Consider the following 1,153,433-nt stretch of genomic DNA (forward strand, 5'->3'; position numbering starts at 1 on the left):
GGATAAAGAAGATGTGGTACACATATACAATGGAATATTAGCCATAAAAAGGAACGAAATTGGGTCATTTGTAGAGATGTGGATGGACCTAGAGACTATCATATAGAGTGAAGTAAGTCAGAAAGAGAAAAACAAATATTGTATATTAACACATATATGTGAAATCTGAAAAAATTGGTATAGACGATCTTATTTACAAAGCAGAAATAGAGACACAGACATAGAGAACAAACCTCTGGATACTAAGGGGGAAAGCAGGGTGGTGGTGGAATGAATTGGGAGATTGAGATTGACATATATACACTATTGATATTATGTATAAAATAGATAATTAATGAGAACTATATAGCACAGGGAACTCTACTCAGTGCTCTGTGGTGACCTAAATGGGAAGGAAATCCAAAAAAGAGGGGATATATGTGTACGTATAGCTGATTCACTTTGCTGTAAATTAGAAACTAACACAACATTGTAAAGCACCTATACTCCAATAAAAATTAAAAAAAAAAAAAAGAATGAGGGAACTGATGCACAGAAAGGTTGGACCACACAGATAGTAAGTGGCAGAGTTGGAATTTCAACCCAGGCAGTGGAGCTCCAGAGCCCTCACTCTCAGCCATCACATTCTACTCCCTCCCTAGCTGTGCCAATTATCACTGTATTGCCTCCCAGACCCAAATCCAACCCTCTTTGCTTGCGTGTGATCCTGGAATATTTCCCCCTTGTCAGCTGGCACAATCTTAAGCTTTTCCAGTACAGGGCATTGGAGGGACCGTGGAGGACGAAAGGGCTTCTTCTCCTGGTTCTGGTGCACTTTGCTTCTTCCTGCTCCCAGGGCACTCAGCTGGTGAGTTTCAGCAGCAACCCTTCCTCCCCTCATTCCCTCTACCTTCCCAGAGGCAAGTCCTGCAGCACCTGCCCTCTCCCCTGTGTGGATTCCCTGTGAGTTTTGTGGGAGCCTCACCCAGTTTCCAGGAGAATTCAGCAGCACCGGCCAAAGGGCAGTTTCCTGGCAGGTTCTGAAGATGCCCTCGCTGGTTTTCCGGCATGGTCACCACCTCCTCCTGGGCAACTTCCCAGAGAATTTATTGGAAATCCAGGAGATGGTTTCTTGCATGCCAGCCTCAGACTGCTGGCACCCCAGCAGGAAGCTTCAAGCCCAGTGAACTTCACCATTTAGTGGGCTGAAACCACACCCTCTTCAACGAGGTCTGACTTCCAGCCTTAGGAAAGTCCCTGCCCCCTTCCAAGTTTGTTCCTTCTTTGGGTACTCTCCCTTAGCCCTAGGATATTTTTTTTTAAAGTAAGAGATGTAAGTTAGCCTTATTTATTTATTTAAAATTTTATCGTAGTTGATTTACAATGTTGTGTTGGTTTCAAGTGTACAGCAAAGTGATTCAGTTATACATATATATTCTTTTTCGATTCTTTTCCGTTATAGGTTATTATAATGTATTGAGTAGAGTTCCCTGTGCTATACAGTAGGTCCTTGTTGGTTATCTATTTTATATATAGTAGTGTGTATCTGTTAATCCCAAACTCCTAACTTATCCCTCCCCACCTTTCCCCTTTGGTAACCATAAGTTTGTTTTCTATGTCTGTGGGTCTGTTTCTGTTTCGTAAATAAGTTCATTTGTGTCATTTTTTAGGTTTCCCATATAAGTGATATCATATGACCTTTGTCTTTCTCTGACTCAGTATGATAATCTCTAGGTCCATCCATGTTGCTGCAAAAAGCATTATTTCATCCTTTTTTATGGCTGAGTAATGTTCATCCTAGGATATTCTTTAAAGCCCTCTTTTATTCCCTCTTAGTAGTGGATTCTCTAGAGATAGTTAACAATTTTTATAGTAAATCTTTCTTATTTAAATTAATGTATGCTTTCTGTTTCTCTCCTGGTTGGACTCCAACTGATACATTGGCTGAGCCCAGGGCTGGACATACTTATTGACTGTATTTGTCTGTATGGTGAAAGAGACACTATTATGCAATAACTATGTTAAAATTTCATAGCTGATGTAATAAGAGTGGCAATAACAGCTACCATTCATTGATCATCTGCTCTCTGCCAGGCACTTTACATACCGTACATTAGCTTATTTAATCCTGACAGTAGCACTATAGGTTAGGTTCTATTATTTTTTAAATTTAACGTTTATTTTATATTGGAGTATAGTTGATTTACTATATTGTGTTAGTTTCAGGTATACAGCAAAGTGATTCAGTTATACATATACATATATCCATTCTTTTTCAGGTTCTTTTCCCATATAGTTCATTACAGAGTACTGAGTAGAGTTCCCTGTGCTATACAGTAGGTCCTTATTAGTTATCTATTTTATATATAGTAGTGTGAATATGTCAGTCCCAATCTCCCAATTTATCCCCCCCCACCTTTCCCTTTTGTTAGCCATAAGTTTGTTTTCGAAGTCTGTGAGTCTGTTTCTGCTTTGTAAATAAGTTCATTTGTATCCCCGTTGTCTTATTCCATTTGAACTGCTATAACAGAATACCGTTGACTGGGTGACTTAAACAACAGAAATTTATATCTCACAGTTCTGGAGGCTGAGTATGCCGTTGCCCAGTCAAGTTGATACATAAAATTAACCATCACACTCATTTTGCAGAAGTGACACAGAAGTTGTTGGTTTCAAGCAATACCTGAGTTGTCTCCCAGTGATTAGAATACATACCATCCTTTTCTTGATCTGTTTTACCTCTGAATGGCATCCTGATTTGTTCTTTAGCCTGCCTTTTGGACCCCTGGTTTCTGAACTTTTGAATTGCCTTTAGCAGTTCCACCTGCTGAAAAGCCAGAAAATTCATGTCTGAAAGCTTGGCGGTGGAAGCCCTGGGTGGCCTCCGTCCAGCCCAGGCATCATCACAGGGTAGCTGTCTCAGACTGGGGGGTCTCAGGTGAACCAGCAGTGTCTAATTTTCAGTCCTCATTTCCATGCTCTGTTGGTTCTAATCACTAATTTGCCCTAAGGGAGCTGAGCTACTCTTCTTGAGTGGTTGACATCACCACTCCCCGGCTGGGGAAAGAAGCTGCCCTCAGGCACAGAGCTAATGCCCTAACCTGCCTCAGGTACCTATCGCTGGAGTCCTTGAAAGAGCCTCAGATGTAACCACAGGGCCCCAGGGATGGGTGAGCTGGCCGCACATATGACATGATACCCTCAATTCCATGTAGCACTAATTCTGACTCTTGTTCAAAGGTGCAAGGGTCAAGAACCAGCCTGCGTGACTTGGGTCAATACTCCCCGAATTTCTAATTCCTATATACCCAAGGGATTATGCCTCTCAGGGCTTCATCCTAGAACAGTGAACCCCCTCCCTAATCCCCACCACTCTGTTGCTCAGAAATGGCCCATTTTATCCCTATACCGGTACCCTAGATCTTCCACTTTGCCCAGCCGTGAGCTCTCTACCTCCACACACTGCCATGCCTGGATTACTGACCTGATTCCTATTTTGTGTCCTGTCCCGGGGAGGTTACTATTCAGGTCCCCTTTCATTCACCTGATCACCTTCTGTAGACTAATGTTAGTCAATTTCAGTCCTCTATGCTTTTCAATCACTCCACCAACAAATATTCATTAACTGCCTACTATGTGCCAGATGGTGGCTGAAGTTACAGTTGTGAAGTGTATATTTTTTCATCTTCGCGTATCACCTAGCATCTGAACCTCTTGCCATGTTTGGAGAATTCCTTGCCTCGTGACTCTTGGTGTAAGAGGCAGAGCCCACGTCCCATTAGAGAAGACGAAAATGCCACATATCCCAGTATTGCAGCTGTGCTGTGGCACATGACCTAGGCTCAGCCAATCAGAGGCCCCCTTTTGAGTCTTTGAACCTGGCATCAGGAACCTAAAGAATTGCGGCAGCAGAGAATTCTCCTCTGATGGTGGTAGTTGCAGCGGGATCAGTATCCCCTGCCAGCCGTCTGTGACCCTAGTGCTTAGTGGTGACAGCAGTAGGGTCACCCCCAGAAGCTCTGTGGTACGATTTGATTCATTGTTTCTGGCCTCATAGCTTGAGTCTAGTTCTTCAATGCCCCCAGTGACTTAATGATTTACCAAATATCCTTTTGCTAAATGACATTTTTTGCTGTATTAAAGAAGAGCCAGCTTCCAGTGCTTTCCCATAAGAATTCTGATTGATGCAGAACGTAGCACCGGAGTGGGGTGCTCCAAGGAACAGAGCTAAGATGTAGAGTTGGCTGAGCAGAGGATGTAAGATGGAGGGCGTTGAGGACCACACGATTGCAGGCAGGGAAGATGGTGAGCATCGCGATGCAATTGTAAACCATTTGGTTAAATGGTTCCCTGTAGTATCTTTGGACACACACCATTTAGACACAAGGCTCTATAATGAAAGGAAATGGTAAGAAAAATTCTTGAAGAATTTAAGAAAAAAAACCTTTACTCTGGGGATATCTCAGATCTATTACAAGGTGTCATCTCTCTGAAATCTCCACCCAGTGCTCTATATGATCACTGGGGATCCTCCACTCTTTTTGGCCAGAACTTGAACACCTGCCAGTCTTGTGTGAGCTGTGGAAATAGTTCTGCTAAAAACTTCCAAGTTGTTCTTTGCTCAGTCTGGTACTCAGTAAAGACTCAAGGAAAACCGTTCTCAGATTGCTGGACCTCTTCCTCCCAGCAGTTCCCTCACCTCTGGTGCTCTGCGCACATGTTCCAGCTGCCTCAGCCCCCTCAACTCTGACCTCCAGCTCTTCAACGCATGGAACCTTCTTTGCTCTACTTGGGTCCCTCCTCCTTACTCCGTGTATTTCCTTGCCTGGAATATCAGAGCCACGTGCTGCCTCTTGTCTGAGGTCTAAAATTAGTTGTTTCTTATATATTTGCTCAGCTTCTGGTTGTTTATGATGGATGACTAATTCCAGATTCTGTTACTCCTTCATGGCCAGAAGCTTTACTTTTCTCTATTTTCCAAACTTTCAGAGATAAGTATAAATCAATTTCCCAAAAGACATATATAATAAAAATTTAATAGATTATGAAGGGAAATGGAATGCACGTGTGTGTATGTGGTCGTGTGCACCCACCCATGTGTGCACACCTATACACCCTGAGAAATGGTAATATTTCTAGGGCATAGGTTTGGCTGATGCTTGATGTCTGTGTTGTTGGTCCCACTTCTTCAGGCTTCAGACTCAGACCTCTGCCCAGAACTCCTGGAAATCCACACACCCGCCTCACGATCAGCTGTATTGCATTACTGGCAAGTATCCAGGCTTTGGACGGAGAATTTGGCTAGAATCGAGGAAAGCTAGCAAGCAGAACCTTGTGGGATTCCTGAGGTTGTTTGCTTCCCACTCGCTCCACATTCTTCAATGTTGTCAATGCCCCTTCTGGACACTAGGTGGCGTTCCTGCACCAAGAATGACCAGCTCTTCCCCACGGCTTGTGTCATTTCTCATCAGCTCTCTGCAGTCGAGCCTCGCTTGATCCTAGTTCTTTGGGGCAGCTAGGGATTGTGCTGCTACATGGCCCTAGGTGGCCCGTTCCCCATCTGGACGGTACCAGGTATATCGCTTTCAAAGACTAACTCTCTCTTCTCTCCTATCCCTACTCTCAGAATGACTCAGCTGGGCCTCCCAGGATACCTCCTAGTGCCAGAGATACCCTATTTTTTCCCTTATAGCTAGTGGTCACTGGGGAAGGAGGTCTGGGTCCCTGGGTATTCTTCTTCATGCTGAGACTTTCTTGAAGGCCTATTTGTACAGATTTTAAAACAGAGAAATGGATTCTCCATCAATTCCACGTGCTACAAAGCTTCTCCGGGGAGCAACCGTGAATTTTGAGAAGTTTCTCTGTGCAAGAGGTTAGCCCTAAATTGGACCTCTCCTGTCTGGAAAGGAAATGTCTAGAAGAGGGTAAGGATGAAAATGGACTCTGTAAATCCAGCACGAGCATGGAGATAGTAAACAGGATCTTGGGCACCTAACTCCTGGCATATAGCAGGGACTCAATAAATATTTGTTAAATAAAGGAAAAAAATGAGGGAGTGGATGGATGCCAGAATAAGAAAACTAAGGGGCATCCGTTAAGGCTGCCCACCTCCCGATCTTCTCTCCTTTTGTAAAAAATAAAAAACAGCTTTATTGAGGTATAATTGATATACAAAGAACTGCTCATGTTTAATATGTACAGTTTGATGAGTTTGGACTACGCAACTCCCTGTGATACCATCACCGCAGTCAAGGTACTAGACGTACCTAATGCCTCCCAAAGCTTCCTTGTGTCCTTTCTGTTTTGCTTTTTGTGGTAAGAACACAACATGAGATTTACCCTAGAAACCATTCATCTTGCAGAACTGAAACTTTCCTGTTGCAACAAATAAAGTCCCTAAGGGGGTAAGCGACTTGCTCAGGGTCACAGAGCTAGTTAGTAGCAGAGGCAGGACTTGAGTCCCGGAGTTCTGATTCTGGTCTAGCGTTCCCCTGACTCTAATATGCAGCAGCGAGGCCTCAGATATTCGTGTCCCTGGGAGGTTGGTAGCAGGCAGGCATAACTGGTTTCCTTGTGATGAATCACTGCCAGTGCCAGCTGGGTACCAGTACTTTTCCTGGGTGCCAGCATCCCGAGCCATCCATCCTCACCGCTTGCTGAAGAATTGCTCTTTGCCACCCATGCTGTACACTGGGGGTGCTGTCGTTTAACCAGTGGGCTTATTTGCTCGGTTATTTTCCACTTGTGTCTTTGGGGTGCCTAGATGTAGATTGGGGCTGTTCAAGTGTGACTAAGCTTGGTGTCTAACACCTGCTCCCTGCACCCCTCCCCCCAGCTTAAGAACCTCTGCTTTTCTCTAAAAGCAGATATTTTTCTCTTAAAAAAATGTGAACATTTAAACCATTTGAGGAACCCTTGATACACAGGAATGCCTGTATTTTGGGGGAGCAACACAGTTTTGCCTGAGGAGTGGCATAGGCTCGGGGGTGGGGAGTAGAGAATTTTTAAACACGTCAAAGTCTTTACCCAGCGGTCCCTTCCGTCCTTTGGGGAGAGCGCTGGCAGCGCACAGCTCAGCCAGTCGTGACTGTGTCATTACATTCTCGTCAGCACAGATGAGTCACTCGATGTAGAAGTAACCACAGTCGCATTTGATGTGGCTTTCAAATCAGCTCATTCCCAAGTCAGAAAGATCTCTCAGAATGCCTACTCACCACCCCTACAGGGCAGTGATGGGTTGCAGGACCTTCACCTGTTAAGATGATTCAGCTTGTTTGAGGGACCACCTCCCCCCTCCCCCCACTCTGTAATTAAAGGGGAGGGGGGAGCATGGAGTTCTCCTTCTTAGTGAGCATCTGTAATCCGAACAGCCCTGGGGAACACCTCAGATGTCATATCCTCGCCACGAATGAAGGAAACATTTTCTTTTAGAACCTCTCATCGCTGCAACTTTGCTGTAAGGCTCCATCTGATAAGCGCCTAGAAAAACAAATCTCACCCGTTTTCTTTTTTAATTCCTCCAAGTTGTGTGTGTGTGTATAATTAAGCAAACTTGGCTTGATCTATAAATGTGTTTGTGTGATTTAATCTTAAAGGACGCAGAGGTTGGAGTGTTCATGCCCTTAGCACAGCTTCGCGGATTTTACCTGATCACTTAGACTCGAGTATTTTGCTACTCTGTACTTTTGAGAAATGCAATGTCTTCATCATCTTTTTTTTAAACTTCATCACACTTCGAATCCCCACAATACCTTGGGAAGGGAGGTGAGCTACTGGGCCTTTAGTTAAGCGACGATTTCATTCTGCAAAATTTGGGTGGGAGCATTCCAGCTTCCAGATAGTTCCCACTTTCCCTGGTCCATTAAACGTCGCAAGCCCGCCTGCATATCTTGCTGCCCCAGATTCTGTGTCAATACATGTGTCCCAAGCCTCCAGACCCTGTGCTGGGCGCTAGAAACCCAGGGAAGAATCAAGCAAGGCCCCTGGCCCAGAGGACTTTTCTTGAGGTAGGGCAGATGAAGGAGGCATGCAGAGAACAGTGATGGTGGGGTTGGGAGAAGAGCCGGGAACAGCAAGAGCGGTGGAAGTATTTTTTTAGAAGAGAGTTTATTAATTCTATGAATATTTTGTATTTTTCTACATTTATTTACTTATTATTTTCTTCTTTCTAGTACACAGGAAGGGGAACAACAACAAACAGCCCCAAACAAACCCAACCACTACTCTCCCTCTACCTTCCTAACAAGCATCTTATCTCCATTTTACAAAAGTTGTCTTTCCTATCTTATTAAGGGTCATCTGTTCAGGAGTTTTAAAGATGACAAGTGGCTAATTTGGTTGTTCATGCTCTATGCTGCTGGAACTGAGCGCTTGAATGATAATAATATAGGAAGGCAGGAAGTTACTCCCTACAGCATGAACCTTGTTCTTTTCCTGACGTGTTGACTGACCCCCAGCAAGCCACCCTGTGTACATGTGACCCGCACTGCAAATTAAACAAGAGTTCAGACAGTGGGGTGCATCTGAAAATAGAATGAGCTCCATTAGCTTAATCCCAAGCACGACAGGCTGTGAATCACCTCTTGTCTGAAGGGAGTACAGGTATTTTCCATCCCAACAGGTACTGAGCCAGGGCAGGCTGCCAGCAGAGCCCTCTGGACTCATACATCCCTGGCACCAGCTGTGGCCAGATGCTCTCACTGTGGCCTTTGAACCACCACTACACGGCTTGTGAAAACCAATCATGAAAGAGGGAACTCTGAGACAGTTGTCACCTTCCCATTTACAAACAACCACGAAATATATTTCTAAACCAATAATGGCAGATATTTAGCAAAAGAAAGGAAGAACACTGCCTACCAGGTCACAATATACACAACAATATTTAAAGTATTACTTATAAAAATCTTTTTTAGTGTTTTAAGAAATTTTTTATTTTTATATTGGAGTATAGTTGATTTACAACGTTGTGTTAGTTTCAGGTGTACAGCAAAGTGATTCAGTTATACGTATACATATATCTATTCTTTTTCAGATTCTTTTCCCATTTAGGTTATTATAGAATATTGAGCAGAGTTCCCTGTGCTATACAGTAGGTCCTTGTTGGTTTTCTATTTTATATATAGTAGTGTGTATCTGTTAATCCCAAACTCCCAATCTATCCCTCCTCCCCCTTCCCCCTTTAGTAACCATAAGTTTGTTTTCTAAGTCTGTGAGTCTGTTTCTGTTTTGTAAATAACATCAAAATCTTAAAATATACGAACTTGGGCTTCCCTGGTGGCGCAGTGGTTGAGAATCTGCCTGCCAATGCAGGGGACACGGGTTCGAGTCCTGGTCTGGGAAGATCCCACATGCCGCGGAGCAACTAGGCCCGTGAGCCACAACTACTGAGCCTGCGCGTCTGGAGCCTGTGCTCCGCAACAAGAGAGGCCATGATAGTGAGAGGCCCGCGCACTGCGATGAAGAGTGGCCCCCGCATGCCGCAACTAGAGAAAGCCCTCGCACAGAAACAAAGACCCAACACAGCCAAAAAAAAAATAAAAATAAATAAATAAATTAATTAAAAAAATTGCAAATCCAAAAAAAAGAAAATTATTAAAAAAAAATATACGAACTTGGTGTTAGAGTGGATGTGGGGAGACGGTGTCAAACATACACTGTTGTATTGGTGGCAGGGAAAACTGGCACAGCCAACTCGACCCCCATGAATTTATCTTCTAGAAACACAAGGGGGCATTCACAAAGATGTTCACTGAAGTGATGCGTGTACTAGTGAAAAGCTGGAAGCAGTGTAAATGTCCATCTAGATATAAGTGGTGGTGCATTCGTATTTGAGCACACTATAAATATTGTAACAAAAGTGTGGTATCTAACATTGGCCCTGTCCCAGGCACTGTTCCAAGTGCTTTGTGTGCATCAACTCATTTAATCCTCAGAGCAATTTATGAGGTCGGTGCACTTTACAGAGGAGCAAACTGGGAGGAGAGAGGGTCAGTCACTTGCCTGGAATCACTCAGCTAGCAAGTGGTAGGGCCAGGATTTGAACCCACACAGTACGGCTCCAGAGTCTGTCCTTGAAGGAGCCCCCTAAGGAGCACTGTCTTCGGGCAGCCTTCTCCTGGACGGCCAAAGCTAAATTATTAGGCAACAAGAAACAAGTTACTGACTAGTGCGTATAGCAGGATTTCAGTGGGTAAGGAAAGGGACAGTGTCCGTGCCCGTGCTTGGTCAGTGTCGAGATGGATGCCCGCAGAATGCCAACAGGGATCCCTTCTGGGAAGGGGCAACGTGACTGCAGGATTGGTGAGAAGGCAGGTTTTAAAATTTCACCGTACACTCCTCTGGACTGTTCAAATTGTTCCCATGAGATTTTTCAAAAATTAGATTTGACGTTAAAAAATCTTAATTTTTTGGAAGAAAAAATCTTAATATAGCCTCTGAATTCAGCAATGGAGATCAGCTTTAGTTGGGGAAGCAGTGGGGTAGTAGAAAGAACAGAAGGAGCTTGGAGCGCTACCACTGGATTAGACTTACACCAACAGGAGTTTATTCTCCCACAGGCCTGGAAGCCAGAATTCTGAGATTAAGGTGCAAGCAGGGCCATGCTCCCTCTACCGCTGTGGGGAAGATACCTTCTTTGCTTCTTCCTAGCTTGCGGTCATTGCCAGTGATCTCTGGCATTCCTTGGATGGCAGCTGCATCACTGTCTTCATATGGTGTTGTCCCTGTGTCTCCCTGTGTCTGCACTTGGCCTTTTTATAAGGACATTAGGCATTGGATATAGGGCCCAACCTAATGCAATATGACCTCATTTTCACATAACTAATTACAACTGCAAAGAACTTATTTCCAAATAAGATTACCTTTTGAGATTTCAGGTGGACATGAATTTGGGGGGTTACACTATTTGTATCAGTCAGCTTGGGCTGTCTCAATAAAATACCAGACTGGGTGGCTTAAACAACAGAACTTTATTTTCTCCCAGTTCTGGAGGCTGGAAGTCCAAGATCAAGGTGCCAGCAGGGTTGGTTTCTGGGAGAGCACTCTTCCTGGTTTGTAGATGTCCAGTTTCTGGCTGTGTCTTTACATTGCCTTTCCTCTGTGCACAAGCATGCGTGTGCACACACGCACGCGCGCGTGCACGCGCACACACACACACACAGAATGAGAGAGAGAGAGAGAGAGAGAGAGAGAGAGAGGTAGAGAGAGAGAGAGAGGGAGAGAGAGAGAGGGAGATCTGGTCTCCCTTCCTCTTCTTATAAGGACACCAATCCTATCAGATCAGGGCCCTACCCTTATGACCTCATTTAACTGTAATTATCCCCCGAAGGGCCCTCTCTCCAAATACAGTCACATTAGGGGTTAGGGCTTCAACATGTGGATTTGGGTGTATTTGGAAGGGGAGGGACACAGTTCAATCCGCAACACTGTTCAATCCAGTACTAGCTGTGTGGTCCTGGGTAGATTACTTGACCTACCTACCCAGCTGGGGCCCCAAGCCCAGACTCTTCAATTAGCACAGGGAATCTACTTGCAAGACCCTAGCTCCTGTCCTTTCAGTGTTCTTGTTTTTCCAATTCCCCATTCTGAGAAATCCCCCTCGGTGCCCACCACCCGCTCTCCTGGCAGCTTCCTCCCAACCCTCTGTTGCCCAGCACTGCCCAGATCGTGCCCATTACACAACCAGATTGCAGAGCCTTGACCAAGTCCTCACAGCTTCTCGATAATCCTTGTCTTCATTACCTGTTTCTGAGCTTGGAACCACCTTGCCCACAGCTTTCTTTCCACATCTTCTCCCCCTTGAGCTACTGCCCTCTTTCTTCTTTATTCCATTGCATATCTTCTCAACAGAGTAGTCTCCACACGCTGTTTCCACTTTTTCACTGACCCCTCATTCACAAATCCTGGAAATCTAGCTCCTGTCTTCCCTTCCTTTGAATTGCCACCTGCGACCCCCTAATTGTCAACTCCAATAGCGATTCCTCAGTTCCCACTACTCTCGGTACCTCAGCTTCATTTGACTTCATGGATTGCTTCTTCTTTCTGGATGTCCTGTGCCCACCATTCCCCAGGGCATTGCAATCTCTGACTCTGCTCTGATCTCTCTGGGTAGCTTTCTGTTTGCGTAAGAGCTCCTTCCACTCTTCCTCTTCATGTCTGAGATGGCAGGACTCCAGCAAAGGATTCGGATAAATGGAGAGGAGAATGAGAGGAATCACCTACCTCTTGGCCAGAAGAACCTAGTAGAATCCAGACTCCACGGGTAGGGTAAGGTTCTGGCAGTGTCTGTGAAGGGTTATGACAAAGCTCCTAAATTAGAGATCTGACCCCAAACTCCCTTCTGCTCTGGACAGGCCTTGAACCAAGGCAGGAATGCCTGTCCGAACATGGTCCTTGTTACCATGCTGGGCCAGGCAGTGTGCTAAGACTTGTGAGGGACTTGGTGGCGGACAAGACAGACATGGGTTCTGTCTTTTTGAGCTTATATTCCAATGGATTAAAATGACGGTTATTAAGACCTTTTCCAATGTGGCCCCAATCTGCTTTCCCTACTTCAACTTTTGGTCTTCTGTCTACTCCTGGCTTAACCCCTGCCCATACTCCAGCCTTTGAGTGACAAGGCACTATCTGCTTGGAATTTCTTTCTTTCCTTCCTCCTTTTCCTACCAGAAAAGCTCCTCCATCTCTCCTTCTCCCTTTCAAGGCCTAGACTTTCTCTGGGCATGTCAGTTACTCTACCTTGAAAATGTCTCAGGTGTACTGTCCACAGGTCTAGCTCTTCCACGACATAGTGTGTGGGCAAATCTCTGATTTAAGGTGAGGTTTGGGATAAGTCGTCTGTCTTAGACTCAGATGGAACTGCCTTAGCACCAGGCAGAGGTGGCCTTTGTCCTAGGACCTGCCCTTCAAGGAGTGGCATGCATGGCTAGAGTAGGACCAGAGCAATATCTGCTAAAGGGATTGACCCATGGCAGGGCAAGGAGTCCAAAGGATCAAGGGGTTGTGCTAGATCAGAGCTGATATCCCCGCTTTTAGACCATGCTCAAATTACCCAGGACTGCAGAATTCCCTGCCTGAACTTCCCCTAACTTGTTTCCAGGGTTATCTTCCTAAGGGTGGACTGAGCTATTAATATGTGTAAATCCAGCCCCAAGAGGAGGCCAAGAGGCAGCTGTTTGTGGGGAGTGTGAACAGTGTGGACATACATGTTCAGGTGTCCACAAGCATGTGAATGAAGCCCCTCACAGTGCTGGATGGAGTGTCAGTGGGAAGAGAAGGGGAAGGGGAACAACCTCAAGCCAGGAGATGGGGGGCTGACTATCCCCACACCGTCAAGTTCAAGCACAGATCCTGAGGAGTCTAAGAAGTTTAAATGTGAACCTACCCATCTGGTCTTTAGGAAGGCATCATTGTCAAGCTACAAGGATAGAGCATATTTTTATTTAACATCTTGTTAGTTTCATAAAACACTCTTAAATACGTATATAGTGCATGGCCCTCCATGTGTTCTCTGTCCTGAGCTCTGAAAATATTAGAGGTGGGGCTGCCCTCAGGAGTCCCCTCTGGTTTCACCACACAGCCTGTCCTGCCATACTGACTCCCTCATTGCCTCCCGATTATTTGGAGGATGTTTTCCTGGACCCCTTTTTTGAGCGGGTGGCAGTGGGGGCAGAAGGAGGGGCACAGTCTTTAGAATCAAGAGGGCTCTTGGAGATGATCTGCTTCACTCTCACGTACACTTTGACCCCAAGATTTCCCCACAGATGGAAAAACTAATGCCTGTGCTCTGGGGCCAGCAGCCATATGTGGTGATTTAGGTCTAAATCTAAATTAATTAAGAACTAAAGAAAATGAATGTACAACTTCCTCAGTCACGCTGGCCACATTTCAAGTGTTCAATAGTCACATAGGGCTGGTGGCTACCAGATTAGAGATAGAGAAAATTCCCATCATCACGGAAAGTTCTACTGGACGGTGCTGAGTTATAAATCAGGTCTAAACCATCCAAGGGTGCTAAAGATATGCTATCTCTCAATTGTTTCTAAACACGTATTAACAGAGATGAGTTAGATGTCCTTTTCTCCCATTACAGCATTAGCTTAATGTTGCTTTTCCCAAACAATCACATCACATAAGAAAATTCAGCTAGTGAAAAATGCCAGCATATTGGAGAACTTCAGATACTTTACCACGAAAATTAAAAACTAGAAAAAAAAAGAGAAACTTTTCCCTCACCATCAAAGTTTCATGGTGATTTGCTTTGGGAGCACATGTAAGACTAAATTATAAAAGCAAAGAGCCCATCATTCTTATAGAATACTGAAGACATACCATTCATTTGCTGGGGATTGATTTTTTCCAAGATGACCTTCTAAATATATCTCTGTGTCAAACCGGGTATCCCACTGTGATTCAAGGAGGGGACTGATGCTCTGATTCTTTTGCTAATCCTCTTTTTGACACAGCCCCAGGTAAGGTTACTAAATATTTCTGTTTAAACCCAGAGTCCCACACAGGATGGTGTTCTAGTTAAAAAAAAAAAACATTTGGTCATACATCATACACAGCTAAATGAAAGCTACTGGGCTCAAAAGGGCATTTGTTCCTCTAAGTGAGTTTCCTCTTCTAGAATGTACCATTAAATATTGTTGGCTAGAACTGGTGTGGTCCTACTCAGCTTTCGTAGACATTATTTACTATCATTTCCATTCCTGAAAAGGTCTTCAAATATATGGAATTATAAAAACTTAGAACTGTAAGTGCTGCTAGAAATCATAAACCGAAGTCCAGAGAGTGGAAGTCATTTGTTCAAACTGAATAGAGTCAGAAAAAGAAATCAGGTCCTTTGAGCCTGGGTTCGGTGCCCATTTACGTCATCTACAGGAGAAAAAGCTGGCAAACAAAGCCCAGAGAGGTAAGTAGAGGGTCAAGAGAGTATGCTGTCATGTAAAGAAAGAGAACAGAGTGTTTCAAGAGAGAGGGAGTCGTCATCTGTATCAAATACAACTGTGTCAAATCAAGGAAGATGACAGATGTAACATATCCATTGAATTTAGCAGCACGGAGGCTGTTGTCGGGTGACCTTGCCAAAGGAAGTTTCAGCAGATTGGCAGAGGCAACATTCAGGTTACAGTGGGCTGAAGAGTGAAGGGGATTCCCATTGAGAGACGATAGATTGGGCTCTTCTGTTTATCTCCAAGCCCTAGTGAAACTCCACTATAAAAAATAAAAGGCAAAAAAGGATAAACCAACAATAACAAAGTCTCATAGTCTCATAGCAGAGAGATTCCAACGACTATCTGCAGGGCATCATGCAGATGAGAGAGTGGTAACTGACCAAACCAGGTGCATGAAACTGCCTCCTGGGGATATTGTTAAAGAGGGGAAATCCAAGAGACCCTCAGGATTTGGGGATGCCAGAGGACAAGATACTGACAAAATGGAGAAGGGAATTATCTGAAAACCTGTACATAGAGTAGTTGGACCACTGCACTCCAGAATACAGGTATGTATTTCTGGGGAGGAAAACTCTCCTTACAGAAAATGAGAGAATTTGAGGCTTTCCAGTTCCAGGGATATGGCAGGCTAGGTTAATTGGGCCAATTCATCTGTTGAAAACAACCAGACAACTTAGATAAAATACACATCTTTTATATACATTACCAAATGTAAAATAGATAGCTAGTGGGAAGCAGCCACGTAGCACAGGGAGATCAGCTCGGTGCTTTGTGACCACCTAGAGGGGTGGGATAGGGAGGGTGGGAGGGAGACGTAAGAGGGAGGAGATATGGGGATATATGTATACGTATAGCTGATTCACTTTGTTATAAAGCAGAAACTAACACACCATTCTAAAGCAATTATACTCCAATAAAGCTTTAAAAAAAATAAAATCTTAAAAGCATGAAAGAGATGACAACAGAGAAAAGAATTACCAGCCTAAAATCTAATGAAACATGATAACGCAGAAAGGTTAATGGAATAAAACCTTTGTTCTGAGGGTATTTGCTGATCCCGGCAAACTTGAACTTGGGGTTTGACAGCCTCATGGGGAAAGGGAGACAGAAGTCAAAGACCAAGAGTGGACCGTGGTGAGAAGTCTTACAGGAAATGTTCTGCACAATAAACTGAGACCCCAGAGCACTATAACTTAAAGGTAAGGATAAAAGAGAATTAAACCTGTCCCTTTCCTAGGTGACTGCAAGGAAAGATCTTGGCATTGAGCAGAGCAGGGGGAAAACCCTGAGGAGTTGTAATCACAGCCCTGCTGTAGATTTGCAAACCAAATTTGCAACAGCTAAGCAGTCCATAAAACTCCAAACCTGAATTTAGTTTAAAGTACTCCCAGACTGATAATGACTTTAGTCTCTGGCAGAAATTAAGTCAAATCCTCCCTGGAAGAAGGTATTTTTATTCTGGGCTTCAAGGAATCTCCTCAAATAATTTTTCGTGGACACAGTAAAAAAAAAAAAAAAAAAAAGTCACATAGGAATCAAAATGCCATGAGTGAGAACTAGCAGAAGCAAGAGATGGGAGAGACCCAGATCCAGAAAGACTTCAAATAATCAAATTATTCGACAGGTATGAGAAAATAAATATATTCCTTATATTTAAAGAAATGAAATAGAAGCTCAAACATTTCTTCTTGGTACACGTATTCAAAAGAAATACCTAGGGGATTTAAAAAACATAACAAATATAACTTATAGAAATTAAAAATACATTAACAGATTAGACAGAGCTAAAGAAAGAATTAGTAAGTATCCAGAACGCAGAACAGGAAGACAAAAGGGATGGAAAATACGTAAATGAGGCCAAGTGGTATTCGTAATAGAGGGAGAAGGTCTACCATATGTTTACTTGGAATTCCAGAAGGAGAGGAGAGTGAGAGGGAATTGGGCAACTGGCAATATTTGAAGAGGAATTTTCCAGAAATATTAAAAGATAACAAGCTATAGATTCAAGAAGGCTGGTGAAGTCCAAGAAAAATGAATTAAAAGAAATCTAACTTTTACACATTATGGTGAAACTGTAGTCCTAAAAAATAGAATAGGAAAAAAATTTAAAGCAACAAACGAAGAAAAAAAGAAGTTATTTCAGAGTGTCAGTTACTGATATATTGATAGCTGATTTCCTAACAGCAAATTAAAAACACACAAGGCAGTGAACTGTAATCCTTGATGTGTTCAGAGTAAACAACTGTCCATCCAACAAAATGATATCTTAGGAATCAGGGGAAAAAGGCAAAAACTAAGAGAATTTATCATAGGTGATACACAAGAAAGGAAATTCTATAGAATGTACTTCAGACAGAAGGATAGAAATCTGAGAATGAAAATCTGACTTGTTAGAAAGAATGAAGAACAAGAAAGTATTAAATTTGTGGGTAAAACTAAATGAACATTTACTAACTGAAATGATAATAATGTCTTCTGAGGTTTGAGATAAAAGTTCAAATTAAAACAGTTGAAAATAGTGATATATAAGTTGGGAGGGGCTAAATGGAGCTAAAGTGTTCACAGATCTTTACGTCATCTGGGAAGAGGGTGAAGGTGTTGATTAATTCCAAACTTCATACATAAGTCATGCATGTTGTGAATCTAGGTTAGAATTGGAGATGATAACTTTCAAACTGGCAGAAGGAATAAAATGGAATGATTTGAAAAGGTATTCGATGAATCCAGTGATGTTAACTGCTGTACTATTTTGGGCATTCACTGATGTAAGTAACTAAACACTTCAGTTAAAAGACCATGAATATCAGTCTGGACAAAAATGATCCAACTAAATGCTATTTATAAGAAACTCATATAGAAAAGAAAGATACAGAAAGGTTGACATTTTAAGAGGATAGAAAAAGAAATACCATGAATTTGCTAACTAAAAGGAAGCTGGCTTGGCTATATTAACATCAGACAAAATAGACTTTAAGACAAAAAGCATGATTAGGTATAGAGTTATTTTGTAATGATAGAAACTTCAATAACAATTAGAAATGTGTATGGAATGAATAACACAAGGTCAAAATATATAAAGTAATAATTTCTAGAAATATTCAATGGAAATAGATAAATTCACAATCATAGTAAGAGATTGTAATACTCCTCTTAGAAACTGATGAAGCAAAAAAGACAAAAAGTCAATAGTGATACAGAAGATTAAAATTACATGGTTTAATAACTTGGCCTAACACACATATACAGAACACTGCATTCAGAAGTTGCAGAATACACACTATTTTTAAGCACACAGTTACAAATGTTGACCATATTTAGGGCCACGAAGCAAGTCTTGACAAATTTAAAAGGCTTAAATCATATACAGTATGTTTTTGATCACAGTGGAATTAAAATCAACCACAAAAGAATTTCTAGTATGCCTCTATATGTTTGGAAATTAAGAAACATAATTTTAAATAACCCATGAGTCACAAAAGGTATTTTAAGGAAAAAAAGATATCTAGATCTTAATAATAATGAAAATGTTGTATATTAAAAATTGTGGAATGCAACTAAAGAACTGCTTAGAGTGAAATTCATAGCCTTAAATGGTTATATTAGAAAAAGAAAAAGGACTAAAATTAGTAATCTAGGCATCCATCTAAAAAATTAGTAAGAATAGCAAATTAATCCCAAATAAAGTAGAAGGGATAAAATAATGAAGATATAAACAGAAGTTAATGAACTAGAAATCAAGCATGCAATGGAGAGGTCAAACAGGCCAAAAGTTGGTTCTTTGAAAGAAATCAGAAAATAAAACTTTTGGAGAAGTTGATGAAGAATAAAAGAAAGAATGAATTGATAACAAATATTAAGAAAGGAAAAAAATATATCACTACAGTTGTGCAGACATTAAAAAGATAAAAAGGATATATAAATAACTTTGTACCAATATGTTTGATAATGTAAATGAAATGGATAAATTCCCAGAAAACAATAACTCTCAAAATTGAATCTAGGAACACGGCCGACTGGGAAGGTCTAGGTTCTCATATTCCCATGGAAATACAAATACCTAGAAAGTTATTAAAATAACTTTATAGGAGCTCTGGAAATCAGTCAAAGGTCTATAGCAACCAAGCAAATGCCCAATCAAGAAAAAAACGACATTTAAAATGGTAGGAAATATGATGGCAGTTTTACTTGCCCTTTCCCTGAAGTTTAGAGGAGCAGCAATCCAGTTCCAGTGCCGTTACATGAAATGGAGAGAGCAGAGTGAACTGAATTTGCAGCTCTCTAACCTGACTGCAAGCTCCTTGAGGGATTTGTTTCTATCTGTCACATCAATGAATGCAACCATTTAGAGAAGAATTAATACCAATCTTCCTGAAACTCTCCCCAAAACTGAAGATGATAGAACACTTAACAAACTCATTCTACAAGGCCAACATTAACCTGATACCCAAACCAAAGACAATATTAAAAAAGAAAACTACAGGCCAATATCCCTTACGAATATTGATGCAGAAAATGTTTAAAAAATACTAGCAAACCAAATTTGACAGCATATTAAAATGATTTTACACCATGACCAAGAGGGATTTATTCCGAGGATGCAGGAAACAGAAACCTGAACAATACTATAATCATTAAAGAAGTTTAATCAGTAACTAATATCTTCCATAAAGAAAACTGTAGACCAGATGCATTTCACAAAAAGCACTACCCAAAGCAGGGCAAGAGTAGCTGTTGGTAACCAGCCTGGAAGGGAAGACCTTCTTGCCTTGGTAACAAGAAACAAGCTCTCCTTTGACCTTGCCTTTGAATAGGGGCTGGTTAGTAATATGTAACTGGGAGTATGTTGGGCTTGCAGCGGAGGAAGGCACTTCATGCCAAGCCAGTCTCTCGGTTCAGCACTTGTGGTCCAGCAGCGTAGCCTGGCCCTCAGCATTTCGCACTGGAGTGGCTACTACAAGGAAAACTAGGTGGAACTAAGACGGCTTTCCAGGGCCTGCATGAGGCCTGGGATCTCGGGGCTTTATCACCAGCCAGGCAGAGGGAAACCATTTAACTCGCCAGCTCCCATCCAGAGCAAACCCCCCTTTTCACACTGACAAGCCCAGTGCTAGTCTCCATTCCCCACCGCAAGAGCCTGGGTCTATCCTGACTGGGGGTATAGAAGAGAGGGCGGAAGTTAAGGGAAGGAGAGGATGTACCCGATGGGAGAGAGGGTCTCCCGTCTCATAGCCTCTGTTTCCTCATAATAATGCCATCCCTCTGGTTTGCGGTGAGGAAGAAATGAGATGAGGCCCTGTGCCTGACACTTAGAGGCCATTGATAAAGAAGAACTGTTGCCATTATCGCCGCGCGTGGAAGGAGGGCTGCTGCGTTCCAGTCTCTCTGTTGAAGGGCTGGGTAGATGCAGAAGTCTTCCTACTCCAAGACCACAGAACATGGCAGCTGGGGCTGCAGGCTGAAGGAAAAGGCTCGGTGATCACCTCAAAACTCTCTCCAAGCAAATTACTTGAGTTTTCCATTAAAGCCAGAAGGGGTGCCAAGAGGAGGGAAAGTCACAAAAACGCTTTTTTTTTGTTTTTTTGATATTTTGTGAAAACTGATGTGGCTCAGGGAGAACAGGAAACATAATGGGAAGAGAAGGCTGGCAAGTAAGACAATTTTGATTAGAAAGTGGAACTTAAATATGGGATATCTGTTTAAGAGGGGCCAGAAGCACCAGAACTTCTCGCTTATTGTCAGGAGGTGTTCTGAAGATGCAGGGTGGGAGGGGGCTTCTTTTCGACATCTAGTCCATCAGGTACCCCTCAGATCAGAGTCTTGCAGGCCAGACAGAAAGGGGAGCCTCCCAAAATGCCTATGGTTTCTGTTCCAAATGAGAACTCAGTGGGACCAAGTGTTGCTGGAACACAGTAATCTGCTCGATCTAATTACCTGGGGTGTTAGGACCTGCCAACTGATGCCAGCCTCAGCAAAGAAAAAACAGAAGCACCTGTGAGGTCTTAAGAGTCTTTTTGACTTGGGCTAGTGACTCTACGAGCGAATGGTCTTGTTAGGTTGTTTCATTGCTGTTCGTCCTTCTGCTTCTTTAACATTCCAGACAGCCACGTCTCCTCATCTGGCCCTCCACACGCTCTCCTGTCCAGGAACACCTAGCTTGAGGAGGTGGCATCTGCCCAGAACTCACAATTCCCCACCTTTCACTCGTGAACCTCCCTCTGCCTGGGATGGATACAGAAGTAACATTAGACGGTCCTGCCCTGACTCGGTGGTTAAGGTGACAAACTTATGCAAGTGCAGGTAAAATTTTTCCTGACTGCTTGCTGGTTATAACATCATGTAAAAATAGCTAGATGGAAGTTCACCAAATTTGGAGGTAGCTTGGAGATGACCTGACTTAGAATAGGTTACATGGGGTATACAAAATTCTTTAGGAGGACTCCTGTGAAGAACACCCCAAACCTATGTCTCCTGGGGCATCTAAAACTGAGGTTCTCAAAGATACTTACTATACCTTTAAGACATCATCTGTAGAAAACATGCAATGGTTTCAAATACAGTATTAGCTGAAATCAAAACATAGAAATGTCAATACCTCAAAGGACAGGGGTCAACTTGCAGTCAAGCTGCTACTCTCAGGGGCAGCTCGACAGTGCTGTGTATCTCAGGTGAATGGGACGCAAGGATTTCTTTTCGGATGGCTCAGGAACCTCCTGTGTAGACAGAGGATGCTGGCTAAAGCAGGTAGGAAATATGTGCTGGGCTCCTCTCGTCTTGAATCAAGAGTCTCTGCTCCCAGAGTTGACCGGACCCCTTTTTGGGGGAAAGTGTGAGAGGAAGGAAGGCAGGCTCTTTGCCAATCAATGCCAAGTCCTCATATTTGACTTATTTAGGATCAGGCAGGGGCCGTGGCCCTCAGTCATAGGGTTGCCAGATAAAATACTGGACACCCAGTTAAATTTGAATTTCCAATAAACAATGAATAATTTGTAGTATAAGTGTGTCCAAATATTGCACGGAACATACTTATACTAAGATTTTATTAGTATTTATCTGAAATTCAATTTCCACTGGGCATCCCATATTTTCAGCTGCTAACACAGGCACCTCTACTTGGGCAGGCCACCAGGCTGAGTCTAGCAGCAGGAAGGGGGCATGGTCAGGCCTCTGGTCTCTGGGAGAGCAAGGTAGCCCTGTTACCAGGGAGTTGAACAGGTTATCATCAGGCATTGGGCCAGGATCCTCATCACCAGAATTGAGGTACAGGGTGGGATTCAGTCTGAGGACCAAAGCAAGAGTTTATGAACTAGAACAAGTATATCAAGTCCCAGCAGGATCTCACTCTCAGGAGCAGCTCGGGCACTGGGTCGCTGACTGCCAGGTCTAGACTTCCTTAAATTGCCAGGGGCTAGGTGTAAGACTGGATTGTAAGAGCAGGGTTTCTGTAAGAGGGGTCCCTGGGACCCTTGAATCGAGAATCACCTGGGGCACTTGGGAAACATGCAGATTCCAGGGCTCCACCCAGACCTGCCGAATCAGAATCTCTAGGGGCAGCCCTTGAAAGCTGCATTTTCCCTAAGTGCTCCTGGTGGCTCTAACTCGCACTGAATTTGAGAACCAGTAGCATAGAGCCGGGAACAGTGCGTGCAGTGAGGCATTTTGGTGAAGCCACAGACTCTGGAGTCAGACCACCCAAGCTAGACTTCTAGCTCTATCATATTATCTGTGCAACCTGGGACAAGTGACATAACCTTTCTGGGCCTTAGCTTCTTTATCTGTGAAAGAGGGATAGTCACTGTACCTATCTCATAGGGCTGTTGTCAGGATTAAATAAGAATATATGAACAAAGCACTCAGAACAGTGGCTGGCATCTAGGAAGGACACATACATGTTAGCCATCATTAGAGGCTGAGTGGACCCACTGGGGAGGAAGAGGACGGGGTTGGGCCCTGGTCGGTACCCATGTCCTATGCCTTGTAATAGAGGGGGCTAAAGCAGAGCTCCCGAGACAAGCTGTTTATTGCACCAGAAGTCAGAAGGTTGATTAATAAGAGGGACAGTCTTTAAACACATGGGTGATCATGCTTGGCTAGAATGAGAAACTAGGAAAATGGATATTGTTCATTAAGCTCTAATTATCAGGTAAATTGAATAAGGGGTAGGGAGTCCATGTGTTACTACAAGTAATTAATGTGCTGCTTCTTTCCCTGGTAACCCTTTGATTTGCACCACCTAAACTGGAGTCTTTATCAGGCACTGGGATTTTGGAAATACTGGCTGCTAATTGTTTTGGTGAGTCCCTGATTGCACTAAAGAAAATGGATGTGTCCTGCTCCTTCTAATGACTCAACCACAGGGGAAGATAAAGTGGTCCTAGCCCTGATGAATTAAGCCCAGAGGATTTGGAGAGGACAATCATTCTCTTGTTCATTTAACAAATCTGGAGACAGTGTCTCCAAGTTGGTAACGTAAATGTGACCAGACGTAGTCTGTTTAGGAAAAAAACATCACCTGTCCCAAGCTGCTCTTGAGTTGGTTGATGTCATGACCTGGCTGGCTCCCCGTTCCAGTGGCTGGATTCCTGCCCAAATCCCTGCGCAGTTCCTTTGAGGCCACAGCCTTGCCCCTGGAGTCCTGGCCCCCATCCTCGACCTGGAACTAGACCTTCTTCAGCCTGGGCTGGTCCCACGCTCTGCTGAAACCCAGCTCCCCCAGCCCGCTGTGGACTTCAGGTCTGACCTGTCTCTAGACCAACCATCTTCCATGCTTTTATTCTGACTGATGTCAAGAAATCTGATTGTTCCTTCTCATGGAAAATATACAAATTGTATCAGTGAAGCATCTCAGGGGGGGCAGTGAAAATGCGAGTCACTCTGTATGTCCCTTTCCATCTAACACACTGTCACATGTCATGGTGGCCTGGGATGCTGGTGAGTGCCCATTGGGTGGCTTCTGCCAGGAATTAGAGCCTAGAGGCAAGAGCCAGCTGGGGACAGAGTCTCTGATGTCTCAGAGAGCCTCTGTCTTCTATGGAAGTGTAACCAAATAGAGTTTAGAGTATTAGAAACGTTCAGAATAAGAGGAAGAAGAATAGCTAGTGGTTGCTGAATGCTCACTCCGTTCTTGAGAGTGTTCTAAGTGCTTGCATGTATTATCTCATTTAACTCCCCCATTCACCCTATGACGAGCTTTGAGGCACTATTATTATCTGCATTTTATAGCTGAGGAAACTGAGACAAAGAGGCTAAGTCACATGCCCAGGGTCATACAGCTGACCAGTGGCAGAGCTGGGTCCAATCTTGTTTTCATTTTCAAGAATTGAGCCAAATGCAGTCTCCTTGTATCAGACATCTGCTCAGTGCTGGGGTAGGAGCAGTTTGCGGGGGGAGCAGGGACTGGGTGTGCAAAGCACCTTCCAGACTCCTGTGTACTGTCCCAAGGAGAGATAAAACATCCCCCAAAGTTCAAGAACAAATGGAGAATGTTCTGCTTGTACTCAAACTGAAAGACTTTTTCACTCTTACTGGGTTTGCACCAAATTCTCATTTTGCCGGTTTTCATATATTAAAGTGTCAATCAATGGTCTAATGCGGCTTCAGCAGACGATCTGGTAACGTCAGAGGAGCACTGGTCAAAGAAGGTCGGAGTGACGGGGGCAGCCCTTAGCCGTCCTGCCCTCCCTGGGTGGGAGAGGAGGTGTGAACTGGCGCTCAGAGGCCCTCTGTCTCTCTTGGGCCAGTGGCTGCTTGGGGGCTGAAAGAGAACTCAAAATGTTCATAGCAGCATTACTCATAATAGCCCAAAATTGGAAACAACCCAAAGGTCCATTGATGGATGACTGGATAAACAAAATGTGGTCTCTGCATACAACGGAATACTATATGGCCATAAACAGGAATGAAGTACTAATACATGCTACAACATGGATGACCTTGAAGATATTATGCTAAGGGAAAGCAGCCAGACACAAAAGGCCACATATTGTATAATTCTATTTATATGAGACACACATCAGATTAGTGGTTCCTAGGAGCTGAGGGGCTGGAGGGAATGGGGAGGGACTGCTAATGGATACAGGGCTTCTCTTTGGGTTGATGGGAATGTTCTGAAATTTGATAGTAATGATGGTTGCACAACTTAGGGAATGTACAAAAAAACCACACTGAATTGTGCACTTGAAAAGGGTGAATATAGTATGTGAATGTATCGCAATAAAAATAATCAAACAAAAAATAGAACAGCAACAAAAAGGAGAACACAGAATCCACCCTATCAAGTCTCAGAGCAAAACACTATCTTACGAAGCTGGGCTGTGGGAGAGAGGCTCCTCCACTAACCTTGGCATGGCCTTGGGGAAGTCCTTTGCCCTCTCTGCACCTCAGTTTCCCCACCTGTCAAATGGCATTGTTGTGAGAATATATCCCTGATGGAATTTTTGGAAACTATAAAATGCTTATTTAAACTTACAATGCACTAATTACAAGAGAGGTATCATTATAGTACTTGAGGGTGAACATCATTATAGTACTGATGGGATTTTTGGAAACTATAAAACGCTTATTTAAACTTACAATGCACTAATTACAAGCGAGGTGTCATTATAGTACTTGAGGGTGAACAGAGAGCTTAGAAGGATGATGAAAGGTAACCTTCTGCCATTGCCTCCATAATAAGAGATCTGAAGAGGTAGCACTATCCTTGTGTGCGCAGAAAAAAGACACTCGCTTGCTCTCACTCACTTTGAAAGAGTTGCCAGCTGCCACCCTGACTGCCAGGCCCATCCTGATCTTCAGTTTTTCAAAAGATGAGAAATTTGGGGGAGGCGAGATAAATTAGGAGTTTGGGATTAACAGATACACACTGCTATATATAAAATAGGTAAACAACAAGCACCTTCTGTACAGCACAGGGAACTCTACTCAATAGCTTGTAATAACCTATAATGGAAAAGAATCTGAAAAAGAACACACACGTACAAATATATATATCTGAGTCACTCTGCTGTACACCCGAAACTAAAACAATCTTGTAAATTAACTATACTTCAAAAAAAAAAAAAAGCTTAAAGAAAAAGATGAGAAATGTGGAGGCTGCGATGAAAGGTTTCTGTATCAACAAGAAGAGGGGAAAAATCTTCTAATATCTACCTTCCGTACAGAACGCCAGTTGGCACCACCTCTGCCTGGGATGTCCCGAGCTTTCAGTCCTGGGAGTCCTTTGGGGATCCCTAGTCTCCCTAATCTCATAATAAGTGGCCTAGGGGAAAGGACCACGCTCACTGGGTTCCAGGACTGCAAACTCTCTATACATTCTCTGTCCACTATCCATTGCTTTTTCTCCTTCCCAACTTCCATATGGGTTTCCTCGGTTTTCCTGGGATCCCCAGGGAACATCCTAGCTCTCCTCTACTTTGAATCTATATCTTAATAGCTTTCAAATCCCCAATAAAGTGTTTCTCTCCATCGCCAGTTATTAGCACTTCGTAGCAGGCCTTTCAGAAAGACACTTAATTAAAAATCTTTTGGAAGCTTAACTAAACCATATGCACTGCACTCTATCCAATAAAAAGCTACCCCCTTAACTTCCAAAATAACTGAACTTATTGCCCATGGATCTTGTCCTACCCTGGCAGAGCCTGACTGCTTTTCTTCCTCATATGTATCCACATAATGGATTCGATATCCATCTGTTTTTCTTAGGATAGGGACTACGTTCAGAAGTTTTATTAAGATAATTGATAAAAATAAGAAAATTAATTTAATCAGATGCAGTCTCTGCCCCTCCACTATTAAAATAGTTGCTTCTCCCACTTGTCTAGCATTGAAAAATCCAAGCCCCATGAGGTCATGATCAAGCAGTGTTCAAACAGGGGCAGGGGCCAGGGGATCAGGTCACCCTCTCTTCTGCTCGGTCCTCAGTCCCAAGGAAGTCCAGGCCACAGTCCATCCAGAATTTCCAGTGTCCTGGGCCTCCACCTGCTCTGGGGCCACCTCATCTCAGAAGTACAGTGCACTGGATAACAGTTTGCCAGCTCTCTTTACAAGATTTTGGGCGGGGGAGGTGGCTTGGGTAGGGGACACTCCAGTGTCTTAAGTCATTAGAATGCTGATTTCCTTCTTTCATTCCAATTTTTGTTTATCTGAATTAAAAACCGCTCTTTGCCGTAAGTAAAAGGACCCAAACCCTCGGGAAACCAGCATCAGCAGCCAGACGTGAAGAACTACTTCACGGTGTGGGCGGCCTTTCGGCTTTGGTCTCTTTTCGGGGCTCACAGTTGCCTAGGGAGGATAGCAGAGCCCGTTTTGGGGCTGCGTTTATGGTAAATCCTGGCTAAGTCCGGCCCAGACAGCGCGCGGCCGGGGATCCAGGCGACCGGGAGCAATGACATAATGAATGAGAAAAGGCTCCAGGCGGGAGATTGTTATTCGTGCCTATTCCCTTCTCAGTAGCGTGCGCAGTATGGGGGTGAGGGGTTCATCTTCAAACAAGGAGACACATTACTAGTTTGGACTTTTCAGCGAGAGGAAGTGCATGCACTCTTGATTTTTCAGTCGTATCTGTCTTTCCGTTAAAGGTCCCTAGATGTTGAAGTCCCTCGCGGAACGCGCCCCAGCCCCCAACCCCTGTGTCCGCCTCCTTCCCCGCGGGTCAGGAGGGCGGCAGTGTCCAGACGGTGGCGCTCCGGGACAGTGCAACCCCCTATCCCCCCACTGCAGCAAGAAGGCTAGTCTGGGACAAGTTTCAAGGTGCTTGCTGAAATTTTCTGGGAGGTTTCTCAACAAGAGTCATAACTTTTAGTAGCCGGCACAAAATCCACCCCCGTAACCAAGGTCGTTGAGGGAACGTGTATCCGAATCTCTCTCGCCCCTGTAAGCCCGAATCTTTCGGATTTCCCGTAGCCCGTGCGCTCCGAGAGCCTGGGCGCACCGCAGGGAACTGTGACGCCTGCGGAGGGAGATCCGCGGGGCGGGGGGGCGGCCCGACCCAGTTGAGGTTGAAATGAGACCCCCCCGCAAGGGAAAAGGACTGAGCTGAGTTATTCCTGGGGCGGGGGCCTCTGGTCTGCCGGTGGCTTCCAGGCTGCGCAGCCCAGCACCTCCGCGCCCGTCCCGCCGCTCCGGCACAGCTCCCCGAGCTTACCCGAGTGCCCCGTGCCACTCCGTAAAGCTTGCGGAGCACCTAGAGAGGGGACGGGAGTCGAAGCCGCTCGTCCCGGGCTTCTTCGAGGAGCGGCAGTCCAAGAGAAGGGCTTTCCCCCCCGTTTTACTTTCCCCCAGAGCAGCCTCGAAGCTCCCGCAGCCACGATGCCAGGCAGCAGGGAAGGGGATGCGCTCTCACTCTCGCTTGCCCCAGAGTTGGGGGCAAGCGGCCACCATCTACCTCTCCTCACTCCCAGAGTACAGACACGATCCCTGCTCCCAGAGCCTGACGTAGGGGCCCTCTCCTCAAGGAAAACACAAGTCGGGGACCGGATTGAGTGGCCACCCGCCGCTGCTGCTAAGGGAGCCAACCAGCTCCTGCCAGGCACTGGAGTGGGAATAAATTCCCTAGAGACTGCTGCCCAGATTGGGGATGGAAGCCCCCGGCAGCTGTCCCCTGCTTCCCGCGGAGTACAGAATGCTTTGAAAAGGCAAAACACTGGGATGGGATGAACCTCTCAAGGAAGACTGCAGAGGAGAATATCTAGGGTTCAAGGGGCCACTGGCCGCTCCTCACGCTCTGCTGGGGGCTTCAGGCAGGCTTGGGTTGGCACTGGACCCCCAAGAGGGACCCTATAGCCCCGCTCTGCAATCTACAGCGCTTTGCCAGGTGTTTGCGTAAGAGAGGGAGGGAGAACTTGCTAGAAACGGATGCGCAGTGGCTGGTGGGGAGGAGGTGGATTCCGAGCTGGTCACGACGCAGGGTACCTGGGGGATGTGGTGGGAGGGGGAGCGGCTAGAGGGGAAGCACATACAAGGCAGTCGGAAGCAAGACGACACCTCGATGTGGATTTGTCCAAAAAGAGTTGGAGATCAAAGCAGGGGTGATCAGGGAGCTCTGATTGGTCGGGGGGAGGGATTTGGGGTGGGGCTAGCCGCCTCTTGAGGCTTTAAAAGCTCATCGGAGAGGGGCGGGAAAGCTGTCATTTGCTCTCTGACTCCCGGAGGGGTGGCAGCTTTCCTGAAGCTCCTGGCGACAGAGCAGGTGTTCGCTGTCCAGACCCGGCTGGGAGGACCTAACGGTCTCCAGCAGCAACATGGGGCCTACCCTGGCAGTTCCCACCCCATACGGCTGTATTGGCTGTAAACTGCCACAGCCAGACTACCCACCGGCTCTAATCATCTTTATGTTCTGCGCAATGGTCATCACCATAGTCGTAGACCTGATCGGCAACTCCATGGTCATTTTGGCTGTGTCGAAGAACAAGAAGCTCCGAAATTCTGGTAAGACCCCTTTCCTTCTCCCTACCCACCGTGCAGCCACTTGCAACCCCTACCTAGGGTGTTAGTTTGGGCTCCTGCAACAGGGAACCTGTGGACGGGCCCTGCTCCCCATTTCCCTGCCAGCCTGAGTGATGATGTTCTGCCGGGGGGCCCCATAAACTTAGAGCTTCTCCAGGCTGCGGAGGTTCGGAGAAGCTCTGGGCATCCAAGTGCAAATCCCCGTCCCCGCGGTGCGCGGCACACCGCCGAGCTCGGCCCCGTCGGGAACCTGATGCAGAGGGAGCCGGCACCCGAGCGGAGAGTCCGGCGGCCGCCCGGGGACAGCACGCCGAGCCGGACGCCGCAGAGGTGGCCGCGCCGAGGCAGCGCGGGAGGAATTAACGCGGAGGGAGCAGCGGGGTTGCTACCCGCTCCGGTAAAGTTAAGTTCTCGGCGGCTGAGGCGGCGCTTGCCGGAGCGCAGCGCGGCGCCCGAGCCCAAGCCCGGCCGAGCCCCCTCTCGCCGCAGCCCTGTGACTCCAGGGCGGCTCCCGGGCAGCTCCCGGGCGGCGGAGCGCAGACCCCCGCGCCTGAGTGTGAAGCAGGGCGGTCTGAGCCCGCCGGAGCCGAGCTCCGTCCGCCCGTCCCAGGGCGCACGGCGGAGAGAGGCGAGCGGCCGGCTGGGCGCAGCAGGCGGTGGCAGCGACGGCGGCGGCGGAGATCCCGAAGTCCGTAAGCGGGGTACCGGGGGTCGCAGGGCGGGGCGGCGGAAAGGTTCGGGAGCTCGGCGTCCCGGGGGAATAGAAGACGGCAGAGCCGGTGAGGATCGCGGGAGGGCTGCAGGAGAGCTCAGAGGGGATGGTGGGGGGCGCAGGGAGACCGCAGAGCGCGGGGATGTGGGACGAGGTGGGGCGGCGAGCGAGACTCCCCTCGCGGCCTGCCAGTGCCAAGGGGAGGGGGCCGGCTGCGAGCGGGCCTGGGGGCCGGTGCTGGAGGCTGCAGGGCGCTGCGCCCCTTGCCGGGGGCGGGGGCGGCAGACGCTGCGGAGCCTTGAGCCGCCTTTGCAGGTTGGGCGGGAGAGGGCTCGAGAGGGGAGGTGGGGGAGGGGCGAAGGGGCCCAAACTCCCAGCTCGGGCCCCGGGAGGGAGGGGGCGGCGCCCAGGGTCTCCGCCGCCTGGATCCCGGCCGGCTGGGGCCGGAGGGCAGAGGGGAGCGAGGGGGCGGGGTCTGAGGGGGTCGGGCACCCACAGGACCCGGGCGGGCGGGGTGCCGGGGAGTGGAGGCCGCCAGTCTCTGGGGGGTTACTTTGCTTGGACGAGGAATCATAAACACCACACAAGTTTCTAAATGCACTGACGGGCACACAGTCATTAAAAGTTTTCTTTTAAACTCTGATGGGTGTGTCTGATTTCTCCTCGGTCCCCCGGAGACGTGGGGCCGCACACTTGGATCTCACGTGCACTCCAGCAGTGCGGTCCCAAGGGGCCCAATCCCGGAGCCCCCGGGGGTTGGGGCACCTGCAAAGTCCATTTTCTCTTTTTTCCTTTTCTCCTTCACCTTCCTTTCCTTCCATAATTCAAATAAAGGTTTTTAGAGTTGTTGTGGTTTTGTTTTTAAGTCTTTGCCCTCTCTCTTCTCCTCCTTTCTTCTCCGAATTCATTACTTTGAGGGAAAACCCTAGAAAGAACCTCTTGGGTAGAAAGCGCCGAGGCCTCGCCTTGGCAATGCTGGCGGAAGGAAGCAGAACGAGCCGTTCCTTTGCCCTTTTAAAAGTGCTCATTTTCTCCTAGTCCGAGATGAAGTGCAATATTTTGCCAAACCAATGCTAATTAGCAATGAGGTGTTTCCAGAGAAAGGGCTCCGCATCTGCACTTGGCTTTGCAGGTTTTACAAACAGCGTTCCTACCGCCGGCCTACAAAACAGGAGTGACCCCCCCCCCCCGCCCCCAGCACTTTCCTGTTTAGCCCGCAGGCTCCAGTAAAGCCCGGGGCCGGGGGCCTGGAACCAGTGTGCAGGGCGGCGAACGTGCTGGTGCCCGGCTCTGCTCGGGGACCCGCGTGAAGCAGGCAATTCTGCTAATTCTTGCAGGGATTTTCCTGATTTTTTTCCCTCTTTGCTCACTATTTCTCAGACTAAATTTTACAGGGCCTCTCCCCGCCCTCAGTTTTTACTCTTAGGTTACCTCGGAAATGGTAAGTATTTACTGGGCTAGGTCTTAGATTATTGTCTGTTCCCGCTGGGAAAGACCGCTTAAGAAAAAGACATGCCCTTTCTCGGACAGTTCTCTTTAGACATGTTTGCGTTGTAAATGCGATGGTAAGTTAGAGAAGGCAGAGGGCTAATTTGTTTTTTTTCGGGGTTGGGGGAGGTTGAGGCTTCCTGACAGTCCTCCAATATCTCCACCCACCCCAGTCCCTACTACCCTCCAGCCCGTTTCCAACAGACAGCTCCATCCAGCTCCCCTCTCCCCCCACCCTCCCCCAACCCCTACTCCGCCAAAACTTTGCATTTTGTTTTTGTTTAAAGTGATGGCCACAGGTCTGTGTGTGTGGGAGTGTGAAGGGCTCCCCAACGGGCTTTCGTGTTTACTGCTTTCTGACTTCACTTTTTTCCCAAAGCAGAGACGACGTTGTTTGAAAGGAAAAAAAGGTTGTCAAAGGACAGGTCCCCCAAACCTGCTTGTGCATCAGAATCATCTGGAACATGCTTGTAACTAAAAATAAAAACACAACTGTATTTCTTTAAAAGAATTCTAGAATTCTAAATTGTCACGACTCCAGCTGGCCTTTTCCTCCAGCTTATATTTGTAGATTTCCAAATGTAACCATTTATTCTTCTCTGTCTTCCTCCCCCACCCCGCCCCGCCCCAATATGCTTTTCAGGCAACATCTTCGTGGTTAGCCTCTCTGTGGCTGATATGCTGGTGGCCGTCTACCCCTATCCTCTGATGCTGCACGCCATGGCCATCGGTGGCTGGGATCTGAGCCAGTTACAGTGCCAGATGGTTGGATTCATCACAGGGCTGAGTGTGGTCGGTTCTATCTTCAATATCGTGGCGATTGCCATCAACCGTTACTGCTACATCTGTCACAGCCTCCAGTATGAGCGCATCTTCAGTGTGCGCAATACCTGCATTTACCTGGTTGTCACCTGGATCATGACTGTCCTGGCTGTCCTGCCCAACATGTACGTCGGCACCATCGAGTATGATCCTCGCACCTACACCTGCATCTTCAACTATCTGAACAACCCTGCCTTTGCCGTGACCATCGTCTGCATCCACTTTGTCCTCCCTCTGCTCATCGTGGGTTTCTGCTACGTGAGGATCTGGACCAAAGTGCTGGCAGCCCGTGAGCCGGCTGGGCAGAACCCTGACAACCAGCTTGCTGAGGTTCGCAATTTTCTAACCATGTTTGTGATCTTCCTCCTCTTTGCAGTGTGCTGGTGCCCCATCAACGTGCTCACTGTCTTGGTGGCTGTCAGTCCAAAGGAGATGGCAGGCAAGATCCCCAACTGGCTTTATCTTGCAGCCTACTTCGTAGCCTACTTCAATAGCTGCCTCAATGCTGTGATCTACGGTCTCCTCAATGAGAATTTCCGAAGGGAATACTGGACCATCTTCCATGCTATGCGGCATCCTATCCTGTTCCTCTCTGGCCTCATCACTGATGTTCGGGAAATGCGGGAGGCCCGAGCCTTCGCCCGCGCCCGCGCCCGTGCCCGTGACCAAGCCCGCGAACAAGCCCGTGAACAAGACCATGCCCGTGCCTGTCCTGCTGTGGAGGAAATGCCGATGAACGTCCGGAATGTTCCACTACCTGGTGATGCTGCAGCTGGCCAACCTGAGCGTGCCTCTGGCCGCCCCACGCCAGCCTCCGGCCACTCCAGGTCTGCCTCTGCCCACCGCAAATCTGCCTCTGGTCACCATAAGTCTGTCTTTAGTCACTCCAAGCCTGCCTCTGGCCACCCTAAATCTGCCTCTGGCCACTCCAAGTCTGCCTCTGGTCACCCCAAGTCTGCCACTGTCTACCCTAAGCCTGCCTCTGTGCACTTCAAGGCTGACTCTGTCCATTTCAAGCCTGCCTCTAGCCACCCCAAGCCTGCCACTGGCCACCATGTCCCTGCCGGCAGCCACTCCAAGGCTACCTTCAGCCCTGCCACCAGCTGCCCTAAACCCACCGCTGGCCACACGAAGCCTGCCGACTATCCTGAGCCCGTTGCCACCAGCCACCTGGAGCCTGCCATCGCCGGCCAGCCTGAGCCCACTGCTGCTGGCCACCTAGAGTGTGACATCACTGGCCTCCCTGAGCCCGCTTCCAACCCTGCCACTGAGTCCCCCAAGCCTGTTGCCAGCCCGCTGGAGCCTGCTGCTGCCGCTGCCCCTGTTGACCCCATTGTGGTCACCATTGCCACCAATGATTACCATGAGGTTATGGTTATTGATGTTGAAGCTGATTCTGATGAAATGGCTGTGTGACAAATGCTCTGAGGGGTGGCCAAGCAGTGGTCCACTTTTAAGGCTGGCTAGCATACGTAACACAAGGCGAAATATCTTAGTGCATCTACACACAGACACACGCGGACACTGACTCACAGACACAGTGTGAGCTACACCTACCTTTCATTATGTACTCTGCAAAAGTGTGAGTGTGTGTGTGTGTGTGTGTGTGTGTGTGTGTGTGTGTGTGCGCTTGCTCTTTTAGAGACCAAATTCCCCTCAAGTTTGACTTCTGTTGTTCTGAGCCTCCCTTTCCTCCTGTGGTTGACTGTGAGCCCACAGTGATCCTTGAACTTGTAGACTTTGGTTTTTCCCCACTCCTGTGTAACCGTTTCTCCCCACTCCTCATTTCCTTCTCCTTGTTCCTGCTTGCTTCTCCCATTCCTCGAGGGGGGTGGGTGGGGGAGGAGCGCATGCGCAGTGGTAAAGGTGCGCTGTGGTAAAGCCTTCCCTAAAGTGAATGTGACCGCAGAGCTTTATGTGTTTAAGTATTTATTGTACTTTGAACGGCAGTCCGAAAGGCAATTGCGATAAAGTACAAGTACTTGGAACAGTTTCCTTTCTAAATTCCAGCAACAAAATATGACCCCTATCTGAAGAACACAATTTACTAAGCTCTTATTATTAAAATAAATATTTATGCCTATGAGATCAAATGGCAAAAGGAAAGATATTGCCGCACCGAATTATTTCTATTTTGTGAAAATTCAAACATTGGTGCTGATTTTTATAGTCAAACACGAATGCAAATGATGAGACGGTTTTACCTTATTTGTAGTTACTTACCTTTTTTCGTATTTGCCAGGATTTTCTTTCATTTAGTTCCGGAAAAACAAATCCATCCATAAACTGGTTTCTCCCCACATCCAAACTTATGGTTGCTAGGATCAATTACAGTCATGCTTTTAATATTATACACAGCCTGCTCTTTTTACGCAATCAGTTTTTACATTTTTCTTTTTCATTCAGAAGGGAATTTGAGGTAATAACTGGTAGCCAGAAGTGAATGGAGTACTGCCTGGACTTGTAAACAAGTGCTTCTTCAAAAGCGGTTCCCTCCTGCCCCCCATCCCTCTGAGCCTCCTAGCTGTGGTGGGGATGGTGGGGGGAGGCGGGGAGGAAGACTTGCTGACATCAGCCAAGCCCACTACCCTTGGCTGAGGTTCTGTGATCCACCGTGTTTAGGTGTAGATGTCTTGTATCAGCACACTTGACAACCCAGGAAATGATTTTTCTCTAGAATTCAAGAAAACATTGTTTAATAAAAATCTCAATTATTGATTCAAATTGACACTTAAAGCAAGGTTTACTGTACAAAAGATTGTAAGGATAAGTGGAAATGTATTATACTGCCTTAATTCAATTCTCTATTTGTGGTAGCAATTAAATAAGTGTTTTTGTGTCTTTGGTGTGTGATCTGTGGATAAATTTGCTTCCTCCACCAGATTCACTTGTGGGGAGGCTTGGGGGTGGGTGGAAAAGCATACCCCTTGGGGGATCAAGAGACTCGGATGCAAGTACCCTCCCTGCTATACCCCAGGGCGAGTCACATGACCCCTCTCTCCACAGTTGCCTGGCTTAGCAAACTGTGGCCAGGTCGGGGTGGGGTGGAGGCAGAGGAGGGCTCCCTGGGTGTGGTGTGTTCTTCTCACTAGTACGGTGACAATGGATGACCTGACCTGCCAGCTCTTGGACTTCTGGACCCTGCCTGCCAAGGCTTCTGAAAACGGGTCCTCTTTTACCCCCATGGAAGGAGTGGAGCTGGGCCCCAATTATGTCACAACTCCGGAGGCTACTGGGACCAAGTAACAGAGCCCACAAACCAGTGGGGGGAGGCACAGGAGTGAGGGGCGGGAGGACAGGTGGGTTCCTCTCTAGCTGAAAGTCAGGTGGCGAGACCCCAGCAACTGGGCAAGCGTCCTAGCCTCAGGAACATAGCCTCAAAAGAATCTCTAATGACAACGTAATGCCCCAAACAGACTACTCCATAAAAATAAAAGTAGATTCAAAATAATGCATGGTAGGATATCAATTTGGTTAAGAAAGTATACACATTAAAACATGCACATATACATAGGCCCACGGAGTTAGGCATATATATAGTTGCTCTATCCAGGTTTAACTAGACTGTAAGTATAAGCTGAGGTCATCTTCACTTTTTTTGATGCCCAAATTACAGTGGTTCAAGCCCCAACAGAGTGGCTGCTGTACCTCAGGCTGATTCCCTGTCCACATTTCTGCCTAGTATCCCTGGACACGCAAAAAGGATGCTTACTCGTGCGCTCAAATTGCTTTACAGTTGCCACCCTCTCCCCATGTTTTCCACGTTCTCCCTGTCTGCCCTCACTCAAGGAGCTTTGCTTTGGGTAAGATTGCAAGTGTTCAGACCAAGGACGCTGTGCCTCAATGCTCCGAACTGGGTGCAGGGTTCTGAGAGGTGATGGGAGAGGTGAAGAAACTCTTGGCACTTTTTACAGCTTTGTTTCACACTCCGCTCTGAGATGCCTGAAGCAACACTGCTTATGCCCAGAATCTCATGAAAGCAGCCACTTCATCCACTCTGCTCACCTGCAAGGTGCGTTCATCATTCCTGCCTCCCCACCTCTGCCCCCATAATCCACTCCCATGGGAACAAACAGCGGTTGAAGCGCAGTGCCTCCTGTTTATACATAGCCAAGAAATATTTTTCTCTGCCCCTCTTTCCCTTATCCTGTCCCTTTCCACCCCCGAAGTCAAGAAGCCTCATAAGCACATCTCTGACTAGCCATGCCCGCTATGAGTAACCAAGGCAAGACACTGAATCTCTGCGGTCAGTTTTAAGGTGCTTTGTAGTTGTCTCCATGACAATGCAAAGCTTCTGGTTTTATACAAGTAGAATCGGAAGGGCCAATCTTACTGACTTCCCCAAAGAGAGAATCTGCCTCCAGGTGAGCCTAAGTCTCCACGATCAAGGGATAAAGAAATGGAAGCAAATTTTAAATGGCAGTTTCCCCCAGTTTCTATTCCTCTTTATTTTCTTTTTAAATGGAAATATAATGTATATACTGTAAAGTGAAAGTTGGACCATTTTTTTACACAGGTATGCATGCGTGTAACGACCGCTTTGACCCTCCAGAAGGCTCCCTTTTGCATTCTTCCAGTCTATACCCCAACCAAAGGCAAACGTTATCCTGACCTCTATCACCATACATTAGTTTTGCCTGTTCTAGAACTTCATATAAATGGAAGCATGCAGTATGTATTTTTGTCCCGTTTCTTTTTTAAAATAGTGATAAAATATACATAACATAAAACTTACCGTTTCAACCATTTTTAAGTGTGCAATTCTGTGGCATTAAGTACATTCACAATGTTGTGCAATCATCACCACTGTTCATTTCCAGAACTTCTTCATCATCCCAAATATAAATTCTGTAGCCGTTAAATGATAACTCCCTATTCCCCTCTCCCCCAGCCCCTGGTAACCTCTATTCTACTTTCTGTCTCTATGGATTTGCCTATTCTAGGTACCTGATATAAATGGAATCATATATTATTTGTCATTTTGGGTCTGGCTTCTTTCACTGAACATAATGTTTTCGGGGTTCATTCACGTTGTAACAGGTGTCAGTACTGCATTGTTTTTATGGCTGAATAATATTCCGTTGTATGGATACACCACATTGTGTTAGTTCATTCATCCACTGATGGACATTTGGGCTATTTCCACTTTTTGGCTGCTATGAACGTTGATTTACAAGTATTTGAGTCCCTGATTTCAATTCTTTTGGAAATATATCTAGGAGTGGAATTGTTAAATCATATGTTAGTCTGGCTTCTTTTGCTCAATTAATTATGTTTTTGAGATTCAGTCATGTTTTTGTATCAGTAGTTTGGGGTGTGTTTTCATTTTTATGTAGTACTCTACAGTATGAATATACCATAATTTATAGATTGATTCTATTATTGATGGACCTTTAGGTTGTTTATGATTTGGGACTACTATGAAAAATGCTTCTATAAAGATTTTTGTACACTTCTTTTAATTTAATTTTATATAAAGTTATAATTTTACATACAGTGAGGTGCATAAATCTTCGGTGTAAAGTTGAACAAATTTTTACTTATATACACACCTTTGTAGCCACCACACAAATCAAGATATAAAACATCTCCAGCACTTAGAAGGTTCCGTTATGCCAGCTTAATTTTGTTGGTTCTCGTGCTGTATTTCAGTGGAAGCATGTGGAATATACTCTCTTGTATCTGGCTTCTTTCACTCATCATTTTGTCTGTGAGATTTATCCATATTACTTTGGGTAGAAGCAGTCCATCCTTCTTATTGCTGTGTAGAATTCCATTGTATTGAGTATAAGAACTTCTTATCAATTCTACTATAGGTGGACATTCGGTGTGTATTCTAGTTTGGAGCTATTATGAAGAAAGCTGTTAATGAACATTCTTGTGCATGCCTTTTGGTACATATATGAACTCATTGCTCTTGGAAATACGCCTAGGATTGGAATTCCTGAGTCGTGAGTATATGTGTATTTAGTTTTAGTAAGCACTGCCAAATATTTTTCCAAAGTGGTTGAAACAATTTATATTCTTACTAGCAATGCATTAGAGTTCAAGATGCTCTGCATTCTTGCCAACATTCAGTATTTTCAGCCCTTTTAATTTTAGCTATTCTACTGGATGTCTACTGCTATTTCATTGTATTTGCAGTTTTCAATTCCTTAATGAATAATGATGTTGACCATCTTCTCACATGATCATCGACCATTTGGATATTCTAAAAAGTGAAGAGTTTGAACAAGTATTTTGACCGTTTTAAATCTGAGGTTCCTGTCTTCTTATTGGAAGTAGAAGTTCTTTATATATTCTGGATACAAATATATGTATTTCACAAATATCTTCTCGGTCTGTGGTTTGCCTTCTCTCTCTCTTAATTGTATCTTTTGATGAGCAAAAATCCTTAATATTGTGAAGTGCAATTTATTAGTTTTTTCTTTTATGACTAATACTTTCTGTTTAAGAAATTTCTGACTAATATAATGAATATATTCTCCTAGTTTTTCTTTTAGAAACTTCATTATTTTGCCTTTAACATGTAAGTCTATGCTTAATCTGAAGTTAATTTTCTGTGTTTGGTGTGAGGTAGGGGGTCAAGATTCATTTTTTAATATAGTCAAGGTTCATATTTTCATTTAATCACCATTTATTGAGAAGGCCATCCTTTGCCCAACTGAACTGTAGTGGAGACTTTGCTGTAAATTGGTTAGTCACATAAAAATAAAAATTATTTATCATCTATCTATCTATCTATCATCAATCATCAAGCTGTTTCTGAGCGGTCTAGTCTATTCCATTAGTCTGTTTGTCTAGCCTTGCACTGATGCCACATTTTTTAAATTTATTTTTTTGTTTTTTATTTTTAATTGAACTATAGTTTATATACAATGATATGCAAACATGTTAAGCATACAGATAAATGGATTTTTACTATAGGCATATTTTTATATCACCATCTTCCAGATGAAGATATAGAACACTTCTAGTACCCCAGAAGGCCCTTAAATGCCCCAACTCAGTCAATAACTCCCCAAAAGTTGACCACTAGTCTAACCTCTAATATCACAGATCAGTTTTGCCCATTTTTGAATTTCATTAAGGGGAGTAGAATAACATGTATGCTTTTGAATCTGGCTAATTTTGGTAAACATGCTTTTGAGAAGCATGAGTGTTGTTGGATGTATCAGCAGTTCTTTTTAAAAACTGTCATAGGAAGATTTAATGATGTGGAATATCTTCAATTCATATTAAGTTGAAAAAGCAGAGAATGGTATGTGACTTTGTTAACAAAACCAAAATGCATATGTGAAAAGACACACATGTTTTAACACTTTCTATAGTAAATATATACACATTTTTATCGAGATATAATTCATTTACCATAAGTTTCATCATTTTAAAGTGTTCAATGTTGGGTTTTCTTAAAATTGAGGTATAGTTGATGTACAATATTATATGTTTCAAGTGTGCAACCTAATGAATCACAATTTTAAAGGTGATACTCCATTTATAGTTATTATAAAATATTGCTATATTCCTTGTGGTGTACAATATATCCTTGTAGCTTATTTATTTTATACATAATAATTTGTACCTCTTAATCCACTATCTCTCTCTTGCCCCTCCCCCCTTCCCTCTCTCCACTGGTAACCACTAGTTTGTACTCTATATCTGTGAGTCTGTTTCTTTTTTGTTATATTAGGTAGTTTTTTGGTATTTTTTTTAGATTCCACATATAAGTGATATCGTACAGTATTTGTCTTTCTCTTCTGACTTATTTCACTAAGTATAATATGCTCCAAGTCCATCATGTTGCTGCAAATGGCAAATTTTCATTCTTTTTTATGGCTGAGTAGTATTCCATCATATATATATATATATATATATATATATATATATATATATATATGCCGTATCTTCTTTACCCATTCATCTGTTGATGGACATGTAGGTTGCTTCCTTATCTCTGCTATTGTAAATAATGCTGCTACGAACATTGGGGTGCATATGTATTTTTATTTAATGTTTTCATTTTCTTTGGCTATATACCCAGGAGTGGAATTGCTGGATCATATGGTGGTTCCATTTTTAGTTTTCTGAGGAAACTGCATACTGTTTTCCACAGGGCTGCACCATTTTACATTCTTAACAACAGTGTACAAGGGCTCTTTTTCTCCACATCCTTGTCAACATTTATTATTATCAGTCTTTTTGATGATAGACATTCTGACAGGGGTGAGGTGATATCACATTGTGGTTTTGATTTGCATTTCTTCGATGATTAGTGATGTTGAGCATCTTTTCATGTGCCTCCTGGCCATCTGCATTTCCTCTTTGGAAAATGGCCACTCAGGTAATCTGCCCATTTTCCAGTTAGGCTGTTTGTTTTTGATGTTGAGTTGTATGAGATGTTTATATATTTTGGATATTAACCCCTAATGGGTAATATCATTTGAAAATTTTTTTTCCCATTTAGTAGGTTGTCTTTTCATTTTTTTCGATGGCATCCTTTGCTATGCAAAAGCTTTTAAGTTAAATTAGGTCCCATTGTTTATTTTTGCTTTTGTTCCTTTGCCTTAGGAAACAGATCCCCAAAAATATTGCTACTACTTAAGTCAAAGAGTGTTTTGCCTATGTATTCTTCTAGAAGTATTACAGTTTCCAGGCTTACATATAGGTCTTTAATCCATTTTGAGTTTATTTTTGTATATGGTGCTAGAAAATGTTCTAATTTTGTTCTTTTACATGTAGCTGTCCAGTTTTCCCAGCGCCACTTATTGAGGGGACTGTCTTCTCCGTTGTGTATTCTTGCCTCTTTTGTCGTAGATTAATTGACTATATGTGCATGGGTATATTTCTGGGATCTCTGTTCTGCTCCTTTGATCTATATGTCTGTTTTTGTGCCAGTACCATACTGTTTTGATGACTATAGCTTTGTAGTATAGTCTAAAGTCAGGGAGCATAATTCCTCCAGCTTTGTTCTTTTTCAAAATTGTTTTGGCTATTCAGAGTCTTTTGTGTTTCCATACAAATTTTAAAATTATTTGTTCTATTTCTGTTGAAAATGCCATTGGTATTTTGATAAGGATTGCATTGAATCTGTAGATTGCCTTGGGTAGTATGGTCATTGTAACAATATTAATCCTTCCAATCCAAGAACTGCCTGTTTGTGTCGTCTTCAATTTCTTTCATCAGTGTCTTACAGTTTTATGAATATAGGTCTTTAATATCCTTAGGTAGGTTTATTCCTAGGTATTTTATTCTTTTGATGTGATTGTAAATGGGATTGTTTCCTTAATTTCTCTTTCTGATAGTTCATTGTTAGTGTATAGAAATGCAACAGATTTCTGTACATTAATTTTGTATCCTGCAACTTTACCAAATTCATTGATGAGCTTTAGTATTTTTCTGGTGGCATCTTTAGGCCTTTCTATGTATAGCATCATCTCATCAGCAGACAGTGACAATTTTACTTCTTCATTTTCAATTTGGATTCCTTTCATTTTTCTTCTCTGATTGCTGTGACTAAGACCTCCAATACTATGTTGAAAAAAAGTGGTGAGCGTGAGGGGGCATCCTTGTCTTATTCCTGATCTTAGAGGAAATGTTTTCAGCTTTTCATGGTTAACTATGATGTTAGCTGTGGGCTTATCGCATATTGCCTTTATTTTGTTGAGGTATGTTCCCTCTATACCCACTTTCTGAAGAGTTTTTGTCATAAATGAATGTTGAATTTTTTCAGAAGATTTTTCTACATCTATTGAGATGATCATATAGTTTTTATTCTCAGATTTGTTAATGTGGTGTATCACGTTGATTGATTTGTGAATATTGAAAAATCCTTGTATCCCTGAGATAAATTCCACTTGATCATGGTATATGATCCTTTTAATGTATTGTTGGACTTGGATGGCTAATATTTTGCTGAGGATTTTTGCATCTATGTTTATCAGTGATATTGGCCTATAATTTTCTTTTTTTGTGATATCTTGGTCTGGTTTTAGTATCAGGGTGATGCTGGCCTCGTGGAATGAGTTCAGAAGTGTTCCTTTCTTGGCAATTTTTGGAAGAGTTTGAGAAGGATAGGTGTTAACTCTTCTCTAAATGTTTGGTTGAGTTCACTTGTGAAGCCATCTGGTCCTGGACTTTTATTTGTTGGGAGTTTTTTGATTACTGATTCCACTTCATTGATGGTAATTGGTCTGTTCATATTTTCCCTGTCTTCCTGGTTCAGTCTTAGGAGATTGTATATTTCTAGGAATTTGTCTGTTTCTTCTAGGTTGTCCATTTTATTGGCATATAGTTTTTTATAGTAGTCTCTTATTATCCTTTGTATTTCTGCGGTGTTGGTTTTAACTTCTTTTTCATTTCTGATTTTATTGATTTAAGCCCTCTCCCTTTTTCCCTTGGTGAGTTTGGCTAAAGGTTTATCAATTATGTTTATCTTTTCAAAGAACCAGTTTTAGTTTCATTGATCTTTTTATTGTTCTTTTAGTCTCTATTTCATTTTTTTTTTTCTGCTCTGATCTTTATGATTTCTTTCCTTCTACTAACTTTAGTTTTGTTTGTTCTTTTTTTCTCTAGTTCCTTTAGGTGTAAGGTTAGGTTGTTTATTTAAGATTTTTCTTGTTTCTTGAGACAAGCTTTTATTGCTATAAACTTCCCTCTTAGAACTGTTTTAGCTGTGTCCCATGGATTTTTCGGTCATTGTGTTTTGTTTTCTTTTGTTTCCAGGTACTTTTTTCTTCTTAGATTTCTTTAGTGATCCACTGTTTGTTTAGTAGCATATTGTTTAGCCTCCATGTGTTTGTGTTTTTGCAGTTTTTTTTTTCTTGTAGTTGACCTGTAGTCTCATAGCACTGTAGTCAGAAAAGATGCTTGATATGATTTCAATTTTCTTAAATTTACAGAGGCTTGTTTTATGGCCTGGTGTGTGAGCTATCCTGGAGAACATTCCATGTGCACTTGAAATGAATATGTATTCTTCTGCTTTTGGTTGGAATATTCTCTCTCTCTCTCTCTCTCTCTCTCTCTATATATATATATATATATATATAATCTATTAAGTCTATCTGGTCTAATGTGTCATTTAATGCCACTGTTTCCTTATTGATTTTCTGTCTGGATGATCTGTCCATTGATGTAAGTGGGGTGTTAAAGTCCCCCACTATTATTTTGTTACTGTCAATTTCTTCTTATATGTCTGTTAACATTTGCCTTATATATTGAGGTGCTTCTATGTTGGGTGCCTATCTATTTACAATTGTTACATCTTCTTCTTGGATTGATCCCTTGATCATTATGTAATGTCCTTCTTTGTCTCTTGTAACAGTCTTTATTAAAGTCTACTTTGTCTGATATAAGTACTGCTACCCTGGCTTTCTTTTGATTTCCATTTGCATGGAATATCTTTTTCCATCCCCTCAGTCTCTGTGTGTGTCTTTAGATCAGAAGTGAGTCTCTTGTAGGCAGCATATATACAGGGTTTTTTTGGTATCCATTCAGCCACTCTTAGTTTTTTGATTGGAGCATTTAGTCCATTTGCATTTAAAGTAATTGTTCTTTTCTTCTCCTGGCACCCCTATAATGGGAATACTAATGTGCTTGATGTTGTCCCAGAGGTCTCTTAAACAGTCCCCATTTCTCTTCATTCTTTTTTCTTTTTTTTGTTCAGTATCAGTGATTTCCACTACTCTGTCTTCCAGCTCACTCATCTGTTCTTCTGAATCATTTATTCTATTGCTGATTCCTTCCAGTGTATTTTTCATTTCAGTTATTGTATTTTCATCTCTATTTGGTTGTTCTTTATATTTTCTAACTCTTTAAGACTTCTAACTTCCTGCTTTGTCCATCTATTCTTTTCTCGAGTTCTTTGATCATTTTTTACTATCATTACCCTGAAGTCTTCCTCAGGTAGATTGCCTATCTCCATTTCACTTAGTTCTTCTTCTGGGGTTTTATCTTGTTCCTTCATTTGGAACATATTACTCTGTTGCCTCATTTTGCCTAGCTTGCTGGTTTTATTTCTACGTATCTGGTGGTTTGGTTACATTCCTCAACCTTGGAGATGTGACCTTTTGTAGGAGACATCCTATATGCGTCTCAGCAGCACAGTTCCCTCTGGTCACAAGAACTATATGCTCTGGGGATGCCCCCTCTGTAGGCTGCATGGCTTCTTTTGTTGTGGTGGGCTGACTTCTGTGGGTGGTCTGGTAGGCTTGCTTGGTCTCCCATCCAGTTGGCTGCCAGGCCTGCCTGGTATGGAGCCTGCTGGCAACTGTTTGGTGGGGCCCGGTCACAAGGCAGCTGACTGCAGAATCCTAGGGAGCCCTGGGGCTAGTGCTGGCTCACTGGTGGATGGAGTTAGGGCCCAGGCAGAGCTGGGTCCTGGGTCCTGGGTCCTGGGTCCTGGCTGCAGGATCCCAGGGTCTCAGAGCTGGTGTTGGGCCACTGGTGGGTGGGGCAGGTTCCCAAAACAGCTGGTTGCAGAGTCTGGGATGTTTCAAAGCTTGTGTTGGCCTGCTAGTGGGCAGGGCAATGGCCCAGCTGGTCCCAGGGCTGGTACTGGCTTGTTGGTGGATGGGCTGGGTCCATAGGCTGAGGGGCTATGGTAGTCCTATGGCTAGTGTCTGCCTGCTAATGGGTAAGGCTGCTCCTGAGGCTAGAGCAAGCTCACTGGTGGGTGGGCCCAGGGATTCTGGGGCTGGTGCCTGCCCACTGGTGGGTGGAGCTGGGATCCCAGGATCTCTGGCTGGAGGGCCCTGGAGGTATCAGGTCTAGTGCTGGTGCACTGTTGTGTGGGACCAGGTTCTGGGCCCTCTGGTGGGCAGGTCTATGTCCAGGGGTGGCTGTGGGCTCCGAGGGTCTGAAGGCAGCCTGCTTGTTGGTGGGTGAGGCTGTGTCCCTGCCTGGCTAGTTGCTTGGCCTGAGGCATTCCGGTATGGGTGTCTACAGTCTGGTGGGCAGGGGCAGAGCTGGGTCCTGAGGCTAATAAACTAGAAGGAGAATTCCAAAATGACACTTGCCAGCAACAGTGTCTATATCCCCAGGGTGAGCTGCTGTTGCCTCCTTCCTCTCTGGGAGATTCTCCAAGATCAGCAGGTAGGTCTGACCCAGGCTCCTTTCAAATTATTGCTTCTGCCCTGGGTCCCAGAGCATATGAGATTTTGTGCACCCCTTTAAGCATGGAATTTTTATTTCCCCCCAGCTCTCTGGGACTCCCAAAAGTAAGCCCCACCGGCCTTCAAAGCCAAATGCTCTGAGGGGCTCGTCTTCCCAGTGAAGGACCCCCAGGCTGGGGAGTCTGAGGTGGGGCTCAGACCCCATGCTCCTTAGGGAGAACCTCTGCAGTTGTAATTATCCTCCCATTTGTGGGTTGCCCGCCTGGGTTTATGGGTCTTGACTATATCATGAGTTCGCCCCTCCTACCCGGCTAGTTGTTGTTTTTTAACATAGTTTTCAAAGTGCATCCATGTTGTAGCACAGATCAAAATTTCATTCATTTTTAAAGCTGAATAATATTCTTTTGTACTTATATACCACATGTTGCTTATCCATTCGTCTACCAGTGAAAGTTTGGATTGTTTCCACCTTTTGACTATTGCAAATAATACTGCTATGAAGATTGGTGTATATATATATATTTGTGGATATGGGATACTAGAGAGAGAAGTGTAATATGAATCTAAAACAAACGGAAAGAATAAAGATCAGATCAGAAATCAATAACCTTGAAAACAGGAAATTGATAGATTAAAATTAATGAAATGGAAAGCTAATTCTTTGAAGAGATCAATAAAATTGGTAAATCTCTAGCCAGGCTAGCTACAAAATAAAGAGAGAGAATACAAATTGCTAATATCAGAAATGAAAGACCAGTCATCTCTAGTGATCCCACAGATATTAAGAGGATAATAAAAGAATACTATGAACACTTCTATGCTCATAAATTTGATAACTAGATGAAATGGACCAATTCCTTGAAAGACACAACCTACTAAAACCCACGCAAAGAATTGTGTGCAACCCCAAACCTGTTACGTCTCCTTCAGTGGCCACTAGGTTTCTGGTTTTCAGAACTGCTTTAGTTGTGAAGCTATTGCTTTTTCAAAGCTACTGAGGAGCTAAGGGATGGGAATGGAATGAGTGCTAGTTAAAGCACCACCAAACTCACTGTTCTTACCAAAATTCAGTCATTTTTCTTAAATAAATCCTCCTTGGGTTGTTGCAAGACTTAGGTTAATTTCCAGAGTTCTGAAAAAGTTGATTTTGACAGTTTTTGCAGTGTTCTCCTTGTTTTTATGGAGAAGCACATTTTTGGAACCTTTTTTTCTGCCCTGTTGCACTTTAATTTTCTTCTCTTGGGCAGTATGTCATAGAAATCACTCCGTATCAGTTCTTCATTCCTTTTTACAGCTGTATAGGACTCCATTGTGCCAATGTTGCATAATTTATTCAAACACTCTCCTATCTATGGGTGTTTCAGTTGTTTCTAATATTTTGCAATTACAAACTATGGTGCAATGAATATCCTTGTGCATATATATTTTTGGATTGTTGGAAGTTCATCTTCAAATATAGATTCTTAGAATCGGGATTTCTGGGTTGAAAGGTTATGTTAGGTATGGCCAATTTCCCTGTGGAAGTGTTGCACTGATTTGTATTCTCAGTGAGTGACTGCTTCGCCACAGACTCTTCAACAGATTCTGTCATCACACTTTTTAAATTTTTGCTTGTCTGATAGGTAAGAAATGGTATCTCAGTGTGGTTTTAATCAGCAGTTCTCTAATTATGTACTGAGTTTGAACATTTTTCATGTATTGAATGGGCATTTTTATATCCTATTTTTTTGTTGAGTTGTCTGTTTTTATATTTTCCTCACTTTTCGATTGAGTTTTTGGTCCCTTGCACTCAATTTTTTTAAAATTTCAAATTGCTCTTTATTTTTATAGAGTTGTTAATCACAAGTCATGTCTGAGATTTGACATTTTTTCTTGTGCAAATATTTCAGATCAAATTAAATGTCTTTTTTCTGGTGGCTATGGTTCACTTTGATTAAATTCAAGCTGTTTGACCATGTCATTAATTGACTGCTCTTAATTCTGGTGGAAGTTCTGGAGATCAGCAACAGTTTCAGAAAAATTCAGCAGCCTGTGTAATTTCCATCACAGCCAAGCCAGACAGGGACTGAGATTCCATTGTTGAATGAAACTCCTGTGTGGGGTTGGGAGTGGAGATGGGAGTAGTTGTCAAGAAGTTTTATAAGAAAGTGTCATCATTTGCCTGTAAGAGAGAGAGAGGGGGATATTAAGCAAAATAAATTTTGAGCAAGGAGAAGGGGTTATAACCATGAAAAGAATACTTTTAAAATGAAGGTTAACAGCCTTGGGCAGATAAGCAGGAAAAAAGAAAGGTCAAGCAAAAAACAATTATCATAGATTTGATACTTATTTATTGAGTATCTATTACATATAAGACCCTCTTCTAAGGCGGGTAGGGTCTATGGAAAATACAAAGATAAACAAGGGCAAATCTCTTGTTCTAATTTAGAGGCATGAAACCAACAATGTTGCCCTTTGTTTAAACTATAATTTACTAAGTTCTTACTATGTGATAGGTATCACTCAAAGCACTTTACTTCTCTTATCTCTAATTCTCATAAAAATGCTGCCAGGTTGATATTATTACTCTTTTTTATTTTTTTTCTGAGAGGAAGAGTCTAGAGTCACAAAGCTAGAAAGTTGTGCAATTTGAATTCAGATCTGCTTAAAGGATGTCAATATGTATTGTGAATAGTACTTTATAGTCGATTCTGTTAGGACAAATCAAACCAGTTTAGCCTGAAGTAACAACAACTAACGTTATTTCATAATTTCCGTGTGCGGAGGACAGCAGTGAAAAATTTACATGGATCATCATATGTAATCCTGAGACGGAATTTAAATGTTTGCATTCTCTACATTCTCTGTGTCACTAACATCTACCTCATTGCCTATGCTGAAATCTCAGGTTTCATCCAGGACTCCCAACTCACCCACATCTGTTTGGTTTATAAATCCAGTAAATTCTGCCTCTTCAATAGCTCTTTAATTCATCTTTCCTTCTTAATCCTCAGTCACTCTCTCAGTTTGAACCACCATTATCTCTTAGATTGATTACTTTAAAAGCTTCTGAATCCTTCTCCTTGCCTTTCTAATTCACTTGCACCAAGCCAACTTACTATTCTTCCTAAATTGCAGAGCTAAGTATGTCTCTCCTCCAGTGCTCCTCCTAACCCTAACTTGATAGTAATCCTCCCTTGACCCACTCTGTGTCAGTTATACTGAATTGCCTGCGCTTCCCTGGTACTGCCTCTATGTCCTTCAATTTTCAAGAGTCCTTCATATATTTAATTTATTAGTCCTTCATCTATGGTATATGTTGCAAAAGTTTACCCATTTGTCAGTTTTCTTTTGACTTTGTTTATGGTGCATTTGCCATGCAAATTTTGAATAGGTAATCAAAATTATTAGATTAGTTAATTAATTGCCTCTGGAATTTGAGTCATAGAAAGTCTTTTCCTACACCAAGGTTAAAGAGGAATTCCCCCATGTTTTCTTCTAATACTTGTATGGTTTCATTTCATACATTTAGCTCTTTAATCTATTTGGAGTCTATTTTTTTGACTATGGAGTGAGATATGGATGTAGTTTTACCTTTTTCCTCTTGAAATCATCTGGGTTCAGGTTTGTTTGTTTGTTTGGTGGAGTAGTCCCCTAATAACTTTGTGCTGTATATTCCTTCTATAGAAACTGATCTATTTCAGCATTCTAACTCTAACAGGGTCAATTTTGGTAACTTGGATTTCTTTAGGACATTATTCATTTCTTCTAGGTTTTCAAATTTGGTTTCAACTTTGTTTACATAGACTCTCATATGATTTTAAAAATTTCTTTTGTTTCAATGCTGATTTCCCTCTTCTCATTTTGCATATTTGTTCTTCCTTTATCCATTTTTTTCTTGATAAAGTTAGATCATAGATTTTCTATATTGTTCATCTATACAAAACCATATTTTAATTTTTTAGACCATTTTTCTATTTTTCTCTTCATTAATTTATGCTTTTACCTTTATTATGTCTTTTTTATGCTTTCTTTTGGTTTACTTTTTAATTTTTTTTCTAGTTTTATGAGCTAGGATCTTAATTCAGTTTTCTGTTGTTTCAGTTTCCTGGATAAAAATGTTTAATGCAAAAAAAATTTTTCCCTGATCACTTCTTTAAATGTATTCCATAGATTCTGATACGTAGTGCTTTTATTGTCGTTATTATTTTTTAATTCTGTAATTTCAGTTTGTAGTTCCCATTTCACACAGAAATTAATAGGAGATCCCTAAATTTTCAGGTAGAAAGACCTTTCTATTGTTGTTTTTATTAGCATATTCTCACTGTGATTGCATTTTAATCAGAGAATGTTGCTTGTAATATTCACATTTTATGGAACGTACTGATATTTTCTTTGTGAGCTAATAAATGATCAGTGTCTGTGACTGTACCATGGACACTATTGTCATGGTATAGACTTCAACATATATTCAAAATACCTGTCCTATGGATTATTGTTTCCTAATCAATATGTACATTCTGTCTCCATCCATACTGTTTTCCACTTGATTTGTATCGTACTGAAAATGGTGTATTAAAGTGTCCTATTATTAGTGAATGTCTATCTATGACTTCTTGCATTCTTTGTAGTTCTTGCTTCAAAAAGGTGGTTGCTGTGTCATTTGGTGCATAAATATTAATGTGTTATCTGTTCATTGTGGACTGTGACTCTTGCAGTACAATTGTCCTTCTTCGTCATGTTTGATACTTTGGGGCTTGAATTATACTTTGTGTGATATCAGGATCACTGCGCTTTCTTTTGCTTTCCATTTGCCTGGTGAACTTTCGTCTATCCCTTTATTTTTAGTCTTTCTGAATGATTTTGTTGTATGTGTGTATCTTGCATACAGCATATAGTTGTCATTTAATCAGTTTACTGAAGTGTAATCTACCAAACAGAATTTGCCTGTTTTAAGTGTACGGGCCAATGATTTTTAGTAAATTCATAGAGTTTTGCAAACATCAACCACAATCCAATTTTAGAAGATTTCCATCGCCCCCAAAAGATCCCGTTTTTGGGGAAACTTCACATATCAATAAATGGAATTATACAATATGTGTTTCTTTTGCGTCTGGCTTCTTTCACTTAGCATAAAGTTTTTGAGGTTCACCTTTGAAGTAGGTATCAGTGTTTCATTCGTTTTACTATTAAATAATATTTTGTTGTATGGATAGACCACGTTTTGTTTATTCATTCAGGGGTTGATGGACATTTGGAGTTTCCACTTCTTGGTTACTATGAACAAGGCTCTTATAAACTTTTCTGTACAAGTTTTCATGCGGACATAGGTTTTCAATTCTCTTGAGGATATATCCTTAGGAGTGGAATTGCTAGGTGATATGCTAACTCTATGTTTAAATTTTTGAAAATATAAAGGTCCCAGTTTCTCCCTATTCTCACTAACAGTTGTAATCTTTCTTTTTTATTATAATCATCTTAACAGTTTTATAATGATATTGTGGTTTTAATTTGGGTTTTCCTAAAGACCAATGAGGTTAAACATCTTTTCATGTATTTATTTGTCTTTCCTATATCTTTGGTGAAGTGTCTATTCACATCTTTTGCCCATTTTGAAACTGGGTTATTGCTCTTTTTCTTTCTGACTTGGAAGGGTTCTTTAAATATTCTGTTAAAGTCCCTTGTAAGATACATAATTTGCATTTAGTTCTCCCATTCTGTGGGTTGCCTTTTCACTTTGTTGATGTGTATTATCATGCATTTTAATTTTATGTATTTTTGATGCTTTGGCATCTTGGGGCCTTGCTGACTCTAGAGGGGCTGCTCCTCCTGGGGCTAGCCAATTCTTGGAGATAGTAAATGATTTCCTGTGAGCATGCCTTTTATAGACAAGCCAATGACTCCAGAGCCCACACCCACAACCAACTCTTCTATGTGACTCCTATACTCTAAGATACAATATTCTTCTGTTCTAATCACCATAGGGCCAGGTACCAGATAACTAGGGACAGCTCCTATGCCCCAGAGCCTGCTGAAATTATTTAAGATAGCCAATACTAAGCCTGCTTACCGCATGCTTTGCCCATTCCTTCCTGTGGAAATGACAACAAAGGCTCTTGGCCATATGTTCTCCTGCTTGCCATGCCCCCTGACCAACCTCTCGCTTCCCCATGTGGCCCCTCTGCACGTCATGCCATGCCTCTTATTTCTAGGGATCTGTGAGTATAAATTTCTTCCTTCATGACAGTCATCTCTGTGTCTGCGTGTCTTACCACATCTGATTGAGACAAATCCTGGGTTTCCTTAAAACATGATAATGTCCTTTAAAGCACAAACATTTTCAATTTTGATGAAGTCTAATTTATCTATTTTTTTCTTTTGTCACTTTTGCTCTTGGTGTCATATCTAAGAAGGCTTTGCCTAAACCCAGGTCACGCAAAGATTTTTACAGTTTTAGCTTACGTTTAGGTCTATGATCCATTTTAAGTTAATTTTTATGTATCATGTGAGATAAGAGTCTGGTTTCATCTTTTTGCATGTGGATGTACAATTGTCCCATCACTATTCGTTGAAAAGATTTTTACTCTATTGAATTTCCTTGGTATCCTTGTTAAAAATCATCATAAGGGTTTGTTTCCAGGCTCTATCTGTTCCTTTGATATATATCTCTATTATTATGTTAGTAACACAAGGTCTTGAATACTGAATACTGGAGCTTCTTTTCCTACTTTGCATTATTGAAACTCTTCTTACTTGGTGATAATATATTATCCTTTTTTATATATTGCTGGATTCCATTTACTAGTATATTCTTTAGGATTTTTTGTCAACTATTTCATGAGTGATACTGGCCTGTAATTTTCTTTTCTTGTAATGTCCCTTTCACATTTGGTATCAATATTGAGTTTGCATGATATATTTTTTTCCATCCTTTTACTTTTGATCTATGTATATCATTATATTTGAAGTGAGTTTTCTTTTTAGAGTGAATATAATTGGGTGATATTTTTTCATCCATTCTGACAAACTTTGTCTTTTAATTGATGTGTTTAGATCATTTAAATTCAATGCAATTATTGATAGAATTGGATTTAAGTTTACCATTTAATTATTTGTTTTGTTTGTTCCCTTCATTTTTTATTGCAGTGTTTTGCCTTTGCAAATTCATTTGGTTTTGGGAACATTTTTAGTATTCATTTTATTTTATCTATTCTGGTTTTGACTATATATCTTTGTATACTTTTCTTAGTGGTTTATCTAGGATATAAATATATATATATATATATATCCCTAGTATATAGAAATATACTATATTTCTGTATATAGTATATATAGTGTATATATATATATATAAATATATATATATTTCAACCATATAGGTTTCTTTCTCTTTTTCTTTTACTATTGTAATTGTCTTATGTATTATATTTATATACATTAAAAACCCCATCAGTAAATGTTATAATATTTTCTTTCAACCACTAGACATATTTTAAAGAACTCAAATGACAAAAAAATTCTATTATATTTAATATTTCTGTTACTTTCCCTTCATTTCTGATACTCTATATATTTCCTTCTGGTTTTATTTCTTTTCTGTTGGAGGAAATTCATTTAGCAATTCTTTTAGAGCAGATCTGCTGGCATCAAATTCTCTTAGTTTTTCTTCATCTGAGACTGTCTTTATTTAACCTTTATCCCTGAATAATATTTTCAATGGATATAGAATTCTGGATTAAGAGTTCTTTTCTTTTAACGTGTGAAAAAGTTGAGCCATGTTTCTCTGGCTTCTATGATTTCTGATGAGAAAATAATACCACATGATTCAAATTATTATTCCTCTCTAAGTAATAAGTAGTTTTTTTCTGGCTACTATTAATATTTTTTTCATGTCTAGTTTTGGGCAGTTTGATGATGATTTGTCAGAGCATGATTTTCTTTGGGTTTATCGTGTTTAGGGTTTCCTGAATTTTTTGAATATGTAGGTTTATATCTTGACCGAAATTTGGGACGTTTTCAGTCTGTATGTCTTCAAATATTTGTTATGCACCACACTTTTCTCTCCTTATGGGACTTCAGTGACATGAAAGTCATAACTTTTGGTCTTGTCCCATAGGTCCTTGAGCCTCTGTTCATTTTTTTAAAACTCCTTTTATTCTGTCATTCATACTGAATAATTTCTATTGCTCTATCTTCATTGAGCCCATCCTGTGAGGGGTTTTTGTTTGTTTGTTTGTTTGTTTTGGTTATTTTATTTTTAAGTTTTATACTTTCCATTTGGTTGTGCTTTATAGCTTCTATTTCTTTTCTGAGCCTTTTTGTATTTCCTTTTATTTCCAGAATGTTTGCCCTTACTTCTTGGGAGTTAATAATAGCTACTTTAAATGCTTTGTCAGATAACTCTCACATCTATTTCATGTTGATGTTGGCATCTGTTGTCTTTTCCTAGGACAGTTGATACTTTTCTGGTTCTTCATATTCTTTCTTTTCCATATTCTTCATTTCCAGTGATCATCATTTTTGTGTAAATCCAATTTTCTTCCATCATTCTCCTTTAATATTGTAAACAGCTTTATTGAGGTTTAATGGGGGCATATAATAAGCTGCATGTATTTAAAGTGTACAAGTTTTTTAAATTTTGTTACATGTAGACACCTATGAAGCCATCACTACAATCAAGATAATGAGCCTATCTGTCACCCACAAGTTTCCTCATGCCCTTTGTAAACTCTTCCTCCTACCCTCTAGGCAAACACTGGGCTGCTTTCTGTCACTATAGTTTGCATTTTCTCATGTTTTAAGTAGAATCATATAGTATATATTCTTTTTTTTTAAGATTTACCCATGTTGTTGCTGGCATCAATAATTCAATCCATTTTAATGCTGAGTAGTATTTCATTGTTTGAATGTACCATTTTCTCATTTACCTGTCGATGGCCATTTGCGTAGTTTCCAGTTTTTGTCTATTACAAATAAACATCCTCTGAGCACAAGTCTTTATAAGAATGTATGCTTTCTTTTTTTTTTAACATCTTTATTGGAGTATAATTGCTTTACAATGGTGTGTTAGTTTCTGCTGTATAGCAAAGTGAATCAGCTATATATATACATATATCCCCATATCCCCTCCCTCTTGCGTCTCCCCCAACCCTCCCTATCCCAGCCCTCTAGGTGGTCACAAAGCACCAAGCTGATCTCCCTGTGCAATGCAGTTGCTTCCCACTAGCTATCTATTTTACATTTGGTAGTATATATATGTCAATGCTACTCTCTCACTTCGTCCCAGCTTACCCTTACCCCTCCCTGTGTCCTCAAGTCCATTCTCTATGTCTGCGTCTTTATTCCTGTCCTGCCCCTAGGTTTGTCAGAACCATTTTTTTCCCCTTTAGATTCCATATATATGCATTAGTATATGGTATTTGTTTTTCTCTTTCTGACTTACTTCACTCTGTATGACAGACTCTAGGTCCATCCACCTCACTACAGATAACTCAATTTCGTATCTTTTTATGGCTAAGTAATATTCCATTGTATATATGTGCCACATCTTCTTTATCCATTCATCTGTCGATAGACACTTAGGTTGCTTCCATGTCCTGGCTATTGTAAATAGTGCTGCAATGAACATTGTGGTACATGACTCTTTTTGAATTATGGTTTTCTCAGGGTATATGCCCAGTAGTGGGATTGCTGGGTCATATGGTAGTTCTATTTTTAGTTGTTTAAGGAACCTCCATACTGTCCTCCATAGTGGCTGTATCAATTTACATTCCCACCAATAGTGCAAGAGGGTCCCCTTTTCTCCACACCCTCTACAGCATTTGTTGTTTGTAGATTTTCTGATGATGCCCATTCTAACTGGTGTGAGGTGATACCTCACTGTAGTTTTGATTTGCATTTCTCTAATAACTAGTGATGTTGAGCAGCTTTTCATGTGCCTCTTGGCCATCTATATGTCTTCTTTGGAGAAATGTCTATTTAGGTGTTCTGCCCATTTTTTGATTGGGTTGTTTGTTTTTTTATTACTGAGCTGCATGAGCTGTTTATATATTTTGGAGATGAATCCTTTGTCCATCGATTAGTTTGCAAATATTTTCTCCCATTCTGAGGGTTGTCTTTTCATCTTGTTTATAGTTTCCTTTGCTGTGCAAAACCTTTTAAGTTTCATTAGGTCCCATTTGTTTATTTTTGTTTTTATTTCCATTACTCTAAGAGGTGGGTCAAAAAAGATCTTGCTGTGGTTTATGTCATAGAGTGTTCTTCCTATGTTTTCCTCTAAGAGTTTTAGAGTGGCTGGCCTTACATTTAGGTCTTTAATCCATTTTGAGTTTATTTTCGTGTATGGTGTTAGGGAGTGTTCTAATTTCATTCTTTTACATGTAGCTGTCCAGTTTTCCCAGCACAACTTCTTGAAGAGACTGTCTTTTCTCCATTGTATATCCTTGCCTCCTTTGTCATAGATTAGTTGCCTATAGGTACATGGGTTTACCTCTGGGCTTTCTCTCCTGTTCCATTGATCTATATTTCTGTTTTTGTGCCAGTACCATATTGTCTTGATTACTGTAGCTTTGTAGTGTAGTCTGAAGTCAGGGAGTCTGATTCCTCTAGCTCTGTTTTTTTTCCCTAAAGATTGCTTTGACTATTCGGGGTCTTTTGTGTCTCCATACAAATTTTAAGATATTTTGTTCTAGTTCTGTAAAAAAAATGCCATTGGTAATTTGATAGGGATTGCATTGAATCTGTAGATTGCTTTGGGTAGTATAGTCATTTTCACAATGTTGATTCTTCCAATCCAGGAACGTGGTATATCTCTCCATCTGTTTGTGTCATCATTGATTTCTTTCATCAGTGTCTTATAATTTTCTGAGTACAGGTCTTTTACCTCCTTAGGTAGGTTTATTCCTAGGCATTTTATTCTTTTTGTTGCAATGGTGAATGGGATTGTTTCTTTAATTTCTCTTTCTGAACTTTGTTTGTTAGTGTATAGGAATGCAAGAGATTTCTGAACATTAATTTTGTATCTTGCAACTTTACCAAATTCATTGATTAGCTCTAGTAGTTTTCTGCTGGCATCTTTAGGATTATCTATGTATAGTATCATGTCATCTGCAAACAGTGATAGCTTTACTTCTTCTTTTCCAATTTGTGTTCCTTTAATTTCCTTTTATTCTCTGATTGCTAGGACTTTCAAAACTATGTTGAATAATAGTGGCGAGAGTGGACATCCTTCTTTTGTTCCTGATCTTAGAGGAAATGCTTTCAGTTTCTCACCATTGAGAATGATGTTTGCTGTGGGCTTGTCGTATATGGCCTTTATTATGTTGAGGTAGGTTCCCTCTATGCCCACTTTCTGGAGAGTTTTTATCATAAATGAGTGTTGAATTTTGTCACAAGCTTTTTCTGCATCTATTGAGATGATCATATGGTTTTTATTCTTCAGTTTGTTATATGGTGTATCACATTGATTGATTTGCGTATATTGAAGAATCCTTGCATCCCTGGGATAAATCCCACTGGATCATGGTGTATGATCCTTTTAATGTGTTGTTGGATTCTGTTGGCTAGTATTCTGTTGAGGATTTTTGCATCTATATTCATCAGTGATATTAGTCTTTTTGTAGTATCTTTGTCTGGTTTTGGTATCAGGGTGATGGTGGCCTGGTAGAATGAGTTTGGGAGTGTTCCTTCCTCTGCAATTTTTTGGAAGAGTTTGAGAAGGATGGGTGTTAGCTCTTCTCTAAATGTTTGATAAAATTCATCGTGAAGCCATCTGGTCCTGGACTTTTGTTTGTTGGAAGATTTTTAATCACAGTTTCAATTTCATTACTTGTGATTGGTCTGTTCATACTTTCTATTTCTTCCTGGTTCAGTCTTGGAAGGTTTTACCTTTCTAAGAATTTGTCCATTTCTTCCATGTTGTCCATTTTATTGGCATAGAGTTGCTTGTAGTAGTCTCTTTGGATGCTTTGTATTTCTGCACTGTCCATTGTAACTTCTTCTTTGTCATTTCTAATTTTATTGATTTGAGTCCTCTCCCTCTTTTTCTTGATGAGTCTGGCTAAAGGTTTTTCAATTCTGTTTTTCCTCTCAAAGAACCAGATTTTAGTTTGATTGATCTTTGCTATTGTTTTCTTTGTTTCTATTTCATTTATTTCTGCTCTGATCTTTATGATTTCTTTCCTTCTGCTATCTTTGGGTTTTTGTTCTTTTTTCTCTAGTTCCTTTAGGTGTAAGTTTAGATTGTTTATTTGAGATTTTTCTTGTTTCTTTTTTTTAAAAATTTATTTATTTATGGCTGTGTTGGGTCTTCATTTCTGTGCGAGGGCTTTCTCTAGTTGTGGCAAGTGGGGGCCACTCTTCATCGTGGTGTGTGGGCCTTTCACTGTCGTGGCCTCTCTTGTTGCGGAGCACAGGCTCCAGACACGCAGGCTCAGTAGTTGTGGCTCATGGGCCTAGTTGCTCTGTGGCATGTGGGATCTTCCCAGACCAGGGCTCGAACCCGTGTCTCCTGCATTAGCAGGCAGATTCTCAACCACTGCGCCACCAGGGAAGCCCGAGATTTTTCTTGTTTCTTGAGGTAGGACTGTATTTCTATAAACTTCCCTCTTAGAACTGCTTTTGCTGCATCACATAGGTTTTGGATCGTCGTCTTTTCGCTGTCATTTGTCTCTAGGTATTTTTTTGATTTCCTCTTTGATTTCTTCAGTGATCTCTTGGTTATTTAGTAACGTATTGTTTAGCCTCCATGTGTATGTGTTTTTTACGTTTTTTTCCCTGTAATTGATTTCTAATATCATAGCATTGTGGTCAGAAAAGATGCTTGATATGATTTCAATTTTCTTCAATTTACTGAGACTTGATTTGTGACCCAAGATGTGATCTATCCTGGAGAATGTTCTGTGTGCACTTGAGAAGAAAGTGTAATCTGCTGTTTTCAGATGGGATGTCCTATAAATATCAATTAAATCTATCTGGTCTATTGTGTCATTTAAAGCTTGTGTTTCCTTATTAATTTTCTGTGTGGATGATCTGTCCATTGGTGTAAGTGAGGTGTTAATGTCCCCCACTATTATTGTGTTACTGCTGATTTCCTCTTTTATAGCTGTTAGCATTTGCCTTATGTATTGAGGTGCTCCTATGTTGGGTGCATATATATTTATAATTGTTATACCTTCTTCTTGGATTGATCCCTTGATCAATATGTAGTGTCCTTCTTTGTCTCTCGTAACATTTTATTTATTTATTTATTTATTTATTTATTTATTTATTGGCTGTGTTGGGTCTTCGTTGCTGCACGTGGGCTTTTCTAGTTGCGGCGAGCTGGGGCTACTCTTCGTTGTGGTGCACGGGCTTCTCATTGTCGTGGGTTCTCTTGTTGCAGAGCATGGGCTGTAGGCACGCAGGCTTCAGTGGTCGTGGCACGTGGGCTCAGTAGTTGTGGTTTGCGGGCTCTAGAGCTCAGGCTCAGTAGTTGTGGTGCACAGGCTTAGTTGCTCCGTGGCATGTGGGATCTTCCTGGGCCAGGCCTCGAACCCATGTCCCTTGCATTGGCAGGCAGATCCTTAACCACTGTGCCACCAGGGAAGCCCAACATTATTTATTTTAAAGTCTATTTTATCTGCTATGAGGATTGCTATTCCAGCTTTCTTTTGATTTCTGTTTGCATGGAATATCTTTTTCCATCCCCTCACTTTCAGTCTGTATGTGTCCCTAGGTCTGAAGTGCATCTCTTGTAGACAGCATATATATGGGTCTTGTTTTTGTATCCATTCAATGAGCCTGTGTCTTTTGGTTGGAGCATTTAATCCATTCACTTTTAAGGTAATTATCGATATGTATGTTCCTATTACCATTGTCTTAATTGTTTTGGGTTTGTTTTTGTAGGTCCTTTTCTTCTCTTGTGTTTCCCACTTAGAGAAGTTCCTTTAGCATTTGTTGTACAGCTTGTTTTGTGGTGCTGAGTTCTCTTAGCTTTTGCTTGTCTGTATTTGTTTGTTCTTTAATTCTTCTAGGTGTTTGTTCTTTAATTCTTCTAGGTCTTTGTTAAACATTTCTTGCATCTTCTTGATCTTTGCCTCCATTCTTTTTCCGAGGTCCTGGATCATCTTCACTATCATTATTCTGAATTCTTTTTCTGGAAGCTTGCCTATCTCCACTTCATTTAATTGTTTTTCTGGGGTTTTATCTTGTTCCTTCATCTGGTACATAGCCCTCTGCCTTTTCATTTTGTCTATCTCTCTGTGAATGTGGTTTTTGTTCCACAGGCTGCAGGATTGTAGTTCTTCTTGCTTCTGCTGTCTGCCCTCTGGTGGATGAGGCTATCTAAGAGGCTTGTGCAAATTTCCTGATGGGAGGGAGTAGAGCTGGTGGTGAGTAGAGCTGGGTGTTACTCTGGTGGGTGGAGCTCAGTAAAACTTTAATCCGCTTGTTTGCTGATGGGTGGGGCTGGGTTCCTTCCCTGTTGGTTGTTTGGCCTGAGGCAACCCAGCACTGGAGGCTACAGGCTCTTTGGTGGGGCTAATGGTGGACTCTGGGAGGGCTCATGGCAAGGAGTACTTCCCAGAACTTCTGCTGCCTGTGTCCTTGTCCCCGCAGTGAGCCACAGCTCCCCCCCCCCCCCGCCTCTGCAGGAGACCCTCCCACACTAGCAGGTAGGTCTGGTTCAGTTTCCTATGGGGTCACTGCTCCTTCTCCCTGGGTCCTGATGTGCACACTACTTTGTGTGCGCCCTCCAAGAGTAGAGTCTCTGTTTCCCCCAGTCCTGTCAAAGCCCTGCAATCCAATCTTGCTAGCTTTCAAAGTCTGATTCTCTGGGAATTTCTCCTCCCATTGCCAGACCCCCAGGTTGGGAAGCCTGATGTGGGTCTCAGAACCTTCACTCCAGTGGGTGGACTTCTGTGGTATAAGTGTTCTCCAGTCTGTGAGTCACCCACCCAGCTGTTATGGGATTTGATTTTATTGTGATTGCGCCCCTCTACTGTCTCATTGTGGCTTCTCCTTTGCCTTTGGATGTGGAGTATCTTTTTTGGTGAGTTCCAGTGTCTTCCTGTCAATGATTGCTTAGCAGTTAGTTGTGATTCCGGTGCTCTCACTAGAGGGAGTGAGTGCATGTCCTTCTACTCTGCCATCTTGAACCAATCTCCTGTGTAAATCCAAATTTTATCTGGAAATAGAGGAGGAAGCCTGTGCCTTTCATGAAATGGTGGGTCTGCTTGCATTATCTTTTTTTAATTGATTGTAAGTCATGATTTCTACTCTTCTCATTTCTAGTACATAAAAGACCCATGTAATCATTCCTGTTTTCTCTCTCACACTGATAGGGTGAGGTGCTGACCTCAGTGATTGGGACTGGTTTGAAGTTTTAATAAAACTTACCTTAATTCTGGTTCATCCCTCTTCCTTGCTCATGGCCCTCCTGCGCCTTTAATTGAGAGCCATGTAGGTCTCTGTTTCCTCAGCCCTAGAAGACTTAGGGGTGGTAATGTCAAAAGGGTGAAGCAGTAATATAAACCTTCTCACAGATAACAATGGTAGAGATGAGGTGATTTAAAACAATTACTTAAAGGCACTGAAAAACCTCTAAGAGCCTCCAGAATACAGATGACAATTTACTCTAAAACTTGCAGCTGTAAAATTTTGATTTTGTTGCTTTCTGGCCTGAGAATGGTCCTCAAGCCCTACAGCTATGACTACTAAAGTAATGCCTGAAAATGACAACTTTATCAGCTGAAGGTGTCAGAGTTCAGAGTTCAATGATGTAAAAACAACTTGAAATGTAAAGGGGAAATTCTGGAAGCACGATTGAAAATTTAAGATGACAATTCTGTTATCAAGAAAACTGCAGAAGAAATGTGACCAAAAATTTGAATATAAATTCTACCTAAACCCCTAAATATTAGCAAAAAGCAGCTTGACACCATAGAGAAATCTATTCTTAAGAGATAGAAGAAGATAGGGATTGGGGTTACAACAATCTCCACAGAGCCTTAGAGCTCTAGAGGAAACCAGTAGTTTCAAGTGTCCCCAGAAACAAAGGATCCTTGTGGGGTGGTATGGGGAAGTAGAAGGAATAGTGTTGGAGAGACTTCAGAATTGAGAATATAGGCTAAAGCGTGGGAGGATTCTCTCCATTTCTTGCCTCTTCCTTTTCAGACAGACCCAGATTGATGTAGTGATATACCAAAGACAAATAAGTCCTTCTATTGGAAAAATGAGTATCATTATAGCCATTGGCCTATCACTGGGTGGTGTTTGATGGCAATGGTGTTTTCCAAACATATTAAAATGGGGTAGCTCATATTTAGAAATTTTTAAATGAAAGGCGAAGATTTTATTAACCTGAGAAGGAAAACGACATTTGAAGGAGAGGGCACAGCATGGCCAAAAGCTAAGAGGTGGGAAGATGTATGGCAGGTTGTAGAATGCTGAGTTGTGCAGTTGGATGAGAACTGTAGAAAGAGAGGCCTGCATTCTAGAGCTGATTCAGTCCACTCCTCCCAACCCACAGTCTATTCGGAGCTATTGACAAAGGGGCAGCCTAGACAGGTATTTTATCACTTATATAATTCAGCTGTAAAATCCAATTCATTCTTTGGCTCATCATATAAAAGCAATTGTAAAAATCCCAGCCAATAGTTTTGGAAAGCTTTTATGTTGGAATAGACTGAAATTGATCTACTTCATTTAATTATTATGTTTTTTAGGATTCGCCAACCTTCCCTCAGACTCAATTAGCTTAAAACTAGGGAGGCTTTCTCCTGCCTCTGAATTCTTACAGCATTTCTTTGACCAGACCTTTTATTTGGCATTTGGTATATAGACTCATAACATTTTAGAGTTGGAAAAAAGTTTAAAAGTTATATAATTGAGCTTAATACTCAGTATAGGCGTTTCTTCTTTCAGATACTTCTCTAGCTTCTGATTGAAAACTCCTAGTGATGGGGAACTCTCTACTGCTTACGGCTGTTCTGCAGTTGGATAGCTAGATATTTTCTTGGAGCATGCAGAGGACAGGTCTGAGCGGGAGACTAGGAAGGAGCCACTAGACAAATAGAAGGGAAATGAGGAGGCAGTGGTGTCCTGGAAACAGGGCAAAAGAGAGAGTTTAGAGAATGAAGGGATCATTGCTGCCAGGGTCAATAAGATGAGAATTGATATGTGTCCATTGAATTTGGCCTTAAGAACAGTTTCAGGGAGAAGAGTGAGGGTGGTATTCAGAATTGCAATGGACTGAGCCATGAATAGAGAGGTAAGGCAAAGGAGTCGGTGAGTAGGAGCTGTGGAGGCAGTGAGTAGGAGCTGTCTGTATTAAGGAGGGGGGGAGATATGACAGTAGCTAGAACAAGGTACGGTGTTCAGAGTAGGGTTCTTTGAAGGGGGGCATGTGGACTGGTGTGCCAGACAAGAAACCATAACTCTGACAGGTGGAGGTCCTGAGGAAGTGACTAGAAGTGAATGGGCCAAATCATTAGTGGGAGCATCTGCATGGGTAGGTGACTTCCTGGGAGCACTCCATTGTGCTGCTGTGGGAGTGGGAAAGGCACCAGTGGAATTAATCCACTTGTGGGCACTTTGGGGATGGGACGAATCCAACTATGGACAGTGAGGCAAGGTAGTAAAGGATGCTGGCAAGAAATTACTAAGGAGTTGGACCTTGCTCCACCATTTCTCAATTGTGTGACTTTGAACAAGTCACTTCCCCTCTTTGGGCCTCAGGTTGCTTATCTCTGAAATGGAGATAACACCTACTGACAAGATTGTTGCAATTCCAAATATAATGGCGTATGCAAGTGTCATCATAAATTACAGAGCACAGCATGAGTATGTTGGTTATTGTTCAGATTTCCTTCTTTATTCTGAAAGCAAGTAAGAACACTGGGTACTTTAGCTGGTGTTGGTTACAAACCAGACACAATCTCTAGTAGGGTCTCTCTTCTTATAACTCATACTTCCCCTATTTTCACAACAGAAGTGCACAGTGGGAACTGAGGTTAGACAAATAAAGACTAGCTAGGGAAGGCCTCAAAAACCGGCCAAGGACTCAGGAATTGATCCTGAGGACAACGGCAAGCACTGGACATTTTTGAGCCAAAAAGTGACATTAGGAATGTAATGTTTTAAGAAGGTTCATTTAAAGTGGGTACACAAGGAGATATGGGGATATATGTATACATACAGCTGATTCACTTTGTTGTACAGCAGAAACTAACAGCATTGTGAAGCAATTATACTCCAATAAAGATGTTAAAAATAAAATAAAGTAAAATAAAATGGGTATACAGGCTGGGTTGAAAAGAAAGGGGAACTGGAGGCAGGATGAGTAATTGGGAGGAAATTACAGTGATTAGTTTATAGGATGAAGACTTAGGGAATAGAAAGGAAGAAACAAATCAGAGAGAGATTTTGAAGGAAGCATCCTGTGAATGACTGGACATGTGGAGTGAAAGAAAGAAAGTAAAAAGGGGGAGATAACTACGTTTCTAATTCAGGAGCCTAGGGGAACTGGGATATCACTAAGAGAAACAGAACCAAGAAAGGGCTCAGCTTGGGCTATGTGTGTGCACACGCGTGTGTGTGTGTGGATGGGTAGAGAATGGGCAGATATGTGTCCACTAATAATGAGTCATATTGGGCATGCTAACCACAATTGTGCTCCACCCCTGCATAAGCTACATCTGCCATCATCTACCTCACCAGAGCCTTCCATTACAGGCAAGTCAATCTACCTCACCCACCTCACTCCACCATCTCAGAGGTCTTTCGCTGATGAATTTCATAATTTAGTCACTTCCCTGTTGATGGATAATTGAATAAATTTAAAATTTTCACCATTATAAATAATGTAACTGGGCTTTAGAAAATATGATATCAATCAACTCACATAACCTTCTTGGGGGCCATGCCTATTGCAAAATCTGTCTCCCACAACCCATTTTATTGCATGGACACTAGGCAAATTTACCTGATTTTGCTGCCTGGACTCTCCAAGAAGCAGAGATGAAATGCTCTTGCAGAAGGGCATGACGATGTAGGCATCTTCACCTCAAGATTCTGGCTTTTTGAACCCATCCCCGCAATAGCAACTTGGTCTATTGTGGTTTCACTCAGTGCCCTCCTAGTTCTCCACCCAGGATTTCTGGAGCTCTGATGTATTCTGACAGTTGCAGTGCTAAGAGACCTTATCTTTTGATTTGTCAACATTCAACACTTTTCTTTTCTTTTAGGAATCAATTGGTTTTAGTTTAAATAATTTGGCTCCTGTGTTTTTAGTCTATTTATTCTTCCAAGAAAGAAAAGATAAAATAAAATGCTCCTCCTGCCCCTTCCTGCCCCTTAATTCCTCATCCTTTCCTTCCACCCTTCTGTTCCTGGTGTCTCCCACTGTAGGAGTGGGCAGTTAGCAGACTTGCTCGTTTCTACTTGCTGAGACATAGAATCTCCGTATTGTGAGGGTCTTGGAGAGACTTTAGTTCTACAACACCATTTTACAAATGAAGAAACCGAGGCTAAGAGAGGTGTACTGACTTGCCTATACTACACAGCTAATCCTTTATTTGAGGAACCAAGAAGAGATTTTATAGGCCCTTTCCTCATTCTCAGACACCCCAGTGTCTCCCAATCCTATGCTCCTTTACTCTGCTAGATTATACTTCTTGTATTCGAACCCTATTCTCCCATTTTACAGATGAGGAGACTGTATCCCAGAGAGTGAAGCAAGACAGCCACCCAGCTAAGTAAGAGGCAGCCAGCAGCCAGAGCCAGATGCCCAGTTCATCAGGGGCATGCGTAGAACTCACAAGGAGTAAAGAGAGCAGAATAACATGTCAGGGATTAAAGATGTATTGAAAAAGCGCTGCTTCAGGAACAGCAAATGGCATCGCCACACCACTTATGGTCCATTCTTGCCAGTATTTTAACTTTGACCCAGAAAGAAAACAAAGCAACATGCAAGTTGAAGGCACACAAAGTCAACGTGAGAATTCCCTACTTACTCCTCTGTGCTGGCATCTTCACTAGGTTTTCTATGACATTCTACTGAAGTGAAAGACAATACACTCCTTTGTAAAAATTAGAGACTGACTGTCCAACTGAATTTCTCTTTAGGGGAAGATCTAAGTGGAATGTTTCCCAGAAGATATTATATTTTCAGGGAAAACCTTTATTCAGCTACCAAACATTTGATGGCAGCCTTGGCCTAAGAAATGAAGACAGCGATGGTAGAGGGAAAGGAACATTTGACTCCTGAGTCAAGAGAACCCAAGAATGTATTCCTGGCTTTGTTACTCACTAACGAGCATCAGTTTCCTCATCTATAAAATGAGGCTTATGAAATCTTCCTTATCCACCTCATACAGTTATTGAGAGCATCAAAAAGAGATGGTAGATGTGAGAGTGCTTTGGAAACTCTAAAGCACTGGATGCTACAATGGGTTAGCTGGGGTCCCTGGCAGGAAAGTGCTTGATTCTGTTCCCATCCCAGAGCAGGTTAGTACACCTTGAGCTCCTTGATAGTGGGTTAGCATCTCATATTTCTCCTTTATCCTGAGAACACCTAGAACAGTGTCTGGCACGTAGTTTGTGCTTACAAATCTCCATTGAATGAATGAATTATCCGGAAATTAATAGTCATTTGTCCAAGGATTTGCCTCCACGAAGATGAAATCAGATGCATTAGAGTATATCTGTCTCTATTAAACAAATTGTGGACAAAACATCATAAGCTAATATATTTTTGGTAAAGGGTTAGAAGCAATTTATTTGTCTAATTTTGCCATTAAGATCTATCTGCACTCACCATACAAGCATGCTTGGATGCATGCTCACATGCTTATTCCTGTTGCCATTAGCCAATTGACAAATTTCCCTGTTTTCCATTTCACCTTGGAGAAAGAACTTTTCACTGCAAATTAACCAATTTGCCAAATTGGAAAGAGGGATTCTGTCAGAATGACTTCTGGGCAACTCGCTGAAAGAATACAAATGCCAAAGATTTTTCTTTTAATTCAATTTAAGTAAAGTCAGAGAAAGTCAGAGGTAAAAGGAACCTTTGAGATTAGTCCAAACCCACCAATTTCCACGTGTGAAAACTGAGGCCCAGAGAGAATAAGGGGCTTGCTCAGGGTCACATCTGTAGATCCTAATGGTTTGAGAGCAGAGAGAATGATTGGGCAGAGCATGTCTTATTCCAGAGTCACAGAATTAGTCGTATGTTCTGATTTTGCAACTGTGTGAATTTGGCAAAGGACTTATTTCACTAAGCCTATTTTTTTCACCTGAAAATTGGGAACAGGTCATACAAACAGTAATTCCCACTTCATAGGGTATTGTGAGGACCAAATGGAATAATATAACCCCTATCCCAGTATCTGGGACAGAGTAGGTGCTCAGTGAATGTGAATTCCTTCTTCTCTTCCCTTTGCTTTCCCTTTTGATCAGCCTGGTGGCTAGAACATAATAGCGACTTTCATAATATTTGGTAATTTAATTGGCTGTCACCCTGATGCCATGCAATGCTTTAGGGACAGCTCAACTGTCTGAACACTGGCATATCTGCTCCTTGGCACACTCATCTGCCATCAGACCATTGCAGAGTAGAGGAAGCTGGAAGGAGTGGGGGTGAGATCAAAACTGCCAGAAAACATATATCCAGACAAAACTATAATTTGAAAAGATACATGCACTCCCATGTTCATAGCAGCACTATTTACAGTGGCATGGATGGACCAAGAGATTATCATACTGAGTGAAGTAAGTCAGACAGAGAAAGACAAATATCATATGATATCACTTATATGTGGAATCTAAAAACATGATACAAATGAACTTATTTACAAAACAGAAACAGACTCACAGACATAGAAAGCAAACTTATGGTTACCAAAGGGGATAAGTGGGGAGGGGAGGGATAAATTAGGAGATTGGGGTTAACAGACACATACTACTATGTATAAAATAGATAACGAACAAGGACTTACTGTATAGCACAGGGAACTATATTCAGTGTCTTGTAATAACCTATAATGCAATATATATAAAAAACTGAATCACCTTGCTATACACCAGAAGCTAACACAACATTGTAAATCAACTATACTTCAATTTAAAAAAAAAACTGCCAGAAGAACAACTTCTCCTTCCTCCAAGCCCCCAGTCCACACAAGGATAATTTCTCTTATCTTGGCACTTTCCCACTTCATCTCATAACGGCAAAAACCAGTGTATCTGAAGCCCAGCTCAAGTGCCGTCTCCTATGAGACTCCACAGCACTTCATACAGCTCTGTTTTACAAATACAGAAATGAAAGCTCAGAAAGGTTAAGTAACTTACCCAAAGTCACGGACCTAGTAAGTGGCACAGCTGAGGGGTGAGAGAATGCCGAGCACTTATTGAGCACTGACTCTGTAACATAGCTGCTGCTACCATCTCTCCCATTTTACAGATGCTGCAAATTGGCTTACAGATCTGAAGGCACCCTCTTAGTGAGTGACAAGCTAAGATTCACAGTAAGATTTGCTGAGTGAACAATCATCCCACCAGGACAGGATTTCTTGACTTCAGCACTATTGATATTTTGGGCTGGAAACTTTTGTGTGTGTGATGGAAGGTTGCCCTGTGAATTGTGGGATGTTTAGTAGCATCCCTGGCCTCTACCCACTAGATGCCAGTAGCACACCTCCCAAGTTGTAACCACCAAACATGTCTCCAAACATTGCCAGACGTCCCCTGGAGGACAAAATTGCCCTCTCCACTTTCATTTGAGAACCACTGCTCTGGACCCCTGGTCATCAGCCCTTACATGGAACTTCTGCTGCGTTCCAAACTTTGACTGATGCATTTGGAACAAAAGAAATAATCTTTCTTTCCAGGAAGTTCTCTCAGGGATGTTCTCAAACTCATGTGTGACTTAGAGTTTTTAGTTTTGCCTAAATCTTCTATGAACACCTGTTGAGATAAACTAGAAAAAGTCTAACTAGTTAGTAGAAACATATAATTCAGAAAAAAGTGAAATAAATCGAAGATGGAATTATAGATATTTTTACCTTACTTTCCATTTCTGTTTGTTCTTGACTCAAACCCAAGATGAGCTGTATTCTTTGGGTTTGTTATTCAAACTGCATTTACCATGGGCTTCTGGACCTCTCATAATTGTGATCTGGTCAGGGTGTTCATTTAATCTTGAATCTGAGACAATGTATGTAGCTATTATAATGGCTGAAGATATCTTGAGATGGGATTAGTGGAGAAGGACATCACCATGTTTTTTGAAAACCTTAGTCTCCCACCATCCAGACTGTGCACCAAGCCTTCTCTGGCCTGAGACCTCTTTTACACCATTTAGGGCAAGACCATGATAAAGGGAAATTCTCCAGGGGAAGCAGATACGTATTTGGCCTTGAGGTCATAGAAAAATCTTTTCCTTCTCGGATCCTCAGTTTCCTTCCTGAACAACATGAGAGGTGTGCAACAACTGACTATGAATGTTACCAAGTCTCTTTGGCTAATAAACCTAGGACCATTGTTAGACCCTAATAATAGTCACTTGCATTTGTAAAGCATTTTACAGATATAAAAGAGATATATGATTTCATAGATTCGAAGACACACTCTTTTGCATGTTTTAACATCTACAAGATTGGGATGCACCCTAAATTGATGACATCTTAGGTTAGATGAAATACATTTTATTTTTCAAAAAATTGGGAAGGACTTCACTGATGGTGCAGTGGTTAAGAATCCGCCTGCTAATGCAGGGGACACGGGTTCGAGCCCTGGTCCAGGAAGATCCCCCATGCCGTGGAGCAACTAAGCCCGTGTGCCACAACTACTGAGCCTGCGCTCTAGAGCCTGTGAGCCACAACTACTGAAGCCCATGCGCCTAGAGCCCGTGCTCCGCAACAAGAGAAGCCACTGCAATGAAGAGTAGCCCCCGCTCACCACAACTAGACAAAGCCCGCGCGTAGCAACGAAGACCCAACGCAGCCAAAAATAAGTAAATAAATAAATAATAAACATGTAGAGCTTTTAAAAAAATTGGGAAAGTGATATAGAATTGTCAGTATTTTATTTTTCAAAATAGGGACATCTGAAACAACTCTCATCTTAGCATCGTTTCATTTAGAAATAGAAAGGTCTTTTATCAGAATGTAGGATAATCCTCCCCAAGAAAGGAAACTTTCAACTTTACATTGATGTAGTATCTAAAATAAAATTAGGATTAAAAAATTTTAATGTCTATTTGGCATGACTTACCACATTAACACAATCCAGCATCATTTGGGAACAACTGATCGCTCTCCAAATATTTTCATATCCATTATCTATCTGGATCCTCAAACACACTATGAGGTGAAGGAAGTAGTTAATATCACCATTTTACAAGTAAGTTAGCTGAGGTCCAGGGTAAATAAACTGCGTTTTTCAAGATCATATTGCTAGAAACTCAGAACATGTAGTGTAAAGGCTCTTGTCGGGGAATTTCAGGTTAGATGCATGGTGGTAGTGGGAAAAGACTTAAAAACTGTGGGGCTGTATCCTAGGGGCAAATATTTCAAGTATAGTTAAGATTATCTTTCTAAAATCACAAGACCCTTGTAGGACTAAATATTACCTTTTGAGTTCACTGAAAACAGAGTTGTTCTTGTCATATCACACACGATTTTACTGGCTTACATAGTCCACGCAGAATACTTTATTACATTTGATTTTGATTATTTTCCATTAATTTAGTAATTTAGCCTAGTTGACTTGAGGTTTAGGATAAAAGGAGTTTGATTAATGAAACGGTGATAAACTTCGGGAATGCTGGTCATTATATTTTTATATAATGCTCCTCCCAGGCACAGGAGAAGAAGGAAAGACAATAGCCTCTGTTGCCTGGGCCGTGTTTCTGCTGGGGCAGGCCCTGGACCAAGCACTTCAAAAAAGCAATTGACCATTCATGTACAAGTTTTTGTGTGGATATGTGTTTTTATTTCTCTTATGTATATACCTTGCAGTGAAAATTGCTTGGTCATGTGATAACTCTATGTTTAAACTTTTGAGAAACTATCTGATTGTTTTTACGGGTGGCTGCACGATTTTACATTTCCACTAGCAGTCCATGAGGGCTCCAGTTTCTCCACATCCTCATCAAAACTTCTTTTTGATCATAGTCATTCTAGTGGGTATAAAGTGGTATCTAATTGTATTTGATTTGCATTTCCCTAATGACTTGATAATGTTGAACATTTTTTCATGTGCTTATTGAGTATCTGTGTATCGTATTTGGAGAAATAGCTATTCAAAAGTTTTGACCTTTTAAATATCCATTAAACAAATGTGGTACATCCATACAATGGAATATTATTCAGCCATAAAAAGGAATGAGATTCTAATACACACTGCAACATGGATGGGCTGAGAAAACATTATGCTAAGTGAAGGAGCCAGAGGCAAAACGTCACATATTGTATGGTTCTATTTATATGAAATGTCCAGAATAGGCAAATCCACAAAGACAAAAAGTAGATTAGTGGTAACAAGGGACTGAGAGTAGTAGGGAATGTGGAGTGACTACTAATGAGTACAGTTTCTTTTTGGAATGATAAAAAATGTTCTGGAATTAGATAGTGGTGATGGATGCACAACCTAATGAATATGCTATAACTACTGAATCATGCACTTTAAAATGGTGAGTTTTAGGGCCCTCCCTGGTGGTCCGATGGCAAAGAAACCACCTTCCAATGCAGGGGACGCAGGTTCGATCCCTGGTTGGGGAACTAAGATCCCATGTGCCGCAGGACAACTAAGCCTACGTGCCACAACTACTGAGCTCATGTGCCCTGGAGCCCATGCGCCACAACTAGAGAGAAGCCTGTGTGTCACAACGAAGAGCTGGCGTGCTGCAACGAAAGATCCCACATGCCTCAATGAAGATCCTGTGTGCCACAACTAAGACCTGATGCAGCAAAATAAATAAAAACAAAACAAAATCAAAAACAAAAACAAAAAAACTTCACAGATTTCTCAATGACTTGAGTGACTTCTTTAAAAAAAAATGAATTTTATGGTATGTGAATTATATCTCAGTTTTAAAAAGCAAGTGATCATAAATGTTTTCATCTATTTCTGAGCTCTCCATTCTGTTCTATAGATCTATATTTCTATCTGTCCTTAAACACCATGCTGTCTTTTTTACTTATTTTTAATTTTTATTTTATACTGTAGCATAGTTGATTAACAATGTTGTGTTAATTTCAGGTATACCATGCTGTCTTGATAATACTAGTTCTATATTGCCTCGAAATTAAGTAGTGTGAATTGTTCAACTTTGTTCTTGTTAAAGACTGATTTGTAATTTTAGTATCATCTTGTCAATTTCTGCAGGAAAGCCTGTTGGTATTTTAACTGGGAATTTGTTAAATTTATCTAACAATTCATCTGAACTCACCTTGCTCTGAGAAATACTCTTACTAATGGTAGGATGATCCTTCTCAAAGGATGCTAAATAAAGATTAATATGGACAAACGGAGAAACTTAAGTTTAGAGAGATTAATTAACTTGCACAAAGTTACAATTGATATTGCAGGTGTGACTCAAACCTGGATCTGATTCACAAGCCTGTGTGCTTTCTCTGACGCCATACTGCTAATTTTAGGATTTTCATTGAAAATTCAATGTGACTCAGCAGTGCACTGTGGCTGCTAAAAGATGATCCTGATGATAAGCTACACTAATTGCTTTGTCGTTTAGAAAGAGGGAGGTGGGAATTTTGCCCTGCTCTGACCTATCAGAACAGTTCTCAGGTATTGTGTCCAGTTCTGGGAAATATGCTTTTAGAGGGCTTGGGGACAAACTTCACCATCATGTTCAGCAGAGAGCCAATACCAGTGTAGAAGCCTCCCAGAGCTCTGCCAAATGTGGAAGAGCTACAGCTTAGCTTGGGAAGGGAGAAACCAGAGGAGAAATAATAAATAGCCTCAGAGATCTGAAAGGCTGTCCTGAGAAGCTTCTAGTGGCAGAACTTGTGAAAATATCTAGGGTTTGGCTCAGTAAGCTTAGGGACCTTTCCAGCTCTCCTAGTCCATGAATTCGTGATCATTAGAAGTTGCTGTTTGTGCCTTATCAAAGTGCTTCCTATCATTCTAGTACTTGCGCAGGACCTTAGCATAGTAGTGACTCATTAAATGTTGGTTGAGTTGAATGGAATTCTTGCTATACAATGGAATCATTAGAAAATTGAACCTCAATTATATTTAAGTTTAACGTGACAATAGAATTACCCAATTTTTCAATCCCTGAAACAAAAATCCTTTGTTAAGTGATACAATATTTATGTGAATTAGTACCAGTCTTTGGAAGGGCATTAAACATTCCCCATTAATAATTGCTTCTAAGTGATAGTGCATACTTGGCAGGGAATGGGAGCATTTATGGGTTTTCTCTCCCACTATTCACAGCCTTTTAATGAAAGCAGTGGCTCACTTGAGGTGAGGGAATAAAGGACAAGGGAGCACTTGGATTCCTCCCTCTGCTCTTCACATTGTGACTGGTGAACAAGGCTGACTTCATTCCACAGCTGGATTGATATGCAAATTTAGCCCGACTAATTGGCTTCCCCAGCTGTCTCCAGAGGGCGGATGTATTCTTTTATAAAGTGCTGTCTAGGGCGGCATTGAGAACATTAGAACTACTTAATTGAATATCAATGAATCTTTATAAACTAATAATGATGGGGAGCCTGGGAAGCTTGATGTAGGTTTGGTGTATTGAGGAGAGCCCTGATTTGAATTTGTGGGAAGTGAAAATTTCTCTGGGTTTTCTAAAACTCAGTTTAGGCTTCTTTGAGTTGACGTCTTTGAAAGCCCCACTGGTGCCTTCTTGAACATGTGATGTGGTGAGTGTCAGACATGAGCCAAGTGTGTGAGTCTATGTCCACCCCACCCCATATATAGACACAGGCACACCCTCCCTTAATACAGGAAAACTTAATGATTGTTGTGGTTAATTCTTGCTCCTGCAAGAAGAGTCACTACTTTCCCCAAGTCAACTTTAGGGCCTGGGGCAGTGCAACCAAACTGAGTATACCTGGTCTCTCTCTGCACAGGTCAGTGGGGCATGTCTCCTCTGTCCCTGTAGAGCTGACATTTGGAGACTGATTTATGCCTTTAAATCTTACCAGGAAGTCCACTGAACTAAAACAAACCAAAAGACCAAACCAAACAAAAACAACAAACAATTATGTAAAAAATTGCTAAGATTACATAATATTTTAGGGAAACATGTTCTTTGGTTTATGGAGTTTTATTTAGATTATTTTTATAAAGACTGTTGCTTGTGTTTTCTTCCATGGTTTACATGAGCTTCCTGCCATCTGTTTGTGATAAGATTATCTGTCCACACACCCCAATTTTGTTATTTTCGTGATTTGGTCTATTGTCTCCATTGTACACAAACAAACTGTGTACATGTTTTTGTGTACATGAGACAGTCTTTTTCTCCATGTAATGCTCATTTAGGATCCTTCCTTTCTTGTTTTCTCCTATTCATTTATCTGACCTGTACTGTATTATTCGGCTAATTCCTTTTAGATTTAAATAAACCTGAAAATTGGAAAAAAAAAACAAAGAGAGAAATATGTAAATATTGCCTTCATTCTGCATTCTTTTGAGGGAGTAATATAAAGTAAAAAATGAGAGTGCCCACTTTAGTCCCTCCAGTCACATCAAAGGGGTAAGGCTAAGCCCTAGAACATTTTGGTGCATAAATATCTTGACCTTGTCTATGCTTGTAAGTACATGGTTAAATGTAAATAGATATAAATATGTCCTTTTTTATTGAAGTACAGTTGATGTACAAAATTGTGTTAGTTTCAGGTGTATAGCAAAGTGATTCAGTTATATATATACATATGTATGTATATATTTTTTAAACTGCAATCATATTAGACATATGAGACTGCAATTTATTCTTTTACCTAACAAGATATCATGGGTGTCTTTACAGGACATATCAATCTACCCTTGCTTTTTTATGGCTACCTAGTGCTCCATTGTGTGGACATATTGTAATAAATTGAAGCATTCCCTACTGATACCCAATTAGGTTGTCCACCTCCCTTTTTAACTACTAAAAACAAGGCTGAAATAAACATTTTCATACATATAACTTTATACATATATACATGTGGTAATATTTTTGTAGAATGGCTTATAGCTTCTTGGAAATGGAATTAATTTTAGTGTTATGAAGCATATAGATACAAAATTTTGTTAGATATTACCTAGTTTCATATATATATGAATGTATATACATATATATATATACACATACACACACATATATACACATATGTATGTGTGCACATTCTGTTTACCAGTCCATGAATACCCAGTTCCTTTCACACCCACTAATACATGATGTTACCAATCTTTTTAATGCTTATTGATCTGACTGGAAAAATAGTGTATTATTTTAATTTTATGTTCTTATTTAGTAAAGCTGAACATATTTTAATACATTTATTGGTTATTTGTATTATTTTTAAAAATCTGTGAATGACTTCTGGTGTTCTTCAATCATTTTTTGATTGAATTGTTTGTAGAAATACTTTGTATAAAAGAACTATTAACCCTTTGTCAGATGTGCTGCAAATATTTTTCCTAGTCTACTGCTTGTCCTTTAACTTTGTATATATTTTACCATATAGTTTTAAATCTTCTATGTAGTCATATTGTCAGTATTTCACTTTATGGCTTTTGGATTTGAATATTTTATTTAAATATTATTTTCTATTTTCTTGTAAAACTGCATAGTTTTTACATGTTGCTTTTTAATTCACCTGAATATTTTTTGTATAATGTGTGAAATAAGGTTCTATATTTTATCCCAAATAGATAATGGTCCCTACACTCTATTTGTTGAATAATGTTTACTTTCCCCAATGATTTGTAAATATCAACCTTATCATACATTACATTCATAGACAGATATGTATGTCTGTTTCTAGAATGCTTATTCTGTTTATTTGATCTACTTGATTCTTTCTGTGCTGGTATTCTGCTGTTTTAATAGATTTTGATATTTATAATAGATTTGTTTTTTTTTAATTTTTAAAAATATTTTTTAATTTTTAAAATTATTTTTTTAACATCTTTATTGAAGTATAATTGCTTTACAATGGTGTGTTAGTTTCTGCTTTATAACAAAGTGAATCAGTTATACATATACATATGTTCCCATATCTCTTCCCTCTTGCATCTCCCTCCCTCCCACCCTCCCTATCCCACACCTCTAGGTGGTCACAAAGCACAGAGCTGATCTCCCTCTGCTATGCGGTTGCTTCCCACTGGCTATCTATTTTACGTTTGGTAGTGTATACATGTCCATGCCACTCTCTCACTTTGTCACATCTTACCCTTCCCCCTCCCCATATCCTCAAGTCCATTCTCTAGTAGGTCTGTGTCTTTATTCCCGTCTTGCCCCTAGGTTCTTCAGGACCTTTTTTTTTTTTCCCTTAGATTCCATATATATGTGTTAGCATACGGTATTTGTTTTTCTCTTTCTGACTTACTTCAGTCTGTATGACAGACTCTAACTCCATCCACCTCATTACAAATAACTCAATTTCGCTTCTTTTTATGGCTGAGTAATATTCCATTGTATATATGTGCCACATCTTCTTTATCCATTCATCTGATGATGGACACTTAGGTTGCTTCCATGCCCTGGCTGTTGTAAATAGAGCTGCAATGAACATTTTGGTACATGACTCTTTTTGAATTATGGTTTTCTCAGGGTATATGCCCAGTAGTGGGATTGCTGGGTCATATGGTAGTTCTATTTTTAGTTTTTGAAGGAACCTCCATACTGTTCTCCATAGTGGCTGTATCAATATACATTCCCACCCATTCCCAACAGTGCAAGAGTGTTCCCTTTCTCCACACCCTCTCTAGCATTTATTGTTTCTAGTAAAATTATTTTTTTACATAGATTTTGATATTTAGTACATATGTTCTCCTTTATTCTTCTTTTTCAAAAAATTCTTATTTATAATCACATTAAATCTCCCAGAAGAAATTCAGAATCAATTTGTAAAGTTCAAAAAAAATCACCATTGATTCTTTGATTGGAGTCACATTTTTATATCAATTTTCAAAAAATCTGCATCTTGATGATATTGTCTTTCTCTCTAGGAATCAGGTGTGTCAAATCTATTCATTCAGGTCTTGCTGTGTGTCCTTTGATACAATTTGGATTCTTCTCTCTAAATCCTTCTAGATTTGCTGTTCATCAAGCCTCTGTTCTGGAATTTGAGCCAGCCTGGATAAATTAGATTTTTATTAATGAGGGATAGGATATGCAGATCAGGGACAGGGAGAGGGAATGATTGTCTCAGAGTCACACAGCAAATTAATGACAGGGCTAGAACTGTGGTAGAGAGAGAGATGTGGAGAGAGGGAAAGAGGGAGAGAGCAGGGACATTTTGAGCTGAAGGTAAACGATCTTTGCAAAGGGAGGGACTGTGATAAACTCACAAAGTGGGTGGAAGGAATGGTAAGGGCAAAGAGTGGGGGAACCATCAAGCCCCTCTTCTGCTCACGGAACTTACTGTCAAGAGGGTACAGAATGTGCATAGGGTGCTTAATACACAATTATTAGCAGTAGGTCTGTTATTAAAAGCTCAGAAACTCTGGGTGGGAGCTCAAGTCATTTAGAGACTGTTAACTGTAACCAGACCCCCAATCTCTCAGTGGTAGGCATAGTCTGGGAAATGAGGGCTATTCATAGATGGTTGGACTAAGTCAGAAGTTATTTAGGTAATGCATCATGGCAACATCTACTAGACAGACTACCCAGCTAAGAGCTGGGAAGCCTGAGTCATAGTCTTGCCCCAAACACCAACTCACCAAGGGAGTTTGGGCCAATCATGAAATCTCTCTGGGCTTCACCTTTCCTTAATGCAACATTGAGATGCTACCTGATCGCTGCCCTATTTTCCTAAAAGGGCACTGGAAGGTTAGAGCAAGTGTCACTTGTAAGTAAACAATGAATGCAAGGAAGAAGACAACATGACCACCACGAAAAGGAGTACAAGTAGCTCTGAAGAAGTAGCGGTTCAGGCTGCCAGACCCAGAGGGAGAAGGAGAGGATAACAGACAGGGTAGGCGTAAATCATGGTGGGGAAGGAAACGACTACAACACCTGCTTTGGAGTCAGCCACAGGCAAGAACCCTTTACAAGAGGTGAGATAAGGAAAATCCCAAGAACTGGGACAGGTTGGAGGGAGGTAGGTAAATGTGAAGAATTTCTTTTTTATTTTATAAATTTATTTATTTTATTTTTGGCTGCATTGGCTCTTCGTTGCTGCTCATGGGCTTTCTCTAGTTGCTGCTCGTGGGGGCTACTCTTCATTGCAGAGCACGGGCTCTAGGCACGCAGGCTCAGTAGTTGTGGCACACGGGCTCTGTAGTTGTGGCTCATGGGCTCTAGGCGCGCCGGCTCAGTAGTTGTGGCGCATGGGCTTAGTTGCTCTGCGGCATGTGGGATCTTCCCGGACCAGGGCTCGAACCCGTGTCCCCTGCATTGGCAGGTGGATTCTTAACCACTGCGCCACCAGGGAAGCCCAAGAATTTCAAGGATAGCATTGCTGTGCCTGCAGTGTCCTGACTAAATGCATTGAGAGGAAGGAAGGGCCAGGGGAAGTGAGAGGCAAGTCTCCAGTTTGTGCAGGGTGGGTGAGAAAAGCTGGAGACCTCTGCAGGGGAAGATTTGTCCAGAGGGAGGACTAGAGCAGCTGTTCAGTCAGAGACAATCTGGTGGGGACCCTACTTATTAATATGATTGCAACTGACCCACGAGATGGATTAACAGTAATTCACATCCTGGGGAGTGAGAGGTTTGATGGCAGCTTCAGATGAACAGAGAAATTTGATTTGTGGTGGAGACCATATCAGGAGAAAAGGGGCCAGAGTGGCGGTGGGATGATTCTACCTGGCAGGCCATAGCCAGGAAATCTGTTCATTCTCTGCAGGAATGAAACACTGACCTGATTACCGAGCCATTGTAGACGTATTCACAGTCTCAGGACAAGAAGCAGACAGCTTTGGGACCTGGCCTGAGTGTGCAAGCATGACCCAAAGAGCTGGAGGGGCAAGCGGGGGCTCTCCAGCCTGAGTCAGGCAAGAGTTGGGTCTGGGGAAGGAACCCTGCTTCTCTGGGGTTTATTTCCCAGAACATACACATGGAACACATCCTAAGAACTCAGTGGGATTTAGTCTCTCTTGCTTCAGAGGAGACTTCATAACTGCAAAGCCCAAATCAGAAAAAAGCCATCACCGTTTCAGTTTTGGTTTGGAACTTGTTTTCAGTGCAGGTGTTGGGGACACCGGAAGACAGGACATGGATATCGCACAAGAAGTCACTGGTGGAACAAGGGGCTTTGGAGACTCAGCTGTGCCATTGGCAGAAGGGCATTGGGTGTAAGCTTTGTTTAGGGAGAGAGGCAGGACCACAAGGCCAGCCTTGAATGGCAGAGAGAAAGGAGAAAAGGAAGAACAGAGTGGCCTAGGCATCTCTGAGAAGGGGAAGACAAACAAGGAGGAGGACGCTCTTCAAGTTTCAGTGGGAGAGAAACAGAACTCAACTGGAAAAGGGGCTGTGCTGGACAGATGGGTCCCAGGAAACGATAGCTGCCCCAGAGACAGCAGACAAGGAACCAGGAGCCTCACCCCTGCCTCCTCAAAAGAGGCTGCTTTGCAGGAATCCACTGAGCAGGAAAGGCCAGGATGGAGGGGGTGGCAGAGGTAGGGAGGAGGGCTTCCAGGGTCCATTGAAGGGAAAGAGCAAAGAGAATGAGCTCAGCAGACCCAGCCTAGATGGAATGAGAATACGAGAGGTCGCCCCAGCCTGAGATAGGGGAAAGCAAAAGAACTGAAAGTGGGGGGGAGTGCAGGGAGTTCAAAGGCAGCCTCGAAGGACTCATTAAAATGACACAACACAAATCACAACTTAGCTTAGGAACATGTACCACAAGTGGGCTAAGAATGCAGAAGGCCAGAGAGGTAGCCGCTGGGGCCCTGGGAGAAGAGAAAAGGGATGTCACTTCAGTATAAGGACAAGGCTGAATACAAAGAGGACAGTGTATTGTGGGGGAAGCCAAGGCGGCCGGGGGCTCTTCACAAGGGGCAGCGGGGAGGAGAGCCAGAAGGGGAGGCTGGGTTTCTCACGCAGTTTGCATTTTCTAGGACCTGCAAGATGAGGGTTTCAAGATGTACGATTGTGAAGGTGAATTCGGGAGGGAGAAAGCAGCATTGTGAAGATGAAAAGGAAACGGTATATAAAGCAAACTACACTTTCCTCCCCAAAAAGATGAAATACAGGAGTGTAAGGAGATTTCCACTGTACCTACGCTGCAAAGATGGGCTGAAAGCAATTGGAGGGTGGTCCGTCCTACCCAGCAGTCAAAATTAGTCTGGACAATGGTACGCAGCTTCAGTTTGGGAAGATGAAAAAGTTCGGGAGACAGATGGTGATGGCTGCACAACAACGTGAACTGTGCACTTAAAATGGTAAATTTGATGTTACGTGTATGTTATCACAATAAAAAAATTAGTCTGCAAAAATTCAGAGACCTGTGTATACAAGTCACTCTGTGAAGAGATACTGTTACTGACCAAGCTAGCTCCAAGAGAAGACAAAAGGCTGTCAGAATCTAGGACATCTGACCACCAACCAACCACTGCTTGGCAGGGTAGCCTGCTGGTAAAGTGTGGTCTCTGGAGCCGCTTACTCCCTGTGTGACCTCAGACAAGAGGTTTTCTCATATGTAAAACTGGCATCACCATCATCATCACCGCCGTTGTCATCACCATCATCATCACTACCCCACAGCTGCTTTCCAATAATAAACTCTTAGTTTGGGACCAATTTATGTAAAGCACCATGCACAGTGCCTGGAACAAAATACATGCTCAGTAAAATTTTGTTTTCTTTCGGCTTTTTAGTTTACGAAGTATATCATATTCACTCTCTCGACAGTCATGACAAATGAAAGACAAAACTTTTTCCAGTCATGTTATGGAAAGAATAAAAATCAATTATATAATAAGAAGGGTGGTGACTGAAGGGAAGGAAGGCTCTCCCTTCTTCTGAAATTTAGAGCAAATTTTCTTAAAGTGAGGTCCTGGGACCACCTGCCCCAGAATGACCTGGGTCACCGGTTCAAAGTGAAGACTCCTGGCCCCTTCCAGGCCTATGGAAGCAGATTTCCTGAGGTGCAGTCCAAGAATATGAACTAAGAAGCACCTCAGGTGATTTTTCTGTACACTCAAGTCTGAGAATAGCTGCTTTAAGACATGTATTGGTTTTTGAAACTCTGCTTGCCTTGGGAGTGGTCAGCCCTATGTCAGGCTTAATCTTCTCAAAATGGGGACTAGGGCCCTCTAAGCACTGAAACCTATCTGCCAGATTTCCCAAGGTGCATCTCCCCCAAGATGCCTTAATTCTTCCTTCCCTGCTGCTGAGAAATCCCAGTGCTTCATCTTGCACTTGGGACCAATTACGTGCCTAGACTTCCATCTCTTCTTGCTGTTCTCTTGGCAACTGGCCATGCATCCCCCATCCATCTCAACAGCCATCACCTGCATCTGAGCTGTTAAATCCCCAAACAGCTGTCCTGCTGCCAATAGATGGATCAAATTCTCTTGCTACTCTGTGCTACTGTGTGACCCAGAAGATCATCTTTGCTTTAAAATATTTGCTTTAAATAAAAGAGAGAGGGGGATAGATGAAGTATGTTTGGTAAAATATTGGTGGTTGTCAAAGTTGAGTGGCGAGTGTATGGAAGTGCATCTACTTTTTCATATATTTGTAAGTTTTCATCATGAAAAAGAAGCCATGGGAATCAGAAAACACTATAATTCAGGGCTTGGTTTACTGTCAAGACTTAAGAAAGAATTGGTGAAAATTTTAATAATGCAAATGAAACAAAAGTGTGTTGTGTTTGTAACCACTACATTTGTAAATAGCACAAAAAATAAGGGAATATTGTTCCAGTATTTGAAAACTATCATCTGATTCAGCAAAAAGTCACTCACATCGTTGATAAACAAGTGAATGTCTGCTATACATAATGCAGAAACTGAAAGATGTTTCAGTTTAATGAATACAACTTGTACAATGGTGAAATATAGCTTATTTGTAATCGTATATCAGAGTTAATGACAATAAATTTATTGGGAAAGAGTTAGCAGATTGAGATGCAGTTATATTTGTCAAATCGTGGTTGACTCTGATTACAGCCATAGGTTGGTTATGGATGCAAGAGCTTGGCAAAATCAGCAAAAGTATTCTGGGAAAATCAATTGGACATATGGAATTTACAAAAAAAGAATATTGTATATTTTATTATTGTTTGTAAATAGTGTGGCACACAGCATTTGTATCATATATGTATGCACTAACACACCACTACTTTAAGAAAAAAGGTATTTCCTCTAGCAAACAAACTCAGAGTAAATGTTTAAAGACATATTTTTTTTTTAGGCACAGTTCTCTGCTTATCTCAATCTAAAAACTCAATTTCTAGATAACAAAGTGAAACTCTTTACCCTCATTCTGCTTAATTGATGTACATTCCATGGAAACAAGCAAGGAACAGGGCATCAATGCCTCAGAGTTGAGGCAAATTTCCCCCTTGAGACTCTCCAAATGTCTTGAGAGATGACCAATGAAAATTATGGTCCCTTGGTTGAAAAGCAACCAAAGTAGAACCATTATGAAAGAAACATCCAAAGGAGGCCAGGCATAGAACAGTGTGGAAACTAGGATCTAAGAGCCAAGACATAGGATGCCACTAGTCCCATACTTTCACATCCTCAAGTTCCCTGTGGGCTTAGTGCCTTAACAATTTCAATTTAAGGAGCTGGTAAGTGTACTATTCCTTCTCTGAGGACACATTCACTTCTGACCTATAAGAAGAAAATGCTTTGCTTTTAATACCCAAAGTGGAAAATATTTTGTTTTTAATACCCAAATAGTTTTCGGTCCAAAAGCTATTCTGCTGCATTAGAGAGTGTTAAGAAAATTTTGATTGCTCTGAAATACAGACATACATACATATTAATTTTCATATGAAAATATTCAAACATACATAAAATAGAATAATATAATGAATCCCCACATGTTCATTCTTCAGCTTCAACACTTAACAAGATTTTGCATTTGTATCTCAGGTTATATTATTAATATAATAAAGGAGCTACTTATTTAAAGGGAATTTCTTACTGAAGTTTTCTGTAAATGAAAGGATTCTTCCCCTTCTTCCCCATTCCCTCTCTACCTGTCCAAATTCTATTCATCTTCAAAGTGTAGCTCCATTGACATCTCCTTCAGAAAGTCCTCCGTGAGAGCCTTTCCCCATTCCTCAACACCTGTAAACACCCCCCAGTCCTCTGAATTCCTATAACCCTACTTATACCTCTCATATGGCTCTTTGCATTTTCCAATGATATGTGTTCTTGTCTCAGCCCTTCTGTTAAACTCTCTTGTTCACTTCTGTATCTACCACTACCCAGCCTAAGACATTATTTCTTTCTAGGTATCCTATAGCCCATAGTGAGTGTATTAGTTTCCTCAGGCTGCTGTAACAAAGTACCACAAACAGTACTAACTACAGAAATTTATTTTCTCAAAATTCTGGAGGCTAGGAGTCTGAAATCACAGTGTTGACAGGGTTGGTTCCTTCTGAGGGCTGTGACGGAGAATCTGTTCCAGGCCTTGTTTCTTACCTTCTGTAACCTTAGGCATTCCTTGGCTTATAGATGACTCCTCTTGCTTTGTCTTCACACTGTCTTCCCTCTGCAGGTGTCTGTGTCTAACTTTCACCTTTTTAAAGGCACACCAGTCATATTGGTGAGGGTCCAGCCTAATGACTTCATTTTAACTTGATTACCTTTGTAAAGACCATATTTCCAACTAAGGCTACTTTCTGAGGTATTGAGGGTTAGGAATTCAACATGTCTTCTTTGGGGACAAAACTCAACCTACAACAGTTGGCATCCATAATTGTTAGTCAGATGTCTTCATGGATGTAAGAACTTCTTTTTTGGAGTGAATTATCATTCCTAAAGTAGTTGCTAGTGAGAATCCAAATCACCCTCCTTAGAACAGCACACCACTGTGTGCTCCCTTTTCATCACTAGAAAAGTGGGCAAAGCACAGCAACATGATGACACATTTATTTTTTCTCTCTTACTTTCTAATTTTGCAATCTTTTAAGCCAAGGCTTTCTAGAGAGACTGTATAAAGTGTAGCTCTGTTGTTTGTGTTACATGGCCTAGAAGAAAATAAGTTAATTTATCAGTGATCAAGGGATTTCACTTTATCCAACAGAAAAAAAATACCTCTCCCATTTCATCTTTGGGCAACCACTCAGTCATTCACTCACCTATTTAACCAATATTTATTGAGCACCCACTATGTGCCAGGTTCTAGGTTGGCACTGCGAGTACAGTGGTGAACAGCCACAATTGCTACCCTCACAGGGCTGAGTTACAATTGAGGGGTATGCAATTTCTCAAGCCCAGTCTACCCATCAGAAGTTGGTTCCTTCTCTAGGGCTTCCCATTCCTGGTCTGGCCAGATTTCACAGCACAGTCATCTGGCTATCAGCATTTGGTAGTTCCAACGACTTCCAGTTACTAATATCTCTTCTCTCTTCTCTAAAAATGGCTTTAGGAATACTCCTTTCTTTGTGGTACCAGCTATTTTCTCAGCCCCTCTTCCAAGGCATTGGAGAGTCATCATGCTTTTTGTTTCCTTTCAAACTAGACTTCAATTTTCCCTTGAGAGTTTTCTTTAGGTTGTTTCCAAACTGTCCACCTGCTCTCTAGACCAGTGGTTCTCCAACTTTAGTGGGCAATGAACAAGTTTAGTGGCTGGCCCACCAATCCAAGCAAGGAATTGGAGTAGTATGGACTTAAATGTTGGTAGTAGAGAATTGGAGAAGTAGGTGGTTGAAAGGAGCAGTTCACCAACTTTAGTACGTGTAAGAATCACCCAGGATGTTGGTTTAAAGCACGTATTTCAAGATTTTACCCTGAGCAATTCTGATTCAGTAGGAAGCCAGTAGCCCTGGGACCGCACTTTGCGAAACACTGAGCTAGAGCACGGGGTGCTTGTGGGAAGGCAATGCATATTAGGGCTACAGAGGGCAGGACCAAGTCGCTGAGAGCCTTGAATGCCAGGCTGAATAGTCTGGACCTTAGACTTTCTGCTCTAGGTGATTGATGGGAAGCTATGGGAGGCTGTGTGGCCCGGGAGAGAGCTACCATTAGAACTTGGGTCTGGTGGGAGCATTTACCTTGACAAAGAGGGGAGGAGAAACCAGCGTGGAGTCAGGAAGCCCAGCAAGGGCACTGGTGCAAGAGTCCCAGGGAGGGAGTGGTGATGAATGAGGGCCTGGACTAGGGACAGTCTCCATCCAAATGCATTCCTTCTGGACGCACATGGAAAGGAGAGAGTCATTTCCAAAAACCTGGGCCAAGAAGGAAGAAAAGAAGTTGCTCTTTCCCCAGTGGCATGTGGAGTTCTGCTGATGATTTATTGGAATTCTTCCCAAAGCCGGAATTACCCAAATAACTCACTGAAGCCACTCAGAAGGGATCTGACACTGTAGTGTCCCAGTTTCTAAGTATTAAAAGTGAACATCTTTGTGTGGGGGGGGGCATTATGTTGCCTACCACAGCCACTGATGGGAGAAAGATGAAAGGGGGTCTTATTTTACTTCAGAGCTGAAGCACAATGTCGGAATTAATAGTCCCTGGCTGTTGTGCAACAACATGATCTCTGCTTCATAGAAGGGACTTGTCTGCAGAGGCTAGCAATTTGTCACCCCAAGATAGATTTTTCTTTTGTATCCTTCACCAGCCCAGTCAACCAAAACCCATGTTTGAGTGCTTACTCTTTAGAGGATATTATGGAGAGTAGAGAATGGAGCTTCCTGGTAGAGTGAAAGTACCCATCATTTAAAAACACTTTTTACTGTGGAAAATTCCCAACATGTACAGAAGTAGAGAGAACAACGTAATGATTATGCATGTACCAATCACCCAGCCTCAACAATGATCAATGTCTGTGCCAAACTTGCTTAATCTCTATCCTCAACTCACTTTCTGACCACCCTCTTTTGGTCTTGGATTGTTCCGAAGCCAACCCCAAAGCATCATATCATTTCATCTGGAAATACTTCAGTTCACATTTTTAGCAGATGAGTCTCTGCCCTAGATTTTGTGAGAACTGACTTTGCCATTAACTACTTGTATAATATTGGACAAGAAGTGCCCCCTTGGAGCCTCAGTTTCACTTTTCTATAAAATGAGCAGTTTGGGCTAGATGAGTCTGAAATTTCCACTAGTTTTTCTTCTGGGAGTCCAGGGTTATTATTTTTCCTATTTTTAGGTTTGTAATATAATTTTCATTATTAAATACACCTCCTAGAGAGAGAATATCTTTCTATATTTAAAAAATGAGATTCCATACATGCATGTCCTGTGGCATATACCTAAAGTTACACAATCGAATGAGTCTTTTCCATCTGTTCTGAAGCCTCTGGTAGAGAAATAAATTTGAACACTTTAAGTCATACAGAATAGTAACAGCTCAATTCTCTCTCAATACTCTGCCTCTCTGCAGTCAAGTGAGAAATAATTCCTATGGTGGAGTAAAGAGTCAAAACATTTTAAGTTAAAACTTTAAAGAAAAATATCTGTTATTTAAATTATTTGACTTCAAGAATCATTCTTGAGATGGAATGAAGCAAGGCAAAGACTTGCTGAAGCAAGCCCTAATTATCTGGATGACATTTCACTTAATCCTTAATCCAGTAACCTCAACTTTCCAGAACATAATCAAGAAAAAACAAATAAGAAAAAGAAAAATATTTTCCAACCTTCACCTTTCAAAATCAAATATGTATCAGTAATGAAAATGGATGTTACACAACTAACACACCAAGATGTATTTCCCTTCCAGAAGTGCCTCAGAGGCTGTGGGAAATGGCTTGGCACTCCGTTTTGTCTACAGATGCCAAAAGCAGACCCAGCATCCCAGACTGTAAGACCGATCCCAAATCCAGGGACAGCCTACCTGGGGACCACTCAGAAGCCTACACAAGATGCTGCATGTCAAGGCCCAAAGCACCTGCTGAAGGTCTGGCAGAAGGCAAGTTAATTACACACACACACACACACACACACACACACACACACACACACATTGATCTCTTGACTTCAGCTTGGTTACTCCCTTAGTAAGCAGGACCACTGCGAAGGGCTCATTTATCCGTTCACTGGGGAAGCCTTTGGTTAATCAGCTAGAGAAGAATGTTCCTCTCCATGGGTCTAGATGTGAGAGGAAGCTCTGAGGCTCCAAGTGCTTGTAGAACGGAAGTGAAGGGTAATCTGAAGAGCAGATCTCAATGAAAGTTCAGAGGAGAACTGGTTGATGACCCCACTATACCTGACAGCTGCCTAACCTGAATCTGCTCTAGGTGGCAAGGCCCAGTAGTTTGGTTCACCATCTGTCCTCCAGCAGGCAACCTAAAGAAAAGGGTCTAAGAGGTTGGGTGTCTTCATAAGTTCTTCCAGAAAGAGGATCACGGACAAGTCACTAAAGTTAGGATCAGACACCTGCTTTCTGTGAATTCCACTATTTCTCTGTTCTTCGATTTGTGTCTGCATTATTTTCTCTGTTTCAGCATCCTTCTCTGAAAAATGCCTAGCTTCCCTCAAATGACCATCAGTCAGGATGGAGAGTGAGAGGAGTCAGTCCATTGCTGAGGTAGTGGCAATGGATTGGATCATTCCTCAATCAACGTCCAGGTGTCTCCTAGTCAGACATCAGGGAACTCAGGCTTGACTCCCACAGAAGGTCAGAGACTAGACCCGTGAGGTAGAAGAGGGGTTTTGTACATGACAGGATATGGCGTGAAGCAAGGTTGAAAAGCAGATGGGAATCAGTTTGGGGAAGCCCTGTGTGCCAGGTTAAGAAACTTGTATATCATTCTCTAGGCAGTGAAGAGCCTTTAAAAGTTACCTTTGGGAAGTAGCTCAGGTGGGGTACACCAGGTGGATGGGGGAAGGGCTAAGAATGGAGAAGGGTAGCCCAGTTAGGAGGCCACTGCAGCAGACCTGCCATGAGTGCAAGAGTGTCAGGACTCTGCTTATTCAAATAAACCCCCATCATCCCCGAGAAATTCTTTGTAAATCCACTTGGGAAGTGACACTGGAGTGTAACTTTGACGCTTAGGAAAAGAATTAATCTATTTGGATGGAAAACAACGAATTTGAAGAATTTTGTACCTAAACCAAACAGGAAGTATCAGAACAAGGTATTGATTAATCATTTGCTTTTATAGCATATTAATTACTGGAAAACAGAACAAGAAAGAGATTGCCTTAGTGAGACGCCAACAGTGCAGTGGACCGCCCGCCTCATTCCCCTCTCCACGCATAGCTCTTAAGGAATTCCAGAGTCTATTATCAGCACGGTTTAAAGGCTAATGAAGAAACAATCTTTTTGTAAAGCAACAAAGAACAGAGTTTGAAAGCAGGTCCAGGAGAATGCAAGAGGAAACACTTGGTTCAGTGAAAGGCAAACTTTCCTATGGACGTGCAATTTTTTTTTTAAATACCATACGTTGCTTCGCAACCTCTAAAGCCCGTGCTTTCAATGCCTGTTCTGTGGGCAGCACTGCTAAATGCACCATGTGTGCTTAACTGGGGTGATTTAGTGCAAAGAAATTCTAAGAAAAATGAAACTCAAAGCAAGAGAGTTCAGAGCAGTTTCACTACGTATTTTCTAGACTTTCGAGTAGATGCTGAGGTTACTCTCAAATGGAACGCGCTGTACTCCTTTGTTTAAAACCTGATGGGCGAGGTGACTATGGGGAGTGTTCAAGAGAACTACTTTACACAGGAAAAGAGGAGAAGGAACCCAAATCCAGACAGCCCTCCCAAAAGTGTGATGTTCATGCCATTTAAAAAGAGATATTTCGTCGGGTGACAAAATGATGTCAATTAGGTAAATGGAAGGAAGAGAGAAAACTTGGAATCCTGCCTCTGATGCTTATAAACTCTTGTGACCTTGGGCAAGTCGTTTCATGCTTCTGAGCCTATTTTCTCATATGCAAAATTTAGATAATAAATCCTTTCCTTGTCTACAGAGCAGAATGATTGACAGGGGAACACATTCTGCTCATGCTAAGGTTTTAATAAATATGAACTGTCATCTTTTTTCTCCCCTACTAAACTCTGAGCAGCTTGCATCTTATTCATTTTTTCTTTTTAGATCGCTAGCACTGATATTCATTCTGATGCTTGTTTAGTCATTCAACAAACATTTGATTAGCCCCTGCACCTAAAAAGTACCAAATCAAATGGGAAAGAAATGTTTTTTTTGTTTGTTTAAAAATTATTTATTTATTTTTGGCTGTGTTGGGTCTTCGTTTCTGTGTGAGGGCTTTCTCTGGTTGCGGCAAGCAGGGGCCACTCTTCATCACGGTGCGCGGGCCTCTCAGTGTCGCGGCCTCTCTTGTTGCGGAGCACAGGCTCCAGACGCGCAGGCTTAGTAGTTGTGGCTCACGGGCCCAGTTGCTCCGCGGCATGTGGGATCTTCCCAGACCAGGGCTCGAACCCGTGTGCCCTGCATTGGCAGGCGGATTCTCAACCACTGCGCCACCAGGGAAGCCCGAAAGAAATGTCAATGCTTTGTTTATATATTATATCTTAGGCACTTCATAACTGCTCATTAAATAAGGGGATGAAAGATTTTACTTTTTCTTTAGAACCATTAACCTGGAGCTACGGAACTTGGAAACCCTGCTGCCCTCCTCAATGCCATCTCTTATATCTTAACAGCTCTGGCCCCCCCTCTTGTAGTCTTCCTCTCCATCCCAAACACTTCCATCATCTCGAATGACCTTGGCATCTATGAGAATGATCCACTCAGCACCCAGGCCTCAGCTTCCTGACCTCCTTATCTCCAGTCCCTCATTCACTCCAGCGCAGCCATGAAGACTCTGAAATTTATCATCACTCACATCTGTTCCACCTTTGGAATCAAGTTCATATGGCTTACTACCAGATCTACTCCACTTCCAGCTTGCTAGTTCATTTATTTCCAGTATATTGGTTATTCAACTATCTCAGTACTTCCAAGCAATAATGCTTCAGTTTTTTATCCATTGGCTCTCTCCTGTCATCTTCACTTTCCCCTTCCCCAACTTCGCCCCCAAATACTCCATCACTTCATCCAGTACAGTTCTTAGTCCATGGCAAGCAGGACTAAGTAGTAGCCCTGCTCTGGCTTCATGCCTCAAGAAGCTATTGGTACCTGCTTTGGGGCACCTTCATGATGTTTTCTAAGTCTCCCTCCAGTGTCTGGCACTAGCCAGGGCCAGCATTGCTTTTTAGGCAGAGCACCCTGAACCTAAACCAGTAACGTCATGGGCCTCAATCCTAGTTTATTCTCTTAAAAACATTCTCTGACCCTATATCCCACACATGGGGCTGACCAAATGCGACAAGTAGTCCAGAGCATCACACTTAAGTGTCTTCCTAAGGTCCTAAGGCTGGGTAATGGTTCTAGGAAGGAGGCCTGGTGAGAAGATGCCTCCCGCTAAGTGGTACGGCATTGAGCAAGATACAGTACCATAATGGTGCTGATATGCTGATTTGTGTGACACTCGATCACAGTGGACACAGGATGAGTTCAGGACTCTGGGCTCCTGTTGGCCCACCCCTGAACCTGGGGCTTATGCAGTATGTGCACATTCAGACCATGGTGCCACTTTCTGTCTACAGCAGCACTCAATGGTGGGGGAAGGTGGTAGCAGGTGTCATTTATTCTGGGAATTTTGTCACATATGTTTTCATTAAATTGTTTATAAGGGCCCACAAAAAATATTTGCCTGGGCCCTGCACACCCTAGGGGCAGCTCTGACTTCATCTACTCTTTTACCAACCTTCTTGGCACCCCCATTCCATTATCCATCTATGGCAACACATTGAAAAGTTCTAGACTTGAAGGAATCCAACTATAAGTTTCCTCTCGGACTGCCTTTAAGCTGCTGAATGATACTAGAGAAAAAAACCCACATAATATAAAGATGAGTACATATGATGTGGGTACATCATATAAAGAGGTATCATAAAAGATAGCTCATTTATTTTTGCTTTTTTAAAATTGTGGTAAATACATGTAATATAAAATGTACCATCTTAACCATCATTAAGTGTACAGTTCACTGGCATTACATATACATATTCACATTGTTGTGCAACCATCACCACTTTCCAGCTCCAGAACACTTTTCATCTCCCAAAACTGAAACTTTGTACCCATTTCCTCCCCATTCCCCTTCCCCTAGCCCCTGGCACCCATCATTCTATTTTCTGTCTCTTAATTTTACTCATCTATGTACCTCATATAAATGGTACTTCATACAGTATTCATCCTTTTGTGACTGGCTTATTTCAATTAGCATGCCTTTAATGTTTATCCACATTGTAGCATGTGTCTGAATTTCCTTCCTTTTTAAAGCTGAATAATATTCCATTGTATGCATACACTATATTTTGTTTATCCATTCATCCTTCAGTGAAAATTTGGGTTGCTTCCACCTCTTTCCTCTTGTGAATAATGCTTCTATGAACATGGGTGTACAAATACCTCTCTGAGTTTCTGCTTTCAGGTCTTTTGGATATACACCCAGAAGTGGAATTGCTGGACCATATCATAATTCTATACTTAATTTTTTGAGAAACTGCCATACCATTTTCCACATCTTCACCAACACTTGTTATTTTTGCTTTTTTGGTAATAGCCACTGTAATGGGTGTGAGACAATATCTCTTTGTGGTTTTGATTTGCATTTCCCTAATGATTAGTGATGTTGAACATCCCTTCATGTGCTTATTGGCCATTTGTATACCTGCTTTGGAGAAATGTCTGTTCAAGTTCTTTACCCATTATTTTTTAAATTAATTTTTATTGGAGTATAGTTGCTTTACAATGTTGTGTTCGTTTCTGCTGTACAGCAAAGTGAATCAGCTATACATATACATATATCCCCTCTTATTTGGATTTCCTTCCCATTTAGGTTACCACAGAGCATTGAGTAGAGTTCCCTGTGCTATACAGTAGGTTCTCATTAGTTATCTATTTTATACATAGTATCAATAGTGTATATACGTCAATCCCAATCTCCCAATTCATCCCGCCCCCCTTTCCCCCTTGGTATGTTCTTTACTTCTGTGTCTCTATTTCTGCTTTGCAAATAAGTTCATCTGTACTATTTTTCTAGGTTCCACATATGTGCATTAATATATGATATTTGTTTTTTCTCTTTCTGACTTACTTCACTCTGTATGACAGTCTCTATGTCCATCCATGTCTCTACAAGTGACCTAATTTCGTTCCTTTTTATGGCTGAGTAATATTCCATTTTATATATCTATCACACCTCTGTTATCTATTCCTCTGTTGATGGACACTTAGGTTGCTTCCATGTCCTGGCTATTGTAAGTAGTGCTGCAATGAACAGTCAGGCATACCTCATTTTACTGTGCTTCACTTTATTGCTCTTCACAGATATTGCACTTTTTACAAATTGAAGGTTTATGGCAACCCTGTGTTGAGCAAGTCTATCAGTGCCTTTTTTCCAACAGCATTTGCTCACTTTCTCTACCACATTTTGGTAATTCTGACAATATTTCTAACTTTTTCATTGTTATTATATTTGTTATGGTGATCTTTGATGTTACTATTGTAATTATTGGGGTGCCACGAATGGCACCCATATAAAACAGAGAAGTTAATCAATAAATGTTGTGTGTGTTCTGACTGCTCCACCTAACAGCCATCCCCCCATCTCTCTCCCTCTCCTCTGACCTCCGTATTCCCTGAGACACAAAAATATTGAAAGTAGGCCATTAATAACCCTACAATGGCTTCTAAGTGTTCAAGTGAAAGGAAGAGTCACATGCTTCTCACTTTAAATCAAAAGCTAGAAATGATTGAGCTTGGTGAGGAAGGCATGTTGAAAGCTGAGATAGCCCAAAAGCTAGGCATCTTGCACCAAACCATTAACCAAGTTGTGAATGCAAAAGAAAACTTTTTGAAGGAAATTAAAAGTGCTACTCCAGTGAGCACAAAAATGATCAGAAAGTGAAACAGCCTTATTGCTGATATGGAGAAAGTTTTTGTGGTCTGGATAGAAGATCAAACCAGCCACAACACTCCTTTAAGCCAAAGCCTAATCCAGAGTAAGGTCCTAACTCTTCAATTCTATGAAGGTTGAGAGAGGTGAGGAAGCTGCAGAGTAAAAGTTTGAAGCTGGCAGAGGTTGGTTCCTGAGGTTTAAGGAAAGAAGCCGTCTCCATAACATAAAAGTGCAAGGTGAAGCAGCAAGTGCTGGTGTAGAAGCTATAGCAAGTTATCCAGGAGATCTAGCTAACATAATTAATGAAGGTGGCTACACTAAACAATAGATTTTCAATGTAGACAAAACAGCCTTCTATTGGAAGAAGATGCCATCTAGGACTTTCATAGCTAGAGAGGCGAAGTCAGTGCCTGATTTTAAAGCTTCAAAGGGCAGGCTGACTCTTTTGTTAGGGGCTAATGCTGCCGGTGACTTAGTTGAAGTTGAAGCCAATGCTCATTTACCATTCTGAAAATCCTAGGGCCCTTAAGAATTATGCTGAATATACCCTGACTGTGCTGTATAAATGGAATAACAAAGCCTGGATGACAGCACATCTGTTTACAACCTGGTTGACTGAATATTTTAAGACCACTGTGGAGACCTACTGCTCAGGAAAAAAAAAGATTATTTCAAAATATGACTGCTCATTGACAATGCACCTGGTCACTCAAGAGCTCTGATGGAGATGGACAACGAGATTCAAGTTGTTTTCATGCCTGCTAATACAACAACAATTCTGCAGCCCATAGATCAAGGAGTCATTTCAACTTTCAACTCTTATTATTTAAGAAATACATTCCATAAGGCTATAGCTGCCATAGTGATTCCGCTGATGGATTTGGACAAAGCAAATTAAAAAACCTTCTGGAAAGGATTCACTATTCTAGATGTCATTAAGAACATTCGTGATTCATGGGAAGGGGTCCAAATATCAAAATTAACAGGAGTTTAGAAGAAGTTGATTCCAGCCCTCACGGATGACTTTGAGGGGTTCAAGACCTCAGTGAAGGAAGTAACTGCAGATGTGGTGGAAATAGAAGAGAACTAGAATTAGAAGTGGAGCCTGAAGATGGGACTGAATTGTTGCAATCTCATGATAAAACTTCAGTGGATGAGGAGTTGCTTCTTATGGATGAGCAAAGAAAATGGTTTCTTGAGATGGAATCTACTCCTGGTGAAGATGCTGTGAAGATTGTTGAAATGACAAAAAAGGATTTAGAATATGACATCAACTTAGTTGATAAAACAGCAGCAGGGTTTGAGAGGATTGACTCCATTCTTGAAAGAAGTTCTACTGTGGGTAAAATGCTATCAAATAGCATTGCATGCTACAGAGAAATTGTTTGTGAAGGGAAGAGTCAACCAATGCAGCAACCTTCATTGTCTTATTTTAAGAGATTGCCTTCAGCCACCATCACCCTGATCGATGAGCAGCCATCAATATCGAGGCAAAACCTTCCACCAGCAAAAAGACTATGACTCACTGAAGGCTCAGATGATAGCAATTTTTAGCAATAAAGCATTTTTAAATTAAGGTATGCACATTATTTTTTTAGACATAATACTATTATCCACTTAATAGACTACACTATAGTGTAAACATAACCTTTATACACACTGGGAAACCAAAAAAGTCCTGTGACTTGTTTTATTGTGATATTCGCTTTATTGCACTGGTCTGCAACCGAACCTGCAATATCTCCAAGGTATGCTTGAACTGCTATATATTCACTCACCCCAACTGGGCCTGTTGCTTTCCTAACGTGCTTCAGTTTTCAATTCTTCATAATTATTTATTTGAACATCCATCTTTCGCAAACCTTCAGCCACTCCCCTCTACTTCCCCTTCACTTTAGAATGACCTACTTCACAGAGAAAACTGATGCTACCAAATGAGAATGTCCACATTTCCAGCCACTAAGCCTACAAGCATGTGCGCCCACCTCCTTCCCTCCACTTCGAACAGAAGTGTCCCTTCTTTCTAATCCAATCCTGGGACCTGTCCCCCAGATCCCAGTCCTCAAGGAATCACTCACTGAGTTATCTTTGTACTTGTGTATTTTCTATCCTTTCTATCTACAAGGTTCTTCCAAACAGCATTTAAATATGCTCAAGTCTCTCTTATCTTAAAAAAATCCTCCCCTAAACTTCACATTCCCTCTTAGCAACTACCCAAGCTCTCTCCTTCCTATTCACAAACTTCTCAAAAGAGTTATCTACAGTCACGTTCTCTGCTGCCTCATCTTCAACTCCTCAACCCTGTTTAATGAGCTTTCCACTCTCATCACCCCATAGAGTTGTTTTAAAAAACATCATCAATGACCTCCATGTCACTAAATTCAAAAGACACCTTCATGCCTATTTTTCTTGACCCCCCAGCAGTATTGACCACCACTGACTGATCTCTTTGTTTTTCTTCTTAGGCACACTTGGTTTGGTTTCTGTGAGGGGAGTGAGAGGGTACTTGAAGCATGAGGAACAATAGTGGAAAAGAAGCTGTGGGCAAGGTGTTTCCAAGACCAGAATGCAGGTAACGAAGACAAGGATTATAGGGAAGCTATGAGAACCCAACTGAGGCTCTGAAGTCTGGATTTATAATGGGTGTATTCTGCACAGTGCTAGGCAACAAAGGGACAGGAAAAACTGCCAGGAGTTGGGGGATGGGCACTGAGGGGGATTTCTCAGAACTGGGGATTGGAAAGATGAGAAAACTGAAAGGGCCTTGAAGGTGGCCTCCCTGAGCTAATTGAAAAGTCTGTGTTTGGGGCCTCAGCTGGGGAGAGAAGCATTAGTGGGGGAGGGGAGCTTGGTTGGGAGAACCCTGAGGCCTTGAGAACCCAGAGGGACCATGGAGGTGGGAAGGGCAGGTTCTTAGGTGCCTGGAAAGGGGAGAGGTTGGGCTTCTGGCCTGTAGTTCTTGACAGCAGAACAGAGTTCTGGGATTTGGGGGCCTCATGGGGTAGCTGTATTTACGGGAGGCCAAGGGAGAGGGGCAAAGGGGCCAACACATCTGAGAAGATGACAGGATGAGAGGCAAGGTGAGGTGAGGCCATCAAAAGGGCCCGGGGGGTGGGAGACAGGGAGAAGGGGAGACAGAGTCAGGGCAGAAGGGATGAGTACTGCATCCCATTGAAGAGAAGGGAGGCCAAGCACTCTCAGACCAACCTTCTGTAGAGTTGGCTGAATTTTAGGCAGGGAACTTCACTGCTCTGGAGCCAATTTCCTATTGGATGACATCTTAATTGCCACAACATCAACATCAACAGGAACTTTAGGGAGTAGAGTATAATCTGGGCTTCAGTTGAAGGACTGGGGACATGGGTGCTGTTTTCACTACTTCTTCAAGATTTTAAGACGATAAACTCAGGTACGGTGAAGTAAACCATCATCAAAATGAAAAGACAAGCTACTGAATTGGAGAAGGTATTTCAAATCATATATCTGCTATATGATATCATATATATCCAAAATATATAAACTAGTCATATAACTCAACAACAAAAAACAAACAACACCATTTAAAAACGAGCAAAGGACCTGAAAAGACATTTTTCCAAATAAGACATACAGATGGCCAACAGGCACATAAAAAGATGCTCAACATCACTGATCATCAGGGAAATGCAAATCAAAACCACAATGAGATAGCACCTCACACTTGTCAGAATGGCTATTACCAAAAAGAGAAGTAACAAATGTTGGTGAGGATGTGGAGAAAAGGGAACCCTCATACAGTATTGATAAGACTGTAAATTGGTACAGCCCCTATGGAAAACAGTATGTAGATGCCTCAAAAATTAAAAATGAAACTACCATATGATCCAACAATTCCACTACTGGGTATTTATCTGAAAAAAATGAAAACACTAGTTAGAAAAGATACATGCACCCCCTATGTTCATTGCAGCATTATTTACAATAGCCAAGATATGGAAGCAACCTAAGTGCCCTTCAATAGATGAATACATAAAGAAGATATGGTACGGATATACCATGGAATACTACTCAGCTATAAAAAAGAATGAAATCCTGCCATTTGTGACAACATGGATAGACCTTGAGGGTTTTATGATAAGTGAAATAAGCCATATGGAGAAAGACAAATACCGTATGATTTCACTCATATGTGGAATCTAAAAAAACAAAACCAACACACAAACAAAATAAAACAAAAGCAAACTCATATATACACAGAACAGATTAGAGGTGACCAGAGGGAAAGGGGGGTGGACAAAAACGGGTGAAGGCGGTCAACTGTATGGGGATAGATGGTAACCACACTTGTGGTGGTGATCACATTGTAGTATATACAGATAACGAATTATAATGCTGTACACCTGAAAAAAAACCAAGAAGCTTGGAAAAATAGAAGAGAATCTCAGCTGTGGAAATGTTTTGGTGGTGTGAAGATACAATTTCCATTTCTCTGCTATGGCTAGATATTTGAATGTTTAGAGATAACCCCATTCTCCGTGGCAATTTATTAAAGTGGTGATAAATTAATGCTATTTAATTACTCATTGACTATCAATTTCCCCCACTACAATGGAATTTCATGAGGGCAAGGACCTTGTCAATCTTCTCATTGTACTTAGGAGAGTGCCTCACAGTGGGTTGGGCCTGCTATTAATGTTAGTTCAGTGAATGAATGCCTGGAGACTTATTGCTCTAATCAGGAGGGCGTTAAATAAAAAATAGCAAGGGATAGAGATGGAATGCTCAAATTGTTCCATACATATGGGCACCTCGGAGGACTTTGAATATGGTAGAGAAAAAGAGAAATAATTACAAAGATGCCCAGTAATTCTTCGGAGAAGATTATCGGAAAGGGGGTAAAGAACAAAACATACAGTCTCAAATGTCAATATACCAATGGAGTATGGGACGTGAAGAGAGTGGCATTGATACTTAAACACAAGGTGAGAAATACAATCTCCTAGGTGTCACCATGATTTGCAAGGATGTGATTCACAGCTGGAAGCCACTCTGAAATGCATACTTTGTCAAAAAGAAGCAGCTCTGGTACACAAGGAGGCAAGATAGCATTTAAAGCAAGCAAATATCCAGAGCCCTAATGCTATAGCTCCATGAAAGGCCAATGGGTAGGGACAAAAGCCAGACAGTGCCTTGCATATACTGCCTCAGTCAGTGTTTACTTCATGAATGAATGAGTAAATAAGTGATAAAATCCTGTTGTGGGGACGGAGCACCAAACATCTAGCCTGTTGAGAGATGATAGTCATTATGTGGATTTGAAAACAGACCTAGAGACAAGGTCTACCAGTGATTGGTGACTAACAAATCCTCAAGCCCTATATGCTACATGTTTCATATGACTATGCAGCACTTGATCCAACTGATTACTTCTTTCCATCCCACAAAATTCCTCCTCACATCTGCTCTAGCTATCTTCCTAGCTACTTCTTGGACCTGACGATCCTCTCCAGAACTAGAAAGTTCCAGAAGGTCCCGCTTCTGGAAGTTTTAGGGTTCCTTACCATACTTCAGCTGAGCTGGAAGAAAGTAGAGTTAGCTAAGTACCTAGAATTGTGTCTAGCTCTGAATTGCCATTCAATAAATGTTGACTGAATTGAATCTAATTCATCCCCTCCACCCCAACTGTCCTCTCACACTCACACTTTAAAGGTGGAGAAATCAAGAGCTAGGGAATAGAGGGCACTTGTCTAAGTTCCATGTGAAAGACCTGGGAACAGAGTCCCAGGTTCCCAACTCCTAGCTTAGTACTTTTCACCATCCCTACATCATTGCTTTTGGCAATTGCTAGTCTTCTCTATTTACTCTGGCTTCTGCTCCCTGAAGGTAGATATTTAAAAGTTCTCTCACTTGTCACTCATTTCCTCCTTCCTCCTCCATACTACCCATATCAAACTTGTACTGGATTCTCCTTAACCATATTATTTGTCCCCTGTCCTCCTCCTCTCTTTCCCCCATGGAATATTTTCCTCATAATAAAAAGGCTCAATATTCTCAGTAGGAATAATCAGCAAAGTCAGAAAAAAGTCTTCAAGTTAATGAAATTCTATGTAAAGATGGTGAGCAGGCTCTACAATCACTAGTAGCATTTTGTGTGCCAGACTGGAAAAAGTAGTATAGCTCTCTGGAAGGTGGGCTAAGATGCTAGTCAAGTTTTATATTACATTTTTCCTTCAGAGATACAGAAATCCTCATTTGTACTCATTCAAGAATTGAGTATGTTAGTAATTGAATGCCAAAGATTTGAAGGACTGGCTTAAATCCTCTGGAAATATACCAGAGCAAATTCCAGGTTGGCCAGAGCATTAAATGTGAAAAGTAAAACTATAAATATGTAGCATAACATACAGGTGGAATATTTTTATACTCTTGAAGTGCAGGAGGCAACCTTTTCTAGCATGATTTTAAAGACATGAACCATAAAATAAAAGATTGATAGATTTCATTAATTCTAAAACGAAATCTTTTGCACAACACACAGGAACAGCATGTGAAAAAAATTTGCAACATATATGACAAAAAAAGAGTTAGCAGTCTTAATGTTTTAAAACTCTTAATCTATAAGAAGATAAACAACTTTACAGAAAAATGAGCAAAGAACATGAATGAAAAAGTTACCAAAAGTTAATTAAGATTTGAAAAGATGTTTAATCAAACTATTAATAAGGGAAATGTATTATTGACGTGAATACAGAGTACTGCAAACTTTCAGCAGGGCAATCTGGAGAAGTGTGTGAATCAGACAAGAATGCAACAGATTAGAAAAATGTCCATTAGTGGGATTTAGTCAACTAAGTTACTGGTGTACCAATGCAAAGGAATATTATGAATGTGTTAAAAATGATGATGTAAATCTGTATTTACTGACATTAATGACATTAAACAATGTCATCAGCATATGATTAAGTGAGAAGCTCAGATTACAAAGATAACATGCATAGAATAATCTTTCTTTTTCATGAGAAGAGTTTTATTTGCACACGATGAAAGCCTGCACCTACATCAAAATTTTAATTATGGTTTCTCTAGTGTGGGACTAGATGTGATTTTCACAGTGATTTTATATTTTTTGAATTGTCTGAAAGTTTTTTGTCTGAAAGTTTTTAAATGATAATGTCTACTCTATTTGATTTATTTAACAAACACCCTTTTACGGCTTATATATGTCAGGCGCTGTTCTAAGAACTTTACAAGTATTAACTCATTTTCCCAGAGCAGAAAAATGTAAGTAAGAAAATATTTCCATGTGGGGGGTAGAGTAGAGGGGGAGCGTCTCAAAAGTGAGAGGATGCAGGATAATATGAGACTCTTATAGAAGAAAACCATGATGTTTTGACTCAAAGCTATCTCCTTTCAATGACACAATAAGGGCAGCAGGTCATGGGAGCCCCATTCCTTTGCCTTTCTCTGATTCCCTTTAATGATGGGACAACTAATTAGTCATTAAGGATTAGCCAAAGAGGGCTTAAGCAGAGGGGCATGCTGGAGCTGGGGGAGGGGGGTTTCCAGTCACACAGGCCCAGCTTTGATTCTGGGCTCCACTACTTAGGAGCTGTGTGATTTGGGGCAAGTTGCGTCATTTTTCAGAATCTCAGTTTCCTTATCTGTAAGGTGGGGAAGGCAGCTAGAATGTTTATATCATGAGACCATTATCTCCTAAATTTGAGCTCCCTCACTTTCCCCTCTTCTTTAAAGAGCTAGGAAGGCTGGCCTCCATCCTTCTGAGATCATCCCAGGACTCTGGTCCGGGCGACCTGGACTGTAGAAAGTGTTATATTCATTTGATGGCTGGATTACCTCCAGAACAAGCTGTGAAGGCAAGCTTGGCTTATCTGCTGGGATCTGGAATTATTGATCCTTGGTCTTGGTGTTCTGAATGTTTTGCATTTTCAAATGTGTTTGCTGTCCTTTCTGTTAAACCTGCCCTGGAAGCACCATCAATAAGCAGGGTGTTTGATACCACATGGATAGTCTACTTGATACATTTATTCTCTGGCTAGAAATGCCTCTAAGGATGGTTCGCTTTTGCAGATTACAAGCAAACATCAAATTTTTCTCGGTCCTCTCCATCTCAGCTCCAAACTGCCAAAGAATATCTCCTCCCCAACTTCCCAAAGTTTTAACTCTTCCCCTCTTCACCACTCCCGACTTATTATCTCATTCTTTTGAATATAACACTAAGATTTGGAGCATAAATGACAGGGCTTAGGGCCAGGGGCAAGATCATCCCATAGGTTTGGCCTGACCCTACCTGGAGGCTTGGATTTAGTGATGGTGGAGGCTTCTAGACTGTCATATATGGCAGGTCCCATACCTTCATTCTACAGATGGCAAGACTGAAGTCCAGAAAAGGGCAGAGTCTTAACAAAGTTCATGGGAGTTAACGGTGGAAACAGGACTGGTTCTAAAGACAGGCATACTGGTTCTATAGACAGCACAGGATGATTTTATCAGTGTCAGCTCAGCCCAACTCTACTTATTCATTCATTCAAAAATATTTATTGAATGCCTACTTTGTATTCAGTACCAAGGATACAGCAGTTACCAAGGTAGACATGGTTCCTGTCTCCATGGAGTTCACAGTCTGGTAGAGGAGACAGACTTGAGTCCCAGAATAGTTACAAGAGGTAGTACAGCATGGTATGTAGAGGCACAAGCTCAACTGCTCTGCCCAATGTTCTGATCATCCTTCTGCCAATTAATAGCTGTGTCAACTGGGGCAATTTCTTTTTCTCTGGATCTTGCTTTCCTCATCTCTAAAATCAAGATGTTAATAGGGCTTTGTAGATAAGTCACTAAAAGCAAAGTCTGCCACATAGTAAGTGCTGAAAAGTGTTAGCTACTACAGTATCATCACTATGAAATCACATAGGGAAATGTGCTAAGAAGTCCATTTTGAGTACCCAAAGTAGGCGTTCAGCATCCTAACTGGAGCCATCAGAAGGTGGTGGAGAGCGAGGGGCTAGCAGGAAGAGGGTCCATTAAAACTCCTTCCTCTATGGCCTATAGGAATTTGGAAAGGGTTCCGGCACTGGCTCCAAATCCCAGGTGACCTGATCAAGCGCTGCCACCTCTCAGGCTCCAGTTGCCATAGCTTTGATAGGAGGAAGCTGGGTGACCTCTGTGATTGCTGACAGCTGGGTCAAGGAGAAGTCTCACTGCCCAGTGTTAAAATATTATGGAAGAAACCATTACACAGATTTACTCTCCAAGTTGTCCAGGGGCCGTTCTTGTTCTTTCTTATTTAATGAGCTCTCTTATACAGCTTGATGCTTTTCAAAGGATGCCTGTGAAAGGCACTACTAAGGCATAGTCTTCACAGCTTTCAACAATTAATTCTTGTTATTTCTTTACTTCCAGACCACCTCTGCAGCTGGTCTCATAAAGGTGACTGGATTAGTAAATAAGCTCTCTCCCTTGCTTGAACCATCCTGGCATTATTTTTCTGCCTTTTTAGGATGCTTGTCACTCTCTCCTCTGAAATCCAGTTTTGTGCTTATGTGGCTTGCCTTGGAGACTGGGAACAACTTGAGGATAAGGACTCAGCTTCTTTCCTTGTGAACCCCTCAAAGTGCTTAACACAGAGCCTTGAAAAGTCAAAGCCAAGATAACCGTGTGTGTGATTAAAAAAAAGTTCTATGTGGCAATGATGCTTGAAATGTGGATGTTGACCACTTGCATTAGAGTCACCTGGGGGAAGCTGATTTGGAAATGTAAATTCAAGGCCTCCTCCCCACCTGAATGAATCAGAATCTTAGAAGAGAAGGAGCAGTAATCTGCATTTTTAACAGTTAAACTCATTTGAATGCATCCTACAGTCTTAAGACCACTGGGTTAGATGTTTTAATTATTTAGTTGAAGCCTCAGTGGGACAGCAATTCATTTTCCCAGTTGTCAGCTGGAGAACTGATCTGAGTTTTAAAGTCCTGTTCAGCACTAATGTGTTCAGCTTCCAAGAATAAAATTTTGGAAAATTTCTTTGTTTTTCCAACTACAACAAATTACCTCCGTGCACATCTCGGCAGAGTTGACTTATTCAAGCAAACTACAGTATCAGATCCCTTCCGAGTGGCTTCAGTGAGTTATTTGGGTAATTCCGGCTTTGGGAAGAATTCCAATAAATCATCAGCAGAACTCCACATGCCATTGGGGAAAGAGCAACTTCTTTTCTTCCTTCTTGGCCCAGGTTTTTGGAAATGACTCTCTCCTTTCCATGTGCGTCCAGAAGGAATGCATTTGGATGGAGACTGTCCCGAGTCCAGGCCCTCATTCATCACCACTCCTTCCCTGGGACTCTTGCACCAGTGCCCTTGCTGGGCTTCCTGACTCCACGCTGGTTTCTCCTCCCCTCTTTGTCAAGGTAAATGCTCCCACCAGACCCAAGTTCTAATGGTGGCTCTCTCCCGGGCCACACAGCCTCCCATAGCTTCCCATCAATCACCTAGAGCAGAAAGTCTAAGGTCCAGACTATTCAGCCTGGCATTCAAGGCTCTCAGTGACTTGGCCCTGCCCTCTGTAGCTCTAATGTACATTCCCTTTCCAAAAGCACCCTGTGCTCTAGCTCAGTATTTCTCAAAGTGTGGTCCTGGAGCTACTGGCTTCAGAGTCATCTGGAAGTGTTTTTGCATTTGTGACTGTGTAGTGTGGCATTCTCACTATGAGAGTTCTAAAAATCTACAAGCTCCTGCTACTCCAAAGTTCCCTTTGTTGCTAGACAGTACTATGTAGTTGCTGCCAAAGCCTCCATCATCTTCATACAGACTCTGGGAAGTTGTACTGCCTTTTAATCTATTTTTCCTGACACCCAAGTAGAGCCAGTGGATGGTCAGTGGGCCAGATTAGCATAGCCAAGAGCTCAACATCCTATCCCAAGCGGTCCAAGATTCTAATGTGTCAAACCAGAGGGTTAGGTCTGAGACACAGATCTTATGGGAGAGCTGAGTGATGATCTGAGAAGATCAGCTGCAAAGGTCATAGGTAGGATTATATACAGAAGATGGACCCTAGGAGGATTGGAAGAGGAATATGTTGTGAAGAACTGAAGTTGCCAGCAAAGTCAACAGTGTTGGGTTACACTTGAGCCTTTGTTATTATGAGGTGTGTGCCTCAGATATATATATATATATATATATATATATATATATATATATATATATATATATATATATATAACAAATATCAATACCCTTTTCCTTGCTTATAATGCACTCCACTGTGTTCTCCCTTCCTATGTATTCATCCTCACTTCCTCTCTCTTTCTCTCTCACTCTCTCTGTGTGACCTGATCAGTTGTACGGACTTACTGGGCTATTTGCAGTTCCCATACAGACCATTGCCTTTCCATTCTCCAAATCTTTTCAATTCTCTCTCCACTTCTTGGATGCCATTGATTTCTCTTGTCTGTGTCCTGTGACTTTCTGTGAGAATGGCTCAGTCAACTCTGTTCCCCTCCACATCACCAGAACTGGAATCTCAAGTGAGACTCAGGGTGGGGATGGCATGGTCAAGAGATCCTTTGCAGAGGAGAAATACACCCACAAATGCCTCACTGATGGGACCCCTGCTTTCAGTAGGGTCCCCCACAAGTCGACTAAGGTCACCATCCCAGTGACTGACTCTTCTATCAAGTCTGTTTTGACCTGGTGTTAGAGCCATATCATATCAGTCTAACTAGTAAATCTCTAACCTGTTATACCCTGAGAGCTGTGAAAACCCAACTGGTACTTCATAAAAATCCTTATTAAATTCCAAGTTTGGTAGAAAATGGTAGGCACCGCAAAGGCATTTATAGGAAGAAGAACAAAAACCACAGCAACAAAAATATTTTTTAAAAACTTGGCTTTGTGGATGCTGACTTTTTTTCATATCTTGAGCAGTCCAAATTTTAGTAGTTGCTACAGTTTTACATTTGCTTCAAAACAGTGAATAGGTTCCGGGTGCCAGTGGATTCCCCTTATGAACATAAATAGTGTATGATACAATCAACTGAAAAATGAGACTGTAACAGATTGGTGGCATATTCAAATTCATTTCATTGGTACAATTTAATAGGTTTTATATTAAATATGATTGTGCCAAAGACCACATAAAACATATGAGTTATAAAGAGCAAGATCAAATATTATGCTACACAACTGCCTCAAACTTCACTTAATTAATAGACAGGACTGTAAAGGCAAAAGCCAAAACTAAATCTCAACTGCTGCTTATTCCTGGAGCCAGCAATTGACACATCTTCCTGGCAGCACTTCCCATTCTCCTCAGAGAAACTGTAGTAGTTCCTAGCCTGTCTTCTTAGCTCCTAGGAAAACAGAGGCTAGGTCCGGCCTTTCATGCCCTTCATGAAGAATTTGGCCTTACATGGGCCAGAGGCTCTTTTTAAATTGGAGAAATAACATTGGTGTTCCCCAGGGCTATGTACTCTACTCATACTCTCCATGAACATTCCTGTTCAGTCCTATGGTTTAACTACCTAGGGGGTATTAGAATAGACCAGATTTTATTGCAGTTACAAATATGGCCTCACATCTCAGTAGCTTAAAATGATAGAAGCTTTTTTCCTGGACACTCAAAGTACAACACAAATATTCCTGGTAAGGTGGCTCTCCTGAGTAGCTCTCCTCCGAATGACGAATCAGAATTAATCAGAATTAATTCTAAGATCCTTCCATCCAATGATTCTGCCTCTGAAATAAAATACCTCTGAAGGGAAGGAAAATGGCAGGGGAAGGAAAATGTGGAGATAACACACCCAATACTTCACTACCTTGGCCTGAGAGTGACACATATGACTCTTGTTCACATTCCGTTGTCAAAAAAAAATAGGCATACGACCCCACTCAGATGTAAGGGGTGACTGGGAAATGTAGCCATTGGCTGAGAAAATACAATACTTCCCATTCTATACTGTGGAGTGGGAGCACAAATAGTTACCTAACCACCTTTGCCTCAGGCCCCCAAATCTGTATTTCACCCAACATTTATTTATTTATTCATTAAAAAAACTCTTATTGAAATTCTACTCTACAATATGCAATGGAAACTTGAAAATATATCAGATAAGATCTGTATCCTCAAGGAACACACAGCCTAGTGGGGGACACAGTCATACACAACTCACCCTGTCACCTTCGTGCTGTCAACGATCACATGATGTCCAATTACCCAAGGACACAGACTTCTCAGTGACTAATCTTGAGAATCTTCATACACGTGTGATCATTTTTTCCCTCATGTACAGGGGGTCAAGTGCTTCCAGAAGAACGTTAAACCTCAAGGAGATCCCTCTGGAACCCCAGTTAGGGTTCTCTTAACTCTCTCCTATTCTTGCTATTCCTGATGATCTTTTTGGCTCTTTCCTTGCCTGGTATTGCTCTCTGAAAGCAAAGCCTTAATACAACTCAGTTAAAAACAAAACCTTTGGTTACATCATGCTTACATCATTCTCTGCTTAAAACCTTTCAAATGGGTTCCCATAACTCAGAATAAACTCTATACTAATTCCCCTGACCCTTAAGGCCCTTCATGATCTGGCCTTTGCAATCTCATATCCTGCCATTCTCATCACACCCCAGCCTCACTGGCCTTGCTGTTCCTCAAATATGCCAAGCTTATTTTTACCTCTGAATTTGCTATACCTTCTGACTAGAGTGCTTTTTCCACTCATCTTTGCCTAGCTTGTGCCTTCTTGTCATTCAGATCTCAAGTCAAATGTCACCTCTGCAGAGAAGCCTTCTTTGACCACCCAGTCACGGCACTATTTGAAATTATCTTTCTTGATTATTTTTATGTCTTGGGGCTGCCTACCTTGACTTAAGTGGCAGCTCCGTAGCAGCAGGGACTTTTTTTGTCTTCTTCATTTCTCAACCCCCATCAGTGGAATAGTGACACATAGCAGTTTCTCAGCGTGGGCTTGTTGCATTAATGTGTGCATGCATGAATAACGGAACATTGTGCCATTATCGAGTTCTTGTCACCACTCTTGTCACTAACGTCACTGCCTTCACCAACTCCATTGCCATCAAAGAGTAGTCACAATGTTGATATACTTGAGTGCCCATATTTTACTCATAGATTGATTCTCTGGACACAATTCTAAAAAGTCAACAGTACTTTCTCTGAACTCATTGTTGGCTCCTCCTCCCCTCATCCCCTAAACACAGATTTTTTCCCCCACAACATTCTGTCCTTGGCACTCTTCTTTTCTCTCTTTATATTCTTTCTCTTGACAATCTCACACGGTTTCAATTATCATCTCTATGGTACCCATTAACAAACATTTTAGGTAGTCACAATATCTCTAAGGAGCCCCAACTGCCTACTGGGTAGTGAATGCCACCCAAGTGTCCACCTTTAACTCTCAAACTCAATGTACTCAAATTGACTCTCATTCATCTCCTTTCTCTCATACCTCCTCCCACCAACCTGCCCCCTACTACAATATCTCTATTTTTTGTTGTAGCCAAATGAACCTTGCAAGCTCAGAATCAAATGTTACCTTTGACTGCTCTCTGCGCCTTGTTCTGTCTGTACAATTCGTGGACATTTCCTGTCAATTCCACTTCCCTTATATCTCTATTCTCAACTCTTGGTGCCATGGCCATTGTTCATATCTTATTGCCGATCACTTGACATAATCATTTTGATTGCCAGCCTCTTGGTCAAAATCTTCAGTGGCTCTCTATTTTCTACAAAAATACTCTTAATTCTTAAGTCTGCCATTCAAGGACTTCCGCAGTTCAGTACAACTTTCCTTTCCAATTTAATCTCCCCTTTAACTACATGACTACATTGCCTACATTCATGTTTTTGGGCAAATATTTATTGAGCACCTATTATGTGTTAGACCTTGAGATTTTGCTCATAGTTCTCTTTCTGCCTGAAATGCCCTTTCCATCTCCATATTTCCAACCCTATCATTTTTCAAGACCCAGCTCCAATGCCTCCACCCCTAAGTAGTCATCTCTGATCCCCCAGCCATCAGGTGATTTATCCCTTCTCAGAATGCCCTTGACACATTACCTGTGCTGCTCTTTCAGAGTGTATTACTCTGCATTGTATATGTGCACACAGCTGTTCTTCACCACTGGATCAGAAGCACCTAAAGAATGGGATCAATGTCTGATTCCCTTCTGTGGTCCCCAGTTTGTACATATTGGGCATTCAAAGTACTTAATGAATGAGTAAATGAATGAATGAGGCTTGCTTCTCTGTTTTCCCATCTACGCCACTTTAGAAGCAGAGGGCAGTGCTTGAGGAAGCAAACAGGATAAGAGTTGGTGTGATTGATGGACTAGTTAGGAGAAAACTTAAAGAAAACCTACATTAAGCTGACACAAAAGCTCAGAAACTAGTGTAAGACCATCAAGAACATGGGGGCAAATAGGTCCTGACTGCTTCCCTGTGTACTGCCCAGCACGATAATTCTTTTTCAGAATGATGAACCTTGAGCAGTGCAGAAAGTGGGACTTTGAATATCATTCTCTTTAAATAACAGGCAAGTTTGTAAGCCTTCTTGCAGGATTTCATCAAAAATGATTAAAATGATTTTTAAAGTGTTCCTTGTTTTAAAAGGGGTTATATTAAGTTATGTGCAAAGTTCATGTCTGAGTAATACTCATTTCCAGCAATGCTGGTGGTTAAATGAAGCATCACTCTAATAGATTAAACCACATAGTTTGTATATCTAATTTGTCTTTCCATTCCCTTCCCTCCTCAGTATGTTCTGCATAGTGAAGGAAAAACAGAAACATGCTTTTTAATCCTCTAATTAAATGTCAAACCATTACCCAGGTAGCCACAGGACAGTGTCCTCAGCACATCTGTCAAGGCTGCTATCCGTCAACCTTCCTCTTCAAGGCAGAAATGTGATTACCTCTTGGAACTATGTCAACAATTTCTAACTGCAGACAGTTGATCTAGTTTGATATTACTCATGATGGGATGCATTACTGGAAATATGATGGATTAAAAAACTATATTCTGATTGTTTTTTGGTTATGGATCAGAAATCAGTACTCAAAATGTTAAACTTTCTTTCTTCTTTCTGGGCCTCTGGTACACAAATTGTATTAATTGTGTTAATCATAAGTCTCTTTTCATGGCACTTCATCATCCTCAGATTATGCAGGACTTTGTTTATTTTTATTTTATTATGATTTTTTCTTCCAGTTATATCGATATATAATTGACATACAGCACTGTGTAAGTTTAAGGTGTGCAGCATAATGATTTGACTTACATACATCATGAAATGATCATCACAATAAGTTTAGTGAATGTCCATCATCGCATAGAGATATAAAATTAAAGAAATAGAAAAAACTATTTTTCCATGTGATGAGAACTCAGGATTTACTCTCTTAACAGCTTTCATATGTAACATACAGCAGTGTAAATTATATTCATCATGTTGTACATTCCATCCCTAGTACTTATTTATCTTATAACTGGAAGTTTGTACCTTTTGACAGCCTTCATCCAATTCCCCCTCCCTCTACCCCTCACCTCTGGTAACCACAAATCTGATTTCTTTTTCTAGGAGTTTGTTTGTTTTTGAAGTATAATTGACCTAAAACACTATGTTAGTTCCTGGTACACAACATACTGGTTTGATATTTCTACACATTTCAAAATGATCACCACCATTAGTCTAGTGACCATCTGTCACCATACAAAGATATTACATAGTTATTGACTATATTCCCCACATGGTATATTTCATACCTGTGACTCATTTATTTTGCAACTGGAAGTTTATACTTCTTAATCTCCCTCACCTATTTCTTTCTTCCTCCCACTCCTGTCCCGTCTGGCAACCATCTGTTTATTCTCTGTATCTATAACTCTGTTTCTGTTTTGTTATGTTTGTTCATTTGTTTTGTTTTTTAGATTTCACGTGTAAGTGAAATCATATGGTATTTGTCTTTCTCTGACTTATTTCACTTAGCATAATATTCTCTAGGTTCATCCATGTTGTCACGAATGGCAAGATTTCATTTGTATTATGGCTGATAAAAATTATATTGTATATATATATATATATATATATACACCATATCTTCTTTATCCATTCTTCTATTGATGGGCACATATGTTGCTTCCATACCTTGGCTATTGTAAATAATGCTGCAATGAACATAGGGGTGCATACCTTTTCTAATTAGCATTTTCATTTTCTTTAGATAAATACCCAGGAGTAGAATTGCTGTATCATATGTAGTTGTATTTTTGATTTTTGGAGGAATCTCCATACTGTTTTCCACAGTGGCTGCACCAATTTATATTCCCACATTGCATGATGGTTCCCTTTTCTCCACATCCTTGCCAACATTTGTTATTTGTTGTCTTTTTGATAATAGCCATTCTGATAAGTGTGAGGTGATACCTCATTGTGGTTTTGATTTGCGTTTCCCTGATGATTAGTGATGTTGAGCATCTTTTCATGTGCCTGTTAGCCATCTGCATGCCTTCTTTGGAAAAATTATTCAGATGGTCTGCCCATTTTTTAATCTGATTGGAGTTTTTTTTTGATGTTCAGTTGTATTAGCTCCTTATATATTTTGGATATCAACCCCTTGTCAGATATATCATTTGCAAATATCTTTTCCATTAAATAGGTGGCTTTTTCATTTTGTTGATAGTTTCCCTCACTGTGCAAAAGCTTTTTAGTCTGATGTAGTCCCATGTGTTTATTTTTGCTTTTGTTTCCCTTACCTGAGGAGACATATCCAAAAATATATTAATTAGACCAATGCAAAAACAGAACTACATAGAACTGCCTATGTTTCCTTACAGAAGTTTTCTTGAATTTAATTCTTTAATCCATTTTAAATTTATTTTTGAGCATGGTGGGAGAACGTAGTCCAGTTTGATTCTTTGGCATGTAGCTGTCCAGTTTTCCCAATACCATTTATTGAACGGGCTATCTTTCCTCCATTGTATATTCTTGCCTTCTTTGTTGTACATTAATTGCCCATGTAAGTGTGAGTTGATTTCTGGGCTCTTTATTCTGTTCCATTGATCTATGTGTCCGTTTTTGTGCCACTACCATGCTGTTTTGGTGACTAGCTTTGTAGTATACTTTGAAATCAGGGAGCATGATACCTCCAGCTTTGTTCTTTCTCAAGATTGTTTTGGCTATTTGGCATTTTTGTGTTTCCATATAAATTTTAGAATTATTTGTACTAGTTCTGTGAAAAATGCCACTGGTATTTTCATAAGGATTGCATTGAATTTGTAGATTGCCTTGAGTAGTATGGTCATTTTAGCAATATTAATGCTTCCAGTTCATGAACACAGTATATCTTTCCATCTGTTTGTGTCATCTTAAATTTCACTCATCAGTGTCATAGTTTTCAGAGTATAGGCCTTTTACCTCATTAGCTAGATTTATTCCTAGGTATTTTATTCTTTTTGATGTGATTGTAAAGGGGATTGTTTCCTTAATTTCTCTTCCTGATAGTTCATTGTTAGTGCATAGAAATGCAATAGATTTCTGTATATTCATTTTGTATCCTAAAACTTTGCCAAATTCATTGATGAGCTCTAGTCGTTTTCTGGTGGCATCATTAGGATTTTTTATGTATAGTATCATGTCAACTTCAAACAGTGACAATTTTACTTCTTCCTTTTCAATTTGGATTCCTTTCATTTTTCTTCTCTGATTGCTGTGACTAGAACCTCCAATACTATGTTGAAAAAAAGTGGTGAGCGTGAGTGGGCATCCTTGTCTTGTCCCTGATCTTAGGGAAATGTTTTCAGCTTTTCATGATTGACTGTGATGTTAGTTGTGGGCTTATCATATATTACCTTTATTTTGTTGAGGTATGTTCCTTCTATACTCACTTTCTGGAGAGTCTTTATTATAAATGGATGTTGAATTTTATCAAAAGCTTTTTCTACATCTATTAAGATGATTATATGGTTTTTATTCTTCAATTTGTTAATGTGGTGTATCACATTGATTGATTTGCAAATACTGAAAAATCCTTGCATCCCTGGAATAAATCCCACTTGATCATGATGTATGATCATTTAAATGTATTATTGGAGTCAGTTTGCTAGTATTTTGTTGAGAAATTTTGCATCTATGTTCAATAGTGATATTGGCCTGTAATTTTCTTTTTTTGTGATATCTTTGTCTCATTTGGGTATCAGGGTGATGCTGTCTTCATAGAATGAGTTTCGGAGTGTTCCTTCCTCTGCAAGTTTTTGGAATACTTTGAGAAGGATAGGTGTTAACTCTTCTCTGAATGTTTGGTAGAATTCACCTGTGAAGTCATCTGGTCCTGGACTGTTGTTTATTGGGAGTTTTTAAAATCACAGATTCAATTTCAGTACTTTTAATTGGTCTGTTCATATTTTCTATTTCTTCCTGGTTCAGTCTTGGGAGATTGTACCTTTCTAAGAATTTGTCCATTTCTCCCAGGTTGTCCATTTTATTGGCATATAGTTGCTTGTAGTAGTCTCTTATGATCCTTTGTATTTCTGTGGTGTCAGTTGTAATTTCTCCTTTTTCATTTCTAATTTTATTGATTTGGGCCCTCTCCTTTCTTTCTTGATGAGTCTGGCTAAAGGTTTATCAATTTTGTTTATCTTTTCAAAGAACCAGCTTTTAGTTTCATTGATCTTTTTATTTTATTTTAGTCTCTATTTCATTTATTTCTGCTCTGATCTTTATGATTTCTTTCCTTCTACTAACTTTGGGTTTTGTTTGTTTGTTTGTTTTCTCTAGTTGCTTTAGGTGTAAGGTTAGGTTGTTCGTTTGAGATTTTTCTTGTTTCCTGAGGTAAGATTGTATTGCTATAAATTTCCCTCTTAGAACTGCTTTTGTTGTGTCCCATAGGTTTTGGATTGTCACGTTTTTGTTGTCATTTGTCTCTAGGTATTTTTTGATTTCCTCTTTGATTTCTTCAGTGGTCCATTCGTTGCTGAGTAGCATATTGTTTAACCTCCATGTGTCTGTGGGGTTTTTTTTCAGTTTTTTTCCTTTAGTTGATTTCTAGTTTCATAACGTTGTGGTCAAAAAAGATGCTCGATATGATTTCAGTTTTCTTAAATTTACTAAGGCTTGCTTTGTGGCCCAGCATGTGATGTATCCTGGAGAATGTTCCATGTGCACTTGAAAAGAATATGTATTCTGCTGCTTTTGGATGGAATGCTCTATAAATATCAATTAAGTCCATCTGCTCTAATGTGTCATTTAAAGGCTGTGTTTCCTTATTGATCTTCTGTCTGGATGAACTGTCCATTGATTTAAGTGGGGTGTTAAAGTCCCCCCCCAGTATTATTGTGTTACTGTCAATTTCTCCTTTAATGTCTGTTAACTTTTGCCTTATATACTGAGGTGCTCCTATGTTGGGTGCATGTATATTTACAGTTGCTGTATCTTCTTCTTGGATTGATCCTTTGATCATTATGCAGTGCCCTTCTTTGCCTTTTGTAACAGTCTTTATTTTAAAATCTATTTTATCTGATTTAAGTATTGGTACTCTGGCTTTCTTTAGATTTCCATTTGCATGGAATACCTTCTTCCATCCCCTCACTTTCAGTCTGTATGTGTTTCTAGATCTGAAGTGAGTCTTTCGTAGGCAGTATATATATGGGTCCTGTTTTTGTATTCATTCAGCCAGTCTATGTCTTTTGGTTGGAGCATTTAGTACACTGACATTATTGATATGTATGTTCCTATTGCCATTTTGTTAATTGTTTTGGATTTGTTTTTGTAGGTCTTTCCCCCCCCATTTTTCTTTTGTTCTCTTCTCTTGTAACTTGATGATTATCTTTAGTGTTATTTTTGGATTCCTTTTTCTTTTTTGTGTACATATCTGTTATAGATTTTTGTTTTGCAGTTACCATGAGGTTTTTTAATAGCAGTCTATATACCTATATCTATGTCTATGTCTATGACTATATCTATATCTATATCTATCTGCTTGTTTTAAGTTGCTGATCTCTTAACTTCAAAGGCATTTTAGATACCCTGCATTTGCACTCTCCTCCCCTCATGATTACTGTTATTGATATTATATTTTACATCTAACTGTTTTATGTATCCCTTAACTGCTCATTGTGGATACAGATGATTTTATTACTTTTGTCTTTTAACCTCCCTACTAGCTTTGTGTGTGGATGATTTCTTACCTTTATTGTATGTTTGCCTTTACCAGTGAGCTTTACCATTTCATAATTTTCTTGTTTCTAGTTGTGGCTTTTTCTTTTCCACCTAGGCAAGTTCCTTCAGCATTTGTTGTAAAGCTGGTCTGGTGGTGCTAAATTCTTTTAGCTTTTGCTTGTCTGTAAAGCTTTTAACTTCTCCATCATATCTGAACAAGAGCCTTGTTAGGTAGAGTATTCTTGGTTATAGGTTTTATTTCTTTCATCACCTTAAGTATATCATGCCATTCACTTCTGGCCTGCAGAGTTTCTTCTGAAAAGTCAGCTGATAGCCTTATGGGAGTTCCCTTGTATGTTATTTGTTGTTTTTCCCTTGTTGCTTTTAATATTCTCTCTTTACCTTTAATTTTTGACATTTTAATTACAATGTGTCTTGGTGTTTCTCTGTGGGTTAATCCTGTATGGGACTCTCTCTGCTTCCTGGAGTTGGGTGACTGTTTCCTTCCGCAGGTTAGTGGAGTTTTCAGCTATTGTATCTTCAAATATTTTCTCAGGTCTTTCCTCTCTCTGTTCTTCTTCTTCTGGGACCCCTATAATGTGAATACTAATGTGCTTGATGTTGTCCCAGAGGTCTCTTAAACTGTCCTCATTTCTTTTCGTTCTTTTCTCTTTTTCCTGTTCAGCACCAGAGATTTCCATTACTCTGTCTTCCAGCTCACTGATCTGTTCTTCCGAATCATTTAGTCTACTGTTGATTCCTTCCAGTGTATTTTTCATTTCAGTTATTGTATTTTTCATCTCTGTTTAGTTGTGCTTTATATTTTCTAACTCTTTCTTTAAGACTTCTAACTTCCTGCTTTGTCCATCTATTCTTCTCCCAAGTTCTTTGATCATCTCTACTCTCATTACCCTGAATTCTTCCTCAGGTAGATTGCCTATCTCCATTTCACTTAGTTCTCCTGGGGTTTTATCTTGTTCCTTCATTTGGAACATATTCCTTTGTTGCCTAATTTTGCCTAACTTGCTGGTTTTATTTCTATGTATCTGGTAGGTTTGTTATGTTTCTCAACCTTAGAGATGTGGGCTTTTGTAGGGGACATCCTATGTGTCTCAGCAGCACAGTTCCCTCTGGTCACCAGAGCTATATGCTCTAGGGATGCTCCCTATGTAGGCTGCATGGCTCTTTTGTTGTGGTGGGCTCACTACTGTGGGTGGTCTGGTAGGCATGCTTGGCCCCCCATCCAGTTGGCCACCAGGCTCTGCCTTGTATAGAGCCTGCCGGCCACTGTTTGATGGGGCCAGGTCACAAGGCAGCTGACTGCAGAATCCTAGGGGGTCCCAGGGCTAGTGCTAGTGTTGGGCCACTGGTGGGTGGGGCAGATTCCTGAAACAGCTGGTTGCAGGGTCTGGGATGTTCCAAAGCCTGTGTTGGCCTGCTGGTGGGCAGGGCAATTGCCCAGTTGGTCCCAGGGCTGGTACTGGCTTGTTGGTGGATGGGCTGGGTCCATAGGCTGAGGGGCTATGGTAGTCCTGTGGCCGGTGTCTGCCTGCTAATGGGTAAGGCTGCTCCTGAGGCTAGAGCAAGCTCACTGGTGGGTGGGCCCAGGGATCCTGGGGCTGGTGCCTGCCCACTGGTGGGTGGAGCTGGGATCCCAGGATCTCTGGCTGGAGGGCCCTGGAGGTATCACGTCTAGTGCTGGTGCACTGTTGTGTGGGACCAGGTTCTGGGCCCTCTGGTGGGCAGGTCTATGTCCAGGGGTGGCTGTGGGCTCCGAGGGTCTGAAGGCAGCCTGCTTGTTGGTGGGTGAGGCTGTGTCCCTGCCTGGCTAGTTGCTTGGCCTGAGGCATTCCGGTATGGGTGTCTACAGTCTGGTGGGCAGGGGCAGAGCTGGGTCCTGAGGCTAATAAACTAGAAGGAGAATTCCAAAATGACACTTGCCAGCACCAGTGTCTATGTCCCCAGGGTGAGCTGCAGTTGCCTCCTGCCTCTCTGGGAAATTCTCCAAGATCAGCAGGTAGGTCTGACCCAGGCTCCTTTCAAATTACTGCTTCTGCCCTGGGTCCCAGAGCATATGAGATTTTGTGTGCCCTTTTAAGAGTGGAGTCTCTATTTCCCCCAGCTCTCTGGCTCTCCTGAAAGTAAGCCCCACTGGTCGTCAAAGACAAATGCTCTGCGGGCTCGTCTTCCCATTGTAGGACCCTAGGCCAGAGAGCCCAATGTGGAGCTCAGACTCCTTGCTCCTTGGGGAGAACCTCTGTAATTGTAATTATCGTCCCACTTGTGGGTTGCCCACGTGGGGGTATGGGTCTTGACTATATCGCGACTCCACCCCTCCTACCCATCTTATTGTGGTTCCTTCTTTATACTTTTAGTTATAGTAGATCTTGTCTGCTAGTCTTCAGGTCGTTTTAATTGATAATTTCTCTGTAAATAGTTGTTATTTTGGTGTGCCCATGGGAGGAGGTGAGCTAAGAGTCTTCCTACTCTGTCATCTTGGCCACTCCCCCCTATTTATTTTTAAATATATAATAAACACCTGTGAACCCACCACTCATCCTAGGAACTAACCAAGAACTACCAAGAACTTACACTTAACTATGAGTTCCTCCCCCATCCATTCACCCTGCCTTCCAATGCCCCTCAAGAGAAAACTGCTACCCCAAATTTTCTGTTTATCATCCTGTTCCTTTTAAAAATTTCCCTTGTTTTTTGTACAGTTTAATCTCATATATATTAACCCTAGAAAAACTTGGAGGTTAGGGCTGCAGACCCTCTGTGCAGTCAAAAATCTGTATATAACTTTATAGTCAGCCCTCTGTATCTGTGGTTCTGCATCCACAGATTCCACCAAATGTGGATCATGTAGTATGTATTCAGTGAAAAAAAATTCACATTTAAGGATGGACCTAGAGTCTGTTGTACAGAGTGAAGTAAGTCAGAAAGAGAAAAACAAATACCATATGCTAACACATATATATGGAATCTAAAAAAAAAATGGTTCTGAAGAACCTAAGGGCAGGACAGGAATAAAGACGCAGACATTGAGAATGGACTTGAGGACATGGGGAGGGGGAAGGGTAAGCTGGGACAAAGTGAGAGAGTGGCATGGACATATATACACTACAAATGTAAAACAGATAGCTAGTGGGAAGCAGCCGCATATCACAGGGAGATCAGCTCGGTGCTTTGTGACCACCTAGAAGGGTGGGATAGGGAGGGTGGGAGGGAGATGCAAGAGGGAGGGGATATGGGGATATATGTATGTATAGCTGATTCACTTTGTTATACAGCAGAAACTAACACACCATTGTAAAGCAATTATACTCCAATAAAGATATATATATAAAAAAATAAAACATCCTCTCTGTTGCCACTCCCCCTCCAAATATCCACATTTAAGTGGACCAGCGCTGTCCAAACCCATGTTTTTCAACGGTCAACTGTACTCCTAAACAAGGTATTGTTTAATTTGGCTTATTCCATTTAATAACCAATATCAGATAGTGTTCTCAGACTTGCTTTTTATTACTCAACTTTATGCTATATTCATCTATATTTTTTTGGAAAGTGAGGCTCATTATATTTCACTGTTATAGAATATTTCAATGTATGAATAATTATGTTTTCTTCTGTTACTGGGTATTTGAGTTGTTTCCAGATTTTTTTTGTTTTTGTTTGTTTTTTTCTATTACAATCAGTGAGGTTATATATATATTTATATATCTCTCCATATGCACATCTGCAAGAATTTCTCTTTTGAGCCTTGGGCATGCAAAATTATCACTTTACCAGTAAATATCAAATTGTTTTCCAAAGTTGTAGTCTTATGTATATCAGCAATTTATGAGAAATTCTGTTGCTCTTAATGTTAGTGTAGTGAAATTTACTGATCATTCCTTTCATTCTTTTTTTCATCTTTTCCTATCAATCTTTTCCTTAGTGCTTTTTTGGTGTGTCTTATTTAAGAAATGTTCCCTTACCCTGAGGTCAGAAAAGCATTCACCTCTATTTTCATCTAAAAGTCTTCTTTTTTTCATTTAAAATTCTTAAAGTTTTTTTATGACATTAAAGTCTTGAATCCATCTGAAGTTGATTTTTCTGTATGGTATAAGATAGAGATCACGTGGATAACTTTTTTTTTTCAGTTTCAGTTATTGACTAGACTTGAATGCCTTCATATCTATTCTTCTGAAATTGTTCTTTTTTCTTGAGTCTCCTAGTAAATTTCCTCTCTAAAACTGTCTACTTTGTCCTAAGTAAGCTAAGGAAAGAAGGACTTTTGTACACCTACATCAATTTAAGGAAAATGGGCAGTGGTGGTGATAAGAATGTATGACTCCAGCCACTTTTCTATATGTGATGATGAGATTGGGGCTAGAGTAGTACCAGGTACTACTCTAGAGAACTGACTCACAAGTCAGACAGCCCTAGTTTCAAATTTCAGCTCTTCCACATAGAAGATGTGGAACCTATGGTAAGTTACTTAACCACTTTGAACCTCCATTTCCTTGTCTGAAAAATAAGAGTAAGGATATACTCACCTCATAAGACCAAAGTGAGAATTAAATGAGAAGACACATGTAAAGGGCCCAGCTGAAAACCCAGCATACATAGTTGGCTTGAGTAAGGGAGAGCTGGGATTATTATTAAGGCCTTTAGCCCAGCTTGACTGTCCCCATCACTTTCAATCCTATTTGCAAGTATAGTTATGGTAGTCGATAAGCACCTCGGTATTCTAGATATATATACCTATATATCTTTATATACCTAAATACCTTTTAACACCTATACACCTACATGTATGTATATATCTCTGCATCTTCACTATCCAGTGCTTGGCTGGGAAAAAATGTGCTGGTGACTGAGAGATTGACAGGCAGAATGTAAGAGGATGGTCACAGCTACTCTTGAGGGTGATTGGTATGGATTCCTTTCAGATTTTGCCAAGGCCCATTGTTTATCTTTTATTCATTATCAAAGCTTGTAAACCATATACCCTTCTTAAGCGAGGATGGCCTTTTCAACTGTGGCCCACAGCCTGATTATTTCTCACTTTCTCAGCACTATTCTAACACTGTTCTCCTGTCTTCTTTTATCTTAGCCTTTATCTTTCTTTCTGGTTCAGGGTACTTGATTACTCTGTTTTCTCATTTTCCTGTTGCAAGTTTTTCTGATTTATTTTTTGCAAGTTGAGAAATAGAACTCTTATGACTTTTAATTTACTTTACGTCTTATGCCTTTGAGAACTGAACTGTGCACTTTTCACTTCTCTAGGTACTCATTTTCCTTTCCATTGTACATGGGATTCTGTATATTGGAGCAGTTTCATACATATGAGCTGTGATTGTAGTATATTTTTCCATGGTCATTAAAAATAGACTATTAAGCCATGTAAAAAAAAGATGTCCGCCCTTATTTTCAAGGTGCTGCAGTAAAGCTTTCAGCTGCTGAAGTCATTCTTAATATTATTTGCTTTATTTTTCTCTTTTGAACTTCCTTAAGAATCATCCCCTCAGGAACCAGTATAGGAGGAAAAGGGCAATGGGGATCTGTGAACTTCATGAAGTCTGCCCATGTACTTTTCCAGAAGTGTCCTGCTGTTTTACATGTCTTCCAGCTGAGAAATAAAGTCCTTCCTCACCTATATGCTTTCCAGAATTTATTACTGGTATTTTTCTATATTGGTGCAAGCATATTAGTGGATAATTATATCTTTTTACAAATTTAATTTGCATCTCTTGCAGGTACATGGGATTTGTAAATCATACTCATTTTTGCTGCTATAATGATGTCAGTGACCAGTTTGAGGTCCTCAGGGAAGAGCAGGGGCTATTTTCTTGCTTTTAAAAGCATTATACTCTGTTAGTGAGTAAAGGAGTTAGATTTTGATAAGAAAGCCTATTTGTCTTGTAGGTAAGATATGTGCAGGTACTCCCTCTCCCTGGGGTGACAACAAGGTACACTGAAAAGAACCCTGGATTCAGAATCCAAAGCCCTGGGTAGCAGCGCTCCTGCCACCCTCAAGTAGCTGTGTGACTTTGGGTGAATCCTTCACCTCTCTTTACTTCAGTTTCCTCATCTGTAAAGCAGGGATATGGATCCTTGCTTTGGCTACCTCTTATGGTTAGTCTGTAAGCTATGGAACACAATGTGAGTGGAAGCATCCTGACACTCGTAGTGTCATAATCGCCACTGCCAGCACTACCAGTACCATTATCATTAGTGTATGCCCAGGTGTTGAACAGGAAGAAAGTCTTCCAAGGCTGTCAGTAGACAAACCCACAATTCAAAGTCTAACAACAACAATAACAACACCTGACATTTGAAGAGTGTTTGCTATGTGTGCCAGGTGCTATGCTAAGTGCCTTCCATGTTTCACCTCATATAACCTCATAACAATCCTATAAGATAAGAGCTTGCATTACCCATATTTTATAGATAAGGCAACTGAGACACAGAGAAGGTAAAGCAACTTGACCTACATCAGAACTGGGTCTGAATCCAGGCAGCCTGCCTCCTAGCCTGTACACTTAATTCTCCACTCTATTAGGGATTGCCTGGGCCATAGTAAGTTATGACGAGGGCCCTGCCCATGTGAAGATCACTTCTACAGCTTGCAGAATATTTCCTTAAGTATTATCTCATATAAACCTCACATCTGAATCATTTTTGTAGATTGGGTAAAATAGCTTAAATATCTTAGTTAAGATTATCCAGCTACTCAGTGATAGAGATTACCCAAACTCCAGCCATATATCTTTCCACTGCAAATCACTGCCTTTTTGGGTGAACTGATTGGTGCTTACTGGCAATCTCCCCTCACCTCACCTCAGTGCCCGCCTTTGCTTTCATTTTGAGGATAGAGGAATGTCTAAACCATAAAGTTACATCCATGATGAAAATCTTCTAGGAAAATTGGTGTTTTATTTGATGTTTTCAACAGTTGGTTTCTCAGAGAATCCTAAATCAATACTGCTGAGAGGGGCCCTAACCCTTACCTATATTGGACCTTTGGCTGTTCATTGAATGATTTCACAGGTCCCCATGTAAGGAAACTGTTTTTTAATGTAGCCTGTGGCTAAAAGGAATCCAAACAAGTATTTCAAGGATATTAAAGACGCAGTCATCTTGATCATTCATTTTAGACATGTCCGTAGCCATGTTGCACTGTTACCCATGGTGTGTTTATTTGCCAGAGACTTGGCATTTAGTAAGAGACACTTGACTAATAAGATAAAAGAGTCTGCTAATGAAGAGACTGATGCTTTTTCCATGTCAGATCCCAGCAGTGATGGTCTCTGTCTATCAAAGAACTGATTCAATGTCGTTTCTTATTTCCCAACTTCTCAAAGACCACCTGTAATATTTGGACTTCCAGTGCCCTTTCTTTTCCCCCTCCAGTTTTATACTTGCTTTTTCATCTCTGAAATTGGGAGTTTTCAAATACAAGTTGAAATTTGAGTGGAAAAAGCAAGACTCTGAGAGTTGTACGCCTAAGGCAAATTAGTGGAGCATCTCTAGTTAATACTTAGGTGCTGAAAATTAATGAGCCACTGCCTCTCAGATCTTCCAGAACACACCCTTAGGCTGCTGCATCATTAAGACTTTGAAATCATTCATTGCATTTTACTCAGGAAATATCTTAGCCTTCTAAAGTAAGCCGCTTCAGTTGTGGGAATGCCCTTTCTTCCTCCCTGTGCAGCCTCAAAACACACCTTGGCACCATTCTGGTTCTGTGGATTCTCCCTTTATCCTGGTGATTTTTCCCCAAGAAAGCTGCAAGCTGTGGAGATGGCTCAAAATGAGCTTTTAAAAATCCAAACCTGAAAACAGAAAGGGCTCTCAAAGGCCTGTGTGTGGAACCTTCTATGAGCAAGGTTACCCAGTTTGTAACTTTACTAGGGGAACTCAGTTTTTTTCTTCCTCAAAGAAAAGCTACTGTGGTATCAGAATGTCAAAGTTCCACTGACCCACGAATCATGGTTTGGAAGGACTATTTCAATCAGCACAGGATTATAGAGTCCGGCTCTTTGCAAGGAATAGGTCAGTAGCAGTCAGAGCCTTTGGACCCCAACTGAGGGGACTGTTTAATGAAATAGTGAGTTCCTAAGGATCTCTGGGGACAGTCACGTAGGGGTTGGATGACCTCTTGGTTGGAATGCTATCAGAAGTTTAGAGGGACAGAGATTTGAGCTTGATGGCTGTTAAAAGTCTCAAGCAGCCTTAAAAGTTTAGGACTTTACGTATTTCTCTAATGGCAGATCTATGCGGGAAAGCAAACTCGGCAAATGATTGGATAATGTGAATGGTGAAATTAGCCTATGATTTTTTTCAGTCAAAGTTCTCCTAATCTTATTTTTGTTGAGTTACATCTGTATAATTCTAACAGCTAAGGACAGATCAAGATCTGAACCTAAGAGAATATCTTGGTAAAGTGAAGTTCCATAGGAATGTATTCAGTAGTTGAAATCTAGATACCTCACTCACTGGTCTTTTCTGTCCATAGCCAAATTCCACTGTCTTTTTGTCCCTTGGATCCGCCTTCAAGGAAGAATGTGTCTTTTAGCTGCAAGGAGTGCAATGAGCTGACAGCTTGTGAGCTAAGGCTATATTCTTCCTGGGCAGCTCCCAAGCAGTAACTGTATACAGTGAGGGCGCCACCAGAGGCAGTTCTGGCTGAGAGTTTGTTATCTCTGCATTGCAGCTTGTGGTTCTCCCTGCTCCGTTCTGCTTCCTTTCTCCATTCCTTTCTTCGAGGTCAGCTCTGCATTGCCCTCTGAAGGCTCTCCCTGCCCATCCTATTTCTGCCCTCCTTTATCTTTCACAGGCGTTACACTCCTAACTCCAACTCACATCAGGTTCCCAGAGGTCCCGAAGCAATGCAGTCCCATATGTGCTCTCAGTCACCATGCTGCAATGTCACAACCTCCACACACTATTTTTTCTCAACCACCTTATTCAACAGCTTCTTAGCCAATAGTATCCCTTTTTGTGTGATTCTGGGCAAGTCTCTTGGAATCCCTGCCTCCCAGAGTGTTCAAGCAGAAAGGAAACTCTCCAACAGACCACCTCACTTTACAAAGGAGGTAACTGAGGCCCAGAGATTAGGGCAGACTTGCCAAAGGTCATAGAACAAGGGAGTAGCAAAGTTAAAATCAGTTTGGTGCTCTTCTAGTGTGGCACTTCCAAAAATTCTGTCCAACATGGTCCTACATTTGTGACAAGGAATCCGCCTTCTTAGCCTGAGTAGACATTTTTCCTGGAGGTTCTGAAACCCTTGTCCAGAATCAGCATCTTTACTCTCTGCTCAATTTGACACATTTAATAGCTCACTGTCCAGCTACTTAGGAACTATGTCCAACTCTTATTGTGTCCAACTTCTGAGTCTAGTGACTTGGCTTCCACCATGGAAAACTTTGCATGAAATAAAGTGTCAGGGACCTCCCTGTATCTTTGTATCCTTCCCTCCCTGTATCCCTGTATCCTTGCTGTTCTGGGTTTTCTATGGGGAGCCAACTTAGTGCATCTTTTTATTACTGCCCAGGGCTTCTGCCCTGTTTTTCTGCCTCCCTTCCTATCCCAGGAAACAAGACCAGATAGTAACTAAGAAGGAAACCTGAGGGCTTCCTCATCTTCCTCCTTGGACCCTTGGTCAGTGCTAGCAGAACGTATTAGTTAAAAGGATAGGTTTTGGAGGCAACAAAACCTCTCTGTGCCCAAGTCCCTACCCTAAAGGGTTAAGATGGTGATGATTAGAGATAATGCATGTAAAACACATTAAGCACTCAATAAATGCTAGCCAGTCTAGGGGTCAGCTTCCAGCACAGTTCATCCATGGGATTTCTCCTGTCTGTCTTAGCTCTACAGAGGGTTCCTGAGCAGAAGGCAGCCATACTCAAGACAGCAAAATGAGGCCCTTGAATATTCCAACAGGTCTCATTTTTTTTTAACATCTTTATTGGAGTATAATTGCTTTACAGTGGTGTGTTAGTTTCTGCTTTATAACAAAGTGAATCAGCTATACATATACATATATCTCCATATCCCCTCCCTCTTGCGTCTCCCTCCCACCCTCCTTATCCCACCCCTCTAGGTGGTCACAAAGCACCGAGCTGATCTCCCTGTGCTATGCGGCTGCTTCCTACTAGCTATCTATTTTACATTTGGTAGTGTATATATGTCCATGCCACTCTCTCACTTTGTCCCAGCTTACCCTTCCCCCTCCCCGTATCCTCAAGTCTATTCTCTAGTAGGTCTGCGTCTTTATTGCCGTCTTGCCCCTAGGTTCTTCATGACCTTTTTTTTTTCTTTTTAGATTCCATATATATGTGTTAGCATACGGTATTTGTTTTTCTCTTTCTGACTTACTTCACTCTGTATGACAGACTCTAGGTCCATCCACCTCACTACAAATAACTCAATTTCGTTTCTTTTTATGGCTGAGTAATATTCCATTGTATATATGTGCCACATCTTCTTTATCCATTCATCTGTTGATGGACACTTAGGTTGATTCCATGTCCTGGCTATTGTAAATAGAGCTGCAATGAACATTGTGGTACATGACTCTTTTTGAATTATGGTTTTCTCAGGGTATATGCAAAGTAGTGGGATTGCTGGGTCGTATGGTAGTTCTATTTTTGGTTTTTTAAGGAACCTCCATACTGTTCTCCATAGTGGCTGTATCAATTTACATTCCCACCAACAGTGCAGGAGGGTTCCCTTTTCTCCACACCCTCTCCAGCATTTATTGTTTGTAGAGTTTTTCAAGATGGCCATTCTGACTGGTGTGAGGTGGTAAGATAACTCTTATGTTGAGCACGTTGATAAACTGTCCAGATTCCCTCTTCCTACAACTCTTGGTTCAAAATTTTAAATTGGACATTTTCTTTCTAGGCCTTAATCTTAGAGGTATGGTCGTTTTTCTGGCTCTGAAGACTTTCTTTGTCAATATCCAGAAAAATTACCAAAGCTCTGTAAATTCGATTGATCCACTTATCTCAGTTTGCACTGGGAGCTAGCTGTGACTTGGAGAGCTCTGGTATCCCAGGGCTGATGGGCAGGCCAGACCTGAATAAATCCTTTTGTGTTTCAAGGGGGTAGGGTGGGAAGACCTAGTTGTGTGAGGTGTAGAGGTCTCAGGGAGCAGGATGACTGTCCTGGTGGCAAACTCTGTTTGCCCAGGGCCTCCAGGCCAGCTCCTGTTCCATATCCCTGAAGTGTGGGCTAGGCCAAGTCATGGAAAACTCCAGAGGAAGATAGAAAGGGAGGAAGAATCTGTTCCCAGGACACTGTACGATATGAAGGGGAGAAGGTAGTGCTCACACCAAGACCCATAGTGTGCCAGAAGTTGGTGGCCCCAGTTCTGCACTGTGAGTGGGTGGATGTTATCCTGCCATTTAGGCATTTAACAAGCTATTGCTCTCTCCTTGACAATATCTATACACGGAAACAAGAATCAGTCACTTCCAGCTTCTTGGCGATGTTTGCTAAATAATCCATCAAATGGCTGAAAGGCTAATCCAATTTGGTGGGTATGATGATGAAGTACAGTTGTCTGAGTCATTTGCGTCATGTACTGAAGAGTTGATGAGGACCAAACTGCCAAAATAATTGACTGAAGAAGACAGATTTGTTGTGATGTGACTTTGGGGCACAGAAGAGGGAACAAGGTCCCAGAGACATGAGGAAAACAGATTCTAGCTCAACCCTGGAAAGATCCTACCAACAACGCTGCAGACATGGGTATGGACTGACTCCATGAGAGAAGGGGCACCTGCCATGTCCCAGGCAGTGCTTATAGATGCTTGGCCCCTCTGCCAGGGACTCCGTGGAGGAGATTCCAATTTCAGGTGAGAGGCTGAGCTGAGTTCCGTTTCCTCAAGTATCCTACGGTTACTATGACTACTAAACTATGCCAGCTTATCCTCTATCCCAAGGACTGCCCAAGAAAAGACCATTATGAGGGTTCCAAGATATGGAACTGGTTTTGCAAGTGGCAAACGTTGTGTTCTGTGTAAATAGGGTCTGAGTTTCTCCTTGGAGAGAAATGATGTATTTAGGTTGGTGATTGTAAATTTTCTGAGGTAAGGGACCATGTCTTTTTTTTTTTTTTTTTGAAGTATAGTTGATTTACAATGTTGTATTAGTTTCAGGTATACAGCACAGTGATTCAGTGATATATATATATATATATATATATATATATATATATATATATATATTCTTTTTCAGATTCTTTTCCCTTATAGTTTATTACAGAATATTGAGTATATTGAGTAGAGTTCCCTGTGCTATACAGTAGGTCCTTGTTGGTTATCTATTTTATATGTAGTAGTGCATATATGTTAATCCCAAACTCTTATTTTATCGGCCCCCCCCCCCGACCATGTCTTATTCATCTGCTTTGTGTAAGACACTTCACTGGGCTCTTAAAGGGAATATGAAGGTGAGCAAAGTCTGTCCCAAAAGTCACTATGGCCTTTGGGAGGAGGTGGTCAGCACACTCTATAAAAATCTTGTAAACAGCACGAATCACTTTGCCTTCTTAATTGCTCACAGCTTAATGAGGCAGATAATGAAAATTGGAGCATTTTTCATAAGTAAAAGTGTCAGAAGAACACAAGTCATCCCCAATTTACTAATAAGTAGGCTGTGTACCAAAAGCTTATTGATACGTCCCATGTTTGGAACTCTGAAGATGTTCCTCCGTGGAGGCACTGTATTTGGTTATGGCTGGACCAGTCCATCAAAAGCTACGTAAGCCACAATGGAGCAAATATCCAGGCCTAAGGGCACCAACGGGAGTTCTAGAATGGAAGCCAGAAGTTCCTTTCATGGAGTGAAAATTACCCAAAATTACCCAAAATTAGTAATGGGACAAGTCACTTCAATTCAAGTACCATTTCCTAAGGAGCCCACTGTGCTTAGCACTAGAGAGGGATTTTGGAGAGGAGCTTGTCTGGTATTTTCTTTATGTTATAATTGACTGGGCTGTCTCCTTCCGCCCCCTTTCCTGGTCTTCAGTGGTCTCAGGCTGTACTAAGTGACTTTCACTTCTTTAGGGTTGCTCCCTAACTATCTCTAGTGAAAAAAACTCGGGGGCAGTTACAGTGCAACCCAGTGTTAGGAGGCAAGAAATCAAATTGAACAAATTCACCTTGAATGTGGAGCTAACAAGTAGGCAGCTCAACTCACTCTTCCATCCGCTCCCTGGGTGCCCTCTTACTCTGCTATCCTGCCAAAGCTACATGCTCTGAGAGAACATCAAGTTATTTTCACAAAAACTTTCACCACAGCTGAATGGGACTGCAGCTAGGGCTCAGGGGCAAACGTGGAGTGAGAAGGCATTGAGATGATCATTTGTAAGTCAGGGACTAGATTTAGCCTGATGCATCCATTGTATCCTTATCTTTTCTCTCTCTGTCTCTCTGTCTCTCTGTCTGTCTGTCTCTCTCTCTCTCTCTCTATATATATATATATATATAGAGAGAGAGAGAGAGAGAGAATAACCATGACTGACCTTGATCTAATTGATCCTACATAAGATGATAAGCCTAGCAGTTGACCCAACATCATTCAAGATGTGGAAAAGTGGGATTGGTGACAAGCACATAACCCCAGATCTGGGATGTGTTGCCCCCACCCCCTCCCCTCAATGGGCTCATAGGAAAAAAAAGTCTTCTCCCAGAGGTGATGAAAATTTTGACATGGCCAAGAAAGTTTCTGTTGAAATGAATTTATCATAACAAAGGTGCTGAAATTAAAAGCTACTCTCTAGGGTTTCTGATTTCAAAATAAGCAAGTCTCTGGTTATTGTCATATATCAACACCATGTCATAGACAGAGGGAGAAAGATTGTTCTGCAAAAGCTAATGCAGACAGGCAGCAAGTTCCCTTTTAGCTAAACTTGTTTAAAAACTCTCAAGAGAACAAATCCGAATTGATCATGGAACAATTGATCATTGATGACTAAGTGTGACTCAACACTGATTTGTCTTGCATACCAACAGAGCTAGTTGTCCAAATGACAAATAAACCCCAAAGCCACCCACTTCAGCAATATGTGAGTTCAATTCCAACCTTGATTCTTTTGACTTGTTTAACCTCTACATTGCATTCAGTTTTTTTCTGGAGAGAAAACTTTTGTTTCTTAGAATAGGTGGAAGGTGCTACCTAGTGAATGGTCACTGTGCTTCCAAATTTAACTGGTAATTTTTTAAAGAGAAGTTTATATTCACTTTTAAAATGTAGAAAATTGATGAAGGCAAATGAATCCTCAAATCCATTAGATGAAATCACTTTTGTTTTCCAGTTTGTTAAGACACAATATTGGAATTGCACAGAAATAATATTGGAGAGAGACAATAAGAGCATCTGAGTCAACAGAAGGAATGAAATTTTTAAATCAAATGTTTAATCAAAGTTTTAATGAACCTTTCCCTGGTGGCTCAGCAAGAGAAACAATATTAGATGAATGTAAACTATGTTTTGGTAAAAATATTGATAGCATTTGCAGTATGTCTGGGGGTAGATATGTGGGGTGGGGTGATTTTACTGGCCCTACAGTTCTAAACCTCTTGTATGCACAGTTATTCACCTGTGGTTTGTGGTAGCATTCAGTGCTTCCTTACTGTTGACCTCAGAACGTATGCTGTGCTTCTGCCATAGCGTGTGGGGTTAGGAACAGAAGGGTTCATAGTAAGTGCAGGCTTCTCCTCTGCTTAAATCTTTAATGCCAAAGTTTCTAAGGTTTCTTCTGCCCTAGACTATATTCTTTCTCCAGACCATACATTCTGCAGGGCAAGCTCAGTCATTTTTTTAAAATTGGAGGATAATTGCTTTACAGTGTTGTGCTAGTTTCTGCTGTATAACAAAGTGAATCAGCTATATGTATACATATATCCCCATATCTCCTCCCTCTTGCATCTCCCTCCCTCCCATCCTCCCTATCCCACCCCTCTAGGTGGTCACAAAGTACAGAGCTGATCTCCCTGTGCTATGTGGCTGCTTCCCACTAGCTAGCTATTTTACACATGGTAGTGTATATATGATTAGGATTGACATATATAAGCTCAGTCGTTTTTATATCTTCACTTATGAACTGCCTGTATGACTTTGTATACCCAACTGCCTACTGGTAATCTTTATCCAAATGTCCTGCAAACTCAGCATGTTTTTCCCCTAAACGTTTTTGTATTTTTTATCCTGATTAATGGCATCTCCTCTCTTTCTCACACACCCACATGCAATTTATCATCAACTTTTATTGATTCTATCTCCTGAGCAGGTTCTCTAATCTGTTAACTTCTCTATTTCTCTACTGCTACTACCTTTAGTCCAAAGCACCCTGTCTGTTGCCTGGACCTTTGCTTTCTCCTTACCCCCTTACAGTCTATCCTTCACACTGCAGCCAGAATGGTGCTACTAACAAAACAAAACAAAACAGAAACACAATCTGATCATATCACCCCCTTCTTTATAAACATGCATTGCTTCCCTACTGATTATAGAATCAAGTTCAGTTTTGCTCCCCACCACTGGGAGGCTTCTTATTTCTGGAACAAGTCATCCTGGTTCTTTCACACTTCTCTGCTTTTGGACCCTCTGACCAAATTCCCAATATACTATAGTAGTAGCTAAGATAACAGGCTTTGGCATCAGATAGATCTAGATTCAAATCCTGGCTCTGTCTTATACTTAAACTAGCTGTGTGAAGTTACCTAATCTCTCTGAATCCCAATTTCCTCATCTTTTAATTGGTGAGAATAGAGGTACCTAATGCACAGGAATAAATGTGATAGTATCCGTGAAGCGCTTATGATCAGTCCCTGCTTTCTCTACTGAGTGCCTATCTGAGACCCAGGTCAAGTACCACCTTCTCTGTGAAGCTTTTCTTGGCTACTGGTGTCATAGTCCTCTCCGTTCTCTCCTTTGTATTTCCATAGGCCCTTTTGTTCAGATGTAGTTTTTGCTGCGTGCCCTCTTGCACCCTGAGTATTTATTTGTGCCTCTGTCCCCTCCCTAGCACCTGGCACAACACCCAACACAGTGAGCGCACAGTAAGTGCTTGCTGAATGCTGAATGAGTGAGGAAGACTTTAGGAATGTTAGATTTGTCCTCTAGACTTGAAGGTGTAATATATCACAGGATAACCTCAGCTATGAGGAGGAAGGGATTCTCTTAGTATTCTAGTGTCCCTTCAGTATTTTTATTTATGCCATAAAACTCTTTGCCAAGTTTTTGTTTATCTATAGCTCTGAGTTTTTCTCCCTCTCTGTCCTGTGAGGGGAGAGTTTCCAGTGATAATTCCACCTAAACTCTCAGAGCTGTCAATGTTTGCCTACACCCCTCTGCTCTGCCAGAGACTGCATCTGGGGAAGGCAAGGTCAAAACCATGTTTACCCCAGACTATCTTTCCTTCACTCAGTGATCATCATTTGTACTGAAGGAAGAAAGCAAAGGCACCTTCTCGAGATGATTATCCTATGCATTTTCCTTGCCCTTTCTGGGTCTCGGTTTCCTCATCTCTTAAGTGAGGCCTCACTAGATGATCTCAAAACTCCTCCTACTCAGGGAGAAACTTCTCTGAGGAGAAGCAACATTGTCCTGCTGGTTTGTAGAGGTTATACAGTGTTTTTACACATATTATCTCCATTTAGGTACATATTATCGTCCCTATTTTTCAAATGAAACTGGGGCTGAGGTGGGTGCATGGAATGACTTGGCCAGTTCTACAACTCCTGTGAAGTCAAATCCCTGGTTCTATCCTGTTGTTACAAGGTCTTCCATGTAAGCTGAGCTGGGCAGGGTACCTCTCTGTGGTGTGCCTGTTACCACGCATGTTCTCAGGGTTGCCATGGTGGAGGGCAGGGCACGCAGCGGTGATGAAGAGCCCAGATGAATTAAGGGGAGAATGCACCTAGTCAGTGGCTGGCCTTTGGGAGCAGGTAGCTCTGGATCTAATTCTCTCAGACAGCTCCAGGGGCAAGGAAAATAAAGAAAAATGATGGAATAAAATTGAACACTGAGATCTTCAGTTCAGCTCATAGAGGCAGAAACTATTTTTTACAGAATTGGGTTCCATCAATACAAGATGTCTGAACACATCTTGGCTTCATAGGTTTTATATTGCTCCATATCCTCAAAAGTGGCTCACCCCAAACTTAAGCAATATCTTTTTTTAAAAATAATTCAAATTATTTTATTTCTCTGTCTTAAGAGAACTAATGTTATTCCAGCTACTGATAAACTGTTATCAGTTTATCATATATTAAATACTTTAAATATATATGTTAGGGAACATATATGTTAAAGAGCATATATTTAATCATGCTATTATTTAAGAAATAAATGACCTTCTTTCTTTATCACTAATCTAAAGTTTCTTTCTCCAGTGAAACAAAAGGTTCCCAAGTTTGTATGGGGATATATGTATATGTATAGCTGATTCACTTTGTTATAAAGCAGAAACTAACACACCATTGTAAAGCAATTATACTCCAATAAAGATGTTAAAAAAGAAAAAGTTCCCAAGTTTGAAAATAAGAGCACCACTTACAAAAGTAGTAGAATGTGTTTGTTAAGATTCACTTTACTATAATACCACATTTCAGAATAAGATCTATCAGTTTAAATGCCAATGTCAACTTTTTCCTGTTGAGTAGAAACAAGCAATATCATCTCTGAAAAAGGAGCCAGGTTATATATTCCATTGACACATGAATTTTTTTTTATCTGGAAGAGCTCTTAGGGATCATTTAGTCTAACACCCTTTATTTTACATACATGGAAACTGAGGTATAGCAAGGTGAAGTCAGCAAAATGAGAACCTAGATCTCCAGACTCCCAGCCCAAGTCTCTTTTTTTAATTGTACTTGTATCACTTATTTATATTCAGATGCTAAAAGTATGACAATACCTCAGTGGAAGAGAAAGGTAAAAAGTAAAAAGAAAAATGCATCTATGTTTCTGTTTAAAGCAGAAGCAAAAAAAAAAAATGGTACTAAAACCGAAATGACTCAGATTATAGCTATTAATCAGTTAAAATAATATAAAAATATCAAAATACTATTACCACCAAGACCTCCTCTTCCCCACCCCTACCACCCCACACCCACATAAACACACACCCTGCTTGCCACGAAAAACTCAGATCTGTTAGTGATCGAAACCAGCCCTGGGTCTGGAATAGCCTTTTCTGGGAATATATATACAAACTTTGGCAGGAGTTCAATCAGTGCAGCTCAAATACCCACACCCACACCAAATCCTGGGCAATATCAGTGTCCTGTCAAATGCAGACATTTTCTGGGAACTTGGGAATGATGGTCATGGCAAACTGTGGCCCTGAAGACTCACAGGCTAATCTAGGTGAATTTGATTAAGCAAATGGGTGTAGTGAAATAAGATTTAACATTCTATCATTTTCATTCTTCATGAAAGTTGATTAAGTATCAAAAATGACCTCATTAGGAAAATTGTTCTATTTTTCCTATCTTTTCAAAAGCTGAAATTCAGACTTAGAGGAAGAGTTGCTTTGTTTCCTATATTTCATGATGTTCACATACTTGTGAGTATAGACCTCCCTGGCTTGTGATTTTGAGCACTCCAAGAGGACTATTTCAAAAACAAGGTAGAAGTACTGATATGGGACCACTGTTGTGTAAGGTGAGGAGTTTTACTCTGGAAGCGGGACCTCAAACGGTAGTCGTGCTGCTGAGAGTTGAGTCAATGGAGTTCTTAACCCAGGCATATGGTGCCTGAAGGGACCAATGAATGGGGCAACAAGACTACAGTTGACCCTTGAACAACAGGGGTTTGAGCTACACAGGTCCACTTACACATAGATTTTTTTTCAACAAATATACAGTCGACCCTCCGTGTTCTTGGGTTTCACATCCATGGATACAGAAGGCTGACTGTACTCCACCATTTTATATAAGGGACTTGAGCATCCCTGGATTTTGGTATTCGCAGGGGGTCCTGGAACAATCCCCTAGGGGTATCGAGGGACGACTGTAGTTCCAGAGCCTACCTGCTGCGGGGAGTGGGGCAGGTGGGGGAGGTAAATGGATAGAGCACCTCCTCCCACGCCAAGATTGGCTCTAGGGTTCAGGGACTGAATGGAGTCAAACCTAAGAGTGGAAGGTCTTCAGTTCTGTGGCTGAGTGGAGCTTGACCAGTCAAGAACTGACATCAACACTCAGTAAACACGTAGAGGGGAATTTGACAGAGTGGAGAAGATGGATGAGGACACAGAAATGCAAAACCATGAAAGATCATGCAATAAAATGGAAGAAGGAATCATGGTCAAAAAGGGGAGTTGGGAACTGATAAACCTGAAGGTAATTCCATAGAATTAGTACTAGGGCAAAGCAGAAATACTCTGGGAAATGTGTTGCAGACCCAGTCACTGGGTTACAATCCTAAGTTTACCGATAGAAGAAATAATTCTTCCCCCCAAAAAAGGCACCAGAAATATGCCTCAACTTCTGCTCTCAGAGACTTTGGAGCCAGTGGATGAGGTTTATACAAAAGAAAGAGAGTGCAAGTCCTCCGTGCAAAGAGCTTATTGAAAGGAATTAGAATGATAAAGATAAAAGAATTGGGCTGTTGGGGAAAATGATTTCAAATACTGAACTTCAGAAATGTGAGAGTGCATCAGCAGCCCAACTGGACAATAGGGCCAAGTATATCGCAGAAAAGAAAAGGAGTAAGCAAAGCTGAACTGCAATTCTGCCTGTACTCAAATGGAAAAGAGTCCTATGTGAAGTTTCTTGTAGAAACCACTGGGCAATGCAAAGGCAGCACCAAGGCAGCAGGAATGAGCTTCACTTCCTCACCTCCCCCTCATGTCTTCATTCATGCAATCTGACCTGACACCCTTCCACTCTCAGATCGCTCGATTAAAGATCACCATTATTTATTCATTCATTCATCCATTCAGCAGGGTATTTAGTAAGGACCTACTCAGTGCTTGACACTGACCTGGGCACTTGACATCCAGACAGGATGAGACAGGGTCTAATCTGCCAAACCAGAACACTAAGTCCAATGCTCTCTCATTCCCTACATCCAACCCTTCACCACATTCTGCCTATGCTACCACCTAAATATGTCGTGGCCTTGCCTCTGCTCTCCATCATCCCTCGCACTTAGTCCCAGCCTCATCATCTGTCTCTTGGATTGCTGCAATGTTCCTTACTGGGCTTCCATCACCAAACTCTCCTGCATATAAACCATCCACCACACTACCACAAATTACCTAACACCTGGCTATTCTTGTAATTTGTATACTTTAAATTTTTCAGTGGCTCCCCCATTTTCCTCCAGAATGATATTCAAAGTTCTTAGCCTTCTATTCAAGGCTCTACTTAATTTGATCCCTCTCACCCAAACATTCTAGCTTTACCTCCTATCACTCTCCCCAACAAACACCATGCTCTGGTCATGCTGGCCACTTCCCCTTCCCTGAATGGCATTGTCCCCAGACACTTTCATGCCTCTGCATCTTTGCTCATGCTGGTGCCTCTGATTACAATCCTTTACACCCTGCCGCCTCCCATTCATCCCTCAAGGTCTTGCTCAGATACCACCTTCTCTGTATAAATAATTGTTTTCTCCATGTTTATAACTTTTCCTCTTAACTATTTCTAAAAATCTCTATGACATCATATTAGTTTACTTGTTTGCTTAAAGTTCCTCCCTCTATTGGAGGGAGCTAATTAAGGCATTTAATTTATCTCTGCATCTCCAGTGCTCAATATACACTTTGTAATGAATGAATGCACGCATGATTGAATAACTTAACTAATGAGTTTAACCACTGTAACACTAGTTAACTAAGTAACTGCCTCTCAATCCTCCCTTACCTCATGGGTGTTCCAGAGGAGTTTGGTGTGTGTGTGTGTGTGTGTGTGTGTGTGCACCAACTGTTATTCTGTTGTTGTTTGTTAGCCAAGTTATTAAGCTGTCACCTTTGCACCCCATCTTTTTCTGGTTCTCATGGAGGTGGCTGGGAATGTGGTCTGGTGGAACTGGTCTGAAGACAGCAGAGTATCAGCAGTGCCCCATCATCTAGGGCTTAGGCAATCCGAAGAAAAACTGACCCTCACAACTGCTGCTCAAACTGCCAGGAGACCCACTTGTGGACCTTAGAATCTCAAGTTTTTGTCACCATCACACTTTGGAACAATGAGTTTTTATCCCCTTATCTCCTAGCATGTTGTCAGGAGGTTTTTCACTGTTCTGTTCCTCGTTCTCTCTTACAGACACCTCTTTCAATTTCTTCTGTAGATCTCAGCACATCTCTGTGTGTAGCAGTTTATCACAACGTTTTCCCCCAATGTTTTGTTCTTCTATTATAACAGGACCCATTCAATTTTTGTATAGGTGCTCAGACCTAAAGGTTAAATCTCTTGCCTCACACTGGACACTAGTCATTCTTTACTTAAAGATAAAACATTTTTAAGAATATAATTCTGGGAGTTGTTTCTATCATTTAGTTATATCTTGTGGTGAGCACTTATCATGTGCCAGACATTGTTCTACGTTCTGTGGCTACAGTGCTAGATAAAACAGATTACATTACCTGCCTGATGAAGCTTACAGCCAGAGGTGTATATAATGCAGGGCAGCTATGAAGGTGGGGTGACGATGGCACTTAGGAAGTGTGCAAAAGCAAGTAACCAGTCAAATACATAAAATAATTATGATTTGTCAATAGATGCAATGAAAGGAGTGATCAAATTTAGATCTTCCAAGGAAGCACATTTCAAGTCATACAAAAGTTTCTGTAGTCACTACCAGACCATCACAGAGTGGTTAGAAGAAGGAAGGAATGAAGAGAGGAATAGAAAAAGCCACCTGGAATTTTATTGTGGTTGAACCAGTTTCAGTTGTTTGTTGAAGGTACTTCCCAGGGGAGACAATGTTATTTCTAGAACTTCCTGTTCTTCCCTACCTGCCTGTCTCCACCACTAGGAGAACTGCCTGAAAGGCCGCTTAGCCACTGGCTGTCAATGGACCTTCTCAATGCTTCCCTGGTTACATATCCCTTGGCTATGGGGCCCCTGTTGCCTTGATATCATTTCCTCTCAAAGTTCAATTCTGTGACTGTTATTAGACAAGTTGTGCCCTACGTTTGAATACTTTGTTGTCCCCCCTTGAAGAATTATGATGAAGGAAATAAGGGGGAGATGGTGTGCTTGGTGAAGTGAGCATCAGATGGGGAATGGAGATACTCATTTTCTAGTTCTGGGATAGCCATTAACTCACTCTGTGACCTAGGAGAGACCATAGTATATCTCTAGGCCTTGGTATCTCCACCAGAACAATGGAGGTGGTGGTGTAAAAGTAGGAATCAGCAAAACTTGGCAAACCAATACAGGGTCTATTCAAATAAACTAACCTAATGCTTGGCCACAAAAGTATTCACAAAACCCTAGTCCATCACAAAGCTGTGGAAGAGTCCTTACAAATCATGCCCTGTTTTCTAGGCTGAGACTCTTTTGGACTGTTACACATGCCTAGTAATTATGAAATTACTGAAGTACCTCGGTAGGTAAATAGCAAGAAGAAGAACCAGTTATTTTGGCCGATGATTTTCTTACAGGTGCTCATCCCCATGTGCAAGTGATTTCTGAGTGTGCTCAGCCTGGAACCCTACCTGAGAGAAGATATGCAGCTCACTGTGCTCTTAGAGAGGCTGTTTGCAGACCCTCTTACCTGTGTAGGAAAGGAAGTGTGTGTTTTTCTTCTTCCTACTTCTGTATAATACATTCCCAGACTAAAACTAAGCTGTTCAATAAATATTTCTTTTTATTACTGCAACTACCAGAGACCCAGGGCTTGGTTCCATAATTTATGATGGTGTTTGCTCTCTCACTCTCTGCTAAGGTTTTCAAGATATAAAAAGTTTTGGCAGGCTCTCTTAGGTCTGATTTGAAAGCCAAATCCCATTTCTTCTATCTGTAGTGTCTCCCAAATTCATCATCCTCTCTTCTCCAATTTCAATGTCTCTACTCATGTGTAGGCCTTTATCATCTCATATCTAGACCCTTGCAGTAGCCTCCTAACTGCTCTTCTTATGGGACTCTTTCGAAAGCAGAACTCTGATCCTAGCACTGCTCTGATCAGAAACCTTCCATCACTCCCCATGTGCTACAGAATTAAGTCTAAATTCTTCTATTTTTCATTCCCAATTATTTTCCTAAATTATCTCCCACCATTCAACTTTCTTAACCCTTTTGTAAAAATACGAGATATATCAAGTATATAGAAAAATATGGAGACATACATAGAAAATAACCATGTGCCCACCACTTGGCTTTTTCAGATGCTAAGATTTTAACATATTTGCTTCAAATCCTTTTTTAAGACACAAAATATTGGAGATCTAGTTGAAGCATTGGGAATCCCCTCTCACTCCAATTTTTCTCTCTCCCTAGAGTTAGCTACTATCTTATTTTTTAATTGAAATATATTTGACAAATAGCATTATATAAATTTAAGGTGTACAACATGTTGATTTGAAACATATATTGCAATTTGGTTGCCATTGTAGCAATAGTGAGCACCTGTATCATGTCACATGATTATCATATCTTTTTTTTTGTGGTGGGAATAATTAGGATCTAGTTGGCTATTATAATTCCCATGTATGTTTTCCTAATTTTACTACAAGATGATATATCTATAAACTAAATATAATACGTTGGTGTATGCTTTTACACTTTATGGAAATGGCAATACTCTTTAGTCTTTGCAATGCATTTTCTTCACTCAATGTTATTGTGATTTTTCATGTTGACACATGTAGCCTATATATAGTTCATTCATTTTTATTGCCCTAAAGTATTCTGTTTTATAAATGCGCCTCCATTTATTTATCTAATCTCCTGTTTCTTATTTCCATATTTTTGCTCTTACAGAAAAAGTTGCAATGAAAACTCATGTGTAAGTATCCTTGTGCACTATGGGAAAGTGTTTTTCTAGAGTATTTCTTTCTTAGATCTGGAATTGCTATGTGTACCTTTTCAGCTTTACCAGATATTGCCATACTGCTCTCCTAGCTTGTACCATTTTATGCTCTTACCAGAGGTTTATGAGAGTTCCTGTTCTTCTACTTCCTTGACATTAGTGTCATCAAACTTTTAAATATGTGTCAATTATACAGCGTGAAGTGGCATTTTATTGCTGTTTTACTTTGCATTTCTCTGATTACTAGTGGGTTGAACATATTTTCATAAATTCAGTGGCCATTAAGTTTCTACTATTGGTAATTACCTGTTAATATTCGTTGCCTATTTTTTTGAGTCGTTTGTCTTTGTCTTATTGATATTATGAGTTCTTTATACTACTTATGAGTTCATTCTACTACTTTCTGAATATTTGTCTCCTAGGGTTCCGCTGACTCTTTTCCCTGATCACGGGAGATCTGATCATCTCCCATGGCATCAATGACTCTATGAAGTGAGCCTATATAAAACTTCATCTCAAACCTCTATCCTGAGATCCAGACCCATATATTCAATCACCTACTGTAATCACTCAACATATCGCAAACTGAACTCCACACTTTCCCCTCTCAATCTACTTTTCTTCTTGTGTTCCCAATATCAGTGAATAATTCCATCAGCCACTCAGGTATTCAAGCCGGAAACTTGGAAGTCAACCTTGACTCCTCCATCGCCCTCATGTCAGCACACTGCACTTTAATATAGCAGTCAGAGTGAACATTCCAAAAGGCAATATGATAATACTTTCCTGATTAAGACTCTTCCATGTTCCCTATAACTTTTCAAGGTCTTTCATGTTTCAGTCTTGCTTATGTTAACATGGCCTTCCCCAACTAGGCCGTTGCCTATCTTTCCAGTCTCCTTTCAGCCCATATCCAATTCTCTTGGAAATCCTATCAGGGTTAATGACACCCAGTTACCTAGGCCAGAGACCCAGAATTGATCCTTGATTCCCTCTTTATTCATCCAATTGGTCACAAAGTCCTATGCATTCTTTTTTTTAAATGAATTTTTATTGGAGTAGAGTTGCTTTACAATGTTGTGTTAGTTTCTACTGTACAACAAAGTGAATCAGCTATATGTATACATATATCCCCTCTTTTTTGGATTTCCTTCCCATTTAGGTCACCGCAGGACATTCAGTAGAGTTCCCTGAGCTATACAGTACGTTCTCATTAGTTATCTATTTTATACGTAGTATCAATAGTGTATACATGTCAATCCCAGTCTCGCAATTCATCCCACCCCCCCTTCCCTGCCTTGGTGTCCATACATTTGTTCTCTATGTCTGTGTCTCTATTCTGCTTTGCAAATAAGATCATCTATACTATTTTTTGAGATTCCATATATATGTGTTAGCATACGGTATTTGTTTTTCTCTTTCTGACTTACTTGACTCTGTATGACAGACTCTAAGTCCATCCATCTCACTTCAAATAACTCAATTTTGTTTCTTTTTATGGCTGAGTAATATTCCATTGTATATATGTACCACATCTTCTTTATCCATTCATCTCTCGATGGGCGTTTAGGTTGCTTCCATGTCCTGGCTATTGTAAATAGTGCTGCAATGAACATTGGGGTGCATGTATCTTTTTGAATTATGGTTTTCTCAGCGTATATGCTCAGTAGTGGGATTGCTGGGTCATAGGGTAGTTCTATTTTTAGATTTTTAAGGAACCTCCATACTGTTCTCCACAGTAGCTGTATCACCTATGCATTCTTTATCCTAACTATCTCTCACATTTACCCTCTCTTATTGTCTATAATACCAGTACCCTGATTCAGCACACATCAGTCTCCCCTTTGTGCTCTTGACTCCATGCACACAGCTGACTACTTGCAGCCCTTAAAACCATCACACCATTTCATGTCTTCATGTTTTTTGCACGTACTGTGGTTTTCCCTCTTCCATAATTGATCTTTCTTCTTCTCAACTTAGCTGCCTGGCAAATGTTTCTTAAGTCTTCAAGGCTCAGCTCAAGCATCTATCCTCTAGGAAGGTGATCCTGACTCCCTCAAGTAGAGCTGATCTCTCTCTTTTTGTGTACTTGCACTCTATTAGACTGGGAACAACTTTAGAGCAAGGGTTGTCTTATTCATCTGTGCATCCCTGGAGTTGTGCACAGGACTTGGTACATAGTGTAGACTAAAAAATATTGGTTGGAAGGCTTGAATGATTAAATGTTTCCCCTGTACATACTTTATGCACCCTCAGACTGACTACTTGAGCTTCCCTGAATACATGATGGACTTTCCTGCCTCGTTAATCCTATTGTCCTACTTGTCTGCCTTCTGCCATCAACAGTGGCCCAGTGAACTTAACATTATCACCATGTTACAACCTCTTTAAAACAAGTTTTATCATGCCCGTGGCACAGAACTGGAGAAAGCAAGGTTGTGGTATCTGCAACTAGACAAGAGTGATATAAATGTCTCAAGAATACCTTGCTCCTATACTGATTGACTTTTCTATTCATCCATTCACCTATCCCCTCATCAAATATTTGAAGTGACTCCTGGAAGGAAGAACATTATTTCCCTGTTCACTGGAGGCTCCCCTCAGGGTGAGCTGAAAGTCATGAAGATGGGATCTCAGACTGCCAAATTTGCTCAGAAATCCTGCGTTCATCCTCCTTGAGGTGGCTGTAGGCTAGGGTCAACTGATATGGTAATTCAGACAGGTGTCTGACATCAGATCTAAATGCTGGCCTCTAATCAAACACTCTTGTGTCAAAGAGTCATGGATGGAGAAAAACTTGGTTGAGCCAGAAGGTGGTCAGTAAGGTGTTATAGAAAGGGCATTAAATCAGGAGTCAGAGAAACCAGAGTAGTCCCTTCTCTACCAGCCATCAGTGTTGTTACATCTCTGAACTTCAGCTTCTCCAGCCACAATTTAGTGAAACAAGTAGGGGTCTACACAGACTGTTTCACAGGACTTCCTAAAAGAGCAGTGAGAAAAGAGATAGGAGCTTGTGTTTTAGTTATCTGGGAACTGATCTTATCCTCCCAACCAGAATGAAAGCTCCTTAATTTCAGGGACTGTTACTTTCATTTATTCTTTTCATCAGTCAACAAATCTTTATCAAGTGCCCACTATGTGCCACTAAGATCAGTATTGGGTATATTGCAGTTACCAAGGCAGACAAAAATCCCTACCTTCTTGGGCCTCACTATTTGAAAAGGCAGACAGTAAAGAAGTAACCATGAAACTGATGAGAGTCGTGAAGAGAAGTGCACAGGATGCTATGGGAGTATGATGAAGGGGCTGGAGATAGAGTGCTGATGAAAACCGCCCTGATGGTCTCACAGCCCTGCTCAGCAGAAGGCAGGGTGACCTCTCTGAGACTGACCCTACCAGAGAGACTTGGTTTGTCCCACATGGTGTTCCATACAAACTTGACATGAACACGCACAAGATAGCAGGAACAGTCCTCATGGTCTACAAACGTAAAAAACCCAAACCTATAAAGTCAAGCTTTACCATTCGATAGACATTTATGGTGTTCCTTGTTTGTATCATGCAGTATACCAGATGGATAAGGCATGATTTCTACCCCACAGAGTTCACAGCCTGTGGATTAATTATGGATTCTTTTAACTGGTGACACACAGAGAAATACAAAGTGTTGATAACTATGAATACTTTTGAGAGGTGAAACTAGAGATGTTTTTGGTCCTATGTTTCTGTCTTTTTCAAATGTTCTATAATGAGCATTTGTTACTGTAACTATGGAAAAAATAAACTTTATTAAAATTTAAAACATAAAATATGGAAAAAAGCAACCCATATGTTTTACAGCTATATGCCAAAATAGGTCATTTTTCAAAATGATCTTAGAATTTTGATTTGCTGTTGGAGCCCGAGCCAGTGCCATCCATAAATTCCCGGTTTCCAGCCTGTGTTTTTTAGTTACCATGGAAAAGTACAAGACAATTAGAAATACACCTTTAAAACTTATGGAAATATGGACTCTTGTGTACAAATCATGAAAAATCAGAGTTCATAAAAATGGTATAAGAAACACCCAGCTATATAAGAGCAATATTTTGTCTCTTTTATCCTAATAAGAAAAGGATTAGAAGAAAGGTAATCATTATAATTATTTTAGAAATAGGATAAGAAAGAATAGAAAAGAAAAGATGAAAAGAAATCATTGCCTAGAAGAAGCAAAGATCCCTAAAGAAAAGGAAAAGAAATAAAGGAGAAAAGAGCAGGAAGGGGGAAGGGAGAGATGGGCTAAGAGATGTTAATGTTCAGAAGGCGACACAAGGACAGAGTGTGTGTTGAATGTGAAAGCGAGTGAGTAAATGCCAATTAGCTAGCTTTAGAGCTTGGGAAGAAGTCAAGAAAGATGCCAAACCTAAAGCAAAAGAGATGGCTGCTTAAAGGCAGTCTGTTGAAACATTGGGGCACAGCAGTGAAAAGGCATTGAGCCCCATGCTTGGCTTGGGTGGGGGGAATCACTTACTTGTCATTGAGTCCTGGAATGGGAAGGGTGAGCCACTGTGCAGGGCACTGGGGGGAAGGCTGCACATTGAGATAAGGTCTGGAATTTGCAAAGCGGGTTCACACTCCCTAGATCAGTATCTTGTTAGATCCTCCTAACTCTCTATGAGGTGGTTAGGATACTATCTGCCCCCGTTTTACAGGTGGACAAACAGAGTGGTAACATGGCTTCCCTGCAAAAATCTGTCTCTGAGTGTGTTAGCCCTACCCCTGCGCACTCATTTATCTCAAAATGAATTGACCCTGAGAGGGGCTGCACCTGCACCCAGGTAATTAACCACTCACCACAGCACAGCACAGCACAGTGAGGAGACTTACTCAAGTCCCCTCACTCCAAGCCTACCCTACCATAACTACACACACACACACACACACACACACACACACACACGTACACATGTACGCAAAGGGAGAACTGACTCAGATCCAACCTTGAGCTCTCCTAGGCCCAGGATGGAACTAAGGTTCCGGTGTGTGTCCCTCAGACAGAAGGCACAATTCCCCAGGGACAAATGCTGAAGGAGCCCAGGAAGCACCTCTTGAAGAAGCAACAGGACTGCTCTGAGCTCCCCACCTTGGGAATAACTGTGTGCGCAGGACAACATTGAACATCTGGGGACCTGAGAAGGTAGTCTGAGCAAAGAGGCCTGGGGCAGGGCTTCTAAGTGTCTCCTCTGTTTTTATTTAGGGGAGGGAAGCACTGACTGCAAGCCTGAACCTTTCACCAATTTGTAGAGAAAGGAAAAGCCTTGTTCAGAGATGCAGGTCATGGAGATGTCACATCCAAGGTAAATGCAAGGAGAGGGGCAAGACCACAGGGCCAGTTTCCATCCAGTGGGCATTTGTGTTCTGAGACTATGAAGAATCTGAACATATTGGACAAAAGGCTTTGGGGAGAAGAAAGTAAGTTCTTTTCTTATTTTTGCTTGAAAACCATTTGCACAATAACCCTGCCTTACAGCCATGTTCTGTCCTAGGGAAACAGCAGAGCGGGGCGAGAGGGACCCAAGCCAGGAGAGGGGGCCCAGAGCCCTGCAGTCCAAGGCCAGTCCAGCCACTGAGCCTCTGGTAGACATTATGACCTAACACCTCCAAGCTTCCCTTTCCTCATCTTCAAATGGGACAGTCATGCCTACCACTTAGGATTATTATAAGGACAGGAGAAAACGTGTTAAGGTCCCTTTGGGCCGAAAGATTGCTGGGGCAGGTGAGCGGGCAGGGGCCTTAGAGCTCCCTGGCTCCGGGGAGGTGGGTAAAGTGAGGTCCAAAGAGGGAAGCACTTGCCCAAACTCACCAAGGGAGTCAGAGGCTGGACACAGGCACGTGAGCCCGGGCTGGGTATCCAGTACCTGGTGAGGCTGCCAGCAGGGCCCTGGGCTCTGAAGGCCTCTGAGCAGCCCTGAGAGTGTCGAGCCAAGGCGGGGCTGGACAGCTGGGGTGTTGCCGGGGCAGCTGCTCACAAGAAATAAAGAACTTCTGCCAACACCTTTCCTTTCCCTGCCAGGGAAGGAAATGCGAGAACTGGGCTTCATTTACCTATTTCAGGTTCCAAAACATTCAAGGGTGTTTAGGCAGTAAAGGAGCAGCTGATTTCTTTTTAACTGAAGGAAAAAAAAGAGACTTCAGGACACATAGCCTTGACCCCACGTCCTTAATTGAGGGGAGAGGACATCAGGATGACAGCATCCTGTGGCAGGCCACGGACAAAGGCACCTCAGCTGCAAAGCCCTTATTTCTTGAGTCTCTGCCCTAAGAGAGGAATGTCACCATGTCATGCAGAGCCCCCTTCTGTGAGGCCCAGAATTCCATTTGTCCACTGGAGAGTATAGGATTTTGGTCTCAATTATCATAAGTGCATATTTACCGGGTTATTTTATTTAAGAAGTAAAGGAACAAATGAGCTATGGAGCAATTAAGATAATCAATTGCTTTTGGCATTTCGATCCGCACAGCTTCCTTGATTTGACGCCCTAACCTCAAAGTTCCCTGTGCCTTCGGGGCCGGCTTCCAGAAAGATTTCCACAGCTCCTTATTAGGCTGGTGTACCCTGCCCATAGCTGCTCCCAGCTCCACTACCCTTCTACCTGGGCTGTCTTGCGATCTTCCTTAGGCAGCGGCAGCAGCTGTGTCCCCATGAGTGCCACACTTTGAATTTACAAGGTTCTTGCACATATTAGGTCATGTGGCCTCTCAACAGCCTGGGGTGAGTGGCAGAGTGGGAATGCTGGAACCACCTGGAGATTCCAAAGGACTTGTCTTTTGTTGTTGTTGCTGTGATCATGGCTTCCTTGGAATCACAGTGTGCCAATGTTACATGATAAAAGAATACCTTGATATTTTCACACCCGTGTTCATAGCAGCATGATTCACAATAGCTAGAAAGTGGAAGCAACTCAAGTGTCCATTGACAGATGAATGGGTAAACAGAATGTAGTCTGCTATACAATGGAATATTATTCGACCTTGAAAAGGAAGGGAATTATGACTATGCTGCAACATGGGTGAACCTTGAAAACATTATGCTAAGTGAAATAAGGCAGACGCAAAAAGACAAATATTATATGGTTCCACTAACACGAGGTCCCTAGAGTAGTCAAATTCATAGCGACAGAAAGCAGAATGGTGGGCACCAGGAGATGTGGGGAGGAGGGTCTGGGAGTTAGTGTTTAACGAGTACAGATTTCAGTTTAGGAAGATGAAAAGAGTTCTGGAGATTGGTTGCACAACGACGTGAATGTACTTAATGCCACTGAACGTAAAATACACATTGAGTGTCCACATCTCTTTCTTCCTCTCACTACATCATGCCCTGTTCAAAACTTTCAGTGCCAACTCACTCCACAGAGAATAAAGGCCACACCTCTGAGCTCAGTCTGAAGACTTACCCACCTCTTTTCCCTTTTGAGCATCCAGCCCATCTGCCTTTTCCAGCCCCCTGCCTGGGAAGGTGAGGGTTTGGGTGCCAGTGCTGTGGAGCTGAAGCCCCTGCTCTCAGCTTTGGCATTGTGTACATTCATAGAATCCTCTGTTTTGGGTATCGACTAGTGTCCTCAACTGTTTCTGGAATCCTTCGGCCCAGAAATCCTGTTTACTCCTCTCCAGAGCACAACGTCTCCATGCCCCAGTTCCAGGGGTACCTGGGGATGCCTATTCTTGAGCCGATTGAGGATTCTGTGACGTGGGTTAGATTGGTTCTCAGTGTCCCCACTGCTGACCTGGATTCAGCTTCCTTGGCTCTGCTAAGTCTGCTACCCCTGGTACATCTCTCAGTGTCAAAAATGTTGCTATGGTGGTCTCCCTTTTTATTCTTCCTGCCATTGTAAGTTTATTGTTGAAAGGAGGGAGTGAAATGAGATGTCCATGACCATTCCTCCATCTTTACCTGAAGCCTGAGCTGAGTAGGAAATGGCTAATAGAAACCAGCCAAGGAGGAAAGCATTTCAGACAGAGGGAGCAGCATAGGTCAGATCTGCAAGCTATGAAAAAGCGTGGTGTGTGCAGAAAACCGAGGTCGTGGAGGCCCCGTGCTCTACTAGTCCCCTATGGTGACCTGCTTTTGACAGCCTCAAAGTTGGTCATGAGGGGCTTGGGAAGCTGGGATGATGGCTGGTGGGGACCAGACCTGTACTGTGCTTTGCAGCACATGCACCCACTGCCATCTCAGTGGCCAGGAGTCCCCGGTGGCTGGCACGATTTGAGCTGCAGCCAGAACAGTACTAGCTGGACCACCAGTTCCTGGAACAGGGTATTCTGTCTGCTTTGATGGGCCTGCTTTGAACCACCTGGAGATTCAAAAAGCCACGAGCTGATTCCTTCACTTACGTGAAATTTGACATGGAAAACCTTTTTGTTTCTAATAATGTCTCAATTTAGGATTGCTTTGCTGAACAGATGGCCATGAAATTATAGAAATGGTTTAAAAGGCAGCAGGAAGGATACCTATGTTGTATGTTTTCTTCACCACTCATGCTGCTCTTTGCCATAAAGAAAAGCATAAAGTGAGAATATTAGGTGTCAGCAGTGGTAATCTGAAAAGGCCCTTTCAGTTCTTTTTTTTTTTTAAATTAATTAATTAATTTATTTATTTATTTTGGCTGTGTTGGGTCTTCGTTTCTGTGCGAAGGCTTTCTCTAGTTGTGGCAGGCGGGGGCCACTCTTCATCACGGTGCGCGGGCCTCTCACTATCGTGGCCTCTCTTGTTGCGGAGCACAGGCTCCAGACGCGCAGGCTCAGTAATTGTGGCTCACGGGCCCAGTTGCTCCGCGGCATGTGGGATCTTCCCAGACCAGGGCTCGAACCCGTGTCCCCTGCATTAGCAGGCAGACTCTCAACCACTGTGCCACCAAGGAAGCCCCTCAGTTCTTTTTAAATTTCTGAGTCTTGTGGCTTAAACCTAACCTAACATAACATGGCACAGCATTTCATATGTGACCAACATAAATTTTTTAATTTAATTTTAATTTTATATTGGAGTATAGTTGATTTACAATGTTGTCAGTTTCAGGTGTACAGCACAGTGATTCAGTTATGCGTATACATATATGTGTATATATACATTCTTTTTCAGATTCTTTTCCCTTATAGGTTATTAAAAAATATTGAGTATAGTTCCCTGTGTTATACAGTAGGTCCTTGTTGGTTATCTATTTTACATATAGAAGTGTGTATATGTTCATCCCAAACTCCTAATTTATCCCTCCCCCACCCCTTTCCCCTTTGGTAACTATAGGTTTGTTTTCTATGTCTGTGGGTCTATTTCTGTTTTGTATTTAGGTTCATTTGTATAATTTTTTAAATATTCCACATATAAGTGATATAATATGATATTTGTCTTTATCTGGCTTGTTTCACTTAGTATGATAATCTTTAGGTCCATCTATGTTGCTGCAAATGGCATTATTTCATTCTTTTTTATGGCTGAGTAATGTTCCATTGTATATATATACCACATCTTTATCCATTCATCTGTCAATGGACATTTAGGTTGCTTCCATGTCTTGGCTATTGTGAATAGTGCTGCTATGAACATAGGGGTGCATCATCTTCTTGAATTATAGTTTTGTCTGATGTATGCCCAGGAATGGGACTGCTGGATCATATGGTAGTTCTATCTTTAGTTTTTTGAGGAACCTCCATACTGTTCTCCATAGTGGCTGTATCAATTTCCATTCCCACCAACAGTGCAAGAGGGTTCCCTTTTCTCCACATTCTCTCCAGCATTTATTGTTTGTAGACTTTTTGATGATAGCCATTCTGACCAGTGTGAGGTGATACCTCATTGTAGTTTTGATTTATAATGCAATATTTTAAAAAAATTTGAAGCAGCAAACCAAACTATACCTGTGAGCCAGCTGCTTGTTTTTTTTTAAACTTGCTTTTTTTAAATTAATTAATTAATTTTATTTATTTTTGGCTGTGTTGGGTCTTCGTTTCTGTGCGAGGGCTTTCTCTAGTTGCGGCAAGCGGGGGCCACTCTTCATTGCGGTGCGTGGGCCTCTCACTATCGCGGCCTCTCTTGTTGCAGAGCACAGGCTCCAGACACGCAGGCTCAGTAGTTGTGGCTCACGGGCCCAGTTGCTCTGCGGCATGTGGGATCTTCCCAGACCAGGGCTCGAACCCGTGTCCCCTGCATTGGCAGGCAGATTCTCAACCACTACGCCACCAGGGAAGCCCGGCTGCTTGTTTTTGTAAATGAGATTTTACTGGACACAGGGCCAGGGTTAGGGTGAACCAAGTGCAGGATTGGATCTGGTCTTTATCTTAAGTTCGATGTTTTGTTCGTGATGGCTTTTTTGCATTCATTTTGATTTTTAGCACATTGCATTAAAGTATTATTTACCTTGATTACTGAGTTTTTGGTGCACCTTTAAATTTTGAACCTCAGGTAAGCGCCTCACTTACCTCACCTTAGTCCTGGCCTTGTTTGGTTGAACCTAACCGGGAGCTGTTCTCCTCCAAAGGCTTCCATTCCTCACTGTGAGTCACAGGATCGTGATTGAAGAAAAGGGTCTATAGGCACGGGCTCTCCTTAGTTCAAACCATGGGCTTTCCCCAACCTGTAATTCAAAGGCACAAATTAATCCCTCCTCAGAAACAGCTAAATGAGCGGAGTATTGGATTATGACTCTTGCCTGCATATGGTACTTTTAATATCCATCAATCTTTCCTTCTTCCTTTGTTATAGCCAAGTCCTAGCTGAAATTAAAATTTGGACTTCCAAACCATTAAATACAAAGATCAAAGCCTAATTGAATTATGACATACATATTAAATCCAACCTGAGAGATAGACAAATGGGACAATTTGAGTAGTAAGTGCGTATATACAGATGTGTCCCCACCTAGCTTTTTGGCACAAACTAGCTTAAGACTCAGGTGAAATCCCATCTCTATGTCAACATTTTTGAATTTATGGTATTTGATTATTTTCTAAAGAGATTGGCCTCTTGAAAGTATGGTTCTAGCAATAAAAACCTACTTTCAACTCCATACGGCTCAATTTTCATTAACCCATATTGTGCCAAAACAAGGCTTTGGGGCTAGAGTTAAACAGAGGATTTTTACATCCCCTGCTGTGAGAACAGCAGCATACTTGAGGTTGGGGGCGTTGGCGCATCCTATACACGAAAGAGCTGATGAGTCTCCTAAGACATCTGGAGATGTCTTCAAAATGTGGCCGATAATATTTGCAGTGATGGACATACAGCCTTTTCAGAAGGCAAACGATTGCTTTATCAGCTCCAATGACTTCCTTAGTGCCATTGTAGTCTACTAAATAAATGAGCGCTTTTTATAAAAAGCAATTCGTCTAATGAGCAGGGTTGGCTAGGCACTGTGGAAACACAGCATGTGATTAAAATACGCTAGCAGAAGAAAACCTACCAAGTGAGTTCTTGGCAGCACCCCCCCCCCCCCGCCACTCAATAATCTCATTTATGTCTTTGTCCTTCCTCAGAATAAGACTCTAACTGCAAGCTGGGTACAGCAGTATCAGGCGTTGCCATGCCTTCTGATGGCTCCCAGCCAGGGCCAGTGGGGCTCACTGGAGTTTCAGTCCCCAGAGAAGAGGGATGAGGACGAGCCTCACCCATGTATGGGGCAGGCTTGGGGAACAGCCCAGAAACAGAAAGATGGAGCATCGTACCAGGAGAACATCAAACCATGTACACTGGGGAGGCAGATCCCAAGTAGTTGAAATACTGCAAAGAAAAAAGCATGGCCTGGCAACAAGAAATTTAGGAACAAGTAAATTCAGGGTCCCAGGACAAACTGACAGATTTTCCTTAACAGTGATGTTTGAAGCTAAGATCTGGGGAAAGGGTTAGTGGGGAGAGAAAGAACAGATCAGGATTTGAGATTTTTTTTGCCTGAAACATCTACCCTGATGTTTTAGAGGATGTCAAAAACAAAACTAAATAGCCAGGTAGCTAGTAAAATAGAGAGGGTGTTCCAATCTTCTAGCTGGTAAATGGAATTAAAGAGTTTACCCAAATCAAAGTATAATTTATTCTGGACTAGCCAAATAAAATGCATCTGGTCAATTTGTCAGCAGGTAGAAGGGGCTCAGTCATCATGTTGACTTTGAAAGAAGGACTCAGGCCATGGGGTGGGGTCTGGCAAGGACATGGTATGGCTCCTCCTTCAGAGGAACTGGGTTGCTTTCTAAGTCAGGGCCTCAGCCCTGGACACAGATTCAGTTGTAACAACTAGGACAGGAGGTGGGGCTTGCTCTCCACTGGCACAAGGCTGGAGGCTTGGCCATAAGGTGGGAGGGAGCTGGAGTCGGAGCAGGGAGGGCTTGATGTTGTAGTCTAGCTGCTGTTGTCTCCCTGCCTTGGGACACCGGTGACCCACTACCAAGTGTGCACCCAAGGGGGCACAGCTCTGGGCAGAGCACAGCTTCTGAGGCTGCCAGACAGGCACCTGTCCCTGTGAGTTAGTTTCCTGTGACTGCCATAACAGAGTCCCACCTGTGGTTTAAAACAATGGAATTTTATTGTCTCAGTTCTGGAGGCCAGAAGTCTGAAATCAAGGTGTCAGCAGAGCCATGTTTCCTCGGAGGGCTCGAGGGTACAATCTTTCCTGGCTTCTTCCAGCTTCTGGTGACCCCAGGCATCCCTTGGCTTGCGGCTGCATCACTCCACTCTCCACTTTCATCTTCACATTATCTTCTCCCCTGTGTGCCTTCTCTTCTATCTAAGGACATCCTAAATCCAGGATGATCTCATCCTCAGATCCTTATTACATCTGAAAATGTTCTTTTCCCGAATAAGGTCACGTTCGCAGGTTTGGGTGGATTTATCTTTTGGAGGGCCACCATTTCATCCACTCCACCCTGGATTTTGAATCCCCCAATCTTCACACATTCCTCTGTGCGAAGGATGAATTGGTGCAGTGCGGTACGGCTGCACGGACCCCTGTAGAGTGTTCAAAAGCCTTGTGGAGACCCAAGAGCACTGCTCAGTGGCCATGATGTGGAAAGAGGCCAAGGGCCCAGACCTTGGAAGACAATTAGCCTTTAGGTGCAGATCAGTGAATTTGTCTTCCTTCCATTTGTCTTTATCTCTGAGTTTCTACAAAGGAGCTGCTTAGAGTTTGCCCTCCTTTAGCCACCTTTCCAAGATTCAGCAGACTTTGTCCTGGGGAATCAGCTGAAGGAGACCAGCCGCCATGCATCACTGCATCTCTTTTACGAGTGGTCTCCTGGTCTTTCGGCCGTGCTCACAGAGCCTGGCACAGAGCAAGCATCAAGAAACGTTTGTGGAAGATGGAATGAAGAACTGAAGAAAGGGAAGAAGGAAGGTAGACAGGAAGACAGGCAGTCTCCATTTGCCCCTCCAACCTTCAACCCTTCAAGCTCCCTCCTAGTGCAGGTCCCTCCCGGACCATAGCTCTGACAGTCTCATCACGCTGCAGCTGGCGTGTTTGCTATAACTGATGCGAATCATGTTGAATGCTTTTCAGATGGCTTTACAATCTTCTTGTGGAAGAAGAATCATTCGTTGACTCATGGCTAAATGAGTGTTTTCTCATTTTCTTGTACCAAATACATACGGTACAAAGAGCTGTGGCTTGGGAGTCAGAAGATCTAGGTTCTAGTCCCAGCTGGGTCACTACCAAGGTATGTGAACTTGACCAAAACCCTTTCCCTCTCAGGCTCCAGTTTCTTTTTTTTTTTCCATCTAAAGCAATGCTTTTAATATTTATTTTTATGATCACAGTCTCACCTACAAAACTAATGACAGTAATGGTTCCCTTCCCAATACAGGTATACATATGCATATACACACAGAATTCTGCACAAAATTTCAGGCTTTCCAAACTCCCCAATCTTGACTATGATCTCAAGGTTAAGAACTGATATTTAGCTGTTAATGCAAGCCCATATCTCTGACGGAATCATAAGAGATTTGTACTACAGAAATGATAAAAATGTTTTCACAGACATACCCTTAAGCAGTGATTGCTACAAGGGACAATATCTGAATAGGGCAGGAGGTGGCGGCTACAGATAAAAAGCCTAAGTGGATGGGGGGGGGGTATCTCACTGACCACACTGCTCACCTACTTTCCTGAGATCCTCTAGGGAGGGGAGAGGTGCAGTGCAAACATCCCTTCAAAATCTGTCAGCAAATGCTGCGATCTTTTCTGAAGCCTCCTTGACAAGCTAAGTCATTCCTGCACATGAACTTCCCAGTGTGAGTGATTCATATGGTGCTGTGGCAAAATGACAAATGATCACATGCTCTGGACCTTTGGCTTACATGCAGTATATGTGAAATTTCCAACGTTGAATCTGTGAGTGCTAAAGGTCTGATATTCTTGACGACTACTGGTCCATTTGTTCACTATTCTGGGATTGACAAATTTCAGCCTCTAAACTTAAATCTCTTCCTCCAACCCCTGATCCAGAAAATTACTAGAAGTAAGTGGCAAAGGTATACTCTAATTAGTTTTTTTTAATTCACATCTTTTTTTTAAACATTTTTTTTGGAGTATAATTGCTTTACAATGGTGTGTTAGTTTCTGCTTTATAACAAAGTGAATCAGGTATACATATACATATTGGCTCTGGTTTCTTTGAAGGTAAAATAGAATTAGACAAATTGAAGCCCTTTCCACAGCTGAGGTTCTTCTCCATCGTGGATGCTTCCGCAGAAAATGCTTTGCACAGCTCAAAACCAAGCTGAATTTAAACAAAGATGTGAATTTCAACGTCTCCCACACCAGCAATTGTTGACCTCACTCCACTCCCCCACTCCAGCCCCCCAGACGAAGTGACACTCATTTGGGATGAAAAACCAGCCTCCACAGTGGGCCCGCCTTAAGCCTCAGCCCCAATAGCCTTGCTTCCTGAGACCTGGGACCAATGATCAGACCTTTCCTCTGGGAGGGAAAGAGGAGAGACTGAGGACAGAAGAGCCATGTGCATGAATCCAATGGCCCTCGCCACACTCCAAACTTTCACACACACCCATACATATACCACATGCATGCACCTTTCTGGAGCCAATTCCTAGAGATGGTTTATAATTATATGTCCACTTATCTGAGCTTCATTCATCTCTTTTAAAATAAATAGATGTTTTCTCATGGCTTATTTTTGTGAGTATTCTTTCCAAACTGAAGTAACTAATATATGTTCACCAAAGAGGGAAACAAAATTTATCTTTTACAAACTCCTACAAATTACATCAATTAATATAGATGAGAGAGAACCAAGATTCTGTCAATATTTTCTATATAAGAAAACCATAAAATGTCTTTCTTTAAAGCTGTCTTGACAGTCTCCTTGGCCTTTGCATGTGGAGGGTGCATTCTCTTCCACAAATCCAGAGGGCTCTGGGATGAGTAGAAAGTGGTACCAGGGTTCCACATCAACTCCCACCACTTACCTGCTTCAGGACCTTGGGCAAGTCATTTCCCATCTGTGAGCTTTAGTTCTTTTCTCTGAAGTCAGGGTCATGGCATAACTGGCCTGGCTACCTGCCCAACTCACAGGGCCACCAGGACCATTAGAGGGTAAGGCCACCACTAGGGAATCACTGTGTCAATGGTCCATCACTAGCACTCTGTCCTATGACCCTCAAAGGGAGGGTGCTCGGCAGGGCCTCTGAGGTACATGGCTCACGGACACCATTCACATCAAATATAGTATGAACAGTGACCCCTGGCGTTGTGCCAGTGGGAGGAGGCCTGGCCTGTATCACAATTTGATGTGGACAGAGCTGCTTCTGGGATCTGACTCTTGGATAGCCTTTGGCTCTCTGTAAAGTGGCTTCAAATCAATTATTTTATCTATCCAGGCATCCTACAGGGAAGAGATTATTTTCATTATTATCTCCACTTTCTAGAAGAGGAAAGTAAGGATCAAAGAGGTTGAATGACTTATCCAAAGTGTACAGCTTATAAGTGACAAGTGTGGGAGCTTACGCCCAAGTGTTCAGGCTTCTGAAAGCTCTTCTCGTGATCTAAATAAGCTTTGACTTGGGGTTGGCAAGGACAAATGTGTGGACGATGCAGTTTTTCACATGTAAACTGAGAGGAAACTTTACCCATATGTTCGTTCATTTATTTATTCACCTAATATTTATTTAGTAAATATTAACTGGAGGCTTCTGCTGTACCAGGTGCAGCACTGAACTCTTCATATTCTTCATGTAAAATGGGGGTCAATCAAATAAGATGTCAGGTTTGCCCCTTTTGTTTCCCTTCGGCCAGCATATAATCTTGCCGTCAGTTTCAGGACTTCGTTTTAGGCTAACATCAACATCTGTTTGCAAGGGAAGGATTCTCTTCCAATTTTTCATCCTGTCTTCTTTTCTCTCTGAGAGCCTCTCCTAATCGTGATTCAGAGCACAGACTCTGGACTCAAATTGTCTGGGCTCAAATCTCAACTCCACTACTTCCTAGCTGTGTGACCTTAGGCAGGTTACTTACCCTCTCTCTGCCTCTGTTTTCTCACGTGTAAAATGGGGTTTATATCAGTACCCACCCCGTAAGGTTGTGAGGAGAATTAAATGAGTTAGTATTGGCAAGGTGTTTAGAAGAATGCCTGGCCCATGGTAAGTGCCATTATTGCCATTACTGTCCTTAGGATGAGAAGGTGGGAAAGAAATGTGGAAATTCTCAGGAAAAACTCAGGGCAAGTGGGAAGTGGAGCAAACTGGTGTAATTAGATATAATCAGACAGCTTATTAAGGTATCTGCAAATATCCCAACCTCCACTGTAGGATACTGTTCCACTGCAGGAACAGATCCCGTAGAAACACAGATGCCTTCTGTCTGTCTTGCTTTTCATTCTTCAGTCATTGAAGATGAAACCCACCCATTGATTGTTTTCCATTTTTGAAAGGAAACAATCAGAAGGGGCTGCTTTGGACACACGCAGTGCAGAGAGGAATAGATCAACTCAGCAGGAGGACCGCACCTGTAACCGTCGTGCCTAGGGAGACACCTTGCCTGCCCTGCTCCTGCCCGTCTGAGACATCCATATTGGGTCATGAATGTTCCCTTAGTCAAGGACACAAACTTAATTAATACAAGGAAGTACAACTCTTTTCTTTCATCCAGACTTTTAAGTCCCAGCTGCGTTATCAGCATGATTTCTTCTTCTTGAATCCACCACCCCAGTGGAAGTGAAGTGAGAGAAGTAGACTGCCCACGAGTGAGATGATTTGAGATTGAGTCCTGGTTACAGTACTGTGTAACCTTGAGCCAATTGTCTCCACTCTCTGCACCTCTGTGCCCCACCTTAAGTAGAACTTAGAGTTTACGCTTAGCTCTGATGTTGGGGATAGTGGTGATGGGGCCGTTCAGTTCGCTTTTGGGAGGAAGGCATCTCCCATCCGGACTCGCTCCAGTTTCCCGTAAGTCCGGAGTGATGACTCATTTCAGTGGACCGCCCCCCATCCCTGTGTCTGTGTGTGTGTCCCAGGCATCTCCTCTAGTCACCTGGGAGTCCCCTGACAATAAGGGCTACTCTGATTCCTCTCTCTGCCTTCACCTTCTCCTAAGTACTTGATAAACATCTGTGGCATAAATGACTGAAAGAGCTAAGAGGAGGGCGCACTGCACAAGCCTAAACTGTGCCGCAGTGCAGGCTTCCCCGGCTGGGAGCAGCAAGTTCAGCTGACGCTGGGGCCTGCTGCCCGTGTGACTTTGAGCCGAGACTGTCTCCCCCTCTGGGGCTCAGTTTCCCCACTTCTGGCATCCTATGACCCTAGGGATGCTTCTATAATAACTCTTCTGTGTTTTCCTCTAGTGAGATGAATCCATGTCTACTCTTCCAGTGGCCTGCAAAGCCCTTTGTACGCACACTGAGTGCCATCTGGAGGAGACTGGCACTCTCTTCTGAGGTGGCCATGTCTCTGCTCTTACTCTTCTAGAGACAGACTGACTCCTTTCTTGGAGTTCCACCACTTGAGAGCAGCTCCCAACCCCCTGGACACATCGACCCCACGGGCTCAGGGCATCTCCCACCCCAAATCCATTCCTTTTCCCTGACCTCTGACCCAAGCATGCATGTCAGAATCCCTAAGAACACATGCACAAAAATACACAAACCTAGGCAAACCCCAGTCTCCACCAAATCCAACGTCCTGGTGATATGAACAGAGCTCTGTATAACATTCATAATGAAAGCTTTTTCACCCCAGTTGTTCTAGAACAGGGTAGAATATAGTCTTCCCTTCTCTCCCATGCCATCCCCTCAGAGTTCACTCTTGCCAAGACATGGCAACTGTGTTCTGTACTCAGAGATGAGGCCCAGCCACCCTTCTGGGGAACCAGGTAAAAGAAACTTGGGTTAGTCATGAATGTCACACTCTGTATCATATAACAGCTTTGGTCTTCATGCTGGTGGTCTCAGGTTGCAGAGGGCTGAGTTTTCACTACATCCCTGTGCAAAGTTTAATTAAAGTTTCCCAACGAAGACATTGTCTCCTGCTACAGCCCATGGAGATGTCTGCACCGGAAATTAATGGGAAGTTTTTTTAAAAAAAGCTGTTTATGAGAAATGTACCACCTTCCTCCCATTTCAGGATGTCTAAGATGGATGTTTTCTTTGGGGGGTGGGAGAGGGGGGAGTGGGAAGAATTTATGTGAAGAGGATTTCGGAACGCTCAAGAAGAGAGAGGTGACGTTGGCAACCCTGGGCATGAAGGAGCACGAAACCAGGAGTCTGCAGGGCTGAGCTCCAATTCTAGCTCCACAGCTAGCTTGTTGTAAGGCCCTGGGCAGGTTCTTTGGCTTTTTCAGCCTTTGATGGTCCCATCTGTAAGTATCTCCTGCATGAAGTGTAAGGGAAAACACCAATTCTGGCAGAACAGTCTGTGATCTGTCATGTGCACTTATCCGCTCTGCAGGCCACCAATTTCATGGGGACAGTGCACATTCTCATTTCAGAAACAGCTTCTCTTCGGTCCTCAACTGGAGGCTTCCTGAAAGCTTATGAGGTACGGCAGGCAAACAGCAAAATGGGAACCCATGGGTGCCCCATAAATTGCCTATCAACAAAAAGGACGTTGCCTATACACACTAAAGCACAGACGGAGAGCACCTGTCTTCCGTTCCCTAACCCTAACCCTAACCTTAACCCTAACCCTAACCATAACCTTAACCCTAACCCTAACCCTAACTCTGCAGAATGAAACGAAACAAAAACCATCCACACATCAACCCTCAAAACAAAAGCTATCCTAAAAGTGACTTCTACTAGAGGGAAGATTTTTCCATTTTTCTGTTTGGTGGTGGAGGCGGGGAGCAGGAGAGGATCGTGGGACATTCTCTAAATGCTCTCCCGTGATGGGCAGTGATGGTTCCAAATGTGAGCAGCCTGGAGGGCTGGACAATGCGACGTGAGAGCTGAGGCCAGCCATTCATTCCAGAATACCTGGGCCTGACTCATGAGCAGGAACCACCTCAAACTTCTTGGTTTCCACTGGCAACGTGGCACCCAGCACTACCTCAGCAGCAACCCTTACAGCAAGCACAGTGAGGGCTACCTTCAAAAGTGCAGCCATTATCCCCAGATGGAGTCCTGAAAATGGCCCAGAGATTGCGCCTCTTAGACGGGAAGGCATCCAAGTGGAAAGGCGGTACTCTGAGCCACACAGCTTCTGCACCTCTCTGTGTCAGAAGCCACTCTTCCTTTCCACTTTTCCCTCTCTGTGGCCTCTCTGTGCCTGGGATTAGATGCCCCGGGAAGATGGGTGGAGCAGAGGTGTTATCAGAGCATTTGCTTCATCTGTTTTATTCTAAAATTGGCACAGAACATGATAACTCAAGTGCTACCTTTCTAGTTAGCCAAGGAGGTTCTCCTAGAAGTGCCCATTTTATTATTAAGTCAACATTTGGGCTGTGTTGAAGTTGGCACAAACCGTAGGACGACTACTCAGCTTGAAGGAATCTATTAGGTTTTTTTTATTTTCCTAATTGATCTACGGGTGACACCAGGCTCATATATTTATACTCCTTTTTCTTCTGTGTGAAGCATAAATAATAGATTGTGATTCCCTGACTAAAGTTGAGAGCTAAGCAGGAAAGCAGGGCAAGTAGCAGGAGGAAGGCGTGCTCACGTTAGCGCTGTCGAGACCCGTAAGGAGGGAAAGATTCCAGACGCTGCTCATACCTCAAAGCACTGACCTTTTGCTATGAATTAATCGTTTGGAGATCATATTTCTCATGTGCTTTACTCACAGGAGGAATTGATTAGAAGCTGAAATTAGTTGCAAACTGGGATTAACCATTTGCTTTTATACCATGGTTGAAATTTATTTTTTAGCTGTAGTTGCCTTAATGCTTTTATGCCAAGGTTTTTCTTTACTGTACTGTTAATTCCAGGAAATTCCCCACAGTGAATGGACATGTCTGCCCACTCAGTCACTCAAAAAAACATGAAGCCTGAAAGGCAATAAACTAAACACTGCCCTGGATTAGCAGAGCTTGGCCAGAGTAGAAAATGTTTAATTCCTAATCAGAAATGGATTGAATCACTCGAGAGGTTCGGGGATAAAGGCTGGAGCCGCTACAATGAGGGGTATTCACGGTCTGAAATGCAAACAACAACAGCAACACAACTGAAGGGGCTCAGTTCACAGCCAGTTTAACCTGAAGCAAGAAGGCCAGGTGGTCACCCTGGAGTGGATGCACTTTTTGGCTGTCTCGGTATTGATGATGCGGAGTGTCCCGTCAGGGGAAGGCTGTGCCTTCTGCACTGGCCAAAAGCCATTTGGAATATTGTGGGGTGTGCTATGAGCCACCCTTCTGGGGTGGGGAGCAGCCAGATGCAGCAAGGTCCAAGAAAGTGTTTCTGAACATGTCAAAAAGGGTGAAAGATTCTGTGGGAAACCCCAAGTTGATTTCCACCCTTCTTTCTCTCTACGGAGCTCATAATTTGTGCGTGAGTTACAGGAATTCAGCATCGCGATACTGAATAGTACAAGGGAGGCCCAGAGAAAGTGCTGGGTGCACTCAGGGGGTGGGTGCTCACTTCCACCTGGGGTCGCGGGGCTGGGGGCCCGGCCAGCTGCGTGGAGAAGGGGCTTTGGTAATTGCTCTCTCCTCTGACCTCACACAGCACATCGTTTATTCCTCTGCTCGAGCGCTCAGCAAGCTGGATTGCAATTGTCTGTTTATGTGTCTGTCTCTTCAATTAGACCTCGAGCCCTGAGAGGGCAAGGGGCACGCTTTGTTCAAATCCCCATTCCCAGGGCCAGACAGTCTCTGCACACAGAAGGGTCTCAGGAAAGCTTTGCTGAAAGAGCAGCACTTTGATTTTCTCCATAAGAAAGGAGGTGATTCATTCCAGCCAGAGGAGCAGAGGATAGAAATATCTGTGTGTGTCCTTGGGCCATCTCCCCAACTGGACTGTCAACTCCTTTAACGAGGATTGTGCCCTCTTGTCTCTAAATTCCCTAAGTGCCCATCCTTGTGCCTGCCCAGGTCGGGAGCTCACCAGCATGGACTTCCAAGCTAATGGGATCCCTCCACTTCCCACAAATTCAGAGAAACATGGATAAAACAAAACCAAATTCTGCTTTTAATACATAGTCAGCACCTCACAGATTACTTGCTTGTCACAAGAGGAAAAATGTAACTTTACAACAGAGGTATCAGGTTCTCATTACCTTAATGTAGATCCCTAATAATGGGACAACCAGACCTTACGTTCCTTCTAATGTGATGCAATAGGAAGAATACAGCATCCCCTATGAAATATTCTTGCCAAAAATCAAGCCGTTAAACGTGGCTTTCAATTTATAGAAAATAAGGAAGCAGAGGATTCAGTTAAACAACCACAAGGAAATAATCAGACAAAGCCAGAATATTAGACAATCTGCAACACAACTAGCCTGGTTTCTTCCAAAAATCAGTGTTATAGGGTTTCTTCTAGAATAAAACAGAATAAAAAGACTTAACAAAAATATAATATGTGATTCTTCACAGGATCTTGATTTTTTTTTACAAATCTCAAATTTATTTACACATCTGGGGAAGATACACCTGGACTGCATAAGAGGATCCTGACACTTTTTTAAAACCAGGTATAAAATGTAGTTTGGAAACAATTTGTGAAATTTAAATATTATTTGATAATAGGTTGATTTTCTTAAGTATGATGTTGGTATTATGGTTATGTAGGAGAACATCTTTATTTCTAGGAGATGCAAACTGAAGTAATTCAGAGGAAGACACCATGATGACTGCAACTTATTTTGCACAGGTTCAGAAATTTAATAGATGAAGTAAACGTGGCCAAAAAAACACACACTACTAAATCTATGGTGTAGGTCTTTGGGTATTTATTATACTATTCTCTCTACTTTTCTAAAAAAAAAATAACAAATGAAATATATGCCAAACTAAAAAATACACATGGAAATCTCCAGGCACCACAAATATAAAGAAATATTAAACCCAGAGCAGTAAGGATAAGCTAATCCTGGAGTAGCCCTCAGAGAATTTGAACCTGATACAGGTCCCAGGGCTCAGTATTGGGTCCCAGGCATAGAAAAGAGACATGGCAAAGAAGACACATCCATGTTAGGTAGGGAAGTTAGAACAGAGCCCTTTACATAAAGCCCAGAGCCTTGAAGTAACCTTATTCTTCACAGACTAGAAAATACATGACCATCCCAGAGAAGAAGTGAGGAAGCTTAAAGTCCATCCAAGCTTTGGATGGGGAAAATTGTTCCCCATGAAAAATCAAAAGTAAGTGTGTTTAAAATAACTGCAGAGATGAAAAATAAGCCATAGTGAAAGAACACGGCAATGCGGTAAAAGAAAAGTTGAAAAAGAACCAGGTAGAACTTCTTGAAATGAAGAATATAATTACTAAATTAAAAAACTTAGTGTGTGAGATAGCAGATGGGACACTGATGAAGAAAGAAAAACTTAACTAATCGCCCAGAATGCCAGACAGAGATATAAAGAAATAGGAAATATGAAAATGTCATTAAGAACTTTAGAGAATAGAATAAGAAGAGTCAACATATCTAATGGGAGACCTAAGAGGAGAAGACATAGACAAGGAGATCTGTCTATCTATCATCTATCTATCTATCTATCTATCTATCTATCTATCTATCTATCTATCATCTATCTACCTATCCATCCATCTATCTATCTATTACCTATCATCTATCTATCTATCTATTGAGAATATTTGATGTGATAAAGGCCAATAATTGAAATAAGGTACAAGTCATCAGATGGAAGAATCACACTGAGTCCTGAGCAGAATAAACAAAAACAAATTTGCCTCAAGACACATTATGATGAAATTTTAGGACATCGAAGAGAAGGAAAAAATCTTAAAAGCTTCCAGAGAGAAAAAAATAAATCTTGCCCTCAAGGAAATGACAATTAGACTGAATATACACTTCTCATTAGCACAAATACATGTCAAAAGGCAGGTGAATATCTTCAATATCTTCAGGGAAAAAATATCAAACTTATTTCATACTCAATTCCATACTCAACTAAATTATCATTCAGAATTGAAGGAAAATAAAAACATTAATTAGCAAATCAAGCCTCAATAGAATTAGCAAATCAATTCTAGCAATATACAAAAGGGTAATATATCATGCCCAAGTGGGGTTTATTCCAGGAATGAAAGGCTGGTTCAATATTCAAAAATCCATCAATGTAATTCACCACATTAACCAAATAAAAGGGAAAATAATATTATCACCTAAATAACTTTTTAAAAAAACATTTGGACAATCCAACACATATTCATTATTTAAAACAACAACAACAACTCAGCAAATCAGGATAGCATAGAATCTGATAAAGCCAATATATTCAGAACCAACAACAAACACTGCATTTAATGGTAAAATACTGAATACTTTCCCCCTAAGATCAGGAACAAGGCAAATATGTCCATTCTAACCATTTCCACTTGATATTGCACTGGAGGTCTTAGGCAGTGCAAAATGGTGAGAAAAATGAAAAAACAAAAAGAATAGAAAAGTAGTAAAACTGTTTTTATCCGCAGGCAGGAAGATTGTGTACACAAAAATTTCTAAGGCATCTAAAAAACCTTATTAGAACTAATAAATGAATTTAGCAAACTCACAGATACAAGACCAAAATACAAAATTGTAGCAGCAGACAATACATAATAAACTAGCAACAAACAATTGGAAAACTACAATTTTTAAAATACCTTTTATAATAGTATCAAAGACAGTAAAATACTTAGTAATAAATTTAACAAAGAACTATGCCAGTCCTCCATATTGCAACTATAAAGCATTACAGAAAAAAATTAAAGAGATCTAAATAAATGTAGAGATATATCATGTCCATGGATTGGAGCACTTAATATTATTAAAATATTATTTCTCCTCAAATTGATCTATAGATCCAACACCATCCTAATCAAAATTTTGACGGGCTTTTTTGGGTAAAATTTAACAAATTTATTCTAAAATATATATGGAAATATAAAGTACCTGGAACAGTCATACAAATAAAGACTGAGAGAGTTTACTGTTCATTCTTTACTTATTGAGAACATACTACATGACAGGGTATTCTACACAGTGGACACAAAACATTAAGACAAAGACATAGATCTTTGCTCAAAGACCTACTAAAATATGAACTTCAGCAAGAAAATTAAACTTAGGAAGAAAGGGTGGAGTTCAAGAAACAATGATAAGCTAAGAAACTGGTAAATATTTTGGTATAAAAGTACAGACTACGCAGAGTAATAGCAAATGAAAACGAATTGTGTTGCACTCATACATTGGATCCTACATTGGGCAGGTCCAGAAATAAATTGGGAAGATTCAAGGATGGAAGGCCAAAAAGGGATTCTGGTCCAATAGAGGAAATAAACAGGTAAACAGAGAAGTCCATTGGAGGTGCCCTGGTAGACCTCTGCGTACACATAGAGAGCCCGTAGGAGAAGAGGGTCTATGCACCTGGAAAGGCACATTCAGGGAGGGCTTCATGAAGAAGTTGATGCTTCAGTACACTTAGGGAACTACAAGTTATTTAGATACAGCTGGAGCATCAAGTTTGATGATAGTGGGGTCATGAGAAGAGATAAGGCTGCATAGGAAGTAAGAGGCCATATCATGGGGTGTTTTCTGTGTCAAGACAAGGGAGTTGCCCTTTAATCTTTAGTCTGAAAAGATTGTCTTGGCTGTCTGCTTTTGTGAATTTGAGATAAGGGTGGTGATTATTATTTTGACCTCTAGAATTCAAAATAATAATGAACACACACATTGCTTTAGAGTTTACAAAGCGCTATATACACATTCTCTTACTTGATCTCACAGCAACACTGTAAGGTATAGAGTCCTCATTTTTGTGGTGAATAAACAGAATTTCAGCAAAGTTATAGGATTTGGTCAAGGACATGGAATTTGTAAGTAGGTGATTTTGTCCTAGACTCTGGCATTTTAGATTCCTCCAGTCAGTGCATTGCACTGTCCCTATACTAAGATGCTCCCTCGCAAACAACACTTACTTCAGGAAAGTGACAGGCTGAACCAGCAAGAATGTGTGAAGGACTGTTTCTGTTTTGAAGATGTTCATAGCTGAAGAATTCATGATCTCTTTAGGGGAACTTTTTAGAGTTCTTGGAGAAAGTTCTCCTTTATGTCTAATCAAAATGAGGACTGCTTCAGTGAAAGCTCATTTCCTCTTATTTGATTTTTCATTAACAAAGGGAACACCTTGGTCAGGATCCTCCTTCTATCCAATTGCAGGAAAAATGAAGCATCGATGCTCTCAAGTGGACAGTTTCTCTTGCTATCTCATTGACTTTCTTCCCTTTAAATTTGCACTTTCTTTTTAAACTGACTTCCAAGGCACTCTTCCCCCTTGTCGTCTTTCTCTACGTTTAGGATTTGATGTGTTCTTTCTTGGAGCAATTTCTGCACATCAATCAATCAATAATTAAATATCTCTGAAATACTCACGCTATGCTTAACACTGCACATTCCTAAAAGAAGAAACTGACTTATTGTTAAGTGGCAGTAAGTATTAGACAAGTGGTAACAGACATGTCACCACACACTCTAGATCAATTCCAGGTACTCTGAGTGGGTAAAAATCTCTCCTCAAGTTGGGGACCCTAAATTGGATAAAGTTGGATCCCAGGTGTTAACATTAATGGAGTAGCAAACCATTCTGTATGATTTTCCCTCTGTATAATCAAGGATTCACAGTCACTTCTACTTGTAAACTGGCAATCTTTCATTTTCTTACAAAGTTCAGGAGTATTTCTTCTTGCAGAAAAATCGGTCACTTCTTCCTCCTCCCACCTAAACTAGTTTCTTTTTTAGCTCCCCTCTTTTGGGAAAGGATGGGCACTACCCTTGTCCCAATCCAAATGACAGAATCCTCAGGTAATCTTTTTTTCCCTCCTTTCACCTTTCTGTTTTTTCTTCCCTCTCTCCCTCTGTCCTCCCATCCCTCCTTCCTTCCTTTCTTCCTGTGATTCATTCATTCATCACACACTCATAAGGCACCATGTTCGAGGTATTAGAGGTACAGAGAAGGATCAGACAGGGTCCCTGCCCTTAATTTGCTTTTAGTCTATAGGATAGACAAACAAGTAAGTAGACAGTGAGGATGTGATATGGTAATGCTGTGACTGGGGAAAGCAGAGGAAGCTGGTGAAGAGTAGAGGAAGGGTCAAGGAGACATGGGGGTTGGGGTCCCCATGAGTCAGGATAGGTTTTCCATTGACTTATTTCAGGAAGAACAAGCACTATAGCCATCAACCACATTTTTCCCTGCTTCGACAAGCATTGATTAGTGCCTCCCCCTGCCCACCACGTAAAGGGCACAGTGGTAGCTTCTGTGGGAGCTGTCAAGGTGAAGAAGGCAGAGTTCTTCCCTCTTGGGGCTCATAAGGTATTGAGGGAGACTACCAGGGACACAAATAACTGGGACCCCTGGCAGACTGTGAGAAGGGCCGTTAATAGGGACACAAACAAACAATGTGCCATGGAACCCAGGGAAAGCAGTGGTTCATTCGTACCAGGGGGAAATGGGAAGTCTGTAGCTCATAACACATTTCCGCTTTCTCTTTTGATATTGACATACATTTTATTTAAAAATTCAGCAAAGTCTTGAAGAAATGACAAAGTGTACCTGATTTGAGAAAGCCTTTGTGGGTCTCTTTCGTGGAACACTATTCTTCACTTTATCTCCTGCTGTCATCTACTCATTCCAGCCTATACACGGGGGTCAGCTAAGCTGTGAGAATTGAGGGAGCCTGAGAGCCACATTTTCATAGTGGTCTATGTGTGGGGATTGGGGGAGCCTGGAAGTGACTCTCAGGGTAGTTGAAGCCTTGTTACAGGGATAATCTTGTGAATGGAATTTCTCTCTCTGTTACTCATCTGTCAGATAGCATTTCTTGCTTTCTTGTCATTGTCTTATCCCTGAATTGGATCTCAGTGACAGATGCCTGTCTCCGTCAGATGCAATAATAACATAATCAACATGGCAACAGGCAACTGGCATGGTGAGAAGCAGTATGGTGCAGCTGTCAAGGCACCAGACTTCTGACTCCCACAGACCTGGGCTCACATCTCAGCTTCATCCCTGGCTGGCTGTGTGACCTTGAGTAAGTTACTTGACCTCTCTGTGCCTCAGTTTCCTCATCCATCAAGAGGGGATATTAGTGTCTACCTTAGGCAGTAATTGGAAAATTCTCTGAGATATGCATGCAAAATCTTTAGCAGAGTGCTTAACACATAGTGTACACAAGCTAGTGTTACCATTATTAGAACTATTCACAATCCAGGGTGCAGCTGCCTGAGTTTTTACTTATTCAGTTCTCACATTGTTCAGAGCTAGCCCACAGACCTTTCTTGCACTGGAATACAACTTTTTCATGGCACACACTCCTCTTCTTGGTCTACATACTCTCCCTGGGCAATCTCTCTCATCTACTCTCATGGTTTCAACTACCATCTTCATGCTAGTGATTCTCAGATCTGTGTTTTCAGTCCAGATCTCTCTTCTGAGAACCCAGATCCATATACTCAGCTGTCTTCTGGTCATCTTAACTCATGTGTCCCTTAAGCACCTCAAGCTCATGTGCTCAAAGCTGAGCCCTACTTAAGGACTTTTCAGTCACTAAGGGAAACCTCACTTAAAACATTTTTTTAATTGAAGTATAGTTGATTTACAATGTTTCAGGTATACAGCAAAGTGATTCAATTATACATATATGTTATTTTTCAGATTCTTTTCCATTATACGTTATTACAAGATATTGAATATAGTTCCCTGTGTTATACAGTAGGTCCTTGTTGTTTATCTATCTTATATATAGTAGTGTGTATCTGTTGATCCCAAACTCCTAATTTATCCCTCCCCTACTTTTCTCTTTGGTTCCCATAAGATTGTTTTCTATGTCTGTGGTTCTGTTTCTGTTTTGTAAATAAGTTCCCTTGTATCATTTTTTTAGATTCCAGATATAAGTGATATCATATGATATTTGCCTTTCTCTGACTTATCTCACTTAGTATGATATTCTCTAGGTCCTTCCATGTTGCTGCAAATGGCATTATTTCATCTTTTTATGGCTGAGTAATACTCCATTGTATGTATATACCACATCTTATTTATCTACTTATCTGTCAATGAACACTTAGGTTGCTTCCATGTCTTGGCTACTGTAAAGAGTGCTGCTATGAACACTGTGGTGCATATACCTGTTAAAATTAGAGTTCTTGTCTTTTCTGGGTATATGCCCAGGAGTGGGATTGCAGGGTCTTATGGTAGGTCTATTTCCAGTTTTTAAAGGAACCTCCATATTGTCCTCCACAGTGGCTGCACCAATTTACATTGCCACCAACAGTGTAGGAGGGTTCCCTTTTCTCCACACCCTCTCCAGCGTTTATTGTTTGTAGACTTTTTGATGATGGCCATTCTGACTAGTGTGAGGTGATATCTCATTGTAGTTTTGATTTGCATTTCTCTGATAATTAGCGATATTGGGCATCTTTTCATGTGCCTCTTGGCCATCTGTATATTTTCTTTGGGGCAATATCTATTTAGGTCTTCTGCCCCTTTTATGATTGGGTTGTTTTCTGTTTTTTTTTTTTGATATTGAGTTGTATGAGCTGTTTGTATATTTTGGAAATTAAGCCCTTGTCAATCACATCATTTGCGAATATTTCCCCTCAGCCCATAGGTTGTCTTTTTGTTTTAAATCCTCGCTTTTTACTGAGGCAATTAAGTGAGAGTTCAAAGAGGAAGTGGCTTATGAATTGAGACTTCAAATAAGGATGTGACTTGATTTAGACTTGGTGAGAGGAAAGGGAAATCATTCAAGTGAAAGACAAGTGCACAGAAGCAGGAGAGCTTCACGGTGTACAGTAAGGAGCCAGGTTTGGTTATGTATCTCCAAATCTTCCTTCTTAATATTCTATTTCACTCTTTAGCAAATACCTAGCTCCTGATAACTGCCTCCACCTCTAGATGTTTGAAAGCTGCATAAAATCATAGACTGATGCTGAGATGGCTGGGGCCAGACTGGAATGAACCATTTCTTCCCCAACTATGATTCATCGTCTAAGGACCTCATGGGCCATACTGTCATCCCCCTTCCCTGGTCTAATGACATTGAGGTTAATAGGAAGACCTTGTCCCCATTGAGAACCCCTGAATGCTGCTGATCTTCATCAGGGAGCATAGAGTACCTGAATGACTGTGCAATACCATCCATGAATAGCACTTAATAATCCTTGCTGAAGTGAGGACCCCATTTTAAAAGAAATAAGCGTGGAAATTGGGTTGTATTTCTATGAACCTCATGTATAAAGTGAAGGACAAACTGCTTGAGTGATAACTACCGTTGTTTACCATGTGCCTAATAAGTGCCAAAGCTGCCCTATCTTTTACAGTGATGGGTATGGTCTCAGGCACAATGGTAATGCATAAGCCAGGTGCAAATATTTTTTAATTGTTTGAATTCCATTAAGCCATCTACTATTTTGCAAAGAACTGACTTGGGACCAGCCTGGAACTGATTGCTGTTCAGTTGGTTGATGAGACAGACTGACAATGCTTTGGAGGTACATTGCTGTTACACATACAGATGAGATACAGAGGCCAAGAAAGTCCATGGCATTCTTTCCAAGAGGAAGAGACTAGTCCTTTCACTGTTGGATGAATACACAACAAATGACTACAGTTCTTGCCATATCAATGATCCCCAAAGGCTAGAGTTATCTGGCTAGCTAACTCCAGGGGGTGGTGAGCTCCCTGCCATCGAAGAGTTCAAGCCCAGGCTGGTGAACCACATGGTAGGACTCTTAGGAGGGGACTCAAGCATCTGAAGGGTATGACCTTTTGTTTACCTAAGACTGTACAATTATGTGACTGCATTAGTTTCTAACAATCAATTGCACACTTGTGAAAATCTCCTCCTCTAAAGAAGAGCATCTGTTAAATGGTTATTAGCTGTTTTTTTCAGGTCCAGACACAGATTGAAACAGGGCTTCTGGGAGCAATTAGACAAATGGGGGAATTCTTGTGTGGCTTAGGCCTTAAATCCTTTGGGAATCTCACTTCTTGGGCCTTTTCTTTTTAATATTGTGTGTTTGTTTGTGTCCTTTTTATTTGGCTGAAGATGGGAGCAAGTGGGGGCCAGTTCATCCCCCAGGAGGAGGAAATTTGAAAATTGGGTGCTGGCTTTAGGATTAACTGTCTCTTAAGGCCCAGATTCCCCAGCCACTCATCTATCTCTTGGCCATGCTGCTGGCCTCCTGCCCAGGAGTTCTTCCAGAGGAAAAATCTGTCTGACAGTGGAAATTGGAGAGCTGTGCCACAAGTTTTCCATCTGTAAACTGGGTATATCCCCTTCCGCTTTGTCACTTTGTGGTTCTATATTTTTTTAAAATTTGCAGGGTTTCAAGCTCCCAGCAGCTGTATGATTCTGCCTGGTTATAGTACAAATCTTAAAATACCTCTGTTTCTATGTTCCAGGTGATGGATGCTATACTGTGGCAAATTGGTTTGCTTGTTTCTTCCCTTCCTCTCCTCCCACCCCATCTCTTGCTCTCTCTCCTTTACTCTCTCTCTCTCCCTTTCTTTCTCTGAAGATCAGTATTTCCTTTGGATGTCAACAATTGGTTTACAATTTTAATTTCATGTTTTCCTTTCAGATAGTGCATGGGAAAGAGAGTCTTGCATCCTTCAAGGAATTCCCCCTAATTGACTAAGGGATGGGTGAATGCAGGCTGTCATTGCCTGACATATGCCAATAAAAAGCCAAGGACAAGACAAAAACCCCAGTAGATGACTGACATCTCTCCAGTGGTGCAGATGAGGGATTATACGTCCAAGCAGGAAAGACACACCTGTATGAGAAGTTCAAGTTATTCCATAGGAAAGGATCTAAAACTAACATGGAGGGATTTAGGTTCAAAAGATTGAGGCAATGGGAAACACAGTAGAGAGAATAGAACAGCCTCTGTGAGTGGGAAGAACCTCTCTCTACCCAGCCATCTGTTCCACTGACTCTTATTGAAATGCCCATATGTTTTACTCCTTGAAGCCAATGTTCTATTTTGTTCATGTTATGAGCATATACTCCTGCTACATGAAGCCATAGAATTTCAGAACTACAGGGGTAATGTCCTCTATTCCAGCATTTTTCAAACTTTGCATGATGACCCACTAAAGGATCGTAAAATTAATTTAGTGGGCAATGATCAGCAATTTTTAAAAAGTAAAATATAATGAAAATATCAGATTGATCTTGTTCGGTTTCATGGAATTTATTATATTTTTACATACATATATGTATGTGTATATTGGGTCATGATGTACAATTTATTTCTTACAGTGAGTGGTGTATCAGTTATTATTGCTGCATAAAAATTCAACAAGCATTTGTTATCTCACCATTTCTGAGGGTCAGAAATTTAGGGGTAACTGAGCTTAGATGGTTCTCATTCAGGATCTCTCATGAGGTTGCAGTCAAGTTGTCAGCCAGGGCTGCGATCATCTGAAAGCTTGATTGGGACTGGAGGATTTGCTTCCAAGATGGCGCACTCACATGGCTAGAAAGTTGGTGATGGCTAATTGGCTGAAGGCCTCATTCTTTGCTGGGTGGTCCTTACTATAGAGTGGCTTTAGTGCCCTTGCAATATGGTGCTGGCTTCCCCCAGAAGAAGCAACCCAAGACAGCAAGGAAGAAATGGCAATGTCTCTTATGACTTAGCTTCAGAAATCACATACCATCATTTTTGCCATATTTGGCTGGTAATACAGACCAACATTGATACAATGTTGGAAGCAACTATATAGGGGTGTGAATACCAACAGATGAGGCTTATTAGGGGCCATCTTGGAGGTGGCTACCAAAATTGGGGTCAAAAAAGTTTGAGAACCTAACTGTCCAAACACCTACTTTATGCAGAAATCTCTAATTATCAACAAACCCTGAAGACTGACCATTCATTTGTAGGTTTTCCTATTGTAATTACATGATACTTACAAAGTTAGTGTGACATGTATTGGGTGATTAATGAGCATTTACTGAGGGCACTTATTATAACCACAAATAGTAAGTGGCCTAAATAAATCGTTATAATGAACATGACTTTTAGCCAATGTTATATAGCTTGATTATTACAGTGGTCTCCTAACTGGTCTCCCTGCTTCCATCCTTGCCCCCATCAGTCTCTTCACCACACAGCAGGCAGAGCAGCTTACTTACTTACTTACTTATTTATTTTACTTTTTGTTATGAACGTTTTCAAACACATAATGAACCCTCATATGTCCATTACCCAGCTTCAACATTTATTAACTTCTTGTTGTTCTTGTTTGCAGACACTGTTCTCTCTTTGTGTTTCTATGTCTGTCTGTGTCTGTCTGTCTGTCTCTTTTGGTGTGTGTGTGTGTGTGTCTCTCTCTCTCTCTCTCTCTCACACACACACATGCATACGGTTTTGTTGTTATTGCTGTTGTTGCTTGGCTGCAGTATTTTAAAGCAAATCTCAGACATTATATCATTTCACTTGTAAGTACTTTAGGATGTATTTCTAATAGATAAGAACTTTTTTGGAAATCATAACCACAATCCTGTGATCACAACCAATAAAATTAACAATAATTTCTTATTATTATCTAGTACTCAGTTCATATTCATTTTTCCTCGATTGCCTAAATGTCTTTTTTACAGTTGGTTTATTCAAATCAGGATCCTACTATACTACATTTAGCTGGTATTCTTCTTAAGTCTCTTTTAATCTATAATAGCTATCTGTCTTTTTTTCATGTTATTCACTTATTTAAGAAACTGGGTCATTTATCTTATAGAATTTCCTGCTTTCTGGATTCAGCAGATCATGCATTTTAAGGTATTTATTCTTCTTATTTCCTGTAAATTAGTGATAAAGCCAGAGGCATGATTAGAATTGGGATTCATTATTTTTTCAAGAGTATTTAAGAGATTTTATCATAAATTTGTGAGATTTTATTTATTAGTTATGTTTCAATCCATTGCAAGTAATTATTCTTTTTTATGTTAAAATCGTCCTATTTTTGGCCAATGGGAACCTCTTCAAGTTGGATGTCTGTAGAATTTATAATGTTCCCTTTTTCATTCCTGATATAGGTTATTTGTGCCTTCTCTCTTTTTTTCTTGGTCAGTCTTTATTCATTCTGTCCACTGTATGTTTGTTTTCTGCTTCATTAATTTCTTCTTAACTTTATTATTGCTTCCTTCTATTTTCTTTGTACTTGATTTTCTCTTTATTTTCTGGCCTTGATGCATGTTTAATTTTTAGACTTCTTTTGTAGTATGTGCATTTAAGGCTACAATTTTCTTCTAAGCATGGCTTTAGCTGCATCCCACAAGTTTTAATATGCCAAGTTTTAATAGTCACTCACTTATATGTTTTCTAATTTCCCTCATTATTTCTTTTTAAATTCAGGTTATTTAGAATTGTGTTTCTTAATTTTTAATCATATGGGGACTTCTTTTTTTTCATATCTGGCTTAATTCCATCATAGTAAGAGACCATATTCAATATTATTTCAAGCTTTTGAAAATTTTTGAGATTTGTTTTATGGTTCTACACATGGTATATTTTGGCAAATATTTCATGTGCACCTGAAAAGAATGTGCATTCTGCAGTTGTTGTGTAAATTGTTCCACCTATGCCAATTATGTCAGGTTTTTAACCCTGCCGTTCAAATCTAGTATACTTTTACTGATTTTATTTTGTTTTGTTATTCCATTAGTTGCTGAGAAATGTATTAAATTCTCCCGCTATGACTGTGCATTTGTCTGTATCTCCTTATAGTTCTATAGTTTTTGCTTCGTATATATTTGAGGCTATGTTATTAGGTACATGCAAGTTTAGAATTGTTATGTGTTTCTGCTAGATAAAACTTTATGTAATGTTCTATTTTATTTCCAGGGATTTTTCTTACCTTAAAGTCTACCTTAAATTATATTAGCATAGATATACCAGCTTTCTTTTGGTTATATTCTGCATAGTGTCTCTTTTTCCATCCTTTTATCTTCAATCTTTCTATATCCTTCATTTTAAAGTGTTGTTTGTGAGCAAGTTTTTTTTCTCCCATTCTGACAACTTTCATATTTTAATTGGGGTATGTAGACCAACTAAATTATATTTAAAGTAATTGCTGATATTTTGAGGTTTAAATCTTGCTATTACTATTTATTTTTATTTGTTCTGCTTTTTACTCTCTTGTGTTGTCCTTTTATAAAAAAGCTTTTTAATTAAAACATAGCCTACATACCCTTGTAGCTATCATCCAGGACCAAAGAAACTTACCAGCAAACCCGAAGCTGCTCTCATGACCCCTCCTAATCACCATACCTCCTCCTTTCTCCCCCAAAGTAACCACTATACTATTTTCTAATATCATAGATCAGTTTTGCCTACATTCGAACCTTACATATGTTAATTAATAACCACTCAGCCTAGCTTCTTTTGTTAAATTTTTGTGAGTTCAGTGATGTTGTTCTGTGTAGCCACAGTTTATTCATTTTCATTGCTGTATATATCAATACGTTTGTGAAATTTTCCTTATCTGTGAAATTCTGAAGTCTTGGAAACACTGATCTATGCATTCTTGATGTAGGAAGACTTTTTTTCCCCTTAACTTTTTATTTTTATATTATTTCAAACTTACAGAAAAATTACAAGAATAGTACAAAGAATTTCTGTATACCCTTCAGCCAAAGTAACTAATTGTTAACATTTCATCACATTTATTTTATCACTCTTGTTCTCTCTCCCTCCCCATCTCTCCCCCTCCCTGTGTATTTTTATTAGTTCATTTCCCCCTCTGAAGTTTGTAGATGTTCATTCACTACTCTTTTTTTTTTATTGTGGTAAAGTATACATCACAAAATTTTACCATTTTCACCGTTTTTAAGTGTACGGCTAAGTGGCATTAAGTACATTCACATTGTTGTACAACTCACTACTCTTTTAGTGGTTGCCCTGGAGCTATCTCTCTGAGACATCAAAGACTAGCATTATTGCCTATTTGTACTACATTCTGGACAAAATAATGACCTTAGAACACACTAATTTTATTTACTCTTGTCCCACCTTTTGTGCTACTGCTGTCCTATATTTCAACTATGTACATGTTTTAAATGTTGTAGGATTTTGCTATTACTGTTTTATAGAGTCCATCTTAATTTTGATTTACCCATACATTTACCTTTCCTGTTGCTCTGTATCTCCATGTTTCCATCTGTGTTCAGTTTTTTTCTGCCTAAAGTATTTCCTTTAGGTTTTTCCTTTAGTGCATTTTTGTTTGTGATAAACGTTCTGTTTTTTTTTTCAAGTCTCCATTTCACCTTCATTTTTTTCCACCTTCATTTTTTTTTTAATGGAGGTGTGTCCTCAGTTTAACTTTCTTGTTTTTTATTTTATTTTTATATTTTTTATTTTTGGCTGTGTTGAGTCTTCGTTTCTGTGCGAGGGCTCTCTCTAGTTGCGGCGAGTGGGGGCCACTCTTCATCGCGGTGCGCGGGCCTCTTCACTATCGCGGCCTCTCTTGTTGCGGAGCATGGGCTCCAGATGCGCAGGCTCAGTAGTTGTGGCTCACAGGCCTAGTTGCTCCGCGGCATGTGGGATCTTCCCAGACCAGGGCTCGAACCCGTGTCCCCTGCATTAGCAGGCAGATTCTCAACCACTGCGCCATCAGGGAAGCCCCCACCTTCATTTTTGAAGGAAACTTTGTTTTATATCAAATTTGAGGTTGACAGTTTTTTCTTTCAAGGCTTTGAAGATGTCATTCCCTTTTCTGCTGGCTTTCAGTATTTCTGTTGAGAAGTCTGCTATGAGGCTTATGATTGTTTCTTTGAGGCAATGCATCTTTTTTGATCATTTTTAATATTTCAGTTTGTCCTTGGCTTTCAACAAAAAGAAAATCAACAGAAAGAAAACTTGGTTTCAAGTTTTATTATGATGTGCTTAGGTGTGGTTTTCTTTGTGTTTTTCCTTGGGTCCGTGGTGCTTCTTGAATCTGTTGCTTGATGATTTTTGTCAGTTTTGGAAAATTCTTAGATATTATTTCTACAAAACTTTTTATGTTCCATTGTCTCTCTCCTTCTGGAAAATAATGCAAAGAGCCTTTTAACCATGCCCTGTATATCTCTTACACACTTTTCTGTATTCTTCACCCTTTCATTTTTTGTGTATGCTTCAGTATGAATTTTTTTCTTCTAATTTCTCTTCCATTTTACTGACCTTCCTTTAGCTATATCTAATCTGCTGCTACACCTGTAGATGGCACAGTTAATTTTTTATTATTGTATACTTTAGTACTAGAATTTCCATTTAATTCTTCTATATGATTCTCAGTTCTCTGTTGATAATCTTTAGTCATGTGATGACATTTAGCCATGTGATTTCTTGGACCTATTAATCACAGTTATTTTAAAATCCATGTCTGGTAGCTCTGAAATCTGTATCTTCTGTGGATCAATATCTATTGTTTATTTTTTGCTTCTTGGCCAGGTGATTTTTATCTCCTTGTATACTTGATAATTTTTTATTGAATGCTGGACATTATATATGAATATATAAAGAGATAATCTGAGGAACAGGATGATGTCATCTTCCTGGAGAGAGGTTTACTTTGACTTCCTGCAGGTAGTGTGTATAGGAGCAGATCAGTTAAGTCTAGAGAGGTATTGAGCCAACTCAAAGCTGGCCTTCAATATTTGTGAGGATTGGTAACTTTCTTTTTCTTTCTTTTTTTTTTAAATAAATTTATTTATTTATTTATTTATTTTTGGCTGTGTTGGTTCTTCGTTTCTGTGCGAGGGCTTTCTCTAGTTGCGGCGAGTGGGGGCCACTCCTCATCGCGGTGTGTGGGCCTCTCACTGTCGCAGCCTCTCCTGTCGTGGAGCACAGGCTCCAGACGCGCAGGCTCAGTAATTGTGGCTCACGGACTTAGTTGCTCCGCAGCATGTGGGATCTTCCCAGACCAGGGCTCGAACCCGTGTCCCCTGCATTGGCAGGCAGATTCCTAACCACTGCACCACCAGGGAAGCCCGGTAACTTTCTTGTTCACTCCTCATCCTAATTTTAGCCCTTTGGGGATCCCAACTTAGAGCCTGTTTACCAGACATCTCCTCCTTGGGGGGCCCTGACTGACAGTGTTTGTTCCTCCTGCCCCGAAAGGCTATGGGAACCCTGCTCAGCCCCCCAGTCTCTTAGCCACTGCTTGGAACTGGCAAATGCCTTGAGGGGAAAAGTGGTGCCCAATGTTGGGCTCACCCCTGTGTGTGTCCCTTCTCTACGGCATCTTGGTTTCTCAAATCCTCACTGCATGGTAGTTCCCCAGTGTCTTCAAAGAAATTGTTTTCCATATTTTGTTCAACTATTCTAGTTGTTCTCTGCAGAAAGGTTGGTCTGCAAGAAGCTAATCTGGCATTAGCAGAAGTGAATTTCCTCCTATGACCTTTTGACTCGACTCTAAGTAATCTTTGATAATTTTAGGCACCACAAGACGTTTTCAGCTCATCTTGCATATTTTCTGCCACAGCCCTGAAATCAACCATTTTTCTAATGATCCCTGGCATGTTTCAGTGGGAAATAATATTTAAAGACCATAAGCTGGACATTAAGAATGTTCTTTACTACTGGATTGCGTTGTTTCTTTGCCTTTTCAGTGGATAGAGTAAGGAAATATGCACCTTTTCGAAAGCAAAACTAAAGAGTTCATACTGATAATTTCAATTCCTGAGAAAGATTATAGTGAATTTTACTTAAATTCTTTGATTTTATAAGATCTCTTTTCTCTTATGCTGAAAATCATTGTTCCTAATAACATGAATATTTTTACTTATTTGCTTTATATATGTATATATATAAATATATATAATTTGTTTAAATATACATAATGTGTTTTATTCTAGTATGTATGTCTGTGTTAAAATAATAATACCATCATAACCACTAACAAAAGACTGAATACAATTTAATACCTCTTTCTGTTTATTTGTCTTCAGTATGTATTCCACCAGGGATATGCAGTCAGCATACTGTGTTTCAGAATCTTCAAATTATTCTGTTTTGTATGATTATGCCATCAACTTGATATACAGATAGGTTTATTTATTTGAATTTGTTTTCAATTTTAAGGGATTGATTTTTTCTCTTTGATTTAATTTTGTTTTAAAATTATATGAAATATTAAATGATTCTCAATCCAACACTATTAAGCAAGTTAGATTTCAAGAGGTGTAACTTTCATCACTGTCTCCTCTCCCCATTTTCTCTCTTCACGTACAGGCAACCACTTTTTGTTACTTTTTCATTTATTCTTTCACTACTGTGTGTGTCTGTGTGTGGGTATGCTTTCACTACTGTGTGTGTGTATATATATTACTATATACTATACGTCACTATCTATATAAATATATATGTATATGTGTGTGTGTATATATATATACATATACACATATATATATATATAACAGGGACTTGAAGATATAGAGAGATATATTTTGAAGATATATAGATATATCTGCAAATCCTCATTTTCTTTACATGAAAGATTTCATACCATGTACATTCTTCTTCACCTTGCTTTACTCAGCTACATGTCCTCTATAGATATCTCTATAGCAGTATATCAAGACCTTCCTTATTCTTTTTCAGTACAGCTTTATGTAGATGGACTTCAGTTTATTCAACCAATCCCCCACTAATGGACATTAGGTTATTGCCAAACATTTGATATTACAAACAGTGCTGCAATAAAGAGCCTGTGCACATATAATTTCATATTTTTGTCAGTGTACTTTTGTGATGGAATCATAGATGTAAGATCGTTGGCTCAAAGGGTAAAGGAATATGCAATTTTGCTAAATATTGCCAAATTCTTTTCCATAGGGGTTATCCTATTTTAGAATGAACCTTTTAGAAACACAAATGTGACCATATCTGCCCTCTGTCTGAAACTCTTTGGTGGGCTTTCTGTGGTCCTGAGGATAAGATCCAAACTCATCACCAAGGGCAAAAAGGATGGACACAACCTGGCCCTGTGGGCCTCCTCAGCCTCACACCACTGATCCTTTGTGCAACATGCCCCCTCATCTTACCTTGTTCTCTCTCTCCATTGTGCCTTTTCACATGCTGGAATTCCTTTCTTCTCTTTCTTTGCTGGCCTCCCACTGATCATTCAAGACTCAGTTTATCTGTCACTTGTTCCAGAAGGCCTTCCTTAACCACTGTGCTCCTCTCTGCTCCCACAACTCCCTGGACTTCCCTGATCACAGAACTCATCATCTGTGTGCATGGAAAGTGGCTATTCAAAAGTCCATCCTCCCCAGAGGACTGTGACCTTATAGTACCTCTATTTTTAGCTTTTTAAGGAACCTCCATACTGTTCTCCATAGTGGCTGCACCAATCTACATTCCCACCAACAGTGTAGGAGGATTCCTTTTTCTCCATAATTCGAAAAGATACGTGTACCCCAATGTTCATTGCAGTATATCTACAATAGCCAAGACATGGAAGCAACAAGGTCCTACTGTATAGCACAGGGAACTATACTCAATATCTTGCAATAACCTATAAGGGAAACGAATGTGAAAAAGAATATATATATATATATGTGCGTGCGTGTGTGTGTGTGTGTGTATAACTGAATCCCTTTGCTGTACACCTGAAACTAATACGACATTGTAAATCAACTATACTCCAATGAAAAAGGAAAAATAAACATTTACTGAGGCCTCTTTTGGTTCCAGGAGACATACATACACATCGCAGCCACCATTTCAGGTAATCCTGTTATCTATCTGTGTTCTGGACCTCTCCACTTGGATGTCTAACAGGCATCTGAAATTTAACCTGAGCAAAACCCAAGTCCTCATTCCCAAGCACCTTAGTGTGGAGAGGTAGTATAGCATGGTAGTCAAGAACACTGAACCTGGAGTAAATCAGTTGGTTTCATATCCCGTCTCTGTTAACTTACTGTATGACCTTGGCAAATTATTCTCTGTGCCTTAATGTCTCATCTGTAAAATGGGCATGATAACAGTGGTCCCTAGCTCATCATGTTGTTAGGAGTATTAAATCCATTACTGTACATAAAGCACGTAAACAATGCCTGGTACAGAGAAAGTACTGTAATTTTTTTCCAATAACACTCCCAAATCCCCTCCTCCCCAGGTATTGCTGGGGAGGCCATATTCAAGAGAAAACCTAGATACCATCCTCAAGTCTTCTCTTTTCCTCGCTCTACAAATTCCATCCATCAATAAGTCCTAGGGCTACTTCCTAAGTATATCTCTAATCCCAGCGGAGCTGCCTTTTCTCCTGCCTGGACAATTGCAACAGCTCTCAGCAGCCCTCAACTCATCCATTCCTGTGCCTCCCAAAGCTGGCACCCTGCTGCAGCCAGACAGAACTTTCCAAGGCACTTTTCAAAAGCAGCACTAATCTGCTCCTTTGCCTTCTGGGAACCCTCCCACATCCAGCACGGTCTCGTTCCAGCCTTCTCCTCCCTAGACTGCTAGCCACGTTGTAACCTGTGCCTAGATACACATACGTTCTCCCAACACTCCCGAGAACGTGCCAGATGTTTCCATCTAGAAAGCTCTTCCCAGGACCTCAGCTTGATGAACTGGCGCACCGTAATGTTTTTAAATCCATCAGAGAGGAAGAGGAACTTGCTCAGGTTCCCATAAAGGGGTTTTTCCAGTTGTTCTTCTAACACTTTTTCTTGAGCTGTATATACCAAGCCCTATCCTTAGATATTTAGAAAGCAGAGATGATTTAGCCTAGAGCTGCCTTCCCTAAAGGAGATCTTGGCTGTGAAAGACCCGGTAAAGTAACACAGAACTGTGAAGATGCAGGTGTTGCCATGAGCATCTCACTGAGCATCTGTTGGTGTCCCTACCAATCCCACCCCTTTCTGGTCCCTGCCCTTCCCCCATCTGGCCTGGTCCTCGAGGCAGTACACTAGGCAGTGAGCTGCCCCTACTGCTGCTGCTGCTGGGGTGATTTATAAAAGGCGTTGGCTGTTATGCCTTTGTAATGGCCTTGCCTCTGGAGCCCGCCCTTTAGAGAAGCAGCACGGGGTCCCGTGCCAAGGACAGCAGTGAAGCCAAGCTGGTAGCCTTGGGGAGCAGCGGCCTTTCACTGCATCCTATTGCCCAGGCTCCTGGAGCCCCACAGGGGCCAGGGTGCCCAGAGAGCCTGGGAACATCTTCCTCCAGCCTGCACCCTCCAGGCGACACAGGACAGCTCCACAGTGCCACCCAGAGGCCGCCAGCGCCAGCCGGTGGAGAGAGTTTTTGTCTCTGAATGGGGACTCCGGGGGATTGCCAGGCAGTGGCTGGTACTTTGGAGGTTTGGAAGTGTGCCTGGCTGAACTATATTTGGAGAAGGTCACTTCTGGGTGTGTGGCTGTACATTCAGTCCCCTTGGAGCCTGTCTCCTGTAGCTGTCACCCCACCTCCAATGCATCCTCTTACGGCCACCATGACATAGAAAGCTCAGGAGAAAGCCAGGAGCCACCCCCAAACCTCTAGTCTTCACCAAATGGTAGAAACAGGAAAACACGTCCTGCAAGTCACCCCCATGCAGGAGTTGTTCAGAAGATGAGAGAAAGATAGCATTGCCAGGAACCGAAGTGGAGGGACGGCCAGTTTGGGTGTTGGGACAGTTAGGTAGCCATTTCAAAAAAGGCCATTTGAAACTCCACCTCACACCATGCTTTCAAATAACATCCAAATAATAAAACTTATATAATAAAACTTAAATAATAAAACTTGAATAACATTCAAATAATAAAAACGGATTGAAGAGTTTAATGTCACAGTGGAAGAAATTATTGGTAAATGTTTGTATAGACTTGGAGTGGGAGGACTTTCTAAATATGACACCAAACACAGAAACTATAAAGGCAAAGACTGATAAATTTAATTCAAAGTTTAAAAACTTCTGTGCATTAAGAAAATCATAAATAAAGTTAAAAACCATAAGAATGTACTTGGAAATAATGACATATATGAAAAACAGTGATGAATATCCTTAATATATAAGGAGCTTTTATAAATCAAGGAAAAAAGACAAACATCCCAGTGGGAAAATTGGAAAAATACATGATAAGCAACTCATCTAAAGACAAACAGATGACTGAGAAACATTAAGAAATGGCCAGCCCTAGGAGTAATCAAGGGAATGATCATTAAAACGGCACAGAGATTTGTTTTCAACTACCAAATGAACAAAAATTTCAAAGAGTGGAACTAACTCGTGGAGGGGGTAGATTATGTGGAGACCAGGTTGGCCCACATGCTGCTGAGGGATGGAGCAACGGCAAGGCTTTTCTGGAAAGCAATTTGTTGTCACAGATTAAAATCCTTGACAAGCATTACACATCCATGTACCCAGCAGTTTCATTTTTAGGAATTTATCCTAAGGACATAATACTAGATGCATGCAAAGATTTAACTGCCCAGGGATGCTGACAGTAGCCTTTTTAAAAATAGAGGCATAAAAAGGATACAACCTAAGTATAACAACCATTGAAAATGAAAAGAGATGCATTTTTTTCAACTTGGAAAGATGTCGATGCTATATTATTAGGTGAGAAAGCAGGTTAAAAGGGAATAGTATTCATAATATAATCTCTTTTATGTAAATAAAAGTACTGTGTGTATAATATGAGTGAAGAATAGATTAAGCTATGCAAGAAAATATTAATAGTGATTGCCTCCAGGTGGGGAAGTAAGAATTATACATGACTATTTTCCTTTTGGCTTTTGATATAATTTTCTTTCTATTTCAATGTAGAAATATCCATACTAGCTCTTCTCTGGCCTTTATTTTTCTTTTACTTTCTTAGATTTCTTTTTTGAATTACAAGAGTAATACAGGCTTGTTGTAAAAAATTCAAACCACACAGAAGTATACAGAGGCTTTCCCTCTCACCTCTACACTCCCCAGACAGGACTGCTGTGGACGTGTTGGTATATATTTTTCCAGACATTATGTATATACGTATAAACAGATATATGTGTATTTTAATACAAATGGGATCACAATATATACACTGTGCTGTAACTTGCTTTTTTCACTAAACTATATGTCATGAACATCATTCCACGTCAAGACATATAGACCTACCTTAGGCTTAAAAAAAAAAAATGCATGCCTTTCAACAGCTGCATGTTATTATCATGTACAGATATACCCAAATCTTTGTTTTCTGATTGCTCTGCAACGAGTATGTATTACACATGTAATGGAAATACAATAAAATGTTTTCTTGAAAAAAATAGGGAAAAAAAGATCAAGAAAGGAAGGGAGAGAGGGAGACAATTTTGTTTATTCGCTTTCACTTTCATATGGATTTGGGCTCCCTACTACTAGGGAGATACCTTTGATTCTAGAGAGCTGTCGGGGCTTGTTGAGGTCCAGAAGAAAAGATGCACTTACTCCATGAGTAAAGAAAAGAGATCCAGGGACTTTGGGATTTCTGGTGGGCTTGGAGAGGAGGCCAGCGTCAGAGAAGAAGGTCTAGCTGGGATTCCAGTGACATTTAGAGAAGACAACAATCAAACTAGAAACGAAGTCAATCATAACAACAGTTACGGCAGCAAACAAACTGCTTTTTGATCACTTGCCAAGATGCAGGACAAAGCTCTCCGTCCACCTACACCCCAGTGATCTGTCCTCTGGGTATGATGACCATAAGCTTGCTGTAGGGTGGCCCAGTTCACCTGCTTTCTTTTACAGAGGTAGGAAAGGAGGCCCAGAGAAGAGAAGGGCCAAGGCCAAGGCCAGCAGGGAGCTGGTGGCAGACATGAACCTAAGACCCAGCAAATCTGATCCTGACTCACTGATACTTTACCTTTCCCTCTTTTTTTCCTTTTTTCTATTTACTGAGACTATTTCCATCATAAAATGTATACATACTAATTATGTAAAATGTGGACAGTAAACATAAAAGCAGAAGTAAGGAAAAGACCCAATTCCACCACCTATCTGTGGCAGAACGTTCCTGGGTCTCTCTGTGGCTCTTGTCTGTCATCTGTCTTTTGGCCATCTTTCCATCTGCGGTGCATTGAGAGCTGCTCTTCTTATTTCCAAGCAGGCCTCTGTCTGGGTGTGGGCATCCTTCTCTCTGTCCCTGCACGCCTGTGGTTCCACTCAGGGGTGCCTTGCGGTGTGTCGAGTTGGCACCTCTCAGCCAGTGTTTGTCTGGCATCATTCCCACGGCAGCCCCAGGGCCAGATTTCATCTCAGGGATGGCACACGATTATCAAGAGGTTTGTGGCTCAACTCTGGCCCCAGGTGTAATATTGAAGCATCGGGCATGTTTGCTGTATCACTCAAGTCTTGCTTCGTGTTTGGACTGAGTTCTGTAGCTTTGAGTTCCAGAAGAGGAAAGACCCCAAGCGAAGGAGTCACAGCTGCAACCACACAGCATTTATCTGCAGTAAAGGAAGAGCTCCCCACCCCTGCGAGAGTCCCTCTGGGATCTCTGAGAGCTGCTTCTCTTTACTGGGGGAAAGCATGGGTAGGCGGGTCAGATCAAGTCAAGCAAATCAAGAATGGGCCGTGGGCATGTGGAGAGACTAGGATTATAAGAGTGAGAAATTTAAAAAAAGAAAGAAAAAGAAATAAGAAATAAGATTGTAAGAACAGGCCCTTACTGTGCGCAAGGTACTGTTCTAAGGCTATTACATGCACTAAGTCATTTCTCCCGGTGACACTGTAAAGTGCATACCGTTTTACAGGTGGGGACAGCTACTGGGAATGCCACCGTCTGTCTCTAGAACCCATGGGCCATGGCGGGGGGGCGGGGCGCGGAGGGGAAACAGCATTCATTCGTTGATTGATCCATTCAAGGCACATTGATGAATGCCACGATGGATCAGACACCGTGCGGGGTGTGCGCAGGGTGGGATGGGTGGTTTTGGTGGCGCAGGGCGGGGGGGGGACACAAAAATCAGTCAGATACTGACCCTGTCCTCTAGGAGTATGTAGACAGGCGAAAGCAAACGGCTGACTCTGAGACGAGGTACAAAGGACACACACATGAGCGGCCATGAGAATTCAGAGAAGGGAGAGGTGCCATCTTCCTGGAGGAATCAGGGAAGTCTTCACGGAGGAGGGGGCTGGCTTTGCAGTGCGTTAGGTGGGGGAGGGCGTGGCAGCACAAGAGGCCAGGCACAGTGTTGGGGGAGCCCAAAGTGTACATGGGGAACATCACGGGGGCCAGTTTAGCTGAAGAGCAGGGAGCCTGAAAGTAGAGATAGAAAGAAAGCTGGAAAGATCCCCAGGGTCCTGCCTGTAGAAGGCCTTGGATGAGAGGCCTAGAAAAGGAAGCTGAGGCCTGAGAGTGGGAGTGTGTGGCGTAGTGAGACGCGGACTTGCCCAAGCTTGTAAAGGGAGGTAGTGGAAGACACCAGTCGGAGCCGGGCCCACCGGGCTCCCACGTTAGTGGTTTCCCACCACATTGAGCCAGTGTGGAAACGTTTCATGTGCAGAAAGGATGAACAAAGAGGGAGGTGACCCAAGGGTGTGAAACGAGTATCAGTTTTGGACTCGGGCAAGACCTGGGTTCCTGTCGAGGCTCAGCCCTCATTCCCTGTGTGACCTCGAGCAGGTGACTCAATGTCTTGGAGCCTCAGTTTCCTCAAGCATGAAGAGCGTCTGTGGGAGGATGAAACGAGCTAGTGGATGCAAAGGGCTCAGCTCAGAGCCGGAAGTTAGTGAGCATTTTTGCAGCGGTTGATCTTCTTACCATCGCCGTCGTTCTTATCCATTTTAATTAGGGTGAGCATATGTCCCGGTTGCTAGAGACAGGCCCATGTGTGTTGCTGTCCCAGCGTAATTATTAAACAGCTTCCCCATCCACGCTCAAAAGTACCCCGGTTTGGATGATAAATGGCATGTTCACTGTAATTACAAAAAGCAGGCTGGCTCTTGAACTGCCGCCAATGTTTCTCGCCCACCATTGCTGTCCTCTGTCTTTGTCCAGTCCCAGGACCGAGGCCACGTGTACCCTCCATGAGTCCTGGATCAAGCACGAGTGAGGACAGCCTGAGTTCTGCCCCTGAGTTGCAGTGTGTCCACAGGCAGGTCCCTCTGTCACTCTTCCCATCTGTAAATGACAAGAGTGGATTAAATGACCTCCACGGGTCCTTCCGGCTTGGACCTTCTATGCTGCGAAATTCCTCCATGCCTAGGGAAATAACAAAGGCCCTCCTGCATGCCACGGGCATTTACTGGCCACCTCCCATAGGCAAGCTCTGTGGGACGCAGACATGTGCACCGTCTGCGGGGCTTGGTAGATGTCAAGGTGAAGCTTCCCTGTGGCCGCTCTTGGGGCCTGATGTGTCCCCTGATGGTGGTTAAGAGCATGGAGTCTGGAGTCAGATGCTCTAGCACTGATGACTTCCCCACCCTGATTCTCAAGCTTCCTCATCAGGTCGTCATTACTGCCCAAGTGTGCCTGGGCTCCCTGGTGGGTGGGGCAGGCACTCCCCTCTCATCAGTGAAGGTTACCGTGGGTGCCTCATGGCTGTAGGACACCCTGAACAGTCCCTGCTCAGATTAAGCACTCTCTTTCTTAAACTCAATATCTAAGTCGCTACATCAAACAGGTGTCACCATTCAACATGCCTGAGATTTGAGACACCAAGTTCCGTAAAAAATGAGCAGTGTTCTATTTGTTTGCTTACTGTCAAGCCAGAATCCCACACAATCGTTTCATTTAAAACACTAGGAAGCTTGTTGAAACAGTTGCAAGATGATTCCTAGCAGCCAAAAGTGGCAGCTTGGGGACAGGCTCTGTGCTCGTGACAACCCCGCCCAGAAAATGAATAGCCCGGAAGCAGTTCCTGTCCCAACACGTGCCATCACTTCTGTTGTGGAGAGAGGCCCAAATAGCTCGGGGCTGTATGTTTGTCCCGGGAAGTGCAGATTATTGGAGAAGTCCAACCCAACGAATCTGTGCCACTCAGGTGGTCACTCAGGTGGTCCCTGGGAGTGGCCCGCCTTCCTGTTTCATAATAGCAAATCCACTTTACTTACACGGGAAAGACGCCAGACATAATTCCCAGTAAAAGTAAGGGACCCTTTGGGAAAAGTAGGGGGCCCGCAAAGAAAGCTTACACTGTTGGCCCCAGGATTTCACTAAAGAAATGTGTCTTCAAAGGAAGCTGTCCATAGTAATTTGTTTAAAGGAGATGGCCATTAAACTTCATAACATAAAGGACAAAACTGAAATACTGGCCCAAAGACAACTTGATCAAATTGGAGAAGGTGTACAGAGCGCTGCACCCAGGTTCTGTTGTTCTTGACTTTCCACTCACTGCCTGGCACTCCTGTGCCCATTACCTTGCTTCATCCCTATGGCAACCTAGGCAGGAGCATCAGCTTTACCTGTGGGGTCCACTGGGGATTAGTGTCCCCAACGGGTGGGGATTAGTGTCCTGCTGCAGATGTGGATTAGATCCTCCATTTGTTTTACTGAATGGGTTTCTGGTGGAAGACGAGATAGGGCAAGAAATGAAGTCCCCTACCCAGGATAATTTCAAGGACAGAGAGATTTAGGGTAGAAATACAGGCTGAATGCAACAAAGCTCTGGTTCTGAAAAAAACCAAACAAACAACAAACCAGCTTTTTTCAATTAAAAAAGAGGGGTAACCAATTGCAAATGATTGCAAATCCGTGTGACTAGGTATTACAGTGCTTCAGAACCAGATAAGTACTCTGGAAAATATTATACAGAAAAGAACAACCTTTGAATACAAAATTGAGGCCATTTGTATGCGAAAATATTCCCTGGGCGTTTCGTAGACTAATCACCCCTCCTTTACAAAATTATTTCCTTTCCATTATGTCATTTGATCCTTACAGCAGCCCTATGAGGGATGAAGGGCAGGATGATTATCCTCATTGGGGAGATAAGCAGATTGCAGCTATTACTGCCAAAGCAACATCAAGAGAAGAGTGTGGCAGGGCTGGACCTGGAACCCAGGGCCTGGATCTCCAGACCATTGGGTTTTCTACCTCACCCAGGAGTCTGCCTCTGAGCAGATTCAGAGGTGAGATGAGAAAGCCGGGCTTGGTTTCCAGTGGGAAGCGCTGGGATCAAGGCCCTGGGAACTGGCCGCGGGTGGTGGTAGAGCAGGGGAAGAGGGCACTTTGCCCCAGTGCAAGCCAACCCCATTGATGGGCCCCATACCCCAGGACAGACCCGGTGCGAGCACTTTACCATGAGCAGGAGTGCGGATCACTCTCATATCAACTCCGGGGGTTGGTAGGCTCTATTATTCTGCTCATTTCACAGATGAGAATGCAGAGGCACAGAGAGGTCAAGTATCTTGCCCAAGGAACACAGCTAGCAAGTTTGAGGTGATTTGAACCCACCCGGTCTGATTCCAGAATGTCCTCTCCAAGTCTCCTTGTTCTTCTGCCTGCTGGCTAGACCTTTTTTATTCTGATGAATCCATAAAGAAACTGCTTCCGTTTTCAATCCTCTTATTGGAGGTGGGCCATTATTTCCGCCCACGCACTGATGGTTGGGAAATTGCTCCTTGATTCGGTCCATCATTCCTGGGCAACTGCTCCAGTCCATTCATCTGATTTTCCCCAAACCTGTCTCCCCTTATACCCTAGTAAGCGTATCCCGCTTTTGTTCATAGAGACTTGGGACGGGATTGTTGTTGCATGAACGGATTCCGTCCACGTTTTCCTCGGCACACTTCGCAGAGTTGGGTTACGATTTAGTTTTTCTTCCTTTTTATGACCTCGGAAGAACCCAGAGGGGAGGAGGGGCCCTGCAGAGTGGCCCCGCCCCTCGCCGCCTTCCGGAGCCGGTTCCCACGCCAGGCGGACGCTGACGCTTCGCTTCTGCTTCTCTAGGAGTTGGTAGTCCCGGGACTTGGCGAAAAGCACAGCGCTCTTCCTGATGTGGGAATGTGCGGAGCGGCCCGGTCGGCCTCAGACTGCGTGAGGTTAAGGAGGATTCGGAGCCAGGCAACAAGCCAGCCCCCGCCCCGCTCCCCCAGACCGGACGGGGCCCTCGCGGAGCATCCGCAGGACAGGGAAGGCGGGTAGGGAGGGAAGAGGTCTCTTTTTTTTTTTAACATCTTTATTGAAGTATAATTGCCTTACAATGGTGTGTTAGCTTCTGCTTTATAACAAAGTGAATCAGTTATACATATACAATATGTTCCCATTTCTCTTCCCTCTTGCATCTCCCTCCCTCCCACCCTCCCCATCCCACCCCTCTAGGTGGTCACAAAGCACCGAGCTGATCTCCCTGTGCTATGCGGCTGCTTCCCACTAGTTATCTATTTTACATTTGGTAGTGTATATATGTCCATGACACTCTCGGGAAGAGGTCTCTTAAATGACTTTTTCCACCCATCCCAGACACGTTGTAAAACCATGAGAAAGGGTAAAATATGAAACAAAAGTCAGCCCTAACCCTCCCAACCGGTGTGAACCATTGTAAACATTTTGGTATAAATAAATAAGTAAATAAATAAAAAATAAATAAATTTACTGGGATTTTTACAAATTTGGATCACACTCATTACCCAGCTTGGATCTTGATATTTTAATATTTATTGAGAATTTCCCAATATTATTCAACATTCTTCAAAAATGTGAATTAAAACAGCTCCATTATATTAATGAGCCAAATTAATGTAACTATTCCCATGTTGTTGGACATTTATTTTGTTTTCAATTTTTCACCATTATAATATCACTGAGTTGAACGTCCTCGAACATAGTGATAGATGATATGTCATGATCATTAAATGCTAGGCATTTTGCTAAAAACGACATTAGGGCCATCATATAGGTGTACGGAACAAAGGTGCCAGCCAGGGGACAAAGTAGGTGGTTACATCAAGCCCACTCTCTACTCTGCAGGCAAAGAATCCTGGACATCTGCCTGGAAAAGACACAGTTCATGCCCAGAGTGCGGACACCTTTTATGAATTTCCCCAAAGAATCATACAGGTTAGCAGCCCTAAGGGCATGGTCTCATTAATGCTCAAAACAAGTCTACGACGAAGGCACTATTACCCCCGTTTTGCAGATAAAGAAAGTGAGGCGTGCCAATCTGATGACTTCCCTAGAAGTAATGTCTAGAAGTAGAACTGTTAGATGTATGTGGCCAAGTGTCCTACAGTAACATGCACATTTATACTCCCATCAGCAGCATAGGAGACAGATGTTTTCCTTCCCTCCTCACACTGTGAAGACCCAATGAAATGTTTACCAGACTTATGGGTGACAAAATATATCATTGTTTTTAATCTCTTTCTTTGCAAGTGAGGTTGGATTTTTTTTTATGTTTGCTATTCATTTATGTAATTTCTTGTGGGTACATCCTATTGAAATCTTTTACCCACTTTCCTCCTGGGAGAATCAGTATTTTTCTTGTTGACTAGTGATAATGTTTTAGGTTAAGGGGATTATCCCTTGGTCCAAAATGTTTGTTGCAAATGTTTACTGACAAATATATCTCTCAGGTTAGGTTTGTTTCTGGATATTTTATATATTTTGTATTACATTTGTGAATAGGAGCTTTTTTCTATTATGTGTTCAAAGTAATTATTGCCAGATTATAAGCAAGCTTTGACTTTTTGTGTATTTAGTCTGTGCCCAGTCACCTTGGTGAAATCTTTCATTGGTGCCAATAATTTTCTAATTTTCCAAACTATTCAGAGTTTCCTAGCATCAAAAATTTAAGGTAAATAAGAATAAATTTGACAAGAGATATGCAAGGGTATTAAGGAAGGCCTAAATACATTAAGAAATATACTGTGTCCATGGTTTGGAAATCTCCACAATGCAAAGATGACCATTCTCTTCCAAATTAACCTGCAGATTCAATGCATTTCTAATAAAAATTTCAACGTATTTTTCTCGTGGTATTTGACAAGCAGATTCAAAACTTTAGATGAGAGAACAGATGGCCAAGAAAAACCAAGACATTTCTTGCTGGAGAGGGTGTGGAGAAAGGGGAACCCTTCTACACTGTCAGTGGGAATGTAAATTGGTACAGCCACTATGGAGAACAGTATGGAGGTTCCTCAAAAAACTAAAAATAGAACTACCATATGATCCAGCAATCCCACTCCTGGGCATATATCTGGAGAAAACTATAATCCAAAAAGATACAAGCACCCTAATGTTCATTGCAGCACTATTTACAATAGCCAGGACATGGAAGCAACCTAAATGTCCATCGACAGATAAATGGATAAAGATGTTTTATATATATATAAATAGGATGTTTCTCATATATGTGTATATATATATATATATATATATATATATATATATATATACACATAATGGAATATTACTCTGCCATAAGAAAGGATGAAATAATTGCCATTTGCAGCAACATGGGTGGACCTAGAGATGATCATACTAAGTGAAATAAGTCAGACAGACAAAGACAAATATCACATGATATCACTTATACGTGGAATCTAAAAACATGATACAAATGAACTTATTTACAAAACAGAACTAGACTCACAGACATAGAAAACAAACATATGGTTACCAAAGGGGAAAGCTGGGGAGGGATAAATTAGGAGTTTGGGATTAACAGATATACACACTACTATATATAAAATAGATAATCAACAAGGACCTACTGTATAGCACAGGCAACTATACTCAGTATCTTGTAATAACCTATAATGGAAAAGAAGCTGAAAAATTATATATATATATGTATAACTGAATCACTTTGCTATATACCTGAAACTAAGACAACATTGTAAATCAACTATATTTATTAAAAATTGAAAAAAAAGAGGCATTTCTGAAGAAGGGAACGAGGTGAGGGACATGATCTTACCAGATATCAGAGCCATCTTTATAGATCATTGGGGTGCAGAAAGTGGACTATTTGCAAAATGGTCACAAAACAACTGATTCTGAAGAAATGAAATTGGATCCCTACCATTCACCACACACAAAAATAAATTCCCTGGGAACTAAAGACTTAAATGTGGGTCTCCAGGTCCAGAAAAGATGGATTAAATGCAGTGCACCCTACTCCTCCCACTAATTGCCATGGAAATTAGGGATAAGTATCAGAAGACTGAGAGGTGAAGAACGGAGGGAGGACTGACTAGGGGTCTCAGGATTCAAGGGATGGCCGAGCAGTGAGTTCTCTAGATGTTTGTTTGGTTTTTTTGCCTCATAGCTTAGGTGCTAGAACAGGCCACAACCCAGAAATGCAGACAAAAGCCGTCCTAAGAAAAGCCTATTCCTTCTGGCCAGTCCTCTTCAGGAATGGGAAGAGGGCAGCTCTGCAGGACAGAACCCTTCTGATAAAACCTGCTCTACTTCACCAAAAACGTAACCATTAAAGAGTTGATAAATTGGACTTCAAAATTTAAAATGTTTGCTCTGTGAAAGACACTGTTAAGAGAATAAAAAGACAAGCTATGGACTCGGCGAAAATATTCGCAAATCACAAATCTGACAAAGGACTTGTATCCAGAAAATATAAACCCCTCTCTGAACTTGGCAGTTAAAAAACAAAACAAAACAAAGCAAAGTGAACAATTCAATTGCGCAAAGAGAGTTAAACTGACACTTCACTGCAGAGGAAATGTAGCTGGTACATAAGCACATGAAAAGTTGTTCAGCATCATTAGTCATTAGGAAAACACAAATCAAAACCGCAATGAAACATCAGTATATACTCATCAGGTGGCTAAAATAAAAATCATAAATAAAAAGTAAATAAAATTTTGTGATAACACTAAATGCTGGTAAGAATATTGAGAAACTGGATCACTCACTCATTGCTAGTGGGAATGTAAAATGGTACAGCCACTTTCTGGAAAACATTTTGGCAGTTTCTTATAAAGTTAAATGTACATTTACCATGTGACCAGCAATCCCACTCTTGTATATTCATCCCAGAGAAATGAAGCTTAATGTTCACACATAAACCTGGACATGAATGTTCATAGTAGCTTTTTTTTTTTTTTGGTCCTAGTGAAAAGTTGGAAACAACATAAATGTCACTCAGTAGGTGAATGGAAAAAGAAAATGTGGTACATCCATACAATGGGACACTACTCAGCAATAAGAACAAACAAACTATTGAGACACACAACAACTTGGATGGAGCTCAAGAGCATTATGCTGAGTGAAAAAGAAGCTAATCTTAAAAGATTACATACTGTATGATTCTGCTTATATAACATTTTTGAAAGGACAAAACTAGAGTGATGGAGATCACGTCAATGGTTTCTGGGGGTTGGGGTGAGGGGAGGGTAGTTGGAGGTAGTACACTGACTGTGATGGTGGTTAAGCACATCTATATACATGGGGTCAAATTTCATGGAACTATACATCAAAATGAAAAAGCCTGCATGTGAAAAGTAGTGAAATTTAATAAGGTCTGTAGTTCAGTTAATAATATCATACCACTGTCAATTTGCCAGTTTTAATAATTGTGCTGTGGTTAGACAATTATTAACATTTAAGGAAGCTGAGTGAAGAGTACAGGAACTCTCTGTACTATTTTTTTCAATTTTTATGAGTCTAAAATTACCTCAAAGGAAAAGCTTTAAAAAACACTAAAATGAAAGACAAAGCTATAGATGTTTTAGAAGGTAATACAAGATGAAATCTTTATAACCTTGGAGTAGGGAAATATTTCTTAAACAAGATACAAAAGTACAAACCATAAGGGAAAAGACTAATAATTTAAAATATGCTACTAGTAAGAGCTTCTGTTCATCAAAATAACCCCATATGCTGTCTCCTGAGACAGCATATGGTATGGCACTTTTTAAATATAGCTAATAAAGCAAGCAAAACTAAAGAGTATATTATTTAGACATACATAAATATGTAATAAAAATGTTTAAAAGTCAATTAAATTAGAAACGCAAAATTTTATACAGTGATTAACAATCAGCAGTATAGCAAAATGGTTAAGGAGAAGACTGCCTGGGTTCAAATGCTGACTTTGTCACCAAATGCTGCCATGACCTTGGCAAGTAACTTAACCTCTGTGTGCTTCAGTGGCCTTGTGTGTAAAACGTGGCTAACTCACAGGGTTATGGTAAGGTTTAAATGAGCTAATGCATATAAAGTGTGTAAAACAATACCTGGCAGGTAGTGAGAACCATATAAGGGTTAGCTACTATTATTATTCTGAGGAAATGAATGGCAGAGGGATGGAATAGGTGATGAGGCCATAGGAGAACTTATGTTATCATTAATGTTCTAGTTTTTGAGTTGGCAGCAAGTTCACAAATATTCATTATATTATTAAAATTAAAAAAATAAAACACATGATATGCCAGCATAGACCAGTGAGGATGGTATAAAATTGAGTGAAAAGAGAAGCGACACACTGAGAAGGTATAGGTTGCAATACATACATGGCCAAATGATTAAAGTCTGGAACATATAGAGAGGTAGTCGACAAACTAACAAGAAAAAGACAACCCAACAATAATAATAACAACAACAAATGGGCAAATGGTATTACTAGCCATTTTCCATGGGTGAGGAAGCCAAATAGCCCATCCACATATGAAAAGATGCTCACTCAATAAATGCAAATTTCAGTTACAGCAAAACACTGACACTCTACTAGTTGCCTAGGGCTGCCATAACAAAATACCACAGACTGAGTGGTTTCAGCAACAAAAAGCTCTTGTTTCACAGTTCTGGAGGCTGGAAGTTCAAGATCAAGGCGCTGGCAGGTTCGGTTTCTCCTGAGGCTTCTCTCCTTGGGTTGCAGACGGCCGCCTTCTCCCTGTGTTCTCAGTCTGTCTGTTGTCTGTGTCCTAATCTCCTTCTCTTATAAGGACACTAGTCATATTGGATTAGGGCCCACCCTAGGGATCTCATTGTGTCATAATCATCTCTTCAAGACTCTATCTTCAAATACAGTCACATTCTGAGGTACGAGAGGTTAAGACTTCAATATATGAATTTGGGGGAGACACAGTTCAGTCCATACCATACACCCATAAGGATGGCAACGTCTATTTCCGAGGAGAACCTGTGCACATGTGCACCTGGAGACATACAGGTGTATAGGAATATTCATAACTACATTTTGCATATTACAAATGTTCACCACCAGTAGAAAGCATTAATAAATTACAGTAGATGCATACAATCAGATCATATGTAGCAGAGAAAATAAATGAAATGCGGTTATATGCAACAATATAGATTAACCTCAGGAGCATCCTTTTTGGCAAAAAAACAAATCACAGTAATGTATGCAGTACAGTACCAAGTTCAAAAGCAAATGAAAGTAAGCAATATGTTGTTTAGATATAAATACAGGTGTTAAATTCAAAGAAAATCAAGGGAGGGCTTCCCTGGTGGCACAGTGGTTAAGAATCCGCCTGCCAATGCAGGGGACACAGGTTCCAGCCCTGGTCCAGGAAGATCCCACATGCCGCGGAGCAACTAAGCCCGTGCGCCACAACTACTGAAGCCTGCACACCTAGAGCCCGTGCTCCGCAACAAGAGACGCCACCGCAATGAGAAGCCCATGCACCACAAGGAAGAGCAGCCCCCGCTCGCCGCAGCTAAAGAAAGCCCGCGTGCAGCAACAAAGACCCAACGCAGCCAAAAATAAATAAATAAATTAATTAATAAAAAAAAAAAAAGAAAATCGAGGGAATAAACAACAACAGCAACAAAATAGAATAGTGGTTGGCCCTGAGAGGGAAAGGAAAAGGATACATGTTTTAAAAATAAACTTAGTGGTAATTATGTGGCTATCATTTAAAAAATAATTATTAAAAAAATAATGTTGAGTCATTATTTTTAAAAATCTTGTACATACTTTATAAATATTTTCTATTTACTCATTATTTTATTTTAAAAATATCTTCAAGAACTAGGCATTCGAAGAATTTTAAGGAAAAAACAAGCTGGAATTGAACCCATAATGACAATTCTTTACAAACAAACAAGCAAACAAACCATGAAAGGATTCTGCGTACCTCCTCAGCCAACATTCCTTGCTAGGCAGCCTCTAAAGTGCTCTCTAAACATCCTTGCCTCCTTGTGTTTGTGTCCTTGTGTAATCCCCTCTCCTTGAGTGTGGGCCAGATCTAGAGACTCATTTCTAATAAATAGAATACAGCAAGAGTGATGGGATGCCACCTCCAAGATTAAGTTACAAAAAGCCTGCAGCTTCTGCCTTGCTGGCCCTCTCCTGATCTCTCACTCCTTTGCTTCGCTGTGAAGTGAAATGAGGAGACAGAATGTTTGTTGCTTTAGACCACTGAGTTTGGGGGTAATTTTTATGGAGCAATAGATACAAATATAAACTCTGTTTCTAGGACTTACCTGAAGAAGTCAGACATCCCTACAAAGCTGTATATACATATGTGTTGATCATATTCATAACAGTGAAAAAACAAAAGTAACCTAAAAGTTCAACAATAACAGCATGGTTAAATAAATTTTGATACTTTATATAATGTAATATCAGGCAACTAGAAAAATGACAATATACTACAGACATTAACAGCATAATAAAGACTATAAATAACACACTATGCCCATAAATTTCACTACTTAGATGAAAGAGACATATTCCTTGAAAGACACAAACTACCAACATTTACTGAAAAAGAAATAGATAACCAGAAGTCTTACATCTATTAAAATGAATTGAATGGAACTCTGACTTGAAAATCTTCCCACAGATAAGCCACATGAATTCATTTTCAACTTTTATCAAAAGTTTAAGGGATATGTAATACCAATTCTACAAGAACTCTTTGAGCAAATAGAAAATGAGGGGATACTTCTTAAATTATTTTATAATGCCAGCCAGCATTACCCTGACCCCAAATCCAGACAAAACAGTATACAAAAAAAATAAAAAACCCTAAACTAAAACCCAATATTCCTCATGAACACAGTGCAAAAAATGTTCAACAAAATATTAGCAAATTGATCAAGTAATATGTAAAGAAACCAAGTGATGTTTATTCTGGCAATGCAAAGTTGTCTCCACATTCAAAAACAAATCAGTGTTATGCATCATATTAAGAGTCTAAAGAAGCAAAACCACACGATCACACATTCGTTCATAATAAAACTCTCAGCAAATCAGCAATAAAAGGGAACTTTCTCTTCTTGAAAAGGGCATTTACAAAACAAACAAACAAACAATAACAACAACAAGATGCTCCTAACATTATAATTAATTATAAAAGACTGGATGCTTCCCCTCTAAGATTGGGAGCACAGTAAGGATGCTCAGTCTCATCACTCCTATTCAACATCACTCCTGAGGTCTTAGTCAATGCAATAAGTCAAGGAAAATGTATAGAAGCCTTCAGATTGGAATGGAAAAAATAAAGCTGTCTGTATTCACAGGCAACATGATTGTCTATGTAGACAATCCCAAGGACTCTACAAAAAAGCTTCTAGAACAGGATATAAAGCCAATATACAAAAAGCCAATTGTATTTCTGTAAAATAGAAGACAAATACAGTAAACAGTAACAGAAGTATCAATTTAGAAAAAGAAGAACCAAATTGGGGTATTCACACCATCAAATTTCAAGACTTACTATAAAGCAATGGTAATCAAGACAGTGTAGTATTGGTGAGAGGACTGACACAAATCAACTGAATGCAACAGAGTTCAGAAATAACTAGATATAGTCAACTGGTTTTTGACAAGGTACAAAGGTAAAAACCAGCACAAATGGTGCTGGAACAATAATTGGCCATCCACATGCAAAGTAATGAACTTGGACCCATATCTTGCACCACTTACAAAAATTAACCCAAAATTCTTATAGTCTTAAATGTAAAACCCAAAACTATAAAATATCTGGAAGTAAATATAGGAGAAAATCTTTGTGACCTTGGCTTATGCAAAGATCATTTAGACAGGACACACAAAATACAAACCACAATAGAAAAAAAATTGATATAATTTATAAATTGGACTTCATCAAAATAAAATTTTAAAAATTGTGCTCTTCAAGAGATAATGTTGAGAAGGTGAAAAGATAAGCCACAGATAGGGAGAAGATATTTGCAAAGCACATATCTGATAAAGGACAGTGAATCAAAATCATGAAGAACTCTCTAAGCTCATGTGGTAGGCTGAATAATGTCTCCCAAATTTAGCCAGGGCCTAACTCCTGGAATCTATGAATGTCACCTTATATGACAAAAAGGAACTTTGCAGATGTGATTAAATTAAGGATCTTGAGATGGAGAGATTTCCCTGGATTATCTGGATGGGCCCTAAATGTAATCACAAGTGTCCTAGTAAAAGAGAGGCAGGAGGAAGTTTGACTACAGAAAAGGAGAACACAATGTGTCCAGGGAGGTAGAGAATGGAGTGTTGTAGCCACAAGCCATGGAATACAGGCAGCTACCTGAAGCTGGGAGAGGCAAGGAATGGATTCTCCCCCAGAGCCTCCAGAAGGAACCCACCCTGCTGATACTTTGATTGACACCTTGATTGACACTCCAGAAGACTCAGTTTGGACTTCTGGCTTCCAGAACTATATGAAAATTTATTTCTGTTGTTGTAAGCTTTTATATATAGGATGGATAAACAACAAGGTCCTACTGTATAGCACAGAGAACTATATCCAATATCCTATGATAAAACCATAATGGAAAAGAATATTTTTTAAAAAGAATGTATATATATGTATAACTGACTCACTTTGCTGTACAGCAGAAATTAACACAACATTGTAAATCAACTAGACTTCAATAAAAAATATTGATAAAATTTTAAAAATTTAAAAAGAATTTATTTCTGTTGTTTTGAGCCATTAAGTGTGTAGTAATTTGCTACAGCAGCCCTAAGAAATTAATATAGCTCAGCAGTGAGCAGACAGCCTAATTAGAAAATGGGCAAAACTTGAACTGACACTTCACCAAAGAATGGCAAATACGCACATGAAAACATGCTCGACATCATTAGTCATTAGAGAAAAAACAAATTAAAACAACAATGAGATATCATTATATACCTAACAGAGTGGCTAAAATTTAATAAAGAAATGACCATGTGGGGCAACTAGACTTCTCATAGTTTGGTGGTGGGAATACAAAATGGTACAGACATTTTGGACAACAGTTTCTTATAAAGTTATACATACCTTTACCATAAACCCAGCAATCCCACTCTTAAGTATATAATCAAGAGAAATAAAGACATGTCCATTAAAGAAAGCTGTACATGAATATTCATAATAGCTTTATTCATGATTACTAAAAGCTGGAAGCAACCCAAGTGTCCCTCAACCAGTGAATGGTAAACAAATTGAGGTACATCCATACAATGGAATACTAATTAGCAATAAAAACAATTATTGATATATAACAATGTGAATGAATCGCAGAGAACATTGTTCTAAGTGAACTAAGCTAGACCAAAAGTCTACGTACTCTGTTATTCCATTTATATGATATTCTGGAAAAATTAAAACTGCTGGGATAGAAACCAGATCATTGGTTGCCAGGGATCTGATCCAGAGGTGGGAGAAGGCAATTTAACTACAAAGGGGCATGAGAGGACTATTTGGGATAATGGAAAAATTCACTCTCTTGATTATGGTGATAATTACACGACTGTATACATTTATAAAAATGCATAGAAATGTACACTTTAAAAGGATGAATTTTACTGTAAGTAAATTATATTTCAGTAAACAAAAAGACAATTTGAAAATTGGTACAAGCACTATGTTGAAAAAAATCACAATGTAGATCAATGGTTATGGACACTGGAAATTGTCCTTGAATATGTTTAAGTGGGAAAAAAAGTTTGCAAAATAGCAATTAAGGAAAAAACGATGTGTGTGGTTACATACACCCATCCATCCATACATACACATGTGCATCTATTTATATATCTGGAAGAAAATACATAAAAATATTCATCGTGGTCATCCATGGGTGTTAGGATCTCTCATTCATTCACTCCCTCTGTGATATGTGGCCTTGGAAAAGACATTTTCCCTCTTTTGACCTTAATTTTTTCATTAGCAAGGTGACAGAGCTGTACTAACATATTTCTGTCTCAGGGCCTTTGTACTTGCTCTTCTTCCCTCACTGTTCCCTTGGCCTGGGACATGGCTTGGCTCATAGCCACACAGCAGGAGGCGAGCGGTAGGCAAGCGAGCGAGTGAGCGAAGCTTCATCTGTATTTACAGCTGGTACAGGTCCATGGCCTGGGGGTTGGGGACCCCTGTTCTAGCGGGACAAACAGACAATAGGCATAATACATATATAAGACAATGTTGGGCAGTGATAACTGCCATGAAGAAGATATAAAACAGGGTAAGGACACTGAGAGTGATGGGGGTTTTTGCAGTCCGTGACCTGTTAGGAACCGGGCCACACAGCAAGAGGTGAGTGGTGGGTGAGAGAGTGACGTTTCATCTGTATTTACAGCTGCTCCCCATCATTCGCATTACTGCCTGAGCTCCGCCTCAAGTCAGATCAGCTGCCGCATTAGATTCTCATAGGAGCGCGAACCCTACTGTGAACTGCACATGGGAGGGATCTAGGTTGCGCCCTCCTTATGAGAATCTAATGCCTGATGATCTGAGGTGGAGCTGAGGCAGTGACGCTAGCGCTGGGGAGCGGCTGCAAATACAGATTATCATTAGCAGAGAGGTTTGACTGCACGGAGACCATAATAAATCAATTGCTTGCAGGTTCATATCAAAACCCTGTCAGTGAGTGGCAAGTGAAAATAAGCTCAGGGCTCCCACTGATTCTGCATTATGGTGAGTTATATAATTACTTCATTATCTATTACAATGTGATAATAATAGAAATAAAGTGCACAGTAAATGTAATGCGCTCGAATCATCCCCAAACCATCCCCCCACCCCCACCCCGGTCCGTGGAAAAACTGTCTTCCACGAAACCGGTCCCTGGTGACAAAAAGATGGGGACCGCTGTGCTAGAATATGAACTCCGTGAAGAAAGAACTTGTTTGTTTTCTTCACTGCTGTTTCCCAAGCACCGAGAACAACGCAGGCACGTAGTAGGTGCTCAATAAATACTTATTGAATAGTTGGCTGACTATATCTTCCGAGGGATCCTTCTAAAATCTGTCACCTCCTCCAAAATGTTCACGATCTTAAGGAACTTACAATCCAACTGCAGGGACACAATGCAAAAGTGAAACGGCTACCACCTGTGTCACCATGAGCAGCACTGAAACAGAAGGAGGGGGAAGAGTTGAGTCAGGAAGCAAAGAGGGGACTTGGAATTGGCAAAGTGACTTTTGAGGATAGCCTTTGTGTGTCTGGGGTGTGGGGATGCCAACGAGGGGGACTCTTGTGATAAATCCTGCCCTCAGAATATGCCTTGACCTTACAACTCTTTCAGGAGTCATTCCTCTAAGAAACGCAGGAAACACTCTCTGAATCCTGCACAGCCGAAACTTCTGTAGTTCATGCATCACTACAAATTCAGGACACGCCCAATCTGTTCCACCAGCCTTCCCAGGTAAGAGGAAGCCCAGCTCAAGAAAAAAGTGATGCGGTCCCATGGGAGTGGCAAGGCTAGAGCCAAGCTTCCTACTGCAGGCCTTCATTAGCTAAGATGCTGAAGGGCTTTGGCTCCCCCAGCCACCTCTGTGCCAGCTGCCAGGGTCATGTTTGCTCCACAGAGGCCCAGCAGCTGCCAGACTTGGCCACAAGTGTCTACCCTGCTGTGCTGGCCATGGCCCCGGTTCCTTGCCTGCTTCTGTGCCTTCTGTAACTCAGCAGCAACTCAAGGCACTTGGTCTCCAAGAGTTCTCTCTCGAAGGATCGCCTCCCCAAAAGATGCTTCTGGGCGCAAGCAACCCTGGGGCCCTTAGTGAGGGTTAGAAAAACTGCGAGATGGCCAGCCCCAAGCTGCAGATTCAAGTTGATGCAGTTACTACACAAGTCTCTCCATGAGGCCCATAATGACCATCATCTCTAAAGTTGCAATCCCTACCTGCCTACTCCCAACTTCTCTTACCTGATGTTTATTATTTATCATTATTTCTTGTACATCATTTATCATTTCCTAATGCAATTTCCTTTGTTGTTGTTGCTGTTAATTGTTCATCTCCCTCTACTAGGATTTAAGTTCAATAAGGGCAAAGATTTTCATCGGTTTTGTTCACTGATGTATATACTCACAGTGCCTAAAATAATTGCCACTGCTTAAATAGAGCTTACTATGCGCCAAGCCAGGTTTTAAGCACTCAGTATCAATTAAATCATTTATAATCCTCACAAGAACCTATGAGGAAGGTGCTATTATGTTCCCCATTTTACTGATTAAGCAACTGAGGAACAGAGAAGTTAAGTAACTTGTCCAAGGTCACATAGCTAGTAAGTGACAGAATTGGTATTTGAACCCAGGCTTACCCATAACCGCTAGGGTGCTCCACCAAAGAACGAAACAAAACAGCGCCTTGTATGAAGTAGGCACTCCATAAGTGAATGAATGATTGAATCAATGAATGGAACTGTGAAGTGTTCCCCCTCGTGTGGAAAATCTGGTCTTCCATTCCACCACCGCCACCATCACGCGTGTCTCTCCCCAGGAAGCTCTCAGGACAATGAAAGCCTATGTGTTTTCTCAACAGCCCTGCCTCCATCCCTCCTTCTCAGCACCCCTTCCTCCCCTCCTTTCCTCTGTGCTCAATAAATGAACAATGGGAAGGGAGGTCTGAGCGAGGGAGAGAGACGCGATACCCAGTACACCAGCGCTGATCCAGGAGCAGACTGACGCAGAGCAGATCGAGATGAGTGCCGAAGAAGGGGACATCTCGGATGGTGGGGATGAAGAACTAGGTCTTGACATTGAAAACTGCTTTACTGAAGAGGTGGCATTTTGGCTGAACTATTAAAGATGAGTGGGATTTCCAGATTATCAGTGAGAAGTGCATTCCGAGCCCCCAAGGCTGTTGGAATTGTAAACTGGGGACAGAGGGTTCCACCTTCCACCGAGGGTGGTGGGGTGGGAGAGAGAGAGACTAGGCTTTGTGAGCCGTGTTTGTCAGCGAGGGAAGAGGTGCCCAGGGTCTGCCCCGAGTTGAGGAACAGAGGGACCTGTTCAGTGTTGGCTGACACCCCTCCTCTACAGGGATGACGTCTTTCCTTGAGCTTCCAAGTCACACCTGAGGGAGGTACGGGCTGGTGTTCTTGGTCCTGTCACATCACAGGGACCCATAGGGTGATCTTCCCCAACAGGGCCTCCCTCTTCCTTTCTTTTATGCCTCCTTTCCTGCTCTCTCCCATCTGTCCACTCAATCTCATTTCCAGTTCCCGTGTATATCACCATCTTACCTGCAGCCACCTCTGCATCTCATTTGGGCCCCGCCGCCTTGCCTGGGTGGTGGCAAAGACTGATCTCTGGACCCACTCTGCCCTCGCCTTGCTGGGCTCGTGGTCAAGCAGGCAAGCAGCAAGGCTCTGGTAGGTTCCAACTATGTGCCAGGACTTGGGCCAGGGAAGCCATTCCCCTCCCCTCAGCCCCGTGGCCTGTGCCTTGGCTTCACCATCTGGGAAATGAAAGGGTTGGATTCTGTGATCTTGAAAGTTCCTTCCAGCTGCAGCTTTCTAGGGGAGTATTTGAATGCCCTCCTTTTGAAGCTCCGAGTTCTGTAGGGAAATGATTACCATAAAAATGTTTCCAGGTTGGTGCACTGGCTTCTGTCAGGGCCTCACTGTTTGACAACCACTGTGCAGACTTAAGTGATATTTACACACAAAAATGTTTTACTGTGGGACGCCATCATTACCCCAATGTCAGGGGCCAAGGATAACACCCCATTACAGGCCTTCCCTGTTACATGAAGAAAGAAAGATTCATTCACTCATTCAGCTAAGCCCAACTGTGTACACAAATCTGTAGTAGGTGCTATAAAAAATAGGCCTGATCTCACCAAGGGCTCAGACAACACAAAATCATCCGATCTGGGGAGGAAGGGACTACTCATCTAAGAGCATCCACCCTCCACTTCCACCTCCACCCCAGGGGAAGAGCCCACCAAGGGGGCAGATGCTTGCATGCAGCAGCTCTAATAGTCTGACAGGTAGAAAGCGATTCTTGAGGATGAGAGGAAGCAAACTCCCCATGGCTTCTGCCCTTGGATCCTAGGTCTCTACCTGCTCCGCTCTGTACTCCCTACTCATTTCATCTCCCTTCCCTGTGAAAGCCCTTCAAACACCTGAAGACAGAGCTCTTCCCGTCCTTTTCTTCCTCAGGCTACATGGCCTGTTCCTGCAGCCATTCCTCAGGTGCTACCAGTGTGCGAGAGGCTTACCACCCACTGTACTGACTCTCTGCTCTCATTCCTTTGAAGCAGCTTCCGATGTTTCATCCTGGGAATCTCTCTTGCGGCAGATCACAAAACTGTCCGTGGAACAAAGAGATGCCTTGGCTCTTAGAAAAGAACTTACGCTCTCAAAAAACAGATGAATCTCCAACTGCCACCTTTCTTCACGTATCCTGGAAAGCTAACTGGATATGCCTTTAGTCCCACCCATATCTAGTTCAGACATTGACCGATGGGGAAGTGAAGAGACTTGCTTAAGGACACACAGGAGTCGCAGACAGAGTTGCACGTGGCCCCCAGCTCTTTTTGCCCCCAGCCCAGTTCTCTGTCTCCTGTGCCACATCAGGGCTTTGCAGTTTATCCAGTGACTACTACACCTGCTTGGTCATCAGATCCTCATAACAAACCATCTCCAGATGAAGTAAACGAATGCCCAGAAAGGGATATCGACTTGTGTGTGGTCCCACAGCAAGGAAGTGACAGAGGAACCCAGATTCAAGTGCAGGTCCTTGGCGTCAAGTCTAGTTCTTGCCACCGTAACCCAGTTGTTTCCCCCACTGGCTCTTGTGTGTTGGCCTTGTGGACACAGAGGTGAGATGCCACAGTGACCAATGTGGGGATACACATTTGGCTCTAAAAATCCACCTGGGACAGGACAGAGAAGACCTGCAGAGAGATGATTTGAGGCCCTTGTTGACAGTGAGATGAATGTGTTTCAGCAGTGAAATGTGGTCAGCAACAAGTGTTGGCAAGGTTAATAGGAGGCCACCATCCACAGGCTACTTATGGAGGCAAGAACAAAAGTTTGGCCGTCTTGGGAGGCACTGAGCTCCTCGTTTCTGGAAGGGGAAATAGAGGCTGAATGACCACTTGGCAGCTTGCAGTTCTAGGAAGGATTTCTTTTGTGATGGTGTGAGCCTCCATTGCCTCACACATTTCCAGAGGCAATGTTTGCTCTAACTTGTCTCGTGGGGCTCAGGGCCTTTTTTAAGAGGAAAGATAGGAATGGTGGCTGTCTTGGCCAGGCTCTAGGACAGGTGGAAAGCCAGATGCCAGTGCCATGTGTCCAGATAAAGTATGTGACACCAATGTCAAGGTGGCACTCCTAAAGGAAAGTGGGTGGTGGGTTGCTGCCAGGCTGCCTTCTTAGAGCAGAACTTCCCAGGCGAAAGTTCTTTTAACTATCATTCTCCTGCAGTCAGATCTCAGCCTGACCTGGAATCAGAGGACTGAGCATACAACTTCTCCAAATCAGGATTTCCAAAAGAGCCGCAGTTTTGTGGTGCAAATTTTGGCCTTCTTGGTTGACAGGGCCAGGGATGGACCCACCTGGACAGGCCTCTCCAGGAAGCTGGTTCCTCTCTCACCCCCTCTGGCTTCCTCAGGCCTGAAGTACCAACTTGTCCCCCACAAGGGGGTGCTGGACATAATTCCTTGCAAGAAAACCTAGATTCCCTGGGGCTTTACACAGTGAGTTGCTCAGAGCCTGGAGGGTGGGAGGCCACGTGGGGAGGCACGAAAATTGGCCCTTAAATATTTCAAGTGCTCTGGGTCAGCTCTGTACTCTAAGGACTCTTAGGGGAATTGTTTTGGGAATAGATCTTGTAAATTCTTATTCTTCTGGCTTTAATATTCTCAGAGCAGAGTTTAGGGAGCAGAGAAGCAGATAGAGGGTGGGAGGGGGGAAGCCAGAGAGGTGGGCCTAGCAGGATTCTCAGTGCAGCTCTGACTGAGGGCACATGTTCAAGGCAGTAGAGAGGTGAAAAAGCCACCAGCCATGCTCTCCTCTCCCCCACTAGTGTACAGTCTAGTGGGGATGACTAGAAGCCCAAGGACACTAATAGGTGACAGAAGATGTCAACTGAAAAAAAAAAGTGCAACCTAAAAGTTGCAAAATTATGTGTTATTTGGGGACCTTACTGAGGACTACAGCCAGGTAAACAGCCTCTCAGCTCAGAGGAACTGTTCCAAAGAGGTAAGGGAGGAGCCAGGATACGTAGGAATTTTTGCCAAAAAAAAAATCGTGTAGTTGAACATCAAAAGATTACTGTTAATCACAAAAACCAGACATCTCAAGTTAATTAATTTAGTGCTTTTCCGTGTATGGGAAGATGCAAGAGTCTAAGCTCATTGAAATTATTCCTTGGATATGCATCTTAACTATCTAAGACCAGTATCCTGTTTTTCTCCATCCTGAATGCCCCTCAGGGCTCCCAGGTGGAGGTGGCTACAGCAGCTGATGGCTTGATAGCCGGCAGCATTTTCTTGTCCACAGCAAGATCGCAAACTATCACGTAGGCCAGAAGTGCCACAGGGGATACTGAAAGGAGAGATGGCACTTGGGAGGTGGCAGAAATGGGGGCAGTGTCACTTCAGGTGGGGACATGGAAGGTTTCGATCCATGACCGGCTTGTTTTGGATATCCTACAAAGTGGTCCAATGTGTTTGTGTTGGGGTGAGGGGAGAGCACACTGGAGAGGTGGGTGTCTTGGGGCCACGTGGGGCCAGCCCTGACCTGGGAGCCGAGGGAGCCAGCAAATGTATTATATATAAATGTTTTTAATGAGTTTTGTTAACCGTAGGGTGGAGCTTATTTCTGTTTTCTTCAAGGCTTAGTTCTTAAGACGCCACGCTGTGCAAAGATCCCTTCAGAAAGTATGGGTTGGTGTTTCAAGTATGGCTGTTCCTCTGCAACCCCATCACGGGCCACACAAAGGGGGATTTGGGCGGGGGGAGGGTGTTATGGTTTTGAGTCAGTAAAGCAAATTGGGGATTGTTGTCAAATTGAACTTTGTGGGAATTCCCTGGTGGTCCAGTGGTTAGGACTCCGTGCTTTCACTGCCAGATGGGGGTTCCATCCCTGGTGGGGGAACTAAGATCCCCAAAGCCACACAGCGTGGCCAAAACCAAAATAAAACAAGCAAAAAAAATTGTACTTTGGGTGTACACTTTCCATGTCACTGGGTTTATACTACCGAGTATAAAACGATACAGTGGAAAACAAATTATTAGAAGAATTAGGAAATATGAATTCTCTAATCCCATCACTGATCCAGTGGATTTGAAGCAAGTCATTTCCCAACTTTAGCTCTCACTTTCCTCAACTAAAATGAAAGGGCCTGACTGGGGCTCTTTCAGTTTGAGAATCATTTTCCGATTCACAGGGGGAAGACTGGAGGTGCTAGTTCCGGATGCCTCCGTAATGACCACGCCCCTTGACATGCCATTTCATTCCCATGGCAACAGCTCTGTTTGGGCTCCACTGGCCTCTAGCTCTTTAGCAGCTGCTGCAGGTCGGAGGTTTCAGGACTTTGTCCAGGGGCCACAGGGGTGGCTAATTTCTGTCTCTCTCTTACAGTTTCTGAGTTTATGCTAAAAGTTCTCTCTCCATTTACTGTGAGGTGAGCTCACAGTAAATCCTGGTAGAGTGTAGAATTCAGCAAGAAAAAGAGGTACAGAGGTTTAGTTTATATGAAACGCTGATATGCAAATAAGATTAGCCAGGCATTTTGTCCCCCCTCAAATGGTTCTTGATTGAGTTATCACACAACTGCCCCAGAGGCTGCTAAAGTGCCATCCTGGGAGGCAAGAATTGAGCTACAGGATATATGTGTGACTCCTGATAAGTCCCTTCCAGACCAGTTTCCTCATCTGTACAAGGAAGAGTTTAGAATACTGTTATGGGCTGAATTGTGTGCCCCCCTCCATCCCAAGTTCATATGTCAAATTCCTAACCCCCAGTACCTCAGAATGTGACCTTACTTGGAAATAGGGTCATTGTAGTTGTAATTGGTTAAGATAAGGTCATACTGGAGTAGGCTGGGGGGGGGGGGTCCCTAATTCAATATGACTGGTGTCCTTATAAAAAGGAAAACTTTGGATACAGATACAGACACAGGGAGAACGCCACGTGAAGAGAAATACAGACATCAGGGGGATGCGCCTACAAAACAAGGCTCACCAAACATTGCCAGCAAACCACCAGAAGCTAGGGGAGAGGCACAGAACAGATTCGCCTTCATCACCCTCAGAAAGAACCACACTTGCTGCCACCTTGATCTCAGACTTCTATCCTCCAGAACTACGTGACAATAAATGTCTGTTGTTTAAGCCACTCACTTTGTGGTATGTCGTTATGGCAGCCCTAGCAAGCTAATACAACTACATCACTGATTCCCCATCTTTTCACTACCAAGAATCCCTTTGCTCTTTGTCCTTTTGTGGACTCCATTTATTTAACAGATATTTATTGAGCACCTACTATATGCCAGGCCCTTCTCTAGTCATTGGAGATACACAAAGTCAAAAAGCAAAGATCCCTCCCTCTTGTGTTCATTCTATGTTTTAAAACATTTAGTTGGCCAAGTATAGTATAGTTTATTTTAGTTTAGTAATAATTTGGGTATTTTCTCATGAGATAACCAGGATTACCTCATCAGTGTGATATAATTAGTGCCAAAATCAAATGAAGGTGATGTTTTTAAGTAGCTGTTGATCCCTTATGGCAAGTAAATACATTCAATTCATTAGGTTTCTAAAAATATTAAACATTGTCAGAACCCCCTTTACTACATTTATGGATCCCTAGGGGTTCAAGGACCTCATCACAAGGTGATTAGCTAGAGCAGGGGTCCTCAAAATTTTCCTGGGAAGGGCCAGATAGTAAATACTTTAGGCTTTGTGGCCCATACAGTCTCTGTCACAAACAACTACACAATGCTGTCATTGTAGCATGACAGCAGCCATAGGCAATACAAAAGAATGAGCATGGCTGAGTTCCAATAAAATTTTATTTATGGACACTGAAATCTGAATTTCATGTAGTTTTCTCGTGTGACGAAATGTTATTCTTCTTTTGATTTTTTTTTAACCATTTGAAAACGGAAAGACCTTTCTTAACTCATGCGCTGTAGAAAAACAGGTGGCAGGCACGCTGGAGATATTTGGCCGGCTGGCCAGTTTGCTGACCCATGAGCTTAGATTCTCTCTAATTCTGCTCTAGTTCTGGCATTAGGTGGTTCTTATACCCCAAAGGGTCTAGGTGAGGACCGGTGAGGGATTACAAATTTAGTAATTTGAACTCAGACCCGGGCTTCCTGCTTTCCGGTCCGCGGCCCCTAACACTGCTCTAAGCTGCTGGTTTAGTCATGATTTCAGATGTGGTCTTTGTATCCATGTGGTGCAGAAAATAGATGTGCGGTCAGCGGCCCTTTCCAGGCGTTGACCATGTAAGGGCTGTCCTCTTATTAGCAGCCAGTGGCAACCTAATTTTGTCAAGCCTGACCCTAGGCTTACGCACCCTTTTCGTTTATATATCTCTCGGGTTGCGCAGCCCGGGAGGCCCATCTGTCCCTTACTATTTGAGTCCCTGTTGTCTCATTGGCAGCTTTCTGAGCAGCTGCAAAATGTTTTTAACTTTAAGTGGAAGCTGGGATCACCAGCGTCTGGCCTGGAACAGTCTCTCTCAGCAAGGGCTCTTTCAGCTCTGACATTCCCTAGCTTTACGGACTCGGTGAGTGTTAAACTAACTCCTCCCAGCTTCCCACGGCTGGACTTTCACTGGGGGCAATAATTAATGAGGCGTTTACTCAAGGACTGGGGAATAATGTGCACTACTTTTTTGTGTTGTTGTTGTCGTCGGAAACTGCTTGGTTGCCTAGCACCCCAGCCGTCTGCCTGGTCTTCCTTCCTCGCAGATCATCTGTTCCAGTCGCCTCGCAACCACAGCTCGGCGACAGGGGCCGGAACGGGGACGAGAAGTGCTCGCGCGCGCTCAGGAGGCGGCCGCAGCACCGCCCTCCCCGGAAGAACATGCTGCGAGGCAAGTCCCGGCTCAACGTGGAGTGGCTGGGGTACTCGCCCGGCCTGCTCCTGGAGCGCAAGCCTCTCTTGGCAGGGCGCACGCCCCGCAGCCCCGGCCGGTAAGTCACGTGAACGCTCGCGACCGCGCCTGCGCCTGCGCCTGCGCCGGCGTCACCTCGGCGTGCCGCGCCTGCGCGCTGCGGCCCACCGCCCGGCGCTCGCCGGCACTTCCGGCGCGGTGCGCCTCGACCGGTCTCCCGCGGAGCCGATTAAGCGCGGACGCCGAGCCCAGCCCGCCTCTGAGCACCTGCTGCGGGCGTGGCGACGCCATGGAGCGTTTTGATAAAGCGGCGCTGAACGCGGTGCAGCCGTGCGACTTCAGGTAGTCCGGGGCAGGGCCGGGGTCGGGCGGGGGCCTGGAGCACGAGGCGGACCGGCCCTGGCCGGGAGCGGGACAGGAGGGAAGGCCCGGGCCGACCGGGCTGACCTGCGGTGGGTGGGCGTGAGGTCTGGACCCTCGGGGCCGGAGCTGCGGGCTACAGGAGAGAGGGGAAGTGGGTTGGAACTTGCAGCGTCTGCACGCCCGGCCCCTACCCTTCGCTCGGGAGCAAGGGACCCGGGGTCTTGGGGGATAGTTCGGGGGGCCTTCAGCTCCTGTTTCTGGCCTAGCACCACTTCTCGCTGTTGTCTATATTGCGATCTTGCTGTCTGCAGTCTTTTTCCCCGCTGCAGGGTGAGCTCCCTGAGGACAGGAACCTGGCCTTCTCCGTCTCCGTGTCCCCCACAGGGCCTGCATCGTCGGGGCTTAATAAATGTTTGCTGTACGCATGAACGAATGGAAGGGAGAAAGGGCTCTCCCTGATTTGAGTCTTCTTCACTTGGGGAGTCAGTAGGATGGGGGCTGGTGGCCGAGTAGAGGGAACCTGAGGAGAGAGCGGGTGGTTCTTGATACCTCACGAGGCCAGAGGATGGGGAGGGTTTTAGCCGCCATTCAGTGTGTGCCAGGCTCAGCTTAGGTGCTTTGTTACATACATTATCAGAATTAAGAAAGTGCTTAGTTTCCTGATTTTTAAAAACGATGAAGTTGACTCAGAATAAGTGACTTGCCCAAGATCACACGGTTAGGTCACACAATTAATAAGTGTTGAAGCTGGCAGTTGTCCAAGCCCACTGACTCCAAAGCCCGTGATCTTTGGAGCCCCGTGATCTTTTTCACTCTCACAATGGCAATGTAGCTGTTTGTTTATTTTTTTTATTACTGTCTAGTAGTGACGCTACCAACAGGTATTTTTATTAAGTTCACTTAGAATACAGTATAGCCTTCCTAGACTGATTCTAGTGTTTCCTAATGGAATTTGCAGTGAAATCTACTTGCAGTGGAAGTCTTGCTTGCCATCTAAAAGGGAACATGGTAAGCTCTATCTGCTTAATGTTTGCTGCAGAAGTTTATACGAAGTGGGTAAACTCTAGATGGTTTTAAGAGTGGGGACACAGTAAGGTTCATCCTGAATTATTTGTTTCGTGTGAGGCCAGTTCTAATTCTGAATGTTCTCATTCTTCATTTCTAACAAGTCTCAGTAACACCCGATCAGACACATAGGAGAAATCAGTTGAATGACATCAGTAGCTTTGTTTTAGAATAAATCACAGGTTATACCCAAGCTGGCAAGGAGAAAATGTCCTATAAACACAAGAGGAAGTTTGAAAACTAGTTTTCAAAAGTTTGTATGCTTAACTTTGTACTTAGTCCTATATTTGTGAGACTGAAAGTCAAATTTTTGGAGCTTGAGGTAAAGAGAGAGGTGAGAAGGAGTTGGAGATAAGCTACAAATTGTTAAGATATGCTATGTGTAGAGTGCGTGGGGCTAGAAATTAACATGCAGAAAAGATTCTGTTCGCGTGGTAGGATCTTAGGTGATTTTGTGTGCTTTAAAACAGTTTTATGGTATTATATCATCTTTTCTGTAGTAAACTTTTCTCAAAGCCAGGCCAGATAATAGATATTCAAGAGATGATCTAAAGAACAGGAGAACCGGTTAACCTTTCCTTTCTCTAGGTTCTCAAGCTTTGTTTCTTTATCAGGTTAGATGATCTGAATTTTGCACACCAAAAACACATACTTTATTTTATTTTATTTTATTTAAGTATTTATTTTTCTCACACACACACACACACTGTATTTTATTTTTACAAGAGATAAATAAACTGACACCAAGCATTGTAAATGGATGACCACAACAAAAGCAACAATGATTGCAATTACCAAACACGAAACACACTCATACTATGTCATAATATTGACATTCAGTCCAATAATCCTCCATTGTAACAGCTCCTTTACTTTGCAGTGAAAATTGACTTGTATGTTTTTTGCCTCTGAGTCCTTGTGGGATTTTTTTTTTATTCAAACAGAAAGTCACAAAAATTATAATCATCCTCATCAGTTCACTCAGTCCCATGTAATTAATGTTTTTTTTCATCTTGATCTTTTGTTAGCACTTTTATGAATTCATCAGTTTTCCATTAGAGTTCTGAAAATGCTTATTCATTCAGTTCAGCAGTATAGTCAGTTACCAGAAACCTGTACTTGTCAGAGTCTTTTCCATGAATTCCTTGAAGATGAAACCCTTTTATAGGAACATTTTTGCAAAAGCATCAGAGTACACCCAGAACTGTCTGTAATGACAAAAGACTTAAAAATGACCACGGTTAAAGATTTGATGAAAGTTCATAATGCAATTGACAAGGAAATTTAGTTACTTCTGAGATATACATTTTAAAGTAATAACTAGAATTATGATTTACAACATTATACAAGAACATATAAGATTTTTAGAAATTTCCTGTAATGTCTGAAACATTTATATTAACATATTTCCATACAAATAACCCAAAGAAAGTTTAGTATTAGTTGTTTTTTTTGTTTGTTTGTTTGTTTATACTGCAGGTTCTTATTAGTCATCAATTTTATACACATCAGTGTATACATGTCAATCCCAATCCCCCAATTCAGCACACCACCATCCCCACCCCACTGCGGTTTTCCCCCCTTGGTGTCCATATGAAAAACACATACTTTAACTCCCCAAAGAAACACCATGAAGGTCAAGTTTTTTGTTGGGGTCCACAAAAGAATTGGCCAAATACCGACTTTATGTATGTATGTATGTATTAATTTTTTATACAATTTTTAAAGGGTTACACTCCATACATAGTTATTACAAAATATTGGCTACATTCCCCGTGTTGTACAATACATCCTTGTAGCCTATCTACACAATAGTTTGTACCTCCCACTCCCCTTCCCCTGTATTGCACCTCCCACCCTCCCCACTGGTAACCACTAGTTTGTTCTGTATATCTGTGAATCTGCCTCTTTTTTGTTATTTTCACTAGTGTGTTGTATTTTTTAGATTCCACGTGTAAGTGGTATCATACAGTCTCTGACTTATTTCACTTAGCATAATGCCTTCCAAGTCCATCCACGTTGCTGCAAATGGCAAAATTTCGTTCTTTATGGCTGAGTAGTGTTCCATTATACGTATGTATTGATATGTTTGTGTGTGTGTGTGTGTGTATACATATATATATCGTATCTCCTTTGTCCATTCATCTGTTGATGGATACTTAGGTTGCTTCTGTATCTTGGTAATTGTAAATAATGCTGCTGTGAACATTGGGGTGCATGTATCTTTTCAAATTAGTGTTTTTGTTTTCTTTGGATATGACTTTTTGTATTTTTTATATAGACCTCCTGCAGACACTCATATTATTCATGAACATTACACAATAAATTTTTCTAAAATTTTTCTGTTAGGAAACAGTGTAAGGGAGCTTATGTATGTTAGATGAGAATGTATAGCTCAGTGATCACCAAAGTGGGATGTATTAAAAGATGATTCATTGAAGTATGGAAAGAAAATAGTAGAATTTCTGCATAAATTAAAATTTTTTTAACCTTATCCTTTTTAGTGTCTGTTTTTGCATGTGTTTTATATTTTAAAGGATGCATGAGTAATATGTGTATAGATAATTTATTTTAAAAATCATTATGCCTGTATGGGGGTATGTGCTCAAAACTTTTATTTAATGATGGATTGCACAGTCAAAAAAGTTTGTAGACCACTGGTATAAACGTGAAATGTTCCCTTCCTTTGTGGCCTGCCAGAAGCCTCTCCTGTAATGGTATACACAATTATAAGAACTCCTTTGCCTGGATTGTCTAGGGGTACAGAGGAATGTGCAGGACTGGCTAGGACACAAGCTATCATGTTAAGTGCTGTAACAACAGGCATGAACTAAGTGTGGTTGGATCCCAGAGCGATGAATCGTTCCAGCTGGCATAATCAGGAAAGGTGCCTAGAAGAGAGGTTATTCTGGGGGGGACCTTGAAGGCTGGGCTGTATTCTTCCTAGAGATATAGATAAAAACGAACCTCTTGCTGAGTATTACCAGAAAGAATTAAGTTCAAGTGTTGACTACGAGCATAAAGTTAGACGTGTGTTAAGGTTGTAGGGGAGCAGCACTTGCCACCCCGAAGTGTCTCTTTGGTGTGCAGATTATTTCAAACTGAAAACAGTCAAGGCCCAAAAGACTCAGGAAGAAACGTTGACCTTCCCCTTAATCGCCTACAAAAATTTAGATAGAGGGCCTGTTCCTGGAAGAGAGCTATCACCAGAGATACCTGCAAAGAATATGGGCCAGGTGTGGGGGAAATGGGGCATAGAGACCGGAGTCCACTTTGTGTCCCATAGACTGCATGGCCTAGCAAACACTTGTTTACCAAACATTTGCTTTGCCATCTTCATGTGAATTGCCTTCTTCCCCTTTGAAGTCCCCAACCCCTACCCGCAACATCCTCTTTTGTCTTTAGCTGAAGATGGTATTTAAGGCGAGGGTTTCGGCCATTTTGGCGAGTTACTCAGTTCTCCTGGGTCTCTTCCACGTATACATGTTACTCAACTTTGATTTTTCTCCTGTTAATATGTCTCATGTCAATTTAATTCTTAGAACAGCCGGAAGAACCCAGGAGGGTAGAGGAAAATTTCTTCCTCCCTGACAAGGTAGTGTGAGGATGGTTAGATTTAAGGACTTTATCTAAAGGTTAAAAGCTGTAGGGCTTACTGCGTTTAAACGTAATGTGTGAGGTGGTATGTTTGAGGTATGTGTGTGTCCAGGGTTGCTGGAAGCTTACTGCGGCTTCACTGTCAGTGTGCTGCTCATTTGTGACAGTGCATTAGGACAAATGCTGACGTATATCTACTTATCAGTAAAACAACATTAAGGAATATTTGAAAGTGGGGAAATAACTTTATTATTGTGTATTAATCTGGAGTCCTTTTTCATGTGCACACATTTTTAACATAATTGGAATAGTTAGTATACATCAGGGGTTGGCAAAGTTTTTCTGGAAAGGGCCAGTTAGTAAATATTTTAGGTTTTGAGGGCCATGTGGTCTGGCGCCACCACTAAGCTCTCCCTCTGTAGCTCCATGAAGTCTTAGGTGATGCATAGACAAGCGGGTGTGGCTATAATGTTTACATTGCTAATGTTTTCAGTAACAGTTTATCTGACTTGTTTTTCTTTAAGCATATAATTTTAAAAGCTTAATTGCATTCTTCAGAATCATTTTATTGTATTCTGGAACAAAACTTTTCCCATTGCAATATTTCCATTGATTTTAAAATAGTCTGGAAGAGTAGAATTCACTGAACGAAAAGTGTTTTGATATCAAACTTTTAATGCATCCATGTTGTGAAGGCCGTCTAAGTTGTACTCTAGCTATTTAATTACAAAGAAATTTGAGTAAGTTTCCTTCAGCTGCATTCAGATTGTTCTAGGCTCCTATTTCTTTGGAGATTCTCAAACCTTGTCTGTACTGTATTCAGCTAGCCACTGATAGGATGCTTTGTGAAGGGACGTTCATTAGTTGTTTTCTGTGTATCTTCTCCCTTGCTACCTCCATTGTGAATTCTGTAAATCGTGTACAGTTGCATAGCACTTGGGAGATTACAGACCACTTTTTTGCACTTTATGCTTCCTTTCACACTGGATCTGCTGCTGGATTTCTAGGATCTTCTAATTTTGAGTCCCTGGCACTGCCCCTTCTTCCTCTCGCCACTGCTTTCAAGGCAGGGGCAGTGTTCCCAGCATCTTTTCTGTGGGTATTTATAGCATTTATGGACACAAGAGTAGTTGGAAATGGCTGTGCAGGCTCTGATTTTCTCTTTGTTTACTTTATTCCAGAAATGAAAGTTCATTAGCATCCACTCTGAAGACGCTCCTGTTCTTCACAGCTTTAATGATCACTGTACCTATTGGGTTATATTTCACGACTAAATCTTATGTTTTTGAAGGTAATCCTAGACCATAAAACAAGACATTTTCTCCCTTAACTATATTTGAGATTCTGTGCTTTTATGACTTCTTTATATCTTTAAACTGGGTATTCTTAATTTTGCTTCTTCTGTTTTGCTTTTCAAAAATCACGTTGCATGAAATGAACTTTCATCACTCAGTTATTTCAGTTTGACGTCATATTTGCTTATGGTTTTCTGTGGAATAGCTTGCAGATCCTTTCTTTTAACAGCCCTTTGAGAGCAAGAGTTGCCTGACATGGAAGGAGGAATTTGGGGGAATGTACCTTTGGTGGAAGACATTGGAAGGAAGAGAAAATAAAGCTCCCTTTTTTAATGTCAGAGTCCTTAGATGAAGTGATCAATTGTGGTTTTCATTCAAAATAATGTTCTTCTTGTGTAGAAGGTATTCAAATCTTTAAGTGAATACTTGATTTATCACTGTGCAAAGCATTCCTTTTTAATTGTCTGACTAGTTAAATATATAGCTAATAAAAATTAGTATGCTTTGTTTTTTGTATTTTGATACATTTTGGAATAAAATGGAAACTTTTTTTCTCTCGATAGGCGCCTTTGGGATGTCCAATAGGGACAGCTATTTTTATGCTGCTATTGTTGCAGTGGTCGCCGTCCACGTGGTGCTGGCCCTCTTTGTTTATGTGGCCTGGAATGAAGGTTCACGGCAGTGGCGTGAAGGCAAACAGGATTAAAGTGAACATCACTTTTTAATAGCATTAAATTGAGTTTTTTAAAATGGTAAATGCATTTGGGGTATTGATGATTTTAATAAAGTTGAAAGAACATGTTAAAATCAATCTTATGGAATCACGTTTGACTAGTGTAAATTTTGATCCTTCTAAAACAATGGTTTGTATCATCAGTTTTAACTGTATGAGCCTCTCATTTGCAAATGAGAATTTGGAAAAGTTAAATTGGTTACAAATAAGTATGTGAAATTAGTTACACATTATTCTGGGAAGAATTTGATTATCTTACAACAAAACAATATTTTATAGCATTTCGTCTTTTGGTTGGCTTTGAGTTTTACTCCTCTGGATATATCCAGATGTACATAGTGGAGCAAATCTAAACTTTATTTTTCGCTGGAACACTTTTCCTAACTATCATGAAAATACCAGGTCATTGGATTTTGGGTTGTAAATGCGTATTGGAAATTGCTTAAATTGTGGACACTGGAATTAATCTGAATGTCACTGAGAAATTTTGCATAAAGTGTAATCCCTCGTCAATAGAAATCTTTCATTACATTATTTCATGGGGAAACTAGGCTGAATCACACCCATTCATGTAAAAGGACTGGGTTTATTGCAGAATGCAGACAGCAAAGCAAAGAGAACTACCTGCCTAGGCACCCAGCCTACTCCCTAAAGGCCCCTTGCAGGCCAGCCTCCTGCTTTCAGACAAACTCTGTAACAATCTGCTTTGCTCTGGTCATTCAACAATGAACTTAATGCTTTAATTACAAGGTTGTGTAAACTCCCTTTAAATTTCTTTTTCCTGCTTTTTAATAATGTATATGAATGAATTTACATTTAAACGTGTTGATTTTTGCATACTTAGGGAGTGTAAACAATCCTGAAAATAGATTATTTTTATCATCCAGGAAGTATTCTTGGAATTTCTAGTCTAGTCTTTTAAATCAGTGCTGTTATATCCCAGATACATCGATAGATAATGTATCTAAGTTAGATAATCCTTGAGGTCCTTTCTGATAGAAAAAGACCCTGTGGTTTTACTTTCGTATCCTTGGTCTGTGTTCTTTCTAGCCACTTGGTACTTACTTGTGTGCAATCTAAAAACACACCCCCAAAAAGTGCATATTAAAACAGGAAGAAAATTTAAATTCCCTGTAATGTTGCCACCTGGAGATATCCACTATTTTGGTTTACATCCTGTGTGCATTTCTTACTGCTAGTTTGATACTAAAAGTTTGGTTTAAGTTCAAATTCTGCCAATTTTACCTGGCGGCTATTTGCATTTTTTCAGATGAGTGATTATTGGCCGTTTTCTTAAAAAAAGCACATTCTACCTTTACTCTTTTTTTTTTTTAAATAGTAATAGCTTTCATTTATTGAGTCTTTTTTTTAAACATCTTTATTGGAGTATAATTGCTTTACAATGGTGTGTTAGTTTCTGCTTTATAACAAAGTGAATCAGTTATACATATGTCCCCATATCTCTTCCCTCTTGCATCTCCCTCCCTCCCACCCTCCCTATCCCACCCCTCTAGGTGGTCATAAAGCACCGAGCTGATCTCCCTGTGCTATGCGGCTGCTTCCCACTAGCTATCTATTTTACATTTGGTAGTATATATATGTCCATGCCACTGTCTCAGTTTGTCCCAGCTTACCCTTCCCCTTCCCCGTATCCTCAAGTCCATTCTCTAGTAGGTTACTCTTTTAACTAGATATCTCATTGTACAAATTTCCTGTCATTGATAATCCCTAATACAATGGCCCTTGCTGTGAGTGTTTGCCATTACTGATTTTGTTTGTTCACCCCTATTTTTGATGTTGTGGAACTGGACTAAAGGAGTAGAGAGGTAGTTAGGCATAAAAGCAGAGAAGGCATTTGTGTTTATTTAATTGTTGAGAAGAAATAAAAGATGATTACTGTAGGACAATTTTTTATTCTTGATTATAGTTAAATGTTATCTAGAGCTGAAATGTCTTAAGTAGTTATTCGAAATGTAAAATGTTTTCTTAAAAAGACTACAGTTTTGGTATAAAATTGTACAAATTTAATATGAAATTATAGGATACTCCCGATTGAGTCTAGTGTACTGTATGGTAGATTTCTAGATGGTCCCCTCTTTAGATGCCTTGTTGTACTTAGAATTTGTCCACCTAATTTCTTTTTCTATAATGTCAAGGTTTTTCTTGTACTTTTGGGATCTTATGCTATTTGTAAAACGTTAATGTCCAGTGTTGGATTGTTTTGTTTGATTTCAGACATTTGCTGAGTAGATAACATGGGTGTGTTTCTGCAAGTATTTAAACCGGGGATTCATGCAAAAGCAGATGTAATTTCCTCTTGGAAAAGGTACCCAGCATTTGAAAGTTAGAATCGGGTGCTAAGGTTGATGTTTGGGGTTATTACAATATAGACTTGTTTTCACACCAGTTAATATTTTCTTAGGGTTTTAACTGTTAACTGAGTAGTTTGCTGCTGTTGAAATAACATGGTATTTGACAAATAGATTTATTTTTCAAGATGTCTCAGTGATTTCCTCTTGTACAATGTATATACTTCAGGATGTATAGAAAGGAAAGCTACAATTGAGCCCTTATATAAATGTTATACGGTAGGAATATGTTCACTGTTGTTTGAAAACTGATTGTAAGAATAACCTCAATTAGGGAGTGTAACTTGAAGTGTCAGTACGGGCTACTGATTTAACACATGACCTTCTTCACCTCACCTCCCATTTTGCCCCCCAGAATATAATCTTTATTCTCATTGTGCTAAAAAATGAAAAGTCTGCTGTAGAATGCATCTGATGTCATTAGCTCTTCAAGTGGATACCATTTTACGTGTGACAGCAGAATTCAGTTTTGAATTGCTGAAGAAATTTAAACCCTCCATAAAAAAGAAAAAAAAAAAAACCAACCTGTGTTTCATGGGAATCTAACAGAAATATACTGTAAGATTATTTTCATCATAAAGATCTCATCAGCTTTGCCCAAAAAGCAACTGCTTGACTTGTTTGGTGTTTATTTTCTGTTTTTGTATAAATTTTATATATACAGCTAGAGTACCCAAGGAGACCAGTAAAAACAGTTAAACAGATAGGGTGTACCCAAGGAAAGATGAAAGCTGAAGGTACATGAGACAAAGAATTTATATCCTGTTTTAAATGTATCTAGTGTATATTTCTTGTCTGCAGACAAGTTCATGTTTATTGTTTTATTTATGCTCAAGTGAAGTTGTAGATTGTTGGTAGGCCATTTTAGAAATGGGTTGTCTGTGGTACAAGTGGATTCACGCAGCCTCTGCTCTTCCATTTAAGATAGGGTTTGCAAGAGCTGGCCTGAAGCAGCACACTCACAACTTGACAAGATTTCTTTTTCCTTTTTGTAGGGGGGAGGGTCACCTGAGAAAATAAATTATTTTCAGGGACTTTGGGAACCTAACGGTAAATATTACATGTAACCTGTGAACAGATTAAGCCTTCATATATTCATTAAAGTACTCTGGAATTCCTCAACTTACCATCACTCCTGGCCACACTTTCCTTGCCTGTTTTGTTGCTACGTGTGCTTGAAAGTAATATCTGCGTTCCTTTGAAGATGTTCTATAGGTCATATTTGTCAGTTACAGACTAGTCTTCCTTTTTCTCAAGTTCAGTGAAATCTCACTGAACAGTAATAATAGCAATAGCTAACATCTGCACAGCACCTTACAGTTTGCAGAAAACGTTCACATTTTCTCGTTTTTTTTGCATAGTGAACCTGTTATGAGATTTCTCTTGACCTTGATGCTAAAAGTGTTAGAATCTTTGAAGTCGCTAGAGTCACTGAATATGCTGTAGTCTTGAATAGCGCCCTGACAAGGGGCAGATTTTAGATGCGCTACCTTGAAAGCTGCGTGTAATTATCAAAATGGGGGGCTTGAGTTCTTTACCCACTTGAATCAGATTTACTTTTGTGAGTGATGTTTTTCTAACTGTTATCTGGATGGATTTTGTATTCATTATATTCTAACCTGTAACTTGTATAAATTTACCGTCTGTTGTCATTAAAAAAGTGTTCGTAATTACACTTTGATGTCTCCTGGTTAAATTAATAGTTAAGTTTATTAACCTCCTCATTGTTTTTACATTTGTTTGCCTCTCTGTTTATACCGTATAGAATCTGAATAGAGCTGTCAAGGGTAAGCTTTTATGCAGTAAATGTAGGCCAGAGATGCTCAAATGGGTGGGGGCTGTGAGGGATGTTGAGACTGGAAGGGCCGTGCTGGGCCCGTCAGAATTGGTATAGGTAGCAGTGGGGAAAAGAAAGCAGCTCCTTGCCTTGTGCCTTAAAAAAAAAAAAATCATTTGGGGGCGAATGGGCTTCAAATACCACTGAAGGAGTGAGGGTGGGAAATACCTGTGGCTGATTAAAGACAGGGATAGTCAGTTCCTGGCAGTGCCCAGCACGCCACTCCCTCATGGCAGTGCCCTGTTTCCTCTGTCCTCGAGGCCACTTGTGGATTGTACAGTTGACCCTTGAACAGCACGGGTTTGAACTGCATGGGTCCACTTATTTACGGATTTTCTCAGTAGTGAATACTACAGTGCTACACAATCTGGTCGGTTGAAGCTGCAGATGGGGAGTGTGGAGTTAGAGGATTTCCCACTGTGGGGAGGGTCGGTGTCCCTAATCCCCGCTGGTTCAAGGGTCAGCTGTACTCATTCCAGCTCCTTGCTGCACTTTGGAGTGTTCCAGCTAGTTCTCATTAATAAATAATATCCACTCCAAAAAAAGATTTGAGACATCTTAGTATCAAAATGTACAGGTTACGTACAATTGTATTTATATACAAAAGTACAGATTGTAAAATGTCCAGGGAACTCAGGAGACAGGTAATGACAATGCAGAAACCACTGGAGTCACCTTGTGGGATTGAGTGCCCAGACCTAACCCAAACCTGAGTCAGAACCTCGGGGTGGTGGGGCCTGGAAATACATATTTATAACAGGTTGTGCTCTGATGCAGCCGGTTTGAGAACCACTGCTAGAGATGGAGAATTATACATGGATATTTTTAATGCTGGACTTGAAGATGTTTGTATAAAGCAGGCCTGAAATGGCAGGCACTTTATTAGGCAAAGGTAGAATCCTGTGTAATGCTATATTGAAGGTTTAGTTTAAAATCAAAATTTACGGGCTCCTTGACCATCCATATTGACTTTGCTTCACTATTAATGAACTATGTTAACCGAAAACTGTAGTACAGGAAACAGCCCACTTGGAGACAGCTTAGGTGTGCCAAGAAATGGCCACTGCTGCTCCTCTGATGCCTTCACCTTATTTGGAATCCTCACCGCTGTGGTCTTTGGAGAGAGGCAAAACCTAACCCAGGAGTTCAAGTGAATTTGGTCTGAACAGTAAAGGAAGTAGTGGAGAAAACCAGGAGGGTTTCCTAGGCATATCTGCTCCATTAATAGTATGACTCCCCTGCCCCCAAATAGTTTTCCTCGCATCGCTGACATCTTTCCACTTCATTTCACGCACACCCTGCTGTTTTGCCCATTAAAGATGCATTTAGGTTAATCCTCGTAGAAAATACAGGATTTGGGTGGAGAGCAGCTCACATCCTGGCGACTCAGTTGCTGCGTCCCTTCAAAGGAGCATCGCGCTACCCTGAGGGAATGCATGCTAGAGATGAAACTCCCTGTATCCTTTTGCTTCTCACCATCTTCCCTGCCTGGGTCTGGACCAGCTTCACTCCTCTAACTGCTCCTGTAGTCATTTCGCCACAAAGCAGCTAGAAGGTTTCTTCCTTTAAGAATCTTCGATCGATCGGGCATGCCATACCTCTGCTCAGAATCCTCCAAATAGCTCCCAGTCTCCCTCAGAGTGGTATCCCGGCTCCACGCACAGCCTACAAGCGAGGCCTCCTCCCTTTGTTTCATTCGCTCCCCCTTGCTCAGCACTGGGCAGCCGGCTTTCCCTTCCCCAGATCTCCCATGCCCACTCCCGCTGCACAGCTTTGCATCGGCTCTTCCCTCTCCCTTAGATCTTCCCTCTCCCCTGGCTCCTTCTCACCCTTCAAGTCTCAACTCTCAAGTCACCTCCCCAGAGAGGCCGCCTAATCGAAAGTCGCAAGTCCCACATCACTCTCATAACACAGAACATTGATTGAAATGATCTTATTTGTTTATTATCTCCCTCCCTCCATGAAAGCATAAGCTCAGGAGAGTAGGCACTGTCTTATTCACCACTGAATCCCCAGGGTCTAGCACTGGTTTTAATAAGGATGTTCTTGGTTAACTGCAAGTAACAGAAAATGCTGTTCAAACGATGCAAAAGGCCAGAGATGGGGCTAATCCATTGGCACAGTTAATCAGGGTGCCTGCTCCATTTCTCTGCGATTCTCTCTGCATGTCCTTCTCAGTGTGTTGGTAACATCCTCAGGCTTCCCTCCCTCATGAGGACAAAGTGACTGCAGCCATTCCTGGGCTTCATCAGCACACCACAGACAGTCATCCAACCACCGAACAACCCCCCTGGCCTTTACTCTGGAGTAACTCAGTTGATGTGCCCACCAGTGAAACAATCACTTTGGCCACGCAGTGCCAAGCATTGGTGGGTTTATGCCTGGACAAGTGCCCAGTCCCAAACCAATCACTTGGGGGTTATACTGGTTAACTCAGGGCACTCAATGCCCACCCCTGGGGGAGGGGTTAGATGCTGGTAAGGCTCCCAGCAATGTTTGCTGCAGGGCTCAACTGATTCGTTAACTGGATGAGGCAGTGTGCAGTATACACACGTATATGTACAATAGATTCGGATATGGCTGCGGGCGTGGATGTGGATATGGCTGTGGATACGGACGTACACATAGATATGAATGGAGGTGTGAGAGGCATGCACTTGGGGGTCAGGGCAGGGCAGGGCCTGGGGTGGGACCATCTTCCAGAGGACTTTACAACTGCATGAGGGCTTGGCCCTAGTAGGTGGCAAGATACCAATACAGTCCCTCTACGAAATTTGGTCAGCTCTGCCTCGGGAAGAAGGCTGAAACAGTTGGAGGGTCATCAAATTCTTTCTCCCATCGGTATCTGTGGCTCTCTGTTCCCAGGGTCTGCACTCTGCTCTGAAGCCCTAAAACACACCCTCTTTCTCAATCACTCCCCACTCCCACCCTTCAGCACTGCGTCTGTGTTTCTTCGGAAACACAGGTACACGTAGGGGGCGTGCTTTATGCCTGCACACGAGCAAAGTGTGTGGGTGTGCTGGATGTGCTCTTCGTGGCTATGGCACCAGGATTTTCCTGTTCAACGAATTCTCATGGAAGGTAGCAATTGCAATTGTTCAGCTGGGATCCCGCTGAAGACATGTCCCAAAGACAACAGTGGCGAGAGGTGGCCAGACATCCCGGTGCAGGAATACTCTCCAGTGCTGTACTCTGTGATTCTGCAATTATCGGTAACATCATCAAGTTCAGCTCTGGCCCGTTAACATGCACAAAAGCAGAAAGAATGAGAGTAGAAACAGAATCTGATTTTCTCAGCTATGTGCAAACTATACAAATATGTATTTTAAAGAAAAACGTATGTGGCATAGCCAGACTTTGTTATTTTAAAAAGACTCACAATAGAAAATGAAAATGTTTTGGGGCTGTGAAAAATGAAGTCTGTTCACATTTCTATATTCCATTTATTTCCGAAGAAAATTGGATGTAGGACAGATTGAGAGCGCTGTGCCTTTTTTTCCTAGTATTTCTGCTTCTCTTATAGCTAGAGACACATTTCTCATCCTCCAGTCTTTGCTCACTCTTCCCTCCCAGCCCGCCTTGAACCAACTAGAATTTAAGATTAATAAAGTCGAGTGATCAAGAAAATAAATTAAAAACAAAAAAGGTGAGTGGGAAAGGAATAGAAAGCTCGGTAAAATGGAATGAGCAAGAGAAGTTAAATGAGTTCTTCTGACTGACTTGGCAAAAAGGGCTGGTGGGTAAGGCCCCCGTGGAAGGCAGAATTGTAAGATACCCCCAAGAGCCCCATTCCCTATATACATGCTTGTACAGTCCCTTCCCCTTGAATATGGATGAAACCTGTGAATATGATGGGAGAGTAGCTCCCTTGATTTGGTTACTGTATTAGTTTGCTCAGGCTACCATAACAAGGTACCACAGACTGGGCAGCTTAGACAATTGGAAATGTATCTTTTCGCAGTTCTGGAGGCTAGAAGGCAGAGATCCAGGTGTTGGCAGGGTTGGTTCCTTCTGAGATCTCTCTCCTTGACTTATAGATGGCTGTCTTCACATGGTCTTCCCTCGGTGGGTGTCTGTGTCCCGGTCTCTTCTTACAAGGACACCAGCCATATTGGATTAGAGCCTGTCCTATTGACCTCATTTTAACTTAATTATCTCTTTAAAAACCCTATCTCCAAATACAGTCACATTCTGAGGTACTGGGGGTTAAGACTTCAACATTTGAATTTTGGGGGAACACATTTCAGCCCGTAACAATTATGCTGTATCTGTGGTGGGCAGAATAATGACTCCCCCAAAATGTTCACACGTTTATCCCTGGAACCTGTGAGTATGTTACCAGACCTGGCAATGGTGAGTTAAAGGTGAAGATGAAACGAAGGTTGCTATTTAGCTGACCTTAAGAGGAGGAGAGTATCGTGGATTATCTGGGTGGGCCCAATGCTATCACACAGGCACCCCAAAGATATATTCACTTACTAATTCCTAGAATCTGTGAATGGCAAAAGAGTGGATCTTACCTTGTATGAGGAAAGATGTGATTAAATTTAGGATCTTGAGAGGGGGAGTTTATCTGGATTTATCCTGGTGGGATAATCTTTGCTAATCCCTGATAACCTAAATGCAATCTCATGTATCCTTATAAGAGGGAGGCAGAGGGAGTTTGAAACAGACCCACACAGGGGAGAAAGCCATGTGAAGACAGAGGCAGAGACTGGAGTGATGAGGCCACAAGCCAAGGAAGCCTGCAGCCACCAGAAGCTGGAAGAGGCTTCTCAAAACACCAACCGCCCAGTGGCGAGCTTAAGAGAGTTCAAGGGGAGCTTCACTATTTGCTTCTCAACGGGCCTGACTCCCACCCCCAGTGTCTGCCTGGGCGAGCTCTAGTGTTCCATGCATTTCCACGCAGGCAGATACCACAGCAACCAATTTTGCTCACACTCTGTTTGCCCAGTGCCCTCCCCTATGCCTGACACAGAATAGTTGTCCAGTGCGTATGTTGGGTGAATGAATGTCATTCCGTATTATGTGCCTTGTAAGAATTCTTTCCACTGAGTTTGACTTTTATGTGTGCTTTCCGTTTCCTTGAGTCCCTGAGGCATCTGGATCTGCCATGGAGGGAGAGTCCTGGGGGCAGGTGCAGCCCTGCGAAGAATTAGGCCTCATATCTGCCCTCAACACAGTGTTTGCTACAGAATGCACATTATTCATATTTGATATCATTTGAACACATGGTTCTTCGTATGTCAGAGATATAGTTTTCATTCTAGAAGGTGTGTGTGCTTTCTGTTATCGCAGTGGGCTTTAAAAGTTTAATTTGTGGCAGTTCCATAACGATAAGTGATAATGCTGTTACGGCATGACCCCTCTAACCAGAAATGACAGATGTTTTAATCATCACATTCAGCTCAAGGAACAAGCTTCCTGAATCCTGATCACACATTAAAATGTATTTAATTGTTTTAACAAAATAAGCATTGGTATGTTGAATCTTTAATTATTTGCATTATGAATATGCCATGCGGTTGTGGATGCTTGAAGAGACCTTCTCTCTGTACTAAATATCAACTTCTTTGGGGTAAAGTCATGATCTTTCATGTTCCAAAGAATGTTTAGTGAATTTTCTGAGAATCTATCCGACTGCCCCTTGTAAACTGGCCCAATGGTACACTCGGTGTAAGCAATGAACCCACACCCAAAGTCCATAGTTTACATTAGGGTTCACTCTTGGTGTTGTACATTCTATCGTTTTGGACAAACGTATAATGACGAGTATCCACTATTATCGTACAGAATAGTTTCACTGCCTTAAAACCGCCCCTGTACTCTACCTATTCATCCTTCCTCCCTCTGCCCCCCTGACCCCAACCCCTGGCAACCACTGATCTTTTAACTATCTGCATAGTTTTGCCTTTTCCAGAATGTTATATAGTTGGAATGGTACATTATATAGCCTTTTCAAATTGGCTTCTTTCACTTAGCAATATGCATTGAAGGGTCCTGCATGTCTTTTCATGGCTTGAAAACTCATTTTTTTTAATGCTAAATAATATTCCATTGTCTGGATGGACCACAGCTTGTGCATTCACCCACTGAAGGACATCCTGGTTGCTTCCAAGTTTTGCCAATTATGAATAAGGCTGCTATAAACATGTGTGTGCGTGTTTTGCGTGGAGTTCAGTTTTCAGCGCCTTTGGGTAAATACAAAGGTGTGTGATTGCTGGATTGTATGGTAAGAGTATGCTTAGTTTTGTAAGAAACTGTCTTCCAGAGTGGCTGTACCATTTTGCACTTCCACCAGCAATGAATGAAAATTCCTGTTCCTCCACATTCTCACCAGCATTTGGTGTTGTCCGTGTTTTAGATTTTGGCCCTTCTAATAAGTGTGCTGTGGTACCTCGTTGTTGTTTTAGTTTGCAATTCCCTGATGACATATGATATTGAGCTTTCCATGTGTTTGTTTTTTGCTTGTATATCTTCTTTAGTGAGGTGTTAAAGCACATCTTTATAACAAATGCTTTAATAAAGATAAAAAACCTGACAAACTTTTCAAACCCTTTTTTTAAAGTCATCTTGTTCGTTTCGTTGTTGCTTCACATTACCAGTAATAAGAAACAGTTTGTAAAATCTAAAGTCTACTAACTAAATATATACAGTTGACTCTTGAACAACGTGAGGGTTAACCCATGGACCATGCAGTAATGTAATGTCTACTAGTGAAGAATATTTGTGCGTAAGTGGACCTGTGCAGTTCAAACGTGCGTCGTTCAAGGGTCAACTGTGTAAATTAAGAATGCCCGATTTGGGGGAGGTGCATTGGTCAAGGAGACAGAAGATCTGAGTTCTGGTTCCTTCTTGCCACCAAATGTTTCAATTTAAGCAAGTCACTTCCCTTTCTGAATCTCAGTGTCTTCTGTAAAGTAAGGGTGATGTCTAAGATTCAACTACGGCTTTCTTTTTCTTTTGTATTTTAAGTCAGTCACTATAATGGCCCCTGTCAATATAGAGACATCTGAGCCCCTTGATTGCCTCATGGTAAATTTTATATAATCATCTTGAAATTTTTCCATATTTCTGTTCTGTGCTGAAATGAAGAGCTTTGAATGAGGCTGAAACCTAGCAACCAGCTCTCCTGAAATACCTCATTGAATGTGTTGTACATAGAGTGTATCAGGGGAGAGTATATACAGCAAAAATGGTAACCACGCTTCAGCATTAATTTCATTTGGTGACTCACCCACTTTGTCATCCAAAGATGGCATTGATCTAAATTATGACCTTTTCTTCTACTTCATATCATTAGAATAATGCCAGTAAAAGGGCAGTGACTCACCACTGGAGCAGATTCTTCTTGAGAAAATTAGCAGAGCTTTGTCATGGAAATCTTGGTCAAAGGGTCTTTTATTAACTTCACCTGGTGAGAAAGCCCATCCTTTGCCTGGCTGGTTAAGGGCCTCTTGTATAATATGTCCTGTGGATTCAATCTCGCCCAACCATATTATTTTGTTGATGCTCTCCCCTTCTGTCTGTAATTTAGGCTTTGAATGCACGAAATAATTTTTCACCGAATCAGTTGTTAATTGTCATTGCCTTTGTAATTTGAAGGGGCTTAGGGGGCTTGTTTTGCACTCTGGACTAGTTTTCATACATAGTTTGTGGATGCAAAGCCCTTTATGCATGTATGTTAATTGTGTGTCTGCACTTGTAGAAGTGGATACTCGATGGCAAGAGTGTTGAAATTATTGTTTTCCACTTACGAAATGAGCACATCAGGAGTTTGGGTATTAAAAATAAGGCCTTGTCATTAGGCACAGTTTGCTTATTATTTCAACATACCCTGGTCTTATTCAATTATATGTCAAGGCAATATTTAATAAGTATAATAATTATCATTTGTGCTTAATTTAATCCACACTTCTCTAGCCTACCAAATTCTGGAAGGCATTGGACGTAACTGCTTATATTCCCTTTGTAAAATACTAACAGAAAATTGCGCGTACTTGAAAATTTGATAAATACCTCACACAACTGGAAGCAACCATCACACGATCGATCATCTAGTCTCACTCTTCATTGTGCATTTGAGGCCCAGAAAGGGGAAGTAGCTTGCTGAAGGTCACACAGCAAGCCACGGAAAAGCTGAGGCAACACTTTAATTCTCCAGCTCCCAGGCCAGCCCCTTAGTATCTCAGTAGGCCCTCTGAATCAGAACCCCTGGGGATAATGTTGAGTGTTCAGGAGAGTGTTAAATGATATTCTGTGCCATCTGCTTGAGAAGTCTATAGTATATTTAGAAACATTGCTTTTCCAAGTGGTCCCAGCATATAAGGTCTGGGATTCAAAGAGGGTAAATTAAGATATTTTAAAAATTCCTTTCTGTGGTGCCTCTTGGTCTCTAGTAAGCAAGATGCTTTTAGATTCATGTTGTGCTTGTAAGTCAGTTAGATTGATTTCCACGAGAGACACAAGAAATTTAGTGTCATAACTTCACGGAACACCATGTATAGACTTCTGCTTTGGCATAAGGTACTAAGAAAATCTTTTCCTCAAAGTAGTGGAAATAAAATCACTAATGTGTAATCATTGGAACAGATCCTTCTGGTGAATAAGGGGCCGATTATCACCTTTTGGAGGCTATATTAACTCTTTTATCCCGGGGTTAGGTTACTAGTTAGTCTCTGGTCATCCTTTTTATAAATTCATTTCCTAGTAGATATGGATTTTCTTCTTCCTAAAAATTTACATACTTTCACAAGAAGCCTGCCTGAACTGAAAGTAGATAACTGAGTCAATTGTTTATGTTTCCAAATCGTTTTAAATGAATTTTAAGGAAACTTAGGGCAATTCAGTAATTGGTTGAATCATCAAGCAAAGTGAAGCTTCAAAGGCTATAAATAGCAGTATTTACTGGTTTTAAATATCCATGGGGAAGAGTCAGTTAGATTGGATTCTGTCATACACATCCTAGTCTGTGTGATTCTTGAATTCATTTTTCTGGGGGCTAATGCCATAGAGATCAGACTTTTTATTCATTCATTCAGATATTAATTCATCAAATATATTTAGTGAGTAACTTCCATTTGCCAAATCAGGGGCGAGGTCCAGAGAGGCATGAAGGACATGGTTCCTGAATGTGAGTAGCTCCCAGATTGGAGAGGGGAAGTGGCAAGGAAGTAGGGGTACTCCATGTTTAGAGGTGCTGGGAGGAGGGCATGTCAGGGACAGTGCAGAGCAGGAGGTGGGGTACCAGGGTGGGAAAGGGGAAGAGGGTGTGGGGTTTGGGGAGGTGGCAGGCTCAGGACACAGAGGGCCTCGTGAGCGCCATGCTTGCCCAAAGGAAAAGCATGTGCCAAGGCCCCGGGGTGGAAGGGAGTTCAATATGGCTGGAACAGAGCTGCAGATCTTCAAGGGCAGAGAGTAGGGGCAGAAGCACAGGTCTAAGGGTCATGAGATTGGGCAACAGGGAACCAGCGAAAGGTTTTTTTGGCAGGAGAAGGACATGATCAAACCCGTGCTGTTAGAAAGCTCCCTTACCAACAGTGGGGAGAAGTGTCGGGATACTTTGCTAGTTTCCATTATTTTGCTGATACAACTCTGCTACAGTGAACACCCCCATATAAGTCTCCTTGAGTGCAAGGAAAATCATAGACGAATGACCAACTTCCCCCCAAGCTGGGGAACCACTGGATGAATTGTGACTTATTCATAGAATGGCAAAAGTGAATGAACCAACTCCACATGTATCAACATGGATAATATTGAGGGGAAGAAGGGAAGTTGAAAATAGGCTACGTGCAGTGCGATACCGCTTATGTGAAGTTTAAAAACACACAATAAGGCATATTGTTTGTGGATAAGCAAGTGCATAGGGTGAATAGAAGAGTACACACCTACCTCAGCTACTGGGTGCCTCTGTAGTGGGAGGGGAAGGGAGCAGGGTTTGGCCTTCAGCTGTTTGGTAAGGCTTTATTTATTTTTAAAAAAGTATATGTCAATCCCAATTTCCCAATTTAGCCCTCCCCCCCTTTCCCTCTTGGCAACCATAAGTTTGTTTTCTATGTCTGTGACTCTATTTCTGTCTTGTAAATAAGTTCATTTGTACCATTTTTTAGATTCCACATATAAGCGATATCATATGATATTTGTTATATACACACTACTATATATAAAATAGATAACTAATAAGGACCTGCTGTATAGCACAGGGAACTCTACTCAATACTCTGTAATGATCTATATGGGAAAAGAATCTAAAAAAAGTGTGGATATATGTATATGTATAACTGATTCACTTTGCTATCCACCTGAAACTAACACAACATTGTAAATCAACTATACTCCAATAAAATTTTTGTTAAAGTTAGATAATAACAAAAAAATTATAAAAATAAATAAAAATTAAAAGTAAAATGTTAACATCAGTGAAATCTGGGTAGTGGGGACATAGGTGTCTGTTGTATTATTTTCTGTGTTTGAAATATTTCAAAATTCAAATTTATAGTAGAACAAAGAAAAGAAAAATACTATTGTATCAACTATTGTACTCTTGGCTGCAAGTAAGAGAATAAGAAAGAGACCTAAGAATAGATTTTTAATTATCCCATTAAGCATTGACAAACTACAGCCTGCTGTGGGCCAAATCTGGCCTGCTCTTTTTTGTTTGTTTGTTTTTTTAAACATCTAATGATATCATCACTTTTTTAAAAAAATAATTAATTAATTAATGTTTGGCTGCATTGGGTCTTCGTTGCTGCATTTGGGCTTTCTCTAGTTGTGGCGAGTGGGGGCTACTCTTTGTTGCAGTACGAGGGCTTCTCATTGTGGTGGCTTCTCTTGTTGCAGAGCATGGGCTCTAGGCATGTGGGCTTCAGTAGTTGTGGCATGCGGGCTCAGTAGTTGTGGCTCACGGGCTCTAGAGCGCAGGCTCAGTAGTTGTGGCGCATGGGCTTAGTTGCTCCGCGGCATGTGGGATCTTCCCAGACCAGGGCTCGAACCTGTGTCCCCTGCATTCGCAGACAGATTCTTAACAACTGCACCACCAGGGAAGTCCCTGCTCTTGTTTTTATATGACCCATGAGCTGAGAATATTTTTTACTTTTTTAAGTGGTTGAAAAAATTCAAAAGAAGAATTTCTGGGTTGTGTGAAAATTGTAAGAAATTCCAACTTCAATGTCTATTAATAAAGTTTTATTGGCACACAGCCATGCCCATTCGTTTACGTATTGGTTGTGGCTGCTCTTGCATACCAAGGGCAGAGCTGAGTTGAGACAGAGATAGACTGCAAAGCCTAAACTATCTACTGTCTGGCCCTTTAAGAGTTTGCTGACCCCTGCCATTTAATGAAATGGTCCAAGCATCACGTATCACATGACAACGTCCAAAGGTTGAGGTGGGTTGGTTGGGAGGGGTGGCGGTATTGCCTCATGTGTCTCTCACTTTTTTAACAGGGAGGGTATTCTTTCCCAGAAACTTTCTAGCAGATTCCACCTTAAATCCCACTGGTCAGAAGTGGGTCACATGGCTATCCTGGGGCTGAGGGAAGAAGTAGTCAGATCTTCTGAGTGTGGAGAAGGCTTCAGTTAGGAGGGGGGAAGGGATAGAGCAGCAAACAGGCAACAGTACCTGCTCCAAGTATAAAGTTAAAATTGAAAAGATTGGATTAGAAGGGGCAAGAGGGGATGTGGGGAGACCACTTAGAAGGCCAGTGGCCAGTGCCATCGTCCAGGAGAGAAATGATAAAATGATGGGGCCTCGGACCCAGGGACCTTTCACAGAATGAAGGTGGTTGGATTCTGGATATATTTTGAAGGACAAGCCAATGGACTGGATATTGGGGGAAATAATTGAATTAAGCAGGACCCCAAGGTTTCTGGCTGGGACAACTGGGTGTCATTCCAGGAGATGGGGCAGATGCAGTTTTGATGTAGAGGTGAGGAGCAAGCCTCAATGTCTTGTTTCACCATATTTTCAAGTAAGAGAGGTGAGAAAATAAAGCAGAGACAGTGTTTTTGCTTAAAAGAGCTCTAACTCAGAGTGATGTTTTTCTACTCTGAAGAAATAGAGCTGTTACCAAAACAGGTTCATTTTGCCCAGACACGCAGCAAGCCAAAACGCTGACACCGAGGTTTGCAGCAAAGACAGGGTTTATTCGCAAGGAAGCCAAGCGAGGAGATGGGAGAGCAAGTCTCAGATCCACCTCCCTGAAGGCAAGGGGCTTGCGGTATTTCTGGGACGCAGAATAAAGAAGCAGGGTGGTCTGAGGCATGGGGAGCAAGGGGAAAGGTGATTGGAAAAAAGTGTGGAAATTGTCCTTCTGGGCAGGTGTAACTAAGCTCCAGGCCTCTGCATGTTCAAAGATGGAGGCACTTAGTAGGGTCTAAGGGTAGAATTTTCAGCCCTCTGATGACAAAAGGTCCCAGCTGGAGGGTCAGTGGTCCTGCCCAGTATTTTTTTTTTAATTATTTATTTATTTATTTATGTTTGGCTGTGTTGGGTCTTCGTTTCTGTGCGAGGGCTTTCTCTAGTTGCGGCAAGCAGGGGTCACTCTTCATCGCGGTGCGCGGGCCTCTCACTGTCGCGGCCTCTCTTGTTGTGGAGAACAGGCTCCAGACGCGCAGGCTCAGTAGTTGTGGCTCACGGGCCCAGCTGCTCCGCGGCATGTGGGATCTTCCCAGACCAGGGCCCGAACCCGTGTCCCCTGCATCGGCAGGCAGATTCTCAACCACTGCGCCACCAGGGAAGACCCCTGCCCAGTCTTAACCGGCTCAGCTCCAACTAGACACAGTTGACTCCAAGTTCCTGGAAAACAACTTGAGCAAAACATCTTATTGTTTAGGCTGCCTGCCAGTTGGAGGACCTGCAAATCTTTTGTAGCAACAAAACGACCTTGATTAGTGAAGGCAAGTGAAATGGATTTGACTAACGATTACCCACAGGTTCAGAGTCATTCATGAGTAAGTGGAACAATGTCATATACGGGTCCAGCATTGTGCAGTTTACAAAGTGCTTTCGTATCCACTTTTCCATCTGACTCTCACCTCTGGAAGTTGGTACGACAGGATTCATCCTCATTTTCCAGGAGAGGAAACTGGAATGCAGAGAGGGGAAGTCCAAAGGCTGGAATAGAAGGTGTGTCCTCTCTTCCTAGCTCAGAACAGGGCTGTTAAAACTGACCCTTGTCTTTCATGGGTGACATGTTTGCTTTTGTTTACCTTTGACATGCACCCAGCTAAGAATCCACTTTGGTTTTTTCCTCTTTTAATATTACATGAAAACTTTGTTATTTTACACTTTAAAATATCTTCCTATTATTTTAATATTCCCACACCAAAAAAAACAGACAGTAATTGCGTTGTTCGCTTATTTTTAGACAATTTCACGTGGTTTGAATCATCTCTAAAAGCTTATTTCCACAGCACATAAGAAAATTAATTAAATTGCTTTTTGAAGCAAGGCTGCTTTGTTTCCCACTGAAACGATGACTCATGAGGTCTGACTGAGTCTTATTTATATTCCTCCCCCAGCAAGTAATTTAAATGTGAGATATATAGAAAGGAAAAGAAAGAACAAGGAAAACAAACACACGAACAAAGAAAACTTTCCCTTGCTTACCTCTTTGACAAGTTTTCCTGATAACAGTATTGATAACCAGCATCTCCGTGTCCTGGGTTGTGGAAATGGGTCAGGGAAGGTAGATTTTGGTCCAATGTGAGGAGACATTTTCTGATCCACTGAGATGCCCAGTGTTGGTACCATCTGGCTTGGGTGCCAGTGAGCTTCTTGAAACGTGGATGTAATCATGGCTGCTTGGTGGCGGTGGTGGTGGGGTAGGTATAGGATTTTTTAGTTAACAGTGCATGGACTTGGCATATTGAAGGAATAGGAGGGAGCCCAGCCAATCTGAACCGTGGGAGACGAGGGCAAGGTAAGTCTGGGTAGTAAGGTGTGGCAGGATGATGGGGTATCTTGAGTTGAAACAATATCCTGAAGAAGAAAATGCTTGTTTTGACAATCACTTTTTATTTTATTTAGAAACTTTTCAGCATTTGGAAGCATAGCACCTAGCACACAACAGACATGTAATGAATGTTTACTGAATGCCCCCCTACAGGGATTAGGAAGAGGAGGAATGACAGAATGAATGAGCTAGCGCTTGACAGAGTATGGTGGACGGCAGAGCAGTGGGAGGGATTCGGGATGCTTTTATGTGGACTTTTGAAGGCTGGCTTTGAACTAAGGGGAACTTGGAACCTGCATTCTATATGAACATTGTGGCTTCGCTACAAGCCTGTGTTCTTTGAGTGACGGGCCAAGTGGGCATTTAACCTGGTGCTTCTTCTGGTGGCAGTGGGCATCAGGAGACTGTCCAACCTTCTACTTAGAGACTATTTTTCCTTGATTTTCAGAAATACAAGGGTGGGTAGCACCCAGGAACTGAGACTTGATGGAGATGATTTGGGCCCACATTTATTTTTTCCATTTTTAAGAGGCATGTCTCACGGACAAGCAATAACATTAGGGAAAGTGTATCACAAGTTTCGGGGGACACTTTTGGCTAATTCCCATAATCACTCTGTGCCTTAATGTCCTCGTGGGTGAGCGGAGACAAGGCCGGCCTGTTGCACCCCTGTAGGTTGTTTTGCATGCTGCAGGGGGTGGGGTGGCGAATTCAATGTGCCCTTATTGAGATTATTACTCCTATTTGCTGATTAATGGTGCTGATTTTGAAATTGATTTTGGAAAATGTACCCAAACAAAATGAAAATCCACTCCTGTGGCTAGCATGGTCCACTCTGTGAACTCACAAACGTCACTCAAAGGCTACATTCTGCAGAAAATAACTGCAATTTAAAAATATGAGCCTCTAATAGAACCACCTTGGAGTCTGCACCTATTTCATTACCCTTCCAGCCACAGCACAATTACCTCCTGAGCTGTTTGCTAACAACATTCATTAACTGCAGGCCTGGGGACAGACAGACACATCCAAGTCAGAGTACTTTACCAGGCTGACACTCAGATGGTGAGCAGAAACCTTGCTTTTATCATTTCCAATGGTCACTGCTCAAGCGAGCTCTAAAAGAAACCTAACATTTTCTGTATCTACAGAAAACATTTTTTCCCAAGTGAGTGATCCTCACTGCCACCTCGGACCAAGTCAGGTTACATAACTGCCACCAAATATTAGGAATTAGCTACAAAAGTTTCAGAAAGGCCTTCTTATTTTTCAAAGTCTAACATTTTTTCTTACCAAGTACCTATGAACAGTAAATAAAAGAATAATTCGTAATAGAATAACGATCCCCTCATTATTCCTTAATCTTTTATTAATCTCCTTATTATGAATTAGGGGAATATGCTAAAAAAGAAGATATTATTGCTCTTTCTGCTTCCATAATAAACAACAGTAATTTTCTGGTGGAATGCATCCCCCTTCTCTACAGGGAATGACTTATTTGCTTCAGGACTGAACAAAATGAGGAATTATGACATCACTGAACCCACTTTTAAAATTAATATGAAGTGCTTGTCATGAAAATATGGATCTTCCCAGCGGGGAAAAATGTGACTAACGTCAAATGAAACAGAAATCCGAAAATGTCAGGCTGTCATTTACCTGAGCAGTTTGTTTTGGTTCTGTACAAGGGAGCCTGGAAGGCAATTGACAATTGGGAATAGAAACATGAAGATAAGCAAACAAGACCAAAAATCAAAATAAAAAACAAAAAACAATTGCCACCCAAATTCTTATTAGCTGGCCATATTTTTTTTCTTTTTAATTAATTATTTATTTATTTATGGCTGTGTTGGGTCTTCGTTTCTGTGCGAGGGCTTTCTCTAGTTGCGGCAAGTGGGGGCCACTCTTCATCGCGGTGCACGGACCTCTCACTATTGTGGCCTCTCCTGTTGCGGAGCACAGGCTCCGGACGCGCAGGCTCAGTAATTGTGGCTCATGGGCCTAGTTGCTCCGCGGCATGTGGGATCTTCCCAGACCAGGGCTCGAACCCGTGTCCCCTGCGTCGGCAGGCAGACTCCCAACTACTGCGCCACCAGGGAAGCCCAGCTGGCCATATGTTCACTGACTTCTTATCTAAGTATGGAACCAACAAAGCGGCCATAGAGATCGTAGAATCTTAGAGCTTGATGAATCCAGAAGTTTCTTAACAGTCTTTTTTTTTTTTTTATTAACAGAACATCTTTTCCTACCAAAATTTAATGTCATTATGGGAAAGTTTTGTGAGCACAACTACCCTGGCTGAAGTGCACACACGTGTATGTATGTGTGTGTGTGTGTGTGTATATTGGGGGGCTGAGGGATGTTCTCTCCACGCATACCCACTACACCCATCTGCAGCCCCTGAGCACCTTTCCAGGAAGCTCATGGCCTTAAAGAGCTTGGGAAGAAAACTCAATCCATTCCGAAGTCCTCTGGTGATGGAAGGCTCAGAGCCTCAGAGCTGGCCCAGGACAGGCCTGAGATCACCCAGGCAAACCAGAGCCACAGCAGAGCCAACCCTTCAAGCCAGGCGCACGCACCCCAGGCAGGGCTCCTGAGCTGAGCTGTGGATTTCTCCCCACACTCACCTTTTTTTCTTGGCCCCTCTGAGGAAAGTTTGCCACCAAAGGGTATTGCTATCATTAGCCAGCTCCACATTTCAGATGTTAAGAAACTTGCCAGCTCTGCTGTTAATGTGGATCCAGTCGGAATTGAGTCTTAGGCATGAGTCATCTGTGGTCCTTTTGTCCTTGATTAATTTCGTGACATTTATTCTAGAAAGGAAGCTTAGAAGCTTGAAACAGCCTTCCTCATTAATAATAAATTTTTGGGACTTCCCTGGTGGCGCAGTGGTTAAGAATCCGCCTGCCAATGCAGGGGACACGGATTCGATCCCTGGTCCAGGAAGATCCCACATGCCGTGGAGCAACTAAGCCCATGCACCACAACTACTGAGCGTGCGCTCTAGAGCCCGTGTGCCACAACCACTGAGCCCACGTGCCACAACTACTGAAGCCTGCATGCCTAGAGCCCGTGCTCCACAACAAGAGAAGCCACTGCAATGAGAAGCCCGCACACCGCAGTGAAGAATAGCCCCACCCTCGCCACAACTAGAGAAAGCCCACGTGCAGCAATGAAGAGCGAATGCAGCCAATAAATAAATAATTAATTAATTAATTAAAAAAATAATAAATTTTCCCTTTTGGTAATATAAACATCATTCAAGACCCAATTAAAATGTCCCCAATTTTTTCAGTAAGGAAAGAACATTTATAACTCAACTTTGCCATATGTTCTTGTCCCAAATGCTTGTCATCTCGATTAAATTGTTCATAACTCTTTGAAATGTAGAAGCCTTGGTGGACTTGGGCAGTCAAATTTCAGAGCCTGTATACATAGCATTATCTGATCTGTTTGAATGGGTGATGGTAAAGGAGCCAACTTAGATACTGGATCATGTGCTATTTTTAGTGCATTTCTGAGACGTTATTAATTGAATTCAGTTCATCTCTGCTTCAACTTGGCCTGCCATCGTTTAATTGCGGAAACCTGGGACAGAACTAAAGGCTAGCAAAACAAAGTTCAAGTTCAACTTGTTGGTCAGTCTACTGTCTTGCAACCAAACAGCATGATTAATAACATCTCACCAGTTCAGTTCTCTCACTAGACAACCACAAAATAGGTACTGTGCCACAGCTGCTCCTCGGTTCTGGAGCCATTCCAAATAAAGGTGCCAGGGTCTGGGCCAGAAGCACAGCTGACTCAGCCCACACCATCCACGATGCCCTTACTCCTCCCAGGAGTAATGGAACCCAACCCATGCCCACCAGCTGGCTTGGCTGTAGGCGAGCAATGCCATGCACTTCCACTGGGCCAACCACACCGAGTGCCTGTGGTTTACCAGGCCCTGTACATGGCAACATCAGTATTGAGATGGATAAGACATGGCACCATCTGAATGTAGTGACAAGCAGGCCAGTACTACGTGGAAAGTGCACCAAAGGAGGCATGGACAGGGTGCTTTGGGCCCATGAGAAGGAAGCGGCTAACTCAGGCTGGAGGGCAAGGGCAGCAAATCCAGGGATTAGGGGGAGCATCTGGGAGGCAGTGATGCCTGCGCTGAGTCTTTTGGAAAATTTAAAATATATCATTTGTTTCTTATTAGCAGAGGATATATATTCGTTGTAGAAAGTTACTATTTCCAAAAAGCAATATATATACATATGTAGAGCAAAACCACCGCCAGAGATAACCACTGCTTACATTTAAAACGTATCTGAAGTTTAGTCTTTCTATCATCTACCTATGTATGTTACACAGATGCTTTAACAATGTGCTCATAGAGTGAGTAACTGATTTGTTGCTTCCTCTAAAAAAACCTAACAACACACAACGAATATTTTTTCATGTCATTAAATATTCTTCCACATAATACTTCGTTGTATGAGGTACCCTAATTGACTTGACCAATTCTCTGTTATGGAAATTTAAATGATTGCAACATTCTCACTATTATTAACTAAGATGAAAATCCTTACACTTAAGTCTTTTTGCACGTCTATAATTATTTCTTTAGGACAGATTCCTAGAATGAAAAGTGTTGGGTCACAGGTTCTGCACATTTTAAGGCTAAATACCAACCAGCAGTGTGTGAGAGTTTCCATTTTCTCCCACTCTTGCTGATGCCAAGTCACTTCAAAGTATTAACCAGGTAAAAATATCTCTGGCAGCCAGCTTCCAAGACAGCCTCAGTGGTCCTCAACTGCCTGATATTCACACCTTTGTGTGGTCCCCTCTCATAAATAGGGTTGTCCTGTAAGACCAATGGGATATTGCAGAAATGACAGGTATGTAGTACTTCTTTATTTTGATTAAATTTAATTAAATTAATTTTTGAATATTGTTTTCTTTTTTTCCTAGCTGTATTCAGGTATAATTAATGCATAAAAATTGCATATATTTAAGGTGTGCAATTTGATGTTTTGATATGTGTTTACACTGTGTGTATTGTTGTATGATCATCACCATCAAGCTAATTAACACCACTATTGCCTCACATAGTTACCTTGTGTGTGTGTATGTATGTATGTGTGTGTGATGAGATCACTTAAGATCTACCCTCTTAGCAAACTTCAAATATACAATATATCAATAGTATTGTTAACTATAGTCACATTGCTGTACATTAGATCTATAGAACTTGTTTATCCTGTATAAATGAAACCTTGTACACTTTGACCAATGTCTCCCCATTTCTGCAAACCCCCAGTCCCTGGCAACCACCATTCTACTTTCTGCTTCTGTAAATTAAGCTATTTCAGACTCTACATTTAAGTGAATTGTGCAGTATTTGTCTTTCTCTGTTCGGCTTATTTCACTTAGCATAATGCCCTCCAGTTTCATTCATGTTCTCACAAATGGCAGGATTTCCTTCTTCCAGGCTGCATAATATTCCTTTGTATATATAAGATAGGTACTTCTGAGACTAGGTCATAAACAGCATTGCCACTTCTGCCTTGCTCTCTTGAGTTAATTGTTCTGGGGAAGCCAACACCACGTCATGAGGACACTCAAGCAGCCCAATGCGAGGTCCATATGGTATGGAACTGAGGTCTCCTACCAATCACCAGCCCGACTTGCCAGCCATGTGAGCGAATCACATTGGAAGCAGGTCCTCCAGTTCCATTTAAGCTTTAAGGTCACTGCAGCCCCAGAGACCCTGAGCCCGAAACACCCAGGTGAGCCACTGTCAAATCCCTGACCCACGGAAACTGTGAGATAATCAATATTTATTGTTTCTGTAAGCCAGTCAGTTTGGGAGTAATGTGTTATACAACAGTAGATAACTAATGCAATATATCACTTTTGCTGTATTTTTTCTTTGAGTTTTAGTGAGGTTTACATCTTTTTCAAATGTCTATTGACCAATTTATTTTCCTTCTCTAGTTTATGCCATATTTTTAGGGTGTTGGTCTTTTTGGTTTTTTCCATTGATTTTAAGATCTTCTTTTCCCTCAGTGTTTATTTTCCTGAGATGAGGCGTAAAGGCACCAGGCGAGATTGGATGATAGGGAGAGGACGGGAGATTGCAGGGACATGTGGAGAAGTCACAGGAGATAGAGGAGAATAACGAGGGAGGGAGGAGTGCCGGGAAACTAGACCAGTGCTTCTCGCACTGAGTGTTCATAAGAATCGCCTGAAAATCTGCTCCAAATGCCAATTCAGTACGTCTGGCGTCAGGCCTGAAGCTCCCAGGTGATGCTGCTGCTGCTGATCTGGGCAACACATCTTGAATAGCAAGGGTTTAGAGAGACTGCTTAGGATGTGGGGTAGAAATTGGCCATTCCTCTGCATTCAGCGGGGGTTAGGGTTAGAGGGCCGAATGGGAGAGAGACCAGCATGCACAGCGTGTGGCTAGGTTGTAGAGGTGGGGGAGGGTTGGGGGAGAAGCAGGTGGGGCTGGCTGATGGGAGTGGGTGTTTCCATGTATCTTAGAATCCAAGGAGGTAGCTTACGTTTATTTTTCTCTGAGTTTCGGTAATATCAAGGTGGCCTGACTGATTTCTCAGATAAGAGACTAAATTTTGTTCTTTCTCGTGAGAGAGCAGCTAATAAGATAAGACACCCTGAGGTTTCACTCTGTGCCCGGCGATATGTGCATAGATACTCTCTCAAGACCTTGGGAGGTATACCCTATTTTAAAAATGAAGAAATTCAAGGGCAGAGAAGAAGTCAAGCAGCTTGTCCAAGGTCACACAGCCAGTATGTGGCTGAGCTGAGGTTTGGGTCAAGGTATGGCTGACTCTAAAATCCCTGCCCACCTCCTCGGTGCTTCTGTGGGCACTCAGAGGTGAGAAAGAGCCGGGGCGGCAGCCGCTCTAGCTGGGATCGTGGCAGGCAGGGTTGTGGTTGGGCAGGACAGCTGATCTTCTTAGAACGCATGGGTCACTAGTAGTGCCACCAAAGTTCGTTCACTGTGAAAGACTTTTTCCTACAGTGGCGTCATGTCTTCTGTTATGGCAGCGTATATCGGGCAGATCTTTGAAATAATCAGGCTGTATTTTCTTCCTCCGCTTTGAGGGCTCAGTAGTCTGAGCCTGTTTCGTCTTACTACACTGACTGCTACTTCTCCCTCTCTTTTGACAGCTCCTCCTCATCTAATCTCAAGGTCAGAGGGCCATAAGACTCATTCCACAGGCATCCTCACTTCCCTCCCCAACACTCATTGCCTTTCTGATCTTATTCAAGATCATGGCTTTAAAAACCATACAAGTGCTCCTCCCAAATTGACCTTTCCAGTCCAGGCCTCTCCCTTGACCCCCAGACTTGTACACCGGACTGTGAACTTTGCATAGCCACTGGGGTGTGCAATAGATACCTCAAATCAAACCCCTAGTCTTCTTCCCTCAACTCACTCCTCTTGCCAACTTCCACATCTCAGTAAAGAGCAGTTGCCCAGGCCAAAACCTTGGAGTTTAACTTGTTATCACTTTCTCCTACCCCGTGCCTCATCCATCAACAAATTCTGTCCCTTTTTCCTTCTAAGCATAGCCACTTCTCACTCTCGCCGCTGCTTCCACCCCAGTCCCACTCAGTAGCAGCATCTCTTGCTGGCATCACTACAGTAGCCTCCTGTCTGCTCTTCCTGCCCATACCCTCATCCCATTTGATCTGTTCTCTGCCCCATTGCCAGACTGATGTTCTAAAAGTAAAATCTGAATCATGTCCCTCATGGAAGCAACATAAATGTCCATCAACAGAGGAATGGATAAAGAAGATGTGGTATATCTACAATGGAATACTACTCAGCCATAAAAAAGAATGAAATATTGCCGTTTGCAGCATCATGGACCTAGAGATTATCATACTGAGTGAAGTAAGTCAAACAGAGAAAGACAAATATCACATGATATAACTTATATGTGGAATCTAAAAAATGACACAAATGAACTTATCTGTGAAACAGAAACTGACTGACAGACATAGAAAATAAATTTATGGTCATCAAAGCGGAAACAGCGGGGGTGGGATAAATTAGGAGTTTGGGATTAACATGCACACAGTGCTATATATAAAATAGGTAAACAGCAAGGACCTACTGTATAGCACAGGGAACTCAATATTCTGTAATAACCTATATGGGAAAAGAATCTGGAAAAGAATACATATATGTATATGTATAACTGAATCACTTTGCTGTACATCTAAAACTAACACAACATTGTAAATCAACTATGCTCCAATAAAATTAAAAAAAATAAATCATGTCCCTCTTCTGCTCAAAACTCTCACTTAGAGTAAACCCAAAGGTCCTATATAATCTTCCTCTCAGTCACCCTACCTCCCCCTCCTGCTACCTCTCTGATTCCCTCTTCTACTCTCTCCCCCTTGCACTCAATGAGCAGCATAGGGAGAGGGGATACAATTTGCTTCAAAGGAAAGGTCAAGCATGTGTAGCGTAAGAGCAGACATGACCCAAAGGAAAACGGAGTCTTTTCTGTTTGCAAGAACTTTGCTTTCTAAGTGTATGGACTCTGGGCAAGGTACCCAACAGTTCTCCTCGCCGTGACTCAGGGATGAAGGGCCACCCACTGTGTAGAGTGATGACTGGGTATTCTTTTATAGACAGACAGAGGCATTCCTACACTGAGGTTTGGTGTGTTGTAATTTCTGCTTGCTTGTTTGGTATTGTGCTGAGCCTTTTAATCCCCTAGGATGTGCCACAAAAAACTGTAATAATCAAATGTAGGCGATGAACACAAAAATTAGAGGACCACTTGTCTTGATTACAATATTCTTGAGCCTAATAATAATTTTAAAATAGCAATTTTTGGAGTCTAATAGAATCTGGGATTGACGTCCACTGCCCTCTCATTTTGTAGATTGGGAGGTGGGCTAAGAGAAGTAACCTTATGCTGTGTTACCCAGGGAGTCCTACCCACAGCCCCATCCTGCCTCCTCTTGAGCAGTGTCAATAAGACTATTATGATGAAGGCTCCCGGCAATAGTTTTTTCAGGGGAATTAGTGAAGTACTCAGAGAAGGATTTTTCAAATATCAATGATCTCCAAAACGGGTTCACTGTTTTCTAATTTCACACGGAGTTGAAGTATTTATTTTAGAGGGTAAGTGCTCTAATCATCTACAATATGCTTCATGAGAGGTTTTGATTTAAGCCTTGTCAGTCGATTTCTGCCAAGGTGGTATTTTGAAATCAATGTATTATTTCCAGTGCCGGTAGAACATAGGGCTGCACTCATGTGCTGCGCTGTCATGGGAAGTTTAAAAGCTCCTAATGGATCAACAGATTTTCAGCAAAGTAGAAACCATTTAAAAGTATGCAAAAAATGGATTAGAAAAATAAAGTCATTATAGTAACTTGAAAGTGATTATCGATCCACAAGACTAAATGGGCTAAAATTGCTTGTACACATCTAATTATGGTGTACTAACGTTCAACTTTTCAAATAGGTTAGTTTTTCAGTTGTTAGTCTTTGAAACTCTTTGTTTGCACTTGGAAGACATCAAAGCCAATGAGAAAAGTACAGACTTGACTGAACTGGGTCACATTGATCCACTGATGTTAGTGATGAACCTGGGTTGCTGTTGAATCTTGATGGTGTCATGCAGCAAACAATACGGCACCCTTCAGACCCAAGGAAGGAGGTCAGTCAAGAAGCACCCTGGAAGTGCCTGCTATGTGCCCTGGTGCTATTAGACAACGTGGGAGTGATGCTCAGTCTGGCAGGAGGAGATGAACCAGAAGACATGACTAGATCTGCAGTCAAGTGTGAGTTGAAGAGAGCGTGGGCTTTGGAGCAAGAGCTCCCTGAGTTCAAATCCTGCTGCTGCCATGTCATAGCCATAAACCTGGGTAATTTAGTCTAACTTTTCTGAGCCTTGGTTTTCTCATCTGTCAGTTGGGGTTAATAATGGTGGCCACTGTGGTGAGCATGATGTAAGAGTCTGTATGTAAAGTCTGTGCACTTAGCATGCACTAAGTGTCACTTATTTCCCTTCTTCTGTTCACCTCTGTACATGGGATAGTACCAACATTCAGAATAAGGCAATTCACGGGTATCTTTTCACCTGAACCCTGAGAAGGGGGAAATCCAGCACTCATGTGGCCTGAGTGCTGGGCTGGAAATGACAGAGGAGAAATGCACAGAGGAGGTGGGAACAGATGAGGTTGACATGGTTAGAGGAAGCAAGGACAACACGTAGTCCGTGGCTTCCCAATGACTTTGCACATAAAGTCCCACTTAGAAAATGATACTATTGTATGGCACACTGGAATTAGACAAATGAGGCTATTCACAGTTCGAGACGTCCTTCCCACAGGTGGAGCCCCTGCCCCAGCCTCTGTCAGCCAACAGAAAGACTGAGGGGGTCAACCATGTGAGCCTGTGACTAGTTTGTAGCCCACTGGTTGGGAAGTTCTGGTATAGAGAACTTAAAAGTTCACTGCACTAGCCCCCTTAAGTCCTTTTTGGAATGAGGCAGGGGGTGAACGAATAAGACTTCAAGCAGTGAATTCCCTACGCTTGGCTTTGCAGTGGCCAAAGATAGCACTGGTTCCTGAGGTATAGTGCCAGGGACTGGGGAGAGGGGCCGCTTGTACACAAGGAGCAAAGGCCAAGTGGACGGATGTGTTCGGTGCCCTCCCCTCACTTTCCTGCCTTCTGTAGGTGAGCTCTTTGCACTGGCCTGCTCTAAGCCACTGAAGTTCTCTCTGTGTGGCCCATAATGCTTTGTGTGTCAGTACTCAATAAATATGTGTTGAGTTGGATTGAATAGATAAAGCTACTGGCAAAAGGCCCTGCCCTGCAGGTTTGAGCTTATGCACTGAGCTCAGCATTTCTCTGTTCTCCTTTATCTGTTTCTCCAAATCTTGCTCACTGAGCTCAGGATTCACCTCCAAACATAATCACTTCCTTTTTTTTTTTAACTTTTGAAGTCTAGTTCATTTACAGTGTTGTGTTTAATTTCTGCTGTACAGCAAAGTGACTCAGTTATACATATATATATTCTTTTTCATATTCTTTTCCATTGTGGTTTATCACAAGATATTGAATATAGTTCCCTGTGCTATATAGTAGGACCTTGTTGGTTATCCATCCATAATCATTAGTTGCAGTTACACTTGGTCCTAGTGGCCTCTCTCAAATGAAAACGATCCAGTGGCTAAGTTTCCAAAGATAGACCTCTCCTAAAAGAAGTAAAAGGGAGGAGATTCTGACACCTGCTAAAACATAGATGAACCTTGAGGATGCTATGCTCAGTGAAATAAGCCAGTCAAAAAGGACAAGTATTGGATGATTCCTCTTACATGAGGGACCTGGAGTAGTAAATTCACAGACACAGAAAGTAGGATGGTGGGTGCCAGGGGATGTAGGGAAGGGAAATGGGGAGTTGTTCAACTGGTATGGATTTTCAGTTTGGAAAGATGAAAAAATTTATGGAGATGGATGGTGCTGATGGCCTCCCAACAATGTGAATGCACTTGATGCCACTGAACTTCACACTTAGCAATGGTAAATTTTATGTTACTCGTATGTTACCACAATTTTTTTAACAAAGAAAAAAAAACACAAGGGTAACAGATGGTCTGTAGACCTCAGAAAGAGAAAACTGCATGAAGGTTTAACAATCAATTTGATCCTTCATTTTATTATTAAAAGAGAAAGCTTAGCATATGTCCAAGTTACTGTAATTTTCAATCCCATTTTGTAATGAGCTGAGTCACCTCTCTTTATTTCCTCCTTCTGTCTTCTCTCTTATAGTCTGGAAATGGATTTAAAATGTACTTGGGTCGGTGAAAGAACCCATTTCAGTTGAGCTCACTGTCAGGCCTCATGGACACCGGGAAGGGATGAGGGCTGGGAGGAGGCCATGGGAGAGGCAGAAAACCACTGAGAGAAGTGGCCGGGAGTGCCACTCACCTGCCATCACAGCAAGACTTTGGGCAGCCTTCCACCCTGTGGGTTAGTCCTTGGGAAAGGACACTCCTTTTGCTGTCTTCCCAGGGCGTCTGCCCAAGGCTTCTGGCGCTTTCTAAAAACTGAGTTGTGGCCTCAACTGAGCCACTAACTTATGAATTTGGTATGGTTTCTAGGGATACACTGTAGCCCTGTCCGTGGGTCCAAGCCTCAAAGTCTCTTACCAGCAATAGACCCCGCAATGTGGGAACAGTCCTTTCCCTCAGGGACCAGATTACAGGCTTGACAGGTTTTATGGGTTGAATTGTGTCTCCCCCCAACCCCCCAAAATGATATGTTGAAATCCAAACCCCTAGTACCTCAGAAAGTGACCTTATTTGGAGATAGTATTTTTATAGACATAATGAAGTTAAAATGAATTCATTAGTGTGCGCCCTAATCTAATAAAAGGGGAAAATTGGACAGAGACACAGACAAGCACACAAGGAGACACAGGGAGCAGACGGCCATTGACAAGCCCAGGAGCAAGGCCTGGAACAGATCCTGCCCTCATAGCCCTCAGAAGGAACCAACTGTGCCCATACCTTGATCTCAGACTTCCAGCCTGCAGAACCGAGACAAAAATTTTCCAATGTTTAAACCTTCTAGTTTGTGGTATTTTTTTTTTAACAATAGCCCTAGAAAACTAATACAGCAGGTAAAGCATGTTTTCCCCACATTCCCTTCATTGGATGCTGACAATGTGACATATGGCTGTTCATAGTCACTGTAGTCCCCCTGAGAATTCCTTTCACCTCACCTCTCAGGGTGCCCCCACCAGCAGGCATTAGAGGCATGTTGTGTTATTGGGCTCCAGGGAGAGTGAGTCGCTCTGCAGAAGAGGCCTTCATCTCACTGATCATTCCTGTCTCCTCCTAGTGGGCAGGTTCTAGAAGTGGAAGGAGAGCGAGAGAAGGCTGATGATGAAGGATTTCTTGATCAAAGGGCTTTAAGCACATTACTTGGAACAGGGCCCGCATCAAGTGTTCTCAGCTCAATGACTCATCACCAGAGCCTACCTGGGAGAGGGTCACTTTTCTGATCTACACAACCCCCCTCTTAATATAGTCTTGTCACTTCCAAAAGGAAGTAAAATTCCATGCTGAGATGGAGGGGTTATTCTAAGGAATTTAGAATGTTAAAGACTTAGTCATACGGACTCTCAAATGCTCCCTAATCAGTATCACTGGGATATTGCTAAGGTTTTATTTAGTAAGTCCATTAACAGCCTCTCACCTCCTCTCAGTTCATTATTTAGTGCAGTTAGAGTGCCTATTATGGGAAATATGTACTGTCATCTGCAGCTTAGACATAAAATTATGCTCTGTGCATAGTTGGTCAAAGCACCTCCACTCAGCTCATCACGATTTTTCAACCAGGACTGAGCAAATTGCTGTCTGATTATTCTGTCCAGCCCCATCAGTTAAGGGGCCTTTTCCAGTCCAGTGTCTAAAGACTCAGCCAAAATAGGTTTTTGTCTAAAAAGATTGGTTTTGAAAAATGAGATGAAGTGCTGTTCAAAGTGGTTTAGAGAACAAACTTCATTTCATCAAAGTACAGTGTCTTCCTCACAAATCCCTTCTGGTTTAATTTCTCTCCAGTAAGTTTCACTGCCTGAATTGGTGCAAAATGTGCAGCAGTTGTGGTAGCAATAATGTCGTACTGGAAATTAAATCAAATGTGTTGATTTTCTACGGGGATCCTGGCATTTTTCCACAAAGGTTTCTACCTTTTCCCCGCAAAGAACTTACAGGGAAGCAGCACATGCCTCTAACCCAGACCTCTCCTCTGAATTCCAGACCTGGAGAACCACCTGCACCTTGGACATCTCCAGTCACTTACACCCTAAACTCCTTAAACTCATCCTGTACAGCCAGTGAAAAATGAAAATCACCACCATCTCGTCCCACCCAAATTTGTTTCCCCTTCAATACCCAGCATCTCAGGGGATGGCAACTACTGATTTGCCAAGCTCTGCAACTCCCTCTTCAACTGCCATCCTCAATGACTTTCCCTTTTCACCCCCGTATCAGTAGCCAAACCTTGTTAACTCAGTCTTCTAAACCTCTTCTATCCTCTCCATCCTCACTGTCTCTCCAGTAATTTAGTGTTGTTCTCTGAACAAGGAGATACCCATCTGGGATTCAAATTTGCTGTGGAGGATTCCCATCATGGCCCCATTCATGCATGGGTCTCCTCAAGTTTCTGTAAGTGAGCGTCCCCATGAAGCCTGTGCTGGCAGCAGATCAGGAATGGGTTTCCCTTTCTCGAGGGGAGGTCTGTAGCAAGGGGAAGGGGAGAAGCTCTGCTATGTGGCATGGAAGCAGGATGGATGGTATTGGCACACTGTACCGCTCCACCCCCAGACCCTGAAACTCCATGAGGGGAGGTTGGAGAAGGGGCCAAAGTACACCCTTCTTCCTTGGGAGGCATTTCCCATGCTATCTGGGGGAAAGGGTGGGAGCCAGGACTGAGCCTGAGCCTAAATTAGGAAGTAGATGGGTTTGTCTTTAGTGCCTCCCACCTTCCTTTCTTTATTCTCTTCTGAAGTCCCCTGGGCACCCAGTACCTTCGTGGGATGGTAAGTCACATCAGCTAGACAATGGAACTCAGCAGTGTGGTTACACCCAAGAACGGTCATGGCAAAGGTCTGATGACTCACTGCTCTAGCAGGGGCTGGTTCTTATTCAAAGGATAAGAGATGTCACTTTTCTTTTTCTTAACTCCTATCCCAGACTTTGGCTGTACTACAGAAATGTTTGTGGTTAATGATGATGGTATTCACATAGATTGACCTTATTCCCAGGGCTCTGTGTTTTAGTCTCAGTTCTACCCCAAGAGAATACCAACAAGGAGGAGTTTGTCTCTAGAGTGTGATCAAAGGATCTGGGCTGTCATCTGAGCTTACTCCTGTTCAAGTCACTAATGAAACGCCAGCCCCGAGAGCTCAGCATTCATCTGGTGTAGTCATTTTCTATACATGCTGGTGGTCAAGCACATTGGCAGTTGCCCCACTTGGGTTGAGAGCGAGGATGGTGTGCTGTTCCCACTCACTTGCTCCTAAACTCAGAGCTTCTGTACAGCTCTTCTCTTTTCTATTCCACCTGATGATTTACCAGTCCTTTGGATTAATTTTTTAGTGTAAAATGTATCAGACATACAAATAAGCAAAAAAAAAAAAAAAAAAAAACAGAGTAATACAACCGGTGCTTATATGCCCACCATTCAGCTTAAGTAATTAAACAGTACAAAATGCAATTGAAGTCCCTTGTCTACCCCACCCTGATTTCATTCTCCCGCCTCCTGCCCAAGGTAATTGCTCTTTTGAATTTAGTGGTTTTCATTCCCATGCCTTTCTCTATTCTTTTTTTTTCTCACCAATTTTTTTTAACATCTTTATTGGAGTATAATTGCTCTACAATGGTATGCTAGCTTCCGCTTTACAACAAAGTGAATCAGCCACACATATACATACATCCCCATATCTCCTCCCTCCTGCGTCTCCCTCCTTCCCAACCTCCCTATCCCACCCCTCCAGGCGGCCACAAAGCACCGAGCCGATCTCCCTGTGCTATGCGGCTGCTTCCCACTAGCTAATCAATTTTACAGTTGGTAGTGTATATATGTCCATACCACTCTCTCACTTTGTCCCAGCTTACCCTTCCCTCTCCCCATATCCTCAAGTCCGTTCTCCAGTAGGTCTGTGTCTTTATTCCCGTCTTGCCCCTAGGTTCTTCATGACCTTTTTTTTAGATTCCATATATATGTGTTAGCATACGGTATTTGTTTTTCTCTTTCTGACTTACTTCCTTCTGTATGACAGACTCTAGGTCCATCCACCTCACTACAAATAACTCAATTTCGTTTCTTTTTATGGCTGAGTAATATTCCATTGTATATATGTGCCACATCTTCTTTATCCATTCATCCGATGATGGACACTTAGGTTGCTTCCATGTCCTGGCTATTGTAAATAGAGCTGCAATGAACATTTTGGTACATGACTCTTTTTGAATTATGGTTTTCTCAGGGTATATGCCCAGTAGTGGGATTGCTGGGTCGTAAGGTAGTTCTATTTTTAGTTTTTTAAGGAACCTCCATACTGTTCTCCATAGTGGCTGTATCAATTTACATTCCCACCAACAGTGCAAGAGGGTTCCCTTTTCCCCACACCCTCTCCAGCATTTATTGTTTGTAGATTTTTTGATGATGGCCATTCTGACCGGTGTGAGATGATATCTCATTGTAGTTTTGATTTGCATTTCTCTAATGATTAATGATGTTGAGCATTCTTTCATGTGTTTGTTGGCAGTCTGTATATCTTCTTTGGAGAAATGTCTATTTAGGTCTTCTGCCCATTTTTGGATTGGGTTGTTTGTTTTTTTGATATTGAGCTGCATGAGCTGCTTGTAAATTTTGGAGATTAATCCTTTGTCAGTTGCTTCGTTTTTTCAAATATTTTCTCCCATTCTGAGGGTTGTCTTTTCGTCTTGTTTATGGTTTCCTTTGCTGTGCAGATGCTTTTAAGTTTCATTAGGTCCCATTTGTTTAATTTTGTTTTTATTTCCATTTCTCTAGGAGGTGGATCGAAAAAGATCTTGCTGTGATTTATGTCAAACAGTGTTCTGCCTGTGTTTTCCTCTAAGAGTTTAATAGTGTCTGGCCTTACATTTAGGTCTTTAATCCAATTTGAGTTCATTTTTGTGTGTGGTATTAGGGAGTGTTCTAATTTCATTCTTTTACATGTAGCTGTCCAGTTTTCCCAGCACCACTTATTGAAGAGGCTGTCTTTTCTCCACTGTATATTCTTGTCTCCTTTATCAAAGATAAACTCTCTGCCCAGTCCTAAATATTAGAGATTTTGTCCTATTTTTTTCTGAAAGTTTTACTGTTTTATACTATGATCCATTTTGAGTTAATTTTTATATAAGGTATGAGATTTTGGTCTATGTTCATTTTTTGCCTATAGATGTCCAATTGCTGCAACACCATTTGTTCAAAAGGCTATCTGTCCTCTCTTGGACTTATTTTGCACATTTGCCAAAATCAATTGGTCATATTTGTGTGCACCTCCTTGGTTTTCTGATCTTTTCAGGGCTTTAACTGGTTCCATGTCGCATTATGCATTGCCTTAATTTCCTCTGAGATATGTAAAAAGTGAATCATCATTTTGTAATGATACCCATATTGTAATTAAAAAAGATTTTTCAACAATATCTAATTAAGCACTGATCATACAGTATGAATTTAACTTGATTATTGTTAGTCTCAACTCTTCAAGGGGCTAATTCTAACAATTAAATTAGCCTGAAGCCACAGAGAATCGTGAGGTGAATCAGAACTTAAAAGTATAAAAATACACTTTTCTTTTTTACTTTAAGAGACTAAGCGGGGAAACTTCAAAGCTATTAGATCATAGAAATGTTAGAAGAGAAAACAGCAGATGGGAGTGGACTGGCTCGGAGGTTCTGCCAGCTAATGAAACTAAATGTCTCTTTTTATTCTGTCTACTAAGTGGGCCTTCACTTATATATAGTTATGTTGCCCTACGCAGTAGTTGTGTTCTTAGAAATTTTGAGTGCATGTCACCTCCACAGTGTAATGTACTAGAAAAGAGCCCTCTCTAGACTGGAAGACAGTAGTCCAGGCATCTAGTCCCAGCTCTGTCTCGAACCCACTGTGTGACTTTAGACAATCACTTAGCTCTTTGGACATGAAAAACTGCACTTTATCAAGCACTTTACAATAGCTCAGCTGCTATGCTGAGCACTTTACATGTTTGACTCCTTTAATCCTCACAGTAACCTTGTGAGGTGAGCCAGTATCATCCCCATTTTACAGATGTGGAAACTAAGGCTTTGAGAGGTTAAGTAGCTTGTCCAAGGTCACATTCTTTTTTTTTAAATTTAATTTATTTAATTTATTTATATTTGGCTGTGTTGGGTCTTTGTTGCTGCGCACAGGCTTTCTCTAGTTGTGGCGAGCAGGGACTACTCTTCGTTGTGGTGCGCAGGCTTCTCATTGCGGTGGCTTCTCTTGTTGCGGAGCATGGGCTCTAGGTGCACGGGCTTCAGTAGTTATGGCATGCAGGCTCAGTAGTTGTGGCTCATGGGCTCTAGAGCACAGGCTCAGTAGTTGTGGCGCACGGGCTTAGTTGCTCTGCGGCATGTGGGATCTTCCTGGACCAGGGCTCGAACCCATGTCCCCTGTATTGGCAGACAGATTCTTAACCACTGAGCCACCAGGAAAGCCCTAAGGTCACATTCTTGGTGGCTCTTTAATGACCACATCACATCAATGGATGTCAGAGGGCAGAATTCAGGTGGCCAGAGGAGCTCTCTTTGGTCTGGGCTACATATGTGAGGTAGGATCTTAATCCAGCAGGACTGAGGGTAGAATTTTGACAAGCTGAAGGAGAAACAGAAGTTAGATATATTTATTAGCACTTTACAGATGGGGAAGCTGAAGTTTAAAGAAGTTATATAACTTGCCCAAAGTTACAATATTTTCCAGGACTTCAACTCATGTTGTACTTATAAGGGAATCAGGGCTCCTTTTCCAGGCTAAGGCCAGCCTCTCTACTTGTCCTATGGATCCCATCTCTTTCTTCTTCTTGGGGAACTGGCTCTTCATCAGTTATTCCCTGTCATCGATGAAAATAACTTCTTATTCTGGGCTGTCTCTTTTGCCCCAGCAATTAAATATAAATATATCCCCAAATCTTTCTGCATTAAAAATCCCTCCTCCTATCTTCATCTCAGCTACCTCTCAAGCTCATGAGCTATCTCTCTCCTGCTCTCAGAGCCATCCTTCTGTAAGGGGTTGTCTACACTCAATGTCTATACTTCCTCACCTCTCACTCACCCCCCTCCTACTGCCATCTGCCTTCTGTCCCCAACACTTCTCGTATACTGTGCTTACCAAAGTTATCAACGACATCCTTGTCACTAAGCAATGTTTCCTTTCTCATCTTGCTTGACTTCTCTGCAACAGTCAATGAACTTGATTAATACCTCTTCTCCTGAGGCTTTTCCCTTGGCTTACAAGACATGGTGTTCTTCTGTCTTTTTTTTTCCTATCTCTTTCTCTCCTTCCCTGTCTCTTTTGCAGGTTCACTGTCTTCCCACTTAGTCACTTTGTATTATTCTTCTAATATGTTTGCTGGACTCAATGTGCTATTATGTTGTTGAGGACTTTTGTGTTTCTGCTCATGAAGGATATTGGTCTGTACTTTTCCTGAAATGTCTTTTTTTTTTTTTTTTAAATCATGGTATCTTTAGTTTCATAAAGATAATCAAAAAGTGTTCTTCCTCTTCCATTTTCTGGAAGAGATTGTGTAGAATTCATGTTAATTCTTCTTTAAATGTTGGTAAAATTTTCCAGTGAAACTATCTGGGCCTGGACATTTCTTTTTTGGGACATTAAAAATTATAAATTTAATTTATTTAATAGTTATAGGACCATTCAAATTATATATTTCATATTGAATGGATTGTGTTTGGATTGTTGTTTTTTTGTGTGTGTTTTTCAGAGAACCGGTCTATTTTGTCTGAATTATCAAATGTATGTGTGTAAAGTTGTTCACTGTATGCCCTTATTGTCATTTTTGATACCTGCAGCGTCTGTTATGATATCTCCTGTTTCATTCCTGATAGTGGTTATTTGTGTTTTGTGTCCTTTTTTGGTGGTCAGTCTTGCTAGAAGTCTGTCAATTTTATTCATCTTTGCAAAAAACCAATTTTTTTCATTGATTTTTCTATTTTTTTCTGTTTTCAATTTCATCAATATCTTCTCTGATCTTTATTATTTCCTTCCTTCTGCTTGCTTGGGGGTTTATTTCACTCTTATTTTTCTAGGTTCTTGAGGTTGGAACCTAGGTTATTTATTTGAGACTTTTCTTTTTTCTTTTTTGTACGCATTTAGTGCTATAAATTTCCCTCTCAGCACTGATTCAGCTGTGTCCTCCTACAAATGTTGGTATGTTGTATTTTCATTTTCATTCAGTTCATTGTATTTTTTAAAATTCCCTGAGATGTCCTCTTTGACCCATGGATTATTTAGAAGTATGTCACTTAGCTTCTGTGTGTTCATAGATTTCTCCATTATCTTTTATTATAGATATCTATTTTGACTCCATTTTGGTCAGAGAATACACTCTGTATATTTCAATTATTTTAAATGTGTTGAAGTTTGTTTTCTGGCAAAAGATAGGGTATAGTCTATCTGGTATATGGTCCTTGGGCCCTTGAAATCAGATAATATTAGTCCTCTGACTTTGTTCTCTTTCTCATACTTTTTTTCTTTTTTTTTGCTATTCTTGTTCTTTTATCAATCTACATAAATTTTAGAATTTTTTTGTCATCTATATCTACTAAAAAGTTTTCTGGGATTTTTATTGTGATTGCTTTGAATCTATAGATCAATTTGGTGAGATTTGACTTCTTAACAATATTGTCTTTCAAGCTGTGGACATGGTATATCAATCCATTCAGTTTGGACTTCTTTCACCTTTTTCTTTTTTCAAAGATGTAGTCATTCATTAATTTATCCATTCTACAATTCATTTGTTCAGTGTCAACCCTGTGACACACTGGGGTTAGAGCGGTGAATGAGGCAGATGAGACCTTGGCCCTTAGGGGGAGACAGACAGTAAACAAGGACAGTGTGATCAGGAGGGACACACAAAGCGTTGGTACATCATCCAGTAGGGGCTGCAGGGGAAGGCAATGAGGGGGGCATTGAAGGCCTTCACCAGGAAGAGCCATCCAAGCTGGGATCTGAAGCATAGGTAGGAGTTAGGCAGGTGAAGGGGGGAAGGGTATTACAGGCAGAGGAAGTAGGGTGTGCCAAGGCTTTCTTCCAACATTCAGCTGCATTATGGGCAATCTGGTTTCATGGGACACCAGCCTTTGGAGTGTGGAGAGCCCTCAGGGACTAGTTTTCGGAGAGGAACTCTAAAGCTGTGCAGGTGTGATGCTGCATGAAATGTTAGGAGAACACAGATTCAGTCTAGTCTGACTGTTTGATGGGATGTTAGGAGCAGAAAGGAGGGATGTGAGTGTATATATGTGTGTCCCCATCTCTCTTAGGGAGGGGGCTGGATACTGAGTTTGGAATGGTAAATTGGAAAAGGCTTGTGAAGACTTGGATGCCACGTTACGAAGTTTGGACCTTATCCTGAGGGTTGAATGGCAGTGCTCTGAAAGGTCAGATCTGTGTTTTAGAAAGAGCAAGCTGGCTATGGTGTGAGAATGGATTTGACAACTGACTTAACCCTTGTCTCTCCTAGAATGTAAGCTCCATGGGAGGAGGGACTGGATATGTTTTGCTTACCACTGAATCATCAGCACAGTACCTAGCTCAGGGCAGAGCCTCAATAAAAAGTGGTTGAATAAATGAATGAATGAATTTACTGCAAGTGTCCAGACAAGAGATGGTGCAAGGCTGAACTATGCAGTGACAGGTTTCATGTGGTATTAAGGGGATCAGACCAATAGGACCAGGTAATCAGAATGTACATAAACTACTTAGCACTGGCTCAAGCACAAGGTAAACGTTCAATAAATGGTAGCCGTCTTTGGCTTTTTATCAATGATGAAATCTAGGCTCCTAAAGTTTCTGGCTTGGGGTTCTAGAAACATCGTGCTCAGCACTCACCAGCAGTCCACTGAGATAGAAAGAAGCTGTTGGGGGAGTAGGTAAGTCTGCAAGTGAAGATAATGAACTTCGTTATAGACATTGAGTTTTGAGGGACTGTCATGAGATTGTTGGCAATGATGATCTGGGAGGCACTGGAGACAATCCTTAGGTACTATCAGTAGCAGCTTTACATAACGCAACCAGGGCCCAAACAATGGAAAAAAATGTAAGAGCCACTATCATCCTGAAGGCTTGGATGTGATTTGGGCATGGGGGAGTGTGGTCCTCAGGAGCTTATGGTCAGGAGAGGCGGCTCTTGCTGATATTTTGAAGAGCTTGAGATGTTTTTTGGCTAGAGCTTGGAAAACAGGGAATGACGTGGGGTCTGACTGGTCAGTGTCATTGGGAAGAGGTCTACTGAGTAGGCTTACCCATGGTCCAGGCTCAGCAGACCGAAGTTCTACCTCTTCTAGCTCTTAAGACATGAGAAGGAAGAGAAGCATGACACCTAGTACTCCGTTTACTCTTTGAAATTTCTGAAGATCTTCAGCAACTGCAAATATCTAGACTGGACTCCAATCTCATTGTGAACAAATGATTGGGTTCAGGTAGATTATGTCTCCTTCCCATTCCCAGCAGGTCCCTGGGTACCAAGCCAGAGCCCTCACCTGCTGGCCCAGCTACCCACCTGCCTGTATATCTCCCCACCCACCTGGCCAGCTGGCTGCCGGGGCCCTCAAAGCCCCTCAGACTCTTTCAGTTCCGGTTGGCTTTGGCTGCGTGGGCCTAGAGGAACATCCATAAAAAGATTCCTCCTGTGGTAATTTACTTGCAGGTCTCCCGGTGAAAGGAATGAGTCATACAGCAAAGACGATCTTGTCAACCTAGCCAGTTCTGCTCTTCGTAGTCCCTAGGCTTTAGTGAGAAGAGATGACATTTTAGGAATCACCTAGCTGCTTGAGCCAGCGACTGACAGCCTGTTCCCCCGGGGATTCTGCAAAGACTACACGGGGCAAGAAATGAGGAAACCTGGCTCAGAAGGAGGAGGACCAGGCTGGATGATGCCACCCTCCTCTCCATGGGAGACCGTGTTGTTTTCTATCCACCAAGCATGTTTCCACCATTTGCCACTGAGCAGTCAACAGTGGAGAGACCTGGCCCTTCCAGGAGTCATCAAGGCTGGTTGGGGTTGTGGGCAGCCTCCTCTGGTTCTGGGCACACAAGGTAAGCGCATCATTTGTGATTGTGACCAACTTGAATCCTACCCTTAAATCAAGTGTTGGCCTCAGGTATTATCTCCTCTCTTTGTATTCTTCTAGGAAGATTCCATTGTTTGGCTTTTATCAAAACACTTATAGGGGAAATTTGAAGTGTGACTGATATTTCCCTGTCCAGCTGGTCACACTGAATTTTGACAGTTACTCTCATTAAAACTGCATAACAATCCAGTGAAGGCCACATAGGGCAGGAATTGTCACCATTGTCATCCACTTTGTAGATGAAGAAGCTTAAGCTCAGAGAGGTGAAACAACTGGCCTAAAGTAAAATAGCCCCAAAGTGGCTGGGCTGAGACCTGAACTTGGATTGTTTACTTCCCAGGCCAGTACTTCTTTCATTCCCTTATACTAGCAGGGACTTTGCCTGTAAGGGATCATGTGAAGCCAGCTGGCAAATGACATTCATAAGAGTCATGTTGGAGAGGGGTGGCAGCCGAATTGGGCTTGATGTTTTGCTTTGCTATGTTGCAACTTTGCTCAAGTGATGTGGGATCAGGCTGCTTTGATTTTCAGCTCTTCAAGAGCTCATCTTCTGCCAAATATCTTTGCCTTCTACAGATCAGCTAATCCACAAGTGTGCTCTCTAGTCTTGGAAATTCAAATCAGAGTACTTTCGTTTTTACCGAGAAGAACTGACTCTTAAAAAATATCTAGAGTCATAGAATCTCAGAGCTGGAAGGTAATTTAGAGCATTAATCCAATTTTTTCAATCAATGGTCTAGGAAACCCAGGCTCAGAAGGGAATAACCTTCAAGGTCACACAGCTAGTTAATGGCAGAAATGATCTTCAGGGGCCATGACCTCTCTTCATATTTCGAAAGAGCTGTCATAGGGCAGAGGGAGTAGATTTTCCCTAGGTCTTCAAAGCTTGGAGGTAGGACCCATGGCAGCTTTTGGTGGGCTCTGAGGAAGCTGCCCACTCAATTTTTTACTCTGGCCTTCTTTGGATTAGGGGAATGCAAGGAAGATGGCTACTGAGGAGTCAAAGAAGGCTATAGGATGGGATTTGGAGACTGTTGAGAAAGCTCATGGAAATCAGGCAGGACTGGGCAGGAGGCCATAGCCCACCACTTAGGTGTTTTATGATTTCAGACAAGTGGCTTAATCAAAGTTTTTGCTTTTGAGCCCCCTCTTATCTATAAGATGTGTGTAATATCCATTCTTGGGATTATCAAATGAGGGAACAACATGCATATACATATGTGTATATATACATATATGTGTGTTCCATCAAAACATTTATAGATTATTAAGTATGTAGAGAGATGATAGAGAGATAGAGAGGTGATGGATAGGTAGGGAAACCATGGAGAGAGATCCCTCTCTATTAATGGGCAGCCCACAAAGTCCACGAGATCAGGCCCCTCTTGTCATTGTTACCCCCATCCTCCATTTTTCAAATGGAACCAACAAGCAAGCAGCATTAGCATTAACACTGAAATCCGTCTATGTCCTGGGTCTGTACAAAGATGAAGTTGTTAACTGTTAGGGCTATTACAAGGATTAGGTGAAGAAAATACCACTGATGTATTTGCGTATGTTTGGGTAGAGTACATCTCCCAGTGTCTGGCACACAGGAGACCTGCAGAAAAGTGTGGTAAACCAAACATTTGTGGAATGAATTTTTAAAAAGCCATAAGTACATCAAGCAGTCCTCTCAGTGGCTAGTAATGCCCATGTGCTCAGATGAGTTGAATAGTGGTATTATATTAGTGTTTGTGAAGAGTCCCATAATCTTAATAACTACAGCTCTCTAGGGGCACATTTAAGGACCTCAAATGAGTTGGGAATATGGCTAAGAGGAAACAGCATTCAAATCAAAGGTTCTACAGTGGTAACTAGTTGAACTTGGCTGGAAATTAAATATGGACACAGATATGGTCTGTTTCCATCTTTCTCCTATTACTTGGCAACTTATTGGACTGAAGCTAGGAGCGCAGATGCCACTGGAACTAATTGGAATCTTCCCAGGCTCTGTGCCCTGAGGTTGGTAGATGACCACAGTGGTAACATGATGGTGGAACAACTAGGGAATTCCAACATCTCATGGTTGGGAGGGAGGAAAGTAGCCAAGGCTTTCAGTGCTATAAACAAAATAGCCTGAGTCTTCTGTGGGGTCACCTGCCTATGGAGGAATCAACCAGGTCCAGCGTCTCAGAGCAGAGGAGCTGGGGTGTGTTGTGTCACTTATGAAGTGAGTGCTCCCTTGTGCCATAAAGAACCCAATCCAAGGCCTGGCACCGAGAATGTGCTTAGCAAACATTTGGTGAATGAGTCCAATTGGAGACTCATGGATAATTGAGGACCTCGAAGAGCTTTTGTTTATGTCAACATAATAGAAACTAAAGGTGAAAAATGTAAATATTTTCTTTGTTCGTTTAGAAATAACATTTTAATGGAAAAAAAACCTGTTTTCCAAAACAAACAAGAAAAATTAGACGAGTGGCATTGTTTGTTCTTTGCAAATCTCTTTAACATCTGGTTTAATAGAAGAGAGCTGGATTTTCCTACCTCCAATATATTGTGATATTATATGTCATGTAGCCTCTTTTTTTTCTTTTCTTTTTTTAAAAAATTAATTAATGTATTTATTTATGGCTGTGTTGGGTCTTCGTTTCTGTGCGAGAGCTTTCTCTAGTTGTGGCAAGCGGGGGCCACTCTTCATCGCAGTGCGCGGGCCTCTCACTATCACGGCCTCTCTTGTTGCAGAGCGCAGGCTCAGTAATTGTGGCTCACGGGCCCAGTTGCTCCGCGGCATGTGGGATCTTCCCAGACCAGGGCTCGAACCCGTGTACCCTGCGTTGGCAGGCAGATTCTCAACCACTGCGCCAGCAGGGAAGCCCTGTCATGTAGCCTCTTGAAGACTCCCCTGTATACTCACGAGGAAAAAAAAAAAAAACCCAAGTAATGCCTTAGTATTATTATGAAAAGATTCTTGATCTAGTAGATCCCCTGAAAGGCTCTCAGGAACCCCAAGCAGTCTGGGGAACCACTGCTCTATGGTATATATCTACCAAGGCAATTTCTGGGCGATAGGTTATGCACATTTTTAACCTTACTAAATATTTCCAAATTTCTCTCCAAAGTGGTTATGATAATTTATACCATCAGAAGCAGTGTTTGGGAGTTCCAGTTTCTCACATCTGAGTCAAAATTTGGTATTATCAGAATTTTAAAATTTTACCAGTCATGAGGGATATGTTTTAAATTTGCATTTCCCTGATTACTAGTGAGGTTGAACATATTTTCATGAGTTTATTCAGGTGCTCTCTTCTGTGAATTCCCTGATTCTATTTTTTTGTTCAATTTTTAATGCATTTGTTTATTCAGCTTTGATTAATAAGAGTTTTTAGTATATTCTTTATATATTCTACTCCCTTGTCAGGAATAAGTGTTCTAAATACTTCCATGCTATTGCTTGACATTTATTTTTGATGCACAGAAATTTTTTATTTCAATGTAATCAAAATCACAGGCTATACTTTTTTTCCCACAGGCTATACTTTTTTCCCACAGGCTATACTTTTGGAGTCTTACTTATTTAATTCTTCCTTATCCAGAAGATATAAAAATCTTAATTTTTTTCTTCTAAGAATTTTAAAGACCTTATTTTCACATTTAGATATTTAATCTGCCTGAAGATTGACAGGTTTTTGGTATGATGTTAAGTAAAGATATACTTTTTTTTTTTTTTTTTTGCCATGCCACGGGGATTGCAGGACCTTAGTTCCCTGACCAGGGATTGAACCTGAGCCCTCGGCAATGAAAGTGCAGAATCCTAACAACTGGGCCACCAGGGAACTCCCAAGATATACTTTTTTATTTTCATCTTTTATATAAAGATAACCAGTTGTCCTAGGATTATATAGTAAATGCACCATCATTTCCCCCACTTATTTCCTTATATGTGGCGAGCTGTTTCCAGATTCTCTATTTTGTTCCGTTAGTTTGAGTTCCCTCACTTCGTTTTTCTTCTGCAAAATATTTTTGTTATTCCTTGTTATTTTGTTATTCCTTTGTTATTTTGTTAATCCTTTACTATTAAAAGCTTTTAATGAGATACATAATACAGTTGACCCTTGAACAAGGCGGGGGTTAGGGGCGCTGGCCCTCCACACAGTCTAAAATCCAAGTATAATTTATAGTCGGCCCTCCATATCCACAGTTCCTCTGTATCCATGATTCCACATCCACAGATTTCAACCTATTGCAGATTGTGTAGTGCTGCAGTATTTACTATTGAAAAATATCCACGTATAAGTGGACCCAAACAGTTCGAACCCATGTTGTTCAAGGGTCAACTGTACATACAAAAGAATATGTAAATTGTTCATGTAGAGTTTAAATTATAAAATGAACACCTAACTAGCACCTTGGAAGTCCCTTTAAACCTCTACCCAATCACATTCATTCTTCATCCCCCAAAGACTACAGGTAAATGCTGTTGTTAGTGTTGGGTTAATCATTCACCTGCTTTTTTTATAGTTTTACTGTATGTACCCCTACTACATATTGTTTAGTGTTGCCTGTTCCTAATATAAACGGAACCATATCATGTATTTTCTCCTTGTTTTCTCTTGTGACTTGCTCCCTTCCCTCATTATGTTCCTAAGATTCAGCTTTGTGAGGTGCATGTAACTATAATTTATTCATTTTTACTGCTGCATAGTATGCCATTGTGTGAATGTATCACTATGTATTCTATTAGTAGACAGTTGGGTGATTGTTTCAGGCTTATGCACATTTCAAACAACACTACAATGACTGTTCTTTTATACGCCTCCAGATGCACATATGAAACAATTTCTCCAAACCAAGGAATATAATTGCTGGGTTATAGGGTAAGGGGATGCCAATTTCAGCAGGTAATGCCAAACTTTTCCAAAGTAGTTGTTATATTACTACCAACAGTGGGTGCAAGTTCCTGTTGCCCCACATCTTGTCTATGAATACTCTCTGTTTTACCTTTGTCAATTTGGTAGGTATGAAATATATCATTTTTGTTTTAATTTTCATTTTCTTGATTAAAATGGTCTTAAGCACATGTTTGTATGTTTATGGACCCCATGCAGTTCATTTCCTTCAAAATGTGTCTTTTGTCTAGTTTTTCTATTAGGTTATAATTTTCTTATTGATTTTTAGAAGTTCTTTACAACTTCTAGATATTAATTCTTTATCAGCTTTGTATACTTAAATATGTTATTCCAGCATGTAGCTTGTCTTTGTTACTTTCCTTAGGGGTTCTTTTAATGAACAGAAGTTCTTAATTTTAATGTAGTTGAGTTGATCATTTTCCTTATTGGTTTGTGCTTGTTTCTCTAACCCAAGATCATAAAGTTGTATGCTTGTACGATCTTCTGAATATTTTATAGTTTTGTATTTTACATTTAAGTCTTTAATAGAATTCTAAGTGATTTTCATATGGTGTGATGTTGACATTTCTTTTATTTTCCTTTCTTTTCATTTTTTTTGTGTATAGTTAAACTGTCCTCTCAGAACCATTTGTATTTGTAGTCCATCCTCCTCAATGATTTGCAATTCTTTCTCTGTCATCTATTAGGATACTGTGTACATGTGCATTTATTTCTCAACTCTATGTTTGGGCCTTTGTTTTTCAGCATAAATTTTAGAATTCGCTTTTTGAATTACACACACATACACAACCTTGGGAATTATATTGGTACTGCATGTAATATATAGATCCATTTGGGAGAGAATTGATATTTTTAAAATATTGAATCTTCCTATCCAAGATCACTATATGTTTCTCCATTTAGTTATGTATTTTAAAAGAATTTTCAAAAAATTTTACAGTTTTCTCCATAAAGGGCTTGCACATAATTTGTTAGGTTTATTGCTAAGAGTTTTCTTATTTTTTGACACTCTAAATTATATTTTTAACTTAATAGACTTTATTTTTTAGAGAGATTTAGGTTTATTGAAAAACTGAGTGGAAAGTACAGAGAGTTCCCATATGTGCCCTAACACCCACCCCATACAGTTTTGTCTATTATTAGCATCTTGCATTAGTATGGTACCTTTGTTACGATTGATGAGACAATATTGAAACATTATTATTAATTAAAGACCAGAGTTTACATTAAGGTTCATTCTTTGTGTTGTACATTCTATGAGTTTTGACAAATGTGTAATGATTTGTATTCACCATTACAGTATCACACAGAATAGTTTCACTGCCCTAAAGCCCCCCTGTGCTCCACCTATTAATTCCTTCCTCCCTCCCCCATGAATCTCTGGCAACCTCTAACCCTTTTACTGTCTCCACTGTTTTGCCTTTTCCAATATGTGGGTTTTTTCAAATTGGCTTCTTTCACTTAGCAATATACATTGAAGTTTCCTCCATGTCTTTTCATAGCTTGATAGCTCATTTCTTTTTAGCACTGAATAATGTTCCATTGTACCACTATTTGAATATACTACTCTTTGTTTATCCATTCATCAACTGAAGGGCATCTGGGTTGCTTCCATGTTTTGGCAATTATGCATAAAGCTGCTATAAACATCCATGTGCAGGTTTTTGTGTGGCCATAAGTTTTTAACTCCTTTAGATAAATATTAAGGAGTGCAATTGCTGGATTGTATGGTAAGAGTATGTTTAGTTTTGTAAGAAACTGCCAAACTGTCTTCCAAAGTGGCTGTACCATTTTGCATTCCCACCAACAACGAATGAGCGTTCCTGTTGCTCCATATCCTTGCCAGCATTTGCTGGTGTCAGTGTTTTGGACCTTGGCCTCCCTAATATGTGTGTAGCAGTATCTCATTGTTGTTTTAATTTGTAACTCCCTAATGACATATGATGTGGAGCATCTTTTCATATGCTTATTTGCCATCTATATATCTTTGGTAGGGTATCTGTTAAGGTCTTTGGTACATTTTTTAATTGGGTCTTTTGTTTTCTTATTGCTGAGTTTTAAGCATTTTTGGTATATCTTGGATAACAGTTCTTTATCAGATATGTCATTTGTAAAGATTTTCTCCCAGTCTGTGTCTTGTCTTGTCAGCTATGGGTTTTTTGTAGATGCCCTTTATCAGGTTGAAGAATTTCCTTTCTATTCCTAGTTTGTTGAGTTTTTATCATGAAAGGGTGTTGGATCTTGTCAAATGTTTTTCTACACCTATAGAGATTATCATGTGATTTTTGTTTTTTATTCTATTGATATTACGTTACATTAATTGATTTTCAGATGTTGAACCAACTTTGTATTCCTGGGATAAATCCCACTTGATCATTGTATATGTATATGTTGCTGGATTCAGTTTGCCTGTATTTTGTTGCTTGTGTTGGATATTTTTACATTCTTCTTTAACTTTTTTTTCTGCTTTGGAATTAGGTTACTTGGAATAGTTTTATCTTTTCCTGTTTTCTTTAAAGCTTTAGGAGGAAACAGCAGCATCTGTTCTATACTTAGTTATTTCCTACCAGAGGCAAGACGCTTCCAAATACTCTATACTATACCCTGTGAATCATGAGATTTCCAGTGTGGCTGGTGGGAACTGGCTCTATTCCCAGCTCTATTAGAAGTCCAAGCATAGATTCCCTGAATTTGGAGGAAAGCTCTTTCTCTAGCCTTGGCTAGTGTTCTCATATGCATGTGCTGATTAGTACTCTGCCAAATCCTTGAGAGGGATCCTCTGTGAATCTCCTTAATTTTCTCTCTGTGCAGGTTTTTCTTCTTTTGTACTCTGTCCTAGCTAACTCTAGGTGCTTTGGTCTCCTCTGACTCTCAGCATCTCTCCTTATTTTCAGGGAAACACAAAACAGTTGTGGTGTAATGAAAAGTGAACTGGATTGTGAGTCAAGAGGCCTGGTTTCTAGATCTAGTCTGCCATACCATTGCCTCATTGTGTGACTTTGATCACGCATCTGCCCCCTCTATGAGAAGTCAGGATCTCTCCATTTAACAAGAGGATTGCTTTAGATGACTTTTCAGCTCTATAATGCATAACAACACATATGTGTTCCATTTTTCACAATTTACAAATAACTCTCATATCCATTTTCTCATTTATTCCTCCTCTGTGTGGTAGTCAGGGAAAGAATCATTGTGCTTTTTTACAGGTGAGGAAACTGAGTCTCAAAGATGTGGTATCATAAGGCAAATAAATAGGAGTATTTGGACTCAAATTCAGACTTCGTTTCCCTAAATCCAATGCTATTTCTACTTCATATAGTAAATTCCATGACCCCAGAGTTTCATTTGTTCACTCAACCAATACTAATGGACTATGTGTTCATCTGCACTTTTGGGTCAGCAGACAATTTCAAGAATATCCTAGAATTTATCAGAAAGCACGAGTCAATTTTTTCTTGAGCAGAACACTTCTATATTAACTGGCAGATGGTCAGGAGGGCTCATTCAGTATGGTGAAAATCCCCTCATATTTTTGCCATCTTAACTAGGATATCAGAGGGATTAGCCCAACCCAAATGGTTATTTGGTTATTTTTGAGTTCTGGGATCACTGGCTCAGTGTGGTATTTCCTTTGTGCCCTTGGAGGCACTGTACATACTGAGTAGTTTTCCTCTTTTACACTGACTACTTGGAACACATTTGATGTTGCAGCCCTTGGAGGCCAGACTTCGATGTAGATCAGCTAAATGTCCCAGGGCCTGGCACTATGACACTCAGTGGATTCTTGGCAGTGCATTTCCCCGACTCTCCAAATTTACAGTTCCTCTTCACATGACACTCAGGCTGCTGTAGCTCATGAAGACCTTTATAAAGACCAGCTTGGAACTGAGTATTAGGAAACTGCACACAGAGTATTGTTCTTGCGGGAGTTCTTTCAGTCGTTCAGCAAATATTTGTTGAGTGCCAATTTTATTCCGGGCAGTGTGCTAGGTGATTGAAATACATCAGTGAATAAAGCAAAGTTTCTTCCCTCATGGAACTTACATGTAAGCAGGAAAAGACAGATGGTAAACATGATCCATATATGAATTTTATGATAGTATATTGGAAGGTAATAAATGTTTATGAAAATGAAAAAGTAGAACAGGGTAAGGTGGATTGAAAGTACAGTGTATATGTGGGGAGGATGGTGAGGTTGGGGCAGGATGATATATTAGAAGGTGGTTTGAATAGGCCTCATCGAGAAAGTGATATTTAACCAAAGACTTGAACAAGGTGAGGAAATTAACCTTATGACATTCTGGGGAAACAGCATTCTAGAAAAAGGGAACCATCAATGCAAAGGCCCTGAGGCAGGAGTGAGACACATGTTTGAGGAACAGTAAGGAGACCAGTGTGGCTGAAACAGAGAGAGCAAGGTGAGTGGCAGAAGAAGATCAGACAGGTAACAAGAAAAGGGACCTGATAGTACAGGGCCTTACAGGACATTTGTTAGGACTTGGAATTTTCCCTTTGAGTGAAATGGGGAGCAAAGGAGTGACATGATCTGACTTAACACGTTAGAAGGATTTCTTTGGCTGCTGTATTGAGAATACACTGTAGGGGTCAAGGGGCAAAGCAGGAAGACCATTTAGAATGCTAAGGCAGTAATCTAGATATGAGATAAGGGTGGATTGAGCCAGGGTGGTAGCAGTGGAGGTAGTAAAACCTGGTGGGATTCTGAATATATTCTGAAGGTAGAGTCATCAGAATTTGCTGCCAGATTGCTGTAGCATGAAAGAAGTGACAAGTTTGATGCAGATGCTTTTGGCATGACCAACTGGAAGGATAGAATTGCCATCAAATGAGACAGGGAAGGCTATGGGTGCGCAGGTTGGAGAAAAATATCAATAATTTAGTTTTTCACATGTTGAGTTTGAGATATCTTATGTTCACACAAAGCCCTGTATGTGATTGTTTGTAAAGGTTTTATTCATAACTTTCAAAACTGCAGACAACTCAGATGGCCTTCAGCAGATGAAAGGATAAACACACTGTGGTACATCCATGCAATGGAATACTATACAGCAATAAAAAGGAATAAACTAGGGATACACACAACAACATTGATGAATCTCAGACGCATTAACCTAAGTGAAAGAAGCCAGACTCAAATGGCTACATACTGTAAAATTCTATTTATATAACATTCTGCAAGAAGCAAAACTAAAGGCACAGAAAAAGATCAACATTTGTCAAGAAATGGAAATGTCAGAAAGAGTTGACTACTCAGGGGCACAAGAGAAGTTTTAGGGGTACTGGAAATGTTCTATATGTTGATTGTAGTGATAGTTATACTAACTCTACGTGTTTGGCAAATCTCATAGAACTATATACTAAAAAGGGTGAATTTTATTGTATGTAAATTATACTTTAATAAATCTAAGTTAAAATATTATGTAGCCCATTCTTCAAATTGCTGGGGTAGAACACATATTAGTTGAATGAAAATAAATGAATCAATGAACATGAGACAGTGTTTGTAGTAGGGAAAAGCAATCACCTTTTGTGCATCAAGTTTCTGTGCCTTGGTCTCTTATAAAGTAGTGAAGACTCTTTATTTTGATTCCAAGTGCTAGTGCCTGAAAGGGGTGACCAGTCATGGCCACTACTGTCAAATGCACAATGTATGATCATCATAGATTCTGATGGTCTTAGTAAGGCAAGAGCATGTGGATTAAAGCATTCACACAAAGCATTTGGCAGTATAGGTATGATGAATGTTTCTTGGGTCTTTTCTTTCCTGCTATGGGGATTGTAGCTGTGTTTCATATGTTTCAGAGGGCAGCTTTGAGCCGTGTCCCAATGCAAATGGAAAATGGAAATTTCTGGAAGGTATTTTTAAAATTTGCCTATTGTACAAACAGACTTTTCTTGATTTTTCTAAATTGTTTGCTCCAGTTTGCATCTGTGGGTTTTTGTTTAGAGAGCAGCTGTAGAGAATTACAGCTCCCAGCCTCAGACTTACAGATTCTATCTTTGCACGTTCTGAAATCAGTCAATGTTATTTCAGAGGCTTGCTGCTTGAGGATTCCCTCAGAGCGCTTATGGGACTCACCAAAAAGAAACAGTCTGCCTTGGCCTCTACTCCCCTGCTCTGTCTTGAATTTACAAAGTTCCAAGCAAACACAAGAATTATGGTACCTTGTCAGACACAGAGGAAGGCTCTACATCTGTCCCAGGTCCTTGGAGCTCCCAGTTCTCATTATTAGCTTTGATAGAAACTTCCAGTGGGGCCTGGCTAGACAATAGTCCACAAGCCATTGCCATTAGATGGATTACAGTCACAAAAATAAGCTTTGGACTGTGAGCTGCCTGTAGCTTATCTTAATGCCACAAGAGCATTGAAATGACTGCTTCTAATTAGCCAGCCATATGGCTTTGCTGCATTCATGAGCTCTACCAAACACAGTCAATCAAAGTTTATGCGCTTGTTTCCGTTCAGTCCCCAGTCTCATCTGCCCTTTCCCACCTCTGTACCATTGCTCTTGCTCTTCCCTCCACCTGAAATACTCTCTTGTTCCCAGCCCTCCCAGGTATGCCTGTTGAAATGCTCCCATTCTTTAAAGCCAAGTTCCCATCCCCTCTCCTCTTGGAGGCCTTCCTGAAACTCTGCCCTGGAACACTTCCTCCCTCCATTGACCCTCCTGAGTGATACATATGTCCCTGTCTTAATACTCCTTCTAGACCACAAGTGATGGGAGGATAAATGCAGGGCTTAGTCGTCCCTGTACCTCTTCACCTCTCTCCTTCCTCCACCCCCTCCTCTCCATCTCATCTCTGGGTCTGCCACAGAGCCCTGTTCAGAATGCACAATCAATCAGGAAACGTTTGCTGACGTGAAAAGCCAGAAGTCAGGATGAGCAAATGATTGAAATTCTGCCCTCTGCATTAACCCGTGGGAAATCAGACAAGTTTTGAGTGTATGCCACCCAGCATGCAAATATCTAACATTGTCTTTAAGTGTTTAGAATTTCAATATATAAACTCAGTTATAATTAAGACTTCAAAACTCTATAGATTTCTTCTACCTCCACATAGAAATCAGAAAAAAATAACACTTCAGCGAACAAAAATGAATGTCTGCTTGAATTTAAGAAACTTGTAGATTCTGATTGTTTAAAGAAAACTTCAAAGCAGAAGGGAACTGAGCAGTATTTAATTCAAAGAGTTCATCTGATTACAGGTGAGACACACAATTCCCTGTATAAATGGCAGCAAAAGGCTGCATTGTCAATTAGAGAGAGGAACACAAATATGGAGGTAGAATTCATACCTTGTCTGATTTGAAACCTGAATATTTACTGTTGAGATTTGTATGAGATTAGATCTCTCTGCTTAAACACTAAATCAAGCTTAACAGGAGGACATATTGCAAATAAACAATGTTCTCTCAAATGGTATCTTTAATCCTTTCATTAAAAAGGAAATCTAGCTGAGCTTTTTATTGCAGACATTGATGGCTCTATAAGTTCTGATGAGCCATGTGCTAGAATTCGTGCACCCTTAATAAGAAAAGGTGTACCTTGCTGACTTATGGATGCAGCAGGGCTTACAAGGCACTGGCTTAACACCCAGGAATGTCTGGGTTCCAGTCTTGTCTCTGCTCCCAACTTGGGCAAGTCCCTTCTCCTCCCGGGGCCTTGGTTTCCACGTTACAAATAATTGAATTATGCTGGTATTTTCTATCAATGAACCTTAGACAATGAAGCAAAGTTCGTTAAGTTGCAGTGCTCCTGCTGTTTTATGCTATTGTTCATTATTTAGTCCATTTGCAACCACACCCTATAGTTTTTAAGTATGATAACAACTTAAAAGACTGACATGGTGTCAATATTTTTTAAATGTCTTTGGCGTTTCATCTCTCTGGATGCATTAACCTTCTCATCATTGTGATGAGTGTTAAAGTCAATCAAGAAAATGTCAAACTTCTGTCAATTTCCTCCCTTGCATTTGTTACTGTGGAGAAACCTCACTGAAAGTATTGTATTAAAGCACAGTCCTTTAGCTTAACTTCTTCATTTGTGGCAGGGAAGGGTCCGGAAGCTGCAGGCATCAAAGCATACTGGGAAATTGGGTTGCTAGCACTCAGCATCTGGCCATTACACCAATATGTGTGCACTACCCCAGCCATGGATGCCTACAGAGATCCGTTTGTGGGCCTTGACATAACATATGACACTCTCATGTGTTGGGACCCAGCCAAGAGTGGCCTGCTCAGTGGGACTAGGAACAAGATCCTGGTTTGGGCCCATAGACAAATCATCCAGCTGTCAGAGGAAATTATCTATCTTTTATCCAGATATTTTGACTTCACGTACTGGGACTTATTACAGTGGGGTATATTCAACTGGAAGGGCCCATTTTGTTGCTCTTCACTGATTGCCTGTCTAGAGACAGTTTCCTTCTGAGGGACTGAGGATGTTGAGCAGGAATCTCAGTATACATGGCCTGCAGAAACAGAAATCTCATGTCTGATGAGTTAGCCTTGCTGTTCAAAGACGTACTTCATCTCTCTCTCTAACCATTTGCACTATCATATTTATAGGATATCAGGGGCATTCTCATCTGCTTCAAGAAGGGAGGTGGAGATGAAATGATTTTTTTTTTAAAACCTGGTCACTGCTCTGTAAAGTAGTCAAGTTTACACTGACAATATGAGAAATTTTGACTGCAAAAATAAGCAATGAAATTTTCTTATTTCCTGGAATTATATCGACACTGGTGATGATGAATATTTTCTTTTGAGTTACATTTTTGCAGTTTGAACTTTTAGCTGGGCTTCCCCCTAATATCTTTTTTTTTAATCAATGCTATTCTTTGAAGAACAGTTAATAAAATTATTAAAGAAAATGAAGGAATATTTTCCACCTTCTCCATTTTAAAAGAGATATTCATGATAAGGAAACTTAGTGTCTGATACAGAAACACTCAGAAAGTTGATACCAGCCACTTCAGAAATCAGTGATAGTTATTTTTGTCAGTACAACTGAAATTACTTAGTGAGGTAGGGGTCTGATTATTCTTTTTATTAAACAAAATCCAAAATATTATCTACTTTTATGTCAGAACCTTATTTGAGCTTCGTTCTGTTTTGAACTTTATAACCTACTGTACAAATTTGGTAATTCCTTAGTGGTCCAGTGGTTAGGATTCTGGGCTTCTACTGCCAGGGGCCTGGGTTTGGTCTCTGGTCAGGGAACTAAGATCCTCAAGCCGTGCGGCATGACTAAAAAAAAAAAAAAAATTGAATTACTTTTCTTCTGTTCTTGGTACAATCTGAGGCTCAAACCATCTTGACTTCTTTTGACTTTGAAAAATGTGAATGCAAAGTGATACTACTATTGGTGCTATTACTTTTTTCACTGAATTCAACAAATATTTGTATCGTTAGCCAGATACCAGGCACCTTGTGTGTTTTCAGTGGTCTGCCACTATGTCAGCCTTAAAAGGCAGGCTGGCTCTGTGAACCCCAGGTATACTGAGCAAAGGGCAAGATTCTGGAAACTGGCACATACTTATTAAATGGCAAGTCCCAAGAAACCCCTCTAGAGGGCTTGTACGATACACTCTGAGAGAACCTACCAACTGAAGGAACATGCACGTGGTTTGATTCTGTAAGGAACGCCAGATCCATTCATGTCTGTCCTCTTCACTTCTGTGTTCTCCAGTGCCTAGGGTAGCACCTGGCGCTTAGTAGATGCACAATTAATATTTCTTGTGTGTATCAGTTATGGAAAGAGCCTTCTCACAATGAGTTGCTGTAAGCTCTTTTCAGTAATATAGTCTCCCATAACATTTAAAATCGAATCCAATTTAACAGAAATGCACACTAAACCCTCATCTTCAGGAACATGTCTCAGGTAAAAAAGATATGCATTTAAAATATATGACCATAGGTGTGTGGGTTTATTTCTGGGCTTTCTATCCTGTTCCATTGATCTCTATTTCTGTTCTTGTGCCAGTACCATACTGTCTTGGTTACTGTAGCTTTGTAGTATAGTCTGAAGTAAGGGAGCCTGATTCCTCCAGCTCCATTTTTCTTTCTCAAGATTGCTTTGGCTATTCAGGGTCTTTTGTGTTTCCATACAAATTGTAAAAGTTTTTGTTCTAATCCTGTGAAGAATGCCATTGTTAGTTTGATAGGGATTGCATTGAATCTGTAGATTGCCTTGGGTAGTATAGTCATATACACATTACTATATATAAAATAAATAGCCAACAAGGACCTTCTGTATACCAAGGGGAACTATACTTAATAGTTTGTAATAACTTATAAGGGAAAAGAATCTGAAAAAGAATATATATGTATATATGTATATATATATACATATATATGTGTGTATATATATAAATGAATCACTGCTGTACACTGGAAACTAACACGTTATAAATCAATTATATTTCAATAAAAATTTTTAAAATAAAAATATATGACTACTCAAAACCATTCTTGGAATGAAGAGGTTACATAGGTCTCTGTTCTAGTCAAGAGCTGCTGTAAGTCCTTGGTGTCCATCACTTTGATTTCTAACTCTCACCATCCTTGGCATTTGAGCATCTCCATCAGCTGATCTTCTCACCTTTTTGCCCTTTTAAAGACTCAGACACTCTCTGGTTCGGATTACCTGGGAGATTATCTACAGCCACCTTCCATGTGATGACTGAATCTTCTCTCCAACATCCCCAACAAATGTTCAGGCAGCCTCTACTGAGGTGTAGGGGAACAAATGGGCCTGCGCTTTGCAGTCAGACAGACCTTTGGGTGAACCATGGACAGGTTGTTTCACCTGTTTGAGTGTCAGTAAAATAGGGATAATAACACCTCAGTTCCAGTGTTGCCATGCCGATTAAATGCAGTGGTATATGGGTGAAGAGTCAGGGGCCTCAGTGACAGTGCTGAATTCTATTCTGCCTGGAGAACAGTCTTCCTCTACTCCCAGTTGAAGATACTGCTTCCCAGATGCTGGGACCCAACCTGTTACTCAGGAAGAGGAGCAACGCCAGGTCAGGATCTCAGCATGCTCAGCTGCTAGTTGGTCTGGCTGCTGGTCTCTCCCTCACCTTTCAGGACCAGCCTTTGTCTACCTGCCTTTTCCTCTTGTGCTGGCCTTCAGGTGTCAGGGACAAAATGCCTCACCAGCTCCCCAGATACCCACAGATTCATGAGCCCCACATGGTGACTCTGCTGCCAACCACCTCCCATTCTAAAGCAGTCATCCCTCAGGTAGGCAACGTCAGAGCAAAGTTCCTCCTTTCCCTCCCTGTTCCAATACCATTGTCTCCATGAACTTTGCAAAGTAAAATTGATCATTTTAAAGTGATAAGAATTTTTTTAAGCTGAAAAAGATCTGATTTCTTTTTTGTTTGATCTAAAATTCAGTGTGCAATCACAAATGTGATAAAGACCTACTATGTGCTGGGCATTGGGTCAGCCACAGGAAGGGATACAAAGTCAAGCGAGGCACAGGCTCTGCCCTCGAGGACCTTGTGGAGAAAGGTGAGCACGATGTGGAAAAATACTCAGCAGCGTCCTACATATGGTAGTAGAACTGCAACATTTGGGGAGGCATGGAAGGGGATTCAAAGGAGTGAGGAGCTAACTTCTACAGGTCGGGGTCAGGAAAGGCGTCACCCTGCTCCCTTGCACTAGGGGTCTTACTCAGTGAAATGTGACCCAAACCACAACTTAGAATCTGCTGGGCAGTTTTTGAAAAACTGCAGACTTCCTGCATCAGACTCTCCTTAGGGCTGTTGTGAAACAGGTGGAGAGCCAGGGCAGTCCTTTAAATGGGGGCAGCAATTTGCTCTTCAGAAAAACAGTATGTTTTAAGAGTTCTCATTTCAGAAGTGCATCCTATACTAGCAAAACTGTTTTCTCCCTTTTCTTTCACGATACGAATTGGAATGTCAAAATAAATCCAGCTGACTTTTTAGAAAAATTAGAACATCTAATTATCTCATGCCTCTACCGTGCCACTGGTATCTGGTCCTCCAGTTACAGTTGGGAAACAGAAACAGTTCTTAGGGAAAGGGTGCATATGCTCTGGATACATGTAAGAGAGGGAAGGGCATTTTATGTGTGGAGGCAGCGGAGAGATGAGGAGAAGAAGAGGCGTAATGCAATGACATTGGCAATGAGCCTAGACTCAGACCTAGACTCAAATCTAGGTTCTTTACCTCTTACTAATGTGTGACCTTGAACAAGTCTCTTAAGTTTTCTGAGCCTCTATTTTTTTTTTAATTATTTATATAAATTTTTGATGAATTAATGAATGGATGGATAAATTGTAGTCACTCTGAAGGCAATTTGGAAGCACTCGTTGGCATTTAAAATATTTGATTTCATATTTCAGAATCTAAAGTATAGTACAAATGCACCAAGAGGTAAATTCTGGAACAATAATTAAAGAGATAACTTTGGTCACCATCTGGGATTAGTGTAAACTTTAAGGAGAATCTTTACTTTTATCTATGATTTAAAAAAATTTAACAGGGTATTTTGTACATGTACTGCTTGGATAATTAAAAGAATTTAAATTTTAGAAAACCAAATACAGTCATTGTCTTAGAGCCAAGATAAAATAATTCTTACCATTAATCATTCCATGCATGTGACTTTTTGGTTCCTGGCTGCCAAAGGGAAATGAGCAATATAAAAGATTACATAATATTGTCTAATGAGAGGAAACAGACCAGTTGAGATGTTTTATTTCTACTAAACTCCTCCCAATATTAAATACTATACTTCTATAAATTCTTTGTATAAACTATCATATAAATGACAGAAATAACATTCGGGGTGCTATCTTATTAGAAGTTTTAAACAAATTGCAAAAGCATTCTTCATAAAACATTTTCTTGGAAATTCCCTGGTGGTCCAGTGGTTAGGATGCTGCTTTCACTGCCAAGGGCCTGGGTTCCATCCCTGGTCGGGGAACTAAGATCCTGCAAGCCAAGCGGCAAGGCCAAAAAAAAAGTTTACGTAAAGATGAAAGATAAGGGGGAGGCATAAATAAATATAGGTCAAAAAAACACATTTTCTTCCACCAACTAGTTAAAAATGATAGACATTACTATTTGAAGGCTCAGTGAAGCAATTAATGTAATCCAAATACATTATATTCAAGTAGTATAATCTGAATAAGGATAAAGATATCATTTTCATTATTTTATACAATATGATATATTATTTACATTAAAGTGTTTTCATAATGATGGTTACATAAACGTAACCTTTTTTATTAAATATTCTCACCAAAAACAGTGGTAGTCTAACAATAAACTCCCACTAAGATATGGTAGATGATCTGCTGCTGTTTTTCAATTATTCATCTTTCATGTATAGGTAGAAAAAGTAATTAATAACACATGGGCCACAAAAACATGATTTCTAACACAAAAAGTTTATGATTTCTTAAATGTATGCACCTCTTCTCACCTTGATCAGTTCATGTTTAAGCACTCCTTGATAGAATGCATTTCTTTTTTTATTGAACTATAGTTGATTTACAATGTTGTGTTAGTTTCAGGTGTACAGCACAATGATTCAGTTATACATATATATATATTTAAATATATATTAAATAATAGGTGGAAAGGAGAATTTAACCCAAGTTTTCTCTGAACACTTTGAGGTTCAGAATAGCTCACAAAGCTGGAGGCAGGAAATCTGGGCAAGACAGTTAACCTCTCTTTTTTCAAAAAACTTTTTATTTATTTATTTATTTTTGGCTGTGTTGGGTCTTCGTTGCTGTGCACGGGCTTTCTCTAGTTGCAGCGAACGGGGGCTGCTCTTCGTTGTGGTGCGCGGGCTTCTCATTGCGGTGCGTGGGCTTCTCATTGCAGTGGCTTCTCTTGTTGCAGAGCACGGGCTCTAGGCACGCGGGCTTCAGTTGTGGCACGCAGGCTCAGTAGTTGTGGTGCACGGGCTCAGTAGTTGTGGCTCGTGGGCTCTAGAGTGCAGGCTCAGTAGTTGTGGCTCACGGGCTCAGTAGTTGTGGCTCGTGGGCTCTAGAGTGCAGGCTCAGTAGTTGTGGTGCACGGGCTTAGTTGCTCCGCGGCATTTGGGATCTTCCTGGACCAGGGATCGAACCTGTGTCCCCTGCATTGGCAGGCGGATTCTTAACCACTGTGCCACCAGGGAAGCCCGAGACAGTTAACCTCTCTTAACCCCAGTTTCCTCATCTGCTAAATGGAGATTCATTTTAAAAATTGAGACATAATTCACATACCATAAAATCTACCCTTTTGAAATGTGTGATTCAGTGTTGATAGTATAGTCACAGTTTTGAAACCATCAATACAATCAATTTTAGGGTATTTTCATGAACCCAAAAGGAAACCCATACCTATTAGCTGTTACTCCCCATTCCCCAACTCCCTGCAGCCCTTGGCAATCACTCACCTATTTTCTGTCTTTATGGATTTGCTCATTCTGAACATTTCATACAAATGAAATCATTCAGTATGTGACGTTTTGTGTCTAGCTTCTTTTACTTAGCATAATGTTTTTGAGATTGTAACATGTATAAGTAGTTCATTCCTTTTAATGGCTGAATAGTACTCCATTTTATGGATATGTTACATTTTGCTCATCCATTTATCAGTTGATGGACATTTGGATTGTTTCCTTTTTTTTTTTGCTATTATGAACAACATTGCTATGAACATTCACATACAAGTTTTGTGTAGTCATATGTTTTCAGTTCTCTTGGGTAGATACCTAGGAGTGGAATTGCTGGGTCATATAGTAACTTGATGTTTACCTTTTTTTGTTTTTAAACATCTTCATTGGGGTATAATTGCTTTACAATGGTGTGTTAGTTTCTGCTTTATAACAAAGTGAATCAGCTATATGTATACATATATCCCCATATCCCCTCCCTCTTGTGTCTCCCTCCCACCCTCCCTATCCCACCCCTCTAGGTGGTCACAAAGCACTGAGCTGATCTCCCTGTGCTATGCGGCTGCTTCCCACTAGCTATCTGTTTTACATTTGGTAGTGTATGTATGTCAATGCTACTCTCTCACTTCATCCAGGCTTACCCTTCCCCCTGCCCGTGTCCTCAAGTCCATTCTACATCTGCATCTTTATTCCTGTCCTGCCCCGAGGTTCATCAGAACCTTTTTTTTTTTTTTTTTTTAGATTCCATGTATGTGTGTTAGCATACAGTATTTGTTTTTCCCTTTCCAACTTACTTCACTCTGTATGACAGACTCTAGGTCCATCCACCTCACTACAAATAACTCAGTTTTGTTTCTTTTATGGCTGAGTAATATTCCATTGTATATATGTGCCACATCTTCTTTATCTATTCAACTGTTGATGGACACTTAGGTTGCTTCCCTGTCCTGGCTATTGTAAATAGTGCTGCAATGAACATTGGGGTACATGACTCTTTTTTTAAAATTATTATTATTATTTATTTATTTATTTTTGGCTGTGTTGGGTCTTCGTTTCTATGCAAGGACTTTCTCTAGTTGTGGCAGGCGGGGGCTACTCTTCATCGCGGTGCGCGGGCCTCTCACTATCGCTACATGACTCTTTTTGAATTATGGTTTTCTCAGGGTATGTGCCCAGTAGTGGGATTGCTGGGTCATATGGTAGTTCTATTTTTAGTTTTTTAAGGAACCTCCATACTGTTCTCCATAGTGGCTGTATCAATTTACATTCCCACCAACAGTGCAAGAGGGTTCCCTTTTCTCCACACCCTCTCCAGCATTTATTGTTTGTACATTTTTTCATGATGGCCATTCTGACCGGTGTGAGATGATATCTCATTGATTTACATTTCTCTAATGATTAGTGATGTTGAGCATCCTTGCATGTGTTTGTTGGCAATCTGTATATCTTCTTTGCAGAAATGTCTATTCAGGTCTTCTGCCCATTTTTGGATTGGGTTGTTTGTTCTTTTCATATTGAGCTGCATGAGCTGCTTGTAAATTTTGGAGATTAATCCTTTGTCAGTTGCTTCATTTGCAAATATTTTCTCCCATTCTGAGGGTTGTCTTTTCATCTTGTTTATGGTTTCCTTTGCTGTGCAAAAGCTTTTAAGTTTCATTAGGTCCCATTTGTTTATTTTTGGTTTTATTTCCATTTCTCTAGGAGGTGGGTCAAAAAGGATCTTGCTGTGATTTATGTCAGAGAGTTTTCTGCCTGTGTTTTCCTCTAAGAGTTTGATAGTGTCTGGCCTTACATTTAGGTCTTTAATCTATTTGGAGTTTGTTTTTGTGTATGGTGTTAGGAAGTGGTCTAATTTCATTCTTTTATAGGTAGCTGTCCAGTTTTCCCAGCACCACTTATTGAAGGGCTGTCTTTTCTCCACTGTATATTCTTGCCTCCTTTATCAAAGATAAGGTGACCATATGTGCGTGGGTTTATCTCTGGGCTTTCTATCCTGTTCCACTGATCTATATTTCTGTTTTTGTGCCAGTACCATACTGTCCTGATTACTGTAGCTTTGTAGTATAGTCTGAAATCAGGGAGCCTGATTCCTCCAGGTCCATTTTTCTTTCTCAAGATTGCTTTGGCTATTCGGGGTCTTTTGTGTTTCCATACAAATTGTGAAATTTTTTGTTCTAATTCTGTGAAAAATGCCATTGTTAGTTTGATAGGGATTGCATGGAATCTGTAGACTGCTTTGGGTAGTATAGTCATTTTCACAATGTTGATTCTTCCAATCCAAGAACATGGTATATCTCTCCATCTGTTTGTATCATCTTTAATTTCTTTCATCAGTGTCTTATAATTTTCTGCATACAGGTCTTTTGTCTCCTTGGGTAGGTTTATTCCTAGGTATTTTATTCTTTTTGTTGCAATGGTAAATGGCAATGTTTCCTTAATTTCTCTTTCAGATTTTTCATCATTAGTGTATAGGCATGCAAGAGATTCCTGTGCATTAATTTTGTATCCTGCTACTTTACCAAATTCATTGATTAGCTTTAGTAGTTTTCTGGTAGCATCTTTAGGATTCTCTATGTATAGTATCATGTCATCTGCAAACAGTGACAGTTTTACTTCTTCTTTTCTGATTTGGATTCCTTTTATTTCTTTTTCTTCTCTGATTACCATGGCTAAAACTTCCAAAACTATGTTGAATAATAGTGGTGAGAGTGGGCAACCTTGTCTTGTTCCTGACCTTAGTGGAAATGGTTTCAGTTTTTCACCATTGAGAACGATGCGATGTTTAACTTTTTGAGGAACTGACAAGCTCTTTTCCAAAGTGGCTGCACCATTTTACATTCCCACCCCTAATGCATGGGGGATGCGATTCTCCACATCCTCATCAACACTTTTTATTATCAGTCTTTTTTGACCGTAGACATTCTAGTCGGTATGAAGAGGCTAAATGGGGTTTCTAATTCCTGTTCTTTTGTGAGAATTATAAATAGATAATTATAAGGAAGAGTTTAGAAAAGTATAAAGTGTTCATGAAGTATAAAATATTAGTAAGAAATAACTCTGGGTTCATAGCCTGGGTTTATCATGAATGTTGAGTTTTGGAATTTCTTTTGTGAGTTTTAGGGAATTAAGGCAGGATTTGGAGGAAGGAAATATTTTTAGAAAGATTCATCAGCCACTAGTGAAAAAATAATGCATCTAATTCAGAACCCAAATAGCTTTATTTTAGATGTTTCTGTACATCAGGGTAATTGGTGAGATTCTCAAAATTATGACACTCTAAAGCCAAAGTGGCTTCATTTTTCGTCTTTTTTTAAGTTATCCTTTTAAAAATTTTTTTTTTTTAATTTTTAAATTTTTGGCCATACCACACAGCATCCAGGATCTTAGTTCCCTGACCAGGGATTAAACCCATGCCCCCTGCAGTGGAAGCACGGACTCTTAACCACTGGACTGCCAGGGAAGTCCCAAAAGTGGCTTCATTTTTCCAGTGTGATTATGAAGTGAGCACTAGTTAAAATGATGCCCCAAACTTGTCCCTTTATTGAATTTTCTGCTCTAGGCCCTGCCAAGTAAGTCATTGGCCTATGAGACGTCTTTAGCTAATGTTTATATGCTGAGGACACTGTTAGCATTGGCTAGAGCTGGAGGCCCTTTGTGGCATGGTAAAGAGCATGGGCTTTGGAGTTACACTGATGCTCTTCACTCCTTCAAATCTGATCTTAGGCGAGCCACTTACCTTCTTAAATCCCCTTATAAGTTTGCTGTGAGACTTAAGTGAGATAATACGTACGGAAAGCACCTAGCACTGTGCCAGAAAAAAAGTACTCAATAAAGGGAAGTTTTTTTCTTATCACCACCATCAGGCTGGCCAGTAAGACAAATCCCACTTGGATCCACAGCCCTAAGGTTAGGGTCAGACTCAGAAGGAGAGATCTATTTTGAGTAAGTGTTACCATTTATTATTATCATAGTGATTATATCATTAATAGTTTTGTTGAGGTACAATTCACATACAGTAAACTACACGTGCTTAACGTGTGCGATTTGATTAGTTTTGACATGTGTATACATCCAAGAAACCATGATCGAAAGAAAGATAGTGAATCTACCCAACACCCCCAAACCTTCCTTGTGCCCCTTGGTAATCCCTCTCTCCTACCCTTACCCACCCCCCTTTCCCAGGTAACCATTACCTGATTTCTGTCTCTATAGATTAGTTTGCATTTTCAGGAGTACTATGTAAATGGAACCATTGAATATGTACAATTTTTGGTCTGGCTTCTGTCACTCAGCATAATTATTTTGAGATTCATCCACATGGAGTATATCAATAGTTTATTCTTTTTATTGCTCAGTAGTATTATATGCTGATTCTATGACTCGACTACAATTTGTTTATACAATCATCTGTTGATGGACATCTGTACAGTTTTCAGTTTGGGGCTATTACAAATAAAGTTGCTATGAATGTTTGTGTACAAGTCCTTACCTGAACATTTGCTTCATTTCTCTTTGATAAATACCTAGGAATGAAATGGCTAAATCATATTGTAGTTGTATGCTTTTAACTTTCTAAGAAATTGCCAAACTGTTCTCCAATGTTCTGCCATTTACATTTCCAACAGTTTTATGTGAGAGTTCCTGTTCCTCCACATCCTGGCCAACACGTAGTATGATCAGCCTTTTGATTTTAGCCATTCTAATGACTACGTAGTTGTATGTCATTTTGGTTTTCATATGCGTTTCCCCAATGACCAATTATTTTTAGCATCTTTATATGTGTGCTTATTAACCATTCATATATCTTCTATGATGAAGTGTCTGTTCAAAACTTTTGCCCAATTTTAAAAATTGGGCTGTTTGCTTTCTTGTTATTGAGTTGTGAGGATTCATTATATATTTGGATACAAGTTCTCTATCATATGTATGGTTTGCAAATATTCTCTTCCTGTCTGCTGCTTGTCTTTTAATTCCCTTATCACTTTCAAAGGGTAGAAGTTTTTATTTAACTTTGATAAAATCCAATTTATCAATACGTTCTTTTATGGATCGTACTTCAGTGTCATATCTAAAAAAATCTTTGCCCAACCTGAGGTCACAACTGTTTTCTCCTATAGTTTCTTACAGAAGTTTTATAGTTTTAGGTTTTACATTTAGGTCTATAATCCATTTTAAGTTAATGCCTGAGTATGATGGGAAGTATGGATGATCAGACGGTTTATTTTTACATATTGATATTCAATTTTTCCAGCACCATTAGTTGATAAGACTGTACTTGCTCTACTGAATTGCCTTTGCACTTTTGTCAAAAATCAGTTGTTTATATATGTGTGAGTTTATTTCTGGACTCTCCACTTCTGTTCCATTGATCTATTTTTCTACTTTTATGCCAAAACCACATTGCTTTGATTATTGTAGCTTTACAATGTCAAAATCAGTCACTGTTTGCCCTGTAACTTTGTTCGTTTCTAAAGTTGATTTAGTCTTTTATCTTTTCATTGGAATTTAAAAATTATATTGTCAACTTCTACAAAAAACCTGATGGGTTATTGATTAGGATTGTTGTGAATTTGTAGACCAATTTGGAAAAACCTGACATCTTAACAAATTGAGTCTTCTGACCAATGAACAGGAGCTCTATGTTTTCATTTATTTAAGCCTTCTTTAATCATCTCGATAACATTTTATAATTTTCAGTGCACAGGTCCTTCACGTATTTTGCTAAAATTTTCTCTTAGTTTATCTTATTTTTAGTTGCTATTTTAAACATTTTTATTTCAATATCTGATTGATCATTGATACCATATGGAAATAAAATTGATTTTTGTATATTGATCTTGTAATCCACAATGTTGCTAAACTAATTTATTAGTTTTAGTAGCATGTCATCCATTAATAAAGGTAATTTTACTTTTTCCTTTCCAATATGGATGCCTTTCATTATTTTTTCTTGCCTAATTTCCGTGTTGAATATAAGTGGTGAGAATGGGTATTCTTATCTTGTTCCTGATCTTAGGGAAAAAGCATTCAGTCTTTTCCACTTAATTATGATGTTAGCTGTGTTGTTTTATTGTACATTGCTTTTATCAGGTTGAGGAACTTTCCTTCTATTCCTAGTTTGTTGAGTGTTTTTATAATGAAAGAGTTTTGGATTTTGTCAAATGCTTTTTCTGTGTCTGTTGAGATGATCATGCATTTTAAAAATTTTAATCAATTAATATGGTACATTACATTGATTGATTTTTTGATGTTAAACCAGTGTTGAATTCCTGGGATAAATTGCACATGGTCATGGGGTATAATCCTTTTTATAGCTACTGGACTGGGGTTGCTAGTATTTTGTTGTAGATTTTTGTGCCTATATTCAAAAGGACTATTGGTATGTAGTTTTATTTTCCTGTGATGTCTTTGGCTTTGGTTTCAGGGTAATATTGGCCTCAGAGAATTAGTTTGGAAGTGTTCTCTCCTCTTCTATTTTTTGGAAGCGTTTGTGAAGAATTGGTGCTAATTCTTCTTTAAATATTTGGTTTAATTCACCAGTGAATCCATCTGGGCCTGAAATTTTCTCCCTTGGATATTTTTTAACTACAAGTTCAAATTCATTAATATATAAAGGGCTATTTTGGTTATGTATTTCTTCTCCTTTTCCTCCTCTTTTCCTTCTTCCCCTCTTCCTCCTCCTCTTTCTTTTACTTAGTATTACTGGTTTATTATAAAGGGTACATATAAGAGAGCCAAAGAAAGGGCCAAAAGGAAGAGATGCATAGGGCAAGGTATGGGGGAAGGGGCATGGAGCCTCCATGCCCTTTCCAGGTGTGCCACCCTCCCAGAACCTTGATGTGTTTGCCAACCTGGAAGCTCCCCAAACTGCTTTGTTTAGGGGTTTTTATGGAGGTTCCATTACATAGGCATGATTGATTAAATCATTGGTCATTGGTGATTTACTCATTTACTCAGTCTTCAGCCCGCTCACCCCTCTCCAAAGGTAGAGGGTGGGGCTAAAAGTTCCAGCCCCCTAACCACATAGCTGGTTCCTCTGGCAACCAGCCTCCTTCCTGAAACTATCTAGGGGCCCACTAAGAGTCACCTCCTTAACATAAACTCAGATGTGGTTGAAAAGCATTTCTTCTTGAGTGAGCTTTGGTAGTTTGTGTCTTTCAGAAAATTTGTCTGTTTCATTTAAGTTGTCACATTTATTGGCATACATTGTTCATACTATTGATATTTAAAAAAATTTTTAGGTGTAGAATCTGTTGTCATGTCACCTTTCTTGTTACTGATATCAGTTTTTTTGTCTCTTTTCTGCTTTTGTTCTCATTTGTCTGGCTAGGCTTATAAATTTTATCATTGTTCTCAAAGAATCCCCTTTTGGTCTCATTGATTTTTTCTATTGTTTTTCTATTTTTTATTTTCTATTTTATTGATATTATTTGGCCTTTATTATTTTCTTTCATCTACTTTTTTGGGTTTAATGTGCTTTCCTTTTTATAGGTTATTAAGAGAGAAGCTAAGGTCATTGATTTGAGGCATTTCTTCTTTTCAAATACAGGCATTTAGCAATATAAATTTCCCTGTACGTACTACTTCAGTGGCATCGCATAACTTCTATTATGTTGTGTTTTCATTTTTGTTCTGTTTAAATTATATTCTAATTTCCCTTTAATTTCTTCTTTGACCCAAGAGTTATTTTAGGAGTGCATTATTTAGTTTCCAAATATTTGGGGATTTTCCAGACTTGTTTTTCTTATTGACTTCAAATTTAATTCCTTTGTGGTCAGAGAATAAACTTTGCATGACTTGAATCCTTCTAAATTTATGGAGAGTTGCTTTATGACTAGAATATTATATCTATCTTGGTAAATATCCCACGTGCACTTGAAAGGAATGTGAATTCTCATGTTATTGGGATTATTCTGTAAATGTCAATTAGATTAATTTAATTGATAGTATAGTTCATATTTTCTATATATTTACTGATTTTCTGTCTACTTGTTTTTTCATTTATTAAAAGAAGGGTATTGAAATCTCTATGATTGTGGACTTGTCTGTTTCTCCCTGCACTTCTATCAGTTTCTCTTTCATGTAGTTTGAAGCTCTGCTATTAGGAATAAAATGTTAAGGATTTTTTTTCTTCTCTTGATTAATTGACAGCTTTATTGTTATGAAATGGCATCTTTAGCTTTGATAATATTCTTTCCTCTGAAATCTCCTTTTTCTGATATTAATATAGCCACTCTGACCTATGGCTCACTCCATCATTCCTTTCCTACAGGGACAAAACTCAAATGAGAGACCCTCTCCCTAGGGAAGTAAATGGACTGAAATTGATCACAAAGTGTCTCCACCAAGAAGCTGGAAGCTTGTTACAGCTGTTCATAAAAAAAGAATTCCACCAGTGTCCCACCAGGAAGGTAAGGTCTATTTCTCCAGAAGGCCTCAGGAGAAGGAAAAGAGTTAGGATGCTATCAGTGCCAGCAGTAAAATAAAATAATAAAAGTGTCTTGTGTGTGATGATACATGTTGAGAAAACCTTTTTAACATAAGTAACACATTCCTCTGGTTAAGCCAAGCCCCTTCCTGCGTGCATTCGTCACTTTTAAGTTGTAGTTTTTTGCATGCAAACACCCAGCACAACTTGCAGAGTGTATGTGTCAGTGTCATCCTCCCTACACTTTTAAAACCTAAGCCTGGGTAGTACACCTAGTGAGATGAGCAAGACCCCCTGCATTTGAAACAAAACCAGAATACCCAGCAGAGCAAGTTTATTCACTGAAGACTTGGTAGACTGAAGGCAGTGATTTCAGACTGGAAAACAGAAAACCGAGTTATGTAGACACTGGAAAAAGGAGGTAGGATGAAAAAGTTCTTTGGTAGTAGCCAAGAAGTGAATGGTCTTTGTAGGAAGGAAATGAGATGATTCACATCTCCACAGACTTAAATATGGCCACATTGCCATGGATGGATTGAAGGTAAGACATAAAAAAAAAAAAAAAAAAAAAAAAAAAAAAAACCTTGGTAATGGTGAAGGGTAAGAGGAAACAGAGCGTACCACTGAATAGGGTAGTTCTGGGGCGAGGTTTGGAGTATACACCCTCTCCCTGCCATGTGACCCACCAGACTTGGCATGAGGAGATGAGGAGGGTGACAGGTCAGTTTGGAAGGCAATTTAGGGGTGCTAAAAATGACCCTTCTCCCACCAGATAGTTTTGGCCTTGCCAGCATCTCCCCTTCTGCATGGATGTGTCAGGATGGTGGTTTGTGATTTCTAAGCCTTCCAGTGCTACCATTGGCTGGGGGAAAGCCTTGCTGACCAAACAAAGGCTAACGGTCTGGCCCTTCATTGTCCTGGAGAGGGGTATATATAGGTAGGACAGGAGGCCTGGGGTAGACCACTGGGAAGCACTGACATGGCAAGGGTGACCAGGAAATCATGAATTCCTAACATTTATGGAAAAACCTATCTCAAGCACCAATGGGAAGAAGAAGAGGAGGATTTCCTGTCAATGCAGGTCCAGAGGCAGTGTCAAGGTGAGGTGAACCACCCAAGCTCCTCTTCCTCTTCCCCATTAACACTCCCACAAGACTCCTTCCTTGTCCTTGCCTGGCACACACCACAACCTCAGCCCACACCCCTTGTCCTGAAGCCCCTGTTCCTGTCCATCTCCCACACTCTTCCCCCAAACCAGTGCCCCTCTGTGCTCACCCTGTTGTCTTCCCATGCGGCCAAGAGAATCATGCAGGTAAAAAGATGCCTTCAATGGAGTTCAAGAAGAAAAGCCTCTCTGAAAACTCACACTCCTTCAATTAAGTCTAAGAAAGCTAGACTATTCAGCCATTATCACAGGGTGAATGAGACACTGAACACTATTCGGCCATTATCACAGGGTGAATGAGACACTGAATCAAAATCAAACAGCCAGAGTAAAATCAAGAGAGTGTGGAGAAGCCCACCATTTCCAGTGATGACCAGGGCAGCCAGAATTTAGAAGCGAGCCCAGAGACCTCAGAAATACCTGAGAAGTCTCTAACATCTAGCCAATGAGAAATGGCTAACTACTAAGAGACCAAACTATGCACTAACAGGGTACACCCATGGTGATGAATAAAATAAAAACCTGTTGTGAAAATCTGTGTGTGTCTCTAAGTTCTCTGATGGTTGGGAGGGAAGAGGTAAGTGTGTGAGAGAGAGGTGGGGTTCTGTGAGGTTGGGGGATAGACCAGAAGGTCTACAATTAGCCAGAAATTGAGAATAAGAACCAGGTGAGGTCTGAGCACTTAAGACAAATTTCTCAACACTATCCCCCAGGCAAGGGGATATGGCCTGGTGTTTCTGCATGTGCTTGCAAGGGGTTGGACAGTAGCCACATCACATCATGGTGGAGATTGCAAGAACCTATGTTAGGTGAAGTGTACCACCCCCCGACCCCCAAAGGCAGAAAGATACATCAAATAATCACCTCTAGGCCACCTACCACTTAGTGGTGTTTGTTGCATCCTACCCTGTGCTGTAAGCAGCTAAAGGCCTCCAAAAGGACCAAAAGCCCCACCCTACTAAAAGTCATTGACAACACCCCCAAGAAACGAATAGTGTTTGGAGGCTACAAACCCAACACTGATTAGGCCACTTGTTAAGAATACTTGGGATGGAACAGTTGGCTACCAAGGGTGGGGCAGTGGGAATGATTCCTCCCTGGTGCAGGCAATAAAGGGGGCCGTAGTCTGCAGACAATTTTTTTTTTCACACACACACACTGTATTTTATTTTCACAAGAGATAAATAGACTGACACCAAGCATTGTACATGGATGACCACAACAAAAGCAACAATGATTGCAATTACCAAACACGATGCAGACAATTTTTTAATTAAACTTTTTATTTGTAGATAATTATAAGTTCACATGCAGTTGTTAGAAATAATATAGATAGATCTTATGTACCCTTTAGCCAATTTTCCACAATGGTAGCATCTTCCTTCTAAAACTATAGTACAATGTCACAAGCAGGATTTTGACGTTGATGCAGTTAAGATACAGAACATTTCCTCCAAATGAAGCCTCATGTTGCCATTTTATAGACATTCACTTCTCTCCTGTTATGAATTGGAGTTTTGTGTCCCCCTAAAATTCACATATTGAAGACTTAAATCCCCAATGTGATGGTATTTGGAGGTGGGGCCTTTGGGAGGTAATTGAGTTTGGATCAGGTCATGGGGTGAAGACCTCATAATGGAATTGGTACCTTTATAAGAGGATGAGGAGACCCAAGCTTGCTCTGTCTGCCATGTGAGAATACAGCAAGAAGGCATCTGTCTTCAGACCTGGAAGAGGACCCTCACCATGAGCCAAATCTGCTGGCACCATGAATTTGAATTTCCTAGCCTCCAGAGCTATGAGAAATAAATTTCTGTTAAGCCATCTAGTCTGTGGTATTTTGAGCTAACCAATACATCTCCCATACCCACTTCCTCCTCCTTAACCCCTGGCACCATGAATCTGTTCTCCAATTTATAATTTCATCATTTCAAGAATACTATATAAATGGAATAATACAGTATGTAAGCATTGGAGATTTTTTTTCACTTAGCATAATTGTCTGAAGATTCATCCAGGTTGTTGTGTGTATCAACAGTTCATTTTTTATTGTTGAGTAGTATTCCATGGCATGGATATATCACAGTTTGTTTGCCATTACCTCATTGAAGGACATCTGGGATGTTTCAAGTGTTTGGTTATGGTGAATGAAGCTGCTATGGGAATTCCCTGGTGGTCCAGTGGTTGGGATTCAGGGCTTTCATTGCCAGGGCCGGGTTTGATCCCTGGTTGGGAAACTAATATCTTGCAAGCCACATGGCATGGCCAAAAAAAAAAAAATTAAAAAAAAAAAAAGCTGCTATGAACATTCATATACAGGTTTTAGAGTGAACAAAAGTTTTCATTTCTCTCAGGTAACTGCACAGGAATCTAACTGCTGGGTTGTGTGATAGTTGCATGTTTAGTTTTTTAATTATTAGACTTTATTTTTTTATAACAGTTTTGGATTTATAGAAAATTGGATACATAGTACGTAGGTATCCCACATACTTGCCTCCTTGCCCCCCAGTTTCCCATACTATTAACATCTTACATTAATATGGTACACTATTGAAGAAATAATGACTGAAAACTTCCCAAATTTTGTGAAAACATACATTTACAGATTCAAGAAGCTCAGTGAATCCCAAACAATATAAACCCAAAGAAAACTGTGCCTAAACAAATTGTAATCAAACTGAAAAAAAATTAAAGGCAAAGAAAAAATCTTGAAAATAGCCTGAGAAAAGTGACATATTACTTATAGGGAAACAATCATTTGAATGACTGCGAATTTCTCATCAGGAACCATGGAGGCCAAGATATAGAGTGGAGCAAAATCTTTAAATAGCTGATATAAAAGAATGGTCAACCCTAAATGCTATCCCCAGTGGAAATATTCTCCGGTAATGAATGTGAAATAAAGGCATTAACAGATGAAGGAAAACTAAGACAGTTCATTGCCCACAGACCTGCTCTAAATGACATGCTTGGAGGGATTTCTTAAGATGAAGGTCTTTAAAATATGAATGTCAGTTGAAGCAAAAATTATATCTGGAGGATTTCAATGTATACAATTCATATAATACAGTCCATATAATAACTACACCATTAGAAAGTACAAAGAGGCCTATACAATTGTGTGGCTTCTACATTTTACTTGAAGTCATGTGACACTAACTTTAAGCACACTATAAAAGATTACATGTATACATTATAATCTCTAGAGCCACCATTAAAAAAATAAAAGTTGGACTTCAGGTTTCTGGTTGACATGTAAGGATCTTGGAAGTCACCACTTTGTCCTAGCAAGTAAAAAGCTGAACAAACTGAAAAGTCAATCCTTCTTGGATTCTTAAGAGAGGAGAGAATCCAGGGCAAACCACTGTCCCTAAGACTGGAGAGACAGACAGGCAAATACAGGGAGTTTCAGCTTACTAGGAGAGAGAGAACCAGTAACTGAAACTGCCATGGGAACCAATGCAGGGTAGGAAAGATAGAACTGTAATTGCTGCATTGCTGGAGGCTCAGTTCAGGCAGCTCTAAGAATTAACTCCAGGGAGACCCAGTCACAGGGCGGAGGGGTGGGGGAGGGAGCGCAATAATGTGAGCTCTACCTCCAGGACCTCAATCAGTTCCACAGTAAATATCAGAGAGAAATTCCCTTGTGCTTCTGGTAGGGGGAGGGGAAAAGGAAACATTTTAAAATACACCAGAGCACTCTGTTCTTAACAAGGCCTGCTCTCAGCAGAACCTAGTTAACCAGAGCCCAGCTGACCTAGGGGAAGGAAAATACCCAACTCCAGTGCATTCTAGCCATTCTGTTCCAGTTGTCAGGGAACCGTTGACCGAATGACACAACCTTCTTTGGCCAGGCAGGATGATAGCCACTTGCATGAGCTGTCTCACAACAGGAGGTCCTGATAAGGAACATGGTGCTGCTGCCAAAACTTTTCTTTTTTATGGCTGAGTAATATTCCATTGTATATAAATACATACCACATGTTCTTTATTCATCTGTGGATGGACACTTAGGCTGCTTCCATGTCCTGGCTATTGTAAATAGAGCTGCAATGAACATTGTGGTACATGACTCTTTTTGAATTATGGTTTTCTCAGGGTATATGCCCAGGAGTGGGATTGCTGAATCATATGGTAGCTCTATTTTTAGTTTTTTAAGGAACCTCCATACTGTTCTCCATAGTGGCTGTATCAATTTACATTCCCACCAACAGTGTAGAAGGGCTCCCTTTTCCCCACACCCTCTCCAGCATTTATCTGTAGATTTTTGATGATGGCCACTCTGACCAGTATGAGGTGATACCTCATTGTGATTTTTATTTGCATTTCTCTAATAATTAGCAATGTTGAGCAGCTTTTCATGTGCCTGTTGGTCATCTGTATGTCTTCTTTGGAGAAATGTCTATTTAGGTCTTCTGCCCATTTTTTGATTGGGTTGTTGTTTTTTTGTTTTTGTTTTTTAGCATATGCAAAATTTTTTGTAATGTTTTCAGTGATCATAACCAGTTGTGATAGCATTTTATATATAGATGCTGTATGTGTAATATGGGATAAAACAAATGAGTAATTCTGGAATACTTTATTTCTCTCCTCCCCTGTGTCCTTGAAAATCAGGATTCTTGACATGGAGATACATATATCACATAGAAGTTGTTGAGTAAAATCCCTGTAGTCCTGAACTGAAATAGAAATAGGATGAACTCACAAGGTATTTTATCTTTTTTTTATATGCATTCTTTTTTGTTGTTGCTGGTTTGTTTCATTTATTTGTTTGTAACCATTTTTTAAATTGAAGTATAGTTGATTTATAATGTGTTAGTTTCAGGTGTACAGTAAAGTAATTCAGTTTTATATATATATATATATATATATATATATATATATATATACACACACAATATATACATATATATTCCTTTTCAGATTCTTTTCCATTATAGGTTATTACAAGGTATTGAATATAGTTCCTTGTGCTATACAGCAGGTCCTTGTTTTTTATTTTATATATAGTAGTGTGTGTATGCTAATCCCAAACTCCTAATTTATCTCCTCCCCCCCATCCCCTCTGGTAACCATAAGTTTGTTTTCTGTGTCTGTGAGTCTATTTTCATTTTGTAAATAAGTTCACAGACTCACAGACATCATAAGAAACAAACTTAGGGTTTTTTTTTTTATATTGAGCTGTATGAGCTGTTAGTACATATTGGAAATTAATCCCTTGTCAGTTGCATCATTTACAAATTCTTTCTCCCATCCTGTCTATTGTCTTTTTTTTTTTTTTTTAAACTGTATTGGAGTTTCATTTTGTTGATGGTTTCCTTTGCTGTGCCAAAGTTTTCAAGTTTGATTATGTCCCATTTGTTTATTTTTGCTTTTATTTATTTTGCCTTGGGCGACTGATGGAAGAAAAAACTGCTACAATTTATGTCTGAGAATGTTTTGCCTACATTCTCTTCTAGGAGTTTTACGGTGTCATGACTTATATTTAGGCCTTTAAACCATTTCAAGTTTATTTTTGTGTATGGTGTGAGGGAGTGTTCTAAGTTCATTGATTTACATGTGGCTGTCCAGCTTTCCCAACACCACTTGCTGAAGAGACTGTCTTTTCTCTGTTGTATATTCTTACCTCCTTTGTTGTAGATTAATTGACTGTAGGTGTGTGGGTTTATTGCTGGGCTCTATTCTGTTCCATTGATCTATATGCCTGATTTTGCCTGCATGTGTTTAATATATACCATTTGATGAATTCGGACATATGCATACACCCAGGATACCATCAACATAATCAAAGTAATAGATACATTCAACGCTTAACAAAGTTTCTCTGTGTTCTTTCATTTTTGTTTTTTGTGTTTTTTTCTATGTGTGTGGTAAAAACACAACATATCTACCCTCACAATCTTTTGAGTGTACAATGGGGTATTGTTAACGATAGGCACAATGTTGTATAGCAGAGCTCTAGAATGTATTCATCTTGAATAATTGAAACTTTGTAACTCATTGAGTAAAAACTCCCCATTTACTCTTCCCCCAGCTCCTGACAACCACCATTCTAGTCTCTGCTTCTTTGAGCTTGGCTATTCTAAATATTTCACACAAGTGGAATCATGCAGTATTTGTTCTTCTGTGACTGGCTTATTTCACTTAGCATAATGTAAAGAAGAACCATCCTTTACAGTAGCCCAAAATAATGGAATATTTAGGTATAAATCTAAAAAATTATGTGCAGGATCTGTATGCTGAAAACTACAAAATACTTGTGAAAAAAAAAGATCTAAATAAATAAAAAGTCATAATGTGTTCGTAAATTGCAAGACTCAATACTGTTAAAATGTCAGTTATTTACAAATTGATATATGGGTGATGTCCCCATGAAAAATCACAGCAGTTTTTTTTTTGTAGACATAAACAAACTTTTTCTAAAATTTATATGGAAAGGCTTTTGAAATAGAAGAGAAAAAATTTTGGAAAAGAACAAAGTTGGAGGACTCACACTACCTGATTTTAAGAGTAAGTTACAGTAAACAAACCAGTGTGATACTGGTGGGGAGACAGATACACAGATCAATGGGAAAAGACTTTAGAAGTTAGAAATTGACCTACACAAATATGGCCAATTGATTTTTGACAAAAACTGCAATGGTAATTCAATAGAGAAAGAATAGCTTTTTCAAAAAATGGTGGTGTACAATTGCATACCCATGTAAAGAAAAAAAAACCCTTAAACCTTGATTTATACCACAAATCTTATACATAAATTAGCTCAAAATGGATCATATACCTAAATGAAAAGTTTTAAACTATAGGACTTCTAGATGAAAATAAGAAAAAAAAATCTGTGTGACCTTAGGTTAGACAAAAAGTTTTTAGATACAATACCAAAAGCATGATCCATAAAATAAAAAATAATAAATTGTACTTTATATAAATTAAAAACATTTCCTCTGCAAAAGACAGTGTAAAAAGAATGAAAATATAAGCCACAGGCTGGCAGAAAATATTTGCTAATCACATATCTGACAAAGGACTTGTATCTAGAATTTAACAAGAACTCTCAAAAGTCAAAAGTAAGATCAAACAACCCAATAAAAATGGGGGAAAGATTTGAAGAGACATGCCACCACAGGAGATATAGACAAATAAGTACATGAAAAGGTGCTCAGCATCATTAGTTGGTTTGGAAATGCAATTTAAAGCCACAGTTAGAACCACTACACATCTATTAGAATGACTAGCATTCAAAAATATATAAGAAAGAAAAAACGGACAACCCAAGTGCTGGTGAAGTTGTAAGACTACTAGAAGCCTCATACAATGCTAGTGGGAAGGCAAAATGGTACTGCTACTTTGGAAGACATTTTGGCAGTTTTTTTTTTTTTAAAGTTAAACATACTCTTCTCATATGACCCAGCAACCTTACTCCTAGGTATTTACCCAAGTGAAATGAAAACCCATGTTCATACAAAAACCTGTACATGAATGTTTATAGCAACTTTATTCATAATTGTCAAACAAAAACCGGAAACACTCAAACATCCCTCAACTGGGGAATGGATAAATAAACTGTGACACATCCTTTCAGTGGAATACTACTTAGTAATAAAAAGAACAAACGACTGACAGTCACAACAACATGGGTGAATCTCAGATGCATTATGCTGGGTGAAAGAAGCCTGTGTGAAAAGGCTACATACTCTAACACTTCATTCCTATGACATCCTGGAAATGGCAAAACAATAGGGATGGAGAACAGGTCAGTGGTTGCCAGGGGTTATGTGGGTGGGACAGGAGCTTTCATTATGATGGGGTAGCATAAGAGAGCTTTTGGGGGGTAGTTATGGGACTGTTCTGTGTCTTGACTATGGTAGTGTGGCATGACTCTGTGCTTGTGGCTGTCAAACTCATCAAACTGTACACCAGAAGAATGGATTTTTCTGAATGTAAATTAGAAAGTTTTTAATTTTAAAAATTATAAACTGGAAAAAAATCCCTCCAGGTGTTTTATGGGTAAAAGTTTGTGAGGGAGCAAGGGCAGATGTGAGTAGACCAGTTCTCTAAGTTATTTCAATTTTCCACTGAAAGATACAGGTGTACTGGGCCAGGGTATTGACAGAAGAATTGGATCAGAGTGGACAGATTTGAGAGCTCTAAGGGGGTAGAATAAACAGTGCATGGTGATTGATTAATCATGTGGCAGTGGGAGTGCGATGAGTCTAGAATGACTCCTAGGTTTCTAGTTTGTTAACCAGTCAGTATTGCCATTTACAAAATAGAGAGCAGAAGAGGAAGGCCAAGAATTGGAGGAAGGATACTATGTTCATCTGGAGACATAGGACATGGCAGAACAAGTTCTATCTGTGTATGGATGTCAAGGTAGAGATGGTCAGCAGTGACTTGGATGTTCAGGCTTGGGGCTCAGGGGGAAAGGTCTGGACTAGAGATCAAGATTTGGGAGCCTATCAGCTTGGAAGTATATCACTGGTGTATGCAACATGTTCCTGTCCTGATTTGGCCCTCAGTTGCATTTGACAGTTGACCTCTGCCTCCTTTTTGATGCCCTCCACTCTCTTAAGTTCTGGGACACTGCACCATCCTGATTCTCTTCACATTTCTGTGTCTTTTTCCCAGTCTTCGTGTGGACTCCTCTTTGTCCATCCAATAACTATTTCTTGAGAACCTACTACGTGCAAGGTGTCATACTAGGTGTTGAGGATGCAATATTAAGTAAGAGCCAACTGGTGCCCTGAGGACTGTATGGTCTAGTGAACTCTTCCTTGGCCTGCCCTTTATTTATTTATTTATTTATTTTTCCTCTTTGCTTTTATTTTATTTTATTTTTTTATTGGAGTATAATTGCTTTACAGTGTTGTGTTAGTTTCTGCTGTACAATGAAGTGAATCAGCTATATGTCTACCTATATCCCCTCCCTCTTGGACCTTCCTCCCACCCCACTCATCTAGGTCATCACAGAGCACCAAGCTGAGCTTCCTGTGCTTTATAGTAGGTTCCCACTAGCCATCTATTTTATGCTTCGTAGTGTATATATGTCAGTCCTAATCTCCCAATTCGTCCCACCCTCCCCTTCCCCCACTGTGTCCACATGTCCCTTCTCTACGTCTGCGTCTCTATTCCTGACCTGGAAATAGGTTCATCTGTACCATTTTTCTAGATTCCACATATATGCATTAATATATGATTTGTTTTTCTCTTTCTGGCTTCCTTCACTCCGTATGACAGACTCTAGGTCCATCCATGTCTCTACAAATGACCCAATTTCGTTCCTTTTTATGGCTGAGTCATATTCCATTGTATATATGTACCACATCTTCTTTATCCATTCCTCTGTTGATGGATATTTAGGTTGCTTCCATGTCCTGGCTGTTGTTTTGACCCACCTGCAAGAGTAATGAAAATAATAACAAAGATAAACAAATGTGATCTAATTAAACTTAAAAGCTTTTGCACAGCAAAGGAAACCATAAACGAGATGAAAAGACAACCCTCAGAACTGACCTGCCCTTTAAATTATGGCGTGCCTAGGCTCCTGCCCACCACTCTTCCTGGTATTCATACACTGTCCTGTTTGAGCCAGGCCAAATAATTCTCCATGTTTACTCCCCTAGACTTCTTTTTAGTCTTTGACTAATTGAGCCCTATTTATCCTGAGAATATTTGAACCTGTGCTCCGAGTGGTGGCCCAAGAAGCAGAATAAATTGATTTCAGCCCTGGTTCTGCCATTCAGTGGTTGTGAGACTTCAGTATGTCCCTTGCCGCTCTCTTGGCTTCCAGGCCCTATCTGTCCAAAAAGAGGGTGGTGCTAGGCAATGTCTTGTTAGGACAGGCTGTAATTCTGTTTGCTCAGGCTCTTCTCCAGACCTTTATTTAGCTTGCTTTTATCCTCAAATTCTTTAAACTTTATACCATCTATTATATCTTAGAGCTTGAAGGGCACTTACAATGCCAAGATTCTAGGTTATCTCCCAGATCCTGGGCCTTTGGCCCAGTGTGCAGTCATCTCTTGGCCAAAGTCAGCTCATTCCTTGAGGAAGATATTGGAGCTCCTTCCTTATAACTTTATCAATAAGCATCCCTTGAGCCCCTGATGCCAGCCAACCTGAAACATGTCCGCCTCGCCCTGCCCAGCTTCTGCCTGCTTTTTGCCTATCCCCACCTTTCCAAGAATATAGGTATGCCGTTGGGAAGGAGTCCTATTCATCACCAAGCATGATATGTCTGTTCTCAGACCCCAGTTCCCACCAGGAACAGCCATCCTGCCTAAGGTGGAACTTTTAGCCACTTAGGCACAGATACCTTCGGACACATGCTGCTCTGTCCATATGGCACTTGGCTTTTGTAACATCATCTTTAATCCTCTACAAGCAACGTGTACCTTTTTAGTCAGGACTCCCCAGTCTTCCAGAACCTTTTCTAACAAGGATTTAAGATTTCCATTTTTGTGGAAATCCAGCTGACTTGGTCCAGGGTTTGAAACTGCCACCTCGAAGAAGCTCCACTACCAATTTCTGGAGGGTAAAAAGAAGATTTTCATCATACAGGGATGAAAATATTGGGCTCATCTTTTCACCAAGTGGTTTGGGTTCCCAACTGTGGACTACCTTATCAACAGCCTCAATTAGAAAGTACCTGCAATGCAGCCCTGTTCTAAATGTATTTAGGTCATCCAGTGGAAAGAAGCAAACTAGTGGACAAATTAATTCCCCCATCATCAAGTTGTGCTTATTTATTTTCCTGCATTAGGAAGTCAGCAACTGTGTTTAGTTTTATTTTCTGCTGTACTTGCAATTCAGGAAAAAACGTCAATCCTGGAGGTAGATAACCCAAGAGCAACTATTTGTATTTACCCCTACATTACCCAGGCACCCTAGGTACTCAGGGCTCTTGTAGTTCCATTTCAGCCAGAAGGCTGCCGATCACAATGTAAGCAGCTCTTTGTAGGAAACTACCCTCAGCAGGAAACCCCTTTTCTTGTTAAGCAAAGCTGCATTGTAACATTTAAATCAGTTGTCCTCTCTGGCCCTAGCACACTTTTCAAATCTTTTTTTTTTTTTTCCCTACCCAGGTACGTGGGGAGTTTCTTGCCCTTTGGGAAGTCTGAGGTCTTCTGCCAGTATTCAGTAGGTGTTCTGTAGGAGCTGTTCCACACGTAGATGTATTTCTTTTTTTTTTATTGTGGGATTTGTCTGAGCCTATATTTTTATTTTTTTAACCTCTTCATTGGAGTATAATTGCTTTACAATGGTGTGTTAGTTTCTGCTTTATAACAAAGTGAATAAGCTATACATATACATATGTTCCCATATGTCTTCCCTCTTGCACCTCCCTCCCTCCCACCCTCCCTATCCCACCCCTCTAGGTGGTCACAAAGCACCGAGCTGATCTCCCTGTGCTATGCGGCTGCTTCCCACTAGCTATCTATTTTACGTTTGGTAGTGTATATATGTCCATGCCACTCTCTCACTTTGTCACAGCTTACCCTCAAATCTTTTGATCACACAATACCTTGCTTAACCTATTGGTTCTTTCCTTAGCTCAAAGAAGTAGAAATGAAGAATAAGTAATTAACAGATGAGATGACCAGATTTCTTCCCTAGCTTCCCCTTCAGTAATCTCTCAAACAAACTGTGTGAACAAATTGTGTGAACAAGATAGCATCCAAAGAAAGATCATGAGGAGCTGACAAGGCTGCACGCAGTGGGGGATGGCAACGACTGACCTCCTATCCCAATGATTAACTAAGATTACTTCCCTGTTTCCCTTTAAAAACTTCCTTGGCTGAGCAGAATCTTCAGAGTTGGTTTTGGGGGGACACGAGTCCACCTTCTCCCCAGATTGCTGGCATTCTGATTAAAAGCAACTTTCTTTTCTACCAACAACTGCCTCTCAGGTATTGATTTTCCAGTGACGAGTGGCTGGACCTGAGTTCGGTAACAACAGGAAGACTTTCTCCCTCTGAACTCTGGCTCAGAGGTCAAAAATCCTAGATTCTTCTTCCAGCCCTTCTACTTACTAGTTTTGTGATCCTAAACAAGCCTTTTGCCTCCCTGGGCCTCAGTTTCCTCCTATGATAAGTGGGAATAGTAATTCTTGTCCTGCTTACCTCACATTACAGGGGTGATTACCAAGTGAGATAAGATATCCTATGGCGCTTTGTAAATAATGATACACTTGTACATGAAAGATGGCTGTTGCTGTTAATATTTCACCTCAATTGTTACCGTTACTACCATCAAAGATTTCCTCAAAACTCTTCAACACCAAGCACTGTGCAATGCTTTGGGACTCTGGAGCGAGTCGGTTGCTTCCTGTGCAGCCAAAGGAGTTGCTTGTTAGAGAAAGCACATGTACCAGCCCAACCCAGCCTTCTGGAGTAGGTCACACTGTTTTTCTTTCCTGAAATGCTAGATCATAGCAATTTAATGGAGGATGGGACATTTTGAAGCCACATCTCACTCTTCCTGCGGCAGCATGCTTATAATGGACCCAGGGATGGCCTGGATGGGCTGACAGCTCGCCCATGATATGCAGAAAGTGGGCAGTGGTCAAATTCTGAGGATGGGTCATGTCACAAGGGGATTGGGTGTTCATTTGTTACACACAACAGAGACTTCAGGAGACATCTAATCCAAGAAGGGCTACACTCAGCCATACCACACAGTGAAGAGGGATTTGCAGCCCAGGCTTAAGGAGACAAAGGTTAAAGAACACCTAGCAGTTTTCAAGGATCAAAGCCCCTTGGCCGAGACGCAATCCATCCCCTAGGCCTGAGGAATTTTTAGATGGAATAACAAACATACTGTTTGTAACAGCAGCACCTGTTTGGCTTATGGTGGTCATTTAAATATTTGTTAAACAAAAAACAAATTTCTTTGCAGAATCATAAAGAGTGAGACTTGAAAGAAGCAAGTTACTCTGATTTTCCATAAACAAAAAGAAGCAAATTCCAGAAATTAAAGACTGGGTAATTTTGAAGGCTGGTAGGACATCTGTTCCCAAAGGGAGCTGATTAAAAACTTGCTCTCAGAGTGGAGGAACACGTGCCACAAGATCGTCTCTGTCATTGTTCTAGTCACTATTTCTGTTAATTAGGAGAGTTGTGGTGCAGTTGCTGGAGTGGAATGGGGTGAGGGTGGGAGTTAAGGGTTCAGTCAGATGTGTTCTTTAGGTGAGTGCTTCCAAAATGCCTGCCCGTGGTCCAGTGCTTGCTGTATGACTGTGTACCACAGGACAATGTGAAGACTTTTTCATTAGTAAAATGTATTCAAAATGTTTTACTGCAAGATTTTAAATTTTCCTACTTTCCTGATAATAAATACCCATCTTTTTTTGAAACAGTGGTGATTAAGTATATGGTAACTGGACTTCTTTTATATGTCCTTAGCTGGCAAGAAGTTGAACCTTACATCACTCCCTCCCCAACTGGCTTGTCATGCCCAGTGGGTGCCTTCTGGAGCATGGCAGATGCCACCTTAGAAAGTACATGGGCAGCAGCAGCAAGAAGAATGGAAGTGAAAGACACACAGCCTAGTGAAGACAGAAGGAAAGGGAACCAAATTGGAACCAAAATCAAGCTGGCAGGAACAAGCCAGGGGCTCTCCTGGCCCATGCCTCCATGACACACTGAGGCAAAGAGAGTACAGAGAGCTGGACAAGTTCAGGGAGGACCAGTACAAGAAAGGGGGCTCATTTAAAATGGAAGAGATTCATCTGGGTATCAAAAGGACACAGCCATTTAAGGTCTCTGGAAATTCAGAGAGTATTCAACAAATAGGGAAAACTTTTTAAAAAAAATCTACTAAACCTCAGTAAGAACAGTGAAATGCTCCCTTATCTAACCCCCAGCTCATCATGTTGGAAGCTGAAATTCTCCCAGCTGCAGCTCAGGACCAGTGGGGTCCCTGTACCCCCAGCTTCCAGGCCAGGACTAATATTTCTCTCCAGGGGAGGCAGGCTGTCAGCATTTCTTCTCCAGCTCCATGTTGTAGAGATTTGGAGCTCAGGGGAGGGGAGGGGACTATTCAAAGAAGCTGGTTCTCTGAAAACATCAATAAAATTGACAAACATTTAGATAAGTAGACCAAGGAAAATGTAAGAAGACTCAAATTACTAAAATCAGGAATGAAAGAGGGCCCATCACTACTGATCTGACAGAAATAAAAAAAGATTATAAAGGAGTACTATGAACAATTGTATGCCAGCAAATTAGATAGCCAAGATGAGATGGAAACATTCCTAGAAAGACACAAAATATGAAAACCGATTCAAGAAGAAATAGGAGATCTAAATAGACCTATAAAAAGTAAATAGATTGAATTTCATAACTCAAATAATTTCCCACAGTGAATAAAGCAGGCCCATAGGGCTTCATGGGGCTGAATTCTACCAAATGTTTCAAGGAGAATTAACACCAATCCTTCTTAAACTTCCAAAAAATAGAAGATGAGGGAACACCTCCCCACACATTTTATAAGCCTAGTATTACCCGGATACCCAAACCAGACAAATACATAATAAGAAAACTACAGACCAACATTCTTTGTGAATATTAATGCAAAACACCTCAACAAAATGGTAGCAAACTGAATCCAGCAACATATAAAAAGGATTATATTCCACGATCAAGTGGGATTTAGACTGGGAATGCAATGCAATGTTGATATACACACACACTGTGAGATATATATATATAAAAACACATATATCTGTGTATTTTCTACACTACTGTAATTTTCTCTGTAGAGTACTTCACAGATTTTATTATATTGGGTTGGCCAAAATGTTTGGGTTTTTCCGGGACTAAATCTGGCCTCAAGTTGCCTGTTTTTGTAAATAAGGTTTTAGTGAGACACGTACAACATGGCTACACTCATTATTACATATTGCCTCTCCTGCTTTTGTGCTGCAATGGCAGAGAGGAGTGGTTGAGACAGAGACAGAGACTATATGCAGCCCTCAAAGTCTAAAATATTTACTATCTGGCCCTTTATAGAAAATGTTTGGTAACCTGATACTTTTTCAGAGCAGAAAATTAAATTTCCGAGAAGTTCAGTAACCTGCCCAACTCATAGTGCTGTGAATGTGATAGCGTTGAAATCTGGATTCAGGCCACCTGATTCTACAGCCCAAGTTTATAACATATATCATACTGCCTCATTTTCCGAATGTGCTTTTGTTATCCCACCATGTCCAACAGTGGCCCTTCTGATTTAATGTTTCCTTTCCAAAATTTTGCTATTTTATTTTATTTTTTAATTTAATTAATTAATTTATTTTTATTTGGCTGCACCATGTGGCTTGCACGATCTCAGTTCCCCGACCAGGGATTGAACCTAGGTCACGGCAGTGAAAACCCAGAATCCTAACCACTAGGCCACCAGGGAACTCCCCTATTTTCTTTTTAAAATTAAAAAATTAATTTTTATTTTATTTTCACTTTTTAAATGATAACCAAGTCACAACCCAATTTTGCTGTACAGCAGAAATTAAACACAACATTGTAAGTAAATTCAGTAAAATTTTAAAAAATATTAAAAGGCATCTATTTACCTCTGAATACTTCTTCACATACATTTCATAGATTTAATATTAAGTGTATTGGTTCTCATTCTTGTACAATCTATAATTTATCATTTATTGCCTATTTGATCTAATTGTTGTGAGTCCTTCTTATTCCTTCAATTTTCAGGTGGATGCAATTATTTCTTAATTAAAATATAAAACTTGTAATATTTTGTCTTCCAGTGAGTGTATAGACAGTTTTCCTTGCCTGCAAATGAAAGAATATTTTCTGTCCTATACCTGACTTACTGAGTTGGAGATTTCTTGCCTCTGTATAATATATGATTTTTAAATGTGTTCAGTGTAATATACTTAGAGAAGAGTCCACAAACCATAAGGTACAGATCAGCAAAGTTTCAGAAAGTGAGCAATCATGTAATATCCATTCCAGACCCCTTGCTCTATGAAATCTTTGGTTAATAGTAATAAAAGTATCTGGCTTGTTGTTATTGAAATAGAGTGAAATGGATTGGGTGGTCAAAGTTTAAAACTGTAGGGATTTTTAATATTAAAAAATCCCCTGCCATCCAGTACAGTGCTATGAGAAGAACGCTGGGTTGAGACTGGGGAGAATTACAGCTTAGTCTCAGCTGTGTCAAGATTCCCTGTGTCACCTGCGGCATGTCCCATGCCCTCTTTGCTAGTCAAATCCCCTTCTGTAAAATGAGTTGAAACGAGATGCTCACCAAGACGCCTCCAAGCTCTGACCATTCAGAAGTCTAGCAATATTTTCATATGTATTAAGCTATTTGTTATTTGATAGCAGAAAGTTCAGGACTAAAAGAGAAAAACAAAGCTCAGCTGTAAGTAAATATGCCCCCTTTTAAAGTTATTCAAATTCTATTCTACTTCGGAACTGGCCAGAGAAAAATCTAACTGAAGAATTTAGTCATGAAAAGTAGTTTTTAGTCATCTTTAAACAATTTGACAATGTGTATCAAGAGCCATAAGACTTTTCTCAACCTTACAATTAATTCCATTTCTTTGACTCTATTCTAAAGAAATAATTTCATGCACATCATTTCTTTGACATCATTCTAAAGCAATCGTCTCATGTGCAAAGATGATAATCACATTATGATAGGGAAAAGTAGAAACAACCTAAATGTCCAATAATAGGTGTACGTTTAAATAAACTATGGTATCTCCATATGATATGTTATTATGCAGCCATTAAAGTCAGGTTGTAGACTTTTATTTAATTACATGAGGAAGAAACGTATTGTAATATTAATTTCTAAAAGCAGAATATAAAATTGTATGTGCAACATGGTCTCAATTATGTAGAGGAAACATAAATGAAAGGAAATGTACCAAGATAGAATCATGATTGCTTCTGCCTGATGAGACTATTTTTTAAACTTGTTCTTCAAACTTTTCATTTTTCTACGAAGACAAGAGTTGCTTTTATAATCATAAAGAGAGACAAAGACGATGTATGTTCAATTGTTTCAAAATAATTGGAATAAGGTACTTCACAAGGATAGTGAAAAGGGCCATGTTTTCTTTCTGATGCATTATTTATAGGGAAAACAATTCCTATTAGTCCCTGTTTTCAAAAAGCACAATGTAAACTCTTCATGCAGTTGCCAATACAATATTGGGGTAATACTGGTAAAAAGCACAAATGATAACCCCAGAGATCTCTCTGTTGATTAGGTGACCCTTTGAAATTAGTACATAAAAAGGTCACTCGCTCTCTAACAAAAATAACATTTTGTTCATGTCCTCTAATTTCACACAAGGAGAGCGTAATTTAAATATATATATTTTTGAAAATTTCAATTTCGTTTGAAGAGGTATTATGTAAATATTTTAAATATTCAATTTAAAGTTCAACGCAATGGAATGGCACCTATTTAAAAACCAGGCTATTCCACCAGGGGACAAAGACAACTTTCACAAGTTTTAACTGGCAGGGACCTTTTTGCACAGAAAGGTTACCTTCATTCGGATACTCTGTATTTCTGTGGCCCTAGCTGCCTTAATAGCCCACGAATCAGCTGATGGATCATCTGTCCCCATTTGATAGATACATCTCTCAGATGCAGATCAATCTATTTTGAAGTGAACAAAGGGGCAAGGGTCCTTTCTGAGCTGTTGCAGGGTAGATGAGTCTGGAAATGAATGCTCTAAGGGCCCTTCATGCTGACTCATAGGCAGTATGTTCTGTTTGTCCAGCCGTGTGGATGGATGGAGGCGCATTCAGCCTGCACATTCTCTTCTCAACTTGGTTTTGGTTCAAGCAGGTGCATTTCCAAAATAGTAAGTTGACAGTGTTTGGGTAGTGACCGTTCCCAGGGAAATAGTACGCAAGTCCCACTTCTTGTACCTCATTGTCATAGAAGGTACCAACCAACTAACCATCAAGCTTGATCTGGCCCTGTTCTCAGCCCATCCATACACTTAGTTGTTGTTTTAGCGCCTGTTTGTCTTCAGCCCCCTGCATCACCTCTTCCGTCTGTGTTCTGTTCCAACCTTCTAACTCCCAGGGTGACATCTTTCTTTCTCAATTCAGGACCAGACCCTGGCCTGTCTCTGGTTTGATTCTGCTTTCACTCCTTTGGAAGCTGATGCCGGTTTACCTATGACCCTGACCTCCAGCTCCTTCCCCCTCATCCTCCACAGGGGTCCTGTCTAGAGACTCCCTGCAGAGCTGCCTTCAGACATCTGCTGATATTAGCCCTTCGCATGTCACCACCGACCATAGCTAAGACTAGTTCAAATAAACAAAGAATTAGAGTTGAAAAGAGATACGTGAATGTTCAGCAACAAACCAACAGGCAACATTATCCAGAAGGGCCATCTAAATTAGAGCTTATTTGACCACAGCAGTAAGGAAGTATACAATTTGAAAACAGTCAAAGGGAATCATTTTCCACTCTTTTGCCTGACACAGAACATTATCCAGTTACCCGGTCCAATGTTGCACACGAATCCGTTTTCAAGTATTAGGTGTGAATAAATAGTTAATTCATTTAACAGAAGGATAAAGCTTAGAGTCCTGTAAGGTGAAGCTGATTGGATCCTATGGAACGTAAAGCCATGAAGTGTAAGGGAATCTGTCCCCAAAGGAGACTTGAACATTTTGGTTAAGGCGCTGTTTTGAAGGGCCCTATTGTTTGGATGCGCTGGGCAGCTTATGTCTTTTCAGATGCTTGTTAGTTTTGAATGTTCTCTCTTTCACAGACCATTAAGTGATTTTTTTAAAAACAGTGGGATGCAGGGTGCTAAAACAAGCTGAGTACGAGTTTCCACCGCTCCTGATGTATCTGTGGGTCTGGGGGATCAGCTCATTCCTCAACAGGCAGTGAATATTAGCAAGTTCATTAACAATTTTCAACTAGCTGCATAAATCCAAGAAGAAGCTAATTGCTTGTTTACCAGGCAGGGTGGGCCTTGTTCTTTGGTTCTTGGTGATGGAGATAACTGAAACTTGTTTGTATTTTTCCAGCCAGAAGCTATTCCACTTAATGCTTTCAATATGGAAACACTCTGGTTAAAGTATTGAGCAGAATTTAAAGGAATTGTTGAGTCTTCGAAAGTAAAGTATAAACAGAGGGCAATTTTAAGAATTTGTAAATCCTTCCTGGTTCTGAAGTCTTTCCCTGGGGCTGATATTAGGCAGGGCTTGGTCATTTTCCTTGAGGGGAAAGACACTAAGTTAAGCTCCCCAGGAGACATTTTTGACTTGACTGGTTTTGAGTTTCCTTTACAGTCAAACATTACAAATTCTGAATTTGTGATAAATCGAGGCAAGAAAGACTGAAGTTTCATATTTGGTAGCTCTCAGGGTGACCTTTGCTAAGTAATGTGTGTGCATGAATTTGCAGGGCGGGGGACGGTAGGGAAGGGACAGAGGTGAACACAACTAAGGAATACATCTTAAGTAAAGTAAGTCTTAAAGTAAATTTAAAATCATCCAGTTCCAAGGGAGTAGCATCCTGTTTGCATAACATTCCTATCTTTTTCTTGGTGCAGACTCCTGGTAATTGTTTTCTCACCTTCACGTGTGTTGCTGGTGAACACAGAAATCAGAAAATTACCTGTATTTTAAAATATTCTTTAAGCTCAACTTTTGAATGTTTTAGGGCAACTCCCAGCCTCTGCTAGGATTTCTGAGACTTGACTGCATTTTTGAATGACTTTTGTGGCTTTTCCAGATTTTTAGAGAGTTAATATGTATATCAATTGCTTTCAGTAATTTCTTTGCAGATTATACTGCAGGGTTAATCAATACACATTTACTTTTTGTGTTCTCGTGGTCTGCCCAACAGTAAAAAGCACTGAACTAGCAGGCCTGGTCCCCATTTCTTGCACAATTACCATCTGGGTGGAGAAGTAAGTCTTCGAGAATGTTTATGATCATAAATCAGTAATTCAATACAAAAACATATGTATGCCAGACGATCGATATTAAAAGTCAGAAGAAGGGACCTATATTCAATATCCTATGATAAACCATAATGGAAAAGAATATAACAAAGAATGTATGTATATGTATAACTGAATCACTTTGCTGTACAGAAGAAATTAACACAACATTGTAACTCAACTATACTTCAATTTAAAAAAAAAGTCAGAGAAGAGCAAAAATCAGTGCTAGACTAAATGGTTGGGGGGCTTAATTAAACAGGTGAAGCAAGTGAATTTAAAGGAAGTTGAGAACGTGGACACAAAATGAACAATTATATCAAGCATTGGGAAAATGATGCTCCTTCCGATTTAAAAATAGTTTCTTTTGACTAGAAACTGGGAAGTGGGGCGGGGGTGTGGGGAGAAGTTGAAGAATGGGGCATTTCACTTGATTAATATGTAAATCACAATTCCCCCAACCTAACCACCATTGTATGTAAAGTAGCAATTCAAATGTTCCCAGGCTATGTATTTCCCCGAGGAAATAGCTCTGAAATGTTGCTGCTGAAATAATTCTGATGAAATATTCCTAATAAAATATGTTGCTTTGTGTATAGTAGTCAATATGTATTTATAGAATTTATAAAGCCACTAGCTTAATTTGTATGGTTATGAACAAATTAGTGGAGAAAAAATGGACTCAGCTTCAGAAATATTCAGTAAATAATACTAGGCATGGATTTATTAATTAGGGTATAGTTCTTGCTTTTCAGTTAATAAAAGATATAGATGAAGATAATGTATATATAGATTTTTTTAAAAATTCGTACTCTTATTTGGCAGGTAAACTGTGCCCCAAATATATGGTTTGTCTAAAACACAGCAGGATTTAAAAGAATAATCTGCATGCTAGTCTTAAAAATCAAACATTTTCAAATATATTTGGTTCGATTTCATTCAAAATATTTGAAACTGCATAGTTGAATTAGGCGTTAATGCTGATTAGGAAGTTTAGTGACCATGAAAAGTCAAGTCACCAGAACAAAAAATTGCCAATAATACGTCTTGCCTCTAACCAAGGTGTTCATTAACTCTTGTTCCTCTTTATGTCAAAGTAGAAGATTCAGTGTGAGAAATGACACAAACATTCAAATTGGCTTTAACTGCTCTCTGAAAATACCTCAAACATGATACCTCATTCAGGCAGCCTTTTAATTTTCCTTATTTATTAAAATCTTCATAACTTCATCTATTTATTTTGTATACTCATTTTACTTTATTTAGTCCTGGAGTCATTCATATAGTGTGTAAAACTATAATGAGTAGCTTTATGTCTACATTTGTGTTCTTTTGGAAATTATGATCAGGAAGGAGATGGCTGTGTCACACATGCCACCATATTGTTTTCTGAGGATTGCTAGCAGAATGAGTCACCCAATGGTTAGCTACAACACAGAGATGCAAGATATATTTTATTTCCCCCAACTTTGCATACCTGGGGTTTCCAAATCCTTACTCGAGTTATGCAGTTTTTTTTAGCTCCCTTTCCTTACCTGTTTTTGTTTTGGTTCTTCCTCATTTGGGTCCCCAGCATATATAGAAACATCGGGCATGCATTCATCTACTTCACATTGTTTTACCTGTTTTTTTTTTTCACTTTCTGTGAATGTTTTCACATCTTCTCCCATTGGATTTTGTCAATCTTATGGAATCTGTTCCCTGTGACAATAAACACAGTCCTAAATTCCATCTCATCTACTCTCGAACGTACATTAATTAGTGTTCTAATTAGATTTTATTCCACATAGTATTCCTCTGCGTGTTTTACAAAATCATATTATAACCTTTCGCTTATATGTTCTCTTTTTTTAAATTTAGAACAAAATTTTTTAATTAAAAAAGATGTAATCTAGTTTGAATATAAAACGAGTCCAGAAGTTGCTAAACCTACAATTAGGTAATTGTGAGCACAATTAGGTACCGGCTGTTCGTTCTAAAGTAACAAGAGTTTGCCTGTGTCACTAATTATTTATACATAAAATCTTGCACTTTGCAATTTGGCAATTAATTACATCATGCAGTTAAATCACGCATGATAACTGGGCATGAAAGGACAAAATGCAAATAGAGAAAACTTAGAAAAGGTAGCCCTCATGAAGAAAATATTTTCTAGCCACATAGGAAGACGAGTGTTGAGTAGCCATCTGAAATGCCTTTTTATGAAACTAGTTTTGCAGTTAAGGGGAGAGATTTGCTAGAAACTCTTTCCCTTTATGCTGTATGTCTTAGCTTCTCCCAGGAATTCCTGGGGACCCAGGACAGGTTTGGGGGTCTCTGAATGCCCTCCTGTTTCTCTCTGCCTGCTGCACCCCCCCCCCCTTTCTGCTTCAAATTACAGAAGTCTCTGGGAAGTGACTTGTCATCTCTTCTAATACCCATTTTCCTGATCTGGCTGTAGGCAACAGGCACTGTTCTAAGCACTGGAGTTACAGCAGTGAACAAAACAAAGTCCCTGCCCTCATGGAACTGACTTTCTAGAGTGGGGAGACAAGATAAATATACAAGTAAATGCACACAATTTTAGGTTATGATAAATCCTGTCATAAAAAAATAAAGTAGGAGAAGGGATTAGAGACTGGGAATTGAGGTCTATTTTAGTGGTTGTTGGGAAAGAATTCTTTGAAGAGGTGATATTTGATCAGAGACCAGAAGGAGGTGAGGTAGTGCGTCATGCAGATGTCTTGTGAGAAGAGCTTCCTAAATGTAGAAAGCAAAGGGTGAAGCCCCCAGAGTGAAAACATGTATGGTTCAATGACCACTAAGAACACCAGTGTGGTTTGAGCAAAGAGGGTGAGGGGAAGAGTAAGATGAGTCCAGAAGTCCTCCAGATCAGAGGATTTTGTAGGCTACAGTAAGCACTTATTTTGGATTTTACCCTGAGGGTCCTGGGAAGTTAAGGGAGAGTTTTGAACTGTACAAACAAATCACCAAATAGAGAAGTTTTTATGGGGCCAGACACTTGACCTCACCCAACTGCAAGGGAGGCTTGGTCCTAAAGTTCTGGTGACAGAAAAGGAGCATGTTTAACACAACTTATCTTCTGGATTAGTTAACAACTGCTCTACTGTGGCATAACAAATTACCCCCAAACCTAGTGGCTTAACACATGTTTATTATCTCATGGTTTCTGTGGGTCAGGTATCCAGGCATGGCTTAGATGCAGTCTCTGCTATAGAGTCTCTAACAAGGCTACCATCACGGTGTTAACTGGGTCTGTAGTCTTATCTGAAGGCTCATCCTAGGAAAGATCTGCTTCCAAGATCACTCACATGGGTAGGTAGCAAAATTCAGTTCTTTATAGGTTGTTGGAATGAGGCCTGAGTTCCTCATGACCTGTTGACTGGAGGCATCTCTTGGTTCCTTGTCATGTATACCTCTCCATAGGGCATCTCACAACATGGCAGCAAGCAAGCAAGAGGGCAGGAGACAGTGACAGTGACAAAGAGAAAAAGAGAGAGCTAGTGAGATGAAATTCACAAATCACAGTTTTTTGTAATCTAATCATAGAAGTGTCATCCCATCATTTTTGCCATATTCTATTAGATAGAAACAAGTTACTAGATCCAGCCCACACTTACTGGGGAGAGGATTACACATGTCATGAATACTAGCAAGTGGGGGTCAGAAGTTGCCTACCATATCCTTTATCTGCAGGGGGCTCTGATTGGCCTACAGCATCTGCACTGTGGTTCAGACCAAGGCCCAACCCAGGCCCAGCATGTGAATAGGAGCTAAGGACCTGGGACAGAGTGAGCTGGAGCAAGTCAAAGGAGAAGATAATATGTTCAAAAGATCTTACAGTATTCAGGAATATTAGCAGTCAGAAAAAAGGAAGCAAGTAACAACCAGAGCAAAGGGCTGGATTAATAACACTTCTCTTCTGGACACATTCTCATCATAAGTCTATGCAAAGCCCTGCTTACATTTTTATTTACTTATCTATATCATGTATTCATGCATTCATTCATGCATTCCTTTTTTATTTTTTTTAAAAAATTTTATTTTTTATTCTTTTTGGCCACACCATGCGGCTTGCAGGATCTTAGTTCCCTGACCAGGGATCAAACCCGGGCCCTGGCAGTGAAAGGGCCGAGTCCAAACCACTGGACCACCAGGGAATTCCCTATGCATTCCTTTTTTAAATAACAGATTTATTGTAATATAATTCACATACCACAAATTCACCCATTTAAAGTGTACAATTCCATGGTTTTAGTATATTACAGAGTTGTGTAACCATCACTACAATCTAAGTTTAGAACATTTTCATCACCCAAAAAAGAAATTCCATACCCATTATCAGTCAAGTTCCTTCTCCCCCCACCTCTAGCACCTGGCAACCATTAATTTACTTTCTGTCTCTGTTGATTTGCCTATGCTAGATATCTCATTTAAATGGAATCATACAATATTTGTCCTTTTGTGTCTGGCTTAGCATGAATCAGTACTTCATTTTTATGGCTAAATAATATTACATTGTATGGATAAAGCACATTTAAAAAATTCATTCAACAATTGATGGACATTTAGATTTAGACTGGCTGTTATGAATAATGCTGTTATGAACATGTGTGTGCAAGTTGAGATTTTATATATATGTATGCACACATATATACATATAAATACATAAAGACATACCTATGAAAGGAAAATTGCTGGGCCATTGGGTATACTTTTTAACTGAGTAATGCTTGACTGCTCTCCAAATGACTGGCCCTGTTCTGCATTCCCACAGCAAAGCATGAGGATTTCAACAATATCTCAGCTTTGTCAACACTTGGTAATCTTTAGCTTTCTAATTTTTCTGGGCCAACAGGTGGTATCACATAGATGTTTTAATTTTCATTAATCAATGAGTAGGAACATCTTCTTATATGTTTGCTTTTAGAGTCGCTTCTTTTATAAATGTCCTGGTCCTTTATCCTTTGCCCATTTTCTATTAAGCTTCCTATCTTTTTTGTAATGCTTTTAAAATATTTTTTGTAATGCTTTTAAAATATTAGTCTTTGTTGGTTTTAAATATTGCAAATATTTTCTCCCAGACTACCATCTGTCATTTATTATTTTTTGGTGTGTTAGTTTCTGCTTTATAATAAAGTGAATCAGTTATGCATATACATATGTCCCCATATGTCTTCCCTCTTGCATCTCCCTCCCTCCCACCCTCCCTATCCCACCCCTCTAGGTGGTCACAAAGCACCCAGCTGATCTCCCTGTGCTATGCGGCTGCTTCCCACTAGCTATCTATTTTACGTTTGGTAGTGTATATATGTCCGTGCCACTCTCTCACTTCGTCCCAGCTTACCCTTCCCCCTCCGCATATTCTCAAGTCCATTCTCTAGTAGGTCTGTGTCTTTATTCCCATCTTGCCCCTAGGTTCTTCATGACCATTTTTTTTCTTAGATTCCATATATATGTGTTAGCATATGGTATTTGTTTTTCTCTTTCTGACTTACTTCACTCTGTAGGACAGACTCTAGGTCCATCCAAATAACTCAATTTTGTTTCTTTTCATGGCTGAGTAATATTCCATTGTATATATGTGCCACATCTTCTTTATCCATTCATCTGTTGATGGACACTTAGGTTGCTTCCATGTCCTGGCTATTGTAAATAGAGCTGCAATGAACATTGTGGTACATGACTCTTTTTGAATTATGGTTTTCTCAGGGTATATGCCCAGTAGTGGGATTGCTGGGTCGTATGGTAGTTCTATTTGTAGTTTTTTAAGGAACCTCCATACTGTTCTCCATAGTGGCTGTATCAATTTACATTCCCACCAACAGTGCAAGAGGGTTCCCTTTTCTCCACACCCTCTCCAGCATTTATTGTTTGTAGATTTTTTGATGATGGCCATTCTGAACGGTGTGAGATGATATCTCATTGTAGTTTTGATTTGCATTTCTCTAATGATTAATGATGTTGAGCATTCTTTCATGTGTTTGTTGGCAGTCTGTATATCTTCTTTGGAGAAATGTCTATTTAGGTCTTCTGCCCATTTTTGGATTGGGTTGTTTGTTTTTTTGATATTGAGCTGCATGAGCTGCTTGTAAATTTTGGAGATTAATCCTTTGTCAGTTGCTTCATTTGCAAATATTTTCTCCCATTCTGAGGGTTGCCTTTTCGTCTTGTCTATGGTTTCCTTTGCTGTGCAAAAGCTTTTAAGTTTCATTAGGTCCCATTTGTTTATTTTTGTTTTTATTTCCATTTCTCTAGGAGCAGAGTCAAAAAGGATCTTGCTGTGATGTATGTCATAGAGTGTTCTGCCTATGTTTTCCTCTAAGAGTTTAACAGTGTCCGGCCTTACGTTTAGGTCTCTAATCCATTTTGAGTTTATTTCTGTGTATGGTGTTAGGGAGTGTTCTAATTTCATTCTTTTACATGTAGCTGTCCAATTTTCCCAGCACCACTTATTGAAGAGACTGTCTTCTCCATTGATACCCTGGCCTCCTTTGTCATAGATTAGTTGACCATAGGTGCGTGGGTTTATCTCTGGGCTTTCTATCCTGTTCCATTGATCTATATTTCTGTTTTTGTGCCAGTACTATACTGTCTCGATTACTGTAGCTTTGTAGTATAATCTGAAGTCAGGGAGTCTGATTCCTCTAGCTCTGTTTTTTTTCCCCTCAAGACTGCTTTGGCTATTCGGGGTCTTTTGTGTCTCCATACAAATTTTAAGATTTTTTGTTCTAGTTCTGTAAAAAATGCCACTGGTAATTTGACAGGGATTGCATTGAATCTGCAGACTCCTTTGGGTAGTAAAATCATTTTCACAATATTGATTCTTCCAATCCAAGAACATGGTACATCTCTCCATCTGTTTGTGTCATCTTTGATTTCTTTCATCAGTGTCTTATAGTTTTCTGACTACAGGTCTTTTACCTCCTTAGGTAGGTTTATTCCTAGGTATTTTATTCTTTTTGTTGCAATGGTAAATGGGAGTGTTTCCTTGATTTCTCTTTCAGATTTTTCATCATTAGTGTATAGGAATGCAAGAGATTTCTGTGTATTAATTTTGTATCCTGCAACTTTACCAAATCCATTGATTAGCTCTGGTAGTTTTCTGGCGGCATCTTTAGGATTCTCTATGTGTAGTATCATGTCATCTGCAAACAGTGACAGTTTTACTTCTTCTTTTCCAACTTGTATTCCTTTTATTTCTTTTTCTTCTCTGATTGTCGTGACTAGGACTTCTAAAACTATGTTGAATAATAGTGGTGAGAGTGGGCATCCTTGTCTTCTTCCTGATCTTAGAGGAAATGCTTTCAGTTTTTCATCATTGAGAATGATGTTTGCTGTGGGCTTAATTTCAATATAATCAAATTAATTAATTTTCACCTTATATCTTTGGTTTTAGAGTCTTATTCAAGAAATCCTTCCCTACCTCCAGTCAAAATTTATTTTTAGAAATTTCTTGGTTGATGTTACTATTTTTTCCTTTCATAATTATTCTTGAAACAATCTGGAATTATCCTTCATACAAGTTGTTAGATGGAAACATATTTTGATTTTTCTGCCCATAATGAGACAATTTTCCCAGCACCATCTACCAAATAATCTATCCTTTCCCATAAACTGTGATGTCACTTTTATTGTATCCTATAATTCCGTATGTACCTCTGTCTCCCTGTTAACTCTATTCTATTCCATGGGCTACTGAAATTTGATAGTTATCTCTAGCCATGCTTTTAGCTTGGCTCCATATGCATTCACCTTGGTCATTCTCTTCAGTGCTAGGAAAATAATAACTTTCCTCAAAAAAAGAAAAGAAAGAAAGCCAAGTTTGGAAGACAAACCTGAGAAGAGGCTCACCTGCTGAATTCAGTGTAACAACCCCTTTGGGGAAGAATTAGGTACACTGTGAAGAATATTCACTCCAGTGTGCCATTAGTTCCAAGGAAGGGCTCCTTGTAGAGTTGAAGGCTCAGTTCGTTTTCCAAGAACTTCCTCACTGTTCTTCATTCTAAAAGGTTTGTGGCAATTCCTTGCCCCATGAGGCAGCCAGGAACTTGTGTTATAAACTGCTATAAATCAAGACCTTTGATGCTGTTCTAAGTAGTCCAGTAGGAACCAGACTTTCTCAAATAGTTTAACTAAATGATGCTTATTGTTAATTTACCCTAGCATTCCATTAGCTGTCCACAGAGATTTCTATTATCCAACATAAATAGTGAGAATAAGGTGGGTCTTATTTGAAAGACATGGGGTGAGGGTATATAATTACCTTCAGGTGGTTTCAAATAGAGCATTAGTATATATTTATATTATACTTATTTTTGAATCCTCTAGTTAGCCATTATGACTAGTATCAACTGTGTTTTACGGTGATTTTGTGTCATGTTTAAAATAATCATAAGGATGTATATATATTTTGCTCAAACATTTGATCTCCAGATGAAGCCCACCCTTGGTTTGAGCCAACCGTGGTTCATGATTGTGTGCGAGCAGAATACGATGAGATCTTTGTAGCCGGGCATAATCATCAACTTCCTACCCTTCTTCTCTGTTTCATGTCTGCCATACACACCAGCTCCCACTCCTAGACTTCTATTTTATCACATCAAATTTGTAATTGATATATAATTCACTTATCCTAAAATATACCCTTTAGAAGAGTACACTTTAGTGGTTTTTCAGAGCGTTCAAAAGGTTGTGCAAACATCACCATTATGTAATTCTAGAACATTTTTGTCAACCCCCAAGGAAACCCCTTACCCATTAGCAGTCATTCCCCATTCTCCTTCCCCTCAGATCCTGGCACCAGTAATCTATTTTCTGTCTCTATGGGTTTGCCTATTCTGGACAGTTCATTCATTATAAATGGAATCTATTTTTATTGTGGTTAAATGCACATAACATAAAATTTCTATCTTAACCATTTTTAAATGTACAGTTCATTAATGTCAAGTACATTCATATTGTTGCATAACCAATCTCTAGGACTGTTTAAATCTTGCAAAACCTAAGCTCTATACCCATAAATGACAATTTTCCATTTCCTCTTTTCTCTAACCTCTGGCTACCAGCCCACCATTCATTCTACTTTCTGTCTATATAAATTTGACTACTCTAGGTACCTCATACATGAGGAGTTATACAGTATATGCTATTTTGGGAGCAGCTTATTTCACTTAGCATAATGTTTTCAAGCTTCATCCATTTTGTATCATCAATTAGTACTTCACTCATTTTTATGGCCCAATAATATTCCATTTTATGGATATTCCATATTTTGTTTATCCATTCATCAATTGACTGACATTTGGTTTGTTTCCATTTTTTGGCTCTTCTGAATAATGCTGTATGAGCATTCCTGTACAAGTTTTTCTATGGACATATGTTTTCAATTCTCCTGGGCATATACCTAGGAGTTGAACTGCTGGGTCTTATAGTAACTCTATGTTTAGCCTCTTGAGGAACTGCTAGACTGTTTTCCAATGTGGCTATATTGACATTCCCACCAGGAGGGCATGAAGGTTCCAATTTCTCCACATCCTTGACAATACTTCCTCACCCACCACCCACCCTCATAATTTCTGATCCAACCCAGGGCAGAGGGAGCCAGATGAGAGGGGACTATAGCTGTTCCCAGGGTATACTGACAAGAAGGCCAGTAACTGGATCAAAATTTTCTTTTAAACAAGAACTGTTCGTTTTCTATTTTTTTTAAAGCTCATTCTGAACCTTTAGTTTTTGACTGATTACAATCATCAGGTGATCGGACTGCTCGCGGTAGGCTGGGTGGAGCCAGTCCACTCTGGGTTTGAATCCCAGTTCTATCTCTTGAGACTAGTTATTTAACTTTCCTGGGTCTGTTTCTCTCTTCTGTAAAAAGAGGTCAAATCACACTACATGAAATGTATGTGAAAGAATCTACACACATCTGGTGCAGAATAGGTACACAGTAAATCTCCATTTATTTGTTTTTTGATCGAATGTTAAAATCTTTTAAAAATTGAATGTTTACTAAAATTTCCTTTGATTTCAGCCCTTGGGTATTTCTTGTTGAGGTCTGCTGGTTTTTCATGACAGGTAACGCAGAGAAAGTGGTGAATACTCGGGTGGCTTTTCTGGAGAGAAGAACATTTGGTTGATGTTTTAAAAAGGAGGGACATGAAACCCCTACACATTTCAGTATTTTTGAAGCTTCATGGTCTGAGAGGAGCTGTGCACCTTAAGCGGCTACAGTTGTCACGGTAAGTGGTGTTTTCTTTCCATAGCAATGGAAGCCACAAATAATTACACGAATGCTGAAAAAAAAAAAAAAAAAGACCAGAGGGCAAAAGCTTGCCTCGCTCACAGTCTTTAGGTGAGGACATTTTCTCCTATGAAGTCGTCTTAGGTTCTGTGCCAGAAGCCTGTGCTTTCGGTTTCAGCTGCCCCAGGATGGCCCGGGCAGTAGTAACTACTTCAGAACAGAGAGGAGTAGAGTCCCAGGGCTCTTTACTTGGGGTGGGGAAGTCAGCTCTAGGGTCTTTACCAACCACCTTAAAAAGATGGAAGAGGTCAGTGATGGCCCAACCTTCCTGAGGTCTCACATAAAAAGAGAACTGAGCTACAAGGCTGGAACTAGGGTGCGCAAGGGAGGTGCCTAGGGCACAAAATTTAAGGAGGCACTCAGTCTCAGGGTTGTGGAAGACTACATGGGCTGTTTGGAAATATGAAAGGTGGGATGCTGAGGCTGCTCAGAGGAGAAATTTATCTGACCTACCTAGCATGAAATCACAAATTAAATTCACCCCCGCACCCCGCCCTGTCCTGTTCCTCTACCACACATGGACTTGATGCTGTAAATCCCCATGGGATCTCTGGTCTCTGGAGTTGCAGACGGTTGTGGTGGAGTGGAAGAGCATCAGAGTTGAGAAGCCTTGGGCAGGTGAACAATGTGGCACGGCTAGCACAGAGGTAGTACCACTGCAGGAACCAGGAAGCTGGAAAGGAGGCCTTGGGCTAGATTGGGGAGGCAAAGACAAACAACATCTATCAAGTCCAGTATTTGTCAAACAAAGGGAAGCCCCCCTCTCTCCGCAAGCCCCAGCCACTGGTTTGGATGGCTAGAGAGGCCAGAGAAAACCAGGACAGCTAAAGAACCATTGTCATGGTCTAGCACCAAGGTCTACACTAGGGGTCCAGGGCAATGACCAAGATCCTCAACTGAAACTGACTTGAATGCACTGGAAAGGGAGGAGTCTTGTGCCCACTATATTTATTTCCTTACCAAAGAACTTACCGAAGAACTGCTTATAGTTTGGGAGGCAGCTTTTGCCAGAGATCCCTTTCTTTTCTTTCCTTTTTTTTTTTTTTTGTAAAAAACAAACAAAGACAAACAAACGAACAAACGAACAAAACTTGTTTGCTTTTATTTTTGGCATCTTTATTTTTAAAAAAGAAAGGTTGATCTTAGGAAATTGGGATAGCCACTCATCCTGCTATGTGAAGCCCAGGCCACCTGTAACTCCCCCAAATCCCTGACCACTTGGCCATGCATGGGCATGCACACACCACGTACCCATACGAGAGTCCTCTTAGATTCCGATAAGAGGAAAAGATGGTGTCAGTGGCACAGAGCCAGGGACTCGCTGGTCAACTTGAACCAGAGTGTTCCCTGTTGCAGATGTCCCAGAAACATGACCTTCTATTCTTACTTTTGTTTTCTTTTAAACTAGATTATCAGTTTATTATAAAAGGATATAATTCAGGAACAGCCAGATGGAAGGGATACATAGGACAGGTATGTGGGAAGGGGGACCTCCTTGGTTAAGTTTATTTCTAAGTATTTTATTCTTTTTGATGCTGTTGTAAATGGAATTGTTTTCTGTTATGTCTTCTTAAATTGACTCTTTTATTATTATGAAATGTTACTCTTTATCTCTGGTAGTATTACTTGCTCTGCAGTCTACATTGTCTAATATGAATATAGCCACTCCATTTTTCTTATGACTAGAATTTGCATGGTATCTAGTTTTTCATCCTTTGACTTTAAACTGCTCTTCATCTTTGTATCTAAATGTCTTTACTGTAGAAAAGAGTAGAGGTCAGCCTCGATTTATTTCTCCAGTCTGACAATCCTTATCTTTTAATTGAGGTTTTTAGACTATTTTCATTTAATGTAATTATTGATATGCTTCTGTTTAAGTCTATCTTTCTATTTGTTGGGGATTTAGGAAGAGGTTTAGAAGCCCGTTCATCCTCTGTTTCAAAGCAACCTTTTTGTAGGGGCAGAATACATGTGGGCATGATGAAGTGGGAGCAGCCCAGGCTTGCCGTCTGGGCACAGCCGAGCTCTAGCCCTCAGATTCTGCACTATCCTTCTCACGGGATTCAATGGGTCTCAGTGTCCTCAGTTAGAAAGTGATGGGCTGGGGCCGGACCACCTGGGAGGCCAGCCTGGATATGCCAGCATCACCAAGGCAGGAGCCCCAGCAAGTTCCCTACTCACACCCACCCACATCATTGTGGGAGCCTTTGGGGAGCTTCACGAACACTCTGTAAGTTGGAGAACATAGGTAATGTCAATGTTCTAAACTGATTCTTTAAGTTGAGAGTAGAGGAAGAAGAAAGCATGTTTGTTTGAGCTCTCTGAGAACGTATTTTAACATCTTTTTTTTCTTCTTTTTAGTTAACGATCTCCCAGAAGGAAACATTATTTTTTTTCAGGGTTCCAATGCCAGAACATGTCTTTCCATAGTTTGTCACATCAAAATATTTAGTAAAAGTTATAGCAAAGTTATATGTATATAAAATAAGATATATATATATATAATATATATAATAAATATCATGTATATAGTAAGATCATCTATATATATGGATATAATAAGATTATATATATCTTCTAACTGTTGTGGAGTGAGGACAGAAAAGTAGCCATTAAAATTGGGATGGTGTTAGAGGAGGTGAGAATGGGATTGGGCCTTCCTCAAGAGCCGGGAATGAGGGAAGCCAACAGCATCCCCGCCATGGGAATGATGTGACATGAACACTTTTAGAGGCCACTCTGGCTGCTGGGGGGAGAACAGTTTGGAGGGGCCGAGAGCGTGGGTAGTGAGGACTCTAGTCAAGAGTGCAGGTTAGAGCTGATGCCGTCGCGGACTTAAACAGGGCCAGTGATGGGGGAGGACAGTTCACACACCTTTTTCACCTAAAGAGCATTTTTAGCACCAGAAAGCATGACTCTGTTTTTGGAATTTTTGCACGGTTGTTGCCCGGAGCAACAACCGTGCTCTATAGGAGGGGCCTGGCATCTAGAAGCAGATCTTTTTTCAGGCACATACTCCTGGCTTAATGGAGAATGTAGTACATAACGAAATAGCGGCCATCCACTTTCTATTTGATGGCTAGAATGGAAAAGCATAAGGACATTAAGGGAAGATCCTTCCAGAATTCATTGATGGATTTTTAAAACTTCAAAATGAATTAAAATAGCACTCCTTAAATTCCTCTCATGTGTTTATCATTGCATTTTCCGAAAAGTAAAATAGACCATAATTCATTAAGGTATACTACTATATATTCATATCATACCAGGAAAATGGGGGACTTTTAATGGAATCTCAAATCACACACTGGTCAGTGTATTTCAGATGTAGTAGAAATATTACCACAGCTCCACAAAATGGCCTCTGAATGAACTGGAGATGGACGAGTGTGTGGTGTCCTTACAAGCCAGGAGTGACTTGATGTCGGTTTTGTACAAGCGTGTTCTCTTTTCCCTTAAGAGATGTGAAAATGAGATACTTATCTCCTTTGGGGATGAAGCAAAGAACCAGCAGTTTGATGACCACACAGAGATAAAACCTGACATCACTTGTTTTTTTTGTCTTCCAGGGAATTTCTTTGGAGACGTCCATGGAATTTGGGGGCTTGCTACAGAGGCTAATCATGGCTGTCCTTTCTTTGCAGAGGAGTGCTTACCTAATGTCTGATATCAGCTGGTCCCCTGTGAGAAAGACCAGAGATAAGGTGGTACCTCCAAGCAAGACGAGTGGAAGTTCCTCAAATCCTGCATGCTGTGTTCAGGGGGGATGGAAGCCCTCCCTGGTTTGGTGAGTATTCTATTGTGATTCCTGATGGTAATTACAGCCCCACTGACCAGGGCCTCCTTCCTCCCAGGCCCCGTGCCAGGCACTCTGCATGCATCGTCCCATCAAATCCTCCCAACTCTATGAGGCAGGTATTATTTATTATTGGGCCTGTCATGGCTTCAGAGATGTTAATTACCTTCTCCAGGACCCACCAGGATTTATACTCAAGCCCAAGCTCTTCCTGCTCTGCTACTGCTAATCTCTCTGCTTTGGGGGGCGAGTTATGCCTCGTTTCCAAGGAAGCCTGGCTGATGGTTATTAGGATTAATGCCTTTAATAATCCCTCTCTTTTGAATGTTGTCTCTGACAACTCAGCACTAATTGCATAATTAAAGTTAATTAATGCTAATGACGTGCTCTACAAATGACAAGCATTACATACCTATATGCTATCATTACCCCCTTGCATGCAGTCTGGCACTGAAAGAATCCATTTATTTAAGGATAAAAAGAACATGAAAGTTGGTGAAGATGGGACCTGACTTTTCTGCCCCCCTTGCAACATTGTGCTTTAGGATTTGGGAAGTGTTACATAAATGCCTGCCTCACTAAACATCTTTTTGCTCTATTGTTTCCTGGTTGTTGCAGATGTCATGCCATGCTGAAGCTTTTAAACTTAATAATTAGAGTTTGTAGTGCTTGAAAGGTGTAATACAGCTACAAATCAGAATGATCTACTTAAAATACACTTCGGGAGGACTCATGCTGTTTTAAAATTAGTCCCTCCTGAAACTGAGTTCAGGAGTTTCTTTCTAAACTCCATAAACGTTTAGGATTTTTATCTTTAATTTTAGCATGGAGAAAAGAATACATCCAAAGACTACTGCACAGAGTGGTGCATCCCACCTCCCCGAGTTTTAATGAGATATGATTGACAAATTAAAAATACATATTTAAAAAAATACATATTTAAGGTGTACCACGTGATGTTTTGATATGTGTATACACTGTGAAATGAGTTGAGTGATCCAGTTTTTTGTTTCTTTGTTTGTGGGTTTTTTTGTTTTTTTCTTTTTGCTGCACCCCGCTTGGCTTGTGGGATCTTTGTTCCCTAACCAGGGATCGAACCCGGGCCTTGGCGGTGAAAGCACAGGGTCCTAACTACTGGCCTGCCAGGGAATTCCCTTCAGTGATCCAGTTTTGAAATCAGAAGGATTGCATTGGAGATAGAAAGTTCTGGAGAACTTTTTGTGGCATATCCTCCTTGTCTGAGGGGCAAGGGTTGTCACTATTACGAGTTAAGTTTAATATTAGTGGTGTTAAATTCATACTTCCTTTGTTCATCGTGCACTGCATGCTGGATGTGAATTAAAGTTGGGTACCCATCTTTCAACTCATTGAAGGTCCTTTTCACTTGTCACAAAACTGGCCAGCTTGAGAAAACATGTAGTGTTAAATCTTTCCCAGGAAGGATTATTCGATTCTGGAGGGACTGACTGAGGGAGGTTGTGGAATTGTCTTCCCTAAAGAGTCTTTAGAAACATATTCTTTAGAGACATCAGATCATGTAATGCAGGGCAACCGAGCAAAGCTCTGGTGGGTGGCTCTCCAGGGAAAGGCAGGAAAGGAGGGCAGATGGGGAAGTGTGAAAGAAACTGCCTTGCCGTTTGGATGGCCACGCTTTTGTCAGGTCAAGTGCAACATTGTTTAGTTGCTCTCCCTTTGACCTCTCGGGGTTCCACGCACAGCTCAGCCCACCCTGCAGAGCAGAGAGCGGCGAGCGGCGAGCGGCGAGCGGCGAGCGGCGAGCGGCATCAACCTGATAGGACTGAATACTCGACACTTAGCTACGGACGAGATTTTGGTTCCTCCCCGGCTACAGCAGCCCTTTTGATTAGGAGAGATGTGAGCTTGTTTAGTTCCACATCGGAGCCCAGATCGGACCCGAGGGGCCATCTTCTGGCTCCACACCCCTCATCTGGCGCTTCTTTATGGGTATCCGGGTATCCGGGAAGGGCGGAGGCCCTGGCGCGGAAGCAGCTTTCCCAACCTCAGGTCCCGAAAAGGCTGCTGGGACCCCAGCACGTGAGGGTCAGAGTGCAAGTGCTCTTGCCCCCGCTTTGCACCCTGGGAGTCTCACTTCGGGACCTTTGTGACTTTCAGTGACGACTGGAGGCCGTGGAGGAGCTTCGAGGGCTCACTGCGCCCACCTCTTATATAAATCGCTGGCCCTCAGCTTCCTGCGGACAGTGGAGACTTCGGACAGGGTGAGTGCGGTGGGCTGGGGCCTTGCAAGTGAGGGCCACTCTAACGGAATGGGCGGGGAGCCATTTTGCCCCGTGCTGTGTGACCCTCTTGGAGAGACGCCTCCCCCGGGCTTCCGTCTTCCTGAGCACCCCGGCAGGGACGGCTGGTTGGGAGGTCCGCGGGGTGCCTCGGCGTGAAGCCGGGCATTTTGAGGCCGCCACGTGGCAGCCGTTACTGGTGTCGTGGCAGGAGGCACTCTTTGACTCCTCTTCAGAAACTTCAAGAAAGTTCCCAGCATCAACCTAAACTTCAGAAACAGATTTTTGAGGCAAGTGAGCAAGGAACAAAGCCAGAGGCTCTCCTGGGCAAGTGGGCCCGGTGGGCCTCCATTAGCACAGTGGAGGGGGGATGGAAAGCAAGAGACCAGCCTGCTTTAGTAGACCAAGCAGTTGGTCTGCTGGGAGGCTGCACACTCTCTGATTCTGTGGGCCGCTTTGCAAGGGTAGCTTTTCAAAGGATCCACTTGAGGGTTTTGTTTGTTTGTTTTTGTGAGTTTTTTAATATTAAAATTTTAAATATTGTATCATTTCAGTGGTTTTTTAGAAATTGAAGTACAGTTAATTTATAATATTGTGTTAGTTTCGTGTTTACAGTGCAGTAATTCATTATTTTTGCAGATTATACTCCTTTATAGGTTATTGCAAGATAATGGGTATAATTTGCTGTCCTATACAGTACATCCTTGTTGCTTATCTATTTTATACCTAGTAGTTTGCATCTGTTAATCCCATACCCCTAATTTGCCCCTCCACCCTCCTCTTTCCCCTTTGGTAACCTCTAGTTTGTTATTCTGTCTCTGTGAGTCTGTTTCTATTTTTTTTTTTAATTTATTGTTTTTTTTTGGCTGCGTTGGATCTTCGTTGCTGCGTGCAGGCTTTCTCTAGTTGTGGCGAGCGGGGGCTACTCTCCGTTGTGGTGCGCGGGCTTCTCATTGCGGTGACTTCTCTTGTTGCAGAGCATGGGCTCTAGGCGTCCGGGCTTCATTAGTTGTGGCACGAGGGCTCAGTAGTTGTGGCTCACGGGCTCTAGAGCGCAAGCTCAGTAGTTGTGGCGCACGGGCTTAGTTGCTCCGCGGCATGTGGGATCATCCCAGACCAGGGCTCGAACCTGTGTCCCCTGCATTGGCAGGCGGATTCTTAACCACTGTGCCACGAGGAAAGCCCTGTTTCTATTTTTTAAATAAGTTCATTTGTATCATTTTTTAGATTCCACACATAGGTGATATGATACTTGTCTTTGTCTAACTTACTTCACTGAGTATGATAACCTCGAGGTCCATCCATGCTGCTGCAAATGACATTATTTAATTCTTTTCAGTGGCTGAGTAGTATTCTATTGTATATATGTACTGCATCTTCTTTATCCATTCATCTGTCGATGGACACTTAGGTTGCTTCCGTGTCTTGGCTATTGTAAGTAATGCTGCTATGAACATTGGTGTGCAAGTATCATTTTATATTAGTGGATTTTTTTGTTTTTCATTTTTCGAATGCACTGGCATTCGGGTATGTGTGTGAGTGCATCAAGACTCAGAGCGCAGAATACCTGGCTACACCAGAAAATCCCTTCTTGTAAAATGGAGTAAAACATACAAGGTGAAGCCACATCTATGTACTTAAAAAGCTGTAGTATATGTGACTGAAGCCTACATAAATATAAACAAATGCCCCTATAGCAATAAGTAAATAGGACTCCCCAAAGTAAACAAAGTCAACAAAAGCTAAGTAAACAGCTCAGTCTGAGGAAAAGCTTTTACGATTGGTAGAACAACTTATGTTAAAATGGCTTTACTGTGTTTAAATTGATGTTTCTAAAACTGTTCTTTCTTTGAGGAATGTAGTCAAATTGGTTCAGAGAGGGAAGGAACTCTTGAAGTTTTGAATTCGTTTTCTGTAGAATGGCATGTTCTGGACCTCCTTGTGTGGGGAGAGTGGAGACTGGCTTTTAACTCTTCTGTGAATTTTAAAAATGGAGTTTTTACTTAATAATGGGACCAGATGAGCTCAATGTACAGGTAGAGTCATTTAATTAATTATTTTCCTGATTTCACTTTGTTACTGGCAAACACTTACTGGCTTCGTTCTGTAAATTCAAATTCTGCTTGTAAATAGTGACATAGTTTACAACTCTGAAAGTCAAACTACCATGAAGCCATGTGCTAGGGGTTTGAAAATGGGCATATCCAAAAAAATCGCCATGAAATGTGATCAGGTCATAAATATTTTAAAATAAGGATGCCTAGATACCAGCGCAGCCTGTGCTGATGTTGGCTGCGGAGGTGGCAGTGGCGAGGTTAGTGGCTAGAAAACTAGGGAAGTGTGATTAAAGGTACCAAGTGATTTGGAGGTTGTAAGCAAGTAGGAGAAGCTAGGATTTTTAAGATTTCAAGGAATTCTGCTTTCTCAGGTGGAAGCAAAACCCGAAAGAGAAGAGAACAGATAGCTGTGAAATCTGGCAAGGCTGGGAGAGAAAAAGAGAAGAGAGAAAAAGCAGAGGGCAAGGTCTGTATAGTTTCCCTGCTGTTTTTCTGGGGCTTACTGAGCAGTAGATTGCTAATTTCTCTGACCCCAAACATGAATAAGGAATTTGAAAGCAAGAATAATTATCATTATACTCCTTAGAGAAATTTTGCATCATTATTTTTCAACTTATTTCTTTAAACAAAATGAAATAAGAGGATCAACTTTTCATATAATGACTAACCCCTCAAAAAAGGATGATTTTTCCTTTTTTAATTTAAAATGGCAGATGAGGAGCCCCAGAGCTGTAATTGCTTGATATGGAGGGAGCAGTGTGAGCAGGCAGGGGCAACTGGGGTTACTTTATGCGTAATTGAATTAAAATGAAGATGGCCCTTTGCTTGTATAGCTCAGTAGCTTGAGGTGTTCCCTGCAGAGGACCTTGGCTGGTGGGTGAGGCCAATGGGGGGGGGGCGTGTGATGACCCAAGGAGGGACAGTTGGCTTTTCTCATCTTGGCTGGTTATTTTACAACTAAATGATTCTCTTTTGGGTCCTTGACCTGTGGATGTTGCTATTTCTGTCAGGAAAATACATTTTTAAACAGTGCTATGAAAGATTTTCATGTACAGTATATCTTCATAGGATCTTAATGGAACAAGCACCTGCTTTGATCCTACTTACTCTCCCTTATTTTGAAATTAGTTGCTTAACTCTGAATATCATGGCAGAGGGAATTCTCAGGCTGCAAGTCCATCCCAGACAACGGCAAGACCTCTTAGTAGGTCTTTTCTAACCCAGGGCTGCAGCTGTACAAAGGAGAAAATGTCATTTCCTGAGTAATCACACATTCCTCCTGCTTTATAAAAGAAAGCAATTCTGCACTCAGTGATCACATTTAGAAATAAATACTGTCAACAGAAGTGCTTGCTCTAGAAAACAGTCCAGTTGTGTCTGAAGTACCTAGTTTTGTTTTGGTTATTTCTCTGCCTGTTCTAGACGAAAAGGGAGGATTGAGGTGTGGCTACACCAAGGCATCCAAAGAGGATCCTTTCCATGAAATTTCAGGGAATAGTTGGAAAACATTTGACCCATGACTTTGAAAGTACTTGGGCCAGTGTGGCCAGGTAGGAGAGGCCTCTGGGCTTAGTGATGAGAAGGCCTGGGTACCGACCCGCTCATCAGTCAGTCAGTACACAGGGAGATACCTGCCTCTGAGCATGGGCCTGGCACTTGTGGGGAGAGGAGGGAACTGGACCCTTCCATCTGCCAAGAGCAGGCTGAGCTGGAAATAAGACCCAGAGTCGTCGAGGTTTCTGTGGACTCTTGGCATCTCTTGATGGCTCTGGTGTGGGAAAACTGAGTCATGTCTACCTGCTCTACCCATAAAAACTGCTCTGTCTGTCATGCCCTGGTCACTTATGCTATGTCTGAATGTTGATAGGTGCAAGCTACGTGTGGCAAAGGTTCCCACTGGGTTTTCAAGGTGATAATCCCGGAACATCAGTCTCTTGAAAGACAAGAGGCAAATAATTGTCAGGTTTTGTAATAGAGCACATAAACCTCCTTTGAAGTTGGCCTCCCTGTTTAGGCTCTGCAAAGAAACTTTACATTTTCCCTTTGTCCTTTATCAAGAGCTTAAGATCTCTGGCAGGCTTTTCCTAAAGACCACATAAATATTAAACTGACTTACAAATATTGTTTATGAGAAACAGAATATTGTTCTTGTTGTTTGATATATATTTTTGGGTATGTGTCTTGACTTGAGTCTAGCTAATGTTCCACTAGGGAAGGATGCTTTGGAGGTTGATGAGTCTTTCATCTGATTCTATTTCTAACTATTAAGTGCACTATTTAAGTAACAGGTTGTTCTTTAATTATACAGTGTGCGTGACCACTAATAAATGTGCCCCATATTTAAATATACAAGTGGTACCTTTGGGAGGGCAGAGAGCTAAGGGCAGTCAGCCTTTCATATGCTAATACCTGAGATCAAGGCATACTAGATAGTACTCAATGAAGCCATAATATTTAGCTTTGGAAATTAAAGCATAAATTCATGAATTTGATTAGCATTCTTCTCTCTGCATTATATATTTAACCATAATATATGCATGCACCAATGTTCCAAGATTTTTCCTTTTTGTTTTTAATTTTTGGCAATGTATGTTTTACTTCCTACAGTATTTGTTGAATTTGTGAAGGCTGTTGTTTTTCAGGAGAAAGCCAAGAGGTTTTGAACTCCCAGTGTGTCTTCTTGCTGCTTGTCCCCTTATTAATGTAAACCTTAGACTTTCCATGGAGCTGCCCCTCCTTTATGGTATCTGATGCTCCTGAGAGAGACCTTATGGGTTCGTGGTGTTAGGGCTTAGCGCCATTTTACAGGTGCTCAGAGAGGCCAGGTGACTTGCCTAAGGACACACAGCTACTGCAGAACTGGGACTGGATTCTAAGCATTCTGACTTTAAGAATGTTGATTTCCACTTTTTTTTCTACCTTTTATTTATGCATAGTTGATTTACAATATTCTGTAAGTTTTGGGTGACAACACAGTGATTCAACATTTTTATTGATTATACTCCATTTAATGTTATTATAAAATATTGGCTATATTGCCTGTGCTGTACCTTGTAGCTTATTTATTTTATACATAGTAGTTTGTACCTCTTAATTCCCTACCCCTTTTTTGCCCCTCCCCCCTTCCCTCTCCCCACTGCTAACTACTTGTTTGTTCTCTATACTTGTGAGTCTGTTTCTGTATTGTTATCTTCACTAGTTTGTTGTGTTTTTTAGATTCCACATGTAAGTGATATCATACAGTATTTGTCTTTCTCTGTCTGACTTATGTCCCTAAGCGTAATACCCTCCAGGTGCAGGAGTGAGCAAGCATGTGTGCACACTCTTCATGAGTGGAGTCTAGGTTTCCTACAGCCCTCTTGTAAGTGCCACTGGTTTTCATACTAGCTAAGAGGTCTTCGAACTTCTCACTCCCCGGGGGGCATCTCTGAGCCCACAATATCCCCCTCTTCTCCTGTGTCCCCTCGTAGGGGAGTGGGTCCTGACCTGCTTGCTTCTCTTCCCTTCCTACCTGACTTCGTGTGGATATTTGTAGCCTTAGTTGTAGAAGGGTCTTTCTGCCAGTCTCCTGTTTGTTTTCAGTGAGGATTGCTTTGCATGTAGATGTAACTTTGACGTGTTTGTGAAGGGAGGTGAGCTCCACTCCACGTCCTCCTACTCCACCATCTTCCTCCTGTCTGATTTCCACTAGTTTTACAACCTTGTTAAGCCACTTGAGTAATAATTTTTAAAGTGTGGATTAAAAGCAAGTTGTTTTTCTTTTTTTCTGGCTTGCTATACTCTAACTTCAGGTCTCCCATTTGGGGGCATGAACTTGTAAGTCAGTTGCTTCTTCATTGAAAGCAATAAATATATGCCTTAGTCTAGGCATAAGTTGTGAAAGCTTCACTATGCTTCCCAGGCTGGGTCAAGACCACTTTGAAGCATTCCTGGGTACCATGCAGACAGAACTTAGTCAAGGCTGTTTATTCTTTGCCTTCTCTAGTATCGGCTCTGTTTGCTGATCTTCTCAGGAAACCTAGGTGCGAGCTCTGCTGTATAGCATGGACCACACAGCGCTTTGAAGTGAGGAAGCTTTAAAGTCACAGGCAAGAGTTTGACTGGGAAATTGAAGGGTCTGTCTGCACAAAAGGATTGTACTTTGAGGTGAAATTCACAAACAAAGTCAATCAACATGAGGAATCTGGAAACTCTCAGTGGGAGCTGTTACATTTTTCGGTGCATTCCACAGGAAACAAGTGGCAACATTTTGTGTAAAGTTCCAGCATATGTGATCCCAGGAGGTATTTGAAGTGTACTGCACAGGGAGGATATTGCAGCTGTCAGCGAGGGCATTCGCAGAGCTTCCCTTTAACGTGGCTGTGTCTTAACTGGAGAAAAGGAATTGTGCGAGAGTGGAGCCGGGGGGAGGGTGTTTGGCGTGGGCACAGCCAAGAGTCAGCAACAATGAGGGAGATCATTTTAAGTGAGGAGGTCCACAGTTTTTCATTCCGGAAATGGAAGGTTTCTTTGGCCCCTCTTTCTAATTCGAGAACTGTGTAGCTAATAAATTGAGAACATTTTTAGTAAAGTGGTATATATATTTTTTAATCTTTCATGTGATATTGGCACATAATTCATATATAGATCTTAAATTATTTTTGTTGTATATGGGTTTTCATTATTGAATATGGCCCCTTTTAAAGAAGATGTTCAACAGCTTCTGGGAGACAATTTCCCTGCTTTTTTGGGTAAGGCAGCGTAGGGTACACGGAAGAATGGAACAGAATTCAGGAAAACTGGGGGAATTACCTTAAGGTAAGGGGGTTAAGATAACTTAGGAGAAACCACTTCAATTCGAAAGGGCTTATTTGTTAGTTGAAAAATAGGGATCAGTTAGACTTGCCCTGAGAACAAACTGTATTTACAGAATTTTCAGAGCTACATTAAAAAGACTGGAAAGAAATCATCTGAAATGGCAGTATTTGCCTCTGAGTGGTAGAATTCTGCTTGCGTTGAGTCTCCATTCTATTTTGTAAATTTAAAACTTTCAAAAGGAAGAAAACGAAAATCAATTTCTTTAAAAAAAAAATGAAATCGCAAAAGAAACCAGAAACCTGGCTCTTTCCCAGTGTTCTAATGGGAAATGATTATAGAGTTCTACAAAACTGTCGAAGGGGCTTCACGGTGCTGAAAGGTTTTTGATCTCTTTAGGAAGTATTGTAGGGGATGGCTTTGCCGGAGCGCCCGGCTTCCTCATCCCCTTTCCTCTGTGGAGGTCGGGCTCCAGGACCTTTGTGTTGAGTGGTGAGCGCCCAGCGTGCAGCTGGGAGCACTAGCAGTAGGCACTCTCTCATGGAGCACCTTTTGGGTCTGAGGCTGACAATTGTCCTGCCTCTTATTGGGCAAGCCCTCGGCCTGTGGGCTGCCAGCTGCCTCAGTGTTACCAAAAGGAGACGGTTCATTCATTCTTTCACTGTGGATTGTCAGCTGAATAAAGCGGCCCACCACAGCCTGCGGGACAAAAGCTCTCCATTAGGATTACACTGCCAGGTTGGAGAATGGCTCTTTCAACGCGGCAAGGCCTCAAATAGGGGCTGTACTCAGCAGACCACCTTTATGCAAATCCCTCTTCTTTGTCCAAAGGCCCCCGTGACAGAGGCCAGCTAAGCCTTTCTGGGCAGATAGGCTTTGTGCAGGGCTAGGAGGGAGATCGCCCAGGTTAGGTGTTTCTAGGAAGAAAAGCAGAACTGGTTTTGTAAAATGCTAGTGCTAATAAATTGAATGTGTCTGTTGTTTCCAGCTCTCTCCTGGTTTCTTTCCTGATCCTGGACTTCCTCATAATTGCCCGGGGTGGAGAAGCTGCTTGATCTGTGCTCCTCACTTGCTTGGGCTCTCTTCTCTCTCCCGGCTGCTGCTCACTCCCTCTATCCTTCTCATTGAATATTTCCAAGGTTGTATCTTCCCCTCCTCAGGTCACTCCCTTGGGGCACTATAGTGATGAGTCGAATTTCAACTATTCTTTGTGTGCGTCTTGCAGAATAGACTAGAAGAGATCGCCAAGTCATGTGTCCAACTATTGCTCTTATCTACGTGGTCAAATCGATAATTCTTGTCAAATAGAGGGTGGGTTTTCCTACATGTTTCATTGATGCCTAAACAAGCAAGAGAACCCACAGCTGGTGAATTTTCTCTCCAGACTCTTCCATAACCCAGTTTCCCTCTAGTAAAGGACACCTTTGGCCTTGTGACCTTCAGCCTCTTGAGCCCCCGCTGCCCCCAGGCCCATAACGGCAGTATCACATCTGCCTTGTAACCCATTCTTTGTCTCTTCTCATTTTCGTCTGCCTCCTTTATGCCATGTCTGAAATCTGTCCTCTCTTGCAAGTTTCTTCTGTTCCTTCAGCAGACCTGCTAAACTCACGGCTTTCCTCAGCCTGTGTGCTTCAGCCCCTGGTATCATCTCTCTTAAAGTTGCTTTGATCATATTAGTCCCCTCTCAGAAATTTGCTGTAGTGCCCAACTAGCTTACAAATTAAATTAAAATGTTAACGTCTTCAGTTAGAGAACCCAGCCTGTCTGACCACATCAATTTCCGCATTTGATTCTTATACTTTTCAGTATTCCACCTTCTCAATTTTTTATTTTCATTTATTTTTGGCTACATTGGGTCTTTGTTGCTGCGCATGGGCTTTCTCTAGTTGCGGCGAGCGGGGGCTACTCTTCGTTGCGGTGCGTGGCCTTCTCATTGCGGTGGCTTCTCTTGTTGCAGAGCACGGGCTCTAGGCGCGTGGGCTTCAGTAGTTGTGGCTCGCGGGCTCCAGAGTGCAGGCTCAGTAGTTGTGGCGCATGGGCTTAGTTGCTCTGCGGCATGTGGGATCCTCCTGGACCAGGGCTTGAACCCATGTCCCCTGCATTGGCAGGAGGATTCTTAACCACTGTGCCACCAGGGAAGAACCCCCTTCTCAATTTTTTTTTTATATATATGTTTACCTACTTTTCTTTTTTTTGAAATTAATTAATTAATTTATTTATTTATTTTTGGCTGTGTTGGGTCTTCGTTTCTGTGCAAGGGCTTTCTCTAGTTGTGGCGAGTGGGGGCCACTCTTCATCGTGGTGCGCAGGCCTCTCACTGTCGCGGCCTCTCTTGTTGCAGAGCACAAGCTCCAGACGCGCAGGCTCAGTAGTTGTGGCTCACGGGCCTAGTTGCTCCGCGGCATGTGGGATCTTCCCAGACCAGGGCTCGAACCCGTGTCCCCTGCATCGGCAGGCAGATTCTCAACCACTGCGCCACCAGCGAAGCCCCCTTCTCAATTTTTAAAGAATTATTTTGACAGTCATGTAGGTCTTTGAAATAATTATTGTTTCTCTGTAGGTCTTTTAGCTTTTAAGTGCTAACAACAGCAACAAAAACAAGCTGGCATAGTGCCTCGCGCCTAGTCTATAACTATTTGGGACATGAACAACTAACTAAATCCATGGAAGCACTTGAAATTTCTGAAGACACCTCAATTTGTCCAGAAACCAGAAGCATAGGACTCAATGTCCTGAAAACAGAATTCTTGCTTCCTTGGTAACTTCCTATGGAGTCAAGTAGAGTGAAGCTTAATAAATATGGACCAAGAGTGGCCTAAAATACTGCAGTGTAATATGTAATACTTTCAGGTTCTTGACTCAAATTCAGTATTTCTGTGAGTTTGTATATGTGACTCTTCCTGTTTAGAAAGTTCTGCTATGAAGAGTTCCTGTATAATTTTCTTCGGTTTGTTTCAACAGTTGATTCTCAGATTTTAAATTGAAAATGGACTGAAAACAGAGAAAACTTACTTATTAGATTCCTTTTTTTTTTGGCTGCACCATACGGCATGCAGGGTTTTAGTTCCTCGACCAGGGATCGAACCCATGCCCCGTGCAGTGGAAGTGCAGAGTCGTAATAACCACTGGACGGCCAGGGAAGTCCCCAGATTCTTAATTAAATGATTCACTGAGATCTCTTTCAGTGGTTCACTTAAAATATACCTTTATGTAAAGAGAGATGGCTGTCTACATATTGTCATCTCTCCTGCATTTTTTCCTACATCTTTTTCTATATCTTAGATTATTCTTTTCCTGAATCCTAGGGTCTCTGGAGAAAGAGAAAACTCTTGTCACAGTCCTCAACGAGCTGAATGCAATTTATTCTTCACAGTTTTGCAGGCTAGGTTCAGACAGCCATGTATTGTAGGGAGGAACTAACCTTTTTCCCTGCACTGAGGGGAGAAACTGACAACATGTGACTTTCATACAGGGCCAGATAGCGCAGGTGCCATCAGGACTACAGGAGAGGGGATCAGAAAGGGCTTCTTGGAGAAGGTGCTTTGGAGAATGTGCCTTGAAGGATAGATATGGCTTCAATTAGTAAAGATATGGAGAAGGGCCTTCTAGGCAGGGAGACTATCCTGAGCAAAGCCTGGGTGGGTGGATGGAAGAGTGTGTGTGACTGAGTGATGGTGCATACTTCCTGGAATTCAGAGGACGTAAGCTATGGTGTGGCTGAAGAGGTGAATTGGGTCATATTGTAGAGGGCCTTGGGTGACAAGCTGAGACAGTTTGACTATGAGGGATGTTTAAAAGCTGCAAAGAGAACACATGTAACCATGAGATGATATGCACATTCACATATTCAATAAACATGTGGAACCCCTTGTGTTCTCCCCTTAGTAACGTGGTCTTATCTGCAATGAGGTGAGATAGAATCAGCCTAGTAAACGAAGCCAAACCCAAACCTACCTAACTAGGTGGGCCCCGGGATCCACATTACTGCTCTTGCTTGCTTCACAGGGGTTTCAAATGACAAATTTTGTCAGAGGCTCTTCCTCTAGGTCAGAGCCGTGCCAAGCCAATAGTTCTGGATGCCAGTCGCCAGTGGAGTAAGCATTGGGTGTGAATGCCACCACGGGCACCCAGTCGGCTTCTTGCAGATGCCCTTTGGCCAATGTGAACTGAGGTCACATGTTGAGAAGCGGCCCCAGTTCCCTTCAGTGGATGCTTCCTGAGCTGCCACTCTGTGCCAGGTGCTGGGGACAAGCAGTCACGAGACCAGATTCTGGCCTTGTGCTCACACTCCAGTGACAAAGGCTCGAACAGTGATCAGACTTCCTAGAAAGTAGCAAGTGCCCTGAAAGAGAAGTAGACAATGAGCTCTACAGGGCTGAGGGAGGAGGAATCTGGGGAGACCATGTGCATGATTCTGGAAAATCTTGAGAAAAATGGTATCTTTTTGGACACATTCATATATCCAGATCCCCAGATACCTTCAGGCCTCATAGATGCTGTGGAGTATGTTTGGCAAACATCAGAAACAGACTTTTATCTGGAGACCATGCTATTTGGCTTCAGCATTAGTACCATCCAGATAGTACAAGGATTATGTGTCTCTCAGAGAAGGTGGAGACACTCCCTGTTTAATGCAAAGAAAATCCATAACGCTTGGTAGAAGAAATTTGTGAACATCAACATCACTTCCATATCTAAAAACCACGTAAAGGATTCAAGTAAACTTTTTTTCTAATTATACATAAAGGAGAGTTTGTATAGTGGCAGATCTTAACATCATCTCTAGGCTTGTATCAAGGCGACTGGACAAGTTAGCATGAGAAAGCTTAGGGCCTTCGGTCAAGTAGGCTGCCATTGTGATTGATGGGGAGCTGAAATGAGGGAGAGACTAAAGAAATTTGACTTCATGGAGAAGCTGGCAGCAGTTTAAGAACATTCTTGGGTGAGGAGCAATCCCAGTTTCTCCAGCCCATAGCATTGCTGTGAGAATCATAGCACTGTGTGCCAAAGTCAGTTCTAACCTGGGAACTCTTGGTAGTTGAAAAAAGGTTCTCTTTATTTTAAATGTACAGTTACATGATTATTGACTTCCCTTGTGTGGCTAGAAAGGCTATTTTTGATCTAGAAACATCTCTTTCTTCAAAGGTGAACTGAATAGACTATCCAGTGTCCACAGACAGCACTCACCAGTTTCTTCAATTCTCGTTCTTGGGTAAGAAAATGCCTTTTATCTTTTAGATTTTTGCTTTATACTTACTTTTTAAAAAAAATTTATTTATTTATTTTCGGCTGTGTTGGGTCTTCGTTTCTGTGCGAGGGCTTTCTCTAGTTGCGGCAAGCGGGGGCCACTCTTCATCGCGGTGCGCGGGCCTCTCACTATCGCGGCCTCTCTTGTTGCGGAGCACAGGCTCCAGAGGCGCAGGCTCAGTAGTTGTGGCTCACGGGCCCAGTTGCTCCGCGGCCTGTGGGATCCTCCCAGACCAGGGCTCGAACCCGTGTCCCCTGCATTAGCAGGCAGATTCTCAACCACTGCGCCACCAGGGAAGCCCCTATACTTACTTTTTATATTGTACTGTGTGCTTGTAATCTAATGGAAGTAAGAGTCCTCTGTGTTTTGAAACTGATGTCAAGTTGTAAGTGTTTGGGGGGAAATCTAAGTAATGAGCTGCATTTTAAAATAATAACACCTGAATTAGTCAATAATTCAATAATTCATACAATCAAGATGTGCTCAGTTAAAGCACAGGTCAAGATGTAACATCATTCAAGTAGTCACAATCAACTCTTAACACTGGCGAATTGAATACATGTGAAATTGTGTAGCAAATATTATTTGTGTAAACAAATAATAAAAATATCTGCTTAGAGATGTCATTGATTTTTACCAGCTACAGATTTAAAATAAGATATGATTTGAATTATAAAATCAAATGAAGGAAAGAAAAGATGTCTTGGTTTTGGTAAATTGGAGATTTTAGATTAATGATGTGTGTGTGTGTGTGTGTGTGTGTGTGTGTGTGTGTGTATACATGCATGTAAACTCAATCGTAGAACAAGTGCAAAGAGAACTGAACTTGAATGCAAAGTTTTTGCATCTAATTTTATATTTATATAGGTGTGTATATGATGATATATTCTCATAAATGAAAAATCAACCTACATATTTCCTTTGAACTGTGATGTATAAAATAAAACATAACATATATTTATTGCAATAAATGTAATTTGGTGTTTAGGTACTCTGGGAACTTTGATACTTCTGTAATGAAAATGTGAACAAATATGAAAAATAAATTTATAAATCTTAGGATGTAAGTTATACTCATTCTCACCCATTTCTTCCAAAGAGGGCATTTTCCCAAGTATTCAACTGGTGAGTTCCATAAATATGTTTTCAAAAATTGCATGGGACTTAGATGTCTCTCATGCCAAGTTGCTCATCTTTTAAAAACATCTCAATAGATACGCAAGTTGTCCTTATGTACCCTTGAAATTCCATACTGGGACTATTTCCTTAGTATAGGAATTCCAATGTGGTGATACACCTGATGAACAGCTTTTACCTTGTTTCTGGCTTCGAAGTTATTTAGACGTCAGAGATTAAGGTCATATTCATTTATGGTTCATACTGTTTGCAAAAAGGAGAACATTATCTTACATAGATAATTCTGAAAGAGAAACATATGTAATGCACAATCATTGCAATTGCTCTTTTTTGTGTTGGAAGAAAGTCTTTCCTGTTTACTTTTTTTTAAATTTCAGCTTTATTGAAGCATAATGGACATGCAAAAAATATGGAACGCTTCACAAATTTGTGCATCATCCTTGCAAAGTGCCATGCTAATCTTCTCTGTATCATTCCAATTTTAGAATATGTGCAGCTGAAGCAAGCACTCCTTGTAATAGTTCTTTAAAAGAGAAGTTTAAGTGAGAGTCCTTTATCCATAGTGCAGGCTATGCTGGGCACTTTTTTGGGAGCACCTGGGACTGAAACCAGTAAACTAGTTAAAAGTGACCTATGTAGTTACCACATTCATCTTTCCCTGGACCCTTTATAAACTTTGGGGGGCTCCCAGACTGGTATTTTTATCCCAGAGCTCATTAAAGATTCATTGTTAGGTTTTCAGATTTTCCTTTCTGTCATTCCTAAGTTAAAATGTCTTTGGCCATCGAAGGTGCTTGAGGCTGGGAGATAAATCAAAACAAAGACACGTTTCCAGTGATCCTAAACCTATGAAAAGCCCTGAGATGTCTTGTAATCAAGAAATCTGCTTCACTATATTTAACTCAGCATTTTCCAAACGTACCCAACCAAGGAACACTTCACTTTTACTTTTGCTGCACACCTTTTAACACCGTTTGGTGCTAGTGCTCTGTGGGAGCAATGACCTCTAGGAAAGCCTGGGTTACTTGTACTAGGCTATTTCATATATGTGAGCAATGGCATCTGGCCTTGGTATTCTGGAAATCCCCAGGAATAGGATTTGCCAGCCCTTTCTGAGCAAGAAGAACACCAGCAGTTAATCGCAACTCTTAGGAAAACAGACCATGAATGTTTGCATTGATTTAGGCTCTGGCAGGTTTGGAGGTAGCAAAAACTGCTGGGCTAGGTCCAATCGGTTCAGAAACTGTCTTTCTAGGCTTAGCACTTTCTCTGCTGCTGAGACGAGGGCAGAAAACAACCCAACCCCCCAAACCGAGAATGAGATTTGTTGACATGGTCCCCTCTGCTCTTAGATGCTGCTGCTCAGGGATGCGATTCGCCAGAGATCTCTCCCCTCCCCCTCTCCACTTAGTGGTTTTGAGAGGACAGACTTTGGTAACTGAGTCCATGTCTTTGGAGAGGAGGTGCAGGGGGACCAGCATCACACCTGTGGCAAACAAAGAGGATCCCCCTCTTCCAATGAAGCCTGGAAAGTGTGTTGCTTCGGAGAAGAGTTAAAGAAAAGAGTTTCAGGATATCAAGAGTTACTTGATTTTTTTTTTAAAGAATCCTTTGCTGAGCCGCAGAACAAATCCAATTCCATGTTTCGAGAACCCATCTTTTTCCACTGTAGAAAAGTGGGTTTGCCTAAGGTTGGACAAATTAACTTTTTTTTCTTAAGGAAACAGTAAAAAGTAATTTTCCCATACTGCAAAATTTTAAAACACTTGGCTTCAAGTTTCAGTGAGCTTTCTTTTCAATGAATATGATTTGCATTCTATAATACAGAATTTTTAAAAGTCAGCGTCTGTTTATATTGCATATAAGATAGATCTAATGTGGACAGTTTCATACCAAATGTTTATCTTATGAGCCAGTGAAAGCTCCTAAATAAAAAACTTGAAAGTTTAACATAAGCCTTTTATTTAGTTGTGGTGTATCTTGGTCATTTTTATCAAATCTTTGAATTAGATGAGTGACTAGAATAACCTTTAGTTTCTATAAATTCTAATATAATGTGCAGTAAACTTGTACCCCCACGAGTAATAATGGAAGAGTTTTAAAGTGTTATGCAGATCTATAGAATCCAAGTCAAAGGATAAGTTATTACTCAGCTTTTGTAAGGGGCAGAGGAATGACTATGTAGGAAATATAAAAGCCCTAGACATTTTAGGGAAGGAGGCATACAGATATTGACATGAAAGTAACATGGGGATAATCTTGATTCAACTAATTATTTATGTAATCATTTTCAAATTCCAATGCTTTAACCAATATTAAAGCATGATTACTTCATTTATTCACTTATCCAAAAACAATTTTTGGGCCAAAATGAGGAGGGGAGGTCCAAGGCAGGTGGGCAGGCAAGAAAGAGCTTCTTTATTCGCAACTCACTTTAGGAGCAGGATGGACCCTGGCAGCCTGGAGTCGGCCCCGGTAGTCCCTGCCCGAGGCCCAGCTTATCCCTACAGGCTCCAGACCCGGGGAACCAATTCCGGGGAGCTTGGAAGCTGAGTCACGCAGCATGCACCTGTGCAGTTCAGACTCCTGCACGCTGGTCTTCAGGCATCGCGGACCTCTAGGCCTGTGTGGACAGGGGCCGCTCACAGCCAATAGCCCATCTTCTTGGGGCCAGCGGTTCCCTACACAGAGAAAAAAAAGAGCTTCTCTTCTCCTGGAATTTCAGAGGCTGTACTTTAGTGTTTTACATTATTTTTATTGTTAGACAACATTATGCACATTGATTTTCCTCAACGGATTGAAATTGAAGTTCTGTTGAAATACAGTGGATCAAAATAGTTTTTCTCTGATAATGGTTTGCTCTCCTCTCCTCTCCTCTGTCGCAGTTTAGTCTACTTTCTCTGTGGTTCTAAGACTGGCAGCCTGAGCTTTCCAATAGTCAGGGAACCCTGAGCTTCACAGTGGCAGAGTTCAGGGGGTTGCATTTAAGAAAATGTATAGTTACTTTCGCCCAGGTGCACTCTTGCTACCCGTAACATCTGATTCCAGCTTCTGTGCCTCTATTTAGTCCTGTGTTCCCTCTGCGCTCCTCATCTCTATTCCCTCCTCTCAGCTTCCAGAGCATTTTATATGAATTTAAATCTCGCCGCTTTTGACCTTGTAGTTAGTTATCTATTTACAAGTCTGATCTCTCAGCTTCATCTCTTTATACCCCAGAGTCTGCCATAGAGTCCACACTTAGAAAACTTCTATCAAATGCCAGATGAATAAATAGGATTTCACTTACACACAACTCCGCAGGAAAGATGTGTTATCTGATGAGGGGAAACTTATCTTTGCTTCCAAAATTGTGTCTACTTTTTACATAAGAGCTATCTGGTAAAGAGAACCAGGATATTAGGAGGTAGAATTTTCTCCTGTGGACCTTTTCCCTTTAACATGTTCTCTCTACACTATTTCTTACAGATGAACTATCTATTATACTTTTTGAGTTTCTCATTCTTAATTTTTGGTAAATTCCTGGGTTGATTCTTTTAGAGATGAACCAGTATTGGAACATGGGGACTAAATGATGAAAAGGGGGAGAGGAAAATAATAGGGTAGAAGAGAAAAGTGTCCATTGACTAAGCCTGTTTTGCACAGTGTTAGTGAGTAGCTGAAATGGGGCAGAGTTGTGATGTGTCAAGGGTAGATAGGGACATTTTTCTGTTTAAATGTCTGACTCTAGGAGACCTCAGGAACTATTCTCAACAATGTGTCCTTGGATCTTGAATGAGTCTAAGAGTCTTATCCTTAGTTTGATGCCATGGTCCACTTGGATAATGGCAGCAACAAACACTCAAAAGGGCTCTGGGAGATCTCTTAGGTGGGAGAGAGGTGTAGGAGGGGCTTGGAACCCATCATCTCCAACCACTGGAGGAAGGAGAGGTGGGAGGGAATTGATGGAATGCGCTTCAAGATTCTTCCCACCTACAAAGCCCAAATGCTGCTGTGCTTCATCCTTGACGCTGTCTAGAGTCTTGAAGCACACTGGACTGTCACTCTTTGCTATAGACCAGAGATTCTCAAATACTCAAATCTTGTGTCTCACAAATCACTGTCAAGGGACTGGGCTCTCACCAGGATAGAAACCAAACTCCTCTGTTTTTCAGCAAAGGGCATTGATGTATTTAGACAGTTTGTCAGCATATTTATGATTTTTGGTGAATTTCAAGGACATGATCAATTGCAGAAAGGCTATTGGACATAAATGTGATTGCTACAGAACTTCAAAGTAATTTGTTGATAGGCTAGGGAACCAGAATTGGGAGAGACATGAGATGTTCATGCTTATTCCTAGTCAGTGGGAAGCTCACAGATGGAGAATGGAGGGGATGGTGCGAGGAGAGTAAATGGGAGACGACACGTGACATTTGCAGATGGGTAGTGTTGAAAGAGGGCCAGTGCTAAGTCATGGAGAGGCCATACGCTAGTGAGAGAATGCTCAGGCACTGCCACTGACTCTCAGGGTGGCCCTGAGAAAGTTAGCTAACCTCTCTGGACCCCATTTTCCTCATATATAAAATGGGCAAGATAATAATAGAGCCTGGGATGTAGTAAGTGCTTAACAAATGTCACCTAATGTTATTTCTATGTTTAACTTTTCTGAAAAGTCTTCTATCTTCCTACAGTTATAAAGCTAAATTCAGTAGATATGGTTGAATCCGAGCCCTATCCCAAGGGAGGTTATTGCTTAAATACAAGAATAACATAATGAGAATGTTTTCATCTCCAAGGATCTCCTATAGCAAGGGGCCTGAAGACAGCTTGCTAGCAAGTCCCACTCTAGTTTCTTTGTGATTTCAAAGAGGAAGGATAGCAATATACTCTCAGTAATTAAATTGAAAAATTTGCAGTATTTTTCAGTTCTACATGGTTTTTTGTTGCTGTTGTTTTTGTTTTTGTGTTTTTTGGAATTCACAGACTGTTTTAACTTGATGAAATCCTTTTTAATAGAGGGGTTATAATTAATGGTTTAAATGCTTCCCTTTATTGACTATGAACTTTACAAGAGCAGAGACTATGTCATCCTCATCTCTGGATTCCCATGCTTGGTATTGCCAAGCCTGGCATAATGTAGGCACTCTGTGAATGCATTTTGAATAAATGCAGTCCTTTAGTTTTTCAAGTTATGGTGCTTTCCATATGTCCTAGTCCTAAGAGAATTCAGATGAAGTCTAGGGGAAATCAAAAGAAGATCTAAAAGAGATATGGCAAAAATCTACTGATGCTTTATATTCATTCTCAGCTAGATTTTTAAAATGTCAATTAGAAGATTACAAATTTCGTGGATTAATAGAAAATCAAGGTTGATATACAGTGCCATAGCTAGAAATGTAGGGACCACAAAAAATATTTTTGAGTACAAACTTTCCAGAATAAGTTCTGGAGATCTAATGTACAGCAACGTGACTATAGTTAATAATGCTGTACTTGAAGTTTGCTAAGAGAGTAGATTTTGTGTCCTCACCGCCCCCCCCCCACACCCCAAAGATAATTATGTGAGGTGATGGATGTGTTAATTAACTTGACTGTGGTAATCATTTCATAGCCTATACATATATAAAATCATCACATTGTACATTTAAATATATACAATTTTATTTGTCAATTATACCACAGTAAAGAAAAAATAGAAATTTATTTCTGGAAAAATTACAACTCCCCTCCGAACCCCACAGTAGATCACTCTCATTGTGAAGTGAAGTCTAGCCCTGATAATAGAGATTGAAGGATGGGTCAGGGAAGGATAGTACCAGACAGGCCATCCAGAAGCACAACAGAAATATTATCCCCATGAATCTTCCATCATTAAAGCTCCTTTTCTCCATCTCAGGGGTTAGGGCTTCTCTAAGGATTGGTATCTAGGTTTAATACTAGGACATGCTTTGGGAATAATGAAAAACATTAAGTTCTACAGACTGATTGAATTCTACTTAAAATGTTAAAAATCTTGTTTGTCACCTGGATATCTATAGGGCTCATTTGCTAGTATTTTCATTGTCCAGCTATAGTAACTAACAAACATACCATGCACATCAGAGCAGCAGAGACTTTGGATCAATTCTGCTTTTCCAGGAAGTGAAGTCCTCAGAGATGCCTTGTTCTTTTAGTGGAAATCAAACCGAGGCTGCACTTCCTGTTGCCTTTCAGAAGTGGAGGTAGCCCTGGACAGTTTAAGATAGTTTGGAGCAGCACTTTAAAAATGCCAGAAACTTGGAATCCATTTATCTTGTAAATGCTTCCATAGGCCATTACCCATCCTCTAACCCTTTGAAACGGTTTAAGACATGCTAGGGTTGGTAAGCCTCACACAAAATTCACTTTGGACATTGAATAGGTTGGATTTTTTCAGAAAGTATTTATTCTCTAAAATCCTAGGACTCCTAGGGACCACATCCCTTTGATTTTTGGCGTTCTAAATTCCCACTTCTTCTCTTCTGTCATCTGGGTGTATGGGACCATACTCAGTCACTGCAGACTTTGCAAAGAAAAGGGAGAACTGTTAAGGTCAAATAGTTTGTGCCAACACTCTCACGAGAGGTAACATAAGTTCTCTATATCGTATTTTGTACTTATGTACATTTAACTGGATTAAACAAATACCCAGTGCTTTGTGTTTATGGAGAACAGTTCTAGGTACTTTAGGGTATAGAAAGCAGGGTAAGAGTCCAACTGCCCTGAGGAAGCTTACACACAGGGCACAGTTTGTGTAGGGGTCTTCAAAGGAAGATTTTTAATCACAGTTTCAATTTCAGTGCTTGTGATTGGTCTGTTCATATTTTCTGTTTCTTCCTGGTTCAGTCTCGGCAGGTTGTGCATTTCTAAGAATTTGTCCATTTCTTCCAGGCTGTCCATTTTATTGGCATAGAGTTGCTTGTAGTAGTCTCTCATGATTGCCTGCTCCTGCCGATCCTCCACGCCACACCTCAAGTTCAGGCCCTTTCATCTCAAGCTCTGCAACCACTTCCCCCTTGTCCGTCTCCACTCTTACTCCCCTCCAGTCCATCCTCACCTCTCGGACAGCATGATCCTACACCAACCTAATCCTCTTCCTCCTCCTAAAGCCCTCCCCTGGGTCCTCTGCTATCCCAGACTGATGGAGAGGCCCTGATCTCTGCAGTAAGCAACTTATTTGATTCTCACAACATTTCTATGAGGTCTGCCCTAATGTTATCATCTCAGTTTCTCAGGAAAACGAGGCACAGGAAGGAAGCCCAAGATCACCCAGCTAGTAAATGGTACATCAGAGGTTTGAATCCAGAGAGACAGGCCTTGGCGTTAAAAGCTGATCTTAGAGGAAATGCTTTCAGTTTTTCACCATTGAGAATGATGTTTACTGTGGGTTTGTTGTATATGGGCTTTATTATGTTGAGGTAGGTTCCCTCTATGCCTACTTTCTGGAGGGTTTTTATCATAAATGGGTGTTGAATTTTGTCAAAAGCTTTCTCTGCATCTATTGAGATGATCATATGGTTTTTATTCTTCAATTTGTTAATATGGTGTATCACATTGATTGATCTGCGTATATTGAAGAATCCTTGCATTCCTGGGATAAACCCCACTTGATCATGGTGTATGATCCTTTTAATGTGCTGTTGGATTCTGTTTGCTAGTATTTTGTTGAGGATTTTTGCATCTGTGTTCATCAGTGATATTGGCCTGTAGTTTTGTTTCTTTGTGACATCTTTGTCTGGTTTTGGTATCAGGGTGATGGTGGCCTCGTAGAATGAGTTTGGGGGTGTTCCTCCCTCTGCTATAGTTTGGAAGAGTTTGAGAAGGATAGGTGTTAGCTCTTCTCTAAATGTTTGATAAAATTCACCTGTGAAGCCATCTGGTCCTGGGCTTTTGTTTGTTGGAATCTTTGTATTTCTGCAGTGTCAGTTGTTTACTTCTCCTTTTTCATTTCTAATTCTACTGATTTGAGTCTTCTCCCTTTTTTTCTTGATGAGTCTGGCTAATGGTTTATCAATTTTGTTTATCTTCTCAAAGAACCAGCTTTTAGTTTTATTGAACTTTGCTATCGTTTCCTTCATTTCTTTTACATTTATTTCTGCTCTGCTCTTTATGATTTCTTTCCTTCTGCTAACTTTGGGGTTTTTTTTGTTGTTCTTCTTTCTCTAGTTGCTTTAAGTGTAAGGTTAGGTTGTTTATTGAGGTCTTTCTTGTTTCTTAAGGTAGAATTGTATTGCTACAAACTTCCCTCTTAGAACTGCTTTTGCTGCATCCCACAGGTTTTGGGTCATCGTGTTTTCATTGTCATTTGTTTCTAGGTATTTTTTGATTTCCTCTTTGATTTTTTCAGTGATCTCTTGGTTATTAAGTAGTGTATTGTTTAGCCTCCGTGTGTTTGTATTTTTTACAGATTTTTCCCTGTAATTGATATCTAGTCTCATAGCGTTGTGGTCGGAAAAGATACTTGGTACGATTTCAATTTTCTTAAATTTACCAAGGCTTGATTTGTGACCCAAGATATGATCAGTCCTGGAGAGTGTTCCATGAGCACTTGAGAAGAATGTGTATTCTGTTGTTTTTGGATGGAATGTACTATAAATATCAATTAAGTCCATCTTGTTTAATGTATCATTTAAAGCTTGTGTTACCTTATTTATTTTCATTTTGGATGATCTGTCCATTGGTGAAAGTGGGGTGTTAAAGTCCCCTACTATTTTTGTGTTACTGTCGATTTCCCCTTTTATGGCTGTTAGTATTTGCCTTATGTATTGAGGTACTCCTATGTTGGGTGCATAAATATTTACAATTGTTACATCTTCTTCTTAGATTGATCCCTTAATCATTATGTAGTGTCTTTCTTTGTCTCTTGTAATAGTCTTTGTTTTAAAGTCTATTTTGTCTCATATGAGAATTGCTACTCCAGCTTTCTTTTGATTTCCATTTGCATGGAATATCTTTTTCCATCCCCTCACTTTCAGTCAGTATGTGTCTCTAGGTCTGAAGTGGGTCTCTTTTAGACAGCATATATATGGGTCTTGTTTTTGTATCCATTCAGCCAGTCTATGTCTTTTGGTTGGAGCATTTAATCCGTTTACATTTAAGGTAATTATCAATATGTATGTTCCTATTACCATTTTCTTAATTGTTTTGGATTTGTTATTGTAGGTCTTTTCCTTCGCTTGTGTTTCCTGCCTAAAAAAGTTCCTTTAGCATTTGTTGTAAAGCTGGTTTGGTGGTGCTGTATTCTCTTAGTTTTAGCTTGACTATAAAGGTTTTACTTTCTCCATCAAATCTGAATGAGATCCTTGCTGGGTAGAGTAATCTTGGTTGTAGGTTCTTCCCTCTCATCACTTTAAATATGTCTTGCCACTCCCTTCTGGCTTGCAGAGTTTCTGCTGAAAGATCAGCTGTTAACCTTATGGGGATTCCCTTGTGTGTTATTTGTTGTTTTTCCCTTGCTGCTTTTAATATTTTTTCTTTGTATTTAATTTTTGATAGTTTGATTAATATGTGTCTTGGCGTGTTTCTCCTTGGATTTATCCTGTATGGGACTCTCTGTGCTTCCTGGACTTGATTAACTATTTCCTTTCCCATATTAGAGAAGTTTTCAAGTATAATCTCTTCAAATATTTTCTCAGTCCCTTTCTTTTTCTCTTTTCTTCTGCGACCCCTATAATTCGAATGTTGGTGCATTTAATGTTGTCCCAGAGGTCTCTGAGACTGTCCTCAATTCTTTTCTTTCTTTTTTCTTTATTCTGCTCTGCAGTAGTCATTCCCACTCTTTTATCTTCCAGGTCACTTATCCGTTCTTCTGACTCAATTATTCTGCTATTGATCCCCTCTAGAGAATTTTAAATTTCATTTATTGTGTTGTTCATCACTGTTTGTTTGCTCTTTAGTTCTTCTAGGTCCTTGTTAAACCTTTCTTGTATTTTCTCCATTCTATTTCCAAGATATTGGATCATCTTTACTATCATTATTCTGAATTCTTTTTCAGGTAGACTGCCTATTTCCTCTTCATTTGTTAGGTCTGGTGGGTTTTTGCCTTGCTCCTTCATCTGCTGTGTGTTTCTCTTGTCTTCTCATTTTGCTTAACTTACTGTGTTTGGGGTCTCCTTTTTGCAGGCTGCAGGTTTGTAGTTCCCTTTGTTTTTGGTGTCTGGCACCAGTGGCTAAGGTTGGTTCAGCGGGTTGTGTAGGCTTCCTGATGGAGGAGACTAGTACCTGTGTTCTGGTGGATGAGGCTGGATCTTGTCTTTCTGGTGGGCAGGTCCACGACTGGTGGTATGTTTTGGGGTGTCTGTGACCTTATTATGATTTTAGGCAGCCTCTCTGCTAATGGGTGGGGTTGTGTTCCTGTCTTGCTAGTTGTTTGGCATAGGGTGTCCAGCACTGGAGCTTGCTGGTCGTTGAGTGGAGCTGGGTCTTGGCGTTGAGATGGAGATCTCTGGGAGATTTTCTCCGTTTGATATTACGTGGAGCTGGGAGGTCTCTTGTGGGCCAGTGTCCTGAACTTGGCTCTCCCACCTCAAGAGGCACAGCCCTGATGCCTGGCTGGAGCACCTAGAGCCTGTCATCCACATGGCTCAGTGTAAAAGGGAGAAAAAAAGAAAGAAAGAAGAAGATAAAATAAAATAATTAAAATAAAAAATAATTATTAAAAAAAATTAAAAAGTAATAACAAAAAAGAAAGAAAGAAAGAGGAGAGCAACCAAACCAAAAAACAAATCCACAAATGATAACAAGCACTAAAATCTATACTAAAAAAACCAAAAAACAAAACAAAAACAACAAACAAACAAAAAAACCCAGACAGACAGAACCCTAGGACAAATGGTTAAAGCAAAGCTATACAGACAAAATCTCACACGGAAGCATACACATACACACTCACAAAAAAAGGAAAAGGGGAGAAATTAATATATCCTGCTCCCAAAGTCCACCTGCTCAACGTGGGATGATTCGTTGTCTATTCAGGTAATCCACACATGCAGCGTATATCAAGTTGATTGTGGAGATTTAATCCGCTGCTCCTGAGGCTGCTGGGAATGATTTCCCTTTCTCTTCTTTGTTCGCACAGCTCCCGGGGTTCAGCTTTGGATTTGGCCCCGCCTCTGCGTGTAGGTCGCCTGAGGGCGTCTGTTCTTCGCTCAGACAGAACGGGGTTAAAGGAGCAGCTGCTTCGGGGGCTCTGGCTCACCCAGGCCCGGGGGAGGGAGGGACACGGATGCGGGGCGAGCCTGCGGCGGCAGAGGCGTCGTGACGTTGCACCAGCCTGAGGCGCACCGTGCGTTCTCCCGGGGGAGTTGTCCCCGGATCACGGGACCCTGGCAGTGGCGGGCTGCACCGGCTCCCAGGAGGGGCGGTGTGGAGAGTGACCTGTGCTCGCACACAGGCTTCTTGGTGGCTGCAGCAGCAGCCTTAGCGTCCCATGCCCGTCTCTGGGGTCCGCACTGATAGCCGCGGCTCGTGCCCATCTCTGGAGCTCCTTTAAGCGGTGCTCTTAATCCCCTCTCCTCGCACACCAGGAAACAAAGAGGCAAGAAAAAGTCTCTTGCCTCTTCGGCAGCTGCAGACTTTTTCCCGGACTCCCTCCCGGCTAGCTGTGGTGCACTAACCCCTTCAGGCTGTGTTCACGCCGCCAACCCCAGTCCTCTCCCTGTGATCCGACCGAAGCCCGAGACTCAGCTCCCAGCCCCGCCCGCCCCGGCGGCTGAGCAGACAAGCCTCTCGGGCTGGTGAGTGCTGGTTGGCACCTATCCTCCATGCGGGAATCTCTCTGCTTTGCCCTCCGCACCCCTGTGGCTGTGCTCTCCTCCGTGGCTCCGAAGCTTACCACCCCCCCCGCCACCCGCAGTCTCCGCCCGCGAAGGGGCTTCCTAGTGCGTGGAAACCTTTCCTCCTTCACAGCTCCCTCCCACTGGTGCAGGTCCCGTCCCTATTGTTTGTCTCTGTTTTTTCTTTTTTCTTTTGCCCTACCCAGGTACGTGGGGAGTTTCTTGCCTTTTGGGAGGTCTGAGTTCTTCTGCCAGCGTTCAGTGGGTGTTCTGTAGGAGTTGTTCCACATGTAGATGTATTTCTGATGTGTTTGTGGCAAGGAAGGTGATCTCCACGTCTTACTCTTCCGCCATCTTGAAGCTCCTCCAGAGTTGTTATTTTTGAAGAAAGTCTTGATTGAAAATAAATTGGAAAATCCCACTGACTTAGTTGATATATTTATGCCATACACATTTAACATCATTACTGTCTACATAAGAATTGTAAATATGCCATCCTTCCTTGCTGATTAAATATCTTTAATAAACCTTATATGAGTGAGAGTAGATGACTTCAAATTGATGAAGCATGCCATCATGCATTTTTTCCCTATAAACTTAAAAAAAAATAAGCCAGCGTCCTACTGAGATTTTAAAGACCCCTTTTTTGGAGCAATTGTTTATAGAAAAACGTGTGTGTCTCTCTGTATAAAGATAGAGTTGATCCCTGATGATGCACAGCAAGTTTTATAACTCCAAATACATGGCGTGATTGTCTTCTACAATGTCATTTTAAATACTTTGAGCTTTTTACTTGAAAATAAACAAATGTTGTAACCACAGTAATAGCCAAAGATGCATTCACCCCTATATTCTGCTTTTCTTCAGGCCCTCTCTGGTTTTCTTTAAAATTCCATATAAACATTTAAAATGATGTTTACTCGAGCCAAACACTTTCTGGCCATTATTGTGTGGAGGAGGCCACAGGGGCTTCCTTGTCTCTGTCAGGCTGGCTGAGCTGACTGACAGACTGGCAGGGGGCTGGGTGGAGGAAGCTCAGTGCAGTTCTGGCTGCTGCTGAAACAGAACTAAATCTGCTTGACTAGCTCACGAGGCCTCCCAGCGACTGCCTGGGATTCAGGCAGCCCCGCAGAGAGGGCAGTTTTTCCTTGGTGACAGGGCACTTACTAGTTAACTTCAGCCCCTTCGGGGGTGTGGAAAGGTGAAGATGTGCTCGCTCTCTTGCTCTCTCTCTCTCTCCGTGAAAAACAATATTTTTCATGATTGCATTTGGTATTACCAGAACCACTGGTGACATTTTCCGCTGGATTCTCCCCAGTGATGCCCCTAACCTCCTCTTCTTCCATTGCCCTTTCTGTGATAACGTTTAGTACCCTTGCTCTTCTCCCACTTCTAATTCATTCCAGCCACTTGACTGCTGTCCTTTTTCCTCAGTGAATGTCCCCCATCCCTGCCCACAATTTCTTTACTTAATTAACCTTTACATTATGGTCCAAGACTTCAAGTACGTTTTCTGGCCAATATCCTTAGTGCCTCTTGTCCTCCTTGGTGCCCAGAAAAACTCCGAGCAAGGGTCAATCTGTTCATCCCCCCCTCCATTCCTACAGATGGGCAGCTGCACACTGCTGGAGGAAATGAGGCTTCTGTGCAGCTCAGTACCACTACAGAGTCAGGCTCTTCCACCTCACATCGCTGATGATGAGGACATCCATTAGGTGTCCTGATGCCCTGACTCTATACCCAGACCTGAGACACGACTTGTCCATGACATGTTAGATTTACCCAGCTTGATCTCAAGGTTCTCTCCTTCTTGCTCCAACAAGTGGCATCAAGAAACTTCTCTGTATTGCTAATTTTTTGCCATTGCTTCCCTCTCTGAGAAGAATGGAACTTCTTCACAGTCCTTTAGATTTCTTTCTTTTTTTCCCCGACCAGGATCGAACCTGTGCCCCCTGTAGTGGAAGTCTTAACCACTGGACCACCAGGGAAGTCCCAGTCCTGTAGATTTTATACTGCTGCTAATACCTCTAATTAAAGCTACAACTTACTGAGTGGCTACCATGTGCCACTTTATATATATATCAACTTAATTCTTATAAAAACCTTGACATGTAAGTATTATAATCCAGATTTTACAGTTGAGATACTCGAGACTCATAAAGGTTAAGGAACTCACCAAAGGTCACACAGTTATAAAGAGGTAGAATTGGAATTTGAACCCAGGTCCAGTTGATTCCAAAGCCCAGACTCTTCACTGTTCAATACTGGCTCTCATATTATTTTTGAGAGGTGTTTCTTAATTTTGAATGCCACACATACTAATTAGAGCAAACTTTAAACATGCAAAAAAAAGTTTTAACCTCCCAAAGTTCCATCACCCAAAGACACCTCTGAATGTTTTTGCCCCCTAGTCCCGTTTATACACAGTATTTTATTTCTTCATTCGTATATCATGCTTTAAATGATTGGGCTGATATAGTATATAAAATATTGTTATCTTTTCCAGCTAATACTATAACAATTATTTTTTCATAATGCAAATTCTTCACAAACATGCTTTCCAGTGGACTCTGCATTGATTTAAAAAAATACGAAAAATCTACTGGGGAGTGTCACAAATGCTGAGACTTTCCATGAAATAAGAAATGTAATCTTGGGAGGAAGGATAAAGAGAGCTTGGACTCCTAGTCCTGGGCAAATGTTACTCTATTTCAAATTGCAGAATGCAACAAGTGTAGATATTTCACACGGAACTTCATTAAAATTCAAATGTATAAATCCTCAAGCAGAACAGGCAAAGGTGGCTGAGTTCCTGTATCTATCTGAATTGGGGGAGAATTTGTTGGAAAAGTCATCAACCCTGAGATATGTAAGTAAATTCCTTACATTACAGTGTTGTAGTCTTTGTTCCAAGGCTTTCTGCTCCCCTAGGTTTGCACCCAGAGAAAATCATGCTCTTGCTACTCTGTTGCTTGTTAGCCCGTTTTCTCTGCTTTGGCAGCTGCAGAGTGTAGCAACTCTGAGGCTCTTTAAAGCAGTCCAGGGATGATGGAAGCTTGAACACACGGGGACTAGCTGAGTCCTGCAATTGTTCTCAGGATGTGTTCACTTTGATTCTAATTCAGGATTAAACTTTTAGTGTCATTTAGTCCTGAACTATTTGTACTGGGAGACGATGGCACATGTTATGTGTGTCACATAGGCCCCAGACATGGCCCCTGCAATATGTTTTCAAGAGCATTAGCAGCAGAAGCCCAGATTTGATCAGCAAGTCACTTGTATCCAGAGATGAATACTGCCACAGAGCCCGAACTGTGAGTATGTTAATTTGGTTCTGGCAGGTACTGAGACTGAGAAACTGAGTGAAGATTCCTTTGACTGTGAATTTTATCCCAACAGAACATTGAACCTATGCCATCATAATTGTCACACTAGAAAGTATCTGCATAAGTGATTCTCAACCACAGAGAGCTAATCATAACCCATCTATTCAGTGTGCTTTCTTGTGAACTAAAAATATGTGTGTATGTGCATGTACACACACACACACACCAGAAAATTGAAAGTGCCTTGCCTTCCCAAAAGAAGAAATCTTTGCAAGCATGACCTGCTTGAATTTTGACCTTTATATTATACTTTAGTAATAAAATTTGATGAGATTTTAGGTTATTTCCCATTGATTTTGGAAAAAGGCACTCACACTCTGCTATTCTGAATGACATAATTGTTACTTTGCATAGGAAGGCTGGCTACTTTTGGCCTGAGAACTTTTGGTTAACTATATTCTTTTTTCAGTCTTTGTATGTTTCCCCCCCCCCCTCCCCCGCCCCTGCCACCGCCCCCGCTGCCACCGTGTAAGTTTTTAAGTCTTTGTTTTAGAATGAATTACTGAGTGAAACAGGCCAGTAATTAACAGGTGTCTGTGCTGACCCTGTCCAATGGATAAGGAAAGTCATCAGATATTTAGTGGTGTGGGCTTTTTAAAAATAATGATTAACATTTATTTAGTACTCAGCATTTACCACCATGCCAAAGTAATTTACATGCTCATTTAACCTTTACAACAAGCCTATGAAAGTGAGTACTATTATTATCCCCGTTTTCCAAACAAGGAGATTGAAACTTAGTTTAACTTGCCTAATCAATGGTGGAGCCAGTATCAAATCCTGCCCCTTATACTTTATATGATCTGAGAATTTATTTGGAGATTCTGGCAGGAGAATTTAATGGTGTGTTTTGCGTGTCTTCTCTGTGTAGAGCTGGGTGCTGTTGGAAATAGCAAAGACATATAAGGCATGACTTGTATTTAAATAGCTTGCAAACAAATTTTGTTGCCTCAGTATACAGAAAGGACTATATTAAAACACACACACACACACACACTCCATGGTAGAAATTTCAAAATTATAATGCTTCTTTTGTCACAAATCAAATTTCAACTTATGCATCGATCTGTTCCTAATGGGTCTCTTCTGTCCCATTTTTCTCTACTTATGCTTTGCACCATTATCCATTTACCTAAGCACTTTATAGCTTTACAAGAAGCATTGATGTCTAGTAGAGCACATCCTTGTACATTGTTGTTCTTCAAAATTATTGTGGATATTTCTGACTTTTTGCTTTCCATGGGAATTTTGTAATTAACTTTTGAAGTTATATAGAAAACCAAACCCAAAGCAAAATATCTACTGAGTTTTGATCAGTTACGTTAATCTGTAGATTAGTTGGGGAGATCTGATAAATTTACGATATTGGGACTTCTGTCCAGGGATATGACCTACCTTTCCATTCATTTAGATCTTCTTTTATATTCATCAATAAAGACATTATTTTCTGTGAAATAATTTTGCACATTTTTGTTAAATTAACTACTAAGCACTATATAGTTTCTTTTCTATATGAAGAAACAAATGTAATTTTAGAACATGAAAAAGTGATTTGAGCAATTATATAGATTTGACTTTTCTTGATGGAAATATATGACACCATAAATATGCATAATGCAATTTAATACATTACAATTAGATTATTGAAGTTTGGGGAATTAAAAGTTAATATTATCATTCAGTTAGAAATATTGTCTAATTTTCTTTGTTTAAACCTTTTCCAAAGGTTTCTTCTTTGACTCAGAAATGATTTAGAAGTATATTATTTAATTTCCAAATATTTGGGGGTTTTCCAGAGATTTATTTATTTATCATTGATTTCCTTTTTTTGTTTGTTTTTATAAATATTTATTTTATTTATTTATTTTTGGCTGCATTGGGTCTTCGTTGCTGCACGCGGGCTTTCTTTAGTTGTGGTGAACGGGGGCTACTCTTCGTTGCGGTGCACGGGCTTCTTATTGTGGTGGCTTCTGTTGTTGCAGAGCGCAGGGTCTAGGTGCATGGGCTTCAGTAGTTGCAGCACGCAGGCTCAGTAGTTGTGGCTTGCAGGCTCTAGAGCACAGGCTCAGTATTGTGGCACATGGGCTTAGTTGCTCCGCGGCATGTGGGATCTTCCCAGACCAGGGATCAAACCTGTGTCCCCTGCATTGGCAGGCAGATTCTCAACCACTGCACCACCAGGGAAGCCCTACTATTGATTTGTAATTTAATTGTTTTCATCAGAGAACATAATCTGTATGATTTTAATGCTTTAAATTTACTAAAACTGGTCTTATGGCCCAGCACATTTTGAATCACTATTTCTGTTACAAATTGAATGGAAAAATGTGTGTTTTACGGTTGCTGGGTGTAGTATTCTGTTAACAAATGGGGCCAAGTTTGTTGGCACTATAGTAAGTCTTCAATATCCTTACTTATTTTCTGTTTACTTGTTCTACTGATTACTGATAGAGGAGAGTGAACTCACCAGCTGTAATTGTGGGTTTGTTTATTTCTTCTTTCAGTTCTTACTTCATTTTGAAACTTTATAATTAGGTGTATACCTATTTTGGATTGTTTTGTCTTCTTGATTGACTCCTTTATCATTATGAAAATGATAAAGGAGTCAGTCAATCTTTTTCTCTAGGACCATTCCTTACATGGAGTCTTTGATACTAATTAGCCACTCAAGCTTTACATCATTAGGGTTACATAGCATATATGTTTCTATTCTTTTACTTGCAAGCCATCTGGGTCTTTATAATTAAAATGAGTATCCTGTAGACAAGATAGTTTGGTCTTACTTTTATACCCAGTTTTAACAATCCTAGGCTTTACATTTGTGCCTTTAGTCCACTGACAGTTAATATAATTATTAATATGGTGAGTATTAAATCTACCATCTTGCTATATGTTCTGTTTGTCCCATTTGATCTTTGTTTTCTTTGTCTTTTTCTGCTTTTTTTTGGATGAAGTGAGTAATTTAGTATTCCATTTTATCTCTTTTGATTTATAATCTATATCTCAGGTGAGTTTTATTTGTTGCTCTAGGCAGTTTATAGTATACATCTTTAATTTATTACTGTCTGCTGTGAATTAATATTGTGCCACTTCATGTATAATGTAAGAACCTTGCAACAGGAGATTTTTGTTTTCCACCCTCCTGTTTTCTATGTTATTATTGTCATAGGTTTGATGTCTACATGTATTATAAAGCTTAGAGTTTTTGCTTTTATTTCAGTTATCTTTTAAAGAAATTAAAGATTAAAAATTTTATTTTTAAACTATTTTTTTTAAATTAATTAATTTATTTATATTTGGCCGTGTTGGGTCTTCATTTCTGTGCGAGGGCTTTCTCTAGTTGTGGCAAGTGGGGGCCACTCTTCATCGCGGTGGGCGGGCCTCTCACTGTCGCGGCCTCTCTTGTTGTGGAGCACAGGCTCCAGACGTGCAGGCTCAGTAGTTGTGGCTCACGGGCCCAGTTGCTCCGCGGCATGTGGGATCCTCCCAGACCAGGGCTCGAACCTGTGTCCCCTGCATTGGCAGGCAGACCCTCAACCACTGCGCCACCAGGGAAGCCCTAAAAATTTTATTTTTATTAACATATATATTATTTCCAGTGCTTTTCATTTCTTTGTACAGATCTGAGTTTCTATCTGGCATCCTTTTCCTTCTACCCAAAGTCCTTCCTTAACATTTCTGGTAGTGCTAGTATGCTGGCCTTGGCTTATTCCAGATTTTGTTCATCTGAAGATGTCTTTATTTTACCTTCAGTTTCTTTGAAGGGTATATTTTTGCTGGATATAGAATTCTGGGTTGATCTCTGCCCCCAGAACTTTAAAGATGTTTAATTTTCTTTTGGCTTGGGTTATTCTGATGAGAAGTCAGACAGAGGACATTCTTCCCTACTCTGTATCAAATGTATCTTTTATTTCTGTTTGCTTTTAAGATTTTCTCTTTGTAATTGATTTTCAGCAATTTGTTTATGATGTGCCTTGGTAAGTTTTTCATTGTGTTTATTTTCTTGGATTCATTGAGCTTGAATATATGAGTTTATATTTTTCATCCAGTATGGGAAAAAGATTGGCCATTATTCAAATATTATTTTTCTTGCCCCTTCTGGGAATCTAGTTACATATATTTTAGATTGCCTGATATAACCCCATACCAAAGCTCTGTTAATTTTTTCACTCTTTTTCCTACACTCTGCTGGATGAAACTCAAATGACTTCCAGCCATGTGTAAGCTGTGATTGTTATTTAGTTTTGAATTTATTGTATTTGTTCCTGGTAGTTATTTCTTTGACTGGTCTTGTAGAGTGTCACCTTGCACAGGCAAGCTTAGTATTCAGCCAAAGATTCAAGAGAATGTGTATTCAGATTTCTGGAGGATTCTACCCCACCCCCCACCCCCACAGGTTCTTTCTTTCTGGTATTCCACTCCACAAATTCCCTCCATCTTGGCTTTCCTGAACTCTTATTTCTGTCTCCTAATTTTAGTGAGACTGCTGTGCTCTGCTTAGGATTCTGCTCCCTGAACCATGGTCTGGATGTAACTTTAGGTAGGGCTGCTCTCATCTTTGTTCTTATCTCAGTGATCACAGTCTTGAGCTGCCTACTGTACAGTGTATACAAATAGGTATTTCTTATGATTTGTCCAGTTTCCTAGTTGTTCATGGTAAGAAGACTAGTCCCATATCAGTTATTTCATGGCCATAAGCAGTAGTCCCTATAAATTTTGGTTGTTATTGTATCTTTAAAAATATTTTCTGGATTCCCTGGTGGCGCAGTGGTTGAGAATCTGCCTGCCAATGCAGGGGACACGGGTTTGAGCCCTGGTCTGGGAAGATCCCACATGCCGCGGAGCAACTGGGCCCGTGAGACACAATTACTGAGCCTGCGCGTCTGGAGCCCGTGCTCCGCAACAAGAGAGGCCGCGATAATGAGAGGCCCGCGCACCGCGATGAAGAGTGGCCCCCGCTTGCCGCAACTAGAGAAAGCCCTCGCACAGAAACGAAGACCCAACACACACAAATAAATTTAAAAAAAAAAAAAAATTTTCTAATTTTGGTTGCCAGTATATAGAAACAAAATTAATTTTTAAGTATTTTTCTTGTATACAGTAACCTTGCTGAACTATTTAATTATTTCTAGTAAATTGCAGAATCTCTTGGATTTTCTATGTAGATAATTATAGTATTCATGACTGAGGACAGTTTTATTTTTCCTTTCCAAGAGTAATTCACTTTATTTTTTTTTATATTAATGCATTCGTTAGTACCTTCAGCACTATATATTAAATATTTTAGCAACCACTGTTGTTGTTTTTTTCCTGAATGTAAAGAAATCTTTAATGTTTCACCTTTAAGTATGTTTTTAGTTGATTCCCTTTACTGGGTTAAGAAAGTTCCTGTCTATACCTAATCTGTTAAGAATATTTTTTAAAGTCATATATGTATGTTGAATTATATCAAATGCATTTTCTGCATGTACTGAGGTGATCACATTCTTTTTGTCTGATATGTTGAATTATATTTTTTCTAATGTGAAATTATCCTGGTACTTCTGGAATTAGCCCAAATTTTTAAATACTATGCTGATTTGGGTTTGATAATTTTATTTAGAATTTTGAATATGAATCACAAATAAAATTGGCTTATAACATTTTCCCTTCTGAAGTTTCCCTTTTCTGGTTTGGTATAAAGAATATACTAGCATTGTAAAATGAGTTGGGTGGGTGGCTTCCCTCTTTATCTGGTTTCTGGCATAATTTGCATGTAATAGGAGATACCTGTTATTTAAATATTTGGAAGCATCCATCTGTGAAAACATCGGGGCTATTTTGTTTGGGTTTGGTTAGGTTGTAATTCTGTGTATAAATTTTTTAATTACTGAATTTCTTTACGTTTATAGGATTTATTCAAATTTTCTTTGTATTATTAAATAGGTTTGGGTAAAATTCATTTGTTTCTAGGAAATACTCCATTCTGTCTCTGTTTTCAAATGTGTGGGCACAGAGTTGATAATACTGCTTTTACCATCTCTTTTATTCATAGGTATGCATTTTTCATTCCAAAATGTATCTTCTCCCTTATTTCTTGATCTGGTTATAACAATGTTTTTTGAAAATTTTATTTTAGAAACAGATTTTAAAAATCTATTATATCTTTATTTTTTATTGCGTCATTTTTTTGGTCCTGTGTTTATTATTTCCTGGCTTCTCCTTTCTTTAGCTTTACCCTTATTTTTACAATTTGTTTTGATGACTGTTTAGCTCATTTACTTTTATTTTTATTTTCTGATAAGCATTTATGCGTATAAATTCCTTGGTACTGCTTTAGGTGCATTTTAGAGGTTTTAATATGTAGTATTCTTGAAGATCTTCAGTTCTGAATATTTTCTGATTTCTAAAGCTATTTAGGAAATGTTGTTGTCATTGCTATTGTTTTAAGTATTCAAGTGTAGAGCATTTTATATTATCTTTTTATTCTTGATTTCTAATGCAATTGAATTAGGGCCAGAGCAGATGGTCTGTATGATACTATTCTTTGGTATTGATCTGTTTTATTGCCTAGAATGGCCTAGCTGTCTGTCTTTTGTGTTCTGAAATTTTACTATGATGTTTCTAAATGTGGTTTTATTTTAGTTTATCCAAATTGGGTCGCATTTTACATTCTGGAAAAATTTCAGCTATTGGCTCTTTACTGCCTGTCTCCCGTTCTTGCTAGTCTTTTCATATGGAACTCCTATTAGATATATTAGGCCTTTCTATTCTGTCCTTCATGTTTCATAACCTCTTGTTTCATATTTTCCATTTCATTATCTCTCTGTAAAGGCAATATGGTAAATTTCCTCATATCTGTATTCCACTGACTAATTTTCTCATCTGGTTTGTCTTAATATATTGCTTTATCCATCCTTTTGAAATTAATTTCATTGAACATGTCTTTACAGAATTTCTTTTTTATTCTTTTTTACGTCTACCTGGTCTTTTCCCATATTTTCAGTACCATCTATTTTGTTTTAAATATTTTTAAACAATTATTTTATAATGGCTTTCAGATATTTTAATTATCTGAAGTTCTTGGAGGTCTCATACTGCTGGAGGGGAAGGGAGTATATGTGTGTGTCCTCATTCTAGCATATGGTAGATTGGTTTCTTTCTTTATTTTATTTTATTTTTTATTGAAGTATGGTTGATTTACAATGTTGTGTTAGTTTCAGGTGTACAACAAAGTGACTCAGTTTATCTATATATCTATCTATCTATATATATATATATATATATATTCTTTTCAGATTCATTTTCCTTATAGGTTATTCCAAAATATTGAGTATAGTTCCCTGTGCTATATAGTAGGTCCCTTTTGGCTATCTATTTTATATATAGTAATGCATATATGTTAATCCCAAACTCCTAATTTCTCCCTTGGTAGATTGTTTTCTTATGTATTTTCTAATTTTGGATGGTGAGCTCATCTTCAGCTGGTGCCTTATCTGTGGAAATTCTGTGGAACCTGGCTTTAGAGAGTCTCTCTCCGGAATGGGTTTGTCGTTGCTTCTCCTGGAACCCTGAGGTTTACCCAGTCTAATAACACCCCATTTTTTCCCACCCCGAGAATATGCTGAGGCAGACAAAGTTCCTTGTTTTCTTCCTTTGTTGGTGGGACAATTCTTTAAATGAAATTGTAGCCTCTGGGAGTCTGGACTATACCTAGGGAGGGGGTGGTAAGTTTTAGTTTCAATTCCCTGCTTGGATTCTCCTTCACCAAAGAGGGCATTTAATGCCCAAGCTCCCTTGATGCATAGCTATGCTTCCCCATCCCCACAGCATCACAGGTTGGTGTACTAACCAGCTTGTTCTCAGGATCTTCCCAGTGTTTGACCCCTGAGCTTTCTCTTACTTCCTTGAGAGCATTTAAAGATGTTTGCTATATTTTAAGGGTTCCTTCTTATTTAACACACATGTATTTGAATGTCATTGGCTTCTATCTTGAGGTTTTGACCTTGAGGTGATGTGTGGGTCTAATTATACAGTTCAAAGGAGAGGACTGTGGTGATTTCAAGGTCATTTTTATATGCCGAGGATTTCTGTGATATCAACGATAAATGCAGATTTTTGTCTATTGTGACATGATATTGTAGCTAGATCTGAAGCTTTCAATGTACATCTGTCTTTGTTTCGCTGTGTTCTTGAAATCAGTGGAAGTTAAAGGAATCTAAGGGTATGCAATTAAACCTACAAATACTTGACTTTGGGATTAAGTTATGTAGCTTCACAGAGTGTTTTTGTAACTTTTTCAAATATATTCATTTGTAATGTTATTGTGACAGACATTCATCGGGGATCACTCAATAAAGCAAGTCTTCAACATCTACATAACGTATGAGAAGGTTATTGGTACTTAGTGAAATTCTATCTTTAAAAGAAGTAGGCATTCCTTGAGGGAAAGGTGCTATGCAATTGAGTATTTTGATTAGTCATTGCTTTATGTGATTCATCATAGACTGATTTCTTAATGAAATGTGGCTCCACCTTGATTTCAGAATTCTTTGTTACATCACCGAATAATGGATGAGGATGGGGGAAAAAAAGAGAAGAGGTATGAATTCCTAACTGACTTATATTTCCGTCAAAGCCCTCTCCCCTGCCCTCCGTTCCTATTTCACATCTAGCAAAATTCTCCTTCCTCGGGGAAACCTGACTCACTCAGGGAAATCTGATCTCTCTGGTGGGTGTTCCATAACCCCAGCCCCAACTCTATTATAATACTTTGTACACTACCTATGTCCTGACAGCCTCCCTCATCAAACTGTGTCCTCCATGCCTTGCACAGTGGCTGCCTAGAGCTGACACTGAATAAATGGTTTATAGTCCCTGATCGGTTGAGAAACCTGTTTGGCGGCCTTGGCTTGCCTAGAGTTGAAATTCATTTACATTTGAGAAGATAAATTACCTTATTTTTCCAGTTCGAGAATCTAAAGTAAATTCCAGTCTACTGATCAAAAAGTTTTGGTCAGAATTTTTCAGAATGGTCTGTGTTTTTTTAAAATCTCAATTAGCATTTCATTGCTCAGCCTTCTCTCTGAGAAGGAGCATTGACTTTTAGAGAGCCTCTTGAATAATTATAGATCATTTAGAAACAATTGTATTTAATCAGAAGGACTCTTGAAAAAGCAGGTAAGAATATATGGTGGAACAAAGACCCACCATCACATTCAAATTATTTTGGATTTATTTTATATAATTCATAGGCCACTGTGCCAGACACTGTGTGGGCTTTGGTATGGGAGACATGGAGACAGATACCCTCAAGGGCCTCACAGTCTGAGGGAGATGAGATTGGCTTTCATTTCCTTATTTTAATATTGACAGTTTTTGTTGCTCTATGAGTTATCAAGGGACCAGATTTTTGCTCAGATGTTGACATTAACATCTCCCTTTCTCTCTTCTTATTTCTCCCCATCCATTATCCATCATCTGAATTCCCAGCCCTACCCTTATTATTAATAACCTTGATTGTTTTTTGTCAATTAGGGCTGCACCTGATGCATCTGAAGATAAAGCGAAGGACCACACCAGTACCTTATTCACAAGACTGCGTGCTCTGCTGCAAAGTCACGGTTATCCTACAAAAGCAGGCAAAGCTAAAGCATCGCAGAGTGCTGCTGCCCTTTCACAGAAGAAGGGAGGTCGGAACTGAGCACCCCAACCCATCCTTATAGATGTGGTTGAGACAGCTGGGTCTCTCTGTTTACCTCAAACATCTCTGGGAGGGATTAATGACGAGATGATCTCCTGAGGCACCTTCTGATACATGGCTATTTATTTTCTCTCCATTCATAAGTTTGTTATAGTCGATGCTGAAAATATTATTGAGGTTCATGCAAAAGTAGAAAAAGGAAATGAGAATTAGTAGAAGTGTTCTGGGCAATAACAATGCAAATTTTTGTATCTTAGGCACTTGAAGGCATATGATAAATTTTGCTAAGGGAAACAGGGCCCCAAGGGTGTCAAACAGTACCTGTAATATTTAAGTAGATTTAACTCAAAACATCTGAGCAGGTTATACCCATAGCATGTAACCGTGCTGTAAAGAGCTCTTACCTAAAAAAATATTTTCTTGACCAGATGATACCTTCAGCTGTTGCCTTATTTCTGTGCTCTCTTCACAGCAAAGCTTCTTGAAGTGATTGTATAGACCCTGTGTCCACTTTCTCATGCCCCATTCTTTCCTCAACCCACTTCACTGAGGCTGGAGCTCCCACCAGTCCAGGACAACTACTTTTGTCAGGAATAGCAGTGGCCTCCACATTGCTGAATTCTTTGGTCCCTTAACTGTCCTCATCTTTCCTGATATTTCAAAAACATTGGACAGGTGACCACTCCCTCCTTCTTGAAGCATTTTTCTCTTGGCTTCCAGGATAACTGGATAACTTGATTCTGGTTTCTCTCCTAACTCATTGGCCATTCCTTCTCTCTCTCTCTCTCTCTCTCTCTCTCTCTCTCTCTCTCTCTCTCTCTCTTTTTTTCTTTCATCCCCTATTTCCCTCTTCAACTTCTAATCATTGATGTGCCCCAGGGCTCAGTCCTAGGACCTTTTCTCTTCAATAGCTACACTCATTTTCCAGCCCCTTAATTCGAAGGGCTACCTGGATGTCAATGCCCCCCACTTTTTAAAATCTATCTGCAGCCCTGACCTCCTCCCTGAGCTCCATACTTGAGAATCATACTCATTATTAAATCAGCAAGAGAGTTTCCTCTGCGACTTCTTTGCTTGGATATCTAACAGGAAAGTTAACATGGCCATTCTGGACCTCTTGATTCCTCTCCACTCCATTGCCTCTCACACCCCCAGCCTTGGTTCTCCCAATTTCAGTAACAGGTACCACCATTCTTCTAGCTGCTCAAGATAAAAATCTAGATGTCATTCTTGTGTCCTCCACCCCCTCAACCAATCCATCAGCAAATTCTTTTGGCTTTACCTCTAAAATATATCTCAAATCCATTCACTTTGCCCGTTTCCATAGCCTTGGTGTACCAACCTAATCCAGGCCATCATCATCTGTTCCTTTCAGAGAAGCTTTCCAGCGAGACCCCCTTGCTTCCACTCTTGTTCCCCAATTTGACCTATTTTTCACAAACAACCATAGTGATCTTTTAAAACATACGTCACTCTCCTGCTTAAAAGCACTTCCTGTTCCACTCAGAATAATGCCAACTCCTTACCATGTACCCTACATAATCTGGTCCTGCCCGTCTCTCAGACTTCATTTCCTACTGCTCTATCCCTTGGTCACCCTACAGTAGCCCCTTTGACCTCCTGTCTCCCTTTGTACTTACTGCTTCCTCTGCCTGAGATGTTTTCTTTGCTCCCAGGTTTTCACATGGCTCTCTTCCTGTCATTCCTCACCTTCTCAGCAAGGCTTTCCCTGAGCACCCTGTCGAAATTATTGTGCTTAAAGATATATGAAATGATCAGTTCCGTGGTCTCTGTGTTGGTTGTCTATCTGTCTCCCCCACTAGTCTGTAAGATACAAAATCACAGTCACCTTATTTGTCTTGTTTGTGCTCTATCCTCAGCCTCTAAAAGTTACATAGTAGGAGCCCAGTAAATGTTAGTTAAATAAATGAATGAATGAGGTTCAGCGTAACAAGAATTACCAAGTCCCTATTGTGAGTTAAGTACTATGCTGTACACTGGGGTTTTAGTGAAGAATTGGATATGGTGCCCACCCTAGAAACGAAACAAGAACATGTTCATGGGTAATAGTAACGTAGAAAAGCACTTTATGGTTGCTTTATAAAATACATTGGCTTTATTTCCTGGCAACATATGGTCTCTCTTCTGTCTTTTTTATTTCTTTGTAGGGAGTATAGGAGATGAAAGTCACTAGGTGGAGCTGAAAGTCAATGGGGAAATAACCTCAGAAATCAGCCATGGGAGAGTGGCATGGGTTGTTTCCCGAGTTTGAGAATTTGTGACCAGAATTGAGTTTCCAGGCTGGGACAGTGGTCAGGAAAACTGATTTTGAGGCAGTTGTGCAATTGGCATGGTTTATTTTTCATGTTATTTCTACTCCCCATGTAGTTATACACCCTCTTCTCATTCCCTCTTGAGTGAGGGTTCTGGAGCTCTTCTACTCATGCTTGGCCCCCTTGTTATCCACATCTACTCATAGAAAAGGATCTGAGACTCCTACCCACCAGGAAAGCAAGTGCTGCTGTCAGAGCTGTCCTTGTCAAAGGATTTAACATTTTGAATAGGGAGCAAAGGTTTATGGGTCTCTAACATTTTTGTGAGGAGAAGAAACGAACGTTTATTGACATACATTAAAATAACTGGAGGCTGGAGGGTTGTGTTAGTGAGGTCCCTGAGTTAGTGAAGTTAGGGGAGTGGGTGGGATTGGGGGAGGTGGAGAGGGGAAGATGTTGATAGCAAAGTCTCTGAATGAGCACAGGAGCCGGAACACTGCTCATTGGGAAAACCAGAAAACACTGAAGAATGGAGAAGGATGTGTGAGAGAACAGTGTCAGCAGCTTTGGAGAGTTACAAGATAATGGCTTAAAGATTTTCTAGTTAAGGGCCCTTGCTAAAGCTTAATTCGATGAAACTAAATCATGGAATTCCTTATTTTAGCCAGGGATTGAGGAGATTTTAGATGTCTGAATACACCTAGAGCATTCGACATAGCCTGCACCTTATCTGGTATATTATGAATACTGGGTTTTGATAGAATTCAGAAGACTTAAAGAAGTCAAGAAAAGGAAAGAATTGGGGGTTGAAAATCATAATGTTGTTAGGTCATCATGTAAATCAGTAGAAATTCAGGTGGATGATCGTCAAGGTCTTTTTCAATTCTGAACACTTCTTTGTTTATGATAATTTATAAGCAATTAGTTAGTCTACTTCAGATCCTTCATTAGCACTCAGCATTTTCTCATGAGAGTCTTTTCCATAAAATTAATTATAACTTTGAAAAATCTAATACCCATAAGCTAATCATTTTAATGTGACAGTTTTTTATCCTTTCTTCCTTTTTCTAAAAAGACAAAGTCAATCCAGAAGCCTCTAGAGAGAAATCTAATTGGATTCCATCACTTCATAGCTATGAAGATTTCAACCAGATGATGCTACAAGTAAGAGGGAGTTTGTTCTTTGATTACTTCATATGTAGAGTACGTGCAATAGAAGGTAAAGAATAGTGGTTTTTCAAAGTGTGGCTAGGAGACCATGCATTCAGAATTACCTAGGGAGCTTGGTAAAAATGCAGGTTCCTGGGACACACCTTAAACTGTCTGAATCGGAATCGCAATCCTGGTAGGGCCAGGAGCCTGCATGTCTAACACGCTGCCCAGATGCTTCTTATGCCAAGTGAACCCACTGATCTTGAGTGACAACAAAAATGAACAACTCTTTCTATAGTTTAGTGGCAAGTTAAGTAATTATCTGGTAGAGTCATTCAACACAGGTTGCTAGACTCTACTGAATAAGGCTTTTAAGTCCTTATTTTTTTCCTCAGTGACATGAGGAAACATGTTCATGGTTTCTATCTCCAAAGGAACTGGTAGGTTTCACTGAGTTCAAAGGCCACAAACTAAAGCCCAAATGACCATGGTCTTTTGAGTCAGACAGACAGGGATATGAATTGTGCCTTTGTCACTTACTCGTTATGCATCCTTGAGAGAATTACTATCTTTGAGCTTTGATTTCTTTCTCTGTAAAATATCTCTGTTTCACAGAGTTGTCATGAGAATAAAGTGGACATGTGTGAAATGTCTAATTCACTTTTTCACTCTCTTCTCTGTGTCATTTAATTTCTCTTATTTTCCATCCCTTTGTCTCCTTGTGTTGCAGTCTGAGTCACTTCTTCAGCTCTGTCTTCCAGTTCAAAAATTGTCTTTCCAGCTATGTTCTAACTTGCTATTTAACCTACATACTGAGTTTTTATTTTGATGATATTATTTCTAGACATTTTGTTTGATTATTTTTCACATCTGCCTAGTCAGTTATGAGTCTCTTGCTCCTTCATTATATTTTCAATACCCTTTTAAAATTTATTTAAGCATATTAAGCATGCTTATTTTATAGTCTATCCCTGATATTTCCAGTATCTGCACATTTAAAATCTGATTCTGCATTTTATTATTTATACTGCCTCTTGTTCATGATGTTTCATTTTTTCCTGTTTGTTAATCATTCATTACAATCTCATGCTATTTGGGAATTTATCTGCATGAATTCTTTGAGGGCTTTAAAATCATTCTCTAGAGATGATTTCAATTCCTTTTTACTAGATATCTGGGGTCAGGACCATGTGAAAGTAAATAATAGGCTTGGAGTGTTGAGGGCTACACAGGTAGTTTGTGAATTCCAGCTCCGAATCTGTGCGAGTGTAGGCTTCTGTTTGTAATTCCCAGATGACACTCGTTTTTCTTTTCCTTTTCTAGTCTGAGTGGAAGCTGAGGCAGGATGGGCAGGTTGTGAATCCCCTGGCTTCCTTTGCTGGATAAGATCTTTCTATTTTGTCTGCTGAGAGTGTTACCCTTTGGGAGGCCTGGCTTTATGCAGGAGTCTCTGATTTCACCCCCGACCTTGTGCGGGCCCAAGCTTTGCTTTCTGTCCCCCCAGCTCTATGCCATCAGTGTTGTGTAGATATTCCCAAGGCATATGCAAGCTCCGATATCCCCTTACCTCTGAATTCTCATGTTCTACTCATTTCTGATGTCAGATCGTTTCCCTTACTTTACCATAAGCTTGGCCCTGTTTTGAAATATAAGTTTTAATATATTTTAATCATCATTTTAGGTATTCTCTACCAGGAGGCATTTGTCTGGATATCTAATCCATTATATAGCAGGGAAGTGATGGCAATACCCATATTTATAAATAGATGACTAAACTAACCACAAACGAAAATGCCCTCCAAAATATTCTTACAGTTTTTAAAATTAATTTTGAATTAAATATGAAACAACCTACACACGGAAATGAATCTTCGTAGCTTGTGTTGGAGAGTTTTGTGTTAATTGGGTATACGTTGAAATTTGTTTGTCTAAATGACACATCATTTGATAAACATCTCATGCTTAAGGTTAAGTAGATTCTGTGTAGGAGGCAGAATAATGGAATTTTAATTAAGTCTGTGCCTGCTTTATTGATATTTAAGGACCACAATACACTTTCAGTGTGTGATTATAATTATTTATGCATTTAGAAATAAAGCTATCATTTTATTATTGTTCCACTATTTAATTACATTATTATTCTCTCTTCATTAGTCATTAGATGGCTTTATGATAATACTGAGCACAGATGGAGTGATAATTTTCGTGGCTGACAACATCTCTTCTCTCCTTGGCCATTTACCAGTAAGTTCTCCCAGCTTTTGGGAAAGGATCATTCGCTTTGTCGTTTAGGGGTTGATTATTTGTTTTCAGCAGCATATAACTCATCAGAGAAGACATTCTCAATGTTGTCAAAACGTGCACCTGTTTTACTGTCCTCTCCATTGGTTTCAGTTTTAAAGCTATAAAAACAAACACTGATATAAGGTAATGAAACGGTGTGTGTGCGTTGGTGTATGGTTTGTAAACTGCCCCTGAAGGAGAGCTCCAAAGAAGACTCAGGGGATAATCCCCAAGGTGACTGCTTTGCAAGACAGCCCTCACAAGATGGATGTGTTTGATTTTGTACATTTCTTGAGTCCACCACATACTGATTAAACAATGAATGTCATGATCTGGTCATGCTGGCTCATGACATCCATCTCCAGGTCTGATTTGCTTTTTGTTTCCTTATATTGAAGAACAAACCCTGATCTCATTTGGAAAAAAATTAGAAATGATTGCCTAATTTAGCAATGTTGTAAATATTGCTGGAGAGACCTACACATGAGTTATAGTCAGAGTCTCTGATGTTCAAATTAGTCACTCATTCCTGAGCCCTTTGGTGTCACTATATCCCTCTCAGGAGAGCTTTCTATATCTTCCTAGCACCATTGACTTAGAATATATGACTTCCTAAAATTTTTCTGGATCTTCAGGCTGGACACCTACCAGATATATCACTTAAACATGAAAGTACTGCATACCTTCATATTGCACGCATGCCTGTGTGTGAAGAGGGGCTGTGTAGACTACATCCACCACCACCACTCCTGAATCTCTGTCACTTGGCTGGTTGTGTTAAACGCATCTGGATTGTTGCTTTCACTGCATATTTCTCACTCTACAGAGTTGTCTTAAGAACTTGACCCACAGATCTATAGCACTCAAGTTTGAAACATGTAAATGAATAGAAGTTTTGTTAAATTATTATTTAGTTAAGTTAGAAGAGGATTAGGAGCTTATCCCACTAGTTATGCTGTTCCAGCCGGCATGTTCTATGGCCCACTTAGACACTCAGAGAGCTTTTCTGCTCTTTTCTTTTAATTTAAAGATACTAAGGTCCATTTCTTTATTTCTCATTCTCTTCCTTTCTTTTAGAAAGCAGTTTAGATTTCCAAATTCAGCTTATATTTATAGAATACCTAAACAGCTGAATAAAATGCAAATATTAGAGATATTCGTTGCATTGGACCCCAGAGGAGTTATATCATAGGAGAATGGTCTTATTAAATGCACATTAAAAGAAAGAATGTAGGAGTATAATCCATTACACATTAAATTTTGTTATAGCGAAGACCAGAAAGCTACCCAAGTTCTCGAGGTATTTGACATTACTTAAACCAAATTGGCCATTGACTGAGACTGGTGACTTTTCCCTGAGGATCCTCACATGAAGATTTTTCACAGCAATGGTGTTAGTTATATCATTTTCCTTGATTCTTTATGTATTTTGGTTCAGAGTTTTCACTCTTAAGAGACTCTTTCACCCTTCAACATTTGAAGTAACACACAGACACACATACACACAGACACACACACACAGTCACCCTAAGGTAAAGGTGTCTGGGACATGGGTTTGAACTGTTAATCTTAAACCATGGACTTGATAACCTGAGACTGGTGTACTTAAAAATAAAGCTATAACTATTATTGATACATCTGTACGTAAACATTAAATGGGAATGAATTTATATATTCTTTTAAAACAGGGTTGAAAAGGTCTATACCTGAGGCACAATTTCACACTTTTCCTCATTAAATCCTAACTTGTAATTTTTAACAACATGCAATTTTTCCCAGGCTTTGATTAAAAATTTCATTTTATAAGTCACCCATCTTATATTTATATGGAAACCAAACCATTTCTAGAGTATCTGCCTGGCTCCAGGAATCTACAGTTTCATTAAAAATCAAGGAACCTCTGTCTGTTGGGCAACTCTAAGCCAATAGGATGGTGAGGTGGAAAGAACTTGGTCTTTGGAGTCAAATAATCTGGAGATTAAAATTTAACTCTCACTCACTAACGACATGAGCTTTAGTTTCTCATCTGTCAATAGGGGACAGTATTGCTTAGAGAGTGACCGGAGGTGGGATATTACAAATGGTGTGGTTAGTGTCACTGATCAGGTGACATTTAGACAGATACTTGAATGGAGTGAGTATGTGAGTCATGCAGATAAGCGTGTTTCAAGTAGAAGCAAACGCAAGTGAGAAGTCACTAAGGCAGGAGTCTACTTGGTGTGAAAAGCTATGGTAAAGAGGCCACTGGGACGGGAGTGCTGTGAGTAAAAAAGTAAAGTTGTAGGAGGTGATGGGGTCAGAGCAGTAACAGAGGTCCACCTTGTTTAGGGCCATTTGCCTTTTCCTCTGAGATGGGAGGACGCTATTTGGAGCAGATGCAGGAAATGATGTGAACTTGTTTTATCAGGATCGCTCTGGCTCTTGTATTAAGAACAGGCTATGGGGGTAGGCATGGAAGTGTGGAGTCACTTGGAAAGCTATTACAATAGTCCAGGCAATAGATGGTGATGGATTGCATTAAGGTGGATGTGGAAGTAGTCAGTGTTTTGTAGGTGAAATAAGTTTTGCAGATGGATTGGATAGGGGTGTGACAAAAAGATGGGAGGAGTCCAAGTTACGATGTTATAAAACACACCATGACTGAAATGATGGCTGATACCATCATCATCGTGGTATTAAACTTATGTCTGAAATCTGGCACCACATTTTCCCAATCATTGATGTCATTGATGGTTTTTCCTTTGGAAAAACTTGTAGTCACTGGTAGTAGTAACTTGTAGTTACTTGTATTCACGACCCTCTGTCTTAGCAGCCTGCCTTCCTAGTCACTCTACTTCATCACCCCCTCAAAAAAACATATAATTGTTCTCTTTTAAAATTTTTAAACAAAATAAAATTTTAAAATACAGATTTCATCATGGAAAGAGTTTCTCAGGATTGAGTTTTTAAGAGAGTTTAGAAAGTTTTAGAAAGAGACTTCAGAAAGACTTTAGAAAGTCAAAAATTTTAGACATAGGTATATGGCTAGTTAGTGATAATTGTGATGAGTTTTGCTTTGTTCTCCCTGTGAAGTTTACAGCGTAGTAGAGAATCACTAGCGATGAGTCTTGTTTGATTCAGGGTGCAGTCTGAATCTCGTACAGAAGCGCTTATCCTTCCTGGTGCCCTATACAGTTGAACAGTTTTCTAATGCATGTTTAATGTGGATGTTTCTGCCAGCAAAACGATGCTGCTTGCCTGGATTCTCAGTAAATGTCAAGGAGTGGAGTAAATTCCTTTATTCTTTTTTTGGCATGACTGAGACTCACCTTACTAATATTTGTAGGACAACTAATGGTTATTTTCAAACTTGGCTTTTAAAAAGTCTTAATTTTTCACTGGTATTTATCCTTGCTTCATTAAGCTCTAAGTACCTTGATCTTTCTGCCTTGTGTAATAAGAAGAGCAAATGACAAAGATTTACGAAAGTAACATGGTGTTGATAATGCTTTCGGATCTCTGCCCTTTATCTAATATATAGCGGGGTCACTGGGATGATCATTATGTCCACTGTTTTTAGTTGGTGGTCAGTTATAAGGCATTCATTGTCACTGTCACCTTCCTTAAAGAATGTAGTTAATTCATAAGAAACTTATTGCCACTATTTCCATCCAAGGAATGTGCACCATCAAAAGACTGCTCACTTTGAATTCTTTTAGGTGACAGTGCTATACTTCCTTCTACCAATGAAAGAACTGGTGAGCCTTAGCATTTTGTACCTCTTGTTAAGGTATTACTTTATACTTTGTATCAGAATTGTCTGTGCATGTGTTGTCTGCCCTCCTGAACTATGCGTTCATTGAAATTAGAATGAACATGTCAGGTTCATTTTTTTAAACTCTCATAAGTTTCAGCAAAAAAATAATAAATTAATTCATGTAGAATGTCCAAAATGCAGAAACTGGCCCAGTAGCAAATTGGCTGCTCTTGGTGCAAATTGGACTCAAGGTAGCTATGTTGTAGTGGAAGGAACAATGGATATGGAATTAGATGGAGCTGGGTGTGAATCTCATCTCTGAACCTGTGACTTCTCAATAATCGGACAAGCCTTCGTTTCCTCATGAATTCAATAGAGGAGAATTCTTCCTCTCACAGGGGATTAGGTGAGCTAGTTCGTGTGAACATACCTAGCATAATGTTCTGGCATGAAGCGGTTGTTAATCAAGTGTTAGGTGAAGGAATAAATGAGTGGTCTCTACTGACCAGAGATAACTTGGTTTGGTACCTAAAGTGTATTTTATAACTAAATCAATAAAAGCATTTTTATTGAAAAAGTTAAGTTGAATGAAAAATATCTTTTTCTTTTGGGAAGTCAGTTTCTTACTATGTGACTTTCATTGTCAAAATCTGTTGCCTGGAACTTCCCTGGCAGACCAGTAGTTAAGACTCCGTGCTTCCACTACAGGGAACAAGGGTTCAATCCCTGGTCGGGGAACTAAGACCCCACATGCTGTGTGGTGTGGCCAAGAAAAAAAAATCTATTTCCTGTTAATTTCATGTTTTCTTTGCTAAATTAGGGTTATATTTCTGCCCTGAGTTGAGCCAAGACTTTTCTTGATTGAGACAGGATCCATCTGCTAATTTGAGCATTGGCCAGCTTGTAGGCTGGCTTCTACAAATGGGCCATAAAAATATATTTCTGAATTTTGACTGTAGATTATTAATATTAATCAATTAAAAATCATTTGAATTTGTGGTTCATCAACCAAAGCCATAATTAAGCTACAAAGAGTACTTTGTTTATTATTTTGTTCCTATCACATTAAAAACTCATTACTTAAAGGCTGATATTCAGTTTATTCATGTGTCACCATACTTCAACTATGTGGTACAGTATTGTTCACTCATTCAACTAATATTTATTGGGTGCTCACTTGTGCCAAGCTGTGTTCTAGGTGTTGAGGATGTAGCAGTGAGTAAGACGGCCAAAGTCTCTGTTCTAATGCAACTTACATTTTATTGTGGGAGACAGATAATGAATAGATAAATATATACATGTGACTATGATGTCAGGTAATGATAAGTGGTATGAAAAAAAACACAGGAAGAGAATGTCAGGGAATTGATGCTATTTAAAATACTTTTGAGTAGAGACTTGAATGAAGTAAGGGAGAAAGTCATTGCAAATGTCTGGGAAAGAGTGTTTCACATTGAATGAAGAGCAAGCTTAAGGGCCCCAAGATGACTGTTTGCTTGCTGTATTTGAACATGAGCAAGGAGTTCAGTGTACTTGGAATGCAGTGAGCAAGAGGGAGGGTAGGAGAGGCTAAGGTCAATAGGCAGCAAAGAGCCAGAACATAGAGCTGTCAAGGACGTTGGAAGTATACTTTGGCTTTCACTCTGAATCACTTGGGTAGCCAGCGGAAAATGTTGAGCAGAGGAATAACTTGATCTGACTTATGTTTTAAATTGATGACTCTAGCTGCTCTGTGGAGAATGGAGTGGGAGCAAGGGTGTGGCAAAGATAGCTGCAGGGAGACCACTGAAGGCTATTGCAGGATCCAGGATAAAAATGATGGCTTAAACCAAGTGCTGAGAAGTGGACCGATTCTATATGTATTTTGAAGGTAGAACCAACAGAGTTTGCTGATGGACTGGATTTGGGGCTTGAGAGAAAAAAAGCAAGTCAAGGACAAACATGTGGGTAAATGGTGGTACCATTTACTGAATTGGGGAAGACTGAGAGAAGAGCATGTTTGTGAGGGGAAAATATCTGGTGCACTTGTTTTGGATGTCTTTTTATTTTTATTTTATTTTTAAAAAATTTATTTATTTTATTTATTTTATTTTTGGCTGCATTGGGTCTTCTTTGCTCTGCACATGGGCTTTCTCTAGTTGTGGCGAGCAGGGGCTACTCTTCGTTGCAGTGCACGGGCTTCTCATTGCGGTGGCTTCTCTTGCTGCGGAGCACAGGCTCTAGGCGCGTGGGCTTCAGTAGTTGTGGCACGCAGGCTCAGTAGTTGTGGCTCGCAGGCTCTAGAGCTCAGGCTCAGTAGTTGTGGTGCATGGGCTTAGTTGCTCCGCAGCATGTGGGATCTTCCTGGACCAGGGATCGAACCCATGTCCCCTGCATTGTCAGGCAGACTCTTAACCACTGTGCCAGCAGGGAAGCCCTATTTTGGATGTCTTAAAATTGAAATCCTATCAGACATCCAAGTTTAGTTATCAAGGTGAGTTCAGGGAGAAGTCTGGACTGGAGGAGAGAAGTTGGTAGTCATTAACAGTTAGATGGTATTTGGTGAGGTGGAACTGGAAGAGACCACAGGAGACAGGATAGTAAGAGAAGAGGTCCAATGACCAGGCCCTGAGCACTCTTGTGCCAAGTGGCCAGGAAGAGGAGAAAGATCTAGCGAAGAAACTGTGAAGGAGTAGCCTTTGAAGCAGAAGGATATCCACATGTGTATGGTGTCCTGGAAGCCAAGTAAACAGAGTATTTCAAGCATGAAGGAGAGGTCAGTTGTATCAAATGCTGAGATGTTAGGCAAGATGAGGGTTGAAATCGACTCTTGAATTTGGCAATATGGACGTCATTGGTAACCAGAAAAGTGGAGTGGTTAGGATAAAAATCAGATTAGTGTGGTTTTAAGGGAGAGTGAGAGGCGAAGAAATGAGAGACAGCAAGTATAGTTCCTTTCAATGATTTTTGTTCTAAAGTGGACCAGAGAAGTAGTTAGAGATGGAGGAGAGGATGTAGTGTCAAGGAAGATTTTGGATTTTTGTGTTGTTCCTGTTTTTAAGATGGCAGATATTATAGCATTTCTGATTTAGCATTTGTGTGCTAAGGGAAAGACCCAGCAGAAAGGGAAAGCTTAAAGATGTGGGGGGTAGGGGGAGAATTTCTGAAATGATGTCCTTGAATAGTCGAGAGAGGATGAAGAACAGTGCACTAGACTTAGGTAGAAGCTTATTTGGTGCAATAGGAGAGAAAGCAGGTCTCTGGCCACAGGAGCAGATAGGTCGGTAAGATTTGGTGGAGGGAGATATTGACATTTCCTTCTCCCTTTGTTTTTAATTGAAATAAGAAATGAGATCCTAGCTGAATATGAGGAGGGTGGCAGGGGAGGGGGCGGTTTTGCAGGTTTGAAGGAGGAGAAGGCAAGAAATAGTCATATTGAAGAGTAGAAGAGTGAATTATCTAGGGAAATGTGGAATGATTTCTAGGCAGAGCTGAGTGCCCATTTAAAATAATACACAGTATGGATGTGGGGTTTTCTCCATACACATTCAGTTGCTTGGGGGAAGGTACAGGGTAGATGAAGAGTTGAAATTAAGCAGAGTTGGGATTTTCCCAGGCAAATAAGAGCTCATGGCAGTGATCAGAATGATCGACTATGGCATCTGAACTGGGTAAGGAGGGATGTGACAATTTGAAGGAGATAACGTTCAGTGAAAACTGGATGCGAATGGACTGGAGGTCTCAGTGGGTGGGATAATTGTTGGAGAGGTGGGGTACTTGCATGAGCGCACTGCAAAGGTAGGTGGTGATGGTCATGGAATGGCGTAATGTGAATTGGGACTTTAGAAGTATAACAGGTCTGACTGTAAGATGGCTGACGTGGGGCAGATGATAAGCTTTTTTTTTTTCTTATTTATTTATTACTTTTTTTAAACATCTTTATTAGAGTATAATTGCTTTACAATGGTGTGTCAGTTTCTGCTTTATAACAAAGTGAATCAGTTATACATATGCATATGTCCCCATATCTCTTCCCTTTTGCATCTCCCTCCCAGATGATAAGCTTAAGTAAGGAGACAGAGGAAGTAAATATAGTAGTACAGATAACAAAATTTATTCCCTCTTTCCCTCTTCAGGATGACATCATGGGTAAAAAATTATTAAGCCTTCTGCCTGATAAAGAGAAAAATGAAGTCTACCAAAAGATTGCTCTCAAACTTCCTTTGCCAAACTCAGGTACAGACTGTTTGTTTCAAATAGTAAGTTCTTAGATTTTAAGAGACAGATAACAATCACTTACAGGAATAATAAAGACATTTCACAAATTATATTTCTAGTATTAAAAAATCTCTCCTCTATTAAATCTTGTTCTTAATCATGAACCCTGATTATTTCAGCTTTTGTATAATTGTATTAGTGTTCTATAAATTATGTTCTAGCTGATACCCAACTCTACAGATACAACATAGATAACTGCAAGTGCTAATGTTCATGAAAAGAAAATAATATTTTTGTAAAATCTAGTCTAAGTAAGACAATAATCATATGAAAGAATCCTGCAGAATATAGTTAAGTACAAATGTAAGCACGTTTTGTATCTGTTTTCTTTTAGTAGGAAAACATATTGAGTTTTGCTGTCATTTAAAAAGAGGAGATGCTGAACATGGTAGCAGCCCTGCTTATGAATATGTGAAATTCATCCTGAGTATAAAAGATATTTCTAATGGTAAGCAAAACAGTTTTTAATCTTATCTAGATGGAGTTCATGAATTATGCAGCCCTTCATTGGTAATATAAATGCCTTTCTACTGTTGGTACTCTCACACTCTCTCCTACGCCTATGATCACAGGTTTTGGTGGACCACAGACATTAATTAAACTTTAAAAAAATTAATAGCAAAATTTACAAGGTGGGGTCATATGGTAACATGGTGGACTGATCTGATAAGGATGGCTCTTTCCTTCTACAAAAAACAAGGAAATTATTGTTAAAACATAATCTAAGAAGTTTATTGCATAGCCAATCTTAAAAGAAAGGGAAATCCATGGGTGCTAGAAATTAAAGGATAAAGTACAAGACCTAGTGATAAGAGGGAGCTGATTTTGTGCTGGGCCTAAGTGAGTTTTAAATCATACATTGGCTCCATTGGCTGGGGTCTGGAGTTCTAACACTCATTCAAGGACCAACACATAAAACCTAGAGACTTAAAATGATCAGTAAAATTCTGTCCACTGGCCTAGAGGAAGAGTAAGCTTGTTATCTCTCTCAGAGTTTGAATGGAAAAAAATGTGTCATTTACAGGAAATCAAAACCCAAATCTGTGTGTCTTACATGTGGATATGGGATCTGAATTTGTAATTTTTAAGGTTTCAGGAACCGCAAGCTGATAAATTAACATAAACACTGATTTGGGGCCATTAAAAGATCTAGGGCTTGAATCAAAGGTAAATAGCCCAACAAATATGTGAAAAGATGCTCCAACTCACTAGTAAGCAAAGAATGAAAAATTCAAAAACCAATGAGTAGCACTGTACACGCATCAAAATGTAAACAATTAGGAGTGTGAATAATACCAAATATTGGTGAGGATGTGAGAAATGAAAACACTAATACAGTGTCGAGAGGAATGTAAACTCACGAAGCCATCCTGGAAAACAGAGTGAACTGAAGTCAATTATCCTGTAACTCAGCAATCCTATCGCTGGGTGGAAATATCCCAGAGGCGAAGTTGCAGAGAGATCTGTGTCTAAGGGGACATGTTCTATGTATGTTATAGTGTTGTTTGTGGTAGGAGGGAGGAATGATGCACAGCCTAGGTGTGCATCATTAGGGAAATGGACAAGTAAAATCTGGGGAAATATACAATATGGAAAACTTTGTAGTAGTCAAAAGCAATGAACTCAAAAAAAAAAAAAAAGCAATGAACTCTAGATATACATAGTACAACATGGTTAGACCTTAAAACCGTATTGTTGATTGAGAAACAGAATGAGATCTATAGCACAATGTCACTTTTGTAAATTGTAAAAGCATATAGTACATAGAACCAGACTACATACTTTACAAAGTTATATATTAAATGTGGTAGATGACAGTGGGTACCTGTGGGTGGGGAAGGGACAGAGAGAAGAAAAATGTAAAAACAAGAGTGGGAATTTTATCTGTGTTCATAATATGCCATGAACTAAGAATATAATTAACTCAGTTCTTTGCCACTGAGGTCTAAAGATATAACAAATGAATGAATGGGTAAATAAATAATGAAAATTAGCTCACACATGGTTGTCTGATATCTTTGTCACGTGCCTTTGGAAACCAAAGGTCAAATACCTTTAAAAAAAACTTGACTACATACACACACAAATTATACACACATTTTTGATGCCCACATGGTCTATGTAAAGAAGGGGAGCTAAACTTTTTTGGAGACTAACATGTCCATTCACAGGGTAAGGACAGAAGACTGACAATCACCCTGAACTCACAAGTATTTCCCAGTAATTACTTCATGTTTTGGTGGAGACCAGGGTGGGGAGGGTGACTGGGAAGGAAGACAGAAAAAATTGGTGGTTCGGAATTCTGAAAATTGTCAGTGGGTTGGCAAACGGCACACTGATACGGCAGGTGCCCATCCTCTTGTGTAATCGCCCCACCTTTCTATTGGATTGTCACATGTGTATCTCTGTCTCCCTTAGAGCCTTTGGTGCTCTTCCGTAGCTTCTTCCCCAGCTGGTCCTGTGAGTCGTCTGCCACAAATCTTTCTTTGGAGAATCGGTTTTTTCTGGTGGGGACCGTTTGTATCTTCAGGGTTCAAACTCTAAGGGTGAGTATGTTGTGTGTGTGCCTCCCCCATTGTGGCCATGTGGGCTTCCTTTAAAGGGACATGTCCCCTTTGGTCTCTCAGCCACTGCACGGCACTGCTAAAGCACCTGATGTGTGCAGAGGGCTGTGTTAGGATACGTGAATGAGAAAAGATCAGCTCCTGTGTTTCAGAAGTTGAACATCTAAGTGGAGATCTGGACATACCCAGAAGAGATGCACACTCATTGACAAATGGTTTTGGTATAATATTAAACAGGTATACAGGGGCTGGGGGTTGGGACATAGTAAGAGAAGTGACCATTTTGGCAGGTGGATAAAGAAAGGCTTCTCTCACCCGGTGAGTTTTGAGGCAGCTCTCCTGCTCGTCCAATGCTCACTTAGTATCTTCCTAATAGAGAACTCACAGTTTCTGTCTCTAAGAAGAAAAATCAGTCTTTAGAATTCATCTGATCAATTCAGGCTAATGAATTATTCACTAAGTAACATACTTAGTAAGCACCTACTATGTGCCAGGCACTGTGCTAGGTGCTGGGGAAACAGGCAATAGACAAGTAATATTGACAAGTGTCATGGAGATGATAAAACAGAATCATGTGCTGATGACTGGTGTGGGTAGGGAGTTCAGCAGAGTGGTCAGGGAAGGTCTCTCTCTGATGACCTGTCTTTTGAACAGAGACCACGAATGATGATAAGGTGCCAACCCAGTGAAGACAGGAAGGCAATTCAGGTAGAGGGTTCAGCAGCTGTAAAAGTCATGAGGTAGTAACTAGCTTGGAGAGTTCCAGGAAACAAGGACCATCATGTGACTAGAAAAAGGTGAAAGAGGGAAGGAGTAGTAGAAAATAAGGTACAAGAGGTAGGCAGGGGCCAGATTATGTACAGCTTTGAGTGGAAAGTAGGAGGATGGCATGATCTGATTTTGTTTTTAAAAGATCAGGTTGGCTGCTGGCTGGTAATGGAGTACAGGGGAACAAGAATGGAAGCAGGTGGAGCTGTGTGAGAGGTGATAGGGGTTGGACTAGGACTGCAGTAACAGAGATAGAAGCTCACCGATTTGGGTGACATTTTGGGGGTAGAGCCCTAAGTCCTTGCTGATGCATTGGAAGTGGGCGGGAGAAGACAGAGAAATGACTCAAGGATGACTCAGCTTTTAGGCCCGAGTAGCTCAGTGGATGGAAGTGCCACCAACTGACTTGAACAAGACTGGGACAGTGTGGATTGGGCAGATGAGGTGGAGGGCATGGGGACAAAATCCAAACGTCTGTTTGAGCCATGTTAATATTGTGATGATGTTGTAACATACAACACATTCAACTGCCTTACAAGAGAGGCCTCTGGATCCAGATTTCACATCCTTCCTTACTAGCTACAGGACCTTACCTAAGTCACTTACATCTTTTAGCCTCAGTTTCTCTTTCTATAAATGGCAATAATAGAACCTCCTTGAGGGTTGTTGTGAAGCACAAATAAGACAGCACCTCTTATCAGGTAAGCACTCAGTAAATATGAGCCTTTACAGTCATGATCATTGTCATTATTATCATTATTATTGTTATCATTACGATCCAGAGAGGGCAAAAGACCTGCTTTACTTTTCCTCTCAAGTTTAAAATCTGGGCTTTAACTGACCACATTTCAGAAGCTGTGAAGGACCCCTTTACATTCAATTTTAGAATAGTGATCTATGTCATCATTTTTCCAAATTTAAGACAGAAAATTGGTCGAGAGAAAAGCAACTGAAGGAAGCTGCTGGGTCTGATGGCCCCACTCAGTATCCCTCTCCAGCAGCTCTCTGGGATTTGAGCTCTCATATCTGCCATGAGAAGGCAGACATCCCATCTAGAGGGTCACCCCCCACATCTACTTCCTCCTCTGACAAAGAAAAATCTCATTTGACACACCACCCTCACCCTAGGCCCCCTCTTAGCACAGGGATCTCTATTTGTGATCTATGCCAGTTTTTCTCTGGGTTTCTGGGATTTTTGTTCTATACTAGTGGTCATTTTAGAGAACAAATCTCGTGAGAAAAGAGGGCTTTTTGGAGGAAGATTTTGTTCACAGGGTGGCTGTGTAACAGTGGAAGGGCAGTGAACTCAAGAGTTCAACTTTGAAATGGACCTACTTTGATCCTGCATGTACTAGCTGTACGTGCTTGACCAAATCATTCTATCTCTAGAATCCTCAGTTTTCACATCTGTAAAATCAAGTGCCTTTCTCACACTGGTATACAGATGAGTTGGATTTTCAAATTTACTACATCCTACACAAATATGTCAGGTATTTTTACTCTATAAGTACATTTTAAGTATCTAAAATGCCACTTTTTCTGCAGGGCCTTTTCACTGTAAAGGAGTCCAATGAAGATGTTCTGCTGGTCCCAGATTCGGACGAGGAACGTCTACCTGTGGCCCACAGGTGAGAGGCTAATGTTGCCATGAGTAATGGAGACCTAGGGCACAGTTTCATCAAACAAAACTGAAACGAGACAAATCACTATGAATATTTTTCCATCAAAATGAAAATTAAAAAAAACAAACAACTCAATCCAGATGAGCAATCTACTAGCTTGAATTTCCTTTCCCAGCTAGTATAATTCATATTTTTCTAACTGAATATAAATACAAGTGATTGGCTTTCTATAAAAGAAATAAAGCAATAAATAGAGCAACCTTAACTGACACAGACATTTAATTACTTTCAAATTAAGACAATACGTTTACAAACAGACTTGATTGCTTCCTTTTCTTGAAACACTTTAAATGGTAGAAGAACAAATAAGCATTGGGGTAACTGCTATTATGCAGGTGTCCCTCTTTTTTGTGAACCTAATCTATTCTTTAACATTTGTTTGTTAACAAATTTTCAGAGAACAAAGTGACTAATTCCATTATTTTGAGTGGGAAAAACAAAAATGCATTCCTAACCCACAGGAAAATGCCAACTTGCTAGGTATCACTAAAGCCCCTTAATACGACTAGTTAATAATCTGCCAAGAATTTCTACAGAATAGAAATGACTTGTAGTACTATCTAATCATTGCATATTTGATAAACTCATTAGTAGGTATTTTGTATGTAGTAAGCCATAATAGTAGACACTGCTCAGTGTAGAATATTGAGAATGGATTACATTTTCCTTCTATATTACAGTGTACATGGATATGTAAATAAATAACAAAACAATACATTAAAGATGAGCACTAGATGCGAGTAATACTTAGCAAAATAAAATAAACTAGATGATGTTTTGAGAGGCTTCTTCTGATTGAAGGCGTGTTTGTGTGAGGTCTGGTGGGAGGAGGAAGCTGGAGGCTGTGCTGTCTGTTACTCTTTGGTGGGGGGACGAGGTAAGAAAGAAAGAGCTGGTGAAGAAATGAGTTAAACAGGAAATGTCTGAGGTTCATCTGTGTCTGGATCTGAGGAACAGGGGAGAATCTTCCCTTCCTGGCAGGAGAGCTCAGAGGTGTTTGGCTAAGAACCGTTGTCTGAAGCTACACACAGAGCCATGGGATGCAAAACAGAGCTTGAGGTGGCAGTCTGTTTGCATTCCCTTTGCTGGGCGCTCTACAACTCTTGCTAACACGAGACCGAGTTTGTAATTGTGTGTTGAGTGTCACATGTCTGCTCGTGCCACCATCACACTCACTTGCCCCAGCAAGATACTTTTTTGCAGAATCTCAATTTCTTGTAAATATTCACCATTGTATTTGTGGTTCATAGGAGTTAGGGACATGTGCACCACCAAGCTTAAGACTAATAGCCATTCAACTCTCTTAATGTGCTTTATCATTCCCAATGGTTCTTGTAGTGTGTGCGCTTCTTTGGGCCTCTTAGGCTTACCCATTTCCCTTATTAGTTCCTCTACTTTATTAGAAGACCTTTTACTGAATAAGGTGAGAGAGAGACATCTATAAAACATAACGTGTTTAAGCAACGTGAACTCTAGGCACTATTCTGTGAGAATACCTGAGGTACAATAGCAGCCCACCATATCCTTTTCACCCAGGAGCACATGACTTAAACATATTCTTGCACGCAACCTAGAACAGATTTGTTTAGTAGGTTTGTGTAGTGAATTTTGTGTAAATTAGCAGATAATTGTAGCAAATCTTCAGAGAGTGAGAGTTCAGAGACAGAGGAGACCTACATTTTATTTTTAAGCAGAACTTAATTGGATGAAAAATATTCTGATGCAGAAAAGAGCCAGTTACTACATCTGTGCCACTTGGTCTTCACACAATACAGGAAAAGTGTTTTCTTAAGGCTTAAAATCATATCCTTTCTAATATAGTAAGAAATTATCATTATTGGGTGAATGCACTACAATTTTATATATTTTAATACTTTCATAAAATATTCCTAGTTTCTTCAAATATTAGACAATGGATTGTTTATCATGCAGACAGTAACATGGAAAAATGACACTTAGGAAACAACTGATGGATTTGATGAAGAAAATTCTGTTTAATTCCAGCCCCCTTTTCTTCCCTCTTATATCCCTCTGCTCTCCTCAACACCATGGCCGCTGTTCTGGCTCCAACGACCTCAGCTCTCACATGATGGATTGTTGGTGGACCTGACTCGTCCACTAGTCTGAGGTCTATAAAGGAGGGCCAGTCAGCCTCATCCCTGTCTAGCACAGAGCTTGACATTGAGCAGGCAGAAATGAACATCTGCTCAGGGACTGATCGATTGATCCTATCAAAATGGTAATCCATTCCATGCCATGAGACCTCGCAAACATAGTGCAGTATTGTTATAGCTCAGTGCAAACCAGTATTGCATTATTTTTTTTCATAGACTTACTCTTTGTCTTCAGGATATTTTCAGATAACAAGAAGAAGAGATTGTGGCATGTTGGACATTAGTTTGTAGGCACCCTGAGCAGTCGTTGATAACCTGGCTCCCATTTTACAGTCTGAGGGATGGTTAAAAAAGTAATCAGGCACAAAGGTCATAGGGACCTAGAGCTCCCCAGATGCTTCTGGAACTTTCCTTGGTAATTCTCAATGTTCTTTGAAAGGGAAGAAGCATCCTGCTAAGAGGCTTGAAAGCTTTGTCTGTGCTTATGAAAGAAACACAAAGAGGGGAAGTTAAAATGTTTAAAAGAAAGGGCCTGTTTCCATGTAGGATGTCCTGTCCTTGCATGTTTCAGATTTGAGGCTAAAGAACCTTTCATTTCAGGAGAGGGACTCAACAGCTGGGTTTTCCATTAGAGCTACAGATGCACTGGAGTAGAAGGTCTTGCTTGAACATAGAAAGAAGTAAGGAACACTTCAGAGTTGGTGAGGGGCAGGCACAGAATTGAATACCGCGGAGTCCTTTCCCATCTTCCTACTGCTAGAGTCAGAGGAAGCAGCGAGCTACTCTTAGTTTGTATGTATAAGTGAGGCCCAGAGTTCTGTCATAGCATCATCTTAATAGAAATGCATCCTGTACTTTATTCTTCATGATGCGATTTCATGTTTATTGACTTACTCTCCACAAATCAACAACATAGATTTTAGACCCATTGTAAAGATGAGAAAGTGCAGTCGCAGAGGATGTATGATTTTCCCAAAGTCACGCAGTTGGTTAAGCAGTAGAGCTGGAATTGGGACCCAGATTGTCCTGGGCTCGTTTCTCTTAAGACATCAGTTTCAGGAGCTGTGGCTGGTATGGGATTCCAAGGAGAAAACTCAAGAAGTCTTTGGGAAGTACTTGATTGGGGATGTTACTGTGAGAAAACTTTTTTTTCTTTAATTTCATCTTAAATGTAGGGAGAGAGAAGAATTAGTAGGGAAGGCGATCACACTGATTAGCCCTAACGCTTTTTACAAAGATAGTATCTTTTCACCCAAAGGTAGAGTAGACAATACTGGAAAATCAAATGGCAGGTATTTCCGAGAGTTCTAGTAGCTCTTACCTTTGTGTGCAGTCTTTAGAAACTGCTACAGAGTTGGTTCCCCGGGGGGAGACTCCACCTATCAGCAACTGCACCGCAAAGAGTGTTCCTGGCTAATTCCCCTTTCAGCTTGTTTCAGAGACGCGTTATCTTGTACAAAAGTGTGAGGAGAATTTTGCAAAGATGCACAGTGGTCCTCATTAGTGAGGTTTTGTTGTACAGAGCCTTGGTACTATTCTGTACTGACTTCATCCCTTATGTCTGCGTCATCTCGACCGGGGGAGGGCCCTGTACCTCACTGTATCACATGCCATTTGGTTTGGTGTCTCTAGCACTAGATATTTAGCTTGCCCAGTCTCATCACTCCAGCCCAATGAAACTTATTCATACAGCAAATATTTAGCACCTACTATGTGGGAGTTTCCGTTCTAGGCTCTGAGGATACAGCAGTGAACAAAAATCCTTATCTTCCTGGGAAGCTTATATTCTAGTGGAGGAGAAAGAAAATCAATCAATAGACCAAAATAGGTTAGATGGTGAGGAGGACTGAAGGAAAATATTAAGCATTGAAGAGAGATAGGGAAGGTTGTAGGGGAAATTAAATTGTATTAGATTTTGCCATATGCAATTGACATTTTATATTGTTTAAGAGATGATGGAATATTGGCAATTTCCAATGGTCAACATAATAGATAGGGTGGCCAGCTAAGGCCTCAACAAGAAGCTGACTTTTTAGTTAACATCTGAAAGGGGTGGAGGAGCAAGCCTTGTGGATTTGGGAGGAAATATTCCAGACAGAAGGAAGAGCAGATGCAAAGCAAAGTCCCTGAGGCAGGAGCACATTGGGTGTGTTTGAGAAGCCAGTGTGGCTGGAGCAGGTTCAGCAGTGGACGACTAGTAGGAGAGGAGGGCAGAGAGGATTGGAGGATTAGAACCCACAGAACTTGGGGAGGACTCCAGCCAAGACGGTGAGAGCTGCTTTTGGGGAGGAACTGGGAGCACACCAGTTTGCCTCTGCACTGGTGGAGTAGCCTGGAGACGGCCTTGTTAGAGTCATCCGCCGTTAACCAAAGCATGGGATTGGGATTTTTAAAGCTACAATATTTGTTTTTGTTTTTTTTCTTAGCTTGGCCAATTACAGGCTGTGTGATCTTAGAGAAGCCTCATTAAGTCTCATGCTCTTTATCTATAAATGGTGAGGATAATTACTGCAGAATGTGCATGACCATGAAATCAGGAAATGAGATCTATCTGTTTTGATAAGTAAATGAAAACTATATGCTTTGTAAAATACTATACAAAGTCAAGTTATTATCAGTTAGGAAGTACTTCCAAATTATAGAATAGTTACAGTTTTTGTTTGAATAGTTAAAATTTAAAACTGTACTCAATCCTGGGAATTCCCTGGTGGTCCAGTGGTTAGGACTCCATGTTTTCACTGCCAAGGGCCCGGGTTCAATCCCTGGTCGGGGAACTAAGATCCCATAAGCCGCGTGGCCAAAAAAGCAAACAAAAAACCAAAAAAACTACTTAATCCTTACTGAGCTATAAAGACATTATTAAGTGCAAAGGGCTACCTGTGAACCCGGCTTACGGACATGATTTGAAGTCTATGTTTGGTGATTTCTTCAATACTCTTACTACTTTTCTGTTAATTTAAGGTTGTTCTCCTTTTTTGTTTCAAGCCAGCATCTTTAAACCTCCATCCTTACGAGACGGTTCTGTATTCATTAACACCCAAATTGTTCCATGAAAAGTGTCCATGCCTCCTCGCTGGGTGGAGGAGGTGTGACCCAGTCTGAACATGATGGAATTCTCAGCTTGGAGGCCACATGCAGTCAGATGATTCCGGGCCCTCACACCCACCTGGGAGGCACGCTGACAGATAAGGAAAGGAGTTGGGGCTTTCCAGCAGCCTGGTGTCAAAGGAGATAGCCCCTGAGCTATTTAACTTGTCCTATTGTTATGTTCAGGGTCTGGTCCTTAAGAAGGGCAGACATAAAACAAAAGACAGAAGAAGGGGTGCAGTCTCAGGATTCCGGGTTTTAGATTTCATCGTGTTTCTCTGACCTCTAGCCAACCGGTATCCCATCTTCAACTACATAACAAATTATTTTGATCATCTAAAAGCATAAAATCATTAGACAGTCTTATTAGATTTACGATTGATAAGAGTAGTTTCAATGTTAATATTTCTATTTATTTATTTACTTATTTATTTTTGGCTGCGTTGGGTCTTCGTTGCTGCACGCGGGCTTTCTCTAGTTGCGGCGAGTGGGGGCTACTCTTCGTTGCGGTGCGAGGGCTTCTCATTGTAGTGGCTTCTCTTGTTTCGGAACACGGGCTCTAGGCGCATGGGCTTCAGTAGTTGTGGCTCATGGGCTCTAGAGCGCAGGCTCAGTAATTGTGGCGCACGGGCTTAGTTGCTCCGCGGCATGTGGGATCTTCCTGGACCAGGGCTCGAACCCGTGTCCCCTGCATTGGCAGGCGGATTATTAACCACTGTACCACCAGGTTAAGTCCCTCAATGTTAATATTTTTTGAAAAGCTCAAAGTAAGTTTTGTACTCCAAACTCATGGAAGCAACCCTGAAATCACTGAGGGTTTAGACCCTAATGAAAAGAAGTCTAATAAATATCAAAGTTTAGAAAAATCTGGGTTGAATTATCTGAGTATTAGCCTATTTAGGAAAAGTAGTTTTGGAGAAATATGCTGGCAGCTGCTTGTTCTACTCAGACAATTAACAATGTAATATTTTTTTCCTGATGGTATGCATTTGTCATCCTGTAATGAAGATGTCAGGCTGTGTATTAGGTATCTGAAGAAGTGGGATAGGATCCTGCTCTCTTTCAACTTAATACTTTTTGCTTTACCTTTTTTTTAAATTGAAGTATAGTTGATTTACAAGGTTGTGTTAGTTTCAGGTGTACAGCAAAGTGATTCAGTTATGTGTATATATGTATATATTCTTTTTCAGCTTCTTTTTCATTATAGGTTATTACAATATACTGAGTAGAGTTCCCTGTGCTATGCAGTAGGTCCTTGTTGGTTATCTATTTTATATACAGTAGTGTGTATATGTTACTCAAACTCCTAATGCTTTACCTTTTTTTAAATCCCAGGATATCCTTTTGCTTTAGCTCCATTAAACATTCTTTTTTCACTTTTAAACTTTTTATTTCAATCTGTCAGGAACTACCATATGCATCCTCCTTTACTCACAACTGTTTGCATTTTGCCCCATTTGTTTTATCATTATTCTCTCCTTCTCTTCCCCCTCTGTCCCACTTCTGCCCTCCCTTTCCCGTCTCTCCCATCTCCTCTCCTCCCCTCTCACCCCCTTTTCTCCCTTCGCTTCCCCTTCTCTTCTTTCTCTCTCTCCCCTCCCCTCTGCCTGATTCATTCATTCATTATTTATTCATTTGTCTATTCAGTGGATTTTAATCTTTTGCTATTATTATTTATTTCAATGCTCTGATTGTCCTAGCATCGACCAGTGACAGCCCCTTCAGTCTGGCTCTTGTGTCATTTTGATACTTCACACCATTCTTGGAGCATTCCTTCCTTTCTGGCACTATGTGATGTTCCAGGTTCGTTTTGTACTATCTCCACCTCAGCCATGAAATCAGCTTGTTCTCTAAGACTTAGTCAAAGGGGAATCCTGGCTTCCTTAAGGGCAGCTATTTAGAAACTCTCGGTGCTACTTGTACTCATAGTTACTGATTTGTTACTGCTTATAGGTGCTTTTCGAACTGGGAAACAAATACACACACAACACACATACTGTATACATAGGCATAAAGATCTATATCTATATTTATTTCCATATCTACCCATCTATATGTATGTATACCTTTGTGTATGTGTCTGTATCAAATAATACATGCCATGACTTCATACGGATACCTCCAATCCTGAGCCAACACTACAAGGCTCATTCCAGTCTTCCCGTTTCCACTTTTGCAACACTCTTTTCCACTAGTCAGAGAGGCTTGGGCTCATTATTCTCCATATATTTACTTATTTGCTCAAGTCAGGAATGCACAGAGAGTAATTGTAGGGTTGCCATGTCATGTCATTGTGAAAAGCGAACCTCCTCAATTAAGTTCATATTGCTTACATTTTTTAAGGTGAAATTTACACATAATGAAAGGCACAGATCTTAAGTATATTTGACAAATGCATAAACCCATGGGACCCACAGTCCTATCAAGACATACAGTATTTTCAACACACTAGATAGCTGTTCTGTACCCCTTCCCTGTTATCCCCGCACTTAGAGGCAACCCCTGTTCTGATGTTTTTAACCATAGATTAAATTTTCCTTTACTAGAACGTCATAAAAATGGAACCATATAATATATAGTCTGTTGAGTCTGCCCTTTTAAACTTGGCATAATGTCCCTGAGATGCATCACGTCACATGTATCAGTAGTTCATTCCCTTTTGTTGCTGAGGAATATTCTATTCTATGGATAGACTACAATTTGTTAGGCATTTTTCTTTCAATGAACATTTATGTCTAGTTTGTGGTTACCATGAATAAAGCTGCAATGAACATGCTTTTACAAGTATGTTTGTGGACACTTATTTTCATTTTTAAGTTATTAAACACATTTGTTCAATTATACAGTAAAATTGATTTGTTTTCTCTTGGTGTACAGTTCTGTGTTTTCTAACACATGCATCGATTTGTGTAGCCATGAACGTAGTCAAGATAAAGACCAGTTCTATCACACCTCCAAAAGTTCCTCGTGCTGTCCCTTTATAGTCAGTCCTATCTCATCTCACCCTTAACCCCTGTCAACCACTAATTTATTCTGCAGCCCTATAGTTTTGTCTTTTTGAGAATATCATATAGAGTCATACAGTATATAATCTTTCAAGATTGGCTTCTTTCCCTTAGCATAATTCCTTTGAGATTCATCTGAGTTGTTGCATCAATAACTGTGTATTGTTGAGTGGCATTTTGTTGTATGGATGTCTCACAGTTTAGTCATTCACCTGTTGAGGGACATCAGAGTTGTTGATGGGTTTTGGCAATTATTAATAAAGCTGCTGTAAACATTCGTGGACGAGTTTTTGGTGTGGACGTACGTTTTTATTTCACTTTTTTAGGGTATTGAATTATGCTTTTAACTTGCATTCCAGGACTTCCCTGGCGGTCCAGTGGTTAAGACTCCACGCTTCCACTGCAGGGGGCACAGGTTTGATCCCTGGTTGGGGAATTGAGATAGTGTATGCCACACGGCGTGGCCAAACAAACAAACAAAGAAACAAAAACACTAACTCGCATTCCACTAATGACTAAAGATGTTGAGTATCTTTTCATCATTTGAATGTTCAAATGTCTTGCCTATTTTCAAAATTATGTTGTTTGTTTTCTTATTATTGAGTTTTGAGAATTCTTTGTATATTCTGGATACAAGTCTTTTGTCAGATATTTAATGTGCGAGTACTTTCTCTAGTCTGTAGCTTCTTTTTTCATTCTATTAACAGTGTTCTTTTGCACAACGAAAGTTTTTAATTTTGAAGGGGGATAATTTTACCATTTTTTTTTTCCTCTGATGGATTCTGCCATGTCATGGTGCCATGTCTAAGAATTAACTGCCAAAGTGAAGGTCACATAGATTTTCTCCTATTTTTTCCTAAAAGTTTTATAGTTTTATATTTGGGTCTATGATCCATTTTGCGTTCATATTTTTATAAAGTGTGAGTTTTAGGTTGAAGTTCATGTTTTTTAGCATATGGATGTCCGATTGTTCCAAAGCCATTTGTTGAAATATGATCTTGTCCCTCTTCTGCTCAAAAGCTTTCAATGGTTTCCCCTCGCTCTTAGAAGAAAATCCACAGTCCTTTTGTATGATCTGTAAGGTATGCTGCTGTCATACCTGTCTAGTCCTCAGATCTCATTTTGTGCCACACTCCCTCTTATCTATCCTGCTCCAGATGCACTGGCCTCTTGTCCTCTGTGAATTCTCCAAGCTCTTTTCCAATGCAGTGCCTGTGCACATGCTTAGGTCCTCAACCTGAAACACTCTTCAACTCTGCTGTCACGTGGTTGGCATGATACTCTCCTAGGTCCATTTTGAGTTCTCTTCCCATGGCACCCTGCCCTTTTACTTTGTCATGCTTTTTGCAATTTGTAAATGTATAGTTATCTTTGGACTACTTGTTCATTGTCTGGATTCCCCATGAAACTATAAACTCCACAAGGCTGCATTCTCAGTGTCCAGCACTGTGCCTGCCCTCTAAACTTACTGCCTGGTGTGGAGATGGACAAGTAAACCAGAAACGATAATAAAGTCACCATTCCATGGAAATGCCGTCGAACCCCTTTCACTGTACCTCCGTTCCTGTTTTCTGCATGGACTAAAATGTCTCTTCCCTCTGTGCTTTGTATGCTCACACCCTCCTCACCATTCAGGAACCAGTTCATTCCTCCTCTCAGAAGCCCTTCCTGCCACCCAGGTTGGAAGAGCTCTCCCTTCTCTACTTTCTACTTTCCTACTGACACTCTCCACTTTGCCTTGCAATCACAGGGACTGGCTTAGCTCTTCTTCTAGAGAATCAAAAGCTCTGAGAGGGAAGTATCCAAATTGCATTCAGCTTGTGTCTCCCTCAGTTCAGAGAATAGGTCATCTTCTCCAGTTAACTCACTTTCTGATTTCTAGGAGACAAGCGTGTGATAGGCCGTGTGTCCACCTGGCCACTAGAAGCTAAGGGGTCTAATTTGCAGGATGAAAAAGGAAAAGAAGGCCCAATTTAAAGTCATATCTCATATCTACACAACCAACACTTAGGCCACCAGTGCTTTAATAAGCGGCAAAGACACATAATAAGTTTTTTTTCTTTAATGTGTGTTGGGACTTGACTGATTTCTGTTGCTTTATTTCCACAACCGGCTCAGTACTAGTCCTATAAAAGTAACAGAAGAAACACACAGAATGTCACCTTTGAGAAATGACTGAGAGAGTGGATTTTAAAGTAGGAAGATTGGGATGCCAAATAAAACAAGGCTGTTTGGCAAAACCTTACCATGAACATATGTCCCCAGGCCCGGCCCTCTGGAGCCACTGGCTGTATTAAAAAGAAGTTGGTCCTGCTCTGTTTTGAGATGTACAAATGTTATGTGTGTTTCCTTCCTTTGAAGTGCTGTGTCAAGGGAGTCATTATGACTGAACAGTGATGGACTTCAATTATTTTTTTAATTAATTAATTTATTTTGGACTGTGTTGGGTCTTCGTTGCCGCGCGCGGGCTTTCTCTAGTTGCGGCGAGCGGGGGCTACTCTTCGGTGTGGTGCATGGGCTTCTAACTGCGGTGGCTTCTCTTGTTGTGGAGCACAGGCTCTAGGTGTGCGAGCCTCAGTAGTTGTGGCACGTGGGCTCAGTAGTTGTGGCTCGTGGGCTCTAGAGCGCAGGCTCAGTAGTTGTGGCGCACGGGCTTTGTTGCTCCGCGGCATGTGGGATCTTCCCGGACCAGGGCTTGAACCCGTGTCCCCCGCACTGGCAGGCGGATTCTTAACCACTGCACCACCAGGGAAACCCCGATGAACTTCAATTTCTAAAAAAGTTTTTAGAACATTTCACGGTGGAAGAAATATTTGATAGTAGATCAAAAATTTTGATCATCAAATATTTGATAATATGAAAATAATGACATCTGCAAGTAAATATGGTAGCAGATGAACTATAAAAACACATCTGAGCTGTCAGTTCTAGTCTTTCAAATACTTTGTTCTCTTGGAGTGGGAGATGCATCCGTATAGAACTCTCTGTCCTCTACTGGAAGGCTTGGCCTAATAGGCTTATTAGTTAGTGGGAACAGAGCAAACTCTCTTTATATCTTACCACACAGTGCTGGCCTTAGTATAGTCTCTAGTCTGATTTATGAATTTCTCCTGGAATGAATTTTCCACAAATATATGATGGAGAACTATGTAGCCTTGACATTCATTCTGCCTATGAATGTCTTTAGTGTTAGCAGCTGGCATCCAGGCTGGGTTCCAGGCATGTTCCAGTGACTCACCAACCAACACTATATGTCACCTTCTCTACATTTGAAAGAGGAGTAGGCCACAGAACACTAATCAGATTCTAAAGGTGCCTTCTTATTTGCTTAATATTTCTACACTGTTCAGAAGAGGCCAATAACAGCAATATTCTTTTCAAGATGATAAAACCTTGCAAAAAAATATTTTGGTAATTGATGGCCTACCATTATTTTCATAGCAATAGGGTTTTTGTTTGATTGGTGTTTGTCTGTTTTCTCTTGATTCTTTGACATCAGAGCACTTCTCATCATAGATTACTTGCCCTTTGAGGTACAGGGGACATGAGACTAGGATTCTTACCGTGTTGATGATTTGTATTACTTTCGAAGTGTTATGAATGTTTTGCATTTCTTGTTTTTCCATTCTGGTGAGGAAATACCACTGAATGCCATTAGATGTTTTTCTTCTTTTGATGTGTTTGTGGAAAACTGGCGTAACCAAAAAAGCACATTAAAGAAGTTCGCACTGGCCCTTTAGAGAGTGATGTTTTCTATGAAATGGATGGAGTAAGCCTCTGGTGGAAACTTTCCCATTTGGACTCCATCCTTTGTAAAACATCGAAATATATGAGGGTTGGAACATTTGAGTTTTGTTCCTTTTTAGTTGTGTATGAGTAGTGTTTTGAAGCAAGTCTATTAACATATAACTAAAACAGGGATTGAGTTTTCTTAGCTGTGTGATAAAAGTAATTACCTACCAGATAATTTTAAAAGCGACTCCATATTTTAAATAGTTTAAGCTCAACATTTTGTTTTAAATCTTCATAATCTAATATGTAAAATCATCTGGACTATTCTATATAAGTTCAGTTATATATCAGCTTAGATATATTAGCTTCAGATCAGATATATATCAGCCCACACAAACAGTACGATTTTTAAAGCCCCAAGAATCTATGTCCATGGCTTGAGCAGGAAGAATGGAAGGTGCTATTGGTAAAGTACATTTGGCTTGCAGACCTGATGTCATCCTCTAATGGGCACCAATCCTCTCTGCACTTTGGTCAGGGAGCAGTGAGGGATGTGGTGCTCATAGTAGGGAATCTGAGAGAAGAGCCGAGTATTTCCCAAGCCATCTTATTTCATTTTCTGCCTGTCTCCCAACACACACACACACACACACACACACACACACACCAAACATTCTCCTGCTCTACCCTTTTTGACCCTGGAGTAATGGGTCAGAAAATGCATATTCTTTTTGCCAGAGCTTGAACCTAAAAACTGCCAGAGCCTTTAATATCAGATAGTCAACAGTATGAATTTCTCTACCGAAGAAGAGTCTGGTAGATTCATATAATGCACTCCTTCTATTCAGAATATCTGAATAAAATATCATATTTTGCCCTCCCCATCAAAAAAAAGAAAGAAAGAGAAACTTTTTGAGACTGAAAATGATCACTTAATCCAAAAATATTTCTGGAAGCAGCCACTCAGAAAGTGTTTGTATATCCAAATTCTAAAATGGTTTTTTTTTAAAAAAAGGGAGGGTGGATTTGTTGTCTCTTTGTTAGCAGGAAACTATAATCTTTAACAATTTCAGATCCTTCAAGATCTTTCCCAAGTGAGAATAGACGGGGCTTCTTTGATGGGACTCTGAGTTTTCCACTGGCTTCCATAGTCATTGGGGGGAAAGAAATCTTTTACCTACTTGTGTTTTTGGAAATTGCGATTTGTTTATTCAGTGTCTTTCATTTGGGAGAAGTCATGACCAGCTCCAGGTGAATTCGTCAAAAACAAGTTCTTAAAAAGCTTTCTGCTAAATGGTCAATTTGTCCAGTGGCCAAATTGCCAAAAATTAATTTATCCAAAAATAATCCATAGAATGACCAATGTAAAAAATTTACCCAAATTTATTGATTCATCAAAAAGCATGTCTTAAGAAATACTCTTCCTGAATGTATTTCAAAGATTGAAAACATTTTTCTGAAAGGGACCAGATAGTAAATATTTTAGGCTTTATAGACTACATAAAGTCTCTATAGCATATTCTTTGTTTGTTTTACAACCTTTTTAAAAAGTAAACATCATTCTTACCTCTTACAAAAACAGGCTGCTGCCAATTTTGGCTCACAGGCTGAGCCCTTATATATTCAAGTAATTTGTATTTTTTCATATGAATGTTATTCTTAATTATATGCAATGACTACATTCTTGAATATATTCAATGACTATATCCTTGTGTTGACCTAAAACAAATAGACTGCCAGATGTTTCTCCAGCAAAGATGCGTTTATTTGGGATCAGCACTGAATTGCAATTCAGGGTCTGCAACCATGACTAGCCACATGCAAGTCCCTGCATATCAAGGAAAGGGGAGCACATTTCTAGAGAGGAAAAGGAAGTTGGGAGGGCCATAGTAAACATAGTCCATGGCTTCTCATTGGCTGAGTCCTTGCCAGGAAATAAAAGGAGTCTTTCTTTTCCTGTTAGGCTCTGTTATTGTCACAGGGCACAACAGGTCTCCTTTCTGGTCTCCCAGTTCTATTTAACTGAGACTTCTGTTTATTAATTTTTTACATTCTCTGAAAGCATTGCTGATCAAGAGTCGGTTTTTTTAGTTACAGCTACTTTTTGTCCCTCAACGTCAGGAAGGACCTTTCCTGGGTGTAGTGTCTCACGTCAGAGGGAAAGTGCACAGAGTGGACACATTAATTTATTAGTAATGTTAAACCTATTAACATTTGAGTAATAAAGATGGGTAAGAGGGAGAACTCTCAGACACTTTTTATCTGAAGTCCATATGTTATCAAGATCATAGATATTGAAGATCATCCAAAGCCTTATGCCATCATCAAAGGTTTGGCAACAAACTTCCAACAGGCCTGGTCTGGATATCTTGGGAAAGCTGTGACATCAGATGTTGTATGCTTCAGTTCTGGTAAATCTTTACTTTCAGGTCACCAGATGATGTGCAGGTTCAGTCAGGGTTTGATGTTTTCTTTAGGTGTGTCACGTGAATCCAAGAGTCTATTCCTTTCAGTCTGGTGGCACAAGGGTTGGTTAGCAGTACTTCATAGAGGCCTTTCCAGCAAGGTTGAAGAAAGTTCTTCTAGAGTTGTCTTTTCTAATAGATAAAATCTCCACATTGCAAAGTATAACGCTTAAGGTCTTCATTTCCCAAGGGTGCATGGTAAAAAGATTGCTTGAACAAAACATGGATATTTTTAATGGAAACAACTAGGCCTTTGCAGTTTTGGAATATATCTCCTTTTATCCATTGTGAGTTAGAAGAAGCAAGAGCCAAGTGCATTGGGTGTCCTGTGACTATCTCAAAGGGTGAGAGTTTATATTTCCAAAAGGGATGGATCTGAGATTTAGAAGGACCAGCAGCAGTGCTTGTGGCCAAGGTATTTGGAGGGCCTCTACATATTTTGCCAGTTGAGTCTTAATAATGCTATTAGTGCATTGGACTAAACCAAAAGATTGAAGGTGGTAAGCACAGAGAAAGTGTTGTAAAACCAGCCAAACAGCACAGACTTGTCAAAGCACCTGGCCAGTAAAATGGGTTCCCCAATCACTATGAAGTTCAAGAGGAGTTTTCCAGGTAAGGATAATCTTTTCCAAAAGAACGTAAGCCACCGAGATAGGAGTAGCCTATCTTCAAGGGAAGGCTTTAGTCCAGTGTGGAAACATACAGACCATGCCTAAAACATGTTTATATCCATCAGATGGAGGAAGTTGTGTGAAATCCATTTGCCAGACCTCGAATGGTCCGTTAGGCAGTTTAAAATGTCCAGGAGCAGTACGAACAGACTTCCCTGGGTTGGACTTAGAACAAGTGGGATAAGTGAGGTGTAGGCACTTTTTGTGACCTTATTGATGTTTCTCCACCAATATTGGTTCCTGAAGACTTATCATGTTGTTATTAGACCAGTTATTTAATCCATGTACAGTGGTGAGCAGTGGGAATTTTAGAGTCTCCAGTAGGACTGGGTCATTATTTGGTCCAAACCCAGAGCTTTCTCTTTTTATCAAACCAACGACTGTTGAATTTCCAATCTTGTCTTTCCTTTTCTGAGGCCAATTTTGGGGCTTCTCTAGCCAGTTTTTCTAAATTATCATTTGGGAAAATATCCCTTTGAACCACGACAGAGGTTTGGCTGCTGTTGGTCCTTTGAACGGCAGCAGGCCTTGCAGAAATATCAGCAAGCTGATTTCTCCTAGCTTCCAGAGAGTCAAGTTCAGAATGCCCTGGAATCTTAATAATAGCTAAACTGACAGGTGAAAATATTGCAGTGACTGTGATGGCTCTAAGGCAAGGGGTGTATCCCTGTGACTCAGGGTCCAGTTGCTGTGGGTTAATGGTCATCCCATGTTTTGGGGTGAGTTCCCCAAGGGCATTCCCTTCCTTTTAATATAAAACAAGGAAAAAAGGGAATCTGATAATTGGGATGCCCAAGGGCAGGTGGCTTCATCAGACTCTAAGGCTTTGAAGGCTGTGCCATCCAGTTCATCCCATAAAATTGTGTCGGGGTTGTTAATTGTTTAGTAAAACATCCAGAGGTTTGACCATAAGAGAGAAATCTGGAATTCAATTTCGGCAACAACTGACTAGCCTGTGAAAACCTCACAGTTGGTGCTTAGTTTTGGGTTTGAGGAAACTTAGGACACCATGAAGTCTAGCTGGATCTAAGTGTAACCCTTGTTCTGAAATGAGATGTCCTAAATATCAAACTGGGCAAACGGTAATTTTTCTCTGGCGCCTTATGTACCTTTAAGGCTAAAAGCTTTAGCAAGTGGATGGTGTCCTCCTGTGAGGAGACTGGAGAAGGAGAATAAAGAAGCAAATCATCCACATAGTGCAACGAAGTAGAACCTCTAAGGAAATTCATATCATCCAGGTCAGCCTTCAGGATCTGTGAGAAATAAGGACTCTCAGTAAAACCCTGAGGTGTTACTGTCCAGGTGAATTGTTTCTCTTCCCCAGTGAAGGCAAAAAGGTATTGGCTAGCTTCATCAACTGGAACACTAAAGAATGCACTGCATAAATCAATTATAGTAAAGAATTTACTTCTGGTAGGAATGTATGTTAGTAATGTATGAGGGTTAGGAACGACAGGGTGTCAAGGGATAACAGTGTAGTTTATTGCTGGGAGGTCCTGGACAAACCTCCACCCTCAGCCCTTAGGTTTTCTCACTGGTAGAATGGGAGTGTTACAGGGGCTAGAACAAGGGATAATGAGGCCTTGAGCCTTGTAAGCTTCTATTATGGGCTCTATGCCTTCGTGGGGTTCTTTACTTATAGGATATTGGTTAATTCTGAGAAGAGGTTTTGAGGGGTCTATTTTAATTTTGATGGGAGGTGTGCTGTGAATTTTGCCAACATCAGTTGGAGATATTGCCCATAAAGAAAGTGGTAGCTGATTCAACAGGGATAAATGATCAGTGTTTCCAGAATCTATTTTATTATCATCAGAGATGAAAAATAAAAGATGTCAAAGGGTCATTTAATTCATCTGGTGAGTTACTTTGATGACCGCTATCAATTTCTAGAATTATTTCCCCCTTTTGCGAGACAGAAATTCTAGCATGATACTTCTCTAGGAAGTCTCAGCCTAGTAAATGGATAGGAGCAGAGGAACTAAGGAGAAAAGAGTATGTATCTCTCAAAGGGCCTAAACAAAAGGGAATAAATTCAGAGACAGGAACCTCTTGAGGTTCATTAGAGATGCCCGCTATTTGAATTGTTTTAGTACTCTGAAGCAGAGGCTGTTTTACAGCAGTGGAGTTGAACACTGAGAGTGTAACTCTGGTGTCAATTAGGACTGGAAGAGATTCACTCCACATCTGGAGAAATATTTCTCAAAGATGATTAAAAGGCCTCCCTCTTAATGGGATTAGGAAGAGCTCCTGTAGTTCCTCAGAGCCCATCACTGGGGGTTAGGAGAGCATTGAAAAGGCTGGTTAGAGGGCTAAAGGCGCCTAAAATGCTTAAATTTGTAACAATCTGTTTTCCAATGTCCTGGCCCTTTGCAATAATAGCAGAAACTAGGAGGGTTTTGGTTTCATTTAGGAGCCTTCATTTACTTGAGTTGAAGATTAAGAATTTTGGTGGCCTTCCTTTTAGGTGACTTATCTAGAGTGTGAGAGAGCTGGTTTGCCAGATTAATTAAATCTGGAGTGGACATAGTTTCGCATTCCATCCTGGTCCTTTTTACTAGAAGGAAAATGTCCCAGTTCAGTCCATTGATAAACATAGAATTAAAAGCTACCCAGGTGGAATCGACATCTGAAGGAAGACCAGAATTTGTTTTTAATAATCTGAAGTCGATTATAATATTCATGAACAGGTTCATCATATTTTTGTGTTCAAGCCTGAATTTTGTTCCAATAAACAGGCTTTAGCAAAGCCCTAGGAATTGCTCACAAAGTTGCCTAGTGATTGCCTGAGCCTGATCATATAATAAGTCAGTGGGGCTGGTCTCCCCGTTGTAATTCTAGAGACCTTTCAGGATTTTCCCCATTAGTGGTTTTCATCTAGTGCTGGGCCTGGCCTTCACAGACAAGCATATGAACTAGCTCATGTAAGCAAAGAAACCAGGTTGATAAGTTTGAATGACTATATTAAATTCTTCAGAAAATCTGTGAGGATCTTTGGTTACTTTGGGAAAGTCTTTGACTATGGCTCGCAGTTCATGGTGGTGGGTAAGGAGTAGGGTTAGTTAACAGTTACCTCACGATAACTGAAGGTGATGGATGAACACTCACTTCAAGTTATTGATTTTCTGAACTGATCAAAATCATCTCCTTTGCCTATCTGCCTTTGGATAAGGTTCCTGAAATAAACTAGTTCAGTCTTCGGATCATGTAAATCTATTAAGATGACATTTTCTAATGATTTCTTTACTGAAAGAAGCTATATTGAAAGAGAAGAAATATTTAAAAAGCAGAGTAGTTATTTTTCATTAGGGGGGATCAGTTTGTACATTCAGTCAGGGGGTATTGACAAGAGTGAATTGTATGCAGAGCCCTGTAGCCATAAAACACCCCTCTTCCTCCCTCCATCCCTGCCCAAAGGAGAGTACTGGTCTAGGTGGTGGATAGCAATATCAACTCTTGATCCCAGTCTGCTTACATGAGCACTGGAGAGTCTGCTTCTTGGCTCTGAAGGAATAAATGATAGCACATGCAGAATTCATCTCTGAGGAACACATTTTCTCAAGAAGAGAATTAAAATCATAAAAGAACCATTTTGAAGCAAATTACAGTATTATACGTCCTAAATCATATATTTAAGTGGAGAAGAAGCTTAGAGGGATGGAGCGATCAAAGGGAGAATGGCTAATGAGGGCGTTTGAGAGGCTCATGTTGGACGGTACAGATTACCAAGCACTTTTTCCCAAACACTATTTTATCTTTACAAGACACCTAAAAGGTGTGTATTATGAGTCTCACTTTTAAACTGGGGCTCAGGGAAGTTAAGAGACTTGCTCTAGGTCTCACAGCTAGGAAGTGTCAGAGCTGAAGTTTGAGCCCAAGTGTGTGTGACCCCCAAATTCTCTCCATCTTCCATGGCAACTCTGACATAGTAGGCACAATGGTGGGGGCTGGGAAAAACAGGAGGCCATTTCAGGCATGATCCCTAAGGAACCACTTAAGTGCATAGTGACTCCTGGGGACAGGTAGGCTCTGGAGATGCTAGTACTAATGCAGTTGCCAGGGATGGCTGAGATGCAGTTGGGCCTGAAGGAAAAAAGGATACATACAACTTGACTCAAGATTTCACATTTCAGACATGGGGTGTTAATGGGTTTCCTCTGTGAGCCTACGGAGTAGCTTCCGTTAGAATAATCTTAAAAATTAGCTCCTTAAACTTTGGTCACAGCCTTCCTTCCATCGCTTCAGATTAGATCATCTCGGCTGTAAATTAAACAAGCAGAGACATTTAGGATTATATTTTTACTGTCATCAGTTTCCTGACTCTGTGCCACAACTGTTCAAAACACACCTTAGTTTGTGCCTCATTGACGTATGAAAGGACAGTATTCATTGGGGCGTCTTTTTCATATTTACCGTTTCATTTATATAGCAAGTAGAAGTAGATGCTTTTCTGAGCCAAGAACAACCTTCCATTAAAGTAATTCAGCAGCGTTGACTACTTTACCAATGAATATCAAACCTTGGGGAAAGATTCAAAAAGTAAAAAACATTAAGGGCCCAATTTAAGAGTAACATTTTGAGATTTTACATAATGAGACAGAGGTACTTTTCTTCGTAAAATTAGAAACTGTTCTTTTCATGTAAATATAGCTAGGAAAGTGTTCTTTGATCGTTTTCTTTCTTTTTGAAAATTAACTGATGCAATTTGGAAAAGGAAAGTTCTGTTTGTATCTGTTCCTAACCAAAGACCAGCAATGGATGTGACTGCAAACCCTCTATTTTATACATGCATAGATTGGTTAGGTATGAAAGACTCCTCAATACTTTTCATTAACAATGTATGTGTTTATTGGTTATTTGTACATTCTGATTTTAAGTCAAATATTTGCCATCTATATTGACATATAGAGGAGTATGAAATGTAAATTCATGGAAGAATTTGGAAAACTTTGCTTTTCTTTATTTTATATTTTCAGTATTCAAGCCAGTGGATTTAAAGCAAAACCTAACTGCCTCATAATGTTTTCTTGTCAAAGTTAGTGTCTTGTCCAGTAACACCCACTGCATCCTTTGATATAACACTGTTCAATAGAACATTTTGTGGTGACAGAAATGCTCTTTAATCTGTTCTGTTTAATACAGTAGCCACTGGCCACGTGTAGCTATGGAGCACTTAAAATATGTCTGCTGTGACTGAAAAACTAAATTTTAAATTTTATTTAATTTTGATTTTAATTTAGCCACATGTAGTTAGTGGGTACCATATTAGACATTCATTCACATGCTGTTTATCTCAGGCATAAAGGTATTTAGTATTTAGAAGTCAATATGGAGTCATTTAATTGCTCTTAAGGAACAGATGGAAGCCTTAGCTGGTCTTTGAAAATAATTGTGTCAAGCTGAGCCGGCCTGGGATGAGGGATGTGCAAATAGTTTAATGAACTAACTGGTCAGTTTGTTTATTCCTTTATGCACTCAGCACATATTCATGAAAACACCTAGTAAGTGCTCTTCACTGTGGTATGTGCTGGGGATACAAGAGGTTCAAAGGAAGCGCACCGCCTTCAAGAAATACACCAGGTAGAAAAGGCAGACAGAAAGTAATAACAAACTTTCATACAAATCAGAAGAGAGTTGAGAAAGAGGGAAAAGTCAAAGATAACTACCATACGACCCAGCAATCCCACTACTGGGCATATACCCTGACAAAACCATAATTCAAAAAGACACATGCACCCCAATGTTCATTGCAGCACTATTTACAATAGCCAGGACATGGAAGCAACCTAAGTGTCCATTGACAGATGAATGGATAAAGAAGATGTGACACATATATACAATGGAATATTACTCAGCCATAAAAAGAAACAAAATTGAGTTATTTGTAGTGAGGTGGATGGACCTAGAGTCTGTCATACAGAGTGAAGTAAGTCAGAAAGAGAAAAACAAATATCGTATATTAACACATATATGTGGAATGTAGAAAAACAGTACAGACGAGCCGGTTTGCAAGGCAGAAATAGACACACAGATGTAGAGAACAAACGTATGGACACCAAGGGGGGAAAGTGGCTGGGGGGGTGGTGGTGGGATGAATTGGGAGATTGGGATTGACATATATACAGTAATATGTATAAAATAGATAACTAATAAGAACCTGCTGTATAAAAAATAAAGAAATAAAATTCAAAACTTCAACAAAAAAAAAACTTCATTCTAATGAGGGTCCAGATGATTTACTTTATTATAGATATGGTGCAGAACAACTTTCTCTGTAGGAAAAGCGACACGTCAAAGATTGATGATGTTATGTATTAAGAAAAATAAAACAGGTTTTTTTTCTTATTTGAACTGTTAAAAACCAAAATTTAACTGAGTAAATTTGAAAATCGAATTGGCTTTATTAGGCGATTCATGAATTGGTCAGCGTCCCATCTAGCAACGGGAAGAGTGCTCCAAGGGGTTGTACAGAATGGAAGGTTTTTATAGGAAGAGGGGTGGGGCCAGGGAGTTATTAGCAAAAGAAAAGAAAGGATTATTTTTAGGCCAGGACATCTTTTGGGGGAGAAAAGTAATGGCAAAGGTTTAATCCTGCAGGTTGCCTCTTCTTCCCTTGGGGGATAGAGAGGACCCATGTGACAGATTACTTAATTGGTGCTGACCAGGAAATTTCAGACTGTAATCAAGATTACATTTGTGGTGAAGGTTGAAACTGCAGTTAAGTTAGGTATTAAATCTGGGTTTGGTATCATGGACTTTAGCACAAGTGATGCCATTTTGGGCCTATGGTTTTTCTCTTTAACAGAACCTCATTTTTATTGTATTATAGAGAACTTAGATTTAAATGGCAAGTGAGATGTGTTTACCATCTCTCTTTTCACTTATTTATAGAAGCGTTCAAGGCCAAAGAAGACGTTCTAGAATGGAACTCCTGCATGCTGAACCTGATGCTCCTGCCTCAGAAGTACGTACACTGAGTACATAGAGTAAAAGCTTGGACCCTTATTCCCATAATGTTGATTCTTTAGTTAATGTGTGTTGCCAAGGTGGGGGAAGAAAACAAATTTCCCTCTACGCTTCTGGGTTCTTGGCTGAGATGCCCCTGTAATAAAAAGACAGGATTAACGGGAGAAAAACAAACAGATGTTTAATAACATGTACATCTCCTTGTATACGTGGGAGAGATCCCGGAATACTGAATAACTCTTCAAAATGGCTCAAGCTACCAGCTTAAATGCCATTTTCAGCTAAAGATAAAAGAAGATGTTGGGGGCAGGGAGTCAGTTGTGGGGAAGCTTGTTAGGCAGATTTGAGTCCTGGATTTCTGCATTGATAAGAGTTCCTAGAAATTTCGACTCATCCTTTTCTTCCCTGTGCAAAGAGGGAGACACACTTACAAATGGAAGTATCTCTTACAGTAGAGTAACTTCTGTTGGTTTTCAGAGCTTCTCCTCTGTCTGCTGTTTCTTAAACATAACCAGCTCAAAATAATCCTTATGCCAAGGAGGCATATTTTGGGGTGGCAAATTCAGCTTCCCTTGTCCTACATAGGTTTTAATTTCAAGAAATATCCCATATGGGCATAGCACCTGAGCGGTGTTGCACAGTTGCCTTTTTGTAGCCATTTCTTATTGGGAGCCAGTAATGGCCATGCTTAGAATGATCCCTGTAGTAGCTTTAAAAAGAATTAAGCTGTGCTCTACGCCAGACATTGTTCAAGGTCTTTTTGACTTGTGAGTGCATTTCGAAATGAGAGGTTAGTGACCTGCCTGCTACTGTAGGCTATGTGAGTAGACTCATGAGATGGCAGAGTCATCTGCCCATTATGGGCAGAACCCAATTCCTAATTAATCTGGATTGTCCTCCATCCTTTCCTTTTCTTTTTTATAAACTTATTTATTTTATTTATTTACTTTTGGCTGCGTTGGGTCTTCATTGCTGCACGTGGGCTTTCTCTAGTTGTGGCGAGCGGGGGCTGCTCTTCGTTGTTGTGCTCGGGCTTCTCATCGCAGTGGCTTCTCCTGTTGTGGAGCATGGGCTCTAGGCACGTGGGCTCAGTAGTTGTGGCTCGTGAGCTCTAGAGTGCAGGCTCAGCAGTTGTGGCGCATGGGCCTAGTTGCTCCGTGGCATGTGGGATCTACCCGGACCAGGGCTCAAACCCGTGTCCCCTGCATTGGCAGGCGGATTCTTAACCACTGCACCACCAGAGAAGTCCTGCCTCCATCTTTTTCTTAAGCCATTAAATGTATCATCCAATTATCCATTCACCAGACGTTCCTCTAGAGAATCCTGTAGGGACACACATTAATAGAAATATGAAACCTAGTTCTGCCCTCAATGATCTAAATTCTAGTCTGGGAGATAAGATCAAACTGCAAGAAAAATAGATATAGAAGAACAGAAAAAGCATCCTAGGAAACCTTCCCAATGGATAGTCTTTCACCTTACATGTCACTCCATGGGTGCATGTAACATAGCTGCTAGGCTGGTTCACTGCGGTGGTGACAGTACTACAGAGAGAAAAGATGACCTAGACATCAGGAGATAAGGGTTCAATTCCTGATTCAGCCATTTGCCAATTATGTGACTGGGGGAATGTTATTTTACCATGGAGAGCCTCAGTTTCATTATCTGTAAAATGGGAGTGGTAATAATCTCTGCCAGGCTACCTCATAAGGATATATGATAATGCTCAAAGGAACCTCATTTATTAACATATTGTCTGTATTCATGCAATAGAATGAAACTTCTGTGAGAGCAAGGGTACTCTTGTTCATCAGCATATCACCAAATACCTTGAACAGGGCTGGCCACACATAGTAGGTGCTCATAATAAACATTAGATGCACAAATGAATATTGTATGTTAAAGCACTATTATTTTTATAGCACTCTTTAAATATCTGGTAAAGGGATTTCAAGAGCAGTATCAACAGGTTGGATGTGTAGACTCTCACTTTGGTTTTCAGGCTTCCGTGTGATTTTGCTTGAAAGGATTTTCATGTTCTGTGGACTATGCAGGTATTTAAGTTCTTCTGTAACATGGAGATGCTGTGAACACATATTTTCAACATGAGGTGCTGATTTTTCTATTGTATTTTCCAACTCTTGCTCATTCAACAAGCTACTTCTGTGTAGATAAAACTTTCTCCCTTCTGAAGACGTACCTCTGCTTAACCTAGCATTCTGTTCAAGACAGTAGGAAACAGTGAGGAAATTAGGTAGAAGAAGGTTAATTTAAATAGAGCAGTGCTCTGTTTACACACAAACTAATTTTCAGCTATCCTAGGATAAAAGGCCAAGGCATCCATATAGCTCTGGCCATCAGTCTGACATCTACACGGCTGACAGCCGGACTTCATCAGTCAGTCAACAAATATTTACCCAGGATCTGTAGTGTGCTATGTGTGAAGAATCCATTCCTTCAACTTAATGTTCTGAGGAAAGTTGGATTAAAAAAATACTCACTTTATAAAACCTAAGTAATTTTAACATTGAAAGATAAGTTTTTTAAAAGAAATTCATAATCTTATCACAAGGGCACAGTTGCTATTTAATTTTGCTAATTTCCATTCAGTATCAGTCTACCATCGCATCTGTTTTTTACTTAGTTATAATGATAGCTTGCCTGCCATTCCATTCCCTTTGGCTTTCACTTGTCACTAAATTCTACCTTTGTACAGTCCCAAATTTAATCATTTCAGTAACTGTACAATATACTATGGAATTGGGGGACTTCTGTTTCCAATCAAGATGGAGTGACAGGGACCAGATTGACTTTCCTGCCCAAAACAGCCAAAAATAAAAGGCAAAAATATATGAAATAACAGTTTTCAAGATAATGGACATCAGGCAACAAAGGACAGGGACTCTGAAGAGATGGGAAACGAATCAAATGAGCCCTACAATTGCCCTAGCTTATACCTAGCGAGTTTCCAGGCCATGTAGCCAAGAGGGAGAACACACAGGGATCCCAGTGGAATTCCTGAGCTGAGGAGATTGACATGAGACTAGGTAGTCTAAAGTTGCTAGCAGAGTACCAGAGGGGAGAGGGCTGCATGGGTAGAGGATGCCAGGGATCTGTGAGGAGAAAGAACCACCCAAGAGGATTAGAGGGAACAGTGCCAGCATTCATACAGGGCTGGTGGTACTTCCTGTCTCTACCAGCCACACTGGAAATCCTCATAATACTCAGGACATGAGGTATAAAAGTACACAGAAAGGTCTTGCCTTAGTTATAGGGAAAAATTAGCCCTAGGCTAACTATTGCTCTGGTTCTGACTATCAAATCATTAAGGCAACACCAAAGGGATCAAATCAAGTAATTTAACTACATTCCAGAACAAAGATGAAGAATGTTTATAGGAACGCAAAATTATCCAATACCCCCAGAAGGTAAAATTAACAATATTTGGCATTCAGTCAGAGATTACCAGGCATTCAAAAAAAGCAATAATAATATGTAACTCTTATTGAAGAGAAAGCCCAATCAATAGGAACTCACCCAGATCAAACACAGGGTTTAGAATTAGTGGACAGGAATATTAACATATGTGTTACGTATGTTCAAAATTTTAAGTAGAGACGTGGAAGATGGGGAAAAATCTCAAGTTGAAATTTGAGCAATGAAAACAACACCAGATGGGACTGATGGCAGATTAAACATTGCAGATTTAGTAGATTGGGGGATTTAAAGACAAAGCAATAGAAATTCTCCAAAATTAAACACAAAGAGAAAAAAGTTTTAAAAGAACAAGAAAAAAGAAAAGAGCATCAATTAGCTGTTAGAAACTCTTCAAGTGGCCAAATATATGTGTAAATGGAGTCTCCAAAGTGTAGAGGGAAGTACAGAAATATTTGAAATAATAATGGCCAGAGAATTGTCCATATTTGATAAAAGCTATAAACCCAGAGATTCAAGGATCTCAACTAAACCCAAGCAAAAGAAACACGAAGAAAACCACACAAAGCATACACTGACCCCTGCCAGGGATCATCATATTTTGATCTGTCAGTTGTTACTATGGACAATGCTGTATTCAAAAAAGGCATGTTCTGTTGAGAACAGCTGTTAACTGGCAAGGAGTTGAGAACAAGGCAATGTATTGCGAACAAAGTTCTTTCCACAGAACCACCACCTCACCATTTGAACAGCAGTGGCTTTAAGTAGTAGCATCAATGCCAATCCAAAGCAAATTCTTCCTAATTGACTCTGTCCCAAATACTTTATTTTAAATGATGAGTTTAGGTGACTCGTGTTGCCAGCTTCTGACATTCTGTCATCCATCCCTAGAGATCTGTTGTTCCTGGACTGTGTTGCACTACGCAGGCATTTTGGCAAAATTGGAGCTTGTACGTTATCAGGTTGCTTTTTCACTCAAATCCATTGTACCTGGAGCTGGTAGACTGTTCTTTAGAAGGAGCTGGCTTTGAGCATGTACCAGGGGCTGGGTGGGGCAGGAGAGCCATAGTATATATCAGACTCAGAAGCCCTCTGCCCAAGCTGATTATGTATTAATGAGGAGGACAGGACAAACCTGAGTTAGGGAGCAATCATGAAAGCATCTTCCATTGATTTTACATCTACTGTGTGCTAAGCACTTAATCATGTGTTCATCCAACAGATACTTATTGTATCCAGAAAGTGGTCTAAGAAGGTCAGCCCTAACTCAATCTAGGGGTGTGGGGAGTGGGGGGTGACATGGTACTTAGGATTAAGTTTTATTGAGGACTTACGTGTCAAGCATTGGGCTAGGTGCTTGACCCCCACAATAACTCTATGAGGCATTATTATTCCAGTTTTACAGATGGTGAATCTTGGATTCTTGCTATTGAAAAACTTGCCCAAAGTCACATAATAAGTGGCAGAGCCCAGATGAAAACCAAGGCCTGTCTGGTCCCAATATCTATGCTCTTCCTACACAGTGAAGCATCTGCCTTCAAATCAAAGCTCTTTGTTTTCTCATATTGTCCTATTCTTTGTTTTATGACTTCCTTTTCTTTATATTTTTGAACATTTTAAACATACCTATTTTTAAAGGCCATTTTAGATTCATTTATTAATTCATTGACCAAATATTTATTCAACACCTACTTTGTAACATACACTGTTTTAGGTGAGGGGAGTAGATACATCAGTTAACAAAATTGAAAAATTCCTGTTCTAGAGGAGCTTACATTCCAACAGGAGGAGATAGACTTAGATAAATAAGATAAGTATAGTAAATAAACAAATCATATATTAGAAGGTGAGAAGAGCTATTGAAGAAAGTAGAGCAGGAAGCGAAGGATTGGAAATGCAACAGATGGGAGAGTGCAGTGTTAAGTATGAGCAAAGATTGAAGGAGGTGAGAAAGCTAGCCATGAAGATATCTGGGGGAAAATTCAAGAAGAGGGAAAACCAGTGCAAGGCCTTGAGGTGGAAGTGTGCCTGGTATTTAGAGGAATAGCTGGAGCAGAGTGAGCAAAAGTGAGAGTAGGTACGGATGAAGTCAGAGATGTCATGGCAGTCGGGTCAAGTAGGGCCTTGGAAGCCATTGTATGGATTTTGGATTTTACTCTAAATGAAATGGGGAGCCATTGGAGAGTTATGAGCAGAAGAATGATGTGATATGTTTGGTTTATTAAAAAGAGTCACTATGTTGAGAATAGACTGTGGGGAGCAGAGGCAAGAGTGGAAGCTGGGAGCCTAGTTAGGGGGTTATCTCAGCAATCCAAGTGAGAGATGATGACGATGGCTTGCACCAGGGTAGTAACAGTGGAAATTGTGAGAAGTGGTCTCTTTGTAGATATATTTTGAAGATAGAGCCCTTGGATTTGCTGACATCGGATGAAATGTGTGAGAAAGAGAGAGAAGTTAGGGATGACTTTAAGGTGCTTGACCTGAGCAACTGGAAGGATGGTATTGCATTAACTTTGAAAACTGTGGGAAGAATTTGCAGGCTTAGGAGTGTCTGTTGGAAGGTGTAATACAGGGTCTCAGTTTTGAAAATGTTTGAGAAAGAGAGAGAAGTTAGGGATGACTTTAAGGTGCTTGACCTGAGCAACTGGAAGGATGGTATTGCATTAACTTTGAAAACTGTGGGAAGAATTTGCAGGCTTAGGAGTGTCTGTTGGAAGGTGTAATACAGGGTCTCAGTTTTGAAAATGTTTGAGACGCCTACTACATAGTTAATTGGAAATGCAGAGCTGGCCTGGAGATAAGGATATGGGAATCATCAACATGGATGGTCTTAAAGCTAAAAGCTTGGATGAAGTGACCAAGGGAGGAAGTAAAGATAGAGATAAGGACGAAGGACTAAGCTTGGAGCACCCCCAACGTTAAGAGATCAGAGAGAAGAGGAGAGACCAGTGAGGTAAGAGGTAAGCCAAGTGAAGAAAATATTTCCAGGAGGAGGGAATGATGACAGTGCCAAACACTGCTGATAGATTAGGTAGATTGATGACTCAGAAGTGACCATTAGATTTAGGACCTGGAAGCCATTGCTGACTTTGAGAAAAGTTTTGGTGGAGTGTAGATGGGGGCAGGGAAATAACATCTGATTGAGTAGGTTTAAGAGAGGATAGTGGAACTGGAGATGTTGAGGACTTCCCTTTGAGAAGTTTTGCTGTCAAGGGAATCACATAAACAGGGCAGTAGGTGGAGAAGAGGTGGGATCCAGAGAGAATTTGTAAAATTTATTTTTATCTTGTTTTGGCTTAGTTTTATTTTATTTATTTATTTTTTGGCCACACTGTGTGGCCTGTGGGATCCTAGTTCCCCGACCAGGAATCGATCCCGGTCCCTCGGCAGTGAAAGCACCAAGTCCTAACCACTGCACCACCAGGGAATTCTCCAGAGAGAATTTTTTTTACCCTATTTTTAAAGAAAATTTATTTTATTGCCATAAGAGTCATAACAGATCTACCCTCTTAACAAATTTTTAAGTATACATTATTGTTGACTACAGGTACAATGTTGTCCAGTAGACCTCTACTCTCTAGAGCTTATTCATCGTGCTTTTGATCATTCCTATGACTTTTAATTTATTTCTGTCTTTTTTTTTTTTTAAAGGAGTGCATTTGTAAAATTCTATTCTATTTTACCTAGGGTTTTTCCCATGGCTATTCAATCTGTCATCTTGACTGGAAGCCCTATGGCACTTTTTTTTTTCCAAAAAGTAAAATGCAAGCATCTCTTAAAAATTAGGCAGAGCACTTTTGACATTAAGCTAATCAAGGGGAAAATGTGAAAATTGGAGGACATACTTCTGGAGTGCCACCCCCGCAATGTACACTCCTTTCTAGGTCACAAGAGCATCAGGTATTGGAGGCTGCACTGGAAGCCTGCTCTGTGTCTAGCCTCAAAGGCCATGCTTCTCTTTAAAATGCTTTAGTGTATTGTTCATGGAAACTGTTACGGAGTAAAAGTGAATCCAAAACTCCTCTTGAACTTGTAAAAGCTTATTGATTGCCTCCCTGCCCCCATGTATGCATGTTCATTTCATCTTTCTTTTTAGCTTCTAGCTGCCTCTCTTGAAAGACTGTCTTCAGGCCTTCGTCCTAACTGTATTTTAAACTGGAATCTTTTAGCTTTCAAAATAGTTTCTTTGCTTTGTTTTTTCCCAAGCCATTTACTATTACTGCACATGATTCCATCAGTTGAGATCATTTAAACTCACTGCATTTATATTGATGGGCTAAAAATTATGAATGCACAAAAATGGACATCTTAACACCCAAGTATATACATTTCTATTGAAAATCATCCAGGAAGCAAGGAGCTAGTGATTAAATTGACATATGGCTATGATAAAGAGCAGAAGCAAGAAGACAGAGAAAGAGAGGTCATATCCTATCTCAATGAATACCACCCCAGCAGAATATCTTTCTAAATAATGAAAAGATAGCCACATCCCCAGAAACATATTGCTTATTTTGAAGAGTACAAAACACAGTGTACTTGAACAGTGAAGTTGCACAATTTCCTGAAGTTCAAATGCTGGGATTTGATCTGGATGAAAGTGCTCCAACAAACAGCTTCCTTAAGGAAAAATGAGCATGAGTCTATGTCTTAATCCAGTCCCAAACAAACAAACACACAAACAAACAATTTTTTGGCAGAGATGTACAAGATTTCACTGATAAACCAGGTACTTAAATTTCATATGAGCAGTGAGCCCCAGCCTATTCAGAAAGGATCCAGTTATTATGGAAATGGAAGTGCATCACTAAATGGGAATATAATGTATATGGTTTAAAGCAACAAATGGCTTAAATTGAGGTACCAGGGTTAGGGAAAGTGGTGCTGAGTTTGAAGTCACTGGATTATATCACTCACTCTGCTCCTAACTTGCTGTATGACCTTCTCCTCTTTGACACTATCAAATGGGGAAGTTGCACTAGAAGCTCCCCAGGGCCACTTCCATCTCTCTGCTACTATACATTAAAGGTACTTTTGCTACTAATACTTTCAACTTTAATTTGTGTAAAAAACATGAAGTGGTTAAACAGCCCCCAGTCATCCTCTCCTTTCTCTAAGCCTAGCCTGTACGTGCAGGACCTCTAGAAAAATGGCCCCATCAGTGGGGGTAGTTCTCCTACAGCCTTCCCACTTCTCTGAACCGGCATGCTACCAACACCTCTGCAGTGCATATATATATATATAGCCACGGCCCTTGGTTGGCACACATTTTTCTTATGCTTGTGCTTTTAGCACATCTATACCGTATTTCTCTTCTGAGTTTTGACGTTGGATAGCATGTGGCACCCATAATCTTTGCTTGTTGTTATCTTCCAGCAATTTTTTTCAAGTACGTGTTTCATGATGGTTTTGTGTTAGGTATTCAATTTATTGAAACAATGTTAGAAATGAAGTGAAACGCATCAGAGTTTGTGTTCTGCCAGTTTCTTGTTGTTTTATATATGTTTGTCGCCAAATTGAAATGTCATCTTCTCCATCCCCTTTGGGAATTCCTAGGGTCAAGTTGATATTGTAATGGCTGACCAGTATGGACGACAAAAATCTGTTCGTGTCATTAAAAGAAAGTCTGTTACATCTTATGACTCCACATCCACCTTGGAAACCATACCTGAATTGCCAGGTGGGTACATTTGGACATTTGGATGAGGACTCTCAGAAGAAAAATAGTGGCCTACAGAGTAGTTACAGTGTTTCAAATGAAGATAATGTTCTATTTATAATGGTGTGAAATTGCAAGAGTGATTTCTAACTTTCTTCATCTTCTGTAAATTTTTTGAGATGATGATTTGAGAGCAGTGAAAATGAATATCTTATCAATGGTTCAAGTGCTTGGGAATGGTAGTATTCTCTCCCACTTAATTTTTTAAAGTTTTTATTGAAATATAATATGTGGAATCTAAAAAAATGATACAAATTAACTTATTTACAAAACAGAAATAGACTCACAGACATAGAAAACAAACTTATGGCTACCAAAGGGGACTGGGGGGAGAGAGAAATTAGGAGTATGGGATTAACTGATAAGACACCACTATATATAAAATAGATAAATAACAAGGACCTACTGTATAGCACTGGGAACTATACTCAATATCTTGCAATAACCTATAATGGAAAAGAATCTGTATATATACATATACATATAACTGAATCACTTTGCTTTACACCTGAAACTAACAAAACATTGTAAATCTCCCATTTAATTTTAATCTAAAGATTGGTGCTAGATCTCAGTCCTAGGAGGAGTAGCATCTTATCTTCTCATACTTGTGCAGCCTTTTCTGCTATGGCATAGTAGTTGCAGTCCAAAGAAACCTCTTGTTTTTTAAAAACTGTACTATAAAAAGAATTGTTAGTAAAGTCTCTCAAAAATAGTGACACTTACTACAGGAGTTTCAGTATTAACGACATTTCATAAATATAATTGTATAAACAATACAAAACTTAAAGCAGTGGTGGATACATAATGCAAATCATGTCCTCCAATTAGCTGACCTTATCATACTTGTATTGTGGAATGTCCACATATAGAAGTAATGCTTCTATTTTTGAAATATTCTAGTTAACAATTCTTCCATTATTGCTGTCAATCTCAAAGCTTTGTTTAAAAAATCCTTTCAAAACAAAACGGGAACAAAGTCCATGAACCCATGATTGTGATTTCAAAAATGTATAAGAGCAATTTACTTTACACACAGTAAAATCCACTCTTTGGGGTGTGCAGTTCTTGACAAAGGCAAAGGCATCCATCACCACAGCACCAAACAGAACAGTTATGTCACCCCCCAAATTCCTTTGTGCTGCCTCTTTGAACTCAAACTCTGTCCCCCATCCTCTGGCAACCATTGATCTGCATTCCATCTCTGCTTTCCTTTTATCAGAATGTCATGTAAATGGAATCATACAATGCCTAGCCTTTTTTGGTCTGGCTTTGTTAAAAAAATAAATTTAAGATTCATACATGTGTGAATCAATGGTTCATTCCTTTTTTCTTGCTGAGTAGTACTTAATCTTATGAATGCACCACAGTGTTTTCTGTGTGTGTGTGTGTGTTTTTTTTTAACTCATTCATCTGAAGAAGGACATCTGGGTTGTTTACAAGTTTTTGGTGATTATAAATAAAGCTACCATAAACATTTGCATGGAGGTTTTTTGTGTGCCTATATATTTTTAATTCATTTGGGTAAATTCCTGGGAGTGGGACTACTGGGTCATATGGGAAGTGTGTATGAAGAGAACTGACAAACTCTTTCCTGAAATGACTCTATAATTTTGCATTATTCAAATAATGTTCTCCACTTTGCTTTCTGTGGCTGCCAAAGGAAAGTCATGTCACAACACCTCCAAGAACGCTTCAGGCACTCCCAAGATCCCTCATTCTGGGGAACCTAGGTTTACAGAAGTGATTTATGAGTAGGTTTGATTTGGTTTTATCAGTTGGAAGGTACCAAATTCCAGAAGCAGAGCCAAAAGAACTTTTATAAAGAAAAGACACAACACGAATGGGTTGGGTGCCCACTTATGCTTGGATGGATGGAGGTAAAGTGAGACATTCCCTTCTTTTACTTCATTTTCAAATATGAACAGATTTTTTTTAACAAATTTTTTAAAATTAATTAATTAATTTATTTTTGGCTGTGCTGGGTCTTTGTTGCTGCATGTGGGCTTTCTCTAGTTGTGGCGAGCGGGGGCTACTCTTCGTTGTGCATGGGCTTCTCATTGCGGTGGCTTCTCTTGTGTGGATGGAGCACAGGCTCTACATGCACAGGCTTCAGTGGTTGCAACACGTGGGCTCAGTAGTTGTGGCACACAGGCTCAGTAGTTGTGGCTCGTGGGCTCTAGAGCTCAGGCTCAGTAGTTGTGGTGCACAGGCTCAGTAGTTGTGGCTCGTGGGCTCTAGAGCTCAGGCTCAGTAGTTGTGGCACACGGGCTTAGTTGCTCCACGGCATGTGGGATCTTCCCGGACCAGGGCTCGAACCCATGTCCCTTGCATTGGCAGGCGGGTTCTTAACCACTGTGCCACCAGGGAAGTCCCTCAAATATGAACAGATTTTTAAGTAGTGTTCTGTATTACTCCTGGTACCTGGCACACCTAATCATTAATATGGAATAAAACTGGACTTTCCTGTTCTTATAATTTATAACAGGAAATAAACAGAGATATCTGTGTAATCTGTTTGATAGTGTTAGTACTTTTGCTTTTTTCATCATGAATTCCACTGTCTTTTCTTCCTCAGCAACATCATCTTTGCAGAGCTTTGAACTCGAACCTGAGGTGGGACGTGTGGAGCAGATGGACCAGATGGGTGAGATGGAGCAGGTGCATGAGAAGCAAGAGGTGGACCAGGTATTCTGCTCTTTTCATTCTTTTTTCTTTATTCTGCTCTGCAGTAGTTATTTCCACTATTTTATCTTCCAGGTCACTTATCCATTCTTCTGCCTCAGTTATTTTGCTATTGATTCCTTCTAGATAATTTTTAATTTCATCTATTGTGTTGTTCATCATTGTTTGTTTGCTCTTTAATTCTTCTAGGTCCTTGTTAAATGTTTATTGTGTTTCTCCATTCTATTTCCAAGATTTTGGGTCATCTTTACTATCATTACTCTGAATTATTTTTCAGGTAGATTGCCTGTTTCCGTTCTATTTGTTTGGTCTGGTGGGTTTTTACTTTGCTCCTTCATCTGCTGTGTATTTCTCTGTCTTCTCATTTTGCTTAACTTACTGTGTTTGGGGTCTCCTTTTCGCAGGCTGCAGGTTCGTAATTCCTGTTGTTTTTGGTGTCTGCTCCCAGTGGGTAAGGTTGATTCAGTGGGTTGTGTAGGCTTCCTGGTGGAGGGGACTGATGCCTGTGTTCTTGTGGATGAGGCTGGATCTTGTCTTTCTGGTGGGCAGGACCACGTCCAGTGGTGTGTTTTGGGGTGTCTGTGACCTTAGTGTGATTTTAAGGTCAGCCTCTGTGCTAATGGGTGGGGTTGTGTTCCTGTCTTGCTGGTTGTTTGGCATAGGGTGTCCAGCACTGTAGCTTGCTGGCTGTTGAGTGGAACTGGTCTTAGCGTTGAGATGGAGATGTCTGGGAGAGCTTTCGCCGTTTGATATTATGTGGGGCCGGGAGGTCTCTGGTGGACCAATGTCCTGAACTCGGCTCTCCCACCTCAGAGGCTCAGGCCTGACACCCGGCCGGAGCACCAAGACCCTGTGAGCCACATGGCTCAGAAAAAAAGGGAGAAAAAAAAAGAAAGAAGGAAAAAAAAATTAAGTTATTAATATAAAAAATAAAAAAAATTATTAAAAATAGAAAAAAGAAAGAAAGAAAGAAGAGAGCAACCAAACCAAAAAACAAATCCACCAATCGTAACAAGCGCTAAAATCTATACTGAAAAAAAAAAAAAAAAACGGACAGCCAGAACCCTAGGACAAATGGCTAAAGCAAAGCTTTTGGGAAGTCTGAGGTCTTCTGCCAGCATTCAGTCAGTGTTCCATAGGAATTTTTCCACATGTAGATGTGTTTTTGATGTATTTGTAGGGAGGAAGGTGATCTCCACATCTTACTCCTCTGCCATCTTGAAGGTCCCTCATTTGTTTTTTGATGTTGAATTGTATCAGTTCTTTGTATATTTTGGATATTAACCCCTTACCAGATATGTCTTTTGCAAATATTTTCTCCCGTTTGGTAGGTGGCCTTTTCATTTTGTTGATAGTTTCCTTTGCAGTGCAAAGGGTTTTTAGTTTGATGTAGTCCCATTGGTTTACTTTTCCTTTTGTTTCCCTTGCCTGCGGAGACGTATCAAAAAAAATATTACTAGAGACTGATGTCAAAGAGCATACTGCCTACGTTTTCTTCCAGAAGTTTTATGGTTTCAGGCCTTACATTTAACTCTTTAATCCATTTTGAATTTACTTTTATGCAAGTTGTGAAATTCTTTGGCGTGTTGCTGTACAGTTTTCCCAATACCATTTATTGAAGAGAATGTTTTCTCTCTGTTGTATATTCTTGCCAACTTTGTTGTAGATTAATTGCCCATATGAGTGTGGGTCCATTTCAGAGCTCTGTATTCTGTTCCATTGATCTATATGTCTGTTTTTGTGCCAGTACTATTCTGTTTTGATTACAGTAGCTTTGTAGTGTAGTCTAAAGTCAGGGAGCATGATACCTCCAGCTTTGTTCTTATTTCTCAAGATTATCTTGACTCTTCAGCGTCTTTTGTGTTTTCATACAAATTTTAGAATTATTCTACTTCTGTGAAAATGCCATTGGTATTTTGGTAGAGATTACATTGAATCTGTACATTGCCTTGGGTAATATGGTCATTTTAACAACATTAATTCTTCCTGTCCGTGAGTACAGTATAGCTTTCCACCTATTCATGGCATCTTCAGTTGTTTTCACCAGTATCTTATAGTTTTCAGAGTATAGGTCTTTAACCTCCTTAGGTTTATTCCTAGGTATTTTATTCTTTTTGATGCAGTTGTAAATGGGATTATTTCATTAATTTCTCTTTCTGATAGTTTGTTGTTAATGTATACAAATGCAACAGATTTCTGTATATTAATTTTGTACCCTCAACTTTACCAAATTCATTTATAAGTTCTGGTCGTTTTTTGGTGATGTCTTTAGACTAGGTCCTGACAGGGCAGTCTGTGGGGCTACAGTGGTCCTGGAGCTGGTGTCTGCCTGCCAGTGGGCAGGGCTGGGGCCCAGGGGGGCTTGAGGCTAGTGCCAGCTCCTGGTGGGCAGGTCCATATCCTGAACCCTCTGGTGGATGGGGTCAGGTCCCGGGGTAGCTGGGAGCGCAGGTGGTCCTAAGGCAGCCAGCCTGCTGGTGGTTGGGTCTGAGTCCCTATCCGGCTATTGGTTTGGCCTGAGGCATCCCAGAAGTGGCACCTATAGACTGTTGGGCCAGGGCTAGGCTGGGTCCTGGGGCTAATAAGCTAGAGGGAGGCCTCCAAAATGGCTCATGCCAGCACCAGTGTCCTTGTGCCAGAACGAGCTCCCCCCCCATGGCTGCCACCAGTTTCTGTGTCCCCAGAGTGACCTACATTTGCCTGCTGCCTCTCTGGGAGATTCTCCAAGATCAGCAGGTGGGTCTGACCCAGGCTCCTATCCAATTACTGATTCTGCCCTGGGTATCAGAGTGTGTGAGAGTTTGTGTGCATCCTTTAAGAGTGGAATCCCTATTTCCTATGCCCCCCGGCTCTCCTGAAAGTAAGCCCCACTGGCCTTCAAAGCCAAATCTTCTGGGAGCTCATCTTCCCAGGGCAGGACCCCCAGCCTGGGGAGTCTGATGTGGGGCTCAGACCTCTCACTCCTTGGGGAGAACCTCTGCAATTGTAATTATCCTCCTGTCTGTGGGTCACCCACCCTGGGGGTATGGGTCTTGACTATCCTGTGACTCCATCCCTGCCACCCATCTCTTTATGGTTCCTTCTTTATATATGTAGCTGTAGAAGATCTTTTCTGCTGGTCTTCAAGTCTTCTGATCAACAGTTGCTCTGTAGACAGTTGTAATTTTGGTGTGCCCATGGCAGAGGGTGAGCTCAGTGTCTTCCTACTCTGCCATCTTGGACACTCCCCTGACCCTTCCTTTCTGTTTCCTGTCTCTGATCTGTTTTAGGCCCCTGTTATCTCTACCTTGAATTACCTCTACAGCCTCCTAACTAGCTTCTCTCTGACTCTAAACTTACTTCCTCCTGTCAGTTCATCTTCCACACAGCTGCCAGAAGGCATGTTGTACAACATTGATGTGAGCATGTTACTTCCCCAATCAGATTTGTGTTTTAGAACACTCCTCCTGGCAGCAGTGCAAGGTGGCTGATGAATAAAATTCAAGTTCCCCGGCCACCTAAATGTGTATGGTTTGCACAAGGCTCTTTTCCTGGCTTCCCTTCCACGTGTGATTTGCCTCATCCCTCCTTTCCAGCCAATCCGAAGCATTTGTTTGTCCCCCAACACATTCTCTAATCTTAATCAACCTGTACATTTGTTTATTTCCAGATCTGAGGCTGGTACTCAAGTTAAAATTAGATTTCTAGGGCCAAGCAGAGAGTATTCCACCAAGTACTATGGTTGTGTATGGACAGTACCTACTTGATCGGGGATTGTGAAAATCGGATCTGTGAATTCTGTACAGTGCTTAGACGAGTGCCTGGAATAAAGGAAGTGCCAGTTGAGCATCCTTCTTCTTCCTGCATTGCTAGCAGAGGCATCGATAGGTGTTTCCCCATGTCTCATTTGTGATCTGACCTGCTTCACTCTGACTCTTTCACTAAGGACTTTGGGAAGGTTACTTCATGTCTCTGGGCCAATTCCACAGCTTTATGTTTAGGGGGAAAATTAGACTAAATGATCCCCATAATCCATTTCTGATATAGAATTTCTGGATTCCCTAACCATTTCTTTAAACTTTCTAGTAGTGAATGAAATCAGGGTTGGAGTGTCATTTTTCTCATTCTCAGTCTTTCAAAACTTGGAAATAAAGCAATATGGTAGAATTTGGAGAACCCAATGGCCCTGTATATGAACCATAAGTGATTCCTTCCCACAGTCACTACACCCACCACCATCCATCACATGGTACATCAACAGATGGGAGATGGAGCTGATGAAGAAGTTCCAGAAGCAGCAGGAGAAGATGACGCAGATGCTGCAGGGTGAGATCCGGAACCAGAGCCGCACGCTGGAAATGTTGAAGGAGCAGCTCAAGGCAATGCAGGATTCCAAGTTCCAGGTCAAAGGCCAGTTCTATGTAAGTGGCGGAAGGGAGAGGAGAAAGGGACCTTGACAGTCTTAAAGGAGTTAGTCAATAGGGCCTGCTAATAGTAACAGCTGCTGCCTCCAGGGTAGCATGGGACATCTGGAATGATCTTCAGCAGGGACTTTTGGCTTTGCCCCTTTTCTCTTGGCTGCAAGAGCTGAGATGGGCCCAGCCAGGCCCTGGCAGTGGCAGATGTGGCTCATGTACAGCCAAGGCTTCCTGTGGGCTGGCCTGTAGGCAGTCTTGCTCCATGACCAGCATGTCTTGTGCCCTAAGGAAAGCTGTGGCCCCTGAATAAGACCTTTGTGGTACTGTGTCCTTACAGATGCAGCCGTCTACCTCACGCCACATTCACAGTCCTGAGCCCCAGTCTTTGGAGCCAGTGCCCAAGAAACAACTCATTGAGCCAATGAACAGGTCCTTCCCAGACGTCCGGGAGGCCAAGCGTTTCTGTGGACCATATTCATCCCAGTCCTTCCAGTTCCCTGAGGAGCTTGAGGAGCCCTGTGACGCCTCTTCCCAGGTATGGAAAGCCTGTTTCATCTGTGTAGCTGAAAGGGGATTTCATTTTCATGAAAATGTGGGCTCAGCTGTTTCTCCTTGAGGAGCCAGTGGCTACCCAGTTGGCTGCAATTCGTTTGCCTGAGGTAAAAAAATATCCTGGCCAACCAGACCTGGACACACACGCACATGTGCGTGTACATATGTGCTGCACCGCAGCTTCTCACAGCTGGGAGCACGACTGCAGCTCGTGCCCGAACAAGCAGACAGTCACCCAGAGAGGTGGCACTGCTATTGTCTTCCACCTTGGGAGAGTGGAGCGTTCGTGTTCCATTTCTGAGAGGCTCTGTTATCTCTTTTCTTTTGACACAGCAGCCCGCTCAGGAGCTGGTGCAATGCCCGCCACAGCAAGAGGGGCTGCAGGAGCAGTCACAGCAGCATAATGTTACTGTGGAGTACCCTGTGCTGCAAATACTCCTGCCAAGCCAGCCTGGCCTCTCCTTGTCCCTCAGTGATAACACCCATATGTTTATGCCGACCCAGCCCACCACGGCTCCTGTCCAATTAGTAGCTGAGCAGCAGCTCTCTGGCGACGATCATGGTGCAAGCCTTGGGGGCCAGGAAGACAGGAGTCATAGGTAAGAAGTGCACAGAACGGTAATAAGGGCTGAGGTCACTGCTTTCCCCTCGTGGCTGGACACCATACCTGAAACCGTGGGTGACTTGCCCACGGGCACCAAAAGTCCCCTCATCCCAAGCAACATACTCCCACTCATCCTGCTCTGTGGCCGCTGAACCCCGCCTCCGCAGGCATGGTGCATAGCCGAGCATGCCTTGATGGAACAGAGGCACCTCCGTGAAAATAAGAGGACCAGGTCAGGAAGTCTCCAAGCTAGGGAACTAGCATGCCACTCTTGAAGTCACTTGACTTCACCCACCCAAGCCCAGTCTCACAGCACAGGGTGTCTATGGTAAAGTCTTGAGTGTCCCAGGTGAATGACTCCTGGCTCCTAGCTTCCTTCTTCCACTTCCCTGGGATCCAGTGGTCACAGTAGACCAGGTGAAGGGGTCTCCAGGGCACTGACGATCTCTATGGGGGAAGCAGGTGTGAAAGAGTTGCTAGATTGCCATTGGATGCCTAAAGAGCCAAGAACACAGAAGGACCAAGTCCTGGGAGGCAGTATGAGCACACGAACACATTTTCTGCTCAGGGATAAAATTTTTGGTCCCAAATGCCAGAAAAAGAAGGTTCTGCTCAGCAATGAAGGGTTGTGTAGCACATTCTTGGCACCCAATAACTATTTTTGAATGAATGCCAGTTCTCTGAGCGGGTCTCCCAGAGCTCTCTGGATTTTCTTCCGGGCGTTCCTTTAGGATCAGTGTCCCTGACATGTGGGGTGGCTTAGTGCCATGTTTCCCACTGGCCTGATCATCCGAATCAACCTGAAGAGGTTGTTGACAGTACAGATTCAGAGTTTGGGATGACGCTCAGAAATCTCTGTTTATCACACGACCCCCAGGTTTAGGGTGATAGAGGGAGCCCTGGACTTAGAGAAGGAAAACAGACCTTGCAAGCTCCTCTCGGCTGTGAGCTCCTTCAGCGACCAAGGGCAAGTTCCTGAATTTGGGGTAGGTGAAGCGACACAAGGCCACAGAGGTTACCATCATGGAAGAACCAGGACTGTCCAAGTAATAGAAATAAAACCACTTGATATAAATGACTAATTTTTCTTAATGTTTGCATTCGCTTTACTTTGAGACTTATTCGGGCCAAAGTGAGAGTCCAAGCAAATGAATCCTGATTTAGCCACTCAAACCAAATGTTCCTTGAGCACCCAGTAATGAGCAAGACAGTGTCTCCTGGGCCATCGTTTCTAGACCCGTGTCACTGTAACGTGTTTCTTCTCTTACAGTTTTCTTCCTGAGGTCCAGCAGGGGCCCTGCCTGGGTCCAGTGGTCCTGGAACAAACCCCAAGCTCTGAGATGATTTCTTCTACCATCATCCCTCAGTATCCGATAAATTCTGACTCAAACATAGTCACGCTGCAGGTCCCAGAGGATTACATCCAACTTTGGCAACAGCCGGAAGACCCAGAGCGTCACCTTTACCTCCAAGTTAATACTTGGCTTCCCAGTGAGCAGGCCGCCCTGCAGGACCAAGTTACCTGGGTCCAGGTATACACCCCCTTCTCCTCTGCCCCCTGGCCCAGGTCAGGAAGTTCTGCACCGAGGCTGGACCCTTCCCCATATGTTCCGTGTGTGAAATCCACACTTCAAAGCTCAAAGAAATCTGAGGGTGGGTACCCACATGGGGTAGCAGTCATGGCTGAGCAAAAAGATTCTCTAGGCTTCCATGAAAAAGTGAGCTGTCCTCGGTGATATTAAAGGCGATCTGATTTGGAAACCTCTCACAAATATGTTTCCTGGGCAAAATGAGTCCTGCCATATGCTGAGCTCAATGCCCCAGCCCAGACCGCTTTCTGAACCTCTGGATCTTTAGTTGTGCTACAGAATCCAAGGCCTGGTGTGGCATGTTTCCTTGTACTGATGATAAACCAGGAGTCCTTCCACTGAATGAATGTGCAAGGTATCCATCCATGGGGTGCCCCGTATTTGGCAGGGCAGACCCCACCTTGGGGGACCATCTGTCTTGGCTGTGTTGCTAGGGCAGTGGCGGGAGCTGGTCCAGATGGCAGTCACATAGCAGGTTTTACTTCCCAGGTACACTCCCAGCAGGCCCCTTGGGGACCACAAACTCTCAATCTGACTAACAGCATTTACAGAGGGTGTTTGGATTCTTAAAAAAAAAAACAAAAACTAACAACAAGAAAAAAACCCAGTAAACTAAGGCAGAATGAAGGGGATTGGATATTTTAAATGGCTATGATTAACTTCACATAGACCCCTTGACCAGCTGGGCCACCAGCCCTCCAGAAAGTTGGCCCATTAGAGGGACTGCCCACACGAAGACATCAGATGGTCAGTGGATCCTGGGGTTCAGTTACCAAGCCAGGCTCTGGTGAGAGCCTTCCTCATGCCTGCTGTCAAGGCACTTACCCTCTGGATGGGCCCTGAGAGGCAGAGCGAGCTGAGCAGATGTCCCGGGGAAGTGGGGAAGGGAGGACTCCGCAAGGTTGCACAGATGGTAGGACTGTCCACGAGGCTTCAGGGGCTCCCCACACCCTGCTCTGGTTCGTCTTCTCCACGCTCTGGACCCTCCCTCTCACTGGGTCCCCAGACACCTTTGGCTTTCTGCCCATAGTGCAGCCCTGCTCCTTCTGTCTCCTCTACCTTCTCCTCCACCCTCTTGAGTTCCACTTGTTGAAATCTTATATCACCTTCAGAACCCAGCCCAAGGGGTCCCTCTTTCTCCAGCAGAAAAGATTCACACAGCCCACTCCTTGGAACACCATCTGTGTGTCTGTCCCGCCTCCCCTGTCCACAGCCCAGAGTGGGTTGTTACCTCTCCCTGTCTCATTGCTCCAGTGAGCCTGGTAGCTGCCAGTCAGGCTCAGTGTGGAAGTCGCCTAGCCTGAGCAGAATGGTGAGGGCCAAAGGTAGGGGCAGGGAGAGACCTTCTGAGTCCTCGGCTGGCCATGGCTGGTAGGGAACTAGACCAGGAGGGCCAGACACGGGGCCCAGTAGCCTTAGGCATTCAGACAAGTTTGGGAGAGCCCAGGACTGCTTCTGCTGGTCTTTAAGGCAAGATGCCATTGGGAGAGAGAAACAGGGGCGATCCCATTTCCTCAGCTCCAACTTCTACCAGCACTTTGCAGGCTTGTGTTCCAAAGACTTGCTTCTCACTGGCTTGCTGACTCGGACTAAAGGGATTCTCCCACCGCTGCAAAATGGCCCCAGGAACTCTAGCAAAGGACTCCACTTTGTCCCCCTTTTTCCCAGCAGGCACCAGCCCCTGAGGCAGAAGTCCAGGGCTCTTCAGGTCTACAGCCTTCCCAAGACCACGTGAAACATGAGCCAGACCAAATCGGCTACTTCATGCCTTCAGTGCAGCCCGACTTGCACGAGTAGCAGCATCACCTGTATTTTCCTCTCTAGCCTCGAGAGAAGAGGGGGAGACAAGCTGATGAGGCCTGCATGACCAGGGGACCTCCAAGGCTCACAGAGTCCCCTGGAGTAAGGGGTAGGGGGTGGGGTGGATCGTTCATTTTCTTTCCTGTTAAGTTCTTTTTGTAGTTGTTAGTTGAGCACAACCTGTTTCTTTGAAGTCGTGCTGCAGAGGCAGCCTGTGATCCCTAGCGTGCGCTGCCCAGCCTCGCAGACACCCATTCTACCATGGGCAGGCAGGCTGCAGAGTCTACTCAGGGTAGAGTAGCCTTTTTCTGACAAGAAGTATTTTCCAGTATGGTTTGCAATCTAGTAGAAGCTGTTCCATATCAGGCTGTGAAAATTCCAAGGCCTTGGCCTTGACAATCAAGGCCGGCACCTCCTCCACAGTCAAGGTGGGGAAACGCATGGGGAACAGCAACCCAACTGTGGGAAGCTGAAACCAGGTCAAAAGTTTTGTGCTAAAGTAATCACAGCTTTGCTGTTTAATAAAAATTGTGTTTTACTACAACTCTCTGTGAACTTATAACTGACTTTTGGAACCTAGAAATGGTACCTGCCTTCCCGAGTGGCTGTGTGCCCAAGTCTTCTGGGTAGCTGAGGCCCAACACAGTTGGCCTGGGGGCTACCCACTCTGTGTTGACTGTGCCAATGCCTAATACAGCCCGTGAGAGGTGAGCCTTGTTGCTCAAGGGCACAGTGCCCATTTGCTTTGCGTGCAGGTTCCTTCTCTTCTTTTGGGCAGGAGTACTTCCTGGAGGAAGAGTGATTTGCTCTCAGTCAAGCACCAAGGAGAGCATCTTCCCAGCTGTCTGCACAGAGGCGGGGAAGCCGGGGTAGGGGGGGCTTGGATAACCTAACCTGAAGTCATCATGTGCCTTGAATGTCAGTCTTAAAAGTAATGAGCCATTGCAGGAAGAAGGCAAAGAAGCCCCAGTCTCCGGTGGCAAGTTACAATAAAGGGGACAGTGAGGCCACATACCCACAGGAGAAGCTTGACACTCCCCAGGTAGCCTGATCTCTACCAGGGTGCTATGGACTGAATGGGGTCCCCCTCAATTCATATGTTAAAGCTCTACCGCCGATAGGACGGTATTTGGAGGTGGGGCCTTTGGGAGGTGATTAGCTTTAGATGAGGTCGTGGGGGTGGTGCCCTTATAGTGGAATTAGTACCCTTAGAAGAAGAGACACAGAGAGCTTGCTCCCTCTCTCACCTTGTATGCGCAAAGAGGCAGTCATATCAGCTCACAGCAAGATGGTGGCTACCTACAAGCCAATAGAAGAGGTCTCAGAATAAAACCTACCTTGCTATCACCTTGATCTTGGTCACCCTGACAGCCTCTAGAACTGTGAGAAATAAAAATCTGTTGTTGAAGCCACCCCCACCCCCCAGCTGTAGTATTTTGTTATGGCAGCCTAAGCTGAGCAAGACACGGGGGCTATTTGATTTCAGGTACCACCCTTCGCAGCCATTGGGAAGAAGCAGCTGCAGGCCCAGTCACTTGTCAGAGTGCCTCCTTGGTAGGTTCAGGTACAACTCCCATTGTGTCAGCACGTGCAGAGCATTTCCAAGAACCAGTTCTCTTGGGCTGCCCCACAGAGATGGAAGCAGAGGTCAGGGTCATTCTTGGTACCCTCTTTGACTTTGGATGGGTAGAGTTGGAAGTGGCTGGTGTTCTGGGATGTTGGCAGGGACTCTGTTGCCTCCTTGTCTCGGGAGGCCATGGGACCACCATACCCCCTCCTGCCCAACACTACAGGAAGGACCACATATGTACACGACCACGCCACACTCATTAAAGAGAGTGATAAGAGATCACAAGGGAGCAAGAGGCACTGCTTTGCTGGCATGCAGAGTGGCCCAGGCTCGGGGTCAAGAACTACCTCTAGACCGTGGGGGGGCGGGGCGGGGCATTCGGGCAGGCAGGCTCCTTCCAGCTACTCAGCTGGTAGCATTCCAACCTTGGGGACAGCTCGGGGGCAGCTCACAGGCTGACTGTGCAGCATCAGTAGTCTCCATAGCCAGATCTGGTATTTCTAACAGAAGGATTTGGTCCTGCTCTGTTTTTCCCTTTACATGGAAAGGAGAGGTGGTCAGACAGGCCCTAGAGTAGCACACTCCCGAGACACGCAGCTGAGGCCGCTTTCTACCGTGGACAAGTCACTGAAGCTCTCTGGCCTCTGTTTCTCCATCAGAAAAAAAGGAGAGAGGAGGAGACAGTGCCTTTCCTACGTAGCTCCCAGAGGAGATGATGATCAATGGCCTTGTAGAGCCTTCAAGAGAGGCACTATAAAAGCTGACTAGGCTGGATGCATTCAGTTGGGGTTATTGTTTGAATTCCATGTTTACGATTTGTCCGATCTGGCCCAGCTTACTCTGGCTTCACCACCCTCTGGATTTCAGACAAGGATCCTGAGCTGAGGAAGTCTGTGGTCCCCTCAGGCTCTGCCTCAATCACCAGCTTAACTCCTGGCTCAGCCCCCAAGCCAGGTTGCCAGAGGGTCAGAGGGGCCAGCTGCCCAGCTCTGCTTTTTTCCAAGGGTCCCCACAGGAGTAACTACAAGGCTGCCCCATCTCAGGATGGGGAAAGTTGAGGGCACAGGGGCTAAAAGCCCAGAACCAGTGCTCACATGCGGCAAGTCCCATCGTGAGTTTGGATACGACTGAAGTCAAAGCGTGGTGTGTTCTCTTAGTCAGTTCTGATCCCAGCCCCTGCTCCGAGGCATTCTTGGTACTCCTGGCCGAGACCTTAGACTTGGCTGCCTGGGCAGGCCAGTGGCTTTAACTGGAATCAGTTGGTACTTTCTTTTCGCTTATCTTCCCAGGCACGAGCCCTAATTCCCCCAGCCCTAGAGTGTCTCCTGATGATTGTAGCCCGGGAGAAAGTTGTCCGCTCTCAGGCTCTGGGAGAGACAGGGCTGACCAGGCCAAGAGATGCCAGTGTCCTCAAGAGGGTCAGGGATGGCTTTAGCAACAAAGAAATGAGAAACTGGTGACACTTGCACGCACTCCAGATCGTGAACTGAGTGAGGGGTGGGTTCTGTCCCAGCCTTGCACAGGGCAGGAGAGAAGTCTGGGCATGACTTGTGTCAAGAAGACTGGTCATGGGACAAGCTTCCAAGGCCACAGTTCCACCTGGAAATAGCTGTGGCTGTCCCCATGGTCTGTGCTAAACTGCTCCAGGAGGTTCTGGGGACTCTGCAGCCCATACCGCAAATGGACACTACACGGGGAGCTACTCAGGACAAAGGTTTTCTGTCCATCACGCTCCCTCCTGGTCCCACGGGCCACACACACACAGTGCACAACTCACACAGCCACCTCGCCTTTACTCTCAGACTCTTTTCAGATGACAGAAGACTCTTCCAGCAGCCCGAGAGCAAGCAGATTCCCAGGAAGGGGACGCCCACTCCTAGCACCCCAGCCTCGGCCACCTGGCTCCCCTTCCTGGGTGGCCTCAGAGAGGCAGCAGCGTTCAGCCTCAGGCCCTGAGCACCGTGACCCACATAGGACTCGATGGCTGGGCACGTGGCTTGGGACACAAGGGCTGCTATCCCCAGAGTTTCCTGGCCTTGCTGCATGCATCTGCTGGACAGCCTTGCCCTCACCCCAGCTGCCTGCCCCGCACCAGCTTCGTCCTTGGGAGAGGGAGGGGCGGAGAGACAGAGTGCCCAGAGCATCACGATCTTGTGGGCACCGGGCTTCTACAGCAGAAGTGGGCCCAGACACAGTCCAGGACCCCAGACCTTAGCCTTCCTTCCCTCGACACTGGCACCAGCAGCCCCAAGATGCAAAGCGGGCAGCCCCTCGCAAGGAGGTCAGCAAGGTGGACCCTGACCCAGAACATCATCGCCTTACCGTTACCCCACAGGACCTCAAGGTGGCTTGGTGAGGATTTCTTTACCCCTCTAGCATGAAGCCAAATTGGCATCCCCTGTCTGGAAAATTATGGGAGCTGCATTTCTCCGGGGGTTGATAGGGTGGAGGAAGTTGGAGGAACACGACAGAGCTGCCCCTGCTGCCACACGTGGCAGACCTTCCAGACACAGCCGCCGTGACCCCCGCCCCCATCAGCTCACCCCCAGGTGGGCAGCACAGCCTCCTCACTGAGCAAGACTCAGTCAGGACGTAATAGAATATTCCAAGCACAGACTTTAACGGCTGAATATTCATGTGGGTTTTATGTCATCAAATATTTATAAATGTTCTTATTCCCAAACGGCTTTGATAATAAAGAAGGAAGAGTCATTAAAACCCCAGCCCTGATCCATGCTCTTCCTTGCCTGCATCGGCAGGACACAGCACAGCACCGGCCAAGGCCCTCCATGGTGTCTCGAGTGTCCCAAGTACTTTGAAGGCAATGAACGTGAAGGCGGCCTCTGAACGTTCTGGGCCGTGAGTGTTGTCCACTTCCGCCAAAATCCCTGGGAAGGAAAGGTTGAGGGAGAAAGGTCGGGCAGAAGAGAAGGGGCTGAGGTGGGCCTGGGGGCTTAGAGCTGCCGCAAATTCCATCCCCATCTCTCAAAACGGGTCCCAACAAACATAACGAAGACTCCAGTTTGCAGCTAGGACCCAATTAAATGTTCCATAGGGCATGGGAAATCATTGGAGTGTTCTTCTGTTTTCACGGCTAAGCAAGACGATGTTGAATGGCTCTCCATTGCTTATCAAATAAAACCCGAGTTCTCAGCCTGGCGTGGCCCAGCCTCACCCTTCCTCCACAACTGCACGGCCCTCTGCTCGTCACACACTGCCCCTGGCCTCGTGGAACCGCAGGGTTGGACACAAGCCAGGGCTTTCCTGCCCTCATGGATTCGTCTCTCTTCTCTACACCTGGAATGTCCTCCCCTCCCGTCTCTGCATTTCCGATCTTTGCCCATGAGGCAGAGCCTGGCCAGAAGGCTCTCTCTGCTCCCTGCCTGGGCTTCACCTGGAGCACGTGTGTCCCTGCTCAGCCCCTGCTGCACGTGTGCCATTGCCTCTTCTCGGCTGAGCTTCAGCGGGCAGAGAAGCTGGGGCCCCCAGAACACATTACCTGGCAGACCGAGCCTTCTCTCTACACACGTTCCAATGAGTATCTTCAACCAAGGTCCTTCCAGCTACCTGGAGAACGTTTCACAAAGAAAAACAGCTGCTTGAGGCAGGATCTTCAAGGGACAAGCCAAGCTGGTGAGGCCCTCGAGCCTTCTTGGGCAAACGCCCAGCAGGCCGTCCCTGGGGCCAAAAGGCAGCCCACCTTCTACTGAGCTCAGGTGTAAGTTTTCTTAAGCTCCTGAACATTAGCCTGCCATCTTGCCGCCCTTCCTCAGGCAGGGACTCAGAGATGAGGGCGGGCAGAACCTGCCATGGGGCCACAGTCTTGGCCCCTGAATCACCACTTTCCAATGGGACTCAGTGGAGGGTTTGGTGGATGAGAGAGCCGGGGGGAAGTCGTGAAGCACGAAGCATTGCCCTCGAGTTGGCACGTCCCTTTGTGGCCCAGGCGAGGCAGGAATACTGCAGGGAGGTGGGGGGGAGGAGCGCAGGGTGGGGTGGCAGTGACAACTAAATGCCAAGAAACTCCCGGAGCCGTGGATGTTTCCTGCCCAGATGGAGGCCCTGACCCCAAAGGTCAAAGGGTAATTAACCACACGGTCACCTTGTTGATGAAACAAAACCCACAACCCTGGAGAATCAAAACATGTCAAAGGCATGGAGGCAAAGGTCAACAGACAGGACAGACAAATTGTAGTATTTAGTACTGCACATGCAAGTGTTTGTGCAATCTATTTAGAGGTTAGCCTGCCAGCCTGGGGAGAGGGTAGGTGGGAGAGGGGCTGGAAGTTCAGCTGAACTGGGGTGTGATTTCGGCTGACAACAGGGTGCAGGTCTCTGGGAAAGAGCTGGGCTCACGGGGAGATTTACACCCAGAACCTTGGAGCACGTGGTCCACCAGAAAAGCCAGACTTCGTGCATAGAGGGGCGTCTATGGACAGCAGGGCTCCCGGGAAGGACAGCAGCCCCCTGGCAGCCACCCTTGAGACCCACCTCCACCTTGACTACTGCACTTCCCCCTCCCCAGCCCCTAGACCCCACTTGGGAAATGACCATGACTCCCAAACCCCAATACCCCACCCTGCTTTCCCCGCTGGCCACTGAACCCTTCGATCCAACTGCATACGGGACGTCTCCCTGTGGATGTCTCCTGGGCACCTCAAGGTCAATGCAGCCAAAAACCGGCTCTTCAGCATCTCCGGAAACCAGCTCCCCTCTCAGGGACAGGCACATTCATCCTCTCAGTTACCCATGCCAGGAGTCAGACATTGGTGCCACTAACACACAGTAGGGGGCAGGGAAAGTGTGAATGAATGAGGGAGTGAATGTATGAACAGATGACTGGATAGTTGACGTTGTCTTGTGTTCCCAACATGAGCTGGGCACACAGGAGGTATCAGGGAAGATGTGTTGAGCAATGGGCTTCTCCTCTCCTCCAGAAACTTCCCAGGCCCCTGCTTCAGCAAAACACCTTTCCAGGTTCTGGGTACGTAGCTCTAGGGTCCTTCTAGGGTCCCTCTAGGTCAGGGCCAGCATGTGAGGCTATATCCCATGGTACTAGTCTCAGAGGGAAGGTGGGATGGCTCCACAGGGCCAACACATAGGTTGGGCTTCTTGGTACCAGTTTTCTGTACCTTAGGGTGCCCAAGAACACTTAGCGTGTAATTGCTCAGGGCTGGGGCATTCCCCAGAGCCCAGACATGGACCAGGAGCGCAGGACAGGAACGCACGAAGGAGGTTCCTTTATCTCTGTCTTAAGGCTCATGGTTTCTTCAGTTCCTGCCCCACACACTCCACCACCAGCCACCTGGTGGTGCCTACAGTAGACTCCAGCTTGGGTAGGCGGCATCATTTACCCCCGAGGCCTGAGGAGGCATAGAGCAGGCAGGAGGGCCTCTGGCCGCACAGCCCCCAAACTTTAGGCGGGGCTTGGTCAGACTCATTTCTTGTCGTCTCTTGCCCCCTGGCGTACGGTCACAGTATTGCCGCTCCCCAGTGGGCTCCCTTGTGACCAATTCAATTAATATTTCCTGAGCACCTACATTGGGCCAGGCTCTACGCCGGACAGAATGCTATGCTCAAGATTTCAGTCCAGCCCTTGGTCAGCTCCCTGGCCAAGAGAACTGGTTCTTGGAAATGCTCTGCACGTGCTGACACAATGGGAGATGTACCTGAACGTACCAAGGAGGCACTCTGACAAGTGACTGGGCCTGCAGCTGCTTCTTCCCAACGGCTGCGAAGGGTGGTACCTGAACCCAACTATTTGTACTCTGTGCGCCTGCACTTAAGCATCTCTGTGTTGCTAGAGAGAATCACACAAGCTGGCAGATTGTACAGCCCTATAGATTTATGATCTCCAGCCTCACCCTGGCACACCTCACTGTGCAGAAGGACTTCTGTGTTTTGTGTTTTTCCAGTCCATTCTCAGAACGGTGATTTGCTCTCTCCTCCAAGTCCCCATGTCTTCCCACTTCCCTGCTGCTTGCCTTGTCCATATTCAATTTAGAAATGAGAACATATGGAATGGAAATTCCCTCACCATACCGTCACCAAGCATATTAACCTGCCTTCCTCTATAACCAACATTTCCTCCTCTCCTCAAGCTGAAACAGTGGACATCTCCCTTCTCTTTTCTAAGGCTGATGCCTTCTCTGTACTCTAGATCCCATCCCCTCCCACTTGCCACTCTGTCCAGCCTCACTGGATTCCCTCTCTCTACTTAACTAGTCCCCTCACCATGCAAACGTGCTGTCATCGTTCCCGTCTTAAGAAAAAAGAAAAATCATCTCTTGACTCCCACCTCCTTCCCCAGAAAGTGCCACATTTTTTTCCTTCCTTTCAAGGCACTTGTCTGCAGGTACTGTCTTCAGTTCCTCTCTCTTCCCAGTGTAGTCATCAACACACTTGAATTCAGCCTCAGCTGCCACCCCTCCACTGAAATTTCTCTTACCACGGTCGCCTATGAACTCCATGTTGCCAAGTTCACCCTTCATTTCTCTGCCCTAGTGTTACTCTGGCTCTCAGCAGTGTTGATTCACTGGACAACATTTCCTGTGAAACACTCCCTTCTCTAAGATTCTAGGACACCTCACTTCTGTTTACCCCACCTACTACCTCACTGGCTGCTCCTTCTCACTCTCCTTTGCTGGTTCTTCCTCCCGACTCCTAAACTTGGGTCTTGGATTTTTCTCTACCTCCTTTCACACACTACGTGATCACATCCAGTCCCATAACTTTAAATCACACACACACACACACACACACACACACACACACACACACACACACACACACACACACACACACACACACACACACACACACACACCACACCACACCACATTTCTTCACCAAACCAGACTCATATATGCAACTGCCCCATAGTCTTCCCTCTTTCAGTAGATGGAACCCTTCGTTTCCCCAGTTCTATAAGGCAGCAATCTGATGTTATGGGCTGAGCTGTGTCCTCCAAATATTCATATGTTGAAGCTCTGACCCCCAGGACCTCAGAATGTGACCTTATTTGGAAATAGGGTCATTGCAGATGTAATTAGTTAAGACGAGGTCATACTGGGGTAGGGTGGGTCCTTCATCCACTATGACTGTGTCCTTATACAAAGGGGAAATTAGAGCACAGACATACAGAGAGAGAACACCATGTGAAGATGAAGACAGAGATCAGGGTGATGCTTCTACAAGCCAAGGAACACTCAAGATGGCCAATAAACCATCAGAAGCTGGGAGAGAGGCCTGGAACACGTTCTCCCTCACGGCCCTTAGCAGGAACCAATCCTGCCCACACCTTGATCTTGGACTCCAGCTCCCAGAACTGGGAGACAATACATTTCTTATTTAAACCACTGTTATGTACCCCCCTCTAAATTCATATGTTGAAGCCCTAACCCCCAATGGGACTCTTTTTGGAGAGGAGGTCTTTAGGGAAGTAATTAAGGTTAAATGAGGTTGTAAGGGTGGGGAACTGATCCAATAAGACTGGTATCCTTAGAGGAAGAGGAAAGGACACCAGAGATTCCTCTCTCACTGCGCTCACACAGAGGAAAGGCCATGTGAGGACACAGCGAAAAGGTTACCATCTGCAAGTAAGGAAGAGGGCTCTCAGCAAGAATCAAATTTGCCAGCACCCTGATCCTGGACCTCCCAACCTCCAGAACCGTGAGAAAGTAGATGTCTATTGTTTAAGCCCCGCAAGCCTGTGGTATTTCATAATGGCGGCCCCAGGTGACTAAGACAGTCACCCAGTTTATGGTACTAATGCTCTTGGGATCAGCCTTAACTACTTTCGTTTTCTAAACTCTCCATATCCACTCAATAGCCACGTCTTGTTGGCTCGACTGCCAAAATCCATCTGGAATCCATCTGCTGCTCTTCACCTGCCAACTTCCCACCACCGTCTCTCCCGTGTCTCACTGCGAGGACTTCCTCACTGGTCTCCTTACTTCCATTCTTGCTCCTTACCGTCCATTCGCTACACCACTTCCAGAGTGGTCTTTATAGAATGTAAAACTGATCACATCACTTGCTTGCTTCAAACCCTCCAATGCATTCCATTGTACTTAGAGAGATTGTGAGCCCCTTGCAAAGTCCTCTAGGGTCCCTGCCCTCTCTTTGAACTCCTCTCCTGTCTCTGCCCCACCCTTGCTTTCCAGGCCGCAACCACGCCAGCCTCCCTTATGGCCTTGAACATCAAGCACTCCTCTGCCTTGGGACTGTGTACTTGTTAGTGCTTCTGCCAGAAATGCTTATCAACTAATACCCCCTTACGTGGCTCACTCCACCTCTCCCTTTAGGTCTCAGTTTAAATATCTCCTCCTCAAAGCAGAAGTTGCTACTGTGAGTGGGATCTGTTTCCATTATATTTTCTAGCTGGTTATTGCTGATTAATAAAACAGTTGGGTCTTTTGGGTAAAACTGTCTTGTATCCATCCGCCTTGCTAAAAAGATTTCTTAGTTAATCATCTTTAGCTTTCCAAGCAAGCAATCATAGAATTTGCTATTAATGATACAACTTTGCCATGTATCATTTTCCATATGTGTGCCTCTTGTTTCTTGTTCTAATGTTACTATATTATTTTAACTATAATCCTCTCCCCTCTCATAAATGCTCCTAACGACACTAATTATATCCATGTGTACTTATATATTATTTTGTTGAATAAATAAGTGAATTAATGGACTTAAACATATTGAATAAATAACTATTTGCCTTCTGCCCCTGCTTCTGAACAGCAAGTATCATAGAGTGGGCTCAAGGCTGATTTCCCACTCTCTCCAGAGCCCAGGAAACAGGGTGGACAAGCATTAGATGTATATTGAAAAAAAAAGTGGAAAACGTGGAGACACTGTAATGGAAGCATGTAGTAGTTTGCTGAGTGGAGGTAAAAACGATGACAAGACCCTTTCTAGCTAGAAGGGGAGTCCAGGTGCAGGCCTCTACTGGATCTCAGCTCCAAATGAATGTCACCGGTTGGAGAAGGGGGGCTGGTGGACATTACAGGGAGAAGAAACCTCCACAGCAAAGGCCTGGGAAATTTATTTTTTTCCTGAAACTATAAAGCCATAAAAAAAAAACCTAAGAAAAAAATGTATGAAATATCTTTCTGATCCCTGGATGGATGAGGTTTTCTATGTTTAAAAGAAATGGAGGGCTTCCCTGGTGGCGCAGTGGTTGAGAATCTGCCTGCCAATGCAGGGGACACGGGTTCGAGCCCTGGTCTGGGAAGATCCCACATGCCGCAGAGCAACTGGGCCCGTGAGCCACAACTACTGAGCCTGCGCGTCTGGAGCCTGTGCTCCGCAACAAGAGAGGCCGCGATAGTGAGAGGCCCACGCACCGCCATGAAGAGTGACCCCTGCTTGCCGCAACTAGAGAAAGCCCTTGCACGAAACGAAGACCCAACACAGCCAAAAATAAATAAATGAATAAAGTAGCTATTAATTTAAAAAAAGAAATGGAAAGAATCACAAAGGAACAACAAGAAGATATGCAACAAGAAAAGGCAAGCGAGAGTGTAAATATGTACAAAGGGCATATGTGCATCAACGCGAAAAAAAAGAAGATTGCAGCAAAAAAATGAGAACATACAGATAATTCATGGAAAAGAAAAGGAGAATGGTGAAAGAACGTGTGAAAAATTGAGCATGATAGAAATGTAAAATAAAACTATGAAATATTTTAATAAACTTTGCAAAGAAAATTAAACTACCATATTTTTTTTGCCGGCAAAAGCAAGGTGAAATGAATACTTTTACATACTGGGATTTGGACCAACCGTGTTGTATAGCAGCTCAGCTCTTCAGGATCAGACCCTGTAAAGGTTTATATTTTTAACCAATAATTTTACTGCTAGGGACCCATAATTCTACTTTTTTTTTTGGTCATGCCTCGCGGCTTGTGGGATCTCAGTTCCCCAAGCAGAGACTGAACCCGGGCCACGGCAGTGAAAGCCCGGAATCCTAACCTCTAGGCCACCAGGGAACTCCCCATAATTCTACTTTTAAGAAACAGATGCATATTCTCATTTACATGAGGACGTGGTGACCAAGAGACCCTTAAAGGCAGAGGCTGGGTAGAATCTGCCTTTAATCCACACCTTCCCTGATTCACAAGGAGCACTCAGTGGTTATTTATTGAGCTAAATTAAGCTGAAAAATGAATAGAAGTCTAAAAAAATAGACTCCTCGTTCTGTGTTAGCTACCTCCTACTCATTTGAAAATTCACCGAAACTTAACTGCTAGAAGTGTCCCCCAACTAATTTGAGCATGGATGAATCAGAAACACCAGCAGACTTGACACACCATTCCAAATACCAGATCCATAGGCGATGCTTGACAATCTAGGTCACTCACTTTTCTTCCTCCTCATGTAAAAAAAAAAAAAAAAAAAAAGATGCATATCTATATTTTTAAAGAAAGATATTCATTTGCAGCATCATTTACAATAATGAAAACTAGAAACAACCTAAGCCTCCAATTCCCTGAGGAATGGTTAGGTACATTTTGAAATCTCCATGCAATGAAATTGTATTCATTAAAAAATATGGCAAATCAACAAAAGTTATTTAATAAAATTCAACTTCTATTTCTGATTAAAATCACAAATACTAGTGAACTAGGACTAAAAGGATTCTTCCTCAACATGATATATTAAATGTATCTGAACCAACGGTAAATGAAACATTGGTATGCATAGTGAATCCCCAGAGGGGTTGCCATGAAGGCCAAGGGCAGGACATTGCAGTGGGATCAGAACAAGAAACAAATGGGAGGCATATTGGAAAGAAAGAGATACATTTATCATCATTTGCAAATTCTATGATCACCTACTTGGAAGACTACACCTGATTAAGAAACATTTTTAGCCAGACAGATGGATACAAGAGAATTTTACAAAAATCAGCACCTTTCTCATAAACCAGTAATAACTAGCCAGAAAAAAGATTCCATTCACTATTGCAACAAATATATATACATTACGTATTATATAATATATGCTAATATATCATATGTTATGTAAAATGTATAATATATACAATAGACTAGGTATAACATTATATAACATATGTTAACATATACGTTATGTATTTATACACACACACTCTACATAAAATATTAAAACATATGTAGGGCATATAAGAACAAAACTCGAAAACCTTACTGAGGAACGTGACATAAGATTTAGGAAAATAAAGAGAAATACCATGAGCTTGATTGAAAAGACTTATATTGTAAAGTTACCAGTTTTCTCCAAATTTAATGCATAAATTTAATGCAGTTACAACCATGATATCAATGCTATTATTTTTCTTTTGTAACTTTATGAAACTATTCCAGAGTTTTGATAGAAGACTAAATAAGCGATAATGAAATTATGGGGGGAGAGAAGTACATATGATTGGGCACAGAGGGTAAGAGGGTACTTGTCCCAGCCTATATTACAGGCGTGTTAGAGCTACACTGGTCTTAACAGTGTGTGGCTGACATAGGAGGAGATGGGCTAGACCAGAAACGGAGCCAAGGATATATAAGAAGGTCATGGCAGGACTGGCACCTCAATCAGTGTGGCTTCAGACTTGCTTTAGAGATGAATCTTCAGGGCGGCTCTCTGGTCAGTAGTGGCGGGTGATTCTTGAAGGCTGAGGGAATATTAACTGTCTATATCAAATATATGCTGGGGAGGGGAGGTTAATTAACATAGCTATTATAGGGGCTCAAGTCCCCTAAGCCACCCTTTCTCTCCAACCCGGATGGAGAAATGACGATATTTTACAAACAGATTAAACAATTAGAAAAAATACAGCTAATCCCTAGCTTAAGTATTAAACCAAATTCAATTCTGGACAGATTAAAAACTGACATGTTAAGTAATGAAAACATAAAAATGGTGACATGAGTCATTTTTAAAAAAAAATGTTGAGGGTGGAGAAGGCCTTTGCAAGCATGAAAGCAAAAGGAGAACATGGTCAAATGCCAAGGATGAGTGTACCAGTGAGGCCACAACAGCGTTGTTTACAATGGAAAGAGAGCAATGGGAACTGGAATCAGAAAGAAGTGGGAAATCAGGAAGCTTTGGTTCAGTCATACGCTTTGTCAATGCAAGGGATGCCCACAAAGTCATAAGATCTTGTCAAGGGGAAAAAGCAGTGGAAGAAAGCATACAGAGGGATAAATCCCAAATACTAAAATGATTCTCACCAGGCGGTGGGATTATGGGTGATTTTTAACTTTCTATTTTACATACGTATGTTTGCCTTAACATTTTTATAATGTGCATACTATGACTTGTATAATCAGATAAAAACCAAAGTAAATTAACAAAAATCTTTACATTGCATAAACTAAATGATGTAGATTTGGATTTATAGAGTGAAAAACAGGATGGCAATATATACAAAGTTTAATAATGGCTTTCTCTGTGAGTGGTTCTTTCTAAAATTGCCACAATGGGAGCATATTATTTTTATAATCAGAACTGAGAAAAATATGTACGTTTCCTGGGCTAGATGGTAGGAAACGAGATGAGAAAGGCAAGAAACCAGGGGTTGGGAAGGAACCCAGAGTGGGGAGAGGTGGCCTCATCTGAACTTATCTTCTCCCACTGCTCCACACTGAGCTCCTGTCACCTCCTCGTGGCCTCAGTTCCACGAGGATCAGGTGACCGGCAGCGCAAGACATGGAGTGCTGTGTCTGGAGGAGACAATTCCATACTGCAGCCAAGCGGTCGTATGGCTTGAAGCTGCGCCCTGAGGTGGGGAGGGGCATGGTGGAAGGTCCTATCCCTCATCACAACCTGGAAAGTGGATGAGAGACTCCTTTCAGTTCCAGGAACCAACGGCCATGGGGACCGGGTGGGGAGGTGGTGCCGAGGTAGTTAATCAAATGTGATCAGCTAGATGAACTACATTTCCCGAGCGGCAGTCCAAAGTGGGCTAGCCTCTGGAAATCACAAAGCCTGCTTTAGGGCTTGCAGGCTTTTTTTTTTTTTTTTAAACCAAAACATTATTTAAAGAAAGGCCACCTCCCCAATATTCCTGATGACTCAGAGGACGATGGTGTGTGGGAAAACAGTGCTGTCAGCAAGTCTCAGTCAAAAAGTGATTCAGGAGAGTTGGCCTCAGAAGCAAGTTTACTTAAATTAATTAACTTTACTTATATTTTCCTTTTTCTGTAAACACCAGAGAGATCTATGATAAAAATCAATGTCTGATGACGTCTAAAATAGCTCTTTCAGTAAGTACAAAATAAAAATTGTGTGTGCTAAGAAAGCATTGTATCGTGTCCTAATAGGCGGCATGGCTTAATTGCTAGTTCGTGCAATTGGTGTCATCTTAGATTTGATGGAATATGGTCTATATCGTGCTTATTTACTAATGCGCTGTCTGTCTTCCCTCGCTGTAACGTCTGTGAAGATGAGGCCTTTAGTTGACTTGGGTCACTGCTGTGCCCTCAGCCTCCAGAACATACCTGTGCGTAGTGAGTGCCCAATAAACGTTTTCTGTAAACTTTGAACAGAGAATTCCAGGCAGAGTGAACAAGAGGTGCAAACATCCTGAGGCAGGAACATGCTACTGGTGCTCCTAGAACAGCAAAGAGGCCACTGTGGCTTGAGCAGGGTGTGGTCTGACCACCACAGTTGTCATTCGACCTCTCAGATCCTTCATCGGCGTCCTCTTCCCTAAAGTGTCTACTGAAGACCAGAGGCTGGTGGCTCGTGGCACCTCTGATTCCTGGTGAACATTCCTGTCAAGGCAGTGGCTCCAGGAGGCTCATTCCCTTCTGAAAACATGATTCTGGTGCCCCAGCCCCAATCATCAGAGTCAGGGACAAGGAATGTATTTGGACTTGAATTTGGAGCCCTCAAGCGTGGTCGTCGCAACTTGTGTGATCATGGTATCCAGAGAGGAAAGGAGTGTGCTTGCCGGGGACCACGGTTGCAGCCATCATGCCCACAGTGTCCAGGAGAGGGCAGCAGGGGAAGTGAAGTGCACGGGGGCTGATCGCCTTGGGAGCTTATCTGCTTAAGCATCTTTTCCTGACTTAGGCTGTGTGCGTGTGTATGTTGGGACAAAAGGGGCGTGTGGGTATGATGAGCTATATAATGGCCACCCAGCCCTGGCTTTGGTTCCTCAGCCCTAGACAACCTGGCTAGCCCAGGTAACCCTGCTCAGACCCCTCAGGAGCCCTGTCCCAGGTCTTGAGACGCTCTTGCTGGCTCCTAGGCTTTCTGAGGACCTCATGTGCTGGCTCACTTGACATCCCAAGTCTGAGGTGGGGCTGCTTCCCGCTACAGTCTATCCTCTGGGAGTCCTCTGCTGGGGGGGAGGGTGTGTGTGAGAAAGGGGGAGGGCACTTCCCGAGCCGAAAGTCAAGATCAGAGCAGTGTTTCTGGAAGTGTGGCTCACCCGGGCCCCACATGCACATCACAGAGCCACCAGCACGCTGGATATTGGGTAAGCACGCAGACCTCAGGCTCCCCGTCAGGCCTATTGTTTCTGTATGGGATACAGAGCAAGCCATGAGAATTGCCATGATTAAAAAGCATCCCAGAGGATTCTTGTGCATCATAGTCTTTGAGAAATACCGGTCTGGGGTTCTTCTACCCCTAGTCAGGGCAGATGGCCAAAGGGAAAATGATTGGTCAGTGAAAGGGAGGAAATTCCACTGCCAGGGCAGGGGTGCCAGGGACCTTTCAGCCACTGAGGGATCTTTTCTTCCTCTTTACAGAAGGACCGACCTCTAATCTCAGGCAGTTCCTCAGCTGTCCTCAAACCCCCAGGACCCTGGGCCCACAGACCCTGGCTCCCCAAGGAACACTCTGGGCCACATGGCAGGGGATTCTCAGATTTCCAGGCTGGATGAAAGAAATCAACCCAGAAGCATCCACTGTGCCAGACCATTTGCCCAAGACTAGTGTAATTTTGTAGTTAGCATTGATTGAGACCCCTTGAACCAGGTGCTGTGCTAAAGTCTTGGCTTGCCTTGTCTCGTTCAGTCTCCACACGGATTTCTGAAACTGAGATCTATTATTATTCCCATTTTTCATATGAGAAACCTGAGGCCTGGAGAGGTAAAGTCACTTGCCCAAGGCACCCAGTTAGCAAATAGAAAGGCTGACTTTGAACCTAGATGGTCTGACTCCAGAGCTTGTGCTCCTAGCCAGAAATGGTGGAAGACATGGGGATGCAGGAAGCGTAGAGATGTGTTGTGTGATCAAGGATGGGGTTGTGAGAAGATGCAAGATGAAGTGAGGGGCAGGAAGGGGTATTGAGGGGGATGTAAGTAGTGGAGAATAGGAGCTAGAGTAGGAGCTGGGAGAGGAGGAAGGGAGAGACAACAGATGGAGTCCAGTCTGAGTGGGAGGATGGGTAGTATTGGAGTGGGGCTCAGGAATAGATCATGAACCAGCTGACGGTTGAGGAATAGATGAGGGATGTCATCGGGGGCTGTTCTGAGGTCAAGGCCAGGAAGAAGGTGAAGGTCAGTGCTGGGGTTGGAGTGGGGAGACTCTGGGGGAGTGATTGAAGCTCTCTATTGCCACCATGAACTGGCCTGGGGTGAGAACCCCACCAGGCTGGGCTTAGAATCAGTATGAGGTAACAGTCGGTGTTCCTGTCCCCCTTCCCAGCTTTGCACCTCTACCAACTGCCTTGTTAGGTCTTCTCCATGTTTGCTAGTTTATTGTCTCTCTCCTCCAACCAGAAAGGAAGCAGGGCAGAAACTTGGTCCATTTGATTCACCTTTATGTCACCAGCAGGAGGCAGAGTGCCTGGAACATAACAGGTACTCAATAAATGCTCAGGGGCAAGGCTCAGGGAAGGGATGATGGATTAGCACATGGGGTGTGGCTCTCGCTAGGGTGTAGGCTCAGGAGAGGTGACCTCCAGGACAAGTGAGTTTGAAGGAGGGGTGAGGTTCTGGGAAGAGGTGAAGCTCACAGTGAGGTGCCCCTCAGGTTCACAAAGAGTCCAAGGAACAGAGTGAGGGGTCGGGGAGGAGGTAAGGCTTCAAAGGGTCTGGTACAAGAGCTGCTTAAATATGTGCCTTCTCGGTGACTTCAACATCCACGTAGATGATTCAACTCCTTGGTCTCTCAGTCCATTGACCTATTCTCCACCAATGCTCTTTCCCTTCTCCCTACCCACCGCAGCCACTTACTCCTCTGGTCATATCCTAATACCTTGCCTTATCTGTCACCACCCCCCCTCCATAATCACCATTACATCCTGCTTTCCGAAAGCCAGCTCATTCCTTTTAGTACTACAAGAACTCCAACAATCCTCCAACTCCAACCACCCCCAGGACCCTTCAACCAGTCCCACTGTGTTTTGCTTTTTTTCACTGTCTTTCACCAGACCTTGACTCTATCCTTACCTTCCCTCCTTACACAGCCCCAAATCCACGATCAATCATCATCATTTCTCTCTAGAATCCACATGAAACTCCTATGTCCCACTGCCATTTCTTTGTACTCAACTAGCAAAACTCAGCCCTGATAAAATCCAACTTTCCACCTACTCTGGGTCTGCATCCGTGAGGTTGAACGTGGCTGGAGAAAACCATGCAGACATGCTGAGTAATTTCACTTTAAGTTAATGGCCGTTAAACCTCAAGTGAGCCCTTAGCGCAGCCCAGCAATCACGTTATATTTCCATAGAACATCCAGCCTCTCTGTCTCCCAGAAGACCATTTCAAGCCTCCTCTCCTCAAACTGCTGACACCCCTCTCCCACCCTCACTCCCAGCTGGTAGCCTGGCTTCCTGTTTCACTGAGAAAATAGGAGCCATCAGAAGAGAGCTGCTCCGAGCTCCACCATCACCTCTCCCACCTACCGGCATCTGGGCATCTCTCTCCTGCATCATCAATTTTTCCCTCTCTACTGGTTCGTTAGCACACACACGTTACTACGGCGTAGTCTCTCCCATATTAAAAAAACCACTTTCATCTTGTCCCCACGTATCCCTACAACCACCACTCTCCCACTTCTCTGCTCCCCTTTACAGCACAACTCTTCAAGAGAACTGCCAGGCGCTACTCACTGGCATTTCTCTTTTCCCACTATGGCTTGAAAACATTCTCATCTGCCTTTGTGCCCCCATGTCTCCCTGGAAATTGCTCTTAAACATCACCAATAACCTCCATATTGCTAAATACAATTCTTTGTCCTCCTCTTACTTGTCCAGACAATAGGACTTGAGGAATTGATGACTCTCTCCTTCTTGATACACCTTCTTCAGTTGGCTCCACATTCTTCTGGTTTGCCCCTACCTCACTGATCACTCTTTCCCGGTCTCATTTGCTGGTTCCTTCTCAGCTACCACCCCTCTAAATGTTGGCCTGCCCAGGGTTTGGTTCTTGGGTTGCTTTTCTTTTTCTACACTCAGTCGCTTGTTGATCTCATCCAGTCTCATGACTTTTAATACGGATTAGACTCTAATTATTCTCCTATTATATCTCCAGCCCTGACCTTGCCCTTGAACTCCAGAGTCCTCTGTCCAACCTACTCCACTGCTGTCTTCCTTAATTCAGTCCATGTACCTCCATCCTTCTCGTTCCTCTGACCAAAGTCCTGAGAGCTGTCCTTGACCCCTGTCTTTCTGTCATAGCCCAATACCAATCTGTCATCAAATTCTAGTGACTCTACCATCAAAATTGACCCAGAATCTGCCTCTCACCACCTCCACTGCATCACCATTGTCTCTCACCTGGATTATTTCAATAGTCCCTAAAGAGTCTCCCTGCTTCCGTACTTGTCTGTTCACCTCACTCGAACAGTCGAAGTCATTACAAAGGCTTTTAAGGCCCTGCATGATAGTTCACCACCCCCATCGTGGCCTCTCTGGCTTCATCCCCTACCATCTTCCTCTCTCACTTGCCCCACTTCAGCACATTGGCCTCTTGGTTGACACTAGGACATGCAAAAGCCGTGGCATCAGGGCGGAGAGTGTTTACATGCAGTGGGCAGGGAAGACCTCACAGAGAAGATGGCATTTGAGCCAAGACCCTTCTCTATTTCATTTTTATCATCACCCAACATCCTGTATCTTTGACTTCTTTGCTTTTTTGTCTAACCTCCATGAGGGTAGGAATTGTTTGTTTTGTCGGCTTCCATAATCCCAGGTGCTAGAACAGTACCTGGCACATAGTAGCACTGTGTAAATACCTGATGTCTTAGTGTGCTGTGGCTGCCACAACAGAGTCCCACAGGCTGGGTGGCTTAAAGAAGAGACATTTATTTTCTCACAGATCTGAAGGCTGGAAGTCTGAGATCAAGGTGTCATCAGGGTTGGTTTATTCAGAGGCCTCACTTCTTGGCTTGTCGATGGCTGCCTTCTCCCTGTGTCCTCACATGGTCTCCCTCTGTGTATGTCTGTGTCCTAATCATCTCTTCTTATAAGGACACCAGTCAGATTGGAGTAGGACCCACACTAATGACATCACTTTACCTTAATTACCTCTGTAAGGTTCCTGTCTCCAAATATGGTCACATTCTGAGGGGATTAGGACTTCAACATATGAATTTGGGGGGATGCAATTCAGTCCAGAATACTTGCTTGATTTGTTGATCAGTGTACAGAGATGGATTAAGACTCCTCTGGAGTAAGGACCAGTGTTTAGACTCAGGAATGGGGCAAAGGTCAGTGAGGACATAAGAGGATGGGGGTCAACAGGGCTCATAGGAGGGTTCAGTCCTGGGCTGGATAACGGTGGGGCAGAGAGTGAGGTGCCAGGATTGAATGAGGCTGGAAGAGGGTACTTCTCTCAGTCAAAGGGAGAGGCCATGTGGTGGAAGTTGATGGAGTCAGTGCACTTGAGGGGTGAGGAAAGGAGAGACTGGCCAATGTTGGCAGAAAGGAGGAGGGGAGGAGTCAAAGAGTGGTGGGGTGGTTGAGACCCTGGGATGGGACCATCAAGGATGCTGGGAATGCCCTCGATGGGCAGGGTCAACTATATACTTTGAGGGGCCCAGTGAAAAATGAAAATGCAGGTCTCTTGCTCAAAAAAGTATTAATAATTTCAAGATGGTGACAGCAGAGCCTTGAACCAAGCATAGGGAACCCTTCTAGGCATCGAACCGTGTCCAACTCCATAGGTCCAACAGCCATGAAGCTGGTCCTGCCAGATGGGATCTGGATCGAAAATGGAGACAGGTTAGAAGTTCGGATCAGGTTGGGGTGGAAGGTCTATCCTCTTGCACTGTATTGGGAATTTTCGTTGAAATATGATCTGCCTTTTGCCATCTTTTTGTCTTATTAGCAACTGTACCGTACACTTTTTTTTGGAGCTAGGTCTTCCCACGATGTGCTCTACACATGTGAATTTGATGTGTGCCAAGGTGTGTTTGTTGAGATCACCAACGTAGTGAGTAAAGAGAGGCTGCACGTTGGATGTAATGAAGATGGAGGAGAGGGAGTGAAGGTTCACAGGAAGACCAGAACATCTCTCTAGGATCCAGATTATGAAGACCTGAACTGTGCAAGTAGCCTGGGGGAGATTATAAAGGAATTGTGATTTGATTGGAAAAAGAAAACGCCTCGAAGTGCACCAAACTGCCCAGTGCCTGGCCAAGGTAGAGAAACCAGTGGCCGAGCCCTTCCCATCCTGGTGCAGAGGGGGCTGTTCAGACCACAATCTAAAAGCAGAGGCGGAGGCGGGGGAAGGTTGCAGCCTTCCCCAGCCAGTCCTTGGGAGTGCCTGTAGCCATCTTGAGGGGTGGCAGAAAGCCCTCTAAGGGAGCCAAAATCTGGAGGAAGCCAAGACTCAGGCTCCCCACAGGGAGGATGCAGGGGCCAGAGCTGCTGGTGGTGTTGGGGACAATATCTTGGTGGTAAGTTGAAGGCTGACCCCCCACTCCAGCTTCTCACAGCAGCCCAGCCTCTCCTGCCTCCGCTCTGCAAGCATCTACTAAGCCTGCTGTGGATGAGGCTCTCTGTTGGGTGCTAGGGACACTCGAGGAGGCAAGGTCCCTGGCCTCGAGGTAGAAGAGGCAAGTGTGCAACACAAGTGAGCAACCAAATGAACACAACGCAGCTGGATGCAGGCAAAACCCAGCATGCGTCACACTCATACTTAAGCACCAGGAACACTTGACATGACTATCCCACTTGCCCTCTTCCTCACCGTTTGAGGCAGGTACTATTATCATCACTCCTTTTTGACAGATGAGGAAACTGAGATGCAGACAGGTTAAGTCACTTGCTGAGTATCAGAGAGCTGATCTGGGGTACCGCCAAGAGTCGAAGCAGGCAGTGTGCTGCAGAGGCACTGCTTTTGTTCCTTCCTGCCCTTGGCATCCACAGAAGCCTGCACGTTTACAGTCTCTGCAGACAGAGAGCTGAGAATAGAACATTCAACACAGGTGGGGGGGGGGAGAATCCCACAAGACCTCAAGAGTAGAGATGTCATCTGAGCTATTTGGGAAGAATGAATACAAATGCACAGAGGCTGACGGTGGGAGGAAAGGCATCCTGGGCAGAGAGGGAAGTAGAATTAGACTGGCTTTGCTGGAGCCAGAAGCTTAGCTGGGGATGCCAGAAGGCGGTGGAAACCATGGACCCTCACCTCACCCTGAAAGCTACATAAAGTCATCCGTGAACACAGTGGTTGTTAAGATCAGGATGGGACATGGTGGTGGACTAGGAGACCCAGGAAGTCAGTTCCTGAAGAGCCTCAGACCATTTCCCCCACCAATCAGGGCCCAGGATCTCGCCCTCTGATCTGAGGGTGCTTTGAAAAGATACATAGCCCTTTGGGCCCCAAAGGAGCTCCATTCTCAATCCTAGGTGAACTTGATTTTTTCTGTGGAAGCCCACCCCACAGGCCAGGGGGCCGGCCCTGCTGCCTTCTTCATTGGGGAGGGTTCAGATGGTCTGTGCTGGGCAAAGAAGGCTCCTGCCGCCTTGGAAGAGCAAGCAAGCCAGGGGAGGACTCTGCGAACAGGAGGCAGGGATGGAGAGGAAAGCACCACTGGGAGTGGGGAAAGGGGAGGAAGATGGGGAGCTGGGCCCTGGCCAAGGCTGCTTTCTGCCACCCCGGAGCTGAACTGGAAGCCGCTGGGGTGATGGAAGCTTTCCCTCCCTATTTTCACCAAACCGAGGGTGGTGGGCAAGTTGGTATTTCTCTGCCTGGGATGGGGGGCAGAGGTAGTTCAGGTGACGCCTTCCAGGCTCATCCTGCCCCAAAACACCAAATTGGGGGGAGGGGCGCGTCAACTCCCGTGCTGGGCTGGGCTCCAGAAGCGCAGAACAAAAAGAGCCCCCAAAACCCAGCAGGCCGCACAGGGCCCCTCGTGGGAGGCTTTGGCAGACCCAGACCCTGAGCTCCCCTGGAACCGTCCTGCCTTCTCTTAGCAGCCCCCCTCTTCCCGCGGTCCTCCCAGGACTAGTGTGATCCCTCCGCTACCAGCGTCTCGTCCTGTCATGCTGAACCTCCCACAGCGCGGCCTCCTGAGGGCCCCACCCCCACCCAGCGCTCCCCTTGCAGGCCCAGAAGATTCCATCCTCTCCCATTTCTGCGCGTCAAGAGTTTCCCAAGCCCATTTCTTCCACTACTTCGCTGCAGCCCCGCGAGGGCGTCAGGATGCTCCCCATTTCCCAGATTTGACCAGAGAGAAGACTGCCGTCCTGGGGCAGGGTCGGGGGGAGGTAAGTGACGAAGCCAAGGTCACCCAGTCATTGGCTGAACGCGGCCTCGACCCGGCCCTTCTTCTGCAGGCCCGCTGGCACCCTGACGAGGAAGGCCCGGGCTGCGGGCCCCCGCCCCTCTTTTCTCGGCTGGTAGTCGGGGGCGGGCCCGCCGGAATGACAGGTGAGCCGGGGTGGGGGACAGTTGGGGGGTTGGGCTGCGCGGGGACGCCTGGCGCGCGGGCTTTGGGTGCGGCTGCCCGAGCCCGCTGCGGCGCCGGGCTTCCGAGGGCCCGCGCCCGGGGGCACGACGGGGGCCGCGCCTTCGGCCGAGGGTCCCGGGATCGCCCCGGGCCCGCCGGCCAGGCCCCGCCCCCCGGCGGCAAGGGCGGGGGCAGGGGCGGCGCCGGCGGAGTGGGGCGCGGGCGCGCGGTGCTCGGTGCGCGCCACCGCCCCTCCGGCCCAGCTCGCCGGCCCGCCCTCCCTACCCCCTCGGCCCGCTCTCGTCGCCCCCAACTCCTTCTCCTCTCCTCGGCCCGGCGGCCCGGCGGCCCGGCGCGCGGTGCGGCGCGACGATCGCGGCCTGGCGACCGGGGCGCGGTGGTCGTGGCGCTCGAGGGTGGCGCGCAAGGCGCGGGGCGCGAGGCCAGACCTGGCGCGGCGGGGTTTGGGGGGCGGGCAAGCGGCGGAGCCCCCAGAGGAGAGCAGGGCCAGGGGGGTACCGAGGTAATGGGTAGGGCCTGGGCGTCCGGCTGCGAGGGGCGGGAGCTCCAGGCGCACTTCGGCCCCGGCCGGGCCGAGCCACGGGGCGCCCGGGGTGGTGGGAGGGCAGCGGGGCGGGGAGGGAGGGTGGGAGGAGACGGCTGGGCCGGGCCGGGCCGGGGGGCTTGGCCGACGGGGAGCAGGTGGGCGGGGACAGGGGCCCTGCTGGAAGAGGCGCAGCAGCGAGGTGGCGGGCTGCGTGCGCAAACAGGGCTGCCGCCTCCTGGGCCCGGAGAACGGTGAGGCCGCTGGGGTTGGGCGCCCCAGCCCCGAGGGCCCGGTGCCGCGTCCAGGGCCACTGAGTTGGGCGCTGGGCCCTGTTGGGGGAGGATCTGGAGGCCCGGCCGGGCCAGGGCGCTGGGGGTTCACCAGCAGACCCAGTTGCTGGGCCAGAAGCAGGAGTTCTTGGGCAGGGCTCTGGTGGCGGGCACTGGTGGTGGGCACCGGTGGCGGGCGACGGTGGGCGAGGACGGGCACTTTCAGGGCTGGCATGAGTGGAAGGGGGACGAGGACGGCCCAGAGTTTGAGTTGGAGCGTAATTTGGGAGTTCCGTGTCATCGGGTGGGTTGATGAGTCATGAGATTTGGAGATCACAGAAGCCTTTCCTAGTGATCAGTTCTGAGTGAGGGAAATGCAAAGGGCTGGGATTTGGAGAAACGTTTTTGAGGCCACGTCTTGGGACACTAGATGCTCAGATGGCTGCCAGTCCCCATGCGAGGGACTTCGGGAGTGATGTCCCAGAGTGCTGGGACGGGGCAGCTGCAGCCTGGCGGGGGTGGGGGGGGCGGTTAAGGAAGGTCTTTGTGGTGGCCAGTCCCTGCCTTCCTTCCTTTCCAGGCCGTCAGGATTCAGCTGTGTTCCTGTGGGGAGTGGGTTAAAATTTCCTTCGGCCTCCACTCAGCCTTACAGTATCCACCAGGGGCAGGAGGGACATATACATGCGTGACTGCAGCAGTATTCTCTGTCGTGGAGCCCTCGCGCTTCCTCACTGTTGCCATAGTAACGGCCTATTGATGGTGTATTTATAGGGGAAGAAGCAGGCGCTAAATTTTGGGGAAGGAGGGGGAGGAGGCCTCAGGGCAGCAGCAGTAGTGAGGGTGGCCACAGAATTGTTAATGGAGTGGGCCATGCCTGGGAGCTGTTTGGAGGAGTTCCTGGCATGTCTGAAGCTTAAAAATGAACTAATGACTTATGCAGGTGTCAGGATAACACAGTCTGGCCTATGATACGTGTGGGTGTGCATGCATCGCAGTCGGGTGTGTTCGGGGTAAGACATAGCTATATGGAAGCTGTTACGTAATTTCTCCACAGAAAAAAGTGAAATGCAGTTCTCATTGATAAGCAATGAGACATGTATTTTTCTGTCGTCACTTATTATTAAAGCCTTTGCTCATTGTTTTCAAACCCTGACACAACAGCTGCATTTTTCTTCAATCAAAAACCTTGCTGTTAGGCATGCCACACCCACACCTTAGACACGTGACTGGCATTGGCCTTAGGGGCACCTCAGAGATCTATAACAGAAGCAGGATTTTGAGAAAATATTACATCTTCTCTCTTATAAACAAACACTTGGGGTCAACTTTTCTCACAGTGGCAGGCCCATCTGTTGACAAATTCCCATGCTGATAGTTTTGGGTGGGATTGTTGTGGGGTGCAAAAGAGAAAGGCGCCCTTAACACAGTGTTTCCATAGACGGATGTTACATTTGCTATTTTTCCTTGAGTTTTAATTTTATTTATGATTAATATTCTACCTGTTTGCCAAAAGGATTAGAGGGTATATTTTAAATATACATAAGATTGCAAACATAAGTAGAAAAGTGGGTACCATGTCACAGGGGAGAACGCATAAGTGTTTAACAGCTGGGCTTCCAGGGCGCCTGTCCTTCACGGTTAATGTTAATACTGAACTTCCTGGCAGCCTAGGCAAAAAGGGTTACACCGTTCCTGTGTCTTACATCCAGTTAGTCATAAAACCAGAGCTTCTGCTTGGGAGGGGAGCACTGGGGTGATTGCTCCCAGATGTGGCTGGCTTGGCCAGTGCTCTGGAATATGTGCATGAGTGGGAGTGCACGTTGCGGGGGAGGGCAGTGTGCTGCAGCCATGGTTTACATACTGGCCGGATAATTCCTGAGCTTTCAGATGATAGTTCCCATTAGAGGCAACAGTCTTGTCTAGCTAGCGGCTCAGTTTTGAGCACGTCAGTTAATGCCTAGGTCCTCTGCTGCCGTGTTATTTAATGCAAAGGGAAGAGAGATTAGTCTGTTTCAGGAGATCCTTGCCACCCTGTCTGTGGAAGACGAACGCAGCAGGTCATCTGGGCTTGGCCCATGACTTTGGAGATGGCTGTTGTTGCCCCTTGTCTCTGAGGTCTTTTCCAGCTCAAAAGTGCAGAGATTCATCGAGGAGAGTGAGGAAGGCGGAACCTCAGCCTGTAGGAGTTTTTCTTTTTTGAAAGAAAACACTCAACCCCTACGTCTAGACTCTCTGAGTGTATTCTTGGGAAAGGATGAGAGCAGCAGGGCTGTAAGTGGCTGCGCAGAGGATGATGTGCCCCATGGGGTGCTGCTTTGCCCTTTGACCCGGCCAATGTGGGCGGGAGTCACATCCCAGGACCAAGAGGGTGCCCTGTAGGTTTTGGGGTGTGATTTCACCATGACTCTGCTTTTCTCCTTTGTCAGGGAAGTGAGACACTGGATCTGAGGGAGCGCCATGGCAGGTGAGTTTTTCCGGGCCCAGGCTGAGGGGGAGAAGAGCCATGCCTAGGGGCTCATGGGAAAGGGGCAAGTCTAACTATCAAGTCCTTTCCAGCTTTCCTCTCCCTGGGGGTTTTCCTGTGGCCCCTGTCCAATTGGCTGGCTCACATCTTTACCCTCTCAGCTCTTTGGCTCCCTTCTGGAGCACGTGCTCCCGTGGAGATGCGCAGCTCCCCAGGCCACTCTGAGAGAAACTAATGTGGCCGGCCATGGGGCCTGGGGAGGGGTGCCTGCCTGGGCACCAAGAGGGGCTGCTTGACATGAGGACTAGGAAGTCCCACCTCGAGGGGAATACCAGGAGCAGATGTCACCTCTTCTTTCATCCTCTAAAGTCTCAGCTCAGGCTTATGGGGGTGCCAATCGGCTCAGCTGGAGCTGGGGTTCCCCTTGAGAATAAGTAGATACGGCTCCCACTCCATGACATTTTTGATGGATGCATCTGTGCCCAGTCTCCAAAAGCCTAGATTCTCCATCTAGACCCCGCTACCCTTCTTCCCAGAGGCATTCTCCGGTTCACTTGCATCCAGTCTCCCGATCTGCCGCAGCCTGGGTTTGTACCAGACTGTCTGGGGCAAGAACTATCGATGCCAGGCCACCTGACGGCACAGGTGTCCATTCAGGTGGAGGGACACCACCCTGGCAGCGTCTTCTGGGGCTCTTTAGAGTTGGTTACAGCGTCAGCCTCAAAGGGAAATACATTCTTATGATAAGGGCCCTGATTTTCTCTTTTTGAGGTGAGGCAGAAGATACTGCATACTTTTTCACTAAAACACTCAAAATCTGTCATGTCCGTGGTTCCCATGCCACACGCACTTCACTCTCAGCCCCGTTTTCCTCCAGAGTCCCGTCGGGTCCATGGCGTTCTAGGTGGACACACCGTGGCACCACAGAAAGTCAGCCCTTCCGTCCCTTTTACGTGTCTGCGGTGGTGTCCTGCCTGCTGGCTCTGTCTTGCTTCCCTCCATAGTTGCGCCTCTGTGCCTGGGCTGGGTCTGGTCGGCAGGAGCCTCTGGGCCCCTCCCCATTCCAGACCTCGGTGTGACTCTCTCCTCAGTGTTTCTGGAGGCCAAGAATGCCCATTCGGTCCTGAAACGGTTCCCTCGTGCCAATGAATTCCTGGAGGAGCTGCGCCAGGGGACCATCGAGCGGGAGTGCATGGAGGAGATCTGCAGCTACGAGGAGGTCAAGGAGGTGTTTGAGGACAAGGAGAAAACGGCATGTACCGCCCCGGGGCTGGGTGCTGGGAGCACAGCTGGCCTCGGGAATAAGCAGAGTGGGCCCTGGGGACCTCAGACGAATTGGAAGCAATGAAGGGAAGCCAGCCGAGTCCAGGCCAGGGCCACTGGGACCGCAGAAGAACAGATCACCTGTCCTTAGAGTCCCATCTGCCTGACTCTGGGGGCCTCCTGACTTGTGAGTGTTGTCCTTTGTCCTCGGGGCATTCCACGGCCTCTTTGATGGCGCTCAGAGGCTAGTCAGACAGGGCAGGGCGGGGGCAGCCGCAGACCCCGCTGAACGTAAAACCAGACCTGCTGAAGGGCTCTGAGCTCCATCTGGGATACGAGAGCTTCCGTGTAAGTGTCAGCCGCCTTCCTCCTCCTTTTGCAGATGGAGTTCTGGAAAGGGTACCCGAATGCAGTCTATTCAGTCCGAGACCCTGCGCAGAGCTCAGACGCCATGTACGTGGTGGTGCCCCTTCTGGGGGTGGCGTTGCTGATTGTCATCGCCTTGTTCATCATCTGGAGGTGCCAGCTGCAGAAGGCCACCCGTCATCACCCCTCATATGCTCAGAACCGGTACTTAGCGAGTCGCGCGGGGCACAGCCTGCCCCGGGTCATGGTCTACCGGGGCACCGTGCACAGCCAGGGGGAGACCTCTGGGCACCGGGAGACAGGGAGCCCCCCACAGGTGGTGCTGGGGCCTAGTCGCGGGGGTAGAACCACGGTCCGCCTCGAGAGTGCCCTCTACCTTCCTGAGCTGTCTCTCTCCAGGCTGTCCAGCGCCACCCCTCCGCCGTCCTACGAGGAGGTGACAGGTCCCCAGGAGAGCAGCGGTGAGGAGGCGAGCGTCTCTTACAGCGACCCGCCCCCGAAGTATGAGGAGATAGTGGCCGCCAACCCCGACTCAGACAAGTAGCAGGACTCGGGTCCTGTCCAGTGTGAAAGCCTCGTTCAGGGGCCTCCTGTTTTCTTTTTAACTTTTTTAAGACTGTGCCACCACAAAACAGCCTTAGCCTCCTTGTTGCCAAATAATTTCCTATCCGTGGATTTGTAGGAAGTCGGTTGTCAGAGACAGGTGGAGGGGGTAGGGATCACGCATGCATCAACACCTCTGGGGAGAGCCACAGGCCAGAGAGCCTAGCTCTTCCGGAAGCCCTCACGCCCCTGCCATCCTGTCTTCCTGTCAGGGACTGGCTTCTCTTATGCCAAAGGAATCACCCCATTGAATTGATTGTGGCCAGAATGTCCATAGGCTCGGGCCCGGGGGCCACGCAGCTGGCCGAAGACCGGTTTGTCTGAAGCCTCGCCACAGAGATGAGGGAGAGAAGCCAGCCCTTCAGCGCCCTTTTCCCTCACTAGCCCTGTGCTTTCTGTCCTTGCTCACGTTTGACAAGGACAAGGACAGAACAGAAACGAAAAGAGTAATAACACAACGAACACAATAAAACAGAACGATATCACCTGGGCCACTCATAGGGGTTCAAGGGAAATCAGTCACGCAGATCATCTGTGACACTCCCCTCCCCCGACACTCACCCCACACTCCCGACCAGGTTCAAGGGAATGTCTGGAGTCACCTGGAAGGAGGACGGGGGTGTGTGAAGGATGAGGGGCGGGGCCTGGCCGACAGAGCTACCTCCTTCAGACTGGGGACGTTGCCATCTGGAGGGTAGCTCTGATCCTACTGTGCTTGGCCTCCCCCAGACCCTGGCTCTCCAGGCACGTGTACCTTTAGCTGTGCTAAAGCCGCTACCCATTGGCACGAGCCCTATCATAGCCTCGGGAAAACGGACGCTGCTGACCCTGCCTGTGGAGCCCATGGCCTTTGAACGGGCGGGGTCTGGGCTGGGGCAGAGAGCTGGAGTTTTCTGCTTGTGAGGTTGGCCCGTAGGATGATTAAACCCACGAACTGGGCTTCCTCAGCACTGTGCTCTCTGGCTGTGAACTTTTAGGCTACTGCCCTTTTCGTGAGTAGGTGTGTTGAGATGAACTTGAATTTCAGATGGCTGATTTCTTCTTAATGATGGTGCCCACCAGGGGAGAAGATCCAAAAGTGTCCCTTTTTAGAAATTTCTCTGTGGGGGAGATGGGGAAGCTCATGACCTGGGGTTGACGGCCCATCAGTGATTTGCTCTGTCATTAGCAGATGCTGGTCCACTGTTAGTAACCCCTTTCTGTGGCCCAGGAGCTGCCCACCTCTCCATTTCAGTGAGGCTTCGGGCTGCAGCGGGGCAGAGGTGACCCGCCCTTTAAATGTCAGTGACCGCGCAAAAGACACTGTCAATACTGCCTCCCCACCCCTCCATCTTCATCCTCCTGGCCTCAGCACCAAACCATTTTTCCTCTGTGGTGCTTTAAAAAATGTAGCAAATTTTTGTGGGGCCCCAAAGAGTGCACAGCCAGGGTCTATTGGCAACCACAGCAGTTTAAAACCCACTGAGAAGACAAGCTTCTCTCTGTCTAAACAGCTCTCCAAGGCAGGCCTCAGGCCTCGTTCTCTGAATGCGGCCCTGCCTAGAGGCCACAGATGACTTCTGGAGGCGCCTCCAGTCCTGGGCCCTCACCCAGGAACATGCTTCAAACGAGGCGGCTTTGTGTTCTTACCCCAGCGAGGCCACCAGCTTGGACAGCACAACCCTGTGGCCGGGGTTTTCCATCCTTACCCCTACCTCACAGGCCTCCTGGAGGCTGGCTGAGCTAACGCCTGTGCAGTGCTTGAGACACCGGGAAGCCAGTGCAGTTTGCCCTTAGGAAGATTCTTCTAGAAATATGTAGGTTATAAGGGACCAGTTTTAGCGGAGGCCTTTGTAGGACTCTGAAGTCGAGTCTCAACCTGGGGAGTCAGTCTCCCGCGAGTTGGACCGTTCCGCACCCCTGCTCGCCTTCCCCGAGAGCTCCCTGATGCCAGAGGTGCTGACCAGGTGGCATTCCACCTTTCCTTCCTTCCTCTTTTCCTCCCTCTGGGCCTCCAGCACCGCACTCCTGCCCTTTTCCACAAAGGCATTTTGGGCCTAGAAAGCCCCTGCTTTGTCCATGAGGGATGCTGGGGTCCATCCTATTCAGCCATGTTGGAGGACCCGGGACAGCCTGAGGCTCCGGGGCCGGTCCCTGCCATCCCAGCCTTTCCTCGGGGGCCGTGCCTGCGTGTGACCCTGGAGCACGGGAGAGAGCCAGCCGTGGGCCCCACTCACCAGAGCCAGAGGGAGGTTGCCCGGGACTGCCTGCTCCCTTTGGCCCCCGCCGAGCCCCTCTCTGCTGAGCTGCTTGCTGTTTGCAGCCGGCTGGAGGTGGGAGCGGGTGGGATGCAGGAGCCCGGCCCGTTGCAGGCGCCGAGCTCTCCGGTTCAGGTGCTTCGCAGCGTTCTTCCACGTGGGGTTGCCACCGTGGTCTCTGGGACGTTTTTCGCAGTATATCATAGGAAAAAAGATTGTACAGTACACCATGGTCATAACTCCTCGTGGTGCACATTTGGCTTTTACGAATGCCCTGTACATATCTTTTCAAACTCTGTCTTTGTATGGATGTTGATTTGATACAGCGCTTAATCTGCAGTAGCCACATTTTCATTGTTTTTGGACTTTGTGTGTGTGTGTGTGTGTGTATACACGTGTGCACGTTCCCTTTTCTCACATGCTTATTTGAAACAATAGCCGGTGTGTGGCTATATTTGTACCAGGAGGGTTCCGGTCTGAAGGGAGGAATGTCACCTCCCAGGGCTAGGCAGCCTGAGGACAGGACCCTGAGTCAGGAAAGCCGAGATTAGCTGTTGGAGCGAGCCCGCCAGAGTTGCCGCCTTCCGCCCTCCTTCACAAAAGGTTTTGGATGAAGATGAAGCAACTCCATCCTGTGGGCCTCCCCACTGTGGGACCCCCCCCCCCTCACATGCCCTTTTGGAGCAGTGCCCCCAGCCTTGGCTCCTGTTCCGTGGGTATCAGCAGCTGAAGGAAATCTGAGCACTCCTGGGCCTTTTTGGTTTTTATTTTTATTTCTGGTGGAAAGATGTGTGACTGTTGACTTTGGGAATGGCAGGGCTGGTTATTTAGATAATTTTCACTTAAAAAAAAATAGAAAAGGCTTTGACAAATTCCTTGGAATGTGACTGTCACATGTTTTCAACCAAAATCTTTCAAAGACTTTTTCAAACAAGCATCACAATCTTGCCCCTCCCCTGCTACTCCCCATCACTTGGGGGCTTACAAAACGAAAGCACAACAGGAAGTGGAGTGCGCAGGTGCCCAGCGCGTGCAGCCCTGCACAGCTGTGACGCGCCCTGGCTGACGGACACAACACTGCGCCGTCTGACCCGGAGGCCAGGGCCCTCCTCTTCTACTTGCAAATCCCACTGCCACTAGTGTGAATTCCTTAGGGTGCTTCGGAAAATAAGAATCTGCCCAATTTGTTGGACTTTGTGTTTTCGGTAGCTTGAAGATGACGGATCCGGGTCAGGAAAGCATCTTTTTGCTAAGGAGTTGGAGCCAGATGGTTCTTCTCTGGCTGGGGGTTGATCTTTTCACAACCAAATGGCATCCCACAAGAAGAACTAAAAACAACGCTGCCTCTAGATTGTTCCTTTGTCCGAGAGAGAGAGAGAGAGAGAGAGAGAGAGAGAGAGAGAGATATTATTAAGAGAAACTCTCTTACCTACACTCTCTGTTTCTAGGAGTGTGCGTGTGTGTGCTACGTGTCATGTGTGTGCCCTCACGTTCAAGGCCGAGATGGAGAGCTGGGCAGACAAGCTGCTGTCTAGGCTGCTTTTCAGCTTGACAAGAAGGCAGCTCCATGTCAGGATTGCACTGATTCAGAAACAAGCACACCCTCCCCACCGAACGCTACTCATGCTAATCAGTATAATTAGCTAATTTAAAAGTACTTTAATCAGACTGCCTGCAACTATGGTAAAAGCCCATTAATTCGAAGCCCACTAATTCAAAACTTAGAGAAAATCACAACTTAAGATAATTCACGGTATCTGCGATTCTCACTCCGTAGAAATATTCAAGGTATTCTTCCCTTCAGTTAGTTTTCAGGGGCATATGTGTAAGAGGGATCTAGTTTAATATGAGTACCTTTTTCAAATAAAAGGCTCAAGATATTATGGATCCCTTCACCGTGCCTTCGGCAGCTCTCATTTTTCGGGCTCTTCGTGTACAGGATGATCTCTGGTTCTCTCTCTACCGTGGGAATGTTGGGTATGGCAGCTTTTCATTCTCCTCCTTTATTTGCTCTATGAATAAAATAGTTTGTGAACTAAACTGCAATTTAAAGTAATATAACTGTATATCTTGCTAAATCGTCTGTAAAGCAGATGTTTCGCTATCAGACCGGCCGCTCCCATCATTCGCCCCCAAATATTCAAACGCATCGAGCTTTTCCTTTCACAGGCTGTGGGCGGTGAGTCTTTCTGGAGCAAGAATTTTCCTGACAAAGATATCCTAACAGCGCAGCACACCCCCTCGGGCTCAGTGCCTCAACAGTTGTCCCACTGTACTGAGCTATGTGACCGTTGCCCGGTGCCTGCCCTTCGCCCGCCCCCAGCCCAAGTATTAACACAGATATTCGAGACTGGGACAAATCCCACAGCTGCTTATGCCTCCCAATCTGTCTTCCCTTACGGATGCCACTTTCCCAGGCCTGAACACACCTGCTCTTTCACTCTGTGGTCGTGAATTTGTGACAGTGGAAACCCTGATATGTGCAACTGAGCTTATAGACAAGATTACTGTGAAATGGATTAATTTTGGTACCACTTTAAACTGTGCTCGTAATTCATGTGTTGACCCATGTCAGCTGGGAAATCTGTACATTCAGTAATATGTCAGGATTTCACTGGAGCCTGGGGGCAACAAACAAACGTACTTCTGATTTCTTTCTCTCTCTCGCTCTTTTTGTAATTGTTGGGTTTAGCTGTTAAGTTTGTCTCTTTCTGTACCAGAAGATAATGAATAATAATAAAGAGCAAATGGTATTCGTTTGTGTTCTGTCCTCACCCGTCTTGGATCCCTGCTGACTCTCAAACTTCCACGGGGCATGGATGGTTGTGGGCCAAACTTGTTTTTCCAAAAGTCAGGCTGTAGATAAGGAAACAGCCCAAACCAGTTTAGAAGCAGGAAGCAGAGATGTCCTGGGTCCTACAGTTTGCCCCATACGTGTAAGATGATCTGCTGACCCATCCCGCTGGGATGAGGTTAGTAGGGTCTGTCACAAATCATGTTAACAAGTTCCCTGTCACCTGATCCCTGGTTACTAATAGAGGTGTCCTTTACTAGAAAAGATGTCCTGCTTGGTTTCAGCTCTGGGGGAGGGGTGGGAGGGAGAAATTTCTCTGTGCCCTACATAGGTGGGACATAATACTCAGGTTTTGCCCTGGCTCGGCTTCCTGGCTTCTGAGGATGGCAGGAGTCCAAGACTGTCCAGAGGGCAATGATGCCTTAGCCTCCCCTCGGAGGAAGTGTGGTCTTAGCCCCGAGCACTCCCAGCTGTTGGTGTGGAGTGAGGTATGGCCATGGGAAGTTGCTGGTGAAAGTTGTGCCCATCCCCAGTAATGAAAGTAATCCACCCTTTAATAGGAAAAGTCATGGCAGTGATGAGACGATGGCAGTGAAATTCAGGGCCTCTTTCAAGGCTTGAATGTGGAGGCTCAATGCCAAGAATGACAGCCAGAGGCCTTAGGTTCCATTCTTATCCCAGGCTGGCTTATTGAGTGATGCCAAGCTTCTGGAGATGCCGGCAAGTCAAATGAAGCCTCTTCAAGCAGACTCCAGCACACAGATGGGATCATGTTATGAACATAGGTTTTGAACTTCAGGCTCTTTTTGTTAGAAACTAGCACCCTAGGCAGCCACTTAGGGTCCCAGCCTAGTCCGTGCAAGGAAGCTAATACATGAGGTCTTGGGAAGGTGGGACCCCTCTTTTCACCCTTTCCCCAGACCCCATCCTGTACCACGGCCACACCCTTACAGCAGCTGGCTTGAGATCTCACAGAATGAAGGGACTGAAGGACAGTGGAGAGGAGCCACGAGCTGTGCTTGGAAATGATCAAAGCCAGCATTTATTGAGCACTTAGTGTACGCCAGGCCCTGTAGATGCATTAACTGAGATGATCCTCCCAATAAACCCGTGACATCTGAGGGAAGCAAGGCCCGAAAGGCATGCCATTTGACCAAGGCCTCCCAGGGAAGAAGTGCCGGCCTTATCATGTGAACCCCAGTCTGTCCAGATTGTCCCACCGCAGGCCACTCACATGGCATTGCTGGTCTCCTTTGGAGATCACTTTGCTTTTGTTTTCTTGTTGACTGTTCATCCTCCCAGCACACCCCCCGCCGCTTCCTGCCCAACTGTTAATTCCACAAGGGCAGGGACCATGTATAACTTTTTTTTTTCTCACCACTTCTTCCCCAGAACTCAACACAGTGCCTGGCTCACACTCAGTGTTCAATTAAATAAAATGTGTTGACTGATTTTATTCTCCAGTCATAACCCAAGCTCCTTGTATTAGTTTGCTCGGGGTGCCATAACAAAGGCCTGCAGACTGGATGGCTTAAATGACAGAAATGTATTGTTTCCCATTTCTAGAGGCTGGAAGTCTGAGATCAAGGTGTCGGCAGGGTTGGTTTCTCCTGAGGCCTCTCTCCTCGGCTTGTAGACAGCCGTCTTCTCCCTGTGTCTTCATGTGGTCTTCCCTGTGTACATGTCTCTATCTTAATCTCCTCTTCTTATAAGGACACCACTCATATTGGATCAGGGACCACCGTATTGACCTCATTTAACCTTAATTACCTCTTTAAAGATCCTACCTCTCAATATAATTGCGTTCTGAGGTACTGGAGGTCAGTACTTCAACGTATGAACTTGTGGAGGGGGGGACACAGTTCAGCCCATAACACTCTATTCATGGCAGGGGGAGTTTTTGTTGCCCCTTCTCCCAACCCTGAGCACATCATACACACTCTGGAAAAGCTTGTGGGTGGACATCATGACTTCTCTGAGATGCCGACAAAGACAGGGGCACCTTGCCGTTCTCAAACCGTGCGCCAGAGCAGATTCTTACTTGCCACAGATGGATGGGCCTGGGACAGCTGCTGAAGGTCCCCACAGGGCAGGTGGGGTTGGGAGAGGCGAAGTGGGCTTCAGAATGGTTTTCCCAGGGTCCCTCTGTGGAGAGTGATGGGAGAACCCAAAGCCTGAAGAACAGACAAAATATTTGTGCCCTCTCAAATTTTTTTAATAGACAAAACATGTTGTTTTCATGAATCACAAGCCTAGCAGCTCCAGTAACAGTGGCTTTCAACAATTTCTCTGAAGCGCTCAAACTGTGTGATGGATTCAGTTTCACCGGGCTTTATGTGCTATAAAAATAGAGGCTATAGAGGCTGGGTAACATTCATATCAGGCTGGTTACACTTAATCACAGAAGCACAGTGGGTGGGCTGGTTGATGCCAGCATCCCAGAGTCCTAGAGTCCTGGGGCTGACCGGGCATAGAGGGAGGGGTGCTGGCAGAGCACTGTGTCCCCCAACCTGGGGGTGTCCCTGCTTCTACCCAGGACATGGGGCTCTGGAAGGGCCCTACCTGTTTGGAGCTCTGGGCCTAGCTTGGTCGGGGAGGCATGAGACAAGCCATAGCCACAGAGCATGTGGAACTTTCTGCTAGGTTGGAGCGGGGGGCTGCCAGAGAAAGCCTTCCTGAAGAAGCCATAGCCAATCTAAAGCTTGAAGGATGAGTAGAAATCAGTCAGGCAAAAAGAATAGAAGACAATTAAACCAGGCAGAGGGAGAACATGTGAAGAGGCCTGGAGGCCAGCAAGGCCATCATGTTTTTAAGGCAACAGAAGAAGCCAGGGTAGCAGAAGGGGAAAGACTTGTGCAAGATGAGACTGGAAAAGGTAGAGGGAAGTCAGTCCATGTAGGGCTCCCTAGGCCACACTCAGTATTGTAGTCTTTATTGGTAGTGGGAGCAAGAGGCCATGACCACGCCTATTATATTGGCAACAATCTCTCTGCCTGCTGTATGGAGAACGGGCTCAACAGGATCAAAGAGATAAGGTAGGAGGCTATGGCAGTCATCCAGGCAAGAGATGGTGATGGGATTGGCCAGGTTGGTGAGAGAGGAGACAGACAGAAGTAAACCACGGAGAAGGTGTTTCCTCAAACACCGAATTACATGTTTAAGAGGTTGTATGAGGGTTCTCCAGACACAGAACCCATATGAGATATATTGATAGATATCGAGATATAAATATATATCTCTATAGATATCTATCTCTATATAGATATAGAGATAGAGATAGAAAGAGATTGATGTATTGTAAGGAATCACCTCAGGCAATTGCAGTTATGGAGCCTCTGCTGGCTGGAGTCCCAGGAAAGCCAGTGGCGTGAGTTCCAGTTCAAAGGCAGGGGAAGATCAATGTACCAGCTGAAGTAGTCAGAGACAGGGGCAGAGGAAGCAAATTTCCCCTTCTTCTGCCTTTTGGTTCTATTCATAGCCCTTAATGGATTGTATGATGCCCACTTACGTTGGGGAAGGCCATGTGCATTACTCAGTTCACCAAGTCAGATGTCGATATCACCCGGAGCACCAGCACAGACACATCCAGAAATCATGTTTAGCTAAATATCGGGGCACCCTGTAGCCCAGTCAAGTTGACACAAAAAATTAACCATCACAGAAGGAACAGAACCATGCATAGTCACTGACTGGGTTGGGAGGGGGTTGGGAGGAGTCCCACATGACTCTCAGCTCTGGGGGCTCAGACAGTGGGTTAGATGGTGGGACCATTCTCCACGAAGGTAGGATAGGTTCACTTCCACTGGAGGAAGAGTAGGCTGCGGGGAGGACGTTGAGTGTGTGGTGTGGAGTGTGTCTGAGGGGAACTAAGAGGGAGGACTAGGCTGAAGCAGCAGGTAGCAGAGTCATTTGTGTTACCACGAAGATGCTAAATGAAGTCTGGGTACGGGCCCAGCAGGCCACGACAGACGTCAGACAGGCAGGGGGAAACCACTGGAGTATAGAGTCCTGGAAAGCGGGGGAGGAGAGGGTTTCTAGCAGAAGAGACAGGACAATGATACGAAATGCATCCAGGAAATCAAGTAAGATGAGTGAGGTGGGTCCATTGGATCGGGATGCCAGGAGGTCATTGGTGACCTTGGCCTGGGGCACTTTCAGTTGCGTAGTAAGCCAGACTCGAGTGAGGGGAGGAATATCTGGGAGGTAAAAGAGTGGAGACAGAGTCTGTGGTGGGGGCAACACTTTCCAGGAGTTGAGAAAGGACAGTAGCATGAGTGAGACCAAACACCATGGGAGGACAGTTGGGGTTTTTTATGTTTGTTTGTTAGTTTACCATTCAGGTCATTTTTATTCAACAATTGATGAGTTCCTACCACGAGTCAGGCAGTGCACTAAGTGCAGGGGCGACAGAGAGAGGTGAGCAAAGCCCACAAGGTCTCTGCCCTCATGGAACTGCTATCCTAGTGCTGAGAAAGATGTGGCAATGTTTCTGGGCTGAAGAGAGTCACCCTGGTGAGGGGAGTAGCCGAAGGCCCAGGAGGATGCAGAGATAGGTCACTGATAGAACTGAAGCCAGGGCCCAAGCTCGAGGGCCACCAGCTCTGCCAGCAGCGGACAGTTCATCCTTTGAAAAGAACAAGCAGTACGGTCTTGAGGACGGTGTGCAAATCCCGCAGCAGCAGCTTCAAGCTCGAACTCTGCTAGGAGCTGAGTGCCTCACATTCCGTGGCCCCTTCCCCACTGTATTCAGGTGGGATCACAAGCCACATTGCCTAGGGCCACACAGCCAGGAAATGAGGAGCCACGTGGGAGGGGTGGAGGAGAGCAGCCAGACTGCTGGCCCCGTCTTCCAAGAGTGAAGGGCAGGGCAGAGTGGGTCAGGGGCTAGAGGATGTTTGCTGGAACTCTCTTGAGCCACTTCCTCCCTCAGACCTCCTCCTGTTCCCACAAAGACCCTGGGTGGCCAGTCTGAAGACATGGGTTTGCATCTAAGCCCCGCCACTGAACTGCTAAGTGAACTGGCTCACATCCCGGCCCTCCATGGGCTCCAAATTGTCGATCTGTAAAATGCGGAGTACTGGGAAGAGGATCGGCTTCGTGGATGGGAGAGCTTGTCGTTAGTTTACCGGGACTGTTTCTCACTCACCCAGGGCGCTCCTCTCTGTGCCTTCCTCCAGATCAGAGGGGCTGCGGCTGCGTGTGCTTTTGAGCAGCTCAGCGTCTGCACCTGTACAACACTTTTCCCACCTCTTCGTTACTGTTGGACATTTTCCTTTGGCCCCCGACTCTCTTGAATTTTTTTTTTTGACTCTCTTGAATTTTACGTACACGTCACATTTCAGTCATTGGTTATGGAGACAATTGAAAGCAGATGCAGTGCTCTATGAGGAATCACCTGGCAGGCAAAGCCGAGGACTCTGCAAGGTCACCTTATCCAATCCCATTCCTGGGGAATCAGGAGAGAGGTCCTTCCCCACCCACGACAAGGGTTCCCTGCACCAGAGACACAGTTGACCCATAGGCAAGTGCCTATGCCCTCCGGGTTCCAGAATCTACTGCCAGCTTTGTGTGGAAGGGATTCGTGGGCCAACGGAGAGACAGGAAGGAAGAAGGAACAGCGCAGGCAGCAGCTGCTACACCGAGGTGGGGTGGGGTCTGGGGACAGACGGCAGGTTTCCTGTCATCATGCTTCGCTCTTGTGGGGCATCCAAAGTTATCCCTCGGGCCATCAGCCAGCAACAATCACCCTAAACTAGGTGGTTGCAGCTCCCCCTGCCTTGTCCAGGCAGCTGCTCGTCACAGGGGGAACCTTTAATAGCTGATCTGAAGGGACCCAGAGCATCTCAGCAGCACGGTTCTGCCGGTAGGCTTGTCAGCCAGATCTGGGGCTGTGTCAATGTCTTTAACTCACTTCTGCTGGAGCTGCTCCCTCCCAGACCGGACCAGAGTTCGGGAGGCGTGACCAGCATTTCCACTCAAAGCACGGAAGACTTTTCTATCAACCTGAGTCCCCTGGGAAGGCAAAGCTCTAGGGAGCACCCACCACACTCCCAGGGAAGCAGAATGTGGCGGGATTAAGGGCAGGACCGCCACAAAACAATCCCCTGCTACTGTCGCCACAGACCCATGGCCTTCTGGCCCATCTGTTTCTATCTGCCCTGGAGAGCAGGAACTCCGCGAGGATGGGGACCTCGTCCCTAGCCCCAGCGCCTGGCACCCAGCAGTCTTGATTCAAGGTGGTCATTCTGGATGAGAGAAGCCCACATGTGGAAAGCGAGGAGCTTCCTGTAGCCTCCTGCTGATGGCCCTGTCCTCAGGAGGGGTGGGTTCCAAGGGCTCCCCAGGTGGCCCTGCCGCTTATTTCCCTCTCTCTGCTCATGATGTGGCCCTCTTTCCCTGGGCCAGCTATAGTCCCTGGCGTTTGCTTTCTGTCCTTCCTGTCTTTTTAAGGAATGGAAGGACAGCTGCCAGGCTCTGTGAGTCCCCCTTCCCTTTCCCCTCTGTCTTGGGGAGGGCCCTGGGGCTCCAGGGATGACCTCAGTACCAGCTGCTTCCAGAAGCAGGAAGCAGAATTGTTTACAGGTTCCTAAGTTTCATTAGCAAGTAGAGAGGAAGCTCCCAGATGCTTGGAAGATCTGGGTTTGCAGCCAAACTCAGGCTCACTTACTGGGGCTTGAGACTAGCTGCCTGAGACTGTGCTGTGAACAGAGCTGGGGGGCAGCAGACCATCGCGCCCACTAGCTTTGAAAGGCCTCTTCCATAGAACCCCAACATAAGAAAGTGATAAAAACAGCACTGCACTGGGTGAAGAGAGGCTGGAATAGCCCTAACACACTTCCCTGAAACCATGAAACAGTTGGAAACTAGATTTTAGCCCAATCTTCCATGTGAGATGGGAAACAGCCTCAGAGCAGAGGAAGCAATTTGCCTAAGATGCCCCAGTGTCAGAGGTAGGAGACACTCCCAGGTGTACTGCCCCCGGGCCTGGGTTCCCTCTACCTCCCTCTTGTGCTTGCAAGGGAAGTGGGAGCAGGTAGCAGACATGGCTATGAGACCTCAAGCCGGTCAGGAGTCTGAGTAGAGTGCGTGGCTGGCTGAACAGCTGGGAGAGGCCAGTGGTTGGAAGGTATTGGTGGAGGCAAGTGGTCAGGCAGGCGGACAGACAGACAGACAGACACAAGACGAGGGCAGACAGGCAGACAGGCAGGCAACAGCCCAAGGTGAACACTTGCTCTGTGGGGAGGAGGGGGCTGGATGCCCTCTAGATTTCAGCACAAACTTGCATGCAATTAACTGGGTTTGTTTGGTCCCCAGTGAAGGCTCTAAGCTCACGATCACCTTTAGGGAAAAAGATGATATGTTTTCTTTGGAGATGCTTAGCTTGAAGGGAGGGAGAGCTTTCGCCCCCATCCCTTTCTGTTAATAAAACAGCTCTTATTTTAATAAAGATTCAAGCCCTCCAGCAGACAGTTCAGAGGAAAGAAATACAGAAGATCAATAAACATATGAAAAAATGCTCAGGTTTATTCATAATTAAAGCAATATAAATTAAAACAACAATGAGATAGAGATCATTTTTCACCCATCACAATGATGCCTTTTAGAAAGTTTCATAATACCTTCTATTGACAAGCCTGTGAAGAAACCAGCACTTTCTTCCCCTTGGTGAGGTCCCCCTTGGTGCAGCCTCTTCAGAGGGGACAATGTCAATATTGGTCAAAATTGTCAGCACACGTACTCTAGAACCCCACAATTCCACCTCTAGGCACCAGCTCTACAAAAACATGTAGACACATGTGCAAAGAGGCATGTCCAGGAATGTTCCCCGCTACATTGTTTATAAAAGCAAAAGGCTCTAGACACCCCAGATGTCCACGAGCATGTGAATAAACAGGGGTGCAGCCGTGCAGCAAAATACCGTACTGTGTTCAAATGACGTGAGGTAGATTTGTTCTGACAAGGGAGATCCCCAAGGCACATTGTTCACTTCAAAAAGTAAGTTTCAGAACAGCACGTACCTCAAATGTATGATCTCATTTATGTAAAACACTGCAAACATATACACACACACATCTAAGCCAGATGTTCTCTGCACCACTCCCCCCCACTCCCAGAGTCATCTGTCTAACCTCCATGTGGGGAAGACCTTCGGGCTCCCTGGCTCTCTTCTCTGGGAGCCTTCCACTGGGGTTTAGGTCTGTTCAGCCCACCACTCACACTTGGCCATGGACCATCCTCCTGGCCCCCGCAAGACTTGGAAGATCACTCTGCACCCACGGTGCTCTAGCTCTTCGAACCCCTGAGGTTGTCACACCAGACAGTGGGGGATTTGGGGAGTGTTTGGAGTAAGAGTTTGGGGCAATTTCAGAAAGAAATTATGGTGTTGGAGAGAAAAGTTTAGCGTGCTAGAGAGACATGGCAAGGGGCAAGTTCAAAGTCACACAGCGAATTTAGTCTCCCACAGCCCAGCCATCCTTGGTGCCCAATTCAAGAGAGGCAGACAGGCTAAGGTGGTGAAATACCAGGGTTTCTGGGTGGCATTGGGGGCCCTAGGGATTGGGAAGGAAGTGTCCCCACCCTCTCTGCTTGGCTTTAGGTGGTGGGGTCCTTTGCCACCAGGGGTCAGTTCTGCATACACCTGGACCCAGTGACCCAGGGCCCAGGAAGCCCCAACTGGTCAAGGCCAGTTGGTAGTCAGAGGGGAATCTGATCTGAGGTCAGTAGCGCAAGGTCATGCCCATACCTATCCAGCTGACTTGACTGCTCTCACAATCAGCCACCCTGTAGGGAGGGGACTATAAGTTCCATCCATCGTCCAATGGGGAGACTGAGGCCCAAAGACTTGTTCAAGGTCAAATCTTGAACTCATGTGGAGGATGGGCAGGACATAGGGTTGTCAGCTAAAATACAGGGTACCCAGTTAAATGTGAATGTCGGATAAACCATGGATAAATTTTTAGTGTAGGTAAGTCCCAAATACTGTATACTTACACTAAAACATTATTTGCTGTTTATTTGAAATTGAAATTCAGTTGGCATCCTATATTTTTATCTGTTCAGTCTGGCAACCCTGGCCTGCCTGAGACCCACTGGCTCCTGCTTCCCGGGCTCCTGAGTCCCACAGAGCACACTTCTCTGCTCCTGAGGTGGCCCTCCAGAAAGCTCGGATTTCATTGCAGCTGCTCTCCTGGAGCTGGAAAGGGCTTCTCCCAGGGTCCTCAGGAATGCAGGCAGGGCCTTTGTCAGCTCTGCTCCGGACAGCTTGTTCCCAGAGCTGGACAGGTGGGGCCAGGGAGGGGGTCGGGCAGCCCACATCGTGCCACCCTCTCTAAGCGAGCCCCGCCCCTCCCCTTCCTCTCCTTCGCCCCTTTCCTTCCTCCCTTCCTCTTCCCCTCCCCCCTTTCCTCCTCTCCCTCCCACCTGGTCCCAGCTGTGCTTGCTTTCTTTTGCAAATAGCCTCCTCTTCCCCAGGGGCGCTGGGGCTGTTCCCAAGAGCTGAGGGTTCACCTTTGGTGCTTGTATGAGTCTGGGTTGTCCAGAGAAATGGAACCAATAGGATGTATGTGTATGTATATAAATGTGCATATATATGTGCGTGTGTAGAGAAAAATTTATTTTAAGAAATTGGCTCATGCCACTGTGGGGCTAGCAAGGCCAAAATTTGCAGGGCAGTTCAGCAGGTTGGAATGTTAGGGAGGGGTTGATGCTGCAGTCTTGAGCAGAATTTGTTCTCTGGGAAACCTCAGTCTTTGCTCTTAATGCCTTCAACTGATTGGAAGAGGCCCACCCACATTATCAAGGATTCATAATGTCCTTTACTTAAAGTCCACCGATTGTAGATATTAACAACAGCTACAAAATGCCTTGATAACAACACCTAGACTAGTGCTTGATGGAATAACTGGGGGCCTTAGGCTAGCCAAGTGGACACATAAGCCTGACCCTCACAGAGGTTTAATCAGTAGGGAAGCTGAGGGAGAATTTGAACTTAGGCCGGGGGATGCAGGGCTGGGGACACTTGGGGCTTCAGTGGCTGTAGGCAGGTCCCTCTTCTCCTGCCCGTCCCTCCTTTGGTTCTCATGGCTCTTGTCCAGGCTGACCCAGGGCTTCGAAAAGCCATGCCCCCTGCCTGGCTAATAATCCAGAGCTGGGCTTGCGGAAGCCATGACGGGGTCTAACCCTGCTTTGGCCGCTGACTGACTCTGGAGTCCTGTGCCAGTCTGCCTCTATCTAGAAATGACGCCGGGTGGAGCCTACTTGCCCCCCAGTGGGGTCAAATCAGATGACCCGAGAGCCAGGGCAGTTCTCACAGGCAAAGGTTCCGAGCCTTATCACTTCTCCTAAGTTGCTTACAGAGTAGCGGGGGAGAAAGCCTCGAACCCAGCCAGCAAGATACAGCAGGAACAGAAGGTGCTGGGTCCAAGGCTTGAGCCCAGAGAGGGAGTCTGGCTCCACCCCCACGTCCAGGTGTATCTTCGTTGAGCTCCTACCCCTCAAAGAGCTGATTTGCCAAGTGTCTCCTCTGTGCCCTGCTCCCTGTGCATTCTTGGCCACAGCTTACAAGCGAACAACTGGTTATGATGGCAGGAGGACCCCCGAACATCAAAGAAGACATAGAAATGTCCACGGCTGAAGAGCTGGTTCCTGGAAGCCAAGGGCATAGCTAAGAGCACGTGATCCCAGCAAGTTAGGCTCCCCTGTAATGTCCCTTTCCTTGGGTGTCTGCACCTGTGCATGTGTGTTGAAAAACGTGTCGGTGTGGCTAGGCACACACTCATATATGCATGTATGTGTGTTTGCATGTATGTGTGATACATGTGTGTGTCTGTGCCTTGGTGTGCCTACACATATATTTGTGGTTTGAGTGACAGGGGAGTTGGGGAGAAAGGGATTGATGATGTGAGCATTTTGTAGTCTGTGAGGGAGGAGGTTGTGACCAACATCCCGCCCCCCGCCCCCCGCATCCAAGCCACCAGTGTGTCTATTGGAAAACATTCAGAAAGCTCAATTTATAAGATCAATCAAATCAACTCTCTCTCCTAACCCTCCAAAGCCTTCTTCTGCCCCTTAGAGTAAAATCCAAACTCCTTATGATGATCTACAATATCCAAACAAGATCATCTCTTCAATAGACTTCCTGCTGTGGCATGCTGACCCACTCCACTGTGCCTTTATGCCTGTCCTTATAACACCCCAAGAGTGTTTCTTCTTCACAGCCTTTGTGCAATGTGTTCCCTCTGCCTGGAATGCTCTTTCCCCAGATTTTCCATGGCTGGACTCTTTTTCTCTTTCAGGTCTCTGCCTCAATATTGTTTCTGACTTTTCTAGAAGTAATCCCTTCCTTCTGTCTTGTTATCCTGTTTTTATCGTTTTGGGAGCATGTATGTCTTGATCTGAATCTACACTGGTGGACTATTTTCTGCCCCCTCCCCCATTCTCTCTACCCAGAGATGGTCAGTTTCTTGATTGTTGCGATCTTGTCTCTTGGGCCTTGCTGGCTTTTTAATAAGCTAGCCCAGATATTGACACCCAGATATTGACACTCAGTCAATACTTGCTACATTTTGAATAGACGAAGAAACTGAGACCTGGGATTAGCCAGTAGACATCAGTGAATGGGTGTTGAGTGATTCCTAAGAAGTTGGGAGACCCTATCCTTTTTCTGGTGTGTTCTGTGCCCATGAAGCCTTGGTATAGCCTCTGTGGGTGTTCCTGGGTCCTCTGTTCTTCACCCTAGAAATGAAGGAGCGTGGATCCCAGTCCCTGGGTGTTTCTCAGCGGCAACAGAAGTTGGATCTAAAGGCTGCTGGCTCTGCTGCGGTTTGGAATATGGCTGCAACCTGGTCCAAGAAAGTGGTACTGTGTGGGGCCCTTGGAACTTGGTGGCTGGGCTGGGTTTGGGAGTACCAGCTCTAGTCTGAAGATGGTAGGTCGAGCAGGGCCAGATGTTGACTTTGGGGGAAGGACGAAGCTCCTGTGTACTAGGCAGGCAAACGAGGACAGCGAGGTCCAGCAAGAGGTCAGGGCCATGATTTATTTGGCTGGCAGTTCAACCTAGAGTCCAGAATGCCTGAAGCACACATTGCTTGGGGAGTGCATATATACTTTACTGTACAAAAGTCCAGGGTGTGTGAAATGACACTTTCTTTTATTAATAAATGAATAAATATATCTATGTTTATATATGTACATCTATATATGTATATTTTCTCTATATATCTATATTTTATATCTATTTCTATATATAATTATTTATTTCTACATAAAATATATAAAAATAATTTTATATAACTATATATAAATATGTAAATATAGATATACATATAAATATATCTATATTTATATCTTAGGGCTGGGACAAGAGTAAGGCAAGTGAAATTCATATGCTCCCTGGTTATTAAGAAATCCAGTCAATTGAATCTGAGTATATTGTGGCCAGTCCTTTAAGCTACATTCAATTTGAGTGAGGGAATGTTCTAGAAAAAAATGGTGGCTATACTGTTGCAAAGGTTACCAGGGAAAGGCAACCGGGCTGGACAGGAGGGAGAACTGATGTTCTAGAAAATCACCTGACTTCCATTGTTCTGTAATGAATCTTTTAAGCTACACTCACCATCTGAAGGAATGTTCTAGAGAAAATGGTGGCCACGTTGTTGCATAAAATACTGTGGAAAGGCAGCCATCTTGGGGAGGAGGGAGACCTGACTGTTCTAGGAAACTACTTGAGTCTGGTAGTTCTGTGGCTGATTCTGCTAGCTACATTCACCTTGAATGAGGGCAAGTTGCAGAAACATGGTTGTTTTACTGTTGCAAATGTTACTGGGGAAAGGCAACCCCTCCTGAGAGGAGGGAGACCTGACTGTTCTAGGGGATGTTACAATAAATGCTGATATGGTTCCACCCCCAATGAATAAAGAGAAAGAGAGCTCTCAGGTCACAGACCTCCTGGGAATGAAAATAAGCCAGAAATATTGAACTGGATTCATGTGTCCTAAGGCTGAACTCAAATCAAGATGCTCCAGCAGGTCAGGTTCATGCCCTGACACTGACATGGGAGGTGGAGGTACTAGGGGGATTTAATTAACCTCTGAATTAATTAAAGTTACCTCTTAGGACCAGAGGAGTCCACCTTTAAAAACTAGAGTCCTTATATTGAATTTAGAAATTAAGTTTAGACATTTAGAATTAAATTTCTCAATTCTACTTATTTACTCATTATTTATGTTTGAGTAAAAAAGTTGATGGAACTCTTATTGCCTCTGAGAGAACCGCAACCTGAAAGAACAAAAAATTCATAATACTGTTCTGTTCATTGGGGGAAAAAAATGTAGTGTGCCTTAAAAAGTGCATGAAGATAAAAATAACAGTTTTGGAAATAATTAACAGAGGGAAGCTGGGACTTGCTGCAGTTCATAGATTTTCCTAATCTCCATCAAATGTAAATAAAAATCTGATGTTTTACAGTGTATATAATTCTAAGTAGAGGGTTTCTAAAATTAAAAGCAAAAGAGTAAAAACACAACTCTTTTTGGACAGTTAGACCTGTCATCTGATGGATGATCATAAGTTATCATTGAGCTTACAAGTGTTGTTAAATTAATTCTTATGATATTGATGTGTTAAAATATATTATCTCAAACAAACAAACGAGCAAGCACACCCCAGTCACTGATCCTTATTTTGCCTTCAACTCTCGCAAAAAGCTTTTTCTCCTTCTGATCCCAAGATATAGGAAAATCAAGGGGATAGTGTGGAAATTGTTCTAGGAGAAAACTCTCCATCTAATTCCCCATTATAGTCCTGGAGTCTTGTTGACATGCACTGTCCTTTTAATGCTATTTCTGAGATGTCTTAGGAAGAAGAAGAAGAAGAGGGAGAAGAAGGAGGAGGAGGGGGAGGAGGAGGAGGGGGAGAGGAGGGGGAGGGGGAGGAGGAGGGGAGGGGGAGGGGGAGGAGAAGAAGAAGGAGGTGAAGAAGAGGAGGGGGAAGAAGAAAATAAAATAGTGTGGCTCTGAAGTACTACTGTTCACACACACACACAAAAAATCATACAAATATCTGTGTGCACTTTTGAGAAAAAGAAATGTTGTCCTATCACAACAAATGGAGCATGGTGGCAAAGTTCCTATGAAAATCCTTTAGAATCCTTTAGACAGAAAATGTTCACCTTGCACTTTAACATTTTCTAAGGAACAGAGGAGGGCTGCAGGTCTTTCTCAGGTGACAGGTGAGCCTTACTTGTCTATTGCCTTCTAAGAATGAGGCAAATAGAAGAGGCAGCCCAGAACGCCGAGTCTGGGTGAGGCCTGTCAGATGGCAGGTTCTGCTTTGTCTGTCCTGCCCGGTATCCTTAAGCACTGCAATTCATAGGGTCCTACTTTGAGGCACCATCACCTCCGCTTTCCCACTCATTTAGTTCAGGTTTGGGCTTGAGGGTAGGTGCCCGGCTGCCTACCAGATGGGATGAGAGCCGTGGGTGACTGTTCCATGTCCAGACCTTCAGTTAGTGCCCCTGTTTTCCACCTCAGTCCTCCTCCACCCTAGTGGCCCTGCAGACTCCAGGTCTGGGTCCCCTCGGAGGGCTGCCGGGAAGGGAGCTTCCTGCTCAGCTCTCCCCATTTGCTTCCAAGAGCCACGAGCCAAGCAGAGGCCTGCTTTGCTGGGTTTCTTTATCGGCACTTTCTGAATTCCACAATCTTGTTGAGCGCTTTCATTCTTCATTGCCTCTCCCGTTATCTTGTTTCTTACGGGTTTATACTATTTTCCTGTCTTTGCTGTCACTTTAATGGAGTCTTAGGTGGAAGCAGTGTCAAAAAGAAGAGGCATGATAGTGTCATGGTTAAGAGCACAGCCTCTGGAGTGAAACGTCCTGGGTTCAATGACTGCTCTGCTACTTACCAGCTGCGTGACTTGGGCAAGTTATTTGCCCTCTGCGTCTCAGTTTTCCTATCTTTCAAAATGAAGTGATAGTGATACCCCTTTCGAAAGGTCATGATGACGATTTAATGACTTGGTATTGGCAAGTGCTTAGAGGATGGTCTCTGGCATGTGGTAAGTGTGTGTTAAACAAGCAGCTGGTGAAATAGTTCCTCCTGCACTGGAATCCTAGAGCTGAGATTTGACCCCAGGCAGGTCAGACATATTCTGTTCCTCTGGCCCACACTGGCTCTTCAAGGCATGAGACCCCTCTGACCCCAGAGCTCTGGGCCAGAGACCCCCAGTCCCAGGAGTCATTAGCAGATGGATCAAAACGAAGGCTGCGGGGATTACTGGGCTCGCCCTGGTTTCCCAGTAGCCAGGGTTCTCTCCTGAGCTCTGGCGCTTCCTGTGTGCCCTTGGGAACTGTGGTCACCTCGCTGGGCCTCAATTCACTTGGTTCTGAAAGTGAGGTCTTCCTCCCCCCTTCAGTGCTTGCTCAGGCTCAGCCGATGTGTGCGGGTCACAGTGCTGGCAGAGGACAGCTACCCGGGAAGGGGAGGACTGCAGGCCGACAGACTCTCTGTCCAGAGAAGCTGGACGCTGTCCCCACCTTACCCTCCTGCCTTCATGGCCCTCCTGTGCATCCTGGCAGGCCCGGCCTGGGACCACCGGAAGCTCTGAGTCTCTGTCTTTTCTTCCTTCCCAGCAACCCGGAGGCAGATATGGTCGCTGAGATCGGCCTGGAAGAGCTAAATGGACTGGAGATGGAGGTCATGAGAAGACAGGTGAGTGTCCAGGACCCACTTGGAGGGTGGAGGCAGAATCATGGTGTCTTGGGGTGGCCTTGAGGATGCGCAGCCTCTCCAATCATCTTACCTTCTAGCACTGGAGGCGAAGTTGGGCTCGCCTCCCCTTCCTTGCAGCCGTCTTGGCTCGTGTCCTATTTTGACGCCCGGCCTCAACCCTGTCTCTCTCCCTGAGATGCGGGAAGGGAGAAGGGGAGGAGAAAAGGAGGAGGAAGAGGGGACGTCAGAGGATAGGAGAAGTCTATGCAGAGAGAGCAGGCCAAGAGGTCTGAGCGAGGGGTCGCCTTCATTCAGACAAAAGTCCAGGTCTCCTCAGGAAGAGACCCCAGCAGGCATGGGCGTGGGCATGGAGGGGCACCTTGGCTGGTGGCCCTCTCTGGCCCCTGCGTGTCACCCCATCCTGGGGCCCTCCCTCTGGTGCTGCTGTCCCCATACCTTTCCCGGCTCCCCCCGGCACAGCTGGGACGGGCTGGCTTCTTCCGGACAACGGGAAGGACACCAAGGTCGGGGCGAGGCGGCCGGGCCTGAGACCACAGGCAGCCCAGCCCCGGGGTCCCTCTGGGCCCACCCCAAGCCCCTGGTCTCAGCTGCTCTGCTTTCTTCTTGCCCAGAGACACTTTGGCCTCCCAAAGGGCAGCAGAGGCCCTTCCTGTGCTAACGTCCTACTTTTCCCCCCCACCGGTGTGCCGTGGGGTTCCCCGGAAGAGACTTGCTCACTGCCAGCTCCGGTCCCTCTGCAGCTGCACGTGATCACCGGGTGCCACCTGGCACCACAGGGAAGCCGTTTTCTTCACCATGCTGTTGTTCACCGGCATCGCCAACCTCTGGCTGTGCAGCTGGAGCCCTTCCCTCCTCCCCGTCTTCCCTCCTCTCCCTCGGCCAGCCCTGCCCAACCTCCTTCCAACTCTCAGCAGCCATCAGCAGCATCAGGGCCATTTCCCAACTCTGCCGGAGGGAAGCCCTAGCTGCTGGAAGGCGGAGGAAGTGTGGAATTCCAAAGGTCTGAATGGGCTGAGATGCAGCCCCTTTGGAGCGCGAGGAGGGTGGCTTCCTGTCCCCACAGTAACACCAGTGGGAGGTGCTTCCTGCTTGCCTGTCAGGGCTCCATGGTGACCATCTTAGAGCTAGACCTTGCCTCCGGGCCTCAGTGTCCCTTCTGTTCCATCCTATGCAGGGGCTTGGCTGCGTCTTCCCCGTTTTCTTCAATGTTGTGCGCAGGGCTCTGCGCAGAGAATGTTCTCAATAAAAGTTCAGTGATAGCAGCAAACACTGGTGGCTGAGCTTCTTGCACCCGGGACTCACGTGGGGACAGCCCCTCTAGACAATGACCTTGGTTCCCTCTTCCCAGCCCCTCCTCCCTCCCCGTCGCCAGCCCGGCCGGGGGCCTCCTGAGGGGCAGGGTTTGGCAAGGTCCTTCCTGTGCAGCTCCCACCAGCGACAGCTTATGGTGAAGCGGTTCCGCAGCAGTAGCTTGTCCTGGTCGGGTGTTACGGGAACTCAATCAGAGGAATCTCCTGGACAGGAACAGAAACTTTTCCATTTGTTCGGGAGGAAATTGAGTCCCAGAGAGGGGAAACATGGCCCCGGGGTCATCTAGCAAGACCGAGACAGGGTTGGGTCTAGGATGGGGTCTCCTGAACCCATCTAGGGTCTAGGACTCAGCCTGCCTCCTACAGACTGGTTGGGGACCAGCCCTGACTCGGCTCTGGAGGCTGGATGGGAGGCCACACAGAGGGCCTTTGCACCCTTCTCCCCTGTGTCCACAGCCCTTTAACATTCACCTCATACAGGACAGATTGCTGGGTAGGGCAGTGGAACTTGGCCTAAGAGGGCACGAGTGTCACTGCTTGGGGCCTGGCCTCAGGGCAAATGTACTGGGCTGCAGGAGGCCTCCAGAAGAGCTACTGCTCTTTCCCTGGGACCAAAGGATAAACACACATTTCTCGGGGGCAAGGACCTAGATCATTACATTGTCATTGGCTTTAGTGGCTAAACGGACCTTACCCAAGCCCCCAAGTGTCTGTCAAGGCTTCTCCATCTATAAAGGTGAGAGAGTTAGTTACTAGATATAAACTAAACATGACCCTGTGTGTGTGTGTGTGTGTGTGTGTGTGTGTGAGAGAGAGAGAGAGAGAGAGAGAAAGAGAGCACAAGTGAGGAGGGATGGTGAGAGGGAGAGAGACTGAGTCCTTGAGCCTGCTCTGCCCCTGCCCCGCCCCTCTCTGGCCCTCAGTGGGACCCACACAATGAGGGAGTTCCTGAGCCTCCGGGGCCCGTGGTACTTCTGGGAGCAGGGCGTGGGTCTCCTGTCAGCCTTGTGCCGTCCACGCACATGGCTGCTGGAGCTCGGGCTCTGCTGAGAGCAGAAGCAAGAACATTTGGTGAAGAAACAGTTGGAAGATTCCCTCTCTGGTCCCAGAGAAGAGAGGGTACTGGGGTGCCAGAGGAAGACCCCTGCAGAATGGGGAGAAGGCAGTGCCCGGACACAAGTGCTTCTAGTCAGGAGAGCCAAGAGGCCCAGGGAGGACCCTGCCAAACGGGCCCTGGAGCCCCAGGAATCCCCTGAGGACCTGGAGGAAGGCCGGGCTGCCTCTTTGCAGGCCACCCGTCCACCGCCCGCCCTCAGGTGCCTCTCCTGAAGCTGCTCCTTTCTTCTGCTCTGACCGGGCCATGCAGGAGCGCTCAGAGGAAGGGAAGACCACTGCGGGGCTGGGCAAGGTCTACCCTCTGGGACGTGGGAGTGCGTGTGTGTGAGCGGGCACAGACATGTTTGCAGGAAAAGTCTGCTTGAAAATATGTTGTGAAACAAAGGTTCACCCTTGGGAGCACTGTAGCTGAGGTGCAAACAAACAGTGTGGAGGCCCCTGGAGAAACGCCTCCCGGGCTGAGTGAGCAAAGGTGGAGCCCTGGCCTGGGCCCCGGCTGCCCCGCCACCCCTGTGCTGCGACTGCTCGCTGCTCCTAGCCCTGCCTGCCCGCTCCAGCCCCAGAGGCCTCCGGAGGGCGGAGCCGGAGCTGCTCCAGGCTGGCTCCTCCGCGGGGCTCCACGTGTGCCTGCCCCCCCGCCCCCCCCACAGTCCACCTGGAGCATCTGTCCCCTTGATGCCATTTCCCTGCCAAGCTGCTCTGGCCTTGCCCAAGCGCTTCAGCATGAGCCCAACCCTTCTCCCAATAAGCCTTGAACTTCCTCACGGACAAGCTGGACCTGCGGGGGAGGGGAGGGACTCATTCATAGGTGGGGTAGGGGAGGGGCTTCTCGGCAGCATGTTGTTTAGCGCCCCTCTGTGAAACTTCCCATGGGTTGCCCAGGCTTGGTGTAGCGGCCATTCCCCCTCTGGATCAGGAGCTGCTTGAGGGGCAGGGCAACCTTCCATTGCCTTCTGCCCCTGACACCCAGCAGAAGTAAAGGGCTGGCGGGATGGGCTCTGCCCAGGGTCCCCAGGGAGCAATTGTGGCCTAATTGCCTCCTGAAGGGAGGGCTGGGTCTTGCCCCCTTTCCCTTCCCCAGCCCTGGCCCCTCTTGGAGGCCAAGTCCAGGGAACCCTGGAGGGGAAGGAATGGATTCCCCCCAACCCTGCCCCACCTCAGGTACCTCTTGTCTCTCCCAGGTTTCCCCCGTGGTTTGCCCTCTGGCCAGGGAGGTAGGCTGGGACTGTGGACACGGCCCGGCGGCAGGTGCATGGCGGCGGTGAGCAGGTGACCCTGGGTCCCCAGACACAAAGCCCTGAGCAATATGTGCTCTATGTAAGGGAGGCCTCCTCGGGGAGCTTGGGAGGGGCTGGCTCTTGGGTCTGGGCAGACCAGCAGCTTCCCCAGCCAGGCAGCCTGGCACCCAACCCGCACCTGCTGGCAGCCTGGGGTGTGCAGGGCCCACAGTGAGAAGGTCAGGCGTCCAGCCAGCGGGCAGTACAACTTCTCCAGCGGGCAAGCGCCGCTCTGGGACTTGCCTCTCCACTTTGCCTCAGCTGTGGGCATGAGCTCCTCTGGGCCACTGCCGGCCTCGGGCAGGGTGGGCAGCTCTTTGACTGAGAGGCTGTGAGCTGCTTGGGGGTTCGGGGACCCCACTGGCCTGGGGACAGGAGCACCGGGAGGTCTCTGCTGGCCGCAGGTGCCGCTGAGTCCCCGAGGGCTCGTCTCTGATTGGAAGCTTCTCGGACGGACCAACAGACGCTGACTGTGGCCAAGACACCTCGCCTCTGAAGCCGTCTGACTGGTGAGGAAGGGCCGGTGGCCTCCATAGGGCCGGGGTTAGAGCCCGTGAACGTGTGTAGGCCCTAGAGCTGGGCTTGCCGTGGGTCTGCCAGGGAGCTGAGCGAAAGTGGCTGTGTGGGGAGACTTTGTCCCTTGTCCAAGTACACGAATGCAATCTTGGGGGCTTCAGGAGCACGGAGGCACTGTGTGTGATGCTAGACTTGCCTCAAGGCAGCTGAGCCTTTGCTCCAAGCCTTTTCCAGCCACCCTCCCTGCCACCCTCCTAGGGGACAACGGAGGGGCCAAGAGCCTGCCTGGCCAGGAGGGGTGGGGTGGGAGAGAGGGAGGAGTCTGTGGGCCTCACCACCTGCATCCGCCCCCACTGCCTGCCTGGTCCACGACGTTTCTGGACATCCGAGCCTCAGAGCACGGGGACCGTGCCACTTGGAGCCCCTTGGCTCCCTGCCTATGAGGAGTAACGGATGTAGGAGTTGGGTTATATATATGGTGCTTCTCCCATAAACCCTGTTGGGATTGTAGCCTTTGCTTTCAGCCCTTCGAGCTGCAGCCTGGCCTCCTCAGGACAGCCTCAAAGGAGAGCGCCTGCTGCACGCCTCTCAGGCTTTGGGGGCCAGCGCCTTTGCCATTTCTTTTTTGAATTTTATTTTATTTATTTTTTGCCATTTTGACAAATGCATCTGCAGTGAAGCCATTAGAGCTTCTGGCTGAGGGAAGATTCCGGAGCCAGCCAGCAGGCCTGGGGCAGGGATAGGCTTCCCATTTTGGCTGTCCAGCTGAGCTTGCCACACATCTCAGCTTGAGCCCAGACCAGCAAGTAGCAGCTCCATCCACGTCAGACTGTGGCCAAGGGGAGGCAGCTAGTGTTGGGGCACCAACTCTGTATATCTCCTGCCAGGGTCTGGGCCCTGCTGTTGGCGGAGCATGGGCAGAGCACTTAGTACCACTTGTCAAATGGAGGCTTCCAGAGTGCGGGCTGCCTTCTCCGGAGGGAGGGTCACTGGGTGCTTGGACTGGGCACGTGTGCTTGGAGTTGAGTCCCAACTGTGACTGACAGGGTGTGTACCTGGTGGGCGCTTGGGTGCCATGGTGGCCTCAGAACTGCCAGGACTAGCCCTGCCCACCCCCCACCAGGCTCCAACATGAGATGCTCCCACTGGAGATGAAGCTGCAGATATGGGTCTGCTCAGTTCTGGAAGGGGTTTGAATGCCCACATACAGAGTTTGGAATTTATTATATAGATGAACTTTCAATCCATTCAACGAGTACCTGACACTATCTTTAGTCCTGGGACCCAGCAGGGAACAAGGCACTCCTGGTCCCTGCTCGCATAGTTGTAATCATCTTGCGGGGGACAGAAAATAAGCAAATAAATCATTGTGAAGACACGATAAGTCTATGATACAAATGAAGAATGAAAAGGTGGAACATGAAACAAGGTGTGGATTTGGGAATGTGCAGAGCAAGTTTAGGGAATTCATTCATTCATTCACACATCTAAAATATGTATGTGCTTGCCATGGGGCTAGGCTCTGGGGATTAATGAGAAAATGAAACATACAAGTCCCTGTCCTGATGAAGTTTATTTCTAGGGTGAGGGCATCTGTCCACGGGTTTTAGAAGCAGGAGTGACATATAGATCCAGGTGTGGACTGACTGAACTCACCCTGGTGGTGTGGAAGGTAGAGGAGAGGACGGGCTGGGGCCAGGCCTAGGGCAGCAGCAGTCAGGATAGACAGAGAAGAAAGTACCGGAGAGAGATTTCAGCAGTAGAACCAACAGGATTTGAGAATGGGGAGGGGGTGTCAAGGATTACTCCTACCTAGGTTTCTGGATTGAGCGCAGGTGGGGAGAGATGTGCCTTTCTCAAGATAAGGCACTGGGGAGATAGGAGCTGGGGCTGGGGTCAGAGGGTCAGGTCAGTTTGGGACATGTTGAGTCCAGGACTGGCTTCTCAGTGAGGACAGCAGGGGCTGGGGGGATGGGCTGCTGTCTCTAGGGTGCCGTCTGTCCTAGGAGGAGCCTCCCCTGGGGTGCGGGCTGACTGTGGCTGATGTCAGATACCCTGCCCCAGTCCTATCTTTATCTGTAAAGAAATAAAGCCTCTGGTGGCAAAAGCAGCCCAACCTTGGAAAGTTTCTGATGTAATGGTGTCCACACTAGAGACTCCAGCCCCTTGTCAAAGGAGTGACGAAGCACGCTGGTCTGCCAGACCTCTTGGGCAGAGTCCTGTTTCCCGTATGTCCCACTGGAGATTTCATTCGTTCAAAAAATAGTGGTCAAGCATCTTTTTCATGGAGGTGCTGGCCTCGAGTCTGACCTCAAGGTGGCTGATGATAGCCAGAGGCGAATTGGCATCAAGGAGCCACGCCTGCCCAGTGAGTGCCAGGCCCTCACTCCACCTGCAGCTTGGGGCTGCCTATCCTCAGCTCCTGCAAGTCCCCTTCTCCACAGCTGAGCCCCTTCCAACTGTCCCTCCAGGCCTGGGGCACAAGGGGTCACTGCAGCTTCGGCTCCACACTCAGAGTCAGCCCTGAGAGCCTGCTGTGCCTGGTGCAGAGCTGACTTAGTTCTCCTCTTGGTACTCATGCCCAAGTCCCTGGCTCTGTTCACCTTCCAGGCTGGCCCTGTGGTTGAATGTGCTTTGGGAGCCAGATTGCTTAGGTGTGAATCTGTAAAATGGGGCTAGTAATAGCATCAGCCTTGCCAGATGTTTGTGAGAATTAAATGAGTTAACTTAGGTCAAGTGCTAGCAGCAGTGGTAGCTGCTCAATGAACGAGAAGTTGCCCCCTACATCCCCACCCCCCATTCCAGCTTCCTCTTGGCTCTCCTTGTCTGTGTCTGCCTGCCTGCCCACCTCCCTGCCACCCATGACGTGCACGACCCTCCCCTTGGCACGGCTCTCTGCCTGCTGCCCAGGACTTTTTCTACTGCAATGGCCAGAATTGCTACTAGCACATGATTTGCAATGTGTGGCAGCATGAAAGAAAGGGAGGAGTTAAGGATGACCCTAAGGTTTTTTTTTTTTTAATTTTATTGGATTATCATTGATGTACAATGTTGTGTTAGTTCCGGGTATACAGCAAAGTGATTCAGGTATACATATACATATATTAATTCTTTTCCAGATTCTTTTCCCATGTAGGTTATCACAGAATATTGAGTAGAGTTCCCTGTGCTATATAGTAGGTCGTTGTTGGTTTTTGACTTGACTAACTGGGAGAACAGCATTGCCTTTGTTGAGTTGCTGACGAGTACTGGCGGATAAGGTTTTGAGGGGAAGATCAAGTACTCGGTTTTCGACATATTCAGCCTGAGATTCGACATCCAAGTGGTAACGTCAGGGAGACAGGTTGGAGTTCAGGAGAGAGGCTGGGCAGGTGTTATAATTTGCAAGTCATCAGTATACAGATGTGTTTAAAGCCAGAAGCCTGGATGAAGAAGTGACAAAGAGAGAAAAGATAAGGAATCTACTCAATCACTGAGTTCAGGACACTCCGAAGTTTAGAATTAGGAAAGAGGAGGAGGTTTCTTCAGAGGACACTGAGAAGAAGTGGCCACTGAGGCAGGAGCAGAGCCAGGAGCATGGAACCCATTATGTCAAGAAGGAGAGAGTGCCTGACTTGTGTCAAATGCTGCTGAGAAACAGAATAGATGTGGGCAGAGAATTGACTCTGAGGGTGAATTGTGTTCCTGGTTTTCTCTTTTATTTTGGGAGCAACACTGAGGTCAGAGACTCTGCCAGACTCACCTTTCTCAGCTCAGCACCTTGCGGAGACCTGGTGCACGCCAGGTGCCTTGACCATACGCGTGGAATAGATGAATGACTAAAAGAGGACTGGGCAGCAGTGAGATTTGAATGAGCCGCAGACCGGAAGGTAGTAGCTCTGGCTTCGAGCCTTGGTTGTATTTCCAGCTTGCTCCTTCTCTTCCTGGCCTTAACATCTCTGAAGGAATCATCATCAGAATGCTTTTAACCAGCGTCCAAGAGACTCCCTGGACCAGGCTGGTGTTTCTATAAAACTCTTGGGCTGGTTGTTCAGCTAGTGGATGACGAGAAGGGAGGCCCAGAAGTGCACTACGATTGATGTTGGGCTTTTTACAGCATTATGGTGGCTTACCCTTGTTTTGTAAGCTTCCCTCCTATCTGGGTCCCCTGCCCATCTCTCTTCTCTTTGCCACCTACACATCTGCTGTCTTCCTCACGCAGCCTAGCCCTGCCCTCACACTTGCTTGGTTTCTCCAGTGCATTCCTGCAGGAGCTATTGCAAACTTTCTGGCCTCCTGCAAGGTCCGCATCTACCACTGCCTGACGCCTCTGAAGATGAAACCCCCTCCCATTTTGCTGAGAATACTGGGGATTGGCATGAGTGAGCTTCTTGATCTGTCTCTCACTGTTCCCCTACCGCCATCTAACATGTCTGCCTATCACCTCCTTCCCCTCCTGGCCTGTTCATCAGGGACCCCTCCCCTCTGCATTCTTCATAAGTCACCTCTCACCTCCTCTGGAACCTGGACCCACCCATTCTATCCATCTTTCATGAGCTCCAGCCCTAACTGGGGTTGGTCACAAGCACAGATATTTTCACCATCCCTCCTCAAAAACCTTTCCACTTGCTTTACTATCTCCTTTGTGTAAAAGGAGTCTGAAACCCTACAAACAGCCCTCTCTACCAGCACTCCTTGAGGCTGCTCGTGATGAGCTCACCAGCGAGGTCCCTAGTGCTCGATGCAGGGCCGCTCCAGCTCTCGTCTCAGGGGGAAGATGGGTCAGGCTCTGCCGGCAGCCCTGCTCTCCTGATGTGGCCCTGCAGGCTCTTTGCTCCCTGAGACTCTGTCTCCTGGGGCCTGTCCTCCGCAGTCTCCTCAGGACCCTCCCCCCAGCCTTGCTCTCATGCTATGGTGGGGCGAGGGGTGATGCTCATCCCCTCTCAGAGCTTTACCTGCCAGCATCCCAGGTGGCGTCCACGTCTCCCCTCCAGTCCAGACCCCAGTGAGTGCTGGGCTGGTCAGAGTCTGCTGCAGCAGGCCTGGAGAGCGACTCTGAAAGCTCGAGACTAGGCCGGGGCCCTGGGGACAGAGGGCAGTGAATGGGAAGATTTTTGACACTTTGTAGGGGGGACAATCAACCGAGAACGGAGGCTGCTTGGAGGGGATGATTGAAGGTTTTTGGCTTGGGTGACTGCGTAGAAGACAGGCCCCCTTTCTGAGTTGGGAAATTGGAGGAGAAGCTGATTTGTAGGTGAAAAATGTCAAGTTCAGTTTTAGGTAGGTTGGGTTTGAGGCACCTCAAAGAAGAAGATGTCCAGCAGGCAGCTGGAGATATGGGGGGGCAGCTTGGAAGAGACGCCTGGGTGGGGACATAATGGTAACCGAAGTCTGGGACTGGATGAAGTTTCCAGAGCAAACGCGCAGATGGGAAGCACTGGCCTAGCGGCCTGCGGGCTGGGGCTAGCTGCCCTCGTTCCCTGGTGAGGGGTCTGAGGGGGCATTTCTCATGAAGGGGCATGTGGGTGGCAGAGCAGACAGCGCACCCAGGCGGAGGAAAGAGCCTGTTCCTGGCGGAGAAGGAGCAGGGATCATGGGAGAGGAATCCGTCTTGGTGCCAGAAACTTAGAGGGGGCATAAATGTTGTCATGTGCCCCCAGGGCTGTCCCGCTTGTGGGCTCAGTGCCACTGCTATTGGGGATGATCAGTAAGGAGGGGAGGGATCCAAGCGGTGGCAGGCAGGGCCAACGCTGGCTCTCTATCAGCAAGGGGCTGTCCCAAGTCCTCGGCCTGGTGTTTGCAGCCTCCCTGGGTGGCCTTGGACTCCTCTGCCCTATTGCTGTAAGCATAGCTCACTCTGTACTCCGGGTCCACCCTCCCACACCAGTGTCCCCTCCATCCCCGCAGTGAACTTGACCTTCACTGCCCCTCTGCTACCCCTGCCGTTCATCCCCTGAACAGTGCTCTAATGTGTTCCACTCTGGGCCTGAGTTCCAGCCCCTCTTCACCTTCAGGCTTCCAGGAGGCCAGCACCGAAACCTGATCAGCGCAAGAGGCCCCAGCTTTGTGTGCATTGCCTGGAACTTTCTGTCTCCATGGTCAGCCGCCTCTAGGGTCCAAACAGGGACTCAGGGATCCAGGTTCCTCTCCCTCGGGTTCCCTCATTAGCATCCTGGTGCCACGGTCCCACAGCAGGCGAGTGGCTCTGAGGCTGCTTGTTATTACCGCTCACCGCAGAGTGTGACGTGCCTGCCATCGCCATGGTGATGGCTTCAGAAGCCGGAACAAGCTTTGGGGGGGGGGGTTGGGGGGATGAGCTCCAGCAGTAGGGAATCTGCGGGGTGGGCTCATCATTTCTGCCCAAATCTGGTGGGGCACATGCCTCAGCAGGGGAGAGCAATCCTATCCTCCCTGACCCCATGCAGAACACACGGTGGAACACCATCTCCTGTCTCTCTTCTGGATTTTTCCCTCTCAGGATGCTTCTTCTCAGTCCATTTTGTGGATAACTCTTCCTCTGCTCAATTCTTAAATGTTGGGGTTCTCAGGATTCTTCCTGCGTGGCCTCACCCACTTGTTCTCCCTCACTCCACGCACCCAATCCCCTCCCCCTTGTCTCGGGCTTCATCGGCACAGTCTTCTCCAGACTTCTCCACCCTTGTTCCCCGTCTAATCCAGTGTCCACCTAGCAGCCAGAAGGATCTTTCTCGAATATAATGCCGTCCTTGTCATGCTCCTGCTCAGCCCTTACACGACTCCCCATAGCCCAGAGGAGAGAGTCCTGACTTGGACCACTGCCTATAGAGCCCATGGGACCTCTCCCTTCTCTCCTCCTCACTCCTTGCCCCATCCACCGGGCTACCTTGTGTTCCTCAGCTTGGAGGTGATGGAGATAATGTGATCAGAGCTGAAAAGAAGGACCCCCCCAGAGTCACTGCCCCGGTGAAAAAGTCAGTGAGAGATAGGACTCCCACCTGAGGAGAACCAGAGAGCTGGGGGTGGGGGCAGGTGGCAGCCTCTTTGGGCCAAGGAGATACATCTCCTCCCACAGGGCAGGAATTTGGGGGCAGTGGCTAGTTTGGAGGAGCTCAGCAGCTTAAGCCTGTGCCAGACAACAGAAGATGGCTTAAACAGTTTCTTGTTTTGTTTTGTTTTAGCCTTGTTAGTTCACACGTCAAAAAGTTCACTGAGGTAAAAGAAAAAGAAACAGATCATGCAGTTTAGCACTGTTTGCCTTTGCAATTACCTATGGGGGTGGGAAGGGCACCATCGTCTCCTGGGTGCTTGGAGCCTGCCACGTTGGTGATGCAGATGCCCTTGCCCTGCACTGCCACAGCAATACCCAGGGGAGCTGGGGTTTGCCATGTGGGCCCTGGCTCTGTTCTCAGTGCTCACCTGAGGCCCTCCTGCCTTATATGGGCACCAGGGTGTTCTGTGACCTTCCTCTTGGGCCTCTGCCTGGCAGGTGAGGGTCCTGGTGGTACATGGAGGATGACAGAAAAAGCCAGTGGAGTGAAGAGCTCCCCAGCCAATAACCACAGCCATCATGCACCTCCTGCCATCAAGGTCAGTGGCGAAGATGACCACATGACCAGCAACAGGTGAGTCTGCTGAGGCTGGATCATTGCAGAGGTGGCCTTGAGGCTGCGACTTTCTCCCAACTGTGCCTCGCTGTCACAGAGTAAATAACCTTTGGCTCAAGGACAGCCTCTAAAAGGACGACGGGGTTTCTAGGCATCTCCCAGGAGGGGAGAGTGCTAATAGGAGACAAGGCATGCCCAGAAAAAAATAAAAACAAACAAACCCTTGGTCACTTCTGCTCCTTCCTCTGCAGGCCACAGTCCGCGGCCGACGATGACACCTCCTCAGAACTACAGAGGCTGGCAGCGATGGATGCCCCCCTGCAGAGGAGGGGTGGCTTCCGCAGGTGGGTTTCCCCACTGCCCTGCTGCTACCCCTCCACCCCATGGGGCCTGTCGGATCATGGGGTCCTCTCGGTCCCACGGGGCCTCTCTAGCAAGACCTCTGGGAAGCGCTGCCAATGCTGTCCTAGCTCAACTTTTTCTCCGGAGGAGGCTCCTGTGAGCAGGCTCGGGGTGGCAGTGCAGGTTTCTCTTCAGACTTGCCTGTGGCAGTGTTGGGAGGAGAGATGCTTCCCAGCTGAGGGGTATAGGTAGAGGGCTCCCAGGTCTCCAGCCCAGAGTTGTAGGCCCCATGAGGAAATCAGGAAACTTGAGCCAACCTTCCTCCTGACCTGTCCTCCCTTAGCATCATCTCCATCTTGCCCCAGAGACCCCCTGTTTGTTCTTCACAATCGACAGAGATGGCACCTCCTACAGGAAGTCTTCCCAGACTAGCCCCTTACCCCTCAAGCTGCTGTGTTGGGAGTCACACCCAAGCCCCATCCCCCTGTCCTCGGCGCAGGTCCTCTCTCCACAGCGCGGTTCTCTTCTCTCCCCTCTAGGATTGCCTGCCTGGTGGGGGTCATCAGAGAGTGGGCCAACAAGAATTTCCGCGAGGAGGAGCCCAGACCTGACTCATTCCTTGAGCGTTTCTGTGGGCCTGAGCTCCAGACCGTGACGACACAGCAAGGAGATGGCAAAGGCGACAAGGACAGCGAGGGCAAGGGCACCAAGTATAGCTGTCCGGCCTGTGGGATTGGAAGGGCTCCTGAGCACGCGATCGGAGGGTGTGGTGGGGTTTCTCATACCACAGCCAGGGGCTGACCAGGGCCTATGCCCTCTCTAACAGCCAGTGGCCCCCCTGCCATGGGAGCCCCTGCTGGCTTTTCTCACCTTAGCTGCCTCTTGCCGATGTCCTCTTGCCACTCACCTGAATGTGGGCAGGGAGAGGGCTCAGCCAATGGTGCGCCAGCCCTAGCCTGGGTTCTAGCGGTCAGTAAATGCAGAGGAGGGTGCAAATAGGGAATGCTGTTGAGGGGATGCCAGTACCGGCGCCCATGTGAGCACAGAGGTGGGTGTTTGAAGAGGACATGCTGGGGGCTGCCTGGTGGTAGAAGGCCCAGAAACAACTGAACAAGACAGAACAAGCGGGGAGGCCAGAGAAGGCGGAGCTGGAGGGTCTGTTCTTTGAGGAATGAGTAGGCGACTGTGGATGTCTGGCCAGTAGGGGAAAAGAGCTCTTGCCAAGGCAGGACACAGCATCTGGGAAAGTGATTTGGGAGCTGGAGGCCGGGGACCAAACAGGGAGCGGGGGCGGGAGCGGGGGCGGGGGCGGGGACAGGAAGCACGTGGCACTCGCTTGCTTGGAGCTCCTCTCTCTTCCCCGGGGGGGGGGGGGGGATGCGGGAACCGGCCCTGAGCCCTCATTACCATGCTGTGGACGTCCCTCCCCAGGGCCTGGAGCCCGCCTCAGTGAAAGCACTAGCCCTCATGCGCCCTCTGGGCAAGAGACCTCCAGAGGACAGAAGAGCCAGTGGGCCCATGTGGGGTCTCTTCGCCCACCAAGCTCTACTCAGATGCACAGTGCCAGCTTGTGGCTTCCTGAAAAATGAGGCCCTAAGACAAGGCGTCCCTCACCCCACATATACCCTTAGGTGTTGCTTTTCAGGGTCCCCTGGCTACTGGAACCTGGGCTGGGGCCACACTGGGGATCCAGTTCCCAAGCCTGGCCTCTGTCTCCTCAGGAAGAAATGGGAACTATTTGTCTTGGACCCAGCTGGTGACTGGTACTACCGCTGGCTATTTGTCATTGCCATGCCTGTCTTCTACAACTGGTGCCTACTGGTGGCCAGGTGAGCAGGGGGTGGACACAGAGCTCACCCCAACCCAGCCCCCTTTCTGGATTCCCTGCTTGCCAGTGGCCCCTCCCTCTTCCCTATTGACCCCCAGCTCCTTCTACCCCAACCCGATTTAATATGCTGCCAAAAGCTTCATGTCTATCCTTTTCCTGGTGTCTGTAATCTCTTCCTACTTCCTCATCCACACCGATACTGTCCTAGGTGAGGCCGCCCCCGTCTCTCCCTGGGACAAGTACAACAGTCCTGCAGCCACTCCTTACAGACACTCTTGCCCTCTCTAATGCATCTTCCACACTTGCAACTAGCATGGTTGATAGAAACTGGGATTTGATGATGTCAGGCCTTCCTCACAAACCTTTCAATGGTCCCTCATTGCCCACAGGATGAAGTTCAAGCGCTCAGCGTGGCCTTCAAGGCCCTCTGGACCTGGCCCTTCTCTCTAGCTCCACCTTCTGGACATACCCCAGCCCCAGCACTCACTACTCTTGGATCAGAACATGCTGTTTCCTCAAGAGAAAATTCCCTTTCCCCATTTTCAACCTATGGAGATTCTTCTTGCAGTCTCAGTTCCGAAGTCATTCTCCACATATAGCTTATATACCTCTTCACATATACCTCAGTCATTCATTCAGCAAGGATTTGACTGAGCACCTACTGGGTGCTAGGCTCAGTGCTCAGGGCTGGGGACAATGTGGTGAAAAAGACACACGTGGTCTCTGCACTCCTGGAGCTCTCAGGCTAGTGGGGGGCACTGACAGTGAACATGAATGATCCAATGCCCGAGATGAGTCCAAGGACCAGAGGCAGGGAGCTACTAGAGAAAGGGCACTCAGGGTGGACCTCTCTGAGGAGGTGGTACCTTGGCTGAGACCTGAGTGATGAGAGGAAGTCGGCTATTTAGATGCTTGAGGTTGGTGGAGGGAACATTCTGGGAGGAGGGAACAGCAAGGTGCCAAGCCCCCGTTTCAGGATGGCCTAGTGTGGCTGGAGGACTGCAGGTGAAGCATCAGAGAGGCTTTGTGTGCCAGGGGAGGGGGCTGGGTTTTATTCTAAGTGTAACCAAGTAGTCAGAGCTCAGGGCCCCTCCCTTGACTTGTAGGCTCACTGAGTCATCATCCAGGGTTCTGTCCCTTCTTCTGCCCTCTCCTGAGGCCCCTACCCATCCAGTCACCAAGTCTCGTCAATTCCTCCTAAAACTCTCCTGCCGCCTCCAACCTCTCTTCATTCCCACTGCTTTGAGTCTAAGCCCAGCTACTGCTCTCTCTCATCTGGGTTGGCCAGTACTCTGCGTTGGGTTCTCAATAGGTGTGTGTTGAAGAGCCGAGCATGGAAGCTATTCAGCTGTGTATTGTGTGCATTCTTCCAACAGCTCATTTTTCATTCAACTCACTCTTGTTGAGCACTTGAACCCTGGGCTAAGATGTGCTCTGGGCTAAGATATGGCGCATGCAGTAATGACTAAGAGGTGGTCTCTGTCTTTTTGGAGCTCATAGTCCAGTGGGTGAGACAGACAAGTAATCGTCAGTAGTGATGTCTACATAATAATAAGGGTTGGAGTAGTACTTGCTTGTGAATACGTGTCTTCTTGGCAGCGGACTGATTGTGATTCCTCAGTGCGTCTGGTGGCCATCCCAAGCCCTGCTCACAGTGGGCAATCAGTATGGGGACTTCAGGGGGCCTTGGCTAGCTTTATGGTGAAGCCCAGCCCTGTCTTCCTGCAGAGCCTGCTTCAGTGACCTACAGAAAGATTACTACGTAGTGTGGTTGGTGCTGGACTACTTCTCAGATGTGGTCTACATCGCAGACCTCTTCATCCGATTGCGCACAGGTAAGTGGATACCTGGGATATGCAGGCAGGACCATGGCCCATAAGACCAAAGGCTTGGATCCAAATTCTCAGGAAGCCCTGTTGGCATGGTGTTAGCCTCAAATGTTTGTCTGGGACACAGGTTGGTGGTGATTTGGGGGTGATCTCTTAGGGTACTTACGGCCAGCCATGCTCTGTGAGTTTCCTATACCCCTCCTTGGGAAAGAGAGTTGAGTGATCACTTTGTTCCTTGCTGAACATTAGTCTACCAGGAGGGACAGGCCTGAAGGCAGAGGTGATACGTTGGCTGTTTCTCCACCAGGTTTCCTGGAGCAGGGGCTGCTGGTCAAAGATAACAAGAAGTTGCGGGACAACTACATCCACACCCTGCAGTTCAGGCTGGATGTGGCTTCCATCATCCCTACAGACCTGATCTATTTTGCTGTGGGCATCCACAACCCTGAGCTGCGCTTCAACCGCCTGCTACACTTTGCCCGCATGTTTGAGTTCTTTGACCGCACTGAGACACGCACCAGCTACCCCAACATCTTCCGCATCAGCAACCTGGTCCTCTACATCTTGGTCATCATCCACTGGAATGCCTGCATCTACTACGCCATCTCCAAGTCCATTGGTTTTGGGGTCGACACCTGGGTTTACCCCAACATCACTGACCCTGAGTACGGCTACCTGTCTAGGGAATACATCTATTGCCTTTACTGGTCTACACTGACCCTCACCACCATTGGGGAGACACCACCCCCTGTAAAAGATGAGGAGTACCTATTTGTCATCTTTGATTTCCTGATTGGTGTCCTCATCTTTGCCACCATCGTGGGAAACGTGGGCTCCATGATCTCCAACATGAACGCCACCCGGGCTGAGTTCCAGGCCAAGATCGATGCCGTCAAACACTATATGCAGTTCCGAAAGGTCAGCAAGGAGATGGAAGCCAAGGTCATTAGGTGGTTTGACTACCTCTGGACCAATAAGAAGAGTGTGGATGAGCGGGAAGTTCTCAAGAAACTGCCAGCCAAGCTGAGGGCTGAGATAGCCATCAACGTCCACCTGTCCACACTCAAGAAAGTGCACATCTTTCAGGATTGTGAGGCTGGCCTGCTCGTGGAGCTGGTATTAAAGCTCCGTCCTCAGGTCTTCAGTCCTGGGGATTACATTTGCCGCAAGGGGGATATTGGGAAGGAGATGTACATAATCAAGGAAGGAAAATTGGCAGTGGTGGCTGATGATGGTGTCACTCAGCATGCCCTGCTCTCGGCTGGGAGTTGCTTTGGAGAGATCAGTATCCTTAACATTAAAGGCAGCAAAATGGGCAATCGACGCACAGCCAATATCCGAAGCCTTGGCTACTCAGATCTCTTCTGCTTGTCCAAGGATGATCTTATGGAAGCTGTGACGGAGTACCCTGAGGCCAAGAGGGTCTTGGAGGAGAGAGGCCGGGAGATCCTGATGAAGGAAGGATTGCTGGATGAGAATGAGGTGGCAGACAGCATCGAGGTGGATGTGCAGGAGAAGCTAGAACAGCTGGAAACCAACATGGAGACCTTGTACACTCGCTTTGCCTGCCTGCTGGCTGAGTACACAGGGGCCCAGCAGAAGCTCAAGCAGCGCATCGTGGTTTTGGAAACCAAGATGAAGCAGAATAATGAGGACGACTACCTGTCAGATGGGATGAATAGCCCCAAGCCAGCTGCTGCTGAGAAGCCATAATGGCTTGGGCCCAACTGCCTCTCCAGCCTTGGCCTTGACCCCAGGGGCTAGAAGAGTTGTGTAGGTCCCCACATATATATATGCATTACCCCCATGCCCCCTTGATTTCTCCCAGAAGCCTCTCTGTCATCAGGTTTTTGACTCAATCATCCAGAAGCCCTTCTCCAAGTCCAACTAACAGCCAATCTTGTGCAGAGTGCAGACCGTGTTTGGCTCGGCTTCCAGAAGCTTCAGCCTGTCCAAGTTTAAGGAAGGAAGAGGAGAGCAGCATCTCTCTGGGCTCCTTTGTACCTAGTCACCTCCCACTTTGTTCTTTTCTTTTTTAAAAAATTTCTTTTTTAATTTTTATTGGAATATAGTTGATTTACAATGTTGTGTTAGTTTCAGGTGTCAGTTATCCATATCCATATACCTATATCCACTCTTTTTTAGATTCTTTTCCCATATAGGCCATTACAGAGTATTGAGTAGAGTTCCTTGTGCTATACAGCAGGTTGTTGGTGGTTATCTGTTTTATATACAGTTCACTTGGTTCTTTTCTAATATGAGTTCTGAATATCTCCATTTCCCTGCATGAGTATGTAGTTCAAGCACTGGCGGCAGACACTTAGCACTGGTCTCAGTGTCTGTCTTCCAAGGCAGACAGAAGTATGGAGGGGGCAGGTAGGAGGTGCTCACTCCAGGTCCTGCTCTGTTGATCCGTCTGCCTGTCTGCCAACCAGGACTGCGACCCCTGAGGTCTTCTCTAGACCAGGCGGCTGGTGATGCTCCTGGTCTCGAGTCCATTCCAGAGCAGGGAGTGAGGAGCTAGCAGTGGGCCAGCAGGCAGTGCCGGAGAAGGTGGTGGGCAGGAGCTCTGGCCATCACCTCTCTATGCAGAGCATTTCTGTAGAGGCCCTGAGGCTGGTGGTGGGTGGATGACTCTTCAAGTTAACATCTGCAGTAGAGACACTTACGAGTTAATAAATTCCTTTGAACTATTTGTGGTTATTGCTCCACGCTGCTAACAGTCTCTCCCTTCCTACCTCAACCCCTCTCTTTTCCCCATATTTCTCTTTTCCCCTTTCCCAGGACTCACTCCGCCTGGAATCCCCTCTGCTGTCTTCTGCTGCCTGCCTAAGCCCTACTGGTCCTTCTGGACTCAGCTCAGGGAACAACTTGTTGGAGAAGGCTCCCTTGACTGAACCGGCTCCCACACTAGGCAGCCAATCACCCCCTCTCTACGCTGCTCGCACGTCTCTGTCCTGGCTCTTTATCACACTGGGTGGTCCATTTTGATGGATCCGGTTTTCAGACTGTGGGCTCTTTGAGGGCAGGGCCAAGACAGTCTCCTTCACTGCTCTGTCTGTAGCCTTGGAGGCATGCCTGGCACAGAGGAGGAATTTGGAGAATGTTTATTCACTGGGGCAATAAGTGAACACACCAAAACTCCTGTTTCCATTTGCCAGAAGCCATGTCTTTACGGAAACACCGGCTATGTCTGCGGATTTGGGGAGGATCTCCTGAAGGCTCAGATACTTGAGTGGGTACCACCAGATGACCAGGAACCCCAAGGACAAGTGCTAATTAGTGGGCAGGAAGATCTAGGTGCAGACTCAGATGCCTTTGTGCATACCAGTTCTCTCTCTCTCTATCTCTCTACTAATTGTGGTTCAGTACACATAAAGTTTACTATCTTAAATACTTTTAAAATGCACGGTTTGGTAGTGTTAAGTACATTTACATTGTTGTGCAACCAATCTGCAGAACTCTTCAAACCGTGAAACTGAAATTCTGTCCCCATTAAGTACCAGCTCGTCAGTCTCCCTCCCTCCAGCCCTGGCAATCACCATCCTACCTTTTGTCTCTATGAATTTGACTGTTCTAGATATGTTACATAAGTGGAATCATACAGTATTGGTCCTTTTGTGACTGGCTGATTTCACTTAGCATAATGTCCTCCAAGTTCATCGGGTTGTAAAAGGTGTCACAATTTTCTTCATTTTTAAGGCTGAATAATATTCCATTGTATGGATAGACCACATTTTGTTCATCCACTCATCTGACAATGGACACTTGGGTTGTTTCCATCATTTGGCTACTATGAATAATGCTGCTATGCACATGAGTGTACAAATGTCTGTTCAAGTTCCTGCTGTCACTTTTTTTGAGTATATACCTAGAAGTGGAATTGCTGCAGCATATAGCAATTCTATTTTTGATTTTTTGAGGAAATGCCGTACTGTTTTCCACAGTGACTACACCATTTTACATTCCCACTAACAGTGTACAAGGGTTCCATTTCTTCACATCCTCACCAACACTTGTTGTTTGCTGCTTTTTTTTTTTTGACAGTAGTCATCTTAATGGGCGTGAGGTGGTGTCTCTTTGCAGTTTTGAGATTCATTTCCCTGATGATTATTGATGTTGAGCATCTTTTTGTATGCTTGTTGGCCGTTTGTTTGCCTTCTTTAGAGAAATGTCTATTTAGTTCTTTGCTCAAATTTTAATTGGATTATTTGTTTTTTGTAGTTGTTGAGTTGTAGGAGTTCTTTATATATTCTAGAAATTAACCCAAAACAGCCATATTATTTGCAAATTTTCCCCATTCCATAGGTTGCATTTTCAGTCTGCTGATCGTGTCCTTTGATGCACAGAAAAATTCTAATTTTGTTGTAGTCCAATTTATTTTTTTCTTTTGTTGTCTGAATTTTGGTGTCACCATTCATTTTTATTGGGATTCATTCTTCTAGCCAGACTTCTTTTTAAATTTAATGTAATTTCTTGGCCTCTTCCCTAGCTGGTAGTAATAAATCTTAATCAGGGGAAGACTTACTTGGAGTGATCTGGAACATTACCCGTGCCTAGGCCCTGGTCCCTGAGAGTGGCAGAGGTAGGGAGGCAGCATTCGTGATAGGCCAGTGTTCTGTGTATGCCCTCCCTTTTGGTATGGGACTGGAAGAAAAAGCTTTAAGCCCCTTCACTTCCGGAGAGGCTAAGCCACTAGGAGGTAGAAGCCTTGGAGACCCAGCCAGCTGCTTGCCCAGACTCTCATGGCTAAGGCTGCGCTAAGGACGTCAGTTTCCACCATGTGCTAGAACCGCACGTAGATGTTAGTTTTGTAGCCCTAGGATGGCACTGGGCCCAGAGGCAGGGGGATGACTGCATTGAAGAATGTTGCCTTGGTTTCAGCAAGAAATCTGCAGCATTTCTCCCTGGAGCCTGGTTCACCCTCAGTCCAGCACCAACGGGTACATGACTTCCTCCTTCTCTCAGCCCCACCACAGCCTTCTATGCGAGACTCCCTTGCACACTGGACTGCCAGTGTCTGTTTGGCAATTGGTCTCTTCTCATCTAAACACAGTTTGTTCATTGAGAAGAGGATGAAGGAGTAACAGCAAGGATATCCGTGCAACTTGGGGCGTGTGAGTGTGTGAATGCATGTGTACGTGCACCAATGTTAACCCCTGTGTGGATGCAGCGTGGACGACTGAGTGGGCACATGGGAGTCAGCCTAGACAGACAGTGCTTATCTCTGCACCCTCCGTCAGCCTGTCCAGCCACCTCCTCAGTTGCTGTCTCTGCAAGAGCATGACTCTCTCCCGCTTGTCGCTGGTCGCCAACCCCGCTTCTCTCCCGTAACTGGCTGTAATAGAAGAAGTACATTTTCCATTGTGTGTCGTATTTATTCAGCACAGTCTGATGTTCCTTGCTCTTAATTTTAAAATGGTTAAATTGGAATGTTTTTTCTTTTCCTCTGAAAGTACCCACCGAAGGTAAATTGCCCTATTTGTATATGGCCATCAAGTTGCATTTCTCTGCATTGGTGACCTTCTATAGGAAACAAAAGCCCTTTCTCCCGCCCACCACTTTCCCTCCCCATTCGGTCCGACCCTTGGTGGCCCCCGCCTGGCTTGCAGACTGCCGGCCCCACCTTGGCCCAGCCTGAGGCCCAGACTCAGCACCGTCTATCTGTCCCTCAGTCTGGAGCCTAAAGCTAGTCTGACCTCTTGCCCCTTTCTCCAGGGAGAGGCCAAGGCAGAGGGTCCCCCTCTTCCAGAAACAGGAGCTGGGAAGCCCCCAGTGCACACAGACAGGGAACCCGGCCACCAGAGGGCGCTTGGACCTAAGGAAAGGGTGGTGGGCTGTGCTCTGTGAACCCCCCATCCCCGAGCAAAGGGCTGAGAAGGGCCCATGGAGGCAGTTCGGTGGCTACTTACAGAGCCTCGCTGAGCTGTGGGACCACGTCTCCCGAACGCCCTGCTGTGATCCCTTCAAATGCCCTCAGATGTTCCTGCGTGTCAAAGCCAAATGGCTCAGTTCAAGTCTGTGTATGCTAGATGCCCACACTTGGCTGGGTATGGAGGAAATGTCAGGGTTGAACTGCAAGGGGACCTGGTGGTTATTATTTTAATCTGTATTCAGAAAGAATGCTACAAACCCACAAAACACTTGATGTTATGGATATTATTCCTTAGCATGGAGCTAAAGAAAAATGAGAGCCGATTTAAGGTTGATTTAAAGAAAAGAATTATGTAAATAACTATTCCAATGGCCCATGAAGGTAGAGCACGGATGATGGTGAAATATCCAAATGCCTACCTGACACCACCATGGCGTTTCAAAATGAACACCGTCATAACTCACCTCTTAATTACTTTTCTCCCAAACCGGCTCCCTCCCATCCTCCCCATGTCAGCCATGGCACGTACGCCTTTCCAGTTGCTCAGGCCAAACCCTTGGAGTTATCCTGGACTCCCCTCTTTGCTTCATCCACCATATCCAACCATCCAGGAAACACTCTGTACTTAACTTTCAAAGTAAAATCAGAATCCATGCACTTCTCCCGCCTCCACTGGCCTCACCCTGGTCCAGGCTGCCACCAGCTCTCTCCTGGATGGCTGCAGTCATCTCCAGACTGGTATCCTTGTTTCCACCTTGCCTCCCTGCAATCCTCTCCACCCAGCCATCAAGGTTTTTAAAAAATGGAAATCCTATCACATCACTCCTCTGCTTAAAACCTCCCAGTGGTTTTCTATTATTCTTATAATAAAATCCAAACTCAAGACATGGTCTCCAGTTCCCGTGTGTTGTGGCCTTGCCGATTCCTCTCTCCCCCTGCTTCTCTCTACCCCGGGCCCTCCAGTCTCCTTTTAATTCCTTGCACACCCATGCCCAGCTTCTTCCTGTTTTTGTGCCTTGCCCCTCGCTTTTCCTCTGCCTTGATCCCTCTTCCTTTGGACCTTGCTGTGGCTGGCTCCTTGTCTTCAGGACTCTGAAGGGGCCCTTGCTGAGATCCACACTGAAAACAGCTCCCATTTGCTCTGTCGCGTTCCGTTTGATCACCCTGTTTGATTTTCTTTAGGGCATTCATCACTCTCTCATCATTTTGTTTAAGTGTTTCCCTGTTTACTGTCTGTTTCAAACCCCATTTGACTGTCCACACCCCCCGAGGCAGACATTATTGCTGGTCCCCCTCCTGTCGCCAGTACCTCTAGCAGCCATTAGCCATCACAGTGCTCTTTACATGCTGAATGCCTGGAACTCTCTGCGGGGCTGGCTCCCTCCTCTCTCTCTCTCTCTCTCTCTCTCTCTCTCTCTCTCATGGATTAGATTACATATCCTCAGCCCCTCTCTCTCTCTGCCACCCCTCATATGCCCTGGGCATGCTGCAGCCACATAGGACTCATAACCCACCTGGAGCTGCCCCAGAGGGAATTCGGCTTACACCCACTTCCTCCCTCAAATTTCTGCCTGCAACATCCTTCTCATCCTTCAAAGTCAGTCCTAATGCCACCTCCCCCCAAAGCTTTCTTTGATCCCTTACAAGCAGGTGTAATGTCCCTGTCCCCATTGCTCATCTGTATTTGTGTCTTTTCTTCTCCTTGCTCCTTGGGGAGAGGTCTGTGTGGAATTCATAATGCCCTCCCCATAGCCGAGGCTACTTGGACCGGGGGTGTGGGTGGGGACTTGGCCCCATAGGGCCCTGCTGAAGGCAGAGCTCCACAGCTGAACAGGGAGTGCTCGTAGGCAGGCATGGGGTGCCATCTGGTCCCAGTGGGAGGAACGGCTTGCCATACTGGCTGTGGGTTCAGCTGCAGGTCACCTCCCCCCGGCAGAGACAGAGCTGCCAAGGACTAAGTGATTTTGCTTCTTTCCAAGGCAGACATTTCCCTAGAAGGACAAGCCAGTCCTGATTTAGGGCCTGACATCAAGCCTGCTACAGCTAGCCCCAATCAGAAAGGTGATGAAGATGCATTTTGAGCTAAAAGGTTTGCTAAGCACAGGTCCATACGGGCTCAGTGCTGTGGCTGGGACGAGGGCCATGCCTGTGGAGGTCCTGATATGGGCACTGGCCTGGGAGCCCAGGAGCTTGCTGGGGACTTGGAAATTTCTACCTTTGGAGACCTGTAGTACAGCACAGTGAGGAAGTTGAGGAAGAAGGCATTGTTTTTATTTCCAATCAAATCATCCTTTCTTGGCTCCTCCAGGCTTGGTGAGGCTCTGCTCTTTTCCAGAACCTTCCACCTAGTTGTACTCACATGACACAAACTGGGCAGTGCTCTAAGGGGGGTCTGAGCAAGCTGCAGTTTTGTCCTCCATGGACAGATTTGTCCTGGAGAAACTGATAGTTGCCTAAGGTCTTGAAGGATGCAGGTGAGCTATCTGGACAAGCAAGGTGACATGCCAGGTCCAGGTTCAAGGTGCCAATAGGGGAAGGATGCTGAAGAGTAAGGCCAAGGGTCCCAGTCTGTGGCTGGAGTGGACCATGAAACCAGTGCTCTCTTGGGCTCCGCAGACCCTAGAATTAACTTTGCCTCCCTGGTGGAACTTGGACAAGTTTCTTCCCCTTTTGGGCTTGGTTTCCCACTTATTTTAAGGAACGATTTTCTCAGGGCCCCTTGCAGCCCTTCTGGGGTTGGGAGGAGAATTGATTTGTCTTATTTCCACTTACACCGTTGCGTCACTCAAGTTTGTCCAATCGCTAACATCCAGTCAGACCTTCAGAGTTGCCAGTTTCTACGGACCAATGTATTTAATTAGATGGGTTTTCTTTTTTCTCTTTTATTGAATTGAGTAAGCAAATTAAATTGGGCAATTTGTTGTTAGGTCATTTAAATGCCAACTCAGTTTCGTAACCTGGGCTTGTGCCACATCCAAGTCCTTCCAACTTCTTCCCGGAGTGGAAGAATCCGAAGCCAGCTGGAGGAGTGGGTATCCCTGGGAGCTGTAGTACTCTTGAGGGTCTGAGTCCCTGGGGCATAGCCCGACTCTCTTTGTCTGTTTAAGAGGGCAAGCTGGGTTAGAGGGGCTTTGGGACTAGTGTTGGATGGGAGCAGTGGTGACATGATAATAATCAGAAGTTCTTAGCGTTGCCCACGAACAAAGGCCTGCCTTGAATTTGCAGCCTCTGTTTTCCTATCTGTATGACGGGTAAGGTCTCTGGAGACCCTTCTGTTCTGGCTTTTTGGGGCACTCTAGTTCTGGGGAGGTGGGAACTGCCCCAGCCCCACCAGGGTACAGCTGGTCCGTCCAGTGCTGAAGGGGACAGCCCTTGGGGCCCAGGTCTTGGAGGCCCAGCGAGGTGGGGTGGGAAGGCGGCCGGGGTCGGGTGAACAGCAGCCTCTGCTTGGGCCAGCATCTTCGAGGTGCCCGCTGGCCAGGCTGCTTCGGGCTCAAGACCGCTCGCCCAGCTGCTGTTCCGCCTCCGGCCACAAAGCAGAGCGGGGGCGCTCTCGCGCCGCCAGTGGAGAGGGCCGCGGCGCGTTCCAAGCCCTTGCCACCCCTCCACATCGCGGGAACGCTTTTGCTCCACCTGGACTCCAGGGAGCGGGGGCACCCCAAGGCCTCCGGGCGAGAAGAGGTTTGGGCGCGGAGAGAAGTGCAGCCGTAGGCACGGGGCATGACAGGAGGAAACTCTTCGGCGCCTGCCCTAGGTCTCCCCATCCCCATACCCCCAGCGGAGCCTCGCCCCTCGCCCCCTCCTCTCACTGCCCAGGTCCCTGAGCACACCTGCCAGCAGCACGGTGCCACGCTGCAGAGCCATTGTTGGCACTCCCCCTTCTTGCGCGAGGAAAGGCAGGCGGGGTGTAGCTGTGGGACATTCCCCTCTGGGACCCGCTCCGAGAGGGGTGGGGCTGGGGCCCCTAGGCCACCTTTCTGGCTCCTGAGGCCGAAAAAGTGAGCAGGCAAGCCTGTAGACAGGCTGCGCAGACCTGTTGAATTCAGGGAGGCAGTGACAAGATGTGACAGGCGCACAGAGACAATGGCTGGAGGGCTCGAGTAGGGGCTGGGACAGGCATTCGGGGCATGGGGCCTGGTAAATAACATTATCAAAGCGACAACCCGAGCAGGCAAATTGGGAATGCAGACAGGGCTCCGTGACCACGCTGGCTGGCTGCCTGTGAGTCACCTCTGCCGATCGATTCATCGCAGAGCACTTGGATATGCAATGTGCTTAGAAAGAGAGGCCAAGTTGGAGCCCTGTCTCCAGACAATAGAACTATCTGGGGTGCACCACAGTAGCCTGGGAACATTGCCTCCTCATGCTGGACCCCGAAGCCATGGCCCTTGTCCTTTCCCCTCCTTGGCCCCTCTTTTGCAAGGGCTGGGACCAGTTCCCCAGTTTTCCAGTTGAAATTGACCTTTCCTAAAGCTACCCTGATTTGGGGGGCTCCAGAGATCCCCCAGCCCTGCTGAATTGAGTCACCTCTTGTGGCTCCATCTCCTTGTCCCCGTTCAGTGCTTGGTGCAGAGCAGATGCCAATAAATATTTGTTGTAAGAATGAGGAAACCAGTGTATTTCTCTATTTTTAAACGTGCTTGGCTTTGTCTGTGTTTCCTACTAAACCTAGGAAATAAAAAGACAGCCCTTTAGGAAACAAGCGTGTGTCCAGTGTATACATAGCACAGCAGTGGTTTCAGGAAATAAACCAGTTCTGTGCAGATGTGGGCCGGGGGGCAGGGGGTGGCAAACAGAGTCTGGAAAAGAGGAAATATGCCTGAAAAGAGTCCCGGGAACCTAGCTCATTTCACAGGCGCCGTCCTGCTCTTCCTTTTCAATTCTGACCCTGTGGAACAGAAAACAGTTTTCCTTGGCCCAGAGACAAGGCAGGTGAGGCCATGACCGTGGTATCCAAACGTGCTGAGAGCTAATTGTGCCCGCTACAGGACAGCTTCGACACTCTTCTCAGGAGATCCCCGTGGTGTGGGCAGGTCAGCGCGCTGGTTGCCGAGGGCAAGCGACGTGGAAGCTACTCCTGAGTTCATTCCCCAGTGACAGCGGCCCCCAAGCCCAGGTTTCTGGTGGGTTGTTTACCTAAATGCAGAGATAACATCACAGCCAGATGGAGTAAGCACTGATTGGTGACATTTGAAGATTCTGAGTTGGATCTGGCTGGAACTTGTTTTTTTCCTATTTTCTTTCTTTTTTTTTTTTTTTTTAACTTTTTATCTTATATTTTCAAATGTTGCCGTGTATTGAATCATTTCTGAATGGTATGAAAATCCCATCCTCTAGTTCCTATCTGCCTGTCATTTTAAGAGGATAGTTTTCATAGCCAGTGACCATAACTAGTTCTGTGTCATGCCCCCCCCCCTTACATTTGGGGAGACCTAGTCCTTTGGACTAGTGGCCCTGCAAAGGCACAACTTGGAGAGGAGTGAGGGCTGTAGGGAGCGGCCAGCTGTGAGGTGTTGGCTCACACACCTGGGTTCTGCCTGGCTTCCACTGTGGGTCTCACTGGGGCGCAGAGGGACTTGCAGGAGAGGTAAGGCTGTGGCCAGTCCTGAGTGGAGAAAGAAAGAAGGGAGGAAGGAGGGAGGGAGGAAGGGGAAAGGGAGGGAGGGAGGGAGGAAGGAAGGAGAGAGGGAGAGAGGGGGAGGGGCAGAGAGACTTCGGGGCCCCTATCCTGGTGACTTACGGCAGGCAGCACCCAATACCCAGTGCTTAGTGTACAGCTCTGCGTGGTGGCAGGGCTCACTCCGAGGGGTGGCGCCAAGTGTCACTCATGGAGTGGAGAGAATCTTGGCAGCATGCCGGTGTGCTGGCTTTACTCTTGGGGAAATGCCGCATTGTCTCCTGGGAGCCTGGCCAGCTGGCCACAGTCATGTCCTCTTTGAAATGGGTCTTCACAGGCTTGGCCCGTCATCCCTCACACCCAGGTCCCAGGTGCCACCTGAAGTGGTCCTCCCCTGCCTTTTACCCCCTTTGGCTTCCTTTCCCTGGATCTTTCTTTCTTAGCTCTCCTCCCTCCTGTCTCCCTCCTTCCTTCTTGTGCCGGTTCCCTCTCTTTTTCCCAGTCACTACTCCCCTTGCCCTCTTTCTCCTGCCCCTCCTCCCTCCTCTCGTCTCTCTCCCTCAATAGCTCTCTTGCTGTCTTTGCACTTTCTGGCCCTTTCTCTGCCTTTCTTCTGCTCCTTCCTTCTCCTTCCCTTCCTCTTTCCCCCTTTGCATCCCTTCCCCCCCCTTCCTTGCCTCCCCCAAGGCTGCTCTCCCCTCCTTACTCTTCTTGCCTGTTCTTCCTCTTCACCCTGAAGTGGAGCAGGACCCTATGGTCCTCGCCCCCCATGTCCTCCACCTGCCTTTTGTCTGTGGAAAAACTTTAGCCAAAGAATAAGTTTAATCAGAGAAGTGAGAAAATGCAGAAACAAAGGAAATAGTCAAAGGAGACAACATAATAATATAGTCATTAAGCATAGTCAAGGACTTTAGTTCCTTCTCAAGGGCTATAGGTAATATTCTGAGCCACAGCCTGTGAGCTGTCTTATAGATACTGAAACCTCCGCCAGGTGGAAGAAGGGAACTACATGATGACCAGACCGTAGCCTTGACATGAGCTGCCACAATTCCTAGAACTAGCGTCAAGAAATGGAAACAAACCGACCCTGGAACTGAAGATTAACTGTACCTAAAACAATCAAGATGATGCTGGTCAGACCATCGGTGACCAATTTCAAGATGACTGTCAGAGCTGACTGTGCTGTATCTGCATGTAGCCCCTTCCCTCTGTCTATAAAAGCTCTTGCCCACTGATTGTCAGAGGGGGTGTCGGCCTTTGGACAAGCGTCCACCCTTACCTTCACTCCCACCCCCGTTTGCCAGCATGCAAAATAAAGCAAACTTTCCTTTCCACCAACCTTGCCTCTTTAATGGCTTTTGAGCGGAGAGCAGCTGGACCCCATTTTTGGTTACAGTTTTAGGTGCCCAATGTGGGGCTTGAACCCATGACCCTGAGATTAAGAGTCTCATGCTCTACCAACTGAGCTAGAAAAATATACTGATTATCAATGCTTTCTATGAAAAGATTTGCAATTAAAAGGGGAAAATGATGGAAGAAATGTTCACATATTGAAATATGGGGAAATCATTCTGGCCTATACATGACTTAATTTGACCTTTAGGCTAACCAAAACAGTCTGTTTGTGGCCTATTAAACATACATTATACATCTGCTTTAACCATTAAGAAACAATACGTTCAGAGATACATTTTGACTATTATCCTCATTGTAATATGTCTACTAATTTTCAAATGTTTGTCCACGTACTATGACAAAGTAATCAAAGAGAGAGGAAATGTTTTCATAATACAAAATATTGATGCTAAGCTTGGTGTACTCTGAGCTCTTGCCCAGCAGAAGCAGCTTGATGGGTGAAAAGGCAAACCGGAGGGGGCAAACCTCCAAAGCGCTCAAGGGAGGTGATTGCCTTTTGCCCATTGTTTTCCTTTCATCCCCACTACAAGCTGAGCAGCAGGGCACTTTGCCCAAGGCATTGTGTGTTTTATCATTCATTGTTTCATGATGGCAGAGGCTCATAATGTTTGGTTAATCACTTGCTGTTCCTATTGTCTGCATCCTCTGTCCCCCAATCTCTACTGGCTTCTTCTTGACATTCAGTGCTCAGCTTAAATGTCACCATGTTTGGCCACCTGTTCTGAAGTGGCTGTTCAGCCACTCTGTTACATCATCCCATCTTAATTTTCTGGCCGGCACTGCTTGCTTATATTGTCCTCCTTTATTTCTTCCTTTGTTCAGTCTCTCTCTCTCCTGACTAGACTGCCAGCTCTGTGAGTGTGAGACCACATCCGTCTTGATCCCTTTTGTATTCCCAAGTCCTGGCACTGTGCTTGGCACCCAGCAGGGGCTCAATGAGTATTTGCTATGAAGCCCAGGGAAGCAGTGGCTAACCTTGTCTGGGAGAATTAGGGAAGGTATTGAAGGATGATTAGGAGTTTTCCAGGCAGAGAAGCAGGACAGGACTTTTCTAGTAAGGTAAACATGCATTAGAATGTTAGCATTACCAGCTCCAGCCTTGACCTTCCCTGACCAAAGGTGCTGGACTTGAACACCAAGACCTTGGAGGAGGGCTGCCTTCTTAAGCACCCTGAGACCCAGAGGTACCAATGAGGGAACTGCAGGGGCCTGCAAACAAATATAGAGCTGCCAGCAGCCCGTCTAAAGAAAGGAAATGTCCTGATGCCTCTCACCAGCTTGTCCTACAGCCTAGAAGTGTCCCACTCTACCAGAGCCCCTTCGAGGTCATCTCCATGCAGGGTGAGGATGGAGGCCCCTAAGCATGCAGCCTGGTGCATGGACTTGAACCTGCGCACACACGCCATAGGCCTGGGGCTCTGGGACGCAGCAACCTTTGTTGGAGGAGCTATCCTGTGTCTGAGGGATGGGCTCTGAGCTTTGGCCCCTGGCCACCCCGCTGCATCACACGCCTTTCAGTCTTTCAGTCGTTGTTTAATTTGACATCAGGAGGGATGACCAAATTTTTGGCAATCCCTGGGGAAGAGGGTAAGAATTGTGATATTGCATCCTCAAAGTCCCAAGTCACTGAAATGGAAATTGACTGCCATGTCAGGAAGGAATAAGGGAGAGAAAATTGCCTTGTGAGCAATTTGGCTTGGTCATAAATATCCCCAATAATCCTTCACAACAGCGCGGCTCTCTGTCGGGTGCTGAGATCTTTCCTGTACATCAGCCTGCCAGATCTTCTCAATGGCTTGCAAGGTAAACAGGGCCAGGACTAGCTACCCAAGGAGGCATGGGCTGAACTGGGGCTGGAAGCCAGGCCTCAAGCCCCCAGCCCAGGGCACTGCCGTCTATGCCAATTTTACATAGCCCCAGGCCCAGGCCCAGGCCCGAGAGGTCCTTGCGCTGCAGTGGGGCACCTGGTCTCGAGGGCCAGTAGACTGGAGACAGGGTTGTGGTGAGGAGAGGTGAGGGGAGTGGACTGCGTTCTAAGGAGCCCTGAATGGCTGGCTCCTCTTTCTTTCTTCTCTTACTTTTTTTCCCCTCTTTTTGTTTGTATTGTTGTAAAATTCACATAACATGAAATCCACAATTTTAACCATTTTAAAGTGTACAACTCATTAGCATTTAGTACATTCACGATGTTATACTACCACTATCCCTGTCTAGTTCTAGAACATTCTGATCACCCCAAAAGTAAACTTCATATTCATGAAGCATCCACCTCTAATTCTCCTCTCCCTTCTTTACCCTTAAAAAAAAAAAAAACCTTATTATTAAGACTTATTTGTGGAATTGAGCTACAGAGAGTTGAATTAAATCCACATCTCATTTCAGGGCTGGCTACTAGAATCACCTACGGAGTATGCAAGGCCCCGTTCTCCTTTTGTGTTTTTTCTCCTTTATTCCAGATCCTCACCTCCTTTCCTCCCTTCCATGGGCACCCACTCTAATACATTTGAGGTAAGTCTCTGAATATGTATGTGTTCTTGTAAAATATAGTGTTTTTTTGTGTATGTGTTCTTAATTTGCATAAATATTATTGTGCTATGAATCTTGTTCTGTTTCTTACTTGAAAAAAATCAGTACTATGATTTTGAGATCAGTCCATGTTGCACATACATCTGGTTACTTCAAACTGCTGCTTAGAGTTCTATTTAGACTATCCATTCTCCTGGGGAAGGAAAAATGGCCTGTCCCCAGTTCCATGCTGTGCCCCAGTGGCCCTCCTTGGACATGTCCCGACAGTACCTGTGTTGGGATAGGCCCCCAGATATGGGCTCAGTGGATCACAGAGTACACGTGTACTTAATGCTACTAAGCCCTGTTGGTTTGCTCTCTATAAGGGTAGGTTAAAAAAGAACAAAGTAATGCCATCTACAGCAACATGGATGGACCTAGAGATTCTCATAGTGAGTGAAATAAGTCAGACAGAGAAAGACAAATATCATATGATATCACTTATATGTGGAATCTAAAAAAAGGCTACAGATGAACTTATCGACAAAACCGAAATAGAATTATAGATGTAGAAAATAAATTTATGGTTACCGGGGCGGGGAGTCAGGGGGGGGAGGGATAAATTGGGAGATTGGGACTGACACATACATACTACTATATATAAAATAGATAACTAACAAGGACCTACTATATAGCACAGGGAACTCTACTCAATACTCTGTAATGGCCTATATGGGAAAAGAATCTAAAAAAGAGTGGATATATGTATATGTATAACTGATTCACTTTGCTCTACAATGGAAACCAACACAACACTGTAAATCTTTTATACCCCAATAGAAAAAAAAAAAGGGTAGGTCCGTTTATAGTCCCACCAGGAAGGCATGGGGGCTCCGGTTTCACCTAGTCCTTTCTGACACCTGGTATTTTCCAACTTTCTAATACTTGCCAAACTGATAGGGGCCAAGAGAATCTTATAGTCTTTTCCAATTTGCGTATGCTTGATTACTAGTGAGTTTGGGCATCTTTTCCCAGGTTTATTGGCTACTATGTAAATTGCCTGTTGAAATGCTGTCTCTGTTTTTTCTTTTTTTAATTTAGATTCCTGTCTTCTTTTTAAATGATCCCCTCTTGTTGGTTTGGTTTTAGACATCACGAATATATTCACCTCTCAGTCATTTATCTTTTTTTTCAATGATATCATTTTATGAATAGAAATCCTTAATTTTGTTTATTCGAACCTATCAGTTCGTATGGCTTGAAGGGTTTATTTTCCGTCTGATCCTTGTCCTCTCCAAGGCCTAAGGGTATTCTACATTTTCTTTCAATACCTTTTTGGTTTTACCTTTTATATTTAGGTTTTTTTATTTTTCATTAATTTTTATTTTTGGCTGCGTTGGGTCTTTGTTGTTGCTCGTGGGCTTTCTCTGGTTGTGGCGAGCGGGGGCTACTCTTCGTCGTGGTGCGCGGGCTTCTCCTTGCCGTGGCTTCTCTTGTTGTGGAGCACGGACTCTAGGCGCGCAGGCTCAGTAGCTGTGGCACACAGGCCTAGTTGCTCTGCGGCATGTGGGATCTTCCCGGACCAGGGCTCGAACCTGTGTCCCCTGCATTGGCAGGCAGATTCTTAACCACTGCACCACCAGGGAAGTCCCTATATTTAGGTTATTTAATCCATCAGAAGTCACTTTTTATTTGTGGTGTGAGGTGGGAATGTAGCCCGTTTTCTTTTCAGCACTATTTACTTAAAAACCCTTCTTTTGCTTATTGATTTGTGGTTCCAGCTTTAACTCTCCATTATTTTCCTTGGGGTCTGTTTTGTTTTTTCCTACACCAGTACATATTGCTTTTCAAGAAATTGCTATAACTTTGTATTATATCTTAATATTTGGTAGGACAAGTCTTTCTCTTTCCTCTTCTTCTACAAAAATTGACTTACCTCTTTCAAGGCCTTTATTCTTTCAATTTCTTCTTCTTTTCTTAATTCCCATATAAACAAGCTCATTGCATTGGCAGAATGGGAAGACCTCCTTCCTCTTGGGTCCTGAGTAGAGCTACTCCTTCATGGGAGCTAATGCTTCAACCATGACAAATTTCTTTCTAGCTTTTGTTTTATTTCAGGACCCAAAAGAAACCCCTGAGGAAGGCAACCCCATTTTATGGATGAGGACACTGAGGCTCAGAGAGAGGTAGGGATTTCCAGACATGCACAGTGAGTTAGTCGGAAGGGTGGGACTTGAACCCATGCTTTCTGAGCCTCTGTCTTTGGCTATTATCACCACACCATGCTAACATACAGTGTTCAAAGACCATAGACAACTCATGCTCTAAAGCCCAAATACTTGCCACCCAGTCTCCACCCAGATGAGCAAGGTAAAGAGACAGTATGGCCAGAATTGCTTTGAAGAGGCAAAAGCTGAAGACCAATAGGCATTTCAAGGGAGGTCATCAAGCAGGGTTGGGAGGCTACGGTCAAAGCAGAGGATGGTTTGGGAGACAGTGGAAGTAGTTATGGAGCCAGATGTGGGGACATTGCAAGGGTGGCCATGGCAACTCAGTGCTAGTGACATTGCAGTTTAATGGATCTTAACAAATCAAGTTCTCCTACACTTCAGCAAGCAAGCAGGGAGCATGGGTCAAAGGAGGGAGAAAAGGACATGGTGGCTCCCGTGACTGCAGTGAGAAAGCCAGCAGTAGGTTCTGCAGGCAGAGATGGTGCACATAGCAGGGGTTCCTTGAAGAGGGGCTGGGAATCTAAATAGGGACTCAGCCTGAGCAGCAGATCAGTGGAAAGACTTGATCCAGGCACCCTATGACCATAGACATTGCCCCAGTGGAGTCTCACAGGACCCAGCTACCCATCAGCACTCCAGCTCCATCTGAGTAAGCACTTTTTCAAGGTCAGAGCTACTGCCTCAGAATGGGTGCCCTCCTTGTCCCTGGAGGTGTGCAAGGAGTGGTTGCATGGCCACAGGAAGGTGGAGGATGAACACATGTGTTTGGGGTGGAGATCGTTCTACACCACTGGCCCACTGGTTCACAAGCAGACTTGAGACTCACCTTGGGGTTGGGTTAAAAACACAGATGCCAGTTCCTACTCTGCTGATTCCATCCTTAGGCTGGGGAACCAGTAGTTTAGAGCAGTGCTTCTCAAACTATCTGGGATGGAAAGACTAGTTTTTCAATCTCTATTTTGTCACAATCTATATTTTACAAAAGACAAAATCACACCTTTCTCTGTTGCGGGCATGTCAAGTTGCCAAAACAGTACCTAAACACCTACTCTTATTGCTGTACTTATTTATCAACCAGTACAGCTTTGCCTGGCATGACTTCAGAGGACCCATTCTTCTAGAGATCACTGCCAACCTGGAGGTTCTAGGCCACTGTGCCTCTGCTTCTGGTCAGCAAAGGCTGTCCTGCCTCTACTCCAATTTGTGAGGCTCCCTTGGGGCCAGGGCCTTTGGGCTTGGTTCACCAGCTGAGAACCCAGTTGTCTCTATGTTTGTCTTGGCTGCTCAATTTCCCACTCTCTGTGAAGGTAGCAGATGCCATAATTCCTTCCCAGAGCTCAAAGAGCAATGGAGCAAGATGCTTGTCTAGTCTTTCTTTTAGAGGGCCCAGGCCTTCCCATTCTGCACTGTAAGTGCTAAACAAAGCATACATTGATTTTGCGAAAACCTGGCCCGGGCCAAAGTGGTCCACTGTGGTCTCCAAAGTGGAGTTCCCAAACCAGAGGCTCAACTTCTTTGGCTGCACTCCAGAGGCTGTTGTCCAGAAGGTGGAAGAGCTTTAGGGTGGGTTTTACTGCAGAATAACAGCTGCACAAAAGCTCCTAGGGCAGGCCAAGGAAAGACTATGTTGAGGGAGATGAGCTATCTGATGTCAAAGGAATGGAATGTGTCACAGTGATCACTAAGGCTCTGTACCACTTGAATGTTCAAAAAGGGATGTTGGCTAAGATGCCTGGTGTGACTGATCTATGTTCACTTTCTCTCATGGCCACAAAGACACTTACTTAACATCTTCTAGCTGCTAGTCCCTGTGCTGAGCCCTGGCAAGGTAGGTGAAGAATCACACGTGACCCCAACTCTGGAGATGCATGCGGCTCACATTCCTGTGGGGAGATAGAAAGTAAACCTCCCTAATGGGGCACAATCACCAAAGCACTGACCAGGCTGGGTTATCAGCTCCAAGCGGGCAGGGGTTGTCATCTGGCTTGCTTACTACTGTGTGCTCAATGCCTGGAGATTGCTCAGTATTTGTTAAATGAAAGCTCTTTAATGTTCCTAATGTGGGCACTGTGGTTGACGGACAGTTTTATCTGTCAACTTGGGCAGGCTATAGTCCCCAATTATTCAATCAAACACTAATCTAGGTGTAGCTGTGAAAGTATTTTGTAGATATGGTTCACATCTACAGTTGGTTGACTTGAAGTAAAGGAGATTACCCTTGATAACGTAGGTGGGCCTCAGCCCATCAGTTGAAAGACCTTAAGAAAAAAACTGAGGTATCCATGAGAAAGAAATTCCACCTATGGATGGCAGCATCAACTCCTGCTTGAGAGTTTCCAGCCTGCCCTTCCTGATGGCCTGTCATATGGATTTCAGACTTGCCTAGCCAGCCCCACAATTGAGTTACAAAATGACTGCAATAAATTGAGTAAGCAATTCCTTGCAATAAATCTACCTCTATCTCTATATCATCTATCTATCTATATCTATCTATCTATCTATCTATCTATCTATCTATCTATCTATCTATCTATCTATCATCTTTCTATCTACTTATCAATCAATCAATCATCTATCTAAAGGATTCTACCAGAGAAACAGAATCACTATATCTATATCTCTATCCTCTGGGACCACATCTCAACTCCACTCCAACCCCCTGGTTTCTTAGCCATTGAGCATTATTCAAGCTGGCTGTGAGTTCTGCTGTCTTCCCCAGCAGTCTGTGAGTGTGCTGAGGGCAGGAACACAGTTGCCTTCCTGTGTCTAACTGCGGTGCCTCATCATGGATTTGCCCTGAGTGGTCCTCCTGAATGATCTTTGGATGAATAGATGTGCAGATGCTGGGAAGCTGAGGGCAAGGTGTACTGGTGACTTCTCCCTAGGCCAGCTCATCCACCTGTGGCTTCAGTGATGACCTCTGTGCCCGTGACTGCTAATCCTCCAGCTCCAGCTAAGACCTCTCCTCCGATCACCAGACCCATAGCTCTAATCACCTACTGGGCCTTGTAAGGCAACAAAGTCAATATTAGCAGCAGCTGAGCCTGGTACATAGGCGTCCAGACTCATGGGCCCAACTGCCCAGTTTAAATCTTTGCTCCTTCACTGACAAGCTGTGAAATTATTTAATCTATGGGACTAAGTTACCTCATTTAAAAATGAAACTCATCATCAGCATCGTCAGCATCTACCTTATAGGGTTTGAGGAAGAGTGAGGTAATATATGTAAAATGTAGAAAAAGGAGCCTGAAACACAGAATGTCCTCGACTGCACTAAAGACCTAATAGTTAATAATATCATGTTCCATTCCAATTGGTCTAAAGCAAAACTCAAGGTCTTCTCCAAGTTGTTTCCCCTGTCTTGTATTCTCCACTCAGTAAATGTGTCTACCATCCATACCCCTTCCACTTCCCAATATATTATTTTACTATTTTTTATTTTTTAAATTAATTTTTATTGACGTATAGTTTATTTACAATGTATGTTAGTTTCTTTTTTTAACATCTTTATTGGAGTATAATTTCTTTACAATGTTGTATTAGTTTCTGCTGTATAACAAAGTGAAATTGAATCAGCTATATGTATATATATATCCCCATATCCCCTCCCTCTTGTGTCTCCTCCCACCCTCCCTATCCCACCCCTCCAGGTGGTCACAAAGCACCGAGCTGATCTCCCTGTGTGATGCAGCTGCTTCCCACTAGCTATCTATTTTACATTTGGTAGTATATATATGTCAATGCCACTCTCTCATTTCATCCCAGCTTACCCTTCCCCCTCCCCGTGTGATCAAGTCCATTCTCTACATCTGCATCTTTATTCCTGTCCTGCCTCTAGTTCTTCAGAACCACTTTTTTTTTTAGATTCCATATATATGTGTTAGAATATGGTATTTGTTTTTCTCTTTCTGACTTACTTCACTCTGTATGACAGTCTCTAGGTCCATCCACCTCACTACAAATAACTCAGTTTCGTTCCTTTTTATGGCGAGTAATATTCCATTGTATATATGTGCCACATCTTCTTTATCCATTCATCTGTTGATGGACACTTAGGTTGATTCCATGTCCTGGCTATTGTAAATAGAGCTGCAATGAACATTGTGGTACATGACTCTTTTTGAATTATGGTTTTCTCAGGGTATACGCAAAGTAGTGGGATTGCTGGGTCGTATGGTACTTCTATTTTTAGTTTTTTAAGGAACCTCCATACTGTTCTCCATAGTGACTATATCAATTTACATTCCCACCAACAGTGCAAGAGGGTTCCCTTTTCTCCACACTCTCTCCAGCATTTATTGTTTGTAGATTTTTTGATGATGGCCATTCTGACCAGTGTGAGATGATGTTCATTGTAGTTTTGATTTGCATTTCTCTAATGATTAATGATGTTGAGCATTCTTTCATGTGTTTGTTGGCAATCTGTGTACCTTCTTTGGGGAAATGTCTATTTAGGTCTTCTGCCCATTTTTGGATTGGGTTGTATGTTTTTTGTTATTGAGCTGAGTGAGCTGCTTGTAAATTTTGGAGATTAATCCTTTGTCAGTTGCTTCATTTGCAAATATTTTCTCCCATTCTGAGGGTTGTCTTTTGGTGTGGTTTATGGTTTCCTTTGTTATGCAAAAGCTTTTAAGTTTCATTAGGTCCCATTTGTTTATTTTTGTTTTTATTTCCATTTCTCTAGGAGGTGGGTCAAAAAGGATCTTGCTGTGATATATGTCATAGAGTGTTCTGCCTATGTTTTCCTCTAAGAGTTTGATGGTGTCTAGCCTTACATTTAGGTCTTTAATCCATTTTGAGTTTATTTTTGTGTATGGTGTTAGGGACTGTTCTAATTTCATTCTTTTCCATGTAGCTGTCCAGTTTTCCCAGCACCACTTATTGAAGAGGCTGTCTTTTCTCCATTGTATATTCTTGCCTCCTTTATCAAAGATAAGGTGACCATATGTGAGTGGGTTTATCTCTGGGCTTTCTATCCTGTTCCATTGATCTATATTTCTGTTTTTGTGCCAGGACCATACTGTTTTGATTACTGTAGCATTGTAGTATGGTCTGAAGTCTGGGAGCCTGAATTCCTCCAGCTCTGTTTTTCTTTCTCAAGATTGCTTTGGCTATTCAGGGTCTTTTGTGTTTCCATACAAATTGTGAAATTTTTTGTTCTAGTTCTGTGAAAAATGCCATTGGTAGTTTGATAGGGATTGCATTGAATCTGTAGATTTCTTTGGGGAGTATAGTCATTTTCACAATGTTGATTCTTCCAATCCAAGAGCATGGTATATCTCTCCATCTGTTTATATCATCTTTAGTTTCTTTCATCAGTGTCTTACAGTTTTCTGCATACAGGTCTTTTGTCTCCTTAGGTAGGTTTTTTTCCTTGGTATTTTATTCTTTTTGTTGCACTGGTAAATGGGAGTGTTTCCTTAATTTCTCTTTCAGATTTTTCATCATTAGTGTGTAAGCATGCAAGAGATTTCTTTGCATTAATTTTGTATCCTGCTACTTTACCAAATTCATTGATTAGCTCTAGTAGTTTTCTGGTGGCATCTTTAGGATTCTCTATGTATAGTATCATGTCGTCTGCAAACAGTGACAGTTTTACTTCTTCTTTTCCGATTTGTATTCCTTTTATTTCTTTTTCTTCTCTGATTGCCGTAGCTAAAACTTCCAAAACTATGTTGAATAATAGTGGTGGGAGTGGGCAACCTTGTCTTGTTCCTGATCTTAGAGGAAATGGTTTCAGTTTTTCACCATTGAGAACAATGTTGGCTGTGGGTTTGTCATATATGGCCTTTATTATGTTGAGGTAGGTTCCCTCTATGCCTACTTTCTGGAGAGTTTTTATCATAAATTGGTGCTGAAGTTTGTTGAAAGCTTTTTCTGCATCTATTGAGATTATCATCTGGTTTTTATCCTTCAGTTTGTTAATACTGTGTATCACCTTGATTGATTTGCATATATTGAAGAATCCTTGAATTCTTGGGATAAGCCCCACTTGATCATAATGTATGGTCATTTTAATGTGCTGTTGGATTCTGTTTTCTAGTATCCCAATATATTTTTAGTTGTGTCAACTCTAATTCTTAAATATCTCCTTTTTCCATCCTTACTGTTACCATCCTGGTCCCAGCCACCACCATCTCTTGCCTGGATGACTGCATAAGCCTCCTAAATGGTCTCCCTGCCTCTGTTCTTGCCCACTTTCTCAAAGTCTACTCCTAATACAGCAGCCCAGAGGAAGCCTACGCAGCCTGTAACTCCAGTTACAGGAGAAAGAACCTTCCAGTTCTTTCCATGTCATGAAGAATAAAATCTAAACTCTTCCCCCTGGCCTCCAGGCTGTGCCTAATCTGGCTTCCGGTCACCTCTCTGCCCTCATCTTCTGCATTTCTCCCCATTCTCCACTATGTTCTGGCTACACTGACTCCTTGGCTCTTTCTCAAACACAGATTATCATCTTACCTCAAAGCATCTATTGGTCTCCTTGGCTGAAACCTAGTTAATTCCTCCTATTTATGCCTCAATTCATATACTATCTCTCCAAGGAAGACTTCCCCGACCTCCTACACTAGATTAAATTCTCCATTATGTGTTCTCATTGCATCCCAGATGCCACTTTCATAGCTCTTAGCCCAGACGTCATAACTTTATTGGTATGCTCATCTGATTAATATCTTTCTCTTTTGCTAAAACTAAAAGCTTCATAAGGGCAGAGACTTTATCTATTTTGTTCAAATCTGCTTCCAGTAGCTAGAAGAGTATCTAGCACATAGTAGATGTTCAAAAATTATTAAAAGGCTGAATAATTGAGGCAACATTTGATTTGGTCTTGGGAGATGAGCAGGGTTTTTTTTTTTTTAACAATTTAGTTTACACGAGATTGTCATTTGGGTGGTGTAGAAAGAGGAAAAGGGATTCTAGGTGAGTAAACAACATGACCAAAGGCACGGAAACCACGGAAATTGAGGGTGGGTTGAGATAAAGGTGGGGGTCTTGGAATGGCTGAAGAAGGAATATGCGGGGCAAGCTGGGAAGTGAAATTGGAGATTATAGCAGAGGCATGACATGTGCTCCAGGCTAAAGAGCTTCATTTTTGTCTGGAGGGCAAGGAGGGGCTATGGAAGGGGTAAGCTATGGGAAAGAATGCCTTCAAATGAAGACTCTGCCTCCTACATCTGGCTCCAGGCATCTCTCATTCATAATAAGCCACCTCCAAGTGCTTGGGGTGCATTTTTGCAAGCCAGGCTAAGCCCCATGGAGTCCCAACAATTCACCTTCTTTCTTATGTTACATTTTCCCAAGCTTAAGAGCCCTTTTTTTTCCTTTGAGAAAAGCATGTGCTAAATCCTCAGCACCAGATGTTCCATTAACACTCATTGTTCAAAGTTAGACAACTGGGGTCAAGGGCCATGGCTACAAGTTTGGAGAGAAACTGTTGGTGCTTCTGAGAGGGGTTAGAGTCACTATAACCTCCAGATTTCAGGGCCTGGGAGGTGGACCTATGGCCAGAGTGAGGACAGACAGAATGAGAAAGAGATGACAGAGAGAGAGACAAACAGACACAATCTGAAAGCAAGACAGAGAGAGGGTGAGAAAGACGGAGACAAATGACCACGAAGGCCTAGGAGCCACAGAGAGATGACACCAGTGAGAAAGGCTCAGAGGCCTAGTCAGAAACACAGATGTGTGTAACTGGTGGGTTGACTTGCTCAGCTCCTGATAAACAACTTCTTCCTTTCAGTGAAAGGTATGTATGAGCTCTGGAGTTGGAAGTTAAGTGAAAAAAGAAAGAATACCAAGGGAAGCCAAGTGAAAAATAAGCTTGTTAGCTGGTTAAGAAGTTTACCAGCAAAATTTTTAAATCCATTGCTTTCCTTCCTTTCAAGCCCAAACTGAAAAATATTCATGAAGGTAGGTACACAGGCTTCTCACCCACAGAGAGGAGCCCAAAATAACTAATGGCTGTCTGGGCACCCTGCTGAGGGTTTTGTCCCTAATCTACCTCATAGTCTAGCCTCAGTCTTGGCATCTGGAGGGATCCTTGGAGACTCCACTCAGCCCTCCACTCAGTCCCACACCTCAATCTGTGTCTCTAGGGCAGGAGAAAAGAGCCACTGCTGCAGCACTCTGGGATTTGCCTTGACACTGGTGTCTGAGAGCTGGGTGACATTCAATGCTAAATGGAAAGAAAGAATGATGTTTTCTGTTTTTTTACTGCTGTACTGGAGAAGGGACTGTGCAATGGCCTGTCTCTGCTTTTATTTTCAAAGTCAATTAGAAGGAAGCCTCAAGATACATGCACTCCAACGTTCATTTCAGTGCTGTTTACAATAGCCAAGACATAGAAGCAACCTGAAAGTCCATTGACAGATGAATGGATAAAGAAGATGTGGTGTGTGTGTGTGTGTGTGTATATATATATATAATATACATATACATACATACAATGGAATATTACTCAGCCATAAAAAAGAATGAAGTAATGCCTTTTACAGCAACATAGATGGACCTAGAAAATATCATACTAAGTGAAGTAAGTCAGACAGAGAAAGACAAATGTCATATGATATCACTTATATGTGGAATGTAAAATATGACACAAATGAACTTATTTATGAAACAGAAACAGACTTACAGACATAGAAAACAAACTTATGGTTACCAAAGGGGAAACGGAGGGGGGAGGAATAAATTAGGAGATTGGGATTAACAGGTACACACTACTATATATAAAATAGATAAACAACAAGGTCCTGCTGTAAAGCACAGGGAACTCTACTCAATATTCTGTGATATCCTATATGGGAAAGGAATCTGAAAAAGAATAGATATATGTATATTTATAGCTGAATCACTTTGCTGTACAGTAGAAACTAACACAACATTATAAATCAACTATACCCCAATAAAATTTTTTAAAAAAAGGAAGATTCACATACTCTGGTGATGGAGACAATGCTACCATCCATTGTCCCCTTGTGAAGAGAACCTGTCGCAAGGCAGGGAGGACAAGGTCTGGCTTGTATGGGGCAAGAACTTCATTCTGTTCTGCCACACTGCTGGCTTTGGGCAACCTCTTCCACTCTCTGGGATTCTGTGTTACCTGTCCAACAAAGCAAAGGGACAGGTGATCACTGAGGGACCTTCCACTTATGACATTCTAGGAGTCTCAATGTTTTAAGACACCCAACCAAGACTCTCTTGACCATCTTGGAAACATAAGTTGAATGCTTTTACCACTGGGTGGACTCATAACAACCTGAGCAACTATACCAAAAGGGTGTGCATTGAGAGTTGGTGTTCAACATTGAATAGAGGTTGGATGTGACATGTCTCAGAACTCTGTTCTTGATTTTGATGAGTCTCAAATTTGAAGATAGAAGGTGTATTTACCAAATTTTCCAACAATACAAGGCTTGGAGAGAAGGATGTAGCCATTATTAATTGCAGCATCCTGGTCAAACTCAACAGAAGACTTTTTAAAGGGTCACATAGAAAGCCATCATTTTTTTAAAATTTATTTATTTAATTTATTTATTTTTGGCTGTGTTGGGTCTTCGTTTCTGTGCAAGGGCTTTCTCTAGTTGCGGCGAGCGGGGGCCACTCTTCATCACGGTGCGCGGGCCTCTCACTATCGCGGCCTCTCTTGTTGCGGAGCACAAGCTCCAGACGTGCAGGCTCAGTAGTTGTGGCTCACGGGCCCAGTTGCTCCGCGGCATGTGGGATCTTCCCACACCAGGGCTCGAACCCTCGTTCCCTGCATTGGCAGGCGGATTCTCAACCACTGCACCACCAGGGAAGCCCCCCCCCCCGTCATATTTTTAAAAAACAAATTTTGTGCCCCTGATTCAAGATCTCTGGCTCAGAAGAAACTCAAGAGAAAAATCCCTAGTAGGGTTGACCACAAAGCTCAGAAGGGGTCCAGAGTGTGATGTGTCTAGAGAATGAGCTGTCCAAGAAGGGGGAGGGAGTGACTCTCCGCTGAGCAGACTGGGCCCAGAGTCTCGAGCTTAGTTCTGGGCCACACACACTTGAACAGGGTTGGAGACAACCTGGAGTGTGAAAAAGAAAACTAGCAGGATAGGTGAAGAGGAGAGATAAGTGAAAGGACTGTTCATCACGGAGAAGAGCAGATTCTTGCAGGGGACATGGCCACCCTCTGGAGGTCTCTAAAAGTCTGTCCTGGTGAGGAGAGAATAGGCCTGCCTGCTTATGGGCCCCAGAAGGAAATCCTAAGATGAGCCATCAGGCTGCAAGTTAGAGGAACCAGTTGGTTCCTGGAAGGCTGTTTTGTCAACATCAAAAAACAAGTGCCTTCTGTGGTCCCTGATCCCAATAACAGATTGGACTTCTTCATGAGTACATTCTAGCTGTGAGTCTGAGGAAGTGTTCCCTGATGACTGTAGGACTAGGTGTCAGGGATCCTGCAGTGGGTCTCCTGGCCATTGTGGGAGGCCAGATGAGTGAGCTGTACCCTTCGGAGGCTGAGAAGTCTTTTTCTTACACTCCTGGTCACACATTTGCTCATCATTCATTCATTCAACAACCCTTTCCTGAGAACCAAAGAAGACTCAGACCTTGTCAACAAGGAGCTTCTGGGCCAGAAGGTTTCCTGTGGAAGCAAGATGCCCCCTGAGCTATGCATCAGCAAGAACTGTGCTGAGAGCAGAGAAACCTTTGCACAGAGGGCTGTCCCTCTGCTATATGACCCCTGTGCTGGAGATGGAGGCCATCTGTCAGCTGGAGAGCTGGCCCAGCCTGGGATGCGGCATAGAGCCCCACAGGAGCTACACTCAACACCTTGCCTGGGACTGAGCCGTGACCTTAACGTCATTGGCACCATGGTGTTTGCAGCATCCCCCTCTTGCCTATCACCAGAACCATAGTGGCACTTGGTGGCATCACAGGCAGCAGAGACACCAGAGAGCCCTCCCTCAAGGTGTGCCTCACCAAGGGTGAGAATGGCCAGACTGCAATGACACCAAAGCCTTGGAGATGAACTTGCCAATTAGTATGGAAAAGAATGAGGTCCCAGGGGCTTCAGCACTCTGAAACTTTCCCCTCTCTTTCAGAGCAGCAAGAATTTTGGAGGCAGCCTGGAGTCCCTCATGAAGCAGGAGAGTCACTGTGGGCCCCTGGGGACAGAGCTGATGAGCCACAGCCCAAATCTCCACACTCCTCAGTATTTAACTGGCAAATTCTTGTACCATGGCATGGAGGTGGATTTGGTTACCAGAGACACTGTAGGAATGCACAACTGTGGAGCTTGTTTGTCAGTCCCCTCTCACAGGGCTCCCTGCTGCCTCCTTCCACTGGTCTGGGGTAGAAGCAGCCAACAGCCCCTTACCTCATAGCTTGCATACATAACCCACTGCCTTGCACGCCTGGGCTAAAAGCCCAGGCTCACGTCTCTTTGGGCTGGGGGCTCCAGTTTTGCCTGGGCATACCAGGAGAGGGATTGTAGGTGTTTGCTCTCCTAGGGCTACTGGCTAGCCAGGGCATCACCAAGCTTCCTTGGCATCCTTCCATGTGAGCTGACCTGTGAGACTGGTGAACCACAGGTGAGCTTGGGTGCAAAGCCGCAGAGGCAAAACTGATTGCTCCAGGGGCTGGGCTCCCTGTATTGGGTTGCCCTGGTTGGATCAACTGCCCCTGGCTGCTCTAAGGTGATTTGGCATTTCTGCCCCTGCTGCAGAGGCCATTTAGCAGACTGATAGATATTTAATCTGCAACCGGAGCGACAAGCACAGTGATAGCTGTAGATAGACGCCAGGGGAGACCCACAGTGCACACTGACAGGGCTGACTTTATCATGGACACATAGATAATGAAGGGAGTTGATGATGAAGCTGCCTTTATGATCAGCATGAAAAGCCCTGATGCTCCATGGTTCTGCACTGTATGCATTTCAACAAGGAGACAGGCAGCAAGCAAGCAGGCAAAGAGGCTGGGCAGGGTGTCAGGCTACGGAAGCAGCTGAGGACCCTCTGGGCCAGGGAGAGGTTCCCCCTCTGAACGTAGTAAGCAGGGCCACACCCTCCATTCTTACTACTGCCATTGCTGCCACCACCACTGCTGCCAGGGCCTCCTCTGGGCCCCCTCCACCCCCCCCCCCCGCCACCCCAGCACATGCCAGGGTTTCCAGGGTCTTCCTAAAAGACAGAATCTCCTGTGGAGGAAGGAAGAGACAATGGCCACTGATAAAGGTTCAGAGGATGTAACTGATTGTTCTTGGGATTAGTTGAGGCAAAACAAACTGGGCAGGGGGGTGGATCACAGGGCCAATCAGGTTCTGCCTTTCACAGCAGGTGTGTGGGAAATAGGCTTACGGTTGCTTCTGGAAGACCAGAGTTCTCCTTACATAGGACACCTGTTTAGTTTCAGAAGCTAGCTGAGAGGGGCGACTGCCTGCAGAAAAAGACCACCGCAGGATATTTATGATGAGCTCCAATGTTTCTTTTTCCTTTTGCACTGCCACGAGACAAGAGGAAATACAAGGGGCCAAGGAACCATGGTAGATACTTCCTAGGTGAACAGGGCTCTCGGGGAGGCCAAACATAGTTACCCCCCAAGTTATCCAACCAGCCGCCAAAAGTCTGTCCAGCTGAACTGAGACCAAATGTTGGCTGGTTGCCTGGGAATAGAACTTGATGAAAAACGTCTGGAAAGCCTCGAGCCTACCAGAGGCAATGCTGCAGGACTTTCTCTTCAAGCCCGGCTGTATCATTTGCTTTGTGGATGATGGCGGGAGATTGGTGGCTGGGGACCTACCTTTCTTCAGCTGCGTGCATTTAGAAACCTGTATCTCTTTTTAGAAACATCAAGTCTAATAAATATGTATACTTGTCTATTTAAATCAGTAATACTGCTTCTGGACTAACTGACTTTCAAATTTCAGTCCAACCTTGAAATACTTATTATGTTTTGTGATAATAAAGTATTATGGATAAATGGAAACACAGGCTACATTTTCTTTGATCCAGTTAATGACGTTTGTGAGAAGCCAAGCTGTAAGACCACGAGGCAGTAACCTCAGCACCACTATTCCCTCAAAGTTTATTTAAATTGGAACAAAGTGCCAGGCAATGGTCAACTGTTACTGATATGCTTATCTCGTAAATTTAAGTCTTGACAGGGAGGGTCAAGAGCTTGGCACGCCCAGCTCCTTACCCCCAACCCTCTTCTTTCCTAGGAAATTTGACTGTTTCTCTCAAAATTTTCATTCTCATCTGCCAGCTTGTCCACAATAGTGTGGGAGTCGTGAGAATAAAGCTGGCTGAGATCCAGGATAATCTAAACTCTGTGTCTAGGTCATCATTTTACTCTTTTTATAACTTTTCCTTTTTTTTTTGAGTTGTATTCTTATTGGGGCTTCTGCTCCTTCTTTCAGAGTCCAGGTTTTTTAAGCCCTTGACCCTCAGATTTGTACTGTGCTTGCAATTGGTGGAGTCCTTAGGCTTCCGGCTTCGACCCTCCTTGATTTCCCAGGCTTCCATTTCAGCTTGGCTAGCAAGGCCAGCTCTGCCTGAGATTTCATACCTGGATGAGCAGCAGCTGGCTTTGTCCCCCGCTCGTCTCCCAACAACCACCCTCTACTCTGTAGGCTCACAGACACCCTGTGCTTGGGTCCCATCTTGGACGCAGAGGGCCTTCAACTGAAGGAATTCCAGGCATCTGGTGTCTGGCCCCAGTTTATCTCCCACTGACACTTCCCACACACTCCACCTACAGGGGCCAACCCCAAGGGCAGCTTGTGTCTTCCAACCTTTTTGTCTTTGCAACTGCCTTTTCTTCTCCCTAGACTGCCCTCTTCCGAATGTATTAACAGAGTTTCCATTTTCAAACCTCAATTCAAATAACAACCTCTTCCTGCAGCCTTCCCTACTCCTTAATGGATTCCAAGAATCTTTAAGTTGGAAGAAAGCTGTGAACTTCTCTAATCCAATACCCCATTACACAGACAGGAAAACTGCAGCCCAGGGAGGGTCAGGGCACGCCAAACACCACAGAGCACATCAGAAGCACAGCAGGGACTCAAATGACACTCTCCTGTCATTTACATTGCCTCATTCCGCTCCCTCTTCCGCACCGGGTTGTCAGTTGTCCCTAAGCAGTAGAAATAAACCAAACACATATAAACCCTCACTGCTCAGAAAGATTAGGGGAAATATTGGAAGAAAACATTTCAAAATATTAATCGTGGCTATCTTCGGGTGGGTGGAATGTAGATGACATTTTCTGCTTCTTTCTCTTATTTGAAATGTTTCAAATGTTCTTTAATGAGCATATACTGCTGGTAAAATGGAGAAAGTCAATACATATGCAAAAATGGAAGAGGAATAGGAATAGGAATAGGAGGAGGAGGAGGAGGAAGAGGAGGAAGGTTGGGGGAGAAATGCCTTGCAAAGCCAGTGTGGGTGTGGGAAAATTTTGGAGAGCCCAGTGCTTCTTTAACAGGCCTTACACATCCCTCATGGGTGGAGGAAGCAAGCCAGCTCTCCTTTAGATTAAGAAACACACAGCCCTCACATCAATCCCAGCCCCAGCTGTGTCCCAGGGCAGAGGTTGCCTGTCCCAGAATTACTGATCTCCTGACCCATATCTGCAGTGGTGACTTCACGCTTCATCTTTATGGATTTTTTGGGTTACTGGGCACCCTTGCAAACACTGAGCTATCATCTGTTCAGTGCCAGGTTCTAGGGTGTGGGCTATGGGATGAGTGTGATAGAAACAGGAATCAGATGCCATTGCTGGCCTGGAGGGACTCTCAGTTAAGTGAAGGAGACAGATGTACACACACAAATGAGGCAAAAGTGGGATGGAGGGGCTCAGCAATCCCACCCAGATGCCTGGGGGATGACATCAAGCCTGCCCATGCAACACAGCTGTCTTCATGGAATGATATCGCAGCAGCTGCTTTCATGGCTGCTGGAATCGGCTCAGCTCCTGCCTGCTGAGCTAGGCATGACCAGGGTGGATCCTCACAGGCATACGTCGCCCCCTTCAGAAGAGGCCTGAGCGCTGGGACTGAGACCTCATCTCCACAGTCTTCTACCTACGTCATCAGGGGTGAAGAGGGCCCATGTCTGGATCAGGCAGGGGTTCTTTGAACAGCCTCCATGTAAAATGCTGAAGTACGCGAGCTGAGTGGCCTCGAGCAGTGCACTGGGCCTGGCACAGTGGGCCTTTGCCCTGCTTTAGCTCTTGGTTTTGTCTCCTTCTCTCACAGCGCACCCACTCCACCTCCAGCTCTCTGCTCCTATGGGCGGGCAGGACTGTCACAAAGCTGCATCCACTTGGCTTTCCTTCCTTCCTCTCTCTTCTTGCTGCCAGGGAGGCCTTTACAGCCCTACCACCACCCTCCCCACCGCCAGGAGTGAGGCCCTTTAGCAGCTTGGCAAGCATTGCGGAAGAGCCCGTGTTCTGCTTCTGAAAGCCAGGGCATAGCGGGTCCTCAAAACTGTCTTTCTGGGAGTCCCCTGGTGGTCCAGTGGTTAGGACTCTGCGCTTTCATTGCAGGGGGCACGGGTTCCATCCCTAGTTGGAGAACTAAGATCCCACAAGCAGCACGCAGCCCAAAACGAAAAAAAACACACACACAAAACTGCCTTTCCCTGCTCGTGGCTAGGTGGGAGGAGGTGCACTGTACAGGAACGTCGGAAAGTGGGACTGCCAGGACAGTAGCTCTGGGCCACCAGGAAGTGGAGCTGGAGGGAGGCTGGCCACAGTGTGACCTCATGCACTGTTAGAACCATCCCAGCCCACTGGGCTGTTTCTCAGAGCAAACTGAGTGTTCCCAGTGTGATTGGACTCTGTGCTGGATGAGCAAAGGGAGTGGGGAAACCAGGAATCTACGCCAGGGGCTGGAGACTTCAGAGGACATGGCATTGGATTGGGCTCAAAACTTTCTGGGGCAGTGAGGATTGGAGCTGGCCCTTGCAAAGTGTCCGGGCCTCCCACAGAGAGCAAAAGGGCTGTGTAAGTAAAGGTCTCTGGGGACAAGAGCTTCAGTGTACCTGGCATGCCAGGTGTGGTGTAGGAGGAGCACCCAAAGGGCCCGGGATAGCTCAGGTCCCATTGGGTTGAGATTTGCAGCTTCCACGATATGCTTGTGGGCAAGGCTGGGCTGTTCCACATGCCACTACCCCTCAAGTCACTGTGGCCCAAGGACGCAGGGTGTGGCAGAAGAGGGGCCACCGTTATGCATCCCTCCTGGACATCATCTTCATTTTCTGCTATCTTTGGCTGGCATGCTGGAGTTTGTGAGTGATGATGAGCCCTGATGGCTTCATTTGAGTTACATGAGCTTATCAGTTGCAGGGCATGAAAGACAATATTTACTGTGTTGGCGCTGAGCCAGAGTGGTGGGTGTGTGTTTCCTGCCACTGGAAGTATGTCTTCCATTTGGTTCTGGGTTAATTGTGGCCCCTGGAGACATGCAGACAGAGCCAACCTGCACACCTGACGGTCGGAGCCTTTCTTCAGCAGCCACATGCCACACGTCACCCATGCACACACCCACCATCCTCAGCTTCCTGAGGGTCCTCAGAGGCCTCAGGTGGGCTGGGAGATATGGAAACAGGAAGCAGGGCTTCCTGCAGTCAGTGCTCTAAAACAACATGCTACTGTTTTTAGAGGGATAGAAGGTGGGAGGAAGAGGGAGAGAAAGAGAAATTACTTGTTTTTCACTAAGAAACGGGCTTAGGAATCATATTTTCAGTCAGTGCTTCTGTTATGGGCTGAATTGTGTATCCCTAAGATTCATATGTCAAAGTCTTTATCCCCAGTGTCTCAGAATGTGACTATATTTGAAGATAGAGTCTTAAAAGAGGTGATAAAATTAAAATGGGTTCATTAAGGTAAGCCTTAATCCAATAGGACTTGTATCTTTATGAGAAGAGGACATTAATACAGACATATACAGAGGGAAGACCATGAGAGGACACGGGGCCATCTACAAGCCCAAGGAGAGAGGCCTGGAACAGAACCTGCCCTCTCAACCCTCAGAAGCAACCAAGTGCCCACACCTTGATCTTGGACTTTTCCAGACTCCAGAACTAGGAGACAATGCATTTCTGTTGTTTAAGCCCCCCGTCTGTGGGATTCTGTTTCAGCAGCCTGAGTAAACTGATACAGTCTTCTCTAATGCTAGGAAGTCTAAACATCACAGGGCAGCTGGTTAAACTGTAGATTCATGGGCTTATGCTCAGATACTGTGACTTAGTAAGCCTGGGATTGGGGCCCCCTGGTTATGCTTGCTCAAGAAGCTCAGCGGGGCAGTCTGAAACATATTGTCCTTGGACCACACTTTGAGAAATTGGGACTAAGATATTGGACTTGGACTCAAAAGTACTCAGTTTGAATCTCAGCCCCCAAACTTAGTCATCTTGTGACCTTGGCCAAGTGAGGTTGCTTTCTGGGCCTCAGTTTCCTGCCCTGTAGAATGGGGTTAACACTTCCTTTCATACCTAGCCCATAGGATGCTGATGAACATGTATGTGAAGAGAAAAGCTCTGGTTTTCTGTCAGGAATGGTGTCTTAGTTGGGACCGCCATAACAAAATCCCATAGACTGGGTGACTTAAACAACAGATATTTATTTCTCACAGTTCTGGAAGGTAGAAGTCTGATATTAAGGTGCCAGTATGGTCGCCTTCTGGTGAAGACTCTCTTCCTGGCTTGTAGATGACCAACTGACCAGCTTTTCACTATGTCCTCACATGGGGGAGAGAGAGAAAGAGAGAGAGAGAGAGAAGGAGAGAGGAAGAAGAATGAGAGGAGGAGGAGGAGGAGGAGGGAAGGGCATGAGCACTCTCTGGTGTGTCTCCTTGCAAGGGCACTAATGCCATCATGAGGGCCCCACCCTCAGGACCTCATCTAAACCTAATTTTTTTCCAAAGACCTCATCTACAAATACCATCACATTGTGGGGTTACGGATTCAACATATGACTTTTGGGGGAGACACATTTCTGTCCATTTCAATGGTACCAATGAGCTTGCAAGTCCAACTTAGACCCTATATGTGATTCCCCAGATCTCTGAGACTCAGGGTGTGCCTTTCAAGTGACTGCACCATGAAATCAGCCTTGAGGCCTTGCTCCTTCTTTGATTCTTCCTTGAGGTTACTCACCCTTCCTGAGCAGAGGGGCTTCTGTGGCTTGGTTGCCCCAGGATGGAGGATATGGAGATAGGGGTGGGTGAGTAGCTGGTGGGCCATCAGACAGGCCATACTAGTAAAACTTTTCTATATGCAACTCAAAGGTGCTGGGGCTTCCTTAGGTGACACCTGATCTGGCACCAGGCCTTTCTGGAGGGCTGTCTCAGCATATTGCTCAGACATCAAAAGGGATAAATCCAAAAGCAAAAATACATTGACAGTTAATATGGCATTTCACTGAAGACTTCAAGGAGAGGCCAGGGAGCTATTATATATCATAAAGGAACTTTTATTAAATACCCTCTTTAAACATGTTGGCTCTTTTCTGAAAATTCATCTTTTATGGTGGCTGCCTCATTCCTCTTTTCTCTCCCCCAACCCTGTGCTCCTCAGCCTTTCTAGCCTCTCAATCCAGGTTCCAGCTCAAGCCTTGGCAGAGCATTTTCTCTGTCAGAGACTATTGCACGTCTGGGAAAATCTAATGTCCCTGTCTGCCAGCCTTGCTTCGTGGGCTATACTCCCCACCTCCTAATCATAGGCCCACTTGGCTCTGGGTCTGCTGTGTGAGTACAGAGCCCTTCACCATGGTCTTTTTCATAGTGGAGGCTGTTTCCATGCCTTATTTCCTGCAGGCCAGGTCCCTGTCTCAAGCCCACTCCTTCCCAGCTTCTGCTTTCGCTACACATCAACCATGTATCCAGTCCAGCAGCCTCCCATCTCAAAGTTCATGGGGCAACATTGTTGGAAGGTTCTCAGTCAGGAGTAATTTAGGTCAGCTTTTCATTTGACAGATGGGAGGATTTGGGCCCAGGAATAGGAAGGATCTTACCCAAGGCCCCACAACAAGGTAAGCAGAGGATCACTACAAAGGTGGTGACCAATACCAGTTGGGCTTTCACAGTCAGTTCAGAGGCCTGAAGGTGCTGGGCAGGAGCACCCTGGGTCTGCAGGGGGCTGGAAGCTGATAGATCTGAAGCATCCGCTGAAAGCAGAGCTATATCTTCCAATGTTTAATCAGGTCTGGCCCCTCCTGATCCACCAGGTTGCCAATGGTCCTGGATAATCGGCATTCATTCTGGCCTCCCTCGTAAATCTCACCTCCCCTCACCATCCTTGCATCCCGTGTTCCCCCTCACACCATCTCTGGTGTTCACCTAATTCTGTCTAATTCCTTTCCTCTGCCTAACTCTGGCTGTCTTTCTGTCCTATGCTGTGAGGTGAAGTGAAATCTGAGCCTGAAGGCAGGAAGAGAAGGACATGGCGGGGAGGTTTCTATTGCTGAGGTGGCAGGAGAATGAAAGGGGTTTGTTCTGCTGGGAATGTGGGCTTGGCAAGGGAATTGTGGTTTCCTGCTTCAAAGCCATTCTCTGACTCTTGGTTTCTCTCTTGGAAAGGCCTGGCAGCACTGTGGGGTGGAAAAAAGCATGGGGTTAGGAGTCTGGAAAGCTGGATTCAGATCCTGGCTTGGCTTCCTCCTCTGAATGTGGCCTTGGGCATGGCCCAGACTCTCCCTGGGCCTCTTTCCTGTCTTCCTGGTGGGGCAAGTCAGAGCCCCTGCACAGACTGGAGGTGGCAAGCAATAAGAGGTGGGAGGTGCAGCATTCAGCCCTGTGCTTTGCACACAAAGGTCCTGCCTGTGTGGGCACTGGCTGCCAATCTCCCAGGCTAGGCTCTTCCAGACTGTAGTCAGAAAACATGATAAGGGGGGCCTCAGGCCTTTCTGCCTGGAAGAGATCGTGGGAAGAAGTTGCCCAGTTGGTGCATTTCTAGCACCATGACATTGAAATGGCATTGGTAAGGCAGAAATAGGCAGACATCCTGGGGATCTTCAGGGGAATCAGGAACCAAGGCTAGTGTGCCTGTGGGTGGAGGTATCTCTGTCTCTTGACTCCCCATTCCACTTATCTTCTTGCTTTCAGGTGGACTTCTTTAACACTTGGGGAAGGAGAGGGACTGTCACAGCAGGTATCTCACTCTCTACATGCACAGACGTGTAGCAGCAGGCCTGGCAGAAGACTTCTGAGTGTTCCCAGCCTATCACAGAGCATCCTTGTTAAAGCCACTGTCACCTCCCCCTCTGTAACTGGTCTGCCTGTGTTATGAACTGCATGTTTGTATCCTCCCAAAATTCTTTTGTTGAAGCCTTTATCCCAAATGTGATGGCATTAGGAGGTGGGGCCTTTGGGAGGTGATTAGGTCATGAGGATGGAGCCTCATGATGGGATTAGTGCTTTTATAAGAAGAGACATGACAGAGCTTGCTTCCTCTCTCTCTGGTCTCCACCATATGTGGGCACAGAAAGAAGATTGCCATATGCAAAACCAGGAAGAGGGCCTTCACCAATAACCCAACCATGCTGGCACCCTGATATCAGACTTTCAATCTCCAGAACTGTGAGGAATAAATCTTCTGTTTAAGCCACTCAGTCTATTGTATGTTGTTACAGCAGCCTGAGCAGACTAATACACTCTTGGCTTGCCTCCCAATCTGTTCTTTGCTCAGCAGCTAGAGTGATTTTTTTAACCACTTTATTGAAGTATAATTGACGTACAGAAAACTGTACATATTCAATGTATACAATTTAATGATTTTGGAGTTAAGTATACAGTGTGAAACCACCACCACAATCTATACCATAAACACATCCGTCACCTCCAAAAGTTTCCCCTTGCCCTATCTATCAATTATCTATCTATCTATCTATCTATCTATCTATCTATCTATCTACCACCTACCTACTTACCTATTTTGATAAGAACACTTAAAATAAGATCTACTTTCTTAGCAAATTATTAGGTATACAGTACAGTATTATAAGCTACAGGCACCATGCTGTACAGTAGGCCTCTAGGGCTTATTCGTCCTGTTTAACTGAAACTTAGTATCTTTTGACTAATAACTCCCTGTTTTCCACTTCCCTGAGCCCCTGGAAACCATCATTCTACTCTCTGCTTCTATGAGTTTGACTATTTTATTCCTCATATAAGTCATATCACGTAGTATTTGTCCTTCTGTGTCTGGCTCATTTCACTTAGTGTAATGTCCTCCAGGTTCATCCATGTTGTTGCAGAAGACAAGATTTCTTTCTTTTTTGGGGGACTGAATAATATCCCATTGTGTATATATTTATATACACCACATTTTCTTTATCCATTCATCTGTCAGTGGACATTGAGGTTGCTGCACGTCTTGGCTATTGTGAACAATGCTGCAATCTATGTGGGAGTGCAGGTATCTCTTCAAGACCCTGATTTAATTCCTTTGGATATATACCCAGAAGTGAGATTTCTGGATCACATGGCAGTTCTAGTTTTAGTTTTGTGAGTGATCTCCATGCTGTTTTCTACAGTGGCTGCACCAACTCGTATTCTCACTAACAGTGCACATCTTCATCAATACTTGTTTCTCTACATCCCATCCCTACCAGCACTTATTTAACTTTTGTTTTTTTGATAATGGACATTTTAGTAAGTGTGAGGTGATATCTCATTGTGGTTTTGATTTCCCTGATGATCAGTGATGCTGAGCACCTTTTCATGTACCCGTTGGGCATTTTAATGTTTTCTTTGGAGAATAAATGAATTCAGGAAAGCTGCATGATACAAAGTCAAAGTACAAAAATCAGTTTTGTTTCTATACACTGGCAATGATCTATCAAAAGAGGAAATCAACAAAGCAATCCCATTTACATTAACATCAAAAAGAATAAAATACTTAGGAATAAGCTTAAACAAAGAGGTGAAAGACTTGTACACCCCATACTACAAAACATTGATGGAAGAATTTTAAAAGACACAAATAAATGGAAAGATGTCCCATATTTATTCATTGGAAGAATTAATATTGTTAAAATATCCATACTACACACAGTGATTTACAGATTCAATGCAGTCTTTACCAAAACCTCAATGGCATTTTGTATAGAAATAGAAAAAAATTCATAAAATTCATATACAGCCACAAAAGACCCCGAATAGCCAAAGGAATTCTGAGCAAGAAGAACAAAGCTGGAGGCATCACGCTTCCTGATTTCAAAATATATTACAAACCTACTGTAATCAAAACAGTGTGGTACTGGCACAAAAACAGGTATATAGATCAATGGAATAGAACAGAGAGCCCAGAAATAAAACCTCACATATATGGTCAAGTGGTTTTTGACAAGCATGCCAAAAATACACAATGGGGAAATGCTACTGGGACAGATGGATTTCCACACACAAATAATGAAATTGGACCCTAATCTTACACCGTACACAAAAATCATCTCACCATGGATTAAAGACTTGAAAGTGTAAAACTCTTAGAAGAAAACATAGGGAAAAACCTTCTTGATATTGGCCTTGGGAATGATTTCTTGGATATGACATCAAAAACAAGGCAGCAAAAGCAAAAATAGACAAGTGGGACTACATCAAACTAAAAAGCTGCTGCACCACAAGGGAAACAATCAACAAAATGAAAAGGCAACTACAGATGGGAGAAAACATTTGCAAACTACATATCTGATATTGAGTGATTTTAAAATGCAAATTAGCTCTCTATCCTGCTAAAATCTCCCATGGCTACCTATTGCAGAGAATAAAACTCACCCTTCTTATCAACCTCCAAGGCTCCAAGTTACCTGGCTCTACCTACTACTCCAACCTCATCTGGTACTACTCTTGCCTCATTCCCCATATGCCAACCCCATGGGATTTCTTTCCTCCTCTTCCTTAAATAGACCAAGCTCAGTCTCTCTTTAGAGCTTTAGTATTTACTTTTTCATTTTCTTAAAAAGCTCTACCTCTCAGATCATTATGTGACTGACTCCTAGTTAATCGCTTTCAACTCAAATGTTATTTCCTCGTAGAGGCCTTCTCTGAACCGGCCAACCTAATGCAGCTACAGGGCTATAAACACGTTGCCCCGAGTTTTCTTCCTTAGGGCACTTATCACTCTCTGAATTCTCTCTGTATGTGTGTTTGTTTACTTGCTTTTTGTGCATCTCTTCCACTTGAGTGTAAGCTCCACAGGGCCAAGACATTGTCTCCCTTGACCTTCACTGTATGTCCAGTGTCTGATACTCAGCAGGCACTAGGAAATGTTTGGGGAGTGAATGAATGAATGAATGAGTGAGTGATGTGTAGAAGTTATTCAAGGAAAGGGAAAGGTGAGGAAGGCAACCTTATATAATCCCCTAGGTAGAGTTAGACACCATGGTCTTTTAGCCCTCATGCTTTGATCACAATGTGTGATAATGCACTTGCTACATGGCCACCTCCCCACCAAAGATGTTAAACCCCATGAGGGCCAAGATCATTTCCGTCTTATTCACCACTGTATGATTTGTGTCTCAGTATACCTGGTACAAAAGGAGGTCCTCAATAATTTTTTGTTCATTGGTTGAATCTATCCTCCTCAATTGATGGAGCATAGATGGAATGAAACCCAACAGAACTATCTTTTACAAATGAGAAAAATGAGGCCCAGAGAGACTTGTCCACTGTCATACCCAAGTCAGTCCAGAATGTAGGTGTTAGCAGCAGGACTATTTTCCTGTAAGTGATTTAAAAGTTAGCTCAAGTGAGATGGCTTTTCAGAGCTGAGTAACTAAGCAAACAGAAGGCCAACCTATTATTTTTGCTTGGAGATGAAGGGAATCTAATTACAGAGGCAAAGGGCATACTCGATGAAATACCACATCATCCAGGGCAGGACTAACCTGGCAAGATACAGGAATAGAGCAGCTATGTTGAGCCCTGGAGTGCACCTGCCCACACTAATAAGATCCAGACTATCTTTCCACTCTTCCAGTGCCTCCTCTTCCCAGAAACACCAGCCAGATGCCCTCATCCTATAGAAGGTACTGCCCCAAGCATTTGATGTGGCGGTCACTGGCAAGGTCAATGTTTGCTTAGGCCAGTCTTGCAGAGGTCTTAAGATCTTAAGAAGACAGGCTTTAGAGTCAAACAGATTTAGATTTGAATCCTGTATTTTCTACTTACAAAAATTGACCATGGTCAAGTGATTCACCTCTCTGAACCTCAGTTTCCTCCTCTCTGATTTGGGTATAGTAAGAATAAGATCTATTATGCAGGGCTTTGTGAGAATTAGATGAGATAATGTGAGTACTTATGCTGCTCTGGGTTCATGTTCTTGGATCTTTAGATGTCTGCCCACTTTGTATTCAAGTGACTTCTTACGATCTTTAAAGATAGAACTGTTGTGTTTAAATCTCTGGGTGTCTCATTTGCTCCCAGTACAAAGCTGAGCATAGAGTGGGTACCAGTGCAGGCTGCCACTTATCTGGGATCTAAGACTCAATGAGGATAGGAAGAGCTGTTGCCAACAAGCTGGCACATTTTGTTTTTTACATGTGTGCAGTTGAAGTAGGGGATACCATGCCTAACTCTAAGGAAACAGGCAGACCAAACTTCTAAGGGGACAGGCAAGCAGGATGGCTTGTTTTCAGGTTACCCCATGGCAGTTACAGTACATGAAGGCAACTCCAATACAGCAGAGCTGTATTCTGGGACCAACAGTGCTTTCCAGAATAGATTCACAGGTAGGTACATGCAGTTACTAAGAACTACCTCTGCCCCAGCCTAAGTCACTTCTTGAGGACCTAGGCTACTAGATACCAAACTAATGGGAATGGAGATGGGCCAGGAAGCCATGGCTCCTGTGTTCTTAGCTACAGGAAGGAAGTCCTTGGCTTGGAGATCTGAAACACAGGCAAGGGAAGAGACAAGATTGAGGTTGTGGAGAAAGGATTGGTCTAGAGCACTGTTGGATTAAAGATCTTGCCTAGAAAGGAGCCAGAAGCAAAGCCTGCTCCTTGGCTGCAGCCTGAGCTACAAACTACCACCCAACCAACTCAGAATCACTCAAAAAGCAAGACCGCAATAGATTCAAAAGCTGCTTTTTTATTGCCTGAAATGGAGGCAAGGCTGACTTTGGAGAAGATGTTTATTTAGTTGGAAGTATCACTGTGAGCAGCTGTACTGATTATGTCCATAGTAAATATTGATATATGGTAAATCCCAAACCAGCACCTATATTTGTACAGCCTCCCCATCTATCACAAGCCCCAGCCATGCTTGTGATGAAATGTGGAGTAAGTCATTCATTGGCACCCATTAAGTTGGAGAGAAGATAGTCATCAAATATGGTGATGTCTAATAAATGAATTTAAATTTGGTGTCCAGCAATACTTTATTCCATTGCTTATCATTTCTCTCTTGTGTCTTCAATCTCTCTCTTTTTTTTTTTTAATTTTTACTTATTTATTTATTTATTTATTTATTTATTTATGGCTGTGTTGGGTCTTCGTTTCTGTGCGAGGGCTTTCTCTAGTTGCAGCAAGTGGGGGCCACTCTTCATCGCGGTGCGCGGGCCTCTCACCATCGCGGCCTCTCTTGTTGCGGAGCACAGGCTCCAGACGCGCAGGCTCAGTAGTTGTGGCTCACGGGCTTAGTCGCTCCGCGGCATGTGGGATCTTCCCAGACCAGGCCTCGAACCCGTGCCCCCTGCATTGGCAGGCAGATTCTCAACCACTGCGCCACCAGGGAAGCCCTTCAATCTCTCTTGAATTTTTATTCCTGCCCAATGACTGTCCCAATCTTTTCCTTCCCTTCATCACCAAACTTTTTTTTAAAAGTAATCTGTTCTCACTCCTTCTTGAAGCCACAGCAATAAAGTTACCACCATCAACACCACTCTACATAATAGCTCTTTCACAAACATTGAAGTGACCAAATCCAGAAGTCTCTTCAGTCTTTATTGATCTTGAATTCTTGGTCACCAGGTCACTTTCTCAGGTTTTCTCTTCTGGTGTCAATGGCATCACACTATTCATCTAGATTGTCTTTGCTCTCTTCTTCATTTATTCTTCCTCCTCTTAGGTGTTGGTGTTCCCCAGAGGTCTTCCATAGGTCCTCTTCTCATTCTACAGTCTCTCTAGGAAAGAACATGCTTCTCTACATATTGATGACTTCCCACCTTTATATTTAGGCTCTTGAATGTGAGACCCTAGGTGGTCTCATTCATGTCCATGGCTTCATTTATCATCTATATGCAGAAGACTCACAAGCTTATCTTTAACTCACAACTTTCTTCTGAACTCAGACCTATATGTCTGGACTGTCTACTCTGCACATTAACTTGGATATCCAGCAGGCACCTTAAATCACACTTGTCCAAAACTGATCTCCTGCCCTCTTTCAGTGTCCCAATCTCAGTGAATCCTGTATCAGCCACTCACTTGGCCAAACTAAAATGTGGGTGTCATCCTTTACCTCTCCCTTTGCTTCATGCCTCCTCCCATACTCTGCTACTTAACATCATTGCTCTTAAGATAAAGACAAAAATATTTAGTATGGCCTACAAAGCCTTATACATCCTGGCTCCTAGCTATTTTTTCCACCATATTTGGCACCATATTCACCCATGATCATGCTGCTTAAAATGCAATGAGCTTATTTCTGTTCCTTGAACACACCATGCTTCCTTCTACCTAAGGGCTTTTACACTGACTGATGCTTAGATCTTCAACTACTTAATCCCTCCTCATTCTTTAGATCGCAGATAAAGGGTAACTTCCTCAGGGAGCCCTTCTTGGACCTTAGTCACCCTTAGACCATGCCCTTCTCCTTTAGAGAACTTTAAAAAAATTAATAGACTTTATTTTTTAGAAAGGTTTTTGATTCACTGAAATATTGAACAGATAGTACAGAGAGTTCCCATATACCCCTCCACCCTTCACAGTTTCCTCTATTATTAACATACTACATTAGTGTGGAAATTTGTTATAATAGTGAGAGTTATAATATTGACACGTTATTAACTAAAGTCTGTAGTTTATTCAGATTTCCTTAGTTGTTACTTATTGCCTTTTTTGTATTCCAGGATACTACATTATATTTAGTTGTCTAAATATATGTCTCCGTAGGCTTCTCCTGACTGTGACAGTTTCTCAGATTGTCCTTGTTTTTGATGACTTTGAAAGTTTTGAGGAGAACTGTTCAGGTATTTTGTACAATACCCCTCTATTGGGATTTGTCTGATGTTTTTCTCATGATTAGCCTGGGGTTATGTTTTCTGGGGGGAGCAAAATCACAGAAGTAAAGTGAATTTTTCATCACACCATATCAAAGCAACATACTATCTACATCATTTATGATGGTTGATGTTGACCTTGATCACCTGGCTGAAGTAGTTTGTCAGGTTTCCCCACTGTGAAATTACTCTTTTCCCCCTTTTCCACACTGTATTCTTTATAAAGAAGTTACTATGTGCAGTGCACACTTAAAGAGTAGGTGTTTAGCTTCCCTTCCTTTAGGGTAGAGTATCTATATAATTTATTAGGAATTATTCTGTGTGAGAGGCTGTCTCTTGTCCCCCATTTACTAACTTATTCAATCATTTATTTATATCACTATATGAATATTTACTTTACACTTTGGGTTATATTCCAATGCCACTATAATTATTTTGTCTTTCAGTTGGCTCCTTTGTGTCACTTTGACATACTCCCATCATAGAGAGATTTTGTTTTGTTTTGTTTTTAGCACTTCTTTACTTTCTAGTGCTACAAGATTCTTGGCTTATCTTGTATATTTTCTGCCCCTGCCCTAGAACCAGCCATTTCTCCAAGGAGACCTAGTTCCTTTTATTGGAGAAAGAAATTAGAAACCAAGATTTAGGTGCTAGGTGTGCTTTCTGTAGAGCACTTTTATTAGTTGCAAGTTTACATCTACTTGTGTGATTATCTAATAAATGTCTTTCTCATCCACAAGGTGTTCCTGTAAGGTGGGGACCATGTAGGCTTTTGTTCTTATTGTGTCCCTAGTGCCAAGCACAGGCTCTGCTACATAATAAGCATTTAATTGTTTCTAGATTAAAAGCAGTGTATGTTTCATGGAAATGTCATCCTCTTGATCATCCAGGACAGAAATATCTGAGTAATGTAAGTCTTAATCATCTTTCTCACTCTTCACTTTTAGTCATCAAATCCTGACAATTTCTAGAATGCATTTTCTAATTTCCACTCTACTGTGGCATCAATTCTAGCACATACTTTCTATCTATGGACAACCACAGTAGCATGTGGTAGCCATGCTGCTAGTTCAATCTATACTTCATATTGCTACAAAATTAATCTCTCTAAAGCACAGCTCTGACAAAGATACTTCTCTAATTAAAAACCCATTATAGGAATGGAAATATATACCATGACATTATTTGTGAGATGTCAATTCTCACAAATTGACTTATATATTCATAGATTTTATTTATAGATTTACTGATTTAACACAATTACATCTTAACCATGACAGATTTTTTAGTAGAAATTGACAAACTGTTTCTAAATGGAAATGCAAAAGACCTAGTAAACCTGAAGCAATATTGAAAAATATGAGCAAAGTTGGAGGACTAACCTTACCTGACTTCAAGAATTTCTCTAAAGCTTTATTAATCAAGATAGTGTGCTACTGGCATAAGTATTGACCAATATATCAATGTGACAAAATAAATATCCCAGAAATAGATGCACATTTATACAGTAATCTTATTTTTGACAAAGATGCCAAAGCAATATAATAAAAAAGAAAAAAATCTTTTCAACAAATGGCACTGGAATAACTATCCATCGATATGGATAAGGGAACCTTGAACCTAGCCTCACACCATACACAAAAATTAATTTGGCATGGTTCAGGGACCTAAATATAAAGTAAAATACCATAAACATTTTAAAGGAAATTATGGAAGAATATCTTTGTCACTTGGAGGTAGGCAAATGGTTCTTAGCCAGGACACAGAAAATACAACCAGTGAGAAAAATTGATAAATTAGACTTCATAAAACTTTAAAACACTGCTCATCAAATGATACTGCTAACAAAGTGAATAGGTAAGCTATGCAAACTATGTAAGGTAAGCTACTGGGGGAAATTATTTTTTAAAAAAACTTATATTTGACCAGGATATGTAAAGAACTTCTACAGCTGAATGATAAAAAGACAAACAGCCAATTAAAAATGGTCAAAAAAATTGAAGAACGCTTCACAAAAGAAGATATACAAATAGCCAATAAGCACATGAAAATTTTCTTATGTCATTAGTCATCTTGGAAATGAAAATTAAAATCACAATGAGATACCACTACACACTCACCAGAATAGTTAAAGATAAAAAGACTGACAACACCAGATATTGACGAGAATGTGGAGAAAGAGAACTGTCACACATTGTTGGTAAGAATGTCAAATGATATGATCACTTTGGGAAAAAGTCAAAAGTCTGGTTTCTTATAAAACTTAAAATTCCACTCACCTTATGATGCAACCATTCAACTCCTAGGTATTTACCCAAGAGCCATGAAAATACATGTCTATAAAAAAAATCATACAACAAAGTTCATAGCAGTTTTATTAGTAATAGTCTAAAATTGGAAACAACTCAGGTGTCCATCAACAGGACTGGATAGACTTGTATATACAAACAGGATACACAAACTGGATAAACAAACTGTGGTATATTCATCCAGTAAAGCACTGCTCAGCAATAAAAGAGAATTACTGATGCACGCAGCAGCACGGATGAATCCCAAAAGCATCATGCTGAGTGAAATAATCTAGACACAAAAGAGTACATTGTTGTTCAGATTCAGATTTCTGCTTCCTGCAGACAACACTGTAAAAGAGGCTAGTATTAGATTGTGGCTTCCCTTTGCTTTTCTCTATTTGGCAAATCTAAGTTAATTTTTCCCCGAAATACTTATCCATTTATCTCAACATATTTACATACTGATTTGAAATACCTCCTTTATCATATACTAAATATTCATATATTTGAGTACGCTTCTAGATCTGTTCTGTACACTAATCGGTCTCTTCTGTCACATCTCATTGTGATTTTAGAATACATTTTAATATTAGAGCGTGTCCCTTATTTGTTTTTTAAAAACATTTCTAGCTATTACCAATTGTTTATATTTCAGATAAGCTTTAGAATCATCCTGTCTAGGCCCCCTAATATCTATTTGGGATTATGTTAAATCTGTAGATTAATTTGGGGAGAGTTGACCTTTCTTTGATAATGAGGTTTCTTACATAGGAATAAGCTCTCTTTCTTCATTTATTTAAATCTTTTTAGATGACAATGGAAGTTTACAGTTTTTTTCATATAGGTGAAACTTGAAATGGCCAGTGAGGCTGGGATATAGCAAGGCAAGGTAGGACCACCAGTTCAAAGCTCCTCACTGAGGAGAGAGCTAGCCTAGGAAAGACAAAACCTGAGGATCCCTATCTCTCTCCCCATATGGCATCAACCCCCTCTTCTGGTCTGGCCCCATTGGCAGTTTAGCTGTTCACTAGTCATTTGTATATTCTTTCTTCATCTTTACTCCAGAAATTCCATTTGGGGAAAAGCATAATGTTCAGTATCTGCACTGTCCAATATGGTAGCCACTATTGGACAGTGCCAACCTGGGATACCGGTTTCTAGGTAAGCCTGGGGTTTGAGAGGTGGTATGGTGATTCTGATTATTCATATGAGCACCTGGGCCACCAAAACTACACCACCAGGAGGTTTTTAGTTGTCTTTAGCCCCAATGTCCATATGCACTAATTCCATTTATGGACAGGCTCCTCTTGACTTCCCTTGCTGGCTATAACCTCTGGCTATATGAGTGCTCCTGGGGCAATCCTGCCTCAGCCAGGGAACTCTCTGATGACTCTTTAGACAGACAGAGTTCTCCAGTCTCCTTAGTTTCACTCATTATCTCTCATCAGACTTTGGTGCTATGAGCCAGGGACTTGGATAATTTGCTTTGCTATAACCCCCACCTGGAGGCAAGAGCACAAGCCTCTCTAGGCCTCTCGACTGTCACTGCCACATAGGCTGACTGGAAAATGGGAAGAATATCCAAAGCTGAGGTAGAGCTGTACACCAACATCTGGGCTGAGGCCTGGATTGGGGAAGGTATCCAGGAACTTGAAGCCCAGTCCAAGTGCTGCAAGTAATCAGTGAAGGGGTCCAGCCAGCGGTCAGTGCCATGAGTCACAGAGCAAACAGAGCCAGGGCCAAGCCACAGGTCAGGAATGAGACACTGAGGTTCTGGGATCAGGCAGCCCCTTCATAGACTTGGCCAGGAGGGGTAGCTGGGGAGGCTAGAAACACAAAGCAATAAGGGAAAGAAGGGATGCTGGCAGATACCAATCTTCTGGCATCCAGAGTCACTCTAAAGAGGGTTGGTCATTTGTTCTAGAGAAGAGCTCACTTGCAAGTCTCCTCAGAGCAGATCAGCTGAGGCCAGAAGCCAGATGAGTGGCTGGGCCAGGAGGGGAATCATAAACAGCAAAGTTAGGAGGAGACAGACCACTGATGTGGGAGAGAGGCTTGTCTGGGTCTGGGCTGGAGATCTAGGTTTCTTGGTATGGACCTCTGGCCAGACAGAGGCTGATTAGGGAGAAGAGTAATGAAGAGATCAGCCTTGTGGGAGAATCCATGCCAATCCAAAGTGGGCAGAGGCCCTAGCTGAAGCCACGAGTTCTACACTGGTTAGTGTAGAAATGCTGGGTGAGACTGCAAGGACTTGTGGTGTCTCAGATCTTTCTATTGACAGTTAGGGACTGACAAAGGGCTAATAGGAATCTCTGGGTTCTGTGAAACCCTCAAGGTGTGTCCTAGAATCTGGGATCATTCCTAGAACTCCTCTCCCTTCCTGCCACTCTAAGGCCACTGTTTGCTTCCACTCCCCTCCCCTTGCTCCTTTGGGCTCCTCTCCTTCATTTGGGCAATGACTTGAGAGAGTCTTCCTGGTCCCCACTTTCATTTCTCCTGTCCTAAAAGAAGTCACCAGCCTTTTGTATTAGGGACTTCTGGGGAATGTTTTGGAATCTTCTAAAGGTCTCCTGTACCACCCTTTGTCTCTGGTCCTCTTCATCTACTCCCTCTTCCCCAACGTCTCCGTTATAGTGCCCAGAACCCATGCCTTACGGTTCCTCTATTATCCTGGAGGGGTAAGCTCATCACATTTCCCCCATTTCTCAGTACTTTTCCATTCTCTAGATCTACAGGTTTTTGCTTCCAAAACTTCTTTCTAACTTTTGATCTAAACAAACAAACAAACAAACAAACAACAACAACAACAAAAAAACGGATGCCTATCTCCCAATCAGACTCAAGTGAGTCATTCCCACCTCAGGATCCACAGGTCAAGCAACCCCAAAGTCCCTGGGTCCCTATCCTCACCCTACAGAACAAAATCGTAATTGGTCATTTCCTACAAGGAGCCTAGACCAGAGCTACAGTGGAGGACTCTGATGTTGGGTCTGATTTCACAGCACATGTGGAAAAAACATTTACATATGGCTGTTTAGAAATCTGCTTATGCTCTTGGAATATTCTCTTAAACATTCCATTCTGGCATAATTCAGTTTCCCAAGTCCAAATCCTAACAGAAAACATTTTGAAGAGTGGTGATTGCTAAGGAACCATCCAACATACATTATGAATACCATACGTTTTGGCTTTAGAAGGCAAAGAACTTAGGTTTGGAGAAGGAACATTTAATCCCTCTTGATTGGGGAAAAGACAATCACAGGGTTTCATGCTGGGAAGCAGCCCATACCTGGCCATCTTTATTTCCCTTTTGGATTCTCTCAGATTCCTTAGAAACAAAGGCAGAAGCACTATGATGGGAAGAAAATGACATCTTAGATTAATAACTTGAGTAGAGAGGGCTGTTAGGAAACAGCCACAAGAATGATTCCTTCAACATCACAGTTCATGATTGGGGAGGATGGTGTCAAAGGAGAGATGCCCAAGTTGTTCTTCCTTTCTTTCTTTGCTTGAGACAGCCGTTAAAACTTTGAAGGAAGGTCAGTACCTGACATAGAAACCAGCAGATTAAAGAAAGGGAAAGGGTAGACAAGTACTAAGTTGATCAGTTTAGGCTTAGCAAGGACATTTCATTAAAGTTCCTAGGGAGTTGTGTTTCTCTAAACCTTGTTCTAATTGTGTATCCCATTTAGTCATTCTAGTTTATCTTGATGGCCAGCTGTATTAATTAGGTTAAAATTGAGTAGTAAAGTTTATTAATTTTATTCACTTAGCCATTCTTCAAAAGAATTTAACTATTTTTACCAGAGGACATAACCAAGACTCTGATACCTGCTACTTGGTGACTGTTTGTCCTAATTGCAGGATAATTCTAGAGAGGGAACAGCCATCTTTTGAAAAGTCTGCCTACACAATCTCACATTTGTAAAATACTGGTGATTCCCAGTGTGTTTGATGGACCTGGAGCCCACTTTAACTTCCTTGTGATGGGGGGGGGGTCTGTGGGGAAAAAGGTCCAGCTGAGACTTCTAACCTAGAGAAACTTGGATACTTCATTTGTGCCATTTCTGACTTTTGAGGGATTATTGGTGTGCCTGGCTTTGCCTTAGAGATTGGCCCTCTGTTGATAAACCACATATGGTCTTGGAAGTCACAGAAAGAAGAGGGACAATAAATTATTCTCTAATTGACTAGAACCAATTAATCTGACCTTTCCTGAGCGAAGCTATGAATCTTTTGACAATGAACCAGCCACTTGGCAGATTAGTCATTGTCAGGTTTGTAAAGGGCTGACCTACCCAGACACAGCAGCTTCCTAATACTAACAAGATGGAGGAATCCGTGCTCAAAGACACTGCTAAACCTACCTCTGCATATTGGCAGGGATTTTCCTGCTTATGTGTGCTTGGGGGGAAGGGGAAGACTAGCTGACAGGGCAGCAATGATTGGTAAGTTGGTGAAGATCAAGGGCTAGCTAGGTCATATAGGCATCAACATTAACATAGAGTACCAGAGTTCAGAAACAACCAGGAAACAGGCTGGGTCAGGCAATGGGAGGAGAAGTCATAAATGTCTCCTGAAAAACATTTAAGGGAAGGTGAGGAGCATAAGAATTCCGGAGTGCTCATGGCCTTCACTCTCTAGTAGAGAGCTGTGTGGCTGAGGCAGAGCTTGGTCATCCTGGGGCCCTGGAGACTCCTGCACAGAGACCTGCTTTCCTGAGCTGCAGAGGACATGGCCAACCACTCCTTTAGGCTGCAGTCAATTCTGCTTTGGTGGGAACAACCCAGACTAAAGGTTCAACCATGGAGTATGTCTCATCAAGCAAAGACACTTTTTTCTAACACCTACATTGCTCAGAACCCTGTGTGAGGCAAGATCAGGCCAGGGCAGTTGGAAGGCACTGGTCACCAGTGCCTCCCCATTGCCTACAGGACAGAGACCAAGCTCCTCAGCCACCTTGGGAACATCCATGAGCTGAACCCAATCCACCTCTCCAGGTTCATCTGTCACCTTTGCCCCTCACTTACAAAGCTTTATCTTCAGTCAAATGGATTGATTTGCTGTTCCCCAAACTCATGCCCCGCCCTGCTACTGTGATTTTGCTCAGGCTTTTCCTCTCATCCATCTGACAACTACTCCTACCCCTCACACCTCCCTTACCTACTCATCCTTCAAAGCCCAGTCCAAATGCCGCTTCTTCCAAGAAACCCATCCTGATACATACACCCTCTGCTTCACTTTTCGTCTGTTTAGTGGCAGAGTTAGGTCTGTGCAAGTGACCTGAGGGAGCTGTTGGCAAACAGAGACCAAAGCTGACCCAAACCCTGTCACTGTAACAAGTCTTGTCCAAATCCTGGTCTGGATCAGGTTCCAAATACACTCTAGCTAGAATGAAATACATTCCTTCCACCTCAGACAAGTAGAAAGTCTTTTCTTTCTTCTTCCAAACGTTCTCAGTTTTGATTTATGGAGTTCATTAACTTAGTTATTTTCCTCTCTTCTCATCCTTTGTGCCTGTTTCTCTAGAAAGCTGATCTTTTAGTTCCAAGGTAGAATTAAATAACTAACCTTTATGGGGACACTTTGTTTTCAACGTTTTCAAAGCACTTTCCCATCTACTACCTAATTGATCCCCACATTCACTTGTGAATTATCCCCACTTTAGAGCTGAGGAAACTGGCTCCTGTGTGAAGCAACTTATCCAGGTCAGAGAAATTAAGTGGTCAGCCAGAGACTAGAGTCCGGACTGTCTGTCTCTAAATCATGTTCTCCCCACTAACGGCAACCACAACAACGGAAACAACCACCAAGGAGCACTTATTGACCACTCAGTGCTATGCACCTCCTATGGATTATCATGTTTTATCCTGACGACAGTCTTGTGAGGCAGGTGGTATTATTATTTCCAGTTTGCAGAGGTCTGGAGGTTTAGAAAGCTTGGGCAACTGACTGGAGGGCACATGGCCGATAAGTGGAATTGGCACTTAAATCCGGATCTGGCGGACTCCATTGAGCCTAGTTGCTTGGAACAGCAGTTTCCAAGCCATGCTGTCCTTGTGTGCTGGGAAAGTCTGTACCACGACATTCCCAGCCACCTGTGTGCATCCAGCCACTAGACTAGAAGAACCAGCCATTCCCTTGGAGTCAGAAGATCTGTGCACCAGTCCTGGCCCAGCCATCTATGCTGGGGAAATCACTGACTGTCCCTAGACATCAGGTTTTCATTTGTAAAAGGACTTGGACTTTGTTGTGTCACAAACCTAGGTTGGAGTCCTGTCTGTCTCACTAGCCAGTAGTGGGATATTGGATCTGTATGAGCTTTATTTCTTTCCTCTGCAAAATATGGGTCATAATCATACCTGTCTCATGGGTTATTGTGAGAATGACAGCACACAATGCCTGAGGAGCACTCAGACTTATGCCTGGTGCCGTGTATACGCTTAAGAAGTGGCAGTTGCTGATGGCATCATTTCTTCTCTCAAGCCTAAAATGTTCGCATTTTGTCCACCTCAATATTTCTCCTCTCCTCGAGTCCTGAGGCCCAACCCTTTCTACTGGCACTATTAATCCCTTCCCCATCCAGCTTCCTGAGATCCCAGCCTTGCAAACATTACCATCCATGCTTACTTCCCAGCCTCTTTTGCTGTATTGACTCTCTGCAGCCTAGAAGATGCTTAGGCATGTCTTAGTTTCCTGGAGCTAATTTGATTTTTCCTCTCCCTTCACCCCAAGCATCTGGAGAGTGGAGATTGCCTTCAAGGCCACCCCATCCTTACCCTGGCTCCCTCCTTGGCTCCCAGCCATCTGTCTCTGTCTCCCAGTACTCCCCAGAACCTGATCCCACAACAGACGTCAATACTCCTGACTGCCAAATCCAATGGCCTCTTCTTGCCTAAGGCTCTTCCTCAGGCTCTCTGTACAGAGCCGCTCTCCTGAGATGAAGCTCTTTGCTTCTCAGCTCCCATCTCTCACGTTGCAGGTTTGGTTTTCTTTTCTTTCAGCAAACATACCTTACATTTGAGTCTCCCAGAAAGTTTCTGAAAACTATCATGAACGAAGCACCGAGACAGGAATGTTGGTCTCTTCCCAAACTTGTTGACTCCCCTTGGCTCCTGTCCATCCTCCCATCTCCCAACACAGATACTCCCAAGCTTCTGTCCTTGGCCCAGTTCTCTATCTCAACACTTTCTCCCCTGGAGATCTCTCATGCTCCCACGATTTCTGTGCTCGCTTCTGTGTGGATGGTTCCCAGGTCCCTATCTTCAGTCCTGTTCCCATCTGAGCCAACTGCTTGTTGGAAGCCCAGCTGAAGAATCTTCACACATCTGAAGCAAAACTAATTGACTCCCCCATCAAACCTGCTATGTCTGCTTAACCTATTTCTGATCACAGTACCAACACCTCCTAATCATCAAGGTTTGAGCCCTATGAGTCATCTAGGAGAACCTCCTTTGTGTTTTCCCCCACCAGAAACCAAGTCCTAGGAAACCTGCTCCTGTTCTGGAACTTCTCCCCACCCCTCCTTTCCAATCCCACCAACTTTGCCTCATTCAAGCTCTCACTATTCTCACCTGGATGACTATGGTGTCTCCTACCTGGTGTCCTGACGTCCAACTTTCCTTCTTCCCAATCTTTCTCCCCATCACAGCAGCCAGAGAGATCTGTTTGCAACCTAGACCTTATTACCTCTTTCCCTTGAGGTGTCACCTCTTCTTTAAGAGAAGACACCTTTTATTAAATTGAAAGGAAATAAAATTTTTATTTTTTTGTTTAAGATAACATTTATACATGGATACCATTGAAACTTATTCACAACCCTTCTCTCTCTCCCCACCCCCCTGCTCTCTCTCTTTCTCTCCCTCTCTCTCTCTCTCTCGATCTATCTCTGTCTGTATACCCATCCTCATCTCTAACCATGAACATAAAGGCAAGGGTTAGAATGAGGCTTGCTCTAACAATGATTATTGTGTGGGAGTTGAAGTTATTTTTAATTTCCTTCTTTGACCTTTTCTGTATCAAGTTAATTTCCAATTAGGAGAACACATAAATTTTATAAAAACAGTAAAATCATTATTCAGGGAAAAGAAAAAAAGAAACCTCCAGTGGCTCCTCATTGTCACTAGGACAAAGTCCAAACTCCTTAACCTAGCTTAAGAGGCCCTCTGTGATTGACCTCTGCCCATCTCTCTCTCCTCATTGAAGACCACCTCCTTCCCTCTGTTCTCCTGAAATCCAGCCCCTGGCACTCTTAAAGACTCACCATTCCTAGTACATACATTGTCCTTCCTCTTCTCCCTTCTTTACCGCCTGAAAGCATTTCTATCCTGCTGGGTGAAGCAGACAATGGGAAAAATGAGATATCTCTGTGGACAGGTAGGTCTCTTTGCTCCTCAAACACAGCTCTGGCTTCAGAGTCAAGTCATTGGTAGCCAGAAAGGCAACCCTCCCCTCTGGTACAGCCAGCCTTTTGAAGGAGGGCAGGTCTGGGGACAGGAACTGGCACAGGTGGATTGAGCCCAGACTGTGGATGGGGAACAGAAAGAGTGGCTAAGGAAAGGAGTTGGTAGACCAGGTGGCCAAGCTGAGCTTTGCCACTCCTTGCTCCTCTGCTATGTACATGAACTTGGTGAGCAACTTTCTTCCCCAAACAAACCAGAGGAGGCAGAAGGAGAATATGCTTTTAGGCACCTAAGGGGCCTCAACTGTTCGGATTCCAGGTAGCCCAACAGTCCCCACCCCAAACATGGCTCTGCTGTGGGACCACAGAACCTGCAAACAAATGGCACTGCTTTGGATGGTCCCTATCCCCCTTTTCTCAGTCCTGTTAACCCCCACTGAGAAGGTGGAGGGCAAGGTGTCCCACGCAGGTCACCATCACCATCCCTCCTAAGCCCAGCTCTGTCTTCACAGGGAGCTCTTTGCAGAGATTGCTTAACGACTCCTTGGGCACCTCAAGCACAATATGTCCAAGACAGAACCTAACCTTGCTTCCCCACCTCCGCCACCACCACCACAAGCTGTTCTGCCTTCTGTGTCCCAGATCACAATTAATGGTGCTACCATCGCCTTGTCCCTGGCTCCACACATGCATCATGCTGTTTCACACCTCACTGCCTTCACATATGCTGTGTGCTTGCTCGCAGTACCTGTAACCTCTTCTCTTCAACTGGTCCCCATCAAGACTCAGCTTAGCTGTTGACTGTTTTGAAAATTTTCCTTTTAGCCTTCTTATCTTCTTGAGACTAGATTTGGAGCCCCTCTTTTGTGCTCCTCAGCAACTAGGGATGCCCCATTATTACTGTCACTTTCCTGAATGGTTTTTCCATCAGACCTGGAGCTACTTGAGTGCAGACACCATGTATTATGTGCCTATGAGGCCCTATTGCCAAGCACAGAGCTCTGTATATATTTGATGCTTAGTAACAGCTAGTTAATATATTTATGGATTCATAGATCCTTAACTTTTTCCTGGCTCTTATGTCCTGAAATCAGTCAGTCACTATGTCCTGTTCCTTTATCTTCTTAATAATGTCTTGGTCCAGTCTACTCTTCTTCAAACCTAGGACTTTATTACTTGTTCAGGCCACCACCATCTCAATGTCCAAACACCTCAGCCTCTTGAGTGGTCTTCCAAACACCACCCAACAGCCAGACAGAGCCTTTCAAAGCACATATTTGCTTGTGTCACCCTTCTGTTCAAGCCTCATTTCAGAGACTTGGCACCACACACAGCACAAAGTCCAAGCCCTGAAGACAGCTCATGTCAGAGATCCTGGGGAATTCAGCTCTTGCAACCCTCTTCAGTCTTGTTCCCCGGACTCCTTTTCCAGAATCCAGGAGTCCAAGCAAACAAAGGAACTTGCCGTTACTTTCAACCACTGATTTTCCACCTCCATTCCTTTGCTAATGCTCTTAGCTCAACCTGTAATCCCATCCTCAACATGGAATCTCCTCCCTTGTGTGCTTTCTGTCCAAATCTGTCCCCTGTTTCAAGGCTCTGCTTCCTTGCCCTCATTTAGGAGGCTCTGGGGAGCCTGGCCACCACCAGGTCAATGGCTCATACCAGGGATGCAAATCCCTTGGGCTATCTGAAAAAGGACAGGCACCATCTGGGTCAGCCCTTGGCTGGGACATGGGACTTCTGAGCCTCCCTGTCTCAGCAGAGACCTCTTTGTCCCAAAGAAGTTACTTCTCAGTTTAGGGGTTAGATGGTGGCCCTCGACCCCTCTGGATGCCTCAAGGATACCACTTTGCCCTTCAGCTGAGCCTTTGCTATAGCTGCTGGCAGTGCTGTAGGTTGCTGTCTAGACATGTAGGAAGCCTTGGGGACACTTATATGGGTGACTAACACTGAGACCTAGGACTCTTCCCCAAAACACAGCCTTCCCATCAGCCAAGCCAAACTCGGGACCTGACTTAGGAGGTGAGGCTGAGGAAGCCAAATGGAAATCAACTTGATCTTGTGATGTACTTGTGTGGAAGCTATGGTTTTTCCTGAGATCAGGAGAAACTTGAGCCCAGAGTTCTCCTTGTAGGCAGATGGATGACTTGGCTGAAGTGGCAGGGGACTTTTAACAAAACAACTCTGTGCTAAGTTAGAAAGGATGATAAGACAGAATATAAGACTGAATAATGTGAGGGTAGGGTAGAAGGGGCTCCTTTGCCCAAAACTATGCCAGAAAAGGTAGACTTTAGTCCAGGGTATACCTGTGGGCAGAATTCAGGGACTGCTAAGTCAGGGCTGGGGGATTCCTAGGAAAGCATCTTTTTTTTTTTTTTTTTGAGGTCAGGGAGGGAGGCAATAAAAGCAATATTGACAGAGTGCCCACTTGGTGTCAGGCACTGGGTAGGCAGTGGGGACACAGAAATGACACAGGTGACTCTCATTCTATCCCTCCTTCAAGGATCTTCTGGTGTGGACTGGAAGTTTGTTACAGCCTCAGTAAACCTGTGAGCTGAAAAGCTCCTGTGTACCTGGAGCTGGGAGGGAGGGAGGAATAGATGTTGGGAAGAGTCAGCGAGGTTCCCAAGCCTACTCCATGGGGACATGGAGACCCCACCCCCACTCTCAACATGTAGTGGTCCTTTGAATCTGTCCAGCTTCCAGCTTCCAGCTTCGTATGAGTTAGTGTCCAGTAATGCTTTGCACTGTGGAGGGGAAGTAGAGGTCAGGGGCTCTCTGTTGGGTTGCTTCCAATTTCCTTATACTTCCAAGATCTGGGAATTTTGAAAAATAGCTCATGTGGAATTTGTTGGCCTATTCTCTCTTTTTTCTTTTCCTCTCCTCTGGAATGACTTAAACTTCAACCCTCAGCCCTGCCTTCTTGCATTGATAGATGTGTCTAGAGTGCCATCGTGGCTTAGGAGGTGAAAAATGAAACACAGCTGGTCCTAATTGCTTGCTTTGTCAGGACCAAAAGTGCTTTATTGACCAGTATAGCTACGGCCTTACTCCTCAACTTGTCTCTGAGTCACTGTGGCTGTGTCAATAACAATGCCACTGACGTGTTCCCTTAGTGGCTGAGACTGATTGACCATTTGCTGACCTGATTGATTAATTGACTTCCAACTTGTATCTGCCCCAAAATAGCACCTTCAGTAGAGCACATGGCCTCACTCTATGTGGTTTTAGTGTAATCACTTCAACCTTCTGTGCTTTGGCTTCCCTGTCGAGTCAAGAGATTTGTCGTGAGTGGGTGTGCTGATTTGCTGAGAACACCCAAGTGTTTAGTGGAGGCTGAGGACAAATGTGCCAGAGTGAGTAAGCCTTGCTGGCCCCAAGATGTTCCTTGAGGCATGCTTTTTGTCTTAGACAGTTACCTTAGGACCTCCAAATGTAGGAAGAGCGGGTGCAAGCCATGTGCGCATGTGTGTACCCATGTGTGAACCCATGTGTGAACATGAGGATCTCTCCTCATCAAGTGCCCTCCCAACCACTCCTGAGACCTAGTTACCTCAGATCTCAGATTCCCCATCAGTTCCTTGGGGAAGCCTCCCCTGATACCCTGGGCTATATCAGGTTATCTTGGTCTTCATTCTCAGAGCAGCTTGCAATTTTTCTTCTTAGCACTTACCTCAGTTGGCAATGATATTTATTTCTGACTATCTGAGTAATGTCTGTCTCTCCCACTAACACGTTACACAAAGAGGGGGCCACAACTCTTTTACCCCTTGAGCCCAGCACATATTCCAGCATATAGCATGATCCCCCTCTTTTTCCACCTCTGTAGGCACCACTGTAGTCTATACACCCCTTTCCTCCTTCCTCCCCCTTACTTTTCTACCTCCACTGGCCAATTGTTTAAATTTAGCCACCAGTCACCAGACTTCCCTCTTGTCCACTCTGCTCTGTCTCTACTCCTTGCAGCCCATTCAGATGCACAGAGGCCAGATTCATCTTCCAAAAGTATGTGGCTTTAATAATCTGAAGGGGCTCCTGGATCAACTGGATCGGTATGTCCTTTCTGTTGTTGCTTCCACCTCCACCTGTCTAGCTTCATCTTCTTATTCTCCACTTCAGTTTTTCTGTTTTAGTCAAGCCAGTCTTCTTAGGTATTGTATTCCTTCCGTTGATTCTACCTTTTTATGGCATCTAGGTCCACCACTCCTTTGTTATCTGGTATAAAATGTAATTCCCTTCCAGGAATTTTCACTGATTAAACCAACTCACCTCCGACGTCTCCTTGCTTAGTCCATCAAACACAGTGCTCCATAACAGATCCAATGCTCTTACAATGAGGGGACTTTTGGAATTGGCTCATGTAATTGCAAAGACTGGCAAGTCCACATTCCTCAGGGCAGGACAGGCAGGCTGGAAACTCAGGTAGGGTTTCTGTATTACAGGTGTGAAAACAGAATTCCTTCTTCTTTGGTAAATCTCGATGTTTGCTCTTAAGGCTTTCAACTGATTGGATAAGCCCCATCTGCATAACAGAGGGTCCTCTGCTTTCTTCAAAGTCTACTGATTATAAATATTTATTACATCTAAAAAAATACCCCCTCAGCAACATCTTGACTCATGTTTGACCAAAGAGTTGGGCACCATAGGCTAGCGAAGTTGACACATAAAATTAACCATCACATGTACTTTAATTTTTACTACTCTGTGCTTACAGTGCAGATGAGAAAACTGAGACTCAGCAAAGCTAATTCATTTACCCCAATCCACCTGACTAGTGGATCACTGTGCAAGGATTAAAATTCAGGCCTTCAGGACTCTACAGCTTCTCTTGAAACCAGAGAGACCAAAAGTCTATTTCTCTGGTGGTCCTTGAGACTTAGGCTCTGTTGCCTGAGGAATGGAGACCTTAGCAGTATTCCTCTTCCTTCAGTCAGAGGGACAAGAGGCTCTCTTTTCTCTCTTCTTTTCATATCTGCTCCTCCCCATGGTTCTCTGCAGCCAGCCACCCTTTGCTCTTTGTGAGGGTACAGGGTCTTTCCATGAACCTGCTGAGGACATGACCTTCCTTTCCGACCCAGGGACTAACCCACCTCCCTTTCCCACTTTCCTTCCCAGTTAGAAATCAAGCCTCAGTCAAGGTGCCAACACCTTGAGGAAATAACTTCTGTTTGTAGCTCTGGGTTTTGCTCTGAAGAGCAAAGGATCGGGCATCATCCCGTGGCTCATCTTTCGTCTCTGCTATACTGGCATCTGTTTGCTGGGATTTGATGTTTCTGCTCTCATTTCAGAAGGGTTTTTAGTCCTCTTCCTTCAGGGAAGCCTGGGATCTAAAGTTCTGTCTTTCGAATGATTCTAGATTGGTGTTCCAAGCACCAACCTGTTAGTGCAAATGATAGGTGTTCTAAGGGATTTTGCAAAAAGAAAACAAATCTCCATTTGCAATCCAGTGGGACACGATTCTATAACTCTTGCCTCTGGCATCATGGTTTTCTCAACAGCTGTTTGCTCAAGTATGTGGTGTGAATGATCATTGCTCCAGCAGGAGAGCTGATTTCCCTATAGCAGCCTCTAGGCCATTCAGGGTGTCTGAGAGAAGCTGGGGAGAGGTTGAGGAAGCTGTTAGCCTGATACCCAGAACAAGGAAGAAGATGATGAAACCTGCTGTTAGAGCCAAGTTGTTAATCTGGTGAATTCTCAGAGAGACTGGGGACTTTCCAATTCTTGCTCTCGTTGTCCCCAGGTTTTAGCTCTACCAAGCAGGCTCACTAGGACCCACATGGGCTGTACGTCCCAAGGTGTCCCAGCTCAATCAGAAATTTCATTCAGTTTAGCAAACATTCCCTGAGTACCCATGCAGCACCTGGCCTAGGGTGATTAAGAAAAGAGCTCTGCCCCTGAGTACTTCATAGGAAATGACAGTTGTATGCACAGGAGCACAGAGGAGAGGTACAGATGCTGAAAGGAAAGGGGTGAGGGAAATTTTCTTGGATGGTATGTTGCTTGAACTAAATCTTGAAGCAGGGCCCATTGAAGACCTCAGGAAAGGATATTCCAAGAAGAGGGATAAGGTCAGTGGTGTGCTGGTAAATGCTCAAAAATCAGTTTCCTGGAGAAAGAAATCTCTGATTTATAGTGTTTCCCCAGTTTCCATGGTGTAAGTAATCCCACCATGGCCCATTTCAAGCAACCAGCTTGACATCACTGAATGTGCAGCTGGGAAGAGATGCACACAATGAGCTGTCAGGACCAGTGAACTGGGCTGCTTCATGGTCCTAGAGGCTAAAGAAGTGGCTCTTGTGCTGATGGCAGATAATGTTGGAACAGTCAGCAGGACTAGGTCATGAGGGGCTTGGGTTATGCTGTGGACAGCGGAAAACCATTGAATGGCTTTAAGCAGAAGAGTGATACAATGCAAATAATATTTTAGAAGAAACTAGATGATGATGGACTGGTGTTCATAATCAATATTTGATTACCTGCCTTGCCAATAAAATGTTTCGAAAAGACCTACTGAAAAATATACAAACATGTACAATTGAACAGAATACAGAGTGTACATAAATAGACCTAAATAAAAACAAAATGATGAGATGACAGCTAAACAAAGCTGGATAAAAGTTCAAATCTTTTCATCCTACATCCTAGTGGGTCATCCTGCATGGGCTCCTGGAGTCCCTGACAGGCTAAGGTCCCGCAGGAACCGCCAGAGACATGGGTACCATTTTAATGGAACCCGCAGAAACCGTGGGCCATACCCATGATACGCTGCTTCTTTAGGCACTTGGGCCTGTGGGTGCGCAGGCCTAATGCTTCCCTGCTCCCTCGCTATGTTTTTTCCCTGACCACCAGGGCAGGCCACAAAATTCCGGCACCACTTGTGTAGAGCATGATCTTGAGATTGGAGGCTGGGCACAGGGTTAGTTTGTAGTCCAGGTGTGAGTGACAGATCCCTGGATGGGGGGAGCCAAGGGAATGGAGAGAAGTAAGAGAGATTTGTGAAATCTTACTGAGGCAGGATCCACAGGACTCAGTAATGGATTGAACTTGGGGGTATGGAAGAGGGAGGAAACAAGAGTGATTGCCTTTGGCCAGCCCCGTGGGTGAGGCATCACTTACTGAGATGGGGAATAATAAAGGGCAACCAGAATCTTTTTTTGGTGGGGGAAGAGAGGTGAATCCTGATTATCATAAATTTGATGTTTAGTGAGTAACTACTGTGTATACAGCCCTGAACAAGGCACTGCGAAGGATGTAGAGAGCCACTGGACACTTGCCCTGTGCAGGAGTAATAGCAGTGTTTGAAATTGGTTCACTTGCCCCCCCTGGCCCAGAGGCCTGGCCTGCTCTGTCCTTCACTTGCAGCCTACAGAGCACAGAGTCTGCGGCTGGATGGGGAAGTGAGGGGAGAGAGCTTGCAAAGACTGAGTTCCACAGTGTCTGTCCTCATAATTGTCTTTAAATACAGTGAGGATGGCTTCTCTTTCTATGACAGTTGTGGTCCAGACAGCTGCAGCTCACTGAAGGCTTCAGGCTGGCCTTTGTTCTCCTTGACTGTTACTTACTATAACAACAATATTATAACACCATTAAACAACATTATGGGAAATTTACAAAGAAAACAATAGCTCATAATTCCAACATCCTAGTTCATAAGAGATTATTTTCTATCCCACATTGCTTCCCAGGCCTTAGCCTCATGCGTGTATTATTTTTTACATTGCTGTAATTACAGTGTATTTGCAGTCTTACATTCAGCTTTTGCCACTTACCATGAACTTGTAAGCATTTTCCATGTTGCAACATTGGCTTCATAATGATCATTTTTAGTAGCTGCATAATATTCCTTGAAGATGATGTACAAAAATTTTCTTAACCATGTCCATATTGTCTAACATCTAGATTGTGTCTAATCCCTTGCTATTATGGATAATGAGGCATGAATTACTTGTGTCTGGGTTCTAATTTTGGCTAACCCTGACTTGCTTGAAGTAAAGGGTTGCCCTAATTCTCTCCTCTTGAAGGGAAAGATTATGCAACATAGTTTCCAGCTGAGGGGGGCCAGAATACTCTACTAGATCCAAATGCAGCTCGGATTTCCATTTCCTGGTGGTGGAAAATAACTTGTCTCTTTACATTCAGTGGTAAATCGAAAGATACTCAAGGCAGGAGTTGGAATCATGTGAGGTAAGGCAAGGACTGAGACCAAGGATGGAAGGTGAAACAGCAGTGTGTGCACGCACGTGTGTGTGTGAGTATTTATTTGTATGTGTGTTTGTGTGCATGCACGTGTGTGTATGTTATGAGGTTAAGGATCAGGATGGCGGCCAGAATGAGGTTGCATCCATGCAGGGCACATGAGAGTAGGCAAGACTCTGGGTTGGGGGGTGGTATTTGTTATTTGGACCTTGTGACATTCTTAAATTAAAAAACACCCTTAACATGTCAGCTGTTTTAATACTATGAAAATATGCACAGCAACCTCAAGACTTCCCAGAAGCACCTCCATCCCACTCCCACGTAATCCCGCACCTCTCCTAGGTCTGAGCCTTCTGTGAACCTCTCTCATTGTGGACTTGGCCTCAGAAGCTGCAGAGCTATGCTAATCAAAGGCTTTGTATGTTGTAGATAGGTTCCCCAGCTCTATTTCCTGTGCACAGTCTGGAGTGGGCCACGACTCCCAAAGTGACAGGCCCAGGGCACTGGGCAGCCCCTGCTGGGAAGATCTGAGCTGCCCTGATTGGCCTGGCCTCTTGCTCTTAAAGGCTCTGCCACCGGGGAGGGATATTACAGTTAGTAAGTGAGGGACTGCTTTGGACACAGGGACATCGCCCAGACTTGATATGTCTCAGCCACTTCAGGCAGCACAATTTCATCTTTCACATTAGGAACAGTTGAAGTTTTTAAATAAATTCCAAGCAACAGGATTAATCTCTTGCTTCTGCTCCCTTTGGTATGAATGAATCCCAGCTTACTAGGCAGATAAGATCTTTTCTCTTGGGGCCTGAGACATCACTTTGAGAAATTACCTCCCATAAACAAAAGAGAGCAGGTGACATTGCAGTCAGTCTTGGTTCAGAGAACGGAGAGTCTGGGACAGGAGCAGCCTCCCTCTACATTTTAGGGGCCACTGTATCCCCAAAGAATGGGAAATCTGATGGCTGATCCTTGACAGAGCATCTGTTCCTACAGAGAGTGAGAGTGGCCATGGTGACCACAGAAGAAGACTAGGTTAGACTTTATATACAACTGGATTCCATCCCAGCTCTGTAATAATAATAATAATAAAATTTATTGAGCACCTACTATATGTCAGGCAATGTGCTGAGTGCTGGTGATACAACAGTCAACAAAACAAACAAAAATCCCTGTTCTCATGGAAACAGACAATAAAGAATCAAATAAAATGTATAGACTATCAAATGGTGATAGTTGCAATAAGGAAAAAGATAAAACCGGAGGTAGAGTTGAGGGTGCAATGTGATTTTAGATACAGTGGTTAGAGAAGGCCCCCACTGAGCCAAGACCTGAAGGAAGTGAAGGAGAGAACTGTGTTAGCCAGGGTTCTCCAGAAAAGCAGAACCAATAAGAAATATTTGTTTATTAATTTTGAGGAATCAGCTCAAACACTTTTGGAGGTTGAGGAATCCCGCGATCTGCCATCTGCAAGCTGGAGCCCCAGGAAAGCCAGGGGTGTCGTTCCTAAGGCTGGAGAACCACAGAGCCAAAGAGGAGGAGAAGATCCAGCTCAGGAGTCAGGCAGAGGGAGCCAATTCGCCCTTCCTCCACCTTTTTGTTCTATTCAGACCCTCAGCGAATTGGATGAGGCTCACCCATGTTGAGGAGTGTGATCTCCTTTAGTCAGTTCTCCCATTTAAATGCTCTTTTCTTCTGGAAACACCCTCACAGACACACCAAGAAATCCTGTTTAAGCAGATCTCTGGGCACCCTGTGGCCTGGTCAAGTTGACGTGTAAAATTAACACAAGACCCATGTAGCTATCTGGACAAAGAGGCTTGCAGGCCAAGGGAATAAATTGGGGCAGATTATAACTGTAAATGATTAACAAAGGCATCCCTAGTCATTAGGTTCCCTAGTGTCTCTACTCAACTAGTTCAGATGCACATGAGGAGAAGCAGCCTTGGTGGTCAAGTCTCACCATTGCCCTGCTTATAGTTTCAAAGGTCCAAGCCCTCCCCTGTTATGCAGCAGGGATTTTCCCATGCTAGGTCTGTGACCTTGAGCCAGCCATTTTCTCTCTTTGGGCCTCATTCTTTCATGTGGGACATGGGGACATGATGGTTTCTACCATTGGGGGTTGCTGTGAGGCTCCTGTGATTTAATGACTGTGGAAGTGCTTTGTACCCAGCTCTGAAAATAGCAGGGATTGTTCCTACTGACGTGAAAAACATCCTGCCTGCCCATGGATCGAGTCAGTCATTAAGCTCATCCTCAGCAACTCAGTAACCAGCAGGCCCTTAGTGAGAGAAGTTCTGTGACAGGATTTCAGCTCAGGACTGGAAAGAGGAACAGGGGCCTTGTATACAGTGTACACATCTTGATCTCACACATGCAGATGGCTGAGATGTAGGCTTAACACTCTTGGGGACTGGTTAGATGTCCTGTATTAGTTTTTTATGGCTGTGTTACAAATTACCAGTTGTAAATAGCACCCATTTATTCTCTTATTGTTCCCATGTCAGGAGTCCAGCCACAGCTTAGCTGGGTCCTCTGCTTGTGGAGGGGGGGGAGTCTCACAAATCAAGATGTGGGCTGAACTTGGCTCTTCTCTGAGATTCTGGGGAAGAATCTGCAAACTCTGCTTTCAAAAGGCTCCTATGATTAGACCGGACCAGCCTGGATAATGTCCATATCTTAAAGTCAACTGATTCGAAACTTTAACTACATCTGCAAAATCCCTTTACAGCACTATCTAGATTAGTGTTTAATTTAATAACCTGGGAACAGATGTCTTGGAGAACCATCCTTAGAATTCTGCCTACCACATGTCCCCACTGAGTTATTAAAATCATGTCAACAATTTCTCTCTGGAGGCTACTTCAAACCCCACAAAATGAAAGAAAGATTGTGTCTCATGATCCTCAGTGCAGAAAGGAAACAAGACCTCCTCCTCCTAGTGTTTGTGTGCCTTTTTCTCTAGTGGTCTGGCTAAGACTATACCCTGAGCACAGGGGTCATGTATGTCCAGAAGGAGTTGCAGTTCCAACTGTCAATCATCATCAATAGGGAAGAGTCTATTTCTTAGGCAGGAAACTGAAAGTCCAAGGCAGCCCCTAGGCAGGTAGTGAGAGACATGTCTCTCAGGACAGTTGGAAAGGACCAAGGGCCAATTGGGTCACAGTCCTTCTGGCAAAATGACATTGAGACTCCTAAGGGGGAAGAGACTTTTCAAGGCTCAAGAGGTGGGGCTATGTCAGTCTATCTGCTATTCCCCACATAGATAATCTCCCCTCATGTCCCTCTGGAAGGTGATGTTTAGTCCTAATTAAGCTGAATTATTTCTAAATAATGACACAGCCCACAGGCAATCAACCTAATGTAGACAGGGCTTGGTGTTGGAGGAAACGATAATGCCCGCCTAGAGTGATGCTTAGTAGGCTATCTATCTGGGTATCTATGGGCACTTGGGTCAGTTGGGGATGGAACATTATCTTTTGCAGACTTTCCACTGGAGTTCAGATCAGTGAGTGACTCAGTCTACTATTTCTTCTGATGAGAAGACTGCATTCCCATCCAGATAGTAAATAGTGTAAGAAACTTCGATCCCAAACACTAAGGCCAAGCAAGGAGAGATATAGTTGAGCCAGGAATTGGGGGCAACGTGGAGGGCAGGGTGGGACCTATCTGACAGTGCTGCTGGAGAGCCTCTGCCATTAACAATCCCCAAACGATCAGAGAAAGGCGGGAGAGAAGGAGCTCTGGGATTGTACAAAATGACTTTTCCTAAATGCAATTAAAACAGCACTCTGTGTAATTCAGAGAGAAGGATCCTGAAACTTTCATCTCAGGTCTAGGGTGGGAGGGTAGGAGAGCTGGCTCTGTCCTCATTAAACAAACAAACCTGGCTTGGTTCTCACTGCAGCTCTCTTTTCACAGTGTGATTACGCCAAGAGACAAATCACATACTTCTTCCTCAAACATCAAACCAGCAAAACCCAGTGAAGCCTGCACACAAGGTGGTGCTGAGTTAATGTGAGTGAATGAGTGAAAAAAAAAACAGAAGACAGTTAAGTAAGAAAGACAGTCTTGAGAGAGAGTGTGATCCTGGTACTGCCTTATCACATGATGAGGTGACATTTTGCCTCAAGAAAGTAGGGGTTCTAAAGCTTTTCTGCTTAAATGTGGTGGAGGGGTCAGGAAGAGTTCTTTCAAAAGGCTTCTTACCAGGTTTGATCACCCAGGGTGTAAAAATCCTGAAGCTTGGCAGACAGGAATCACCTGACAGCTGCTATTCTTTTCCTTCCTCTTCTTTATCCCTTTTTCATTTGTATCTGAGCTGAGTTAACTGCAGCTCTTAAGAGACAGGAGTTGACTATTTACCTTAGTGTCAAAAGTACCATTAGGGATCCAACTCAGCCTAGGTCTTGGATTTTCAGGGGTGGTGTTATGAGAAAGCTGGTGATGAAACAAAAGACTGAAAGCCAGAGAAAAGAGATAAATATCTTGATTTTTATAAAATGAAAAAATTGAGCTCAGGAAAACTGAATGGATCAGTGACCATATAAAGTTGCAGTGGTGATTAAAAGCTCAAACCACACCCCCGCACCGAAAGGACCAGCTCCAGACAATTTTATGGGTTGATTGTTTTATCAAACTTCACAAGAAAAGATAGTCTCTCTCCTCTACATGTTGTTTCAGAGATGAGAAAAAGTGGGAAAGGTGCCCACTTGAGTTAGGTGGCTACTATAATCTTGATGCCACATCTGCATAGGGACAACAAAAGAAAAGACCATTGACAGGAAATGTCATGTGAGAATATAGATAGCTACTGGTAAACGGAATATTAACTAAATCTGATAGTGTGTTAAAAACAAAACCAAACACAGCAAGCAAACAAACAAACAAAAGATTACACCATGGCAAAGTAGAGTGTATTCCCAGTATGCAAGAATGGTTCAGTATCAGGAAATCTGTCAATGATGTTTATCACATTAATACACTTGGAGAAAACAATGAAAAAAATATTTATAGATGCATAAAAACATTTTATAAAGGTAAACATTTATTTGCACTAAAAGACATCAAAATTATTAATAAAGGGATCCCCCTCACTTCTATTAAGACTACCTATTAAAAACCCACAGCAAGTATTATACTTAATAGAGGAGAAACTTTAGAAGCATTCCCTTTAAGGCAGGAAGCAAGATGAAGATGCTGCTATCACATCTGGGAAGTCCTAGAAAGAAATAAGAAATCTAAGGATTGTTAAGGAAGAAACAAAATGAGTGTATTTAAAAATGGTGTGATCATTTACATAGAAAGACCAAGAGAATTAGACAAACTGTTAGAACTAATGAGAAAGTTCTGCATGTTTACAAGATGGAATATCAATACTCTAACATCAATAGTATCTTCTGCACTGGCAGTAACCAACTAGAAAATATAAAGGCACCAATATGGGTCTGGATATAGGAAGTAGAGAAGATGCAAATGATGGAGAAATACATCAGTTAAAAGGGAATAACTATGAACATGGGTAAATCTCAAAATAGTAATGTAGAGTGACAAGAATAAGAGGTGTAATCAGACCACACTACTAGCTACCACTTCTTTGTGCTAAGTGCTTCCCAGTTAATCCTCACCACAACATATCAGGTTGATATTTTAAAAATCCCTTCTTTATTGGTAAGAGAATAGAGAAGAAATGGAGTACCGAGACTTTAGTAAGTCATGAAGGTAGGGTCCAAATACAGCCTGACTTCTGACTTCAGAGTCTGTGCTCTTACCACTGTGCTAGTACCCAGGGTCACTTGTGAGGCAGGGATGTGGAGTGGCCACAGAATGGTAGTATCTTCACGATTTAGCCCTCATTTAACACTGCACCTTACAGTTTGTAAAGCACCTTCTCACCCAAGATTTCATGTGGTCCTCATGAGACATTTACAGATGAGAAAAGTGAAGCTCAGACATTAAATGACTTCTCCAAGGAGATGAAGGAATGGGATGAGAAGTCTTATTGTTTTATTTTTTATTTTTGCAGTCTACAAGATACTAATTTTATTTTTTAAATTAAAGTCTAGTTAATTTACAATGTTGTGTTAGTTTCAAGTGTACAGCAAAGCGATTCAGTTACACACACACACACACACGTTCTTTTTCATATTCTTTTCCATTATAGGTTATTACAAGATCCTGAGTATAGTTCCCTACTATATATAAAATAGATAAACGAGAAGTCTGGTCTTTTGACTCCCACCTCAGTGCCTTTCCCGTTATACTATAGCCAGGGGTGTCATGGCAAAGCTGGCAACCATCTGCTGTGAAGCACCTATTTTTTGTTTTGCTTTAGTTTGTTTTGTTTTGTTAAATTATGTTTTTAGATTTCCAAACTGCATGGACCAATACTTTGTTAAAATGCAATAAAACTGAATTACTAGAAGGGTGAAAATTAAGACAAATTATTTTTTTATTATTTTATTCGGAAATTTAATAGGCTTTATCAAATTGCTCTAAAAGTTTTCAAACACTTACTCTCCATTTGTCTACTTACCTCATTGCAGTCTGGCACCGATCCATGGACCACCTTTTCAGTCATGCTGTTCTAGGGTTGTACATCCGTTCAGCCTTCCATCCCTGTCATTCTCCTCACCTTTTCCCAGAGACCTATGAAGGAAGCATCCTTCTTTGTAGTATTACCTGAGAGATTACCAGAGAGCCACCCACTAAGGCTCAAGGTCACTGTCAGGATGAAGAGTGGGGCCACTTGGCCCCTCCCCTAGAGTATGCCTGTGCTGGGGGCAGGAGTGTGTAGTGGAGGGGTTGGGAGAGTGGAAATCGCCTGGAGTGATTAGAAAAAGTAACAGCAGGAAGAAAGGCAGTTGCTGGTTGATTACAATTAGAGGAGACATAGTTATCTCCCAGGGCTGCAGTGCCAGAACTCTGACTCCAAGGGCTTTAGCCATCCATAACCACCCAGCAGCTGCCCAGCCAGCTTTTTGGGGAAACAACCTGGAGGGAGCTCTTTGCCCAGAAGTGAGTCTTCCAGTGCAAACTTCTGTCAGATGAGTATATGACTTCGTTCTGGATTCTCTTTCAACAGGATCACAGCACTGGGGATCAATTTGGGGTAGGGACCATTTCATGAGTGCACAATCAGTGTCATCACACGGGGCCCCATGCTGGGTTTAATGCTCTACTGTTGTTATCTTGAAATCCTTAATAATTCTGAAGAAGGGGCCCCACGTTTTTATTTTGCATTGGACCCCACAAATTATGTAGCCAGTCCTGATATGGGGTTTGTGTTCAACAGGGTAACCCACAGTGTGCCTCACTGGGTGAGGGATAATCAGGCTGGATTTCCTCCTACACGACAGAAGAAAAATGCTGAATCCCCTATGGAGCAGTAGAGAAATTGGTAGTCACTGCGAGTCGCATATTTCTCCTTGTAAGTCAGAGAGCATCCATCGTGTGTGTGCGGGGGATAAAACCATACTGAGAATACCTAATGAGATGTTAAGATCTGCTGTGTTTCCAAGCTGAAGGGAATCAAACGCTATGGTCTTATTTCCTTCTCATGAGATTCCAGTGGCCTCAGGAGAAGGATTAACACAAATACCATATGATATTGCTTATATGTGGAACCTAAAAAAAGATACAAATGAACTTATATACAAAACAGAAACAGACTCACAGACATAGAAAACAAACTGATGGTTACCAGAAGACTTGGGCGGGGTGAGATAAATTAGGAGTTTGGGATTAACACATACACACTACTGTATATAAAACAGATAACCAACAAGGACCTATTGTATAGCACAGGGAGCTACACTCAATATTCTGTAATAACCTATAAGGGAAAAGAACCTGAAAAAGAATAGATATATGTATATATACATATATATATTCACTTTGCTGTATACCTGAAACTAAGACAACATTGTAAATCAACTATACTTCAATTAAAAAATTAAAAAAATACACAGATAGTTGCTTTGCATGCATCTCTGTTAATCCTCATGCCTTTTCAAGGTAAATGTCATTAGCCCCATTTTGCAGACAAAGAAACTGAGGCACAGAACAGTTAAGTAGTTTGCTTCAAAGCCTATTCTCTCACACACAATAACACTCAATCTCTCTGATCCTCTGGGCTCTGTGTCAAGTAGTGCCTCCACCTACTGGCACGAGCCTCTAAGCAGTGACCATGTGAGAGAGCCACCAAGGGGGCTATAGTCTGTGAGGAATCCATGCCCCTGGGACTGAGAAAATTTGTGGATTGCAGTGGACCTGGGAGTACGGGGTGACTTCCATTGGTCTCACACATACACATAGTATCTCAGCACTGCCACCTGCCTCCTACTGATTTCCCTCTCCTCTGTCCCTACCTCTCTCAATCTACCCTGCCTGTCACCCACTCTCTCCTCCTTGCCTTCTGGAGCCAAGAGCTATGCATTTGATCTTCTCTCCCCAACAAGAGCTATGCATTTGATCTTCTCTCCCCAACAAGAGCTATGCATTTGATCTTCTCTCCCCAACAAGAGCTATGCATTTGATCTTCTCTCCCCAACAAGAGCTATGCATTTGATCTTCTCTCCTCAACAAGAGCTATGCATTTGATCTTCTCTCCTCAACAAGAGCTATGCATTTGATCTTCTCTCCTCAACAAGAGCTATGCATTTGATCCTGTGCTTCTGCGTCCTCCTGAGTCCCTCTGCATGAGTGGCTACCAGGCAGCTCTAGGGCAAAGGTGATTGGAGAATGGGTGGAAGACAGCACAGGAGGGACCACAGGGCAAGAAGGAGGCAAAAATGGTCCAAAGATGTACCCTGCTCTCCTGCACAAGTGTGCTGCTTCCATTTTGCCTGGGAATTTGTCACCTCCTCTCTTAACCACGTAGAGAAAACTTTGAACTGAAGATATCAACTAAGCTTAAGGTCTAAGAATGAGTATGGTCAAGTATTAGTGAGTGTGGAGTCAATCAAGTCAATCCTTAAACCATTTAATATGCCTCTTGGTACTGTGTCCAAGATTCTCTTCCCTGCAGTTGTATTGATATTTTGATTGGCCTCTGAAGCATGTCTGACTGCCTCACCCTCATCCTTCACATTCAGTTTTTTTTATTCCGCCTCCTGTACAATACTCACATTTACTTTTGCCTCTGCATTTCTGTCCCTACTGCTCTACTTTACTCTGTCGGGAGTCTCTGGCTCCTTCAAGGATCTGTTTGCGTAGTCTCTGTGCTCTTTCTGATCTCACTTCCAAATTCATCTCTTGAGCCCAGCTCTCATGATGACACAGCTCTCCTCAAAATCCATCCATGGCTCCTCCTCTTATTCTATAATCAGACCCTTATTCTATAATCAGTCATTCAAACCCTTGCTTGAGGGCTAAGCCTTATTTCCACCAACTCCCTATGACATATTCTTTGCTCTAGAAAAATAGGACTATTTACCATTCTCCAAACACACCTTAAGTTTTCTACCCATGGATCATGCGTGTGCATCAAGCACTTTCCTTTCATCTACCTTTGTCCAACAAAATCCTACCCTTTCTTTAAAGCCTAGAGCTAATGTTGACTCATTCTTAAGCTTTCCATGAACAGAGTTCATTACCTGATTTTTGTATCATTGTGTCTTCCAGCAACTCAGCTTACTCATATTTAATGCCAATTGTCTAGTCTTGTGTCTTTCTCCACCATTGGATATTGAACTCCGTGAAGGTAGGCCCAGGTCTTAGTCCTCTCTGTATTCCCAGGGTCTGGTTTATAGTAGATGCTCAGGCAAGTTCATGAGTGGAAGCCTGCCTTCAGTCTTTCTGTCAGAATCAAGTGATTCCTGTTTGGATTCCTGTATCAAATATAGGGATTTCTGAAAATAGTTATCTCCCTGAGTGAACTGCAAGTCAGGGGATGGCATGGTCAATGTCATTTGTATCTCTCTGCTCCCTGCACAGAATAAACTCACACAGCATAATTGAATGAAAGGAGTACAGGACGAGCCAGCTAATATTATGGAAAATCATAATTTTCTTTGTACATTAAGGTGTGTTTGTAGACAATCTATAGTCAGCTAAACCCTAAGTCACCATGGAGTTGTGGGTGGTACAGTGCAGGGGCAATGTGTGAGAGTGTGTGAGGGAGGAGGTGAGCAAAGAAGAGAAAGAAGAAATGATCTCGTTTGCTTGCGAACTAGTGAGTGAGCAGATGAGGAAGAAGGGAAATAACTGGGCCACTGAATGAATGAATTAATGAATGAGTGAGTGAGTGACTAAGTTAACTAATTTGATGAACAAGCGAGTGCGTGATTGATCAAATGAGCAAATGAATACATTCTTTCTCCTCTGTGGGAAACTTGTTTAGCTTTCTGGGCTTCCTGATCTCTTGACAGGGGTCTCAGGAGCAGTTTGGAACGGTCTTTGCTTCCTCAGGTTTTAAATTGCATCGGGCACTTTCCTTTCATCTCATTTCCTTTCCTTTTACCCGTAGGCTGTCTCCAAGGATAATGTACTCTCAAACTTTATATATATATATAATATTAGAAAAATATATATGTCTTATATGTCTTATCATGAAAGCAACGCCACTTGAAAACTCGATTAATTGCTAATGTTCTTCATCTTTTATCAAGTGCCAGTTGTGGCGTGTAATCTTTAAAGGGAATGAAATTAAAAGAATTAAGAAACAATTACGTCTGGAAAAAGAAATAACTCTCCCCAAACCTAATCACCTTCTGATGGAGAGCTTCATGCCGAAGTGGCTGCGGGGGAGAGGGAGGAGGAGCACCCACGTGCTGCTGAGGTTCCTGCGGCTGGTCGGGGGGAAAAGGAGTCGTGACCTGCCAGCATTATGTGGGAGAGAGAAGCTCCTGACATGGGCTCAGGAAGTGGGGCTGTGTCGTGCTTGCCTGTCTGGTGAAGCAGAGCTAGTGCCTGTGGGGCTGTGTCTATTGCTATTGCTATTGCTGTACATCCCCACACCGGGGGACCAGGACTGCCAAGGGCGCCCTGGGCTTCTGAGGCTGTTGCCCCCTCCCATGCTTTCTTGCCCTTTATCACTGGGGACAGGAAGAGGTTTGGCTTGGGGCAATTGGGGAAGGGCAGAAGTTCTAGGGCAAGAGCCCACCAGGCGGACAGCCAGTTGCAAGAGTGACGGGGTCAATGTGGGGCTCCCCACTTGAGCCATTTCTCAGCCCTTCAGCTCACTGCAGGCATCAGCTAACTCCCACGCACACTGGCTGCCACTGCCCACCTGTACTGTCTCTTGCTCCAGGGCCTGGAAGAGAGGCTGAGGCTTCACTGTGGCTGGCCTCCACCCTCGGACTACTGCGAGGGCCTGAGACCCTTTCTCCTGGGCAAATACTCCAAACAGTTCAGGCCGACAAGGAGTCCTGACTCTTACTCCTTAAAAATCTGGAAACAGATTATTTCTGGGTGATAGACCCACGGCTGAAAGAGAGGCTATTCTGTAGAGAAGTGTCCAGGAAGGTCCATGTGAGAAGATGGTCTCTTGCCTCCCAGGATGTGATCTGGCTAGGTTACCACCTGTGCAGTGACCACAGGCACTTCTCTGAGGACTAGCCTCTCTTTCAGCCATGTGACTAGCACCTAAAAATGTCCCATTTGCAAATTTGTAAGGAGTGAGCATCAGGGGCCCATGTTCAACCTGAACTTTTTGAGGTATCTGCCTAGGAGAAGGGGTCTTCGGTACTGCTCAGACTGGTGTCCCAGCAAGAGTAACACCTGGGAGGCAAGAGACTTTGATCCCATGGGTACCCTACTGGACTACCTTGGGGCCATCACTTCCCCTAACCAGCACCTTGCTCCCTGTGAGTGTGCAATCCTTAGGCTTTCTCTGGTCCTCCATTTCCTTGTCTTTGTGAGTTTGGATTAGAAGAGTGGTTCTCAAGCCCTTTCATATATTGAATTCCCCTGAAGGGTTTGGTAAAACATGGATTACTGGACCCACCACCTGGAGTTTCTGAGTGCAAAGCAGTGTCCTATCTGTTTCCTTATCAGCTTCTGAAACAACCCGATAATCTGAGGAGTCTCTACCCCTTTTAGAGTCGGGAAGTAGGCTCATGATGGTACCCAGACTTGCCTAAAGTCTCACTGCCAGTGAATAGCGAAGCCAGGATATAAAGCCAGGTTTTTAACTCCCAGACCTTGCCCTGCTTCTCCCATACTCCATGGCCTAGGGGAAGCCCAATTTATTTTCTAGCTTCCACATTTGCCACTCCTATTTGTAGTTCCATGAAGATGGCAAGAATCATAATACTTGCATATAGCTTAGTACATGCCAGGCACTGTTCTCAGAGATTTAAAGGCATTACAGCATTTAATTTTCACCCTAACTCTAGGAAGTTGATGTGCTATTATTACTTTCATTTTTTTAAACATCTTAATTGGAGTATAATTGCTTTACAACAGTGTGTTAGTTTCTGCTTTATAGCAAAGTGAATCAGCTATACATGTACATATATCCCCATATCCCCTCCCTCTTGCGTCTCCCTTCCACCTCCCTATCCCACCCCTCTAGGTGGTCACAAAGCACCGAGCTGATCTCCCTGTGCTATGAGGCTGCTTCCCACTAGCTAGCTATTTTACATTTCGTAGTGTATATATGTCCATGCCACTCTCTCACTTCGTCCCAGCTTACCCTTCGCCCTCCCTGTGTCCTCAAGTCCATTCTCTACGTCTGCGTCTTTATTCCTTTATTCCTGTCCTGCCCCTAGGTTCTTTAGAACCACTTTTTTTTTTTTTTAGATTCCATATATATGTATTAGCATACGGTATTTATTTTTCTCTTTCTGACTCACTTCACTCTGTATGACAGACTCTAGGTCCATCCACCTCAGTACAAATAACTCAATTTCGTTTCTTTTTATGGCTGAGTAATATTCCATTGTACATATGTGCCACATCTTCTTTATCCATTCCTCTGTTGATGGACACTTAGGTTGCTTCCATGTACCGGCTATTGTAAATAGAGCTGCAATGAACATTGTGGTACATGACTCTTTTTGAATTATGCTTTTCTCAGGGTATATGCCCAGTAGTGGGATTGCTGGGTCGTATGGTAGTTCTAATTTTAGGTTTTTAAGGAACCTCCATACTATTCTCCATAGTGGCTGTATCAATTTACATTCCCACCAACAGTGCAAGAGGGTCCCCTTCTCTCCACACCCTCTCCAGCATTTATTGATTGTAGATTTTTTGATGAAGGCCATTCTGACTGGTGTGAGGTGATACCTCATTGTAGTTTTGATTTGCATTTCTCTATTGATGAGTGATGTGGAGCATCCTTTCATGTGTTTGTTGGCTATCTGTATGTCTTCTTTGGAGAAATGTCTATTTAGGTCTTCTGCCCATTTTTGGATTGGGTTGTATGTTTTTTGTTATTGAGCTGAGTGAGCTGCTTGTAAATTTTGGAGATTAATCCTTTGTCAGTTGCTTCATTTGCAAATAATTTCTCCCATTCTGAGGGTTGTCTTTTGGTCTTATTTATGTTTTCATTGCTGTGCAAAAGCTTTTAAGTTCTGAGCTTCTTTGGTGGTGCAGTGGGTGAGAATCTGCCTGCTAATGCAGGGGACACAGGTTCAAGCCCTGGTCTGGGAAGATCCCACATGCCGCGGCACGACTAGGCCTGTGAGCCACAATTGTTGAGCCTGCACGTCTGGAGCCTGTGCTCCGCAACAAGAGAGGCCGCGATAGTGAGAGGCCCGTGCACCACGATGAAGAGTGGCCTCCACTTGCCGCAACTAGAGAAAGCCCTCGCACAGAAACTAAGACCCAACATAGCCATAAATAAATAAATATATAAATTTTTAAAAAATTAGCAAAAAAAGAAAAGAAAAAAAAAGCTTTTCAGTTTCATTAGGTCCCATTTGTTTATTTTTGTTTTTATTTCCATTTCTCTAGGAGGTGGGTCAAAAAGGATCTTGCTGTGAGTTATGTCATAGAGTTTTCTGCCTATGTTTTCCTCTAAAAGTTTTACAGTGTCTGGCCTTACCTTTAGGTCTTTAATCCATTTTGAGTCTATTTTTGTGTATGGTGTTAGGGAGTGTTCTAATTTCATTCTTTTACATGTAGCTGTCCAGTTTTCCCAACACCTCTTATGGAGGAGGCTGTCTTTTCTCCATTGTATATTTTTGCCTCCTTTACCAAAGATAAGGTGACCATATGTGCATGCGTTTATCTCTGGGCTTTCTACCCTGTTCCATTGATCTATATTTCTGTTTTAGTGCCAGTACCATACTGTCTTGATTACTGTAGCTTTGTAGGATAGTCTGAAGTCAGGGAGCCTGATTCCTCCAGTTCCGTTTTTCTTTCTCAAGACTGCTTTGGCTATTCGGGGTCTTATGTGATTCCATACAAATTGTGAATTTTTTTGTTCTAGTTCTGTGAAAAATGCCATTGGTAGTTCGATAGGGATTGCATTGAATCTGTAGATTGCTTTGGGTAGTATAGTCATTTTCACAATGTTGATTCTTCCAATCCAAGAACATGGTTTATCTCTCCATCTGTTGGTATCATCTTTAATTTTGATTTCCTCTTTGATTTCTTCAGTGATCTCTTGGTTATTAAGTAGTATATTGTTTAGTCTCCATGTGTTTCTAATTTTTACAGATTTTTTTCCTGCAGTTGAAATCTAATCTCATTGCATTGTGGTCGGGAAAGGTACTTGATACAATTTCAATTTTCTTAAATTTACCAAGGCTTGATTTGTGACCCAAGATATGATCTACCCTGGAGAATGTTCCATGAGCCCTTGAGAAGATAGTGTATTCTGTTGTTTGTGGATGGAATGTCCTATAAATATCAATTAAGTCCATCTGGTGTAATGTGTCATATAAAGCTTGTGTTTCCTTATTCGTTTTCATTTTGGATGATCTGTTCATTGGTGAAAGTGGGGTGTTAAAGTCCCCTACTATGATTGTGTTACTGTCGATTTCGCCTTTTATGGCTGTTAGCATTTGCCTTATGTATTGAGGTGCTCCTATGTTGGGTGCATAAATATTTACAGTTGTTATATCTTCTTCTTAGATTGATCCCTTGATCATTATGTAGTGCCCTTCTTTGTCTCTTGTAATAGTCTTTATTTTAAAGTCTATTTTTTCTGATATGAGAGTTGCTACTCCAGCTTTCTTTTGATTTCCATTTGCATGGAATATCTTTTTTCCATCCCCTCACTTTCAGTCTGTATGTGTCCCTAGGTCTGAAGTGGGTCTCTCGTAGACAGCATATATACAGGTCTTGTTTTTGTATCCATTCAGCCAGTCTATGTCTTTTGGTTGGAGCATTTAATCCATTCACATTTAAGGTAATTATCGATGTGTATGTTCCTATTACCATTTTCTTAACTGTTTTGGGTGTGTTATTACAGGTCTTTTCCTTCTCTTGTGTTTCTTGCCTAGAGAAGTTCCTTTAGCGTTTGTTGTAAAGCTGGTTTGGTGGTGCTGAATTCTCTTAGCTTTTGCTTGTCTGTAAAGGTTTTGATTTCTCCATCAAATCTGAATGAGATCCTTGCTGGGTAGAGTAACCTTGGTTGTAGGTTTTTCCCTTTCATCCCTTTAAATATGTCCTGCCCCTCCCTTCTGGCTTGCAGAGTTTCTGCTGAAAGATCAGCTGTTAACTTTATGGGGATTCCCTTGTATGTTATTTGTTGTTTTTCCCTTGCTGCCTTTAATATTTTTTCTTTGTAGTTAATTTTTGACAGTTTGATTAATTTGTGTCTTGGTGTGTTTCTTCTTGGATTTGTCCTGTATGGGACTCTCTGTGCTTCCTGGACTTGGTTGACTATTTCCTTTCCCATTTTAGGGGAGTTTTCAACTCTAGTCTCTTCAAATATGTCTCAGTCCCTTTCTATTTTTCTTCTTCTTCTGAGACCCCTGTAATTCGAATGTTGGTGCATTTAATGTTGTCCCAGAAGTCTCTGAGACAGTCCTCAATTCTTTTCATTCTTTTTTCTTTATTCTGCTCTGCAGTAGTTATTTCCACTATTTTATCTTCCAGGTCACTTATCCGTTCTTCTGCCTCAGTTATTCTGCTATTGATTCCTTCTAGAGAATTTTTGATTTCATTTATTGTGCTGTTCATCATTGTTTCTTTGCTCTTTAGTTCTTCTAGGTCCTTGTTAAACGTTTCTTGTATTTTCTCCATTCTATTTCCAAGATATTGGATCATCGTTACTATCATTATTCTGAATTCTTTTCCAGGTAGACTGCCTACTTCCTCTTCATTTGTTCGGTCTGGTGGGTTTTTGCCTTGCTCCTTCATCTGCTGTGTGTTTCTCTGTCTTCTCATTTTGTTTAACTTACTGTGTTTGGAGTCTCCTTTCTGCAGGCTGCAGGTTCGTATTTCCCGTTCTTTTTTGGTGTCTGTCCCCAGTGGCTAAAGTAGGTTCAGTGGGTTGTGTAGGCTTCCTAGTGGAGGGGACTGGTGCCTGTGTTCTGGTGGATGAGGCTGCATCCTGTCTTTCTGGTGGGCAGGACCACGTCTGATGGTGTGTTTTGGAGTGTCTGTGACCTTATTATGATTTTAGACAGCTTCTCTGCTTATGGGTGGGGTTGCTTTCCTGTCTTGGTAGTTGTTTACCAGGGGAGCAGAAGGCGCCAGCAGGTAGTGCTTTCATGGGAGTGGTGCTTCGGCGGGAAACTTCCTCGAGCTCTGGGGCAAACTCTTGCAGACTCTGCCCACCGCAGGCCACGGGGTGGGCAGGAGCACGGTGCGGGAGCTGCGGCACGCTGAGCCTGGCACTTGCCCTCGCCCGTCCACCCGACTGTACTTTCATTTTAAAGATGAGGAAACTGAGGCACAGTGTGGTCAGCTCACTTTCCCAGGGTCAGAGAGCTAAGCAGTACCACAGCCAGGACTCTACCCTGGGCAGTCTGACAGCTAGGTCTCTGATTTGAGCACTGTACCCCAGAGACAATGGTACACTTAGAAGGCTGCCTTGGGTTCCTGCCCTGCATGGCAAGGGAGCTCAGGAAAAAGGCTCAGGCTTTGAGAGACAAGAGTGACCCTGGGCCAGGTAGGGTCTACCTCCTGTGAAATTTTCCATGGCTTTTCAGATTGCGTTATGTGCTGTCTTATGCCTGGGGTCCCAGTCTCTTCCCTGCCTCATCACCCCTGGCCCATGCATAACCAGGACTGTCTGTCAAAAGGAGCCCAGGCACACTCAGTGAGACGTGAGATGTAGTAGTCAAAGCACGCCTGTAGGCATGTGAGCCTGGCGGGCCAGCTGCAAAAGGCTTGATTGTATAATGGCATTTAGGAAATGGCACTTGTCTTTTCTTCAAAGACCTTCAAGATGATGAATTGGGGCTTACTGAAACGGCCTTAAATCAAGGCTTCTGCGCACAACAGTTTGCTCAGACTCATGCAAAGTGTATTTCTCTTTGGAGTGGGTGATACCAGAAGCTCCCTACCACTGGCCACCTTCTGGGCTCAGGGTCTGGGCCAGGGACCAGAGTCATGGAAGAGGAGAGCCTGGAGCCAAAACGACCCGACAACACAGAAAGTGTGAGGTCCCTATATACCTATGGGGACTCTGAGACCCCAAGAGAAAGGACTGACCCAAAGGCACCTAGTAAGCCAATGAGGCAACTGCCTTCTGGAACATTCTAATGGCCATTTCCCCATGGGGCTACTCTGGGGTCTGCCTGTGTGGGCAGCATACTACCTGGGGGTTGCCATTTGACCTGATGGGCCACCTCCTTTCTGTGCTCCTCTGTTCCTTCTCTTCCAGGATGAGTCAGGGTTATCTGCAGGCTGTTACATCCACTCCCAAGCCTTGTGGACTCTGGGGATACTGGTGTTTGTTACTTCAACGTATGCGCTCCCCTCCACTCATCACCCATGACCCATCTCCACCACCATCCTAAGAGTTTGGAGGACACTTGCTTGAAAATGGCCCATCTCATCTCCTACATGATCTCCCAGCATCTACAGCCTCAGCTTCCTTGTCCACCCACAGGCTCTCACTCTCAGGTGCCAACCTTGAACTTGAATGAACCAAAAATAAGTGTCTCCTTAAATTTTGTGCTCTAGTCTGGGCTGTCCTGGCAGTCATACCTGGCCTCCTGTCCAGGAAGCAACATTCTTCTGAGAGACATTAGTGACCCTTCCACCTTTTTAGTGCCTTAGTTTCCCCATCTGCTAAATTAGAATACTGGGAATCCCTGGCTTCTATACATCCTTGAGTGTTGAGAGGACCCTGTGGCAGGAAGATGGGGGAAGGTTCTTGTACACTGTAAAGTGCGATGCAGGTACAGTGAGTGTGGCTGTGGCTCTGCTGTTGGACCTATCTCCTATCTGGCTTCCTCCTTGGGTCATCTTCCTGGACCTCCACAGGTAGAGGCTGCTGTGTTGCTGAGTGGTGACAGACCCCTATGGGATTTGGATTAAGCCTGCAGGGGCTGGCAGCCATGGCACTAGAGATATAAAAGTAAAACAAAACACAGCACAACACAACAAAGCACTACCACCAACCAAAAAACAAACAAACAAAAAGTCAGGAAGAAATAATATCACGAATATGGAATTGAGTGATGAGCTTTGACAACAAAATTCTAAAATTTTTAAGAGGAGGAAAAGTGCAAGCAGGGCACAGCTGTACATAGACTGGGACTGTGGGGACAGATGGGAAGAAACAGGAAACTGACCTTGTGTGCCTCCTGGAGGCAGAGATGATAGAGCCACTCAGACAAGGTGCCTGCTTTCGAGGATCCTCCCCACCCCCAAGTCCTGGGAACAGGTGGATCTGGGTATGATTGCATACTCTGTAATAAGGATGAATGATAAGGAAACACAAGAGGCTGTGGGAATCCAGAGGAAAAGTTCATAACCCAGACCCAGCAGCAACATGGGGAGGGGAGCGTGGAGACAGAAAAATGTTACAGCAGCTAATGCTTGAACTGGGAATAAGAAAATGAGTATGAGTTTGCCATATGGAGGGAAGGGGAAGGCCATCCCAAGCACAGGGGACAGTGTGAGCAGAGGCACAGGGGTGGGAAGAAGGAGCACACAAGTGCTCTAGTGAGGTTAAAACCTCAGGCACAAGGAGTGGTGGGAGGGAAACAGGCTGAGGTTTTCTGGGGCCAGGTCCAGCAGAACCTTGAATGCCAAGCTCAGGAGCTTGACTTTGATTCCAGAAACAATGGAGAAGAAGCCACTGAGCGAGGAGAGGTCTTGAGCAGGGGAGGGTAATAATCTGACTTACAGCTTTCAGAAGATCCTTCTTCCTGCAGTGTGGTTAGAGGACAGGAGACTGGTGAAATTAGATGTAAGAGCACCAGAGGGGACGCAGTTGCAGAAGTCCAGGTGAGTTAATGGTGATCCGAACTTAAATTTCCACCAGGGGAGATGGAGAGAAAGGGGCAAAGGCAAGAGATAGTTGAGACATAGAATGTACTAGACTTGGGAACTGATTGGATGGATGTGGTGAAGGAGAGGGAGCTGTCAAAGGGGATATTCAGGCTTGTTGCTTTGTGCAGTGGAGAGGGTGGTGCTACTATTCCTGAGAAGCGGGTTGCTGCATGCGGAAAAGCCTTGGGAAGAAGATCAAGGGTTCCCTTTTGGTCAGTGACATATTTGAATTGCTGCTGGTACTTCTACGTGGAAATGGGTAGTGGACAGTTCGATATACAGGTCTGAAGTGTGAACTAGAGACAGAGCTTTAAGTAGAGAAGGAAGGGCCAGCAAAGAAGACTGACAATGAATATCCAAAGAGATAGGAGGGAAAACAGACAGGCTGCTGTTTTCCTCTTCCCAATGATCCTGAAAGGTCAGACAAGATGAATATACATCAGCGTCCAGTGGATTTAGTAATGTGGAGGTTATTGGTAAAGCTCAAGATCAGGGGAGTGAGTAGTGGGGGTCCTGTGGCCAGATGAGACTGGAGGAAGTGTTGAGTGGGTGTGGGAGAGAGAGGGAATGATCAAAGCCAAGTAGATAGTTTATTTTAAAACTCTGTGCTGGGAAGAGGGTAGAGACCTGAGCTTCTTTTGTCTTTATTTGTGTGACTTTGGAGTATGGTGGTAGCCTGTGTGTAAGTAAAGCCTGAAAATGTCAATTTGTGGATGAGCAGAGCTTCCTAGCTCCTCCAGCCAACCCAGTGGGAAATGATCCTTCTCATCTTGGTGTTCCTAGAGCAGTGACTGTCTGTACTATTGCCTTGGGTGGGTAGTGGCATGAAGTGGGGAGGAAGAACACTGAATACAGACATACCAGCAAAGCAAAGGCCCAGAAGTAGGGAAGATCACAATGAATTTCAGGAATTGATAGAAAGTTTACATGACTGACACACAGTGGGCTATAGGTAGAGTGGAAGGAGTTGTGGTTTGAGATGTGAACAGGGGTCAGGTCATGGCAAGTCTTGTAGGCCACTGTAAGGGCTTGCAGTTTTATTTGTTTATCTGAAGTGCAATGGCAAGCCATTAAAGTATTTTAAGTGTCATGATCTAATTTACATTCTTAAAAGATCACTCTGTTGTTCAGTGTAGAGAAAGGATTATTGGAGGCAAGCTAGAAGCAGGGAAATCATTTATTCATTTAATAAATATTTATTGAGTGATCACTCTATGACAGAGTTGATCTGGTGCTTGGGATAAAGTCATGAACAGTAAAGACCAGGCCCCTCCTCCCATGGAGGCATTATTTTACCGGGACAGACAGACAATGGCAGCTAAATAACTGAGTGACATCATTTTAGGTTCTGATAAGTATTACAGAGAAATTAAAATAGAGTAATGAGGTAAAGAGTGACAGGGACTGAACAGCTATATCAAGGTGACCAGAGATGGCCTTGATGAACAGTTAATATCTGAACTGAGACCTGAATAAAAAGAATCCAGCCATTCAAATATTTTTAATAAGAGCATTCCAGATCTCTCAGAAGGGTAACAGCAAATGCAAAGGCCCTATGGTAGGCACAATCTTGGTGCATTTGAGGAGCAACAAGTAGAGAAGAGTGCTTGACAGGTATGAAGCAGGAGGGGGAGAGTGTTAAGAGATTGATGTCAGAGAGTGAGGTAGGCAGAAACCAAATCAACAGAGCCCTCGGAGCCATGTTTAGAGTTTGAATTTTATTCTTGGAACTATGAAAGCACTGGAGAGTCTTGCATAGAATGACATGATCTGATTTTTGTTTTAAGAGGATCTCTCTGGCTGCTGTGTTGAGGGCAGATTAGAGGGAGAGCAGAGTAGGAGCAAGGAGATCGCAAAGAAGCTATCCTGCAATAATCCGGGGGAAGATGATAGTGGTTTGAGCCACAGTGATGGCAGTAGAGGTGGTGGAGAGTAGTTGAATGCTACATGTCGAAGATAAGGCTGATAGCACTTGTCAAAGAATAGGATGGAAAGAAAGGAGTCAAGTTTGACTCATAAGTTTGAGTGTAGCCTGAACAAATAAGTAGATGGTGGTGCCCTTTATTGTTATGGGAAGAAATGTGGGGAGGAGCAGACTTGGCAATGGCAGGAACCGGCTAATCAAGAATTGTGTTTTGTATGTGTCGAATCTAAGATGGCTATTATACATTTGCGTGGAGATGACAAATAGGTAGTTTGATATGTGAGTCCAATACTCAAGGAAGAGGCCACGGATAAATTTGGGAGTTGTCATTACCCAAATGGTATTGCAAACCAAGTGATCACTTAGAGAGGGAATGTAGATGAAATAGAGAAGGTCAAGGATGGAGCCCGGGGGCACTTCAACATTCAGAGGTCTAGAAGAGGAAGCAGCTCCAGGAAAGGAGATTTGGAGGGAACAGCTACAAATGGAGTAAAAACTAGCTGAGTGTAATTCTAGTTCTAGTCCAGAAGACAGTGTTTTAAGAATAAAGGTGTAATTAACAAGTCAAAGGCTGTTGAAAGGTCTAGAACAATGAGAACAGAAGTGATCATGAACTTCGGCAAGATGGAGGTCTTTGGTGATTTGTTAAGAACCATATCAGTGAAATGGATCAGAAACTGATGTGACTGAGGAGAGAATGTGAAACAAAGAAGAGGAGCCAGAAGGTGAGACAACTCTTTGCAGGTGTTTGACTCTGTGTGGGTTAAGAGAAAGGTGGTAGCTGGAGGAGAATGGGGCTCAAGGTTTGGGTATTTTAGAGGTGGGAGATATATGGCATGTTTGCATGGTGATGGAGACAAGAAAGGAAAAATTTGATGATACAGATAGAGGAAATTACCGGAGTGATGTCCTTGAGTAGTTACAGGGCATAGGATCAAGGAAACAATTAGCTATGGACATGCATGTAAGAAGGTTGATGGGTGTGTGTGCAAAGGAGGGGAAGCAGGGCTTTGTTTTGAAAAAGATTCAGATTTGGGAGGTCCACTTAGCAGTCTGTAGTAAGTATCTGGAGGACAGGAAATAGGATAGAGGTCAAGGCTATAGGTGGACTTGAAGGTCACTGGAGAAACCTCTACTCAGAAAAGGGAAGGAACTTACAGAAAGTTCCACAGATTTAAGTGGCAGGGTTGGCACGGGAACTCAGGCTTGTCTGATTCCAGAGCCTGTGCTCTTTCTCTGCAATGTTCCATCTCTGGGTGGAGGTTGGTTTGTGGATTCCAGCACCCAGCAAACATTCTTCCTATCCCAGTGTTTATAGTTGCTGGACATTTGGCCTTGGCATAGAGCTGAAATATGGATGATCAAAGGTAAGAGGCTGGCTAGGTGATCTCTGGCCTTTCCCTGGTCTCAGATCCCTGGCCCAAAAGGTCGGAGCTTGAAGCATGTTTTGGCCTCATAAATTGTTCATATGCTCTGACGGTGAGCTCCAGATTTGTCACTCCCTAATCTGGCTGTGGCTATAGCTAGCTGACATCAAGCTCTGGGGAGCAATGCGGTAAATCATTTTCCCTTTTGTGCAAGAAGAAAAAATAGAAAATTGCATTCTTCTCAGATTTCACTTTTGAATGTGCTGGTGCCTCTGTCAAGCAAAAAAACAGCGTGGGCCCCAGGAAGACTGTTTTCTTACAGGCACTAGCCTGGTAATCCCCACACAGAGGGAGAGCGCTGTACACTGATCAGAGCACTTTGTCACATCAGTTCATGATGTGTACCTCTTAACAGCAACCTGAGGTAGAGGTCAGATTCTCCCTTTTGCATATTGGCGACCTAGACTCAGGAGGGTTGAGAATTCACTCAAGTCATCTAATCAAGCTAGTAGGAGGCAGAGCTGCACCTCAAATCTGAGCTGAAGTTCAGAGTCCTATACTTTCTCCAGTGCCCCATTTGGCCCTGGGTGTGACTTGGGACTGGGGACCTGCCAACCATAGTGAGGATAAAATCTGCCTAAGTAATGAAAGAGCAAAATAATAATAGTGACACTGATAAAATGATGATGATGATGATAAACAACTCTTCACTGACTTCTCTGGAAATCAGAGAAGGAAATTACACATGTAGGGATGCCCCAGCTGCACTCACACTTCATGCCCTGCGGCGAAGAGCAGATTGAGCAGACTGGACTCCACTGAGGGCCACATCCTCCAGGCCAGCCTCCCTCCTCCTCACCTCCTCCTGACCCTTAAGCAGCAGCAGAAAACCCATCTTCCTCCTTTCTTCCCACTTTCTTTCCTGCCCTCAAGTCCCTGCACAATCCACTTTATGGCTGGCCACACCCTGCCTGCAGAATCACACTGGGCCCCTGATCAGTGTGACTGGCCATGAATTTGAACACCGCGTGTCCAAAGTATGATCATAGCATTTGGTTCCCTTCCTCAAGATGGTGATATTTATCCTTGTGCTTGACACCAGAGATATAGCATCACGGAAGCATGGGGAGCTGTTAGCCATTTTGAACACTGCTTCCGGAAGCATAGTCCAAGCCAGTTGGCTCATGCTCACCTCTGGTCAAACAGGCAAGAGTTGCAGAGGGAAAAGAGCAGGCGACTAGCCAGTGGCTCAGCTCTGAACTGCTCTGTGCCCCTCTAGGGCACATCCCTCCTCTGGGCCTTGGTGTCTCCAACTGACTCAAAGGAGTTAGACTGGAGGGCCTCTGAGGCCTCTTCCAATTTTTATTCTCATTCACTCCCTCTCTCTCTTTCCCTCTCACTTCCCTTCTTACTCCCACTCTCCTTCTTACTCTCTGTCATTTACTTTGTCTGCCAAACTCCCTGGGGCTTACTGTAAACATGTAACTGGTTTTGTAATAAACACTCCACACTCTGTCCAGCCAGATGTGTGTGCCTGTTTCACAGGACTCCCCTGGGGTGGCACTGGCTTATTCCAAGAAGGCAGAATCATGACCTCTGTCTGGATTCCTTTTCGGTCATGGCTTGAAACCACTTGATGGGAGGAATCTAATTTCATATCCAACAAGAATGGGTCTGTGAACATGAGGATCTGTGTTGGTGGGTTGATAGACTTGGATTTGGACTTGCTTGTGCCTGCTCTCCAGAATCAGGGCATAGAATTCAGTAGCTCCAATTTCTCATAAACATTTGTGAGAGGAAAGAATGGAATTATCTTGTGAGCTGGCCGTCAAGAGTCAGAGCCCACTTTCAAGGACACATGATCAGTAGGAAACCTGGGACTAGGTCTGCAGTCATCTGCGAATTCCCATTGCCATATGCATATTTCTCAGTGAGGACCCCTGTGATGCCAGGAGGGAAAAAATTGACTTTCTATTTTTGTTAACCTGTAATTGAAATTTCTCATTTCATTTCATTTTGTAGACAATGAACCACAACAGCATTTGTAATATGTGAGACTTTGCCTCTAAGAGAAATCACAGATTATTTTCATATCACATTATTATCATTGTAGCTACCTCTAGATAGCCTTTACAGTTGATATTATTTTGAAATTACAGTAGTAGTTAGAATCACCAGTAAATTTTTAAATTTCATGCATTAATAGAGAAGCATTTATATTAGTATTTCATACAAGTTTTGTTTAATATTTTGATATAATTTGCTTCCTTTATAATCTTATGCATTTTAATGTATTTAAAGTATTATTCTGAGACGGGGTTTATGGGTTTCCGCAGTCAGCCAAGGATCCACAGAACAACAAAAGGTTAACACAGCAGTCTAGGGCACACCCAAGTCTTGGAAAGCATGAAGATTTGAGCCTGGTGAAGCAGGCTTTCACTCTCACTAGACCCTACTCCTGGCACCTACTCACTCCCCACATGGGACACCTGCCTACAAGTTACTCATTCATTGTCCAACATCAAGACAGCTTGCTATTCTCACAAGGACTGCTTTGAGGTTTTATTTTGATCTCACTGTGCTTTGTTTGCCCCCAACATCTGCTCTTCAGTCTATGCTCTGCTGAAATGCAGGCATCTCATGACCTTTCCCCTCCCCTGCCTGTGGAACCTCATTTTCCTTTGCCCTTGGTCATGTTCCCTGGGTTCATTATTACCCTCCTTCCCCGCCTCCTTCCCCTGGCTGCTGCCAGCACTACTGTGTCTCCTCCTTCCTCCTCCCAGGCCCACAGCACAACACAAGAGGGGCTGTGGTACCACACATGCCCTGCCTCTTCCAGTAGGACTCCTGCAACAATTTGGCTTGAGGCTCCAAAAGGTGCTGAGGTTGTTGTTTCTACTGCTGCTGATACGGGTGGGGCAGCAGTGATGATGACAGGTGGGGAAATAAACACAGACTAGCTCTGAGCCAGATCTTTTGACTTCATGACCTTCCTACCCACTCTAATCTCTCTGGTCACACCACATCTGCTTGGAATTTCAGGTCGCTGGATGGTCTCTCCCATCCAGGGTTGTCGTGGGGATTGAATGAACCATTTCCTATTAGAGGTCCATGATGGATGGGCCCAGAGGGTACCTCTGGAGCGAGGCAGGTGAGAGAGTGGGCTGTGGTGGCAAACTACCTGGTTTGGAATCACTTGCCAGACATATGACCTTGGACAGGTCCCTAACCTCTCTGTGCCTCAGTTTCCTTATCTGTAAAATAGAGATAATAACATCTCTCACCTCACAAGATTGCTGTGAGGATGAAATGAATTCATCCCCTTAAAGTACTTAGCACAGTGTACACACAATCAATGATAGTATTGTCTTTGTTAAGCAAGTACATATTTGCAGGGAGGGAGCAAAAGGGGAATTCAGGGTGCAAGATGCTTCTAGATTCCAGGAAGCCCAGTTTGACATCTGCTACCACTGCCCCTTCCCAGAGTGCTTGCATTGGAATCTAGAAAGGAGGTGACCTTCCAACTTACTCTACTGTTCCCACTCAACCCATGTCTGTTTGAAGTATATGGTTGCTTAACAATCCCTCCCTCCCAGGATTGTCATGGGCATTCAATGAGACGTTGTCTATACAGAGGTGGGAGCTCCTTTGAAATAGCTGTGTGGTAGATTCCCCAGGAGATTATTTGTTTTGGAGTCTAGATTCACCTGCCCACAGCTGCTGGATAGTTTTCCAAAAGCCCAGTAGCCCAGAGTCATTGAGCCTGGATTCCACAGCTCCCCTCCCCCAATAGCCAGACATACAACCATCCAGATTCCATGCACACAGCGTCTCACTCCTGTTGGAGCCAGACTCCTGCCCTTGCGCCTAACCTCCATCTGCCTCTTTGCCTTTGTTCCGCCATCCCCTGTGCCTCGATCCAGAGACCCCTCCCCTCCCCTCCCCCAAGCCCACTACTCCCCATGCTTTAAGGTCAAGGGCCAGTCCCACCTCATCCAGGAAATATGTGCTGACCAGAGTTATACATTCTCAAATGTCAGAGCTCCAGCTGCCCACGCATTGCTCAGCCTTCATTGACTGCCCTTCCTTTGGATTCCTGCAGCACTTAAGACCCGTGCCAGACAATTTAGCACTTAATTACAGACTGTCGTCAATTGTGCCTTAATTTTTCCTTCTGAATTAGAGTGTTATCCCCCAACTCTATCAAAAGCTTTTAGAAAACAGAGAGAAGTAAAGACACCAACATTATTCCTGACAGTGCTGTAGAAATATGACTTGTGTATGTGTAGAGTTGAAAATGAAACTTTTTATTGTGCTGTCATTCAGCCACCCCACATCCACACCTAAGTCTTCTCCTACAGATTCTTTTCTTTTCTTTTCTTTTTTTAAACATCTTTATTGTAGTATAAGTGCTTTACAATGTTGTGTTAGTTTCTGCTTTATAACAAAGAGAATCAGCTATACGTACACACATATCCCCATATCCCCTCCCTCTTGCATCTCCCTGCACCCTCCCTATCCCACCCTTCTAGGTGGTCACAAAGCACCGAGCTGCTCTCCCTGTGCTATGCGGCTGCTTCCCACTAGCTATCTATTTTACATTTGGTAGTGTATATATGTCCATGCCACTCTCTCACTTCATCCCAGCTTACCCTTCCACCTCCCTGTGTCCTCAAGTCCATTATATACAGCTGCTTCTTTATTCCTGCTCTGCCCCTAGGTTCTTCAGAACCATTTTTTTATATTCCATATATATGTGTTAGCATACGGTATTTGTTTTTCTCTTTCTAACTTACTTCACTCTGTATGACAGACTCTATGTCCATCCACCTCACTACAAATAACTCAGTTTCGTTTCTTCTTATGGCTGAGTAATATTCCATTGTATATATGTGCCACATCTTCTTTATCCATTCATCTGTCGATGGACACTTAGGTTGCTTCCATGTCCTGGCTATTGTAAATAGAGCTGCAATGAACATTGTGGTACATGACTCTTTTTGAATTATGGTTTTCCCAGGGTATATGCCCAGTAGTGGGATTGCTGGGTCATATGGTAGTTCTATTTTTAGTTTTTTAAGGAACCTCCATACTGTTCTCCACAGTGGCTGTATCAATTTACATTCCCACCAACAGTGCAAGAGGCTTCCCTTTTCTCCACACCCTCTCCAACATTTATTGTTTGTAGATTTTTTAATGATGGTCATTCTGAGGTGATACCTCATTGTGGTTTTGATTTGCATTTCTCTAATGATTAATGATGTTGGACAGCCTTTCATGTATTTGTTGGCAATCTGTATATCTTCTTTGGAGAAATGTCTGTTTAGGTCTTCTGCCCATTTTTGAATTGGGTTGTTTGTTTTTTTTGTTATTGAGCTGCATGAGCTGCTTGTATATTTTGGAGATTAATCCTTTGTCAATTGCTTCATTTGCAAAAATTTTCTCCTATTCTGAGGGTTGTCTTTTCACCTTCTTTTTGGTTTCCTTTGCTGTGCAAAAGGCTTTAAGTTGCATTAGGTACCATTTGTTTAGATTTGTTTTCATTTCCATTTCTCTAGGAGATGTGTCAAAAAGGATCTTGCTGTGATTTATGTCATAGAGTGTTCTGCCTATGTTTTCCTCTAAGAGTTTTATAGTGTCTGGCCTCACATTTAGGTCTTTAATCCATTTTGAGTTTATTTTTGTGTATGGTGTTAGGAAGTATTCTAATTTCATTATTTTACATGTAGCTGTCTAGTTTTCCCAGCACCACTTATGGAAGAGGCTGTCTTTTCTCCATTGTATATTCTTGACTCCCTTATCAAAGATAAGGTGACCCTATGTGCGTGGGTTTATCTCTGGGCTTTCTATCCTGTTCCATTGATCTATATTTCTGTGTTTGTGCCAGTACCATACTGTCTTGATTACTGTAAGTTTGCATTATGGTCTGGAGTCAGGGATCCTGATACCTCCAGCTCCGTTTTTCTTTCTCAAGATTGCTTTGGCTCTTTGGGGTCTTTTGTGTTTCCATACAAATTGTGAATTTTTTAGTTCTAGTTCTCTGAAAAATGCCATTGGTAGTTTGATAGGGATTGCATTAAATCTGTAGATTGCTTTGGGGAGTATAATCATTTTCACAATATTGATTCTTCCAATCTAAGAACATGGTATATCTCTCCATCTGTTTGTATCATCTTTAATTACTTTCATCCATATCTTACAGTTTTCTGCATACAGGTCTTTTGTCTCCTTAGGTAGGTTTATTCCTAGGTATTTTATTCTTTTTGTTGCAATGGTAAATGGGAGTGTTTCCTTAATTTCTCTTTCAGATACTTCATCATTAGTGTATAGGAATGCAAGAGATTTCTGTGCATTAATTTTGTATCCTGCTACCTTACCAAATTCATTGATTAGTCCTAGTATTTTTCTGGTAGCATCTTTAGGATTCTCAATGTATAGTATCATGTTATCTGCAAACAGTGACAGTTTTACTTTTCTTTTCTGATTTTGGATTCCATTTATTTCTTTTCTTCTCTGACTGCCATGGCTAAAACTTCCAAAACCATGTTGAATAATAGTGATGAGAGTGGACAACCTTGTCTTGTTCCTGATCTTAGAAGAAATGGTTTCAATTTTTCACCATTGAGAACGATGTTGGCTGTGGGTTTGTCATATACGGCCTTTATTATGTTGAGGTAAGTTCCCTCTATGCCTACTTTCTGGAGAGTTTTTATCATAAATGGGTGTTGAATTTTGTCTAAAACTTTCTCTGCGTCTATTGAGATGATCATATGGTTTTTCTCCTTCAATTTGTTAATATGGTGTATCACATTGATTGATTTGCGTATATTGAAGAATCCTTGCATTCCTGGGATAAACCCACTTGATCATGGTGTATGATCCTTTTAATATGCTGTTGGATTCTATTTGCTAGTATTTTGTTGAGGATTTTTACATCTATGTTCATCAGTGATATTGGCCTGTAGTTTTCTTTCTTTGTGACATCTTTGTCCTGTTTTGGTATCAGGGTGATGGTGGCCTCGTAGAATGAGTTTGGGAGTGTTCCTCCGTCTGCTATATTTTGGAAGAGTTTGAGAAGGATAGGTGTTAGCTCTTCTCTAAATGTTTGATAGAATTCACCTGTGAAGCCATCTGGTCCTGGGCTTTTGTTTGTTGGAAGATTTTTAATCACAGTCTCAATTTCAGTGCTTGTGATTGGTCTGTTTATATTTTCTATTTCTTCCTGGTTCACTCTTGGATGGTTGTGCTTTTCTAGGATTTTGTCCATTTCTTCCAGGTTGTCCATTTTATTGGCCTATAGTTGCTTGTAGTAATCTCTCATGATCCTTTGTATTTCTGCAGTGTCAGTTGTTACTTCTCCGATTTCATTTCTAATTCTATTGATTTGAGTCTTCTCCCTTTATTTCTTGATGAGTCTGGCTAATGGTTTATCAATTTTGTTTATCTTCTCAAAGAACCAGCTTTTCATTTATTGATCTTTGCTCTTGTTTCCTTCATTTCTTTTTCATTTATTTCTGATCTGATCTTTATGATTTCTTTCCTTCTGCTAACTTTGGGTTTTTATTTTTGTTCTGCTTTCTCTAATTGCTTTAGGTGTAAAGTTAGGTTGTTTATTTGAGATGTTTCCTGTTTCTTGAGGTAGGATTGTATGCTATAAACTTCCCTGTTAGAACTGCTTTTGCTGCATCCCTAGGTTTTGGGTCTTCGTGTATTTATTGCCATTTGTTTCTAGGTATTTTTTGATTTCCTCTGATTTCTTTGGTGATCTCTTGGGTATTTAGTAGCGTATTGTTTAGCCTCCATGTGTTTGTGTTTTTTACAGTTTTTTTCCTGTAATTTATATGTAGTCTCATAGCACTGTGGTCAGAAAAGATACTTGGTACGATTTCAATTTTCTTAAATTTACTGAGGCTTGATTTGTGACGCAAGATATGATCTATCCTGGAGAATGTTCCATGAGCCCTTGAGAAGAAAGTGTATTCTGTTGTTTGTGGATGGAATGTCCTATAAATATCAATTAAGTCCATCTTGTTTAATGTATCATTTAAAGCTTGTGTTTCCTTATTTATTTTCATTTTGGATGATCTGTTCATTGGTGAAAGTGGGGTGTTAAAGTCCCCTACTATTTTTGTGTTACTGTCGATTTCCCCTTTTATGGCTGTTAGTATTTGCCTTATGTATTGAGGTGCTCCTATGTTGGGTGCATAAATATTTACCATTGTTATATCTTCTTCTTGGATTGACCCCTTGATCATTATGTAGTGTCCTTCTTTGTCTCTTGTAATAGTCTTTATTTTAAAGTCTATATTTTCTGATATGAGGGTTGCTACTCCAGCTTTCTTTTGATTTCCATTTGCATGGAATATCTTTTTCCATCCCCTCACTTTCAGTCTGTATGTGTCCCTAGGTCTGAAGTGGGTCTCTCATAGACAGCATATATACGGGTCTTGTTTTTGTATCCATTCAGCCAGTCTATGTCTTTTGGTTGGATGGAGCATTTAATCCATTCACATTTAAGGTAATTATCGATATGTATGTTCCTATTACCATTTTCTTAACTGTTTTGGGTGTGTTATTACAGGTCTTTTCCTTCTCTTGTGTTTCTTGCCTAGAGAAGTTCCTTTAGCATTTGTTGTAAAGCTGGTTTGGTGGTGCTGAATTCTCTTAACTTTTGCTTGTCTTTAAAGGTTTTAATTTCTCAGTTGAATCTGAATTTCATCCTTGCTGGGTAGAGTAATTTTGGTTGTAGGTTTTTCCCTTTCATCGCTTTAAATATGTCCTGCCACTCCCTTCTGGTTTGCAGTTTTTGCTGAAAGTTCAGCTGTTAACCTTATGGGGATTCCCTTGTGTGTTATTTGTTGCCTTTCCTTTGCTGCTTTTAATTTTTTTTCTTTGTATTTAACTTTTGATAGTTTGCATAATATGTGTCTTGGCATGTTCCTCCTTGGATTTATCCTGTATGGGATTCTCTCCGCTTCCTGGACTTGATTGACTCTTTCCTTTCCCACGTTAGGGAAGTTTTGAATTATAATCTCTTCAAATATTTTCTCAGTCCCTTTCTTTTTCTCTTCTTCTTCTGGACCCCTATAATTCGAATGTTCGTGCCTTTAATATTGTCCCAGAAGTCTCTGAAACAGTCCTCAATTCTTTTCATTCTTTTTTCTTTATTCTGCTCTGTGGCAGTTATTTCCACTATTTTATCTTCCAGATCTCTTATCCAATCTTCTGCCTCAGTTATTCTGCTATTGATTCCTTCTAGAGAATTTTAAATTTCATTTATTGTTTCGTTCATCATTGTTTGTTTGCTCTTTAGTTCTTTAGGTCCTTGTTAAATGTTTATTTCATTTTCTCCATTCTATTTCCAAGTTTTTGCATCATCTTTACTATCATTATTCTGAACTCTTTTTCAGGTAGACTATCTATTTCCTGTTCATTTTTTTCTTCTTGTGGGTTTTTACCTTGCTCCTTCATCTGCTATGTATTTCTCTGTCTTCTCAGTTTTTTTAACTTACTGTGTTTGTGGTCTCCTTTTCGCAGGCTGCATGTTCATAGTTCCCATTGTCTTTGGTGTCTACCCCCAGTGGGTTCGGGTGGTTCAGTGGCTTGTGTAGGCTTCCTGGTGGAGGGGACTGATTCCTGTTTTCTGGTCGGTGGGACTGTATCTTTTCTTTCTGGTGGGCAGGGCCACATCCGGTGATGTGTTTTGGGGTGTCTGTGAACTTAGTATGATTTTAGGCAGCCTCTCTGCTAATGGGTGCAGTTGTGTTCCTGTCTTGGTAGTTGTTTGGCATGGGATGTCTAGCACTGGAACTTGCTGGCCGTTGGGTGGAGCTGGGTCTTAGTGTTGAGACAGAGATCTCTGGGAGAGCTCTCGCTGATTGATATTACGTGGGGCCAGGAGGTTTCTGGTGGTCCAATGTCCTGGACTCTGCTCTCCCATCTCAGAGGCTCAGGCCTGACACCAGACCAGAGTACCAAAAGCCTCTCAGCCACACGGCTCTTCCCACGCCTGGGTCTTCTCAGTCTTCTTTCCACCTCTCTCTTCAGTCTCCCCCCTACAGATTCTTTAAAAATATATTTTTATTGAAGTATAGTTTATGTACAATATTGTGTTAGTTCCAGGTGTATAGCACTGTGATTCAGTTATACATATATATGTATATATATATATATATATGTATATTCTTCAGATTCTCTTCCCTTATAGTTTATTAAAAAATACTGAGTATAGTTCCCTGTGCTGTACAGTAGGTCTTTGATCTTACAGATTCTTTTTGTTCCCAAGATACTCAGCAAATCAACCTCCAGAACTTCGCCCATCCCATCTGACCCTGGACCCTGTAGCTGTGGCCATAGTATTCCAACATCCACAGTCCCCTCTGAAGGGCCTGCCCACTCAAGCTAGGGCTTCTTAATACTAGGGCCAGTGGTGGAACCAACTGTCCTTGGTGAAAATCTGCCATACATATGAACATGGCTCTTCAGGCTGCCTGCAGAAGGGATTGCTTTAATAGGGTAGCGTTTGTTCCAGTCTGCCTGGGGCTGGCTATTGTAATCTGATGGGAAGTCTACCCAGTAGGCTCCTTTCACATACAAGTTCAGGCACAGACTGTCTCCGTGTCACCTGTCCATGATGCTTATTCTGCAGTGAAACCTCTGCTTTCCCAAACTGCCTCTGCTGAGCCAGTGATCCTAGGCAACAAAGAAAGGCAGTGTCAGCAGCAATATGCTTGCCCAATGACATTTATTGAACATTTATTGTGTGTCCTGTCTGTGATGCTTGCTGGGGTGACAAAGAAAGACTCCTTGTATTCCAGAAGTTCATAGTCTGCTGGGAAAGGCAATTCTGTACAAGCCAACTAACTTCCATGATAGGGAAGCTACAGGGGCTGAGAGGCCTTGGACAAACAGCCTAACTTCCCAAATCGAAGGAAAAATCTTTCAACCTTCCCAAGTCCCATAATGACAGTGTTCTTTCCCCACTACCCATCCCCTGCCCCAGCTCCACTGCACTCCTTTCTCCACTGCAGCTGTTGACGGAGGTCTAGAGAGAGAAAGAAATTAATTTGATAGACAAGCAGAGAGGCAGTTTCTAGTAAGAGGATGGAGGCTGGTGGTGTTGGGTGTCATGATGTCACTAAGAAAGTAGCCATCCCTGTGACAGTACCACTTAGGCTCCAAAGCAAGAGCTGAGGGAGGCCCCTGAGACCATGGTTATGAATGGCCTTATCTCTGGGAGGCACTTACACAATGGGAGCTATAATTATTGTCCTAGTGTGTTGCATGACTTTAAATAGTCCCCACAGACACTACATAGGATGAATATTGATAGCTGTGGTCCAGTGGAAAGAGGCATGAACTTGGGGTCAGGGATTTGCATTCTAATTCTGGCCGAGCCACTTACTAGCTATGTGACCTTGGGTAATTTATTTACTTTCCTTGCCTCTGTTTCCTCATCTGTCAAATGAGGTTAATAATAGTATTTTGGTTAGGATCAAATGAGATCATATATTTTAAAATTCCTCCATAGAGCCTGACATACTATGTGTAATCCACACATGGTTACTCGCTGTTGTTATTAAAACACATCTTCCTTCTCCTCATTGGCAGTAATAGAAGCAACAGCAACATCTTTGTACCAACTCCTCTTTCTCCCTGTGTCTGGCCTCTCTCCCTCTCAGATAGCTGAGTCTCTAAGCAAGTGGGCAGCAAAGAACCTGACAATATGGACAGAGATGTCATCAGGTAGGTCTAGGCAGCTTCCTAGCAAAGAATTGAGAGTTGCTGCCAGAGAGAGGGCTTCCGGAGTGGGGGCAGGGGAGAGGACTGAGCCCATGTGCTCAGGTTACTGCATCCCTCTGAGGAGGTTAACTTGTACATTTCATCTGATGAGTGTGTTAAAGCAGTAATGAGTTCAGTGCAGTCCTTTTTCTGGGAATTAATGACTAGGGAGACAGTATGGTCCTTTTTGTAGCCATTAGTGCTAGGCTATTACTGATTCCAGGAAGGACTACATTAGTGCTATGGTGAGGGTATGAGTCCAATGTTTTCCTAGATTGGCTGATTGCCTGTGGGGACGCACTTGGTGCTTTGAGCTTCAATGTCCTCCCCATTAGCCATTCAGCTGCCTATAACATTTTTATCTGTTCCATGCTTGCACTAATAATGTTTGTATGGTTGGGCAGATTTTAAGCAATGTGATGGCCAATGTCATTGTCAGCCCCCAAATTAGAGTGTACCTTTTAAGTGGAAGGCACTTAGCTTGGACATAAAATGTCATTTGGGAGAGAATGGATGGTGGCTTTGGTTGCCATTGGTTACCTCTCTCCAACCTGAGAGCTTCAGGTCTGGGTTTTGATATTCAAGAAATTAGCATCAAGACTTCTCTCTCTCTCTTTCTATTTCCCTCCCTCCTTCCCTCCCTTCTTTCCTCGTTCCTTCTTCCTTCCTTCCTTCCTTTGTTTCAAGAACATTGAATAAGAAATCTATGCTCTTAACAAATTTTACGCGCACAACACCATATCGTTAACAATAGGTGCTTTGTTGTACAGCAGATCTCGAGAGCTTATTCATATTGTATAATTGTAACCTTATATTCATTGACCAACATTTCTCCATTTCCCCCTACCATCAGTTCTGGCAGCCATCATTCTATTCTTTGCATGTGTGAGTTTGACTATTTTAGATTCCTCATAGAAGTGAAAGCCTTCCATGTCCTTTTGTGATTGGCTTATTTCACTTAGCGTAATGTCCTTCAGGTTCATCCATCTTGTCACAAGTGGCAGAATTTCCTTATGTTTTAAGGCTTTTTTCCTTATTTTTTCCATTATATGTATAAACCATATTTTCTTTATTCATTTATTTATCAGTGGACTTTTGGGTTGTTTCCATATCTTGGCTCCTGTGACTAGTGCTACTCTGAACATGGAAGTATCTCTTCGAGATACTGATTTCAATTGTTTGGGAAAATACCCAGGGGTGGGATCACTGGATCATATGGTAGTACTATCACAGATGTGTGCGTATGTCCAAATTCATCAAAGTATGGACATGCAATTTTTTTAATGTTTATTTTTTATTTTTTTATTTTTTCTTCTTAGTCATCCATTTTATACACATCAGTGTATACATGTCAATCCCAATCTCCCAATCCATCACACCACCACCCCCACTCCCCGCCGCTTTCCCCCCTTGGTGTTCATACGTTTTTCTCTACTTCTGTGTCTCAATTTCTGCTCTGCAAACTGGTTCATCTGTACCATTTTCTAGGTTCCACATATATGCCTTAATTCACGATATTTGTTTTTCTCTTTCTGACTTACTTCACTCTGTATGACAGTCTGTAGATGCATCCACGTCTCTACAAATGACCCAATTTCGTTCCTTTTTATGGCTGAGTAATATTCCAGTGTATATATGTACCACATCTTCTTTATCCATTCATCTGTTGATGGGCATTTAGGTGGCTTCCATGACCTGGCTATTGTAAAGAGTGTGGCAATAAACATTGGGGTGCATGTGTCTTTTTGAATTATGGTTTTCTCTGGGTATATGCCCAGTAGTGGGATTCCTGGATCATATGGTAATTCTATTTTTAGTTTTTTAAGGAACCTCTATACTGTTCCCCATAGTGGCTGTTTCAATTTACATTCCCACCAACAGTGCAAGAGGGTTCCCTTTTCTCCACACCCTCTCCAGCATTTGTTGCTTGTAGATTTTCTGATGATACCCATTCTAACTGGTGTGAGGTGATACTTCATTGTAGTTTTGATTTGCATTTCTCTAATAATTAGTGATGTTGAGCAGCTTTTCATGTGCTTCTTGGTCATCTGTATGTCTTCTTTGGAGAAATGTCTATTTAGGTCTTCTGCCCATTTTTGGATTGGGTTGTTTGTTTCTTTAATATTGAGCTGCATGAGCTGTTTATATATTTTGGAGATGAATCATTTCTCCAATGATTCATTTGCAAATATTTTCTCCCATTCTGAGGGTTGTCTTTTCATCTTGTTTATGGTTTCCTTTGCTGTGCAAAAGCTTTGAAGTTTCATTAGGTCCCATTTGTTTATTTTTGTTTTTATTTCCATTACTCTAGGAGGTGGATCAAAAAAGATCTTGCTGTGATTTATGTCAAAGAGTGTTCTTCCTATGTTTTCCTCTAAGACTTTTATAGTGCCCGGTCTTACATTTAGGTCTCGAATCCATTTTGAGTTTATTTTTGTGTATGGTGTTAGGGAGTGTTCTAATTTCATTCTTTTACATGTAGCTGTCCAGTTTTCCCAGCAAAACGTATTGAAGAGACTGTCTTTTCTCCATTGTATACTCTTGCCTCTTTTGTCATAGATTAGTTGACCATAGGAGCGTGGGTTTATCTCTGAGCTTTCTATCCTGTTCCATTGATATATATTTCTGTTTTTGTGTCAGTACCATATTGTCTTGATTACTGTAGTTTTGTAGTATAGTCTGAAGTCAGGGAGACTGATTCCTCCAGCTCCGTTTTTTCCCTCACGACTGCTTTGGCTATTCGGGGTCTTTTGTGTCACCATACAAATTTTAAGATTTTTTTGTTCTAGTTCTGTAAAAAATGCCATTGGAAATTTGATAGGGATCGCATTGAATCTGTAGATTGCTTTGGGTAGTATAGTCATTTTCACAATATTGATTCTTCCAATTCAAGAACATGGTATATCTCTCCATCTGTTGGTATCATCTTTAATTTCTTTCATCAGTGTCTTATAGTTTTCTGCATACAGGTCTTTTTTCTCCCTAGGTAGGTTTATTCCTAGGTATTTTATTCTTTTTGTTGCAGTGGTAAATGGGAGTGTTTCCTTAATTTCTCTTTCAGATTTTTCATCATTAGTGTATAGGAATGCAAGAGATTTCTGTGCATTAATTTTGTATCCTGCTCCTTTACCAAATTCATTGATAAGCTCTAGTAGTTTTCTGGTGGCATCTTTACGATTCTCTATGTTTAGTATCATGTCGTCTGCAAACAGTGACAGCTTTACTTCTTCTTTTCCGATTTGTATTCCTTTTATTTCTTTTTCTTCTCTGATTGCCGTGGCTAGGACTTCCAAAACTATGTTGAATAATCATGGTGAGAGTGGACATCCTTGTCTTGTTCCTGATCTTAGAGGAAATGCTTTCAGTTTTTCACCATTGATAATGATGTTTGCTGTGGGTTTGTTGTATATGGCCTTTATTATGTTGAGGTAGGTTCCCTCTATGCCCACTTTCTGGAGAGTTTTTATCATAAATGGGTGTGGAATTTTGCCAAAAGCTTTTTCTGCATCTATTGAGATGATCATATGGTTTTCATTCTTCAGTTTGTTAATATGGTGTATCACATTGATTGATTTGCCTATATTGAAGAATCCTTGCATCTCTGGAATAAATCCCACTTGATCATGGTGTATGATCCTTTTAATGTGTTGTTGGATTCTGTCTGATAGTATTTTGTTGAGGATTTTTGCATCTATATTCATCAGTGATATTGGTCTGTAATTTTCTTTTTTTGTAGTATCTTTGTCTAGTTTTGGTATCAGGGTGATGGTGACCTCATAGAATGAGTTTGGGAGTTTTCCTTCCTCTGTAATTTTTTGGATGAGTTTGAGAGGATGGGTGTTAGCTCTTCTCTAAATGTTTGATAGAATTCACCTGTGAAGCCATCCGGTTCTGGACTTTTGTTTGTTGGAAGAGTTTTAATTTCATTACTTGTGATTTGTCTGTTCATATTTTCTATTTCTTCCTGGTTCAGTCTTGGAAGGTTATACCTTTCCACAAATTTGTCCATTTCTTCCAGGTTGTCAATTTTATTGGCATAGAGTTGCTTGTAGTAGTCCCTTAGGATGCTTTGTATTTCTGCAGTGTCTGTTGTAACTTCTCCTTTTTCATTTCTAATTTTATTGATTTGAGTCCTCTCCCTCTTTTTCTTGATGAGTCTGGCTAATGGTTTATCAATGTTGTTTATCTTCTCAAAGAATCAGCTTTTAGTTTTATTGATCTTTGCTATTATTTTCTTTGTTTCTAATTCATTAATTTCTGCTCTGATCTTTATGATTTCTTTCCTTCTGCTAACTTTGGGTTTTGTTTGTTCTTCTTTCTCTAGTTCCTTTAGGTGTAAGGTTAGATTGTTTATTTGAGATTTTTCTTGTTTCTTGAGGTAGGATTTTATTGCTATATACTTCCCTCTTAGAACTTCTTTTGCTGCATCCCATAGGTTTTGGATCGTCGTGTTTTCATTGTCATTTGTCTCGAGGTATTTTTTGACTTCCTCCTTGATTTCTTTAGTGATCTCTTGGTTATTTAGTAACGTATTGTTTAGACTCCATGTGTTTGTGTTTTTTACGTTTTTTTCCCTGTAACTGATTTCTAATCTCATAGCGTTGTGGTCAGAAAAGATGCTTGATATGATTTCAATTTTCTTAAATTTACTGAGGCTTATTTGTGACCCAAGATGTGATCTATCCTGGAGAATGTTCCATGCACACTTGAGAAGAACGTGTAATCTGCTGTTTTTGGATGGAATGTCCTATAAATATCAATTAAATCTATCTGGTCTATTGTGTCATTTAAAACTTCTGTTTCCTTATTTAATTTCATTTTGGATGATCTGTCCATTGGTGTAAGTGAGGTGTTAAAGTCCCCCACTATGATTGTGTTACTCTCGATTTCCTCGTTTAGAGCTGTTAGCAGTTGCCTTATGTATTGAGATGGTCCTATGTTGGGTGCATATATATTTATAATTGTTATATATTTTTCTTGGATTGATCCCTTGATCATTATGTAGTGTCTTCCTTGTCTCTTGTAACATTCTCTATTTTATCTGATATGAGTATTGCTACTCCAGCTTTCTTTTGATTTCCATTTGCATGGAATATCTTTTTCCATCCCCTCACTTTCAGTCTGTATGTGTCCCTAGGTCTGAAGTGGCTCTCTTGTAGACAGCATATATATGGGTCTTGTTTTTGTATCCATTCAGCAAGCCTGTGTCTTTTGGTTGGAGCATTTAATCCATTCACGTTTAAGGTAATTATCAATATGTATGTTCCTATTACCATTTTCTTAATTGTTTTGGGTTTGTTTTTGTAGGTCCTTTTCTTCTCTTGTGTTTCCCACTTAGAGAAGTTCCTTTAGCATTTGTTGTAGAGCTGCTTTGGTGGTGCTGAATTCTCTTAGCTTTTGCTTGTCTGTAAAGCTTTTGATTCCTCCATTGAATCTGAATGAGATCCTTGCTGGGTAGAGTAATCTTGGTTGTAGGTTCTTCCCTTTCATCACTTTAAGTATATCATGCCACTCCCTTCTGGCTTGTAGAGTTTCTGCTGAGAAATCAGCTGTTAACCTTATGGGAGTTCCCTTGTATGTTATTTGTCATTTTTCCCTTGCTGCTTTCAATAATTTTTCTTTCCCTTTAATTTTTGCCAATTTGATTACTATGTGTCTCAGCGTGTTTCTCCTTAGGTTCATCCTGTATGGGACTCTCTGTGCTTCCTGGACTTTGGTGGCTATTTCCTTTCCCATGTTAGGGAATTTTTCAACTATAATCTCTTCAAATATTTTCTTGGGTTCTTTCTCTCTCTCTTCTCCTTCTGGGACCCCTATAATGCGAGTGTTGTTGCATTTAATGTTCTCCCAGCGGTCTCTTAGGCTGTCGTCATTTCTTTTTCTTTATTCTGTTCTGCAGCAGTGAATTCCACCATTCTGTCTTCCAGGTCACTTATCCGTTCTTCTGCCTCAGTTATTCTGCTATTGATTCCTTCTAGTGTAGTTTTCATTTCAGTTATTGTATTGTTCATCTCTGTTTGTTTGTTCTTTAATTCTTCTAGATCTTTGTTAAAACATTTCTTGCATCTTCTCGATCTTTGTCTCCATTCTTTTTCCGAGGTCCTGGATCATCTTCACTATCATTTTTCTGAATTCTTTTTCTGGAAGATTGCCTATCTCCATTTCAATTAGTTGTTTGTCTGGGGTTTTATCTTGTTCCTTCATCTGGTACATAGCCGTCTGCCTTTTCATGTTGTCTATCTTTCTGTGAATGTGGTTTTTGTTCCATGGGCTGCAGGACTGTAGTTCTTCTTGCTTCTGCTGTCTGCCCTCTGGTGGATGAGGCTATCTAAGAGGCTTGTGGAAGTTTCTTGATGGGAGGGAATGGTGGTGGGTAGAGCTGGCTGTTGCTCTTGTGGGCAGAGCTCAGTAAAACTTTAATCTGCCTGTCTGATGATGGGTGGCGTGGGTCCCCTCCTTGCTGGTTGTTTGGCCTGAGGTGACCCAACACTGGAGCCTACCCGGGCTCTTTGGTGGGGCTAATGGCAGACTCTGGGAGGGCTCACGCCAAGGAGTACTTCCCAGAACTTCTGCTGCCAGTGTCCTTGTCCCTTTGTGAGCCACAGCTGGCCCCCGCCTCTGCAGGAGACCCTCCAACACTAGCAGGTAGGTCTGGTTCAGTCTCCTATGGGGGTCACTGCTCCTTTCTTTGGGTCCCGATGTGCACACTACTTTGTGTGTGCACTCCAAGAGTGGAGTCTCTGTTTCCCCCAGTCTTGCCAAAGTCCTGCAATCAAATCCCACTAGGCTTCAAAGTCTGATTCTCTAGGATTTCCTCCTCCCATTGCCAGACCCCCAGGTTGGGAAGCCTGACGTGTGGCTCAGAACCTTCACTCCAGTGGGTGCACTTCTGTGGTTTAAGTGTTCTCCAGTTTGTGAGTCACCCACCCAGCAGTTATGGGATTTGATTTTATTGTGATAGCGCCCCTCATACTGTCTTGTTGCAGCTTCTCCTTTGTCTTTGCATGTGGGGTATCTTTTTTGGTGCATTCCAGTGTCTTTCTGTCAATGATTGTTCAGCAGTTAGTTGTGATTCCGGTGTTCTCGAAAGAGGGAGTGAGAGCATGTCCTTCCACTCTGCCATCTTGGACATGCAATTTTTTATGTGTATGAATTGTATCTCGATAAAGCCTTTTTAAAAAGACTGTTCCTTCTCAACTATGCTGCAGGGCTCTGTCTGCTGCCCTGGAAAGTTGCCCTCTTTATACATTTCCAGAGGCTGCTTTCGCTTACTTCCCCACACAGGGGCACCTAAGTACCTCCTGGGATTGTCATAGCCCTCCAGAGCACATGACACTCATGGAGGAGGGAAGGAAGGAGAAGAAGTAATTGTTTCCAGTTTACAGATGAATAAATAGAAGATCAGAATTTAAAGGACCCATCCATAGTCACCTTGCTTGTCAGTGTCAGAGGCAGCACTGATATCAGGGTTTCTGCCTTCAAGCTCAGAGCTTTTCTTCTCCCTGACTACACTGGGGAAGTCTATGAGTTCTCTGAAGAAGTGCTACACAAAGCACTCATTGGTTATAAAATGAGGAGCTTGATGCACAGTGTAAATCAATGCACTGCTTCATTCATTGAGAAAGTCTTACTAGGAAATAAATGTCAGCTGTGTTAATAGTGTGCTTAGTGATAAGTTGGTTTACATTCTGGTGCAAGCTCCTGATTCTGTCACAGATGGGTATGTGGACCACACTTTGAGTAGTACTGGCCTAGATCATCAGAACTGTAAGCTCCGTATAAGCTCAGTAGAGGTAAGAGACAATTTCTGTCTTAATAATCTTAATAACTGCCTACGATTAATTTATCTGAGCTTTCTTGGTGTCAGATATTGTGCTAAGGTATGTATATAAACCTCCTCTACAACCTTATGAGGTTGGCACTACTATTAACCCCATTTTACATTTGAGGAGACTGAGGAATGGAAAGCTTAAGTAGCTTTTCTATAGTCATACCTTTTATCAGTGGAGAAGCTGAGTTTTGAACTCAGATCACCTGACTCAAGAGTACACACTATTTGCCTCTCACATCACTGTGGTATTCTAAAGGTAAAGTCCAGAAGTAATATCCATATTTTTTGTAAAGGATGAATGATTTTCTTTGGGTGAGTAGACAGTGCTGGGGAGCCAAATGATACATCATTAGAGGAGTCAGATGGCAAGACAGAAGCTGTAAGAAAGAATGACCAAGTCTGTCTCCTAATGCCAGAATCCATGAGTTAGGATGAGATATTGAAGCTTAAAGAAGGAAATTTTAGTAGAGATAAGAAAACCACCCATAACCTGATACCACATGAGCTGGGAGCAAGATAGAACTGTGAGCCAGCCCCAGAATGTTTGTCACGCTGTTTTGAAGCTTAGGGGGAGCCCAGTTTGTGCCCAGCTACACATCAAGTCATGTGGGGAACATCTTCCAAAGGCCCATGCTTAGGCTTCACCTAAAAGCTTATAATTTCATAAGACTGACATGGGCACTGGGCACCTGCTTTTATACAACCTTCCCCAAGTAATTCTGTTCAACAAATTTGGGATAAGGCATAGGCTTTGGAGTCAGATAGACTGAGTTCAAATGAAGAACACTAGAAATAAATACACTGGTAAATTTAAAATGTCTGTTTCATCCTCTCATTTCTCTAAAATACAGGAGACTGACTAAATAAATATATTGTCTTGTGGGACTCATATAATACATGTAGATTTATCTATCTATCTAAAACAACTGAAACATGAAGGGTGATGGAGTAAATGGACCCATACAGATGAGAGACTTTTACATTTTATAAGACAGTATTTTATGTACAGTATTAAGTCTAAGTAAACCATGAAAAGTTAGGGGTGTATGATTTAGCACTTAGAGCAATCATTCAAAAGTAATACAAATAGACAATCTGAATAGTTTTATATCTATTAAAGTAATAATGAATAAATAATAAATAACCTTCCAAAAGGGAAAGCACCAGGCTCAGAAGAAATTATACTAATTTTCTACAATACTTTCAGAAGATAGAAGCAGAGGGAATACTACTCCCTAACTCATTCTATAAGGTCAGAAAACTACAGAGCAATCTCTCTTCTTGTACACAGTTGCAAAAATTCTCAATAAAATATTAGAAAAATGAAACCCAACAATACGTAAAAATAATTATACACTATGACCAAGTGGAATTTATTCCAAATGCACATGGGTGGTTCAACATTCAAAGATCAATTAATGTAATCCACCACATCAACAGGCTAAAGAAGAAAACTAACATGATTATATCAATACATGCAGAAAAAGCATTTGATAAAATCCAACACCCATTCATGATAAAAACTCTCAGGAAATTAGAAATAGAGGGAAACTCCCTCAACTCAATAAAGAACACTACAAAAAAACTTACAGCATATCTAATGATGAAAAACTCAAAGCCTTCCTACTAAGATGAGGAACAAGGTGAGTATATCACCTCTCACAACTGCTTTTCAACATTGTACCATAAGTCTTAGCTAATGTAATGAGACAAGAAAAGGAAAGAAAAGATATACAGATTGGGAAGGAAGAAATAAAACTGTCTTTGTTCACAAATGACATGATTGTCTATGTAGAAAATCTGAAAAAATTGACAGAAAAAACTCCTGAACTAATAAGCTATTATAGCAAGATTGCAAGATACAAGGTTAATATACAAAAGTCAATCAATCACTTTCCTATACACCAACAATGAACAAGTGGAATTTGACTTTAAAAACACACTGCCATTTACATTAGCACAAGCACAAAAAGAAATACTTAGGTATAAATCTAGCAAAATACAGATATCCCCTGCTTTTCAAAAGTTCACTTTACACCTCTTCACTTTTATGAAAGACCTACATTAGTACCAAAAGAAATCTGAAGAGGATCTTCACTTTTACAAAAAAATAAATAAAATAAAATAAAGCAAAGGCAAAAAAGCAAAAATAGCCTATGGTGTTTGTTTTGCAGGGAGCAGTTATAGAGGCAGCACATACCCCAAGTAGCCAGAATGGCACTTCTAAGCTCTTTGCCTGGGAACTACACTCAGCATCTCAACATCAAGCCACCACAGCTTTGAACTGACTCTCTGAGTATCTGTGCTTTATCTTGATTTATGTTCTGCATCCATCAACAATATGTGTCCTAAGGTAATTGCTTCTTCACTTTATGCCATTTCAGCATGTTAAAGGCTTCATAGGAACCTCTGCTTTTGGATAGTAGGGGAAACCTGTATATACAAGATAAATTTGAAGATAACTATTAATACAAAATTCTGATGAGAGGTATCAAGGAAGAACTACATGAATGGAGAGATATTTCATGTTCATGGATAAGAAGACAAAATATTGTCAAGATGTCAGTGCTTCCCACCTTGATGTACAGATTCAATGCAATCCCAGTCAAAATCTCACCAAGTTATTTTGTGAGTATCAACAAAATGATTTTAGAGTATAAAAGAGAGTTGAAAGACCCAGGATAGCCAGTTTAATACTGAAGGAAGACTGACACTACTAGACTTCAAGACTTACTATAAAGCTACAGTAATCAAGACAGTGTAGTACTGGTGAAAGAATAGACAAATAGATAAATGGAACAGAATAGAAAGACAAGAAATAGACTCACAAAAATATAGTCAACTGATCTTTGACAAAGAGCAAAGACAGTACAATGGAGCAGAGATAGTATTTTCAACAAATGGTGCTAGAACACCTGGACCTCTAATATATGAAAAATCCAAAAAATGAATCCACACACAGATCATATACCCTTCACAGAAATTAACTCAAAATGAATCAAAGACCTAAATGTAAAAATTCAGAGCTATAAAACTCTTAGAAGATAACCTAGGAGAAAATCTAGATGACCTTGGGTATGATGACGACTTTTTAGATACAACAGCAAAGAAATATTTCCATGAAAGAAATAATTGATAACCTGGACTTAATTAATATTGAAAACTTCTCTGCAAAAACAATGTCAAGAAAATGAGAAAGACAAGCCACAGACTGAAAGAAAATATTTTAAAAAGACACATCTGATAAAGTAGTGTTATCCAAAATATACAAAAATTCTTAAAATTCAACAATAAGAAAACAAACTACCCAAGACTTGAACAGCCACCTGATCAAAGAAGATATACAGATGGTAAATAAGCATATGCTCCACATCTTATATTATTAGGGAATTGCAAATTAAAACAGCAATGAGATACCACTACACACCTATTAGAGTGGTCAAAATCCAAAACACTGACAACATCAAATTTTGGTGAGGATGTGGACCAACAGGAGCTCTCATTCATTGTTGGTTGTAATGCAAAATGGTACAGCAATTTAGAAGAGAGTTTGGCAGTTTCTTACAAAAGTAAACATACTATTAACATATGACTTAGCAATCATGCTCTTTAGTATTTACCCAAGGAGTTAAAAATTTATGTCCAATCAAAATCCTGCACACAGCTGTTTATAGCAGCTTTATTCATAATTGTCAAAACTTGTAAGCAACCAAGATGTCCTTCAGTAAGTAAATTGTTAAATAAACTGTAGTACATCCAGACAATGGAATATTATTCAGTGCTAAAAAGAAATGTGCTATCAAGCCATGAAAAAACGTAGAGGAAAATTAAATTCATATTCCTAAGTGAAAAAGTCAGTCTTAAATGGCTACATATGACATTCTGGAAAAGGCAAAACTATGGAGACCCTAAAAAGATCAGTGATTGCCAGGAGTTGGGGCAGGGGAGTTAAATAGGTAAAGCACAGAGGATTTTTAGGGCAATGAAACCATTCTGTATGATACTGCAGTGTTGGATTAATGTCATTATACATTTGTCAAAACCCATAGAATATACAACACCAAGAGTGAACTGTAATGTAAACAGTAGACATTGGGTAATAATGATTTATCAGTGTAGGTTCATTGATTACAACAAATGTGCTACTGTGGCGTAGGATGTGGATAGTGGGGGAGCCTGAGTTTTGTAGAACAGGAGGTATATGGGAACTCTCTGTACTTTTGAGTCAATTTTGCTGTGAACCTAAAACTACTCTGAAAAATAAAATTTATTATTTAAAAAAGTAATACAAAAGGGCGTACATAAAGAACGAATAGATAAATTTAAATGAAAGCATAAAAGTATTCCGATAAACCAAAAGAATACAGGGAAAAAGGAGCATAAGCGGAAAAAACACAGATGAGACACAGAAAACAGAAGAGCTAAGTAAAACAATATCAATAATTACATTAAATTTTAACTGAAAGACACGAATTAAAAGGCAAAGACTGTTAGACTGTATAAAAGCAAGATTCAACTATATTCTCTCTACAAGAGATGCACTTCAAATGTAAAGACATAAATATATACCATTCACACAGTAACCAAAAGAAGAATGGAGTGGCTATATTAATATCAACAAAATAAACTTTAAGACAAAAGGTATTACCAGAGATAAAGAGTAATATTTAATAATGATAAAAGGCTCAATGCATCACAAAGACATAACAATCATAAATGCACATGCATTTAATAGAGGAGTTTCAAAATAACCAAGGCAGGTATCAACAAAATTAAAGGAAGAAGTAGACATATTCGCAATCATTGTTGAAGATTTTAAGAGTCTTTTCTAAACAATTGATAGAATAACTAGACTAAAAAAAACAATTAACATATAGTAGATATGAACAACATATCAACCACTTTGAAATCACAAAAGGAATTAGAATTTATTTTGAATTCTGAAAGATAATGAAATATAAGATATCAAAATTTGAGTAATGCAACTTTTAAGGAAGCTGTAAAAAGAACAAAGTAAATCCACAGTAAGTAGAAGGAAGGACATAACAAGAAATCAAAAACGGTAGATAATATTAATCAGGTCAAAAGTTAGTTCTTTTAAAATATCAATAAAATTGATTAATCTCTATTTTGACTAATTAAGAAAAAAAGGGAAAGGAAACAAGTTACTAGGATCAGGAGTGAAAGTTGGCTTATCATATCACTGCAAGTCTAACAGACATTAAAAGGATAATAAGAGAATGTTATGAACAAATTTATGCCAACAATTTGAAAAGTTATATGAGTTAGACAAATTATTTGAGCAATACAACTTACCAAAACTGACACAAAACAAAATATTTAAAATCTGCATAACCCCATGTCTGTTAAAGAAATTAAATTGATTATCAAAGCATTCATGCAAAGGAAACTCCAAGTCCAGGTGGTTTCACTGGTGAATACTATCAGTCACTTAAGGAAAAAAACAACACCTGTCTTACAGAAACCCCATCAGAAAATAGAGGAAAAGGGAACAATTCCAGATTTGTTTCATAAGGCCAGCATAACCCTGATACCAAAATATGAGATAAGCCATTACCAAAATGAAGAACAATATTCCTCATGAGCATAGATTTAAAAATACACACCAACTATTTTATCATTTAATCTAACAATATGTAAAAATGATAATACATCACAATCAAGAATAGTTTATCCTTGGGAGGCAAGATTGGCTTAACACATGAAAAGTAATCGATATAATTCACAATATTAACACAAAAAGAATAAAACCATATTATCATTTCAATAAACATGGAAAAAGTATTTGACAAAATCCAGCACTGATTCTTGATAAAAAACTCTCAGCAAACATGTATTTCATAGGATCATCCTAAATCTGACAAAAGAAATAAGTGAAAAACCTACAGCTAGCATCATATCTATGGTGAAATATTGAATGCTTTCAACCTAAGATCAGGAAAAAGAAAAGATGCCCATGCTTGCCACTTTTATACAACATTGTACTGGCAGTTCCAATCAGTGAAATTTTAAAAAGAAAGAAAAGGCAAAATATTTGTAAAAGAGTAAGTAAAGCTGTTTATATCTGCAGATGGTATGGTTGTTAGTGTAAAAATACTAAGGAATCTACAAAGCATCTACTTTAAATGATAAGTGAATTTAGAAATATCACTGGATATAAAATTAATATACAAAAAGGAAAAATTTTAAAATTCCATTTATAATAGCATCAAAACCACAAAACAGCAGTAATTTAAACAAAATACATAAAAGACCACTTTTCTGAAAATGAAAAAACACAGGTGAAAACTAAATAATTAGAGATACTGACCATTTTACGGAAGGGAAGACTCAATTTTGTAAAAATGTCAATTTTCCTCAAATTGATTTACGGATTCAATGCAATTCTAATCAAAATCCCATCACGACTTTTGCATAGAAATGACAAGCTGATTCTAAAACATGTATAGAAAGGCAAAGGATGTTGGATATCTATAGAAATGTTGATAAAAACAAATTTATAGTAGTTATATGACCTGATTTATAGACTTACTGTAAAGGCTACGGTAACCATAAAAGTTTGGTACTGGCATAAAGATTAACAAATAGATCAATGGCACGGAACTGAGAGTCCAGAAATAGATTCACACTATATTGTCATTTGAGTTTAACTTACATACCTAAAACAATCCAATGAAGGAAAGGAAAATTTGTTTGTTTGTTTTTAACATCTTTATTGGAGTATAACTGCTTTACAATGTTATGTTAGCTTATGCTGTATAACAAAGTGAATCAGCTATATGTATACATATATCACCATATCCTCTCCCTCTTGGGCCTCCCTTCCACCCACCCTATCCCACCCCTCTAGGTGGTCACAAGGCACCAAACTGATCTCCGTGTGTTAGGCAGCTGCTTCCCACTAGCTACCTATTTTACATCCGGTAGTGTATATATGTCAATGCTACTCTCTCACTTCGTCCCAGCTTACCCTTCCCTCTCCCTGTGTCCTCAAGTCTATTCTCTACATCTGCATCTTTATTCCTTTATTCCTGTCCTGCCCCCTAGGTTCATCAGAACCATTTAATTTTTTTTAGATTCCGTATATATGTGTTAGCATACGGTATTTGTTTTTCTCTTTCTGACTTACTTCACTCTGTATGACAGACTCTAGGTCCATCTACCTCACTACAAATAACTCAATTTCGTTCCTTTCTATGGCTAATATTCCATTGTATATATATGCCACGTCTTCTTTATCCATTCATCTGTTGATGGACACTTAGGTTGCTTCCATGTCCTGGCTATTGTAAATAGTGCTGCAATGAACATTGTGACACATGTCCCTTTTTGTTTTGTTTTGTTTTTTCCCCAACAAATAGTGCTAGCCTAACTGGATAGCCATATGGGAAAAAATGAATTTCAACCACCAACCTGACACCATACATAAAACTTAACTTTAAATGGATTATTAACCTAAATGAAAAAGCTAAAACCCTAAAACTTTTAGAAAAAAAAGAAAAACATCTTTGTTACTTGGTGGAAGGCAAATGTTTCTTACATACGTCACAGAAAGCAATACTATAAAAGGAGAAAACAATCATGAATTAGACTTCATCCAAATTAAAATTTTCTGATCGTCAAAAGCAACCATGTAGAAAATAAGTATGCAAGCCACACAAGGAAAATATAGTCACAAAACAATTATATGAAAAAAAATCTGATAGTCACAATATACTGACATCCTACAACTCAATAATAAGAAGACAAGCAATCTAATTGTAAGAAGAACAAAATATTTGAGCACCCACTTCACAAAAGGAGACATAAGAATTATTAAAATGCACATGAAAAGTATTCAACATCATCTGTAATCAGGCAAATGCAAATTAAAACCGCAATGAGATACACACCCACCAGAATGGGTAAACTAAAAAGACTCATACACCACCAAGTATTGAAGATGATGTGGAACAATAAGAAACATCATACATTGTTGTTTGGAATTCAAAACTGTACAACTAGTTTGGAAAAAAAATCTAACAGCTTCTTACAAGGCTAAACATAACACCTGCCTTGTGATTCAGGAGTTCAGCTTCTAGGAATCTACCCAAGAAAACTGAAAGTATTTGTCTACACAATAACTTGTACAAAATTGTTAATAGCAGTTTTATTCATAATAGCTAAAAATCGAAGACAACCCAGGTGTCCTTCAAAAGAAGAATGGATTAAAAAGCTGTGATACAGTCAAACAATGTAATACTACTCAGAAATAAAAAGGAATGAATTGCTGATACATGCAATGACTTGGGTTAATCTCAAAATAGCATGCTCAGTGAAAGAAACCTTACATGAAAGAGTACATACTATAGGATACCTATTACATAACTCTCAAACAAGCAAAACTAATTTTTATAGAAAAAAATCAAATTAGGGTGGATAGTGTGGGGATTAACTGGGAAGACGCATGAGGAAACTTTCTGGGAAGATGATGATATTCTGTATTTTGATATTCATTTATATCATTTAAGTGTATTCATTTGTTAAAAGCCAGAGAACGAATACTAAAGATTTGAGCATTTCATTTCATATACATTTATATAAAAATAAAAAGTTCTGAACTTTTTATTTTAGGTGATATGGCTGCTGAAGTATTTTGTGGGAAGTGTACTGATGTCTGTAATTAACTTTGCATTGTGCCCCCCCAAAAAACCTGGATTAACTAATGGATTGAGGGATGGATAGGTATGTGATAAAGCAAATATAGTAAAATCATAACGGTAGAAACTAGGTGATGGCAACATGTGTGTTCATTGTAAAATTATTTCTACTTTACTGCAAGTTTTTAAAAATTCACAATAAAGGGTTGGAAAAAGAGGCCAATAGTGGAGATGTCGTGGAATGTTAAAAATAAATAAATAAATAAAAAAGCAGGAAAGAAGGTTTAGGGGAAGAAAGAACAGATGGGAGAAATAGGAAAGAGATAACAATATGGTATACTTAAACATAATCATATCAATAATGTTCTGAATGTAAATAGATGAAAAATTCCCCATAAAAGTAAGAAATTGTAAGAATGCATGAAAAATCAAAGGCCCAATTATAGGCTATTTACAAGAAACGCAGTTTAAATGTAAAGACACGGATTGGTTGAATGTAAAAGGGCAGAAGAAATAAACCATGCAACTGCTAAACATAAAGCTGGTGTGGCTATATTGCTATCAGACAAAGTAGGTTTAAATATAAGAAGAATTTCCATAGAAAGAAGGATAGTCACAACAATAACATTGTCAATTAATCAAGAAGACACAATAATCCTTAATGTGCATGCATCTAGGATAGAGCCAGCAACAATTGTAGAATGTACACTTTTCTCAAGTACACATTGTATGTTTGCTAAGAAAGACCATAATTTCAGAGTGTGTTCTCTGACCACAGTGGAATTAAACTAAAAATCAAGAACTAAAAGAAATCTTAAAAATCCTTAACTATTTGGAAATTAACAACCACTTCCAAGTAATCCATGCGACAATAAAGAAATTACATAAGAAATTGTAAAGTATTTTGGACTAAATGGTAACAAAAATACAGCATATCAAAAAATGTGGGATGTGCTAAAGAAGTGCTGACAGGGAAATCCATAGCTTCAAATACTTATATTAGCAAAGAAGAATGGTCTAAAATCTATGTTTTAGCTTTTACTTCAAGAAAAGAAGAGGAATGATGATGAGGAGGAGGAGGGGAAGATGAGAGTGTATTTAACCCAGATTTTGTGTGTGTGTGTGTGTGTGTGTGTGTGTGTGTATGTATATATATATATATATATATATATATATATATATATATATATAGGGAAATACTACAGATAGTGAAAAATCAATAAATTAGAAAATGAACACAAAACAGAAAAAAATCAATTAAGCTAAATGATGATTTTTAAAAGATTAATAAAATTGATGAACCTCCAGCTATACTAATCAAGAAAAATGAGATAAGACCTCAATTAGCAATATCAGAATGAAAAAGGTGACTACTACAGATCCTCCAAATATTAAAAGGATAAAAGGATAATAAGAGAATGTTATGAACAACTTTATGCCAATAAATTCAACAAGTTAGACAAAATCTTTGACAGAGACACATTGCAAAAATGGAACAAAAGGCAACAGAAAATATTCATAACCTTATGTTAATTAAATTAATTAAATTTGTAATTAAAAGCCTTCCCACTATGAAAACTCTTAGCTCAGATGTTTTGTTAATGAATTCTATCAAATATTCAAGGAAGAAAGGCAAACGCTATTTCAACTCCCAGAAAATAATGGAAGAGGAAACACTTCCCAAAACTTTTTATGAACTCAGTATTAACCTGATTCTGTAAGTGAAAACATTGTAAGAAAGCAAAACTATAGACCAATATCTCTCATGAACATAGATTCAAAAATCCTTAACAAAATGTTAAGTCAAATATAGCAATATATTTTAAAAGATGATATATCAAGACCAAGTGGAGTTCATCTGGGAATACAAAGTTGGCTTAATATTTGAATATCAATCCATGTAATTCACCATATTACTGGAGTAAAAAAAATATGATCATATAAATGGATGCAGAAAATTAATTTGATACAGTTTAAAACCCAGTCATGTTTAAGAATAAACAAAATAGCCTCTCAGGTAACAATGAATAGAAGGGAACTTCCTCACTCTGTTAATTAGAATCTATAAAGAACATACACCTACCTGGAGCAACTAGGCAAGAAAAAGAAATAAAAGGCATCCAAATTGGAAAGAAAGAAGTAAAACTGGCACTGTTTGTGGATGACATAATTTTTATATACAGAAAACCCTAAAGCTTCCACCAAAAAACTATTAGAAATAATAAAAGAATACTTTAAAGTTGTAGGTTTCAAAAGCAATATACAAATATCTGTTGCATTTGCATACACTAACAATGAAATAGCAGAAGGAGAAATTAAGAAAACAATTCCATTTACAATCATGACAAAAGAATAAAATCCCTAGTAATAGATTTAAACAAGGAGACAAAAGACCTGTACTCTAAAAACTATAAAATATTGTTGAAAGAAATTAAAGAAGACACAAAGAAATGGAAAGATATTCAGTTCTCATGGGTTGGAAGAACTAACATTGTTAAAATACCCAGATTACCTAAAGTAATCTACAGATTCTATGTAATCCCTATCAAAATCACAGTGACATTTTTCACAGAAATAGAACAAAAATTTCTCAAATTTATATGAAACTATTAAAGACCCTTAATAGCCAAAGTAATCTCAAGAAAAAAGAACAAAGCTGGAGGTATCACACTCCCTGATTTCAAATTATATTACAAAGCTGTCATAATCAAAACAGCATGGTATTGGCAGAAAAACAGAAACATTGATTAATGGAACAGAGTTGAGAGTCCAGTAATAAGCCCACACGTGTATGGACAATTAACTTACGACAAAGAATACGATGGAGAAAGAATATTCAATAAATGGTGTTGGGAAAACTGAACAGCCACATGCAAATGAAAGAAATTAGTCTACTATCTCACATTATACACAAAATCAACTCAAAGTGGATTAAAGAATGAATGTAAGGACTGAAACCATAAAACTTGTACAAGAAAAATAGACAGTATGCTCTTGGAAATCAGTCTTAGCAATATCTTTCTGGGTATGTCTCCTTAGGCAAGGGAAACAAAAGCAAAAACATACAAATGGGACTATATCAAACTAAAAAGCTTCTGCACAGCAAAGGAAACTCAGCAGTGTTGAAAGGGGTTTGTTATGAATAACAAAAGACACATTTATTTCTTTTATCACTTAGGAAATTCCAAGGGTTTTAGGAGTTTTATGCCAGGAATAGGAAAGAAGACCAAATTACAATCTTTATTATAAATCACAATATTACAATAGAGAACCCAAAAATAGATATGTAGATTTTTTCCCATGTATTTATTTATGTTAATTTTTATTTTATATTGGGGTATAGTTGATTAACAGTGTTGTGCTAGTTTCAGGTGCACAGCAAAGTAATTCAGTTATACATATACATGTATCTATTCTTTTTCAAATTCTTTTCCCATTTAGGTTATTACAGAACACTGAGCAGAGTTCCCTGCTGCTATACAGTAGGTCCTTGTTGGTTATCTATTTTATATACAGCAGTGTGTACATGTCAATCCCAAACTCCCTAATTATCCCTCCCCCCCACCCTCCCCCCTGGTAACTGTAAGTTTGTTCTCTAAGTCTGTGAGTCTGTTCTCTAAGTCTATGAACTTAGTAAATAAATTCATTTGTGTCATATTTTAGATTCCACATATAAGTGATATCATATGATATTTGTCTTTCTCTGTCTGACTTACTTCACTTAGTATGATAACCCCTGGGTCCATCCATGTTGCTGCGAATTCCATTATTTCATTCTTTTTAATCATTTTTGACAAAGGTGCCAAGGTAACTGAGTTGGGAAAGGATAATTTTTTTCAACAAATGGTGCCAGAACAACTGGATATCTGATATGGAAAAAAAGTAACCTTGGCCCTTACCTCATGCCAGTCATGAATATTAACGTGACATGGATCATAGACTTTAACATAAAAGCTGAAATTATGAAACTTAGGAGAAAATCTTTTTGACCATGGGTTATACACAATTTTCTTAATTAGGAAACAAAACCCACAAGCCATAAACAATTGATAATTTGGACTTCTTCAAAATTAAAACCATGTGCTCTTCAAAACACATCATTTAGAAAATGAAAAGACAAGCTATAGAGTGGGAGATGTTCACAGCACATATATTTGATGTAGGACTTGTATCCAGAGACTATAAATAACTCTATAAAAATTCAGTAAAAATAAGAAAAACAATCCTATTATAAATGGGTAAAAGATTCAAACAGCTCACATCACAAAATAAAATATATGAATAATCTGTAAGTTCTTGAAAAGATGCTCAGTCATTAGGGAAATGCAAATTAAAATTACAAGACACTACCACACACCTAAAAAAATGATTAAAACAACAACAACAACAAAAAAAGACTGAGGACACCAGGACAGGTACACCAAGTGCTGTTGAGAATGTGGACCAACTAGAACTTTTATGCATTGCAAGTGGAAATGTAAACGGTACAGACACTTTGGAAAAGAGTTTACCACTTTCTCATAATGTTTAGCATACATTTATCATGTGAGTCAGCAGTTTTACTTGTAGATGTTTCTCAAAGAGAAATCAAAACATATGTCCACATAAATGTTCATAGAAGCTTCATTTCACAAGAGCTGAAAACTAGAAACAACTCACATGTCCAGCAACAGGTCAATAGATTTGTTAAAGATTAGTGTATTTGTATACATATTATGTGAGCCAGCAATTCCAGTTCTAAGTATTTACTCAAGAAAAAATAAAACCATAAATCTACACAAAAACTTGTTTGTGAATGTTAATAGAAGCATTATTTATAATAGCAAAAATTGGAGGTGATTAGCTGCCCATCAACTGGTGCACGGACAAACAAAATTTGGCAAATCTATAATATAGGATGCTAGTCAGCAATATAAAAGAATGAACTACTGATAACAGCCACAACTGCATCAATCCACGTTATGCTAAGTGAAAGAAGTCAAACACAAAAGAGCACTTACTCTATGATTCCATTTGTGTAAAATTCTGGGAAATAACTACTACTTTATAGTTACAGAAAGGAGATAAATAGTTGCCAAGGGTTGGAGTGGGTCACATTTATTCCAAAGGGGCAGGAGGGAACTTTCTGGCATGATGGGAATGTTCTATATCTTTACTTTTGTGGTGTTATGGGCACATATGCCTTTGTTAGACATTGTCAAACTGTACACCTAATGAGGATTCATTTTATGTAAATTATTGCTCAATACATCTGATTTTAAAAAAATCTGGGTGATGTAGCTAAAGCAGTGCTTAGAATGAAATTTACAACATTTAAATTCTTACATTACAGAGTAAGTGGGAAAATTCAAACACTCTGTAAACTGGCATTAATATAATATCATTGACAACCTAATCAGATGGGTAATATTGTTCTCATTTTACAGAGTAAAAGCCAGGAGATGCCAGCTTAGTGTTTGGCTCATAGCAATTACTCAATGAATGTGTTGAAATGCCTTGCCCAGTCACCAAGCCAGTCACTTGGTCAGTGGGCAAAGCCAAGGATACAGCTTTAGTTTCTGGACGGTTGGCTTGATGCTCCTTACACTGCATGGTGATGAATAGGTGAGAGGGGAAGGAGAAGGACAGTAGACACGGTGGTATGGAGGAATGCCTAGGTGGGTCAAAATGTGTAGTGTGCTTCTTTCCTGCCACAGGTTGGTGTTCTGGTGGCCATCAGTATAGGGATGTCGTTACTGATTTCATGAACTCCTGGGAGTCAGACTTGGATTTCTGCCAATGGACATAGCAACCGTGGGAGTTTCCAAGTACAGTGAATGCATCATGGTGGGTCCAATATCATTCCTGAGTAGTGTCAGCTCTGCCTGTAGATACAGTGTGCATAATGGACAGGGAAATCCAGATGCACATAGAGACTCTTTCCCAATATGTGGAAGTCCTTTCTGCTTCTTCTCACCCCACACTTCTGAAACTTTCTGTTAGCAGGCTCAGTCTCCCTCTGCAAGGCCAAAGCACACAGCTCCATCCAGGATGAGGAGCAAGAGAGAGGAATGGGGATGCTCATAGGAGGCCTGGAGCAGCTGGTTGCTGGTGCTGCAAGGCCTTCCTGAGAGAGGAGAGAGGGGGCAATGCTGAAGCCCTCCGTCCTACAGTGAGAGAGAAGGGAAGGAGCTGAGAAGTGAGGTGCATGCTGGAGTGCTGAGATTCACAGTGGTTGCAGGATCCCAAGTGGACAGTTTGTCTCAACCTATGCTTCCCCCTCGGTCAGAGCCCCAGAGCTGGTGAAGCATACACCCTATTTGATTATTCTTGCCTTGGGTAAGGGAAGTTCTTTCCGTGCTTACAGCCTTTGCACATACTATTTTCTTTGCCTGGAAAACTCTTCTCCCAACTCCTCACATGGCTGATTACCTACTATGTATAAAATAGATAAACAATAAGGACCTACTGTATAGCACAGGGAACTATACTCAATATTTTGTAATAACCTACAAGGGAAAAGAATGCGAAAAAATATATATATATATAAAACTGAGTCACTGTGCTGGACACCTGAAACTAACATGACATTATAAATCAACTATACTTCAATAAAAAACAAAAAGAAAATAAAAACAAAGTCAAACACAAACTTTTCCCAAACCTGGGCAAGGCTGCTGAGCTTCTGACTTGGATGTGGCTCCCAGTCTTCAAGAAATGCCTTGGGACATCCTCATGGTACATGTCCAACTGATCTTTGAATTGAACTGTACTCCTTTGGGATAGAGGCTGGGGCTGGGGTGCTCATCCTGTACAGGGCAGTCCTGAATGAAGCCACAGTAGCAAGGCCACTGTCAGGACCTCCCAGGATTCAGTGCATTATACTTGTGAACCCGCAGTACCCTCTTGCCCCTTTTTGTCTCTGCCTTGTGGAGATGACTGGGAGGAAATTTCTACACCTTTCTGAACCTCAGTTTTCCCACCTTGACCTGGGTCAGAAAGTCTTAAACAGGAGTCCTAGGGGCTGCCAAGGGTGGGGCTTGTGTGGGGGAGGGTAAGAGAAGGAAGAAGGAGCTCAAGCAGGCAGGGAGCTGGATGTCACATTCCACTTGTATCTGTTCTACATTCTGAGCCCTCCATTCACAGAGTAAGAATTCTGCAGCTAAATCAAGTTGGAAAATCTCAGGGCTGGGCACTTTGTCTTGAATTTGATTTTCACAGCTCTCAGATCTCAAAGAACCATCCTTTCTTTTTCTCTTGCCTCTTTTCCCTGTGATCCCTCCCTCCCCACTATTTCCCTTCCCCTCACTTGCCCAATCCCTCGCTCCCTGGAGACCATTTTCCCAAATTGCAGATACCTTTCACTGGGACCCTGGCCCAAATCCTTGTGACAGGGCACACCTGCCTGGATTTGGGGAACAGTGTTGGGCCTGTGGAGTCTGAGGCCCACCAACCAAGAAAGCAGTCTGGAAAACTTAGACAGCAGGCAGGCTCCTTGCCTACATGCTGGGGACTGCAGTCAGTGAAATGGCAGCAACCGGTAGCCAACTCAGGAAGAGTGAATACTTCCTTTTCCTCTGAGCCAAAGCTCAGTGGTCCTGTGGGGAACCGAGAATGTGTGCCAGCCCCCAAACTCTATTCAAAGCATTCAAGCCAATAAGTATTTATGAGGATCTTACTTTGTGCCGGGTCTGGTGCTGAGCACTCTGATGTTGCAATGAGTAATCAGTGAGTTGCAAGGCTCTCTCAGTCTTTCAAAGGAGCTGGACACATGTACTGGTGATAGCAATACTAATACAGGAGGAGAGATCCAATACATGGCCCCCCCAGCCTCTGACTTCATGTCTCTTGACCACAGATCACATTACTCTTACCCTCTCCAACCCCAAGCCCAGAAAGAAGGGAGGAGGCTTAAGCACTCTGAGGAGTGGGGATTGGAGAACCTCAGAGGCCTCATCATGCCCCTACAGGTTGGAGATGAGAGCCTTCCAGCCCAGCAGGGCTCCTCAGCATCTTTAGTCCAGGTCAGGATCTATTTTACTAATGGTTTCCCCAGGGCTGGCCAGAGCACTGCCCAGATGCTAGAGCCTCACTGCTCCCAGGTTAGTAACATGTTGTCTTCTCCAATTAACAATTGAAAGACAAGACTGTTATAGGGAGAGAGGGAATGCCTTCTTCAATTTCAGGATCTTTCTTTCGTAAGCATTGAGGATTGACTGACTAACATTCTAATGAAGACTACCCTTTTCAAAACACGGTTTTTATTCAGTTTAAAATCCTCAGAATTTCAGAGAGGGCACAGAGTTTCAGCTACCACCAGTGCCCATATCAAGGTGTGCTGCAAGTTCTGCCAAGGATGTCCCCAAGGTCACTGGGCACTATCTGGAAGCTCATCACGGCACTTGGGCTTGGGCCTTGGACTGCAGGATACCCAGCAATGAGGTGAAGTTTATTCCTAATTTCTCTCCTTCTGTTCTCATAGCACAAACAGGCTTGGAGGAAGGGACTTGGCCTGGGGAGATGGAAGATCCAGCAGATCAGAGGAAGAGGGAGGGGAGGCAGTGAGGAATAGTGGAAGGAATCTAGACTTTGGAATCAGGTGATCCAAGGCCCAATTATGCCACTAGATGTGGACCTTAGGAAAATCACTTCTCTGATCTTTAGTATCCTTATTTCTAAAAAGGAGATAATAATAGTACCTCCTTCATAGGGTTATATTGAAAATTTGAGATATACTTCACAAAATGCCTGAAACAAGGTAGACTGCTTAAAATAGGAGCTATTGTCAGAAGTAGTATTGTCCCATTATCATCACTAATATCATCTTGATCAACAATCTAGATCCTTTGGGGACCTAGAGCAGGTGACAATGAGCATGCTTGCCACTTGAAGCATGTGGTTTAATTACCTTGTCTTGATGTGAGTGACCCTAGATGTTGAAGAAATATGGTGCAGAGCCTAGGTATGAGCTCATTTAGAGAAATCCAAGCTGCCTTGGAGTAACTTCTCTACAAAAAGAAATTTCTGGCCTTTTTCTGAAAGAGGAATGGTATTCTGTTGTGATGGTTAAAGTGACCTTGTCAGTATCTCTGCAGATCACTGGACCTGATACTCTTCCAGACTGGCCTTGAGTACATTCCACCTCCTGCCACTTCTGGCTCCAGGGTCCACTTCCTGATGGCTCAGTGGGGGAAAGAGCAGCATGGTAGCTCCATTCTCAGGCAGTCACACTGACTTCACAACTGTGGCTCTTTGAGGATGCTGACTGCAAATGATGAAGTGTTCCACTTATGCTGGAACATGCTGCCCTTTGTGATGTTCAAGTGCCTACTCCATGTTTTTGGACTGATGTAGTCTGTCTTTCAAATGACAGGTTTTAGGGTGTGTAGGAGGGTGGCACAGCATTTCAAGGACAGATCAGTAAATGAGAATTCCACGTCCCATTTGCTCCATTTGTAGTCTTGCTGAGCCATGCTCTCCTAAGACTGTAGCAACACCAGGAACCCTCTGGGGTGACATTCTGTTCCTATCCCAAGGGGTTGGTAAAGCTGTGTCTTTGTCTGAAAGCTAAACATATTCCTTGGAACTAAGGTGGAACAATTTTTATTTTCCCATTTTACAGATGAGCTAACAGAGTCAGAGAAGTGAAGTGAACTCACCTAAGGTCACAAGCTAGTAAGAGAAACAAAACAGTGTGATATTGAGGGGCCTGGTAGGCCGTGAATGTTGACAAACCTGTAGTAATCAGACAAATGGCGCCTTTTCTCGCCTCTCCCCTCCCCTCCTCTCCCATCCCCTCCCCTCGCCTCTCTTTCCCTTTCCTTCCCTTCCCTTCTCTCTCTATGCTCTACCCCTTGGCAATCTTACCCATTCTTACAGCTTTCAATATTTTCTGTATGCTTAGGGCTCCCAAAATCATATCTCCAAAACTGACCTCTACTCTAAACTCCAATGTCAACTTGACATCACTACTTGACTATCAAATAGTACTTCTTTAGACTTTTTTCAAGTTCTAGCCAGGGAAATTAGTCAAGAAAAAGAAATAAAAGGCATCCAAATTGGAAAGGAAGAAGTAATACTATTTCTATTCACAGTTGACATAAAAATGTTAAAGAATCTATAAGAAAGCTACTAGAGCTAATAAAGAAATTCAGCAAAGTTTTAGGGTACAAAATCAACACACAGAAACCAGTTGTGTCTCTATATACCAGTGATGAACAATTCAAAAAGGAAATTAAGAAAACAATCTCATTAAAAATAGCATCTATAAAGTAATTTAACGAAGGAGGTGAAATACTTGTATGCTGAAAATGCAAAACACTGTCAAAAGAAATTAAAGAAAACCTAAATAAATAGAAAGGCATCCCATCTTAATGGGTAAGAAGACTTAATATTGTTGGGATGTCAATACTCTTAAAGTGACCTACAGATCTAACACAATATTTATCAAAATTGCAGCAGCTTTTTTTTTTCAAGAAATAGAAAAGCTGGACTTTCAACTTCATGTTTGGAATTACAAGGTGCCCCAAATAGTCAAAACGATCTTGAAAAAGAAGAACAAAATTGAAGGACTTACACTTCCCCAATTTCAAACCTTACTGCAAAGCAGCAGTAATCAAAATAGTGTGGTACTGGCATAAGGGTAGAGATACAGACCAATGAAATAGAACTGAGGTCCAGAATTAAGCCCACACGTCAATGGCCAACTGATTTTTGTCAAGGGTGCCAAGTTCACTTAATGGGGGAAAGAATAGTGTCTTCAACAGGTGGTACAGAGGCAACTGGATTTCCATGGGCAAAGGAAAAAATTTGGACTCCTTTGTAAATAAGATCGTCTATACCAATTTTTTTCAGATTCCACATATATGCGTTAATATACGATATTTGTTTTCTCTTTCTGCCTTACTTCACTCTGTATGACAGTCTCTAGGTCCATCCCCTATATCACACCTTGAACAAAAATTAACTCAAAATGGATCAATGACCTAAATATAAGAGCTAAATCATAAAAGTCTTAGAAGAAAACATGGGGGTAAATCTTCATGATCTCAGAGTTGGCAATGGATACTTAGATGTGACACAAAAAGCACAAGCAACAACAACAACAAAAATAGATAAATTGCACGTCATTAAAATTAAAATAAACTTTTATGCATCAATGTACATTATTATGAAAATGAAGCGGCAGTGTACAGGATGATAGAAAATATTTGTGAATTATACATCTGATAAGGGTTTTATATTTATTATATTCAAAGTACACTTACAATTCAACAACAAAAAGACATAAACTCACAAAAAATGAGCAAAGGACTTGAATAGACATTTCTTCAAAGTATATATGCAAAGGGTAATAAGCACATGAAAAGATGTTCAACATCTTTAGTTATTAAGGCAATGCAAATCAAAGCTTCAGTGAGATATCACTTCACATCTACTAGGATGTCTATAATTTTTTTAAAAAAGGAAAATAACAAGTGTTGGTGAGGATGTGGAGAAGTTGGAACACTGGTGCTCTGCTGGTGGGAATGCAATTTGGTGCAGCCTCTATATAAAACATTTTGGCAGTTTCTCAAAAAGCTAACTATAGAATTAGCACATGACCCAGAAATTCCACTCCTACGTATATATCCAAAAGAACTGAAAAAAAAAAAACTCAGCTACTTGTACTTGCCCAATGTTCATGACAGGATTATTCACAGTAGCCATAACATGTAAATAACTCAAGCATCCATCAACAGATGAATGGATAAGTAAAATGTGGTATATATATATAATGGAAAATTATTCGGTCATAAAAATAAATGAAATTTCTTACATATGCTACAATAAAACTTGAAAACATTATGCTAAGTAAAATAGTCAGACAAAAATGGACACATATTATATGATTTCACTTCTATGAGGTACCTACACTAGACAAATTCATAGAGATAGAAATTAGATTAGAAGTTACCAGGGGCTGGAATGAGGGAAGAATGGGAGAATATTGCTTAATGGTTACGGAGTTTCTGTCTGGGGTGATGAAAAAGTTTTGGAAATAGTGGTAATGTGTTCACAACATTGTAAATATAATTAACGCCACTGAACTGTATACTTAAAAATAGTAAAAAAAAATGACAAGTTTTATGTTATACATATTTTACCACCCAAAAAATGGTGAAAAAAATGTCAAAATTTATCTCAGTCCTGTGCACTTATCTCTACCTACACTACCCTCACCTAGATGCATGTTTTCTAGTTTTCAGAGCTTAAATTTTATCCTTCTTTTGTTAAATTTATTTCTAAGTTTTCAATTCTTTGTGATGCTATTGTTTTCTTAATTTTGTTTTGGGGTTGGTCATTCCTATTGTATAGAAATGCAACTAATGTTTGTGTACTTGTTGATCTTGTATCCTGCAATTTTTCTGAATACATTTGTTAGCTCAAATAGTATTTTTGTGGTTTTTAGAATTTTCTGTGTATAAGAATATAGTTTTACTTCTTCCTTTTTAATCTGAATGCCTTTTATTTCATTTTTTTCTTAATTGGCCTGGCTAGAACTTCCAGTACAATGTTGAATAGAAGTGGTGAGAGGGAATATCCTTATTTTGTTCCTGATCTTAGGGGGAAATTTTTCAGTTTTTCAGTATTATGTATGATATTAGCTGTGTTTTTGTTTTTGTTTTCATAGAACCCTTTATCAGGTTGAGGAAGTTTCCTTATATTCCTAGTTTGCTGTATGTTTTTAATAGGAAAGGATGTTAGGTTTTGTCAAACAGTTTTTCTGGTATTTACTAAGATCATGTGGTTTTTGTCCTTTATTCTATGAATATGGTATATAATATTGAGTATGATACCATTTTTAGAAAGTAGTCAAGTAAAAATAAACAATAGATTCTGCAGGGGTACATAACATATATTTCAAAACTTGGAAAATAAAAGACAGGGGCCTGATAAACCCAAAGTTTGGAACCATGGTCACTGTTAATGGGAAGGGAGGTTGGGGTGAGCTAGGGAAGGAACACCCAGATGGTTGCAATGCTGTTGGGAATGTTCTTGTTCTCATTTTGGGTGGTTAGTGGATCCGTGTTTGTTTCACCGTTACGCTCTAAAATGTTCTCTTATTTTTCTGTCTGTATCAAATATTGTCAAAAGATGTAATACATGGGACAACTAAAGTGTCTAGAAAAACAGACCTCATCCTGTGGCATCCAGGCTGGCCTGGCAGCAGAGAAGGAGCCTCTAAGAGGGGAGCAGTGGTGCCAGGTACAGGGCAGAGTCATGCCTGGGGAAAGGGGTCCCAGGGATCATAGGCACTCAAGTGGAGATGGACAAAAGCATCTTCAGCATTAAATCTATCCCACTGGTTGGTTGGGCATTCCTGGAGGGCAGGTTGAGCCTCCTGAGTGCCCAGCATCCAGAATGTGCCTACTAATGTAGACTCCACATAGATAGAAGAGTGCAGGCCCACCTGTGCTAATCTAACTCAGGACCCAGTCAAGGCCTGGAACCCTAGCTCCTGAAGTAGAGTGGAAGAAGTGCTTGTACAGACCCTCAGGGTAATAGATGTGATCCTGCTCCATAAATTGTAAAGCCTCGTGTCCATAGAAATGTTTAGGGGTCTGTGCTGTTTCCCTGAATTTCACCCCAGCCTGAGGCTGCTTGGAGTCAGCCCACCTCTCTTTCATTTGCCCCTGAGTGTACTAGCGATGCTGGAGAGATCGGCACTGCAGAGCCTTCAGGTTTGTATTGGAAGCTTGTGGCCCTGAACAGAACAGATGGGTTGGCAGCCATTTAGAATCAATTGATTATGATTAAAGCCTCAGTGGGTAATGCAGGGCCCTGCAGATGGAGGCCTGTCACTTCCGCTTGTGTTCCTACTCCATCATCTCTGGCTGACTTCTTGGCATGCTGATGCAAGGAAGAAGCCTGGAACCCCAGTCTGGTTCTTCAGCGCCTATTGGGATGTTCTGGGCCTTCGTACATGTCAATGGGGGAAACACCTTCACCATTCCAGGTGCAGTCACCATTCTGGCTGGCTGTCTTTCCTCCCCATCCCCAGTAAATGAATCCCTATTAACACATATCTGGGCAACTAACAGCCTCTGAACCAGTCTCCCTGCCTCCATGATTCCCCTTTTAGTCTACTTTCCACGTGGCAGCCAGGGTGAGCTTGTACAAATGAAAATGTGACTGTGCCTTGGCCTGCTGAGAGTGTACCCTGAAGACAAAGTCAAAGCTGCTTAAATTCCAGAAAGTCTTCCAGTATCCTTTTAAAGTGATCGGCCTTAGCTTTGTTGCAGAGTTACTGAGTTTTAGACTTGCATGCTCTTCGAATATCATCTAGTCCAGACAATGACAGCATCAGGTCATTTTCTGGCCTCAAAAAAAAAACAACAACTATATTTTTGCCAAAGTTTACCCAGGGAGAAGGAGCAAAGTCTGGATTTGAACACTGACCTGTTTCTTAATCACGCACCCACCAGGCCGTGGGAAGTCTCCAAGTATGGGACTTCCCAAAGTCTCTATCAGATGGTTGACCTGCAGTGACAGGTTGCTCACCATCACAAGCATCCTATTCTAGTGGGAGGCACTCAGCCATTAGCTCTTGATTTGACTGAGCTGAAATCTACCTCCTGGCCTGAGCTCTGCTCACTAGAACCAGTTAGAACAAGCCTAGACCTTTTCCCCAGTACTGCCCTGTCAGGACTGGCAGCCAGTGATCAAGTCCCTTCCTCCTCATCCCATTTCCTAAAGCCTTCTGGGACCCTCAGCCCTCTGGCCTACCTCCTCTGGAGTACTCACCCTGTTAGAACTAACTCATCCTCATAGCCCAGAAACAGTTTTTAGAAATCAAAAATTTTTTTGTGCTTAAGAGCTTTGATGCCACACAGATCTAGGTTCAAATCTCCACTAGACTGCTTATTAGCTTTGTGACGCTGGCCAGATGACTTAACATCCACAAGCCTCAGTTTCTGCACATGTAATACAGGGTTGACAATGGTACCTTACTCATAAGGTTGTGAAAATTAAATTGAGTTAGTTTATGTAAAACACTTGAAATACTGCCTGGCACATAGTAAACACTTAATAAAACTGTGTTTGTTGCACTGCACATTTCCCTGGATTCACTTGGGAACAGGCATTTTACTCTGAATTTATTTATAAAAAATTATTGAGGGGGCTTCCCTGGTGGCGCAGTGGTTAAGAATCCGCCTGCCAATGCAGGGGACATGGGTTCGAGCCCTGGTCTGGGAAGATCCCACGTGCCGCGGAGCGACTGGGCCCGTGAGCCACAACTACTGAGCCTGCGCGTCTGGAGCCTGTGCTCCGCAACAAGAGAGGCCGCGATGATGAAAGGCCCGCGCACCGCGATGAAGAGTGGCCCCCGCTTGCCGCAACTGGAGAGGGCCCTCGCGCAGAGGCGGAGACCCAACACAGCCACAAAAATAAATAAAAATAAATAAATTAAAAAAAAAAGAATTTATAAAAAAAAATTTATTGAGGTATAGCTCACATGCAGTAAAATATACAAACATTATCTGAATGTTTATCTATGTAAATGAATGTCTACATATTAATAAATATGTATAACTATAACCCAGCTCAAAATATGGAGCATGTTCTTTATCCCCTTCTCTCTGCTCCTTCCCATTCAATACCTCATCCCTAGATGTACTCAATAATCTGATTTCTATTACTATAGTTTAAGGTTTGTCTCTTCTAGAGTTTCATATAAATGGAATCATGCAGATTATATTTTTGTCTGACCTCTTTCATGCAGCATAATATTTTTGAGGCCCATCCAAATTATAGGGCATATCAGGGTTCATTCTTTTTATTCCATTGTACCACATTTTGCTTACCCATTCAGCTGTTGATCGACATTGGATTTTTCCAGTCTGGGGCAAATATGAAAAATGCTATTATGAACATTTTAGTACAAGTCTTTGTGTGGACGTAAGTTTTTACTTCATTTTTGTAAATACCTAGGAGTGGAATTGCTAGGTCATATGGCAACTCTATATTTAACTGTATAAGAATCTGTCAAACTGTTTTCCAAAGTGTTTGTATCATTTTAGGTTGCCACCAGCAATATATGTGGAATCCAGTTGCTTCCCATTCTTGCCAACAGTTGTTATTATCAGTCTTTTTAATAGGTTTTTAGTAGCCTATCTAGTGGATGTGTAGTAACAAGAATTCATTAAATGACTATTCTGTGCTCAGTGTTGATAAAGGCTTTATATTGGGCGCAGTGGGTGTAAAAATTACAATTATGAGGACACCTTTTCTTCAGTATTACTACTGCACAGACATCAGAACATAACAGCTCTGTGAGGTAGGCATCTCAGGAATCATTATGCTATTGTACAGATGAGGAAACCGCAACTTATTCACTCATTAAAGAGTGAAACTGCTCTGTGTCAGATGTTGGGCTGGACTCTAGGAAACTGACAAGCCAGCCAGTTATTTCTGCCTGCCACAGTGAGGGTTCCAGGCCAGGTCAGTCTCACAAACCAGATATAAAAATATAAGTGAGACTTGAAGCCAGGCTAATCTGGACCCCAGCCCTTTTGACCCTGCCCTTTTTTGGGCTCAGCCTAATCTAGGTTTGAGGGTTCTTTTTGCAGAGGAATTATTTTTCAAGTTGGGATAATGATGCTGTCATAGCAAGACTGAGGTCAGGAGCAGAGGAGCAGAGGGCTCTCCAGGACAGATAGCACATGACCAACAAGTGGCCCTGTAGTTGTTAGGTATGGACCTCTTGGCCATCCTGGTGTCACTCAGACTCATTCATCCATCACTGGGGGTAGAGCCACACCATGGCTGGGCAGAAAATCATCACTTATAATAAGACGAAATTTCCACCCTAGGGATTTTCCCCTGGGGGATCATATTTGGGGACATTCACGGATGTCTTTGTGCAAAGTCTCTTTGAATCACTAGATGCTCTGTCCTGATGACCACCCCAAAGTGATTTTCATGCATTCTATGGGGCCTACAACTTAAGTCATATATCTTCCAAACTTTCCTTAAATTGTGTGGCAATCAATCCAGCCCTTCTCAAGCTATGCAGATATAGTTACACAGGCGGAAACTAAATTGGCAATATATCTGAAAGGGCAGAGTAGGATAACACATGCCTCCTCCCACGCGTATATCCCACTCTCTGTTTGTTCCTTTGGATAGTATGCTAGGGAAATGGGGGACACTTCCCAAAGGGCCTTTTCTGCCATTTCCTCAGAAGTAAGATGTATGCTGTTCTTCTGAAAAGCTGGTTCTTGAAGAGTTTTACTTTTAAATAATCATAGCACAAACCACAGCAGCCTTGGAGAACCTGTCCTCCTCTCCTGCTATCCTTCAAAGGGTGCTTAACACAGGCCACCCTATAGGTTAACATGGCTGTGGAGTAGAAAAAGGACTGAGAGTGCTAATTGAAACTGAACTGGGGACTCTAAGGCATACTGACAATCCAAGGGGACGTGTTGGAGGCATTGTCAACCTGTGTGCATCCACTGATGTAAGTCCCACTTAGGGGGCCCCAACAACTGTAAATAACATTTTCTTCTCAAGGAACCCATGTCAGCCCCTGTTCCCTTTTCAGAGTTCTTTTGGCTATTCAAAGTTGTATGTATTTCCAGGTTAATTTTAACATTAGATTTCATATTTCTACAAAACATTCTGTTTATGATTTTTATTTGGAATTGCATTGAATCCATATAAAAATATGGGGAGTTAACATTTTAACAATATCGAGTCTTCTGACCCAGCAACACAGTATATTTCTCTATTTACTTTGTTATATTTTTTTTCATTTTCTCAGCAATGTTTCGTGAATTTCAGTGTATAAGTGTTTTATGGGTTTTGTTTTGCTTTTTTGGTCAGACATTTCTGTTTCATAGTTATGAAGCTATTATAAGTGTAATTGTTTTCTTATTTCAACTTCTTTATTGACAGTATATAGATCTGCAATTGATTTTTGTATATTGATCTTATCCTGCAAACTTGCTGTATTCATTTCCTATGACTGCTGTAATAAATTCTCACAAACTCCGTAGCTTAAAACAACACAAATTTATTCATCTCACAATTCTGAAGATATTCTGAAGATTAGAAGTCCAAAATCAGTCTCAGTGGGCTAAAATCAAGGTGTCCTCAGGGCTTTGTTCTTTTTCTTTTCCACCTTCCAGAGGATGCCTGCTTTCCTTTGTTCATAGCCCCATTTTTCTACTTCAAAGCTACCAGTATAGCATCTGCCAACCTCTTCCTCTCTCTCTCTCTCTGACTCTGCCCCTTCTGCTCCTTATTATAAGTACTCTTGTTATTATATTGGGCCCACCCAGATAATCCAGAATAATATTTCCATCTCACGATCTTTAACTTAATCACATCCACCAAGTCCTTTTTGCCACATAAGGTATTATATATCCACAGGTTCCAAGGATTGGGACTTGGGCATCCCTAGGGGACTGTTATTCTGACTACAACGTTTACCAAAGTCATATAGTTTTAGAAATTGTTTTTTAGATTCAGTCAGATTTTCTATGTAGACATTGATGTCATTTGTAAATAAAAAGTTTTTTTCTTTTTCAACCTATATGCTTCTATTTCTCTTTCTTTTTCTTTTTTTTTTTTTTGAGGAGGGGCTTACTGTGCTGGCTAGAGTCTCTAGTACACTCTTAAGTAGAAGTGATGAAAGTGGACTTCTTATTTTGTTCCAGATCTTAAAGCAAGATCTGTATTCCACTGTTGTGTGTAAAGTGTTCTATAAATGTCGATTAGGTCACATTGGTTGATAGTGTTGTTCAATTCTTCTGTATCCTTAACTGATTTTCTGTTTATTGCGAGCAAGGTATCAACATTTCTGAATGTAATTGTACATGTGTCCTTTTCTCTTGCAATTCTGTCTTTTTTTTATGTTTCGAAGATCAGTTATGAATTACATAAATGTTATGAATTTTATAGTCTCTTGATGAATTGACCTCTTGATCATTATTAAATGACCTTATTTATCCCTGGTAATATTCTTTACTCTGAAATTTACCTTGTCTGACATTAATATAGCCACTTCAGCTTTCTTTTTAATAGTGTTAGTATGGTTTATCTTTTCCATCTTTTTACTTTTTAGCTATTTGTGTCTTTGTATTTAAAATGTCTTTCCTGTAGGCAGCATAGAATTGGGTCTTGCCTCTTTATACAGTCTAAGAATCTCTGCTTTTTGTCAATTTGAACCATTGCACTTAATGGGATCATTGATATGGTTGGGTTTAAATCTATCACCTTGATGTTTGTTTTCCATTTGTCCCATATGTTTTTTGATCCCATTGTCCTTTTTTTCTTCCTTCTTTTGAAAAAACTGTATATTTTTATAATTCTATTTTATTTACTTTTTGATTTCTTAGCTATAACTTTTGTTTTGTTATTTTAGTGGTCGTTTAGGGTTTCTAGTAAACATCTTTAACTTATTGTAGTCCACCTTCAAGGAATACCATATCATTTCACAGATAGTATAAGAGCCTTACAAGTATACTTCCATTTGCCCCTTCCCAGTCTTTTTGCTATTATTGACACACATTTTACTTCTACATATATTATAAATTACACATTACTTTATTATTTTCGCTTAAGCTGTGATTATTTCAAAAAGTTTTAAATAATAAGAAAAAGAATCACATATATTTACCCACACAGTCACCATTTTTGGCGCTCTCCATCATTTATAGTCACATTTCTATCTGTTATCATTTTCCATCTTTCTGTTTCCTTTCTGTAACAGCTTGTAGGGAGGATCTCCTGGTGGTGATATCTTTCACCTTTTGTATGCCTGAAAAAGCTTTTATATCATTTTATTTTTGACTGCTACATTTCCTGGATATGGAGCTTTAGGTTGACAGTTTTATTTTTCTTTCAATGCTTTTTTTTTAACATCTTTATTGGAGTATAATTGCTTTACAATGGTGTGTTAGTTTCTGCTTTATAGCAAAGTGAATCAGCTATACATATACATATATCCCCATATCTCCTCCCTCTTGCATCTCCCTCCCACCCTCTCTATCCCACCCCTCTAGGTGGTCACAAAGCACAGAGTTGATCTCCCTGTGCTATGCAGCTGCTTCCCACTAGCTATCTATTTTACACTTGGTAGTGCATATATGTCCATGCCACTCTCTCACTTCGTCCCAGCTTACCCTTCCCCTTCCCCGTGTCCTCAAGTCCATTCTCTACATCTGTGTCTTTATTCCTGTCCTGCCCTTAGGTTCTTCAGAACCTTTTTTTTTTTTTAGATTCCACATATGTGTGTTAGCATACGGTATTTGTTTTTCTCTTTCTGACTTACTTCACTCTGTATGACAGACTCTAGGTCCATCCACCTCACTACAAATAACTCAATTTCGTTTCTTTTTATGGCTGAGTAATATTCCATTGTATATATGTGCCACGTCTTCTTTATCCATTCGTCTGTCGATGGACATTTAGGTTGCTTCCATGTCCTGGCTATTGTAAATAGTGTTGCAATGAACATTGGGGTGCATGTGTCTTTTTGAATTATGGTTTTCTCAGGGTATATGCCCAGTAGTGGGATTGCTGGGTCGTATGGTAATTCTATTTTTAGTTTACAATGGAGAAAAGACAGCCTCTTCAATAAATGGTGCTGGGAAAACTGCACAGCTACATGTAAAAGAAAGAAATTAGAATACTCTCTAACACCATACACAAAAATAAACTCAAAATGGATTAAAGACCTAAATGTAAGACCAGACACTATAAAACTCTTAGAGGAAAACATAGGCAGAACACTCTATGACATAAATCACAGCAAGATCCTTTCTGAGAAAAAGAGAAATGGAAATAAAAACAAAAATAAACAAATGGGACCTAATGAAACTTCAAAGCTTTTGCACAGCAAAGGAAACCATAAACAAGACCAAAAGACAACCCTCAGAATGGGAGAAAATATTTGCAAATGAAGCAACTGACAAAGGATTAATCTCCAAAATTTACAAGTGGCTCATGCAACTCAATGTCAAAAAAACAAACAACCCAATCAAAAAATGGGCCGAAGAACTAAATAGACATTTCTCCAAAGAAGGTATACAGATTACCAACAAACACATGAAAGGATGCTCAACATCACTAATCATTAGAGAAATGCAAATCAAAACTACAATGAGGTATCACCTCACACCGGTCAGAATGGCCATCATCAAAAAATCTACAAACAATAAATGCTGGAGAGGGTGTGGAGAAAAGGGAACCCTCCTGCACTGTTGGTGGGAATGTAAATTGATACATGTCTCTTTTTTCTGTCTCCTTTCAAGATTTTCTCATTATCACTGGTTTTCAGAATTTGTCTATGATGTGTAGACAAATGTAGTGTAGTGTTCTTCATGTTTCTTGTGGTTGGTGTTTGTTATGATTTTTTGGTTTATGGTTTTCATCAAATTTGAAAAAAAATTGACCATTATTGTATTACACAATTTTTCTGCCCCCTCTTTTTCAGAGATTTTAGTGATATGTTCATTAGGCCACTGGAAGATGTTCTATAGCTCAGTGATGCTCTGCTATTTTAAAAAAATCACTTTTCTCTCAACTTTCCATTTTAGATGGTTTCTGTTGCTGTGTCTTTGAGGTCACTTATATTTTTTCTGCAATATCTAATCTTCTGTTAATCTCATCCAGTAAATTTTTAAAATCTCATACACTGTAGTTTTCTTCTGTAGATGTTTGATTTGTGTCTTTTTATATCTCTATGTCTCTACTTACTTTTTTTTTACCACATGGAACACAATTATAACCATTGTTTTAATGTTCTTGTCTGCTAATTCTGACATCTGTGTCAGTTATGGCTTTGTTTCAACTGATTGATTTATTTGTTGTTGTTTATATTTTCCTGGCTTATTGTATGCCTGCTAATGTTTGTTTGGAACTAGATATTTTGAATTTTACCTTGTCAGGTGCTAGATATTTTTGTATTCCTATAAATGTTCTTGAGCTTTATTCCAGGATGCAGTCAAGTTAATTAGAAACAGTTTTATTCTTTGGGGTCTTACTTTTAATATTTACTTTCTGGGAGTGAGGCATTGTTCAGTCTAGAGCTAATAATCGCTCAGTCCTGAAGCAACACTTTACTGTGTACCCTCCCCAATGCTAGCTGAATTATGAGTGTGTCCAGTTGACTTATGGGAGCAAGTCCTATGCCAGTTTCTGTGTGAGTGCTGTGTTCTTCACTCTCATCCTTGCTTTCCCCAGCCTTGAATAGTTTCCTCACATGCATGTGCTGATCAGTACTCAGCTGAATACTTGAGGGGGATTCTCTGCAGATCTCTGGAGTTCTTTCTCTATACATCTCTCTCCTCTCCAATATTCTGCATTTGAACTCGAGTGCCATTGTCCTCCCAGACTCAGCTCTGTCTCCTCAACTCAGGGATACTGTCAGGCTCTGCCTGGGTTCCCCCTCCTTGCATCACAGCTTGAGAACTCTTCCAAGGCAGTAAGCTGGGACAATCATAGTGCTCAGCACATTTGTTTCCTGTTTTCTGTGGAATCTCTGTCCTTTGTTGGGTGATGTACAGTACTTTGAAAACTGTTGCTTCACATATTTTTGTTTCTCAAGCAGGAGGATAAATCCAGTCCTTGCTACATTATCCTGGCCAGAAGTGGAGTCTCAATTTTATGTAAAATTAAAATTTCATTTAAAATTAAATTTACATTGAAGTAGCCACATATATATTTGAACAATACCATTCTAGAGGATTATAGAAGTTCAGTGTGGCTGAATTGCAGAAAGAAAGGAGCATGTTGCCAGATGAAGCTGGTCTAATCGGGCTCTCTGTTTTAGATTCAAGCTATTTGCCACCCTAGCTTTACTCAGCCCCACATGCCTTCAAGACACAAAGTCATTTTCTTAATGAAAAGCCCCATTTGCCACTGCTATTGCCATATCACCTAGAATTGCCAGCTGTTTCAGTCACCCCCTCTTCCAGGGTAAGGGCTAGATTCCATTATATCTCCATTGAGTCCACTGTGGTGCTACCAAGGCCTGATACAACTGGACCCAGTAGAAGATTCTAGACTCAGAGGAACTGCCTCATTGAACATGGGATCTCACTTCCATAAGTGAGAGATGCCTGAGGGGCCAGATAACACCACTTGGAATTACAGGTGAGGTAATAACTTCTGAGTTGGATTTTCAACAATAAGCAACGGAAGATAGGGTGGACTGTTTTGAGGCAAGGTGGTTCCATTCCATTCCACCTGTCCATGGGTGTCCAATGTGACTGAACAACCAACCAAATTTCTTTTGAAACTCTGGCCAGCTCCATAATTTACCACTTGCTATTTGCTTTCACTCCTTTCTTACCTCAGTTTACTTTTTCCTTCACTCCTGCTGTCCTGTGACTGAAATTCTAAATAAAATCTTAGGATGCAAACTTCGCCTTAAGGTATGTTTTTTTAGGCAACCCTGTGTAAGACTGTTTTGTAGGTCATGGCCAGAATTTAGGACTTCAGGGCCCTGCAGAGCCCATGAAGTGTGTTAAGCGGGGGAGTGATAAGTGTGTGCTTTAGAAATTTCACACAGGCTCCTGAGGGGAGAATGGGTTTTATGGAATAAGAATAAAGGCAATAAGGCCAGTTAGGGAGGATAATGCTATAGTTTAATCCAGAGTTGATGTCTGCTTGGACTAGGGTGGTAATGGTGAAGTAAAGGAGAAGCTGATATATTAGAGAGGGATTTGGGAGGTAGAATCAAAAGTAACTGATGATGGGATAGATGAAAAATAGGAGGATGAGTGAGGAGTCATACTGGAATCAGAAGTTACTAGCTTTAATAACTGGTTGAATGTTGTCATTCTCTGATATGAGGGAGACTGTGGAGCAGAAAGTTTGGAAGGAGAAGATGAATTTGATTTTGAACATATAGAGGATACTACAGGCCATCTAATAGGATGGATTTAATTCTGCCTTCGTGGGAGTGAGCATGCATTCTTCAGTCTCTCAGTTATTACTGAGCAGTTGCTAGGGACATGACCCGAGTCTCTTGGTCTTTTAGTTTTGCCCAGTAGCAGAGCAGAAGTCAGGTCTCTGGGACTAGAAATATTTTTCTTATGGTTTACTTTGATTTCTGTCTTGTAATTCACCTAGATGCCTATAGACATTGAAAAATACCACTGCTCTTTAAAGAACAAGGGCCCAAAAACCCTCAGCAGGAAGTTGAGACCCAGCTGTGCTTGCTGTGTCCCCTTTAATGTGGCAATCTGAACTGTGCCACCTTTACGCTACCACCACAGGCTCTCCAAGAAGCAACAAGTAGACCCAAAGCCCACCCAGGGCTTCTCTGCCTCATTTAGTTGGGCCTTCGGCTCAGGCTCAGCAATGTTCTCTCTTTCCCAAGGAGTCCCAAGGCTTAGCCTATTCATCAGGCCCCTGTCTGGAGCTTTGAGGATTTAGGTTTAATTCTGAGGACAAGTCTCATCCCAGGCATAAAGCTTGAGGCTTTTGGGCCCTCACTGCAAGCAGCTGTGAGGCAGGTCTAAGTTATTACTCAGGCCGAGTTGTTAAAGATCTGGAAATTGAAGCTATTTGTACCCCTGCCAAGCACAGCTCTCTGGTCTGGAAGAACCCCGGCTGTGTCTTGAATGGATGAGTAATTCTCTACCCACACTGCAGCTTCATCTGTAAGCAGGGTCCAACTACCTGTGTAAATAGACTGACTGGGCAAAGATTTGGCAAACTATCCTGCACATTATGTGGCTTCCAAGCCTGCACCTGCCTACTTGTTAGTCTTATATGCCAGGAGCTGGTCCCAAGTTGAAACAGCCTAGGGTAAAAGGATGTGGTCTTGGGTCTTGTCTGGAGTATTTTGGTTTGCTTCAATGCCACAGACATTTGCAGAGTGTCTATTAGCTGCTCTACTGGGCACATGGCCATAGGTCACACCTGGTCCTTGCCCTATTGATGTTGGAAATTTGGAGGCACAGGTTGATCTGTGATCAGCTATTATATAGAAATTAGTGATAGGTTCTCTGAGCTACAAATTACCCTGGTAGCCAAATAACCAAAGGGACTGCAATCCAACAGGTATCCAACTGCAATCCAAGGTATCCTGGAGGAGGTAGCATTTGAGCTGAGTCTTTCGAGAAGCAATTCTTTAGACGGGTGGAGATCAGACTCAGGGTACTCCAGGCAGAGAGGACTGTGTAAGCAAGGGAAAAATGTGATATGGAGCAGAGTCTGCTCAGGCAGCAGGATGAATTTTGAGGTGTTTGAGGGTAAAGAAGTGGGAAGGAAGGAGGGGCAACAGCCCTGATAGGACTATCCTCGGAGATCTGACAGCTACATTGTCAAGTGTGTTATTCAGCATGTGCCCTGGAGCCAAGGAAGTTGTTTGAACTGCATGGGGGTAGGCAGTCCTGTGACAATCACGAAGACCTGTCTTTTGAAAAAGACAGTTTAGAGAAAGATCATTTGCAGAGAAAATAGAGTTCTATTCTAAGGCTTTCAGCAAGAGTTGAGGAGGGTCTGATCTGAAGCGCCGGCAGTGGGGTTGAAAAAGAGAGGGCACATTGAAGACATACTGAAAGAGAGTGAATGGATAGGGTTTGTTCCCCAAATACAAAAGAGAGTCAGAAGGAAGGTGGTTCCCAGGATGCCTCCAATGAATCTCCTAAGAGAAAGAAAGCACCGCTCCTGAGATGGGAAGTCCTGGAGGAGCAGAAGAGTGGGGGTGAGCTGATGGGGTCAGGTTTGCCACATTGGAGTGCAAGGTGTCTGTGAGGCACAGCTGCCAGGAAAGAAAGGGCCCACGTTAAATCTTCAGCTTCTAATCTGGTCTGCTGCAGGGCACCGCCCGTGCAAACTCAGGTGGGGATGTGGCTGCTCTACCCGGTAGGGCAAAATGGGTGCCTTGCCACAGGGATGGCCACACCTAATTCCGAAAGCCTCATCAAATGTGAAACCCCATGAGGCTCCCAAGCTGGCCCCAGTCCCGATCCTGTCTCTGCTGAGGAGTAACTTCAGTTAAAGAGCCTGCAGAGCAAAAGTAACAATTTTGTTCATTTTCTTGTTGGCAAAACACCCGAAAGTAATAGAATGATTTTAGCAGCTTTTACAGGCCTTTGGGGGCAATTACCTGGACTCAGTAATGGAAAGATCAAACCCCTTTTGCTAGAATTAAATGCTTTCCCTCGGGCCTTTGTAGAATTGTTGATTGGTTGATGGGAACCCACTCGGGGGACTTTATCTGCGAAGGCCTAGAAGCCAGTCCATCTGAGCCTTCTTGTGTTGGGGATGGGTGTGGGTGGCATGTGGCAAAGAGGATAAGGAAGCCCCAAACTCCAAGCGTCCTGGCATCCCAGATGTAGAATGGGCAGGCCCTCAGATTCCACCTCATGTATCACTCCTACTGTACCAGTAAAGGCATTAAAGCTTCAATATGGGTCAGGGACTGGTCCAAAGCCACAGAGCCAGTCAGGAGTGAAATCAAATTTGACCCCACTTCAGACTTCTGGTTTGGTGTTCTTACCTTTACCCCATCTGGGCTGATCTTCCACTGCATCCATCCCAGTGGGGGTAGTTCAGAAGCAGCAACTATAGGGTCAGACTTTCTCCATACTAGCCATGGTCCTATGGGTAGTGGGGACCGGGGAAGAAGCCCGGGAAGTCCTCTGTTGGGAATGACTCAACAGAGAGTTAGGGCCCCCGGGCCCTGGTAGGTGGGATCCTGTCCCCCAAGAGGCTGCTCAGAGCGCCCCTTCCCAGTGGGAAACATTGCCATGGGCTGGCCTTGGCCATAGATGATTAGCATGCAGCTCAATAAACGACTTCATTAACCACCACTGACACTCAACATACGACCTATTTAAAACCAGTCTTTTCTATTCTTTCCAGCCTCTGAACTCATCAACTACTAATTTCTCCCTTGCTCTGGTTCTTTCTGTCATAGAAACTTTTAATGTCAGCTACTCTTTCTCCGTAGTGGCGAAACTTGAAGGAAGATTGGGGAGCCTTGAAAGAAGCTTTCTTTCAGTAGGAGAGGGCTGTGGTGGCAGTGGGAGAGGGCGGTGTCACAGGCAGGTCTGTTTTCCATCTGCAGCCGGACCAGTGTGCTCCTCACCTGCCCCTCATCCTCCTGTGCACAATGATGGCTGCTGCCTTACCACTTTCTGCCTGGGCCCTTCAAATTAATCTGGACCTCAGGATTTGCACCACTTCTCAGGAATCTGCCCAGAAGCACTATCCCATGTCTGAATGCTTGGGAAAAACTGAAGTATGACCTTTCTCTGCCAGTCCCTAAAGGGAAATGGATGGCTGGGGTAGCAGTAGTGCGCAAGGGCAGGACACCTGTGATTTTCCAATGCCTTGCTGGGTGATTTTAGTATCATCCAATTTTAGGGAGCAAATAAGTTTGGGAAGGTGGCAAGTGGGCAGAGACCTTTGGGAGAGACTAAGGCTGGTTCGTGACCAGGACACAGGGCCAGACAGGAATAACCTGAATAACTTGCCTCCAACATGCCAGGGCACAACTTCTAAAAGTTTCCAGTGAAGCCGTGAGTACAAGGATGATATCCAAGATGCCTTGCCCAGAGTTGGCACCAAGGAAATGATCATAGAATGAATGGTTCCAGATGGATGGAACACAGTTCATGGACAATCATTTTCATTTAATTTTCTCTAATTTGTTCTTCCAGGTATTTCCACTATATTTCATTTCATGTATTAATTTTGGTATTGAAGCTCTGGTTTATGAGCACTTAACACAGTGTCTGGGACACAGTGAGCAGTCAGTAAATATCACCTGCTATTATTATAAATTAGCATTTTAAGCCTTGTTAATAGCCTGTAGCTATTTTTGGTCTCCAAGTCAGTCTTCTCTGGGAGGAAGAGTTACCGGAAAATCCGGTGCTACAGGCTGCTATAGTCTCTAGGGTGGCCTCAGCTCCATCAGGGCCCAGATCCTAGGAGCACCTAAGTTGCCCAAACATACTGAGGCTGGGAGAAAAGAAGCAGGAAACCCAATCACCAGTGGTGGTACAGACATGGCACAGGGCATTGTCCTGCCAAGTACAAAACTTATTCAACCCCACAATCAGGACCGGGATGACAAAATGGATTTTCAGAGGGGCAAGAACTAGTCCAGGGTCCGACAGCAAAGCATGGCAGAGCAGAGTTAGAGGCCAGAGCTGCAGCCTCGGTCACATCAGGTGGCCTCTCTGCTGCCTAGCTCCACAATCTTGAGAGTCATGTTTAAGGCTTCTCTGGGAAGGTTAGATGTCATCTCCCCTGTCCTCTTTCACTCCGGGGCCAATAAAAGAGTTTGGAGAAAGAGAAGAACAACAGACAAATAAATAAGTAAAGGTGTCTCTCTGTATTAAAAGAGCCTTCTCCCAGCTGCTCAGCCACTCACATGACTGAAGCAGAGCTAAAGTCTGACCATGTCCTATTCATCTCTCTCTGGTAAGCAGAGTGCAAAGAGGGCTTTCCCCGGACCACTGCCACAATCTAGTCTCACACAGCAACTAGAGTGATCTTTTAAAAACACAAGTCAGATCACATCCCTTCTCTGCCTAAAGTCCTACAATGGCCCCATTTCATTCAGAGTAAGCGCCCAAGTCCTTATGGTGGCCTGCAAGGCCCTCTATGCTCTGGACCCCAATGTTTTGCTGCCCTCCTCCCTCCCCCCCATTCCTCTCCTGTGACCCCAGCGTCCTTGCTGCTCCTCAGTCTCGCAAGGACCATGCATTTGCTGTTTACTCTGTCTGGGTCATCCTGCTCAAGAGGCTTCTCCTTAGGGAAGCCGTTCGTGAAGGTCAGATTTAAAGTTGGCTTCCTCAGCTCCTCTTCAAACTCTTCTGATTCTGTAGAGGGCAATTAGCTCCACTTGATCTTTTCCTCGTTCGTTTATCTGCTTACTTCTACACTGGGACCTGGAATGATTTTAAAGAACAGGGCAGCCTTTCAACTGATGTGTATGTAATGTGAGTGAGAAATAAAACTTGGTTGTTTTAAGCCATTGAAAATTTGAAGTTGTTTGTTTCTTCAGCAAAACTTAGCTTATCCTGATTACTACAATCTTCAAGCCAAGTCATTAAGAGCTGCATGGACGCTTTGGAAATTTCAGGCAGAATCCTTTCCTGAAGTAGTTGGGAGGCATGCCTAGCAGGATAGTAGGAGGTCAGCTCCCACATTCACTAGCGCATTGCTGTAAAATGCGGTGTACAATTTTCCCAAACAGGTCACTACTGGGACTTTGGATGGAAGGATTCTTTGTTGTGTGGGACGATCCTTCACATAGCAGGGTGTTCAGCTTCCCAAATTCTAGTCTTATCCCTTCAGGCATTATGACAACCGAAAACACCCCACCATTTAAAAATGCCTCTTAGGGGGCTGCATCATCCTCTGTTGAGAACCCCTTGGGTAGGTGCTTGCAGACATTTCCATTAAGGCAGTCAACCTACTCCTAAGGTGAAATTCTCTATGCAAAGGCTATGCATATGAACCTGGCCATGGTCAGACAATGTGAAGATATTGGACTGGCTGATAGGGACTATTTATTATCCTCATTTAATGAATGAAAATACTGAGGCTTCAGAGGTGAAATGACTTGTTCACGGTCATATAGCTTGTGAGTGGATCCACATCTTCCGGTTTGCAGTTCATACTGTACCCACTGTCATGATATGTGTGCCCAGTGCCCACGGGAGCAAATTAGTACTACAGTGGAAGCAACCCTGCTGGATGTGAATGGAGTCAGAGTGGTAAGGATTAACACCAAGAGTGAAAACTCAAATCTCCTCAGTTTGATCCTCCAGCAAGGAGCCAAAACCTGGCAGGCATGAGCAAGTTGAGAACACATCCACACCCTGATAAAGCCAGTTCCTCTATCTAGGCTCACTGTAAATTCCCTAGGGTTGGTTGGGAGGGCTCCTTTTTCCCCTGAGACCAGATTAACTCCACTGTTATACACACCATAGCATCCTGTACCTTCCCTCCATAACCCTCATCACATTTGCAGTTAATTTTCAGTGTCAGTTATGCCCCTCCCACACACACATACACACACAAAGAAGTGAGCTCTGTGAAAGCAGGGACCTTATCCGTACTGTTCACTTATGTATCCCCATCTCTGACACAGTGTTTGGCATATGGTAAGCACTCATGGTACTCATTAATGCTGTTCACCAGCTTCTAGCTCTCTGTTCAGGACACATGGTAGGAATACATTTCTTGGCCCTTTAACAGTTGAGTATGGCCATGTTAATAGTTCTGACCAAAGAGTTTTGAGTGAAAGTTGCATGTTACTCCCACAGAGAGCATCCAACCTCCAGTGTAAAATGCTCTGGAGGAGTTCTTCTTCCCTCTGTCACAGTGACCAGCAGCATCCAAGTTGATGGCTAATATGTCAGTTTACTTCCTAGAGTGAAGAGACATGGAGCAGGCTTCTAGCCTTCTAGCAATTAATATGCAGTGTGAATAGGAAATAAATCTTTGTTTAAAGTAAGCCACTAAGTTTGCAGGGCATTGTTTGTTACTGCAGTATAATATGGAATATTCTGACATAGAGTACTCAATAGATATTCATTAAAAGAATATTTCCATATTGACTTGACTCTGAGGGTCAAAAATAATAAGTCCACAGGCCATCTGAAAATGCTAAAAGGTAATGGTAACTTTCTGGAAAGAGATAGAAAATAAGTAAAATAGCAAATTACACATGAAAGGTTATAGGCTATTTTTAAAAGGAAAACTTAATGAAGATTACTAATATCAAGTACTACTGGGATCAAACTCAGGAATAACAGAAATGGAGAATGATCCAGAAAGTTTAGTACATTGCTACGCTCTGGTTAAAGGGTAATGTAGAAAGTATGTGGCAATGGCTACGGCCCAGGCAGTATAGCTTGTGTAATGCAATATATAACTGCATATAAAAAGACTTTGGCTGAAACATTTTTCTCCTAGTAAAAATTGACGTCATCTCTGAAATCCTTTAATATGTAGTTCCTTATTTTCTACCTTGCACAAGAGTGGCACTGTTTCAAGGTGGGGCTGGAGTTATTGAGTTGGGATTAGAAGTAGCCTGGATGTCTGGGGGGTCTCAGCTACAGAGGATTTCTAGGGGGAGGGGCAAATGTGTAGCTGCAGTAGCTGGGGGACAAAGAAGGTTCTACAGTGGGCAGAATGTTCAGAAGCTGAGTAGTCAGACATACCTGAGCAAGTGTAACTGCAGTTCAGGTTAGTGGTTCCTTTTCAACATCTGTTTTCATAATAAAAACAATAGTAATAGACCACGTTTTTGGCACGCTAAGAGTCAGGCTGTATTCTAAGTGTTTTACATGCATTATCTCATTTAATCCTTACAATGCCATTAGGCAGGGTGCTATTACACATAATGAAGAAATTGAAGCCCAGAGAGGTTAAGTAACTTGCCCAAAGTCACAAAACTTGCCCAAAGTCACGAAGGGATGATAAGGCTGGTATATTGCCCCCTGGAGATCTACCTCCAGAAACCAAACGTCTTAACCATACAGCCGTGTTTAGGACTATGATGAAAAAGTGGTAGAGGAAGCAGTGTAAATGTGCAAGCAAAGTGTGGGACATGTGTAGCGGGTGGCCAAAGGATGATACATTTTAATGTGTTTGCTAACCCACCAACCAAAAGCCCAGCCTTGCCTCCTGATCCCTGCCTTCTCTCCACTCCTGCCTTTAGGCTTTCTTCTCATAATTTTAGAACATCACTCCTGGATTTAGTTCCTACAAGGTTCCAAGGCTTTAGTCCTGTTAAACGTCAAGCCAGAGCCAATGCTCAGATGAACACTGTTGAGGATGAGGCAAAAAAGGAGGGCTTACACATTTGGGGTGCATTTTGACCATGAGGGGATAGTGAAAGTGTACATTCACCCTCTACATTTGGTGTTTCAGTGTCAAAGTCAGGTCGTGGACCACACCTGTTTGTCTTGGGGATGGGATTGGAGGGGGAGGGTAGAGGCTACAGAAAAGATACCTACGCTTCATTCCTTTATCCCTTGGCAAGTTCACAAGTCAGTGAGCATTATTTGTGAGAAGAGAAGGGCTTTCTGCACATACGTCAGGCTCTTAACTCAGTCTGCTTTTGGATGGGACCGATAAGGGAAAAAGTTCATGGGCTCTACACTTTTAATTTGTTTGTCTCCTGGTGTGCTGCAAACCGCAGCCTGGGGTCAAAAGTTAATAGCCAATTAGAGAGTAGCAAAATCCAAGACCAGAAAAAGTCTCTGCATCAGTTAGGGATGGACGCGGGGCTGCTGCTGGCTCTTGGCATAAGAATAGAATTACCAGGCAGAGGGATAAAGATTAAAAAGCGACCAGAATTTTCAAAACCCTGATGAGTGAAGCTTTTCATTCAATAAGGGTAAGCAGCAACCATTAGCTGTGTGTGTCATTCCTAGCATCATTGTGTTTCCAAGGCAACTGGATTACCAGGGAGACTTGGGGAGTGTGTATTGCTTTAAACTGTGTTATCGGAAGTGGCTCCGGCCCTAGCATGGCCTTTGAAACCATACAGAATATTGATGGTGCTTGTATTTTCCTGCATGCCTTTGGTCCAGATCTGCATTCTCCAGTGCTCTGGCTGAAATGGTTGGTCAGAAATAAATCATCTTAGACAATGCTGTCCCCTTACTTATAGCTACAACTTACATTGACATGAGAGGTTACTATTTTGGCTCACATTGACCTCTAGTCCTATTACAGAACCAGGAAGAGAAGTAAAATTAGGTGAGAAGAGACCAGATGGTCCTAGATGGACTTGAATGGTCCAACCATCCTTTTCCTCCCCTTCTTGCCTTGCCTGACTTCAGGCCAAGAAGAAAAACTGCTGCTTTTAGATACCTGACTGGTAGTGGGGGTAGAGATTGAGAGTTTCTGCCTGTCTTACTCCTTTGGACTGTCTCTTCTAAGATTAGTAACCCCTCCTGAGCAGTAGAAGAAGTGGGGAGAGGCAATAGCACATTAGACAGAATACACCAAGCATTTGAAGGCCCAGATTCCAGAAAAAGAATCTGAAAGAATTCTAATATAGCAGGAGAATAGAATGCAAGAGAGGAGACAGATGTGAGACGAAGCTGGAGAGTTACACATTCGAGGAAGTCGTTGGAGGATTTTAAGTATGGGAAAGAAATTATCTGAATTATTCTTAAAAAAAAAAAAGATCACTTTTCTAGGTGGAGAATGGATTGTAGAGGTACAAGAGTGGAAGCAGAGAGATCAATTAGAAGGCATTCGCAGAAGTCTAGGCAAGAGATAATAGCAGCCTGGAATAAGGTGGTATCAATGGCCATGGTGAGAAGTGGGTAGATCAGAGAGATGTTTAAGAGGTACAGTTGGTGGGACTTGGAGATTTATTAGATGCAGTAAGTGAGGGAGAGAAGCGAGTCTAGAATAACTGCCAGGTTTCTGGCTTGGGAAACTGGGTGGAAGGTGGTCCAGCTCACTGAGGTGGAGAAAACTTTAGAAGGGCGTTCCTGAATTGTTTGGGACATTGAGAACTTATTTACAACTAATCCAAAGTCTTCATGCTTGCCATATGATCACCAACAAACATGTGTTTGTTGTTCTCAGTCAATTCTTCCTAAAAACAGCAAAACTATTTTCTTCAAGTGGAGCGCACCTTATCCAAAGATTGTTCCTAAATTCTTGTTCTGCAATCCATTATAAGAAATATAGATATTCTCCCTAATTCAAAGTTTAAAATCCCTTCATCATGAAATCCACAGGATCCATGATTGCTTGTTTGTTTTGGAGATAAACTGACTTTTATTTATCATCTTATTCCTTCATCCATTCAGTCATTGTTTATTGAGGACCTGATTTGCATCAAGGATCTCTGCTGGGCATTGGGGCCATAGAGGAATGACATGGGCCATCACAACTATCCATCCATCCATCCATGTATCCATCCATCCATCCCCTCCTTCTTTCAGTCACCCTTATTCCAACATTCCCTCACATTCCATTGGCCAGATTTGCCAAGAAAAAGAAGTTCTGGCTCACTTGCAGAACTGGGTAATGAATAGGGTGAGGAGAAATTGGATAGTGAAGCAAGAGGATCAAAGAGAAGCTAAATAAAATCAACTGTTTAATAGAGGCATAACCCAAAAAGTTCATTCAACTCCATCAGTGACCAATACATCTTGTGTTTGGATTATTGTGACAGCCACTCCACATCCACTCCTGGCCCTTCCAATCCATTCTCCCCAGAGCAGCCAGAGGGATTTCTTAAATAGCTAAACCAGCTCATTTTCCCCCATGCTTAAAAACCTCTAGTGCTTTCCCATCACACTTCAAATAAAGTCCACATAAAATACACATACCTTTCCACGTGTCCAGTATTTTTGTCATAAGCATCTTTGCCATAGATATCTTTGCTGCAAGCATTTTTGCTACATAACTAATTGGCCGTAAGGCAATTTTGTTGTAAAAGATAAATTAACTGACAGTTTGACAGTTTGGTTTCAACTGGTTGACAGTTTGGTTTCATTTCTCCATTGACACAATACTCCCATTTTTATATGACATGAATCTTAGCCATCGTAATGGTCTACACAGTGACAAATAGACGTGGCAGTCTTTAAAATAGTTGATCATAACAACTATGTACGTTGATTTGATAGAAAATATGGTGATAAAACTTACTGGAAGTGTGAAATAAGAGAGTGTAAAGCCAGATTGCATACTATACTAGAAAATGATAACATCAGTTTGCAAATTCTTTGGTGATTTGAAGGCACAGAGTTGAACCCACGTTTCCCATAGAACTCCGGTACTTCTATCAACAGACATGTGACAATATGCCAAGAACAAACAACAGTGTAGAAGTCTTTCACAATGCAATACAAAGCTCAGTTACACATATGCATCTTAGTATTTGGAAACTGATATCTCTCTTAAAGAAAGAAGAAATTTTAGTGAAAACATGTGATGTCAAATGAGGAGATGAATCAACAAGCAAAAAAAAAAAAAAAAAAAAAAAAGATAAAATACTATGAATGAAAGGTTGGAAGACAAGTGGTTAGGTAAAACCCACAAAATAAAATCTGTTATTTACTCAGTATTGCCATGAATCTACACACATTTTATTTTAAGGTTAAATTAATTTTATTTTTTTTACACATTTTAAATGTAGTCAAGTATTTTGTATTTCTCAATAAAGTCTTCTTAATTTTGTTATTCACTTCTCATGGTTCATTTGATCCTTTTTAATATGTCACCCAGGCCCAGTAATGAATCCAGGTGATGCTACTCAGCATCCTCACAGTCGTTAGAGTGAGAGACTGGAAACAGCAGCTCATTACATACCTGCTCACTTCTTCTGTATATGTGGGATGGCTTCATTATGCCCAAAGAAATTGGTCGACGATGGAAGACTTAATCATGTCAGTTATTTAGCCCCACAGAGCCAGGGGAAAAATAAAGTTGTGCGACCAAATGCAACTAAATCCAATAAAATTAGTTTGTAAGTAAAGGCAAAGGGCAGAGTCTTTCATCCTGGTGGGTAATGTTATTGTGGTTGGGGGGAAACTGAATACCAATGGATAAATACAGCTGAGGGCTGTGGCCATTTGGGCCAGCTCATCATCACACCTGTGCCTCATACACTCATGCTCCAGGTGGTTGAATTCGCCAGAACAGGACTTGATTATGAGTTTAAAAGGCCCTAAACAAGGAAAAGATTATGCCACCCACACATTTGCAATTAAAAAATAATGGTTGGCTATTGTATAAACCGGAAAATGAGTGTAAGAATGTTCTGCACCCTGGGCCTTCCCTGGTGGCGCAGTGGTTGAGAATCCGCCTGCTAATGCAGGGGACACGGGTTCGAGCCCTGGTCTGGGAAGATCCCATATGCCGCGGAGCAGCTGGGCCCGTGAGCCACAATTACTGAACCTGCGCGTCTGGAGCCTGTGCTCCGCAACAAGAGAGGCCGCGATAGTGAGAGGCCCGCGCACCGCGATGAAGAGTGGCCCCCCGCTCGCCGCAACTAGAGAAAGCCCTCGCACAGAAACGAAGACCCAACACAGCCATAAATAATAAATAAAAGTAAAAATAAAAATTATTAAAAAAAAAACAACAATGTTCTACACCCTTCTAGTTTTGCACATGGTGATAGCTACCTGGGTGCTTTGCTTTTTGAAATGTTTTTTCTTTTGGTTTCTTTGTTCTCTCCTTCCTTCTCTCTCTTTCCTTTCTTCTTTCTATCTTTTTCTTTCTTTCTTTCCTTCCTTCCTTCCTTCTCCTTCCCTCTCTCCCTCTTTTCCTCTTTCTTTCCTCCCATCCCTCACTCCCTTTTCTTTCTTTCTTTTTCTTTCTTTTTCTTTCTTTCTTTCTTTCTTTCTTTCTTTCTTTCTTTCTTTCTTTCTTTCTTTCTTTCTTTCTCATTCCCTCTCTCCCTCTTTTCCTCTTTCTTTCCCTCCTTTCCTTCCTTCCTCACTCCCTTTTCTTTCCCCCTTCCTTCCTCTCTCCCTCCCTTCTTTCCTTCCTTCCTTCCTTCCTTCCTTTTCCCTGCTGTTCTTACCCTGTTAAACCAGAGAAGCTGAGCAGTTTTGGGCCTGTTCATTATATAGAGGGAAAGAAACTGACTGTGCTGTGGGGGGACATGATGGGAAATGGAGGCCAGCCTTATAAATTGGTCAAAGGCCTGATTATGTACAGTCTTTAAAGAAAAACAGTCAATTTATTTCAATTACATAAAGTTTATGTATTCTCACAGCAAATTAGATCCAAAAAGTAGCCTGGAGCCTTACAGCTGGCTTGAATGCACAAATAAGACTAGTTTGTATTTAGCACATTGATTTGGTACAAGCGGTAGCTCTTGAAATGCTTTGCCATTTTTCAGTTTCCTCCTCTCTGTCACCCCTTTTCTCCCACGGTAGTCCAGCCCAGGGGGAGTGAGCATTTTTGGAGGTTGGAATCAATAGGAAGTTACTGTTATTACGAGATATCTGCTTGTCCAACCTACCTGTCTGAGCTTTTGTCTAGCTGATAAGTGTAAACATGCTGCAAGGTCAGAGGTTTGCTGACCATTTTCTTAGCAGGGTAGACAAAGCTTTTGTGACTTTATATTTTACTCACAACCCACCTGCTCCCCCAGGACTATGGTGACACCTGACTTCTCACCATTGCCCAAATTTGCTACCCATTTCTAGTCCTTTGTACAAACTTTTCTAGTCCTTTGTACAAACTTTTCCCTTTGCTGGGAATGTCTCTCCACTCTTCACCTAATGCCCTCCAACTCAGATTTCAAGCTCCATCTTAATGTCACCTCCACTGTGAATCCTTCTGGAAAATGCTGGTGGATTTAGTCCCTTCTCTGTGTTCCCTCAACCCTCCCTCCATCTTTCTATTATACCCAAGTGTTATGTCATTGCCTGTTCCCTTGTGGGCAGGAACCATGTCTTGTACCATTATGTATCCCAGTCTAGCAGCATCAGGACACCTGGGAGCAGCGTCTCAGGCCTCACCCCAGATCTACTGAATCAGAATTGGCACTGAACAAGATACCCAGGTGTTTCTTTTGATGATTAAAGCTTGAGAATCACTGCGAGAGTTGACAGAAGGACAGGGGGAAGAAACAGTACATTAATGATTTTATGTCTGTCACAGGAACAAGCTAAAGGTCAAAACAGGTTCAAATGCTCACAAAGAAATGGGATGCTGGGATTGTTCAGGGCAGACTAGGAGAGCAGCTGGCTGACTGTGATTCCCAATGGTCCTCAGATTCCTACAGATCATGTTGGTCCTAGCAGGACCAAGCAGACAGTGTCATAGCTGTAAGGTTCCACAGCCAGTATACAGCCAGATAGCCTCAGAGCTGGCTCCTTGGCTGGATGAAGCTGGCCAGCCTGTGACCCAGGCCAGCTTGCTACATCACTAAGCTAGCCTGTCTCAACACCTTGCATTTGAACCTCTGGTGACTTCTACAGTCCAGCCTTGCTCCAAGTCATTAAGAGTAAAAATCATTCCCACTGAACCCTCAAGTTTCTGTTAATTTGGCCAATTTCCTTTTTTGCTATTATTTTTATTAGATAACAGAGCCAATTTTAGACCAGTTAATGCCATTGCACATAAGAAAAGCCCCATGGTGGTCTCATCTCTTTCTAAGGAAATGGAAAGGTCACCGTGCTCCAAATCACATGCATCTCTAGGCTGGTCCAGGAGACAGAAGTTTTCTTTCTAATTCGTCACTTCTGATGTCTTTTTCATTTGAAAATGTTCTTTTCCACATGATTCTCCTGGCTCCCAAGTTTATCATTCCTTCCCATCTCAAAAAGAGTTGGAACTTTCCAAATCCACTCACATACTCCCTGCTTCCAAATTTTACGTGAGGCATGACTCAAGGGAGTTGCCAGCCAACACCAATGGGCAAAGATGTGGAACATTATCCAAAAGTTCAGAGGCTGAACCCCTTCCACCAACAGCTCTCAGATCACATCCCCTGACCACATGCCCCAGTCCTTTGAACTCTTTCATACTTTTACTCCTGATGTACCTTCTTCTTCACCTCAGACAGTCATCCAGCCCATGGATGCACCCATTTACTGTCCGTCCAGCAGCCTCCTCCAAGCCTCTCTTCCTTTCCTCCCAAGTCAAGCCACTATACATGGTGGATCAGTGGGACAGCTCTGTCCCCAGTATTCTTGATTCCTTCCCATTCATATCTTTTCCTTGCACCCACCTAACAAAATCCCAACCCTGGATGAACTAATCATCCACAATCCAACTTCTTTGTTTTTAGATGCAGCTCTGAGTCCAGCTGGGAAAAAAAATCGCACAACCATGATTAGCCTCATTATAAATCAGGGTCATTCCTTAGTTGAGCAATCATTGCTTCCAGGCAATCCTTTTCCATGGCTGTAATGAGATTTGCCACCATTTTTCATCCAGCAGATAGGAACCTACAGTTGCTTACAGCACATGGTGTGACACAATATATACAACTATGAGGTAAGTGGCCTAAAGGTGATGTATTTGCCCTTTTTTGGGGGGTGGCACCGTCACCTACACGTATCACTCCGATAGGTTCTTGTAATTTATGCCTTGACATCATGCCCTGTGCCCCCAATGGCCACTTCTCAGAGGCCAGATCTCAGAGACTTTGCAAAGTGTTCTGAAGTCTCTAGCCTCACTCTGAAGTTACTGGTTGCCCAGGTCATCACTTGAAGTGGTGGATTTCTCCACACTCTTTTTTTTTTTAACACCTTTATTGGAGTATAACGGCTTTACAACGGTGTGTTAGTTTCTGCTTTATAACAAATTGAATCAGCTATACATAAACATATATCCCCATATCTCTTCCCTCTTGCACCTCCCTCCCTCCCACCCTCCCTATCCCACCCCTCTACGTGGTCACAAAGCACTGAGCTGATATCCCTGTGCTATGCGGCTGCTTCCCACTAGCTATCAGTTTTACATTTGGTAGTGTATATATGTCCATACCACTCTCTCACTTTGTCCCAGCTTACCCTTCCCCCTCCCCATGTCCTCAAGTCCATTCTCTAGTAGGTCTGCGTCTTTATTCCCATCCTGCCCCAGGTTCTTCATGACCATTTTTTTTTTTGTTTTTTAGATTCCATATATATGTGTTAGCATACAGTATTTGTTTTTCTCTTTCTGACTTACTTCACTCTGTATGACAGACTCTGGGTCCATCCACCTCACTACAAATAACTCAATTTCATTTCTTTTTATGGCTGAGTAATATTCCATTGTATATATGTGCCACATCTTCTTTATCCATTCATCTGTTGATGGACACTTAGGTTGCTTCCATGTCCTGGCTATTGTACATAGAGCTGCAATAAACATTGAGGTACATGACTCTCTTTGAATTATGGTTTTCTCAGGGTATATGCCCAGTAGTGGGATTGCTGGGTCGTATGGTAGTTCTATTTTTAGCTTACAATGGAGAAAAGACAGCCTCTTCAATAAATGGTGCTGGGAAAACTGCACAGCTACATGTAAAAGAATGAAATTAGAATACTCTCTAACACCATACACAAAAATAAACTCAAAATGGATTAAAGACCTAAATGTAAGGCCAGACACTATCGAACTCTTAGAGAAAAACATAGGCAGAACACTCTAGGACATAAATCACAGCAAGATCCTTTTTGAGAAAAAAAGAAATGGAAATAAAAACAAAAATAAACAAATGGAACCTAATGAAACTTCAAAGCTTTTGCACAGCAAAGGAAACCATAAACAAGATGAAAAGACAACCCTCAGCATGGGAGAAAATATTTACAAGTGAAGCAACTGACAAAGGATTAATCTCCAAAATTTACAAGGAGTTCATGCAGCTCAATATCAAAAACACAAACAACCCAATCCAAAAATGGGCAGAAGACCTAAATAGACATTTCTCCAAAGAAGATATACAGATTGCCAACAAACACATGAAAGAATGCTCAACATCATTAATCATTAGAGAAATGCAAATCAAAACTACAATGCGATATCATCTCCCACCAGTCAGAATGGCCATCATCAAAAAATCTACAAACAATAAATGCTGGAGAGGGTGTGGAGAAAAGGGAAGCCTCTTGCACTGTTGGTGGGAATGTAAATTGATACAGTCACTATGGAGAACAGTATGGAGGTTCCTTAAAAAACTAAAAATAGAACTACCCTATGACCCAGCAATCCCACTACTGGGCATATACCCTGAGAAAACCATAATTCAAAAAAAGAGTCATGTACCACAATGTTCATTGCAGCTCTGTTGACAATAGCCAGGACATGGAAGCAGCCTAAGTGTCCGCTGAGAGATGAATGGATAAAGAAGATGTGGCACATATATACAATGGAATATTACTCAGCCATAAAAAGAAATGAAATTGAGTTATTTGTAGTGAGGTGGATGGACCTAGAGTCTGTCATACAGAGTGAAGTAAGTCAGAAAGAGAAAAACAAATACTGTATGCTAACACATATATATGGAATCTAAGGGGAAAAAAAAAAGGTCATGAAGAACCTAGGAGCAGGAGAGGAATAAAGACTCAGACGTAGAGAATGGACTTGAGGACACAGGGAGGGGGAAGGGTAAGCTGGAAGGAAGTGAGAGAGTGGCATGTACATATATACACTACCAAATGTAAAACTGATAGCTAGTGGGAAGCAGCCGCATAGCACAGGGAGATCAGCTCAGTGCTTTGTGACCACCTAGAGGGGTGGGATAGGGAGGGTGGGAAGGAGATGAAAGAGGGGGGAGATATGGGGATATATGTATATGTATAGCTGATTCACTTTGTTATAAAGCAGAAACTAACACACCATTGTAAAGCAGTTATACTCCAATAAAGAAGATGTTAAAAAAAAAAGTGTAATTCCTTGGCAGCATATAAAGAGATTCTGTTTCAGCAGCCATAAGGCAGGTAGGAAAAGCTGATTTTCAGATCCAGGGCTTAATTATAAGAGGATGAGGTTAAATTCTAAACTTTTAGAGGTTAGCAGACATTTGGTCCTTTCCAAAACATCCATGGGCATATTTGGTCCATGCCAAATGGTTTTGGACAGGACCAAACATCAAGAGCCTTTTGGTATGGACCAAATATCTTATGGACTTTTTAGACAGGAACAAATGGTCATACATATATCAAGAACCTTTTGGTGTGGACCAAATGACTTATGGACATTTTGAACAGGACCGGATATCAAGAACATTTTGTTACTCACCAAATGTCTTATGGATGTTTTGGATAGGACTTAATGTTCTGCAAGGCTTCTGGGGGTTGGCTACATGAAGATCAGAGCCATGGTTGGGAAGGAGTAGGGCTGGGGCATTGAGTGGGGACGTCTGAGTTGTTGTACTCAAACATCTTGATTCCTCAAATTCCTCTGAACCCCTTGGGCCTGCAAAGTGAACCATTCCTTCCTGTGAAAAAATTAGTACTTCCTACTTGCTTGAAGGCCATGCAGAGATCTCTGCCTTGTTTGAGAACATACATCCTGTTCAATATCTGTCCCCATTCACCCTACCATTTAATAGAGAAATAACTAGGGTTAAGTCACAACATAACATGGTTACACAAATGTTAAGTCTGCTAATAGATGAAACAGACTATATTCCAAAGGGGCTGCAAGATCTATCTAACATATACACCAGGAGATCTGAGACTATGCATAGGCCTGGCTTCTGAGAGTACTGGATTAATAGAGGCAGACCATAACATTGGATAAGGAAGATTTTATAGGTATGGGACCACTCTCCTATAATACAATATTTAATAGCCTGGCAAGAACCCTGTGGAATCGTGTTAATATTATGTTAGAGTGGCTTTCAGAAGCATGAAGAAGGTGATGGTCCACATTAAGTCAAGGTGAAATGCATCAAGAAAAACAGTAAAGAAGAGATTAAAATGCTTAGAGAAATGGACATGGAAGAGCGAATGTATTTCATAAGGCCAGAAAACACATCCAAATGACTGTTTTGTGGGATAGTCAGAAGGACACTCTATTTACCAAAGTGGTAAAGAATGAACTCATGAGAGGGACACCAGTAACTCCCAGAAGTTTAGAGGTGCCTGCCTGAAGGTCAGGGTAGCCAGAAAGATGCTGTTACAGAATTGGGATCCCTATTAGCAATAATAGGATCCCAAAATAATAGAGATCAGGTAATGGTGCTTAACTATAAGAAGCAAGGTGTGCACAATTATCAGAATGAGCAACAAGGTCAGAGTAGCAGCCAGGGGTCTAATTTGAAGAAGACTGTGGAGATAGAATGAAGAAAGATGTCCTAGTGGCAGATACCAAGGTTATTGCTCCATCTGTGCAACCAAAATAAGTCAAATACGGATGATCAGGAGGATGAGGACCATCCCAACAGTCCTGATCCCTTGCCCAGTTTCTGGATGCCAGCCATTTTTCAAACCCAGGACCCATTCAATGAATTATATACATTATAGCTCAGGCTGCTATAAAAAATACCGTAGACTGGGTGGCTTAAACAACAGACCTTTATTTCTCATAGTTCTGGAGTCCAAGAACAAGGTGCCAGCAAATTTGGTTCTTAGTGAGGGCGCCCTTCCTGGCTTAGCAGATGGCTGCCTTCTCGCTGAGTGCTCATCACATGGTCTTTCCTCAGGGTGTACGTGTAGAGAGAGAGAAATCTTTCCTGTCTCTTCCTTTTCTTATAAGAGTACTAATCCCATCATGGGGATTTCACCCTCATGACCCCATCTAAACCCAATTACCTCCCCAAAGTCCCACCTCCAGATAGCATCACATTGGGAGTTAGAGCTTCAACACATGAATTTTGGATGGACAAAACATTCAGTCCCTGGGACAGTTCTTCTACACAGAATTAATGACCATATGACCAGGTGTACGGCTTGCAGCTCCACCCACTGGGAAAATTTTCCCTCGCAACTGTCTTTTAAGATCACCCCTCAGTGTGATTGCAGTATAGCCTCCATCATTTCTCAATTTTCACCCACTATTAAACCTGACTTATTTGTAAACCAAGCCTATCCCTTTCCTTCTCCTTTAGCTGGTTGTACAGGATTCCTCAAATAACCATTGGTGTGAGCTAGGGCAACTGTAACTTAGGAGTCTGGAATACTGCTCTGGCACTTACTCTTGCTCTCTGGTGCTGCTCAGGCTCAATTTAGGATGAACTACTATTGAATCTGTCTTTGTGGCTTGGTCGGTCTGGCAGCAGCCAGTTCCCAGAAACACAGTCACTTGGTGTCCCATAGTCAAGCATCTGTCTCTACCAGGGCCCAGAAACACGCCAGAGGCTATTTCTAGAAAGACATATAATCTCTGATGCTAACGGCATGGCCCTCCTCCAGAGGTCCAGGGGCCTGAGTGGCAATTCTCTTATAGGGGCTGGCTTTGAACTTGACACTGCATCCTTGCCCATTACTGATACCTCTGACACCATGGGGTCTGTCATAAAAGATGGTCCACATGGCTGTTTGCACTGCAGCCTGGACCTGCTGCAGGTTCCTCTCCTGCGCCCCACCTCTGCTGCAGGCTCCTCTCCTGCACCCCACCTCTGCTGCAGGCTCCTCTCCTGCACCCCACCTCTGCTGCAGGCTCCTCTCCTGCACCCCACCTCTGCTGCAGGCTCCTCTCCTGCACCCCACCTCTGCTGCAGGCTCCTCTCCTGCACCCCACCTCTGCTGCAAGTTCCTTCCTGCACCCCACCTCTGCTGCAGGTTCCTCTCCTGCACCCCAGCCCTCAGCCTTCTGCATCACCTGATACATGGACCGCAGCAATAATCCTGGGGCCTACCAGGTGTGCTACTTTCTCCTTTGTGGTGGAGGATTCACGACGCAATGATTTGTCTCGTACTTTGGAGGGGGCATCGTGGCATGCCTCTGCTTACTGGACTCCTAAAACCTTCACTGAAATGTCAGGTCCCTGAATCTTCATAGCGTTTATCTCCCATGCTCTTGAGCACATGTGTCTTAGAGAGGCCTCTTACTCTTCCTGTCCAATCAGTATGATGGTGTCAGTGTAACTGATCTGACTGATGTTCTGCATGATATACTGACAGCTTTGATCTTTTCTGACTATATTATGACTGGGGTTGTGATAATTAACACAGCCTTGGGGAAAATTATAAATAAATATTCTTATCTTTACCATTGTTTTTTATCCTCTTTTGTAATTGGAATGGAAAAGTACACATCTGCCAAATCAATTGCTGTATACCATGTACCTGAGATTTTATTAACCTATTCTAGTAACAGTGTGGCAAAACAGCTGTAATCTGTACTATTACTTGGTGAAGCCTGTGACAACATACAGTCATTATCCAGAATCCATCTAGTTTCTTCAGGGACCAGACTGGCAAATTAAATGGACATATGATGGTGACTTCCTTGAGATCTAGAAGGGTGGCACTAATTCCCCCACCTGGTTTGTGATATTGTTTTTGCTATACTGTATTTGCTGGGAAAGGGTATTTTCAGACGTTTCCACTTGGCCTTTCCCACTATGATAGCCCTTATAACACAGATCAAGGACTCAATGTGGAAGTTACTCCAACTTCCAGGTACATCAAATCCAATTATGCACTATAGGATGGCAAGATGACCACTGAATGGGTCTGTGGACCTAGTCATCCAACTGTGAACTGTAATCTATCTAGGATTCAATTTATTACTTGGTCTCCATAAGCCCCCTACTCTAACTGGTAAGTCTAATGATGCTTTAGTCTTCTGGTAGCAATGTTAATTCAGACCTATGTCTAAGAGTTCTTGAAATGTCTTGGTATTCCCTTCTATCCCAAGTATGCAGTCTTCTGAGTAAATGGCTATAAAACCCTTTGAGGAAGGAGTGGGGATATAATCATAGTATATGCTTTTCATGGAGTTGCATAGTGCTTCCTCCTAGAGACCTGGAAATCTGTTCAGTCAATGAGTTCCAGTTCTGAAGATTGGCTCAGGGGCAAGAACTGAGCAAAGTATCATGACTTTTTTATTTGGGCAATCACACTCAACTTTCTGTTCCTGCAGTCTTGCCTCTGATTGTAGATTTTAAGTAGCACTCTTGTTAGCTATTCATCTATTTTTGCCTGTTCTGTTATCTGTCTCTACAACTTCTTGTAAGTCAAGCTCCCTTGGCTGTCCCTCCAACCTTGCTGGTTAAGATAATTTCATACCCTGACTTCTGGTGATTAAGTACTACCACTTGGTCTCCATTGCTTCAGGACACCATCATTCTCGTTGCTATTAGCCATCCAAGCTAATGTCTCTGCTATGGTCAGCCCGGGCCTGCAGAGGAGAACTACTACTGAACTTCTTAGCGATGTTGGTGCCTCTCTAACTGGTGCATTCTTCATGGCTTTGAGGAATATCATGTCTTCTGGGCCCTTTCATGGAATATAATCCTCTCTGGGCAGTCTCCTGGCCTCATCTAATGTACAGGCCTAACCTATACATTCTAGCAGGCGCACTTCCCTCAGGCCTTTGAATTCTTTCCTTTACTGTCTGCCAGTGCAGTTCAGGCATTTCCGCTTTGCTCAGCATTGGTCATCATATTCTCTAAGCTTCTAAGGGCCACCATAGCAGAGATTTTGACCCATCCCCTGGGGTTCTTGCCAGGGTGTTAAATCTCATGTCTTGAGAAAGTATCCCCATGTCAATGGATTCATGGTTATTCATTCTTATGTTCCAGCCCTTGTAATAAAGCATCCTCAAAATCCAGTCCCAGTGCTACTCCCCTGACTCCTCCTGGTATATGCTAGCTAATTCCTATAGCTCATTCAGAGTCATCTCTTTCCTCTTTTATTAGACCTAGTACTTTCCCAGTGGATTATGCTGGGATTTAGCTCTAGCTGGGTTGGCAGCCAGGAAAGGAAGTTGGACAGCTCCTGAAGGGAGCATCTATTGCCTTGAGAGATAAAGGTCTCTAAAGAGTCCTCCAGTACTGCGGAAGTGCTAGCCCTTTTCAGGGAGCGATGAACCACCTATACAGGAAAGTCTACAAAGCCTCAATCCTTGAAGGTATTCACTCACATGTTCCCATTCTATGTTTCAGAGTCCCAAGTTTTCTCAAACAGTGCCCTCATTTTAGCCTAAGAGATATGCCTTGGCTGGACAATTAACCATATCCTGGATTTTTGCAAGCATAACTCGTAAGTTCTGCATTTTCTCCTCATCTCTGTCTGCTCTCCCACTGAAGGCGATAATGTTCTCTTTATAAGCTTCCAAAGAGGCCCTCTGACTCTCATCCTTACACTTTAAGGTATTAAAACTACTGTCAACTATTCTCAGTTTTTCCTTATCTCTCTGTGGGGCATCAATACATTTAGTAATAACTGGCCAATGCCACTCTCTTTATATACAATGTTTCCCCCATAACCTTCAAATATGCTCGAATCAGCAACATGTTTCCCTCCGTTTGGATGTTTCCTGAGATAACCACCAGTGAAATCTTCAGGAATTGGGCTGTCACATTGTTTCAGATACTATATGTGCCCCAGACTCAGGATGGGTTGCTCCTTGCCAGCCAGGTGGTGGGTGATCCCAGAACCCCATCTTACTGTGTACTTTCTTGTACTTTTTATGGTATCAACTGGGTCAGTTTAGGTGGTCTGAGAAGCAGATGTCAAGATGGGATTAGAAGAGCAAGAGATTTGTTGGGGCAAATGTTTGTGAACAATAAAGGAAGAAGGAGCAGGAGTAAGCTGAGAAACCTTCACGTGGGAATAAGGTCTGACACCCAAAAAGAGAGGGAGAAGCAAGGATAAATAGGAGGAAGACCCTCGAACTGCAGAGCAGGTTTGACTAAGTCTCACTGACTTAAGGGGAGCTCTGGTGCAAAGACTGCTTGTTGGAGGAGTCCATCTGCATTTGGCAGAGGTGTGCATACTCTAGTACCCCTGCCGTGCTCAGTCCTAGGCTAGGAGCCCACAGACAGTGTGACCTCAAATAAAGCATACTTATGCTAATATATATTTGTTATTTGTCTGAAATTCAAATTTAACTGGCTATCCTGGATTTTCATTTACTTAGTTTGGCAACCCTTCCATAACGGCAGGGTTAAGGTTTTATGTAGGCACAACAGCATGGTCACCAACTCACTAAGGCTAATTTAGCTATTGATCTTGCCCACAACAGAGACCAATGATGAGTCCCAATATATCACCATTCTTGAAGAAAATCAACAAGTGACTTGGGGACAAGTTGACTACATTGAGCCTCTTCAGACTTGCATAGGGCAATGATTCATCTCAATTGCAATCAACACATTATGGATATGGGTTTGCCTTTCTTTCCTGGAGGACCTCAGACAGCGCCACTATTCAAGAGCATAGAGTGTTTGATCTACTGGGACAGGATTTTATATAACTTGAAATGGACCCAGAGATCCACTTTCTGGCCAAAGGAGTCCAACATTGGGCACATGCCTGGGATTCTATTATATACCACTCCACTGAGAAGGTGCTGGCCAGATAGAATGATGAAATGGTGTGTTGAAGCCACAACTGAAGTGTCAGCTTGGAGATGATACCCTGAGAGGATGGGGTGTTACCCACCAAGAAGCATTATACATCCTAAATCAATGACCATTATAAAGGAGGATATATAGGTTTGGGAACTAAGGAGTAGGAATAGGAGTTGTCTTGCTTATCATCACTCCCAGAGATCCACTGGGGGAATCTGTACTTCCCATCCTCATAATTCTGGGTTCTGCAGGTTTAGAGTTCTTGGCTCCCAGATTGTGCCTTCACCAGAGGACAACAACGAGTCCCATTAAATTTTAATCCACGGGTGGTGCCTGACCACTTTTGGCACCAGCCAAAAGAACACAAATAACCATCCTGACAGGGGAAAGCGACCCTAATAATTGGGAGGAGATAAGGGCACTGCTATACAGTGGGGACAGGCAAGAATAGGTTTGATGTCTAGGTGACCCACTTAGGTATCCCTTAGAAATGACAAACAAGTCCTCCAGCCACGGCTTGAGAAGAGCAAGGTGTCCAGATCTCAGACCCTTCAAGGACGAAGCTTATAGTCACTTGACCAGGTGAGCTACCTAGATCAGGAGAGATACTAGCTGAGAGTGAGAGGAAATTCAGAATTGGTAGTGGAACAGACATGATGATTATCAGTTAAGTTCCTAAGACCACCTCCAGTGACAGGTGCTATAGTGTGTTTCATTGATCGTGTAAGTTTTCCTCAGGAAAAGAAGCTCAACATAACCATGGGTGAATTTCTCCAGATTTTATTTATCTGAAGCAAATGAGCCTGAACAAAGTGAGGGATGAACTATAGTGGGTACTGTGGTGTGCTACCAAGACCTTCCGCATCCGTGCCCCTTTGGGACTGAAGCTTTCATTTCTCCAACAGCTGAGATTGCTGGAGGCTCACAGCCTTCAACTGAATCCTTCTCCAGACACATCCAAGTTCATGTCCCTTCCAAGTTCATGCTCACATCCAATAACTGATAAATGCAAGAGTATAAAGGCCCAGTCCCCTTGCCCTGATTTGTGACAATTTGGAAAGCCCACCCCAACTCCAAAACTTCCCATGTGTACAGCCGAGGACCTAATGGTGGCTGCATTGACCCCAAGAGCACTCCCCAGTCAACCTCCTGCACACTAATCTCAGTCTCAGAGATTGCTTCCCAGAAAAACTAACCAGTGGTAGTGTGTTTTGCTATACATTTTTTTTTGGCTTTTCCTTTAGTTATTATTTCTTAGTATGGACAAACTGGTGTTTTACGTCATGTTTATAAAGGCCTTTCCCATCCCAAGAATATAAACATATTCACCCATATTGTCTTATGATTTTCTTTAAAAGTTTTAAGATGTTTGTTTCATCTGTAATTTTGATGTAGAGAGAGAGATAGAGACCCAGTTTGTTTTTAAATGAGTAACTAGTTCTCCCGACACTAATTTTTAAGTTCCTCTTTCCCCAAAACTTTTCTAAGGTATAATATGCTTTTATCCTTTTTCCAATTTCTAGGTTTCAATGCTTAACTCATTTATCTTCCATTATGTTTAGTAATTGAAATGCTTAAATCATGAAATTTTCTCCAAGTGCAGTGTTGGCTGCATCCCATGAGTTTTAAAACACATGTAAGTTTTTCTTCATTAATTTAATTTTTTTGATATTATGCACCTAATTATGGTTTTAACTTCTTCATTTTTAAAGAACTGTTTACATGAGCTTTTTAAAATTTACAAATGGTAGGAATTTTATTTGTTTTTAGCTTTACTGTAGGGTGATTAAGGAATCAGGTTTGCACTATTTGTTTCAAAATGCATTTAAGTATGAGTGCTCATAAATTTGCATGTCTCCATTGCTCAGGAGCCAGGCTTCCTTGTTCCCCCCCTGCATCTAATATAAGTAAAAGTGAGGAAATATTTTCCCTGTTCTAAATTGTTACTTGTAATGTGCTCTGGGTTAGGACATCAGAAAATACACAGTAGAGGCATGCGGATTTCTTACAGGGAAAGTGTCTGAGCATCATTTCAAGAACTTTATGGCAAAACTGTTGGCTGTTCAGATGTCATTTTGTCTCCTCCTTGGTTCTTATTGCTGTTTCTGACTTTCCTTAGAGTTGGATGTGTCAAAGTATGCCAGGGCCAACATTTCCCAATATACCTTTAGAAAGTTTGTTTGAAGGGTAATCAACCAAGATCTCCAGGCACGCTCTAAGCCAAGACAGGGTATTAGGATTTCTGGGGTCTGGCCCCACTCCACTACTGACTGGTTGTGTGATAATAGACACTCTGCTCTGTGCCTCAGCATCCCCACCTTTAAATGGTGGTGGTGGGGAGTGTTCTGTGTCTGATGGTCTTTAGGAAACTTCTAGGTGACTAGATGAAGCTAGAATCATGGGCAAAGCAAAAGGGACATGGAGGGGAGAAGTGGCATAGGAGTAAGTAAGGGAATCAGTAAAAGGGGGCCACCCACTTGGTCACTCTCTTCCCTTAAGTTCTGCACTGAGAGAAGGGGACATGGTATGTGTGTGGTAGGTCTGGGAGTCATGGATGGGAGAGGGTAACAGACAAATGTTTGGGTCACTGAGTTAAGATGTAAAACCTGAGCTGAGAGCAAACTTGAATGCCCAAGAAACCAGCCATACCTTCTATGCTTTGCTGATATATTTATTGATATATTTCCCCTTCTCACTTGATGGTGACAAAAAGCAGATGGATCCCCATCCTACCCACCCCCCAATAAAATACAGACACAGATTTCATTCAGCATATACAAGCATTGGGGCGTGTCCAAATTCACCTCACTGGGTTACCAGAGCCACAAGAGGTTAGATCTTAGGGGCAGTCTGAGCACCTGAGGCCCAGGAATTGAGCAGGCCAATGCTGAAATTAGGCTGCCACTCTGGGCCCTGCCACTGGAGTGCCAGCAGAGGCTATAGAATCAAATCATGGTGAAAAGAGCTGCCTAGCCCTGTCATGTGGTATAGAAGGTGACAGTGGGCTCCTGGGTAGTTTCCAGTGAGATCCACAGTCCCATAGAAATCTGTGCCTCAGGGTTCTCATCTGCAAAATGGGGATAAGAATCCTGCCCTGAATATATCACAGGGCTATGAGACTCAAAATAGAAATAATTTGTCAAAAGTGCTTTTGCAAAAGGTAAAGTGCTATACAAATTTAAGGGAATTCAATTGATTGATTGTGATTGTCAGAGTGCCCCAGGGATAGGAGTGGACTGGCTCATGGGTCCAGGGGCCAAGGAAGCGGCAAAACTCCTATGCTGTGCCTTAGCTGGGCACCAATCAATGCGGGTAATGCCCGCTGCAAAGCAGAGTTCCCTTAGTTTCTTGGTTCCAGGAAGTCACCATGGCCTAGCACCTGGGTCGGGGCTGGGAAAGTCACTGGGAAAATTACAGAAAGAGTCACAAGGGTCAAGGAGGAGGAAGAAGGTGGCATAAAAAGCAGGGGGTCATTAGTATTATCACACACAAAAATAGATACCCACTGGATGCAAGGCATTGAATTGGTACTGCAGATGAGGAATGAAGGCCAGCGGGGAAGGGAGATGGAGATGTCACAGCAGCAGAGGGAGGGATACTGTCCTCAATTGCTGACTCCCCTCCTCCTAAAGGGATAATGCCAGTGTCCGTCTATCTGCAGGGGAAGGGAGGGCAGGGAGACAGAATCAAGAATATAATAATCTGACTTAAGGATGGGGATTCCCTCCCGCTGTTAACACTGCTGCCCAGCACCTTAAGGAGGTGTCAGGAACAGGCAAGTAGCTGGTCTGTGCACTTTGAGGCTGAGGCCAGAGCTGGGCCTGGAGCACCACAAAGGCAGTACTGGGTTTCTGGGAAAAGGCAGTGGGTGTTAGCCCTTTTGGGAGATAGCTAATCCGCTCATACATGGACACCATCTTAGGGAGCTGGTCACTGAGAGCCTACCTTTTGAAGCCTGAGCATCATAAATGCCCCTTGAGGAATAGAGAGGGGTGTCATTTTACTTGAAATGGGCTGCTAAGGAGATTCAGTGAATGGGCCAGGTAGGGGAGAGGGCCAGCAAGGACCAATTCCCTGCAGGCTTCTATTTGGGCAAGGGGGAAGGAGAGACACTCTCTAGTTGCTCCTGTTGCTGCTGCTGCTTTCCCCCAACTCCCTAGGCAAAGGCTGTGGGACCTCCTGGGGAACCGGGGAGGCTGCCCCACAGGGTACCAGCTGGTGCCTACAGGTTAAGGCAAACAAGCCAGTAGAGCACATTGAAGAAAAAGAAGGTGACTGGGAAAATCACTCGCGAGTAGTTATCAAGGCGGTAGACATGGATGAAGAGGCGGCCCTGCTGCCAGGTGCTGCCCTCACAAGTGGGGACCGTGCAGCAGTACTTCTCGCACCACTTGCAACAGCCACCAGGGCGAGGGGTGCTGCCTGGCCTGACGGACTGCCGGGCTGGGCAAGATGGGCCCTCCTCTTCCTCACTCTCCTCTTCCTCACTTTCCTCCTCTTCCTCGGAGTCCTCAATGTCGCACACAAAAGCTTCCGGATGCTCGATGACACGGACACGGGAAGGGGTTGGGTCATGCGCATGGGCACGAGGCTGAAAGGAACAAGGGAAGAAGTCAGAATAAGGCAAGGGAAGGTGAACCAAGCCTAGGTGCTGCCTCAGGGTTTCCTGGAGATTCCGTCCTTGGCACACTGTTTCTTGCCCCCCCCAGAATTCCCACCATCACATCAGAAAGTTTACTCAACTCCCCCCAAAGCCCCAGGTTACCCCCATCACTTGGTGAGCTGGCCACCCACGTGTCATGAGTCCTAGTGCCCTCACTTGCATGCCTCCGTACTCCAAAGCCTTGCCACCACTCCCATACCCAGCTCATACATGGCGAAGTTTCGGAGAACCACGGGGTGCTGTCCGGTTGTAGGTCAGGAAGTTGAGCACAGCAAACTCCATCAGAGCACAGAAGCAGAAGATGAAGCAGATCGCAATATAGAAATCCAAGGCTGTGATATAGGAGACACGTGGGAAATTCTTCCGGGAAAAGGTGCCCAAAGTGGTCATGGTGAGTACAGAAGTGATCCCTGTGAAAGCACAGGAATGGAGGTGGGCGGAGCTACTGCTCTATATATTACACTTTGGAAAGGACCCCTGAAAATGCAATTCTGTGCCTCATGTGTATGCCCACCTTACCCACTTACCTAAAGAAGTCCTGGCTGGAGCACAGTCTTTCTTGATCCAAAAGGAAATCCAGGAGATCATCGTGGTCACAGAAGAAGGAACATAGTTTTGAAAGGCCACAAAGCCAAACCTCCTGCTCACGTTGAAGAAAAGCGTCATGACTACGTAATCGCCTGGAAGATATTTAAAAAATATCACTTCATTACAGCATTGCCATGAGGGTCTCCCACACGCAAGACATGCATATTAAGGGTCCTATTGTTCAGCTCATGGGATGCCCACCACGGTCCTAGGATAGAGGCACATTAATCCAATGCCACACACGGAGGATCAGAAGAAGCCCGAGAGAAGACTCACAACAAGACCCATGGTCAGTTAAGAGCTAAGCCAGGGCTAGAACCTTAATAACTTCTTTCTCAGTTCGCTGTCCCACATCCCACATCTGTCTTACCAGGGTGGGGGACAGAATAGTCAAATGAAAGCAGTAAAATCAGTTAGGCTTCTAGATATCAGAACCACACAGCTAATGTCCAGATGCCTGACTGAGGCCTTTACAACCACTGAGGTGCCATATCTAGTCTGCAGAATCATTGCTTTATATGTGCACTACTGACCCTTACAATGTATACTCTCAGGAAATGAACTAAAAGTGATCTGTGGTGGGGGAAGCACAGAAGCTATTCAGCCTCCTTCCTATACATTCATATGCTGGTGAAATGCCTTAGTTAGCACTGTTCCATCGATGGCCAAAAGAAATCACTTGCCTACCCCAAACCTCTGATGGTTCCCTGCTCCACAGGAGCTACAGAATCAAGTCTACACTCTGTAATCTGACACTAAAGGCTCACCAAAACCTGGCTCCAACTGACATCTTACATGTACACCCTACTCTAAGCTAACCCCATCTACTCAGATTCCCTAAGATATCATGCATATATTTATACCAATATTCAAACCCTGGACTCCCTGTTCTTAGTCTATTACCCTAGCCCAAATTGAGTGTTTCAAGAAAATAGAAGAAGAATTAGTTGAAAGTGAAAATTTCAGTCAGCCCTCTAGATGTCAGGTCTGCAGAGTATACATCCACAAGGCAGACTGAGGTCTTCGCATTCATTGGGTATCATGTCCTTGATGTTGGCTCTCAGCCTAGATAGTGATGGCTCCTACAGGACCTGATGACAACCTATATCTACAGTTGGCATCTTCTACTGTACATTTCATGTTGCCTTATACTCTGACACACCCATCCCAAACACTCTGCATGCTCACCATGACTCCAGGGATTTTGGAGTCCTTTCTGAGGCCAGAATATCCCTTTTTGCTCTCAACATCATGTTGGATTTATAATAGTTCAAATTCTGGCTCCTTAGTGAAGCTAAGCTCCAACTTTCCACCTCAGTGATGCTGTAGAATTCCCTGGCCTTGAGTTAGGTGGGTTTTTAAACCCCTTCACGACAGGGCTCATCTGAGCCCTGTTGCTACACTCCTGCCCATCCATGCACAGCACAGCCTGGAACCTAGCAGATGCTCAACAACTCTTGCTACTTCCTGGCAACAGCTTTGTAAGGCATACTAGAACACTAACCTGTTCGTGTGTCTTCCTATTTTAGAAAATAGATCACCTGCCCAGCACGTCTGGGTATGTTGGGACTGAATGAGAAGAGCAGCCTTTCCTACTCACCTTGTCAGCACTGACACTCAAGGGGCAAGACTTCTCAGAATCTTCTGGAAAAAGGCAAGGAAGTAGCCTGGGGTCAGTTGAATACCTGTGTCCAGAATAGCAGCTTTGTGGATAGAACTCCTCCTCCAGGGCTGCTGCAGGGACCACTCGCACTTGCCTACTAGCCAGAATGTATTTATCAAGATCCTAGTTCCCTTGTCCTGGGGTCTTGACTGCAATTTAAGACAGCCCTACGCATCTACAACCACTCCCCACAAAACTTTGCTGAGTTTATATATTCTTGTTACAACAAGATTTATTATTCTATCAGCTTTTTCTATTTTTATTTTATTTAGTTCAGCAAAGAAGAACCTTCTGTACTTGTCAAGAGATGGGAATTTGTCTTTTAAGGCCAAGTGAAGGATATTAACACACACTTTCTTATTTCTGAGGAATGGAGGAGCATGGGTAAGGGAAAAAAAGATACCTGGGGCTAAGGAGCCAAAGGGGGAAAAAGCTAAAGATGCTTTCTGCTCTTATCTGCTTTAGCCAGACCACAGTTGGTCACTGCACTGTCAGAGGAACACAATCAAAAAGACTGTGTCCAGAGGACTGGGACTAGAAGGATGAGTGGAGCCAAAGCTTTGAAGAACAAGGGGGAGGAAAAAGAACTACGGTTGTATAGTCTATAAAAGAATATGACCCAGGGCTGGAACCATAATACTAGTTCTTTGATCTTGACCCTGTGGAAGACTGACTGGACTTACTGTAAGCTCAGTATTTCTAGGGAAAAAGAACTAAGTCTAATGGGTGGAAGTTCCAGAGACCTCTATTTCAGATGAACAGGGAGATTTTTCTGATGAACAGAATTGTCTAGAGAAGGAAGAAACTCCCTTGCGAGAAAGCAAAATCCTAATCATGGGTAAAATTCTATCAAAAGCTCAACAGCCAACAGTGAAAGATGACTCACTCACTGGGGGCAAGGCTGGACTCTCTGAATGCCTCCTGAAGCAGAGATTCTCTGGTTGAAGGCCCAAGGTGGCCAGAGTAGCATGCTACCACTTCATTCTGAACCCTTAGGAGCTGAGTACATAAGTCTGTTCCAGATGGAGAGAACTGCCCAGGGACTGACTGAAAGAGTTTGGGTCCAGTCCCAAAGATAACTATGATACTGAAGAAACCATGATTCAAGATCAACTCATCTCTAGCAGAAGAGAAAGAAGCCCTTCTCCTTTCTCCCAAGAACCCTCTTCTCTCCCAAGGAGGACTGGTGCTTACCTATTGTCATTGCTTTGGTGATGATGCTGGCTCTGGGGCTTTGTAGTCACTAGGGCACCATTTTGAAACAATGCACAACCATCTACTAAACGGAACCACTAGTGACTTGAAAGCCCCTGGGCCTTGTCTCCTCTGCTGCTTTTTGATGATGGGTCCCCAACCTGTCTGGGGAAACTGAGGTGCAGAAAGGCAAGAGGCATGCCAATGGTTAGCTGGCAGAAGAGCAAGGGTCCTAAGTCAAAGGTAGTAAAATTGTTTACCCAGAGCCCCCGAGAAAAAGGAAAGCATTTGTAAAGCAGCCCTCTGCCCCTGCCTAGTGCTGTGCAAGCAAAGCTCTAGCCGGATGAGCATGAGCTATCCCTCACCCAGTGACCAATTCAACAAGTAAAGAAAAAGCAGATTTTCCGCCTAGCCACATGGAAGCAAAGCAAGACGCTTCCCATGGCAAATGGCCGGTTGGGTGACTGGTTCCATCCGTATTCTGGCAACGATGAGGGCAGTGCCACCACTGCCCTGACTTGGTCAGTATGTGTGAAGAGGGTTTCCAGGGCTGCTCTGGGAGCAGCGCTAGGGAGGTCCCTTGGCTCCTCATTCAGATCACCTAGGAACACAAGCAAAGACACTCACACCTAATTGGGAGCTAAAGTTTAAGAGACCCAGGACCCTCCCCTTTAGTCCTTGTTAGGGACAAGGTCAGAAAACCAGTGATCACCATGTCCACGTTGAATCCACCATGAAGTCTTTCACAGGAATCTGTGCGTATCAGACCTGCTCCTTTAAAATAAATGTTGATACAGCAGCCACTGTAGCTGCTGAAACCTCCTCCATATTATCCCAGCCCTCACCTAGTTGATGACACAACTCAAGCCTCCACCTCCCATTAGGAAGGACTTTGCATCCCACTCAACTAGAACCACTTGGATTGCTTCTGAGTATGGAGAAGTCACATGACCTCCATTTCCCAAAGTCATCCAAGTAGGTCAGTTGTAACAAAGACTTCGAAACTGAAGGGTCTGCATGACAAACCTAGTTGCAAATTCTGACAGCAATAAAACTTAATCTACTTACCTACCCTCTCCGGGGCTTGGCAAAGCACTTACTTCTTTGCAGATGAGACTGAGATGTAGTTACAAAGTCTCAGTTTCCTCTGCAAACAGTTGTAAGTGCTTAGCATTTACAAAACAGGAGCCATGTTCTACAGTATTTTCATGGGATGATTACATAAGCATTTGGATGAATGGATGGCCACCTCCAGTCATCCCTACCACCCTCCTGGGCCTCCGCTGCCTAGCCCTGGCTCAAAGGCACACTTACCAGCTAGGGTTGTGATAGTTTCAGTCGTGTTGCTCACTCCTATAAATTCAAACTGGAAGAGCTTCCAGGAATTACTCTCATTGATTTCAAGCTTGAAATTTTCCCACTTGTAGATGATCTCATTCTCAGGATAGGAAACTGTAAGGCAACATGGGAAGGAGAGTCATGTGAGACTGGGAAGCCCAGCTGAGGTCTCCACCAGCATGGTGTCTGACTCTGGCCTCACCAGCTGTGGGACCTTACCTCTCTTACCTCATTGCTGAAGTCCATCCAATAAGTGCATTTACTGAGCATTCCTCAGTACCACGCGCTGTGCTGGACATACAGAGACAAGCAAGGCAGGAGCCCTGCTCTCAAGCATTCACATTTTATTGAGTAAGACAGTAAGTACACATCAGTAATTGTTGGAATACCTCTGAGAAGCCTCTGCCCGTGGGAGAGTGTGGAAACAAAGAAGGGAAAGATCAGTTGGGGACACACCCAGAAAAGATTCCAGAGAGTAGGTGACATTCCCAATAAGTCTTAAAAGTCCAATATAAACACTCTGTGTATGGATGAGGCTGAAGGGGTGAGGAGGGTGTTCTCTGCACAGAAAGGTGAAAATGCCTGATGTGTTATGGAAATGTCAAAAGTTCAGGATGGCTAGCCCACAGAGGGTGGATGAGGTATGTAGGAGTAGAGAGCAGGGGCCAGTTCATGAAGGGCCTTGAGGGCTATTCTAAGCAATTCGGAATTTATCGATGAGAGTTCAGGAACGATTTGAAACTAAGAAGTGACCTAGTCTAGATGATGCTTCAGCTAGGTCACTCTAGTTTTTGTACGAGGATGGCCTGTTGACAGGGAGACCAGTTATGGGAGGCCAATTCAGTAACCCGGGCACAATAAAATGAATGAAGGCAGGATTCGAAGCTGTGGCAGTGAGAATGCAGAGAAATAGGATCGACAGAGCTTCGGGAGGGAACACCAACAGGATGTGTTGATTGAATAGATGAGGAGGTGAAGGAGAAAGAAGCATCAAAGTTCTTGGCTTGGACAACTGAGCGGGTGATGGTGCCTTTCAATGAGACAAATGGGAACACAGAAGCAACACATTTGTCTTGGGGGTAGCGGTTCGGTGGAGACCATATATTTAGTTTTGGACATGTTCAGCTTCAAAGTGAAGATGTTGCAAAGTCCAAGTGGAATACGACAAAGACCTAAACCAAGGTAGTAGTGACAGTGGAGATGGAGAGCAGACATACTTGAGATACACTTCAGAGGCCGGTGACTGAGTTGAGGTGGGGTGGACAGGAGAGGGAGGAACCCAACGTGAAGCCCAGGTTAAGCAACACAGTATTGTTAGCAGGAAAGGAGATGAGGATGGATTGGGAGGCCCTGGACAACTTTGGCACCATCTTAGGGGAAAAAGCAGAGGCAGAAAAATGTAAAAGGAAAGGATGAGAAAAAGAAGGGGCCCAGCATGATGGCTCTGGGGCCCCAGAAACCTAAGGAGGTACTCACAGCTAGAGAAAGACAGAGGGCAAGAGTGAGAATCCATTGGAAATTTGAGCATGTGGAGTGAGCATCCAGCATCAATGGTCATCCTGGAAGGGAGAAAGGAGCCTCATTAGGCTGACCCTGAACACTTAGGTATCCACCCAGCTTGGGCCTGGGGACCACCACCAATGTGTGGCAATGGTGGGAGCTGAGACAAAGAGCTCAAAGGAGAGACAAAAAGAGAGGAAGAACAGCTTGGAAATATCTGGCTACTCTGGTCTCCATCATCAGAGAAACGTATGGACTAACTTAGATGGACTTTTGCCTCTTGCCCATCCCAGCTTCAAGGACCTGCCAACACTCTCCCACTCTTTATTGCCTCCCTGCCACCTTATCACCTGTACACAACCTTTCCCAGCCAGGCATTCAAGTACCCAGCCTGGTCTTAGGTATCTTTCCAACTGCTGTGTTGCTGCTCCGCCTGGACAATTCCACCACTGTGGACGTGTCTTTACATCCAGTGCCCACTTGGGGTGGAACCGTCCACACAACGCAGTCACCGTGCTACATTCTAGTTGGGGGAGCTCTGGACTTGGAGCCAAGTAACTAGATATCAGTCCAAGCTCTGCTACAAACTTGGTGTGTGGTCTTAAGCAATATCTTTCTATTTTGAGGCCTTAGTGTGTGTGTCAGTACAAGAGGGGATTGAGCTCATGGTCTGGGAAAGCTGGAGGGGCCCTTAGAAGTATCATTCAGGATGAAACCTCTGTCCATGTTTCTTTGGCAAAAATTCTCAGTAGGGGAAGAAGAGTCTCAAGAGGCAAGACTCCAGAGGCTTGACGTACCTGATTGTGTACAACACCTTGCCATCCTTGTGGATGCGGACCATCTGGTTCGGCATGGTGATTGAATGCTCTTGGGTCCTCTTAGAATTCCTAAAAAAGGTGTCTGGGATCCATAACAGGCTCACCAAGTTGCCATTCAGAACAAAGCTTTCAAAGCTGCCATTGAAACGAAGGCGTTCATCATACCAAGTCTGGTAGAAGGTGATGTCAATGGTGTATTCCTGGTGGCAAGGATAGAAAAGCACACATTTGGGGCTGTGCAGGCAAAGAACATTCCCATGCCATCCTGTGATGGGCCTATCAAGTAGATAGGGACCCACTTAGGTTTGCACAGAGGAAAACAGCATGAGTTTGGCTGTAGGATGTTTTCTATTTCCAGGTATTCCCAAAAGAAGAAAACATTCCTGAATGAACAACAATCTGGGAAGATGCATTTAATCCAGAAACACACAGGTGATGGCGGTTTAATTGTACAGACTGGGCTCATCACATCACTACTCCCTTGTAGCAGGCCAACAGCCTCTCAGCCCCCATATTTCCATAGCAAATCAAAGATCTCAGGTCAAAATCATTCTAAACATTTACAAACACACACACTTTTGATTGCATACAGTGAAGTTGCCCCTTTCAGCTTTTATTTGGGGAGCACAGATGTTAATTAACCCATGATTATTTGATCTCTAGATATTGCATAGCCCATAAATTATTTTTTTTTTTGAAGATAAGGATTCAATGTAATAAAACTTTACCACTCACAGACATGCAGAGGGAGGTAGTCTGAGGTTAGAGTAGCAACTAATTAAAGAAATTTTAAGGGATTGTAGTATTTAACCAAAACATTTATAGCCAGCCCTCTGTATCTGTGGGTTACACATCTGCAGATTCAAACCCCCCCAAAAAAATTCCAGAAAGTTCCAAAAAGCAAAACTTGAATTTGTCCCTCACTCGCAACTATTTACATAGCATTTACATTGTATTTGGTGTCATAAGTAATCTAGAGATGATTTAAAGTTTACAAGAGGACGTGCATAGGTTATATGTAAATACTACACCATTTTATATAAGGGACTTGAGCATCCTCAGATTTTGGTATCTGTGAAGGGTGGGAGGTGTCCTAGAACCAATCTGCAACATATTCTGAGGGAGGATTGTACTGAGAGTTTTCTATGTACCGGACACATGCTGTGTGAACAAAATTCTTATGATTGGACTCTCAAGAAGCTTACAATTCTCATTAGCCCATAAATTATTAAACATCAAAAAGAATGTTTAATAGCAAGAAGCATGAGAAGCTAGAGATCTCACCACTGGTATTGAAGAGAGAAAAAACAGACTGTAATAGAACTGCAAGCAGCTGGAACAGCAAGTACCACAACTATGCCAAGGTAGAACCTTGAGGGCTAGGCCAATCTCCTTTATTTTAGAGGTAGCAACACTGAGGGTCAGAGAGAAAGGAGCCTGTTCAAAGTCAAACAGTTAATGGGAACATACTGGCTCTGATGCTCAGAGCACCGTTGCCATGGTCTTGCCCTGGGACGACCTTCACCCATCTTCCTCTCCAGTGCTTACTTCACTTGCTCCAAGAATCCCTTTAGGATCAAGGTCCAGTTTTCCTCTGCAGGACCCCTAGGTCTTTCCCCTGAGTTATCCTGCATCAAACAATGAACACCAACCAGAAACCCACAACCTGGGAGGCCTGTAGAGCCCTCAAGGTGGGGATGCAGAGGGTCAATACAATCCCTGCTTGCCTTTGCTGATCAGGCCAAAAGGTGGTGAGAGCCACTGCAAAATTGCAGGGAGCCAGGCCCCCAGGCCGAGAATGTTCCCTGGAGGAGTTCAGAGCATCACACAGGAAAAAGCTGGCAGCCTGGCTACCATTCACATGGAAGCCCCCCGCCCTGCCTTGCCCAGCCACACCAGCCTTCGCAAGTGGCCTTCAGGGTGGCTCTGCAGTCCTAAGTGGCTGGCAGTTCCCAATTGGCCTACAGAACTTCTGGGCAGCCAGAGGAAGCCTTCCCCTCTACAGTCCACGCCTGGCTCCTGCTCTGTGTTAGAGTGTTTCAAATGAGCATTTAATTTCTATTTAACAAGATTCCAATTGTAACTTCACTACACATCAACTGATAACTAACGGTTCAGTTTTTCCCCAGTTTGACAAGGGGGCTTGTTTTCTCTCCCTGAGGACAAATTCTGTGCTCTACACAACCTCTGACTGACTGAAGGATGTTGGAACTCCTCCTCACCAAGCACTGGACTCTACAGAATCATCAGAGAAAAGTAGCCTGTACAAGGACTGGGACCTCCCACAGCTTTAAAGAACTATTTGGAACTATGTAGAAGGCCAGACTTCTCCGGGAAATTTAATACCACATGAGTGTTTGGAATGTTCTAAAGGCACTTGGCCCAGGCGATAGCACTATGTTACCGGCCAAAGAAAATCAAATTGTTGGCTCCTCTTTGGACCAGCTCTGTGTTGCATGCCAGGTTCGGTGACTGCTGGGTTATTAAACTGTATCTCTCAGGCTTGTCAGGTATCATCACTTCAGGTGAGACCAATGCTGCCAACATTAGTAGGCATAGAGCAAAGAGGGAGAGGGTATTCAGCTACTGTGAGTGGGGCTGCTGCTCTGCTGCCACACAGGTTCTTGCAGATGATAGAAATAGGTTTCCCAAAATTGTATCTTACGCAAATAGCAAGGAGATTGTAGCCACAGATTTTCTACTACTCTTCAGGCCACTTTCTCCATCCCCCCACCAATGATCTGAAAGGTCCCTTTCCTATTAAGAGTAAACAGTGGTCATGATGGTGGACCAGAAGAACTCAACCTCTGGCTCAGAACCCAGCGTTTCTTAGTTTATCAACAATTTTAATCAAACTGATTGCTAAGTTCATACTCACTTAGTGGTAAGCACATTGATAACAGCAAAGAGTAAATCTGACATCAAGGGAAGAGGAAGAAAAGAACTTTAAAATGTCAATAGAAACTCAAAAAGATCTGTCTCCTCTCATGTTTCTCTTCTTCCCTGTTATTTCCCAAAAGTTTATGGCTTCCATCTTCAGCAGTTTTTCTCATGCTCTTGCTCACTCTAAGGGAAGCCACCTGCCACACTGTGAGCTGCCCTGTGGAGAGGCCCACATGGCAAGGACTGTGGAAGGCCTACAGACAGCAGCCAGAGAAGAACTGAACCCTGCCAACAACCATGTGAGAACTTGGAAGTGGATCCTCCCTTAGTCGAGTCTTCAGATGAGACCCCAGCCCCAACTGACACCTTAACTGCAGCCTTGTGAGACCCTGAAACAGAGGACCCAGCTAAGTCATGCCTGGATTCCTAACCCACAGGAGCTGTGACCTAATGACTACTTGTCATTTTAAGACACTGTGTTTTAGGGTAATTTTTTTGCATAGCCATATATAAGTACATTGTGCCTCAAGAACTAGGCAGCCAAACAAAGCATCACAGTGGGAAACCCCACTCTTCCACTCAGCCTATGTAAACACCTTGATCCTCCATGAATATTTACTTACCTTTGAGTGTCTATTTGCAAGTACCATCTCAGAGCCTAGACTCTGAGCTCACCCACTCACATGGTGCCTCTTGGGTACCAGTGTGTATGCTAAAACTGTGTCTGACTTGAGCCAGGTCAAGGCTATGGCTGTGATGGAGTTGGTTACCACAGCCTTCCTCATTATCAGGCTCCACAGATGAAAGTAACATTTGCAGAACATCTTTTATAATTCGTTTGCTCAGCTAACATATACTGGGTCCCTGACATCAAGACATAGTTGAGAGAGCAAGGCAGACAGAGTACATAATTACAGTACAGTGAGGTAGAGAAGGTCAGGTAAACAAGTGTGATATAAGTTGAAGGATAAGGTAGAAAATTGGAACAATGCCATCCCAAACTGGAAATAGCTTGAACAAAGGCTCAGAAGTACAAGATAGCCTGGGAACACACATATGCTAGTGTGACTAGTGCATGTGGTCTCTAAAGGGGTGAAAAGAAATAAAAGTAGAGCCCTGGGTTGGCTCTAGCCATGGAGAGCCTTGACTGCTAGAGTGTGGGGTTGAACTTCATGCTTTAAGCAGGGTCAGGACTGCAGGCGGCACATCACTCAGGAGGCCAGGTTAGTAGGTAGATTGGGGGGGGTAGGCAGGGACCTTGTGTTTTGTATATATCAAGTGGGAGATAATGGAGGCTAACTGGGGACAGTAGTGACACTGGGATGATAGCAGCAGAAAAGGAGACAAGGAACTAGGGCAAAATTAGAGAAACAGTCCTAGAGGAAGAGTTGGTAACTACAGGCTTAAGTCCAAAAAAAATCATTATCAGAAGAAAAGAGCCATGCCACTGTGTTGTTTAAAGCTGCTTTATTATTTTTATTTTGAATGAAAGACAGGAAGATACAGTCAGCAATCTGAAGGTCCTCTTCAGGCAGCAAGGGACTTGTCCCTTTCAGCCTCCTTCTCAAGTCCATGTTGGTTAAAATCTCTCCCCCGCAAAACTCTTGTTACAGACACACAGAAAAAACAAGTATGCGAAAGCCCCACTGTAATCAAAGCTCAGTACTCACCATGTCCAGGATAGAGATAGGCCCAAGGGTGTTGACAGAGAGCTCGACAGTGACCACAGTGGGCCTCTCTGTAAAGTAAGCAGAAGTGGCAGAGGTAAGTGTCAAACAGAAGCATGGGGCAGGGGAGGGTGTGGTCAGTGGGGAATAAAGGGGGTAAGGGTTGGACTACATGGTTTCAACATCCGATACCATTTCTTTCTTTATTCTTTCATGGCAAGACCCAATTCATAGACTGTTAAGAGCTGAACATACCTCGAAGGTCAATCACCTAGTCCAGTCATCTCATTTTAGAGTTGGACAAACTGAGGGTGAGAGAAGGGAAAAATCTAGACCAAGGTCAATGGCACTGCTGAGACTAGAGTTGACATCTCTTACTTGGCAGGTCACCAACAGTTGTTCCCGCCCACATGCAGGGCACGATCACCTACACCCCAGGCCCATTCTCCACACTTAGGCCCTCAACCCTCCTCCTCTCCGGGGTGGGGGAGAACTCTGTTCTGCTACTCACCGCCAATGCCAGGGCGCAGTTTGTAGTCATAGTTATTCAAGATACCATCCAGGATTTCAGTGGCTGTTGGCATTTTGCCAAGTCTGTCATGGGTGTCAATAGCAGTGGGCTTTATTTCTTCAGGGGGGAGTTCCGTATCAGGAGCCTGGGGCTTGGGGCCATAGACATCATCACCACTGGCAGAGGGTCCCTCCTCTGATTCAACATGAGGTCCTTCAATCCTAGAACATAAAAACAAACAAGTGAAGCTCTGTCCTCTGCTCCGTAGGGGACCCAGCTGGTACCTCTTGGGACAGAAGCAAACCAAAATAAGCCTGCAACCTAGGGCATAGTTAAAGAGTGACTGGTAACAGTAAATTAAGAGCCAGTAACAGATTATTCTTGTGAATTTCTTCTAAAGCTGCTGCTCTCTGGGAACTTCCCATGCTATCCTTTTTTTTTTTATGTTCATACTTTATTTTTTAAAAATCAATAACAAAAGCAAGTTTGAGATTTTAAAAGAATTTTTAACATAAAATCAAGAGGGTATTGGGGTATGAGCTCTGGCCAATCAGCTGCCATTACTAGCCGTGGTCTTAGTCTGCCTGACCAGTGCCACCTGGGAGCAAATGGGCAGGCAGAGGGCCAGGATTGCTGAGGAATGCTCAGGAGAGCCACAGCACTCTCTCCCAGCGAGGGCTAGAACAGTGGGGAAATTCTGCATTTCTTTGCTTTTGGGATACTCCACTGCATTGGAGTTGGGGGCTGGGGGTAGGGGAAGCTCTGAGCACTGAGAAGAGACAAGGACTGTCATTCAGGAAATAGATGGTCAACAGGAGTCCAACCTGAGTGCCACAGCCATGCACCACAGCCAAAAAGTAATATAAAGATTTAAACTAAAAATTTTTTAAAACTTAAAAAAGCCATCTGCTAATGTATGAAGCTCACCGATGGTGTTAGAAATCAGGGTCATGGTACCTTTGCTGGGAGGCAGTGAGGAAGGGGGCACCAGGGGGTGTCTTGATACCAGTGTGATCATTTTCTGACAACTCATCAGCCGTGCACTTATGGTCTGAGCACTTTTCTGCATATATGTTCTAATTCAATAAAAAGTATTTTGAAATCTGCAAATATATGGACCTTATTTGAATCCTGATTTTAAAAGGCAAACCATAAAAAACAAAACAAACACGACAGAACAAAAATATATTTATGACACAATAAGGGAGATTTGAATACTGACTGGTTAGTTTCTTCAGCATGAAGAAGTTATTCTAAAAATTTTGGTGTGATAGTGGTATTTTATTATGTTTTTGAAGTCCTTATGATTAGAAATACATACTAAAATAATTGCATATGAAATGATACGATGTCTGAGATTTGCTTTAAAAGAATTTAAGCTGGAAATGGAGAGTGGGTGGGATACAGAGAAAATAAGACTGGCTATGAGTTGATAATTAATGAGGCTGGTGATGGGTACATGGAGATTCACTCTACTGTTCCCTGTACTTTTATATGTCTTTGAAAAAAAATTATAATTAAAAGCTTTTTAAAAAGCCATCATCGAAATTAATCTGTGAAGTTGGAAGGCAGGAGAGTGTTTTCCTTTGGGTGTACTTGGAGGGGGAATGTGGTGAAGCTTGTGAGGGGTGGGGGAGGGGACTGGCAATGTTCTATTTCCTGGTCTAGGTGCTGGTTACATGGGCATGTTTACTTTGTAAAAATCCACTCCTGATTTTTACACTTTTATATTCTGTTACACTTCCAAAATGATTTTATTTTTACAAAAGCAATCAGACAACTTGCTTCTTCAAATAAGGGGTTAACAGGGCAGGAGATGGGGGCATGGTCTCTGTACTGCAGACCAAGGAACTGCCAACTTGAGCAGCAAAATGTGCTTTCCTGCAGTATTTCAAGCTCTTAGAATTGCTTAACTGGCATACAGATGTGCCAAGTCTATGCCATTTCTTATGTCTGAAGTGGCTAATTCCCACTGTGGGCAAGGGAAGAACTGGGCTTGGGAAAAGCAGTTTCTGTTTCCAAATATCATATCCAGAGATGTCCTCTTTCCCTGAGGCTTTTCCCCCAGTCCTCTGAGTAGATCATGCCAGCCACCGTGGGAGGGGAGGAGGGAGAACTAGGGAACTGGCACCCTGCAAAAATGAGTGACTTGAATGGGAGCAGGGCATGAGCAGGACTGGCACTGTTAGCCAAGACCACCCAAGAGCCTGCAATGACCCCTCCCAGAAGTCCAAAGCCAACAACAAAACCCCGAGGTTCGAGAGGCAAACAAACAAGCAAAGGCCCTAAGACCACCGAAGCCTTTCTGCTCCCAGACTACGTCTGCTATGAAAGTGAGATCAGAGGGTCTTGAGGTTGCTGTCATCCTACAAATAGCTTTTGTCAGTAAAAAACTTCAAATGAACAACAACAACAAAAAACCACCCTCATCCTGGGATCCTGGGATCCTTGGGGTTAAGGAGCTGCTGACAATGTATACCTTTCCTCAGCTAGCCATTAAGCCCACTTTCAAAGCTAGAAATAATAGAAAAGTGAAAACACTCGTGCACTGGACTAGTGGGATCTTTCCATGGGGGCTTTTCAGGCATCCACAGTCCTCTAGATGTGATGATCTAAGATGGAGGTGGATTTCTGCAACCCCTCCCCCATGGAAGATGCTCAGTCAACTAGCTGGGGAGAGGGAAAGGACCATGACAAGGGCCACTGGATTGTTTTTTTCCAAATCAGTCCTCTTTTTCGCTTTACAGATGGAGAAACTGAGCCCCAGGTGGGGGGAGGGGCTGTGCCCAAAGTCACACAAGTGATTTTAAGCTGAGCCTGGACCAGAGCGAGGTGGTTCAAGGTGGCCCTTGCCAGCACACCCCGCTGCCACCTCCCCAGCTCTTTAATGACATCACAGGTTGCCCTGCTGACACTGTCTGAACGTCAGTTACTGCAGCCCTTCCCCCTGGCTGGAAGGGTAGTTTCCATCACAACGGCCCCTATTCTCTGCTGTTTTCCTCTCTGCTCCCTCTCCCTCCTTCTGCACCCCAGACCCCTCTTCTGCCCTTACCAGTCACCATGTCATCTCTCCCAACCAGTCCAATTCACATCTGGAGTGATGTGGATGACTGGAAATTCCTACTAGCACGCATTCAGAAATATTTACCAAGCCCCCTGATGAGGCCGGTCCCCCCACTCCCCAGTGCACCAATGAGTCAGCAGGGAGCCCCACAGCCCCTCCCTTAAGGAGCTAAAGCATTCCGGGGTGGGGAGAGAAGCCATCTCCCCTCTCCCCCTCCCCAAAACAGAAAAGCAACACAAGCCCAGTGACATGGAGGCTTCGAGAATGCTGGAAAGATCAGGAAGCTCAGGAACTTGTGACAGTTTGTGCCCAATGGGAAATCATCTCAAAAATACGAAGCAGTCATCTTCCACCCTCAAAAGCCAGAAATGCAGGGGACAACCTTCCTGGCAAAGTCCCAGGGCCAGATGAAGGTGTGAGGGAAGCTGGCTGCTCAGGGGAAACCTGCTGCTAGTCTTTGGAAAAGCGGAGAGGTATTGAAATGCAGGACCCAAACCACAGACCTAAGAGATTACCATTTCTGGCCTCTGGCTCCCATCTGCCCAAGACCCAGCAGGGTGTCTGGGGGGATAAGGGCGGAAGAGGGAAGCTGGCGGCAGAGGGGGGATGAGGTGGACGGCTGGGGTGGGAACTCTTAGAGGAAACCAGGGCTCCTGCCTGGGACTGGCACCAAGAGGAGCGGTGGGAAGGGAAGTAAGTAAAGTCAGAGTTGTCTGGCACAGTGCCTGGTACTCACTAGGCGCTCAGGAAAAAAAAAAAAAAATATATATATATATATATATATATATATATATATTTTTTTTTTTTTTTTTTTAACGAGAGGACAGACTAGCCAACACTCAAACATTTTAAGCGCAGTTTCCACCCACCGCCCGTCACCTTCCCAAAGTCCTCCCAGTCCCCAGAAGCGCGAGCCTGCCCTGGCCGCTCGCCTCTTCCCACGAAAGGCTCAGAAAGGGAGGGACCTGCTCTCTCGTTCCCGAGCCGACGCGGTGGTTTGGAGAGCGGGAGTCCCGAGGAGTAGAGGGAGGGGGGACAGGAGCGGCCAGGTGACAGGCGTCCCGTCTTCCTTCCTGGGAGCCCCTTCAAGGCCCAGGGAGCCCGTCCTAGGGGGAGCGATGTGGAGGCTGGCCGCGCGCGTCGAGGGGACGCGGGACCAGGCTAGACCGTGCGAGGGCCAGGGGCAGGGTGGGCGCGGGGCTCGAGGAACACGGGGTGCGGGGGTCTCAGGAGCCGGCCTCGCTCCCGGAGAGAGGGAGCTGGGCTCGGAGGGCTCCTGGGTCCTGGGTTGGAGACTTACCTCGACGGAAGGATTACGAACGTGCCCAGGAGGATCAGGAGAACTTTGGTCAACATCGTGGCGGGGACCGGCGCGACCACCTGTGCGGAGGTCGCTGCGCAACGTCTGGCCGCACTGAGCGCGGGGTGGAGGGTTTTGTTGGGCTCCAACTTTCACTCCTCCCACTTGCCCCGCCCCGCGCCCCCCATCCTGGCCCCGCCCCCTAAGCCCCGATGGAAATCTCCGACGACGTGTTTGCTGCTGCGGAGGGAGGGCTAGGCTCCAGCGGGCGTGGGGAGGAGGAGGGAGAGGAGGAAGGAGCCCTGTCGCCAAGGCCCCCCGCCCCGCGCCGCCACCACCGCAGCGCTGCCAGACAGCCAGGAGCGGGGGACGCGGGGGAGGAAGGAGGAGGCGAGCCTGCGGTGTGCGGGCCCCAGGCGGGGAAACCGGCGGCCCGCCGCTGCGGCTGGGAGAGAGACTGCAGCCTGGGCCTGGCAGGGGCAAGGTGGGGGGCTGCGACCCCCTCCAGCCCGCTGGTGCGCATTGGGGTCAGACGGTGGCGTTCAGCCCTTGGCTCCCCCCACCACCTGTTGCATCTCATCACTTTCCCAAGTCCCCGGACCTCTGAGATTTCCCCACCCTCACTACACACCTTCCAGTCCTTCAGAGCACAGCCTTTCGCATCCAAAGGAAGCTGAGTAACTTAGCACCTTCCTTGGCACAGGGGAAAAAAAGAGACTTGGGAGTCTCCCCAGGAAGCTGTGATCTGAGTTACCCCACAGGCCATTTCCCCAGGTATTTAGGGGTGGGGGAGGACCCACCAACAGAGGACCAGCCCAAGGCATTCAGGGTAGGACTTCCTCTGATCCCAAAGGAAACACTGACACAATGTGGCTCACAGTTCAGTCCAGGGGCCTGGGTGTGAGAGGGACCACCTGGGGTGGAGGGACCTTGGAAATCCTCTTTCCAAGATTGGCTGCCTATATCTTTCTGGCTCCTGGTGATGCCAGAAGTGAGAAGGCACAAGGGGTGGAGGTGGGGTGCAGGGGTCAGTGGCCCCATTCAGGGGCTCAAGCATCTCAAGTCTCAAGCATCCTCAGACTTCATCTTTCTTGCCTAGACCCTCATGATTCACTTCAGAGGGGAAGGGATTGCAGAGATTTGCCTGTCAAGCTGATGCCAAACACCAGCACCATCCTCACCTGTTGCTCTAGAGCGGGCTGTGTGCATCCCAGCGCCCAGGACGGCTCCTTGGAGAGGCTTTGCTGCACCACGCTAACCTAATACACCCTCTCCATCACCCCACCCCCATCTCATCACTCTGCTTTGTCATCTTCTCAACACTGCTCACTAACTGATGATTTTCTTGGGCATTTATTTGTGAGCTCGTTTATGGAGCAAGCTCAGTAACAAAAAAGAAAACCAAACCAAAGCAAACAACGTGTCTGTCTGGATTTTTCACCATATCCCTGAAACTTAAGATGAGTTTTGGGCACACAGTGGGCACTCAACAAATATTTGTTACCGGCCTGCGTGCAGCTGTGTGTGTCTAAGTGCCACTGAGTTCACTGGGATGTGGCTCCGTTCAGACTGTGCAAGAGAGAAGAAAAGACTGCAGGACACATTCAGGACTCCTGTGTATATGCTTCCCAGCTGTGTGGCAGGGCCAGCCTCAAGGGCATGTGGCCTGTTCAGCTCGACACGGCCCTGCACACAGAGGTGCCCCATGCTTTGTTTAATGCTTTGCTCTTACTTTCTTGAAATTCTTAATCATTTCTGAACAAGTGGCCCTGAATTTTTATTTTTCCCTGGGCCCTGCGAGTTAGGAGCCACTCCTGCCCTAGGTAAACATGCTACAGAGCAGGGAAGAGGCAAATGCAGAGCGTTCCTGAGCCTACTAGAAAGAGAAATCTGCCTTTTTGCCCAGCACCAGACTGCTGCAGAGAGAGGCGATTCTGCACTTACTGTAGCCAGCCTTGGACTCGAACTGTCTTAGATGCATGTCTTTTTCTCTACTGACACTGGAGCTCCAGGAGATGGAGGTTTGTCTGATTTACCTGTATTCCCCTGGGTTGAGTGCAGTGCCCAATGACTGGCAAATTATATTTGCTGAATGAGTGACTGAATCCAGGCACCAAAAGAGGCAGACGGTTACAGCTTCCTCATCAGATGACCCACCCAGGGCAGCTTTCTCTTAAGGGTTGAGATTAATCACACTTTGCCATCTTCCTTATAAACCTCATCCACTGGATGACTGCAAGGACCTTTGGAAACTCTGGAGCCTTCCAAGAGGCAAGGCCTTTTTACTGTGTTGTGGTTCTCTGAGTATTTCCCAAGTGCTTGTCTATGCCAGGCCCTGGACTTGGTGATGGCTGAATATACAGCAAGGCCTCGAACGCAGTCTTGGCTCTCACATGTGTTTCAAGACAGGAGAGGGGATTTCTCTCAGAAATTACTAGCGCAAGTTCGGAAGTCATGATTGTCCTGGAGTTTCCAGGAAGATGGGCCTCCATCTGACTGGGCAGTCCTGGAAGCTGCGTGTAGGTAGGAGGATCCTGCCCTTCACGTGGACTTGAACCTTGCAGCCATACATGGGTCTTACAGGCAGGGGTTCAGAGATGGGCATTCCAAGCAGAGATCCAGCCAAGGTGTTGAAATCAGAAATGCGTGGTGCTTGCTAGAGAATAAGGAGGAGTTTGTGGGAGAGAAAGCTGGAGTGGGAGGCTGAACAGGCTAATGCTGGGCCTTGAATTCCAAGCCAAGAACTTGCACTTGACCTTGTAGGCAAAGGGGAAGGTACAGAAGAGTTTTGAACAGGGACACTGCATGTCAGAACTGTTCTTCAGGAAGTTCCCAGCAATCCCACAACTAGGCATATACCCAGAGAAAACCATAATTCAAAAAGAGTCATGTACCACAGTGTTCATTGCAGCACTATTTACAATAACCAGGACATGGAAGCAACCTAAGTGTCCATCGACAGATGAATGGATAAAGAAGATGTGGCACATATATACAATGGAATGTTACTCAGCCATAAAAAGAAACGAAATTGAGTTATTTGTATTGAGGTGGATGGACCTAGAGACTGTCATACAGTGTGAAGTAAGTCAAAAAGAGAAAAACAAATACTGTATGCTAACACATATATATGGAATCTAAAGAAAAAAAAAGGTCATGAAGAACCTAGGGGCAAGACAGGAATAAAGACGCAGACCTACTAGAGAATGGACTTGAGGATATGGGGAGGGGGAAGGGTAAGCTGGGACAAAGTGAGAGAGTGGCATGGACATATATACACTACCAAATGTAAAATAGATAGCTAGTGGGAAGCAGCCAAATAGCACAGGGAGATCAGCTCGGTGCTTCGTGACCACCTAGAGGGGTGGGATAGGGAGGGTGGGAGGGAGACGCAAGAGGGAGGAGATATGGGGATATATGTATATGTATAGCTGATTCACTTTGTTATAAAGCAGAAACTAACACACCATTGTAAAGCAATTATACTCCAATAAAGATGTTAAAAAAAAAAAAGAAGATCCCTCTGGTGCAGGCAGGCAATAGTGTTTGCAGGAAGAATAGACTGAAACCCCTTTTCTCTTAGAAAAAGGAGTTATAAGGATCTGAATGAGATCAGAGCCACATGGATGGTTAGAAGGGAGGGAGCACTGTGGGGGAGGTTTAATTGACACAATTGATGGCTCATTAGATGGAGTAGGGGAGGAGGCAAAGGAAGGAGTGTTGCTGGAGAAGACATAGGATCATCCCCAGGTGACCAGGGTGGTGAACCGAAATAGAGAAGGCAGGAGGGGGAAGAGCTTTTAGTCATGGTAGTGAGAACAGACTCTGGCATTTTGCATTTCACTTTCTAATATTCCAAGAACATTAACATTTACTGTCTAGATATGTGTGTGTGTGTGTGCGCGTGCATGTGGACACCCACGTGCGCGCACCCACTTAACCCTAGGCTGTTTGTACGCCAAATATGTCTCTCCTCAATTTGATATAAAAGCTGGATATAAACAAAAAAGCTAATATAGTAGCTGTATTGTCATCACTAAACCAAACTACCCATTGATCAGAATAGCTATGAGCAACCCCTTTGTCAGTTGTGAATAATCACATTTAATAACCAACATCCAATCACATATGCCCTGCTATAAACGTGGTTTAGCGGTAAAACCAGAGCTCCTGGTCATAAAGTTTTTGTATTTCTGCCCTAGGTTGGCCCAAACTGTACCACGTGCACAATGTGCTTTTCCTGTTAGGCCAAGTGAAAAATACAAGCCCCGAGAAGCTGTGCAAGACTCTTAGCTTGTTAAGTATCTGGGCTTGCAGCAAGATCAGGATACCTGGGACATTGGGGGAGGCAAGCTGGAGAAAGAACTGTTATAGGAAAAAATGGGGCATGAGAGGAGGGTCATATCCCAGGTACTGAGAGAGTCCTTGGGATGGGCCGCCAAGTGAGGGTCCTTGGCTTCGAGCAGGAAAGAATTCAAGAGTGAGCCATAGTAAAGTGAAAGCAGGTTTATTTAGAGAGATACACACCTCCATAGACAGAGTGTGGGCTGTCTCAGAAGGCAAGAGGCGGCCCCAGGGCATGGCATCATTTCTTTGGAAAGTGAGAGAGCCCTGAGGTATAGGGGTAGTTAGCTTTTATGGGCTGGGTAATATCATAGGGTAACAAGTGGGAGGATTATTCTGTCTTGGAGAAGGGGTGAGGATTTCCAGGAGTTGGGGCACCATTCACTTTTTGGACTTTTTGGTCAGCCTCAGAACTGTCATGGTGCCTGTGGGTGTGTCATTTAGCATACTAATGTATTGCAATGAGCATATAATGAGTCTCAAGGTCCACCAGCAGTGGAATCTTCCGCCATCTTGAGCCCAGTAGGTTCTAACTGGTTTTTGTCATATCATGTTCTTCTTAATGTTTGTCTCATTCTTTTAATGATTGTGCCCTGCCCTCTTCCTTCCTGTCTCAGAACTACCTACAGGGCTGAGCTGGGAGCTGAAGTGGTTGAAGTGGGCAAGCAGGGGACAGCCAGACTTCAGAGCAGATAGATGAACAGTGGAGACAGAGGCAGCACAGGGCAGTGATTAGGCCTCTGTACTCCACTACAGGCAAGGCTGGGTTTGAATTTCAGACCCTCCACTACATACTAGCTAAATGCCCATGAGCAAGTTACTTAAAGCCCCCCGAGTCCCATATTTCTCATGTGTAAAGTGGGAGTTATAATGCTTTCCAGTTTACATGGAATTAGTGATGATTCAATGGCATAGACCATGGAAAGCATTTAGCACAGGTTCCAGCACATGCAACAAAACTTATGTGCCATTCTTACCATTCCTATTATTAGTTAATAATGGATAAATAGCAGTGTAGGCACAACTGGTGTCCCTGAGGTCTTGAAAATCTAGGAAGTATACCTAGGAAGTATACCTAGGAAGTATCTGACCAAGGAGCAAGAGCCCAGCCCCAGATATACACTGCAGAGCAAGGCCCCTGTCCCAAGAAGGTAGAAATGGAGTGGACAAAACAGGACTCTAGACCTCAGGGAATTGGACCACTCAATGAGCACCCCAGGCTGGTGGTGCTCAGGTCCAGCATACATGGGAGAGGAGAGGCATGGCTGAGGATGGAGACTGAGAGTCACCAGCACATGGATGCTATTCAAAGCCATGGGCCTGGATGCAGTCATCCAAGGAGAAAGCAGAGGGCTTAAGCCTGAGTCCTGAGAGGGTTGTCACAGCAGCCAACAGAAAAGAGGGACATTTCTACTAGGATGGCAGGTTCAACAACATTCCAGTAAGACAAGAATTGCATGGTGTCCATTGGGTTTATCAACAGGGAGCCTGGCATGAGCTATTGCAGTGGAGCAGTGGACGACTCAAATAAGTCTGGCTGGAAAGCAGGGAGAGCTGTTGTTGCTGTCTCCCAGACCAAATGTGGGGAGGGAGACTTAGTGCAGGGATCATGTCTGCTTATACTCTGAGTTCCTTGGGCCTGGACCAAGGCCTTGGTGAGGAAAAGAAAGAGATTCAAGGAAGGAACTAACAATGATGGCAAATGGTATTGGGCAGCAGTTGAGAATGACGAAGTCTGGAAAGTGTCTTCTGTGAGGAGTGAATGTATGAGGTGAAGATGTGAGGTCAGAAAACATAGACAGCTTCTCAAGAACTGTACCATGAAGGAGGACAGTGCAACACTTAGAGGGAAGCAAATATTTGAATCATTTTGATTTTTGTGTTTTAAAGATGAATGAGATATAAGCATGTTTATAGGCTGAGAGAAAGAAGCCAATTGAGGGGAAGGGGGTGAAACTATAGAAGAGGGAGAGGACGAAGTTCTTAAGGAGGTAGTTGGGTATGGTCACATCCTAGTGTGCCAGATTGGTCTGCCAGTGGAGGATGGATACCTCTTCCTTAGAGGAGGAAGGGAGGAAAGGAGAGGAGAGGAAAGATACAGGCTCATTCATTCAACTAACATTTGTTACCTGCATGCTAAGAAAAGAGAAAAACAAATGAAAATTCCTGCCGTTGTGGGCCATACATTCCAGAGGGAGGAGACCAACCATTATATATATAATAGGCAAATTTATAGCATGGCCCAATGGCTTGGAGAAAAATAACAAGCAGAGTGAGGTAAGTAGGATTGGGAGTGCTAGGGAGAGTGGGTTATACTTTTACATAGGATGGTAAGGGAGAGCATCACTGAGAAGGTAGCAATGCAAATGTCTGAAGGAAGAGTATTCTAGTACAAAGGAATAAACAATGAAAATTACCTAAGGTCAGAGCATACTTGGAGTGTTCCAGGAACAACAGGAAAGCCAGTGTGGCTGGAGTAGAGTGAACAAAGAGGAAATAGTAGGAGGTGAGGTCAGAGAGATAACGAAATGGGGCTGGCACATCATGGGGCATCCTATAGTCACTGGAAGAATGTTAACTTACTCTGCATGAAAATGGGAGCCATTGGGAAGGTTATGAGAAGAAGAGTGACATGATATGGCTTACTTTTTTTTTTTTAAGGACCACTGTGTTTAGACTAAAGTGATGATGACAAAGATAAAAAGAGGAGGCCATTGCAGTAATCCCAAAAAGAGATAATGGTGGCTTTGAACAGGGTGATGGCAGTGGATAGATAGTGAGAAGTGTTCAGACTCTGGATATATCTTAAAGGTAGAGCCAACAGGATTTCCTGACAGATTATATATGTGGTGTGAAAGGAAGAGAAAAGTCAAGGATGACTAGAGAAGGATGGAATTGTCATCAGCTGAAATAGGGAAGGCTATGGATAGAACAGGGTCTGTCTGTTTGTTGTTGTTTGTTTCTTTTGTTTTGTTGGAGTTTTGTTTTAGCTCATTTTGTTTCATTTTTGGTAGATAGGTCAGAAGTTTAGGTTTGGACATGTTGAATAGAGATGTCTATTTGATTTCCTAGTATAAATGCATTTATGAGCCTGGCGTTTGTGGTAGAAAAAAAGTGTGGCCTAGAGAAATAAAATTGGGAATCATCAGCATAGCGATGGCATTTAAAGCCATGGGACTGGATGAAATGACCATGGGAATAAGTGTAGCTAGAGAAAAGAAGTGAACCAAGGACTGAGCTCCAAGGTACTCTGACATTAAGAGACTGGGAAGAAGAGAAGGAGCCAGCAAAAAAGACTGAGAAATGTGACCAGTGAGGTGGGAGGACAATCAAGAGAGTGAAGGAGGGAGGAATTCAAATTTCAACTGCTGCTGGCAGGTCAAGTGGGATAAGACTAGGAATTGAGCATTGCAGTAAGCAGCATGTAAGTCATTAGTGACCTTGATAGAAGAAGTTTCTATGGTGTGTGTGTGTTTTGGGAAGGAGTGGGAAAGAGAAACCAAGATTGATTGAAATGGGTTCAAAAAAGACAAGGAACTGGAGATAAGGAGCATAGACAACACCTTGGGGAGTTTTGTTTGGAGAAAATGGGGCAGTTATTAAACAAGGAAGGAGGATCAAGAGTAGGTTATGTGGGAGAAGTGACAGCATGTGTATATGCTGAAGGGAATGCCCAAGTAAGAGTAAAACTTTATGCTTTGGGGGAGTAAGGGTGAGGATTGCCGTGATGTCACTGAGTAAGCAAGAGGGGATGAGATGTAATGGTTTGGAAGCAACACTGGAGAATGTGACAACCTTACATCAGATCCTGAGGGACACGGAGTACAGGAGAATAAGTGGCTTCGATTGGTCTCCAGAGCTGGTGCCCAATCACTGTGTATTGACCAGGTTAATGACTGAGTGTGTAAATGAGAGGCCTGTAGGGGAAGCCATGTCCTCCAGGTGGAGGAGCTAGAGTTGGATTTGGATAAAGAGGTGGAGGTAGTGTTCACCAAGAGGTGGGAGGTATTGAAGATGTAGAGGGGGTACCAGGGTGGTCAGGGGTTCAATGGAAGCTGCAGAAGCACAGAACAGTGCAGGGATGGGTGTGCTAGAGAGCACGGTGGAGGACTGGGGTGTCGAGTATGGTGGGTCTTGTTGGAGTTTCAGAGAGATGATTACCCACACCCCTATCCCCTCCCTCCAAATTCAGAGTAATTTAAAAATAAGATACAGGGGTCAGACAGATACAGGACAGATACTTCCCCACATTCACTAATAAAGGGGACAGAGGCTCCAAATTGGCTTCCAGAAATGCCACCCCATCCCTCACCCTTGCCTCAAATCAAACTTAGCTACTTTTCCCGAGGACAGGCAGCTGCAAAAGGCAGATGATCCTCCTGTGTACCTCAGAATTGCGGTACAGAAGAACCAGGGAACTGGGATTGCTGTGTTTCCTTTGTTCTGTCTTCCCAATCAGGTAAGCCACTGCTTCTCTGGGAGAAGTAAGAGAAGGAACAGAAATGTTTCTCTCATAGGGCAAGCAACAGATGTTTCCTATTATATGGGCAAAATGGAGACACTAACTAGAGGAGGAATCATTCCACTTACAATCTCCAGGTTTTATTCCTTTTAACCCCTTAAGCTTAGTGATTAAGTCTGAGATTAACCAGAGGTAGAGCTGTGACACACGTTTATAGCAGGGTTTGGAGGGGAATGGCCAGTATATCAAAAAGCCCCTGGTTACGGAGAGTCCTGTTCTCCCCTTCATGAGACCCTTCCTCCATTACCACCCCTTGCCCCCTTTGTGTATCCTTCTTTGCATAGAGAAGAGGTAACACTTCCAGCGTCTCCTCTCCTTTCCCAAAATGCTGTTCTGGGTGCTAGGGATACAGTGACAAGCCAGACAAGTCCCTGCCTTCATGAAGCTTACATTGTTATGCAAGGAAACACGCAATACACAGACAAGGAAACAAATCTGATAATTTCCAGTATGAAATGGCATGAAGCAGTTAAAATTGGTAATATAGCCAAGAATGACTCTGGGATCAAAACAGTGGAGTGTCAGTCTGGCAGGGGTGCAGGGACTGTCCTGGGCTTTCTGGGCAGCTTGGAAAATCAGGGCAATCAGCTCCGAAACCATTTTTGCCATTTCTAATTCCAATGCGGAATAAAGGGAGCAGGAGGAAGGTAAAATGACAAGGCTATTAATATATGAGAGGCTGCCAAGCCATTATCATTTATTTCAAGTGGTGGTAAAAGCAGATGACTCATCCCTCAGAGCTGCAGGACTTTGCAACAAACAGTCTCAACGGTTTACTGGCTTGCCTATTTTCCCAAGCCTGATGTTCAGGGGACAGGGCTTCTGAGCATGAATAACCCTGAGGAGCTGTATTTCTTCACCCCAGCTCTCAGTAAGACTTTCCCAACTGTCAAAGGTCCCAAGGAAACAAACAAATGCTTCAGCAACGATTGGGAGTAGGGTGGTTTCCTGGTGGGGATGGAGCTAGGCACTTAGATGAAAGAGTCGGTGGTTCCCTTGCCCTTCCTCAGCAGACACACTTCCTTGCCTTTTTGTAGGTTAGGGAGTCTCTTGTTGGAATTCCCAGGAGGAGCACATTTTCCCTGGTGCTCTGGACAAATGTAGCTTGTTTAATGAAAGGCATTTCTCCTCCCAAACCTGTGGAAAACCGATAACAATTTCATAATGCCTGCTGGGCCCGGCTGCCAATCATTTGTAACAGTTGGGATTGTTGGGCTTGGTCAAGTGCTCTGGAAGTCTCCTTGGATGGAAGCTCCACCATTGAATCTACAACGCAAAGCAACCTGTTCTACAAAAGATTTGTTCCAACAGATCGAGAGGTGAATTCACCAAGGAAGTATGTACTTTCAATGTAAAAAGGCCTTTGTAAAGAGCAGGTGTTCTCTCTTTTCTGATGCATCACCTATAGCATCATTGGTTGGGCCTCGGTTCTAAAATTATTAGGGCTAGTGCTCTTCTATATAATAGAAAGGGCTCTGAGGTGGGCTAGATAAATTTGAAACTTCCTATTTCTATGGGCAATTTTAACAGGAGAAAATACTATGTTTTTGTCTCTAAGAGTCCAGCATGATGGGCTATAAGAGGAATCAGGATTTGGAAGGAACTATAAATGATTTGATGAAACAGGTCCTAACTTCCTCTTGAAATAGGAATATCTGTTATAGTCTCCCTCACAAGTGGGGCATTCAACTTTAGACTGAACCAGGGATGGGGAGCCCAGTACTCACAGGGCAGCCTGTGTCACTTTTAGACTAGTTCTATAGCAAAGAAGTCTTTTGATATGATAAGTAAAGAATTTCCTGAAAGAATGTAGAAGGGCCAATCAGTCTCTCCTTTCTTTTCAACCCTAAGTTGTCCAGGACAGAACATTTAAACTTGAAATTAGAGAGCCTGTCCCTACTACTGTTTTGCCCTGCCCACATAGGCAGGCATGGTTTGATCTCCCCCTCTACAGGTATCCACTCTGTGGCATTCAGTAATCATTTTCACACACGCTAAAACTAAGTAGGTGACACATTATCCTAACACTTATGATACTATTTGGACCAAAGATTAGCCAATAGTTTAGAGACATCACACTCATCTGAATGTCCCAGAGTCAACACTAAGGCTTCTGTCAATTTTTCATAGGCAAGCCCTTAGGACTTTACTCAGAGCCTGTTTACACTTAGTGTACATACAGTTCCAAATACTTTAGCTGCAAGTAATGAAAATCTTTACTTAGATTGACTCAGACAACAAAAACATTTATAAAAGGAAGTCCAGAGGTATGTGAGCTACTGGATTGCTTAATTCAGTAGCTCAACAATGTCATCGAGGACCATCTCAAAGACAACACAATGCTGTCTATGTTTGCTCTTCTCTTTCGTGGAAGAACTTGAACTAGAACAAGAGCTGGGCCTAAAGTCAACTGACAATTAACCCAGAGTTCTGTCCACTCCCCATGCTCTCTTAGGACTGTAGATATTCCAATAGCCTTCTGTGTGAGGCTATGCTGGGAAAAAACAATGGAAGTTGAAGAAAGCTATCTCAGGGGAGCACTTGATGTCTAATTGACTATAAAGTCCCACAATTCTAGGAAGGATCTAATTCCATGATAAGGTTGAGGGTATATCAGAATGGGAAAGGGTCAAGAAGGTTTGAGAGGACATGATATGTTTAGGGTGCTTCTATTAGGAGTGGTGAGAACATTGGATACTTAGAGGGATAGTGTAGGAAGTGAAGTTGGCATGTTATCTCTAGGGCCATGGTGCTAAGACTGGGTTTTCTCTATTAGGGGCCATTGAATGATTTAAGCAGAGGAGTTTGACATGGTCAGATTTATGTTTTTGAAAGACATGTATGGCCGTGCTGGCAAACACGGATTTGGGGAGGTGATGGATGAGACCAGAGGTAGCTGTATCCCTTAAGATGCTGTTGCAATATTACAGGACAGAAATACTGAGAATATGACCTAGGTCAGGGCAGAGGAGATGTAGAGAAAGGGCTGAAAGTCCTTCAGGTATTAGTCTTAGCCTGGTAGTTGGTGATAGATTGGATGTGGGTGGTGAGGAAGGGTTCAGCCTATGAGGACCTTCAAGTTTCAGGCGTCGCCCCCTAGTGCCTCTAGTTTGGGATATGTTGACTCTGAGGTGTCTGTGGGAAATTTCCAGGAGGCAGTTGAATATATCAGGCTGGAGTTTAGGATAGAAGTCTAGGTTAGAGATTGACTTATTAATATTATGAGTGATATTATATAGCTCTGTGTTTTACAAGCATCTTCATCATCATGATTTTATTTTATCATTAACCCAATTCTATGAGGTAGACATTATTTTTTCTACTTCCCAGCTGAGGCAACTGAGTCCCACAGAAATTAAACGACTTGCCTAAGATCACACAGTCAGGAACTAATAGAGCTGGGGCTAGAATGAAGGTCCCCTAATGCCAAATGCTACATGTTTCCCACTGTTCTTCAAAATGGCAAAGTCAGCTACAAAGAGATGGTGGGAGAAGCCATGAGAATTGCTGAGGTCCCTCATAAAGCTTATGGAGAGCAAGAAGAGTGTTTGGCAGATGAAATTCTGGAGTTTTCATGGAAGTAGACATGAACTGACTGCAGCTGGGCCTGCAGAATTCTGATCAATGGGATGTTATGATTCCACTTGCCTTTAGACCTTGCTCTTAGTCCTGAGTATGCTGCAACTTTGCCTTTCCCAGGTTTCGTCCCATACCTACTCTAGCCCCCTCCTCCCTGTGCTTCTACTGAAGTCACTCAGTTTGTATTTTGTATCTTGGCTCTGTTAACTGTGCCTTGAGGTTCTGAACCTTGGCTGCATCCCTAGATTGTTGACTCACAGCACCCACCCCAGGCCTCCCTGTTTGGGTCTTGGACTCTGTCCATGCTTTCAGGCTGGCTGGGCTTCAGGTTCTGGGTGCCAAAGCCCAGGGAACATTACAGGGGAGGAATGAATTCAGACATGCTTCTTCATTCCCTCTCAGGCCTACTGTCTTGCCCAGTAGGTCACAAAGGAATGGTTGCGATTTGCTTGATTGGCAAACAAACCCCAGTGAAGGTTCACATGGTGTATTAGACAGAAACGAGGGCTTTGTAAACTAGAGGGCAATTCTGCAGGTGGTCCTTGTGAGGAGGCAGTGAGGAAAACCCAAAAAGCAAGAGTCAACTTGGGGGTGAGTTAGAGGAGGGAGGGTGCTAAGGAAGACAATGGAAGCTCTGGTTCCTGTCTTCAGTGAAACTGTAGGCAATTTATTCCCATCCTCAGATCAGGAGAAAGCAAGCAGCAGAACTGTGCTAAGAACAATCATATTTCTTATATCACATTTTCCAGCCTGGGTAGTGAGGAATCTGCATGAAGGTGTCTAAAGGAAGTTCACCACTTTAAGCATCAAGGTTTTTGAAAAGGATTATTTTAAGCTATGTATTAGGAGGTAAAAAACACATCTTCTAAGTATGGCACTTTTTTCTATCTTAGCAAAACGAAGCACACCAGACATAAGTAACCTCTTCCTAATGACTCCAATCTGTCAACTACCACTTCTCATGATTGTCAGTGAGCCTGCTTCTTGCATGAAATCACTTTTCTTTGCTATTTATCATTTGCTTTGATGTTGGAACTTAGATACATACATTTCATAGAACTTTATGTAAACTAAAGTTTCTGGGCTCTGACTGAAATCCCAAACCCCCAATCCCAATAAAAGTGTGGAGCTTGGGCTTCATGATCATGATTTCATTTGCTCTGAGGCTTTCCTTTTCCCCTCTCCTTAGTTGTATTCTCATTAACCACGGCTTATTCATTCTTTTAGCAAATATTTTCTGAGCACCTACCATATGTCAGAGATTCTTTTAGAGGCTGGGGGTACAGAAGTAAGCGAAGCAGAAAAAGTCCCTGGCCTCATGAAGCTTGCATTTCATGGGAGGAGACACTTTAAAAAATAAGTGCAAGATATGTTAGAAGATGGAAAATGCTATGCAGTACAGAGATCTTTGGGTTTAAATGCAAAAATACGTTTCAACCTAGATTCTGCGTGTGGTCGTGTGTGTGTGGTGTGTGTGTGTGTGTATGTGAGCAATGTTAAATAGATGGTCAGTGAAGGCCTCATTGAGAAGTTAACATTTGATAAAGACCCAGAAGAGATGAGGAATGAGCCGTGTTGTACACATGTGGGAAAACAGCATGCCAGACAGAGGGAAGCGTGAGTACAGAGTCCCTAAATTCTAGGAAAAGAAAGCAAGGAGGACAAGTGTGGCAAAAGTGGACTGAGAGAGGTCGAGGGTATTAAGAGTTGAACTCAGAGAGGTTGAAGTAGGGAAGGGAAAGGAGATCATTAGAGACTTGAGGTCTTTGGAAGGATTTTAGATTTTACCAGGAGAGGAAATTGATACCCATTATATGACAGGAGAAATTCATGATCTGGCTCAGGTATTTTTAAAATCTGCTTCACTGGAGCATTTTTTTAACATACATAAAATGTACCCAGTTTAATTGTAATACAGTTACGTGAGATTTTTTAAATGTACACAGCTGTGTAATCTCCATCACAATCAAGATACAGAATATTTATATCACCCTAAAAAGTTCCTGAATGCTGTTTTAAAATCACCCCTCCACTCTTGCCTCCCGTCCAAGGTAATGCCACTTTCCTAATTTCAATCACAATGCATTACCTTTGCCTATTCTAGAATTGATATAAGTGGAGTCATACTTCACGGACTCTTTTATGAATGCCTTCTTTTGCTAAATAAATTATGTCTATGAAATTCATCCATGTTGTGTGTAGCAGTAGTTCATTAATTTTAAATACTGAGTAGTATTACGCTGTATAGATATACCGCAGTTTGTTTATCCATTCACTTGTTGACAGATTATTCATATCATTTTCAGTTTTGAGGAAACATGAATAAATATGCTATGCAAATTTGGGTACAAATTATTGTGTGAACATATGTTTTCAATTTCCTTAGGTAAAAAACATACAGCAAACACTTTTATACTACCACCCAGATCCTACCATTGTTTTACTATATTTGCTTTATCACATCTGTCCATCCCTCTATTGATCCATTAATCTACCTTATTCTTTGTGTGTATTTCAAAGCAAATTAGAGACAACAGTTATCATCCTCACAAATATTTTATCAGGTCTTTCATTAACTAGAATTCAATATTTGTCCACAGTTTTTTCTTTCAATTTAAAACTTTACAAGGAAATGCACAAATCTAAAGATATCACCTGAGTTTTGACAAATGCCTGCACCTGAGTAAGCCAAATCCTTAGAAAGATGTAGAACATCATTACCATTACCTCATGCTCTCATGCTCCTTGCCAGTCCGTCCTTGTCTATACCATCCTCAGGAAGCAACTACTGTTTAACATCCTTCCAGGATAATTACTTTTTCTATTCTAGAACTTCATACAAATGGAGTCATACTATGTATGTACTCTGTTGTGTAACTCTTCTTTTCCTTGGGTTGAGATTGCCCTTCTTTGCTCTATTTTCAAGACTCATTAATGTTTTTGTGTACATCAATAGTGTCTTCCTTTTTATTGCTGTGTAGTCTTCCATTGTATAGATATACTGTATTTTGCTTATCCATTCTCCTATTGATAGACATTTGTTTCTTATTTCTGTTTTTGACTATTATGAATAAAACTGCTATGAACATTCTTGTAGAAGTCTTTTTGTGCACATATGTTTTCATTTCTCTTGGATAAATAGGAGTAGAATGACTGTGTCATATGGTAGAAATATGTTTAGTTATAAGAAACTCCTACAAATTTTTCCAAAGTAGTTGTAGCATTTTACATTCCAATTAACAATGTACAATAGTACCAGTCTCCCCTAGTCCTTTAAAATTTCAGCCATTGTAATGCATGTGTGGCGGTGTTTTCTTTTGGCTTAATTTTGCATTTCCCTGTTAACTACTGACATTGAATACTTTTTCATGTGTTTTTTGGATATCTATATATTTTCTCTTGTGAAGTGTGTGTTCAAATATTTTGCCCACTTTTAAGGTGGATTTGTTTTGTCTTTTTTTTATTGAGCTGTAAGGTTTTATTTTTATTAATGTATACCCTAAATAACAGTCTTTTGTCAAATATATGTTTTGGGAATATTTTCTTCCAGTCCGTGACTTGCCATTAATAGTGTCTTTTTTTTTTTTTTAAACTTTGGGTTTATTTATTTATTTATAGCTGTGTTGGGTCTTCGTTTCTGTGCGAGGGCTTTCTCTAGTTGCAGCAAGTGGGGGCCATTCTTCATCGCGGTGCGCAGGCCTCTCATTATCGCGGCCTTGTTGCGGAGTACAGGCTCCAGACGCGCAGGCTCAGCAATTGTGGCTCACGGGCCTAGTTGCTCTGCGGCATGTGGGATCTTCCCAGACCAGGGCTCGAACCCGTGTCCCCTGCATTGGCAGGCAGATTCTCAACCACTGCACCACCAGGGAAGCCCAATAGTGTCTTATTATGAGCAGAAGTTTAAATTTTGATTAAGTGTATTTTATTAATTTTTTGTTTATAGTTGTTACTTTCTGTGGCCTAAGGAACTTTTGCCTACCCCCAGTTCTCAACGACATTCTTCTTCATTTTTAAAAAAAAAAAAACATTAGGGTTTTAGCTTTTACATTTAGGCCTATGATCCGTCTTGAATTACTCTTTGTTTGTGGTGTGTGCTTTGGGTTGAGGTTTATTTTTTTTAATATAGATATCCAGTTGTTCCAGTACCATTTGTTCAAAAGTCTTTTATTGTCCACTTGGATTGCTTTGAAACCTTTGTGGAAAATCAAATAATTTAATAAGCATGCATCTGTTTCTGAGCTCTGAATTATGTTCCATACTGTCTTGATTACTGTAGGTTGATAGTAGGTCTTGAAATCTGGTAGTATAAGACCACTGACTTTGTTATTTGTGGAGGCTTTTAACTTTGATGAAGACCAATTTATCATATTTCTTCTTTCATGGTTAGTGTTTTTTGAGCCCAAAGTTTCCATCTAGAAATTTTATAGTATTAGCCTTTATATGCTATGCACAATTTCAAATTAATTTTTATATGTGGTGTGGAGTAGGGGTTAGAGCTCATTTTTCCCATAAAGATATCCAATTGTTATAGCAACATTTATTAAAAAGACTTTCTTCTTCATTTAATTGACTAGGCGCCTTAGTATAGTGTCAATTGTATGTGCAAGGATCTATTTATAGACACTTCTGTTCTAATGATTTTTATGTCTAATTGTTATGTTACTACTGCCCTGCCACTTTGCTGCAACTTTATTTTATTTTTTAAACTATTTATTGAAGTATGATTGATGCATAAAAACCAGTACATATTTAATACATACAACTTGATGAGTTTGGAGATAAGTATATACCCATGAAACCATTACCATTATCAAGGCAATAAACATATCCATACCCTCCTGAAGTTTCCTCCTGCCTCCTTTACTATTTTGGGGGGGGGGGGTGGTAAAAACTCTTAACATAAAATCTACCCTCTTAGCAAATTTTAAGTATATAATACAGTATTATTAGCTAGAGGCATTATGGTGTATAGTAGTAGATCTCCAGAACTTACTTACCTTGCATTACTAAAAATTTGTGGCCTTTAACCATCACCTCCACATTTTCCCCTCTCTCCAGGTCCTGGAAACCATCATTCTATTCTCTGCTTCTATGAATTTGACTATTTTAGATTCCACATACAAGTGAGATCATACAGTATCTGTTTTTCTGTGTCTGGCTTATTTCACTTGTCATAATGCCCTCCAGGTCCATCCATATTGTCACAAATGGCAGGATTTCCTTCTTTTTTAAGGCCAAGTAATATTCCACTGGCTGTATATACCACATTTTCTTTATCCATTCATCCATCAATGGACATTTAGGTTGTTTCCATATCTTAGCCATAGTGAATAATGCTGCAGTGAACATGGGAGTGCAGATCTCTTTGAGATACTGATTTCAGTTCCTTTGGATATATAACCAGAAATGAGATTGCCGGATCACATGGTAGTTCTATTTTTAATTTTTGAGAAACATCCAAACTGTTTTCTATAATGGCTATGCCAAAATTACATTCCTACCAACATTGTACCAGGGTTCCCTTTTCTCCACATCCTCGCCAACACTTGTTATCACAGATTAGAAGAATTAATATTGTTAACATATCTATACTACCCAAAGCAATTCAATTCAATCCCTATCAAAATTCCAATGATATTTTTCACAGAAGTATAAAAATGATCCTAAAATTCATATGGAACCACAAAAGACTCCAGATAGCCAAAGCAATCTTGAGCAAGAAGAACAAAGCTGGAGACATCACACTCCCTGGTTTCAAATTATACTATAAGCCTATAGTAATCAAAACTAGAAAGGTACTGCATAAAAACAGACATATACACCAATGGAACAGAATGGAGAGCCCAGAAATAAATCCTTGCATACATGGGTCAACTGATCTTTGACAAGGGCACCAAGAATACACAATGGGGAAAAGATAGTCTCTTCTTCAATAAACGATACTGGGAAAACATGTGAAATAATAAAATTGAACCCTTGTCTTATACCATACACAAAAGTCAAGTCAAAATGGATTAAAGACTTAAACATAAGACCAGAAACCATAAAATTCCTAGAAGAAAATATAGGGGAAAATCAGCTTGACGTTGGTTTTGGCAATGATTTTTTGGATAAGACACCAAAAAGAAAAGTAAACAAGTGGGATTACATCAAAATAAAAAGCTTCTGTCTAGCAAAGGAAACAATCAACAGAATGAAAAGGCAACGTACGAAACGGAAGAAAATATCTGCAAACCATATATCTGAAAATAGTTTAATATCAAGAAAATATAAGGAACTCATAAAACTCAATAGCCAAAAAAACAAAAAAAACAACCCAGCTAACTTGATTTTGAAAGGGCCAAAGGACCTGAATAGACATTTCTCCAAAAAAGACATACAAATGACCAACGAGTATATAAAACGGTGTTCGACATCACTAATCATCAAGGACATGCAAATCAAAACCACCTCATATTCATAGGAGACCTCCACATGGACTCCTGGGGTACTACACTTCATGCAGATCCCTCATCCATAGTACCCTGCCACACAAATTCCAGTCACTTCAGATACCCTTACCTCTGTATTCCTTCTTCTCAATCCATGGGAATGCCATGCTTCGCCTCGACTCTAGGTCACTGTACTGTGACGGGGAAACTTTCCCCAGGGTGAAAGTTAGGTGACTCTGAGGCTTACCTTGTGAGTTTACTTTGTCTTAGTTATCTGTCATGTGCTTCCTGTTCTCTAATGCCTGAAAACAGTTGCCTCATATTTTTTGTACAGTTTCATGGTTGTTAACAACTAGAAAGGTTGTCTACTACCAGTTACTCCATCACAGCCAAAAGCTATGACTTAGTTTTTTAAAAAACCACTTTGACTACTGTAATAAGAATGGATTATAAAAGGGTAGAGTGGCATCAGGGAGACAAGTCAGGAGGATAGAGTATCAGTATAAGAAAGAGATGATGGTGGCTTGGACCAGGGTGGTAGCAATGTAGATGTTAAGGAATCATTGGAATTTAGATGTATTTTAAAACTATTTTCAACAACATTTCTTGATGGATTATATATGAAGTGTGACAAAAATTGAGGAGTCAAGTATAGTTCCAAGCTGCTTGAGCAACTTGGAGTATGAAATTCCTATCAATTGAAATAAGGAAGTCTGTGGATAAAGCAAATTGTGGGAGTTAATCAGCAGTTTAGACATGTTGAATTTGAGATGTCTATTAAACCTCCAAGTGTTGATGTTGAATAGGCAATTGAATATTATGGATATGTAGTTTGTAAGAGAAGAGTGAACTGGAGATATAGATATGGGAGTTAGTGGTATATATCAATAGAAGGTATTTAAAGCCATGAGACTGGCAGTGAGTGTAGATAGAGAGAAGTGGTTCAGAGACTGTTTCCAGGGTTATTCCAACAAAAAAGTTCATGCTGAAGAGGAAGAATAGGAAAAGGAGACTAAGAAGGAGCCACCAATGTGGTAGTAGGAAAACCAAGTTTATGTGGTAACTCAGAAACTGAGAAAAGTATGTCAAGGAGGAGGGTGTGATTAACAGTAACAAATGCTGCTGATGGGTCTTATAAGATAAATACTGAGAGCTAATCAATAGATTTAACCACATAGAGGTCATTGGTGACCTTATCAAGAGCAGTTCCTATGGGTGTATGTGTGTGTTGTGGTGAGGAGGTAGCAGGGGAAGTAGGTCAAGAGAATGTTTTGTTGGTCTGGGAAAAATAACAGCATGTTTATATACTTATGGGAAAGAATAAGTAGAGAGTGAATAAAATTGATAATGGGCTAGAGAGAGAAATTAATCCAGTATGCATGTAGAAAGATAGACATCAGGTAGAATTGTGGACAGTTAATTTAGACTAAAAGGTGTTGGTACAGTTAGTTGTAGGGAGTAGATATGGTGAGGGTAGCATATGAAAGTTCTCTTCTGATTGCTTCTATTTTTTTGAGTGAAGTAGGAATTATGGTCGTGGCTGAGAGTGAAGCCACAAACCAGTAGGATTGCAGGCTACAAGTGAACCAGAGAGTTGAGGCCCATATTGACACCCAAGCTCCCTATAAGCTTGCATTTGCATTAGCACCAGCCCAGAGATACCAAGGAGAAAAAGAAGGGGATTTCAGGGCATCAGGGACTGTGCCAAGATCTGAGGATCTAACTTCTCCAGTTCTAGAGGGCCTCTGCAGATAATTTATCACACTTTCAGAAGGTGGAGGGCAGTGTTACATGAGTGCTATAATGTCTGCCTTCTTTGATGAAACAGTTGTTGTGTAATTTGCAGAGGCAGAAACTTGCCAGACAGAAACACACTTTGACTGGTAATGGCCTCAGGGCTGGGGACCAGAATGGCCTAATCTTGGCCTAGCATCTCTTCAGCAAGCACCAGCATTGCCCTGTGGTATATCTGGGTGAGCTTGAAGAAAGGCAGTAACGGAGTACATGTACACTCGTTGGACTTCTCCAGGACTCTATAAACATGTGGCAAAACACAGGCCTGGTAGGCTCCATTGGTCCCAGAGCTGAGGGAGAAACAACTACCAAAATCAAACCTCAAACAGGAAGATACTCAGCCCATTGCTGAGGACGGAAGTGGAGCAGGGCTGGAGTCATTTTTGTCACCATTTTGGTAGCAAAACAGGGCTTTTAAATGTAATTTTTAAATGTTTTATTTTTTCCTGTTAAAAAAGTTGTGCTTGTTGTATAACATTTATTGTATATCAGTACAGAGAAAATAAAATCATCACAATACCACCACTCAAAGAAAAACACAGTTGCATATTGGGCTCATTTCCTTTCAGGCACTTTCTCATGTATACATACAAATGTTTATGCAAAACTGAGATCAGACTGTATATGTAAACTTGCTGTCTAAGTTTTTCACTTGACATTATGTGGTGACTGATTAGAAAATCAGCACATTGCAGTTATATAAGTTTTGAAAAATATACGAATATAAAAGGTGAAAATAACAACTACTCTAATCTCCCCATCCAAGAATAACCTCTGTGGGTGGCCAATTTTAAGTGCCTGGACCTTCCTGTGTCTGGTTTATTCTTAGATAATCAAATTCAGTAGTGTTCAGCCCTTTTCCTGTCCCACAACACCAAGGGAATATAAAGCACTCCCCTGCATGGTTTAAAAGGTGTTCTCTCGGGCTTCCCTGGTGGCGCAGTGGTTGAGAATCTGCCTGCTAATGCAGGGAACACGGGTTCGGGCCCTGGTCTGGGAGGATCCCACATGCCGCGGAGCGGCTGGGCCCGTGGGCCACAATTACTGAGCCTGCGTGTCTGGAGCCTGTGCTCCGCAACAAGAGAGGCCGCGATGGTGAGAGGCCCGCGCACAGCGATGAAGAGTGGCCCCCACTTGCCGCAACTAGTGAAAGCCCTCGCACAGAAACGAAGACCCAACATAGCCATAAATTAAGAATAAATAAATAAATAAATAAATAAAAATTTTTAAAAAAAAGTTTTTTTTAAAAGGTGTTCTCTCTAATCTGGTTCTATCCCTTTGTTTTACAGACAAAAATCTGAAACACAGAAAAGTTAGCTTTTTGCTTATGAGAATTTAATCTACCACCCAAGTTTCCTATTCCCTGAAATTGCCACATCTGGCTGCTTCCTCCTCTGTAAACTGGACAATCTCCATTGTCGCCCCCCACCCCATACCGCCAAGGCCAATGCCCAGTGACTTGAAGAGAGTTTAAGGAAGTCGAATCAGCCTGGAGTGGCAGAATGAAGGGCAGCTTTTAGGGAACGTGGGAGGTAACAGAGTAAGTCTGCTTATTTGATTGGAAAGGAGGCCCTGAGGTCTTTCAGTGAGGAGAGAAGATGGCTCATTCATTCAATTATTCATTTGTTCATTTATAGTGGGAGGAAAACCATTGTTATTTTAAGAGCTGGCTGCAGTTTGAGTGTGTTGGCCCTGGAGGAAAGCGGAATTTTATTAGGAAAAAATCCTTTGGTTATAAAATCATGTTATTAGGGCCATGCAGCCATGAGGGGCAGAGTCAGTGGGCAAAGAGAAGGTGGAAGAGGCAAGATCAACAAGAATTAAATTCCTCAGCATAATAAAGTAACAGGTGTTTTCCCCTTTCCTCTAGTGAGCCAGGAAGAATGGAGTTTGGAAATAAGTAGTGTTGGGGAAACTTGGAGGGAGGAGAAAGAATTTAGACAAGTAGCAGACAGGGCCATAAGGGTGAGGTGACAGAGATACTGTGATACGGTACACTGTACATTCCCCAGGGCTGCAGGACAGTTAGGCCTCATATTTAAATCTAGTTTGTTATTGTACTGGCTATAATCTCTCTCTGTTATCCTCCTCCCACCAAGATTTCTTCTTCTTTTTCTTTTCTTGCATCTTCAAATCATCATCATCGTCGTCATCATCATCATCATCATGTTTACTGAGCATGTGCTACATGCAGGCACTGTGTTTTTTAATGTGCATTATATCATTTAATCCTCACAACCACTCCATAAAGTAGAGGTTATTAATATTGTCATTTTTCAGATGCAGAACATCTATGCTTTCAGAAGCACAAAGTGGCTAAATAACTGGTGCAAAGTAAACTATCTAGTAACGGGTTCAGTTAGGGCATATGTCCAGGTCTGTGCTCTAAAACAGTAATCTTCACACTTTTGTGATTGCCCATCCTATCAGTTTAACATTTTCGATCATCTATCCCCCATATATGAATATTTATTTATAGCTTACATACATGTACCACTGGACAATCTCTATATTATAAGTACATTATACATCTATATTATAAAACATATTTAAATCTAGAATTTTAAGAAGGATAATATAAATATTAACTTAAAAATACCTGTAAATATCTTATAAATCCTGATGGCTTTACCCTGCAATTTGCTAATTTCTCAAGGAGTAATATACATTTAATGCAAGGTTCATCACCAACAATAATGATGAAATATCACATTTCATATTGTCTTGATAATTTCAACTTTTTGCCAATTCTTTTGTCACATATGACTAGCTTGTCATGTAGCTTACAAAGGGTTTGTTCCCAGATTAGTTTAAGTGTCAGAGGTGTCATTTTCTTGTCATTCATTTATGCTTGTATCATTAGTGTTATCTTCAATCTGCTGTTTCTTTGCAGAAAAATTTTTAAAGCACTTATCTACCTTGTGAGGGTGAGTTGAGTTAAAATTGAATGATATCTTTATGATTTTAGTCATCCTAGTGCATGTGATATAGTATATCATTGTGGTTTTGATTTACATTTCCCGAATACCTAGTGATGTTGAGCATTTTTTCATATGCTTTTTAACTTCTTATATATCATCTTGAAGGCATGTCTACTCAGATCCTTAGCTCATTTTAGGTCATTTGTCTTTTTGTTTTAAGAGTTCTTTTTATATTCTAGATACAAGTCCTATAGCAGATATATATTTTGCAAATATTTTCTCTCATTCTCTGTGTTGGAGAGGATGTGAGGAAATTAGAATCCTCATGCATTGCTGATGGGTTGTAAAATGGTGTGGCCACTTTGGAAAACAGTTTTACAGTTAATCAAAGGCTAAACATAGTTTTCATATAACCCAGCAATTCCACCACTAGGTATTTACCCAAGAGAAATGAAAACACACATCTACATAGGAACTTGTACAAGAATATATGTCCATCAACAAATGAATGTACAAACAAAATGTGGCCTATTCATAATATCTAATATTATTGGCTATAAAAAGGAATGAAGTACTGATACATGCTACAATGTAGATGAACCTTGAAAGCATTATAATAAGTGAAAGAAGCTAGACACAAAAGAAAATGTATCATTTGGTTTATATGAAATACCCCAAATAGGCAAATCCATAGAGACAGAAAGTAGTTTAGTGGTTGTCCACATTTGAGGGGAGAGTTGAGGAGAAATGAGGAGTGACTGTTAATGGGCATGGAGTCTCTATCTGGGGTCATGAAAATGTTTTGGAATTTGTGGTGATGGTAGCACAACTCTGATAAACTCAAAATGGATTAAAAACCTAAATGTAAGACCGGACACTATAAAAATCTTAGAGGAAAACATAGGAAGAACACTCTTTGACATAAATCACAGCAAGATCTTTTTTGACCCACCTCTTAGAGTAATGGAAATAAAAACAAAAATAAACAAATGGGACGTAATGAAACTTAAAAGCTTTTGCACAGCAAAGGAAACCATAAACAAGACGAAAAGACAACCCTCAGAATGGGAGAAAATATTTGCGAATGAATCAACGGACAAAGGATTAATCTCCAAAATATATAAACAGTTCATGCAGCTCAATATTAAAAAGAAACCAACCCAATCAAAAAATGGGTGGAAGACCTAAATAGATATTTCTCCAAAGAAGACATACAGATGGCCAAGAGGCACATGAAAAACTGCTCAACATCACTAATTATTAGAGAAATGTAAATCAAAACTACAATGAGGGGCTTCCCTGGTGGCGCAGTGGTTGAGAATCTGCCTGCCAATGCAGGGGACACGGGCTCGAGCCCTGGTCTGGGAAGATCCCACATGCCGCGGAGTAACTGGGCCCGTGAGCCAGAACTACTGAGCCTGCGCTCCGCAACAAGAGAGGCCGCGATAGTGAGAGGCCCACGCACCGCGATGAACAGTGGCCCCCACTTGCCGCAACTAGAGAAAGCCCTTGCACAGAAACGAAGACCCAACACAGCCAAAAATAAATAAATAAATAAACTCCAATCTCTAAAAAAAAAAAAACTGAATCATAGACCTAAACTATAAAAATTCTAGAAAATATCAGAGGAGAGTAGCTAAATGAACTTGGATTTTGTGATGATTTTTTAGATACAGCATCAAAATCACAATCTACAAAAGAGAAAAAATAAGCTGACTAGATTTCATTAAAATTATAAACTTCTGCTCTGCTAAAAATGTTAACAGAATGTAAATAGAAGCCACAGACTGGGAGAAAATATTTACAAAACACATTTGTGATGAAGGACTCTTATCTAAAATACATTTAAAACTCTTACAACTGAACAATAAGAACACAAACAACCTAATTTTAAAAATGCATGAAAGATCTGACCAGACTCTTCACCAAAGAAGAGATACAGGTGACACGTGTGTACACGAAAAGGGGCTCATCATATGTCATGAAGGAGTTGCAAGTTAAAACAAAAGTGAGATATCATTATTCACCTACTAGAATGGCCAAAATTCGTAACATTAACAATACCGAATGCAGGCAAGGATGGGGAGCAATAGGAACTCTCACTCATTGCTTATAGGAATGCAAAATGGTACCGCCAATTTGGAAGACAGTATGGCAGTTTCTTACAAAGCTGAATATAGTCTTATCATACAGTCCAGCAATTGTGCTCATAAGCATTTACCCAAATGAGGTGAAAACTTATGTCTACACAAAAACCTGTAAACAAATGTTTATAGCAGCTTATTCACAATTGCCAACACTTGGAAGCAATAAAGATATCCTTCAATAGGTAAATGGTTAAACAAACTATAGAACCTTTATATAATGAAATATTGCTCAGTGATAAAAAGAAATGAGCTATCAAGAAATGAAAAGACATGAAGGAACCTTAAATGCACATTGCTAAGTGAAATAAAGCCAGTCTGGGCTGTCTATCATTACAATTATATGACATTCTGAGAAAAACAAAACTATAGAGCCAGTAAAAAGATCAGTGGTTGCCAGGGGTTTAGGGGTAAGCAGGGATGAATAGGTGGAGCAAAGGAGATTTTCAGGGTAGTAAAACTATTCTGTGGTGATGGATACTAGACATTATGCATTTGTCAAAACCCATAGAACTGTACAATAAAATGAGTGAATCCCAGTGTAAACTATGGGCTTGAATTAATAAAATGTGTTAATATTAGTTTATCAGTTGTAAGAAATGCACCACACTAATGCAAAATGTCAAAACTGTGGGGAGAGGAAAGGGAGCATATAGGAATTCGATTTTCCTCTCAATTTTCTGTAAACCTAAAACTGCCCTAAAAAAATAAAGTCCATTATTTTTAAAAGTGCTAAAAGTTTTGAACAGAAACGTCAGCAAAAAAGAAAGACATGCAAACATCAAATAAGCTCATGAAAATATGCTCAGCATCATTAGTCATCAGATCCATAATGAGATACCTCTGCATACCCATTCCAATGGCTAAAAGTTAAAAGATTACCAATATCTAGTTTTGGTATAGGTGTGGAGCAACCAGAACTCTCATATGTTGTTAATGGGAATGCAAAATTGTGTAACCACTTTGGAAAATAGATTGGTAGTTTTCTATAAAGTTAAACATAAATTTACCTTAAAAATCTAACAACCTCATTCTCAGACATTTACCCAAGATAAATAAAATATATGCCCACACAAAAACTCATAAATGACCATTCACCACAGCTTTCATCATAAAAATTAAAAATTAGAAATAACTCAAATAGCCATTTATTGATGAATGGATAAATTAAATGTGACCTACCCCTACAATGAAATATTGCCCAACAATAAAATGAAGAAATTACTGATGCACATAGCAGCGTGGATGAAATTTTAAAGCACTATACTAAGTGAAAGAAGTTAGATACAAAAGACTACCTACTGTATAGCTCAATTTATATAAAATTCTAAGAAGGAAAACTATAGTGGTAGATCAATGAGTTCATGGGGCTGTAGAGGGAGAAGCGATTTGCTGCATAAGTGCACATGGTGTGATGGAAATATTCTATATCTTAACTGTGGGGGTTTAGACAGCTGTATATTTTTTTCAAAACTAATCAAGTCATGTACTTAAAATAGATGAACTTCGAGTGTAAATTATATATCAATAAAACTGATATACTAAAACAACTTATAAAAGTTATAGTAATTTAGAAAGTGATATTAGCACAAGGATAGACAGATAAATGTAACAAAAGCAGACCCATGCATATTTCCAGAATTTATTTTTGAAAGTGCTGTCATACAGAAAAAGGTTTTTCAATGTATGAGTCTGGCTACATTGGATGTTTATGTGGAAGAATATAAAATTTGACCCCTAACTAAAAAAACAATCCCAGATATATTGGAAATTTAAATGAGAATAGTAAAACAATAAAGCTGCTAAAAGAACACATAGTACAACATCTTCATGATCTTGGAGTAGGGGGAGATTTCATACCATACTTTATGGTAAAAGATCTGTAAAGTATACCACGTTAATAATAAGGGTTTCTGTCCATCAGAAGAGATTATTAAGAGAATACAAAGGCAAGCCACAGGTTCCTGCTGTGGGCAAAACTGTTCAGAACTGTCTGCCAGACATTGCTGAGTCACCTTCATGGCCTTTGTTATATGCCCCTTCAGAGGGGCACAACTGGTGAGAGGTTATAGCCTTTGGACTTTTCTAAACTTGTGCTGGGTATGGGGGCCCCCAGAGGCCTACAAACAATGTTCTCTTTCAAGTATAGTGCCAACTCATACCTCCCACATGTGAAGGGTCAGGGTCTAAGGTTTGGGGGGCAGTGTGGGAAAGGGAACAGTGAAAAGTACAACATTTTTATTGTGAACTTTTTCTAGGGAGAGTTAGCTAAATTCCCATTCTGTGGTGTGTCCTTTCAGACTATGTGCCATAGTCCATGGCACATAGGATAAGTGATCCTCACTGCACCTTATCCAGATTCCTGACCCACAGAATTAATGACCATAATAAATTGGTTTTTGTTTTATGCTCCTATGTTTGGGGTGGTTTGTTATACAGCACTTGATAACTGGAATATTCATATCCAGAATATATAAATAATCCAAAAATTATTAGAAAAAAAACCCCAGGAAACTCAAGAGAAAAATGGACAAAACAATTCAAAAAAGCACTATCCAAAGGAGGATATCAAAATGGCCAACATGCACATGAAAATGTGCTAAGTTTATTAGTCATCAGGGAAATGCAAATTAAACCACAATGAGATGCCACTTCTTACCCACCAGAATGGCTAAAAATAAAAATACAGACAACAAACATATAACTAAGAGAACTCTCATAAACTGCTGGTGGGAATTTAAGTTCATTCAAGCACTTTAGAAAAATTGGCAATAATTTCTCCAGTTAAAATATGCATATCCTGTGAGTAGCAATGTCACTCCTAGTCTTATAACTAACAGATATCTTAAAACGTGTACACAAATGTTCAGAGAAACACTATTCATTAAAGCCAAGGACTGAAACCCTTCCACATGTCCATCAAGAATAGATTGGATAGATTGAATTGTGGTGTATTAATAAGATGGAACACTGTGCAGCAATTAAAACGAACTGGACCTGCATGCGACAGCATAGATGGATGTCAAAAACATAAACTTTAGTAAGAAAACCAAATGTAAATAATACATGCTGTATGGTTCTATTTATAGATAGTTTAAAAAAACAGGAAAAGTTATCTGTAGTGTTATAAGATACAATAGCTATTTCTTTTGGAGTGGAAGGGGGAAGTAGTGATTGTGAGGGAACATGAGGGGATTCTGGGGTCTTGAAATGCTTGACTTCTTAATCTAAGGGGTTGTTACAAAGGTGTATTCACTCTGTAATAACTAATTTGAGCAATGTGTATGGACTTTTCTATAAATATGTTATATTTCTGTAAAAGGAAAAGTAAAAAGAAGACAAAGTTTTTAAGTTGGCAGATGAAATGAGGTGTAAATAAAAGAGGGTACCGGTAGGGGGAACCAGGCCACCTGGCTAATAGGACCTGCTGTGAGAGAGACCCTGTTGAATGAGATTCCTCTCATCAGATAAGGAGTTCTCATATTAGTGAAGGCTTCCTGGCTGGCAAAAAAAGAGAGACAATTGTGCACAATAAACAAATAAATATTAATAAAATAATAAAAACAGATGAGTACATAGATTTAAAAACCTCTTGGGGATGGTGTGGTTTATTTGTTCCTGCTGAAGGAGGGAGAGAAAAGGAAAAGGTGGAAGATTGTTTGTTGTGCCATATTTATACCCCACTGACCCTCAAAGAGATATAATACAGTTTAACTTATGTGACATGAGTAGGTATATTCTGAAGCAGAAGGGATGCCAGGAATTCTATTATTAGGGCATTAACAGGCTAGTCAGAGGAAGTAAGTACCTAGAACTCCCAGAATCTAGGGGACCAGAATGGAGATTGGGGACAGTTACTGAACTTGCAGGTCTCTTGGTGTGCATCATCGGTCCCACATGTGACTCATAGTATCAAGCACCAATTGAGACAAGTTATGTAAAAAAGTTTCACTTTTCTTTTACCCATTCAATAAATATTTTATGTGTGCTTACTACATGGAGATATAGAGGAAGAGACCAACAAGTACAAACACAAAACAATCTGAGATAGCAGAGGGCACTAAGCAGTCTGCTCTAAGAACACAGCTGAAGTCACGGAACACAGTGTGGGGCAATGTGTCAATAGGAAGGACTATGGAACAAAGATAAATAGATAAGTAGAAAGCAGCACCCTTGGCTGAACTTCCACAGATCATTCAAGCAAGTGCAAGTAAATGTGGCTGAAACAAAGGTTATCAAAGGAGAAATGACAGCAGATGTGACTGGAAACAGGGCTGGGACTTGACCATCAAGACCATGGTGTCAGAAAATGTGCAGTATCTGGGGTTTTACCCTGCTTGCTAGTTTACAAGTCTGCCTGCCACAGTCACAATGATGAATCCTGGGTCACAGACCAAGGAAATTATTACTCGTGAATAAAGCATGAACCTCAATGCGTTATCAGTTCTTCTCACCCACCCCCCCACTGATTTCATGGAGCAATCCAGGTGGATACTGCACAAGAATTGCTTAGTGTCATAGCTGAGGAATGCCAAGGTTATAGAACTTGAATCTTTTATAATAAACTGTAAGCAAACCTACCTGGCCTTGCCTTGTAGGGAGACATTATTATAATAGAAGGTAAGCAAATTTACCCCTTCCTCTGGAGTAAGACACTGTCTCTATCTTCCAAGGTTGTTCACTAAACAAATATCCTTGAAAAGAAAGTCAGGAACAAAAGGGCAGTTAGTGCCTCACCTTCCAAGATGTTCAGAGACACAAGCACCCGTGGAGAATTTTCTCTCAAGATGAGGGTATGAATCTCAGGGGCTTCAAGGTTATTCTGAAGACAGAGGGAAAGGGATGGGTTCAGAGGATTTAACCATGGGGGAGATTTTGATTTCTTTGTTTAGCTTTTTTTTTTTTTTTGTAAATAGACCTTATTTCTAGAAGAGTTTTAAATTCACAGAAAAATTGAGAAGATAGTACAGAGAGTTCCCACATAACCTTTCAAATAATTTCACCTATTAGTAACATCTTACATTAGTATGGTGCATTTGTTATGATTAATGAACCAATATTGGTAGAATATTATAAACTAATGTCCATAGTTTATTCAGATTTCCTTAATTTTTATCTAATGTCCTTTTTTAAATTGAAGTATAGTTGATTTATAATATTGTGTTACTTTCAGGTGTACAAACATAGTGATTCAGTATTTTTGTATATTATATTCCATTATAGGTTATTACAAGATAATGGTTATAATTCCCTGTGCTATATAGTATATCCTTGTTGCTTATCTATTTTACATATAGCAGTTTATATCTGTTAATACTGTACCTCTAATTTGTGCCTCCCACATTCCCTCTCCCATTCGGTAACCGCAAATTTGTTTTCTATATCTGTATGTTTCTGTCTTGCATATATATTCATTTGTATTATTTTTTAGATTCCACATATGAGTAATATCATATAGTATTTGTCTTTGTCTGGATTATTTCACTAAGTATAATATTCTCTGGGTTCATCCATGTTGCTGCAAATAGCAGTATTGCATTCTTTTTATGGCTGAGTAATATTCCATTGTATATATGTGCCACATCTTCTTCATTCATGTCTTGATGGACACTTAGGTTGCTTCCATGTCTTGGCTATTTTAAATACTGCTGCTATGAACATTGGGGTACATGTATCTTTTCAAATTAGAGTTTTTGTCTTTTCTGGGTATATGCCCAGGAGTAGGATTCCTGGATCATATGATAGCTCTATTTTTAGTTTTTTAAGGAACCTCCATAGTGTTCTCCATAGTGACTGCACCAACTTACATTCCCACCAACAGTGTAGGAGGGTTCCCTTTTCTCCACACCCTCTCCAGCATTTATTATTTGTAGAGTTTTTGATGATAGCCCTTCTGACAGGTGTGAGGTGGTACCTCATTGTAGTTTTACTTTGCATTTCTCTGGTGATTAATGATGTTGAGTGTCTTTTCATTGTCTGTTGGCCAGCTGTATTTCTTCATTGGAAAAATGTCTATTCAGGTCTTCTGCCCACTTTTTAATTAGGTTGTTTGTTTTTTTGATACTGAGTTTTAAGAGCTGATTATATATTTTAGATATTGCACCCTTGTTGGTTGCATCATTTTCAAATATTTTCTCCCATTCCATAGGTTGTGTTTTTGTTTTGTCAATGATTTCCTTTGCTGTGCAAAAACTTTTAAGTTTAATTAGGTCCCATTTGTTTGTTTTTGCTTTTATTTCTTTTTCCTAAGGAGACTGATCCAAGAAAATGTTACTACAGTTTATGTTAGAGTGTTCCACTTATGTTTTCTTCTAGGACTTTTATGGTTTCAGGTCTTACACTTAGGCCTTTAAACCATTTTGTGTTTATTTCTGTATATATTCTGTGAGGGAATGTTCTAATTTCATTCTTTTACAAGTAGGTGTCCAGTTTCCCCAGCACCATTTACTGAATAAACTGTTTTTTCTCTGTTGTATATTCTTGCTCCTTTTCATAGATTAATTGACCATAGGTGTGTGAGTTTATTTCTGGGCTCTCTATTCTGTTCCATTGATTGATGTGTCTGTTTTTGTGCCAATACCACTCAGTTTTTATTTCTGTACCTTTGTAGTATAGTCTGAAGACTAGGAGGGTTATTGCTCCAGCTTTGTTCTTTTGTCTCAGGATTGCTTTGGCAGTTTGAGGTCTTTTGTGTTTCCACATAAATATTAGATTTGTTCTAGTTCTGTGAAAAATATCCTAGGTATTTTGATAGGGATTGCATTAAATCTGTAGATTGCTTTGGGTAGTATGTCCCCTTTAATAATATTAATTCTTCCAATCCAAGAGCACAGGCTATCTTTCCATTTCTTTGAATCATTTTCAGTTTCCTTCATCAATGTTTTATAGTTTTCAGAGTATAAGTATTTCTCCTCCTTGGTTAAGATTATTCCTAGGTATTTTATTAATGTCTTTTGCTGTGATTTTAAGCAGAATTATTTGCTTAACTTCCTCTTTTGGATATTTCATCATTAGTGTAGAGAAATGCAACAGATTTCTGTATATTAATCTTGTATTCTGCAACCTTGCTGAATTCATTTATTAGTTCTGATAGTTTTGGGCTGGAGACTTTACAGTATCATATAGAGTATCATGTCATCTGCAAATAGTGACAGTTTTATTTCTTCACTTCTAATTTAGATAACTTTTATTTCTTTTTCTCGTCTGATTGCTCTGGCTAGGACTTCCAATACTATGTTAAAAAGAAGTGGTAAAAGTGAGCATCCTTGTCTTGTTCCTAATTTAGCAGGAAGGCTTCTAGCTTTTCACCATTGCGTATTATGTTGGCTGTGGATTTGTTGTAAATGGCCTTTATTATGTTGAGATATGTTCCCACTATACCCACTTTGGTGAGAACTTTTATCATGAATGGATGTTGAATTTTGTCAAATGGTTTTCCTGCGTCTATTGAGATGACCATGTGATTTTTGTCTTTCCTTTTGTAATGTGGTGTATCACATTGATTTTTGTATTTTGAACCATCCTTGTAAACCTGGAATAAATCCAACTTGATCATGCTGTATGATCCTTTTTATGTATTGTTGGATCTGGTTTGCTAGTATTTTGTTAATGATTTTTGCATCTGTATTCATCAAAAATTTTCTTTTTTCATAATGTTTCTGTCTGATTTTGATATCAGGGTAATGGTGGCCTTGTAGAATGAATTTCGGAGTGTACCCTTCTTTTCAATTTTTTGGAATAATTTGAGAAGAATAAGTGTTAGTCCTTCTTTATATGTTTGGTAGAATTCCCCTGTGAAACCATCTGGTCCTGAACTTTTGTTTTGCTGGGAGTTTTTTTCTTATTACAGATTTAATTTCACTTCTAGTGATCAGTCAATTAAAATTGTCTGTTTCTTCTTGACACAGTCTTGGCAGGCTGTAGGTTTCTAGAAACTTCTCTATTTCTTCTAGGTTGTCCAGTTTGTTAGCATCTTATGAATTTTTTCTTTTTTTTTGTATTTCTGTGGTATCGGTTGTTATTTTTCCTCTTTCATTTCCTATTTTGTTTATTTGGGTCCTCTCTCTTTTCTTCTTGGTAAGCCTGGCCAAAGGTTGATCAACTTTATTTATCTTTTCAAAAAACTAGCTCTTGGTCTCATCACTCTTTACTATTGCCTTTTTGATCTCTATCTTATTTCCTGTCTGATGTTTATTATTTCCCTCCTTCTGCTGACTATGGGCTCTGTTTGTTCTTATTTTTCTAAGTCTTTTAGGTGGCAGGTTAGGATTTTATTTGAGATTTTTCTTGTTTCTTGAGGAAGGCCTGTATTGCTATCAACTTCCCTCTTAGAATTGCTTTTGCTGCACCCCATAGAATTTTGGAAGGTTGTGCTTTCCTTTTCATTTGTCTTGAGGTATTTTCTGATTTCCTCTTTGATTTCTTCATTGACCCATTGGTTTTTAAAGTAGCATGTTGTTTAGTCTTCATATGTTTATTCTTTTCCTGTTTTTCTATTTGTACTTGACTTCTAGTTTCATACCATTGTGATCAGAAAAAAATGCTTAATATAATTTCTATCCTCTTAAACTTGTTGAAGTTTGTTTTGTGACCTAGTATGTAATCTATCCTGGATGACGTTCTATGTGAACTTGAAAAGAATGTGTATTCTGCTTTTTTTGGATGGAATGCCCTGTAGATAATATTAAGTCCAACTGGTCTACTGTGTAATTTTAGACTCTGTCACCTTAATGATTTTCTGTCTGACTGATCTGTCCATTGATGTCAGTGAGGTGTTAAAGTCCCCTACTGTTATTGTATTCCTGTCAATTTCTCTGTTAGTATGTCTGTTAGTTATGTATGTCTGTTAGTATTTGCTTTGTATATTTACATGCTCCTTTATTGGGTAAATATATGTTAACAAGTGTAATATCCACTTCTTGTATTGGTCCCTTTATCATTATATAATGCCCTTCTTTGTCTTTCATTATAGCCTTTGTTTTAAGGTCTTTTGCCTGATATGAATATTGCTACCCCCACTTTCTGGTTGTTTCTGTTTGCATGAAATATCTTTTTCCATCCTGTCACTTTCAGTTTGTGTGTGTCTTTCACCCTGAAGTGAATCTCTTGTAAACAGCATATTGAAGGATTTAAAAAAAATTTTTAATCCAATCAACCACCATATGTCTTTGGTTGGAGCATTTAGCCTATTGAAATTTATGTATATGTATAACTGATTCACTTTGTTATAAAGCAGAAACTAAGACACCATTGTAAAGCAATTATACTCCAATAAAGATGTTAAAAAAATAAATAAAAAATAAAGTAATTATTCTTAGGTATGTACATATTGCCATTTTATTACTTCTTTTCCAGTTGTTTCTGTAGTTCTTCTCTGTTCATTTCTTCTTCTTTTTGTTCCCTCCATTGTGGTTTGATGACTTTCTTTTGTAGTATGCTTGAGTTACTTTCTTTTTGGTTTTTTGTGTATCTGTTATAGGTTTTTGATTTGTGGTTACAATGGAGTTCATATATGTTGACCCATAAGTATATCTACTTGCTTTAAACCAATAATTATTTAAGTTCAAACATATTCTAAAAGACCTACATTTTTTATTCCCTTCCCCCTTACTTTTTGTTTTTGATGTCATATTTTATATTTTCATGCTCATCCATTTACTGTTTATTATAGTTATAGTTGCTTTTCAGGGTTTTGTTTTTGTTGTTGTTATTTTGTTTTATTTTTTAATCTATGTGCAGGCTTATTTAAGTGATCTTCTATCTTTACTATATATTTGCCTTTCCTATTGGGATTTTTCTTTCTGTATAGATTCTAACTTCTCTTCCGTTTAGAGAAGACCCTTCAACATTTATTTTTGTATTGCTGAATTCTTTTAATTTTTGCTTGAGTGAGAAATTCTTTACCTCTCCTTCTATTCTAAATAATAATCTTGCTGGATAGAGTATCTTAGGTTGCAGATCTTTCCCTTTTAGGACTTTGAAAATATGATGCCACTCACTTCTAGCCTGCAAAGTTTCTGTAGAGAAATCAGCTGATAACCTTATGTGGATTCTCTTGTATATAACTCTTTGTTTTTTTCTTGCTGTCTTTAGAATTCTCTTTTCATTTTTAAATTTTCCATTTTAATTATGATATGTCTTTGTTTGGGTTCATCTTGTTTTGGACTCTTTGTGCTTCCTGTACCTGGATATCTGTTTCCTTCCTTAGGTTTGGGAAGTTTTCAGCCACAATTTTGTCAAATACATTATCGATCCCCTTCACTCTCTCTTCTACTCTGGAACACCTATAATGTAAATGTTGACATGTTTCATGTTATCCCATAGATCTCATATGTTGCTTTTATTTTTTAAAATTTGTTTTTCTGCCTGCTGTTCTGATTTTCATTATTCTATCTTCCAGATCAATTATTTGTTCTTCTGTGTCATTTAATCTGCTATTAATTGCTTCTAGAGTGCTTTTTATCTCAGAAATTGAATTTTCTATTTTTGATTGGGTCATCTTTATAGTTTCTAGCTCCTTGTTAAAATGATCTATGCTTAGATCAATTCACTTTCTTAATTCATTTAGCATTTTTATTACTAATGTTTTGAATTTGTTGTCTGGTAGACTGATTATCTCCGTTTCATTATTTATTTTTTCACGGGTGTTCTCTTGCTCTTTCAGTTGAGAGTAGTTCCTTTGCCTTTTCATTTTACTTAACTTTCTCTGTCTCTATGAATTTAGGTGAAATGGTTATCTGTTGTGGTCTTGAAGGGGTGTTTTAATGTGGGAATGTCCCTATGTAGACTGCATGTGACCAATGTCTTTGGTGTAAGGGCTGGATTTGATGTGGATGCCAGCCGCATCTTTCCTCAGGGTGTGTTGGACACTATCACCTTGATAGGGGATGTGGTTGGTTTTGGAGGACCTAAAGCCTACCCAGGGTGTAAGGCAGGACTTCCTTTCTGCTCAATGACAGTCACTGTCCTTCCAGGGGTGGAGTCTACTCCCAACTTGCTGGAAAGTAACCCTGAGGGTCAGGCTTGAGCTGGTTCTGCTCCTTTAAGTGCATGTTTTTTCTTCTCTCCACACTGGGATCTTTGCCCCAAAGGAGAGGAGTGCTGAAGTATGTGGGGCATGTGCATTTACAGAGGTCCAAAGTGCTGCCTGTGTATGCATCTGCGGCTCTGCTCAGATGCAGCCCAAGGTCACATCATTTCCCCTGTTGTGGTCATCCCAGATATAGTACAGGGTTGTGGCATGAAGTGGGTGGGGCTGGAGCATTTGCTCAGCTAGTGTTGAAGGAATTGAAGTGTTTGGGCTGCCATCAAGTCTGGGCTGCTTCTGTGGTGCTGTTTGAGTAAGTACCAACAATGACAGTTGCTGCCCCACCTGGACCACACCCCATGCCCCCAAGTCTCCTCTGCATCTTAGATCCAGTCTTCTCTCAGGACCTGTCTGCCCCAGATCCAGTGCCAAGCTGTGGTGTGGAGTGGACAGGGCTGGGGTGTTTGCTCATCTCAGATTGGGGAGCACAGGGATGTGGCCGCCGCTAGGGCAGAGCTCTCTCTGGCCTGTCTGGTGGCAAGCCAGCACCTGCGCACGCCTCATGAGTGGAGTCTGGGCTTCTCCAGCCTTTCATCTGTTCCAGCAGTTCTTCAAACAGCCAAGGTGGGCTTGTCTCTTCTGCTTAGGGCCCCAGGACTGGGGCACCCAGTCTGTGGCTTGACCCTCTTACTCTCCAGGGCAAGTGTTCATCCATACAATTTCTCTTTTCCTCTTTGTCCACTCCCAGGGCCATGGGTCTCAAACCATTGTTTTCCTTCCCATCCTACTCAATTACGTGGGAATCTTTCTTGTAGTCTTGGTTTTATAGGAAATCTTCTGCCATTTTCCAGTTAGTTTTCCATGAGAATTGTCCCACGTGTAGATGTATTTTTGATGTGTTTTTTGGGAGATGGTGAGCTCTACCTCCTCTTACTCTGCCATCTTGATCCCCCTCTCCCTAATGTCTTTTTCTGTTAGGGAATCACATCCAGGACACCACGTTATATTTAGTGTCATATCTCTTTAGGATACTTCTCTCTGTGATCGTTTTTCAGACTTTCCTTGTCTTCCATGACCCTGAAAGTTTTAAGGAGTAATGGTTATGTATTTTGTGTCATTTCTTCTATTGGGATTTATCTGATGTTTTCCCAGTGGTTAGATTGAGTTATGTATTTTGGGCAGAAGACTGCAGAGGTAAAGTGCCATAGTCAACACATCACATCAATGGTACATATTATCAACATGACATTGATATTGACTTCCATCACCTGATTGAGATAGTGGTTGTCAGATTTCTCCACTATGAAGTTATTCTTGTTTCCTTTCTTCCATAATTTAAAAGGAAGTCACTATGCATAACCTAGACTTAAGGAATGGGGATTTAGCCTCTCTCTCCTTGAGGTCAAAGTATCTACATAAATTATTTGGAATTCTTTGGCAAGGGGTATTTGTTTATTTGTCCCATTTATTTACTTATTCAATCTTTTTTATATCAATATGGACTCATGGAAATTTACTTTATACTTTAGGTGTTAATCCAATACTAACTTATTTTGTTATTCAAATTATTTCAGCTTTGGCCATTGGGAGCTCTTCAGTTGGCTACTTTGTCCCTTTGACTTACCTCTGTCAATGTAGATTTTTTAAAAATCACTTTCTGGCACTACAAGATGCTCTGTCTTATCTTGTATATTTCCTGCTTCAGTCCCAGAATCATTTTTCCAAGGAGCCTTGGTTAATTTGCTAGAGAATGTTTTTAGAAACCTAAATCTGACTGCTAGGTGTACTTTTGCTACTGGAGATTCACTTCTTCTAGGTCCTGTCAGCTGCTAGAACATGAAGCATGTTAGTACATGTGTGTACTAACCTGTATATATACATATATCTATAAATACTTAATATATGAAATCATCTGAATCTATTTTCAGCTAAACATGAGTTCAAATTAATGTCTTCAACTATAAATCATTACCACAAGAATCATTCTAGCCTATTCACTTCTATAACCTCCCGTCCAATCAGTGAGAAACTTGGCTCTCCCATCTGTCTTTCATTTACTTAATTGTTAAATTCCAGTATACATGTATAACAGTATTAGAATTTCTAACCTGTACCCCCAGGGGAAACAGCTTTATCAACTAAAGCACAGCACTTATGTGCGGTTTCTTTTGCCTTTACTCTTACAGATTCCACTCATTTCCAAAGTCATTTAGGGCCACGCCTTATCCCCCATCCCCTTCACTAAGATTGTTTTATGCAATTATAAAACAACAAGACTATCTTGTCACAGTATGCATTCCTTCCTGGATCACCCAACCACTTAAATGATTTTTAAAATTTGCATACATTAATATTTACCCTTCATTCTGCAAACTTCTCTGGGCTTTCACAAATGCATGTCATGTATCTAGCATCAAAGTATTATACAGAATATTTTGACCACCCTAAAAATTGCCTGTGTTTCAGCTAGTCAACTCTCTTTCTATTCCCTAAACCCCCAACAACCACTGATCATTTTACTGCCTCTATAGTTTTGCCTTTTCCAGAATTTCCTATAATGTGGGTCATACATTATTGTGCCGTTTCATACAGGTGTTTTCCACTTAGCAATATGTATGAAAGATACATCCAGGCCTTTTTATAGCTCAGTAGCTAATTTCTTTTTATAGTTAAATAATATTCCAATGAATGTAATATAGTTTGTTCATCTATTTACCTACTGAGGGGCATCTTGGTTTTTTCCAGTTTCTGGCTATTATGAATAAAGTTCCTATACATTCATGTGCATGTTTTTGTGTCAACATAAGTTTTCAGATCAGTTGGGGAAATATCTAGGGGCATAAGTGCTAAGTCATATATATTTAGCTTTGTAAGAGTATGTTAGCTTTTTAGGAAACTGCCAAACTGTCTTCCAAAGTGACTGTACCATTTTGCACTCCCATAAGCAATGAATGAAAATTATGGTTGCTCTGTAACCTTGTAAGCAGAGGTGAAGTGTTGTTCAGATATTTTATTTTTAATTGGGATATATGTATTCTTATTTCTAAGTTTTAAGTGTTCTTTTTAATATCTTGGACACAAGTCCTTTGTCAATATGTTTTTGAAAATATTTTCTCCCAGCCTGTGGCTCGTATTATGTAGAGGACAAATGTATGGACACCAAGGGGGAAAGAAGGGGTGGGATGAATTGGGAGATTGGGATTGACATATATACACTATTGATACCACGTATAAAATAGATAATTAATGAGGACCTACTGTATAGCACAGGGAACTCTACTCAATGCTCTGTGGTGACCTAAATGAGAAGGAAATCCAAAAAAAAGGGGATATATGTATACATATAGCTGATTAACTTTGCTGTACAGTAGAAACTAACGCAATATTGTAAAGCAACTATACTCCAATAAACTTTTTTTTAAAAAGAAGTGAAATAAAAACAGTTGAGTTAAAAAAAAAGAGAAGTATATTTTCATTTCAATCAAGTTTAACTTAACAGTTTTTTCTGTCACAGATCATGTTTTTGGTATTGAATCTAAAAATTCATTGCCAAAGCAAAGGTCACTTCAAGATTTATCATAAAATTACAAGAATGAAGACAGTGTGGTGCTTGTTCAAGTACCATATATATCATCAATGGAGTCCAAAGGATATCACAGAAACAGACCATACATATGTGGATATATGCTTTATGACAAAAGTAGCCTTGGTGAGCAGTGGGAAAGTGTTCATTCAACAAATCTTATTGGGGCAAATGAGAAGCCATATGGAAAAAAAAGAATTTGACCTTTACCTTACAACTCATACAAAAATCAATTCCAATATTGATCATAAGTCTAAATGAGAAAAGCAAATCAATAAAACTTCTGGAAGGTGCTCTATATGAATATTTTTATGGCTGTAGGGTAGATAATAATTAAACAAAAGTAACATAAAGCACTAATAATAAATGAATGATTGATAAATAGGACTACTTTTTAATTAAGAACTTTAAAATTATTTTTAAAAACATTAAAACAATGAAAAGGCAAGCCATACTGCTATGGTCTGAATGTTTGTGTCCCCCAAAATTCATGTGTTGAAATCCTAACCCCCAAAGGTGTTAGTAGTTGGGGCCTTTAGGAGGTGATTAGGTCATGAAGGTGGAGCTTTTATGAATGGTATTAGTGCTCTTATAAAAGAGATCCCACAGAACTCCCTAGCCCCTTCCACCATGGGAGGATATAAGAGAAGTGTGTGACCTGGAACAAGGCCGTCACCTGACCATACTGGCACACTGATCTCAGATTCTGAGCCTCCAGAACTGTGATCAATAAATTTCTACTCTCTATGAACCACTCATACTGGGGTATTTTTTTATGGCAGCCCAAAGAGAGTAAGATACAAATTGTGGTAGAAGAAATTTGTAACACATAAAATGAACTAAAGCCTCCCATCTAGATTTATAAATAACTCTTACAAATCAATAATTACAACACAGCATGATATAAAAATGAGCAGGAGACTTGAACAGAAATTTCACAAAAGAAGATATACAAACAGCCAACAAGCACATAAGACAGTGATCAACCTATTTGTTAAACACAGGAATGCAAATTTATATCACCGTAAAGTACTATATAACATACCCACTACAACCACAACATACACACCATGATGGATACAATTTAAATAATTATATAAACCAACTCTTGATAAGAATGTAAAGTGACAGGAATACTAAAACATCACTGGTGGGAGTGTAAATTGCTATAACCACTTGAGAAAACAATAGGTCATTATTCATTATATTTGAAGAAATGATTACAATATATCCCAGCAATTTCTGTGGGACATTTACATGAATTTTCATCGTAGAATTATTCATAATAGCCTGAAATTGGAAGAACTCTAAATGTCCACCATTAGTAAAATGGATTTTTAAGTTATGGATTATTTATAAAATGGAATGCTATATATAGCAATGAGAATGAACAAATGAAAACTAAATCACCAACATGGATGAGTCTCAAAAACATAAGGTTACATTACAGAAAGAAACCATACACAAAAGAGTATATATATACTGTATGATTCCATTTATATAATCTCAAAAATAAGCGAAACTATTTCTCAACAAGAAAAAGGAACAAACTGCTTATACCTGCAACAATATTGCTGAATCACAAAAATTTGTGATTTTTCTTTTTGATGGAAAAGAAGCCAAATACAAAATATTATAAAATGTATTATTCCACCTAAATGAAATTCTACACAAGGAAAAACTAAGCTATAGTACCAAAAAATAGATAAGTAGCTGCCTGCGTCCAGAGATGGTAGCAGGTTGACTGCAAGGGACAGGAGGAAACTTCTTAGGGTAACAGAAATGTTCTATATCTTGATTATGATAGCAGTTATGAGGGTATATACATTTGTCAAAACTGATTGAACTGTGCACGTAAAATGGATGAATTTTATAAATTTTATTAAACTTTATAAATCTTATTATGAAGTATTTCTTAATAAAATTGACTTTTAAATAAAATAGACGTGACAAATTTATGGTGATAGAAATCAGAATAGAGGTTATTGCCTAGGGTTAGTGGCTGCTGGATGATAAGGGAGACTTCTGGGATATTGATAATATTCTACATCTAGATCTGTGCAGTAACTAAAGGGCTGTGTTCACTTTGTGAAAATGCATCAAATTATACACTTCTTATTTGTGGCTTTATATGTATATTTCAATCAAAAATTTACATTAATTGCCAATGAAAATATTTGCAAGGATGTGAAGCAAAATTAATTCTCATAACTGCTGGTACAAATATAAATCATTATAACCACTTTGGAAAACAGTCTGACATTATCTACTAAATATGAATATCTATAAGCAATTAATATCTTAGGCATATACCTAGGAATTATGTGCACATATGTTCACCAAAATTCATGTACAAGAAAGCTCATAGTAGTATTTTTTAGAATAGCCCCAAGTTGGTAACAACTAGATGCCCATCAACTAACTGTAGGATGGATGAATTATTTGAGGAGTAGTCATATAATGGAATACTGTACACCAATGGAATAAAGAAACTAACAATATGGATGAATCTCACAAATATAATATTGAATGAAAGCAGCCAGACTAAAAAAAGAAGAGTGTATACTTTATGACTTTAAGTATATAAAGGTCAAAAATCTAGGTTGTCCAAATTCTGGCTCTGTTTACAAAGTAGAAAATCACAAGAGAACATTACACCCATTCAAACAATGGGAAGAAGCCAGATATTCTGTAAAATCATAACTTTTCTCAAACCATTGCAAGGCAGTCAAGACAACTTCTAAAGGATGACAATTCCTTTCAAAGAGAGACAGGACAGTCAAGAGGAGGAGACTAAGGAGGCATTACAACTGAATGTAATGCAGTATCCTGAATGGGATCCTGGAACAGAAAAAGGAAATTAGGTAAGAACTATGAAAATGTTGGTTTATTATTTGTGATAAATATATTATAATATAAAATGTTAAAAATAAAGGAAAATAGGTGCTGAGTATATGGGAACTCTCTGTACTATCTTCACAACATTTCTGTGAAATGAAAACTTTTCTTAAAAAAAAAAAGTTAATTTAAAACATTAAATGTTAGCAAGAAGATTGAGAAAGGGAATCAGAATTCAAAGTAAGATCAATATGGTTATGAGTTTCTTGTGCTATTTTTTCCTCCTGTATCTCCAAGTCTGGACTCAAATGCAGCCCAAATAAAATAACCACACGTGAGGTGAGGTCAGAAAGAGCTCTAAGAACATGTCTCTATTTCTGGTCCAAGGAATAAGAATTAGGGCCCCTATGGGATACAGAGAGTTGTCCAAATCCCCTTATCTTTCTGCTGGCCCTGCACCTAGGCAATTGCCAGTCTTGAAGCTATAACTCAGTAGTGGCAGCATCAGCAAAAGCTGCAAAGGCATCTAAAACTGGAGAGGAAAATCCTTCTCTCTGACAAGAGAACTTTGGTATAGAATACATGAGAGGAATCCCCTCTCATGTATTCTATGGAGAGATATTTTTCCCTCTCCATACTCCTGCCACTTGGCCATCAAGGCAGATCCATTCAAGGAAAGTGTACAGTAGAGTGGCTAGACTAAGACCCACTTTTTGGCTATAGGACCAGAAGGAGGTCCCCTGTGTAATAGAGAGTATGATGAAGATTGCTGGGAGAAGGAAATGTGCAGAAGGGATACCATTGATTTGTGTATCAAGCACTGGGCTCAACCAAGTACTGGGCTCAACCTGAGATGCTTATGCAGGAATCTTACAAAAAACAAGATACTAAAGACTTGGAGAACTGCAATAGTGGTAGACCATTGCCCAGGTCTTAGTCATGGTCATGGGTGGTCACAAAAACTGTGAATCCCAATATCACTGCCTGTACATATGGAACATTCACCAACACATATCCTAAGTTATAAAACAAATAAGAAATTATGAAAAATACAAATCATCCAGAGTATATTCTCTGAATATAATGTAATCAAACTAGAAATTAAACAATAAAAAAGGGACAAAAGGAAAATCTCAAACCATTTGGGAGTTAAATAGTACCTTCTTAAACAATCCTCTCAAACAATGGGTCAAAGAGAATGCCTCAAGGAAATAAAAACTGGGCTGAACTGAATTAAAATAAAAATGCAACTAATTAGAAGTAGGGAGATACAACTAAAGTAGTGTTTCAAGGGAAAATTCTAGCATTTAATATTTAGACTAAAAAAGAAAAAAGGTCTCAGTGCAATAGTCTAAGCTTCTACCTTAATTAACTGGAAAAAAAGAAAAAAAATAACAAATCAGAAAGAAAATGAATTTAAAAATAACAACAGAAATAAATGAAATTGAAATGAGAAAACAAAGAGAGAAAATCAAGGACACCAAAAGATAATTTTTGAAAAAATTTTAAAAATTTGATAAAACTATAGACAAGTGAAGTAAAGAAGAATGACCCAATAATATCAGAAATTAAGCAAGGGATATCATTACAGATATGGCAGAAATAAGAAGGAAAACAGGAAACAAGGAGAAAAAATGTATTTACATAAATTCAAGAACTTAGATAAAATTGAACAATTTCTCAAAAATCAGAAACTACCAAAACACCCCAAATGAAATGAATAATCAGAATAGAACTAAAACTACCAAAGAAATTGATGCCATAGTAAACTTGTTTGAAATAGAAATCTGTAGACTCAGATGGTTTAACTGGAGATTGCTCCCAAATATTTAAAAAAGAATTAACATTTCTAAAAAATCTCTTCAAGAAAATAGAAGCAGAAGGAACATTTCCCAACTCATTTTATAAGGTTAGTATTACCTTTAATATGAAAACTGTGTGACAACAGTACTAAAAAAGAAAACTATAGGTCAATACACTTCATGAACATAAGATGCAATAATTTCCAACAAAATATTAGCAAATACATTCCAGTAATGTATGAAAAGAATAATATATCATGACCAAGCTGAGTTTATCTGAGGAATGCAAGGCTGGTTCAATATTTCACAATCAATGAAATACCACTATTAACAGACTAATTTTATGATCATCTCAATTGAAGGAAAAAAGCATCTGACAGAATGCAACTTGCTTTGTGAGTAAAAAGATCTCAGAAAACAAGAAATAAATAGGAACTTAACATGATACAGTACATATACAAAATCTACAGCTAATATCAACGTTTATAGGGAAAGACTGAATGCCTTCTAAGATCAAGAAATAGGCAAGGATGTCCACTCTTCCCACTTATATTGAAGACTTTAGTGGAATTCTTACCATTAGAATGAAAATAGAAAATAAATAACAAGCAAACAGAGTGGAAGGAAACATATAGCACTGTCCCTATTCTCAGAGACATAATTGTCTACCAATAAAATCCCAAGGAAACTATAAAAAAAATCTTAGAACTAATAAATGAGTTTATCAAGGTTGCAGGATACAAAGTCAATGCACAAAAACTAATCATTTTCCATATAATGACAAAATATGAAAAAAAATATTTTAAAATACCATTTCAATAGCTCCCCCAAAAGACTTAAATATTAAGCAAACAAAACATATATAAAACCTATATTTTGAAAACTACTAAATGCTGATAAAAGAAACTGAAGAACACCTAAATAAATAGAGAGACATACTTTGTTCATGGACTTGAAGACTCAACATAATAAAGAGCTCAACTTTCACCAAATTGATATACAGATTCAAAGCAGTGCCAATCAAAATCTCAGCAGTATGGATTGGAAGAATCAACATTGTGAAAATGACTATACTACCCAAAGCAATCTACAGATTCAATGTAATCCCTATCAAACTACCAATGGCATTTTTCAAAGAACTAGAACAAAAAATTTCACAATTTGTATGGAAACACAAAAGACCCCAAATAACTAAAGAAATCTTGAAAAAGAAAAACGGAGGGCTTCCCTGGTGGCGCAGTGGTTGGGAATCTGCCTGCCAATGCAGGGAACACGGGTTCGAGCCCTGGTCTGGGAAGATCCCACATGCCACGGAGCGACTGGGCCCGTGAGCCACAATTGCTGAGCCTGCGCGTCTGGAGACTGTGCTCCGCAGCAAGAGAGGCCGCGACAGTGAGAGGCCAGCGCACCGCGATGAAGAGTGGCCCCCGCTTGCCACAACTAGAGAGAGCCCTCGCACAGAAATGAAGACCCAACACAGCCATAAATAAATAAATTAAAAAAAAAAAGTGTCTTCTCTAAAAAAAAAAAAAAAAGAAAGAAAAACGGAGCTGGAGGAATCAGGCTCCCTGACTTCAGATTATACTACAAAGCTACAGTAATCAAGACAGTATGGTACTGGCACAAAAACAGAAATATAGATCAATGGAACACGATAGAAAGCCCAGAGATAAACCCACGCACATATGCTCACCTTATTTTTGATAAAGGAGGCAAGAATATACAATGGAGAAAAGACAGCCTCTTCAATAAGTGATGCTGGGAGAACTGGACAGCTACATGTAAAAGAATGAAATGAGAACACTCCCTAACACCATACACAAAAATAAACTCAAAATGGATTAAAGACTTAAATGTAAGGTCAGACACTATAAAACTCTTAGAGGAAAACATAGGCAGAACACTCTATGACATAAATCACAGCAAGATCCTTTTTGACCCACCTCCGAGAGAAATGGAAATAAAAACAAAAATAAACAAATGGGACCTAATGAAACTTAAAAACTTCTGCACAGCAAAGGAAACCAAAAAGAAGGCGAAAAGACAACCCTTAGAATGGGAGAATATATTTGCAAATGAAGCAACTGACAAAGGATTCATCTCCAAAATTTACAAGCAGCTCATGCAACTCAATATCAAAAAAACAAACACCCTAATTCAAAAATGGGCAGAAGACCTAAACAGATATTTCTCCAAAGAAGGTATACAGATTGCCAACAAACACATGAAAGAATGCTCAACATCATTAATCATTAGAGAAATGCAAATCAAAACTACAATGAAGTATCACCTCACACCAGTCAGGATGGTCATCATCAAAAAATCTATAAACAATAAATGCTGGAGAGGGTGTGGAGAAAAGGGAACCCTCCTGCACTGTTAGTGGGAATGTAAATGATACAGCCAGTATGGAGAACAGTATGGAGGTTCCTTAAAAAACTAAAAATAGAACTACCATATGACCCAGCAATCCCACTACTGGGCATATACCCTGACAAAACCATAATTCAAAAAGAGTCATGTACCACAATGTTCATTGCAGCTCTATTTACAATAGCCAGGACATGGAAGCAGCCTAAGTGTCCACTGAGAGATGAATGGATAAAGAAGATGTGGCACATATATACAATGGAATATTACTCAGCCATAAAAAAGAAACAAAATTGAGTTATTTGTAGTGAGGTAGATGGACCTAGAGTCTGTCATACAGAGTGAAGTAAGTCAGGAAGAGAAAAACAACTACTGTATGCTAACATATATATGGAATCTAAAAAAAAAAAAAAAAAAGGTACTGAAGAACCTAGGGGCAGGACAGGAATAAAGATGCAGATATAGAGAATGGACTTGAGGACACTGGGAGGGGGAAGGGTAAGCTGGGACGAAGTGAGAGAGTGGCATGGACTAATATATGCTACCAAATGTAAAATAGTCAGTTAGTGGGAAGCAGCCACATAGCACAGGGAGATCAGCTCAGTGCTGTGTGACCACCTAGAGGGGTGGGATAGGGAGGGTGGGAGGGAGATGCAAGAGGGGGGAGGTATGGGGATATGTGTATATGTGTAGCTGATTCACTTGTTATAAAGCAGAAACTAACACACCATTGTAAAGCAATTATACTCCAATAAAAATTTTTAAAAACTAATCTCAGCAGTAATTCTTGCTGGTATAGACAAGAGGATTCAAAAATTTTATGTAAGGGCAAAGGAACTAGAATAGCTAAAGAAATTTTGAAAATGTAGAATAATGTTGGAAGAATCACATTCAAATCAGACTAGCTGATTTTAAAATTTCCTATAAGGCTATAGTAATAAGTGCAATGTGATATTGGCTAAGAAATAGACACATAGATCAAGGGAACTAAATAGAGAGTCCAGAATAGACCAACACAAATATGAACTATGGAGACTTTATAAAAGATTAAAACAATTTAATTGAGAAATTTGGTCTTTTCAATAATTTGTATTGGAACAATTAGGCGACCTTATGTTAAAAATGAATATCTAATATCTAAACCTCATAATTTACACAAATATGTAATAAATCTAATGGGTAAATGAAAAATATAAAACTTAAAAAAAAAAAAAAAACAAAGGAGAAAATCTTCACAACCTGAAGTTAGGCAAAGAGGTCTTAAACGCAACACCCAAAGCATGATTCATAAAATTTTAAACATGATAGATTGGATTTCTTCAAAATTAAAAACTTTTTTTCTGAGAAACACAGAATGAAAAGTCAAGCTGGAAGTATTTGCAAATTATATATCCAATAAAAGACTCATATCCAGAAAATATAAACAGCCTTCAAAACTCAAATATTAGAAAATAAACAACCCAATTTAGAAAATGGGCAAATGATGCCAGTAGACGCATCAGCAAAGTGGAAATATGGATGGAAAATAAGCACATGAAAAGTTGTTCTATATCATTAGCAATAAGAGAAATGAAAACTAAAACCATGATGAGATATCATAACACATATTTGAGAAAGACTAAAATTTTTTAAAATGATATTACTAAGTGCTACCAAGAATGAAGAACAACTTGAACTCTCATACACAGTGGTAGGAATATAAAATGACACAGCTCTGTGGAAAATGATTTGGTAATTTTTTAATAAGGATACACTTACCATATGACTCAGTAAAGCCACTCCAGGGAGAAATAAAAACTTATGTTCATACAAAAACCTACATATGAATGTTTATAAGAGCTCCATTCATATTTGCCCAAATCTAGAAACAACCCCAGTGTGCTTCCATAGGTGAATGGATAAACAAACTGTGGTGCATCCATATAATGGACTACCACTGAGCAGTAAAAAGGAATGAACTATTGATACACACAACTTGAATGAGCCTCAAAGGAATTTTCCTGAGTGAAAGTGCCTCAGAAAGTTACATACTCTGTTCTTCCATTTATATGAGATTTATGAAAACACAGAAGTACAGTGATGGAGGACAGTTGAGTGGTTGTCAAAGTTAGATGTGGGAGGAGGGTAAGACTATAAAGGAACAGCATAAGGGAGTTTGTGTGTGTGTGTGTGTGTGTGTGTGTTTGAGGGCAGTTATGGAACTATTTTGAATCCTGATTGTAGTGTGGTTACATGAATCTATACAGGAGCTTTAACTGTACACTGAAATAAGATAATTTTACTGTTTAATAATTTTTAAATATTAAAATAAGAAATTAAAAACCTGGCTCGACTACATCAATATCAGAATAAATTGATTTCATTAGAAGAAAAAATTATCATGGATAAACTGGAACATTACATAACATTACATAAGAATTCATCAAGAAGACATAACAAACCTAAATGTGTATGCACCTAAAAGCAGAGCTTCAAAATACATGAAATAAAAACTGATAGAACTGAAAGGACAAATAGTCAAATCTACAATTGTATTTGGAGACTGTGACACTCATCTATGAGTAAATGTTAGAAAAAGTGGACAGAAAATATGCAAGGATATTGAAGGACTCAAATAGCACTATCAACCAACTTCATCTAATTGGCATTTGGAGAACACTTCACACAACAACAGAAGAATATATATTATTTTCAAGTACACATGGAATATTCACCAAGATAGACCATAAAACAACCTGTAACAAATGTAAAAGAATTTATATCATGCAAAGTATATTCTCTACTCATAATGGAATTACAGAATACAACAAGGGATATCTGCAAATTCTCCAAACATTTGGAGATTAAACACATTTTGCCTAGCTCATGTTTCACAATAAATTCTTGAGGGAAATTAGAAAATATTTTGAAGGGAATTAAAATAAAACTACAACATATTAGAGATTGTGGGGCTCAGCTGATGCAGTATGTAGAGAGAAATTTTTGTCATTAAATGCTTAAATTAGAAAGCAAGACAGCTCAACTCAATAATCTACATTTCCACTGTAGGAAACTAGAAAAAGAAAAGTAAATTAAACCCTAGGCAACAGAAGGGTGGGAACTATATAGGTAAAAGCAGAAATCAGTGAAATTGACATTAGGAAAATAGTAATTAATATCAATGGTCACAAAAGCTGTTTCTTTGAAAAGATCAGAGAAACTGAAATACCCAATGATATTTAAAAAGTTGTTGAGAAGCAATGGCTTTGGACACTGTTAAAGTATAAGAAACTGTAGATATAGACTAAGGGATATATGTTACATGAGTTTTCAGAAAGCGTAAAAATGACAGAACACATATTCTAAATCATAAATAAATGTCTTGTAATGCAGTAGTAATGTGTAATTGTTTAAACGTTTGGAATAATGAGCAAATCATGTAGATCTACAGCAAATGCATGTAACGGGACAAGGTGATAATGTGCAAAAATAAGGAATAGTTACTGTTTTGCAAGGGGAAAATTCTGGTTATATATAAAACAAAGTTGGTTTAAAAAAGTGTTGGTAAAGGTACTGGTATTTATTATTTCTATTTTATTCTTTTTTGGAGAATGTGAACCTATATTTTTAAAAGGAAAAATAAAAATATTATAAGATTATTCCATTGCAAATAAATTATGTGCACATTTTTTGTAACTGAAAATCTGCAGAAACATCTTTGGAACAAAATCGTTTGGTAAAAAACAGGGATTAATGAGTTTCAAAAAGAACAAAGGACAAATGATACAGTGGTAAGAAAATTCCTGAGGCACAAGAATATGGAATCATATCAATATCAGAGAAACCATTCATGGCTTTATTAGGACAGTGTGTGAATGACAGTGTTAAAATGGAGAAATTGTCAATGCACAAAGGAAGTATGAAAGATATAGCTAACAACCAAGCGTGTATTATCTACGGCAGAAAAGTTTTAATAAAAATGAAAAATCACAGTTCTTTTTACATGGTGTTCAGTTTCTGAAAGACAAGCACGTATTAACTTAGAAGCTATGTGCTGAATAATAGTCCATTAAAGAAAATGTGAGTCGTTGTTATGAAAATATTACTTCATAGTTAGGAAAATCAGTGTTTTTAAAAAGTGCACTTTCACTCATGATTCAGAATTAATGGCATTCATGACTGAAAAACATATTTTAAATAACAATTTATTATGAGGTGTTACAAGAGAATATAAACAAGTTTTGACAAGGGACATATAAACAACACTCAAAATAATGACAGTAGTCATGATAATTCCTCCTGCCAGTATTGCCTACATACAATCCTTCCTATAAATATTAGATCCAATATCATGTCATTGGGAATAAGACTTAAATATAATTTCCCCTTTTAAAGTTTGTTATTAGTTTTTCTGAAAGGATGGTTTTAAAGATATGATAGATTCTTACCTGTGAGGGATTGTATTTGAAACACTGAGAGAAGTTGGATGACAACACATAGCCTACTAATTGGATTTCACAGTTTTTTTTTTATTTACAGTTACATAATCAGTAAGAATACCAGGGGCTGAAAGAATCCATCAAGAAGTTAATCAATATTACAAACAAAACATCTAGATAATGAGTGTTTATTTTTGGTAATCTAATTCATATTTTTAAATATATAAAGTATTTTGTTATTATAATGGTAATTCTTATGTGCCTTAGATGGCTTAGAAATATTAAAGCACAAATAAGAGAATTTAAAAATCACTTATATTTCTACTAGCAAAAGAAAAATATTGTTGCTATTTCACTGTATATACTTAGTTTTTGGTACATATGTCTATATTAACATATATATGTGTACCACAGCATTTCAATTTGGTTTTAAATTGAATAAGTTGAAATACTGGGACACTGTCATATGTAGAAAATTTAGGTTATATATTTGGATTATAGGACTTCTGATTCTAGCCATGATGGAGTAAAAGGGACCAAATTTACACACCTACCTCAAACAACTAAAAAAAAAAAACAGACAACACACATGAAACAATGATTTTCAGTTTATTGGACATCAGGCAAAGAACAGTGTTCTCTAAGAGATGAAAAACAAGTGAGGTGAGCCCTAAGATTGTTCAAGCTTACTGCCCAGAGAAAGATTGTAGGCCACAGTGTATAATGGAGAGCCTGGCCATCTTCTTGAGTTGAGGAGATGGAGCTGGGAGTCTAGGGGATGCTAGGTGGCAAGAGCTTGCAGGACAAAATTCCAGAGAGGAGAGAGCTCCACAGAGAGAAATCTCCAGAGATCATGCAGATCTGGGAATTATTCCTGTTCCCATTAGTCAGAGTGGAAAACCTCCTAGTTCATCGGGCTCAGTTAGAATACACAGAGTGGTTTTGCCTTAAAAGAGAGGAACTATTAGCCATAATCTAAGCACTGTTTTTATCTCACTTAACAAAGTTTAAAAGTAAGACCCAAAAGGACCAGTAACTTGTTTCCAAGTAACTTAATTGTGTCCCTGAAAAAAGCTTAAGAATATTTATTTATAGAAACACAAAAATATCTAGCATTTAAGAAAGTAAAATTCACAATGTCTGACATCCAGTCAAAATTGCCAGCCGGGACTTCCCTGGTGGTCCAGTGGTTAAGACTTCGCCCTCTAATGCAGGGGGTGTGGGTTTGATCCCTGGTCAGGGAACTAGATCCCACATGCCTCAGGGCCAAAAAACCAAAACATAAAACAGAAGCAATATTATAACAAATTCAATAAAGACTTTAAAAATGGTCCACATCAAAAAAAAAATCTTAAAAACAAAAACAGAAAACAAAATTGCCAGCCATTCAAAGAAGCAGGAAAGTAGGAACAGTAATGAGGAGAAAAATAAATAAAACTGACCCAGAAATAAGGCAGATGATAGAGTTAGTAGACAAGGACTTTAAAACAGTGTTATATATAACTGTGTTCCATATGTTCAAATGATAAGACAAAATTTTAAACATGCTAAATAGGGACATGAAAGACATAAAAAAGAGCCTAAATAAATTTTGAGATATGAAGGCTACAATGTCTGAATTGAAAAGATATACTGGTTTGGACTAATGGCACATGTGACATGTAAGAAGAAAAGATTAGTGAACTTGAGGATATAGCAATAAAACTTTCCAGAAAAAACACACCCTGAGAAAACAACACTGAAAACAATGAATAGAGCATTAGCAAGTTGTGAGACAACTTCTAGTGACCTATGCACATATATTTGGAAACCCCAAAGGGGAGGAAAAATGGGAGATAGAAAAAATATTTGAATGACAAATCTCTAAACTGGATAAAAACTATAAACCCACAGATTCAAAAAGCAAAAGAATGCCAAGAACAAGAAATATGGAAAACAAGACTATACCAAGGCCCACAATATTCAAGTTACTTAAAATCAGTGATGAAGAGAAAATCTTAAAAGCACCAAGAGAAAAGAAGGCACTTTACTACAGAGGAACAAACATAAGGATAAGAGTAGATTTCTTGTCAAAAACAATGATTGGGTTGTTTGGTTTTGTTGTTGTTGTTGTTGCTGAGTTGTATGAGCTGTTTGTGTATTTTGGAAATTAAGCCCTTGTTGGTCGCATCATCTGCAAATATTTTCTCCCAGTCTGTAGGTTACCTTTTTGTTTTGTTTATGGTTTCCTTTGTTGTACAAAAGCTTGTAAGTTTGATTATGTCTCATTTGTTTATTTTTGCTTTTATTTTTATTGGCTTGGGAGACTGAGCTAAGAAAACATTGGTACGATTTATGTAAGAGAATGTTTTGCCTATGTTCTCTTCTAGGAGTTTTATGGTGTCATGTCTTATATTCAAGTCTTTAAGCTATTTTGAGTTTATTTTTGCTTATGGTGTGAGGGTGTGTTCTAACTTCATTTATTTACCTGCAGCTGTCCGACTTTCCCAACGCCACTTGCTGAAGAGACTGTCTTTTCCCCATTGTATATTCTTGCCTCCTTTGTCAACAATTAATTGACGGTAGGTGTGTGGGTTTATTTCTGGGCTCTCTATTCTTTTTTCCATTGATCTGTATGCCTGTTTTTGTGCCAATACCATGCTGTTTTGATTACTGTAGCTTTGTAGTATTGTCTGAAGTCTGGGAGATCTATGTCTCCTGCTTTGTTCTTTTACCTCAGGATTGCTTTGGAAATTCTTGGTCTTTTATGGTTCCATATAAATTTTAGGATTATTTGTTTTAGTTCTTTGAAAAATGTCATGGGTAATTTGATAAGAATCACATTAAATCTGTAGATTGCTTTGGGTAGTATGGCCATTTTAACAATATTAATTCTTGAGGGAGGCTTTGGGTTTTGACCTCCTAGGTAAGCTCATTAATCTGTGCCATGTGTTCATGGCCAGTTTCAAATAAGATGCTCCATTAAAATCCTGCTGCAAATATCAGGGTGGTTTCTAACTTCAGGGTTATATCCAAGAACTGGTCAATTACATGCCAAGTTAGACTCTACTCATAAACTCATTTAGAAAGCAGAGAGTTTGTTGCAGATACCTGGGTGGGGGGCAGAGGTAATGCCAGATGTCTAAACATCACTGTTCAATGTGAACACTTATGCCAAAGGGACACTGTAAGTGGGCAGTGGGTTGAGACAGCCTGGGTACTTCTGCCAGGAGTAGAAATGCTTTATGTCAGGGGGAGGGCAAGAGATATGGGCTGTTTCGTTGGGAGTGGGCACAGATTTCAGAAGAGGTAGCAGTGATGAGCTGGTAAGTCAGTCAGGTTCCAGAGTTGGACTGGAGGGCACATAGGGGAATATCAGGGGATGGGTGCCGTCATGTGGGAAGGTGCTGGGACTAGACAGACATCTGGCACCTCAGCTCTCAGGGGACCCTGGAACTCAGGCAGGAGGACCCTATGTTAATAAAGCCCACAAACAATACCCAAATCCTGTTTGATTGACTTTGTCACCTTCCTTCTTTAGGACTGCTTTTAGTACCTTGGGCATAGGGTCCTTCTTTTGGTCACCTGAGAGAATTTATGGAGTACTGATAAGAGAAATGATTTGGAGTCAGAAGGTTGGTATCAGGCTCCAGACGAATTTAGACTAGGGATCCAGTCCCTGCCCTGTCACTTATTAACCATGTAATCATGGGAAAATTACCAAGCCCTATGGCCTCAGGTTTTTCATCTGTGAAGCAAGTGGGTTTGATGAGCCCTGTCTTGTAGGACTGCTGGAATGTATGTAATGTCTGTAAAGCACCTCACACAGTGCCTGGTTCAATCTTTAATGATTAGCTGTTATGGTAGTTGCCCCATATCCGCCATTTTGCTTTCTGCAGTTTCAGTTACCTGAGATCAACCAGGGTCTGAAAATATTAAATACAAAATTCGAGAAATAAACAATTCATAAGTTTTAAATCATGCCGTCCCACTCCATCCTGTCCAGGACATGAATCATCCCTTTGTTCAGAATATCCACACTATATATGCTACTCACCCATTAGTATAGGAAAAAAACGTAGTATATGTGAAGTTCAGTACTCTCCACAGTGTCAGGCACCCACAGGGGGTCTTGGAACATAATCCCTGGCAGATAAGGGGGGACTACTGTATTTCTATTATTAATTTGACCCCAGGCCCTCCTACCCTCTACTCTAGAAGTTGCTGCTGTTGTCATCCAGTACATCTTAGAGAATACTCAATGCAATAGGACATGTAATACCAAAATCAGCCAACCATGCTGCTTTGTAAATAAAACTCAGTAAATTTTCCTTCTTAGAGGATATATTTTTAAATTTAGGTGTAGGGAAGTCTTCCCCAGCTGGATGCAACTCAAAGCTCCTAGAATTTGAGCCAAAGACCAACTCTGTCCCTACCTCCCAGCTGCTCTTCCATCCAAATCGCTATTTTCATTAATCCCCCCCAAATCTATACATGGCTCAGAACTGGCCAAATTACATTAAAGGTAATCTAATTAAAATGTCTTCTAACAGAGTCATCACTGGCTCTCCCAGGCCAGGGAAAAGGGTGCCTGCACAGTGACTTCTGCACATCATTCAAAAGATATTCACCCTTATTTCTCAGGAAACCCTTGCAGATGATATTTATAAAACAGCTATGTCTTGTGTTCAACTGCACTGGGACAAGAGTACAAGACAAATTCCTTACTTGCCCCAGGAAGTGATTTCTCTCTGGTGATTTCTCTCTGCCAAGAGCAGTTTTTCTATGTAGGTTTTTCTCTCACTCCTAGGATACACCGTCTGGGAGTCTGGCCACTGCCACCACCCAGCTTCATTACCGTCACCTCCCACAGAAGGAACCCCTGCTTCCCAAAGCCCCAAACTGCCCTGGTTTGGTGCACTTACACTTGAGTGCTTGCTCCTGGAGCCCCACTGCCTTGTCCCATTTTCCCTTGTTCTGTGGGACTTAGGGGACATCTCTACATCTTCCTCATGTGACTGTGGCTCCTAGACCATCACTCTAGGTGTGGGTGTGTCCTGCTTTTCTTAGTGTCCCCACTACTAACACAGGGCCTTCCGGAGAGCAGAGGCTCCATGAAGGTCTGCAGAATAAATGAGCCAGTGAGCAGAGATTTCATTTATTACTATTTAATTTCTTCTACATTCTTGAATAAGCTAAGAAAATCCAAGTACATATCTTAATTTTACAGAATAGACTAAAAATGATGAGAATTAAAAAATAAACCACTTAATTTTTTTCTCTATTTTACTAAGCTTTTTCACATTTCCAAGGAAATTCCTATTCTAATGCCATCTTACCTTGTTACAGACTACAAATAAAATGGAAGGTTTCCCAATTCATTTTACAAAATAGCAAAACTCTTTCTCCTAAACTGGACAGAAAACAATAAATGTGTGACCAATGTCATTCATAAACTTAGATTCTGAGGCTAGCAGACTTTCTAGTTAAGCAACAACATTTCAAAATACCAAAAATAAAGGAAGATAAAGTTCTAAGTCACCCAATGGAACAGAAACAGAAAGATGTTATTCACTATGATTCCCTCATCCCAAGTCTGGCCCTCTACTACTTAGATCATTGACTGCCCTCTTAAAACACAAAGTGAAGAATCTGCCTTAGACTTCACTCAGGGCAGAAAGGGCTGCTGGACATGGCACTAGAACTTGCACTGGCCATGGAAGTAGTATTATCTGTGGTGGCAAATCTAGACTGGGCTCTCTCTTCCTGATCTCTCAAAGCCTCTTCATACCACAGAGGGAAGGATCTAGGGTCACTTCCATTGACCTTGGCCAAAAACTCCAGGAGACTCATCTTGCTGATCTCTGCGTGGGCCCGGGGACCCCAAAGAAACTCATAGCGTGCAGGATCGCTGTTGGGCACCTGTCGGTACTCCAGGTACTGCTCCTGCACCCATACTTTGGTAATGAGCTCCCTGGGCTCCCCGTAGATAACGTGCTCCCTCCCGGCACACACCCCCATCAGATTCAGCGATTCCCACACCTTCTCCTCAGGGACACAGTTGTCATTCATAAAGATTATACTCAGGATAAATACCAGAAGGCCGGTCTTGGGCATGCTCTGCCCATCGCTCAGCATCACATCATAGGTGAGGCCCAGGGTGGTGACCAGGACATAAGAATGGTCGCTGGGGTCCAATTCCTTCACATCAATACCAAAGACCAGCTGCATGCACTCCAAGGCTTCACTGAAGATCACAGGGAAGTGTTCCTCGTAATCTTTGATGATGATATTCAGCATTTCTGCCTCTGTGATCGTCTCCTTGGTGCAATACTTGAGGAGCAGAAACTCCACCAGATCACCCACCTTGTCATCAATCGCATTTCTGAGAAAGGACTCAGCATCTGGCAGGGCCTGCGAGGTGCTCGGACCCTCTTCTTTTGGGCTGCTGGAGCCATCGTCGGATTGGCTCAATGGAGTAGAGACAACAGCAGTGGGGGATGGGGAGGGGAAATCACTCGAAGGGCTCTGTGAAGGACTCAGGGTCTCAAGAAGAGCATAAGGCTCCTCTGGGGAGCTCAAGATCAGAGGACTGTGAAAGGGAGAGGAGGAGAAGGAGGAGGGAAAAGAGGAGGAGCAGGTGGAGGAGGATGAGGAAGAATCCTCTTGCACAGCCATGGGAACACTTTGGGCCTCATGGCCTTCCTCAAGCATGTAGCGCCGTCGCTTTGGAGCACGAGGCATGATGACTGGTGTCAGGAAGCCGACTGGAGTGTGGGCAGGGGTGACAGGTGGGGACCACGGGCCTGTGGGAGAGAGGGGATGTGAGCGGCCTCGGCGGAGAAACGCACCCTGGGCAGCTCTGACAAAGGCCACTTACAGGGCTCGCCTGGAGGGGTGCCCTCGGGCCTCACAGGGGCGCTCCTCCTGGGCGGCCTGTCTCCTGCCAACCTGAAGAAGGAAGCGAGGTGGCTCCTCAGGGTACAGCCAGCACAGCCCCAGGTACCGACCGGGGCTGAGAGGGGTGTGGGGAGGTGCGGTGACTTGGGCCTTGTGGGGTCCCCTGTGTTCTGGGAGGGGGAGCCCCTGGGTACACACTCAGGGCACGCACCTCACCTTGACTCCTGGCACTGCCTGGGCCTCCTCTGCTCTGTGGCCTGAGGACACGTGCCTCAGACCTGGGCCTTCGCCTCCCGGTTCCTGGAGCCCCTATAAGGGGAATGGAGGGGGCACCTCGGGTGTAGATTGTGGCACAGCCCTGGGCCCCTCGATGCTGGTAGGAGGGGTGGGCCGGACTCTGTGGGCCCCCCATTGTTCCGGGGATTGGGCCCCACCAGTCCTCTCTCGGGGTCCACACCTTGACCCCGGCAGATCCTGGGACTCCTCCCTCTGCTGACCTGATGTTTCCCCTCAGACCAAGGTCCTCGCATCCTTAGACGAGTCCATCCCCAACCACGTGGCAGAGGTGAGACCCTGCAACGTCAAGTCAGCCCTGCCCGGGACCTCCCAGGGCTGACAGCATGGGCGAGCTCCTCTGAGGTCCCCTCTGTTCTGGGGCCCAGGGTCCCCTCTGTCCTCCCTCAGGGTCCTCACCTTGACGCCCGGCAGGACCTGGGATCCCCCCCTTTGCCCACCTGAGGCCCTGCCCCTTACCCCAAGTCCCCACTCTCTCTGAGACCCGGATGTCAGGAAATGCTACTTGTGGTCATCCCGCCCCAGGGCCTCACAGGGCCCCCTCTGATTGGAGTCCAGGGTCCCCTCAATCCTCCCACAGGGTCCTCACCTCGACTCCCGGCAGGACCTGGGATCGTCCGTTTGCCCACCTGAGGCCCCGCCCCTTCCACCAAGTCCCCAGTCTCTTGGAGACCCGAATGCGGAAATCAGGACCAGCTGCCTGGTGCCCATCCCGCCCGGGTCCTCCCAGGGCCGACTGAGGGGCAGGAGTCTGTGGGGTTTCCTCAGATTGGGGTCCAGGGTCCCCTCAGTCCTCCCTCAGAGCCCTCACCTTGACTCCTCGCAGGACCTGGGATTCTCTCCTGTGCCCGCCTGAGACCCCACCCCTTATGCCCTCGCCCCAGCCTCTCTGAGACCCCGCCCCTTACACACCCTCCCCAGCCTCTCTGAGTCCCCGCCCCTTACACCCCCTCTCCAGCCTCTCTGAGACCCCGCCCCTTACACCCCCTCCCCAGCCTCTCTGAGACCCAGATGTCGGGAGGTGCTGCACTTGCTCATCCCGCCCTATGGCCTCCCAGGGCCCACTCTGTTCTGGGGTCCATGTTCCCCTCAGTCCTCCCTCAGGGCCCTCACCTTGACTCCTCGCAGGACCTGGGATTCTCTCCCGTGCCCGCCTGAGACCCCACCCCTTATGCCCCCTCCCCAGCCTCTCTGAGTCCCCGCCCCTTACACCCCCTCTCCAGCCTCTCTGAGTCCCCGCCCCTTACACCCCCTCCCCAGCCTCTCTGAGTCCCCGCCCCTTACACCCCCTCCCCAGCGTCTCTGAGACCCGGATGTCAGGAAGTGCTGCACGTGCTCATCCCGCCCTGTGGCCTCCCAGGGCCCACTCTGTTCTGGGGTCCATGTTCCCCTCAGTCCTCCCTCAGGGCCCTCACCTTGACTCCTTGCAGGACCTGGGATTCTCTCCCGGTGCCCACCAGACACCCCGCCCCTTACGCCCCCTCCCCAGGCTCCTTGAGTCCCCGCCCCTTACACCCCCTCCCCAGCGTCTCTGAGTCCCCGCCCCTTACAGCCCCTCCCCAGCGTCTCTGAGTCCCCGCCCCTTACACCCCCTCCCCAGCCTCTCTGAGACCCGGATGTCAGGAGGTGCTGCACGTGCTCATCCCACCCTATGGCCTCCAAGGGCCCACTCTGTTCTGGGGTCCAGGTTCCCCTCAGTCCTCACTCAGGGCCCTCACCTTGACTCCACGCCGGACCTGGGATTCTCTCCTCTGCCCACCCGAGGCCCCACCCCTTGTACCACGTCCCCAGTCTCTCTGAGACCCGGATGTCAGGAAATGCTACATGTGATCATCCTGCCCCATGGCCTCCCAGAGCCCCCTCTGCTCTGGGGTCCAGGGTCTCCTCAGTTCTCCCTCAGGGTCCTCACCTTGAATACTGACAGTTCATGGGCTGTCTCTTCTGCTTACCTGAGTCCAGCCCCTTCAGATCAATGCCTTTCCCTCCCTGAGACCATCTCCCCCAGCAGAAGACAGAGGCCACCATATCAGGCTACAGCTTGTTGGGTCCTCCCTACTCTTATAGCAGGGACAGAGTAGGGCTAACTACTGTTCTGAGGTTGAAGGTCCCTTCCGTCCTTCCTCAGGGTCCTTGTCTTGACTCCTGGCAGGTACTGGGACTCCTTTCTCTGCTGATCTAAAGACACATCCCTCTATCCAAGCCTCACTTCCCTGAGACCTGCATTCCCTGCTTCCCCAGAAGGAAGTCAGGGGCTTCCACATCCCTCTGACTTGGGGCCAATGGGAGCTGACTGCAGGGACAGGGTAAAGCTGGGACCCCTCTCTTCTGGTTTGGGAGGTTCCTTCAATGCTCCTTCAAGATCTTCACCTTGGCTCCCAGCAGGGCCTGAGACTCCTCCCTCTTGTGACCTGAGTATGTCCCCTTCCAGGCAAGGCTCTCACTGCTCTGAGATCCCCAGGGCAGAACTGAGGGAGGCTCACAGCCTGACAGCTCTGCTAGGGGTCTTCCAGAACTGTCATCAGGTGTGGAGCTGGATAGTCTGGACCTTCTGGGAGGATGCCCCAGCCTCAGTCCTCACTCCTGAGGGTCCTCAACTTGGCCCCTGGGTCCTTGGTTAAATGCTGGCTGGGAGAGCTCCCTCCCTCTCTGTCAGCTCTGAGCATCTGGTCAGCTGCATCCCTTGTAGAGAATGATTCTGTAGCACAAACTAGATTCTAGCTGGGGAGCTGCAGCGCCCCTGACCATGGGGGAGGGTCAGAGAAGAAGCAAACCTTTCAATGGAGTCTCTTCACCAGCCAGCCAGACTTCGGAAACATTTTGTTCTAAAAGATTCATTTTCTGCACGGAAGAGGCTGAGCAGCAGCATTAGGGGAGGTCCTGCTCGTTTGAAATTATCTAACATTTCATAGTCCAGAGCACCAACTTTCATTTTCTTAACCCTCATTCCTAGTAAAAAAATTTTTTACATCTCTACCAAGTGTATATTTAGAATATATATAAAATTTCATGAAAGAATACCTACACTTAGTGTGTGGATCACTCTGATAGCTCCTGTTCTATTTCCAGTCCATTCTTTATCTTCTATGAAAATAATTTTTTGAAAAGCCAGTCCTCAGTCACTTGTCAAAAGTTCGGAAATAACAGAAGTAAAACCAATGAATCACTGGAGTAGTAATTAGTAAAAGTTTATTCTGTGCATGCCAAAAAGACAGTTTGTGAACACAGAGCACTCAAACCAAACATGGAATGAGGCTCATGGGTATATTGTTATAAAGCAGCTTATATAGTGGGAAGGCAGTGACTGTTTATTCTTCACAGTGGTTGGTTATAATATTTGAATTTTCTTAAATGATAGGGAATTGGTTAGTGATTACCTCATATCAATTTTGGGAAACAATTTAAGTTTTGCTTATGATTTCCAGAGGCATAAGCAAGAAGTGACCCAGATCAAGTCAGTCCTGAAAAATAAGCTAAATTAAGCTTTGTTTGTATGACTAAATTGGTTTTATCTGCTCAGGGAATTTTTCAAGGTTAGTCTCCATTTGTTTTTGATTTTAACACAGTAAAATGGTTTCAGGTGGTTATTAGCACAGACTTTGGGGCCCTACTACCTCAATTATCTCATCTCTCCTGCTGTCCTGATACTATCCCAGGGCTACTGGTATCTGTGGTCAGAGGGCCTGCCTCTGGTTTGTGCAATGAAAAAGGCAGAAGTTTAAAATCTCTTCTCCTTATCCATCCTGCCATCTGCATCTCTGCAGCCTACAGCCCCTCCCCAACTTCCACGCTTCTCCCCACCCCTCCTCCCCAAACACAGGAAAGAGCTCCTCACAGCCATCAGTCTTCCCCAGGGGTGTCTCAAGTTTTGTTGTTTAGATTTTGTTGTTGATTTCCGCCCCCCTCCTTTCTATAGTTATTGAGAATTGATTTGGGGAGTGGAAGTCCGCAATCTGAACCTGATGGTCATCTTGGCATCTACAGGTAAGACACTAAATCAGTAAATAATTTAAGGATAATTCACATCTTTGTAATCTTCTGTTCCCCATTAATGAATATGTTTCACTGCTCGATTTATTTGGGACTTCTGGCTGAATCAATAAGAAAGCTTTTATATTTGCCTCCATTAATATCTTGTACATGTTTGTTAGGATTCTTTTTAGGTAATTTTCTTGACTTTGTTGCCATTGTGAATGAGGTATTCTCTATTTCATGTTCTAACTAGTTATTGCTTTTAGATGGCAAGCTTCTTGATTTTGCTATAATGATCTTCCATATACATTTCTCTGAAGTCTCTCAATCATTCAAATACTCCACATATTTTATAGATAATATTGTCACCAAATATTATCTTTCTTTTCAATATTCATATTTCTTTTTATTTTGACATTCATTGCTTTATGTGTCCCAGTGCAGTTTTGAACAGTAGAGGAGAGAACATTCATTTCTGTGTTGTCTGTCCCTGGCTTTAATGGAATTTCTTCTAGTATTTCACATTTAAATGTGTTTGCAATAGACTTTAGGAAATTGAAGTTCTATTCTAATGTTAGCTTACTTTTTTTTTTAAAACCACAAACTTTTGTTGAATTTCTTTCAAAGGCTTTTATGTACCCATTGATGTGATCAAGTGTTTATCCTCCTCTAATTTGTACAGGGAATTATAATTGAAAGTATTTTCTAATGTTAAATCATATTTTTATTCCTCAGACACAGCCCATTTGTTCATTTAATTCACTGCTATGTTGAATATGCTATGAAATTATTTAGAATATTTGCTTCTATGTGAGTGAGCATGGCTTAAGTGTTCTTTTCATGGGGTGTTCTCATCTGGTTTTCGAATCAAGGAGCAATAGCCTGGCAAAATGAGTTGAATAATTGACCGTTTTTATATGCTTTGGAAGAGTTTACATAAGATGGTAATTTGTTTCTCCCTGAATATTTGGTAAAACTGGCTTCCAAAACTGCCTTGTGCTGGAATATTTGATGGTAGCTTGAGTTTTGAATACTGTTTCAGTTTATATTGTTTGATTAATAATAATTAATTGACCACTTTTAAGTGGTCAATTTCACTTAGGATTTCAAATTTAATGGCATAATATTTATAATAAAAACTTTTTATTACAGAAATTATCAAACATATACAACAATAAAGAGATCCCAGTTCTCTTTATTCTATAATATAATGAACCCAGTATACCTGACACTCAGCATCAACAAGCTTCAATACAATCTGGTTCCAGTTGTACCCTCACCTTCCCCCATTTCTTGCTACTGGAATAACTTGAAGCATATTCAAAACATCATACCATTTTACTTCTAAATTTTTCATATGACTTCATAAAAGACAGACTCTTTATGTTACATAAATCCAATATAATACTTTTCTAAAAACTTAAATAAGTAATCTTCAAATGCCCAAGTATTTTTCATATTTACCTAGCAGATATATACTTTAAAAAAATTAGTTTCTTTGAATCAGTGTCCGAATAGGATCTAATCACTACAGTTGTTTTTTATGTCTCTTAAGTCTTTTTTAATCTGTAATTCCTTCGCTTTTACCTCTTTTTCCTTGCAATTAATTTTTTTGAAAAAAAAAGAAAGGATTTGTGTTTTGTTTAGTTTCTCTCAGTATGAATTTTGCCAAATGCAACATTTGTGGTGTCCTTTAACATATTCTTCAGACCTTACTTTCTGACACTACAACATACCCCAGACTCATTTTGTATACCTACTGCCTTAGTTCTAGAGTCAGCCATTTCTCCAAATAACCCTAGTTCTTTTTATTAGATGATGATTTTAAGAAACTTAGATCCACGTGGACCAAACTATAATTCAAAAAGATACATGTGGGCTTCCCTGGTGGCGCAGTGGTTGAGAATCTGCCTGCTAATGCAGGGGACACGGGTTCGAGCCCTGGTCTGGGAAGATCCCACATGCCGCGGAGCAACTGGGCCCATGAGCCACAACTACTGAGCCTGTGTGTCTGGAGCCTGTGCTCCACAACAAGAGAGGCCGCGATAGTGAGAGGCCCATGCACTGCGATGAAGAGTGGCCCCCGCTTGCCACAACTAGAGAAAGCCCTCACACAGAAACGAAGACCCAACACAGCCAAAAATAAATAAATAAATGCATAAATAAAAAGATACATGCACCCCTGTGTTCATAGCAGCACTATTCACAATAGCCAAGACATGGAAACAACCTAAATGTCCATTGACAGATGAATGGATAAAGAAGATGTGGCACATATATACAATGGAATATTACTCAGCCATAAAAAAGAATGAAATAATGCTATTTGCAGCAACATGGATGCAACTAGTGATTATCATACTAAGTGAAGTAAGTCAGAAAGAGAAAGATAAATACCATGTGATATCACTTATATGTGGAATCTAAAATATGGCACAAATGAACCTATCTACAAAACAGAAACAGACACACAGACATAGAGAACAGACTTGTGGTTACCAAGGGGAAGGGGTGTGGGGGGGGGAAAGACTAGGATTGTGGGATTGGCAGATGTAAATTTTTGTATATAGGATGGATAAACAACAAGGTCTTACTGTATAGCACAGGGAACTGTATTCAATATCCTGGGGTAAACCATAATGGAAAAGAGTATGAAAAAAATATATATATGTGTATAACTGAGCCACTTTTTTGCACAGCAGAGATTGACACAACATTGTAAATCAACTGTACTTCAGTTTAGAAAAATAAAATTAAAAAAAGAAACTTAAGGGCTTCCCTGGTGGCGCAGTGGTTAAGAATCCACCTGCCAATGCAGAGGACACAGGTTCAAGCCCTGGTCCAGGAAGATCCCACATGCAACAGAGCAACTAAGCCCGTGCACCACAACTACTGAGCCTATGCTCTAGAGTCCGCGTGCCACAACTACTGAAGCCCACGTGCCTAGATCCCATGCTCCACAACAAGAGAAGCCACCGCAATGAGAAGCCCACACACCGCAATGAAGAGTAGCTCCTGCTCGCTGCAGTTAGAGGAAGACTGCGCACAGCAATGAAGACCCAACGCAGCCAAAAATAAAGAAAGAAAGAAAGAAAGAAAGAAAGAAAGAAAGAAACTTAGATCTCAGTGCTAGGTATGCTTGTTGCTACGGGGGAGTTGTTACTTATAGGCCTTCTCAAGTAACAGAACAATGAAATATGTAAGTGTATATTAAACTGTGTGTGTACACATACCCATGAATATTTGTATTTGTAGCCATCTGTAGCTATATAAAGGTCAATGTGAGTTTATGCTGATGTTTCCAACTCTAATCCATTATCACATTATCCTCCCCTTGCTTACTTGTAACATCCCACTCTAATAATGAGAAACTTGACTCCCACCATCCACCAATCTATTTAATTAATTGTTCAATTCCAGTATACATGGATAGTGGTTTCAGAATTGTGAAACTGTACTACTGTGGGAAACAACTGTACCAACTAGGGTACAGAACTTATGTGCAGTTTCTTTTGACTTTAATCTTATAATACTCATCTCTAAAGTTACTTAGGGCAGCAACTTTCCCTTCACACTTTTCAGTGAGGTTGTTTCATACATTTTTAATGCAGTTAGAATATTTTGCCACATTCCGCAATCCAACCTGGGATTCCTTGACCGCCTAAATTATTTTTATTTTCATACATTATGACTGTCAAGTTCTTTTTTGACTAATACATACTGTCATGTATTCACCATTACAGTATCATAAACAATAGCTTCACTGCCCTAATAAATCCCCTTTGTTAAACTATTTAAACCATTTTTTATATGTTTACCATTTCTATGATTTGTTTCCCTTTCCAGAATGTGATATAAATGGAATCACACACTCTCTACTCTTTTGGAACTGGCTTATTTCACTTAATAATATGCATGCAAGATTTATTTATACCTTTGCACATCTTGTAATTCTTTTTTTATTGATGAATAGCATTCCATTGTAAGGTTGTAACAGTTTGTTTATCCATTCATTTGTTGAAGGACATCTTGGTTGCTTACAGTTTTGCACGATGTGCAGGTTTTTGTGTGGACATAAGTTTTTAAATCAGTTGGGTAAATATCCAGGAGTATGCTTGCTGGATCTTATGGTAAGACTATGTTCAGTTTTTAAAGAAAATGCCAAATTGTCTTCCAAATTGGATGTACCATTTTGCATTCCTACCAGAAGTGAATGATAGTTCCCTTTTACTCTGCGTTCTCATCAGCTATTGGGCGTGTAAGTTTTTTTCAATTTTAGACATTCCAGTAGGTAAAGGTATCTCATTGTTTAATTTGCAATTCCCTAATAACGAATTATATTCAGCATCTTTTCCTATGCTTGTTTGCCACCTGTATATTTTCTTTGGTGAGATATCTGCTTAGATATTTTGCCTAGTTTTTAAATGAGTTGTTTGTTTTCTATTGTTGAATTTTAAGAGTTCTCTGTATTTTGTATGCAAGCCTTTTATCAGATAGATATTTTGCAACTATTTTCTCCCAGTGTATGGCTCGTCTTTTCATTCTCTTAATAGTTTTTCACAGAGTTCACATTTAAAAAAACATTTTTTAAATCTAACTTATCAATTTTTCCTTTCATTCATCATGCTTTTGGTGTTGTATTTTAAAAACTCATCACTGATTCTAAGGTCATGTAAGTTTTCTCCTATGTTTTCTTATGGAGATTTTATAGTTTCTTCAGTTTACATGTAGGTCTACAGGTTATTTGGTGTTAATTTTTGTGAAAGGTATAAAATTTTGTTTAGATTTATACCTAGATTTTGTTAGATTTATACCTAGTTACTTTATTTTGGGGAGAGTATTGTAAATGTTATTTTTTTGTGTAAATGTTATTTTTAATTTAAAAGTCCTTTTATTCATTGCCAGTATGTAGAAAAGCAATTGACTTTTTAAATATTAATCCTGTTTCCTGTGGCGTTGCTACAGTCACTTTTTAGTTCCAAGAGTTTTTTGTTGTTGTTATCAATTCTATGGGATTTTCTACATAGACAAACATTTCTTCAGTGAACAAAGGAGATGTAATTTTTCCTTCCCCAATTATACATCTTATCCTTCTTTTCTTTACTTTACTTTTCTTATTGTGCTAGCTAGAACTTCCAGTGCAACATCAAATAGGAGATCTCAGAGGAGACATCCTTGCCTTTTTCCTGATCATAGGTGGCAAGCATTGAGGAAATTTCCTTCTATTCCTAGTTTACTGAGACTATTTTTATCATGAATATGTGTTGGATTTTAACAAATGCTTTTTCTGCATCAGTTGATATGATAATATGATATTTTTTCTTTAGCTTGTTGATGTCATAAATTTCATTAATTGATCTTTTAATGTCAAAGCAGCTTTGGATACCTGGAATAAATCTCACTTGGTCATGGTGTATAATTATTTTTATCCATGTTGGACTTGATTTGCTTATATTTTATTGAAGGTAATTGGATCTATGTTCATGAGAGATATTGGTCTGTAGTTTTCCTTTCTTGTAATACCTTTAACTGGTTTTGGTGTTAGGGTAATGGTCTCACAGAATGAGTTAAGAGTGTTCCCTCTGCTTTATTTTTTGGAAGATCCTGTGGAGGATTGCTGTTAATTCTTCTTTAAAAGTTTGGTAGAATTCACCAGTGAAACCATTTTGGCCTAGTGATTTCTCTTTTGAAGGATATTAATTATTGACTTAGTTTATTTAGTAGATATAGGTTTATTCAGGTTACATTTTTATCTTTGTGTGAGTTCTTATGGTTTGTGTCATTGGAGATAAGTTTATCTAATGTATTAAATTTGTGGACATAGAGTTGTCATAATATTCCTTCATTTCCTTATATTGGTCATCTATGTCATCTAATTTTTTTATTAGCCTTGTTAGACGATTACCAATTTTGTTGATCTTTTCAGATAACTAGTTTTGGTTTCACTGATTTTCTATATTGTTTTCCTGTTTCTAATTTCATTGATGTTTGCAGAAATTCTTATTTCTTTTCTTCTGCTTGCCTTTGGCTTAATTTGCTCTTCTTTCTCTAGACTCCTAAGGTGTAATCTTAGGTTTTGATTTTAGATCTTTTTTTTCCCTCTAATACATTAAGTGCTATTAATTTATCCCTAAGCACTATTTTTGCTATATTCCACAGTTTTTTATTATTTGCATTTTTTGGTAAGAATTCAAAATATCAAAACATTTATATTGGGGCTTCTTCACTGACCCAGAGGTATTTGGATGTGTATTGTTTAATTTATGAATTAAATTCTCTTTCTTCTCCTTCCTCTGATATTCCAGTTACTTAAATAGTACACCTTCTGAAATTGTCCCACCATTCTTGGATATTCTGTTTTGTTTTGTTTTTTCCCTTTTTTTTCATTTTTTTATTTCAGTTTAGGGGATTTCTATTGACATATTTTTAAGCTTACTGATTCTTTCCTCAGCTATGTCCAGTCTGTTGAGCTCACCAAAAGCATTCTTAGTTTATGTTATCAGTGGTTTTTTTCTAGCATTTCCTTTCAAATCTTTCTTAGACTTCCCATATCACAGCTTACATCTGCTTACTATCTGTCTTGCATATTGTCTCCTTTTTCAATTACAGCCCTTGACATGTAAGTCAATTATTTTAAATTCCCTGTCTGATAATTTCCACATCTTTGTCATATCTGAGTCTGTTTCTGATGCTTGCTTTGTCTCTTCAGACTGTATTTTTTCTTGCCTTTTAGCGTGCCATGTAATCTTTTTTTGAAATGCCAGACACATTATATTGGACAGTAGGAACTGAAGTAAATTGGCCTTTATAGTGTGAGGTTTTATGTCAGTTTGGCTAGTATTGCACCTGTAGATGCCAGAGGCTTAAAATTCATCTACATCCTTTTTTTCCCTCTTCTGTTGTTTTTGGGTTTCCCTAGGAACTACATCTTAAATAGATTCTTGTCTTGCAGTTCTTTCAGCTATAATCTACTGTTGTCATTATAATGGAGACATTGATATAGAGGGGACAGGAGAAAGAAGACTTCTATAATATTATGATTGAATCTCAGTCTTTTAGTATATCTATTTTTCTGGGCTGTGTCCTTCAGAAATTTTTCTTACTGCCCCTCCCAGCTTAGGTGAGACAAGAATGCTAGAGGTAGCTGGAGTAAGTTAATTGCTCTTCTGCCTACATGAGATAAGACTTTGGTAAACTCTTTTTTACTAGAGAGTCCATCTTTGTTATGGAGAATGTACTATGTGTATTTAAAAAATTGTAGCTTTCCCCCTCCCAATGCCAAAGAAATGAGGTGATTTTTCTTGGCTACTCACTATGAAAATCTGATGGGATTCTTGGAGGTAAAAGCTATAAAAAGTATAGCTTTTTATAAAGCTTTTTATAAAGCACTTTTTAAAAAGTGCTCCCATAAGACTACAGATTCTGGAGTTTCTTCGTCTCATGCTAGTTTATATTCAGCCTCCAGAAAACTGTCAATGTTTCCATTGTTGAAAGATAAACTGAGGCATATTTAAAATTGTAACACTTTATTTGATCAAAAATAAATTTGAACTGGGCAGCACCAAACTGGAAGTGGTTAGGAGCACTTCATTGACAGGAGCTCAGGAAAAGCCTTTTATAGAGAAAAGGTAGAAGCAAAGTAAGGAAATTGTTGATTGGCTATAGCTTAAGGCCTAGTTGGCTATTTGTGATTGGTTGCTTTTAGATTTCAATTTTGTAAACTTGAGGCATTTATAGGTTTAGATTTTGGTTTGGTTACATAGGCTGCCATGGTGTTGGAGCCACCTCAGTCTAAAGGCCTCCTTGTTTAATTAATGTAATGCCATTTAAGTGTTCCTACAAATTTATAGCTCCATGACTTCTATTACTGGTAAGCTGCTCTCAGCTGTGTTTGTCTTTATTCACCTTTCTTTCCCAATTTTGGAGTGGCAGTTTTACGTGTAACCTCAATTATCTGATGAGTCTAAGAAAAATGATTGATTTTCAGTTTATTCAGCATTTTCCTTACTGTAATGATGGGAGTGAAAACTTCTAAGTACTTTACATGTGACAGCTGAAAATGAAAGTGTACTACATTTTTAATGAAAATTTTAAACTTTATTTTGACAAATTAAAAAAATTACATAGTTAGAAAATAATGATACAGATACCCATGTACCCACTACCAGATTTTTATTTTGAACAGACCATTATAACCACATCTTAAGGCTTAATTTGAAGGACTGAGACCTCAGGCCAGTCAGTCTATTGGAATCTTTTTGAGTCTGCACAAGGGTGATCCAGTGTTATCCAAGAGAAAAGGTTTGGCTTCAATAGGTCACTAGGTTATTTCTATTTTTTGCTGTTGTAAGCCCTGACACTGCCAGTAACCTTGAATGCATGTTATTTTGCATATATGAGAATACATCTTTAGAATGATTTCATAGTAGTAGAATGTTTCTAGGTCAAAGACTATGTGCATTTTCTATTCTTCAGTCAACCTTGGTAATATATTAGTGATTTATTTCCTAAAATATTGTCCATTTAATATGAATTGTCAAGTCTTCTGGCTAAAAGTTGTTTATTGTACTATTTTAAGATTTAAATTCTCTAATATATTTTTATATGTCACCTTTTCTTCTTTTTCATGTCCATTCGAATTTTATTTCTCAAGACTTCCCAGAGATGTGTTAAATTATTTTTAATAACTACCTTAATGTTTGAGTTTATTAAGTTTTTCTTGTTTGTGTATTTTCTGTTTTATTAGTATCTGATATTATTTTGATTATTTCTTTCATCTTATATTTCTTTGGTTAATATTGATGTTCTTTTTCTAGCTTATTGAATTGAATATGGAATTTATTTAATTTCAGTGTTTCTTGTTTACTGAATAATTTCTAATGAATGCATTTAAGAGTATAAATTTTCTCTGAATATTGTTTTTTAAAAATCCCATTTAAAATGGTGTTAAAAAAATAACTAGGGGTAAACCTAACCAAGGATGTGAAAGAGCTATACACTGAGAACAATAAAGCATTGATAAAAGAAATTGAAAATGATACAAAGAAATGGAAAGTTATCCCATGCTCTTGGATTGGAAGAATTAATATTGTTAAAATGGCCATACAACTCAAAGCAATGTACAGATTTAATGCAATCTCTATCATATTATCCATGACATTTTTCACAGAGCTAGAACAAATAATCATAAAATTTATATGGAAACACAAAAGACCCAGAATTGCCAAAGCAATTCTGAGGAAAAAGAACAAAGTGGGAGGCTTAACCCTCCCAGACTTTAGAGAATACTACAAAGCTACAGTAATCAAAATAGCATGGTATTGGTGCAAAAACAGACAAATAGATCAATGAAACAGAATAGAGAGCCCAGAAATAAACCCACACACCTACGGTCAATTAATCTTCTACAAAGGAGGCAGGATTATACAATGGAGAAAACACAGTCTCTTCAGCAAGTGGTTTTGGGAAAGCTGGACAGCCCCATGTAAATCAATGAAGTTAGAACACATCCTCACACCGTACACAAAAGTAAACTCAAAATGGCTTAAAGTCTTAAATATAAGATATGACACCATAAAACTCCTAGAAGAAAACATAGGCAAAACATTCTCAGACATAAATTGAAGTAATGCTTTTTTACATCAATCTCCCAAGGCAAAAAATAAATAAATAAATAAATAAATAAATAAATGGGACCTCAAAAAAAAAAAAGGAAGAAAATAGAGCTCTAGTAAAAAGCAAAAAAAAAAAAAAAAGGGACCTAATCAAACTTAAAAGCTTTTGCACATCAAAGGAAACCATGAAGAAAATGAAAATACAGCCTACTGACTGGGAGAAATTATTTGTATATGATGCAACTGACAAGGGCTTAATTTCCAAAATATACAGACAGCTCATACAACCAATATCAAAACAAAACAAAACAAACAACCCAATCAAAAAATGGGCAGAAGACTTAAATAGACATTTCTCCAAAGAAGACATACAGATGACCAACAGGCAATGAAAAGATGCTCCATATCGCTAATTATTAGAGAAATGCAAATGAGGTATCACCTCACATCAGTCAGAATGGCCATCATCAAAAAGTCTACAAATAATAAATGCTGGAGAGGGTGTGGAGAAAAGGGAACTCTCCTACATTGTTGGTGGGAATATAAATTGGTACAACCACTATGGAGAACAGTATGGAGGTTCCTTAGAAAACTAAAAATAGAGCTACCATATGATACTGCAATCCCACTCCAGGGCATATATCCAGAGAAAACTCTTAATTCAAAAAGATACATGCACCCCAATGTTCATAGCAGCACTATTTACAATAGCTGAGACATGGAAACACCCTAAATGTCCATCAACAGATAATTGGATAAAGAAGATATGGTATATATCTACAATGGAATATTACTCAGTCATAAAAAAATGAAATAATGCCATTTGCAGCAACATGGTTGGACACAGAGATTATCATACTAAGTGAAGTAAGTCAGACAGAGAAAGACAAATATCACATGATATCACTTATATGTGGAATCTAAAAAAATAATACAAATCATCTCATTTACAAAACAGAAACAGACTCACAGACATAGAAAAGAAACTTACGGTTACCAAAGGGGAAAGGGAAGGGGGAGGGATAAATTAGGAGTATAGGATTAACAGACACAAACCACTTTATATAAAATAGATAAACCACAAGGATTTACTGTAAAGCACAGGGAACTATATTTAATATCTTGCAATAATCTATAATGGAAAAGAATCTGAATCTGTATACCTGAAACTAACACAATATTGTAAATCAACTATACTTAAGTATTAAGTATTTAAGTAGGTAAATAAATGAATGAATGAATAATGAATATAACAAAATAGAAACAGACTCACAGATACAGAGATCAAACTAGAGGTTATCAGTGGGGTGCATGGTGGGGGGAGGGGCAAAATAGGGGAAGGAGATTAAGAGGTACAAAGTACTAGGTATAAAATAAATGATACAAGGATGTAATGTACAGCACAGGCAATATTTTATAATAACTTCAAATGGAGTATAATCTAAAAAAATATTGAATCACTATGTTGTACACTGGAAAGTAATATAATTTATAAACTGAGTTCAATTTTAAAAACTGTCAATTTTTTTAAATTTTGGGAATGTCTATTTCACCTTTTTTGACTAATACCTCTGCTGAATACAGCATTCTTGGTTGATAATTTGTTCTTTGAGCATTTACAGTATATTGTCTCCCTGTCTTCTGTCCTCCATTGTTTCTGATATAAAATAAACTATTATTCTTATTGATGTTCTCTTGTGAGTGAGAAGTCATTTTACTATTGTTGCCTTCAAGATTTTCTTTTTCTTTGGCTTTCAGCATTTTTATGATGATGTATCTGTTTGTGAACCTCATTGTCTTTATCCTACTTGAGTTCTTTGGGCTTCTTGAGTGTCTAGATTAATTTTTGTCATCGAATTTGGATGTTTTTTGCCATTGTTTACTTAAATATTTCTCTTCTCCTTTCTCTCTCTTCTCTACCTCTGCTATTTCCCATCATGTGTATTATGGTGTGTTTATTGGTATCCCACATTTCTCTGAGACTATATTCAGTTTTCTTTATTCTTTTTGTTCTGTTTTCAGATTGCATAAACTTTATTCCTGTTTCACTAAATTTGCTGATACTTTCTTCTACCATTTATTATTTACTGTTGAGTCCCTCTAGTCAATTCTGAGTTTTTAAATGTTTCAAATCAGGAATTTTCATTTAGTTCTCTTTAAAAATAATTTCTCTTTGTTAATATTCTCTATTTGATGAGATATTGTCTTCATATCTCTATTTACTCCTTTAAACATGGTTTATTTTAGTTCTGTGAACATATTCATAAGGACTACTTTGAAGTCTTTTTTAAATCTGACATGTGGCTGCTCTTGCAGGCAGTTTCTGTTGCCTGCTCTTTCCCCACGTATGGGTTAAGCATTCATGTTTCTTAGCATGTCTCATGATATTTTGTTGGAAACAACATTTTGGGTAATTCACTGTAGCAACTCTTGGAATTGCTGCCCATTCTGAGGCTTGTTTTGTTATTTGTTTACTTAGTTATTTGATGACTAGCTATATTATCTTAGTGAAGTGTATTTCCCCCACAGAGTGCAACCTCTGGTGTCACTCTTCAGAAGGCAAACTTCAGGCATATGCACAGTCATCCTAGAATGACAGTGGTTTTAGCATACCTGTCTTTGTCTCTTTACCTGACCACACCATCTTTAAACTCCAGTGATTACTGACCAGTTCTTGATTGTTTTCAACTAAACTATGCTCTGGAACATAAATTGTTCCACAGACTGATCCCATTAAATTTGGACTCCTTTACAGATACAGTTTTTGAGTTCAATTTTTGAGACTTGTTCTGATCCAGTAGGGCCTTAGCTATCTCTTTCTCTGGTTCTTTCTGGCAAACTATCTAGCCTGTGGTTTAGCTTATGTCTCTAATAGATGTACCAGTATCCACTTAACTGCTTGTCGTAACAACCTCCATTGTTTTTAAGAGTGCTTTTAGGCTTGGACTTCCCCATACTCTGTATCAAATGAAGTCAGTTCCTTTAGGTAGTCTTCAGAGATCTCTGTTCCTATGGATTGCATCTTCCTGGTCAAAATCTCTGAGCCCATTGCTCTGGAGCTGGAAGCAGGGAGAGTGGAACTTTTTTTTTCTAAATAATACCCCTGCTTTAGTAGTGGGTTGCTTGGCATGGAGGGGAAGTGGTCAGTTGCCTCAGGTCTTTTTGGCTTGCCTCTCTTGGCATGGTAACTCTGCCAGGGTGAGGAACATAAGGGTTCCAGTATTCTCAGTGCACTGTTCCTAAGGGAAAGACTCTGTCCCACAACTGGGAGCTGGGTGAAAGAAGGGATTCTCCACTTCTCAGCTTTACTCTCCTGAAACTTAGCCTCTGAAACAGGTACCTTGGGATGGGCTGAGAAATGCTGATTCCCATCCTTCCCAGGAAGATACCCAAAGCCCTTGACTGGGAACTGGAAGGAAAGGGAACTCTCTGTTTTTGGCTGCATGCACGTGGAGTGGAGTTTCCTTAACACTGTGCTGGGAGGGTGGAGGAAGGAAGTGGGTCATGGTTCAAATACCATAGACTCTCACTGTTCTTACCAAGTGTCAGTAAACTTTTTTGAATAAGTGTTTCTTAATTTGCATATTCCCTTAGGACTATTTCCAGATATTTTATACGGTTGTTTAAAAAATAATGGCTATGAATTTCACTGGGAGTGGATCCATGGAGCTCTTCATGTTGCCAATACAAGAAATGGAACACGCATGATGTAGTTTTTGTTAGTTGGTTTTAATTTTTATGTTTATCTTGGTTTCCTCGTAATTTCTTTCTCCATTTTCTTGTCCTCTCATTTTTGCTAGATGGGTAGCATTTTATTTCTCCTCTCTACCATCATCTACTCTTTTGTAAGCTCTAATATTTTCTTTCCATTCTGCAAGTTGTTGCCTTCAAATTTCTAGCAAATATATTTAAACTTACAACCTCCTGTCAACAAAGAATAGTAATCAAAATTTAGTTTCTCTCCCAAACAAGACTTTCAGTGAGCTTTTATTTTCTGCCCCTACCACAGTATCCAGGTTTTATTGATATCACCTGAATTTTTATTTCAAATCATTATTTTCAATAGTACATCACTGCTATTTTATAAGCCATTACATTAAAAATTGTGTTAATTTTGTAGCCTTATTATCAATAGCTATATATTGTAAACTGCAAGTTTTATTTTTTATTCACCACTGTTTCCTATATTTTACCTTATTTTTGCTTGGATTCTGTTTTCCTTTTGCCCAGGTATGTCTCAGAATAATTATTTCAGCTATATGGCATGTTTTGTTAGTTTTCTGAGTCTGTGTGTGGCTCAGAAGGCCTTTATTTTGCCATCATACTTAATTGATAATTTTCCTGGCTAGGGAATTCTAGTTTAAAATCCTTTTCCTTCAGCATTGTATATACATTATTCCACTGTTTCTAACATCCTGCATTGCAGATGAGAGGTCTGATACAAGTCAGATTCACCTTTTTTTGTAGGTAACCTCTTTCTCTGTAGAAAATTTCAGTGTTTCCCTTTATCTACAGAATTCGAAACATGATCTGGGATGTGTCTAGGTTTCTTGTGATAAGTCATTAGTGTTGTTTTTCAAATGTTTCTGTTTCTTCTTCTGGGCACATTGTACCTCCCACACCCCTTGAAGTTACGTGTGGCTTTGTGACATGGATTGGGTTGGCCAAAAAGTTCGTTCGGGTTTTTCCAGAACATCTTACAGAAAAACCCGAACGAACTTCTGGGCCAGCCCAATCTTAGCTAATAAGATTAGAGAAGACATGACATATCCCTTCCATGAAAGTTTTAATAGCAGTACACAATTTGCAACATTTTCCTTCCTCTGCAGTAGTGATTGTGAAAACCCACATTTATCTAAAGCCTCTGTAAGTCTAGACTCTGAGTAACTACAGTGAGCAAAGCCCTCCTGCTGCTCAACATTGAACAGACAGTATGAAAAAGAAATATTTTAATGTTTCAAGCCACTGATATTTTTTGGTTGTTTATTATAACAGCATAATCTAGCCTATCCAGACTGAAACAGGAGGGTATTACCATAACAAAAAACCAATAAAATTAATAATAATAATAGCATTGGCTGAGGTACCAGATGAGGGATACCAAATAAACTGTTATCAGGGGTTGGAAGAATGGTGATCCATGTTTTGTAATGGTGAAATATTTACTGAAACTTTTGCCTGTATTAATTTGTAAGGCAGATAATTTACCTAATGAATGTTTAGCTCTAGGAGAAGAGATTGGAATAGAGAATGTTGGCACTGTGTGTTAGTCACTGTTGACCACATTTGACAAGTTATTAAAAGAAAGTGCCAAGGTCACAAAAGAATTGGCTGGTTTGCAAGCAGTGACAAAAGGTAAGAGTCCACAAATGTGAGGACTTGTAAAATTGGAAGAGACAATTGCAAGTTAGCCTCAATGAGTAAAAGATAAAACAAAGAAGTTTTTTTGTTGGCAATAGCTTCTTAAAACAGCCTTAGAGCAGGATTAAATCAAGGGCATGCTTATTTGACCAGTGTAAAGATCTCTGAATGGACTGCATTGTCTCAAAGGAAAGACAAATTAGGGCTGTTACCACAAGTAAATATTTTGTATTGGAAAGAATGGTTGAGGGAAAATAAACTTAGGGTCCAGCTCTCCCATAAAAGCCTGATAGGCTCAAGGTACTCATAGTTAAGTTGTGAGAAACATGAGTCTGAGAAAGCAAATAAATATAGTAAATATGCAAAGTGTGTTTAGTAATGAATTGTGGGTATGGTTATTGATATTTGGATCTGAGCCAAACTAAATAGGTAAGAAGCCTGGACAAAATTACTGTGACTGTTTGAAACTTAAAATGACCCTTGGGCTCCATATTTACTATAAAGAGGAAGCAGGTTGTGAGTTTTTCAGCCCACAAGGAGTAAATATTTTCTGATGCTCAATCCAGATGTGGTTAAGGAGGGTGACAGAAAAGAAAGACACCCTCTGAGGGCAGAGACAAGGTCCATAGGGAAAAACTGACCAGGGATCCCCCTTCCCAGGGAGCAGAATCAGGGCTTACCAAGGAATATTCTCCCTCCTTAGGCAGGGAACTCTTTCTGAGTATGTTTAGTAGAATTTAAGAGTTGCTGTTAGCCAGTGACTATGTTGTGATTCCTAATCTTCTCTCCAGAAGGGATTGTTATTGTGGTTGTTTTTGCCTGAATATTGGATATGAAGGGGCAGATAACTTTTCTTTTTAGTTCATAGTCTTCCAGAACAGTTAAAGAAACTTCCAAACACTATTCAGAGATCCTAGATTTTGAGAGTATAAAAGTGATTGAATGAGACTTCTCGATTCCTCCCATGGGGAGTGGTAAATGTGTTCTGCATGAAGAAAAAAGAGTAGACAAAATATTTGGTGACAAGAAAGAAAGACCTTTCTTGAGGTAGTGACTAGTGGTATCTACTGAGTGTTTCTGTTCTCTTCTCAAGCACATGGTAGGATCGCTCTTCCCCACCCCTTGAAGTTAGATGAGGCCACTGTGATTTGCTTTACCCGAAAAATGTGAACCAAAGTTATATGTTTTACTCAAAGACAAGTTTAAATTGTCCATGTGCAATTTCCCACATTCTTTTACCCTGCTGTGTGCTCATGGAAGTAGGTATTGTGATGAAGTCAGCCAGGGTTCCCGATTATAATAAACAGGATCCCTGTGTTGACCTGCGGTGGACACAGCTGAGAAGGAAATAAACCTTTGTTGAGTTAAGCTCCGTGGTTTAAGGTAGTTTACTCCCACAGCATAATAGAGCCTAGTCTGGCTAATGCACTTTGGTCTTTTGTCTTCTCTTTAATACTCTTCACCTTTTCAGCTGTCCTTTGCCCTTTGGGTGGCTATTCTACCCATTCTGACTCTTTGGGTAAGCATGATTCTCCTTAATGGCAGTTAGGAACATGTTAAGCAATCAAGGCAGCAAGGTGCCACAGTTGTTTTTTTATCTAAGGCAATCCACAAAAGCTATGAGGAAAATGATATATCCCATCTTCTATGTCTGGGATTTCCTCATGTGTAGCAAAGCAACTGGTAGAAAACATGACATAATATGGATGCACAAACATCTGATCTACTTATACTTACTGTAACCATGTTAATGAGAGGTAAAAAAAAAAAAAAGGTCCAGAGTTTGCAGGCTGTTTTTAATATTCCTATTTATTAATATTATCCTGAATGCACATGAGATTTCTGAAACAGAATAGATTGATCATTATTTACTTTCAAGATAATAACAATTTTGTAGTTCTCCTGTGCCCTGATTTCATCTGCCCTAATGACAAGATGAGAGTTAGATGTCACCCTACACAAACAATTTATATTGCAGACAAGGAATGCAGAAGAAATGATTCTGGGCATTTATATAGAAGGCGGGGGTGGGGGGGGTGGGGGGGGCGGGGGGCTGTCCCTGTTGAAAGGAGAGAAAAAAATCTTTGCTCCTTGGGAAGGATCTGGTAGCTTTACTCTAACCTTTTGGAATGTAAATAAATCTTTCTAGGGGAAAGGTCAGACCATTGTCTCCAGCTTTACAATCTAGGAATGAAATGTAACACATACTTTGAGTGATAAATCTGTCTGGAGTTCTCTTACTACACAATTGTAAATTACCTTCCAAGGCTTGCCCTTTTATCCCAGGTCCCAGGTTTCAGTAAGATTTTCTCAGCAAGCCCTAACTGTGCAGAAACATGAGCTATTTTCTCTACAGGCCCAGACGGGCCCAGTAAATCCTTTTTATTTAGCCCAAGAATATATCCATGTGATCTAACCTCTCTCCACTGCACAATTCCCTCCAAACCTCTTGCCTTGGCCTTCCTTTAAGTGGAAGCTAGATAGATAATGTGTTTTTCTCCCCTAATTACTGGTTATTTTACTTATATATGGCTCTTCTCAGTGCTATATAATTTACATAAAGGAGCCTAAAATTGGAACACCTGGTAGTCATACTTGTATAGTTAAATTTTGCTTGGACACTCAAGTTGAACTCCAATTATGTTCTTGGCTTGTCTTGGTCACTGGAATAAGGACACATTATAGCCTGCTTAGTAACTTATCTGTTTCTCTCTTGATCTACCAATATAACACATTCTATAGCATTTTTAAAATAAATTTATTTATTTATTTATTTATTTTTGGCTGCATTGGGTCTTCATTGGTGCATGTGGGCTTTCTCTAGTTGTGGCGAGCGGGAGCTATTCTTCGTTGCGGTGCACGGGCTTCTCATTGCAGTGGCTTCTCTTGTTGCAGAGCATGGGCTCCAGGCACGCAGGCTCAGTAGTTGTGGCACACGGGCTCAGTAGTTGTGGCTCACAGGCACTAGAGCACAGGCTCAGTAGTTGTGACGCACCGGCTTAGTTGTTCCGTGGCGTGTGGGATCTTCCCGGACCAGTGCTCGAACCCGTGTCCCCTGCATTGGCAGGCGGATTCTTAACCACTGCACCACCAGGGAAGTCCCAACACATTCTAATTTTGTTAACTAAACCTTTCCCATTTCCCTCCTCAAATAGATATATTTCCCTCAGATCAGCACTAATTAGGTGAACACTTTCAATCTTAAGACTCAAGTTATTCACTAATACAGGGACATTTTAGTTCACTATTATTTGGTTCACTATTATTTCATTCTCTTTGTTACTTATTTCTGGTACTCCTATTGTCTAGACATTTACTCTTTTAGATCTGTCCTCTAAGTCTCCTAACTTCTCTCTCATAATTTTCCTATCCTTTTCTTTGGCACCATATCTGGGGAGAATGCCACCAATTAATCTTCCAGTTCACTAATTTGCAACACATGTATTATCTTTCTGCTGTTTAATCATTTGACTGAGAGATTTTACAATAATGATTGTTCAAAATAAGTAGTTTATCTGATTAATTCCTTTGCAGAGCTGACTGCTCTTAGTTAGTGGATTTCTACCCTCTTATATTTTATAGCATAATAATGACATCTATTTTTAAGTTTTCTATGTTTTCTTTATTAACTGTTTCTTCAGGTTTTTTTTTTTTTTTTTGTATGTGTACTTGGTGTCTTTCATTCATGTGGTTGGTTTTCCTTAAGTATTTGGTGATCCTTGTTTGTCTGTTCATATAAATGAGGATCTAACTCTGTTGTTCTCAATCTTGTTTGCTTATTACAATTGCCTTAGGAGCTTTTAAAAGCCCTGATACCATAACATAGACCAAATAAATAAGACTATCTAGAGGTGGTACCCCAGCATTGAATTTTTCTCTTTTTATTTACTTCTTTTTAGGGGTTTAATTTACCCACAGTATAGTACAAAAATTGTAAGTGTACTGCTCAATAGATCTTTATCTGAGTCTTATACACATATATATACAACACATTGTGACTCAGATAAAGACATAGACCAGGACTTCCCTGGTGGTCCAGTGGGTAAGACTCCGTGCTCCCAGTGCAGGGGGCCTGAGTTCGATACCTGGTTGGGGAGCTAGATCCCGCATGCATGCCACAACTAAGAAGTCCGCATGCCACAACTAAGAAGTCTGCATGCTGCAACTAAGAAGTCCTCATGCCACAACTAAAGATCCCACGTGCTGCAACTAAGACCTGGCACAGCCTAAATAAATAAATAAATAAATATTTTTTTAAAAAAAGACATAGACCAAAGGTTGGCAAACTTTTTCTGTAAAGGGCCAAATGTTTTTGGTTTTATGGTCCAGCCACTCTCTGTCACAACTACTGAACTCTTGTAGTACAAAAGCAGTGACGGACAATATATAAAGGAATGAGCATTTCTGACCCCTGATATAGGCCATTTCTAGCACTCCAGAAAGACTCCTTCTTACCCCTCCCACTTAATACTCTTCCAAAGGTAACCACTGTTCAGTGTCAGTATTTAAAGCTATCCAAGTGATTACAATATACAGCCAAGGTAGAGAATCACTGATTGATCAATACTAATAGATGTGTGTATTACCACAGAATAAGTAAAATTTCCTGTTCCCTATGCACTGACTCAAGATTCTGATTACAGAATCCTGACTATGTTGGGGTTGCGGACAAGCATTTCAGGAGCTCTATATCCCTTGTCCACCTTGAAGATACCTGTGGAACTCTCCCAGAACAGACTCATACTTTGAAGAAAATAACACAATCAGTTGCTTTAAGAAATTATCACTGAAGCTGCTCCCCTACTCTTAACTACTTTGAAGATTCCCTCTATGGCTTTTTTCCACTCTCACCTATAGTTGCCTCTAATCATTAGGTCTTCCTGAGTTCAGAGGTCTCTTTCACACCTACACAGAGCTTTAGTTTACTCAGTTCTGTTAAGACCCACCATTAATTTTATCCCATTTGAATTCTAGCTTCCAAAATTTGCTCCATGTTGTAGACTATTGATGGCATTCTTCAAGGCCTTCTAATGCCAGTATGGGATTATTCTTATATTTACACTTCTCTCACACCTTCAATGGGATTTTGGGAGGGAGGAGAGGTAAACATAAGTTATCAGTAAGATATCTTGAAAGTGAAGTTCCCTAAACATTTAGTTTAATAGGTGGCTGATGAACATGTAACGCTCGAGATATTTTGACCATCCTTTCCTCCATACAGATATACTTTCAATGACTACAGTGTTCTTCAAGAAGTCTAAGGGGGAATGTTTTCATCACCCTATAACTCTGGATGACCAAAAGGCAGGAGAGGAAGCCAAGGGGTGGAGGGACGTGAATGAGTCAGAGTCTGATGAATGTATTTAATATTCTGTCTCTCTTTCACCCTCTTCCTTTAGGTGGCAGCAGAGATAAGGTTGTTATGTATCATTTACTATACATTTGGATTCAAATAAAAGAAAAAATCAAATCAAGCTAGTTCAAACCAAAAGGAAGTTGATTGCATCATATAATGCAGAGGTAGGGTGGGCTTTAGGGCAGGATGATCCAGTGGCTTATTAATATCATCAGGGACTCAAGTTCTTTCCACTCTGCTGTCCATAGACTCCATCCTATTGCTATCCCTCTTGGGTTATGGGACAGAAATGACATTACTTGCTTTTTCTCTTGCTTTCAGAAGGAGGGAGAGCATCACTGGTGGAAATTTTGTCAAAAGAATGAACTAAAACTCTCCCAGAATCCCTTAGCCAATTTTTCATTTCTCATTCCCATTTCTGAACTAGTTAAGGGCAAAGGGGGATGGATTATCTTGAACCAATCAAATGTGTCTCAGGTGCTAAAAGGGTCAGGTTAACCCAATGCATAGTATGATCAATGTGGAAGGAACAGACTCATAAACAAAATCTAGGGTTCTGTTAGAAAGGAGGAAGGGAAAAATGCATGCTGGGTATTATTGATTGAATGGACATTTCCAGGCAGTGGCAGTTGGAAAGCTATGAGAAAAGGGAAATGTAATTTAATGTTTCATTGGCTGAAAGAAGGCAGGTTGTTTGTGCATATTGTTTCACCACTCTGTGCCTCTGTTTCCTCATTGGAAAGATGAGGATAAAATAATATCTACCTTATAGAGTTGTCTGAAAGTTCATTCATTCACCAAATATTTTTCAGCATTTACTAGGCATTGGGCAATATTCTAGCAGTAACTACTATGGTGAACAATGCAGATTAAATCCCTGCCCTGAGAAAGCTTGCTGTTTAGTTAGTGTGTGGGTATGTGAGTGTGTGCAGTGGGGGAAGAAGATAAACATGGAAAAGAACTTTAAAATATTGTTTCCTTCCTCTTGAGCAGCCCCCTCCTCCCACTCTGTTTTAGGAGCCAGCCCACATTCAGGACACAGTGAAGCTTTTATGATCTGCTCTCTGCCAAGCAGAAAGGGGCCTGACCCTCAGGAGAAGGCAGGGGATTGACCAGCTGTGCTAATGCCTGGGTGGTCTCATCTGCAGAATTGGGATGAGGGGCTGGTAAGCCCATGGTGACTGCTCACTAAGCCAAAGTCTCTCATTCAGACTTTACCAATAATGGAGCTGTTAATTTCCTTCTCCTCCTGCCTGACTCAGGCATCTAGCTCTCCAGTCCAGAACTCCATAAGGGAAGAGATCTAGGTACTATAGATCAGGCCGCTAGAATCCCAACACTGAGCCTAGAACTGTGATCATTATCATGACCATTTTTTACCTGGCACCCAGGGATAGCACTCCCACCTGGGCATTTCCTGTAAGGAACTAGGCAGCTGCCCTGGCCTGGCCCATTTAAGGCTTGGCTTGAGACTTGCTCAGTCTCTGCTATTCCAGCTGTGGCCAGGGACCAGCATCAGCAGCATCTGTTGGGAAATTGTTGGAAATGTAACATCTCAGGCCTGCCCCAGACCCTCTGAGTCAAAATCTGCATTTTACTAACATCCCTGGGGGATTTGCAAGCACATTACAGTATAAGGTGCACTGACTTCAGACATTTGCTTTCAGTCTGTGTGTAGGCAAAGGCAGTTTGAGTGGGAAGTGAGGTTTTCACGATGATGACTAAGTTTTTGCTCTGCCCAATCCTCATGTCCACCTTTAATATTGTATTTATTATCTTTTCATTCTGCAGTTACCATAGCAGAAAAATTACATAGCCTAATATTATCATTTCCACCCAGTAATGGAATTATTTTTGTTTTGTTTTCAATCCACAGCAATAACATTTACTCTTGAAAGTTCTGTTGCAATTATTTATGTCTATAATCCTTACACAAAGTGACATCAGAATAATAGGAAGTCAATAAACAGAAGGCTTTCCTACTATGAAATGTGATCTTTATGTTCCAAATATGGAGTGCCCAGGTATGCTGCAGCAAAGATTTAGGGTGTGTCAAAGGCCTGCTCAGAGCAGGAGGCCCCACAATGCTGTGTAAAGAGATCTATGGAGAGACAGCTCCATCCTCATAGTCTTCTCTAAGGTGTCTCCAAAGAGCAAACACTCCAAAGCCCTGAGCTCTAGCCAGGACAAATGGTGTGTGCAGGTAGGGAGCAGGAGTGTCCAGGTGGTACAGTAGTTGTCACCATCTTTTTCCAGAGTCCAGCCTCCATGGACTTAGGCTCATCAATGTTCCCATGGCAGGCTTTGAGAAAGATCTCTTGGAGTAGGATTCAGAGCAGTAGTGACCAGTTCCAAGGCTAATGTGGGATGAATCCCTGGGGACTCCACCTACTTCCTTTACAATGACTTTGGGAATTTAGGAAAGCCTCTCTCTTCACCCTATTGAGCCTAAACATGGGTCTGCAACAAAAATCACCTTGATTGGGTACCACATTTTTCTAGGACTCAGAGAATCCCTTAGATTATTAGTTCATTCATTCATTCATTCATGATATTACTCTGTGTTGGGCCAGGGCTGGGAACAGAAAATGTATCAATAATAATGGCTTGAATTATTTGGTTATATTTTCCTCACATCAACATTGATGTCTTTAATCTTCACTGAAGATTATGTCTCCAGGCTCACAGTCTTCCTCTCTACTCCAAGATCTGCTATCCTTTTGGGTAACTACAATATCCCTGTGGAAGATCCATCCAACACCCTTGTCCTCCTCATCAAAAATGGCTTCCTCCTTCACTAGACTTTAGCTGTCCACTCCATTGATTATACTTAAAATTAATCCACTGTGATGTCTTAAATTCAAACATTCAATTCTCTAACCATAATTGCTATAGTTATAGCTCACTTACTCATCTATTCCTAAAATATTTGGTTTTCAAACTCTTTAAGAACAATTCCTAAAAAAAAAAAAAAAAAAAAGAACAATTCCTTCTACTTCCTGCTCTCTTTTCAACATTTCCAACTCCTTTTCCCTATTATTCTCACATCCTATCTACACAAGCCATTCTTCCATTGTCCTCATCCATCTAGCCTGATCAACACTGACTGCTAGAGAAAAATCTCACCAGTAGGTAGATTGGCTTCAATGAAAATTTATGGTTTCCAAAAAGTTCATCTGATAGGATCCCCTGTACTTTCCTCCACCCCATCTAAAACTTACCTGCAACTTCATTAAAGGTGATATTTCTACAATTACCAAGGATTTCTTTGTTGCTAAATTCAATTATAATCTCTATGTGGTGGATCCCAAATACACATCTCTGGTTCAGGTCTTTCTTCTAATCTCAGATCTATAATATCCAACTTCTTCATGAACATCTCTAATCGGATTTCCTCAAACTAAATTCATCAGATCCCTCACTCTCAACACCAAGCCATAACGATAATTAACAAATGGCATGGCCATCAATTTAGACATCCAAGCTACAAACCTGACTATGGAGCTATACCCCTTCCTCTTCCACACTCCCATATTTAATCACAGACCAAATCCTATCAATTCTATTTCTTAAAATTTTATTCTATTTGTCTTTGGCTGGGGTGTTAGAGAAGCTGGACTTCCCCTTTACATTACCTTTGTCCAGAACATGATATATTGCTTAAATTGTTTTAATGACCTTCTAAATAGTCTCCCTGCTACCAATCTTATTCCTCACCATTCACGTATACCAGCAAAAGTCAAAAAGATTTTACTAAATCTCACCTGACCATGCTATTCTATTATTTAACATCATTCAATGGGTCCCCATTGATCTTCAGATAAAGTTCAAATTCCTCATGCTGGCCTATACAACTCTGCACAACTGACTTCTACTTATCTCTATACCTACATCTTCATCATATGCCTCTACACTCTGTTCTCTGCCCTCTCCACCCACCAGTACTCTCCTTTTGAGCTACACTTAACTATTAACGGTTCCTCAACAGCTACTTGCTCTCTCGAACCTCTGGGACATTGCACATGTTGTTTCCTATATGTAGAATATTCTTTCCCCCTGTTGATCTCACAGAGTCAGGGAGGAGGGGCACAAGAGACAATCAACCACAATTTGAGAAATGCAGCTGAAGTTTTATCTTGAGCTTCCATCATTGTGAAAAGAAGAAAAGAGATAAATCTAGACAGCCTTGAAAGGGGAAAGGGAAGAAAGGATCATCCTATCCTCCTTTATCTTTTTCTTTGCTGCTGCCAGCCCCCAAGCCTCCTCCTCCATTTTGATTTCCTCCATTTCCTCGGATGATTGACAACTAAATGAAATCCGCTTGAAAGATGGCTTCAGGGGGCAGCCTGGGAGGGAGCACTAAATTCCTGACATACCAATGCCTGGGGGCATCATTACAAGATGAAGATGTTTCCACATAGCTCCCGGAGGAGACTGCACCACTCTTCTTTCTTGATTTCACATTACATCCTTTACCCCTGGTTCTGAATACGCTCTTCCTAACTTGAAACCCTGGGGAAAAGGTGAAACTTCTGCTAGCGGTGAAGTGTGAGATCCACAGTGGCTGATGAGAAAAGAATCATTAATATAGTAGGCTTGCTCTGATTTGCTCGTTTACACACCCTAAAAGAAACAATTTAAATATTCATTCTGCGTAAAAATTGTGTTTATATCAGAGGAAGGCTATACTATTAAAAATGTTCAGATCTGAATAACTGTAACAAATTGAGCAGATGTCATTAAATGAAACAGTTATTGGCTTCAATTTAATGTTTTCCTGGGAACTAGGGTGATGAGGCTGTGGATGAAGAGGTGGGAATGAACCAGAACCAGTTCCAGTTCTCTCTTCCCTGGGAATCCCTTTCTCTGATGTGGAAAGATGTGCTTCACTTTTCTGCTTGATACAATTTGCCAAACTCAGGGTTCTTCCTATACCAAGATTTCAGGGAGTCCTTGCTGAGACACTGCTGTGCAGGCCTGTCTCTACTTGGTCTCTGGGTCTCCTGTAAAGTGGGAATCTGAGGCCCTAAGTAAGTCCCTTAGAAGTGAGCATCCTTTCCAGAAGCCAGAGTTCAGGGGCTGCCCCAAAGGCTCACAGACAGGACCTTAAATGCAGATGTCCATGCTCCTGCATCCCTTAGTTGCTGGGATTTCTCTCCCTGGCTGCTTGCTGAAGACATCTTTCAAGGGAGTTTCATTTATTAATAGTTGTCAATCAATCCCTCAAGGAGGTGGGTGGGGAGAATGAAAAGGTCAATAATGGAGGAGGAGGTTTGGCAGGCTGGCAGCAACAGAGAAAAAGGTAAAAAGGATGACTCTTTCCTCCTTCCCTTTTTCCCCTCCTTGACTCCCTTTCAGGGATATCTATCTCTTACACTGTGGCTTGTAGTCTCTGTCTCTCTGCTCCACTCCTCCCAGAGGCAGAGAAACAGTGACTGTTCTATGCTTTGCACTTGCATGCACCTGGGAAGTAAAGACATAAACAGTCCCTCCCCTCAAAGAGTTCACAATCCTGTGGGAGACAGCCAGGTAACCAACACTGACAACACACTATTATCAGTGCTATAGCAGTCATTGCATGGTGGGCAGGAGAGCTAGGACAGGGCTACAGCATCCACGGGGATCAGGCACATCCTCAGATATTCAGATCATCAGTACCTATACTTTCTTCCAGTGTGGCATTGCCTTCCTGGCATCACTGCCCTCTAGCTCCATTGCCACCTCTATGGCTTTTACGTATATTCCAAATGCTTTTGGCCCCTTGTTCTTTTGCCCTGACACCTGTCAGAACTCCAACTTGTACAGCTTCTCCCTACCCACACATGTCCTTCACTAAGCACTTGGAGAGAAGCCCAGGCAATCCAATCCTTTCCTATTCTGACTTAAAGGTGTTCTTTGCTCACCTATGGGGACATCAACGTAGCTGACAAAATCAGTGAACTAGGACAGGACTTTTCTAAAGATGCAAAGCTAAAGATTGAACACTTGTGCTACAGTTACCCCATTCTTGATCCATGTTACTAGAAACCTCCCTCTATGCTGGTACTGTTCAGCCTTGTCTATTTTGTTGTCTGTTGTATTCCTAGCACCTAGTATAGTACTTTGTGTGTAATAAATATTTGCAGAATGGATTTCTTGCTAGCCCAAGCCAGATTTTTCCAACAGAATTTGAACAGGAGCCTGTACTCTGGGAGTTTAAAATATTTGCCCAAATTAATAAATCCATACTCACATTCAACTGGTGAGCCTTGATTATTTCCCAGTGTCTAGAACCCTGGAAGGAAATAAATGTGGGGGGAGATGTATTGGTTCCCTATGGCTACTATAATAAATTATCATTAACTTAGGGACTTAACACACATATATCATCTTACAGTTCTGGAGGTCAGTAGTTCAAAATGAGTCTTACCAGGCTGTGTTCCTTCTGGAGGCTCTAGGGGAGAATCTGTTTCTTTGTCTTTTTCAACTCCTATAGTCTTCCTGTATTCCTTGGCTCCTGACCCCCTTCCTCCATCTTCAAAGCCAGCAATGTTGAGCTAAGTCCTTCTCAGGCTGCCATATCTCTGGTTTTCTCTTTGGCCTCCCTTTTCCACTTATAAGAGCCCTTGTGATTACATTGGGCTCACCCAGATAATCCAGGATCATCTTCCTATTTGAAGGTCAGCAAACTAGAAACCTTAATTCCCTTTTACCATGTAAGATAATACGTCTACAGGTTCTGGTTGAAGAGGGTGTAGACATCTGTGGGGGCCCATTATTCTGCCTGCCACAGGAGGGATTCTGGAGCCCCAAACTCTCATGTTCCTGAATGACAGCCATACTTGTCTCTTTTCCTCTGTGCCCAGTGCCACACCCCACCCCCAATCCTTGGGCCTCATTCTTTCCCTCCCTCTCTCCCTTCTCCTCCTCCTTTCTTTGTCCATTGTTTCCTTCTCCTCCACCTAAAAGTATATTTAAGATTCTCCCACATAAAAAAATAACTAACTTATCACAACCTTTATCAATTCTACATCCCCTCCAGCTACAATTGTATCTTTCTCCTTTTCTTGTAACCAAAAGGTCTTGAAGGAGACCTTCACATTTATTATCTTTCTTCCCTCCTCCCTTACTCATCAATCCATTGCAATTTGGCCACTGCTCCTATCACCCCACAGAAAGTGCTTTTACAAACTTCAACAAAGACTTCTTTGTCCATAAATCCAAAGGAAATTTTTCAGTCCTGTCCTTTCTGAAATCAGCAACAGCAAATGACAGCCCTGAACATTCCCACACCTCCATCCTTCTGGAAACACTCTTTTCCCTCCCTCTGCTTCTGTCCATAGCACCACTTCTTCCTGGCCTCTCTTGTACTTGTCTAGCTGCCCACTCTCAGTCCCCTTTGCTGGCTGCTGGTCTTAGGGGCTCCTTCCCCTTATGTGTTACTGCTCCTCTTTGGGCTCTGTCTGGACCACATTCCCTTCTTACTCTGTATGCCCTCCCATGGCTGGGGGTGTGGGGCAGGGGTGGGGGACTGCAGGAGATCCTAAGGCTTCAGTTACTGACACAGGAAGGGGGCAGGGCACAACCTTTAAAAGAATGATATAGTCATTGAGGACACGACATAAACTGGTTAGAACCAACTAGGTCCAAGACGGCAGATGAGTTGACTTCCACTAGACCTTCAGCATCAGTATACACTCACTGTTGTACATTAGCATGCTAAATGACACACCCACAGGTGCCATGACAGTTCCAAGGTGGACCATAAAGGTCAAAAAGTGGGCAGTGACCCAATTCCTGGAAACCTGCCCCCTTCCCGAAAACAGTTGGAATAATCCTCCCACTCAGCCTATGAAATTACCCACCCCTATAAAAACTGACAACCCTGTATCCTGGGGCTTCTCGCCTTCAGAGATGGCCCACTCTGTCTGTGGAGTATGTATCTCCCTGAATAAACCTTCTTTCACTGTACTATGGCTCACTCTTGAATTCTTTCCTGCATGAAGCCAAGAATCAACACTCAGCACTGTCCCAAGGGCTTGCCTGAGACCCGGGATGTGACCATCCTCTGCGACCCCACTTTCTTTCCTGTAGCATCTTGTCTGGTGCCCAATGCAGGACCTCAAAGGGCATAATCTCGATCTGCCTACTGGGCTATGGCTCCCCTCTGGAGGGCGGCTGGAACTTGTCCTGAGCCATGTACATTCAAGTAGTCCCTTAGGTCATGGCTGACACCGCCTGCAGGATCTGGCAGAGACCAGTTCTCTGGCTGTGAAGGAGCCTACAGAGGCCAAGCCTTTTCTCCCCTCAGTCTTTCTCACTCTCCTATCGGTCTATCTCTTTGGATTCGAGAAGATCCACCTAGACAGCCACCAGACATCCAAATTAAGACTGCGCAGCAAGTAATTGACAACTTAGTTGGGTGAGTTTCCCCTCTGTGGCTCCTCCAGCCCAATTCCCCCGCCACTCGTTCTTTGTCCCAGTCTGGTTCCAGGACACCGGAACTGCGAGAGGCCCCAAACTGGGGGACTCTGTGAGTCCTCCTCTAGATTTGCTACCCGGCCCTCCCCGAGTGCTCTTGGGGCTTACGGCCTCACTGCACCCCCGAGTGGATGTTGTGGGCGAGCACTTCCCCCCTAGGAAGCATTGCATCTGTGCACCTTCCTAGTCCCACTCAGCCTTCTTACCTTTTTTCGGACTTTATCAAGTCCTGAGCGAAGGTAGTGGGCGAGCACCTTTCTCAGAGGGCTTACAAATCCCTCTTGGGAAGCGTCGTGGCTGTGTACCTTCCCTACTGTCCTGGATTTCTCTTCTATCTTCCTTCTCTCATGACTTCTTAGACTGTCTGTTGATCCTGGAGCCTCCTTGCTGGCTTTGCCAGCAGGTTGGGTGTTGCCTCTTTTACTTCTCTGGAGAGGTAGCCCTCCTCAACATCACAAGGACCATATCCTGAGGGGAGTTTTGGCCTTGTGTTGCTATCACTGCTTCCAGCCCTACCCTTCGGCTTTATTTGTTTCTCTTTCTTTTGTTTCAGTGATAATGGTAACCCATTTAGTTATCTCAGGACCTAGGTCTCCTCCCTCCCTCGCCCTGGGATTCTGGTTGCTTTTTCTCCCACTGGCTCTTGTTACTTTCCTTGACTAATCCAAGGGGCCTTCTCAGGTTCACTGACCAGGCAGATTTCAGGTGCCCACAGGGACCCCACTGTTGACACTGGGACAAATAACTACCATCTTGGCCAGGATCCATCAGACCCCCATCTTGTCAAGACATCCTAATAAAAAAAAATAGGGGCAACTACAAGCATCCTGAAGGACTCCCTGCTAGGATGCATATTAGCTAATTGGGGAAAATTTAGACAGGATGGTTTAAGAAAAAAGAAATTAATTTTCTTTTGCAATACTGCATGGCCCCAGTACAAACTAGGGGACCAAGAGATCTGTCTGGAAAATGGGTCACTGAATTACAATACCATCTTGCAGCTGGACCTGTTCTGTAAAAGGAAAGGTAGATGGGGTGGGAACCCCGTATGTTCAAATGTTCGTGACGCTATTCTAAGATCCAGGTCTAAAGAACTCCCGCCAGGTGTGCCCGGCTCACATCCCTTCAAAGTGCCTTCTTCCCCCACAGGAGCCTGATGTTTTAGATGATCCCTTATGAGACCACCTCCCCGAGGTCCACAACCGGGAACTCCTACCCCCCCACCCACCAATTTATTCATTTATTTATTTTATTTTATTTTATTTATTTTGGCTGTGTTGGGTCTTCGTTGCTGCGTGCGGGCTTTCTCTAGTTGCGGCGAGCGGGAGCTACTCTTTGGTGTGGTGCGTGGGCTTCTCACTGTGGTGGCTTCTCTTGTTGCGGAGCATGGGGTCTAGGTGCGCGAGCCTCAGTAGTTGTGGCACGTGGGCTCAGTAGTTGTGGCTCGCGGGCTCTAGAGCGCAGGCTCAGTAGTTGTGGCACATGGGCTTAGTTGCTCCGTGGCATGTGGGATCTTCTGGGACCAGGGCTCGAACCCGTGTCCCCTGCATTGGCAGGTGGATTCTCAACCACTGCGCCACCAGGGAAGCCCCCTTGTTGAGGATTTTTACATCTATGTTCATCAGTGATATTGGCCTATAGTTTTCTTTCTTTGTGACATCACTTTCTGGTTTTGTTATCAGGGTGATGGTGGCCTCGTAGAATGAGTTTGGGAGTGTTCCTCTCTGCTGTATTTGGAAGAGTTTGAGAAGGATAGATGTTAGCTCTTCTCCAATGTTTGATAGAATTCGCCTGTGAAGCCATCTGGTTGGTGCTTTTGTTTGTTGGAAGATTTTTAATCACAGTTTCAATTTCAGTGCTTGTGATTGGTCTGTTTATATTTTCTATTTCTTCCTGGTTCAGCCTCGGAAGGTTGTGCTTTTCTACGATTTTGTCCATTTCTTCCAGGTTGTCCATTTTATGGTTGTCATCTTTGATGCCTCCTCTTCTTCAGACCCAATATCCAGTCAGTTTTCATGTATTAATGATTTCAGCTTCTAAATCTCTCTTAGTTCATCCCTTCTTCTCTACTCCTACTTCCACTACTGTAATTCAGGACCTGCCATCTCATAAGCAGATGATTGCACTGAAGTTGCTCTGCCTGAACTCCCCTTCTCCTTCCACTCTCACTGCAGTCAGAGAGTCTTGTCTAACACACCACTCAGACCTAGTAATTCGCTTGCCACTCCCCCATCACCATCACTCCTATACCCTCCTGCTTAACATCCTTTAGTGTGTTTCTGGCTTTGAGGATAAGGTCAAACAGCCTTACCTTGCCCTTACAGAGCCCCGACCTTGCCTCTGCCTCCCTCTCCAGCCATAATTAACCACTTTAAGTTCCTTGAAATCTTTGTACTTTCAGAGTCTATATCTTTAATCTTTATACACACTATTTCTTCTGCTTCATCACTTCTGCTCCCCTCTCTTTGCCTTCCCCCCTCATCCTCACCCCATTTTGGACAAGGCAGGATATCTATTCAGTCCAAATCACAGGTTAAGTGACACTTTTTTGAGGAAGCCCTTTCCTGAGCACCTCAGGCTAGTTAAGGGCCTTGCATCCATGCTCCCCCAGTCCCCAACACTCAATGTTGGCTCTTTTCCTGTTTCTCTGCCATTAGATTGTGCCCTCCTTAGTGTACACCCCATGCCTGTCTTCACTGCAGAACCACTAACACTTTGCATAGGACTTGGCACTTATGCCGAGGAGGCTTTAAATAAATATCTGCTGAGTGAATGAAACCCTCATTTGTTGCACCTGACAGAACAGAACTGGCTGACATCTTGCAAACAACTAACTAACTAGTCACCATAAGAGAACTGTGCAGAGGACACAGCCCATGGACTATGTATAAACAAATCTTCTAACTTACTCCTTGGGCCTTCTCCATGATCTCCAGAATATCTGGATGCCAGGAGATACACACTCAGACACACACCAACAGCCAGGCCCTGAAACACTAGTGCCTCCATATCCCCCAAGTCAACCAGTCTAGCTCCACCTGCCTCACAGAGTTGTAGCATCAAAGATTTTCCTAACTACATATGCTAGATAAATGGGTTGGAACTTTGTACAGTCTGTGGGGCCTTAAGTGGATCATGTGACCTCCCTGAGCCTCAGTTTCATAATCTGTAAAATGGAGATAATAATGGCATCTACTCCAAAGAGTTGTTGTCAGCCCTTGGTACAGGGACCGGTGCCTGGGAAGCTCTCAGTGAATGATAGCTCTCAGTGTTAGTCTTATTGTTATTATCACTATCATTTACAGCCCATTCACTTATTTAATTTGGTCCCATAATTCTCTGTAAATCTTTCATCTGCTCCCAAATTATTCTGGGTCAGGATTTTGGGAAAAGGGTTCCCATCATATTCATTCATTTATTCCACAGTCATTTCTTGAGCCTTTTACTATGTTCCATGCACTGAGCTAGTGTCTGTGAATGTGGAGAGATGAGACGGAGGTGAAAAGAAGGAAACTCAAATGCCTATGACATGACAGATATTGAATACATATTTTCTCTGTCATAGCACCAGTATCCTTCCTCCCTTAAAAGCAGACTTTTTCCCAAGGAAGACATTTTCTTCCCAGAGAACAACCAAGATGAAATTTTTAAAAATCAAACTTAAAAAAGCCACAAATTACCAACCCAGCTTGGAAAGCATATAATTGGATTGAGAAATGTGATAATACCTTACATTTTGCTCTGATCTGATTATAGCTCAAGGGACAAACATGACCATGGCAGTCAGAATTTACCCTGCCAGGCACCAGGACTCTAGGACTTCAGGAGCATTGGATTTCCCTCCCCACAATGCCTACTTTGCTGTCATTTGCACCCAAAATGCGCAAGGCACATTTCTTCATGTAAACATTAAAAAACTATTCCAGATTCTCTTTGTACACAGACACAATTGACTTCAACTCCAATCAGTTTGGCTAGTATCCTGGATTATCAGGCCCAGAAGGGCCCTTAAATATCACATAGTTCAAGATCCTCATTATATAGGGGAATATTTGAGACCCAGAAATGTGGAGGGCTTATCCTAAGTCAGTAACAGTGGGTTTTTTCCTAGTTTTATCGAGATATAATTGACATACATCACTGTATAAGTTTAAGGTGTACAGCATAATGTTTTGACATACATATATTATGAAGTGATCACTACAATATGTTTAGTTAGAATCTATCATCTCATATAGCTACAATAAAAGGAAGAAGCAAAGAAATAATTATTCCCTTCTAATGAGAATTCAGGATTTACTCTCTTAATAACTTTCATGTATATCATATAGCAGTGTTAAATATAGTTGTCATGTAGTAGTTATTTATCTTATAACTGGAAGTTTGTAACTTTTGACTACTTTCCTCCAATTCCACCTCCCTTCATGTTCCGCCTCTGGTAACCACAACTCTGATCTCTCCTTTTGTGAATTTGTTTGTTTTTCCTCATATAAATGAGATTATACAGTATTTGTCTCTCTCTGTCTGACTTATTTCATTTAGCATAATGCCCTCAGGGTCTATCTATGTTGTTGCAAATGGTAGGATTTCCTTATTTTTTTTTAATGTCTGAATAATATTCCACTGTTTGTGTGTGTGTGTGTGTGTGTGTGTGTCACATCTTCTTTATCCATTCATCCATCGATGAACACTTAGGTTGTTTCCATGTCTTGGCTATTGTAAATAATGCTGCTGTGAACGTGGTGGTGCATATATCTTTTTGAGTTAGTGTTTTCATGTTGGGGGGGCTATATTCCAAGAAGTGGAATTGTTGGATCATATAATAGTTCTATTTTTAATTTTTTGAGGAGCCTCCATACTGTTTTATAGTGGCTGTACCAGTTTACAATCCCATCAGAGGTACAAAGGGTTACCTTTTCTCCATATCCTCATCAGCATTTGTTATCCCTTGTCTTTTTGATGATGGTCATTCTAACAATCTCATTGGGGTTTTGATTTGCATTTTCTTAGTAACTAGTGATGTTGAGCATCTTTTCAGGTATCTGTTGACTATTCATATATCTTCTTTGAAAATATGATCTACTCAGGTCTTTTGCCCAGTTTTTAATTGGATTATTAGGTGGTTTGGTTTTTTTTTTTTGCTATGTTGTATGTGTTCTTTATATATTTTAGATATTAACCACTTATCAGATATGTAGTTTGAAAATATTTTTTCCCATTCTGTAGGTTGTCTTTTTACTTTGTTGATTGTTTCTTTTGCTGTACAGAGCTTTTTAGTTTGTTGTAGTTCCACTTGTTTATTTTTGGTTTTGTTGCTTGTGCTTTAGGTGTAGTATCCAAAAAAATCATTGCCAACACCTGTGTTGAGGAGCTTTATTCCTATGTATTCTTATGGGTGTTCATGGTTTCAGGTTTGCATTTAAGTCTCTAATCCAGTTCAAGTCAATTTTTGTGAGTGGTGTGAGAAAGGGGTCTAGTTTCATTCTTTTACATGTGAATATCCAATTTTCCCAGCACTCTTTATTGAAGAGACTATATTTTCTCCATTGAGTATTCTTGGCTCCTTTCTCAAATATTAGCTGACCGTATATACTTGAGTTTATTTCTGGGCTCTTGATTCAGTTCTAAAGATCTATGTGTCTGTTTTTATGCCACTACCATACTGTTCTGATGACTATAACTTTATAGTATAGCTTGAAATCAGGAAGTATGATGCCTCCTGCTTTGTTCTTCTTTATCAAGATTGCTTTGGCTCTTTGGGGGTATTTTGTGGTTCCATATAATTTTAGGATTGTTTTTTCTACTTATGTGAAAAATCCCATTGGAATTTTGACAGGGATTGCACTGAATCTATAGATGGCTTTTAGTAGTATTGACAATCCATGAACATGAACATGAATCCAATCCATGAACATGAACCTTTTCATTTATTTGTATCTTCTTTGATTTCTCTCATCAATATCTTGTAGTTTTCAAAATAATGATCTTTCTACCTTTTTGGTTAAGTTTACTATTAAGTATTTTATTGTTTTTGATGCTGTTGTAAATGGGGTCATTTAAAAAATTTCTTTTTCAGATAATTTGTTGTTAGTGTATAGAAATGCTACTGATTTTTGTATGTTAATTTTGTATCCTGCACCTTTACTGAATTCATTGATTATATCTAATAGTTTTTTGGTAGAGTCTTAGGATTTTCTATTTATAATATCATGTCATCTGCAAATAGAGACAATTTTACTTCTTCTGTTCCAATTCTGATGCCTTTTATTTCTTTTTCTTGCCTGATTTCTCTAGCAAAGGCTTCCAGTACTATGTTAAATAGGAGTGGTGAGAGTGGACACCCTTGCATTTTTCCTGATCTTAGAGGAATAGCTTTCAACTTTTCACCATTGAGTATGGTATTAGCTGTGGGCTTATCATATATGGCCTTTATTTTGTTGAGGTATATTCCTTTTATACCTAATTTGTCAAGAGTTTTTACCATGTTCCAATGTTGTATTTTGTTAAATGCTTTTTCTGCCTCTATTGAGATGATCATATGATTTTTTCTTTCATTCTATTAATGAAATATATCACATTGATTGATTCATGTATGTTAAAACATCCTTGTATCCCAGGTGTAAATGACACTTGATCATGGTGAATGATCCTTTTAATGCACTGCTGAATTTGGTTTGCTAGTATTTTATCGAGAATTTTTGCATGTATATTTATCAGGGATATTGGTCTACAGTTTTCTTTTCTGATAATGTCTTTTTCTTTTCTTTTTTTTTTCCGGCAAAAGTTTCTTGTTTTTTTTTTTTTTAACATCTTTATTGGAGTATAATTGCTTCACAATGGTGTGTTAGTTTCTGCTTTATAACAAAGTGAATCAGCTATACATATACATATATCCCCATATCTCTTCCCTCTTGTGTCTCCCTCCCTCCCACCTTCCCTATCCCACCCCTCTAGGTGGTCACAAAGCACCGAGCTGATCTCCCTGTGCTATGTGGCTGCTTCCCACTAGCTATCTATTTTACATTTGGTAGTGTATATATGTCCATGCCACTCTCTCACTTTGTCCCAGCTTACCCTTCCCCCTCCCCATGTCCTTTTCTGGCTTCGATATCAGAGTAATACTTGCCTTGTGAAATGAGTTTGGAAGTTTTCCTTCCTCTTTGATTTTTTGTAAGAGTTTAAGAAGGATTGGGTTTAATTTTGAAATGTTTGGTAAAATTCACCAGTGGAGTCCTCTGGTCCTGGGCTTTTCTTCATTGGAAAATTTTTTATTATTGATTCAATCTCCTTTCTAGTAATTGATCTACTCAGACTTTCTATTTCTTCCTGATTCAGTTTTGGTTTTGTTATGTTACTAAGAATTTTTCCATTTCTTCTCGGTTGTCCAGTTTCTTGGTGTATAGTTGTTCACAGTAGCCTCCTATGATCCTTCATATTTTGGTGGCATCGATTGTGTGTCTCCTTTTTCATTTGAATTTTCTTGATTTGGATCCTCTCTTTTTCTTAGTCTAGCTAAAGGTTTGTCAATTTTGTTTAACTTTTCAAAGAACCAATTCTTATTTTGTATAACCTTTCCTATTATTTTTCTGTTCTCTATTTCATTTATTTTGCTCTAATATTTATTATTTCCTTTCTTCTGCTAACTTTGATTCAGTTTGTTCTTTTTTCTAATTCCTTAAGGCATGGAGTTAGGTTGTTTACCTGGGATATTTCTTGCTTCTTAATGTAGGTGTTTATTGCTATGAACTTCCCTCTTTGAATTACTTTTGCTGGATCTCATAGGTTTCAGTATGTTGTGTCACCTTTTTGTTTGTCTCAAAATACTTTTAAATTTACCCTTTAATTTCTTCTTTGATCTTGGTTGTTCAGGAGATTAGTGTTTAATTCCTATGGATTCATGAATTTTTCAGTTTTTCTCTGTTATTGACTATAGTTTCATACCATTGTGGTCAGAGAAGATGCTTGCTATGATTTCAATGTTCTTGAATTTGCTAAGACTTGTTTTGTGGCCTAAAATATGGTCTATCCTAGAAAATGTTCCATGCACCCCTGAGAAGAATATGTATTCTGCTGTTGTCAGATAGAATGTTCTCTCTCTCTTTAGATGGTTAGATAGATAGATAGATAGATAGATAGATAGATAGATAGATAGATATCTTTTAGGTCTATTTGGTATACAGTGTTGTTCAAATCCACTGTTTCCTTATGGATTCCCTCTCTGGATGATCTCTCCATTGTTGAGAGTGTGATATTAGAGTCCCTGACTATTATTATATTACTGTTTATTTCTCCTTCTTTCTCTGTTTGTATTTGCTTTATATATTTAGGTACTCCAATGTTGAGTACATAGATATTTGCAGATGTTATATCTTTTTGATGGGTTGACCCCTTTACTATTATACAATGACTTTTTGTCTCTTTTAACCATTTTTAGTTTAAAGTCTATTTTTGTTTGACGTAAATATACCTACCCCTCATTTTTTTTTTTTGGTTACCACTTACTTGAAATGTCTTCTTCCATTCCTTCACCCTCAGTCTATGTGTGTTTTTAAGGCTAAAATGAGTCGCTTGTAGGCAACATATTGTTGGATATTGTTTTTTTATACATTCGGCCATTCTATATTTTTTGTTTGGAGAACTTAATCCATTTACATTAAAAGTAATTATTGATAAGTAAGGATGTACTATTGCCATCTTAATAGTTGTTAATAATTAGTTAACAATTGGTTAACTGGTTTATTTGTAGACGCACTGTTCCTTGTTCCTTATCCCTCTATCTTTTTTTGTGTTTTGATGTCTTGACTTCTTTATCATGTTCTTTTGTGTAATTACTACAGGTTTTTTCTTTGTGGTTATCATGAGGCTTATATAAAATATCTTAAAATTATAACACCCTATTTTAAACTAATAACAAATTAACTTCAATAGAATTCTTAAGCTTTATACTTTTACTTCTCCTCCCCCTCTCATTTAGGTTATTGCTGTTACGACTTACATATTTCTTATACTGTGTAAACAATAACAGATTGTTATAGTCATGGTTATTTTTTACTACATTTGTTTTTTAACTTTTAAACTAGAGTTGTAAGTAAACTATGCACCACCATTACCATATTATAGAATCTAACTTTGACTATACCATTGCCAGTGAGTTTTACACTGCCTTCTTGTGTTTTTATGATGTTGATTAGCATCCATTAATTTCCACTCAAAGAACTCCTTTTAGCATTTTTTCGTAAAGCAGGTCTAATGGTGATGAATTCACTCAACTTTTCTTTGTTCAGGAAAGTCTTTATCTCTCCTTCATTTCTGAAGGAAAGTTTCACCAGCTATAGTATTCTGGTTGACAGTTTGTTTTTTTTCCTCTCAATATTTTGAATATGTCATCCCATTCTTTTCTGGCCTGAAAAGTTTCTGTTGAGAAATCTGCTGATATTATTATGGAGCTTCCCTTGTATGTAACTTCTCTCTTTTCTCTTGCTACTTTAAAAATTATTTCTTTGTCTTTGTCTTTTGACAATTTAATTATAATGTGTCTCAGTATGGCCCTATTTGGGTTCAACCTATTTGGGGGTCCCTTGGGGCTCTTGTATCTGGATGTCTATTTCTCTCCTCAGGTTCAGGAAGTTTCAGCTGTTATTGCTTTAAATATATTTTATGTCCCTTTCTCTTTCTCTTCTCCTTCTGGAATTCCCATAATACCATATTGTTTCTTTTCATTGTGTTCTATAAGTGTCACAGTGTTTCTTCACTCTTTCTCATTCTTTTTGTTCTTTCTCCTCTGACAGGACAATTTGAAGTGTCCTAACTTCCAGGCCACTGATTCTTTCTTCTGCATGGTTGAGTCTGTTTTCAAAACTCTAGAATTCTTCAGTTTAGTTATTGTATTTTTCAGCTCTAGGATTTCTGTTTATTTTTGATGGTTTCTACTTCTTCATCAAACTTATTGTTTTGTTCATGAATTGTTTTTCTAATTTCATTTTGTTGCCTGTCTGTTCTTTTAGTTCATTAAACTTGTGTTCTTGTAGTTCATTAAACTTCTTTAAAGGGATTATTCTGAATTCTTTGTCTGACACTTCACAGACCTCCATTTCTTTAGGGCCAGTTATTAGAGCTTATTAGTTTACTTTGATGCTGTCATAGTTACCTGATTTTTTGTGATTCTTGACTCCTTATGTTGGTATTTGTGCATTTGAGTAAGTGGTCTCATCTTCCAGACTTTGCAGGTTCACTTTGGAAGAGAGAGTTCTTCATGAGTCAGCTCAGTTTGGGTTTCTGAATGCATCTGCTGGTAACATCCTTGGGCAGGTGGGGCCTGTCTGTTTTTGGATGAGGCAACTGTTTGAGCTCGGAGATTAGGGATAGAGGGTTGTGCCACTAGATGAGAACACCTGAATAGGACTGCTGGCTTGGTTCCCTGCCCAAGTGAGTCTGTAGAATGGGTTCTGTTGTTGCCTGGATTCTCTGGTCAGGCTTTCTAGACAGTTGGGAACACAGTACTATACTCAGTAGTAGGTGAGGCTGTGAATTAGCTTCCCTGCTCCAGCAGGTCAGCAGGATAGGACCCAGGGCCTGTTCAGGTCATTATTTGGGGACCCAAATCAGGCAAGAATGGGGACTGAATATCCTGGTCAGGCAAGGACACTGATTTTTCTCTTCAGACAGGGAAAGCCACAGACTGTGCTCTCAGTGCAAGTGCCACTATACACAGGGTTGCTGGATGGGCTATGCATCAGAACTTCCCATCTGCTCTGATTAGGTTCCTTGGTTAGTCAGGCTGAAGGCTGTATTCAGCAATAAGTGGGACTAAAAATTAGTTTCCCTTTGTGGGTGCAGTGGGAGGAGCATCTCCAAGGCCACCAAGGCTCTCTGTGGTCTTAAGCTGTCTCATGCCCTAAGTTTCTTGACTGAACAGGAACACTGGCTTTGCTCTGGATCAATCAGCTTTGCCCACCCTCCTCTCAGCTAGAGCATTGCTGTGTTACACTGTTACACAGCCTTCAGGTATTCTCACCATCCTTTCCTATCAGATGGGGATGGGGGCTGCTCTCCTGCCTGAGTGTGGGCAGACCCAGCTCCAGGGCTGACAAAACTCCTCATTTTAGAACCCAAATCTAGCAGACCTGCACCCCACTGTGTTCCCTGTTCAGACTACCCCACCAGCTTGGTTCTGCAGATGAGCAAAGTCACTGGTTGGGACTACTTGGTCTCTGCAGGTAGGAATATTGTTTGCCAAGATCTGTGTACTGGTTTTTGGAAGTCCCTCCCCACTTCTCTGTCACAATTATATTTCAAGTGGTTGAGACCCACAGATTCCACTGCAATCTCTGTGGGAAAAAACCAGAGTAGGGGCTCCCACAAAGCAACCCACAATGTTGGGGCATGCTGGAGGTCACCTCTGGGCTCTCTCTTCTCAGTGAAGAAACTATAGGCTCATGGGGGATCTCTCTGCATGGTGCTACACTGGGGGAGGGGGATGCAGTCAGCATGTAGTCACTCCTTTTGCCTTTCTAATGCAGTCTGTCTTGGCCTCTGTGATGCAGAGATTGGGGTCACCCTCACTGCTATGTTCTAGGATTCTCTCAGTGGTGTCTTCTCCATAAATAGTTTTTAGTTGCTTTTCTTGCAGGGAGGGGGGCAAAGACAAGAATGACATCTATGTTGCCATCTTGGTGACTTCACTCTCAGTAACAGTGTTTGGATTAGAAGATTTATTCCCTACATATGAGTGGTAATTAAGGGTTCCAACAATCTTCCATGGGCAGTAGCTCATTTAATCCCAGTGTTCCCTGGAATAATTTTCTTATTATATTTATGTTATATAGAGGTTAAGCGACTTGCCCAAGGTCATGCAGGTAAGACAGTGGTATAACCCAGATTAGAACTCAGTATTCTTGCCTCCCAGTTCCTATGTCTTTTTACCATTCACATTTGTTCTAACCACTAGCAGCTTTCCCCACAACCATGTTGGTATCTCATTCTTTTCATGCATTTGGATGGGGACCAGTCCCAATCAAAGCCGCTCACATGGCCACATATTAATACTTGTAAGAGGAGATGACCATCTTCCCAAGGTTCAGGCCATGCTGCATCTATCATCATAGCTCCTTCAAGGGGATTGTAGTGTGGACACGACCAAAAACCAAAGTGCCGAGAACAGATTCCCAACTGAAGTACCACCGACTAGAGCACCAGTCTTGGGCACCATTTCCTATTGACTTTAAACTGGAGGAGGCCTGCTAGTGCCACAGAAACCTGGAAAAGTTGGTTGTAGATCATCATAGGAGACTGACTCAGCATGGATGTGGCTCGAGGAGATTAGACAGTTTCAGGGTCAGTAGCATCTGTTCCTCACATCAGTACGGAGAGAATGTGGTGAGTAATAAGACCTTGGATTTCTCTGGCTAATACTATTTCTACTAGGAGCTCACTAGCTCTCTGTCAATAAGGGTTCATTAAACTTTCATTGTTCTCCTCCCATTAAGAGGCAAGGAAAGGACTGGTATGATTCCAGGCTAGATATGTATTTCAGGAAGGGGCCAGCTTAAAGTGTATAAAGATCATAGAGCCCTTACCAAACATGACACCTGTGGGCATAAAACTCCATCAGCTAGAATGCAGAGTCCTAACCCCCCATGAAGGCTGCACCACAGTTGTCCTGAGACTGTGATAAATCTGAGTGGCCTACAACAGGACCTAGCAGTGTTAATGCTATCCTTCATGGACTTATGTTCATGTCATGTGACCCTTTAATGATCTGAGAAGGGGTCTGTAGGTTTTGAAATAGTGTGAATGAATGTCCTTGCTGTGCAGCAAGGCTGGAGTGTGGCTACAAGGATGGGAACCTCTAAGACTCTGAGTCTTTAAGAAGTTGGCCTAGAACAGAGCCATCAAGCCTAGGGGCCAACAAGTAGCTATTCCCAAAGCAGCTCACATGTGTTGTTATTATCCTTCTTTGTCTATAAAAGCCAACTTTCTGGGATCACAAGTCAGCAAGATGATGGCATGCAAACATGTCCTCAGGTAGATGATAGGTTATGGCCCCCCACAACCAGCTCTTGGGTCCAGAACGACTATACTCACCATCCATCCTAATGAGTAAAATGCCTGGAAAGTTAGGACAAATAAATTTGGCCATATACCCTATTATGGTCTCTTTCACTTCTGGGTCTTTGTACATTCATGTTGAATGCCCTTCTCCCCTTTGCCTGACAAATTTTGAATCATCCTTTAAAATCCAGCTCAGAAGTTATTTTATTCAGTATTTTCTGAGTTTAGACTATGGTGTTGACCCTATACAGTGGTGTAAATGGGCAGCTCTTCCTCACAGAGCTTAGTGTAGTGGGAGATAGATTGCAATGAAGTGTGGTGAACGTTGGGATAGTGAGAGCACTACAGAGTAGAGTGGAAGCAAGTGCACAGCTTTTTTATCATGGAGGATAAGGCATGAGAGACATGACCTTTCAGGTGAGAACTGAAGGATGAGTAGGAGTCAGCCAGGTCAAGGCAGGAAGGGAAGAAACATTCTAGATTGAGGAAACACCCTGCATAAAGGCCCTAAAACATATTAGTACTTGATGTGCAGTTGATATGGCTGATGCATTGTGAATGAGGTAGGCATTATGGTAACAGGAGGCTGAGCGGGACTTTTAAGGCCTGGGTTAGAGTTTGGATTTTATTTTAGGTGCAGCACGGTGCCATTGAAATGTATTAAACAAGCAAGTGACATGATCTGGTTTACAGCTTAAAATGCTAGCTATATAGTGATCCAGGTGAGAGATCATGATGGAGGGTTAGACTGGAGTTCTAGTGGTGGAAGTGAAGAGGAGGAGGTACAATATGGGATTTAAATTAGAGGCTGAGTGCACAAGATTGTCAGATGTGCTGGATATGGGGATGAGAGAGAGGTGTCAGTAATTCCTCCTAAATTTTTGACTTGAGCATCTGGGTGAATGATGCTTTTATTTATTGATAAAGGAATGCCCAAGGGAAAAATTGTGTGGGTTGAAGAGTTAAGAGTGCTGCTTTTAACAGGTTAAATTTGACGTGAAAGAACTAGGCTAGAGATATTGATTTGGCAGTCATCAGCATAAAGTAGATGTGGTGGTTTGCAAGCATGTCTGCAAAATTTTTGACACTTCTCCCATTAAGAGATGAGGTCTGTGCCCAACTTCTTGAATCAGGCCTGGCCTTAGTGTCTCTGATGTAACCAACAGAATGCAGCTACTTCCCATGTTAGGTCAGTAAAAGCCATGCAGCTTCCACCTGGTTCTCTTAGAACACTTGTTCTCCAGAGGTCCCTTCTGGAGATGCTCCCTTTCAGGACCCAGCTGCCATGCTGTGAGAAGCCATAAGGAAAGGCCATATATAGATGCTCTAGTCAACAGTCCCAGTTGAACCTGTCCTTTCACCATCACAGCCCAGCTTCCAGACATGTGAGTGAAGGACCAAACCCCCTAGACTGGCATGCAAAACGCCCTCGTCTTCTCAGTTTAGGACCCAACATTTTCCCTCTTGAATAGGACTAGAGCTGGGTAACTAATATGCCTTCATCTCACCACAGAATCCCCTGCTACATGGAGCTTGAAAGTAGATCCTCCATCCTCGTATGTTCCAGTCAATTGAGTCACCCCCACTTATTTGAGTATTCTATCTGAGGTCCCAGGCATCATGGAGTAGAGACAAGCCATCCTTTATTTGCCCTGTCCACATTCCTGGCCCATGGGAATAATAAATGGTCGTTGTTTATGCTATTATAGTTGGGGCTGGTTTGTTACATAACAAAAGATACTTGAAATATGTGGTTACTGAGGCTATCAGGACAGATGAGATCATTCAGGGAGAGTGTATAGAGTGAAAAGAAACAGAAAGGTAGCAGGGAGAAAAATCAAGGCTATCAGGAGACTGGTGTCATGGAAACCAAAGAATCAAGTCATTGTCAACAGTGTCAAATGCTGCTGACGGGTCAAGTAACATAACTAAAAAATGCCTTTAGGTTTTAGTGACCAGAGCAGTGGTGACTCAGCAAGAGCGGCTTCACTGAGAGCAGATAACAAATGTAGAATTCTTTTAGAAGACAGGAGATGGCCTCAGATGGAAGGAAGGCCACCTTTTGCCTGTCACAGAAGGGAAGGGAGAGATGGTGTGTGCAGATCCTATGAGCTCTGTTGAAGTTTAAGGAGTTCCCTTCTGAGAGTTTCTGTCCTCCACTAAGTGGAACATTTGGAGGGAAAAAACAAAGGAGAAGGTGTATTTTGTTCCCAATCTGTACTCTTAGTTTACCTAGGGACCCCCTGCTTGGTACCAGCACCTGCTTAATCTTCTCAGTTTAGGACCCAACTTTGTCCATGCTGGGACTGGTGCTGGGCCACTAATGGTCCTGTTCATCATCACACAAGACCCTACCACATGAAGCCCAGGCCAAGGATAAGTGGTGGGGGTGGTAGTGGTAAGGTACTAGGCCTGAGAGTTTGGCCCCTGCATTCCAAGGTTTAGCCTCTTAGCTTCCTTATTTGGTGTTTAATCAAATTCTTTTGAAGCTGCCAATCCATCTGAATTGCGTGACAGGCAACCAAAGGATGGGGTTTGTGTTTCCTGGGTGGACTGGTGTGGGGGGACATAGAATGTGATGACACTTGGGACAAAGTGGACCACCGGGACAGCTGCTGGACAGGGTACTCTTTTGTTGACTTGGCTCTCATCGGAACCACATTTTACTAATAGGGAAAGTCTCATCTCAGGGGAGGTACCTGCCTGATATCACATAGCAACTGATATGGAATTGAGCCCTGACTAAAATTCAGGTGTTCATTCTTCTCAGTGTTTTCCTCATAATATCGAATTGTTGGAGCTGAGGCAAAAGAAAGGTAGAAAAGGCCCAGGTGCTCGCTGATGGAAAAGGCCAGGGGCTCTAGAGGGTAGCTTGCTTCGTCAACAAGGGCAGGTGCCTTTAGCCTCACCCCAGTGGGTGGTCACGTGATTATTTCCAGGTGAAAGGGAGCTTGTGTAATTAGATGCTATCGAGACTAGAGATCCCTGCTTCTAATTCTAGGCCCCTTTGACGGAATTTTCCCCAATGCTTTCTTCTGCTTCCATTTCCCTTCTCATTCATTCCATCTCCTGCTAGACCGCTTGGAAGGAGTCAGAGTTCCAGAGGGCCTCCTTCCCAAGTTCAGTCTGAGAAGCCCTCTGAAGAGTGTCATAACGCAGATGCATCCTGCTGCTCAGTCATGCCTGGCTCTCCTGCTTGCAGTACTTTATACTTCAGCATGAGGAACTAATAGCTTATTACATGAACACCTCAGATTTAAAAGTTCATAGGAGCAAACAATTATTAAGTAGGAAAAAAGCTATTTTAAATGACTTAGCGCACATTTATTAGCACTTGGATACTCTTAGAGTTGCTTTAGAATGTTGCATATTGCATGTATTTTCTTCCATTAGTCTCCATTGAGCATGGTTTAGCTAGTCTCCTTTCCAACACCACCCTGATGAAACCCTCCCCCCCATGTAGCTCTGATCTAGGTTAGCATTCATTTATTCACAAATATTTATTGAGTGCCTACACTGTGTTAGACATTCTTCCAGCAGCCTCTAGAACTGCTAGGGATATGTCTCTGAAGCTCTAAATACCATAAAATAAGTCCGCAATATTGGTCCCAGTTTGGGGTAGAGTTTCAAACTCTAGGGGAGCTCAGCAACAGAAGTACTCATGGGAACAGCTTCAGCTTTCCCCTAAAACTAGGGGAATAGTTTTCAGAGGCAAAGTGGTTTTAGAAGTTTCTCAAGGAAACAACAAATATGAGTATCGGGCAATTTTGCTACGGAGGCTGCCTCTCATGGTTGTTTTGGTGGTATGATTGGTCAGGGATTATGAAATTGCTGCAGCATCAGGGCATCCATCAGATGATCACGTGGCTGGAACATGCACCGAGGGTCAAATTGTTCAAGTCCCTGATCTTATTTCAGACAAGAAAACCTTTTATATAATTCAAAATGCTCTCCCAAGATCTTCCTCATCCCTTAGAAGCCCAGTGATTTCCTCAAGCACATCTCATAAGATTAATTCCCAGATTTTTCTTAAACTCTGTAACAAATAAGGGTCATCATCCATTTCCAACACATGGACTAACCAACTAGACACTCTCCCTCTGCCTAGTAACTATTACCTAAGGGAACTATTGCCTAAGGGAAATAATAATCAATGGAAAAGAACAAAAGCCTTTAGAATTGCAAAGAAAATAACTTTCTCATTTCCTGGGAGTGGGTTAATTTAGTGGAGGAAGCAATACAAGTGTTTCCTTCTCTGTCATATTGGGTAATGAGACCCCTGAGTCAATCAAAGCTGTTTTCACATGAGTTCCATTTTGGATTACTGTAATAGGTCTCTTGCTCTTGGGATACCTTTTTTCCAGCATATTCCGATGGTGTTAAGAAGTAAGGGTGGCATGAGAATAGGAGTGAAAGCCAAAAACAGAGTACTGCCTGTGTTAGGCAAAGAGTGACCAAAAAAAGTTCTCTAGCCCAAGTGAGTACAATTCAGAAAGAGTTTAATAAACAGCCACTAAACATTGCACCAAAGCATTTGGAAACACAATTTCTACAGAGAGGCAAAGGTCAGGCTTCCATTCTAAATTCCTTAAGATGATCATTAACAGGACAATCATTAACAGTCCCACACACCCCACCCCCCCATCCCACCCCCCCATCCCCACATATCCACAACACTACATTCTTCTAGTCATGAATTTACATACAGACACAGTCTTAGGAATAATGGGACTGGCATGCATTATCCCAGCAATGGCAAGGAAGCAGGGGATGGGGGAAGGATGAGTGAAAAGGCAACCAGCAGCTAATGATAGACCCCTTAGGAGCATTGCTTAGGAGCATTGATCAGGGAGTAGGCAGGGAGAATCTCCTTTTGGTGCTCTCTGTGGCATTACTTAGGGGTTCTAGAATACTTTGGACTAGTGGCTGGGGCTGCCATCTTAATCTCATTTCCTTGAGCCATGACTATTAGAAGTGGTCTCCTTGGGTGACACACTGTGACTTTCTAAAAATCTTTTTGGTGTCCAACCAAACTGCATTCAGGACGCAGCATGCCTGTTGAGATTGTGCTGATTCTGAGATCAAGGTGGACCTGGATTCTCAGTCCTATCTTCATTTTGGCCTTTGGAAAGGGGCACGTGATAGTTCTCTATTACAGACACTTGTAAGGAGCCTATGCAAGTCATTCAAACATATGAAACTGAGTTTATCTACCTTATAAATATTTTACAATTATGACTGTCCCTTTTACTCATATTAAGAAAAAATGAGATCGAATCCCCTAAATAATATATTATCAATCAAACTGATAATAAGGTTAATAATTTAGTTGACTCAAAAGTCAACTAAACTCCAATTCATCCCTCTTAAAATTGGCATCAACAGAGGACCAGAGGTCCCTGACACAGTAGGAGCAAAGTTCTTGGGCTTGGCCTAGGGTTTGGAGTGTGAAGGGTATGGAAGGAAGAATTTGACTTTCACCTGCCAGTAGCCCTCTTTTTTGAGCCAGATTTCAAGCCTCAACTACCATCCAGCCCAAATCACTTACTCCATCCAGTATTTGACTAGCTGCCTTGGCAGGGAGGTGACTTTCCTGTCTCTCTAATGTTTTTAAAAATTTAGGCATTTGATCTAGAATTTGTTCTATATGTCCCTTTTTAGTATAAATTTTAAAAATTACTTGATCCTCTTCCTAAAGAGTTTGCAGGCAGTAATGAGTCCAAGCTAAGCAATGTCCAGCTGGCTGCAACGGGTTCAAAGGGCTTGAGAGAAAAGGGCTTTCTGGAGGAGAGATATACCAAAGAGGGTACTATTTTCCTGAGGGGCTAGACATGGCAGGTCATCAGCCATCTTGGTGCCAGGCTGGCCCAGTTGGTTCTATCTGTTTTGGCCATACATGGTAGACAGTGGTAAGCCTCAACTGTCCACACTCACCTCCAAGCCAATAAAGGGGTTGTGGGCCATGTTCAGAGATTAGCACTGGCTTCCTGCCTTTGTTATCAGTACTTATGCCTAGTGGGCCCTGCTGTGGGCAGGGGAGGTGGCAGGTAGGACCACATGGGACCCAGCCTGGCTCCCTAGTGAGTCAGAATCATCTGATCTGGACCAGTCAACAATCATCCTTAGTCTGGACCTTTCAAATAGCCAAGGCTCTCACTACAGGCCATAGAGTCTCCTGTTCTTTCTTTAGTGGGCAGAGTGCAATAAAATACATGCTGTGCCCTCAGCTGAGGGAGACTGGCAGATTAAGATGAGCAGCTGGACAAATGGCAGTGTTTGGCTCCAATGAGGATATACTCAGCAATGGGGACAAGTAATTTTTTCTGTTGTTATTGTTTCTTCATTGAGATTCATAAATATTAATTGAGAGTCATGGCTTGGTAAGAAGGTTAAAAAAGAAGAATCCTGAAACACATGAAGGGGAGCCCTGGGGTTTGGGTGCATGGACACTTCCTTAGGGTATACAGTGCTCTGGTTGCGGCACCGCCAATATCTACTGTTTGCGGATCATGCCCTTGATAGCTGACTCCCGGTTGACATATGTGGCCCAATAGACCAGATTGAAAATGGCAAAGAGCACAGGAAAAATGATGCGGGAAATTTTGTCAACCTTGCTGACACTGTTGTAGGTCTTGGTCTCAGTTGGGATATCCTGCACGTAGGTGGTCTTGGGTGAAGCAATGATTGTCGGGGTTGAGGAGGCACTAGGAGCAGCGCCCTTGGAGATGGTGGAGAACTCAGTGTCCTTGGCCAGGTTGATGGGATAGGTGGTCCCCACGATGTTGAAGGTGGTGCTGGTTTTCTTTGTTGGAACTGCTGGTGTTTTCTTCTAGGGGCCAGAAAAAGTAGGGGAGAAGGGGGAAACAAAACAAAAGCTAATTAATCCATTATACAGAACACCTTCAGAGGCTGTGGGGAGGAGGAGCCATGAGGGAAGTTAGGAAAGAGGGGCTATGAAGCCAATAGCACAGAGTAGCCAGGTTTGTGTCTGGGGATAATTGAAGATGAGTTTGAAAACAGAAAATTTGCAACATCCTGGCTTACTAGCTATGTGGCTTTGGCCAAGTCACTTCTCTTAGAGCTTTACTTTCTTCATCTGTAAAATGAGGATCAAAGTATTTGTCAGGGTTGTTGAGAGGGTCAGATGAAAAAATGGTGGTAGAAATAACTAGAAAACTGTGAAATCTTGGTCACATGTAGGGTCCTGTACAATAATGTGATTTGATCCTCACAGTAATCATATGAGGTAAGTGTGTGAGATTACTCCCATTTGACAGATGAGAAAACTCAGCCTCAGACTGAGTGGCAGAGCCCACACTAGCCACCTGGGCTCTCAACTTTTATCCAGGGCTGCACTGTACTGCTTTCTATAAGTATGAGACACTTTTTGGTTACCCGAGACATAACTCCAAAAGGCTTCAACCATCAAGTGGCACATCTCCTGTGAGGAAGAGAGCTTGGTGAGTCTGAAAGTCATTTCGTCTTAAAGACACATAAATACTATGGCATGTTTACATGCATCATTATAACAGTATCTCACCCTTCATGCACTGTAAATGTCCATTCTTGCAAGGCTGCAGGCAGGAGCCACAGCCTCCCCAGGGAGTTATGCAAATGCTTCCCTCTGACACAACAAAGGCAGGGATGCTGGGGGCTTGCTATGACACTACACTTTGTTTTCTTTTTCCAGATTATAAAAAAACTCAGTGGTAAACAAGCATAGACACATGTGCCCATTTGTTCTCATATATATGACTTGTGTATACATGGACCTTCCATGTAGAAAAGAGAAAAGAAGACAAAGCTCAGGCCTGGATCTGAAGAGAGAGGCTGAGAGGCTGAGGAACAGGGGAGGCCAAAGACAGTGGCTGAGGTCATAGTCTGAGTGCTGAGCTCATAGTGTTTGTTGCCTCACTTCCCACTCTGGCCTTTTCTTCCTTCCATCTCTCTTTGTTTCTAGGGAAAAGTGGAGCTAGATGAGCTTCAAAAATACCCAGGAGTATTTGACAAAAAGTGACAACTAATTATGTTGCCCTAATTTCACACACCTCACATTGTTCCCTTTCTTTGTTTTTTTTAATTAATTGATTTTATTTTATTTTTGGCTGTGTTGGGTCTTCGTTTCTGTGCGAGGGCTTTCTCCAGTTGCGGCAAGTGGGGGCCACTCTTCATCACGATGCGTTGGGCCTCTCACTATCGCGGCCTCTCCTGTTGAGGAGCACAGGCTCCAGACGCGCAGGCTCAGTGTTTGTGGCTCACGGGCCTAGTTGCTCCACGGCATGTGGGATCTTCCCAGACCAGGGCTCGAACCCGTGTCCCCTGCATTAGCAGGCAGATTCTCAGCCACTGCGCCACCAGGGAAGCCCCACATTGTTCCCTTTCTTAATATTACTTTGCTTCCCAGCATGTTTTACTTCTTTACTTCCTACTTGTTTCCTTCCTAGATTTCTCTACTCCCACCCTCTCTTACTGACCCCCTTTCTCCTAATCTATTTCTATTTCTTTACTTCTTTACTTCAGAGTTCCCACCATTTTGATCGTTTTTTTTTTCCTTCTTTAGACCGCACTGCCATTTATCTTCCTGATCCTAATAATAAATTTTGCCCAGTATTTACTGAATATTTACTGGGCCAAGAACTATGCTAGGTGTTTAGGAATATGTAGGAAGGTTAAAAGTTCAGTCAGTTTCAGTCCCTGTTTTCTAGGAGTTTACAGTCCAGCAAGGGAGAGAGCCTTGTGAACACATCATTGCCATATAATGTGATAAGAGTTCTAAGAGATATGAACAAAGTGTGATGGGAATTCAGTAGAGGGAGGGGCAAAGTACCTACAGGTGCTGGAAAAGGTGGCTCAGAGAAGGCAATGAGGATGGTGAGCTGGGTCGCAAAAGATGAGCAGGAGCTCACCAGATGAAGATGTAGCAAAGGCCAGTGCACAGGCCAAGGGCACTGCTTAGTTGAGGGATGACAAGTAGTTTGCTGTAGTTGGATGACAGTGTGCATGGTAAAGGCCTGCCTATGCTGGCTTCAGGGTTTTCATCAGAGAGGGGAAGGGGGACAAAAAAGGGGGTGCTGGTTTAAGTAAATGAGCAGTCTGACTAATGGACATTTAAAAAGCAATACTGTTCTTTCTCCTTGAGGATTGTAGTCACATTGCTACAAGTGGAGGGGGACAGAACTCTAAGGCTTCTAAGAACTGCGTAAATGCTTTAAATACTACATGGGACTCATTTATAATTAGCAAATTCATTGTGAATACAGTCCTGCTGCTAAATGCCTCGGCTGTTAAATAAAGGAGCACTTCACTTGTTTGCCTGCTTACTTATTAATTTGCTTAGTAATCTCTTTTTTTTCATGGGTACACAAGAAAAAAAGGAAAGAAAAAAACCACTACCCTGACTTTGCTAGAAGCTTTCACACTCACATATATTATTTCATTTAGTCATCTTATTAGCTGGTTACGACCAAGTCTCTGAAATAATCATTCTGAACAGCAAACACTTTATTTAGCTCTGTAGGCACTTTGTGTTCTATAGGTGGAAAAGCAGCAGTTGATTTAATCGCAGATTTTTTAAGTAATAAAAGAAAATTACCTTTTAATTTCCCTCGCCCTTTCCATCATGGCACATTTTAATCAGCCACTATAATTTTTACCTAAATTGTCAAAGAAGGGAAATCAAAGCAAAAGTTATAGTGCTGAGAAGACAGAAGCAGGAGGCAGAGATTAATGGTTAATAATTCCCATTTCTGCATCTAGTTTTCTAATAATTTTCTATGCCCTGGAATTTGATAGATACAAACTAGAGTGACTTAACTTTGACCAATATGCAATTCTGTTCCTACCTCCTTAGCCAATGCCAGGCTCTTAGCTACATGATAGATGTTTACAGAATGAAAAATGACCCCCCAAATGAAGATTATTGATGTGATTTCTAGTTTTTTCCTCCTGAGTCTTGACCTCTCCTATACAGACAGCATACCTCTATAGTTCATCCTGGAGTAATTCCCATACCACCAAAATGAAATTGACTCTTCCAAATTCCTCCAAGCATTTTGACCTGAGGACAAGGATACTTTTCTTTCTAGAAGGCCACCTCATATGCATTTTGGAATGAGGTAATGAAAACTTTTATGGATCAATGCATGTCCAACTCAAGAGTTTTTCTCAGATGGCACTCACGTTTATTCTTTCCAGAAGTGCTAATTAGAGAGTTAGTTGAAGCCCTGAATGTACCCGAGACCACCAGGACCTCAGAGTATATGCAGATATGGTCCTGTGACTCTGTGTTAACCCCGTAACATTCATCCAGCTTTCCTGAACCCCAGTTTTCAGAAGTGGGGCAAAGTAATGGAGTATATGCTATGTTGGACTCAAAGACAAATCAGACAAAGACCCAATTTTTAAATGCAAACAACCCAGTTTTTTAAATGGCAAAGGACTTGAATAGACTTTGAATATCTTCTTCTCCAAAGAAGATATAGAATTGGCTAATAAGCATGTGAAAAGATCCTTAATATCACTGGTCATAAGGGAAATACAAATCAAAACCACAGTGAGATACCACCTTACACCCATTAGGGTGCCTACTATCAACAGTAAGAGCAATAAAACAAAAAAAGAAAATAACAAGTGTAGACAAGGATATGGAGAAATTTGAACCCTTGTTTACTGTTGGGAATGTAAAATGGTACAGCTGCTATGAAAAATGGTATGTCAGATCCTCAAAAAATTAAAAGTAGAATTAAAATATGACCCAGCAATTCCACTTTGGGGTATATACCCTGCAAATTGAAAGCAAGGTCTTAAAGAGATACTTGTACACCCATGTTCATAGCAGCATAATTCTCAATAGCCAAAAGATGAATGCAATGAAAGTCCATCCATACAGTGGGATATTATTCAGCCTTAAAAAGGAAGGAAAGTCTGACGCAGGTTACATGAATGAACCTTAAGGACGTTATGCTACATGAAATAAGCCAGTCACAAAAAGACAAATACTGTGATTCCACTTATATGAGGTACTGAGAGAAGTCAGATTCATAGAGACAGAAAGTAGAATGGTGGTTGCCAGGGGGAGACTGGAGGGGAGAATGGGAATTTCTGGTTTCATGGGGACAGAGTTCCAGTTTTGCAAGATGAAAAAGTTCTGGAGGTTGGTTGTACAACATTGTGAACATACTTATTAAAAATGGTTAAGATAGTAAATTTTAGGCTGTCTAATGAGGAAGAGTAATTAAAATAAGAGAGAACTAAAATATAAGGGAGAACATAAAAAGTACACAGAAAGGCACAAATGCTGAGTCAAGTGAATTCAAAAGAGGAAGGGAGCATGCTGGATCAGGAGGAGGTCAGTAAGCCAATAGAAAGGGGAGAAAATGCAGGTGGAAGAGAAGTAATCACTTGCACCAGTTTACTGAGAGGGTGGGATATCCAGAGCATATGTGGGGAGGTACCTGGGGCCAGATCACAGCTAAGGAAAGAGTGGATGAGACTCAAATACTATCTATGGTTTATCAGTTCTGTTTATCTCTTTGAAGAACCAACTTTTAGTTTCATTGATCTTTTCTATTGTTTTTTTAGTCTCTATTTCATTTACTTTTGCTCGGATATTTATGATTTCCTTCCTGCTACTAACTTAGGGTTTTGTTTGTTCTTCTTTTTCTAGCTCCTTTAGATGTAAGGTTAGGTTCTTTATTTGACATTTTTCTTGTTTCCTGAGGTAAGCTTGTATTACTATAAACATCCCTCTTAGAACTGCTTTCGCTGTATCCCAAAGATTTTGGATCACTGTGATTTCATTTTCATTTGTCTCCAGGTATTTTTAAATTTCCTCTTTGATTCCTTCAGTGATTCATTGGTTGTTTAGTAGCATATTTTTTAGCCTCCATATGTCTGTGTTTTTTGCAGTTTTTTTCTTGTGGTTGGTTCCTGCTCTCATGGTGTTACAGTCAGAAAAGATGCTTGATATGATTTCAATTTTCCTAAATTTACAGAGGCCTGTTTTGTGGCCTAGCATGTTATCCCTCCTGGAAAATGTCCCATGTGCACTTGAAAAGAATGTATATTCTGTTGCTTTCAGATGAAATGTCCTATAAACATCAATTAAGTCCATCTGGTCTAATGTGTCATTTAAGGCCAGTGTTTCCCTATTAATTTTCTGTCTGGATGATCTGCCTGTTGATGTAAGTGGGGTGTTAAAGTCCCCTACTCTTATTGTGTTACTGTCAATTTCTCCCTCTATGTCTGTTAATATTTGCTTTATGTATTTAGGTGCTCCTATGTTGGGTGCATATATATATTTACAATTATTATATCTTCTTTTTGGATTGATCCCTTGATCATTATGTAATATCCTTCCTCGTCTCCTCTATCTGTCTTTATTAAAGTCTATTTTGTCTGATATAAGTATTGCTACACTGGCTTTCTTTTCATTTCCATTTGCGTGGAATACTTTCCATCCCCTCAGTCTGTGTGTGTGTCTTTAGATCTGAAGTGTGTCTCTTGTAGGCAACATATATATGGGTCTTGTTTTTTTATCCATTCAGCTACTCTATGTCTTTTGATTGTATCATTTAGTCCATTTACATTTAAAGTAATTATTGATATATATGTTCTTATTGCCATTTTGTTAATTGCTTTTGTCTGCTGGTGGGTGAGGCTGGTCCCAGGGCTAGAGCAGGCTCACTGGAGGGTGGGGCCAGAACCCGGGGGGTTCTGAGGCTGGTGTCTGCCCACTGGTGGGTGAAGCTGGGTCCCAGAGTCTCTGGCTGGAGGTCCCTGGGGGTCCCGGGTCTGGTGCCTGCACACTGGTTTGTGGGGCAGATCCTGTGCCTTCTGGTGGGCAGGGCCATGTCCAGGGGCAGCTGTGGGCTCAGGGGGTCTTAAGGCAGCCTGTCTGTTGGTGGGTGGGGCTGTGCCCATGCCCAGTTAGTTGCTTGGCATGAGGTGTCTCAGCACTTTTGCCTACAGGCAGGGATGGGTCCTGAGGCTTATAAGCTAGAGGGAGGATTTCACAATGGTGCTTACCAGCACCAGTGTTCTCACGGTAGAATCAGCTCCCCAAATGGCTGGAACCAGTGTCTGTGTCCCCAAGGTGAGCTGCAGTTGCCTCCTACCTCTCTGGGAGACTCTCCAGATCAGCAGGTAGCTCTGATCCAGGCTCCTATTACTGCTTCTGCCCTGGATCCTGGAGCATGTGAGAGTTTGTGTGCGCCCTTTAAGAGTACAGTTTCTACTTCCCACAGCTCTCTGGGACTCTGGAGAGTAAGCCCTGCTGGTCTTCAAAGCCAAATGCTCTGGGGGCTCGTTTTCCCAGTATATGACCCACAGGCTATGGAGCCCAACATGGGGTCAGACCCCTCTCTCGTTGGGGAGAACCTCTGCAATTGTAATTATCCTCCTGTTTGTGGATTGTCCACCTGGGTTTATGGGACTTGCCTATATTGCGCCTCCACCCATCCTATCCATCTTGTTTGGTTCCTTCTTCATACATTAGTTGTAGAAGATCTTTTCTGGTACATTCCAGTCTTTTTCATCAATGGTTTTTCTGCAAATAGTTGTGATTTTGGTGTGTCCATGAGAGGAGGTGAGCTCAGGGTCTTTCTACTATGCCATCTTGGCTGATCCACCTGTTTGTTTCTGTTTCAATCGATTCACCAGGGATAGAGTATGACTGTTGTCAGGGCATTTATACCTACTTTAGAAAAGGGTGGGAAGGCCACCAGTTTATGAATACAAGTTAACCCACAGTGAATATCATTCACCCCAGAGAGAAAATATCAAGTGGTGACTCAATTTGTGGCTATTTTTACAGGAATGCCCCCAATTTTTTTTAACATCTTTATTAGAGTGTAATTGCTTTACAATGGTGTGTTAGTTTCTGCTTTATGACAAAGTGAATCAGCTATACATACACATATATCCCCATATCTCCTCCCTCTTGTGTCTCCCTCCCACCCTCCCTATCCCACCCCTCTAGGTGGTCACAAAGCACGGAGCTGATCTCCCTGTGCTATGTGGCTGCTTCCCACTAGCTATCTATTTTACATTTGGTAGTGTATATATGTCCATGCCACTCTCTCACTTCGTCCCAGCTTACCCTTCCCCCTTCCCGTGTCCTCAAGTCCATTCTCTATGTCTGCATCTTTATTCCTGTCCTGCCCCTAGGTTCTTCGGAACCTTTTTTTTTTAGATTCCATATATATGTGTTAGCATGCGGTATTTGTTTTTCTCTTTCTCACTTACTGGGACAACATTAAATACGCCAACATTCGAATTATAGGGGTCCCAGAAGAGGAAGAGAAAAAGAAAGGGACTGGGAAAATATTTGAAGAGATTATAGTTGAAAGCTTCCCTAATATGGGAAAGGAAATAGTCAATCAAGTCCAGAAAGTGCAGAGAGTCCCATACAGGATAAATCCAAGGAGAAACACGCCAAGACACATATTAATCAAACTATCAAAAATTAAATACAAGAAAAAATATTAAAAGCAGCAAGGGAAAAACAACAAATAACATACAAGGGAATCCCCATAAGGTTAATAGCTGATCTTTCAGCAGAAACTCTGCAAGCCAGAAGGGAGTGGCAGGACATATTTAAAGTGATGAAAGGGAAAAACCTACAACAAAGATTACTCTACCCAGCAAGGATCTCATTCAGACTCGACAGAGAAATTAAAACCTTTACAGACAAGCAGTAGCTAACAGAATTCAGCACCACCAAACTAGCTTTACAACATATGCTAAAGGAACTTCTCTAGGCAGGAAACACAAGAGAAGGAAAAGACCTACAATCACAAACCCAAAACAATTAAGGAAATGGTAATAGGAACATACATATCGATAATTACCTTAAATGTAAATGGATTAAATGCTCCCACCAAACGACATGGACTGGCTGAATGGATACAAAAGCAAGACCCATATATATGCTGTCTACAAGAGACCCACTTCAGACCTAGGGATACATACAGACTGAAAGTGAGGGGATGGAAAAAGATACTCCATGCAAATGGAAATCAAAAGAAAGCTGGAGTAGCAATTCTCATATCAGACAAATTTTTAAAAGCCATTAATGATAAGAAACTAAACTTTTCCAAACTATGGATGGAAGTTGAGCATTTTCTCTAATGTAAAATAAGATAAAATATTATTCTAGAGCATTCAAATATACTTACCTGAAAATAAGAAAAGGAGCATAAGAATTACTGTGTGTCCAAAATTTAGGTAAGAATTTATAAATACTTTAAAACAGTTCTAAGAATAATATCTGTCTTCTTTTTAAAAGTAGAGGTTTATTTCTTCATCTTAATTTGCTTTTATTATTTTTAATTTTCAAAAAATGTAATCAAGGTAATAATGCACATAGTTAAAAAGAAAAAAATGTAAAGACTTATAATGAAAACCAGGAAACCCTTATCCCCATGTATCCCAACCTTGTCCAGCAATTCATAATTATTTTTAATTCTCTTAGTTGATACTTCTAACAGTTATTTATATATTTCTAAATAATATGCTTATACTGCTATCTGTTTTGCACATAACCATTCATCTTTTCATGATAATGATTTACCTCACTTATGCAACCCTTCCTCCATCTTCCAATACAATTATAACAATATTTTTAGTTCAATCAATAATCAATAACATCATTATAAATGACTATATAAATACCTCTAGCCTCTTGCTACAAACTTCACTGGTTCCTCTCCAGATGTGCTTGCTGCATAGATTTCATCTTACGTATTCCCTTCATCTATCTCCTCTGTAGGGTACCCTCTTCTCTGGATCCAATGTCTTTCCCTTTTTTGTTCTATTCTCTTGTTTTAGTAGAACATATCCTCCAGTATTTTCCTAAGGTGGAATGCATGGGAAGTGACATTTCTGAGTTCCTGCAGGTCTGAAAATAACTACTCTACCTTTCCACTTAAGTGATACTTTGGCTAGGCATAGGACTCAAATCCTCAGATTTAGGGTTTACAGCTCCACTGTCTTCCAGCGTCCAATGTAGCTGAGAAGTCTGATGCCATTCTGCTAATCATTTCTTTGTAGATAACATTTACTGTCTTTCTAGAATCTCTTTAGACTATCATTTATCCCTGGTTTTCTAAAATTGCAAGATGATGTGACTTTACGTGGGCCTATGTGGACAGTTTCAATCTGGATGCTTATATCTTTCCATTTGTAAAGATGTCTTGTTCTTTGTTAATTTCCTTTGCTCCTGTTTCTCTGTTCACTCATTCTGCAGCTTCTGAGTTGGATGAATTTTCTGGATTCATCTCTAAGCCCCTTAACCTTTTCTTTCACATTCTCCATTTATTTCCTTTTTACCCTACTTGTAGGGAGATTCTCTTCAGTTTATTTTCCCACCTCTCTATTGAAATTTTTATTTTGGCAGTTATTTTTCATTTCAAAAGCTCTTCTTTATTCTCTGATTTCCTTTTATATTAGCATCCTATTCTTATTTTATGTATATATTTACAAATATAAGAGAAAATTTACTTTTGTTTTTCTTAAATTCTCTTTAATTCCCTGAATTATCTCTGTTCCTGCCAAGATGAGTTTTTTTTTAATCTTTTCTTTTTCACATTGAAAATTTCACTTTGGTAATCCTTGGTATCCCAGTATTATTTGGCAACATAAAAGATGTCTGTATTCTCAGTGTACCTGAGCTGGGCTTGTTGATTTGCAAACTATGATTTAAGAAGATTATTTGGAAGGAGGTCATTTTATGGGGTACTCCAAAATGTCACTATGTAAAGGTCTTTTCTCTGGAGACATTCAGCTTCTTTAGAAGAGAAGCTTCTGCTGCTCTTCAGGAAAGTATACATCTGGCTGTAGACATTTTACATGTTGGGCAGGCTCTGGGGTCTTGACTACTCTGCACACAGACTTTTAGCCAATCCCCCTAATTGCAGCCCCATGATTTACTGTCTGCTGTACCAAGCACCTTGAATACTGAGTTTCTCTGGGGTTCTATCTTACTCCAGCTTGATAAATCAGTTCTTATTCCCTCTTTCCCCATTCATTTTTCTTGAAAAATGCATTACAATCTCTTGTCTGACTGAAATCCTTCTCCAGTTCTCCTGGTACTTGTGGGTTTAAACCTATTTTATTTCTTTACCCTCATTTTAATGGGATTTTTAAAGGAAGCAGTGATAAAACATGTAGTTGTTCCTCAGAAGCCCAGAGTTCATCTATTTTGCAGAGTGCTATTATAAGGTAGTCATTAGTCATTTGTCTTCATTTGAAAATGAGTTTTTGTTCCCACCTACCCCTTCTTTTCCTTTCCTTTATCTTTCCCCTCACATTTTATCTAATCCTTGATCATAGTACAGATCAGAAATAGATTTTTGAATCATTTTTATTAGTTTCAAACAGTTTTGTGCTCACCCATTCTAGCTTTGTGAGGCAAATAAGGTTTAATATGTCTCTTTAAAGAAGGAAAAAAGCAGAATAAGTTATGATTAAATTTCACTATTTTTACTTTTAACGCACTTCATTTTTTTGCCCCGTGGGTCAGTGGTTCTCACTGTTAGTTCATTCATATTGTAGCAGTGTAGACAAAGCACAGCACCCTCACATTAGAGGTCCATTTTTACACATTCCATAGTTTTTTTTCAAATCTCATAATCAACATCCTTTCAATAACTTAAATAGATTGACCATGGAGAGGGACTAAGGAGGAAGACTGAGATCACCATCTTTGCAGAAGACTTTTAGATGATTCTTTTTGTTCTCTTTTTTCATTTTCAGTACTCCTTGGAATTGGAGAAACAGTTATCATTTTTGACATCTACATTTACAGTTTCTTAATCTATTCTAGTGCTCTCTCTACCTTCAAACCACCACTGCATCTCTTCCCAGTCACAACAAAAACTCTACCACATTTTTCACAAGGTATCCATGACTGCCTTTCAGATATCTGAAATTAGCAATCATCATCCCCTTAATGCATCTGTCCCTTCTCCACTGTAGTAACCAAATTGGAACAGCATATTTTAAACATGGCCCAACCTGTACAGAATAAAAGGGGCCTATCATCTCACTTGGTCTAGGTAACTCCTAACTCAGACTCAAACAAAATTTGGTTTCTCAGGAGTTACACCACATGGATGGCTTATATTAAATTTGCCCTTTTCCTATATCCCAGCATCTTGTTTGTAACATACAATTTTTGTTAAGTTTTTTTATCCCAGAACTAACTTTTTTAGAATCTATGTGTAAGAATATATACACTACCACGTATAAAATAGATAGCTAATTGGAACCTGCTATAAAGCACAGGAAGCTCAGCTTGGTGCTCTGCAATGACCAAGATGGGTGGGATGGGGGGTTGGGTGGGAGGGAGGTCCAAGAGGGAGGGCATATATGTATACATGTAGCTGATTCACTTCATTGTACAGCAGAAGCTAACACAACATTGTAAAGCAATTATGCTCCCATTAAAAAGTTTAAAAAGAAAAGAAAATGTTAATCTGTTGATTTCAGCCTGTTCTTTCAAACTTCAGAAATTCTCTTTGATTCTAATTCAGAAGATACTCCTCTTCATTAATGCCAGCTTACAAATTTGAATCTCCTACATTATATATCTTCATTTAAGTCACAGATGACAGCATTTAAGAGGGAAGGGTCAAGGACAAAGCCCTGTGGCTTATCACAGGAATGTCCATTCAGGTTGATGACCCTCCATCAATGAATTATATTTGACTTCAGTTGGCCAACCAACTACATGAGCATAATTGTACTACTTTTTCAACTGCTGTTTCTTCTTCATGAAGACATAATTTTAAAAAGTTAGTCAGATGTCTTGATAAAATGTATATATTTCCTGTTCCACCAGTCTAGTAAACTTTTCATGAATTTTCTTAAGGATTAGTTTGGCATAATTTCTTCTTAGTGAACTCAGGCCGGCTATCAATAGTTAGTGCTAACTGCTCTTAAAACATCTGTTTAATAATATATTCTAGGGACTTTTCAGTTTAATATGTCAGAGTAAGGACATCTTTGCTCCCTTTTCTTCTCTGTAACCAATCAAAATTATAAGGAAAATGAGATATAGAAACCAAAACTCCACCTTTGATGAAAATTGAAAGCATTTTCTCATCCCAAAAAGTAAGGGCTTCCAAATGCAGTAAAAATTGTATCAGGGTGAAGAAGACACTGAGGATGTCTACTGTTCTGGATTTCAGGCCAAGAATAGAGTCCTAAAAGGTGGGTGGCAGGACCTGAGTGAGAAAACAAATGACCGCTGTTTTGAAACAAAATGGTTTTAAGGCTGGTAGTGAGAACATCCTGGAATACTGTTTGACCACCACAGGGTAGAGAGGAGGTAGAGACTGGAAAAATTAGAGGATACAATACTACACATGTGTGCGTGCACACACTCACACATACACACACACTACACCATACATAGAGGACTTTCTTGTGAGTTATTTATAAGAATTTATATAGATAACAGATCATGGTCAAACTACTCACTTTCAACTACTTACTCTCAACTACTCACTACCATCCTACTCATTCTCTCAGTCCCTCCCCAAAATGATACTTTCACACATAGCAGTGCTAGTAAAGAACTCCTCTAATACAACTTCAAGTAACAATTGAAAAAAAATAATATGGTATTGATGCAAAATATGTTACAAGGAGAAGAAATAACCAATAAAGGACTGTGTAACAACACACAAAACAAACATAAAATACATGAAAAGCTAAGTCAGCAGAAATCATAAAATGAATATAAGGAAAAATAATACTGCTATAGAAATGAAGGAGAATAAGCATGGGTGAAAATGTTCAGAGACATGGAAGGCACACTTGAGAAAAATGAGAAAAATGAAATGGAAAATAACAGTTACAAATTACTAGAGAAAAATGGTAGATATGGAGGACAAAGTTCTATTATATGTATAATCTGTGCTTCTAGGACGATAACAGAGCAAAGAAATGTTTCAGGAAAGCTTTCCTGAAACAAAGACACTTGTGAATCCATAGGCTTAAAGGGCAACATGCTGCCCTAGGAAAAATTCAAAAAGATAGATCAAGATATATCCTTGTAAAGTAACTGGTATTTGTAAATACAAGACACATTCATATGGGTTTCTAGGCCATAAAATCACCCCTCCCCCATTATGTGAGAGATTCTTAGGCAGGTTTTAAATTTCTTCATACCAACATTCGGTGCTAGAACTGAATATAGCAACCAATGTCTATGTGGACATCAGAGAAAGAGAATGTGACCCACAAATTGTACAACAGCCCAAATATAATTTAAGTATAAACACAATTGATAGATAATTTTACACATGTAAGATGGTAAGAAATATGGTTCCCATGAACCCTTCTTAAAGAAACTTCCAGAGGACAGCCTTGAGATAACTAAGTAATGAACAGAAAAATGGATAAAAGGACTATTTTGAGAAGAGAGCCTATGTAAATGTAGAACTATGACTAATCAACTATAGAAATTATGGCTGCATAAAAGCATGTAAATGCTATAAAACTTGACAATGCAGAAAAAGTAGTATAACAAATAAAAGTTGGGAGATGACAGGGACTGGTTATTTCTTCATAATTTATAGCAAGGAGTTAATAAATGCTATCTAAATAAATAGTTAAAATCTATTCTAAAATTTTTCCAACTCACCAGTCTATATTCTATGGAATCTATTCCTCCGGTTTGAAAAGTCTTCATTATGTTTTCTCCTCTCCATGATTCTTCAAAGAGTACTAGAATGGTTCTGGGACCATATCTGCCAGTTCTTTTTAGCATCTTGGGTTAGTCTTCATCTAGAGCTAGAGATCTGAACTCTTTTAAAGCAGCCAAGGACAACAATCTTGATTTCACTGTATTCATGTTTTTATTTTTACCAATTCCAGGTGGTTTACTGGCATTTTTTCTCTCTTTTTTCTTCCTTCCCATCCACTAATCCAATTAACATTTATTCAGCTTTTACTATGAGTCAGATGCTGTGCAAGGATACTAGCTAGTTAGAAAGAATGCAGACAAGCTCCTGCCCTCAAGAAGTTCAGTCTAGTGAGGAAGCAGACAAATAACTCTAATACAAATAAATGCTCTTAATATCATGAGCACCCTCCCCCCACCCCAAGAGAAGCTAAAGCTATCTGCATGATTCTGGGAATATTCTATGGAGAAAATAGCACTTCATCTGGGTCTTAAAGACTAAGCAGGTCTTTATCAGGCAGGAAAATAAGAAAAGAACATTCCAGGTAGAGAGTAAAAAATAAGCAAAGACATAGAAGGAATGATGATCACTTTTGTTTGATGGTAATGGGAACATACTGGAAAAATGAGGGGCAGAAGTGGCCCTAGAGACTGTTTTCTGGGTTGAAGATAAAGTCCACTCTTCTGGGTACAACAGGTTCCCCTTGGGTTCAGCAGTATCACACTTAGGTTTGATCCCTCACCACAAGACATCAGCCCTCCATGATACCTACCCTCTTTTCTTTGCCCCCAGCAAACACTCCACACTGCCAAGAAGCACTCCAGTTGAGAATTGGATTGATGACCCCAGTGAATAGCACACAGCCCTGGCCAGTTCCCACAGGCTGCAGGCTGCCCACTCCTGGTTCCAATACAGTTCTCTCAGGGAGTGCTTCCCAGCCCCCACCCTTCCTGTATCTTACCTTCATTTCCAGGGCCTCTGGCACCTTCTTGCCTTCCCAAGCCCAACTCCGCTTTGTGAAGTAGTTGACAGTGGCAAATTCAATCAGCGCAGAAAATACAAAGGCATAACAGACGGCTATGAACCAATCCATGGCCGTCGCATATGCCACTTTAGGTAAGGAGTTTCTGGCACTGATACTCAAGGTGGTCATGGTGAGAACAGTGGTGACACCTGGGGAGAGAGAAAATGAGAACCAGTTGCCAGTGAAAGATATTTAGAGCATATCTGATGATATCACCAACTTCCTACTTGAAAGGAGGAGCTACACCCCACCCAAAATGGCCCCTTTAAAGTAAAAAACAGAGAATGTCAAAACAGAATGGTTCTACCTAGTAACCACCCCATCCCAATTATCACAGGAATAGGAATCTCCAGTATAGCACTTAAAAGTTGTCCTCTAACCTCTGCTTAAACATTTCCATTGAAAAGTAGGTAACCTATTTCATTGTAAGAGAGCTTTCTAATTAGAAAAATCTACCTTATGAACTGAAACCTGCCTTTCTCTAACTCCTGACCCACTGACTGATCTCAGAGCTCTCTCTGGCGACACAAGAAAGAAAAGTCTGCTTCTTCATTTCTGGGACAGGACTTCAGAGAGTTGGAGAGGGTGGCCATAGTTCCTTGTGTGTCTGTTCATCTCCAGAACATGGCCAGTTCCTTCTTTCATTTCTCCTCCTTCCCCATTCTGGTAGTTATCTTCTGAACAGACCAGAACTGAGCCCAAGACTCAGGACATGGTCTGAGCTTAGTAGGAGTTTCATTTCCCTTATTGTGGACACTATTCTCCTAATAACACAAAAAACTATTGTGGAAAATTGTTCTTCAGCTGCATCACAGTCTAGGTCCTATTGAATTTGTGAACAACCAAAACTATTCTAACATCTGTTTCTTATGAGTTTTTGCCAAACCACAGCTTGCTTGTAAATGGATTGATTCTTTTTCTTGGTGGCGTTTATTAACCTAAATTTAAGGCTTTCTTTTATTCACTTTTAAATTCTATTAAAAAATGTATTTCTAATCTGTTCATATATTAGATATACATGTGAGCTATATAGTGTTGTGGTTAACAATATGAGCTTTAGAGTCAAACTGAAATAGACTCAAATTCTGGCAATCCCACTTACTTGTAATATGACCTTGAACAAGGTGTTTTACCCCTCTAAGTTTTGTCATGTGTAAAATGTGTGTGATGATACCAGACTCAGAGATTTGTTGGGGAATCAAATCAGATAGATGATGTTCATAAAGCCCACAGCACAATATCTGGCACAGAGTACTCACTCAATAAATAGCAGCTTCTATAATTAACATTACTCTTATTTTTACTGTTGTTATTAACAATAATATTACCATAATTATATAAATAATTATAGTAGTCTAATTATAATCACATTTTAACAATAATAACTGTTAGCAGTTATTATTCTAGTCTTGAATATCTACACTAGAAGTAGGAAGTCCTCAGTTCTGCCACTTACTTGCTTTGTATCTTGGGCAATTTCCTTAATCTCTCCTTGCCTTTTTCTCCCCATCTATGAATATTCCCTACTGTCTCCCCCAGAATTTTGATGGTGCAGTTGTGTACCCAAAATCATCCAGAATTGAGGAAGAAGGAATGGCCAGAACCTCTTTCTGATTCTTCAAGAAGATGGAGAATGTCACCTTCATGAGCCTGGGTCAAGTAGGGCATGGAAGGTAGTCCTAATGGAGTGAGAGATGTTGCACAGAGAAGCAAGCAGATATGGCCTATTAACTATTAACTCTACCCAGAGAGACAGCCATGTGTGCTGCAGCCTCTGGACCCTCCTTTCATATCTTGATTCCTTGAGTATCTTACTTACATATTTACTATATAAATGAAAATCCAGACTGGAAAAGACTTAATACAGTTTCAATAGACAGATCCTAAAGGAGCACCTTTGCACAAACTAGGCAGAGAGTTAGAAAAAACACATTTCAAGCCCTGTCAGGAATTAGCCATACAGCTAGCACCTCATAACAAAGTATCTGAATTTGTAGCCTGGTAAATTCTGAGAATGGACCTAAGGCTCAGTAACATTCTGATCACACTGAGCAAGAAGTGATTCACAGAAGAAACAAGTTATCTCATTTATGGTTATCAGCAAATGCAATTGTCCACACTGGCACATTCATAGCAGTGCCAAAGCATGGATGGAGGGAACTATATTGCAACACAAGTATTTATGTGCCATATCTCAGTAGAGATGTTTAGAACTCTAGTCTCTAAGGCTTAATTAAAACTGTCATCTTGTGAAGAGCTCTTAGCTAGTCAGAGCTGGTAGGACCCTCAATCAAGCATTTGGTGCACTTCATGGATGGACAAAGAGGTTTGGCATTTTAAAAGAGATCCAGGCCTGCCACCCAGTGCTTCTCTTTCAAGACTCTTCTACAAAGTCTTTTTGTGACTGCCCTCCTCACTTCCTTTGAGCACTTCTAAAAGTCTAATATGCTTCTTTGATAATGAATGTCTGTCCCACTCAACTAAAGTTGCTTGAGATAATGCAAGATAATCTCCCCATCTCAAAATCCTTAACTTAGTTCAAATCTGTAAAGTCCTTCTTGCCATATAAGCTAACATTCACAAGTTCCAGAGATTAGGACATGGGTATCATTGGGGGCCATTATTAAGCCTACCACAGTCCTAGTTCTAACCCTTAATTTCACTCAGGCTAAAAGTCTTTCTTGTGTAACCTTAAAACTCAAATTCTTACCTACCAAGACTAGTAGTCCATCCATCCATCCATTTTCCTGCTACAACAGTATAAGCTCATGTGATTAACATTCCAGTTTTCACTTCCTTCTTCCATTTGGGCCACTGAGTATTTTCTTTCATTTCTTATGAGTTCAGATATTAAAAAAGAGTGCTTTCTATATTTTATCTGCTTTTTTTAGGATTTTGTAGAGGAAGATTTTTCAGGGTATCTAGTTTGTAATATTTCCAAAAATTGGGCATCTTTAATCTACTCCTATATAGATTCTGCTCCCCCAACTCCACTAGAACTGTTCTTTTCAAATCACTAGCAACCAAGCATATCATGATACCCAACAGTTTTTATCTGCATTTTACCTAAACACACAGAATTCACCCCAGAGGATTATTCCCTTCTTCTTGAAACACTCACCTCTCTTGACTTCCATGATATCACACCCTTCTAATTTTTTTTTCTTTTTTCTTACTTTACAGGTTATTATTTCTCTTCCTCCACTACTGTCTCCTCTTCTACCTGACCTAAAATGCTTCTTCTTTCTGAAACAACATCATTTACTCTCTAACTACACAGTAAAGCTTCAGGATATCAGTAGGAAATATCGGTAGAAAAGTCTTCTTTGTGAGTACTCAGTGTATCCAAGTATATGGAGACAGTTTAGTAGATTAAAAGAGTTAATTAATGTTTATCTCCTAAAAAAAAATCTTACAGTGGGAAAAACAGGCAGAAAATGTTTTATGTGCTTTAAGTCTCCTAGGGAAAAGTGCTAATGACATGCAAATCTCTTCCTAGACAACAGTAAATTCATATTGAAGAAAATTTCTCTAATTGTAGGTACTATTGTAAAAACCTTCAAACTCTGTGTAGCTCTTACTGAATGTCAGATAATTCATACTTTCAAAAAGGCTAGAGGAGAAGCAGCAAAGTCAGATGGTCCTATAAAAAAATGGGTCATAAGAAAGCCCCAATCTACTTCTCTGTTGTCAGCTTAGTTTCCCACCCTTCACTTTCTCCAGCTCTGCCCACTAATTTCCTCTCCTTTTCACTGACGGCTCCATCCCTCTCCAGCTCCTGAAGCAAACCTGACTGAGACAGGAAGCATTTCAGTAAATCTTAATACTCCAACACTCTTATTTCCACTGCCTTTTAAGAATTCAGTTGCTAGAAACACCAAGATCCAGTGACTTAGTTACTAATGCTGGGCTCAGGTGTTCCTCACATTCACTCCAGTAATGGTTCTTCCACCTTCCTCACCCCTGCCCCTACCCCATTCTCCATAAAACAACACTCACCAAAGACCGTGCGGGCAGGGACAGACTCTCTGTTGAGCCAGAAAGACACTTGTGACAGAATGACAGTCATGATACATGGCAAGTAGGTCTGGATCACAAAGTAGCCAATTTTTCGCTTGAGATGGAAGTGGGTTGTCATGACGACATATTCTCCTGGAGAGTAAAATTAGACATTATGCAGCCAAATAAACATTGTTGGATCAAGGTGGGCCCCAATTCAGTTCACAAAGCTCCTTAACCTTATACTCAAAAGAAGACATTGCAGCACCTCTCAGGTCCACATAACCAGATCTCTTTAATAATCATGAAGTAGTACAGAGGTGGGTTTTTTTGTTTTTTTTGGTTTTTTTTGGTGAAAATGTTACCAAACGCAAGTCCGTGTGCCCAATGCACAGTGAGGTCAAACAATACTGAAACACATCGGAGTCTGGAGCAGAGAAAGGATTATTGCAGGGCCATGCAAGGAGATGGGTAGCTCATGCCTTAAAAAACCGCAAACTCCCCAAAGGCTTTCAGCAAAGCTCTTTTAAAGGCCAGGTGAGGGAGGGGCGTGGTTAGTTGTTACAAACTTCTTAGTGTTGGATCCTTTGTTCTTGTAGCTGTCCACCTAGGTCACGTTGTTACCGAATGCAAGTCTGTGTGCCCAATGCACAGTGAGGCCAAACAATACGAAAACATTGGAGTTTGGAGCAGAGAAAGGATTACTGCAGGGCCATGGGTGAGATGGTCATGTTACCAAAATGTTACCAAATGCAAGTCCGTGTGCCCAATGCATAGTGAGGCCAAACAATACTGAAACACATCAGAGTCTGGAGCAGAGAAAGGATTATTGCAGGGCCATGCAAGGAGATGGGTGGCTCACACCTTAAAAACCCCGAACTCCCCAAAAGCTTTCCACAAAGCCCTTTTATAGGAAAGGTGAGGGAGGGATGTGGTTAGTTGTTGCAAACTTCTTGGTGTCAGATCCTTTGTTCTTGAGGTCAGGTCATGGTCAGGTCATGATGTTCCTGTAAACCTCCACCAAAATAAATGTTATTCTCTGTTCTGACAAGAAAAGGAAGGGGAGGCATTTATTTCAGTCTCCATGCCTCCTTGCAGCTTTTAACAAATCCCATAAGTAAAGCAATGCCATTACCGCTCAATTTACTTGTTCAAGGTTCCAAGGCTCTGAGGTCAGGTCCTAGCTAAGAGGAGGGTGTACTGTGCAGGCCGGTCACCCTGTCTGGGAATGTTCATCCAGCACCAAGTCTGGGTCCTCCCACCAGTGCCCAGGCCCAGCTGAAAAGGCAGATCTCAGCTGGTGCTGCCCTCAGGGCCAGGTCCCCAAACCCCACCCAGCCATCATCACCGACAGAGCCAGGCGCCCAGGACCCAGCTGGCCCTCAGGCTTTTATTTAAACTGGAGAGAATCCGACGCTTCCATGGACTGCAACGAATGGAGACTGCCACCACTATTACATTGCTGAGGTGGGGATGGGGGAGAGGTTCACTGCTGCTTCAAGGCCTGAGCCTGGCCAGTGGGCAGCGGTAGAGGGGGCTCTGGGGCTCTGTGGGACACAGCCCTCAGCCTGTCCCCAGGCCCCCCAGCTTACCTGCCAGGCCCCCCAGCTGACCCACCGCCCCGAGGCCAGAAAGCCTGGAGGGCCTGGGGAGAAGGCCGCCATCCACATTCTCACCACACTCTCTGACTCGAGGACCCCTGCGAGCTGACTGTTGGATGAGTGGGCCCTCTGACCCCCGTGGCAAGGGTCTCATGCTAACCACTGCGCACCTGCCCTGCCCTTGTTACATCCTAGGAGGGCACTGCAGGGGCGTGGACAGCAGCCGAGCTGAGGGGTTCACACCATCCAGTAGCAGATGCCTGGCATGTGGGTGGGCAGAGGCTGGCATCTTGGGCCCCAGGCCCGGGCACCAAATGTCCCCTGTACTGGCGTGGAGGGACCATTTAGGGAGAGTGTCAAATCCTGTATCCTAGTGCGGTAGCCCCGGCCGGCCCGTCTGTCCAGGCTTCCACTGCCCCACCTCGGGGAGGGCTTGGTAGGAGCAGGCAGGCCAGGCAGCTGCATTATTTCCTCCGGGGCCATTTCCTGTCCTCCCTGACCTTGGGGAGGGCAAACACCCCAGCTTCCTGGCCTCCCCTTGCTGCCAGAGGCGCCCCCACAACACCTGTGCTGGGGCCTTGCACATCAGATGCGATGAGCAACCACCCCTATTACAAGGTCACAATGTTCCAGCCGTAGCACCTTCAACTGGCATTTCACGCCAGCAGAGGTTCTCCCAAATTCACAGTCACAATATTGCCATCTCCACCGGTCTGCTGGTCTACCTGTCAGTGTGCCTGCCTGGAGACCTGAAACACCCCAGACTCAGACTCACCCAAGGCGACAAGCTGCAATGTATGTGTGTGCCTGAGGCTGCTGCAGCACACTGCTCCTCCAGGCCTTGGGCGGCAACTGCTGGGGCAAAGGGGGAGAGCGCATAAATGAGGCCGGTCCTGAGGACAATGACCCAGGGAAACTGCCACTGTGGGGACCACTGTGACACTGACTGTTGGTGGAATGGGACCATTAGTGTGCCTGCACTGTCCCTATTACAAAAATATATGCTTAACAGTGTACCAACACAGCTTGCTCAGAGCAATTTTGACACGAGTTCATTCAAATATATTAATGTCCTCATGTAAATAATAATGAAAAATAATCTCTTCTATAGCATTTGCTATGTAACATTCTTAAAGTATTTAATCTTCACAACAACCCTATGAGGTTGGTACTATTGTTATACTCATTTATGGGTCAATAAACTGAGGCAAAGAGAGACTGAGCAATTTGCAGAAGATTACCCAGCTAGTAAGTAGTAGAGCCTGAATTCAACTCCAGATGGGTTGGCTCCACAGCTTATACTTTCTAACCACTACACTCTGCTGTTTGAATGGATTTATTGGGTTAAAACCTAAAGTTCACATAGCAGAATATGGGCTGGCCTACATCACCCCTCTTCAAAATAAGAGTGAACACGTGTTAAGCTCTTACTATATACCAAACAACTTTGAGTGTTTTTGAAGTATTAACTTTATACCCTCCCATCAACTCTGTAATCCAATAGTTAATTATCAGTTTATTATAATCATCAAATTATGCTGGATTTGTCAGCAGCATTTTACACATTGAGCACTCCATTCTCCTGGAATGAATCTCTTCACCAAACTTCTAGGCCATGTTGCTCTTCTGGTTTCCCTCCTACATCATGACCTGTCCAATCTCCTTTGCTAGTTCCTTTAAATTCTCAACATTTGAGATTGTCATGACTCAGTACTCTTTTCTGTCTCACTCCCCTGGCATTCTTATCCAGGCCTGTATCTTTAAATAATATCTTCAACTTTGATATTGCCCCAATGTATATTTTCTGCCTGGGCTTCCTGCTTGTTATGGGTTGAACTATGTCTCCTGGAAAGATATGGTGAATTCGTAACCCTGAATACCTCAAAATGTGACCTTCTTTAGAAAGAGGCTTGTTGCAGATATAACTAGTTAGGATGAGGTCATACTGGAGTAGGATGGGACTTAATACACTATGACTGATGCTCTCTTTTCAAAAGAAGAGAGAGACACAAGGAGATGTGTGATGACAGAGGCAGAGACTGTAATAGGGGCGGGGCAGGTACGAGCTATAGCAGCCCCACTCAGCCATTGGTTGGTGTCACAGTGGGCCCCTCCCCCAAGCAAGCAACCGTTAGCAATCAACTGTCAACAAACTACTGTTAGTGGTCCTGCTCAACCATTGGTTGTTATTCCTTGCTCCAACAACTGATCTCCTGATTTATTGGCCTGTCGTGTGGCAAGCAGAATGAGATTGGGCTTGGTAACAAATTTTTGGCAAAGCTAGCCAGGAGCCTTGCTGCTTGTGGCCAGCCAGCCCAGGTTGGGGAATTTTCAGGTAAGGCCCTAGCAGCTGCTGGGTCCACTTGTCCTGAGGACCTTCCCTTCAAAATTCCCTGAAGTGGCACTGGCTGCCCCAGCGCTTGGCAGTTGGAGCAAGGAACCAACATTTGGGAGCCGATGGGCTCCATATAGTAGGGTAAGTCACTCTGGTGTGTACAACCGGGAACATTTTCCCCTCTCAATTTGGGCTTTTGCTCTAAGGGACAAGCCAATTTGTTCATTTGATTGGGGTACCCTGTTGGAGAGGGGAATCGCTGTTGGACTCTACCTGATTTGTGAGCTGATTCATTTGCTTTTGTTTTGTGTTCATTTGCTTTTGTTTTGCATTCATTCACTTTTGTTTTGCATTCATTCATGATGGAATCTGTTTGTGCCTTTGGTATTGGAATTTGCCTGTGCTTTTTGTGTTTTGTTGTTCTTGAACTTATAAATATGGGAAAAACTCCATCTGTCCCTAAGGAAAGCCCTTTGGGGTGTATCTTAAATAAATGGGCAAAATATAGCTATGGGCCTATGACTAAGGAAGAGATGATATTCTATTGTAATAGTGTGTGGTCCCAATATACGTTAGGATCAGGAGAGCGATGGCCCTTGAGTGGCTCACTTAATTATTATACAATCTTGCAATTACAATTGCTTTGTGAAAGAGCATGTAAAAATGATGAGATTCCATATGTAGAAGCATTTATGCTATTGCATCAGGAGGAAAAGAAGTCAGATAGCTGCCACCTTATGGTACAGCTGTCTGAAAGGAAAACTAAGGGAAAACCTGTTCTACAAAAGGGAGAGGGAGAAAGTGAGAGTGAGGACATGTTATTTCAAAACTTAAAACCCCCTCTGGCCAACCTGGCTCCTCCACTGGCCGACCAGACTGCAACAGCAGTTGTTCCGACAGCCCCCATGCCACCAACATATTCACGGCCCCCTGTTTCCCCTACTTATGGGGATCAATTAGAAGTTTCTATGTTAACCCTCGGGGCACAGGGGCCTGGTTTGGTGTCACCATCTAAGACCCAACAGGGCACCCAATTTGGACTGGGAGCTACTTTCGGAGCAAGGCAATTTCCCTTGTGCCAGTATCCCATAGGAAGCCTTAACGCAGATGGCCAACCAACTGTGTTTCTATGGATGCACAAGCCATTCTCAACTTCAGATTTGTTTAATTGGAAAAACCATAACCCTACATACCAAGAGGACCCCCTCCATATGACTGAACTTCTCACTTCTATCTTTGCCATTCACCATCCCTCTTGGGCAGACATTCACACTCCTATGAATATGATGCTTACTGGGGATGAAAGAAGGATGGTTGTTGACAAGGCTAGAGAGGAATCACACCAGCTCCATCTACCAGATCCAGATGAAGCTCCAGAAGCAAATCTGGCAGTTCCTATTGCTGAGCCTGACTGGGATCCTAATAATGGGGGCATGCCACTTCTAGAATATTATAGGAGATGTGTCTTAGTGAGTCTTAGAAAGGGAGTACCTAGGCAAAAGAGCTTAGACAAAATTCAGGAGATACACTAAAAACCAAATGAGGATCCATCAGAATTTCTAGAAAGAATTTATCAAGCTTGTAGGTGCTACACTGATGCAGACCCTGAGGCCCCCCAAAATATGAGAATGGTAAATGTGACATTCACTGGGCAAAGTGCCCCAGGTATAAGAAGAAAATTACAAGTTTGATGGTGCACTTGGAATGAACCCTTCTCAATTGGTAGATGTTGCTTTTAACGTGTTCAACAACAGGGCACAACGACAGAAGCAAGAGGATGCAAGACAGAATGCCACTTTGCTGGCAGCAGCATTGGATTTCCGGAAGGCTACTAACCCAGAGAGAGGTAAGTCACCACTGGGGAGAGAACAATGAGCTTACTGCAAGGAGGAAGGGCATTGGAAAAAAGATTGCCCTAGGCTGAAGAATAAGAAGGAAAACAATAAAAGAAAGATAGGAGCCTCTCATATGGTAGAAAGGGAGGAGCACTCTGATAATGAATGAAGAGGCCCGGGGTTCCCTTGGACTTGAGGCGTCCAATTCCAATTTCCCCACAGGAGCCCCAGGTAACTTTGACAGTGGGGGCCAAGTTGATTGACTTTCTGATAGATACAGGTGCAACATACTCTGTGGTAAACATCAAGGTGGCACAGAAAACATCTCAATCCATCCTGGTCACAGGAGTTTCTGGAGAAGTACAAAATCGTTTTCTTACAACCTCTAGAATGCCAATTAGGGGACCTCACCCTGAAACACAGTTTCTTATATATGCCAGTATGTCCAATCACTCTTCTGGGCTGAGCTCTCCTTTGTAAATTAAATGCTCTAGTAACTTAACTTTTCGCCAGGACAGCTTGACATCAGGGTCCCACCGCAGTATGTTATAAGCCTACAGATGGCACTTATGGATGCCCCAGAAAAGGAGACAGAGCTCTTTCCCCCTGAGGTCTATGAAAAGGTGAGGCCAGAAGTGTGGACTGATGGCACCACAGGGAAGGCCCAAAATGCATGGCCAATACAAATCCCACTGAAAAGGGATGCTGGGACACATAATCTAAAACAATACCCTCTGAGGCAAGAGGCCCAAAAGGGAATTCAGCCAATTCTCGAAAAGTTTTTGAAAATAGGACTGAATAAACCTTGCAGGTCCCCATATAACAGCCTTATTTTCCTGGTCAAAAAGCCAAACTCAGCAGAGTATTGCTTTGTCCAAGACTTGAGGGCTATTAATGATATAGTCCAAGATTTGCACCCTGTGGTACCTAATCCATACACTCTGCTTACAACTATTCTGGGAGAATACAGCTGGTTCTCAGTTTTGGACTTGAAGGATGCTTTTTTCTGCATTCCTATTGCAGAAGAATCACAGCAACTGTTTGCTTTTGAATGGCAGGACCCAGAAACACAGGTAGTCTAACAGTATTATTGGACAGTCCTGTCTCAAGGATTTAAGAACTCCCCTACCTTGTTTGGGGAAATGTTGGCTAGGGACCTTAGAAACTTAATATTGGATGAAGGACTTTTACTCCAATATGTGCACAATTTGTTTATAGCAGGCCCTACATATGATAAGTGTCTACAAAATACCATTAGAACCCTAAACTATTTGGCCAATTGTGGATATAAGGTCTCCCAGAAAAAAAGCCCAAATATGTAAGCAACAAGTCACGTATCTGGGCTTTGTCCTTTCCCAAGGACAGTGGGGTCTTTTGACTAATAGAAAACGGGAAATTGCAGGCTTGGGAACACTCAAAACTTGCAGACAACTGAGGGTGTTTCTGGGAATGGCAGGGTTCTGTCAGGTTTGGATCCCGAACTATGGGCTCATAGTAAAGGCCCTCTGTGAGGCTTTAAAGGGACATGATTTTGAGCCCCTTACTTGGACTACAGAATGTCAAACAGCCTTTGAAACAATAAAAACAAGTCAGTCTCAGCCCTGGTTTTGGGACAACCAGACTTAAAGAAACCTTTCAAACTGTATGTCCATGAGAGATAAGGCATAAACCTTGGGGTGTTAATTCAAACTCCGGGGAATAGCCCTCAACTTGTTGCCTGCTTCTCAAGACAGACTAGAACAGACTGTTAAGGGATGACTCCTCTGCCTTCGAGCTGTAGCAGCTACTTGTGACATATTTCAGGAAGCTGAGAAGTTTACCCTGGGGCAACCCACCACTGTGTATGTCCCTCACCATGTCCTTTCTTTACTGGAGCAGAAAGGGGGCTATTGGCTGACTTCTGGAAGAATGGGAAAGTCCAAGCCATTCTCCTGGACAATCCCAACATAAGACTTCAGGTCACTTCAGCCCTAAATCCAGCCACATTGCTCCCGATTGATGTTGCACAATCCCCAGAGCTCAACTGCCTACACGTCATCAAGCTAGTGTATTCTAGCAGACCTTGGCTGAGCCAGATATGGAATTGTTCACCGATGGAAGCAGCTTCATGGACCAAGGTAGGTGATGCACTAGGTATGTGATGGCAACCCTTGAAAGGATTGTTGAAGCAAAAGCCCTGCCCCCAGGGAGCTCAGCTCGGAAGGCAGAAATCATTGCTCTGACAAGAGCCCTGCTCCTCGCTAAAGGGAAGCAAGTAAATATATACACAGACTCTCACTATGCATTCTCTGTGGTGCATGTTCACGGGGCGATCTGGAAAGAAAGGGGGCTTCTCACTTCAAACAATAAAGACATAAAACATGCTTCTGAAATCCTGTCACTATTAGAAGCAGTCCATAAGCCCTCACAAGTGGCTGTAATGCACTGCCCAGGCCACCAGAAGGGTGAGACTCATATAATAAAGGGCAGTCAGTTAGCTGACCAAGCTGCAAAGAAAGCAGCAAAGGAATAGGGTTAACAATCCATGATATGGTCACTTCTCCCACAGATCGACTTGTCAAAATACCAGCCAGTGTATTCAGGAAAGGAGAAGCAGAGAGCCAAAGAATGGGGATTCACTCTTGATCACACCTCACTTGGCTAGAAATGTAAAGTACAAGGAATTGTTTTGATTCCTGAGGCCCTCTTGGACACTGTGCTGCAGCACATTCATAATAGTACCCATTGCGGGAGAGATGCCACCTTACAACAGATTCAAAGATATATAATGGGGCCTAACCTACAAAGGGCCATCCAGCAAGTCACTCAAAATTGCATGATTTATGCTAAAAATAACACAAAAACTGCTGTCAGACTTCCCCAGATGGGGACTCAGCACAGAGGAACCTACCCCACCGAGGACTGGCAAATAGACTTTACTCAAATGCCTCGAGCCACAGGAAATTTCAGGTACCTGCTAGTATTTATGGACACTTTTTCAGGATGGGTGGAGGCATATCCCACCAGGACAGAAAAAGCCTCCAAAGTGGTTAAAGTCCTCCTTAAGGATATTATCCCCTGATTTGGTGCCTAACTCCCTTCAAAGTGATAATGGGTCTGCTTTTGTCTCTAGCATAACCCAACAAGTGTCTAAAGCACTGCAAATGAATTGGAAGCTACATTCATCCTGGAGACTACAATCAACAGGAAAAAACCGAGAAAATGAATTATACACTAAAAAGGAGCATTGCTAAAATGCGTCAAGAGACTAATTTAACTTGGGATGAGGCCTTGCCAGTTGCCCTGCTATGGACCAGAGTGGCTCCCAGAAGCAGGCTTAAATTAGGCCCCTTTGAAATATTGTATGGTAGGCCATTCCAGGTGTCTGCCCGGGTGGGAGGATCTATAAATGCTCTGAAAGATCTAGCAGTTGCCAATTATGTTAAAGCTCTGGGCACTATACTAACCTCTGTTCATGAGTTTGTTGTCAGCAGGTGTGCCTATCCAACTGAGGTAACGTTACATCCTTTCCGGCCCAGAAACTGAGTCCTCCTTAAAACCTGGAGGGAACAAGGGACTGAGCACCAGCTGACCGCAAGGTGGACAGGACCACATGTGGTATTACTTACCACACAGTCATCTGTCAAGTTAGCTGGAGTAAAGCCATGGATTCATCACACTCGGGTTAAAGCAGCACCACTGTCATCAGAAAATGACCCAACTCCTGAGAGGCCTAGAGAACAATGGGTTTATGAAGCCTTAGAAGACTTAAGGTTGCTCTTCAAAAAGAATAAGTATTGAGATTAAAATTTCTTTGTAGAAGGAATTTCATCAGGTTCAAATAGTTGTAGATAAAAAGAATTGTATTGCTTACTAACATTTTTAAGGAATATTCTCGACCCAAAGCTGATCAATTCCATTTCACAATCACCCCCTCATCTCCCCTGTTCAGTGGGAAGTAGCCAGAAAAATCGTCACCCCTTTTCCCACAAGATTGTGGAATGGACATTGACAGTGGGGAATTGTAATAGTGGTGGGGCAGGTGTAAGCTATAGCAGCCCCGCTCAGCCATTGGTCAGTGTTGCAGTGGGCCCCTCCCCCAGGCGAGCAACTGTCAATGAGCGACCGTCAGTGGTCCCACTCAGTCATTGGTCAGCACTACAGTGGACCCCTCCCCCTTCCCCTCTTCTGTATAAAAGGAGCCTCCAGAAGGAACCAACCCAGCCAGCACCTTGGCTTCAGACTTCTAGCCTCCAGAACTAGGAGACATAAATCTCTGTTGTTTGAAGCCATTCAGTTTATGGTACTTTGATATGGCAACCCTAGGGTTCCCTATAATGCTCTACACCTATATATTTCATTATCCATTAGATATCACCACTTGGGGATCTAATAGGTATCTTGACCTAACATGTCCAAATCTTAGCTCTTACTGTCTCCATTTCCTACCCCCTCCAAACTATCCCTTCCAACAGATTTTCCTATCTCAGTAAATGGTAGCTCTCAGGAGCACAAATCAAAATTCTTCAAAATCTTTAACATCATCGACCACTCCCTCTCCCTCCCTCGTGCATGTTTCCATGTGTACATACACAAATGCAGACACGGACACAGATACGTTGACAGTTCTTCAAAATATATTTATAATTTGAGCATTTCTCACCACTTCCGCTGTTGCCACTTTGGACTAAGCTACCATCATCTCTTACTTAGAGTACTGTAATAGCTTTCTAACGTGCCTTTCCTCTGTACTTGTCCCCTTCAATGCATTCTTAGCGTACCAGCCAAAATGAGTCTATTATAATAAAAGTCAGATTCAGTCTTTCTTTTGCTTAAGGCTCCCTAATAGTTTCCCATCTCTCAAAGAGTAAAAGGCAAATTTCCCCAAAGAGTCTCCAAAGGTCCATGCAATCTGATTGCTCTACTACCTTTCTTGTTAGAGCTTCTTATTTTTCACCTCTCTCTCTCTGCCCTCATTTGGTTTCAGTATGTCTCCCAAATGAGGCAATTTCCCACTTTCCTACCTCACCCACTCCCTTGTACCTAAGCCTAGGAAGCACCATCTGGTTAGCCAAAGCTCAACACACAATCCATATTGTGTGTGTATTCACATTCTAGCTTGTTTATGTGAACATGAAAAATACAAGTAGGCTTAGTTTTAATTTAGCAAAGAATTGTCATACAAAATTGTAGAATTTCTTCATTATAACATTGGGGTTGCTTTTTTTTTCTCTCTGCCACTTTTTCAATCCTTTTATTTATTTGTTCCCCACCCCCTCCCCCTCTCTCCTCCTTCTCCCCCTCTCTCCTATCTGTGTACATTTCAACTGCTTTCTTTCCCTGTCCTTCTGTTCACTCTTTTTCTCAGCTGAGGAGGCACTGAAGATTTATTTTTAACAATAGTTGGACTTTGATTAGCTTGGGGAATTTCCTCCCCTTCCACATATTAGTCTCACACCCCTGAATTCCTTCCTGTCTATTAATCCTATATCTGATCATGTAAAATATTTAATATTTATGAATAATATTTATTATATATTTTATATAAGTTATATTCTGTAGATCTGAAAGGAAAGCAAGTGGACTTTTCAAAAGCTTATCAAATTAGCCATTGTTTTAAATAACTGAATATATTTTCTTAAGCCTCTCCTTTTCTATCCTTCTTTCCTTCAATTTCTATCTTGTTGTTTCTCTTCCAAAGAAGCAAAGAGAGTGATTTAAGATCAGCAAGATGGTGGAATAGGACAGCCCTGGCTCTAGTACCCTGTCACAAAAATATGGTTTAGCAGCTACCCACGGAAGAGAACACTTTGTGAAAATCCCAGATATAAGAAGTAAAGCTGAAGCAGCACCCATCCGGGGCATGAAAACCAAGAAAAGTGACATTAGAAGGATAACAGAAGTGGTATCACTTTGTCACCTTCTTCCCTCCCCCAGGCCAGCTCAGTGCAGCACCTAGAGGGTACCTCTGAGTCTATGGTTTCTCCAGTGGGGAAATGAGAACCCAAGGCAGATATCCAGCTTTCCTGGGCATTCCCCTGGAGGCCCACTTCTGCTTTGCCTCATGGGGAACGCTCTGGGAATTGGCAGGGCCAGATAATTTGGGGTCAGCTAGCACAAAGGAATATGGCATAACTTACAGCCAACATTGTGCGAATCTTGGAGGTGGTATCAGGTCCCCTGCCAGCATCATCGCCTGATCAAAAGTACAGTCAGCAGTCTAAATTCAACTGCAAGGGAACCCAACCTCTGAGAGCAGCCCGCAGCTCTGGCATACAGAGTAGTAGATACAAAAGCCCCGCCCGACAGCGGAGCTCAAGCCAACTGCAGAACTCCAGCAGAGCCCTCTTCCAGTGGCAGTGAGCCACGTAATAGGGCCACGTCCCTTGGTGGCTGTTGCCTCACTGCACCAAAATGGTGACCTCAGGGGTCAACTGCTGCTCTGGCTAAGCAGTCATGGGGTTTTGGCGCCCCCCCGCCCACAGAATGGCATCTGCAGGTGGGTCAAAACACACCCGCCACGCTGCTCTTATTTTCTGATTTGTCTTCACTTACCTATGTTCCATGTCTAAACAAATAATATACACAGTGACAGTAATGAGAGTTTTTCTAACAAATTTCTAGGAAAGATGCAAAAATAAGATCAGGCTCCTCTTAGAAAATTAATGTAAATATTGCAAATAAGGGAAAATGGAGTCAGTGCTGAAGTAGGGAACAGTGTGAAGAACTAGCCATCAATTTAGAGAAATTTCGTTCATTTATTTAACACATGTTTGAATCTGGAGCAAAGAGCAGGAGCCCTCTGCTTAGAACTACTTCAAGCTGAGGACTGACAGCTTTCAGAGAGAAAACCACTCATACAAAACAGAACACCCACAGATTGTGGGTTTTCCTCTGGCCCAGCTTCCCATTAGTATGTTGGACACCACATAGAGGAGCATATCAGAATTCAGAAAGGAATGCCCATAATTTATAGTCACATGAAAACAATATACATTTATGTGAGGTAATATTTATATGGTTTCTAAACCAAAGGGTGTCAAATAGTATACAGCAAAAAGTCTACCTCCTTCACACCATTTCATTTCTCCTTCCTTTAACTACAATTAACAGCTTCTTGTGTATATTCTAGAAATACTATTCCTATACTAATATATATCCTATAGTCTTTGGTGGTTTTGTATTTGCTATTTTCACTCAACAGTATATCCTGCAGATATTCCCATTTAACTTCCTCATTCCTTCTTACACCTGCTTCGTTTACTGATGTACACTGTATCATGTTTTCAAAACTAATTTGCTATTATAATCTAATATCTGCAATAACCCTATTTTCAAATAAGGTCACATTCTGAGGACTGGGGGACAGGATTTCAACAGATCTTTTGGGGAGACATAATTCAATCCATAACATCTGCATTGCCAAGAGTGAAGGGAAACTGGCATGCTCATACACTGAAAATGAGAGTGTGAATTGTTTCACCTTTTAGAATGGCAATTTGTCAATATGTATTGAAAACTTTTTAAATGTGTCTACTTTCTGAAATAGCAATCTCAATATTTTGTTTTTATCCTAGGCAGGTAATTACATAGGAACAAAATGCTATATGGAAAAAGAAGGTCTTTGCAGTGTTCTTTATATCATTAAAACAGAAAATAATCATAGGTAATTGGTTAAATGGATTATGATCCAGTAAGATGAAGATATTATTGAGTTTCACAATGAAATGCTATGCTTCCCACTGATAGCAACACTTATCATTGTCAAGAAGGCTGGCTGTGGCCTCAGATGCTGGCCTTTTAATTTTCTTTTTAAATTTAGAGTAAAACTAAAACAGGTAATAATTAATATATGCCCATTCTAATTGTTAAAATATTATTACTAACTACTTAGAACTAACAACAAAAAACAAATGTTGGTGAGGATGTGTGGAAGTGGAAACCCTCATGTACTCTTGGTGGGAATGTATACTGGTGCAACTACTATGGAAAACAGTATGGAGTTTCCTCAAAAAATTAAAAATGGGGGACTTTCCTGGTGGTCCAGTGGCTAAGACTCCACGCTCCCAATTCAGGGGGCCCGGGTTCAATCCCTGGTCAGGGAACTAGATCCCACGTGTCACAACTAAGAGTTCACGTGCCACAACTAAAAGATCCTGCATGCCACAACTAAGACCTGGTGCAGCCAAATAAATAAATAAATAGATAGATAGATAAATAAATAAATAAATATTTTTTAAAAATTAAAAATGGAACTACTATACCATCCAGCAATTCCACTTATGGGTATTTATCTGAAGAAAATGAGAACACTAGCTTAAGATATATACACCTCCATCTTCACTGCAGCATTATTTACAAGAGCCAAGACATGGAAACAACCAAAGTGTCTCTCCATGGATGAATGGATAAAGAAGATGTGGTATATATAGATACAATGGAATATTATTCAACCATAAAAAGAAGGAAAATTTTTGCCATTTGCAATAACATGGATGGACCCTGGGGACATTATGCTAAGTGAAATAAGTCAGACAGAGCAAGACAAATATTGTATCTCACTTATATGTGGAATCCAAAAAACAAAACAAAACGAACAAAAAACCAAGCTCATAGATACAAAGAATAGATTAGTGGTTGCCAGAAGCCAAGGGTAGGTGTTAGGTGAAATGGGTGAAGGGAATCAGAAGGTACAAACTTCCAGTTATAAAGTAAATAAGTCCTTGGGGTGTTATGTACAGCATGGTGACTATAGTTAGAATACTATACTGCACATTTGAAAGCTGTTGAGAGTAGATCTTAAAAGTTCTCATCACAAGAAAAAAATTCTATAACTATGTATGGTGATGGATGTTAACTAGACTTCCTGTGGTGATCATTTCACAATACATACAAATATTGAATCATAATGTTGTACACTTGAAACTAATGCCAATTATATCTGAATAAAAATATATCACTAGCTTGTGTGTATATTTTATTTGGATCCTGTACACTTAGTGACAAGAAAACATGCTTACAATATAAAATTACACAAAAAACAGCTTATAAAACAGTATCAATATTTTGGTCCCATTTATATAAAACCATATTTATATTAAAAGTGAAAAGAGAACCTTCTTAAAGGTTACACACCAAAATGTATAATAATCAGTTAATGCACTAAATTCTTCGAAAAAGTTTTTTTCTAGATGGTGGAATTAAAGAATATTTTAATTTACATTTTTTGCTCCTCTGATATTTCTAATTTTTCTATCATGAACGTGTGATAAAGACTAAACAAACAGTGGTTTAACCAAATGAAACGGGGCTGCTTGGATGGCTAATGATGGGTCTCAAAAGTTGATACCAGGTGAGCAGTGCCAAGGAGGGATGGGGAAGTCAGGAGAGTGAACAGATGCTATAGCCCCAGGAATTCTCTCCCTTCTGCGCAGTGGACCTCCAGGGCTCCTGGGTTACCCTTGGTCTCTAGGGGTCCGCCTTGCTGTGCTGGGATGCATGGAGCCTTCATCAGGAGCCTGGGTACTCTTTGCCCACAGGCTGGGGTGGGAGGGAGGGGAGGGTCTGATCTCAGATGGGAGGTCGTTTGCAGCAGCAGCGGCACCCCACAGCAGGAAGTGGCTTCCGCTCAAAAATGCAAGGGTCACAGTAGGACAGTAAAAATACACTTTGTACATGCAGGCACTAAAGGTCCTCCTCCCTCTACCTACTTGGGGAGAGCAGAACTGGCCAGGTGGGTACTTTCCCCTCACCCCCACAGATCAGCTGACCTTCTCCAAGAGATCATGTTCTCACAAACCTCTGGCCTTTTGAACCTCCGTATTGCCATTCTCAAGAATAGCCTTTCCCCACACCAAGTTCCAAATCTCTAAATCCTGTTGTCCTTTAAATCCATTTCAAATGCTGCTTTTTTTTAGGTTCCCGCCCCTGGTCCTAGGATGGAGGGAGAACAGACCACAGACATACTGTAACACTATGAGAGGGAACAGCAGTGTCCAGCTAATGAAAAAAAGGACAAGAGTACCCTACTTCGTTTATAATTGTGGATTCAGAGATCTTCCATGGAGACAAGTGTTGAAAGTTCCCACTCTTTCATGGCAAAAAATATTTTAAGATATGTGGGCCCCTAAGATATACTCCATTTTGTCAAATACCCTAAAGTTAGTTGGGATTCAGGGTGCCTCCTTCCTCAGGCCCCTACAACTGGTCAGTTTCCAAATAGATAGGACTTAAGGCTACAGAACAAGCCTCTAAGTTCCATTTATCAATGTCCAAGGAAGAGCCATTGAGAGGACCTGGCAATGTTTGACAGACACACTTGTTTCTGAAATGGGTGATTCACTTAAGAAAATAATTCCATGGCTCATTCCTGGACCTCCTGGCTGTGTTCTGGCCTCTCCTGGGGTTATTACCTTGCCACCTCTGTATTGGCGGAGTTAAGCAAATATTTTCATGAAAACTTTAGGATCAAAGTTTAGCTCTCCAACTATCATGACTTCCCTCTGCTTTCTCTTCTACCACAGTCCAGCCCTAATGACCTTGACCTAACTCACGATGAAACAGCAGGGCATCATGGTTAAAAGCATGATCTTGGAAGCCAATCTGCCTGGGTTCAGATCTTGGCTCTGACATTACATAACTGTGACATGGAACAAATTATTAAACATCTGTATGCCTCAGTTTCCTTAAGATAATAGTACCTACCTCACAAGACTGTTTTTTTAACATAAGTTATTATAAGCACTCAAAACAGTGACTGGTATGTGGTACAGGTTACAAAAATGCTTGCTAAATAAAATAAATAAATACCTGTACTAGACCGGATTATTTCTGTGCCAACAACATGGCCCAGCAGGTCATATTGATTCAGTCGAGAGCCATCCTGTGCCACTTCCACAGATTTGTTCTTCCCAAGAGTCCAAGAGTAAACTACTTCGGCTGTTGTATAGGCATCTAAGGCAGAAAAAAGTCAAGAAGGAGAAGTGAGGGGAAAGGAAAATGATTATCTCTGACACTAAACTTGCATGAGATTGAAATACAACTTCCATCCCAAAAGAGTTTTAGATATGTGGTATATCTTCAACTGAAGTACATTTATCCATGCATGTATTAAGTACTTGTTGAACAATTACTAACAGTTTATGCTGAACACACAGAAATAAACCCAAAGTGGTCTCTTGCTTCAATGACTCACAGTCTTCTGGACTGCCAATAAATTGTTAAACTTTTCCTTCTCTTGGAGGATAGAGAGTAGGGGCAAGGGGAGGAATGGTTAAAATATTACCTAATGCAGATGTCACAAATTCAAATGCCCACAGGAGCTAGAGAGGTATCTTAAATGACCAAATCAGGCTAGTTGTAGGAAAAATAAACTGCTAGAAATGTAATAAAATTTTCTTTAATTAATTATGGGGTGAACATATGAAATAATGTAAAAAATCATACTGGAGATATTTTAAATTCAAAATGAAAAATTACAAATTAAAAAAAGCAATAATTAATGATTATAATTTTATTTTGAAATTTATTACCACTTTAATTTTGCAAACCAGAAACCTGCCACCATTCCTTCTGCATCAGGGTGTTAATGTCAGGTCTTGTATTTGGAATTCCAATGTCGAGTACAGAATTTAGTACAGATTAATTTTAACAGGGGTGTGGGTAAGGAAATGGTGAGGGAATGAGGAGTGAGGTTATTTAGTTTTAGTCAGTATCTTAAAAGAATAGAGTTGCTTTCTTTCCAGACACAGATTAACTCTTTGCACAGTGGGTTTTATATTTGGGGTGAGCACTTTGCCCTAACTCAGATATCTAGTCTCATAATAAAGGGAAGCTGACAACCATACTGCTCACCCTCTTCATTCATTTTTGAGCTGTTTATTGTTCAAGTCATTGGGAGGTCTCCAACTCATGGTGGCAGCTATTATGTCCATAATATGCTCTACTTAAACCTTTTACCACAAAGCAAATAATTGCTAGTCAATCTACCAATGAACGAACATAAATTCTGTATCCCTACAAAACTTTGCAATGTTGGATATGTATTTCATAAAAGTCTGACATTAACACTTACATGTATTAATTGCGATCTGCTTATGTTACATTTTTTAGGGCTTTTTTCAATATATTCAAGTAAACCATTTTCTGATTTGCTTTTAATGGACATGCCCAAAAGTTGTTCATTCACATCAAAATTCTCATTGAAATTGTGAGAAAATACACATAACTCTCATAAGTGACAAAAGAAAATGCCACAAGAAATCTAACTTTTAAATATAATATGCCCTGTATATGATCTCAGTCATTTCTTCAACTCACTGACGAAAATACTTCTGGTTCAATGTATAATTTCTACTGCAATTAAAGACATTTTTATAAATCTTGTGTCTATAAAATATTTTGATGTCTGTGAAGGTTTATTGCTTAATTAATGCATAACTGCTTTTCCCAGCAGCAACACTTAATGTATATATTCAAATACAAAACCTGTTGAACTTTCAGTCTGTTTAATAAAATTAAGATTTTCATTGTACATCGTTTTTAATATATCAATTATGGTTCTTATAATGGATTGCATAATGTTGATATCTGAAGTTTTATTTTTCAACAAAAGCATACTGTGTATGCATAGAAACAGTGTATAAATATTCTTCATTTTTATTAGGAAATGCAAACTTGCCATCTTTTTTGAAATAGTCCTTTCAGTCTATCTTTTATTTATTTATTTTAAATTTTTATAGCTGTGGGTACAAGAACTATGTCACTTTCCTCTTAATTCAACTAGGAGCTCTTAAATCTATCAACTAAGTGAGTTGATTAATGGCAACTGACATTGGACCCTGTTTTCAGGGAGAGAGCAGAAAGTGCCCATATACAAGGGACGGCCACTACTCAGCCCCAGCTGTTTGTGACCATGTGCGGATTTGAGTCCAATGTTGTCCAATCTTCTGATTTCATAAAATAATAAACAAATCTGGAATTTTGTATGACATCTCCCAAATTTCAAATCTTGGAGGATAATTTTGAAGGTTATTAACACTGTATAGATCAAATAAATGACATCTGCAAACCACCAACTTGTAACCTCCTGTCTAGAGATTTTCCCGTATGGATGGCTGTGGTCTTTTGTGAGTCAGTTTTGGAAACAAAGCATCCTCTGCTGCCTATGGGGTATCTAGGGCTCCCAACTAGAATTGAGATCTTTAAACTACTATCACCAAGAAGAAAGGGATATCCTCTCCTCAGGACTCTTCTCACACACTTACCTAAAACTTATACTAAGACTATTAAGTGAGGACTATCACAAGACTATTAATAAAATGTGATTTCACAAGGCCCTTGTCCTCTCATCTTCCCCGGTGCCTTCCATCCTTAATATACATGTTTGGGTTCTACTATTCCAAAACATATAATTATCCGTATGTGTCTTCTTTTATTTTTATTTTTTTATTATTATTTTTTTACTTTTTTTATACAGCAGGTTCTTGTTAGTCATCAATTTTACATGCATCAGTGTATACATGTCAATCCCAATCGCCCAATTCATCACACCACCATCCCCACCCCCACGCAGCTTTCCCCCCATGCTGTCCATATGTTTGTTCTCTACATCTGTGTCTCAACTTCTGCCCTGCAAACCGGTTCATCTGTACCATAGTTCTAGGTTCCACATACATGTGTTAATATACGATATTTGTTTTTCTCTTTCTGACTTACTTCACTCTGTATGACAGTCTCTAGATCCATCCACATCTCAACAAATGACCCAATTTTGTTCCTTTTGATGGCTGAGTAATATTCCATTGTATATATGTACCACAACCTCTTTATCCATTCGTCTGTTGATGGGCATTTAGGTTACTTCCATGACCTGGCTATTGTAAATAGTGCTGCAATGAACATTGCGGTGCATGTGCCTTTTTGAATTATGGTTTTCTCTGGGTATATGCCCAGTAGTGGGATTGCTGGATCATATGGCAATTCTATTTTTGGTTTTTTAAGGAACCTCCATACTGTCCTCCATAGTGGCTGTATCAATTTACATTCCCACCAACAGTGCAAGAGGGTTCCATTTTCTCCACACCCTCTCCAGCATTTGTTGTTTGTAGATTTTCTGATGATGCCCATTCTAACTGGTGTGAGGTGATACCTCATTGTAGTTTTGATTTGCATTTCTCTAATAATTAGCGATGTTGAGCAACTTTTCATGTGCTTCTTGGCCATCTGTATGTCTTCTTTGGAGAAATGTCTATTTAGGTCTTCTGCCCATTTTTGGATTGGGCTGTTTGTTTCTTTAATATTGAGCTGCATGGGCTGTTTATATATTTTGGAGATTAATCCTTTGTCAGTTGCTTCGTTTGCAAATATTTTCTCCCATTCTGAGGGTTGTCTTTTCGTCTTATTTATGGTTTCCTTTGCTGTGCAAAAACTTTTAAGTTTCATTAGGACCCATTTGTTTATTTTTGTTTTTATTTCCATTTCTCTAGGAGGTGGATCAAAAAAGATCTTGCTGTGATTTATGTCAAAGAGTGTTCTTCCTATGTTTTCCTCTAAGAGTTTTACAGTGTCCGGTCTTACATTAAAGTCTCTAATCCATTTTGAGTTCACTTTTGTGTATGGTGTTAGGGAGTGTTCTAATTTCATTCTTTTACATGTAGCTGTCCAGTTTTCCCAGCACCACTTATTGAAAAGATTGTCTTTTCTCCATTGTATATCCTTGCCTCTTTTGTCATAGATTAGTTGACCATAGGTGCGTGGCTTTACCTCTGGGTTTTCTATCTTGTTCCATTGATCTATGTTTCTGTTTTTGTGCCAGTAGCATATTGTCTTGATTACTGTAGCTTTGTAGTACAGTCTGAAGTCAGGGAGTCTGATTCCTCCAGCTCCGTTTTTTTCCCTCAAGACTGCTTTGGCTATTTGGGGTCTTTTTTGTCTCCCTATAAATTTTAAGACTTTTTGTTTTAGTTCTGTAAAAAATGCCATTGGCAATTTGATAGGGATTGCATTGAATCTGTAGATTGCTTTGGGTAGTATAGTCATTTTCACAATATTGATTCTTCCAATCCAAGAACATGGTATATCTCTCCATCTGTTGGTATCATCTTTAATTTCTTTCATCAGTGTCTTATAGTTTTCTGCATACAGGTCTTTTGTCTCCCTAGGTAAGTATATTCCTAGGTATTTCATTCTTTTAGTTGCAGTGGTAAATGGGAGTGTTTCCTTAATTTCTCTTTCAGATTTTTCATCATTAGTGTATAGGAATGCAAGAGACTTCTGTGCATTAATTTTGTATCCTGCTACTTTACCAAATTCATTGATTAGCTCTAGTAGTTTTCTGGTAAAAGCTTTAGGATTCTCTATGTATAGTATCATGTCATCTGCAAACAGTGACAGTTTTACTTCTTCTTTTCCAATTTGGATTCCTTTTATTTCTTTTTCTTCTTTGATTGCCATGGCTAGGACTTCCAAAACCATGTTGAATAATAGTGGGGAGAGTGGACATCCTTGTCTTGTTCCTGATCTTAGAGGAAACGCTTTCAGTTTTTCACCATTGAGAATGATGTTTGCTGTGGGTTTGTCATATATGGCCTTTATTATGTTGAGGTAGGTTCCCTCTATGCCCACTTTCTGGAGGGTTTTTATCATAAATGGGTGTTGAATTTTGTCAAAAGCTTTTTCTGCATCTATTGAGATGATCATATGGTTTTTATTCTTCAGTTTGTTAATATGGTGTATCACATTGATTGATTTGCATATATTGAAGAATGCTTGCATCCCTGGGATAAATCCCACTTGATCATGGTGTATGATCCTTTTAATGTGTTGTTGGATTCTGTTTGCTAGTATTTTTTTGAGGATTTTTGCATCTATATTCATCAGTGATATTGGTCTGTAATTTTCTTTTTTTGTAGTATCTTTGTCTGGTATTGGTATCAGGGTTATGGTGGCCTCATAGAATGAGTTCGGGAGTGTTCCTTCCTCTGCAATTTTTGGAAGAGTTTGAGAAGGATGGGTGTTAGCTGTTCTCTAAATGTTTGATAGAATTCACCTGTGAAGCCATCTGGTCCTGGACTTTTGTTTGTTGGAAGATTTTTAATCACAGTTTCAATATCATTACATGTGATTGGTCTGTTCATATTTTCTATTTCTTCCTGGTTCAGTCTTGGAAGGTTATGCCTTTCTAAGAATTTGTCCATTTCTTCCAGGTTGTCCATTTTATTGGCATAGAGTTACTTGTAGTAGTCCGTTAGGATGCTTTGTATTTCTGCAGTGTCTGTTGTAACTTCTCCTTTTTCATTTCTAATTTTATTGATTTGAGTCCTCTCCCTCTTTTTCTTGATGAGTCTGGCTAATGGTTTATCAATGTTGTTTACCTTCTCAAAGAACCAGCTTTTAGTTTTATTGGTCTTTGCTATTGTTTTCTTTGTTTCTATTTCATTTATTTTTGCTCTGATCTTTATGATTTCTTTCCCTCTGCTAACTTTGGGTTTTGTTTGTTCTTCTTTCTCTAGTTCCTTTAGGTGTAAGGTTAGATTGTTTATTTGAGATTTTTCTTGTTTCTTGAGGTAGGCTTGTATAGCTATAAGCTTCCCTTTTGGATCGTCTTGTTTTCATTGGCATTTGTCTCTAGGTATTTTTTGATTTCCTCTTTGAGTTCTTCAGTGATCTCTAGGTTATTTAGTAACGTATTGTTTAGCTTCCATGTGTTTGTGTTTTTTACGTTTTTTTCCCTGTAATTCATTTCTAGTCTCATAGCGTTGTGGTCAGAAAAGATGCTTGATATGATTTCAATTTTCTTAAATTTACTAAGGCTTGATTTGTGACCCAAAATGTGATGTATCCTGGAGAATGTTCTGTGCGCACTTGAGAAGAAAGTGTAATCTGCTGTTTTTGGATGGAATGTCCTACAAATATCAATTAAATCTATCTAGTCTATTGTGTCATTTAAAGCTTCTGTTTCCTTATTTATTTTCATTTTGGATGATCTGTCCATTGGTGTATGTGAGGTGTTAAAGTCCCCCACTATTATTGTGTTACTGTTGATTTCCTCTTTTACAGCTGTTAGCAGTTGCCTTATATATTGAGGTGCTCCTATGTTGGGTGCATATATATTTATAATTGTTATATCTTCTTCTTGGATTAATCTCTTGATCATTATGTAGTGTCCTTCCTTGTCTCTTGTAATAGTCTTTATTTTAAAGTCTATTTTATCTGATATGAGTACTGCTACTCCAGCTTTCTTTTGATTTCCATTTGCATAGAATATCTTTTTCCATCCCCTCACTTTCAGTCTGTATGTGTCCCTAGGTCTGAAGTGGGTCTCTTGTACACAGCATATATATGGGTCTTGTTTTTGTATCCATTCAGCAAGCCTCTGTCTTTTCATTGGAGCATTTAATCCATTCACGTTTAAGGTAATTATCTATATGTATATTCCTATGACCATTTTCTAAATTGTTTTGGGTTTGTTTTTGCAGGTCCTTTTCTTCTCTTGTGTTTTCCACTTAGAGAAGTTCCTTTAGCATTTGTTGTAGAGCTGCTTTGGTGGTGCTGAATTCTCTTAGCTTTTGCTTGTCTGTAAAGCTTTTGATTTCTCCATCGAATCTGAATGAGATCCTTGCTGGCTAGAGTAATCTTGGTTGTAGGTTCTTCCCTTTCATCACTTTAAGTATATCATGCTATTCCCTTCTGGCTTGTAGAGTTTTTGCTGTGAAATCAGCTGTTAACCTTATGGGAGTTCCCTTGTATGTTATTTGTCATTTTTCCCTGGCTGCTTTCAATAATTTTTATTTTTGCCAGTTTGATTACTATGTGTCTCGGCGTGTTTCTCCTTGGGTTTATCCTGTATGGGACTCGCTGCACTTCCTGGACTTGGGTGGCTATTTCCTTTCCCATGTTAGGGAAGTTTTTGACTATAATCTCTTCAAATATTTTCTCTGGTCCTTTCTCTCTCTCTTCTCCTTCTGGGACCCCTATAATGCGAATGTTGTTGCGTTTAATGTTGTCCCAGAGGTCTCTTAGGCTGTCTTCATTTCTTTTCATTCTTTTTTCTTTATTCTGTTCTGCAGCAGTGAATTCCACCATTCTGTCTTCCAGGTCACTTATCCGTTCTTCTGCCTCAGTTATTCTGCTATTGATTCCTTCTAGTGTAGTTTTCATTTCAGTTATTGTATTGTTCATCTCTATTTGCTTTTTCTTTAATTCTTCTAGGTCTTTGTTAAACATTTCTTGCATCTTCTCGATCTGTGCCTCCATTCTTTTTCCGAGGTCCTGGATCATCTTCACTAACATTATTCTGAATTCTTTTTCTGGAAGGTTGCCTATCTCTACTTCATTTAGTTGTTTTTCTGGGGTTTTATCTTGTTCCTTCAACTGGTACATAGCCCTCTGCCTTTTCATCTTGTCTATCTTTCTGTGAATGTGGTTTTTGTGACACAGGCTGCAGGATTGTAGTTCTTCTTGTTTCTGTATATGTCTTCTTATCTTTGCCATTCAAGTGTTTGTAACTCCCTATGGTTAAAGGACAAAGCAGTGTTCTGCCCAATATCCCCAAGAGTTTGACAATGGAAATTAGAACAGCTCTGTTCTGGGAAGGGGTAGGTGATGGAAGATATTATCCACCCCCAAGAAAGAAAAGGGATTTCTTGCTGAATCTCTTAACTTAAACTGAGTACCTTGACCATACAATCCTGAATATTAGCCCTAAAAATCCTAGCATGTTCTAGTACAGATGTGACAATAAATTGTGCAGCTACCAGTACCGTAGAAACTTCACTGGGCCCAGAGTGGCAACTTGTTTTATGCAAAATGCAATGGTTTCATTTCTTTGACAATAATCAAAAGGAGGAAAAAGTATTTTCTTCTCATTTGTTGGAGGTCAAATCAGGAAAGGCAAAAACTACTAAAGGAAGAGAAGGAAGAGGGAGAAATATATTCAAAAAACAAATTGAAAACTACTTGATTGTCTGCTCACAGCCTGACCCCATATTTGTAAAAGAGGTTAATAAGGCACAGTGAGCACCACCAGGATGCCCACAATCTATTGATGGAGACAGACATTGCACAACAGTTATAGCACCAGCCTAAACATGAGAAGTATGAACACTAATGAAACAAAAACAAGTGTTAAGTGAAACCAGAGGGAGGCTCTATTGATTCTGCTTAGAGTGTAGTGTTAGAGAAGGATTCATAAACTGGGTGATACTCAGAAGATGAGGTCATATTCAGTAGGTGATAGAAGGACTTCCCTAGCCAAAGAACAACACAGCAAAGGCAAAAATCCATAAGAGAGCATGGAGTGTTAAGGGAATTAATGGTATCCCTGGACTTACAGGCTAAAAGGAAGCTGAGGTTATATTATAAAATATCTTATTTGCCCACACCAAGAAATAAGGGTTTTATGGCCTTAAATGACACATTAGACCAGTTGGGCTTAATAGATATTTAAAGGACATTCTGTCCAAAAACATCCGAATATACATTCTTTTCTGTGCACATGGAAGTTCTCCAGGATAGATCACATTCTGGCCACAAAGCAAGTCTCAATAAATTTAAGAAGATAGATATTATATCAAGCATCTTTTCTGACCACAAAATATGAAACTAGAAATCAATTATAGGAAGAAAAATGGAGAAAACACAAACACGTAGACGCTAAACATCATGCTACTAAAAAACCAATGGGCTAACGAAAAAAATCAGAGAGGAAATCGTAAAATACCTGGAAACAAATGAAATGAAATTACAACATTCAAAAAGCTATGGGATGCAGCAAATGCAGTTGTAAGAGGGAAGTTTATGGCAATACAAGCCTATGTCAGGAAACAAGAAAAATCTCAAATAAACAACCTAACCTACCATCTAAAGGAATTAGAAAAAGAAGAACAAACAAAGTCCAGAGTCAGCAGAAGGAAGGAAATTATAAAGATCAGAGGGGAAAAAAATGAAGTAGAGATCAAAAAAAAAAAAAAAAACCAAAACCCACAACAATAGAAAAGATAAATGAAACCAAGAGCTGGGTTTTTGAAAAGATAAATAAAATTGACAAGACTTTAAGCCATGCTCATTAAGAAAAAAAAGAGAGAGAAGATGCAAATAAAATAAGAAATGAAAGAGGAGAAATTACAATGAATATTACAGAGATACAAAAAATCATAAGAGAATACTATGAATATATGCCAACAAATTGGACAACCTAGAAGAAATGGATAAATTCCTAGAAACATACACTCTTCCACAACGGAGTCAGAAAGAACTAGATGATCTGAACAGACTGATCACTAGTAGTGAAATTGAATTAGTAATCAAAAAACTCCCAAAAAGCAAAAGTCCAGGACTAGACAGCTTCACAGAGGAATTCTAAGTATACAAAGAAGAATTAATACCTATCCTTCTCAAACTATTCCAGAACATTGAAGAGGAGGGAACATCCCCAAATTCATTCTATGAGGCCACTATTACCATGATACCCAACCAAAGACAATACAAGAAAAGAAAATTACAGGCCAATATCTCTGATGAATATAGATGCACAAATCCTCAACAAAATACTAGCAAACCAAATCCAACAATATATAAAAAGAATTATATACCATGATCAAGTGGAAATTATTCTAGGATGCAATAATTGTTCAATATCCACAAATCAATCAGCATGGTATACCACATTAACAAAAGGAAAGACAAAAACCACATGATCATCTCAATAGATGCAGAAAAAGCATTTTACAAAATTCAACATCCATTTATAATAAAAACTCTCCAGAAAGTGGGCATAGAGGGAACATATCTCAAAATAATAAAGGCCATCTATGACAAATCCACAGCTAACATTGTGTTTTCAATGGTGAAAAGCTGAAAGCTTTTCCTCTAAAATCAGGAACAAAACAAGGATGCCCACTCTTGCCATTTCTGTTTAACATAGTATTGGAAGTCCTAGCCACAGCAATCAAACAAGAAAAAAAAAAAGACATCCATATTAGAAGGAAAGAGGTAAAACAGTCACTCTTTGCAGATGACATGACACTATACATAGAAAATGCTAGTCTGCACCAAAAAACTATTAGAACTAATAAATTAATTCAGTAAAGTTGTAGGATTCAATATTAATATACAGAAATCTGTTGCTGTTCTATACACTAATAATAAACTATCAGAAAAAGAAAACAAGAAAACGATCCCATTTACAATTGTATTAGAAAGAATAAAATAAGAAGGAATAAATTTAACTAAGGAAGCGAAGGACCTATATTCTGAAAACTGTAAGTCATTGATGAAGGAAATGGAAGATGATACAAACAAATGGAAAGGTATCCCATGTTTACAGATTGGAAGAATTAAAATAGTTAAATTGTTTAATATTAAAATGTCCATACTACTCAAAGCAATCCACAGATTTAATACAATCCCTATCAAAATATCCATGACAGTTTTCACAGAACTAGCACAAATAATCCTAAAATTTGTATGGGAGCACAAAAGACCCCAAAGAGCCAAAGCAATCTTGAGAAAAAAGAACAAAGTTGGAAGTCATGATCCCTGACTTCAGGCTGTATTACAAAGCTACAGTAATCAAAACAGTATGATACTGGCACAAAAACAGAAATATAGATCAATGGAACAGGATAGAAAGCCCAGAAATAAACCCACGTACTTATGACCAATTAAACTATGACAAAGGAGGCAAGAATATACAATGGAGAAAAGACAGCCTCTTCAATAAATGTTGCTGGGAAAACAGCTACCTACATGTCAAAGAATGAATTTCGAACACTCCCTCATACCATATACAAAAATAAACTCAAAATGGATTAAAGACTTAAATGTAAGACCAGAAACCATAAAATTCCTAGAAGAAAACATAGGCAGAGAACTCTTTGACATAAGTGTTAGCAGTATATTTTTGGATTGTCCCTTTAAGCAAAGGAAACAAAAGGATAAGTAAACAAATGGGACCTAACTAAACTTAAAAGCTTTTGTGCAGCAAAGGAAACCATCAACAAAACAAAAAGACAACCTACTGAATGGGAGAAAATATTTGCAAATGATATGTCCAATAAGGGGTTAATATCCAAAATATATACAGTTCATATAACTCAATATCAAAAACAACCCCAAAAACTTGATTAAAAAAGAGAGAGAAGACCTGAATAGACATTTTCCCAAAGACATACAGATTGTCAACAGTCATATGAAAAGATGCTCAATATTCCTAACCATCATGGAAATGCAAATCAAAACCACAATGAGATATCGCCTCACATGTATTATAATGGCTGTCATCAAAAAGACCACAAATAACAAACTTGGCAAGGATATGCAGAAAAGGGAAACCTAGTACACTAGTACAATGTTAGTGGGATGCAAGTTGGTGCAGCCACTATGGAAAACAGTATGGAAGTTCCTCAAAAAACTAAAAATAGAACTACCATATGATCCAGAAATTCTACTCCTGGGTGTATATATGCAGAAAATGAAAATATTAATTTGCAAAGATTATCTGCACCCCAAGTTTCAAAGCAGCATTATTTTCAATAGCCAAGATATGGAAGCAAGCTAAGTGTCCATCAACAGATGAATGGATAAAGACAATATATTGTGTGTGTTTGTGTGTGTGTGTGTGGGGGGGGGGGTAAAATGGGATGTTACTCAACCATAAAAAAGAATGAAATTTTGACATTTGCAACAGCAACATGGATGGACTTGAAGGGTATTATGCTCAGTGAAATAAGTCAGACAAGGAAAGACACATACTGTATGTTATCACTTATATACAGAATCTAAAAATTACAACAAACTAATGAATATAAGAAAACAGAAACAGACTCCCAGATATAGAGAACAAACTAGTTCTTACCAGTGGGAAGAGGACTTGGGGGAGGGCAAGATAGGGGTAGGGGATTAAGAGACACAAACTATACTATGTATAAAATAAGTAAAATACAGGGATATACTGTACAGCACAGGGAATATAGCCAATAATTTATAATAACTTTAAATGAAGTATAATGTATTAAAATATTGAATCACTATGTTGTACACCTGAAACTAATATAATATTTTAAATTAACTATACTTAAATTTTTAAAAATGAAATAAGGGTTTTAGTCCATAGGCTATAAGTTCTTGTGGACATGCCTGAAATAGAGAGATGATATGGCCAGATGTATAATTTGGAAAGATTGCTCAACCTGCAATATGGATGCCTGGTTAGAAAGAGTGAAACTAAAGCCAAGACAGTAGTTAAAAGGCCATCACAATGTTTGGTGTGAATGACATTTAGGACACAATATAGAGTATTAGACAGTGGGATGAATTAAGTGGAATAGGGAGGAGATCTCAGTGGCAGAATATAACTGGTGGCTTTTCATGATGGTTAAGAAAGAAAAGGAGGAAGTCTAAGGAAGGATTCTAGATGACACAGAGTTTGTAACTTTTGCAAGTACTTGGCTAATGATGGAATTCATTCACCCACTGGGGAAGAGAACTCTTCCCCTTTAGGCCTTCTCTTTCTTCTCTCCTTCCTCCCTGACCTTTGGGTTCCTGTAAGCCCTCAAATTCCCTCACATAGAGTCCTACCCCTTCTCCTCAGTTTCATTTTTTTTCATGGAGGAGCAGGGGTAGAGTGGCTTGGGAAATGGATACTGCAGAAAGGATATCTATCAGACAATCAGAACTACAGCATTCCCAGAATGGCCCCCTCAACATATATTGTATTGGCTATGATGGCACTAGCATCTCTTTGCCTTTAGTTGCTTTGCCAAATGCCTCTTTCTGTTACTCGAGCCTTGGTATGTGCCAGCCCCAGGAATATGGGAGGTAAAAATCAATCTTGCCATGATAACACCAATGAGAAGGCATTCCCTTTGAATTCATACTGTCAGAGAATGATTGCTTGCTTGCTTGATTAAGTCAGTCACTCATTCAACAAATACTAAGACATTGTATTAGATAGTTAATGTACAGAGATCATAAGACATTTGAGGTCCCATCCTTTCATTGAGCTTATAGTCTAGTGGAAAAAGACAAAAAATATATAAGTAAATAAATAAAGATAATATCATACAGTGATAAGTGCTATAAAAAAATAAAACAGAGTTTATGAGGTGGGGAGGGGTTTCATTAGATACAGTGATCACAGAAAACCCCTTTGAGGGGGTGGCTTTTAAGCAGGAAAATGGAAAATAAGCAAAAGCCAGAGCTTGCTGGAGAATATTTCAGGCCACAAACAAACAAACAACCATAAAAAACAGAAAGTGCAAAGTCTTCTAAGTGGGAAACATCTTGCAGTGTTGCAGTGTTCTAGGAACTGGCAGAAGGCTGATGTAAAGGGGAAAGCGATATGAGATGAGGTTGAAGAGATAAACAACAACCCGAATACAGGATCTAAACCAAGGCAGGGAACACAAAAGAAGGTTTTAGAGAAAAAAAAATAATCAGTTTGGTTTGGGCATATTCAGTAAAAGTACAAGAGTTCTGATGAACATAACAACTACAGCCTAAGGTTGGCATACATATAAAACCAAATGGAAACAAACACTGTATATGTTTATAACTAATTCAAATACTTAGTCAGGATTTTAAATTATCCAAAGTTACAGGGTAAGTTATAGGCACTAGTTATCGGCAAATCAGGACAAATTTGGATTTCTGGCATGAAGTATATGTGTTTATGCATTTGTCGAAATGATCAAGTGGTTTTTGTCCTTTATTCTATTGATATGGTGTATTACATTGATTGATTTTTGGATGTTAAGCCAACTTTATATTCCTGGGATATATCCCACTTAAAGATAGTGGATAATCCATTTATAAGTTTTTTTTATTTGGTTTGCTAGTATTTTGTTGAAGATCTTTGTGTTTATATTCATAAAGAATATTTGTCTTTGCTTTGCTTTTCTTGTGATCTTTGGTTTTGGTAGCATAGTGATACTGACCTGACTGAATGTCACCTCCTCTTCTGTATTTTACAAGACTTTGTGAAGACTTAGCATTCATTCTTCTTTAACTGTCTGGTAAAATTCAATGGTGAAACCATCTGGACCTGGGCTTTCCCTTGTGGGAAGTTATAAAATTACTAATTAAGTCTCTTTTTATAGGTCCAATAAAAATTTCTATTTTTTTTCCTCAGTCAGTTTCAGTAGTTTGTGTGTTACTAGTAATTTTTCCATTTCATCTAGGTTATATAATTTGTTGACCTATAATTTGCAGCTCATAGTTTTCCTGTATAATCCTATTTATTTCTGTAAGGTCAGTAGTGATGTCCCCTCTTTCATGATTTTAGTAATATGATTATTCTCTTGTTTTGTGTGTGTGTGTGTGTTTTGTGTTCCCCACACCCCTTGGTCAGTCTAGCTAAAGGTTTATCAGTTTTACTGATCTTTTCAAAGAACCAACTTTTTTTTTTTTTTTAATTAATTTGTTTATTTATTTTTGGCTGAGTTGTGTCCTCATTGCTGCAGCAAGCAGGGGCCACCCTACCTTGTGGTGCGCGGACCTCTCACCGTGGCGGCCTCTCTTGTTGTGGACCACCAGCTCTAGGTGCATGGTCTTCAGTAGTTGTGGCTCGTGGGCTCTAGAGCGCAGGCTCAGCAGTTGTGGTGCACGGGCCTAGCTGCTCCGCGGCATATGGGATCCTCCCGGACCAGGGCTCAAACCCGCGTCCCCTGCACCGGCAGGCAGACTCCCAACCACTGCGCCACCAGGGAAGTCCCCAAAGAACCAACTTTTAGATTATTTGATTTTCTTTAATGTTTTTCTATTTTCTGTTTTATTTAATTTCACTCTAATATTTATTATTTTCTTCCTTCTGCTTCTTTTGGGTTTAGTTTGCTCTTCTCTTTCTAGTTTCTTAAGGTGGAAGGTCAGGTTCTTCTTTTTAATACAGGCTTTACAGTTATAAATTTCCCTCTGAACACTGCTTTAGGCTGTTTATACATTGTGCATAATTTTCACTAATTTCAAAATATTTTCTAATTTCCCTTGTGATTTCTTCTTTGAGCCATTGTTTATTTAGGTGTGTGTTATTTAATTTCAACATATTTGTGAATTTCCCAAATTCCCTTCTGTTATCGATTTCTAATTTCATTCAATTGAGGTTAGATAACACACTTTGTATGGTTCCAATACTTTTAAACTGATTGCATCTTGTTTTATGGCCTAACATATAGTCTACCACAGAAAATGTTCCATGTGCACTTGAGAATAATGTGTGTTCTGATATTGTTTGGTAGAGCGCAATATAAATGTTTACTAGATCTAGTTGGTTTGTAGTGTGTTCAAGTCTTCTATTTCTATGTTGATGTTCTGTCTAGTTGTTCTATTGGAAGTGGAATATTAAAATATTCAGTTTTTATTGTTGAATTGTCTATTTCTCCTTTCAATTCTTATCAGTTTTGCTCCATGTATTTTGGGGTTCTATGATTAGGTGCATATATCTTTATAATTGTTATATCTTCCTGATGGATTGACCATTTTATCACTAAAAAATCTTCCAGGCTTCTACAGAGTGGGGGTAAAGAGGATGGGAACAGAGTTCTCTGGCCTTACTGAGAATCAGCCATTTTTCTTGACTAACACTCCTCAGATTGTTGTGAGCCTTTGGTTAGAGTTTGGATTGAAAGTTTATTTTGCCAATTTTTGAAAATGTTCTTGTTGCTTTTATGGAAGAGTGGATTTTCAGAAGTTCTCACTTCACCATTCCAGAATTGCTTCCTTATTAGAGATTTTAAGGTTAACTTTAACTGCCCACTTAAGAATTTAAACCACTCTCTCCTTCTTAATGTACTTTATTTGGTTTCCTGGACAATATGTTCCCTTAAGTTTCCTCATACTTCAGCTATCCTATCCTTCTCATTTACTGAGTTATTCTCTTCTCTTTAGCCTCTAAATGCTATAGATGACTTCTCCAGCCTTATGGCTTTAAATATCACCTATATGGATGAAACCTGAATTAAATCTCCAGTCCAGATATCTTTTCTGAACACCAGACTTACATTCCATATAATCAGCACCCAGAAGCACTAGTTGTGTCCCTTATCAAGCATGACCCCCATCAGGTGTAACCATTATCCTGACTATTGTTTCTATGTGTAAATTCCTTCCTGGCATTTGTTGGGAAATTTATATATTTTTTCTGAATTTCAAATACTGAGAAAAATAGTTGAGAAATCAGCAAAAAGGAAAAAGTATTATAATTCTACTATAAGAATTAAAGCTTAACAATAGACACAGAAACATTACTGCCTTAAAGAAATCTACTAATGTCAAGTGAAAAGCAAGAACAGGAAATGCTGGCACACTGAGTCAAAAGTATTGAAATTCTAAATATCAGCACAGGAGTACATGTTGATCGGATCAGTTGATTTTGCTTATTATAAGTGTATCTTTGTAGCCCTGTATGCTGCTAATAGCAAGTCATTCTTGCAAATTATATATTGTCTATATGCATAGTATACAGTATACAAACCCTGTGAGTGTCCTTTCAAGATATAACAAGTTTGAGAAGCAAAATAAACCCTTAAACTGGCAATTTTGACATTTGATTTTGTATAGTTCTGTTACCTTGCTAAGAGATCCAAATGTTTTAATTCAAATACTACCCAATAAGATTTGCTGGTGTTTTCCAGTGTTTGAGTATCTTCTATAGTAATGTTACTGGCATTTGCTAATATTTCTAAACTTGTTATTTCATATTTTAAAAAGTTGTATATCCATAATAATGAGCAAAGGGCATGAAAGTCTGAAGTGTTTTATGAATAACATTTAATTTATGAAATTCTTGGGAATTCCAACTCTTATTCCTGATTTCCATAGTTTAATATGATAGAAATTTGGAAATACTACCAATAGCAATGATGGATGAAATATTAAAGATTTCTAACACCACAGATTAGTTTTGCCTACTTTTATATATGACATAAATGGAATCATGCACTATATACATGGATGTGTCTGGCTTTCACTCAGCATTAAACCTGTGACCTCATCCAGATTGAGTTGTTGAGTATAATATACTTGTCATTCTTTTATAGTATTCCATTGTATGAATATGTCACAGATATTTTTATTGAAGTATAGTTGATGTACAATGTTGTGTTAATTTCTTTGTCACAGATTTTTAATCCATTTTGATGGACATTAGAGTAGTATCAAGTCTACTAAAATTAGCTATGCTATGAACATTCATTATATGCCTTTGGTAGACATAAGTACTGATTTATGTTTGGAAATATACTCAGGGCTAGAGATGCTAGGCTATATGATACGTGTATGTCCAGCACTAGTAGATACCACCAAACAACTTCTCAAAACCTTTGTACAAATTTACATTCCTATCAGCAATGCACTTTAGTTATTCTAGTGGGTGTGGAGTAATATCCTCTGGACTGTAATTTGCATTTCCCTGCTGACTAATGTAATTGATCACTTTATGTGGGTGATCGGAAAACCCTGTTTTATAAGGTGACTGTTCAACACTTTGGCCTTTTTTTTTCTATTGAGGTTTCTGACTACTACTTATAGACTTGTAGGGGATATCAATAATTATGGATTTGAGTAATTTGTCATGTACATGCAATGCAAATATTTTCTCGCACTCTATGGCTTGCCTTTTCACCATTATCTTTTGATAAAGAGAATTTCTTAATTTTTAACATATTCCAAGTCATCCTCTTTTACCTTTCTGGTTAGTGCTATTCTATGTCCTGTTTAAGTAATTTATATCTCTTCTAATATCATAAAGATATTCTCTTATGTTTTCTTCTAAAAGCTTTATTGTTTTACCTTTCACCTTTTCACATTTAGAGTTGTAATCCATCTGGAATTTATTTTTGTGTATGAGAGAGATAAAGCCCCCCCCATCTGTGTGTGTGTGTGTGTGTGTGTGTGTGTGTGTGTGTACTTTCTGCTATGCCCCATTAGTCTATTTTTCTATCTTTGCAACAATAATACATATTGCTTTAAAGTATACCAAAGCTTTAACACTTTAAAATAGGTCTTCTTATCTGGTATTGGATTTGATTTGATTGTAAACTCTGATTGTAAACTCTCCAGCTTTGTCTTTTTCAAGATTGTCTTAGCTATTTTTGGCACTTTTATATTTCTATTTAAACTTTAGAATCAGTGTTGTTTTCTTTGTATTTATCCTGCTTGGTGTTTACCAATTTCTTGAATCTTTGGATTGATAACTTTCATCAGTTTTAAGAATGGCTGGCCGGGCTTCCCTGGTGGCGCAGTGGTTGAGAGTCTGCCTGCCAATGCAGGGGACACGGGTTCGAGCCCTGGTCTGGGAGGATCCCACATGCCGCAGAGCAACTGGGCCCGTGGGCCACAACTGCTGAGCCTGTGCATCTGGAGCATGTGCTCCGCAACAAGAGAGGCCACGACGGTGAGAGGCCCGCGCACCGCGATGAGGAGTGGCCCCCGCTTGCCGCAACTGGGGAAAGCCCTCGCACGGAAACGAGGACCCAACACAGCCAAAAATAAATAAATAAATAAGTTTAAAAAAAAAAAAAAGAATGGCTGGCCTTTAGCCACTTAATGATTGCTTTTGCTCATTTCTCTTCCTGTTTTTCTTCTACAAAATTACACATGACAATATATTTTACTGTGTCCCACGTATTTATTTATTCTTTTCTGTATTTTTGTCTCTCTGTACTTCAGTTTTGCCATTTTCTATTTAACTATTTTTAAGATCTCTAATCCTGTCTTCTACTTATTAAATCCACCCTTTGAATTCTGAATTTTCGATATTGTACTTTTCCATAACTAATTTCTAATTTATTCTCCTTTATAGATTCCAATTTTCTGTTGAAATTCCCTATCTTTTATCTATTTTATTCATCTTTTCCCTTTTTTCTTGAACATATTAACCATAGTTTTTAAAAGTCCTTATCCACAATCTGATATCTGAATCACCTGTAGGTCTGTTTTCATATTCTGGTTTTGGTTTTGGATCTTGGTTTTAGATCACATGATCCTGCCTATTGATATGCCTAATGATTTTTTATTGAATTCCAGACATTGTGTAATAAAAATATAGAGTTTTCAGATGATGTTGACTTCCACCAGAGAGACTTCATTCTTTCCTTTGTTAGGCAGATAGTGTGGGATAATTATCACCTTAATCCCATAAGGCACTGAGCTGTGTTATGGTTTTGGTTAAACCTAGTCCGTCTCTGATATCCTCTTATATTTAGGACATAGCTTCTCCAGGGTTTTAAATGGATAGCCTAGCATGTCATCTTTTTTATAGCATTGGGAGACTGTAGGAAAGCCAGCTCTACTTTTCAAAGGTTTTCATATTAGTTATTATACTTTGTGCAAGTTCAAAATTCAGCAATTGTATTGAGAGGGGTATCAGTCAAGAGGCTGAGATCTCTTAGATCTCTACTTTTATCACTTTAGCATTGTGTGACCATCAGAATTATTACTTTTTTTTTTTTAATATCATCCAGCAGCAGCCCTATGCCCAGGGCCAAACTTGAATTCCAAGTTGCAATCCATGGCCAGAATTGGCAAGTACCACCAAGAATGAAGAAGCTACAGGTCACAGATTCATCTGTGAGAGGTTCTACCCTTTCTCCAGAATTTTAGTATCTTCAATCCTTATTGCTCAACAGTTCTGGGTCTCCTAATTGTTCATGAGGGGAGCATTGTTTATCCACAAACAACTCTATCCTACCCAGAGTGGAAGTAATACTCATCTAACTTGATAGTAAATTCATTAGGCCAGAAATCTACAAGTCACCCTTGAGTTCTCTCTTTTTCTAATATTCCACACCTAATTCATTAGAGGATCCTCTGGGATTGTCCTTCATAATACATCCAGAATCAAATTACTTCTTACCACTTATGCCACTATCACTCTTACCTGAGCCATTATCATCTCTCATCTGAAATACTGCAATAACCTCTTAACTGGACTCCCTTCTTCTATCTTTCTCATACTTATATTTTTAACAGAGTATCCATAATGATTCTTTAAAAACCATAAATCAGATAACATAATTATTTTGTTCAAAATATTCCAATCACTCCCTATTTTCCCCCAGAATAAAATTCAAAGCCTTTTAATGTTCTTCAAGACTTAGATGACCTGATCCCCTATTTGATCTCATATCTGAGATACTTTTCTGACTCCCTGGCTGTTCCCTCTAACTAGAGTATTATTTCCTCAAATATCTGCCTTGTTAAACCTTTTACCTCCTCAAAATTTCTGCCGAAATTTCACTTTTTCAAAGAGACCTACGCTGATTACTCTATTTTAAATTTCAATGGCAATGCTCATCTTCCACCTAGACATGACTGACCCCACCTTATTCTGTAGTACTTTTATGTCTTCTCATGGTGCATCTCATTTTACAACATACTTTATACTTTACTTTTTCATCTAGTGTTTGTTTTCTCTTTTGCCATCACTCTGTCCTCTACAGTGTAAGCTCCATATGGGCAGGTCTTTGTCTTATTCATGGATACATTCCAAGCTCCTAGAACAGAGCCTGGCCCATGGGAGACAATCTGTAAATATTTGACAATGATTGAAAAAATATGTCACACATAATTATTTGGGTCTTTTCAAACGCACTTTCTACTTCAAAATACAGAGGTAAATCTAATTTAGAGATGATCAACACAGACCTTGATATATTGCTCTGATGACTCCCAAATGAAACTTACTCTGAAATTCTTAGTCAGAAACTCACTCAAATTCTATTCAATTTTGATTTTTCTAATTCATTTGAAAATAGGCTATGTATCTATTCATTTCTCTGCCAGATTTACAGCTACTGGCAAAGGCAGTACTCTCTAAAAATGAGGAAATTTCTAGAGTCTCTTCCCATCTACCATTTACTGTAGGGAATTAGATAGAACTATAGTATATGAGGATGCAGGTAGAATAGGCATTTCAAAAATACAAACACATTCTGTTTGAGGGATCTTGCCTTTAGGAAGCTACTATTGTACTTTATATTAGTTCTATCTTGGTTTGTCTTCTGGATAATTTAGGAAACAGATGTTAATGTTTCAATCTAATGAAAGACAAATTAGTTTAAAATGGTGAAATAAGGTTTCCTGTCTAGAAGGAAAACTGTTAAAGGTTAAATCTCCTCCTGATCAGTTAGTACTACTCCACCCCACTCCCCTTCCTCACTCACATACCAGCCTGAATTAAAGGTCTCAGCTTTTGAAACTACTAAGGGACAGAATAGGAAATATTCTGTTTCTTTTGGAAAAAGATCAGGCAAACAGAAAGTGAGAAAATACATACAGCTGCCAAACTTCAGTGGGCAGGCATGCACATCCATAGGAAAATCTTCCAAATGCATGGGACACTCGGCATGAATTGTTAACCTAAAAGGAAGAATAACAGAACATGATATTAAGCTAAAATGAATGGTATTAAACATGGAGCTGAGTTCTCGTTCACCAGCAATGGAGTGCTGCTAAGAATAATGGGATTTTATTTGTTTAGGTTCACTGAGATCCAAGACTTTATGAACACAAGGGATGGATTGAATGAACTAGATAGCCTCTCAAAGTAGCATTCAATATTAGATTTTTAGATCAGATATAAATCCCACCTTACCACCTTTAGGAAAACAAATATCATTTGTCTACCCTAACTGAGCTCCCTTAGCTAATCCACCACCAAAGAAGTCTGGAAACACCAGGTACTGACTCATTCACTCCTGATAGCAGTTTAATTATTTCTGAAACAATACTCCTCAGCAGGCTATCATGTGAGTTAAACAATTTAGAGACTGCACTGGAGAGGAGAGATGTATAGAAAGAATACCTTTCTTTTTATATTTATTTATTTGGTTGCACTGGATCTTAGTTGCAGTAGGCGGGCTCCTTAGTTGTGACATGTGAACTCTTAGTTGCAGTATGCATGTGGGATCTAGTTCCCTGACCAGGGATCGAACCCGGGCCCCCTGCATTGGGAGCGTGGAGTCTTAACCACTGCACCACCAGGGAAGTCCCTAGAAAGAATATCTTTAATCTGATAATAAACAAGCACAAAAGATGGCTCTGCTGCTTACAGCAACTGCTATAGCTTTGTTTAAGAAGATGGCTCTTTGAGAATACATACACACACTTGTACATGTACACACACACACACAGTAGCTGGCCAGAAAAAAATTACAAAGTTTATGGAGGACATCAAAAACCTCAGAGGTCAAGTCTGAAGAGCTCATGTTCTCTTAATAGGGACAACATGTTGGAGAGACTGTTCATGGATCCCTCAGTGGAAATCCGGATAGGGTACGACTTGCCATGCCCACATACTCATTCTTCTGCATTAGTCTGTCTAAATAATCGATTCCAAAGTTTCCCCTCTGTTTTCCTGCAGATATTTTTGAGACTCAACTTTCTTTGGCCTAGAAAGTAGCCTGCTATGTGTAAATGGGACTCACACAGCAAAATTTCAGAATTATTTGACACCTAACTCTGATGAGCTATTTCTAGCTAACCTGTATACCTCCTGGTTATATTGGATTCAATCTCTGCTATCCTCTTGGAGCTTTAGGTGGCCAACTGGCAAGAATCTCCAATCCTGGCTAATTCTTAAACATGATAAATGTGTGACACCTCATAAATGATCAGAGTAGCAGTAGTAGATATTGCTCAAAGCAGGCTGACTAAAGCAAACATGCTCAGGTGTTTATTAGCAAGAACCCTAGGCTGGAAGGCAGAAACCAAGTGTGTGCCCTTCAGCAAATATTTACCCATATCTTATTTTCCATTTCCTTATTTAAATAGTAACAGGTTAGAAGTAGATGGCAAGTGTCCTTGCAGCTCTAACTAATCCCTTGGATATTTATAAAAATTCCCATGTGTCTTGGACAAAAGCTCCATTCCCAAGTCAGCCTGCAATACCTTACCAATCTACCCTTTATTCTTAAGGCATAAATAGGGGGTTTCATGACTCAAAGAATCTGATATAAGAGAAATGTCTTTCACTGAGAAGCTTGCTCCTGTTGGATAATTAAAAGATTTCATAAGGGTTTAATAAAGAAAATTGTGTTCCTTCTCTCCACTTATATTAGTATTTCCAAGATACTGCATCTTATGAGTAATGCCAAGGGGAAATTACTTTATGTCTACCCAGCTGTCCTAGGGACATGGCAAATAAAACCACAACAAATAGATAATCAAAGCAAGATGCAAAAGGTATTGATTTCTGCTTAGGAGCAGAACTGATTTATAATAACTTTCCTATCTTCCTTCCCATCCACTTCTTGCCCATCCCACCTAAGCATAGAGCAGTGATGAGAAAGCAGATGTTGGTTGGGGTGGGGTACTTCACAAGCCAAATTATGCTATGCTCGTTTCCTTGGTTCTTAAATGCATCCTAATGCTCTCTGAACAACTGCATCATACTGTCTTCCCTTCTTGCCTTCCCTCCTCCTTGTTACAACTTTCAAGACCCTTCAAGCTTTTGCTGCAGCAGAAAGCATCCTGACTACACTCAGGCTAATAGACTCCTCACCACAATCTATGCCATAAACAGATCCATCCCCTTCAAAACTTTCCTTCCACCCTCTTTTATTTTATTGTTATTAAATTATTATGATTTTTGTGACAAAAACACTTAACATAAAATCTGCCCACTTAGTAAGTTTTAAGTATTCAACACAGTATTTTTAATTGGCTGGAATAGACATTACTCCAAAGAAGACATACAAATGGCCACAGGTATGAAAAGGTGCTCAACATCACTACTCATCAGGGAAATGCAGATCAAAACCATAATGAGATATCACCTCACATCTGTTAGAATGGCTATTATCAAAAAAGATAAGAGATAACAAGTGTTGGCGAGGATATGGAGAAAAGGGAACCCTAGTGCACTCTTGGTGAGAATATAAATTGGTGCAGCTCCTATGGAAAATAGCATGGAGGCTCCTCAAAAATTAAAAATAGAACTACCATAGGATCCAGCAATCCTACTTCTGGGTATATATATCCAAAGGAATTGAAATCAGGATCTCAAAGAGATGTCTGCACTCCCATGTTTATTGCAAAATTATTCACAATAGCAAAGACATGTAAGCAAACTAAGTGTCCATCAACAGATGAATGGATAAGAACATGTATATACATACAATGTAATATTATCCAGCCTTAAAAAAGAAGGAAATCCTACCATTTTCAACAACATTGATGAACTTGGAGGACATTATGCTAAGTGAAATAAGCCAGACAAAGACAAATACTGTAGGATTTCACTTATATGTGGAATCTAAAATAGTCAAACCCATAAAGCAGAGAATAGAATGGTGGTTGCCAGGAACTGGAGTGAAAGTGGAGGTATTAGTGAAAGGGTAATAAGTTTCAGTTATACAAGATGAATGAGTCTTAGAGATCTACTGTACAGCAAGTAATCTTCAGTTGGCTTTTCAAAGAAGGTCCAAGACCCCTCAAAATGTGATAATCAGATCATAGGACCTCAGTCCCAGCCAGGTTTTAACCTGTTTTGATTCCTATGCAAAGACCAGAAGTAAAAGGCAATATAGGAAATCCCCTTTTTTGGGGATGAAAGAAACAGATGGGAATACAGATGGGAAGGAGGTACTTTTTAGCCCTTCATGCATGCACACACATACCCACACCCTCCTCAGGTATTGTCCTCATTTCACTGTTCACTATGTTTTGTAGCACCCTGGCTCCCTTGTCACCCCACCCTTTGCTTCTCAACAGCTGGTTTTTATTCCACCACAGTAATAAGTTAAAGTTTTATTACTTCCATAGCACCCTAACTGGTATCTCTACTTTTACCCTTTCTCCTTATAGTATTGGGTTGGCCAAAAAGTTCGTTCGGGTTTTTCCATAACATCTTACCAAAAAACCTGAACAAACTTTTTGGCCAACCCAATATATTCTCTACACAATAGCCGTCTAGTATTTCCTCATCTTATACAGAGTAAAAGCCAAAGTCCTTGCTATGGCTTACAGGGTCTTACATGATCTTATCTTCTGTTCCTCTCTGGCTTATCTTCTACTATGCCCTCCCTTGCTCACTCTGTTCCAGCCACTCTGGCTTCCTTGCTGCTCTTTCAACATGCCAGTCTCTCTTACATCATAGCCTTTGCACTTGGTATGCTTTCATACCTCTTTCAAGTCTTTGCTTAACTATCTTGTTTTTTTTTTCTTATTATCTTGTAAATGAGGCCTACCCCGACCTCCATTCAGTTTACTATCCATACTATGGTTAGTAAACTTTACCATGCTCTTTCTTTTCCCATAGTACCTAACTTATAACATGCCATGTAATTAATTTTTTCTATTTATCATCATTTTTTTCTCCTTACTGTAAAGCTATGGATTTTTGTCTTGGATCTTCTTTGATGTGTGCCAGGAGCATAGCACAGTACCTAGCACATTGTAGGTGTTCAATACATATCTACTGAATCAATTAACTAACGAATGATTTTTCTTTCCTAAAAGCATGTATTTCTGTGGGGACCTTGCAGAGGCGAGGTATAGATCGGGCAATATAGGGTTCAGGTATTCCGAGGGTTCCAGGCAAATAGCATCTTTCTTTTTTTTTTATTTTTTTAATAGAACTTTATTGGAGTATAATTGCTTCACAATACCATGTTAGTTTCTGTTGCACAATGAAGTGATCAGCCATATGCATACACATGTCCCCATATCCCCTCCCTCTTGAGCCGCCCTCCCATCCTCCCTATCCCACCCCTCTAGGTCATCGTAAAGCACCAACAGGCAAATAGCATCTTAATATGATTCCTTAAGAGCACAATATCTCAGCCTATACTTAGTGGTCGTCTAGCCTCTTTCCTAGAATTTCAGAACTGAAAGACCCTTATAGAAAGCATCCAGTTTTATCCCATCATATATTTGACATATGATAAAGCAGAAAGGAAGAACATTTCTCAAATCACCCAGCAAGTCTGGGATAGAGCTGACTAAAAGTTTGCTAATTGTTTCACTCAACAAATAATTTTTGATCATGTACTATATGCCAGGTATTATTCTAAGCAATATAAGTACATCAGCAAACATACCAAGATTGTTACCATCTTGAAGCTTACATTTGAGTAGAGGGAAGACAAAAAAGAAACAAGTAAAATAAGTAAACTATATAATATGTTAAAAGGCAATATGTCTCAGGAAAAAAAATAAGATGTGAGTAGAAACTATTGATGAGGCATTGCAATTTTCAATAGCGTGTTCAGGGAATACCTCACTGAGTAGGTGACATTTAAGCAATGAACCTGAAGGTAATGAGAGTGAGCCTTATGGACACCTGAAGAAAGAACATTCAAAGTAGAGGGAGCAGAAAATGCAAAGGCCCTGAGGTAGAAATGTGACCAATGTGTTCCAAAAATAGCAACTATGCCACTGTGTCTGTAGTGGAGATACCAAGGGGGAAGATTAATAGAAGATGAGTTCAAAGAGGAAACTAGTGGTTACCAGTGGGGAGAGAGAAGGGGAAGGGGAAGGGAAAAGACAGGGGTTGCAGATTAAGAGGTACAATGCACTATGTTAAAATAAACAAGCTACAAGAATATATTGTAGAACACAGGGAATATAGCCAATATTTTATAATAACTATAAGTGGAGTATAACCTTTAAAAATTGTGAATCACTTGTACACCTGAAACCTATATAATATTGTACATCAATTATACCTCAGTTTTAAAAAAAACACTCTTCAGGAATGGTTGAGGTGTCAGGCAGGCTATTTCTATTATCATGGAGTAAAGGGCAGGATCTGACATTAATGTTGAAATAGAAAAGATAGTAAAATCATTAATAGCCATTATTAGTAGAGGATGAGTCACTTGAAATATATCACCATCAAACACCCAAACCAAGCAGTATATTAGTCATAAGAATCCCAGTTTTCTGCAAATGGCATTACTTTGTTCTTTTTTATGGCTGAGTATTCCATTGTATATATGTACCACGTCTTCTTTTTTTATTAATTTTTATTGGGGTGTACTTGCTTTACTATGTTGTGTTAGTTTCTGCTGTACAGCAAAGTGAATCCACTATACGTATACATATATCCACTCTTCTTTTGGATTTCCTTCCCATTTAGGTCACCACAGAGCATTGAGTAGAGTTTCCTGTGCTATACAGTAGGTTCTCATTAGTTATCTATTTTACACATGGTAGTGTATATACATCAAGCCCAATCTCCCAATTCATCCCACCCCACCTCCCCACCATGGTGTCTGTATGTTTGTTCTCTACGTCTGTGTCTCTATTTCTGCTTTGCAAATAAGTTCATCTGTGTGATTTTTCTAGATTACACATATAGCGATATTATACAATATTTGTTTTTCTCTTTCTGACTTACTTCACTCTGTACAACAGTCTCTAGGTCCATCCACGTCTCTGCTAATGGCACAACTTCGTTCCTTTTTATGGCTGAGTAATATTCCATTGTATATATGTACCACATTTTCTTTATCCATTCCTCTGTTGATGGACATTTAGGTTGCTTCCATGTCCTAGCTATTGTAAATAGTGCTGCAATGAACATTGGGGTGCATGTGTCTTTTTGAATTATGGTTTCTTCTGGGTATATGCCCAGGGGTGGGATTGCTGGGTCATATGGTAGTTCTATTTTTAGTTTTTTAAGGAACCTCCAGACTGTTCTCCACAGTGGCTGCACCAATTTACATTCCCACCAACAGTGTAGGAGGGTTCCCTTCACAGCAACATGGATGGACCTAGAGATTGTCATACTGAGTGAAGTCATAATGAGAGAGACAAATATCATATGATACTGCTTATATGTGGAATCTAAAAAAAAAAAGGGTACAAATGAACTTATTTACAAAACAAAAGTAGAATCACGAATGTAGAAAACAAACTTATGGTCACCAAGGGATAAGGCTGGGGGATAAATGGGGAGATTGGGATTGACATATACACACTACTATATATAAAATAGATAACTAATAAGAACCTGCTGTATAGCTCGGGGAACTCTACTCAATACTCTGTAATGGACTATATGGGAAAAGAATCATAAAAAAAAGAGTGGATATATGTATACGTATAACTGATTCACTTTGCTGTACACCTGAAACTAACAAAACATTGTAAATCAAGTATACTCCAATAAAACCTAAAAAAAAAGAATCCCAGTTTTCTGCAAGTTTCCCATTAAATCCTGAAGCTATAGGCAAAAGGCTTCAGTATACTGGAAGCCCTTGGGCTTCCTAATTGGAATACCAGAGCTTCACTACTGCATTTAGCCCTTATATGGAACACATCTAGGTTTTAACAATTACCTCAGATGTGTTGCTCCATCCTCATTTTCTGATATTCACACTTTTCCCCCACTCTCCAGCCATCTGCCAATACTTGTGATTTTGCAAAACAAAGCTCTCATGCTTTTGTGCCTTTCTACAAATTGTTGGGTTCTTTTTTGTCCTGCCAGGAATGCCCTTTCCTCTTCATATGTGGAACAAATTCCATTCAAGTCCATGCTCAAATATTACCTCTTCCGTGGTAACTTTGTATGTGCCCTATAGGCATAGTGAGTTCTCCAGCTCACAGAAATCCCAGAGCACTTTGTACAAGTAGCTTAGTGCTTAACACTGTTGAAATAACTTTCTAGGCTCAAGATGGAGCCACTCCTGCCTGGGGTGCCACATCAAAAAACAAAAAGTTAGATGACTTTCATGTCCCTATAAATGCTCTACTTGACGGAAACACAGTATATCCAGTCTGTTTATGTGTCTGTCTTCTGCACATAAGTGTGAGAAACTTGAGAGAAGGGTCTCTACATATTATTCTAATCTGATGCATAGTATGGTGATTGGCACATAGCATATAGTCAGTAAATGCTTCTTGATTTAATAAATATTTCTGCAAGATAGGCAGAGCAGGTATTTTCAGTCCCATTTCCCAGAAGAAGAAACTGAGGTCCAGAAAACAGAAATGCCTTGTCCATGGTTACACTGCTGATCTGGGCCAAAGTTAGGACTCACACTTAGAGCTCCTAATTCCTAAAGTTCATTTCACTATAACATACATACTCTGTCTAAGGGTAGTGAAACTTAGCAGGACCCTGTGGGGCCCTCCCAGGTACAAATCCCCTGTTTCTCCATTGGGGAATTTGAGCATGATCTACCTGTTCTCCTTGCACGGCCCTGCAATAAAGCTTTCTCTGCTCCAAACCCCAATGTTTCCATTTGTTTGGCCTCACTGGGCATTGGACACACTAACTTGCATTCGAAAACAGTAGCATCTAAAATAGTTGGGTTCTTTGGAACCAGAGGGACCCTTCTGATGATCTGTAAATCCCCCTTGTGTTAGAATGATCTTTTTAACAGACTCAATCTGCCTGAGGTTCAGCTTCTTGCCTTTGAGAATAAAGGAAATTCTTGTTATTTCAAGGCCCTAATTTCCTCTTGCAGCTGGCAAAAATGAAACAAATGTGAGAAGACCTCTTGGGAATACATTTTTCCTTCCCTCCCTTAAATGCTAGTTCCCATGTGATGCTTTCCCACATCTCAGCCCATGTCTCCAAGCTGTAATGAAACCTATAATTTTTAGCTTATAGCACTTCATTGCTGGCTTTTTGTGAAACTTCCATTATGCCTTATAGTACAGTAAATTATGTGTCCTATCTTTCCTGCTAAGATGTGAATTCTTGGAGGGTAGGGGTTGATATCACCACACAGAGTCCACAGCATAATTTGTGATTAATTAATATTACTTGCTTCTCACCTCATTCTAAGCTTTCTCAGAGTCCAAAGTGAGCCACTCTATCTCTTCTATGCTCTTCTGTTCATCAGAGTGAAACACACTAAGTGTGGTTCCGTGAGTCAGTTGCTAGCTTAATGAATAAGGAACTACAGGTGGAATCCCCTAGAGCAAAAGCCATTACAAAAAAGGACTGTGTGAAACAAAGCTATCAATGCTTGGTTGATTTGATTACATTAAGTCCTATACAACTAACAATGTGACCTAAATGCCTTCCCTGGTTCCTGGCCATTTCAGAGGCAGTCTCTGTAATGAAGACTCAAATGCAAGCTATTTGTATCTAAAGCAAGAGGAGAGGAGAGTTATTATTAACATTTCCGTGTGTGTTGGTGGGGAAAGTTCAGGTATCATGCACAATTTATCTTTCAAATAATTTGTCTTTGGAACATCCCAAGTACATGAGCAAAACTGACCCAATCAGACAAAGGATAAAGGAAGGCATGCAGGTCTGAATATGACAATAAGTCTCTCTTAATTGGTCAAAAAATACCACTTTCTTCTTGATGATGCCAACATGGAGAAATGAGTGCTTACTTTAATTTTTACCTAAACATAGGACACTATTAGTGTGTGGCCTAATATATAGAGGACACTTTGTGCAATGTATTTAATTTTATAAAATCCCATTGTGTCAAAGTTCTGGGTGACAGACCTGCATTTCCAGCTGCAGCTTGTCATGTCCACCTCAAACTCATTATGCTTAAAACTGATATCCCCTACATTCCCTTCTTAGAGGAAGTAGTGGGATGTAGTAGGGAAAAACAGTTTGCTTTAACATAAGAGTGACTTGAGATTCTGTACCAGCTCTGCCAGTTATTAATGGTGTGACTGTCGTTCTATTGAAACTTCAGTTTAGTAATTATAAAAATGGGGATATTAACACAAAAACCTCCACAGAGTGGACATGTGGCAGGACATATGTCAAGCAATTCACATGGCTTATCACATTTACTCCAAGTGTGGACAAAGAATGTTGCCTGTCATTCCAATAAATAAGGAATGTTGCCAGACACCAAGCCATCAGCCACTGCAGCCACCCCCTGTCGGTGGCTCCTGAGGGGAATTCAGGATGGAGAAAAACAGGATACTGGCCCTAGATACTTAAGATGCATATCAAAGGAATAATTTCAATAAGCCCAGTCTTTTGCACCTTCTCATATACAGAAAAGCACTAAAATCATTAACTTGAGATGTCTGGTTTTTGTGATTAGCAGTAATCTTCTTGATGTTCAACTGCATGATTTTTTGAAAGCAAAAACTGCTATATATCCTGGCTCCTCACTTACCTCTTTGGAATAGTTCCTCAGAACAATCTGAGAGGTTATTTCCGGGCTATAGTCCTCAGTGATGTCTTCAAATAAAACATAACTCACAACTTTTCGGTTATGCGTTTTTTAGTCAACATTATGAGGCAGGTAGTGTTATGATTCACCCCATTTTACAGAGGAAGGACCAGGAGTAATCTTACTGCAGAATCTACCTTCTTAATCTGTCATGTTTGAACTATCATACATTTTTGGGTTCAGCAACTTGTGTTAACACAAATGATCTGATCATGTTGCTCACTTTAAAAAAAATCAATAATGCTTCCCTGTAACTACTGGATAAATACATTCTGTATCACTTCCAGACTATTATCGCTCATCGGTCACACAGAAATTTTTCCACTACCCCTCTTTCTTTATCACTGCCATTTTCCAAATGCTTATTTACTCCTCTACATTCAATGGGGATGTTAACATTTAGATTATCATTTTTCCCAACCTTTAGTACTTCCATTACCCCAGGGGACTTCTTTACTTACAGGAAGTACTCATACAACCCCCCACCAATCATCATCCTTATGCCCACCAATTTCCAATCAGGCACAGAATACCATCAATGCTACTTTTTGAAAATATAGTATAACCATATACTAAAAACCTTATTTAGTGGAAAAAGGAGTAACTTGAACTCAGAGAGATCTGCAATTGCTTAATAACTGTGTCATCTTGGGCAAATCATTTTTAGTTTTTAAGCTTTACTTTCTGGATCAGCTAAATAGGGATAATACCTATATTAAATAGTTTTGTTAAGATTAGAGATGTTTTACATAAAGTGTCTGTCACATGGTAGGTGTTCAATACATAGTAGTTGTTATTAATATTATTATTAGAATTTATAGCTCATGTAACTGGGCACCTTACCTTCATCTTGCCTTCCTCCAATCTACCTTCCATACTGTCCCCAGAGTGATCTATCTAAAATGCAAAACTGTTTGTATCATTCTTTTGGAAGAAACTCTTCAATGGGCCCCTATCATTTTTATGCCAGCATTGCTCATAAACACCCTTCTTTACCCCAGGCCACTTACCTGCACTTTACTTTGTGGTCCTGAAACCAAGCAGGACCCTGTGGGATCCTCCTGGGTACAAAAGCCCCTCCCTGTCCCCTGTTTCTTGTTTGCAGGAAAAAGGCTTCAGCCTCCCAGACCTTCCCTGATTTCCAAAGGGCAGATTCAAACAGTGTCTATTTAGGAAAGTAAGGGAATGCAGAAACAAAGGATGAGCAGTCAAGAAACAATAGTGCAGCCATGGGGCAGGGCCCTGGTTCCTCCTCAAGGCATATACATAACAGTATCTTTGAGTTCTGCAGGAACTAAGGCCCCCACCCAGGTGGAGGATGTCAACTTCAGGCTAAGCACAAGATTCTTAGAGCACTGCCCTGTTACCTCACCACCAACTAATTAGAAAAAAGTCACACATCCCACAACCATCACCCCAAATTTTGCCTATAAAAACTTCTCCCACAAAACCATTGGAGTGAGGGGACTTGGGTTTTTTGAGCATGAGCCACCCGTTCTTGCTTGGTCCTGAAGTAAACCTTTCTCTGCACAAAATTCCAATGGTTTGGTTTGTTTGGCCTCACTGTGTGTTGGGCACACAAACTTGCATTAGGTGACAGTTCAGTCACAATGAACATTTTTTTAGTTTCTTTATTGTATCATCACTACCTCCCCTGTTCATTCTTCTGGTCTTCGTATCTGCTGTACTCTCTCTCTCTGGAACATTTCTTCCCTATCTTTTATTATAATTTACTTCTACACATCTTTTAAGTCACAGTTTAGAAGTTATTTCCTCGGGAATTCATTGTAGATAGTCCCCATAGACTCACTTCATTGTCCCTGCTAGTTGCTCATATATGCTCACATAGCATATTTCACTCTGTGCTTCCCTGATCATAGCACATATTCTACATTTTCATCATGGTTTAATTGTTTTCCCCAATAGAATGTAGTTATATGAGAGCAGAAACCACATCTATTTTTGCCTACCACTTTATCCCTAGTGCCCAGAATACTCTTTGGGTCTGATTAAGCCCTCAAGAAATATTTTTGGAAGAATTAACAAATAAAAGTTCTAACAAGAGACATGAATTTTCTGATGCATGATGTCAATTCATAAATACCTGCATTTATGTATGCTATTTTCCCTGCCTGGAATACCCTCCTATACCTCACCCTGTCCCTCATCTGTTTAATAGTTACCTATATTTCCTTAAAAATTCAAGATACAAGATAAGTATTATCTCCTTTTCACAACTTTCCTTGGTGTCTCCACATGATTTTAGATGCTTTTTACCCTGTAATTCCATCACATTTTGCCCCTACCTCTATTTAAGGACTTTTATATTATTGTGCAGCTATCTGTGCATATGTTTTCTTTAACTACTAGACAGTAAAGTCACTAAGAGCATGAGCTGTGTCTTATGTATCTCTGTAGTTCAGCATATATCCCAAAGCCTTAAACATAATAGCACTCATAAATATGTTGAATGAATGATTCAAGTGAATGAGATAAAATCTAGCTAAATTCAATAAGTACTTTTCCCTCCTATTCAAATAATCACTGGAACTTTTTTTATTATATTATATATTATGCAACATTTATATATAATAAGTATAAAGAACACAACAATGAACGTATTTCCCCATATCTTCATTAATAAATAAGATGTCATTAATAGAAATAAAGTTCCCTATATCCATGTCCGAAAAAATGGAAAATACCTCATAAATGTGTATATCATCTTGACCTGGACTCTGTTCATCTTTTCTATATTGTTTCAATTTTACTATGTGTGCTGCTGAAGCAAACAGCAGGTAATGAGCTTTGGCCTGCATTTTTATGGTTGTCTTGAGGTCCCAAGATGAAGCAAGGGAAGGCTTGATTCTAAACTGTCCTAGTTATGTAGCCATGTAATGCTTGGTCAGATTTTTCTAAAAAGTTGTCCTTTTTTAATTTTCCTATGGAATCCAGATACTATTTCTAAGGGTCAAAATAATGATAGGAATGCCGTAGAATGACATTTCCTGAAAAATTCTAAGTATTCTTCAGACCTTATCCAATTTGTGCTTTTCATGTGTCTACAAGACAGGCAGCAGCTACATTACTATCAAAATGAGAAAGCAGATAATTTGTGTCTTGCAAAAGGTCACTAGACAAATAAATTATGGGGTGATAAATAGAGTCAAGCTCTTATTTTAAGTTTTGAACCTAGGTTTCCCTCTGGATCCACCTTCCTGGGTCAACAGTGAAGCATTTACTGTGTAAGGGAACCAATAGCTTCATCATGCTTCTGAACTTCTGTACCTCCTCTGTTCTGTCCTTCAGAATAAGCACAAGGGTATTCTGCATAGACTTCTATCTTATCGAACTCCACTTTCTTGTCCAATTCAGACTAGAATGAAGGACCTAATGGTCATCTTCCCATTCATCCAACTCTATTTTCAGGTGACTAATCTTCTGCCCTACTCGGTCTGCATCCTCTCTTCTTCATATTTCAACATTCCTATCCTCCCATCTCCTTTCTTCTCTCTTTTCTCTTCCTCCTCCAAAACTTAAACCTATCCTCTATTCTCTTTTCCTTTTATTATTCAGTTTCTCCACTATCCTGTTCTCCTCATTCATTCTGTTTCTTTCCCTCTATTATTCTCAGTCTCTATGTGTTCCTTTTCTGCCCATCACTCTTCCCTCCAACCACCTCATTCCATACATCCTCTCTTCTGTTTATATCTACTCCACTCCATTCTTTCCACAGTTGTGTACACTGTCATCTCCTCTTCAAACTCTTCTCTTTTATGCACTTTATTACAAGTATATCTCTCTTCTATCTATTCCTCCACTTATGCTCTAGTCTCTTCAAATTCTCCTTCATACATTATAACCATTCAGACTTCTACTCTGTCCTATCCTCCCCACCTCTTTTTCAACATTTATGTCTAATTTCATGTCCTTTCATGCAGTGTCAGAACAGGTATCCCCCTTCCCTTACAAGTACAACTTTCCCTGTAGTTTGGATACCTTCTCCTGACAGTTTTCTCTGGGAACCTGATGTCAGAAAAACCCTATTTCTACTGTATCTTCAATCTTTGCCTTTCTACTAGCCCCTTCCAGCTATCTCACAAATATGTGCTAGTCTCTCCATTCAAAAAAAAATAACTATTTCCTTTACCCCTGAATATATCTATTATATACCCATCCCTTTCATTTTCATGCAAGTTCCCAGAAAGTATTTTCTATGTTCACTATCTCCACTACCTCTATGCCAACTCATAAAAACTCCTCATTGTACTAATCACTCCACTGAAAGAGTGTATGTGAAGAACACCAGTGTTTTCCATGTTACCAAACCTAATACATACTTTCAATTCTCTATATTAGTAGATATCTTTGTAATAGCCAACAATATTGTAAAGATGTATAAGTAATAGTAAATAGCATAAAATTGCAGCCATACTGCCAGAGTATGAATGCTCGACCATTTACTACCTAGGTGATCTTAGAAAATGTTACTCACTCTGTGTCTCAGATTCCTTATCTGTAAAGTTGGAATAATTGTATCTATCTCATAGACTCGTTATGAAGATCATAAAATTAGAATGATTATAAAAATGCCTGGCACATTGTAAGTACTATATTGATGGCAACTATTGTACTTATTATGCTATTATTGTATTATTATTATTGATCACTCTCATCTTTTTGAAACCCTTTACCCTTTCAATATATTAGCCAAAATGTGTTCAATCAATATTCAGTAACAATCCTAAAATATCAGTGTCCTAAAACCACAAAGGTTTCTTTCTCATTCACACTATTTGTCTATCTCAGGTTGTGGGGAGGGATGTTCTCTTCTATGTTATCTTTAATAAGGGACACAGAATGATAGAGCCAAGGCCACTTGGCATAATACTACTCACTGTGGCCAGGGGAGAGGAACATGGAAAATCTTGTACTGGCTTTTAAAAGTTTCCAATCCTTAACAGATACATATTACTATATACAAAATAGATAAACAACAAGACCCACTGTAGAGCACAGGAGACTATATTCAATATCCTGTAATAACCTATAATGTCAAAGAATCTGAAAATATATATATAACTGAATCACTTTGCTGTACACCTGAAACTAACACAACATTGTAAATCAACTATACTTTTTTAAAAAAGATAAATGAACTTTATGACCAGTGCTGCAAATTCATCCTGAGTAAAATGATACTTAATTTTATGAATTAAAAAGAACAATATTCTAGTTCCTGAGTGATCACTGTGTTTCCAGAAGGTACTGATATGGAAACAGTTATAATAGATTCCACTAATTGCAAAACTTTTGCACAGAGATGAAAATAAAGAAATGTACATGTTAAAAAAACAAAAAATAAATAAAAGTTTCCAATCCTCCCTCAGAAATCACACATGTTATTTCCACTCACATTTGGTTAGCCAAAGCAATTCATTTGTCTAAGGAGCTATGGAAGTGAAATACTAACATATACCCAGAGGGAAGTGAACTGGAAATATTGGAAGTAGCAGTATTGACTACCACACTTAGCTTTCAAGATACTGCACACTAGTGGTTCTTTTAACACCTTCTTTTCTTTTCCTTTTCGGTCTCCATCATAGGTTCCTCTTTCTTCCCTTCTGCTTTAATGATAGTGATGCTACATGACTGGATGCTTGGCATGATTTTCCTCTCACTCTACATACTTTCCTGAAGTGATCATATGCATTCACATGGTTGTCCCACCATACTGACAATACCAAACTTTACATCTCTCCCTTGTGTCTCTCTCCTGATCTTATGACTTGAATATCCAACTATTGTTAGACTTCTGTCCCTGGATAATCTATAATCTTCTTAAGCTTATCTTGTCCAAAATTAACCTCACAGGTTTAGTCTATCTAAATTTTTCCTAAATCTCATATGATCTACCCCAGTTCGTAATACCATCAGCCACCCATTTTACTTGGGTGCCTTCTACCTTAATTTCTCCTCTTTGCTCTCATTCTGACATTGGCTGTTTTTACTGTCTATTTCCTCAGTGTATCTCCCCGTCTCCATCTTAATCCACTGCTCTGAATTAGAATTTCACCACTCCTCATCTAGACTATTTAATCTGTCTCCTAACCAGCTTTCCTATTTCCAGTCTTGTTCCCTACAAATGCATTCTTTACACAGTAACTAGGATGCCATATATAACATTTAAAAAAAATTGACCACCTCATTGTCTTGCTTATAATATACCATTCAATTTCCTGCAACTGCGCAGTTGGTTGTCTCTACCCAGAATGTCCTTCCTCTCTTCCCTCCACTTTCCACATACAATTTCCTTGACTACATTCTACTTATATAATAAAGTAAAAATGAATGCCAATACTAATAATCAGGAACTTAGGTGTTGCCTCATCCAGGGACTCTTTGCTCAACTTGATCCAGAAGAATGAGTTAGATGACCCTTTTCTATTCTTTCATAATTACTCATAACTTTATCATCTCAGTTAATTTTTTGTGGTTATCTATTAGCCTTTTCCCCGTATTATACTGTGACTGTCTTAAGGACAAAGACCATATCTTCTTAATGTTTGCATAGCCAGAACCTAGTCCAGGGCCATGTATGTATTAAGAAGTCAAAACATGTTTGGTGAATGAATAAATGAATGGAGGAAGAATACTAATCTTTCTTCCATCTACAATTTCTCTCCCTCCAGTGTCCCTTTCCCTACTTCTGTATGTCTTCTTTTCTTTCTTCCCATTTACTGCATACTTTACTCCAATTTCTCCTTTTTCTTTTAGGATATTCTAATATCTAGCCTTTTTATTTTATTTCATCTTCTGCCTTATCTTCTCAAATTTTCTACTCTTTTTCTCTCCTCTCATAGTCTCTCTTTCCTCTACCCACTTCTCCTTGATCGAATCATCTGTGTGTGTGTGTGTGTGTGTGTGTATAAAAGTTCTGGGAATAGACCAATAAAATAAATATATATGTTAATTTTATTGATCTCTTCTCCACATTATTCTTCCCAGTTCTATCCACTTCCCTTTTCTCCATCATTCTTTCTTCTACTCTCTCAGCTCCTCCTCTTTAATTCAACTTCTAACAATTGACTTGCTATCCATTTTTCCTTGGCCATCTTCTTGTCTCCCAAATTCTTTCAGAAGCACATCAATAAATAGTAAATTTAAAGTAATGAAGGACTAGCATACAGGCAAGCACACTTCATGTATTCATCACATATTTACCAGGTATACATTATTTGAGTTTCATTGTGTATAATAACAAACGCACAGAACCTGCACCAAAAGATCACTCATTAATGTGGGAGGCAGCGTCAGGAAGTCACAACTGACAGCAAGAACCAAGAAGGTTTTTAGTGTTGGGGCAAAGAATCTTACTGAACTGGAAATGTGTTCAAAATTATTCTTTTAAAAGCAAAATTTACATACCTAAAAACTCTAATGATAATGAGTCATGAAAAACATAAAACTGTGACGGTTTTATGCTTTGGGAGCAGAATGTATGAAATACATTATATATATAATATATATTCATATATATATTAAAAGTTATATTCTTAAGTTGTGTGGAAATTCACTTATATGAAACTCCTCAGCATTTCCACACAATGTGGCATAAAATATATGTTGCTATAATTTTGTACTTATATATGTAACATTGTACGTTTCAGAAAATAGCTAACATTATCTCACTTGATTCTCACAATTCTGCATCATACAGATAGTTTGTTGCTTCAGTTAAACCTAGGCTATTCTGACTGTCACAGTGTTCATGCCTGTGTATATGGCTGTAAGTCTGTGTATTTAAATGCCCTTGACTATGTATATGCCTGTGTATTAGTCTACACATGTCTCTGAGTATGTATAAATATTTATACATTGTGAATGTATAGCTCTGTGTGTCTGAAAATGTTCATATGGCCAACTCTATTTTTTATTGAAATATAGTTGATTTGCAATATTGTGTTAGTTTCAGGTATACAGCAAAGTGATTCCGTTTATATATATATATATATATATATATATATATATATATAATTTTAATTTATATACATACACCTATATACATATAAATATTTCAGATTATTTTCTATTATAGGTTATTATAAGATATTGAATATAGTTTCTTGTGCTATAAGAGTACATCCTTGTTGTTTATCTATTTTATATATAGTAGTGTGTATATGTTAACCCCACACTTCTAATTTATCCCTCCCGCCTCCCTTTCCCTTTCCCCTTTTGGTAAACATAAGTTTGTTTTCTAAGTCTGTGAGTCTATTTCTGTTTTGTATAGAGATTCATTTGTATTATTTTTTAGATTCCATGTATAAGTGATAGCATATAATATTTGTCTTTCTCTGCCTGTCTTACTTCACTTAGTATGATATTTTCTAGGTCCATCCATGCTGCTGCAAATGGCAATATTTCATTCTGTTTTATGGCTGAGTAATATTCCATTGTGTGCATGTGTGTGTGTGTGTGTGTGTGTGTGTGTGTGTGTGTGTATCACATCTTCTTAAAGCAATCATCTATTGATGGGTACTTGTATTGTTTCCCTGTCTTGGCTATTATAAAGAGTGCTGCTATGAACATTGGGGTGCACATTATCTTTTCAAATTAGAGTTTTTGTTTTTTCTGGATATATGCCCAGGAGTGGGATTGATGCATTATATGTTAGCTCTATTTTCAGTTTTTTAAGGGACCTCCATACTGTTCTCCATAGTGGCTGTACCAATTTACATTCCCACTAACAGTGTAGGAGGGTTCTCTTTTCTCCACACCCTCTCCAGAACTTATTATTTGTAGACTTCTTAATGATAGCCATTCTTATCGGTGTGAGGTAATACCTCATTGTGGTTTTGATTTGCATTTCTCTAATAATTAGTGATGATGAGCATTTTTTCATGTGCCTGTTGGCCAACTCTCTATACTTTTGTCTGTAATATATACGTCTGCAAGTGTACATACCTGAAAATGTGTTAGGAAGTATATGCCTATATGTGCATTTCTAATCTGTAACCTTGACAGAATTTTCAATGGATAGCTTAAAACATGCTGATTTCAATCCTGGTCCTACCCCAGTATACTTTAGATGAGCTGCGCCACTCTCTGACCTCATGGTGTAGAGGAGGGTTCCATTGTCCACCAGTCTGAGCAGCTTGTTAGGTGTGGTCATGTTATGGGCCACTGATTTCTTGCCATTGTGGAAGAAGGTGTCAGGGGTCCAGATCTTACTAGCCAGGAGATTATTCAGTGGAAGGATCTTCATGGGTCCATCAAATTTCAGTCTTTCATCATGCCATGTCTGTCGAAAAAATACATCAATGGTGTACTCCTAAGGACAAAAAGAGAGAGAACAATGTTTCAGTTGAGTTCTGGTAGGGACCCACAGTGCCCTTAGCAAATATTAATTACTTTGCAGTATTTCCTCTGATGCAGAGAAGCAGCAGTCTATTAACAGTAGTTACTAGTAAGTAGGGCAAATGATTATGATTGAGAAAAAAATGTCATGGTGATCAGTAAGTACATAGATAATATGTTTGACAAGATTTTGCTTAGGAAGATCACGGCCAACACTGCCCTGCACATCATGCAAGCTGAACACAAGACTTTGCCTTATGAAAAGGAAAGAGCTCCCTTCTCTATGCAGTGGCATCTCTAATAAGAGCAAACTCCTTACGTTATCTCTTCTACTAAATGATCCCATATGAACATCAAAGGCCTATATAACAATTACCATAAAACTAAAATCTTAAATTTTAAAACACATTTCATTTGATTCTCTAACAATATGTCTAATGAGTTAATATCTTATTATCTTCAATAAATAAGGAACTCTTACAGATAAGATAAAAACAAACACACAAATAGAAAAATGGGTAAATGACATGAACAGAAAATTCATGAAATGGATAAAAATTGCTAATAAACATGGAGAACATTTTCAAAATTGCTGTTCATCTAAACATAAATTAAAGTTACAATAAATGTTCCAGGTTTTGGTAACAGCAGACTAAATCATTTGGATATACCTTCCTATAGCTATTAATTATAAAATTTGAACTAAAAATTATGGATATATAGATAGATAGATATACAGACTATTTGAAACCAATGGGGAATGATTGAAAGCAGACAAAAACTTGAACAAAGTTTAGTCTTGAAAGATGGCAGCACATGTGCTCAAGGCACCACATACCCTGATGAGGGGCTGAAGCCTGTAGGAAGGGAGCCTTTCCCTAACTGGTCCACAGAGGAGCCACATTTACGCAATTTGTCTAGAGGAGATACATTTCCTTATCTGCAAAAAGGCACTATATATGCTAACAGCTTGGGAACTAGATAATAAATAGGTTGGATAATGATTTATAGTACAAAAACCTGAGAATGCTGAGACTAGAGGAACTTTCACTTTTAGGCAATCTCTTGAATTCACTTTAGCTCCTAAAGAGTCTCATCCCCACCCATCTGCAACCTTGGGATATTGGAGCTTTTGGAAAAAGCCAACCAGAGATTTGATGACAGCCCTAGGTTTCCTTCAGGAGAGGGTAGGAGCGTAGAGAAGAGGGGGAAGAACTGACATGTTTCATGTCTAAACTTTAGCACGTTTGAGGGCAGGGACTGCATCTTACTCACTACTGTATCCTTAGTACCATGCCCTCAACAAATCTGTGTGGAAGGGATGCATTCAAATCCATTTTATTCTTTCATCTTGCTGTGTTTTCAATAAAAGAGAGATGGTTAAAAAAAAATGGCAGCAGCAACAGGTTAAAATTGTGTTTGTGGCTTTTCTTTTCTAAAGGTCCTCTCCCAAACCTAGAATTTCTGTGGCAGATACCACAGCCTTAATGGCTCAAAGTGGCCAATAATATGGAAATTTAGGGGTGGGAGTCCTGGAAGCAAGAGAGTCACAGAGAAGATAGGACCCCAAATCTGAGTATATACTTTGCCCCCAAACCTGGCTGACCACTACATACATAGTGAGAACTCTGGGGCTATGGAAAAAAATGCAGGCAGAAACAATAGGGGAGTCTTCCACTAAATGACAGATGACAAAACTGTGGTGGGTGATGTTTGTGAGTTAGGCAGAAATCAGAAAAATTATTGGCTTAACACCTCAGAAGACAGAGCTCAAAGCTGGCCAAAGAGCTGAAAATGCAGGGGGAAGCCTTGGAGAAAAACAAAACCACTGAGAGGGTAAGTCCCAAAATCTGAGTAGAAACTCTGCTTTGACTGATGACTAAACTACACAAGGCATAGGGGACACATCTAGGTAGTCAGGTAAAACAAAGAAGCAGCCAGAAACTACTTAAAATCCTTTGGCTTAAAATTCCTTAATGGTTTCCAGTTATACCTGGAATAAATTCTAATACCTTTCTCTTACTTAGAAAGTACTTCGTAAACTGACCCTTGTCTTCTTCTCTAAGCTCTTCTCCAACCACCTGTAGCTCTACAAATTAGCCACTCTGGCTTTTCTTCTCCTCCAGCACACCAAGAATATCCCTACCTAAGGATTAGGAGATTATATAATTTATTGTCTAAACTGGAACACTTTTGAGAGAGGAGGCTTTACCAATAGTTATATCAGGACAACAGGTGTAAGCCAGGACTATGCCAGGTTTAAAGCTGGAATTAGACTCCCTCATAAAAGCAAGACCCTGAAGGGCTCCAACCTCAGGAGAAGGGTGAATTACATAAAAGACACTAGATAAAACCAGTTCACAACATGAAAATTCAGAAAGGAAACTTGTCTATCCAAGCATAAATTCTGAAATGGAGAGGAGTTTAGGGGAAACATTTCCACTGAGATTTAGCAACTTCAAGCCTAATCTTATATGAGATCAATATTTAAATGTACTCCTGGTTTGGGGCTTAAAAGCTAAGAAATTAACATAAACATAGGTCTCAGGATGGGGATACCTCTAGATTGACTTACAAAAGCAAACACTCTAAAGAGCCGTGGCCATAAATAAATGCTTGCTGAAAAGAAGTTCACAATCCACAACAACGAAACACCTAAGGAAATGGTAATAAGCAAGAGTCAGCTGATACAACATGTAGCTGAATTATACCCCTTCCAAAAACCTCACATAACAGAATAATCAAATAGATATTATAAAGGAACTATAATTAAAATGATAAAAGTATCAAAGGAGATTGAAAACATGAGAAAAGATCCAAACATTATGGGGTAAAAACAAGAAAAAACAGATTTTAAAAAGGTCTATTTGAAGTAGATATTCTGTGAAAGAAAAATAGTCACTGAATAGAGAAAATGGGGGAAAAACAATAAAGTACTAATGGATGACAATTTCTCAGAATTGTTGAAATATAAGCATCCTTAGCTTCAAGAACATTAATCACTTGCAAGCTCAGTATAAAAAAATATATCCAAGCCAACCATAGTGGATTTGAAAAATACCAAAGAGGAGATCTTAAAAACAACAAAATAGAAAAGACATATTATCTACAAAGAAATAGCAGTTTGATAACAGACTTCTTGAAAAAAACAATAGAAGCCAAAAGAATTCTATAGCCAACTAGATTATCATTTGAGAGTGGTTTCAAAATAAAGATGAGTTTAGATAAATAAGATAATATTTTCCCATGGCTGGGTCACTCACAGTATTCAGGCCTCATTCAGAATTCTCCATATCAGAAAAGCATTCTTTGACCATCCTATCATAAATAGTAATCCCTCTTCCCCTTACCATGCGTTATTTTTCTTCATGCATTATTTTGTCAGATAGATCTGACAAAATGTATTTTTATTTGCTTACTCTTCCTTTCATTCCACTAGCCTGGATGCTTCATGAGAGCAGAGATTTTTTTCAGTTCACTGCTATATTCCTAGCACCTAAAATCCTACCTGACCAATAGTAGCTGGTTTATAAATATTTTTGAATTAAAAAATGATTGAATGAATCCTCAGGAAAGGAACTACTAAAAGAAGTTTTTCATATAGTTGAAAATGAAACCAGCAGGAAGATTCAAGAAGGAATGGTGAGCACAAGTGTTGATAAACTTATGGGTAAGCTAAACAAATAATGGCTCTCTACAAATGATGTTAAGGGCTACAAAAACAAAGTGGAATAAATAACTACAGTAAGCCAAATGGAAGGAGGGAGTAGGGATACATGGATTAATATATTCTTGTACTATTTGGGAGGAGAGTGGAGATATTAAATTTAAGGTCAAGTATATATATCAACATTTAAGGTAACCATTAAGAATATACTAGAAATAAAATGCAACACTTACAAAAGAGTAGAGAAAAAACAAAGGGGAATATAGAAAATGCTTCAATACCATAGAAGGCAAGAAAAAATAAAGCATATAAAAACATGGGGGAAAAGAATACATAAAATAAGATAGTAGAAACAAACAATATAATCTAATGATAAATAAACAATGTAGCTGTATGTTATATATATACAAGAGTCACACCTTAAGGGCACATAAAAACACAAGTTGAAAATGAAGTGATGGAAACATATGTATGGGTAAATCCTAATCAAAATAAAGTCATAGAACTCTAAAATACAGACAGCAGGGACTGTAAGACTAACACTTTTGTTCAGGATGAAATATTACACTAAAAAATGGAGTATACCAACTGAAAAAAATTCTTAATTTTTATGTATGGATAACATGGACTCAAAATATGTAAGGCAAAAATTGAATTACAAGGAGAAAATGACAAACCCATAGATTCTCAGTAAATGAAAGACAAATCGAACCAATAATTTGTATGATAAAATAAGTGAAGAATCCTTTTGACAAGCATAAAGTAAGGAACACACATAGACTTAACACTTAGTAAATAAACAGTGTTTTTTTTTTTTACCAAAAATAGATGATCATATGTTAAGCCATAAAGCAAATCTCAAGAAACACAAAAAAGATTTCATATCCTATAGACCATCTTGTTTCAATATGAGGCACTAAATTAGAAATTAATAATAAAGTTTTACATTTGAAAATTAGAAAGCCCGCTAAATTTTTTTAAGAAAACAAAGAAGAAACCATAAAGGATATTAGAAAATACTTAGAACTGAACAACTGTGAAAATGCTTATAAATGAAATTTTGTATTCAACTCCTCAAGTGCTGCTTAGAAGGAAATTGATAGCCATAAAGAAGCCTTAAATATGGTCTTTAAAAAAGGGAAAACCATAAGCTAATCTACCTCAAGAAACCAGGAACACAGAATATCCCAAGAAAAGTAAAGAAAAAAATGATCTACACAAAAGCAAAAATCAGTGAAACAGAAAACAACAACAAAAAAATAATACAGATGATGCACAAAATCCAAAATGGGTTGCTTTGACACACAAACAATATAGAAAACTGACAATAAGTTTAATCAAGAAAAAGCAAGAAAATGGGGGAACAGTTGGGGCGAGGGGTAGAAATATAGATTAAATAAAATTGAGCAAAACAAGTTGATAATTTTTGAAGCTGGGTGATGGATACATGAGGTTCCATTAAACCATTTTCTCTACTTTGTGGGTTGTGTGTGTGTGTGTGTGTGTGTGTGTCTGTGTGTGTGTGTGTGTGTCTGTGTGTGTGTGTGTGTGTCTGTGTGTGTGTGTGTCTATCATATATATAATCACTGCCAGCTTGTAGATAATAGATTGTAGGGAAATGAGAGTAGAGAGAGGGAAATCAGGGGCTTATTACAGTTTGATATGCCAGAGACAATGGTGGCCTGAGCCAGAATAGTAGCAGTTCAGGTGATGAGAAGTGGTTTAATATGAGAACACCTATGAACATAGATACAAGAACCATGAATAATAGATTTTTTTTGAATTTCATTTTATTTATTTTTTATAGAGCGGGTCCTTATTAGTCATCAATTTTATACACATCAGTGTATACATGTCAATCCCAATCACCCAATTCATCACACCTCCACCCCCACCCCCCACGGCTTTCCCCCCTTGGTGTCCATACGTTTGTTCTCTACATCTGTGTCTCAATTTCTGCCCTGCAAACCGGTTCATCTGTACCATTTTTCTAGGTTCCACATATATGCGTTAATATACGATATTTGTTTTTCTCTTTCTGACTTACTTCACGCTGTATGACAGTCTCTATATCCATCCACGTCTCAACAAATGACCCAATTTTGTTCCTTTTGAGGGCTGAGTAACATTCCATTGTATATATGTACCACAACTTCTTTATCCATTCGTCTGTTGATGGGCATTTAGGTTGCTTCCATGACCTGGCTATTGTAAACAGTGCTGCAATGGACATTGGGGTGCATGTGTCTTTTTGAATTATGGTTTTCTCTGGGTATATGCCCAGTAGTGGGATTGCTGGATCATATGGTAATTCTATTTTTAGTTTTTTAAGGAACCTCCATACTGTTCTCCATAGTGGCTGTATCAGTTTACATTCCCACCAACAGTGCAAGAGGGTTCCCTTTTCTCCACACCCTCTCCAGCATTTGTTGTTTGTAGATTTTCTGATGATGCCCATTCTAACTGGTGTGAGGTGATACCTCATTGTAGTTTTGATTTGCATTTCTCTAATAATTAGTGATGTTGAGCAGCTTTTCATGTGCTTCTTGGCCATCTGTATATCTTCTTTGGAGAAATGTCTATTTAGATCTTCTGCCCATTTTTGGATTGGATTGTTTGTTTATTTAATATTGAGCTGCATGAGCTGTTTATATATTTTGGAGATTAATCATTTGTCAGTTGCTTCATTTGCAAATATTTTCTCCCATTCTGCGGGTTGTCTTTTCGTCTTATTTATGGTTTCCTTTGCTGTGCAAAAACTTTTAAGTTTCATTAGGTCCCATTTGTTTATTTTTGTTTTTATTTCCATTAGTCTAGGAAGTGGATCAAAAAAGATCTTGCTGTGATTTATGTCAAAGAGTGTTCTTCCTATGTTTTCCTCTAAGAGTTTTATAGTGTCTGGTCTTACATTTAAGTCTCTAATCCATTTTGAGTTTATTTTTGTGTATGGTGTTAGGGAGTGTTCTAATTTCATTCTTTTACATGTAGCTGTCCAGTTTTCCCAGCACCACTTATTGAAGAGACTGTCTTTTCTCCATTGTATATCCCTGCCTCCTTTGTCATAGATTAGTTGATCATAGGTGTGTGGGTTTATCTCTGGGCTTTCTATCTTGTTCCATTGATCTATGTTTCTGTTTTTGTGCCAGTACCATACTGTCTTGATTACTGTTGCTTTGTAGTATAGTCTGAAGTCAGGGAGCCTGATTCCTCCATCTCCGTTTTTTTCCCTCAAGACTGCTTTGGCTATTCGGGGTCTTTTGTGTCTCCATACAAATTTTAAGATTTTTTGTTCTAGTTCCGTAAAAAATGCCATTGGTAATTTGATAGGGATTGCATTGAATCTGTAGATTGTTTTGGGTAGTACAGTCATTTTCACAATATTGATTCTTCCAATCCAAGAACATGGTATATCTCTCCATCTGTTTGTATCATCTTTAATTTCTTTCATCACTGTCTTACAGTTTTCTGCATACAGGTCTTTTGTCTCTCTAGGTAGGTTTATTCCTAGGTATTTTATTCTTTTTGTTGCAATGGTAAATGGGAGTGTTTCCTTAATTTCTCTTTCAGATTTTTCATCATTAGTGTATAGGAATGCAAGAGATTTCTGTGCATTAATTTTGTATCCTGCAACTTTACCAAATTCATTGATTAAACACCAGAAATTTGTTTCCCAGCCAGAGTGATCATAACTATTCTGCCTTGTGACACAATGGAAGTTCAGCTAAAAATACCCTGAAATTTATTTGACCAAAGGCTACCCTATCAGGAAAGAGACATTCTGTTGCTTCTGCTTAATCATGAGGGAGAAGAACAAACAAGCAACTGGAAGATGAAACTTCAGAAGAGATAAAACATCTGGATTGTTTGAAATGTCTCCAGAGCCTCTGCACACCCACCTGTGCCTGCTTGGGTGGGAAAAGAGTAGGGAGATGAGCTGGTTTGGGCAGGGGCTATGTGTATGTTTCCATAGTATCCCTGAATTTGGGTATCTGTTTGCACATGTGTGTCTATGGAGTGCCTGGGATGGTGTGTAGGCTTTTTTGTTTTATTCTGTATATACTTTCTTATTTTGTCTGAATGTATTTATGGGTGTTCATTCATAAGTGAGAGTGAATGACTATGTGTGTGTGTGTGGGTGTGTGAGTGTCCAAAGAGTAGCTTCAGTTGCTTTCTTCTGAAAATCTTAACAATCACTAATTCCCAGCAATACAAAAAGAGAGCTTCGCCTCCCTGGTGAACTTGGTTATCCCCAATGGACTATGAGCTCTCTGAATATAGGATTCCCTAGAGCCCCTTAATGCAGAGTTGGGCCTCTAAGGAGTACTTGTTGAATGAGCAAATGTCAACAGTTTTAATGCATGCCTGGATCTGAAGCTGTGGGCATTAATGGTCAACAGGTTGAGAGGGGACAATCTAGACATACAGGCTTTCCTGCTGCCACTAAGAGAGACTCACCTCCTCCATCTGTCTTATGTCAAACATGTCCCTCACTGAGCTCTCGCTATGTGTCAAGTACTCTATGAAGTGCCAGGGAAGCCATGGAGTACTCGGTACTTGCCTTTAAGGAGTTCACAGGGAATTTATTATATCTCTGTATCCCTTTCTTTACTCCACACTTAAAAGACAAAGTTCAGTACTCTACCTTCCCCTTGCCTGGCATCACAACCACTCATGACTTCCTCTCCTGAGAATTAGCTTGTTTCTCCAACTGACTCCTACACCTTGCCTGATTGAAATAAGAGCCATGTAAAATCAACATGCCTAAACCAACTCTCAGCCTCTAGTCTGTTCCCCCTTGTAGTTCATGCTGTACAGACTGCCAGATCAATCATTCTAAAACAACACATGTATATTTTTACTGCCCTAGTCTAATCCACTCAATGGCTGTGCATTACCTATAGGAAAAAACTCTATCATGACACTACACAACTGCTTGTAGTTACCCAACAGATCTAAATAAGCTTTGTCCCCTGCTAAGTAGTAGTCCCACTGAAGATAAAGAAAAAAATCTATGTAGTGAGCATGGATATTTCATATTTTTGAACATATTTTTTCTGATTTTAAGATTTTAGTTTTAAACACAAAGTCACTCATTCAACAAACCTTTTTGGAGCATCTAATAACTGTCCGACATACTGAGCAAATAATAGCTTCTTTGTGTCCCTTCATGATAATTTTTCAAATAACGATATTTGGTATCTGAAGTAGGTATTGATCAGATGCTCCATTAGGACAGGGTCTCCTGCCTCAACTCTCCACTGCATGCCTTGCTTTGGCAGAAAGGGAGAATGGTAGGAGAAGGGGAAGTCCTTGTATATGGCTCATGAGTCATCCCCTTGCTAGTTCTGCTGTGCACTACCTTATTCCTTGAATCTGCTCTGATGCTCTCTTCATCCTCACATCTGTAGAAGGACCCGTTTCTAGTAGGTTTGACTCTTCCTCCAAACACTTTACATCACCATGGTCCATCCACTTCCCCGTTGAATAGGGCTTGTTTGCAAGGAATGGACTTCTTCTTTTTGGGGGGGGGGGGGTTGGACTTCTTGAATGACACTACCAGTTGCTAGACTGAGAGTCCCCACCATGTGCACTCCTCACATGACCTATTTGTGCTGATATGTGTGTGGTGCTGAAATGTGAAGTGTGAGGTCAGACAAAGTTTAATTGAGGATAGGGAGAAAAGCTGAATTTTGAAAGATATGTTGTAGAAGGGAAAGGTACTCCTGGTGGGGGATATACGCTTGATATGAGAATAGGTGGGAAGAGCAGGGCAAAAGATGGATTTAGTTAAATGTAGGATGATGAGGGTAGGACATTCATGAGACAAGACTTCTCCTTAGAATATAGCTCCAAGGCCCTGCCATAGGAAAACCTCAATTTATTTTCTTTGATCTGTTGCATCATCTTTCACTTTTACCTTTGCAGAAACTATACTTACCATGTCGGTGTCTGACACAGGGCCAAAACTGGTCACGTAGATGTCAGTCTTAACTTCAGTCACTGCATCTGGTTGAAAGAAAGTAGAAAAGCAGAGTGTTATGAAAGCCTGTTGCCTTAGCTCAGAGAGAGTCCAGTGCAGTACTCCAAATGATAGCGAACTTGTTACTTCTAAGAAAGGATACTTGGTTCAATCGTAGGAAAACCCCTTAAAAAACTCTCACTTGTACTATTTCTTCACAGAGAATATGCTAGGCACAGGAACAAAGTCCATCCCTTTAGGTAACATTGAGAATGGTGGCAGAACCTCCAAACTCCAAAGCTTAGTGAGAGCCCTTCGAGATCTCTAACATTCACACATGCTGGGCTCTCACACTGGTATTATCCCTACCTGTGGTAGGTTACAAATGTTCCAAGAGCCAACCCTTTTCCACTTTCAGGGACGTAGGATGACTGTACTCCTACTTAAAGTACGGAAGGGATGTGTGACTGGTTTTGGTTGTAGGAGGAAGTAATATGTGTCCCTCCCTGGCTGCAACAATTAATGTCCAATGCAAGACCCTACCTGCCATGGTCACTATGGAAGCATATGTTAATATGGAGCTACTATAAGACTGAAACAGCCTGGAATGATGACCCAACACTTGGAGGACAACGGCACTGGAGAGTTGCCTGGATCCACAATAGACTTTGCATCAATGAGAAGTACTTTTGTTGGGTTAAGTGACTGAGATTTGGAGATGATTGATATCACCTGATACACTCTCTTTGCATTTTTTTTCTATTGCAACTGTGTATTTATTCGTCTGTCTTGCCACATAACCCAAGAGCTCCTGAAGGGCAGTGTCCCTGTTTTGTTATCTCTGTATCCTCAGTAGATAGAAAAGGAGCCTGTTACTGAGATGGTGCTCACTGAACATTTTCGGTATTAATGGATGAATCTCATCACATGTATATTTGCCAAGTTGGAAAATGATACTCAGAGAAGTGAAGTTATTGCACTGCTAAGTTTCTCTTTTCCTCCTTCTATCAGCCCTGTTTACCCCATTGCAGCTCAGACTAGCTCACCCACTCAAGCATACCTCAGAGTATAGGGTAGCCTACCTCAGCTTAGCAAAGTCAATTCCAGCCTACCAAACACCTCATCATTACACTAAATTCAAACAAGATCCACTCCAGCCCAGCATACCTGACCCCAGTAGAGCACACCAGTAGTGCAGCTAATACCAATAAAGCCCACATAGGACTTGATATATGTATACTATAATGAGGCTGGTTATTGCAGTCTATGGCAGTATTTTTTTAATTTTTAAAATTTATATTTCCTTTTTAATTGAAGTATAGTTGATTTAAAACATTATATTAGTTTTAAGTATACAATATTGTGATTTGACATTTTTATAGATTATGCTCCATTTAAAGTTATTGTAAAATATTGGTTATATTCCCTGTGCTATACATTACACTATTTCTTTTTTCCCATGGAGAGGTAATGGACACACGTACTCCATTTATAGCATATTCACTATATTCATCCAGTCCTGGGTCCTAGCCCAGATGTACTTTATATCTTATTGACTTCACATTTTCCAGAGCCATCCCTTAGGCTCTTAATACACTATTCCCCTACACAGGCACAAAGTATACTCAAGGCCACTGTACACATCCACAAACATTCCATTTTCAAAAGAGACTATGAGTATCATTTAATAATAATCGACACTGTAGTCAATACACCAAAACACACAATCTACTTCCAAGCTTAATCAGCAAATAACATGTCTCTGAAGCTAGAGTTGTGTTTTAAATATTTGGGCTCTCATCTAGAGCACAGTCTTCCCTCAGAGATATTTCTGTGCTTCAAGGACAAGAGACAACAATTCAGAATGCAGAACATGCCCCCTAAACACTTGTCTCTTCAGATACACTGCCAGATTCATTGGCTGGGGAAACATTGCCATACCCCAAAGTACATAAAACAAAATTAATTAATTAATGGGAGAGACCACAATTACATTTGAATCCAATAGTCCAGGCAGGACATAGTTAGACACAGAACAACTTTCTAAACCAATTTAACTGCAAAACTGTAAGATAGCTATGCAGATTCAAAACAGGGGACCCAGGGACTTCCCTGGCAGTCCAGTGGTTAAGACTCTGTTCTTCCACTGCAGGGGATGCAGGTTCGATCCCTGGTTGGAGAACTAAGATCCCACGTGCCACTTGGCACAGCCAAAACAAAACCAAAAACAAAACAGGGGACCCAGACTATAGGAGAAAAAGGAGAAGAGAGATAGTGGTGAGAAAGTCAGGAGACTGCTCTAGCTCTAAGAGGAGAATGGAGTCACTGTAGGTAGAAAAGGAAGAGTCTTTGGCTGGGATGGGAAGGCTTGCGTTCTGGATCTCTGCCCGACTTGCTGAATGCCTTAAGACTTTTCTCCTTTTGGCTTTTCTCTTGTACAATGAGGGTTTGGTATCAAACAAATTTGAATTTTCTCTCTGCTCTAACTAGGAACTCTGAAAGTAGGGCCAAGCAAAAAGCATCTGACTAAAGGTGCCCAATCGTAGCAAAAGGCAAGTTTTCTCTGCTGCCTGAGGAAGGTAGGAGGTTTGTATAATCAGGCCACCCAACGTGGCTGTTCTCTTGCTCTCTGTACATCCCCTCCTCGACCAGTCCCTGCTTCACCTACACCCACTCACATGACTGACCTTCCCTCAATCATAGGGCCTAATCAGTAAATGCCTATGTACTTGCCTCTGGCCCCAGCTAATGATCTAATCTTTAGATCAGAACTATCTCCACTATGATGATTTATCAAAGGGGCGGTGAGGGGTGAACCCCTCTACTGGTTTCCCTGGCAACCAATAAGCACCAACCTAAAGTCAATTCCTCCTGTAACTGGTAACCTCCCTCCCCATCCCACCTGGGAGTGAAGACTGCCACCAAGTCCTGCCCACCTCTGCTGCACATGGTGGGGTGCCACTCCAGGACCTTGGTTCAGACAAGGAAGATTCCCCTTATCCATGAAACCATTGATGTCTCTGTCGCTGACTCCAGGCTCTTTCTTTGGTCTCGAGGCTGGGAAAGTACAGGGTTTGCAGGTCTGGGGGTTGCAACTCAACAAGGTTTAATGCAAATAAGGTATTCCTCCTCTCTCTCAACTGTTCACTGTCATTTAAAAGACACCCATTGGGACTTCCCTGGCGATCCAGTGGTTAAGACTTCACCTTCCAATGCAGGGGGTGTGGGTTCGTTCCCTGGTTGGGGAGCCAAGATCCCACATGCCTCGCAGCCGAAAACCCAAAACATAAAACAGAAGCAATATTGTAACAAATTCAATAAAGACTTTAAGAAAACGGTCCACATCAAAAAACATTTTTTTAACATCTTTATTGGAGTATAACTGCTTTACAATGGTGTGTTAGTTTCTACTGTATAATAAAGTAAATCAGCTATACATAAGCATATATCCCCATATCTCCTCCCTCTTGCATCTCCCTCCCACCCTCCCTATCCCACCCCTCTAGGTGGACACAAAGCACCAAGCTCATCTCCCTGTGCTGTATGGCTGCTTCCCATTAGCTATCTCTTTACATTTGGTAGTGTATATTGACATTCCCCCAGTGTTGCACACAGAGACCACAAAGCCCCAATGACTAAATCCCATTTTTTGACTAGGAAATCCAGCTGCCTTGGAGCAGGGTATGTGACAACACACAGAAGTACCCTGCAGAAGTATTGTACAGTGATTGAAAGCATGACTAACTGGGTTTCAATTTAGGTTCTGCCATTTACTCTTTGTGCGCCTTTTGTCACTTAACTTCTCTATGGCTGTTTCTTCATCTGGAAAATTGGAATAATGATAGCATGCACCTCAGAATTGCTCTGAGGATTTAAGGAGACAGTATTGAGACCAGTAGTTAGAATAAATCCAGTGTTTAATATATGTTAGCTGCTGCTGCTGCTTAATACTGTTCCAGAGGCAAGACCATATGAGACACCTATAAGGCCAAGTGGACAGAACTCACCCAGAAGTCTAAGGTCCTCAGTCCCAGACAAAGAAGAAAGTATCCACCCACCACTTCAGCTCCTCTGTGTGAAGGAATGATTAGAAGTTCGCTATTTCATTTAATTAAATGAAAAGACCAGTGAATTAGACTAAAACTGATGAGGGCTACAGTTCATAGTCTAGCCCCTGTTCACAGCCTTCTCATTTTTCAAATGTGAAAAATGATTTAATTGGGAAATGAGTTTTTTTCTTTTCTTTTTTTTTTAACAAATATTTTCCAATGCTCCTTGGTTCTTTTTTATTTACTTTGGAGATTCAATTTCCTTCCAATACTACCTTCTGAAACCAAAGGTGAATAGAATTATCTTTTCCTTTTGCAAATTTACTGTGGTATTGGAAGCTAAACAAACATGCCCTTAGCCCTCAGTGGGACTCCCATTGGTGGGGAACTTATCAACCAGTTCCTAATGTCATTCCAGCTTGCTTTTGATCTGAAAGAGTAAAGATACGCCAATCAGCAAGTGATCACTGTGCTTATATTGACTATGTTGCTCATACAAACTGTATTTTCTAGTTTGAATTCAAATAGATCCCCAAGAAGCCATGAATTTTCTCCTCTGAGCAGAAACCAGAGTAGTTTCCCCAACTCTAGCTTCTCCACTCCAGCACACACATAAACATTGGTCTTAGTACTGCCCTTTGGATCCACACAACAAAATCTGCTTCTTGTTCTTTTGAGAGTTAAAGACCTTCAGAGATTGAAGGAAAGTGATCATGGTACACCTAAGTCTTCTCTTCTTGTTCCTTTCCAGATTAAATATCCTGACTTCCTTTGTGTCTCCCCTCTTTTGACATGGTTTTAAGCAACCTCACTATCCCACATTCACTTTCCTCTGGATTGGGTCTGATTTTTTTTACTGGCACTCTGAAATATGTTTTGTGATGAAACTTTGTCACAGTTCTATTAGAGACAGGATCATACGATGAATGATATGAACAAAAGCCAACCATACCCCTTTATCTCATTACAGGCTGTGACGGACTCTTCAATCCTTCCCAATAACGGTCTTCCTGACAATAGTGAGGCTTTAAGGATTGGGACTTTGACTAAAAGAACAAAGTCCTGACTTTTCTGTTTTCCTACATCCATACCACTGGGAATTTTAGAGAATAAGTGTTTGTTATTGTGTACACTTTTCATCTTGAAGAGAGACTAAGCTACTAGAAATGAGCTCCCATGTGACTAGCTGGGTCTGCTAGCAACATGGATTTAGGGAGTGGGTTACAATGACTTATGGAGAGGCTCTCGGAGATCTGAGAGCTGGAGTGCTCTGTTCTGTTAATGGCCTTTTCATTTGTCTTTTACAAACCTTGGGGACCGAGATACTGTAAGTACTCAGTGACACCCCCCCCCGCATAGCATTAATCACAGATAAGCTCTTCAGAGGAATCACAGACAGATGGCTTAAGGAAGCTGATATGACAAAACTCTGTATTAGAGGTCCTAAGTTCTAATCTAAGCTATGCAATTGACTCATACCCCCTTTTGCAGGCTGTCTGGGCAAAGCTCATAACTTTTGACATTTGGTAGGCTAGAGGTCTAGCACTGTGTTTATGCTACTTCATCTAGTGTCTGGCACCTGGAATGTACAGCAAATCTTAATAGCTAGCTACATGTAACATATGTTTATAACAAAACACCAGTAAGAATTTCAGTCTTAATGCACCCCCAAAATTCATCTTTCAGTCCCAAGCCAGTTACAGTTGGTGGGCAGTACACACCATTCAGATCACTCCACTTCATTCACTGGTTCCACAAAAACACTGATTCCTGGGCTATCATCCTCAGCATTTCATCTTCCTCATCATGATCTCATTCTTTAATCTGGCATTTAACATTTAATTTGTAAAGTACCAACACATATTTCAAGTGTCAATTCAAATGGTCCCATTTGTTTGTCACTCATTCTAGATGTTTCCCTCCTCCAACTTTTCCTTTTCCCTTTCCTGTACACCTATTATTTGTTACCTAACTCAATACTTACCCAGCGTGTAGTGGAAAAAGCATTGAACCTGATTTCAGAAGATCTTGGTACAAGGTCGGGTAGTGCTACTGACAAACTACTATGATCCTGAATGAGATTTTTATCTCCTTGAGCCTAGGTTTCCTTAACTAGAATATGAAGTTTCGGCACAGAGATCCCTAAAATCCATTTCAAAAAATATGCTCTGTTTCTTTGGTCTTGTGGTTTCTAAGCCCAGAGTAGATCAGAGGCACTAAATTAGAACTGAAGAAGAGATAGGACAGTGGCAAAAACAAGAAATAAGCACTAATGTAGTAAAGAAAGGGGTAGGAAAAAAGTAATAATATCCAGGCTTTTCTCAGAACAGGTTTCTGTGCTCAGTGCTTCTAGTGGCATTAATATAGGTCTATAGAAGGACCTTCCTAGAATATCTTTGCCCTCAGACCTTTCTAGAGACATCCCTTCCTTGTGATGTGGACCAAAGGCAATATTAGGATTTGTAGCTCCAGAGAAAATGATGGGCAGATGTGTGGAACTAGTCACCCACATAGAAAGAAATTTCAGTAACAGGTATGGAAGAAATAAAACCATCAGAGAGCAGCCTCTTCAGCGGTTCATAGCCCTTCACTGAAAATTGAGATCACTTCCAAGAGCTAGTAGGATTTCCTTGGGGCAATATTATAACAAAATTAGAGAGGGAATTTGAAGCAGTGCTCAAATAATGACCAAGAAATAAGTTGGAGGCCAACTACACAATGTCTTCTCCACTCTAAAGGCACATCCTTGAGCCAGAACAAGCTGAAAGTCAGGGAGAAAGCAATAGAATCTTTAAAACAGCTGAAATATTCTAAAATGTTACAAGGATGCTCTGGTATTTTTCCAGGGCCTACTGATTTTTAGCTTAAACGTAAAATTAATAAGTGCAAAAACTTTGGTATAGGACTCTGGAGACTTGGGTTAACCCTGGTCCTACCTCAAGTTAACTATACCTTAATTTCTTTATCTGTAAAAAAGGGAATCAATTTTGTTATGATTCCAATATTAAAAATATTGGCCATAATAGATTAGAAGAGGCTACCAGAGGCACATACACTGTCATTCTTAAGAAATGTTTGGAACTTCCAGATAAGATGGCACAGGTAATAAACACACTATAATGAGAGATAAAATATAAATGATATAATAAAAAAAGATATAATTGTTCCAAATAAAAGATCAAAATATCATGGAACAGTCACAAATCAAAGGTGTAAGTAATATTGAAGCCAGAGATATGGGTCTGAAAATAAGAAGTAAAGTAAAAGAAACTAAAATATTTCTCTGTACAAAAGAGGAGAATGGAAGCAGGCTGAGTACTCATTGGTCAGAGCTGGGGCTCTCCTTGTAGAGAGGCTAGAAAAAGTGAAGATGAACTGATGCCCAGGGTATGACTCTGTTTGAGGCAGCAGGCATGGGCTAGGGAGGTGGGTGGGGATGACATGATATACAAAAACATAGTCTTGGGATTAGAAATTGAGCTAAGTGGCTTGTTGGACCAGGAATGGATCAGCAATATCACAATGGAGAAGTAACTTCAAAAATACTGTTATAAGTCCAGTTTGGAACAGGGATCAGAGTAGAAGCAAACTATAAAACCACAAGACAGTAAGAAAAAGAGGATGAAAAACTAAAATTAAAACAAAACTAAACTGGTTTCTGGCATGGTGGAATAAGTGCATTACAGCCTTTCTCTCCCAATGATTATAAATAAAAATCTCTGGATGAAATATAAAAGCGACTACCCAAGGACTCTGAAAAGTAAAAAAGAACAGGTAGATTATAGAGGGGCATCACGACTTGGAGAAGCACCCTACAGGGAAATACGTTTCCTGTTTTGTTTTGTTTTTTTCTTCTTTTCTCTTGCAGTTCTGCCTCAAAGGCAAAGCTGCATAGTGGGACAGTGGCACAAACAGCTAAAACTCTGATTTAAAAAATCTGTCTTGCCAGAGAATTAGGGGAAAGGGCCACTGTAGACCAGAGAGTGTGGGGAATCCCAGAGTATAGAGGGTTAAAGAAGAGGATCCACTAATTCTTTATATGAACCCTCACAAATCATAGGTTTACCCTTAAGCACATGCCTAGGACAGACTGAAGGCAGCATGTCAAAGGCTTTGAGAAGTACACTATGATTTAAACCACCACCTAAATTTCACATGAATCCTGAATAGCACAAGTATAGGACAGACTCAAAACCACATAGCAAAGATTTTGATAATTGAACTATGAATTAATATGTAAACCACGGACCAAGCCTTAGGACTATCCCCTCAGTGATACGTGTGTGACATAAACCAAATGCATCATAGCAAAAGCTTTGAAAACTGAAAGAGATGGGCATCACCACCCACGGAAAGCAAGGCAGACCTTGCTTTTTAACTAAGTTGATTGTCTGCTAAAACAAACAAGAAAAAAAAATTCAACATTCTCCAAAGCATTATAACAGGACTAAGACTCCAAATAATAGTCAAAATGTCCAGAATACAATTCAGCATTATTTTACTTAGAAAGAACCAGAAAAATGTTACCAATTCTCAAGGGAAAAGACAATCAACAAATGTCAACTGTAACATGATTCAAATGCTGAAAATTTCAGTCAAAGATTTTTAAATGGTTATTATAACTAAGCTCCATGAGGTAAATGAAAATACATTTAAAATAAACAGAAAAATGAAGTTTTCACAGAAAAATTAGGAAATATAAAAATAACCAATTTGAAAATTTAGCAATAAAAAATGCAATTACAAAAATAAAAAAATCACTGGATGGTCTCAATAGCAGAATGGAGATGACAAAGGAAAGAGTCAGTGAAATTGACAGAAATTATCCAATGTGAAGAATAGCAACAAAATGTCTGAAAAAATATCAACAGAAACTCAAGGCTATGCTGAATGATATGATAATGTCCAACACATAGAGCATTGGAATTCCAGAAGGAGAGGGGAAAGAAATTAGTAAAGAAAAAATATATTTGAAGAAATAGTGCTCAGAAACTTTTCAAGTTTGGTAGAACACATAAGTTTACAGAATCAAGCCATTCTACAGACCCTAAACAGAAAAGAAAAAAAAAAGAAGAAGAAGAAACGATTGCCTAGACATATAATAATCAAACTGCTATATACCAAAGATGAAGAAAAATCTTGACAGAAGGTATTGGAAAATCACACAGTCTATGAAGGAGAACAACTACTTGAAAGACTGAAGCTATATCATCAATTCACAGACAATAGTGAAACAGAATCTTTAATATGCTTAAAGAAAACAACTGTTAACCTCAGAACTCTATACCCAATAAAAATATGCTTCAGCAACTTAAGTGTCCATCAACAGATGAATGGATAAAGAAGATGTGGCACATATATACAATGGAATATTACTCAGCCATAAAAAGAAATGAAATTGAGTTATTTGTAGTGAGGTGGATGGACCTAGAGTCTGTCATACAGAGTGAAGTCAGTCAGAAAGAAAAAAACAAATACCGTATGCTAACACATATATATGGAATCTAAAATAAAATGGTTCTGATGAACCTAGGGGCAGGACAGGAATACAGACACAGACATAGAGAATGGACTTGAGGACACGGTGGGGGAGGGGAAGGTGGGACGAAGTGAGAGAGTAGCATTGACATATATACACTACCAAATGTAAAATAGCTAGCTAGTAGGAAGCAGCTGCATAGCACAGGGAAATCAGCTCGGTGCTTTGTGACCACTTAGAGGGATGGGACAGGGAGTGTGGGAGGGATGCTAAAGAGGGAGGGGATATGGGGATGTATGTATACATATAACTGATTCACTTTGTTACACAGCAAAAACTAACAGAACATTGTAAAGCAATTATACTCCAATAAAGATGTAAAAAAAAAAAGCTTCAGGAGACATTCTGAGATTTAAAAAGACAAGGGAATTTGTCACCAGCAGAGTTATTCTATAAGAAATTCTACAGAAATTCTTCAGGCTTAAGGGAAATAATGCTGGGGGGAAATTAGATTGTCAGGAATAAAGGAAAAACAACATGGAAATTCTGGATACATGTTAAAAAAATTGTTCTTTCTTAATTTCTTTAAAATAGTTATGACTGCTGAAATAAAAAATTCAAACATTGTCTCATGTGGTTTTTAATGAATGTTGATATAATAGTTAAGACACCCATAACATAAAGGTACTTTGGATGGGCAATGGACCGATATTGTTACAAGACTACTTTCTACACTTTACTGGAAGTGGAACAATATTAACTCTAAGAAGACTGTGAAACCTTAGCTGTGAAAATGGTAATCCCTATAGCAACCAATGAATCTCATAACGAAATATTTCTAAAAAGGCAATAGATAAAATAAAGATGTTCAAATATTTCAAAAATATTCAGTAAAAGGAAAGTAGATTAACATAAAAACAGAGGGGACAAACAAAACAAATAATAAAATGATGAATCTAAACATAACCATGTCAATAAATATATTAATTGTAGGTGGTCTAAACATACAAAGCCAGAGATTGTCAGATTGGAAAAAAAAGAGCCAAACATTCTGTGTACATGATGCTCACTTTAAATATAAAGATATAAATATATTAAAAGAATGGAAAATATATATAATGTAAACACTAATCAAAAGAGAGATGTGGTGGCTATGTTAAAATCAAAGAACTATACTGTAGAACAAGGAAAATTACCAAAGATGAAGAGGGATTTACATAATTAAATCACAAGTAAGATATTACGAGGCTAAATGTGATATCCAACAATGGAACTTCAAAATATATGACACAAAAACTGATGGAATTCAAATAGGAAATTTAAAACTCCAAAATTATTGTTGGATACTTCAACATTCCTCTTTCAACAATTGATAGAATGTGTACAGACAAAATTAGTAAATGTATGGAAGACCTGAACAATATTATCAACCGGTGTCACCTAATTGACATTTATAGAACACTCTACCCCCAACAGAAGAATATCCAATGTTTTCAAGTACATTGGGACATTCACCAAGATAGCCCATAAAACAAACCTTAACAAATTTAAAAGAACTAAAGTCATATAAACTATGATCAGTAACCATAAAAGAATAAAAATAGTAATTAATACAGAAAAATATCTTTCCTAATATTTGGAAATTAAAGAACACTCTTCTAAATAACCCGTGGATCAAGAAAGAAGTAATAAGTGATGTTTCAAAATATAGTGAACTCAATAAAAATAAAAATACAACACATCAAAGCTGTGGGATGCTCATAAAGAAATACATAGAGGGAAATGTATAGCATTAAATATCTACTTTAGGAAAAAAGAAGACTCAAAAAGTCCATAATCTAAGCTTCCATCTCAATAACTAGAAATATAAAAAAAGAAACACATTAAAAAAACAAGTAGAATTAAAAATAGAAAAAAGAGGAAATCAGTGAAATTAAAAACTGGTTCCTTGAAAAAATTTGAAAAATTGACAAACCTCTAGTCAGACTGACCAAACAACATAAAGACAAAATCTATGAATATCAGGAAAAATAGAAGAGTAATGTCACCAAAAGTGGCAGAGTAAGGAAATCTAGGTCTCTCTCCATAAAAACAACTAATAAGCTTGGAAAAACTGTCAGAATCAACCTTTACAGAACTCTAGAATCTAGTCAAAAACTTATATCCACCAGGGGAATATGTGATGAAGAAAAAAGGTACTTCACCCACCTATATCCCACAACCCCCAGAGCGGCAACAGCCATAAAGATGTCAGCCCACACTCCTGTTACAGGTTCCCATTGCCAGAAAGAGCAATATAAATCTTATTCTGAATGGCAGGTCGAAACCCTTAACCCCTTTTTGAAAGAGGGATGCAATGGCTTGACTTTGTTTCACTCAAATGGAATCATTCCTAGTGCTGGGGCTGCTTCCTGAGAGGCACTGTCAAAAGCATTTAAAGACAAAAATATTGACAGCAGCAGCCTGGGGCTAGGGATAACAGTTGGGACAAGCAATAGACATACTGAAAAGCCTGAGAAGAAAAAGTTTAGAAAAGGAGATACTTGGGTGAATAAGGATTTTTATAAACTTCCAACATATACCAAGGGATTGATAAGTCCACACACATGCCCAGGGCTTGACATATGCTCAGAAAAGGCCTGAGAAGAACCTAAACTTTCATATCTGGCTGAATTTCAGACCTCAGTATAAAGGGGAAGTGGAAGCTAAGGCAGAGTTAATTCTTCCTAAACAGTTCTACAGATTAAACACAGTCCTAAATAAAATCTAAGGGTTTTTTTGGTAGAAATTCATGAATTGATTCTGAAATTTGTATGGAAAGGCAAAAGAGCTAAATAAAATAGCCAAAACAAAATTTTTAATGCATTCTTAATTTGGAGAACTCTATTATAGGATTTCAGTGTTTCAAGATTTACTATAAAAGTACATCGATCAAAACAGTAAAAGAATATTTGAGTTTTTTAAGGAAGCTCCATACCCTTCTCCATAGTGGCTGTATCAATTTACATTCCCACCAACAGTGTAAGAGGACTCCCCTTTCTCCACACCCTCTCCAGCATTTATTGTTTGTAGATTTTTTGATGATGGCCATTCTGACTGGTGTGAGGTGATACCTCATTGTGGTTTTGATTTGCATTTCTCTAATAATTAGTGATGTTGAGCATCTTTTCATGTGTTTGTTGGCAATCTGTATAACTTCTTTGGAGAAATGTCTGTTTAGGTCTTCTGCCTGTTTTTGGATTGGGTTGTTTGTTTTTTTGATATTGAGCTGCATGAGCTGCTTGTACATTTTGGAGATTAATCCTTTGTCAGTTGCTTCACTTGCAAATATTTATACATCAATCAATGGAACAGAATGGAGAGTTAAAAAATATGCCCAGACATATATGGTCAATTGATTTTCAACCATGGTGATAATGCAGTGTAGAAAATATAGGCTTTTCAAAAAATTGTGCTGGAACAATTAGATAGACATATGCTGAAACATGCTACTCCAACCCTTACTTCACACCTTATACAAAAATTAACTCAGAATAGATCATAGATCTAAATGTAAAACCTAAGACTAAAATTTCTAGAAGAAAACATAGGAGAAAATGTCTGTGACTTTGGGTCAAGCAAAATCTTTTTTAGATATGACATAAAAGTCACAAACTATAAAAGAACAAATTGTTGAGTTAGACTCATCAAAATTTAAAACTTCTCTTTTTCAAAGACACTGTTAAAAGAATAAAAGCACAAGTCAAAGACTGGAAGAAATATTTTCTTTTCAAACTTCTAACAAAGGACTTGTATAAAGAATATATAAAGAACTTTCAAAATTCAGTAATAAGTGATAAAACAAGCCAAAAAAATTTCTTGCCAAGGATCTAAACAGATATTTCACCCAAGAAAATAGACTGGTGGCAAATCAGCACATGAAGATATGCAATCAGGAAATGCAATTTATAACCACAATATGATACCATTAGTAGCCTATCAGAAGAGCTATGAGGGGATTTTTCCATTTGCTAGAAGTATTCTGTATCTGGGTTGTATTGCTAGTTACATGATAGTACACCACAAAGAGTGAATTATACTGTATGTAAGTTGCATATTAATTTTTAAAAATATAAAATTTGACCAAAATTAAACAAAGTGAAAAAAAGCATAAAGACTCCCATTTAAAATGAGTCTATATTGCTTCCATGTCCTGGCTATTGTAAATAGAGCTGCAATGAACATTGTGGTACATGACTCTTTTTGAATTATGGTTTTCTCAGGGTGTATGCCCAATAGTGGGATTGCTGGGTCGTGTGGTAGTTCTATTTTTAGTTTTTTAAGGAACCTCCATACTGTTCTCCATAGTGGCTGTATCAATTTACATTCCCACCAACAGTGCAAGAGGGTTCCCTTTTCTCCACACCCTCTGCAGCATTTGTTGTTTGTAGATTTTTTGGTGATGGCCATTCTGACCGGTGTGAGATGATATCTCATTGTAGTTTTGATTTGCATTTCTCTAATGATTAATGATATTGCGCATTCTTTCATGTGTTTGTTGCCAATCTGTATCTCTTCTTTGGAGAAATGTCTATTTAGGTCTTCTGCCCATTTTTGGATTGGGTTGTTTGTTTTTTGATATTGAGCTGCATGAGCTGCTTGTAAACTTTGGAGATTAATCCTTTTTCGGTTGCTTCATTTGCAAATATTTTCTCCCATTCTGAGGGTTGTCTTTTCGTCTTGTTTATGGTTTCCTTTGCTGTGCAAAAGCTTTTAAGTTTCATTAGGTCCCATTTGTTTATTTTTGTTTCTATCTCCATTTCTCTAGGAGGTGGGTCAAAAAGAATCTTGCTGTGATTTATGTCATAGAGTGTTCTGCCTATGTTTTCCTCTAAGAGTTTGACAGTGTCTGACCTTACGTTTAGGTTTTTAATACATTTTGAGTTTATTTTTGTGTATGGTGTTAGGGAGTGCTCTGATTTCATTCTTGTACATGTAGCTGTCCTAAGTGTCCATCAACAGATGAATGGATAAAGAAGATGTGGCACATATATACAATGGAATATTACTCAGCCATAAAAAGAAACAAAATTGAGTTATTTGTAGTGAGGTGGATGGACACAGAGTCTGTCATACAGAATGAAGTAAGTCAGAAAGAGAAAAACAAATACCGTATGCTAACACATATATATGGAATCTAAAAAACAAACAAAAAAATGGTCATGAAGAACCTAGGGGCAAGATGGGAATAAAGGCGCAGACCTACTAGAGAATGGACTTGAGGATAAGGGGAGGGGGAAGGGTAACCTGGGACAAAGTGGTGAGAGAGTGGCATGGACATATATACACTACCAAATGTAAAATAGATAGCTAGTGGGAAGCAGCCGCATAGCACAAGGAGATCAGCTCGATGCTTTGTGACCACCTAGAGGGGTGGGATAGGGAGGGTGGGAGGGAGGGAGACGCAAGAGGGAAGAGATATGGGAACATATGTATATGTATAGCTGATTCACTTTGTTATAAAGCAGAAACTAACATACCACTGTAAAGCAATTATACTCCAATAAAGATGTTAAAAATAATAATTAATTAATTAATTAATTAAATGAGTCTATACATCAAAACTAATGAAACAGAACAGTACACCCAGAAACTGTCCTATGGATACATGAAGTCTTGATGTATGGCAGGACAGGTATTATATATCAGTGAGAAAAACATGTACTATTGAAAAATATGCCAGACTACAGGTTATCCATATATAAAAAGTACATTGCTACCTCATACCACATATAAATATTAATTGCAAATGTACTAACCTAAATAGGAAACATAATTCATGAAAGAAGGAATCTGAATAACCAATGAATGTAAGATATCCAACATCACTAGATAATGAGGGAAATGCAAACTAAAAAGAGGTACCATTCACAGCTATCAGCCCGGCAAAAATTTAAGAGCATGACAGTACCGAGTACTGGTTAAGAACTGAAACAAAGAGAACTCTCATACACTGCTAGGAGGAAGTGAAAATTGGTACAACCATTTTGGAGAGCAATTTGGAAATATTTGCTGAAGTTGAGATGTGTATATCTTATAACCCAGTTATTCCACTGATAGATCTATATTCAAAAGAAATCCTTACACGTGTGCACAAAGAGACATGTGCAAGCTTGTCCATTCGGTGTTTGAAATGTGGTTCTATTTAGACTTAATGGTATTGTAATAGGCATCTTTCAGTGAATAAAATTCTTTATTTCCCTCAGAAATCTCCATTAGGGACTCCTTTGCAATCACTGTAGATTAATGTGTTACAAGTGAGATGTAGTCTCATTCCCTTTGTTGTGGAATAAATTAATGTGTTGGTCCTGGCTAAGCTGAGCAGAACCCAGTCTTTCTGCCTGGAATCAGACATCTTCACTTTGCTCAAAATGAGCAGTTTTTCCTCCCATGTCTTTGTCACAGTTTTCCTATCCTTTTGACCCCACTAAGAAGAATTTTATCTTCCAGACACACTGTCTGCCAAGCCGTCCTTCCTTAATCTTAGTGTTAAACCAGAAAACTCTCATATTTTTCCTCTTACATTAGTATTAGCCAGAACCTGCTCTTTTTTATTTTCTTATAAGGGGCTATCCTCTAATTTGACATCCAGCTTTGAAATAGTTATGGCTTGTTTCAGTACCCTTTGTTAGAAAACATACTGTCTCCCACCAAACCCTGACATTCACAGATTGGCAGACTGGGGCTCTGAGAGTGTGCTGTTCATTTTTACCCTGCTTCACTATTTCTCTCAAACATAGCAGTGATGAGAAACAAAGAACCCTGTACTTGGAACCAATAGCCCTGAGATTGAGCCCTGGCTCTACTGTTTATTGACTAATAAACTACCTTAATCATTTTAGTCTTAGGTTCCACCACTATGAAATAGAGATATCAATATCTCCCCTCACAGTTCCATTGTGAGAATTAAATTAGATAACAGATGCTAGATGTGAAAAAAAGTACTTGGAAATTGTAAAGGGGCACTCATAGTATAAGATCTTGAGTATGGAGTTTTGAGTCAGGTAAAGTCAATGATAGACTCAGAGATACCAACAAGCTTCATTGACTAAACCTTGTCTCTGTTCCCCACCTGATCTAAGGCTACCTCCCTACTAGATATTGCTGATAGCCATCCCCATTAAAGGGTGAGGAAATGACCAAATAAAACAATAATAATGTTGGGAGGCTGCTATTGTCATTTGATGTCTGCATTTATTCTTGGTCCTGGCCTTTTATGGCTGCAGGTACCAGAAGACCTATACCACTTTAATTCACTTTGGGCTTCTGCTGCCAAAGTTCCCATGCTAGGTCAGCTCTGCCTATTATCCTACTGCAAAGGATTCTAGACCAATATACCATTAAAAAGAGGTGTTAAGAGATTTGGAAGCAGAGAACCTGCTTCCTGACTTTCCTTACCTCTCACTTCCCCATTCTCATCATAAATAAGACTGAGCAGTAGATTTGGTATCTTAGGCTCAACTTTCTGCCAGGTGAATATACTTCTTCACTCCTGAAACCAGGGGTCTCTCCAATGATCTATATCCAAATTTATGGCCTAGGGTTCAATATCCTTCCACCTCCATGGTGAGTGGCTCCATGCTGAACATGCAGGTGACTACACTTCTGCTAACACTTCTGGGACCTCATCTCCTGTAGAAACTCCAAAGTGAACTGTCCTTGACCAACTTTGATCTCAATGCACTTGTCCTCTTATGCATAAGAGGAAAAGTGATGATTGGAAGGCAGTTTTCCCGATAGATCTTCACCAAGAGGAGTACGCTAATAACAATCTGTGTAACACCCGAGCTGTTTTCTAAACTTGATAGACTCCATATTTTCTTAAAAATGCCTCTTGATACAATAGCATATTTGAACAGCTTCCTGTTTGTCATTTCAAACTCAAAATTCCTTGAATACCTGATTTAAATGATTTTTAACTACTTATGTCAGCATCTTCTCTGGGCCAACCAGAAGAAATACATATTTGTTAGTCCTGAGATGGAATTTCTGAGCCACATCTTATCTGTCACGGATTCTGTGTGATATTGAACAAGATGTCAGTAATTCTGCAGTGAGGGCTTTCCACTGTTGATGGATGGTTTAATCTTCAGTTTTCTCCACTAACAATCTTCATGACGTCCTCTCCTAGAATCTTGAAGATGATGAGACAGATTGTTATGTAGTCATAGAAAATTTCGTATTAAGCCTGCATGTCTACTTAAATTAGTCTAGCATGCATAGGAGGCATACCAATGCACAGTGGAATCACGTAAATACTCAGGTTTACATAAGAGACTGTACTTGGAGGCATAGAGTGCAAAAAAAAAAAAAGCAAACAATGTATATTCTAAAAGAGGAAGCCTATATCTAGGCATTTCACAATGCCACTCTATTGAGTCAAATAATCGGATTTATAACAATGAGTATGGCTCTCAGGGACTTTTGGTGGCCCCAAATCAGAAACATCACCTTACAGTATATCACTATCTATGGCACCTTTGTGGCCTGAGAGTTTATTGCAATCTTCCCTAACCCTCAATATTCCCTGAGCATTATTGGATTTAATCTCTGACCTCTTATTCCAATGGGGTAAGACATCACTCATTGCTGCTTACTCTTATCCTGTTTGTGAAAGTGCTCTTCTACCTCCACGGACAACCAAGCTACCTCATTTCTGTCTGCACTCTCCTCTGAGTTTTGAGCATATCAGCTGGGTCTTTGAGAACTGCAACACTTCTTATACCTCCCAGTGATATTGTCACTGATCAATTTACATTCCTACACTCTTCCAGACAAAAGACACCTTTCCATAAAAACAGTAGCTTTCCTTACAATGACTACCGCAAGTGGCATTCTGATAGCTGGCCATTCCCTTGGCAAGCCAGGTTTCCCAGAAGAACTTTCATTATATCTGCTGGACTAGTGGTTAGGATAAGGAGTATATTGACCAATACTGGACTTGAGAAGGCACAAGATGACACTTGGTCCTCCTTTCAATAGATACGAATTACCAGCCCAAATTTCAGCTCAGTGCTCAAAGCTGGATGACAATTAACTCCCTTGTGCCCTTCAGGATTACAGTAATCATCAATCTAGTTGCCTTCTGACTCTACAGCTGACTTGCAGACATTTCCACTCTTCATTATTTTCTTCTAGATTCTGTCTCTTTCTCAGGAATCAGTTGGGATAATCCAGAAAAGTGGAGTATCTTTTAAAGGAGTTGTTAAACACACAATGCCTTCAACAGCTCTGATACCTAGTTCAGTGGAATACATCCAGAAAAGCCATCACAGTGCTATGTCTCCCACCTTCAGAATGTACCAAAGACTGTCCAAGCCTTCCACTTAGTGTCCCCAGGGAAACAATGGTCTTATTCCACCTATGGCAAGGGTTACAGAGAGGTGGTACTGAACCAGCTTAGAACGGTGAATAGCTCCCATAAGCAAGGCCAAAGGTAATATATAGTATATCTGTGTAGCTTTGCAACAATAACTCAGAAAACTCTCCAGGTTCTATATTCTACCTTTCCTTCTTCTTTTCTCACTCAGCAAATCTACTTTTCTTGCACTGCTCTTATGATTTCCATACTGTTGCCTGGTAACTGGTTTATTACTCTTGGCATAGTCTGCACCAGTTGGATTGTCTGCTTGGGCTCTCACTGCTAATTTCACTCCTGAGTATTTTCTTTTAGAGATTTCTTATCTGCACATTCGGCAGCCCTAAAGTTAGTCATTCTCCACCTAGCTTTGACACCAAGAATTCCAGCCTGAGTTTGAAACACTGAGCCCTCACTTTTTCCAGAGAGAAAAACCATGATACAGACACCTAAAAAGCTAACCCCCCTGCCAAAGGCAAAGAAGTAAATGCTACACAGATCCTACTAAAGACATGAGGTTTGGATAAGCAGTGGTCAATTCCTACTAAGGGAAACAATAAAAATGATAACTCATATTTACAGTGTTTAATTTTAGAAAACACTTTTGTATATATTATTTCATTTGCTTCTCACAATAAACCTGTGAGGTAAGTATTCATTCATTAAACAAATACTGAGGACTTACTATGGGCTAGGTAGTATTTGGCAATTCAGCAGTGAATCAAAGAGTCAAAAAATCCCCGCATTCCTAAAACTTACATTCAAGTGGGGGAGAGTAGATAAAATATTTGTAAACTATGGTAATGCAATAGTTGCTATAGGGAAAATAAAGCTGGAATTTGGATGAGAAATTTTAAATACAATGCAAAAAAAGGCCTCATTGAGCAGGTGCCATCCGAGCAAGAGGAGGTTTGTGTAATAATTCAGGTGATAGATGATGGTGGCTCACACCAAGCTGGTAGCAATAGAGGTAATGGGAACTGGTCAGATTTTTGGATGTTTTGATGGCAGAATTTGTTACTGGATTGGATTTGGAAGAGGAGTTGTATCCTGAGCAGCTATCATGTGTGCTGGTTACCCTCATTTTGTTGACAAAGGTGGGACATGATGGCTTAGAGAGGTCAAATGACTTTCTTAAGGTCACTCATCTAGAATGAGCCAAAATAAAGTTATAAATTCAGGTCTTCTAGCCCATGCTTGAAGACTTCATGGTGGAAATGGTATTTAAGTTTTGAAGAAAAATAAGACCTTGAACGGTAGAGAGTTATGAGTGCATGCTAAACTAAGGACATAACATGAATAAAGCCATCACTGGGCTTCTAAACTGCTGATGGTACTTCTACTAGACCAAAACATAGGGAGGTCTCTGTGATGAGTCCTGAAGCACTCAAAGCAGAGGAACAGAGAGATTAATGACTAAGAGAAGAGAAAGAAGGCAAAAGAATTAAGCATGAAATCGAAAGATGATAATCAAATGAAAGACACTAGCACAAACAAGAGATCAGACAAAAGAGTGAGAGATCACAACTTTATACTGAGCTCTTGAAGAAAGTTGAGCACAGTGAATAGGAACTAGTCAAAAGCAGGTATTCCTGCTGATTTGGAACCTTGCCACCCAGAGTTCACACAGTGAAATGACGAAGCGTCCAAGACAGAAAGCAGCGAGGGGTCAGGTACAAGAAATCTGTTTTCAACCCTCGGTAAGTGAGGCAGAATGGGAAGTTGATGCCACAAAAGAGAAAAGAGAGAACTATCTGTATAATAACTTTGTGTCCAACCGAAAGATATGAATCAGGAGAAAAGAAAGCAGAGACAAAAATCAAGGCCTATGGGATCACGTCAATTATATCCCATTCATGGTTTTCCCTATACCTCTTCTATGGGCAAAACTCTGTGCTCAGTACTCCAGGGGAAGAGAGCAATTAACAGGACACGGTTTCTGCCTTCAAGTAACTTGCTGGGGAAGGGGAAGAACAAAGGAGACAGAGCATAGAACCATGTTATTGTCCACTCTGTAGCTAGCACTACTTCTCTTAGAAATCATTTCCAAAATCTGTTATACTGACTTGAAAAGACGGTAGTTTGGATTGGATGACAGGAGAGACTCTGTCCACTCATTGCTTTGCCTCATGCCTCCTCTTTCAGTGTGAAGGCTTCCAGACTGCTGACTATTTGTAGCTAAAGCCAAAGAATTCCAGTGAGAGAAAGCAAGATAGGTCTGATTAAATCCCACTGGGAAATCCCACCAGAGTTTGACTAATAAATTAATGCTAACTATGTCTATATAGCCTCATTAGAAGGGCATAAAGGGTAATATCCTGATACTCCAAAAGTTCTTCCCAGGGTCTATCCTAATGCCTCCTGTAGTTATTCCGTCCTGTCATGTTTTCAGAGATAGTGGTGACCATCTGGACGTCCTAAATGACCACCATGACATGGAAACATTGTTCTGGTTATTTAAAAGTGAATTTTAAGTTACTTATGTATTTTTGCTATCAGAAAAAAAAATGTTTTTTTTAATGTGGTAAGTGGGGAAACAGCTGTGCTATAAGACAAGGCACTTATTTGATGTTATGTGATAACTTGGTGCTAAAGTCAGAGATAGAATTCAATCTCTGTAGTCCTGCCTTAGGTATATTCCAACTATCTAGACCCATGCTTTCTTTAACACTGGTTGGTAGCTCTATACTTCTCCACACTAATAGGATCCCAGGAAAGAAATGGTCTAGAGAAGAGTTATAGCAGGAAGGTGCTATATTAGTAGCAAATTTGTAGTAACCGGTAGGTCTCAGATCCATTAAAAGAAAGACTATAAAAGATAACTGAAGATAACTTATTTATAGAAATGGCAAGCAATTACGAGAGCTATTATTGTAAAGTTGAGTTTAAAAATGGATTTTCTAGAGGATCAAGACAGTGGAGTAGAAAGACCCTGAACTCACCTCCCCTCAGATATATATCAAAACTACAACTACATATAGAGCAACACTCACTGAGAATGACTCAAAAACTAGTAGAGTGGCTCTTCTACAAGCAAGGCTGCAAAGAAAGAACCACACTCAGTCTGGTAGGAAGGGAAAAGTAGCAAGCTGGTTGGGTCCTGCACCCTCAATGTGTGACCCAGAAGAACAGGGGGAAATCACAGGTTTAGGGATTCTCCCTGGAGAGCAAGAGGTTCAAGCCACGTATTAGGCAACCCCAACCTTGAGGACCAACACTGGGAAAAAGAGCCCCCTTAGCTGGTTTGGAAATCAGTGTGACTTACTGGAGGACTGTATGAAACCAAGACTCCACTATTCAAGAGCACATGCACACCACTTGCTTGCTCCCAGTCCTAGCACAGAGGCATCAGATTGAAAACTGAATTGCGATCTGGCTGGCCAGCCAGGACTACCCCAGCGCACACCCCAGACTGCACCAGGTTCCTGCTCCAGCCCATCCTGCTCCAGCACTGCTCCTTGCTAAGGTGGAGCATGCATGCCTGGAGGGAACAGAGCCAGCTCAGGCCTCAGCCCTGCCTCTGTCCAAGGTAGAGACAGCCATTGCCAGCATGTGTGTGTGTGTGCATGTGTGTGTGTGTATGCATACGTGGACACTTGTGAGGGAACAGAACCAGCGCAGTTCCTGACTCTGCCTCTGGCTTGGGCAAAGACCACCACTGCTAGCACATACGTGTGTGAGCACACTGGGAAAGGAGTGGAAGCAGCTCAGTAGTGGAGCTACAACCCTTCCTGCCTCAATCCAGCCTCTAACCTTGGTACACACACTGGGGAAAAAGTGGAATCAGCTCAGAAGTGCAGGTCCAAGTCCTTAGATCCTCACCACACCCCTAATAAAGACAGAGACTGCCATCACACTTGGGAGAAGCCCAACTCCCTCAGGATTCATGACCCAGCCCCTTGGGCCCCAGCCCCACCCCCAATAGTACCACTACCACTGAGCCTAGGAGAATCCCCAGCTCACACCTAGCTCTGGCTCCAGGCACTCCAGATCCATCCCTACCTTCCACCAAGGCAGTAGCTGATAGTGCACCCCAGGGGAAGATGCAGCCTGTGCTCACCACATGTCCACCTTTCACACCAAAGCCACTGAGCATACACAGACTGCATAAGGATGCTCCCTCACAAGGATACACATTCAAGACTGGGATAGGTAACTGTTTCACCTAATTTCATAGAGACAAACAAAGAAAGTTAAACAAAATGAGAAGATAGTGGAATATGTTTCAAATGAAAGAACAAGATAAAACCCTGAAAAAAAGAAAACCCTAATGAAACAGAGATAAATAATTTACCTGATAAACAGTTCAAACCAATAGTAATAAGAATGTTAACTGAACTTGAAAAAGAATACATGACCAGAGTGAGAACTTCAACAAAAACTAGAAAATATAAAAAAGAACCAGTCAGAGCTGAATAATACAGTAACTGAAAGGAAAAACACACTAGAAGGAATTGACAGCAGACTAGGTGATACAGAAGAAAGCATAATTGATCTGGAAGGTAGAATAGTGGAAATCACTCAATCAGAACAGCAAAAAGAAAAACAAATTTAAGAAAATGAGGATAGCTTAAGGCACCTCTGGGACAACATCAAGCATACTAACATTTACATTATAGGGTTCCCAGAAGAAGGAGAGAGATATAAAGGGATAGAAAATGTATTTGATGAAATCATGGCTGAAAAATTCTCTAACCTGAAGAGGAAACAGAAATCCAGGTAAAGGACGCACAGAATCCCAAACAAGATGAACCCAAGAGACACACAAAAGACATATCATAACTAAAAGGGCAAAAGCTAAATATATGGAGAGAATTTTAAAGGCAGCAAGAGAAAAACAAAGAGTCACATACAAGGGAACCCACATAAGGCCATCAGCTGATTTTTCAGCAGAAACTTTGCAGACCAGAAAGGAGTGGCATGATATATTTCAACTTCTAAATGAAAAAAAACCTACAAACTAGGATACTCTAACCAGCAAGGTTATCATTCAGAATTGAAGGAAAGATAAAGAATTTCCCGGACAGGCAAAAACTAAAAGAGTTCATCACTACTAAACCAACCCTAAAAGAAATGTTAAAAGGTCTTCTCTAAGTGGGAAAGGTAAAGCTACAAGAAGTAAGAATTTACAGGAAAGAATATCCGAATACTAAAGGCAAATAAATAGTAAAGGCTATGAATCAACCACTTAAATAAGCTAGTATGATTAAAAGCCAAAAGTTGTAAAATTAAGTATAACTACAAAAAAAAACTGTTAAGGGATAAACATGAAGATGTAAAATATGACATCAAAAACACAAAACGTGGGGAGGGGAGTAAAAATATATAGATTTTTTAGAATGTGTTTGAAATTAAATGATTATCAGTTTAAAACATGTAGATATAAGTCAACACATATGAACTGTATGGTAACCACAAATTAAAAGCCTACAATAGATTCACAAAAACTAGAAAGAAAGGAACACAAGCATACCACTAAAGAAAATCATCAAACCACAAGAAAAAAGTGGTCTCTTTAAGAACAGAAAAGAACTACAAACACAACCAGAAAACAAGTAACAAAATGGCAATAAGTACATACCTATCAATATTCATTTTAAATGTCAATGAACTAAATGCTCCAATCAAAGACATAGGGTGGCCGGGCCAATTGGACATAAGAAAAAGACCCATCTATTTGCTGCCTATAAGAGGCACACTTCAGAGCTAAAGACACACAGAGACTGAAAGTGAGGGGATGTAAAATGATATTCCATGCAAATAGAGATGAAAAGAAATCTGGGGTAGCAATACTAATATCAGACAAAGTAGATTTAAAGCAAAGTCTATAACAAAAGACAAAGGAGGGCATTATATAATGATAAAGGTGTCACTACAAAAAGAGAATGTAACATTTGTTAACATATATTTACCTAATATAGGAGCACCTAAATATATAAAGCAAATACTAACAGACATAAAGGGAGAAAGTGACAATTATACAATAATAGTAACACCCCACTTACATCAATGGACTGATCATCCAGACAGAAAACCAACAAGGAAACAGTTGCTTTAAATGACATATTAGTCCAGTTGGACTTTGATATATACAGGACCTTCCATCTAAAAATAGCAGAATATTCTTTCTTTTCAAGTACACATGGAACATTACTAGGATAGATCACATGCCACAAAACAAGTCTCAACAAACTTAAGAGGATAGAAATTATATCAAGCATTTTTTTCTGACCACAACTGTATGAAACTAGAAATAAATTACAGGAAAAAAATGGGATAAACATAAACAAGTAGAGACTAAACAACATGTTACTAAAAAACTAATGGGTCAACAAAGAAATCAAAGAGGAAATGAGAAAATACTTTGAGAAAAATAAAAATAAAAACACATCTTTCTAAAATCTATGGAAAGCACCAAAAGCAGTTCTAAGAGGGAAATTTATAGCAGTACAGGCTTACCTCAAGAAAGAAGAAAAATTTCAAATAAACAATATAACCTACCATATAAAGTAATTAGAAAAGGAAGAATAAAGCCCAAAGTCAGCAGAAGGAAGGAAATAATAAAGATCAGAATGGAAATAAATAAAGGAGAGACCAAAAAAGACAAGAAAAGATCAATGAAACCAAGAGCTGTTATTTTGAAAAAATAAACAAAATTGATATTCATTTTAGCCAGGCTCATTAAGAAAAATAGAGAAAGGACTCAAATAAACAAAACTAGAAATGACAGAGGAGAAATTATACCTTATATCTCAAAGACACAAAAAATCATAAGAGAATACTATGAGCAGTTACGTACCAACAAATTGGACAACCCAGAAGAAAAGGACAAATTTCTAGGAACATAAAATCTTACAAGACTGAATCAGGAAGAAATTGACAATCTGAACAGACTTATCACTAGTATTGAAATTGAACTAGTAATCAAAAACTTCCATAAAACAAAATTCTAAGAACTGACAGCTTCACAGGGGAATTCTTTCAAACATGTAAAGAAAAGCTAATACCTATTCTTCTCAAATTATTCCCAAAAATTGAAGAGGAGAGAACACTCCAAAACTCATTATATGAGGCCACCATTATCATGAAACACCACCAAAAAAGAAAATTAAAGGCCCATAAATCTGATGAATATAGATGCAAACATCCTCAACAAAATATTAGCAAATCAATTTCAACAATTCATGAAAAGGATCAGACACCATGATCAAGTGTGATTTATTCCAAGGATATAAGGATGATTCAATATCCATAAATCAATCAATATGATATATTACATTAACAAAACAAATGATAAAAATCACTTGATCATCTCAATAGATGCATAAATAGCATTTGACAAAATTCAACATCCATTCATGCTAAAAACTCTCATCAAAGTTGGTATAGAGGGAACATATCTCAATATAATAAAGGCCACTTATGACAAGCCCACAGCTAATGTCATGCTCAACTGAAAGCTTTTCCTTTAAACTCAGAAACATGACAAGGATGCCCACTCTCACCACTTCTATTTAACATAGTATTGGAAGTCCTAGCCACAGCAATCAGACAAGAAAAGAAATAAAAGGCATTCAAATTGGACGCAAAGATGTGAAACTGTCACTATTTGCAGATGACATGACACTATTCATAGAAAATGCTAATGTCTCCACAAAAAAATATGAGAATCAATAAATTAATTCAGTAAATTTGCAGGATACAAGATTAATAAACAGAAATCTGTTACTTTTCTAATAAAGAACTATCAGAAAGAGAAAGCAAGAAAACAATCCCCTTTAAAATCACATCAAAAATACGAAAAAAAATAATAATAATAAACTTAGCCAAGGAGGTGAAAGACCTATACTTTGAAAACTATAAAACACTGATGAAGAAAATTGAAGATGATACAAAGAAATGGAAAGATTCCCATGATCATGGATTAGAATAATTAATATTGTTAAAATATCCATACTACCCAAAACAATCTATAGATTTAATGCAATCCCTATCAGAATACACAAACTAGAACAAATAATCCTAAAATTTATATAGAATACCAAAAGACCCTGAATAGTCAAAGCAATCTTGATAACAAAGAACAAAGCTAGAGGTATCATGTTCCCTGACTTCAAACTATACTACAAAGCTACAGTAATCGAAACAGTATGGTAGTGGCATAAAAACGGCCAATTAGATCAATGGAATAGAATAGAGAGCCCAGAAACAAACCCACACACTTATGGTCAATTAACCTATGAACAAAGAGGCAAAAATATACTTTGGGGAAAATACAGTCTCTTCAATAAGTGGTGCTGGGAAAACTGGACAGAAACATGTAAAAGAATGACATTAGAATATTTTTCTCAAATAATATACAAAAATAAACCCAAAGTGAGTTAAAGACCTAAATGTAAGACCTGAACCATAAAACTCCCAGGAGAGAACATAGGCAGAACAGTCTTTGACATAAATTATAGAAATTTTTTTTTGATCTGCCTCCTCAGGCAAAGGAATAAAAGCAAAAATGAATAAATTGGACTTAATTAAACTTTAAAGCTTTAGCACAGCAAGGGAAACTATTAACAAAATGAAAGACAGGTTACTGAATGGCAGAAAACATTTGCAAATTATATGACCAACAAGGGGTTAATATCACAAATATACAAATGGTTCTTAAAAGCTCAGTATCAAACAAAAAAAAAACTTCAATTATAAAATGGGCAGACGACCTGAATAGACATTTTCCCATAGAAGACATACAGGTGGCCAACAGGCACTTGAAAAGTTGCTCAACATTGCTAATCATCAGAGAAATGCAAATCAAAACCACAATGAGATATTATTTCATGCCTGTAAGAATGGTTATCATCAAAAAGACCACAATTAACAAATATTTGCAAGGATGTGCAGAAACAGGAACTCTCCTACACTGTTGGTGGGAATATAAATTGGTGTAGCTACTGTAGAAAACAGTATGGAAGTACCTCAAAAAAAAAATAAAACTAAAAATAGAACAACCATATGATCCAGCAATTCCACTCCTTGGTATATACCCTTAGAAAGCGAACATACTAATTTGAGAAGATATATGTACCCCAGTGTTCACAGCAGCATTATTTACAATAGCCAATATATGGAAATAACCTAAGTGTCCATCAACAGATAAATGGATAAAGAAGATGTGGTATGTGTATATATATATGTATATACTATATATATATACCTATGCGCACACACACACACACACACATGCACACACTGGATTACTATTCAGCCATAAAACAGAATGAAATTTTTCCATTTGCAACAACATGGATGGACCTGGAGGGCATTATGCTTAGTGAAGTAAGTCAGGCAGAGACAAATCATCTATGTTATCACTATATGTGGAATCTAAAAAATACAATAAACAAATGTATATAACAAAACAGAAACAGACTCCAAGATATAGAGAACTAGTGGTTACCAATGGGGAGAGGGAACGGGGAAATGGCAAGATGGTGTAAGGGATTAAGAAGTAGAAGCTACTATGTATAAAATAAAAAACCTGTAAGGATATATTGTATAGCACAGGGAATAAAGCCAATATTTTATAATAAATGGAGTATAATTAATAAAAATATTGAATCATGATTTGGTAAACCTGAAACAATAATATAAAATTGTAAATTAGCAATAATTCAATTTTTTAAAAGTTTCTTCACATAAAAAAAGACATTTATTAAGAGAGTACAATTTAATATCCTCACCCCCCCAAAAAAAGGACAATATGTGAGGTAATGGATGTGTTGACTTGTTGAGGGGTATCCTTTCTCACTATATACACATATCAAACCATCATGGTGTATACTTAAATCTTATAATTTTATTTGTTAATTATACCTCAATAAAATCTAAAAACATAAGAGGCATGCTGATTCAAGTATGGAAATAGCATGAAGCTAAAAGCGATAGTACTAGTTCTGTGAAAAATGCCAGTGGTAGTTTGATAGGGGTTGCATTGAATCTGTAGATTGCTTTGGGTGGCATAGTCATTTTCACAATGTTGAGTCTTCCAATCCAAGAACATGGTATATCTCTCCATCTGTTTGTATCATCTTTAATTTCTTTCATCAGTGCCTTATAATTTTCTGCATACAGGTCTTTTGTCTCCTTAGGTAGGTTTATTCCTAGATATTTTATTCTTTTTGTTGCAACGGTAAATGGGAGTGTTTTCTTAATTTCACTTTCAAACTACCACTGGCACTTTTCACAGAACTAGAACAAAAAAATTTCACAATTTGTATGGAAACACAAAAGACCCCGAATAGCCAAAGCAATCTTGAGAAAGAAAAACAGAGCTGGAGGAATAAGGCTGCCTGACTTCAGACTATACTACAAAGCTACAGTAATCAAGACAGTATGGTACTGGCACAAAAACAGAAATATAGATCAATGGAACAGGATAGAAAGCCCAGAGATAAACCCACACACATATGGTCACCTTATCTTTGATAAAGGAGGCAAGAATATACAGTGGAGAAAAGACAGCCTCTTCAGTAAGTGGTGCTGGGAAAACTGGACAGCTACATGTAAAAGAATGAAATCAGAAAACTCCCTAACACCATACACAAAAATAAACTCAAAATGGATTAAAGACCTAAATGTAAGGCCAGACACTATCAAACTCTTAGAGGAAAACATAGGCAGAACACTCTATGACATAAATCACAGCAAGATGCTTTTTGACCCAGCTCCTAGAGAAATGGAAATAAAAACAAAAATAAACAAGTGGGACCTAATGAAATTTAAAACCTTTTGCACAGCAAAAGAAACCATAAACAAGATGAAAAGACAACCCTCAGAATGGAAGAAAATATTTGCAAATGAAGCAACTGACAAAGGACTTATCTCCAAAATTTACAAGCAGCTCATGCAGCTCAATATCAAAAAAACAAACAATCCAATCCAAAATTGGGTAGAAGGCCTAAATAGACATTTCTCCAAAGAAGAGATACAGATTGCAACAAACACATGAAAGAATGCTCAACATCATTAATCATTAGAGAAAGGCAAATCAAAACTACAATGAGATATCATCTCACACCGGTCAGAATGGCCATCATCAAAAAATCTACAAACAATAAATGCTGGAGAGGGTGTGGAGAAAAGGGAACCCTCTTGCACTGTTGGTGGGAATGTAAATTGATACAGCCACTATGGAGAACAGTATGGAGGTTCCTTAAAAAACTACAAATAGAACTACCATACGACCCAGCAATCCCACTACTGGGCATATACCCTGAGAAAACCATAGTTCAAAAAGAGTCATGTACCAAAATGTTCATTGCAGCTCTATTTACAATAGCCAGGACATGGAAGCAACCTAAGTGTCCATCGACAGATGAATGGATAAAGAAGATGTGGCACATATATACAATGGAATATTACTCAGCCATAAAAAGAAATGAAATGGAGGTATTTGTAATGAGGTGGATGGAGTTAGAGTCTGTCATACAGAGTGAAGTAAGTCAGAAAGAGAAAAACAAATACAGTATGCTAACACATATATACGGAATCTAAGGAAAAAAAAAAAAAAAAGGCCATGAAGAACCTAGTGGCAAGACAGGAATAAAGACACAGACCTACCAGGGAATGGACTTGAGGATATGGGGAGGGGGTGGGGTGAGATGTGACAGGGTAAGAGAGTGTCATGGACATATATACACTACCAAATGTAAAATAGATAGCTAGTGGGAAGCAGCCGCATAGCACAGGGAGATCAGCTCGGTGCTTTGTGACCACCTAGAGGGGTGGGATGGGGAGGGTGGGAGGGAGGGAGATGCAAGAGGGAAGAGAAATGGGAACATATTGTATATGTATAACTGATTCACTTTGTTATAAAGCAGAAGCTAACACACCATTGTAAGGCAATTATACTTCAATAAAGATGTTTAAAAAAAAAAAAAGAGTCATGTACCACAATGATTATCGTAGCTCTATTTACAATAGCCAGGACATGGAAGCAACCTAGGTGTCCATCAACAGATGAATGGATAAAGAAGATGTGGCACATATGTACAATGGAATATTACTCAGCCATAAAAGGAAACGAAATTGAGTTATTTGTAGTGAGGTGGATGGACCTAGAGTCTGTCATACAGAGTGAAGTAAGTCAGAAAGAGAAAAACAAATACCGTATGCTAACACATATACATGGAATCTAAAAAAAAAAATGGTCATGAAGAATCTAGGGGTAAGATGGGAATAAAGACACAGACCTACTAGAGAATGGACTTGAGGATATGGGTAGGGGGAAGGGTAAGCTGGGACAAAGTGAGAGAGTGGCATGGAGAAATATACACTACCGAATGTAAAATTGATAGCTAGTGGGAAGCAGCCACATAGCACAGGGAGGTCAGGTCGATTCTTTGTGACCACCCAGAGGGGTGGGATACACAGGGTGGGAGGGAGGGAGACGCAAGAGGGAAGAAATATGGGGATATATGTATATGTATAACTGATTCATTTTGTTATAAAGCAGAAACTAACACACCATTGTAAAGCAATTATACTCCAATAAAGATGTTAAAAAATAAAATAAAATAAAATAAAAAAATAAAAGTGATAGTAATACACTGAACTTTTAGGATTTCAAAAGTTTTATGTGGGTTGAAATGATTAGAGTGAAACATATAGAATGAAATTTAATAAGGATAAATAGGGAAAATCATGCATTAGTGTTTAAAAATAAATACCATAGTACATCAGATTGAGGCAATTGGCTGGTCAATAGCTATGAGAAAAAGATCTGGTGGATTTTACTTGATAATAAGCTCAGAGTAATCCAAGGGGGTAATGTCATCACCAAGTAGGCTAATTCTCTTTTAGGCTACATTAGTCCCTGTTTTACCGTGAGGTAACTAGAACATATTTAGAGTATTATGCTCACTTCTAGAAAGCACACTTTAGGTTGGATATTAAAAAACCAGGGAGGTCTCCAGAGCAGCATTTCCCAATCTGGTCTATGGGTTACTTACATTCCAACTGAGATCTTAATAGGTGTTTTGGGGGGAGAAACGTCCCATGGTCACAAAAGACTACATACTAAAACTTCATCCTATATATTCATAATTATCATTAACATATCAAGGAATTTGTGTAGTCCTGAATTAAAAACCTAAGTGAACCTAAATGATATAAATATGTATTAAGAGAATGTAAAAGAAACAATAGAAAACTATTAAAACCAATAAGTCAATACAACAAGGTCTCTGGATAGAAAGGCAAATATAAAACCAATCATGGTCTTCCCTGGTGGTGCAGTGGTTATGAATCTGCCTGCCAATGCAGGGGACACGGGTTCGAGCCCTCATCCAGGAAGATCCCACATGCCGCGGAGCAACAAAGCCCGTGCGCCACAACTACTGAGCCTGCGCTCTACAGCCCGAGAGCCAGAACTACTGAGCCCGCGTGCCACACCTACTGAAGCCCAGGTGACTAGAGCCCGTGCTCCGCAACAAGAGAAGCCACCACAATGAGAAGCCTATGCACCACAACGAAGAGTAGCCTCCACTCGCCACAACTAGAGAAAGCCCATGCGCAGCAACAAAGACCCAATGCAGCCAAAAATAAATAAAATAAAATAAATTAATTTAAATAAAATAATAAAACCAATCATATTTCTACACAGCAGTAACAAAATTTAAAAATAAAAATCAGGTCTCAAGGCATTGATTAATCAAAAATATGCAAGACCTCTAAAATGAAAATGCCAAAACATAATTGAGAGAAATTAAAGGAGAACAAAATGAATGGAGAAATATATCATGTTCATCATTTAGAAGGTGTAGTATTATAAAGAATTTTTTAAATTCCTCAAGTTAACCTATAGACTCAAGGCAAAGTCAATCCCAGATTTTTTTAGAAAATGATAATCTGATTCTAAAAGTTATCTAGAAATGCAAAGGGCCAGGAATAGCCAAGACAATCTTTAAGAATAACAAAGCCAGAGGACTTATACTACCAGATCTCAAACCTATCTATAGTATAAAGTAATTAATATACAAGTGGCATTTATCATGAGAATGAAGGTTGGTTTAAACATTTGAAAATCAATGTAATTCACCATATTAGCAAATTTTTTAAAAAGTCATAGAATCAACTCAATAGACACAGCAAGAGCATTTGAAAAATTGCAATATTCATTCTCGTTAAAAACTTTCAAAACCAGAGTAGAAGAGAACTTCCTAAACTTGATAAAATGCATCTAAGAAAAACTTACACCTAACATCATACTTTATGGTGAAAGACTGGAAGCTTTCTCTGTAAGATCAAAAACAGACAATGGTGTCTGTTTTCATCTTTTCTGTTCAACATTATATGCGAGGTCTAGTCAGTGCACTAAAAGAAGAAAAAAAAAACAGTGCATCCATATAGCACAGGAAGAATGAAAACTTTCTTCTCATATGACATAATCATCTAGGTATATAATCTGATGACATTTAAAAAAATGTTACTAGAAATTCCATTTCTGGCATGAAAGCATGACGAGCTCTGCAGACTTGCTCCTCAGTGAAACTTGCAAAATGTATTTTAAAAACTACAATTTAAAGTTTCTGGAAATGGTCCTAAGGGCATAAAACAAAAGAAAAGTAAACTATTTATTAAAGAAAATCTACTAAAACTCAGTAAGGAAATCAAGAGTCCAGAATATTTAAAACAAGAACTGTTCCCACCCTCCCCCTTCCCAGATCAGTCTGAAGGAAGCTCTACTCCAGACTGGTGCAGCCCAGAAAGAACATAGGGCTCTCTCTTCTCCCAGCTCCCATTTGGAGGGCCATCTTCCTGGGAGGGGCAAGACACCAGCATTTCTCATCCTAGAGCAAGCTACCTATTGCTATGGCTAAATTCTGGGCAAGTTTGGCTGAGAGGTAAGAAATCCCTTCATCCTCCCAGCCCCCACTCATGGAATCTAGACTCTAACTTGGACATGGCACTGCTGAGGTTACTGTGCCCTCAAGTGTCCTTGATCTGGTTCATGGGGTAGTGGTCCATGCTGGAAAAGGCAAGCAGAGGAGACCTGAGGCTGCTGTCAACCCCAGGCATGGGGCCTTGATTTAAGGTTAGTCTTTTCTAACACAGTTATCTAGTATTATAAGTTTTCTTTAATTTAGCACTACTTTATACCATGTTTCTAATTTTGTTTAATTGAAAAGGTTTTAAATTTTTCTTTTGAGTTCTTCTTTGACTTATATTTTATTTAGAAGTATATTATTTAGTTCTCAAGTACTTGGAGATTTTCCAGATATATCTGTTTTTAATTTCTAATTTTATTCCTTTTGGCCAGAGAACATACTTTGTATACTGTGAATTCTTTTAATATTTTTACAACAAAGAATATGGTCTATCTTGGTAAATGTTGTAGGTTCAGTTGAAAAGAAGGTGTATTCTGCTGCTGTTTGTTGGAGTGTTCTATAAATGACAATTAAGTCAAGTTGGTTGACAATGGTTCCTCTTTCTGCTACCTTTACTTATTTTTTGTCTATATTGTTTATATTGTTTATTGTTATATTGTTTATTGAGAGAGGAGTGTTAAAATCTCTAACTATAATTATAGATCATCTCTTCCTCCTTTCAGTTTCTTGTTTTTGCTTCATGTCTATGATTAGGTGCATAAATACTTAGGATTGTTATGTACTCTTTTCTTTTCTTTCTCTTTATATTGGAGCATAGTTTATTAACAATGTGGTGTTAGTTTCAGGTGTACAGCAAGGTGATTCAGTGATACATATACATGTATCTATTCTTTTTCAAATTCTTTTCCCATTTCAGTTATTGCAGAATATTGAGCAGAGTTGCCTGTGCTATACAGCAGGTCCTTGTTGGTTATCTATTTTATATATAGTAGTGTGTACATGTCAATCCCAAACTCCCAACTCCCAATCTATCCCTCTCCCCCACCCTTTCCCCCAGTAACCTTAAGTTTGTTCTCTAAGTCTGTGAGTCTGTTTCTGTTTTGTAAATAAGTTCATTTGTATCATTATTTTTAGATTCCGCATATAAGCAATATCATATATTTGTCTTTCTCTGTCTGTCTTTAAAGGGGGTTTCTCTCAGGGACCAATTTTGGGTCTTTCTTTTTATCTATTTTGACCATCTCTGCCTTTTAAAATAGATGTTTAGATTATCTATATTTAATGTGATGATTAATATGGTTGCTATTGGTTTTCCATGTGTTTCATCTATTCTTTGTTACTTTTTTCTCTTTTTCTGCCTTCCTATTGTTTTTATTATCCATTTTATAAACTTTCTTGCTTTATTAGCTATAATTTTTAAGTTCTACAGTGCACATTCTTAATTTATTACAATCTACCTACAAGCAATAATATCATATCACATCATGTGCAGTATATTTCCATTTCATCTTCTGGCCTTTGTGCTATTGTTGTCATACATTTTCCTCACATATACATTATAAACCACACAATACAATGTTATTATTTTTGCTTTCAGTAGTTATTTATTTAAGATATTTAGAAAAAAAGAGACATATTTACCCATATATTTCCCATTTTTGTTGCTCTTCCTTCCTTTTTATACATCCATTTTAATTTTATTTATTTATTTTATTTTATTTTTATTCTATTCTATTCTATTCTATTCTATTCTATTCTATTCTATTCTACTCTATTCTATTCGGCTGCACCGAGTCTTACTTCCGGCATATGGGCTCTTAGTTGCGGCATGACGGATCTAGTTTCCTGACCCAGTATTGAACCCGGGCACCCTGCATTGGGAGCATGGAGTTTTAACCACTGGACCAACAGGGAAGTCCTATAGATCCATATTTCTATCTAGCATCATTTTCCTTCTGCCTGACACATCTCCCTTAACATTTCTTACAGTACAGATATGCTGGTGATGAATTTTTTAGCCTCTATATGTCAGAAAATGTATTTATTTTACCTATGTTTTTAAAATATATTATCTCTGGTACAGAATTCTAGATTGACATTTTTAGTATTTTAAAGCTGTTGCTAACTACTTTCTTGCTTCCCTGTTTCTGACAAGAAGCCTGCTGTCTTTCTAAAATTTTCCCTGTGTATATAAATGTTCTGTTTCATTATGTTTGCCTTTAAGATTTTCTCTTTATCACTAGTTCTAAGCAATTTGATAATTTCCCTTGGTGTAATTTTCTTCATGTTTCTTGTTTGTTGAACTTGGTTTGGGCAGATTATAATTTTCATCAAATTTAGGATATTTTTGACTAGATTTTCTTCAAAGACATTTTCTTCCTCTCCCTTCAGATAATCTAGTTACACTTATATTAGGCCACTTGAAGCTATCCCACAGTGCATTGATGTCCTGTTCACTTTTTCAGTCTTTTCTTCCCTCTGTGTTTCATTTTTGCTAGCTACCATCGCTATGCCTTCAAGCTCATCAATCTTTTCTTCCTCAGTGTCTAATCTGCTGTTAGTCCCATCTGGTATATATTTCACCTCAGATATTATGCTTTTTATACCTAGAAGTTCAATTTGTTTTTGTTTTTTTAACTTACATGTCTCTATTCAACATGCTCATATTCTCCTCTACTTTTGAACGTATGGAATTTAGACATATCTGTTTTAATATACTTATCTACTAATTCATCTGTGCCATTTATGCATCTGCTTTTATTGATTGATTATTCTGCCTTTTTGGGTTGTATTTTCTTGCTTCTTTACATGTCTGGTAATTTTTGACTAGATACCAGCCATTGTACATTCACCTTGTGTAAATATTCTTAAACTTTGTTCTGAGATAATGTTCTGAAAACATTTTTATATTTACTTTTGAAGCTTGCTTTTAAACTTTGTTAGTTGGGACCAGAACAGCCTTTGTTTGGGGATGGTTTTGCCATGCCACTGAAGCCATATTCTTCTGAGTACCCTACCCCAACCCCATATGTTGCAAGTTTTTCCACTCTGGTTGGAGGGAACACAAGTTATTCCCAACGCTATTATTCCATCTGCTGTAGTCCAGTGGTCCTTTCCTCAACCTTGGGCTGTTTCCTTATATGCATGAGCTGAGCGGTACTTACCTGAAAACTTGAGGGAAATTCTCAGCAGATTTCTGGATCTTTCCCACTGCACAACTCTCACTTCTCCATGCACCTCTTGCTTCTTCTCTGCCCTACAAATTTTAGCCATCTTGGCCACCCCAAATTCAAAACTCTTTCTCATCAACTGAAGGAGTCCACCAGGCACTATGTGGATTCTCCCTCCCTACACTGCAGCCTGAAATTTATCGAGGCAGTAAGGTGATATAATCCTACGGCTCAGCTTGTTTCCCTTCTTTCAAGAATCACTGTCCTGTGCTGCCTTTGTTCAATTTCTAATAACTGCTACATACTATGTTTGTTCATTTCTTAGTTGTCTTTTAAGAAGATAAATCTGGTTCCTGTTACTCCATGTTAGCCAGAGCAAAAGGCTCCATGCATATTTTTCATGGGTACTCAAACTCTGCATGTCTACAACTAATTTCCACCTCCTTCCCCTACCTTCTTTGTTCCAACCAAACTCCAAAAGAAACAGAATAAAACAAAATACTACTGTTCCTCCTCCAATACTCCTTATTTTAGAAAATGGCACCACTCAGTCATCTAAACCAGGAACTTAAAGGTTATCATTTTCTCCTCCCTTTCCCCCTAATCCCATAATTTAATCAGTCACCAAATTCTCTACATTCCCACAATCATCACCTTCATCCTGGACAACTGAAATCAATTTGTGACTGGTCTTCTCTTCCTCCAATACTGCCCTGTTCCAATCTATTATTTATATTAAAGCAAGAGCCATATAGCCTTCATCTAAAAACAAACAACACCAAAAAAAGACCATGCAAACATATCTTTAACTTTAATTAATAATTGAGTTTATTATAGTGGTATAGGTATAGTAATTCCAACACTATTTACTATTTTATGTATATTGTAGGATAAAACAAATTAGTAAATCAATGAAGAATAATTTGTTCTATTGGAATTAGCAGTATCAGTATAGACTCATTACACATGCATGTACACATATATGTCTACATTTATACACATATTTGTATATATGTTTATATGTATATATATGAATATATACAGGTGTGTGTATATGTATATATGTAATTTTCTATTTTCTCAATTCTGTCCACTGAAAGGTCCTAGAAGCAAATGACACCCAGTAACAATGAAAATACCTAGCACACAGAAGTTGGATTTTAAATATAATTTCCCACACAAAAAGATCCTGTTTCTTCTTGGAAAAAATGATTGATTATAAGGCTGAATAAGGGAGAGTACAAGTTAAGTCTGGAATATACTGTTATGCCATAAAGTCACAAAGTGCTCAAAAATGAGACTATATCAAAAGTCAGCTTTAATAGGCTCCCACTAAGCAAACACGGGAAATTATGAACAAAAATTGATAAAAATAGATAATAATATATAATAATATTAATGGATTACAATTCATTGAATGAAATAAGAATCCATCTGTTCATGCTGATAGCTACCTAATTAACTAAAGAGAAGGAAAGGGTTTTATTACAATAGAATATCATATAATAAATGTAGATAATTGGCAAAAGTTGAATATGGACTACAGATTAGAAAATAGTATTATGTCAGGTCACATTTTCTGAAATTATAATTTCATTGTAATTTTATAAAATAACTTCTTTGTTCTAAGAAAATACACACTGAAGTATTTAGGGATAAAGGGTTATGATATCTGCATCTAATTCTCAAATGGTTCAGGAAAAAAACATAAATACATTGGCATACTTGTCCTTTCAATATGGTCCATGAGGTATTATAATGCATTTACTTCATTGCGATCATATTGCTGATCATACTAAACTGAGATCCAATCTAGCCAACAGATTTCTCCTCTTTGGAATATCAGGCTGATATGTGCTCAGTGTTTTTAGAACAAAGACATGTTTCCCAGCTGCTCCTGGGACACACCTGCCATCCAGGCAGGGATTGGTATTTTATTACCAGAAATGGGTGTGGCCCAATGTTATGGTTTAATACCCTATATGCATTTACCTAAGTGAAATTTGGAACCTTCCAAAACCAGACCAGAGAGACTGACCATTGAAATGAAGGATTAGAACTAATTTCCAGTGCTCAGAGGGAAGAAACTCAGCTTTACACTAACCTCATTGATCAAGACACTATTGAAGGTACCTTAAGAATCTTTTCAGATGACAATAGCCAAGAAGATCTTGAAACAATAACTGACCTCCAAGCCCAGGTCGCAGCCGGTTGTCATAGCCATCCAGAAGACGATCCAAGATTCTGGTGAATATAGTGATGTTGTCGGTGCTGTCATCAGGAATATCTGGAGCATGCTTCGGAGAGAGTCTGAGGCGGTGGAAGAAAAAGAGACACAAAATAATAGTTCTTAATAGCAAACAATTACATGTCTAACACTTTAATTCAAGAAAATGTCAATCAGTAGACTGGGCCAATTAAATAGCTTTGTACCTCAACCAAACCAGCAAGCACTTTGGCATGAGCTTTACCAAACATACAGTCCAGCCCCAACCCAGCAGTGGAGAAACACCAGTAGAAATCTTGGACAGGATATCTGTGGGAATAATACCTGGCATAAAGTTGATTTATCACATTTTGTTTCATGAACAAAAGGGCCTCAAAAAAAAAAGGAAAATTTTGTTAACTTACCCCTTTTCTAGCCTAGAGAAACACAGGTTCACAAGACAACAGAGCCAGAAAGACCTTTGAATTACATGTAATCTACCTATCTCTCACCCTATGGAGATAGGGCAACAAAGCAATAGCAGTTCATTAAATGTTAAAGCTACCAGAACTCTTAAGAGATTCCTAATTTCTTTCATTTCATACATGGGGAAATAAGCTCAGAGAGAACACCAAATTTGCCCACAGTCGTATTGCTAGTGAGGGTCAGAGATAGAACTATAATCCAAATTTTCTGATTTTCTAGAGACCCTCAGCTACCTTCTGCTTATACAGTGTGGATGCCTTCTACAAGCCTTTCCAAGCAGTAGGCACTTTACTAATCACCTAATCAGGCCGAGGCTGTGACTAATGCTTTCACTTTATGAGGAGGAGCTTGGTGTGGTTTGACGAGACTAGAAATAAAGAAAGGCCCTGGGTAGTTTTGGGAAAAGAGATATAGTGAAGGAAATGGCTGTTGCCAAGGGTCAAGAAGCATGGTGTAGAATCAAGTAATAATCTAGAAGTCAGGAATCTTACATCCTAGTGCCAGGTGTATTCGTGATTTGGAGTAGACAATTAAGCAAATTATAGTCCTATAGGTCTCAGTTTTACCCATTCTTACTTTGGACCCAGAAGGTTGCCATTAATAGATATATAATAACTATTCATAGCATCCAGTTAATCGGGGCAATAAGAGACAGGTTAACAGTTAGAAGGAATCTTGAGAGGCAGTCAATATGTCTTCCCGCCAAAATAGTAGGAACATCTGAATTGAATAGTTCTCACTCTAAACTGCCACTCCCTAGCTGATAAACTTTGAAAAGTCATTTTGAACCCAAATTCCTTAGTTCATAAACCTAATTCAATTCACATAATCATTCAATGCATCTTTAATGAGCATCAACTATGTGCCTATAGAAAAAAACAGAGTATTAAAAAAAAGATAAAACAAGGTAATCTCTCCCCTGCTTACAGGTGTTCTGAGAGACTCAAATGATAAAATAGATACACGTAGAATGAAAAAGCGATCTAGGCTTAAAAAGTCTGGAGACATGAATTTGAATTTATTAGTTGAGTGACCTTAAGCAAGTCACATAACACCTCTAGTAATAGCTTTCTCATCTTTAAAATTAAAATAACTTCACTGATATGTTGTATCAATAATAAATAATACATTAAAATTTCCAGACTTAATACTTAATATCTAGAAGTATTCAAAGTTTGTTTTCTCTTTTGTAAAATAGTAGTTTATGTACTCGAATGCATAGTTCAAATGTAAATAGTCACAACAAAATATTGGCACCCCCATCAGCCAAAGCCATAAGGAAAGCTTTGGTCAAGAAGCACTGGAAACCAGTGAAGACTAGAGGTGATTGGCTGGTTTAGTGAAGAGTACCAGAAGTGATACAGCTACCTCATTTGGAAGGGGGAAGAAAGAAGGAAACTGTAGTGCAGAGCTAACAAACTGACATCAATATGCTGAAGAGATAAAAACAGACACCCTGTCAGGTCTTGGCTCACATTTGACTTAATCACCAATATTCTGAATCCATCTTACATGGGCTGTGGGGAGAGAGACTACGGGAGCTCAATTGATTTTGTGAAAACCTCTTTCTCATTTTCCCTTAACTCTCACTGCGGGGAATCTTGACCCTGGTTAGCCTAGTTTGATTTCTGGGAAATAGGTCTATGAATGGAATGAAAAGCCAATTTTTTGATTACTGGAAGGGGATAAAAAGTAGAATCTTCACAGAGTCATAGCAAGCTATAAAGGGCTTCAGAGATATCCACTCCAGGTGGATTTATAGATGGGAATTGTAAAGTCCCTGAACATAAGTTTTAACCACACTGAGTGTTAATGGAGAAGTTAAAATTTGGATCCAGAATTCCTGAATATAAGGCCAATATACTGTGCTGCCTCTCTTACTGAAATAATAACTTCCTTGATGATGCATTTCCATCCCTTGCTGATTCTGTGTTGATATGATAGCAGCATTCTTCACTAATAACTTTTAAAATTTAAGTCAAAAATCAATGCTAAGTATCATTCCAAAACAATTTTCAACAGATTTCTCTATGATTTTGCACTTGATTACTGATAAATTTTTTTTCTTATGTGGTAAATTATTGCAGGGGGAGCTGGAATCTTGTTTAATCTAGAACCCAAGTTAGAACTCTCTCTTCTTAAATAACTGAACTGCAACAAGCTGAAGATTCTGTAGTTTGTACCCATCCAAAATAGTCTGGGGGAACAACAAAGAATCATAGTATGTCAGGATTATGGAGGACCTTAGAGATCATGTAATTATTTCCCTTCATTTTACAGATGGACAACCTAAGACACCAACAAAAGAAAGGGATTGTTTAAAGCCACATGCTTATTAAGTTGATGAGACTGATGCAATAACCATGCTTGTTTTGCCTTATATCTGTCATTACTGGCTGGACTAAATATGATATTAATAATGCATCATTAAAAATGAAAATGATGTTACTAATACAGTATCTATAGGTTAGGCAAGTTTAGTCATTTTTCTAGTCTTAAAAATGGAATAGTGGTAAATCCAAAGAACTAGGGTCAAATGAACAGAGTTTTAGTCCTGACTGCCACTAACTGATCATGTGAACTATTTCCTTGCATGTGAAATAGAGATAATTCCCCAACTTATAATGCTTTTGGAAGAAATAAGTAAATAAGATAATAAACATAAAATTGCTTTGTAAATGGTAAAGCTCAACATACATTGAGGTTGATCATTCCTTTTCCCGCAAACTCCTGAAAATGTAATGAGACACCTATGAAAGACATGCACTTCTATGCTATGGGAAAAGTTAAGCTCACCGAGTGATTAAGTTCAGGGTAAGTAATAAGTAATAGTATTAGTTCAACTACATTGAGGAAGGACCCTGATGTGTTTATGTCAGGGGGAAGCAGAAGAGGCACAGATGTGGAGTTGCTGATACAGTTCATAAAACAACCCGAAGAGAGGATAAATTTACTTCATTAAAAGGATGGCATTTCCCCTAATACTGTATATCTCCTGGGGGAGAACAGATTTTTAAAATAAAGAAAATTCAAAATTACTATGCAGAAGGTAATGTCAACAAGATGGAGAGGTCTCAAAGCTCGTCTCCCCCTTACACACACACACACACACACACACACACACACACACACATACACACACAAATCCATAAGAACAATAAATAACTACAAACTGAAGAAAACAGCTAAGGGAAAGCTCTAGAAAACAAAGAAGCAGTAGCAAAAACCTGAGGAGCTCAAAAATCAAGGATGGCCACATAGAAAAGTGCAGGAAGCATGTTACCTATGTCACCTCATCTCCCAGTCAGGACCTGCTCTTCACCTGGAAGAATCACCTCTGAGGAAGTTCACCACACAGGGAGAAGGAGGGCAGGAGAACCCCAGCAAGTCTCACCATTGTGGACATTTGCAGCTTTTGCTACAGAGGTCTCCCACAGTCTTTCCTGATTCTGATGTCAGTTGATGAAATGGAGTGGCCCCCTCTGCATCTCTACTCCCTGGAGCTGTCACTGAGGTGAGACTTGCCCTCAGCGTCCCCAGCTGCTGCTGTACCCCACTCTTAGGAATCAGATGTCACAGCATCTTGCCATATATGAGATTGGAGCTGCCTCTGCTCTTCACCCTCCCCTGGCTGCAGGTCAAGGCTTTGTCCCACCTTCACCAGGAAGCCTCTTCTGCCCTGGCCTAGCCCCCTTGGTTATAAGTCACACTTTGGCTGCCATTATCCAGGCTTTGCTGCTGCTGCCCTGAGTCCCACCCACCAGGTTCCAGGACAAGGCTCTGAATCATCATTGCCAGTGGTGCTAAAATTGCCCTGAGCCCCACCTCTTGGGTCCCAAGTCACTCTTAGACCTCCATTATCAGGGTCCTGATGCTGCCATCTGGGACGCACCCATTGCATTCCAGGTTGTGGCTCTGGGTCTTCATTGCATGGGATGCAGATGCTGCCCTGGGCCACACACCCCCATCCGAGGTCAAGACTCTGAACTGTCATTGCTGAGGTGGGCTCCACTGCCCTGAACCCTGAACTCTGGATTCCAGGTTGTGGCTCTGGTCCATCACTGCTGAAACCAGGCTACCTCTACCCTGAGCTCTCCACCGCCCCCCATCCCAGATCAATGCTTTGAAACATCATTCCCAGGTGTGTTACCACTGACCTGAGCTCTCCCCTCAGGTTTCAGGTTAGGGCTCTGACACATGATAGCTGGGACTAGGTAGCCACTGCCCTGAGCCCCATCCCCTGGGTTCCAGGTCACAGCTCTGACCATCATTGCCAACACTGTGCTGCCACTGCCCTGTGCCCAGGTCCCTGGATCCCAACACATAGCTTTAACAGACTACTACCAGAGTTGTGTTATTGCTATCCTGCAACTTCCCCCTGGGGCCAGAGTTGAAACTTTGGCCCACCATCCCCAGGCTATGCTACTACTGTACCCTGGTCCCTGGGCTCAAGCCACCATTGTACCTTGTCATCCCATGGCTTGTGCCACTGCTGCATTCTGCCCTCTCCCTACCAGCCAGAGTCACAGTGGTGAGTCCCTGAGACCCAGGTACTGGTTCCATGGGATATCTACACATGCCCACACCCTAGAAACCAGTGATATAGCTGCAGCAAGTGCACCTGTGCTCCAGAACCCAGGTGCTGTGTTAGTCCCATGTGCACTGGATCCTCGGGCATTGGCTCTGAGGGCTCTGTGTGTCAGCATGCCAGACCAGGCATTGAGAAGGATCTCCTCAGATAGAACATCCTCCCATGGGCAAAAAAATAAGGGGTGAGAACAGGAAGACCCCAGTAGCCTTAGCCTCTGAAGATTCCAATAGACCTATCTGCCATTGCCACCTGCAGGTCCTCTGCAGCCTTGGCCACAGAAGACCCCCACAGTCTGGCCAATGTCAATGTCTGCCAATGGAGCAGCATGGAGACTACACCACTGTGCCTCCCCAGGAACCAAGGAGGCTGCATCCCACCCAGCTGGTGCCTTTTAAAACTACCTCCAGGTGAAAGTCTTTCACTACTGTAGCCAGTCCAAAAAGAATGGAAGAGGTGAGTGCACCCTTAAATGCACAGACATCAATGCAAACCCATCAGAAACATGAAAAAGTAAGGAAATGTGATACCACTAAAGGAACAAAATAATACTCCAATAACTGAGCCCAAAGAAATGGAGATCTGTGAGTTATCTGAAAAAGAATTCAAAATATAAAGAACTCCTACATGCCAATTAGAAAAAGAGAAACAGCTCAATTGAAAATGGGCAAGGGATAAGAACAGATGGTTCATGAAAGAGGATCCAGAAATGTCAAGACACACAAGAAAAGATGCTCAACGTTACTAGTAACTGGGAAGATGCAAGTTAAAACACCAAGGGGATTCATCTCATAGCCAGCATATGTGCAAAGGCTGAAAAGGTTGGTAATAGCAAATACTGGGGAATGTGTAGGGACCAGGAATTATTCTGAGGGTCAGATGATGCAATTACTTCCAGGAGCAATTTGACAGGATCTAATGGAGTTGGAGATGTACTGTCCTTGTGACTCAGCAATTTCAAGTCCATTTGACTCTAATAGAAACCTTCTCACTTGACCATAAGGAGGAAAGTACCAAGTTTTCTCTAATGTACTGTTTTAATTGCAAAACATAAATATGAAATAACGCTTGCTCAGATAGAGAATGAAAGTGTAAACTCTGGCTTATGCATATGATCCTAGACAGCAATGAAAATGAATAAATTAGATTGACATGTATCAAGCCAGATAAAGCCCAAAATCAAAAATCTGAATAACATTGGGCTTCAAAAGTATATGTATAATTTGACATCATTGTTGTACAATTTTAAAATTCATAAAAGTTTTATATTTTAGACATTTGTGAACTGTACATTGAGAAAAGTATAAAAATGCATATCTGCATAGTGTTCAATTATTATAAAGTGAACCTCTATGTAACCAAATAACCAGAACCCCAAAAGCCCCTGTGTGTACTTTTCTAATCCAACCCAGCCCCTCCTGTTCCCCTATAGGTAACAACCAGCCTGAATTTTTGTGTGTATAATTAATAATAATAATAATTTTAAGGATGCTCAATGAGATTCAAGTGAACACAGATAGACAAATCAATGTACTCAGGAAAACAATACATGAACAAAATGAGAAACTCAACAAAGAAACAGAAATTTTTAAAAAATGAACCAAACAGAAGTTCTGAAGATGAATACAATGGATAAAATGAAAAATGCAATAGACAGCTTCAACAGTATGCTCTATCAGGCAGAAGAAAGAATCTGTGAGCTTGAAGACAGATAGTTTGATATTATCCAGTCAGAGGAGAATTAAAAGAAAGAAATTAGAAATTAGAGTGAAAAAAAGTGCTGTATAGCTCAATATTTTGTAATAACCTAAATGGGAAAAGAACTTTAAAAAGAATAGATACAGGTATATGTATAACTGAATCACTATGCTGTACACCCAAAACTAACACAACATTGTTAACCAGCTATACACCAATATAAAACAAAATTTAAAAACAGAGGGGAAACAGAGACTCCACTCTTGGAGGACACACACAAGGTCTTGCATGCACCGGGACACAGGGCAAAAGCAGTGACTTCATAGGAGCCTGGGGCAGCCCTATTTGCTGGTCTTGGAGGGTCTCCTGAGGAGGCAGAGGGCAACTGTGGTTTTCTGGGGACATAAAATCTGGAGGTGAACATACCTGGGGGTACCCATCTGAAGGCTTACATCTTGCTTGGACGTTAGCACCAAGACCTGGCCCAATTCGACAGCCTGTAGACTGCAGTGCTGGGACACTTCGGGCCAAACAGCCAACGGGGCAGGAACACAGTCCCATCCATCAACAGACAGGCTGCCTAAAGGCTTCTTGAGCTCACAGCCACCTCTAGACACTCCCCTTGACATGGCACTGCCCACCAGAGGACCAAGACCCAACTCCACCCAACAGTGGGCAAGCACCAGTCCCTCCCACCAGGAAGCCTGCAGGAACCTCTAGACCAGCCTCACCCACCAGGGGGCAGACACCAGAAGCAAGAAATATACAGTCTCACAGCCTGTGGAACTGAGTTCGCAAACACAGGTCAGAATCTACCTTGGGACCAGCTGGTCCCTGGCCCATGGGTGATAAGAGAGTACTACTGGGGCATATAGCAAATCCCATACAGATGGCCACTTCTCCAAGCTGGAGAAACATAACTAACCATCCACATACATAAAAATACAAATAGAAGGTTTAGAAAAAATGAGACAGCAGAGGAATATGTTGCAGACGAAGGAATAAGATAAAACCCCAAAAGAATGACTAAGTGACATGGAGGTAGGCAATTTACCAGATAAAGAATTCAAAGTAATGATCATAAAGATGATCCAAGATCATGCGAAAATAATGGATGCACAGAGTAAGAAGTTACAAGAAGTTTTTAACAAAGAATTAGAAAAAATAAAAAACAACTGAACAGTTGAAGAATACAATAACTGAAATTACTGAAAAATATGCTAGAAGGAATCAATAGCAGAATAAATGAGGCAGAAGAAGGGATACATGAGCTGGAAGACAGAGTGGTGGAAATAACTGCCATGGAACAGAATAAAGAAAAAAGAATGAAAAAAATGAGCACAGTTTAAGAGATTTCTGGGGCAATGTCAAATGCAACAATATTCACATTATAAGGATCCCAGAAAGAGTAGAGAGAGAGAAAGGACCTGAGAAGATATTTGAAAAGAGAATAGCTGAAAACATCCCTAACATGGGAAAGGAAGCAGTCACACAAGTCCAGGAATCACAGAGAGTACCATACAGGATCAAGCAAAGGAGGAACATGCTGAGACACACAGTAATCAAATTGACAAAAATTAAGATAAAGAGAAAATTTTAAAAGCAACAAATAACATACAAGGGAAACCCCATAAGGTTATCAGCTGATTTTTCAGCAGAAACTCTGCAGGCCAGAAGGGAGTGGCATGATATATTTTAAGTGATGAAAGGGAAAAACCTACAACCAAAAATACTCTACCCAGCAAGGCTCTCATTCAGATTCGATGGAGACATCAAAAGCTTTACAGACAAGCAAAAGCTAAAAAAATTCAGCACCACCAAACTAGCTTTACAACAAATGCTAAAGGAACTTCTGTAGGCGGAAAAGAAAAGGCCACAACTAGAAACAAGAAAATTATAAAATGGGAAAGCTCACTAATAAAGGCAAACATACAATAAAGGTAGGAAATCATCCACACACAAATATGATATCTAAACCAGTAATCGTGAGAGGAGGAGAGTACAGATGCTGGATATTTCCAATGCATTTGAAATTAAGAGATCAGCAATTTAAAACAATCATGCATATATGTAGATTGTTATATTGAAACCTCAAGGTAAACACAAACCAAAAATATATAATAGATATATACACAAATAAGAAATAGTAATCCAAACACAACACTAAAAAAGTCATCAAATCACAAGAGAACAAAAGAGGAAAGGAAGAAAAAAGACCTACAAAAACAAATCCAAAACAATTAACAAAATGGCAGTAAGAATATACATATCAATAATTACCTAAATTTAAACGGATTAAATGCTCCAACAAAAAGACATAGACTGGCTGAATGGATACAAAAACAAGACCTGTATAAATGCTGTGTACAAGAGACCCACTTCAGAACTACAGACACATACAGACTGAAAGTGAGGGGATGGAAAAGGTATTCCATGCAAATGGAAATCAAAAGAAAGCTGGAGGAGTAATACTCATATCAGACAAAATAGACTTTAAAATAAAGACTATTACAAGAGACAAAGAAGGACACTACATAATGATCAAGGGATCAATCCAAGAAGAAGATATAACAATTGTAAATATTTATGCACCCAACATAGGAGCACCTTAATACATAAGGCAAATACTAACAGCCATAAAAGGGGAAATCGACAGTAATACAATCATAGTAGGGGACTTTAACACCCCACTTTCACCAATGGACAGATCATCCAAAATGAAAATAAATAAGGAAACACAAGCTTTAAATGATACATTAAACAAGATGGACTTAATTGATATTTATAGGACATTCCATCCAAAAACAACAGAATACACATTTTTCTCAAGTGCTCATGGAACATTCTCCAGGATAGATCATATCTTGGGTCACAAATCAAGCCTTGGTAAATTTAAGAAAATTGAAATCGTATCAAGTATCTTTTCTGACCACAACACTATGAGACTAGATATCAATTACAGGAAAAGATCTGTAAAAAATACAAACACATGGAGGCTAAACAATACACTACTTCATAACCAAGTGATCACTGAAGAAATCAAAGAGGAAATCAAAAAATACCTACAAACAAATGACAATGGAGACACGACGACCCAAAACCTATGGGATACAGCAAAAGCAGTTCTAAGAGGGAAGTTTATAGCAATACAAGCCTACCTCAAGAAACAGGAAACATCTCAAATAAACAACCTAACCTTGCACCTAAAGCAATTAGAGAAAGAAGAACCAAAAAACCCCAAAGTTAGCAGAAGGAAAGAAATCATAAAGAACAGATCAGAAATAAATGAGAAAGAAATGAAGGAAACAATAGCAAAGATCAATGAAACTAAAAGCTGGTTCTTCGAGAAGATAAACAAAATTGATAAACCATTAGCCAGACTCATTAAGAAAAAAAGGGAGAAGACTCAAATCAATAGAATTAGAAATGAAAAAGGAGAAGTAAAAACTGACACTGCAGAAATACAAACGATCATGAAAGATTACTACAAGCAACTCTATGCCAATAAAATGGACAATCTGGAAGAAATGGACAAATTCTTAGAAATGCACAACGTGCCGAGACAGAACCAGGAAGAAATAGAAAATATGAACAGACCAATCACAAGCACTGAAATTGAAACTGTGATTAAAAATCTTCCAACAAACAAAAGCCCAGGACCAGATGGCTTCACAGGCGAATTCTATCAAACATTTAGAGAAGAGCTAATACCTATCCTTCTCAAACTCTTCCAAAATACAGCAGAAGGAGGAACACTCACAAAATCATTCTACGAGGCCACCATCACCCTGATACCAAAACCAGACAAAGATGTCACAAAGAAAGAAAACTACAGGCCAATATCACTGATGAACATAGATGCAAAAATCCTCAACAAAATACTAGCAAACAGAATCCAACAGCACATTAAAAGGATCATACAACATGATCAAGTGTGGTTTATTCCAGGAATGCAAGGATTCTTCAATATACGCAAATCAATCAACGTGATACACCATATTACCAAATTGAAGGAGAAAAACCATATGATCATCTCAAGAGATACAGAAAAAGCTTTCGACAAAATTCAACACCCATTTATGATAAAAGCCCTGCAGAAAGTAGGCATAGAGGGAACTTTCCTCAACATAATAAAGGCCATATATGACAAACCCACAGGTAATATCATACTCAATGGTGAAAAGCTGAAAGCATTTCCTCTAAGATCAGGAACAAGACAAGGATGTCCACTCTCACCACTTTCATTCAACATAGTTTTGGAAGTCTTAGCCATGGAAATCAGAGAAGAAAGAGAAATAAAAGGAGTGCAAATTGGAAAAGAAGAAGTAAAACTGTCACTGTTTGCAGATGACATGATACTATACATAGAAAGTCCTAAAGATGCTACCAGAAAACTACTAGAGTTCATCAATTATTTTGGTAAAGTTGCAGGGTACAAAATTAATACAGAGAAATCTGTTGCATTTCTATACACTAACAATGTAAGGTCAGAAAGAGAAATTAAGGAAACAATCCCATTTACCATTGCATCAAAAAGAATAAAATACCTAGGAATAAACCTTCCAAAGGAAGCAAAAGACCTGTACTCCCAAAACTGTAAGATGCTGATGAAAGAAATCAAGGACAACACAGACAGATGGAAAGATAAACCATGTTCTTGGATTGGAAGAATTAATATTGTCAAAATGACTACACTATGCAAGGCAATCTACAGATTCAATGCAATCCTCATCAAATTACAAATGGCATTTTTCACAGAAATGGAACAAAAAATTTTAATTTGTATGGAAACACAAAAGACCCTGAATAGCCAAGGCAATCTTGAGAAACAAAAACGGAACTGGAGGAATCAGGTTCCCTGACTTCAGATAATACTACAAAGCTACAGTAATCAAAACAGTATACTGGTATTTAAAACAGACATAGGTCAATGGAACAGGATAGAAAGCCCAGAAATAAACTCATGCACATATGGTCAATTAATCTATGACAAAGCAGGCAAGAATATACACTGCAGAAAAGACAGTCTCTTCAGCAAGTGGCAGGGGAATGTTGGACAGCCACATGTAAATCAATGAAGTTAGAACACTCCCTCACACTATACACAAAAATAAACTCAAAATGGATTAAAGACCTAAAAATAAGACCAGATACTATAAAACTCCTAGAGGAAAACTTAGGCAGAATATTCTTTGACATAAATTGCAGCAATACCTTTTTGGATCCATCTCCTAGAGTAATGGAAATAAAAACAGAAATAAACAAATGGGACCTAATTAAACTTGAAAGCTTTTGCACAGCAAAGGAAACCATAAACAAAACAAAAAGACAACCTACAGAATGGAATAAAATATTTGCAAATGATATGATTGAAAGGGATTAATTTTCAACATATACAAACAGCTCATACAGCTCAACATCAAAAAAACAAACAACCTAATCAAAAAAAGGGGAGAAGGTCTAAAAAGACATTTCTCCAAAGAAGACATACAGTTGGTGGAAAGACACATGAAAAGATGCACAACACTGCTAAGTATTAGGGCAATGCAAATCAAAATACAATATACCACACCAGTATCACCTCACACCAGTCAGAATGACCAACATCAAAATGTCTACAAATAATAAACGCTGGAGAGGGTGTGGAGAAAAAGGAACCCTCCTACACTGTTGGTGGGAATGTAAATTGGTACAGCCACTATGGAGAACAGTATGGAGGTTCCTTAATAAACTAAAAATACAGCTACCATATTATTGATCCTACAATCCCACTCCTGGGCATATATCCGGAGAAAACCATAATTTGCAAAGTTACATGCACCTCACTGTTCATTTTAGCACTATTTACAGCAGCCAAGACATGGAAGCAACCTAAGTTTTCCATTGACAGATGAATGTATAAAGAAGGTGTGAGATATATAGATATACACACACACATACATGCATATACACATACATACACATACAATGGAATATTTCTCAGCCATGAAAAGAATGAAATAATGCCACTTGCAGCAACATAGATGGACCAAGAGATTATACTAAGTGAAGTAAGTCAGACAGAGAAAGACAAATATCATATGATATCACTTATATGTGGAATCTAAAAAAATGATACAAATGAACTTATTTACAAAACAGAAGCAGACTCACAGACATAGAAAACAAACTTATGGTTACCAAAGGGGAAGGGGGGAGGGACAAATTAGGAGTTTGGGATTAAAATATACCTACTACTCTATATAAAATAGATAACCAACAAGGACCTACTGTATAGCTTAGGGAACTATATTCAATATCTTGTAATAACCTATAATGGAAGAGATTATAAAAAAGAATATATATATATATATAACTCAGTTATACATATATGAGTTACTGAGCTGTATACCTGAAACTAACACATTATAAATCAACCATATTTCAATAAAAATTTTTTAAATAAAAAAAGATGTTAATCTTGAAGAAGCATAAAAAATAAAATACATTTTGTCTGATAGGAGAAAAAGAAAATAGTTACAGCTATAATATTATGTTGATAGATACATAACATAAAAAGATGAAAAGTGAGGCATCAATATAAACTGTGGGGGGCAAGTGAATGTGTAAAACTTTCTTATGCAATTGAAGTTGTTATAAGCTTAAAATAGATGATTATAAGATGTATTATGAAAGCTTCATGGTAACCACAGAGCAAAAATCTGTAATAGATACACAAACAATATAGAGAAAAGAATCAAAGCAAACCACTAAAACAATCATCAACTAACAAAGAAAGACAGCAAGACAGGAGGAAGGAAACTAAGGAACTTCAAAACAATCAGAAATCATTATCAAAATGAACTTCAAAACAATCAGAAATCATTATCAAAATTTAGTGATAGTAAGTCTTTATCCAATCATTTCTTTAAATATAAATGTTTTAAATTCTTCAATTAAAAGACACAAAGAAGCTAAATGGATATAAACAACAACAACAAATACCAAGGCCCATCTATATGCTGCCTATAAGAGGCTCACTTAAGCATTAAGCACACTCACAGGCTGAAAGTGAAGGGATGAAGGTATTTCAAGCAAATGGAAATCAAAAGAGAGCAGGGGTAGCTATATTTTTATCAGACAAAAGAGACTTTAAGTCAAAAACTGTAACAGGACACAAGAAGGTCATTATATAATGATAAAGGGGTCAATTCATCACAAGGATATAACAATTGTAAACTCACGCACACTCAATATTGTAACATGTAAATATATTAAACAGTTATCAATGGATCTGAAGGGAAAAATAGACAGCAATGCAATAATAATAGGGGACTTCAATACCTCACTTTCAACAATGGATCCATCATTCAAATAGAAAATCAATAAGGAAATAATGGATCTGAATGATACTTTGGACCAAATAAACCAAACAGACATTTACAGAACATTCCATCCAACAGTAGCAGAATACACATTTTCTCTAACACACACAGAACATTCTCCAGGATAGTTCATGTAATATATCATAAAACATGTCTTAGCAAATTTAAGAAGATTGAAATCATAAAAACTATGTTTTCTAACCACAGAAGTATGAAACTAGAAACCAATAACAGGAGGAACGTTGGAAAATTGAAAATATGCAGAGATTGAACAACATGCTCCTGAACAACAAATGGGTTAAAGAAGAAATCAACACGGAAATCAAGAAATATTTTGAAACAAATGAAAATGGAAGCACAACATATCGAAACATGTGGGATGCTGCAAAAGCAGTTCCCAGAGGGACGTGTATAGCAGTAAATGCCTACATTAAGAAACAAGAAAGATCTCAAATAAGCTAGAAATAGAAGAACAAACTAAGCTGAAAGTTAACAGAAGGAAGGAATTATCAAAGATCAGAGCAGAAATAAATGAAATAGAGACCAGAAAAACAATAGAAAAGATCAATGAAACTAAGAGCTGGTGCTTTGAAAAGATAAACAAAATTGGCAAGGCTTTAGCCAGATTAACTAAGAAAACAAGAAAGAAGACTCAAATAAATAAAACTAGAAATGAAAGAGGAGACATTACAACTGATAGCACAGAAATATAAAAAATTATGAGACTACAATTATATGCCAACAAACTGGATGACCGAGAAGAAATGGATAAATTCCTAGAAACATATGACCTACCAAAAATGAATCATGAATAAATAGAAAATCTAAAGAAACCCATAACAATTAAGGAGATTGAATCAGTAATCAGAAAACTCCCAAACACAGAAGAGCCAAGGATCAGATGGTTTCACCAGTGAATTCTACCAAACATTTAAAGAAGAATTAACACCAATCTTTCTCAAACTGTTGCAAACATTTGAAGAGGAGGGAACACTCCCAAATTCATTTTATGCAGCCAGCATTACCCTGATATCAAAGCCAAATAAGACACAAGAAAATAAAATTACAGACAAATATCCCTGATAAAGATGTAAAAATTCTCAACAAAATATTAGCAAACTGTTTTCAAAAGCACATTAAAAAAATCATTCACCATGATCAAGTGAGATTTATCCCTGGGATGCAAGGATGGTTTAACACATGCAAAACAACAAATGTAATACACCACATTAATAGAATGAAAGATAAATACGATATAATCATCTCAACAGAGGCAGAAAAAGTATTTGACAAATACAACATCATATCATGATGAAAATGTTCATCAAATTGGGTATAGAAGGAATGTTCCTTAGCATAATAAAGGTCATCTATGACAAACCCATAGCTAACATCATACTCTGGTAATAAGTTAAAACTCTTTCCTGTATGATCAAGACAGAGATGCCCACTCTTACCATTTGTATTCAACATAATAATAAAAGTTCTAGCCAGAGCAATTAGGCAAGAAAAAGAAATAAAAACACCCATATCAGAAAGGAGAAGTAAAATCATTTCTGTTTGCAGATGATATAATCTGACATGTAGAAAACCCTGAAGACGCCACTAAAAAACTGTTAGAACAAATAAATGAATTCAGTAAAGTTTTAGGATACAAAATCAAGACACAGAAATCAGTTGCATTTCTATACACTAACAATGAATTATCTGAAAGAGAAGTTAAGAAAGCAATCTCATTTACAATAGCATTGAAAATAATGAAATATTGAGGAATAAATTTAACCAAGGAGGTGAAAGACCTGTACACTGTAAACTATAAGACATTGATTGAAAGAGATTAAAGAAGACACAAATAAATAAAAAGATGTCTCAGGTTCCTGGATTTGAAGATTAATACTGTAAATATGTCCATACTACCCATAATGATCTACAGATTCAATGTAATCCCAGTCAAAATTCCAAAGAAATTCCTATTCACAGAAGTAGGAAAAACTATTCTACAATTTGTTTCAGACCACAAAAGACCCTGAATAGCCAAAGCAATCCTGAGAAAGAAGAGCAAAGCTGGAGGTATAACAATACCTGATTTCAAGCTATAGTACAAAGCTATAGTAATCAAAACAGTATGTTACTGGCATAAAAATAGGCACATAGATCAGTGGAACAAAATAAAGAGCCCAGACATAAAACCTCACAAATATACTCGACTAATTTTTGATGATGGAGCCAAGAACACACATTGGGGAAAGGACAGTCTCTTCAATAAATGATATTGGGAAAACTGGATATCCACTTGAAAAAGAATAAAACTGAACCCCTACCTTACACCACTCACATAAAATTAACTTGAAATGGATCAAAGATTTAAATGTAATACCTGAAACTGTAAAGCTCCTTGAAGAAAACATAGGGGAAAAGAGCCTTTACATTGGTCTTGGCAATAATTTCTTGGATAAGTCACCAATAGCACAGGCAACAAAAATTAAAATAAACAAGCTGGCCTACATTAAACTAAAAAGCTTCTGAACAGCAAAGGAAACAAGCAATAAATGGAAAAGAAAACCTACAGAATGGGAGGAAATATTCCCAAACCATATATCTGATTAGGAATTAATATTCATAATATATAAAGAACTCATACAACTCAATAGCAAAAGGGAAAATAATCCAATTAAAAAATGGGCAAAGGACCTGAGTAGGCGTTTTTCCAAAGAAGACATAAAAATGGCCATCAGTTGTGTGAAAATGTGTTCAACATCACTAATCATCAGGGAAATGCAAATCAAAACCACAATGAGACATCAACTTGCCGGTTAGGATGGCTTTTTATCCAAAAGACAAGAGATAACAAATGTTGGCAAGGATGTGGAGAAATAGGAACCCTTGTGCACTCTTTGTGGGAATGTAAATTGGTATAGCTATTATGGAAAACAGTATGGTTATTACTCAAAAAGTAAATATGGTACTACCATATTATCCAGAAATTCCACTTCTGGGTATATATCTGGAGGAATTAAAATCAGTGTTGCACAGGGATATCTGCACCCCCACGTTCACTGCAGCATTATTCACAACAGCAAAGGTATGGAAACAACCTAAGTGTCCACCAATGGAAAAGATAATGTGAGATATACACATACACACACAAACACACACACACATATACAAGAGAATATGGCATGTGTATGAGAAAGAAGTCAATCCTGCCATTTGTGACAACATGGATGGACCTTGAAGGCATTGTGCTAAGTGAGATAAGTTAGAGAAGGACAAATACTGTATGATATCACTTATATGTGGAATCTAAAACAACCGAACTTGTGCAAACGATAGTAGAATGGTAGTTACCAGAGGTTAGGGTTGGTGAGGAAATGGGGAGATGTTGTTTAAAGGTACAAACTTACAAGTAGTAGATAAACAAGTTCTGGAGCTCTAATATATAACATAGTGATTATAGTCAACAATACTATATTATAAACTTCAAGGTTACTAAGAGAGTAAATCTTAACTGTTCTCAACACAAAAGAAATGATAAATATGTGACATCATAAAGGCATTAGCTAACTCTACTATAATCATATTGCAATATATAAATGTATCAAACCAAAACATTTTACACCTTAAACTTACACAATGTTATATGTCAATTATATCTCAATTTAAAAAAAGTATTTCTAAAAATTCCTTTTCAGATCATATATCTGCAATGCTCACAGACCTTTCATAAGTCTTCATGGTTACCAAATAAAATCCAACTCCTTGGCCGATATTCATGGCTTTCTGTGAATCTGCAATCTATTCCCAATATACTTTTACAGGTGTAAATTCCACCACTTCTCTTTCTGACCAGAAATCATAGCCATATAAGATTATTCACCATTTCCCAATACTCCCCATGTTTTCATATTCCAAGTCCAGTCATTCCAATAAGTGGAAAGGTCTAGCTAAAAATTCAGCACTAGGGATACCAGTTATATACTGGGAAGGGAATGAGAAACACCTGGAATTCAATAACATACATTCTAATGTTTTTACAGAAGCCACTTAAAGAAAAAAGAATCAACTGATTTTTCACTAGAATATGTCCAATCTATCTCAAAAAGACAACTTTCTTTTTCTTAAATGGCTTCTATAGACTGGTAATGAAACTAAAGAAGTATTAGCTTAAGACACACCCATTCGCTATGTGGTCCACCTGTTCACACTATTTGCTGAATTAAAGTAAAATAAAAACCAAGTCCTTCATACCTTCTTAGTAACTAAAAGCCACTGCTTCACAGAAACACACGAGAAGATCTGACTACTGTATCTTGTGAATGATTAAATAACAAGGTACTAGACCTTAGAGATATGATTTCATATGTGAACATCAGCAGGCGTACCCCAACTTAAGATGGGTTGTATTCCAAAGTTTGCAAAGAATTAAAGGTACATTCTTCCTTTGAAACAATGCCATAAAGGGTAGCTACTTTTCCAGGCAAGGCTACACAAGTCTTTATTTCTCATAATTTATCTGAATGATTGTAATTGCCAATGCATGAGCACTATTTCAGCAACATTGCTCATTAAGTGGACTTTCATACGCCAGCCTGAGAACCATTTATAACACTGCCTATGTGGAGAAAAGAATTATGACACAAAAGAAGGGAAACTACAGTACTAGGCATATTCTCTTCCCCACTATTATTTACTCTCTACCCCACAACCACGGCCATGACCAAAGCAAAGAGCTGGTCACGGCCTCAAATCTCTCAATCAATCCTAGTGACTAGTATCCTTACAATGGAGAGTCCTGACAGTCATTACCTTAACCAAGAGATCACATTTAGCATCAGTAATACTGAGACGACCTTGCCTCCTGACATGATACAATAGGAAGTCATAGTGTCATCTACCAAATATTCTTGGTCCTGGCTTCAAATGTCCAGCTCTGCCCTGTGTTACAAATTCTACACTTCTACTTCAAAATGGAAAATGATATTTCTTATTCCTCTAGGTCCTATAAGAAAATTACATTTGTCCCATTTTAGCACAGGCTAGGCAGTCATGTGGCTGAGATATTAAGTATTCAGAGACTGAGGGATTACTATACATAAGTAAATGTTCATGTACACAAAATAAATGGACATGTGCCTAATTCATACTTAAAAGTGACCAAACACATGAAAAGCAATACATTGTAGCAATTAATAGCGTGTACTCTGGAGCCAGACTGTCTGGGTTTCAGTCCTGGCTCTGCCACTTTTTAACTGTGTGAGCTTTGGCAAGTTACTTGACCTCTCCGTGTCTCCATATTTTATCTGTGAAACAGGAATAATAGCAGCACCTAGGTAGCAGGTCTGTTATAAGGATTATATGGATTAACCTATGTAAAGCACTTAGAATAGTGTTTGGTACATGTAAGAGTTATTTAAACATAAGTTTTAAAGTAACATGATAGGATATTAAAACTATAAATAAGAATAAAGTATTGAACTAAGTTTCAAAAAAATCTAATTAGAGAACAAAGGAGAGTGTTCAGTTTTAAGCAATGTCTGGAAAATCGTATCATGTCAGGAGAATAGTTGAAAGTAATAAGAGTTATCCTGTAGACAAGAAAGCATGGAGTAGCTCTGAGACCTGTTATGTGGAAAAGGAAGCAAGTGCCACAGGGACCTAAAACTGGTAGGCATTAGAGGAAGGTGGACTTCTGCTCAATTTAGGAAGCATTTTCCAATCCCTAGAGCTATATGCCCGTGGTAATAATGCAGTTTACTACTGGAGGGATTCAAACTGGTAGGTCAATCATAAAGCATAATGCAAGAGGGATTCTTGATCAGGGTAGGAGCTTAGGACTTACAGCTTCTCAGGTCCCACATCTGATGCTTAAATTTTAAGATTTGGTGATTGAATGGTAAAAGTATTAATGTATTGATTCCATAATAGAGATTATATACACATGGAAGAGATTAGACTTTGCATACTTATAATTCAAGTCAAAATTAGCTTGAGACATTCCCACTCAACATGTGCCACGCCTGTCCACATTATTCACTGAGTTAAAGTAAAATAAAAACCAAGTCTTTCATGTTTCTCTTAGTAACTTAGTATTTACATGTGTGGCCACAGGTGCCAGTTTATTCTGAGATTAAGATAACTGAGAAAATATATTTCACAATGAAAGCAGACACTTACGAGGACCTATGGAACATGGCACCAAGTCAGACTATGAATGTGACAAAGAGACAATGAATCAACAGTTCAACCATTTCCTCTTAAATTCACAGTATCTGCTCTCACCACTGCCAGCACTATGTAATCTTGATGCAGAAAAAGTGGTGATATGGTGTCATGTAAATGTACAGCCTTGTGCCCAGTGTCTTTCATTTCCCCTTCCAGATATATTATGCACTCTTCACCCTGTTCTCTTTCTTATAAGGGTAAACTATATGAACTATATCAACAGGGCTGCCACAGCCTCTGGCTTCAGAAGACAGAGGGAAAAAGAAGGGAAAGTCTGGGTATGTAATCTCTTGGCTCTCTCCCTGTGAAATCTCCTCCACTAAAGATCTCTTCACCTCTTAAGTAAACTTGTTTTACATGATGTACCTACTGCTGGCCTTAGGTTCTTGCTGTATCTGTTGGGGGTGTATCTACACCCAGACCATACCTTTACTATTAGGTCCTTTGCAAATGTACCCTCCTCAAATAGTCTTATTTGAAATGTCCCATCTGTATTCTTTGGGATCCTGACTGATACACATCTCAAGTTTCAACAAATCGCAGTCAGACCTGGACAGAATATCCATTTGGCATTTACTTGCTACTGAGGTTGACCCATCATGAAATTGCTTATATTCAACCATTTTGACCCAGAGAAATGACATTTTCATAATGCTCCAACCTAACACTGTTCACACATATAGTTCTCATTTGTTAATGGTCAAACAAGGAAGCAGGAGTATGAGAAATTCCTTTATTACATGAAGCTGAAATTGTTCCCTGTAGCTTTTCTTTAAAAATATGGGACTTGGAATCAGAGACTGGTGTTCTAGACCTAGCTCTACTATTAATTTTCTGTAAAGTCTTAGAAAAGTAAATTTCCTTTTCTGGAACTCAATTTCTTCATGCACAAAATGAGGAATCAGACTATATGCTCTCTATGCATTTTCCCATGTCTGCTATTCTAAAATTTCAGAATCCCATATTCCTAACTATACTGTAAGTTCTTTGAAAACAAGGACTGTGTCCCCAAAGTATTGTTCGAAGATTCCTTACATCAGAATCATGTGGGGCACTTGATAAAAATGCAAATTTTAGGCACTATCCTCAGAGCTACTAAATCAAATTCTCCAGGTGTGGAGACTGCTTCCTTGCTTACACATACCAAACATTGAGAACAATTGCATTTAGAACATGATTTCAACAAAGTACTGGTCAATAAACCAGTACTCCTCAACAGTCTCTGCTTTTTCAAGCAGGATGTTTTGGCCTTCTCTTTAATATAATTATTAAAAGGCTTGTTTATCTGATTTTCTAAGCACCAACAGGACATAAGCAAACCAATGTAAACAGGAGAGGTGACAACTGACACTGAGGATGGAGACACAAAAAGAAAAAAAGCAGATATAGGATAAATACAATGAATGCTCTTTATGATGATCAGAGAGTCACCAAGAAGTGGGACTGTTCTGTTCAAAATCCTTGTTTAGGATTATTAGATAACATGCAATACATTTTTAGAGAACTTTAATTCTCAGAGTTAAAATTAAAAAGGCTTTAACATTTGAAGAGGTAAGATTCATTTATTTAGAACTTCCATCTTATTTAGAACACCTATCATGCCCAATGAAATCACATACATGAGAAGTTAATAAGACAGAATTAGTCTTTTTTTTTCCCCACACTGGGATAAAGAACAAAAAGGGCCTCATGGGCCACGTTTCTAAGGACATATCAGTCCAGTTGTGTAACCCTCAGCCCCAGAGATTATTGTTGAAAATGCTGATAGAAGACGGAAAGACTCAGAGTACATTAAGATAATCAACTCTGCAAAAATAATTAGGAACAAGTCCTAATGCTTCCAAGTATATGGGACAATAGCCAAATGTAAAACAACAACAAACACTACCAAAGAATAAAATATCCTCTGTAATACTGAAATATGTAGAGGCTAAGGGGGTGATTTCTAGTAATGATATTCTCTGAATGAGGTTGACTTTTAAAGTCAAAAGAAGTTCAAAATAGCTAAAGAACATAGAGTTTGGTGACAGGAGGACTAGAAATAAGGGTGACAAATGGGTAGAGGCTGGGTCATACTGGGTCTTATAAAATCATATTAAGGAGTTGGGACTTTAGGGATAATAGAAAGTCATTAAGTAACTCTAAATAGGACAGATATAATGCAACATGCATTGTAGAAGAAACACTGGCTACAGACTTTAGGAAGTAAAACCAATTAGAGACTCTTGCAGTAGTCCAAGTGGAAGACAACATCGGGTTAAACTAGGGTGGTAGCAGGAAAGTTGGAAAAAAGTAGATGAATCCAAGGGATGTGGGAGGAAGAAATGACAAATCTTAGGGATTGATTGAATCTGTAAAGTGAAGGGTAGAAAGCATAGCCATAAAAGCATGAAGAAACCAAATATAGTATTTACTGTTACTACTACGTCAAGATTTCTTTTACTATGCCAGTAAAACCATCCCCCAGCTACTTCAGGGTATTACCATCAGCTGAAGGGAACCATCTCACTCTAAAATGCCTGGGAGGACAATGACTGACTAAGATGAAGCTACAAAAGCCAGGCCCCTTGCCAAAATTATAGTGCCATTCATGCTCCGTATCTCCCCATGGGGTCAAATGGAAGCTACACTTCAAGTGAAATCACATCTTTGTTTTACTTTTGCTCCTTCCCTATCTCACTTCCCTTACTTCTTACAAGTTTCCTTCCTTAACAGATGAATCTACATATGCAACAGAAACAGACTCACAGAGATAGAAAACAAACTCATGGTTACCAAAGGGGAAAGGGAGGGGGAGGGATAAATTAGGAGTATGGAATTAACAGATACACACTACTATATATAAAACAGATAAGCAACAAGGATTTACTATATATCACAGGGAACAATATTCAATATCTTGTAACGACCAATAATGGAAAATAATCTGAAAAAAAAGAATATTTATATAACTGAATCACTTTGCTTTACACCTGAAATTAACACAATATTGTAACTCAACTATTCTTCAATTAAAAAAAAAAAAAGCTCTGGTCAAAGGCAATAATTTATCACAGTCTTCTTTTGTTCTAGGAGTTAAGGGTACTTACCCGCCAATATCCTGCTTCACAAAGTCCCCAGGTTCTTGTCGTCTTGATTCCCCTTGGCCAGTTGCTCCAGGGAGAATATTAATCAGGAAGAGAAGCCCAAGGCTAGTCATGTAGAACTGACTTATTTGTGTGATTATCATCTTCTTAGGCACCAACTTGGAGAGACCTGTGAGTTCCATGTTCAGGGAAAGAGGAAGGGGAAAGGAGTAGAAGACAAAGGGAAGGAGGAAGAAGTGGTGAAAAAAAAGATTTTATTCAACTCTATTAGAGCCATTTAACTTCCATAATATACAGCTACTAAATGCTTACTGTGACAGTCCTCCTTCTGCAGTTCATCAATGCCACCAAAATTCACTCCTGGCATATCCCTCTCTTGATTATACCAGAGCCCAAACAATAGAGGGTAGTATAAAGACTCTAAATCAGTAATTGGAAGTCTTAGGTTACAATGCCATCTTTTTCCCTGTCTTCTTGTAACTAGGTGAGTCACAGAACTTCTCTTAGCCTCAGTTACCTCTTATAATCCGAGATCTTAAAATAATCTCTCATGTCTTCATTTTATTTTCCCCCAATCCTGTTTGATTTTTTACTATCACAAATGCCTTTTCCATGAATAATTGTATAATATTGTAGAAAATCCTAGAATATTAAGACCTGGAGTCTCTTTATAGAATTTTTGGGATTGATTCTCATCTTGATACAGTTAAGCAGTTTTCCAAAATATCAAAGGGCCTGGAGAAGATCGACTGTATCCTCTGAATCGGGTTGAGAAAATGCTGAATGATGAGACACCATGATTCCTGAATAGGAATGCAATGTTTTCCCATAAAGAGATATTTGAGGGCAAAACCAGTCCCATATAGAGGCCACAACATAAAGAAGAAATCCAAGCCCAGTCTCCTGGTACAGAAGTCCCTACGTGGTCAGCAAATTATACTGATGATAGAATTATGCAATTTTGAGTTGCCTATATGCAGGGCTGTTTTATGAACTCTGGACTGGTAGAGGTTTACCCAGGACATGGGGTTAAGAAAACAGTGTAAAGAGGCACTTGCTTGTTACCTCTAAACCTTATGTCTTCTTTGAATTTGAGACACTGACCACTTGAAGGAGACCTAATTCTGACCCAGCACCATACTCTTTTACAGTCATATAGGTGGTTTAATTTTCAGAGGGCATAGAAGGATATGAAAAGTTTTTCCCAAGGAAAGTTTATACAAGACACTAATATGTAAAACAGATACATGCTGAAGAGCTATTCTGGTAGATGAGAAGATGAAGAACAAAATCTTTCTAAATTGATCCTAACCACTCCACCCCCCCGCCCCAAAGCAGCCACTAGGTTCTATATTAGATTGTCTTCTTGAATCTGATACAGGCATAGAAAACTATGATACAGGAGAAAATGGATTTCTGACATGAGAAAATGTCCACATTATAGATAGAAATAGTCATAGTATTCGGTTGTATCACATAAATTTGCCAATATTTGACAATTTTTCTTTCACAAAACAGCAATTTCTTATGCTCAATTTAATATGTGCTGTGACATTCATGATTCATGAGCTGTACAAGAGTTGATGGCTATTTTACAGAAATCAACAGAAACAGTACAGTTAAGAAAACCATAGCATACGAGTAAGAAAATATGGTGCATAAACAGACAATTCTGGGGCAAGAGAAACAGCTGTAGTATGGGCAATAACTCTGACATATGCTCAAACATCCACAGGGCTTCAGAAGACCCTAATGTTGAAAATCACATGACAAAGGTTAATGCTCATATAATCATGATTGACAATTACTCTACAGGAACAAAGAGACTTGGTACAGGATATGAAGTCTAAATTGTAGAAATAATGCATGGAATATAGGACAGAACTATGATGCATGCTTAAAAAACATGACTGCCTGAGTAACAATCCTGGGTTTAGGAGAAGATGGCCATGCTGCATGAGCAAAATACTCATAGTGTATGTTCAACTATGCTATTCTAGTATATAACTATGGCTTATGTTCAAATGATCATGGTAAACAAGCAGCAAATCTTCACACTAAGCATAGATGCCAATAACACAGAAACAAATGCCCATGATTTGGAAGGAGAAAACTATGATGCATAAGAAGACAACAATGTTATATAAACTCATGACTAAGGTACATGTTCAAATAACCATTATGCATGAGAAGACATCCCTTATATATAAAAGAGGTTGGACATAATACGTGCCCTCCAACTACCATGACACTTGTTAGCAAACAACATTATTATTATTCATGTGAACACATTTATGATATAAAACCATTTGGCTATGGTATATGTCAGAAAACCATAGCACATAAGCCTACTAACCACTGAACAAGAGAAGAGGGCCTTGGTACACATTTCATTAAGACATTGCACATGATCAAAAGAATGCCACTAGACTGCTGTACAACAATGTGAATATACTTAACAACATTAAACTGTACAGTTAAAATGGCTGATTGTTTGTTATGTGTTGTTTTTACCAGAATTAATGTTTTAATTAAAAAACAACATGCCACTGGAACAGGCAGAGTCTTAGCAAGTTAGCAAATATCTATAAAACAGGACCCAACCCTGATATATGTACAGAGAAATATGGCACATTAGAAGCTATTAGCATTAAATGAACATAAATCCATGTACATGCTCAGATGATCATCAAACAGTACAGAGAAGGACAGTAGAAGAGAAGACACTCAAAATTATTCTAACAACCTTGCTGAATTTTCAAGTGACCATAGTACATAAACCATGACACTTGAACAAAGAGCCTTCAAACATGATAAAGCATCTATCTAGCTGGAGACAACTATGGTATATGCTTAAACAACCATGATGAATGTGAAGAAGTATTTGGTATATTAGTCCTTAACCACGATGTGTGCATGCACAATGTGTGTATCACGGCAACCATGATATAAGAATTAAGTGACATGGTTTAGGAGTAGATGGCCATGCTAGACTGCCATGATGCAGGAACAGAAGCCATGGTCCAAGAGTAGGTTGACATGCTCAAATTTTTCCACTGGAGCTGAGAGGTAAGGTATAGATGCAAGTGGCCATAATGAAGAATTGATATCTTTCAAGTAATGATGACCATGGTGAATAAATTGCTATTTATAACATATGAACAAACAAATATAATACTACACATACCCATGATGAATATACTGAAAATTACAGCAAAGGAACATCATATAATGACATGAATATTCAAACAACTATGTTGCATGAGCAGAATGTAAAACCTAATATTAGTTTTAAAGTTAGTATAAAGAAGCCAGTGTACACTGCAAAAGTAGACAACCATGGTGTATGCTCATATAAGTACAGCAAATGAATAAACACCGATGACGTATGAGCTTAAAACCAATGAGTGTATTCAGATAACCATGGTCACAATGGCAGATCTCTCTGGTAGGGTCAGATTGGCTATAATATAGGAGGTGACAACCCTTGTACAGGCTCAGATAATCTTGGTATTAGAATGTATTATCTATGTTACAGGAACACACAATCATGACACATGCTCAAGTCACCATAATATGTAATTGCATAGCCAAAATAACAATGGTTACTCTATCAATTCACTCCGCTCAAGAACTAAAGGAAGGTACAAGGAACTAACCAGAGGGAAATCTCTATTAGCTGATAACTTACAAATTAATATCTCCATCCTAGATCTCTCCTGCAACCCATATCTGCACTTAGATGTCTGAGAAGCATCTTAAACCTAACACGTTCAAATATCCACCTACACACACACACAGACCTGGTCCTCCTGCAGTCTTTCTCATTTCAGGTAATAGTAACCCCACCCTTCCATCTGCTCAGTAAAAACTCTGATGTCATTCTTGACTCCACTTTTACTCTCACACCCCACATTCAATCCATAAACAAGTCTCACGGGCATTCCATTAGAAAGGAAACATATCCAGAATAAAACCACTGGTCATCACCTCTGCTGCTACTCTGGCTTGTCATCTCTTGCTGAGATCATTATAAAAGCCTTTTAACTGGTCTTGCTGCCTGTGCCCTTGCTCCCTTACAGTCTGTTCTTTAAACAGCAGACAGAGTGAAATTATAAAGTGTTAAGTCAGATCATGTCTCTCCTCTGTTCAAAATCATCCAATCGCTTCCCATTTCAAAAAGCCTTATTATGACCTACAAGAACCTACATGATCTTATCCCCAAATAGTTGGCTAACCTCTACTACCCTCCTCTTTTACTCACTCCATTTCAGCCATATGGCCTCCTTGCCACTCATTGGATATGCCAGGCATGCTCCAGCTCTAGAGCCTTTGCATCTGCTATTGCCTCTACCTGGAATATTCTTCCATCCAATTTCCAGATAGTTTGTTCATTCCTTCACTTTAGGTTTTTATCCAAATATCACCTTTCTCATTGAGACCTTCCCTGACCACCCTATCTAAAAATTCAATCCTTCTACACATCCCAGATACTTCCTATGCAGTTGCCTGCTCTATTTTCCCTTTTAGCACTTCTAGCATATATTTTATGTTTTTTGTTATCGTCTCTTTCCCCAGTAGAATATAAGCTCAATGGGCACAAGGAATTTTGCTTGTTTTATCCATAGATATATGCCCAATGCATAGAAAAGTGCTTGATAAATAATGCATACTTAATAAATAGCTAATGAATGCTATTTTGAAAAAGTCACATCCCTAAATGAGGTAAGATAGTATAAAGGATAGGGTGTAGGATGGGCTTTGGAACACACTAGATTAAGAGACTACTTGGAATTACCAAATACTAGTCATGTTAGGCTTTAAAGACCTCCTTCTTCAACATAAAATGGGGGTAATAATACTCATCTTCTAAGAATTCTAAAGATTAAATAATATAACATACATAAAATGCCTGGCTAAAGACCTGTTACCAGGATGAGTCAGCTGTTATATCCTGTCCAAATATAAATTCATTTTATCACAAACACTTGAGCATCCACTTTGTACAAGGCACCGATACAATACATTCTTCTATAAGAATTCCTAAAACTCCTTTACCTTAGTGCTTAGAAAGTACTAGATACCAACACTCTGCCCACCAACTCCCCTGCTTGGATGCTATGAGGCACTATCTGCCAGAACTTTACCTGAACAGAGGTATCCCAAGTGCTGCTACCCAGATACTATGAAGCCAACTCTGCCATTTCTTTGTCTAAATTTGTCACCAGAGTTTCATTTAAGGCCATCTAATTCTACCCAGCCTCAGGTCACTGCCACTATTAAAGGTTTTGGAGTAAGAAACATCCTAGTTCCAATCCTTGATATACCACATAGAAATCTGACATTGGGTGAGTGATTTGACTCAACATTCTCATCTATAAAATGTTGATAATGGTACTACTGGCATATAGGAGTGTTATAAGAATTAAGTGGTGTAGTTCATGTACAGAATTAAGCATTATGTTTGATATATAGTAATCCTTGGTCACTGTAACCTACAAATAAATTCCTTGATCTCTTGCCCTCCAACGAGCCTCAGCTCCATCCTAATTCAGCCACTCACTCCCATGGTCATAGCCTAAATCTTGTCATTACAAATCTATGATCTCAAATAACTCTCTGATGATATATTTCCAACCCTTTTCATCCAGTACCTTTATACTGTCAACCCTTCTACCCTCCTATCTCTAATCCCTTGATCTTACCACCTTTAAATTGCCCATAATCACCTTGGTGTTCTTACTTTCTTATCCTACTTGGATTACATACATAGTCTGTAATTAAAATCATTATAATCATTCTCTGCTGTGAACCCTCAACACACTTGCCTTTCCCTTACTCTGTTGTGACTGCCTGGAAAAAATATAAGCCCTGGTTAAATCCATCTCTTTGCCTGCAACTAAGCAGCTAAATATAGCTGGAGAAAAATCCATAATTATTCCTGACTGGTCTCTCTTTAAATTTTCCTCAACATACTTCAAATGTCCCATGATCCTTTTACATTTGCCAAACCAATTTACTCTCCCACTTTCTGAAACAACTATTTTTTACTTTCTTTTCTCTCCTTAATTCTCCAGTAACTCTTCTCCCAGACTCTCAACAGATGGCTTTGCTTCTTATTTTCCAGGAAAAATAAAACAATCAGAAGATTTTATCCTCATAATATCAATTATTACAATCTACCTGAATCTCAGGCATATACTCTACCTTTCCCTTGTTACAAGAGGTGTCTAGTCTCATCTTATGCTATCCCTTGTACATGTGCCCTGGATCCTATTCCCTGTCTCCTGCTCAAGGATTTTAATTCAGTGACTTTCTTCTCTCTCCCACACTTGTCATTTTTTCCCTATCTACTGGCTCATTTCCTGCAGCATAAAAAAATGATGTAATTATCATCCATGATCAAAAAAAAAGCAGCCCTCCCTTGACCTGACATCCCCCTCCACCTCTTTCCTAATTTCTCTGCTTCCATTTATGGTAATTCATTTCAATAATTTTTGATATCACTATGTCAACTTCTTCACTTCTCATTTTCTGATTCCCCTTATACCAATCAAGTATTTTCACCTATCACTCCACCTAAACCACTCACTATTCATTCATTCAAAACTTATGAAGCACCATCTACTTACCAGGTTCTAGGTGCTGGGAGTACAGCAGTGAACAAAACAGAGTAAAAGGGAATCAATGAAGTGAAAACAACACTAGACCAATAACTCTTCTCTCTCACACACCTCACATCAAATCCACCCATACCCAAACCACATCTACACCTTGATTTCTCTCTTCTACACCATATATCCAAACTATCAGCTTATCCTGTTGACTTCAAAACAGATTCAGACTCTAACCACTTCTCACTACCTCCAATGCCCACAAGCTTATCTAAACCATCATCTCTCACCACCATGACTGCAGTGAATGGCCTCCTAACTTATCTTGCTCCTTCCTCTCCTGTCCCCTACAGTCCATTACCTGCACAGCAGCCAGAGTGAGTTTTTAAAAATATAAGTCAGATTATAACACTCCATTCTCAAATTTTTCCAGTGGATCTTCATTGGATCCAAAGTACTTGTCATGACCTATAAGGATCTACTTGATTTGACCACTGGCTACCTCTGAATCTCACCTCTTTCTACTTTCCCTCTCCACTACTCATATCAGGTTAAACTGATTTTCCTACTGTTCCTTGAAAACATCCAGCATGCTCCTGCCTTAGGGGCTTTGCACTTGCTCTTCTCTCTGCCATAAATGCTCTTCTTCCATAAATCATTTTGGCTCACTCCTTTACTTTCTTTAGGATTCTAGTTCTGTGCCCCTGTTTCAGAGAAACTTTCCCTGATCACTGTTATCTAAAACTGCATGCTCCTTTCTCATCTCTCTCTATCCCCTTACCCAGTACCATTTTTCTTATAGGATATAGCACTACCTAAAATTACATCATATATTTACTTGTTTATTTTCTGTTTCCCCCACTAGATATGTTTCATTAGAACAGAGACCTTATCTCTATTTCCAAGCCACAGAACAGTGCCTGGCATATGGTAGCTACTCAGTAAAATATTTGTTGGAAAAAAGAATGCTTTCTGAGTTCATGCCCACACTATTCTAGGGATCCTTTCCTTCTCAGAGATATATTCTGAAGACTACCTTTCCCCCATGCCTTTTAATCTTTCATTTTATGGGAAACAAATGTTCCTGTGTCCTCAACCTCTTAACAGAAAAATCTCCCCTTCTCCCTGCTTTAAATAAATTGGGTATACGTCAAAGACACTACTTCATTAACTTTCCTCTAAAGTGTAGCATGTGCATAGTCCCACACATTATGCAACTGAGAGACAGGATCAGAATTATCTCATCTCTTTAATGCCACTTTGAAACTATTCCTCTCCTGTGTGCATACACTCCTTGTCATTTGAGGTTCACACCATCTATCTGTATCACCCTCTGCCCTCATTAGTCTTACACCAACCTCCTTATTGCCTCCCCACATTGATTCAAAAACAGTGCTCAACTCACACTTTTTATGTCCTTCCATCATCTTCAGTATTTCATTGTTGGTGTTGATAATGTATCTATATATTCCACTTTATCAATCTATGCTCAGAGCCACATTCTCTTTATCTTATACATAATTGCTCCATAACTGCGTCAAAAATCTTAAACTCCAGTATCTTTAATTTCTGTCTTTATTATGTTATTCTTCTAGTTTTTAAACCATTACTTCTACTCCACTTGCTCTTTGAAATTAGAGCTTCTGTCTATTGATCCTTCCATTATCTCCTATTCTCTTAGTCTTGCTTAGTGCTACTTCCTTTCATTTCAAGGCTGGAGCCAATAGTAAATCACTTGAATTACTCTTTCACCAGAACCTGGCATATACGACCTTCCACCGTATTTGCTCAGAAATACTTTCTTGGACCAACAAACCAAAAAAAAAAAAAAAAATCCGTGTTCTCTTAGACTGGTGAATGCTGCTGAAGAAAATTCCACGTCATGCAAAGCAGCCCTACAACAAATCAGTCTCCAAGGCCAGAACCATTCAATTCTTTGATTTGTCATAAATCAGCCCTCTCCACTACTCCTCTCAACTGTTTGCTCTAAACTTGTCATTCATCTCAAGTTGCCTATTCAAGGAAATTTACAACGGTTCTTAAGAAAAAGTCAAGATGCTCAGGAAAGACAAAACATCCATAGCACATACTAACAACGCTTCACCCATATCCCCTTGTATCTCTTTATCAGTTTCTTCTATATTGACTTTGCTGTGCCTTCTCTCCAAACCTGGGTAGCCCTTAACCAGTATTAACAGGTGCAGAGGTACAAATACTGCAGCTCCCTGATGGGGACAACGTTGAGGTGTGACCCACACTGTCTCCATGATACTTTGCTTGACATACTATCCTTGCTTGCCCTCCTTCCCTTTCTTGCCTCACTTTCCACTCCTCTGGTTTTTCCTGGGATTACTTCCTAATAAACCACTTTCACATGAATCCTAATCTCAGAGTCTGTTTCTGTGGAACCAAACTTAAGACATCAGCCCTGCCCCAACCTACAAAAAAGATTCACTTTTATATTTACCCTTAATTTCTCTTCTATTCATTTCATAAAGCAAGGTTAACCTGTCCACTTTAAGGATAATCTATCAACCTAAGCTCCTGATCTCATCAACTCCTTTTCCCTCCATCGACTCTCCTACTCACCTGTATCTTAGATCTCTCTTCTCTAATGACTCCTTTCTCTTAGACTATAAACATAATCAAGTTTCTCCCATCTAAAAAAAATATTCTATTGATATGCTCTTTTCTAGTTATCTTCTTTCCTTTCTTCATCAATCAAGTTTCTTGCACGAGTAATTTGTTAAATCCACCTTACTCGTCTCCTATTCATTCTTTTAACAACTACATTCTGCTTTCTTCCCTGATCATTTCACTGAAACTATGTACTATGTCAGTGATCACCAGTAATGTTGGTATTAAAAATATAACCCACACTTAAGATCACCAATTAGATTGAACTTCCGTTCTTTCTCTTTTTTCTTTTTCTTTTCTTTTTTCCTTTTTTTTTTCTTTTTGATAGCACTGACCACAACTTCTTCCTCTAAAATTCCTTGGACTCCATGTTACCATCCTAGTTATAATACAACTTTGTTCATTTCTAGTCTATCTCCTTTGTAGGCTTCTATATGGATACCTCTAAAATTTGGGGCTCCCTGGCTCTGAATTAGTACAATTCAAGATATTTCTTCTCAACTTCTCATTAGAAGAGGTAGATAGCAACAAAAACCAGTGAGGGAAGAGGAGTCTTATTGTCAAAAGTAATGGAAAACGGACAAAATTCAATGTCTTAAAAGGAAATTTAATGATATACATTGCTGTTAAGAATGAATTAAGATAAACTACACGGCACATGTTCCATCTTTTAAAACAGAATATATAGACCCAAAAGCTGTTAGGAAAGACAAGCTAATGTCACACAAATACCATAACTCAGAAACCTAAATGCTGAATTAGCTAAAAATGTATGTGGTGATATAATGTATTTTGTACTGTAATGTTCTTTGAAGCATATACAGGTATATATGCTATTCTTCCCCATCCCTACTAGTAGCAGCAACTCATAAGACTTTCTACTTTCAATAACACTACTTCAGGATATATAAAAGAAGTACTTACAACTAAAAGATAAAGGAAAGATATTGGATTGTTGAGGTAAATTAACATACTACTCAGTTTGCAACAGATTAAACTGAAAAAGATGAAGACAAATCAAACACCATAATTAATACAACTGACAAACATAAACTGACATTTCTACTCTAAATAACACATAATAGTACTTCTTTTCAAGCACCATCTCAAGGAAAATTAAAAAAACTAAAATTACAAAACAAAACTTTATTTTGGGGGGAATGAACCCAGAGTTGGACAGATAAATTCATAAACCAACATTCTTCAACACCCTTAATTACACAAAACAGAACGAAGAATATTTCAAGAAAATAAAATAAAAACAATAACCAGAGGAAAAGTTAGAGAAAAAAATAAAATTACAAAAATAAGTTGTGGTTTTGACTATATCATACAGTAAGGCAGGTATAAACCAAAACAAAAGTTTCCAATGATGGGGACTTTTACTACATACATACGGACAGACACACACACACACACTCACTCACTCACTCACTCACATGAGCTCAGATGCTCCAAGAGCCAAAATTTCAGAGTATCAATGAATCAGAAGTAAATCTGTGTCTCATCTCCAATACTCAGGAGACTACAGGAGCATTGCTTCCATTTGAACTGAACATGGAGAAATAAAGACAGAAAGATTCTTCTCCCCAAAGGTTTTAAACCACAGGAAGCTTCTCTCTCAGGTTTGCAACCTAAATTCACATTAATGTTTCGTTCAAGAAAACTCATCATGAACTTACTTTTACGTGGCTGCAAAACATGCACAAGGTGACCTACAAAAGCAAACATAAATATCTCTGGAAAATAATATATTCATATTTGGTTTTCTGGAACCCCCACAAATAATATTTTCAGAAGCACTGATAGGTATACAAAGATAACCAAGAACACAAAGAGTCTAGGAATTATGAAAAAGAAACAACTGAAACAACTAGAAGAGAAACTAAGCCCCACATACTTCAGATTTTGAATTATCAGACACATATGATAAAAGAACTATGACCTCCACATAAAAAGCTTAAAATATCTGCAGAGAACAGGATATTATGAACAATAAACTAGGAGACTTGAAAAAGAACCAAATACAACTTCTGGAAATAAAAAGACTTTGAAAAGTAAAGTGTGTATTTTATTAGGACATGCACTAAATATAAGTAGAAACAGCTTATATATCTTTTACATTAGAAGAGTAGGAAAAAATAAAATTATTTAAGAAATATCAATCCAAATAAGGAAGAAATGAAGGAAAAATAAACATAAACTAGGCAGTCTAAATAAAAAGCATAAATAAAAGCTAAATAAAAAGAAAATGATAGTTTTAAACTCAGATATTTACCTATCAGCAATTTTATTATATGTAAATGACCTAAAGACCCTAATTCAAATATAAAGGATATCAGACTAGATTAAAATAATAAAATTAATTAACTGCATGTTATTTATGAGTCATATCTAAAACACAAGAGAAATAAAAGTTGAAAGTAAAAACAAAAAGATATGCTATGCAAATATTAACTATAATATTACTTTTAATATTCAGGAAACAACAACTGTTTTTTTTTGGACATGCCACATGGCTTGCAGGATCGTAGTTCCCCAACCAGGAATCAAACCCATGTCCCCTGCAGTGGAAGCACAGAGTCCTAACCACTGGACTGCCTGGGAATTCCAGGAAACAACTTTAATTCAAATGTTTTACTAGAGATAAAGAGGAAAACTCCATATAATAAAAGATTCAACTTACCAAGAAGTAGAATAAAGGTCTAAGCACCTAATAACACAGCTTCAAAATATGTAAAGCAAAAATTGACAGAACTACAAAGAAACACAGACATATCTATGATCATAATGGAAGACTTTACAATAGCCACTTCATAAACTGACAGATTAGACAGATTTTAAAAATCAGGACAGATATAGAAGGTTTGAACAAGATAAGTAAGAACACTGACCACGTAGAAATATAGAGAATATTGTACTCATTGGTGGCAAAAATAAACATTATACTTAATCTCACTAGATACATTTACCAAAATTTATAAGAATATAAAGCAAATCACAACAAATTTCAAATGACTGAAATAATATAGGATATATATAACTCATGGTAAAATAAAATCAAAATACAAATTAGAACATCTTTAGTATATAATAGCAAAATTACTGTTCCTTAAAAAACTAAAAATAAAACTACCATACGACCCAGCAATCCCACTACTGGGCATATACCCTGAGAAAACCATAATTCAAAAAGAGTCATGTACCACAATGTTCATTGCAGCTCTATTTACAATAGCCAGGACATGGAAGCAACCTAAGTGTCCATTGACAGATGAATGGATAAAGAAGATGTGGCACATATATACAATGGAATATTACTCAGCCACAAAAAGAAATGAAATTGAATTATTTGTAGTGAGGTGGATGGACCTAGAGTGTGTCATACAGAGTGAAGTAAGTCAGAAAGAGAAAAACAAATACCGTATGCTAACACATATATATGGAATCTAAAAACAAAAAACAAACAAACAAAAAAACAATGATCATGAAGAACCTAGGGGCAGGACGGGAATAAAGACACAGACCTACTAGAGAATGGACTTGAGGACACGGGGCAGGGGAAGGGTAAGCTGGGACAAAGTGAAAGAGTGGTATGGACATATATACACTACTAAATGTAAAACCGATAGCTAGTGGGAAGCAGCCGCATAGCACAGGGAGATCAGCTCGGTGCTCTGTGACCACCTAGAGGGGTGGGATAGGGAGGGTGGGAGGGAGACGCAAGAGGGAGGCGACATGGGGATATATGTATATGTATGGCTGATTCACTTTGTTATAAAGCAGAAATTAACACACCATTGTAAAGCAGTTATACTCCAATAAAGATATTTTTAAAAAATAAAACTTATGGCATGCAGCTCACAGTACTTTAGGAAAAACATGTGGCCTTATATATGTATTTTAAAAAGAAAAACAAAACAATTAGCTAAGCCCATATCCCAATAACTTAGAAAAAGAAGATCAAAATAAGCCCATGGAGAAGGAGCATGCTAATAAAGACATGAGCATCAATTTTTAAAAAGGAAAATAACTTATAAAAGAGATGATCAAGAAAGCCAAAATTTGATTCATTGAAATAACTAACATTAGACAGATCATAAGAGTGTAGTTCAACAACTTTATGAGCAAATGTCTAAAAAATATACTAAAACCGAATCAAGAAGAAATTAGAGAAAATGAATAATCCTATAAGCAGTAAATAAATTGAAATAGTAGTCAAAAATCTACCCAAAAAGAAAACCCAGGGCCAGGATAGCTTTACCAGTGAGTTTTGCTGAGCATTCAAGAAAGAAATCATGTAAATTATTTGTAAATTCATCCACAAGATAATAAAAGATACAACATCCCTAATTCATGTCACTAAATTAGCATAACCTTAATACCAAAACCTTACAATGACAGCATGAGGAAAGAAAATTACTGGCAAAAATTCAGAAGAAGCTTAGTAAATTATATCCAATATCTAAAATGAATAATACATCATGGTCAAATTGTTTTTATCCTAGGTATTCAAGGTTAGTTGAATATGAGAATATCTATTAATATAACTAATATAATCTACATCAACAGATTTTTTAAAGTTATACCAATATAAGTAAGAGTAAAAGGTAATTTCTTTGATCTGATGAAAGGTATCTACAAAACAACCTATAGAAAGCAAAATACCCAAGGGATAAATTATGAAAACCGTACCTTTGAGATCAGGAACGTGATTCAACTCCTATTCTACATTCTACTGAAAGTTTCAGGTAGTAGAGTAAAACAATACGAAGAAAAGAGATAAAGTTTGGAAAAGAAGGAATAAAAATTTCATTACCTGGATATGATATGAATGTCTATGTAGAAAATCCTAGATAATCAACAGATAAATTATTAGAATTTGTAAGAGACTTTATCAAGATAGCTAGATATAAAATTAATATCCAGAAATCAATAAAATTCTAAAGACAAATAATTATATACTGAATTTTAAAAATTATACATACAATAGCATAAAATTAAGTACCTAGGTCTAGGAATAAATCTAACAAATGATGTACAAAGCCTCCATGTGATAGAAGTATAGAATTTTATTCAGAAATATAACTTTAAATACAATATTTTCAAGATGTCAATACTGCTCAATTTATTTTTTGACTGATTAATTAATTGGTCAGCCTTGACAAGCTTATTCTAAAATTTACATGGAAATACAAAGAACCAAGAATAGTTTTTTGAAGTCTTGAAGAAGAATAAGATTAAAGGATTTGATCCACCGATAAGAAGACTGCTTTTACAAATTGTAATTGGGGTAGAAGTGTAGTAATGCCAGGAAAAAAAAACAAAGGGAATTGAATGGAGAGTTCAAAAACAAATCCAGGCATATATGAACACTTGATTTATGACTGAGTTAGCACTGAAGAATTGTCTGGTAAACACAGGATTTTCAATAAATGGTTGTAGGACAATTGGTTATTTTCATACCTTATACAACAATTAAATTAGAATCTTACCCATAGCATACAAAAATTTATTACAGGTGGGTTGAAAACCTAAATATGAAAGCCCAAACTATAAAGACTACGTAACAGAATGAACTTCACAAAGTTGGAGAAAGTATTTCTTAAACATATATAAAGGGCTAACCATGAAGGAAGCAATTGTTAGAGTATATTAAAATTCAAAACTCTGTTCATCAAAAGATGCAAGAAAAAGAGTAAAGAACAAGCATACAATGGTATAGTCTTGTCACACACCACACATATATCTCTTAAAGAAACATTATCCAAAATATATGAAGAATTCCTACAACACAATAAGAAAAAGAGAGAAAATCCAATAGCAAAAATGGACAAAAGATTTGAAGAGGTACTTCACAAAAGAGGAACTCCAAATTGTCATTACCTTAAGAAAAGATGCTTATTTCATTAGTAATCATGAAAATGAAAATTAGAGCCACAATAAGTTTTCATTACACCTTCATTGGTTGCCAAAAATTTTAAAGTCTCATAACACCAAGTTTGGCAAGGATATGAAGCAACAGGGATTTTCCTACACTGCTGATGTGAGTATAAAATGTTACAGCCTCCTTGGAGAGCAGTTTGGCATTAGATTGTAAAGTTGATGATACATATACCCATGATCCACCATTTCCACTGTTAGATGTATACCTTAAAAAACTTATGTGCAAATGCACTAGGATAATTGTAAATGTAAAAGAATGTTCATGGCAGCACTGTTCTAAAGAAAGAACTGGAAACAACCTGAATGTCCATCTTAAAACAAAATGGATAAATCATACAATGGAGTACCATATAACAATGAAATAGAAAGAAGTACAATTACATGCATCAACTTGGATACATATCACAAACCTAATGTTAAGCAAACAGAGCAAGGAACAAAGGAACACAGTATGGTTTTATTCATATAAAATTCAAAAAGAGGCTAAACTAAACTACATTTGGATATACATGATAAAGCTATAAAGAAAACCAAGTGAGATCCAGGATAATGATTACTTCTGGTGGGGAAAGAAAAGGTTGAGATAAGAAATACTTTCATTACAGGCTTCAGGAGTACCCCCAATGTTGTAGATCTTGATTTGGATAGTGGTTGTACAGATGTGCACTTTATACTTATAATAATTATAATTATTCTTAAACAGTATGTATCATTATATGATATTTCTATATATGTATTATATCTCATATTTTTAAAATTAAAATTCAGAAAAATAAGTCCTATGCCAGTTAAATGCTACAAATTTCAGAATGTTGATTATATTGATATATTTCTCTAAAAATTTAGTCTTAATATTGATTCAAGAAATGTAATTAAAGCAATGAGGCACCACTCCATCTATCAAATGAACAAAAGATGTTTTTAAATGCTAAACAATTCGGTTGAAGATAGGACAAGACAGGAATCCTAGATATGTGTGCGTGTGTGTGTGTATGTGTGTGTGTGTGTGTGTGTGTGTATCTGTTGATGAGAGCATAAATCTATGCAACCTTCCTTGAAAACAATCTGGCAGCATGAATAAAAAGCCTGTAAAAAAATATGCCCAAATGACCACAGTGCATGATGAAGAGGTACTACTGGAGTCTGAGCATTTGACTATGATGCACAATCAAAAAGCCCTGCAACATGAGCTGACAGTCATTATATAGGAGGAACAATGATTCAAGAGATTCCATATGGCCCAAGTGCAGGCAGTAATTGATAGATGAAGGGATAGAGCAGATGACAATGATGCAAAAAGAGACCACGAATACCATATGATCACAACGCACCCTCAGACAACTCTGCAAAATGAGCTTTTCGCCATGATATAGGTAGCTGGTATAGGAGCAGACATCAGTGATGGAGGGAAAGAACATCTCAGTGCAGGATCTGAAAAACAGCATGCATAAGCTAATGCATGGTCTAAGATATAGAAGATGGTATTCTTAGTACAGAATCTAACTTTAATAGTTCATGCTAAGAAAACTGTGATATCATATGGACTACGCACAGAAAAGCATCATGAATGATCAAAAACTTAAAGGAGCAGAGAAACATAGTTTAGAGCTTGTTCAACATGGATATGGTATAAGATAGAAAAAAAAAACTACAATACAGTTACATGTATATGTATAACCGAATCTCTTTGCTGTACACCTGAAACTAACACAACATTGTTAATCAACTATACTCCAATATAAAATAAAAATTAAAAAATAAAAATTAAGGCACTACAATACAGGAAGAACTATTTGGAGGCAAAAGCAGATGGAAATAGTGTAAAAAGGAAAACAACACAATATATGTTGAAATAGGAATGGGGTTTGAACAAATATCACTGGTATTTGAGCGTCTAATGTACAATCAAATAACTTCAAAATACATGCTGAGAGCAAAAGGATATGATAGAGAAATTGACAGCAACAATGGGAAACTATAAAAAGGGGGTTCAAAATGAAATAAATTTGCTACATAAACTTATTTCTATAACATGGGAAATGGCAATCTCATTACAACAGTAGACATGATTATGTCATATGCAGAAAACCATGGTATGTGAGCATACCAGATAACATGGTTGAGGCACACATAAGTATGTTATAAGAGCAGTTAGAAATGGCAGGTAGAGAAAGCCATAGAATAATACTTATTAACATGGTACAATATTTAGGAAATTATAAAATAAGATAACATGGAGTGGTCTAGGAGCAGATGGCAATGACCCCAAAAGTGACATCATGGCAAATGCTCAGACTACATTTGTGTGTAGTAAAGATACCGCCAGTGCTTAATCATTTGACTATAATGTAAACCAAGATAATCTCAGAACACAGCCTATCGCTCATGATAGAGAACAAAGGAAAACAGTACTAGTATAATAATAATGACAGTGATAATGATAATAATAAATGTATACTTACTTAGTACTTACTGTATGCGAGCAACTGAGAACTTTACTTATAATAACTATTTTACTCTCACAACAAGCATATTATATTTACATATAATAATTTTACTCTCATAACAATCATTATTTTAGGATTGAGGAAACTAAGGCAGAAAGATAGGAAGTGACTTGTACATCTAACCTCACTATACATAAGTGGTGCTATGCTACCTCTGATGGACATGGTAGCAGACCAAAAAGGACACACACACAGCAAAGTAACTAATGGCTATATTGCTGATACACATAGCAAGCACTGTTGCATAAGTAGATACATAGCCCATTATCAAAAATCTGTGGTACATGAGCATCTACCATGGTAGTCAGAACATTTGACCACAAGGCATAATCCAGGAAACATGAGCTGATATCCAGGATGATGGAGATATAGGCAAACTCAATGCTGTCACAATTAATAAACTGTTATTCATGATACAGAAGATTATATTCTCAATTCAGAAGTAGACAATGACTTAATTTTCACAGAATCATAATGTATGAGCATAAATCTGTAGTATAACCCAATACACTGTATATGAACATAAATTCCTTATGCATGTCCAGACTACCATGGAAAAATGAGCCAAAACCTATATGTAAGAGAAGACAGAACGGTACAAAGAAAACAATCACATAGTGGAAATTGCACAGATAGTCACAATATATGATCAAAAAGCCACAATACGCAAAGGAATTACTTGGTCCAGGAGCAGATGGTAATGATGGGAGACACCATGACATATACTCAGATGACCACAATACAAAAAAAATTAAAGGTGTTTGAGTATTCGAACATGATACATACACACTAATATACCTTGAAATGTGAGCTATCAATTATGATACAGGTACAGGTAGAAATGGTATTGTCAACTATTATGCTCTTCTTGCTAGGGGAGATGTAATGGATGAGTAATGAAGAATACAACACAGCAATGAATGGCTTTTTTGAAGAAGTAGAGACACTATTGCAAAAGGAGAAATCAAGGCATCATGTTAAAAGGACAGCCACAACCAGTAATTTAGCATGGGAATGAGATGCACAACTAATCTCAGAATGCAAGCTGACAATCACGATAAAGAGCAAAGAGACATAGTAATTTAATATTATCAACAAATACTTAGCATTTATCACGTGACGGGCACTAATCTAAGCATTTTACATTTAACTCTTTGAATCCTCACAACAACCCTATGAGGTAGGTATTATTATCATTATTTTGCAGTTGAGAAAACAGAGACAGACACAAAGGGGTGAAATGACTTGCTCAAAGACATCAAGCTTAAATGGCAAAGTGGGATTAAATACAAGCATTCTAACTTCAGAGTCAGCACTTTGCATATACACTGATGGTGCCATGCTTCCTCAGATGAACGTGGTACAAGATTAAAAACACAGAGTACAGGAACAAATGGCTTTGGTCCAGAAGTAGACGGCAATGTAGCAAAAGTAGACACCGTAGCACATGCTCAAACATCCGTGGTGCATGAGCAGCCACCACAGGAGTCTGAGCATTTGACTACGATGCACACTCAGAAGGTCCTGCAACATGAGCTGACATCCAGCGTATAGGAGTAGATACTAAAGACGAAGGAGGAGGCAAACACATTGAAGTAACAAATAATCATGGTATACAAAATGATATTCATGGTACAGAAATTTCCACTCTTATTACAAAGCAGACAATGATGTGCATTTTCACACGCATGATGAATGAACAGAAGACTGTAGTAAAATTTCAAACACAGTAAAATAGTAAAATGTATTATGCACATTCATACTACCATGGAGAATGAGCCAAAACCAATTTAGAGCCAAGAGACAAGGTAGAGTAAAAATTAACCATGAGTGGAAACATCACAGATGGATATGGTACATGATCAAATCATCTCAACACATGAATGATTGTTTCAGAAGCAGATAGCAACAGAGAAACCATGGAACACGCTCAGATAACAACAGTTGATGAAAGCCATCAGTGGTGTTTGATCATTTGATCATGATGTACGCAAGTAAACAAAAACACTACAATATGTCGTAGCGGTCAAGACACAGGAGCTATGAGACAGGCTATGGTACACAAACTTGTTTTCTGAGAAGAAAACCGTGTTGTAAGGCTCATGACATCTGCTACTCAGTTAGGTATTGTGCCTTACAGAAAAAGTCATGGTAATGAGTGAATAGCTTTGTCCATGAGTAGATGTCAGGTATGCCAAATGAAACCTGACACCAAGTATTTATATGACCATGTTGCATTAACAGCCACAACTAATATTTGAGCATTTGATTATGATGCTTACCTACACAACTCCATGACATGAATTGAATATGAAGACACAAAAGCAGGTAGACATGACACTATACTTCCTGAAATGGATATGGTTGGTAATTTAAAAGACACAACAAATTCCTTTAGTTTAGGAGCAGAAGACAATGATGAAAGAGGTGAAATCACAGTGCATGCTTAAACAATCAGGTGCATGAACAGCCACACTAGGCGGTTGAGCATTTGACTGTGATGCACGCTCAGGCAAACCAATGGCATAAGATTACAAGCTATCATTTTGGAATATACAGACAAGGTGCAGGAAAAGGCAGGAGTGATGGAGGAGTAGAGAGCCATGGAATAGGAGCAAATTACCATAAAACACAAACTGATATACATGATGCACAAGACACCATTTGCCCGTAGAGCAGTAAGCAATGACAGTTCCTGCTCAGGAACCATGGAGTATGAGCAGACAAGCATGCTGCATGCTCAGACAACCATGGTGCATGAGCAAAAACCTATGATACAAAAGCATGTGGATGTGATACAGGAACAAAAAAACATGTCATGGAATATGCTCAAATGGACTGGTCATATGAATAAAGGAAACATAATACCTGAATACATTTTCTTTAGGCCAGCAGTATATGGTAATAATGCTAGAGGGGGTAACATGGCACATGTAAGACAGTCATGGTACATGAAAAACTACCAATGATGTTTGAACATTTTACTGTGACGTACACCCAGACATTCCAAGAAAATGAGCTGATAACAACAATATAGGGGCAGATGAACAAGTATATTAGAGAAGATAGTGATGATGGAAGAAAAGAAATGGTAGTGCAGGAGCTAATAGGACAGTGCAGATGGCAATGATTCAAAGGGAAACCCCATGGCATATGCTCATATCATGTTTTTGTAAAACACTATCACAAATATATGAGCAGTTTACCGTGATGCACACCTAGAGAACCCCAGAATTTGAGCTGACATCATGATACAGAATCAAGGGACACAGTATTATCATCATAATCAGCACCACATACATCTTACTACATGATAGGCAGTGTTTGAAATGTTTATGTATAATAACTCATATAATTCTCAAAATAATCTTATGAGGTGCTATTTTTATCATTTTGCAAGAATATGAAACATGGAGATGCAAACTGATATGTCCAAGATCTCACATCTTGTAAGTAGATAATTCAAGATCCAAATCCAGTCATTTTGGCTCCACTATCCATTCTCTTAAATAGTACAATAAATGACAATATTCTTTGATTCTTCTGACATACATTAAAAACAGAATAATGAATGGCCTTATTCCAGAAGCAGATGGCAATGTTGCAACAGTAGACACCATAGCACATGCTCAAACATCCGTGGTGCATAAGCAGCCACCAAGGAGTCTGAGCATTTGACCACGATGCACACACAGAAGATCCTGCAACATGAGCTCACACCCAAATTATAGGAGTAGACAGTGAAGACAAAGGAGAGAAAATTCATTGCAATAGCAAACCATGGTGCACAAACTAATATACATGGTACAAAGTATTCTTAGTACAAGAGTAGACAATGATAGTGTATTATCACACAAGCATACTATTTTAAGTGGAAATCTATAGTACAACTTCAAACATTATATGAACAGAAATCCATTATGCATGTTTAGACTATCATGAAGGATGAGTCAATTCATATATGAAAGAGGGGACTGGTATGGTACACCAGAAAAGAACCACAGGGTGAAAAACTACTCAGATGACTGTTCTGAATTATCAGAATGCATGGCATTGGTCCAAGAGCAGATCACACCCACATGCCTATAGGACATGATGCACACCTACATACCTATAGGACATAAGCTGTCAATTATGATACAGGTGCAGATGTACATGGTATAGAAATAAACCATGGTATAATTCTTACTCAAATAGATATGGTATGTAATAAAAATCATGATACAAGTAATGAATGACTTTGGTCTGGGAGATGACAATGGTACAAAAGGAGACTCAGATGGACATAATGCCTAATTTTAAATAATCATGGTGAATAACCAGAATTCCTGTTTTATCCCATTATACACTCAAACTATGCCATTATATGAACTAACAGCTGTGATACACTTAGCAGACATGGTACAGGAGCAGACAGCAAATATGGAAGAAGCAATCATTGTGCAGGAGCTAATGACCACAATCCAAGAGCTAACATCCACGTTACAGAAGTCGTCATTCCCTACACATAAGATCATGATGCTTCTTTTTTACATACTCATGATGGATGAGCAACATCCATCTCATATATATATATATAAACACATACAATACACAAACAGCTGGACAGGAGCAAATAAACATTGAGCGATTTATTCAGATGCACATCATGATCCAATATCCACAATATAGAATCAAGTTCTTGCAGTCAAGGATAAGATGACAATGGTGCAAAATGAGACCCCAGGACATATGCTCAGATGGCTACTGTACATGAACAACCGCATCTTGTGTTTGAGCATTTGATCATGATGTATATTCTGATAACCCCAAAATATGATGTATAAATGATGATATAGGACATATCACAAGAAAATATCAAAAATACAGGGCCTGCATCAATTTACATTCCCACCAACAGTGCAAGAGGGTTCCCTTTTCTCCACACCCTCTCCAGCATTTATTGTTTGTAGATTTTTTGATGATGGCCATTCTGACTGGAGTGAGATGATATCTCATTGTAGTTTTGATTTGCATTTCTCTAATGATTAATGATGTTGAGCATTCTTTCATGTGTTTGTTGGCAATCTATATCTCTTCTTTGGAGAAATGTCTATTTAGGTCTTCTGCCCATTTTTGGATTGGGTTGTTTGTTTTTTTGATATTGAGCTGCATGAGCTGCTTGTAAATTTTGGAGATTAATCCTTTGTCAGTTGCTTCATTTGCAAATATTTTCTCCCATTCTGAGGGTTGTCTTTTCATCTTGTTTATGGTTTCCTTTGCTGTGCAAAAGCTTTTAAGTTTCATTAGCTCCCATTTGTTTATTTTTGTTTTTACTTCCATTACTTTAGGAGGTGGGTCAAAAAAGATCTTGCTGTGATTTATGTCAAAGAGTGTTCTTCCTATGTTTTCCTCTAAGAGTTTTATAGTGTCTGGTCTTACATTTAGGTCTTTAATCCATTTTGAGTTTATTTTTGTGTATGGTGTTAGGGAGTGCTCTGATTTCATTCTTTTACATGTAGCTGCCCTAAGTGTCCATCAACAGATGAATAGATAAAGAAGATGAAGCACATATATACAATGGAATATTACTCAGCCATAAAAAGAAACGAAATTGAGTTATTTGTAATGAGGTGGATGGACTTAGAGTCTGTCATAGAGTGAAGTAAGTCAGAAAGAGAAAAACAAATACTGTATGCTAACACATATATATGGAATCTAAAAATAATAATAATAATAATGTTTCTGAAGAATCTCAGGACAGAACAGGAATAAAGACGCAGATGTAGAGAATGGACTTGAGGACATGGGGAGGGGGAAGGGTAAGCTGGGACGAAGTGAGAGAGTGGCATGGACATATATACACTACCAAACGTAAAATAGATAGCTAGTGGGAAGCAACCTCATAGCACAGGGAGATCAGCTCGGTGCTTTGTGACCACCTAGAGGGGTGGGATAGGGAGGGTGGGAGGGAGGGAGACGCAAGAAGGAAGAGATATGGGAACATATGTATATGTATAACTGATTCACTTTGTTATAAAGCAGAAACTAACACACCATTGTAAAGCAATTATACTTCAATAAAGATGTTAAAAAAAATAAATACAGGGGCAGTTGGACATGGTATAGGAGCAAAAAGCAACGTTGAAATAGAGGCAGATGTGACTGAGACATGAGTTAGTAACAATGCGCCCAATATGACAATTATGACACAGATGAAGCTCAAACATCAGCAGTATATGAACAGACAAACTGTGGTGCTTAATTAGATGGACATAATGCCTAATTAAAAAGCCATAGTACAAAAGCAAATGTTGAAACAGTTGAATATTAGTTGATAGTGATTGGAATTTCTTTGTCTTAATCATTATATTTTCCAAAATATTGTTTTCTCACTTTAGTAGGTACATCACATCTTACAGCAGGATGGACTCTAAGTCTAGATTGCACCATTCTATCAATTTTGGTACTTCTGAAAATTCTATTCAGTGCTTCATTATGTCTAAAACTTTTAGAGTATTTTTAAGTAAATGATAAATATTATTGAAAAGTTTTTTGGAAAACAAACATCTTCAAGTATAGATACTCTTATGGGTTTAATTATGTCCCCCCAAAAAAGAGACAATGAAGTTCTAACTCCTGGTGCCTGCGGATGTGACCTGATTTGGAAATAGGATTTCGCAGGTGTAATCAAATTAACATGAGGTCATAGTGGATTAGGGTGGGCCCTAAATCCAATGGCTGGTGTCCTTATAAGAAGGGGGAAATTTAGACACAGACAGAAAAGGAGAGAATGCCATGTGATGATGGAGGTAGAGATTGGCATAATGATGCCACAAGCCAAGGAATACCTGCAATTACCAGAAACTGGAAGAAGCAAGGGTGGATCCTTTCCTAGAGCCTTCAGAGGGAATACAGCCCTGCCAACAGCTTGATTTTGGACTTCTAGCTTCTAGAACTGTGAGAAAATAAATTTCTTTGTGTTTTAAACTACCCAGTTTGCCACCCTTTCTTACGGCAGCCCTAGAAAACTAATAGAAATGGTATTATTGCAAAAAGAGAAGTCATGGTGCATGCTTAAATGACTGTATTATATATAAATATGCCTCTCTGTAGTTTTACCACTTGAACAAAATGCACACTCAGAAAACCTTCAAATATTATCAGTCAGCCACAATATATGAGTAGGCAGCCACAGTACAATGTGCTGACAGTCATCTATCAGAAGTAGAGAGTAGTCATTTACAAGTCTCTATCTTGTGACTGTAGTTAACACTGTATATGAGAAGACTGCATTGACATATAAGTTTAATGTAGCATGTCAAGAAAATAATGATTCATGAGCTAGTAATCATATGACAGTGGCCTAATACTCCTGTATAATTATGCAATGTCATAGTGAACATTAAGGTAAATTATAAACAATGTAAGTTGTACACATGAAAGCTATAGGCCCTGGCTTTACTCAAAGAATCATGATATCAAGAAATGACCATGGTAAGTGCTCAAATAACCATGATACATGGGCAGACATAACTGACATATGCTTAAAAATCATGATAATGACATCATGATCATGGTTCAGATCCATGTGCATAAGCTCTTACTATATAGGAACAGATACTAATGATTCAGGAACCGAAGACTGTGGTGCTTGCTTGGATGTCTGAAGTATAGAGGCTCACATTAGAGTGGCAAGACCATACTGCAGGGGAAGAAAACCATAGATATAATTTAAATATAGGATCATTTGCCTATGATTTATGCCAAGATGATCATGGTATGCGCTCAAGTTATAGTATGCCTTGGTGTAGGAACTTATATTATGATTAAGTTCAGACCGCCATGACACATAAACCTCATCATGTGCACCGATCACCTTGCTGCTGAAGAAGGTGCCTATGGTGCAGGAGTAGGTGGCTATAGCGAATGCTCAAATGACTATAACATATTAGCAGTTGACCATGTTATGTAACCAAACATGCCATTTGTTTGTTTTGATGTCCATGCTTCAGGAACATTAAAGTCACTGTTAACAGTAACCATGGTTTTAAAAAAAAGCAGAAGACAATGAAGCAGGAACCAAAGGCCATAGTAAAGGTGCAGAATCAGATAATTATAATGAAGCAATCATCATACATGAACCTAAGTCCACAATTCCACAGAGAGAGCCATAATGCAGAAGCAAACAAACATGGCATTGGAGCAGATAGTCCTTAGGTGGAAGTAAATGATCATAACATATTTTTTAATAAACCAGAGATTCATAAGCAGGTGGTCAAAATATATGAAAAGACATATTTAGACAGTGATGGTGCATGAGCAAATGGCGGGAGTAGGTGGCCCTAAGTATAAAAGCATACAATTATGCTGTCTGCTCAGAATACCACAGTGCACAAGCAAACAAACATGGAAGGGGATCAGATGACCACACTAAAGAACATAGAAAAAAGTGAAGAACCATGGTGTAGGAAACTATATCTGAGACACTTGTGAAGACAGTCATGATGTACCAATATATAGTCATCCTGCAAGGGGAAAACTTTTAAAGTCTCAGAAGGCACAAGAAAAGTTTGAATGTTGGTTTGGAGAGAACTAAAATTTGGTCATATTATAGCACAGCTCCCAAGAGGCCAACTTCCTAGTCTAGTAAAGACCATCCAAATCAGAGTGGGGACAACAGACAGATTATGAAGTGTTAACCCCAGTCCCAATTCTTGTATCTTAAGAAAGTAGAGATGTACCATCATACCCACTCAGACTAGGAGAGAAAATGCTTGAGCAGACACAGGTTTTATTCATTTATTCATGTTCGGAGCAAAATATTTCAGTTGTGCTAAGTTCTGACAACACAACATTCAACAAAATAGACATGATGCTCACCTTCAAGGAGTTGATAGTTTACTGGAAGAAAAACAGTTTACTGGAGAACTGGAAATTATAGTAAAGTATGATAAAAAATACAATGATAGAGAAAATACAGAGTGCTATGAAAATATAGAAAAGACATTTTACAAACTATTACATATAGAATGGATAAACAACAAGGTCCTACTGTATAGCACAGGGAACTATATTCAATATACTATGATAAACCATAATGGAAAAGAATATGAAAAAGAGTGTATATATATATATATATATATATATATATATATATATATATATATATATGTATAACTGAGTCACTTTGCTGTACAGCAGAAATCAACACAATGTTGTAAATCAACAATACTTCAATAAAATACATTTTTAAAAAAAGAAAAGACATTTAAAATGAGATTTGGGGAATAAAGGAAGATATCACAGAAGAAATAACATTTAAACAGAAACCTAAATGATGAACTCATGAAGTTCAGAGTGAAAAAAAAAAAAAGAGGAAGAATTTTCTATCACACATGAAGAACAAAAACGGTGAAATAACATGCTCTGCTGGAAAAATGAAAGTAGTTCAGTACTTCTGGAACAAGGAAAGAAAGGAGGAGAGGGGCTAGAAATAAGGCCAGAGATGTAAGCAGAGACCAGTTTATGCATGGTCTTGCAAACCACTACAAAGGGCTTGGGTTTGATATTTAGAGCAAAGAGAAATCACTGAAGGATGTTGTAACACAAGCATATCTGCATTAAAGAATTCTGGTTGCTGGATGCAGATTGGGCTCTAAAAGGGTAAAACGGAGGGAGACAGAAAGCAAAATTGATGTTGGCAAATGGAGAAAGAAGTTGGAATCAAATGTGATGCAGTAATTCTGGAACAGCTGGGAGGAAGACAGTGAAATTCTACAGGAATAGTTTTGAAGCTCTTCTGAGAACCCCTACATCTATAATCCAAGTGAACACTGGTGGCTAACTTATTTGACAACTAAATCATTAAATAGCCCAACGCTATCTTCTGCAGTAGGAATCAAGATCTTTAAATGGGAGAGCTAAAACGAATATCATACAGTGGGAACCTCAACACTGCAAGTAAGAATCTGAGGCAGAGAAGTTGGGTAAGGGAAGATCTCTCCCCTTGAGCAGAGAGGAGATATATACAAACATACATGTATACACACATCACGTTGAAGTCTATGAAATATTTACTCACATTCATTAATTTGCTTTATTAATATGATTATTAGTTGCCTGGTTAAGAATATAGACATTAAAATGAAATAAAAGTGACTCTCTTAGTGCTGTAGCAAGACTTTGGTCCCTGCGATCTTCACCCCTCAAAATTATACCTGTGAATATGATAATGTTACATGGTCAAAGAGGCTTTATAGATGGAACTAGTTAAGAAGCTGAGAAAGACCTCTGGCCATCAAAGCAATGGGGATGTCAGTTCAACAACCACATGGAACTGAAACTGGTTGATAACCTGAGTGAGCTTGGAAGCAGATTAATTCTCAGAGCCTCCAAAAAAAGAAATGCAGTCCTGACAACATTTTTATTTCAGCCTTGTCAGGCTCTTTAAGTTAAGGACCCAGCTCAATCAACTAAACTTCTGACCTACAGAATCGTGAGACCAAAAAAAAAATGTATTTTTTAAAGTCTTTATTGAATTTGTTATAATATTGCTTCTGTTTTATGTTTTGCCTTTTTGGCTGCGAGGCATGTGGGATCTTAGTTCCCTGACCAGGGATCGAACCGCACTCCCTGCATTGGAAGGCAAAGTCTTAACCACTGGACCACCAGGGAAGTCCCTGTTGTTTTAAACTGTTAGATTTGTAGTAGTTTGTTACATCAGCAATAGAAACTAATATACTTAGTTTCTTCTCTCTAAGCAGAGGATAATCATAGCTGTTTCTTTTGGGTTGAGTGATGATTTAATGAGAAAATTATATATAAAATATAATATTTATATTTATAAAATCTATATATAAAATAAGAGAGAGAATTCATTTATAAGCATAAATGGCATATTTATACAGCATATAATGGGCATCCAATAAATAGTTGCAAATGATGTTATATTAATAGTAAATTCTGTCTGTACACTTATGATACATTTTACAATTCATTATCAGATTTTATCCTTATCACAACCCTTATAGGTAAGCAGGTTAAGAATTTTCCAACCTATATAATGAATAAGAATCTAAAACACAAAGAGGGAGAGGAGCTTCAAGATGGCGGGAAAGTAAGATGTGGAGATCACCTTCCTCCCCACAAATACATCAGAAATACATCTACATGTGGAACAACTCCTACAGAACCCCTACTGAACGCTGGCAGAAGACCTCAGACCTCCCAAAAGGCAATAAAATCCCCACATAACTGGGAAGGGCAAAAGAAAAAACAGAGACAAAGAATAGGAACAGGACCTGCACCAGTGGGAGGGAGCTGTGAAGGAGGAAAGGTTTCCACACACTAGGAAGGCTCTTCGCAGGCAGAGACTGCGTGTGGTGGAGGGAGGGAGCTTCGGAGCCACGGAGGAGAGCGCAGCAACAGGGGGGCAGAGGGCAAAGCAGAGAGACTCCCGTACAGAGGATTGGTGCTGACCTGCACTCACCACCCCGAGAGGCTTGTCTGCTCACCCGCCGGGGCGGGCGGGGGCTGGGAGCTGAGGTTCGGGCTTCGGAGGTGAGATCCCAGGGAGAGGACTGGGGTTGGCTGCGTGAAAACAGCCTGAAGGGGGCTAGTGTGCCACAGCTAGCTGGGAGGGAGTCCGGGAAAAAGTCTGGACCTGCCTAAGAGACAAAAGACCATTTTTTCAGAGTGCACGAGGAGAGGGGATTAAGAGCGCCGACTGAACAAGCTCCAGAGACGGGCACGAGCCGCGGCAATCACTGTGCACCCCAGAGATGGGCACGAGACACTAAGGCTGCTGCTGCCACCACCAAGAAGCCTGTGTGCCAGCACAGGTCACTCTCCACACCTCCCATCCCGGGAGCCTGTGCAGCCCGCCACTGCCAGGGTCCCGTGATCCAGGGACAACTTCCCCAGGAGAACACATGGCGTGCCTCAGGCTGGTGCAACGTCATGCCGGCCTGGGCCACTGCAGGCTTGCCCTGCACTCCGTACCCCTCCCTCCCCCCTGGCCTGAGTGAGCCAGAGCCCCCGAATCAGCTGCTCCTTTAACCCCGTCCAGTCTGAGCGAAGAACAGATGCCCTTTGGTGACCTACATGCAGAGGCAGGACCAAGTCCAAAGCTGAATGCCACGAGCTGTGCGAACAAAGAAGAGAAAGGGCAATGTCTCCAAGCAGCCTCAGGGGCAGCAGATTAAGTTTCCACAATCAACTGGATGTACCCTGCAGCTGTGGAATACCTGAACAGACAACAAATCATCCCAACTTGAGGAGGTGGACTTTGGGAGCAACAATATATATTTTTTTCCCTTTTTCTCTTTTTCCGAGTGTGTATGTGTATGCGTCTGTGTGTGATTTTGTCTGTATAGCTTTGCTTTTACCATTTGTCCTAGGGTTCTGTCTGTCGGGTTTTTTTTTTTGTTTGTTTGTTTGTTATAGTATAGTTTTTAGCACTTGTTATCATTGGTGGATTTGTTTTTTCGTTTGCTTGCTCTCTTCTTTCTTTCTTCCTTTTTTTATTACTTTTTAAATGTGTTTTTAATAATTATTATTTATTTTAATAACTTTATTTTATTTTATCTTCTTTATTTCTTTCCTTTTTTTCTCCCTTTTATTCTGAGCCATGTGGATGACAGGTTCTTGGTGCTCCAGCCAGGCATCAGGGCTGTGCTTCTGAGGTGGGAGAGCCAAGTTCAGGAAATTGGTAAACAAGAGACCTCCCAGCTCCATGTAATAGCAAATGGTGAAAATCCCCCAGAGATCTCCATCTCAACGCCAAGACCCAGCTCCACTCATCGACCAGCAAACTACAGTGCTGGACGCCCTATGCCAAACAACTAGCAAGACAGGAACACAACACCATCCATTAGCAGAAAGCCTGCCTAAAATCATAAGGCCACAGACACCACCAAACACACCACCAGACGTGGACCAGCCCACCAGAAAGACAAAATCCAGCCTCATACACCAGAACACAGGCACTAGTCCCCTCCACCAGGAAGCCTACACAACCCACTGAACCAACCTTAGCCACTGGGGGCAGACACCAAAAACAACAGGAACTATGAACCTGCAGCCAGCAAAAAGGAGACCCCAAACACAGTAAGTTAAACAAAATGAGAAGACAGAGAAACACATAGCAAATGAAGGAGCAAGGTAAAAACCCACCAGACCTAAAAAAGGAAGAGGAAATAGGCAGTCTACCTGAAAAAGAATTCAGAATAGTGATAGTAAATATGATCCAAAATCCTGGAAATAGAATGGAGAAAATACAAGAAAGGTTTAACAAGGACCTAAAAGAACTAAAGAGCAAACGAACAGTGATGAACAACACAATAAATGAAATTTAAAATTCTCTAGAAGGGATCAATAGCAGAATAACTGAGGCAGAAGAACGGTTAAGTGACCTGGAAGATAAAATAGTGGAAATAACTACTGCAGAGCAGAATAAAGAAAAAAGAATGAAAAGAATTGAGGACAGTCTCAGAGACCTCTGGGACAACATTAAATGCAACAACATTCGAATTATAGGAGTCCCAGAAGAAGAAGAGAAAAAGAAAGGGACTGAGAAAATATTTGAAGAGATTATAGTTAACTTCCCTAATATGGGAAAGGAAATAGTTAATCAAGTCCAGGAAGCACAGAGAGTCCCATACAGGATAAATCCAAGGAGGAACATGCCAAGACACATATTAATCAAACTATCAAAAATTAACTACAAAAAAAAATTAAAAGCAGCAAGTGAAAAACAACAAATAACATACAAGGGAATCCCCATAATGTTAACAGCTGATCTTTCAGCAAAACTCTGCAAGCCAGAAGGGAGTGGCAGGACATATTTAAAATGATGAAGGGGAAACACCTACAAACAAGATTACTCTACCCAGCAAGGATCTCATTCAGATTTGATGGAGAAATTAAAAGCTTTACAGACAAGCAAAAGCTAAGAGAATTCAGCACCACCAAACCAGCTTTACAACAAATGCTAAACGAACTTCTCTAGGCAGGAAACACAAGAGAAGGAAAAGACCTACAATAACAAACCCAAAACAATAAAGAAAATGATAATAGGAACATACATATTGATAATTACCTTAAATGTAAATGGATTAAATGCTCCAACCAAAAGACATAGACCGGCAGAATGGATACAAAAACAAGACCTGTATATATGCTGTCTACAAGAGACCCACTTCAGACCTAGCGACACATACAGACTGAAAGTGAGGGGATGGAAAAAGATATTCCATGCAAATGGAAATCAAAAGAAAGCTAGAGTAGCAATTCTCATTTCAGACAAAATAGACTTTAAAACAAAGACCATTTCAAGAGACAAAGAAGGACACTACATAATGATCAAGGGATCCATCCAAGAAGAAGATATAACAATTGTAAATATTTATGCACCCAACATAGGAGCACCTCAATACATAAGGCAAATACTAACAGCCGTAAAAGGGGAAATCGACAGTAACACAATCATACTAGGGGACTTTAACACCCCACTTTCACCAATGGATAGATCATCCAAAATGAAAATTAATAAAGAAACACAAGCTTTAAATGATACATTAAACAAGATGGACTTAATTGATATTTATAGGACATTCCATTCAAAAACAACAGAATACAATTTCTTCTCAAGTGATCATGGAACATTCTCCAGGATAGATCACATCTTGGGTCACAAATCAAGCCTTGGTTAATTTGAGAAAATTGAAATCATATGAAGTATCTTCTCCGAACACAATGCTATGAGACTAGATGTGAATTACAGGAAAAAATCTGTAGAATATAAAAACACATGGAGGCTAAACAATACACTACTTAATAACCAAGAGATCACTGAAGAAATCAAAGAGGAAATCAAAAAATACCTAGAAACAAATGACAATGAAAACACGACGACCCAAAACCTATGGGATACAGCAAAAGCAGTTCTAACAGGGAAGTTTATAGCAATACAATCCTACCTTAAGAAACAACAAACATCTCAAATACACAACCTAACCTTACACCTGAAGCAATTAGAGAAAGAGGAATAAAAACACCCCAGGGTTAACAGAAGGAAAGAAATCATAAAGGTCAAATCAGAAATAAATGAAAAAGAAATGAAGGAAACAATAGCAAAGATCAATAAAACTAAAAGCTGGTTCTTTGAGAAGATAAACAAAATTAATAAACCATTAGCCAGACTCATCAAGAAAAAAAGGAAGAACACTCAAGTCAATAGAATGAGAAATGAAAAAGGAGAAGTAACAACTAACACAGCAGAAATACAGAGGATCATGAGAGATTAGTACAAGCAACTCTATGCCAATAAAATGGACAACCTGGAAGAAATGGACAAATTCTTAGAAATGCACAACCTTCTGAGACTGAATCAGGAAGAAATAGAAAATATGAACAGACCAATCACAAGCACTGAAATTGAAACTGTGATTAAAAATCTTCCAACAAACAAAAGCCCAGGACCAGATGGCTTCACAGGTGAATTCTATCAAACATTTAGAGAGGAGCTAACACCTATCCTTCTCAAACTCTTCCAAAATGTAGCAGAGGGAGGAACACTCCCAAACTCATTCTATGAGGCCACCATCACCCTGATACCAAAACCAGACAAAGATGTCACAAAGAAAGAAAACTACAGGCCAACATCACTGATGAACATAGATGCAAAAATCATCAACAAAATACTAGCAAACAGAATCCAACAGCACATTAAAAGGATCATACACCATGATCAAGTGGGGTTTATCCCAGGAATGCAAGGATTCTTCAATATATGAAAATCAATCAATGTGATACAGCATATTAACAAACTGAAGGAGAAAAACCATATGATCATCTCAAAAGATGCAGAGAAAGTTTTCGACAAAATTCCACACCCATTTATGATAAAAACCCTCCAGCAAGTAGGCATAGAGGGAACTTACCTCAACATAATAAAGTTTATATGTGACAAACCCACAGCCAACATCACCTTGAATGGTGAAAAAATGAAACCATTTCCACTAAGATCAGGAACAAGACAAGGTTGCCCACTCTCACCACTATTATTCAACATAGTTTTGGAAGTTTTAGCCATAGCAATCAGAGAAGAAAAAGAAATAAGAGGAATCCAAATCAGAAAAGAAGAAGTAAAGCTGTCACTGTTTGCAGATGACATGATACTATACATAGAGAATCCTAAAGATGCTACCAGAAAACTACTAGAGCTAATCAATGAATGCAGTAAAGTAGCAGGATACAAAATTAATGCACAAAAATCTCCTGCATTCCTATACACTAATGATGAAAAATCTGAAAGTGAAATTAAGAAAACACTCCCATTTACCATTGCAAAATAAGAATAAAATATCGAGGAATAAACCTGCCTAAGGAGACTAAAGACTTGTATGCAGAAAATTATAAGACACTGATGTAAGAATTTAAAGTTGATACAAATAGATGGCGAGATATACCATGTTCTTTGATTGGAAGAATCAACATTGTGAAAATGGCTGTACTACCGAAAGCAATCTACAGATTCAATGCAATCCCTATTGAACTACCACTGGCATTTTTCACAGAACTAGAACAAAAATTTCACAATTTCTATGGAAACACAAAAGACCCCGAATAGCCAAAGCAATCTTGAGAAAGAAAAATGGAGCTGGAGGAATCAGGTTCCCTGACTTCAGACTATACTACAAAGCTACAGTAATCAAGACAGTATGGTACTGGCACAAAAACAGAAATACAGATCAATGGAACAGGATAGAAAGCCCAGAGATAAACCCACGCACATATGGTCACCTTATCATTGATAAAGGAGGCAAGAATATACAGTGGAGAAAAGACAGCCTCTTCAATAAGTGGTGCTGGGAAAACTGGACAGCTACATGTAAAAGAATGAAATTAGAACACTCCCTAACATCATGCACAAAAATAAACTCAAAATGGATTAAAGACCTAAATATAAGGCGAGGCACTATCAAACTCTCAGAGGAAAACATAGGCAGAACACTCTATGACATAAATCACAGCAAGATCCTTTCTGACCCAGCTCCTAGAGAAATGGAAATAAAAACAAAAATAAACAAATGGGACCTAATGAAACTTAAAACCTTTTGCACAGCAAAGGAAACCATAAACAAGACCAAAAGACAACCCTCAGAATGGAAGAAAATATTTGCAAATGAAGCAACTGACAAAGGACTTATCTCCAAAATTTACAAGCAGCTCATGCAGCTCAATATCAAAAAAACAAACAACCCAATCCAAAAATGGGCAGAAGACCTAAATAGACATTTCTCCAATGAAGATATACAGATTGCAACAAACACATGAAAGAATGCTCAACATCATTAATCATTAGAGAAATGCAAATCAAAACTACAATGAGATATCATCTCACACTGGTCAGAATGGCCATCATCAAAAAATCTACAAACAATAAATGCTGGAGAGGGTGTGGAGAAAAGGGAACCCTCCTGCACTGTTGGTGGGAATGTAAATTGATACAGCCACTATGGAGAACAGTATGGAGGTTCCTTAAAAAACTAAAAATAGAACTACCATACAACCCAGCAATCCCACTACTGGGCATATACCCTGAGAAACCATAATTCAAAAAAGTCATGTACCACATTGTTCATTGCAGCTCTATTTACAATAGCCAGGACATGGAAGCAACCTAAGTGTCCATCAGTAGATGAATGGATAAAGATGTGGCACATATATACACATATGTACAATGGAATATTACTCAGCCATAAAAGGAAACGAAATTGAGTTATTTGTAGTGAGGTGGATGGACTTAGAGTCTGTCATACAGAGTGAAGTAAGTCAGAAAGAGAAAAACAAATACCGTATGCTAACACATATATATGGAATCAAAAAAAAAAAAGGTCATGAAGAACCTAGTGGCAAGTTGGGAATAAAGATGCAGACCTACTAGAGAATGGACTTGAGGATACGGGGAGGGCGAGGGGTAAGCTGGAACAAAGTGAGAGAGTGGCATGGAGAAATATACACTACCAAATGTAAAACAGATAGCTAGTGGGAAGCAGCTGCATAGCACAGGGAGATCAGCTCGATGCTTTGTGACCACCTAGAGGGGTGTGATAGGCAGGGTGAGAGGGAGGGAGACGCAAGAGGGAAGAGATATGGGGATATATGTATATGTATAACTGATTCACTTTGTTATAAAGCAGAAACTAACACACCATTGTAAAGCAATTATACTACAATAAAGATGTTAAAAAGAAAACAAAAACACAAAGAGGTTTTTACTTGGTCACAAACCAGTAACTAATAAAAGTCAGAGAGGGAGTGAATCCAAAACTTCTGACTCCTGGTTAAGTGTTATTTCCATAGCTTACTTAAAAAATGAATACTTCCAAAAGGAGTTACTATGATGGTGAGAATTCAGTTATGCTATTGGGATAATGGGAAGTACTTTTTGGCCAAGTTGTTTGTTGATGCCTCCGATGTAGCACAGGGCTGGCCTATGCTCTAGGAATGAATACTGAGTATTTACAAGAAATATAATTTCACAATGGGTCTACTTGGGAACCACTTTAAGAGAGCAGTGGAGACTATAGGATATAGAGATTTGGATAAGGCTGTGTGGAAATCAGCAGTTAGGTATTTAGAAATCTGATATAGCTGTCTGAAGTGCAAAAACCGTGTAGTTCTTAAACCCAGAGTGTTCTGGTTTCAGCCAAATCCATTAATCCTCTCTGCTTCCTGCTTCTTCAGCTCACTCGCAAAACCCTCCCAAAAGCTCTAAAATTCAGCTTTATTTCAAAGTTCAAGAATCTCAGCTATAAATCCAGTATGGTACGGGAAGCTAGAAAGCAACTGCAGGTTGCAAAAGCAAGTCTAGCCAAGGTACTCTTACATGTTCAAATTCAGAAACACAATAGTACAGGATCCCACTAAGGAATACTGTTCATACCCATATAAATAGTGAACCAAGGCAGAATCTGCTATTCCAGAAGCTGATGAAAGTAAACCTCTTTTTTCTCTCCTGTAGAATGTGCAGATGCCTTAAGCACATGTTGATCTTTACCCATCCATTGCACATTGTCTACATGTCAAGAGGAGGAATGACAGTAGGGAATTCATAGCACTTACCACAGAGCAAAGACAAGATAATGTCTGTATGATGCCATCTCTTTTTGCTACACAGATAAATTTATAGAATAGATTTTATATTAGCTCTGAGTTTGGGGCAACTGACTTCCTATACTGGGCCTCAGTTTCCTAATTGTAATATGAATGGATTGAGCTAGATGATGACTAAACTTCTGGATCTAATATTCAGTTCAGAGAAATATCAACTGAGGACAAAGTAGGAGCATAAGCAGCACTGGGTCCATATTTACATTTCTTTCCCTAGGTCTAAACATTGCTTAGGACTAGAAATTCCCAACCCTACCAATTCTTGGGTAATAGCAAAGGAATACAAGAATGTGGACAGTCAAATATCATGACAAAAATATTGAGATAATTAATTCTATAAAAATCATTGACTATATAGCATGGGACAGATACTGTACCAAGAATGGGGATACAGATATTTTAAAAGACGCAAAGTCTCAAGAGTATAAACAAAAATAACTAACATTTACTTTAGGAAGAACTAAATAACTGAAACAACGTCATAACCACTGTGCTGTTAGCCAGTTGGAGAAGGAGAAATTAATCATGATTTGAAAAGAACAAAGTAAAAAATTGAAGAAGGAAGGTTTTATTTTAGTGAAAACTTGAAAGAGATTTCAAGAAGAAATGGGATGTTTATAACAGTTAATACTTAGACCTGTTAAAAGAAATAACTTGTCTTAAGAAGGAATTTTTTTTGAAAAATCCCAATTCAATAAAAGATATTCACATGAAGTCTACAGAAAACTTCATACTTGATAATGAAACATTAAAAGAATTTTCAATAAAGTGAGGAAGGAGATAAAACTGTTAACATTACTACTATTTTAGTATATTATTATAAAATCATAGCAATGAATTAAGCTAAGGAAAAAATGAATAAATATTAGAAAAGAAAAGAAAAAACTATCAGTTTGCAATGGAATAAATAAAGAATTTACTATAAGATGGGCCAGTAGTAGATCCAAGTACACTTAGTCAACATCTTTTGTAAATACCAGCAATAACCAGTTAGAAAATATAATAGGTAAAAAGAACAATTCATATTAGCAACAAAGCTATAAAAACTGAGAAATACATATAACAAAATAAATGTTTAAATCTAATTAAAGAAAACTATAAAAATTTACTAAGAACTTCTTATGACTGTGAGGAACAACTTTATACAACAGACCAACTCACCCACCAAGAAAATCTAGAAAATTGTGGTAAAATATGTGTGTGTGTGTTATTCCATCAGAGAGCTACCAAGGCAAACAGAATCTGAGGGGCAAAGATCTTGGAGTGAAGGGAAACTCACTGACATGAGCCTCACATACTACACCTCTTAGCCCCTGTAGGAATTAGCTGACTGCTAATTAAGAGAGAGGCTAAAAAATTAAGAGACATTTAAAAATTAGGCAGAAAGTAGCTGCTAAGAGATAGATAAAGAAGCTTAACAGAACTTTCCACAGTCTCATAGAGACGGTGAGACAAAAATCAAAGTTCAGGGATTCAAGTAACTTAGATTTAAAAAACAAGATTTAGGAGAAAGGAAAAGAGCAGAGAAATTGGGTCTGATAATCTGAGCCAAATTTTTCCATGGAGGTAATTATTGATTTCTAAATGGCTGTGCTGGAGAACACAAGCAGAAAAGGGATATTAAAATGATGACAAGCTAAACAGAGTTATTAGTAGTTTCTTGGAGCTTGAGGCCCAAGAAGGTGAAGAGTCCCTGATAAACCCCCAAAATTTCAGCTAGGATGCTTAAGGACTACACAAAGAGTAAGGGTGAGTCACAAATATATACGCCTTACCAAAACAAACAAACAAGCAACCAGCCAAAACAAACAAAAAGAAACCTCACCTTGAAGTGTCTCAATCTTTGATTGGATTAAGGTAATCTGCCTCCACTTTAATTGTCTGCCAGAATGTAAATACTAAAGTAAATACTCTAAAAAAATGTAACAGAGGATTTCTGTTACCAGACAAAAATAGATTCATTTCTACCTATTTCTCCCACATCATTACAATTAAAACACTAGACATTAATACAACAGAAAATCATTTGAGGATGCTGAGAGTTGGAAAGAAAAAGGCAGACTGTCTAGGGACCTTGGGATTTATGGAACAACATGACAGTGAGTCCATGCATTTTCTTTTTATCTCCCAATTATTCTAAACTAGGCACTAGAAAAGCCTGCAAACAAGAACCACTAACAGAAGTAGACCCCAAAAAAGCCTTAAGAAAAGCCTGCTCTCTCTAGACAAAGGACCAAGAAAAGGGACAGCCTAGCAATACAGAAAACTTACTGACAATACCTGCCCTACCCTAGCCAACCTCTACAAACACTCCACCACCAGCAGTGAGGGGCAGAGGAAACCAAGTAAGAAGTCAGAACTCGCAAATCTATCCAGCAGTACAAGAAGTATGACACGATGATCCCCTTTTCTATGGACAGGGCACTAGCAGTAGCTGAGTGGAGTCTGTATTCCAAATCTGGAGAGCTAGGACATATTACTTTTTTTGTTCTCAATGTTTAAGTAAATTTCTGTGAAGTTAATAGCTGACTAGCTAACAAAACAGAGACTTCCATGACCATAAGGACAAAGAATACAGTCTTTAGAAAAGTGTTTACAAGAGCCAGTAAACAAAGAAAAAGACTATAACCCACAAAAAGCAAAAGCAAACCATGGGGAGGGAGAAGAACAAGATCTTCAGAGTCAACACAGTATAATATTCAAAATGTCCACTTTACCAAAAAAAAAAAACCCACAAGGAATGAAAAGATACAGGAAAGTATGGCTCATTCACAGGAAAAAAGGAAATTAACAGAAACTGTCCTAGACGAGGCCTAGACATTGCTCTTACGAGACAGAGACTTCAAATCAACTGCTCAAAGAACTAAAGAAAATCAGGAGAACAATGTGTCACCAAATAGAGAAATATCAATAAAGAAATAAAAATTATAGATTCTAAAGTTGAAAAATACAATAACTGGAATGAAAAATTCACTAGAGAGGTTCAACAGTATATTTGACCAGCAGAAAAAAAGAATCATCAGACTTGAAGATAGTTCAATTAAGTTTATCTTACCTGAAGACAAAAAATAAAAAAACAAAAAGAATGAAGAAAATTGAACACAGACATGCTGGAATAACTGGATATCCAGATATCCACATACAAAAGAAGAATGTTGCATCCTTTCCACTCAGCATATATAAAAAATCCAAAGAGGATTAAAGACCTAAATATGAGTTAAAACTATAAAATCCTTAGAAGAAAAACTAGGATTAAGTCTTCACAAACATGGATTAGGCAATGGTTTCTTTGAAATACCAAAATCACATGGAACAAAAGAGAAAAAATTGATAATTTGGACTCCATCAAAATTAAAACCATTTGCTCATCAAATGACACAATCAAGAGAATGAAAAGACAATCCACAAATGAGAGAAAATATTTGCTAATAATATATCTTATAAGAATCTAAAAAAAAAAAAAAGAATCTAGTATCCTCAAAATTAATACACAGAAATCTCTTGCATTCCTATACACTAACAATGAAAGGGCAGAAAGAGAAATTAAGGAAACAATCCCATTTACCATTGCAACAAAAAGAATAAAATACCTAGGAATAAACCTACCTAAGGAGGCAAAAGACATGTACTCAGAAAAACATAAAATACTGATGAAAGAAATCAAAGATTACATAAACAGATGGAGAGATACCATGTTCTTGGATTGGAAGAATCAATATTGTGAAAATGACTATACTACCCAAAGCAATCTACAGATTCAATGCAATCCCTATCAAACTATCAATGGCATTTCTCACAGAACTAGAATAAAAATTTCACAATTTGTATGGAAACACAAAAGACCCTGAATAGCCAAAGCAATCTTGAGAAAGAAAAACAGAGCTGGAGGAATCAGGCTCCAGGACTTCAGAATCTACTACAAAGCTACAGTAATCAAGACAGTATTGTACTGACACAAAAACAGAAATATAGATCAATGGAACAGGATAGAAAGCCCAGAGATAAAGCCATGCACCTACGGTCACCTAATCCATAACAAAGGAGGTAAGAATATACAGTGGAGAAAAGACAGCCTCTTCAATAAGTGGTGCTGGGAAAACTGGACAGCTACATGTAAAAGAATGAAATTAGAACACTCCCTAACACCATACACAAAAATAAACTCAAAATGGATTAAAGACCTAAATGTAAGGCCAGACATTATCAAACTCTTAGAGGAAAACATAGGCCGAACACTCTTTGACATAAATCACAGCAACATCTTTTATAACCCACCTCCTAGAGTAATAAAAATTAAAACAAAAATAAACAATGGGACCTAATGAAACTTAAAAGCTTTTGCACAGCAAAGGAAACCACAAATAAGAGGAAAAGACAACCCTCAGAACGGGAGAAAATATTTGCAAATGAAGCCACTGACAAAGGATTAATCTCCAAAATTTACAAGCAGCTCATATAGCTCAATATCAAAAAAAACAAACAACCCAATCAAAAAATGGGTGGAAGACCTAAATAGACATTTCTCCAAAGAAGAGATACAGATTGCCAACAAACACATGAAAGAATGCTCAACATCATTAATCATTAGAGAAAGGCAAATCAAAACTACAATGAGATATCATCTCACACCGGTCAGAATGGCCATCATCAAAAAATTTACAAACAATAAATGCTGGAGAGGGTGTGGAGAAAAGGGGACCCTCATACACTGTTGTTGGGAATGTAAACTGATACATCCACTATGGAAAACAGTATGGAGGTTCCTTAAAAAGCTAAAAATAAAACTACCATATGACCCAACAATCCCACTACTGGGTATATACCCAGAGAAAACCATAATTCAAAAAACACATGCACCCCAATGTTCATAGCACTATTTACAATAGCCAGGACATGGAAGCAACCTAAATGTCCATCAACAGAGGAATGGATAAAGAAGATGTGGTACATATATACAATGGAATATTACTCAGCCATAAAAAGGAACGAAATTGGGTCATTTCTAAAGACATGGATGGACCTGGAGTGTGTCATACAGAGTGAAGTAAGTCAGAGAAAAGCAAATATTGTATAATAACGCATATATGTGGAATCTAGAAAAATGGTATAGGTGATCTTATTTGCAAAGCAGAAATAGAGACATAGACATAGAGAACAAATGTATGGATACCAAGGGGGAAAGGCATGGGGAGGGAGGAATTGGGAGACTGGGATTGACACATATACATTATTGATACTATGTATAAAATAGATGACTGATAGGAACATATTTTATAGCACAGGGTACTCTACCTAACGCACTGTGGTAACCTAAATGGTAAGGAAGTCCAAAAGGGAGGGGATATCTGTACGTGTATGGCTGATTCATTTTGTTGTGCAGTGGAGGATAACACAACATTGTAAAGCAACCATACTCCAATAAAAACTAATTTAAAAAAAGAATAAATAGAAGTGGACATGTTGACACACAAAAAAGAATCTAGTATCTGCAAAATATAAAAAGGACTCTTACAACTCAATAACAAAGAAAAGCAACCTGATTAAAACATGGTCAAAGGGTATATTTTATGGTACGCAAATTATATCTCAATAAAGCTGTTTAAAAACGGATCACATAAAGTTTCCTGCTTTCTACCAAATTTTTTTAAATGGGCAAAGAAACCGAATAGCCATTTCTCCAAAGAAGATATACAAATGACCAACAAATACATGAAAACAGTCATTAGGAAAATGTAAATCAAAACCAAATTAGATAATATCTCACACCCACTAAGATGTCTATAAAGAAAAAAAAAGATAAAATAACAATTGTTTGTAAGGATGTGGGGAAATTGGAACCCTCATATATTATTGTTGGGAATGCAAAAAGATTAAGCTGCTGTAGAAAACAGTAAACATAAAATTAGTATAGACTCAGCAATTAGACTCTTGGGAATACAAATAAAAGATTTCAAAATCAGGGTTTAAGTAAAAACTTGTACATGAATGGTCACAGCAGCACTATTCACAATAGACAAAAGATGAAAACAAACCAAATGTCTATCAACAGATGAATGGATAAATAAAATGTGGCATTGTCATACAAAGAAATTGCCATAGGTAGAAATGAAATAGTGATAAATGCTGTACCAACCTTAACGACATCATGTTAAGTGAAAGGAAACAGACACAAAGACCACATTCTGTATGATTTGATTGATATGAAATATCAGGAATAGGTAAATCCATAGACACAGAAAGCAGATTAGTGGATGTTAGGAGCCTGGGAAAAGGGAGAATAGGAAGCACTAGGTATGGGCTTTCCTGCTGAGGTGACATAATATATTGGACCTAGATAGTGTGATGGTTGCACAACAATGTGAATGTACTAAATGCCACTGAGGTGTACACTTTAAAATGGTAATAAATAAATAAGTGAGTCTACGAGACCTGTGGGATATTTGCATAATGTTGTCCCAGATAAAGAGGAGAGAGACAGCAAGGAGCAGAAAGAACATTTGAAGAAATAATGGCCAAAATATTCTCAAATATAAAGAAAGACATGAATCTATACATCCAGGAACCTCAACAAATGCCAAGTTGGTTAAATTCAAAGCAATCCACCCCAAGACACATTGTAATCAAATTGTTGAAAGACAAAGACAAAGAGAAGATCTTGAAAGCATCAAGAGAGAAGTGATTCATCACACGTAAGTGATCCACAATAAGATCATCGGTTGATTTTTCATCAAGAAACCTTGAAAAAAGAAATCCTAGCCAGATGGTTTCACCAGAGAATTTACCAAATACTTAAAGAAGATATGGCACAAATTTGACAAATTCTCTTCTAGAATTAGAAGAGGAGAGAAAGTAACAAACTCATTTCATAAGACCAGTATTGTCCTAATCACAAAACCAAACAAAGGACAAAGGCAGTACGAACAAACTAACAAATGAGGGAGGGAGGGATGGAGGGAGGGAAGGAAGGAAGGAAGGAAACTACAGGCTGATAGTATTCATGAACATTGAATAAGATTTATTCCAGTTATGCAAAGTTGGTTCATTTGAATATCAGTCAATGTAATCCACCATAACTACATGCTAAAGAAGCAAAAGCATATGATCATATCAATTGATGCAGAAAAATAATTTCACAAAATCCAACATCCATTTGTGATTCTAAAAAAAGTTGCAATGCTAGCTATAAAGCTATATGCTACCTAAAAGTATGGAAAACAAAATTAAAAATCAATTCTGGTTGAAACACAAAATAGTTTAAGCACTATGGAAAACTGTTGGGTAGTTTCTTTAGAAAGTAAACATGCATGTACCATAAAAACTATCAATCGCATATCTTAAATAAACGAAATTTTATGTACACACGAAAACCTATATTCTCATGTTCACAGCATCTTTATACATAATAACCCCAAACTGGAGACCACACAAAAGTCTTTCAACTGGTGAACTGCTAAACAAATTCTGGTACATCCATACTACAGAATACTACTCAGCAATAAAAAGGAACCAACTATTGATCATGCAACAACTTGGGTGGATCTCAAGTGTATCATGTTTAGTAAAAATGTCAGTCTTTCAGCAAAGAAAACATATAGATAATAAAAAGTACATGAAAAGATTCTCAAGATCATATATCATTAGGAAGTTGCAGATTAAAACAATAATAAAATACCACTACCATCTGTTAGAATGGCTATAAATCAAACTATTGACAACACCAAATGCTGAAAAAAGGATGTGGAGCAACAGGAACTCTCACTCATTCTGGTGGGAATGCAAAACGGTACAGCCACTTTGGAAGACAGTATGACAGGTATTTACAAAGGTAAACATAGTCTTACTATGTGATCCAACAATTGTGCTCCATGGTATTTACCCAAATGAGTTGAAAATTTATGTAGACACAAAAGCACACACATGAATATTGATAGCAGCTTTACTCATAATTGCTAAAAATTGAAAGCAACGAAGATGTCTATCAACAGATGAGTGGATAAACAAATAATGGAACATCAATACAATGCAACATTATTCAGTGAAAAGAAATGAACTGTCAAGCCATGGAGGCACCGTAAATGCATACTGCAAAGTAAAATAAGCCAGTCTGAAAAGGTTACATACTGTATGATTCCAATGGCATGACATTCTTGAAAAGGCAAAGATATAATCACTAAAAAGATCAATGGTTGCCAGGGGTTCAGGGAGGAGAGAGGGAGAGATGAATAGGTGAAATGCAGAGGGTTTTTAGGGCAGTGAAACTATTCTGCATGATAGTATAATGGTGGATACACGACATTATACATTTATCAAAACTTATAGAACTGTAAAACACAAAGAGAGAACCCAAATGAAAATTATGGACTTTAGTTAATAATAATGTATCAATATTTGTTCATCAGTTGTAACAAATGTACCACACTAATCTAAGATGCTAATGATAGGGGAAATTGGTGGGGGAGGGGGAAAGGGTACACAGGAACTCTCTGTACTTTCTGCTCAATTTTTCTGTAAACCTAAACTTCTCTACAAAATAAAGTCCATTAATTTTTAAAAAGCCAATCCCCAAAAGGTTACACGGTATACAAACACATTTTTATATTTTCAAACTGACAAAACTATAGAGATGGAGAGCAGATTAATGGTTTCTGGGGAAAGAGACAGGTGGAAAATAGTGGGTGCTACAATAAAGAGGTAACATGAAGGAGTTTCTTTGCAGTGATTGAACAGTTCTGTATCTTTTTTTTTCATGTAATGTCTGAAACATTTATATTAACATATTTCCATACAAATAACCCAAAGAAAGTTTAGTATTCGTTTCTGTTTGTTTGTTTGTTTTTTTATACTGCAGGTTCTTATTAGTCAACAGTTTTATACACATCAATGTATACATGTCAATCCCAATCGCCCAATTCAGCAACCACCATCCCCACGCCACCGCGGTTTTCCCCCCTTGGTATCCATATGTTTGTTCTCTACATCTGTGTCTCAACTTCTGCCCTGCAAACCAGTTCATCTGCACCATTTTTCTAGGTTCCACATACATAAGTTAATAAACGATATTTGTTTTTCTCTTTCTGACTTACTTCACTCTGTATGACAGACTCTAGGTCCATCCACGTCTCAACAAATGACTCAGTTTCGTTCCTTTTTCTGGCTGAGTAATATTCCATTGTAGATATGTACCACAACTTCTTTATCCATTCATCTGTCGATGGGCATTTAGGTTGCTTCCATGACCTGGCTATTGTAAATAGTGCTGCAATGAACATTGCGGTGCATGTGCCTTTTTGAATTATGGTTTTCTCTGGGTATATGCCCAGTACTGGGATTGCTGGATCATATGATAATTCGATTTTTAGTTTTTTAATGAACCTCCGTACTGTTCTCCATAGTGGCTGTATCAATTTACAGTCCCACCAACAGTGCAAGAGGGTTCCCTTTTCTCCACACCCTCTCCAGCATTTGTTGTTTGTAGATTTTCTGATGATGCCCATTCTTACTGGTGTGAGGTGATACCTCATTGTAGATTTGATTTGCATTCCTCTAATAATTAGTGATGTTGAGCAGCTTTTCATGTGCTTCTTGGCCATCTGTATGTCTTCTTTGGAGAAACGTCTATTTAGGTCTTCTGCCCATTTTTGGATTGGGTTGTGTGTTTCTTTAATATTGAGCTGCACGAGCTGTTTATATATTTTGGAGATTAATCCTTTGCCCGTTGATTCATTTGCAAATATTTTCTCCCATTCTGAGGGTTGTCTTTTCATCTTGTTTATGGTTTCCTTTGCTGTGCAAAAGCTTTGAAGTTTCCTTAGGTCCCATTTGTTGATTCTTGTTTTTATTTCCATTAGTCTAGGAGGTGGATCAAAAAAGATCTTGCTGTGATTTATGTCAAAGAGTGTTCTTTCTGTTTCCCTCTAAGAGTTTTATACTGTCCTGTCTTACATTTAGGTCTCGAATCCATTTTGAGTTTACTTTTGTGTATGGTGTTACGGAGTATTCTAATTTCATTCTTTTACATGTAGCTGTCCAGTTTTCCCAGCACCACTTATTGAAGAGACTCTCTTTTCTCTATTGTATATCCTTGCCTCCTTTGCCATAGATTAGTTGACCACAGGTGTGTGGGTTTACCTCTGGGCTTTCTATCTTGTTCCATTGATCTATGTTTCTATTTTTGTGCCAGTACCATATTGTCTTGATTACTGTAGCTTTGTAGTATAGTCTGAAGTCAGGGAGTCTGATTCCTCCAGCTCCGTTTTCTTCCCTCAAGACTGCTTTGGCTATTCGGGGTCCTTTGTGTCTCCACACAATTTTTAAGATGATTTGTTCTAGTTCCGTAAAAAATGCCATTGGTAATTAGATAGGGATTGCATTGGATCTGTAGATTGCTTTGGGTAGTACAGTCATTTTCACAATATTGATTCTTCCAATCCAAGAAAATGGTAAATCTCTCCATCTGTTGGTATCATCTTTAATTTCTTTTATCAGTGTCTTATAGTTTTCTGCATACAGGTCTTTTGTCTCCCTAGGTAGGCTTATTCCTAGGTATTTTATTCTTTTTGTTGCAATGGTAAATGGGAGTGCTTCCATAATTTCTCTTTTAGATTTTTCATTAGTGTATAGGAATGCAGGAGATTTCTGTGCATTAATTTTGTATCCTGCAACTTTACCAAATTCATTGATTAGCTCTAGTAGTTTTCTGCTGGCATTTTTAGGATTCTCTATGTATAATATCATGTCATCTGCAAACAGTGACAGTTTTACTTCTTCTTTTCCAATTTGGATTCCTTTTATTTCTTTTTCTTCTCTGATTGCCGTGGCTAGGACTTCCAAAACTATATTGAATAATAGTGCTGAGAGTGGACATCCTTGTCTTGTTCCCGATCTTAGAGGAAACACTTTCAGTTTTTCACCATTGAGAATGATGGTTGCTGTGGGTTTGTCGTATATGGCCTTTATTATGTTGAGGTAGGTTCCCTCTATGCCCACTTTCTGGAGAGTTTTTATCATAAATTGGTGCTGAATTTTGTCAAAAGCTTTTTCTGTGTCTATTGAGATGATCATATGGTTTTTATTCTTCAATTTGTTAATATTGTGTATCACATTGATTGATTGCATATATTGAAGAATCCTTGAATCCCTGGGATAAATCCCACTTGATCATGGTGTATGACCCTTTCACTGTGTTGTTGGATTCTGTATGCTAGTATTTTGTTGAGAATTTTTGCGTCTATATTCATCAGTGATATTGGTCTGTAATTTTCTTTTTTTGTAGTATCTTTGCCTGGTTTTGTTATCAGGGTGATGGTGGCCTCATAGAATGAGTTTGGGAGTGTTCCTTGCTCTGCAATTTTTTGGAAGAGTTTCAGAAGGATGGGTGTTAGCTGTTCTCTAAATGTTTGATAGAATTCACCTGTGAAGTCATCTGGTCCTGGACTTTTGTTTGTTGGAAGATTTTTAATCACAGTTTCAATTTCATTACTTGTGATTGGTCTGTTCATATTTTCTGTTTCTTCCTGGTTCAGTCTTGGAAGGTTGTGCATTTCTAAGAATTTGTCCATTTCTTCCAGGTTGTCCATTTTATTGGCATAGAGTTGCTTGTAGTAGTCTCGTAGGATGTTTTGTATTTCTGCGGTGTCTGTTGTAACTTCTCCTTTATCATTTCTAATTTTATTGATTTGAGTCCTCGCCCTCTTTTTCTTGATGAGTCTGGCTAATGGTTTATCAATTTTGTTTATCTTCTCAAAGAACCAGCTTTTAGTTTTATTGATCTTTGCTATTGTTTTCTTTGTTTCTATTTCATTTATTTCTGCTCTAATCTTTATGATTTCTTTCCTTCTGCTAACTTTGATTTTTGTTTGTTCTTCTTTCTCTAGTTCCTTTAGGTGTAACGTTAGATTGTTTACTTGAGATTTTTCTTGTTTCTTGAGGTAGGGTTGTATAGCTATAAACTTCCCTCTTCGAACTGCTTTTGCTGCATCCCATAGGTTTTGGATCGTTGTGTTTTCATTGTCATTTGTCTCTAGGTATTTTTTGATTTCCTCTTTGATTTCTTCAGTGATCTCTTGGTTGTTTAGTAACGTATTACTTAGCCTCCATGTGTTTGTGTTTTTTACGTTTTTTTCCCTGTAATTTATTTCTAATCTCATAACGCTGTGGTCAGAAAAGATGCTTGATATGATTTCAATTTTCTTAAATCTACTGAGGCTTGATTTGTGACCCAAGATGTGATCTATCCTGGAGAATGTTCCGTGCACACTTGAGAAGAAAGTGTAATCTGCTGTTTTTGGATGGAATGTCCTATAAATATCAATTAAGTCTATCTGGTCTATTGTGTCATTTAAAGCTTCTCTTTCCTTATTTATTTTCATTTTGGATGATCTGTCCATTGGTGTGAGGTGTTGAAGTCCCCCACTATTATTGTGTTACTGTCAATTTCCTCTTTCATAGCTGTTAGCAGTTGCCTTATGTATTGAGGTGCTCCTATGTTGGGTGCATATATATTTATAATTGTTATATCTTCTTCTTGGATTCATCCCTTGATCATTATATAGTGTCCTTCCTTGTCTCTTGTAACATTCTTTATTTCAAAGTCTATTTTATCTGATATGAGAATTGCTACTCCAGCTTTCTTTTGATTTCCATTTGCATGGAATATCTTTTTCCATCCCCTCACTTTCAGTCTGTATGTGTCTCTAGGTCTGAAGTGGGTCTCTTGTAGACAGCATATATATGGGTCTTGTTTTTGTATCCATTCAGCAAGCCTGTGTCTTTTGGTTGGAGCATTTAATCCATTCACGTTTAAGGTAATTATCGGTATGTATGTTCCTATGACCATTTTCTTAATTGTTTTGGGTTTGTTTTTGTAGGTCCTTTTCTTTTCTTGTGTTTCCCACTTAGAGAAGATCCTTTAGCATTTGTTGTAGAGCTGCTTTGGTGGTGCTGAATTCTCTTAGCTTTTGCTTGTCTGTAAAGCTTTTGATTCCTCCATCAAATCTGAATGAGATCCTTGCTGGGTAGAGTAATCTTGGTTGTAAATTGTTCCCTTTCATCACTTTAAGTATATCATGCCACTGCCTTCTGGCTTGTAGAGTTTCTGCTGAGAAATCAGCTGTTAACCTTATGGGAGTTCCTTTGTATGTTATTTTTCGTTTTTCCCTTGATGCTTTCAATAATTTTTCTTTGTCTTTAATTTCTGCCAATTTGCTTACTATGTGTCTCGGCGTGTTTCTCCTTGGGTTTATCCTGTATGGGACTCTCTGCACTTCCTGGACTTGGGTGGCTATTTCCTTTCCCATGTTAGGGAAGTTTTCGACTATAATCTCTTCAAATATTTTCTCGGGTCCTTTCTCTCTCTCTTCTCCTTCTGGGACCCCTATAATGTGAATGTTGTTGCGTTTAATGTTGTCCCAGAGGTCTCCTAGGCAGTTTTCGTTTCTTTTCATTCTTTTGTCTTTATTCTGTTCCACAGCAGTGAATTCCACCATTCTGTCTTCCAGGTCCTTATCCATTCTTCTGCCTCAGTTATTCTGCTATTGATTCCTTCTAGTGTAGTTTTCATTTCAGTTATTGTATTATTCATCTCTGTTTGTTTGTTCTTTAATTCTTTTAGGTTTTTGTTAAACATTTCTTGCGTCTTCTCGATCTTTGCCTCCATTCTTTTTCTGAGGTCCTGGATCATCTTCACTATCATTATTCTGAATTCTTTTTCTGGAAGGTTGCCTATCTCCACTTCATTTAGTTGTTTTTCTGGGGCTTTATCTTGTTCCTTCATCTGGTACATAGCCCTCTGCCTTTTCATCTTGTCTATCGTTCTGTGAATGTGGTTTTTGTTCCACAGGCTGCAGGATTGTAGTTCTTCGTGCTTCTGCTGTCTGCCCTCCGGTGGATGAGGCTATCTAAGAGGCTTGTGTAAGTCTCCTGGTGGGAGGGACTCCAGTTCTGTATCTTGATTGTGGTGGTGGTTACACAAATTTACACATGGGATTAAACTGCATAGAACTACACAAATACATACACACATGAGTACATGCAAAATATGCTTATATGATTGCAGTACAATAATGCTAATGAGGCCTGTAGTCTAGCTAATATTATGCTGTAATCATATTAGAACTCCCACTGGTAGAAGCTGTCTAAATGTTTCAGAAGGCTCTATATACTATTTTTGCATCTTCCCATGATTTATTATTATTTAAAATAAAAAGTTTTTTAAAAGATAGCATAAACCAAGCCATTTTCCATTTTCACTTAAAATTCCCAGCATGCAAATAAAAAATTATCACGAATGAGACGAGCTAAAACTTGCAAAGAAAGTATTACTAAAAAAAAGTCCCAGATGCAATCCTCATACTGGAAATGCCAGTACAGACTATAAGATAATGATTAACTTAAGAAAATAGATACAATGGAAAATTTCACACAATACAGGAATCTATAAAATGAACAGATATTCTAGAACTCAAAAAAAATGTAATGACTGAATTTTAGGATATAATAACTATAACTGATATTTTAGCCTATCAGAATTCAATAAAGATATATGTAAGATTTCAGTGAAATGATTAACAAACTTAACCTAAATTACTTAACCTAAATATATATATTTAGGTCAAATGGGCTATGAAGCAAACCTAAATTCATATCAAAGGATTGAAATCAGAATATATTATTTGACCTCTGACAACAGCTTAATTTAGACATCATTAATAAAGAAGATAACTATAAAACACCACAATTTGGAAATTAAGCAGTTCACTTCTAAATAACACATGGATCAAAGAAAAAAACTCAAATTAAGTTAGAAATTATTTTGCACTGCATGAAAATAAAAATACGTCAAAGAAAACAACTAGGATATAACAGAGTTATTACCATCGAAAATTTATAGCCTTATATGCATACATTTGAAAAGAAAAAAAAGGATCTAAATCTATAATCTGATTTTCCTTCTGAAATAGTAAAATAAAAGCAAATTAAAAGTAGAAAGAAGAAAAAAATAAATATAAAATCAGAATGCAATAAAATAAAAAATCTATAATAATGAGGTCCAGCAAAGTCAAAAGTTGGTTGTATTAAAGGTCCAATGAGGAACATACTTCAACATAATAAAGACCACATATGACAAGCCCACAGATAACATCATACTCAATGGTAAAACCAAAAGGTTTTCCTCTAAGATCAGGAAAAAGACAAGGATGCCCACTATCACCACTTATATTCAACATAATATTGGAAGTCTTAGCTAGAGCAATTAGGCAAGGAAAAACTTTTAAAGCATCAAAATTGGAAAGGAAAAAGTAAAAATGTCATTATTTGCAGATGACATAATATTGTATATAAAAAACATTAAAGACTCCACCAAAAATTTTAGAGCTAATAAATAAATTCAGTAAAGTTGCAAGATAAAAAATCAATATACAGAAATCTGTTGTGTTTCTATAGTTAATAATGAACTATCAGAAAGAGAAATTAAGAAAACAATACCATTTACAATTTCATCAAAAGGAATAAAATACCCAGGGATAAATGTAGCTAAGGAGGGGGTGCGGAGAAAAGGGAACCCTCCTACACTGTTGGTGCGAATGTAAATTGGTATAGCCACTATGGAGAACAGTATGGAAGTTCCTTAAAAACTAAAAATAGAGTTACCATATGATCCAGCAATCCCACTCCTGAGCATATATACGGAGGAAACCATAATTCAAAAAGATACACACACCCCAATATTCATTGTAGCACTATTTACAATAGCCAGGACATGGAAGCAGCCTAAATGTCCATCAACAGAGGAATGGATAAAGAAGATATGGTACATATATACAAGGGAATATTACTCAGCCATTAAAAAGAATGAAATAATGTCATGTGCAGCAACATGGATGGACATAGAGATTGTCATACTGAGTGAAGTAAGTCAGAGAGAGAAAGACAAATATCATATGATATCACTTATATGTGGAATCTAAACAAAAGGGTACAAATGAACTTATCTACAAAACAGAAATAGAGCTACAGATGAAGAAAACAAACTTAAGGTTACCAAAGGGTAAGGAGGGGGGAGGGATAAATTGGGAGATTGGGATTGACATATACACACTACTATACATAAAATAGATAACTAATAAGGACCTACTGTATAGCACAGGGAACTCTACTCAGTACTCTGTAATGGCCTGTGTGGGAAAAGAATCTAAAAAAGAGTGAATATATGTATAACTGATTCACTTTGCTGTACACCTGAAACTAACACAACATTGTAAATCAACTATACTCCAATAAAAATTATTTTAAAAAGAATAAAATACCCAGGAATAAATTTAACTAAGGGGCTGAAAGACCTACACACTGAAAACTACAAGACATTGATGAAAGAATGTAAAGAAGACACAAATAAATGGAAAGATAATCCATGCTCATGGATTAGAATAATTAATATTGTTTAAATGTCCATACTACCCAAAGTAATCTACAGATTTAATGTAATCTCTATCAAAATTCCAATGGCATTTTCCACAGAAATAGAACAAAAAATCCTAAAATTTACATGGGACCAAAAAAGACCCCAAGTAGCCAAAGGAACCTTGAGAAAGAATAAATCTGCAGGTATCATGCTTCCTGATTTCAAACTATGTTACAATGCTACAGTAATCAAAACATTATGGTACTGGCATAAAAAAAGACACATAGATCAATGGAATGGAATAGAGACCCCAGAAATAAACCTATGCATATATGGTCAATTAATTTATGACAAAGGAGCCAAGAATATATAAGGGGGGAAACGACAGTCTCTTCAATAAATGGTGATGGGAAAATTGGGCAGCTACATGCAAAAAGAATGAAACTGGACCATTAGCTACACCATCCACAATAATTAACTAAAAATGGATTAGACTTGAAGGTAAGACACAAAACAATGAAATTCTTAGGAGACAACATAGGCAGTAAATCCCTGACATCTTTCTCAGCAATGGTTTTTCATATTTGACACCAAAAGCAAAGGCAACAAAAAGGCAACAAAAGTTAAAATAAACAAGAGGGATTACATACATCCAACTAAGTAGCTACTGCATATCAACAAAAGCAAAGACAACTTACTGAATGGGAGAAAATATTTTCAAATTATATGTCAAATAAGGTATAAATATCCAAAATATATAAAGAACTCATATAACTCAATAGCAAAAATACAACCAACCTGATTTTTAAATGGGCAGAGAATCTGAATAGACATTTTCCCAAAGACATACAGAAGACCAACAGGTACATGAAGGGATGCTCAACATCACTAATCATCAAGGAAATGCAAATAAAAACCACAAGGAGATATCACTTTATGCCTCTTAGAATAGCTATTATCAAAAAGACAAGAAATAAAAAGTATTGATGAGGATCTGGACAAAAGAGAATCCTTGCGCACTCTTGGTGGGAATGTAAATTGGTACAGCCACTTTGGAAAACAATTTGGAGGTTCCCTAAAAAATTAAACATAGAACTACCATATGATCCAGTAATTTTACTTCTGGGTATTTATCAGAAGAAAACAAAAACACTAACTCAAAAAGACATGTACCTCCATGTTCACTGAAGCATTATTTACAATAGCCAAGACATGGAAACAATCTAAGTGTCCATTGACAGATGAATGGATTAAGAAAATGTAGTGTAGAATCAGCCAAGATGGTGGAGTAGAAAGACCTTGAGCTCACCTCCTCTCACAAGCACACCAAAACCACAACTATTTTCAGGACAACCACTGATGAAAAGACCAGAACCTACCAGAAAAGATCTTCTACAACTAAACACATAAAGAAAGAACCACAATGAGACAGGTAGGAGGGGTGAATTCACGACATAGTCAAGTCCCATACCTCCAGGTGGGTGACTCACAAACTGAGGTTCTCCCACAGGAGTAAGAGCTCTGAGCCCCACATCAGGCTCTCCAGGCCAGGGGTCTTGCACTGCGAAGATGAGCTCCCAGAACATTTGGCTTTGAAGGCCAGTGGGGCTTAATCTCAGGAGCCCCAAAGTATTGGGGGAAATAGAGACTTTAGTCTTAAAGGTTGCACACAGAAACACACACTCTGGGAGAAAAGAGAAATTAGAGAAAAGCTGTAATTTGATAGGAACCTAGACCAGACCTACCTGCTGGTCTTGGAGAGTCTCCTGGAGAGGTAAGGGGAAGCTGCAGCTCACTCTGGGGACAAAGACACTGGCAGCAGCTTCTTCAGAACTCCTTCTACTGAATTGATGCTGGTGCTGGTGGGCACCATTGTGGAATTCTTCCCCTAGTTCATTAGTACCACAACTTCGCCCCCCCAACAGCCTGTAGGCACCAATGCTGGGATGCCTCAGGCAACTGGGTGGGGACACAGCCCCACTCATAAGCAGACAGGCTGCCTAAATACCTCCTGAGATCACAGCCTTCTCTGGACTCAGCCCTGCCCGCCAGAGGGTTCAGGACCCAGCTCCACCCACCAGTGAGCAAGCACCAGTCCCAGTGCTCACTAGCAGGCCAACACAAGTTTTGGAACACTGCGGAACCCAAATCCAACTATGTCAGGAATCAGCCCCCCCACCAATAGTCTGACACCAACTTTGAGATCCCTGGACCCTGCATCCAGATTCTAGGAACCAGTTCTGTCTGGTAGTAGTCCAGCACTAACCCCACGAGTGGACAGGCAACAGCCCTGGAATCTTTTGGACTCTGACTCCACCAAGAAGTGAGCCAGCACTAACCCTGGGGCCCCCTGGGGTTCTGAAGTCAGCTGCCCAGCTGCCTCGTGACCCAGTCCTACAAACAAGTAGCTGGCAGCCTCCACAAAGCAGTGCCTGGCAATAAACCAGGCGAGGTAACAATCAGGCCTATAAGACTGCCCACATAGTCAGTCTGCCACAACAGAAGGACCCATGGAGCCCTCATAGGGGGAACCCCTAGAGCATATAGGTTGGATGACGAGAGGTGAATGCACAGCTGGAACACACAGGATGTCTCCTACACAAGGTAACTTCTCCAAGGGGGGAAAATGTAACTAACCTACCAGATACATAAGAATACAAACAGCAATTTAGGCAAAATGAGGCAGCAGAGGAACATGTTCCAGGTGAAGGAAAAAGATAAAACCCCAGAAGAAGAACTAAGTGAAGTGGAGATAGGCAATCTACTTGAGAAAGAGTTCAGGGTAGTGACTGTAAAAATGATCAAGTAACTTGGGAGAGAAATGGATGCACAGAGAAGTTAGAAGTTTTTTAACAAGAGTTTAAAAATATAAAGAACAACCAAACAGAGATGAAGAATACAATTACTGAAATGAAAAATACACTAGAAGGAATCAACAGTAGCCTAAATTATACAGAGGAATGGATCAGCAAGCTGGAAGACAGTATAGTGGAAATCACTGATGCTGAACAGAAAAAAGAAAAAAAGAATGAAAAGAAATGAGGACCGTTTAAGAGTCCTCTGGGACAACATCACACATACAAAGATTCATATTATAGGGGTCTCAGAAGGAGAAGAGAGAGAGAAAGGGGCTGAGAACATGTTTGAAGATAAAATAGCTGAAAATTTCCCTAAACTGGGAAATAGTCACCCAAGTCCAGGAAGCATAGAAAGTCCCATACAGGATAAACCCAAAGAGGAACACACCATGACACACTGTAATTAAAATGACAAAAATAAAAGATAAACAGAGAATATTAAAAGCAGCAAGTGAAAAGCAACAAATAACATACAAGGGATCTCCTATAAGGTTATCAGCTGATTTTTCAGCAGAAACTCTGTAGGCCAGAAGGGAGTAGCTTGCTATATTTAAAGTAATGAAAAGGAAAAACCTACAACCTAGAATACTCTACCCAGCAAGACTCTTGTTCAGACTGGATGGAGAGATCAAAAGTTTTACAGACAAGCAAAAGCTAAAAGAGTTCTGAATCACCAAACCAGCTTTATAAGCTGTGTTAAAGGAAATTCTCTAAGCAAAAAAGAAAAGGCCACAACTAGAAACATGAAAATTATGAAATGAAAAAGTCCATCAGTAAAGTCAAACATCAATAAAAGTAGGAAATCATCTACACACAAATCTAGTAAGCAGGTTAAAAGAAAAAAGGAGTAAAATCATCTATATCCACAGTAAGCAGTAACGGGATTCACAAAACAATTAGATGTAAAATATGATATCAAAAACAGTAATCATGTGGGGAGGAGACTACAAAAGAAGTGTTGTTAAAATGCATTAGAAATTAAGAGATCAGCAACTTAAAACAATCATGTATACTTAGAGATTGCTATATAAAAACCTCATGGTAACCATAAACCAAAACTCTATAATAGATATACCCACAAAGAAGAAAAAGGAATCCAAACATAGCACTAAAGATAGTAATCAAATCACAAGAGAAGAGAAGAAAAGAAGAAAAGAAAGAAGGAAGGAAGGAAGGAAGGAAGGAAGGAAAGAAAGAAAGAAAGAAAGAAAGAAAGAAAGAAAGAAAGAAAGAAAGAAAAGAAAAGAAAAGAAAAGAAAAGAAAAGAAAAGAAAAGAAAGACCTAGAAAACCAAATCCAAAACAATTAACAAAATGGAAAGAACACATGTATCAATAACTACCTTAAATGTAAATGGACTAAATACTCCAATCAAAAGATATAAAGTGGCTGAATGAATACAAAAACATGACCCATATATATGCTGCCTACAAGAGACTCACTTTAGATCTAAAGACACACATAGACTGAACGTGAGGGGATAGAAAAATGTATTTCATGAAAATGGAAATCAAAAGAAAGCTGGGGTAGCAATACTTATATCAGACAAAATAGACTTTAAAATAAAGACTGTTACAAGATACAAAGAAAAACACTACATAATGATCAAGGGATCAATCCAAGAAGATATAACAATTGTAAATACATATGTACCCAACATAGGTGCATCTAAATATATAAAGCAAATATTAACAGACATAAAGGAAGAAATATACAGTAACACAATAATAGTACGGGACCTTAACATCCCACTTACATCAATGGACACATCATCCAGACAGAAAAATCAAGATGGAAACGCTGGTCTTAAATGACATATTTGAATAGATGGACTTAATTGACATATGTAGAACATTCCATCCAAATGCAGCAGAATACACATTCTTTCCAAGTGAACATGGAACATTCCCTAGGATAGATCACACACAAGGCCACAAAACAAGCCTCAGTAAATTTAAGAAAACTGAAATCATATCAAGCATCTTTTCCAACCACAACACTGAGACTAGATATCAAATACTAGGGGAAAAAATGCAAAAAACACAAACACTTGGAGGCTAAACAATAAACTCTCAACAAATGGGTATAGAAGCAACACCCCTCAACATAATAAAGGCCACATATGACAAACCCAAAGCTGACATCATACTCAATGGTGAAAAGCTGAAAGCATTTCCTCTAAGATCAGGAACAATACAAGGATGTCCACTCTCGCCACTTTTATTCAACATAGTAATGGAAGTCTTAGCCACAGCAATCAGAAAAGAAAAAGAAATAAAAGGAACCCAAATTGGAAAAAAAGAGGTAAAACTGCCACTGTTTGAAGATGACATGATACTATACATAGAAAATCCTAAAGACACCACCAGAAAACTACTAGAATGAATGTAGTTAAATGAATTAGGTAAAGTTAAAGGATACAAAATTAATATACATAAATCTGCTGCCTTTGTATACACTAACAACAAACTATCAGAAAGACAAATTAAAGAAACACTCCCATTCACCACTGCATTAAAAAGAATACCTAGGAATAAAGCTACCTTAGGAGGTAAAAGACCTGTATTCAAAAAGCTATAAGACACTGATGAAATAAATTGAATATGACACAAACACATTGAAAGATATACCATGTTCCTGGATTGAAAGATTCAGGATTATTAAAATGACCACACTACCCAAGGCAATCTACAGATTCAATGCAATCCCTATCAAGATACCAATGGTATTTTTCACAGAACTAGTATAAATAATTTTAAAAATTGTATGGAAACACAAAAGGCCCTCAATAGACAAAATAGTCTTAAGAAAGAAGAATAGAGCTGGAAGAATCATGCTCCCTGACTTCAGACTTTACTACAAAGCTGCAATAATCAAAACTGTGTGGTACTGGCACAAAGAGAGACACATTGATAAATGGAACAGGATACAGAGCCCAGAAATTAACCCACACATTTATGGTCAATTAATCTACCACAAAGGAGGCAAGAAGAAAAAATGGAGAAAAGACAGTCTCTTCAATAATGGTGCTGGGAAAACTGGACAGCTACAAGTAAAACAATGAAATTAGAACATTCTCTAAAACCATGTACAAATATAAACTCAAAATGGATGAAAGACCTAAATGTAAGACCAGAAAACATAAAACTCCTATAGGAAAACATAGGCAGAACATCTTTGAAATAAATTGTAGCAATTTTTTGGATCTATATCCTAAAGCAACGGAAATAAAATCAAATATAAACAAATGGACCTAGTTAAAATTAAAAGTTTTTGCACAGCAAAGGAAGCCATCAATGAAACAAAATGACAATCTACTGAATGGGAGAAAATACTTGCAAATGATATGACCAAAAAAGGGTTAATATCCTAAGTATACAAACAGCTCATACAACTCAACATTAAAAAAAACAAAACAGACAACCCAATTAAAAAATGGGCAGAAGATCTGAATAGACATTTTTCTGAAGAGAACATGTGGATGGCCAGCAGGCACATGGAAAGATGCCCAACATCACTAATCATCAGTAAAATGCATGAAAAAAACAAACAACCCAAGCAAAATATGGGTGGAAGATCTAAATGCACATTTCTCTAAAAAAGACATACAGATGGCCAACAAGCACATGATAAGATGCTCAACATCACTAATTATTAGAGAAATGCAAATCGAAACTACAATGAGGTATCACCTCACACCAGTCAGAATGGCCATCATCAAAAAGTCTACAAACAATAAATGCTGGAAAGGGTGTGGAGAAAAGGGAACCCTCCTACACTGTTGGTGGGAATGTAAACTGGTACAGCCACTAAGGAGAAGAGTATGGAGGTTCCTTAAAAAACTAAAAATAGACCTACCATATGGGCATGCAACCCCATTCCTGGGCATATATCTGGAGAAAACCAAAATTCAAAAACATACACGTACCCCAATGCTCACTGCAGCACTATTTACAATAGCCAGGACATGGAAGCAACCTAAATGTCCATCAATGGAGGAATGGATAAAGAAGATGTGAGATAGATATATATATATATATATATATATATATATATATATATATATATATATATATATATATACACACACACACACACACACACACCACATACACATAATGGAATATTACTCAGCCATAAAAAAGAACGAAATAATGCCATTTGCAACAACATGGATGGACATAGAGATTGTCATAGTGAGTGAAATAAGTCAGACAGAGAAAGACAGATATAATATGATATTGCTTATTCGTTGCTAAAACAACGAATCTAAAACATGGTACAAATGAACATATTTACAAAAGAGAAATACAGTCACAGATGTAGAAAACAAACATATGGTTACCGGGGGGAAAGTGGTGAGGGGAGGGATAATTTGGGAGACTGGGATTGACAGATACACACTACAATATATAAAATAGGTAACTAATGAGGACCTACTTATAGCACAGGGAACTCTTCTCAATACTCTGTAATGAGAGGACCTCCAAGATGGTGGAGGAGTAAGACGTGATCACCTTTCTCCCCACAAGTACATCAAAAATACATCTATATGTGGAACAACTCCTACAGAACACCTACCGGATGCAGGCAGAAGACTTCAAATTTCCCAAAGGCAAAAAAGAAACTCCCCACGTACCTGGGGTCTTAGTGCTCCAGGCGGGTGTCAGGCCTGACCCTCTGAGATGGGAGAGCCGAGTTCAGGACACTGGACCACCAGAGACCTTCCAACCCCATGTAATATCAATCGGCAAGAGCTCTCCCAGAGATTGAATATGACACAAACACACTGAAAGATACACACTCTCCCAGAGCGTCTCAATGCTAAGATCCAGCTCCCCTCAACGACAAACCAGCTACAGTGCTGGACACCCTGCCCTATGCCAAACAAATAGCGAGACAGGAACACAACCTCACCCATTAGCAGAGAGGCTGCCTAAAATCATAATAAGTTCATAGACACAACAAAACACACCACTGGATGTGGTGCTGCCCACAAGAAAGACAAGATCCAGCTTTATCCACCAGAAAACAGGCACCAGTTCCCTCCACCAGGAAGCCTACACAACCAACTGAAACAACCTTACCCACTGGGGGCAGACACCAAAAACAATGGGATCTTTGAATCAGCAGCCTGAGAAAAGGAGACCACAAACACAGTAAGTTAAGCAAAATGAAAAGACAGAGAAAGGTAAAAACCCACCAGACCAAACAAATGAAGAGGAAATAGGCAATCTACCTGAAAAAGAATTCAGACTAATGATAGTAAAGATGATCCAAAATCGTGGAAATAGAAGGGACAAAATACAAGAAACGTTTAACAAGACCTAAAAGAACTAAAGAGCAAACAAACAATGATGAACAACAAAATAAATGAAATTAAAAATTCTCTAGAAGGGATCAACAGCAGAATAACTGAGGCAGAAGAACGGATAAGTGACCTGGAAGATAAAATAGTGGAAATAACTACTGCAGAGCAGAATAAAGAAAAAAGAATGAAAAGAACTGAGGACAGTCTCCGAGACCTCTGGGACAACATTAAACGCACCAACATTCGAATTATAGGGGTCCCAGAAGAAGAAGAGAAAAAGAAAGGGACTGAGAAAATATTTGAAGAGATTATAGTTGAAAAATTCCCTAATATGGGAAAGGAAATAGTTAATCAAGTCCAGGAAGTACAGAGAGTCCCATACAGGATAAATCCAAGGAGAAACACGCCAAGACACATATTAATCAAACTATCAAAAATTAAATACAAAAAAAAATTAAAAGCAGCAAGTGAAAAACAACAAATAACATACAAGGGAATCCCCATAATGTTAACAGCTGATCTTTCAGCAAAACTCTGCAAGCCAAAAGGGAGTGGCAGGACATATTTAAAGTGATGAAGGGGAAAAACCTACAACCAAGATTACTCTACCCAGCAAGGATCTCATTCAGATTTGATGGAGAAATCAAAAGCTTTACAGACAAGCAAAAGCTAAGAGAATTCAGCACCACCAAACCAGCTTTAAAACAAATGCTAAACGAACTTCTCTAGGCAGGAAACACAAGAGAAGGAAAAGACCTACAATAACAAACCCAAAACAATAAAGAAAATGATAATAAGAACATACACATTGACAATTACCTTAAATGTAAATGGATTAAATGCTCCAACCAAAAGGCATAGACTGGCAGAATGGATACAAAAACAAGACCCATATATATGCTGTCTACAAGAGACCCACTTCAGACCTAGGGACACATACAGAATGAAAGTGAGGGGACGGAAAATGATATTCCATGCAAATGGAAATCAAAAGAAAGCTGGAATAGCAATTCTCATATCAGACAAAACAGACTTTAAAATAAAGACTATTACAAGACAAAGAAGGACAGTACATAATGATCAAGGGATCAACCCAAGAAGAAGATATAACAATTGTAAATATTTATGCACCCAACATAGGAGCACCTCAATACATAAGGCAAATACTAACAGCCGTAAAAGGGGAAATCGACAGTAACACAATCATAGTAGGGGACTTTAACACCCCACTTTCACCAATGGACAGATTATCCAAAATGAAAACAAATAAGGAAACACAAGCTTTAAATGACACATTACACCAGATGGACTTAATTGATATTTATAGGACATTCCATCCAAAAACAACAGAATACACTTTCTTCTCAAGGGCTCATGGAACATTCTCCAGGATAGATCATATCTTGCATCACAAATCAAGCCTCAGTAAATTTAAGAAAATTGAAATCGTACCAAGTATCTTTTCTGACCACAGTGCTATGAGACTACATATAAATTACAGGAAACAAAATGTAAAAAACACAAACACATGGAGGCTAAACAATACGTTACTAAATAACCAAGAGATCACCAAAGAAATCAAAGAGGAAATCAAAAAATACCTAGAAACAAATGGCAATGAATACACGAAGACCCAAAACCGAGGAATGCAGCCAAAATAGTTCTAACAGGGAAGTTTATAGCAATACAATCCTACCTCAAGAAACAAGAAACATCTCAAATAAACAACCTAACCTTACACCCAAAGCAATTAGAGAAAGAAGAACAAAAAAAACCCCAAAGTTAGCAGAAGGAAAGAAATCATAAAGATCAGATCAGAAATAAATGAAAAAGAAATGAAGGAAACAATAGCAAAGATCAATAAACGAAAAGCTTGTTCTTTGAGAAGATAAACAAAATTGATAAACCTTTAGCCAGACTCAACAAGAAAAAAAGGGAGAAGACGCAAATCAATAGAATTAGAAATGAAAAAGGAGACGTAACAACTGACACTGCAGAAATACAAAGGATCATGAGAGGTTACTACAAGCAACTCTATGCCAATAAAATGGACAACCTGGAAGAAATGGACAAATTCTTAGAAATGCAAAACCTTCTGAGACTGAACCAGGAAGAAATAGAAAACATGAAAGTCCAATCAAAAGCACTGAAATTGAAACTGTGATTAAAATCTTCCAACAAACACAAGCCCAGGACCAGATGGCTTCCCAGTCGAATTCTATCAAACATTTAGAGAAGAGCTAACACTCATCCTTCTCAAGGTCTTCCAAAATATAGCAGAGGGAGGAACACTCCCAAACTCATTCTACGAGGCCACCATCACCCTGATACCAAAACCAGACAAAGATGTCACAAAGAAAGAAAACTACAGGCCAACATCACTGATGAACATAAATGCAAAAATCATCAACAAAATACTAGCAAACAGAATCCAACAGCACATTAAAAGGATCATACACCATGATCAAGTGGGGTTTATCCCAGGAATGCAAGGATTCTTCAATATATGAAAATCAATCAATGTGATACACCATATTAACAAATTGAAGGAGAAAAAGCATATGATCATCTCAATCGATGCAGAGAAAGCTTTTGACAAAATTCAACTCATTTATGATAAAAACCCTGCAGAATGTAGGCATAGAGGGAACTTTCCTCAACATAATAAAGGCCATATATGACAAACCCACAGCCAACATTGTCCTCAATGGTGAAAAACTGAAACCATTTCCACTAAGATCAGGAACTAGACAAGGTTGCCCACTCTCACCACTATTATTCAACATAGTTTTGGAAGTTTAAGCCACAGCAATCAGAGAAGAAAAAGAAATAAAAGGAATCCAAATCAGAAAAGAAGAAGTAAAGCTGTCACTGTTTGCAGATGACATGATACTATACATAGAGAATCCTAAAGATGCTACCAGAAAACTACTAGAGCTAATCAATGAATTCAGTAAAGTAGCAGGATACAAAATTAATGCACAAAAATCTCCTGCATTCCTATATACTAATGATGAAAAATCTGAAAGTGAAATTAAGAAAACACTCCCATTTAACTTTGCAACAAAAAGAATAAAATATCTAGGAATAAACCTACCTAAGGAGACAAAAGACCTGTATGCAGAAAACTATAGGATATTGATGAAAGAAATTAAAGATGATACAAAAAGATGGAGTGATATATGATGTTCTTGGATTGGAAGAATCAACACTGTGAAAATGGCTGTACTACCCAAAGCAATCTACAGATTCAATGCAATCCCTATCAAACTACCAATGGCATTTTTCACAGAACTAGAAAAAAATTTTCACAATTTGTATGGAAACACAAAAGACCCCGAATAGCCAAAGCAATCTTGAGAACGAAAAATGGAGCTGGAGGAATCAGTCTCCCTGACTTCAGACTATACTACAAAGCTACAGTAATCAAGACAGTATGGTACTGGCACAAAAACAGAAATATAGATCAATGGAACAGGATAGAAAGCCCAGAGATAAACCCCCACACATATGGTCACCTTATCTTTGATAAAGATGGCAAGAATATACAATGGAGAAAAGACAGCCTCTTCAATAAGTGGTGCTGGGAAAACTGTACAGGTACACATAAAAGTATGAAATTAGAACACTCCCTAACACCATACACAAAAATAAACTCAGAATGGATTAAAGACCTAAATATAAGGCCAGACACTATCAAACTCTTAGAGGAAAACATAGGCAGAACACTCTATGACATAAATCACAGCAAGATCCTTTTTGACCCACCTCCTAGAGAAATGGAAATAAAAACCAAAAAAAAAAACAAGTGGGACCTAATGAAACTTAAAACGTTTTGCACAGCAAAGGAAACCATAAACAAGACCAAAAGACAACCCTCAGAATGGGAGAAAATATTTGCAAATGAAGCAACTGACAAAGGACTAATCTTCAAAATTTACAAGCAGCTCATGCAGCTCAATAACAAAAAACAAACCACCTAATCCAAAAATGGGCAGAAGACCTAAATAGACATTTCTCCAAAGAAGATATACAGATTGCCAACAAATACATGAAAGAATGCTCAACGTCATTAATCATTAGAGAAATGCAAATCAAAACTACAATGAGATATCATCTCACACTGGTCAGAAGGCCATCATCAAAAAATCTACAAACAATAAATGCTGGAGAGGGTGTGGAGAAAAGGGAACCCTCTTGCACTGTTGGTGGGAATGTAAATTGATACAGCCACTATGGAGAACAGTATGGAGGTTCCTTAAAAAACTAAAAATAGAACTACCATACAACCCAGCAATCCCACTACTGGGCATATACCCTGAGAAAACCATAATTCAAAAAAGTCGTGTACCACATTGTTCATTGCAGCTCTATTTACAATAGCCAGGACATGGAAGCAACCTAAGTGTCCATCAACAGATGAATGGATAAAGAAGATGTGGCACATATATACAATGGAATATTACTCAGCCATAAAAAGAAACGAAATTGAGTTATTTGTAGTGAGGTGGATGGACCTAGAGTCTGTCATACAGAGTGAAGTAAGTCAGAAAGAGAAAAACAAATACCATATGCTAACACATATATATGAATTTTTTTTAAAAAATGGTCCTGAAGAACCTATGGGTAAGACGGGAACAAAGACACAGACCTACTAGAGAATGGACTTGAGGATATGGGGAGGGGTAAGGGTAAGCTGTGACAAAGTGAGAGAGTGCCATGGACATATATACACTACCAAACGTAAAATAGGTTGCTAGTGGGAAGCAGCCGCATAGCACAGGGAGATCAGCTCGGTAGCTTGTGACCACTTAGAGGGGTGGGATTGGGAGGGTGGGAGGGAGGGAGACGCAAGAGGGAAGAGATATGGGAACATATGTATATGTATAACTGATTCACTTTGTTATAAAGCAGAAACTAACACACCATTGTAAAGCAATTATACTCCAATAAAGATGTTACAAAAAAAAAGAAATGCAAATTTAAACTATTATGAGATTCTAAAATATGCATATTTTGATGGCTAAATCTTAAAAGTTTAACAGTACTAAGTGCTGAAAAGAATGGAGAGTCATTGCAACTCTTGTACACTGCTGGTAGACGTGTAAATTTGTGCAAAATTTTGTAAAACTCCTTGGCAGTTTCTAATAAGTTCAATGTATGCATACCCTATGGTCCAGCAATCCCATTCCTAGTTATACAAACAACAGAAATGAAGACATATGTTCAGCAACAAATTGTAAACAAGTATCTTACTAAATTTTACTCATTATAAAACTAGACACAAGCAAAATTCCATCATCAACAGTAGAATGGATATACAAGTTGTGGTTTATTTATAGAATGGACTACTATACAGCACTGAAAGTTAGTGAACTATAGCTAGTATAGCAACATAAATGAATGTCAAAAACATTATGCTGAGTGCTACAAGCCATGTACAAGGGAGTATATACTATATTATCCCACTTATAGATAAAGTTCAAAAACAGGTGAAACTAATCTGTAGCATAAGAAATCAAGATATTAGTTATTTGGGGGGAGGGGAGTAGGGACAGTGACTTAGAAAAGGCATGAAGGCGTGGTTTGGGATGTTATTTTTTTTAATATCCTGATCCAGATGGTGTTTACACAGGTTTGTACCTTTGAAAAACATTCATTGAGTTGTACACTTATGATTTTGCTTTTTTTCCCTATGTATGTTATATTTTAATCAAAAAGCTTACTTTAAACCAAAAAAAATTACTGAAGAGACCTGAATAAATGGCAACATAGCATGTTTCTGGCTGGGGAGTGCTAATTAGGTAAAAGATACCAATGTTCCCAAGTTTATTTATAATTCAATGTAATCCTAATAAAAGTCTCAACACCATTTCCTTAAAATAAAACTTGTCAATTTTATTTTAAAGTTTGTAAGGAATTGCTTGCAACTACCTTAAAAAAATAAACTATAAGAGGTCATTTGACCTAATGAAGAATGAACATACTATAAATCTAACAAAATAAAATATTGTAGTACTAGAATATTTTCATGTTGATATGTACATGCACTGAAACATTGGTAACAGGAATTGCCTCCTGGGAGGAAACCTGGGTGGCTGTTTGGGTAAGAATGAGAAGGAGATTTATTTTTCAATATATACCACTTTTTACCCTTTGGATTATGACCTTTGCATATGAGTTACTTATTTAAAAAACAAATTTAAAAAAATTAAAGCTTAGTACTGAGGCAAAAATAGAAAAAAAGAATCACTGTAATTAAACAGAGGGATCCAAAAACAGATCCATGTATTTATAGGAATTTAGTGTAAGATGAAGGAACAGTTTATGACCACTGAGGAAATTATGTACTGTTCAATAAATTGCACTGGACAAACGGCTATCCATTTAGAAAAAATGTGAGACCCATTGTGCACAATGGAATATAATGCTACTACATGTAATTAACAAATACTGAATGTACTCTTGAGGTGGGAAAGAGCTTGCTAAGTAAAGCCTAAAACTCATAAGCCATAAAAAGAAAGAGATTTAAGTATGTATTAATTTTAAACTTCTCTGTAGCAAAAAGACCTCATCAATAAGGTTAGAGATAAACAACAGACTAAGATTTAGAAACAAAATATTAACATTTCTGACACATAAGGAGCTAATATGAATCAGTAAGTAAAAAATGAAACAAAATATAAAATTGAGCAAAGGATATGGACAAAAAATTCACAGTAGAATATTACAAAATGGATAATAAACATATAGAAATATATTCAACCGCAAGAGTAATCAGAGAAATACACTGTAAAACAATAAGATATTTGTATTTTAAAACTATGGAAGAATAACTAATACATTAATTTAAAAGTTAGCTGTTGTAAGATTGGGGGAAGAAAACAGAATTGCTAAAGACTGTGATAGGAGCAAAATTTCTTTTGTATATCATTTTTTTATTTTATTTTTGAACCATGTAACTGAATTCATTTTCTCTGTGTCCCAGCCTTTTTCCAAAACCAAATGCCTTTCCATTATTCCCTATCTCGGTAAATGGTACCATCATTCATCCAACTGCAGAATCAGAAACCTAGAAGTCATCTTTCACATCTCCCTCTTCAACATACTCATATTACTGTACCTAAAGTTCTACCAATTTTATCCCCTAAGCCCCTTTCGGAAACATTTATTTCTCTTCACACGTTCCACCACAACCCTAGTGCAAGCTGTCATGAACTCACTCTTGACCACTGCTAAAGCCTCATTCACATAAGAAATATTTGCTAAGCATCACTTTGTATCTGATATCATGTTAACTGGTTTCCTGGAATCTACTTTTGTCTCCTCACCCATTCTACACACTGCAGCCAAGTTTAGCATTTCAAAAATCTCATTTTGTCAGTAGCTCCCTCACCACTTTACATACCTCAAAACCTTCAGAGTAATCTTAAGGAAATTTAAAATTATTAACCTAGGCACAAATTAACTTCATTGTCAGGTCCAAACTACTTCTTCAGCCCTATATTCACATCAGGACCACATCTACCAATCTCAAGCCACATGGTCCTCCTTTCTGATCCCACAATGCACCATGTTGCCTATCTTGCATAGACATCATATCCCCATAAACTCAATATCCCTTTTCCTAGTAAACTCTTAAAAAAATCAGAACAAATAGAAAGCATTCTATAATAATGTGCATTTGTAATCAAATATACTAATAATTACATTCAATATGAAGTGTTCTGATTAAAGTCAAATATTATCATACTGAATGTACAAAGACTATATATTACATACAAGATACACATCTAAAATATAAGAATGCAGAAAGGTTGAAAATAGAAGAATGCAAAAGGATACACCAAACAAAATCAATCAAAAGAAAGCTGGTGTGGCTAAATCAATATCAGACAAAGTAGACATTAAGGCAAAAATCATTACCAGCAATAAAAAGAGACACTTCAGGGCTTCCCTGGTGGCGCAGTGGTTGAGAGTCTGCCTGCCAATGCAGGGGACACGGGTTCGAGGCCTGGTCTGGGAAGATCCCACATGCCACAGAGCAACTGGGCCCGTGAGCCACAACTACTGAGCCTGTGCGTCTGGAGCCTGTGCTCCGCAACAAGAGTGGCCGCGATAGTGAGAGGCCCACGCACCACGATGAAGAGTGGCCCCCGCTTGCCACAACTAGAGAGAAAGCCCTCGCACAGAAACGAAGACCCAACGCAGCCATAAATAAATAAATAAATAAAAATTTTAAAAAAAAAGAGACACTTCAGAATGATAAAAGATTCTATTCACCAGAAATATACAATTCTAAATTTGTATGCAACTAATATTGCATCAAAAGATATGAGGTAAGATATGAGATGAAGAAAAACTAGACAAAACCACAATCAGAAATAGACAAATACAAGATCATAGTGGGATATTTTAATACATCTTTCTCAATAACTGATGGAATAGGAGACAAAAAAAAAACATCAGTAAGGATACACCACATCTGAATAACATTAACAAATTGAACCTAACTGGCATATGTGGAAACTATACTCAAGAACTGCAGATACATATTCTTCTCATAAACACATGGAACATTTACATGCACTGAACATATTTTAGGCCAGAGATCAGCAGGCTTTTTGTAAAGTGCTAGATAATAAATACTTTAGGCTTTGTGAGCCTCATGAGATCACCATCATATACTTTTCTTTTTTAACCACCTCTTAAATATGTAAAAAACATTTTTAGATTGAGGGCCATACAAAAACATTCTATAGGCAAGATTTGGCATGCAGACCATAATTTGCTGACTTCTGTTGTAGACCAAGAAGCAACTCTCAACAAATTTCAAACAGTGGAAAATTCTAGAGCATGCTCTCTGACCACAGTGCAATTAAGCAAGAAATAAATAATTGAATGACAATTAGAAAAGCTCCATCATTTGAAAATTAAGAAATACACTTAATTTTAGGTTTGGGAGGAAAGGGATTACAGGAGGAAATTTTGGGGGATATAATGTGTTCATTATGTTGATTGTTGTTTATTATCTTGATCTTGGGTATATAAGTATGTTGAAACATATCAAATTGTGCATGTGTAGTTTATTGTATACCAATTTAGCTTCAATAAAGCTGTTAAAAATGGGGGGGGAAAGGAAATACACTTCTAAATAACCCTGGTTCTATGGGAAAATCACATTAAAAATTAGACAATATTTTAAACCGAATAATTGTTGAAAATAATACATACAAAAGCTTGTGGGCTACAGCTAAAGTCATGCTTAGAGGAACATTTGTGACCCTAAAAGCATATATAACAAAGAAGAAAAGTTGAAAATCACGTGCTAAGCATCATCTCATTAAGCTAAAACAAGAAAGCAAATTAAACCCAAAGAAAGCAGAAGGAATTAAATAAGACCAGAAATAAATGAAACAGAAAACAATCAAGGGGATCAACAAAACCAAACATTGTTTCCCTGAAAAGAATAATAAATTTGATAAAACTCTAGAAGAACCAATGAAGAAAAAAAGAGAAAGCACATATAAAGTGTGGAATTTAAAAAGGATATAAACTACAGATCCTACAGATACTAAAAATATGATATTATGAAAAAATGTATGCCATTAATTTGAAAATATAATTAAATGGTATAAATTGCTAGCAAGGTACAACTTACCAAAATGGATTCAAGTCAAATAGAAAATCAGAACAGTACACAATATTAAAGAAATTGAAACTGTAACTTAAAACTGTTTTTTTTTATTTTTGTGTAGCCATTGTTTTTTTAAACATCTTTATTGGAGTATAATTGCTTTATAATGGTGTGTTAGTTTCTGCTTTATAACAAAGTGAATCAGTTATACATATACATATGTTCCCATATCTCTTCCCTCTTGCATCTCCCTCCCTCCCACCCTCCCTATCCCACCCCTTTAGGTGGTCACAAAGCACCGAGCTGATCTCCCTGTGCTATGCAGTTGCTTGCCACTAGCTATCTATTTTACATTTGGTAGTGTATATATGTCTATGCCACTCTCTCACCCTGTCACATCTTACCCCTCCCCCTCCCCATATCCTCAAGTCCATTCTCTAGTAGGTCTGTGTCTTTATTCCCGTCTTGCCACTAGGTTCTCCATGACCTTTATTTTCCCTTAGATTCCATATATATGTGTTAGCATACTGTATTTGTTTTTCTCTTTCTGACTTACTTCACTCTGTATGACACACTCTAGGTCCATCCACCTCACTACAAATACCTCCATTTCGTTTCTTTTTATGGCTGAGTAATATTCCATTGTATATATGTGCCACATCTTCTTTATCCATTCATCCGATGATGGACACTTAGGTTGCTTCCATGTCCTGGCTATTGTAAATAGAGCTGCAATGAACATTTTGGTACATGACTCTTTTTGAATTATGGTGTTCTCAGGGTATATGCCCAGTAGTGGGATTGCTGGGTTGTATGGTAGTTCTATTTTTAGTTTTTTAAGGAACCTCCATACTGTTCTCCATAGTGGCTGTATCAATTTACATTCCCACCAACAGTGCAGGACATCATCAAGATGGCAAAGTAGGAAACCCCAGGCTCCATCTCACCACAAAGATCAACAATTAGATAGCTATCCATAAACAAAAATGACTCTGGGAGAGCTCAGGAGTCAATTTAAGAAACCAGCAACAAATAGAACAAAAATCCAGGGAATAACTGCACAAAAGGGAAGGATGAACAGCTTCATTTTATTGGCATCATCCTGTCCTCCAGGCTGGCACTACTCAGTTCCAAGAGGGAACTCCCCAGCAAGAAAGAGTTCCCCTCTGTGGAAAAGGGAGAGTGGGGCGAGTGACCATCTTCCAGTCTCTGGAGCACTGCATGAAGGACCCACTTGATTTCACCCCACCCAGACTGGCAAAGCTAAGATATATAGAGATGGCTAGGAACAAAGCTTTAGTAATCATAAAAGTAAACATAAACCCACACATATATGGTCAACAAATATTTGACAAGGAAGCTACGAATACTCAGTGGGGAAATGATAACCACATGCAGAAAAATTGAGTCACTATCTTACACCACTCCCAAAAATTAACTCAAAATGGATTGAGGATTTAAACATAAGGCCTGAAACCGATAAACTCCTAGAAAAAAAAAATAGGGAAAAAGCTCATTGACATGGGTCTTGGCAATGATTTTTTTGATATGTCACCAAAAGCACAAGCAACAAAAGCAAAAATGAGCAAGTGGTGTTCCATCAAACTAAAAAGCTTCTACACATCAAAAGAAATATTCAACAAAATTAAAAGGCAAACTTCAGAATGGGAGAAAATATTTACAAATTGTATATCTGATATGGAATTAATGTCCAAAATATATAAGGAACCCATAAAACTCAATAGCAAAAGAAAAAACATTCAAAAAAAATGGGTAGAGAACTTGAATAGACATTTCTCCAAAGAAGATAGAAAAATGGCCAAAAGGTACATGAAAAGATGCTCAACATCACTAATCATTAAGGAAATGCAAAATCAAAACCACAAGGAGTTGAGTGGCTACAGTTGGGGTAGACAAGGGGCATGAAGGAGCAGTGTGATTAAATCATGGCTTTGCCGAAAGGCAGATAGGACTAGGACTAAAACATGACCTTGAGTCCAACTAGCTGTGTGACCTTGGGAAAGAGGTGAAATCACCTCTTTACACGTGTGTTTCTGCATCTGTAAAATAACATACCTTAAAGAGTCTTTATGGGGATTACACGAGATTAAACATGTAAAACACTCAGCACATATTAGATACTCAATAAATGACAGTTATGAAGAAAACGCAAGGAGACATCAGTTCACATCTGTAAAGGTATCATCAAAAAGACAAGAGAGACAAATGCTGGCATGGATGTGGAGAAAAGTGAACTTTTGTGAACTATTAGTGAGAATGTCAATTGGTTCACCACCATGGAAAGAAGTATGAAGGTTCCTCAAAAAATTAAAATAGAACTACCATATGATCCAGCAATCTCACTTCTGCATATATATCCAATGGAATGAAATTACTCTCGAAGAGATAACTGCACTTCCATGTTCATTTGCAGCATTAGTCACAATAGCCAAGATATGGAAACTACCTAAGTATCCATCAACAGATGAAGTGATAAAGAATATATGGTATATACATAAAATGGGATATTATTCAGCCACAAAAAATGAAGGAAATTCTTCCATTGGTGACAACATGAGCAGACCTTGAGGGCATCATGCTGAGTAAAATAAGTCAGACAAAGACAAATGCTATATGATAGGATTTATATGTGTAATCTAAATCATTGCACTAATAGAAACAGAGAGTGGAATTGTGGTTTGGCTGGGACTAAAGGCAGGGTAATTGGGGAGATGTTGGTCAAAGGGTACAAAGTTTCAGTTATAATATGGATAAGTTTTGGGATCTAAGGTACAGCATGGTGACTATAGTTAACAAGTTGCTATGAAAGGAGAGCTTTAATATTCTCACCATAGTAACAACAACAACAACAAAATGGTAATTTTGTGAGGTGAAGGATGTGTTAACTAATATTATTCTGGAAAACATTTCACAATATGTACATGTATAAAACCATCGCATTGTACACCTTAAATTTACAAAATAATATATGTTAATTATATCTCAATTTTTTAAAAAGAACTTTAAAAAAGGTTGACAACAGAGACAAGAATATACACTGGAGAAAAGACAGTCTCTTCAATAAGTGGTACTGAGAAAACTGGACAGCTACATGTAAAAGAATGAAATTAGAACATTCTCTAACACCATTTGCAAAAATAAACTCAAAATGGATTGAAGACCTAAAAGTAAGACCAGATACTATAAAACTCCTAGAGGAAAAAATAGGCAGAACACTCTGACATAAATGGCAGCAATATTTTTTTGGATCCACCTCCTAGAGTAATGGAAACCTACAGAACAGGAGAAAATATTTGCAAACAATGCAACCAATTCATACCAATTCTTCTCAAACTCTTCCAAAAGACTGAAGAGAAAGGAACACGCCCAAAGATATTCTATGAAGCCACCATCACCCTGATACCAAAACCAGACAAAGACACTACCAAAAAAGAAAATTGCAGGCCAATATCTTTGATGAACATAGATACAAAAATTGTCAGCAAAATATTAGCAAATTGAATCCAACAATACATAAAAATATCATACACCTTGATCAAGTTGGATGCATTTCAGGGTCACAAGGATGGTTCAACATACACAAATCAATCAATGTGATATGCCACATCAACAAAAGAAAAGGCAAAAAACACACGATCATCTCAATAGATGCAGAAAGAGCATCTGATAAAATTCAACATCCATTCATGATAAAAACTCTCACCAAAATGGGTATAGAGGAAACATATCTCAACATAATAAAAGCCATTTATGACAAGCCCACAGTCAGTATAACACTCAACAGTGATAAGCTGAGACTTCCCACTAAATTCTGGAACAAAACAAGGATGCCCACTCTCACCACTTCTATTCAACATAGTACTGGAAGTCCTAGTCACAGCAATCAGACAAGAAAAATAAATAAATGGTATCCAAATTGAAAGAGAAGAGGTAAAATTGTCATTGTATGCAGATGGCATGATATCCTATATAGAAAACCCTAAAGACCCCACATAAAAACTATTAGAACTAATAAATGAATTCAGCAAGGTAGCAGGATAAAAGATCAATATATAGAAATCTGTTGCATTTATTTACACAAACAATCAAATATCAGAAAGAGAAAGTAAAAAACGATCCCATTTAAAATCGTGTCAAAAAAATACCTAGGAATAAACCTAACAAAGGATGTGAAAGACCTATACACTGAGAACTATAAAACAGAGAAAGGAAATTGGAGATGATACAAAGAAATGGAAAGACATCCCGTGTTCTTAGATTGGAAGAATTAATATTGTTTAAGTGGCCATACTACCCAAAGCAATCTACAGATTTAATGTGATCCCTATCAAATTACCCATGGTATTTTTCACAGAGTTAGAACAAATAATCATAAAATTTATATGGAAACACAAAAGACTCAGAATTGCCAAAGCAATTCTGAGGGAAAAGAACAAAGTGGGAGGTGTAACCCTCCCAGACTTTAGAGAATACTACAAAGCTACAGTAACCAAAATAGCATGGTATTGGTGCAAAAACAGACACATAGATCAATGGAACAGAATAGAAAGCCCAGACATAAACCCACGTACCTACAGTCAATTAATCTTCAACAAAGGAGGCAAGAATATATGATGGAGAAAAGATAGTCTCTTCAGCAAGTGGTGTTGGGAAAGCTGGACAGCTGCATGTAAACCTATGTAGTTAGGATACTCCCTTACACCATAACAAAGATAAACTCAAAATGGCTTAAAGACTTAAATATAAGACATGATACCATAAAACTTCTTGAAGAGAACATAGGCAAAATGTTCTTGGGCATAAATCGTAGCAATGTTTTCTTAGATCAGTCTCCCAAGGCAAAAGAAATAAAAGCAAAAATAAACAAATGGGAGCTAATCAAACTTATAAGCTTTTGCAGAGCAAAAGAGACCAGAAAGAAAATGAAAAGACAATCTATGGATTGGGAGAAAATATTTGCAAATGATGAGACCAACAAGGGCTTCATTTCCAAAATATACAGACAGTTATACAACTCAATATCAAAAAAAAACAAACAACCCAATCAAAAATTGGGCAGAAGACCTAAATAGACATTTCTCCAAAGAAGACATACAGATGGCTAATAGGCACATGAAAAGATGTTCCACATTGCTTCTTATTAGAGAAATGCAAATCAAAACTACAATGAGGTATCACCTCACATGGGTCAGAATGTGTGGCCATCATCAAAAAGTCTGCAAAGAATAAATGCTAGAGAGAGTGTAGAGAAAAGGGATCTTCCTACACTGATGGTGGGAATGTAAATCGGTGCAGCCACTATGAAACAGTATGGAGGGTCCTTATAAACTAAAAATAGAGCTACCTTTTGATTCTGCAATCCCACTCCTGGGCATATATCCAGAGAAAACTCCAATTCAAAAAGATACATGCACCCCAGTGTTCATAGCCACACTATTTACAATAGCCAAGACATGGAAGCAACCTAAATTTCCATCAACAGATGAATAGATAAAGAAGATGTGGTATATATACACAATGGAATACCACTCAGCCATAAAAAAGAATGAAATAATGCCATTTGCAGAAACATGGATGAACCTAGAGATTATCATACTAAGTGAAATAAGTCAGACAGAGAAAGACAAATATCATATGATATCACTTACATGTGGAATCTAAAATATTGATACAAATGAACTTATCTACAAAACAGAAACAGACTAACAGAGATAGAAAACAAAGTATGGTTACCAAAGGGGAAAGGGGAGGGGGAGGGATAAGTTAGGCATATGGGATTGACAGATACACACCACTACATATAAAACGGATAAACAACAAGGATTTACTGTATAGTACATGGAACTATATTCAGTATCTTTTAATAAACTATAATGGAAAAAATCTGAAGCTGTACAACTGAAACTAACACAGTATTGTAAATCAACTAGTTAAATAAATACTTAAAAAGTTGAAAAATGTGTCATTTATAATACCATAAAAGTATAATACTTAGAATAAAGTTAACAAAATATATTCAAACCTATATAATGAAAACTACAAAAACAAACTTTACCTTGCTCCAAAGACAAAAATCATCTAAACATGCATCAAAGACATAAATCAAAGAACTAAAACTATAAAATTCTGGAAGAAAACAAATGAGAGGATGATTATGAACCTAGTTAAGGCAAAGACTTCTCAGAATACAAAAAGTCAAAGTCATATAGAAAGGTCATGTAGAAAGTAAAAAGACAAGTCACATAATGGGAGAAAATATTTTCAGAACACATATTTTAAAGGATTGTCATATATATATGTGTGTGTGTGTGTGTGTGTGTGTGTGTGTATATATATATATATATATATATATATCATACAACTCAATAATAGGAGTATAAACATCCCAATTTTAAATTGGGCAAATAATTTGAATGGACATTTCTCCAAAGAAGATATAGAGATGGCCAATAAGCATATGCAAAGGTGTTCAGTATCATTAGTCATAGGGTTCTGCAAATTAAACCACAATGAGCTACCACTACACACTCACTAGAATGGCTAAAATTAAAAGACTGATGAGGCAAGATATAAAGTTAATATACAAAAGTCAATTCCTTATATACCAGCAATGAAGAATTGAAATTTGAAATTTAAAACAGCACTATTTACATTAATACCAAAAGATGAAATAGGTATAAAATTTTTTAAAAATACATATAAGATCTATATGAGGAAACCACAAAACTTTGATGAAAGAAATCAAAGAAGATCTAAATAAATGGAGAGATATTACATGTTCATGGATAGGAAGATATAATATTGTTAAGTTCAGTTCAGTTCTTGCCAACTTGATCTATAGATTTGGCACAATCCCAATCAAAATCCCAGCAAGTTATTTTGTGGATATCAACAATCTAATTCTAAAGTTTATGTGGAAAGGCAAAAGGCCCAGAATAGTCAAGCAATACTGAAGAAGAGGAATACTGAAGAGGAATACAATCAAAGGACTGACTCAACACAATGGCAAGAATTACTATAAAGCTATAGCAATCAAGAGAATCTGGTATTGGTGAGAGAATACACAAATAGATCAATGGAGAAGAATAGAGAGCCCAGAAATAGATTCACAAATATAGTCAACTGATCTCTGACAAATGAGCAAAGGCAATTCACTGGAAAAAGAATACTCTTTTCAATAAATGGTGCTGGGCAACTTGATATCCACAAACACAAAAATGAATCTAGACCCAGACTTTACACCTTTCATAAAAATTAATTCAAAATGGATCACAGACATAAATGTAAAATTTCTAGAAGATAACATAGGAGAAAATCTAGGTGACCTTTGTTTTGGTGATGAGTTTTTAGATTTAATACCAAAAGCATGATCCATGAAAGGAAAAATGATAAATTGGATTTCATTAAAATAAAAAATGTTTGCTTTGAGAAAGGCACTGTTAAGAGAATGAAAACACAAGACATTGACTGGGAGAAAATGTTGGTAAAACACATATATGATAAAGAATTTGTATCCAAAATATTCTAAGAACTCTTAAAATTCAAAAATAAGAAATCAAACAACCCAGTTATAAATAGGCAAAAGATCTGAACAGACACCTCAGCGAAGAATATATATGAATGGCAAATAAGCATATGAAAAGATATTTAACTCATATGTCACTAGGGAACTGCAAAGTAAAACAATGAGATACCACTACAAAACTATTAGAGCAGCTAAACAAAACACTGACAACATCAACTGCTGATGAAAATATGGAGTGACAGGAACTCTCATTCATTGCTGGTGGGAATGCAAAATGGTGCAGCCACTTTGGAAGACAGTTTGGCAGTTTCCTACAAAGCTAAACAGTCTTACCATGTGATCCAACAGTTGTGCCCGTTAGTATTTACCCAAATGAGCTGAAAACATATCTGCACAAAAACCTACACACAGATGTTTATAGCAGCTTCATTCATAACTGCCAAAACTTGGAAGCAACCACAATGTCCTTCTATGGTAAATGGGAAAAAAAGACTGTGGTACATCTGGACAATGGAATATTATTTTTCAATAAAGAGAAATGAGCTATAAAGCCTTGAAAATACATGGAAGATCCTTAAATACGCATTGCTAAGTGAAAGAAGCCAGTATGAAAAGGCTATATACTATAAGATTCCAACTATATCACATTCTGGAAAAGGCAATGCTATAGAGACAGTAAAAAGATCAGTGGTTGCCAGGGGTTCAGGAGACAGGGAGGGATGAATAGGCGGAACAGAGAGGATATTTAGGGCAGTGAAATGTTCTGTATGATACTATAATACATGACATATATTTGTCAAAATTCATATGACTAAGGAACACAAAGAATGAGCCCAAATTCAAACTATGGACTTCAGTTAATGATTATATCAATGTCAGTTCATCAACTGTAACAAATGTACCACATTAATGCAAGATGTTAGTAAAAAGGGAAAGTGAGGGGGGTATAAAGTAACCCTCCATACTTTTTCTTTAGTTTTTTCATAAACCTAAAACTTTTCTAAAAGTAAAGTTTATTAAATAAAAAAGACTGAAAATGCCAAGTGTTGGTGGGGATGTTGAGCAACTAGGACTCTCTAGTGGGAATACAAAGTAGTATAGCTACTTTGAAGAACAGTTTGACAGTTTATTATAAATTCAGACATTCAATTCCTATATAACCCAGAAATTCCCACCATAGGGAATTTAAATGTAAATATATGTACAAACAAAAAATTGTACAAGAACATTTACAACAGCATTACTTATCATAGCCAAAATGTAGAAAAAACCCAAATGTCCATCAACTAGTGAATGGGTACACGACTCAACAATAATAAGGAACAAACTGCTAAGGAATGAAGAAAACAATAGCAAAGATCAATAAAACTAAAAGCTGGTTCTTTGAGAAGATAAACAAAATTGATAACCCATTAGCCAGACTCATCAAGAAAAAAAGGGAGAAGACTCAAATCAATAGAATTAGAAATGAAAAAGGAGAAGTAACAACTGACACTGCAGAAATACAGAGGATCATGAGAGAGTACTACAAGAAACTATATGCCAATAAAATGGACAACTTGGAAGAAATGGACAAATTCTTACAAATACACAAACTTCCAAGACTGAACCAGGAAGAAAGAGAAAATATAAACAGACCAATCACAGGCACTGAAATTGAGACTGTGATTAAAAATCTTCCAACAAACAAAAGCCCAGGACCAGATGGCTTCTCAGTCGAATTCTATCAAACATTTAGAGAAGAGCTAACACCTATCCTTCTCAAGGTCTTCCAAAATATAGCAAAGGGAGGAACACTCCCAAATTCATTCTATGAGGCCACCATCACCCTGATACCAAAACCAGACAAAGATGTCACAAAGAAAGAAAACTACAGGCCAATATCACTGATGAACATAGATGCAAAAATCCTCAACAAATTAGCAAACAGAATCCAACAGCACATTAAAAGGATCATACACCATGATCAAGTGGGGTTTATCCCAGGAATGCAAGGATTCTTCAATATATGAAAATCGAACAATGTGATACACCATATTAACAAACTGAAGAATAAAAACCATACGATCATCTCAATAGATGCAGAAAATCTTTCGACAAAATTCAACACCCATTTATGATAAAAACCCTCCAGAAAGTAGGCATAGAGGGAACTTATCTCAACATAATAAAGGCCATATATGACAAACCCACAGCCAACATCATTCTCAATGGAGAAAAACTAAAACCATTTCCACTAAGATAAGGAAGAAGACAAGGTTGCCCACTTTCACCACTATTATTCAACATAGTTTTGGAAGTTATAGCCACAGCAATCAGAGAAGAAAAAGAAATAAAAGGAATCCAAATCAGAAAAGAAGAAGTAAAGCTGTCACTGTTTGCAGATGACATGATACTATACATAGAGAATCCTAAAGATGCTACCAGAAAACTACTAGAGCTAATCAACGAATTTGGTAAAGTAGCAGGATACAAAAGTAATGCACAGAAATCTCTTTCATTCCTATACAGTAATGATGAAAAATCTGAAAGTGAAATTAAGAAAACACTCCCATTTAACTTTGCAACAAAAAGAATAAAATACCTAGGAATAAACCTACCTAAGGAGACAAAAGACCTGTATGCAGAAAACTATAGGATATTGATGAAAGAAATTAAAGATGATACAAACAGATGGAGCGATATATGATGTTCTTGGATTGGAAGAATCAACACTGTGAAAATGACTATACTACCCAAAGCAATCTACAGATTCAATGCAATCCCTACCAAACTATCAATGGCATTTTTAACAGAACTAGAACAAAAAATTTCACCATTTGTATGGAAAAACAAAAGACCCCGAGTAACCAAAGCAAACTTGAGAAACAAAAATGGAGCTGGAGGAATCAGGCTCCCGGACTTCAGACTCTACTACAAAGCTACAGTAATCAATACAGTATGGTACTGGCACAAAAACAGAAATATAGATCAATGGAACAGGATAGAAAGCCCAGAGATAAACCTACGCACATATGGTCACCTTATCTTTCATAAAGGAGGCAAGAATATACAATGGAGGAAAGACAGCCTCTTCAATAAATGGTGCTGGGAAAACTAGACAGCTACATGTAAAAGAATGAAATTAGAACACTCCCTAAAACCATACACAAAAGTAAACTCAAAATGGATTAAAGACCTAAATGTAAGGCCAGACACTATCAAACTCTTAGAGGAAAACATAGGCAGAGCACTCTATGACATAAATCACAGCAAGATCCTTTTTGACCCACCTCCTAGAGAAATTGAAATAAAAACAAAAATAAACAAATGGGACCCAATGAAACTTAAAAGCTTTTGCACAGCAAAGGAAACCATAAACAAAATGAAAAGAGAACCCTCGGAATGGCAGAAAATATTTGCAAATGAAGCAACTGAGAAAGGATTAACCTCCAAAATTTACAAGCAGCTAATGCAACTGAATATCAAAAAAGCAAACCACCCAATCTAAAAATGGGCAGAAGACCTAAATAGACATTTCTCCAAAGAAGATATACAGATTGCCAACAAACACATAAAAGAATGCTCAACATCACTAATCATTAGAGAAATGCAAATCAAAACTACAATGAGATATCATCTCACACCAGTCAGAATGGCCATCATCAAAAAATCTAGAAACAATAAATGCTGGAGAGGGTGTGGAGAAAAGGGAAGCCTCTTGCACTGTTGGTGGGAATGTAAATTGATACAGTCACTATGGAGAACAGTATGGAGGTTCCTTAAAAAACTAAAAATAGAACTACCATATGACCCAGCAATCCCACTACTGGGCATATACCCTGAGAACACCATAATTTAAAAAGAGTTTTGTACCACAATGTTCATTGCAGCTCTATTTACAATAGCCAGGACATGGAAGCAACCTAAGTGCCCATTGATAGATGAATGGATAAAAAAGATGTGGCTCATATATACAACGGAATATTACTCAGCCATAAAAAGAAATGAAATTGAGTTATTTGTAGTGAGGTGGATGGACCTAGAGTGTGTCATACAGAGTGAAGTAAGTCAGAAAGAGAAAAACAAATACCGTACGCTAACACATATATATGGAATCTAAATTTTAAAAAAATGGGGCTTCCCTGGTGGCGCAGTGGTTGCGAATCTGCCTGCCAATGCAGGGGACACGGGTTTGAGTCCTGGTCTGGGAAGATCCCACATGCCACGGAGCAACTGGGCCCGTGAGCCACAATTACTGAGCCTGCACGTCTGGAGCCTGTGCTCCACAACAAGAGAGGCCGCGATGGTGAGAGGCCCGCGCACCGCGATGAAGAGTGGTCCCCACTTGCCGCAACTAGAGAAAGCCTTCGCACAGAAACGAAGACTCAACACAGTCATAAATAAAAATAAATTCTTAAAAAAAAAATGGTTCTGAAGAACCTCGGAGCAGGACAGGAATAAAGATGCAGATGTAGAGAATGGACTTGAGGACACGGGGAGGGGGAAGGGTAAGCTGGGATAAAGTGAGAGAGTGGCATGGACTTATATATACTGCCAAATGTAAAATAGCTAGTGGGAAGCAGCCGCGTAGCACAGGGAGATCAGCTTGGTGCTTTGTGACCACCAGAGGGGTGGGATAGGGAGGATGGGAGGGAGACGCAAGAGAGAGGAGATATGGGGATACATGTATATGTATAGCTGATTCACTTTGTTATAAAGCAGAAACTAACACACCATTGTAAAGCAATTATACTCCAATAAAGATGTTTAAAAAAAAAGAACAAACTGCTGATACATACAATAACATGGATGAAATTAAAAACATGCGCTAAGTGAAAGAAGCCAGATACAAAAGACTACATACTATATGATTCCATTTATATGATATTATAGAAGAAGCAAAACTATAAAGACAGATCAAAGTTTTTCCAGGGTTGTAGGTGGTGGGAGATAATTGCCTGCAAATGGGCACAACTGAGCCTTTTGACGTGAGGGAAATTTTCTGTGTCTTTATTGTGGTGGTGGTCATGCTTAAATGATCATACACATTTGTCAAATTTCTTTGAATTGTATACTTTCAAGGGTAAATTTTATTTCATGTGAAGTATGTCTTAATAAATCTGAGTAGAAAAATTAAAGGTGCCTGAGACTATATCTTATATGTAAGAGTATTTGTAATTACAAATCTCTATCAAAGATTATAAAAATAGACTTTAAATAATACTAGGATACAATATTCATAAATAGTAAATCTCTTTATCAAAAAGATGTCAATTCTTTTCCAAATCATTCTACATATTCAATAAAATTTCAAGAAAAATCAGCATGATTTTATTGGAATTTGAATATCTTATTTTAAAAATTAAGTTAAAGGGACCAAAGGGCCAAAAATAAGACAATTCAGAAAGAACATGAAAAGTGGTGTGGGTGTGGGTAACTGCAGAGAGTGAAAAATAACTTGACCTTACAAATATCAACATTGATTATAAAGCATTCATAATTAAAACAGCACAACTGTAGACAAATGGATTAATGGAGCATGCAGACAGCCTAGAAATAGATACAAGTATCTATGGAAATTAGTTATATGATGGACTCTGCATTCTAAACCAGTTGTGTATAAATTATATTGAAACAAATGGTATTTTACATAGAAAAAAATCAACCCATATTTCACATCACATGTAAAAGTAAAATCCAGATGGTTTTAAAAAGTAAGTGTAAAGCACATTTTTTTTTAATTTTAAAGAACATTTGGAGAAAATCTTTTTTAATCATGGGATAAGAAAATATGACACAAAAATCACAATTCATGAAGGAAAAGATTGATAAATTTATAATGAAAATCTAAAACTTCTATATTATAAAGGCCCCCATAAACAAAATAGAAAGCCAAGGTGACATACTAGAGGCAGATATATGCAACATATAAAACTGACAAATAATTAGTATTCAGAATATATAAGAATTCTTACAAATCAGTTAGTAAAAAGCGACCAAACAGAAAAATAAGCAAATGTGGGTGGCTCTGCATGTTATGTTTTGGAAGGATGTAGAATGAAATGAAGCTGGGCCTAGACTCAAAGGGAAGATAAAGTTTATCTATAATGTTTTATTTATTTCATTATTTCATTAAGACATATCTGAAGCAGAAATGACAAAATGCTGACACTTGTTCATTCTGAGCAGTGTATATGTGGTTATTTGCTCATTGTTTTAGATACTTCTCTGAGTTTCCTTGTAAATATTTTAAATTCTTCAAAATTAAAAAATAAAAGAAAATAAACATGTAAATAAAATTTATAATAATAAATTTGAGCAAAGTGAAGAAATAAGTTAAAATTATAAATAGCATCTTCCCTGTATACCAGCCATAATCAATTAGCAGAAATAATGATAGAGAGATCCCCTTCACAAAATTAAAAGCATAAAATAAATGTTACTGCTATTATACACTCTATACAGTTAGACAAATTGAGGCTTAGAGACCGCACAGTAAGTAGGACTGAGGTAATAAAAATTGCAACTGCAATAAGATTTAAACTTTGCAACTAGGACAAGAAGAGACAAACTAGAAGAAAAAAACAGGTAAAACCCAAAGAGAACCTACTATATATAACAATTTGTATATATTAAATGTGGCATCACACAACGGTGGGAAAGAATGATTTATTAAATATTTGGTATTGTGAAACAGTTGAAGAGGAAAACAATTTAGAAAATTACCTCACACCACAATAAATTCCAGGGGGATTAAACAATTAAATATAAGCAATAAAAATGAAAACACAATCCATTTAAGCACTTATTCCCTTTTGGATGAGGAAAAACTTCTTAAACATTAACTTATCAGAAACAATTACAAATGAGAGAGAGAGACATAAATAATTACATAAAAGTTAATTTGTGCATAAAAGTTAATTTAAAACACAAACTTGGAAAATATATTCCACATATACCACAGAAGAAAGGTCTAATGTCTACTAAATGTATACACTGTCCACACAAATGAATAAGAAACACTTAAGTTCTCAAAAGAAAAATGTACACAGATCATGAATATATGTTCATAGGAAGGAAACAAAGTGACCAAGAAACACAAGAAAGTATCCATGCTCACTATAATAAAAGAAACATATTAAAATTATAAGATACCATTTTGACTCTGTCTGATAGGCAAAGATTTTTAAAGAATAATAATACCCAGTACTGGCATAGGGTTACTAGCAGAAATTGGCCATTTTATACAGTGGGACAACTTCACACATATATCAAGAACCTTTAAAAATTTAACATCCTTAGGCACAGTAATGCCCGTTATAAAAACCCGTCTTAAGAAAATCATCCATTCAACAAGTATTTAGTAAGAATCTACAATGTGTCAGACATTGTTCTAGGTACTGGGAGATACAACAATACACAAAAGAGAAAAAAAGAATCCCTGTACTTGAAGGGCTGACATTTTAAAACAAGGATTAAGATAGTAAATAAATAAAATATGTAGTTTGTTAGGTGATGATACAGACCAGAGAGAAAAAATAAGGCAAGAAAAGAAAATAGTAAGTTTTAAGGGAGAAGGGTTTGCATTTTTATGTACAGTTGTTATAGAAGACCACGCAGAGGTGACATTGAATAAAGACCTGAATGAGGTGAGGTTCAAAGAACCAAAGATTTATGTAGAAAGGTATACATTGCAGGGCTATTCACAATAACTTACAATTGAAAATAATTTAAATGACCAATATGGGATCTGTTAAATAGTTTTGGTATAAATTGTACAACTGAAAATTATGTACAGTAGCTGTTAAAAATTGTTTGAAGGCTGTTGAATCACATGCAGAAATGTTCGCATTATGATACCAATGGAGAAGCCACATATAAAATAGTACATATAAGGTACGATCCCAATTATGTAAACATGGAAACATCTGGAAGGAGGTAGAGCAAGTTATCTTTGGGCTAGGTATTCAGAGGTGATTTGTGTTAATTTCTCTCCATTTTCCAAATTTTCTATTATGAGGCTGTTTTATTATTATATCCAGAAAAAAAGCAGTTTAAGGGTAGATATTACAGACTTAAGGTAGATTAATAAATGTGCAAAATGTTTTTAATGGTGGTGCTGGTCAGCCATGCCTTGAGTACTGGGTCCAGATTTGGATATTATGTATTAAGGGTGATACTGAAAATTGAAGTATCTCATATAGAAAATACTCAAAATATATGTCATATGAGCTCCTCTTGTACTATTTTAAAAAGTTATTTTATGCTATGATCACTTACATAATTCCATCCCCATCCACCTCCCCTTCCCTTCAAAAAATCTATGTAATACTTGATTTCTTTTAAGAAATCATTTTTAAAGAGAAAAAGCACCCTTCAAAATACACATCCTGGAGGTTTTTATTCTTCCTTCTGTGTATGGTGAGGAGACATACTGTGTACAAACATCAATACTTTAAAAATCATGTTTGAAATATAAAAAATGTTTTTCTATTACCAACCGATATTTCCCTTCACCATATATGTTGCCCCTAGGAAGAGACTGCCTGGACCATTACATTTAAGAACATGAGATAATCACCTTGCCTCTATTTCACAGTATCCTGTACCATTTTTTTTTTCAGTGCTCTTAGTTTATTTCAAACCAGCAATAGTGGAAATATCATCCAATACCCAGATTTACTACAGATTTTAGAATACAGTCATTTCTTTCCTTAACTATCAGGACAGTCATGATTTCAGCAATCTCATGAATGGAACAAGGAAAGGGCCTTCCTGTGGACTCTTCCAAACCATGTGAATTATTCCACCAAAATTAGCAACCTTCCGAATTCCATATAAAATCCTTAGTGTTGTTTAAATAAGTGACTGAGCCTGAACTACCTACACAGGACCATGAGAATGTAGTATAGAATAGAGCATGAATCATAGAAACTTACAGCTGGGAGGGTCTTTATAAATCATCCAGGTCTAATCCAACCCTCCTCATTTTACAGTTATGAAAACTGAGACCCAAACAAGACAAGTGATTTGTCGCAAGAACCTAAGTCAGCATCCATGCCAGGGCTAGAATCTAGACTAGGCTATCCGAAATCCTATTTTAAGAGAGATCTTTAATATCTAATTCTTCATAATTTTTTTTCTTATCAAGTGCCTCTTTCTCTAATTTGTTGAATGGGGAAAGTTGGGGGATCTGGGAAGAGTACCAGCTCATTGAGAGTTTCAGTTAAGCAACATGACATACAACCTTTCCTTACAGCACTATCATCTGTTGAACATCTGCAAAAGGGATATGCATCACCCAATATTAACTGTTAGTAAGCACTGTGAGCATCAAAGTGGGGGAGGACTGTTAGTACTGGGTGTCATTTTTCAGTACTCAACTTTGGTGAAAAGTCTAACAATGTTGACCACACCTTCATTCTTAAAGCAGTACATTTTCCTCTACACACTAATTGCAATTTATAATTATATAGCTCAACAGTTTGTAGAATAATATCTATCTCCACATCTAAACCATGAGCCCCAAGGAGACAACGACCATGTCTATTTTGCTCACTATTATATGCTCCATGTTTAGTCAATCATATGTATATACTAAATATTTGTCCAATCAATGAATGAGGCCTCTCCTCTCTTGGCTATTTCATAATACTGTAGTCTCCTAATTTTCCTTCCACATCTGACCTCTCCTCCTTTGTAGCCTTCACACAAGCTCATCTTTGTTTTCCTATATCCTAAAGAGAAACATTCCCCAAAGAAGAAATTCTTAGACTCCTTCTTTCTACTTCAAGTACTGCTTCTTTACCAATGACTCTCAAATCACTCTCTCCAGCTAACTTCTTTCCAGAGCTCCAATCCCATATTTTTTTTCCAACTGTACCCAGTACCTCTTGGCGGGCTATAGCAGTAGCATTACCTGCGTGACCTCAGTCAAATCGAGTCACTCCACCTCCCAGGATCAGTTTGCTCATACATAAAATGAGGGTGTTGCCTCTCCACTACATATAGAGCATGGTCCTAATTTTCCAAGCTAGCATTCAATATTATTTATAGTCAAGCCCTCCAACTATCTCACAAAACATTTATTACATACTTACCATTCTCCAATGCAACTGAACTAACTGTTCCCAATACATGCCTTCTGCTTTTCTGGACTCTGCCTAGAACACCTTTCCCATCCCCCAAACTCTTGCTTAGCTGGAAGCCCTTTCCCTCTCTTTTATGAGTGTGGATCTCATTCTCATAGTATTATAGTTATTTGTATATTTCTTCTCTCTCCTACTTGACTGTGCCATCTTGGAGGGCAGAAGCTATTCCTAAATAAGTCTGTATCTCCCACATTGCCTTTGGTCCATAGTGTGCACTTAATAATCTTATACTGAATGTATTCGGTTTAGGTCATATCAGTCACCCTGCTTAAAAGCCTTTAATCAGTCCCCTTGTTTCTGGAATAAAGACCAAAATCATTACAGTGTCCCATTCTAGCCACCTCAGTTTTTGTTCAATTTTCCAAATTCACTATGCTTCTCTTATCTCATGGCCCTCATGCATACTGTTCCCTTCATCTAGAAAACTGCTCCACCCCCTCCATCACCCCCAACCCACCCCCATGTCTCTACTTGGCCTTAATATTACTTCCTCAAGGAAGCTTTTCTTAAACTCCAAGCTAGATCAGATTTCCTCTGTTATATACCTTCATAGCCCTACCCCCCATACTTTTCCTTCATAACATTTATTGCTGACCAAAATAACACAGTTGTGTGATTATCTGATTTATGACCTCTTCCCCATCAAACTATAAGCTCCAAATAAGCAAGTACCATGTTTGTTTACCTCATCTTTCTAACATCTGCATGGTGCCTAACCACATCACTGAATAAATACCTGTTAAACGACTGAATTGATGAATGACTGGGTTAAAGGTAAAAACTTGGGACTTAAAACGTAAAAAATATTTTCCTGGCTTCCTATAATTCCTTTCAAAGTAAAATTGCGATGCCAGGTAGCTGTCTGGGACAGGTGAGCTTGCCTTCTATTCAACATAAGAAATTTGTAAAATAGGATGAATATTGCCCCCAAAATGCTGGAAGGAAAACAAAAGTACCTTTTTAAAAAATAAATATATGGTCCCAAAAGGCATAACTAACACCAACCAGTCTGTTCCTTTAACTTAACAAACATTTATTAAGCACCTACTCTATGCCATATACTAGGATAGTGGCTGATGTTACAATAAACCAGACTGACACAGCCCCCTACTTGCTTGGAATATATAATCTAAGAGTGGAATTTATAGAAGCTTTAAAAAAACCTTTATTACAGTCACAACATCCAAGTAATGCTACTTTGTGAGGATATTAAGTTTTCCATCAAAGGAGATACTTAACCTGAGGGTGAAAGATCATCTGGCAGGGATGATTTAGAAATTACAACTGGGCCCAATCCGGGTCTCTTAAATTAGATGGGCAGGTAGCCTAGACCAGCGTTGCTCAAAGTGTGGTCCAAGGATCAGTGCTTATTTATGAACTTTTATTACCAGGCAACAATGACTTAAGTACAGAAATTGAGAAACACACAAGTGCAGAAATTGAGAATATGTACTTAAAAATGTTGTAGCAACTCAACTTGAAAAAAAATTAATTTAATGTCTGTTGAATCTAACAATAAAATGTGAGCTTATATTTTGTATGTCTTTTATTTTTCTAGTAATTCATAGTTAATGTATTTTACTAAAGTAACCATCTGTGATGGACTGGAAAAATTTGAAAAACTGATCCTTCACCAAGATAGTTTGAAAAGCACTGGAACAGCAGGTTAAGGATTACCTGTCGGCTTGTTAAAATGCAAAACTCAGGTCCCACCCCAGACCCTCTGAATCAGAATTAACATTTTAACAAGATCCTCAGGGGATTCTTTTGCAGATTAAATTTTGAGAAGAACTGGCCTAGATGACTTCTGAAGTCCCTTAGAACCCTGAGATTTTACAATTTACTTCAGCTAGAGAATTGCAGAGCTAAGAAACCCTTGGTGATAAAAGTCTACCTCATCATTTTATAGATGGAAAAGCTGAGATCCATGCAGAGAAAATCATGTGTCCAAGGTAAATGGCAATTTTTCAGAGCTAGCGATAGAACTCAACTTTCCTAATACCCAGGTCAGTTTTCCACTCTAGCACACTGCATGCTCACTTCTATTCCACCCAATCCCAGTCTGTACCATCCCCTCAGTGATGTCATTGTTTCTAAGATACTTTCTGATATAACAATTTATTCTTCTACCGTTTATATACTGAGAACCTTGAATCATGATGATTTCAAGTGTTTCCTTTATAATTGCCCCTAACCCTTTCTTCCCAAATCTTCCTACATGCCCATTATCTGGCTGCTATATGGACATTCTGGGGCTTCAGAAGAAATAGCACTGATTTCTGGTTTTTAGGAAAAGAACAGAGACCTTTTTTGTTTCCATCAGTCTACCTGATACCAGATAGCAAGCTTTTCCAAGGAAGAGAACATACAATATCAAAGCTGCTTTAGAAAACTCAGTATGACCAGTTTGTGGCTGACAAACAAGAGAATGGGATAATAGGCGATATTAATAAAAGTCTAGTCCCCAAAATGAGGCAAATGATGATCCCTTCTTTGTGGTCCCTTCAGATTCAAGCCTTGAGGGGAGAGAGACGGCTGTCTTCAACTATCTGAGGAGCTATTATTAAGAAGCAAATTTGTTCTAGATAGTCCCAAAGTACCAATGAATAGAAGTTACAGGGAGACAGATCTTGGCTTATAATGGGGATTACTTCCTGACAATCAGCATTGCTTAAATATAGAAAGAGCCATCTAATGAGCTCTCTGTCACTGCAGGGAGTTCAAATAGAAATTAGTCAATGAATTGGATGCTTAGGACAAATTCAAGAACTGGTTGGAGAAGTAAAGCTTAATAAAATTTAGGCATCCTTCCAGTTCCAAGGTTTTAATATTCTAAAATTTTCAGAACAAGGTGACTCTAAGCTCTCAGAAAATAAGAGAAAGATCTGGTCCCACATGGAAGCAACCTAAGTGTCCATTGACAGATGAATGGATAAAGAAGATGTGGCACATATATACAATGGAATATTACTCAGCCATAAAAAGAAACGAAATTATTTGTAATGAGGTGAATGGACCTAGAGTCTGTCATACAGAGTGAAGTAAGTCAAAAAGAGAAAAACAAATACCATATGCTAACACATATATACGGAATCTAAAAAACAACGATTCTGAAGAAACTCGGGGCAGGACAGGAATAAAGACGCAGATGTAGAGAATGGACTTGAGGACACGGGGAGGGGGAAGGGTAAGCTGGGACGAAGTGAAAGAGTGGCAAGGACATACACTACCAAATGTAAAATAGATAGCTAGTGGGAAGCAGCTGCGTAGCACAGGGAGATCAGCTCAGTGCTTTGTAACCACCAAAAGGGTGTGATAGGGAGTGTGGGAGGGAGACGCAAGAGGGAGGAGATATGGGGATATATGTGTACGTATAGCTGATTCACTTTGTTATACAGCAGAAACTAACACACCACTGTAAAGCAATTATACTCCAGTAAAGATGTTAAAAAAAATAAAAAGATCTGGTCCCAAAAGAAGTCTTTTGCTGGATGTGAGATGGATGAGGCTATGACAGTGGAAAAATGAAGTCTTTCCTGGCATTCTTTTCAAAGGAAAGCAGGCTGTCCAAAGAAACCCAGCCCCTCCAGGAACCCCAGATGAGGCCTGGCTCCACTATGCCGCACTCTTAAGTTCCTGTTACTTTACACAAAGGACTCTACTACTTTCAAAAAAAATTGCCAAGCAGCACCCTTCCTACTATACTTACACTTGCCTAACATACAAGGATGCAAAATTCTCCCCAAGGAGGCAGTAGTGCTTAATGGTCAAGACCATGCATTCTGGAACCAGGTTGCCTGTGTTTTAATTCCCAGTCAGGACATTTAATTGCTTAACCTCTCTGTGCCTCAGTTTCCTCATCAGTAAACCAAGGATAACAATAGTATCTGATTCATAGGGTTAATGTAAGAATAATTCATATTAAACCCTCAGCCCAAGATCCAAAACATTCTAAGCACTCAACAACTGGTATTGTGGGTGTTATAATTAGTGCCATGGGTATGGCAGTGTTGCCAACTCACAAAAGCCCCCATCAAGCAACCGGATCTCTACCCCTGACAGTTCAGAGGGGCTATAGTACAAGAGCTTTAGCCAACCCTTGCATAGCTACAGACATCCAGAACCTGCTGACCCTCAATAAATCATACCATTCATACCAGGAATCCTGGCTCTTCACCCTGCTCTCTCTTTCTCAATCCAACAGCCACCCCTCCCCCAGTCCTCCTGCCTATGCCAGCCGCAGCCACAGTCAGAGGAGCAGCAAACTGGAAATCCAGTTCCAAACAAACCATAAGGTGTTTCTTCCCTCCCAAGGACACAGCTGGACCTAATACCACGCCTGCCAGTAGGATGGGGTGGGATATCTGAATCCCTGGTCTAGCCTGTCAGCTCAACTACCTGGAATGGGGAGAGGACAGGCAATGGGGGCTTCCCACAGAGAAGCAAGGGAAGCCTCCCAAGTTTGTGAAGGAACTCAGGCCCAACCCTACAATGAGCCTCTTAAAGGAAGGGGGGAGGTCTCAACCTGCTTTCAAAGGAAACAGTTATTTACAACTTTCTACTCACTTGCATCTGGGGGAGTTATAATAGGGAGATGGGGAAAGAGGCTGCACGGTATTCTCCTTCTTTCTCATTTCCAGCAATGAGAAGCAGCTGCAGAGAAAGAGTTAAAGGAGAAAGGAAGCTCCAGCCATTACCCCATCCCTGTGCCTAGGGCTGTCTGGGGGGTCATGACAGTGCTTTCTGCTCTGGCTAGGGGCCACTGGGTGGCTTTCTGCAGCAGCTGCCGGCCCCCCAAGCAATTTGCAAGGTCAATGTTGATCTGCTTCCAAAGAGGAACAAAACAATTCACTGACAATGAAGCAAATAGCGCATACACCACATCGCAACCCCCCTTCCTCAAATCAGGTTTTACCCCTGTGCCTCCCTGCCCAGATGCCGACTCTGGGTTTCCACCAGCCCCACTGGGGAACCCAGGATAGCATCACAGCTGCAGAGCGTGTCTCGCCTCGCTGGCCAACCCAAGGAGACTCTCAGAACGGGGGAGAGATGCTATCACTAAAGGAGACCTGAGCTTGGGGGAGGGGGAAGTACGGAAAGCTATGTTTCTTACCAAGCGCCACAGTCACTTCCCCGAAGCGAAGAGAAGAGAAGGATGAAAGAACTGAAACAAGTTGGACGTTCAGCCCTCACAGAGCTCGGCTTCCTCTTCTCTTTCTCTGGGTCTCTCTCTCTTCTCTCTCTCTGGTTTGCTCGCTAGCTTGCGCGCGCTCACGCTCTCGCTCTCGCTCTCTCTCCCTCTCCCTCTCCCTCTCCCTCTGCCTCTCCCTCTCCCTCTCTCCCCCTCTCCCTCCCTTCCTCTCTCTCACCCCCCCTCCCTTCCCTCTTCCCCTCCCCCTTTGCTGGTTTTGGAATCACCACTGCTTGGTGCTGAGCACGCGGCTGTGCTGGGGCTCAGAAAACAGCGCTGCAAAGGTTTGGATCTGTGGTTGTTTTAGGAAAGACTAAAGTAGTATTTTATTCTTTAAGCTATCCAGCAGAGAAATAGAGGGAAACTCGGAGAGAAGGGGAAGAGCAGAGGGAGCAAAGGGAAGGGAAAGAGAGCAAAAGGGTAAGAGCGAATAGGAGGATAAAGGAAGTATGGATTACCATAGTTGACATGTGATGCTTACTAGCTAGCTGCTCCAAGACGGAAGATGAGTGGTCTGTCTCCCTTACATCCCTTTGGGCGCGCCTTCTTAGCCCAGGCTCCAAATAAAGGTTTGACAAATCTGTCTGTTCACATACATCTCTAAGGACGATAATGAGCTAAAAAAAATTACATCAAAGAGGTTGCCATTCCCACTCCACTAAGAAGAAAGGGTTCAGCCACATTGATCTGCCAATGACCTAACTGCCACCCCCACCCCCAACTAAGTAGAAGTGTAGACCCAAAACAGAACTGTCAGCTGGAGCTTACCTCCAGGCAAAACAGACAAGCAGCAGAATCACAATGCTTTCCTTACAAAAACCTCTGAAGGGAATATAGGTGTATGTTAAGTGTGTGAGTTTGCACAAGGAGGAAGAAGAGAGGGAAGGAGATGAATTAACTCAAAGTATAAAAGAATTATATTCCCATTGGGGGAAAAAAACTGGGTAAAGTATAGTAACAATGCAACAGGGGGTAGAAAAAGACCTAGACTGAGAATAAAATAAAGGAACTTAGGTTTGAGTCCTGCCTCTGAAAATTACTTGACTATTACCTTTGACAAGTCACTTCTTCAATCTGGCCTTCATTATCCTCAATGGTAAAATGAATGGCAATGGAGGTACATGATCTTGAAAGACCCTAACAATCTAGGCTCTAAGACAGGAAAATTCCACGTGAAGGAGTTGATCTGTGAAGAGTGAAATATAGACTACCAAATTTAAAAGGTTCTCCAAAGGTGAGTCCCCAAATGGGACCCCAAATCACACTGACACAACATTCCCTTTTGAGCATTTCAGGAGCAATATGAATAGGAGCATATGTGTAAAGAGCTGCTCCTAACAAACAATTCAGCTTCTACCTATATATAATGATTAGCATAAAAGTTTTCTTAATCAAACCCCTCATACTGTGGTTTTTCAGCCCATTTAGTAAGAGAATCAAAATGGTCCTTTAGGGCATCTGATTGAACATGTGTTTTATTATATGTGTTAAGTGTACTGACCTCAATATGTATGTAGTGACTGGGACATGGAAGGCATTTAAAATTTTTCCCATGGTGTGCTATTTCTATCTAAACCACTATCCTGTTTGGTCCCCCTCCCCCAAAAAATCCTAATACTCTCTACTTCTGTTCATTGAGGCACACATGCTCCACTCTGACTATATGCATATACCCATATACTGAGTATATAGAGAGATAGGGATCCATAGGCTCAGTCACTGAGCTGGAAGGACCCATAAAGATAACCATCTCGTTCCTTTTTATGGCTGGGTAATATTCCATTGTATATATGTATTACATCTTCTTATCCATTCTTCTGTTGATGGACATTTACATTGCTTCCATGTCCTGGCTATTGTAAATAGTGCTGCAATGAACATTGGGGTGCATGTATCTTTTTGAACTGCACAATCTGCAGAGACGTGGATGGACCTAGAGACTGTCATACAAAGTGAAGTAAGTCAGAAAGAGAAAAACAAATATTGTATAATATCGCTTATATGTGGAATCTAGAAAAATGATACAGATGAACTTATTTGCAAAGCAGAAATAGAGACACAGATGTAGAGAACAGACGTATGGATACCAGGGGAGGAATGGGGGGTGGGATGAATTGGGAGATTGGGATTGACATATATACACTACTATGTATAAAATAGATAACTAATGAGAACCTACTGTATAGCACAGGGAACTCTGCTCAGTGCTCTGTGGTGACCTAAATGGGAAGGAAATCCAAAAAAGAGGGGATATATGTATACGTATAGCTGATTCACTTTGCTGTACAGCAGAAACTAACACAACATTGTAAAGCAACTATACCGCAATAAAAAATAATTTAAAAAGATAACCATCTCATTTTGAAGAAAGAGAAGCTGGCCTGCAGAAAAAATATGGCTCACACAACGTCATAGTGAATTAGTGACAGAACCAAGACCCTCACCCAGACTGCTGACCCCAGGTAAAGTATTTTTGTCTACCAAAGCAACATGTAAGTTATACATAAAGCAAGTGTATGTGGGCACATAACTATGCACACTCCTTCCTGCAGCGGTACGTATTTTTTGTACATTTGTTTGCATAAATGCCCATTGGATTTGGATTAGTGAAATGGCAAAAGCAAATATTATGAACTGTCATAGGTTGCTGTATTATTTCATAGGGTTGCCATAACAAATTACCATAAATTTGGTGGCTTAAAACAACAGAAGTTTATTGTCTCATAATTCTGGAGGCCAGAAGTCTGACATTAAGGTGTCAGCAGGGCCTCACTTTCCCTAAAAGCTCTAGAGGAGACTCTTTCCTTGACTCTTCCAGCTTCTGGTGGCTCCTGGAATTCCTTGGCTTATAGAAGCATCACTCCAATCTCTGCCTCAGTCTTCAAATTGTCTTCTCCTCTGTCTCTGTGTGACCAAATTTCCCTGTTTTTTCCCTTATAAAGACACCAGTCATAGGATTTAGGTCCCAGCCTAAATCCAGGATGATTTCTTCTCAAGATATTTAACTAATTACTTCTGCAGAGACTACACATCCAAATAAGATCACATCCTTAGGTTCTGAGTGGACATGAATTTTTGGGAGACACTATTCAACCCACTACAGTGGCCAAGTTTTGCTTTTGGCAGATAAAGATACTAAACAAATAAACTATCTAGGGCACCATCATTTTTAAAAGAAAAGATGTTTTAATCCAAATAAGTTAGATGAAGATACTCTCATAACAAAAACTATAATTTAAATCATATAATTTTAGCTGTATTAATAGCTTAAAAATTAATAGCATTTTCATAAATGTTCTCAATTCACTGCAAACCACAGAAAAATTTTACTAGGACCACTTCTGGTAGTGGTGGAGCAGTTTCTATGAAACCAATTCTGCTGCAGATAGCAATAATAAACTCTGGACAAAAAACAATAATCCAAATGCATTGGAAATTAATCATAAATAGTCATAAATTGGAAGAGTTGACAATTGAAAGAAAGGAACAATACTAAGTGAGTTTGCCCTTTTTCAAAAATGTCTGCCTGAGGGCAGGCCCCAGGCCAAAGCAATAACTAAAATTCTAGAGAAACTACAAGTAGGTGTTACAGCTGTTAAATGTTTAAAAACTGGATCTCCAGGAAAAAATAAATAAAAGCCTGATTCATAGTATTTCCCAATTTCCATAGTGTAAATACTCCCACCTTGGCCAATTCTATCAACATGAAATTGAGAGGAGAGGTGCAGAGTTGGCTCTGACAAGCCAGTGATATTTGGCTACATAACACAACTGCTCACAGTCCTTGTGGCTTGCAGAACCAGAAGACAGAGTTCAGGATGACAACTGAAGCTGGAAAACGATGAGAGAAATCCAATAATGGAGAGAACTACAGAGTGGGAGACCCCAATTCTGTGTATAAACTGTCCAAATCGCTGATGGAGCCATAAATGATACATGTGGTGACAGATTCCAAAGAGCCTAAATAAAGCTGAAAAAATTAAACAGAATTTTCAGAGCTGCCCACCACAAAGGAGAGTTTTGTGTTTCAGTTCAGCCACATTAATTGCCTACTAAAACAAACAAAAAAAGCAATACTCTATAGAGAAGTGAAAGAGAATATAGATATCCTATATATATCATTCACAAAGTTTAGGGTATACTCCAAAATTGCTAAGGAAAAAAAAGAAACAGGAAAATATTACCTATACTCAAGGGAAAAGGCAGTCAGTGGAGACCAGCCCTAAGATGCACCAGATGTTGAAATTAGCAGAAAAGGATTTTAAGTCATCTATCATAACTACACTAATGGAAATAAAGGAAAACACACTTTTAATGAACAAATAGAAAATTATATCAGAGGTATAAAACAATTAAAAAGAAACAACAGATGCCAATTTTAGAACTGAAAATTAAAAATCTAAAGTAAAGGTCATGGGGTGGGCTTAATAGTAGATTGAAAATGAAAGAAGAGTAAATTAACTTGAAGGCAAATTAATAGATATTATTCAATCTGAAGTACACAGAAAAGATTGAAAAAGATTAATAGAGACTCAGTGATCTGTTAGATAATATCAAAGTTCTAACATAAATGTAACTGGAGTCCCAGAAGGCAAAAAAACAGAAGAAGAAGAAGGAAAAATATTTGAAAAATAATGCCTGAACTATTTCCAAATATAATGAAACATAAATTTACAGATTCAAGGAGCTCAGTGAACCCCAAGCAGAATACCCAGGTACATCATAGTCAAGCTACATGAAAACCAAATATTAAGGGAAAATCTTGAAAGAATCCAGAAAAAAATAACAGCCTGAGGAACAATAATATAATTGACCATTGACGTCTCATCAGAAAAAAAGGTATCTTTAAAGTGCTGAAATTTAAGAAAAAAAATCTATCAATACATCCATCAACATTGACTCTAAGCAAACTTTGAAAAGTTGAGGTGGACCTCCAATTTCCAGTTCTCCATGTAAGGAATTTGGTAGTCACCACTCCATCCTAACAGAAAGTAAACCTTGAACAAAATGAAAAAACAATACCTCTTGGATACATAAGAAAGGTGAAGACACAAGGCAAACTTCTGCCTCCAAGACTGGGGAGACAGAGAGGTGAATACAAGGAGTTAAATCTTACCACAGCAGAGATTCACTAGCTGAAACTGCCAGGGGATCCAATGCTGGGTTAATTGATGAATTGCTGGAGGCTCAGTGTGGACAAGTATGAGAATTAAAAATTCCAGGGGCACCCAGTAATAGAGGAGCCTCCACAATATTGTGAAATTTACCTCTAGGAACTTAATCATGTTCTCACAATAAATATTGGAGAAAAAGTCCCTCCTGCTTCCTCTACCAGGAGGAGGGGCAAAGGAACCATTTTGAAATATACCGGAGTACTCTGTTCTTAATAAGGCCTGCTCTCAGCAGAACCTAGTTAACCAGAGCCCAACCTGCTGGAGTATTATCAAAGCCTAACTGACCTGGGGAAAGGGAAATATCCAACTTTACTCATCTCTGGTCTTTTGTGTGGAAGAAGAAAAATACCCAACTCCATCACACTCTAGCCATCCTGACACAACTAAGCGGGATGAAAAATACTGAGAAGCATTTGTGAAGTTCACAGTGCAGAGACATAGGCTTACTAAAGGCTGAGACCTAATCATAGGAATGTATAATACTTCCCTTCCCCCCATATCTCACCACAACAATTCTACAGGCCTATATGCAGCGGTTCCTTATACCCAGTGTGTCACGTCCAACAATCAAGAAAAGATTATAAGGCATGCCAAAAGGAAAAAAACACAATTTGAAGAGACAGAGCAAGCATTACAAACTGGCATGACAGAGATGTTGGAATTATCAGACCAGGAATTTAAAACAACTATGATTAATATGTAAGGGCTCTCAGATAAATTAGACAGCATGCAAGAACACATGGGCAATATAAACAAAGAGATGGAAATCCTAAGAAAGAACCAAAAATAAATGCTAGAGATCAAAAACATTGTAACAGAAGTAGAGAATGCCTTTGATGGGCTTATTAGTAGACTGGACACAGGTAAGAAAAAAAACTGAGCTAGAAGATATATCAACAGAAAATTTTGTCCAAAACTGAAAAGCAAAGACTGAAAAAAGTAGAACAGAATATCCAAGGATTTGAGACAACTATAAAAATTGTAACATATGCATAATGGGAGTACCAGATGGAGAAGAAAGAGAGGAGCAGAAGAAATATTTGAAATGATAATGACTGATAATTTCCCCAAAATATTGTCAGACACCAAACCGCAGATCTGAGAGTTCAGAGAACACCACACATGAAAAATGTTAAAAAACTGTACCTAGGCATATCATTTTCACACTACAGAAAATCAAAGATAAAGAAAAAAATCTTGTTTTAATTACAAGAGCTTTGTAGTATAGTTTGAAATCAGGAAGTGTGGTGCCTCTGGCTTTGTTCTTCTTTCTCAGGATTGCTTTGGATATTCAGGATCTTTTGTGTTTCCATGCAATTTTAGGATTGTTTTACTATTTTGTGAAAAATGCCATTGGAATTTTGGTAGGGATTGCATTGCACCCATGTATGGCTTTGGGTAGTATAGACATTTTTACAATATTAATTCTTCCCATCCATGAACAAAGGATATTTTTCCATTTGTTGGTGTCTTATTCAATTTCTTTGATCAAAGTCCTTCAGTTTTCGTTGTACAGATCTTTCATTTCCTTGGTTAAGTTTATTCCTAAGTATATTACTGGTTTTGATGCTATTGTAAATGGGATAGTTTTCTTTATTCCCTTTTCAGATATTATGCTGTTAGTTTATAGAAATACAACTGATTTTTATATCCTAAAACTTTACTGAACTTTTTGATTAGTTCCAAAAGTTTTTTGGTTGAGTCTTTAGAACTTTCTATACATAAGATTATATCATCTGCAAATAATGACAATTTGCTTCTTCTTTTCCTTTTTGGATGTTTTTTATTTCTTTGTCTTTCTTGATTGCTCTAGCTAGGACTTCTATCTAGTACTATGTTGAATAAGAGTGGTGAGAGTGGGCACCCTTTTCTTGTTCCTAATCTTAGAGAAAGCTTTTAATCTTTCACTGTTGAGTACGATATTAGCTGTGGGTTTGTCATATATGACCTTTATTATGTTGAGGTACATTCCTTCTATACCCAATTTGTTGAGGATTTTTATCATGAAAGGATGCTGTATTTTGTAAAATGCTTTTCCTGTATCTATTGAGATGATCATATCATTTTTGTCTTTCATTCTATTAATGTGGTTTATCACAATTTTTTTAACATCTTTATTGGAGTATAGTTGCTTTACAATGGTGTGTTAGTCTCTGCTTTATAACAAAGTGAATCAGTTATACATATACATATGTTCCCATATCTCTTCGCTCTTGCATCTTCCTCCCTCCCACCCTCCCTATCCCACCCCTCTAGGTGGTCACAAAGCACAGAGCTGATCTCCCTGTGCTATGCGGTTGCTTCCCACTAGCTATCTATTTTATGTTTGGTAGTGTATATATGTCCATGCCACTCTCTCACTTTGTCACAATTATTGATTTGTGTATGTTGAACCATCCTTGCAGCCCAGGGATAAATCCCACTTGGTCGTGGTGTGTGATCCTTTCATTGCACTGCTGAATTCAGTTTGCTAATATTTTGTTGAGAATTTTTGCATCTATTAATATATTCATCAGGGATATTGGTCTACAGTTTTTTTCCTTGTAGTGTGCTTATCTGGCTGGCCTCATAAAACGAGTTTAGGAGTGCTACCTCTTTTTCAATTTTTGCCCAGCCCCTGGCAAACACCAATCTACCCTCAGTTTCAATGAGTTCACCTTTTTAGATTCCACATATAAGTGAGGTCATACAGAATTTGTCTTTCTCTGCCTGATTATTTCGCTGAGCATAATGACCTTACAGTTCATTCATGTTGTCATAAATATCAGGATTTCCTTCTTTTTTATGGCTCAGTAATATTCCATTGCATATATACACCACATTTTCTTTATCCATTCATTTGTCAGTGGACACTTAGGTTGTTTCCATGTCTTGGCTATTGTGAATAATGCTGCAATGGACATTAGGGTGCAGGTATCTCTTGAAGTTACTAATGTCACTTCCTTCAAATATGTACCCAGAGGTGGAACTGATGAATCATATGGTAGTTCTATTTTTAATTTTTTGAGGAACCGCCATACTGTTTACCATGATGGCTACACCAATTTACAGTCCCATCAACACTGCACAACAGTTCCCTTTTCTCCACATTCTTGCCAAAACTGGTTATCTCTTGGTTTTTGATAATAGCCATTCTAACAAGTGTGAGCTGATATCTCATTGTAATTTTGATTGGCATTTCCCTAAAGATTTTTTATGTTGAACACCTTTTCATGTACCTGTTAGCCATTTGTATGTCTTCTTTGTAAAAATGTCTATTCAGGTCCTTTGCCCATGATTAATTGGATTATTTGTTTTGTTTTTACTATTGAGTACTATGAGCTTTTTTTAATGTTTTGGATTTTAACCCCTTATCAGATATATTATGGTTTGTAAATATTTTCTCCCATTCTGTAGGCTGCCTTTTCATTGTGTTTATTGTTTCTTTTGCTGTGCAGAAGCTTTTTAGTTTGATGTGTTGCCATTTGTTGACTTCTGATTTGTTGTTTGTGCTTTGGTGTCATATCCAAAAAATTCATTGCCAACCCCAATCTCCAGGAGATTTTTCCCTCTGTTTTCTTCTAGAACTTTTATGGTTTCAGATCTTACATTTAAGATTTAATCCACTTCAAGTTAATGTTTATGAGTGGTGTAAGATAGGGGTCAAGTTTCACTCTTTTGCATGAAATATATGGTTTTCCAACACCATTTATTGAAAAGACTATCCTTTCCCCATTGAGTATTCTTGGCTCCCTTGTCAAATATAAGTTGACCATATTCGCATAGGTTTATGTCTGGGGCTCTCAGTTCTGTTTCATTGGTCTATGTGTCTGTTTTTATGCCAGTACCATACTGATTTGATTACTATAGCTTTGTAATATAGTTTAAAATCAGGAGGTGTGATGCCTCCATCCTTGATATTCTTTCTCAGGATTGCTTTGGTGAATCAGAGACTTTGATGATTCCATACAGATTTTAGAATTTTTTTCTATTTGTGTGAAAAATGCCATTAAAATTTTGATAAGGATTGCATTGAATCTATAGATAGCTTTGAGTCATATGGACATTTTAACAATATTAATTCTTCTGATCCATATATATGGGATATCTTTCCATTTATTTGTGTTTGTGCTTCTTCAATTTCTTTCATCAATGTCTTATTGTTTTCAATATATAAAACTTTCACCTCCTTGGTTAAAGTTATTCCTAAGAATATTATTGTTTTTGATGCTATTGTGAATGGGATTGTTTTCTAAATTACTTTTTCAGATAGTTCACTTTTAGGGTTCAGAAATATAACTGATCTTTGTTGATTTTGTATCCTACAACTTTGCTTAATTCCTTTATTAGTTCTAATAATTTTTTGTGGAAATTTTAGCATTTTCTATACATAAGATTATGTCATCTGCAAACAGAGAAAATTTAACTTCTTCCTTGCTGATTTGGATGCCTTTTATTTCTTTTGCTGGCCTAGTTGCTCTGGATAGGATTTCCAGTACGATATTGAATAGGAGTGGTGAGAGTGGGCACACTTATTGCAATCTTAGAGAAAAAGCTTTCAATCTTTCACCATTGAGTATTATGTTAGCTGTGGGTCTCTCATACATGGATTTGATTATGTTAAGGTACATTCCTTCTACACCCAATTTATTGGGAGTTTTTATTGTAAAAGGATGTTGAATTATTTCAAGTGATTTTTCTGCATTTGTTGACATAATCATATGATTTTTACCCTTCATTTTATTAATGTGGTTATCACATTTATTGATTTGCATATGTTGAATCATCATTGCCTCCCAGGGATAAATCCAACTTGATCACAGTGTATGATCCTTTTAACGTGCTGTTGAATTAGGTTTGTTAGTATTTTGTTGAAATATTTGTATCTATATTCATCAGAGATATTGGTTTATAGTTTTCTTTTCTTGAAGTCTACTTATCTGGCAATGGCATCATGGTATTACTGGTCTAAAAATGTTTGGTGTGTTCTTTCCTCTTCAATTTTTTGGAAGAATTTTAGAAGGATTGGCCTTACTCCTTCTTTACATATTTGTTAAGATTCAGTGAATTAATGCTCTAATCTCCTCCTCATTATTGTTCTGTTCCGATTTTCTAGTTCTTCATGATTCAGTCTTGGTAGATTGTATATTTCTAGGAATTTATCCATTTCTTTTATGTTATTCAATTTGTTGGTATCTAATTATTCATAACAGTATATCATGATACTTTGTATGTATTTTTGTAGTATCAGTCACAATGTTTAGTGTCTCCTCTTTCATTTATAATTGTGTTTATTTGAGTCTCCTCCCCCCCTCGTTTAAGCTACATAAATATTTGTCAATTTTGTTTATCTTTTCAAAAAACTGACTCTTGGGTTTACTGATTTTTTTGGTCTCTATTGTTTTTATTTCTCTCTTTCTGGTCTCTATTGTTTTTATTTCTGCTCTAATTTTTATTATATCCTTCTTTATGCTAACTTTGGGTTTAGTTTGTTCTTCTTTTTCTAGTTCCTTGAGGTGTAAAATTAGGTTGTTTATTTGAGATCTCTCTTTCTTAATGTAGGTGTTTATCACTATGAACTTCCCTCTGAAAACTGCCTTTGCTGCATCCCATATGTTTTGGTATGTTGTGTTTCCATTTTCTTTTGTCTCTAGATAGTTTCTGATTTTCCTTTTGATTTCTTCTTTGACCTATTGGCTTTTCAGGAGTGTGTTGTTTATTTTCCACACATTTCTGAGTTTTCCAGTTTTCTTGCTATTATTGATTTCCAGTTTCATACTATTGTGGACATAAACAATATTGATATGATTTCAATCATCTTAAATTGTTGAGACTTGCTCTGTGGTGCAACATATGATCTATACTAGAGAATGTTCCATGTGCACTTGAGAAGAATGAGCATTCTGCTGCTGTTGGATGGAATGTTCTGGATATGTCTGTTAGGTTCATTTGTTCTATAGTGTAATTCAAGTCTGCTGTTTCCTTATTGATTTTCTGTCAGGATGATCTGTTCAATGTTGAAAGTGGAGTATTGAAGTCCTGTCATTTTCTTGCTATTTCTCTGTTCAGTTCTCTTAATATTTGTTTTAAATATTCAACCACTCCAGTGTTGGGTACAGTAAGTCCCCTACATATAAACAAGTTCTGTTCTGAGAGCATGTTTGTAAGTCCAATTTGTTCGTTAAGTCCAACAAAGTTAACCCAGGTATCCAACTAACACAATCGGCTATATAGTACTGTACTGTAATAGGTTTATGATACTTTTCACACAAATAATACATAAAAAACAAACACAAAAAATAACGAAAATATTTTTAATCTTACAGTACAGTTCCTTGAAAAGTACAGTAATACAGTACAACAGCTGGCATCCAGGGGCTGGCATCGAGGGAACAGGCAAGAAGAGTTACTGACTGGAGGAGGGAGAGGAGGTGGGAGATGGAAGAGGTGAAGGATCATCAGCAATAGGAGAAAGAGGGCAAGCTGCAATTTCACTCATGCCTGACATTGATGGCACAGGTTCTGGTTCCTTGCTGGATTCAATTCTATCTACCCTCTTGAAAAAATGATCCAGTGATGTCTGGGTAGTAGCTCTTTTTTTCTTATCATAGATGACATGGTAGCACTGGATTGCATTCTGAATGGCTACTGCAACCTTCATGTACCATTCTATGTTCGGGTCCTGTGGGTCCTGTGCCTCACAAACTAACAGTTCCTCCTCAAATAAAGAAAATCCCCTTGCCATTTCCTGCGTTGTGAATCTCTTCAGTTCTGCAGTTACTTCTCCTTTCTCTTGTCTCTCTTCATCCTTTCTCTGGGCCTCCAATTCCATCATTATCCCTTGGCACTTCTTAGCAGTACCAGCTACATCACCACTGCTTTTACACTTACTTCCAGATACCCTGGGCTTGAAATAAAGATACTGTACTACTGTACTCTATACAGTACTGTACAGTAAAGTACACAAAAGCACAACCACTTGTAGAGGATGCACACACATGACAATGTACGCCAGGCACATGAACTAACTTACATGATTGGACATGCAAATGCACGTTCACATCTTTGAAAGTTTGCAACTTGAAGGTTTGTATGTAGGGGACTTACTGTACATATATATTTATAATTGTTATATCCTCTTCATGAATTTACCCTTTCATCACTATATAGTGACCTTCTTTGTCTCTTGTGAACAATTTTGTCTGAAAGTCTATTTTATCTGATATAAATATAGCCACTTCTTCTCTCTTTTGGTTACCATTTCCATGGATATCTATTTCTATCCTTTCACTTTGAGCCTATGTGTATCATTAAAGCTGAAGTGAATCTCTTACAGGTGGTGTAGAGTTGAGTCTCGGATTTTTTTCCATTCAGCAACTCTGTGTCTTTTGATTTGAGAATTTAATCCATTTGTATAATTATTGATATGGAAGAACTTAATATTGCCATCTTCTTAACTGTTTTCTGGCTATTTTGTAGTTCCATTATTCCATTCTTCATCTCCAACTATCTTCCTTTATGATTTGATGATTTATGTAGTGGTATGCTTTGATTTCTTTCTCTTTATCTCTTGTGTATCTTCTGTGGGTTTTCACTTTGTGGTTACCATGAGGCTTACATAAAACTTATTATGTTTATAATAGTCTATTTTAATCCAATAACAACTTAACTTCTCTTGCATATAAAAACTCTAAACTTTTTCTCCACCACACACATTTTATATTCTCAATGTCACAATTTACATTTTTTTACATTGTGTATCCATTAAACAATTATTGTAGTTATACTTATTTTTAACATTTTTTTAACATTTATACTAGAGTTTAAAATGATTTATACATAACAAAACATGGCAAAATATTTTAATAGACACTGCACAAAAGAAGATCTATAAAGATACACAAATGGCCAATAGGTGCTGAAAAAGTTGCATTATTAGTCATTGTAGAATGTCAGATTAACACTATAATAAGTATCATTACACATTCACTAGAATGGATAAAAGATTAATTTATATTCACTGTTGTCAAGAATGTGAAGCGAAACTCTCACACATGAATGGTGAAAGTTTAAAATGGTGCAACCACCTTAAGAAACTCTTTGACAGTTTCTCATAGATTTTAACATACCACTATACCTACAGTCCAGCAATTCTACTCATAGGTATATAACCAATAGAAAAGAAATCATGTTCACAAAAATGTTATACAAGAAAGTTCTTAGCGGCTTTATTCATAATAGCTAAAAAATGGGGAAAAAACAAAGTCCATAGCAATAACTGGATAAACAAACTATAGTACAGTCATATAATGGTGTTCTAGTCAGTATTAAAAAGAACAATCTACTAATAAATACAGCAACCTGCATAGATCTCAAAACATGTGATGCTGAGCAAAAGAAGTGAGATCAAAGAGGAGTTCACAATCTACTATTCCATTTATATGAAGTGCAGGAACAGGCAAAACTATCTATAATAAGAGAGGTTAGAATAATGACGTAGGTGGGACAGTGACTGGAAGGGGCACAAGGGAATATTCAGGGATCATGGAATGTTCTTTATCTCAATCTGGGTGATGGTTACATGAATGAATCCTTTTGTCAAAATTCATCTTTTTGTTCATTAAAGGCATGTCGTTTTCACTGTATGCATATTATATCACAAGAAAGCACTGTAGAAGACAAAAACAAAAGGATCACCTGAATATTGCTTTATTAAGAAAATACAAAACTAAAATTTTCCCTCAGAGAAAATCTAGGCCAAAATGGCTTTGCTGCAATTTCTACCAATCATTTAAGAAAGAAGTAATTACAATCTAGTAAAAACTCTTCCATAGAACAGAAAGGTGCAACACTCCCAAAATCATTTTATGAGGCTAACAACCTTGAGATCAAAACCTGGCAAGGACTGAATGAGCAAACAAAATTATAGGCCATTCTGATTCATGGTCATGAATGAAAACATCCTTTAAAATGTACATAAATCATATCCAACAATATATAAATAATGTAATACATCATGGCCTAGTTGGCTTTATCCCAGAAATGCAATTCTGGTTACATTTTTTTAAATGTAATTCACCACATTAACATTTTAGAGGAGAACAATATTTTAATTATGCAAAGAGACATAGGAAAAAAGGCAGTTGATAAAATCTGATATCCATTCTTTCCCCCAAAAAATAGTAAACAAGGAATACAAGAAAACTTCCTGAATATGATACAATGTATCTAGAAATATACTTACTGACCACATCACACTTATCTATAACATATTAAAATACTTCTCTTTGACATTGGGAATATGATACGATGGCTACCATTATCACTACTATTCAGCATTGTAGTGGAAGTACTAGTGAGTTCAGTGTGTTAAGAATACAACAACAAAAAAAGCATAAACAGGAAAAGAAGTATAAAATTGTCATTATTCACAGATTATATTATTGATTACATAGAAAAATCTAAAAGAATATATGGATAAATGATTACATTCAAGTAGGGACTTTATTAAAATTGCTGGATACAAAAGTGATATACAAAAATCAATTTTCTATAAATGAGCAAGAAATGTTTAAATCATTAAAAGATCCCAGTCACAATAGCTTCAAGTATATCTATTTGGGTTGCTTCTGAATAAAAGGTCATGAGAGGTAACAATCCTCTGCAACTAGAAAAAACTGGAAAATTTACAAAAACTTTTTATTGAAGTAAAATTGGTATATTACATTGTATAAGTTTCATATGTATAACATTTAATTTGATATATGTAAACACTACAAAGTGGTCACCCCCAAAAGTCTACTTACAATTGACTCCCTTCACACATTTTGCACACTCCCTAGCCCCCTTCCTTTTGATAATCACCAATCTACTCTCTGTATCTATGAGTTATTTTTTGTTTTGTTTGATCATTTGCTTGTTTGCTTGTTTGTTTTAGATTCCACATATGAGTGAAATCATATGGTATTTGTCTTTCTGTGTCTGAATTATTTCACTTAGAATACAAAAATAATTTTAAACGTACCAAATAGTGGTGGAAACAACAAGGATTAAATAAATTAACAATTCAAGGAGGGGAATACTTTTTCAATATGAACTGACAATCTCCAATTGTTTTTTTCCTCTGAAAAAGGTACCAACTCTAATAAGAGACTGCAGTTCAGGCTTACCGCAAAAAGCCTCTACTGAGAGAAAGAAAAACCAACAAAGTTTTAACAGTTTGACAGGGCTGGTTGACAAACTGAAAAGTTGATGACACAAATGCTCAGCAGATTTCCCCTACCAGATATTTGCTGACTTCTGGTACTGCACAAGAATACAGGGAGCTAGGTCAAATGCTTCTAAAAGGTAAAGTGAAATCTCCAGCAACCACCCAGTTCTTAGGAAACAGACATGTGCTAGAATTTGAAGCTACAGGAGACTGCAAACTGTAAATGGCAGATCTCGATTCTCCATAGTCTTTCAGGGATTAAAAGACAGAAGCCCATCAATGTTTTACATCCTAGAGAAGAAGAGCAAACCACAGTAGCCTGTTCTACTTAAACTGCAATCAAGCCCTGACTCAGCTCAATATTGAATTGGATTGAGAAAAGCATCCCCTTACCTTATCTGCCTAAACAGAGAAAGTTCAAAGTCTCTCTGGAATATCTCATCTAGAAATACTATGGCTCTTTTGTATGTTATGCATGGCATGCAATAAAAAATTACTAGAATGACTACATACCTATCAGAATGGCCAAAATCCAGAAAACTGACAACGCCAGATGCTGGTAAGGATGTAGAGCACAGAAATTCGCATTCATTTCTGTTGGGAATGCAAAAAGGTATGACCACTTTGGAAGACAGTTTAGAGGTTTCTTACAAAACTATACATACTCTTATCATATATGCTCCTTGTTATTTACCTGAAGGAGCTGAAAACTTGTGTCCACACAAAAACTTACACACAGATGTTTATAACCACTTTATTCATAATTTGCAAAACCTGGAAGCAACCAACATGTCCTTCAGTCGGTGAATAGATAGGTAAACTGTGGTATATTCAGATGATGGAATATTCTTCAGCACTAAAAAGAAAAGAGCTATTGAGCCAGGAAAAGACATGGAGGAAACTTCAATGTATATTATTAAGTGAAAGAAGGTAATCTGAAAAGGCTACATACAGTATTACTCCAACTATATGACAATCTGGAAAAGGCAAAACTATAAGACAGTAAAAAGATCAGTAGTTGCCAGGGGGTGTGGGGAGGGAGGGATGAAGAGGCAGAGAACAAAGAATTTTTAGGGCAGTGAAACTATTCTGTATGATACTATAATGGTGGATACATGTAAGAGTAAGTCCCCTATATACAAACCTTCAAGTTGTGAACTTTGAAAGATGTGCACATGTGTTCCGTCAACGTCAGGCGTGAGTGACATTGCAGCTTGCCCTCCATTTCCTATTGCTGACGATCCAATCCTTCAGCTCTGCCATCTCCCACCTCCTCTCCCTCCTCCAGTCAGTAACTCTTCCTGCCTGTTCCCTCAAGGCCAGCCCCTGGATGCCAGCTGTTGTACTGCACCACTGTACTTTTCAAGGCACTGTACTGTAAGATTAAAAATGTTTTCTTATTTTCTGTGTTCGTTTTTTATATATCATCTGTGTGAAAAGTATTGTAAACCATTACAACGCAGTACTATATAGCCGATTGTGTTAGTTGGGTGCCTAGGCTAACTTTGCTGGACTTACAAACAAATTGGACTTATGAACAGGCTGTCAGAATGGAACTCGTTCATATGTATGGGACTTACTGTATATTATAATGTCTAGAATAGCAAACAGTGATAATTGCCTAAAAAGGCAGTATATAAGTTAAAATGTAATGTAAAGGATTGATTATCCCAGGCAAGAAAAAGGGAACATGGGAGCAAAAATAGATGGGCAGACAGTGCTATGGACTGAATATTTGTAAAACTCTCCCCCTCATTCACCTGTTAAATTCTAATCCCCAAAGGGATGGGATTTGGAGGTGGGGCCTTGGAAAGTGATTAGCCCATGAGGGTGGAGCCCTCAAGAATGAGATTAGCGCCCTTATAAAAGAGACCCCAGACAGCTGCCTCATCCTCTTCTGCCATGTGAGAAGATGGCTAAAAGTTTAAGGTATGCATACCCGTATTACACAGCAATTCTACTCTAGAGTATATACCCAACAGAAATGCATATATATCTTCACCAAAAGACATATTCAAGAATTCTCACAGAAGTATTATATGTAAGAGCCAAACAATTTGGATACTACCCAAATCCCTATCAACAGTTTCAAGGATAAACAAATTGTAATTTAGTGACATAATGATATACTATAGATCAGCAGTCAACAAATTGTGGCCCACAGGACAAATTTGGCCATCCCACTGTTGTTATAGCCTCTGAGCTAAGAATGTTACATTTTTAAATGATTACATTTTAAATAGTTATATAATTACCTACATAATATTATCAATTTTGCCTCTTGGCCCACAAGTATTAAGCTATTTGCTACCTGGCCCTTTAAGAAAAAGTTTGCTGACCCCTGCTATAAATCAGTGAGAGTGAATAATTTACAGCAGTGATTGCTGGACCAGCAGCAGCAGCAGCAACAACTTGTTAGAAATGCAAACTCCTGGGAACCACCCCAGATATATTGAATCAAACTCTGGGGCTGTGACCCAGCAATACATATTTTAACTAGGCCCCCTGGTAATTCTGATGCATGCTAAAGTTCAAGAACCATTGATCTACAACCCTAAAAACATGAATGAATATCACAAACATAATGTTGAGTGTAAGAACACAGATACAATAAAGAACATATTATAAGATTCCATTTAAATAAACTTCAAAAACAGGTAATACTATTAAAAAATCAGAACAGTGGCTACTCATGGAAAGTGATTAGCTGGTGGTTGGGAGCATATGGTGGGATTTTGGAGTACTTGTAATGTTTCTTTATGTGCTTGAAGCTTACCTGCAATTTCCATGAATTTGTGAAAGCTCTTGGACATATACATATATGTTATGTGTAGGGTGACCAACTGGTCTGATTTCCTTGGACTAAGGGAGTTTGTGGAATGTAGAACTTTCAATGCTAAAAGTGGGACAGTCCCAGGAAAATGATGAGAGTCCTAGGAAAACTGGGGCAAGTTGGTCACCTTAGATAGTTACATATCTATATGTACATTATATTCCATACATTGTCTCAAATCAAGTATCTATAAATAAACCCAACAGAAGATGTTGTAGACCATTACAAAAAACGTAAAAGACTGAGAGACATTAAATAAAACTTAAGTAAATTCATGTATATACCATATTCATGAATTAAAGGATTCAATATTGTAATGATGTCCATTTTCTCAAAACTGATAGATTCAATGCAATACTAATCAAAATCCAAACTTTATTTTTGGTATTTTGATGTAACTATATAGATTGATTCTAAAATTTATTCAGAATTGAAAAAGGGCAAAAATAGCTTTTCGTGTACCTATTGGCCATTTGTATGTCTTGTGTGGAAAAATACCTGTCGGGTCCTTTGCCCATTTTTAAATTGGATTATTTGGTTTCTTGCTATTGAGTTGTACAAGTGTAATACATATTTTGGATGTTAACTCCATATAAGATGTGTGGTTTGCAAATACATTCTCCCATTCCATATGTTGATTTTTTGTTTTGTAGATGGTTTCCTTTGCAGGGCAGGAGCTTTTTAATTTGATGTAGTCACACTTGTTTATTTTTGCCTTTGTTGTCTTTACTTCTGGTGTCAAATCGAAAAAAAATCAATAACTTCCCCCAACCACAATTTTCTTAGTCACAATAGTAATGAAAACAGAAATAATAGTGAAACTATTATTGTGGGGTTTTTTATGTGTCAGGCATTGCTTTAATTACTTTACATGTATTATCTCATAATCCTTATGAAAACATATTCTGTGATTATTATTTATCCACATTTTACAAAGGACTAAACTGAAGCATAGAGAGGTTAAATAATTTGCTCAAGATCAAAAAAGTGTTTTTGGGTATGTGGTTCATACCTAGGCCTGTCTATCTCCAAAGCTGATGTCCTTTTGCTCAACATTTTGTGTGCGAGATTCAGATTGCTGTATATTTTATACTTTTACAAATACTATGATTGTGGTTGGACAAAAACATTCATAATCAAGTTGGTCTGTCTAAAGTCAAGTAGGTCCTTGGTGCTACTCAACAATCCTACCACATTTCTTTTCCATACATTTTCCCACTCTCCTAGAAGACTATTTCCCACTTCCTCTTTACTGAAACCACCAACACCCCCTTCCCAACCTCCCTCTCAAATGATGACCTTTCTTCCTATGTCACTGAGAAAAGATAGGCTATCAGAAGGAAACGTCTAACAAGCTTACCACATCTACTCACCCACCAACATTATGCCTATACATTATGCCTTTTTCCCACTACTGTGGATAAACTATCCCTGCTCCTACCCCTCCACTTGTGCCCTGGTTGCCATCTATGTCCCTACAAGGATAGCACTGCAAAAATTCTACCCCCTCTCTTGCACATCATCACTTCTCCCTCTTTGCTGGATCATCCTCATCACTACTCTGTAATATATGTCATCTGTAAAAACCTTTCTCTTAACCCCACATCTCTTCTCAGCTACAACCCCATTTCTTTGTTCCCCTTTAGAGTATAAAACTCCTCAAAAGAGTTGTCTGAACTTACTACCCCAGATTTTTCACCCTCTGTTCTCTCTTGAATCCACTACAATTTACCACCACTCCACTGATGCTTTTATAGAGCATACCACTTATGCTTTATACCACCTTTGCCAAATTCTTTGCCAAATCCAAATCCTATAAACAATTAACATGACTTTTAAGCTACATTTGATATGTGACCACTCACTCTTTCTTGAAACATTTGTTATATTTGATTCTAGGATACCATACCCTCCCCTCTTTATTTTTCTCCTATGCTCTGGATGTTCATTATTAATCTCCTTTGCTAACCACTCTTCGCCTCTCTGTCTCCAATGTTGGAAAGTCCTAGGGCTTGGTGCTTAAATCTTTTTCTTCTCTCTGTACTCATTCCTTAACTGATCTCCTCTAGTCTCTTCATTTAAAATAGTTTTATATTCTTATGACTCCAGAATTTGTATTTCTGGACCAGATATCTTCCCTAAAGTGCACCTCAAACTTAATATACCCAAAACCAAAATCCAGATTTTCACTTCTAAACCTGTTCTTCCTACAGTCTTCATAATCTCAATAAATGGCAACTACAACTTTCCCATTATGGATGCCACAAAGAACTTGAGAGTTATCTTAACTTCATTCTTTTCCTCACCTCCTACTTTCAATCCATCAGTAAATCCTGTTGACTCTACTTTCAAAGAACATTCATAATCTGACCACATCTCACCACATCTGTTTCCACTGCTACCAGTCTAGTTCTGGCCACCATCATCTTTAGCCTGGCCTATTGTAACAGCCTCACAGGTTCCTGCTTCCACTTTTGAATCCCCTACTGCCTATTCTTCACTCTGCAACCAGAGTGAAACTTTTAAAACATATATAATACTATGTCACTCATGTGTTCAAAATTATCCAAAAGCCTGCCAATTCACTCAGAGTAAAAGCCAAAGTCTTCATAATGGCCTGCAAAACCCTCAATAACTTTTTAAACTTTATCTTCTACTACTCTCCTTTTTCATCATTTCACTCCTTATTATTCTCAAATACATCAGGTATGCCCCACCTCTTCCTGTAACACTCTCTGCCAGTTCATGGCTCCCTACCTTCTTTCAGGTCTCTGCTCAAATGTAACTTCAATAGAATGCACTTCACATCTGGCCAACTCTATTTGTTTATTTTCTATCTTCACACCGTAATCTTCATGAGGGCAAACCGTTTGCCTGATTTTTTTTATCCTGGTTTGTCCCCAGAAAGTAGAATAGCTCCTGACATACAAAAATTTCCCAATAAATACTTATTGAAAGAATACATGAACAAATGAAGAATAATCTGTTTCCTCTCCCCTCCCCTCAAATAAAAGATTCTAATAAACAGTAATAAAAATAATGAAAGAGATAAATCAGGAACCTGGGATTAACATTCACACACTACTATATATAAAACAGATAATCAACAAGGGCCTACTGAATAGCCCAGGGAACCCTACTCAATACTCTGTAATGACCTATATGGGAAAAGAATCTGAAAAAGAATGGATATATGTATATGTATAACTGAATCACTTTGCTGTACACCTAAAACTAACACAACATTGTAAATCAACTATACTCCACTATAAAATAAAAATTTTTTTTAAATGAAAGAATAGGTGGTCTGTTTACCCAGTTTTCAAAGGAATTCTGATGAGATATGTAATTCAGAAATGAATTAGTTTCCTATTGCTGCTCTAACAAATTACTGCAAACCTAGTGGCTTAAAGTAACACAAATTTCTTTTCTTACAATTCTAGAGGTCAGAAGTCTAAAATTGGTTGGCAGGTTTACCTTTCTACTGGAGGCTCTAAGCAAGAATCTATTCTTTGCTTTTTCCAGCTTCTAGTGGCTGCCCTCAATCCTTGTCTCATGGCCCCATTCCTCCATCTTCAAAGCAGCAGCATAATATCTTCAAGCTCCCTCTCTCTCTCTCTCTCTCTCTCTCTCTCTCTCTCTCTCTCTCCAGCTTCCATTGTCAGAGCTCCTTCTCTGATTCTGACCTTACTGCTTCCCTCTCATAAGGACCTGTGTGATTACACTGGGCCCACACAGATAATCAAGGAAAATCTCCCCACCTCAAGATCCTTAACTTAATCACATCTGCAAAGTCTCTTTTGGCATGTCAGGTAACATATTCACAGATTCACAGGATTAGGACATGGACATCTTTTGAGGGACATTATTCAGCTTACCAAAAGGTAGAACAATTCAAGAAATAAAATAGGTAAAACTTACATAGTGCTTACTATGCACCAGGCCATCATTCTAAGCACTTCACATACAGCATCTTAATTAGAATTCAATAAGATGCTGCATGTAAAGTTACATCATTTGTGTAGTTGGTAGTTACTATTATTATCTCCATTTTTAATACATTAGGAAACTAAGACACAGAGAAGTCAGGTAACTTTATCACTTAATTTCCAACATATTGAATGAAAAAAAAAAACTTCTTCAGATCAATACTGAAAGCTAGAAAATATGGGGATATTCCTTCAAAATTCTGGAAAATAATTATTTCCAACTTAGAATTCTGTACCCTGCCAAAGTACTAACCAATTTTGATGGTAAAATAAATGTCTTTACAGATATCAAAGAATTAAAAAAATTTACCTTCGACACACTCTTTCTCAGGGAGCTGCTAGAATAGGTGCTGTAGTAAAATAGAGCATAATTTAAGAAAAGGAAATGAGATCCAAAAAAAAAAAAAAACAGAAACTCCAACCCAAGATGGAAGAGAAGCGAATTCCAAAGTTGTCCTGAAAATGGATATTCCCAAGATTACAGCTGTGTAGCAGACTTAGAGAGCAACCAGTCCAAATTGGAGCAGCACTGAGGGCCTCAACAAAAAAAAATGCAATTGAGAGATTATATAATATTTCTGAACATAATTAAAAGATATTTATGCTTAATGATTGATCAAGGAAAAGTTAAGCAGAAGAATAACTAGGTACCATAAACTCCAGGTAAGGCAACAGGTTGTACAAGAGAAGAATTGGCACCATGTTACAATAAGTTACCAAACTATTGAGAGAATAGGAAGAAGTGTGTGTGTGTCTGTGTGTGTGTGTACATGTGCACACACACTGGTCAATGGGAATGTCTATGAGAAAGTGGTCATTATTTTTCATACAGAAAGTAAACAGGCAATACCAAAAGAAATTACAAAGAAATAACAGTTTATAACTGTTACTTAGAAATATGAAACTACCAGAAAAAACGTGTGCAGTTTAAAGTGATTATGTCGGGGTAGAGAGAATCAGAGGTGAAGGGAATTAGAGGACAACTTGTTTTTTCTTTAGAAGTCCAATATTACTATTTGGCTTTTTAAAACATGTATATGTGTGACACTGCTGGTAGGAAAAAAAAAGGCTTTGTGAAAGTCTCTCCAAGAAAATCTGGGTCTAGGTCTTAGCCTGACCTCATGGTTTGTTGTATGACTTTTGGACAGGAGAAACTCCTGTAATTCTACCAGCCAAAAGGCAAAAATAAATAATGACAGTGAGTGTTAAGGTTTTAGCTGAGAATGGAAGGAAAAAATGAATTTTTACTGGCACCAAATTACCCAATTTTGTAATTTTTGCCAGTGCTGCTCAGCTGCTCCAGAATCAGGCATTTATCTAAGTTTGGAGGTTGGTTGTGCTATTTAACTATATATACATGTTACCTTAAAAAATTAAAGAATTATTCCAAATGGAATGAATTACCTTAAGGGATAATAAGTCTGCAACATCTATAGTAACCATACATTCCATTTTGTGCAGAAAAGAAGTCCCAGGTTCTACCCTGTGTCCCAGCATATTTATTCATATTGCCCACTTTTAATCACAGAAGTATTCCAGTTTGGATGATACATTATATAGTTTCCCTACCAATACATGTTAAATACTTTCTAAATACATGCTAAAGGAGAGGCTAGACAGCAATTTAACAGGGTTATTTTTTAGAGGGTTAGTGCATCAAACAGGAGATTGGATTAGGTAACCAGTAAGGTATTTTCCAACTCTAAACTTCTAGGATTCTAATTTTTTAACTGGGCCAATTTACTTCATAAAGAAGGCAAAAAGATGTTCTGCTGCTTCTGTTGGCATAGAATTCAAGATTATCCAGAATAAAACTCTCTTTCTGCCAACTGTTTTTATCTGCCACTACCCACCAGCCCTCAGTCCTCCCAGGCTCCTCCCCTAATGCAAGAATTCACCACCACCCACTCAACCTCTCAGATGCTTTTGACCTTGCTTTGGCAAAGACAGTAAAGCCCACCAAATATTCCTTTTGCTCCCATATATTTTCCAGCCCCCTTCATGTTGAGCAGCATCATGGTACTAGTTCTGGCCAACTCAATGTGTGTGGAAGGTCATGTGCCATCAGCCTGGGTCCCTGAGTGACTGGAGTAGAGCTCCCCATGCCAACCAGCATTGGAAAGGTACTAGAAGGAAGAAATACATGTTAGTTGTGTAGACATTAAGATGGGGACTGGGAGGAATCTGTTACCACAGTGTTGCCTGACTAACGCACCTTCATTGACAGGCATCTCTGAGTCCTTTGCTAAGCAACTCAGGCTGCATTTAGTTTCTCTGCAGCCATGTAAGATATGTATAGTTTCTATCTGAGGAAGGGGATAAAGAAAGCCACCTGGGGAATCATTTATTCTACGGGAAATGAATAGAACATCTCTGTGGAAAGAGTAATGTTGGGCCTGATCATCTCTCCTCCTGAGACCAGATGTTCAGGTCTGTTTAGAGCTTAGTCTCATCTCAACTTACTATAAACGAAGGTGACCTTTAGGTCTATAACTAGTTTTTACAGCTGATTTTTGTACACAACTGCTTCTTTTTTTTTTTTAATTAATTTATTTATTTATTTATTTATTTTTGGTTGTGTTGGTTCTTCGTTTCTGTGCGAGGGCTTTCTCTAGTTGCGGCGAGCGGGGGCCACTCTTCATCGCGGTGCGCGGGCCTCTCACTATCGCGGCCTCTCTTATTGCGGAGCACAGGCTCCAGATGCGCAGGCCCAGTAGTTGTGGCTCACGGGCCCAGTTGCTCTGTGGCATGTGGGATCTTCCCAGACCAGGGCTCGAACCCGTGTCCCCTGCATTGGCAGGCGGATTCTCAACCACTGCACCACCAGGGAAGCCCCCAACTGCTTCTTTGTTTGTTTTTCTTATATTTTTTCAACTGAGCATTTTCTGAGAACATATTCCAGGAGACAATTCAGGTTGAAGGTTGTGGTCTCTTTTCTCAAAGAGTTCAAAGTGTAATAGGGAGGTAGAAATGTAGTCACCTGAATACAATATGAGGTGGAATCAAGTCAGTGCTGTTATGGATAGGCATGCTCTGAGGGAGTGAATGATTCAAGAGGACTGGGCTATAATAAGGAAAGGATCAATGATGAGTGGCATTGTTTGACTTCCTAACACCCAGCGCTGCACACCTTCCACCATGAACAACACAATAATCTGAGGTATTCAAACCTGGATATTACATCTTACTTGATAAGATTCTTACAGTGAGATAACTGCTGTTTTGCTCACCATTAAACTTTAAAGATGTGAAAACATTTGTGTACTTTTCTCTGTTTTAAAAAACATCTTTCAGTAGTTTTTAGCAAAGTATATACTATATCAAAACACTAATGCTCTTGGCAAAGACTTGAGGGACTAAAATACATATACATTCAAGATAAATTTGGTCAAACCCATATAATGTCAGAATTGTTATAAATTAGTCATAATGATGGATGACGATCTGCCTTAGAGCTAGGATCCAAAGCTTTCTACACGAAGCTGCTGAAGAATCTGGCTTCCCTAAACATATTACCAGTCTTAAACTATGCCATCCATGACTTCTCTGGACCTGGGGATAGCTGTGGAATGGATGATGCTTCAGCCATCTTTGTAGTAGGATTAAGTTGACTGATGCACCCTCTATGGTAAAATCATACAGACAAAAGTTTACTACTAGAAATTGAATCTCAGGTTGAGGAGGGGGACAGCTGATCAAAAGCACTAACTCTATATCACTCTGACTCTCACTTTTCCCTCAAGGATGCAACTTAACACTTTAGCCCAACAAACCCTTTCACTTGGTTTCTTCTTAGCATAACTGCTAAGACAGGTTGAAATTTTTTCAAAGAAAAAAATATTTTTCTAAATTCTAAGGGAGTGAAAAAAAGCAAACATAGATAGTACAAAACAAAAAAAGGAGACATGATTCAGTTTATACAGGCCCCACCTAGTCCATCTGCTGTCTTGCTCTAAATAGCTGATACAATCTTGCAGCACCTTGCCTTGATTTTTTTTCTTTACCTTATAGCTACTGAGTTATCTTATTTTCACCAACCTATTAGCCAAAGATCCCCCTGGACAAGCTAATACAATTCATAGTACGGAGAAAGAAAGAGAGACAGAGAGAGGCAAAGAGATAAATTGAATCCCCCTATGTTGACTACCTATTAAAATCCTCCCACTCAAATCTGGCTTTCTATTTTCTAAGCTGAAGCATAAGCCTCTCTCTCCCTGGTGAATGACTTCACCGATGATATTCTGCCCTTACATAAAGGCTGTATTCCTATGCCAAATATAGATATAGCATTACCAGAATGCAGTATCCATACACCTAGATTTACATATATTTAGAGAGAATAACAGGGAAGGTATGGAGGGAAAGGGCATTTCATCACACACAGTGCTTCTCAATGTGTAGTTCCAGAATTATTTATAGTAGAATCTCTTGCAAAATGGAAATTCCTGTGCACTGCAAGAGACTACTGAATCAGTGTTGGGTGAGACCAACAAACATGATCTTTATAACAGACCAGATGACTCTGATGTACCTGAAAGTTTAAGAGTCCCTGGAATAAATGCTCAGGCAAAATTAGATGATTAAATTCATATTATGTTAAGACAAACACTTAGTGCCTTGAACTATGCAATATGCTTTTATATACATGAACTCTTATAAACTTCACAGAAGCCCTGTCAAAAAGGTCCCATTTTACTTCCAAGTAAATGAAGACATAGAGAAGTAAAGTAATTTCCCAAGGCTATACGGCTACTAGAGGGAGGCATAGCTATTAGAGGTGGAGTTTAAGGGACAATGTGTTAGTGTCAAAAACGAAGTAAGTCAGAAAGAGAAAGACAAATAACATATGATATCACTTATATATGGAATCTAAAATACAATACAAATCAACATATCCATGAAACAGAAGCAGACTCACAGATATAGAGAACAGACTTGTGGTTGCCAAGGGGGAGGGAGGGGAGGGGAGGGAAGGACTGGGAGTTTGGGGTTAGCAGATGCAAACTATCATATATAGGATGGATAAACAACAAGGTCATAGTGTATAGCATAGGGAACTATATTCAATATCCTGTGATAAGCCATAATGGAAAAGAATATATATATATGAGTCACTTTGCCATAGAGCAGAAATTAACACAACATTGTAAATCAACTATACGTCAATAAAATTTAAAAAAAGACAAGTATGGGAGAAGTATGGCAGGAGGAAGGGAAAAACTGAGAGTGGTTAAGTGCATAGACTCTGGAGCCAGAGTTGGCTGTGTTAAAATCCCAGTTCTATCACTTATTAGCTCTAAGACCTTGTGAAAGTTATTGAATGCCTCTGTGCCTCAGTTTACCCAACTGTAAAATGGAGATGAGACCAAAACCTACCTCATAGGTTTAAATGCATTAATAAAGGTAAGATACTTAGAGTAACACCTAGCATGTAGTAAGCTCTATATAAGTGGTAGCTATTATTATTACTTTATTGTTTTGATTATAATCATGTACCTTAGCCTCAGGTCTCCTTTAGCAGCAATTGAGAGCTGGCCTCTTGCTCCTCCACCACCAGCCTCCCTGAGCAGCTGCTCATCATCAGTACATACAACACCCCAGGGTCCCTGAACATTTGAGGAAATGGGCTCTAATTCTAGCTCCATGCCCCAGGGAGAACTCTGTCCTCCAAAGTCTGTTACAATGGCTACTATGTCCACCATTAGAACCATTACACTATGTTTGTATACTGAAGAACCCAGACAAATTATAAGTAACTTATCAGGTTTGGGAGGTGACATAGTAACCTAGTAAGTCCTTAAAAATCACCAACTGAAACTTAGTTAAAATCAAAGTTCCAAGGAAATGTGAAGACCCCTGGGGGAATTTCATAACAGAGACTGTCACAATACGTGACACCTGGGAGAGGTTCCAGCACCAATTTATCTCACAGTGACTGGACTTTGTGCAAAATAACATTAACTTAAGGCCTTTCAGATTCCCTATAACTAGGACAGGTTTGTTTACTAAAAGAAGCAGCAGACCTTGGTGCTCTGGCCATCACTAAAATACCTATGGTAGATTCTTCGGAATGCTTCATAGAGATGACATATGAGCAAGCCCCTGCACAATGGGTAGGTGGGGAAAGGAGAAAGGGCATCATGAACAAAATGCAATCATAGTGCCTTCTCCTCCTTCCTATCCAGGTAACAGGTAGTTGGAGAATGGCTCATGATAGAAGCCATACCTCTACAGTTCTCCTTTTTAATGGCAGAGGCTGGTACATCACGTAGAAAATCACTGAAGAAGAAGATTGGCCAGAGAAAACAGCGCCTATTTTTCTCTACAGAGCTAAAACAGGATACACATATGCCCCACCATCCCATGATGCTAACTCAGCCACCCAAAGGATATGAAACTCCATAATTCAAATAACTACTTTCACAACAGCAAAGTATAGCTCCATCCAACCCAAACAGAAATGCTCTAAGTAGCTGCTGCCCAATAAGGGGCTGTTCTTGGATGAATCTTCAAGTAATGCCTATTTGTTTTTATCATTTAGATTCAGAATTTCAGAGTCTTCACATTTCAAGGTTGGAAGGAACTTGAAAGATTATGCTGCTGAGAGCTCAAGTAAGATAAGGAGAAAAGAGTAACCATTGGTTAAGAAGCAATAGATGAAGTTACATTCCCACCAACAGTGCAAGAGGGTTCCCTTTTCTCCACACCCTCTCCAGCATTTATTGTTTGTAGATTTTTTGATGATGGCCATTCTGACCGGTGTGAGATGATATCTCATTGTAGTTTTGATTTGCATCTCTCTAATGATTAATGATGTTGAGCATTCTTTCATGTGTTTGTTGGCAATCTGTATATCTTCTTTAGAGAAATGTCTATTTAGGTCTTCTGCCTGTTTTTGGATTGGGTTGTTTGTTTTTTTGATATTGAGCTGCATGAGCTGCTTGTAAATTTTGGAGATTAATCCTTTGTCAGTTGCTTCATTTGCAAATATTTTCTCCCATTCTGAGGGTTGTCTTTTCGTATTGTTTATGGTTTCCTTTGCTGTGCAAAAGCTTTTAAGTTTCATTAGGTCCCATTTGTTTAATTTTGTTTTTATTTCCATTTCTCTAGGAGGTGGGTCAAAAAGGATCTTGCTGTGATTTATTTCATAGAGTGTTCTGCCTATATTTTCCTCTAAGAGTTTTATAGTGTCTGGTCTTACATTTAGAACAATATGGAGGTTCTTTAAAAGAATAAAAATAGAACTACCATACGACCCAGCAATCCCACTACTGGGTATATACCGTGAGAAAACCATAATTCAAAGAGAGCCATGTACCACAATGTTCATTGCGGCTCTGTTTACAATAGCCAGGACATGGGAGCAACCTAAGTGTCCATCGACAGACGAATGGATAAAGAAGATGTGGCACATATATACAATGGAATATTACTCAGCCATAAAAAGAAATGAAATTGAGTTATTTGTAGTGAGGTGGATGGACATAGAGTCTGTCATACAGAGTGAAGTAAGTCAGAAAGAGAAAAACAAATACCGTATGCTAACACATATATATGTAATCTAAAGAAAAAATGGTTCCGAAGAACCTAGGGGCAGGACAGGAATAAAGACGCAGATGTAGAGAATGGACTTGAGGACACGGGGAGGGGGAAGGGTAAGCTGGGATGAAGTGAGAGAGTGGCATGGACATATATACACTACCAAATGTAAAATAGATAGCTAGTGGAAAGCAGCCACATAGCACAGGGAGATCAGCTCGGTGCTTTGTGACCACCTAGAGGGGTGAGATAGGGAGGGTGGGAGGGAAATGCAAGAGGGAGGGGATATGGGGATATAAGTATATGTATAGCTGATTCACTTTGTTATAAAGCAGAAACTAACACACCATTGTAAAGCAATTGAACTCCATACAGATGTTAAAAAAAAAGAAGCAATAGATGCTCAATAAGTATTTATAGATTTTAACTAAAGTGAAATACAATGAGTTATCAGGCTTAGAAACACTACTTTTGATAAAGAATGAGATGTGACTATAACACATTGATTTTCTTCTTTGGCTACTGAACTGGCTCCTCTCCCATCTGCTGTTTGCACAAATTCTTCAAAGGAGATTCACAAAGTCTCAAATATAATATCATAAAGTTTGTTTAGCATTTGTGATGAAGTTCCCTTGTTCTATGAATTTATTTATTTATTTATTGTCCATCCCCTCTTGGAATATAATTCTTTCTCTATAAATCTTACTTTAGTATTTTGCAATGAAGGCACTGCTGGCATCTGGAGTGGGACAATTCTCTATTATAAGACACCATCCTGTAATTTGAAAGGCTTTTATCACATCTAGGTACTGCCTAGTAAATACCAGTAGTATGCTCCCCTCCTTCAGTTATTGTGTAACCAAAGAGCCCACACACACAATACTAAACACTCCTTAGTGAGATAGTACCTCTCCTGGTTGAGAACCAATCATTTCCATTTTGATGACTGGTAGAGTTTCAAGAAGGAAAGGGAAGTAAAGAGATTTAGATGCTTCTGAAAGAGTAGGTAAGATGAGGAATGAGATTTGACCATTGGACTTGATAAAGTGAAGTTCCTTGGCAAACTTGACGAGAGAAGTTCCAGGGGAGTGATGAAATTGAAAACCTGACTACAATAGCTTTATGAAATAATTGGAAGAGAAAGGAGAAACAACAAGTACAGAAAACTCTTTCGAGAAATTTTGCTGTAAAGAGAAGCAGAGACATACTTAAGGAAGCAGAAGGGAAATATGAGGTCCAAGTTGTTTTTATTATTTTTAAGATAGAATGTATTATAGCATGTTTGTCGACAGATGGAAAGGATTCAGTAGAAAAGGAAAGGTTGGTAATGCAGGAAAGAGAGGACTTCCAGGACATTTGGTCCTATCCAAAATGTTCACGAGACATTTGGTCCATGCCAAAAGGTCCTTGACATCTAGTTATATTTGGTCCTGTCCAAAACATACATGGAGACATTTACTCCACATCAAAAGAGCCATGATATTTGTTATTGTCTGAAACTATTTGGCGTGGACCAAATATGCTCATGAATGTTCTGGATAGAACCAAATTTTAAGAACTTTTGGCATGGACCAAAGGTCTTACAGATGTTTTGGAGAGGACCAAATGTCTGCTAACTGAGAGAGGTAAGACTTACTAGAGTGCTGCCCTTGAGTGGGATCCAAGGTAAGTGAAAAGATTAACATAGTTAGGAGTACGCATAGTTCAAAAAAATAGGAGGAAGGTAGGTTATATGAGTGCAAATAATGAGAGGTAGACAAAGTGGTGAAAGCATGAGGAGTTTGTCTTCCAATTGCTTCAATTTTCCCAGTGAAAACAAGAATGGAAGAGGAGGTTTTGGAACTTTAAATACAGGTGATAGTGTGCAGTAGTTGTCTGAATGAGAGAGTGAATAGAAAGGGAACTGGGGATGCTGCTAGGCAGACTGAGGACCACCTGAGGTCAGTGATCATGAATTTAAAGTGAAACCTATCCAGAGAGTTCTGTATTTGTGTCTAGATACCAGCCAAAATTTAGTCTCTCAGGTAAAGGCCCAGTGTAGGTAAAGAGTTGAACACTCAAATTTATGATGGGTTTGGGGATGGAATATCAGTGTTTCCAGGGCAGTACATGAATCTAGAATGAATGTAACAGGATCTAGATCACAAGAGATGGAGACTTTTAAGAGTTTCACTGAATAACCAAAAGCTCAGCAACAAGGACTAAGGGTCAAGGCAGGCCTCTATTCCTGGTGGAAGATTGGAGTGGTACTCAAGGAAAATAAAACAGAAGGAACTAGAGTGAGCCTGAGAATGAATCTCATCAGAAAATCAACTTGGTGGAATTTCTGGCAACAACTAAGACAGGGGTAATGAGCATAGGACAGGAAAGTTTTCTGTTCTTTGGTATCCATGAAACTATCATATACAATTTAGTATATTCATGCTTTTATATTCTTTGGGTGTGTATTCCTCCTTCCAACGTCAGTAAAGGTCAAAATCTCTCTAGGTAGCTTTATGAAGTTCTTAGAATTCCTCCCTTTAACTTTGTCATTGATATTTTTCACATCTATTTTGTCCTCATTTCAATGTTTGGAATCTTCCATTCCTCCTAAGACAATACTACAAAGGCTCTGCCTAGCTTCATCCATTTAACTAATGTGAAACAGTTGGCTAGAACTGATAAAGGCCCAAATGGACAAACACCTTAAAAAGTTTTTTCCTTATCTGTAGGCATAAAAAAAACCATCCAACAAATTTTAAACTGTTTTTCTTGGAGTTTAATTATTTTATGGCAACCATCACTAAAATACAAATTTTGTAATAGTTGGCCCATCTGCAGCTTTGAGAAAGGTCATTGATTAACTACAGATGTCTCATCTGACTGACACTGCTATAAAAAATGAACTTTTCTCCATCATTTAATGGGACTGAGGTGAATGGTCTGGCCTGGGTTTCAACAGAAAGAAGAAAGTGCTTAATGAGTCAACAAGCCTTTAGGAAAATATCTAGGAAGCAAACCTGCCTCCAGAATGGCCATGACTCCAGAACCATGGCTCATGAAATAAAACTTCCAACGTGCACTCAGTCGGTCAAAAACACCTCCCTGAACCAAGTTCCTTGCCAAGCCAGGGATTTGACAGTAGAAAAGAGAGGCCAGGAAAAGGACAATGAGACAAATGCAACCTGTTCCCTGATGTATCAGCTTCATCTGTGCTTGTATTCTAACAGGGGAAATAACACAAGCATAAGAACAACTCATTTAGGAGGAAAGGCATGACTTACATACTGGGAGATTTATCACCCTTCGTTTGGCTGAACCTCCATGTACAATACTAAAAATTCACTGCTGGATACCCAGGCAAAGTAGGAAGAGATCCGATTTAAAAGAAAATAACATCAACACATAAAGACCAAATTTCCCCAATTTCTCAAAGTCCCTCAAATGCTCTTTGGTCTGTCAAAATTATATATATATATATATATATATATATATATATATATATGCCCAGTTCTTTCAAGTTCCCAGTGAGTAGTGCCAGACAAAGCTTAGAGCCTCTGAAAGTAAGATTTCTCCATAGCATTTCTCATTGTTGGCACACTCAGCTCCTGTGTCATCATAGGCATAGTCGCATTACTTGAACCAATCACAAATCTCCCTCAGGAATGAACTGGTCATCATTATCAGTCTCAAATAAGTTTGTGTCTTCTCTTTGATGGTCTACTCAGGTCTACATTGAGGATTTTACCCAGCTAATGTCTGCTCACAATTAAACAGAGTGTCTATGTCTTCACCAGGGTATTCTTCACATCCACAGGAGGAACTTCCCAGGTCCATTTCTATTCTCTCTAGTAGATAGCCTGTTCTAGTGTCTTCTCTCTCCCAGCTTCCTGTCCTTCATGAAAAGAATATTGACCCAAGTTCTAAAAATGACATCGTGTCCGTCCTTCCATCACATCATGATAAGGTAATGTGACTCCTTCACACCTCTTTGCACAAGACTGCTGGTGAAAGAGGCCAATTGTCAATTCAAAGGGAACAACATAAAATAAAACCCTCTAATCTATGTCATAAATCACAACTTTCGACAAGCATCATGAAATATGTACCATGACAAACATGTGAAAAATTACCGTAGGAACATAAATGTAGGAACCATTGCTGATGACAGGGAAAGGTCCAGAAGGCTTCATGGGAAAGATGTCCCTGCATAATGAATAAAAATTAAACAATTCATCATGAAAAGGGCAATGTATTCACAAAAGAAGGGATAAGTATACAGAGGAACAAGTTTTCAAGTAACAGATAGTACAGTTTTCTGGATAAACAAATAAATGTAGCAGATAAGGTGATAAAAGATAGATGGGGGTCACATGATTAGAAGATTTGAAAGCCAGGGAGTTGAATTTGGACTTTAAACCACTCTGATAACCTGAAAGAACAGAGTTTACTGTCATCATCATTTTATTATGAGGAGCATAACATTGTGTAAGGCACAAAAGGTCTAAGATTTACTCTTGGTTCTGTCTCTAGCTAGCTGTATGAACCCGAACAATTAATTTAACTCAGTTTACCCCACATATGTACGAAGGAGTTAAGCTGAACGGTCTTTAAAGATGCATCTTGATCTGGCACAATGTGATTGAAAAAGTCTGACCTATTCCCCTTGGTCAAGCCTATATGTAACATCTATTTATCTACGGTCTAGATTAAATAGCTCTACTGAGGGTTTTAAGCTAATAACTCTGATTTATTTTTAAAAATCATTGATCATGAATAATATCTTAGAAGTTCTCCCAGTGACCATGGGCTATAGAGGATTATCTGGGAAAGAAGAAGTAAATTAAATTAGCTCAACAATTTGAAACTAGGTGAGAATTATTTTATAAAGCAAAAGAAGCACAAAAACCAGGGAATATCTACTACCTCCTTATAACTCAGAAAAAAATCAAAACAAAAGGTCCAGTGGAAAAGGGAGGCAAAATAGGCCAATATTAGAAAGATAATGTGGACTTCTATCCTGAGATTGTGAAATGAGCTCAATTACTTACCTCCTTGAATGCCCAAATTTCCATTGGAATAATAGAAAAATATAAAGAAAATAATATGTTACAATGAAAACCTACAAATAGGGGAACAATCATTAGACCAAAAACACTGAAGAATTTCTGCAAGACAGAAAGTAGGTATTATGTTGATGGTGAAACTAGAGCATAGACTATGCAATGTAAAATAGAAAGAGGAGAAAGACAACTGTTGCAGAGGTAAGAGACATTCTTTACAATAGTGCTTCAAAGAAATTCCAAGCTTTGTGGAAGCAAAAGCAGGTCATAGAAAAACCAACATGGTGATAAAATATTGTAGGACAGATGAAATAATCATCCAAACATCCCAAACACCAAGTTATGTATAAACAATACCTGTATACAGTATTTTGACCCCAGTATCAGTTATCAGTTTTTAAAACATGGAATATATTCCATGATGAGCTTCTATTATGTGTATTGGGACTAGAGTGATATTGTCAAATCTCAACAAAAAATGGGGGGATATGGGAAAAATACAGCTCTCCATAGGAGTTAAATACACTAAAGTATTCTACTCCAGGATGAAGACTTCCTTACTTTGGCAATAATAACAATCCCTGGCTTGCCTAACAGTTTCATACCAAAGCACTCTAGAGGGAAGGCTGTCAGCACATCCTCCCACTTATACACAGGGAAAATTACTCAATCTTCCATTTAGTGAAGTTTACTGAGACAATGTACTCTCCATAACTGCTGAAGAAACCCCTACCAGCTGCTAATGATGAACCAAGACCTTCTTTGGTGAATATGAATAGGTAATTAAGAATCACCAGATATTTGAAGAAAACCGTGGTAATGAAAGAAGAGACAAGACGAAAAAATTGAACAATATTCCCCAAGAGAAAGAGATAATTTTTTTTAAACTTTAAAGTGAGTTAATTTAATAACCTCAGAGAAAGTCAACAGCACATCACAACAATAAAACAATAACATACTGATATGAAAATGCATCAATCTGATCTCTAAGAAATTAAAACATTTATTGTCAAAAATGTTAAAAACTCGGAATAAAAGAACATTGAGGAAAAAGATGGCTAAAAATTAAATTAGTGATTTCAAAGACCTAGCTAGAATATTCTCCTAGAAATCTCTAAGAAAGGAAAATAATATAACGATCAAGACAAAAACATCAGATGAAGTATGTTGCTTGATTAAGCCTATAACAATTTAAAAATACCCTGTAATTAAAAACATTCTTACAGATAAAGCTTCAGGTCAAGATGTCTTGGTGAATTCAAACATTTAAAGAAGAAATAAGGCCAATGTTACAAAACATCTTCCTGAAAAGAGAAAATGAGGAAATACTTCAACTCATGTTATAAGGCCAAATATAACCTTGCTACTTAACCTGATAAAAAGAGTAAGGAAAAGAGAACTACAAGTGATTCTTACTCATAAATATAGATACAAAAATCCTAAACAAAAGACTAGCAAAATGAACAATGAAATATATATAAAAAAGATAAAACACCATGAGCAGGTTGGGTCTATTTCAGAAATGGAAGAGTGGCTAAAATTTTTTAAATCAATATAATTCATCACATTAACAAAATAAAGGAGAAAAATCATATAACATTGCAATAGTTGAAGGAAAATTGTTCCATTGATGATAAAACTCTTTAAAAATATGAAAGGATAGGAACTTCCTTAATCTGATGAAAAGTAGTTACAAACAAATCTATAGCAAACATCATAATTAATAAATGAGGATAAACTAGCTCTAGACTAAAGGCTGTTCTGGTCTTGCCTAACAAAGCTGAAAAGCAAGGCTAGAACAGATCAAAAATTTTCTGAGTAACTTAACTTAACTTTGTCCCAGACCAAAGCACAAAAATATTTAATGGAATACACAAACAATCCAACACAACAATTTACAACACAATGCCTGGCGTTCAATAAAAAATTACTAGGCATGCAAAGAAATAGGAAATTATTATCTATAATAAGGAGAAAAATCAATCCACAGAAAAAGAAACATAAATGACACAGATGATAGAATTAGTAGACAAAGATGATAAAACAGCAATTATAAATATATGCTATATTTACAAGAAGGTACAGAAGAACATGAACATGATCAGGAAAGAAATAGAAGATATAAAAAGACCCAAATTAAAATTCTAGAGAAAAACATAATATCTGAGATGGAAAATCATTGGATTGGGTTAACAACAAATTAGACATTGTAGGAAAAAAAACCCACTAAGCCATTAAGCATAGCAATAGAAACTATCCAAAATAAAACAGAGATAGAAAGAATACTTTAAAAAATGAATAGAGTATCAGTGAGCTGTTGGACAATAGCAAGTGACTTAACATATGTATAACTGGAGACTGAGAAGTGAGTAGAATTATTTGAAGAAATAATGGCCAAAATTTACAAATTTGATGGAAAATATAAACTCATAGGTCTAAGCTCAATATTAAAAGAAGGAGTTCTGCAAGATGGAAAACTTATCTTGTGAATTCTGATTTTGAGGAGTGATTTTTCTTTTCTTGGGCACAATTTTATTCTGATACTAACTTATCAGATTACTTTGGAGCATGAGATAACACTACCATTCACAAATTACGATTCTTGGTATTTGAATGTCTTTTAGATGCCACTAAGAAAATAGAGATGAGTTTTCTTTCTGAAAGCTTTTGATGTGGTGTCATAGAATACAACAAGCTGCTTTGTTACCTTAAGGTTAGACATCTGTAAATATTAAAAGTTAAGGAAATGGCAGGCAATGTCCTTTAAAACCCTCACCTGTTCAGATTGGACCTAACATAGTTCTTCCTTTTTCTTAAAAAATAATACAAGACTTATAGCTCAATACTCTTTTTTTCTCTGTTTCTAACTTGCTGCTGATAATGTATATGAATTTAACATGCTGTGTGAGCTGTGCGCTAGTCACGAACAGTTTATGAAGTGCCAAATACAGTTAAAAGTAAGAGAAAAAAGATAACTGTTTAAATTAAAAAATGACAATATAATGATTGTGGGGTTTAAAACATATGTAGAATTAAAATGTGTGACAAAAAACAGCACAAAGGCTTGAGGAGAGAAATGGAAATATACCGCTGTGAAGTTCCTATATTGCATGAAAAGTGGTATAATATTATTTTAAGATAAGACTTCTAGTCAACATTGTACTGGAGGTACTATCCAGTGCAATAAGGAAAGATACAGGGAAAACAAGCATAGGGCTTGAAAAGGAAAAGATAAACTTTTATTTATTAGCAGTAGATATAATCATCTATGTATAAAATCTTAGAGAATCACAAATAAGCTACTAGAACTAATATGCGAATTATGAAAAATTTAGAAAGTATATAAGGTCAATATACAAAATGAATTGCATTTCTACACACTACCTATAAATACTCAGAAATTGACATTTTTTAAAATTACCATTTATAATAACATCCAAAAGATGAAAAATTAAATACTTCTAAATAGCATCCAAAAATTTTCAAATGAAAATGAAAAATTTGACAATAGACGTGTATGATATGAAAAACAGAATTTAGAAAGCATTGTGGGGAGAAATCAAAGACTAAAATAAATGGAGAGCTAAACCATGTTTACAGATCAGAAGTTTTATTTGTATTAATATTGTTTCTATAGATTCAATGCAATGCCAATCAAAACCTCAGCAGACTATTTCATAGAAGCCAACAAACTGATTCTAAAATTCATATGAAAATGCAAGGAATGTAAAATAACCACAACAATTTTGAAAAAGAAAATAATAATTATAGTTATTTAAAGACATTATAAAACTACAGTAATCAAGAGAGTATAGTAGCAGTGTAAATATAAATATATAGATCAATGAAACACAGTGAATCATGTAGAAATAGACTCACACATGTATGGCCAATTGTTGTACAGAAAAATGAAAAGGCAGTTAAGTAAGGAAAGGATAATCATTTCAACTAATTGTACTGGAACAATTAAATACCCATATGGAAAAAAAAGAACATTGACCATAACCTCTCACCATATAAAAGCATTAACTTGAAATCAATCATTGACTTAAGTGTAAGAGCTAAATCTATAAATGTTCTAGAAGAAAACTTACGAAAAATTTTGAGGGACTTTGGATCAGGAAAATATTTTTTGAATAGGACACAACAACCACAAAATATAAAAGAAAAAGTGATGAATTGGACTTCATTAGAAGTAAAGGCTTTTTCTCTTCCAAAGACACTGTTAAGAAAATGAAAAGGCAAGCCACAAACTGAGAGAAATTTTTTACAAAATATCTATTTGACAAGGGACTTGTATAGAGACTATATCAAACTCTTACACCTGAAGAATAAAAAGGTAAACAGCCTAATTTTTTTGATGGGCAAAGTATTTGAACTCTCACTTTACCAAACATGCATGAATCTCACAAATGTAATATTGAGTAAAAGAAGCAAGAACCAATATAATAAAATATATGCACCATGACTGCATTTATATAATGTTCTAAAAACAAGTACAACTATACAATATTGTGTAGGGATGCACATATGGGTGGTAAAGCTGTAATAAAAAAAAGACATTCTGATCAAAAAATTCAAAATATTGGTTTCTTCTATGAAGGAATTAGTGGGCAATGATTTCCAAGGGACACACAGTGGGCCTTTAGGTTGCTAATATGTTCTATTTCTTGAGCTGAATCATGATTACACAGGGGTTTGCTTTATAAACACAGGTGTTTGCTTTTTATAAAACTGATGAAAAGAAAAATTTTAAGTAACCACGAGTAGAATAAAAATAGGAAGTGAAAATTACCAGCCACTTGAGAATAAAAAAGGAATAAGGAAACATAATAGATATATCAAAAATGAACAAAGAGAGTGGTATCCCAGAAAATGGCAGAATAGGGAATTCCATGGCCCCCTTACTCCACAATAATGACAGATAAACTGGCAAAAACCTCAGAATCAACTTTGTGGGACTCTAGAAAGTAGTCAAAAACTTACAACAACCAGAGGAAAATTTAATGAAGAAAGAAGCTGCTGCATTGTATTAAGAGAATGCTGTGGTTTTTTAATTGCCCCCCCATCTTCCATCCCCAGATAAAGAAGTGACCATGAAAATGACAGTCCACATTCTTGATACAGGTTTGCTAATGCCAAAGGAAGCACTATGGACCTTACTCTCAAAGAACTCTGGTTTTGTGTTTCACTCTGGCATCATCAAAAAGGACAAGTGCAAGGACTTGTCTTTGTTTCAGCTGACTTGCAGCTTTCCCAGGGCTGGGGTGGATTCCCAAGTAGCATTTGCAGAAAGTAAAGGCAAAATAATAGGCCAAAGGAACCTGGAGCAAGAAATAACAGTAAGCAGTAGCAACAGGTAAACTGTAAATCATGGGCAGGAGAAGGTTAGGAAAGGAGATATGAGAGTGGGAATAATGACATTTAAATCTCCTGCATATAGCTGGGAATCAAGAAAGACACAGACATGCCCAGGGCTGAACATATGCTCAGAAAAGGCCTGAGAAGACCCTAAATTTTCACCTCTGAGTGACTTTCAGACTACATGCAAACAGGAAGTAAAGGTTAAGATAGACTTGTAAATGACATGGTTAAGTGTTAAAAGAGTGCCAAAACTAAAGAGGTTTTTTTTCCCTCTTTGGTGTTTCTGTTTTTTGGTTTTTAGCTCCAGGCATTTAAGGAAACCCTGACAAACACTATCTAATCACTAAGATAATGAAATACAGATTTCAATGGCCAAAAAATGACAAAGAATACAAACTTTACAAAAATAATTTAGATGAGTCACTAAACAAAAAACAACACCCTGCATCAAGAAGAAACAACAATCTTGGGAAGGAGGATAATCTGATTTTCAGAGTTGCAACATTATACTATTTAAAATGTACTATTTCAACAAAGAAACGTTAATAAGGCATGCAAAGAAACAAGAAAATACAGCCCATTCACAGGAAAAAAAAGAAATTAACAGAAAATGTCTTTCAAGAAACCCAGACATTGAACATTGTAGACAAAGACATTAAATCAGCTGTTTAAAATATGATCAAAGAGCTAAAGGAAATCAAGGGCAATGAAATAAAGGAAACCAGAAGAATGATCTCTCACCAAATAGAGAATTTCAGTAAAGACAGGGAAGTTTTAAAAAGGAACCAAATGGAAATTCTGTCATTGAAAAGTTTAATAGTGGCACTGAAAATTTTTACTACAGAGGTTCAACAGCAGATATAACCAGGCAGAAGAAAGAATCAACAAGCTCAAAGATAGGTCAATGAGATCATCCAGTCTGAAGAGCAGAAAGACAAAAGAATGAAGAAAGTGAAAAGCCTAAAAGACCTGTAGGGTACCATCAAGTATACCAACATATGCATAATGAAAATCTCAGAACGAGAGAAGACAGAGAAGGAGACATAAAGATTATTTACAGATATATTGGCCCAAAATTTATCAAATTTGAGGAAAGACATGAATCTACACATCTCAGAAGTTCAAAAAACTGCAGGCAGGATAAACTCAAAGAGATCTCGATGGAGACCCATTATAATGAAGTTGTAGAAAGCCAAAGACATAGAAACTTGAAAGCAGCAAGAGATAATTTGCTCATAGACAAATGATCCTCAGTAGGATTAACAGCCTATTTCAATTCAGAAACCTTGGAGGCCAGAAGTGGCACAACATATTTAAGTCGATGAAAATAAAAATTTGTCAACAAAGAAGTCTATTTCCAACAAAACTATTCTTCTAAAATGAAGGAAAAATTAAGATATTCCCAGATAAACAAAAGCTAAACTAAGGAAGTTCAAAACTTGTAGATCTGAGACCTCCAAGATGGCATAAGAGTAAGATGTGGAGATCACATTCTTCCCCACAAATACATCAGAAATACATCTACATGTGGAACAACTCCTACAGAACACCTACTGAACGCTGGCAGAAGACCTCAGACCTCCCAAAAGGCAAGAAACTCCCCACATACCTGGGTAGGGCAAAAGAAAAAAGAAAAAACAGAGACAAAGGAATAGGGATGGGACCTGAACCAGTGGGAAGGAGCTGTGAAGGAGGAAGTTTCCACACACTAGGAAGCCCCTTCACTGGCGGAGACGGGAGGTGGGCAGGGGGGAAGCTTCAGAGCCATGGAGGAGAGCACAGCAACAGGGGTGCAGAGGGCAAAGTGGAGAGATTCCCGCACAGAGAATCGGTGCCAACCAGCACTCACCAGCCTGAGAGTCTTGTCTGCTCACCTGCTGGGGCGGGTAGGGGCTGGGAGCTGAGGCTCCAGCTTCGGAGGTCAGATCCCTGGGAGAGGCCTGGGGTTGGGCTGCGTGAACACAGCCTGAAGGGGGCTAGTGCACCACAGCTAGCCGGGAGGGAGTCCGGGAAAAAGTCTGGAGCTGCCGAAGAGGCAAGGGACTTTTTCTTCCTTCTTTGTTTCACAGTGTGCGAGGAAACGGGATTAAGAGCACTGCCTGAAAGAGTTCCAGAGACAGGCGCGAGCCATGGCTATCAACACGGACACCAGAGACGGGCATGAAACACTAAGGCTGCTGCTGCAGCCACCAAGAAGCCTGTGTGTAAGCACAGGTCACTATCCACACCTCCCCTCCTGGGAGCCTATGCAGTTCGCCACTGTCAGGGTCCTGTGATCAAGGGACAAATTCCCCAGGAGAACACAAGGCTCGCCTCAGGCTGGTGCAACGTCACCCCAGCCTCTGACTCAGCAGGCTTGCCCTGCATTCCGTACCCCTCCCTTCCCCCAGCCTGAGTGACCCAGACCCCCCTAATCAACTGCTACTTTAACCCCGTCCTGTCTGAGCAAAGAACAGATGCCCTCAGGCGACCTACATGCAAAGGCGGAGCCAAATCCAAAGCTAAACCCCAGGAGCTATGCCAACAAAGAAGAGAAAGGGAATTCTCGCCCAGCAGCCTCGGGAGCAGTGGATTAAATCTCCACAATCAACCTGATGTACCCTGCATCTCTGGAATACCTGAAAAGACAACAAATCATCCCAAATTGAGGAGGTGGACTTTGGGAGCAATAAGATATATATATTTTTCCCTTTTTCTCTTTTTCCGTGTGGATGACAGGATCTTAGTGCTCTGGCCAGGTGTCAGGCCTGTGCCTCTGATGTCGGAGAGCCAAGTTCAGGATGTTGGTCCACCAGAGACCTCCCAGCTCCATGTAGTATCAAACGGCGAAAATCTCCCAGAGATCTCCATCTCAACACCAAGACCAAGCTCCACTCAATGACGAGCAAGCTACAGTGCTGGACACCCTTTGCCAAACAACTAGCAAGACAGGAACAGAACCCCACGCACTAGCAGAAAGGGTGCCAAAAATCATAATGAGGTCACAGACACCCCAAAACATACCACCGGATGCAGACCTGCCACCAGAAAGACAAGATCCAGCCTCATCCACCAGAACACAGGCACTAGTCCTCTCCACCAGGAAGCTTACACAACCCACTGAACCAACCTTAGCCACTGGGGGCAGACATCAAAAACAGTGGGAACTACGAACCTGCAGCCTGTGAAAAGGAGACCCCAAACAAAGTAAGTTAAGCAAAATGAGAAGACAGAGAAACACACAGCAGATGAAGGAGCAAGGTAAAAACCCACCAGAACAAACAAATGAAGAGGAAATAGGCAGTCTACCTGAAAAAGAATTCAGAGTAATGATAGTAAAGATGATCCAAAGTCTTGGAAAAAGAATGGAGAAAACACAAGAAAGTTTTAACAAGGACCTAGAAGAACTAAAGAGCAAACAAACAATGATGAACCACACAATAAATGAAATTAAAACTTCCTTAGAAGGAATCAAAGGCAGAATAACTGAGGCAGAAGAACGGATAAGTGACCTGGAAGATAAAATAGTGGAAATAACTACCACAGAGCAGAAAAAAGAAAAAACAATGAAAAGACTTGAGGACAGTCTCAGAGACCTCTGGGACAACATTAAATGCACCAGCATTCGAATTACAGGGATCCCAGAAGAAGAGAAAAAGAAAGGGACTGAGAAAATATTTAAAGAGATTATAATTGAAAACTTCCCTAATATGGGAAAGGAAATAGTTAAGTCCAGGAAGTGCAGAGAGTCCCATACAGGATAAATCCAAGGAGAAACATGCCAAGACACATATTAATCAAACCATCAAAAATTAAATACAAAGAAAAAATATTAAAAGCAGCAAGGGAAAAACAACAAATAATATACAAGGGAATCCCCATAAGGTTAACAGCGGATCTTCCAACAGAAACTCTGCAAGGAAGAAGGGAGTGGTGGGACATATTTAAAGGGATGAAAAGGAAAAACCTACAACCAAGATTACACTACCCAGCAAGGATCTCATTCAGTTTTGATGGAGAAGTTAACACCTTTACAGACAAGCAAAAGCTGAGAGAATTCAGCACCACCAAACCAGCTTTACAACAAATGCTAAAGGAACTTCTCTAGGCAGGAAACACAAGAGAAGGAAAAGACCTACAATAACAAACCCCAAACAATTAAGAAAATGGTAATAGGTACATACATATCGATAATTACCTTAAATATAGATGGATTAAATGCTCCAACCAAAACACATAGACTGGCTGAATGGATACAAAAACAATACCCATATATATGCTGTCTACAAGAGACGCACTTCAGACCTAGGGACACATACAGACTGAAAGTGAGGGGATGGAAAAAGATATTCCATGCAAATGGAAATCAAAAGAAAGCTGGAGTAGCAATTCTCATATCAGACAAAATAGACTTTAAAATAAAGACTATTACAAGAGACAAAGAAGGACACTACATAATGATCAATGGATCAATCCAAGAAGAAGATATAACAATTGTAAATATTTATGCACCCAACATACGAGCACTTCAATACATAAGGCAAATGCTAACAGCCATAAAAGGGGAAATCGAAAGTAACACAATCATAATAGGGGACTTTAACACCCCAATTTCAACAGTGGACAGATCATCCAAAATGAAAATAAATAAGGAAACACAAGCTTTAAATGATACATTAAACAAGATGGACTTAATTGATATTTATATGGCAATCCAACCAAAAACAACAGAATAAACTTTCTTCTCAAGTGTTCATGGAACATTCTCCAGGATAGATCATATCTTGGGTCACAAATCAAGCCTTGCTAAATATAAGGAAATTGAAATTGTATCAAGTATCTTTTCCGGCCACAATGCTATGACACTAGATATCACTTACAGGAAAAAATCTGTAAAACATACAAACACATGGAGGCTAAACAATACACTACTTAATAACCAAGAGATCACTGAAGAAATCAAACAGGAAATCAAAAAATACCTAAAACAAATGACAATGAAAACACAATGACACAAACGAGATTGGTTCAAGATGGTGGAGCAGAAGGACGTGCTCTCACTCCCTCTTGCAAAAACACTGGAATCACAATTAACTGCTGAAAAATCATCAACAGTAAGACACTGGAACTCACCAAAAAAGATACCCCACATTCAAAGACAAAGGAAAAGCCACAATGAGATGGTAGGAGGGGTGCAATCACAATAACATCAAATCCCATAACTGCTGGGTGGGTGACCCACAAACAGGAGAATACTTATACCACAGAAGTCCACCCACTGGAGTAAAGGTTCTGAGCCCCATGTCAGGCTTCCAAACCTGGGAGTCAGGCAACGAGAGGAGGAATTCCTAGAGAATCAGACCTTGAAGGCTAGCGGGATTTGAGTGCAGGACTTTGACAGGACTAGGGGAACAGAGACTCCACGCTTGAAGGGCACACACAAAGTAGTGTGCACATTGGGACCCAGGGGAAGGAGCAGTGACCCCATAGAGACTGAACCAGACCTACCTGCTAGTGATGGGGGGGTCTCCTGCAGAGGCAGGGGGTGGCTCTGTCTCACCATGAGGACAAGGACACTGGCAGCAGAAGTTCTGGGAAGTACTTCTTGGTGTGAGTCCTCCCAGAGTCCGCCATTAGCCCCACTAAAGAGCCCGGGTAGGCTCTAGTGTTGGGTCGCCTCAAGCCAAACAAGCAACAGGGAGGGAACTGAGCCCTACCAATCAGCAGACAGATGGACTAAAGTTTTACTGAGCTCTGCCCAACAGAGCAACAGCCAGCTCTACCCACCACCAGTCCCTCCCAACAGGAAACTTGCACAAGGCTCTTAGATAGCCTCATCCGCCAGAGGGCAGACAGCAGAAGCAAGAAGAAGTGCAATCCTGCAGCCTGTGGAACAAAAACCACATTCATAGAAAGATAGACAAGATGAAAAAGCAGAGGGCTATGTACCAGATGAAAGAACAAGATAAAACGCCAGAAAAACAACTAAATGAAGTGGAGATAGGCAACCTTCCAGAAAAAGAATTCAAAATAATGATAGTGAAGATGATCCAGGACCTCGGAAAAAGAATGGAGGCAAAGATTGAGAAGATGCAAGGAATGTTTAACAAAGACCTAGAAGAATTAAAGAACAAACAAACGGAGATGAACAATACAATAATTGAAATGAAAAATACACTAGAAGGAAACAATAGCAGAATAACTGAGGCAGAAGAACAGATAAGTGACCTGGAAGACAGAATGGTGGAATTCACTGCTGCAGAACAGAATAAAGAAAAAAGAATGAAAAGAAATGAAGACAGCCTAAGAGACCACGGGGACAACATTAAATGCAACAACATTTGCATGATAGGGGTCCCAGAAGGAGAAGAGAGAGAGAAAGGACCCGAGAAAATATTTGAAGAGATTATAGTCGAAAACTTCCCTAACTTGGGAAAGGATATAGCCACCCAAGTCCAGGAAGCACAGAGAGTCCCATACAGGATAAACCCAAGGAGAAACACGCCGAGACACATAGTAATCAAATTGGCAAAAATTAAAGGGAAAGAAAAATTATTGAAAGCAGCAACGGAAAACCGACAAATAACATACAAGGGACCTCCCGTAAGGTTAACAGCTGATTTCTCAGCAGAGACTCTAAAAGCCAGAAAGGAGTGGCATGATACACATAAAGTGATGAAAGGGAAAAACCTACAACCAAGATTATTCTACGCAGCAAGGATCTCATTCAGATTCGATGGAGAAATCAAAAGCTTTACAGACAAGCAAAAGCTAAGATAATTCAGCACCACCAAACCAGCTCTACAACAGATGCTAAAGGAACTTCTCTAAGTGGGAAACACAAGAGAAGAAAAGGACCTACAAAAACAAACCAAAAACGATTAAGAAAATTGTAATAGGAAAATACATATCGACAATTAACTTAAATGTGAATGATGTAAATGCTCCAGCTAAAAGACACAGGCTTGCTGACTGGATACAAAAACAAGACCCATATATATGCTGTCAACAAGAGACCCACTTCAGACCTAGGGATACATAGAGACTGAAAGTGAGGGGATGGAAAAAGATATTCCATGCAAGTGGAAATCAAAAGGAAGCTGGACTAGCAATACTCATAACAGATAAAATAGACTTTAAAATAAAGAATCTTACAAGAGACAAGGAAGGACACTACATAATGATCAAGGGATCAATCCAAGAAGAAGATATAACAATTATAAATATATATGCACCCAACATAGAAGCACCTCAATACATAAGGCAACTGCTAACAGCTATAAAAGCGGAAATCGACAGTGACACGATAATAATGGGGATTTTAACACCTCACTTACACCAATGGAAAGATCATCCAAACAGAAAATTAATAAGGAAACACAAGCTTTAAATGACACAACAGACCAGATAGATTTAATTGATATTTATAGCACATTCCATCCAAAAACAGCAGACTACACCTTCTTCTCAAGTGCGCACAGAACATTCTCCAGGATAGATCACATCTTGGGTCAAAAATCAAGCCTCAGTAAATTTAAAAAAATTGAAATCATATCAAGCATCTTTTCTGATCACAACGCTATGAGATTAGAAATCAATTACAGGGAAAAAACATAAAAAACACAAACACATGGAGGCTAAACAATACGTTACTAAATAACCAAGCAATCGCTGAAGAAATCAAAGAGGAAATCAGAAAATACCTAGAGACAAATGACAATGAAAACAAGAAGATCCAAAACCTATGGGATGCAGCAAAAGCAGTTCTAAGGGGGAAGTTTAGAGCAGTACAATCCGACCTTAAGAAACAAGAAACATCTCAAATAAACAATCTAACGTTACACCTAAAGAAACTAGAGAAAGAAGAACAAACAAAACCCAAAGTTAGCAGAAGGAGAGAAATTATAAAGATCAAAGCAAAATGAATGAAATAGAAATGAAAACAATAGCAAAGATCAATAAAACTAAAAGCTGGTTCTTTGAGAAGCTAAACAAAATTGATAAACCATTAGCCAGACTCATCAAGAAACAAAGGGAGAAGACTCAAATCAGTAGAATTAGAAATAAAAGAGGAGAAGTAACAACTGACACTGCACAAATACAAAGGATCATGAGAGATTACTACAAGCAACTATATGCCAATAAAATGGACAACTTGGAAGAAATGGACACATTCTTAGAAAAGCACAACCTTCCGAGATTGAACTAGGAAGAAATAGAAAATATAAACAGACCAATCACAAACACTGAGATTGAAACTGTGATTAAAAATCTTCCAACAAACACAAGCCCAGAACCAGATGGCTTCCCAGGCGAATTCTATCAAACATTTAGAGAAGAGCTAACACCTATCCTTCTCAAACTCTTCCAAAATATAGCAGAGGGAGGAACACTCCCAAACTCATTCTACGAGGCCACCATCACCCTGATACCAAAACCAGACAAAGATGTCACAAAGAAAGAAAACTACAGGCCAATATCACTGATGAACATACATGCAAAAATCCTAAAAAACTACTAGCAAACAGAATCCAACAGCATATTAAAAGGATCATACAACATGATCAAGTGGGGTTTATCCCAGGAATGCAAGGATTCTTCAATATATGCAAATCAATCAATGTGATACACCATATCAACAAATTGAAAGAGATAAACCATATGATCATCTCAAGAGATACAGAAAAAGCTTTCGACAAAATTCAACACCAATTTATTATAAAAACCCTCCAGAATGTAGGCATAGAGGGAACTTACCTCAACATAATAAAGGCCATATATGACAAACCCACAGCCAACATCATTCTCAATGGTGAAAAACTGAAACCATTTCCACTAAGATCAGGAACAAGACAAGGTTGCTCACTCTCGCCACTATTATTCAACATTGTTTTGGAAGTTTTAGCCACAGCAATCAGAGAAGAAAAAGAAATAAAAAGAATCCAAATCAGAAAAGAAGAAAAAAAGCCGTCACTGTTTGGAGATGACATGATATTATACATAGAGAATCCTAAAGATGCTACCAGAAAACTACTAGAGCTAATCAATGAATTTGGTAAAGTAGCAGGATACAAAAGTAATGCACAGATATCTCTTGCATTCCTGTACACTAATGATGAAAAATCTGAAAGTGAAATTAAGAAAACACTCCCATTTACCACTGCAACATAAAGAATAAAATATCTAGGAATAAACCTACCTAAGGAGACAAAAGACCTGTATGCAGAAAATTATAAGACACTGATGAAAGAAATTAAAGATGATACAAATAGATGGAGAGATATACCATGTTCTTGGATTGGAAGAATCAACATTGTGAAAATGACTCTACTACCCAAAGCAATCTACAGATTCAATGCAATCCCTATCAACCTACCACGAGCATTTTTCATAGAACTAGAAAAAAATTTTCACAATTTGTATGGAAACACAAAAGACCCCAAATAGCCAAAGCAATCTTGAGAACGAAAAATGGAGCTGGAGGAATTAGGCTCCCTGACTTCAGACTATACTACAAAGCTACAGTAATCAAGACAGTATGGTACTGGCACAAAAACAGAAATATAGATCAATGGAACAGGATAGAAAGCCCAGAGATAAACCCACGCACATATGGGCACATTATCTTTGATAAAGGGGGCAAGAATATACAGTGGAAAAAGAAAAGAATATACAGCGGAGAAAGACAGCCTCTTCAATAAGTGGTGCTGGGAAAACTGGACAGGTACATGTAAAAGTATGAAATTAGAACACTCCCTATCACCATACACAAAAATAAACTCAAAATGGATTAAAGACCTAAATGTAAGGCCAGGCACTATCAAACTCTTAGAGGAATTCATAGGCAGAACACTCTATAACATAAATCACAGCAACATCCTTTTTGACCCACCTCCTAGAGAAATGGAAATAAAAACAAAATTAAACAAATGGGACCTAATGAAACTTAAAACCTTTTGCACAGCAAAGGAAACCATAAACAAGACCAAAAGACAACCATCAGAATGGGAGAAAATATTTGCAAATGAAGAAACTGACAAAGGATTAATCTCCAAAATTTACAAGCAGCTCATGCAGCTCAATAACAAAAAAACAAACAACCCAATCCAAAAATGGGCAGAAGACCTAAATAGACATTTCTCCAAAGAAGATATACAGATTGCCAACAAACACATGAAAGGATGCTCAACATCATTAATCATTAGAGAAATGCAAATCAAAACTACAATGAGGTATCATCTCACACCAGTCAGAATGGTCATCATCAAAAAATCTAGAAACAATAAATGCTGGAGAGGGTGTGGAGAAAAGGGAACACTCTTGCACTGTTGGTGGGAATGTAAATTGATACAGCCACTATGGAGAACAGTATGGAGGTTCCTTAAAAAACTAAACATAGAACTACCTTACGACCCAGCAATCCCACTACTGGGCATGTACCCTGAGAAAACCATAATTCAAAAAGAGTCATGTACCAAAATGTTCATTGCAGCTCTATTTACAATAGCCAGGACATGGAAGCAACCTAAGTGTCCATCATCGGATGAATGGATAAAGAAGAAGTGGCACATATATACAATGGAATATTACTCAGCCATAAAAAGAAACGAAATTGAGTTATTTGTAGTGAGGTGGATGGACCTAGAGTCTGTCGTACAGAGTGAAGTAAGTCAGAAAGAGAAAAACAAATACCATATGCTAACACATATATATGGAATCTAAGAAAAAAAAAAGGTCATGAAGAACCTATGGGTAATACAGGAATAAAGACACAGACCTACTAGAGAATGGACTTGAGGATATGGGGAGGGGGATGGGTAAGCTGTGACAAAATGAGAGAGCGGCATGGACATATATACACTACCAAACGTAAAATAGATAGCGAGTGGGAAGCAGCCACACAGCACAGGGAGATCAGCTCAGTGGTTTGTGGCCACCTAGAGGGGTGGGATTGAGAGGGTGGGAGGGAGGGAGATGCAAGAGGGAAGAGATATAGGAACATATGTATATGTATAACTGATTCACTTTGTTATAAAGCAGAAACTAACACACCATTGTAAAGCAATTATACTGCAATAAAGATGTTAAAAAAAAAAGGACAGAAAAATAGGGAAAAAAAAATACTGCAATGAGGTATCACCTCACACTGGTCAGAATGGCCATCATTAAAATGTATATAAACAACAAATGCTGGAGAGGATGTGGAGAAAAGGAACCCTTCTACACTGTTTGTGGGAATGTAAATTGGTGCTGCCACTACGGAGAACAGTATGGAGATTCCTCAAAAAACTAACAATAGAGCTACCATATGATCCAGCAATTGCACTCCTGGTCATATATCTGGAGAAAACCATACTTCGAAAATATACATGCACCCCAATGTTCATTGCAGCACTATTTACAATAGCCAAGACATGGAAGCAACCTAAGCGTCCATCGACAGATGAATGGATAAAGAAGATGTGTTACATATGTACAATGGAATATTACTTAGCCATAAAATAGAATGAAATAATGCTATTTGCAGCAACATGGATGGACCTAGAGATTATACTAAGTGAATTAAGTCAGACAGAGAAAGACAAATATATGATATCACTTATATGTGGATTCTAAAAAAAATGATACAAATGAACTTATTTACAAAACAGAAGCTGACTCACAGACATAGAAAACAAATTTATGGTTACCAAAGGGGAAAGGTGGGGGAGGGGTAAATTGGGAGATTGGGATTGACATACAAACACTACTATATATAAAATAGATTACTAATAAGGACCTACCGTATAGGACAGGGAACTCTAGTCAATACTCTGTAGTAACCTATATGGGAAAAGAATCTGGAAAAGAATAGATATATGTCTTTGTATAACTGTTCACTTTGCTGTACACCTGAAAGTAACACAACATTGTAAATCAACTATACTCAAATATAAAATAAATTTTTTTAAAAAATTCAAGTAAGTTCTTTTCTCAAAAAAAAAAAATTTCAACAGAACCAAAAGGATAAATCTGCATAAAGAGGTGTACTTTATTCCCACACAGAAAGACTCAGTATTGTAAAAATGTCAATTCTCCCCAAAGAAATCTAAGTTCAGTTTACTCCCAGTAATTACATCAACTACATTATTTATAGAATTGATCATATACTTGATTTGTACCGTTTATTTCTTCTGAAAATTCTGAAAATAAAATAAAAAGGAGGCACTTGCCAAGTATCTGTGTTAAAACACTATGGCTGATATTGGGGTGGAAATAAACTAGCATAAACAAGAATAACAGTAATAATAACTAGTATTTATATATCATTAGTATGTTAAATACACTGTCCTAATGCTGCATGTGTTACATTTAATCCTAATCACCCCTTACATATTTGGAAACTGAGTCATTGGGATAATTATGTAATTTAATTAAGGTTATAGAGTTAGTAAATGGTAGAGCTGTAATATGAACAAAGTAGCCTGGCTTCAGAGTCTTAGCTCTTAACCACTATGTTCAGCTGTCACTTTGCTAATGATATCAAATAGAAAACCTGTATTGGAATTTATTCACATGGAAATTTAATGTATAATGAAGGTGGCACTTCAGATAAGTGGGTAAAGGATGATCTATTTATTAATAGTGGAGGTAAAATTGGCTATACATTTGGAACAAGTTAAGACCTACCTCATTCCACACCCCAAAATAAATTCCAGATGGCTTAAATATATAATAAAAGGTATATACTGACAAATTTATGTGAAGAGGCAAAGTTAGCTGTAGAGCAAAAAACACCACAAATTATAACACAGACTGGGGAAAATATTTGCAATATATGTGCCAGAGCTAGTGTCTCAAACCACCTCCTCTCAAAAAAGGCAAAGAATAATAATAGACAATTCATGTATATATGGACAATACATTTATTAAAATAAACTCAACCTTACTCGTAATCAGGAAAACGAGAAAATAAAGCATGTTTAATTGGAGAAAATTTAAAAGATTGAGACTCTGCAGCAATGGTGATGACATATAGGGAAATAAGCACTCCCTCTTCCTCTTGGTAGGAATGTAAACCAGAAAGACTTTTTGGATGGCAATTAGGCAGTATCTATCAAATATTAAATGTGTTCATTTTAACCCAGCAATTTCATTTCAAGGAATCTATCCTATGGATATATTTGCATGTGTTGCAAATATGTGAGATTATAAATGCTACATTCGTAGTAGTGCTATAAAGCATACAAAACATACATCAGTAGGCAAAGAAGACTGGAAAACATGTGGCTGGAGAACCAAGAGGAAAACCAGGAATGTGGTATCATAGAAGCAAATGGAAAAGAGTTTCAAATATACAACATCAACAATACCAGATACTTTGCATTGATTCAAGATAAAGTGTTCACTCCCTTTAGCCACATGTAGCTCATTGGTTAACCTTGGTAAGCTCTCCTTCAGTGGAATGCTCTGGAAAAAACCTTGGATTAAGAAGTGAGTGGGAAATGAAGGATTAGAGAAAGTGAGTGTAAACAATAATTTCAAGAAGTTTGGCAGCAAAGGGAGAAGATGTATAGGTTGATAGCAAGAGAGGAAGTTTGAAGATCCTCCTGAATCAACCTCTCTTAACACTTTTTGGGGAAAAGTTAGAGTATAAGTCATAAGTCACAAACTGATTATGCCCACAGGTGTCAGAAATAGATAGCCTAAATTAGAAGCAGACTAAGTGTAAAGCGATAGATAGTAAGTGACACTGGCTTCACTTAGGGAATCAATAAAGTAGTGGAAACTATAGTGAGCTGGAAACCACATCTCCCATCTAAAAGGAATAGCCATGACTCAGCTCTAGTAGATTATGGCTATGTTGGAAAGCAGATCCTGTGTTGCTAGATCTTCTGATTGTTCAATCAACACAAAAAAATCAAGACTACTAACACCATGCACGCCAATGCTGTGGACCAAACATGTCTATAGGTAATACCTAGAGCAACTACTAAGAAAACTATATAAAAACATATGCTAGAAAACACTAAAAATAAATCAAGATATAATCCTAAGAAATGTTCAAGTAAACCCATAGGGAGTTAACAAAAAAGAGAAACAGAGGAAAGAAAAAGAGAAGCAGAAAACAAAAGCAAAAAAAAAAAAAAAACTGGCAGATTTAGGTACCAACTTATCAATAAAAACAATTTAAATGTAAATGGTCTAAATTTTAAAAAAAGAGATTGTCAGATTAGGTTAAATAAAATCAAGACCTATGGTATGCTGTCTACAAGAAACACACTTTTAATATGAAAGCACAAATGGATGAAAAGTAAAAAGATGGTGAAAGATGTACCACGTGCACTGATCAAAAGAAAGCTGGAGGGGCTAGGCTGATATCAGACAAAGTAGGCCTCGCAGCAAAGAATTTATCTGGGACTAAGAGGGATGTTTCAGAATAGTAAAGAGGATGGTTTTTCAAGAAGACTAACAATCCTATTGTTTATGGTGTATGTACCCAATAACCGAGCTTCACTATATGAGAAGCAAAATGATCAAACTGAAAAGAGAAGTAAACAAAGTATTTCATATTCTAACCCAATCTAACTTTCCATGTTTCTTTCCTGCTTATTCGGTGCTACATGCACACTAGATACCCCTGTTTCTCAAACATTTCACAGATTTTCCCATCTCTATGTCTTTAACTATGCAGTCCTCTATGCCTAAAATGACTTCTCCCCCATTACCATCTCCCCCAAATACTCACATTTCAGGGCCAGATTCAAATGCTACTTCTTCAAAAGGTTTCCCCTGATACCAGATATGATATATCCATCCTCTGAAACCTAACTTCACATGGTACATGCTTCTCTTAAAGAATTATGGTGAAGTATTTACAGGTCCATTTCCTGAAGAGTAGAGATCTGTCTTATTCATCACTGAATTTCTAATGCCAAATTCTAACATAGTAGCCACTAAATAAATGTTTCCTAACAGGAACAAAATTAAGCAACTTATCAGAGGAAAGTAATAGTTGAGGAGGAGGAGATCTTAGGTGGTAACCAAGCTTGGTGTATGTCCAAGTTTTATTAATTCATTAATTCATTCACACAATCCTACTTTCTCCCTTCCCTCAACACTTATTGGGTACCCACTATAGCCCAAGCTCTATGCTAGTTAGTAATTATCTTCCACAACACTGAACAGTTTTCAAAAGCACTTTCATATCCATAACCTCTGTCTTTCTTACCTTTGAAATAAACAAGAAGAAGTTCTGATATGCCTTTGCTACAACATAGAAGGCCTCATTTTATTTCTTGAAGGTGAGACAAGTAATGTAGGAAGACATCTTTTGGCAATTTTAAAGCACTATTTTGACTTCCATTTTGCTTCTCATTAGGAATATTCTAAGCAGATATGTTCTAGCCCTGCTGTCTCCACATATGTTCTCCTCTGTTCACTATTGCAGCATCAGCCTACGCATCTGAGCTGTAATCTACATAGTGTGTAATTGCATATCATACTGGCATGGAGTTGTAGTCAACTGTATTAACTTTTCACTTTTATCACCACCAGCCTGGATACCACATGGAGAAAGGTAAATGTAACAGTCACATATGGGAGGAAAATCCACAATGCCATGGTTGAGAATTTAGTTATAGCTAGATACATATTAGAAAATATAAGACCCTAACTAGGGTCCCATGACATGAGATAATGAGGATCTATGTACACATTTGATTGTATCAGCCACAAGATTGGAGGCCCAACTATAAAGATAATTACAGAGATTGTAGAGAAATACTCTGTAATCTATCATTACATTCGTATTTTATTTAGTTTCTGGGGATCCTTCCATACTGTTTAAATGAAGTTATTTTTATATTCCAATCTCTTTTTACCAAAATAAAGGTCATATAGTTTTGTTCAAGATACAATGACTGAAGAAGGGATGTAGACTCCAGAAGGGGAAAGTCAAGAGAGAAGAGTAGATACAGACTCCAACTTGGGCATTCATATATTTTTATAACTCCCCGGGTACAGCTAGAGTTGAGAACCACTACCTTAGAACAGTGCTTCTCAAAGTTTAATGTGTATGCAAACCACCTGGGGAACCTTGATTAAAAAGTAAATTCTGATACAGTAAGTCTAGAATGGGGCCTTAGAGTCTTCATTTCTAAGGAGCTTACAGGTGATTCTGAAACTGATGTTTCATTGACCACACTTTGGGTAGCAAGGCCTTAGAGAAATTCTCCAAGATATGTAAAAGAAGACACATACAAGGGTACTCATTAGAGCCCTGTTTGTATTAGCAGGGAGGGAGAAAAAAAGAGAAAATCCCTTAACTATCCCTTAGTAGTATAATAGATAAATAATCTGTTGATTTCCATAAAATGGAACACTGTTCAGTAGCCAAAATTGATGAGCTAGAGCTACCATGTTATCAACTTGGATAAATATTTTAAAACATATTGATAATGGACAAGAGCAAGTTTTAGAATATAGTTTGATACTTTTCAGGTACATTAAAAATACTCAAGAGAGAGTGGCATGGACTTATATATACAACCAAATGTAAAATAGATAGCTAGTGGGAAGCAGCCGCATAGCACAGGGAGATCAGCTCAGTGCTTTGTGACCACCTAGAGGGGTGGGATAGGGAGGGTGGGAGGGAGAAGCAAGAGGGAGGAGGTATGGGGATATATGTATATGTATAGCTGATTCACTTTGTTATAAAGCAGAAACTAACACACCATTGTAAAGCAATTATACTCCAATAAAGATGTTTAAAAAAATAAATAAAAATACTCAATACAATATTATGTATAGTTTATGGATCTATACCTGTATAGTTATAATATTTTAGCTTTCATGGGTATGATACACACTAATTTTAGGAGAATGCTTACCCTGGGAGAGTGAAAGGAAAGAGATGTGAGATTCTATCTTTATCTTTCAAGTGGAAGGAAGGTCAGAAAGAACTTAGCTCTGAACCATATTTTCAATAAGTTACTATCTATTGTATCTGGATGATTCGTTACATTTTTCTGTACTTCTCAATATGTTGAAGTATTTTGTTATTAAATTTTTTAAACATCTAGGCCTTTGTTGCACTTTATTTCTTATGTCTGACACTACTGTGAGGAAAGGCTTTGGTTTTAGTAATAGGAACCTCCTTGTAAAATGAATTACTGTATTCTCTCTCTTGTATCTAGTCCTGCTCAGCTCCATTCAATCTTCGAAGAGGCTCCCTACAATACCCTCAACAGTATTCCTGTCCTTAGTGACAAACTTCTTGCCTTAACCCTTTTTATACTCTCTTTGGCCCCCAGATCCCTCCCTTACCTTAATGTAGGAGTCTCAAGTAGGGCCCTCAACAAGAACCACCCATCTGAGTCCAGTCAACTCAGAGATTTGTAAGAGATGATAATAAATTGCTGTTTTAAGCCATTAAGTTGTTTTTATTGTATCCTTTATTTTTTAATAGTGGTAAAATACACATAACATAAAATTAACCATCTTAACCATTTTTAACTATACAGTTCAGTAGTGTTAAGTATATCACATTGTTGTCTAACCAATCTCCAGAACACTTTTAATCTTTCAAAACTGAAACCCTATACCCAATTAAACAACAACTCCCCATTTCCCCTCCCCATTCCAGTCCCGGGCAACTACCAATCTACTTTCTGACTCCATGAATTTGACTACTCTAGGTAGCTCATATAAGTGGAATCATCCACTATTTGTCCTTTTGTGACTGGCTTATTTCTTGTTTTTGAATTTTATTGAAGTATAATTGATTTACAATGCTGTATAAATTTCTTCTGTACAGCAAAGTGACTCAGTTATTCATATATGTATTCTATTTCATATTCTTTTCCATTATGGTTTATCACATGATATTGAATATAGTTCCCTGTGCTATACACTATGAACTTGTTGTGTATCCATCCTATATATAATGGTTTGCATCTGCTAATCCCAAACTCCCAATCCTTCTCTCCCCCTCCCCCTTGGCAACCATAAGTCTGTTCTCTATGTCTGTGAGTCTGTTTCTGTTTGGTAGATAAGTTCACTTGTGTCATATTTTAGATTCCACATATAAGTAATATCATATGGTATTTGTCTTTTTATGACTACTTAGTATGATAATCTCTGGGTCCATCTATGTTGCTGCAAATGACATTATTTCGTTCTTTTTAATGGCTGAGTAGTATTCCATTGTGTGTGTGTGTGTGTGTGTGTGTGTGTGTGTGTGTGTGTGTGTGTGTATTTATTTATTTATTTATTTATTTATTTATTTATTTATTTATTTATATACCATATCTTCTTTACCCATTCATCTGTCATGGGACATTTAGGTTGCTTCCATGTCTTGCCTATTGTAAATAGTGTTGCTATGAATATTGGGGGTGCATGTATTTTTTGAATTATAGTTTTGTCCAGACATACACCCAGGAGTGTGATTGCTGGATCATATGGTAGCTCTATTTTTTTGTTTTTTAAGGAACCTCCATACTGTTCTCCACAGAGGCTGTACCAGTTTACATTCCCACCAACAGTGTAGGAGTGTTCCCTTTTCTCCACACCCTCTCCAACATTTACTGTTTAGATCTTTTGATGATGGCCATTCTGACCGGTGTGAGGTGATACCTCATTGTGATTTTGATTTGCATTTCTCTAATACTTAGTGATGATGAGCATATTTTCATGTGCCTTTTGACCATCTGTATGTCTTCTTTGGAGAATTGTCTATTTAGGTTTTCTGTCCATTTTTTGATTGCATTGGTTTTTTTTTTGTTGTTATTGAATTGTATGAGTTGTTTGTATATTTTGGAAATTAAGCCCTTGTCAGTAGCATCATTTGAAAATATTTTCTCCCAGTCCATAGGTTGTCTTTTCATTTTGTTTATGGTTTCCTTTGCTGTGAAAATGCTTATAAGTTTAATTAGGTTCCATTTGTTTATTTTTGCTTTTATTTCTATTGCCTTGGGAGATTTACCTAAGAAAATATTGGTACAAATTATGTCAGAGAATGTTTTCCCTATGCTTTATTCTAGGAGTTTTATGGTGTGACTGGCTTATTTCACTTACCAGAATGTCTTCAAGGTTCATCCATATCATTTCATGCATCAGAATTCTCTTCTTTTTTTAAGGCTGAATAATATTGCATTGTATGTATATACCACATTTTGTTTATCCACTCATCTGTGCATGGACATTTGTGTTCCTTCCACCTTTTGTCTATTGTGAATAATGCTGCAGTGAGCATAGGTGTACAAATATCTCTTCAAGACTCTGTTTTCAATTCTTTGGATGTACACCCAGGGGTGGAATTGCTGAATCTTATTGTAATTCTATATTTTTTAAAATTTTTTGAGAAACTGCCACACTGTTTTCCAGAGCAGCTGCTCAGTTTTACATTTCTACCAGTAGTGCACAAGGGCTCCAGTTTCTCCACACCCTCACTGACATGAATTATTTTCTGGTTTGTTTTTTAATAGTAGCCATCCTAATGGATGTAACATGGTAAGCCATTAAGTTTTTTGTTTTGTTTTGTTTTGTTTTTTAACTTCTTTATTGGAGTATAATTGCTTTACAATGGTGTGTTAGTTTCTGCTTTATAACAAAGCGAATCAGCTGTACATATACATACATCCCCATATTTCCTTTCACTTGCGTCTCCCTCCCACCCTCCCTATCTCACCCCTCTAGGTGGTCACAAAGCACCAAGCTGATCTCCCTGTGCAATGTGGCTGCTTCCCACTACCTATCTATTTAACATTTGGTAGTGTATATATGTCCATGCCACTCTCTCACTTCATCCCAGCTTACACTTCCCCCTCCCCGTGTCCTCAAGTCCATTCTCTACATCTGCGTCTTTATTCATGTCCTGCCCCATGTTCTTCAGAAACTTTTTTTTTTTAGATTCCATATATATGTGTTAGCATACAGTATTTGTTTTTCTCTTTCTGACTTACTTCACTCTGTATGACAGACTCTAGGTCCATCCACCTCACTACAAATAACTCAATTTTGTTTCTTTTAATGGCTGAGTAATATTCCATTGTATATATGTGCCACATCTTCTTTATCCTTTCATCTGTTGATGAACACTTAGATTGCTTCCATGCCCTGCCTATTGTAAATAGAGCTGCAATGAACATTTTGGTACATGACTCTTTTTAAATTATGATTTTCTCCAGGTATATGCCCAGTAGTAGGATTGCTGGGTCATATGGTAGTTCCATTTTTAGTTTTTTAAGGAACCTCCATACTGTTCTCCATAGTGGTTGTATCAGTTTACATTCCCACCAACAGTGCAAGAGGCTCTCCTTTTCTCCACACCCTCTCCAGCATTTATTGTCGGTAGATTTTTTGATGATGACCATTCTGACTGGTGTGAGATGATACCTCATTGTAGTTTTGATTTGCATTTCTCTAATGGTTAGTGATGTTGAGCATCCTTTCATGTGTTTGATGGCAATCTGTATATGTTCTTTGGAGAAACGTCTATTTAGGTATTCTGCCCATTTTTGGATTGGGTTGTTTGTTTTTTTTTGATATTGAGCTGCATGTACTGCTTGTAAATTTTGGAGATTAATCCTTTGTCAGTTTCTTCATTTGCAAATATTTTCTCCCATTCTGAGGGTTGTCTTTTTGTGTTGTTCATGTTTTCCTTTGCTGTGCAAAAGCTTTTAAGTTTCTTTAGGTCCTGTTTGTTTATTTTTGTTTTTATTTCCATTTCTCTAGGAGGTGGGTCAAAAAGGATGTTGCTGTGATTTATGTCATAGAGTGTTCTGCCTATGTTTTACTTTAAGAGTTTGATAGTGCCTGGCCTTACATTTAGGTCTTTAATCCATTTTGAGTTTATTTTTGTGCATGGTGTTAGGGAGTGTTCTAATTTCATTCTTTTACATATAGCTGTCCAGTTTTCCCAGCACCGCTTATTGAAGAGGCTGTCTTTTCTCCACTGTATATTCTTGCCTCCTTTATCAAAAAATAAGGTGACCATATGTAGTGGGTTTATCTCTGGGCTTTCTATCCTGTTCCATTGATCTGTATTTCTGTTTTTGTGCCAGTACCATACTGTCTTGATTACTGTAGCTTTGTAGTATAGTCTGAAGTCAGGGAGCCTGATTCCCCCAGCTCCGTTTTTCTTTCTCAAGGTTGCTTTAGGTATGTGGGGTCTTTTTTGTTTCCATACAATGGTGAAATTTTTTGTTCTAGTTCTGTGAAAAAGGCCAGTGGTAGTTTGATAACGATTGCATTGAATCTGTAGATTGCTTTGGGTAGTATAGTCATTTTCAAAATGTTGATTCTTCCAATCCAGGAACATGGTATATCTCTCCATCTGTTTGTATATCTTTAATTTCTTTTATCAGAGTCTTATAGTTTTCTGCATACAGGTCTTTTGTCTCCTTAGGCAGGTTTATTCCTAGGTATTTTATTCTTTTTGTTGCAATGGTAAATGGGAGTGTTTCCTTAATTTCTTTTTCAGATTTTTCATTCTTAGTGTATAGGAATGCAAGAGATATCTGTGCATTAATTTTGTATCCTGCTACTTTACCACATTCACTGATTAGCTCTAGTAGTTTTCTGATAGCATCTTTAGGATTCTCTATGTATAGTATCATGTCATCTGCAAACAGTGACAGCTTTACTTCTTCTTTTCCCATTTGGATTCCTTTTATTTCTTTTTTTTTCTCTGATTGCTGGGGCTAAAACTTCCAAAACTACGTTGAATAATAGTTGTGAGAGTGGACAGCCTTGTCTTGTTCCTGATCTTAGAGGAAATGGTTTCAGTTTTTCACCATCGAGAATGATGTTGGCTGTGGGTTTGTCATATATTGCCTTTATTATGTTGAGGTAAGTTCCCCCTATGCCTACTTTATGGAGGGTTTTTATCATAAATGGGTGTTGAATTTTGTCAAAAGCTTTTTCTGCATCTATTGAGATAATCACATTGTTTTTCTCCTTCAATTTGTTAATATGGTGTATCACATTGATTGATTTGCGTATATTGAAGAATCCTTGCATTCCTGGGATAAACCCCACTTGATCATGGCGTATGATCCTTTTAATATGCTGTTGGATTCTGTTTGCTAGTATCTTGTTGAGGATTTTCGCATCTTTGTTCATCAGTGATATTGGCCTGTAGTTTTCTTTTTTTGTGACATCTTTGTCTGGTTTTAGTATCAGGGTGATGGTGGCTTTGTAGAATGAGTTTGGGGGTGTCCTCCCTCTACTATATTTTGGAAAAGTTTGAGAAGGATAGGTGTTATCTCTTCTCTAAATGTTTGATGGAATTTGCATGTGAAGCCATCTGGTCAGAAGGAAAGAAATCATAAAGATCAGATCAGATCAGAATAAATGAAAAAGAAATGAAGGAAACAATAGCAAAGATCAATAAAACTAAAAGCTGTTTCTTTGAGAAGATAAACAAAATTGATAAACCATTAGCCAGACTCAACAAGAAAAAAAGGGTGAAGACTCAAATCAATAGAATTAGAAATGGAAAAGGAGAAGTAACAACTGACACTGCAGAAATACAAAGGATCATGAGAGAGTACTACAAGCAACTATATGCCAATAAAATGGAGAACCTGGAAGAAATGGACAAATTCTTAGAAAAGCACAACCTTCCGAGATTGAACCAGGAAGAAATACAAAATATAAACAGACCAATCAGAAGCACTGAAATTGAGACTGTGATTAAACATCTTCCAGCCATTAAGTTTTGAAGCGGTTTCTTACACAGGAATGAAAAATTGTTTTAAGAGGCCAGTTTTACCCTGGTTATAAACCAGACAAAACATAATAAAACTACAGACTAATGTCAATCATGAACATGGATGTAAATTTTTAATAAAATATTAGCAAGTTGTATCCAACAATATGTAAAAATACTGTCATACAAAGTAAAGTTTATCTCAAGAATTTAAGATTTAACATTTATAAATCAATCAGTGTAATTCAAGATATGCTAAGATCTGAATATTTCTGGACCCCCAAAATTTATATGTTGAAATTCTAATTCTCAGTGTGATGGTATTAGGTGGGGCCTATGGGACATAATTAGTTCATGAGGGCAGAGTCTCATGAATAGGATGAATGCCCTTATAAATGAGACTCCATGGAGATCCTTCACCCCTTCTGTCATGTGGAGAGACAGCAAGAAGACACTAGATATGAACCAGAAAGAGGTCCCTCACCAGAACACAACCATGTTGACACCTTGATCTTGGACTTCATAGACTCCAGAACTGTGAGAAATAATTTTTTGTTGTTTATAAGCTACCCAATATGTGGTATTGTCTTATAGCAATCCAAATGGACTAAGACACCATATTAAAAAAATATGATCATCTCAAAAAATCCAGGAAAAACATTTCACAAAATTAAACACCAAATTCCTGATTTTAAAAACCTCTCAGAAAACTTGGAATAAATGTAAATTTCCACAACATGATAAAATCCATTCACAAAAACCTTACAGCTAACATCTTACCTATTAATGAAAGACAACATTCTCCCCCTAAGATCAGAAGCAAGGCAAGAATGTCCACCCTCACCATTTCTGTTAAATATTCTACCATCAATATGAGATATTGCAATCAATCAAATAAAAGGGGGAACCAAATTCATCCAGCTTGAAAAGAAAGATGTAAACTGTCTTTATTTGCAGATGACATGATCATCTATGATTATCTATGAAGAAAATCCTACAGAATTTATAGGAAAGTTGCTAATTACTAGCTACAGAAAAGTTAGCAATGTTATAAGATATAAGATCAGCATACAAAAGTCAATTATATTTCTATATATGAGCAATAAACAATCATTAAATGAAATTAAAAGAACTAATCAATGTAATTTACATTAGCACCAAAAAGAAATAAGAGATAAACCTGGAAAAAGATGTGCAAGACTGAAAACGAAAATTATCTCTAAGAGAAATTAAAGAAGACCTAAAAAATAAGATACTATATTTATGGATTGGAAAAATCAGTATTATTATGAGTCAATGCTCTCCAAATTTACCTATAGATTCAATGCAATCCCTATCAAAATTCCAGTAGGACCTTTTTATAAAATAACAAGAAGCAAATTTTAAAATTGCCTTAGATAGAAAGGCAAGCAATCTAGATTAGCCAGAGCAATTTTGAAAGAGAAGAAAAAAGTTGGAGTATTTACACTACCTGATTTCAAGACATATTCTAAAGCTATAATAACAAGACAGTATGATATTGGAATAAATATAGACAAATAGACCAATGGACTAGAGTCCAGAAACAGATCCATATGTATATATGGTCAATTGAATTTTTCCAGAGTGCAAAGGCAATTCAGTGGAGAAGGGATAGTATTGTCAACAAATTGTGAAGGAATAATTGGATCGTATATGCGAAAAATTAAACCTTGATGCAAATTGCACAGCATGTACAAAAATTACCTGAAAATGTATCATAAACTTAAATGTAAAAACCTAAAACTATACATCATCTAGAAGAAAATAGAAGAAAATGTTGAGTTTGGATTATGCAAAGATTTATTACATACTAAACTAGAAGTCCAACCCATGAAATAATTAATAAATTGAACTTCATCCAAGTTAATAAATTCTGTTCTTCAAAAGACACTGTTAAGAGAATAAAAAGACAAGCTACACACTGGGAGAAATTATTTGCAAATCACATATCTGATAAAGGATTGTACTTAGAATATATAAAAACCAACGAAGTTTAATAAGAAAACAACCCAATTCAAAAATGGGCAAAAATACGCACCAAAGAATATATATGGATAGCAAATAGGTACATAAAATGATGCTCAACATTATAAGACATGAGGGAAAAGCAAATTAAAATCTGGAGGTACCACTTTAGGCATACTGGAATGTCTAAAACTAAAAAGACTGCTCATACCAAGTGTTGCTGAAGTTGTGAAGCAAATGGACTTCTCATACGCTGCTGGCAGGAATGGTAAAATGGTTCAATGCTGGTAGGAATGGTAAAATTGTACAATGGTACAATTTTGGAAAATAGTTTTGTATATACTTACCATATGGCCCAGCCATACCACCCCGAGGTATTTACTCAAGAGAAGTTAAAATATGTGTTCATACAAAGACTTGTACATGAATCTTCATAACAGCTTTATTCATAATATCCAACAACTAGAAAGCAGATCAATGACAGCATGGTGAGAATAATCATGGGAGGAGGGGATTACAAAAGGGAATGAGGAAACCTTTGGAGATGATAGATAGGTTCCTTCTCTTGATTATGGTGATGGCTTCACGGGTTTATGCTTAAGTCAAAATATATCAAATTGTACTACATAAATATATGCAGTTTCTTTCATATCAATTATACCTCAATGATGTTATTTTTAAAGGCTTCTCTGCTAAGAAAACTTTTAAAACACAGTCCGGCTTCAGTTTCAAGCTGGTCAGTTAAGCACATGTGTTTACTTTTTTTTTCCTCAAACAGAAATGCATTGACCCAAAGTGGTTTGGAAGTGCATATTGGGGAACCTAATACAGTCTAGAAGCTGAATCCAGGAAGATTTCCCAAAGGAAGTGACATTTATTTTGAGATCTTGAGAGTAAATAAGAGAAGGAAAGGCTAACAGAATGGGAGGAAAGTTAAGAGAGCTTCAGGCAGAATGAACCATGTGAGAAGTTTTCCAACTTGGTTAAATACTGCAAGTTTCCCTAGACCTTAATGAGATTGAGAAAATTAAAAATTTCAAGATATTTCTTGAGGATTGATTATATTTTGAATATTGATTTAAATAGAGCTTGTTTTAAACATGACACCCTGGATTTTACATCACACATAATACCCTATAAGCATAGAGCTGGAAAGACTCTTAAGAGAGCATTGAAACCAGTGGTACTCAATTATAATCTCCCTCCCTCTATCAACAGTCATATATAACACAAGATAACTCTCAAAATAAAGGTAATTCTCCATCTTTTATTTATTTATTTATTTTGGCCATGCAACGAGGCATGTGGGATCCTAGTTCCCCAACCAGGGATCGAACTCACACCCCCAGCATTGGAAGCACAGAGTCTTAACCACTGGACCATCAGGGAAGTCCTCTCAGTCTTTTAATATACCTCTTACTTCCTCATGGGAGTCTCTACTCTCAACTGAATGTTTTCATTTTACAAATGGAAAAACTAAGTCCCAGAGAGGATAAGGAGACTTCCCCAAGATCACATAGCAAGAAATAGCAAAGTTAGGATAAGAACTCAGGTTTTCTGAGTTGCAAGCAAGTGGTGCTTTTTCTGCAATAACCAATGAGACAATATAGTGTAACATGGGCTCTAGAGTAAGACTGACAGAATCAAAGTCTGGGCCTATTTCTTACTAGTCATGTAACCTTGGACAACTTAATCTTCCTGAGCCCATTTACTCATCTTTAGGATTAAATGGTTAATATTTTGAAAAGTGCTTAAAACAATGCGTTGAAATAAAAATGAATATTTGTTATTTAGGAAGAACTCTAATGAGTTGCCATAGCTCCATAGGGATTCACATCATGCCATACTTGGTAAATTTACTAGAATCAGGGAAAGTGGGAAGAAGTCTGGCAGTTTATCCCTTGGAATGAAGTCCATTTGCATTAAATAACAGGGAAAAAAAAGCCAGCAGAGACTCTCACGCTGAAAGATATTGATCTTAAGGCGTATGTCCAGCTAACTCGGAGTGTCCCCTCCCACAGGGGCATGTATAGGGAGAAGAGACTGTAAGACAAAATTTCCTAAGTTCTTCCAGAAAAACCCTTACTATGACCTTAATCCCACACAGGAAGTTTACTTCTGCAAGTAGGCATCAGAAGGAATACAGTTTGTGAGTTAGTTGAAGAGGTGGAAAGAGGTCTATCTGAAACCTGAGGCAAAGTTATAAAGACAGAGGTAGATGGGTGTGACTCCTAACACAGATGGTAAACTGGTAGATATTTGAAATATGTGCATACCTGTGTTTTGTGCAATCCTAAATGGCTCAGTTCAGCCAGTTTTCTGTGTTATCCAAGTGATTTTCTTGGACAAAATCGCACATAAGCCAAATCCACATTACACTCAGATTGTCCCCGAATTTATCAATCACACTGGAATAAATTCGTGTTTTCAAGGCACGTGTTACAGCATAACTGACTATATGTTAGACATCAAAGTGGACATGTCAAGTAGCAATTGGATTCACAAATCTAGAGTTCATGGTAGAGGTATCCGTTAAATCTAACTTGGAAGTGATCAACATATATATGCTATGGAAAGTCATGGGATTAGATAAGACTTCCTAGGGAGTGAATATAAATGTAGAGGTCACATAACTGAGCCCTGGTGAAACCATGCAGGAGCCTGTGGGGCTCCTGGGTACAGAAGCCTTTCTGTCCCCTGTTTTCTTGTTTGTAGGGAAAGGACCCCAACCTCCATGACCTTTTCCCCTCCCCAAATTCCAAAGGGCAGATTCAAACAGTTGCTAATCAAGGGAGGAGCAGCCAAGAAATCACCTGAGGCTACACTAAAGGAACCAGAGAAGCTCATCAAGATTACCTGAGACCAGATTAACGGAGTGCGGGGTGGGGGCGGGGGGGGGGGGGCGGCCGGCCTGCACACACCCTAATCCTAATCGGTCAGCAACCCCACCCTTGAACCGTTGCTATAAAACTCCTCATCAAATCCTCCCAGGTGGGGACACAGAGTTTTTCGGAGCACTATGTCCCCCTTTGCCTGGCAAAGCAATAAAGCTATTCTTTTCTACTTCACCCAAAACTCTGTCTCTGAGATTTGATTCAGCACCAGTGCACAGAGGCCGAGCTTTCAGCATCACTGGGACAGCCACAACATATAGAAGTCAAGAAGATGATGAGGAATAAGGAAAGGACTCTGAGAAGGATCAGCCAGAAGAGAGGTTGGAGAAGAATCGGGAGAAGGATCTCTTCCTGAAAGCCAAGTGAAGAAAGTCTCCAAGGAGTAGGGAGCAATCAACCAGGTCAAATATAGCAGATAGGTCAAAAAAGGACTGGGAAATGTTCTTAGAATCTGGTTAACTGAAAGTGACTGGTAACCTTGACAAGAACATTTGGTGGAGTAGTGAGAGAGAAAGCCTGATTGGAGATAGTTGAAGGGTAAGTGGAGAAAGAGGGACTGAGGACAGATAGTATAGGGAACTCTTTTGAGGGGAAGATAAATAGAGAAAAGGGCAATGTGAGACATCAGCGTTTTTTAAGATTAAAAAAATTTTGTATGCTAATCAGATTAGAGGAGAAGAAAAATTTGACCATATAGGAGACAAGGTAGAATTGCTGCATCTGCCATTGTACTAACAGATTAGAGGAAATGGAATCTAAGACAGAGATGCTAAGAGTATGGACAGATCATCCTCAGTAACAAGAGTGAAGACAGAGTTCCTGGGCACAGATGTGGGTAAGTGGGAGAGATGCCAGTAGCATGTGCAGGTTCTCTTCTGATTGCCTCTGTTTTCTCAATGAAGTAGGAATCAAGGTCAGCAGAGGAGAGTGAGGTATAGGAGGAGGTGTTGGACATTCCAGGAGAGAAAAATCAAACTGTTGTTCAGGAGAGCTTAAGAGTGAAAGAACTAGGGTAACATGAAAGCACATTTGTTTAAAAAATTTCTTATACATAGAACTGCTATATGTAGCAAAGTGTACAGACAATTTTAATTTTGTTAAATATTGTCAAATTGCCCTCTGAGGTTATATTAGTTCACATTCCCACATGTAGCAAATCTGCTTCCCCAAGCTTTTGCCAACACAGTATGCTATCAAACATTTTCACCCTTCCCAATCTGATAGTTGAAAATGATATCAGTGCAATTTTAATTTGCATTCTTCTGATTTAAATGAAGTTGAATATCTTTTCTTATGATTAATGACCAAGGACCACAGATAGAACTGGATCCTCCCAGGGAGCTGTGACTTGGTAAATTAGACAAGCAATTTCTTTCTGTACTAGGTTTTCACTTATTCAACCAGTATTTATTGAATGTCTAGTATGGATCACGCATTGTTCAAGTGATTAAGGAATACAGCAGTGAACAAAAACAAAACAAAACAAGCTCAGAACCTGAACTGGGCAACATAGCCCAGAATCACAGAAACTCCAGGGAAGAAGAGGTCTCGGATAACCTGTAATCTAAGATCACAAAACAAGGATCTGGATTAGTACCCAGGGCAGAGATAAAGCTTTCTTTTATGTGCTATGGAGAGAGACAAAAAACTTTTTAAGCTGACAAGTGACAATAAATCAGAGTTAAGATTTAGGATAACAAATTAACCCATATGTCTGTGATAGACTAAGGATGGAGGAGAAACAGTGGCTGGTTCAGCAAGTGCTTAATAAATATGAAAGGAGAAAAAGAAGGGAAAGGACCATCCAAGAAGGAAGTCATTCCAGATACAACAGCAGCCCTCTTTTTCCTAGAATTCTGAATCAAATGGTCTTGTAGGACTCTTGGAGAGAAGCAGAATACAGAGGAAACAGATGCTGGAAGCTGTGCTTAGCCACTCTCCCAGGTCCTCTGGACTCTAATTTTCCAGGCCTTGTATGCAATGGCAAATCTAGAGCAGAGCAGGAGGTGTAATGCCTCTTTAAAGATAGATCTTCAGCCTTAAATAAATTCATCTTGGCAATGCTCTCAGCTATTGCCCCTGGGGACTGGTACAAATTTCCATTCAAGTATCAAATAACCAAATATGCTGAACTATTTAACTCAAATTTGCCTGAATCAAGTTCCTCAGTGATAATCTAACATGCAAACCAAGAGAATAATGCTATTTGAGAGGTTTTGTTGCTTTCTCCCTCCACATGCAGTGCCCACATATATACAATTCCAGTCAACCAGGTAGATTAGCTAACTATCTCATCAAAATAGGAAGTACCTAGAGGAGTCAAAAAAGGTAGTGACAGAGACCTTCAAGATGGCAGAGGAGTAAGACGTGGAGATCACCTTCCTCCCCACAAATACATCAGAAATACATCTACATGTGGAACAACTCCTACAGAACACCTACTGAATGTTGGCAGAAGACCTCAGACTTCCCAAAAGGCAAGAAACTCCCCACATGCCTGGCCGTGTGGCTGACAGGGTCTTGGTGCTCTGGCCGGGTGTCAGACATGTGCCTCTGAGGTGGGAGAGCCGAGTTCAGGACATTGGTCCACCAGAGACCTACCTGCTCCACGTAATATTAAACGGTGAAAGCCCTCCCAGAGATCTCCATTTCAATGCTAAGACCCAGCTCTCCTCAACGAGCAGCCAGCTACAGTGCTGGACACGCCACCCTATGCCAAACAACTAGCAAGAGAGGAACACAACTCCACCCATTAGCAGAGAGGCTGCCTAAAATTATAATAAGGTCACAGGCACGCCAAAACACACCACCAGACGCAGTTCTGCCCACCATAAAGACAAGATCCAGCCTCATCCACCAGAACACAGACACTAGTCCCCTCCACCAGGAAGCCTACACAACCCACTGAACCAACCTTAGCTACTGGGGGCAGACACCAAAAACGATGGGAACTACAAACCTGCAGCCTGTGAAAAGGAGACCTCAAACAAAGTAAGTTAAGCAAAATGAGAAGACAGAGAAACACACAGCAGATGAAGTAGCAAGGTAAAAACCCACCAGACCAAACAAATGAAGAGGAAATAGGCAGTCTACCTGAAAAGGAATTAAGAGTAATGATAGTAAAGATGATCCAAAATCTTGGAAATGGAATGGAGAAAATACAAGAAACCTTTAACAAGGACCTAGAAGAACTAAAGAGCAAACAAAGAGTGAGGAACAACACAATAAATGAAATTTAAAATTCTCTAGAAGGAATCAATAGCAGAATAACTGAGGCAGAAGAACGGATAAGTGACCTGGAAGATAAAATAGTGGAAATAACTACCACAGAGCAGAATAAAGAAAGAAGAATGAAAAGAATTGAGGACAGTCTTGGAGACGTCTGGGACAACATTAAATGCACAAACATTCGAATTATAGGGGTCCCAGAAGAAGAAGAGAAAAAGAAAGGGACTGGGAAAATATTTGAAGAGATTATAGTTGAAAACTTTCCTAATATGGGAAAGGAAATAGTCAATCAAGTCCAGGGAGTGCAGAGAGTCCCATACAAGATAAATCCAAGGAGAAACATGTCAAGACACATATTAATCAAACTACCAAAAATTAACTACAAAGAACAAATATTAAAAGCAGCAAGGGAAAAACAACAAATAACATACAAGGGAATCGCCATAAGGTTAACAGCTGATCTTTCAGAAGAAACTCTGCAAGCCAGAAAGGAGTGGCAGGACATATTTAAAGTGATGAAGGAGAAAAACCTACAACCAAGATTACTCTACCCAGCAAGGTTCTCATTCAGATTCGACAGAGAAATTAAAACCTTTACAGACAAGCAAAAGCTAAGAGAATTCAGCACCACCAAACCAGCTTTACAACAAATGCTAAAGGAACTTCTCTAGGCAGGAAACACAAGAGAAGGAAAAGACCTACAATAACAAACCCCAAACAATTAAGAAAATGGTAATAGGAACATACGTATCAATAATTACTTTAAATGTAAATGGATTAAATGCTTCAACCAAAAGACATAGAATGGCTGAATGGATACAACAAGACCCATATATATGCTGTCTACAAGAGACCCACTTCAGACCTAGGGACACATACAGACTGAAAGAGAGGGGATGGAAAAAGATATTCCATGCAAATGGAAATCAAAAGAAAGCTGGATAGCAATACTCATATCAGAAAAAACAGACTTTAATAATAAAGAATGTTACAAGAGACAAGGAAGGACACTACATAATGATCAAGAGATCAATCCAAGAAGAAGATATAACAATTGTAAATATTTATGCACCCAACATAGGAGGACCTCAGTACATAAGGCAAATGCTAACAGCCATAAAAGGGGAAATTGACAGTAACACAATCATAATAGGGGACATTAACACCCCACTTTCACCAATGGACAGATCATCCAAAATGAAAATAAATAAGGAAACACAAGCTTTAAATGATACATGAAACAAGATGGACTTAATTCATATTTATAGGACATTCCATCCAAAAACAACAGAATACACTTTCTTCTCAAGTGCTCATGGAACATTCTCCAGGATAGATCATATCTTGGGTCACAAATCAAGCCTTGGTAAATTTAACTAAATTGAAATCATATCAAGTAAATTTTCTGACCACAATGCTATGAGACTAGATATCAATTACAGGAAAATAATCTGTTAGAAAAACAAACACATGGAGGCTAAACAATACACTACTAAATAACCAAGAGATCGCTGAGGAAATCAAAAAAATACCTAGAAACAAATGACAATGAAAACACAATGACCCCAAACCTATTGGATGTAGCAAAAGCAGTTCTAAGAGGGAAATGTATAGTAATACAATCCTACCTCAAGAAACAAGAAACATCTCAAATAAACAACCTAACCTTACACCTAAAGCAATTAGAGAAAGAAAAGCAAAAGGACCCCAAAGTTAGCAGAAGGAAAGAAATCATAAAGATCAGATGAGAAATAAATGAAAAAGAAATGATGAAAGCAATTGTAAAGATCAATAAAACTAAAAGCTTGTTCTTTGAGAAGATAAACAAAATTGATAAACCATTAGCCTGACACTACAAGAAAAAAAAGAAGACTCAAATCAACAGAATTAGAAATGAAAAAGGAGAAAGAACAACTAACACTGCAGAAATATGAACTTACCTCAACATAAAAAAGGCCATATATGACAAACCCACAGCCAACATCATTCTCAACAGTGAAAAATTGAAACCATTTCCTCTAATATCAGGAACAATACAAGGTCGTCCATTCTCACCACTATTATTTAACATAGTTTTGGAAGTTTTAGCCACAGCAATCAGAGAAGAAAATGAAATAAAAGGAATCCAAATTGGAAAAGAAGAAGTAAAGCTGTCACTGTTTGCAGATGACATGACCCTATACATAGAGAATCCTAAAGATGCTATCAGAAAACTACTAGAGCTAATCAGTGAATGGGGTAAAGTAGCAGGATACAAAATTAATGCACCGAAATCTCTTGCATTCCTATACACTAATGATGAAAAATCTGAAAGTGAAATTAAGGAAACACTCCCATTTACCATTGCAACAGAAAGAATAAAATACCTAGGAATAAACCTATCTCAGGAGACAAAAGACCTGTATGCAGAAAACTATAAGACACTGATGAAAGAAATTAAAGATGATACAAATAGATGGAGAGATATACCATGTTCTTGGATTGGAAGAATCAACATTTTGAAAATGACTATACTACCCAAAGCAATCTACAGAATCAATGCAATCCCTATCAAACTACCAATGGCATTTTTCACAGAACTAGAACAAAAAATTTCACCATTTGTATGGAAACACAAAAGACCCCGAATAGCCAAAGCAATCTTGAGAAAGAAAAACAGAGCTGGAGGAATCAGGCTCCCAGACATCAGGCTATACTACAAAGCTACAGTAATCAAGACAGTATGCTACTGGCACAAAAACAGAAATATAGATCAATGGAACAGGATAGAGAGCTGAGAGATAAACCCACGCACATATGGTCTACTTATTTTTGATAAAGGAGGCAAGAATATACAATGGAGAAAAGACAGGCTCTTCAATAAGCGGTGCGGGGAAAACTGGACAGCTACATGTAAAAGAATGAAATTAGAATACTCCCTAACACCATAGACAAAAGTAAACTCAAAACGGATTAAAGACCTAAATGTAAAGCCAGACACTATCAAACTCTTAGAGGAAAAAATAGGCATAACACTCTATGACATAAATCACAGCAAGATCCTTTTGACCCACCTCCTAGAGAAACGGAAATAAAAACAAAAATAAACAAATGGGACCTAATGAAACTTAAAAGCTTTTGCACAGCAAAGGAAACCATTAACAAAATGAAAAGGCAACCCTCAGAATGGGAGAAAATATTTGCAAATGAAGCAACTGACAAAGGATTAATCTCCAAAGTTTACAAGCAGTTCATGCAGCTCAATATCAAAAAAAACAAACAACCCAATCCAAAAATGGGCAGAAGACCTAAATAGACATTTCTCCAAAGAAGATATACAGATTGCCAACAAACACATGAAAGGATGCTCAACATCATTAATCATTAGAGAAATGCAAATCAAAACTACAATGCGATATCATCTCCCACCAGTCAGAATGGCCATCATCAAAAAATCTACAAACAATAAATGCTGGAGAGGGTGTGGAGAAAAGGGAACCCTCATACACTGTTGGTGGGAATGTAAATTGATACAGCCACTATGGAGAACAGTATGAAGGTTCCTTAAAAAACTAAAAATAGCACTACCATACAACCCAGCAATCCCACTACTGGGCATATACCCTGAGAAAACCATAATTCAAAAAGAGTCATGTACCACAATGTTCATTGCAGCTCTATTTACAATAGCCAGGGCATGGAAGCAACCTAAGTGTCCATCAACAGATGAATGGGTAAAGAAGATGTGGCACATATATGCAATGGAATATTACTCGGCCATAAAAAGAAACGAAATGGAGTTATTTGTAGTGAGGTGGATGGACCTAGAGTCTGTCATACAGAGTGAAGTAGGTCAGAAAGAGAAAAACAAATACCATATGCTAACACATATATATGGAATCTAAAAAAAATAAAAAAGGTCATGAAGAACCTAGGGGCCAGACAGGAATAAAGTCACAGACGTAGAGAATGGACTTGAGGATATGGGGAGGGGGAAGGGTAAGCTGAGATGAAGTGACAGAGTGGCATGGACTTATATATACTACCAAATGTAAAATAGATAGCTAGTGGGAAGCAGCTGCATAGAACAGGGAGATCAGCTTGGTGCTTTGTGACCACCTAGAGGGGTGGGATAGGGAGGGTGGGAGGGAGGGAGTCGCAAGAGAGAAGAGATATGGGCACATATGTATATGTATAACTGATTCACTTTGTTATAAAGCAGAAACTAACACACCATTGTAAAGCAATTATACTCCAATAAAGATGTTTAAAAAAAAAGAAATACAAAACTAGCAGAGTGATTCTTACACATCAGGCGAATGAGAAAATATCCACCTCAAATCAGGTAGGAAAACCTGAGGCACACTCTTACCATAAAACCCACCCTAACACAGTTCCATACAATTGGGAGGGAATCCCCAACCCCCAGCTTCTCCCTGAGGAGCAGAGGGTTTGGACCACAATCTAGTGTCCCAACTTTATGGCTCTAGCCCAAGGGATTAGCCCCCTAAACACCTCCCTCTGAAAGCCAGCGGTGCTTGCATCCATAAGACCTACAATACTATAGCAAACAAAGAAGCAGTTCTTGACCAGCACAAGCACACAAACAATTGCTGTGGTTATTCCATCAGGGTTCAGCAGAGAGAGCAGACAAAAATGCCCATCTCCTCGTCTTTCCCTGAAAGAGGTCTAACTGCAGACTTCACAAGCTGCTGTCTGAGTGTCTGGCTTCTAATTTTAGCATGTATCTACAGGCTGGCTGCAATCCTCCCCAGAGACTGGGGAAGCCAGTGGGAAGTTTCCCTGCCTCCTCCTCCTTCTGGGTGGCTCAAATGATAAAACCAAATCACCAGTATCTCACTGAAAGAGCTTACACACACATCTGGTACCCTACCTTTTGCAGCTGCTGCCTAAGGGATGGGATCCCAAATCAGCTAGCTCTGATAGCCAACAGGACTTGCATTCGTTAAGTCCTACAGGACTATAGCAAAGAAGCGGTTTTTATTTTTTGTTTTTTGTTTGTTTTTTAACATTTTTATTGGAGTATAATTGCTTTACAATGGTGTGTTCATTTCTGCTGTATAACAAAGTGTATCAGCTATACATATATCCCCATATCTCCTCCCTCTTGCGTCAAAGTGGTTTTTAAATAAGTGAAGGAGGACCCCCTTCATGGCTATCCCTCCAGAGCTCAACACAGAGGTAAAAGGCAAAAACTCCCTCTCCCAGTTTCTTCCTGGAAGGGTCTTAACTACATACTTTCCCAACTGCCACCTGAGGACCCAGCTTCTAATCAGCCTGAATCTACGTGCTGACTGTGATCCTCCCCCTGGGACACTGAAGGGTCTTGGCACACCAACTACTGGGAGCCACTAAGAACAAAGAAGGTGGCTTGGACAATCACAAGGGTATGAGAGGCAACCAGGGGCTCAGGCTAGGCAGATTGACAAGGTTCATCTTCTATATGAGACCACTCTGTCGAGACTGGGAGAGGTGTCTGTTTTATCTGATGTACAGAAACCAACACAGAGAGTCAAGGAAAATGAAGAAACAGAGGAATATGTGCCAAACAAGATGAATCTGAAGAAGCAGACCTTAATGAAATGGAGATAAGTGATTTTCCTGATACATTTGAAAATAATGGCCTTAAGGATGCTCACTGGGGTGAGATCAAAAAAACACAAATCACCCAATTTATAAATGGGCAATGGACCTACATAGTCATTTTCCCAAAGAAGACATACAGATGGCTAACAGGTATATGAAAAGATGCTCAACATCACTAATCATTGGTTAAATGTAAATGAAAACCACAGAGATATCACCTCACACTTGTTAGGATGTATATTATCAAAAAGACAAGAGATAACAAGTGTTGGTGGTGATGAGGAGTTAGTTGGTGAGGATGTGGAGAAAAGGGGACCCTTGTGGACTGTTGGTGGGAATGTAAATTGGCACAGCCACTATGGAAAACAGTATGGAGGGTCCTTAAGAAATTAAAAATAGAACTACCATATGACCCAAAGTAAACAAAGCCATTATCTTGAAGAGATATCTGTACTCCCATGTTCATAGCATCATTATTCACAATAGCCAAGGTATGGAAATAACCTAAGTGTCTGTCAACAGATGAGTGGATAAAGAACATGTGGTATCTACATACACTGAAACACTATTCAACCTTTAAAAAGAAGAAGATCTGCCATTTGCAACAACATAGTATAATGCACTCCAGGTTCATCTAAGTGAAATAAACCAGGCAGAAAAAGAAAAAATACTGCATGGTATCACTTATATATGGAAGGAAGGGAGGGAGGGAGGGAGGGAGGAAGGAAGGAAGGAAGGAAGGAAGGAAGGAAGGAAGGAAGGAAGGAAGGAAGAAAGAAAGAAAGAAAGAAAGAAAGAAAGAAAGAAAGAAAGAAAGAAAGGAGATTGGTTCAAGATGGCAGGGTAGAAGGACGTGCTCTCACTCCCTCTTGAGAGAACACTGGAATCACAGCTAACTGCTGAACAATCATTGACAGGAAGACACTGGAACTCACCAAAAAAGATACCCCCCATCCAACGACAAAGCAGAAGCCACAATGAGACAGTAGGAGGGGCGCAATCACAATAAAATCAAATCCCATAAATGCTGGGTGGGTGACCCACAAACTGGAGAACACTTATACCACAGAAGTCCACCCACTGGAGTGAAGGTTCTGAGCCCCATGTCAGGCTTACGAACCTGGGGGTCTGGCAATAGGAGGAAGAATTCCTAGATTATCAGACTTTGAAGGCTAGTGGGATTTGAGTGCAGGACTTCGACAGGAATGGGGGAAACAGAGACTCCACTCTTGGAGGGCACACACAAAGTAGTGTGCACATCGGGACCCAGGGGAAGGAGCAGTGACCCCATAGAGACTGAACCAGACTGACCTGCTAGTGTTGGAGGGTCTCCTGCAGAAGCAGGGTGTGGCTCTGTCTCACCATAGGACAAGGACACTGGCAGCAGAAGTTCTGGGAAGTACTCCTTGGTGTGAGCCCTCCCAGAGTCCACCATTAGCCCCAACAAAGAGCCAGTGTAGGCTCCAGTGTTGGGTCACCTCAGGCCAAACAACCAACAGGGAGGGGAACCACGCCACCCATCAGCAGACAAGCAGATTAAAGTTTTACTGAGCTCTGCCCACCAGAGCAACAGCCAGCTCTACCCACCACCAGTCCCTCCCATCAGGAAACTTGCACAAGCCTCTTAGAGAGCCTCATCCACCAGAGGGCAGACAGCAGAAGCAGGGTGTGGCTGCTGTAGAAGAACTACAGTCCTGCAGCCTGTGGAACAAAAACCACATTCACAGAAAGGTAACCAAGATGAAAAGGCAGAGGGCTATGTACCAGATGAAGGAACAAGATAAAACGCCAGAAAAACAACTAAATGAAGTGGAGACAGGCAACCTTCCAGAAAAAGAATTCAGAATAATGATAGTGAAGATGATCCAGGACCTCGGAAAAAGAATGGAGGCAAAGATCGAGAAGATGCAAGAAATGTTTAACAAAAACCCAGAAGAATTAAAGAACAAGAAAACAGAGATGAACAATACCATAATTGAAATGAAAACTACACTAGAAGGAATCAATAGCAGAATAACTGAGGCAGAAGAACGGATAAGTGACCTGGAAGACAGAATGGTGAAATTCACTGCTGTGGAACAGAATAAAGAAAAAGGAATGAAAAGAAATGAGGACAGCCTAAGAGACCTCTGGGACAACATTAAACGCAACAACATTTGCATGATAGGGGTCCCAGAAGGAGAAGAGAGAGAGAAAGGACCCGAGAAAATATTTGAAGAGATTATAGTCGAAAACTTCCCTAACATGGGAAAGGATATAGCCACCCAAGTCCAGGAAGCACAGAGAGTCCCATACAGGATAAACCCAAGGAGAAACACGCCGAGACACATAGTAATCAAAGTGGCAAAAATAAAAGACAAAGAAAAATTATTGAAAGCAGCAAGAGAAAAACGACAAATAACATACAACGGAACTCCCGTAAGGTTAACAGCTGATTTCTCAGCAGAAACTCTACAAGCCAGAAGGGAGTGGCATGATACACATAAAGTGGTGAAAGGGGAAAACCTACAACCAAGATTACTCTACACAGAAAGGATCTCATACAGATTCGACGGAGAAATCAACAGCTTTACAGACAAGCAAAATCTAAGAGAATTCAGCACCACCAAACCAGCTTTACAACAAATGCTAAAGGAACTTCTCTAAGTGGGAAACACAAGAAAGAAAAGGACCTACAAAAACAAACACAAAACAATTAAGAAAATGGTAATAGGAACATACATATTGATAATTACCTTAAACGTGAATGGATTAAATGCTTCAACCAAAAGACACAGGCTTGCTGAATGGATACAAAAACAAGACCCATATATATGCAGTCTACAAGATACTCACTACAGACCTAGGGACACATACAGACTGAAAGTGAGGGGATGGAAAAAGATATTCCATGCAAATGGAAATCAAAAGAAAGCTGGAGTAGCAATACTCATAACAGATAAAATAGACTTTAAAATAATGTTACAAGAGACAAGGAAGGACACTACATAATGATAAAGAGATCAATCCAAGAAGAAGATATAACAATTATAAATATATATGCACGCAACACAGGAGCACCTCAATACATAAGGCAACTGCTAACAGCTATAAAAGAGGAAATCAACAGTGACACAATAATAGTGGGGGACTTTAACACCTCACTTACACCAATGGACAGATCATCTAAACAGAAAATTAATAAGGAAACACAAGCTTTAATGACACAACAGACCAGATAGTTTTAATTGATATTTATAGGACACTCCATCCCAAAACAGCAGATTACACTTTCTTCTCAAGTGCACACGGAACATTCTCCAGGATAGATCACATCTTGGGTCACAAATCAAGCCTTAGTAAATTCACGAAAATTGAAATCATATCAAACATCTTTACTGAGCACAAGACTCTGAGATTAGAAATCAATTACAGGGAAAAAATGTAAAAAACACAAACACATGGAGGCTAAACAATACGTTACAAAATAACCAAGCAATCGCTGAAGAAATCAAAGAGGAAATCAAAAAATACCTAGAGACAAATGACAATGAAAACACGATGATCCAAAACCTATGGGATGTGGCAAAAGCAGTTCTAAGAGGGAAGTTTATAGCTATACAAGCCTACCTCAAGAAACAAGAAAAATCTCAAAAAAACAACCAAACTTTACACCTAAAGCAAATAGAGAAAGAAGAACAAAAAACCTGCAAAGTTAGCAGAAGGGAAGAAATCATAAAGATCAGAGCAGAAACAAATGAAACAGAACCAAAGAAAACAATAGCAAAGATCAATAAAACTAAAAGCTGGTTCTTTGAGAAGGTAAACAAAATTGATCAACCATTAGCCATATTTATCAAGAAAAAGAGGGAGAGGACTCAAATCAATAAAATTAGAAATGAAAAAGGAGAAGTTATAACAAACACTGCAGAAACACAAAGCATCATAAGAGACTACTACAAGCAATTCTATGCCAATAAAATGGACGACCTGGAAGAAATGGACAAATTCTTAAAAAGGTATAACCTCCCAAGACTGAACCAGGAAGAAATAGAAAATATGAACAGATGAATCACAAGTAATGAAATTGAAACTGTGATGAAAATTTTTCCAACAAACAAAAGTCCAGGACCAGATGGCTTCACAGGTGAATTCTATCAAACTTTTAGAGAAGAGCTAACACCCATCTTTCTCAAACCCCTCCAAAAAATTGCAGAGGAAGGAACACTCCCAAACTCATTCTATGAGGCCACCATCACCCTGATACCAAAACCAGACAAAGATACCACAAAAAAAGAAAACTATAGACCAATATCACTGATGAATATAGATGCAAAAATCCTCAACAAAATACTAGCAAACAGAATCCAACAACACTTTAAAAGGATCATACACCATGATCAAGTGGGATTTATCCCAGGGATGCAAGGATTCTTCAATATATGCAAATCAATCAATGTGATACACCATATTAACAAAATGAATAATAAAAACCATATGATCATCTCAATAGATGCAGAAAAAGCTTTTGACAAAATTCAACACCCATTTATGATAAAACTCTACACAAAGTGGGCATAGAGGGAACCTACCTCAAAATAATAAAGGCCATGTACAACAAACCCACAGCAAACATCATTCTCAATGGTGAAAATCTGAAAGCATTACCTCTAAGATCAAGAACAAGACAAGGATGTCCACTCTCACCCCTATTATTCAATATAGTTTTGGAACTCCTAGCCACAGCAATCAGAAAAGAAAAAGAAATAAACGGAATACAAATTGGAAAAGAAGAAGTAAAACTGTCACTGTTTGCAGATGACATGATACTATACATAGAGAATCCTAAAGATGCCACCAGAAAACTACTATAGCTAATCAATGAATATGGTAAAGTTGTAGGATACAAAATTAATGCACAGAAATATCTTGCATTCCTATACACTAATGATGAAAAATCTGAAAGAGAAATTAAGGAAACACTCCCATTTACCATAGCAACAAAAAGAATAAAATACCTAGGAATAAACCTATCTAGGGAGACAAAAGACCTGTATGCAGAAAACTATAAGACACTGATGAAAGAAATTAAAGAGGATACCAACAAATGGAGAGATATACCATGTTCTTGGATTGGAAGAATCAATATTGTGAAAATGACTACACTACCCAAAGCAATCTACAGATTCAATGCAATCCCTATCAAATTACCAATGGCATTTTTTACAGAACTAGAACAAAAAATCTTAAAATTTGTACGGAGACACAAAAGACCCCGAATAGCCAAAGCAGTCTTGAGGGAAAAAAACAGAGCTGGAGGAATCAGACTCCCTGACATCAGACTATATTACAAAGCTACAATAATCAAGACAATATGGTACTGGCACAAAAACAGAAACATAGATCAATGGAACAAGATAGAAAGCCCAGAGAGAAACCCATGCACCTATGGTCAACTAATCTATGACAAAGGAGGCAAGGATATACAATGGAGAAAAGACAGTCTCTTCAGTAAGTGGTGCTGGGAAAACTGGACAGCTACATGTAAAAGAATGAAATTAGAACACTCCCTAACACCATACACAAAAGTAAACTCAAAATGTATTAAAGACCTAAACGTAAGGCCAGACACTATCAAACTCTTAGAGGAAAACATAGGCAGAACACTCTATGACATAAATCACAGCAAGATCCTTTTTGACCCACCTCTTAGAGAAATGGAAATAAAAACAAAAATAAACAAATGGGACCTAATGAAACTTAAAAGCTTTTGCACAGCAAAGGAAACCATTAACAAGACCAAAAGACAACACTCAGAATGGGAGAAAATATTTGCAAATGAAGAAACTGACAAAGGATTAACCTCCAAAATTTACAAGCAGTGTATGCAGCTCAGTATTGAAAGAAACAAACAACCCAATCCAAAAATGGGCAGAAGACATAAATAGACATTTCTCCAAAGAAGATATACAGATTGCCAACAAACACATGAAAGGATGCTCAACATCATTAACCATTAGAGAAATGCAAATCAAAACTACAATGAAATATCACCTCACACTGTCAAAATGGCCATCATCAAGAAATCTATAAACAATAAATGCTAGAGAGGGTGTGGAGAAAAGGGAACCCTCTTGCACTGTTGGTGGGAATGTAAATTGATACAGCCACTATGGAGAACAGTATGGAGGTTCCTTAAAGAACTAAAAATAGAATTACCATGTGACCCAGCAATCCCACTACTGGGCATGTACCCAGAGAAAACCATAATTCAGAAAGACACATGCACCCCAATGTTCATTGCAGCACTATTTACAATAGCCAGGTCATGGAAGCAACCTAAATGACCATCGACAGACGAATGCATAAAGAAATGTGGTACATATGTACAATGGAATATTACTCAGCCATAAAAAGGAACGAAATTGGGTTATTTGTTGAGTCTTGGATAGATCTAGAGACTGTCATACAGAGTGAAGTAAGCGGGAAAGAGAAAAACAAATATCGTATATTAACGCATATATGTGGAACCTAGGAAAATGGTACAGATGAACCGGCTTGCAGGACAGAAATTGAGACACAGTTGTAGAGGACAAATGTATGGACACTAAGGAGGGAAAGCGGTGGGGGCGTGGGTGTGGTGGTGTGATGAATTGGGAGATTGGGATTGACATGTATACACTGATGTGTATTAAATGGATGACTTATGAGAACTTGCTGTATAAAAAATAAATAAAATAAAATTCAAAAAAAAAAAAAAAGCAAGAAAGAAAGGAGTCAAACTCATAGAAACTGAGTAGAAAAGTCGTTGCCAGGGCAGGGGTTGGGAGGCTGGGGAATAGATATAGGTTAGTAAAAGGGTATAAACTATCACTTATAAGATAAATAAGGTCTGAGGATCTAATTAATGTAAAACATGGTGAGTATAATTGACAACAGTGTATTGTATAATTGAAATTTGCTGAGAGTAGGACTTAAATGCCCTCACAAAACACAACAAAACAAAAATTTAAATCTGTGAGGTGATGGATGTGTTAATTAACTCAGTGAGGGGTATCCTTTCACAATGTATATGTTCATCACGTTGTACACCTTAAATATCTTACTATTTTATTTGGGAATTATACCTCAATACATCTGAAAAAAATAGGAAGCATCCATCTAATTCAATCGTACAACTCTTGGCCATTAACCTCTGGTGGTGTCTCTAGCTACTGGAAGTGTAATTTGGAAAAGCACTTTGCCAGGAAATGGTGATGCACAACCTTGCTCCTTGCCCCGCACCCACCTTGGAGTTCTATTGCAACAAGTTGCCACCAACTCATAATTCACTAGAGTTGTATTGAATTTTGAAAATCTTTAGTTTCCACAAACCTCCTTCCAGTCCTCATGAAGTCCAACTATGTAGCTATTTCAGGTGTCTGCACTGAGATTCTTGCCCATTTCTTCACCAATCTTGACAACCCCATCCCTCCAATGTGTGAAGTAACCTAAGCAAGTCTCTGTTCTTGTAATAACATGAGCATGACACAAAGCCTTTGCTCTGCCATTTATGGGCTATTTGGCAACAAGCTCATTATTTTAGCACTGAGCATACCTAGCAACCTGAGCAACCTTTAGATGGTTGTGAAGAAAAAGTTAATTACCATTTACTAAGTACCTGCTATGTACCAGGCACTGTTAGATGTTTTTAAAAGTTAGCCCATTTCAGTAAGGAGGATTAGGACCATAATGCAAAATGCCTTGTAAACAGTTAACACCATAAAAATGTAAGAAATTATTTTTGTGGGGTATTAATGCTGAAATCCCTCCCTTACAATAAGAAAATTAGCAGAAAGCATTCCCATAGCACCTCATACTTCTCTCAAGGCCCTTAATGTGAACAAAAGGCAAATGGTGATATTGCATGTGTCTGCATTCCTTCATCAGATGGCCAACAATCAAAGGACAGAGACTAGGTATTATTTCTCTTTTTATGTCCATACCCAAACACAATGAGCACAGTGCTATATTCAAAATAGGTGCCTAGCAAATGTGTGTTAAAGAATCCAAAGGCAATTTAGGGTGAGAGGATCAGGCACTAATGGACAATGCTGATAAACATAATGACTGACTGATAAAGGTGATATAGATGATGGAACTGCCATGCTTAGAAACAACTCTTATCCTTACCATGGCCTATAGCCCTACAGTATCCATCTGCTGCTGATTTCTTTGACTTCATTACACTCAAAACATGTTCTCCTTACTATATTTCACACATATATATATTTCATATATATCTAGCAACTTCTATGTCAGGGCCTTTGCCTTTGCTGTTTCCTTTGTCTGAATCACTCTTCCCCTAGATATCTTCATGGCTTATTCTCACGTCATTCAGATCTTTGTCCAAATGACACCTTCTCAGAGAAAACTTTTCTGCTATCCTTTCTAAAACAGAATGCTTTATATCTCTCTAGCCCATTACCCTGCTCTATTTTTCTTCATCACACTTATCAATTTCCAACATTATAATTCTAATAGTTTGTCTATCTCTCCCACTAACCTATAAGCTTCAATTAGGGTAGAGATGTCTTATTCACCGTGACAACTCCAGCACCTGGAACAAAGAAGAAAACCTCTTAACCAAAAACAATTCACTTTTTTCTCTAGTTGACCTACTATGCCCAAAGATTCTGCCAGCATGAATTGTAGTTGTGATCAATAGGATCAAAATGACATGCCAGAAAACCTGACATATGGAAGCAAGTAACCGAAATAGAGCCTTTTCCTGAGAGAGCAGGGGAGGTATGCAAGGAGGGGTGCCTTCTCTAAAATATGAAATATGACTTTCTGATTAAATAGGTATATGCTGCCCAGGAACCCCTAGGTTTCCTGGATTTTTTTAAATCAAGAGCCTGTAACATCATTGCAATAATTTTAAGGTATAGATTTTATAAACAACCATGAGGCTACTAGCTTAAGTCAAAACCTTTCTCTAGAGCAGTGAGGGGGAACTTGTAAAAGCCTTTGTGTTGATTGTGAGCTTGGGCCTTAATGAGATCATCACTTAATTTTCAAGAAATATAAAATTTAACCAATCCAACAAGTAGGTATCTCATGTAAGTGCTTAGATTCTTCTTCCCCTCCTGTCTTCTACTTTTGACGTTGGAACTATGACATCAATAATGGTGTCCCAGTGAATGCTCTAACTGTGCTATTCCTCCCCACTCTTTAATCCCGCTGACCTCCTTGCTTTATCTGCATTTCGCTACAGTCACCTATCACCTTAAGCCAACTTTACTGTAACAACAACATCTGCCCATACTGAGTATAACCACCAACATGAGAAAACAACTGTTCTACTATTGAGTGTTCACAATTCTTACAGTATAGATGTCATAGTTACTGTTCACATAAAGAATTGCTATACTGTGGGCATTTAACTGGAAGACTTATTGAAGGTACTTCTATTGTATATAAGTTTGGGTCTCCAGGAAGCAGATCTTGAGAAGTTTAGGAGTGCACAGGGTTTACTGGAGAGTGATGTGCATGAAAGACAAAAAAAGGAATGAAGCAGCATAAGCAGGAAGAGCCTTCAGATTGTGATGCAGATCTGACATATGTGGAAGGAAAGTGGAAAGGAAGCAAGCTTTAGCAAGGAGAGTTTCAGGTCAACGTGTAGATCTGAGAAAATCTTGGCAAACCCAATGGGGAGATCTGGAGCAAAGATTTCCCATTAGAAGCAATCCCCATTGGACAGAAAGGACCAGGCACTAGTAAATACACCATTCTCAGTCATTGGCTGACGGCCACCTGGGAAGCGCATGGCCTCCCCTCAAACACTGAGGCAGATCCTAAAGGTGCTGCACCTGGAGAGTGTCAGCTCACTGTACAACTTGCAGATGAACAGCAAGTTATTTCTTGAAAGGAGATCCAAGCAGTGTACCTCCATGGCTGCCACACCTGGCAATCAAATTGCACCTGGAAATTATAGCCATCCATTGTTTCAATCATCTATGAATGAGGCAGGTCCCTCAAATTAGAAACCACAGCTGAATGGGAGCATACTAAATAGGTGACAGTGTCAGATTCTGGACTTTTGCACATGTTCAAAAAGAGAACACATTGACCAATATCTGAGAAGTGGAAAATGAGATGACTCTGACAACCTGACAATTAATTAGGAGGGTAGAGGCCAGGCAAAGGAACTATGAAGACGTGGCTGCCTTTAAGGCTTGATGTTAGTTACTGTGGGTCAGAAATTTGGGTTCAAGAACCTGGTGCCATTGGTATTTTGGCTGAAATAGATAAAAATAAACTATATTAAGTTTAGAGAGATATCATATTCATGGGTGGTGAGACAATATTATAAATTAAGTGATTATCCCTAAAATTAAATTGGAACATTAAGTGCAGTTTCAGTAAAAACACACAAAAGGAGTGATTTCTTTGAAACCAAGTCAGTAAATATAAGGAAGAACAAATGTAAAGATCAGTTAGGGCAAAGGTGATGAGTCTTACTAACATAATTTAGACTGTAAGATAGTGTGATATATGTATATATATAATATATATATTATATGATATGTAAGAAAAGATAAATAGATGACTTTATGAGAATAAAAAGCACAGAAGCAGATCCATCATGTATGAAAACTTGAATTATAACAGAGATTTCATACAAATCTGTGGGAAGAGAACAGATTATTCAATAAATGGCCCTAGAAAAACTGGAAAAGTAGTAAACAAACTGGAGAGAAATGAAATTAGATCTCTACTTCTTGCCCTGTGTACAAATGGCCTCCAAGTGGACTAAAGACATAACTGTGAAAAGCCGAACCTGAGTACATACCATTTAAGATACTATGAGTACAAGGAATAATTTCTTGATAAACAACTGGAACAGAACTTTGAAAATATTGATAAATTTGATTGCATTAAAATTTAAATCTTCTATGTGGCCAAGACCTATAACCATAGTGGAAGATAAACCACAGGTTTGGAGAAGATATTTATAATGCATGTAACCAAGAATTAGTATTTAAAATGTATATGTAATGGCTGTAAGTAAAAAGTTTTTAAATACAACCAGAAGAAAATTAGAAAAGGGGATAGAACATTTCTGGAAGAGGAAAAACCAGTGCCTGATAAATGTACAAAAAACAGTTCAACTTCATTAATAATCAGGGGAAGACAAATGAAACCATGAAGTTATACCATGTTACCCCAACAGATTGGCAAATACTAAAAGACTGAAAATACAAAGTGTTGGCAAGGATATGGAGAAATGGGAGCTCTCATACCTTACTGGTGGGTGTATAAAAATGTATAACCATTTTGGATTTGGCAACAACTAGGAGTTAACAGTAGTGTATACCCTTCAACAAAGCAATTCCTCTAGGACTATATTTTAGATTAGAACCATTCACATATGTGTAATGGAGTACCTGTATAAGAATATTCACTGCAGCATCATTTGTAAAAACAAAATATTGGATGCAATTTAAGTATCCATTAACAGAAAAATGGAAAAACAAAGTATTGCATAAAAAGTCATATTAAAAATTAAAATGAATATACCAACATTCCGTGTATTAACTTAGAAGATGTATTTCAAAGATCCAATGTTCAGTGAAAAACAAGAAAGTTGCAAAATGGCATGATTTACATATAGTTTGAATATGTGCAAAACTCATTCTATGTTGTGCATTATGCCTGCTTACATAGTAAGTTTATATAAACATGCCCGGCAATAATACAAACTAAATTCAGGATACTTTCTGGATTTAGAGGGGCCTTAACCAAATCTGTTATGTTTTGTTTTTTAATAGAAATATATCAACTCATGCTTTCACAAAGCTATGAACCAAATATAACATATATTTTTTTTGGTAAAGAGAGATTTTGTAAAAAGGCAAAAAAATATATTCATTGAAGTATTTCACAATAAAATATTTTAAGTGAAAAAAAAAAGAACCTGGTGCCATTGGTATTTTTTAACTGAAATTTTGTTGATATAATTATAGATTCCAATGCAGTTTCAGGAAATAATAAACAGTTTATCCAGTTTCCTCCAATGGAAACATCTTGCAAAAATAAAGTATAATACCATGACCAGGATATTGACATTGATACAATCCACTGAACTTATTCAGACTTCTTGTTTTATCTGTACTCAGCTGTGCACACAGCATGATAGTCAAAAAACTGAATAATTCCTTCACCACAAGGATACCTCATGTTGCCCTTTTAAAACCTCTTTCACTTCCTTCCCACCTTCCTATCCCCATCCCTAGCCCTTAGCAACCACTAATCTCTTCTTTCTCTCAAATTTTCTCATTTCAAACATTTTATATACATGGAATCATCCCTTTTTCATTCAGCATGATGCCTTGAGATCTATCCAAGTAGTTGCATGTATCAATAGTGTATTCCTTTTCACTGCTGAATTTATTTCATGGTATGAATGTGCCACACAATGTTTAACCGTTCACCCATTGAAGGACACATGGATGTTTGTTTCCAATATTTGGCTATAAATATTCTTGTACACATTTTTGTGTAAACATAAGTTTTCATCGCTCTGGGATAAATGCCCAGAGATGCAATTGCTGAGTCATATTGTAGTTGCATGTTTAGTTTTTTTAAAGAAATTGCCAAAATGTTTTCCGGAGTAGCTGTACCATTTTACATCCCACCAGCAATGTATGAGTGATCCAGTTTCTCTGCATACTCACCTGCATTTGGTGTTGTCAGTATTTTTCATTTTAGCCATTCTGTGTGTAGTAATAAGCTCATTGTGGTTTTAAGTTGCATTTCTCTAATGGCTAATGATGTCGAACATCTTTTCATCTGGCCATTTGGACTTTGACAGTTTCTTTATTAGCTTCTCAGTATTTAGCCAAGTTAGTTTTGAAGATACCAATATGATTCAACTAAGCAAAAGAAGCCAAGGAAAGGCAAGAGTGGGATAATATTCATCTCATGCTCTTCATCCAACCCAATCCACTTTCCAGAAAAAAAAAAATCACCCAATGCTCTCTATACATACCACATATTTTCTGGTCTCTTTGTTTCCCCACATTATTCTCTGCCTAGATTGCTTGTTTCTCCATCTCCAAATGTCCAGATTCCAAGAAACACAAAGTTTCAGCTCAGATGGCAACTTCTCCATGGAACTTCACTTGATCCCAGTAGCTGGAATTAATCTCTCCCTCATCTGAACTTTCCTAAGAACTTTCTAGAAAGGTTTCCATTTTTGCTTTATATCACAGTTATATGTCATATATCTTAACTATCCAAATAATCTATGAATTCTAGAACTAGTGGCAAATAGGCCAGGTCTTCTATCTCCTAGTCCAGTTGTCTGTCTTGCCTATATCAAGCTCCTCACATTAAAGTACAGTTGTTAAAGACAAAATACAGGGTGTCCTCCTGGTAGGAAACAATCCTCTACCTAATTATCCAGAGAAGTATCTCAGAGTCACACACCATTTAAAACACTAGCAAGGTCTGCCAATTTTTGTATTCAATACCCTTTCTTCATATCAAAGTTTGAATAATGTTTTCATTGTCAAAGAAATCACCAGATAAATGAGAAAATTAGTCTCTCAGAAAAGAGGACTAGAGGTTTATACAATAAGCACATGAAAAGAATTAAACAATTATTGAAAAACAAACAGGAAAATTTAGAAATAAGATGTGACAACAGACATTTTGTGATTCAGTGTCATTTCTAGAAACGTTAGAGAGAAGACAGAGAAGGAGAAGACTATAAAACCTAGGAATTTTTACACTGCATCTCTTTAAAACCTGGTCTAAGTAGATTTTCAAATAGCCTTTCTTCTGAGAATAAATTTCTTCACAATATTGATCCAAAATAAAAGATGTAATTAGATGTAACTTTAGAGGTAAAGAGGATTGACAAACATAGAGAAATTTAAAGCAAAGAAAATCATCAACCTGTACACTTAAAATGTATAAATTTTATTTATGTAAATGAAGCCTCAATACAACTGATAAAAAATGAGATGGAGGTTACAATATTACATAACTAGTCTGAGAAGACTTCTGTGAGTATAGAACATTTTATCTGATTGCATTTAGCCTCTAACCCCTTTATTTCACAGATAGGAACTTACTCTCTCCCACTGCCTTGCTCTCTACCTTCTCTTCCAGCCAAAAAACACTGTGAGAAAGAAGCCCTCCTACTCCCGAATTATGGAAAGCAAGCTAGAGATAAACTCCATCGTCAAGCTTTCCACACCATGCTCTGCAAGAAAAAGAGTGATTCTTTACAGCCAGAATCCTGTGATTCATTTTTATTTATAACAACCTACATATTTCAAAAACAGTATCTCACATAAAAAGTCATTAACATGGAGACAATATACTGCTGGTGGGAGTATATGGTAGTGTGATCTTTTAAAAGGTAGTTTGAAATTCCTTTGACCCAGAAATTGATCTTCTACTAATATATCTTCACAGTGACTTCCCTGGTGACCAGTGGTTAAGAATCTGCCTGCCAGTGCAGGGAACATGGGTTCAATCCCTGGTCCAGGAAGATCCCACATGCCGTGGAGCAACTAAGCCCGTGTGCCGCAACCACTGAGCCTGCGCTCTAGAGCCCACGGGCCACAACTACTGAGCCCACGTGCCACAACTACTGAGCCTGCGTGCCACAACTACCAAAGCCCGCGTGCCCTAGGGCTTGTGCTCCGCAACACGAGAAGCCACCACAATGAGAAGCCCACGCACCGCAACAAAGAGCAGCCCCCGCTCACCGCAACTAGAGAAAGCCCGTGTGCAGCAATGAAGACCCAATGCAGCCAAAAATAAATAAAAATAAAAACACATTAAAAAAATATATATATATATATGTATATGTATCTTCACAAATTCATTTATTCAACAAATACTAAACAACTAGTATGTGTCAGACACTGAGCTGGACACTGAAGAGACAGCAGTAAACAACTCAAAGTTACAGTCTACACAGGTCTTACATTCCAGGAAGGAAGGTGACTACAAAAACTATGTCAGGTGGTGATCAGTGCTCTGAAGGAAAATATAGTTGTGTCCACTTTATTGCTTTGTTCATAATCACCCATAACTGACATATACATGGCATGCATTACCCTGCATGCATTTTGTATGTATCAAATGACGAATAACGAATAAAAGAGAAAATAGGATAAGGGGACCAGAGTGATGGAGGAAAGCAGGGATGCCATTGTTTGTTGAATGGACAATCAGGGAACACTTCTCTGATAAGGTGACATATCAGAGAGAACAAGTCAGGGGGTGAGCCACACAGAAAATCCACAGGTTCTGATGTAGAAAGGGGCTTGGTGTGTTTAAGGAAGAGTCTTTGTGGCTGAAGTGGAGTGAGCAATAGGAAAAATAACAGTCGTGGAGGTGGCAGGTAGCCACATCCTGAAGGCCCTAGTAGACCACGGTAAGGAAGTTAGATTCTAGCTAAGTGTGATGGGAAGACATTGAAAGGTATTGAGTAGGCTTATATTTTTAAATGATCATACACTGGCTGCTGTGTGGAGGACAGACTATAGGAGGGCAACGGTGTAGAAATGTACAGTGATGATCACTGCCTCTGTGTTTAAAAGAATAAAAATATAGAAACAGCTCACATATCCATTAGTGACAATAGCTTAAGGAAATGGTGATGTAACCATCTCCTGGACCACTAGGCAGCCATTCAAAAGAATGAGGCAGAACTATATGTAATGATTTGGAAAGATGCCTATGATATACCGTTAAGTGAACAAAAAGCCAATTGCGAAACAAAATGTCTGGTAAGATCCTTGTTTAGTGAAAAACAAAAAGAAGAAAATATGTAGATCTATACATACACACACACCCCTATTTGCAGAAGCAGAAATAAAATAGAAGTATACAGAACAAACTGGTAAACTGTGGTAGACAGAATAATGGCCTCCCCAAAATATTCACATCCTAATCCCTGGTATCTGTGAATATGTTATCTTACATAACAAAAATGGCTTTGCAGATGTGATTAAGGGTGTGGCCCTTAATATACAGAGACCATGCTGGTTTATCTGGGTAAACCCAACCTAAGTACATGAGTCTTTAAAGTGGAGAAACTTTCCCAGCTGAATCCAAAAGATGGTAGCATGAGAAGGACTTGACACCCTGTTGCTGGTTCTGAGACGTAGGAGGCTATGTGAAAGGACCAGAAAGAGGCTTCTAGGAGCTAAGGGCAGCCCCTGGAAGACAGTTGTCAGCAATGCAAGGAGAACCTCAGTACTGCAAGGCACAGAATTCTACCAATACCTGAATGAGCTTGCAAGCAGATTCTCCACTAGAGCCTCCAGACAGGAATGCAACCTGCCTACAACTTGACTTTAGCCTAGTGAAAACTGTCAGCCTTCTGACCTCTAGAACTGCAAGATAATAAATGTATGTTGTTTTAAGCCACTAAATTTGTGGTCATTTGTTACAGCAGCAATAGAAAACTAATACACAACCTCTGGTAAGTGGGATTGGAGGAGGGAACAGAATGATGGAGACTTTTATTTTCTCTATTATTCACACAGTATTGAAATTTTATAAGAAGCAAATTCTGCTCCGGGTCTCACAAGAAAAAAAGACCCCAAGCAAAAAGAGAGAGAGAGAGAGAGAGAAATTAGATCAGTTAGATCAAATTGCTGATCTCCACTCCAGAATCACTGAGTCAGCAGGTCTGGGGGAAGGCTTCAGAGTTTGCATTCCTAATGAATTCCCAAGTGCTGCTGTTTCTGCTGGTCCAGAAACTACACTTTGAACACCAGTGGTTAAGAGACTGGGGTCTGGAACCAGACTTCCTAGCATCAAATTTTGGTGCCACCACTTACTAGCATTTTGACCTTGAACAAATTATTTAACTGCTCTTTGCCTATAGTTTCTTCAACTATAAAATGGGGATGATAATACTAGTACCTACCTAATGAGCTTATTGTAAGGATAAATGAGTTAATACATGCAAAACATTTAGAAGAGTGTCGGGCATTTAGTTAGAACTAGGTAAATATTAAACCATTATTAGTTTACTATTTACTCAACCTGCAATCTTGTTTTAAATCATCCTGAATCCCTTCCTGAAAGTCATTCATGTCCTTCTCAAACTGCCTCCCTTTTTTTCTCACTTTCTCTGACTTATCCATCTTTTGATTAAAGTGTCCTTAATAAAGCTTTTGTTGTAGCCATCCTATTAACCTTTAGACCAAAACCTTTATAGAGAGAGCTCTTTCTTCAACAAACCTGCCCCTCATTGGGGTAATGAAGGCCTCCAGCTACAGACCAACAATTGCCCTTCTCCTTTCCTGCATCTTATCCTTCACTCTTCTTATCCCCTTCCATTGAAGGGGGAATGCCTCAGGAAAAAGGAACTGCTGTAGCAGCAAATCTCTCTTGCTCAGGTTTCTCTTGCAATAGCTGAATAATTGGATTGGTCTGTCCCACTCTGGGTGAGCTACAGAATTACTGTTCTGGTGAGAATTTGATGAGGAGATACCAAAATAACAAATGTTATTTACTTCAACTTTTGCTAAACAACATAGTTTACGCATCATGTCTGTCTTTTTGATCAGCTGCCTCTACTCATGTTCAAAAATATGTGGCTTATAAATAAATTCAATCAAGAAATAAGGCACTTTCAGCTCTTCAAATTGTCAATCTCTATTGGCAGCAGCGGTAATTTCATCTAAACACCGACGAGGCCGGCAGGCCGCTAACTCTCAGCCTCTTCTCCTATTTGCAAACTGAACTGTACTGTGGCCTCTGTGAAACCCTTGCCCACACTCTTCCTCCATCCAGCTGCCAGTAGGCAGGCTTTCAGCCTAATTGTATCCTTATCCTGAATAACTTTGAACCCAGGGAAATTTACACCGGGTGTTGCAAATTTTACTGGTAATGAGTTAATTTACACATATGGTTGTCACTTCTCATCCAGCTCTCCAGCAACTCCGCTAGAAAAGGCAAGAAGCTGGTTGCAAAGGAGGGGGAGGGGAGGGGAGGGGAGGGGAGGGGAGGGGAGGGGAGGGGAGGGGAGGGGAGGGGAGGGGAGGGGAGGGGAGGGGAGGGGAGGGGAGGGGAGGGGAGGGGAGGGGAGGGGGCGGGGATCCGGGTGTCCAGCCTGGCTCTGTCCCCTGAGCTCCAGGACCCCAGTGGGGGCTTGGCTCCTCCACCAGCCCCAGAGCAGGTGCAGCCTTGGGTACCAACTGTGCCAACTCTAGACCTGTACTTTTGTTTTAACAGTTCTCTATTTATTAAAAAGGGTCTTAACAGCTTTACAACCACAGCTCAGATGTGGCCCTGGAGACTGCAAGTCCAGCCTGGTGGCCCCTTCCCCACATCAACGCCGAGCTCACACGTTTGGCTGTGCTCCTTGCAGGAGGCAGAGGTACTTTTTTTTTTTTTTTTTTTTTTTCCTGAGGTGAAATAAAACCCTGAGTTAGCATTCCTGCCAAACAACAGGAAACCTCTGACGTGTTCTGGTACTTATCAGTTAGAAATTATTCCATAACAAAACTGTTCGGTTTGCGTTTCCTTTGACGCGAGCTCCGTGTTCCAATTACACTGGACTTTAGCATTTTATTCTGGCTCTTCGGGCATGTGCGGCATCTCTCACTTACTGGTTGCCAACGCCTCTACCCTGTTTAAGCATTGCCAGTCAGCAGGTACAGAAAGGAAAGTGTCCGACCCCACCCGACCTGTGCTGTCAGCTTCACGAGTGGGCCCCACAGGACGGCAGTCTCCCTGGGGAGGGATGCGTGCTCGTTCATGTACGGCAGGGGTACTTTTAACCCCTGTGTTGCTCAGGTCCTACACAGAACTGAAACAAGGCTACCCGATCCACTAGTTAGAGATGGGGGAGAAGAGATTTAATTTTAAGTACTTTTTAAATCCCAGAAGATCCATCTTTGCAATTGTTTGTGTTGGCTTTTCAACCCAGAAAGCCCCAGATGTGTGCTAAATCATCTTGTGAAAGTGGTAATGGGGAACGCATCACCTCCGAGTCAGAGATTGCCAAATATGGCATCCTCCAGTAAGGAAGGAGGTGACCTACTGGCTGTGTGAAAACCTCTGGATTACACCTTTCTGCTGACACCGCCTCCCAGACTGCCCACCTCCCCATGGGGAAGCTGATGAGAAATTTTATTGATAATAAAACATTATTATTAACATTATATATAATAGTAATACTATTATGTATAATGTTATGTGTAATAGCAGTATAATGATGTCAAATATAATCGGATTCTCTGGAGTCAGGAGCCAGTGGGCAGTATTTGTTAAAATGATTCCATGTTATTCCAATGTACAGCAAAGTTTGGGAACCACTACCTGAACCCAAAGGAGAGACATCAAGAACCCTGGGCAGGCCAGCAGGAGCTAACATTATGAGCTGAGGCAACTCTCCACATTGAGGATAATCTCCTCTATCCTCTTGCCTGTTCCAACCCTATTGTTCTAGTTTTTGCATATGTGTGGGAGGGTATAGGGGAATTCCCCTAGTATATAATGTATTTAAGGCAGGAGCTGTAAGAAACTATGTTTCACAAACCCACCAACTAGAAGCCTGGGCTCCTGCCAGAGTCCTGTTACTCATTTTGGGCCGCAGTCAACCTGAGCCACACCCTGTCCGATTCTCCCCCTCTTCCTTAATAACTGACTCAAGGCAACAATATGTTCAGCTCAGAAAACTGCATTTTAAACCTACCGTGCAGGTGGGAGTGGCCAGTGAGATGGAAATTCTAGACGGCATCTTTGCGGAAGCCCTTCAGAGTGAATTGACTTGGTTTGGAGACAGATACCCTTCACCTCTCTGCCCCCCATCACATCATGGCTGGAATGACAGTAACCCTCTTGAGCCTCTGAGGCAACACTGAGGATGGAAGACAGTACTCAGGATGACAAAGCATAAAGATAAGAAGCCAGGGTCTCTGAGACCCTGCACTGCCTAACACTGTGCTGATGTTACTGGGAAAGAAAGAAACTTCTATCTTGAGCCAGCAAGCCTTTTTATTAACAGCTGAACCTAATTAGAACTGAAACAAGCAACTGCTGGGTGTGAGTCCTGTACAAACCATCCTATCCTCTGAACTTTAGTTTCCTCAGCTATAAAAAAGGGAGAAAATAGAGTTGTGAGGATTATTTAAAATCACCGAACAGTTGCAGGAGCACAAGAGTTTTAGTTGAACCTAAGTCTGGATCTTAATCAATGAATCTCATAAAACCTCACTTTGTAGACAATGGAACTGAGCACTTGAAGGGAAAGTGACTTGTTCAAGGAAACAAAGAAAATTAGCAACAGATACAAGAGTTCAAACCAGGGCTGTTTTGATTTGGGGCCCAACTTAATATATCAACAGAGCTCATATATAACTACCTACAAATTGTCGCAAGCAGTAATGACAAAATATTGATTTAAAAACATGGTAGTAGACGATCAAAAACAGAAGCTGCTTAAACCAATGAGAATTGCTTTTAAGCTTGCAGAGTGTGAGTGACCTTATAGATAAATAACCAACAGCCAATTATTCCCACACTATGTATGGAACAGTTTATTCTTCCCTCACTTATATGAAATTCCATTTTTAAACACACACACACACTATCTCACGGATCTACTTGTCTGTTTGTGCCAATAATTCATTTTGCTTATTAATGGTAAGACAAGCCCCTCCCCCATGATCTTTGTAAAATTTTTCTTGGCTGTTGTTACTCACTTTCTCTTTCTAATGAATTTTAGAATCAGCTTCTCAAATTCTAGAAAATATCTCACTGGGATTTTGATTGGGATTGAATTACATTTATAATTTCTAGAGAACTGACATCTTTATAGTAATGATAGCACTTCTTATGTGTCAGGTACTATTCTACGGGCCCTGCCATGTGCCAAGTAACTTTCTAAGCGTTTGGGATACATTTGCCAAAAAATATAGACATTTACAAAAAGTTTAAAAAATAACAGAGATTATTCCCCTCAAGGAGTATATATTTTAGCAGAAGTAAGCAGGAAATAAACAATAAATATAACAAGTAAAATATATATAGCATGTTCGAGGGTAGAAAATGCTACAGAAAAGAAAAAAGTGGATAGAGTAGGATGTGTGGGTCAGGAGAGCGGGGTACAGGTCACAGCCTTATATAGGTTAGTCATGGGACACTAACTCATTTAGTCCTACCTCTCTGAGGCAGAGACTATCATGTTTATCACCACTTCAAAGATAAAGGAAACTGGCATAAAGAGGTTAAGTAACTTGCCAAGGTCACACAGCTAGGAAGTGGCAGAGCCAGGGTTTGAATTTGAGCTTAAGTCGGTATTCTTAACCCTCCAGGTATGTTTCTGGAGGGTTCAGGCTCCAGGTATCAAGGTTCCAGGTATGTTTCTCCATTTATTCATGTCTTTGTATCCATCAGTAGCATAGCATTTCCTGTTAGGTTTCTTTGTAGGTATTTATAGTATTCCTTACTATTGTGATGTGGAATATTTTTACCATGACATTTTCTAATTAGCTTTTGCTAGTGTATGAAAAACCTATTGATTTTTATGTGGTAATCAGCCATCTCTTTGAGTGCTTATTGGTTCCAATAGTTTTCAGGTTGATTTTCTTGGATTTTATAATTAGAAACACATATAATGACAGTTTGCCTCTTCCTTTGCATTATATTTTTATATTGTTTATCTTTCAGTTTTAAGTATTTGCTAATTTCCACTGTGGTTCTGTTTTTGACCCATTGGTTATTTAGAAATGTGTTGCTTAAGATACAAACCTATGGAGATTTTCTAGTTATCTTTTTGTTTATTGATTTCTAGCTTAATTCTACTATGGTCAGACAATTTACTCTGCATGATTTCAGTCCTTTGAAACTTGCTTTATGGCCCATATATGGTCAATTTTGGTAAATATTCCATGTGCACTTCAAAAAAGTATATTCTGCCATTGTTAAATGCAGTGTTTTATAAATGTCAATTAGATCAAGTGTGTTAACCATATTCTCATGTTCTATATACTTATTTTTTATCTGCTTATTCATTTTAGTGGTTAGTTTAGGGATTGCAAAACGCATGGTTGAATTTTCAGAGTGTAATATAAATTAGTACAGGACCATGCAAGGACCTTAAAACACTTTCGTTTTTTTTCTTAACATCTTTATTGGAGTATAATTGCTTTACAATGGTGTGTTAGTTTCTGCTTTATAACAAAGTGAATCAGTTATACATATACATATATCCCCATCTCTTCCCTCTTGCGTCTCCCTCCCTCCCACCCTCTGTATCCCACCTTTCTAGCTGGTCACTTAAAACACTTTTATTCCTTTACCCACTCCTGCCACTTCTGCTATTTATAATGTATAATATTTATATTTATATGGGTTTGTCATTTTTTTTAAATGGTCACCTTTCTTTTATTTATTTATTTATTTATTTATTTTTTGGCTGTGTTGGGTCTTCGTTTCTGTGCGAGGGCTTTCTCTAGTTGTGGCAAGCGGGGGCCACTCTTCATCGCGGTGCGCGGGCCTCTCACTATCGCGGCCTCTCTTGTTGCGGAGCACAGGCTCCAGTCGCACAGGCTCAGTAGTTGTGGCTCACGGGCCTACTTGCTCCGCAGCATGTGGGATCTTCCCAGACCAGGGCTCAAACCTGTGTCCCCTGCATTGGCAGGCAGATTCTCAACCACTGCGCCACCAGGGAAGCCCGGCTTTGTCATTTTTGTTTAACATAATCAATATTTATTTATGTTTTTCCATATAGTGATAATTACATTGTTCTTCTTCCTTGCATCTACCAGCTTCCACCTGGGATAATGTTCCTGCTGACTGAAGACCACCCTTTAAGGTATTTCCTTTAGTGCAAGTCTCCTAGTGATGAATTTCTCTCAAGTATTTTTATTTTATAATGTCTCTCTTTTGCCTTCATTTGCAAAAGATAACTTCATGAATAGAGGGTTCCAGATTGGCACCTATTTGACTTCATTACTTTTAAGGTGTCATTTTGTTTGTTTCTGGCTTCTATTGTTTCTTTGAGAAATATCAATATCAATCTTATACTTTTTTTCTTCGAAGAGGGTGTGTCTTTTTTTTCCTTCTGACTGCTTTTCAGATTTTTGCTTTGCCTTTGGTTTTAAGCAGCTTGACTATGATGTGTGTAGGAGAAATTCTGCTTAAGTTTTTTGTTGTTGTTGTTTTTTAACATCTTTACTGGAGCATCATTGCTTTACAGTGGTGTGTTACTTTCTGATTTATAACAAAGTGAATCAGTTATACATATACATATGTTCCCATATCTCTGCCCTCTTCTGTCTCCCTCCCTCCCACCCTCCCTATCCCACCCCTCTAGGTAGTCACAAAGCACCAAGCTGATCTCCCTGTGCTATGCGGCTGCTTCCCACTAGCTATCTATTTTATGTTTGGTAGTGTATATATGTCCATGCCACTCTCACTTTGTCACAGCTTACCCTTCCCCCTCCCCATATCCTCAAGTCCATTCTCTAGTAGGTCTGTGTCTTTGTTCCCGTCTTGCCCCTAGGTTCTTCAGGACCATTTTTTTTTTCAGATTCCATATATATGTGTTAGCATACGGTATTTGTTTTTCTCTTTCTGACTTATTTCACTCTGTATGACAGACTCTGGGTCCATCCACCTCACTACAAATAACTCCATTTCATTTCTTTTTATGGCTGAGTAATATTCCATTGTATATATGTGCCACATCTTTACCCATTCATCTGTTGATGGACACTTAGGTTGCTTCCATGTCCTGGCTATTCTAAATAGAGCTGCAATGAACATTTTGGTACATGACTCTTTTTGAATTATGGTTTTCTCAGGGTATATGCCCAGTAGTGAGATTGCTGGGTCATATGGTAGTTCTATTTTTAGGTTTTTAAGGAACCTCCATACCGTTCTCCATAGTGGCTGTATCAATTTACATTCCCACCAACAGTGCAAGAGGGTTCCCTTTTCTCCACACCCTCTCCAGCATTTATTATTTCTAGATTTTTTGATGATGGCCCTTCTGACCGGTGTGAGATGATATCTCATTGTAGTTTTGATTTGTATTTCTCTAATGATTAATGATGTTGACCATTCTTTCATGTGTTTGTTGGCAATCTGTATATCTTCTTTGGAGAAATATCTATTTAGGTCTTCTGCCCATTTTTGGATTGGGTTGTTTGTTTTTTGATATTGAGCTGCATGAGCTGCTTGTAAATTTTGGAGATTAATCCTTTGTCAGTGGCTTCATTTGCAAATATTTTCTCCCATTCTGAGGGTTGTCTTTGGTCTTGTTTATGGTTTCCTTTGCTGTGCAAAATGTTTTAAGTTTCATTAGGTCCCATTTGTTTATTTTTGTTTTTATTTCCATTTCTCTAAGAGGTGGGTCAAAAAGGATCTTGCTGTGATTTATGTCATAGAGTGTTCTGCCTATGTTTTCCTCTAAGAGTTTGATAGTGTCTGGCCTTACATTTAGGTCTTTAATCCATATTGAGTTTATTTTTGTGTATGGTGTTAGGGAGTGTTCTCATTTCATTCTTTTACATGTAGCTCTCCAGTTTTCCCAGCACAACTTATTGAAGAGACTGTCTTTTCTCCACTGTATATTCTTGCCTCCTTTATCAAAGATAAGGTGACCATATGTGCGTGGGTTTATCTCTGGGCTTTCTAGCCTGTTCCATTGATCTATATTTCTGTTTTTGTGCCAGTACCATGCTGTCTTGATTACTGCAGCTTTGTAGTATAGTCCAAAGTCAGGGAGCCTGATTCCTCCAGCTCTGTTTTTCTTTCTCAAGATTGCTTTGGTTATTCAGGTCTTTTGTGTCTCCATACAAATTTTAAGATTTTTTTGTTCTAGTTCTGTTTGCCTCAGGTCTGGAAACAACGCAATCATTTATGGCAATGTTACTAGCCTATTTGTTGGACAGCAACTGTCTATATTTGTCCTCTATCCTCTTCCCACCCACTCTTGCCATGTATTAGTTTTATATTGCTGCATAACAAATTACCACAAATTTAGCTGTTGTTAACAGCAAACGTTTATTAGCTCAGTTTCCATGGGTCAGGGGCCTGGGTACAGCTCAATTGGGTCCCCTGCTGAGGCTCTCACAAGGCTGCAATGAAGGGGTCAGTCAAGCTGCCTTCCCATTTGGAGTTTAGGGTCCGCTTCCAAGCTCCCGCAGTCACTAGTGGAATTCATTTCTTTTTGCTGTATGACTGAGGGTCCTGATTTTTGCTGACTCTTAACTGTAGGCTTCCCTCAGGGCCTAGAGGCTGAGGCAGTCACAACACAGCAGTTTGCTTCTTCAAAGCCAGCAGTAGAATCTTTCCAGTCTGCTAGAATGTAGTCTTAAATAACATAACATAATCATATAAGTTACATCTTATTATCTTTGCCATATTCTATTGTTTAGAAGCAGGTTTCAGGTACCACCCACACTCTAGGGGAAGGGATTATACAAAGGTGTGACTCATAGAAGGTCACCTTAGCGTATGTCCACCACCCCTACTCCCTGACCACTCACCTCCAAGCATGGCAGTTGCTAACTGCTTCTGCTCGTAATACTACCAACAAAGTTTGGTATGGGACTCAAGGTGCCATTTTTGGTTATCATGTTCTCCTTAACTACTTATCATGCCAGGTACGTTCCTTTGTGGCCGTCACTATCAAGCCAGGTAAGTCACACATGGGTTATGATCTATGTGTGCACCAAGGCTTAACTAATCCCACAAAATTACACATGTGATCCCTGGACCAGTAGCATCAGCATCCCCTGGAAGTTTGTTACAAATGCAAATTCTCAGGTTCCTGATGAATCACAAAGTCTGGGGTGGGGCCCTGCTATCTGTATTTTAACCAACCCTCCAAGGATTACTGATATATGCTCAAGGTTGAGTACCACTGACTTCATAAACAGACTTTAAAGGAGAACTTAAATAGCCAAGGAGTAGCATGAGATGAGAAAATACAGTTTCCCCTGTGTATGAGTTTACTGCCATAGCAAAGTACCACAGAGTAGGTGGCTTAAACAACAGAAACTTATTCTCTCACAATTCTGGAGGCTGGAAAAGTCCAAGATCAAAGTGTCAGCAGGGTTGGTTTCTTCTGAGGCCTGTCTCCTCGGCTTGTAGATGGCCATCTTCTCCCTGTGTCTTCACATGGTCTTCCCTCTGTGTGTGTCTGCATCCTAATCATCTCTTCTTATACGGATACCAGTCAGATTGGATTAGGGTCCACTGCAATGACATTATTTTATGTTAATTACTTCTGTAAAGACCCTATCACCAAATACAGTCGCATTCTGAAGTACAGGGGGTTAGAACTTTAACATATGAATTTGGGGAAGACACCAAACACCCTGAAGTTTATAACACCCTGTTCTTCCCATATTCCCAAAGAGAGATGTGCTGTGATCAGGATGCCACTGGACCCAGAAAATGACTCTGAGTTACAGTATTAGAAGCTGGGCTTGGAGATAGAAGTCCAGTGAGAGTAAGACTTGAGAGTGTCCATTGGATGTGGTAACAGGGAGGTCTTTACTAACCTTAGCAAAAGCAGATTTCACAGAGTGACAGAAGAGAAGACATTTGGGAGTAGGTGGAGAGAGGTGTGTAGACTACCTTTTTTAAAATGTAAAGAGTAAAGGGGAAAAGAAAGGACAATAGCTGGAGGGAGGTGTGGATTAAAGGAAGAGGAAGTTTTAAGATGCGAGATAGAGAATATTTGAATCCTGAGGGGAATGATCTAGTTGGAAAGGGAGATGTTAAAGATTCACGAGGTGAGAGGGCATAACCAATGCAGCAAGGTCGCTTAGCAAGGCAGAAATAGAGACACAGACGTAGAGAACAAATGTATGGACACCAAGGGGGAAAAGAGGGGGTGGGGTGAATTGGGAGATTGGCATTGACATATATGCATTAATATGTATAAAATAGATAACTAATGAGAACCTTCTGTATAGCACAGGGAACTCTACTTCACTTCTCTGTAAAGTAGAAACTAACACAACATTGTAAAACAGCTATACCACCAATTTAAAAAAAAAGAGAGAAAGTGAGAAGGGATTGGATTCAAAAAGAGGTTTATTGATTAGCCTTTGATAGGATGAGGGACATCCCTTCTAGTAAAGTACTGCTCAAACCATAACATGACTATGAAACCTCTGTGTCTACCAATGGATGAATGAATAAAGAAGATGTGGCATATGTGTACAATGGAATATTATTCAGCCATGAGAATGAAGGAAATCCTGCCATTTGCGACAACATGGATGGTCCTTGAGAGCAGTATGTTTAGTGAGATAAGCCAGACAAAGACAAATATTGTATCATATCTACGAGCATAAATTATAGAAACAGAGAGTAGAATGGTAGTAGAATGGGAAGTTCAGGAGGTGTTGTTAAGTGGTACAAAGTTGCAACTAGAAGATGAATATGTTCTGGAGATCTAATGCAGAGCACAGTGATTATAGACAACAATATTTTATTATACACTTCAAAATTGCTGAGACTAGATCTTAAAAGTTCTCAGCACATGAAAGAAATAATAATTATGTGATGTAATAGAGGTGTTAGCTCAAGATACGGTGGTAATCATATTGCAATATATAAATGTATCACATCAACACGTTGTACACCTGAAACTTACACAATGTTATATGTCACTTATATATCAATTAAAAATAAATTAAAAAATAAAAACACCTAACAAAAATTTTTATAAGAGTGATATTCATTACATTGTGAACATTTTTATTTAAGGGAATGGATATGATAGCCATTCTGAAAAGCACATAAGAGGTGTTTATAAACACGTAATACAGATGGTCATGAAACAACTACACACACACAGAAAGACTGAAGTGAATGAGGCAGGACGAAAGGAACTTTGAAGGATATTTTAGTTATGGCATGACTTGGCCAGATTTGCCTCCTTAAAAAAACAAATATTCAAATTTATTTTTAGCAAAAATATGTGCACTGGGCTTTTAAAAGTCAAACAACATAAAGAATTAATAATGCAAAGCAATAGTCCCCTACATGACCCTAGTCCTGCTTCCCAGAAGGATCCCTTTGAATTCTTCTACCTGATTCTAATTTTTATCTTCTGAGGACTTGTACCACATCTCTAAATCATTTGCTACTACTGCTGTTTGGTGCTTTATCATTTTTGATGTATTTATTGACAGATGTGGAAAGTGAGGCTTTAGCTCAGTGACATCACCCACACATGCTCTCTTCCCTCCCTACCCCACACAGCTACAGTAGACCATTTTTGCTTGCTTTATGGGTCATCTTTACCTAGCTAGCTGAGCTCTCACTACCCAATGACTGGCCATAACTCCATGTAAAAATGTTTATCCAAAACTCAGTCTCTGAAGTGGAAACCTGCTCTAATGAATCCCCATACGATGTCAGCCAAAATGTTTAGGTCATGAACTACTCCAATGAGAGAGGTTAGAGCCTTGTTTAAATATGCTAGGAATTATAGCTGTCCGCCCTACACTTACCCTAAGGACCTAGCCCTTAATGGGTCCCAGTGCTTACTTCTGTCAGGTTCCTAGACTAACCAAACCTGGTCTGATTTAGATCTTATCTGTACTGTGTCATTACATTATTTACATACAGTAAACATCATTGAAAGACACAGGGAAAATTAAATTCATATCCAATATGCTACAGTGTTGTTGCCTACTGCTCACAAACATACCCACTAATGAGTCCCATAACTGTTAAATAATTAGGTATTTGGTGTTTAAAATGCTTTATATCATGCAGAAATCTTTGATGGATTGTTTTATAGGTGTTTCAGAGTGTTTTAGTAATATTTAGGGAAATGGTTTAGGGTTTTTGAATGGGCTGTGAATGCAGTGTTCTTTTCCATTTAAATAATGGAGAAACTCTGCTGCTATCTGAATATTTACTTTCTGACATGTTCTCAGGAATGGATTAGCTTTGGATAATGAGGAATTCCTGTACTTACACTTTCATTTCTTGTTTCTTGAGCTATCAGTAAAATCCCTTGACTCTCCATGCAAAATTAAGATATAACACTCTTACTCTTCCCTACATTTCTCCTTCCCTTTTTCTACCTACCCATTGCTGCTTCTGTGCTTGTATTTTTCTATTGTCAAGGTTAATAACATTTAACCTTCTGTTCTATAAGTGTTTTGACTATAGTTGGTTATAAAGTTGAAAACCAATACACAATATCTGCATTATTATAGTTATTAAATATTACTGCACAGCTCAGTAATGTACTATTATATTCTTTTCTTAGTACAACTCTTTTTTTTTTTTTTGCTTTCCTGGAGGCTCTATTTACATATCTTTTTCTCTTTCTTTGTTTGCCTTTATCTCCTTCTTAGAATGATCCATATTCTTAAGGAGCCCAGTAAATCTCTGGAATCCGCTTTATTCCCAGATGCTCCCTCTGAAGCCTCTATCCTCCTGCATTCATGAGAACTTAATTTCTCTATAGACCTATCACTGAACTGTCATCCCAGGACTTCCTTTCATTGATCTCCTCTGTTGAATTAACTTGATTTATACCTAACTTTTACACACATACTCAAGGAACATACTAAGAAAAGGTGCATGGGGATTTAATTAATCAATTTAATTGTTTTATTTAATTTGTAATTCTACTCTCACATTTGATTGATAATTTTCAAGGCTTGGAATTCTAGGTCAAAAATAATTTTCCCTCAGTTTTTTTAAAACTTGTTTCTTTGAATGTGACCTATTTTTCCCCCTTTTTGGATACATTTAGGATCTACTCTTTGTGACTGGTGTTTTAGAATTTTATCTTAATCTACTTTGATGGTTTTTTTAAATTTGCATTTACTATGCTGGTTACCTGATAGGCTCTTTCAACCTTAAGGCTTATATTTTTCTTCCTCTCAGGGAAGTTTTCTTATATTATTATTTGGGTAATTTCTTCCCATCCATTTCTTTTATGTTCTTCCTTTCTGGAATTCCTATTGGTCATGTGGATGCAGAAATGCTACCTAGTACTGAGTCATTATAAGTAAGTATAGACCTTACATTCCAGTTGGGAGGGGGAGGAAACATTTTACACCATGAGATAAACTAACAAAAACCAGGGTCACCCTATCTAATTATAGCCCCCCACCAAAATAAGTCAATCCTTAAGCCTTTCTTGTCAGTTACTGACAAAAATAATTTTCTCTTCCTTTTATAATGAATGCCAATACCTAAAGATATGCTACAATTGTTTAAAAATGCTAATCATGTGAGAAAATTATTATTTTCCACCATAAACCAAGTGTAAACTCAGTAACCACCTTGTTAATCTCGTAGTTTCTGTTTATACCCTCCCCTCCCACCTTTAAACATCTGTCCACTCCTTTTAGAGCCTTGACTGTCTTGCAAAACTTTTCTGCAAGTAAACTTCTTTGCTTTCCTAAAAGTGTTTGCCTCTGAGGCTTCCTCTGTTGCTCAGATCCTAGGCATAATCCCACAAGAAGGAATAATAACAATCAGGGTATGATTCTAATCTTGCGAGATTTGGCATATACTAGTTATTTAAATTTACAGTCTGCTTTTCATTAAATTTACAATATTCAGTAGTTATGAAGAATTCTCAAACAGGACTTTTCCTTGAAAGACTCATGACCTAAATGGATTTAAAGGAAAAAATTCCAAAGTTACTAGGTTTACACTTAATTTGTTCATGGTGGGAAAATAGTAATTTTCTCACATGATGGTTCAGATATGTTTAGCAAGTTCCACAAGTAACATATCAGAACTGCAGACCCTCAGAAGAAAGGTAATGGACCATTCTACTTGTATGTCATATAGAATTTGGAAAATGCTTCATCATGTACTTATACAAGATGTTCAAATAAGATGGAACAGCAGCTGTTACATGTTAGAAGGGGGATGGTTGAAGAAAAGAAAGCCTTAATTCTGTACTTTGGAGGTAACGATACCAACAGCAGGACTGACTTACAACCACTGGTTGCATGCAGAGAAAGTAGTTTGTTTTCTGGAATCTGCTGAGAAAGTAACCAAACTGGCATGGCTTGAGATTGGGAATATTTCCTATACAAAATTGCTGTAAAGGTACTCCCATCACTCTATCCCAGAAAATTTGCTGAAAATGGTGGGTATCAATGAAAGGTGGAATGCAAATTGACACTCAGAGGCAATCTGCCTATTTTGAAAGCCAGATGCATCTGAAGAAAACAAAACACTAATTAGAAAAGTTATATGCACCCTTATGATCATAACAGTATTATTTACAATCGCCAAGGTATGGAAGCAACCTAAGTGTCCATCAAAAGATGAATGGATAAAGAAGATGTGGTATATACACAGTGGAATATTACTCGGCCATAAAAAGAATGTAATCTTGCCATTTGCAGCAACACGGATGATCGTAGAAGGTATTATGCTGAGTGAAATAAGTCAGACAGCAAAAGACAAATAACATATGATATCACTTATACGTGGAGTCTAAAAGACAAACAAATGAACAGAACAAACATAACCAAACATAAACGAGTCATAGATACAGAGAACAAGCAAGTAGTTACCAGAGGGGAGGGGGTGGAGGAATGAGAAAAATATGTCAGGGAAATTAAGAGGTAAAAACATCGAGTTACAAAATAAATGACTCATGGGTACAAAATGTACAGTGTGGGGAACATAGTCAATAACTGTGTAATATCTTTGTATGGTGACAGATGGTCACTAGACTAATTGTGGTGATCATTTTGAAATATATAGAAATAGCGAATCAGTATGTTGTATGCCAGGAACTAACATAGTGTTGTAGGTCAGTTATACTTCAAAAACAAACAAACAAGGTCATAGAAAAAGAAATCAGATTTGTGGTTACCAGAGGTGGGGGTTAGGGGGAGGGGGAGTTGGATGAAAGCAATCAAAAGGGACAAACTCCAAGTTAAAGATAAATAAGTTATATGATGTAATGCACAACATGATGAATATAATGAACACTGCTGTCTCTTATATATGAAAGCTGTTAGGAGAGTAAATTCGAAGACTTCTCATCACAAGGAAAAAGTTTTTTTCTATTTCCTTAATTGTGTATCTATGTGAGATGATGGATGTTCACTACATTTATTGTGGTAATTATTTCATGATGTATGTAAGTCAAATCATTATGCGGCACACCTTAAACTTATACAGTGTTGTATGTCAATTATTTCTCAATGAAACTGGAGGGAAAAAAAGAATTATTGCAAGACCCTAGTAATAAAAATGGTACACTAGTGGTGCAGGGATTAAAAATTAATCCAATGGAACAAAATAGTCCAGAAACATATCCATGTATATATGGGATCTTGGTATATGATTCATGTGGGGAAAATAGATCATGTAGTAAACATTATTGGTAAAATTGACTTACTGCATGGAGAAATAGGAATTTGTATGCCTTTTTAAACCATGGACAAAAATAAACTTCATACGAATTAAAGAAATAAAGGTGAAAAGTAAAACTATAAAGATTAAAAAAGCAAACTAAGGAGAATATCTTTGAGGCCTCACCATAGGAGATTTCTTAAATAATCCTCCAGAAGCATGAACAGTAAGGTGAAAAAGCAATGGATTTGTCCATACCAAAATTAAAGATTTATTTTCAACAGTGGACATCATAGACAAAATTAAGAAGAGAGTAATAAAGATACTTTCAGTGTCTAAAAGCAAAGGATCAATATCTAGAATGAAAAAGAAATCTCTTCCAAGCAGTAAGTAAAAGACAAGAATTCCACTAGGGAAATGGGCAAAGAATAAGATAGGCAACCCCATGCCTGGGATTATACACCAAAAGAAATTCTCACTAAGATCCAAAAGGAAACACATAAGAGAGTATTAACTGAAGTGGTATTTTGGGGAGCAAGGACAAAGGATGGGAGTATCCTCGATGTCCATCATTAGGTAAGTGGAGTAGTATGCAACAGTTACAAATAGGGAATTATAAAGTTTATGTGCAGCCAAAAGGCTAGACTTCAAAACATAATGTATCATGAAAAGGGCAAGAAAGGAATGGATATTTATAATATCATTTCATTAAATTAAACACACCAACAATGCTATGATTTTTTCAAACATATGCACACATCTAAACACACATATGGACGTTAGATTGGAAGGACATCCACTAAGTACACAGGATTTGGCTAAGAAGAAAAATTGGAGAGGGGATAGGAAATGAAATGGAAAAAATAAAAGAAAATGAAACAAAAGGAGACCTCATACCATTTGATGACACTGGTGTGCCTTGAACTATGGAGTATGGTCAATTTGATTCTGTGCATCTGAAGACCTAAAAGGAGAAAACAAGGCCACACAGAGACTGAAAACCAAGTATACTCAAACTACCCTTGAAAATCCTTAAATCACAATTCATTAATTCATTCATTCAACAAATTTTTATTGAGCACCTGCTTTGTGCTAGGTACTTACTGTTCTGGATGCTTAAGATCCAACAATGAACAAAATAAAGGTTCTTGCCCTAAGGAGCTTCCTTTCCAGGAGGAGGAGATAAACAATAAATAATAAATATAATAATTAAATTACTTAGCATTAGAATGTAATACGTGCTGTTAAAAAAAAAAGAACAGAAAGCAGAATAAGGTGAATTAGGAGTGCTGGGGGTAAGGGCTGCAACTTTGAACCAGATCGTCAGCACAAGCCTCACTGAGTGACTGATTTTGGAACAGGAACTTGAAGGAGGTGAGAGAGTTCACACTGAAGATCCAGGCAGAGCGACCAGCCAGTGACAAGGCCCTGAGGCAAGAGCATGGTTGGAACATTGGAGGAACAGCAAGGAGGCCAACGTGACTGGAACTGAGTGAGCCAAGGAGGGAGTAGTAGGAAGTGAGGGCAGAAGGGTGATGGGGGCCAGATCGCATAGGGCCTTCCAAGGCCATTGTAAGAATTTTGGCTTTTACTCTGAGGGACAAATATGTAAAACCACTACAGTTTTTTGAGTGGAGGAGTGACAGAACCATGATAACAAACACACGTAGACTTTACTCTGTCAGACTTCACTATAAACTTTACAGATATTAACACATTTAATTCTCACAGCACTACTCCTGCAAATGGGTACCCTTACCATCCCCATTGTTCAAAAAAGGAAAGTAAGGCAGGAGAGGCTAAGTAAGTTGCCCAAGACTACATAGCTAGTACTATGTGGAAGAGCCAGGCTGCAAAGTCTGGCCCCAAAGTCCACCAAATTAGCCACTGCAGAGAGCTCCATCTCTTATGGGATTTTGGTTTTAAAAGGCTCACTCCAGCTGTTACCATCAAGTAGAGTGTTCAGGCATACCATGCATCAGTAACTCCATCACCACCAGCTTGCCCCTGAGCACTGGAAGAGATCACTGTGTCCAGTAGAGCACCAGATGTCTTTGGCTGGCATTCAGGAGCAACAGCCATTCTGGTTGCAAATCGCCCATCTTTAACCACTGAAATCATGCTCAGACAGTTTCTCCCAAGATTAGAGATTCTTAGGGGTTGAGACCAACTGAGACTATATCTGGATAATGTCTCTGCTGCACATGCACCTGAGCTATACATTCATCGACAGGCAGCATCAGTCACCTTTCCCTCTACCCTGTCCCATGTCTTTTGCCAGGAGACATATTTGAATCTGTGTAAGTTAAAGTCCTAGAAGATATACTCCTCTGTCCAACTCTTGCTGACTCACCTGCTCCTCCCTCCCTTTTCTCCCTTGCCAGGCAGGACAGTTTGCTGACCAAGGCTCATGACCCTTGCTTCTTCCCACCTTTACTTCCTTTCTAGGGCTTGCACTCCCACTGGCTCTCGGGCACTTGCTTGCCCCTCCTTTTATTTCTACCAGACCTTGGCCTGATGCACACCACAAACTGGGGACTTTTCCAGGTGTCTCCTACTTCCTTTACCTCCTGACCTTGGTCCTCCTTATATGTACCCATTCCTTTGTGTTTCACTCTCTCCTTGGAACCTTCTCCCCAAGATGCAGTTGCTTTTCTGGAAGACTTTTTTGCAGAAAACTATGTTTCTTAGTTAATGCATTGTTTTTCACATTTCCTCTTTTCTAGAAGAAAACAAACTGTTATAAGTGGGAGTCTCATCGAAAAAAAAAGAATAGAGTTATAAGGCAGTAGAAATCAGGAGCTTCAGCTCTAGCATGTCCTAGGCACTTTGAGCCTCAGTAAAAAATAGTGATAATAATTCTTGTCCTGCTAGTTTACACAGTTGTGAAAATCAAATGAAATATGAAGGTGACCATTACAAGGGATGTTCACGGTTAATACAGGATTACCTTTCATAGCGAACATGCACAGAACCACTCAGTAGGAACCTGAGCTTTCTCTTTTGATGATTAATTCCATCTTTGCTAGGATTGAATAGCAGGTGCTCAATGAATGCTTGTGCATTCATGTGAATCAATGAAATGGTGTTAAATGCTATGTGTTGCCACTGTTTCAAAGCATTTTAGACCTTAGTTAGCTGAGTGCAGGTGGTCGGGTGCCTGGAGGTGGGGATAATGGTAATGATGATAATCAGCTTGCTCTGTTGCACTAAGCCCAAATGGGTACTACAAGAAACAACCCTTAGTCTACAGTCTGGGAGCACCTTAGGACAGAGATGGCTTACTCCTGTCAGCATTTTCCCTAGCACCAAGCACAGCGTTTGGCACATATTAGGGGTTTGTGATTGTTTTTAATGAAAAAAAAAAGAATGAATAGTCAGATAAGGCATTATGCCAGGCAATATGATTGACAACAAAGTGCTGGAAATAGCACTGAACATGGAGTCAGAGCCCCCTTGGTTTTAATCCTGATCTGTGGACTCCATGTGCAAGTCCCTTCCCTCCTCTTATCCTCATACATATGTGGAAAACAAAGGGATGATAGTGGGGAGGGTGATAGACTGTGATTTCTAAGGGCTCTTACTGACCTGATGTCCTATGACCAGAGTGACCACAACTTGCTAAATTAATTGATCAAGTACAGGGAGTTGGGATATGACTGTGGGATATGCAAGCATGGGATCCAAGTTTTACTCTCTGTCAGAGGATGTGAAGGAGAGAAGATGCCCTAGATCCTGCAGCCTCAGGGAGAAAGGTAGCAGCCCTTGTCATTGTTAAACTTTGTCTTTGCCATGCAGAACAATGGTACTGACCAAGGCTAGAAGCCAATATAACTGGAGGAATATATCATCCTGATGCAGAGGCTTGGCAGAGAAGAGGGAAACACAAAAGACCTGGGTAAAGGGAAAGTAAAATCAAGATTAAATCCTTCCTTAGTACATAGAATCCTAGGAACCTGGAACTGGAAGGGAGAGGTCTTAGCATCCATATAATCCAAACTCTTAATTTGAAGGGATAGTGAAACAGGCCAAGAGATGGGAAAGACACTTGACTAAAGTCACACACACAGTACATGGCCGAATCAGAACCAGACCCAGGTTTGCTGATTTCAAGTCAAGTGCCACAGCTGCTGTGTCTTCAAATAGGAAGCCCACACTCCTTCCCCCACTCTCTCTCCCTCTCTTTCCTTATATTCATAAAAGGATAAACTGGTGAATTATTTAAATTTGGAAGAGAGTATGAACTGGGCATGGCTTACAAATGAAGGGAGCAAAGTGATGAAAAGTTTGAACCTTCTCGCCAGAAAAATTAATGTATACACACAATTTTGTCTGCATTTTCAGACTCCAGGTTAAGAGCCCATGTAGTATAAGAGGGCACAGAATCCTCAAAACTTGGGGCAAGAAAGGAATCTGTCAACGAGCCCTCTGACAGCTCTGCTGTTCAACCACTTTCTTTATTAGAACATTTTTCTGATGTTCTGATCACATCAAGATTGTATTACTTTTGGCCAAAAGCCATTATAATACTCAGAGCAGAGTAGATATGATGTCAGCTTTAAAATAAATTAGGAGAATTAAAATAGACCAAATGAGAGTGAGCTTCTAAGAGTAAGAATGGGGTCTTATATTAAAATTGTGTTCGTAAAAGGAGTCATCCAATTTATGCATCTCTAGTCATTTTATCTGCAGCATTTAAACCAGTTTTCACTTGCTTTTCTGATATTATCACTGAAAATTAAAAGATGCTATAATTTATGCCTACATCCATCCTGTATAGTAATTCACTTGATTTTTCTGATGTTATTCTAAAGTTAAATGAAAAAACACTCCCAGAAACTTCTTAAATGATTCTAGGTTCATAGGGACAGAGAAAAAAAGTAAATAGGGAAAGCCCATTCACAGAGGCAGAATTGCTGGAGTGAGAGAATCCATCGATAAAGTTGAGTAGTGTATTCATAAAAGTTTGTCTGAGTTTGGAAAGGTAAGATAAAGTGAGAATTTATACAAATTTATAAGTTTGTGTTCCAAGTAGTCAGCCTGTGGGACTTTGTTGTTGTTTTTTATTTAAAGTATATCTTTTTAAAATCAATTGCTTTTAGCTTTATTGAGGTATAATTGATGTACAATTAAATGCACATATTTAAATATTTTATATAAATTTTTACATATGTATATACTGTGAAATCATCATCACAGTGAAGATAGTGAATATATTCACTTCCCCCAAAAGTTTCCTCATTCCCCTGTAAACCTTTCTTTCCATCCCTCCCCACATCCCAATCCCCAAACATTGATCTGCTTTCTGACACTATAGATTAGTTTGAATTTTATATAAATAGGATCATATAGCATGTACTCTTTTTGTCTAGCTTCTTTCATTAAGCATAATTATTTAAGATTCATCCATGCTGTAGCATGTATCAATAGTTCATTTTTATTGCTGAGTAATATTCCATTTTTATGTATGCACAATTTATTTATTCATTCACTTGTTAATGGTCATTTAGATTTTTTCCAGTTTTTGGCAATTACAAATAAAGTTACTATTAACATTTGTTACAACTCTTTGAGTGGACATATGTTTTTGTCACTCAGGTAGATACCTCGGAGTGGTATGTCTGGCAGATGGTAGGTCTAGTAGGGTTATATGGTAGGTGCATGTTTAACTTTTAAAGAAACTGCAGAAATATTTTCCAAACTGGTTGTACCATTTCCCATTCCCAAAAGCAGTGTATGAGTGTCTCAGCTGCTCTACATCCTTGCCATCACTCGTTATATTTGGTCCTTAAATGTTAGCCATTCTAGTGAGTGGGTATTTGCATCTCACTGTGGTTCTAATTTGCATTTCATTAGTGACTTATGATATTTAACATTTTTTCATGTGCTTATTTGCCACCAATATATCTTCTTTGTTGAAATGTCTATTCAAATCTTTTGCCCATTTTATTCATTGGGTTGTTTGTCTTCTTATCACTGAGTTATAAGAGTACTTTATACATTCTATATACAAGCCCATTCTCAGATATATGACTTGCAAATATTTTCCCCAAGCCTGTGGCTTGTGTTTTCCTTCTCTTAACACTGTCTTTCAAAGACTAAAAGTTTTGAACTTTGATAACATCCAAATTATCCAATTTTTCTTTTATGGATCACACGTTTTTTGTACTCTATCAAAGAAATCTTTGCTTAACCCAAGGTCTCAATAATTTTCTTCTATTTTTAAAAAATTTTTTTCCTAGAAGTTTTATAGTTTTAGGTTCTACATTTAGGTCTATGATCCATTTTGAGTTAAATTTTCATATGGTGAAAGGTATGAATCAAAGTTCAAAGTTGTTTTTTTTTTTTTGCATGTGGATATCCAATTGTTCTAACACAATTGTTGAAAAGACCATACTTTCTCCACCAAATTGCCTTTGCACATTTGTCAAAAATCAATTGAACATACATACATGCCTCTATTTCTGGACTATCTCTTCTGTTCCATTTGTCTATCTTTATGCCAATACCACACTGTCTTGATTACTGTGGCTTTATAATACCTCCTGAAATCAACTAGAGTAAGTCGTCTAACTTTGCTGTTTTCAAAATTATTTTGGCTATTCTGGGTAACTTGCATTTCCATGGGAACTTTAAAATTACCTTCTCAATTTTCACAAAAATATCTACTAGGATTTTGACTGAGATCGTAGTGAATCTATAGATCAATTTGGGAGAACTGACAATTTTTTCTCATTTTTTTATTGAACTATAGTTGATTTACAATATTGTGTTAGCTTCAAGTGTACAGCAAAGTGATTCATATATATATATATATATATATATATATATATATATATATATATATATATATATTCTTTTTCAGATTCTTTTCCATTATACATTATTACAGGATATTGAATATATTTCCCTGTGCTATACAGTAAGTCCTTGTTGTTTAACTATTTTATATATAGCAATGTGTATCTGTTAATCCCATACTCCTAATTTATCCCTCCTGACCCTGGCCTTTCCACTTTGGTAACCATAAGTTTGTTTTCTATGTTTGTGAGTCTGTTTCTGTTTCATAAATAAGTTTATTTGTATTATTTTTTTAGATTCCACATATAAGTAATATAATATTTCTTTTTCTCTGTCTGACTTACTTCATCTAGTATGATTATCTCTAGGTCCATCCATATTGCTGCAAATGGCAATATTTCATTCTTTTTTATGGCTGAGTATTATTCCATTGTATATGTATACCACATCTTTATCCATTCATCTGTTGATGGACACTTAGGTTGCTTCCATGTCTTGGCTATTGTAAATAGTGCTGCTGTGAACACTGGGGTGCTTGTATCTTTTCAAATTAGAGTTTTCCTCTTTTCCAGATATATGCCCAGAAGTGGAATTGCTGGATCATATGGTAACTCTATGTTTAGTTTTTTAAGGAACCTCCATACTGTTCTCCGTAGTGGCTACACCAGTTTACATTCCCACCAACAGTTTATGAGAGTTCCCTTTCCTCCACACCCTCTCCAGCATTTATTCTTTTAGACTTTTTGATAATGGCCATTCTGACTAGTGTGAGGTGGTGCCTCATTGTAGTTTTGATTTGCATTTCCCTAATGATATTGAGCATCTTTTCATGTGCCTGTTAGCCATAGTATATCTTCTTTGGAGAAATGTCTATTTAGGTCTTCTGTTCATTTTTTTGATATTGAGTTTTATGAGCTGTTTTATATTTTGGAAATTAAGCCCTTGTCATTTGCATAGTGTGCAAATATTTTCTCCCAGTCCATAGGTTGTCTTTTCATTTTGTTTATGGTTTTCTTTGCTGTGCAAGAGCTTTTAAGCTTGATTAGGTCACATTTGTTTATTTTTGCTTTTATTCCTTTTGCCTTGGGAGACTGATCTAAGGAAATATTGCTACGATTTATGTCAGAATGTTTTGCCTAAGTTCTCTTCTAGGAGCTTCATGCTGTCATGTCTTTTATTTAAATCTTTAAGCCATTTGAGTTTATTTTTGAGTATGGTGTGAGGGTGTGTTCAAACTTCATTGATTAACATGCAGCTGTCCAACTTTCCCAACACCACTTGCTGAAGAGACTGTCTTTTCTCCCTTATATATTCTTGCCTTCTTTGTCAAATATTAATTAACTGTAGGTGTGTGGGTTTATTTCTGGGCTTTCTATTCGAGAACTGACATCTTAATAATACTGAGTCTTTCATCCCATGAACATAATATATCTCTCTATTTATTTAGGTCTTCTTTAATTTCTCTCAACAGTGTTTATTAGTTTTCATTGCACAGGTCATTCATATCCTTTGTTAGATTTATACCTAAGTACTTGATATTTTATGACATTGTAACTGGAATTTTTTTTTAAATTTTCAATTGCTCATTTCTAGCATATAGAAATTCAGTTGGTTTTTGTACATTGATCTGGTATCCTGCAACCTTGCCAAACTCACTTATTTGTTCTAATATTCTTTGTAGAAACCATAGGATTTTCAACATAGATGAGCATGTTATCTGCAAAGAAAGACAGTTTTGATCACTTTTCCTTTCTAATATGGATGCCTATTATTTCTTGAGCTTTGTTTGTTTTGTTTTTTGGTTTAGTATTTTTATTGCACTGTCTAGAATCTCCAGTGCAATGTTGAATTGAAATGATGAGAGCAGACATCCTTGTCTTGTTCTTGACCTTAGGGGAAGGCATTTAGTCTTTCACCATTAAGTATGATGCTGTGGCTGTAGGTATTTCATGAATGCCATTTATCAAGTTTTAACCAACTGTTTTTAATTTTAAAAGCAGTACAGTGGAATACTTCTGACAGTGTGGTGGACTATGTATTCTGAAGTACTTTCTTGCTTCACAAACCAAAATGCTGGATAAACTACAGCCAATTTCCTCATACATGCATAGCTGACCTTGCAAGAAAATAAAGGAAGTCAATCTCCAGGATATAAAACCAGAGCAACAGGAGAACACAGAAGGCAGAAAAGGCCTGGGGTTATTTTCCAACTGCAGAAACCTTCCTATCTCAAGTATCACCTCTATGCTGATGACATGCAAATCTTTTATCTACCATGTTGTTTCCTGAGCTCCTATCTCTCCTACCCAACTTCCTAAAAGGTATGATCTTGACTTTGATGTACTACATATCCTTCAAACTCATGTCCAAACTGTTCATCTTTCTTCTGCCTGTATCTGTTCTTCCTTCCACCTCAGTTATTGGCACCATAATTTGAGTCATCCATGACTCTGTTTACTTCTCTCACCCTTCCATATCTAACTGATTTTTTTTGTTCAACCTTCTAAATATCACTTGAGCCCATTTCTTCATTTCCATATTCATTACCACTACCTTTGTTCACGTCACCATTTTTCAACTGAACTACTACAATAGCTTCCTACCCAGTTCTGTGCAGCCAGGATGGCTCTCCTCAGCCTACCTTCCATAGTGCCACCAGAGTCATAACTTACAAAATGATGTCACTCTCCATTGCACATATAATAAAGTTTAATCCCTTAAAGCTTTCATATAATGTGATGCATTATCCGAGCTCTCACTACCTCTCAAACCTCATTTCTTCCCTCTGTACCTTACTCTTCAGTTATCTTGAATGCCATACCATTTCCCAAACCTTTTATGTTCTGTCCTCATTTTGTACTTTTGAGCTGCTCACCTCTCTCTTGTTTCACCTGGCTAACCAAATTCTATACATTCTTCAAGACTCAGATCAAATATCATCAGAAAGAAACATTCCCTGACACTGTTTTTCTAGTTAGATTCTGTTCCTATATACTCAGCAGTTACATTAACATAGTGCAATAGATTCCCTATTTACTTCCCCTCTTGCCTGTAGGCTTCATAAAAGCAGAGTCCCTAGGGCAGTAGTAATCCAAAACTAAACATTTTAAATTAATTAATTAATAAAAGTTGGATACTTGACCATTTCAAAGACAGAAATAGTGTGGTGGAGCAGGAATAAGATAGTATATATTCAACAATACTTTGTTGAGTATTTACTCCTTCCTTAGGGTCTGGCAAAGTGAAGATGAATAAGATACAGGCTTTGCCCTCAAGAAGGTAATAGTCCAGTAGGAAATGAGGTGAAGAGTGGGGCTCTAGCAGGGGCAAGTCCAAACTCAGTAAGAGAAACACATAGTGCTTAACAGGTACTAATAAGTCTTAAATGGAGCAAAGGAGAATAGAACACTCACTGTTGGACTGGTTTTTTTTCAACCTTTAATCCACTCTTCTTTTAAAAATATTTCCTGACTACACGTATTTGGAAAGAGAAATGTCTCCTAAAAGCAATCACTACCAGGAAGCCAAAAGCAATTTGAAATAAAATATATTAACTGCTCTGAGATTCATTACCAAAGAGTCAGGGGTTGAAGTAGGGAAGGCTGGAGAAAGGGAAAATCGGGGAAAAAACAAGGAAGAGAAGATGAAAGAGATATTCAGTAAGAAACCAGCAGAATCTGTTATTTGGCATCATTTGGTCCCCAAAACACATAGCCCAGGTCCTTGGTCTGATTCTTTACTTTCCTGATGATTGTTACAGTCAGATCCAAGTTACAGAGCAACTAGGGAGGCTAGATTCACCTTTATTTTCTAGGAAGAGTATAGTTTGAAGGAAGTCATTTCTTCACTTGAGTCTAAATACTCACTTTGAGTTAAACAGTGCTTAACAGGTGCCTTCTCAAAACTCTTGAAATGGGCCCCAATTTTGATCCTCCATCTGGTTATATTTACATTCAAATTATGTTTTGCAACAAAATTTATTTCTCACAAAATTTATTTCTTTCTGATTTCCACCTTAAGGTGCTTATTGTCTCAAAATTACATTGAAGGAAATTTTATATTTCTTCCTGGCTCTATCACTCAACTTCTTAACCTTGTTAATTCAATTTTGGTAAACTCAAAATTGCATTTTTTCATCCCTCTTGTGAAGGATTAATTCACTGAAAATCAAGATCAGTGTTGACATTGGTATGGTGGCTGAATTTCTGCCTAATATAAAAATTTTAAGTACTGTATTTGCTTCTCTTTTCTAAATAACATGACTAAAATCATAGTAGATATATGTTAAATATGAATAAACTGCAAGTCACATTGAGAATCCCACAATATCTGAGGCATGAGAGAATCTTGCTATCTCTCCATACTCAAGGGTGGGGATCACCAGCAGGTTTCTTGCTTCTAACTACCATTCAACCTGCTGACTTCAGAAGGCTTGATTCAAAAGGCAGGATGCAAGTAGCAGAGTCCAAACAGCCTCTATCTTGGGTCAACATTGAACTTATTGGCTGATGTTGGTTGCTTGTAGACTCTGACTTTCTGGTTTCTGGGCCCTACCTGCCAACAAGCTTGGTGGACCTATAACACCTGCTTGCTCCTTGTTATCTTTCTTAACTCCTCTAGACTTGATTCGTGCCTTGGTTGGAACTGAGGTTGTGCCATAGTTTGCGTATAGCTGGGCTCCCATTACCAGGGCTTTCCAGGTTTCCCTCACTCATGCTGATCATACTTTGGCATGATACTCTCTCTAGGCAAAGAGTAAAATGACTTTGACTGCCAGAGCATGCCTTGTGGGTTAAGATATACACTTCCATGGGCAGCCCTTTACCTGCATCTACCCCTTCCATATCATTCTCTGACTAGTTTGCCTGGCTATCACTGCCATCTCCATATCTATGGCTGCTCAAATATCTTTCTGCTCCAAAAGAGTCAGAATTGAGCTTCTGAGTCTAATGACTTCCATCTAAATTATTTACTCCTTGTCTTTTACTTTTTCCTTCATCTTCTGCGTGGGAGATGCACTACATACGGCTGAGATGACCTATAGACTCTGCATCAGTGTAGTGATTAAGAGCATGAGTTTTTCTGAGTTTGAATCCCAGCTTCACCTCTTACTAGGTGGTATGAATTAGGGCAAGTTATTTAATCTCTTGTGTCTCCAGTTTCTCATATGTAAAACAAGGATAATAATTGTACATACCATATATGCTTAGTACCTGGCAAATAATGAGTGCTCAGCAATTATCAGGTATCATCAATAACATTATATTAAACTGGCATTACACCCACTCTTCATACACCAAATAGAATGAGTTGACCAAATTCTTCTATGCCAAGCTAGGAGTCAATTAGACTATAAAGAATGAAGTAGCACAAATTACCATATCCTAAACTTAGAGGAGCTTAACTGACACTCATTACGTTAAATTAGGGATAGGGGAAGGGATTAGGGGGAGTTTCCTTGCAGGGCCTTTGCTCCAAATATGTACCGTAGAGGCTTGTAACTCTGGAACCAAATAAGTAGAAGCAAAGCCTCTCAGAGGTTAAGAGATGGTCTTCCAAGGAACCAGGTTATTATGAAGATTTTTCTCTAAGCAGGGAACCCCAAGGCCTTAGAGTATCATGGAATAGATGGTTAGCATGAAAGCATCCATGGAAATATTTATATCTACTATTAGTTTGAATACTTGAGAAGAAAGTATCTGTACTGGCCTTGAATGTCCCTGAGGCCCCAGCCAGTTCTATGAATGGCATGTTTTTAGAACAGACATCATTCTGTGGCACAAGTACATTTTGGTGGCTATAGGTAAGATTGTTTAGAGGTTTTTCAGCTCTGGATCTGCCATACTGCCAATATTTGGAGTGTTCGTTCCAAAGATATTCTAAACCCTAGATTCCCCTTGGTTCTCAGGACTCTTGTACACTATCATTCTTTAGAACAGAGTCCTACTGCTTCCAAATGACTCATCTTCATACTAAGACTGCATAAAGAGCATGCAACTTAACTGAAGGATCAAGCTCCTATGTATGTTATTCACGCCACTAAATGGCCACAGGTCAAATGTTTGTGAAGTGAGATGAAACACAGATAAAAGAGCCAAAACACTTCTGCCACCAAACTCCGCAGATCACTGTGACAGCTACAGAGGTGCACCATTTAGATTCTCCATTCAAGCAAGAACTTGCAGTTCAGCTGCAAAGAGTGCAGTGATCTGACAACCTCTAGCTATTAGCACTTTCAGGATCCATCTCACTTTTCAAAAGGAGAACACACAGTTCCTGGGCAGGCCCTAGCCAGTGATTAGCAAAGGCCTGGCCATTTCTGCCAAACACAGAATTCCTCTAATGGTAAATCCTTGCTCCAGATCTTTCTGTTAGATGGGCTGAGACTTTGTCATATATGCATTGAGATATGAGGCTCTTCCAGCCCAATCATACTTCAGTCACCTTTTATTTTTCACAGATGCTCCCCTCTTGCACTCCTACCTCTCTGGTCCAGCATCTGCTTTCTAGAGGACTCTAATGACTCAATCATCCACTTGTGATGTAAGCAATTCCACAAGGAATGCTGTATTTATTCAATCTACCCTGCCTCCACCCTGCTACACAAACACATACATCACTAGCCAGGGTGTTACACAAAGAAAATTTTAAAAACTTAAAAAAATACTTCCATATTGATTACTATACTCAGACAATTCACTGTAAGAAAGGGTTAAGTACTTCCTCTCATCCCCAAATTATTCAAACATTTTTGATAGGCCAGATGGTTCACAAAGTAAAACCTCCAGGAAGCCTATAATCACTTCAGGGTGCACAAAGGCAATAAATAGAAGACAGCATTCTTCCTGAAACATGGACTCTTTGCATACAGTGCCATGCTGATTTTGCTGTGTAATTCCCCAGCCTTTCCCAGCAAAATCCCAAGGAATTTCATGAACCAGCTCTTTACTATCTGTCAGGACAATGTCTTGGTCTTTTCCATTATATTAGGTGAAACTGACTAGGCAGTTGCAAGCTCTACTGCAATATTTCCAGAATGACCAGTTACATGTAAAATCAGGAAAAGAAAAATATGAAAATGTATAATCAACCCAGAAGAGTGGGATCTCTGAGTCATATCATCTTGTCTGATGGATTGTTGAGGACTTCCCAAATAGTGTACTCAATCACAAATGGGGCCTTCCTACCATATGAAAAGTCCAGAAATTCTTTGTGCTCCCGCTTTTATTCTCCATGTTGTTCATACCCCACAATCTTATTCAAAAAAGGCTCCCAGATCAGAAAAAAAAAAGGAGAACTTCTAAGTCTATTTGACTCTGGATACTCAAGCCACCTATAGTCAGTATAAAGTGGCCATGACAAAATAAGGTATTGGGACATTAACCTATGTATTTTCTTCTTCTGTGCTTCATTGAATTTTATCTAAGAACGTCTCCTTCCCCAGCCAAGATGCTAGACATGAATCACCCATGGCTTTAGGGGAAGTTGTCAGAATGAAACCAGTGAATAAAGGTGTCAAAATCTTGGCTCTTGAGTTTTTCAAAAGCCAGAGGTTCAGGTGTAAGACAGAGAAGACTTGGAAGCATTTGTAACCTACTTTCCTTGTCCTGCCCCAGATTTCACAGACTGGAGAGAAAAGAAGGCAGGGAGCACAGAGAAAGGAGTAGTGTCATAAGGGAAGGAATATCAAGCTTCACAGAAGAAAACTTCATGAGTGGCCAGCACCGCAAAGCCACGTGCCAAGGAGCCCATTGCTCACTGATCAATTGTCCAGCAGGAACAATGCCTGACTACAACCATTCAGCGGTCCAGACTCTCATGAACTCCTGGGCACCTGGGCAAGGTGGGATAATAAAGAACCATCTTGAGATGTCCCATGGAATCAAGACTGTTGAAACACCCATTGCTATAAGGTTTACTCTTGATCTCAAGCTGTTATTGCTGTGGAGGCAAGTACTACCAGTTGATCCACTGGAATTATGTCAGAGTTAGTTAGAAACCATCATATACTCATGGACCTTCCATTCCTGGTAATGAATCCTGGTAGAACAACATGAATCCATCTGAGACAGAATGCTATGTCCATTAAAGCTGTGTTTTTTACATGGCCACACCTACTCAAACACTTCCTATTTGCAGATAAATTCCAAATCCTTACTTCTTGCCTGCACTTTTTTTTTTTAACATCTTACTTGGAGTATAATTGCTTTACAATGGTGTCTTAGTTTCTGCTTTATAACAAAGTGAATCAGCTATACATATACATATGTTGCCATATCTCTTCCCTCTTACGTCTCCCTCCCTCCAACCCTCCCTATCCCACCCCTCTAGGTGGTCACAAAGCACCGAGCTGATCTCCCTGTGCTATGCGGCTGCTTCCCACTAGCTACCTATTTTACGTTTGGTAGTGTATATATGTCCATGCCACTCTCTCACTTTGTCACCAGCTTACCCATCCGCCTCCCCATATCCGCAAGTCCATTCTCTAGTAGGTCTGTGTCTTTATTCCCGTCTTGCCCCTAGGTTCTTCATGACCTTTTTTTTCTTTTTCTTAGATTCCATATATATGTGTTAGCATACGGTATTTGTTTTTCTCTTTCTGACTTACTTCACTCTGTATGACAGACTCTAGGTCCATCCACCTCACTACAAATAACTCAATTTCCTTTCTTTTTATGGCTGAGTAATATTCCATTGTATATATGTGCCACTTCTTCTTTATCCATTCATCCGATGATGGACGCTTAGGTTGCTTCCATGCCCTGGCTATTGTAAATAGAGCTTCAATGAACATTTTGGTACATGGCTCTTTTTGAATTATGGTTTTCTCAGGGTATATGCCCAGTAGTGGGATTGCTGGGTCGTAAGGTAGTTCTATTTGTAGTTTTTTAAGGAACCTCCATACTGTTCTCCATAGTGGCTGTATCAATTTACATTCCCACCAACAGTGCAAGAGGGTTCCCTTTTCTCCACACCCTCTCCAGCATTTATTGTTTGTAGATTTTTTGATGATGGCCATTCTGACCAGTGTGAGATGATATCTCATTGTAGTTTTGATTTGCATTTCTCTAATGATTAATGATGTTGAGCATTCTTTCATGTGTTTGTTGGCAATCTGTATATCTTCTTTAGAGAAATGTCTATTTAGGTCTTCTGCCCATTTTTGAATTGGGTTGTTTGTTTTTTTGGTATTGAGCTGCATGAGCTGCTTGTAAATTTTGGAGATTAATCCTTTGTCAGTGGCTTCATTTGCAAATATTTTCTCCCATTTTGAGGGTTGTCTTTTGGTCTTGTTTATGGTTTCCTTTGCTGTGCAAAAGGTTTTAAGTTTCATTAGGTCCCATTTGTTTATTTTTGTTTTTATTTCCATTTCTCTAAGAGGTGGGTCAAAAAGGATCTTGCTGTGATTTGTGTCATAGGCAGAGTGTTCTGCCTATGTTTTCCTCTAAGAGTGTGATAGTGTCTGGCCTTACTTTTAGGTCTTTAATCCATTTTGAGTTTATTTTTGTGTATGGTGTTAGGGAGTGTTCTAATTTCATACTTTTACATGTACCTATCCAGTTTTCCCAGCACCACTTATTGAAGAGGCTGTCTTTTCCCCACTGTATATTCTTGCCTCCTTTATCAAAGATAAGGTGACCATATGTGCGTGGGTTTCTCTCTGGGCTTTCTATCCTGTTCCATTGATCTATATTTCTGTTTTTGTGCCAGTACCATACTGTCTGGATTACTGTAGCTTTGTAGTATAGTCTGAAGTCAGGGTGCCTGGTTCCTCCAGTTCCGTTTTTCTTTCTCAAGATTGCTTTGGCTATTTGGGGTCTTTTGCATTTCCATACAAATTGTGAAATTTTTTGTGCTAGTTCTGTGAAAAATGCCAGTGGTAGTTTGATAGGGATTGCATGGAATCTGTAGATTGCTTTGGGTAGTAGAGTCATTTTCACGATGTTGATTCTTCCAATCCAAGAACATGGTATATCTCTCCATCTATTTGTATCACCTTTAATTTCTTTCATCAGTGTCTTATAATTTTCTGCATACAGGTCTTTTGTCTCCTTAGGTAGGTTTATTCCTAGATATTTTATTCTTTTTGTTGCAATGGTAAATGGGAGTGTTTTCTTAATTTCACTTTCAGATTTTTCATCATTAGTGTATAAGAATGCTACAGATTTCTGTGCATTAATTTTGTATCCTGCTACTTTACCAAATTCATTGATTAGCTCTAGTAGTTTTCTGGTAGCATCTTTAGGATTCTCTTTGTATAGTATCATGTCATCTGCAAACAGTGACAACTTTACTTCTTCTTTTCCAATTTGGATTCCTTTTATTTCTTTTTCTTCTCTGATTGCTGTGGATAAAACTTCCAAAACTATGTTGAATAATAGTGGTGAGAGTGGGCAACCTTGTCTAGTTCCTGATCTTAGTGGAAATGGTTTCAGTTTTTCACCATTGAGGACAATGTTGGCTGTGGGTTTGTCATATATGGCCTTTATTATGTTGAGGAAAGTTCCCTCTATGCCTACATTCTGCAGGGTTTTTATCATAAATGAGTGTTGAATTTTGTCAAAAGCTTTCTCTGCATTGATGGAGATGATCATATGGTTTTTCTCCTTCAATTTGTTAATATGGTGTATCACATTAATTGATTTTCATATATTGAAGAATCCTTGCATTCCTGGGATAAACCCCACTTGATCATGGTGTATGATCCTTTTAATATGCTGTTGAATTCTGTTTGCTAGTATTTTGTTGATGATTTTTGCATCTATGTTCATCAGTGTTATTGGCCTGTAGTTTTCTTTCTTTGTGACATCTTTGTCTGGTTTTGGTATCAGGGTGATGGTGACCTCGTAGAATGAGTTTGGGAGTGTTCCTCCCTCTGTAATATTTTGGAAGACCTTGAGAAGGATAGGTGTTAGCTCTTCTCTAAATGTTTGATAGAATTCACCTGGGAAGCCATCTGGTCCTGGGCTTCTGTTTGTTGGAAGATTTTAATCACAGTTTCAATTTCAGTGCTTTTGATTGGTCTTTCATATTTTCTATTTCTTCCTGGTTCAGGAAGGTTGTGCATTTCTAAGAATTTGTCCAGTTCTTCCAGATTGTCCATTTTACTGGCATAGAGTTGCTTGTAGTAATCTCTCATGATCCTTTGTATTTCTGCAGTGTCAGTTGTTACTTCTCCTTTTTCATTTCTAATTCTATTGATTTGAGTCTTCTCCCTTTTTTTCTTGATGAGTCTGGCTAATGGTTTATCAATTTTGTTTATCTTCTCAAAGAACCAGCTTTTAGTTTTATTGATCTTTGCTATCATTTCCTTCATTTCTTTTTCATTTATTTCTGATCTGATCTTTATGATTTCTTTCCTTCTGCTAACTTTGGGGTTTTTTTGTTCTTCTTTCTCTAATTGCTTTAGGTGTAAGCTTAGGTTTTTTATTTGAGATGTTTCTTGTTTCTTAAGGTAGGATTGTATTGCTATAAACTTCCCTCTTAGGACTGCTTTTGCTGCATCCCATAGGTTTCAGGTCATCGTGTTTTCATTGTCATTGTTTCTAGGTATTTTTTGATTTCCTCTTTGATTTCTTCAGTGATCTCTTGGTTCTTAAGTAGTGTATTATTTAGCCTACATGTGCTTGTGTTTTTTACAGATATTTTCCTGTAATTGATATCTACTCTCATAGCGTTGTGGTCAGAAAAGATACTTGATACGATTTCAGTTTTCTTAAATTTACCAAGGCTTGATTTGTGACCCAAGATATGATCTATCCTGGAGAATGTTCCATGAGCACTTAAGAAGAATGTGTATTCTGTTGTTTTTGGATGGAATGTCCTATAAATATCAATTAAGTCCATCTTGTTTCATGTATCATTTAAAGCTTGTGTTTCCTTATTTATTTTCATTTTGGATGATCTGTCCTTTGGTGAAAGTGGGGTGTTAACGTCCCCTACTATTTTTGTGTTACTGTCGATTTCCCCTTTTATGGCTGTTAGCATTTGCCTTATGTATTGAGGTGCTCCTATGTTGGGTGCATAAATATTTACAATTGTTATATCTTCTTCTTGGATCGATCCCTTGATCATTATATAGTGTCCTTCTTTGTCTCTTGTAACATTCTTTATTTCAAAGTCTATTTTTTCTGATATAAGAATTGCTACTCCAGCTTTCTTTTGATTTCCATTTGCATGGAATATCTTTTTCCATCCCCTCACTTTCAGTCTGTATGTGTCCCTAGGTCTGAAGTGGGTCTCTTGTAGACAGCATATATACGGGTCTTGTTTTTGTATCCATTCAGCCAGTCTATGTCGTTTGGTTGGAGCATTTAATCCATTTCTGTTTAAGGTAATTAGCGATATGTATGTTCCTATTCACATTTTCTTAATTGTTTTGGGTTTGTTATTGTAGGTCTTTTCCTTCTCTTGTGTTTCCTGCCTAGAGAAGTTCCTTTAGCATTTGTTGTAAAGCTGGTTTTGTGGTGCTGAATTCTCTCAGCTTTTGCTTGTCTGTAAAGGTTTTAATTTCTCCATCGAATCTGAATGAGATCCTTGCTGTGTAGAATAATCTTTGTTGTAGGTTTTTCTCCTTCATCACTTTAAATTTGTCCTGCCACTCCCTTCTGGTTTGCAGGGTTTCTGCTGAAAGATCAGATGTTAACCTTATGGGGATTCCCTTGTGTGTTATTTGTTGTTTTTCCCTTGCTGCTTTTAATATTTTTTCTTTGTATTTAATTTTTGATAGTTTGATTAATATGTGTCTTTGCATGTTTCTCCTTGGATTTATCCTGTATGGGACTCTCTGTGCTTCCTGGACTTGATTAACTATTTCCTTTCCCATATTAGGGAAGTTTTCAACTATAATCTCTTCAAATATTTTCTCAGTCCCTTTCTTTTTCTCTTCTTCTTGGACCCCTATGATTCGAATGTTGGTGCATTTAATGTTGTCCCAGAGGTCTCAGAGACTGTCTTCAGTTCTTTTCATTCTTTTTTCTTTACTCTGCTCTGCAGTAGTTATTTCCACTATTTTATCTTCCAGGTCACTTATCCGTTCTTCTGCCTCAGTTATTCTGGTATTGATCCCTTCTAGAGAATTTTTAATTTCATTTATTTTGTTGTTCATCATTGTTTTTTTGCTCTTTAGTTCTTCCAGGTCCTCGTTAAACGTTTCTTGTATTTTCTCTATTCTATTTCCAAGATTTTGGATCATCTTTACTATCATTATTCTGAATTCTTTTTCAGGTAGA

At 40.6% G+C, this 1,153,433-nt stretch overlaps 9 protein-coding genes and 4 long non-coding RNA genes across 25 annotated transcripts in view; 8 read left to right on the forward strand and 5 right to left on the reverse strand.

The window, feature by feature from the left end:
- Positions 1-28,888: 28,888 nt before the first annotated feature.
- GPR50 (G protein-coupled receptor 50) lies at positions 28,889-41,542 on the forward strand. Its single transcript, XM_082377801.1, has 2 exons — positions 28,889-29,357; positions 32,219-41,542. Exons 1-2 carry the CDS (start codon positions 29,171-29,173, stop codon positions 33,811-33,813), a joined length of 1,782 nt encoding a protein of 593 aa, XP_082233927.1. The 5' UTR covers positions 28,889-29,170; the 3' UTR covers positions 33,814-41,542.
- A 142,310-nt stretch (positions 41,543-183,852) lies between these two features.
- On the reverse strand, positions 183,853-201,235 carry LOC309620901. Of its 2 annotated transcripts, XR_014239721.1 has the most exons (4): positions 194,390-201,235; positions 194,127-194,161; positions 186,780-193,444; positions 183,853-184,505 (listed from the first exon to the last, which is right to left on the reverse strand). It is a non-coding gene; the product is annotated as an uncharacterized lncRNA (long non-coding RNA). The 2 variants fall into 2 exon arrangements; XR_014239722.1 differs by lacking the exon at positions 183,853-184,505 and having other exon boundaries at positions 185,698-193,444.
- Positions 201,236-208,026: 6,791 nt separating this feature from the next.
- VMA21 (vacuolar ATPase assembly factor VMA21) lies at positions 208,027-219,652 on the forward strand. Of its 3 annotated transcripts, none has more exons than XM_082376197.1 (4): positions 208,027-208,225; positions 208,374-208,634; positions 214,762-214,871; positions 215,439-219,652. In XM_082376197.1, the coding sequence occupies exons 2-4, from the start codon at positions 208,525-208,527 to the stop codon at positions 215,579-215,581; spliced, it is 363 nt and encodes a 120-aa protein (XP_082232323.1). In that variant the 5' UTR covers positions 208,027-208,225; positions 208,374-208,524; the 3' UTR covers positions 215,582-219,652. The 3 variants fall into 3 exon arrangements, with proteins under 3 accessions (XP_082232323.1, XP_082232324.1, XP_082232325.1); XM_082376198.1 differs by having other exon boundaries at positions 208,028-208,225; positions 208,410-208,634; XM_082376199.1 differs by lacking the exons at positions 208,027-208,225; positions 208,374-208,634 and adding an exon at positions 208,698-208,897.
- LOC309620123 lies at positions 216,906-641,507 on the reverse strand. Its single transcript, XR_014239428.1, has 2 exons — positions 640,812-641,507; positions 216,906-216,984 (listed from the first exon to the last, which is right to left on the reverse strand). It is a non-coding gene; the product is annotated as an uncharacterized lncRNA (long non-coding RNA).
- On the forward strand, positions 256,353-438,565 carry PASD1 (PAS domain containing repressor 1). 2 transcript variants are annotated; one of them, XM_082376108.1, is made up of 22 exons: positions 256,353-256,650; positions 284,296-284,434; positions 315,642-315,805; positions 317,276-317,340; positions 319,512-319,654; positions 321,797-321,900; positions 358,837-358,892; positions 359,828-359,982; positions 363,342-363,430; positions 365,573-365,662; positions 373,553-373,652; positions 374,029-374,142; positions 376,113-376,240; positions 378,572-378,654; positions 400,671-400,743; positions 409,737-409,860; positions 412,478-412,587; positions 416,784-416,984; positions 417,319-417,516; positions 417,867-418,132; positions 419,408-419,669; positions 421,395-438,565. In XM_082376108.1, exons 7-22 carry the CDS (start codon positions 358,861-358,863, stop codon positions 421,521-421,523), a joined length of 2,154 nt encoding a protein of 717 aa, XP_082232234.1. In that variant the 5' UTR covers positions 256,353-256,650; positions 284,296-284,434; positions 315,642-315,805; positions 317,276-317,340; positions 319,512-319,654; positions 321,797-321,900; positions 358,837-358,860; the 3' UTR covers positions 421,524-438,565. The 2 variants fall into 2 exon arrangements, with proteins under 2 accessions (XP_082232234.1, XP_082232235.1); XM_082376109.1 differs by lacking the exons at positions 256,353-256,650; positions 284,296-284,434; positions 315,642-315,805; ... (1 more) ...; positions 319,512-319,654; positions 321,797-321,900 and having other exon boundaries at positions 355,346-358,892.
- Positions 444,805-455,437, forward strand: PRRG3 (proline rich and Gla domain 3). Of its 3 annotated transcripts, none has more exons than XM_082376370.1 (4): positions 444,805-444,916; positions 448,178-448,215; positions 449,307-449,467; positions 449,861-455,437. In XM_082376370.1, the coding sequence occupies exons 2-4, from the start codon at positions 448,209-448,211 to the stop codon at positions 450,386-450,388; spliced, it is 696 nt and encodes a 231-aa protein (XP_082232496.1). In that variant the 5' UTR covers positions 444,805-444,916; positions 448,178-448,208; the 3' UTR covers positions 450,389-455,437. The 3 variants fall into 3 exon arrangements, with proteins under 3 accessions (XP_082232496.1, XP_082232495.1, XP_082232494.1); XM_082376369.1 differs by lacking the exon at positions 444,805-444,916 and adding an exon at positions 445,178-445,458; XM_082376368.1 differs by lacking the exon at positions 444,805-444,916 and adding an exon at positions 445,626-445,733.
- On the forward strand, positions 456,836-474,059 carry FATE1 (fetal and adult testis expressed 1). Its single transcript, XM_082377802.1, is given in 6 exon segments — positions 456,836-466,142; positions 466,146-466,151; positions 467,176-467,373; positions 470,607-471,182; positions 471,815-471,931; positions 471,966-474,059. Coding segments are annotated over 6 exon segments (1,335 nt in total). The 5' UTR covers positions 456,836-466,055; the 3' UTR covers positions 472,317-474,059.
- CNGA2 (cyclic nucleotide gated channel subunit alpha 2) lies at positions 474,885-489,678 on the forward strand. 3 transcript variants are annotated; one of them, XM_082376908.1, is made up of 7 exons: positions 474,885-475,415; positions 479,132-483,002; positions 483,236-483,328; positions 483,866-484,036; positions 485,048-485,155; positions 486,883-486,989; positions 487,291-489,678. In XM_082376908.1, exons 2-7 carry the CDS (start codon positions 482,650-482,652, stop codon positions 488,694-488,696), a joined length of 2,238 nt encoding a protein of 745 aa, XP_082233034.1. In that variant the 5' UTR covers positions 474,885-475,415; positions 479,132-482,649; the 3' UTR covers positions 488,697-489,678. The 3 variants fall into 3 exon arrangements, with proteins under 3 accessions (XP_082233034.1, XP_082233036.1, XP_082233035.1); XM_082376910.1 differs by having other exon boundaries at positions 482,867-483,002; XM_082376909.1 differs by lacking the exon at positions 474,885-475,415 and having other exon boundaries at positions 475,721-479,291; positions 482,867-483,002.
- Positions 608,139-630,993, forward strand: LOC309620131. Its single transcript, XR_014239435.1, has 2 exons — positions 608,139-620,939; positions 627,556-630,993. It is a non-coding gene; the product is annotated as an uncharacterized lncRNA (long non-coding RNA).
- An 8,582-nt stretch (positions 641,508-650,089) lies between the features above and the next one.
- Positions 650,090-670,808, reverse strand: GABRE (gamma-aminobutyric acid type A receptor subunit epsilon). Of its 3 annotated transcripts, XM_082378316.1 has the most exons (10): positions 670,705-670,808; positions 666,341-666,561; positions 665,833-665,900; positions 661,445-661,479; positions 661,259-661,348; positions 660,438-660,520; positions 658,938-659,075; positions 654,706-654,858; positions 654,389-654,588; positions 650,090-654,106 (listed from the first exon to the last, which is right to left on the reverse strand). In XM_082378316.1, the coding sequence occupies exons 1-10, from the start codon at positions 670,758-670,760 to the stop codon at positions 653,738-653,740; spliced, it is 1,413 nt and encodes a 470-aa protein (XP_082234442.1). In that variant the 5' UTR covers positions 670,761-670,808; the 3' UTR covers positions 650,090-653,737. The 3 variants fall into 3 exon arrangements, with proteins under 3 accessions (XP_082234442.1, XP_082234441.1, XP_082234440.1); XM_082378315.1 differs by having other exon boundaries at positions 654,389-654,510; positions 661,259-661,479; XM_082378314.1 differs by having other exon boundaries at positions 661,259-661,479.
- Positions 670,809-671,129: 321 nt separating this feature from the next.
- Positions 671,130-696,909, forward strand: LOC309620120. Its single transcript, XR_014239425.1, has 2 exons — positions 671,130-692,287; positions 692,625-696,909. It is a non-coding gene; the product is annotated as an uncharacterized lncRNA (long non-coding RNA).
- A 30,688-nt stretch (positions 696,910-727,597) lies between these two features.
- Positions 727,598-730,570, reverse strand: LOC309620083 (melanoma-associated antigen 10-like). 2 transcript variants are annotated; one of them, XM_082376151.1, is made up of 3 exons: positions 730,461-730,570; positions 729,567-729,664; positions 727,598-729,261 (listed from the first exon to the last, which is right to left on the reverse strand). In XM_082376151.1, exon 3 carries the CDS (start codon positions 729,197-729,199, stop codon positions 728,120-728,122), a length of 1,080 nt encoding a protein of 359 aa, XP_082232277.1. In that variant the 5' UTR covers positions 729,200-729,261; positions 729,567-729,664; positions 730,461-730,570; the 3' UTR covers positions 727,598-728,119. The 2 variants fall into 2 exon arrangements, with proteins under 2 accessions (XP_082232277.1, XP_082232276.1); XM_082376150.1 differs by lacking the exon at positions 730,461-730,570 and adding an exon at positions 730,239-730,320.
- A 49,548-nt stretch (positions 730,571-780,118) lies between these two features.
- GABRA3 (gamma-aminobutyric acid type A receptor subunit alpha3) overlaps positions 780,119-1,153,433 on the reverse strand; it is a 606,794-nt gene continuing 233,479 nt past the window's right edge. Inside the window, exons 1-10 of one of the 2 annotated variants that reach the window (XM_082376148.1) lie at positions 1,024,496-1,024,693; positions 930,640-930,805; positions 907,175-907,296; positions 867,989-868,056; positions 858,137-858,357; positions 839,192-839,274; positions 817,732-817,875; positions 801,173-801,325; positions 797,111-797,322; positions 780,119-782,288 (exon numbers count right to left, since the gene is read on the reverse strand). In XM_082376148.1, the coding sequence (XP_082232274.1) occupies positions 781,953-782,288; positions 797,111-797,322; positions 801,173-801,325; positions 817,732-817,875; positions 839,192-839,274; positions 858,137-858,357; positions 867,989-868,056; positions 907,175-907,296; positions 930,640-930,779 (1,479 nt within the window). In that variant the 5' untranslated portion in view covers positions 930,780-930,805; positions 1,024,496-1,024,693 and the 3' untranslated portion in view covers positions 780,119-781,952. Of the gene's footprint in view, positions 782,289-797,110; positions 797,323-801,172; positions 801,326-817,731; positions 817,876-839,191; positions 839,275-858,136; positions 858,358-867,988; positions 868,057-907,174; positions 907,297-930,639; positions 953,816-1,024,495; positions 1,024,694-1,153,433 lie in introns of those variants that run through there. The other variant, XM_082376147.1, reaches the window with a different exon arrangement.

Source organism: Balaenoptera borealis (genome assembly GCF_965194805.1).
Source record: "Balaenoptera borealis genome assembly, chromosome: X".
Classification (NCBI taxonomy): Eukaryota; Metazoa; Chordata; class Mammalia; order Artiodactyla; family Balaenopteridae; genus Balaenoptera; species Balaenoptera borealis.

Excerpts from the sequence above, each read along its gene's own strand:
- CNGA2 (XM_082376908.1), top strand. The coding sequence starts at position 482,650 with ATGGGGGTGGGAAGGGCACCATCGTCTCCTGGGTGCTTGGAGCCTGCC. Across the intron at positions 483,003-483,235 it reads GACCACATGACCAGCAACAG|GCCACAGTCCGCGGCCGACG; the intron begins GTGAGTCTGCTG and ends CTTCCTCTGCAG. Across the intron at positions 483,329-483,865 it reads AGGAGGGGTGGCTTCCGCAG|GATTGCCTGCCTGGTGGGGG; the intron begins GTGGGTTTCCCC and ends TCTCCCCTCTAG.
- PASD1 (XM_082376108.1), top strand. The coding sequence starts at position 358,861 with ATGGATGAGGATGGGGGAAAAAAAGAGAAGAG. Across the intron at positions 373,653-374,028 it reads ACTTCCTTTGCCAAACTCAG|TAGGAAAACATATTGAGTTT; the intron begins GTACAGACTGTT and ends GTTTTCTTTTAG. Across the intron at positions 412,588-416,783 it reads AGAAGCAAGAGGTGGACCAG|TCACTACACCCACCACCATC; the intron begins GTATTCTGCTCT and ends TCCTTCCCACAG.
- GABRE (XM_082378314.1), bottom strand. The coding sequence starts at position 670,760 with ATGTTGACCAAAGTTCTCCTGATCCTCCTGGGCACGTTCGTAATCCTT. Across the intron at positions 661,480-665,832 it reads CTATCTCTATCCTGGACATG|GAATACACCATTGACATCAC; the intron begins GTGAGTACTGAG and ends CCTTGCCACCAG. Across the intron at positions 659,076-660,437 it reads CCCTCTGTCTTTCTCTAGCT|TTTCCTATCCTGAGAATGAG; the intron begins GTGAGTACCTCC and ends GTTGCCTTACAG.
- LOC309620083 (XM_082376151.1), bottom strand. The coding sequence starts at position 729,199 with ATGCCTCGTGCTCCAAAGCGACGGCGCTACATGCTTGAGGAAGGCCAT.
- VMA21 (XM_082376197.1), top strand. The coding sequence starts at position 208,525 with ATGCTGCGAGGCAAGTCCCGGCTCAACGTGGAGTGGCTGGGGTACTCG. Across the intron at positions 208,635-214,761 it reads ACGCCCCGCAGCCCCGGCCG|AAATGAAAGTTCATTAGCAT; the intron begins GTAAGTCACGTG and ends ACTTTATTCCAG. Across the intron at positions 214,872-215,438 it reads TAAATCTTATGTTTTTGAAG|GCGCCTTTGGGATGTCCAAT; the intron begins GTAATCCTAGAC and ends TTCTCTCGATAG.
- GPR50 (XM_082377801.1), top strand. The coding sequence starts at position 29,171 with ATGGGGCCTACCCTGGCAGTTCCCACCCCATACGGCTGTATTGGCTGT. Across the intron at positions 29,358-32,218 it reads CAAGAAGCTCCGAAATTCTG|GCAACATCTTCGTGGTTAGC; the intron begins GTAAGACCCCTT and ends TATGCTTTTCAG.
- PRRG3 (XM_082376370.1), top strand. Across the intron at positions 449,468-449,860 it reads TTGAGGACAAGGAGAAAACG|ATGGAGTTCTGGAAAGGGTA; the intron begins GCATGTACCGCC and ends CTCCTTTTGCAG.